This window comes from Lygodium microphyllum, chromosome 9 (assembly GCF_053477565.2).
Source record: "Lygodium microphyllum isolate KBCC chromosome 9, Lygodium_microphyllum_v1.1.10, whole genome shotgun sequence".
Classification (NCBI taxonomy): Eukaryota; Viridiplantae; Streptophyta; class Polypodiopsida; order Schizaeales; family Lygodiaceae; genus Lygodium; species Lygodium microphyllum.
Window position 1 is genome coordinate 98,744,405 of NC_141143.1, and position 1,153,433 is coordinate 99,897,837.

Here is a 1,153,433-nt window from a genome sequence, read left to right on the forward strand (position 1 = left end):
ATCAACGGCTATTTGCCGATACTGCTCCGTAATCATGTCGGTATAATGCTTCATCATGTCCTTAACCTCGCCAAGAACATTGGAAGAACTCGACTCATAGCCTTGGTCATTACCATCGTTCCATCGGCCTAACAATTCGATTAGGCACTGGTTGTTGAGCCACAGGCATGGTATTAGAATTGACCACCTGGCTTCCACCATTTGGAATCATTTGACTGCCCGTAGGCATCGACATGCTAGGGGGAGCTGGTAATAAAGGGACATTTTGCATCATGTTTCCTCTCCCATTAGGGTTAGCCATCGCCATCCCTTGACCACTACTGCCATTGGCCATTGCCACATTATTTCCCAATACTAAACCCATGTTCGAATTGCCTCGAGAAGCATAGGCTGCTTGTAGTCGGGATTCCACCTCTTGTGCTCGTGTAATGGCAGTATCTATATCCCCCAAGGGAACACTACTCAACTGCAATTGGATATTAAAGTCTAAACCATGTAGGAAATATTGCAATTGGGCAGCTGCGGGGATAGGAATAGAGGTGTCCAACTTACGGAAAACCTCTTTTATTTTCTTTGCATAAGCACGAATATCCTCGTGTGGTTCTTGGCGGGTCACGTTGAGTACATACAACCAATATTGTCCACCCCTTTCAGGGGCAAACTCCCTTCGAAAAGCTCCATAAAATGCATCAATGTTCAATATGGTTTCGGCTTCTAAACCATGATACCATATAACGGCTCTTCCTTTGAGAGTCATATTGAAGAACATCATTAAATGTCCTTCTTCTTGGATGCGAAAATTAAACATTAGCTTTTGAAACTCCCTAATGTGGAGTTCCACATCTTCCTCAACTAACCCATTAAAAATGGGTAGCGGGTAACCTAGAGCCGGCAAATCCGTCGTTCCTGTTGGAATTGCAATAGGCTGCGCCATGACGAGGATTGGATTTGCACTAGGAATAGGGGACGGTGGGGTTACACCTCCCGTACTTGACGTCGACTGGCTTATAGAAGGAAGGGGAGCACTAGAGCTTCCACCTTCTCCTAACTTACTGCTTGTGGCCCCAAGACCACTAGATCCACTCCCTCGTAAGGGTTCAACGCCGCTACACTTAGGAGAATATCTCCTAAAAATTTCAGCGCGTCGCCTAGCTCTTTCGTCTCTTTCTTGCTTTTGGATTTCTGCTAGACGATGCTTATCAATAAATAACGGATCAATCTCAGTATCCTTTGGCATAAACTGCTAGTTGGTCCCTAAACAACCAGGATTCGAGAACCGCCACTTTTAAGCGGCTCCCGGCAGACGCACCACTGATGGACCTAAAAATGGGCCGGCACTGGCTCATGCACTAGCTGGGCCTTGTCACTACGCACAAGACAACCCCTCGGCCTCGCGGCCAGGAGCGTTTATCAAAATCTCTGCCTTCCTAAACATTGCGTTTGTAATACGTTGTAGTCCAACTGATCCTAACCCAATATTACTCCTCAGAGGGAGTCCCTTTCACATAGCCAAAAGGCTCGAATCACATACACATGGGGTTCCTCCTACGGCTGAATGCCGTCAACCCTCTGCGACTCTCCTACACCTTGGGGATTGGCCCCTCGATACGTCGCTCAACATCTAAACATTTCGCACAAAAGTCGCTCAAGGTACCAAATAAGCGTGTCCAGGAGTGTACCATTTCTTCCTCACTTGCTTTCCCCTTTGGGACCCGCGTCTACCTACAGCATGGGTACCTCACTGCCTCTCATCGTAGGTCAGGTTCCAATAAACCAATTGCAATGCATGTCTAGGAGCTGGTCACTGATACTTTTTTAAATTCTTTTCATGCTCTATGCATTTGGTGGATGCCTAGTGCTCAAACATTTAGCAAAACAGTATCGTGCACAAGTGAAAAAACATTCTTTTAATGGTTTCCAACTACCGTTCGTGCTTCGTTGCATGGGCCTAGCACCGAGGTGATCCTCGTGCTACTAAGCTCTTAATTTTAATTATCATCCATCCTAAATGCTATGCATAGAAATCAGTAACTTTTCCATAATCTCACACGGCATTTAGACATATTTCAACTCCTCTACCCTTCCCCGTTTAAATATTGCATCGTTGGATAGATTTATAAGGTATTTTACCATCATTTTATGTGAAAAAAACGGGAAAAGACACACTAGAACAAGAAGGTGGGGTTGAACTGAGGCAAATCCTCATGCTTCAGTCCCCACAAACATTCACAAACATTGCTCTTATTTATCCTTATTTTTCGAAACCCAAAATATATTTTTCCCCTATTTTTTAGGGTTTTTCCACCCTTTTCTTGTATTTTTCCTTATTTTTTGCATTATTTAATTACTAAAAATTCAAAACAGGTTATGGGCTGTGGCCCTTAATTCCTTCTTGCAGAAAAATGAAAGTTTAGTTGGTGTTCCTATTTACTTTCCCATTTTTATGCCCAAAAAACCATCATTTCCCCTTGATTTTTCATATTTTACGTGTTTTAGCATATTATTTTGAACCATAAGATGCATATTTTCCTGATTTTCTGATTATGACTAGCAAGAACTCATGGAAAACAGCAATATACACAATTTTTAGCCCACATGAACAACATTTCATCAATCAAAAGCCATAAAATCTCAAATTTCCTTTGAAAATTTTGAATTACCGCTTATTTGCGTGTTTCGGGTTCCATGTCCATGGCTGCAAATCTGAAAATCAGCAGCACTTCATGTCCAGCACAACCACAAATCACCATTTCCAGCCCGTGGAGCAATCCGATCCATGCCGGACAAGCCTCCACCATTCTTTCCTCTTCCTTCTTCTTCCCACATGAACTTGCCTTTAGAAGAGAGAGAGGGAGGAGAGAGAAAGACTGAAATTAGAGATCTTCAAAGAGAGTATCATTTGACAGGCGAGAGGCGGCGATAGAGTCTGCATCCAGAGGGGAATCAATGCCCAAGATCCATTTGGTGGGTTGCTCACAAGCTGCCTGATGCCTCCTCCAAGATTGGGTGCAAAAATCGGGCGCATCCTGACATCTCCCTCCCCACGTTTTTTCTTCATGCAAGACATCAAACTTTCATGTGACATTTAAAATTGGGCTCCCAAGGGTCACTTGCCCATTTTGGCCAAATTTTGTCCACCTCTTCGCATCTTGACTGGTTTCTTGGCCATTTCCCCGTTCGGACTCGGAATCGAGCTCTGAAAAATCCTGGGCGTCTGGCTTAGCATCCTGCATTGGCCAGTAGCTTGTGTCAACCTGCACGACTGTCTGAAAAATTATGAAAAATCAACAAATGTCGCTCGGGCGCCTTTAAAGCACTTTGACGCTTAAAATCGTCCTAGATCAAGCCGCCGCCTTTGATAGTGAATATTTTTCCCTTGATATTCATAATTTTTTGCTATTTTTAAGCACTTCCCGTCACCTAAATTCCGCTCTCAATCCTACTGACTGGAACCAGCAACCATTAGTCGTGGGAGCTTTGAACGAGATTCAGAATAGAGTCCTCTTTGCATCAACCCAAACAACCAGTCTATGCTATGCTTATAGAGACTCCCCAAAACCCTACTCTAAGTGCTCTAGGAGGAGAAAAAATGAAGGACTACTTGTCCAACTTAGTTGCAAGCATCAAGAAAAAGCTGGTAGAAAGTGAATACTACTAGTATACCCAATATTGCAAGATTAGGAAGAGATGTGATGTGATCGAATACTTGGTGCAAAAACTACCATCACCTGGGATATTTAACCACTAAATGTACCCAAAAGCCAACTATCCTTGGAGCATTCTATTCTTACTACCTAAGAAAGAACCACATAGAGGATATTTTCTCTTGAAGGAGATGCATGAAAGGAGGAAGAACGATGAGGAAGTAAGGTTAACTTGTTGGGATTCCTTATTGGCCTAAAGCCTAGAGAGTTTGGTCCTAATTTTGGTCCAAGGAGATTCCTTGCCCAAAGTTATAGAGGAAGATAGCCCAGTGGTGGATAGAAACCTGTTATATGGCCATAGCATAGAGACCGAAGCAAAAATAGAAAAAGAGAGCCTATTCTTCTCTTATAGAGCCTCTATAAAAGTAGAGACAACCTAAATCCAAATATAAAGTTAATGAAAGCAATGAAGAGCAAGTATTCTATCCATTCAAAGAGGATGTCCATCAAGACATGACCAAGGCTTCAAAGGATGAAGAGCCCCCTTACTCTTGGATGGAATGACCATGGTCCCTTTTGGGCTTGTTAGTGGTCCACAATGCATGTCGAGGATGTATACAAAGTGAAAGAGACAAACAACATCAACCCCACAACATCAGAGAACCTTAGAAGGTCTCTATCATGTTACATTCTTGGATGCATCCTCAAAAGAAGAGTCCTCAAGTCAAGACATGAGTATACCTCAACTCACATCATAGACAATCCTCATACCATTTTAGCATCTAGAAGGATTAGAGCTACTGTAGAAAGCAAAGAAAGATGGCTCTTATGGAGCATTAGAGGAAGAAGCTACTCCCTTGAAGGAGTCTCACCTATATTGAGAAGCAATCCATTGTAATAAAACAATTTTTATGCCCTTTAGCTTGGGGGAAATTAGCTTAATTGGGACTAGAGTGTAAAAGGAAATAGTGTGCCATTGTAAACAACTTTTTAGCATATTCTTGGAGCTTGAGGTTTCTTGCCTTCCCCACACCAACATTGAGGGTGAATACTCAATGCCCACCATAGCAAGAGGTGGATTTCTTATAGCAACCTCTCATCCGTGGTTCTCATTGTACATTTGATGTATTCTATCTATGGCTTCATTGTGCTGTAGATTTAATACATTTTCATCTATGGCATGGCTATGGCCAGTTGGTTCAATTGTTGTTTCTTGATTTTTTTCTCATTTTAATTCGATCTAGACTAAGTGCATTTCAATGGTATTAGATCCTTGAATTTGATTCTTAGCAAGGTCATTCTCAAGCCTAGATCAGGTTATTAGCACCATCCAGGGTAATTGGAGTTCAATATTTAATTACAAGACTTGGTACTGTTTAAGCTGTGACTAGTCGAGATTTCTTGCAGTTAGTCTTCACTATTTTTGGAGCTCTTCGAGAATATCTGAAGAAGAAATGGAGGGATCTTGGATATTTTGGAGCTCATGGACAAGAAGAAGCCCATTTTGAAGGTTCTAGGACTAATCAAGGTTGATAGAGCTAAGAGAAAGCTTAAATTGAATTACTTTTTGCTAATCAAGGTTTTGTCTCTTCTCTCTCAACCTGTTCCAAGCTTCCATGACTAAAATCTTGATGAGATCTTTCTTGCATGCCAAGATCTTCTTCATCTGACTTCACAACATCATGCTTCACCTTATCATGAGCATTTGGAACTATAGATTGACTAGCTATGGAGTAGATCAGCCATGTATTTGAAGCAACCAAATTAGTGCAATTTTCACTATATTTTTTAGGCTAAATCTTGATTCTCTTATCCAATTGAAATCTCCTCTCTATGGTGCTTGATGATTGACCCCCGGCGCTTCCTGAAGCTTTTACAATAAGCTGATGACATTCTTTAAGGATTGCATTAAGATTCGATCTTAGACATGGATTCTCTCTCCTCTTATTGAGTATTTAAAACATCAGTGAATTTCTTCAAGATTCCATGGGTTTTTTACTTCTTTAAGCTCCTAAAAGCATTCTCTTGCCCTATTCTTTAGGCATTGAAACATTTCCTCCTCTTAACACTTGTTCCAAACCCTAGCCACGGAGTTTATGGATAACAAGCTAAATCTTGCTTGATTCTTGTAATTTTCATGGGGCTTTTACTCAAATACCTCTTAAATACCATTCTTTACCTTCAAGAAGTAATGATTAAGCAAGATTGAATCATTTGGACATGATTTAGTGGATTCTTTGCATTTGATTTGGGAAAAAACATGGCAGCCATTAAATTCTTTAAAATCTTGATCAATTTATGGTCTAATAATGGGGATTATGAAGTTTTTTACTTCTGAGCATCAAGTACAAGGCCATTCCATCAAGATTGATCTAACATTGGAGCAATAGACATTGATTCATAGCATTTCTTTCTTCTTGAATACTTGGGCAACTATGGATTATAAAATTCACATGGATTCTTGTTTCTAATCAGTAATTGAAGCATTTCTTGAAGCTTTGGATTGATCTTAATCAAGAATTGAAGCATCTCTTAAAGCTTTGGAATGATCTTCAATTTTATTTGAAGGCACTGGTTCAAATTTATGGATATTTGATCATTCCTCAATCAATGCAAGCAACCATGGTTCAAGTTTGAGATTCTTGAAGCTTCTTGAAGACTTCAAGTGACTCTTAATCAATGGAAAACTTATACTGATCTCCTATCAACTATGTTGAAGGCATGTGATCTATTTTAGCAAGCTACATCAATGTCAAGCATAAAACAAGGTATCATCTACTCATTTTAATCTCTCCAATTCCAATTGTTGAGGCTTAGCCAATTGCTAAAGGAGGGGTTGAATTGGGTATGTCCTCTTTGCTTGATTAATAAATTTAGTCCACTTATGCTAAAAACTGTATACCTATTTATTGTTAATCGAATCTCTATCATGAAATGACGGATAATTCAACCCTTGGCTTGATTTCCAACATAATATCTTTCATGATTGAAACATGCATAGTGGTACATTCCAATTTGAAAATTTAGTAAACTTTTGCTCATGTGATTGCCTAATCTCTACAATTTGATTTCCTCCAATTCTATATATTGAGATACCCATGAAAATTGTAAAAGGTGAGTTTAGTAGATCAATGAGTCATTGATTACTACGTAAACCTTTCTCATCCCTCTTCATTTCATTCAACTTTCAATTCTTGCATCTTATTGAACACCCAAAGCTTTATTTCAACCATGCAAAGCATCGTTGTTTTCTAGAACACTAGCTCTGCCATGTGTACTTGCCGACTAAGAAAAAAGGTCGAACCCAAGCGAGATATCAAGACAAAAGAGAGGTGACCCTCCCTTGCTATTTAGGACTCCATGGGGGTGCACACCCTGGCTTGGAAGGAGCTTTGCATAGCTTTTAGAGTCTCAGAGTCCATTTAGGTGCCCTGTCCACCATTTTATTTCTTACCATAGGTGGAGGACTATATAAGACTACCTAGGATAGAGTGGAAGAAGATTGAAGATCATTGTAAAACATGACACCAAAACAAGGTGAAATAGGGCAGTGAACACAAGAAAATTGTAGGTCATTATAGGTTTATTAATCTTTTACAGGTGGATATATGGTATTTGAAGGATAAAAATGTTTTAATTTAGTGGGCATAGGTGTATAATGCATACCAATGGTCAAATATAACAAAACATGGCAATTACATGGTCAAACAAGTTGTTGTTACACACTGAATAGTCACAAAAAAGTTAAATTTAGAACTAGATATTTTAATTATGATATAGAAATCTTGTAATCATTACATAGAGGAAAAAACAAGCTTCGATTCTAATTACGAACTTTGGCATTCAGAGTTACCTTGCATACTAAGCTTCATTTTGAAATTTCAAAAAATTCGCAATTTACCTTACATACTCTGAATGCAACTTGAAATTTCAAAAAATTTACCTTACCTATACATACTAAGCTTCATTTTGAGCCCATAAACATAAGGATTTAAGGGGTATAACTCTTTTTATAGCCCATTTATTGACAAACAATCTTCTCTTATTGCATCCATTCCAATGACCAGGAATAAGAAGAAAGAGAAAATGTTGGAGAGAATACATACGAAGCATCATTTTGAGCCCATAAACATAAGGATTTAAGGGGCATAACTCTTTTTATAGCCCATTTATTGACAAACAATCTTCTCTTATTGCATCCATTCCAATGACCAGGAATAAGAAGAAAGAGCAAATGTTGGAGAGAATAAATGAAGACTTAGCTGAGTATCAAGAAGAGATAAAATCATACATTAGATGCACAAATCACTGACAAAAGGATGGGAATGATGGTTGGCAACATACATGAAGAATCACAATGGCTAAGAGAACCTATTGATGAGGTACATATGTCTAAAGTGAATGGATCATATGATTCAAACAAATTCCAACAACTTTCTCATAGGATTAAATGTATGAATGAGGGTATCATTCAATTGAACCAAACAATGAATGGTAAGTTAGGACAAATGGTCAATTACTGTGAGAATTTTGGGCAGCATAATCAATTGTTGGATACTAAGTTTAATCATGTGATCTCTATTCTTAGCAACTTGGGTAATAAGTGGCAAAGTACTCCACCTTTCAATGATAATGGGGTATCAATTCTACATGACAATGTGAAGTCAAGAGCATCCCATTAGTTTATACACTCAATCTATGAGCAAGCTAGTCCATCAAGAGTTAAGGAAACATTTTAGCCTCCTTCTCCCTCACAAAACTAAAAAATGCCTAATGCAAGGAATAGACAAGGTCAACACCTTCATGAAGATTCAAGAAGAGAGAATAGAGTTCAGCATGATGATGATCTTGAGGAAACGATTTCACCTATTCAGTCTCCTCATAGTCATTATCTATGTGTAACTAACTCACTTGGTCATTACTCTTTTGGCAACAAGAAGAATGGAGAACTGTCACGTGCTTGCCTAATAATTCCCTGGCAGCACGTTTTAGTGGTTCATTGGGGAACTATCCTAGATGACTTCGGTCGACACTCACGAGAGTACACGGGATCTATCGTCTAGGTTTCCCAGAGTCCACCCCATAACGAAAGGTACCAGCTGTCCCCACGAGGATGACTTGCAAGCTCGGGGTCCTAATTTGACACAATTGAGGTCTCGATACGTTAGCTAGCTTCATTGGAGGTGTTCCACAAGGGCTTCTCATCCGAATGGAGCAATCGTAGCTACCCTTGGTTCATGGAATGCAATGCTTTTTTCCAATAAACTGGTTAGGATTCAGGGAACCTTAACAGGGTTTTGGCATAGCCACCACACCTTTTCCCTAAGATAATTTCTGATCAAGGTTTTAAGACGTGACCCTAGGTAATAAACCAACACTCGGCTCTACCTAATTTTTCCTAATTAACGTTTTGTTCAATATCTTAAGAGAAGCTCCCTTATTGGGACCACCCATCTGCAGTAGGATGTATTCATCGAGGATCTTGCCCACCCGCTTCCCACAAATGGTTTTTTTTAGTTTTCTAATTACCTATCACATTAAGTTATGGCATATAACAGTAGCTTCCTTAATTAACCCGTTATCATAGGTTCCTTTGCGTAATTTTATGGCACAATATTTATTTACTATTTTGCAAAGTTATTTACAATGATTTTTACCTTCTGCCTATGTAGAAGATAAACCTCCGTTCACCTCGAAAATTCCCTTCTGTCTGCGCAGAAGAAAAGAAACCCTCCAAGAATTCCATCCCTTCACTAGTAATGGGTGGGGACTCCAGGATCCCATCCTGATTGATACGAGGGTCAGGCAGTTCCTAGGAGCGATCAAGAGGTTTATGGCCAGAGCTCCCTAGCACTCTCACCTCCTTCTGTCTAATAGATTCCTCACCGAGTGACGTCTCGCAGTCTGGGTCCAAAGCTCCTCGTGGCGGTACAAAACAATCCCCCTTGGAGTAGGGTTCTGTGTCTAGCCATGGGGAGGCATAGCATGATCTCTCCTTTTATTATCATGATTATATATTTACAATCAGATCTAATTGGTGCAAGCACAATCAATCTTTCCTATGCAACCATCAATGCGTGCACAAATAATAAAGAAACAACAAGGCAAGTGTTTTCAGCATAGAAAGCAGCCCCACCCAAATCTAGGTTTTCTCTTTTTAAGGTCCCACCTTATTCTTAGGGTTTCACTTCCTACTTGCAACTCTCTTTTGGGATCCGTAATTTATTTTGCGAATTTGATTAATTATGAAAAATCCATTTTATCCTTATAAAAAATTTATTATTTCCACCTGAAAAGATAATACGGGCATTTATGCCTATGGCAGACAACTCATGCACTGCCCTGTCCTAACCCGCACTTAGCACATGATTTCAAATGCTTTTCCAAGTTTGTTTAGACTTTAGAATTTGTATCGACAAATTCTTATCAATGTCCGACATGTCCTACAAACTTTCGATATTTATTTAATTTCTTGATACTGATAGTTTTAGGGTTGCCAAGTATTTCATTGTTGTTTTTGCTTCAACATTCTTGATATTTTAGGTTAGGTTTCTCGCTGATTCATACGTGGGCCAACTCATGATATTGACACTCTTGCAAGTATAATCATTAATATTAACATCATGTATGATTTCAACAAAAAAATAAGTTTTATTTTAATCTAATCATATTCTATGGTTTAATTGATGATGTCTAACCATTTGCTGTGAACTTTCAACGTTATTTAGAAAGATCAACTTTCTTTTAGCTATGTCCTAAGTGCAATGCTGATTGTTTTTCTGAAAATTTTATCCTAGGAAATGCAAAAAACATAAGTGTAATTTTTCTTTCATCTTCTAGATATCGAATTATATTTTTACACACCTAATTTAGGTGCATCTAGTATATATTTTTCTATATAATTTTTTGTTGATTTAATGCATTGATTATTTCATGATATTATCTAAATTATATTTCACAAATTATTCTAAAAATCATATACATTTTTTAATCATTAGCAAAATAAAATAGAGATAGTCACTTTTAGGAAAAAAATATAAAATATTCACTTCCCTAACAACGTCTACCATTATCTGTTATTATGACCACATCTGTTATTAATGAAATAACAAATATATCACAAAATAAACCATAATTAAGATATTTTCTTAATGGCAAGAATATATTCATTTTCCAAGTGAAAGATTATTTTCACTGAATAATTGATGGGACCTAAGATGGGCCGGCACTGGCTATGGCACTAGCCAGACCTCATGCATACAATAGACAACCCCACCACACGGCCTCGCGGGCTAGAAGCGTCTAAAACTCACTTTGCACTAAATGCTTATGACAATTTTGCGTTTGTATCCAATATATAGTCCAACGTTCATCTTCCCTTCTCCTCAGAGGGAGATCCCATAACATATAGACATAATGCCTCGTAATACACACATAGGGAAGCACCTCTTGGCTAATTGCCATGGCTTCATTGTGACTCTCCTACACCTCGGAGATTAGCCCCAAGATACGTCGCTAACACATATAACATTCGCACAAACTCCACTCTTTCATAATTCAATGTTCTAGGAGATTTTGATTTACCTCACAAAACTTTCCCCAACGGAAGCGCCCGTCTAAACTACAACTTAGGTTTCCTATCCTCTTAGCGTTGGTCAAAGTTTATCAATCAAGTGTAATGCATTCTAGGAGATATCACGTGGCATGCTTGATGCAAGGTGTATGACGATTGTGTATAACCATTTTATGATTAAAAAACTAGCCATGTGAGGTGCAGAAAACAGCCCTTTCATGAATTTTAACTAAGCGTTACGTATTGCGCTGATTTAGGGACTAGCACCGGAACTTCTGTGCTATTAGTCACCTATATTTAATTATGGAACGATCCCTAAATGCTATGCACAAAGAGGGAAATCAGAATTTGTATATTTTCAGCAATTAGATCGTCGCACAAACTTCATTCCCCCTCACTGTTTAGGTGTTGCTGCATTGCATAGGTGTAAATGATTGTTTTGTATCATTTTTGTATGTAAAAAATAATCAACACGTACTATAACACAAAGGACAAGGCCAAACTGAGGCTTAACCTCATGCTTTAACCTTGCCAAACATTCACACACATAAATCTTTATTTTCCATATTTTTTGAGCGCAAAAACCCCAATTTTCTCTATTTTTGCTATTTTTTCCTATTTATTATTCATGGAAAATAGGTATTTTCTGATTTATTTGTATTGGATTATTATTTTGATTGAAACTTAATATTTTCTCTGAGTTTATCCCATTTTCATCCCTTTTTTCCAACTCAAAACCGGAAAAAACCACTAATTTCCATTAAAAATGCCATTTTGTGGGTTTAAAAGAATTAATAATGACTCTAAATCATTATAGGTTCTGTATTTTTGTAGTTACAACCCTCAAACATGATGCAAACAAGGTTCAAACAAAAATTCATCGCATATGAACAACATTTGGACCATGAAACAACAAAAACAAGTAAATTTCTTCATAAAATTGGAGCATACCACGTGTCTTGCGTGTTGTGGGTTTTTTAATAATTATTTTGGGTAGCACACGGACCGACCAACAACCATTCTTCAGTGCTGAACCTCTTTCCTAAGCTTTCTCTTCATCTTGAAGCAATCCGATCCCAGTCGGACAAGCATCCTTCAGCCCCTCTTCCTCTTGATTTCTTACACATGAATTACTTCTATGCAGGAGAGAGAGGGAGGAGAGAGAAAGACTGGTTTTTTATCTCTTTGCTCAGTGCATCATTCCTTAATCCGTTTGTGGCAATGGAGGGCGAAGGATAGAAGCATCTCAGGGCCAAGAGGATTCCTCCTGCCGCCTCGGACTGATCAGAAATCCATAAAAAATGGGGCGCAAAAAACTGACCCCCCCTCCCCAATCGTTTCATTTCGTGAGCTTTCTTGCTCTTAAGCTCTTTGTTAAGAGCTTTTAAACTCTTAATCAACTTATCTAGTTCATGCCTTTTGCTTTCACACTTTCGGCAAGTGGCTTTTTCGCTTTTGGAGGGGCAAACGACATCGGATTCGAGATCCGTTTGGACGGGTGGTTCCATGGCATCGAAATATACAAAGCTGGGCCCTATCACCCTCTTCTCGGCTTCCAGATTTAGTAGCCGCTTCACAACCCCGAACCTTGCGGGGATAAAACGACCTCGGAATGGAGATTCGAGACTTGCGTTGGATTCCTGATGTCGTTTTGCATCTACAAAGCCTCTAGCTTGGCCATCCGCCATCATTTGATTTTCCATGAAGATTAGCACTAGCGCTTTAGGGACTTGCCGCTTAAAATCGTAGTGATTGCCACCGCCGCCTTCGACGAAGTCTATTTTTTCCCTGAAATTCGTAATTTTTGGCTATTTTTAAGCATTTCTTGGCATCTGTCAATAATTAATTATTATATTACTTAGGTTATTTTTCTAAGCGACAGCTCATATGCATTTTTATTAGAATACGTTTATAATTGTTTAAAGCCAAATAAAGTGATAAGCTTATAAAACATTACTTTTTTCCAAACCAACAAGATGTTACCTCTCTTAAGTTTGTTGTAATGGGGGTCTTGCCAATTCCTATTGCGTCATGTTCTCCATTGGTCCCGTTTCTTCCTTCCCTTGCTTCAAATGTCCTTTTTGAATTTTTGTGACCTCACGGAGCTATGGATGTCAAGCGAAATTGATGTGGTAGTTCAAAGAGAGTTTTTGATCGTGCAAAAAAGTTTTGCCAGCATTTCACTTAGCGATATGGATGTATGAGATGAAGGCATAACAGGGGGTAGAGAAAATGAAAATGAGGTAGAAGGGTGGCATTTTCCTCTTTCAAGGCTCAAGCTTCAATGGATAAGAGAAGTAGAGAAAATTTTCCTTCATCAGGAGGTCTTCCTTTTTGCTTTTTTTTGTGAAGGAGTGGGGACATATTTATAGGCATGGGGGAGAGTATGTAGTCGACTGATTCTTTTGGCTACTTGTCAAGAGCTAATTGAGCTTTATTAAACATTCATTTTGACTACTTACTTGTTGGATTGTGGCATGGGGATGATTATTTAATGCTTTCCCTATCTCCAGGTGTAAAAAAGGTCATGCTTTTTGGTCTATTATTTCAAAAACGTATTTTTCTTTTCAAAACCACTTCATCTGGTGATTTTTGGCCTAGTTACTTCACGACTTAACTAGTATATAAAGTCATGTCATACTCTTTGATACTTAACTTAATATCATACTTGTTCTTGTGCTTTTTTCATCTATTGATTGAGGCTTTTGCAAATTGTCTTATGGTTACGAAATCAATACGATCCTTCGATGCATTAAATGGAATCGGGAATGCCAAATTAAATATAATGTGGGAAAAAGTATATGATCAATCTGTTGTAATATTATTTATGAGGTGTCTTTGCTTTTTGTTGGATGGGAACATTGAGGCGTCTTCTCGTGTTAGATTGTGAAACTGATTTAATGCGAGACTCGATATCAAGAAAATTATGTGCGGTCACGTATGTGACAGCTCAACGAGTCATTTTTGAAATGCCTCAAGCTCGAATTCATTTCTTGATATGAAGTGCTGTGGCAGGAATGTTACATCATCTCCTCCTTAGAGGAATCAAGATGTCCTCATCTCGAAAAGAATTGAGGAAACTATTTTTCTAGAGTTGTCTCTTCTATCTAGGTGGCATCCTCCTCAGGATAATCTTTCCACTGGATAAGATACTCTCTAATGGTTCTGTTTCTCAGAGATTTCTCTTTTACATCTAGAATCTTATCAAGCTGGAGTTCAAGGGATCCTTGACTAGGCATTAAATTTTTTGGTCATTAAGAATATGATCTTGATTTGCCGCATAATCTTTCAGAAGACTAATGTGAAATACATTGTGGACTTTTATATGATCAGGAAGTTGCAGTTTGTAGGCATTAGATCCTAGGCATTTGAGAACCTTGTATGGTCCACAATACCTTGGACTCAACTTTTTGAACTTTCCTAATGATAGAGAACTCTTCTTTAGGGCCAACACGGATGAAAACCATGTCTCCCTCTTGGAAGATACACTCTTGCCATCCTAGATCAGCATAAGCTTTTTGGCAGTCTTTCGCAGCTTGAATGCCTTGTCAGATAGTTTTAATCTAATCATCCATGTCTTCTAGCATTTTCTTAGAAGCCTCAACCTTTAGGGTTGGATTAGAGAAATTCAATGGTGTCAATAAATATTGCCCATACAATGCTTGAAATGGAGTCATTTGAATACTCTGGTGATATGACGCATTGTAGGAAAATTCTACTAAGGGCAAATACTGTATCCACCTTGTCTGTTCTCTGGAACAGTAAGCTCTTAGTATACCTTCAATGACCTGATTAACCCACTCTGTTTGACCATTAGTTTGGGGATGGTAAGCTGTGCTAAAGCAAAGCTAGGTTCCAATTACTTCAAATAAGCTTCTCCAGAAATGTGACATAAACAGAGAGTTGCAATCACTAATGATCCATTTAGGCAATCCATGAAGCCTTGGCCTTGATTGGGATAAGATGAGTGACCTTTGTCAGCATATCCACAGTCACCATGATTGAATTATACCCTCCTTGAATAGAAGGTAAGCCAACTATAAAATTCATACTGATGAACTCCCATTTCATCTGTGGAATGTCAAGTGGTGACTGTTGCCTAGCATTTTCACATGCTCAACTTTTACCTGTTGGCAACTTAGGCATTCAATAACATATCTGACTACACCATGCTTCAATGTTTCCCAATAGTAACTTTTTGTGATTTCATTAAGAGTTTTTGCATAGCCAAGGTATCCTGAGAAGGAGGAGTCATGGGATTCCCATAATATATTATTTTTTAGCACCTGACTGAGAGGAATATAGAGCTTTGTTCTGAAATAGACAAGGCTATCATTCACAATGAAATTTTGGTATTTGACTCTGAGCTTAGAATCAGTGTCCTTAACTAAGATTTCTCTAAGCATTAGCTGATACTTAGGATCCTTGTTTGCCACTTCTTTGGCTAGCTCCATGACTGGATTGCTAGGCATTGATATCATGGTAGCTAAAGTCTCTCCTTTAGATGGCTCTTCCATGATAAGTGCATTTAGAAAAGTTTTACGACTTAATGCATCAGCAATCACATTCTCTTTTCCAGGTCTGAACTTGATTTCAAAATCAAATTCTTGCAAGACTTCAATCCACTGATGTTGCCTCATGTTGAGGTCTAGTTAAATAAAGATCCATTTGAGACTTTTGTGGTCAATGACCAAAGTAAACTTGCTTCGAAGCAGATAGTGTCGCTAGAATTTGAGAGCATGGATCACAGCTAATAGCTTGAGATCATGGGTGGCGTAATTCCTCTCATAGATTTTAAGTTTCCTTGAGGAATAGGCTATTTCGAATGACCTTGTTGCATAAGCACACAACCTAGTGCAAGAGAACTTGCATCTGTTACGACCTCAAACTCAGGTAGCTTTAAAATGGATACTGTTACCAAACTTTTCTTGTTGCTCAAAACTGGCTTGCTCAGTGGGCGTCTAGACAATGGCAGTTTGCTTTTTCAGCAAATTAGTGAGAGGTGCAGCTATTAGGGTGTAATTTTTGATGAAAAGTCTATACCATCTAGTCAGCCCTAAAAAAATTCTCACTTCCTTAAGTGTTGTTAGTGGTTACCACTCTTGAACATCTCTAACTTCGGTTGGGTCTACAAAGATTCCTTTAGCAGATACTATGAATGCAAGATATTCCATCCATCTTTTCAAAAATACACACTTCTTTTTCTTTGCATAGAGCTTGTGCACCCTCATTGTGTCCAGCACAATGCGCAATTGCAGCTCATGGTCTTCATCTCTCTTAAAGTATGTTAGGATGCCATCAAAGAAGACGAGGAAAAACTCATCAAGATAAGGTAAAAAAATGTATTGCATTAATCTGTTAAATGTAGTAGGGGCATTAGTTAGACCAAAAGGCATTACAAGAAATCCAAAATGACCATATATGTGGTATTTAAGGCAGTTTTGGGGATATCTTTTTCCTTGATCCTTGTTTGGTAAATAACTAGATCAGAGATCAAACTTGGAAAATATTTTTTCCCCTTGTAGCCTATCAAATAGCTCATCTATTCTTGGGATCGAATACTTATTCTTGATTGTTACTTGGTTTATTCCTCAGTAATCAATGCAAATATAGAGAGTTCCGTTCTTTTTCTTTTGAAATAGAAATGGGGCTCCCCATGGCAAATTATTGGGTTTGATGTATCCTTGATTTAGTAATTGCTTGAGTTTCTCTTTCAGCAGCTCAATTGCTTCGCGGACATATATTTTATATGGACTCTTAGTGATTGGAGCAGCTTCTGGTTCACGTCTGATTCTGATCTCGTGATCGACTTCTCTTCGAGGTGGTATTTTAGTTAGCTCTTCTGGGAAGATGTCATCATATTCCTTCAGCTAATATGGCTCTCCCTCGTCTTGATTATTTTGCTCAACCTTATTCAATTTTATGAGATACATAGGTAATCCTTTTCTTAACCCTTTTACTATGCGAGATGATTTGGCTAGTTGAACCTTGGGTTTTCCTGCCTCACCTTGGCTCATCACTTTTTCTCCCTTTAGGTTTTGAAAAGTCACCTGGCCTTTTTTGCACTCAATATGTGCGTCATTGGGGATTAGCCACAACCCATACCCAATAGACATTTGTAGGCCCCTAAATTCATGATCCTAAATCCCATTTCAGAGAGATTGCTTCCCAGACTAAATGTCACTTTGCAAGTTTGCTAAGTAGACATGATTTATTTTCCATTGGCAAGTTCCACAAGCAACCTAGGTGTAGGTATTGTGTCGATACCTTATTTCTTGGCACACTTTGGTGACATGAACGAGTGTGTACTTCCATAGTCATCAAAATTTTGAAGGACTTACCCTGATATTTTGTTGGTGTTTGAATTATAAAAAATTGGTGATTTGGGCCTTTCTTATGGAGGGTGGTGTGAACTAATGCCCTCTCCATACTGACTTCCATAGTTGGGTTTCCCTCTTCTTCAAGCTCTTTAAGAATTACAGTAGATGCTTTTCCTTTTGCAATTGAAGCTTGGTTCTGATCTCTATACCGTCCTTGGTGAGGAATTTGGCCAAGCTTTGGGCATTGCCTTTTAAAGTGGCCTGGCTCATTACAGTGGAAACACCTAGGTACTCCTGAATTACTTTCCGTAGGTATGAAATTTTTGAATGCATTTTTTTGGGTCCTCTTTCCTTGACTAGGTGGACACTGACCTTGGTCTCACTTAACATAGCCCCGTAAAGTCCCTTGTTTTGATTCCAGAGCCTATTATTCCTTAGCTTTGACTGAATCTCCTAAACAAGAGGTGCTGCGCAAATTAAAGCATCTTGCAGATCAATTGGGTGCATAGATTCAAGGTGTGTGTTTAGAGGAGCATTCAATCCATGGAAAAAACTTAGACACTTGTGCTGAGCAATAGTCATGGAAGGCGCATATTTAAGCAGTGAGATAAAATTTGAGTAACATGCCTCCAAGCTAATTCCTAGCTGTCTTAAATTAAAGAACTCATTCATTTTTAACATGCGATAAGCTGGTGGAAAATATTGACCATGCACAGCTTCTTTCAAAATTTCCTAGGTAATAACTATCTCAACAAGTCCCTAGTCTTTACACCACTATTTCCACCATAAGCGTGCCTCACCGGTCAATTTCAACTTGGCGATCATAGCCTAATTAGCAGGGGTAGTTCTCGCGGAAGTAAAGTAGTCCTCCATGGTTTCAATCCAAATCTTTGCCTCGGCTTCAACATCTTTGCCCTTGCCATCAAATTTTGGTGGCTTAACCTGCTTAAGGAGATACTTCTTCTCCTGAATTTCAGTTAGACTAGCGATAGCTGTATTACCCTGGGTTATCATAAGTTTCACAAATTAGTTTAGCACTTAAAATTTTTAGCTTTGTTTCCACATTAACATATCTTATTAGTTTTGTAAAACAATGATGGGCCAAAGAGCACAATATTTTTACAAAATCTAGCCATTGTCATATTTTATTATCAGTATCTAGCCATAAGCTATGATTTTTAGAAGTAAGAGATATTTACAAATGGCAGATGTTTACAAGTAGAGATACATCAGTATTAATAGGTTAGGTTAGATGCTATGTACAATTTTCAAAATAGGATATCATTATTTCTTTCTTTTCAGGGATGGATATCAGTTACATTCATGTAGAAGAAAGTAGGCCAATTGCTGAATATGTCCAGAAACCTATACTATAGAAATGGCAAATCTAGAAAACTATGGATATGGTAATCTCGATACTTGTGATGTCCTTGGATTATAATCCTGTTGGATAGGATTAACTTCAGTACCTTATCATAGACATAACGGTCTAGATGTATTTTCCAACCACTAGTAATCATAAGTGGATTCCTTTTGGATGGACAAAAGATAAAGGCCTCAACTACTTTTAAATTTTCCATCCATTCAAGGCGTTTCAGAGTAGTCTACATGTTGAAGAATCGATTGGCCTCAATATAATTGTAAAGCTCATCCCAGAACCATCTTCTTTTGCAATTCACAGTGGATGGATTGTATAGGCGATCGAGTATCCTCATCATTTCTCTTCTCCACTCATCATCCATGGAGTTAAGCACAGATGTGTACATTGCATGAAAAATAAGGAACTAGTTCTAGGCTTCATTATTCTATCAAAGTTTATTCCTTAACAATTAGTAGACTGATAATTACTTAGAACAATTGGTCTTAAAAACCATAGATATTTTTAATTTCAAGTATGCTTTGATACCAGGTGTCACATGCATGTCTAACAATTTCTTGGTAGCACGTTTTAGTGGTTCATCGGGGAACTATCCTAGACGGCTTCACTTGACACTTGTGAGAATGCATGGGGTCTATCGTCTAGGTTTCCTAGAGCCCACCCCATAATAAAAGGTATCGATCGTCCCCACGAGGATCAACCTGTAAGCTGAGGATCCTAATTTGACAACTGAGGTCTCGATACATTAGCTAGCTCCATCGTAGGTATCCCATAAGGGCTTCTCGTTCGATTGGAGCGATCGTAGTTACCCTTGGTTCATGGAGTGCAACTCTTTTTTACAGTAATTGGTTAGGATTCAGGGAGCCTTAACAGGGTTTTGGCATAGACGCTGCACCTTTCCCCTAAGATAATTTTTCATCAAGGTTTTAAGACCTGACCCTAGGTAATAAGCCAATGCTCGGCTCTACCTAATTTTTCCTAATTAACGTTTTGTTCAATCTCTTAAGAGAAGCTCTGTTACTAGGACCACCCATCTATAGTAGGATGGATCTGTCAGGGATCTCGCCCACCCGCTTTCCACAAATGGTTTTCTTTAGTTTTTTAATTACCTATCACATTAAGTTATGGCATATAATGGTAGCTTCATTAATTAACCTATTATTATAGGTTCCTTCGCGTAATTTTACGGCACAACACAAAGATAGAGAAAATAATCTTTTGGAAAAACATGTTTATTTATTATTTCACAAAGTTATTTACGATGATTTTTTCCTTTTTCCTATGCGGAAGATAAACCTCCATTCACTAGAAAATCCCTTTTATTTGCGTAGAAGAAAAGAAACCCTCCAAGATTTCCATCCCTTCTAGTACCGAGGACTCCATGATCCCATCCTAATTCGTGCGAGGGTCAGGTAGTTCCTAAGAGCAATCGATAGATTTACGGCTAGAGCCCCATGGCACTCTTGTCTCCTCCTGCCTAATGGATTCCTCACTCAACGACCTCTCGTAGTTGGGGTCGGGTCCAAAGCTCCTTGTAGCGGTACAAAACAATCCCCCTTGGAGCAAGGTTCTGCGTTTAGCCATGGGGGAGGCATAATGTGATCTTTCCTCTTATTATCTTGATTATATATTTACAATTAGATCTAATTGCTCTAAGCACAATCAATCTTTCCTGTGCAACCATCAATGCGTTTACAAATAATAAAGAAATAGCAAGGCAAGTGTTTTCAGCATAGAAAGCAGCCCCACCCAAATCTAGGGTTTCTCTTTTTAAGGTCCCACCTTATTCTTAGGGTTTCACTTTCTACTTGCAACTCTTTTTCACGATCGCGTAAGTTATTTTGCGAATTTGATTAATTATGAGAACTCCATTTTATCCTTATGAAAAATTTATTATTTCTGCCCTAAAAGATAATATGGGCATTTATGCCTATGGTAGATAATTCATTGTTGCCCTGCCCTATCCCACACTTAGCACAGGATTTCAAATGCTTTTATTGAAATATTCTCATCAATGTCCAACATGTCCTACAAACTTTCGATATTGTTTTTGCTTCAACATTCTTGATATTTTAGGTTAGGTTTCTCGCTGATTCATACGTGGGTCAACTCATGATATTGACACTCTCGCAAGTATAATCATTAATATTAACACTATGTATGCTTTCAGCAAGAAAATAATTTTTATTTTAATCTAGTCATATTCTATGGTTTAATTGATGATGTCTGACCATTTGCCGCGAACTTTCAACGTTATTTAGAAAGATCAACTTTCTTTTAGCTATGTCCTAAGTGCAATGTTGATTGTTTTTCTGAAAATTTTATTCCAAGCAATGTAAAAATCATAAATGTAATTTTTCTTTAATATTTTAGACATCTAATTATATTTCCACTTACGTAAATTATGCGTGTCTAGCATATATTTTCCTATACAATTTTTTGTCGATTTCATGAATTGATTATTTCATGATATTATGTAAATTATTTTCCATAAATTATTATAAAATTCATATGCGTCTATTTATCATTAACAAAATGAAATAGAGATAGTCATTTTTAGAGAAAAAATATAAAATATTCCATTCCCTAACAATGTCTACCATTTTTTTGTTATTATGATCACATGTGTTATTAATGAAATAACAATAAATATCATGAAATAAATAAGAAATAAGATATTTTCTTAATGACAGGCATATAATCCTTTTCCAAGTGAAAGAATATTTTCACTAAACAATTAATCAATATATTACTTAGGTTATTTTCCTAAGCGAGAGTTCATGTGCATTTTCATTAGAATGTGTTTATAATAGTTTAAAGCCAAATAAAACGATAAGCTTATAAAAAATTAATTTGTTTCAAACCGACGATATGTTATCTCTCTGAGGTTTGCTGTAATGGGGGTCTTGCCAATTCCTTCCATGTCATTTTCACCATCAGCTACGTTCCTTCCTTCCCTTGCTTCAAATGTGCTTTTTGTATTTCTACAACCTCGTGGAGCCATGGATATTAGGTGAAATTGATGTGGTAGTTCAAGGAGAGTTGATGGTCATTCAAAATTTTTTTGCCAACACTTCACTTAGCAATATGGGTGTATGGGACGAAGGCGTAGCAGGGTGTAGAGAAAATGAAAATGAGGTAGAAGGGCGGTATTTTGCTCTTTCAAGGTAGAAGGGCGGTATAAGAGAAGTAGAGAAAATTTTCCATCATAGAAGGTCTTCCTTCTTGCTTTTTTTGTGAAGGAGAGTGTAAGAAGCTGGGAATACTTAGAATGCTAATAATATGCCATGTCACACTGACACTGGTATATAAGGAGAGAAGTTGTAATTTTTCACATCTTTTTGACATATCAATACAATTACAATCTTTCTCTCCCTTCTGGCTCCAAGCTTCCATGGCTTCTTCATCTTTCCTGTCTTTCTCTCTCCAATTCTAGTCTTTCTCTCTCCTCGTCACTCTATTTCTCTCTCTTCCTGCAGTCTTTCTCTCTCCTCTGCAGTCTTTCTCTCTCCTCTTCTTCTCTCCCTAGTTCTCTCTCTGACAAGTGGTATCAGAGCTTCAGTCTTTGATCCATTATTTTCTTCCATTTTCACTCTCATTTTCCTATTTCAAACCAATTTCAGACAAAAATGGTACAAGACAGTGACTAGTGGAGTGCTGTAGGACAACTACAGTTAGCAATGACTACATCTGGAGTTATCCAAGGTCAGATATGGCGGGTAAAGGCTTAAATGGTTGGACGTCATCAAATTTTATGCAAAAATGGAGGTAACTAGGGTAAAGAATGGTTAACCGGGCTTAGTTACAGACTAAACTCCAGTTACTTTTCAAAAGAGAGCTTCTCTCTCTCTCTTTCAAGCTTTTGGCTGAAGCTTCCATGGTGGATGTCAATAATCTTCACAAATCTCTCTCTCTGTGCTGAATATCTCACTGCCAAACCATGGGGTAAAGATTCCTTGTGTCATAAGCTTCAAGAGGAGTACCAGGCTTGACCATTGCTGAAGAAGATTAGCCAGGAAGCAGCCCGAAAAATGCGCCGAAAAATGCGCTGATTTTCCTGCTCCTGCTCCCTGCTCAGCTTGCTCCACTACCTCAGCCATTAATCACAGCTCTTGAAGGCTTCATCAAGCACTGATTGGCAACAATCTTTAACCTCTGAAGTATTCTGATCAGCCATTCCTCTGTTCAAACCCTAATACACAGCAGGGCAGCCATAGCCACAGACATGGAAGCTCAAATTTCTCATGATTTTGGACTTTCCCGACCTTCAAGGCTTCTCTAAAGCTGAATACAAGCTGGATAGACTTCAAGATTGAAGACATTGAAGAGATTTCAGCCCGTGCATGTCAATGAAGCTCAAATGGAAGGAATATTTTGGGGCTTTTCATCAGAGAGCTTGAATCTTTGAAGTTCAAGTGTTCAAGCAAGGCTGGAGTATTGATCTTTCAAGGATTTCATCATATTGAAGCATGTATGGACTGATTTCATGGAGATTTCAAGCTTTATGTTGGATTCATGGTGGATTATGAAGAACTCTTGCATCAATCGGGTTAAAGCTGATATCCATCATCATTTTCAAGCTTAATGGAGGTATTTTCTTTTGCTAATCTCTGAAATCTCTCAATAATCCTATTGCTAATGGCTTTTCCACTTGTTGATGAGAGGTTATTGATCAATTAATTCACTGAATTGATCAATAGATCAGAGAATAGTATTAATTTTCTTCAATTTCAGCCTATTTCATTGAATTCCTTTTGATTCAAAACCATTACTCATCTTAGGTAACATTTGATCAGCTTGATGCATAACCTTGATCTGTTTTGTTGAAATTCTCTCTTATCCAAGCTGAAATATTGTAAAAGGGTAAGTACTAGCAATCAGTGAGTCACTGAATTGCATAGGTAAACCCTTCTCCCATCTCAAGTTCTTTTATCTCAATCAATTGCATCTCATGAAAGGCTGAATGAATATTTTCCAAATGCATATCATGCTGATTGCTTAGTACACTAGCCTCTGCCATGTTGATATTCCCACCGAGGAAAAAGGTGGATGCCGGGGGAGATAGTGGGACAAAAGAGAGGTGACCCTCCCTCACTATCGAAGATCCCGAAGGGGTGCAACCAACCGACCCGGGGGGAACTTTGCCCACCTCCCGGTGATTCGGAGCCCGTGTAGGGAGCCCGTCCTGCCGTTTTATCCCTCACACAGGTACAGCGAGTGGATAATTGAAGATTGAAGACTTTCCAACAACTCAAGTACCTATTGGAGTAAAACAGGGTAAAACAGGGCATTTTCAGGTTACCCACAGGGTATTTACAGGTGGATACAGGTACACCCTTTGATACTGAAGTACAGGTGCAGGTACTACAGGGTACCCACAGGTCCTATATACCCTTTGCAGGGTTTGGTAGCCTTTGGAGGTTACTTTCTTGCATTACAGGGTCAAAACAGGGCACTTACAGGTCTAAACAGGGTGCAGGACTGGACAGTTCAGACTCTGAAAGTCAGTTACAGAATTTTCTGTCCTAAACCTGTTATAGCGTGCTATAGCTCATCTCGAAGAGGGCATTGTAAGCTTCGATTCGCACAAAAAAGTTTTGCAATCGGAGTTTTCTAGCCAAAGTTATAGCCGTTTTACTGACAGGGGGTACTGCAGGACTGCACTAGTATGGCAGGGCATAAAGGCAAAAATAAGGTCCAGGAGGATTATGCACAGCAAATCAGGGATTCTATGATGGAAAGCACACTTCAAGAGAACCCTGAAGAGCCTCAACAAGGAGAGATTAGTATTCTCAATGACGCTTTGTGTGCCCATGAACTAAGACATAAGGAACGTCATGAAGCTATTTTGTCAGTAATGGAGCATATGATTTTATCATTTGGTCAAACAAAGTCTACAATGGAACAAATGGTTTTATCTCATGGACAAACGAAGTCTACGCTTGATAAATTGATGGAATCAACTACCCAAACCAAGGCTTCCATTGATAAATTAGTAGAATCCAATGCTCAGCTTATGGCAAAATTTTCTCAATTGATGCCATCGCAAACAGGATCAAAAGAAGCTAATGAGAAGGCTTGTTCAAACAATGACCCTTCAGTCCCACTTCAGCCATCCAACCAAAATGGTTATGGAGATGGAATCATTGGAAGAAGAGGTATTCCCAATAGTCAGTATGAAGTAGGAGAAGCTTCACAAAGGCATGATGACTATTTGGGCAGTTTGAACGGCGCCAATACTCAAGCTTTTGGACTGCATACTCAGCATCCTAGGAGTGCTTTACCAACAGGAAGATTACAGGGTAATTCTCAGCCACCTGTTGGAAGATTTCAATCTCATTTTGGGGGTTCTGTACTTAGAAATTCCGATCAGCCAGTTTTGGGACAGCAACCTTTCCATGATAGAGAGTTCAAGGATAAAATTGTTTTATCCAAATTCAATGGCCAGTCATCTTCACCATCAGAATTAGAGGAATGGACTTCTAAGATGGAGTCTTATTTTGACATATTTCCTAAAACTGATGACATGAAGATACATTTTGCCTCCCTCCACTTAGAAGGATTTGCTCACACTTGGTGGAGGTATATCAAGAAAGAGAATGTACTTATTGAGAATTGGGAAGCTTTCAAGGCACTTATGGCTGAAGTCTTTGTTTCACCTCTTGAGAAAGAGAAGTTAGAACGAAGATGGTACAACTTGGAACAAAGGAGCCTAAGTGTAAGGGAATATACAAACCAATTCCTTAACTTGACCATGTATGTGGAAAACATCAGTGATGAGGCCAAGTTACACAAGTTCATGTATGGTTTGGAACCATCCTTGTCAGCTGATGTTATGGCGCAAAATCCTACTTCACTTTTCAAGGCTATTGAGCTTGCAGAGCGCTTTGGAAGGAAGTATAGGAAAGAGTCTTCATTTCAGCCAAGTTATGGACAGCCAAGGACTGTTTTAAAGCAAGGGCAAGTTGGTAACAATTATGGCAGCAACCATATGCCTAGTGGGAGCTTACGGATACCAACTTATCCCCCATTTAATGCTTCTAGGCTTCAAGGCAATTTCAGGACAGCAAACAGTCCAAAGGTTGAATTTAAGCAAGGTGACAATAAGCCTAAGTCTACTTCAGCCAATACAAATTCTAGAAATATTCCCATGGATCTTTACAAGGAAAGAAAGGACAAAGGCTTATGCTTCAAGTGTGGAGAAAAGTATACTCCTGACCATGCTTCAAAGTGTGTATACAAAAATGCCAAGCCAAAAATTCAGAGTATGCTAGTTCTTGAGGACCTTGAAAATGACATAGATGAAGTTAATACAGTCCCAATCAATGCTGAAAATGAAGATTTCGAGGATGATGGTGGACATGAGTACTTCTATGATCCATCTGACTCTTTTCCTTTTGATCCAGGCGGTGATATCCCATTTGATCCTGGTGGATTTTGTAATGAGTTGCCTGCTGCCACTAATTGTTCTATCTCTATGGATGCTTGGACGGGATCTAAGAACCCTAATACACTTCGTATGAAGGGAAGCATATGTGGAAAGCCAGTGTTCATCCTGATAGATAGTGGCAGTACCCACAGTTTTGTCAATAAATCCATTTTGTACAAGTTGAATTGTGTTCCCACCGACTTACAGCAGCCCATTAGAGTACAAGTGGCTAATGGTGAAGAGGAAATCAGCACACAGATTTGTCCACAGGTTTCTTTGCAGATGGCTGAAAATTTTGAAGTCAAAGTAAACCTGATCACTTTGGAAATGGGGCCCATAGATATTGTACTTGGTTGTGACTGGTTGATGACCTTAGGCAGGATTACTATGGATTTCTCACAGTTATATATGGAGTTTTTCTCCAATGGACAGCTCATCCGTTTACAGGGGATCCCTAGTAGATCTGATTTTCAGCTTATCACCATTCAACAACTCAAGAAAGAGTACAAGAAGCGCTCACAGATATTTGTATTGCATTTGAACAAAGAAACACAGGATCAGCCCAATAATTCAGCAAACCATCCAGCCTTGACAGCTCTTCTTGAGGAGTATAGAGATTTATTTGAAGTACCTACTTCATTGCCTCCTAAGAGAGCGGTGGATCACCCCATTGATTTGGAACCCAACTCAAAGACGATCAATAAGCCACCTTACAGACTATCAAAATGTGAACGAGAGGAAGTAGCCAAGCAAATCAAAGAGCTTCTTGAAATGGGATTCATTGAACCAAGTTCTTCACCGTATGCATCCCCAGTCCTGTTAGTCAAAAAGAAAGATGGATCTTTCAGAATGTGCATTGACTACAGGGATCTTAACAAGATAACAGTGAAGAACAGGTATCCTATACCCAGGATAGATGATTTGCTTGATGAGCTTAAGGGGGCTCGATTCTTCACGAAGATTGATTTGAGATCAGGGTATCATCAGATTCGCATGAGAGAGGGTGATGAGGTCAAGACTGCTTTTAGGACTGATCGTGGGCTTTACCATTTCTTGGTGATGCCATTCGGCCTTACAAACGCTCCAGCTACCTTTCAAAGCCTGATGAATAAGATTCTACAACCTTTCCTCTTTCAGTTTGTCTTGGTATTCTTCGACGACATTTTGATCTACAGCAAGACTTTTCAGGATCATTTGTCGCATATGAGGAAGGTTTTTGATGTGTTGAGACATCATAGGCTTTTTGCTAAGGAGAAGAAGTGTTCTTTCATGCAGACTGAAGTGGAATACTTGGGACATATAGTCAGTGAAAAAGGAATACAGGCTGATCCCAAGAAGGTGCAATGCATAAAAGATTGGCCAACGCCTACTACTACTACCTCTCTTAGAGGATTTCTTGGTCTATCTTCATTCTATCGCAGATTTATAAAGCATTATGCGGCAATTGCAGCCCCTTTAACTGACAAGTTGAAGAAAGAGGCTTTCTTTTGGGATTCTCTTGCAGATGGCAGCTTCAACCAGTTAAAGGAATTACTTACCTCCGCTCCTATTCTTGTATGCCCGGATTTCTCTAAAGAGTTTACTATACAATGTGATGCTAGTGGCCGTGGCATTGGGGCTGTTTTGCTTCAGGAGCATGGAGTAATTGCATTTGAAAGCCGTAAGCTTACTGATAAGGAGATGGCCATGAATGTTTATGATCAGGAAATGTTGGCTATTCTGCATGCAATCAAGAAATGGCACCATTACTTATATGGCAGCCGATTCAGAGTGCATAGTGATCATCGCGTACTCAAGTATTTCCTTACTCAGTCAAATCTTACTCCAAAGCAACGACGATGGGTAGCAACATTACAAAATTATGACTTTGACATCACTCATACAAGGGGCAAAGATAACATAGTGGCTGATTCTCTCTCTCGTATGTGGGCCTGCAAAGTATCAGCCATGACGGAATTACATAGTGATTGGATTGAAGAGCTACAAGAGGCATATCTCTTAGATGAGGAATTCAGCCAAATCTTTCAGAAATTACAGCAAGGTCTCATGGAAGAAAACTCGCACTACCAGCTTAAAAATGGTCTTATTTGGTGGAAGGGCAAGATTGTTATTCCCTCTACTTCTTCCTTCAAGCGAAAAATTATGGAGGAGATGCATTCTTCGCCTTTAGCTGGACACTTGGGAGTTTTCAAGACTTATGACAGGATCAGCAAGAGCTTTTATTGGAAAGGACTGTGGAAAGATGTCAAGGACTTCGTTATGAAGTGTATGCCTTGTCAGCAAAATAAGGATAGCACCCATAAGCCAGGAGGTTTATTGCAGCCATTGCCTATTCCTACGGGTAAATGGACTCATATTACTATGGACTTTATCACTGGCTTACCTACTACCAAGAAGGGGTGGAATAGCATTTATGTGGTGGTTGACAGACTCACCAAAGCAGCTCATTTTATCCCAACAAAAATTCAGTTTACTGCTTCTCAGGTGGCCAACCAGTTTATGGAGCATATTTTCAGATTGCATGGATTACCGCAGGTGATTGTCCATGATAGGGACTCAAAGTTTATGAGTAACTTTTGGCAAGCGGTATTTACATCTATGGGTACCAAGTTGGCTCCATCTACGGCTTATCATCCCCAAACTGATGGACAGACAGAGAGAGTTAATAAATGGTTGGAGACTTATCTTCGCCATTTTTGCTATGATGTCCAAACCTCATGGGATTCTTGGTTACACCTGGCTGAGTTTGCTTATAATAATTCCACTCATGCGAGCATAGGAGTTTCACCCTTTGAGGCTTTGTATGGTTACAAGGTGCCCCTACCCACAGTCATTTTTAACGAAAAGATCAACCCTCATGGGAAGGAAGAGTTGGATAGAATGCAGACCCTTCTTCAGCAATGCAAGGTGAATCTAAGGAAGGCTCAAGATCAGATGAAGATGTATGCTGATGAGAAGAGGAGGCCTTTAGAGTTCCAGGAAGGAGAGCTGGTTTTGTTGAAGGTGCCCAAATCCAAGTATTCTACATTGAAAGATGGATCCAGTAATAAGCTTGCCCACAGATTCTATGGCCCTTACAGGATCCTTAAGCGGATTGGAGATTTGGCATACAGACTAGAGCTTCCCTCTTCTACAAAGATTCATAACGTCTTCCATGTTAGTCAGCTCAAGCCCTATTATGGTGATCCAGTGGATTTAGTTGATGAGCTGCCACCTATTGATGAAGATGGTATTGTTCAGTACATCCCAGAGGCTGTTATAGGTCAGCGTGAAAAGAAGCTTCGATCACGTTCTATTGTGGAATATTTGATTAAATGGAGAGGTTTACCCTCTGAAGAGGCTTCTTGGAGACCTGATTCAATATTGGATGAGTATCCATACTTGAAGGATACGTTGGTGGCTGAAGCCTACTGCTTTTGGAGCTAGTATTGGTGCAGACTGGTTCAGGACAGCACGCTGTTTTAGAACAGTTTTTGTCGTACTTCATTTTCAGAATTGAGCTATCTACATGAGCTTAAAGTACTCTTCAAGAGCTTCGTTTTGATATGTGGTACACTTCATTTGGACACTTCTATCAAAAGTTATGGCTGATTTGGTCCAGCAGGGACTGTTATTCCAGCAAGCTGTCTACTTTCTTCTGGAACTATTTGTTGAAGATTCTATAGCTCCAATGGCTTCTAAAGTTCTTCAAACCATGTATATAGCAGGGTCCACTTTTCGTACTTCAAATTCAGCCCTTGTAATAATAATTCTTCACTCATTCCCTATTTGTAAAGCTGTAAAAACAGAGTAGTACTCTGTTCCATCCATCTTTTCTTTAGCTCTTTCTAGTTTTGTTTTTGGGGACAAAAACTTTTGGGAAGGGATGGATTGTAAGAAGCTGGGAATACTTAGAATGCTAATAATATGCCATGTCACACTGACACTGGTATATAAGGAGAGAAGTTGTAATTTTTCACATCTTTTTGACATATCAATACAATTACAATCTTTCTCTCCCTTCTGGCTCCAAGCTTCCATGGCTTCTTCATCTTTCCTGTCTTTCTCTCTCCAATTCTAGTCTTTCTCTCTCCTCGTCACTCTATTTCTCTCTCTTCCTGCAGTCTTTCTCTCTCCTCTGCAGTCTTTCTCTCTCCTCTTCTTCTCTCCCTAGTTCTCTCTCTGACAGAGAGGGGGTGTATTTATAGGCACGAGGGGGAGTATGCAGTCGACTGATTCTTTTGACTACTTGTCAAGAGCCAATTGAGCTTGATTAAATATTCATTTTGATTACTTACCTGTTGGATGGTGGCATGGGGCTGATTATTTAATGCTTTCCCTCTCTCTAGGCATAAAAAACATAATGTTTTTAGGCCTATTTTTTCAAAAACGTCTTTTTTTTTTCAAAATGACTTCATTTGGTGGTTTTTGGCCTTCATGACTTATCTAGTATATAAAGTCATGTCATACTCTTTGACACTTAACTTACTCAATATCATGCTCGTTCTTGCGCATTCTTCATCTATCAATGGAGGCTTTTGAGAACTGTCTTACAGTTACGAAATCAATGCAATCCTCAACACATTAAATGGAATCGGGAATGCCAAATCAAATATAATGTGGGAAAAATTATATGATCAAGTTGTCGTAATATTATTTACAAGGCGTCTTTGTTTTTTGTTGGTTGGGAATATTGAGGCGTCTTCTCATGTCGGATTGCGGAATTGATTTAATGCGAGACTCGATATCAAGAAAATTACATGCAGTAACTTATGTGACAACTTGACAAGTAAATTTTAAAATGCCTCAAGCTCGAATTCATTTCTTGTTACAAAGCACTGGGGCGGGAATATAACACTCCTTTAACAACCATGGATAACCAATATTGGATAATCTATGTCCAAGGTATCAATCAAGTGATTTACCCAACAAGAACGGTCATCATTACCATTATGATAGAGAGTACAAAGAGAAAATCAGCATACGATAGTTCAAAGGGGAAGATCCCTCACCGATAGAGCTTGAAGAATAGATTAATAAATTGCAAATGTATTTCACCCTCTATCCATGCCATGATAAGGCAAAGATTTGCCATGCAACTTTACACTTAAGGGATACACACATACATGGTGGAGATACAAGATGAAAATTGAGCAAGTTTTTCATACATGGGAGGATTTTAAATTAGCCATGACACAGGTTTTTGTATCTCCAATGAAAAAAGAAAGGTTGGAAAGGAAGTGGTATAAGCTTAGAGAGTGAGGGAGTATTCCAGCCAATTCCTAAATCTTTTCATGTATGTTTGAGGGCATTTCTGATTCAGCCAAGTTGAATAAGTATATTTTTGTATTGGATCCAAATCTTTCAGCAGAGTTAGGTTTAGCAAAGCCTGCTAATGTACATGCATCCATAAAATTTATTGAATGCTATAGTCAGAAATATCGAAGAGAAGTGAGGTCTTTTCAATCCAAGATAGGAGTCACTTATCATGCCAACAAGGTTTGGCAGCCAGCAAAGAGAGGCTTATAGACATGAAAATAGAGCTTCAAACACTTTTAGCAAGGTTTCTACATATCCTATAGCATATACTTTCATGCAAGGGAATAACTTTAGGTATAATGTTGATCCAAAAGGGGATTTCAAGAGAGTTGAAAGTGGAGCTATAGAGTCACCCAATACCATTAGTAGTAAGTCCTTCTCTACTGACAAGTTGAAAGGACTATGTTTTAAATGTGGAGAAAAATGGTCACTTGATCATAAACAAAAGTGTAAAGCTAACAGTGCAAAGTTTAATATGGTGGTCATAGAAGTTTTAGATGATGATGAAGCCCATAAGGAAGGTCAAATACAAGATGAGGAAACTCTTACTTGTGATGAGGTGCATGACCATGATGATTAGTACGCATAGGGGGATTTAGAGCGGGCCAACATGTTTCCATTCAATCTAGATGTCCATTTGATCTAGGTGGATTACCAATGCATAAATCTTTAGCTCTTGCATGCTCATCCATGCTATGTTCTATATCCCAAGATGCTTGGATGGGTTGTAAATGAAGAATACACTTTGGGTCAAAGGCATGATCAATTCTTTCTAAGGTTTGATAGGAGAAACACACATAGATTTGTCAATGCCAAATCATTATTTGAGTTGAAGTTATTACCTCAAGAGATGAACACCCCCTGAAGGTACAAGTAGCAAATGGAGCTCAAGTATTGAGCAAGGAGATATGCCTAAAAATACCAATGACATTAAACCTATCAACAAACCCCCTTACAAGTTGTTAAAGTACAAAAGAGAAGAAGTGGATAAAAAGATTAAAGACTTGCTTGAAGTGGGGTTTATTCAGCCTAGTCAATCACCCTTTGTTTCTCCTGTATTACTTGTTAAGAAGAAAGATGGATCCTATAGGATGTGCATTGATTATAGGGACCTCAATAAGAGCATTATAAAGAACATATATCCAATCCCTTGCATTGATTATTTGTTGGATAAACTCAAGGATGCAAAGGTGTTTATCAAGATTGACTTGAGATCAAGCTACCAAGAAATCAAGATGAAGGAAAGTGATGAGTATAAGACTGCTTTTAGAAGAGAAAGGGTCTCTACCACTTCTTGATTATGCCATTTGGGCTTTCCAATGCACCTCCTACTTTCAAGGATCTTATGAACAAGGTTCTATAGCCATTCTTGTATAGATTTGTCTTGATATTCTTTAATGATATTCTCATATACAATAGAAATAGAGAGGATCATTTACATCATGTTTGTGTAGTCCTTCTACATTGAGGTAACACAAGCTTTTTACAAATAAAAGTAAGTGTACTTTTCTGGCTAGTCAGGTACAATATTTGGGTCATATTGTAGGCGAGAAAGGGATCATGGTGGATCCAAAGAAGGTAGAATGCATTAAAGATTGGCCCATACCACAAAATTCTACTTCACTGAGAGGATTTCTAGGACTATCTCTTTTCTATCAGAGAGTAATCAAGAATTATGCCCATATAGTAGCTTCTCTCATTGATAGATTGAAAAAAGATGCTTTATTTTGGGATGTATAGCCACAAAGAGCTTTGATGAGTTGCAAAGTCTCCTTATTTCAACCAAAAACCGATGGTCAAACTGAAAGAGTCAACAAGTGGTTGGAAGTGCCACACAAAATGCATGGGATCATTGGATTCATGTTGCGGAGTTTTTCTACAATAACATGTACCACATGAGTATAGGCATGTCACCCTTTGAGGCTTTATATGGCTACAAGGTTCAAGTATCTTTAGCATTATTTCATGATGAAGTGAATCCCTTTGCAAGAGATAGAAAAGATGGGGGACCCTAATGAAATAATGTAAGGAAAATATTCAAAAAGCCCAAGAGACTTTGAGATCTTATATTGATGATAAGTGAAGGCATGTGAACTTTAAAGAGGAAGAATGGGTTTTCTTGAAAGTACCTAATTCCTATTATGCTTCTCTTAAAGGTGGACATAATAAGCTTGCTCATCGTTATTATGGCCCATATCAAATTTCAAGAAAAGTTGGAGATCTTGCCTAAAAACTTGATTTGCCTTCAATTTGCATTTAAAATAATTGGCCTATTGATGTCAAATTTGAATTTTGAAGGCATGAATGAAAGTTATGGGCCATTTTCTACAACTACCCTATTTAGGACAAAATATTAGAAATTCACTATTTGATCTTAATGAGGCTTCTCCAAGGCTACTTTATCATTGAGCCCTCTCTATTCATTTCTACCATTTGTTTACCTTCTCTGTCTTCAAGTTTTGAGGATAAAATTTTTGGGTAGGGATGGATTGTAATAAAATAATTTTTGTATCCTTTAGCTCAGGGAAAATTAGCTTAATTGGGATTGGAGTATAAAAGGCAAGAGTGTGCCATTGTAAATATCTTTTTAGCACATTTGTAAATTTCTCCAATTCTTGGAGCTTGAGGAATCTTGCCTTCCCCACTAACATTGAGGGTGAATGCTCAATGCCCACCATAGCAAGAGGTGGATTTCTTGTAGCAGCCCCTCACCCATGATTCTCATTGTACATTTGATAGCTTCTAGCTATGGCTTCATTGTGCTATAGATTTAACACAATTTCATACAAACACCATATTAGAGAATGTTGGAATTTTCCAAGTCCCATTTTAAAATAAGTGATAAATATTTGACCATGCGGCTAACTCTTGATCCATATTTGAAATTAGAATTTGGGGAGGTAGCTTATATAATATTTAGGGATTTCACCTTTAAGTAAGAAAACAATATTTGACCATGTGGTCAAATAATAAAGATATTGGGGATTCCCAAAGTGCATGGAAATTCCCAAATTCCCTAATATTGTGTTTCTATGGTATGGCTATGGCCAAAGTTAATTCAATTCTTGTTTCTTGATTTTCTTATCATTTTAATTTAGTCTAGGCTAAGTTCATTTGATTCAAAGAGGTAGAAGGTGAAAAGCAATTGACTTTTATTGATGTAGATGGCATGGAAAGAGATCTCAAAGTGGGTAGCAGCCATTCAGAAGACGAGCTGTTGACCCTTCATAACCTATTGAAGGAGAATTTGGATGTTTTCTACTTGGTCTTACAAAAACTTAAAGAGGATTGATCCCATTGTATGTCAACATCACATTGACCTAGAACCTAATGGCAAGCTTGTACGGCAATGTCAAAGATGCTTAAATCCCAATTATTCTACCTTAGTCAAGACAGAGTTATTGAAGCTCTTAGAAGCTGAATTCATCTATCTAGTGCCCAAAAATGAATGGGTTTTGCCTATTGTACCAGTACATAAGAAGAATGGGAAGCTTCAAACCTATGTGGACTTTTAGAAGCTAAATTCCAAAAAAAAGAAACATAATTTCCCTATCCCCTTCACCGACCAGCTGTTAAACACTATGGTAGGACATAAGCTTTATTATCTTCTAGATGGTTTTACTAGATATAATTAGGTATCGATTGTAGAAGAAGACCAGTCCAAAACAACCTTCACCATAGAATGGGGGACTTGCTTATAGGGTGATGCGATTTGGGCTTTGTAACACCCTTGCTACCTTTCACCATAGAATGGGGGACCTGCTTATAGGGTGATGTGATTTGGGCTTTGTAATACCCTTGCTACCTTTCACCAACTCATGATGATTGCATTCCAAAATTACATGCATGATTTCATTGAGGTATATCTAGATGATTTTTGTGTCTTTAATTTGCTCTACAAGCATTGGGGACACTTGGAACAGTGATTTGATCGATGTTGGGAGTATGCGATTTTTCTTAACCCTGAGACGAATGCATCTTTAGAGTCTCTTCATATGTTTTTTTGGGTCAGATTGTCTCCACACAAGGAATAGTAATAGACCTTGTTAAGATGGAGAAAATTACAGCCCTAATCACACCAACTAGTCGAACAATTGAGATGATTTCTTGGCCATGTGGGCTATTATAGAAGGCTTATAGCACATTTTCAACAAATGCAACCCCCTGTATAAGCTCCTAAGGAAAGATACTAATTTTAACTAGAAAAATGATTGTGAAGAAGCCTTTAATACCTTGAATTAGTGCTTGATCAGGGCACCCATCATGTAACCTCTTGATTGGATGAAGGAATTCCTTGTGCACACTAATGCATTAGTCAAAGCGCTAGGCACAAGTCTCTGTCATCAGAAAGGCTCCTCAAAGCTATACCAACCAATTTATTATGCAAGTTGAAAAGTCATTGATAGAGAGAGAAACTATACAGTGACAGATCTTGTGTGCTTAGTGATGGTGTTTGCCTTGGAGAAGTTTTGGCATTACCTTTTGTCAATACATTTTAAGTTTTACATGGATTATGAGGCTTGATCCTTCTTGATGAACAAGATAGATGTCAAAGGTAGAATGATGAGATGGCTCCTTCTATTCTAGGAGTTTTATTTTGAAGTGGTCACTAAACTTGGTCGTTTCCATGTCTTGGCTGATCATCTATCACAAATACCTAAGAGTGACGAAGGAGAGTAAGATGATCCAGATATTCTTGATGTAGCTCTATTTCTAGTGGGGAGACTGTGACCTCATGGTATGTAGACATTGCCAACCTATTGGTCACACAATAATACCCCCTTAGTATCTGACCTCATGGCATGTAGGCATTGCCAACCTATTGGCCACACAATAGTACCCCCTTAGTATCTCTAGTAGAGAGAAGAAGCAACTTATGTTGGAATCAGCCCCCTATACCTTGCTAGGTAGTGCTTAGTGCAAGAAAGGTAAAGAAAAAGTATTGCGGAGATGTGCTATAGGAGATGATATTGGAATCATCCTGAAGGCATGCCAAGATGAGCCATGTGGTAGAAATGTTATGGGAGAAGTGACAACCAACAAAGCTCTACTTATAGGATATTGGTGGCCAATCCTCCACAAAGATGTTTATGATTCCTTTAAATACTATGACACATGTCAACAAATGAAAAAACCCACAAAAACCAGTGTCATGCCATTACAACCTTGAGATTGTTCGAGAAATGGGATATCAACTTCATGGGCCCAATCAATCCTCCAACCAAAAGAAAGCAAAACAAATACATTTTGGTATATACTAATTATGTGACGAAGTGATGTGAAGCCAAAACTCTCAAGTGAGATGATAGTAACATCATGGCTTTGTTCTTGCATGAGAATATCATCACCTGCTTTGGTGGTTCCCTTGGAGCTAGTAAGTGATCATGACACTCACTTCTTCAATCAGATCATGGAAGAGCTAATAGAGATCTACAAGATCCAACATTGTAAGTGCACACCCTACTACCCTAGAGCCAATTGCCAAATCAAAGTCACCAACTGTATCCTCTATTTGATCTTGACAAGGATGATTATTGTACATCATCGTGATTGGGATGATTGACTTATAGAAGCCCCTGATAATCCCCAAATGCAAATATAGGCACCAAAATGTGCTCAACATGGAAACATCTTTTATGAAATGGCATTTTTTCTTTTGTACTCCCTTGTAAAAAAATCAAATATGAAGCAATGTAAAATGTGTAGTCCAAAAGGCTCACATTAAAAAATGTAGAAAGGAAAGGAAAGGTCAAACACCTTTTGTCTCATTCAAAAAATAAAGGGTCTTTAGACCCTAGCCTAGATGTATGCAAATTCGAAATTTTAATATCAAGAAAAGAAAAGGAAGAGGCTTGTTGGGTGATTTGAGGAGGTGGGAGATTGAGGTGGTTACAACCTCTCTCTTTCTTTATCTTCCCATCTCACGCTTCATTTCCCTCTCTCTCATTTTGACACAACTCTTGCACTCTCTTTCCTTTCTTGTGCTGTCTTGTTTTACTTCTACCACGGAAGAAGGAGAGAGTGAGGATGAAGATGATGGTCATATTTCTTGTGTGTCAAATTTTTGTGTGTGTGAGTATGGTTTCTTAATGAAGAGGAAGTTTCTTGTAGGTTTTAGAGAGCATGGGCATTGTAGATGCCACCATGAGGCCTCCTCTCTTGGTCTTTTCGGTGCTTCTTAAAGGGATGTTCATTTTTGGTGATCTTGCTAGGGGGGCTGCTCTTCAAGTTTGATCTTCTAAGAGGGTGTTCTACAAGATCAATATTTTGCGGGAAAGTTAATCCATGGTCTTTTCCATGGGGATTGGTGGACAATGTGCTTCAAGTTGGTGGTTCACATTTCCTTCTTTGCTAAAGATTGTGGACATGTTTGTGTTCCTTTGGATGGTGTTTTTCCTTGTGCTCTTTTGAAGGAAAAGTGAAATATTTTTTGAAATGTTGGTGTGAAGAAAAAGTTCAAAATGAGATTTGAAGTTGAATGTGGAAGTGTGAAGAAGTATGGTGTCTTTGGATGGGTACCGATTGAGGTTGTCCAATTTGAAGTGAAGTGAAGTGAAGAGTTGTAGTTTCTTCATCAACATAAGGTGCTTATTCCAAGGCAAAAGCATATTTTCAAAGTGTTCACGAGGACGCTCACAAGATTGGAAGAGGAGGAATGATAATCCCCAAATTTGTGCAAATATAGGCACCAAAATGTGCTCAACATGGAAACATTTTTTATGAAATGGCATTTTTCTTTTGTACTTTCTTGTAAAAAAATCAAATATGAAGCAATGTAAAATGTGTAGTCCAAAAGGCTCACATTAAAAAAATGTAGAAAGGAAAGGAAAGGTCAAACACCTTTTGTCTCATTCAAAAAATAAAGGGTCTTTAGACCTTACCCTAGATGTATGCAAATTCAATTTTATAATATCAAGAAAAGAAAAGGAAGAGGCTTGTCGGGTAATTTGAGGAGGTGGGAGGTTGAGGTGGTTACAACCTCTCTCTTCCTTTATCTTCTTATCTCACGCTTCATTTCCCCCTCTCTCATTTTGGCACAACTCTTGCACTCTCTTTCCTTTCTTGCACTTTCTTGTTTTATTTCTACCATGGAAGAATGAGAGAGTGAGGATGAAGATGATGGTCATATTTCTTGTGTGCCAAATTCTTGTGTGTGTGAGTATAGTTTCTTGATGAAGAGGAAGGGTGTTTCTTGCAGGTTTTAGAAAGCACGGGCATTGTAGATGCCACCATGAGGCTTGTTCTCTTGGTCTTTCCAGTGCCTCTTAAAGGGGTGTTCATTTTTGGCAATCTTGCTAGGGGGCTGCTCATGGATGCTCTCAAGGTTTGCAAGAAGAAAATGAGAAGGTGTTCGTGGCCAAGAAATGATGATTCTTTCAAAGCTTTGAAAGGTTTTTTGGCGACCATTGTGGTGCAACGTCACGCGCTATCAATCTAGTGGTATCGCCATTCGAGAGACCGGAATCATCATTGGCGGATGTTTCTCTCTCTTCATCTCTATGGACCTCTATTGATTGTCGGACTAGTATGCATGGTCATCACAAGAGCACATTCTCTATGTAATGATTAAGCCATTGATTGCATGTGACCATTAAGTGAGCAATTAATTAGCAACATGATGTAGCAGCACGACAAGACACCCATAAATTGATTGTGGGAGCTTTCGCTCAACCGCCAAGACCCACGGACCGCTTATTGTTTCAAGCGTTCCAAGTGAGCTCTAATGGCTACCTCTCACATAGCTAACGTGCCCTCGATCCTAAGAATGTAGTGAGATTACCTTGATGTGGATATGAGTTGCCTCCTCCCTTCCATACTCCGGTAGCTCCACGAACCTAGATGCTAGCTCAAGCATGCTCAAGACTCCTCCTTCTCCAAGCTCTAACCTCCATAGCCGTGCATGCAAAAGAAGGAAAGGGAAGAGAAGATGATGAAGAGCTTCACCCCCTTGATCCCTCACTCCCTCTCACTCCCTCCCTCACTCTCACCCTCACTCCCTCTCTCAAGAGCACACACAAGCAAGGAGAGGAGAAGAGAAGAGCTCTTGTTGGGCACACACCAAAGAATGAGCTTCCATTCACTTTTTGAACTTTATATATACAAACCCTAAAACCCCATGGGCACCCATCTTTTTTTACATGACCAGCCATTGTGGCAAGGTCCCTTTTTCTAATTCCCTCTTTTTGCTTTGTGCCCTAGGCCTATATTCGATGTTATTTTACAGGTGGCACAGGAGGGAGCCTGGCACTCTTTTACAAAAGTTTTTTGGAGTTTTTGAGGCTTCTTTTATTTAAAACTACGCTTTTGGCCCCGACTTAGCTTTGGAGCCTGCATGCATGTCCTTGCTCCTTTTCCATCTTCTTTCTGCTTTTTCATTCGTCTTTCCGCCTTTTTGGCTTGGTGTTAACATTATCCCCTGCGAGACGGGTACCAGTTCCATGGCACTCTTGTCGACTGTTGGTGGTTGAAGAGGCAGTTGGCGGAGGAGTGATGTGGGGGCAGGGCAGCATGTAGACTCGGGTGCTCGTGGAAGTGTGGGAGGAAGGTTGGGTGGAGAAGTAATGGATGTTGATGGGGGCCTCCGAAGTCGGTGGTGGGTGCGGTGGTGGTGGTTGGAAGAATAGGGGGTGGTGCTCCACGTAAGGAGGGAGATGTTTATCTTAGTGTGCAGTGCGAGTGGCTCAGGGTGATAGATCTAACCATAGGCGAGTAGCCTCCCTAGGTATGTCCTGCCCTTGATGGGCCCTAAGCATGCAGTGGGGGGGCAAAAAAGGGCTAGGGGGTTAGGAGTGGAACCGGCCGACCGAAGCCACTGGGCATGCCTAACTTGAGGACCCCTAGGTGCGGTGATTGTGTTTTATGTGGTGCTGAGTGGTTGTGGAAGTGAGTTGTTTGGCTTATTCCATGCGTAGGGATGCACAGGTATTCGATGTGTAGGGAGTCGATTTTTTTTTTTTTTTTTGGCACAACTAGGAGAGCGATGGCCATTACCTAATCTTCCTTGTCTGATGGAGGCGGAGAAGGGGGTCGGATGGATTTGCTCAAAAATTGGTGGCTTTGCATGTACCCTTTGAGGTTCATGCGGACGTGGAGAGAGGTGGTAGAAAGGAAGGGGTGGTTGTACTTAGTAAACTGGCTATCGTTCATGTCTTCTAGGTGAGCTAGGCAAAAGGAGGGAAGTAGGCTAGCTCTCATCATTAGGCGTGCCATAGTGCAGCTATCAATAGCATTGGGGTCAAAAAAGAGGGGGGGCAAGCCACTCTCTTGTGGTGTTGGATCTTGCTTGAGTAATAGCTTAAGAAGTCTAAGGTAATTACATGTAGTTATAAAGGCGGGATCTGGACAGGAGGAGAAGTTTGCGAGAAAGCGAGTCATGGAGTCACTTAGGCTTCCTAAATAAAAAAGAAAGGCATGCTCCAAGGAGGCGGTGTTGGAGTTGTAGATGATGGGGAAGTCATGCCGCCCATGGAGAGTGGCAACAAAATCCATGCCTACCCTACGAGGATTCGCCATGAATGTGGGGTCGTTCCTCTCGTAGGGTAGGGTGTTGCAAAATGCCATCCAAGCAAGCATGTTAATATCGCATACTCACGTTCTCCAAAGAGGTTGGCAGTTGTAGCCCCTTAGAGTGTGTAGTACCTTGAACACCTTGTCGTGCCAAAACTCTGCTTCCTTCGTGCCCCACAGAGTGGGGGTCTTTGCCTTGTCTTCCAGCCATTTTTGGCCCAGTCAGCTGCCAGTCGCGCGATCACCTCCTCCATTACCTTAATTGGTAGGACCCTTCTCAGGCTGTTAGGCATGAGGAAACTGAAAGTAAAAGGATCCTTTTCATTTTCTTGCTATTCCCAAATCACTAGCTCCACGTGGAATTGCATTGGGAGGTCATCGGGGCATGGTGGGAGGGATGCGGATGGCTGTACGACTGGTTTGGCTCTCAACTGCTGTTGAGAATCAGCAATCACACTCACTAAACAGCCTCTTTGTATGGAGCTTCAGGGTCAAGGATATGCAGGCTAACTTATCCCATATGCACAATGGTGCCTACTGCAATTTCCTACTTTCCTATAAAGCATTGTACTTGCTTCCTTTCTTAATGCAATGATAGTACTCTTTTTTTTTCAGTGAAGTGTCAATGTCATTGTCCACATACACAAGATTGTGTTTATGAGTCCAAGTCTCAATCTTGGAACCTAATTCACTTGTGTAACAAACAGTGCCTTTGTCTTCTCCATCATGAGTCCACACTTCTCATTTCATCCTCCATAGCTTCCGGTTTTGCCATGCTCCAGATCCCACATTTGTCACATGGTATCAGAGCCCAGTTGGGCATGGCATTGCTTCTCTAGCCTCTCTTGATTCCTCTCAACCTCAGTCTAGCTCAATGTCAGCTCATGACTTCATCTCCCAACTCTACTCTCACTGAAGCTTCCATGGCAGCCATAGCCAGCAGCACCCTGTCAGATTGAGCTGCTTATATCTCACTCCATAGGTCAAATCTCTTGGAGCTTCCTTCTGGAAAAGTATTCCCCAACTCACAAAGCTTCCCTGTATCACATCAATCCAAGACATTGGACCATCTGGAGCTCAGCATTGTGAAAATCCTCAATCTCTGCTCTGTGTCTGCCATAGCCAGATAGGACCTACCTCACTTGGAGCTTCAATAACTCCTCAACCAGGCCATTTCAGCCCACGATTTCTTCTAGGGAGTTGTTCCTCTACTCAAGGCGATTCATCCTAGCACAAAAATTGACTGCCTTACTGCGCCCTGACTCCAGCATTGTGGAAATCGCTGAAATCTGTCAGAATTGCGCCTGCTTATGTTCGAGCTGCTTGCGTGCTGCATACAGTCCACGATGTTGACGATTATCATGGGGCTTTGATAGCCCATGAAGTCAGCTTCCTAGGCATATAAAAATTTTTGAAAATGATCCATTGTAGCTCCTGCAATTAGCAAAAAACCAGGCTGCCCCAGAAACCCTAATGCAAAAGCCATAGCCAAAGCTTCAAAATTCTGACATTTTTCACTGTTTCTCTCACTGAAGTTATCAACAGTGATTTTAATCACTGAGCAATACTCTCTGAAGTTCATTAAAGTACTGTCACTCAGAATTGAAGGTATCAGCATCAAATCAAGAAGGGGAAGATTACACTTGGATTTAAAAAGAGTAAAGGACTTTACAGATTTGATATTCATTGACACTCAGTTAGTGTTTTTTAGCACTTGTGTCTCTCAACCAACTCTTCTGCTACTCAAATCTAATAAGTCTGAAGTTGATTTGCTACTGTTCTCGTAAGTCTAACATGGGCAAAGACTCTCCAAATGCTCGATTCAAAGGAGTCGGGTTCCACACCTGGCAAACCCGCATCAAGCTCATCTTGATGAAAAAGGGTCTTTGGGCCATCACAAATGGCAAAGAGAAGAAACCTCGGGACGCGGATCTTGCAACTACTTGGAAAAAGAATGATGACAGAGCCCAGGCCATTATCAAACTGGAGCTAGACGACAGTTATATCCATCATGTGGATAACTGTGAGACCTCACAGGATACATGGAAAAGACTTGACACCCTGTTCGGTGCACAATCTAAATCATCAAAGTATAGTCTCCTGATTGAGTTCTTCAGGCTTGAAATGAATTCCAGCACATCACTTGCCACACATCTTAATTACATGGAAGGACTCCTAACCCAACTTGCAGGAATCAACATTAAAATGGATGAAGATGTTTGCATCGGTGTTCTACTTAAGAGCTTGCCTCCTGAATATAATAATGTATCAACAACTTTAATCAACATGCCAAATCCTGAATTTGTTGATATCCAGGCATCACTGTTAGAAGAAGAAAAGAAGCTAAAAACTAAGGAAGAACCAAGTACCTCTAGAGATGAGCATGCATTATATGTTGGCAACACGTACAAGGCAAGAAGGATCAGCTCTTCTGTGACTTCTGCAAAAGGACCGGACACACGAGAAGTTCTGCCATGCAAGAAAGAGATCCCAAAAGGCCTATCTAGTCGCATTCAAAGAAGAAGAAGAAAATGGAGCAAAGCAAGAAGAAGATGAAGATGAAGACCACCAGGATCGGAAGGACAAGACTCATCAGTCCTTGTACTCTCATAATTCTGATAGACTGTTTTAATAGCCTTGTATTTTTCCTTGCCCTAATGCTTCCTGCCATAAGCTTTGTAAACTCCTTATGTAACTTGGCATTACAGTCCCTGTACACTTTGTGAGGCCCCTGTTAGAGCCTCTGGATGTCCATCATGTTTTGGTGCCCACACTTAGCCTTTTCTGCAACAGCCTCTGGTGTCTACCATGGTTGTGGTGTGCCCACACTTTGCAGGTGGTCCTCATTACAGCCTCTACACACTTTGTGCCTTTCTAGTTGTGATTGAGGAGGGGTGTTGAGAATTAGCAATCACACTCACTAAACAGCCTCTTTGTATGGAGCTTCAGGGTCAAGGATATGCAGGCTAACTTATCCCATATGCACAATGGTGCCTACTGCAGTTTCCTACTTTCCTATAAAGCATTGTACTTGCTTCCTTTCTTAATGCAATGATAGTACTCTTTTCTTTTCAGTGAAGTGTCAATGTCATTGTCCACATACACAAGATTGTGTTTATGAGTCAAAGTCTCAATCTTGGAACCTAATTCACTTGTGTAACAAACAGTGTCTTTGTTTTCTCCATCATGAGTCCACACTTCTCATTTCATCCTGCATAGCTTCCGGTTTTGCCATGCTCTAGATCCCGCATTTGTCACAACTGCCTCCTTTTTTCTTCAACTAATTTCCTCTGTCTCTCCTTGAGCATGGTTTGTCTGTCCGAGGGCGGGTCGAGTTGTTGCTGTTCCTGATCATGTGGCGAGGGGAGTTGTGAGATTATTTCCTCGCTGGTTCTCCTTATGATGAATTCAATGTCTGCCTCCTCCCCCTGCCGGTCATCTAGCTGCGCTCCTTCCCCTGCCGGTCATCTAGCTGCGCTCCTTCCCCTGCGGAGGTTAGGTTAGGCTAAGCATCCGTCTCTTGGGGGGTTAGGTCGGCCAATAGTAGGTACTTTCGTTGTTCTTCTAAGCCTAGCCTAACCTCCGCAGGTTGGGGTGGCATCTGTATCCGTGTATGCAGGGCTCTGCATGCGATGCTCAGTTTCTTTTTTGCACCACCTCCAACGACTCCTTTCCCTTCGGCCGGGTTGTGTCTAGTAATGTGTTGAGGAAGGCCTGTTGCTGGGCAGTGAAGGCTATCTGGGCGGTGTTCGCTTTGCTTTCTGCCAAGATTTTTTCTTTTTCCACCAAAGCGAGGCGCTGCGCCAGTGCCTTCACCCGTTTCTCATTCTACATGGCCCATTCCTCGGCCCTTCTGTTCATTCCTTCCATGCTCTCCCCCTGCTTTTGTGCTAAGGTTGCGAGCTTCTACTCCTGGGCTCTAAGTTCTTTGCTCATACTCTCGTGCTCTTTCCTTCCGAGGTGTAGTTGACCGGTTATGGACTTGATCTCTTTTTGCTGTTGCTCCTTCTCTTGTCTTCTCTCCTCTTCTTTGGCATTTAGTTCCTCCATCATCTGCTCAATGTTGGCAGTTTTCGCCTCCAGCTCCCCATGTTGCATTAGGAGGAGCTTGTATTCTCGCTGCATCTGCACAAGTTCTTGATTTTTGTCCTCAAGCTGCTGTTTGTAGCTTTCTTCCATGTCTTCTTTTTCTTTCAATTCTTGCTTGAGGTCAAATATTTGACGTTGTTGCATGGCTATGATGTGGGTTTTCTCCAGTTGGAAGGTGGCCACTGACTCTTTCTCTGCCACCAACTCAGCCACCGCCATTCTCTTTTTCTCCTTCGCTCTCTCCAATTGGGAGAGCAGCTCGGCGACATATTCGTCATAACTGGCTGGTGGCATCATTGTTGCGTGGGTGGGGTGGTTGAGGCCTCCACACGCGGGAACTTCTAGTCCTGCCTTGATTCTGCATCCACGGCTGGCCTTTTTTGCCCCGCGGCCGTGGTTTCTGTGCTTTTCGCTTGGGCCATTTCTTTACTGATGAAGTATTGCATCCAAGCCACAAAGTTTGAAACCTCCATGCTGGTGGGGATGCTAGGGGTGAGCACAGTGGATTCAGTGGAGGGTGCCATGAGGGTGGGGATAGGATGGAGGGGTGCTTTGCCTTTGCCTTCTGGGACTGCAGGCTGCGCGGCTTCTGGTGCCTATGTGCTAGAGCTAGGCCCTTCTTCCTGCAGCTGGCTCCAGGCTCCTGGATCATCCACCCTGCATTGTTGCTCGATGGACCAGCGTGTGGCCTTGGCCAAGTCCTCCTCTTCCTTTCTTCTCAATTCCTCTTCTTCCTCTACAGCTCTTCTTTGCCTTTCTTTTTTGGCCTTTCTGTATTCTTCCTCTAGTTTCTCCTTTTCTTCATGCTCCTCTCTTTTTCTCTTTTCAGCCTCTTGCTTCGACGCCTTTTTAGCCTGCTTGACTTGCTCTGTTGCTTCTTTCTCTTCCTGTTTTCTCTTCTTCTCCCTCTTCTCGGCCTCCTTAAGGGATTGTCTTTTTGCTTTTTCCAAATTTTCCTTCTCCTTCCTACGGCCTTCATTAGGTTTCTTTTTCTTCTGCGATGTCTTCTTCTTGGTTTCCTTGACCTGCTTTTTGCTTGATTGCTCTTCTTGACCCTGTCCTTCCTTATCGGTCTCGGTCCTGTCGTGGACCTCTCCTGGTGCTGATGAGGGGGTGACCTGTCGGGCATTTCCCCTTCCCCCTCTTCTGCATCCTGCTTCTCTTTCACGGCCTCCTGGACGATTGCTGTTAAGATGCTTCCATAGGCGATGAACGAGGCCTTGGACGAGGCCTTTTTTCTTTCTGTGGCCCTAGATGCCGGAGACTCTCCTCCTGCAGGCATGCTTCCTAAAGCTAGTGCCTTAGCCGCCTGGTCAATAGTTTTATGCACATAGCCGTTCCAATCAACTTCATGCAAGGTATGAGCCGCCGCATTCTCCAGTACTAGCACACTGATTTGGTGCATCAATGTGTTGTAGCGCTGGTTGGAAAAGAGCGCGTGTACCAGTTTTGCCTGCAATCTGGTTTCTGCATCAGGGATATCTTGAATGTTGATGCCGCCGTTTGTCAGCACGTCCTCCTTTCTCATCCCCAGCATGGCGTACACATCTCTCTTCTGCTTCTTTTCTATTTTCGGTTCTAGTCCCAGCGCCTTTTCCACCAAGGCGGGGGTTAAGCGAACCAGTGGTGTTTTGTCCCATTCCCATTGTGATGGTGTCGCATTCGTTGTCGGGGTTGTAAGACCTGAGAAATTCCATGCACCTTGTGGGGTCGAGTTCTTGTGCGAATCTTTCCAGGTACTTGGTGAAGTTGCAGTTTTCAACGACTCTCTTGGCCGCCTCTTCCTTGGCCACCAATCCTTCTATGTTGTGAAAAGTTTGAAATTTTAGTTGGTTGTAGGCGCGGCTCTCCAGGGTGATGCTGTACTGCGCTCTCTCCTCTTCTGTGAATGGAAGCCGATGGGGATGGTCTTGTTGCGACATTTTTCGTTCCCGTCATGAACCCCAGTTTTCGTTAGTTCTTCCAAATTGACAATACAAAAATATCCTAGTCTGAAAAGGAAAGATTTACTTATTTATTGAATGGAAGCCTTAAAATCCTATCCAATGTGAAGTCCCCCTTTTCAGCTTTAGCTTTTTGCCTTTTATTTTAAAGTTCTCTTGACATCTTTCTACTTTTCTTGTTGCCTATGTGCTTATGCGTTTTGCTTGAATTCCACGAATTTTAATTGATCTCTTGATTCTGATTTTAATTGATCTTTTGATGCACCTTACTCTCCTTTCCCTCCCAGCTTGAGAAGAATCCTTACTAGGATTGAAGGTGTGGGGGGTTGAGGACTTTGGAATGGGTCTTAGGAGTCATCGGTGTAGGAACCAAGTGTAAAAGTCGGGGTTGTAATCTAGTTGAGTTGTGCGATCGAGATCAACAGGGCGAGTGCCAACGTGCGTTACGTAAGTGAGAACATCTATTAGGAAGTCACCGGAGGCATTGCGGCTAGCAATATGTAGCTCCTCCTCAGTCAATAGGCGATCGAGGTAAGGATGCCCCTTGATGTGCTCCTCCAAAGGGTGATTGCAAAGAGTGGTCAACACTCTGTACGAGGTTGGTGCGATATAAGTGGCATTGTATTCCGCTGTTTTGATTGCACGGCGCTGCTCCACGTTGATCATGACTCGACAGCCCTCTACTTCCCATTGCAACCTAAGAGTGTACCAATGCCGTAAAAATGGGGATTCCATCCCAGCAAGTTGGGATAATTCTGCGATTTCTTGGTTGGTGATGGCAGAAGTCGTTCACTGATCATATGACGTTATGAGACATTGTTTGAGTGCTTGCTCTTTGGAGACCTCATTGTCGAGTGATACAGCCGTGGAGTTTGCTGACTTTGCAAAGGCAAGTTCAAACATCTCCCAAGAACAAGGCATCGTGCGAATTTCGGTTGCGAAAGGTTCGGGCAACAAGCCTAAGTCCAAGCGGTCATAGCTCAGAGCCAGCTCTCTGAAGGTGGCATTGAGCCATCTAATGCAATCAATCACGTCATCCCCTGTATCTGCGGAGGCCAGTGTCAAAAATGACTTTCGCTTGTAGGAGGGCTTAAGACCTGCCGCCGGTGGTTGGGGTTTGATGGCCCAAGAGCCTTTGACAGTGGATAGTTGTGGTTGCGGGTGTGCCTTAGGTTGCGGTTGGGCGTCCTGGCTTTGGGCTGGTGGAGCGGTTGCTACTTCTGATGGACTGCTACCTTCAGCATGGATCATTGTCGTTGGATGGACTCTAGTGCATGATGGGTTATGCGATGGTGTCTGTCATTTGGGCGGGTAGGCTTGTTCGAGTCTTTTGGGCATATGTGTAGATGGGCTTGCTGGATGTGGTCCTAGGGAGCACTGTGGCTTGTTGTGTTGAGGTTTGATGGGGCTGGGGTTGATCAATCTTGGGGGTAGCATATGAATGGCAGTCTTGGCTAGATGGGTTTTAGGGATATACAACCAGGTGTTTCCCTCATAGTAGCCTTGCGCAAGCAGGAGAGCTTTGGGGACCCACCTGCACTGGATCATGCCTTGATTTCTATAACTGTGCCTTGGTGTCCTAGTTTTAGCTCCATGGGTCTTATGCGATCGTGCGTGATGACTCCTAGGTGGTGGTTGTGGTTGTTTAGGCCTCCATTGGAAACTATGCTGTTGAGCCTTAGCTTTTGTCACCACGAGTAGTGGTTCTTGAGTAGTGGTGGGGGGCGGCTAGGCACTACCCTTCTCCTCAGATTTGGATGCTAATAGTTTTATCGGTGGTCATGTGGACTGTTCCATTGTGCCACCCTTGCTGAAAGGTGTATCAATGCGGATGTTGCCTATGGTGAGGTGAATGAGTTGTGACTCATAATTGACGTGGCAACGAGTTTTCTTTGCCCTAGCAATGTCTCCGTGCCTGTATCCTTGGTGCTTGGCAGCACATAGAAGATCATTGGTATAGTTTCGGTCTTGGCATCCTTGCCGAGGAGTGCATAGGAGTGGCCCCCATATGGGTTCAACCTGGCGTTAGTGGGCTGTAGTGGTGGTTTACCAAGTTGGGTCCAATGATCATGAGTTAGGACATTGAAGTCCGCTCCCTTGACAATTAAGGCATTGAGGATGCATGTCCGCTTGGTAGTGACCGTGATGTGTAGGTATGCAGGTTCCATGACTTCCTCCTCCACGTCATCGATTTCGGTGATGGTGGCTACACGGACGTTGACTGGTGGTTCCAACGTTGGTGGTTCATGCAAAGGATGCATGGGGGGATAGTATTTCTTGACATGGCTGCCATTGAGGAAGCCAATTCCGTCTCGCCGGCTAGAGTTTTGAGCTCGACGTTGCCTATTCGGCTGATTGCACGGACCCTGAAAGGTCCAAGACCCCGAAACTTCATTTTTTGCTTGTGCCCCTTGACTGAGTATAGAAGCACTAGGTTGCCTTGTTCGAAGTCGTGTTGCTTGACATGTTTGTCAAACCAGCTCTTATGTCGTGCCTTCTCGCATATGAGTGCGTGAGTGGCTAGAAGGCAGGTCTGCGAGAGGCGTTCGAGTTCTACTAGGCATTGTGTCTATGCTTCCTTTCCTTCCCATCGCTCCTGAAGTGCAATTCATAGGCTAGGCACGAAGAATTCTACGGGGATAATTGCTTTGGTTCCGTAGGTGAGCCTAAAGGGGGTCTATTTGACAGCTATTTTGTAAGCTGTGCGGTAAGCACACAAGGCCGCCATTAGCTTGTTATCCCAGTCGTGAGGCCGAGACTACCTTGGTTAGGACGTTGACAAGAATCTTATTTGTGGATTCTGCCTGGCTGTTTTCTTGAGGGTAGTATGGAGAGGATTTCCGATGGATAAGCAGGAAGGTGGATAGGAGATGAGTTATCTCTTCATTGATGAAGTGTGTCCCCTGGTCATTGACTAGTTTGATGGGGCATCCAAATCATTAGATCACCTGCTCCCATAAGAACTTAGCAGTCATTCGAGCATCATTCTTTCAGGTTGCTCTCGCTTCTGCCCACTTTGTTAGGTAGTGTGTGGCCACAATGATGTATTTGGCCTGAGAATACTATGCAGCAGGGCTGATGGGTCCTATGAAGTCGATCCCCCATTTTTCGAAGGGTTGTCGTGCAATGACTGGGGTCAACTCCATTTGATCCTTGGAAATCGGGACCTTTGTCCGCTAACATTCGTCACAATGCTTAACAAATTGCGCGGCATCACGGAACAGCGCCGGCCACCATAGTTGAGATTGCAACACCTTGCGGGCTGTTGTGTCTCCGCAAAAGTGTCCTCCCACAATCTCACTGTGTGCCTCTGAGAGCATGTCGTGCATCTCATCCTTGCACATGCATTTGCGCATCAATTCATCTTGCCCTAAGCGATATAGCTGGCATGCTATCAATTGGTAGGTTTGGATTTTGAGAATAAGTCGCCTTAGTCTTGCCTTTTCTATTGGTCATTTTGGTAGTCCGTGCTCCAATAGTTGGACTATGTCATCTGCCCAATATGGTGTTAAATCATCTTTGAATAAATCCCTCATGTTGGAGAGGTTAAAGAGGTGGGCGTCTGGCAATTCATCAGTGATGCCTTCTCCAGTGGGTTCCCCTATGGGGATGCGTGACATATGATCAGCCATGTAGTGTTGTTTCCCCTTCTGTACAACCACCGAGAAGTCAAACTCCAAGAGCAAAAGAAGCCACCGAGCGATGCGTCCCGTAGCGCAAGGTTTTTTCACTAGGTATAGCAAGGCTTGATGGTCTACGAAGAAGGTAAAGGGTGTAGCCAATAGTAATGCCGGAACTTCTTCACAGCAAACCATGGTCAAGCCTTCTCTTTTGGTCATTGAGTAATTAATTTCTGTCTCTGTCAGTTGTCGGCTTGCAAAGCTTATTGGATAGTCTAGGTTGTGCTTGCCAGGTTGGCACAACACTGCCCCCACCGTGATTTTAGAAGCATCGATATGCATGTGGAAGGTTATGGTCCAGTCCGAGGCTTGTAGAATTGGTGCTGTGGTTAGAGCCTTCTTTAGCTCTTCATATGTGCATTGGCAGGCTTCAGTCCATTCGAAGAAAACCAGTACTTTGTACAAAGGTCTTGCTATCAATGCATAATTCAACACAAACTGTCGATAGTATCCCATATGGCCTAAGAAGCATTGAACTCCCTTGTAGTTGGTTGGTGGTGGAAGGTCTGACCTTCAAGAAGTCAGTGGTAATGCCATTCTTTGACACCACATGGCCAAGGATGCATCCATGTTTCACCCAAAACTGGCATTTCAAGGGGTTCAAGGAGAGACGATATAGGCGACACCGATCAAAGACTGCTTGGAGTTTGTTCAAGTGTTCCATCCAGGTCGAGTGAACGTAGAGGTCATCGACAAATACTTCTAACTCCTTGCGAAGCATGTCTTTAAATATGGTGCACATGAGACGTTGGAAGGTGGCAGGGGCATTAGTCAACACGAAGGGCATGACTATGTACGCAAAGATGCCCCACTCGGTGGTGAAGGCAGTCTTATGCCTATCAGCAGGATGCACTTGCACCTGGTTGTATCCTGAGAAGCCATCTAGGAAACTGTAGGCCTCTTTGCCTGCCACTCTTTCAAGCATGTGCTCGGTGTATGGTAATGGGTAGTTATCCCTCTTGGTAGCAGTGTTCACCTTTTTGTAATTGACGCACACTCTAATTTTTTCATTTTTCTTCATCACAATGACTATGGGTGATACCCAGTCCGTGTGCTCAATTTCGTAAATGAATCTTGCTTTCACCAACTTATGAATTTCTTCCTTGACAGTATGAGCATGCTTAGGATTCATTGGGTATGGTTGCTGCTTCATTGGTGCTATGTCTAGTGTCATGGGTATGTTATGAGTCACCACACTTGGATCTACCCCTTTAAGCTCTTCCAAGGACCATGCGAACATGTCCACATACTCTTGCAAGAGGGCGACCAGACTCGCCTCCTCATCCTCGGCCAAGTCATCAGCAACGAAGACTGGTCAGGGAGACTCCCGTTCCCGGGCTAACTTCACCTCTTTGACTCTGGCTGGTCCCTCGATTGGTTTACTCGTTTGCCCTTGCCGTTTGGCACCCATCAAGATCACTTACCTATCGCCTTTCTTGAATTTCGAAAATCATTTCGGAAGGTCCCGTGGTTTTTGTTGCTCATCTGTTTGGGTGTCCCTAGGTTGTTTCACCTTTTCTTGCTTCAATCGTTTGCGCCTCAGATGGATAGGTAAGTCCCTGGCGGCGGCGTGTCGGGTCTTGGGCGGCCTAGGTATCTCTAGGTTGCTATTCGAGCTCACTTCTGACTTGGAGTTGAACTCGTCGTCTTCGCTAGAGGAGAGGGTCTCCCCAGGTGGTCGCAGTTCAGATGGTGATTCTGCTCTAAGCACTTGTGTCATCCCTGGTTGAGCTAGGCCTGCTTGCTCAAGGTCTATGGCTCCTATGTGTTCTAACTAGGCACGGTCACAATTCACGTGCATGAGCCCTTGCTCTACCTTATAGGCACTTCTTTTTTGCGGCTTGGAATTTTCCCGTATTTGTTCTATTACATGTCCCTCTGTGTCATACTCTATCGAATCCACCTCCCCCCCACTTTCATCCTCGGAGGGTTGGCAATCTTCGTACTCGTCATTAGAGTCCTCTGCACTAGCCAGCTCGACGTCTCGTAGGGCTTGGTACTTCTATTGTCGATCTAGGACCAAGGCCCAGTGGTACATAAGGTTCAAGTCATGCACTTTGGTCCATTGCCACTCAGATTCGCCTAAGAGGTCCTGGAGAGGCGTGAGGTTTGTTGTTGAGTTGTCAGCCAGCTTGTTTGTTAAGTATTTCAGGGCCTCCTGGAGTTCTTTCTTGTTGCTTGGCACTTGGAAGGTGACGGGCTTAGGTCTCCCAAGATGGGTACCTTCTATCATGCACACTGATATAGTGGGAGTGCCGTCGGTTGCGCCCATCATCGTGATGGCTTGCTCGTGCGCTTCTTCGTCCGAGAATGGTAGGTCGATTGTAGCAAGGACATGCATCCAATCCCGCTCATCTTTTGGACATGGGATATACTTGGTCAAGGGCCCGTAAGACTTCTGGATGTAACTATTGCTCTTGAGCATCGAGAAGATGGCATCCAAGTTGATTGGTGAGGTTTTCCAAGTGTCCATCTCCACCCTCATAGCTTTAGTCATGTTGCCTAAGAAGATGAAGCCGTTACCCCAATCTTCAATAACTTTGGCATTGTGCATCTAGGGCCGGCCTAACAGAACATCATAGTCCACCCCCTTCATGACTATAAAGTCAACCGAGAACTGGACACCTGCGATTTTTACTGGCTAGTTTTTAAGTACCCCGAATGGCCTCACCCTCATGCCGTTTGCTAGTGTGATGTTAAACCGAGCGGTCTCAATAGGTGGATTTCCCTAGGTTTGCAGTACCGCATGGCTCAACACACTAACCTTGGCTCCTGTGTCTATGATCCCCTTTCTTGTTGTGTCTCCTAAGGCTAGGACTGGTAACACTGCATGCATCTCGGTGCCTTCCTAGAAAGTGTTAATGTGCAAGGATTTTGGCACAGAGTGTAGCATTAGACTCGGTATTTGTGTTTCTGCGTCTTGATCCTGCAGATCCAATGCCTGCTCTTGTGACTCCTCGACCCACTACTTGAGGTTTCGCCATAGGGTGGGATGCTGCTTAAGCAGGTATCCTAGGCTTAACGTCACTCGGGTGGTCACTAGTGTGGTGAAGAGTCATCGGTTGCTCGTCCCTCTCCTGTGTCAAACTGCCCTAGCCAATGGCCGTGACTAATTTGTGGGCCTTCAGCATCAAGGCTTGCCTTCAGGGGTGCTGTTTGGGGTGCAGTTGCCCTTCCTACTTTGGTTGAGGGGGTAAGTCTGTGGTGGTCATGTTGATGAGATCCTTGCTCCCATCCTCTAGGATGGGCTCAGTGTCTCTCAAGTGCGCTTGTGCCTCTTTTACCTAGTCCCTCACTTTCTCTATGGCCTCGAGTTGGCTCTTCAGACGCGGGTACTCCCCTACCTTGGCACTTCCCTTTTTGGCCTTCTTGGGGGCTGAAGTTTCCGTCTCTACCTCCTTGACCTTCTTTCCAACAGGTAGAGTTGTAGCACTCTCAGCCTTCAGTGCGATCTTAGCCTCCGCCCTCTTCTTCCTTTTCTTACGGCTCTTTTTTCCCGTCGAGGCTGCATCGAGGTTACTAGGCCCCGGTAGAGATATGCCAGCCTGCTTTGTCTGGGCACGGGTCATGACCCGCAACGAGATGGGCATTGCCTCCCTATCAAGGTTCTTGATGCCAAATGGCCCCAATGGGATAGATGGTACTTCGGTTGGATTTGTAGAAGGTTTTCGCTTTGGGCAATCGATGAAGAGGTGGGTGATTCCACACTCTATGCACCTTAGGTCAACCTTATCTCTGTTCTGTTGCTCCCTTTCTAGGCAATGCGATGAGACATCCTGGGTGTCCACAGGTCCAACAGATGATTGGATCTTGCATCTGCCCCCCTAGGCCTCTACCTTGTCCCCTTCCTAACGCCATCACTAGTACTGGTCGATAGTCCATGAGGACGGTGTTACCCTCTTCGTCGTGAGAGACATAAGGGTATAAGTAAGTCTCTTCCTCATTTGGCTCTTCCACATAGTAGACTGGAGCGTCACTCGGTGGATGGGTCACATAGGGACCAGGTGGCCTCGGTATACCTGTGGGGTTTATGTCCATCCTAGGGACAGCTGGCTTCATGTCATTAGGCACAAGAAGGGCCAGTGGGCTCCCCTTCCAAAAAGTGGTTACGATCTGTTGGCTAGGTAAGCCTGACCATATGGTTGGGAGTATGAAAGTCTCCTAGTGGGCCATCTGTAGTGCATAGCGTCGTGACCGAACCTACCACAGTTAGTGCAAGGTCTTGACCGAGGTCTTGACACTCGGCTGGCAAATGATTTCCGCCATAGTACACACATTGGATGTGTGGCTGCGTTGGTCGTCTCCACAGGTCTTACAGCTTGACTATCTCCATCCTGACATTAGCCAAGTCGTGGCTCATCTCGGTGGCCTTCCCCTTATCTTGGGATGATGGTGCAGGTTGCTCACTAGAAATTGGTGCTCTTTCCAAACCTCGCGGGCTAGTTTCTTCTGAGCTGGAGTTCCTGGAACTCCTCTCTTTCAGTTGGTCGTCAACTTTGATAGCTTCCTCAAAAACCCTAGCTAGCATGTCTCGCTATAGGATTGAGTTGGCTGCCAAAGCCTTATACAGTTCCTCATTTCGAATTCCGTTGATGAATATAGTTGAAACTACTCTTTCAATTGGTCATTCACCTGTAGGGATCCTCTTGAAGAGGCTCCTTACGTGGGTTATGTAATCACGAATGTCCTCCTTCTCTTTCTGCTTGACATTCATCAATCGCACCAGCAGATTATTGGAGTATCCAGGCTCGGCAAATCTCTTAATGAAGACATCCTTGAGGCTGTTGAAGTTTTTCCGCTCTGCAGCGTCTAAACTTGTATACCAGGTCTTGTCCTTGTCACCTAAGCAGAGTCTGAATGCTTGAGAACACTGAGTCAGGTCGTTGAGGCTGTTGGCTTCGCAGACTCGCTCGAACTGCTCTACAAAGCTGTATGGGTCGTCATGGGGTTGGTACTTGTTGAGCTACTTTGCAACTATCGGGATTTTAGTGAGAGCGGAATTTTGGTGCCGAGAATTGCTTAAAAATAGCTAAAAATTATGAATATCAAGGGAAAAATATCCAATGTCAAAGGTGGCGGCTCGACCTAGGACGATTTTAAGCATCAAAATGCTCTAAGGACGCCCGTGCAACACTTGCGGATTTTTAGTAATTTTTTCATGTGCTTGTGCGAGTCAGGGAAGCTGCCGACCAGTCCAGGATGCCGAGATGAGCTCACAGAAATTTTCAGAACTGGATTCGGATACGGAATGCAAGAAGGGCTGGGAAAAGGGCCAAAAGATCGGTCAAAATTAAGGAGGTGCCCAAAAGGAGAGATGAAGGGGTGCCTTTGGGAAGGGGCACCCCCCAAAACAAAATGAAGTAGAGGGGGGGGCGGCGTGCAGCAGCGCCGCGTGAAAAAATGGCGCCCCCCCACAAATGATACTCATGGCTGTCAAGCAAGCCATAGAGCCAATCACAGCAGACAACTACCTTGATTCTCCGCTTCACATCGCCCTCCTTTGCACAGGCAATGGCAACCTGTAGAGAGAGAGAGAAAACCAGTATTTCTCTCTCCTCCCTCTCTCTCCTCTAAGGGGGGATTCATGTGGGAAGAGAAAGGAAGAAGAAAGAATGGTGGAGGCTTGTCTGGCATCGATCGGATCGCTCCACGGGCTGGAAATGGTGACGTGTGATCGGCATGAGCATGAAGTGCTGCTGATTTTCAGATTTGCAGCCATGGACATGAAACCCGAGACACGCAAATAAGCGGTAATTTAATTTTTTCAAAGGAAATTTGAGATTTCATGGCTTTTGATTGATAAAATGTTGTTCATGTGGGCTAAAAATTGTTAATGTTGCTGTTTTCCATGAGTATTTGTTGATCAAAATCAGAAAATCAGAAAAACACGCATCTTGTGGCCCAAAATAATACACTAAAACACGTAAAATATGGAAAATCAAGGGAAAATGATGTTTTTGAGCATAAAAATGGAAGAATAAATAGGAACACCAACTAAATTTTCATTTTTGTTGTAAGAAGGAACTAAGGGCCACATCCCATAACCTATTTTGAATTTTTAGTAATAAAATAATACAGAAAATAAGGAAAAATACAAGGAAAATAGAGGAAAACCACTAAAAATAGGGAAAAATGCATTTCGGGTGCGAAAAATTAATGAAAAATAAGAACGATGTTCGTGAATGTTTGTGGGGACTGAAGCATGAGGATTTGCCTCAGTTCAGCCCCACCTTCTTGTTTTAGTGTGTCTTTTTCCGTTTTTTACACATAAAATGATGGCAAAATGCCTTATAAATCTATGCAACAATGCAACATTTGATCGATGGGAGGGTAGAGTGGTTAAAATGTATCTAAATGCTGAGTGAACCGATGAAAATCTCATTGGTTTTTTTCATACCATATAGGTCAGTAAGTAATTATAGAATAAGGGCCTAGTAGCACGAGGGTTTCCTCAGTGCTAGGTTCATGCAACGCCGCATAAGAACGGTAGCTGAAAACCATTAAAAGGATGTTTTCCACATGTGCACAATATTGATTTTATAATTGTTTGAGCACTTAGCATCCACAATATGCATAAATCATGGAAATATTTAAAGGTATCAGAAATCCTGGATGCACAGTAATTGCTTTCATTAGGACCTTGACCCACGTTGAGTGAGAGACAGGACACCCTAAGCCATAGGCTAGTCATGGGGTCTGGGGGAAAGAGAAGTAAGGACAATGGTACATTCTTGTATACGATCAATTCGTACCTTGAGTGGATTTTGTATGAAATGTTTATATGTTGAGCGACGCACCGAGGGGCCAATCCCCAAGGTGTAGGAGAGTCGCAGAGGGGTGGTGGCACTCAGCCGTTGGAGGACCCCCTAGGTCTGTGCTTCGTGCCATTAGGCAATGTGTAAGGGACTCCCTCTGAGGAGTAGTGGGTGAGAGAAGAGTGGACTACAAACGACGTAATACAAATGCAAGATGTCTAGAAAGGCAATGTATGTGCCATCAACGCTCTTGGCCGCGAGGCCGTGGGGTTGTTGAGCGCATGAGATAGAGGTCCGGCTAGTGCACGAGCCAGTGCCAGCGCGTTCTAGGCCCCATCAGTGGTGCGTCTGTCGGGAGTTGCTTAAAAGTGCCGGTCCTCGAATCCTGGTTGTCTAGGGACCAACTAGCAGTTTATGCCAAAGGATACTGTGATTGATCCGTTATTTATTGATAAGCATCGTCTAGCAGAAATCCAAAAGCAAGAGAGAGACGAAAGAGCTAGGCAACGTGCTAAAATTTTTAGGAGATATTTCCCTAAGTGTAGCGGTGCTGAACCCTTACGAGGGAGTGGATCTAGTGGTCTTGGTGCCACAAGTAGTAAGTCAGGAGAAGGTGGAAGCTCTAGTGCTCCCCTTCCTTCCATAAGCCAGTCTACATCAAGTGTGGGAGGTGCAACCCCACCGTCCTCTATTCCTAGTGCAAATCCAATTCTCGTCATGGCGCAGCCTATTGCAATTCCAGCAGGAACGACGGATTTGCCGGCTCTAGGTTACCCGTTACCCATTTTTAATGGGCTAGTTGAAGAAGATGCAGAACTCCACATCAGGGAGTTTCAAAAGCTGATGTTTAACTATCGCATCCAAGAAGAAGGACATTTAATGATGTTCTTCAACATGACGATTGAATATTGATTCATTTTATGGAGCTTTTCGAAGGGAGTTTGCCCCTGAAAGGGGTGGGCAATATTGGTTGCGTGTACTCAACATGACCCGCCAAGAACCACACGAGGATATTCGTGCTTATGTGAAGAAAATAAAAGAGGTTTTTCGTAAGTTGGACACCTCTATTCCTATCCCCACAGCTGCCCAATTGCAATATTTCCTACATGGTTTGGACTTTAACATCCAATTGTAGTTGAGTAGTGTCCCCTTGGGGGATATAGATACTGCCATTACACGAGCACAAGAGGTGGAATCCCGACTATAAGCAGCCTATGCTTCTCGAGGCAATTCAAATATGGGTTTAGTATTGGGAAACAATATGGCGATGGCCAATGACAGTAGTGGCCAAGGGATAGCGATGGCTAACCCTAATGGGAGAGGGAACATGATGCAGAATGTGCCTTTATTACCAGCTCCCCCTAGCATGTCAATGCCTACGGGCAGTCAAATGGCTCAAAATGGTGGAGGCCAGGCAGTCAATTCTAATATCATGCCTGTGGCTCAACAACCAGTGCCTAATCGAATTGTTAGACCGATGGAACGACATGGTAATGACCAAGGCTATGAGTCGAGTGCTTCCAATGTTCTTGGCGAGGTTAAGGACATGATGAAGCATTATACCGACATGATTACGAAGCAGTATCGACAAATAGCCGTTGATGTCAACTTCCTTAAAAAACAACAAAATTTGATAGGAAGTAGATACCCAGAGGAGGGTGCACCTTCGAGGTTTAGCTGCAAATGGTGTGGTGGGCAACACTATCCAAGAAATTGCCCAAATGTTAAGTGCAACATCTGTGGAAAATCCGGCCATTTAGCAGCTACTTGTTGGAGTAAGATCAGTTCCCTCCAGCGAGGTAGTCGACAACCAGGGCCTGTTAATCATCGTGTGCAAGGAAATGATTCCCAGCGAGAAGACGGGCCTAAACAAATACTTCAACAACCAAAGACTATAGTGGAGGAGCTACCTAGTGGTAGTGGGGTTAGTTTGATTGAGGCTGTACGCGTTAATGATGCTGAAACCTCTAATCTGCGAGCTGTTCTTACAAGAGGTCAAAAGGGTAGAGAAGCCGACAAGGATAAGCCTATCGATGGAAACCATAAACAAGGCGACAAAGGAACGCAAGTTTTGGATCCTGCTATGGAAGGGGGACCTTTGAAGCCCATGGAAAGTAAAGCCGATAAGGAATCACCAAAGAAGAAGGTGAAAGTTAAAAAAGAGGCAATAAATCCGGTTCAACGACCTAAAGAGTGGATGGTGTGGCGTGAAAAGTGAGCTCTATCGAACTATCATGAATTCAATTTGGCGAGCTCTCTTTGTGAAGTCAAGCCGGATGTGAATCTTTTGCAGTTGATTAAGTTTTCTCCAGGAGTACGCAAGGAATTTAGAAAGATCCTCCGTATCGGGTATATCGTAGAACCTTTGGGTATTGCACGAGTTGGTGATGACTGGTTCGAGCATGCTGAGAAGTATTGCCCAAGTGTTGCAGCCTATGTCGATGGGATATTAGTAGATTATGCCATTGTCGACACGGGATCATCTGTTAACATTATGAGTTCTGAACTGATGGAAAGGTTGGGTCTTGCGATCCAGAAAGATACCTCCACAATTCTCAGAATGGCAGATGATAGTTTGAGGCAGCCAGAAGGCTACATTACTAAGGTCCATGTCACTGTTGCAAATGTAGAATGCCTATTGGACTTTAGGGTGATTCGTTTTGCAGGCCGTCCAAGTTACCAAGTATTACTTGGACGACCTTGGATCTTGCAAGCGGACTGCCAAGTAGATATACCCGCCGGTCGACTAATATTCGGCAGAGGTGCCCAGCGTATGGTGGTTGATGCTTATCCTGAGTCCTCGCAGAGTGAGAGAGCTCCTCTATCCTCTACAGAATTGGAGACATTAGAATATTTATCTGCCAGTGAGACATCATCGAGTGATGAGTCCAAAGAGGGATCCACCATGGAAGACATCTATCAGATCACTTTGAATGAGCCGATAGAGGCCCAAGATCGTATAAGAGATGCGGATGTTATCGAGCTAGACCTTGGTACGCCTGATGATTCACGGCCAATCAAATTAGGTTCTATGCTCAGCACAACAGAAAGGGAGGACTATGTGGCCTTGATTCAGGAATTTCGTGATATCTTTGCTTGGAGTTATGATGAGCTGAGAGGCATTCCTCCTAGTCTTGCTATTCATACAATTCTGTTGAAAGAGGGCAGTCGTCCTGTACGACAGAAAGTAAGGCGTATGCCTTTCGAACTGAGGGACGGGCTATTTGAAGAGTTACAGAAGCTTCGAAAAGCGGGTTTGATTTTTCCTATGCACCACACGGAATGGTGTTCTCCAGTTGTGATCAGAAAGATGAAAAATAATCAAATTCGATTATGTGTAGACTTTAGGGAGCTGAATAAGCGGACAGTTAAGGACTACTACCCGTTGCCATTTATTGACCAGATTTTGGATCAATTAGCGGGTAGGGAGATATATTCGTTTATGGATTGCTTTGCAGGATATAACTAGATGGCAATTGCAGAAGAGGACAAGTTGAAAACAACTTTTATTACTGTATTTGGTACTTTTGCGTACCATGTGATGGCCTTTGGTTTATGCAATGCGCCTGGTTCGTGGCAACGAATAGCAGATAAGACATTCGGTGACATATCCCCTGAAGAGTTGAAGGTGTTTATTGATGACTTAGGAGCCGCCACCGTGAGAGGAAGGCAGTTGATCATTTTAAGAAAATGCTTTGAGCGTTGTAGACAATTTTGCATCGCCCTAAACCCACGTAAGTGTGTTTTTGGAGTACCTTATGGGCTATTGCTGGGTCATGTGGTCAGTTTGGTAGGAATTGCGACAGATCCTGAGAATGTCAAAGTTATAGTTGCCATGGGTCCACCACACACTCCGAAAGAAGTTCATAGCTTTCTGTCTTCGGTTGGTTATTACCTTAGATTCATAAATGCCTTGGCAGAAAGAACATTGCTGTTTACAAATTTATTGTCCTTTAGCTGTTTGTTTGTATGGGGTGACCCTTGTAAGGTAGCATTCGAGGATGTGAAACAGGAGCTAGTAAGAGCTCCCGTTTTAAAAGCACCTAAAAGAGGTGAGGTGTTCTATATATTCTCAGCAGCCACCATGTATAGTATCAACTGCTGTTTAGCCCAAATTTGGGAAGAGAAGTGGTATCATCCAATAGCCTTTGCTAGTCGGAAATTGGGCATTTCAGAGATCAATTGTACCTACATGGAGAAATTGTGTCTGGCGATGGCCTTTGGGACCAAGAAATTCAGGCATTATATTCTCTATGAGAAAGTCATGCTTTATACGAAGGCAAAGGGGCTTCGACTATTGATGAATAAGCTACAGCCGCCTGATCGTTTAGCGAAGTGGTTAAGCACTTTGCAGGAATTCGATTATGAGATCAGGAGTAAGCCACCAAGGTTGCAAGGTATCGTGGAATGTCTTGTAGACTTTGGGGAGCTGAAAGAATCTGTGGCTGAAGGTAGTGACATGGAGTTGTTATTTAAAATAGATACGGCATCTATTCCCTCCTAGTACGCTGCAATAATGCATTATTTATCGACGGGAGAGGCTGGATCCGAATTATCTAAAGCTGAGAGAAGGAAAATTAAGTAGCAAGCGTTAAAGTTTGCCTTGATCGTAGGTACATTATATCGGCAAGGGGTTGATGACATCTATTGCCGATGTGTGATGCCTGACGAGGTGCCATTCATTTTAAAAGAGTGCCATGATTCTGCTTGCGGCGGCCATTTTGCTGGATGGCTTACAACACAAAAGGCTTTAAGAGCAGGTTATTGGTGGCCTACCATCTTCCAGGATGCGTTTGCATATGTTAAGAGATGCGATATTTGTCAACGACATGATAGTCGAGAGAATAGGAAACGACCACTCACCCCTATTATGGCGATACTTCCATTTGAGAAGTGGGGAATAGACTTTGTGGGTCCTATTACTCCGTCGTCAACTGCGCAAAAGAGGTATATCATTGTAGCAACTGACTACTTCACAAAGTGGTCAGAAGCACGTGCAACAAGGAAAGATGATGCTAAAGAAACTGCTAGTTTCCTTTTAGAGCAGATAATATGCCGTTTTGGTCTGCCGAAAGAATTAGTATCGGACCGCGGAATCCATTTCCTGAATAAGGTGATCAGAAGTTTGACAGAGACTTGGCAAATTAAGCATAACAAGACAACCCCATATAACTCGCAAGCCAATGGGCAAGTTGAAAGCACCAACAAGCAGCTTGTGGGTATCCTGTCCAAAATTGTGTCAGAAAAGAAACGGGATTGGGATAAAAAGTTATACGTGGCAGTGTGGGCCTACAATACGACCTTCAAATGAGCCACTGGCCATACCCCGTTCAAGTTAGTATATGGGGAGGAGTGTGTCTTGCCTTTAGAGATTGAGCTGCCGACTATTCGGTTTGCCATCAATCATTCTTTGAGTGATGAAGATGCACTTTTTGAGCGCTTGACGACACTGGCACATTTAGATGAGCTTAAGCTGCAGAGCTTATTGCACCAAGAAGTGGCGAAGCGCCGAATGAAGTAGCTACACGACCTCAAAGCCAAGAAATACACCTTCAAGAAAGGACAGCTTGTTCTGTATTATGACGCACGACGTGAATTATTTCCAGGCAAGCTAAAGCCCAAATGGGACGGGCCCTATAGGATCGTTAGAATAGGAAAGAATAAATCCACAGTCTTGTTAACTGACCTTGAGGGGATATAATTTAAAAATAAGGTCAATCTTAATAAGATTAAACCTTATTATTTCTGATTGCACTAATACTATGACTGTCTTGCAGGTCTAGGCAAGATCAATCAAACATCTGCAAGGAAATCGTGATAGAGGTTGATGGGTCGTCTGATCCCTTATTTAGAACACCCATATTTAGAACAGAGGTATCATCAGGGAAAGCTCATTTGGTGGAGCAAAGGATACAAGGTGACTGAGCAAGAAGGCGAGACATTTATTTGGGAGATCAAGGTCTTCTGCCATCACTGCCTACAAATTTTGACGAGCATCCCTGTTGAATTCAATGATGATGGAGGGATGGAGCCTACAGTCCACCCGTTGAATATGCTAAATTTCGATTACCATGATTACGAGTAGAGTTTCGGATGGCGGGATATGTAAACCCTTTATGGACGTACACCTTGTACTTTGATGGGGCGTCCAGGGGTCCATGCAAAAAAGGAAGTGTAGGAATTGTCATCCGAGACCCCTGACGACGCATTGTCATGAAGTTAGCTGCTTATCTCGGGGTGAATTTTACTAATAATATGGCAGAATACAAAGCCCTGATTATGGGTTTGAATATTGCAAAGAAGGGTGGTATCCGCCAGTTGTTGATGAAAGGGGACTCTCAGTTGGTTTTAAATCAACTCAATGGGACGTACACGGTATGAAACCCCATCCTTTGCATGTACCATCATACTGCCATAGTCCTACTAGACGAATTTGATAGAGTGTCTTTTCAGTTGATTCCACGAAATTGGAATCAGTTTGCCGATTCATTGGCTAATTTTGCGTATGAAGAAGACCTCTTCTTTAATTGTGGCCCTTGTCCCGATATATCTATTGACGATGAGACATGACCTGGTCGTTTGTGGGGTATGCTTTCTGAACATGCCCTTTTTGGCAGACGATGGTTGATCTGGGTGATGCAGAGAGTAGGCAAGACTCATTTGTCTTTATTGTCCTGGACCCATAGACTGATTCGACGACATGTGATGCGAACACCTCTTGCGATATACGCAGGAGGGATGGGTCATAATTTAATGCACCTAGTTTAGGGCTACGAGCCTCTGTTCCCCTGGGAATGTTATGCTTTGATGTCTATCATAGTTGTTTCCAGGAGGATGTTGGCAAGGTCATGTTTGATTTCATTAGGCCAAGAGGGCCATTTCCCTGCCTAGTGCGGGTGCGTTTAATCGGGTTTTTGTTTTAAGTGTTGTGCTGGATAGGTTTTGTGATTCGTGGAATTTGGTGGAGCCTGGAGGAGCCTTTGCTACAATGGAAACTTCTTATGGCCAATCCAGGTGATACCTCTTCTTTACGAGTACCTTTCTATCCTGTTATATGCGTATTTGTACTTGTAGAGGGGATATATTTTTGTTGGGGACCGGCAACCAAGGCATGAAGTCCCAGGTTTAGGCTAAGTATGTTTGAGGGAGGTCGGAGTAGTCATTGCCTCCTGTAAAGACATTGTCAGGCATCGAAAGACCTATTTTAGAAGGAAGTCCTAGTGGCCGTGTTCTGCTAGCCTGCTAGGCAGCTGTTCTAGGAGTTCTTGTTAGTAGTGAGGCAGTTAGAGAAGCCTGCCAGAAGATAATAATGATGATGCCAAGAAACCCTGAACATCCCAAAAGATGAATATAAATACGAAGGTGTGTAAAAAGGGGTTCTAACCCCTATCAAAGAAAAGAAAAGGAATGAAAATGTATAAGCAGTTGATCATTGCCTTGCGAAGGCCTGGTAGGTTCCTGGGGACGAGTTAGACCCGGGGCCGATATCTTGTCTTCCTAGGGGTGGCTTCTTGCTGGGGAAACAAAAATAACAAAACAAGGAAGGTTGGAGCGAAAATAAAAGTGAGCGTTAGAAAAGGATTAAGTGTTCGCCTTGCAAGGGCTTGGTAGGTTCTTGGGTGTTGAGACAGGTCCTGAGGCCAATGCCCTGTTCTCCTTGGGTCACTACGCTCAGCTCCCTCCTTTTTACATGCCCAAGTATGTTAATAAAATAAAAACCCTAAAAGAAGAAATGTACTGAAAGAAAATACTTCTTGATCAGGCTATAGGAGTCCTCGCCTTGTAGGAGCTCCTAGTTGTGTTGTCTTTAGTTGGTGGGTAGTTCCACCACTTCGGGCGACCTCTTTGATAAGTTTTTTTTAGTTTGGCTGTGTTGGAGCAGGTGGTTAGTCACTCGCCTCGGATCTTCTATTAGATGATGCTAGGCCTACTCCTTATGGATGTCATGCCTTGGTTTTGTCAGGGGGTAGGGAGAGCATTGTGCTGTGTTTAGTATATATCTACTTTGTATCAACTTGATGCTTTCTTTGGTTGTTTTGTGCAGATCTATTGTGGGATTCGACGGGCTGAGTCGCCCTATCCCGTGGTCGCCAATGAGAGCGGAATTTTGGTGCCGAGAATTACTTAAAAATAGCTAAAAATTATGAATATCAAGGGAAAAATATCCAATGTCAAAGGCGGCGGCTCGACCTAGGACGATTTTAAGCGTCAAAATGCTCTAAGGACGCCCATGCAACACTTGCGGATTTTTAGTAATTTTTCCATGTGCTTGTGTGAGTTAGGGAAGCTGCCGACCAGTCCAGGATGCCGAGACGAGCTCACAGAAATTTTCAGAACTGGATTCGGATACCGTATGCAAGAAGGGCCGGGAAAAGGGCCAAAAGATCGGTCAAAATTAAGGAGGTGCCCAAAAGGAGAAGTGAAGGGGTGCCTTTGGGAAGGGGAACCCCCCAAAACAAAACGAAGTAGAGGGGGGGGGGGGGGGGGGGGGTGGCGTGCAGCAGCGCCGCGTGAAAAAATGGCGCCCCCCCCACAAATGAGACTCATGGCTGTCAAGCAAGCCATAGAGCCAATCACAGCAGGCAACTACCTTGATTCTCCACTTCACATCGCCCTCCTTCGCGCAGGCAATGGCAACCTATAGAGAGAGAGAGAAAACCAGTCTTTCTCTCTCCTCCCTCTCTCTCCTCTAAGGAGGGACTCATGCGGGAAGAGAAAGGAAGAAGAAAGAATGGTGGAGGCTTGTCTGGCATCGATCGGATCGCTCCACGGGCTGGAAATGGTGACGTGTGATCGGCATGAGCATGAAGTGCTGCTGATTTTCAGATTTGCAGCCATGGACATGAAACCCGAGACACGCAAATAAGCGGTAATTCAATTTTTTCAAAGGAAATTTGAGATTTCATGGCTTTTGATTGATAAAATGTTGTTCATGTGGGCTAAAAATTGTTAATGTTGCTGTTTTCCATGAGTATTTGTTGATCAAAATCAGAAAATCAGAAAAACACGCATCTTGTGGCCCAAAATAGTATACTAAAACACGTAAAATATGGAAAATCAAGGGAAAATGATGTTTTTGAGCATAAAAATGGAAGAATAAATAGGAACACCAACTAAATTTTCATTTTTGTTGCAAGAAGGAACTAAGGGCCATAGCCCATAACCTATTTTGAATTTTCAGTAATAAAATAATGCAGAAAATAAGGGAAAATAGAGAAAAACCACTAAAAATAGGGGAAAAATGCATTTCGGGTGTAGAAAATTAATGAAAAATAAGAATGATGTTCGTGAATGTTTATGGGGAATGAAGCATGAGGATTTGCCTCAGTTCAGCCCCACCTTCTTGTTTTAGTGTGCCTTTTTCCGTTTTTTACACATAAAATGATGGCAAAATGCCTTATAAATCTATGCAACAATGCAACATTTGATCGATGGGAGGGTAGAGTGGTTAAAATGTGTCTAAATGCTGAGTGAACTGATGAAAAGCTTGTTGGTTTTTTTCATACCATATAGGTCGGTAAGTAATTATAGAATAAGGGCCTAGTAGCACGAGGGTTTCCTCGGTGCTAGGTTCATGCAACGTCGCATAAGAACGGTAGTTGAAAACCATTAAAAGGATGTTTTCCACATGTGCAAAATATTGATTTTATAATTGTTTGAGCACTTAGAATCCACAATATGCATAAATCATGGAAATATTTAAAGGTATCAGAAATCCTGGATGCACAGCAATTGCTTTTATTAGGACCTTGACCCACGTTGAGTGAGAGATAGGACACCCTAAGCCATAGGCTAGTCATGGGGTCTGGGGGAAAGAGAAGTAAGGACAATGGTACATTCCTGTATACGATCAATTGGTACCTTGAGTGGATTTTGTACGAAATGTTTATATGTTGAGTGATGCACGGAGGGGCCAATCCCCAAGGTATAGGAGAGTCGCAGAGGGGTGGCGGCACTCAGCCGTTGGAGGACCCCCTATGTCTGTGCTTCGTGCCATTAGGCAATATGTAAGAGACTCTCTCTGAGGAGTAGTGGGTGAGAGAAGAGTGGACTACAAACGACGTAATACAAACACAAGATGTCTAGGAAGGCAATGTATGTTCCATCAACGCTCCTGGCTGCAAGGCCGTGGGGTTGTTGAGTGCGTGAGATAGAGGTCCGGCTAGTGCACGAGCCAGTGCCGGCCCGTTCTAGGTCCCATCATTTAGACTGGCTCTTAGAGCCTTTGGTTGCTCCTAACCTTGCAAGCAGTGAGGTTGCTAATGCTGCAGCACTTTGCTCTGCCGCGGTGTTGTCTAACAAGCGCTTCATAAGAAGTTCGCTTAGCGTTAAGTCTCCTTTTAGGGCTCTCTCATGATCTGTTTGGCTAAGTTCAGCACTCGCTATACCTCACGCAACTCCATGCTTTGCCTTTGGCTCCTGACTTACTGGTCTTTATTGTACGTGGCTATGCCTTGCAATGCCTTATGGGCTAGCTTCCTCTCTTCTTCTAAGTCTGCAATGATAGCATCTGTTGTCTGACCGTGGTGCTCATATCGGGTGTGCGCATCGTAGCTGCTGACTAGTTGCTGAATAGCCTCTGGGAAGATGCCCAAGTCGAGTTTCTCATTAGACCTAAGGTCCGCACTTTCCTCCACCATGGCTGAGTTCTCATGCTTCGCCAAGCTATCAATCGGATTGAGTGGGTTTGTCAAATTCCCTTTGCTTGCACCACTTGCTTGGTCCCACTTTACATGTTGATGGTTTGTCTCCGTCCGTGGGTTCTCTCCTATTTGTGGGTTCCTTGAGTTGCTTATCTGAGTGAGTTCCTTGGCTTATTAAATGCAGTTCTCAAGTTATCTCCACTCCGTGCAGGTGTTCTTTCTGGTGCATGTGTGTTCAATCAGGCTTTCAATTTTTCTTAAGTGCCCTTCCAGTGTGGAAATTCAAGGTGAGTGCGACAAATAGCCCCTAAGCATTTGATGCACGCTTGGGGGCTATGTTGCCTTGCCGTTTCTTGTGGGCTCAATTAGGGTTTTACGGCTCAGCGGGTTACCTCTAGGTCTCTGGGTTTCTAGGTATCACAACAGCCCACTCGAACTATTAAGCGGCCATGTCTTACGATTTTGTCTACTCGGTGTGCCAGAATCAGGCTTCAAGCATCAGGAAGGCTTACGACAAGTTGCGTCGCAGAGCTCCAGTTAGATCAGGTCAAATTTCTGAGACTGAGTTGGGGCACTCACTCGGCCCAACTGGTCCGAGTTGTAGGGGCCGAGTGGGTGACTTGGACGGGCCGAATCTCACCTGTCCGAGTGCAAAATGTTTTTTGTAGACCGAGGGCCGAGTGGAGTAACTTGGACAGCCGAGCTAGGTGTTGGGCCGAGGGTCGAGTATCATGTCCTGGGCCAAGTGGACACTCGGGCCGAGTGGACCTGGGTCCGAGTGTTAGTTTGGTCAAAGGGCCGAGTCGAGTAACTTGGACGGGCTGAGTCGAGTAATTTGGACGGGCCGAGTAGGGTTTTTGGGTCAAGGTCCGAATGGGCGGGTCTAAGGCCGACTCGGCCTAACGAGGGCCATTTAGACGGGCCGAACATGGCACAAGGAATGCCGCGCAATGACGATTTTGATGAATCTCCCTAGTCAAGCAATCATCCCTTGTATAAACTTCCAGATCGTGGCTAAGGCACCAAGGGAAGTGATTGGCATACCTGGGGTGAGTGGTAGGCAGGGCTTAACCCCTTCCCAGGCAGGGCTTTGACACTCTCAATCATTCACTTGCCGACATTAAGCATCCCAAGCTAGCTTTTTGCCATTTTTTTTGCATGTTTTATGCCCTATTTTGCCCTATTTGCAACAGTAAACCCTACCCTTTCCCGGTTCGATTTCCTAATGCTATCCTACATTAAATGTAGTGAGAATCGAAAGCAACAAACTAACATGATTTCTCCCTATTTTTGAATCATCAAACAAACAAACTAGCCCAAAATACTTACTTGTTTCGAAGATCAAAGCACCCAACCTTCCTACCTACCTCAAGATCCATTTCGGGGGAGAATCCCTTACTTCGATGCTTGATATGGGGTGCGCAAGCGCTCAAGCTTGAATCCATGGTCCTGGCAATGGAACCAAAATGTGGGAGCTTTTGCTCAACTGCCAAGACCCACGGATTGCTTATTGTTTCAAGAGTTCCAAGCGAGCTCTAATGGCTACCTCTCACATAGCCGACGCACCCTAAATCCTATGAGTGTAGTGAGCTTACCTTGATGCTGATATGAGTTTCCTCCTCCCTTCCACACTCCGGTAGGTCCCAATCCTAGACGCTAGCTCAAGCATGCTCAAGCCTCCTCCTTCTCCAAGCTCCAACCTCCATAGCCGTGCGTGCAAAAGAAGGAAAGGGAAGAGAAGAGAAGAGAAGATGATGAAGAGCTTCACCCCCTTGATCCCTCACTCCCTCTCACTCCCTCCCTCACTCTCACCCTCACTCCCTCTCTCAAGAGCACACACAAGCAAGGAGAGGAGAAGAAGAGGAGAAGAGAAGAGATCTTATTGGGCACACACCAAAGAATGAGCTTCCATTCACTTTTTGAACTTTATATATACAAACCCTAAAACCCCATGGGCACCCATCTTTTTTTACATGACCGGCCATTGTTGGCAAGGTCCCTTTTTCTAATTCCCTCTTTTTGCTTTGTGCCCTAAGCCTATATTTGGCTATTCTTTTACAGATGGCACAGGAGGGAGCCTGGTGCTCTTTTACAAAAGTTTATTGGAGTTTTTGAGGCACCTTTTATTTAAAACTACACTTTTGGCCCCGGCTTAGCTTTCGATCCCGCCTGCGTGTCCTTGCTCCTTTTCCATTTTTTTTTCTGATTTTTCATTCATCTTTCTGTATTTCCGCCTTTTCGGCTTGGGTTTAACATTGATCCTTCAAGTCAATGTAAGTTTGCATGGTGGAACCCACCTAGACCAGCGCGACAACATTGGCCTTCAATGTCGAGCAGAGATCAATTGATGGCAAGAATTAAGAGAAAATATAATGTAGATGCACGATTATCATCCGTCACAAGGAGAGAGATGTTGACATTCTTGGCAATCTGGTGTCCTCATCTTGGCTTGTTTTCAATGCCATATTTGCCTCCATCTCTGGTGCCAAATCCACCACCATCATAGCCTTGAGTCACGTTGCTGGTTCCTTCATCCATGTGTCTTGATCATCATCATTCATATTCTTTATCCTTATCAAGAAGAAGACTCTAACGACACCTAATTTAAAAAGGAAAAATAAAACTCATTTTGAAGTATTGACCCTATATCCCTCTAGAGTTTGTTCACATCCCTCTTTTAAACTTTTCCTCACAATGTGCTTTAATAGCCTTACTTTCTCACACAAGAATTAGAGTAGCTATCAAGAGAGTTTATTTTTCCATAATAAAACTTCTCCTTCCCTTTTGTATAAAGCACGCAAATATTATTCTGGGTCTCATGATACATCTAACCCTCTAAAAAATAATGGTATCATGCCTATTGCAATATAACAAAGATGCAAATAAGGATAAGTATTTTTGGCTTTTATGTTTTTGTATTTTATGTAATACTGAAGGAGAGAAGATTGACATGTTGATTTTCTGCTAAAGTATCACCTACTATCAAAATACCGTGATCCTCAACATAGATAGTAGAAGATGTAAATTTAAACAGCTGATTCTCTCCATAGATGTGTGTAGCACCTATCTCAAGAAGAATCCATTTGGCACTTGGATTTGCCTCATCTACAATAATAGTGGAGTTATCAAGAGACTTGTAGTGCTTAGAGAGAGTTTTAAAAGCAGCATCGAATGCTCCTTGCATAGCTCCATGAGAGGCCATGAGGAATTAGTGGATGAAACAGAGGATTTAGTGCTCTTTCACATAGCCCACAATGGCAACACCCCTTACACCTAGGAAAATTCCTAAATAGCCTATTGGACTGTAACCTCAAATGTCATTGACAACATGTGGAGTTCCTTGCACAAGAGTGCTCCCCAATCGGAGATGCATTTGTCAAAAGTACTAATTGTAGTCCTTTAGAAAGTTGTAACGGGGAAAGATAGTGGATGGCCTTAATTTGTTGTAGGGCCATGGTGTGAATAGGCTTCCAATTGAATTGTCCTTTACGAAGCAAAGGATACAAATCTTTAGTATAAAGTGCTAAATTGGGTGTAGAAGAGTTTATCCAGTTTAAACATCCTAAGAGTTGTTGAAGTTGCTTTTGAGAACTTAATTTTGTTGAGAATTCTAGTAATTTTTTGAGTACATGGTCTTGTAAGTCAATCATACCATGATGAAATTTCAAGCCAAGAAATTCCACGTCTGTGGTTGGTAAAAAGGATGGATTTTGTAGGTGAAAGAAGCATGCTTGCTTTTTCTATAGCCCTTGCAAACTAATAAAGATGTTGAATGTGTTTTGTTATGGTGTCTGAAAACACCAAAATGTCATCAATGTAAATCAGACAAAAAGGAAACTTGGAGAGAACCATATTGGTCTATCCTTGAAAGTAGGTTGGGGTTGTTTTGATGTGAAACGACAGCACTGTCCACTAATAGTGTCCTTGTGGCACACAAAATGCTGCTTTATATCTATCTTTACGTTTAAGCATGTAATGCTTCCACGCAATTAAAAATTAGTTGGTTAGTTCGAAAGTTAGTTAGTCAATTAATAAGTTAGTAAGGTTACTAACTAAAGTAAAAACTAACTAAAGTAAAAACTAACTAACATTAATAAGAAATATTTTTTATTTAATTTAAAAAAAAAATTGAGAGTCATAATCTGACAATTTTCTCAAATTGAAAAGGATTGTAGCCACTCTTCATGGAAGTTACAACATGAACGAGAGTTATGAGCCATACTAATCACTACTATTAATGCGTATAGTATGTATGGTCCAAAAATATTAGATTTTTGGACAAAACTAGCATATTTTAGATATTACTTCTTGTAAATATCCTAAAAAGCTATGGAGATTTCTAGAACAGGATGTCATGAAAAAAAAGCAAGTGGTTTTTAAGCTTGTTTTGGAGATTTAATACAAAAAAAGAAGGATTGCCAAAATCATGTGCATCGTGATCGCAGTAAATAGCACTTCGAATAGGGAGAAGAAGAAGGAGTGATCTAAAAGATTTCTAAACAAGTGTCATGGAGTTTTACCCCCCTTTCGGAGCCAACATAACTATTAGAATTGTGATTTGAGCATCAGATTGCTGATTTTTCCAAGATCCTCCCCATAAAGAGCTCTTCTTCTCAGCCACAACCCTTCTTCTCTTGTTTAGCTATAAATATGAGGCATGGAGAGTAGTTAGGAAAGCACAAGGAGGCCTCGAGCGGTTTTGAGAGAGAGGTAGAAGGATACCCCTCCAAGAGGCAAAGAGAGAGAGAGAGAGAGAGAGAGAGAGAGAGAGAGAGAGAGAGAGAGAGAGAGAGAGAGAGAGAGAGAGAGAGAGAGAGAGAGAGAGAGAGAGAGAGAGAGAGAGAGAGAGAGAGAGAGAGAGAGAGAGAGAGAGAGAGAGAGAGAGAGAGAGAGAGAGAGAGAGAGAGGAGTTACCCCGAGAGGCTGTGAGGGAGAGAATTAGCTCAATTCCCCCTATCTCAGTCTTCAACTAAGCCATCTTCTCTTACGCTCTCCCATCTCAGTCTTCAACTAAGCCATCTCAGGCAGTGAGGGAGAGAGTTAGCTCGATTCCCCCTATCTCAGTCTTCAACTAAGCCATATTCTCTTACGCTCTCCCATCTCAAATCCATTCCTCCTTCTTTATCTCTCGAATCCACTTGCAAACAATGGCCCCCAAGCGAAAGGTCTCTCTAAATGCTAAAACTCCCACCATAACCAACAGGACTATAAATCAAGGTACAAACCAAGGGACTGCAACCACGAGAAACACATCTCTTATGAATAAAGTACACCCCATTGTATTAGCGAAAAAAATTGGAAGAAAAGAACATTTACATTAATTAGTGCAACTTAATTGAGCATGTTTCAAGATAATGAGCGTACTAGGAAAATTTTGTTCATCGCATTCATCTTAGGTGATCAATTAAAATTGCACTTAGAGACCGTTAAATTGCATGGAAATTTCATGCTTATATATATATATATATATATATATATATATATATATATAAAGTTTCAAGAATATGCATTAAACTGCAATCAAGCCAGATAGATTTTACGCATCCGTATCCATTTGCTTGGTTGAAATAATAGGAAATCCTATTACATCTCACAAAACATAGATTGAACTTGTGATAGGATACGTATGGTTCCTAGGAAGTTAAAAATTTCAAACCCTAAAGAGTTGAAGGATTCTTCTCAAGGCCCATCTTGCTTGAAGCTGAAAGGAATTCAAAGTCCTTAAGTAACTATATGAATTATGCGACAAACCCTAGTTCAAATGAATACATAGGGTTTCGTTGTAGGGAAGCCAATGTCCCAAATTGCAATCAACATTGCAAGGATACTTCTTCATTCAAAAGAATGAGGAAATTAAATTAGGTTATCTCTAGAAATCTCAGACGATAACGGGGATAAAGCTGAGACTAGATACTATCACATCAAATCGGAATTTCCTTTGGCAGAGAGAACAAAAAATTGTCTAGTACATATTCTGCACTTTTGCTTGTGTTTGTACTTAAGAACACCTGTTTAGAAAAGGAGTCTTCTAACAAAGGAATTGATAAGAAGAAAATCTTTCAAATTGGATTTAGGTTGAAACACCTGGGAAAGGTGTGTTGAGTACCCCTAGCTAGCGCCAACCCTATCTAAGGGGGTTTTTGATAGCCACCCCATAGTGAGAGGTCTCTTCGTAGAAATGTCTGTTCATAGGAGGATGCTTGGGTGCCAGGGGGGATCTGAATGAAAATCCCCTGCCTTTAGGTCCTACTCAGATGGTCTACTTGACTCAGGAAGGAATCTTGAGGTCTTGTTACTAGTGCAAGGGTGGAAACTTGGAGGAAAATAAGGCGTATCCTTACGGATTGCAGGAATTGTCCCATGGATGGGATTTGTATCTCAGTTGAAATTTTAATATAAAGTTTACTTTCAAAGAAAATTTTTGATCTATTTTCGTATCACTGCATAAAATTACGTAAATGAACATGTGAATAACGAGTTAATTAAGGAAGTTACTTGTATGTGTTATCACTAATGTGCCCTTAGGTAAGTAGGAAACTAAAACTATCAAGGGAAGCGGGTGTGTGGAACCCCCCGATTGTGGGTCGGGTAGTCCTACAGAACTGGGAGGCTTCGCAACATTCAAATCGCGATGACGTATTGACCTTAGCCAATGTAGGCTAGAACCCTAGCTCGTATTGTTTTAGGGTACTGGAATGGGACTTTACCCTAGGGGTAGAGAGGTCGAGCGATGCATCCCTCTCATTTCCCATTCTCTTTGAACCAAGTGCGATATGAGTCCACCTCAGTTTAGATGCCTTGCGCAAAGTAGATTGTTTGAAGACTGACACTAGAAGGCTGTAGAATGACTTGACCATTAGAAACCCAGGAAGACTCATGTCGATCCTAACAAGGTTGGCCGATACACTTCGTTGAGGAGTAGACTCTGGAGTTGCTGATCGACAAACCTTGTGACACTTTGTGGGAGTGCCAGGTGGCATTTTTTAGTTCAGACTCCCGATGGACTACTAAAATGTGTTGCGATTAATTATTTGTTCACGGGCTTATAGTTTATCACTAATATTTTCTTTTCCCTTTTTTTCTCTGAATGTTTGTTGGCATAAAATGCTTGGTATGACCAAGGAGATGCTATAGGCTCTATTAATCCTTTATCTAGCAATGTTGGAATCTCCTATTTACATAGTTCCATCTCAATAACACACATGCCATTGTGAACAACCTTTGTTGGGATTGCATTTTCACATAGTGGGAGCCCAATTGCATATTGGGTTCTTTTTTCTTTAAACATGAGGGGGTCCTCATGTATATACTATTGAAGAATGACCTTGATTTTGACAAACTCATCTGCATGTTTAGTCATTTCTTGTTTGAGCAACGTTCTCTATGTCAAGAAACTTTTGTTGTGTAGGCATTTCAGTCAAAGAATAAATACTTTGACCAATTTTTGAAAGCAGAGGAATATTTACATTTTTTCCTAAATAAGATATTGTAAAGTGATCATGCCAGAAAGTATAGGGAATTAAATGTTGCAAGATGTCAGTTCCCAAAAGTAAATCATATCTCATTTGCTTCATTAGTTGCACTTCAATTGGCATTTTGATTTGACCCAAATAGAGATAAGCTTGTTGGATATGAGTCAAAGTTACCCTTTTGTTGTTGGATAGTTCCACCACTATAGGATAGTTTCTTGAATACAATCTAGAGCAAAGAGCTCAAATGGAGCTATTGTCAAGCTAGATCCAGTATCATTGAGGGCATCCAAATACATATTAAACTTTGTTGTGTTTTTCAACTTTACATAGATGGTTGGGATTGGCCCACCATTTGTCAAAGCATTCACTTTGTGTCTACCTAGAGATAGCCTAATTTGGTTAATAGATTTGGGACTATTTGCCTTTGGTGGTGAAGAATAAAGAATAGAGGTATTTAGATTTGCTAAGATTTATGTAGATTGTTGTGCAATTTATTTTTTTGTTCGCAAACTTCTTTTTAGAACTTTACATAGAGAATGTAGTTCTGCATTTGTTGAAATGCAGATACCATAGTATTAGTTTCTTGTTGAATCTCACCAGTAGTGTCATGCAAATCTTGAACGAATTGTGTCACTATGCGGGGTTGATGTATCTAGTCAAGATTGTGTGGCACAAAAAGATTAGCTTTCTTAATTGTATCAAAACTCAACATACCTTGTTTGGGAAGGCCAAGTGGATTCTTAAAGAATTCTTTTCTGATATTGTCCTTTCCTTTCTTTTTATCAAAGGAATCTTCAAGACTAGAAGTAGAACCTTGTGTAGAGTCAGAGTCATCTTGAGAGTGATGTGTCTTTTTCCCCTTGTGTCTATGCTTCAAACTGGAAGTAGATGGTATATATTTTTCCTTTCCTTTTTGGGAAAAGTAGTGAGGGATTGAGTGAGCATGGTTGAGATATTTGCAATCACACTCACTGTGGCCTCTTTGTATGAGGTAGTTTAGGCTTAGGACATGCAGGTAGGCTGAATCCCATATGCACAGAGAAGGAAACTGCTACCCATATAGCAACTATAAAGCATTGTACTTGACTAACACTTTTCATATGAATGAATACATGATGATGCTTTTCTTTATCAGTTAGTGTCAGTCTTGTAATTTTCAGTCTGATATGCAAGATTGTGTTTATGAGTCCAAGGTGCCATCTTGGAACCTAATTCACTTGTGTAATAGTTGGTCTCTACTTGTCTATGTCATCATGAGTTTGGTCTTCATCTTCCATCAGCCATAACTTTTTCCATGCTCTAGATTTGCATCTTTTGACATGGTATCAGAGCACAGTTGAGCATGGCACAACTCCATTTGCTCTTATCTAGCTCAGCTTGAGCTCAATCTAGCTCAGGACAAGTTTAGGACCTCATCTCCCACTCCTTCTCCACTTGACCTTGTGGCAGCCATAGCCAGCAGTACCTTGCCTGCTTGAAGCTCTCATATCTCTCTCTATCAACCAAATATTACCAAGATTCCTTTTGGAGAAGTGTTCCCCCACTACTGAGGCTTCTCTGTATCACTTGAAACATTAGCATTGCCTTGCCACAAGCTTAGCATTATCAATTTTCTTAGGCTTTGTTCTATGTCTGCCATAGCTAGATCTGCACCTACCTCTGATTGAGCTTCTTGATCTCCCCCTACAGAGCGTAAATCCACTTGCTTCCTTCTAGGGGATTGCTCCTTGGCTCTGAGTGCTGTTGCCTATCACACAATAGCACAACATTGGTCATCGTCCTGCCCGACATTCTGGAGATTGCGCTTCACTGTCCATTGCTATGCTTGCAAACTGGTCGTATGGTTGTGTGCTCCGCTTGTTGCGTGCCCTGTCCTAAAACCATAGGGCTTTGATAGCCCCTTACCTAAGATACCTCTACACTAGAGATTTGACCAAATTTTCCACTCCACGCACGGCTCTGATGAAAAAACCAGATGGACTACAAACCCTAGAGTGTTGACTCCATAGCCAAAGCTCCAAATTTCATCCTTTACACTTTCTCAAGCTCATTAGAGCTCCTGCCACTCAAGTCTACTACCTAACTAGACCAAAAAACCAATAAGGAGGGGAGATCTTGCAGAATTGAAAGTTTTGGAGCAAGCAATAAGACATTTAAGCTCAACATCAAGTTCAAGCATAGTACCTACATAGTGTGTTTTCACACTACCATTTTTGACACATTAGATTTCAACTTTATTCCTGAAAAGTTTCATAGTTTCAAGACTGATTCTCAATGGAAATTATGAAGACCTTATTGTGGAACTCATTCAGGAGAAGTAACATGATTATTGTTACTCATTTATACTACACTGGAAAAATGTCTATTCTACTTGCAGGAGGAAATGAAGCTGTCTACACTCTAGTACAATCAATGATCTCATTCGAAGACCTTGAAGACATCTCTACTTCTTCAAAAATGATGATTTCCTTGCTTGAGGGGGACATGGACATGAAGACCAATGCAACTAATGCAAGCAAAGTCAAAGCGGAGCTGAAGAAGAAGAAGAAAAAGATCAATCATGCAGACCAAAAGAGCAAAGTGAAGTACAAGTACACAATCAAAAAGAGCAAGCTGGACTACATTGACAAGAAGACATGCAATGAATTGAAGATCCATACCAAAAATGCTAATAACCACAAGGGCCTACCGGTCCTTGACCCAAAAATTTTTTACTAGACATTTTTTAGTCTTGTAATGCCTAGCCCTATTTGCTTCTGACATAAGGTTGTAAACTCCTCATGTAACCTTGTACTATAGCCTCTCTGAGGCCCCTGCTACAACCTCTGAATGTCCATCATGTTTGTGGTACCCACTCTTAGATTTTTTTGCAATAGCCTCTGGTGTTTTGCCATGTTTATGGTGTGCCCACACTTTGCAGGTGTTGCTTTCACTAAAGCCTCTACACACATTGTACTTTTTGGTTGTGATTGAGGAGGGGTGTTGAGATATTTACGATCACATCCACTATGGCCTCTTTGTATGAGGCAGTTTAGGCTTAGGACATGCAGATAGATTGAATCCTTTGATGTATCTTGTTTGTTGTAAGAGTGTCGATGTCTTCTATGATGCCTCCTTGATCTTCTATGATTATGGTAAGAATATCTCTTGTAGGATTTATAAGAAGATTTGTTGTGGTTGTAGGACCTTGATTTAGACCAACCAATAGGATTGCACGAACATTTATCACATCCAAAATCCTCTTCATATTTGGTTGCTATTTGACACACAGCTATAGGAAACTTTTGTTGTAATACTATCAACTTTTGCTATTGGTAGACTTCTTTGACAATTTGTTCTATAGTTTGGATGATTTGTCCAACACTATTAGTAAAATCTCTTTTTTCTTGTTTCATATTTTGCTTACAATAAAATGGAATGGGCTCAAGGAAAGGACATACCAAATGTTCTTTCATAGTGTTGTCATGTGCTCTAAGTCCTTCATAGAGAAGGTCACACATATAAATAAGATACTCTTTGTATTTCCTTGGATCACATAATTTGGATTTGAAAAAGGATTCTTGAGCATCTACTACATCATCTAGATTGTTACCAAGAAATTGGCTTAAGAGTAGTTCAAAAAAGATTTGTACAAGGTCAAGTTGTTGGGCTATAGCTACTTTGACCTGTGGATGAATGGAAATCCACCATTTGCTGGAGACCATCGACAAAACCATGTGCCATGGAATTAAGTATATCTATTCTATTGCTAGTAGGGTGTTCTAACATTTTTTGACCTACATAGGCATACATCATGTAGATTAAGAGTTTAATTTCCTTTGGAGTTTTGCCATCTATGGACCAAATGGGAAAACTCCCTACCTTTTTTGGGACACCAATTTTACTATAAAACTTACTATGACAAGAAGATTTGTCTTTGTTTGTACTATGAGCATTGATTGTGGCATGGGCATTCAAATATTTAGGAGCACCACCCTCTTGTGTAGTAGCACTAGTTCGATGAGGATTAATTGGTACAAAAGTCTCATCCACCGCGCTATCGCTATCGTCATTAGAGGATGAGATGCTATAAATGAGTTGATTTTGGGCATGAGTGTCCTCATATACTAGGCCGGTATATAATCTTCAATATTTAGCTCAACTATTTCACCCATGACTCTTGAATTATACATGTTGTGCACATACATGGTCACATCATCATTCTGTTGCTCTTCAAGGTCAATACATAATGGCATGTTATCTAAAAGTTTAGTGGCCTCTTGTTATCTCTAGATTCTGTTAAAGACCATTTGATCTATTTCATCAAAAGCTACTTTGTATTCTTTGTCAATCCATTATGGAAAGAGAAGTTCTAGATATTTAGGCAACTCAAGTGCTTTATTGGCTGGTTAGACTATAGGTTGTAGCATGGAAGGTTGATGTGCGTAGTTAGTACTTGGACTAGCTTTTGTAGATGTCTTCCCAAAAAAAAATTTCTTCCTTGACCTCATTTGTTTCTATTCCTGTTGATGGTGGTAATTGGGGCACATAAATTCTTTGTATATCATACAAAATAGAAACTATTATCTCTTTGGTGTGCTCTTCTATTTTAGCCTTGCCCTTTAAATTGTTTTCAATTATTATAGAATGCACATTGAGAGTGCCTTGTGTTGGTGGAACAAACAATGTAGACCATCGTTTGTGTAATATCTTATTAGAAAAGCTTGACCAATCAACTTCAGTAGAAGTAGTAACAGAGACATGATTTTGAGAAGCATAAGTTGTAGAGGAAACAATTATAGGGGTAGAATCTTTAAGCTTAATCTGTTGATGACAAAGTTGCAAGATAGTATCACATGTGCCAACCAATTTATCTATCTTCTCTATCAAGCCTATCAAGGCTAGATGAGTCCAATCGGCAGCTTGTAGTTTTGTGGACCTGAATGCAAAATCTTGTGGCCTTAAGTAAGGGGTTGCTTTATACACATGATTCTCATATTCAAACGTCTAAATAGTATTTACAATAGAAACATTGGTATTTTCAATAAGTTTCTTACAATGGAGACAAATACCTTCTAAGACCTTGGGATGTGAGCAAGGTTGAGCCTTTGAAACAAACTTCAATGTACTTGCTCTTTGTGATGGGGAAACCTTGAGCTTTGGTTGATGTGAGGCACTCATTGGAAGTGGTCCTTCTTTTCCTTCTCTTTGAGGAAGATGTAAAGTTTTGCCCTTAATTTTACCCACAGAAATCACCTTGGGAGGTAGCAACTCTTTCTTTTGAGAAGGGAAGATATATCTAATTGCCACTCATCATGGGGTAGCCCAATTTCAAACCAATTGGCACACTCAAGGAGAAACCTCTAAGTACATTCATTGGATTTCATAATGATGGTTTGCTTATGATCCTTAGAGGAATTTGTTCCTTTAAGTACTCTGGGTATCGTTAGAGACATACAATGAAATACCATATAGTATTGAATAGCTAGATGTACTAAAGATGCCTTCATGTTAAGTCCCATTGTGCGGATATGGAGCATTAAAAGCTCAGGAAAATAAGGATCATATATATCTGTGACATAATTAGCCCCTGCAATTATGTCCATGAGTTCTAGATGCCTAGTGTCAAGTACTACATTCATACATGGTACATTTACTCGATGAAATAATGGTATAATGCCTATTGCAATATAACCAAGATGCAAATAAGGATAAGTATTTTTGGCTTTTTGTTTTGTATTTTATGTAATACTAAGGAGAAAATATTGACATGTTGATCTTCTGCTAAAGTATCACCTACTGTCAAAATACCCTGATCCTCAACATAGATAGTAGAAGACTTAAATTTAAACAACTGATTCTCTCCATAGATGTGTGCAACACCTATGTTGAGAAGAATCCATTTGGCACTTGGATTCGCCTCATCCACAACAATAGTGGAGCTACCAAGAGACTTGTAGTGCTCAATGAGAGTTTTAAAAGCAACACCAAATGCTCTTTGCATAGATCCATGAGAGGTCATGAGGACTAGATGAAATAGAAGATCTAGTGCTCTTTCACATGGCTCACAATGGCAAAACCCCTTACACATGGGAAAATGCCTAAACAACATACTCAACCATAACCTCAAATGTCACAAACAACCTTTGGCTCTCATAATGCAAATGCAGGATAGTATTATGACTCTAATACCAGCTCAGATGTGCACAAGTAACTTTGACTCATATCACATAGGCTTATCTCTATTTGGGTCAACTCAAAGTCGTAATTTTAGTACAACTAATGAAGAAAATGAGATATGATTTACTTTTGGGAGCTCAAATCTTGCAACATTTAGTTCCCTTACTTTCTGGCAAGATCACTTTACAATGTCTTATTTAGGAAAAAAGGCAAATATTCCTATGCTTTCAAAAATAGGTTGAAGTATTTATTCTCTGACTAAAATGCCTGCACAACAAAAGGTTCTTGAAACAAAGAATTGGCTCAAACAAGAAATGACTAAAAATGTAGATGAGATTGTCAAAATCAAGGCCATTCTTCAGCAGTATATGCATGAGAATCCCCTCATGTTTAAAGAAAAAAGAACCCAATATGCTATTGGGCTTCCACTACATGAAAATGCAATCCCAACAAAGACTGTTCACAAAGGCATGCATGATGATGATATGGAATTGTGCAAACAGGACATTCAAACATTATTGGATAAAGGATTAATAGAGCCTACAACATCTTCTTGGTCATGCCAAACCTTTTATGTCAACAAACATTTGGAGCATAAAAGGGGAAATAAAAGATTACTGATAAACTATAAGCCTTTGAAAAAATACTTGATTGGACATGGTCATCCAATCCTAATAAAAGATGTGTTGATCAAAAGGATTAAAAAAGTAAAAATTTAAAGTAAATTTGATTTGAGATCAAGATTCTGGCAACTTCCACTTAAACCTAAAGATAGATATAAATCAACATTTTGTGTGCCTCATGGGCGTACTATTAGTAGACAATGCTGCCATTTGGCATCAAAACAACCCCAACCTACTTTCAAGGATGGACTGATATGGTTCTCTTCAAATTTCCTTTTTGTTTGTTTTACATTGATGACATTTTGGTGTTTTTGGAAACCATAACATAACACAGAAAACATTTTAATCAATTTGCAGAGGCTATAGAAAAAGCAGGAATGGTTCTTTCACCTACAAAGTCCATCCTTTTTGCTATGGAGGTGGAATTTCTTGGCTTGAAAATTCATAATGGTATGATTGACTTAGAAGATCATGTACTCAAAAAAATACTAGAATTCCCAGCATAATTAAGCTCTAAAAAGAAACATCAACAACTCTTAGGGTGTTTAAATTGGATAAACTCTTCTACACTCAATTTAGAACTTTACACTAAAGATTTGTATCCTCTGCTTCATAAAGGACAATTCAACTAGAAACCTATTCACACCATGGTCCTACAACAAATTAAGGCTTTAATCCAACATCTTTCCCTATTACATCTTCCTATGGGACTACAATTAGTACTTTTGATGGATGTGATTGGAAAGCAATTGCAAATATGCGGCTATGCCTCCCGCATATTCAATCAAACTCAACAAAAGTACCCTTCCTAGCAATAGGAAATCCTCGCCATCATTAAGGGCATAAACACATTTAGAATCTTTCTAGAATTCTTGCGCTTCACTTTGCCCATTGATCTACAACATTCAAAGGCTACCTAACCAAAAAGGCACCCAATGAAATAGGGAATAAAAGACTTCTCCGATGGTCCCTATTCTTTGATGCTATAGACATTAGATTTGAGCATGTGCTTGGTAAGGAGAATATTTTGGCCGATCTACTTTCCTGTCAGTCTCTTTGAAGTCCTATAGCCACTATTGAGTGCACTTCCTTTTTCTTTTTGTAAGATGCGCATGCATTGACACAACATAGTTGTCCACTAAAAGATACCCACTATGTATACTTCACTTCCTACTCACTTGTATGATTATATTCTCTTCAGCTCCTATAAATAGAGAGATCCTTCTCTCATTTGAGCATCTCGAATCACTTGCCCTCAAGCATTCTCCTCCATAGCATTGTATCAAGTTCTCTTGTATCAACACTTCAAATATACTCAAGCCTCCAAGATTTCATTTGTACTCAATGCATCTTTACTTCCATATACTCTATATCTATGTACTCTATGTATGAGTTATCTTTATTCCATTGTCTATCATTGTGCATGTCTGAGTTGATATTAAGTTGTAATACTAACTTGCATTTGCATTATGAGAGCCAAATATTGTCAATGACATTTGAGGTCACATTCGAGTAGGTTTTTAAGGCCTTTTCCCGTGTGTAAGGGGTGCTATTGCTGTTTGTGAGCTATGTGAAAGTGCACTAAATCCTTTGTTTTGTCGAGTAATTCCTCATGGCCTCTCATGGATCTATGCAAGGAGCATTCAGTGATGCTTTTAAAACTCTCTCTGAGCGCTATAAGTCTCTTAGTAACTCCACTATCATTGTAGATGAGGCAAATCCAAGTGCCAAATGGAATCTTCCTTAGATAGGTGCTACACAAATCTATGGAGAGAATTAGTTGTTTAAATTTAAGTCTTCTACTATCTATGTTGAGGATCAAGGTATTTGACAGTAGGTGATACCTTAGCAGAAGATTGTGTTAATCTTCTTTCCTTAGTATGACATAAAATACAAAAACAAAAAGACAAAAATACTAATCCTTATTTGCATATTGGTTATATTGCAATAGGCATTATATCATTATTTTGTCCAAGGTTAAATGTATCTTGTATGGCTGTAGTACTTGACACTAGGCATCTAGAACTCATGGACATGATTGCAAGAGCAACAATATCTCCCTTATCCAATGGTCCTATCTTTTTTGAGTTGCATATTAATTATATCATGGCTATAGATGATCCTTATTTGCTTAAGCTTTTAATGCTTTATAATCTATAGAATGGGACTTAACATGAAGGCATCTTTAGTACATCTAGCTATTCAACCATATGGTATTTCACTGTATGTCTCTAGCAATACCTAGGGTACTTAAGGGAACAAATTTCTCTAAGGATTGTAGGCAAACCATTATTACAAAATCCAATGAAATTACTCAGAGGTTTCTCCATGAGTGTGTCAATTGGTTTGAAATTGAGCTAGCCCAAGAGCGGCAGCTACATATATCTTCCCTTCAGAAGAAAGAGTTGCTACCTCCCAAGGCGATTTCTATGCATAACATCAAGGGAAAAACTTTAATCTTCCTCAAATAGAAAGAGTTGCTACCTCCCAAGGCGATTTCTATGCATAACATCAAGGGAAAAACTTTAAATCTTCCTCAAATAGAAGCAAAAGAAGAACCAATTCTAGTAAAAGTGCTTCACATCAACCAAAGCTCAAGGTTTCCCTATCACAGAGAGCAAGTACAATGAAGCTTGTCTCACACGCCCAACCTTACTCACATCCAGAATATCTTAGAAGGTATTCGTCTCCATTGTAAGAAACTTATTGAAAATACTAGTGTTTCTATTGTAAATACTATTTAGGAGTTTGAATATGAGAATCATGTGTATAAAGGGGCCCCTTACTTAAGGCCACAAGATTTTGCATCTTAGTCTGCAAAACTTTAGGCTGCTAATTGGACTCATCTAGCCTTGACAGGCTTAATAGGGAAGGTAGATAAATTGGTTGGCACATGTGATACTATCTTGCAACTTTGTCTCAACTACTCTTTCTTTTTCTATTAACATTGGAAGAGATTAAAGTATAATGTTGCTGCCCTAATCTATACAGAATGTATAATAGGACAAGCAGTGCCTCATAAACCTGAATGCTCTCTTGTTAATCTTCCATAGGCTTCCTATAGCAAGCAAAAGATAATGCTTCCTCTTTCTCACTAGATTTAACCGAAGTTTGTTACATAGATGATATTTCTGCAATAGTGCTTGCATTCTGAAATATCCTTATGAACAATCTGTCTCTATTTTCATCCAGGATTGAAAATCTTCATGCTTCTCCTCTTGCAATTTTCTGAAACTCCTAATGTTTTTGTTACTTTGCTAATGGTTTCTGCAATTCATGAGACTTGTTGCTAGACAAAATAACAAAGTAATTGGCCATCATAGAAGAAGAAAGACAAAATTAGCCTTGTGAAATGTATCATCCTACTATAAGTAATATATCATTGCTTCAAGCAATTGTCATTGCTTCAAGCAGTTGTCATTGATTCAGGCAATTTGCCCCACTACTTTAGGTCTTGACAAAAATTTCAAATTTCTGACATTAAAGAGAAGTACTTTGATTAGGCTTTAGATCTAGAAATAGAGAACATCATAGAAGGGGTTGTATCATCTTGCTTTCATAAATATATTATTATATCATACAAAACATTCTACTTTATACATGAACTCTGCTTCATGCAATAATTTTGCTTCATAAAAGAACTCTACTTCATGCAAGAATTTTGTAGGAAATATGAATTTCTGGCCTCAAAGAAAGTCATTTTTGTTGGTGTTTTAAACCAAAGATATAGAGAATCAATGCAGGGCATACAAACAAAAAACCCTTAAAACTCCATATAGAAAATTTTTTTGTCCATAAATTAAAGTCATTTTCCACAAATCTCTAGTACTGCCTCAAGTCTCTGCACAAATTCTACACCTAGAAAACCTTTCGAACTACATACATGAAATTAGGATTTCTTCCCCAAAATAGGGTCTTTTTTGACATAGCTTCAAATTTATACAAATATCATAATAGGACAAGTAGTGCCTCATATGAAAAATACCTAATCCTGTATTAGGCATCTCATAGGAAACTCAAAAATAACAACACATAAATATGAGAACACATACTTCATCACTAATACTCGAAGAATAAAAAATAGAACATAAGAAACATATTGGAAATAAAGCAGAGACATAATGAATGATGGCGCCAACTACTATCAGATCTGATATATCACAATAGAAATCCACCATACATAGGTCGTGAACATCATAGATAATTCCAAAAACAAGAATGACACCAGTAGCCTCTTCAGGTCAAGTTTTTACAACTGCCTATAAATTGCGCTTCATGAGGCATTTAAGGGCTACCCAATACATAGAACTAATATGACTAAGGTACTAACCTATGAATGACATATAATGTATGAAGTGTAAATCCATAGCTAACATATTCATTAAAACTCATGAGACCATTAAGGTTCATGCGACAAAAATACAATTGAGGGTGAAGCTAACGATGATGCTCCTTCGTCCTTTTTATTTGATGTCTTGAAAAGGAAAGGCAAATAAAAATGTGTTAGCTATATACATTATCTTAATGCAAGGGGATAATGAAAAACAAAGATATCTTGGTTGTTTATAAAAGAGCATTTGGTTGACATTACAAGTCATCCATATCCATAGTCCTAGGATTATGACACCAAAGTCCAAAAATTCTTTGAAGTATTTGTAATGAGCAAGCCATTCAAACACCAAGTAGATCGATTGGAACTAGAATATGCTTTAAGGTCTATGAAGAATGGGAAGAAACTTGGAAGAAGATCAGTAGCATAGTTATTGCAAATGCAAAGAAACATGGTAGAATGACACATAAAAGAAAAGTTGCTATGGATCTCAATACTAGAGCTAGACATGCTCTTTTGTCTACTCTTTCTTTTTTTGCTAATGCTATTGTGTGCCACTTGTTCTAACAGATTAAAATACTCATTAAAACTCAAGAGACCATTGAGGTTCAAGCAAAAAAAAAAACAATTGAGTGTGTAGTTGGCCATGATGCTCCTTCCTTCTTTTTCTTTGATATATTAAAAAGGAAAGGCAAGTAGGAATGGGTTAGCTATATAGGGGATTGCAAGGAAAGGGGATAATTGAAAATCAAGATATATTGATTGTTATCACAAAGAATTTGGTTGACATTTCCAGTTGTCCATATCCCTATTGGAAGAGAGGGAGAGATAGAGAGTGAAGTAGAATTCATGAGCATCAGCTCATATTTATCTTCTTCCTTATTCCATTACTCGACTACTATTGAAAAAGAGACTACGATAGATTTTTACACTAACCATCATGTAACTATGGTTCGATCAAGTCTGCACCAACTTATTCAATGTCACATACATGTATAGCGGTCAGTTACACAGACATAAAGAGATACGAGTGGAGCTTGATTTCTAGCACTCCCCCTCAAGCTCAAACCATCTACAACACTCCAAGTAGCTATCTAAAATAGATGAAATTTCTTTACCAAGTGATTTGGTGAAGATATCCGCTACAACCTGGTCTTCAGTATTCACATGTATTAAGTCAATCTGCTCTGCTAGTACCATCTCTCTGATGAAATGGTAATGTACTTCAATATGTTTAGATCTTGCATGGTAGATGGGATTTCTTGTAAGCATCACATAGCTAATATTATCACAATGCAACTTCACTTTGTTGTTCAAGTGTATCTCCAAGTCATTCAATAACTTCAGCATCCAAATAGCTTCACACGCCGCTAAGGCTGCACCCTTGTATTCAGCTTTTGTACTAGATAATGTAATTGTAGGCTTTTTTTACTTTGCCGACTGATCATGCTGTTGCCCAATCCAAATGCATAGCCACTGGTTGACCTCCTGTCATAGGCACAACCAACCCAATTAGTGTTGGTATACCATTTCAAGTCAAGGGGTTTTCCATATCCATAAAATAGCCCATGATCTGTAGTACCCTTTACATATCTCATGATCCTCATGACTGCATCTAAATGTAGTTTGTGAGGCTTTTGCATGAATTGACTGATCAGCCCCACAATATATCTCAAGTCAGGTCAAGTAATAGTCAGGTAGATCAAGCTGCGCACCATCTGTCTATACATGGTAACATTCTCTATCTCAGTCCCAACATCAATCTGCAGCTTGACATTTTGTTCTAGGGGTATATCCATAGCCTTACATTTAGCCATACCATATTTCTGTAACATGTCATAAGCATACTGCTTCTACAACAACCATATGCCTTGAGGAGGTGTAGACACTACCTCAATTCCCAAAAAATATTTTAGCTCACCAAGATCTTTGACTTTGAATTTAGCCTGCAACAATGAATTTATTTCACTAATCCTACTCTCATAATCTCTAGTAATGATTTAATGATTAAATCATCGACATAGACAACCAGAAACATATAGCTATGATCTGTCTTCTTCACAAATAAATTGTGATATGCATCGCCCAATATAAATCCATGATGTTGTAAATAACTGATAATTCGAGCATTCCAAGCTCTGGGTGCTTGTTTCATCCCATATAATGCATTTTTCAGCTTGCATATATGTGTTAGAAAATCCGGGTGCACATAGCCTTCAGGCTGCTCCATGTAAACTTCTTCCTATAAGTCACCATTCAAAAAGGCATTTTTTACATCCATTTTCCATAACTTCCAACCTTTAGCTGCTACCAATGCAATGACTGTTTTGATTGTTGCCATTTTAGCTACAAGGCTGAATGTCTCCTCATAGTCAAGGCCATACTATTGTGCATACCATTTTGCGACCAGCCTGGCCTTATAGTGTTCCAATGACCCATACGACTTGCATTTAACCTTGTACACCCATTTGCAGCCAATGCGGACTTTGCCTTCAAGCAACTAAACCAAATCCCATGTTCCATTTTCAGCCAAAGCTGAATACTCTTCATCCATGGCAGCACACCAGGTCTCATATGCAATAGCCTCATCAAACTTAGTGGGTTCTTTGAAACTTGTCACCTTAGTCATATAGGTGTAATGATGGGTTGAATATCCAGTGTATGTGTACCTTTCAACTGGTCTTCTGACCCTTTTTAACCTCCTCAATTGTGGCTCACTCTGAGCTTGCCTCTCATGAGGCGGTACGTATCGATTCTGCCTTGCATCAGGTGTCATAACAGAAGGAATCCCCAACTCACTATCCAAGCTATCATTGCTGGATGACTCATAACCTACAATAAGTGGACATGTCACATTCTCAACCATCTTTTCTTTTCCCTTATCCAATCTCCCCCTCACTGACATGTCCATGTCAGTGGATGTAGGAGTGCGACTTCGCAACTGTCCTGCTCACTATAGATGACAAATCACCTGTCGGACAACTCATAGATGTACTAACTGTAATTGTATTTTCAACATTACTTGTGTTGACTGATCCATTAGTAGGCACTGCAACTGGATTCCCATACCAAGAATCTAGCTCATCAAAGAAAACATCTCTGCTTATCAACATCTCATGAGTAGATGACACATAGCATTTATAAGCTTTCTTGTCCTATGCATAACCCAAAAACACGCTCTTGTCTGCTTTGGGATCCAATTTCTTCCTCTTTTCATCATGAATATGCACGTACACAATGCAACCAAAGACCTTTAAATGCCTAATGTCATCCATACAACCTCTCATAAGGTGTTACATCATGAATCCCTACGGTAGGGGTTCTATTCAACACATATACAACAATCACCACTCCTTTAGTCTAGTAAGCATTAGGCAGACACTTTTCATTCAACATAGCTCTAGCTGCATCCATCAGTACCCTATTTTTCCTCTCTGCTACACCATTTTGCTACGGAGTATAGGTGCAAGTAAGCTGTCTTTTTTGATCCCATACTTTGCAAGATATATGTGTCAAACTCTTTAGAGATATATTCTCTGCCTCCATCTAACCTAAGACAAGAGATATAGGAGCTCAACTCATTTTCAACATGCTTCTTGAAATCTTTGAATTCATCAAACACTTCATCTTTATGTTTCAATATGTACAACCAAGTGTATCTACTGAAATAATCAATGAAAGATACATAGTAAGAAGCACCTCCAAATGAACCATTATGAGACCCCAGACATCAGAGTGTATCAACTGCAAAGTTCTCGAGCTATTCTTTACATGTCTCATAAAGGGAAATCGTGCTGGCTTTCCAAACTGACATGTAGAACATACATGGCGGCCAAAGTCATTATACTTGAATTTGGGTTCTCCAAGTACCACCTCTTTTTTCTACATAGATTTTAGCTTTTGAACATTAACATGGCCAATCCTCTTATTCTAAATCTCAACATCCCATATAGCGCCCTCATCATGTGCAAACATGACTGCCTTTAAGTTTTGAAATGGATGCATCTAAGGTAAACACCAAGCCATCCCCTCTTCTTCTGGCAATTAATTTGTAGCCATTACCGTATTATTCAATAAAGCATCCATCTTTATTGAATCTAACTTGCAGATTTTGTTCTGCCATTTGCCCCAATGTAACGTGTCCACCTGTAATCTTCAGGACACGTCTTAGCAATCCATCGGAAAGGATGTCTAGAAAGCTCCGCTCGGCACTTCCATGGAATGTCACAGGGTTTGCAATCTAGGTCTTTCTGTGTCTGCCACGTAGCAGAAATATTCTAGTTGTTCCCACATAGGACCGACCTGAATCAAGGTTTTTCCCTAATGGTCATTTCCTAAACGACAACTAGCGTCGAACCCCAAGCGAACTACTTTACGCAAAAACGCCAGGTCCGAAGCGGATTCGCACTGCACTTGGTTCAAGGAGAATGGGAAATGAGAGGGATGCAAGGCTTGACCTCTCTTCCATAAGGCATAATCCCATTCCGTTCCCCTAAAACAGCGTAAATCAAAATTATTATAACTTAGACTTCTAGGTTAGCGTCCTTGCTGTTCGTGTCCTTTGAACGATCTTCTTGCTGTCCATCATGATTGAGAAAAGTTCTCAGCCAACTAGGACCACCCATCTGTAGGACGGACCTATGGCCACATCCTCCACACTTTCCTAAGGATTTTTTAGTTATTTAATTACCTAACACATTTAGTTGGACATGTATCAATCAGCTTCCTTAATTAGCCCATTAGGCACTGGTTCCTTCACGTAATCATAGCACTTGACGTAGAAAAGCAATGTCAAACAAGTTCCTTTTCAATAGGTTATCATATTTATATTTGAAATACATAAAGTCTAGCCCGTAGGCTTATCCATAATCTGCCGGAAGGCTATTTAGCAATCCACATGGATTACTAATCCAAGATTCCGCCCGTAGACTAGTATGCGGGCCTCAAGATCCAATCCCGAGTCACGTTAGCCCGAAAGGCGAGGGATTTATGGCCAGAGCCCCCTATGGCACCCAAGCGTTCTCCTGCTCCAAGTAGTGCTCAACAGAGAGACCTCTCGTGGTGGGTTCGGTCCACCTTCCCGACGCGGTTAACAACCCCCTTGGTTAGGGTCAAGCAGGCAATCAGGGGGAACTGAAGCTGCCTCTCCCTTCAGGCCTTCAACCTGAAGCATTAGATATCTTTTCATCCTTTAATTCTTTGAGCAAACAAAGCAAAACAATGCTCTTAAAACTATTACAAGCACAATCATTTCCATTGGACGTTATTTTTGGCCAACTGCTAAGGAGCGATTCCTTCTTTCTGAATCCATCCATCACTCGATCCGAGATCAATTGTGACTTGGCAAGATCCCCAATGGTTTGTTTGTTAACCCTATATCCTTGGGTTAGGGCTGTACCCTATTAACCCGACTTAATCAATACCTTAAGTTTAAATAGCAGTACATATGTTATTCCAATTTACTGATTGGTCTTTTGCTTCAAAGCAAATATCTAATCCCCGTATCTTGGCTACTTTATGGTACTATATCAGGAAAATTATTCATCCTCTTGCAAGATAAACTTGCATAAGAATCTACCAATCTCATTCCGAGGAATTGACCATTCCCTTGTGATCAAATCACAAGATCGTGCGACTCTACAACTTGTTGCACAAGTGTCGCATCAAATTATGGGACTGTTTACCCATAGAATGGAGTCACGAAATCATGATTAGATATAACAATTCGTTTCCTGATTGCATTAGGCCGAGATTGTCGGTCCTAGGGTTCCAAGTTCAAACCGAGTTTCATCTTTTTAGCGAGAGATTCTTAGGGTAAAAACCCTAGATCATTTCTCGCAAGTGTCCTACTGTCCCTACATTTCGTGAATATGGGCAAGTCTTTAGGGTATAGGAGTTTCAGCTTTGGCAATACGAGCAACTAGGTCATGTCCACAATGTGTTAAATCCTAGTTAGCTCTTTGGGATATGTTTTATTGAATTAACCCTTCCTAAACGAGTACCTCACGGTTTTAGGTGTTTAGGTTTAAACCAATTTAACTTGTCTATTCTTGAAGATAATTACGCTACCATTTTCGTAACCACATGATTCATTGTCTACGTATAAGTTAATTTACAAACCCTAACTTTTCGGGTTAAGATCAAAGCATAGATTAAGTTATAGCATAATTCCACTTGATCATCTATAACATGCAAACAAGATTCATGCTACTAAGCTTTAGGATTTTATGTTTAAACATGCAGCCTTTTTCCATTTTCATTTCCGAATGAATTTGTCATATGTTGAACTTACACAACCTTTTGTTGATTTGAGATTTTAGGCCACTTGCCTAGAGTTAAATCTTCTTCATGTAGCCCTAGGAATTTCCTATGGTTGTTAGCAACTTTCCTTAATAATCATTTCAAAAAAGATATTCAATAATGCGATATGCGGTTTATTTCTTCCATGCTTAATCGAAGTGTACTATCATAATTTCGTTTTGTAAAATTAATTAATCTAATTTCATTTCTTTGTAATGCATTAAAAACCACTTGCTAGAAATGCATAGGAATCTTATGCTCACTTTATTTTGTTTGTTTTATTTTAAAAAAAATACTAATGACCGAATCCCTCAATTGTGATCTATTAGCCAAAGTATTTTCAATCGAAAAAACATGCATCCGTATTCCTCAAATGATCCATGCATAATTGAAATATTTTGACGTTAATCAAATTTAGGAAGAAGAACCTGGACTTGTGGGGAAATGTCAACATGGATGTTAGGAGACGATCCTCCTGCGATTGCGCCTTGTGCTTCCTTAGGAGCCATCGCGAATGCGGCCTTTTCATCTTGGATGCAGACTTATGACCTTGGCCGTCTCCTTTGCACGCGAAACTCCCTTTGTGATTCCATCGTTCTTCAGAATCGAACCTTAGAAATGGAACTTATGAATTTTTCCTTCCTTTCGTAGAAGCTTCGGGTGCAAATTGTATACACAGAAAGGGGGAAAAGAAAATAGCTTTGTGGTATGAAAAAGAGGAAAAGGTAGCTTAGAAATCCGGGTTATAAAGACCTCTTTGGAAAGGGTTTATAAAAGTCCCTAGGAAGGGCTTTTACAAACTGTAACGTGTGAGGGGGGAAAAAAAATCCACGGGAAAAGATTTGAGGACTTGTGTGGAAACCTCACTGGAAGGGCGCTAGGTGGAATTTGCAAGGGGATGGATGGAAAAATTCTAGGGGCAGGGGGTATAAGAACCACAATAGGGGCTTTGGATTCCAGGGGGGGGGGGGATTTATCAAACCCACATGAACAAGGGCTAGGAGAGGAAGCCCACAAGAAAGAAATGGGGGGGGTGCAATACGAAAGGGACTTATGATAGCCCCCTTAGAAGCTTCTTAGAGAAGATTCTAAGGAGCTTTACACGTGGATTGGAGATGACGGCGTTCTGGTGATAGCTCCACGAGTAGTCTCCCCTCTCCTTCTCTTGGCCAGGTGGTATTATGTAGCACCTTCCTCACGTCTGGGGGCGATATGGCCCTCTCCTAGCTCATGGAAGCGTCTCGATGCCTCCTCCTCTCTCAACGGCAGCATTAGCAGTGTGTCGACTCCTTTCTACGATAGCGATTAGGCAGTCTGATGGCTTCCTCCCCCTTCCTACTCTCCTTCCACATGCTTTTATAGTTGAGGGGAGAGGATCCTCCCTCCCCCACGCGGCATCTGGCATGGCTTCGTCCCCTCCATGGCATCCAATAAGGATGCTTAGTCATCCCGCCTTCCCTCCCTCCCCCCATCACGACAGTCGGCTGGGAGAAAGAGGGAATAATTAAAAAAATTTCCATAATACTAACAATTAATCTTTTGGATTTTTTTTTGTAAGAGGAGGTTCACGTGAGGGGTGCGGTTTAGAGATCGGAATTGTTACACCCACTAACAAGAGATTCTTAGTTATTGAGGGTACATGCAATACATCATGTAGGCTCTTTTAAAAAAAACTCCTATATATTGAACGTTTTTGGAGGGGTTTTTGTCGAAAGGTCGAATCCACCAGGGATCAGAAGTAGAATGAAGTAGAGATAGGAGATGGAAGAGAAGATAGAGAATACCCAAGTGGTAAACACTACAAAGACAAATCACAATGAATTAATTCAATATGTATTAAAAGAACCTGGAATCGTCGCACTACTCAGAAGCAATCTCCAGGCATTAGATCTCCTGGAGCTTCTTTGTAGAACAAAACGTACATAAAAATTACAGCTCCTTCTCTATTACTCGAAACCCAAATCTGATGGCTTCATTGGCTGTGAAAGGGGGGTAAAACCCTAGGACACATGGTCACGGATCTCCCAAATCACTCCTTTTTCTTCTTTCAGTCCAATCTGCAGTTTTTAGCATGTTTACAGCAATCGCAACGCGCGCGATTTTGTCAGTCTGTCTTTTTTATGAAAAATCTCCTAACTGGCTGAAAAAGCAATTAGCTTTTTGCATGCCATCCTAGAAGCTTTTTCTAAATTTTTCAAATTTTTATAATAAATAATATCAAAAATAGGCTAAAATTATCCAAAAATCTAGTATTTTTAGATAATCCATGCAACTCACACTAGTACTAATGGCTCATATCACATTGACTCTCTAGATCAATAAAGAAGTCGGATGATGATGCATTCCATACTTTTTCACACTGTGTCCTCATAACATCATAATATCCTCCCCCTCTGAACCTGCACATCCTCCGGTATGTGCCAAAATCCTAATTGTCACTGGATTCTCAGCCCTCCTCATCCTTTGCAACCATATCCTTTGCTTCTTCATCTTCCATATCTTCCTGGCTAGCCCCTGTATCATGGCCACTATTTTCTTTCAATTCTGGCAACTCATAGGCAGTAGATTCCCACCTTTTGAATAATTTGATTCTTTTCTCTACTACTGGAAGTATTATGGCTATCCCATCTAGCTCATTTAATGCATAAGTAGCATTATCAAATAACTGTCTTACCACATAGGGTCCAAACCATCTTTTGGAAACTTTACGCTTGGCACTATGCTGGTTATCTAAACTGCTATCATAAACCAATACCCAATCCCCATCTTGTATGGTTCTTGGTCTCAGACTATGTCTTTTGTCAAACCATTTCTTGTTCAGTATCCTTGCTGCCCTTAACTTTGTAGTTGCTGCCTCTATGTCTTCTGACTTTCTTTCCAACTGTTTAATGCGTAAGGCCAACAACTCCTCTTGATTCAACTCCTCCCCCCAAGGTAACACACTCCATGTGACTGTCATCTCTTCTATCAGCATGATAGTTTTTTGACCATATATCAATTCTGCAGGCATATATCCTGTAACAGCACTATGAGTTGTTCTATCAACCCACAAAGCATAAGGAAGCAATTGTGGCCACTCTTTTATCTTCTCTCCACATGCTTTTGCCAATGCCTTCACAATAGGTGGATGACCTCTTTCACTTTTGCCATTTCCTTAAGGTTTATAGGCTGAAGTTAAAGCAAGCTTTATCCCCAACCGTGCAAAGAAATCATGAGCCTCATTTGCATCTAGCTCACCCCTATCTGCTGTAAATTTTCCCACATAGCCATATTGACAAAAGATCTCTTCTAAGAGAAAAGTACATACGACATTTTTCATCTTATTACGTAGAGCTCTCCCTTCCACTTGATTAGTCAAGTCTTCACGAGCAAGCACAAGATACCTCATTTGCCAAAGACCTATAGGCATTGTGACCAAATCCACCACCCACTTAAAATGAAGAGACAATGGATATGTGGGTTGCAATCCATCCCGATGTCTCATAGTTGAATATATTTGACATGTCGTACATGTTTCCACAAAGTAAGCAACATCCTTATACATACCCTACCGCCAATATCTTTCTTTGATCTTTGTAAAAGTACCCCAAACAGCTCTATGACCAGCCCATAAGCTTTCATGAAATTCTTGCATAAGAGTTACTTGTGAAGCTCTATCACCCAAAACTCGCAATGGCATGCCCTATTTCTTTTTTGCATGTTTCCATAAGTATCCATCTTTTAAGAAAAATCCATAGGCTTTCCTCTTGATCTTCTTAAGCTCCTCATCTGACCATTCATCTCTCTTTATTAATGTACTGAGATATTGACCAATTCTCAGCCACTCTCCTGCATATTTGTCTTCCAGAAACACTTATGCACAAGATGCAAAACATATAAAGTGTCTTCTCTTTGTTGTCCAAGCTTCTGTTAATGCTGTAGCAACACCTTGCATTGCTAAATTCACTCTTGCAACATCATTTTCAACCATAAGAAAGTCATCTTCTTCCTCCTCATCCATCATCCAATCTTCATTCTCATAACGTGCTCGAGATAACATGTCTGCCACTAGGTTATCCCTTCCTGAGATATGCTGAAATTCAGGGTTCAAAGCTTTGATATATGCAATCCACCGGAGCATAGCAATGTCCGGAGTAGCACAACTAGTAATCATACCCAATACCAGTAAACAATCGGTCTCAATGACTACATGAGCACCCATAAAATACTCCTTATCACATTTAAGGGTTGTCACAATTCCCCATAATTCTCTTTTAACCTGTGGTTATCTTCTTTGTCGTTCAGTCAATACTTTAGCACCAAAGCGTATTGCATATCTTTGCCCTTCCTCATCATCTTGCCCAATTGCCCATCCAATCCCGATTGGGCTTGTATCAACAGTAATAATGATAGGCTTTCCATGTGAATAGTCAGCCTTTCTCAATGTAGGAGCAGATTTTAAGAGTTGCTTCAATTTCTTCATTGCTTTCTGATGCTTCCTTTCCCAATGAAATTTCTGACCTTTCCTTAGAAGCTGATAAAGAGCATCGGCTACATGTGCAAAGTGAGGAATCCATATTAAATAGAACACACATGCACCCAAGAATCTACACACCTCTGATACATTCGTGCATACATCTCGCATTCTATCAATCCCATATATTTTTGCTGGTGATGGCCTTCGCCCATAAGGCCCACACATATGCCCAACAATCAAAACCTCTTCAACTCCAAAGGCAGACTTTTGTCCAAGAAAGAGTTAAATGCACATCTTCTAGACGTGTCAAAATCCTCTCACAATCCACAGTATGGTCTACAACAAACTGTTTGCATCCATGAGCATCCATCTCTTTTCATCCACTGCACACCCTTTGATTGGAACATCATCCAAGAAGGGCATAGTCAATTGTGGTATAAAATCCCTGAGTACCCTATTCATAGCATTTGTCATGTGTGCCACTGAGTTTTTGCACCCTGTGGGAGAGTACACATCCATACTAACCCCAAAGGAGTCTTCATGGTTGTGATATCCCTGCTTTCAATTGCAAGCTGAAATTGATCATAACTTGAGTAAAGATCACCCAAAGAATAGATCGCTCTGACTGCAAAAGCCTCTGCAAATTCATCAACCACAAGACCTGCACCCACATTCCTTATGGTCGCTTTATTGACTGGTTGCACGTCTTGAATAAATCTCAAAGCCCCATTCTTTTTGGGCACAATAAACCAATGATTTGAGTGCGCAGCTGAAGAAGGTTCCAAGATCTTCATGCAAATCTTTTCATTTAGCAAATCCATCAGCTTTGGCAAGTAAGCTTTAGGCACTGGAATATGCCTCAAGTTCCATGGTACATGTGGCACAGTAAATATGACCATAGGAGAGACAACATTTGGATCCACACAACCTATTTCACTTGGCTGAAATGCAAATGCCTTCCATGTCTAGCCAACATCCGCATAAAACAGTCTCTCTTAGTAGGCAAAAGAAACCATTCTGCACCAACTTTCAATTCTTGTAATGTTTTAGATGTAAATTGATGACCTATATCTTTAGGATCCCGTAAGCTTGGCTACCTTGACACTTTTTCATACATACCCTCACTCTCTGGTGGAAGTGGCAAAGCAATTGGTTTCACCTTTTTTTCAATTGTCTTATACTTTGTCTCCACAAGTGCTTCAGCCCATTGTAATCCTCCCTGCTGAGCAAACAATGCTATAATATCATACATATCCAAAGAACATACTGACAACACTCTGTTTTCAGCCTCATTTTATGCATGTATAGTTGCTGAAATTTCAGCCATAGTGTCAGTAATATTCAGCCCATAAAAGATGCCTAAAATGCCATCACTTTCAGCTACAGCCCCAATGCTCTCAGTTTCTTAATAGTCCGTTTCATAGATACGCGTTCAGCCCTACACATAGCTTCCATAGGCTTAAATCAACATAAACTGTTTGCCGTAAACTGAGAATTACCAATAGTAAATACATGCTTCATTTCATCAAGAGGCAAGTACACCCTCTGAACATCACTACTGTCGCCTCGCATTACAATAGTGCTTAGTGAAAATCCAAGTCTTTGAATTCCCTTGCATTTGGAACCAAAGGAGACTCTCGAAGCGTATCACCATTTCTAGGATGATTAACACAAACAGTAAGAAATTGGACTGCTTTTTTCCCATCCTTGCTTCTAACTCTTGCATAAGCAGAACCATCATCAAGCACCTTTTTTTCCATATGCACACCTGTAATATAGGGTTGTCCCAAAATCATTGCGTATGAGGAATTATCTTGCACAAAGAAGTGTTGCTCTTCCTGTACATCACCAATCGTCACTTTTACATTAGGACATGCACCATAGAGCTCCCTTGAAGAATTATTTGCAGCTCTCATTCGCCAACCATGTTTAGTGTCTATAGGTCATGCACCATTTTCATACAATCCATGCTCAATGACATTTATCTCAGACCCATGGTCAAGTAAAGCAACACAAGGAGTTTCACGTTCCCCTATTTTCACTACCGTTTCAAGTGGTAGCTCTAGCCCAATGATTTCTTGTGTAGTGACTTCGAGGAATAAATCCTAGAGTCTCTTCTCCATATTGTTGCATTTGCCTTACTCCACCATGCATATTGCTACAAGACATTGTATTTTCAGCCACTTTTTTCTCTTTTCCACATGTTGTCCAACTGATTAGTAGCATCCTGCATAGATAATCTAGTACTTACTTCATGCTCATATTCAGCTTGAATACCCAACAAACCAGTTTCCTCTTCAAATTGCAGCAATGCACTAGTGGTATCACCAAGAAATTGACACTTCCTTTTAATTATGTCAATGATTTCATCATGAAATTCTTGCTTGGCAATGCCAAGCACCTCTCCCAAGGAAAATTCCACCCGGCTGTTTAAGATCCATTCTTCAAGAACCTTCTTAAGATCTGTGGCTATCTCAATGTCAGATTGCAACTTATATCCTGGCTGCTTGCCCTTCTTTTGCCCTCTTGTTTGTTATCCTGTTTTTGCTACTGACTGACCTCTTCCATAACATGCTCGGGAGGTGGTTGATTTGCAGCTTTACGCTAATTCATACTTCTTCTTGTCATTCTTTTAGATGTACCTGTAATATCTTCATATCTTTTTTGTTTTTCTTCCACAAAAACATACATGTTTTGTACCTTTGCTAAATATGCATACACTGAATATGCATCTACCGGTGATTCCCAACCAGTTACGCCACGAATGTCTTGCCTTGCATGAGACATTTCACTATCAGTGACCTTTTTCCTTTTAGTTGCATGTAAAGCATGTGCCCATATTTCAGCCTTTGGACCAACCATCACTTGGCCTTGCATTCTATCCAACTGTAGACCAAAAGTAGAAGCATCTACCGCAACATAAGCATTTCGGACAGCCAAGTCTTCCAACAACTTCTGCATACCTCCCTTTCCAAAATTCAAAGCAAGAGGCAATCCCGTTTCTTGTGCATGGATCTTGCCATCTTTCCAAATAATAACCTGTCGTGCCAAGGCCTCCAGATAGGCAGCACAATCCTTTCTCTCGTGCTGCAAACTGTCACACCACATACATATTTTTCCAAGTTTAGGGGCTGTTGCCCGTCCCCTTTCCTCTTGTCCTTTTTCGTCCAATTTTGCAACCTTCAATTGAAGATCCCGCATCCCTTTGACCAATTCATCCAAGACATCTTCCCTAACAGAGGGAACAATAGTAGGTACAACCATAGGGTTAGCCACAGAAGCAGGTGGCTTACTGGATACTTCAACTATCTTGCCTGTAATAGTGGGCAAGCTAGAGACATGCAATTTTTGTCTTCTTCTATGCTTCTTCACAAGCACAGTAATGGCTTCCTTGACATGTCTCCACTTTGTTTTCAAACATGTCTCTGTAGTCTGATCCTCCAGCAAATCATCAAGCTTATCTTGAAGCTCAGGATCCGCTGCCTGTAGAAACAATTCAATTTTCTGACTTCCAAGAGCTTGCTGTTTTGCAAGATCCAACTGCAAAAATCGACATTCAAATTCTCTTAACAATTCCGTAGCCACAAGACCCTTATTGGGTTGTAAAACCCACTCTTGAAAAGTCTTGTGGGTAATCAAACTGGTGTCCTCAATGTTAAATTCTTCCCTAAGTGTCTTCTTGAAGGCTACCCAGTTTGCATCCTACAAGTATAATTCAGTAATCCGTGCTTTCAGTTCATGAATAGTAACACATACAAAATACCGGCTCCATGCAGATTGAGCCACTCCAAAGAATTCCATCTTCTGAGCATAGGTATGTACATATGCAGATACATTCCTGCCATTGAATAACTTCACCTCACGCTCAACTCCTTGCAAAGCATTCATCACAACACTTTCTGTTTGAGCTGAAGCTTGCATCACCTGTTGTTGTTGTTGTACCTGTATAAGCATATTCATATTTTGCACCGACTGTTTCAAAAAATCACTGGAGAATGTAAAGAAAGATTCTTCCATCTTGTCTTTCCTTCTTCTAACAACCTTTCACGTCGGGTTCACCAATGTCGGAGGGGTTTTTGTCGAAAGGTCGAATCCACCGGGGATCAGAAGTAGAAGGAAGTAGAGATAGGAGATGGATGAGAAGATAGAGAATACCCAAGTGGTAAAAACTACAAAGAAAAATCACAATGAATTGATTCAATATGTATTAAAAGAACCTGGAATCGTCGCACTACTTAGAAGCAATCTCCAAGCATTAGATCTCCTAGAGCTTCTTCGTAGAACAAAATGTGCATAAAAATTACAGCTCCTTCTCTGCTTCTTGGAATCCAAATTTGATGGCTCCGTTGGCTCCGAAAGGGGGGTAAAACCCCATGACACTTGACGTGACACTTGATCATGGATCTCCTAGATCACTCCTTCTTCTTCTTTTAGTCCAATCTGCAGTTTTCACCTTGTTTACAGCGATCGCGACGCACACGATTTCGTCAATCTGTCTTTTTTATGAAAAATCTCCTAATTGGCTAAAAAAGCAATTAGCTTTTTGCATGCCATCCTAATCTAGAAGTTTTTTCTAACTTTTTCAGATTTTTACAATAAATAATATAAAAAATAGGCTAAAATTATCCAAAAATCTAGTATTTTCGGATAATCCATGCAACTCACACTAGTACTAATGGCTCAGATCACATTGACTCTCTAGATCAATAAAGAAGTCGAATGATGATGCATTCCATACTTTTTCACACTGTGTCCTCATAACATCACGACAATGTCATGTTGGTTGTCATGCCCAATACAAACATAACCATGTGAACCTACAACCAACTCATCAAACCACTCTCCATGGGGTGTCATATAATTAGAAGCCCCAAAGTCAATGTACCTTCTCTCATCTCTGTTATGCCTCAGTGCATTCTTGGACACATGTTGCATGGCAAATGACGTGTCACCTTGCTCATCATGAGCACTGCTAGAAGATACATAGTTCCCATGTTGTCTGCCCTTAGCCTTCATATCTGCCTGCTTCTTATGACAATCCTTTGCAATGTGCACATATCTGCCACAATAATGACAATCCTTATCCTTGTTGGACTGATCTGCTAGGATCCACCACCTCTGCCTCGAGATGATCTCCCCTTGCCTCTAAAGCCGCCAGATCCACACTGGCCTTGTGTATTTGTGCCATGCCAATTACTTTGTTGCTGTTGTCCATAGGTGTTTAGAGTGTCTCCTCGACCTCGAAACGAGCCGCGGCCTTTGCTGCCTTTGCCACACTGGCTAGAATAAAGGACATTGTCTCTGCTTTGAGACATACTAGAACATGTGTCCAATCCAAGCTTTACTTCCTCATGCAATAGCAAGGCAAGCAACTCATCCTAGTTAGGGGGTTCAGATCTAACAGAAATAGATGTATCAAATGCTTTATATTCCTTGCCAAGTCCATTCAAAGTGATAGCAATCATATCATCCTCAGATACGTGTGATCCAATAGTGGTAAGCTAGTCCACTATGGTCTTTATCTCTATTGTATAAGCCTGGATGCTTCTGTCATTCCTAGACATGTTGTTGAATTGTTGTTTCAGCTGAATCTTATGTGCATGTGTTACATTTCCATAGTTATTCATGATTATGTCCCAAGCATCCTTCGGGGAATCACATCCAGTGATCTGTATTGCCATAGCATTAGATATATATAAGGAAAACCAATGTAACACTTTGCATGCTCTCTCTGTGTCCAGTGTTTATGAGCTCTTCTCTGATCATGTTTTAGTCATTTAGGCAATTCATGTTCAACTTCATCACCAGTGCATAGATCCCAATATCCTTTGCTAACCAAAAAGTTATTCATTCTGAATTTCCACAAGTCAAAATTCTTGTTATCCAACTTCTCACCAACAATATGGGTAATGTTGTCAGTGCCCTCTACATTTTCCATGTTGCAGTAGACAATGTCAATGCCTGACTATCTGCAAGCCAACAAGTACTAATGACCAACTATAGTATTTGATTGTTTATGAATTTTTTTTGCAACAAATTAACTATTAAAACTAGTGTATTTCAGCCCATCAACATCTCAAAACCATCCATAAACATGTGGCATAACCTGTAGGTACATCTCAGTACATAGATCATGTACTTGCTTTAAGTCTGTATCATGCAACCTTACTGCTAGGGTACATACCCGCAGTCTAAAATTTGTGAGCTGTAAATGACCATCAGCTAATTTACAGCCAAAATCAAGGTGTATGCATGTTATAAATGTCCCAAAAGCTCATAGACATCTGCTAGTACATGTAGGGTTCCATATATCATCATTCAAGCACATATCAGTGCATATACATCAAGTACAAGCGTCAAATATCTTTCCTGCATGTTGCAGTCAGCAAATACTCAGCCAAACCAAGATGTATTTTAGCTCAAAGAGTCCTCAAACCACTTCATACATGTGCTAACTCAAACCACTTCATACATGTGCTACTGTGTGTTGGGATCAATACATGACCATACATACAACCATAGACACACTGTCTTCAAGAAGCAAAGTCATGGACTACACTCCCTACTTGTAACTAGCCAAGTCACTTTAAATGCATTTTGTTTTCAGCTCTAGGCTTCAATTTTCAATGGCATTCAATGCTTGTCTTAGTCCTCTAGACATTCAGTAGACATATCCCAAGTCATATAATTCATAGGAACCAAACAATGTCATGCAATGCTTCAAGTGTGCAGACAATGCTTGCTATTCACAGATCTATGACAATTCTTAGCTTGTAAAAGGCTCCTAGATCTGAGTGTTTTTGTAAAAAAACTTCAGCTCCAAGACATAATAACAATGCATATGTCCTCCAGGGTATATATCTATACTTCACTGATGCTTTTTGAGCATGACATAGAGCTCCAAGATCATGTCATGGCAGCATACATGTTGTGTATTCTCTGTTACCAATAGTTCAAGACTGAACTTCAGATTTGTATATTCATGTCTCAGCTCATAACTAAGCCCTCTCCAAGGCATTTGCATATAACAATCTTCAAGCACCTTTCAAAGGATATGGGCAAGCATTTAACCACTTAATAGCCACTTTATGTGATGTCGTTACAATCATTGAACAAGCGCATTTCACGTAGTCTGACAGGGTGTATTTGTAGTATATTAGTAGCACGTGGTGCTCATTGACAACTTATACATGCTCAATGGAGCCTTGGTGCACTCCCAAACAAGCTATAGCAACCACTTGATCAATGGGAAACAAGAAGAACCAATGTGTACCTTTGCTAGGAACAATGGCAGCCTACCTATCTTCAAAGAACCGTGGATCTTCACTTTCTTTAGGTCTTCTTCACTACCTCCTGCTCCAGAGAGCCCACCTAGCATGGCTTTGATACCATATTGGAAGAGAGGGAGAGACAGAGAGTGGAGCATAACCCATGATCATCAGCTCATCTTCATCTTCTTTCTTATTCCATTACTCGACTACTACTGAAAAAGAGACTACAATAGGTTTTTACACTAACCATCATGTAACTGTGGTTAGATAAAGTCTACACTGACTTATTCAATGTCACACACATGTACAACTATATCCAGATAGCGTTAGTTAGTCACACAGACATAAAGAGATACGAGTGGAGCTTGATTTCTAACAATCCCAAGTCTTGGAATTATGAAACCAAAGTCCCCAAAAATTCTTTGAAGGCTTTATGTGCAAGCTATCCAGAGACCAAGCATACCAATTGGATACCTCTTCTCTAAGAATGAACTAGACTCTTCTCTTGATTGTATAGCTAACTCAAGCCCAAAGATTTCAATGGTTTGCATTCAAGATCCAAACCAAACTACTAAATTGATCACAAGAAACTTCCTCATTTGGGGGGAGGATAGTTATTCTCAACTCAAACTTGGTCTTTTACATACAGAAGGGTGTCATATAAAGGGGTTACTTACAGATTGAATAGAAAAGGGTTGTGTTTTATTCAAGAAAAATCCACAGATTAGGATATTTATAAATAGGCCATGAACGCACGTTATATAGAGAATATGTATACCCGAGATTCTATGAGAGGAAACTAAGAGCTATGATTTTTAGACCAAACATTGGCTACATTCTCAAAAATCAACATTACTAAAAAAAGAAGTATCTATGAATAAAATTGAGAACTTGAAAAAGAAGAGTCTGAGTCAGTTGGGCCAACACCCTTTTAAGAAGCGGACCTAAAATGGGATTGGAACTAGCTTTATGGCACTAGCCGGGTCTTTACTATGCACCCAAACCACCCTACACAACCTCATAGCTAGGAGTGTCTAAGGGGTATACTATCCTAACCTCAAATGTAGAACTTTGCATTTGTACATATTGTAATCCAATGGATAACCCTTTCCACAATTCTTAGAGGGAGTACCTACACATATTAGTGTAATACATCACGTAAGCACAGACAAAGGGAGTGCCCTTCAACAATTTGCCATGGCCCCACTATGGCTCTTTTATACCTCGGGGATTGGCCCCAAGATGCACTGCACATACATAGAACAAATATGAAACATGCTCCACTGTTTTAATCGATTGATCCAAGAGATGTATTATATCCCTCTCACTGAATACTCCCCAAGGAGATCGATCCACTAACCCTATAGCTTAGGATACCTCACCTCCTCAACGTAGGTCATTGTTCATGAAAACAATTATCGTGCATTCAAGATGATACCATGTGTTGCATGCAATGCAAATGTGTATGATTTATAGTACTCAAACAATTCTTTCGTCAACAAAATTAGCATTGTGAAGGTATAAAAATATTTATTTTCATGCATTTACTCTCAACAAGATTGTTGTATTGTATAGGGCCAGCACTGAGCATGCTCGTGCTACTGGGCCCTCTTAATTTTAAACCACACATCCTATATGCCTTGGATTTTTAAAAAAATCAAAATTCAGTGTATTATAATCCCTTAACACCCCCCTTCTCCCTATTGCTTAAGGTTGTGCATTCGGTGGTAGGTTTAGAGAGTATTTTTAATGTATTTTTCCTTGAAAAAAAATAAAGATCTACTTTCACATAAATATAGAGCTAAATTGATGCTAAACCTCATGCCTCATGCTTATCATACATTCACAAACACAAATGTGATTTTTTCCTATTTTTTGAACATAAAAAACCTATTTTTTCTTTGTTATCTATTTTTCTCTATTTCTTTATTGATAAATATCTTTATTTTTTTATTTACTAATTTGGACTGATCAACCTTACTAAGAATTATTCTTATATCACATTCCATACCATGTGAACACCATATACATAACAAAATCCTAAAAATGTATGATTTCCCTTAGGGTCATAATCTAAGGGCTTTGCTAGATCCATTGAAGAAGTCATGACAAAAGGTGGTTCTAGGGTGGCTTCTATCAGTGGTTATTGAATGTTATTGGATGATGGGGAGGTGCACAACAAAATTTCAATTTATAGTCATTAAATATTGCATGGAAAAGATGGGTCACTGATTTCTCCTTGGCAACAAGCTAATAGGCCATTACTTTGAACTCCATTCCAAATTCAATCTTCTCCAAGGTAGCATTGGCAATTCCTAGCTAGGCCTTTAGTTCCTATATCTGGTTTGTTTGGGGTCTTATTGTAGTCCTTATTACTTTGTGGTACATTTGTTATTCAATGGAGATTATGTTTATACACATGGCTACCTATTCTTTGTATTGATTTCCGGTGGAGCATTGGCTAGATCCATACTAATGCATTGTCATGTGGTTGCTCAAGCTTTGTTAGCTTGTCCTTCCATCTTGGATGTTGCTTCTATAAGGTTGGCCTCTATCATAGTTTGTAGACTACTAAAGGGCATTTATTGTGTGGAATACTTGGGCCATGACTTTTGATACATCAGCTTGAATTGCATTATAGCTAATTTTAGTATTGAGGGCTACTTATAAGAGGCATTTAGGCATGGAGGAAAATCTCACTTTGGCTGTCATGGTGGTTTTAGTTGAGCTTCATCTTATTTGTGCCTAGGGTTAGATGAGATTTCTATTTGCGAGACAAGTATTGTGGGTCTTTGGGGAGTAGGGTGAATGAAAACACCACCATTTGTTGATTGTGCCTTTTGGCTAGTCTCCTTTTACCAACAAAATTTATCATAAAATGATTAAATCTACATCTTACTCATAGAATCGTGCCTTATATTGTACACATCTCATGATTGGAGGCCCATTGACACTTTCCAATAGCCGTTACTAACGCTCCTTCCAACCTCGATCTACACTCCTTCACGCTCTAGCATCACCCCACAACCGAAATCTCCCATATCAACACACCCCCTTCTCTCATAGAATCAACCATGGAAAGACACAACAAGAGGAGATAGGAGAGAGAAATACTAGAATCTAAAATCTTCATTTACTGCATTATTTTCTACTTGGATTGAAGAGATGGAAGGCATCAAAATTGTTCATCATCCCACAATTGAAATCTTCCATCTTAGCCCACCCCCTTCTCTCATAGAATCAACCATGGAAACACACAAGAGGAGAGAGGAGAGTTAAATACTAAAATATAATTTATTGCATCATTTTCTGCATAGATTGAAGTGATGGAAGGCATCAAAATTTTTCATCTTGCTACCCTCTTCATTCCTCCTCATGCCAACATGTGCAAAAGGAAAATTTTTAATTAAAAATGGGGCAACAAAAAAAATGCCCCGCCACCCCCACAATTCAATTTTTTTGATTTTTCCCTCTTAATTAGTCATAACCTGGACTAAGTCAGAAGAAGGAAAGACTCAATGTATACCTCGGGAGGAAGAACCAATGGATGTAATGAAACCTTGAGCTAAAGCTTTAAATTTAGGCTGAAGCAAAGGATGAAGAAGCTCCTTGAATGGTTGGCTTCCATACCAATTGAAAGGTAGGGCCTGAGTGGAAGCACACAAGTGGAAGCAAGAGCTATGGAAAATGGAGCAAGAGAGAGAGACACCATATGTGATAACTCCTATAGTCAAAATGTGTGATCGGCCTTCCCTTATTCAATATCATCGAAAGAATAAAGAATAAAGTGACAATAATGGGTGCTTGCCAACTGGTAGTGTATAGGTGTGCAATCATAGTGTGTGAAGCAAATACATGGTGGCATAGGCATAGGCACAAGCACCTTTACCCCTAACATTTCTCTCAAATATCTCCCAATTTTCATCACTTATGTATTAGTTATAAATATCTACTCTTAAAGTCCACTACTCTAGCCATAATATTATAAGAAGATTGAACATCATTAAATTCTTTCTATGCTATATCAAATATTGTCAATAAAATTGAGGAAAATATTAATGACTTAGATTAATAATTTGTCACTAAGCTTAGTTTTAAAGTTGCCAAACCTTGGAGATCATCCATTTTAGGCATCCATCTTTACTAAGTCTACACGTCAATGACTACATCATGAGGATAATTTTAAATACCATTCAACATCTCTAAATTTTTTTCTTGATAGCCTAGAAAAGAAACTATTTCTAAAGCCTAAACATCTTTTACATGTTCATTGTATACATCAACCATGCACCCATTAGGCAATTTCAAAGGACATCATTAATAACTTGAATAGCTAAAAAAACTTAAAACAAACCATTCTCTAGGTAAGGAGCTTAAGTTCCATTAGAAGGGCTACATTAAGAACTTTCTTTTCTATTTTGAGAAAGACTCCTTACAAGATTAGCATGTCCTCCTTCATGCATTTAATGTAGAAGCACCTATTTACATAAAATTCTTTTCCATTTGATAGCTAGATCAGAGATACCAATCCCATCCTCTAATCAAAATTTTTAATTGAAGGTTTCTTTCTGATAGGCTAACAAAACACTAAAAACCTGGACAAGTTGCCACACATTATAAAGGTGGAAAGGTTCTACTACCACCTTAACAACCGCCACAACCTGGACATGTTACTACTCATTATAAAGGTGGAAAGGTTTTGCTACCACCACAACCTTGGCAATATTTTTTGACTCTTGCATCCATTTGGCATGTATTTTATCATTTCTTTGTGTATCTTGGCATTTGTAAATGGGTGTGCATATTAATGAGATGTTGCATATATATGGATATCTTTTGCTTTTACATTCCATTGTTTAATAGTCATTCTAGTTGTTCTTGAAAGAACAAAAAGGCCAAAGTTTGCATATTTGTATACTTTCAATAGTAACCACGTACTAGCTCATTAATCTCACAGATTGTGCTTGACCTTTTGCAAATCTTTTTGAACTTCAGTATGTGATGGATGCATGTAATATTTATGCACAGTCATATCAATTTGAAAGTGCATCCTTGTAAAAAGATATATTGTAGTGTTACTTGAGAAGGAATTGATGCATCATTGGGCCATCACCTATTCTACAACACATTCATACTTCTGTTCAATATTCATTTTGACATGTATGTCTCACTCAAGGTTGAACATCTACAATAGCATTAAGTTTCATAAGTGAAGCATATATGATTGTATATGGGAATGCATGATAATGTTTAGTTTTCATAGATAATATAGTCATCATTTACACTGTAAGAAGCTGGGAATACTTAGAATGCTAATAATATGCCATGTCACATTGACACTGGTATATAAGGAGAGTAGTTGTAATTTTTCACATCTTTTTGACATATCAATACATTTACAATCTTTCTCTCGCTTCTTGCTCCAAGCTTCCATGGCTTCTACATCTTTCCTGTCTTTCTCTCTCCAATTCTAGTCTTTCTCTCTCCTCATCACTCTATTTCTCTCTCTTCCTGCAGTCTTTCTCTCTCCTCTGCAGTCTTTCTCTCTCTTCTTCTTCTCTCCCTAGTTCTCTCTCTGACATACACCTCCTATTTCTTACTAGCAAGGAGAGGGAGCACACAAGAGTTCTACATAGCAATTTGAAAACATGAATATGTGCTATAATCTTTTGGCTTTTGAAGTACTGTGCTAATAGATTCTCTAGAAGTAAGAAAATTAACAAAGAGGACCTAGAAACATTAACCCTCTAGGAAATGTGCTTCATTATGGCTTGAAATGGTTCCTATAAAGCACACACCTCATACAATAGGCAAATTCATGGATACATGTATGTGTTCCTATTCCAATTTTTTGCTACACCTAATGCAAACAAGTATTGTTAGCATTGTACAAGTTGATCTTCCCTAAACTAATAGCACTCCCTTAGTTGTTTCTAAGCCTATAAAAGTGTTCGTTTTTACAATGATTTTAAAATAAGCACCTATCTTAAACATAATCGTATGATCTAAGGAGGAGTGCACCCTAGAAATTTCTTTACACATCACATAAAACCTAGTAAATAATTGTTAGCAATACTACATATGCATCCCTTGAGTTTACAATAAGCACCTATCTTAATCATAATAGTATGATAATGATTTGAGTAGGAGTGCACCCTAGAAATTTCTTTACTCATCACATCAAACCTAGTAACTAATTGTACAAAATACTACATCTGCATCCCTTGTCTTTGCTCTGGGGAGAAGTGTCTCTAAATATCCAAACTTCTAACACATAGCACATATAAAGAAAACTCCCTCTCATTCCATGAATGCATGCTCTCTAGTAAAATGCAATGAGATTTTCATATTTCTTATCTTACTTCTTATATCATGGTTATGATTTTGCTTACTACCACTAAGTTAATAATTGACATCTGTGCATACAGCTATTATTGAGATTTTAGGAAGCTTTTAGAGGCACATATACCAATCTGTGCAATTATCTTGTGATATCTCAACTATTAGATATAACTGACCTTTTTGAAGCATGTATCTCAATTAGCTATCAAGTGTGCAACTATTTGTGATATTACATGAGAATTACAAAACTATCAGATAGATTTACCTACAATTCAATTGTTAACTAGTTGATAGAGGCACATATATTAAATACTCCTATTAAGTGTGCAACTATTACATAGCATAGTCAGTCACTTAAAAATACTATGTAAGTACTATTCATTGTCAAGTATAAATTTAAGTGCACAACCTTTATATATATATATCTCTCTACTTGAGAATCAAAAGCTAAATTTTTTATTATATATTATTATATAAAAATGCAAAGTTATAAATAAATAGTTATTTTCTATTTAATTATTAAATATGTATCTATATTTAACATGTCATAACTGTTTACTTTTAAGCGCTTCTTTTCTAGATGATTGTTGTGCTCAACGTCTTTTTAATTGATTTTGTTTTGACATACGTCCCTTAGATGAGGGGACACAAAATGTCATCTATAGTTGTTATATCAATCAAAACCATTTCTATGTATGCATTATGTTGCATAAAAATGACACATTTCTTAATTTAAAAATAGATTAGGACTAATAAAGTATCCATTTTTACCTTTATAAATATGGGTTTCAAAGATGCTCTCCTTACACTTTTGTAATAGCAATATAAAGCTTCTTTCACTAATTTTTCATATAAATCATGATCCACCCACTTCAAACACGGCTTTTAGCATTTTGGGACAATCTTTTGCACACCAAAATATAAAAAAGACACTTACATACAATGAACTTAGTGCATTATATAATTTAGTAAGCATTTTTCATGTACAAAAGAATTTGAAGTGATCTTTACATCAAAAAGAACTTGTATGACTTTGAAAGAGATGAGCAAGACGTGGATAACTCGCATTGAGCTGATCTACATGAGTAAGTGAGCTTTCACAATGGTGGTTATGAACACCTTGATATGTGGTCACCACGATGCTTGAGTCCTTTGCAAGCCTCTCTACTCGCTTCTTTACAAAGCAGTTTATATTTGTGCATCGATAATAGCTCCTATACACCCATTCAAGTAGAAATCTCAAGTTAGTTTGGAAAACACACAAATAAAACAATTCTATGTAGCATTTACTTTAAGGATAAATTCATGTATATGATATAGACATGGAAGAAAGTGCTAATAGCATAGCTCTTTTGGATTAAAGAGAGTTAATCAAAATAAGTTTGTGGCTACAAGCAAGCTCAAACTTTCAATATGTTACACGTTTGTTCATTTTTGTGGCCTTGCTTGACAGAATAATGATCATAAACATGCCCTTGATTGGTAAAACTACATGCCACTATTCTAGAGTTTTTATTGTTTTTATCAAAATAAAATTTTCTTTATATCTTCATCAATTTCTTACATCACTCATATTTTTTTAGGTGTTCTTTCAAGGGAGAGTGAGAAGATAACCAAATAGGATCATATTGCATCAAACAATACAAGTAGCAAAAGAATATGACTTGGAAACTCTTTATAGCTAACCTCACTAAGGTAAGGAATACATGTTTAATTAGAATCCATGGCAAATGCAATATATGCATACACTTCACCTTCTTAAATCTTGCCACAATATGTTTTTGTGGGTTATCGACATAGTACAATCTTGGTAATGCTACTTGATTGGGGCATGTAGTATGAATCTCACTAATTTGCCCCACTCTTGCTAAGCTTCCCCATTCACTACATGACATAATCCAAAATATTTATGTTATTTTATTGCTAGCTATGATATTAATCTCTTGTCTAAGAATTTTACAAAGCATAGAATACTCTTGTTGTGTCCCATATCATGATCTATAATTTAAGAGCCCTTCATGCCTCACAATTTTTAGTTAAACCTAACCATTTTTTGAAAGATAATATATATTATCACTCATTTCTAAGTGGATGTTACTTGTACTATGAAGTAATATAGATAGTAAAAAGAAATTATACCATTTGTTTCTAGCTATTCATAGCCATAACAGTTCACCTTAGGAGGGCAAGGGGGAGGGGACCCCTTCTTTCACTTAAATAGTCCTATGAATTAAGTAAGCATAGACCTAGCAATTATAAATATATATAACAAAATTTACCATTAACAAGTTTGTGTGCCCTAATTAAATCTAGTGTTTATTAAATCTCAGTGTCCATTTTGACCACAATTGCATATACACAAGCATACCTATGAATATGTACTTGTGAGGAATCAAGGACTCTACTCTTGTGTATAATGCTACCTTGTTCTTTGGATTTGATGCATGATGCATGTATATCCTTTGTTTGGCGTTAATACTTTTGGTTAACATTTGATATGACATCTATCACCAACAATGTAGATATTTTTTATTGGTATAGTTTGGGCTTCACAATCTATATGAAAGTCCAAATTTGACATATTGAACATCATAGTGAAATTTCTATTCTTCGAGCTCATTGGAGTATCAACTACACTAATTGGATTCTAAGTTACACATTTGCCAATGTCATGTGGACAAATCTAGTTTTATTTTAGCAATGTTGATCACATGCAGGTCAAACTCATGAGGAAAAACATAGTCATGGCTCCATAATATTATGTTCACTATCTTCTTATGGACTTTGAGGTAGTAATTGTTCAATGGAACTAATTGTATGTGTGTCATCTTATGGGCTTCAGGTAGTGCAATATAGCCAATCCTCCAAAAAAAGTCTTGTATATTGGATAAGGAAAAATTGTCCCAAGACAGTTAGTGCTATTTAGAAACTCTAGATACACCAGTGAAGAGCCAAAGTTCACCAAATCTCCAAGAGTCTATGCACATGGTAGAGCTAGTGGTCTTGGAGTTCTTAAGCATATTGGTAGTGCTTTTGCTTTGCCATGTCCAAGGTAAGGATATTTAAAAGACCTATGTTCTAGTTAGGTTCAAACTGTCTTTCAATAAATCTAATCATGCTAGTTCATGTGCCATCATCATCACAAGAGAGGAGAATTCAAGTGGAACTACTCTAAATTTGGGATCCTTAGTTTCTAATCATAGTTTTGACCACTCTAAGGCATGAGTGCATATTTCTCAACAAATCTAACCATACCGCTTGTCCTACTAGCAAACTTTGTAGAGAGGAGAATAAATGGGCAATTACTTTTATATTGAATTCTAAGTTTGGAAAATAAATGAGTCCCCCATCTAGATTTATTATAATGTAAGTGATTGATATATTTGTTTCAAATGTTTCAAGAGTAAAAATGGAGAAACCAATGCAATCAATATATCTTAAGCATTCTTTATCCATTGGTAGAGCTCTAACTATATTAATGCTTGTCATCCATAAGACATCACATATTCATTTTCAAGACAAAGAAATAATCATTACTATAGGGTAATATAATTCAATCATTTGTAGATATGTTAATCACATACACCATGTTGAATATGCCAAGGTTGGTGATCTTACATTGTTATTTTGGCTAGAGTTCAATATATTTGTATGTATGCAAGCATGTAAACACACGTAAGTATAACATCTATATGTGGGTATGTAAGTATATGCAAGCATTGTATATAACCAAAGTCCTAAATATTTGGTGAAGATTAGCTAACGTTGAATATAAAGATCCTTTTTTCTAGTATTTAGAAACAAAGAATATAATGTGCAAACTCATGGAATAAGATTATTTAATCATAAGTAAATGATGATCAACCTGGGGTGAATGTTGTTTTTAACCGCCTTTTGCCCATACTTTCTCCATCTAAATCCATCATCAAGAATGTCAACATCACTGCGTGTGTGGAGGGAAATCTTAGGTTGTGAAGGATTAGCCCTCTTAATCTTTTTCTTAAGCTTCTCTTGATCGCAAGTATCCTCTTGATCCTTTTCCATGCTTGACCTACACAAAGAGAGAAATTAGAAAGCAACAATGTGCTGATACTAAGTCACTACATGCTTGGGAGGATCCACACTTGTAGGTATACAAGTGTTCAAAATAAGGATAAATTTTAATGTAAAATATTAAGATTAATTTATAGATATAAGAAGATAAATGTACCAGTGTACAATGGGTGTTCAAATGAAGGGTGTCTTTAAAGGAAAAATGTAGGGTACATGTAAAAAAAATGCTATTTCTATGAGGGAATCAAGAAAATGAATTATAGATAAGAGGTTTCTAGGTATCATCCATGTGCACGTTTTTAAAAAAAAAACATGTATTGTGGTACACCCCTAAGTATACATACCCCATCAATCATTTGGATAGTTGTAATGATCTCAATTGTGCCTACTTGTCTTTTGAAAAATGGTGACTAATCACCTACATTGAATGATATTCTTTGACTTTTTTGCATGAGAACAAGGTATTCTTTAACCGATAGAATTGAAGTACAAAGCCATAGAGAAGGTGAGGTGCTTTCACAAGAGGGCAATGTTTATGAAAAGAACTCATATAAAAATCAATATGAACTTAAGTATGTGTGGGGTTTCTATAAGGTTCTGAAATGATGTACTTTCACTAATGTATAATTAAAATGAACCCATCCTTATGAGTTTCAGAACCTAATGTCACAATATCTAAAGGTTACTATTTCCACTTTCAGTAACTTTTCTCAACATTGAACCTTGATTTTTGTGAATAATGATGCTAACTCATGAGAACATTGATGCTAAATCACGAGCTGAGCTGAAAATAAGAAGATACCATAATGGTACATCAATTTACCCATCAAAAAAGCAAAGGACCATGGTAGGAGTCAATAAGTGATACACTTACATGTTGGAGTAGGTAATGTGGTCTCCTTTGTGATGGAAAGAAATCTCAGAGTTTTCTCTACTGCCACTAATTACAGCGCCAGTGGTATCATCATGCTTGAACCCATGATTATAATAGTCTGAGCTCTGATCATAATCCTGCCTGTGATCAAAATTTACGGTATGTCTATATACATGATCTTTGTCTGGTTTGTAGTCATCGTATGAGTAATTGTAATCATGGTCGCAGTCTGCAGGCGTATTGCTGATGTTACTGTAATCCTTAACCTCGCTGCTAATCATATGGGGATTATGATTAAGATGATGATGATGATGATGGTGGTGGTGGTGGTCATGATCAGTGTCAGGGTCTGCTTTAACGAATGGATGAGGTACTGCATCTGCACCTGCAGTGTGATAGAGCCTGGGGCGAGGATTATCTTCTTCTTCCTCGAATCTAAATGTATGCTGATCGGGATTAATGAATGTATGGGGATTGGGGTTTATCAGGGAGGGATTAATACTGGAAGGATCGATTATGTCACCTTCATCACTGATCAAGGCGTGGTCGGGCATCGTATAAGTGCTGCTGCACAGCATGTCCAAGAAGCTGGCGGAGCTACTCATGATCATACTGCTGCTGCTGCTGCTGCCGCCGCCGCCACCATGGTTACTGAAATTGCAGAAGTCCATGTAAAATTGATCCGGCGCACAGTTAGTCATGTCGATACTGCAGTATTACCTGCTGTATGTTAGGGTGATAATGATCTTCTGATGAATGGATTGGATCAGGGATGAAGAGAGGAGGGAGAAGGGAAGAGGCGCGTCATGGGTGGAATCGGTCATTTAATAAAATCAGTGAGGTGCGGTCGATGGGTCAATAGGATTGCTAATGGGTGTTTCCTTTTCTCTTTTCTTATCGAAATGGGGCGGGGAACAGTGACGTTGGTATTGAGAGAGAGAGAGAGAGAGAGAGAGAGAGAGAGAGAGAGAGTGGGAATGGAGAGAAGAAGCTTCTCAGCGCCGTATGATAGAGCAAGTCTCGGCCATGAAAGAAGTGAACCACAAGTACACTGCCGTGTTTTACACGGCACGCCTCTCTCTCACACACACACACATACACACACACACACACACACACACACACACACACACACACACAATCCTAGCCTAGGACCACTCAAAAGGCTAACTAACCCATTAAGAATCCTCCCCCACCCATATTAACATGCATGACCAGCCTATCCATAGCAGCCTAACCCTCCATTGGCATCATGCATAAACCCCTCTCTTTCATCCATCCATCCTTCCTTCATCCTCACCTCCATCATATACATCAACAAATTGTTCATTAGCATCGCGAATATACCCCCATCTTTGTATCAATCCATTCACCGTCTTCATCATCATCACTAGTGATTAACAAAATATCGTTGCTACTTCTATTGAGCTAGAAGCTACTGAGACTGCATCACATCCATGCTTTTGGCATAATTCATAAACCTTTATTTGCAATGAATCCATTCATTATCATTATCATCAGATTGCTACTGCTTTGCTAAGATTGGGCCACATCCATCCACACAAGCATACTGGTACAAATGCCTTGACCATGTGCATCATGTGTGGCATGCCTAGGTATACATCTATGAGTCGTGTGCATATGCACTGACATGACATTGTCTATGTGCATGTGCATGCATGTGAGTCTGTATACACGTGCGGGTGGCACAAATGTGAGATAGAAAGGATTAATGTAATGTGTGTAAGCACATACCTCATAGGAGACACAAATAAAAAAAAAGATAAGCATGAATCTCAATATGCATGCAAATGAGGACATGTCAAATCACATCACAATGATGATAAACTTCTAAGTTGAATACTTTAATTTACATTAACCCTAGACTAAGCACTGTATTTACATTTGAGCTCTGTACATTTTAAATCATTAATGCTTACCTTCGGCTAAACACAACCATTAGGATATATTGAGCTCTTTACATTAAGTTTGTATACTTTATACATTAAAAATTAACCTATATAAAACATTGCCCTTGTGACATGTTTGAAACTATTCATACTAATGAAAACCAAGTCTCATGAGGTTTTAAAAACCACAACTTGTGAAGTGGTAATTTTGACCCTCCTATAATAGACCTATGATAGAAGAAATCCTAAATGTGCAATTGTGGGACATTTGTTCTCCTCAAGCACCATGATATTGTGGTTTTTCACGTGCCTTGAAAAGAAGAGAGATTTGACCAAGCTTGACTATGGTGCAAAACTAGGGACCCGCAATGTATGAAGTCCTTTGATGTAGTTGAACGCAATGAAACAGATTCATTCGAGAAAGTTTCATACAAGACAGAAAGGTATAATGGGAACGTTCAAATCATGAATTATATGCCCACTTAAGTGGAAGACATAAGATTTTAACATGAGATTTGACCTAGTAAAAAGAAATTAAACCTTTAGCATAATGGGAACAAGCACAAGGTTTGAGGCATCATTGAGCTATTTAGGAACACATCTTAGCTAATTATGTAGCACCAAATCTTCTAAGATAACATCTCTCTTTCTTTAACTTGAAGTTTAATTTCTCATTTGAAGTTGATTTTGTTAAGGCAACCTCATGCTCTTTCCAAGGACAAAAAGAAGAAGGCTTTTCACGTGCACACATTGCAAATTAGTTGGCAAAGGTTCATCAAGAGTTCTTTTTATGTAGATAACAATCACACACATCAAATCATAGCTTTAACATCATTTGCTTTTGTTGACTTGACTTGTGACTCACACAACGTACGAATCACAGATTGGGGAGCACGAAGATACACATAAAACCACATATAATTCATCATCGAGATGTTGTGAACTTGTGAAATTATCACGTGGTACTCAACTCATCGAAGAAGAAGTTTTTACAAAGGAATTGACTAAGTTAGAAGAACTCTTTCACCCACATAATCTTGAATTAAATTGTGAGAATAAATGTTATTACAAATTGAAAAGAGCAAAAATCTTAAACATTCTATGAGTAATTATTTTCCAAATTTATATTTTATGACTTGTTGCATTTAAAAGGCTAAAGAAAGGATAGGATTAGTAGGATGTAAAAAGTATACATATTTATTATGACAACTTGATTATAAAATTAGTTTACAAATGTAACACAACAAATTGAACTAGCCATAAATATAATGATGAGGGGACACACACACACACACGCACGCACGCACGCACGCGCGCGCGCGCACACACACACACACGCACGCATACACGCACACGCACACACGCACACATGCGCACACATGCACACACACGCACACACACACACGCACACGCGCACACGCACGCACACACGAACATGTTAATTAGAAAAGCTATTAATGTTGAGGATTTATATTAGTAACACTATGTTTTGTTAGTAATGAGATAACATGGTGGTCAATAATTAGCAAATTATAACTTGGCTATTCACTATCCTTTGGATGGTTGTTGGAAGTGATCTTATGATGGAGCCATTTGTCCTTTTATTACTAGGCATTATTGGTCCTTCATTTAGACATTTCATTGGGGGGTGTTGCTAAGGCCTATTATATTATTTGGAGTGAACTATATGTCCTTCATTGAGTAACTAAAGTATGTGATACATGATACTATTTGGACCTGGCACAATATTATTGTGAAATTCACATCTCGATACTTGGGCCATTTGTTTTGTTTTGGGTAAGAGTGTTCATGCTATCTAGATACAATCACGTGACATAATGTTATATGTGCCATTTGTTGTGCAACTTGGGCTACTTGTTGAATTGTTGGAAAAGAGTAGTCCTTGCTTGTGGCTTGAGGAGGAGTTGTAGTCAATTAGTGCCTATTGGGAAAAAGGTAATCCTTGAGGAGTCCACTTGATTTTCTTACTTGTGCATTGTTTCAATGTGGCTTTACCTTTGGGCATTGCATACTATTGGCACTGCATACTATGTTTCAATGTGGTTTTACCTTTGGGCATTGCATACTATGTTGGGTAATTTATATATTGAAGGAAAACACACGATCACATCCCTTATGTTTTAGTAGTTGTGTTTTGTCTTTTTGAGTTTGTTAGAGTAATATAGGTTTGCATTTTATATTTTAACTATATAGACTTTTGCATCTTAAAGAGTATTGGAATGATATGTTATGGGTATAGAATAGTTGAATGCTACTAGATATCTATACTCAAGACAGATCTTTTAAAAATCCACCATTGAAAATTGTGTTTTTATCTTTTTGAGTTTGTTAGAGTAATATAGGTTTACATTTTATATTTATTGGAATGATATGTTATGGGTATAGAATAGTTGAATGCTACTAGATATCTACACTCAATACGGATTTTTTAAAAATCCACCATTGAAAATTAAAAGATAGTTTGTTGTCATAACGAGAGTAAAAGAATATAGGTCACAAATCTATGACTGAGAAATATAGATCTTAATTTTGTAGTGCTACTTAGTGGAAAGTGAATGCTTCTCCATTGAAGTAGGGGGATATTCTAAGCCATGGAACCTTAGATGTTTTGGCAATGCATTAGCATGAGTGTAGCTTTTGCATTACTTAAAGTCAAATGCCTCAAATTTGTTTCCTTTCATACCTTGGTACTTTTTGTATAATAGCCACACAGAAAAGGAAATATCATAAAATGTTAAATGCAATTTTGTAACACTCCCCATACGAGCATAACCTTATAATATCATGCCATATTATATAATCAAATGTAATCTTAAATGATAATGACATACTCATGATTTAGTAAGATACAATTGAGATGATTTAGCCAACGCATATGCCAAGTCTCCCTCCATACTAAATCCATCATCCAGCCCCTTGCATTGACACTCGCTAAATTGTGTATTTCCTCAAGCCATATTGTATTCCATAGGTAGAATTTTGATTTGTGGTTTGGGAGCCTTTTATTGAGATGGAAAGCTCAACATGTGTGTTCATTGATGATGGACCACCTGGTTAGATGAGTTCGTACGTCTACACTTAGCACATTGATGGTCATTATGATCCTCACATGGCCACTAACTTACACTTATTATATTTTGTTAGTTACACCTACCTACAATCCTCACCCAATAAAACACCCCATCCTCATAGGTTCTTGCATACGGAGTACCATGCCCACCTTGGACATCGGCTCGTAGGAGGAGTCCATCCCCAAAGACTACCACTAGATCCCTAGACTAGTGGTAGCTTGTCTTGTGAAGCTAACCATGTGGTGATGTCACATGATCTAAGCTCTTTGGCACATGGTGGCCATGCATCCAAAGTATTATCATAATCTCCCAAATAGGTAGTTATGCACTATTTGACTTAGTAGGTCACTTTCCTTTATGTTATTGTCTTATCTATACTTTGTGCACATTGTATTATGAGAGGAAGAAGGAAGAATAACTAGCAAAAAAATGTTTTCGCCTCCATATAGTATCATAACAGTACCATTGAGATATTCTAGTTTTGAAGGTGAGGAGAAGGAGCAATGATTCAAGCAAGAAAACAAGAGGTGCGAAGCTCTCCCATTCTCTCTCACACCAAAAGTAGAATGAAGCAAAATCTATGATTACTATTTTTGGCCATTGAGGTCATTTAGGACCCTATTTTAGCTCTGCAAGATTGCGGATAATAATTTTAGGGCATATTGTAATTTCGTACCTGTTTTCCGTTCTCATGTGCATAGGTTACAAATTTCAAATCTATAAATATGAGGTGTTTGTTAGGAAGAAAACACAATGTTTAATTGCAAATAAGTGGCATTATATATATTGCTGAGTAGTCAAATGGAAAAGACTACCTGGTTTAATGTTATGCACATTATGTGTTACAGAAGACTTTATTATTGTTTGATACTCAATAATATCATAATGCCTAAGAACAATGGAAATCCTACTATTGACAAGTTAGAAAAAAAGAAATACCATCATGGAAGTTCCATATGATGAACTTCCTTATTGGAAAAGGCCTATATGAGTTTGTTTCAGGTGAAAAAAAAGGAACAAGAGCTAAGTGATCCTATGATTGTAGAAGAATTAAAGGCGCAGAAAGAATGTAATGCAAAATATAAAAATATAATGTATTAGTTATTTGTAATCATTGATAACACCATGGTTGGGCATATAAGATATGTAGAAAATCTATATGTAGCTTGGACAACATTCAAAAATATGTGTCAGTAAATACAAAGGTACGAAAGATTCAACTCAAACAATAATTGAATACTTTGAAGAAATGGAAGATGTTTATAAATGAGTATATTTTGAAGGTGAGGAGCATTATAGATGCCTTAGTAGCTATGGATGTAATGCCTAATGATGATGATTTCATTTCATCTACTTTGAGTTCCCTCAATAATGAGAAGGATTGAAAACATTTTGTTAGTCTTGTGTATGTACGGAAACCATTTCTAGATTTTGATGAGTTGGTATCTCTCATGATCGTTGAAGACATCAACATTTAGGGTGAGTCATATAAAAAAAGTGGTGAATAGGCCCAAAAATTTTACTCAAGTTCAAAGGAGATATTACAAATTTTCTTCAAGAGGCCATGGTATGGGTCATACTAGCAGCAACTAAAAAATATTTTAAATCAATAGTTTGGTGACATAGATTTTGGGAGGTCATGGTGATTCTTCCAATATTGCCATTACAATGGAAAAACATGTCATAGATTTCAAGATGCATCCTAAGTAGGTCCATTGATAGAAGTAGCGCCTTGTTGTCCTTTTTCAACATATGTGCCCTATGAATTGTCATCATATATTGCAGCTTGCTTAGCACCATACCAAGATGCTAACTCATCAAACACAACATCACGATTGGGCAATATCTCTCGAGTAGTTGGAACAATGCACTTGTATGCCTTTCTTTCCTTTGAGTATCCAAGGAAAACAAAATTCATTGCTTTAGAGTCAAGTGCCTTCCGTTTGTCATCTGGAACATGAACATATGCAATACTACCAAATACTTTCAAATGATATCAAGCTTATAGCCATAGAGATGCTCATAAGGTGTCTTTTCATGAATTCTTATAGTAAGTGTTCTATTCATCACACAGACAAGATCATGGATCTAAAATCTAATTATCAAGATGTGATTAATAATAGTAAACTTCACTAAGAGTCAAATGGCTTGAAGCAACCCATACAAATATTACTCAAGCATGTGGAGTATTTTACCTTCTATGTGATGGCATGGGGATGGAGTATGATGCTCATGAGATGGTATTATATATTACAAATTATAGGTTGTATTCCATATTACAAACCACAAGTCTATTCCATAGAGTTTCACAAGAAATTATGATCTACTTTGAGGCATATTTGGATCCACGAGTCATAGAAACTACTAAAACTAGATTAGATGTTTTACAAAATATGGGAAGAGATTGCAAGATGTGGATTTTTTAGAAAGGGTGAGCTAGCATAGGGCCAATCTCTACAAATGATCTTTGTGCCTTTGTAGGATCAGTATCACACCTCATCCTAAAAAAAACATCAAGATCTGCAAATGACACTCGCATGGCCCTATCATTTGCCAACATGCAATCCCTTGCCTTGAACTCTATTAGGTACATGATCTCTTTATTTGGAGCATCCCTCAGCTCCATATGTAACCACAAGTGCTGGCCTAAGCACCAAAACTCAATGAGGTAGATTATGAGCCAGCCAATTGTATACATATCCGACACCTTACCATATGCACACTCAAACAGTGGGTTGTAGATCTTGGGTGTAGTCCATGGCCTTCTTTTCCTTTCCAACTCTCCTTTCCTTTCCAACCCTCATCTATAATGTGCATGGGATCATCTACCCTCCCACATTGCCAGTTGAGGGCTGGTCTTGATTTCGCTCAACTGCCAAGACCCACGGACCGCTTATTGTTTCAAGCGTTCCAAGCTGAGCACTAATGGCTACCTCTCACATAGCCGATGCGCCATCCATATCCACGGGTGTAGTGAGCTTACCTCCATGCCGTTCGAGTTACCTCCTCTCCCGCGCACTCCAGTAGCTCCCAAGCTCCATCACCGCAAGCAAGAGAAGAGAAGAGAAGAGAAGAGAAGAGAAGAGAAGAGAAGATGGAGAGCTTCTCCACCCCACGGTCCCTCACCCTCACACACTCACTCCCTCACACTCTCACACTCCCTCTCTCAAGCACAAGCTCAAGCAAGCAAGAAGAAGAAGAAGAAGAAGAAGAAGAAGAAGAAGAAGAAGAAGAAGAAGAAGAAGAAGAAGAAGAGGAGGAGAGCTACTTTTTGTAACACAGAAGAATGAACTTCTCATTCACTTTTCAACTTTATATACAAAACCCTAAATCCCTTTTGGACGGTCATCCCCTTTTCCCGTTTTTTACATGGCCGGTCGTAGCCTAGGCCCTTTTTCCCATTGTCATTCTATCTTCCTAGCTTTTTTTCCATCGCCCATCTACATTTATAATTTGCATGGGGGCGCTCCTTGAATTAAACCATGATGCGCTTGCGCTCTTTTACAAAAGTTTTGACTTGCACTTTTCCTTGTGCGCCTTTGTCTTCCGTTTCTCTTTGCCTTGGCCTTTGTCTTTGTCTTCTGTTTTAGCTTTCCGGATTTTCCACTGTCTGGCACTCTTTTACAAGATTTTGAGGGTACGCCTTGGTATTTTAAAATGCACATTTCTCCTTTTGCAGTTGCCTTGGAATTTTGAAGGTTGCCCTTGCGCTTTTGGCCTTTTCTCCTCTTCTTTCTTCAGTTGAGCTACCTTTTTTCCGCCTTTGCCCTGCGTCTTTTTTATTTCCTTTTGCTTTCTTCGTGTTGGGGCTAACATTACCCCCCTCCTAGACGAGTGCCAGTCCCATGGCACTCTGTGTCGAAGGTAGCATGCGGAGCTTGCACCGAAGACGTGGGTGGAAGGGTTGTTGTGGTTTGCCTTGGAGGAGTTCTTATGTTGGTGCGGAGGAAGGGCGTTGGTGGCACTATGCTGTTTCGATTGGCTGGTGATATGATTATTGTAGGTGGCGATAGGGCTACTCTTTGTTGGGAATGGCCACTCATGGCTGGCATGGGGTTTGGTGTGCGTGGGATGCTCATGGTGGATCCTACTCGTGATGATTCGCTGGTGGTTTGCATGATGAAGTAAAGGACAAGAGTTCAGAGTTGAGTGTTGATGTAGAGCTGACGGTGCTTTCGTTGGAGTCTTTAATACCTGCAATTGGAAAACCTCTCATGTGGTCTCTCCCTAAGGGGTAGTGCTAGTTTTCATAGCGTGCACAAGACATATTTGGATTAGTTTGGGAGACAGGTCGAACTCTAAGCAAGCGTGGAGTATTGTCCTGCACTTGAGGACCCAAACTGTGTATAGACTTTGGTGCAAATATTATGTGAGTGCTTGTACATATTTAGATATTACGTAGGTAGAAGATTGCGGCCTGGTTTCTCATAACGTCGTGTGGATGAAGCAAAGTGGTTTATGACAGAAAGAAGTACGCGTGAAGGAGGGTGCAACATCCTGTGCATTGTGATTGCACGACGTAGCAGGATAGAACCTAAGGATAGTGTACTATCCTTAGGTGGTAGACATGGGGCCGGTGCAATGAGGACGGTGTACTGTGCATGGCCATTCGTGCGGTGCGTGCCCCAATTGATTGCCATGGTTTTAAGGCAGAGTGTAAGGGGGAATTGTGTGAATGGTTCAGGGTGACAGGTCTAACCACAGGCGAGACAAACTCTCTAGGGCTGTCCTGCCCTTGATGTGCCCTGAACTATTGTGGGTGATGCTAGGGGGCTAGGGGACTAGGGACGGAGCCAGCCGACCAAGGTCACTGGACGCACCTAATTTGAGGACCCCTAGGTGCGGTGCTGTGATCGTGGGTGCTTTTTTTTATTTTTTTGTTCTTTTGTTTTCTTCTCGTTTTTTTTTTGGGCCACAGTACAACCATTGCAATATGCGGAGGCTATGAGCCTTTCAATGGGTCGGGACATGTCAAGTTTTGAAGGCTCAAGAAATGGATATGACCGTGATGATTTTTCCCTAGTCTCGTTGTTAGGGGAGCCATTGTTGTGATATTGGTGAGATTGCGGTGACACTCGTGGTGAGCTCACCATAGAGCTTGGCTCAAGAAGAGAGTGTAGCCCATGACTGTGCTTTGGTTCATGCGATGTGGGCACTCGCAAGGGTGATTGTTCACATTCACTAGCGTGGCTTTGTTGCGATCCTTGTGCAATTGGTGGTCTTGTGGTGGCCTGGCCATTGAACGCGTTTTCACGAAGACCTATCTCATCCTGCATCCACTTGTCACTTCGTGAGAGTGTATGCTTGCTTGCATTAAGTAAGTCGAACAAAGGCAATCATGTTAAGATATAATTTTTCAGAATGCTATGATGTCTGTTGGGATGCCTATTCTATTGCTTGTTAAGGTCGCATACATTAATGAGGGGTAAAGGAGGTGTGTACGAGTGGGGGTCTTGCCCCTTTACTCATCAAAAGACAAAGTTATGGCATGATGACTTGTCAAGGCACTTGTACATCATAGGGGCTTAGTCGATTTGTACTAGGCGAGGTGAGTCTGGTTGGTTGGGCGACTGGGGCGGTGCTAGTACGGGACTCCCATGAGGCTGGGCAGGGCACATGTCGGCCGAGACATGAATGGTGTAATCTCGGGCCGCCATCATTTCCAAAATGTCTTTAAGCAATTCATTGAATTCTTCCCTGTCCTGGACTGCCCTTTCTACCCTTGAGCATCTGGTGCTTGAGCGTACGTTGGGGGTTTGTGCAACTGGTGTTGCCACATCTTGCGTGCTTTTTTGAGCTTCAACTTTCCTGGCCCAAGGATTCTTTGGCCTTCGTTCGGGACGGTGTTGCTTAGGGCCCCGTTTCTTCGCATACCTTTTGAGGGTGGGCACATAGCGCACCGGTGGAGGGGCATGTGCCACATGTTCCCGACGTTCACGGAGAGCGTCTTTGCAAGCCAGCTGCCCGTGGTTCTCCATGTTTTCCTTATGGGGGGCTTGCAAGATGCAACCCAAGGGTTAGGCCTTGATACAGAATAAGATCTTTTGCATGGGAGGGATTTCAGTGTGGGTTATCAAACGCATATGACTAGAAGAGGAGGGGTGGAACGTGTTGTGCTTGTTGTAGCGGAATGGCCCCCGTGATGATGTTGACTTAGCCTCTCGCCATTAGAAGATCTCGGCTCACGCTGAGTTAATCGGCTGGTGGTCATGGATTTGGGGCAGGGCTCATCCTTGGAAGTATAGAGCGAAAAGGGAAAGGTGTATAGGAAGGGACTGCACCCTACTTACATCATCAGAGATGTTGGTCAGGCTCTACTGTCTGCGCTTGACTATTATTGCTTGCGTATGTTGATAGTGTCTATACAAGGTGACACAAAAATCATTGTTTATATATATACATATTTACGAATCCATGTCACTTCACGAAGATAGAAACAAATTGTAGAACTCGGGATTGTATTGAAGTGTGGCACACGCATCTAGTATTCGTGGTAGCTTACTCAATATCGATAGATATTTTGCCACATTGAGTAGCATGGAACCTTGCCTGAGTCTACTGGCAACATGTAAATCCTCCTCAGTGAGGACCTTATCGAACAGAGAGTACTCTTGGCTAGGTTCAGCTAGGTCTGTACCCCGAATGGCAGTCAACACTTGAAGGGAGGTTGGTGCCACATAGGTGGGGTCTCTTTGAGATCGCCATTTGGCCAATCGCTCCTCAGAGACTGTCATGATCTGAGCTCCTAGTTCGTCCATTGCAACGTAGTTTTCGCACCAACGCTGTTCAAATTGACTTCAGCCCTTTGACAATCGCCTTAGTTGCTCTATCTCTAAGAGATTTGGTTGGCAGAGCGCATCATTGAATGTGACAGTTAAGCGCAGTTCGTCGGCTTCCTTGCCCGAGATGAGTAGCATGCGTTCATGCAGGAGCCTGCTATAGTGCTCGTCAAGATGTTCTTGCTCTTCCCAAGATAAGGGAAATGGCAAGTATTCTCCAAGCTGCTCTTTAGGGAAGGCACGCATGTCTTCCAGGACATAGACATGTGTGAACACCTTGAGCTTGGAATCCAACTCAGTTAAGCATTCGGTGACACTTCTATGTTCAACGAGGGCTTGCTCGGTTGCCATCTCATGCAAGGTTCTAGGAGTTTGCCTGGGCTTTAGCGTAGCTGGGGGCTCAGGCCTAGATGAGCAGGATCGGTCCACGCTAGGATGTCTGACGCTCTTGGGGTTTCCATGTTTCTCCTGAGGCTTCGTTATTGCATCATGGTTTTCCTTGGATGTGACTGGTATAGGTTTGTCACCCTGTTGTGACAGCGTTATATCCACTCTTGACTGGTCAATGCAAGTTCTATTATCGGTGGATTGAGCGTTGTAAGCAGCCATTGATGGTAATGACTGCTTTGATTTTTCAGAGCACACGGATGTGTCTGAGGTCTCACCGCTATTAGGAGAGGTGCCAATGGGTTCATTGGTGGGTGGACTTGATGCTTTGTTCATCAATTCTCCAGCACTCTTTGTCTCAATGGTCTTGGGGTCCATAACCACTTGCAACTATTGCTGTTTTCATTGTTTTCTCCTCTTTTTCTTGGTCAGTGAAGGCGCATCTCTCAACAGTTTAGGACCCTGGACTAGGTCAACTGTTGATGTTCTTGATTTGGCCTCAGCATTTCCTTTCTCCAGTGTGTCCACATGGGTCGTAGCCGTGGCTCACTGACTAGCCTCGCCAGGTTGTGAGGGTACACCTGTCTCCCTTTTGGAAGAGCCTAGCCTTTCTAATATGTTGCTACGTTCGTTTTTGGCCAATCAGATTTTACTTCTCAGCGCTTTGTGCCTAAGTCTCTGGGTCTTGCTGCTGCCTAATTCAAGCTGCTAAGCAGTTACTCCCTATGATTCCGTCTATTGAAGTGCCAGAATCGACTTTCGAGCTTCAGAGTGACTTTACACATTTTGTGCTGCTAAGATCCAGTCGGGTCAGGTTAAATTTTTGAGAATTTGATCAAAATTTTTACTCTTCCCAGCTTGGTCCGAATTGCAGGGGCTGAGTGCCCGATTCGGCCCATCCGAGCCGTCCGAGGGCCGAGTAGAAGGGGCCGCATGTAACTGTCCGAATGCTAAATTCGGCCAATCCGAACCTAGATGTCCGAGGGCCGAGTGGGCCGAGTTCCAAGTTAGTCCAAGTGCTCGATTCGGATGGGCCGAGCGTGGGCATCCGAGTGGTAGTGGCTGAATGGTTTGAGGACCAAGTGGCCGAGGGCCAAGTCGAGTGGTCCGAGTGTAGTGGGTCAAGGGCCGAATGGTCGAGCGGTTCGAGGGCTAATTCTGGGACTCGGCCTAGAATCGCCGTCACTCGAACACGCTGAGCGCGGCGCGTTTTTTCACCGCGCTTCACAAAATTCGCCGTGCTAGGTGTTGGAGGCCTTCCCCCTAGTCAAGCAGCTCTCCAGATCCATCCTGCTCATGTAGGGGAAGGTGTAGAATTACCTGGGTTGGGTAAATATCTCCCAGATGACAAGATCAAAGCGGATCCACTCACGAAGCTTTCCTCTTCTCTCCTGCTCTCCTGAAACCCTATAGTGCACAATGTGGCCTTTCTTGCCACTTTTGGCCCTTATACCCCTTCCCGGGCATGGTATTGATGCCCCCTATCACTCACTTGGCGACCTTAGGCATCACAAGCGAGCTTTTTACCATTTTTTGCACAATTTTTTCCCTGTTTTGCAATAGTAAACCCTAATGCTTATTTTCTTTGTTTTTCTTTGTTTTCTCCTACTCTAATGCATCCAAATCACAAAGTAAATACCTACACTACTCCATCTCACAACATAAATCTAAAAAAAAAACAAAAACCTACTTGCCAAGGAGGTCGAATACCATCTTCAATCCCCTCCCTTCCTACCTATCTCAAGCACCGGTTCGGGGAAAACCCTTACTTTGATGCACGATTCGAAGCGCGCAAGCGCTCAAGGCTTGAATCCGTTGGTCCCGGCAACGGAACCAAAATGTGGGAGCTTTCGCTCAACCGCCAAGAACCACGGACCGCTTATTGTTTCGAGCGTTCCAAGCCGAGCACTAATGGCTACCTCTCACATAGCCGATGCGCCATCCATATCCACAGATGTAGTGAGCTTACCTCCATGCCGTTTGAGTTACCTCCTCTCCTGCACATTCCGGTAGCTCCACGATCCAAGTGCAAGCTTCAAGCAAGCTCCATCATCGCGAGCAAGAGAAGAGAAGAGAAGAGAAGAGAAGAGAAGAGAAGAGAAGAGAAGAGAAGAGAAGAGAAGAGAAGAAGAGAGGAGAAGATGGAGAGCTTCTCCACCCCACGGTCCCTCACCCTCACACTCTCACACTCCCTCTCTCAAGCACAATCTCAAGCAAGCAAGAAGAAGAAGAAGAAGAAGAAGAAGAAGAAGAAGAAGAAGAAGAAGAAGAAGAAGAGAGCTACTTTTTGCCACACACAAGAATGAGCTTCTCATTCACTTTTCAACTTTATATACAAAACCCTAAATCCCTTTTGGGCGGTCATCACCTTTTCCCCTTTTTTACATGGCCGGCCGTAGCCTAGGCCCTTTTTCCCATTGTCCTTCTATCTTCCTAGCTTTCTTTCCACCGCCCATCTACATTTACAATTTGCACGGGTGAGAGCCCGGGCGCTCCTTGAATTAAACCAGGATGCGCTTGCTCTCTTTTACAAAAGTTTTGACTTGCGCTTTTCCTTGTGCGCCTTTGTCTTCCGTTTCTCTTTGCCTTGGCCTTTGTCTTTGTCTTCTGTTTTAGCTTTCCGGATTTTCCACCGCCTGGCACTCTTTTACAAGATTTCAGGGTGCACCTTGGTATTTTAAAATGCACCTTTCCCCTTTTGCAGTTGCCTTGGACTTTTGATGGTTGCCCTTGCGCTTTTGGCATTTTCTCCTCTTCTTTCTTCAATCGAGCTACCTCCGCCTTTGCCCTGTGTCTTTTTTATTTCCTTTTGCTTTCTTTTTGTTGGGGTTAACAGTCTTGGCATACCAGAAATAAGCATTAGACCCCTATCTATGATACCAATCCTAGGGGTGTTATCTCTAGTAAAGTCTAGTACGATGTTGATAGCATGCAAATCTGAATGGATTACACCAACAATATGCACGGTCTTCTTCCCATCTATGAATGCATGAATAATATTTGGCATATTTTTTATGACACCCAAAATTCTGGCCATCTTCTCTACACTAGGCACCATGTCAGGACCAGGTTTGAATCCCATTGATTTATTCATAAAAGAAGTATCTATATTCTTGAAATAAAAAGGAAGAGACAAGCATGAATATACTTGAAATATAAAAATACAAAAATACAAAGGTGTGAAAAATGAATTCTAACCCCTAAAATACAAGAAAGCAAGAAAAAAAATAATCTCAAGAGTAGTTGATTATCACCTTGCAAAGGCTTGGTAGGTTCATAGGGAAGAGTAGACCCAGGGCCGATGCCTTGTCTTCCTAGGGATGGCCTCTAGCTAGAAAAAATGCTAAGGAAGGTTGGAGCAAAAGCACAAGTGAGTGCAAGAAAAAGATTGAGTGTCACCTTGTGAGGGCTTGGTAGGATCTTAGGTATCGAGTCACGATTTGAGGCTGATGCCCTGTTCTCCTTGGGTCACTATGCTCAGGCTCCCTCCTTTTTACATGCCCGAGTATGAAAACCTTGACATAAAAATGTGTTAAATGAAAATATATGATGACTAGGCTATAGGAGTCCTCGCCTAGTAGGAGTTCCTGGTCTAGTTGTCCTAAGTTGGGTCCATAGTTTAAGCCACCACCTAGGATGACTTCTTTGATGGATTATTTTTAGTGAGTATGTGTTGGAGAAATTGGTTAGTGACTCACTCTTGATTTCTGTCAAACTATGTTGGGGCCTATCCCTTGAAGATTTTCATGCCTTGCTTTTGTCAGGGGGTAGGGTGAGAGCTCGTCTTGTGCTTTGTTGAGTATTCTATTTTGTGCAGCTTGATACTTTTTATGGTTGTCGTTTGTGTAGATCAGTTCTTCGTGGAATTTGATGGGCCGAGTCTACCTATCCCATGGTTGCCAATGAGAGTGGATTTTTGGAGCCCATTTTTAAAGCAAAAAAGTGGCATGGGAGGCGTAAAAGACCAAATTTTCATGCAAAATGAAACGGTTGTGGATCAATGAGCTGGAGTTTTTGTAGATAAAGTTCGATGCCATGAATGCAACGCAAGTCTCAGTTCGTCGATCGTAGTCCATTTGACCTCTCATTTAATCCTCGTAAGGTTTTATGTTATAAAATAGATATGTGATCTGGGAGCCCGAAAGTTTGTGACGGAGGCTAGATTGGGTAGAGACGCCACAAAGTTAGCCATCGAGTTCATTCACGAATCAAAGTTTGTTTGGGCCTCCGTTTGGCAAAAAAACCACTTGATGCAGTGTGAAAACTCAAAAGTTAAACTAGATATTTTAGTAATTTACCTTAATGACTCCACTTTATAGACAAAGAATTGGGATGATGAACATCTTGGAGTAGATTTATAATCCATCACCTTTATACATGGAACGAAGATGGACGGGTGCTTTAGGAATCTACTATATAGCCGCCCACCAGTTTGCGTATCTACAGACCAGGATCAAGTGGTTGGAGGACTTGAAAGTCATGAAGCTATTCGTTTTTGTGGAAGCTCACGTAAATTCAACTTTACATATTCGAGGTCGGAGGGTTGAAATGAACTCATATGTATACGAGGAAGTAACTCGTGTAATCCCCGCCGACAGGATTAAAGTGTTGGGCCGCCATGAGAAGTATGGATTCCAACGGAAAGGATATCCTGAACTTCCAATGATTTATCGATTCCTGAAGATCCATGACCCAAAACCTTACTATTACACAGTTTCTGTAGATAAATGCAATACAACGTTGTTCTTCCCAAACTAAATATAACAATTGGCTTATCATCACATGAAACGTTGTATTCAAAAGGGCTATGCCCATGTAAATACAAATAAAGACTTCTTTTTATCGATGTCTGGCTGTGCATACGAATTGATAAAAAGTTAAGTAGCTACATTGTTTACGAGATAGCTGAATTAAAGATGTAATATAAGCTAACGTCGATTATCGTATAATAACGTTAAGAAAACCTTTATTCAGGCACAACCCTAGGTACAGGTTTCTAATTCGCCTCCTACATCAAGTACTATTGTGATTCAGGAGAAGAAGTTCCTTCTCAAGCAGATCAAGCCACCCGAGTTTGACAGGAGAGGTAGATTCGTCCAGGTTGATGCTGAAATTTGGATTGAATCCATGGAGGATTACTTCGAAGCAGCCGGTGCTGCACCCGCCAATCAGGCTATGCTTGCCAAGCTAAAGCTCACCTGCGAAGCCAGGCTTTGGTGGAAACAATGGTGCAGGGATCAAGGGATCACAGAAGGATCCGTTACCAGGGAAAAGCTGAAGAAAGCCGTGCAGGGAAGATACTTGCCACTTGCATATCGCACGCAGAAAATGAATGAGTTCTATGAGCTAAAACAGCTAGAACTCACTCTTGACGCATACTACTCTAAATTCGTCTCACTTTTAAAGTATGCACCACAGATGGACATGACACAGCAAGTGTCCAAATTTTGTGCGGGTTTAAATCCACCAGTAAATACCTGTCTCGAAAAATTTGAATCGGGGGGGGGGGGGGGGGGGGGAAGGTGCTGCTTTTTTGGCACCCCATTTTTTAATAAAAAAAGAGGGTTGGCAACTATTGGAATTAGGGGGAGGGAAGAAGGTAGCAAGATATAGAATTTGGACACTCTCCAATGCTTCAATCTGATTAAAAAATGATGTAGTAAATCAAGAGATCAAATTCTAGTCTTTCTCTCTCCTCTCTCCTCTCTCCTCTTGCTGTGTGTTCTTATGGTTGATTCTATGAGAGAAGGGGATGGATTGAGATGAGAGATTTTAATCGTGGGATGATGTTGGAGCATAAAGCAACATAGATCAAGGTTGGAAGGATCATCAATGATTGTTGGGAAGTATCAGCGGGCATCCAATCACGAGATACATACGTCATAAGGCATAGTTTATGAGTAAGTGGTAGATTTTATTGTTTTATGATAAATTTTGGTTGGAAATGGTTGTATTTGGTTATCAATGCTTTGATCTATCAGAAATGTTAATGAAATCAAGAAAATTTAGTCATTTAATAATTTCTTTGTAAACACGCAAGACCTATAACATTGTAGTTTTAAGAGAAATCATACGGTTTTGGGATTTTGTTGTGCATATGGTGTTCACATGGGATGGAACATGATAAAAAAATAATTTTTAGTAAGACTAATCAATATAAATTATCAAATAAAAAATATCAGTAATTATCAATAAATAAATAACACAAAATAAGAAAACATGAAAAAAATTAGATATGTTGCATCTAAAAAATAGAGAAAAATAATATTTGTATTTGTGAATGTATGATAATATTGAGACATGAGGTTTAGCCTTATTTCAGCCCTGTGTCTATGTTAAAGTAGGTTTTTATTGCTCTCATGAAGAAAAAAGACATAAAAACCACTCTCTAAACCTACCAGCAAATGCACAACCTTGAGCGGTAGGGAGAAGGGGGATGTTAAGTGCATAAAATATTCTAAATTATGATTTTTTTCAAATTCATGGTATATAGGATATGTATGGTTTAAGATTAAGAGGGTTCAGTAGTACGAGCATGCTCTGTGTTGGCCCTAGGCCCTAGGCAACACAATAATCTCGGTTTTAGAGTAAAGGCATGAAAATAAATCTTTTTGCACATCCACAATGCTAGTTGGCAATAAGAAAATTGTTTGAGCACTATAAATCATACACAATTGCATTGCATGCAAAAAATGATATCATCTTGGATGCATAGTAATTGTTTTCATGAACGATGACCTACATTGAGAAGGTGAGGTACCCTAAGTTATAGGGTTAGTGGTTCATTCGTTTGGGGATTATTCAATGAGGAATATCTATTATCTCATGGATCAATCAATTAAAAGAGAGGATTATGTGTTGTACGTGCTTTATGTGTTCGCAACACATCTTTGGGCCAATCCTCCCTGAGGTGTAGGAGAGCCTTAGTGGGGCCGCGATGATCAGCCGAGGGGTGCTCCCTTTGCATGTGCACATTGTGTATCACATCAATATGTGTAGGGACTCCCTCAGAGGAGTGTGGGAAGGATTATCCATTGGACTATGAGCCATACAAGCATGTCATTCTACATTAGAGGTTAGGGTAGTATACCCCATAGATGCTCCTGGTTGCAAGGTTGTGTACGCTAGTTTGGGTGTGTAGTAGAGGCCCAACTAGTGTCATAAAGCCAATGTCAGGCCCATTTTAGGTCTCGACAGGTGGTGCATTTACCGAGATTTGCTAATAAGTGGCGATCTCTGAATCTCGATCGATAAAAGGGACCAATTTATTAGTGTATACCAAAAGGTAGTGAGATAGATCCAAAAGACTATCAAGCTAAGGTTCAAAACAATAAAGAGCGAAAAGGGCTAGATGGTGGGCCAAAAATATTAGGAGATATTCTTTGCAAAGGAGTGGTTCAATAGCCCTACAAGGGAGGGGTCTTAGTAACCCTAGCCCCATGCATAGTTCGTTAAGAGGAGAAAGTTTTAGTACTTCCCCTCTTCCAATTAGTCAATCCACTTTAAGTGGAGTAATGGTTTCTATCGTTCAAACTCCTTTAGCAAATCCAGTTGTTACCATGGCGCAACCCATTGCAATTCTAGCAAGAATGCCAGACTTGCCAGTCTTAGGATTTCCTCTACCTATTTTTAATGGGTTAGTAGAGGAAGATGCATAACTTCATATTAATGAATTCCAAAAGTTAATGTTTAACTGTCAAATCCAAGAAGAAGGACACTTGATGATGTTCTTTAATATGACTCTAAAAGGATGAGTTGTGGTATGGTATCACAGCCTAGAGGTTGGAACCATAACTACGATTGATGTATTCTTTGCGACCTTTCGAAGAGAGTTTGTGCCCTGAAAGGGGAGGTCAATACTCGCTACATGTTCTCAATGTAACACATCAAGAATCTCATGAGAATGTTACAAACCTATATTTCTATTGTACCTACTGCTTAGTTGTGATACTTTTTGCATGAGCTAGACTTTACCATTCAAGTGCAATTGAGCAGTGTTGCTCTTGGTGACACTGATACAACTTGATAACACCAAAAGAAGCATAAAAACTAAGCACAAAAATATCCATGCATATGTCACACTTTCATCTTTTGTAAAGAAAATATTATTCATTTTGTTGTAAAATCACTAAAGTACACCCTTACACATGAGGGGGCCACATCCACATCCATCATTAATAAATGGTATACACAAAAGTGTACATGCATGCATTTGCAAAAGGTTAGAAGGAATTGAAATGTAAAGGCTAAAGCCTTACGAATACAAATGTATCAAAAAAAAATTAAAGAAACAATAAAAATATGAAGGGTTATGTGTCTTTTGGGGAAAAGGTGGGGTGGAGTGCACGATTGATTATGTGCCTCTTTCTCTCATTTCTTCCAAGATAGACACATTCTCCTTTTGTATGGTGCCAATCTTTCTCTCTCCTCTCTCCTTTGTCTTTGGTGCAAAAATTCCTCTTTTCCCTTTACTCTTTCTTTTGTGCATAATGGTTGAAGTTATGGATGAAGATGACAAATTTGCTCATTATTAAGAGAGATATTTATGGTTTCTATTCAGTTTTGAGATTAATGGCAGAGCCATACACATAGATTTTGTGTGCTTTGTCCTTGGTTGTGTGGTTGATTCTATTCGTGGGAGGGTTGCTTTCATTTTGGTGGGCAGATGGGGAAGAAGCTAATCTCAAAAACTACTTGATCGAGCTTATAAATTAACAAGCAATGCTAATGCAACATTGGAATGAGAAGCCATGGTAGACCAATTGTGCCGAGAAGAAGAAGAAGGATTATGATAAAATTTTGCTTCATTAATGTTGGATTTTTTTTTTCTCACATGTCTCTATTTGTGCTTCTCAAGGAGAAAAAAATAGAAGAAAACAAAGGAGGAGGAAGAAATTTTCAAATAACAAGATTGCATTATGAGAGGAAGAGAGAGAGATAAATAGTAATTCTCTCTTACCCAATGTCCCTTCACGTGGGATCTACTCGTCTTTCTCTTCCCACTCTCTTTGCCATGGGGCAGTCACTCCCTTTGTTGCTACCAAATTGAAAAATGCAAAACAGTCTAACTATTTGATTGTTGTGGGCATTGCCATTCTCAAAAGCTCGTATCTGTTACCAATCTGTAGAGAGAGATTATAGAGACAAGCATACAAACAAATGTAGAGAAAGAGATAGAAGGCATCCAACATCCCCTTCATCAATAGCACTAGGTTCTAGAATATAGTGCCATTTTGGATCAGGTGCATGAGGAAATGTGAAGGCATTGAAGAAGGAGAAGGCAAGAAAGAGGCCATTACTAACTAGGATAAAAAACTCAGAATGAAAAAGAGGGGCAAGAGGATGATACAAGTGACATATGGGTATAATAATGAGAATGAGTAGACCAATCAACCAATGACAACGCATGAGGAGGAGGAGGAGGAGAACTCAAAAACCTTGCAAAGAAGATGATGTCCTGATCTCCCACTGACCTCTTCTGGCTATCACTCATCCTTCACAACAAGCCCCATCCCAAAACACCACCAATTCATGTGTAGAGAAAAAAATGACATATATGAATTAGGAAAGAGGCCCCAAAAAACATTAACATTGTAGGGTGCTATGTCATCCAAGTTGCTGCTTCTTCTAGAGCATGACATCATGCAACTGTGCTCTTGATATCCTCTAAGAAGAGGAACAAAGAAGAAGAAGAAGAAGAAGAAGAACTTGCATCATAAGGCAAAGAGGCTCACAATTCATATGACCTCGTTCTTTTGATGCACAAAGAGAGAGAGAGAGAGAGAGAGAGAGAGAGAGAGAGAGAGAGAGAGAGAGAGAGAGAGAGAGAGAGAGAGAGAGAGAGAGAGAGAGAGAGAGAGAGAGAGAGAGAGAGAGAGAGAGAGAGAGAGAGAGAGAGAGAGAGAGAGAGGCAGAAGACATGCACGTGATAGAAATCACACAATAGACGAAGAAATTCACCTTTTTGCAACATAAATTTGCCATCTTAGGTGGCTTTGCTACATCACAAGGAGCATGTTGATGGGCTACATGCACCTCAGGACGAAGAATGTATTCGAATCTATCCTAATGAGTCTCTGGCTCTTATAAATCTTTAATATGAGTTTGCCTATCAATGAAAGAAAGAGAAAATGCATAGAATGGACAAAAGATCATCGTCTTGGCTTAGCCTTTCATGCCAGATCTTCTAGATTTTAGCCGAGGCCTCAAGGTTGATGTGACACATCTTTCCACAGTTAGCAGCAAGCAAACTGGGACGAGAGATGCACAGAGAGAGAGAGAGAGAGAGAGAGAGAGAGAGAGAGAGAGAGAGAGAGAGAGAGAGAGAGAGAGAGAGAGAGAGAGAGAGAGAGAGAGAGAGAGAGAGAGAGAGAGAGAGAGAGAGAGAGAGAGAGAGAGAGAGAGAGAATAAGAAGAAGAAGAAGGGAGAATGATGATGAGACATTGGGGTTGGGCCATGCTAATGTGTCAAGTGTGGAATCATCACCATCACTATCATTCAACAACATCAACAGTAGTAGTAGCATCAAAGAGCCTCTCCTTAGAGCAGTACACATGAGATTAGAATGTGAAGGGGGTAAAGCTGTGAGTCGAAATCTTTTGTGAAGAATCAGAGTGCTGGGTCATTGCTATATATGGGCAAGGGTTGGCAAGACCACCTGATAGTTAGCGGCGTTCAACGAGATATATATATATATATATAGATCATCATCTCCTCTTTGTGAAGCTACATCTGTGCACTTGCCATGGAGACCTTCAATGAGTAATGTATGGTAAATAGAAAAAAGAACTATTAGGTAGTCATATCTGAGAGAGAGAGAGAGAGAGAGAGAGAGAGAGAGAGAGAGAGAGAGAGAGAGAGAGAGAGAGAGAGAGAGAGAGAGAGAGAGAGAGAGAGAGAGAGAGAGAGAGAGAGAGAGAGAGAGAGAGAGAGAGAGAGAGAGAGAGAGAGAGAGCAAAGAAAGGGGATATGAACAAAATCACCCCACAACAAGAGAGAGTGGGCCACTTAATACCCAAGCCTTCAATCGTTAATTGATAGAGATAGAAGAAGAAGAAGAGGAAGAAGAATATTCATTTGTAGCAAAAGAAAATATGATTTATTTGAAGCAAATAAATTGGAGAGACAATGGTGATAAAGGCCCCAATCAGAATTGGAAGCTACAAACTGCAATGGATAGAGAAGAAGAAGATTGACACAGAGGAAGCAAAATAAGGGGACATTAGGAGCAATAATAGAAACATAAAAGAAGAAAGGGTTCTCTTCTAAAATGGTGAATGAACAAGGAAGATAGGGTTTTGCAATTTTTGTATTAAATAAAAATTAATCACATATTAAAAATAGAAAACCTTAATGTGCTTATCCTTCCCTAAGGTCCTAGCCCCACATCGATTCCAAGACAAATCAGAGATAGTAATTAGATTACCTTTAGGCTTTAACCTTAAGAAAACAATGTAATTAGGTAGCTTATCTCTTTTCTTACACTTCCTTAAAATACCTTTCTCCACAACATTTGTTGCATCATCACAAACACACCAATTAGGTCATCTCAAAAGAGAACACCTTCGGCATTACTATTATCTACCCCTTTCATCACCATCCTTGTTTGTTCTATACCTTCCCTTTACATCCTCCATGTGATGGCAATCCACATTTTGTTTGTCTCCCCTCACACATATACCCATAGGAGAGAGTAATTTTAAATGAAGCACCACCATTTTGACAAGAGATATATCCTTTAAAACAAATTCCTTTTAAAAGCACAGTAAAAGCAAGCTTTGAAAGAAATGCTAATGCTTAAAACCCCTCACAATCTGTTCATAACACTTAAAATGAAATCACTTTTGAAAAGGCTCGAATGAAAAACCAAACCCAATTCCCTTAAGTGTTTTTGAGCTAAGTGATGGAGTCTTCTTTTTTCTTCTATTGGGATGGAGGAGTTGTACTTATGATCCCTTGTGGAAGACTGAACCCTATCCTTCAACAAGTATGCAAGTTTTTTAGTGTGGAAGTGTTTGAGGCAGGAGTTCCCTAAAGTTGTTTTACTAACAATTTTGGAAGTGTTTTGTGTTAGACAGTGGTTCTTCTTTAACAAGATTCGTGAGGACGCTTCACATTTCAGTGTGGGAGGAAATGATGACACCAAAAGAAGCATAGAAACTAGGCACAAAAATATCCATGCATATATCACACTTTCATCTTTTGTAAAGGAAATAATATTCATTTTGTTATAAAATCACTAAAGTACGCCCTTACACATTAAGGGGCCACATCCACATCTATCATTAAATGGTATATACAAAAGTGTACGTGCATGCATTTGTAAAAGGTTAGAAAGAATTGAAATGTAAAGGCTAAAGTCTTACTAATACAAATGTATCAATTTTTTTAAAGAAATAATAAAAATATGAAGGGTTGTGTGTCTTTTGGGGAAAGGGTGGGGTGGAGTGCACGGTTGATTATGTGCCTCTTTCTCTCCTTTCTTCCAAGATACACACATTCTCATTTTGTATGGTGCCAATCTTTCTCTCTCCTCTTTTGTGTAGAAATTCCTCTTTTCCCTTTACTCTTTCTTCTGTACATAATGGTTGAAGCTATGGATGAAGATGATAAATTTGTTCACTATTAAGAGAGAGATTTATGGTTTCTATTTAGTTTTGAGATTAATGGCAGAGATATACACATAGATTTTGTGTGCTTTGTCCTTGGTTGTGTGGTTGATTTTGTTTGTGGGAGGGTTGCTTTCACGACTATTACACAAGCAGAGGAGGTAGATCTGCGATTACAAGTGGCCTATACCTCTAGGGCCAATTGGAATCCAAGTCAAGGTGTTGGAAATACTTTAGTACTAACGAATGGAGGTCAAGGGACACCATGAGTACTTCTAATGGGAGAGGAATCATGATTCAAAACATGCCTATGTTTCCAGCTCCTTCCAGTGTGACCATACCTATGGCTAGTCAGGTGGCTCCACCAAGTGTTGGAGGCCAAACAATGAACCCTAATGTAAACCCATAGAATCAATAGCCAATTCCTAATCAAGTGGTTAGGCCAATGGAACAACATGTAGACGATCACAGCTTTGAGTCAAGTGCCTCGAATGTCCTTGGTAAAGTTAAGGATATGATGAAGCACTATACTAACATGATCGCCAAAAAATTTAGGCAAATAGCTATTGATGTCAATTTCTTAAGAAGCAACATAATTTGATAGGGAGTCAATGCCATGAAGATGGTGTCCCCTCAAGATACAATTTTAAGTGGTGTGGCGACCAACATTTCCCTAGGAATTGTCCAAATGTTAAATGTGACATATGCGGCAAGTTCAGCCACTTAGCTAGTACTTGTTGGAGCAAGATTAGCTCTCTCCAACAAGGAAGTAAAAAGCTAGGTCTAGTCAACCATCGAGCCCAAGGGAATAATCTCTAGCAAGATGAGGGACCGAAACAAATATTACAAAGAGGAAAGGCTATTGTAGAGGAGCTACCTAGTGGCATTGGAGTAAGCCTTATTGAAACTGTTTGTGTCGATGGCATGGAAGCCTAATCTACAGGTCATTACAAGAGGTCAAAAGGGTAAAGATGGTGAAAAAGACAAGGTAAAACTTGTCGAGGAAAATCGTAAGAAAGATGATAAGAGGACGCAAGTCCTTAATCCTAACATGGAAGGCGGACCTCTAAAAGCTGTTGATGGTAAGGGCGATGCCAAGAAGGATAAGGAATTGCCAAAGAAGAAGGCAAAAGCCAAGAAAGAGGCACCAAAGACTGTTCAAAGACCAAAGGAGAGAATGGTCTAGTGGAAAAAGAGAGCTCTTGCTAGCTATCATGAATTTGATTTAGCGAGTTCTCTTTGAGAAATTAAGCCGGATGTAAATCTCATGAAGTTAATTAAGTTATCTCCAAGAGTGTGCAAGGAATTTAAAAAGATTCTGCGCACTGGGTATATTATTGAGCCCTTGGGAATAGCACGAATAGGAGATGATTTGTTTAAGCATGCTGAAAAGCATTGGTAGCAACATATGGAATATTAGTGGAACATGCCATTGTGGACACAGGATCCTTCATCAACATTATGAGTTTGGAATTGATGGAGAGGCTAGGATTAGAAATAAAAAAAGATGCCTTCACAATTCTTTGAATGGTTGATGACAGTGTAAGGCAACTTGAAGGTTACATAACTAAAGTCCGTGTGACCATTGCCAATGTGGAATGCATTCTAGACTTTAGGGTGATTAGGTTCACAGGGCATCATAGCGATCAAGTATTGCTAGGTAGGCCATGGATCTTGCAAGTGGATTCTTAGGTTGATATACTCACTAGTCAGTTTATCTTTGGTAGAGGTGCCATACGTGTAGTAGTAGATGCCTACCTTGAATCTCCTCAAAGTGAGAGAGTTTTTTTATCTTCTACAGAGATATATACATTGGAGGATGCAACTACTAGTGGTGGAATATCATCAAGTGACGAATCCAACAAGGGGTCCACTATAGAGGATATTTATTAGGTAACTTTGAATGAGCCAATAGAGGCTTAGGAGAGGATAAGAGATGTGGGCATAATTGAGTTAGACCTTGGTATGTTGAATGATTCATGGCCAATTAAATTAGGGTCCATGCTCAGTTTGGAAAAAAGGAAGGACTATGTGTCCTTGATTCAGGAATGTTGCGACAACTTTGCTTGGAGTTATGATGAGTTGAGAGGTATTCCTCCCAACCTGGCTATTCATACCATTCCCCTAAAGGACGGTAGTCACCCTATGCGATAAAAAGTAAGGCATATGCCTTTCGAACTAAGGGACGGGCTATTCGAGGAGTTGACAAAACTACGAAAAGCTAGCCTGATATTTTTGATTCAACACAAAGAGTGGTGTTCACCAGTTGTTATCATAAAGAAGAATGATAATCAAATTCGACTTGCATAGATTTCAGAGAGCTTAATAAGTAGATGGTTAAGGATTACTATCCATTATCATTTATTGATCAGATCTTAGATCAATTAGCAGGTAGGGAAATCTACTCATTTATGGATTGCTTTGTTGGATACAACCAAATGGCTATTGTGGAGGAAGATAAGCTGAAAACAATGTTTATAATTGTATTTGGTACCTTTGCATATCATGTGATGGCCTTTAGGTTATGCAATGCGCTTGGGTCTTGGCAACGTATAGCTCATAATACTTTTGGTGATATTTCCTCAGAGAAGTTAAAAGTCTTCATTAATGATCTCGGGGTAGCCACCACAAAGAAAAGACAACTGATCATTTTAAGGAAATGTCTTGAGCATTGCGAATAGTTTTGCGTTGCTCTTAATCCATGAAAGTGCATCTTTGGGGTGCCCTATAGGTTGTTACTGGGCCATGTGGTTAGCTCAGTGGGGATCACGACATATCCTGAAAAGATAAAGGTCATAGTTGCCATGAGCTTGTCATGCACTCCAAAAGAGGTACATAACTTTCTATCATCAGTGGGGTATTATCGGAGATTTATCAACACATTGGTAGAAAGAACATTGACATTAACAAACCTATTATATTTTACCTATTTGTTTAATTTGAGTGAAGCTTGTCATGTATCTTTTAAGGATGTGAAGCAGGAACTAGTGAAAGTGCCAATTCTAAAAGTACCCAAAAGAGGTAAAGTTTTTTATATATTTTCAATAGCAACAATGCATAGTATCAGATGCTTGTTGTTTAGCTTAAAATTGAGAAGAGAAATGGTATCATCCAAGTGCCTTTGCTAGTCAAAATTTGGGGACATGTGAAGTTAATTATACTTATATGGAGAAATTGTGCCTTGGAATGGTTTTTGCGACAAAGCAATTTAGGCACTATATTTTCTATGAGATGGTGGTATTTTTTACAAAGGCGAAAGGAATTAGACTGTTAATGAACAAGTTGTAGCTGCCTGATCATTTAGCAAAGTGGTTAATCACTTTGTAGGATGATGAGATTAACAATAAGTCATCGAAGTTGTAGGACATTGTGGAATGTCTTGTGGATTTTGGGAAGCCAAAGGAAATTTTAGCTAAAGGAAGTGACATCATGATGGTCTATTCAAAACCGATATAGCTTCCACCCCCTCCTTGTATATAGCTATAACATATTATCTATCTATAGGGGGCTTTGGGGTTGCTCTATGAAAGTGGGAAAGAGAAAGATAAAGCAACAAGCACTACACTTTTTGATTATAGCAGGTGTCTTGTATCGGAAAGGTGTGGATGAGATTTATTGTCGATGTGTAGTACATGATGAGGTACCATTCATTCTTGAGGAATACCATGATTCAACATGTGGCAGACATTTTGCTAGACGGTTTATTTCTGTTGCACATCTTGATGAAATTCGATTGCAAGCTTTATTACATCAAGAGGTAGGGAAGAGGAGAATGAAAGCACTTCACGATCGTCAGGCTAAGAAATATAAATTTGTGAAGGGTCAATTGGTGCTATACTCTGATGCTTGATGAGCTATTTCCTAGTAAACTAAAACCCAAATGGGATGGGTCGTGCAAAATTGGCAGTATAGGAAAGAATGGCTCTATAGCCCTTTTAGCATACTTGTAAGGGGTAGAGTTTAAAAATAAAGTTAACTTTAAAAAGTTGAAGCCTTATTATATGTGTAAGGATTGACTTCGGACTTTGTGCCTATACAAGTCCTTCATGATTTAACTTTAACTTGCAGTAGGTACCAAGGCAATTGGATGGGAAGAATCATTCCTTATCTTGAGCATTTGTATTTAGAGAAACATTACCACCAAGTTCGAGTGATCTAGTGGAGCAAAGGTTATTAGGTTATTGAGTGGCAAGATGGATCTTTCACGTGAGATATTAAGCTCTATCGCCATCATTGTCAAATGATTCTTACGAGTATTCCTATCAAGTTCAGTAAGGAAGGAGAGGTTATACATATCATACATCCTCTATCTCGGATCTTTGACTTTGATTATCATAAGTACGAGTGAGCTGATCAGTATGGTGTGGCCTATCATTAAAGACTAGGTCTACATGTTGTACTTTGACAACTTCTAGAGGGCCTGCTATACATGAAAGCATTGGTGTGGTCATTAAAGATCCTTGGCGTAGGGTTGTTATGAAAATGGGAGTATATTTAGGACACTCTTTTACTAAAAAATATGGCAAAATACAAGGCCTTGATTACGGAGCTAAATGTAGCTTGATGTGGTGGTATCCCCGCCGGTTATTGGTGAAAGGTGACTCCAGTTAATGATCAACTAGTTGAATGGGACTCCAGTTTGTCAGATAGCCCTTGCTATTTATATAGGGGGCAATAACCTGATGCATTTAGTGTAGAGCCCTTGTCCTTGGTCGGTCTTATGCTTCAATGAAGTTATGTTGGGACCAAGGGTTTGTTTCAGTAGTACACTGGTGCATGGTCATTTTGTGAATTATTTCGTTAGGCCAAGAGGGCCAATGGTTTTGCAGTAAAATGTCACATTTCATTAGGCCAAGAGGGCCATGTGTTTGTTTAGTGCAGGTGCGGTTAATGGGTTTTGTTTTAGTGCTGTGGTAGACAGATTTAGCCGAACATGGAGGGAGCCTCTTGCTATACAGAAGCTTCTTGTGGCCAAGTCTAGATGATGTTTTTCCTTTATGAGTACTTTCCTTTTATGCTATATGTGTTTATGTACTTGGGGAGAATTGTTCTTTTGTTGGGGACAGTCAATCAAGGGATGAAGTTGTAGGGTTAGGTTAAGTATATCTAGGGGGAGGTTTGAGTAGTTTTCTACCTCCTGTAAAGACATTGTTAGGCACTGAAAAACTTGTTTTTAGAAGGTAGTCCTAGTGATCGTGTTTTGCTAACCTGCTAGGCAATTTCTCTAGGAGTCCTTGCTAGTGTGAGGCAGTTAGAGAAGCCTACTGAAATAAAAAGGAAGAGACAAGGATGAATATACTTGAAATATAAAAATACAGAGGTGTGTAAAAAGGAATTCTAACCCTTAAAATAGAAAAGAGCAAGAAAAACAAAAAATAAATCTCAAGAGCACTTGATTATCATCTTGCTTATGAAGGCTTGGTAGGTTTCTGGGGACGAATCAGATCGATGCCTTGTCTTCCTAGGGATGGCATGTAGTTGGAAAAAATGCTAAGGTTGGAGTGAAAGCACAAGTGAGCACAAGAAAAGGATTAAGTGTCGCCTTGTGAGGGCTTGTTGCTAGGTTCTTGGGTATTGAGTCAGGACCTAAGGACGATGCCCTATTCTCCTCCTTGGGTCACTACACTCAGCTCCCTTCTTTTTACATGCCCGAGTATGGAAACCTTGATAGAAAAATGTGTTAAATGAAAGTATATGATGACTAGGGTATATAGTCCTCACCTAGTGGGAGTTCCTAGTCTAGTTGTCTTAAGTTGGGTTTGTAGTCTAGGCCACCACCGAGGATGACTTCTTTGATGGATTCTTTTTAGTCAGCATGTGTTGGAGCAGTTGGTTAGCGACTTGCCCTAGATTTCTGTCAGACTATGCTTGACCAATCCCTTGAAGATTTTCATGCCTTGCTTTTGTCAGGGGGTAAGGTGAGAGCTGTTCTTTTTGTGCTTTGTTGAGTATTATGTTTTTTGGTAGCTTGATACTTTTTATGATTATTTTTTGTGCAAATCAGTTTCCTGGGATTCGATGGGTTGAGTCACCCTATCCCGTGGTCGCCAATGAGAGTGGATTTTTGGAGCTCATTTTTGAAGCACAAAAGTGACCAAAGAGGCATAAAAGACCAAATTTTCATGCAAAATGAAACGATTGCGGATCGATGAGTTGGAGTTTTCCTAGATAGAGTTCGATGCTAGGAATGCAACACTTAACTAAAGCACTTTATCCTCACTTTTCACCTTTTATCTAGGGTTAGGAGGATTCTCCATGTATGATAGAATAGTCATGTTGTGGGTATGGTTTAGTGGTAAAAGTGTGACTCGTTTCGTTTGTAAATGGATCTTTAGCACACTACAATAAATATGTCCCTGACAAAAGTAGTAAATCAAAAGTGTTGCCATAGGAAGCTGTGTATCCCCCACCTACACCACTGGCAAGGCGGCTATTCACTTCAAATGCTGCCGATGCTTTGATTCAACAAATAAGTAATCTCAGCTGATCGGAGTCTGTTTGACCCCCCATTTAATCCCCACAAGGTTTTGTGTTATAAAGAAACTATGTGATTCAGGAGCTAGAAAGTGTTTGACAGAGGGCATATTGATAGATTTCGATACCATGAAGCTGGTCGTCTAGTCCGTTCATGAATCAAAGTTCGTTTGGGCCTCTATTCAGCAAAAAAACCCCTTGATGCATTGTGAAAACTCAAAAGCAAAACTGGATATTTTAATCATTTACCTTAATGACTAATAAAAAGGAGACTAGCTTTAAAATTCTAAATCTTTGGGGGGGAGGGCACCGTTTTTTCGGCACCCCATTTTTTAAGTCAAAAAATGGGGGTTGGCAACTGTTGGGATCGGGGGGAGGGAAGAAGGTAGCAAGATAGAGAATTTGGACCCTCTCCAACGCTTCAAACTAATCGCAAAATGATGTAGTAAATCAAGAGATCAAATTCTAGCCTTTCTCTCTCCTCTCTCTTATCTCCTCTTGATGTGTGTTCCCATGGTTGATTCTATAAGAGAAGGGGGTGGGCTAAGATGAGAGATTTTGATCGTGGGATGATGCTAGAACATAAAGGAGCATAGATCAAGGTTGGAAGGATCATCAATAGCTATTAAAAAGCATCAATGGGCCTCCAATAATGAGATACGTATATCATAATGCGCGATTTTATAAGTAACTAGTAGATTTTATTGTTTTATGATAAATTTTAGTAAAAAATGGTTGTATTTGGTTGTCAATGCTTTAATCAATCATAAATGTTAAATAAATCAAGAAAAATTAGTCATCTAGTAATTTCTTTATAAACATGCAAAACTCGTAACATTGCGGTTTTAAGAAAAATCGTGGTTTTAGGGTTTTGTTGGGTATATGATATTCACATGGAATGGAATATGATAGAAAAATAATTCTTAGTAAGATCAATCAGTCTAAATTAGTAAATCATAAAATATCGGTAATTATCTATAAATAAATAGAAAAAAATAAGATAAAATAGAGAAAGTTAGTTTTTTTGCATCCAAAAAATAGAAAAAAATAATATTTGTATTTGTGAATGTATGATAAGCTTGAGGCATGAGGTTTAGCCCTATCTCTATCTTGATGTGGGTTTTTATTCCTTTCATGAAGAAAAAAGACATAAAAGCTGCTCTCTAAATCTACTACCGTGAATGCACAACCTTAAGCAGTAGAGAGAAAGGGGGTGTTAAGTGCATAAAATATGCTAAATCCTAATTTTTCTCTAATGCATGGCATATAGATATGTGTGGTTTAAGATTAAGAGGGTTTAGTAGCACGAGCATGCTCGGTGCTAGCCCTAGGCAATGCAGCAATCTCGGTTTAGAGTAAAGGCATGAAAAGAAATATTTTTGCACCTTCACAATGGTGATTGGAAATAAGGAAATTGTTTGAGCACTATAAATCATACACAATTGCATTGCACGCAAAACATAGTATCATCCTGGATGCACATCAATTATTTTCATAAAATAATAACCTATGTTGAGAAAGTGAGGTACCCTAAGCTATAGGGTTAGTGGGTCATTCCTTTGGAGAATATTCAGTGAGGACTATCTATTATCTCCTAGATCAATTAATTAAAAGAGAGGATGATGTGTCATACGTGCTTTATGTGTTTACGGTGCATCTTGGGGTCAATCCTTGAGTTGTAGGAGAGCCGTAGTGGGGCCTCAATGATCAGTCGAGCGGCGCACCCTTTGTCTGTGCTTATGTGGTGTGTCACACCTATATGTGTAGGGATTCCCTCTAAGGAGTGAGACAAGGGTCTGTGGGGTGGTTTGGGTGTGTGGTAGAGGCCCGCATAGTCATATAGAGCCAGTGTGTTGGGCCCGTTTTAGGTCCCGACAACTACACATAATTCATTCTCGAGCCTTGTACACACTACCCGTATTGCCTTTTAGGCAAGAATAGACTTTAAGCAACAATTTCGTCATTTGCAAGGCTTTGACACATAACTTTTTTTTTTGCAATTGCATTATTGAAAAAAAATATGGTTATGGATCTTTCTTAACTTTTCAAAATACTTTAACCATCTTTTAAGCATCCTAATGGTAATTATGTTTAATTAACAAAAAACCATCCGTACCAAGCCTCTGAAGCTCATGCATCTTTTTTGTGTGGATTGCAGTCCAATGTTATTCCCTTTCCAACTCCAATAGAGGGAGTATCCTAACATACATGTGATCAACACCTTGATTCACATATACAAAGAGCTTTCCCTAGTAGAATTCTATGGCTCCTATGGCTCTCCTACACCTCGGGGATTTGCCCTAGGAGGATGCACCATCTTACACATAGAACACGAACATAACGAAGTCCTCTCATAATATAGATGTAACAATTTAGGAGATTGGATATATTCCTCACTTCATCAAATTTTCCCGAGATATCAAGCTACCCTCTATAGTAAAAGGGAATCTTACACTCTCAATATTGGTCGTCACCTAGACATATAATTGCCATGCATCCAAGAATTTATCTTTTGATACCATATTTAAGTTGCATATACAAAGTGTATGGCACTCTGTGCTCAAACAACTTAACTAAAAACTAGCCAATGTGAAGTGCTCAAACAATCTTTTTATGATTTCTTTCTACTAGTGTCATGCAGTGTTGCTAAGGAACAACACCGGACGATTAACCTATACTATTGAACCTCTTAAAACTTATACGAACCACATCCTATATGCTAACATATGTAAAGAAATCAGCAACTTAATCAAACATCTTTCTATTTTAGACCCACATCCCCTACTGTTTATATTTAGATTGCTTGCATAAATATATGGAAATTTTGTGATAATTTTCCATAGAAACAAGTCCTAAAACACTCACATTAACATATAAATAAAGACAAATTGAGGCAAACCCTCATGCTTTATCTTCATTACACATTCACAAACATTCTCCTAATTTTTCATAATTTTTTATGTGTAAAAACTATTTTTCTTACTATTTTTATTTATTTGACTATTTTTCTATTATTTTTCTATTTATTTCAACATAAATTATTGATTTTTTGAGTTTTTTGATTTGTATGACTAATGTGAGGTATGATCCATAAGCATATTCATTTACATGCCATATGAACATCAATTGATCTCCACAACTCAAAAAATAATCCCATTTTTCATTAAATCTCGTATTTTGGGTTTTGCGATTTTATTGTTTTTAACATGCAACAAGAAAAAATGAATAAATTTCTAGAATTGCAGACATTAGCAAACATATTTCAATAATTTGCAATCTTCTTTTCATCATGTGCACTAACGATTCATCATAAAAACTAAATAACGATCTCTTACTCGAAAAACTTCAAATACATACGTCTCATTCATTTTTCGAGAAAATGGAGCCACTAATGCTATTTCCTAGTCACTAACGTGTGCAAATCACCCAATCTACTTGCTATTATGCTTTTAAACCATCGTCCATCACCGATTCATCAAATTAGCCCTCCCTCTCCCTCTCATAGATAGCCATATGAACAAGGAACAAAGAGGAGAGAGAAATACTAAATTTTGCCATTGTTGATTACTACATCATACTTTGCAAGGATCGGAGCGATGGGAGAGTGAAAAAATGGTGGATCTCAGGTCCAAGAGAAGGAGGCTAATGATGACAGTTCAAAAAATGGGATTTTTTAAATGGAGGAAGGCCTTGAACATCCCCCCATCCCCCCATCTTGTGATGAATTTGTGGCTTATGGCTCCTAATTAAGCTTAACCACTAACTTCTCAATTATCTAGATCAAAATTTTCGAGTTCACACTTGCACATAAGTGGTTTCGACCCGGTTGGAGGGGCAAACGGCCTTGGAATCTCAATCCAATTGGGTGGGCGACTTTCTAACATTGAAATCTATCACCTTGGCCTATATCACATACTTTTTGGCTTCTAGATCTAGTAGCTGCTTCATAATACCAAACCTTGTGGCCATTAAATGGGGGGTCAAACAAACTTCGATTGAGGAAGGGACACTTGTATTAGATTCCTATCAAATCGAAATGCATCTAAGAAAACTCCAACTCCTTGATCCATAACCATTTCATTTTGCACCAAATTTTTATGACTCGCGGGATCCTTTTGCACTTGAATCTTGGCTTTAAATTCCACTCTCATTGGCAACCACATGATAGGGCAACCCAGCTTGTTGAATCCACAAATTGATATGCACAAACAGAAACCATAAAGAGCATCAAGTTGCTACAAAAAGAAGATTACACAACAAAACACAACCACAATGCTCACCCTATCCCTTGACAAAATCCAAGCCTTGAAGTCCATAAGGGATAGGCCTAGCACAATTTGACAAAGATTTGGAACTAGCTGCTGATCAAGTGCTCCAACACAAACTGGCTAAAAAGAACTATCGAAGTTGTCATCTTAAGTGGTGGCCTGACTCACCTACCAAACCTAGGACAACTAGACCCCATGAACTCCTACTAGGCGAGGACTCATATAGCCTGGTCTATAAAAAGTCACATATTTTTTCATTTTACCAAAATTTTTCCTTCAGTAATTTATACTCGGACATGTAAAAAGAAGAAAGGTGAGCATGTTGTGACCCTAGGAGAACAGGGCATCGGCCTTAGGTCTTGTCTTGATACCCAACAACCTAGCAAACTCTCTTAAGGCAATACTAAATCCTTTTCTTCTGCTCGCTTTTGTTTTTGCTCCAACCATCTTTATTTGGTTTTTTGCTAAATGCCACCCCTAGGAAGACAAGGCATTGGCCCCACTTGTCCCTAGGAACCTACTAGGCCTTTGCAAGGCAATGATTATCTGCTCTTGAAACTTTCCTTTATTTCTTTATTTTCTGATTTTAGAGGGTTAGAACCCGTTTTTACACACCTTTGTAACTTATATGTTTCAAATGCATTCATTATTTGTTCTCTTTCATTTGGCAAGCTTCCCTATCTACCTCACAACTAATAGGGATTCCTAGAGACAGTTGCCTAGCAATCTAGTAGAACAAGATCACTAGGACTACCTACAAAATAGCTCTTAGAGTGCTTGACAATGTCTTTCTAGGAGGCAAACAACTACTCGAGCCTCCCTAGGCATACCTAACCTAATCGTGGGACTTCATGCCTTGAATGTCGGTCCCCCAATGAAAGAAAAAATCCCCACATACATATACACATATAGCATAGAGGGAAAGAACTCATAAAGAAAGGACATCACCTGGACTAGCCACAAGAAGCTTTTGGACAATAAGAGGTTAGCTCCAAGTACTACGTCAAATCTATTTAGTGCATCACTAAAACAAAAAACCATTAACCACAGTCGCACCAAACAAACAAATAGCTCTCTTGGCCTAATTAAATAAATCCATTTCACTGCTGTAAGACAAACGACCCTCTTGGCCTAATGAAATGTAACACTAAATCCAATCGTAATGGCCCTCTTGACCAAATAAAATTATAGTTATAAAGTACACCATTCAGCATCCTATTGCTGAAAACAAAGCCTTGGTCCCCACATGAACCATATTGAAGTACAAAACTAGACCAAGGGAATGGGCTGCTCAGGCCCTACATTAAATGCATCAAATTATTAGCCAACCCCCTTGCATAAATAACAAGGGGTGTTCAACAAATATGTCATTGAACAATCTAATGCGTTCATGATAGAATAGGAAGATGGTCAATCACTACTTGACTTACCTACTCGTACTTATAATAATCAAAGTCTAATCGAGAGAGAGGGTGTAAGACAAGTACAATCCCTCCTTCCTCACTGAACTCAATAGGGATGCTAGTAAGAACCCTTTGATAGTGATGGCAATAGACCTTAATATCCTACATAAAAGCTATGTCTTTCCACTCCATAATGTGATAATCCTTACTCTACCAGGTCACTTTGCCTTGGTGGTAACATTGCTCTAAATATGGATACCCAAGATAAGGAATGATTTTCCCCTTCCAATAGTCTTGATACCCTCTGCAAGTTTAAGCTAGATTATCCTGGAGGACCACAAAGGCACCAAGTTCGACATCAGTCCCTATGCATAATAGGCTTCAATTTATTGAAATTTACTTTAGTTTTGAACTTTACTCCTTGCATCCACTAAAAGGGTTGTAGAGCCATTCTTTCCTAATATAAATAATCTTATAAAGACCATCCCGTTTGGGTTCTAACTTACTTGGGAAGAGCTCATGATGACGATTATCATAATATAAAACCAATTTACCCTTTACAAATTTATACTTCTTAGCTCGAAGATCATGAAGTGCTTTCATCTACTTCTTTCCTACTTCCTGATGTAACAAGGCTTGTAATCTAATCTCGTCGAGATGTGTAAGAGAAATGAACCTTTCTTGCAACACTTTCTCTTCACCAAAAGAATGGTTTAGAGCAAACCTTATTATAGGCAGCTCAATCTCCAAAGGTAAAACCATAGGGAGGCCAGTCATAAATATATGTATGTATCACATAGGTTCAACATAATGGATTTTAAAAATACTATTTTTACACATTTTTTACATACAAAAGCGTCCCATATAAAGGGGTTACTTATAGATTGAATAGAAAAGGGTTATGTTTTATTAAGGAAAAAATCATGGATAAGGATATTTATGAATAGGCCTTGAACACACGTGATATGGAGGATATACATATAGTGAATTACCCGAGGATAAAACATGCTCTTTTCCATATACTAATTTAAAAGGCATGTGGCATGTAGCTCTTTTGAATATCATATTATAAGCCCAAATAGCCACATACAACTTCTTATCTCAATCATGCTACTTACCTTCGGATACAGTCTTGCATAAATCCCCAACCACAAGTTACTTATTAGTACTCTCTACTTGCCCATTAGCTTGGGGGTTGTAAGGCATGATCTTACTATGTTTAATCTTCAGTGCTTCTATCAAAGCCTCAATCACTTTATTCAAAAAATGTGTCTCACGATCAGACACAATCTCCCTAGATGGACCAAAATGGCAAACAATCTGCTCCAAAACAAACTAGATGTTTCCTTGGCAATATCCTTCATCATTGCATGGGCTTCAGATCACTTTGTGAAATAGTTTGTCGTCACAATGATATAACGCTTTTGTGTAGTTGTAACGAATGATGTATAGGTACAATGAAATCAATGCCCCACTTCTCAAATGGTAGTATAGCCATGATAGTAATTAGTGGGTGCTTCCTACTCTCCCTATTATCATGTCTCTAATATGTATCACATTTCTTAACATACGCAAATGCATCTTGGAAAATGGACGGCCACCAATATCCGGCTCTCAAAGATTTCTGTGCAATCAACTGTTCACAAGCAGATTCACGACACTCTTCCAAGATAAATGGAACCTCATTAGGCATAACACATCAACGATAAACATCATCGATCCCTTACCGATATAATGTTCCTGCAATCAAGGAAAATTTCAAGGCTTGCTACCTAATTTTTTCTCTTTTTAGCATTTGACAAAGCTGCTCCAGCCTCTCTTGTGGATAGATAGTGCGTTATGGTAGCATACGAATATGGAATGGAATTTTTTGAATAGATCCTCGAGGTCACTATGTTTTGCCAAGACTTCCTTCAGCTCCCTGAAATCCACAAGACATTCAATGATGCCTTGTAACTTTTGTGGCTTACTCTTAATTTCATAATCAAACTCTTGCAAAGTGATCAACCACTTCTCAACCCCTCTTTCTTCGTATAAAATAATACCTTCTCATATAGGATGTAATGCTTGAATTTATTCATTGCAAAGACTATCCCAAGGCACAATTTCTCCATATAGGTATAAGTAATCTTAGATATCCCCAATTTGCGATTGGCAAATGCAATTGAATGGTACCACTTCTCCTTTCAAATTTGGGATAAATAGTAGTAGCTGATACTATACATCATAGCCATTGAAAATATATAAAATATCTCACCCCTTTTAGGTACTTTTAGGACTAGTGCTTTTGCCAATTCTTACTTTATATTCTCGAAATATACTTGATATGGAACACTCCAAACAAATAGATAATTAAATGATAATAGATTCATCAATGGCAGTATCCTCTCAGTAGCTAGTGCATTAATAAAGTGTCGATAATAACCAACTAATGACAGAAAGCTATTTACTTCTTTAGGGTACATGGAAAACTCATAGCGATGATAACCTTTGTATTTTCAGGATTGGTCCGCAATACCAATCAAGCTAACCATATGACCTAACAATAATCCATAGGACACTCCAAAGGCACATTTCCTTGGGTTAAGATCAATGCGGAATTGCATACACTACTTAAAACATTTTCTTAAAATGATCAACTACCTTTCCCTTGTGGTGGCTGCCCTAAGGTCATCAATAAAGACTTTCACTTCCTCTAGGGAAATATCACCAAAAGTTTTATCACCCATACATTGCCAAGACCTTGGTAGATTGCATAATCCAAAAGCCATAACATGATATGAAAAGGTACCAAACACAGTGATAAATGTTGTTTTCAATTTATCTTCCTTTGTGATAGCCATTTGGTTATAAATGGCAAAGTAGTCCATAAACAAATAGATATCCCTATTAGCTAACTAATCTAGAATCTAATCAATGAATGGTAATATATAGTAATCTTTAACTACCTGTCTATTGAGCTCCCTAAAATCTACGCAATGCGAAATTCTATTATTTTTCTTTTTCCTAATAACAACTAGTCAACACCACTCCATGTGTTATATAAGGAATATTAGGCCAGCCTTACATAATTTTTGTAGCTCCTGAAATAATCTGTCCTTTAGCTCAAAAGATATATGCCTCACTTTTTGTCAAACAGAACATCTACCTTTCTTTAGAGGAATAGTATACACAGCTCGACTAGGAGGAATACCCCTTAGCTCATCATAGCTCCATGCAAAAATATCATGAAATTCTTTGATCCAAGAGATGTAGTCCTTCCTCTCTACTAGACTAATCATATATCCTAATTTAATCATTCGTGGCTCATCCAATGTACCCAAATCTAGCTCAATCACATCCACATCTATGATTCTATCTTGAGCTTCTATCACCTCATTCAGAGTCACCTAGTAGATATCTTCTGTAATGGATCCCTCTCTTGATTCATTGCATGATGAAGTCTCACTGCTAAAAAGATCCTCTAATGCATCTAATTCTGTCTAAGATAAATGTATTCTCTTGCTTTGAGGAGATTCAAGATATGCATCCACTATTACACGTTTGGCACCTTTACCAAAAATCAATTGACCAGTGGGTATATCAACTTGACAATTGGATTGGAAGATCCATGGCCTTCCTAAAACACTATATTAGGAAATTTTGGAATTCTCATATAGTTTGGGAATTCCCAAACTAGTTAATATGTGGCCACATGATCAAATCTTGTTCCCTTACTTGAAAGTGAAGTCTACCCTAATTACTATATAAGCTGTCTTTTCAAGTCCCACTTTGAAGCATTGGCTAAGATTTAGTCACATGGCCAAATCTTTATCCCTTATTTGAATGTGGGACTTGGGAGATTTCCAAATTCTCTAATATAGTATTCTAATAAAACTTAATAACTTGGCTGCCCTACAAACCTAATAACCCTAAAGTCTAGAATGCATTCCACATTAGCAACAATCACATGGACTTTGGTAATGCAACCTTCTGGTTGTCTTAAACTATCATCAGCCATCCAGAGAAATGTGGAGGCATCCTTTTGGATTTCAAGTCCCAGCCTTTCCATCAATTCTGAACTCATAATATTGATAGAGGATTTTGTATCCATAATGGCATTATCCACTAATACGCCATCAATATATGATACTACCCTTGGGCAATGTTTTTTAGTATGTTCAAACTAGTCATCTACCACAGGGGCTATTCCCAAGGGTTTGATGATATACCTAGTGTAAAGGATATGCTTAAACTCCTTACGCACTTCTAGAGATAATTAGCTGTAAGAGATTCATATCAGGCTTTACCTTGCAAAGAGAATTGGCAAAGTAAAATTCATGATAATTAGCAATGATTCTCTTTTCTTGTCAGGCCATTCTTTCTTTTAGTCACATTGAACATGCTTAGGTGCATATTTTCTTTGGTCTCTCATCCTATTGAAGATTATTTCCTTGTGCTCAATGATTAATTGGACATGGTTGCTTACTCCCTTGCTCATGAAAGTTGATCTTACTCCAACAAGTACTTGCTATATGGTTGGGTGGACTTTCCACATATGTCGCATTTGACATTAGCGCAGTTTCTCAGAAAGTGTTGACCACCACACCACTTACGACTAAATCTTGATGGACCACCCTCTTCAAGATGTTGACTTTCTATCAAGTTTTGCAGCTTCTTTAGAAAATTAACATCTACCTCTATTTATCTATATTGTTCCATTATCATATTGGTATAATGCTTCATCATGTCCTTGACTTCGCCAAGAACATTTGATGCACTTGACTCATAATTGTGATTAGGTGATTGACGTTAAGTTGGCCTAACCACTTAATTATGTGGCAAATCAAAGTTGGAAGCATGAAAGAGTGTGCACAAGAGGGAGAGAGAGAGAGAGAGAGCTCAAGTACAAGAAGAAGATCTTGCTTAGTTAGTTATTCAAGGTACAACTAGTACACTCTCCTCAACTGTGAGTGTGTACTTTAGGTAGTTTATATAGCCTCTAGAGAGGTTAGGGTTAGGATTTTCCCTTGCTCCCGTGTCCTCCAGTCTATTTACACCTAGCTACCCTTATCCTCTCCAGTATAAGGAGAGTTCACATGCTTACTTCTCAACACTCCCCCTCAATGCTAGGTGGCATTGGATAAAGCATGATAGGATGCTCCCCCTTAATCCACAATGAGATGCCTTTATAAAGTAGGCTACAAAATAAGGTTATAGGTAGAGAGCGTTACAAGACTCAAAAGAGTCGATCATCTATGGATTGGGAGGCAAAGTTGGCCTCCAATTCCTTAGGTACTTTGGGAACACTGGGACACTTACTAGTGATATTCCTAGTCTTTTTACATTTATTACACTTCATTTTGTCAAGATATTTCTTCCAGCAATTGCTTACAATATGCCCTTTTTTATGACAAAAGGAGCACTTTGTAGAAGCTATATGGACTAACACTTGCTCACGGGAAGTAAATGTTGAAGTCCCTTCATTATGGTTCCTCTTCTCTTTATCCAGGCATGATTGGTGGTACTTGCCAAGGTTGGGTTTGGGAGATTAGTTAGGGTAGTCACAAGGGTTGGAAAGACATTCTTCACAAATTTCCGAAGGATGGAAATGACATCTTCATCATGAATTGGTGTTTGAACGGAGGCTAGCTGTGCCATGAGCCCCTTCATATGTGAAATAAATACTCCAAGCTAAAAGACTCAATCTTTAGAAAGATCTTGGAGTTTTTCCCTGTAGCACCGTAGAGACTTTCAAGTTCATCCCACTTCTCCTTGGAAGTGGAGAATTGGTCAATATGATTAATTAAAGATTCATTCAAATGCAGCATGATGATGGCCTGAGCTCTTTCATCATCTTCTACATCAAGGGGATTGGATGGGTCAATAACTTTGGTCCCTTTTATGAAGGGCCAGTAGCCTCATTCCATCATTTTATATTTTACCAGGACTTGCCAGGAATGGAAATATTTTCCATTGAGCTTGCAAATTTGAGGCCTTACATCTGCATATACCATGGCCATTATAGGAAGGTCTTACCTATTTCCTTGAGCAATGGCAGTGTCTAGTCCTTTAGAAGTGGCCAAGTATGAAAGAATCAAATAACATAGTTGATAGCCCTACAAATGATAGCCAACTTTAAAGCTGTAGAGATGAAAAAGGTTGAAAATCATACATATGTAATATCTCAAGATAAGATTTTGGTGGTCCTATTCTGCAAACAACCCTTGATTTAAGTTATATTGTTTCCTAGGTTTCAATGAGGTGAGCTTTGACTGGGACTTCAGACTCCTCCCATCCTTGCAATTTAATATATGAGCATTTGGTTGAGCAAGGTCAATTAATAACCTCGACCCTTGGTGAAGAGTCAGAGGATATTTCAATCACATCAATATTTATAGGGCAGTGGTACTGATGTCAGTGAATGCCTTTTCAGTGCTTAGAAGCACTTATCTCAAGATTGAGATGTTTATGTATTACCTTGTCAAGCTTAGTGAGACACTTGACTTATTACCAAGATTGAAGTCATGCTTCTTGGTGAACTTATGATGTTCCATGAGTGTTGGAGCTACTCACAGACTAGGAAAACACTTTAGAGTATATGCTTCAGTGATTAGAATCACTGTTCATGCTTAGAGATTGAAAAACTTGAAAAATGGAAAAGCTTGAAGCTTTCTGGGCATGGCTGCCAGAAACCCACAATTAGGTTTTTGCTGATAACAACCAACAGAGGAGGAATTTCTCCAAATCCTCTAAGAGGGATATGTCCCACTAGGGGGGCTATGAAAGCCTTATGGTGGCCCCCATGATTACGCCTTCTACTAGCCGTGATTCAGCTCGAGGCAGGTCACTGTCAAAAGCTGCATCGAATCTACATTTGCTGCAATGTTTCCTTCCACGACGCCCAATGTTAGTGTGAGATGAGTCATGCTGGAGCACCTAAGTTGAGGATGAATTCTCTACAAAGAATCAAGAGCGAATACTGCCTCCTTTGCACACACTAGCTCCTCTAATGTCAAGGGGTCAGGCCGGCTATGGTGGAAGAGAAGGTAACTGAGAGGGCAAAAGAACTTCTTGTGCACTTAGGTTTGTAGAGAGGCTGAGAGAAGTTGAAGGATTAGAGATGGCTCTAATACCATGTGGCAAATCAGAGTTGGAAGCATGAAAGAGTGTGCACAAGAGGGAGAGAGAGAGCTCAAGTACAAGAAGAAGATCTTGCTTAGTTAGTTGTTCAAGGTACAACTAGTACACTCTCCTCAACTGTGTGTGTGTACTTTAGGCAGTTTATATAGACTCTGGAGAAGTTAGCATTAGGGTTTCCCCTTACTCCCTTGTTCTCCAATCTATTTACACCTAGCTACCCTTATCCTCTCTAGTATAAGGAGAGTTCACATGCTTACTTCTCAACAAATTAGGGATCGGCCGCTTCACAAACTCTCTTCGAAAGGTTGCGAAGAATGAGTCAATCATGGTTATGGTCTTGACTTCCAATCCATACTTCATCTTGAATTCGGCAATCGAACATTAATTCTTGGAACTAAAGCTCTGCATCTTCCTCTACTAATCCATTAAAAATGGGTAGAGGGAAACCAAAGATTGGAAAATCTAGCATTCCTATAGGTGTTGCAATGGATTGCGCCATCATGACGATTGGGTTTGCTCTAGGGATTTGTATAAGTGGGGCTACACTGCCACCTTGAAGGCTAGTTCTTTCTTGTCATTGAATCTCAGCTTGATGGTGTCTACTATGGAAAGTACGGCCATATTGCTAAGGAATGTTGGAAGAAGTAGGCCAATCAAAAGGGCAAGAAACATGGACATTATGCATCATCTAGTTAGACAGATGATACTTCTGGGGATAGACTATTTGCCATGACATATGTGAAAGATAGGGTTGTTGAGAAGTCTACTGAGGATGCTGTTTGGTATATTGATTCAGGGGCATCAAATCATATGACCCCTCATGGTGGTGACTGGTTTATTGACATGGTGCCTAAGAGGAATGGATATGTATGCGTAGGGGATGACATGTAGCATAACATTGAACATAAAGGCAAAGTGCCTTTGATAATCCATGATGGCAAGAAGAAGAACTTACATGATTTATTGCATGTCCCGTCAATTACTAAAAATCTATTGTCTATGGGCCAGATGATTGAGCAGAGGTTAGGTTTAATAAGCATGGTTTCTTCATTAAGGAGTTTGGTAATGGCTACAAATTGATTGCACGTGGTCATAGGAATGGCAGGATGTTTACTCTTGATGCCACTTTGCCACAGTTTAAATCAACCATGTTTGCCCATAGCTCTGGCATAGTTAGAGATTTAGAAATATGGCATAAGAGAGTCTGACATGTTAATCTTCAGCGGGGCTGCAAAAGATGCAGAGAAGAAACAACTTGTTACAGGTACCCAAGTTTGCCTACACAGATTTTGGTCATGTTTGTGATACTTGTTAGTTTGGTAAACATTCAAGGTTTCCATTTGTCAAGCATGTAAGAAATAGTAAAGAACCGTTGTAGTTGGTTCACTCTGATGTGTGGGGGCCAGCCCATAATGCATCTATGGGAGGCTCTAAGTATTATGTGACATTCATTGATGACTTCAGTCTCTATACTTGAGTTTATATACTAAAAATAAAGGATGAGGTGTTTGTTGTTTTTCATCAATTTAAGTAGCAAGTTGAAAATAAAATTGATTGCTCCATTTCTTCTTTGACATTTGGCAGTGGTGGGGAGTATGTGTCAAATGAACTAGATAGTTTTTTGGCTAAAAATGGCATACATAGGCAGCTTACATGCAGCTATACTCCACAACAGAATGGGGTAGCTGAACGAAAGAATAGGGTCTTAATGGAAGCGGCTCATGCAATGATGAATGAGAAGAAGATGCTGCTCTATTATTGGGCTAAGGCTATTATGATAGCCACCTATATCTTGAATAGGACTCCCACTGTAAGTATTCATGATATGACACCATTTGAGAACTTGTATGGCTACAAGCCTGATATCAGTCACAAGAAAGTATTTGGATATCTTACTTATGTGCACATCCCTGATGAGAAGAGGATGAAGCTGGATTTGAAAGCACACAAGTGTGTCTTTATTGGTTATTCGCAGGAGAAGAAGGCATATAAATGCTATGATTCCTCTACTTGGGAGAGACACTAGTGAGTAGAGATGTTATCTTTGATGAGATTGCATCTTGGTATGCATCACCTAATGTAGTGTCATCATATATGCCTTCTATACATGTTTCTACAAATGATTTGTAGAGCAGTAGAGAACTGCATTGATAGGCCGTGGTGATACGACGGTATCTCCATGGATAGGGAGATTGTGGAGCTCTAGCTCACCGTCCACTAACACCACTATGTTAGTGAGGGGGAGACATGATGTGGTGGACAACAAAGGGAAAGAGAAAATTTCTGATGATGCATTTGGTGTGATGACATCTAGTAGGATGACTTCAGTCTATGACTCAGTTGACAGTCTAGATAGTGAGCTTGGTATTCCAATTATGTATACTCCTAGCACTAGGCAGAATAGGTATATTCTGCCTCATGAGAGGGGAATTGAGTAGTGCACTGTAGCTTAGACGCTTGCAGAGAGTCATGTACCCTGTGGATAGGCTGACTTATAGTGGTTACTCTGCTAAGCATTGTGCTTACATGACAAAAGTGATGGAGGTCAAAGAACCCGCTACATATGCTGAAGCAGTGATGGATAAAAATTGGTGCACAACTATGGATGAGGAAATATCTGCCTTGGCTGAAAATAGAACATGGGATCTTGTACCACTGTCAGAAGGAAAGAAGACCATTTTGCAGAGTTTAGAATTCACTGTTGGCAGGGCTGATCATAGTTTGGTTATGAAAAAGACAAGGTAGTGCTAGTTATCTATGTTGCTGATTTGATAATCACAGGCGATGATGACTTCAGAATACATCATGTTATGCAGATGCTGAAATCTGAATTTGATATGAAAGACTTAGGTGAACTGAAGTATTTCTAGAAACACTATGCCATGGAAGTGCTAAAAAAATATGGCATGGCCGAATGTAAACTACTGGATACACCTCTTGATCACAATGTGTTAAAAAAATATGGCATGGCCGAATGTAAACCACTGGATACACCTCTTGATCACAATGTCAAGTTGGACATTAGCACTGGAGTTGAAATTGATGATGTGACTATGTATAGGTAGATGGTTGGAAGTCTGATTTACTTGACCATCACCAAGCCTCTAACTTGAGTTATGCTCTTGGAATCATAAGTCAGTTCATTTGCAAAAGCCTAGAAAGCCACATTTAGATGTTGTTAGGCAGATTATGATATATGTAAAGTCCACTATAGATTATGGGTTGCTTTATGTGAAAGCTAAGCCCTTGACATTAGTTGGATACATGGATGCAGATTGGGCAGGATGCTCATATGACCATAGATCTATGAGTGGTTATGCCAGTGGATTTGGAAGTGGAATGATCAACTGGAGTAGTAAGAAGCAACCTACGGTTGCATTGTCTAGCACTGAGGTAGAGTACAAGGGTGCCGCATTGGTAGCATGTGAGATTGCATGGCTTCTCAAGCTTATGGCTGATTTGGACATACACGTGGATGCTCAAATGACCTTGTTATGCAACAATCTCAATAGTGTAAAACTGGCAACAAATCTAGTTTATCATGCCACGACTAAACACATTGAGGTACACTACCATTTTATCAGAGAGATGGTTCTTGTAGGGAAAGTAGATCTTATGCATGTGAAGACTAATGAATAAGTTACAAATATCTTTACCAAGTCTTTGGGTAAAGATAAACTTAGTGTTTTTCGACAGCTACTTGGTGTGTAGAGGCTGTCTTGAGCTTGAGGGAGAGTATCAAGACTTCAAGCTCTTTTATCTTTAGTATGTGTGTACTGCTCCTCTCTGTTGCTCCAACCCTTCTCTCTATCTCTTGACAAGTATGATGTAATAATTTACATATTCTTGAGTGCATCTTTAGGATAATGAAAAATAAGGTTATTACCCATAAAAAACTTATTGCGTGACTCTCTCTCTCTCTCTCTCTCTCTCTCTCTCTCTCTCTCTCTCTCTCCTCATTCCATTGATGCTATATCTCACCATTGCTTCATCTCAAGTATTATCAAAATTACACTCATGGGAGCTTGTTAAATGCACTTATAATGCTAAAGATGACATGAAAAAGTATTTCAAAATGCAAGCCAAAATAACATAAGATTGGAATCTATACGTACATGGTAGTTTGTGTCACCTCCCTCCCCACCACCATGTTACTAGAGTATTACTACTACATAATCTGCATTCATGCATGTACCTCTCTCCTTGCCTCTCCCTTCTACTTGACCCCCTCTCTCTCTACCTCTTTGCCTCCCTCGACCTCCTCCCTCTCTACCTCTCCTACTAACATGTCTATTATTTATCTCATTTACATATATCTGGAGATATTAAACAAATGTCAACTAAGCCACGCATGCTTGTAGGATTATCCCATGGATATTTAAAGTGCTCTAATAGAGGCAAATGTGGTATTGTACTGTCTCTAGTGTATTACTTTCTCAACATTACAAGTAGTTTGATGGAGAACAATGATCAAAGATACTTTGAGGGAGGTAATTGTAGAGAACATGAAGATATTACTAGGCATAGTCAAAGGTGTAGAAAGTGCAAATAAGATGCCTATAAAGAGAGTAGCACTTTGCATGGTTGTTAACAATTATTGTTGCTTTATCTATGCAGAATACATAATAGGATAGATAGTGCCTCATGGGAAAAATACCTAATCTTATATCAGAAACTCATAGAAACTCAAAGATAATCACATAGAGACATAATAACACAAACTTTAGCACTAATAATTAGAGAATAAGAAATAGAACACTGAGAACTTGCTGAGAATAAAACAGGAACACAATGAATGATGGCACCAACTGTTAGATTTGCTACATAATAATGAAAATCCATCATACACAAGTCACGAACATCAGAGAAGAGCCCAAAAACGAGAATGACCTAGTGTGCCTCATGAGGTCACGCTTTTACAACTACCTACGGACTACACGTCATGAGGCTCATGAGGTATTTTAAGATTGCTTCATACAACAAATAGTAAAGACTAAGGCTCTAGACCATGCTAAGGACAAACATAGTGCATCAAGCCAACGGCACCTGGCATAGCCCGATGGATGGCTAGCATAGCCATGACTCAAACCCTTGCATGAATCATGGTGTCAAATGCCTTATCCAAAAAAAACTGACATATCTAGTGAGAAAAAATTATGCCTTACTCAGAGCCTTGCACCATGAAGTAAGCCACAAAGAGAAACAATAAGTAGAGACTCTCTTGTAGGATACTTATAGCCCTCTAAAATGGTTGCATAATCCACTCAAAAAATAGTTACAAAACATAAAGGCACACATAGTAAGTATGATGGAAAAAACAAAGAAACAAAGTCTAATAGTGGTACAAGAGAGTGTCTCATGAATTATGAGGCTCATGAGCATCATGAGAGTCAGTGATGATAGACTACTCTTTGCATATGCTACTCATGTGATACAAGAGGTAAAACATCCATGTCATGAATCTTACCCATTGTAAGCTCCCTGATTTGCACCTATATCCCATGAAGCTTCTCCTTAAGAACATTCTTTTCATGAATAAGTGCTTCCATATTTTCAGACACAAAGGACTGCTGCAACAATGCATAAAGCTAAGAAAGAGTGAGAAAATCATAAACTTCTCTATGAGGAAAACTCCACTGTTTGCTCTATGAGGAAAAACTACACTACCTGCTCGAGGAAAACCAAAGAGCGAGCGATGAAAACCGAGCAAGGCTAGAAAAGCGAGCAATGGAAATCGAGCAAGGCTAGAAAAACGAGCATGAAAATTCAAGCAACAAGCTACCTTCTAACATACCTACCCCTAGAGCATCACTGACGTATACATATAAAAATTGTAGATTAAAATTAAATATAATGAAGACACACACATAGAGCTCACATAACTCATCCCAATAATGACACAAAAAAGTGTAATCCATGTTCATCTCACAAAGAAGGTGGTAAGAAAATAGTATGATCTTGAAACATAGATGAGGAACTAATTTCAGTCTCCCAATGAACAAAACAAGTTCACATTACAAAAGTATTTCTTATATCATTCCATATAGTGGGATGAAGCTAACAAAATGGACACAATAGATGAAAGCTCATTAAAGGAGCTGTACATGTCCAAAAAGAAAAGGCCGTATGTTGAATTCAAAAATACCCTAGCCTCGAATACCTTAAACATATTGATTTATCTACCTATATAAAACCCTTAAGACGAAAGGATACTTTTTTTAAATGACAAAACATTTAGGGAAATGTTTCCTCAAAGCTTTGGCCATCCACAAGACCAAAAAGCGCACTATCCAACTCTTGGAAGTAGTGCTTGAGCCAGCTCCACCTTAGTAAGAGCTGCTTGGTGTATGAATTGATGCACGACTTCATTGAGTCCCAAGACCTTTATGAAGACATATTATAGGTGTTTGCATGGCATGTATACCAAATTATTCGTGTCTCGCTGAGTAAAGTCCTCACATGAGCATCTTGGATATTGTGACATAGTGATAGAATAGGTCAACCCATCTGCTATTGAGCCTTATGTCTTTAGAAAGTAAACATGAGCTTCACCAAGAGTAACAATACTCTCTTTCACAACCTCTGCAACCATTGACTTTGCCCTATTTATTCGTTCTTGAAACTGTTTAGATAACTTGCTTCTCCACTTCATAGGCTTTCCATTTCTCCACAGTGGCCGCTCATGGCTTGGAGGTGGCCTATCACGTGGAACTGTGAATCTATCCACAACCTCATCATTCTCTGCAAGAACAAATCTAGCTCTTTGCAAGTTTGCTTTCTTTGTCTCTCTGTCTCTGTCACCATGGTGCTTTGAGCAATCTTCCATGTCGCTGGAGCATCTCCTGGTATTCCCATCACTGAGCTATCCACCTTCCATGTATGGAGAACATCATTTCCACAAAACCATATGAATTGTCCCATTGTACCATCAGAACTATAACGTCTCCTTCCTTTGAAACATGGTGCAGGCACACCTACAGTTGCATTCTTACCAAGAGGGTTAATTATTTTCCCACATCTAGCGTTCTTGGACTCCAAGAAGCCAAAACAAGTCACAAGACTATGTGCTTCTGTTCTTCTGATGGCCCAATGCATAGGGTGGACTGTGCTCTCTTTGCATATCTTCAAGGCAATTTTTGTCTCCTTTTGCAAATTTTGCTCCATTCCATCACCTCTAAACCCCATTGTTTTGCCAACAATCACTGTTGAATATTCAGGTCTATGGCTATCTGTTGGCAAGATCACTCTTGGGTCTATGTTACCCCTTTTCCTTCTAACACTTCTTGTCTCTTGTTGTGGTTTAAACATCTCTAGTGATTGCACACCTGCCTTTGAGAGCACTGCATGTGTCAGATCAATCAGCTTTTGACTAGAACCACTTGATTCTCCACACAAATTTTTTTCTTTCAATCTTTGCAAGGTTGGTCCACTACCAAGGTGCTTTCCTTCCATAAATGCTTTGTAGTGTGCACTTTGCAACATAGCCAATGCCAAATCAGCACTACATGCCTCATAGAGTGAGACATACTTAGATTGCCCATGAGTTGCTCGCATGCTCGAGTGCTTACATTCCGATAAATTTGTTGTTGGCACAAACCATGCATTTTCATGTATTCACCTCTTTCCAAGGCTAGAAAACTTTCCCAAGCTACACTCTCATCCATCAGAACACATACAAAAGCATACAGAACAGTCACAGAACAGTACCAGAATAGCTACAGTACAGAACAGAACAGAGACAGAACAGAGACAGAAGCTCTACAGAAGACCTACAGAAGAAGCTCTACAGAAAACCTACAGAAGGTTACAGAAGGTCATCAAAACCACATAACTCATTCTCAAACCATTCCAAACTTTCACAAACCATTCAATAAGCTTTCTCCATATCTCAATCTTCATCAATCAATACTCCATCCCTCCTTACAGAAGACAATCAGAACAAAACAGACCAAAACAGAGCAAAATAGAAGGTTTACAGAACCAATCAAAACCTATCAGAACATCACAGAACCACTAATAAACATCATGAATTTCCAAAACACAATCAATATCATCCAAAACACTCTCAAACCACTTCCAAACCAATCAATCATCTCATAAAATCAACCATTCAGCTCTCAAAAACAACAAAAATCAGCCAAAAAACAAGTCATTTCAACACTCAATATATCCCCACACTTAATAAGGAAGCGTCCTCGCGACCCAGGAAAAAGGGAATACAAGTGCATTTAAAAGCGCAACTTTGATCGTCAATATCTCTTCAAAAAGAATCCATCCACCATGACCCCAACTTATAACCTGTATCTGATATAAAAATACAAAGAAAGGAAAACCCTTTATACATTAACACCGCTTAGCAAACAAGAAAATCACAACAAATTTGTAAAGGATATAAGAGTTTGCTTCTTCTTCATCAGCATCAACTTCAATTCTGCATCCACGACCCCATCACCACAATTCTCCAAAATGTAGCTCGTACACAAAATCCAATCCAATAGGAAACCACCACGTTCGTTTTACATAAATGAACTGATAATACAAACACTAATACACAACACAACCATCTGAATGACTCCTTCAAAAAGAGAGTTTTTCATTAAAAAGCATCCACCATACATTGGAAAGGTATCAATGAAGATGATCCCTCTTGAAAGATTGATGTTGTCGGAAACGATCCATAGACAGGGATTCATCTACAAAGTTTTTAGGAGGATTTTGAAAAAACTGGAGACAGCACATCCTTTCCAACAGGACCAAGTATCTGCTAGGCAAACAAAGGGCATGAAAATACAAAATATCCAGCTGCTGGGAATCAATGCTCACATTGACATTCATGCACAACTTTGGAATAGGCTTGGAATCATTATGAGAGTGCCTATGCATATACGCTAGGTACCAAGCAAAGTGAGCAGTTAATCTCACTGAGGGATCTGCAGACTGTGAATACTGCTGAGCAAAATGAACATAGTTCTGATAAGCTTGACTGGAAGCTGTCCATTCTCCTAGAATTACTGGCCAATTGATCTGAGGTCCTGTAAGGGAATCATCCGAACTCCATCCCCTTCTTCTGGAAATCTGATTATCAAACCCGTCACAGTCACTAACCAACTGAGGTGGTTGAGATATAGAAGTGTTAGGAGAGGGTAATGGAATAAGGAAGAGTGGATGAAGGGAGGGATAGGAAAAATCATAAAAGGAAGAAAAGGTTAAAGAAGGAGTGGCAGAAATTTGTAGGGAATCACTAAGGAACGGTGTTAACTGATAAATAGGAAATGTGGAGGGTACATGAATGGATGGAGAAGGACAGGGCAGAGAAGGGGAAAATACCCTATCCTCAATAAAGGAACAGTATGTAAAAATGGGAATTTGAGGGAAAGATGAAGGTTGGAAAAGAAGGGGTAAAATAGTGGTGGAATTAGATTGACAAAGGGAAAGATATATAGCATATCGGTGAGCCATTTGTTGGTAATAGAGGAGGGTAGGAACAGAAGGTCCTAAGAGAGATCGTCCATGATAGGCATCAAAGAAGGTAGCATCAAACGGATTATGTTTGGAAAGATAGGCTAAGAGATCCATCCTCAGTTGATTAGTACTTTGGGCAGAGGTAGGAGCTGTGTTTTGTATTTGATTTAGGACCACAGAATCAATCATGGGATGCCAGGAATTATCATGACAATCAGCCACTTTGGAGGAGTAACTCTGGACATGTGTATGCGCAACTCCAAATGATTGACATACAAAACAGCCTGTAAGACCACATCCCCCACATACCATGCCATATCCACCTCATCTGGAATTAACAAGTCCCCTCGTAGATACATGTATGACATCAACATGGTATCTGGCGTGACAGAATCTTCAAACACCATCCTGACTACCTCTGTCAATAACTCAGCAGGCCAAGCCTCACTCCAGCCATCCTCTGGAAGAGGTAAATCCATCGTGGAAAGCTTCATGTAGAAGACCAACTTCTATAAGTGGTAGTGGACAAAGAAAGAATGGTCTGGTGAGACAGATTCCTGAAACTGCTCAAAGGTAGACCATAACAAGTCCTTTCTGGACTACAATCTTTCCACTTTATCTTGGAATAGAGGGCACAAAGTAGCCTGTCTCTGAAGAGCAGCCAAGTCCTGCTGTGAAAGAGAAGGAATCAAGGGAACATTAGGGCTTGGAGGAACAGAGCGTGACTTGGCCAGTTGATCTTGCAACTGCTGGATTTGAGAGGCTTGGGATACCACTGTGTCATTAGCAGTCTGTAAAGCTGAAAGTTTGTCATCTAAGATAGCTTGGAATTCCTGTGCTTCTCTGGACATCCTCTCCTTCTCCTCTGAAAGGCTAGTAACCTAGGATTGAGCCTCTAGTAACTGGATCTTCAAAGAAGAGATCTCATCGCTTTGGGTGGCAACCAGTTGGGTTTGCTGTTCCATTTGCTTAAATAAATTTGCTAGGGTATCCTTAGCAGAAGCTAACTCAGATGTTTCCTTATGCAACTGGTCCTTAGACTGCACGAGTTCTTCATAAAAAGACGCGTACAGCTGTTGAACACAGGCTGTCACTGACAACTCAATGGAGCTCTGAATATCTTTACAAAGAAAAGGAATTGCATCTCTTGAAACTAGACTGTTCAGGGAGGGAACTGATATGTCCAAGGATCCTTCGCGATGTGCTCTGAACAGGTTATTACAAGTGAGATACCCAAGAAGATCACTGCGAGAGGTAGCAGGGATGGGCACGGAAGGAAGTACGGAAGGAGCTTTATCCGCTACCCTCTTCAAGCGTTTGCGCTGGATGACCAGGGGAGGCGGAGAATCATCATCCTCTATGTCAATAGGTTCTGACTCATCTGAAGGTGGAGGAGGAGGTACTGGATCTGATGGAGGAGGTGGAGGCACAGTCTTCTGTAAACCTGAATAGGTCAAGAAGGCAGACAAATATGATCCATATATGACATTTGTAACATTACCCCTGGTGACTTTGACGAAATGCTGATCCATTTTAGTGAGGAGGTAAGTGCTCCAATCAATAGCAACTCCTTTCAACACCATCCTGGAAGCTATGAAAAGCTCTTTGGACAAGTACTGGGATGGCATTTTGGCAGGCATAAACCTGTCCTGGAGAAACTGACAGATCGTCTTCCATACGGGATCAGTGATCATAGAAAAGGAAACTGCTGAAGAGTTGATCACCTTCTTAACATCCAGCATTTCCCTTGTCTGCTTTTGCAATAGCTTCAGAATCTCTTCATTAGAGAAAAGCTGACGAGTGGTAACAAAAGGTTCACCTTTGGAGGGAAGAGACAGAGCCTTCCCTAAGCCTCGAGGTGTCAAAGTCATAGAAATTCCCTGGACTAGGCCTGTCTTCTTGCTGTAAGAGGCCAGAAACTCATCACATAACGACGGATCCTCTGGAAGCAGGGGAAAAGAAGTAGCCACAAAAGCAGCAAGGCCTGCCTTCGTGAGAGGCTCAAAAGTAAGTAGGGAAGAGTAATCCCTACTAACTAATGGGACGTACTGGATAGGGGGAGGAGCATGAGAAGGCGCCATTCAGATGGTTACACACACACCACAAACACAGACAATCAAGGAGAATGCCTGGAAGGGGTGTGTATGTAATACAGAAATGCGCACGGAAGAGTCCCCCAAAAGAAGTGAATCCAGTAAAGGAAAAGTAAAGACCACTGACGAAACAACAAAGAGAACACCTTAGTGGGATGGTTGATTTAAAATGAATTGTTAAGGTGTTATTGTGGAGGGGAGTGGGATAATAGTTTAGGTGTGTTTGTTTTGGTTTTATAGTGTGGTGTCGTTTATTTGTTTTTTTTAAAGTTGTTATTATTTAGGGTTTGTTTTTGTTTTTATTTGTTTTTTGTTGTGTGTTTTTGGTTGTGTTTTTTTTTAAAGAATAATAATAAGAAAAGCAAGAGATATAGCACATGAATATGTGATGAAGGGAAAAAATGAAAATTCAGCCATGGAGGAAATATCCACAATTTAGGGTATGAAAAGAAAATAGAGAGTTTTATGGTTAATTTCTGTTTGTTGGTTTTTTTATTTTGTTTTGTTTGTTTCTTTTTTTTAAAAAAACAATAGGGCCATGTATGATAATATTTGAAAGTGAAAAATAAATGGAAAATGGTCAAGGGAGGTGAGGGGAATTTTGTAGAATTTTTAAAGAATTTTTTACTATTTTGAAATGAATTTTCTACATTTGTTGGTAATTTGGGGGATAAATTAGGAAATATTTAATTTTCAGAAATTGTGGGGGTGGAAATTTCCAGTTGACAAATTTCCAAAAATTGGCAAAAAGCGAAGGGAAGTTTTAGAAATTTTTCTGAATTGTTATAATGTGGAAATTGATTTATAAATTAATTAAATCAGTTAAATCAGGAAAATCAGCTTAGTTGGGTAAGTAAGTTGAAAGTAAGTCAGCTAAGTCAAGGTAGGCTAGATAAGTCAGGTAAGTCAAATCTGGTCTAGTCAGGTTAGTCAGAAGGAAGTAGGTTAGTCTAGGTGAAGTCAGAGAAGTCAGATAAGGCAAGTTAGTGGAGACTAACCTAAAGGGGGTTAGTTAACCTAAGTAGGGTTAGGGTTAGGGTTAGGGTTAGTTAGAACTAACCTAACTATGGTTAATGGAACTAACCTAACTAAGGTTAATTAGGGGGGTTAGGTTAAGTTAGTTAACCTAACTAATGTTAATTAGTGTGGAGTGAGGTTAAAGTAGTGAACCTAACTAATGTTAATTAGGATAACTAATGTTAGGTTAGTTAGACGATGGTTAGGTTAGTGAGGGAGCAGGAGGAGGGGGGAGAGGAGGAGAAGGGAGGCGGATGTGGCAGGGCGTCGGCCACTGGACGGCGCACGGACGGCGAGGACGGGGCGCAAGGATGGTGGCGCAGGCGGCGGGGAGGACGGGGCGGCCACTGGACGGCGCGCGCAGGCGGCGCGAGCGGGTCGACGGCGATCAGGGCAGCGAAGGCGTCAGCGGCTTCCGGCGGGCAACGACCAGGGCACTGCAGCGTCCAGGGCAGGAGGCAGTGCAGGGATGACAGCGAGCGTGTCGATGGCAGGAGGTTCGGCGTCCAGCGGCGCGTGGCGAACGGTGGCTCGACGTCCGGCGGCGCGAACGGCGGCAGCAGGGACCACGTGGCCACAAGCGGAGGCGACCTGGGCGAGGACGGCGACGAGGGCGGCGTCAGAGGGGAGGAGAGAGGAAGGAGGAAAGGAGGAGGAGGGAGGGAATGAAGGAGGAGGGGAAGGAGGAGAAGAGGGGGGAGGAGGAGGAGGGAGGGGGAGGGGCACACGCAGGGAGAGGGAGAGGAAGGGGGGAAGGCGGTTAGGGTAGGGAGGGGCCGGGGAAGGGGGAGGGTGGGATAGGGAAGGGTGGGGGGGGTGGAAAGGGTGGGAGGGGATGGGCATAGGGGAAGGGGAAGGGTTGGGGTGGGTAGGGGTAAGGGTGGGGGAAATGGGCGGGGTAGGGGTCCAAGAAGGAGGCATACCCTGTTCCGCGTGCGTGCGCAGAGCGGGGTAAAAAAAATTTGCCGTGATGGGAGTAAAAAGGCGCCGGAACGTCGCGACTGGGAACGTGGAGGCGATCGAGGCGCGTTAAGACGCGTAAAAATCGAAAAAGGGCGCGTTCACGCGCAAGACGAGCGTGCGAGAAAACACATAAAAATAAAGAAAATTGAATAACTTCCAATCCAGACGTCAAAACGAAATAGCGTAAAAACAAAAATGGGCAGGACGGCAGGCGGAAGACAAGAAAAATATGCGACGGAGATTCCGGGAGGGGTAAAGGGTGGTCACGCGCAAAAAACACAAAAAACGAACCAAAAATGCAATTAAAAATTAATATCGGGAGATCCGTGCATCAGAACGAGGTGGAGAAAAAAGAAAAACTGTGCAGAAAGACGTGCCCGACAATCCTATCACATGAAAACATAATTCCGGCTGAGATAAGATGCGTTCACGTGGAAAAAACCCAAAAAACAAACCCGAAAATGGAATCGGAAATTAATAACGGACGAACCATTCACCGGAATGACATGCAGTAAGAAGGAAAAATCACTGCAGGAAGGAGTGGCACTGGGTTATTACGTTAAACCGCAGTTCCGGTGGAAGTAGGAGGGGTTCACATGCGAAAAACTCCAAAAATACTCCCGAAAACTTATTGAAAAATTAATAAGTAAAAATCCGAAAGTTGAAAAAGGGTGGAGGAAAAAGGAAAAAGGTGAGGGAAGACACAAGGAACACGGCTGTCAAATCAAATTGGAATTCCGATGCAAACAGGGCAGGTTCACATGGAAAAATGTCAAAAAGACGCACGAAAAAGGTGTAAAAAACCGGAAAATTAATATAGGACAAACCGTGTAGCAGAATGAGTCGGAGTAAAAAGGAAAAATGTCAGGGGAAAAGTGGTTGGCAGGTCTATGACATCAAATCATGGTTCCAAAGCAAGAAAAGCACGTTCATATAGAAAACCCGGCTAATTGGCGCAAAATGCTTCAAAAATTAGTAACGCGAAAACCGTGCACCGGAATAGGTGTAGGGAAAAAGGAAAAATGGGCAGTTCAAAGGAGGGAACAGGGCTATAAGGTTGGATTGGGACTTTGGTGAACGTAGGGTACATTCACAGGACAGGACCGCAAAATCACGGAATGAAGGAAAACTGCAAGGGAACAGCCCCAAGGGTGGGTGGAAAAGGAACGGGTGGGTGGGAAGGGACCCCATCAGGGTAACAGCAAGGCATGGCAGACATGCATGAGCAAGTTGAGGCATATGCAGAAGGGTATGCAATGTAGACGCGCAGGGACGCGTCCCCACACTTAAGAACTTAACGGATAGGGTTAACCGAGCAATGGGGACCTAGGACCATGCCACAGACCATCCACTAACGTCCCCACACTTAAAACATGACCGTCACGAAGAAACCAAAGTGGGAGGGTTAGAAGAACTTGGCCCATTTTGTCAAGAAGCAAGGTTGAGTGTCGATGGCACGTCCAGTGTTGTTGTCGGTGCTGGAGGTACCAAAAAATCTTCTCGGCACATGTCCGTCATGGAAGGGACCACGCGGCAGCACCCAGGGAGGTAGCTGATGGAAGGAAGCGCAGGAAATTTATCGATGATGAGGGATATTACACTCCACTCACAATCACTCAAATGGAATGAAAAAACAGTCACTCGCCCCATGACTAATATCACTCGAAGAAGAATGATTGAAACCCATATCTCATACCCGGTTGAGGAATCGACAAGGGGGGAATAGTGCAGAAGGAGTATGCCAAGGTGCACAGTTGATGGTGCATTAGTGCGTCCAACCCGTCTGGCATAAGTGCAAGGAGGAAGGCAAGGGAGCCTTACAGTGCAGTGTACAAACAGGGTGACGTGTCTTGTGATGACGGAAAAGACCCATCCCGTGGGTGCATAGGGAAACGGGAACATACCTGACTCCAAGTGTCGTAACGTCCCTCAATCTCACCTCTCGGTAATTGATTAAAGAAACTCCAGTCACACTCATCCCACCCTCTGTCTCATGCTCTGTTGATAATTACAGGAGGGTAGCTTTTTCCTGAAACCCGTTGATGTTATCCTCACGGTCACTTGTGCAAAGGTTGTATGCCTTGTGCGCACTTGATGGTGCAACGGTGCATCCCGCCCTGTGCCGGCATACGGTGCAAGAAGGAAGGCCAGGGAGCCTTATGGTGCAGTGCACAGAAACAAATTGTGCTTTGTGCATTGAGAGGCCCATCCCGTGGGTGCAACACTTCATTCACACTACTCACCTCTCATTTGATTTGAAAGGAAAAGACTGGTCTCTCGCCCCACCCTCTGTCTCACTCTCTGTTGATAGTTACAGAGGGCAACCCATACTCACCTCCCCATCCGGTTAGGATGAAAGCTCACGTCACTTGATTGTTTGTCGATGAAGATCGCGTCATCAGTTGTTGAAGAGGCGTACCCAGGGAGGTAGCCCTCAAATCGAATGTTGTATTGGACATGAATATGTCATCTGTGAGAGGACAGTTAGGCACTTTGCAGAGAAACCCAGGACACAGCGTACCAAGGGAGGTAGCTTCGGAATTGGATCCTGGGGATATCAATTAATGAACCACTTTCTGGACTGCTGGGTGTTGCCACCTTTTCCACAGCCAGCTTCTCGCCCAAGGGTGTTTGCCACCTTTTCTTGGAACGAGGCCTGCTATGACAGGGAATTGCTTCCTTTTCTCCCATAACAGATTTGTCTTTTTTTTCTTTTTCTTGTTTTCCCCTATTCCCGAGGGTGTTTCCACCTTTTCTCGAAGAATAGGTCGGCATGACAGGGACCTTAGTCCTTTTCTCCCATGACCGATATGTATATTTTTCTTTTGTTTTTTTTCTTTTTTCTCTTTCTTTCCTTTTTTTTTTCTTCAAATTGAGCAAGGGAATAGTAGAAAGACCATTTGTCAGAACCCACCTCGCCACTGTCGCTGGTGAAAAATAGAGGATAAGAGATCAAGGCTAGAAGGTAGGGTTGAGGAGACAGAGGATTGCGTCCACTTCATCAGGAGTGACTGAAGAATGGCTATCAGAAGTAGCATCATAAGAAGTACAGTGCCGCACCAATGAGGGAAAAGATCAAGTGTCCGTAATTGTCAAGATCTCCAAGGAGGGAAGTACTTCTTCAGGCGATATCCATTGATCAGAAAGGGATCATCAGAGGCATCAACGGTCTGTACTTGGACAGAGCCATTAGGGTTGACGGCCAGTACCTTATATGGGCCCATCCACCGCTGTTGGAGCTTGCCAGGAAACTTGCCAAATCGTGAATCATAGGCTAGGACCAAATCACCTTCTTTGAACTCCTTGTGCTTGATAAAGCTATCATGGTAAGCCTTACGTCGAGCTTGCATGGCTTCCATGCACTGGAGAGCCATCCTACGAATTTCGTCCAAGCATTCCAAGTGCAGGAGACGACGTTGCAGTGAATCATCGTCCCCCAAACGCTCTTTGATAGCCACTCTCAAAGAGGGTAATTCCAATTCAACAAGAAAAACAGCTTCTGTACCATACACCAGCTGGAAAGGTGTCTGTCCTGTTGCTACTTTATGGGAGGTTCTGTACGCCCAGAGGGCCTCTGTAAGTCGATCATCCCAATCACGACGATGTGCGGCAATTGTTCTTGTCAGAATCGAGCAGAGGATGCGATTGGTGACTTCGACTTGGCCGTTGGCTCTAGGGTAATAAGGAGTGGACTTGCGATGGCGGATCTTATACAACTCTGTCAACTCTTCCATGACTTTATTGAGGAAATGAGTGCCTCTGTCACTTACCAGCTCTAAGGGACTGCCAAAATGGGTGATGACATTCTCGTACATGAACAGGGCCACGCTATTACCATCGTCCCGCTTTAGGGCTTTAGCTTCACACCACTTTGTAACATAATCCGTACATACGAGGATGTATCAGTTCTGTTTCCTTCTGGTAGGAGGATCGATCGGACCTACGAAGTTGATGCCCCACTTCTCAAACGGCTTTAACGGAAGGATAGGTTGCAGTGGCATGGCACTTGTCTTTGTGGGTTTTCCCATTCTTTGATAAGCATCACATCTTTTACAGTAATCATAGGCATCCTTGTGAATGGTAGGCCACCAGTATCCTGCTAGCAGAGCCTTCCTGGCTGTAGCTTCTCCTGCAAAGTGACCTCCACATGGCTCGTCATGGCAAGCCTTCAAGACAATCCCAATCTCATCTCCTGCAACACATCTTCTGAGCACTTCATCTTTGCCTTTCTTGTACAGTGTGCCACCTAGCAGGGTGTATGGGGCTGATTCTAGCAGAAGCTTCTTCCTTTCCCGACTAGAAAGACCAGGAGGATACTGTTGGGTTGCTAGCAGATTGGCGATGTCTGCATACCAGGGAGTTACAGTTTCTACCAAGAATAGGGAAGCATCAGGGAGGTCTGGATCATCTTGCTCCTCGTCTACAATTTGTGGGATACGCGACAGATGATCAGCCAGAACATGGGAACGACCGGGCTTAGTAATCACCTCAAAGTTGAACTCCTGGAATAAAAGGATCCATCTCATCATTTGTCCTTTCACATCCGCTTTGTTCATCAGGAAGGACAGGGCCTCATGATCCACATAAAATTTAAAGTGGGTAGATAGGAGGTAGTGGCGAAACTTCTCTAGGGCAAACACCATTGCCAAGCACTCCAGCTCTGTCACTGTATAGTTCCATTCCCTATCAGTGACTTTTCGGCTTGCGTAATAGATCGGTTGATCCAACTTCGAGGAACCCTTTTGGCACAGGACAGCACCTAAGCCTTCAATTGATGCATTAGTGTGTACATGGAACTCTTTCGTCCAATCAGGAGGTTGCAGAATGGGTGCCTCTATCAGACACTGCTTCAGAGTGTGGAAGGCTTTGTCACATTCTTTCGTCCAAGTAAACTCTGCATCTTTCCTCAGAAGCTTGTGCAAGGAGGTTGCCTTTGTTGCAAAATGGGCTATGAACCTTCTGTAGTAACCCACATGGCCTAAGAATCCCCTCAACTGTTTGAGGTTGGTGGGTGCTATCAGAGCTGCAATCTTTTCGATCTTTGCAGGGTCTGTTGATATCCCTTGTGCAGAGACAATGTGGCCCAACAGGACTCCAGAAGAGGCCCCAAAGATGCATTTGTCGGGGTTGAGGGAAATCCCATACTCCCGGCATCGGTCAAAGCATTGTTCCAAGTGCTCCCAATGTTCACGGATCAAACTATAGACACAGAAGTCATCCAAATATACTTCAATGAAATCGTGCAAATGATTTTGAAATGCGGCCATCATGACTCGTTGGAAAGTAGCAGGGGCATTGCAGAGCCCAAATGGCATCACTTGGTAAGCGTAGGTCCCCCATTCTGTGGTGAAGGTTGTTTTGGACTGGTCTTCTTCTGCTATTTGCACTTGGTTGTATCCGCTAAATCCATCCAAAAGGGAATAAAGCTCATGTCCTGCCACTGTGTCCAACAGTTGGTCTGTGAAAGGGATAGGAAAGTGATCCTTCTTTGTCTTGGAATTAAGCTTTCGGAAATCCACACATATTCGCAATTTTCCATTCTTCTTGGGTACAACCACGATGGGTGAAACCCATTCACTATTTGCCACTGGATAGATGAACTCGGCTTCCAGAAGCTTCAGCAGCTTTGCTTTCACCAATGTGGAATAATTCGGGTTCATTCGCCGCTGTCGTTGCCGTACTGGCTTGGCATCAGGCTCCAAGTCAATATGATGTTAACATATTGTGGGATCGATCCCCTTTAGGTCTTTGTAAGACCATGCAAATACGTCCAAATTCTCTTTCAACAAGTTGTACAAAGTTGACAACTCCTCTTCTGGGAGGCTACTACCCACCTTCAAGTGGCGTTCAGTGCCATCTGCATCCACAAAGGTTAACTTCCTTTCACCTTCTACTTCACGGATGAAGGTCCCATGGACTGCTTCTGGATACAGATCCGACTCCTTCAAGGGAGTGGTGTCCTCTTCTGATGTCCCATTAGAACCAACTTCTTCTTTTGGTGGAGACTTAGGTTGCTCGTTAAGATGTTGAAATGGGATTAGGGCCGTTTCGGGTTTGGTTTCCAAATTAATTACCTCTTGGCTTGAAGACTCCTCTTCTGAAGATGACACATCCAGGAACGTCACATAACAGGGACCTACTGATGCCTGTTGGGTTTGTGGGACTAGTGCTTGTTGGCACGGTGCATCATCATCATCTTTCCTTGGCAAGGATGGGTGAGGACGGCATGAGCCACTGCTGAAAGAAGGCTTGTTCTTCTTAATCCATTCCTTATAAAGGTTTCGCATATGAGAAGATCCATTTACCAGACCAAATGGTACCATCACCATTCTGTCCCATAGCATGAGCTCGTCTGCTTCTGATGCTTCTGGGAATTCTTCTTCATATATATCCTCTTCGGGTGGGTTAGATTCTTCTGGCTCACTTTCATAACCTTCTTCGTCCATATCATATCCATCCTCTTCTGTCTCTGTCTCTGTCTCTGCTTCTGCTTCTGCTTCTGCTTCTGCTTCTGCTTCTGTCTCTGCTTCTGTCTCTGTAGGCGCTCTGTAAAAGAAGAACAGGTTTTCTATTTCATCTTCTGCCTCTATCTTTGTCTCTGCTATGGCCATGTAACAGGGAGAGCAGTACATCCATGCTTCTATCTCACTGTCAGAAGTGATTTCAGAAGTCATTCCTGGTTCAGGCAGGAAGTATTCACCCATTGATAATGGCTTTGCATCTTTTGGAAGTCGGCTTATAGTATCCACTGTTAAAGAACGTGCCACTATTTTCTTAGGAAGGATCTGTCTGACAGCATCTTCGTCTGCTGATGTTCCATCTGTAGCCTCATTAGGGGAGTTAGAAGATAATTCCAAGAAGGTGGATCCATGTCCTTTTTGAGAACCATATAGTTTCAACACCACTTTGTTGGGTCCTCTACCCAAGGTCAAGGTTCCTTTGAACCAATCAGTCCTTGCTTGAGCTTCAAAAAGCCATGGTCTGCCCAGTAACAGAGGATAGGATGTACCATAAGAGTTTGGCTTCACCACCAGATAGGTTAGCCAATAATCCTTTCCAGCCACTGTAGTCTTCACATATGGGAGAATGCCCAAAGGCTTGATCCTACTCTGATTCGCCAATCTGATGAGCCATTGGGTGGGTTGCACACCTTGTAGTCCTAAATCCTTCATTGTAACATCCGTCATAATGTTCACTGATGAACCACCATCAATCAGTGCATTTGCAATGAAGCAGCCTTCTATCCACATGCCAGTCTCTGGAGTACCCGGATCTAGGAAAGCGTTAGCCACATTCACTTCTTTTACAAGCTCTCGAGCCTTGTTGGACTTTGTTGCTGTTGAGGAAGCAATCCTTAAACCACGTCTTTTTGTCAGTATACTTTTGAATCTTTTTCGGCAATTGGGAGACAACATCAATAATTGTCGGAATGTGAGGTTTGGTTTAAAGGTATCTAGATCTCTGACCAGATCGTATTCCTTAATAGGATCCATTGGCTTCTCTAACCGATTAGGGAATGGGGCAACACCCATTTTCATTTTCCCTCTTTCTTCCAACAGAGGAATTACAGGAACTTCTTCTGCCACTTGTGGCACTTTCTCCTCTTCTGTATCCTGGACCTCTGGTCCTATCTCTGTAACTGTCTCTGTAACTCTCTGTGGCACTGTAGTGCTCTGTGCGGCATTGTCAGGCTCTGTTCGGTTCTGTTCCTGGTGGAAGGTTGAACTTCACTGTTCTTGCAGGAGGGTTATTTTCTTTCTGGACAGGTGGTTCCTTCTGCTTTGCACGCGTGATGGCAGCAACTTCCAATTCCATAAATTGGAGGTAGGCTCTTGGGACTTGGCCGGACTATCAGTAGCACTGTTTTTCACTGGGGCTGGGCTTGGACAGTCTTTTGCAGTGTGGCCTTCTCCTTTGTATCGACTGCATAAGGGCTTGTAATCCACTGACCTTCTAGGATTTGGACAATTTGGTGATATGTGTCCCTTTTCTCCGCATCTGTAACACTCCACTTCTGATCTCTGACCACCACCAGACTATCTTCCTCTGTAACTTTGGGAAGGAAATCTTCTAGGTCCGAAATTAGGACCAAACTCTCTAGGCTTGGGTCCAATATCTTGTGTTGTCATGTTGGACTCCAGCAAGTTAAATCTTGCGTCTTCTTCCTTCCTTCTCCTATCATGCATCTCCTTCAGAGAGCAAATGTCCTCTGTATGGTTCTTTCGCAAACAGTAGGAACAGAAGGCCCCAAGAATAGTTGGTTTTCATGTACATTCAATGGCTAAATGGCCTGCTTGATGACACTTACTACACCAAGTATTTGACTGCATCACATCTCTTCCTGCTCCTGCAACGCTGGATATACTCGCGGTATTCACTTTCAGCGTCTGTAGCTGCTCTGTAATCACATCCATCAACTCCTTTTTGATGTTTGCAACTGAGTTGGATAAGTAGTCCTTCAAGCTTTCTCCTCCTGAGGCACTGGCAGGAGGGTTTTGAGGAGTCTCTGTAATCACTGCATAAACCGGTTGGGCTGGTACAGAGGGGTCTCTGTTCTGGTTCTGATTCAGAGCTCCTGTTTGAACTGTTGGCTGTTGGCTCCTGTTGGTAGGATTCCACTGTTGCTGCTGATTTGGCATGGAGGAAATTGGTTGGGACCATTGTTGTTGTGGTTGAACCATCATTTGAGGCATGGATGGTGACCACTGTGGATTTGGTGCACTGTACTGTGATACCGGGGGCATCTGTTGGTAGGGATAGGGAACAGTCCCTGGAACTGCATTTGGTGGATACATCATTCCTGGCATCAGAGGAGGTAGGACTCCTCTTCCTGAATTCATCGCCAATCTAGCTTCCACTTCATCGTACAGTCTTGCACCTTCTGTTGCAGCTTGCAGGGTGGCTGGTCTTTGCAGCTCCACAAACTTACGAACTTCTGGTTGTAATACTTTGAGAAACACTCCCTTCTGAATGCCATCATCTAGATTATGGTTAGTCCATCTCTTCAGGATGGATTCCATTCGTGAGACATAAGCTTCTACTCTCTCTCCAGAGGACTGACTTAGGTTCATGAATTCCTCTCTCATCCGCTCTTCAAAACCTTCACGCCTGAATTTAGTGAGGAAGGCCAACTTCAGGTCGTCCCATGTGCCAAAAGTTCCTGCTGCTTGTCTCTCATACCACTGAAACGCTGCGCCCTTGAAAGTGGCGGAGAATATTGCCAACCAATGCTCAGGGGTTCTGGCATTGTTAGCTACACATGCTACCATAAACTCTGCTACATGAAGATCGGGGTCTTCATTGTACTCTCCCTTAAAAACTAGCAATGGGACTACATTCGCTGGCTTGTCATCAATATTTCCAGGACGGATCTGGCTTGGAAGTGGACCTCCAGCAGGAGGAGGAAGGGCTTGATGTGCCATTGGGACTTCTGTAAAGAGTTCCGCAAGGGCGTCAAAGGCGGCTTCTGCGGCGAGCTCGTTCTCGGCTCTGATTTTTTCTTTCTCTCTTTTCACGTACCTCTGGACTCGTTCTAACGCTTGCCTTTTTATTGCGTCATTCATCAGGGGGTTGGCTCCACTAGGTTGTTAGTGCTCCACAGAGGGTTAACAGAAGGCTTCAGTCTCGGGAGGACTCTCTTGCCAACATTTCTTCTACTTCTTTCTTTTCAACGTGCCTGAATTCTGCTTTCATTCCACTGCACAGAGGAAGGTATTCGGTTCTGAAGGTGTCAAAATGCATATGTCTGAGCATTGTGGTGGTGCCATCATCATAGTAATGCCAGCTTCTGATGGTTTCAACAGTGTATGTTGTGAAAAACACTCTGTCTACCAACTTCCAGTGGGTTGCTAATTGAACAAACAGAAGATTATCAGTACACCAAGCATCCCATGTATCTTGCTGTTGAGCATCCACGAACAAATTCCAACTCTTTTCCTTCTTGTCTTTGTGAACCTCTACAGACCAAGACTCCTAAAGCTTCTTCACAATCTCCCACTTGATGTTGTCTGGAAACTTCTCAATGAATGCCAAATCTTCCATGGATGGTCATTCTCTCTGTTTCTTCTCTTCAGTTTATTCCCAAACAGTTTGCCACCAGGATGCAAGTTTCTGTTGCTTCAACAGGAAGAGGAAACTGTCCACCACTTAGAGCATGCATCATGATGCTGATGTGTTTCTGCCATTGTGGGATGAACTTCTTCTGGAAAGTGGCTTTGATTATGAGAAATTCCAACTCTTCAGTGGAAGAAGGAACTTTACAGACATCCATTGAATTCTTCTCTTCTTGGCAATGCCATTTCCTTCATTTTCAGCCTCTTCTGGTGCTTGTTGATGGCAAGTTTCCCCGGCTGCGCACCAAAAACATGGAGCCCCAAGAGGAACACCAAGGAAAAGGGAATTATCTTGCAAAAAAATCTATATTGTAACATCAACAAGCTTGTTTATCATGTTTCATATGATCACAATGAAGAAAAGAACACCATGCACAACAAATCTTCATGCAGCATCATGTAGATCTCCCACGGTTTTGATAGAATCAACCATATTCTTCAATATCTTCATAAAATCCATCAATAGAACAAAGAAAGCAAAGTAATACACCATCTTTGAATGGAAATACATCACATAGTATTCATCTTCAATATCTTCATAGTCTTCTCTCTTAATCTCTCATATACAATCACTCTGTTTTAGTAGAATTGGCTATCTCTGACTCTCTCTCTCTCTCTCCATCAATAATACATCATATCCTCACTACAATCTCTCAAAATCACTCTCAATAATCCCTCTTAGGTCATGGATACCCCTCCCAAGAGGTATGTCTGATATGAAGAGTCACCAGAGCCACTACAGTGTCCTTTCATAGCTCACTACTGTCACTTCACTCTAGTCTTCACTTGAGTCTTCAGCAGCTACTTCTTCCACTTCTTTCAGCTCTTTTGCACTTGTATTCACCTCTTTCCAAGGCTAGAAAACTTTCCCAAGCTACACTCTCATCCATCAGAACACATACAGAAGCATACAGAACAGTCACAGAACAGTACCAGAATAGCTACAGTACAGAACAGAACAGAGACAGAAGCTCTACAGAAGACCTATAGAAGGTTACAGAAGGTCATCAAAACCATATAACTCATTCTCAAACCATTCCAAACTTTCACAAACCATTCAATAAGCTTTCTCCATATCTCAATCTTCATCAATCAATACTCCATCCCTCCTTACAGAAGACAATCAGAACAAAACAGACCAAAACAGAAGGTTTACAGAACCAATCAGAACCTATCAGAACATCACAGAACCACTAATAAACATCATGAATTTCCAAAACACAATCAATATCATCCAAAACACTCTCAAACCACTTCCAAACCAATCAATCATCTCATAAAATCAACCATTCAGCTCTCAAAAACAACAAAAATCAGCCAAAAAACAAGTCATTTCAACACTCAACAGTACTCTGCCCATGTGTGCCCATCATTCTTTTGGTCCATTCCATGCATTGAGCTGCCCTCGATCGGCTTAGGTGGCAACTCAAACATAATGTAGCCATTGTATGTAATTGGTAGCTCATCCACCTTTTGTATCTCTTTAACAGATGAGTATGCAACATGAAGAGAACTAGATAAGGGAAGCCTATCCAGTAGAACTTGCACACTCATTGAGTCAGTCATTTGCTTTATAAGAGGGATATGCTTAACTTGGAGACTATAGACACTGCTTTGTCCACCATCTAGTATGAATCCCTTGCTACCATCTTCTAGTCTCATCAATGGCATGGTCATGTACAGACCCGGCTGGCTTGTTGCATGCTGCACGTCCACATCAATATCATCACCAATCTCAAAGTGACTCTTAAGCTCTTCCAATGCCATCTCACAGAAACATGAGTCATACCTTATTGACAAGGTACTGAAACTACCATATTTGATTTGCACAGTGTTTGGCATTGTTGCTAAATAGGTAAATAGTCCTGTCTGTGTGAATGTCTTCTTAAGAAGCCAATAGACGCAGTTAGAACAATCTATGCAAAGGGAACAAGATAAGAGTTGTTCTTCAAGTAACTGTAATAAGATGGCGATATGAAAATAGTAATTGTCAAGGTTAAACAGTCATGTTAATAATAACCTTTACTTTTTCCATAATGATAGGTGTGTACTGAATACACACACCTAATGGTCACTAGCACGTCTAGTGATCATTAACTCCACCTCTGTCTCTCTCTCTCTCACACACACACTCAATCATTACATGCACTCTCTTTTGGTGTTTTTATTTACTAGCACACACAAACACTCTCTCACATTGATGGTCATTACACACACACTCTCTCTCTTTCTCTCTCCCTCTCTTGCAACAAAAAAAGGACACCTCTAATTAGGAACTGTAGTCCCCCTCTGCACTAACTATTCGAAGTAATGGCCACAAACACATCTAATGGTCATTAACTCCACCTCTCTCTCTCTCTCAATGACAATCATTACACACACTCTCTCTTCTAGTGTTATTTATTTACTAACACACAAATACTCTCTCACACTAATGGTCCTTTCACACACGCACGGGCACACACACACTCTCTCACATGACAGAGAAGAAGACACCTCTAAATAGAATCTGCGCTCTCTCTCTCTCTCTCTCTCTCTCTCTCTCTCTCTCTCTCTCTCTCTCTCTCTCTCTCTCTCTCTCTCTCTTTCCCCCCAAACAAGCAAGCAAAAGGAGGACCAACACAACCTCGCACAGAGGAGAAGGTGGACCGATCAAGCAAGCGAGAGCAAGTTTTTTGTGTGTCAATATGGGTGCATTTCAAAACGTAGGTACAACAGGGGTGCTGCTTCTGTGAGTCGACTATGAAGAGCCAGAGGCTTGTAGCTTGCATCGATCAAAGCCACAAGGTAGGTGCTTCTCCTCTCTTGGGTGTGTTTGAGGTTAGAGTGTGTGTTTCAACTGCGTTTCAAAACGCACTCTCAGTCACGTTGGGGCTTCCACAAGGCCGCTCTGGCTCCAACAAGTTTTACTAGTGCATTTATTTTTAAAACGCAATTCATAACCTTCTGCAGCTCACAAAGCAGGGGATCTGCGAGTGATGCAAGGCCAGTAAGACGGCCCTCTAAACTTTGCAAGAGGCAGTCCGTGTAGGCGGGAGAGAAGTATGATCAAAAGTGAGGGATATGCTTCACAACAAAAGATCCCACCTCATGACACGTGCCAGGGACTCACCACGGAGGCAAGAATATGAAATAACTCTCACATCTTTGGTCTTTTCCAATGTTTTGCTTGTTGTAAGATAATTGAACTACCTTTACTAATAATACAATTTGCATGAAGCATAAAATGAAAAAAGGTATCAGACAATACCTCCTAGATGCATAGCACATGTATTCTCTAGATCGTGACCAACGTTGAGTGCGTAAGGTTGTCCAAGCTGTAGGCTAAGCGTTGGGTCTAAGGGAAAAGTAAAGTGAGGTATGGTACATCCTGGAACGAAATAATTGGTACCTTGAGAGAACTATGTGCGAAGTGTTATATATGTTTAGCGACGCATCGAGGGGTCAATCCCCAAGATGTAGGAGAGTCGCAGTGAGGTAGCGGCAGTCAACCATGGGAAAACCTCCTATGTTTGTACTTCGTGCCTTTGGGCAATGTGCTAGGGACTCCCTCTGAGGAGTATTTATTGGGATCAGAGTTGGACTGCATTAAACGACGCAATACAAACGCATGATTTATAGGAAGGCAGAGCGTGTGTCATCAACGCTCCTAGCCGCGAGGCCGTGAGGTTGTTGAGCGCATGATAGAGGTCCGGCTAGTGCATGAGCTAGTGCCGGCCCGTTTTAGGTCTCATCGGTGGTGCATCTACCGGGAGCCACTTATAAGTGGTGGTTTTCGGATTTAGGGTTTCTAGGGACCAAAAGGAAGTTAGTTTATGTCCTCTAACAAGGACCGTCAAGCCGAAATCCAGAAAGCAGAACGTGCTAAGAGGGCTAGGTGACAGTTAGAGATCGTAAGCCGTTATTCTCCTCAAAGGAGTAGTCCAATATATATACGAAGCAGTGGTCTTAGTCATTTAACTACTCCACCTATTCCATTAGGTGCAGGAGGAAGTGTAAGATCTTCTTCTCCTCCACCAAGTTTACCCACTTCAAGTGGGGGTGTGAATTCATCACTTCAAGCTCCTATTGTTAATCCGATAGTCACCATGGCACAGCCTATTGCGATTCCTGCAAGGATGCCGGATTTACCAGCCTTAGGAGTTCCCTTGCCCATTTTTTATGGGTTAGCGGAAAAGGATGCAGAATTTCACATCTATGAATTTCATAGATTGATGTTCAATTATCGCATCCAAGACGAGGGACATCTCATGATGTTCTTCAATATGACGTTAAAAGGAAGGGCTGCGGTATGGTATCACAGCATAGAGTCTGGAACCATAACCACCATTGATCAGGTCTATGTAGCTTTTCGAGCGGAATATGCCCCTGAAAGAGGTGGCAAATATTGGTTGCGGGTCTTGAATGTAACACGTCAAGATCCTCACGAGAACGTAAAAGCATATGCCAAGAAGTTGAAGGAAGTATTCCGTAAGTTGCAAACTTACATTCCCATTCCACCAGCTGCCCAATTGCAATACTTTTTGCATGGGTTAGATTTTAATATCCAAGTACAATTATAGCAGATATAGACACCGCTATTACGCAGGTAGATGGAGTAGAAGCACGATTACAAACGGCCTACTCCTCTTGAATGAATGTTAATGGGGGTTTAATACCTAGTGGCAATCCAGCATTGACGAATGGAAGTCAAGGGATGCCCATGACTAACCCTATTGGGAGAGGGAGTATGGTTTTATTACCGGCTCCTCCCAGTGTGACTATGCCCTGGAATGACGCAGATGGGAAAAAGAAATACCTGTCAGATGTATTTCATGTCCCGAATATCACCAAGAACCTGGTTTTTGTTGGTCAAATGGTTGAGCAGGGCTTGCAGGTCAGATTTAATCCTCATGGATGCTTTGTTGAGGATATGAAAAATAAAGGTCGCTTGATAACAAAAGGAAAGAAGAAGGGCAGAATGTTTACGTTGGATGTAGACATGCCTGAATTGAGTGTAGCAATGTTTGCACATGGGACTGGTGTAGTTGCAGATATTGATATCTGGCATAAACACATTGGTCATGTTAATGTACAATGACTTAAATTAATGCAAGCCCAAAATATTGTTGTAGGATTTCCTAAATTCAAGGTTGCAGAAATGCATAAGGTATGTGAAGCCTGTCAATTTGGAAAACAGGCAAGGAAACCATTTCCTAGACATGTTCAAGAGAGTAAGAAGCCATTGGAATTAATCCACTCTGATGTGTGAACTACTAAAGTTGCATTTATTGGAGGCTGTCATTATTTTGTCACTTTTATTGATGACTATAGAAGAAAAGTTTGGGTGCATTTTATGAAAAAGAAAAGTGAAGTTTTTGGGCATTTCAAAACTCTTAAAGCTATGGTTGAAAAAGAAACAGGCCTGCAAATAAAATGCCTAAGGTTAGATGGAGGGGGAGAGTACCTCTCAAATGAGTTTGCAAGGTTCTTGCAAGAGCATGGCATAAAGCAGCAATATTCATGTAGTCATATCCCACAGCAAAATGGAATTGTAGAAAGAAAAAACAAGCATATTGGAGAGGTATCTCGTGCCATGCTTAATGAAAAAGACCTGCCAGATTTTTACGGGCAGAGGTAGTTGCTACAGTAGTCTACATAATGAACAGGACTCCCACTGCAGCAATACATGGCATGACTCCAGAGGAGAGGTATAGTGGTAGGAAACCAGACATTTCTCATTTAAAATTTTTTGGTTGCATTGCCTATGCTCATGTGCCAGATGAGTTGAGATCCAAGTTGGATCCAAAAGCTGAGAAGTGCATCTTTATTGGTTACTCTTTGTAGCAGAAAGGGTATAGATGCTATAACCCTTCTACTCGTAAGTTTACAGTGAGCAGAGATGTTGTTTTTTATGAGATGAGTAGCTGGTATAAACCAATAAATGTGATTGATAATGTAGATGCACAAAATGGTAATGTTGCACAGAATTCACAGTAGCAGTCACAAGATATTAGTGGACCTGGAGTGTCCTCTAGCAATGGTTCACATTCTTCGCCATGGACAAGCAGATTGAGATCAAGAGAATCTCCTCAAAGCAATGCAGATAGTGGTATGCAAGTTTCACGAAAAGGAAAAGAGAAGGTAGATCAGCCCATGTTTGATGTGAATGCAAGTCACTCTTATGTGGATGGTGAATCCAGTGGCTCAGAACAGAGCATTGATGATGAGTTGGGTATTCCTTCTATTGTTACACCTGGAGTAAGGAAGACCAAGGATGTTTTGAGAGCACCTGCGAGTGAACCCACGTTATGCAGGTCTATCAGAGCTAGGTATCCTGTGGATAGGCTGAAATATGATGGATTTACAGCCATTCACTATGCCTATATGGTCAAAGTGATACAGGAACCAGAACCCACTTCTTTTGAGCAAGCCATGGGAAAAGAAAAATGAGAGAAAGCCATGGATGAAGAAATGAATGCCTTGGAAGCAAATGCTACATGGGAATTGGTACCTTTGCCTAAAGATAAGTATGCAATTGGTTGTAAGTGGGTTTATAAGGTGAAGTACAATGCAGATGGTTCTGTGAATAGTTACAAGGCAAAATTAGTAGTCAAGGAGTATGCACAAACATATGGCATTGATTATGAAGAAACATTCAGTCCAGTTGCAAGGATGGAAATCGTAAGAGCAGTCATTGCTATGGCTACATCAAAGGGGTGGTCTTTACATCAGATGGATGTAAAGAATGACTTCTTGCATGGTGATTTGCAAGAAGAGGTCTATATGGAGCAGCCACCAGGTTATGTGCATGCTATTCATCCTGAGTTTGTTTGCAGGTTGAAAAAAGCCTTGTATGGCTTGAAGCAAGCACCTAGAGCATGGTCTAACAAGATAGGACAGTATCTTGTCACTATTGGCTTTCAGATTTCCAAGGAAGATTTCTCACTTTATGTGAGAAAAATAGAGAAAGGTATTATGCTACTTGTCATTTATGTTGATGATTTGATTATGACAGGTGATAGTGATGAAGATATCCTTCATGTGAAAATGCTATTGAAGCAGAAGTTTGAGATGAAGGATTTGGGAGAGCTGCGTTATTTCTTGGGCATTGAGGTGATTAGATCACCAAGTGGGATACGGCTCTTGCAGAGGCAGTATGGATTGGACATGCTGTCCAAATATGGGATGACAAGCTGTAAGCCTATTTCAGTTCCTTTGGAGCAGAATGTGAAGCTGAGCGCAGATGCAGGCGAGCTTCTGGAAGACCCTACTATGTACAGATGCATAGTAGGAAGTTTGATTTATATGACTATGATTTGAGCTATGATGTTGGATTGGTAAGTCAGTTTATGCAGGCTCCAAGGAAACCGCATTTGGATGCGGCTAGATGCATACTCAGGTATGTGAAGTCCACATTGTAGTCTGGACTATTTTATGAGATTGGGGTTCAGATACAGCTGCATGGATACACTGATGCTGATTGGGCTGGTAGTATTTCTGATAGATGATCTACCAATGGATATGCGTTCTCTTTCGGGAGTGCTGCAGTCACTTGGAGCATCAAGAAACAGCCTACAGTTGCCTTATCAAACACAGAGGCTGAGTATAGGGGTGCAGCAATGGCTGCATGTGAGGTAGCTTGGTTGCATAAGCTACTTTATGATATGCATAAGCCTACAGATGGGCCAATTGTCATTTATTGTGACAACATGAGTAGTATACACTTGGAAAATAACCCAGTCTATCATGCTAGAACAAAGCACATTGAGGTGCATTATCACTATGTGCGGGAGAGGGTTTTACTAGGTCTTATTGATCTAGTTTATGTCAGCACAAAGGATCAGGTAGCTGACATATTCACGAAGGCATTGGGCGCAGAGAAGCTGTGCAAGTTCAGATACCTGCTTGGTGTGCAGGAATTGGGATTGAGCTCGAGGGGGAGTGTTGAAATATCGAGCTCCACTCGTGATATGCCAAGGTGACCGTTGTGCATTTATGTCACCGACTGGTTAGCTGTAGATGCGGTTGGTACACCACCCATGAATAATAGCTAGATGATAGCTATCCTTATCTACTCTAGTTCGTGGCTCAGTTAGTATGCCACCTTAGTTAGTTGAGTTTGGTTTGAGACCCATATATAGGGTTCTTCTATTTCTCTGTATAAGTGTTCTTTTGGCTTACACAACTAAGAAGAGGAAAACTATTTTCAGCCTCCACCTTTGTGTGTATTCCCCCATTGTGTAAGTGAGAAAGCTACAAGTTAGACTCCTTCCTTCTCTCCCACAATCTTGACACTGAAGGGCACAACAGATATTTGCCTTTTCTATGGCAACGAGGATACAAGAGTCGTGGGGTACACTGACTCTGATTATGCAAGACATACAGATAGTGGGAAGTCCACTTCTAGCTATGTGTTCACTTATGCTGGAGGGGCTATCTCTTGGATATCCAAGGCGCAGAAGTGTACGGCTCTTTCTAATACAGAGGCTGAGTATATTGCAGCCACAGAGGCTTGCAAGGAGGCTATTTGGTTAGGCCATTTGATTGTAGACCTTGGTATGACAAATGCTATGCCTACACTGCATTCGGATTCTATGAGTGCCATTCAGTTGGCCAAGAATCCGGTCTTCCATGCGAAGACGAAACATATTGAGGTGAGGTATCACTTCATTTGCAAGGTTGTTGAGGACAAGTCTGTTGACCTTGTCAAGATTCCGACTAAGCAAAATCCTCCAAACTTGCTCATGAAAAGCTTCACTACCGAGAGCTTTGCCTTCCTCACGAGATTAATGGGCATTGGATGAGATGACATATTTTTCTTCGTCCTGTTGTACATGTGTACATGTTGTACTGTCTTTTCTTTTGTTCTCTCTCACTAGGGCACATTCGCCTTTAAGTGGGAGGTTGTTGGGGGTAAAGGTGCCTCCGCCTAGCCGCCCGTATATTACTACACTGACAGTACCCGCCACTGCACACCGCAGGTGGCGGGTGCCCATCACAGTTACTTATTCTTCATTATTTTAGTGATAGTTTGAATAAAGGAAGGCTTGGCCACACATTGTGGTTGTTGGAGTTCCCACTTTTGAGTCTCTCTCTCTCTTGGCTCTTGCTCTCCATCCGCTATGCTCTCATTGCCAAGCTTCTTCCTCCTGGGTTCCACTTCCCTTTCATGTTCTTCAAATCGAGCAATGCAATGACCTCAAATATTATCTTGCATTTTGGAAACATTGGTATCCTAAACAAATACATCCAAAGATGGTGCATTTTGCACTACGAGTAGTGGCACTTCTTCAAGTTTTGATAAAGTTCCTTCATTGAAATCCAACTTTGGAGTTACATTATCTTCCTTAGCATCAATAAGAGAACAAAGAAAATCATGCACAATGATATCTTCATTTCAACAACCATAATCCTCAAACTTATCATCCATAATGACATCATCTTCTTGAATACATTACTGATCTTCTTGATCACCAATCTAATCATCTTCATTGTTCATAACTGCTAGCTTTCTTTCTTCTTGAAGCTGTTGATTATGATAGTTTGCAAAATACCAAAATATGGAAAATACCTTGAGATTATTGATGCAAAGTGTGTGATGATCCACTCTCTCGTTGGTAAGCTAATAGTTATCTCTTGCTCCCTTTACCTCAATCTTTGGCAAGATCATGGGTAAACAGCACCAATCATCATCATCATCACTTTAACTTGAATCAGAATCAAAATTAGAATCCAAAACAACTTCATATCTTTCATTGAGCTTTTCAACTACTATAAGCAATCTCCCAATATGCATAATACTTGAACAAGTCTTGACTTTCTTGCCTTCATGTTCATCATGCCATTCATAAGCATCATGAAGAATATCCTCAAAAGAATCCAACTTCTCCCATGCTTTATCCATCTTTGAACTTGAAGCCCTCTTTGCTGTGCTGATGAAAATCTCTTGCATATACCATCAAACTCATTGCATAAATCAAGCATGTAGAAATACTTGCAAGATTTTCTATCTTCACAAGACCCATGAATATAAGAACAATGCTTTGAAGTATGTCCAGACTCATAGAAACTTTGCACCACTTTTTATTTTTCTTTGATTTACCCATTGCTTCAGGTAGTTGTCAATGCTTCAAGAAATTATCACTGCTTGAGGCAATATGCCCACCACTGCTTCAGGTTGTCTTGACAAAAATTTGAGATTTAGGACATTTTGCTTCATACAGAAACTTTGTGTCATGTAGGAAATTGCTTCATGCAAGAATTCTACTCCATATAGCAAATTCAAATTTCTAGCCTCAGCCTTTGCCATTTTTAATGGTGTTTGAACATAGAGACAAAGAGAATCAATGGCAACATATACAAATAGAAAACCCTTTGAACTCCATACAACAAATTCATTTTTCATCCATAAAACAAAGTCATTTTTCACAAATCTCAATTGTTACTGCTTCAAGTCTTTGCATAAGTTCTGCACCTAGAAAACCTTTCAAACTACATACAGTAAATTAGGTTTTCTTCCCCAAAATAGGGTTGTTTTTGACAAAGCTTCAAATTTTTGGCATCAACTAAAGTCATTTTGTTGTTAAACTTCCACACCCTAGAGATTCAGAAAAGCATGGTAGGATTGCCAAAGTATTGCTGCCCTATCTATGCCGAATACATAATAGGATAGACAATGCCTCATGGGAAATATACCTAATCTTATATAAAAAAACTCAAGAAACTCAAAGACAAGCACATAGAGACATAAGAACATAGACTTCAGCACTAATAATCGGAAAATGAGAAATAGAATATAGAGAACTTGCTAAGAATAAAAGAGGAACACGATGAATGATGGCATCGACTATTAGATATGCTATATAATAATGAAAATCCATCATAAACAAGTCATGAACATCAGAGAAGAACCCAAAAATGAGAAAGACCCAATGTGCCTCAGTAGGTCACATTTTTACAACTTCCTACAAACTACACTTCATGAGGCATTTTAAGACTGCCTCATACAGCCATTAGTAAAGACTAAGACTCTAAACCATGCTAAGGGAAAACATAGTGCATCAGGCCAATGCCTAAGAACAATGCAACAAAAAGAAAATACAATGATAGGAAACTTTCTAAAGTCTATGGGGCACCCAACCAAGAACTTTGAAGAAACATCATACTAATGTGTAAGGAGTGTGTAAGATAAGAGGTTCAAATGGGTAGGACAAGGTCATAAACATAGGACGGATCATCTAATGTGAAAAAAAATAAGAGGGGAGAAAAGTGAAGAAACCAAGAGCACAAATACAAAAACAATGGAGACTTGAGCACATAGAGAGATGAGGCTAAAATATTCTTATTCTTTTTTATTATTCTTTCATATAAAAGAACTAAGTCTACAACATGATAAAAAAGTGATATATGTAAGTATCACAATGTATGTATACATAGCTACTAGATGTGAAACAACTAAGAAAAGAAGTAGCACAATGAATGTGCTATAACCAAGGGTGGACTATGTGGGTGTAGTGTAGCTATAGAACCATTAGCATATCCTTATGTTGGTCACCCAACATGTCACCAATGACCAAGGCATGTAGTGTGGTGGAAGAGTTCAATATCTCAACACTCCCCCTCGAGCTTAGCATGAGCTTATGAACTCCCAACATAGCCCTAAAGTGTTGAAACTTCTTAGCTCCTGAGGCCTTGGTGAAAATGTTAGTAGCCTAATCCTCTATTTTGACATAAACTAAGTTAATATCTCTTGCCAAAACCTACTCTCACATGAAATGGTAATAGACCTCTATGTGTTTTGTCCATGCATGATATATTGGGTTCTTGGCCAATTGAATTAGACTAAGATTGTCACAATAGATGATAACCTTCTTTCCACCTACATTCTCAAATCACCAAGTAGCTTGCATAGCCAAGCTACCTCACATGCTACAATTGCAACACCTCTATACTCTGCCTCTGTACTAGACAAGGCAATTGTCCATTGTTTCTTGTTGCTCCAAGTAACATAAGCACTCTCAAAGGAAAATATAAAACCACAAGTAGACCTCCTGTTTGAAATACTACTAACCTAATCTTCATCTGTGTAACCATGCAAGTCCAATGGTACACTTGTACCATAGAATAAGGCATAATCTAATGTAGATTTGTCATAGCGCAATGTGTATTGCACTACATCCAAATGTGGCTTTCATGGAAGCGCATAAATTGAGTCTCCAAACCAAGTATGTAGTTTAGGTCTCACCTAGTAATGTTCAAATAGATAGGGTTTTTCACAATCTTTTGATATATAGTGACATTCTTAATCAAGTCACCCTCATGTATACTAAGCTTAGCATTAACATCCAAAGTTATAGAAGTAATCTTGGAATTAACCATACCATAATTTTTCAACATATCAAATGCATATTATCTTTGTGACAACAATATACCATTTGAAGTCTTGATTATCTCTATACTAAGAAAATAATACAGCTCTTCCAAATCCTTAATCTAAAATTTAGTCTTGAGGAGAGCGTTCACATGGTCAATCTTTGTCTCCCAATCACCCACAATGATAAAATAATCCACATATATATTGATGACCACAATACCTACATCACTCTCCCATACATAGAGTGAGTGATCAACTTGTGCTCTGGGAAACTCAATGCTGATAAGATATTTTTCTATCCCATCATGCCATGCCCCGGGTGCTTGCATTATCCCATACAAGGCCTTACAAAGCCTACATACATAATCTAGATGATTCTCATCCACAAAACTAGATGAGTGCTCCACATAAACTTTCTCTTGCAAGTCCCCTTGCAAGAAGGCATTCTTAACATCCATTTGATGCAGGGTTTCATCCTTTGATGCATCCATTTCTATGACAGCCCTTACAGTGGCTATTTTAGCTACTGGGGTAAAAGTCTCATCATAATCAACACCATGAGTCTACGCATACCCTTTGGCAACTAGTCACGTCTTATAGTGCTCAATAGATCCATCTAACCTTGTAAATCCATTTGTAACCAATAACTCTCTTGCCTTCATGTAATTATTACTCAATGTCGATAGTGTGTGACAAACTTGTTAGTTATACATAATACTAGCTATGTGCTATGCTAGTAGTACATGGTACTATTCTTTTAAGTGAAAACTATTTTAGTACATTTAGTTAGAACTTTTTTAAGACTATAAGTTAGTGTTCAAGATTAGCCATATTCTTGTCAATGTTGGTCAGTACTATTTGTCTTGGTGCTCTTCCTTTTTAGTACTATTTGCTAGTAGCCTTCTAAATTGGAGTTTTCCTCCAGCTAGTATCCTATGTTAGTAAGCTATGTTATTATTAGAAGCAATTAGTAATTATATTCATTGTTAGTACTTCATGGTATACTATCGGTCTTTCATGTTAGCCTTTTGCATAAGTGCTAAATATTAGCCTTTACCAATATCAATTAGTACCTTATGTTAGTAATCTATGTTAGTTTTAGGACTATTTATTAATGATATTTACTCTTCGTACTCTTTGGTAGCACTATCACTATTAGTAATATCTATGTTTGTACTCTTCTCTATGAATACTCTATGATGGTAGCTTGTATTGGATTGTGTTAGTACTCTGTGATGGTAGTCTATATTAGTGTATGTTAGTGCTCTATGTACTATGTTAGTATTATGTGAAAGCAACATGTTTTTCTACATTGGTAATGGCAGGTACCTATCATTAACAACCAACAACCAAATGCTATGAAACTACTTCAATACTAAGCATGGTAAGGAAAAGCATGATGGCACAGGTGCTATGATAAAGCATGCTCTAACACAGCTGATGAATTGGATGAAAATGGTGCCAAGCTATAGAATGCCCATGATTTTGTTGAATGGTTGACTTGGAAGATAGTTGATGATGGAAAGTAAATTATTTTTGTGGAGGTGAATATCAATGATGTTAACATGAGCAATGCATATGCCTGCCAAATAGTCAAAGGTACTTGCGACAACACACATTGTGCATTGGGATTTAGTTGCAAAGACCCTACCCAAGTTTTTTTTCAATATTTGTTATGCTATGGTACCTTTTGTGTTGATGAGTCTTGGGACAAGTGCATTAATACGAGGCATGTGTAGCCATGGAAGTCAGATAGGCTAGAGCCTGATAGATAGTTGAATGAAGCAATGCATGTGGAGTAAGATGACATTGTCTACTCAAAGTAGCACAAACAATTTCCTAATATTTTGGAGGTTGGAGACCATTTGGTAGTTCTAAAGTCTCCTATGAATGTAGACAATGAGGATTACTATATTGTTCTATACAAAGAAGCAAGTGAGCAAGTGAAGGAATCCTGGGGCAATGTATTTACCATTGGAGACACAATGTTGCGAGGTGTTTACTATGCTAAATTTCCACAATGCAAAAATACTTATGACTTGCTACGAGACTTGCCTATAGTAATGTTGCATGTTGATGCAACACTTGCAATAAATTTCCTAATGACACAATCAAAGCACAATTTTAAAAGGGTACAAAAAAGTTTATTGTGTCTATCAGGAGCTGCATCAGCACATCTTTAGCAATGTCATGCTTCTTAATTTTTATACTAGAAGCACCAAATTTTGAAGGGTTGCCCAATTTTTAGTTTGAAATGCCTTATTAATAACTTCCCATTTCTTTATAAAGAGATTGGATAGATGTATAAGCATTTTCTATGTTAGCTACAATATATTTGAATGATAATATACTTAAACCCTTCACTAAAATTTGAGTCAGAGAATTTAATTGTAATTGTTTTTTTTTAAACGATGCAGTATTGTCGTGATACATTAATTGGTAAGTTAATTAGTCTAGGTTAAGAATACACACAATGTAATTTTAGAAATTGCATCATTTTTCTTAGCTATAATAATAAATTATATGTGGTTTCAAAAAACAAGCAAGGGGTTTAAAAAACCCTTGACAATCCCCTTACATGGTGTTGCACTTTTCATTAACTTTGGTTTACGGTCACTTGTGAAGCTGTCATCCTCTTCATAACTACAACCCTAATGAACTTGCATCACTAGCCAATGCAATCTTGTGGAACACAGATTAGCACCACATGCCCCAAGGAATCTATGAAGAGCCTAGGCATGGCAATACTTGTCAAACACTCGCTCGAGGGGATGCTTCAAGTCATAGCCACAATACTAGTGAAGAAGATGATGGCATGCCGAGTGCAGGCAAGGCAGGAGGATGATGCGCCTCAAGAAATATAGGATACAATACAATTTTTTGATATGGCTACAACATAGTGATGCATTGTATGGCCAAATTTCTATTTGATGATCATTAGATTAACATAGATTATCTTTGGTAGGTAGAAGCATAGATCTCTATCGGCTAATCGGTGAGGCACATGCACGAGAAGCAATTGCTGCTATGCATGAAGGCAGAGGCTCAAGCGATCATGGATTCCATTACACAAGAGCAGGAGCTTTAGGACCTTATCCTGGGAATCAAGAATGTCATGAATAGGGTCTTGTACTATCGCTACATGATACTCTGCATTTAGCATTGTTTGGTCTAGCTAACTCACCAAATGATGCATGCTCAATTTTTTTTTTGGTAACTGTCAAACACCAAGGATCTTCTGACCCTTAGTGGTGTAGGCCATTTTGTGTGATTTATATCTCAATACATAATGTGCATTTTTTTAAAGTCCCCTATTTTATGCTAACTACTATTAAAAAAACATGAAAAAGAGGGGAGAGAGAGAGAGAGAGAGAGAGAGAGAGAGAGAGAGAGAGAGAGAGAGAATCTCAAACCCCTCAAGGACCTCATGAAGGAGCGGAATCGGTAATCAACCAAAGTGCATGACTTGCACCTACTGTACAATTGGGCACTAGTCACATGAATGAAAACAAGACTGAGAGTGGAAGTCTAGGAAATGACGAGTAGTTAGAATATGTGGATTCGGATGATGAGTATAAGGACTACTACTCTACAAATGAGGAAAGCAAGGAAGATGCCGAGACAATAGAGTATGATATAGATGATCGAGTGATCAAGCAGATACAAGAAAACTCCAAGCCACAGAAAGGCAATGTCCTTATTAGAATAAAAAAAGAGGAGTCATCAGGATGGAATGCGACCGTACTTGAAGTTGGTCATCTAGGTATAATAGATTATAAGCAAGACGGATTAGCTCAACATAGTACCGCACCACTCAATTTTTAGGTTAAAATTGTGGGAGGGGAGGGGGAAGGAGAGGTAAGTGGAAAAGTGAAAATTTTCTAAAAAAGAGGGGAATTGTATAAGAAGAATCTTCTATACGTAAGAGGTATGGTTTCTTGCTTTGTTGGAAAAAATTCTTACATACATTTTGTAAGCTCTATTTTTCATTTGTAACTTTTGTTGTTGAGGTTATGTGTGTACATTAAGATCAAAGCTTACATCTATTTGGGTTTCTTCCGTTGAAAATCTTGACTTCTTAGTAAATCCTCCATAGATCTTATGTTACTTAATTAATACATGGCGCTAAATTTTGAGTTTGTATTTGTACATTGAGAGTTGAACACTATAATTCTTTGGCTCTTTCCCATAAAAAATCATGACTAGATTTTTCCCTTAGATATATCCTATATGACTCATATAATTATTGCTTTCATTTTTGAGAGATTGTATATTGTTAATATCTCAATATCTAATCAAATAAGTTTGTAAAGTAGAAGAGCATTGGCATGTGTAAATCATTTGACATGAATAATTGAATATAAAGTACTTGCCCAAGCAAAGAGAGAATGGAATGCTAAAGTTTCACTTGCAAGTGAAAAATGTGTCAAAAGTAGTATACAAAGTTTTATAGTGTATCCTTTTGGTTATGCAACTCTTATTAACCCTTATACTTGATAATCATGTAGCAATTATGCTTGGAACTATTGCAAGTGTAAAATCATCTAATATAATGCATGTAGCATGGTGAAAAATAATTGCTTGAGCAAAGAGAAAATAATAGAAATAGGTTTTCAAATAAGTTATTTAATCTACCCTTAAAGGGTAGTAACTCTTATTGACCTTATAATTTTGCAAAAGGTTTGGAAATAAAGCTAATTGCTTGAGTATAATTTTTTTTTAAATATTTATTTCTACCCATCGTTTAATGCATGTATGAACCCTTCTCTAAAAATCAACCAAAATTAAAGTAACCCTTGCACCAATTCTTTGAAACAACATGCTCTTTTGTCTACTAACTGCTTTTTTTTAAAACTATAATATTATACGGACCTCCTTTGTGAGCATATTGACATGTCTTATCATATTTTCAACAATCCCTCATATTTTTCAAAATAATGTCAAGTATCCTAAATCACCCCCAATAAAGGAAATATAACTAAGTTACTATACAAATAAGGTTGAGATCTTTGGAAAATACCTAACATTACACATTTATGCCTCGATTTGCTACAAACTAGTGTTAAAAAAAGTAGGGCTCACTATTGAGAATTTCCTTGTTGAAATTAATGCACAGTTTCAATAGTCAAAGAACTCACTAATTCTTCAAGGCACATTTTAGCACCCAAAAAACCTTATTGTAGTGTAAAAAGTATAGCAAGCTACCCTCTATTTGTGTAATGCACTCCAATTACTCCTTGAATCTTGGGATTATACTTTTTACTTTGTGTTCTTGAGCATTCTTCCCTCTATAGATCTCGATTTCAATTAGCTAACAGGATGTATATTGTTGAATCTCCTCCCCCTTAGTTTGGAAAAACATAAATGTGACATATATATTTTTAATTTATATTATTGAATATCAAAAAATTAGTAGCACTTTGTGTTCTTTGAAAATATTCAATATTGGAAAACACTTATGCATCATTTCTTATTCTAATAATACTTGTAATACCATGTGCATCATAATTGATGTGACTCATGAAAGGGGAAAGAAGTTTATATCAAGTTTTTATGGGGAACAATTTGGTGAGCTCACATGGACCTTGAAGTGTTAAATTGTTTTAATGGGTTAGTTATGGCTATGAATGCTCATAGTTGATGTTTTGCAATGTGTACCAATTAGCATACCAACAATGGTTTTCATGTTATGGGGCTAGGGCTTGTTGAGTTTTAAAAAGGGAACGAAGTCTTTTGGCTAGTGAATTGCCAAAATTTAATGAATACATTTATAATAAGGGAAAATAGGTTAGCTTATTAAAGAACACAAATAACTTTCAAGTAGGCACATCTTCTAGGCCTCCTTCCTTACTTACTTCTTTGTACACATTTTTGCTAAATTATAGATCTTAGGGTGGGTTCAAATGAGAAGGCAAAAATCTTAAGAAAAGGGGCATGGGTTGACATGACAATGATATGCTAAAGATTCATTGGATTCCACTTTTTGAAGGTGGATAAGCATCACCCCCTAGAAGAAGGGTGGAAGCTAGAAAAGTTTTTGTCTTTAGCCAAAAAGTAGTCATTGTTATCTTTTTTTGTTCTAATCTCCTACTGTCTTTTGTGAACCAGATAGTGCCGGAAGAAAGAAAAATTCGTTTTCCAGAGGCCTTCATGAATCCGCCCTTATCTAACTCTTTATTTCCTTCTCTCCTTATATGTGGTAGGACCATAGCTAGTCTTTGGTTTTTGTTAACTATAAGCAAACCAACTTCCTAAGCAATTAGGCAATGTTAATTGACACAAAAAATAATGGCACCATTGTTATTAATGACCTTAGGGAATGTAAACAAAGATTCAACTTATGTCATTTGATGACTATTTTCTTGTGTTTCCTAGCAAATGCATCAATTGAGACTTTCAATGTCTATTTGACATTAATGTTAAAAGTTGAGTTTTTCCTCCTTCTAGAAGTGCTTCATTAAGTGTTCACATTTGAATTTTTATGAAAGTATGCAAGGGTATTAAGACCATATTGATTGATATGGTGTGAAGTAATTGAAATATGGGTTGTAATCATAGCTAACATATTATCTTTGTGCTCATTTCTTAAAAAGGAAGAGCTTTTGAGTTGTAAATTTGGAAAGTGTTGCTTTATAAAAACAAAGTTGAGAGGTTTATAGAATGCTTCTTAGATGTTAGTTTTAGGAGTTGAACAATTACAAATTTTGAAAGATCTTCTTTTGATATTGAGTTCCTTAAGTTGATGTCTACAAACATAAAGAGATTTCATATTGATGTGGATGGAATAAAACAAAAATTTGAGATCACATCCAAGGAAGTGACTTAATGTTGTTAAGTGTGGTCATTTTGAGCATTAAATCTTAAAACTGAAGGGTGACTTGTGATGCAAATATTGATTAGAATCATTCAAATGATTATCTATGAAGCAAATCATCTTTTATATTGTTTTTGCCAATGTAGTTAGAATATTTATTATAAGCTTACTTCATAGGGCATACTATTTCTTTGTGGGAACTCTATAAATTATTGAGCCAGTCTAATGGATAACTGATTATTTTTTAGCACGTACTCTTAGTAAAATGAAAGTTGATCTTGGAATTATGGCCTATTCTTGATGGTATGGTGCATTTAGATTGTTTGGAAGTATATTTCGATACACCTAAAAAGCATGGAAACAGAAAATGTCAATGTGAAGTATAGTTATAATCCACTTTTGGAAAAAGGAAATGCATTATTGACAAAAAAATTGCATAGAATATGCTACAAATTGCTTAAAATTATCTAGCCATAAATTATTTCATAATTCAACCAAGCATTTGTCTAGTTAAAAAAAAGTGAGTTTGAATCATTGGAGATTTTGCACAATACATTTAGAGAGCAATAAATAAGGGTACACGATTCACTTAATCATGTTATTATAATCATTTTTTACAAGAATCTAGAAGGTCACATCGATGGAGAATAGATGAAGTAAATCTTATTACAATAAAGCAACTCACATGCAAATGTTGACATCTCCCACACAAGAAACCTTTAAAGTTGATGCTTAAAACATAAATGAGTGAAAGGCATGAATCAAAATGCTTCAAAAAGTGAGGAAACACATCAAAGAAACAAAAAATGTGTCAATAGACATAAGCAACAAGCATCTAGTACTCCTTAACATATATTTTGGCTTTCTCATTGTGTCTTCTTTGATTTTCATATCAGGTGCCAACTTTGAAGACCTTCCAACATGCAAAATAATAGCTTGATTTATCATTTTTTAATGTATTTAATACCAACTTGTAAGAAATTCATAATCACAAAACAATTCTTCAAAAGTCTGGATACTCTTTTTGAGATACAATCTTTCTTAGCTAGTTCAATCATAATGGTTGCAGCTTCTGAAGCTACTTTTATAGAAAAATCCACTAGCATAGTTTGTGATCTTCTTCTCCTAGAAAAAAGTATATTGTTCCTAGTAAGCCATGTTTTGTGGGTAACCTGCAATGCCCTCATTATATCCCAAACTTTCCTTAATCCTCATTAAGTAGTGCTTTGATTCCAAGTAATAATTCTTCTAGCTAACACAATCATAAAGACTTGCCTAGTTCATCAACTTTATGATCTTTAAGCAAGTGTCTTGGACTCTCTACACCCTACAAAACATACACATGAGATCCTCTTCTTTAACCAACTACCTTGGACTCTCTACACCCTATAAAAGTATACACAAGATCAACTTTATGATCTTTAACAAAGTGCCTTGGACTCTCTACACCTCATAAAAGTACAAATGAGAACCTCTTCTTACTTCTAATGAAACATACATAAAGTTGAAATGTTTCTAAACTTGCCTAACATATCTTTGGTTGTCTCTTGGACATAGCATACAAAGAAATACATTTAGTATGAAAAAGGGTGCCTCTTCTAGGTTTGAAACATCCATCTATGTTCACATTTTGCACAACTCTCCATGGACTTAAGAGCTCACACATTGTTATGCTCATCTAAGTCACTTACTTTGCTCAAGAGGCTCGATTATGTCCCTTTCTCATGAGCCTATTGTTTGAAAATACCTCTATGCCTCTCAACATTAGATGTAAGTTGCAAATCCTTAGCCATCACAAGAACTTGTACATCCATCTAGATTGAATTGATCTATCTACTCTTTGACCTCCCAGTCCAAACATCATGCCAATATTGGATTCCTTTTTGTATAGAGCACATGATAGATTTGAAGTTTCCTTAAATGGTATGAAATTATCCTTATAAGCTACACCTTGTATTCAAATCACTTGCAATGTGAGCTTTCCCCATTACTATTCATATCATTAGCCCATTGACATCTCATTAGAGTTTTTTTCCCATGTATTGACTTGAGATTGCATTCAAACACTAGATTTTAGATTTTAGATTTTGAGCAAACAACATGTCCTACCTCTTGAGCTCCTTTGGCTTGACATTAACCATTGGCAACAATAAGAAAGAACCCAATGCTAGATTTTAGTGGACATTTTTTGTGACCCCATTTTGTTCCAATATGAATGATTATTTAACGACAACACCAATGAAAGTGATTTTGTTATAGATGAGTTCATTGCTCTACAAATTTTTTAAAAAATCCTAGTATAAATTTAGATAATTTAGTCCTTTGACCAAAGGGACTGTACAAAGGGGATTTAAAAAGATAGGAGATTTAATTTGTTGAGTGCACATAGGAGAGGAATAATTTAAAAGGCTTGTATCTAAAAAGATGGCTCGATAATAACAATCATCATTGCCACTTGTACCCATGCCTCCCAAGGCTATTGAAGGGACATTAATGCTTGTACGGCCACCACCTTTGTCATTATTAAACTTGAATTAGCAATCAAGGGACCTTAATCACACTCAAAAAGTCACTAGAGTACAAAAGAAAATCTTATGGTCAACAATAATCAATCTTGATTGAGCGAACATAGAGAGATGATACGAGATTGAGAGCTAGAGGGAGAGCATAAGGTTGCCATAGGTTGCCACAAGAACAAACAACACCATAGCTAAGAGAAACACTATGTAAGTACCCAAATGGGAGAGGCCACACCTAGACAATATGTAGGAGGGATGAACCCGAGGTCATCACTTGGGGGGTGCATCTTATAGAACATGTAATATACCACATAAGCTCAAAAGAAATTGTATTTTATTTAGTAAAATTTATAATATTATATTTACAAAATGGGTTTTTAAAACACAATTTAAAAGAAATCCATAAGTTTAGTAAAGTAAAAAGGGTCAATGTTATGGCCTTATAGCATGTGGAGAAGAGAGTATTTTTTAATAACCTTTGAATGCACATTATATAGATGATTTCTTATAGGTAAAATCCCCGACTCAGGATCATCAACACCATAGCCATGAGCTACTAGCCTCCACAATTCTTATAGCTACATATTGATGAACCCCCAATAGTATTGTTAGGGTTCTCCCTCTCTTATCCTTGGTTTGGCACATGCGTATTCTTCTTCCTTGCCAGATTGAAATGGCACTTAAATAATCTCACCCATGAGTGCAATTGTAGAGGTGAGCTCAAGCTCAACCGCCAAGACCCACAGACTGCTTATTGTTCAAGCGTTCCAAGTTAAGCACTAATGGCTACCTCTCACATAGTCGATGCGCTATCCATCTCTACGAGTGTAGTGAGCTTACCTCCATGCCCGTGAAAGGTGAGAAGGATCGAAGCTTGCACTCGAGAGCTATGGTAGGAGAGTAAGAGCAAGAAAGAGAGAGGCAAGAAATGGCAACTCCAACGGTCACAATGTGTGACCGGGCCTTCCTTTATTCAAACTGTCACTAAAAGAATAAAGAATAAAGTGACGATGACGGGCGTCCGCCACCTGTAATGTGCAGTGGCGGTGATTGTCAATGTAGTAATACACGGGCGGCTAGGCGGAGGTGCCTTTACCCCCAACAACCTTCCACTTAAAGGAGAATCTTCCCTAGTGAGGAGTGAAAAGAAAAAGAAAAAAGACAATAAAACATGTACACGTGTACAACAGGATGAGGAAAGACGTCATCTCATCCCACACCCATCAACCTCCTGAGGAAGGCAAAGCGCTCTATAGAGAGGCTTTTCGTGAGTAGATCTATAGGATTCTGGTCATTCGAGATCTTGAAAAGATCAACAGACTTGTCCTCAACGACCCCACGTATGAAGTGATACCTCATCTCAATGTGTTTCGTCTTTGCATGGAAGACCGGATTCTTGGCTAATTGAATAGCACTCATAGAATCTGAATGCAGTGTAGGGATAGCATCAATACCAAGGTCAGCAACCAAACGACCCAACCAAATGGCCTCCTTGCAAGCCATCGTGGCTGCAACATACTCAGCCTCTATAGTAGAAAGGGCCGTGCATTTCTGCACCCTGGACATCCAAGAAATAGCACCTCCAGCATATGTGAATACATAGCTAGAAGTGGACTTCCTACTATCTGCATGTCCTGCATAATCAGAGTCAATGTACCCCACGACTCCTGTATCCTAGCTGCCATAGCATATGCACATATCTGGAGTGCCCTTCAGGTACCTCATGATACCCTTCACGGCATGCCAATGCTTCTTGCCAGGTGTAGCCATATATCATGCCGCAACACCAACTGCAAATGCAATATCTGGACGAGTGGCTATCATGGCATACATAAGACTGCCCACTGCGGATGCATAGGGAATCTTGGCCATCTCGGCCCTCTGCTTATCTGTCTGTGGACAATCAGCCTATGATACCTTCACATAAGAAGGCAATGGACAGCCAATAGGCTTTATGTCCTGCATACGGAAGCGCTCAAGGACTTTATGAATGTACTCCCTCTGTGAACAAGTAGAGGAGTCCCTGATGCCTATCGTGTCTAATGCGCATACCAAGTATGTGAGAAGTCTGTCCCAGATCTTTCATCTCAAAGCTCTTCTTGAGCTGAGCCTTAAGAGCATCTAGCTCATCATGAGCTTTCCCTGCTATCAGCATATCATCCACATAGAGTACCAAAATCAATAAAGAACCATCACGAGCTTTCTTCGTATAAAGACACGGATCCATAGCACTCCTGCTATAGCCCTATGACTCCATAAAGGCATCAAACTTATGATACCACTCCCTAGGTGCCTGTTTCAAGCCATAAAGACTTTTCTTCAATTTTCACACTAGGTGCTCCCTGCTAGGTTCTGCAAAGCCCTTAGGCTACTCCATATAAATGTCATCATGCAAGTCCCCATGTAAGAAAGCTGTCTTGACATCCATCTGGTATAAATCCAAGTCAAGCTGAGCAACCAAAGCCAAGACTAAGCGCAGGGTGGTCATCTTAACCACAGGAGAAAAGACCTCATCAAAGTCCACACCATGCTCCTGCTTAAAACCCTTTGCTACCAATCTAGCCTTGTATGCCGGCTTGGGGTGTCTAGGGGTACTTTTCAGCTTGTACACCCACTTGCATTGCAAAACCTTCTTTCCCTTAGGCAAGGAAACCAAATCCCAAGTCTCATTCTTATGCAAGGAGTCTATCTCAGACTGCATAGCCCTCTCCCAAGAGTGACTGTCACCCCTGCGCATAGCCTCATCATAAGTGAAAGGCTCTCCTGCATCTGTAACCAAGGCATAATGCATCGAGGGTTGAAATCTATCAAGTGGACGTCTATCTCTAGTAGACCGTCTCACGGCAGGCTCTGCTGCCTGCCCTGCTGCCTTTCCAACACCTTGACCATGAGCATCTACTAGACCGTCTATCTCTAGTAGACCGTCTCACGGCAGGCTCTACTGCCTGCCTAGCTACCTGTCCAACACCCTGACCATGAGCATCTACTGTAGCTGTAGGTTGTCCAACTGGCTGTGCGGGAGCTCTCGGCTCCTCCTAAAATATGACCATGTAGATCTCAACAACTCTCTCAGGCTGCATATGCATCTTGTCTTCATGGAAGACTACATCATGACTGCGAATGACTTTTCGCGCCTGCGGATCCCAGAGATGGTAACCCATCTCGCCTGCATCCCCAATGAAAATGCATTTGACACTCTTAGGATCCAGCTTACTTCTCTTGTCCCTTGACACATGGCAAAATGCCTCGCATCCAAAGACACGGAGATGAGCATAAGAGGGAGGTTTTCCAGTCCAATCCAAACCACTAGAAGGTGATCTATTTATGATATGCACAACTGTACTAACTGCCTCAGCCCAAAAGCTCTGTGGTAGGCATGCATGGCTAAGCATACTACGTACATGCTCCTGGATGGTTCTATTCATCCGCTCAGCCAAACCATTCTAAGGGGGGTGTAGGGGGCAGACAACTAATGCTTAATACCCCTCTCATTACATAACTGCTCAAAAGCACGTGAGACATACTCACCCCCATTATCTGTCCTTAGGCATTTTAGCCTATACCTAGATTGGTTCTCAACCAATGCAAGCCATCTCTGAAACATAGGCAAGACATTGGATTTCAGCTTAATGGGATAAGCCCAAAATTTCAGTGAAAAATCATCTATGAAAGTAACAAAATACTTGGCACAACCCATAGACTGACAAGGCATGGACCCACAGACATCCGAATGTACCAATGCCAAGGGCTCACTCATGCGTGGCCTATCAGACTTTTTATGCGTAGATCTAGTCTGCTTGCCATAAAGATAATGCTCACATGAATCAAAACATGCATAATCTGTTGAGAATCAGAAATCACACTCAAACAGCCTCTTTGTATGGAGTCTCAGGGTCAAGGATATGCAGGCTAACTTATCCCATATGCACAATAGTGCCTACTGCAGTTTCCTACTTTCCTATAAAGCATTGTACTTGCTTCCTTTGTTAATGCAATGATAGTACTCTTTTCATTTCAGTAAAGTGTCAATGTCATTGTCCACATACACAAGATTGTGTTTATGAGTCCAAGTCTCAATCTTGGAACCTAATTCACTTGTGTAACAAACAGTGTCCATTCCATCATGAGTCTACACTTCTCCTTCCATCCTCCATAGCTTCCGGTTATGTCATGCTCTAGATCCCACATTTCTATCGTGGGTTGAAATGGCCTGGTTGAAGAGTTATGAAAGCTCCAAGCAAGGTAGGTCCTGTCTGGCTATGGCAGACACAGAACAGAGATTGGGGATTTTCACAATGCTGAGCTCCAGATGGTCCAATGTCCTGGATTGATGTGATACAGGGAAGCTTTATGAGTTGGGGAATACTTTTCCAGAAGGAAGCTCCAAGAGATTTCTTCTGGAGAGTTGTTCCTCTGCTCAAGGCGTTTCATCTTGGCACAACAATCAATGACATTGATGCTCCCTGGCTCCAGCATTGCAGAAATTCGACCACGCTGTCCAGATCTGCGCCGAATCTGTTCGCGGCACCTGCGCGCCTCATACTGACCACGATCTGCACAATCTCCATGGGGCTTTGGTAGCCCATGACATAAGCTTCCTAGATATGTAAAAAGTTTTGAAAATGATGCACTGTAGCTCCTGCAATAAGCAAAAAACCAGGCCCCTGTCTCAGAAACCCTAATTCCACCATAGCCAAAAGCTTCAAAATCTTGACATTTTTCACTGTTTCTCTCACTGAAGTTATCAACAGTGATTTTAATCACTGAGCAATACTCTCTGAAGTTCGTTAAAGTACTGTCACTCAGATCTGAAGACATCAGCATCAAATCAAGAAGGGGAAGATCACTTGGAGTAAAAGACTTTTGCAGATTTGGTATTCATTGACACTCAGTTAGTGCTTTTTAGCACTTGTGTCTCTCAATCAATTCTTCTGTTGCTCAAATCTAATAAAGTCTGAAGTTGATTTGCTACTGTTCCCGTAAATCTAACATGGGCAAAGACTCGCCAAATGCTCGATTCAAAGGAGTCGGATTCCACACTTGGCAAACCCGCATCAAGCTCATCCTGATGAAGAAGGGTCTCTGGGCCATCACAAATGGCAAAGAGAAGAAACCGCGGGACGTGGACCTTGCAACTACTTGGCAAAAGAATGATGACAGAGCTCAGGCCATTATCAAATTGGAGCTAGATGACAGTTATATCCATCACGTGGATAACTGTGAGACCTCACAGGATACATGGAAAAGACTTGACACCCTGTTCGGTGCACAATCTAAATCATCAAAGTATGGTCTCCTAATTGAATTCTTCAGGCTTGAAATGAAGTCCAGCACATCACTTGCCACACATCTTAATTACATGGAAGGACTCCTAACCCAACTTGCAGGAATCAACATTAAAATGGATGAAGATGTTTGCATCGGTGTTCTACTTAAGAGCTTGCCTCCTGAATATAATAACGTATCAACAACTTTAATCAACATGCCAAATCCTGAACTTGTTGATATCCAGGCATCACTGTTAGAAGAAGAAAAGAAGCTAAAAACTAAAGAAGAACCAAGTACCTCTAGAGATGAGCATGCATTATATGTTGGCAACAGGTACAAAGGCAAGAAAGATCAACTCTTTTGTGACTTCTGCAAAAGGACCGGACACACCGAGAAGTTCTGCCACGCAAGAAAGAGATCCCAAAAGGCCTATCTAGTCGCAGTCAAAGAAGAAGAAGAAAATGAAGCAAAGGAAGAAGAAGATGAAGATCACCAGGATCGGAAGGACAAGACTCATCAGTCCTTGTACTCTCATAATTCTGATAGATTGTTTTAATAGCCTTGTATTTTCCTTACCCTAATGCTTCCTGCCATAAGCTTTGTAAACTCCTTATGTAACTTGGCATTACAGTCCCTGTACACTTTGTGAGGCCCCTGTTACAGCCTCTGGATGTCCACCATGTTTATGGTACCCACACTTAGCTTTTTCTGCAACAGCCTCTGGTGTTTTGCCATGTCTGTGGTATACCCACACTTTGCAGGTGGTTCTCATTACAGCCTCTACACACTTTGTGCCTTTCCTAGTTGTGATTGAGGAGGGGTGTTGAGAATCAGCAATCACACTCAAACAGCCTCTTTGTATGGAGTCTCAGGGTCAAGGATATGCAGGCTAACTTATCCCATATGCACAATAGTGCCTACTGCAGTTTCCTACTTTCCTATAAAGCATTGTACTTGCTTCCTTTGTTAATGCAATGATAGTACTCTTTTCATTTCAGTAAAGTGTCAATGTCATTGTCCACATACACAAGATTGTGTTTATGAGTCCAAGTCTCAATCTTGGAACCTAATTCACTTGTGTAACAAACAGTGTCCATTCCATCATGAGTCTACACTTCTCCTTCCATCCTCCATAGCTTCCGGTTATGTCATGCTCTAGATCCCGCATTTCTAACATAATCAAGGGGCGGTAAGTACTGCAAACTAGAAAGCATTTTCATTCCCTTCAAAGACATATGGCCCAAACGGGCATGCCAAAGAGATACATGTGGGATAGAACCCACAGACAAAACATGATCAAGGAAAGAAGCTGATACAATCAAGGGATAGAGGCTGCCAACCTTGGCACCTCTCGCAATCAAAAGTCCGCCACCACGAGTGATCTTCCAATCAGAGTCTCCAAAAGGTACATGATAACCTGCGTCATCAAGCTGTCCAGCTGACATGAGACTGCGTGTCAAAGCAGGTACATGATGTACATCCTACATAACAAAACTACTACCAGAAGGAAATTGCAGCCTAACATCATCAATGCCCACAATATCAAGAGAGTTGTCATCACCCAAGTGCATAGAACTCGAAACAATACAGTATGAATGAAACCACTCTCGGCAAGGTGTCACATGAAAGGACGAACCTGAGTCCAAGAGCCAACACTGTGCATACATAGAGTGTATCTCTGTCATTTGCGAAGCACTAGAAGAAGCTGCAAGGATATAATCATCATCATCAACATCCTCATGCTGCATAACATTGATCTCTTCAATTTTAACACTGGACTTTGCAGGCACTATGCTGCGATCAGAAGACTTATCCTGCACTTTGTTTTTCCCCTTATCTTTGCGCCTTTCATTGCGCAGTTCATGGAATTGTGGCCTAATATGGCCCTTTTTCCCACAATGGTGACAAGTAAAATCTGCATTCCTGCCACGGGATTTGCTATGTGACTTTCCACGAGACTTGGACCAAGATTTCTGAGAATCTCGTCCATGGCCACTGCCACTACCACTGCCATGCTTTCCATATCCATCATTCCTGCCTCTAATTGTCATAGCATACGACACATAGAGGCATCCAAATTCTTACGGTTAACCTCTTCCTGTAGAAGAGCACTCTCAACATCAGATAATTTCAAGGTAGTAGTAGACGCACATAATGCAATGCGGAATACATCCCATGATTCATTAAGAGTACCAAGCAAGAAAAGAGGAGTGACATTCTTTGCAAAAGTGATGTCCTGCGAAGTCAAGTTCTTGAGTATAGCATGGAAGTGGCTCAAGTGAGCAGACATGGTCACATTCTCTTTCATGTGCAGATCCATAAGCTGCTTCAGCCCCAATACATCTGACTCACTGGACTTTTCTTGTCATAGAGATTCTTGATTTTATCCCACAATTTCCATGCACTCTGTTCTTCCTCAAATACATTGTAGTGAACCTGTTCTGTGAGAGATAATACAATAGTGGACTTGCATAACTCATCAAGCTCAAGACATTCCTCATCTGGCATAGTTGCAGGCGGATGCCCGCTCAACCTCAAAGGTTTGATCTGCAATTTTTGCACCAACACCTGCCAAATCTGGCTCTTCCAATAAGAGTAATTCGTACCATCAAGCTTAGTGATGTGGAAAATAGCATGTTCAGTGGACGAACTCATCATAATGCAAGTCGGAATACTGTAGGCAGTTCAAAATTGCTTGTCGTTTACTGCAAAAAATGACAAAAAAATCATCAAAATCGAGAGAAAATGGCAAGAAAAGTGTAACCAAAGCTGCTACCCACAAAGTACTAGTGAAAATACATCATTTCAAAATATTACAGCATCAAAAATCCATGTCAGTCCATACATAGATGCTTGCTGTAATAAATTACAGATTTCAGCAAATAAGAGCTAACAATGCCAAAATTGGATCCCAAGTCAATCAGATACTGCCGAGACCAAAGCCGGCATCATGCGTGCATAACGTAGGCATATGAAAGTTGATAAGCATGAATCCAACGCCCAAACATGTCATACAAACATCTGCTAGTGAGTAGGCACACCCCCCAGAGTCAACAGGGCAAAGTGTTCCTGCCACTACCAAGACTTGACACAAGTAGGTGTCAGCTCACAAAGAGAGGGACCCAAAGCAAAGAGTCAGCTCATAAGCATTAGAGGAACCAAGACATATGAACCATGCATCATCCTGAAGGGTAAAAGATCCCAAATAGTCTCAAAAGCTCAAAGAGCATAGACCACCTGTTCAATGGCTGTCAAGCATCCAAAGATACTCCCACTGGCACAAAAGCCATAAATATCAAGCAACAAAGCTTGAACAAAGCATGTACAAGCACCAGTGACAAGTGTCCAAGATCAAGCATCAATGGTACATCCCGAAAATATAGGTGGTAGAGCATCCGTATGTAGCATCCATAAGCATGTAAGACATCAAGTACATCCCAAGATATAACTCTGGAAAGCCAATAAATATCTTAAGTAAGCTCCAAGAATCCAAGGTCAAGCCAAGATTGAGCTCCAGTAGAAATAGGCTCCAAACAATGTAACTAGCATGTAGTAACGACATAGGCTAAGCATGTTAAGACCGGTCAGACATAAGCAACATACATGCCATAAGTACATCCAAGACGGAGCATCAAGATGCTTTGCAAAGCGAGCTCAAGCTCAATCAATGATCCTAAATCAAAACCAAGCTCTATGTCGAGCCCCAAGTGTCAATACATCACCATATATGCCCGAAACATAGCCCGAAAAGCATAGGCATAACAATAGGCATACATTCCCCTAACATCCAAGCATCAAACGGGACCCAACTGGGCATCAAATGACAATGCCAAACAAGCTGTAGCATCAAATGTCAATGTAACACTATCAAAAACTGCATGTGGACTATTATGGCAGTCCCAAAATAGTGTTAAATCAGTCCAAATGCTATGCCAACACATCAACCATCAAAACCAAGCATCAAAGCGTGTTCATATGCCCGAAATGGAGCCTTTCCAAGTGCCAATGGAGGGGGAGAGCTGCTGTTGTGATTGTCAATGCTGAAGACACATATGGAAGGGCTGCATGATCACGCCAACTGTAAATGATGGTCCTGGGGCTGCAAAAAATGGTGGCCAAGCTTCGGAGGGGTCCGGTTAAAGCTAAGGAAGGCCTCAAACAAGCTTCAGAAAGGGGAGAGCAGCCGACATATGAAATGAGAGTTGGGAGTGTAATGGCTGCCCTATTTCAAGAGGGCTAAAAACTGAGGTAAACCCTGTAAAGAGTGAAGCAGTACCTCTGTGTGAATGCCTTGAGGGTACCCAAAGGGGCCGGGAAGGTGCTCGGGAAGTCGGGGAGTGACAGGAGCTTGAAGGAGTCAGATATGGCTGCCGAGAAGGAGACCCAATGCAAGTGGGGAGTCGATGGGAAGCTGAGAATGCCATGAACCAAGCTCAACTGTTGGAAAGCCGAGCTCTGATACCAGTTGAAAGGTGAGAAGGATCAAAGCTTGCACTCGAGAGCTATGGCGGGAGAGCAAGAGCAAGAAAGAGAGAGGCAAGAAATGGGAACTCCAACAGTCAAATGTGTGATCAGGCCTTCCTTTATTCAAACTATCACTAAAAGAATAAAGAATAAAGTGATGGTGATGGATGCCCGCCACCTGCAGTGTGTAGTGGCGGTGACTGTCAGTGTAGTAATACATGGGCGGCTAGGCGGAGGTGCCTTTACCCCCAACAACCTGATGGAGTTGCCTCCTCTCCCGAGCACCTTGGTAGCTCCATGATCCAAGTGCAAGCTTCAAGAGAGCTCCATCCTTAAGATCCACACTCCAAGCTCCATTGCCGTGAGCAAGAGAAGAGAAGAGAAGAGAAGAGAAGAAGAGAGGGGAAGATGGAGAGCTTCTCCACCACGGTTCCTCACCCTCACACTCTCACACTCCCTCTCTCAAGCACAAGCTCAAGCAAGAAAGAACAAGAAGAAGGAGAAGAAGAAGAGAGCTACTTTTGGCCACACACAAGAATGAGCTTCTCATTCACTTTTCAACTTTATATACAAAACCCTAAATCCCTTTTGGGCAGTCATTCCCTTTTTTACATGGCTGGCCCTTTTTCCCATTGTCCTCATCTTCCTAGCTTCCTTTCCACCACCCATCTACCTTTACAATTTTGATGGGTGAGAGCCCCGTGCTCTCAAAATAAATCATGGTACGCCTTGCGCTCTTTTACAAAAGTATTGACTTGTGCTTTTTCTTGTGCGCCTTTCTCCTTGATTTAGGACTATTTTGCACTTCTCGTGTTTCTAGATTCTTCTTTGGTGTGCCTTCGTCTTCCATTTCACTTTCGCCTTAGCCTTGTCTTTTGCTTTAGATTTTTTGAATTTTCCACCTTGTTTGTTTGAGGGTTAACATAGCCAATGACTATGCTTTGGGCCATGTTTAAACATAATGTGTGCTTTATTTTTAGGGGCGATTTTCTCTTTCAGCAATAGGGTTTCCGTCATGACTATTTGTTCTTGGTATTTTTGTTTTTTTTTTCTATAATGGCTCTTTGTGGGATTGATGGTCTTGTGGTGACTTGGACATTGAACACTTTCGTAAAAAGACCTATGTCTTCCTGTATCCACTTGAAAACTCGTGAGAGTACATGCAAGCCACATGCTTCAACTATAATGAACATGTGTAATGCAAAAAGACATCACTTATCTAAATCCTATGATGTTGAATTTGATGCATATCACCTGCATTTGATTATTTTTTGGTTAAAGACATGAAATGTATTAGAAGTGGGTACGGAAAGTTTGTACAGTTGGGGAAATTGCCCTTTTTAACCAACTAAAGACTAAAAGTCATGGCAAGATAGCACTTGATAAGCATCTTATACAAAATAGGGGTTATTCTATTTGTATGAGGCCAGGTGAGTTTGGGTGACTAGACAATTGAGGTACTGCCTGCAAACCCTCATTGTCCTGATCCATCATGTTAGGCGTCAGAGTTTGAGTAGCCGGGGAGAGTTGCACATCTTGATTCAGGCTAAGGGTAGTGGAGGCGTTGGCTGAGATCTAAATGGTGTAGTCCCTGACAGTTGCCGTATCAAGAATGCTCTAGAAAAGTTCAGTAATTTCATTCTTGATTTTTGCTTCTTTTTTCTCCTTTGAGCATCTGGTGCCCGAGCGTTTGGAGAAGGTGTGCACGTCAGGGATCGCTACCCACTAGGCATTCCCTTGAGCCTTCCTCTTCTTGGTTTGGGGAGCATTTGGCCTACGTCATGGGTGGTGCTACTTTGGGCCTCGTCTCGAAAAGTACCTCTTCAGGGTGTGCATGTAGTGTTCCAGAAACAGAGCCTGCGCCATCTACTCCCTTTTGCGGAGGAGAGTTTCCTTGCAGGCTAGCGGCATGGGGTGCTTCATGACTGGTGATTGTTAAAGAACCTACAAAGTGTGAACCAAGGGTTAGACCCTAAGGTAGGGCAGAGCTACTCGCATGAGTGGAATTAAATAGTGGGTTAACATGCACATATGATGAGGAGGGGTGAGGTGAGGCATGCAATATTTGTTGTAGAGGGATGGCCCCTGTGATGATACTCAACCTACCTCAAGTGTGGGACGGGTTCTAGCTAGTAGCAGATTTTTGCTCCTACTAGGTTTTGTGGACCTGTGATGGGATGGCTCGTCCCCAGAAGAATCGACCGAAAAGGGGGGAAGCCTGTAGGAGAGGATGGCACCCCATCTCCACCCTCAGAGGTGTTGGCCAGGGCTTCCAATGGAAGCAATGAGGGTTGCATGCCCTCCATCTGGAGGTGAAAACGGTCACATGACTTCTAGACATGTGGTGAGGGGAGGACTTGGGGAGCTCAGCCTGTCAAACCCAAAATTTTATTCCTGCACTTGACTATCATTGCTTGTGTGTGTTGGTATTATTTATACACAGTCACAAAACTCATTGTTTAGTTATGTACGCATTTATGAATCCGTGTCACTTTGTGAGTATATAAACCAATTGTAGAACTGAGGATTGTATTGGAGTGTGGCACATGTATCCAATACTCGTGGTGGCAGCCTAGTCAATAACAACAGATATTTTGCAAAATTGAGTAGCATGATACCTTGTTTGAGTCTACTCGCAACATGTAGCTCCTCCTCAGTGAGAATCTTATCAACCAAAGAGTTCTCTTGGCTAGTTCCAGCTAAGTCCATACCCTAAATGATAGTTAGTACTCGAAAGGAAGTTGGCGCCACATAGGTTGGGTTTCTTTGAGACCCGCCATTTGGCCAATCGCTCCTCTAAGACTTTGTCATAATATGGGCTCCAAGTTCAGCCATCGTAGCGCGGTTTTCAAACCAATGTTTTTCAAATTGACTTGGACCCTTTGATTGTCACTTTAAGAGATTTGGTTGGCAAAGCACTTCATTGAATGTCATAGTTAGGCATAGTTTGTCAGCCTCCTTGTTAGAGATGAGTTGCATACGTTCATGTAGGAGCTTGTCATAGTGGTCGTTAAGATATTCTTGCTCTTCTCAGGATAGCGTATATGGCAAGTATTCCTCAAGCTTATCCTTAGGGAATGTACCCATGTCTACAAGGATGTAGACATGTGTGAATAATTTGAGTTTAGCATCCAACTTAGTTAACCATTTTGTGACACTTCTATGTTCAATGAGGGCCTGCCCAGTTACTATCTCATGCAAGGATCTAGGAGTTTTCCTAGGTTTAAGCATGGCTAGGGACTCATGCCTAGATGAGCAAGATTGGTCAATGCTAGGATTGCTTATGTCCTCAAGGTTTTCAGGTTTCTCCTAAGGCTTTGCTGCTATTGTGTCATGGTTCTCCTCGGATGTGACTGGTATATTTTTGTCAACCTGTTGTGACAGTGTTGTATCCACTCTTGATTGGTCAATGCAAGTTCTATTGTTGTTGGTGGTTTGAGTGTTGCATGCAACCATTGATGGTAATGGTTGATTTGACTTATCAGAATACACAAATGTGTTTGAGGTTTCACCGCTGTTAGAAGAGATGGAAATGGGTTCATTCATGGGTGGACTCGATGCTTTATTCCTCAGCTCTTCAGCACTCTTGGTCTCAATCTTCTTGGCATCTATAATCACTTGTAACTACCATTGTTTTTGTTGTTTTCTCCTCTTTTTCTTGGGCAATTCAACACTCTTGGTCTCAATATTCTTGGCATCTATAATCACTTGTAATTGCCATTGTTTTCGTTGTTTTCTCCTCTTTTTCTTGGGCAATTGATGTGTATCCTTTAAATATTTTGGACCCTCAACTAAGTCAGCCGTTGATGTGCTTAGTTGGGTCTTAGCCCTCTCTTCCTCTAATGTGTCCTCATGGGACGTAGCTGCGACCTACTAAACAACCTCACTAGATTGTGAGGGTACAACTACCTCTCTTTTTGGAGAATCTAGCTCTTTAGCTAATTCTCCTCCATTTAGCTCCTCATTTGATTGCATTGGCAGTTTTCTCCTAAGGCGTTTGCTCTAGGCTCTTTTCCTTACCCATTGCTAGAACATGCCTCCATCACTTCTTATCAATGGAGGTATTGTGTTTAGAGAATTTTTTCTCTTGCTTAGGAGGTTTGGGTGACTCCAGTGTAGAACCAAGAGACAGTTTAGGGTTCTTGTCATGTAGGCTTGGACAGAACCAACTAAAGAAGTCAGGGTTGTATTGATGGGAAGCATAGAGATCTAGGATTGTAGGGTCTTGAGTGAGCCAGAAAACATATGCGCTAACGTCAAGTACCATGCTCCCTACTCCTAGCCTACTAGCCACGTGTAGATCTTCTTCTAGAAGCAGTTTATTGTACAAGGGATGTTTTTGGACAGTGGTAGAAAGCTGGACCTCATGGACCACTGCCAACACTCGTAATGAGGTTGGGGCAATGTATGTGGGATCATGTATTGATGTCCAAAGGGCTTTCCTTTACTCAGTGAGTGTCATCAGTTGATGGCCAATTTTGGCTGCCAGACTCTGATTGGAGTACCATTTTTGCACAAACTTGCCTTGTCCTTTCCCTTTCTATTTGATTCCTTCAATATTTTCCTTGTTTGTCTCACAATGAGTAGTATAGAGTGAGGGTATCAAGCGCAATTCTCTAACTGTGGCCTTTGGGATATATTTTATGACTTCTTCAGCAGTAGCTACATAGCAGGAGCAAACATGTTATTGCTTGTCTCCCAAGTCAAGGGTTCGGCTATGAGCTTTGTGTGCTCTAGTGTTGGCCTTTCGATGTCCACATCGATGTATGCACATGTAATGGCTGTTAGCTTGTGATCAAACTTCATTAGGCACTCATCTTTGATTCGTTGGTCAGATGTGCCATCTCCTTAGCCAAATCTTTGAGAGATTTCTCCTCAGGCCTAGGCTTTAGGTGCTTCAGAAGTGTTGGAGGTGTTAAGGATGTTGGTTATGACACCTCTTCCAAAGGTGAATTTCTAAGGACACGTTCTGCAAGGGGCGTCGTCATGGCCAAAGACTGTGACTGCTGTGATTTCTGATTGGAAGTAGTAACGGGTAGTTTAGTGGATTGGCCACTATTGATAGACTGTGGTGTCAAGTCCTTAAGCAGATCAAAAGTGGCCATGTCTTTTGTTGCCCTTTGCCCATTCACTTGTGCAGATCAAGCATCAATTGAGCTAGTCACGATGGATTGCACAAGCTTATCCTTAGGATGAGAGCTAAGGGTGGCGTCATGTCCCACCTCTTGGACATTTGGAATCTTAGATGGAGATAGAGATTGGGATTGAGCAATTGCACTTGATGATTACTATTGTGCTTCTTGTGTCTGTTTAGGGGAAGAGGGTGTAAGAGATTTGGGACTTCTAGGTAGACTTGGCACTAGTTGGAAGATTTTCTCGTAGTTGTTAGATGATTCTTCCATTTTCTTTGTTGGGAAATCAACCTTATCATGAGCAACATTGCGCCTGTGGTGCTTATGATCCTCTTGGGAAATCAAAGGCTCCTTGTGCACTAGTGGCTTTGGTGCACCCTCAATGATTACATCTGATATCTGCTTGTTAAGCACACTAGGTTGAGGATCTACCTTTCAAATAGTCTTGTTTGGTTTCTTAATTTCAATCGTGAGGGGCTCAGTCACTCCAACCTTGTTGAGTGAAGACTTGGATTTTTGTTTAGATTTCCTCCTGCGCTTCTTCACTTTTGATACGATTTGGCCTTTAGCTGACAGAGGTGTTTTAGCAGGGGGTTTTGGCACCATCGGTTACCTGTGTAACACCCTTGAGCACATAGCAATGCTTTGGATATCCATCGCAGCATTGTGTTGGCTCTCCATCTATACCTTTGTCTATATTTGTAAGTCCAAATCCTGTCCTTGGCATTGTCTCTTGACCTTCTTGTTTCAAGCATGGCCTCGTTCACTGGTCTCTCTGTTCAACATGCACTTGTCTCAACTCTTTCAAGAAGTACTTGCTCTCATCACTAGACTTGCCTGGTATGTCAAAATGTTCCTTGTACTTCCCTTGAGGTTTGATGAGGTCACCCTTACTATAGGTTGTGATTATCCTCACACCCGGTAATTTCAAGTGTATCCTCTATGCTACGTAATTGGCCTCACACTTCATCACCCTTTTGAAGGGTCGTCCTAGGAGGGTTTCCTTTTCACAATTACAACTATTTGGAAGAATATGGAATAGGATAGGCAAGCTTTCAGTTTCAATAGTTACAAGGATTCTGCACTTCCCTATAAGTGCTTGTGGGTGTTCCCCATATGGACTAAGAGTTGCATTAGTCAATGTGAGCTCTAGTTGGCCTAGTAGGGTCCATGCTTCATTGGTCAAGATATTAAAATCTACTCCTTCATTAATGAGAGCATCGACACTATGCTCTCTTTTTGTGGTGAGTTTGACCCTAAGATAAGCAGGTGGTACTATATCTTCATCTTTCAGATCTTGGCTTATAAATTTAAGCCTTCTGATACATGCCTTTGAGTCCCCAACTACATAATTGGATGTGGATTCTCCACTGATGTCTTGGGTCATCTGTGTAGTGCCATTCAAGGTGCATCTATCGTTAGGACTATCATTTTTAGTCATCCTCCCAATTGTATCTTGATGTTGTTCCTTTTCGCTTTGACTAGATGTAATCCGAATGCAACACATACATGTTTTTGCAGTGTGGTCCTTTTGCCCTTGTTGGCTAGATTGGCCCTTTGAGGTTCTAGGGTCTCTGTTTGGCTGTGGGATTTTGATTGTTGTTTTGCAAGTGAGAATCCATGCTTGTGCAGAGCCATTACTACACTAGGATCTAATTTGGAGGACCTGTCACGGTGCACATTTTCTCTCCAACCTACTTGGGAGAGTTTTGAACTACTTGTGCTAGATTTCAACCCAGTGATAGATCTATGATGTGGTTTTGGCTATATATGGCCTCTTGGTCAATTTTAGGGTCTACAAGTTCAAAATTTGAAAAAATAAAAATTCAGCCCAACAAGTCTAAATTGCAAGGGACGAATGTCCGATTAGGCCCGTTCGAATGGCCGAGGACTAAGTGAGGAAAGAGCCAGATGTAACTGGTCTGAATGTCAAATTCGACCAATCCGAAATATGGTTGTCCGAGGGCCAAGTGGTTTGTGTGAATGGGTTTGGGCTGAGAATCAGGTGGGCCAAATGTCTTGTAAATCATTCAAATGTAATTGTTTTGGTTTATGTCGAAATATCATGAGATATACTTTGTTGCTAGTTAAAAATAGTTTGTTTACCTTAACTCTCAATCAAAATGGGAGAACTCCTTGAGGGGGGGAGAGTTTGCTTGTTCTGAGGATTAACAAGCATACAAGGATTTACTTAGGACTAAAACTAGGATGCCTTGAGATTCATCTGATAGCTACTATATTTATCAAACCTATTCAGGAATTGGGCTAGATACGAACAACAACTCCAGGCCTCAAAGGCAAGTAGAGAGCTCAGGGGATTAGGAAACCCCGAGTCAAAGTAAAGACCACTACTTTTATACTTGTTGGGAAGATAATTGGGCTATCGACCAATGTAAGTGACCTATGGAACCTACGCCGTATACAGTGTTTGAACCATCAATATATGCCTTAGCCGAAGGAAGGGAGTGTTAAGTAAAATTTTGCATGGCATCACTCTTGACCCCAAGGGGGAGAGCAAATATTTGATGGAAATATTATCGCATCTATTCTTGCATTTTTTGGAAAAATACAATTGGTTTTGTTGGATTGATCAAACAATGCCCGAAATACTTTTACATTCAATTGATTGTTGCATTGTGGTTTGGATGATTATTCCAAGTGCTTGTGATTGTTGGAAAATTCATGGCAGGGGTCTATGATGACAAGTTGCCATGGGAATAAAGGAATGTTTTCTTGGAAGATGATATTAGGGTTGATTGCCTTGATCATGTTTGATTCTTAATTGGATTAATTAAGGAGAGGATATTTTTGCGCGGATGGATCATCTCCAAGGTCACACCGTGTTTCAATTCGAGAAGAGCACTCCTCAATTCACGGGCCGAAGGTCAAGTGGTGAAAAGGCCAACCACCACGGAAGTTGTGTCTCACTCCTAGGTCGCTTGGAGTTAGGTGGAGCTCTGGAAACCCCTGCCTAGTCTAGAATGGAGTTGAAGATTGCCACGAGCCCAATGTCTAGGCGTTGGAAGATCCTATTCTAGATAAAGGATGGAAATTATGGTGCCATGCGATTTGGATCTTGTAATTCTGTTGGACAAAAGGGATACGTAATTTCTCCAGTATGGGCAGGAGACAAAGATTAACGTGAAGATAAGTTAAGAAATTTATTTGAACTTGTATGTCAAAGGATTGCTTGCTCTTTATTCATGTTTGTGTCGTAAATTACGCGAACAAATCCTATTCCCTAAAAAGGCTTAATTAAGGAAGTTGATTTTAAATGTCGCACATAAATGTGATATGATCTAATTAGAAAACTAAAGCTATCAAGGGAAGTAGGTGGGCAGAACCCCCGACTGGTCTGTCCGATGGCTGGGTGGTCCTAGAAAACTGGGAGGCTTCTCACAAGGTTTTATGGACATTTGACCTTGAGAAAATGTTAGGATAGAACCATGATTCATGCTCTTTTAGGGGATCGGAATGGGACTATGCCCTATGGGCAAAGAGGTTGAGTAGTGCATCCCTCTCATTTCCCATTCTCTTTGAACCAAGTGCAGCTTCGGCTTGGGTATCTCTGTGTAAAGTAAAATGTCCAAAACCCGCGACTCTAGAATGTTGTCAGTAGACCTTGATCCCTAGGAACCCAGATTTCAAGTTGATCCTAGTGGGTTTGATCGCAAATGTTCCATTGCGAGGCAAACTCAGGAAACCCTAGGCAAAATACCCCGGAACATTCCATGGGAGTGCTGGGAAATGACACTTAGATTCATTTCTTGATGGACCGCTAAAATGTGCTTGGACCAGGCATGTTACAAGACTCCATAGACATAACACAATAAAACTAGTGCCCTGCCTATATGGCCAATAGCTAGGCAAAAAACCCTGTATAAGTTCACACTATATAGTCATATATAAGTTAAGATAACTAATAATAAGAGTGCCATTAAATTTCTATCCTTACAACTCACTTATGTTATTCTCTCTCTCCCTCTCTCAACCCTCTTGGACTCCATAGGTTCTACCTTCTATCCCACCATTGCTTTCCTCTCACTATTGACTTATAGGAACCTCACATATAAACCAGTAATATAAATAGTAATGGAAGACCATGTCAATAAAGGACCAAGTCATGCAAGTATATGTGCTTGCAAGATAGATTGACACACACAACTCTAGTCAAAGCCAACCATGTATGGCCCGTAGAACCACCAACTAGGTCAATAACCCTAGGTTACCAAACACCCATTGTAGATAAAGAATGACACTTGAGAAATGTGCAAGGGAACTAAGAAAAGCCTTAGGTATCTTTTTTGCCACTACTCAAAAGGATACCAATGACATGGCACTAGATTTAGTAGAGCAATACCAAATGCTAGCAAGCTAGAGTTGACTAACTCATGGACTTGAACCTAGTTTGCCAACATGAGAAGGAGAGCATGTAGTGAGAGATGTTAGAATATCAAGCTCATACATGTGTGTTTGACCGACATGAGCTGGACACAGCTAGTCTGGCTAGATCAGTTAGGTATATTAAATAAGTCGGTGTTACTTCTAGTGTGAATGGTCTTTATGACCTTAGGTTGTATATGCACTATGGGTGTGCTAAATGAATAAGAAGAAGAATAGAGAGAGGAAGCATGTTGCTTCACTCCGTGTTGCTCTCCTTCCTGCTTCCATGAAATCTAACATGGTATCAGAGCCATGAATGGGCTCACTGGTGGAATTCACTCAAGAAGAAGACTTGAAGAGTGACATGAAGAGCTGGAAAAGGAAGAGGACTGACTGTCATTTCCATCAATGGTCACACAGAGGTATGTAATGTGAAGCATTGGATTCCTATTGCTTGAAGGAGGAGTTGTAGCTTGCTGAGGAGTCTTCAAAGGCTTGATTGAGTATTAGTGTGGGCCCTATCATGATTATTATAATCAAATGGTGCTGCTATACACTCCTGGCAGATCTGTGTGTTTCTGCCTGATGAAGGCATGGCTTCTGCTAAAGCAAAATTGACATGAGCATTGTACAAGAAGACATCAAATGCTAGTGAGCATATATTGGAAGGTAGTTCAGGGTTACAAGAAGTCATTGCTTGTGTTGGAGCTCTGTTATGAGCTAAAATTAGAGTACACAGACCTGGGACAGAAGGCTGAATTGCTATATACAGTGTATATACAGGATATGCAATACTTTGGAAGAGCCTTGAAGCTCTCTGACATGCTTTATGGACCTCACTGGAGCCTACGAGCACTCTGGAAGACATATGTATCAGTTCTCATGCCTTTGAGCTGAAGTTCCTTGAAGAAAATACTCAGACCTAGAAGTGTAAACAGGCTAGAAACCTGTCTCAAAACAGTGGGCAGCAAGCATTAGCTTTCATTGAAGCATTACTTGACACTTGGATGGGATCTATCATATGTATGACATAGGATATGTATGCTGGAGGTTTATGGATTGGGTTGAGCATCAAAGGATCATGGAAGTTGAAGTCTAAGGCTGGTGATTACTGCAGTGACATTGTCTCAGTGGTTGCAAGCAGTAAATGCAATATATGAATTGGATTCATGAAGACAGGATGCCTATAGTTACCCGAATGCTCATGTATTGAACCTAACACTTCAAAGTGAATGTCTGACATGATTTGAGGCTGTTTTTGGAGCTGGATTGATTGTGGTTTACTGAGAAGTTGCTAACTGCAATTTGTAAGCAGAAGGCTTGATACTTATACCTGCTATCTATGCACTGATTTGTGCCCCATTGGTTATGCTCGGTTTGCTACATGTACTAGCAAATGTCTATGAAGGTTTGGGACATGTATGCCATGTATACTACTTAGTTTTGGGCTTGAAATCACTGCTAGTCACTCACAGAATTATGGTTTTCAGACTGCATATATGTAACCTGGCAGTGAGGTTGCAGGAGTTCAAACCGAAGTGAATACATAGTATTTGCACTGACTGCTTTACTCACAGGTTAGGCCACTTGGTTGTGAGCTATTTTGGACTGTCAGTGGGCTGAAATACCCTGGTTTTTTACTGCAATTAATTGCAGAAAACTGTCATAAACAGTTCCGGGCTGAAGTTGAACTGTTAAGAAGATCTTGGTTTGCAGGTAGTCAGGCAAGGTCTACAGCATGGCAAATGCTGATAGAACTGATAATGGAACCCATATTGTGGGAGAAAAGCTTGATAGAAACAATTATGCAATATGGAAGTTCTGAATGGAGAACTTTCTGATAGGCAAAGGATATTGGGACTTAGTGACAGGTGTTGAGGCTGAACCTGAAGTTCCAGATAGGAATCCTACAACTGATCAAAGACGAGCGCATCGAGCTTGGACGGAAAGAGCTCGTAGAGTTTTACATTGGTTGTCATTATGTATCTTGGATGCTATGGTGATGCAGATCATGAATTGTAAATCCCCAGCAGATTCATGGAATATATTGGTCAAATACTATGGCACAACTACAAGTGCAAGGAAGATACAACTGAAGCAGAAATTCAATAACATGGAGAGGAAGAACAGATCCATACAAGATTATGTCACAGAGGTTAAGACCATAGCAGATCAGTTGGCATCTGTTGGCTCACAGGTAGAAGATGAGGATATGGTTGTAGTGACCTTAAATGGCTTGGGTCCGAAGTACAAGTCTTTTGACACTTCAATATCTGTGCGGGCTAAGATGCTTGACTTTAATGAGCTGGTTGCATTATTGATTCATGAAGAGGTGAAGCTTGGCTTAGCTACAGGGTCAAGCAGCTCAAAGAATAAGAATGCAGTTTTTTACTCGAATCAGCGTGGTTGTGGTAGCCATGGTAGAGGCTATGGATCTGGCAGAGGAGGCCAGTAGAATGCATCCTATAGTAATAGCAATCAGCAGTCATCAAATGCAAGAGGTGGTGGAAACTTTCGAGGCAGGGGGAGATCTAACTCCCGTGGCAGAGGCTCATGGCAGCAGCAACGTCAGTCAGACAATCCAAATAAAGATAAGGATTTTCAATACTGCGAAAAGTATGGGCATATTGCAAAGGACTGCTGGAAGAAGCAGGGAAACCAGAAGGGCAAGCAGCATGGACATTATGCTACGTCCAGTCAGGCAGATGACTCTGGTGATAGACTGTTTGCCATGCAGTATGTCAAAGATAAGGCTGCTGAAAAATCATCTGATGATGTAGTGTGGTACATTGATTCAAGGGCGTCGAATCACATGACCCCTCATGGTGATTGGTTCACGGATATGGTGGCTGAAAAGCATGGCTATGTATGCACAGGTGATGACACGCAGCATAGCATTGAGCATAAAGGCAAAGTGTCTCTTGTGGTCCATAATGGCAGAAAGAAAAATTTGCATGATGTATTGCATGTCCCTTCAATTACGAAGAACTTGTTATCTGTTGGTCAGATGACGCGAGCAGAACTTGCAGGTTAGATTCAATAAGCATGGCTGTTTTATTGAAGAATTTGGAAATGGCTGCAAGTTGATAGCTCGTGGTCACAAGAATGGCAGAATGTTTACTCTTGATGCTTCTTTGCAAGAGCTGAATTCAGCTATGTTTGCCCATGGTTCTGGCACTGTTAGGGATTTGGAAATATGGCACAAGAGAGTGGGGCATGTCAATTTGCAAAGGCTGCAAATTATGCAAAAGAAACAGCTAGTTACAGGGTTATCGAAGTTCCAATATTCAGATATTGGTCATGTATGCAAGGCTTGCCAGTTCGGTAAGCAGTCACGATTGCCATTTGTCAGGCATGTACGACAGAGTACACGTCCATTGTAGTTAGTGCACTCTGATGTTTGGGTGCCAGCTCATAATGTATCTATGGGAGATTCCAGATATTATGTATCCTTCATTTATGACTACAGTCGATATATCTGGCTTTACATATTGAAAACAAAAGATGAGGTCTTTGTTGTTTTTCAGCAATTTAAAGCACAGGTTGAGAAGGAGTTTGAATTATACATCTCTTGCTTGAGATCTGATAGTGGTGGGGAGTATGTATCAAATGAATTTGATGATTTCTTGGCTGAAAATGGCATTCGTAGGCAGCTCACCTGCAGCTACACTCCGCAGCAAAACGGAGTAGCTGAAAGGAAGAATAGAATTCTGATGGAAGCTGCTAGGGCTATGATGAATGAAAAGCATATGCCACTTTACTATTGGGCAAAGGCTGTTATGACAGCCGTATACATTTTGAACAGGACTCCCACTGCAGGTATTCATGAGATGACACCGTTTGAGAAGTTGTATGGCTATAAGCCGGATATAAGTCACATGAAAGTCTTTGGCTGTCTTGCTTATATGCATATTCCAGATGAGAAAAGGAAGAAGTTGGATCCCAAAGCACATAAGTGTGTTTTCATTGGATATTCGCAGGAGAAGAAGGCATACAAATGTTATGATTCCTCTACCAGGGAGACTTTGGTAAGCAGGGATGTTATCTTTGATGAGATGGGTTCTTGGTATGTATCACCAGTTGCAGTGCCAACGGATATGCCTTCCACTCATGCCTCTACAATTGATTTATAGCAAAGCACTGCTATGACAGGACCTCGTAGTCAGACAGTATCCCCATGGATAGGGAGATTGAGGAGCTCGCCGTCCACTAACACCGGTATGTCAGTGAGGGGGAGACATGACGTCTTGGACAGCAAAGGAAAAGAGAAAGTTATTGACGATGCATCTGGGATGATGACACCTGGCAGAATGACTTCTGGCTATGAGTCTACTGATACTCTAGACAGCGAACTTGGTATTCCGACTGTCTATACGCCTGGTACAAGGCAGAGCATGTATATTCTGCCTCATGAGAGAGGGGAATCGAGTAGTGCACCACAGCTTAGATGCTCACAGAGGGTCAGATACCTGTTGACAGGTTGACATACAGTGGCTACTCTGCAAAGAATTATGCGTACATGACAAAAGTGATGGAGGTCAAAGAACCAAGTACATATGGTGAAGCAGTGAAAGATGAGAATTGGTGTGTAGCCATGGATGAAGAAATGAATGCCTTGGCTGAAAATGAAACATGGGATTTAGTACCACTACCTGAAGGGAAAAAGACCATTGGCTGCAAATGGGTCTACAAAATCAAATGCAAGTCAGATGGCAGTGTGGAGAGATACAAAGCCAGGCTGGTCGCAAAGGGGTATGCCCAACAGTATGGACTTGATTATGAGGAAATATTCAGCCCTGTTGCCAAGATGGCAATTATACGCACTGTGATTGCCTTGGCTGCTGCTAAAGGCTGGAAATTGTAGCAGATGGACGTTAAGAATGCATTTCTTAATGGTGATCTAGTAGAGGATGTCTATATGGTTCAGCCGGAAGGGTATGTTCACCCTGATTTTCACCATTATGTATGCAGGCTGAAAAAGGCATTGTACGGGCTGAAACAAGCTCCGAGAGCTTGGCATGCTAGGATCAGTAACTACTTGTAGAGATTGGGTTTTGCTATTGGTAGGGCTGATCATAGCCTATTTACAAAGAAGACTGACAGTGGTTTAGTAGTGCTGGTCATATATGTTGATGATTTGATAATCACTGGTGATAATGACTTGGGCATACAACATGTAATGAAGATGCTGAAATCTGAATTTGACATGAAAGACCTGGGAGAACTGAAGTATTTCTTAGGCATTGAGGTAATTCCAGCTGACAATGATGCAGAAGCACTATGCCATAGAGATGCTGAAGAAGTATGGCATGGCTGAATGCAAACTGCTGGATACACCTCTTGATCAGAATGTCAAGCTAGACATGAACAATGGGGCTGAAGTAGAGGATGTGACTATGTACAGGCAGATGGTTGGCAGCTTGATTTACTTGACCATCACTAGGCCTGACTTGAGCTATGCTGTAGGGCTCATAAGCTAGTTTATGCAGAAGCCTAGAAAGCCGCACTTGGATGCAGTTAGACGCATTATGAGATATGTTAAGTCCACTGTAGAGTATGGGCTGTTCTATGTCAGAGATAAGCCCTTGATATTGACTGGACACACGGATGTAGATTGGGCAGGTTGGTCATATGATCGTAGATCTACGAGTGGATATGCATTTGGATTTGGTAGTGGCATGATTAGCTGGAGCAGCAAGAAGCAGCCTACGATTGCTTTGTCGAGTACTGAGGCAGAGTACAGGGGTGCTGCATTGGCAGCATGCGAGATTTCATGGCTGCTCAAGCTTATGGCTGATTTGGACATATAGGTAGATGCTCCAGTGAAGTTACTATGTGACAATCTGAGTAGTGTACTCCTGGCTATGAATCCAGTCTATCATGCCAGGAGGAAACACATAGAGGTACACTACCATTTCATTAGAGAGATGGTTCTTGCAGGACGAGTTGATCTTATGCATGTGAAGACTGATGAACAGGTAGCGGATATCTTTACCAAGTCCTTGGGTAAAGATAAGTTTTGTGGTTTTAGACAGCTGCTTGGAGTACATATGATGTCTTGAGCTTGAGGGGGAGTGTTAGAATATCAAGCTCATACATGTGTGTTTGACCGACATGAGCTGGACACAGCTAGTCTGGCTAGATCAGTTAGGTATATTAAATAAGTCGGTGTTACTTCTAGTGTGAATGGTCTTTATGACCTTAGGTTGTATATGCACTATGGGTGTGCTAAATGAATAAGAAGAAGAATAGAGAGAGGAAGCATGTTGCTTCACTCCGTGTTGCTCTCCTTCCTGCTTTCATGAAATCTAACAAGAGATGGATAATATAATAAGTCTTGCCATTGCTCTCACAAGCCATGTGTGTCAAAATTAATGGAATACCTATTATTTCAAGAAATTTTTAGCAATATAACTATGGCCACCTCTCACATAACCATTGCAAACTCTCCAAAACAATGTAGTGAACTCACCAATTTACCTTCTTCTTATAGTTTATCTACAAAAGGATTGTTGATCTCTCCATAATCCTTGGAATGTGCCTCAAGTGAGCTCCACCTTATTTTCCTCGACCGCCATGTAAGCTTCAAGAAGAAGAAGAAGAAGAAGAAGAAGAAGAAGAAGAAGAAGAAGAAGAAGAAGAATAATAATAATAATAATAATAAGAGGAAGAAGAAGCAAGAGCTTCTCCACACCTACTGCCTCTCACTCTACCTCACTCACTCACTCACTCACACACACACATACACACACACACACACACACACACACACTCTCTCTCTCTCTCTCTCTCTCTCTCTCTCTCTCTCTCTCTCTCTCTCTCTCTCTCTCTCTCTCTCTCTCTCTCTCTCTCTCTCTCTCTCTCTCTCATAAGCAATAAGCATATAAGAAGCAAGAAGAGAGCTCTCAAGTTTGCACATCACAAGGATGAACTTATCCATCCATTTCTAGTTTTTAATACATGGCCTTGGTTTTTTTGGACATCCGACATTAGATCAAACCGGCCTTCTCTAATCTTGCACATACTATTTTACATTTTACGATTGTTTTTCAGCTTTTTAGGCCAAAATCTCTTGACTCGTGTCTCTAGAATTTACAATTTTCATCAAAGTAATCTTGGATTTATTTTGTAAAAATAATTCCAAATAAATTTCACATCCAAAAATTGCATGTGCTAAATAGTTGCTCTATTTCTACTTCTCTTGTCCTTCTATGTTTTTAATGTTCCCTTCTTTTTCATGCATTATTTTTTATGCCTTCCTAAAAGGGTTAACATTATCCCCTCCTAGACTTTTTCTAGTTCCATGGCACTCTATAGTCTGGTGGGATCTATGTGTAGTTGGTGTTGGTTTTGGTGGTGTAGAGGGTATCCACTAGTAACTGTGTGCTTTTCACCATTGTTGGTGGGAATGGGATTAACTCTTGCTTAATCTTTAGGGGTCAGCTTGCTATTGAGTTAAAGAAGAGAAGGAATAGGATGACATGGGCCACCGGTGTTGTTGGTTTAGCCAAGCTAATCTTCAAGTTGAGTTCCTATCATATAGAAGAATGATGCCATGAGGCATATTCCATTGTGGATTCCATGAGTTTTTTTAATTCCACGGTGGATTCCATGAGGTTTTGCGGTGGATTCCAAAAAACTATATTTATTTGCCAGGGCTCATACAAAAGGTGGATTCTTTGTGCGAGAAGTTGGCATGGACGCCTGTCCTTTTCAGGTCATGTTAACTTAATGTGCACGTGGGTGATTCTGCAAAATACATATTTAAATTAATGAAAGTTTATGATTTTAGAGTGCACTCATCTTAAATTAAGGTTAGGACACAAAAATCCAACATATTTATTTATTTTGTAGCTGAAGACTTCTAGGTATTCACTTTTTTCGGTTTAATTTTATTATTTTCTAACAATTGTGAATGCTTCATTTGATGTGTAGAGAGTGGTGGAGTTGGGAAGCACTAGGAGATAGTGTGTATTCAGATTACCTAGAAGAAATTACCATTTTTTATGAACATGCACCTTATTATTAAAGGCGTGGCTCTAATATTTATTTAGGTGCGCTTATTTATTGAAGAACTTGACAAATATTTATTATTTTGTATGCACATAGGCGCTTAGTTTAAATATTTCATTATTGGACATTGTATTTGAGCACAGCCCGACTTTTGGGCCGTCCAACTGCTTTATTCTTTATTTGGACAAAAGCAAACATAAAAGCCAAAGCATTCTAATCATAAAATTGGTCTATTTTTGAGCTTTGAGATGAATAAATTCATAAATACATACCTTGTGAAGCGCTCACACAAGGCATGGGGGAGATTGTACCCAATTGGTCTCTTTTCTTCATGTTGTGCAAATCTTCCTTCTTGCTTTTTGAGCTTAAGTAGAGTTCTTTTGTTCCTGGGGACCTTCCGGCGCTCGCTACGTACGCATCTAGCATATGATTTGCACAGCAGTAGTATCAGAGCGAAGCTAAGATCAAGGGCTTCCAATCAGTTACCATCTCGCGCAAAGGTAGAGCTCTTGGAATGAACGGGCTCTATAGTCAACCGTCAATACTACCATGTTCCTGGCGGTGAAGAACCCCCTAATGTGCTATTGGATTGCGAAGAACCACTCTCTGTCGAACGGAGAACCACCCGGGAAGCTCCTTTATCAATATGTTTTTTTTTTCAGAGAAGCAGAAACTTTCATTAGTCAATTGGATTATAAAGCTTAATAAGCTTTATTTAAAAGCTTAATCCCTCAAATTTCAGCATCGACGACAGGAGGATGTACTCATTGCAATTGACGTCAACAAACAGTTGCCATCGTCCTGCGTATTGCCAAACTACTAGTTAAAGCTTTTCTTTAAAAGCTTAAAGTTAAGCTTTATTAAAGCTTAAAGTCTTTACTCTTAAATCTCCTTCTTAGCGGGCATTCACACCAAGTTCTTCTCCAAATCAACCCCGAACCGATTTTGCAACTCCAGTAAACCCCTATTTGTACCTACACTCTTACCCAGAGACAAATTCCAACAAGCAAATTGACACACATAGTCTATTTCTTACTTGAAGAAGACCTTCATCAATTACCATAACTACAAAGAAGAATGATCCCAAAAAGCCATATTTAAAAAAACAAGCAAGCCTTGTAAACCCAACCTTGAGCTACGCTCATCCCTCTAATGAGATTTCGAGTGTGTGAGGTTGTTTGAAATTTTGTAGGATATCCGATCAAACTATGAAAGTTTTTATGGCCGAAGGTGATTTATCGGAACCAACAGTGGAGCAAAAATTGGACCTAATTATGATGCAACTTCAAGAGGAACGAAGAGCATGTCAAACTTTCCAAGCCCAACTAGCTACTCTTCAACGATCTACTGTCGATCAAGATGGACCGCGACGTGAAGATGTTATACAATGTACGATCGATGCAACACTTGAAGCACAGTCTATTAGGAAAGAAGCCAAGATAAGTAAAAGAAATTTCAAATTCCGTACTTTTAATGAGTTACATGACGAAAAAACTATTCTCACTTTTATCAGCTAGTTTGATGATTATTTCCATGAAGAACAATATGCCAAAAAAGACAAACTCAAGTGTGTTACTAACCATTTAGTGGACAGATCATTGTTATGGTGGACTGTTGTTTGAAAAAGTATTGATTATCCTACTATTTGGGAGGCTTTTCAAAAGAAAATTTTGCAGTATTTTCTTCCATCTCAATTCCATGAAAAAGCAATCAAACAATGGGATCTTCTACAACAAAGAGATCGTGAGTCTATTTTGCAATACACTAAGAATTTTTGGAACGCCTTATTGCAACTTTGAATGCTTGAAGGTGTACCTGAGGCGATCCACAATGCTTTGTTTATGTCTGGTATGCTTGGTCACTTTTATGCGGAGGTGAACATGTTCAAGCCAACAACTTTGGAGGATGCGATTTCTTTGGTCCATGATGCTGAGGACAAAATTCGTGGATGAGAAAAGTGACCACAACAATTTCCAACTTATGGTAACTTCGATACAAAGCAATTCAATTCTAACTTTTGAAGATTCAATCAAAATCAGTTTGTTCCTTCTTCTTTCCCTAAATCCTGGACATGACCCCCTAGTTTACCATCAAACACAAATTCAAATCCTAAGCCATCTTTCCAACCAAATCCCAACATACCTAAACTCCCAGCCATTACCAATAATGTTTCCAAAGCCAAGCCTATAGTTTGCTACAAGTGCCACCAACCTGGACACCTAGTGGTGAATTGTCAATCCAAAAAGCCAATTGTTCATATCAACTACTTGGGAGCGACTGAAGATGAAGACCATGAAGAAATGCCAGATTCCATAGAAGATGATGATATTAGTACTACTTCAGATATTTGACTATGTATGCCAAATCCTCATTCATTATTAACGATAAAATGTCTTGTGTATGGTAAATAAAATATTGTTTTGCATGATGATGGGAGCACACACGATTTTATTTATATAAAGTTGGTAAAATAATTGAATTTACCTACTGTTCCAACTCATTATCGCATAAAAGCTGCTTTCTTAGGCACTAGATACAATGGTACACAAGAAGTTCATTATTTAGAAATCAAAATTGGCGATTATGTTGAGCACAAAAATTTCTTGGTTATGCCTTTGCAATCTAGTGACATTATTTTAGGAATGACTTGGCATCATAAATATTATCGCGATATAGATTATTCCACACATTCAATGAATACTCATTCTAACGGGAAACAAATCACATTACATGGTACGCACAACTTTGATAATTTTCCATTTCTTAGTCACACACAAGCTAAACATGCATTGAGAAAAGGTAGCAAATCATATTTAGTATGGGTGAATGAAATTGAAGCTAAGGAAAATCAGATGCATCCTAGGCATGCACAGATTCTTTCACAATTTAAAGATTGTTTTGCTGCTGACTTACCACCTACACATCTTGAAGATCATAAAATAGATTTAATCCCTGGTTCTCAACCACCATGTAAAGCACATTATTATAGACACAATCAAATTGAACAGAAAGAAATCCAAGCCCAAGTTGAAGAATTGTTAACCCGAGGACTCATTATGCCTAGTAGTTCTCCTTTTGGTGCACTTGTCGAGTTAGTCAAGACGAAAAATAATACCTATAGGATGTGCATTGACTATCGTGCCCTAAACAAGATCACTATCTAGAATAGATATCGATCCCTAGGGTAGAAGACCTCGTGGATAAACTACAAGGGGCCACAATATTCAACAAGATAGATCTCAAATCTAGATATCATCAAGTACGACTAGATACACCTGATATTTTCAAAATTGCATTTAGAGATCAATTTGGTCATTATGAATTCCTTGTTATGCCTTTTGGTTTCACTAATGCACCAGCTACATTGAGTCGTATGATGAATCACATATTTTTGAAGCATTAGCATTATGTAATTGATTTCTTTGATTACATATTGCTTTTCAATAAAAATAAGAACAAGCATTAAGAACATTTATCTTTGGTTTTCAAATTATTGAAAGAAAATCAATTATATGCTAACCCTAAAAAGAGTGAATTTTTTCAAACCCATATTGAATACTTAGTACATATTGTTTTTTCTGATGGTATTAAAGTTGATCCTAAAAAGATAGAAGCAATTTTGAATTGGCCGATCCCTAAGAATGTGCATGAGTTACGTTCTTTCTTAGGTCTTGCTAGCTTTTATAGAAAATCTGTGAGAATTTTTCATTGCTTGCATTACCTTTAACGAAATTATTAAAGAAATGTATTGTATATCATTGGTCTGATAATCAACAAAAGTCTTTTGATTTACTGAAACATGCTCTAACCCATGCCCCTATTTTGCAATTATCTGACTTTAATAGACCATTCTTTCTAGTAATCATCACTAATGCTAGCGGATCAGGAGGAATAGGAGCTATCCTTATTCAAGATTCACATCCCATAGCCTATTCTAGCTACAAACTTAAACCCTCTAAACTGAAGTATTCTCCCTATGATAAGGAATTGTTAGCTGTAGTACTTGCTTTACATTAATGGAAACACTATTTAATGGGATTTGAAATCATGATCAAAACTGACCAACAAAGTATCAGACATCTCCTTAGTCAGCCACAAATCTTTGAGCGTCATATCAAATGGGCTACTTTTATTCAAAGTTTTCATCCACTTATCCAATATCAACCCGAAAAAGAGAATGTTATTGCCGATGCCTTAAGTAGAAGACGAAGAATCCATAATATCTCCACTATATTTTTTGATTCCCTTATCCCTATGAAAGATACCTATGAACAAGTCCCTAGTTTTCAAGCTGATTGGAATAAATTAGTTGCTAATAACTAGATTCCAATTGATTCATTGTCTTATTCTGATGGATTTATGTTTTATGAGAAAAGGTTGTGTGTAACTGTTCCATTTAGATCATTTGTGTTGCACGAAATTCATTGTCCCCCATATCAAGGCCATATTATCTCTACTTTACATACATTGGTTGAAGATTTTTACTGACCACAAATGGAATTTGATGTTTCTAACTTTGTATCTAAGTGTTTAATTTGTCAAAGAGTTAAGTGACACCATGGCAAGCAATATGGTTTATTAATGCCTTTACCAATTCCTAAATGACGATGGGAACATATTTCAATGGATTTTATAGTTGGTTTGCCTAACACCCAAGCTAATAATGATATGATTTGGACTATTGTAGATTGATCTAGCAAGCGGGCACATTTCATTCCATACAAGAAAACATTAACTGCATCCCAAGCTACTCAAGTGTTTTTTAGAACTGTTTTCACTAACCATGGTTTATCAAAAGTTATTATTTTAGATCGTGATTCTAGATTTTGCAATAATTTTTGGACTACTTTTTTTGCTAATTTAGGTACAAATATTAATTTCTTATCTATATTTCATCCTGAAACCAATGGGCAAATAGAAGCTACTAACATTACAATTCTAGATCTTTTACGTGCATACACAATTTCAAAACCACAAACATGGGATACACACTTGCATTTACTTCAATTTGCATACAATAATATACCACACACAACAACACAGAAAGCAAATTTTGAAATCATTTATGGACATAGATTGCCTACACCTGCTACATCATTATCAAACAAAGATTAAGCTGCTGATGATATTGCCAATATGCATGCTACTATTTTTGCTAAAGTCAAAGACATGATTGCAAAAGTCCAGGAATCATACACTAAATAAGCTAACAAGAAAACAAAAGCTATGAGTTTCAAAGTTGATGATTATGTTTGGTTACGCATTAAAAAGAGAAGATTACAAAGTGTTGAGAGACACCCTGTTGTTAAGTTAGCCCCTTGATTTTATGGACCTTTCAAGATCATTCACAAAATCAATGACAATGCATTTAAATTAGAACTACTCCAACATTGGAAAATCCACAATACTTTTCATATTAGTTTGTTATGACCTAGAGGCCAATTACATGTTCACCCTGTTTATGAAAACCCTCCTTTTTTAGAAGAAGAAACTGAAATCCTTGAACCTGAAACTATTCTAGACACTGACTTTATGACCACTAGAACGGGCCGTAGATACTCTAGATACCTGTTCACCCTGTCTATGAAAACCCTCATTTTTTAGAAGAAGAAACTAAAATCCTTGAACTTGAAACTATTCTAGACACTGACTTTATGACCACTAAAACTGGCCATAGATACTCTAGATATTTGGTCAAGTTTAAAAATTATCCTATTGAAGAGGCCCAATGGATGCACGCCCACGACCTAAGTGCTTACCCCTCACTACTCGCTCCACATTGAGCTAATAGCAATTGAGGACAATTGCTATCCCACCCCGGGGGTATGATGCTAGGAGGTATATTCCACGGTGGATTCCGTGAGTTTTTTTTATTCCACGGTGGATTCCGTGAGGTTTTGTGGTGGATTCCATAAAACTATATTTATTTGCCGAGACTCGTACACAAGGTGGATTCCTTGTGTGAGAAGTTGACGGGGACGCTTATCTTTTTCAGGCATCATGTTAATCTTATGTGCACGTGGATGATTCCATGGCACGTGATTCCACAAAATATATATTTGAATTAATGGAGGTTTATGAGTTTAGAGTACACTCGTATTAAATTAAGGTTAGGACAAAGGTCCAACCTATTTATTTATTTTGTAGCTGAAGACTACTAGGTATTCACTTTTGTCGGTTTAATTTTATTATTTTCTAACAATGGTGAATGCTTCAGTTGATGTGTAGAGCATGCAGCGGTGGCGTTGGGAAGCACTGGGTGATAGCGTGTATTTAGATTATCTAGAAGAAATTATCATTTTTGATTGGGCGCGTGCCTTATCATTAAAGGCATGATGCTAGTATTTATTTAAACACACTTATTTATTGAAGCGCTTGACAAATATTTATTATTTTGTATGCACATGGACACTCGATTTAAATATTTCATTATTGGACATTGTATTTGGCCACAACCCGACTTTTGGGCTGCCCAACCACTTTATTTTTTATTTGGACAAAAGCAAACACAAAAGCCAAAGCATGCTAATTGTAAAATTGGGCTATTTTTAAGCTTTGAGATGAATAAATTTTTAAATACATGCCTTATGAAGTACTCACATAAGGCATGGGGGGAGATTGTACCCAATTGGTTTCTTTTCTTCATGTCGTGCAAATCTTCATTTTGGCTTTTTGAGCTTAAGAAGAGTTCTTTTGCTCTTAGGGACCTTCTGGCACTCACTACGTATGCATCCAACATTCGATTTGTGCACCAAAGAATGTGTACACTTCTTAAGAGAGTATCTACCTACCATGTTGTGACTATTATGCACATGTGAGTGCAACTATAAGATGAATTGAACCCCATGCAAGCTTGGAGTGTTGTCCCACACTTGAGAACCCAATTGCTGCTAGGGGAGGTGTGGTACGAAGCTTAGGGTGATAGGTCTACAAATGTTCTCGGGATGTCCTACGCTATGATTGTGTATGAGGCTATCTTTTTTTTGCTTTTTTTCCTTTTTTCAATGGGTGTGTTCTTTTACTGAAAAAAAGTAATATACAATAAATGATGAGGACTTCATTGTGGCTCTCTTTGATTTCTTAGTGTTGGTCGAGTGAGTGGCCACAATAATCTTTTCAAGTATGGTTTTCTCATCATGTAGGTTTTTACTGTGAATCTTGCAGCCATAGGTGTTGAAGGGAGGAAGGGGTAGCTACAACGAGTGAATAGCTAATATTCACCTCCTCTAGCAATTCAAAGCAATGCATCAATATTAGTGTAGCACAAAGGAGTAATATTACCACGGCATACCTATCTATGTCTACATTTACATCAAAGAAGAGTGGGTATAGATCCTCTTCTTCTACCATCTTCTTTGATTCAGTAGTTAGAGAAGTAACCTTAAATAATTACATGTAGTAATGAAAGCAAGGTTTGGGCAAGCTAAAAAATCCTCAACCAATGTAATATTTCCATGCAATAAAAGTTAGTTTGTTAGTTCAAAAGTTAGTTAGTCAATTAATAAGTTAGTAAGATTACTAACTAAAGACTAACTAAGGTAAAAACTAACTAACATGAATAGCTAATAATTTTTATTCAATTAAAAATATATTTAAAAAATTTGAGAGTTGTAAATCTGACATTTTTCTCGGATTGATAAGGGCCGTAGCCACCCTTCACGAAAAGTACAATGTGAATGGGACTTATGAGCCATGTTAATCACTAGTATTAATGTATATAGTTTGGCTTGTAACATGCCCGCTCCTCAAATTGCGGGACACGTCTTAGCAGCCCATCGAGAGATATATTTAGAAGATACCGCCCCGCACTCCCAAGGAATGACATAGGGTTTGCCAACTAGGGTCTCTCGAGTCTGCCCCACAACGGAACTTATCCAGACGTTCCCACTAGGATCGACCTAAAGTTTGGGTTCCTTGTAATTGGGTCTTCCTAACATTCCTTGTTAACACTTCCCATTTGAGGAAAGCTCTCAACTAACTGAGACCACCCTTCCGTAGAATAGACCCATTGGTCACATCCACCACGCTTTCCTCGAGGGTTGTTTTAGTTATCTAATTACCTACCACATTATGTTTGACACATAAAAGCAACTTTCTTAATTAACCCATTAATCACAGGTTCCTTTACGTAATTCAGGGCACTAACATGAAAACAAGATAAAACAAGATCAAACACTTCCTTAACCTATCTTTGGATTAATGTGTGTCTCCTGCCCATACAGGAGAATTAAGTGTTCCTTTCTGCCTCCGCAGAAAAAACCTTCAGTCTTTCGGCAATAAAACCCGAAGGTTTATCCTACCAAGATTCCGCCTTGTAACTAGTATCAAGGCCTCGAGATCCCATCTCGAGTCACGTAGAACACTTGTGTAGGGCTCGGAGGCATTGGGATTTATGGCCAGAGCCCCCACTGGCATCCAAGCGTCCTCCTATGCCAAGTATTTTCCACGGAGAGACCTCTTGCGACGGGTTCAGTCCACATTCCCGGCGCGGATTCACAACCCCCTTGGTTAGGGTTTGGCGGTTCGCGGGGGGTAGCTAGTGCCATCCTTCCTTAATTATCCCTTTAGGAAATCAACCACAACTGAAGCACCCCCAGCTTAAAAACAATCACTAGAGAACACATCCCTTTTGTTTCCATGGCAATCAACCATCTTAGACCTGACCATGCAATCATCAAACACACCCTACTTGGGTTAACATCCAAAATCACATTAACAAACAGTTGAATGCACAACCTCTTGCTTCAAGGCATTGCAATCCCATTGCATGCACAATCCATTTAGGGTTAGGTCACCAGCTTCAATTAAGCTAGGAGCGTATCCACTTGCAATAGTCCACAGCATGATCGATAAAACAATTCGCATGCAATTATACTTATTCCTAATGCACTGGATCTCATGAAGATCTAGGTTTCTATCCATCGGAAACTATCATTTCATGTGTTTCTTTTAGTCATGATCACGAAGCATGAATTCTAAATGACTATTCATGCAGTGAATTGGTTTAAAAGCTATTATTTTATGTGAAATAATGTGAAAACCTTATCATTTTATGTGTGTAAAAGCTATCATTTCATGCTTTTAAACTTATGCAAACTCCATACTCTACCATTTCATGCATGAAACCTAGCGCTTAGAGTAACAAAAACCCTAAGACTCGTTCTTGTTCCATATACGTAGCTAACCCTTTCATCTCTTCCACAAGAAATAATACATAATTAGTTATAACACTTAAAGAACCTAGGTTTGATTCGTGTTCGTAGGAGCGTTTATTGCGTTGGTCACTCCGCTCGCCTCTCCCGCATTACCGGTATCGACGGTAGCTTTGGCACCTATGCTTCCCGCGATTTTCTTCTTGGGAGCCTTTTCTACGGGGTTTGGATAGTTGAGCCTTAGCAGCCTTCAAGATGACTGGTTCGGGAGGGAAAGGTCGCGACCGGGGATCCTTTGCCGATGAGGGGGTGGCTTGAGTGTGGCTCCTCGAACCGTCTTCACTCTCCAACTCTCTTCCCCTGTCTTTCTCCTTCTCTCTCTCTCCCTCTCTTCTTCCTCTTCTCTTTTCCTTCTTTCTCACTCTCCTTCCTCCTCTTCTTCTTTTTCTACTTCTCTCTTCTCTCCTTCTACCTCTTCTGCTTCTTCTTCACTTCTTCTTCTCCTTCTCTCTCTCTCCTCTTTCTCTCCTTCCCTTCCTCTCTTCTCTCTCCCCTTCTCTTCTTCTCTCCCTGTCTTCTTCCTTTCCTTCTTCTTCTCCTTCTCTCTCTCCCTCTTCTTCTCCTTCTCCCTCTCCTCTCTCTCCCTCTTCTTTTCCTTCTTCTTCTCCTTCTTCCTCTCCTTCTTCTTCTCCTTCTCTCTCTCCCTCTTCTTCTCCTTCTTCCTCTCCTCTCTCTCCCTCTTCTCTCTCTCTCTCTCTCTCTCTCTCTCTCTCTCTCTCTCTCTCTCTCTCTCTCTCTCTCTCTCTCTCTCTCTCTCTCTCCTTCTCCTTCTTCCTCTCCTCTCTCTCCCTCTTCTCTCTCTCTCTCTCTCTCTCTCTCTCTCTCTCTCTCTCTCTCTCTCTCTCTCTCTCCCTCTTCTTCTCCTTCTTCCTCTCCTCTCTCTCCCTCTTCTTCTCCTTCTTCTTCTCCTTCTTCCTCTCCTTCTTCACTTCTTTTCTCCTTCCCTTCTTCCTCTCCTTCTCTCTCTCTCTTCAGCAGTGTAACTACATAATCTTTTTTCCCCCTAGCCTTCTGATCACATAGGTCTTATATAGCCTTTTCAAGTGGAGTTATCCCCTCTCTCTCTCATCGTCATGGTTGACAGGTGGATGGCGGACTCCGTCATGCTGGTGCACGTCTTCGAGAGGATACGGAAGCTTTGGGGGAAGCTAGTAATCATGCTGATGTGGATGATGGCGATGACGATCAGTGTGGCGACGAGGGTCGTGATGCTCGCGGTCAACACGTGTTTGGAGGGAGGATCGACGGCACTCTACGACTGTAAGTTTTCTTTTCTTTCATTTTTTCCTTCAAACCTTTTTAAGTTTAAAACCTTAATCTCTTTCTTTTGCCTTTCCTAACCCCTTTTAATCTTTATCCCCTAACCCTTGTTCTCATATCAGGGGTGAGGATGAAGAATTTTAAGATTCCCTGGGTTCTTGTGCAGGAGGAAGCTTCAGAATCCGTGTCTTTTGAGAGATGAAACTCCAAAGTAGTGCTTACCATGCGTACAGAAAAGGAAAAACCTGACATTTTTTATTCGTTATCATTTTATGTGTGTAAAAGCTATCATTTCATGCATACAAACTTATGCAAACTCCATACTCTACCATTTCACACATGCAACCTAGTGCTTAGAGTAACAAAAACCCTAAGACTCGTTCTTGTTCCATACACGTAGCTAGCCCTTTCATCTCTTCCATGAGAAATAATACATAATTAGTTATAACACTTAAAGGACCTGGGTTTGATTCGTGTTCGTAGGAGCATTTATTGCGTTGGTCGCTCCGCTCGCCTCTCCTGCATTACCAATACCAACGGTAGCTTTGGCACCTACGCTTCCCGCGATTTTCTTCTTGGGAGCCATTTCTATGAGGTTTGGATAGTCCGGCCTTAGCAGCCTTCAAGATGACCGGTTCGAGAGGGAAAGGTCATGGCCGGGGATCCTTTGCCGATGAGGGGGTGGCTTGAGTGTGACTCCTCGAACCGTCTTCACTCTCCAACTCTCTTCCCCTCTCTTTCTCCTTCTCTCTCTCTCCCTCTCTTCTTCCTCTTCTCTTTTCCTTCTTTCTCACTCTCCTTCCTCCTCTTCTTCTTTTTCTACTTCTCTCTTCTCTCCTTCTACCTCTTCTACTTCTTCTTCACTTCTTCTTCTCCTTCTCTCTCTCTCCTCTTTCTCTCCTTCCCTTCCTCTCTTCTCTCTCCCCTTCTCTTCTTCTCTCCCTCTCTTCTTCCTTTCCTTCTCTCTCTCCCTCTTCTTCTCCTTCTCCCTCTCCTCTCTCTCCCTCTTCTTTTCCTTCTTCTTCTCCTTCTTCCTCTCCTTCTTCTTCTCCTTCTCTCTCTCCCTCTTCTTCTCCTTCTTCCTCTCCTCTCTCCCTCTTCTCTCTCTCTCTCTCTCTCTCTCTCTCTCTCTCTCTCTCTCTCTCTCTCTCTCCCCCTCTTCTTCTCTTTCTTCCTCTCCTTCTTCTTCTCCTTCTCTCTCTCTCCCTCTTCTTCTCCTTCTTCCTCTCCTTCTTCACTTCTTCTCTTCTTCCCTTCTTCCTCTCCTTCTCTCTCTCCCTTCAGCAGCGTAACCGCATAATCTTTTTTCCCCCTCAGCCTTGTGATCACATAGGCCTTATATATAGCCTTTGCAAGTGGAGTTATCCCCTCTCTCTCTCATCGTCTTGATTGACAAGTGGATGGCAGACTCTGTCATGCTGGTGCATGTCATCGAGAGGAAACTGAGGCTTCGAGGGAAGCTAGTAATCATGCTGATGTGGATGATGGTGATGACGATCAGGGTGGTGACGAGGGTCGTGATGCTGGTGGTCAACACATGTTTAGAGGGAGGATCGGCGGCACTCTATGACGGCAGGTAAGCCTTCGTTTTCTTTTCTTTCATTTTTTCCTTCAAACCTTTTTAAGTTTGAAACCTTAATCTCTTCCTAATTTTGCCTTTCCTAACCCCTTTTAATCTTTAGCCCCTAACCCTTGTTTTCATATGCAAGGGTGAGGATGAAGAATTTTAAGATTCCCAAGGTTCTCATGCAGGACGAAGCTTCAAAGTCCATGTCTTTTGAGAGATGAAATTCCAAAGTAGTGCTTACCATACGCACGGAAAAGGAAAAACCTGACATTTTTGATTCGCGACATTATATGGATGGTCCAAAAATATTAGATTTTTGGGTAAGAAAAACTATTATATTTTAGATATTATCCTAAAAAGATAGAACTCAAAGTCATTTAAACGAAAAGACAAGTGATGTTTTAGTTAGTTTTTGGAGATTTTATAAAAAGAAAAATAAAGAAAAGTGACTGGCGAAATCGCATGCGCCGTGACGATCGCAGTAGTCTACAGGTAATAGACAGCACTTCGAATAGGGAGAGGAAGAAGGAGTGATCCGAAAGATTTCCAACTAAGTGACTTCGTGTTTTACCCCCATTTTGAAGCCAATGCAACCATTAGATTTATTATCTAAGCATCAGATCACTAATCTTCTAAGAGCCCCTCCACTCTTGTTCTCAGCCTTATCCCCTCCTCTCTAATTCATTATAAATATTAGGCATGGGAGGCAGAAGAGAGCATAAGGAGATCCTGAAAGGCTACAAGAGAGAGGGAGAGAGAGAGAGGATACCCTCCAAGAGATTGTGAGAGGGAGCTTGAGAGAGAGAGAGAGAGAGAGAGAGAGAGAGAAGAGTTACCCCGAGAGGTTGCACAATTTTCCTCTATCTCGATCCTCAATTTAACCATCTTCTCTTACGCTCTCCCATCTCGAATCTATTCCACCTTCTTAATCTCTTGAGTCTACTTGCAGACGATGGCCTCCAAGCAAAGAATGTCTCATGTAGATGGCAATCCTACAACTAACAATGAAGCTTTAGGCAAAGGCATAACTGTTAATCCAATTGCGGTACCGATCGTAAGTAATGTATTTTCAAACTCATAGATGCTTGTTTTAATACTCGCAAGAGATACATTGGGTTCCCTACCTTATGGTGCTAGAATAGGCCATTGAAAAGGATAAATAGCATCTCAAATATTCAAAGATGAAGTTTGTGAAGTGCTTGTATCAAAGAGAGTTAAATTGCACCTAGTTGCTATGTGATGAGTCCATGCATAGCATAAGCAACATATGGGACACTAAAGTATTGAGCATCGATGAGTCTTTGATTAATCTTTACCGAGGATAATATTGTTTAAGGTTCGCAAATGCATATAGATGGTACATACATGGGAGAGATTATGTGAACTTTACATCGATGACATGCGACTCCTTGCCTTAGGAGAAAGGAAGATAAAGCCAAGATAAAATGTTGCATAGTAGAGAAAAGCTAAAAGATAATTGTCACTTAGAGAAGAGGCATAAATGCTCTTGCTAGATTGATTAATTTGCATTGGAATGATAGCACTTATGTCATGTATAGTATTGGAATCTTTAGGATATGCCTTAGGCTAAAGGAGGGCATATTAAGTAAATTCTACTCTTTGGCCCAAGTAGAGAGCGAATATGCAATGGAATTATTATCGTGTCTATTCTTGTATTGTTTGGAAAAAATACAATTAGTTTTATTGGTTGATTGAATAGCACCCTAAATGTTTTTCTTTCAATCAAGGGATTGTTGCATTTTGATTTGGATAAATATTCTAAGGCTTGTGTTGATGGCAAATGCATGGTAGGGGTCTGTAATGACAAGTTGCCATGGGAATAAATGAATGTTTTCCTAGAAGATGATATTAGGGCTGATTGCTTTGATTGTGCTTGAATTTTTAATTGGATTAATTAAGGAAGTATATTTTTCTTGTGTGGATCATCTCCAAGATCGCACCACAGATTATCCCGAGAGAGCACTGCTCAATTCACAAGCTGATGGTCGAGTGGTGAAAAGGCCAACCACAGAAATGGCATCTCACTCCTAGACGGCTTGTGGGTCAAGTGGAGCTCTGAACACCCCTTGCCTATCTAGAATGGAGTTGATCCCCGTGAGCCCAACGTCTCGGACGTTGGAAGATCCTATTCTAGATAAAAGATGGAAATTTTGGTGCCATGTGATTTGGACCAGGTACTTTTGTCGAACAGAAGGGATACATAATTCTCTTGTATGGGCAGAGACAAAGATTAACTAGAAGATAAGTTAAGAAACTTGTTTGATAAAAGGCTTAATTAATAAAGCTGATTTTAAATGTCGCACATAAATGTGGTAGGACTTGATTAGAAAACTAAAGCTAACAAGGGAAGCGGGTGGACGGAATCCCTCGATGGGTCCGTCCTATGGCTGGGTGGTCCCAGAGAACTGGGAAGCTTCTCACAAGGATTTATCGTCGGATGACTTTAGCTATTGTTAAGTTAGAACCCGATTCATGCATTTTTAGGGGACCGGAATGGACTATGCCCTACAGGCAAAGAGATTGAGCAGTGTATCCCTCTCATTTTCCATTCTCCTTGAACCAAGTGCGGTACGGATTTGCTTCGGATTGAGTATCTCTACGCAAAGTATGGGTTGGTCGTGAATGTTTCGTTGCGAGGCAGACTCGGGAAACCCTAGGCGACAAACCCCAAAACATTCCATGGGAGTGTCGGGTGGCGACACCTAGAGTTGTTTCTTGATGGACTGCTAAAACATGCTTGGATAGTCGATAGGCAGGCACATTACAGTTGGTATCAAAGAAAAACTTCATGATGATACATGATTGATTAATGTTTGGTTCAGAGACATATCCTAAACAAAAATAACATGAGTGGTATGGCTTGATTGTCAGGCACCTTCTACACCCATGAATGGTGACATGCAAGAGAAGAAATTTCTTCTCAAGCAAATTAAGGCACTCGAGTTTGATGGAGAAGGGTTAGATGTCATAGCAGAAACGGAGATATGGATTGAGTTGATGGATGACTATTTCTATGCTTCGGGAACTGCCTCCATGAATCAGGCAATGATTGGAAAACTGAAGTTAGTTGGCCAAGCTCGGTTATGGTGCAAGCAATGGTGCAAAGATCAAGGTGTTTTTGAAGTCATTGTTACATGGACTCAGTTGAAAGATGCTATACACAGACGATACCTTCTGCCAACCTACCAGACCTTGAAGATGAATGAATTCTTCAAGCTCAAGCAGCCAGAATTAACCTTGGAAGCTTACTACTCAAAGTTTGTAACCCTACTAAAATATGCGCCACCCATGGATATTGCACAGCAAGTATCCAAGTTTTGCCATGGCCTAAACACCTCTGAACCACCGTCTTGAAGCAATGCATCCAACGGACTTGCAAGATTCATTACTTCGAGAAAATCCAATCATCCAAGAACTTAAATCAGGCAATTGTAGCAAAGATGATCCTCGAGCTCAGGGTAAGAGATGCCATACGTGCGGAGAGATAGGGCACATCTGTAGGAGATGTCCCTACCATCAATGCTTCCATTGCAATGAGCTAGGACACGTCCAAGCAGACTACCCTGATCTAAGTCCAGAAGACATTGAGCCTCCAGGAAAACGAAGTTACACATGTGCAGTCTATGGATATATAGAGGAATTAGATGAAGACGAAGATCTAGTGCCCAGTATACCTTATCAGGAGGACTAAAATTCTTTAATAATTCCGATTCCTAAAAATCGCATTCTTCATAGGAACCTCCTCTTAGGAGGCCAAAAGGATAAATTTTAGGAATAATGGCAAAAAAAAAAAATATTCCCCTTTTCCCCCAGCCGACTATCGTGCCAGAGGAGACGGAAATAGCAAGGGTGACTGAGCACCGTGCTGGAGCTCATGGTGGGGGTAAAGGCCATGCAGGAGGCCGCATGGGGGAGGGGGGATCCCCTTCCCTCTCCCTATAAAAACCATGGCCAAGGGAGCTGGAGGGAGGAGTGAAAACGTTGACGAGGAGAAAAAGGTTGTGACAATCAGACGCTGCCATTGAGAGGGCAAATCAAAGCCGCCAGTTGCTGCTGCCACACTGTCACCTGAAGCTGAGGCCGCCCTAGCGCTGTCCACATAGTTGCCGCCGAAATCATCTTCTTTCTCCACGTGGGCTCTCCACATTACCAAAAGCTTTCTGGAAGCTTCTTGAAGCTTCTAAGGGGGATCTTTAAGCCCCCTTTCCCCCCCTTTTGTCCACCGCGTGCATTTTAAAACCTTCCGATCCCCAGGATTTAAACTCCTCCCCATGGGTTCCCCCCCAAAAAAAATGCCTCTTTAAGGTCTTTTACATCCCTTGCCCCCCCTTTTACCAATCCATTAAAGTCCATTTAGTACCCCCTTTCCCGTGGAGTCCTATCCGAGGCCTTTAAAAAGGCTCATTAAGTCATTTTCCCCCTTAAGTTCCCACAAGCTCCCATTAGCCGAGATTCTAAAACCCCTTCCCTATTGCCCTCTCAAGCAGGTTCTTGTTACCCTGGGATCTTTTTAAATCCCCTTTTATTTGCCTTCCCAAAGCAACCTTTCACACCCCTTTTTCCATGAAGCTTAAGGAGGAAACCTATAAAGTATTCTAAAGCCGACTCCGAAAGATGGTGCAAGCGGTCACAAAGGGAGTTTCGTGTTCGAAGAAGATTGGCCAAGATCATAAATCTGCATCCAAGACGAAAAGACCGAATTCGCGATGGCTCCTAAGAAGGCACAAGGCGCAAACGCAGGAGGATCATCTCCTAGCATCCATGTGGACATTTCACCACAAGTTTAGGTTTTTCTTCCTAAAATTGATTAACGTCGTAATATTTCGATTGTGCATGGATCATTTATGAAATTAGGATGCACTTTTTTTATTGAAACACTTTGGATAAATTAAAAGGAAATAGCTTACGATCAAGGAGTTGGGTCATTTGTATTTTTCCAATGGAACGAATGAAAGGACATAAGACGTCTATGCATCCTTAGTAATTTATTATATGCGTTACAGTAAGAAATTTAGATTAATTAAAGATCATATTTTTGAAGTTATTATTGTACACGTCGATTAGGCATGGAAAGAATAAATCGCATGTGGCATTATTAGGCATCTTTACTTCGAAATGATTCATTAAAAGAAGTTGCTAATAATCCATAGGAATTTGCAAGGCAGGGAAATGGTTCTTGAGTTGCTTAAAGTAGATTAAACTCTAGTCGATTAGCTTAAATTTCAATCAAATATGTAAATAATTATGAAAGGTTGTGTAATGCTTATTCAGCGTACAAAAATCTCATTTAGACAAGAAGTTAGAAAAAGCTGCATGGTTCAAACATAAAACCCTAATGTTTAGTAGCATAAATCTTGAATGCATGTTATATAAGGATCAATTGGAATTATGCTATAGCTTAACATATGCCTTGATCTTAACTCGAAAAGTTAGGGTTTGTAAATCAACTTATACGTAGGCAATGAATAATGTGGTTACGAAAATGGTAGCGTAATTATCTTCAAGAATAGACAAGTAAATTGGTTTAACCTAAACACCTAAAACCACGAGGGGCTCGTTTAGGAATGGTTAAATCAATGCAACATATCTCAAGGGCTAACTAGGATTTAGCACATTGAGGACATGACCTAATCGCTCTTATTACCAAAACTAAAACTCTTATACCCTAAAGACTTGCCCACATTCACGAAATGTGGGGACAATAGTACATAATTGCGAGAAACAAGCTACGGTTTTTACCCTAAGGTTCGCTCTGCTAAAGGATAAAACTCGGTTTGAACTTGGAACCCTAGGACCGACAATGTCGGCCTTATGCAATCAGGAACGGATTGTTATATCTAATCATGATTTCGTGATTATAAGACTCCATTCGATGGGTAAATAGTCCCATAGTTTTGATGTGACACTTGTGCAACAAGTTGTAGAGTCACATAAACTTGTGATTTGATCACAAGGGAATGGCCAATTCCTCAGAATGAGATTGGCAGATTCTTACGCAAGTTATCTTGCAAGAGGATGAATAATCATCCTGATATAGTACCTTTCTTGGGTAAAGTGACAAAGATATGGGAATTAGATATTTGCTTGGAAGCGAAAGACCAATCAGTAAATTGCAATAATATATGTACTGCTATTTGAACTTAAGGTATTGATTAAGTTGGGTTAATAGGGTACGGCCCTAACCCAATGATATAGGGTTAACAAATAAACCCTTGGGGATCTGGAGCCCCGAGAGGAACACCAAGGAAAAGGGAATTCTCTTGCAAGAAAATCTATCTTGTAACATCAACAAGCTTGTTTATCATGTTTCATATGATCACAATGAAGAAAAGAACACCAGGCACAACAAATCTTCATGCAGCATCATGTAGATCTCCCACGGATTTAATAGAATCAACCATATTCTTCAATATCTTCATAAAATCCATCTATAAAACAAAGAAAGCAAAGGAATACACCATCTTTGAATGAAAATACATCACATAGTATTCATCTTCAATATCTTCATAGTCTTCTCTCTCAATCTCTCATATACAATCACTCTGTTTCAGTAGAATTGGCTATCTCTGACTCTCTCTCTCTCTCACTCCATCAATAATACATCATATCCTCACTACAATCTCTCAAAATCACTCTCAATAATCACTCTTAGGTCGTGGATACCCCTCCCAAGAGGTATGTCTGATATGAAGGGTCACCAGAGCCACTACAGTGTCTCTTCACAGCTCACTACTGTCACTTCACTCTAGTCTTCTCTTGAGTCTTCAGCAGCTACTTCTTCCACTTCTTTCAGCTCTTTTGCACTTGTATTCACCTCTTTCCAAGGCTAGAAAACTTTCCCAAAGTCACACATACATTCCACAGAACACTTACAGAAGCATACAGAACAGTCTACAGAACAGTACCAGAACAGCTACAGTACAGAACAGAACAGAAGCAGAACAGTCTACAGAAGACCTACAGAAGGTTACAGAAGGTTATCAAAACCTCATAACTCACTCTCAAACCATTTCAAACTCTCACAAACCATTCAATAAACTTTCACAAGCTCTCAATCTTCATCAATCAATACTTCATCCCTCCTTACAGAAGACAATCAGAACAAAACAGACCAAAACAGAACAAAACAGAAGGTAGAGGAGGAGGGCGGCAGTTAGAGGAGGAGGAGATGGCGTTGGGCGGCGGTGCGGGAGGCACCAGGGCGGCGGCGCGGGCGACACCAGGGCGGCGGCAGATCCGAGCGGCGACGCTGGCGGGGGGAAGGGAGAAAAACGGCGGGGGGGTCGCTGGCGGGAGGAGAGGAGAAGAAAGGCGAGGGGCTGGCGGGCTGGGGGAAGGAGGAGAAGAAGGGGAGGGGCTGGCGGGCTGGGGGAAGGAGGAGAAGAAGGCGAGGGGCGGAACGCTGGGGGAGGCTAGCGGAGGCGGGCTGGGGGAAGACGGGGAGGAGCAGGAGGTCGGGGGGGTTGGGAGGAAGGCCGGGGGGAGGTTGGGAGGAAGGCGGAGGAGCAGGAGGTCGGGGGGGTTGGGAGGAAGGCCGGGGGGAGGTTGGGAGGAAGGCGGAGGAGCAGGAGGTCGGGGGGGGTTGGGAGGAAGGCCGGGGGGAGGTTGGGAGGAGTAGAGGGAGAAGGGCGGACGGGCTGGGGGAGGAGGAGAGGGAGGAAAAGAACCGCACAGAGAGAGAGAAAGAAAGAGAGAGAGAGAGAGAGAGAGAGAGAGAGAGAGAGAGAGAGAGAGAGAGAGAGAGGAAGAAACGGGCGGTTGGGGGGAAGGGGTGGACAGTTAGGGGAAAGGGGTGGGGGCCCATGGGGGGGCCATGGGGTGGGCAGGTGGGGGGAAGGGGTGGGGGGCAAGGGCGCGTACCCCCGTCCCGCGCTCGTGCGCGGGGCGGGGTAAAAAAATTTGCCGTGACGGGATTGAAATGACGCGGGGAAGACGGTACGGGTTACGCGGACACGACCGGGGCGCGTGGAGACTCGTAAAATCGAAAAAGGGCGCGTTCACGCACAAAACGGGCGCGAGAAAAACGTAAAAATAAAGAAAAATTAATAACTCCCAATCCGGACGTCAAAACGACATAGCGTAAAAACAAAAAGTGGGCAGGACGACAGAGGGAAAACAAGAAAAATATATGAAGGAGGTTCCGGGAGGGGTAAAGGCGGTCACGTGCAAAAAACACAAAAAACGAACCAAAAACGCAATTTAAAAATTAATATCGAAAGATCCGTGCATCGGAACGAGATGCAGAAAAAAGAAAAACTGTGCAGAAAGATGTGCCCGACAATCCTATCACATCAAAACATAATTTCGACTGAGATAAGACGCGTTCACATGGGAAAAACCCCAAAAAACAAACCCGAAAATGGGATCAAAAATTAATATCTGACAATCCATTCACCGGAATGACATGCAGTAAGAAGGAAAAATGTCCGCAGGAAGGAGTGGCATAGGGGTATCACGTTAAAACGCAGTTTCGGTGGAAATAGGAGGGGTTCATATGCGAAAAACTCCAAAAATATGCCTGAAAACTCATTTAAAAATTAATAAGTAAAAATCCAGAAGTCGAAAAAGGGTGGAGGAAAAAGGAAAAAGGTGGGGGAAGGCACAGGGGACACGGCTGTCAAATCAAATTGGAATTCCGATGCAAATAGGGCAGGTTCACATGGAAAAATAGCAAAAAGACGCAGGAAAAAGTCTTTAAAAATTGAAAAATTAATAATGGACAAACCGTGTATCGGAATGATGCGGAGGAAAAAGGAAAAATGTCAGGGGAAAAGTGGTGGTCAGGGCTATGACGTCAGAGCATGATTCAGAAGCAAGAAAAGCGCATTCATATGGGAAACCGGCTAATTTGCGCAAAATGCTTCAAAAATTAATAACTCAAAAACTGTGCATCGGAATAAAGGTAAGTAAAAAGGAAAAATGATCAGTTCAAAGGGAGGAACAGGACTATAAGGTTGGATTGGGACTTTGGTGAACGTAGGATGCAGTCACATGGAAGGACCTCAAAATCAGGGAATGAAGGAAAACTGCAAGGGAACAGCCCCAAGAGTGGGTGGAACATAACCGGGTGGTTGGGAGGACCCCAGGAGGGTAAAAGCAAGTCATGGCATTCATGCATGAGCAAGATAAGGCATATGCAGAGGGGTATGCAACATAGACGCGCAGGGACACGTCCCCACACTTAAGACCTTAACGGATAGGGTTAACCGAACAACAGGGACCTAGGACCACGCCACAGACCATCCACTAACTTCCCCACACTTAAAACATGACCGGCACGAAGAAACCAAAGTGTAGGGTTAGAAAAACTTGGCCCATTTCGTCAAGAATCAAGGTTGAGTATCGATGGCACGTCCAGTGTGGTTGTCGGCGCTGGAGGGACCAAGGCATCTTCTCGGCACACGTCCGTCATGGCAGGGACCACGCGGCAGTACCCAGGGAGGTAGCTGATGGAAGGAATCGCAGGAAATTCGTTGATGATGATGAGGGATACTACACTCAACTCACAATCACTCAAACGAAATGAAAGAACAGTCACTCGCCCCATGACTAATATCACTCGAGGAAGAATGATTAAAACCCATATCGCATACCCGGTTGAGGAATCGACAAGGGGGAAATGGTGCAGAAGGAGTATGCCAGGGTGCACAGTTGATGGTGCAGTAGTGCATCCAACCCGTCTGGCATAAGTGCAAGGAGGAAGGCAAGGGAGCCTTACAGTGCAGTGTACAGAACAGGGTGATGTGTCTTGTGAGGACGGCAAAGACCCATCCCGTGGGTGCACAGGGAAACTGAAACATACCTGACTCCAAGTGTCGTAACGTCCCTCAATCTCACCTCTCGGTAATTGATTGAAGAAACTCCAGTCACACTCAACCCACCCTCTGTCTCACGCTCTGTTGATAGATACAGGAGGGTAGCCTTTTCCTGAAACCCATTGATGTAATCCTCACAGTCACTTGTGCAAAGGTTGTATGCCTTGTGCGCATTTGATGGTGCAACTGTGCATCCCGCCCTGTGCCGACATACGGTGCAAGAATGAAGGCCAGGGAGCCTTATAGTGCAGTGCACAGAAACAAATTGTGCTTTGTGCATTGAGAGGCCCATCTCGTGCGTGCAACACTTCATTCACACTACTCACCTCTCATTTGATTTGAAGGGAAAAGACTGGTCTCTCGCCCCACCCTTTGTCTCACTCTCTGTTGATAGATACAGAGGGCAACCGTACTCACTTCCCCATCCGGTTAGGATGAAAGCTCACATCACTCAAGGGGTTGTCGATGAAGATCGCGTCATCAGTTGTTGAAGAGGCGTACCCAGGGAGGTAGCCATCAAATCGATTATTGTATTGGATAGGAACATGTTGTCTGCTAGAGGACAGTTAGACGCTTTGCAGAGAGACCCATGACACAACGTACCAAGGGAGGTAGCTTCGGAATTGAATCCTAGGGATATCAATTAATGAATCCACTTTCTGGACTGCTGGGTGTTACCACCTTTTCCACAGCCAGCTTCCCGCCCAAGGGTGTTTACCACCTTTTCTTGGAACGAGGCCTGCTATGACAGGGAATTGCTTCCTTTTCTCTCATAGCAGATTTGTTTGTTTGTTTGTTTTTTTTCTTTCTTTCTTATTTCTGTTGCTTGTTTTCCCCTATTCCCGAGGGTGTTTCCACCTTTTCTCGAAGAATAGGTCGGCATGATAGAGACCTAAGTCCTTTTCTCCCATAACCGATATGTTTTGGTTTTTTTTTTTCTTTTTTTTCTGCAAAGTGAGCAAGGGAATGGTAGAAAGACCATTTGTCAAAACCAACCTCTCCACTGATGCTGGTGGAAAATAGAGGATAAGAGATCAAGGCTGGAAGGGGGTTTTGAGGGGACAGAGGGTTGCGTCCACTTCATCAGGAGTGATTGAAGAACGGCTATCAGAAGTAGCATCATAACAAGTACAGTGCCATGCCAACGAGGGAAAAGATCAAGTGACCGTAATTGTCAAGATCCCCAGGGAGGGAAGTACTTCTTCAGGCGATATCCATTGATCAGAAAGGGAACATCAGAGGCATCAACGGTCTGTACTTGGACAGAACCATTAGGGTTGACGGCAAGTACCTTATAGGGGCCCATCCACCGCTGTTGGAGCTTGCCAGGAAACTTGCCAAAGCGTGAATCATAGGCTAGGACCAAATCACCTGCTTTGAACTCCTTGTGCTTGATGAAACTGTCATGGTAAGCCTTACGTCGGGCTTGCGTGGCTTCCATGCACTGTAGAGCCATCCGACGAATTTTGTCCAAACATTCCAAATGCAGGAGACGGCGTTGCAGTGAATCATCATCTCCCAAACGCTCTTTGATAGCCACTCTCAAAGAGGGTAATTCTAGTTCAACAGGAAAAACAGCTTCTGTTCCATACACCAGCTGGAAGGGTGTTTGTCCTGTTGCTGCTTTATGGGAGGTTCTGTACGCCCAGAGGGCCTCTGTAAGTCGATCATCCCAATCACGACGATGTGCAGCAATTGTTCTTGTCAGAATCGAGCAGAGGATGCGATTCGTGACTTCGACTTGGCCGTTGGCTCTGGGGTAATAAGGAGTGGACTTGTGATGGCGGATCTTATACAAGTCCGTCAACTCTACCATGACTTTGTTGAGGAAATGCGTGCCTCTGTCACTTACCATCTCTAAGGGACTGCCAAAACGGGTGATGATATTCTCGTACATGAACAGGGCCACGCTGTTACCATCGTCCCGCTTTAGGGCTTTAGCTTCACACCACTTTGTGACATAATCTGTACATACGAGGATGTATCTGTTCTGTTTCCTTCTAGTGGGAGGATCGATTGGACCTACGAAGTCAATGCCGCACTTCTCAAACGGCTTTAAGGGAAGGATAGGTTGCAGTGGCATGGCACTTGTCTTCGTGGGTTTCCCCATTCTTTGACAAGCATCACATCTTTTACAGTAATCATAGGCATCCTTGTGAATGGTAGGCCACCAATATCCTGCTAGCAGAGCCTTCCTGGCTGTAGCTTCTCCTGCAAAGTGACCTCCACATGGCTCGTCGTGGCAAGCCTTCAGAACAATCCCAATCTCGTCTCCTGCAACACATCTTCGGAGCACTTCATCTTTGCCTTTCTTGTACAGTGCACCGCCTAGCAGGGTGTATGGGGCTGATTCTAGCATGAGCTTCTTCCTTTCCCGACTAGAAATACCAGGAGGGTACTGTTGGGTTGCTAACAGATTGGCAATGTCTGCATACCAGGGAGTGACAGTTTCTACCAAAAACAGGGAAGCATCAGGGAGGTCTGGATCATCCTGCTCCTCGTCTGCAGTTTGTGGGATATGCGACAAATGATCACCCAGAACATGGGAACGACCAGGCTTAGTAATCACCTCAAAGTCAAACTCCTGGAATAGAAGGAGCCATCTCATCATTCGTCCTTTCACATCTGCTTTGTTCATCAAGAAGGACAGGGCCTCATGATCCACATAAAATTTAAAGTGGGTAGATAGGAGGTAATGGCGAAACTTCTCCAGGGCAAACACCATTGCCAAGCACTCCAGCTCGGTCACTGTATAGTTCCGTTCCCTATCAGTGACTTTTCGGCTTGCATAATAGATCGGTTGATCCAACTTCGAGGAGCCCTTTTGGCAGAGGACAGCACCTAAGCCTTCAATTGATGCATCAGTGTGTACATGGAACTCTTTCGTCCAATCAGGAGGTTGCAGAATGGGTGCCTCTATCAGACACTGCTTCAGAGTGTGGAAGGCTTTGTCACATTCTTCTGTCCAAGTAAACTTTGCATCTTTCCTCAGGAGCTTGTGCAAGGAAGTTGCCTTTGTCGCAAAATGGGCTATGAACCTTCTGTAGTAACCCACATGGCCTAGGAATCCCCTCAACTGTTTGAGGTTGGTGGGTACTGCCAGAGCTGCAATCTTTTCCATCTTTGCAGGGTCTGTTGATATCCCTTGTGCAGAGACAATGTGGCCCAACAGAACTCCAGAAGAAACCCCAAAGATGCATTTGTCAGGGTTGAGGGAAATCCCATACTCCCGGCATCGGTCAAAGCATTGTTCCAGATGTTCCCAGTGTTCACGGATCAAGCTATAGACACAGAAGTCATCTAAATATACCTCAATAAAGTCGTGCAGATGATTTTGAAATGCGGCCATCATGACTCGTTGGAAAGTAGCAGGGGCATTGCAGATCCCAAATGGCATCACTCGGTAAGCGTAGGTCCCCCATTCTGTGGTGAAGGTTGTTTTGGATTGGTCTTCTTCTGCGATTTGGACTTGGTTGTATCCGCTGAATCCATCCAGAAGAGAATAAAGCTCATGTCCTGCCACTGTGTCCAACAGTTGGTCTGTGAAAGGGATAGGAAAGTGATCCTTCTTTGTCTTGGAATTAAGCTTTCGAAAATCCACACATATTCGCAATTTGCCATTCTTCTTGGGTACAACCACGATGGGTGAAACCCATTCACTATTTGCCACTGGATAAATGAACTCGGCTTCTAGAAGCTTCAGCAGCTCCGCTTTCACCAATGTGGAATAATTCGGGTTCATTCGCCTCTGTCGTTGCTGTACTGGCTTGGCATCAGGCTCCAAGTCAATATGATGTTGACATATTGTGGGATCAATCCCCTTTAGGTCTTTGTAGGACCACGCAAACACGTCCAAATTCTCTTTCAACAAGTTGTACAAAGTTGACAACTCCTCTTCTAGGAGACTGCTACCCACCTTCAAGTGGCATTCAGTGCCTTCTGAATCCACAAAGGTTAACTGCCTTTCACCTTCTACTTCATGGATGAAGGTCCCACGGACCGCTTCTGGATACAGATCCGACTCCTTCAAGGGAGTGATGTCCTCTTCTGATGTCCCACTAGAACCAACTTCTTCTTTTGGTGGAGACTTAGGTTGCTCCTTAAGACGTTGGAATGGAATTAGAGCTGTTTCGGGTTTGGTTTCAAGATTTATTACGTCTTGGCTTGAAGACTCATCTTCTGAAGATGACACATCCAGGAACGTCACATAACAGGGACCCTCTAATTTCTGTTGGGTTTGTCGGACTGGTGCTTGTTGGCACGGTGCATCATCATCATCTTTCTTTGGCAAAAATGGGTTAGGATGGCATGAGCCACTGCTGAAAGATGGCTTGTTCTTCTTAATCTATTTCTTATAAAGGTTTTGCATATGAGAAGATCCATTTACCAGACCAAATGATACCATCACCATTCTGTCCCATAGCATGAGCTCATCGACTTCTGATGCTTCTGGAACTTCTTCCTCAAATGTATCCTCTTCAGGTGGGATAGACTCTTCCGTTTCACTTTCATAATCTTCTTCGTCCATATCATATCCATCCTCTTTTGTCTCTGTCTCTGCTTCTGCTTCTGCTTCTGTCTCTGTCTCTGCTTCTGTCTCTGTAGGAGCTCTGTAACAGAAGAATAGATTCTCTGTTTCCTCTTCTGCCTCTGTCTCTGCTTCTGCTTCTGCTTCTGCTTCTGCTGTGGCCATGTAACAGGGAGAACAGTACATTCATGCTTCTATCTCACTGTCAGAAGTGATTTCAGAAGTCATGCCTGATTCAGGCAGGAAGTATTCACCCAGGAAGTATTCACCCATTGATAACGGTTTTGCCTCTTTTGGAAGTCGGCTTACAGTATCCACTGTTAAGGAATATGCCACTATTTTCTTAGAAAGGATCTGTTTGACAGCATCTTCGTCTGCTGATGTTCCATCTGTAGCCTCATTAGGGGAGTCAGAAGATAATTCCAAGGAGGTTGATCCATGTCCTTTTTGAGAACCATACAGTTTCAGCACCACTTTGTTGGGTCCTCTACCCAAGGTCAAGGTTCCTTTGAACCAATCCGTCCTTGCTCTGGCTTCAAAAAGCCATGGTCTGCCCAGTAACAGAGGGTAGGATGTACCATAAGAGTTTGGCTTCACCACCAGATAGGTTAGCCAATAATCTTTTCCAGCCACTGTAGTCTTCACATATGGGAGAATGCCCAAAGGCTTGATTCTACTCTGATCCGCCAGTCTGATGAGCCATTGGGTGGGTTGCACACCTTGTAAGCCTAGATCCTTCATTGTAACATCCGTCATAATGTTTACTGATGAACCTCCATCAATTAGTGCATTTGCAATGAAGCAACCTTCTATCCATACACCAGTCTCTGGAGTACCCGGATCTAGGAAAGCGTTAGCCACATCCACTTCTTTTACAGGCTCTGGAGCCTTGTTGGGCTTTGTTGCTGTTGAGGGAGCAATCCTTAAGCCACGTCTTCTTGTCAGTATACTTTTGAATCTTTTCCGGCAACTGGGAGACAACAACAATAATTGTCGTAATGTGAGGTTTGGTCTAAAGGTATCTAGATCTCTAACCAGATCGTATTCCTTAATAGGATCCACTGGCTTCTCTAACCGGTTAGGGAATGGGGCAATACCCATTTTCATTTTCCTCTTTCTTTCATCAGAGGAATTACAGGAGCTTCTTCTGCCAATTGTGGCACTTCCTCCTCTTCTGTCTCCTGAACCTCTGGTCCTGTTTCTGTAACTGTCTCTGTAACTCTCTGTGGCACTGTAGGGCTCTGTACGGCACTGTTAGGCTCTGTTCTGTTCTGTTCTTCTGGTGGAAGACTGAACTTCACTGTTCTGGCAGGAAGGTTATTTTCTTTCTGGACAGGTGGTTCCTTCTGCTTTGCACGCGTGATGGCAGCAACTTCCAATTCCACCAAATTGGAGGTAGGCTCTTGGGCCTTGGCTGGACTATCAGTAGCACTGTTTTTCACTGGGGTGGGCTTGGACAGTCTTTTGCAGTGTGGCCTTCTCCTTTGCATCTACTGCATAAGGGCTTGTAATCCACTGACCTTCGAGGATTTGGACAATTTGGTGAGATGTGTCCCTTTTCTCCGCATCTGTAACACTCCACTTCTGATCTCTGACCCCCGCCAAACTGTCTTCCTCTGTAACTTTGGGAAGGAAATCTTCTGGGTCCGAAATTAGGACCAAACTCTCTAGGCTTGGGTCCAATATCTTGTGTTGTCATTTTGGATTCCAGCAGGTTGAATCTTGCGTCTTCTTCCTTCCTTCTCCTATCATGCATCTCCTTCAGAGAGCAAATATCCTCTGTATGATTCTTCCGCAAACAGTAGGAACAGAAGGCTCCAGGGATGGTTGGTTTTCGTGTACATTCAGTGGCTAAATGGCCTGCTTGATGACACTTACCACACCAAGTGTTTGACCCCATCACATCTCTTCCTGCTCCTGCAACATTGGATATGCTAGCGGTATTCACCTTCAGCGTCTGTAGTTGTTCTGTAATCACATCCATCAACTCCTTTTTGATGTTTGCAACTGAATTGGATAAATAATCCTTCAAGCTTTCTCCTCCTGACGTACTGGCAGGAGGGTTTTGAGGAGTTTCTGTAATCACTGCATAAACTGGTTGGGCTGGTACAAAGGGGTCTCTGTTCTGGTTCTGATTCAGAGCTCCTGTTTGAACTGTTGGCTGTTGGCTCCAGTTGGTAGGATTCCACTGTTGCTGCTGATTTGATAATGAAGAAATTGGTTGGGACCATTGTTGTTGTGGTTGAACCATCATTTGAGGCATGGATTGTGGCCACTGTGGATTTGGTGCACTGTACTGTGATACCGGGGGCATCTGTTGGTAGGGGTAGGGAACAGTCCCTGGGACTGCATTTGGTGGATACATCATTCCTGGCATCAGAGGAGGTAGGACTCCTCTTCCTGTATTCATCGCCAATCTAGCTTCCACTTCATCGTACAGTCTTGCACCTTCTGTTGCAGCTTGCAGGGTGGCTGGTCTTTGTAGCTCCACAAACTTACGGACTTCTGGTTGTAATCCTCTGAGAAACACCCCCTTCTGAATGCCATCATCTAGATTATGGTTAGTCCATCTCTTCAGGATGGATTCCATTCGTGAGACATAGGCTTCTACTCTTTCTCCAGAGGACTGACTTAGGTTCATAAATTCCTCTCTCATCTGCTCTTCAAAACCTTCACGCCTGAATTTAGTGAGGAAGGCCAACTTCAGGTCGTCCCATGTGCCAAAAGTTCCTGCTGCTTGTCTCTCATATCACTGAAACGCCGCGCCCTTGAAAGTGGCGGGGAATATCGCTAACCAATGCTCAGGGGTTCTAGCATTGTTAGCCACACATGCTACCATAAACTCTGCTACATGAAGATCGGGGTCTTCATTGTACTCTCCCTTAAAAACTGGCAATGGGACTACATTCGCTGGTCTGTCATCAATATTTCCAGGACGGATCTGGCTTGGAAGTGGACCTCCAGCAGGAGGAGGAAGGGCTTGATGTGCCATTGGGTCTTCTGTAAAGAGTTCCGCAAGGGCGTCAAAGGCGGCTTCTGCTGCGAGCTTGCTCTCGGCTCTGATTCTTGCTTTCTCTCTTCTAACGTACCTCTGGACTCGTTCTAACGCTTGTCTCTTTATTACGTCATTCATCAGGGGTGTGGCTCCACTATGTTGTTAGTGCTCCACAGAGGGTTAACAAAAGACTTCAGTCTCTGGAGGACTCTCTTGCCAACATTTCTTCTACTTCTTTCTTTTCAACGTCCCTGAATTCTGCTTTCATGCCACTGCACAGGGGAAGGTATTCGGTTCGGAAGGTGTCAAAATGCATACGTCTGAGCATTGTGGTGGTGCCATCATCATAGTAATGCCAACTTCTGATGGTTTCAACAATGTATGTTGTGAAAAACACTCTGTCTACCAACTTCCAATGGGTTGCTAATTGAACAAACAGAAGATTATCAGTATACCAAGCATCCCATGTATCTTGCTGTTGAGCGTCCACGAACAAATTCCAACTCTTTTCCTTCTTGTCTTTGTGAACCTCTACAGACCAAGACTCCTGAAGCTTCTTCACAATCTCCCACTTGATGTTATCTGGAAACTTCTCAATGAATGCCAAATCTTCCATGGATGGTCATTCTCTCTGTTTCTGCTCTTTAGTTTGTTCCCAAACAGTTTGCCACCAAGATGCAAGTTTCTGCTGCTTCAACAGGAAGAGGAAACTGTCCACCACATAGAGCATGCATCATGATGGTGATGTCTTTCCGCCATTGTGGGATGAACTTCTTGTGGAAAGTGGCTTTGATTATGAGAAATTCCAACTCTTCAGTGGACGAAGGAACTTTACAAACATCCATTGAATTCTTCTCTTCTTGGCAATGCCATTTCCTTCATTTTCAGCCTCTTTTGGTGCTTGTTGATGGCAAGATTCCCCGGCCGCGCACCAAAAACATGGAGCCCCGAGAGGAACACCAAGGAAAAGGGAATTCTCTTGCAAGAAAATCTATCTTGTAACATCAACAAGCTTTTTTATCATGTTTCATATGATCACAATGAAGAAAAGAACACCAGGCACAACAAATCTTCATGCAGCATCATGTAGATCTCCCACGGATTTAATAGAATCAACCATATTCTTCAATATCTTCATAAAATCCATCTATAGAACAAAGAAAGCAAAGGAATACACCATATTTGAATGAAAATACATCACATAGTATTCATCTTCAATATCTTCATAGTCTTCTCTCTCAATCTCTCATATACAATCACTCTGTTTCAGTAGAATTGGCTATCTCTGACTCTCTCTCTCTCTCACTCCATCAATAATACATCATATCCTCATTACAATCTCTCAAAATCACTCTTAGGTCGTGGATACCCCTCCCAAGAGGTATGTCTGATATGAAGGGTCACCAGAGCCACTACAGTGTCTCTTCACAGCTCACTACTGTCACTTCACTCTAGTCTTCTCTTGAGTCTTCAGCAGCTACTTCTTCCACTTCTTTCAGCTCTTTTGCACTTGTATTCACCTCTTTCCAAGGCTAGAAAACTTTCCCAAAGTCACACATACATTCCATAGAACACTTACAGAAGCATACAGAACAGTCTACAGAACAGTACCAGAACAGCTACAGTACAGAACAGAACAGAAGCAGAACAGTCTACAAAAGACCTACAGAAGGTTATCAAAACCTCATAACTCACTCTCAAACCATTTCAAACTCTCACAAACCATTCAATAAACTTTCACAAGCTCTCAATCTTCGTCAATCAATACTTCATCCCTCCTTACAGAAGACAATCAGAACAAAACAGACCAAAACAGAACAAAACAAAAGGTATACAGAACCATTCAAAACCTATCAGAACATCACAGAACCATCAACAAACATCATGAACTTCCAAAACACAATCAATATCATCTAAAACACTCTCAAACCACTTCCAAATCAATCAATCATCCCATAAAATCAACCATTCAGCTCTCCAAAACAACAAAAATCAGCCAAAAAACAAGTCATTTCAACACTCAACAGGATCTTGCCAAGTCGCAATTGATCCGGGATCGAGTGCTGGATGCATTCGGAAAGAAGAATTCGCTCCTTAGCAGTTGGCAAAAAATAATGACCAATGGAAATGATTGTGCTTGTAACAGTTTTAAGAGCACTGTTTTGCTTTGTTGCTCAAAGAATTAAAGAATGAAAAGATATCTAATGCTTTAGGTTGAAGGCCTGAAGGGAGAGGCAGCTTCAGTTACCCTTGACTGCCTGCCTGACCCTAACCAAGGGGGTTGTTAACCACGCTGGAAAGGTGGACCGAACCCGTCGCGAGAGATCTCTCCATTGAGCACTACTTGGAGCAGGAGGACTCTTGGGTGCCAGAGGGGGCTCTGGCCGTAAATCCCTCGCCTTCCGGGCCCTGCACAAGAGGCCAATGTGACTCAGGATTGGATCTCGAGGCCGGCATACTAGTCTAGGGGCGGAATCTTAGATTAGTAATCCCTATGGATTGCTGGATAGCCTTCGGGCAGATTATGGATAAGTCTACGGGCTCGATGTTATAAATGTATTCCAAAGATAAATATGATAAGCTGTTGAAAAGGAACTTGTTTGACATTGCTTTTTTATGTCAAGTACTATGATTACGTGAAGGAACCAGTGCCTAACAGACTAATTAAGGAAGCTGTTTGATGCCTGTCCAACTAAATGTGGCAGGTAATTAGATAACTAAAACAACCTAAGGAAAGTGTGCTGGATGTGGCCATGGGTCCGTCCTATGGATGGGTGGTCCCGGTTGGCCAATAACCTTTCTCAATCATGATGGATAGCATGAAGATCGTTTAAAGGACACGAATAGCAAGGGCGCTGACCTAGAATCTAAGTTATAATAATCCTGATTTACGCTAGTTTAGGGGAATGGAATGGGACTATGCCTTATGGCAGAGAGGTCGAGCCTTGCATCCCTCTCGTTTCCCATTCTCCTTGAACCAAGTGTAGCGTGAATCCACTTCGGACCTGGCGTTTCTACGTAAAGTAGTTTGCTTGGGGTTCGACGCTAGTTGCCGTTTAGGAAATGACCATTAGGGAAAAACCCTGATTTAGGTCGGTCCTAAGTGGGAACGGCCAGAATACTTCTGCTACGTGGCAGACGCGGAAAGTCCTAGATCGCAAACCCCGTGACATTCCATGGGAGTGTTGAGCGGAGCTTTCTAGACATCCTTTTTTATGGACTGCTAAGACGTGTCGTGAAGATTACAGACGGACGCGTTACAGTTGGTATCAGAGTGAACCAACGAAGGATTTATTTTATGAAATCTTAATAAGATGAAGTAAAGTAAATGTTGCTGTTCCGAACATTTCCTTACTTTCAATGATGTCTTGCAGAATTATGAAGCATGGAACAGGCTCAAGTAAACTCAACTTTACATATTCAAGGTCGGAGGGTTGAGCTGAACTCATATGTATATGAGGAAGTGACCCGTGTGATCCCCGCCAATAGGATCAAGGTGTTGGGGAGCCATGAGAAGAATGGGTTCCAAAGGAAAGGATACCCTCATCTTCCAATGACTTACCGATTCTTGAAGATCCATGACCCGAAACCATGCTATTATCCAGTTCCCGTAGATAAATGTAATACAACATTATTCTCCTCAAACTAAATGTAAACAGTTGCTCTATCATCTCTAGAAATGTTGTACTTCAAAAGGGCTATGCCCATATGAATGCAATAAGACTTATTTTTATCAATGTCTGTTTTGTCGATGAGAATAGATAAAAAGATAAGTGGCTAGGATTCTTGATTGATAGCTGAAATGAAGATGAAATATAAATCAAACGTTTAACGAGTAATAACGTTAAGAAACCTTTATCTAGGCACAACCCCAGGTACAGATTCCTAGTTCGCCTCCTACATCAAGTACTGCCATAATCCAGGAGAAGAAGTTTCTTCTCAAGCAGATTAAGCCGCCCAAATTTGACGGGAAAGGTAGGACTGTCCAAGCGGATGCTGAAATTTGGATTGAGTCTATGGAGGACTACTTTGAAGCAACCGGTACTGCACCCGCCAACCAGGCTATGCTCGCCAAGCTGAAGCTCACCGGCGAAGCCAGGCTTTGGTGGAAGCAATTGTGCCAAGATCAAGGGATAGCGGAAGGATCTGTTACCTGGGAGAAGCTGAAGAAAGCCATGCAAGGAAGATACTTACCACCTGTGTATCGCACGCAGAAAATGAATGATTTCTACGAGCTAAACAGCTAGGACTCACTCTTGACACATACTACTCTAGATTCGTCTCACTTCTTAAGTATGCGCCATAGATGGACATGACACAGCAGGTGTCAAAATTTTGTGCTGGTTTAAATCCACCAGTGAATACCCGTCTCGAATCTATGCACCCATCAGATCTTCAGGACGCACTCATTCAAGCTGCCCCTATAATTTAGGAGGTGCAGGCTAGACCAAGAGGTAACAAAACTTATTCTTATAATGACCCGAACAGAGGAACATTTAGGCCTCAAATGAAGAGAGTTAAAGGTCAGAATCAGGGACAAAGAAAGAAAGCAAGGACTAATAATGTCAACAACTTTGTTCCTACTCAAAGCAATGGCCAAAACCTCCATTGTTTCCACTGCAACGAGCCCGGTCATTTCAAGAGGCAATGTTCCAAGCTTGGAGGAGGACATCACCAGGCACCTTTCCAAGGAACTGGCCGTGGCCAGGGAGCCGCTACCAGAGGCAGAGGAAGAACCGCTTATGTTGCCAACAGGGAAATGTGCGAAGAAGAAGATTTGACCATGGAAGCAGAGTTTGAAAGGGCGATAGTCCATGCCGCTCTTCACAAAAAAGGCCGAATCGCCAGTTCTCAGTGATTGAGACACCGTCGGACTATCAAGGTAAAGGTTTCAAGACCTTGATTGATTGTGGCAGTACACATTCCTTTATCTCATCAGTTTGTGCAAAAAGATTAGGAATAGCCACAGTAGAAGCACCTACCTTGCTTGTGGAATTAGCAAATGGTCGTGAGATTACTTGTACCAGGCAAACTGCTAAGGTGGAATTCTTTCTGGAAGGAAAGATGACTTTGGTCAAATTCAGAGTCATGAATTTAGGTATCCATGAGTGTCTACTCGGAATGGATTGGCTTAAACATAATGACGCCCACATTCATTGTGGAAAGGGCCAAATTTCCTTTCGGAACTCTGAAGGGGATTTGGTCACAACTCAAGGAGAAGCAAGGAAGCCAAAAATTCAATTGGCCAAAGCATCTCGGATTATAAAGGGAGTCAGAAAGGGACTACATGTCTACTTGATTAAGCTCAACAAGTTAGATCAGAAGCAAGATTCTAGTGAAGGGCCTTCTTGGCTAAAGGAATACGCGGACGTATTTCCTGAAGAATTAACAGAACTCCCGCCTCAAAGAGAAGTGGACCATGAGATCAAGCTAGTGCTAGGAGCTGCGCCAATTGCAAAGAGACCCTATAGAATGTCCATACCGGAATCAATTGAGCTGAAGGAACAACTCAAGAAATTGCTAGATCAGGGCTACATCCATCCTAGCAATTCACCATGGGGAGCTACAGTACTGTTCTAGAAAAAGAAAGATGGAACACTTCGACTGTGTATTGATTACAGAGGGTTGAATCAATCAACTGTCAAGAACAAGAATCCTATTCCTAGAATAGATGAGCTTCTTGATCGTCTTCTGAAGGATGGATTTTAGGCCCCGGAACATGCCTAAAAATAGGAGAAAAATATGGAAATGCGGGGGAAAATGCTCAACCACGAAGGCGGCAGCTCGACCTAGGACGATTTTAAGCATTAAGTGCTTGACGGGCGCCCATGCGACACTCCGTGAATTTTCATAATTTTTCCGTGTGCCCGTGCCAGTCAGTGAAGCCGCAGGCCTGTCCGAGGATCCGAGACGAACTCACAGAAATTTCCAGAACTCAGTTTCGATGCCGGATGCTCAAGATTGCCCAAAACCGGCCGACCGCCCGCAAGAAGGGCCAAAATTTGTGGAATGAAAAGGCATAGTAAGTGGGGGGTGCCCTTTGGGGGCTCCCCCCCCACAAAACTTCGCGTGAGGACGAGAGGAGGTTGTCGACCTGCACGCGCCGAAAAAAACGCGCCCCCCCCCCCCCCCCCAATCGATTGCTGGCTTGCAAAGAAGCCATAGTGATGAACCTCCAGGCCTGGTCAAAGCATCATGCCGAGTGAATCGCCGGTCTCCGCTCCCGCAATGGTGGACTGGTTGGAGAGAGAGAAAATCAGTCTTTCTCTCTCCTCTCTCTCTCTCCTCTTAGCCCCCGTTCGTGCTTGAAGGAATAGGATGGAGATGGACGGCCGGATGGATGCCGATTCTTGACGGGATGAAAGAGCAATGCAAAACCATTGTAGATTGCTGATTCCAAGCAGAATTCATGGCTGGAAATCAATTGTGGGACGTGCCAAATTTAGTGAAAAAACCCGCAAGACACGGTAATAATTGTTTTTACAAAGAAAATGGTCTTTTGATGCAAATTTGGTTGATAAAAATGTGTTCATATGGATTGAGTTTTGAGTATGTCGTGCTTTGAGTTGGTTTCTAGCTGTTCATCAATTAAAAATCAGGAAAACATGTGTGGGTTAGCAGAAAATAGGGAACCGAGACACGAAAAACCATAAAAATGAAGGAAAATAGGGTTTTTGGGCTAAAATGATGCAATAAATTAATCCACACCTACTAAAATTTCTGTTTCTGCTGAAATGAACTAAGGGCCACAGCTCATAAACTGAACTTAATTTTTAGCAATTAAAAAATGGGAGAAAATGGCGGGAAAATGATGGAAAAACCATGAAAAATAGGAAAAAATTATATTTTGGGGCTACGAAAAATATAGAAAAATAGGATTTATGTTTGTTGATGTATAGCAAGGCTGGGGCATGAAGTTATGCTTCAGTTCAGCCTTGTTTATATGTTTTAGTGCGTGTTTCCTTCCTTTCTCCACATAAAATGACGAGGAAACCCTAAAAGAAATGAATGCAATGATGCACTATCAAAACGGGGAAGGATAGAGTTGTGGAAAAAATGGTTAAATGCCGTTGAGCATGAGGGATAATTTGCTGATTTTATATGCATCGCATCTAGGACGGAATAATAATGATAAAAATTAAAACCTAGTAGCACGAAGATCACTTCGGTGCTAGGTGTTGCAGCGAAGCACAAAGCGGTTAGAAAGAAAAGCATGAAGGAGATGTTTTGCACTTGCACGCTGCTGGTTTTTAAAATGTTTGAGCACTAGGCATCCACCTCTTTGCATGATCATTTAGAGGAAATTAAAAGTATCAGAGTTAGCTCCTGGATATGCATAGCAATTGTTTTCAGTAGGCCTTTGACCCACCGTTGAGAGCGTGAGGTTCCTATGCTGTAGGCTAGTCGTGGGATCATAAAGGGGAAGTCAAGTAAGGACAATGGTACATTCCTGGATACGTTTATTTGGTACCTTGAGCGACGTTTGTGCGAAATGTCTAAATGTTGAGCGGCGCATCGAGGGGCCAATCCCCAAGGTGTAGGAGAGTCGCAGAGGGTTGACGGCATTCAGCCGTAGGAGGAACCCCATGTGTATGTGATTCGAGCCTTTTGGCTATGTGAAAGGGACTCCCTCTGGGGAGTAATATTGGGTTAGGACCAGTTGGACTACAACGTATTACAAACGCAATGTTTAGGAAGGCAGAGATTTTGATAGACGCTCCTGGCCGCGAGGCCGAGGGGTTGTCTTGTGCGTAGTGACGAGGTCCGGCTAGTGCATGAGCCAGTGCCGGCCCGTTTTTAGGTCCATCAGTGGTGCGTCTGCCGGGAGCTGCTTAAAAGTGGCGGTTCTCGAATCCTGGTTGTTTAAGGACCAACTAGTAGTTTATGCCAAAGGATACTGAGATTGATCCGTTATTTATTGATAAGCATCGTCTAGCAGAAATCCAAAAGCAAGAAAGAGACGAAAGAGCTAGGCGACGTGCTGAAATTTTTAGGAGATATTCCCCTAAGCGTAGCGGTGCTGAACCCTTACAAGGGAGTGGATCTAGTGGTCTTAGGACCACAAGCAACAAGTTAGGAGAAGGTGGAAGCTCTAGTGCTCCCCTTCCTTCTATAAGCCAATCCACGTCAAGTACGGGAGGTGTAACCCCACCGGTCTTTATTCCTAGTGCAAATCCAATCCGCGTCATGGCGCAGCCTATTGCAATTCCAGCAGGAACGACGGATTTGCCGGCTCTAGGTTACCCGCTACCCATTTTTAATGGGCTAGTTGAGGAAGATGCGGAACTCCACATTAGGGAGTTTCAAAAGCTGATGTTTAATTGTCGCATTCAAGAAGAAGGACATTTAATGATGTTCTTCAACATGACTCTCAAAGGAAGAGCCGCTATATGGTATCATGGTTTAGAAGCCGAAACTATATTGAACATTGATGCATTTTATGGAGCTTTTCGAAGGGAGTTTGCCCCTGAAAGGGGAGGGCAGTATTGGTTGCGTGTACTCAATGTGACCCGCCAAGATCCACACGAGGATATTCGTGCTTATGCGAAGAAGATAAAAGAGGTCTTCCGTAAGTTGGACACCTCTATTCCTATCCCCGCAGCTGCCCAATTGCAATATTTCCTACATGGTTTGGACTTTAATATCCAATTGCAGTTGAGTAGTGTTCCCTTGGGGGATATAGATACTGCCATTACACGAGCACAAGAGGTGGAATCCCGACTACAAGCAGCCTATGCTTCTCGCGGCAATTAGAATATGGGTTTAGTATTGGGAAACAATGTGGCAATAGCCAATGGCAGTAGTGGCCAAGGGATAGCGATGGCTAACCCTAATGGGAGAGGGAACATGATGCAGAATGTGCCTTTATTACCAGCTCCCCCTAGCATGTCGATGCCGACGGGCAGTCAAATGGCTCCAAATGGTGGAGGCCAGGCGGTCAATTCTAATACCATGCCTGTGGCTCAACAACCAGTGCCTAATCGAATTGTTAGGCCGATGGAACGACATGGTAATGACCAAGGCTATGAGTCGAGTTCTTCCAATGTTCTTGGCGAGGTTAAGGACATGATGAAGCATTATACCGACATGATTACGGAGCAGTATCGACAAATAGCTGTTGATGTCAACTTCCTTAAAAAACAACAAAATTTGATAGGAAGTAGATACCCGGAGGAGGGTGCACCGTCGAGGTTTAGTTGCAAATGGTGTGGCGGGCAGCACTATCCAAGAAATTGCCCAAATGTTAAGTGCGACATTTGTGGAAAATCTGGCCATTTAGCAGCTACTTGCTGGAGTAAGATTAGTTCCCTCCAGCGAGGTAGTCGGCAACCCGGGCCTGTTAATCATCGTGCCCAAGGAAATGATTCCCAGCGAGAGGATGGGCCTAAACAAATACTTCAACGACCAAAGACTACAGTGGAGGAGCTACCAAGTGGTAGTGGGGTTAGTTTGATTGAGGCTGTACGCGTTAATGATGCTGAAACCTCTAATCTACGAGCTGTCCTTACAAGAGGTAAAAAGGGTAGAGAAGCCGACATGGATAAGCCTGTCGACGGAAACCCTAAACAAGGCGACAAAGGAACGCAAGTTTTGGATCCTGCCCTAGAAGGGGGACCTTTGAAGCCCGTAGAGAGTAAAGCCGATAAGGAAGCACCAAAGAAGAAGGTGAAAGTTAAGAAAGAGGCAATAAAGCCAGTTCAGCGACCTAAAGAGCGGATGATTTGGCGTGAAAAGCGAGCTCTATCGAACTATCATGAATTCGATTTGGCGAGCTCTCTTTGCGAAGTCAAACCGGATGTGAACCTTTTGCAGCTTATTAAGCTTTCCCCAGGAGTACGCAAGGAATTTAGAAAGATCCTACGTACCGGGTATATCGTAGAACCTTTGGGTATTGCGCGAGTTGGTGATGACTGGTTCGAGCATGCTGAGAAGCATTGCCCAAGGGTTGCAGCCTATGTCGATGGGATATTAGTAGATTATGCCATTGTCGACACAGGATCATCTGTTAACATTATGAGTTCTGAACTGATGGAAAGGTTGGGTCTTGCGATTCAGAAAGATACCTCCACAATTCTCAGAATGGCAGATGATAGTTTGAGACAGCCAGAAGGCTGCATTACTAAGGTCCATGTCACTGTTGCAAATGTAGAATGCATGTTGGATTTTAGGGTGATTTGTTTTGCAGGGCGGCCAAGTTACCAAGTATTACTTGGACGACCTTGGATCTTGCAAGTGGATTGCCAAGTGGATATACCCGCCGGTCGATTGATATTCGGCAGAGGTGCCCAGCGTGAGGTGGTTGATGCTTATCCTGAGTCCCCGCAGAGTGAGAGAGCTCCTCTATCTTCTACAGAATTGGAGACATTAGAAGATTTATCTGCTAGTGAGACATCATCGAGCGATGAGTCCAAAGAGGGATCCACCACGGAGGACATCTATCAGATCACTTTGAACGAGCCGATAGAGGCCCAAGATCGTATAAGAGATGCAGATGTTATCGAGCTAGACCTTGGTACGCTTGATGATTCGTGGCCAATCAAATTAGGCTCTATGCTCAGCACAGCAGAAAGGGAGGACTATGTGGCCTTGATCCAGGAATTCCGTGATATTTTTGCCTGGAGTTATGATGAGTTGAGAGGCATTCCTCCTAGTCTTGCTGTTCATACAATTCCGTTGAAAGAGGGCAGTCGTCCTGTACGGCAGAAAGTAAGGCGTATGCCTTTCGAATTGAGGGACGGGCTGTTTGAAGAGTTACAGAAGCTTCGAAAAGCGGGTTTGATTTTTCCTGTGCAACACACGGAATGGTGTTCGCCAGTTGTGATTAGAAAGAAGAAGAATAATCAGATCCGTTTATGTGTAGACTTTAGGGAGCTGAATAAGCAGACAGTTAAGGACTACTACCCATTGCCATTTATTGACCAGATTTTGGATCAATTAGCGGGTAGGGAGATATATTCATTTATGGATTGCTTTGCAGGATACAACCAAATGGCAATTGCAGAAGAGGACAAGTTGAAAACAACTTTTATCACTGTATTTGGCACTTTTGCTTACCACGTGATGGCTTTTGGTTTATGCAATGCGCCTGGTTCGTGGCAACGAACAGCCGATAAGACATTCGGTGACATATCCCCTGAAGAGTTGAGGGTGTTTATTGATGACTTAGGGGCCGCCACCGTGAGAGAAAGGCAGTTGATCATTTTGAGAAAATGCTTTGAGCGCTGTAGACAATTTTGTATCGCCCTAAACCCACGGAAGTGTGCTTTTGGAGTACCTTATGGGCTATTGCTGGGCCATGTGGTCAGTTCGGTAAGAATTGCGACAGACCCCGAGAAGGTCAAAGTTATAGTTGCCATGGGTCCACCACGCACTCCGAAAGAAGTTCATAGCTTTCTGTCTTCGGTTGGTTACTACCGTAGATTCATTAACGCCTTAGCAGAAAGAACGTTGCCGCTTACAAATCTATTGTCCTTTAGCTGTTCGTTTGTATGGGGTGACCCTTGCAAGGTAGCATTCGAGGACGTGAAACAAGAGCTAGCAAGAGCGCCCGTTTTAAAAGCACCTAAAAGAGGTGAGGTGTTCTATATATTCTCAGCAGCCACCATGTATAGTATCAGCTGCTGTTTAGCCCAATTTTGGGAAGAGAAGTGGTACCACCCGATTGCTTTTGCTAGTCGGAAGCTGGGGGTATCCGAAATCAATTACACCTACATGGAGAAGCTGTGTCTAGCGATGGTCTTTGGGACCAAGAAGTTCAGGCATTACATTCTCTATGAGAAAGTCGTGCTTTATACGAAGGCGGAGGGGCTTCGATTATTGATGAATAAGCTACAGCCGCATGATCGTTTAGCGAAGTGGTTAATCACTTTGCAGGAATTTGATTATGAAATCAAGAGTAAGCCACCAAGGTTGCAAGGCATCGTGGAATGTCTTGTGGACTTTGGGGAGCCGAAAGAATCTGTGGCTGAAGGTAGTGACATGGAGATGATATTTAAAATAGATACGGCATCTATTCCCTCCTGGTATGCTGCAATAACGCATTATTTATCAACGGGAGAGGCGGGATCCGAGTTATCTAAGGCTGAGAAAAGGAAAATTAAGCAGCAAGCGTTAAAGTTTGCCTTGATCGCAGGTACATTATATCGGCAAGGGGTTGATGATATCTATCGCCGATGTGTGATGCCTGACGAGGTGCCATTCATTTTGGAGGAGTGCCATGATTCTGTTTGCGGTGGCCATTTTGCTGGACGGCTTACAGCACAAAAGGCTTTAAGAGCAGGTTATTGGTGGCCTGCCATCTTCCAGGATGCGTTTGCGTATGTTAAGCGATGCGATATTTGCCAACGACATGATAGTCGAGAGAATAGGAAACGACCACTCACCCCTATTATGGCGATACTTCCATTTGAGAAGTGGGGAATAGACTTTGTGGGTCCTATTACTCCGTCATCGACTACGCAAAAGCGATACATCATTGTCGCAACTGACTACTTCACAAAGTGGTCAGAAGCACGAGCAACAAGGAAAGATGATGCTAAAGAAACTGCTAGTTTCCTTTTAGAGCAGATAATATGCCGGTTTGGTCCACCGAAAGAATTAGTGTCGGACCGCGGAACTCATTTCCTGAATAAGGTGATCAAAGGTTTGACAGAGTTGTGGAACATCAAGCATAACAAGACAACCCCATATAATCCGCAAGCCAATGGGCAAGTCGAAAGTACCAACAAGCAGCTTGTGGGCATCCTGTCCAAAATTGTGTCGGAAAAGAAACGGGATTGGGATAAAAAGTTATACGTGGCAGTGTGGGCTTATAATACGACTTTCAAACGAGCCACTGGCCATACCCTGTTCAAGTTAGTATATGGGGAGGAGTGTGTCTTGCCTTTAGAGATTGAGCTGCCGACTATTCGGTTTGCCATCAATCATTCTTTGAGCGATGAAGACGCTCTTTTTGAGCACTTGACGACACTGGCCCATTTAGACGAGCTTAAGTTGCAGAGCTTATTGCACCAAGAAGTGGCGAAGCGCCGAATGAAGAAGCTACACGACCTCAAAGCCAAGAAATACACCTTCAAGAAAGGACAGCTTGTTCTGTATTATGACGCACGACGTGAATTATTCCCAGGCAAGCTAGAACCCAAATGGGATGGGCCCTATAAGATCGTTAGAATAGGAAAGAATAAATCCACAGTTTTGTTAGCTGACCTTGAGGGGATAGAATTTAAAAATAAGGTTAATCTTAATAAGATTAAACCTTATTACTTGTGATTGCACTAATACTATGACTGCCTTGCAGGTCTAGGCAAGATTGATCAAACATCTGCAAGGAAATCGTGATAGAGGTTGATGGGTCGTTTGATCCCTTATTTAGAACACCCATATTTGGAACAGAGATATCATCAGGGAAAGCTCATTTGGTGGAGCAAAGGATACAAGGTGATTGAGCAAGAAGGCGGGACATTTATTTGGGAAATCACGGTCTTCTGCCATCACTGCCTACAACTTTTGACGAGCATCCCTGTTGAATTCAATGATGATGGAGGGATGGAGCCTACAGTCCACCCATTGAATATGCTGAATTTCGATTACCACAATTACGCGTAGAGTCCAGGATGGCAGGATATGTAAACCCTTTATGGACGTATACCTTGTACTTTGATGGGGCGTCCAGGGGTGCATGCAAAAAAGGAAGTGTAGGAGTTGTCATCCGCGACCCCCGACGACGCATTGTCATGAAGTTAGCTGCTTATCTCGGGGCGAATTTTACTAATAATATGGCCGAATACAAAGCCCTGATCATGGGTTTGAATATTGCAAAAAAGGGTGGTATCCGCCAGTTGTTGGTGAAAGGGGACTCTCAGTTGGTTTTAAATCAACTCAATGGGACGTACATGGTGCGGAACCCGATCCTTTGTATGTACCATCACACTGCCATAGCCCTGCTAGACGAATTCGATAGAGTGTCTTTTCAGCTGATTCCACGGAATTGGAATCAGTTTGCCGATTCATTGGCTAATCTTGCGTATGAAGAGGACCTCTTCTTTAATTGTGGCCCTTGTCCCGATATATCTATTGATGGTGAGACAGGACCTGGTCATTTGTGGGGTATGCTTTCTGAACATGCCCTCTTTGGCAGACGATGGCTGATTTGGGTGATGCAGAGGGTAAGCGAGACTCATCTACCTTTACTATCGGGGACCCACAGACTGATTCGACGCCATGTGATGCGAACACCTCTTGCGATATACGCAGGAGGGATAGGTCATAATTTAATGCACCTAGTTTAGGGCTAGGCGCCTTTGTTCCCCTGGGAATAGTATGCTTTGATGTCTATCATGATTGTTTCCAGGTGGATGTTCTGCATAGTATTGTTTGATTTCATTAGGCCAAGAGGGCCGATGCAGTTTTGTAGCAAAGTCATGTCTGATTTCATTAGGCCAAGAGGGCCATTTCCCTGTCTAGTGCGGGTGCGTTTAATTGGGTTTTTGTTTAGTGTTGTGCTGGACAGATTTCGTGGTTCGTGGAATTTGGTGGAACCTGGAGGAGCCTTTGCTGTGATGGAAGCTTCTTTCGGCCACTCCAGGTGATATTTCTCCTTTACGAGTACCTTTCTTTCCTGTTATATGTGCATTTGTACTTGTGGAGGGGATACATTTTTTGGGGACCGGCAACCAAGGCATGAAGTCCCAGGTTTAGGCTACGTATGTTTGAGGGAGGTCGGAGTAGTCATTGCCTCCTGTAAATACATTGTTAGACATTGAAAGACTTGTTTTAACAGGAAGTCCTAGTGGCCCTGTCCTGCTAACCTGCTAGGCAGCCGTTCTAGGAGTTCCTGTTAGTAGTGAGGCAGTTAGAGAAGCCTGCTAGAAGATAATAATAGTGATGTCAAGAAATCTTGAATATCCTAAAAGATGACTATCAATGCGAAGGTGTGTAAAAAGGGGTTCTAACCCCTATCCAAGAAAAGAAATGAAATAAAAATATATAAGCAGTTGCTCATTGCCTTGCGAAGGCCTGGTAGGTTCCTGGGGACGAGTCAGACCCGGGGCCGATACCTTGTCTTCCTAGGGGTGGCTTCTTGCTGGAAAAAGTAATATCAAAATAAGGAAGGTTGGAGCGAAAATAAAAGTGAGCGTTAGAAAAGGATTAAGTGTCGCCTTGCGAGGGCTTGGTAGGTTCTTGGGTGCCGAGACAGGTCCTGAGGCCGATGCCCTGTTCTCCTTGGGTCACTATGCTCAGCTCCCTCCTTTTTACACGCCCAAGTATATTGATTAAATAAAAACCCTAAAAGAAGAGATGTACTGAAAGAAAATACTCTTTGATCAGGCTATAGGAGTCCTCGCCTTGCAGGAGCTCCTAGTGGTGTTGTTTTTAGTTGGTGAGTAGTTCAGACTACCCCTTAGGGCAACCTCTTTGACAGTTCTTTTTAGTCTGGCTGTGTTGGAGCAGCTGGTTAGTGACTCGCTTCGGATCTTCTATTAAATGATGCTAGGCCTACTCCTTGTGGATGTTATGCCTTGGTTCTGCTAGGGGTAGGGGGAGCATTGTGCTGAGTTTTATGATGATAATTGTTTTGTATCAGTTTGATGCTTCTTTGGTTGTTTATGTGCAGATATGTTCGTGGGTTCGACGGACTGAGTCGTCCTATCCCGTGGTCACCAATGAAGGATGGATTTTAGGCCCCGGAACATGCCTAAAAATAGGAGAAAAATATGGAAATGCGGGGGAAAATGCTCAACCACGAAGGCGGCAGCTCGACCTAGGACGATTTTAAGCATTAAGTGCTTGACGGGCACCCATGCGACACTCCGTGAATTTTCATAATTTTTCCGTGCGCCCGTGCCAGTCAGTGAAGCCGCAGGCCTGTCCGAGGGTCCGAGACGAACTCACAGAAATTTCCAGAACTCAGTTTCGATGCCGGATGCTCAAGATTGCCCAAAACCGGCCGACCGCCCGCAAGAAGGGCCAAAATTTGTGGAATGAAAAGGCATAGTAAGTGGGGGGTGCCCTTTGGGGGCTCCCCCCCCACAAAACTTCGCGTGAGGACGAGAGGAGGTTGTCGACCTGCACGCGCCGAAAAAAACGCGCCCCCCCCCCCCCCCAATCGATTGCTGGCTTGCAAAGAAGCCATAGTGATGAACCTCCAGGCCTGGTCAAAGCATCATGCCGAGTGAATCGCCGGTCTCCGCTCCCGCAATGGTGGACTGGTTGGAGAGAGAGAAAATCAGTCTTTCTCTCTCCTCTCTCTCTCTCCTCTTAGCCCCCGTTCGTGCTTGAAGGAATAGGATGGAGATGGACGGCCGGATGGATGCCGATTCTTGACGGGATGAAAGAGCAATGCAAAACCATTGTAGATTGCTGATTCCAAGCAGAATTCATGGCTGGAAATCAATCGTGGGACGTGCCAAATTTAGTGAAAAAACCCGCAAGACACGGTAATAATTGTTTTTACAAAGAAAATGGTCTTTTGATGCAAATTTGGTTGATAAAAATGTGTTCATATGGATTGAGTTTTGAGTATGTCGTGCTTTGAGTTGGTTTCTAGCTGTTCATCAATTAAAAATCAGGAAAACATGTGTGGGTTAGCAGAAAATAGGGAACCGAGACACGAAAAACCATAAAAATGAAGGAAAATAGGGTTTTTGGGCTAAAATGATGCAATAAATTAATCCACACCTACTAAAATTTCTGTTTCTGCTGAAATGAACTAAGGGCCACAGCTCATAAACTGAACTTAATTTTTAGCAATTAAAAAATGGGAGAAAATGGCGGGAAAATGATGGAAAAACCATGAAAAATAGGAAAAAATTATATTTTGGGGCTACGAAAAATATAGAAAAATAGGATTTATGTTTGTTGATGTATAGCAAGGCTGGGGCATGAAGTTATGCTTCAGTTCAGCCTTGTTTATATGTTTTAGTGCGTGTTTCCTTCCTTTCTCCACATAAAATGACGAGGAAACCCTAAAAGAAATGAATGCAATGATGCACTATCAAAACGGGGAAGGATAGAGTTGTGGAAAAAATGGTTAAATGCCGTTGAGCATGAGGGATAATTTGCTGATTTTATATGCATCGCATCTAGGACGGAATAATAATGATAAAAATTAAAACCTAGTAGCACGAAGATCACTTCGGTGCTAGGTGTTGCAGCGAAGCACAAAGCGGTTAGAAAGAAAAGCATGAAGGAGATGTTTTGCACTTGCACGCTGCTGGTTTTTAAAATGTTTGAGCACTAGGCATCCACCTCTTTGCATGATCATTTAGAGGAAATTAAAAGTATCAGAGTTAGCTCCTGGATATGCATAGCAATTGTTTTCAGTAGGCCCTTGACCCACCGTTGAGAGCGTGAGGTTCCTATGCTGTAGGCTAGTCGTGGGATCATAAAGGGGAAGTCAAGTAAGGACAATGGTACATTCCTGGATACGTTTATTTGGTACCTTGAGCGACGTTTGTGCGAAATGTCTAAATGTTGAGCGACGCATCGAGGGGCCAATCCCCAAGGTGTAGGAGAGTCGCAGAGGGTTGACGGCATTCAGCCGTAGGAGGAACCCCATGTGTATGTGATTCGAGCCTTTTGGCTATGTGAAAGGGACTCCCTCTGAGGAGTAATATTGGGTTAGGACCAGTTGGACTACAACGTATTACAAACGCAATGTTTAGGAAGGCAGAGATTTTGATAGACGCTCCTGGCCGCGAGGCCGAGGGGTTGTCTTGTGCGTAGTGACGAGGTCCGGCTAGTGCATGAGCCAGTGCCGGCCCGTTTTTAGGTCCATCATCTTCAGGGTGCGAAGATCTTCTCCAAGATTGATCTCAGGTCTGGTTACTATCAGATAAGGATCAAGGATGAAGATATCCCAAAGACGGCATTCAACACAAGACATGGACACTTTGAGTTCCTAGTTATGTCATTCGGGCTTACGAATGCGCCTGCCACCTTCAACAGGTTAATGCAGGATATCTTTAGGCCATATCTTGATGACTTCATGCTCGTCTTCTTCGATGATACTTTGGTCTATTCCAAACAAGAAGAAGATCATGAACCCCAACTTTGGATGGTCCTTGAGACAATGAGGGCACATAAGCTGTATGCTAAGATGAAGAAGTGTGCATTCTTCAAACGTCAGATTGAATATCTGGGATTCATCGTATCAGCGAAAGGAATCTCAGTGGACCCAGCCAAGGTCAGAGATGTGCTAGAATGGCCAATACCAACAACTGTCGAAGAAATACGTAGTTTTCTTGGATTGACAGGATGATATAGGGTCTTCATCAAAAACTATGCTTTGATTGCAGCACCTCTAACGGACTTACTCAAGAAGCAAACTTCCATTGCATGGTCAAATCCCGAAAAAACCAACTTTGAGAGATTGAAGCAAAGTTTGGTATCAACACCTATCCTAAGACTTCCAGACCTCAGTATGGAATTCGAGGTAGTAACTGATGCTAGCACACTTGCCTTAGGTTGTGTGCTCATGCAAGAAGGTCATCCTATAGCATACTCTTCAAGGAAACTGAAGAGCCATGAGAATAATTATGCTACCCATGATCTAGAAGTGTTAGCTGTCATCCATGCCCTAAAGCTTTAGAGACACTACCTATTGGGTAACAAGTTTACTCTAGTGACTAATCATAAAAGTCTAAAGTGGATCTTTACCCAGAACGAGCTCAACATGAGGCAACATCGATGGATTGAAGTGCTGGAGGAGTATGATTTTGAAATCAAATATTGACCAGGAAAGGAGAATGTAGTTGCTGATGCACTCAGTCGCAAGGCATTCCTTAACTCATTAATCCTGGAAAATCCATCAACAGCTAGATCTCTAGCTACAAAGGTATCTATGCCAAACAATCCAATACTTGAGCTAGCTAGAGAGGAAGCATGCCATGATCTAGCCTATCAAAAGATGCTGAGGGAGATCTCTATCAAGGATTAGGACCAAAAGCTACAGGCTAAGTATCATGAATTCTCTATCAATAGTGGACTTGTCTACTATAGAACGAGAGTATGTATACCGGCAAGCCAGTCACTTAAGCAGAATATATTGTGGGAAGCTCATGATTTCCCTTTCTCAAGACATCCTAGCTATGCCAAGACTCTCAATGAAGTTAGGAAGAGCTACTATTGGGAGAGGCTTAAAGGTGACGTTCTCAAATATGTCACTGTTTGTCTTGTCAACGTATCAAAGCCAAACATGTCAAGATGCCAGGGAAGTTGCAACCACTTGACCCCCAAATGAAATGGGAATTCATCAGTATGGACTTTGTTGTTGGCCTACCCCAAGTTCAAGGAGGATAAAACTCCATTATGATTGTGGTTGACATGCGGACTAAGGTTGCACACCTTATTCCAGTAAAGACAAACTATAAAGCTTTAGACATTGCAAGGTTGTTTATCAAGGAGATATTCAAGCTACATGGGCTACCCAGAAGAATAATTAGTGATCGTGATTCTCTTTTCACATCACATTTCTGGAGAGCTATCTTTGAAGCCATTGGGACTCAACTCTGTTTTAGTACAACTTACCATCCCCAAACTGACGGCCAAACAGAGCGAGTCAATCAAGTCATTGAGGATATATTAAGGGCACACTGCTGTCGTGAGCCAAAAAGGTGGATTCAATACTTGTCTTTGGTTGAATTTTCCTACAATGCTTCTTACCAACAAAGCATTCAGATGACCCTTTTCAAGCATTGTATGGTCATGACTGCTGTTGAAGTCCCCTAAACTTCTCAGATCCAACCTTGAGGGTTGAAGCTTCCCGCCAAGGATAGACAGAAGGCATACGCGGATTTGAAGCATCAAGATAGAATCTTTGAGGAAGGAGACATGGTCTTCATTCGTGTACGCCCAAAGAAGAGTTCTCTATCCTTAGGAGATTGCAAGAAGCTAAGTCCAAGGTATTGTGGACCATACAAGACCCTTAAGTGCCTAGGACCTAATGCTTATAGAATCCAACTCCTTGAGAACCTAAAGGTTCATAATGTATTCCATATCAGCCTATTGAAGAAGTATGTACCTAATCCTAACCATGTACTTGATGACCAACAAGTTGTAATGCCTAGTCAAGGAATCCTTGAACTACGGCCTGATAGGATCTTAGATGTTAGGGAGAGACAACTGAGATCCACAACCTTGAGAGAATGCCTCGTCTAGTGGAAAGATTATCCCGAGGAGGATGCCACTTGGATAGATTAAAGCACTCTCAACCATCAATATCCCCAGGTTATCTCAACATGAGGACATCTCGATTCCTCCAAGGGGGAGAGAATGTAATAATTCCAATTCCTAAAAACCACATTCTTCATATGAACCTCCTCTTAGGAGGCCAAAAGGATAATTTTTAGGAATAATGGAAAATTTTCTTATTATTATTCCCCTTTTCCCCCAGCCGACTTTCGTGCTGGAGGAGAGGGGAATACCAAGGGTGGCTGAGCACCGTGCTGGAGCTCATGGTGGGGGTAAAGGCCATGCAGGAGGCCGTGTGGGGGAGGGGGGATCCCCTTCCCTCTCCCTATAAAAACCATGGCCAAGGGAGCTGGAGGGAGGAGCGAAAATGCTGACGAGGAGAAAAAGGCTGTGACACAATCAGACGCCGCCCCAGCGCTGTGCACATAGCTGCCGCCCAAATCGTCTTCTTTCTCCACGTGGGCTCTCCACGTTACCAGAAGCTTTCTGGAAGCTTCTTGAAGCTTCTAAGGGGGCTCTTTAAGCCCCCTTTCCCCCCCTTTTGTCCACCGCATGCATTTCAAAACCTTCCCCTCCCTGGGATTTAAACTCCTCCCCGTGGGTTCCCCCCCCATAAAAACCCCTCTTTAAGGTCTTTTACACTCCTTGCCCCCCCTTTTACCAATCCATTAAAGTCCATTTAGTACCCCCTTTCCCATGGAGTCCTATCCGAGGCCTTTAAAAAGGCTCATTAAGTCCTTTTCCCCCTTAGGTTCCCACAAGCTCCCATTAGCCGAGATTCTAAAACCCCTTCCCTATTTCCCTCTCAAGAGGGTTCTAGTTACCCTGGTATCTTTTTAAATCCCCTTTTATTTGCCTTCCCAAAGCAACCTTTCACACCCCTTTTTCCTTGAAGCTTAAGGAGGAAACCTATAAAGCATTCTAAAGCCGACTCCGAAAGACGGTGCAAGCAGTCACAAACGGAGTTTCGCGTTCGAAGAAGATCGGCCAAGATCATAAATCTACATCCAAGATGAAAAGACCGAATTCGCGATGGCTCCTAAGAAGGCACAAGGCGCAAATGCTGGAGGATCATCTCCTAGCATCCATGTGGACATTTCACCACAAGTTCAGGTTTTTCTTCCTAAAATTGATTAACGTCATAATATTTCAATTGTGCATGGATCATTTATGAAATTAGGATGCACTTTTTTTATTGAAACACTTTGGATAAATTAAAAGGAAATAGCTTACGATCAAGGAATTGGTCATTTGTATTTTTCCAATGGAACGAATGAAAGGACATAAGACGTCTATGCATCCTTAGCAATTTATTATATGCGTTATAGTAACAAATTTAGATTAATTAAATATCATCTTTTCAAAGTTATTATTGTACACTTCGATTAGGCATGGAAAGAATAAATCGCATGTCGCATTATTAGGCATCTTTACTTCGAAATGATTCATTAAAAGAAGTTGCTAATAATCCATAGGAATTTGCGAGGCAGGGAAGTGGTTCTTGAGTTGCTTAAAGTAGATTAAACTCTAGTTGATTGGCTTAAATTTCAATCAAATACGTAAATAGTTACGAACGGTTTTGTAATGCTCACTCAGCGTACAAAAATCTCATTTAGACAAGAAGTTAGAAAAAGCTGCATGGTTCAAACATAAAACCCTAATGTTTAGTAGCATAAAACTTGAATGCATGTTATATAAGGATCAATTGGAATTATGCTATAGCTTAACATATGCCTTGATCTTAACCCAAAAAGTTAGGGTTTGTAAATCAACTTATACGTAGGCAATGAATAATGTGGTTACGAAAATGGTAGCGTAATTATCTTCAAGAATAGACAAGTAAATTGGTTTAACCTAAACACCTAAAACCACGAGGGGCTCGTTTAGGAATGGTTAAATCAATGCAACATATTTCAAGGGCTAACTAGGATTTAGCACATTGAGGACATGACCTAATCGCTCTTATTACCAAAACTGAAACTCTTATACCCTAAAGACTTGCCCACATTCACGAAATGTGGGGACAATAGTACATAATTGCGAGAAACGAGCTAGGGTTTTTACCCTAAGGTTTGCTCCGCTAAAGGATGAAACTCGGTTTGAACTTGGAACCCTAGGACCGGCAATGTCGGCCTAATGCAATCAGGAACGGATTGTTATATCTAATCATGATTTCATGATTATAAGACTCCATTTGATGGGTAAATAGTCCCATAGTTTTGATGCGACACTTGTGCAACAAGTTGTAGAGTCGCATGATCTTGTGATTTGATCACAAGGGAATGGCCAATTCCTCAAAATGAGATTGGCAGATTCTTACGCAAGTTATCTTGCAAGAGGATGAATAATCATCCTGATATAGTACCTTTCTTGGGTAAAGTGACAAAGATACGGGAATTAGATATTTTCTTGGAAGCGAAAGACCAATCAGTAAATTGCAATAACATATGTATTGCTATTTGAACTTAAGGTATTGATTAAGTCGGGTTAATAGGGTACGGCCCTAACCCAAGGATATAGGGTTAACAAATAAACCCTTGGGGATCTTTCCAAGTCGCAATTGATCCCGGATCGAGTGTTGGATGCATTCAGAAAGAAGAATTTGCTCCTTAGCAGTTGGCCAAAAATAACGACCAATGGAAATGATTGTGCTTGTAACAGTTTTAAGAGCACTGTTTTGCTTTGTTGCTCAAAGAATTAAAGAATGAAAAGATATCTAATGCTTCAGGTTGAAGGCCTGAAGGGAGAGGCAGCTTCAGTTACCCCCGACTGCCTACTTGACCCTAACCAAGGGGGTTGTTAACCGCACCGGAAAGGTAGACCAAACCCGCCATGAGAGTTCTCTCCATGGAGCGCTACTTGGAGCAGGAGGACGCTTGGGTGCCAAAGGGGTCTCTAGCCGTAAATCCCTCGCCTTCCGGGCCCTGCACAAGAGGCCAATGTGACTCGGGATTGGATCTCGAGGCCCGCATACTAGTCTACGGGCAAAATCTTGGATTAGTAATCCCTGTGGATTGTTGGGTAGCCTTTAGGCGGATTATGGATAAGCCTACAGGCTCGATGTTATAAATGTATTCCAAAGATAAATATGAGGCATGTGGAGGCAGAAGAGATAATAAGGAGACCTTGAAAGGCTGCAAGAGAGAGGGAGAGAGAGAGGATACCCTCCAAGAGATTGTGAGAGGGAGCTTGAGAGAGAGAGAGAGAGAGAGAGAGAGAGAGAGAGAGAGAGAGAGAGAGAGAGAGGGAAGAGTTACCTCGAGAGGCTACACAATTTCCCTCTATCTCGATCCTCGATTTAACCATCTTCTCTTACGCTCTCCCATCTCGAATCTATTCCACCTTCTTAATCTCTTGATTCTACTTGCAAACAATGGCCTCCAAGCAAAGAATGTCACATGCGGATGGCAATCCTACAACTAGCAATGAAGCTTCGGGCGAAGGCATCATTGTTAATCCAATTGCGATACCGATCATAAGTAATGTATTTTCAAATTGATAGATGCTTGTTTTAATGCTTGCAAGAGATACATTAGGCTCATACCTTGTGGTGCTAGAATAGGTCATTGAAAAGGATAAATCGCATCTCAAATATTCAAAGATAAAGTTTGTGAAGTGCTTGTATAAAAGGGAGTTAAACTGCACCTAGTTGCTATGTGATTAGTCCATGCATAGCATAAGCAACACATGGGACACTAGAGTATTGAGCATCGATGAGTCTTTGATTAATCTTTACCGAGGATAATATTGTTTAAGGTTTGCAAATGCATATAGACGGTACATACATGGGAGAGATTATGTGAACTTTACATCGATGACATGCGACTCCTTGCCTTAGGAGAAAGGAAGATAAAGCTAAGATAAAATGTTACATAGTAGGGGAATGCTAAAAGATAATTGTCACTTAGAGAAGAGGCATAAATGCTCTTGCTAATTGATTAATTTGCATTGGAATGATAGGACTTACATCATGTTTAGTATTGGAACCTTTAGCATATGCCTTAGGCTAAAGGATGGAATATTAAGTAAATTCTACTCTTTGGCCCAAGGGGGAGAGTGAATATGCGATGGAATTATTATCGTGTCTATTCTTATATTGTTTGGAAAAAATACAATTAGTTTTGTTGGTTGATTGAACAAAACCCTAAATGTTTTTCTTTCAATCAAGGGATTGTTGCATTTTGATTTGGATAAATATCAAGGCTTGTGTTGATGGAAAATGCATGGCAGGGGTCTATAACGACAAGTTGCCACACGAATAAAGGAATGTTTTCCTAGAAGATGATATTAGGGCTGATTGCTTTGATTGTGCTTGAATTTTTAATTGGATTAATTAAGGAAGGATATTTTGCTCACATGGATCATCTCCAAGATCGCACCGCAGATTATCCCGAGAGAGCACTGCTCGATTTAGAGGCCCATGGTCAAGTGGTGAAAAGGCCAACCACAGAAAGGGCATCTCACTCCTAGATGGCTTGTGGGTCAGGTGGAGCTCTGGACACCCCTTGCTTGTCTAGAATGGAGTTGGAGATCCCCGTGAGCCCAACGTTTGGGATGTTGGAAGATCCTATTCTAGATAAAGGATGGAAATTTTGGTGCCATGTGATTTGGACCGGGTACTTCTATCGAACAGAAGGGATATATAATTCTCCTATATGGGTAGGAGACAAAGATTAACTAGAAGATAAGTTAAGGAACTTGTTTGATAAAAGGACTGCTTGTTTTGTTTTTGTTTATGTGTTGTAAATTATGTGAACAAAATCTGTGCCCTAAAAGGTTTAATTAATGAAGCTGATTTTAAATGTCGCACATAAATGTGGTAGGACCTAATTAGAAAACTAAAGCTAACAAGGGAAGCGGGTGGATGGAATCCCCCGACGGGTCCATCCTACGACTGGGTGGTCCCAGAGAATTGAGAGGCTTCTCACAAGGATTTATCGTCGGATGACTTTATGTATTGTTAAGTTAGAACCCGATTCATGTCATTTTAGGGGATTGGAATGGGAATATGCCCTACAGGCAAAGAGGTTGAGCAGTGCATCCCTCTCGTTTCCCATTTTCTTTGAACCAAGTGCGGTATGGATCTGCTTTGGATTGAGTACCTCTGCGTAAAGTGGGATGTCCAAAACCCGATGCTAGAATGCTATCAGGAGACCTTGACCCTAGGAACCTAGATTTCAGGTCGATCCTAGTGGGTTGGCCATGAACATTCCATTGCGAGGTGGACTCGGGAAACCCTAGGCAACAAACCCTGAGACATTCCATGGGAGTGCTGGCAGGTGGCGGTGCCTAGAATTGTTTATCGGTGGACCACTAAAATATGCTTGGACAGTCGATAGGTGGGCACATTACAACCAACCATTTGAAATAAGGAATCAAGCCCTTCTTAAAGAACCTAAAGCTATCTTTTGGCTTGTCAACATTGATAGTGAATATTAAAGTAAAATCATACTTTCCATATTTTGTAGAGTCATAATTAGCTCTAGCCTTGTAGGATAAGTCAAATAGGTGGGATTCCCTTGTTCCAAAGGTAGTGAGTTGTAGAAGGCTACCCATGCTTCCATGTTGTCATTCAATATACTCCTTCTCCAAGTTGGTTGAGATTCAGAGCCCTTTATGGTCTTCAATACCTCAAATTTTTTGTCCTATCAACTGCTGATTCTTGCTATCACAATCTAGGGTTTTGAGTTTTCTACTCTAGCCATCTCTTCCTTAGTCTTGATGATATCTGAAATACTTTTTGCACCTCTATTAATGGTAGCAGATTTTTTAGTCCGCAAGAAGAGGAAAATTGCATGGGAAATTCATACGCTTCCCACTACTCCCAAGTGTTGAGCTCCCTATACTAGCTAATTGAGGTGTACTCCCCTCTCTATGGAAAGAGTACATTTGGCACTGGTTGAGATGTGATAGTGAGTTTTCTTCTACTTCTCTCCATGCTCTTCCTTCTTCTTTACATGGATTTGTGATTCTTTTTAGAGAAATGGGTCTCCTTTCCATCTTTGTGGTTGTGACTATGGGGATAACTATTGCTCATGTTTTTCATGTTCCCAATTTATCTCCAATATAAGGGGTGGTGATGGTGGTTCTTCTATGGTTTGGGTGGGTTCTTCAATAGTGACCATCCCAATTAACTTCAAATCATCTATTGAGAGTCTCGTTTCCCTAACCCATAGAACTTGCTCCTCCCTTGTCATGTTGTACTCCCGTTGGGGGACTCCTATCTCTAAACTATAATTGAGTGCTTTTCTTGGTGATTTGTAGCTACTTCTTGAGGTTGTCCATTGTGTTTCCTCATATGGCTTTCACACTTCAAATAGTGTGTTAGTGAAGCTTTGCTACTAAGCCTATAATACTACCTCTATTGCTCTAGCTCTTTTAATAGCCATGCTCTTTTCACATAGCTTGAGCTAAGGAGGTGTCCATATTTCATAATGCATCCTCATTCCTCTCTTCCCACTTACTCACCTTTTCCTTTGCCTGCTCTAGCCCTTTGTTTTGCCACTTTGCAAGAACTCCTAGTGTGGTTTACTATTCTCACTAGGTTTGGGTTAGGATGTTTCTTTATTGCACTTCATAATCTAGTTTCTTTTGGAGTTGGGCAGAGTTATGCTTGGATTTTTTTATTTCATTCTCCAACTCCACAAGTTTTTTGGTTTCTTGCTAGGCTTTCTCTCTTGCTCGCTTTGCTTCTTCTAGCTCCTTTACTAGTTATCCTTCTAGTTGCTTAATCTTTGACAGATCATTTTTTATGCCAAGAAGTACTTAAAAATAGCCAAAAGTTCTGAATTTTACGGGAAAAATAGACTTTGTCGAAGGCGACGGTTGCAATCAATACGATTTTAAGCAGCAATGCCCGAAAATGCTTAAAAGACCGACTAGACGACAGTTGGTGATTTTTCATAATTTTTTGGCATGTCAGATGAGACTCTGGGAGATGCTCGACAGTGCAGGACTTCAAGACGAACTGTCAAAATTTTTCAAACTTTGAATCGGGTACCATACGATGAAATGGGGATGCCCGAGAGGCCAAACACAAAAGGCCAAGTGTGAATAGGACTTAAGAAGTCCAAAAGGCATGCCTCTTGAGGGCTCCCTTTTGGCGAGCCCCAAAAATCAAAAAACATGGGGAGGGGGGTGCCGTTTTTTCCAGGCGCATTCTGAGAGAGGGTGCCATCATCCCATGATTGGAAGAGGCTATGGGGGCTATAAACAACCCCCCCAACTAACCGGATACATGATCTACACTCTATCTACGCTTCCAATCGCCGATCTCCGCTCCTCCATTGGCTGCCTAGTTGTGGAGATAAAAAACCAGTCTTTCTCTCTCCTCCCCTATCCCTCCTGTACAGAGGCACTTCATGCGGCAAGAATCAAGAAGAGAATCGGGTAATGGATACTTGTCTGGGAGGCACCGGATTGTTCCAAGAGGCTGAGGAGGCTAAAGGTTGAAGATCTATGCTAAAATCCATGGTTGGTTGGTCGATACACAGTCCCAATTAATTATTCAAGAAACCCGAAACAACACGCAAAAAGATGGTATGCTCTATTTTATGAAAGAATTTTGCTTGTTTTTTATCGTTTATGGTCTAATTGGTATGCACATGGGCAGAAATTTTATTTGAATGTTCCTTGCATTATGTTTGAGGGCTGCAATCACTATTATGCAGAACTTGTATTGATTTACATCAATTATAAATTTTCAAAACCTGAAAAATACTAATTTTGATGAAAATTGATATTTTTTAAATTTAAATGGGAAAAAATGAGTGGACATGGGATAAAATAAGAAAAAATGCTAATTTTCAGTTCCAATGATCAGTCATTAAAAACCAAAAAATTCCTATTTTCTATTAAAAATAAATAGGAAAAATAAGAGAAAATGGAAAAAAATGGATTTCTTGCGCTAGGAAAAATTGGAAAAATAAGATCTATGTATGTGAATGTTTGACGGGATTGAAACATGAGGTTAAGACTTAGTTTGGCCCTTGTCTTTTGTGTTAAAGTACATATTTACTACTTTTGACATACAAAAAATGATTAAAAAACCCTTTAAACCTATGCATCGCAGCAAAATTTAAACGGTGAGGGGGAGGATGACATTATACAATAGTTTAAACACTGAAATGATAAAAAATCTAATTTTTCTCTTTATGCATAACATTTAGGATGCGGTTTATTTGAAAATAATGGATCTAGTAGTACGAGATTAGCCTTGATGCTAGGTTCCCACAACAAAGCATTGCGTATTAGAAAAAATTCATTAAATGGACTGTTTTTGCACGACACATAGGCTGATTTTATACCATAATTTTTTGTGCACAAGCATACACCATTGCATGAATCATATACACATGGTATCTATTCCTAGTATGCACAGCAATTGATTGAATGATAAATGACCCATGCTGGAGAGAGTAAGGCACCCAAGCTATAGGTCTAGACAGTGGGTCCAAGGGGACAAGTAAGTGAGGACTGGTACATTGCAGGAGTGATTTAATATTGGTACCAAGAGTGGAGTCTGTTTCGTATCTGTTATATATGTTAGCGACGCATCGAGGGGCCAATCCCCAAGGTGTAGGAGGGTCACAGAGGGTTTGCGGCAATTAGCCAAGGGGTGCCTCCCATGTTGTTCTACATGGTGAATTACACCAAAATATGTAGGGTCTTCCTCTAAGGAGTCTGAAAAGGTTAAGGGCTGGACTACAAAACATGATACAAATGCAAAATATACGTACAATGGCAGGGCAATGTGTCCTATAGATGCTCCTAACCGCGAGGCTGTGGGGTTGTCTTGTGCATGTTAGAGGTCCGGCTAGTGCTATAGCCAGTGCCGGCACATTTTAGGTCCCATCAGTGGTGCATTTTCTAGGAGCCACCAACAAGTGGTGGTTCTCGAATCTAGGGGTTTTATGGACCAAATATTCGGTTTATGTCCTCTAACAAGGACCGTCAAGCCAAAATACAAAAAGTAGAACGTGTTGAGAGGGTTAGACGGCGGTTGGAGATTGTAAGACGCTTTTCTCCTCAAAGGAGCAGCCCATTATGCATAAGTGTTAGTGGTTCTAGTAACCTAAGTGTCACGAGTAGCTCTTCGAGTGCAAGTGAAAGTCTTAGTACTTCCCTACTTCCAGTTAATCAACCCACAACAAGTGGGGGTGTAGTTGTACCATTGGAAAGTGCTTGAAAAATAAAATCTATTGATCTATAGAGCGCTTGATTTGGAGTTATAGTGTTCAAGTTATGACAAATCCAAAGATTTGACCACGTGTCCCAAACTTATGGGAAATTCCCATATTCTCCAATATGGTGTTTACTGTTATTACCCAAGCCAAAGGAGTAGAGTCATGCTTGCAAGCGGCTTATGGAGCAAGGATAAATTGAAATGGTAATAATTTGGCCTTGACCAATGGGAGTCAAGGGGACCCCATGTCAAATGTGAATTGGAGAGGGAGTATCATGCTAAATTTGCCTATGTTACTAGCTCCTCGTATGAATATGCCCATGGCTAGTCAGGAGGCCTCACGAAATAGTGGTGGAAGCCAAACAATGAATCCTAATTTTGTCCCAGTATGTCAGCGGCTAGTTCCTAGTCAAGTGGTTAGGTCGATGGGATGACAGCTAGATGATCGCGGCTATGAGTCGAGTGCCTCTAATGTCGTTGGCAAAGTTAAGGACATGATGAAGCACTATACCGATATGATTTCTGAACAATACAAGAAAATAGTTGTGGATGTCACTTTTCTTAAGAATCAGAAGAATTTGATAGGGAGTTGATGCCCGTGAGGAGGATGCCCCCTCAAGATTCAGCTGTAAGTAGTGTGGTGGCCAACATTTCCCTAGGAATTGCCCGAATGTCAAATGTGATATTTGCAGAAAGTTTGGCCACTTAGCTGCTACTTGTTGGAGTAAGATCAGTTCTCTCCAACAAGGGAGTAAACAACCAGGTCCAGTTAACCATCGTGCACAAGGGAATAATCTTGAGCAAGATGAAGGACCAAGAAAAATACTGCAACAAGGAAAGGCTACTATAGAGGAGTTGCCTCATGGCAGTGGAGTCAGCCTTATTGAGGCCGTACATGTCAATGATGCTAAAACTTCTAATCTACGACCTATAACAAGAGGTCAAAAGATCACAAAGGGTGACAAAAGAATTGTAAAACCTGTCGAGAGAAGCCCTAAGCAAGATGCTAGGGAAAAGCGAGTCTTGAATCCTGATATGGAAGGTGGAACCCTAAGGCCAGCTGATAGTAAAGTTGATCCTGAGAAGGATAAAGGATTGCCAAGAAAGAAGGTAAAGGCTAAAAAAGAGACACCAAAGCCGATTGATAGTCTAAAGGAGAGAATGGTTTGGCGCGAGAAGAGAAATTTGGCTAACTACCACAACTTTGACTTAGCAAGTTCTCTTTGAAAAGTTAAACCAGACGTAAATCTCCTACAATTGATTAAACTTTCTCCAGGAGTATACAAGGAATTCAAGAAAATCATGCATATAGGGTATATAGTAGAACCTTTGGGCATAGCTAGAGTGGGAGAAGATTGATTCGATCATGCTAAAAAGCATTGCCCTAGGGTTCCATCATATGTGGATGGAATATTAGTGGAGCACGCTATCGTGGACACTAGATCCTCTGTCAATATCATGAGTTTAGATTTGATGGAGAGGTTAGGTCTAGAGATCCAAAAAGATGGGTCCACACTTCTTAGGATGGCTAATGATAGTCTAAGATAACTGGAAGGTTGCATCACTAAATTCCACGTTACAATTGCGAGCATGGAATTCTATCTGGACTTTAGGGTAATAAGGTTTGTAGAGCATCCTAGCTATTGAGTTTTGCTAGGCAGGCCATGGATTCTATGGACACATTGTCAAGTTGATATACCTATTGGTTGAGTGATTCTAGGTCGAGGTGCCCATCGTCTAATAGTGGATGCTTACCCTGAGTCTCCTCAGAGTGAGAGAGCTCCATTATCCTCCACTAAACTACAAATAGTAGATGATCCATCTGGTAGTGAGACGTCATTGAGTGATGGATCTAAAGAAGGGTCCACTATAGAGGATATTTATCAAATAACCTTGAATGAGCCGGTAGAGCCTCAAGATCGAATAAGAGATGCGAACGTTATTGAGTTGGACCTTGGCATAGCTAATGATTCACGGCCAATCAAATTAGATTCCATACTCAGTTCGGAAGAGAGAGAAGACTATGTGTCCCTGATTCAGGAGTTCCGCGACATCTTTGCTTGGAGCTATGACGAACTTATGGGTATTCCTCCCAAACTGGCTGTGCATACCATTCCTGTAAAGGAAGGTACCCGCCCTTACGTCAGAAAGTAAGGCGTGTGCCTTTTGAACTAAGGGACACGCTGTTTGAAGAGCTTCAGAAGTTGGAGAAGGCAGGTTTGATCTTCCCAGTTGTGCATAGTGAATGGTGTTTGCTAGTTGTGATTAGAAAGAAGAATAATAATCAAATCCATCTTTGCATAGATTTTAGAGAGCTAAACAAATATACTGTTAAATATTACTACCCATTTTTGTTTATTGACCAAATTTTGGATCAATTGCCAAGTAGGGAAATATATTCATTCATGAATTTCTTTGTAGGGTATAACCAAATCATCGATTGCTGAGCAAGACAAGGTAAAAACAATTATCACTGTCTTTGATACCTTTGTGTACCATGTAATGGCATTTGGTTTATGTAATGCACCTAGTTCATGGCAAAGAACAACCGACAAGACCTTTGGTGACATCTCCCCAGAGGAGTTAAAAGTATTCATTGATGACCTGGGGGCAGCCACCGTAAGAGAAAGGCAGTTGATTATTTTGCAGAAGTGTTTTGAGCATTGCAGACAATTTTGCATAGCTCTCAACCCGTAGAAGTGCATCTTTGGAGTGCCTTATGGGCTATTGTTAGGACATGTGGTCAGTTCAGTAGGGATTGCGACTGACCCTCAAAAAATCAATGTCATAGTTGCCATGAGTCCGCCACGTACTCCAAAGGAAGTGCATAGCTTTCTGTAGGGTATTATCGGAGGTTTATCAATGCCTTGGTAGAAAAAATGTTGCCACTGACAAACCTATTGTCCTTTAACTATTAGTTTGCATGGAGTGATGCTTCCAAAGTATCTTTTGATTATGTGAAGTAGGAGCTTACCAAAGCACCTGTTTTAAAAGCACCTAAAAGGGGCAAAATGTTCTATATATTTTCAGCAGCAATCATGTATAGTATTAGCTGCTACTTATTCCAAATTTGGGAGGAGAAGTGGTACCATCCGATAGCTTTTGCTAGTCCGAAGTTGGGTATATCGGAGATTAACTAAACCTACATGGAGAAGTTGTGCCTTGCGATGGTATTTGCGACCAAAAAGTTCAGGCACTACATTCTTTATGAGAAGGTGGTTTTTTATACAAAGGCGGAAGGGCTTTGATTGTTGTTGAATAAGTTAGAGCCACCTGATCATTTAGCAAAGTGGTTAATCACTTTGAAGGAATTTGATTACAAGATTAAGAGGAAGCTACTGAAGCTACAGGGAATTGTCGAGTGTCTTGTGGATTTCAGAGAGCCAAAAGAGGTCTTGGTTGAAGGAAGTGATATGGAAACTTTGTTCAAGATTGATACATCGTCTATTCCCTCCTAGTATGCTGCTATAACGCACTATCTTTCTACGGGAGAGACTCGAGCTACTTTATCAAAATTGGAGAAGAGGAAAATTAAACAGCATGCATTGAAATTTTCCTTGATCGTAGGAACACTATATCAGCAGGGTATTGATGATATTTATCGCCAATGTGTGATGCCTGACGAGGTTCCATTTATATTGGAAGAGTGTCATGACTTCGCTTGTGGAGGGCACTTTGCTAGGTGGTTAACGGCACAGAAGGCTTTAAGAGTTAGGTATTGGTGGCCATCCATCTTCCAAGATTCATTTGACTATGTCAAGAGATGTGGTACATGTCAAAGGCATGACATCACAGAGAATAGGAAGTGTCCACTTACGCCAATTATGGCTACCCTTCCATTTGAGAAGTGGGGCATCAATTTTGTGGGACCTATTACCCCGTCGTGTACTACTCAGAAAAGATACATTATAGTAGCAATTGATTACTTTACAAAGTGGTCAGAAGCACGAGCGACGAGGCAGGACAATGCAAAAGAGATTGTTAATTTCCTACTTGAGCAGATCATCTGCCGTTTTGGTCTGCCAAAGGAAATAGTATCAGACCGTGGAACCCATTTTTTGAACAAGGTGATTAAAAACCTGACTAAAGCATGCAAAATTAAGCATAATAAGATGACCCCCTACAATCCGCAAGAAAATGGACAAGTTGAAAGTACCAATAAGTAGCTTGTGGGTATCCTATCCAAAATAGTCTTTGAAAAGAAGCGGGACTAGGATACAAATTTATATGTGGAAGTATGGGCGTATAACACGACATTTAAGCGAGCCACTGGCCACACCCCATTCAAATTAGTTTATGGGGAGGAGTGTGTCTTGCCCTTAGAAATTGAGTTGCCGACCATAAGATTCGCAATCAATCATTATTTGGGTAATGAAGATTCGCAATCAATCATTCTTTGGGTGATGAAGATGCCCACTTGGATAAACTTAAATTGCAGAGTTTATTGCACCAAGAGGTGGCTAAATGTCGGATGAAGTAGTTGCATGATCTAAAAGCGAAGAAATATACCTTTAATAAAGGGTAGTTAGTTCTATACTACGATGCATGTAGGAAGCTATTGCTAGTAAAGCTGGAATCTAGATGGGATGGCCCTTACAAGATAGTTCAGTTAGGTAAAAATAAGTCCACAGCTTTATTATCTGATCTACAATGAGTGGAATTTGAGAATAAGGTTAATCTTAATAATATTAAACCTTATTATTTCTGAATATGCTAACATGCTAAATGTATTGCAAGTCTATACTGGGGTTGATTTGAGACCTGTAGGAGAGCTTAAACTAGTTGATGGGGTGGTTAATCCCTTATTTGGAGCACCTATATCTCAAACAAAGATATCATCAGGGGAAGCTTATCTGGTGGAGCAAAGGATACAACATGATTGAGCAAGAAGATAGTACCTTTGTGTGGAAGATCAAAGTTTTCTGCCATCACTGTTTGCAAATTCTGATAAGCATTCCTGTTGAGTTTAATAAAGAAGGTGGGATGATGGAGCCATCAGTTCATCCTCTAAATATGTTGAATTTTGACTATCATAATTACAAATAGGGGAGTTCTTGATGGCTGGTTTTTTAAACCCATTATGGACGTACACGTTGTACTTTGATGGAGCGTCCCGGGGGCCTAATAAAAAAGGGAGTGTTGGAGTAGTTAACTGAGATCCCTGACATAGAGTTGCAATGAAATTAGCTGTTTATCTCATGGTAGGACTCACTAACAACATGGAAGAGTATAAAGCCTTGATTATGGGACTGAATATTGCCAAGAAAGGTGGTATTCGGTGGTTGTTGGTAAAGGGGGATTCCCAACTGATCTTAAATAAACTCAATGGGGCATATACAATCCGGAATTCCATCCTTTGTATGTATCATCGAACTGCTATAACCTTGATGAATTTGAGAGCGTATCTCTTCAGCTGATTCCACGTTATTGGAATTAGTTTGCGGATTCCTTAGCTAATTTTTCTTATGAAGATGACCTCTTCTTCAACTGTGATCCTAGTTCGGATGTCATTCTTGATAATGAGACGGGACCTGGTCGCTTGTGGGGAATGTTATCAGACCACACATTATATGGCAGGCGATGGTTGATATGGGTAATGCAAAGAGTGGTCGAGACCCAGTTACCACTATTATCCTGGACCCATAGGTTGATCAGATGACATTTTATGCGTATGCCTCTTGCTATATATGCAACAGGTATGGGTCACAACTTGATGCATTTAGTTTAGGGCTGAGAGCACTATTTTTTCCCTTGGAATGGAGCGTATTTTTGTACAAGAGGGCCAGTTGTTTTAAGGTTTTAATGATCTATTTCCTTAGGCCAAGTGGGCCAGTTAGTTTTTTCGTGTCATGTTTGATTTCTTTAGGCCAAGAGGGTCTTATGTCTGTTTGGTGTAGGTACAGTTAATGGTTTTATTGTTGTAGTGATTGTATCATATAGGTTGATGAAGTTGCTGGAGGGAGCCTTTGTTGCGAATGAGCTTCTTGTGGCCATTCTAGGTGGTTTCGTCCCCTTTTCAAGTCTTTTCCCTTAAGCAATTAATGATATATGTGCGTGTAAGGGTTACTTTCTTTTGTTTGCTGGGGACCACCAATCGAGGCATGAAGTCTGAGGTTTAGGCTCTGTATGTCTGGGGGAGGTCTGAGTAGTCATTGCCTCCTGCAAAGGCATTGTTAGGCATTGAAAGAACTATTTTAGAAGGCAATTCTAATTACCTTGTTCTGATGACCTGCTAGGTGGCCATTCTAGGAGTTCCTATTAGTTGTGAGGCAATTAGAGAAGCCTACTAAAATAATGATGGAAAGAGGCAAAACCCTTAATATCTGAAAGACAATATATGAATTTACGGAGGTGTGTAAAAAGGGGTTCTAATCCCTATAAAAATAGAAAAGGAAAGAAAGAAAAATCCTTGAGCTATTGTTTATCGCCTTGCGAAGGCCTGGTAGGTTCTTGGGTACCGAGACAAGACCCGAGGCCGTTGCCTTGCTTTCCTAGGGGTGGCTTCTAGCTAGAAAATAAGAAATGAATAGGAAGGTTGGAGTGAAAGTAAAAGTGAGCATTAGAAAAGGATTCAGTGTCACCTTGCGAGCGCTTGGTAGGTTCTTGGATACCGAGACAGGACCTGAGGCCGATGCCCTGTTCTCCTTAGGTCACTACACTCAGCTCTCTCCTTTTTACATGCCCGAGTATGGAAAATAAGAGGCTAAAGAGCAATGTGCTAAACAAAACTATTTCTTGATCAGGCTGTAGGAGTTCTCGCGTAGTAAAAGCTCCTAGTTGAGTTGTCCTTAGTTAGGTAGGTAGTTCAGACCACCACTTAGGATGACCTCTTTGCTTGTTCTTTTTAGCTTGGTTGTGTTGGAGCAGTTGGTTAGCGACTAGCTTTAGACATTCTGTCAGATTATGCTAGGCCTACTCCTCATGTATTTCATGCCCTGGTTTTGACAGGGGGTAAGGTGAGAGCTGTGATGTGTTTTGTTGTGTATCTCTTTTGTATCAACTTGATGCTCTTTGTGGTTGTGTTTATGTGCAGATCTGTTCGTGGGATTTGTTGGGCTGGGTCACCCTATCCCATGGTCTCCAATGACATATGATTTTTGATGTCAAGAAGTACTTAAAAATAGCCAAAAAATTTGAATTTTAGGGAAAAATAGACTTCGTCGAAGGCGATAGTTGCAATCAGTACAATTTTAAGCGACAATGCCCGAAAATGCTTAAAAGACCCACTGGATGACAGTTGGTGAATTTTCATAATTTTTTGGCATGTCAGACGAGACCTTGGGAGATGCCCGCTGGCACTGCGAAACTTCAAGAAGAACTGTCATAATTTTTCGCACTTCGAATCGGGTACCGGACGATGAAATGGGGATGCTCAGGAGGCCAAGCCCAAAAGGCCAAGTGTGAATAGGACTTAAGAAGTCCAAAATGCATGCCTCTTGGGGACTCCCTTTGGCGAGCCCCAAAAATCAAAAAACGTGGGGGGGTGGGGGGTGCCGTTTTTTTCAGGCGCATTCTGAGAGAGGACGCCATCATCCCATGATTGGAGGAGACTATGGGGGCTGTAAACAACCCTCCCAACTGACCGGATACATGATCTACAGTCTATCTATGCTTCGAATCACTGGTCTCCACTCCTCCATTGGCTGCCTGGTTGTGGAGATCAAAAACCGGTCTTTCTCTCTCCTCCCTCTCTCTCTTGCATAGAGGCACTTCATGTGGCAAGAATCAAGAAGAGAATCGGGTGATGGATGCTTGTCTGGGAGGCACCGGATTGTTCCAAGAGGCTAAGGAGGCTGAAGGCTGAAGATCTATGCTGAAATCCATAGTTGGTTGGTTGATACACAATCCAAATTAATTATTCAAGAAACCCAAAACACGCAAAAAGGCGGTATGCTCTATTTTATAAAAGAATTTTGCTTGTTTTTTATCATTTATGGTCTAAATGATGTGCACATGGGTTGAAATTTTATTTGAATGTTCCTTGTATTATGTTTGAGGGCTGCAATCACTATTATGTAGAACCTATATTGATTTACAACAATTATAAAATTTTTAAACCCAAAAAATACTAATTTTGATAGAAATTGATAGCTTTTTATTTTAAATGGGAAAAAATGAATGGACATGGGATAAAATAAGGAAAAATACTGAGTTTCAGTTCCAATGATCAGTCATCAGAAAAAAACCAAAAAATACATATTTTCTATTAAAAATAAATAGAAAAAATAGAAGAAAATGAAAAAAAAAGGATTTCTTGTGCTAGGAAAAATTGAAAAAATAAGATCTATGTATGTGAATGTTTGACGGGACTGAAGCATGAGGTTAAGACTTAGTTTGGCCCTTTTATTTTGTGTTAAAGTATGTATTTACTGCTTTTACATACAAAAATGACAAAAAAAAACCCTTTAAACCTATGCACCGCAGCAAAATTTAAATGGTAAGGCGGAGGATGACATTATACAATAGTTTAAATACTGAAATGATAAAAAGTCCGATTGTTCTCTTTATGCATAACATTTAGGATGCGGTTTATTTGATAATAATGGATCTAGCAGTATGAGGTTAGCCTTGGTGCTAGGTTCCCACAACGAAGCCTTGCATATTAGTGGAAATTCATTAAAAGGGTTGTTTTTGCACGACACATAGGCTGATTTTATACCATAATTGTTTGTGCACAAGCATACAACATTGCATGAATCATATACACATGGTATCTATTCCTGGTATGCACAACAATTGGTTGAATGATAAATGACCCACGCTGGAGAGATACATCATCTTTACGATAGAATGAAGATAGAAATGAGAGTCTACTTGTTATACAACATATGGTGAATGCTGTTACAAGAAATGGGACACACGATGATGTATCGTATGTTGATTCAAGCACATCTAATTATATGATTAGCCATGCTAAATGGTTTGAAGAGATGTAAGACTTACAAAATCTAGGTTATGTACAAACAAGTGATGATTCATGCCACCTAATTTCACACATTGAAAATTTTTCCTTGTCCTTGCATGATGGTTGGATAGAGAGTTTATCAGATGTGTTACATGTGCCATCAATTACAAAAAATTTAGTGTCTATTGGCCAAATATAAGAGCAAGGGCTACATGTTTGATTTAATGCAAGTTGGTCACAAAAGGAAGTAGAGTTGGCTACATGTTCACCTTAGATGCTAGAATTTCTACTATGAATGATGATATGTATGCTAAAGGAAAAGGAGTTGCAGATATTGAAATATGGCACAAACATATTAGGTATGCACATGTGCAAAGGCTAAAATTAATGTAGTCCAAAGGGTTGGTTACTGGGTTTTTTGCCCTTAAAGTTGTAAAATTTCATAAAGTGTGTGAAGTATGTGAATTTGATTAGCATACAATACAACTTTTTCCACGTGACAGAGATGTGAGTAGGAATATACTTGGTGTTGTTCATAGAGATGTTTGGGGGCCTATACAAAACATCTCTTAGTGGCAACATATATTTTGTTATGTTTACTGATGATTGTTCAAGAAAGCTGTGGGTGTATTTCATGAAAGAAAAGAGTGATATTTTTTAGTACTTCAAAACTTTAAAGGCTACTTTTGAAATAGAAATAGGCTTAAAAGTTAAGTGCTTGAGGTCAGATAGAGGGAGAGAGTACCTCTCTAATGAGTTTAAGAACTTCTTGAGGTCTCATGGGATAAAGAGACAATTTTCTTGTATGTATATCCCACAACAAAATGGGGTTGCAAAAAGGAAAAATAGACATTGTAGAAGTTGCACAAGCATTGATAGCTAAAAAGGATTTGCTAGAATATTTTTAGTCTAAAGCTATTCATATTGCTATCTGCATTATAAATAGAACTTCCATAGCTGCAGTTCATGGAATGACTCCCAAAAGAATGCTTTATAGGCAAAAAGTCTGATGTGTCATGTTTGAGAGTGTTTGGTTATATTGCATATGTTCATGTGCCAGATGATCTACGAACAAAACTTGATCCAAAGACTTAGAATTGTATTTTTTTTTGATACTCTTTAGAGAAAAAATGGTATCATTGTTACAACGTTATAAAGTTACAACGTTATTTTTTTATGAGATGAGTAGTTGATATGCATCTAGTGGTGATGCATTGAATAGTGATGATGATCATGATATTTATGTGCAAAAAGGTAAGAATCATGGAGTCTTAGTAGACCAAAATCATCATCTAGCACTATATCCATAGTTAGCCCTTAGTTTGGGAGACTAAGAATCAATCCCGTATCTTTAGGTGCATCTACTAGTGTTGCAGGTAAAGACAAAGGGGATAATGGTAATAATGCATATGCTATTCAATTGGTGTTTGATAGGATTTCGATGGTTCAAAGAGTTTGGATGATGAGCTTGGTATTCCTTCAGTCAAGACACCAGTTGTACAGAGAGCATATGGTAAAGGCTCCACTAAGTGATCTAGTGGTACGTAGGTCTAGTAGGATCAAATACCTTGTTAAAAGATTAGGTTTTGAAGGTTATACAACTCACCATTATGATTATATGGTAATGGTGTTTGAGGATGTTGATTCGACTTGTTTTGAGGATGATGTTGGCCATGCTCATTGGAATGCAACAATGGATGAGGAGATGGTTGCATTAGAAGCCAATAAGACTTGGAATATAGTACCATTACCTAAGGGCAAGAAAGCTACTGGTTGTAAGTGGGCCTACAAAATTAAGCATAATGCATATGGTCTATTAGAAAGTATAAGGATAGGCTAGTTCCAAAATGTTATGCTCAAAATATATAGCATAGATTATAAAGAGACATATATTGCTATGAGATTTATTGTGCAAACAGAGCACTGTATATTTGATATATAAGATCCTTTAGGAATTTCTTGTTTTTTTTTTTGCCATCTGAGGCCATTTTGGACCCCATTTTAGATCCGCAATCTTGTAGATAGTAGTTTTCAAAGTATACTATGATTTTGATTGTGTTGATTGAAAATGGGTGCACAAGTTATAGATTTTGAATATGTAAGTTTTGAGGTGTTTTCCTGGAAGAAAATACAAGTTTTATCCACTAATAGGTTACAGATTATATGTATTGTTGGGCAGTCGGTGGAAAAAGCTATTTGATGTGTTGCTATTTACTTGTTGTGAAAGATTACTGAAGACTTGCTTTCTATTTTGTATCAATCTTGTGATAATGGTAAAGAATAGTGGAAACCCCATCATTGAGAAGCTAGACACAAGCAACTAACCATCATGGAAGTTTTGTGTGATAAACTTTCTTATTGGAAAATGCCTCTATGAGTTTATTTTAGGTGAAAAAAAGGAGTTAGAGCTAAGTAATCCTGCGGACTACAGAAGAGTTAAAGGCGTGGAAAGAATAGAAGCATCCCACATATGTGTGCAGGTTAAAGAAGTGCTCTATGGGGGGGGAGGGGCTACTAAAGCAAGCACCTAGAGCATGGTCTAATAAGATCAAATAGTATTTTTTCAACATTTGATTTTATGTTTCTGATTTCAATCACTCACTTTATGTGAGAAAGGAAGATGCAGGTTTGGTCATCATAGTCATGTATATTGATGACTTAAATATTATAAGTGATAGTGGGACTTGCAGTGGGATTGTTGAAGTTAAGGACCATTTGAAGAAGAAGTTTGAGGTGAAGGATTCAAGTGAGCTAGGATGTTGTCTTGGTATTGAGGTGATTAGATGTAATGATGGTATATGGCTATCCCAAAGGTAGTATGGCTTCGATATGTTGTCCAAGTATGGTATGACAGCATGTAAGTCTCTTTAAGTGCCATTAGATCAATATGTGAAGTTGAGTGCTGATGTTGAGGGTGAGATAGAAGACCCTACTATGTTAAAGTGGATAGTAGGGAGTCTAATCTACATGACATCACAAGGCCAGACTTGAGTTATGTTATTGGCCTTGTTAATCAGTTTATGCAGTTGCTTAGAAAGCCTCATTTGGATGCAATTAGATACATATTGAGGTATATGAAGTTCACTTTGCATTATGGACTTCTTTATGGCAAGTAAGGATATACATGTGTATGGATACATAGGTGCATTATCACTTTATCAGAGAGAAGGTACTTGCAAGAGAGATTGAATTGGTATATATTAGCACACATGAAGTGATCAAATAGCCCTAGGGGATGTACCTATAAAAAATCATCTGTATAACATCATTCAAAGGGTAATAAAGAAATACCCTTTCTTTACATGTTATAAGGCCATAAAATGATAATTTTACTTTACTAATTTTACATATATTTTTCAAATTATAATTGAAAAACTCTTTTTATAAATATAAATGTAAATTTTACTAAATAAAATACTCTTTCCCCTAAACTCATGCGGTATATTACATGTTCTATAAAGTGGAATGCTCAGCTGACATTTTCACAAAGGCATTGGATATAGATAAGCTTTGAAAATTTTGAAGCTTAGTTGGAGTGGCAGAGATATAGTTAAGCTTGAGGGAAAGTGTTGAGATGATAAGCTCAACATGTATGGACATTGATGATGGACAACCTATTTATATAGGTCTACTTATCTACACTTAGCACGTTGGTGGTCATTTCAATCCTCATATGGACACTAACTTATCACTTATTATATATAGTTTGTTGCACCTACCTATAGTTAGCATAGTTGTAGTACTAGTCAATTAGTATAGTCAGTTATACACTAGTTGACTTAGTAGGCCACTTTTCTTTATGTTGTATCTTATCTATACTTTGTATACATTGTATTATGTGTGAAAGAAAAAGAAGAAGCCATCAAGAAATTTTTTTTGTCCTTCTTCTCTCTTCTTGTTTTTTTGAGTGTGATTCCTCTTGTGTGTATTGTCTATGTTTGGCGCTATTGAGATATTGTCAATCACACGCAGATTAGCCTCTTTGTATGGAGAAGTGTGGGTTAAGGATATAGAATCCCATATGCACAGTGGTGGAAAGTGCAACCTAGTCTATCCCTATAAAGCATTGTACTTGCTATCTTTTTAATGCAATGTCATAGTACTTTTGTCCTTCTAGTAAAGTGTTTGTGTCATTGTCAACACACAAGATTGTATTTATGAGTCCAAGTCTCAATCTCGGAACCTAATTCACTTGTGTGACAGTCAATCTTAATGTCTATGTCCTCATGAGCTCACTCTTTGTCTTTCAATATCCATAGCCATGTCCTAGATCCATGTATTTTCACATGGTATCAGAGCACAATCGGACATGTCCTAGCTCATCTAACTTCTCTCTCAGATCCTCTTCATTTTCGGTCATCTCATGACTTCACTTCTAGCTCCATTTTCACTTGTATCTTCAATCAAGCTTGTGGTAGCCATCGCCAACTTATACCTTGTCACATTAGAGCTCCTAGATCTCTCAAAATAAGTAGCTCACGATTTCTTTTGTGGACCTTCTTCTCTGCTCGGGCACTCCTTCCTAGCATATCACAGTGTGACATTGTTGATCAGAGAGCCGAGCATTGCATGAATTCTAGCTCCCTGCTTGTTTGCACTTGTAGTTTGATTGTACAGTTTGTACACGCAATGATGCTGACCATTATCATAGCGCTTTTGAAGCTATACACCTAATCTCTCTCCCACTTAGAGGGTTTCTCAAATGGCTACCTCTGTGAGAAACAATAAGCAAAAAACCAGTTGCCTCTTGCAAATCCTAAAGGTCCACCATAGCCAACTCACTTGAAGCTTCATCTTTCCTTCATTTTCTCTCTCTTGACGCTCAAACCAAACCTTTACCACCCTAATCCACTAAGTTATTGAAGTTTCCAGCAAGATTTTCCCTCCAAGTGAGCAAGAGAAAGATTCAAGAAATGATCAAGCATCCATAGCCACCAAGTTCAAGCACTTTTTCACTCCATGTTCTAACTCCTTCAAGCACACTAAAGTTCCCAACGCTTTGATTTGACTGAGCACTAAATTTTCCAGAATCAAGTCAAGGAGGGGAAGATTCAATTTTAGAAAATCTTAAAGGATTTTGAATATTTGGAAGACTTAATGAGAAGAAGACTCAAACACGATGTCTATTAACACTAATTTAGTGCTCTTAGCACTTGTGTCTTTTGACATAATCAACTTTTATGCTACTCAAAATTTGAGAATTTGTGCTGATTTGCTACTGCTCCAGCCATTTAGCATGGGCAAAGATTCACCGACATGTCAATTCAACGGAGTCAGGTTTCACACCTAGCAAACCCACATCAAATGACACATCCCATGGCACTTGGGATAGATTCGATACCTTGTTTGGTGCAGAGTCCAAATCCTCAAAGTATGGTTTACTAATTGAATTCTTTCGACTTGATATGAAACCAATACATTTGTGGCATCTCATCTGAACTACATGGAAAGTCTTCTAGCCTAGCTTGTAGGGATAAATCACAAGATGGATGAAGATATTTGTATTGGTGTGTTATTAAAAAGCTTGCCTCTTGACTATAATAATGTGTCAACTATATTAATCAACATGCCTAGTCCTAAACTGGTTGACATTAAGACCTCCCTACTAGAAGAAGAAAAGTAGATAAAATTCAATGAAGAACCAAGCACCTCTAAAGATGAAGAAATGTTATATGTCAGTAATAGGTACAAGGGCAAGAAAGATCAGCTCGTATGTGACTTCTATAAAAGGATTAGGCACATGGAGAAATTTTGTCATGGTAGGAAGAGGTCTCAAAAGGCCAATCTAGCTGCTATTAAAGAAGAAGAAGACCATGGAGCAAAGGAAGAAGAAGAAGAAAAAGGCCACTAAGAGAAGGACAAGTCTCATCAGTCCTGTTTATTGTTGCTTTGGCAGAGCCTAAAAAAACTGCATTCCTATACTCAATCCACCCTAATACATTCAGTGCACAACTCTCATCACTCTGGTGACAACACTCTTACTTCACCTCAAACATACACACAATTCCGCATGACTATTACTCTCTCTCTGACAGAATCCACATTGAAAAAACGGAATGGGAAATAGACAAGTAAAGAGACTAGAAACTGCCAAGAAGACTGTCATAATTGTATTCCACCATAGCTACATCAGAAAATCCGCCAAGAAACTAATAGGCGTACACAAAACTCAAACGGCATCATATATATAGGCATACCTATGACCATCCAACTTCCAAGATCCGAAAACCAACTAGCTTTCAAACTTACAAAAGACACTTTAAATATTCAGAATTAAATTCGCCCTAGCCTAAACAAGTCCTTCTACTCCTATTTTGATAGACACTTTTTAGGCTTGTATTTCCTAGCCCTAATGCTTCTAAAATTAGCTTATAAACTCCTCATATAACCTTGTACTATAACCTCTGTACATTTTGTGAGGCCCTTGTTATAGCCTCTGGATATCCACCATGTCTTTGGTACCCACACTTAGCCTTTTCTGTAATAGCCTCTAGTGTTTACCATGTTTGCAGTGTGCCCACACTTTGCAAGTGGTTGCTCACTAAATCTGTCAAGATTGTGGGAGAGAAGGAAGGAGTCTCGCTTGAAGCTTTCTTGCTTGCACAATGGGGGAAGACACACAAGGGTGGAGGCTGAAAAACAGTTTTCCTCTTCTTAGTTGTGTAAGCCAAAAGAACTCAAGTACAAGGAAATAGAAGAACCCTCTATATGGGTCTCAAACCAAACTCAACTAACTAAGGTGGCATACTAACTGAGCCACGAACTAGAGTAGATAAGGATAGCTATCATGTAGCTATTATTCAAGGGCGGTGTACCAACCGCGTCTGCAACTGACAAGTCGGTGACATAAATATACAACGGTCACCCTGGCGTATCACGAGTGGAGCTCGATATCTCAACACTCCCCCTCGAGCTCAATCCCAATTCCTGCACACCAAGCAGGTCTCTAAACTTGCGCAGCTTCTCTGCGCCCAATGCCTTCGTGAATATGTCAGCTACCTGATCCTCTGTGCTGACATAAACTAGATCAATAAGACCTAGTAAAACCCTCTCTCGCACATAGTGATAATGCACCTCAATGTGCTTTGTTCTAGCATGATAGACTGGGTTATTTGCCAAGTGTATACTACTCATGTTGTCACAATAAATGACAACTGGCCCATCTGTAGACTGATGCATATCATAAAGTAGCTTATGCAACCAAGCTACCTCACATGCAGCCATTGCTGCACCCCTGTACTCAGCCTCTGTGCTCGACAAGGCAACTGTAGGCTGTTTCTTGCTGCTCCAAGTGACTGCAGCACTCCCAAAAGAGAATACATATCCACTGGTAGATCGTCTATCAGAAATACTACCAGCCCAATCAGCATCAGTGTATCCATGCAACTGTATCTGAACCCCAGTCTCATAAAATAGTCCATACTGCAATGTGGACTTCACATACCTAAGTATGCGTCTAGCCGCATCCAAATGTGGTTTCCTTGGAGCCTGCATAAACTGACTTACCAATCCAACAGCATAGCTCAAATCTGGCCTGGTAATAGTCATATAAATCAAACTTCCTACTATGCGTCTGTACATAGTAGGGTCTTCTAGAAGCTCACCTGCATCTGTGCTCAGCTTCACATTCTGCTCCAAAGGAACTGAAATAGGCTTACAGCCTGTCATCCCATATTTGGACAGCATGTCCAATCCATACTGCCTCTGCAAGAGCTGTATCCCACTTGGTGATCTAATCACCTCAATGCCCAAGAAATAACGCAGCTCTCCCAAATCCTTCATCTCAAACTTCTGCTTCAATAGCATTTTCACATGAAGGATATCTTCATCACTGTCACCTGTCATAATCAAATCATCAACATAAATGACAAGCAGCATAATACCTTTCTCTGTTTTTCTCACATAAAGTGAGAAATCTGCCTTGGAAATCTGAAAGCCAATAGTGACAAGATACTGTCCTATCTTGTCAGACCATGCTCTAGGTGCTTGCTTCAAGCCATACAAGGCTTTCTTCAACCTGCAAACAAACTCAGGATGAACAGCATGCACATAACCTGGTGGCTGCTCCATATAGACCTCTTCTTGCAAATCACCATGCAAGAAGGCATTCTTTACATCCATCTGATGTAAAGACCATCCCTTTGATGCAGCCATAGCGATGACTGCTCTTACGGTTGCCATCCTTGCAACTGGACTGAATGTTTCTTCATAGTCAATGCCATACGTTTGTGCATACCCCTTGACCACTAATCTTGCCTTGTATCTGTTCACAGAACCATCTGCATTGTGCTTCACCTTATAAACCCACTTACAGCCAATTGAATTCTTACCTTTAGGCAAAGGTACCAATTCCCATGTAGCATTTGCTTCCAAGGCATCCATTTCTTCATCCATGGCTTTCTCCCATTTTTCTTTTCCCATGGCTTCCTCAAAAGAAGTGGGTTCTGGTTCCTGTATCACTTTGACCATATATGCATAGTGAATGGCTGTAAATCCATCATATTTCAGCCTATCCACAGGATACCTAGCTCTCGTAGACCTGCGCAAAGTAGGTTCACTCCCAGGTGCTCTCAAAACATCCCTGGTCTTCCTTACTCCAGGTGTAACAATAGAAGGAATACCCAACTCATCATCAATGCTCTGTTCTGAGCCACTGGATTCACCATCCACATAAGAGTGACCTGCATTCACATCAAACATGGGCTGATCAACCTTCTCTTTTCCTTTTCGTGATACCTGCATACCACTATCTGTATTACTTTGAGAAGATTCTCCTGATCTCAATCTGCCTGTCCATGGCGAAGAAAGTGAACCACTGCTAGAGGACGCTCCAGGTCCACTAATATTTTGTGACTGCTGCTGTGAATTCTGTGCAGCATTACCATTTTGTGCATCTACATCATCAATCACATTTACTGTTTTATACCAGCTACTCATCTCATCAAAAACAACATCTCTACTCACTGTAAACTTACGAGTAGAAGGGTTATAGCATCTATACCCTTTTTGCTGCAGAGAGTAACCAATAAAGATGCACTTCTCAGCTTTTGGATCCAACTTGGATCTCAGCTCATCTGGCACATGTACATAGGCAATGCAACCAAAAATTTTCAAATGAGAAATATCTGGTTTCCTACCAGTATACCTCTCCTCTGGAGTCATTCCATGTATTGCTGCAGTGGGAGTCCTGTTCATTATGTAGACTGCTGTAGCAACTGCTTCAGCCCAATAAAAATCTGGCAAGTCTTTTTCATTGAGCATGGCACGAGATACCTCTCCAATATGCCTGTTTTTCCTTTCTGCAATTCCATTTTGTTGTGGGGTATAACTGCATGAATATTGCTGCTTTATGCCATGCTCCTGCAAGAACTTTGCAAACTCATTTGAGAGGTACTCTCCCCCTCCATCTGACCTTAGGCATTTTATCTGCAAGCCTGTTTCTTTTTCAACCATAGCTTTAAGAGTTTTGAAATGCCCAAAAACTTCACTTTTCTTTTTCATAAAATACACCCAAACTTTTCTGCTATAGTCATCAATAAAACTGACAAAATAATGACAGCCTCCAAGAGATGCAGCTTTAGTTGTCCACACATCAGAGTGAATTAATTCCAATGGCTTCTCACTCTCTTGAACATGTCTAGGAAATGGTTTCCTTGCCTGTTTTCCAAACTGACAGGCTTCACATACCTTATGCATTTCTGCAACCTTGAATTTGGGCAATCCTGCAACAATATTTTGGGCCTGCATTGATTTAAGTCGCTGTACATTAACATGACCAATGCGTTTATGCCAGATATCGATATCTGCAACTACACCGGTCCCATGTGCAAACATTGCTGCACTCAATTCAGACATGTCTGCATCCAATGTAAACATTCTGCCCTTCTTCTTTCCTTTTGCTATCAAGCGACCTTTATTTTTCATATCCTCAACAAAGCATCCATGAGGATTAAATCTGACCTGCAAGCCCTGTTCAACCATTTGACCCACTGAAACCAGATTCTTGGTAATATTCGGGACATGAAATACATCGGACAGGTATTTCTTTTTCCCACCCTGCATAGACAAGGGAATTTTTCCAATCTGCACAATAGGATGTGCAGTATCATCACCAGTCTCCACAAATCCTGGTTTTTCCATTTTCCTTGCATCCTCCATCCATTCTGCATGACCTGTCATGTGGTTTGATGCACCTGAGTCAACATACCATACATCATTGCTTTCTTCTGCACTTGTCATAGAATTGTTCATGTGCTGCACCATGAACAAATGCTCATTTCTGTCATCACCCTGTCTACTAGAAGATGCATAATTCCCTTGTTGCAGTTTTCCATTCATGATGTCATTCTGCTTTTTATAGCAGTCTTTAGCCATATGACCCATTTTACCACAATAGTAGCATTCAACATTACTGTTTGCATTTTGGCCTCTTTGCCATCCACCACGACCTCTTTGGCTCCCCCTGCCTCTAGAGTTACCACGTCCTCCTCTATAGGACTGGTTTTCTTGAGTTTGCTGCATATTCTGATTTCTGCCACGGCCTCCAAATCGGCCTCCTCTACCTCTGCCTCTACCTCTTCCAGCATTTGAGTAGAAGACAGCTTCTTTTGAAGTTCCTCCTGAAGAAGATGCACCACCATTTCTCTGTTCCTCAAAAATTAGAAGAGCAATCAACTCCTCAAAATCAGGAAATCTTTCACGAACTGAAATGGATGTCCGAAACTGTGCATAATCCTTTCCTAGACCATTCAAGGTCACGGAAACTAAATCATCATCTTCCACTGGCGACCCAATGGAAGCAAGTGCATCTGCAATCTTCTTCACCTTCATATGGTAGTCGTTGATGCTCATATTTTCTCTTTGCACATTGTGCAACTCTTGCTTGAGCTGCATTTTCCTGGCTTGTGTATTTGTGCTATACATTTTTGACAAAGTATCCCATGCCTCCTTTGGCGTACTTGCATCCTGAATATGCACAATCATAGAGTCTGAAATACTGATAGACAGCCAATACATAACTTTCCTGGCTCTCTCATGCCATGTTTTAAATGCCTGCATTTGTTGTTGATTGGGAACATCAGGAAGAACTGGTTCTTCTTCATTTCCTGCAACAAATTCCCAATATCCTTTTCCCATAAGGAAATTCGTCATTCTAAACTTCCATGCCTGGAAGTTGTTCTTGTCAAGCTTTTCAGTGACAATCTGTGAAAGAGAATCAGACGCCATTACAGAATACTGCAAGAAATTCTGTCACTGCAAAAAACACAGCTTCACCCTCACAAGGGCAAATCTGCAAAACTGGCGAAAGTGGTATTTGACCACACAGTCACTTCCTAGTGACGATTTTGCATAAACAGGAACCAAGGATGATTCTGAAACTCCCAATGTCTCTGCGCACAAGCATACGATGCAATTTCTACAGTAACTTTTCACCGACCTGTAGAACAGTGGTCGCACAGCATAAAACTGAGCCTTTTCTTGAGTGCGTGCAGAAAACTTCCGTCTCCAAAACAGGCCCCGAAATGGCCTCAAATCAAAAAAATAAGGTCGCCAAGGGCAAAAGCCACTCCTGCAGCATATACTGCCCTCTTGCTTCACCGCGAAGGGCGTCTCAACCTGAGACAATGCACTCCTGCAATTTCCGGCTGTGCTACCTGCAGAGATCTGCTCCCAAAACAGAAAATGAAAGCAACACTGCTCCTCTTACTAGAACACCGCGAGCTTGGCTTGCTTTCTTGAGCTCCTTACCACGAACAAGGCTCTGATACCATGTCAAGATTGTGGGAGAGAAGGAAGGAGTCTCGCTTGAAGCTTTCTTGCTTGCACAATGGGGGAAGACACACAAGGGTGGAGGCTGAAAAACAGTTTTCCTCTTCTTAGTTGTGTAAGCCAAAAGAACTCAAGTACAAGGAAATAGAAGAACCCTCTATATGGGTCTCAAACCAAACTCAACTAACTAAGGTGGCATACTAACTGAGCCACGAACTAGAGTAGATAAGGATAGCTATCATGTAGCTATTATTCAAGGGCGGTGTACCAACCGCGTCTGCAACTGACAAGTCGGTGACATAAATATACAACGGTCACCCTGGCGTATCACGAGTGGAGCTCGATATCTCAACAAAATCCTCTACACACTTTGTACTTTTCTGGTTATGATTGAGGAGGGGTGTTGAGATATTGGAAATCACTCTTAGCTTAGCCTCTTTGTATGGAGCAGTGTGGGTTTAGGATGCAAAATCCCATATGCACAGTGGTGGAAAGTGCATCCCAGTCTATCCCTATAAAGCATTGTAGTTGCTCTCTTTTTTAACGCAATGTGATAGTACTTTTGTCCTTCAAGTAAAGTGTCTGTGTCACTGTCAACACACAAGATTGTGTTTATGAGTCCAAGCCTCAATCTTGGAACCTAATTCACTTGTGTGATAGTCACTCTTAATGTCTATGTCCTCATGAGCTCACTCTTCCTCTTTCAACCTCCATAGCCATGTCTTAGATCCATGTATTTTCACAAGAACATCATTGCAAGCAAGTCGCCCTACCATGGGATTGTGATACAATGGCACTATTGCCATATGGCTATTAAAATCACAGAGCTAGATCCCAAAGATGAGAACCCCATACCAATAGCTTATTTGAGAGTTGAACTAATATCAAGGAAGTGCCACATGATCAATGCTCAATCAACAAAGGTGTTGATTGTAACATTATGATATACAATGATCGGATGAGCATTGGGCAACCACTGCTAGCTTTGATGATTGGAACTCCTTAAGGACTATTAGGTAAATATAAAATTGTATTGATTGTAAAGAATAAAAGTCTATCCACCATCCTCTATGCATTGCCTAACATCAAGATAACCATACCTTTCAAAAAATGTGCTAATGCTTCAAAAAATGAGAAAGAAATCCATCGATTCCTTTAGTATCTCCCAGTTTACCCCTAAAAGAGTGTAATGATACTTTCCTTGCTGATCTACTCAAATCTCATGTAGACCATAGAAGGCCAATCAATCATGTACCTAAATGTAATATAACTCACCAATAATGGATTCAAAACCATCACATAAAAGGGAACATATCCACTCATGTGCTTGCTACTCATGAAAATAGATCCCGAAGCATGGTGACAACATCAACATTACAACTGTAACATAACTAGATGGGTTTCTAAGGTTCTTCTCAATAACTAGGATTACTATGCTTGAAAAAATTGAATCTAGTTGCCAAAACTTGCAAATAATATCCTATTGTATCCCAACCACCTAAAATCAAGAGTATCCAACTCCCATAGCTAGGACAACAAGCTCAACAAGCATCAACATCAAGTGTTGTTCTTGAATAGGTCTACAAAAAGAAAGAACCATAATTTCCACCACTAGTCAATCCTAAGAAGAACCCTAGCTCCAAACGTCTTCAAGCAACCTACAAGAGGCTACAACTCACTGAGATATCAAAATCAAACTATCCCATGATCACACTGGCTACCCTTAATTGTGAGGTAAAGCCAACAATTGCTAGTATTGTGCCCCATGCCTCCTCTCAAGCCCAAGACAAAGCAGTAAGTATAAGAAATAGATCTGACCTTGATTATGTTATTATCCTTGCACATACAATAAGCTAGGATTAAACATCCATACCTCTTAGTCAAACTAGCCAACTAAAGTTGAGTCCACCCTCAGGCCTATGACCTTCTTACAAGAATCAATCCCTCTTGGAACTAGCTGCCAACATGGCCTATAGATATTGGTGATGACATAATTGCATGTATTTGATGGTTGGATAACACCTTCACTTTGTTTGCATGTAGCTATGAATCTTCGAAGGTTCTTCCTCATCCTTGAGAGAGCATTGCTAGAATTTTCGGTGCTTTTCTCCATTTTTTCGGAGAACCTTACTAGAATCTTCCGTGCTTTCCTTCATCCTAGAGAGCGTATCCTTCATCCTTGTTGATATGACCTCCCTCATTCTTGAGATAACCTCCCTCATCCTTGAGAGGACCTTGCCAAAGTATTCAGAGCTCCCCCACGTTTAGTCTGAGGTTGGCATCTCCTGCACTTTTCTTGCCCAAGAAGAATAAGCTTCTTCATTCACTTTTTGACTTGGGATTCTTTGGTATTTCTCAGCTTCCTTTTGGATGCATGGTGACATGTTGTGCGCAACAGTGGTCATGTAAGTTGATGATGATGTGGTTTCGTGGGGATTGGTCTTGGGAAGAAACTGATCAACCGGTTGAGGTGGTGAGGGACTAAGGGTGAATTGAGTGGATGATGGGACCTCCAAAGTTGGTGGGTTGCAACATTTGTATTTACTTGAAAATAAAAGAAGATTCACTATCTCAAGGTATATCTACCTTACCATGTGGTGCATTGTGCTTGTGCTAGTGGAACTAGAAGTTGGGTTGAACCATAGCCACCAAGCTTAGGTGTTGTCCCATACTTGAGGACCTAGTTTTTGCATTATTATAGCTGTGGTGCATGGCTTAGGTAGACAGGTTTGGAAATCCTGCCCTTGAGGTGCCCTAAGCATGAAGTGGGGCATGAAAATAGGCTAGGGGGTTAGGGATGGAGCCAGTCAAACAAAGCCACTGGACGTTCCTAACTTGAGGACCACTAGGTGCAGCGAATGTGACCTACGTGCATTTTTTTTAATTTGTAATTGTATGGTAAGCTATGCTAATTCACTCACTTTTTCTTTGCTCCTGTCCACCCATTCATCTACTTTTTTATTCATTTCTTTCAAGATTTTGTTGTGCTAGTAGGCTAACGCCCTTAGCCTCCTCTCCTGTTCCTCAACTTCTCTTTCCAAGTGTTGTTGTTCTTCAAGCTCTGAGGCTAACCTTTGTTCCACATTTTCTATATGCTTTTGGTGTCATCGGCTTCTCTCTTCTTCTACCGCTACTAGCTACTCTGCGGCATCTCGGATATTTTCATTTTCCTCTTGCAAATCTTTATATAGCACCACTAGCTCATCAAAATTGTGTTGTAGGCTCATGATGCTTTGTGTTTCTGCCCGCGAGTTTTGCTTGCCACCTCTCGTCTTCTCCTCCCTTGGCCTTGAGCTTCTCCTTTAGCTCCTTGATCTCTCTTTAATGCATGGCCACCTGACAGGTTCTTTCTAATTGAGAGGCTACCATCATCTCCCTTTTAGCCTTGAGCTTGGCTATTGCTATTTTCTTATCTTCCTTTTCCCGCTCCAGCTGTGATAGGAGTTCCCATATGTAGGCATCGTAGTTTGTAGATAGCAATGGTACAATGGGACCAATGGTTGTAGATGCCTCTATTTTCTTCATTTTGGGATTCCGTCTAGATTCTACATCTACAGCTGCTTGTCTTTTTGCTCCTGTCATAGGGGTTCTTGCACTTGCACCTTGAGTTGCCTCTTTGTTGACCACGAATCGCACCCATGCCACAAGATTATTTCCTTGGAGTTGGTGCTTGGACCTTTGTGTCTGGGTGGGCTCATGGCCGCCAACTCTTCTTGACTTGAAGGTTGCTCCATTGAGAGGTGGATAGTGAGGGCTATGCCTTCTTTTGCTTTGTTCCTGAGCTCCCATCTTCCTCCTCAGCTCGTCTCTTTCTCTCCTCCTCAACTTTCCTAGATTCCTTGTTTATTCTCTTTCATTCTTCATTCTTTCGTGCTTTTGGACTTACTTTGGGCTCTGTGTAGGCCTATTTTCTCTTTCTTCCCCCTCTCTTCTTTGGAATTCTTCTATGGAGTCTCTTTCTTTGATTTCTTGGCCCTTCATATTTTTGTATTTAGTGTGTGCGTATGCGTCTAATTTGGATTGCACCCCAACTAGTCCAATATGTTTCCTTGGTGACTAAGCACAGTTCTTTGTTGCTCCTGTTGGATCTTATGTGCTATAATAAGGATGACTTATATAAGCTCGTGGCCAAACCATTACTACTACTACTTGAGGATCCATCCTTATGTGACACCTTCTTATCTTCTTATAGTAAGCATGGTAGATGTGGCCATGACACTACCCTCACAATAACCTCCTTAGGTCTCGAGAATGCTTCGTCTCTTCCTTCCCATGGAGACCCTTTTCCAACCCCTTGGCAGCGCTCTATCTAATGACACCATAGTAAAGATGCTCTAAAAGGAGACCAATTATCTTTCCAATGAGTTATTCAATGCTTCTCATTTGGTGTTGAAAGTTGTTGTTGTGGATTGGAGTATTTACTTGTGTATTAAGATGAATCAACATTTTCTTAAGGTTACATGAGGTAATGTTACCAATGTCACATATGGTTCCTACTTGTATGCTATCTTAACATATATTGCCCCTTTGAAGAATCTACCTCCACTACATGTATATCCTTCTATAGCTCCTTCTATTCCCTTTGAAGACCCAATCCCTATCAGGGAAGATAATGATTCTTCCCCTCCTATGGTGCTCCATTACAAATGCTTGAAGCATATTGCTAAGACAGTACTTGATCCAACCCGTATTGTGATGGTCTTGAACACATTATAAAGTGCTCTTCCTACCTTTTTGATTGTCAAAATCTCTTCTCGGGACATCGAAAGGGTATTCTTGAAATCTCAGTTCCTTCAACTCCACTACCTTGTGGTAGGCGATCCTATTCTCGTTTTATGTAAGGATATTAAACGATTTGTGGAATTAGTAATCATTGCTAGTGTTCAGGAGCTCTATTCTTTTTTCCACGAGACTTTGCAACAAAACTTCACAAAAGCCCAAATTGAGATAAACTCTACTAAGGAGACCTTGACTTATGTTTTTAAACAAGTGGAGCAGTCTACCAAGTTGATGGAAAGCCAAATAGTTGAAATAGCATCCTTAAAGCACAACTTACTAACATTAAGATTTGGTTAAGCTTGGTTATAAATGAGAAGGATTGAAAGACTTTGATCCAGAATGGAACTATTGTGGAATAACTTTGAGAAATATGTGGAATATAGTGCTCTTTGGGTCCATTACCAACAACAAACATTGGCCTTTTATTTGAAGTTGTCATAACAATGGATCTCTCTCCTCTTGTTGGTCTATTGAGTGGACACCGAATCTTTTGATTGAGGTGGCTAGGATGGTATTTGAAGATTATGGTACACTAAATACTATGTTGATATTTTTCATATATATTTGAGGGGATTTACTCATTGTTCATGATGCGGATATTTCTTTCTATGTTGGGGATGTGATTCCCCAAGCAGCACTTTATGTTTATCATTTGAAGTCGCATAAGGATGAGATCTTCTAGGGATATTCCTCTAAAGTGACTAGTTGCTCTAAGATTACTTGGCATTATACAAGGGACTCTATTGTCCTAAATCAAATATAGTTGAAGGCCCCTATGAAATGATAGAATCACAAGAAACTGAAGCAGGCTCTTCTATCTTATGTTTCTCAAAATTCATATTTTTGACTCTTTATTATTTGAAGCTTATTCTCATAGATATGCTACCTTAGGACCATTTTTTCCCCCTATTTTATATTATCAACACTTTGCCCATTGAGATGAAGCCTATCTTTCCTTAATGACATCTCAATCCCAAGTTATTCCTCCTCTTTTATTCCAACCATCATTACAACCACAAATTCCAAGTTTTACCTATTGTCCATACATTGTGGATTATACCTTTTCTTCTACTCCTCCATTTCCTGTGCCTCCTATAAACCCAATTCTTTCCACATTCGTAGCTTACTTTTTAATCCCATTCCTATCTAATTCAATTCATTTTCTAGAATCCCTTTCTTTATCTATCTCTTTATGATTTTTCATATCCAATGTTACATCCATTGAACCTTGTTCCCCTTACTATTTCCACTTCTATTAACCTAAATTCAAGATGGCAAAAAAATTAAGGAAAAAGCAAAAAAATGATGGAAAAAGAGCAAAGGCGTAGAGGAAGCCCCTAAAGCTAAGCTAAGGCAAAAATCACAATTTTAAATGAAAGGCACCTCAAAAAACTCTAAAAACTCTTGTAAAAGAGCGCCAAGATCCCTCCTGTGCCATTTGTAAAAGAATAGATGGATATAGGCTTAGGGCATGAAGCAAGAAGAGGGAATTAGAAAAAGGGACCTTGCCACAATGGCCGGTCATGTAAAAAGGGATGGGTGCCCATGGGATTTTAGGGTTTTGTATATAAAGTTGAAAAGTGAATGAGAAGCTCATTCTTTGGTATGTGGCTAACAAGAGTCCTCTCTTCTTCTCTTTTTCTCTTCACCTTGCTTGTGTGTGTCCTCTTGAGAGAGGGAGTGTGAGAGTGTGAGGGAGTGAGTGAGTGTGTGGGAGTGAGGGATCAAGAGAGTGATGCTCTTCACCATCTCCTCTTCTCTCTTCTCTTTTCTCGCATGTGCGGCTATGGAGATGGAGGAGGCTTGAGGATGCTTGAGCTAGCATCTAGGATCGTGGAGCTACTGGTGTGTGCGAGAGAGGAGGCAACTCATTTCGGCATCAAGCTAAGCTCACTACACCCTGAGAGGATCAACGACGCGTTGGCTAGGTGAGAGATAAACATGAGAGCTAGCTTGAAACGCTTGAAACAATAAGCAGTCCATGGGTCTTGGCGGTTGAGCGTGAGCTCCCACTACATTTAGGTTCCATTGCCGGGACAATGGATTCAAGCTTGAACACTTGCACGCCTCATATCGAGCATCGAACTAAGGGATTCATCCCCATAACGGAGCTTGAGATAGGTAGGAAGTTTGGGTTTTTTTATCTTTGAAACAAGTAAGTAGTTTGGGTTATTTTGTTGGTTTGATGATTGGAAAAGATGGAGAAATCGTTTCAGTTTTTTGCCTTCGATCTTTGTTGTATTTAGCGTAGGTTAAGATTAGGAAATCAGATCGGAAAAGTGTAGGGTTTGCTACTGTAAAATAGGGCAAAACAGGGCACAAATCATGCAAAAATGGGAAGAAAGAGTGCTTGGGATGTTTAATGTCAGCAAGTGAGTGATTGGGAACATCAAAACCTTACCTAGGAAGGGGTTTAAGAGCCAAGAGGTCAAGCAAGAGCTCATTTCATACCCTGATATTGAAAGAGAGAGAGAGAGAGAGAGAGAGAGACAGAGAGAGAGAGAGAGAGAGAGCTCTTGGAGATTTGATTCGATCTTGCTGCCCGCACACTCCAAGTATATCAAGCCCTTTCCCTTATGCCTTGGTACTGATATGGAAGCTCTTGTGTGATATGATTGCATGTGTCACAAGATTTGAGAAAATTAGTGCCTTCGTTGTCATTGTCACGCAGTGTTTGGCTCGTTCAAGTGGTCGGTTCTTGGGCTGAGTCCCAAAATGGGCCCTTGGCCCACTTATTCTGGGCTAACTTGGCCCACTAGTCAATTTGGCCCGTTTGAGCATATCACTTGGCCCACTTGCAACTTGTGTTGAGAGATCGAGCTCCACTCGCGATATGCCAGGGTGACCGTTGTGCATTTATGTCACCGACTCATCAGTTGCAGATGCGGTTGGTACACCGCCCATGAATAATAGCTAGACGACAGCTATCCTTATCTACTCTAGTTCGTGGCTCAATTAGTATGCCACCTTAGTTAGTTGTCTTTGGTTTGAGACCCATATATAGGGTTCTTCTATTTCTTTGTATAAGAGTTCTTTTTGGCTTACACAACTAAGAAGAGGAAAACTGTTTTCAGCCTCCACCCTTGTGTGTATTCCCCCATTGTGCAAGCAAGAAAGCTACAAGTGAGACTCCTTCCTTCTCTCCCACAATCTTGACATGGTATCAGAGCCTTGTTTGTGGTAAGGAGCTCAAGAAAGCAAGCCAAGCTCGCAGTGTTCTGGTAAGAGGAGCAGTGTTGCTTTCATTTTCTGTTTTGGGAGTAGATCTCTGCAGGTAGCACAGCCGGAAATTGCAAGAGTGTACTGTCTCAGGTTGAGACGCCCTTTGCGGTGAAGCAAGAGGGCAGTATATGCTGCGGGATAGGGCTTTAGCGTGTGCATTTATGTCACCGACTCGTCAATTGCAGATGCGGTTGGTACACCGCCCATGAATAATAGCTAGACGACAGCTATCCTTATCTACTCTAGTTCGTGGCTCAGTTAGTATGCCACCTTAGTTAGTTGTCTTTGGTTTGAGACCCATATATAGGGTTCTTCTATTTCTTTGTATGAGAGTTCTTTTTGGCTTACACAACTAAGAAGAGGAAAACTGTTTTCAGCCTCCACCCTTGTGTGTATTTCCCCATTGTGCAAGCAAGAAAGCTACAAGTGAGACTCCTTCCTTCTCTCCCACAATCTTGACAACTTGGCCCTCAACCAATCCACCCCATTTGGCCCTCAACCCATCCGAACGAACCCACTTGGCCAAAAGTTCACTCGGCCATATCAAAACTTGACCCTCAGCCCACGTGTCTCGGCCCATCCGAGTGAATCTCCTCAGCCCGTCCGAATCACCCTGTCCAAGTCACCATGTTCCCCATTTGGCCCTCGGCCACGACAACTCAACCCATCCAAGTGACACACTTGGCCCACAATTTCCATTCAACCCTCGACCTTTTCGAATCCATCACTTGGCTCCTACAATTTGGACGAGTGGAGCCGAGTCAAGATTCTTCCAAATTTTCAAGAAATGAGACCAAACTCGGCTAGAGTTTGGCTGCGTAAACCTTCGTGAGTCCTCCCGATGTGCAAAACTCGATTCTGGCGTAGGGAATAGGCAAATTCGTAGGACGCAGTCACTTAGCAGCTTGAGTAGGCTATTACAAGGCCCACTGTCCTAGCGACAACCAGCTGAGCTAAAGACTCTGAACAAGCCTAAAACGGGTAAGACAACGCATCAAGAAACCCTAAAACTTGATAGAATGGCCAGGAGTGGATCAACAATCCTATCAAGCCTAAAACAAAGTAAGAGTGCGTAAGCCACTTAGATACTTGTTTTCTGCACTCACCCTGAACTTTCACACTTAAAGTACACTTAAGGATAACTGAAAGCTTGATTGAGCACAAGTGCACATGAAAGAACACACACACACTGAGTAGAGATCAATTGAGGATTTGATGCAATAATTCAAGGAACTCACTCAGATAAACACCTCAAGGAATCCACCAATAGGAGAAGATCCCAAGACATAGACGGACAATCAAAGCACAGAGTAGGATCAAGCAAGTGCCGCTAGAGAAGTGGATCTGACCAACTTGCTCAACCGGATCAAAAGCTTGGTGGAGAACGAGAATGTGATCAGGACAGAGGAAAGCTTAGACCGCAGGCCGAACGAGGAACTCGACTTAGGAGTTTTTCCAGAGGCAATTCAGCAGCTAGTGAGCAGCTACAATGCACACGCTTGGTATGAGCACCGCAGCAGAATGACAGAGGCCATCATAACAAACTTGGAAGAGGAACGGAAGCTAGCCCACAAGGCGTTGCAAGGCATAGTGAAATACAACCAACACCAACGTGCTAGGAGCTTAAGGCAGAACATAGAATTGCGTGAGGTATAGCGGGTGCTGAACCTAGCAGGTGGGAATTGGATAGATCATGAGAGAGCCCAGGAAGGAGACTTGACATTGAGTGAGCTTCTCATGAAGAAACTTCTTGACAACACAACAGCAGAGCAGAGTACTGCAGCACTAGTGACATCATTACTATCAGGATTAGGAGCAAACCAAGGCTCTAAGGGCCAGTCTAAAATCCCAATTGTTGCAAAGAAACTCAACAAGTACCAACCCCAAGACAATCCATACAGCTTTGTAGAGCAATTTGAGCAAGTTTGCGAGGCCAAGGGCCTCACCAACTTGACTCAACACTCTCAAGCATTTGGTCTTTTCTTAGGCACCAAGGGTAGGACTTGGTAAACAAATCTAGATGCCGAAGAACAAGTGGCCTTTAACGGCCTCAAAAACCTCTTCATTAAGAGATTCTCTAAGCTCCGATACTCTGACAATCTGCTAGTAAGACTGATGAATGTCAAGCAAAAAGAGAAAGAGGACATCTGCAACTATGTCACCCATGTGAGGAGCCTCTTCAAGAAAATCTCCATGGGCGAACAACCTACCAAAAGAGCGGTGTCCACCATGTTTATCAATGGAATATGGAGTGAAGAGCTATATAAGGCCTTGGCAGGCAACTTGAGCTTGTAGCGAGACTTGCTAGCTAGGGTGTTTGAAGAGGCCATTCGAGTAGACGACCAGTTGAAAGAGCAGAGCTCCAAGAGCTCAAATTCAGAAGAGACCAACTTGTGGAGTTAAGAGAGAGAGTTAGCCTCTAGTGAACAATCAGGTCCAACGGCCCAAGACAAGGGAAAGCCATTGAGACAAACAAAGACTTGGATAAGGTAAAAATGGAGATAGCCAAACTACAGGATATGTTGAGATGACCAACGCGCCCACACCTCCAATGCGTGTACTGTGGCAAAAACCACTTGTCGACCGAGTGTCAAAACCCTAGGTCATGACCTTGCGCTAATTGCAATAGATTCGATCACAACGTTGCGCATTTGTAGATTACCGAGAAGACTTCCATACTCACAACCATACGGCCAGCCATATCTAGCGAGCAAACCCCAACAATTCTTTGGAAGGGGAGCCCCATTGGCCCTTCCTGTGCCTAACGACATCAAACCAGTTGTTCCTAGAATGGACATAAACCCTACAGGCATACCTAGACCGCCTGGTCCCTATGTGACCCATCACTGAAGTGACTTTCGAATCCACTACGTGGAGGAGCCAAATGAGGAAGAGACTTATGTATACCCATATGTCTCGCACGAGGATGAGGGCAACGCAGTCCTTATGGACTATCGACTAGTAGTGGTGATGGCATTAGGAAGAGGCCGAGGTAGAGGCCTAGGAGGGCAGATGCAAGATCCAATCATGTGTTGGACTTGCGGTCATCTAGGGCACGTCTCATCATGTTGTCCTGAAAGGGAGAAACCAAATAGAGACAAGGTAGACCTAAGGTGCCCTGAGTGTGGAATCACTCATCTTTTCATTGATTTTCCCAAGAAAAAACCATCCTCAAGTTCAGCCAACGTGTCATCTATCCCATTGGGGTTGTTCGGCGTCGAGAACCTTGATGGGGAGGCCACACCTATCCCATTGTGTGTCATGACCCAAGCACAGATGAAGTAGGCTGGCATATCATTGCCAGGTCCTAGCAACCTCGATGCAGCCTCGATCGGGAAGAAGAGTCGTAGATGGAGAAAGAAGAAATCCAAAGCTAAGATTACACTGAAAACTAAGAGTGCCATGACTCTGCCTGCTGGAAAGAAGGTCATTGACGCAAAGGCAGAAACCTTAGCTCCTAAGAGGGCCAAAAAGAGAAGTGCTAAGGTAGGGGAATACTGCATCCAAAGCACCAACTAGAGGCTATCGAGAAAGTGAAGGAATGGGTAAAAGAGGCCCAAGAGCACCTAAAAGATGCTGAGCCCATCCTAGAGGATGAGATTGAAGATCTCTCAGGCGTAAGCACGCCAGTCTCACCCCCTCGACCAAAATTGAGAGATGCGATTGTGCCGCAAGCGGTACCACTTAGACAAAGCCTTGACACTACAAGCCAACAAATCAGTCATGGCCATTGGCCAAGAAAATCTCAAATAGGAGAAAGACAAGGAGCCAACAAACTCCTTACCACGCTAGTGACCACCCGGTGACACTCAGTTTGGGAAACCTACTTAGACAGCATTCCACCTTATGGCAAGACCTAAAGCAATGGGTTGAAGGATCACAAGAGCAAGCCGTTGTAGACCTGCAGGACCATGATGTAGAGATACAAATACCGAGTCTGACACTGCACTCTATGCCTAAGTTCTTGCACGTTAATGCTTTCTAAGAAGGCACCGAGATGCATGCAATCTTACCTTAGCCCTAGGCGACACAACGAGAAAGGGAATTTTAGATACAGGAGCGGGGGCTAGTGTACTGAGCCACACAATGCTTCAGACTTGGAAAAACCTGCCTGTCAAGACCGCTAGGTTCAATGTCACACTAGCAAATGTTATGAGATTGAAACCATTTGAGGTACTTAAAAATTGGGCCAGTGAAAATTTCAGGCGTCTAGTTCTCGGTTGACTTTATAGTCATGAAGGGAGTGGACTACGATATCCTATTAGGCCGACCCTGGATGCGCAATGACAAAGTCATCAAAGATTGGGGTAACGGCTTAATCTTCCTTGACAATAAAATGGAAGCTGTGAGGGTAGAGATGGACACATGGAAGACCTCACCAGTTGACTTGGATGCCCTCTCCGCGATGCTTATATGTAACACTCAAGTCAAGAAGTCTTATGGGCCCTTTACCAAGTACGTCCCATGCTCGGAGGATGAGCAAGACTGGATGCATGCCCTTGCTACAATTGACTTGCCATTCTTAGATCATGAGGCATACGAACAAGCCATCAAGATAGTTGGCAAGTCAATAGACACACCCTCCATACTACTCTGCATGATGGCAAGAACCCTTTGTGGGCAACCTAAACCTGTCACATTTCAAGTGCCAAATAACAAGAGGGAACTCCAAAAGATTATGGAGTATTTGATTGGCAAGCTAGTTGGCAATCCAGCAGCAAACTTCAAGCCACTCCAAGATCTGTTAAACGAACCAAGGTGAAAATGGACGAGGGTGCATGACTTAAACCTCATGTACAATTGGGCCCTAGTCCTCGATCAAAGACAAGAGATATACCAAAACCTAGGAGACGATGAGCAGTTGGATGAAGATGACTCCAATGACGAGTACGAAGATTGTCGTTCTTTCAATGACGAAAGTGAAGGTGAGATAGACATGGTGGAATACGACACTGAGGGACGAGAAATAGAACAGATACAAGCAGACTCCAAGCCACAAAAGAAGGGTGTCTTTAAGATAGAGCGAGGGGTCATGTGCATGGATTGTGACCGTGCTTGGTTGGAACACATAGGAGCCATAGATTTCGAACAAGCAGGCCTAACCAAACCAGTTATGGCACCAATGCTTAGAACAGAGTTACCCTCTGAGCTGTGACTGCTAGGAGAAACCACCTCTTCTAGTGAAAACAATGAGTTTGATTCTGAGTCGGAAGTAAGCTCAAATAGCGACCCAAAAATACCTAGACCATCCAAGACCAGGATGCACCAAGGGGGACCTACCCGTCCACCTAAGGCACACACGATTGAAGGAAGAAAGGGCAGAACAGCCTAGGGACACGCAAACATAAGAGCAAAGAAAGCCGCAGGATCTCCTGAAGAGATTTACTAAATTCAAGAAGGGTGACAGGGTAGAAATTCTATTGGGTGCCAAACTCCAAGGGCAAACGAGTGAACCCATCAGCCAAGGTCAAAGAGGTGAATCTAGCACAAGAAGGGGAGACACCCCGACCGGTTTTTATTGTCGATGAATTGACTAAGGAAGAGGAGACGAGTCTTGTTGCTCTCTTGCAAGATTATATAGATGTGTTCACTTGGTCCTTAGAAGAGCTTCAGGGGGTAGATCTGAGTGAGTGACAATTAACATACCCATGACGCCAAACGCAATGTTGGTCAAGCAATGACCATACACGCTCATGCAGTCAAAGAGGAGATTGAAAATCTGATGAGAGCACGATTCATTTACAAAATTGAGCACACAGACTGGGTGTTGCCCATAGTCATAGTGATAAAGAAAAATAGAAAGATTAGAGTGTGCGTCAATTACAAGAAGGTGAACGCTTCCACTAAGAGAGACAACTACCCATTGCCATACACCAAGCACATGCTCGAAAGAGTGGTGGGCAAAGAGGCCTATAGCTTTTGGGATGGATTCTTTGGATATAACTAGGTGCAAGTGCATCTTGCCGACAGCATAAGACTGCCTTCGCCACTGAGTGGGGCATCTTTGCTTTGCTTACACAGTCATGCCCTTTGGGTTGACTAATGCCCCGGCCACCTTTCAACGCCTCATGTGCACCATATTTAAAGACATGATTTGCAAGGAATTGGAAGTCTTCATGGATGACTTGTGTGTTCACTCCACCTAGAGAGAACACTTACACAAACTCCGAGCAGCCTTTAAGCAGTGTCGCCTATATCATCTCTCCCTGAACCCCTTAAAGTGTCAGTTCTGGGTGAAACATGGATGCATCCTAGGGCATGTGGTATCAAAGAACGGCATTGCCACTGACTTCTCGAAAGTCAGGGTTATTGTTTATCTTCCACCCCCAATCAAATATAAGGGATTTCAATGCTTCTTAGGCCATACGGGATACTATCGACGGTTTGTGTTGAACTATGCATTGATTGCCAGACCTTTGTACAAGCTGTTGATCATCTTCGAGTGGACTGAAGCATGCCAATGAGCATATGAGGAGGCAAACGACAACCAATATGCTTAACATCCTACATATGAAACAGCTCAAGAACCTTCTGGATATACTCCTTTTGTGATAAGTAAAGGAGCCCTTGAGAGTGGTCATGTGTAATGTGCATCCCAAGAATATGTGAGACCTATCCCATGTCTTTCATCTCAAAGCTCTTCTTGAGCTCACTTTTCAGAGCTTCCATCTTATCAAAAGCTCTCTTGACAATCAACATATCATCCACAGAATGCCAAAATCAAAAGGTTGCCATCACGATCTTCTTCTATATAAACAAGGATTCATATCATTGTGTGTGTAGCCTATGAATGCATAAGAGCATCAAACTTATGGTACCGCTCCCTAGGTGCCTGCTTATGGCCATAAAGGCTCTTTTTCAATTTGGACACTAGGTGTTCCCTACCTTTTTCCTCAAAGCCCTTAGACTGCTACATATAAATCTCCTCATATAAGTCCCCATGTAAGAAAGCCGTCTTAACATCCATTTGATAAAGGTCCAGATCTAATTGAGCAACCAATGCTAATACAAGGCGTAGGATAGTCATCTTGACTACAAGAGAAAAGATGTTGATTCCTTAGCCGTGAATGCATTGCAGGCAGTGGGACAAGAATTGAAGCAGTTTAAAGGTCAAAATGTTTAGCCTTCATCCGGCTGTATGAAGAAAAGATGTTGTTTCATGGAGTACTGCAGTATGCATGGAGTTAGTATTTCTCCCATTTGGCCATGCATGCTTTGCATGATCGAATTGATGAGTTATATAGAAGAGATGTTGATTGGGCAAACTTTTAAGAAAGCTTTGCGAGAAGAGTTTTTCTAGAAAGATGCAGGATTGGTAACTAAAAAGACATTTATAGATTCGATTGAAAAGCCCAATAAATGGTTGGCTGCTACAGCTTTGCTATGTGAACTTGAAAGTCGGTATGCGCAATTGGATGCCGATGAGCAGTAATCATTGGAGAGTCAGAAAATTGATTTGTTTCTGAAGGCTGTAAATCTTGTCTTGCACGAGAAGCTGACTGATCGTTTAGAAGATGCCTCTTCTCAAATAGGGCTAAAATCAGATTAGGCTAATGTAACTGAAGCAATGCATATGTTGGTAAAGAGAGAGCAGATGAAATTAAGATGGGGTACAGGCACCATAACTGCCAGTGATGCGAGAAGGGGGATTGAAATTGCAGCCAAGGGGGCAGTGTTGTACCAACTTGGAAAATACAACCTCGTGTTAACCCCAATACGAAGAAAGCAAAATGAAATAAAAAAGACATAGGGCAAAGGCAGAAAAAATGTAGCCCGACCGAAGAAAGAAGAGGAGAAAAGGCCAAAAGTGCAAGGGCAACCTTAAAAAGTCCAAGGCAAATGTAAAAGGGGAAAGGTTCATTTTAAAATACAAAGGTGCACCCTGAAATCTTGTAAAAGAGTGCCAGGTGGTGGAATATCCGGAAAGCTAAAACAGAAGACAAAGACAAAGGCCAAGGTAAAGAGAAATGGAAGACAAAAGCGCACAAGGAAAAGAGCAAGTCAAAACTTTTGTAAAAGTGCGCAAGCACATCATGATTTAATTCAAGAAGCGTCAGGCTCTCACCCGTGCAATTTGTAAATGTAGACGGGTAGTGGAAAGGAAGCTAGGAAGATAGAAAGACAATGGGAAAAAGGGCCGGCCATGTAAAAAAGGGGAAAAGGGGATGACCGCCCAAAAGGGATTTAGGGTTTTGTATATAAAGTTGAAAAGTGAATGAGAAGCTCATTCTTGTGTGTGGCCATAAGTAGCTCTCCTCTTCTTCTTCTTCTTCTTCTTCTTCTTCTTCTTCTTCTTCTTCTTCTTCTTCTTCTTCTTGCTTGCTTGAGCTTGTGCTTGGGAGAGGGAGTGTGAGAGTGTGAGGGAGTGAGTGTGTGAGGGTGAGGGACCGTGGGGTAGAGAAGCTCTCCATCTTCTCCTCTCTTCTTCTCTTCTCTTCTCTTCTCTTCTCTTCTCTTCTCTTCTCTTCTCTTCTCTTGCTCGCAGTGATGGAGCTTGGAGCGTGGAGCTTGAGGATGGAGCTTGCTTGAAGCTTGCACTTGGATCGTGGAGCTATTGGAGTGCGTAGGAGAGGAGGTAACTCGAACAGCATGGAGGTAAGCTCACTACACCTGTAGATATGGATGGCGCATCGGCTATGTGAGAGGTAGCCATTAGTGCTCGGCTTGGAATGCTTGAAACAATAAGCAGCTCATGGGTCTTGGCGGTTAAGCGAAAGGTCCCACTACATTTTGGTTCCATTTCCGAGACCAACGAATTCAAGCCTTGAGTGTTTGCGCGCTTCAAATCGAGCATCGAAGTAAGGGCTTTCCCTGAACCGGTGCTTAAGATAGGTAGGAAGTGAGGGGGTTGAAGATGGTATTCGATCTCCTTGGCAAGTAGGTGTTTTGCTTTTTTGAGATTTATGTTGTGAGATGGAGTAGTGTAGGTATTTACTTTGTGAATTGTATGCATTAGAGTAGGAGAAAACAAAGAAAAACAAATAAAATAAGCATTAGGGTTTACTGTTGCAAAACAGGGTAAAACAGGGCAAAAATCGTGCAAAAAATGGTAAAAAGCTCGCTTGTGATGCCTAAGATCGGCAAGTGAATGATTGGGGGCATCAACACCATACCCGGGAAGGGATATAAGAACTAAGAGGCCAAGGTACAGCTCATTTGTGACCATTTCAGTGAGAGGGAGAGAGAGAGAGAGAGAGAGCCATCGCACGATTCGATTCGATTGCGCCATCGATGAGCCTACCACACTATTTAGGTATACGGATCCCTTTCCCTATCCCCCTAGATAGGATCTAGAGGTTTATGCTTGCTACGATTGATTAAATCACAAGAATCGAGTGAAATCAAACTCTCACTGTCGATGTCACGCCACGTTTGGCCCATCCGAGCGGTCGCTTCAGGGCCGAGTCCCAGAATCGACCCTCCGCCCTTTTTCATTCGGCCCACTCAGCCCAGACCTACTCGGCTTGTCCAAGTCAACCATTCGGACCATTCGACCCTCGGCCCATCCAAGCCAAACCGTCCGAGCCATAGAATTCAACCCTCGGCCACGTGTCATATTCGGCCCGTCGGCCCTCAGCCCAAGTGCCTCGCCCCGTTCGAGTGACTTCGTCCGAATTGACCACTCGGCCCGTCCGAGCCAACCTCTCCGAGCGACTTCGTCCGAGTCTGTGCCTCGGCCCATTCCAGTCTACCCTGTCAGAGTCCCGAATTTGGCCCTCGTGATGGGACCTAAAACGGGCCGGCACTAGCTCATGCACTAGCGGGACCTCTATCATGCGCTCAACAACCCCACGGCCTCGCGGCCAGGAGCGTGGATGACACATACATCATCTTCCTAAACATCTTGCGTTTGTATCACGTCTCGTAGTCCAACTCTAACCCAATTAACACTCCTCAAAGGGAGTCCCAGCACTTTGCCAAATAGCACGAAGTACAAACATAGGAGGTCCTCCCACGGCTGACTGCCGCTACCTCACTGCGTGTTTTACGGGTTTTACACTATTAATTTCATCCACAACACTTATGATTTTCTGATTTTCTGATTTCAAACAGTTGGAAGACATCGAAAACAACATTATAATGCATAATCATCCCATGGGAACAAGTATTCATGAAGCAAATTGCATAAAACATCAATTTCCTTTGTAAAAATGAGATTACCGTTCTTTGCGGGTTGCGGGTTTTTATTTGCCATATCTCGGGACTGATTTCCAGCCACCATTAATGCTCATGACAATCAACAATCACCAATCTTCCTTCCTCTTGAACCACGGAGCAATCCGGTCTTCATTGGACAAGCATCCGTCATCCATTCTTCTTCTTCTTCTTCACCACATGAATCTGCCCTTAGGGGAGAGAGAGGGAGGAGAGAGAAAGACTGATTTTCTCTCTCTGCATACAGTCCACCATTCTTCACGTTAGAGGAGGCGATACAGAGCAGAAAGGGAGTAAATCAGCCTTGCCTTGCCATGGCTATGGCTTGCTTTGAGCCCACAAACTCATCCGGGGGGGGAGGGGGGCGTTTTTTTTTGTGCTCCATGTCTGCACGCCGCCCTCCTTCTTTTCATGGATTTTGAGGGGGTGGGGTGCCAAGAGGCACCCCCTTTGGCCCCCCAGTTGGCCACCCTTTCATTCTTGGCCCTTTGTTGGGCACCCTCCCGGGTTTTTGCCATATCTCCTGTGTCCGGCGTCCGATTCGAGCCCGGAAAAATCCTGCACGACCGTTTTGAGACCACAAAGTGACGAAAACTTCCGTCACTTGCACAGGTGCACGGAAAAATTACTAAAAATCCGCAAGTGTTGCGCGGGCGTCCTTAGAGTAATTGTCGCTTAAAATCGTCCTAGATTGAGCCGCCGCCTTCGACGTTGAATATTTTTCCCTTGATATTCATAATTTTTAGCTATTTTTAAGCACTTCTCGGCACCAAAATTCTGCTCTCATTGGCAACCACGGAATAGGGTGACACAAAATAGATACATATTAAAACACACAGCACAGTGCTCACCCTACCCCCTGACAAAACCAAGGCATGACATCCACAAGGAGTAGGCCTAGCATAATCTGATAGAAGGTCCGAAGCTAGTCACTAACCAACTGCTCCAACATGGCCAAACTAAAAAGAACTATCAAAGAGGTTGCCCTAAGTGGTGGTCTGAACTACCTCCCTAACTAAGGACAACACAACCAGGAGCTCCTATTAGGTGAGGACTCCTATAACCTGATCAAGAAGTATTTTCTTTCAACACATTCCCTCTTTGAGGGTTTTTATTTTATTGACATACTCGGGTATGTAAAAAGGAGGGAGCTGAGCGTAGTGACCCAAGGAGAACAGGGCATCGGCCCCAGGCCCTGTCTCGGTACCTAAGAATCTACCAAGCCCTCACAAGGCGATTAGGACCACAATTAAAGAAGAGGTCTTCCTCATAAGCAAGATTTGCTAATGAATCCGCAAACTAATTCCAGTAACGTGGAATCAACTGAAAAGACACTCTCTCAAACTCTTCAAGTAGGGTCATAGCAGTCCGATGATACATACAAAGAATGGGATTCTGCAATGTGTACGTCCCATCTAGCTGATTCAGGATCAACTGGGAATCCCCTTTTACTAGCAATCGACGAGTACCACCTTGTTTGGCAATATACAGTCCCATAATCAAGGCTTTATACTCTGCCATATTGTTAGTGAATCCTACCCCGAGGTAAGCAGCTAACTTCATCGTAATTCTATATCGGGGGTCTCGGATTACTACTCCCACACTTCCTTTTTTATTAGGGCCCCTGGATGCTCCGTCAAAATATAATGTATACGTCCACAATGGGTTTACACAGTCGGCCATCACGAACTCCTCTATTCGTAATTATGGTAATCAAAGTTTAGCATGTTAAGAGGATGAACTGATGGCTCCATCCTACCTTCTGCATTGAACTCAATAGGGATACTCGTCAATAGTTGTAAACAGTGATGGTAGAAGACTTTAATCTCCCACACAAAGGTTCCGTCTTCTTGCTCAATCACTTTATATCCTTTGCTCCACCAGATGAGTTTCCCTTGATGGTATCTTTGCTCTAGATCAAATAAGGGATTAACCGACCCATCAACCGTCTTTAAGCTCTTCCGCAGGTCTCAGATCTTTCCTCGCATGGACCTGCAATGCATTTTCTTTATATTAGCATACTTAGAAATAATAAGTTTTAATCTTATTAAGATTAACCTTATTCTTAAACTCTACTCCCTCTAGATCAGCTAATAGGGCTGTAGACCTGTTCTTCCCTAACCTAACAATCTTGTAGAGCCCATTCCATTTAGGCTCCAATTTTCCTGGGAAAAGCTCCCTACGCGCATCATAATACAAAATCAATTGCCTCTTCTTAAAGGTATACTTCTTCGCTTTCAGGTCATGCAACTGTTTCATGTGATGTTTAGCCACCTCTTGATGTAATAGACTTTGCAACTTAATTTCATCTAGGTGTGCTAAGGTCGTAAATCGCTCTAATAGGGCGTCCTCATTACCCAAAGAATGGTTTATTGTGAATCTAATGGTTGGTAACTCAATTTCTAAGGGTAAAATGCACTCTTCACCATAAACTAGTTTGAACGGCGTATGGCCAGTGGCTCGCTTAAATGTGGTATTATATGCCCATACTGCCACATACAGCTTCTTGTCCCAGTCTCGTTTCTTCTCAGAGACTATCTTGGACAAGATAACCACAAGCTGTTTATTAGTACTTTCAACTTTTCCATTTGCTTGCGGATTATAAGGAGTCGTTTTATTGTGCTTGATTTGCCAAGCCTCAGTCAAGCTTTTGATCACCTTATTCAGGAAATGGGTTCCACGGTCCGACACCAATTCTTTCGGGGGACCAAAACAACATATTATCTGCTCTAAAAGGAAACTAGTAGTTTCTTTAGCAGACCACTTTGTGAAATAGTCCGTTGCTACAATAATATACCTCTTTTGTGCAATCGATGGACAGAGTAATAGGACCCACAAAGTCTATTCCCCACTTCTCAAATGGAAGTATCGCCATAATAGGGGTGAGTGGTCTTTTCCTATTCTCTCGACTATCATGTCGTTGACAAATATTGCATCTCTTAACATACGCAAACGCATCTTGGAAGATGGTAAGCCACCAGTAACCTGCTCTTAAAGCCTTTTGTGCTATAAGCCGCCCAGCAAAATGACCTCCGCAAGAGAAATCATGGCACTCTTCCAAAATGAATGGCACCTCGTCAGGCATCACACATCGGTGATAGATGTCATCAATCCCTTGCCGATATAATGTACCTGTGATCAAGGCAAACTTTAATGCTTACTGCTTAATTTTCCTTTTCTCAGCTTTAGATAGTTCGGATCCAGCCTCTCCTATTGATAAATAATGCATTATTGCAGCATACCAGGAGGGAATAGATGCCGTATCTATCTTAAATAATGACTCCATGTCACTACCTTCAGCCACAGATTCTTTCGGCTCCCCAAAGTCCACAAGACATTCCACAATACCCTGTAACCTTGGTGGCTTACTCCTGATTTCATAATCAAACTCCTACAAAGTGATTAACCACTTCGCTAGATGATCAGGCGGCTGCAGCTTATTCATCAATAATCGAAGCCCTTCCACCTTCGTATAAAGCACAACTTTCTCATAGAGGATATAGTGCTTGAATTTCTTGGTCCCAAAGACCATTGCAAGACACAACTTCTCCATGTAGGTATAATTGATATCTGAAATGCCCAATTTTCGACTAGCAAAGGCTATCAGATGATACCACTTTTCCTCCCAGATTTGGGCTAAACAGCAGCTGATACTATGCATGGTGGCTGCTAAAAATATATAGAACACCTCACCTCTTTTAGGTGCTTTTAAAACGGGAGCTTTTACTAGCTCCTGCTTCACATCCTCGAAAGCTACCTTACAAGGGTCACCCCATACAAACAAACAGCTTTCTGCTGAACTGAGCATAGAACCTAATTTGATTGGTCACGACTCATCAGGCGTACCAAGGTCTAGCTCGATAACATCTGCATCTCTTATACGATCTTGGGCCTCTATCGGCTTGTTCAAAGTGATCTGATAGATGTCTTTTGTGGTGGATCCCTCTTTGGACTCATCACTCGATGATGTCTCACTGGTGGATAAATCCTCTAATGTCTCCAATTCTGTAGAAGATAGAGGAGCTCTCTCACTCTGCGGGGACTCAGGATAGGCATCAATCACCATGCGCTGAGCACCTCTGCTGAATATCAGCCGACCGGCGGGTATATCCACTTGGCAGTCCGCTTGCAAGATCCAAGGTCGTCCAAGTAATACTTGGTAGCTTGGACGCCCTACAAAACGAATCACCCTAAAGTCCATCAGGCATTCTACATTTGCAACAGTGACATGGACCTTAGTAATGCAGCCTTCCGGCTATCTCAAAATATCATCCGCCATTCTGAGAATTGTGGAGGTATCTTTTTGGATCGCAAGACCCAACCTTTCCATCAGTTCAAAACTCATAATGTTAACAGATGATCCTGTGTCGACAATGGCATAATCTACTAATATCCCATCGACATAGGCTACAACCCTTGGGCAATGCTTCTCAGCATGCTCGAACCAATTATCACCAACTCACGCAATATCCAAAGGTTCTACGATATACCCGGTATGCAGGATCTTTCTAAATTCCTTGCATACTCCTGGGGAAAGCTTAATAAGCTGTAAAAGGTTCACATCTGGCTTGACTTCACAAAGAGAGCTCGCCAAATCGAATTCATGATAGTTCGGTAGAGTTTGCTTTTCACGCCAAACCATCCGCTCTTTAGGTCGCTGAACCGGATCTATTGCTTCTTTTTTAACTTTCACCTTCTTCCTCGATGGTTCATTATCCTTCTTAGCATCGGCTTTACTCTCCATGGGCTTCAAAGGTCCCCTTCCATGGCAGGATCCAAAACTTGCGTTCCTTTATCACCCTGTTTAGGGTTTCCGTCGACAGGCTTATCCTTGTCGGCCTCTCTACCCTTTTGACCTCTTGTAAGGACAGCTCGCAGATTAGAGGTTTCAGTGTCATTAACACGCACAGCCTCAATCAAACTAACTCCACTACCACTAGGCAGCTCCTCCACTGTAGTCTTTGGTCATTGGAGTATTTGTTTAGGCCCGTCTTCTCACTGGGAATCATTTCCTTGCGCACGATGATTAACAGGCCGTGGTTGCCGACTACCTCGCTGGAGGGAACTAATCTTACTCCAGCAAGTGGCTGCTAAATGGCCAGATTTTCCACAGATGTTGCACTTGACATTTGGGCAATTCCGTGGATAATGTTGCCCACCACACCATTTGCAACTAAACCTCGAAGGTGCACCCTCATCTGGGTATCTACTTCCTATCAAATTTTGTTGTTTTTTAAGAAAGTTGACATCAATGGCTATTTGTCGATACTGCTCCGTAATCATGTCAGTATAATGCTTCATCATGTCTTTAACCTCGCCAAGAACATTGGAAGCGCTCAACTCGTAGCCTTGATCATTATCCTGTCATTCCATCGGCCTAACAATTCGATTAGGCACTGGTTGTTGAACCACAGGCATGGTATTAGGATTAACTGCCTGGCCTCCACCATTTGGAGCCATTTGACTGCCCGTAGGTATCGACATGCTAGGGGGAGCTAGTCATAAAGGCACATTTTGCATCATGGTCCCTCTCTCATTAGGATTAGCCATCCCTATCCCTTGGCTACTACTGCCATTGGCCGTCGCCATATTATTTCCTAATGCTAGACCCATATTCGGATTGGCACGAGAGGCATAGGCTGCTTGTAGTCGGGATTCCACTTCTTGTGCTCGTGTAATGGCAGTATCTATATCCCCCAAACGGACACTACTCAACTGCAACTGGATATTAAAGTCCAAACCATGTAGAAAATATTGCAATTGGGCCGCTGCGGGGATAGGAATAGAGGTGTCCAACTTACGGAAAACCTCTTTTAGTTTCTTTGCATAAGCACGAATATCCTCGTGTGGTTCTTGGCGGGTTACGTTAAGTACACGCAACCAATATTGCCCACCCCTTTCAGGGGCAAACTCCCTTCGAAAAGCTCCATAAAATGAATCAATATTCAATATGGTTTCGGCTTCTAAACCATGATACCATATGGCAGCTCTTCCTTTGAGAGTCATGTTGAAGAATATCATTAAATGTCCTTCTTCTTGGATGCGACAGTTAAACATCAACTTTTGAAACTCCCTGATGTGGAGTTCCGCATCTTCCTCAACTAGCCCATGACGGAATTGCAATAGGCTGCGCCATGACGGAAATTGGATTTGCACTAGAAATAGGGGACGGTGGGGTTACACCTCCTACACTTGATGTAGACTGCCTTATGGAAGAAAGGGGAGCACTAGAGCTTCCACCTTCTCCTAACTTACTGCTTGTGGCACCAAGACCACTAGATCCACTCCCTCATAAGGGTTCAGCACCGCTACGCTTAGGGGAATACCTCCTAAGAATTTCAGCACGTCACCTAGCTCTTTCGTCTCTCTCTTGCTTTTGGATTTCGGCTAGACGACGCTTATCGATGAATAACGGGTCAATCTCAGTATCCTTTGGCATAAACTGCTAACTGGTCCCTAGACAACCAGGATTTCAGGACCGCCACTTCTAAGCGGCTCCCGGTAGACGCACCACTGATAATACCTAAAACGGGCCGGCACTGGCTCATGCACTAGCCGGACCTCTATCATGCGCTCGACAATCCCACGGCCTCGCGGCCAGGAGCGTGGATGGCACATACATCATCTTCCTAAACATTTTGCATTTGTATCACGTCTTGTAGTCCAACTCTAACCCAATTAACACTCCTCAGAGGGAGTCCCAGCACATTGCCAAATAGCATGAAGTACAAACATAGGAGGTCCTCCCATGGTTGACTGCCGCTACCTCACTGCGACTCTCCTACACCTTGGGGATTGGCCCCTCGATCCATCGCTAAACATATATAACATACGAACACAAACTTCTCTCTTTTATGATTCGCGTATTTCCAAGAGATATACCATGCTTCCTCACTTTACTTTCCCCTTAGACCCAATGCCTAGCCTATAGCTCAGACAACCTGTCTCACTCAACGTTGGTCATGTCTCTAGAAAGCAATTGCCATGCATCCAGGAGGTATTGTCTGATACCTTTTAAATTTCTTTATGGTTCATGCAAACTCTGAATGCCCACGTGCTCAAACAAAGAAAAATCAGCATTGGTGCACATGTGGAAAACATTTCTTTCAATGATTTTGACTATCGCTCGTATGCGGCGTTGCATGAACCTAGCACCGAGAAACCCTCGTGCTACTAGGTTCTTAATTTTTAATTATCGACCAACCTAAATCATATGCATAAAAACCAGTAATCTTCTCATCATTTCATTCAGCATTTAAACACCTTTTATACGCTCTACCCCCTCACCCGTTTAGGTTGTGCATGGTGCATAGGTTTAGGGTTCATTTTCCACATTTTTATTGTATAAAAAGCCATATAAACTCACTAGAACATAAAGGTAGGGCTGAACTGAGGCTAAACCTCATACTTCAAACCCCCCATACATATACAAACATGAATCTTATTTTTCCTTAATTTTCGGCACTCAAAATCCATTTTTCCCTTATTTTTAGTGGTTTTTCCCTATTTTTCTTGTATTTTTAGCAATATTAAATAACTGAAAATACAAAATGAGTTGTGGGCTGTGGCCCTTAGGTTCATTTGCAGCAAAAACACAAATTTAGTTGGTATGTCTTACTATATTTTCCATTTATATATCAAAAACACCCAATTTTCCCATATTTCGTGTGTTTTACGGGTTTTACACTATTAATTTCATCCACAACACTTATGATTTTCTGATTTTCTGATTTCAAACAGTTGGAAGACATCGAAAACAACATTATGATGCATAATCATCCCATGGGAACAAGTATTCATGAAGCAAATTGCATAAAACATCAATTTCCTTTGTAAAAATGAGATTACCGTTCTTTGCGGGTTGCGGGTTTTTATTTGCCATATCTCGGGACTGATTTCCAGCCACCATTAATGCTCATGACAATCAACAATCACCAATCTTCCTTCCTCTTGAACCACGGAGCAATCCGGTCTTCATTGGACAAGCATCCGTCATCCATTCTTCTTCTTCTTCTTCACCACATGAATCTGCCCTTAGGGGAGAGAGAGGGAGGAGAGAGAAAGACTGATTTTCTCTCTCTGCATACAGTCCACCATTCTTCACGTTAGAGGAGGCGATACAGAGCAGAAAGGGAGTAAATCAGCCTTGCCTTGCCATGGCTATGGCTTGCTTTGAGCCCACAAACTCATCCGGGGGGGGAGGGGGGCGTTTTTTTTTGTGCTCCATGTCTGCACGCCGCCCTCCTTCTTTTCATGGATTTTGAGGGGGTGGGGTGCCAAGAGGCACCCCCTTTGGCCCCCCAGTTGGCCACCCTTTCATTCTTGGCCCTTTGTTGGGCACCCTCCCGGGTTTTTGCCATATCTCCTGTGTCCGGCGTCCGATTCGAGCCCGAAAAAATCCTGCACGATCATCTTGAGACCACAAACTGACGAAAACTTCCATTACTTGCACAGGTGCACGGAAAAATTACTAAAAATCTGCAAGTGTTGCACGGGCGTCCTTAGAGCACTTGTCGCTTAAAATTGTCCTAGATCGAGCCGCCGCCTTCGACGTTGAATATTTTTCCCTTGATACTCATAATTTTTAGCTATTTTTAAGCACTTCTTGGCACCAAAATTCTGCTCTCACCTCGGCACATGTACCTTGGCCCGTCTGAGTGATCCACTTGGACCCTGCAACTCAGACCAGCTGGGCCGAGTGAAAATTTTTATCAAATTCTAAAAAATTTGACCTGACTCGGCTATAGCTCAGCAGCGCAAACTGTCGAGAGTCCTTCTGATGCTCAGAACTTGGTTCTGGCACATGGAATAGACGAAATCGTAGGGAGCAGCCGCTTAGCAGCTTGAAGTAGGCAGAAGCGAGACCCAGAGACCTAGACGCAAAATGCTGAGCAGTTAAAATCTGATTGGCCAAAAACAAACAAGGCAACATATTAGAAAGACCCTGAACCCCGAAATTGACCCCAAAGGCTATGTAGAGCTAAAGGCACATCACAGACCTATCACTGGGTTGAAACTTAGAACATTAGTTTAAAATTTGGCTAAATGGTCATCCAAATTGCACATGGTGTTTACCGTAACGGCCCTATGGGCCAGGGGGGACTGCCTCGCCAGACCCCCGCAGAGGTGCCCCCTCCGCGCCTCCCCCAAGTAGGTTGGAGAGAAAACACGCACCAGACAGTTCCTCCAAAACAGGCCCTAGTGTAGCAATGGCTCTACACGAGCATGGATTCTCACTTGCAAAAGAGCAACCAAAAACCCATACCTGAATAGAGACAAACAGAGACCCTAGAACCTCAATGGACCCATCTAGTGTTTGGTTGAAGAGATCTAAGAGCTTGAAGCAGGGTAGGTGCAGGGTGGCTATGGTTGCCACAAGGTCAAATGGAGAAGGAGTAGAAGATGAGCTCCTAGACTTAACATGAGCTGGACTGAGCTCAAGCTGAGCTAGATGAGAGTATAATGGAGCTGGAGGAGTAGTGCCATGCCCAGTTGGGCTCTAGTACCATGTTAGAATATGCGAGATCTAGAGCATGGCAGATGCGGAAGATATGGAGGTTGAAAGAGGAAAAAGGAACTCATGAAGACATTGAACTTGATAAGGACAAATTGTTACATAAGTGAATTAGGTTCCAAGATTGAGACTTGGACTCATAAACACAATCTTGTGTATTGACACTGACATGACACTTTACTGGAAAGAAAAGAGTACTATCATTGCATTAGAAAAAGAGTGTAAGTACAATGCTTTATAGGAATTGAGTGATGGTACTTTCTCCTACTTTGCATATGGGATTCTGGTCCTGAGCCCTCACTACTTCTCACAAAGGGACTGAAGTAGGTGTGATTGCAAATATCTCAACAGAGATGGGTCTATCCACAAGCAGTAGGCCTAGGTGATGTCCCACACTTGAGGACCCCATTCGTGCGATAGGGAGGTGCGGTGTATGTAGCATAGGGTGACAGGTCTAACCATAGGTGAGTGTTACCTCCCTAGGTATGTCCTGCCCTTGATGTGCCCTAAGCGTGAAGTGGGGGGTCAAAAAGGGGCTAAGGGGTTAGGAGCGGAGCTGCCCGACCAAAGCCACTGGACACGCCTAACTTGAGGACCCCTAGGCACAGTGATCGTTTCCTGTGTGGGCCTGGTTGTGTCTTCATGTGAGTCTTTCTTTCCATGTCTTTTTCTTTTTGTGATGTGTTTTCTTGCCTTTCTTTCTTTTATTTTTCTTTTTCTCTCTTTAAAAAAAAGCTAGGATGACAGCCAGTTTCTAACTTTCATCGTTAGAGTGAGGTGGAGAAGGGGGCCAGATAGATTTGCTCAAAAATTGCCGGCTCTGATGTATCCATTGAGATTCATGCGGACCTGGAGTGAAGTGGTGGAGAGGAAGTGTGGTTACATTAGGTGAACTGGCTATCGTTCATATCTTCAAGAAGAGCTAGGCAAAAAGAAGGTAGAAGGTTAGCTCTCATCATCAAGCGTGCCGTGGCACAGCTATCGATGGCATTAGGATCAAAAAAGAGGGTGGAAGGCCACATTCTTGTGGGGTAGGGTCCTACTAAGTAAGAGTTTAAGAAGCCTAAGGTAGTTACAGGTGGTTATGAAGGCTAGATTGGGGCAAGAGGAAAAGTCGACGAGGAAGCGGGTCATGGAAATGTCTAGGCTTTCTAAGGTGAAGGTGAGAGCTTGTTCAAAAGAGTCACAACCAGGATTATAGATAATGGGGAAGTCATAGCATCCATGGAGGGTAGCGTCAAAATCCACTCCTACCCTATGAGGGTACGCCATAAATGTAGGGTTGTTCCTCTTGTAGGGTAAGGTGTTGCAAAAGGCCATCCAGGAGAGCATGCTAATGTTGCACACCCCTCTCCTCCACATGGGCTGGTAGTTATATCCTTGTACAGAATGTGGCACTTCAAAGACCTTATTCTACCAAAAGTCTACCTCTTCAATCCCCTAGAGAGTGGGATTATTTTCTCTCTTTTCCAGCCATTGTTGGCCTAGTCGGCTTCCAATCGCAATCATTTCCTCCACTACTTTAAGTGTCATGACTCTCCTTAGGCTATTGGGTAGAAGAAAGCTAAAGGAGAAGGATTTTTTGTCCCTTTCCTGTCACTCCCAAACTATTAATTCAGCATGGAAACCTATTGGGAGGTCATTTGGGCGCACGGTGGTAGGGGTGTGGATGGTTGCACGACTGACTTGGCTCTCATTTGTTTCTTGGTTTCTTCCACCAGTTTCTTTCTCCTTTCCTTGAGGGCGGCTTGTCTTTCCGCAGATGTGTCAATTGATGGCTCTTGGGAATGTGGCGAGGGGGGTTGTGGGATCACCTCTTCTTTAAATTTTCCCATATCAAATTGGAGTCCAGCTTCATCCCTCTGCTGGTCTGCTTGCTGTGTTTTCTCTTCAAAGCCTAGTGCATGGGCCTCCTGGGGGGTCAGGCCGGCCATCAATAAGTACTTCCATTGATCATCAAGGCTCAGCCCCACAACATCGGGTTGGGGTGGCATGTGCAGTCCTGCTTGCAGGGCCCTACGGGCTATGCTTAGTTTCTTCTTTTCCACCTCGAGGGACTGCCCTTCCTTTGAGTGGGTGGTATCCATTAGTGTATTCAAAAAGGCTTTTTGTTGAGTGTTGAAGGCTACTTGGGTGGCCTCTGCTTTGCTCTCTACGAGGATTTTCTCTTTTGCCACGAGAGCCAAGTGACGCGCCAAGGTCTTTATCCTCTGTTCATTCTATCCCACCCATTGTTTAGCTCTCTTCTTCATTTCCTCCATGCCTTCCCCCTGCCTTTGCACCAAAGCTATGAGTCTTTGCTTTTGGTTTTTCAATTCTTTGCACATTCTCTCCTGCTCTTTTCTTTTTAAGTTTAGCTTCTTAGTCATGGTCTACATCCTATGCCTCTTTTAGTGCCTCCTGGATGAGGGCAGTCAAAACATTTCCATAGTTGATGAAAGAGGCTTTGGATGAGGCCTTCTTCCTCTCAGTGCTTTTGGAGGCCGAGGACTCCCCGCCTACTGGCTTGCTCCCCAAGGCTAGTGCTTTTGCTACCTGGTCTATGGTCTCGCGCACATAGCCATTCCAATCAACCTCATCTAGGGTGCGAGCTACCACATTCTCTAGCACAGGCACACTGATCCGGTGCATGAGGAAATTGTAGCGTTGGAGAACAGTGCATGCACCAATTTTTCTTGCATGCGGGCTTCAGCATTAGGGATATCCTGGATGCTAATGCTGTCGTTGGTCAGCACCTCTTCCCTCTTCATCTTAAGCATGGCATAGATGTCTCTTTTCTGCTTCTTCTCCACCTTAGGCTCTAACCCTTGTGCCTTCTCCACCAAGGTTGGGTTCAAGGGTACTTGTACCTGTTTGGCCTTCTCCCCCCTTCCCACTGTCACAGTTCCACATTCATGATCTGAGTTGTAAGTTCTGAGGAATTCCACACACTTTGTGTGGTCAGGCTCCTGTGCGAACTTCTCGAGGTACTTAGCGAGGTTGCACTGCTCTACAACCCTCTTGGTTGCTTTCTCCTTGCCCATTAGTTCCTTGATGTTATGGATGGTTTGAAATTTTAGTTGGTTATAGGTACGGCTTTCCAAGGAGACACTGTATTGGGTCCTCTCCTCTTCCGTGAAGGGGAGTCGGTGGGCACGGTCTTGTTGCAACATCTTTCATTCCTGTCATGAACCATAATTCCCATTAGTCCTTTCAAAAATAATAATTTGCTGAAAATAAAGACTTTATATTTGTTGAATGAAAGCATTAAGATCCAACATAGATTCTTCCCTTCAGACTTTTTGCCTTTTATTTCAAAGCTTTTGTGACATTCCTCCTACATCACCAACTTCTTATGTGTTTATGCATTTGCTTGATCTTGATTGGTTTTAATTTGATTCATCTTACCCCCTCCCCTTCTAGATTGAGAAGAATCCTTCCTAGGATTGAAGGTTAGGAGGTCAAGGGTATTCAGCATTCAAATATAAGGGTTACTTGTGCATGAGCCAAGTATAGAATTCTGGGTTATACTCCAGTTGAGCCTTGCGGTCTAGATCGAAGGCTCGGGTACTTACGTGTGTGATATAAGTGAGGACATCCATTAGGAAATCACTGGAATTGACACAGCTAGCGATGTGTAGCTCTTCTTGGGCCAAGAGACGATCAAGATGTGGGTGTCCTTTGACGTGCTCTTCCATGGGTTGGCCACACAAAGTGGTTAACACTCTATATGAGGTGGGTGTGGGCCATACTCCAATGTCTTGATTGCGCGGTGCTGCTCAGTGTTGGTCATGATTTGACATCCTTCGAGTTCCCATTGCAATCATAGAGTGTACCAATTTCGTAAAAATGGGGAGTCGGTGTTAGCTAATGCTTTCAACTCCTCGACTTCTTTGTCAATGATGGAAGAAGTCACACGCTTATCGTAGGACATAATGAGGCATTATTTGATGGCTTGTTCTCTTGATATCTCAGTGCATAGCAACTCGGTAGAGCTGAGTGGGGTGTTTTGACAAATGCGAATTCGAATGTTTCCTAGGAACAGGGCATCGTGCAAACTTCAGTTGCTAAAGACTCTTGCAACATGCCTAAGTCCAAGCGGCAATAACTTAGAGCCAACGACATGAACGTGGCATATAAGCATCTAAGACAAGCAATAACATCATCCCATGTGTCTTTGGCTAGGTTTGCGGCCAGAGTTAAGAATGATTTCCGCTCGTAGGAGGCTTTAAGGCCTGCACAGGTGGCTGGGGTTTGATGGGGCTAGTAGGCTTGGTGGCATATGGCGGCAGTTGCCCATGAAGCAGTGGTTGAGCCTCGTGGATGTGCACCAAAGTAGTAGTTGCTATTGATGGGCTACTTCACTCAGATTGGGCTTGGCAAGTCTTATCAGCACTAGCAGGGGTTGAAGTGTGTAAAGGCGTTTGTGGTTTGGGCTGATAGTCTTGCTCAACTCTTCTAGGCTTATGTGTGGGTGAGCTTGTTAGAGGCGAGTCCTGGAAGCGCTGGGCTTCTAGTTCTGAAGCTCTATGGGGCTCAGGATGATCAAGCTTGAGGGCGGCATGTGAGTAGTGCATTGGGCCATTCGGGCCTTAGGGATCCATATCCAGGCATTTTCCTTATAGTAACCTTGCGCATGCAAGAGGGATTTAGGAATCCATTTTGGCTTGATCATGCTTCAATTTTTGTAACTACCTCTTAGCCTCCTAGGTTTAGAGTTTCTTGTGTTACGAGGATGTGAGCGTCTACTCCTAGGTGGTGGTTGTGGTTGTTTAGGCCTCCATTGAAACTTAGGTTGTTGGGCCTTAGCTTTTGTTGCTGCGGTTTGTGAGATTCGGTGGATGGTGGTTGAGCACTACCCCCGTCCATAGACTTGGCTACGAGTATTTCCATCAGTGGCCTTGCAGACTTTGATGAGGTCGTGCAGCCCTTGCTGAAGGTTGTAACAATGTGGATGTTTCCTATGGCGAGGTGGATGCACTGTGACTTATAATTGAGATTACAGTGGGTTTTTTTCTTGAAGGTTTGCCGAAGCAATGATTCTGTGCCTATGTCTTTAGTGCTTGACAACACGTAAAAGATCATTGGTATAGTCTCAGACTCGATAGCAATAGTGGCCTTGCACTTGCCGAGAAGTGCGCTTGGGCGGCCCCCATATGGGCTTAATTTGGCATTAGTGGGATGTAGTGGTGGTTTACCAAGTTGGGTCCAATGATCATGAGTTAAGACATTGAAGTTTCCTCCCTCATCGATCAAGGCATTGAAAGCGCATGTTCACTTGGCAGTGACTGTGATATGGAGGTATGCTGGTTCTACGGCTTCCTCATCCTCATCATCAATTTTTGTGATTGTGGCGACTTGTACTTGTCAGGGGGTTCTAACATTGGTGGCTCATGTAGCGGATGCGTGGGAGGGTAGTACTTCTTAATGTGGCTACCATTGAAGAAGCCTATGCCCTTGCTGTCTAGAGTCTCGAGCTCAACGTTGCCAGTTCGATTGATTGCACGAACTTTGAAAGGCCCAAGACCTCTAAACTTTATTTTTAGCTTGTGTCCTTTAACTGAGTACAAGAGCAGTAAGTCGCCCTGTTCAAAGTCATGCTACTTGATATGCTTGTCAAACCAGCTCTTGAGTTGTGCCTTCTTGCATATGAGCACATAAGTGGCTAGAAGGCGAGTTTTTGAGAGGTGTTCAAGTCTAACCAGGTGTTGCATCCATGCCTCCTTCCCTTTCCATCGTTCTTGACGCACTATTCTCAGGCTAGGAATGAAGAACTCTACTGATAGAATTGCCTCAGTACCATAGGTCAACCTAAAGGGAGTTTGGCCGACAGCCGTTTTATAAGCTGTACGGTAAGCCCACAAGGCTGCCATCAGCTTGTTATCCTAGTTGTTGCATGAAGCAGAGACTACTTTGGTCAGGATATTTACAAGGATCTTATTTGTGGATTCTGCCTGCCCATTTTTCTGAGGGTAGTATGGAGAGGATTTTTGATGGATAATTAGAAAGGTGGATAGAAGATGCGCTATCACTTCATTGATGAAGTGCGTGCCCTAGTCATTGACTAGTTCGATGATGGGGTAGCCGAATCGTGAGATCACTTGCTCCCATAAGAACTTGGTAGTCATTCTAGCATCATTCTTTCGTGTCGCTCTCACTTCTACCCATTTTGTTGGGTAGTTTGTGGCCACAATGATATATTTGGCCTGCGAATACTGTGCCACAAGACTAATGGGTCCTATGAAGTCGATCCCCCATTTTTCAAAGGGTTGTCATGCAATGATTGGGGTCAACTCCATTTGATCCTTGCGAATCGAGACCTTTGTCCACTGATACTCGTCACAATGCTTGACAAATCATGCTGCGTCGCGAAAATGCATGGGCCACCACAGTCGAGATTATAGCACCTTGCGGGCTGTCGTGTCTCCGCTAAAGTGCCCTCCAACAATTCCATTGTGCACCTTTGCGAGCACATCATGCATCTCATGCTTGCATATGCATCTACGCAACAACCTGTCTTGTCCTATCCTATATAGTTGGCCTGCAATCAGCTAATAGTGTTGGATTTTGAGGATAAATTGCCTAAGTCGGGCTTTTTCTATCGGTTGCTCAGGCAGTCCGTGCTCCAGCACTTGGATGATGTCATCCGCCCAATATGGCATTAGATCAGCCTTGAATAAATCTCTCTCACTAGAAAGGTTAAATAGATGGACGTCTGGAAATTCATCGGCAATGCCTTGTCCCAGTGGCCTCTCTTGTGGGGATGCGTGACATGTGGTCAGCCATGTAGTGTTGTTTTCCCTTTCGTACAACCACAGAGAATTCAAATTCTAAAAGCAGAAGGAGCCATCGAGCTATGCATCCTGTAGCACAGGGTTTGTTTACGAGATATAGCATGGCTTGATGGTCCACAAAGAAAGTAAAAGGCATAGCCAATAGATAATGCCGAAACTTCTTTACAGCAAATACCATGGGTAAACCCTCTCTCTCAGTCATCAAGTATTTCATTTCAGTCTCAGTGAGTTGTCTGCTAGCAAAGCTCACTGGATAGTCTAGGTGTAGTGGGAGCTTTTGCTCAACCGCCAAGACCCACGGACCACTTATTGTTTCAAGCGTTCCAAGCCGAGCACTAATGGCTACCTCTCACATAGCCGACGCACCATCCATCTCTACACATGTAGTGATCTTACCTCCATGCCGTTCGAGTTATCTCCTCTCCCGTACACTCCGGTAGCTCCACGATCCAAGTGCACGCTTCACGCAAGCTCTATCCTCAAGCTCCACGCTCCAAGCTCCATCATTGCGAGCAAAGAGAAGAGAAGAGAAGAGAAGAGAAGAGAAGAGAAGAGAAGAGAAGAGAAGAGAAGAGAAGAGAAGAAGAGAGGAGAAGATGGAGAGCTTCTCCACCCCATGGTCCCTTGCCCTCACACACTCACTCCCTCACACTCTCACACTCCCTCTCCCAAGCATAAGCTCAAACAAGCAAGAAGAAGAAGAAGAAGAAGAAGAGGAGAGCTACTTTTGGCCACACACAAGAATGAGCTTCTCATTCACTTTTCAACTTTATATACAAAACCCTAAATCCCTTTTGGGTGGTCATCCCCTTTTCCCCTTTTTTACATGGCCAGCCGTAGCCTAGGCCCTTTTTTCCATTGTCCTTCTATCTTCCTAGCTTCCTTTCCACTGCCTGTCTACATTTACAAATTGCATGGGTGAGAGCCCGACGCTCCTTGGAATTAAACCATGATGCGCTTGTGCTCTTTTACAAAAGTTTTGACTTGCGCTTTTCCTTGTGCGCCTTTGTCTTCCGTTTCTCTTTGCCTTGGCCTTTGTCTTTGTCTTCTGTTTTAGCTTTCCGGATTTTCCACCGCCTGGCACTCTTTTACAAGATTTCAGGGTGCGCTTTTGGCCTTTTCTCCTCTTCTTTCTTCGATCGGGCTACCTTTTTCCTCCTTTGCCCTGCGTCTTTTTTATTTCATTTTGCTTTCTTCATGTTGGGGTTAACATTACCCCCCTCCTAGACGAGTGCCAGTCCCATGGCACTCACCGTCATAGGTAGCAGGCATTAGCATGCACCGAAGATGTGGGTGGCAAGGGCGGCTGTGGTTGCCATGGCAGAGTGTTGGTAGTGGTGGGGAGGAAGGTCGTTGAGGGCACCTTGGTGGGTTAAGTGGTAGGTGGTAGGGCAATGGGAGTTGGTGGTAGGGCTGTTCTTTGGGGGGGGTTGCACTGATGGACTACAATGGCAGGCTTACAAGGTCATAAGGATAGGAATTCAGAGTTGAGTGTTGATGAAGAGCGAATGACACCCTCGTTGGAGTCTTCAATACCTACAATTGAAAACCTCTCATAGGTGGTTTCTCCCTAGGGGTAGTGCAAGTCTTTTTTATCTTGCACAAGACAGAGTTTAATTAGTTTGGGAGATAGGTCAAACTCTAAGCAAGTTGAGAGTATTGTCCTGCACTTGAGGACCCAAACTCTGTATATACTTTGGTGCATATATTATGTGAGTGCTCGTGTATACTTAGATATTACGTAGGTAGAAGACCGCGGGCTGGTTTCTCATAACGACGTGTGGATGCAGCAAAGTCGTCCATGGTGGGAAGAAGTACACGTGAAGGTGTATGCGACATCCTGTGCATTGTGATTGCATGACGTAACAGAATAGAACACATGGATACTGCACTATCGGTGCTGGTAGACATTGGGCATGTGTGATGAGGACGGTGTACTGTTCATGGCCATTCGTGCAGTGCATACCACAATTGATTGCAATGGTATTAAGGTAGAGTGCAAGAGGGAATTGTGTGAATGGGTCAGGGTGACAGGTCTAACCATAGGCGAGACAAGCTCTTAGATCTGGCCTGCCCTCGATGTGCCCTGAACTATTGTGGGTGATGCTAGGGGGCTAGGGGACTAGGGACGGAGCCAGCCAACCAAGGTCACTGGACACACCTAATTTTAGGACCCCTAGAGGCGGTGTTGTGATCGTGGGTGCTTCTTATCTTTTTGTTCGTTTGTTTGTTTGTTTTTTTTTTTTGACTTGCCTGAGTACAACCATTGCCATATGTTGAGGTTATCAGTTTTTCAATGAGCTGGGAAATATCAAGCTTCGAAGGCTCAGGAATTGGATATGACAGTGATGATTGTGCCCTAGCCTCGTTGTTAGAGAAGCCGTTGTTGCGATGTTGGTACGATTGAGGTAACAACCGTTGTGAGCTCACTGTAGAGCTTGACCCAAGAAGAGAGCCTAGCCCATGACTATGCTTTGGTTCGTGCAATGCAGGCACTCGCAAGGGATATTTTTCGCGTTCGGCAGCGTGGCTTTGTTGCAATTCTTTGTGTGGTTGGTGGTCTTGCAGTGACTTGGGCGTTGAACACGTTTGCACGAAGACCTGCGCCATCCTGCATCCACTTGTCACTTCATGAGAGTATATGCTTGCTTACGTCAAGTACAAAAAACAAAAGCAATCATGTTGAGATATAATTTTTCAAAATTCTATGATGCGGATTGCAATGCCTATTCCATTGCTTGTTAAAGACATGGCATACATTAACTATAGGTAAAGAAAGTGTGTACAAGTGGGGAGCTTACCCCTTTAATCATCAAAAGACAAAAAGTTATGGTAGGATGGCTTGTTAAGCTGCTTGTATATCATAGGGGCTACTCAATTTGCATAAGGCAGGGTGAGTCCGGGTGGTTAGGCGACTGAGGCTGTGCTGGTGAGGGGCTCCTGTGAGGTTGGGCAGGGAAGATGTCGGTCGAGACCTGAATGGTGTAGTCTCTAGCTGCGACCGTTTTTAAGATGCTTTTGAACAATGCATTGAATTCTTCCTTGTCTTGAGCTGCCTTTTCAGCCTTTGAGCACCTAGTGCCCGAGCACCTGTTGGGGGACTTGCACAACCGGTGTTGCCACACCTTGTGTGCTTCTTTGAACTTCTATTCCCCTGACCTAGTGCTTCTTCAGCCTACGTCCGGGGCAGTGTCACTTGAGACCTTGTTTCTTTGCATACCTTTTGAGGGTAGGCACGTAGCGTTCCGACGGAGGGGCGTGTGCTGCATGTTCCTGTCGACAGTGGAGAGCATCTTTGCAAGCCAGCTGCCCTAGGTGCTCCATGTCTTCCTTGTAAGGGGACCTGCAAGATGTGAACCAAGGATTAGGCCTTGATGCATGATAAAGCCATTCACATGTAAGGGATTATAGTGTGGGTTATCAAGCGCATATGACAAGAAGGGGAGGGGTGAGGCATGCAATGCTTGTCGTAGAGGGATGGCCCCCATGATGATGTTCATTTAGCCTCCAGCCATTAGCAGATCTTGTCTCACGCTAAGTTACGTGGACTGGTGGTCATGGATTGGGGTAGGGCTCATCCTCGAAAGGATAGACCAGAAAGGAAAAAAGGTGTATAGAAAGGGAATGCACCCTGTTTACACCATCAGAGATGTTGGTCAGGCTTCCTATGGTGGTCATGAGGGGTGCATGCCCTCTGCCCGGAGGTGGAAATGGTCACACAACTTCTAAATATGTGGTGAGAGGAGGACCTGACAAGCTTAGCCTGTTGACCCCAACTCTTCTTCCTGCGCTTGACTATTATTGCTTGTGTGTGTTGATAGTGAATCCATGTCACTTCATGAGGATAAAAGCCAATTGTAGAACTCTGGATTGTACTGGAGCATGGTGCACGCATCCAGTACTCATGGCAACATACTCAATACCGATAGATATTTTGTAACATCGAGTAGCATGGAACCTTGTCCGAGTCTACTAGCAACATGTAACTCCTCCTCAATGAGAACCTTATCAAATAAAGAGTTTTCTTGGCTAGGTTCAGCTAAGTCCGTACCCCAAATGGTAGTCAGCACTTGAAGGGAAGTTGGTGCCACATAGGTTGGGTCTCTTTGAGACTGCCATTTGGCCAATCACTCCTCTAAGACTGTCATGATCTGGGCTCCTAATTCGTCCATTGCAACGCGGTTTTCACACCAACACTGTTCAAATTGACTTCGGCCCTTTGATAGTAGTCGCTTTAGTTGCTCTATCTCTAAGAGATTTGGTTGGCAGAGCACATCATTGAATGTGACAGTTAAGCGCAGTTTATCGGCATCCTCGCCAGAGATGAGTCACATGCGTTCATACAGGAGCCTGTTATAGTGCTCATCAAGATGTTCTTGCTCTTCCCAAGGTAAGGGAAATGGCAAGTATTCTTCGAGCTGCTCTTTAGGGAATGCGTGCAAGTTTGCCAAGACATAGACACGTGCGAACACTTTGAGCTTAGCATCCAACTCAATTAAGCACTTTGTGACACTTCTATGTTCTCGGTTGCTATCTCATGCAAGGTTCTAGGAGTTTGCCTGGGCTTTAGCGTAGCTAGGGACTCAGGCCTAGATGCGTAAGTTTGGCCAATGCTAGGATTTCTTATGCTCTTGGGGTTTCCATGTTTCTCCTGAGGCTTCGTTATTGCGTCATGGTTTTCCTTGGATGTGACTGGTATAGGCTTGTCACCCTGTTGTGACAGCATTATATCCACTCTTGATTGGTCAATGCAAGTTCTATTGTCTGTGGATTGAGCATTGCAAGTAGCCATTGATGGTAACGACTGCTTTGATTTTTCAGAGCACACGGATGTGTCTGAGGTTTCACCGCTATTAGAAGAGGCATCAATGGGTTCATTGGTGGATGGACTCGATGCTTTATTCATCAGCTCTCCAACGCTCTTCGTCTCAATGTTCTTGGGGCCCACAACTGAGCCTGGCCCCTCCTCCTTGGGCGGGCTCAAAGCTCCTAGGTCATCTGCCCTATTTTGTTGCTTTATAGACCGACGTGTGGCTTCGGCCATGTCTTCCTCCTCCTTCCTTCTCAACTCCTCCTCTTCCTCAACAGCCCTTCTCTCCCTCTCTTCTTCTGCTTTCCTAGATTCTTCCTCCAATTTATCAGCATCTTCTTTTTCTTTCTTCTTTCTCTCTTCGGCCTCCTGTTTTGACACCTTCTTGGCTTTCTTGGCTTCTTCCTTTGACTTTTTTTCTTTTTATTTCTTCTTCTTCTCCCTCTCTTCTGCCTCTTTGAGGGATTCCCTTTTTTCTCTCTTGAAGTCCTCCTTCTCCTTTTTGCGGCCTTCGTCCTGAGAGCTAAGGGTGGTGTCGTGTCCTGCCTCTTGGACATCTAGAAGCTTTGATGGAGATAGAGATTGGGAGTGAACAGCCGCCATTGACGACAGCTATTGTGCTTCCTATGTCCGTTTGGAAAAAGAGGATGTAGGAGATCTAGGACTCTTAGGTGGACTTGGCACTGGCTGAATGATTTGCTCGAGGCTACTAAATGATTGTGCCATTTGCTTTGTTGAGCGATCAGCCTTGCCATGAGTAATGTTGTGCCTATGATGCCTGTTATCCTCTTGGAAAATCAAAGGCTCTTTGGGCACTAATGGCTTTTGTGCACGCTCAATGGCTACATATGACATCTGCTTAGTAAGCATGCTAGGCTGAGGCTCTTTCTTTCGAACACTCATGTCCGGTCTCTTGCCTCGAGACCTAGAGTTTCTCTTAGATTTCCTCCTGTGCTTTGTTGCTTTTGATGCAATCTTGCCTTCAGCTGATAGAGATGGTTTAGCAGGGGATTTTGGTACCCACATCCATCGGTTACCTGCGCAATACCCTTGAGCACGTAGCAACACTTTGGATATCCATCGCGGCATTATGCTGACCCTCCATCGATGCCTTTGTCTATAAGGCTTGGGATTCTTTTGGGGTCTTCTACGTTATTTGTAAGTCCAAATCCCGTCCTTGGCATTGTCTCTTGACCTTCTTGTTTCAAGTGTGGCCTCACTCACTAGTTCTCGTTGTTCGACCTGTGCTTGTATCAGCTCTTCCAACAGGTCCTTGCTCTCGATAGTAGGCTTGATTGTTACATCAGCACCTTCCTTGCCCTTCCCTCGAGGTTCAATGAGGTCACCCTTGCTAAAGGTTGTGACTATCCTCACACCCGATAGTGTTAGGTGTATCCTCTGTGCTACATAGTCAGCCTCACATTTGGTCGCCCTTTTGAAGGGTCTTCCCAGGAGGGTTTCCTTACCATATTTAGCACTATTTGGAGGAATATGAAATAGGATAGGCAAGCTTTCAGTTTCAATTGTTGCAAGGATATTGCACTTCCCTATGAGTGCTTGTGGAGGTCCCCATAAGGGCTAAGAGTTGCATTAGTCGGTGTCAGCTCTGGTTGGCCTAGTAGGGTCCATGCCTCATAGGTCAAGACATTAAAATCTGCTCCTTCATCAATCAAAGCATCGATAGTATGCTCTCTTTTCGCGGTGAGTTTGACCCTAAGATAAGGAGGTGGCACTGTGTCTTCATCTTCCGTGTCTTGGCTTGTAAATTTGAGCCATTTGACAAATTCCCTTGAGTCCCCAACTGCACGACCAGATGTGGATTCTCCACTGATGTCTTGGCTCATCAGTGTAGGGCTATTCAAGGAGCATCTATTGTCAAGATTATCATATCTAGTCATTCTCGCTATCGTAGCTTGATGTTGTTGCTTTCCACTTTGACTAGATGCAGTCCGAATGCAACACGTATGTGTTTTTGCATTGTGGCCTTTTTTCCCTTGTCTGCTGCTCAAATCTAATAATTCTAAATTTGATTTGCTATTTTTTCCGTAAGTCTAACATGGGCAAAGACTCTCCAACTACTCGCTTCAAAGGAGTCAGGTTTCACACCTGGCAGACCCGCATCAAACTCATCCTGATGAAGAAAGGCCTCTGGACCATTACCACTGGAAAAGAAAAGAAGCCTCCTGATGCAGATCTTGCTGTCACTTGGCAAAAGAATGATGATAATACTCATGCCATTATCAAACTAGAGCTAGATGACAGCTATATCCACCATGTGGATAACTGTGAGACCTCACAGGATACATGGAAGAGACTTGACACCTTGTTTGGTGCACAGTCCGAATCATCGTTTTTCAAGCTTGAAATGAAGTCCAGCACATCACTTGCCACGCATCTAAATTACATGGAAGGACTTTTAACCCAACTTGTAGGTATCAACATTAAAATGGAAGAAGATGTTTGCATCAGTGTTTGCTTAAGAGTTTCTCTCCTAAATATAATAATGTATCAACAACTTTAATCAACATGCCAAATCCTAAACTTGTTGATATCTAGGCATCACTATTAGAGGAGGGAAAGAAGCTAAAAACTAAGGAAGAACTAACCACCTCTAGAGATGAACATGCATTATATGTTAGCAACAGGTACAAAGGCAAGAAGGATCAGCTCTTCTGTGACTTCTGCAAAAGGACTGGATACACCGAGAAGTTCTGCCATGCCAAGAAGAGGTCCCAAAAGGCCTATCTAGTTGCAATCAAAGAAGAAGAAGAAAACGGAGCAAAGGAAGAAGAAGAAGAAGAAAACCACCAGGAGAAGGAGAAACCTCATCAGTCCTTCTATTCAGATAGACTTTTTTAGTTTTGTATTTCCTAGCGCTAATGCCTCAAACATAAACTTGTAAACTCCTCAGTTATCATTGTACTACAGCCTCTATACACTTGTGTGAAGCCCCTGCTACAGCCTCTAGATGTCCATCATGTTTGTGGTACCCATACTTAGCCTTTTCTATGACAGCCTCTAGTTTTTTGCCATATTTATGGTGTGTCTACACTTTGTAAGTGTTGCTTTCACTAAAGCCTCTATACACTTTGTACTTCTGGTTGTGATTGAGGAGGGGTGTTGAGATATTTGCAATCACACCTACTTCAGTCCCTTTGTGAGAAGTAGTGAGGGCTCATGACCAGAATCCCATATGCACAGTAGGAGAAAGTACCATCACTCAATTCCTATAAAGCATTGTACTTGCACTCTTTTTCTAATGCAATGATAGTACTCTTTTCTTTCCAGTAAAGTGTCATGTCACTGTCAATACACAAGATTGTGTTTATGAGTCCAAGTCTCAATCTTGGAACCTAATTCACTTGTGTAACAATTTGTCCTTGTCAAGTTCAATGTCTTCATTAGTTCCTTTTTCCTCTTTCAACCTCCATAGCTTCCGCATCTACCATGCTCTAAATCCCGCATATTCTAATAAGCTCCCCGTTCCACCAACATGAGCACAATGCACCACACAGTAAGGTAGGCACTCCCCTTAGGTAGAGCACTGCACCTTCTCCTTTTAGGTACTACAAAATGTGGCAAACCACCAACTTCGGAGGCCCCATCATCCACTAGACATCTGATGGGCTTCTCTGTCAACCATCATTGCCAAAGTTTCCAAAGCATCTGAGTCCACATGTGGTCCTACCATCACCTGACCAACAACTTGCCAACCGCCTACCCTTTTCCAACAAACAGCTAGAAGTGCCATGGGAATGGCACCCGTCTTGGAGGGGGATAATGTTAACCTCAATTCGAGATGGCCAAAAAATGAAGGAAAAAGCAGAAAAATGATGGAAAAAGAGCAAAGGCATAAAGGCGGCCCCTAAAGCTAAGGTGAGGCAAAAAGCAAAATTTTAAATGAAAGGCACCTCAAAAAACTCTAAAAACTATTGTAAAAGAGCTCAACTACAAAGAAGTGATAGTAAAACCCAAATCAAGCTCTAATCTCAGCTTAAAAGCATTCCGGAGCATAAACAAGACATGTGGCATAGTCCAAGTACATCATGACATCATACCAAGTAGCTCGGAGCACTCCGGACCAATAGGCATAACCCAACTGTAGCATAAATAGCTTCAGCCCTGAAGTTTCTAGCAGCATATAACCTCTGTAAACTGAGAAAATCAGCTCCAAATGTGTCTCACATAAGAGGCATAACATCCACAAGTGATCTAGTATCAATAGACATCAGTAGAAGCATCACATAAGCCATAGGCATACAAATACATGCTGTCTCGGACCTGAAATCTGTTGTAGAATATTCTGTCATCAGAATTTGGCAAATCCAACATCACCATCGCATCTGGAGCGTGCCAAAACCCCAACTTAGACTCTTACCTTGCCTGAATCGGGTTCCGAATGCTCGAGATATGACGAAAAGAGTGATTTTTGGGCCAGATTTTGAAGCAGGCGCAAAAAAAACGTGAGCTAGCTGGGGGGTCTGTTGTCCCATGTGTCAACAATGGGGCCCAAAGGGGGCACAAATGGGGGCCAAAGAAGGCCTACACCAAGCTTGAGCAAGCCTTGATAGGCTTGAAGCAAGATCTAGGTGAAGGAAGCTCCAAGAGGTGTGAGCTATGGCTACCCACAACCTGTGAAAACCCTGTTTACCTAGACATGTGGACTGAGATAAATCTCTGAAATAATGAAGCAATACCTCAATGTCAATGCCTTGATGGTGCCTCAATAGGCCGGGAAGAAGCTCGAGAAGCCGGGGAGTGACGGGAGCTCAAGAGAATGAGCTATGGCTGCCGAGAAGGAGACCCAATTCGAGTGGGGAGTCAATGGGAAGCTAAGAATTCCATGAGCCAAGCTCAAGAGTCGAGAAGTCGTGCTCTAATACCAGTTGAAAGGTGAGAAGGATCGAAGCTTGCACTCGAGAGCTATGGCGGGAGAGCAAGAGCAAGAAAGAGAGAGACAAGAAATGGGAACTCCAACAATCACAATGTGTGACCGGGCCTTCCTTTATTCAAGCTGTCACTAAAAGAATAAAGAATAAAGTGACGATGATGGGCGCCCACCACCTACAATGTGCAGTGGCGGTGACTGTCAGTGTAGTAATACACGGGTGGCTAGGCGGAGGCGCCTTTACCCCCAAAAGGAGTTCCATTGTCTCATTGTGATAAGCTCAAGCTCAACTGTATAAACCAAATGCTCGGTAGTAGTACATCCAAGTGTCAAAGTGGCTCAATGTACAGAGCTAAATAGCTCCCACTGAAGTAAAAGTCAAATACTAAATGAGCAAGCAAAGCTCAAAACATCATGATGATGACATCTAGGCATCCAACATCCATAGAGCATACACCCGAAAAGCATTGAATTCACATCTCTGACTATAGCATCCAAGGATAGGAATGATAGCCAATGTCAAAGCATCCAAGCTCCAATCTCAACTTAGGAGCATGTCATAAAAATATCCATAGGCATACATGAAAGCCAAAGTGTTGGTACATCCAATATGTGATACTCGAGTAGCTTCAAAGCATAGTGAGCATAATCTTTATCAGATAATTGCTTGCTATCCACTATGAATAGTAGGGATATGACAGTCAAAACTAAGTGAATGCAAGCTCAATCAAAGACCAGCTAACATTTGGGCATCAATACCAAGCCCCGGAAGCATCAAATGACAAGAGGTATATTCTTTCCACAATAAATGACATTCAGCCCTATTATTATAGTAATGAAATCTCTGATAAAATTGAGCCAAAAGTGTACTCAAATTAGCCCAATAGCATCTCAAAACATTGACATAGTATCCCCAGGTGATCCAGCATCAAATAGATATTCCCAGGAGGTATAAGTGACCTCCAGATAATGAGCTAAGTGCTATCCTGACTTGTATTACAACAAATTGTCATAAGATGTGAGCCAATGGCTAATTCAAAGAGCTTCACATGACGTCTAACTTAGTCCCATAGTGTTGAATACAATGCCAAGTGAATATCCAAGAGTGCTCAAGAGCTCAAGAGTTGAAGATGAGGAGTAGACTGATCAGAGATGGAGTCCAACAAATTGGCACAATTCATGTTGAGCTTCTGGTCACTCCTACTACCAATACTAAATTGAATAGGGCACTGAGGAAGCTCCAATAGGTCCCAGGGAAGCCATGGAGGAGGAACAAGCCTCAAGTGATAAGAAGAAATCGCAGGTAGAAGGTAGAGCTCAATGCACACCTTGGGGTGAAGAAACCATGGCTGCCCTGAAATGATTGTTGTAGGTATTTGAATGGAAGCTATGCCGAGTCAAGCTCGAGCTCTCACGGAAGATGGCTCTAATACTAGTTGAAGGGCATGAGCTTAGAGTGGAAGCTTCTGATCGAAAGCAAGAGCTATAGGGGAAGGAGAGAGAGAGAGAGAGAGAGAGAGAGAGAGAGAGAGAGAGAGAGAGAGAGAGAGAGAGAGAGAGAGAGAGAGAGAGAGAGAGAGAGGGGGGGAAGAGATGTGGGACTCCAACAGTCACAATGTGTGTTCGGCCTTCTCTTTATTCAAATATCACTGAAAGAATTAAAAATGAAGTGACACTGATAGGCACCCGCCAGCTGTAATGTACAAGTATGTAGATACTATCAATGTAGTAATACATGGGTGTCTAGGCTAGGCACATGTGCCTTTTCCCCTAATAGAATAGTGTCAGCAATGTGCTTTAGGCATTTTCATTAAAGCATTAGTGGAGGAGGAGAATCATTGTCTTCTTCAATAGGAATAGGATCCTCGACAATGGTAGAAGAGGAACCATAGGAGCCTCTATTATGGGTGGTGGTAGTTCCCTAGAAGGGGGAGAGTAGGTAAGGAAGGTAGACATGTAGGACCCATATGTCACATTGCTTACATGACCCACCCTTAGTGACTTTGAGAAAATTTTGGTCCATTTTAGCACATAAGTAGGAACCACAATCAACAGTGATGCCCTTAAGAACCAGACTGGAAGTAGTAAACAAATTGTCGGAAAGGGAATAGGTAGAAGTCTTTGTTGGCATAAAACAATCTTGAACAACTTTCAAAAGGCTCTAAGATCATCACCACATAGACACCATAAGTAGTAATGAATCGGTTAGCAAAATTAAGAGATCCTTGGTTTGTTTCTGTAGCATATTCACAATCTCTTGAAAAGATAACAAGTGGCGATTAGTTGAAAAGGTGTCACCCTGGTAAGGAAGAGCAAGAGCCTTCCCCAAATGCTTGGAGGATAGGGTGACCAAGGAATCCCCAACAAGGCCTATGAACTTTCTATAAGAGGATAGGAAAGTATCACATAGGGCAAGATTTGGTGGAACAAGTGGCAAGGATCTAGCCATGAAATTGGATAAGCCATCCTTATGGATAAATTCTGACTCCACTAAGCATGAGTAGTTCTTGGAAACCAAGGGGACATATTGGATAGGCTGAGGTGCCATTTAGACAGTAGTGCACACACCACTAAATAGACAAACAAATGCTTGCAAAAGCATATATATGTTACAGACCACTAACCACCCTAGGCAAACCACATTTTAACAAAACGTCAACATGATCTCTACACAAATGTGATCAAAAGCTTAATGCCGTGCAAAAAAACTCAACATGTCCTCTACACAAATGCGATCGAAAGCTTAATGCCATGCAAAAAAAAGCACCATGAGACCTCATAGCCATGTAGCAGAAGATAAATAAACATCCACATACCATACCCCAAGACCACAGAATCATGATTGACCCAAAAAAAACAGAGACGAATTGATCATAACTCACCCACACAACTAGACCACAGACTGGATTGAAGAGGACTTTGATAAACTCAACAAGGTTGCATAATACATTAGCCCACATAGTGTATTCATTGAATAATGTGTAGTGTGCAGTGGTTGATTTTAGATTTAATGTCTAGTGGATTTTAGAAATCATTAAAAATGGGTGAAATTTTTAAATAATTAATAAATCTTATCAAGAAGACAACATCGATTCCTTTTATTACACATTAGAGCCTTTACTAAATTTGAACAGTGCATTAAGCACATCCTGAAATCTAAATCCAACTTTGATGGTCTCTAAATGCAAGTTCCTTAATTAAAATTTAATGTATGTGGATCTTTTTTTATTACAAAAATTAGATTACGTGTTTCCTGCCCAAAGCATGTGTTAAAGTGAATGATGGGTTCATTTTAATCAATTAAGTGTGGTTAAAATGTACAAGGAAAAAGGCACACATGATAACTTGAAGGGTGTGTGGGTATACCCAAATCTGAATGGACACATGGAAGAGTGCCTATCAGATAACAATGTCCGCAAAAAGAAACTAAAATAATTCCAATACGTTTGCAGATTTGTAGCATAAGGGAAGAACAAAAACACAACACTAATATTATAATGGTATTTATTTTTAATTTTGATGGATGTGTGCTTATCTCTTTTTTTCTTTTGATTGGTCTTTTCTTTCTTCAATAAAAATTTTAAAATAAAGGAAAAAATGAGAAAATGAAAATTGTTTTTTCAAGGACTTTTTGGGGTTTTTTCACTATCATTTTATTGTTTTAAGATTTTAGTATATTTTTAAGATTTTTATTTAGTTTTTTTATTTGGCTTTCAATTTTTATTTGAATTTTAAATTTTCCATTTTTTGTTTAAAAAAATATTTTATTGTTTTTCTTATAATTTTTTACTTATTTTTAAAAAATTCAAAGGCTTTATGTAGTTTATTTATTTTTTATTTTTTATTTTTGAAAATTTTGATTTTAATTGGCAAGGAAAAAAAGCATATACACGGATGTGTTGTGTTGTGCATGAGTAGGAGCTCCGCGATGGCACGAACAAGATGACACACACATCCTAGCTCATGAATAGCAACAACAACCACACATGTAAACAACTTCAGGAAAAAATCCAAGGTGGTCAGCTGCATGTGAATAGGGGTGTGCTTGCAAATCTTGGACACAAGAAAGGTGTTGGTCACAACGAGAGGGACTCACATGACACAGGGCTAAGGAGGGGGGATGGGGGTGGGTTTAAAAATTGTTTTATGTGAGGTGCGGTGTGGGTGGGGGATGCGATGGAAACTGGGGGGGTTTGAAAGGGGGATTGTGGATGAGAAGGGGGGACTAAAGGGGGGTCATTGGGGGAAAGAGGCCGCCGGGTGGCAAGGAGTGGGGGGTGAAGGACGAAGTGGAAGGGAGAAGGGAAGAGTTGTTGGAGGATGAGAAAGGGGTGGGGGTAGAAGAAGGCTGTAAGAAGCAGCAGCCAAGGGTGGCGATGAGTGTAGCTAGAGGGCACCAACACAAGGCATTGTCGATGGCTCTAGTGATGATGGCAGTGGTGTCTTCCAAGTGGGAAGGTGGGCCACAAGCAACATTAGGAAAATTTGGAGGCAATGGTCAGCTAATGGGCAACTAGAGGGCGACTATGATTAGGTGCTACAAGAGGAGAAGGCAAAGGGGATGGGGGCCACTAGGGAGGAGGAGGAGGCATAGGAGAAAGAGTGGGGTGAGAGGGAGGAGAGAAAGAAGAAGGAGATGGTGGAGGGGAGAGAGGGAGAGGGGGAGGCCATGTTGCATGTGCGGGGAAGAGAGAGAAAGAGAGAGGGGGAGATAGGGAGGGGTGTCGGGGAGAGGTAGAGGGGTGTGTGTGTGTGTGTGTGTGTGTGTGTGTGTGTGTGTGTGTGTGTGTGTGTGTGTGAGAGAGAGAGAGAGAGAGAGAGAGAGAGAGAGAGAGAGAGAGAGAGAGAGAGAGAGAGAGAGAGAGAGAGAGAGAGAGAGAGAGAGAGAGAGAGAGAGAGAGATGGAGGGAGGGAGAGGGGAGAGGGGGTGGGACGGAAACAGATGGGCGAAGGGAAATTTTGGTTTTTTGTGTTTAAAATTTGTTTTATTTTTATGATAGAAAAATGAACTTGAAAAAGAGGGACAAGCCCCCCCTTGGCACACATGGGCTTGTCCCACATAGGAACAACTCATGGGTGGGGTTTTAAATACAATATGGTGGTGGAGGGGAAATGGAGACTAAGGGCAAGTCTAGTCATACACACAACACGATGGATAGGATAGTGCACAGCATGGAATGGAATACAAGCATTCACATCGCCACACGGGGGGTTAAAAGATGCAAAATCATGAAATACATAGCCACACGAGGGGTCAAAAGACACAAAATTTTATGGTGGTAGAGGGGAAATGGAGACTGTCTGAGCATACACGACGTGGAAAATAGGACGGTGCACATCATGGAATAGAATACAAGCATTCATTCAGCCACACAGGTGTCTTTATATGTGTGCTTTGGGATTGGAGCCAAATGTACCTATGTGAACATAGTAGTGCACACAAGCAAGGCATTTGGAGAGAGAGAGAGAGAGAGAGAGAGAGAGAGAGAGAGAGAGAGAGACTAACATATAGCTCTTTTTGGACCTACTTGTGTCTATTTGTAGCTCGTAATTTTTCCATACAAAAGAGCAAATTCATTGTTGGACTTATTTGTGTCTACTTGGACCTACTTGTGTCTATTTGTAGCTCATAAATTTTTCCATACGAAAAGAGCAAAGGGAGAATTGGTCCTCTCTCTCTCTCTCTCTCTCTCTCTCTCTCTCTCTCTCTCTGTCTCTCTCTCTCTCTCTCTCTCTAGCTCTCTCTCTCTCCTCCAAGGGAAAGGAAAAATGGATAGCTCAATAGGAGGATTAAAATGAACAACTCAGATGACATGTGCATTGCCAAAAAGGTGCATTCGCATGGAAACAGGGCCAAAAACACACACATAACCACAATCGAAAGTTAATAACATGAAATCCATGCACCAAAATGGAGTGGAGGGAAAATAAAAAAGGATTAATTTGACAAGCCACATAGGGTTGGCAAGGCAAAACATAGTTTTGACTAAGATAAAGCATGTTCATACAGAAAGATGGTAAAAAGGAAAAAGAAAAAGACATGTAATCACACAAAAATTAATAGCAGCCAATTTTCATGTCAAAATGATAGGATGTAAAAAGGAAAGATGTGTGGTTAGATGGGACATTCAAGGTTGTCATTGGGTGCTACTGCATCACCTGCTAACACATTCAATGGGGGTGATCTCCTTGGGTGCAACTACTACAGACTATGACATCATATTCGAGTTCTTATAAAGTTAGGAGGTGCTCATATAAATTCCCCACACTTAAGACATGACATACACACATATTCACAAGAGTAGGATTAGAAACAGGTTTCCCATATATCATTTGGTCGATGTAGATATTTGATGATGTATGTGATGCTAGATATTATTGCAAAAGGTACCATGGCTTGCCACAACATGTGTTAGCAGGCATCAGGGACTATGTAGTAGCATCCAAGGAGATCCCCATTGAATGTCATTAAGGACATTCAAGGAGACCATCACTTTATCACCATTGACAAAGAATGAAGTACTCAACTCACAAGTCACTCGAGATGAACATGTTAGATCAGTCACTTCGACCCAAATGATTGCATCACTCAACAAGGAAAGAAGAGAATCCACATCTTACACCCAATTTAGAAGTTAACAAGATGGAAAGGCTTAGAGAGAAAGTGTATACCATGTACAATTGATAGTCCATCAATGCATCCCAACCCGATTGGCATAAGTGTGAGAAGAAAAACTAGGGAGCCTTGTAGGGTATTCTTACTACAGTGAAGAGAATATGCAGTCTAAAACCTGCAACCTGACATTCAAGAAATCAACTCCTTTGAGATCATGAGTGATAAATGATGCTATTTTCTTCAAGAGTGTAGAGAGGCAATGTCATATATTGCATTTCTTGTAAATGACCAGTCAAGTAGATGCCTGTCAAGGCATTTGTTTCATCTCCAAATTTCAATCCTCAGTTGTATTTAATACTCTCTTTAGTCTTCCAAGCATTCAACATACATATATCAGGTCATACAAATGACAGGAGCTCCAAAATGACATGTAATGCTTCAGTAAGAGACAATGCTTGTTGCCTACATTCAGTGACAATTTTTAGCCATTAAAAAATTCCACATCTGAATATTTTTCAGCATAAAATCCCAGCTCCAATGCATGACATCAAATCCATATGACTTCCTAGCATATACCTATGCTTCAATGGTACTCCTGAACAAGTTTGAGATCTCCAAGCTCATGTCAGAGGTGCATACATGTTGTAGGTTGTATGTATACAGCAAACCATTGTTATTTCAAATCTGTAATCAGTTCTTCAAGCTCCCAAATGAGCTCTCAGTCAAGCAATGATGCTATCACCTATTGTTTATTGTAGTAAACAGCCAGTCTACACAAGTCTGTGCTGAATATCTCAAAATTTATGAGGAATTTGAAAAAAGTTTATTCTGCAAAGTTGTAGATCACCTCGAAATGGTTAGGTCCCACGGACTATTTCTCCAAAAACCATTTTTGTAGAAAGATATAGCTTATGCAAAAAAATGGGCTGCAAGCATAGTCTCCTTTGATGACATTTTCTTCAGATCTGATGTCTTGATGTCAAATGGCCACTACCAAGCCTTTGGGCTTCAGGCATTCAGGATCTGATACCATGTTTGAAGAGAGGGAGAGAGATAGAGTGGAGTAGAAGATGAGCCTTAGCTCATTGTTGTTCTTTTTTCATTATTCTTCCATCATACTAACTGAAAGAGACTTACACACATAGGCATGACTAACCAAGACTAACTGCGGTTAAGTCAATGACTACATCAACCTATTGAATGTCACATACGTGTACAACTATATCCAACTAACATCGGTCACACACATAAAGATAGACTGACTGAAGAGTAGCGGGAGCTTGATATTCTAACAAGATGGAGAGCAAAATATTTTCTTGTTGGTTTTTTCTTATTCTTCCACACATAATATAATGTACAAAAAGTAGAGATAAGATACAACATAAAGGAAAGTGTCCTACTAAGTCAAATAGTGTAAACTGACTATACTAATCAACTAGCACTATAACTATGTTGGTTGTAGATAGGTGCAACAACCAAAATATAATAAGTGATAAGTTAGTGGCTATGTGAGGATGATAATGACCATTGATGTGCTAAGTATAGATGTGCATACAGATCTAGCCAAGGGCTCCATTATCAATGTCTGCATGTATTGAGCTTGCCATCTCAACACTATATTTATCAACAAAGCGTGAGATAGAGGGTGGAGCGAGTGACCAGTCTCTTTATTTTAATGTGAGGTGAGCTATGTAGAATGGAGTATTGCACGCATGGATTGGGCCTCTCAAAATGCACAATGTATGATCTATTCTATGCACGACACTATAAGGCTCTCTGGTCTTCCTTCTTGCACTATATACATACATAGGGAGGGACGCATGAAGGCACCATAAATAACACACAAGGTATAAAACCTTGCACATGTATTAGTGAGGATTACATCAATAGGTTTTAAGATTTGGGTTGCTCTCCTATATCTATCATTAATAGAGCATGAGACAAAGGGGAGGTAGAGCGTAACCAGCATTTTCTTTAATAAACTGAGAGGTGAGGCTTGAGGGATATTACAATAACTAGTGATTAGGTACATTCTCATTTTCCTCTACGCACATGGTGCAAACCTGTGCAACCACAATGGGACATGTCATTCCTAATATAGTACGTTGATATAGAAAGCGAGTGAAGGAGAAGGAGGCCCTCTCCATACAAAAAGCTATTCAAATGAAGAGCCACCAAAGGGCAATGGAAACAGAGAATCCTCGAATAGATCACTCTTGAAAACTCTAGTCAAGGATGGGTGAGCCAAGTCTCTAACCCAATTGAGATATTATACTAAGGATCTATCAAAGGTGCCAATAGCTACAAAGAAACACCATGGAACCAAGGGCCAAGTGGCAAGGAATGGTGGCTTGATGATAAAGAAAAGGGGTAGCATCATAAAAGAAAGGCCCAAAGTAGGCTGGAAACCCTAAAGAAACTCCTAATAATCCTAGGAAGCCCCCTCAAAAACACAAAGGGCCAGGAAATCCACAATCGCATCACCAATATTGTCCCCCTCTAAAAACGATTCTAGGTATGGGAGAACAACCATAGAAGATGGTGGGGGATGGGATTAAACACATGGAATAGATGGTGCACAATCGGTAATGGGTGTGATAATAGAAAACTACCTCATAGGACCCTAAACAATTGAAGGGGAATGAACCATAGATAGTCCCCCTCTCTTGCCAACCTATCACAAAATTAGCTCCTATAGAAAACTCCTCAACAAATAGGGTCATCTCAACAAAGAAAATGTGGGTCCCAAGGATAAGGCCATAAACTGAAAGGAGAGAGAAGCCCAAGTCAAAAATGAAGCTTGATAGATAGTCAGACAATAGAGACAAGGTGACAACACCAGTAATAGGCAATGTCATAAGTGTCAAGATTGTGGGAGAGAAGGAAGGAGTCTCACTTGTAGCTTTCTTGCTTGCACAATGGGGGAATACACACACAGGTGGAGGCTGAAAACAGTTTTCCTCTTCTTAGTTGTGTAAGCCAAAAGAACTCTAGTACAAGGAAATAGAAGAACCCTATATATGGGTCTCAAACCAAACTCAAATAACTAAGGTGGCATATTAACTGAGCCACGAACTAGAGTAGATAAGGATAGCTATCATGTAGCTATTATTCATGGGCGATATACCAACCGCATCTGCAACTGACAAGTCGGTGATATAAATGCACAACGGTCACCCTGGCATATCACGAGTGGAGCTCGATATCTCAACACTCCCCCTCGAGCTCAATCCCAATTCTTGCACACCAAGCAGGTCTCTGAACTTGCACAGCTTCTTTTCGCCCAATGCCTTCGTAAATATGTCAGCTACCTGATCCTCTGTGCTGACATAAACTAGATCAATAAGACCTAGTAAAACCCTCTCCCGCACATAGTGATAATGCACCTCAATGTTCTTTGTTCTATCATGATAGACTGGGTTATTTGCCAAGTGTATACTACTCATGTTGTCACAATAAATGACAACTGGCTCATCTATAGGCTGATGCATATCATAATGTAGCTTATGCAACCAAGCTACCTCACATGCAGCCATTACTGCAGCTCTGTACTCCAATCCATACTGCCTCTGCAAGAGCTGTATCCCACTTGGTGATCTAAACACCTCAATGCCCAAGAAATAACGCCGCTCTTCCAAATCCTTCATCTCAAACTTCTGCTTCAATAGCATTTTCACATGAAGGATATCTTCATCACTGTCACCTGTTATAATCAAATCATCAACATAAATGACAAGTAGCATAATACCTTTCTCTGTTTTTCTCACATAAAGTGAGAAATCTGCCTTGAAAATCTGAAAGCCAATAGTGACAAGATACTGTCCTATCTTGTCAGACCATGCTCTAGGTGCTTGCTTCAAGCCATACAAGGCTTTCTTCAACCTGCAAACAAACTCAGGATGAACAACATGCACATAAACTGGTGGCTGCTCCATATAGACCTCTTCTTGCAAATCACCATGCAAGAAGGCATTCTTTACATCCATCTGATGTAAAGACCATCCCTTTGATGCAGCCATAGCAATGACTGCTCTTACGGTTGCCATCCTTGCAACCGGACTGAATGTTTCTTCATAGTCAATGCCATATGTTTGTGCATACCCCTTGACTACTAATCTTGCCTTGTATATGTTCATAGAACCATCTGCATTGTGCTTCACCTTATAAACCCACTTACAGCCAATTGCATTCTTACCTTTAGGCAAAGGTACCAATTCCCATGTAGCATTTGCTTCCAAGGCATCCATTTCTTCATCCATGGCTTTCTCCCATTTTTCTTTTCCCATGGCTTGCTCAAAAGAAGTGAGTTCTAGTTCCTGAATCATTTTGACCATATATGCATAGTGAATGGCTGTAAATCCATCATATTTCAGCCTATCCACAAGATACCTAGCTCTCGTAGACCTACGCAAAATAGGTTCACTCCTAGGTGCTCTCAAAGCATACCTAGTCTTCCTTACTCCAGGTGTAACAATAGAAGGAATACCAAACTCATCATCAATGCTCTGTTCTGAGCCACTAGATTCACCATCCACATAAGAGTGACCTGCATTCACATCAAACATGGGCTAATCAACCTTCTCTTTTCCTTTTCGTGATACATGCATACCACTATCTGCATTGCTTTGAGAAGATTCTCCTGATCTCAATCTGCCTGTCCATGGCGAAGAATGTGAACCACTGCTAGAGGATGCTCCAGGTCCACTAATATTTTGTGACTGCTGCTGTGAATTCTGTGCAGCATTACCATTTTGTGCATCTACATCATCAATCACATTTATTGGTTTATACCAGCTACTCATCTCATAAAAAAACATCTCTGCTCACTGTAAACTTATGAGTAGAAGGGTTATAGCATCTATACCCTTTTTGCTGCAGAGAGTAACCAATAAAGATGCACTTCTCAGCTTTTGGATCCAACTTGGATCTCAACTCATCTGGCACATGTACATAGGCAATGCAACCAAAAATTTTCAAATGAGAAATATTTGGTTTCCTACGAGTATACCTCTCCTCTAGAGTCATCCCATGTATTGCTGCAGTGGGAGTCATGTTCATTATATAGACTGCTGTAGCAACTACTTCAGCCCAATAAAAATCTGGCAAGTGTTTTTCGTTGAGCATGGCACGAAATACCTCTCCAATATGCATGTTTTTCCTTTCTGCAATTCCATTTTGTTGTGGGGTATGACTACATGAATATTGCTGCTTTATGCCATGCTCCTGTAGGAACCTTGCAAACTCATTTGAGAGGTACTCTCCCCCTCCATCTGACCTTAGGCATTTTATTTACAGGCCTGTTTCTTTTTCAACCATAGCTTTAAGAGTTTTGAAATGCCCAAAAACTTTACTTTTCTTTTTCATAAAATACACCCAAACTTTTCTGCTATAGTCATCAATAAAAGTGACAAAATAATGACAGCCTCCAAGAGATGCAGCTTTAGTAGTCCACACATCAGAGTGGATTAATTCCAATGGCTTCTCACTATCTTGAACATGTCTAGGAAATGGTTTCCTTGCCTGTTTTCCAAATTGACAGGCTTCACATACATTATGCATTTCTGCAACCTTGAATTTAGGCAATCCTGCAACAATATTTTGGGCCTGCATTGATTTAAGTCACTGTACATTAACATGACCAATGCGTTTATGCCAAATATCAATATCTGCAACTACACCAGTCCCATGTGCAAACATTGCTGCACTCAATTCAGGCATGTCTGCATCCAACGTAAACATTCTGCCCTTCTTCTTTCCTTTTGCTATCAAGCGACCTTTATTTTTCATATCCTCAACAAAGTATCCATAAGGATTAAATCTGACCTGCAAGCCCTGCTCAACCATTTGACCAACAGAAACCAGATTCTTGGTGATATTCGGGACATGAAATACATCGGACAGGTATTTCTTTTCCCCATCCTGCATAGACAAAGGAATTTTTCCAATCTGCACAATAGGATGTGCAGTATCATCATCAGTCTCCACAAATCCTGGTTTTTCCATTTTCCTTGCATCCTCCATTCATTCTACATGACCTGTCATGTGGTTTGATGCACCTGAGTCAACATACCACACTTCATTGCTTTCTTCTGCACTTGTCACAGAATTGTTCATGTATTGCACCATAAACAAATGCTCATTTCTGTGTCACCCTGTCTACTACAAGATGCATAATTTCCTTGTTGCAATTTTCCATTCATGATGTCATTCTACTTTTTATAGCAGTCTTTAGCCATATGACCCATTTTACCACAGTAGTAGCATTCAACATTACTGTTTGCATTTTGGCCTCTTTGCCATCCACCACGACTTCTTTGGCTTCCCCTGCCTCTAGAGTTACCACGTCCTCCTCCATAAGACTGGTTTTCTTGAGTTTGCTGCATATTCTGATTTCTACCACGGCCTCCAAATCGGCCTCCTCTACCTCTGCCTCTACCTCTTCCAGCATTTGAGTAGAAGACAGTTTCTTTTGAAGTTCCTCCTGAAGAAGATGCACCACCATTTCTTTGCTCCTTAGAAATTAGAAGAGCAATCAACTCCTCAAAATCAAGAAATCTTTCACGAACGGAAATGGATGTTCGGAACTGTGCATAATCCTTTCCCATTCAAGGTCATAGAAACTAAATCATCATCTTCCACTGGTGACCCAATGGAAGCAAGTGCATCTGCAATCTTCTTCACCTTCATGTGGTAGTCATTGATGCTCATATTTTCTCTTTGCACATTATGCAACTCTTGCTTGAGCTGCATTTTCTTGGCTTGCATATTTGTGCTATACATTTTTGACAAAGTATCCCATGCCTCCTTTGGCGTACTTGCATCCTGAATATGCACAATCATAGAGTCTGAAATACTGATAGACAGCCAGTACATAACTTTCCTGGCTCTCTCATGCCATGCTTTGAATGCCTGCATTTGCTGTTGATTGGGAACATCAGGAAGAACTGGTTCTTCTTCATTTCCTGCAATAAATTCCCAATATCCTTTTCCCATAAGGAAATTCGTCATTCTAAACTTCCATGCTTGGAAGTTGTTCTTATCAAGCTTTTCAGTTACAATCTATGAAAGAGAATCAGACGCCATTACAAAATACTGCAAAAAATTCTATCACTGCAGAGAACACAGCTTCAGCCTCCAAGGGCAAATCTGCAAAACTGACGAAAGTGGTATTTAACCACACAGTCACTTCCTAGTGACGATTTTGCATCAACAAGCAACAAGGATGATTCTATAACTCCCAATGTCTCTGCGCACAGGCATACGATGCAATTTCTACAGTAACTTTTCACCGACCTGTAGAACAGTGGCCGCACAGCATAAAACTGGGCCTTTTCTTGAGTGCGTGCAGAAAACTTCCGCCTCCAAAATAGGATGATACCCTTAGCAGACAAATAGAAAACCTGTAGCTAATCACCTCTGCAATGAGCCAAGGCTATTCAAAGGAAGAGATAGTCAAAGAAGGCTCCTCCATCTAATAAATGTGTAGAAACACTATCGTAGTGGAAATAGTGGGTAATGAAGTAGAGGTATACAAAGGCTACCCACCCTTTGGTCCTGGGAAAAGGTGAGGCTATATCTTCTACTACTTCTTCTTGGGGTGTGAGGTCTTCCCACAATGAGGACATGTGGTATATCCTCTATAGTTCTCCATAAAAGTTGTAGCAGAGTTTGAAGATGACTCCAACATCTTCCTCTTCCTTTCTTCTGATTGACTTGTCCTATACCTACAGAAAAAACCACATAAGCATGACCATGTGCATGAGCTCCATAAGAATCTAGCTTACTATGATGTACATCCTGCTCAAGTACCAATGGGACTAGCTCCTCCCAAGTAAGAGTCTTCCACCATTGGCTAGGAGAAGTGAGAAGATTGGTGTAGAACATGCCATATGTTGGCGATAGAATTTATGAAAGTATCGTCATATTTGCACATGATGATGGTGCTATACAAGTTGTTGAGATATGGCATAAGCGGATTGGCCATGTGAATGTACAAAAGTTGAAATCTATGCAGCAGAAGGAGATTGTGCTTGGACTGCCTAAGTTCAAGTATCATGAATGTGGACATGTATGTGATGCATGTCAGTTTGGAAAGCAGACAAGGTTTCCATTTATGAGACATGTATAGAGTAGCTCATGACCCTTGTAGTTGGTACATTTAGATGTATGGGGTCCGTCTCATAATGCTTCATTTAGTGGTGCTCGTTACTATGTATCCTTCATTGATGAAGATACACTTGGCTTTACATACTGAAACATAAGGATGATGTGTTTGATGCATTCAAGGACTTCAAGAAGCATGCTGAAAATGAGTTGAGCTGTAAAATTTCGTGTCTTAGATCAAATGGAGGTGGAGAATATGTCTCTAATTAGTTTGACAGGTACCTTGCTAAACATGGGATTGGAATACAGTTAACTTGCAGCTATACACTGTAGCAAAATGGTATAGCAGAAAGGAAAAATAGGATACTAATGGAATCGGCAAGAGCTATGCTAAATGAGAAGAGTTTGCCAAATGGTTATTGGGTTGAAGGAGTAGTGACTACTGTTTATGTGCTGAATACAAACCCTACAGTAGGGATTCATGATGTAACTCCATATGAGAGTTTGTATGGTCATAAGCCTGACATTTCACACTTGAAGGTATTTGGCAGCATTGCATATGTGCATGTTCTTGATGAAAAGAGGAAGAAATTGGATCCTAAAGCTGTTAAGAGTGTGTTCCTTGGTTATGCACAAGACCGGAAAGCTTACAAGTGTTATGTACTGTCTGCACATGAGACATTGATTAGCAAATATATTATTTTTTATGAGTTGGCATCGTGGTATGGTAATCATGTTGCAGTGACTACTGATGGATTAGTTAGCACTAGTAATGCTGAAAATGCACCTATACTGAGTACATCTATAAGTGGCCCTATAGGTGATGGGTCACCTACACTAATTCCTTGGTCAGGATACTTGCAGAGTCATACTCTTACTTCCACTAACATGGATATGTTAGTGAGGGGGAGATTGGATAAGGGAAAAGAAAAGATGCTTGAGGATGTGATAGGTCCACTTATAGCAGGTTATGAGTCATCTAAAAACGACAATTTGGATAGTGAGTTAGGCATTCCACTTGTTATGATGCGTGGAGCAAGGTAGAGTTGTTATGTACCGCCTCATGAGAGGAAAGCTCAAAGTGAGCCAGAGTTACGAAGATCTGAGAGATTCAGAAAACCAATTGACAGGTTTACATACACTTGTTATTCAGCCCACCATTATGCATATATGGCTAGTGTGACAGGTTACAAAGAACCTACAAAGTTTGATGATGTAGTTACAGATGATAACTGGTGTGCTACCATGGATGAGGAATATGCAGCCCTAGCTAAAAATGAGACACGGTAATTGGTTGAGTTGCCTAAAGGCAAAGTCCCCATTGGCTGCAAATGGATGTGCAAGGTTAAGTGCAAGTTAGATAGTTTATAAGGCCATGTTGGTTGCAAAAGGGTATACGTAGCAGTATGGCCTTGACTATGAGGAGGCTTTCAGTCCGGTTGCTAAAATGGCAACATTTAGAACTATCATTGCTTTGACAGCATGAAAAGGCTAGAAATTATGGCAAATGGATGTCAAGAATGCTTTCTTGAATGATGATTTGGTTGAGGAAGTATATATAGAGCAGCTTGAAAGCTATGTTCACCCGGACTTTCCCACACATGTATGTAAGCTGAAAAAGGCTTTATATGGGCTAAAACAAGCACCTAGAGCATGGAATTCTCAAGTCAACAGTTATTTACATCAACATTGGCTTCGCAGATGACAGAGATACACTCTATGTATGCACAGTGTTGGCTTTTGGACTCAAGTGTGTCCTTTCATGTGACACCTTGCCGAGAGTGGTTTCATTCATATCATACTATTTCGGGTTTTGTGCGCTTGGGTGATGACAACTCTCTTCATATTGTGGGCATTGGTGATGTTAGGCTGCAGTTTCCTTCTGGTAGCAGTTTTGTTATGCAGGATGTACGTCATGTTCCTACTTTGACACGCACTCTCATGTTAGCTGGATAGCATGATGACACAGGTTATCATGTATATTTTGGAGAAATTGCATGGAAGATCACTCGTGGCAGACTTGTGATTGCGAGAGGTGCCAAGGATGGCAGCCTCTATCCCTTGATTGTATCCGCTTCTTCCCTTGATCATGTTTTGTCTGTGGGTTCTATCCCACATGTATCTCTTTGGCATGCCCGTTTGGCCCATATGTCTTTGAAGGGAATGAAAATGCTTTCTGGTTTGCAGTACTTACCGCCCCTTGATTATGCATGTTTTGATTCATGCGAGCATTGTCTTTATGGCAGGCAAACTAGGTCTACACATAAGAAGTCTGGTAGGCCACGCATGAGTGAGCCCTTGGCATTAGTACATTCGGATGTCTATGGGCTCATGCCTTGTCAGTCTACAGATCATGGATATGTGTTTCTAGTGGTTTATGTAGATGATCTTATCATCTCTGGAGATGATGAAGAGGGCATTGCTGAAATTAAATCATGTTTACAAGCTGAATTTAGAGTCAAAGACCTTGGTGAGCTGAAGTATTTTCTTGGTATTGAGGTAGTCTCTACGCCTCAAGGTATATGGTTGCTACAGAAGCAGTATGCTCATGACATGTTACAGAAGTATGGTATGTTTGAATGCAAACTTATGGAGACACCACTTTATTAGAATGCCAAGCTATAGATTAATGTTGGGAATGACATAGAGAATGTGACCATGTATCGATAGATGGTGGGCAGCTTGATATACTTGACTATTACACGCCCGTTGTCCTGACTTATGTAATGTAGTGGGGCTGATTAGTCAGTTCATGCAGAAGCCTCGCAAACCACATTTAGATGCAATCAGGAGAATCATGAGATATGTAAAGGGTACTATAGATTATGGGTTGTTTTATGCATATGGAAAATCCCTTGACTTGACAGGGTTTACTGATGCTGATTGGGCTGGTTGTGCCTATGACAAGAGGTCAATCGGTGGTTATGCATTTGGATTGGACAACAGTATGATCAGTTTGGCATAGTAAGAAACAACCTACTACTGCATTGTCTAGTATAGAAGCTGAGTACAGAGAAGCTACCTTAGCAGCTTGCGAAGCAGTTTGATTGATGAAACTGCTAAAAGACTTGGGAATACAGTTGGAAAGCAGAGTGAGATTACATTCTGATAACCTCAACAGTGTTATATTGGCTAGCAATCATGTCTATCATGCTAGGTCCAAACATATTGAGGTTCACTACCATTTCATAAGAGAAATGGTTCTTACAGGACAGATTGACTTGATTCATGTGAAGACTGAAGACCAGGTAGCATATATATTTACCAAGTCTCTTGGTAAAGAAAAGTTCATATACTTCAGACAACTACTTGGAGTTTATCATATGGTTTGAGTTTGAGGGGGAGTGTTAGAATATCAAGCTCGCGCTACTCTTCAGTAGGTCTATCTTTATGTGTGTGATCGATGTTAGCTGGATATAGCTGTATACGTGTGTGACATTTAATAAGTCAATGTAGTTAGTGACTTAGTCTTGGTTAGTCATACCTATGTGTGTAAGTCTCTTTCAGTTAGTATGATTGAAACTCCACTTTGTCTCTCTCCCTCTCTTCCAACACATCTCTCTTCCTGTGGTCTTGAGTGAGCTTCCTCTTGTGTGTATGGTGTGTGTTTAGTGCAGCAACTCAAGCAAGTCTCCCCATCATACGATTCTTGACATGGTATCAAAGTAGCACCACTAAGATGATGGTTTTGAAGGTTGAAGTGAAGGAGAAGAAGAAAGGATTCAAGCAAGTAAGCAATGGGTAAGAAGCTCTCCCATTCTTCTACTCTTTCTCTTGGACAGTGATTGTGGAGTCACCAAAACTAGGGTAGCTAAGTGAAAATCTCAAATAGCTATGAGATTTACTGTGCAAGCAGAGCACTCTTTGTTTTGCAAATTGACCCTTTAGGGTTTTTCTGCTACTTTATTGGCCATCTGAGGTTGTTTTGGGCCCTGCTTTAGACTTGCAAGGTTGTGGACAACAGTTTCAGGGCATACTATAATTTTGGTTGTGTCAGTCGAAAGTGAATGCACATGTTAAGATTTTAAATCTAAAAGTTTTGAGGTATTTACAAGGAAGCAAACATAAGTTTTATTCGCAAATGGGTTGCAAATTACATGTACTATTGAGCAGTCAGTGAAAAAGACTGATTGGTGTATTACTATGTACTTATTGTGAAATGTTTGAGAAGAGTTGCTTGTAGCTTTGTATTATTTTTGTGATAATGGCAAAGAATAGTGAAAACCCCATCATTGAGAAGCTAAATAAGAACAACTATCCATCATGGAATTTTTGTGTAATAAACTTTTTTAATTAGAAAATGTCTTTACGAGTTCGTTTTAGGTGAAGAAAAGAAGCCAGAGGAGCTAGGTAACCCTGTGACTGCTGATGCAGATGAAATAAAGGTATGGAAAGAATGGAATGCAAAGAAAAAAAAGATAATATATTGCCTATCTACAATCATTTGATAATACTATGGTAGGATATATCAAAAGTGCAGAAACTTCACATGCAACTTAGGCAATTTTTGAGAATATGTTTTCAGTAAATACAAAGGTATGAAAGATTTAACTCAAGCAAGAGTTGACTACTTTGAAGAAAGAGAATGTTTGTTAATGAGTATGTTTTTAAGGTAAGGAGAATTGCATATGCTTTGGCAACAATTGATGCAATGCCTGATGATGATTATGATTATTTAATTTCATCTACTTTAGGTGGCCTTAATAATGAGAAGGCTTGGAAATCATTTGTTACTTCTATATATGTACGGAAGCCATTTTTAGATTTTGATGAGTTGGTCTCTCTCATGATCACTGAAGAGATTGACATGCAGGGTGAATTATCTAAAAGAAGTGATGAATAATTCCAAGCTTTTTACTCAAGTTCAGCAAGGGAACATAGTAGATTCTCTTCAAGAGACTGTGGTATGGGACGTGCTAGTGATAATCAGCAAAATAAGATAAATTAGCAATTCACTGAAATGCAGGTTTCAAAAGACCATGGAAGCTCTAGAGGAAGAGGTGGATGGCAAAAGAGAGGTTCTGAAAATTCTAGTATCGTTTGTTATTGTTGTGGCAAAACAAGTCATATTCCAGCCCATTGGTATGCTAAGAAGGATGATATTCGCAATGGAAAATTGCAACAAGAAAACAATGCATCGTCTTTATGACAGAATGAAGATAAAAATTAGTGTATATTTGTTATGTAGTATATGATAAATGCTATCATAGAAAAGAAAACAGATGATAATGTATGGTCTGTCAATTCAAGTATATCTAATAATATGACTAGACATGCCAAATGGTTTGGAGAGATGCAAGATTTATAACACCTAGATGATGTGATGGGTGATGATTTATGCCACCCAATTTTACACATTGGAAACGTTCCCTTGCCCTTGTGTGATGGCTAGACAAAGAGTCTATCAAATGTATTACATGTGCTATCAATCACAAAGAATTTAGTGTATGTTGGCCAAATGGCAGAGCAAGGGTTGTAGCTTTGATTTAATACAAAAGGTTATTTTGTATAAGACTTTATTAATAAGTGCAAGTTGGTCGCAAAAGGAAATAGGGTCAACCACATATTCACCTTAGATGTTGAAATCCCTGTTATGAAGACTACTATGTATGCAAAGACAAAGGAGTGGTTGTAAACATTGAAACATGACATAAAAACATAATATTAGTGAGTTTGGGAATCTCCCAATTCCCATTTTTTGAATACTAAAAAAGTGGCACCTGGATAACATATCCATAAGTTTCTCAAAACCATATGATGTGACCTATCATTGGAAAGCGCTTGAAAAATGGAATCTATTGAGCTATACAGTGCTCAATTTGGAGTTATAGCGTTTATGACAAATCCAAAGATTTGACCACGTGCCCCAAACTTATGGAAAATTCCCATATTCCCTTAATATGGTGTTTAAACATATTGGACATGTAAATGTTCAAAGGCTAAAATTAATTCAATTCAAAGGATTGGTTATAGGTTTGCCTACTTTTAGAGTTGCGAAATTTCATAAAGTATGTGAATCATATCAATTTGGTAAGCAAACAAGATAACCTTTTTATCATGATAGAGATGAGAGCAGAAACATACTTGCTATTGTATATATAGATGTTTTGAGACCTACACAAAATATATCTATTGGTGGTAATAAATATTTTATTACATTTATTAATGATTGTTCAAGGAAGCTGTGGGTATATTTCATGAAGGAAAATAATGATGTATTTGAGCACTTCAAAACTTTTATGGCTCCTATGGCTTAAAGTTAAGTGCTTAAGATTAGATGGAGAGGAAGAGTACCTCTCTAATGAGTTTAGTAACTTCTTGACATCTCATGGGATAAAGAGGCATTTTACTTGCATGTATACCCCACTTTGCATCATGGAATCTTTATGAGGTAGGTAAGGATATACATGTGTTGTCTGACAAAAGATCTACCAATGGATTCATGTTTTCCCTTGGTAGTGCAGCAGTTACATGGATGAGTAAAAAGAAACCTACAATTGCTTTGTCGAGTACAAAGGCTCAGTATAAAGGTGTTGCTATGGTATCATGTGAGGTGGTATGGCTACAAAAGTTATCAGATGATTTGGATATGCAGGGAGAGGGTCCAATTGTTATTCACTGTGACAACACGAGTAGCACATAGCTAGCTAGGAACCCAATGTTCCATACTAGGACAAAACACATTGAGGTACATTGCCACTTTGTGAGAGAGAAGGTACTTACATAGAGATTGAATTGGTATATGTTAGCACACAAGATCAAATAGCTAACATTTTTACAAAGACAATGGGTGCAAAGAAGCTTCGAAAGTTGCAAAGCTTACTTGGAGTTGTAGAGATACAATTGAGCTTGAGGGGGAGCATTGAGATGGTAAGCTCAACACGTGCAAACATTAATGATGGACCATTTGGCTAGATGGATCCACACATCTATACTTAGTATATCAATGGTCATTATGATCCTCACATGGCCACTAACTTATCACTTATTATATTTACGTTGTTGCACCTACCTTCGGTTGGCATAGTTATAGCGCCAATTGATTATTAATATAGTCAATTATACACTATTTGACTTAGTAGGCCACTTTTCTTTATGTTATATATTATTAATACTTTGTGTACATTATACTGTGTGTGGAAAAAGAAGAAAAAACTAGCAAGAAAACGTTTTGGCATTCATCTCTCTTCTTGTATTCTTAAGTGAGCTTCTTCATGTGTGTATGGTGTGTATTGATGCAATAGCTCAAACGAGTCCCCCCATCACATGATTCTTAATATATAGAGAGCTGCCCATACTCAAATCCCTATTCTATTAAGATGCAAGCTCACATCACTCAAGGGTTGTCAATGAAGATCAGCTTTGGATTATTGATGATGTTCAATAGGGTCTGCTATAACAAAGACGAGTACCATGTTCAATAGGGTCTGTTATAACAAAGAGGAGTGCCTAGGGAGGTAGCCAACAGATCATGAACTTGGATGGGAAAAATATCTATTGTAGGAGTCTAACATTCTCTGAAGTCACATGGACATATCGTACCAAGGGAGGTATCTTTAGAATTGTACCTTGGAAAGATCAACAAAAGGTTCAATAGATCTAGATTGTAGGGTGTCATCATCTTTTCCGCAACAAGCTTCCCGCCTAAGGATGTTTGCCACATTTTTTGGAGTGAGGCTTGTTATGATAGGGAATTTCTTTCTTTTCTCCCATAACAATATTTTTTCCCACGTGTTTTTTCTTTTTCTTCCCAGTCTTGAGGGTGTTGCCACCTTTTCTCAAAGAGAAGGTTGGCATGGCAAGGACCAAAGTCCTTTTCTCCTATAACCAATAGTTTTATCTTTTTTTTCCTTTTTTTGAAAAAATTCAATAGAAAGCATATCATTTTTCAGAACCATCCATGCCACATCTATTGGATTGAAAGGAAAGGGAAGAGAATAGAGGTGAGAGCTGGAACAAAGGAGACATAAGAAATCATCTTCCTTGTCAACAAAATCAAAATGATGGCTATCTATAGCAACATGAGATGCATTAATGAGTAACACCAAAAGGGGATAGGAGCTATCATCTATGATGATTGTTAGGATCCCCAATGAGGAAAATACTTATTTAGCTAACAGTCATTAATCAAGAAGTGATCATTAGAGGCATCCATAGCTTGTATTTGCATAGAGTTGTTAGAGTTGACTTATAAGAGCCCATCCAACATTGTTAGAGCTTTCCAAAAAACTTGCCACCAAAGTGTAAATCATATGCCAATACAAAATCACCTTCTTCAAATTCTTTCTACTTAATGAAATTATCATGGTAAACTTTGCATTGAGTTTGTGTGGCTTCCATGCACTATAAGATCATCCATCAAGTCTCATCTAAGCATTCCAAGCTCAGCATCGTAGGGACTCATCATCTCTAAGCCACTCCTTAATAGTCACTCACAAGAAGGGGAATTCGTCAAGATCAAATAAAGTATGCAATTGGTGACTCTAACTTATCCATTGGCTTTGGGATAGTAGGGGATAGACTTGCAATGGTAGATCTTATAGACCTTGGTAAGCTCTTCTATGATCTTATTTATAAAGTGAGCGTCTCTATCACTTACCAACTCCAAGGGGATGCTAATGCAAGTAATGATGTTCTCCTATAGAAATAGAGCCACAATGTTGACATCATCTTGCTTGAGATCTTAAGCTTCACACCACTTTGTCGCATAATCTATACATACCAATATGTATTTTTTTTCCTTGCTTCTCATTGGAGGATCAATTGGTCCCAAAAAATTGATGTCCCATTTCTCGAATAGCTTTAGGGAAAGGATCGGCTATACAGTAGGATGGCCCTCTTTTTTTGTGGGCTTTCTCATATGTTGATAAGTGTCATAGTGTGCCTAGAGCAATCATAGGTATCTTTATGGAGGGTAGGCCACCAGTATCCTATGAGTAGAGCTTTCCTTGTTGTAGCTTGTCCTACAAAGTTTCCACCACATGGCTCATCATGCCAAGAGGATACTGTTGTGTGGCCAAAAGGTTGGCAATGTCAATATACTATGGGGTCAGAGTATCCACTAAAAATAGAGTAGTGTTAGGGAGGTCTGAATCATTTTTCTCCTCTTTTTCACTTTGAGGAACTCACACTAAATGATCAGCTAGGCTATGGGAACAATTGGGTTTAGTGAGCACTTCAAAATCAACTCCTAGAATAGAAGTAGCAATCTCATTATTTTGTCTTTCACATCTGTCTTATTCATCAAGACATAGAACTTGAAATGTGTTGACATAAGGTAATCTTGAAACTTCTCTAAAGGCAAAGACCATCACACCAAGCACTCAAGCTCTATTAGTGTGTAGTTTATTTGTTTATCAATGACTTATGGCTTGCAAGATAAATGGGTTGGTCCAACTTTGAGGAACCTTTTTGGAAGAGAACTACACTAGCCCTTCAATTGATGTATTAGTGTGCACATGGAACTCCTTCATCTAGTCAGGAGATTGCAAGATAGGTGCTTTGATCAAGCAACACTTCAAGGTATTGAAAGCTTCTTAACAATCATCTATCCAAATGAACTCTCCATCTTTCTTGAGGCACTTGTACAAGGAGCCTACTTTGGATGCAAAATGCGCAATGAGCCACCTATAGTAACCCACATAGCCAAGAAATTCTCTCAAATGCTTTAGATTGGTTGGTCTAGTTAGGGCTTTAATCTTCTCATTTTTTGTAGGGTATGTTGATATTCCATGTCCAAAAATAATATGGCTTAATAGAACTCTTGAGAATAATCCAAAGATGCATTGTCAAGGTTGAGGGAAATTCCATACTCCCATCATCGATCAAAGCATTACTCCAAGTGTCCCCAATGCTTGTAGAGCATATTGAAGACACAAAAATCATCTAGATATACCTCAATAAAATCATCCAAGTAGTTTTGGAATTCAACCATCATCACTCATGGAAGGTAGCTAGGGTATTGTAGAGCCCAAATTGTATCGTCCTTTAGGCATAAGTATCCCATTTTTTTGTAAAGATTATATTTAACTAATCTTCTTCTGCAATCTGCACTTGATTGTATCCACTGAATCCGTCCAATAAAAAATATACCACTGTGTCTAGTAGTTGGTCTATAAAAAGGAGATGGGAAGATGATCTTTCTTTGTTTTGAAATTCAGCTTATGGAAATCCATACATATGAAAACACAATGGGCAAATCCCATTGACTATTGGCCATTAAGTAGATAAACTTAGATTCTAAGAGCTTTAACAACTCTATCTTAACTAAGACTTCATAATTAGATTCATTATGTATTGATGTTGTTTATTGGCTTGGTATCCAGCTCTAGATCAATGTGATGTTGGCACACAATGGGATCAATCCCCTTTAAATATTTATAAGACCAAGCAAATGCATCTAAGTTCTCTTGCAAAAAGTCATGAAGGACTACTAGCTTCTCATTAGGGAGATTGATATCTACTTTCAAATGACATTTAGTGCCTTTTACATCAATAAATCTTAACTGCTTTTCACCTTCCATTTCTCAAATAAAGGTCCCACAAACAACTTTTGGATATAGGTTTGACTCCTTCATGAGAGTAGCGCTCTCTTATAATGATACATTGGAACCAAGTTCTTCTTTCTTGGGTTGCAACTCTTTAGATCCTTTAGGATATTGAAATGAAACAAGGGCTATTTCAAATGTGGATTTTGAGATACTCACTTCTTAACTTGAGGACTCATCTCCCAAGGATGTGTCAAGGCCACATAGCAAGGACTCGTCAAATTGATCTTCATTGTGACATTGGAATTTATTGGTATGGTGCATCATCATCATATTTTTGTAGAAAGGGTGGAATAGGGCATCAATGGCCATTGGTAAATGAAATCTTCATTTTCTTAATCCCATTTCTAGACATCTTCTGCATAGTTCATGGACCATTAATCAACCCAAATGGTACCATCATCATTCCATCCAACAACATGGGATCATTAGCTTCTAAGGCCTCTAGAACTTCATCTTCATTTGTATCCTCTTTTTTTTTGGATAGATTCTTCCTTGTCACTATTAGAATTTTGATTTGCACTTTTGTCCACTTCCCTTTCTATTTCTTTTTGTTCTTCTATAGGGGATGTATGTTGAACCATTTAGTCGTTGCTCCTATTTCAAAAAGCCATAGTCTTCCAAGCAATAGGGGGTAAGAAGTCCCATAAGAGTTTGGCTTCAACAATGCCTAAGGGCTTGATTTTTCTTCGATCCACCAGTCTGATGAGCCATTGAGTTGGTTGCATGCCTTGTAGGCCCAAATCTTTCATCATCACATCCATCATGATGTTCACTAAAGAGCCTTCACCCATCAATTCATTTGCAATGAAGCAACCTTTTATCTAGATACCAGTATCTAAAGTGATAGGATCTAGGAAGGCATTGGCCACATCTACTTCCTTCACAAGCTCTAGGGCCTTCTTGGTCTTGGTATAGCAGTTGCAAGGTTGGCAATCCTTAAACCACATCTTCATGTGAGAATGCTTTTCAATCTCTTTTTGCAACTAGGAGAAAGCATCAACAATTTTTGGAATGTCAAATTAGAATGGAATGCATCCGAGTCTTTCACCAAGTCATACTCTTTTACGGGATTCAGTGGCTTCTCCAACTAGCTGGGGAAGGGGGCAATGCCCACTTTAATTTTTCATCTTTCTTCGATCAGTGGTTGCATCACCACATCTTCTATTACTAGGGATACATCCACCTCTTCCATCTCTTGGATCTCTAATCCTTCATCCCAAACTATCTCTATAGTACTGTATTATTTGATATAGTGCTACTTTGTGGCTTTGTGGGAGCTTAAACTATAGAGATTTTGTAGGGGGGGGATTTTCTTTGGAAAATTTTGGTTCTCTTTTCTTGGTTCACGTAATTGTAGCTACTTCAAATTCTACCAGATTGGAGGAAGCATGCTCTTGATTTTTCTACTAGTTATTAGTGGCATTAGCCTTCAGAGGGGCTGGACTAGGACATTCTTTAGTAGTGTGGCCTTCTCCTTTGCATTGGCTATATAGGGTTTGTATTCCATGGACCTTCTAAGGTACGCAAATAGTTTGGGGAGGTATGACCCTTCTCTCCACATCTCCAACATTCCACTTCTAATCTTTGTCCAGCACCTAATTATCTTCCTTTGTAACTTTGGGAGTGAAACCTCCTTGGATGAAAGTTAGGATCAAACGGTCTAGGTTTGGTCAAATATATTGAGTTGTCATCTTGGATTCCAGCAGGTTGAACCTTCCTTCTTCGTGGTTCTTTCTCAAGAAATATAAATAGAATGCTCCAGGGATGGTTGGCTTTCAAGTATATTCAGTAGATAAATGTCCTACTTGGTGATACTTTCGACACAATATGATATCTCTTCATGCTCCTACAGCATTTGATAGGCTATCAGTATTCATTTTTAGTGTTTGTAGTTGTTCTATGATTACATTCATAAACTTCTTGATGTTTGCAACTAAATTGGACAAGTATTCCTTTAAATTCTCTCCTCCTAGAGCACTTACATTAAGTATTTGAGGGGTCTCTGTAATGACTATATAAATTGGTTGGGTTGATGTAGAGGGGTCTCTGTTCTGATTTTGGCTCAGAGCTCTTGTTTGGACTATTTTCTCGTAATTCCAACTAGTAGCTTCCACTATTATTGTTGATTTGGCATTGGGGAAACTGTTTGAGGCCACTATTATTGAGGTTGACCATCCTTGGAGGCACTATTTGTGGCTAGTATGGATTTGGTTTTTCTATACAGCAACATTGCTAGCATCTATGTGTTGAGATATTGAGCTCCACTCATGATACGCCACGGTGACCGTTGTGTATTTATGTCACCGACTTGTCAATTGCAGACGCGGTTGGTACACCGTCCATGAATAATAGCTACATGATAGCTATCCTTATCTACTCTAGTTCGTGGCTCAGTTAGTATGCCACCTTAGTTAGTTGAGTTTGGTTTGAGACCCATATATAGGGTTCTTCTATTTCTTTGTACTAGAGTTCTTTTTGGCTTATACAACTAAGAAGAGGAAAACTATTTTCAGCCTCCACCTCTGTGTGTATTCCCCCATTGTGCAAGCAAGAAAGCTACAAGTGAGACTCCTTCCTTCTCTCCCACAATCTTGACATGGTATCAGAGCCTTGTTCGTGGTAAGGAGCTCAAGAAAGCAAACCAAGCTCGCGGTGTTCTGGTAAGAGGAGCAGTGTTGCTTTCATTTTCTGTTTTGGGAGCAGATCTCTGCAGGTAGCACAGCCGGAAATTGCAAGAGTGCATTGTCTCAGGTTGAGACGCCCTTCGCGGTGAAGCAAGAGGGCAGTATATGCTGCGGGAAAGGGCTTTAGCCCTTGGCGACCCTGTTTTTTTGATTTGAGGCTATTTCGGGGCCTGTTTTGGAGGCAGAAGTTTTCTGCACGCACTCAGGAAAAGGCCCAGTTTTATGATGTGCGACCACTGTTCTATAGGTCGGTGAAAAGTTGCTGTAGAAATTGCATCGTATGCTTGTGTGCAGAGACATTGGGAGTTACAGAATCATCCTTGTTGCCTGTTGATGCAAAATCGTCACTAGGAAGTGACTGTGTGGTCAAATACCACTTTCGTCAGTTTTGCAGATTAGCCCTTGTGAGGCTGAAGCTGTGTTCTTTGCAGTAACAGAACTTTTTGCAGTGTTCTGTAATGGCGTCTGATTCTCTCTCACAGATTGTCACTGAAAATCTTGACAAGAACAACTTCCAAGCATGGAAGTTTAGAATGACGAATTTCCTTATGGGAAAAGGATATTGGGAATTTGTTGCAGGAAATGAAGAAGAACCAGTTCTTCCTGACGTTCCCAATCAACAGCAAATGCAAGCATTTAAAGCATGGCATGAGAGAGCCAGGAAAGTTATGTACTGGCTATCTATCAGTATTTCAGACTCTATGATTGTGCATATTCAGGATGCAAGTACGCCAAAGGAGGCATGGGATACTTTGTCAAAAATGTATAGCACAAATACGCAAGCCAGAAAAATGCAGCTCAAGCAAGAGTTGCATAATGTGCAAAGAGAAAATATGAGCATCAATGACTACCACATGAAGGTGAAGAAGATTGCAGATGCACTTGCTTCCATTGGGTCGCCAGTGGAAGATGATGATTTAGTTTCTGTGACCTTGAATGGTCTAGGAAAGGATTATGCACAGTTTCGGACATCCATTTCAGTTCGTGAAAGATTTCCTGATTTTGAGGAGTTGATTGCTCTTCTAATTTCTGAGGAGCAGAGAAATGGTGGTGCATCTTCTTCAGGAGGAACTTCAAAAGAAGCTGTCTTCTACTCAAATGCTGGAAGAGGTAGAGGCAGAGGTAGAGGAGGCCGATTTGGAGGCCGTGGTAGAAATCAGAATATGCAGCAAACTCAAGAAAACTAGTCCTATGGAGGAGGACGTGGTAACTCTAGAGGCAGGGGGAGCCAAAGAGGTCATGGTGGATGGCAAAGAGGTCAAAATGCAAACAGTAATGTTGAATGCTACTACTGTGGTAAAATGGGTCATATGGCTAAAGACTGCTATAAAAAGCAGAATGACATCATGAATGGAAAACTGCAACAAGGGAATTATGCATCTTCTAGTAGACAGGGTGATGACAGAAATGAGCATTTGTTCATGGTGCAGCACATGAACAATTCTGTGACAAGTGCAGAAGAAAGCAATGATGTATGGTATATTGACTCAGGTGCATCAAACCACATGACAGGTCATGCAGAATGGATGGAGGATGCAAGGAAAATGGAAAAACCAGGATTTGTGGAGACTGGTGATGATACTGCACATCCTATTGTGCAAATTGGAAAAATTCATTTGTCTATGCAGGATGGGAAAAAGAAATACATGTCCGATGTATTTCATGTCCCGAATATCACCAAGAACCTGGTTTCTATTGGTCAAATGGTTGAGCAGGGCTTGCAGGTCAGATTTAATCCTCATGGATGCTTTGTTGAGGATATGAAAAATAAAGGTCGCTTGATAGCAAAAGGAAAGAAGAAGGGCAGAATGTTTACATTGGATGCAGACATGTCTGAATTGAGTGCAGCAATGTTTGCACATGGGACCGGTGTAGTTGCAGATATTGATATCTGGCATAAACGCATTGGTCATGTTAATGTACATCGACTTAAATCAATGCAGGCCCAAAATATTGTTGCAGGATTGCCCAAATTCAAGGTTGCAGAAATGCATAAGGTATGTGAAGCCTGTCAGTTTGGAAAACAGGCAAGGAAACCATTTCCTAGACATGTTCAAGAGAGTGAGAAGCCATTGGAATTAATCCACTCTGATGTGTGGACTACTAAAGCTGCATCTCTTGGAGGCTATCATTATTTTATCACTTTTATTGATGACTATAGCTGAAAAGTTTGGGTGTATTTTATGAAAAAGAAAAGTGAAGTTTTTGGGCATTTCAAAACTCTTAAAGCTATGGTTGAAAAAGAAACAGGCCTGCAGATAAAATGCCTAAGGTCAGATGGAGGGGGAGAGTACCTCTCACATGAGTTTGCAAGGTTCCTGCAGGAGCATGGCATAAAGCAGCAATATTCATGCAGTCATACCCCACAACAAAATGGAATTGCAGAAAGGAAAAACAGGCATATTGGAGAGGTATCTCGTGCCATGCTCAATGAAAAAGACTTGCCAGATTTTTATTGGGCTGAAGCAGTTGCTACAGCAGTCTACATAATGAACAGGACTCCCACTGCAGCAATACATGGAATGACTCCAGAGAAGAGGTATACTGGTAGGAAACCAGATATTTCTCATTTGAAAATTTTTGGTTGCATTGCCTATGTACATGTGCCAGATGAGTTGAGATCCAAGTTGGATCCAAAAGCTGAGAAGTGCATCTTTATTGGTTACTCTCTGCAGCAAAAAGGGAATAGATGCTATAACCCTTCTACTCGTAAGTTTATAGTGAGCAGAGATGTTGTTTTTGATGAGATGAGTAGCTGGTATAAACCAGTAAATGTGATTGATGATGTAGATGCACAAAATGGTAATGCTGCACAGAATTCACAGCAGCAGTCACAAAATATTAGTGGACCTGGAGCGTCCTCTAGCAGTGGTTCACATTCTTCGCCATGGACAGGCAGATTGAGATCAGGAGAATCTTCTCAAAGCAATGCAGATAGTGGTATGCAGGTATCACGAAAAGGAAAAGAGAAGGTTGATCAGCCCATGTTTGATGTGAATGTAGGTCACTCTTATGTGGATGGTGAATCCAGTGGCTCAGAACAGAGCATTGATGATGAGTTGGGCATTCCTTCTATTGTTACACCTGGAGTAAGGAAGACCAGGGATGTTTTGAGAGCACCTGGGAGTGAACCTACTTTGCGCAGGTCTACCAGAGCTAGGTATCCTGTGGATAGGCTGAAATATGATGGATTTACAGCCATTCACTATGCATATATGGTTAAAGTGATACAGGAACCAGAACCCACTTCTTTTGAGGAAGTCATGGGAAAAGAAAAATGGGAGAAAGACATGGATGAAGAAATGGATGCCTTGGAAGCAAATGCTACATGGGAATTGGTACCTTTGCCTAAAGGTAAAAATGCAATTGGCTGTAAGTGGGTTTATAAGGTGAAGCACAATGCAGATGGTTCTGTGAACAGATACAAGGCAAGATTAGTAGTCAAGGGGTATGCACAAACATATGGCATTGACTATGAAGAAACATTCAGTCCGGTTGCAAGAATGGCAACCGTAAGATCAGTCATTGCTATGGCTGCATCAAAGGGATGGTCTTTACATCAGATGGATGTAAAGAATGCCTTCTTGCATGGTGATTTGCAAGAAGAGGTCTATATGGAGCAGCCACCAGGTTATGTGCATGTTGTTCATCCTGAGTTTGTTTGCAGGTTGAAGAAAGCCTTGTATGGCTTGAAGCAAGCACCTAGAGCATGGTCTGACAAGATAGGACAGTATCTTGTCACTATTGGCTTTCAAATTTCCAAGGCAGATTTCTCACTTTATGTGAGAAAAACAGAGAAAGGTATTATGCTACTTGTCATTTATGTTGATGATTTGATTATGACAGGTGACAGTGATGAAGATATCCTTCATGTGAAAATGCTATTGAAGCAGAAGTTTGAGATGAAGGATTTGGGAGAGCTGCGTTATTTCTTGGGCATTGAGGTGATTAGATCACCAAGTGGGATACAGCTCTTGCAGAGGCAGTATGGATTGGACATGCTGTCCAAATATGGGATGACAGGCTGCAAGCCTATTTCAGTTCCTTTGGAGCAAAATGTGAAGCTGAGCATAGATGCAGGTGAGCTTCTAGAAGACCCTACTATGTACAGACGCATAGTAGGAAGTTTGATTTATATGACTATTACCAGGCCAGATTTGAGCTATGCTGTTGGATTGGTAAGTCAGTTTATGCAGACTCCAAGGAAACCACATTTGGATGCGGCTAGACGCATACTCAGGTATGTGAAGTCCACATTGCAGTATGGACTATTTTATGAGACTGGGGTTCAGATACAGTTGCATGGATACACTGATGCTGATTGGGCTGGTAGTATTTCTGATAGACGATCTACCAGTGGATATGTGTTCTCTTTTGGGAGTGCTGCAGTCACTTGGAGTAGCAAGAAACAGCCTACAGTTGCCTTGTCGAGCACAGAGGCTGAGTACAGGGGTGCAGCAATGGCTGCATGTGAGGTAGCTTGGTTGCATAAGCTACTTTATGATATGCATCAGTCTACAGATGGGCCAGTTGTCATTTATTGTGACAACATGAGTAGTATACACTTGGCAAAAAACCCAGTCTATCATGCTAGAACAAAGCACATTGAGGTACACTATCACTATGTGCGAGAGAGGGTTTTACTAGGTCTTATTGATCTAGTTTATGTTAGCACAGAGGATCAGGTAGCTGACATATTCACGAAGGCATTGGGCGCAGAGAAGCTGCGCAAGTTCAGAGACCTGCTTGGTGTGCAGGAATTGGGATTGAGCTCGAGGGGGAGTGTTGAGATATCGAGCTCCACTCATGATACGCCAGGGTGACCGTTGTGTATTTATGTCACCGACTTGTCAGTTGCAGACGCAGTTGGTACACCGTCCATGAATAATAGCTACATGATAGCTATCCTTATCTACTCTAGTTCGTGGCTCAATTAGTATGCCACCTTAGTTAGTTGAGTTTGGTTTGAGACCCATATATAGGGTTCTTCTATTTCTTTGTACTAGAGTTCTTTTTGGCTTATACAACTAAGAAGAGGAAAACTATTTTCAGCCTCCACCTCTGTGTGTATTCCCCCATTGTGCAAGCAAGAAAGCTACAAGTGAGACTCCTTCCTTCTCTCCCACAATCTTGACACTATGAGTAGAGATAGGGACATGTCCTGGGATTGCATTTTATGGATACACCATTCCTAGAATTGGAGGATGTAGGACTCCTCTTCCTAAGATCATAGACAATCTTGCTTCAACTTCATCATATTGTCTTACGCCTTCCATTGTAGCTTGTAGATTAGCTGGACTTCTCGATTCCACAAACTTGCAAAATTTTGATTGTAGGGCTCTAAGGAAGACTCCCTTTCTGGATGCCTTCATCCAAGTTACAGTTGGTCCATCTCTTCAGGATGACACATTCCATTCTAGGGACATATGCTTCCACTCATTCTCTAGAGTATTGGCTAAAATTCATAAACTTCTCCCATATCCACTCTTCAAAATTTTCACACTTGAATTTGGTAAGAAAGGCCGCCTTCATATCATTCCATGTGGAGAATGTTCCTGTTGCTTGTCTCTTATATCACTAAAATGCCACGCCTTTGAAAGTGGTAGGAAATATCACCAACCAATACTCTAGGATTTTGGCATTATTGGCCATACATGCTATTATGAACTCGGCAAGATTAGGATCTTCATTGTCTTTTCCCTTAAAAATTGGCAATGGGACTACATTCATTGGCCTATCGTCAACATTTCTAGGACAAATCTGGCTGGGAAGGGGACCTTGATTCACCATTTGGACTATTCTGAAGAGTACCACAAGGGCATCACAAAGGAGGCTTCTTCTGTTAGCTTGTTCTCAACTTTGAGTTTTATTGTCTATCTTCTCATGTACCTCTGGATTTATTTTAGTACTTATCTTTCATTAGGGAGTTGGCTCCACCTAGTTCACTGACTTAGGATCCAACTTATTATATTTGTCCTTGGGTACATGGCAAAAAGCCTCACATCCAAGGCTCTAAGATGTACATATAAGGGAGGCTTTCTAGACCATACCTCCTTTGTGACGACCTGGCAACCAATAGCAGTATATGGGGATTATTTATCAAATGTACATTGATAGTAACTACCTCATCCCAAAAATGTTGCAGTAAGCCTACCTAATTAAGCATGCTTCAAACTCTTTCCTAAATGGTCTTGTTCATGCACTCAGAACACCATTTCGGGGTGGGGTGTATGGGGTGGTTAGCTAATACTTAATACCCCTCTCATCACAAAACTACTCAAAAGTCTTAGAGACATTCACTCCCATTGTAAGACCTTAGGCACTTTAGCCTATACCTAGATTGGTTCTCAATAAGAAAACAAGCCAATACTAAGGTAAATAAGACTTCCAAGTTTTGCTTAGTAGGATATGCCCAAACCTTATGTGAAGTAATCATCAATAAATGTAACAAAGCACTTCACACCACCCAATGACTAAAAAGGCATGGGACCACATACATCAAAATGCACAACAGTCAAAGTCTCACCCATACGCATAATGCTATACTTCTTATGAGAACTATGTGTTTGCCTATCATAAAGACAATGGTCACATGGAACTTATTATTCAACAACTAATTATTATTCAACTAATTCATATTATAGTTATTTAATTATTTATATTATCCTATTATTAATATTTAATTAATAATTATTATTAACTAATTAATAGTCAAATAAGCATTAAAAATCAAGAATACCTATCACAATTTGTAACAAGCAATCAAAAAGCTCAGGTTGTTTGAACACAGGTTGTATGATCCCAAAAGTAGGCATGGTGGGCTCCACAATGCCAAGTTATGAAAAACAAGAAGCTTAGCAAGAAGAATTTGTCTTTTAGATTTTTTCCACTAGTGAAAAATGTTGTTATTAAGCTTGGGGAAAGGGTTTCCAATACATATACTCTTTCAACTAATAATGTGTGTCTGTATGTGTTAGGACTTTCAGTATATACACACACATACACACATGTATAAATATATTAATGAGAGAGAGAAAGAGAGAGAAATGAATATATGTTTCTCTAGTATATACCAATGGGCTAAAGACATAGATTTAAAGGTTATTACTCATAAAAACTCCAATTTATCTTGAGCGAATAATTTATCAATAGGTTGCCTAGTTTTTTCAATCAAAAATATATTATTACTTACTTTGAATTTGAGGAATTATAATTGGAAAAGCAATAGTACTCAATGGAGAAGAGAGAAAGGAGAGAGAGCTAAAAACAAATTTTAGTGTGTGTGTGTGTGTGTGTGTGTGTGTGTGTGTGTGTGTGTGTGTGTGTGTGTGTGTGTGTGTGTGTGTGTGTGTGTGTGTGTGTGTGTGTGTGTGTGTGTGTGTGTGTGTGTGTGTGTGTGTGTGTGTGTGTGTGTGTGTGTGTGTGTGTGTGTGTGTGTGTGTGTGTGTGTGTGTGTGTGTGTGTGTGTGTGTGTGTGTGTGTGTGTGTGTGTGTGTGTGTGTGTGTGAGTGAAATAATTATTCATGAGAAATAAGACATAAGTGTCTTTTTCAAACAATATTGATAAAAAAGAAGAGGAAGACATATGAAGAGTTATCATTTTTAAATTGATTAGGTGTGTCCCAAAAGTATTGTAGTATTATAGGTGAGAGTTACTAGGATTTTTTTAAGCCAAATAAGGAAGTATTATTGTATTATAGGTGAGAGTTGCTTGGATTTTTTTTAAGCCAAAGAAGTGGATATTGGGTGCCCCCTTCTTTGGCATTTTTTTAAAGCCAAAGAAAGGGATATTGGTGCCCCCTTCTTTGGTATTTTTTTAAAGGCAAAGAAGGGGGTGTGGTGGTGGTAGTGGCGGTAGTAATGACAATGGAGGTGGAGGAGGAGGTGGAGGTGGAGGTGGAGGTGGGTATATCTAAGAATTGAATAATTGAACTATTTGGAACAAGAATAGAGGTATTACAAAAGAAAACTCACTCAAAAAGATGGCTTCTTACCCTTTCCCACTGTAGCATCTATAGCCAAAAAATAAATACTAAATGCTAGACTTCAAACTAGGACTATACAAAACTCATTTTTTGCCAAGATTTCATTGGTGACATCATCGAGATCCCATGCATCCCATGGTCAAAAGCTTTTTCACATGAAAATATACCGAACTTAGATAACTTACTTTCTCTAGCTCATCTTGCACCTTCAACTCCTCATTCATTAATGAAGCACCCTTGTGTGACTAGAGGGAGTAAGAAATTCCCTCATGGTTGAAATCTCAAGCCTTGGTGTGATTGGACATGATGCAAAGCTTGGAACTCAGCCTCAAAAACATTGTAATCTACCTCAACTATGGTAATGACCTCCTAGGCAGTTATGGTTACACTCGTTGTGTCTAAGCTTGTGCCATTAAAACTTTTAGCCTCTTCCATTGTTGGATGCATGTCTACGTAGTCATAGTCCATTATGTCATCCATTGAATCTCTAATGAGATTCAAGAAGAGGTCCTCATTTTTCATCTCTAAGTACTCTAGCACATCAGACAATTTAAAGTATTGTAGCCATCTATCTCTATAAGTGCCAAGGAGGCAAGTTTGATTAACTAAGATTGGCTTTTCTATAGAAAATGGCATTGTGAGAACAAACTATCTCCATTCAGTACTCCTCAAGATCGATAGGCTCTTTTTTTCTATATATTATTTGTATTGGAGATGTATGGTTGCATTTTCCTTCAAGCTGCTCTTTTACTCTTCATAATGTACATCACATATCGGCTTTGACCAAAAGCCTTATGTTTTCTCGGCAGCTGGATGATGCATGCTATTATGTATCTTTTGGTGATTCCACATGAAATATTAGTTGTGGAAATCTCATTTTTTCTCGAAGTGTCCTTTATTTGTATTTGGATCCCTTGACCATGTTTTGGCTATGGTGGCTAACATACCACATGTATCTTTATGGCATTGTCGCCTTGGACATATCCTTAAAGGAAATAAAAATTTCTAATTACTATTAATTTTTAATAATTAATAATTTATCAGTTATTATTATCCTTAATAATGATTAATTTGGTAGACATTATATATTAGGGATTACTTAATTAGGCACTTAGTTTTAATAACTTGTTAAGTAATTTATTATTAAGTAGCTTATTACTTAATTTATTGCTTAGTTAATAACTTAATCACTTATTATTTTTAGTTATTTATTAAATAAAAATATAAAGAGAGAGAAAAAGAGAGAGGAAAAGCAATTTGTGTTATATTTATATTTATATTAGAGATCTTATGTGAGAGATTTAAAACCTTCTTCCTCTTTACAATATCAATAGCAATGTTTTATCTTATGGAGAGAAGGAAAGAATTCAAAAGCATGAATTTGTAATCCTAGAGGACGTGGCACTTACACATACAGGTAAACAACCATGACTCATGAATTTTATGTGTGGAAATATTCAAAAAGGAAAATATATAGCTAATAGTTAGCTTTATTTGCAGAGGGCCATACCGGTGTTCATGTGGATGCACCCTTGAAAGAGATTGTCTCCCACATTTCCATGATGACAAAGGTGGAGTGGCATACCATTCTCAGGTATGACTCATTTGAAACAGGAAATGGTATATGAAGTGATCAACCAAGTGAGGTGCTCTCCCAATTGGTGGAGGCATTAGAAGAGGTCAACCAGTATAAAGTGATCAAGGCTGACAAAGAAACCACAAATATTGTATGTGACAATATAAAAAATGATATAACTATGGATCAATGGATGCAAGATACAACATGAATCCCAATGAGAGGTCCGTATGAGATCGATTATTGTGAAAATAATGGAGAGCCATTATTTGGGCTTTTAGTAAATTTCTAATACCTTGGTACAAATACCGCATGATGCAGGCAATATGTAACATGGTAAGACTTCTTAGAGTTCATTTTTGCAAACGCATACAAAAGAAGATGACACTATATCAGATTGCAATGTAGGGTAACCTTTCATCGATAGCACTAGATTCTCAAATACAGCTCATATGCTTATATTGCTCTGCCAAAAGGGGGAGATTTTTAAGAGCATAGGTAACATATTTACAAAAACCTCTATAATATCAAATTGTAATAGAGCTATCTTTTTTTATACCAATACACGTGTACTCACCTTTCCTACTATTCATTTACAATTGCTCCCCAAAACCAAGAATCTTATTATGTTTGACATGAATAGGATGCTTCTACATATGCGTCCAAGGCAAAAGGGTCATTACTAATCAAGCCCTTGGAAGTAGGCAAATATTGGGTGATGTTGTGGCTAGGCCTTGCCAAGTTTCTAAATGGAATATCTATATTGTTTGACATTGCAATTTGGAGCCTAATAAAGAAGGAGAACTTGAGTGAGCTACTCCAACTAATTAAAAGTGATTGTATAACAATGCAAGCACCACAATTTGTGCTTCAATATGGTCAATGCAAGTGAAAACAATTGCAAGGGTTATTGTAAATGGATGCATAAATTCAATCCATACATAAGCCTAATCAAATGAGGATGAGAGAGAGCAAGGGAAAGTGGGAGAGTAATGTCTATGTGTATGTACTTTTGCTCATGTGTGCACAATTGAAGTTACTAATACGTCAAGACGTAAGTATAAAATATGTGCAAAGAATTGGAAGAGGGTGTGAATGTATGTGAATATGATATCTCTTGTGTATGCACGATTGAGTCACTAACATTGTGATAATATTATAAAAAATAAATACATAGTAATAATTTAGTGATGTAAATAAGTTCAGGAGAGAGAACTACAAATGAGTTGGTAGAGAGAGAGGGGGGATATTATTGAGGGGGAGGAGGAGAGGGAGATACATGTCATGGGTCCCCAACATGTGTGTGCGCGTGTGTGTGCGTGTGCGTGTGCGTGTGCGTGTGCGTGTGCGTGTGCGTGTGCGTGTGTTTTGCTATAAACATGTGCATAACTTCAAGCTTTATATAAGCCTAATCAAATAAGAAAGTGAGAGAGAGAGAGAGAGAGAGAGAGAGAGAGAGAGAGAGAGAGAGAGAGAGAAATGTGTAAGTGTATGTGGTTTCTCCATATGTGCACAGTTGAGGTACTAATACATTAGGATGTCATTATAAAATATGTTCAAAGAATTGAGAGAAGGGGAGCTATGAATGTATATATGAGTATGATATTGCTTTTGTATGCATAATTAAACCACTAGAATTATGATAATATTATCAAAAATAAGCACACAAGCTTAATTTAGTGATGTGAGGAAGTTAAGGAGAGAGAATTACAAATCCATTGAGAGAGAGAAAGATGAGAATGTTGGGGTTGAAAAAGAGAAAAAGGTGTGTGTGTGTGTGTGTGTGTGTGTGTGTGTGTGTGTGTGTGTGTGTGTGTGTGTGTGTGTGTGTGTGTGTGTGTGTGTGTGTGTGTGTGTGTGTAAATGGCAATGCCCATGTCCACCCGTAAGGGCTAGGCTGTACATAGTACATATACCTATCTAAAACATTATTGAGGTACACTCTTCAGTACCACAAATCGTGTGTCTCTATCTCTTCTCTCTCTCTCAACCCGCATCTCTACATAGAAGCTCCATCGCAGCTAACTCCACAAACTAGTATCAGAGCTTGGTTCAAGCAATCAGGAGCTTGGCATTTTCTTCAGGTGCGGGAGCTTGAAGTTGAAGAAGAGTTCACTGTGAAGAGTCTGCATGCAAGGCAGCAAGGTTTGAAGCTTCTTCTTGAAGCTTGAAGCTTCCCTCTTCATTTGAGCTTGTTGGTAGCCATCATTGGCCACTTGGAGACCCTTCCCATCATCTCCAACACTTGGACCAGCATTCCAATCTCTTCAGGGCTGAAGACACCATTAGCATGGGTATGCACATCTAGTTTTCAGCATGCTCAGAACCTACAGCAAAACTGCTCCTTTCATTTGGCATCATGGTTGTGCTCCAGACTTTGCATCTAATGCTTAGCATTGAGCATTGAAATGTAGTATTACACTTGGGGCTGATATACATTTAGCTTCAGGTCTGAAATACACAATATTCAGATCTAAAATAAACAAGATAGCACATATCTTTGTGTGTCTGGTGCATACAGATCATTCTCATTTGATGGTTATTAGATGTCAGTGGATGTTGGATGTCTCAAGGATCATGTGGCATTATCTTGAGGTCATTTGGATCTAATCTTGGAAATCATTTTGCTCAGTTTGTAGACTTGCTTGTGGCTAGAATACACAGTTCATAGCCTGCAATTTACAAGCAACTCTCTGTCCTTTAATGGAATTGGTCCTTAGACATGCATGTTGATGTGTATACATGCTCAAGTGATGTCAAGACACTAAGGAATGATATGCCTATGTATTGAAGTGTATTTGGGCTGATTTTGACTAAGATTTTACTCAGTTTTGATAGAGATTTGGATGTTAGAATAAGAAGGTTGAATGACATTTTGGATGTATTATGCATTATGTCTTGCTTCTAGACTTGATCTCGAGCATTCTATACCATGTATTCATGCTTATGGTTGATGTTACATGCTTGGATTTGATTCCAGAATGCATTTGAGCAGTGATTAGAGCTCATTTTTTAGATCAGCTTTACTTACAGTTCTACTAATGTACATTCAGGATAGTTTCCTGCATATCCAGGACAACATACCTCATTGTCAAGAAATTTGATATGCTTCTATGCAGGAACATTATGGTGATGTTTTGAGGAGCTTTTCATGGTCTTTGGAGCTAAGTCAATCTGAGAGGTTATTTCAATTCTAATTTTTTAGGACAGATTTTTCCTGAATGTCTGGGGGACTGCACTCTTGAATTGCAGGACAGTCACCTGTATTGTCAGGAATTTTAGAACTGCACTCTGTTTTTGTCAGGAAATTGGTATGTTTACTGTCATTGAATTCTTTTGAGGCATTTTAGGCAATGAACTGATCTATGTTCTTGATATACATACTTGGGGATATTCCTAACATACTACTGAGTGGATTTTGGAGCTTCCATTGCTTGGCAGTAGTTGTCATTTACTGTCATACAATTATTTGGTTGTGAATCATGGCTAGCAGCAGTGACAATCATCTTATGCATATCAAGAAGCTTGAAGGAGCACAGAACTTTGTAGTTTGGCAAAATCAGTGCTATAATATCGTATTGCCAAAGAAGCAAGCAAAGCTAATTAAAGTAAAGGGAATAAAACCAATTGATGTAGACCAGGATGACTGGGATGAGCTGAATGAGCTTGCACGTTTGACCATTGAGCTATCGATTTCTGATGCCTTACTATTTAACATTGAAGGGTTGGATTCTGCTTATGGAATTTGGAAGCGACTAGAAGAATTGTATGCCCAAAAGAGTGTTGTAAGCAAAGTCTACTGGCTAAAGAAACTCACAGATTTGCATATGAAAGAGGGTACTACAATGCCTACTCACCTTATTGAGTTTAACTCCATTTTCAGCCAGCTTTTTGCTTTGAAGTTCAATATTGATTATGAGTTCAAAGCTATGTTCTTTCTTTGCACTTTGCCAGAGAGCTGGGATACCTTCAGGACTGATATGAGCAATTCTAATGCTATGCTTTTGTATGCTAATGTAGAGAGTGCTCTACTCATGGAAGAAATGAATCGAAAGAACAATGCATCCATTAAATCTTCTACTACTTTGCATACTAGAGGAAAATCACAGCAGAAAGGAAATTTTGATAGCAAGGGACACAGTAAATCACGTGGTAAGGATGTTGAATGCCATCATTGTGGCAAGAAGGGTCACTTCAAATGTGACTGCTATAAATGGAAGAAAGAGAAAGGGAAGGGCAAGAAGATGGATGACAGCAAAGAAGAGAAGAAAGAGAGTCAACTTGCTAAGAAGAGCAGTGTAAAGATTGACGAGGTGAATGTAGTCAGCCTAAGAGCGACAATGAGAATGATGTACTCTTTATCTCTTCATGTTTCAGTCCACATGCTTTGATAGCTGATGCAGATGATGACATGTACACTTCAATTTTGGATTCAGGTGCCTCTTTTCATGTCACCCCTCCCATGAGTGGCTTACAGACTATACAGGAGGTCAACATGGTGTTGTCCATCTTAGGGACAATTATGTCAAGATTGTGGGAGAGAAGGAAGGAGTCTCACTTGTAGCTTTCTTGCTTGCACAATGGGAGAATACACACAAAGGTGGAGGCTGAAAACAGTTTTCCTCTTCTTAGTTGTGTAAGCCAAAAGAACTCAAGTACATAGAAATAGAAGAACCCTATATATGGGTCTCAAACCAAACTCAACTAACTAAGGTGGCATACTAACTGAGCCATGAACTAGAGTAGATAAGGATAGCTGTCATCTAGCTATTATTCATGGGTGGTGTACCAACCGCATCTACAGCTAACAAGTCGGTGACATAAATGCACAACGGTCACCCTAGCATATCACGAGTGGAGCTCGATATCTCAACACTCCCCCTCGACCTCAATCCCAATTCCTGCACACCAAGCAGGTCTCTGAACTTGCGTAGCTTCTCTGCACCCAATGCCTTCATAAATATGTCAGCTACCTGATCCTCTGTGCTGACATAAACTAGATCAATAAGACCTAGTAAAACCCTCTCCCGCACATACTGATAATGCACCTCAATGTGCTTTGTTCTAGCATGATAGACTGGGTTATTTGCCAAGTGTATACTACTCATGTTGTCACAATAAATGACAACTGGCCCAGCTGTAGGCTGATGCATATCATAAAGTAGCTTATGCAACTAAGCTACCTCACATGCAGCCATTGCTCCACCTCTGTACTCAGCCTGTGTACTCGACAAGGCAACTGTAGGCTGTTTCTTCCTGCTCCAAGTGACTGCAACACTCCCAAAAGAGAACACATATCCACAGGTAGATCGTCTATCAGAAATACTACTAGCCCAATCAGCATCAGTGTATCCATGCAACTGTATATGAACCCCAGTCTCATAAAATAGGCCATACTGCAATGTGGACTTCACATACCTGAGTATGTGTCTAGCCGCATCCAAATGCGGTTTCCTTGGAGCCTGCATAAACTGACTTACCAATCCAACAGCATAGCTCAAATCCGGCCTGGTAATAATCATATAAATCAAACTTCCTACTATGCATCTGTACATAGTAGGGTCTTCAAGAAGCTCACCTGCATCTGCACTCAACTTCACATTCTGCTCCAAAGGAACTGAAATAGGCTTACAGCCTATCATCCCATATTTGGATAGCATGTCCAATCCATACTGCCTCTGCAAGAGCCGTATCCCACTTGGTGATCTAATCACCTCAATGCCCAAGAAATAACACAGCTCTCCCAAATCCTTCATCTCAAACTTCTGCTTCAATAGCATTTTCACATGAAGGATATATTCATCACTGTCACCTGTGATAATCAAATCATCAACATAAATGACAAGTAGCATAATACCTTTCTCTGTTTTTCTCACATAAAGTGAGAAATCTGCCTTGGAAATCTGAAAGCCAATAGTGACAAGATATTGTCCTATCTTGTCACACCATGCTCTAGGTGCTTGCTTCAAGCCATACAAGGCTTTCTTCAACCTGCAAACAAACTCAGGATGAACAGCATGCACATAACCTAGTGGCTGCTCCATATATACCTCTTCTTGCAAGTCACCATGCAAGAAGGCATTCTTTACATCCATCTGATGTAAAGACCATTCCTTTGATGCAGCCATAGCAATGACTGCTCTTACGGTTGCCATCCTTGCAACCGGACTGAATGTTTCTTCATAATCAATGCCATATGTTTGTGCATACCCCTTGACTACTAATCTTGCCTTGTATCTGTTCATAGAACCATCTGCATTGTGCTTCACCTTACAAACCCACTTACAACCAATTGCATTCTTACCTTTAGGCAAAGGTACCAATTCCCATGTAGCATTTGCTTCCAAAGCATCCATTTCTTCATCCATGGCTTTCTTCCATTTTTCTTTTCCCATGGCTTGCTCAAAAGAAGTCGGTTCTGGTTCCTGTATCACTTTGACCATATATGCATAGTGAAAGGCTGTAAATCCATCATATTTCAACCTATCCACAGGATACCTAGCTCTGGTAGACCTGCGTAAAGTAGGTTCACTCCCAGGTGCTCTCAAAACATCCCTGGTCTTCCTTACTCCAGGTGTAACAATAGAAGGAATACCCAACTCATCATCAATGCTCTGTTCTGAGCCATTAGATTCACCATCCACATAAGAGTGACCTGCATTCACATCAAACATCGGCTGATCTACCTTCTCTTTTCCTTTTCATGATACCTGCATACCACTATGTGCATTGCTTTGAGAAGATTCTCCTGATCTCAATCTGCCTGTCCATGGCGAAGAATGTGAACCACTGCTAGAGGACGCTCCAGGTCCACTAATATTTTGTGACTGCTGCTGTGAATTCTGTGCAGCATTACCATTTTGTGCATCTACATCATCAATCACATTTACTGGTTTATACCAGCTACTCATCTCATCAAAAACAACATCTCTGCTCACTATAAACTTACGAGTAGAAGGGTTATAGCATCTATTCCCTTTTTGCTGCAGAGAGTAACCAATAAAGATGCACTTCTCAACTTTTGGATCCAACTTGGATCTCAACTCATCTGGCACATGTACATAGGCAATGCAACCAAAAAATTTCAAATGAGAAATATCTGGTTTCCTACCAGTATACCTCTCCTCTAGAGTCATCCCATGTATTGCTGCAGTGGGATCCTGTTCATTATGTAGACTGCTGTAGCAACTGCTTTAGCCCAGTAAAAATCTGCAAGTCTTTTTCATTGAGCATGGCACAAGATACCTCTCCAATATGCATGTTTTTCCTTTCTGCAATTCCATTTTGTTGTGGGGTATGACTGCATGAATATTGCTGCTTTATGCCATGCTCCTACAGGAACCTTGCAAACTCATTTGAGAGGTACTCTCCCCCTCCATCTGACCTTAGGCATTTTATTTGCAGGCTTGTTTCTTTTTCAACCATAGCTTTAAGAGTTTTGAAATGCCCAAAAACTTCACTTTTCTTTTTCATAAAATACACCCAAACTTTTCAGCTATAGTCATCAATAAAAGTGACAAAATAATGACAGCCTCCAAGAGATGCAGCTTTAGTAGTCCACACATCAGAATGGATTAATTCCAATGGCTTCTTACTCTCTTGAACATGTCTAGGAAATGGTTTCCTTGCCTGTTTTCCAAATTGACAGGCTTCACATACCTTATGCATTTCTACAACCTTGAATTTAGGCAATTCTGCAATAATATTTTGGGCTTGCATTGATTTAAGTCACTGTACATTAACATGATCAATGTGTTTATGCCAGATATCAATATCTGCAACTACACCGGTCCCATGTGCAAACATTGTTGCACTCAATTCAGGCATGTCTGCATCCAACGTAAACATTCTGCCCTTCTTCTTTCATTTTGCTATCAAGTGACCTTTATTTTTCATATCCTCAACAAAGCATCCATGAGAATTAAATCTGACCTGCAAGCCCTGCTCAACCATTTGACCAACAGAAACCAGGTTCTTGGTGATATTCGGGACATGAAATACATCGGACAGGTATTTCTTTTTCCCATCCTGTATAGACAAAGGAATATTTCCAATCTGCACAATAGGATGTGCAGTATCATCACCAATCTCCACAAATCCTGGTTTTTTCATTTTCCTTGCATCCTGCATCCATTCTGCATGACCTATCATGTGGTTTGATGCACTGGCCTCTTTGCCATCCACCACGACCTCTTTGGCTCCCCCTGCCTCTAGAGTTACCACGTCCTCCTCCATAGGACTGGTTTTCTTAAGTTTGCTGCATATTCTGATTTCTACCACGGCCTCCAGATTGGCCTCCTCTACCTCTGCCTCTACCTCTTCCAGCATTTGAGTAGAAGACAGCTTCTTTTGAAGTCCCTCCTGAAGAAGATGCACCACCATTTCTCTACTCCTCAGAAATTAGAAGAGCAATCAACTCCTCAAAATCAGGAAATATTTCACGGACGGAAATGGATGTTCAAAATTGTGCATAATTCTTTCCTAGACCATTCAAGGTCACAGAAACTAAATCATCATCTTCCACTGGTGACCCAATGGAAGCAAGTGCATCTGCAATCTTCTTCCCCTTTATGTGGTAGTCATTGATGCTCATACTTTCTCTTTGCACATTGTGCAACTCTTGCTTGAGCTGCATTTTCCTAGCTTGCGTATTTGTGCTATACATTTTTGAAAAGTATCCCATGTCTCCTTTGGCGTACTTGCATCTTGAATATGCATAACCATAGAGTCTGAAATACTGATAGACAGCCAGTACATAACTTTTCTGGCTCTCTCATGCCATGCTTTAAATGCTTGCATTTGTTGTTGATTGGGAACATCAGGAAGAACTGGTTCTTCTTCGTTTCTTGCAACGAATTCCCATAAGAAAATTTGTCATTCTAAACTTCCATACTTGGAAGTTGTTCTTGTCAAGCTTTTCAGTGACAATCTGTGAAAGAGAATCAGACGCCATTACAAAACACTACAAAAAATTCTGTCACTGCAAAGAACACAGCTTCAGCCTCACAAGGGCAAATCTACAAAACTGACGAAAGTGGTATTTAACCACACAGTCACTTCCTAGTGACGATTTTGCATCAACAGGCAAAAAGGATGATTCTGTAACTCCCAATGTCTCTACCCACAAGCATACGATGTAATTTCTACAGTAACTTTTCACCGACCTATAGAACAGTGGTCGCACAGCATAAAACAGGGCCTTTTTTTGAGTGCGTGCAAAAAACTTTCGCCTCCAAAATAGACCCCAAAATGGCCTCAAATAAAAAAAACAGGGTCACCAAGGGCTAAAGCCATATCGCGCAGCATATACTGCCCTCTTGCTTCACCGCGAAGGGCGTCTCAACCTGAGACAATGCACTCTTGCACTTTTCGGCTATGCTACCTGTAGAGACTTGCTCCCAAAACAGAAAAATGAAAGCAACACTGGTCCTCTTACCAGAACACCGTGAACTTGGTTTGCTTTCTTGAGCTCCTTACCACGAACAAGGCTCTGATACCATGTCAAGATTGTGGGAGAGAAGGAAGGAGTCTCACTTGTAGCTTTCTTGCTTGCACAATGGGGGAATACACACAAAGATGGAGGTTGAAAGCAGTTTTCCTCTTCTTAGTTGTGTAAGCCAAAAGAACTCAAGTACATAGAAATAGAAGAACCCTATATATGGGTCTCAAACCAAACACAACTAACTAAGGTGGCATACTAACTGAGCCATGAACTAGAGTAGATAATGGTAACTGTCATCTAGCTATTATTCATGGGCGGTGTACCAACCGCATCTACAGCTAACAAGTCAGTGACATAAATGCACAATGGTCACCCTGGCATATCACGAGTGGAGCTCGATATCTCAACAAATTATGCATGTGACACTACAAGCATTGGCAGTGTGCAACTGAAATTTCAACATGGATCTATCTTCACTCTTTAAAATGTAAGGCATGTACCACAGCTCAAGAAGAGCTTGATTAGTACTGGATAGCTAGATGACTATGGATTTCATAGCACCTTTTGCGATGGGAAATGAAATATCTGTAGAGGATCTAAGGTTATTGCCAAAGGCTCAAAGAGTGATACTTAGTATAATCTCCATGTATCTAGTGTGTGTGATCATGTTATTGCAGTGACTGAGTAGCCAAGTGTTTCCTTGTGGCATGGCTGGTTGGGACACATGAGTCAAATAGGAATGAAAGTACTTTCTTGTTTGGGTTATTGCCTTGTCTTCGTTATCCTGATTTTGAGCACTATGATCATTGTATTTATGGTAAGCATGCACAAATATCTCATAAAAAGTCTCTTTCACTGAAATATTTACCTCTAGAGTTAGTACATTCTGATGTATGTCAGATGCCATGGTTATCTCTAGGAGGAAAGAAATACTTTGTCACATTTGTCGATGATGCTACTCGAAATGTATGGGTTCACCCTATTCGTAGAGCAAGGACGAAGTGCTTGACAAATTTCAAAAATTCTTGGCATTGGTTGAGAGCCAGACTGATAAGACACTTAAGTGTCTTTGCTCTAACAACTATGGGGAGTATGTGTCCAAATCCTTTCAGGCATTTTGTGACAGCAAGAGGATAAAGAGGGAGCTCACTCCCCTTCATAATCCACCCCAAAATGGAGTTGTAGAGCGTGTGAATCGGACCATATAGGATAAGGTCCGTACGATCACTACAAGGATTTGAGCTGGTAGCGATGGCGATTAGCGACGGCGGGTAGGCGTCGCTATTTGTGTCGATAGCGACGCAAATAGCGACGCTCCACAGGGAAAAAAGCAGGCCGAAACCGAGTGCGGCTTTATTTCGTGTTTGCACGTTTTTTGTTTTGAGAGCGAGAGCGAGGGAGAGAGCGACTGTCTTGAGAGAAGGAGAGGAAGAAGACTTGCCACCGCCACCGCCGTTGTTCACGAAGGAGAGGAGGAGCCTTCATCGCAAAGAGGAGCCACCCCACACTCACCATATCTCATCAGTGAGTCTCCCTCTCTCTTTCTTTTGCTTGTTTAAGGATTAAATCACTTTCTCTTTTGCTTGTTTAGGAGAGGAAATGAGAGAGAAAGAGAGGGAGAGGGAGAGAGAGGGAGAGAAAGAGAAAGAGAGGGAGAGGGAGAGGGAGAGGGAGGGAGAGTGCATTCTCTCTCTCCCTCTCCCTTTTGCTTGTTTAAGGTTTAAATCACTTTTTTTTTGCTTGTTTAGAAGAGGAAATGAGAGAGAAAGAGAGAAAGAGAGGGAGAGGGAGATAAAGAGAAAGAGAGGGAGAGGGAGAGGGAGAGGGAGGGGGAGGGGGAGGGGGAGGAAATGAGAGAGGGACAGAAAGAGAAAGAGAGGGAGAGGGAGAGGGAGAGGGAGGGAGAGTGCATTCTCTCTCTCCCTCTCCCTTTTGCTTGTTTAATGTTTAAATCACTTTCTTTTTTGCTTGTTTAGGAGAGGAAATGAGAGAGAAAGAGAGAAAGAGAGGGAGAGGGAGAGAGAGGGAGAGAAAGATAAAGAGAGGGAGAGGGAGGGGGAGAGGGAGGGGGAGGAAATGAGAGAGGGAGAGAAAGAGAAAGAGAGGGAGAGGGAGAGGGAGGGAGAGTGCATTCTCTCTCTCCCTCTCCCTTTTTCTTATTAAAGGTTTAAATCACTTTATTTTTTGCTTGTTTAGGAGAGGAAATGAGAGAGAAAGAGAGAAAGAGAGAAAGAGAGGGAGAGGGAGAGGGAGAGAGAGGGAGAGAGAGAGAAAGAGAGGGAGAGGGAGAGGGAAAGGGAGAGGGAGAGGGAGAGAGAGGGGGAGGAAATGAGAGAGGGAGAGAAAAAGAAAGAGAGGGAGAGGGAGAGGGAGGGAGAGTGCATTCTCTCTCTCCCTCTCCCTTTTGCTTTTGGAGAGTGTTAAGATATATTGTGAGAGGGAGAGGAAATGCGAGAGAAAGAGAGGGAGAGGGAGAGAGAGGGAGAGAAAGAGAAAGATAACATATATTGGAACGATAGCATATCCATGATTATGGTAATGGTATCCACTTTGCTTTTTTTATGGGTACCATTACATTGACTCCTTAAGAGGGCTAAAAATTAGTCATACACTTTATAAAGTCTAATTAGGATATTTAAGATGCACGATAATAGACTTATCGATAATGGTATGCAATGTGCTTTGCCATGGGCCACGTACATTGGTGACTCTTTAGGATGGCTTAAAATTGGTCATATCCTTCATAATGACCAAGTAGGGGATCTAATTGTGATATGCATAATTCATTGTTTTTGTATTAACTTTATAGGCATAACAAATTAGAAATCATGCCAACTAGTCAACGGAAGGACTAAAAGAAAATGATGCCCTAGCTAATGGTCATTATGGTACTTCATCAAAATGAACCCAAAAGTATTGTTATAGAAGAAGAATCCCTTAAATTGAGCATAGGATATTTTCTTCAAATGTTATGACTATGAGTAGAATTAATTGAAACAAATTTTATTACTATAGTTGATAAATTTCATAGATGGCATTAATTTTAATACGCGATCCTAAGACAAAAAAACCACATTTCTAAGATGCTTTTTGTTGAGACTGATTTATTATTAGACTAAGAGATCCTCAATGATGCTCATAAATGGATTACTTATACTCAAAGCCCTCTAGTGTAGTTGTATAAGTAATCCTAGTAGAGCCCCTCTAAGATACTCAAAGTACACAACCTAGAGACCGTAGCTAGGTATATAAGGTATAATGGTTGTACAAGAAGACACCTCAATAATTGACTTATCACCATTAAATCCCAAAGAAGAATCGTGTTCCATCCCCTTCAACTCTATATTCACCTCGTGAAGAACTTCATTAATCATAGCATCCTTGTCACCAATCTTTTTGTTGCAATGATGAAGTAACATATTCATCACTTTTTCTTTTAGCATCTAAGCCATTATCCAATCTTTTAGTCAAGTCCAAACATTTAGTCTTCGACTCATGAACGTTATGAACCAATGCTTTTTTTTTTTACAATAACGAATAATTATCTACCGGGACAAACCAATCCTTGAGCATGGTATATGGCCGAGATATAACATCAATAAATCTCTCAACTACTATGTACAATGCATTCTTTACATTAATCAATAAAGCATTTATTATATCTTGAAGTTTAGATTTCAACACCATGGATGCATCAATATCAACCTCAATGTTTTACAAAATTTGCTTCTCAAGCTCTTGCAGAGGCTAAAACCTCTCAAGCAAGAGCTTATGGTCAACTTGCAACTTGATATACATCTCCATAAAGCTACCCATTTAAGCCTCGTTTGCTGTAATGTAGATAAGATGGAAAATGAAGGTCTTATTGTTCAAGATCTCAAGGCGTGTCTTAATCAGCGTGTCCCATGTCCTTGCTCTCAATGCAAGTTGAAAATTAGATGAAAACGCTGATTGTCTATAGAACATGTACGACGATTTGGCGAGTTTCAATCTGAGATCATTGATCAAGTGATTGCGGATTTTCAGCAAACGGTAATTTGAAGTTAATATTAATCATGCATTGTACTCGCAAGCTAATTGAAAACCATACATAATAAGATTGGGTCTTGTTGGCAAATTTTCTATCCAAGGGGTGATGTCTCGTCCCAAGGGGGAGTGCACTCTTTGCGGCCAATCAGAAGAGTTCGTGGGCATGCGATGGATGGAGTACATGAGCCAATCCACCACTCGCAAGGCCAATCTATACCATCAATGCCAGAGGAGACAGATAACCTTCCAGACCTACCTACAATCTTGGAGCCTAAGATGGAGGCAATGATCAATGCATTGATTCCCATGGATATCGAGACATCTGATCCGCTTAGAGAGGAAGCATCCATACCATTATATGATGGGTGTCGAGTATCTCGGTTGAAGACATTGCTTGCACTCTTAAGTGTGCAAGCAAAATACAGGTGGAGCGATACGAGTGTGACCGAGTTATTCAGGTACCTTGCACATAGGCTTCATTGATTTTTTTTTTTGACACTATTATTACAAACATTTGTGCTTTTTCAAGGTGTTTTATGATTTTTTTCAGGTTATTGAAATATCATATATTACCACCTGCAAATACCATGCCTGAGTCTCGTGATGATGCACGACATGTTTTACGGAAGCTTGGCATGGACTACAATAACATCCATGCATGTATCAACGATTGCATACTGTTTCGAGATGAATACGAGACTGTGGAGACATGTCCAAAGTGTGGTGCTCACAGGTATCGATAGGACTTGCAAGGGCAAACCATCCCTCAAAAAGTTCTCAGACACTTTCCGCTCATCCCCCGCATAAACCACATGTTTCGTACGTCCGGCATGGCAAGCTTGACAACGTGGCATGTGCAGAATAGGTCCACGGATGGAGTTCAATGAATATCAGCGGATTCGCGCGCATGGAGCCACATTGACTCTACCTTCCCAGGCTTTGCGCGGGAGCCAAGGAATCTTCGGCTTGGTCTCGCAATGGATGGTGTGAACCCATTCGGTCTGGGCTCAACTTCTTACAGTGTGTGGCCTATAGTCCTTGTCAACTACAACATCCCTCCATGGATTTCTACGAAGAAAGGACATCTCATCCTTAGCTTGCTCGTCCCAGACCGCTACAAAGTAAAAAATATGGACGTGTATCTTCATCCATTAGTCGATCAGCTTAAGATTTTGTGGGAGGAGGGGGTCACTGTGCAAGATATGAGCAGGCGCGATGGTCGGCGGTTAGCCAACATTCGAGCCATTCTCATGTGGACGATGCATGACTTTCCGGGATTGGGAGAGTGTTCAGGTGAGCAGGCCTCCGTTCTTGCTGGTAATATGTATATTTTATCTCATTCGATCAAGTATTCACTAGGTCGTGGCTCGCTTACAGGTCTGGTTACCTCAAGTTATCATGCATGTCCATTGTGTGGGCCACAATTAGACTCCCGAAGGTCACGAACCATGAAGAAGATGGTATATCAAGGACACGCCGCTTTCTTGTCGGAGGATCATGAACTCAGGGAAGGTTTCCTTGGACGACCTCTAATACGTATGAACGCCGCAAGCTGGTACGAGCTGAAAATGGTAAACCCGGAATCACATCCAAATGGAATGCGACGGTTCTCAGTTTTCTACGAGTTTCCATATTGGACCCACTTACAGGATCCCATGCATATTTTCAAGAATGTGGGCAGCTTGCTATGGGACCACATCACAGGAAAGAGAGACACTATAGGGGCACGAATGGATTTGAAGGAGGTAGGTAAGATGGAGGCACTTTGGCCGCAGTCGAGTGCTGATGGTCACGTGCAACTTCCTCGCGCTCCTTGGGTTTTGTCCACTAAAGAAGAGTGCATTGTAAAGCAAGTAATCAATTCTATCCGCACTCCGATGTGTATGATGCATTCTCTCAGGTCCACATTTTCTAAAGATAACCAATTGTCGGGGCTAAAATCCCATGATTGGCATAAGATATGTCAGGTTTGTACTACGAATGGATTGTAATTAGCGTGGGCATTTTGCAATTTGAAAAGTGGCCATTATTCATAATGCTTTCTCATTTGTGGCAGTTTGTCCTACCGATCGCGATCGCGCAGGATGCCTTACTCCAGAAATTTGTGGGGCCATTTACAAGTTGTCGACTTTGGTGCAATGGATCTCACAAAAAGAGATTAAGATGTCCTCTATTGAATCTGCAAGGCGGGGAGCAGTGGAGACGGTCTGTCTCTTTGAGAAATACCTGCCCATTAGCATGCTCACGATACAAGTCCACCTTCTTGTGCATCTTGTGGACAAAGTGGAGATTGTTGGACCTATCCATACGCGATGGATGTTCTTCCTGGAGCGCTTCATGAAAACCCTGAAAGGCTTTGTGCAACAACGAGCTCGGCTAGAAGGTAGCATGGCCAAAGGTTGGTTGGTGTCAGAGGCATTAGTGCATATCTCACAATGGCTACCAACGGTGGAACCAGACAATGAAATGCTATGGATGCTGAAGGAAGATGATAAACTGACTGGAGATGTGGTGGTTGGAAATGGGGTAGAAAAAAGAATGGATGCCTCAATGGAAGAGAAGGTGAATCGCTTTTGTATGTTGCACCATGCCTCCATGGAGATGTGGCTCACGAAGTACCAGATTGCAAGGCAAGATAGAGAGGAAGCGCGAGCTAAATTCCGACATAGTACGCGTCATCGACCGATTCGATATCTCGAAGGCATGGAGGAGATGCCGCGGTTTATGTCAACACGATGGTTGCATGGAGCCTTGACTGCAGCATCCAGCGAAGGGATAGAGGTCTCAATGGAGGAGTGGGAATTCTCGAGGGGATGTAGTCCAAAGGTGATGAGGGGTTTAGAATCTGTCGTATCTAAATTTTATATGCGACATCTAATTTGAGTGTTTCAATGTACAGTACAAAATATATAGTGCAGCGTGGTCACACGGACGGCATTTTTGCGTGGAGCGTATTGACAAAATGCGCTCCATAATGGACTGTGGTGTCATGGCAAGGTTCGAGCAAGAGAGCCGACGATGAGCAACGGATGCAAACACGGTTGTGGATGAGATGGAGTATTTTGGGAACTTACAAAGTATTATTACGGTGGATTACCATAGCTTCTCCATGATACTATTCGATGTGCAGTGGTTCAAAGTGGTACTTGGAGGAGTTGGAGCAACAGTTCGACGAGGTCCATCGGGATTTCTTGAAATAGATTCCGAAAAAAAATGGACGGATTTGCGTGACACCTTTGTATTGCCGGCCCATTGTGAACAGGTGCATGGAGTCATTTGCTCACTAATTGTAATAGGACATGGTTTATGTCACAATGGTTTGAACTCGCTTTGTACGTGTTTGTGAATAGGTAATCTTCTATCCAAACCCCCGACAACCTCGATGGTGGTATGTTATACCTTCAACTCCCCAAAGTGCGAGAGTATATGATCAAAGCGATGTTCCGAGCATAGATGAAGATAATATGCAAATAGAGGGGTCGATATTACAAGGGGTGGAGGCCGTCGAAAGCTTGGAGCCCGCATCGGCTAACAATTATGGAAATATAGGAGTCCAAGAATTTTTTGAGAACGAGATGGACTCATTCTTTTGTGGTGACATGTCTATCGACCTTCCAGTGTATGCGGAGTTGTGTCAGGAGATTAACATGGGACCATAGGATACTTCATACTTGGAGCATCCACTTACTCAATTCATTGTTTAGATATCTTATAAAGGTACATAAGATATGCATTTTAAGAGGGATTTTTTAAAAATGATTTATATTACTGTGCTTTGTACAATTTAAATTGATTATTCTAACACCATTTTTTATCTGTGCAGGTGACATTTTCAGGATGAGTTGAGGGATGAGCAATGAGGAGTTGCAGGACATCTTCGCACATATGTCTCCAGACCAGCTCGTGAGATTCAGAGAGATGGCAGACCAGGAGCTGTCTCGTTCTTCGTCAGGACGCTCTGCTAGATCTACTTCAGCGTGATCGGATGCTTCAGCTTCGAGCAGACGATCTCGATGCTCACGACTTGGGCCAGAGGGAGGGACTACATTGGGATCAGGGGGATGCTGCTGTGGAGACACGGATGTGGTGTCTCCATCTCGTCGTTCAGCTGGAGTTGCGTCACCTCCAGGATTTGTCACACCTGTGGGGACGTCTACTCCAGTTACTCCGGCTTTTGCACAGCCGTCAGTAGGTGGCACCCCTTTTGGTGCCACCCCTTTGGGTGCCACTCTGAGAGAGGTTACCCCCATCGGTACACCGGATGTAGAGGGGTCTCCTGGATATGCCCAGGAGCATGGACGAAGATGGGAGAGGACCCATCTTAGGCAGACTCCTAGGGGTTATGGATATCTAGTCAATAGTAGGTCAGGAGCCATCATCATGAATGATGAGGGGAGGAGGGTGATGGCTCGCATAAGAGAGTTGTGCCAACAAGTTTTTCGGCACAACGTCCTGGATCATTGGAAGAGCATACCGGAGGGGAGCAAGGACTACATAGTAGCATCCTTGCACAAGGAGTTTCCAGTGCTAGCCACAGTAGATAGATTCTCTATAGGCTGGATGATGGATTGCATGCGTGCATACATGTCACATAGACGATCTGACGCACGCAAGGCAATCAAGAGTGGGGCTGCAAAGCCCGAGTGGTTAGATGCAGACGACTGGCACCGACTGAGGGAGGAGGCTACAGATTCTCCAGGACGTTGGAGTCAGTAGCGCGAGGCGGCGAGGGCACGACTCGAGGCCGGAGTGGTCCATCATCTTGGGAGTGGTGGCCACAGGACATATTTGGAGCACTTTGTAAGTTTCTCTTTTATTTTGCTTGTTTGTTTTTTTGAAATATTCTTTGTACTGACAATCATGTTTCTAACAGTTAGCATTTTGTTTTCTTTGCAGCACTCCATCACAAATCACGATCCGCAAGGCCTTGAGACTCAATATGCAGAGAGGCACGGTCTCAATGCATTGATCGACCGATTGTATAGATGCGGCAGCCCTGTAAGTCACTCATCTTTCTTGTCCGTAGTTACCATGAGATATTTGAATGCATTATTGTATGGTGGATTGATGTGTTCTTTCTTTTTCTGCAGAATCCGTTCGATGCTCCTTTGCGGCGGGACGAGCTTTCGGGGGACGAGGATTTGTAGCTCGCCCTTAGATCCTTGGAGCTCACACACCTTTATTTTTTAGTCGTGTGATCTATGTAGACATTTTCTATGTATTAGTGATATCCTATCATGATTGTACCAATCGCTTTTTACGCGATCATGTATTTATTTCATGTATCAGTTTTATGATTTCAGTATACATTCTTTTTGTTTGCAAGTGCTTTGTATACAGTAGTGCAGAAATTTTATTTGACGTCGCAAATTTACTACTCGCGTCGCTATTGCCGCCGCTATGCACATCGCAAATTTATTGGTTGTGTCGCTTTGGCATCGCTATATGCGTCGCTATTTGCGACACAAATAGCGACGCATATAGCGACGCCAATAGCGATGCCAATAGCGATGTTTCTATGGCGTCGTCAATAACGACACTTTTTGCGACGACAGGGGCAAATTTTGTTGTTTGTATTTTCGTCGCTTTAAACGTTGGTATAAGGTCTATATCTTATAGTGGATGATGTCTCATGCTGCATTACCCCATGGATTTTGGGCAAAGGCTATTATGACAGTCATTCATCTGATTAACAGATCATCGAATAGGTCTGGGGGGAAGAGTCCCTCAGGAAGAGTGGTTGAACAAGTCACCTTCTTATGCTCATTTGCAAGTGTTTGGCTACTGTGAGGCTTTTGTGCACAAATAGAAAGAATGCAGCAAACTGGAACCAAAGTCCTATAAATGCATATTCCTAGGATATGGTGAGTGATGAGGGTGAGATGGGGCATAGACTTTGGGATCCTGAGAAAAGAAAGATAATATGCAGCAATGATGCCATCTTCTATGAAGATCGCATGCATAAGCACCTTAAGAAGTTTGAGGAAGTCGGAAGGGTTGTTTTCAAGGAGGATGTACCTTTTAGACAGACATTTGTTCCCAGTGGACAACAACATATACCTGCTATAAATACTCCTAAAAATGTAGGAAATGGTACTAGAAATGACCAGCAAGGTATTGCCCATGATACACCATAGTTTCAGCCTAAAAACATGCAGTTAGGATAGCCTGAACTGTTAGGACAGCATGTTGGAATTTCAAGATAGCAATCTGTACATGTAGAATTACAGGCTCATATTTTAGGACAGCAACCTATAAATGCAAATTTGCAAGCCCAACAGCCAGCAAATGCTGAGCCTTCACTCTGTAGGTCAACTCGATCGAGACCACCTAATAGGTTTGTTCTTGGTGCGCAGTATGTTGCAGATTATGTCATGTTGATGGATTGTGGTGAGCCATCATGCTTCAAGGAAGCAATGACTAGACCAGACAGCAAGAAGTGGTTCAAGGCCATGCTATAAAAAATGGAATCACTTGATAAGCATGGTACTTGGGACTTGGTACAGCTGCCTAAAGGGCAAAAAACTCTTCCATTCAAGTGGGTTTACAAGATGAAGGTCACTTCTAGTTCTTCGCCAAAGTAGAAAGAACGGTTGGTTGCAAAGGGGTACAAGCAGGAGCATGGAATTGACTTTGATGAGATCTTCTCTCCTATAGTCAAGATAACTACTCTAAGAACTATTTTGGACTTGGTTGCAGCTGAAGATATGGAGCTCCTATAGATGGATGCAAAGACTGTACATTCTTACATGGTGATCTGCATGAGGACATATATATACAGCAGCATGAGGCTTTTGTTGTTGCTAAAGGCAAAGAGACGATGGTCTGTAAACTGAAATGGAGTTTGTATGGGCTGAAACAGGCACCGCGGGAATGGTATCATAATTTCAATACTTTCATGCAATCTCATGGCTTTCAGAGAAGTCAAGTTGATCACTGCTTGTACACCAAGAAGGAAACATATGGCAGCCTTGGTTTGATACTTTCATGCAGTCTTAGGGCTTTCAGAGAAGTCAAGTTGATAACTGCTTGTACACCAAGAAGGCAACAAATGGCAAAAGTCAAGTTGATCTTTGCGTGTACACCAAGAAGGCAACAAATGGCTGATTATCTTGATTTTGTATGTTAATGACATGCTGATTGCTAGCAGGGATACTCATGCCTTATATTCATTGAAGCAAAGTCTTCATGGCAGCTTTGACATGAAGGCTCTTGGTGATTCCAATCACATCCTTGGGACGTGAATACTTAGAGATAGATCAAAGGGGTTATTCTATCTATCTCAGCAAGAGTATGTATCCAAGATTTTGCATCGTTTCAATATGGAGGGGAGGAAAGCAATCGAAGTTCCATTACCTCCATTTGTGAAACTCAGTGCAGAGGAAAACCCTACATCTGATGATGAAAAGGCTGAAATGACCAAGATTCAGTATGCTTCAGTCGTTGGCAGTTTGATATATGCTATTGTTGCTACACATCCAGGCATTGCCTTTGCAGTGGGAGTGGTTAGCAGATACATGAAAAACCTTGGCAAGAAACATTGGGAAGCAATGAAAGGTATTATGATATACCTCAAGGGCACAAAGGATTTGTGCATCTGCTTTGGTATGCAAAAGGCATCTGTCATTAGCTTTACAGATGCAGACTATGCTAGACATGCGGACTGCAAGAAGTTCACTATAGGGTATGTGTTTAACTTCATAGGGGGATCTGTCTCTTGGATATCCAAGCTGCAAAAGTGTGTTGCACTGTCTACTACGGAGGCAAAGTATATGGCTGCCACTGAGGCATGCAAAGAGGCCTTATGGCTATCTCATTTGGTTGCTAAGTTTGGGATTACTAAGGTTCATGTCCTCCACTATGATAGTTAGAGTGCTATCATGTTAGCACAAAACCTTGTCTTTCATGCAAAGACAAAACACATACAGGTGAAGTATCATTTCATCAGAGAGGTACTTGACAGCAAACGCATTGAGCTAGTCAAGGTGCACACTAATGATAACCCTGTAGACCTTCTCGCGAAGGATCTTCTAACAAAGAGGTTTGCCCATTGCCGACAGATGATGGGTATTGGATAGGTATAGTCTCTTCAGCTTTGTACATACTTAGACTTAGCTAATTCTTTTCCTCTACCTTTGGGCACATTACCTTTAGGGGGGAGGCTGTTGGGATAAAGGGCAATGCCCATGTCCACTCACATGGGCTAGGCTATACATAGCACATATACCTATCTAAAACATTATTGAGCTACACTCTTCAGTACCACAAATTGTGTGTCTCTATCTCTTCTCTCTCTCTCTCTCAACCTACATCTCTACACAGAAGCTCCATATTGCAGCTAACTCAACAATATGTATGTATGTATGTATGTTTTTCTATATATATATAATATATATAGAGAGGGGGGTATTATTGAGGGGGAAGAGGAGAGGAAAATGCATATCATGGGTCCCCAATGTGTGTGTGTGTGTGTGTGTGTGTGTGTGTGTGTGTGTGTGTGTGTGTGTGTGTGTGTGTGTGTGTGTGTGTGTGTGTGTGTGTGTGTGTGTGTGTGTGTGTGTGTGTGTGTGTGTGTGTGTGTGTGTGTGTGTGTGTGTGTGTGTGTGTGTGTGTGTGTGTGTGTGAAGGAAAGAGATGTTATTGAGGGGGATGTTGGTGGTTAGTCCCCAACATATGAGAGTAGAGAGAGAGAGAGAGAGATAGAGCAAGAGGAGAAATTGGTACTTGGGTAGTTAAAAGGGAGGGAGAAAGAGACTAAGTATTGGTGGTGTCATTGGTTATGGTATTGATGCGAGGAGGGGATGAGTAAGATGTGGCGGCGGTGGTGGTGGTGGTGGTGGTGGTGGTGGTGGTGGTGGTGGTGGTGGTGGTGGTGGTGGTGGTGGTGGTGGTGGTGGTGGTGGTGGTGGTGGTGGTGGTGGTGGTGGAGGAGGAGCCACATTGGTGTGTGATATATACCCATAAGAAAAAGAGGACCAAGTGGACTATGTGGAATAGAATTGGAGGTTGGCAAGAAAAGCTCTTTCAAAATCTTGCTCCAAAAGCTAGCTTCTTGCATGTACTTGCTAGGACCATACATCACTCATGATTTACCAAGATTTTATCGAGTGCATCATCTAGATTGGATGCAACCCACAATCAAGTTTCGTCACATTTTGACAACTCTATGTTAATTAATAATTAGGGGATTTTTTGGACAGTGTGAACTAGGACCTTCTTTACATTGATGAGTTCACATCACATCATGGAGAATCAAGGCTTGTAGAGACTAATACAAGGGCTCAACCCCAAATGAGTATATCAGTCAGGTTATTGATGTTACAATCATCTTTCATAAGAACTACTCTCCTAGAGGGGATAAGACAATAATGAATATTTGAGTGTTGTCAAAATTTGCATGTTTTGTGTATAATACCTATAACCTCTAGCATAGAGAAGTTACTACTCTTGAAGCACCATAAGCTTCTTTACTTATTTTGTCAAGCACATGGTGGAACAATCTACACAGTCACTACGTTAGGTGAGCTTGGCAAGGTGTCCATGACCCATTTCTCTTCAAGAAGATTTAAAGGTCAAGTGCCTCCTATTCGAGTCAAAGAAAGAATTATTGTTTGTGTCTGAAGGCCCCTCATCTTTGCCATCAAAGAAACTGAAGAAACATTGAGTTTCTTCATTTGTAGGTCATTGTAAATGCATTTTACATCAATCACAAGTTAGTTGATCATGTTGTATCCTTTTATGAATATAATCTATTTTTCTTTGTCTTAATAATTATAATTTTATTAAATAAATGTGTGGTACGTGTGCATATGATGGTACAAGACAATGGCTTTTTCAACATGGCCATACACAACAAAACCTCATGGTTGAGTATTATTAGAGGGGGATCCCTTGTCCTGATGAAAGCAAACAATGAAGTTCATATCCTTGTCAATCATGGTGACTTGCTTTGCATGGATAGCTGCTAGTTGTGTGTTGTCAAAGAGGTCAATGAGATACCCTTCTATTGTTGTTTGCAAGGCCTCCATTGTTGCAATGATCCACTTCCATGGTGTTGGGCCATCTATCACTCAGTCACAAAACATCCCCACAAGCACGTCCACTACAAGTCCTACAAGATCTCTCAAACCACCTTTTGGAATTATACATTTTGCATGAGGAGCTTGTAACCACACTAGATTCACCTGATCTCTTGCAAGGCCATGGTACTTAGTCACCATATTCTCTTCTTTTTTGGAGGTCTTCATGCCATTCTAGAGGATGTTGTAGCTACCACTAGAAGGGCACTATGTGCAAGTCTTGGCGAGGTAATTGCAAGCAAATTTCTTGGTGCACACCATGCAAGATCAAGGAGAGAAGAATGGGAAAGCTGAGAAGAAAACCGAAAGTGATAGGTAAAAATGGTTCATCATGTGATTATAAATCCATTACCTTTTATCAAAATGCAAGTAGGTGCACATGTTAGGTGGCCAAGGACACACTTTAAAAAAATTGTGCAAAAAAAGCCTCAAAAAGGACCTAGTCCAAAGTCTAGTGTCTAGGGCTATTTTCCCTCCCCCAAACACCAGACTTCAGACTAAGGCTTTCCTTGATTTTTTTTTTGCACTAAAAATTTTCAGTGTACTATTTTCCACCTAATAGGTGAGCATGTTGAGTCTCATCACATTGTATAGTTAGGTATTTATAAAATTATCCTATTCAAAATTGGATGGATTTGCAAATGCATCAAAAGTAAAGTGTGTAACTAGCCATTGCAAATTTCCATGTGTTTTTCATGTTGAAATTGACAATCATAACAAATATCGTAATTGAGTAGCCAAAAATACAGCAAAAAGACTCACATTAAAGCTGAGAGTGAATTCTAAAAGTGAAAACTTTGTTCATACTTTAAAGCTAGTGCAACAGTTTTCAGTCGAAGAAAGTCACATGTCCTATGTAGGTAGAGGAAACTTGTCCAAAAAGTTAACACTACAAATAGTATTCATTCCATTGAAATGAATGCATCCTTTATTGCTTAAAGATTCCTTATAAGTTGAAAGTTCTTGGGGATTATAGTAACATGCTTTGCATGCATTGCACTGAAGACATTCTTTTGTGAAGCAATCGAGTCTATTCTAACCATGTGGTAGAAACCACCTCCTACTTTCTATTTGGTAGAGGTCTTGCACAATCTTGGAAACAAGTCTCAAGAAGCTATCACTTGGACCGATGAGATCAAAAGAGTGTTGGTATTCATGATTTCTGATAGGGCCTTCATGATTTCCTACACAGTAAGATATTCGAAAACTCGGTGAATAAGATAAAGAGTGAAACCCTACTATATAGTACTTAAACTTTTACAACTCATTCATACTCTCTCTCTCTCTCTCTCTCTCTCTCTCTCTCTCTCTCTCTCTCTCTCTCTCTCTCTCTCTCTCTCTCTCTCTCTCTCTCTCTCTCTCTCTCTCTCTCTCTCTCTCTCTCTCTCTCTCTCTCTCAATAAATTGCATTCATACGAAATACATTCTTCATCTTACTATCTTAGCTCTTTTCAAACTTGAAGCCTTGTTTCTAACCACTTGGCATGGCTTTCTTTAGCACACTTGATACATCATAACATGATCTATTAGTGACACAATGTGATTCACATACATCAAAAATTTTGACTTAGTGCATACCATCTAATGTGTGGTAGAAATTTTACCTCATGCCTACACCATGTTTTTGTAGAAGCTATGTATAGCATCTGTGAACTCTTTTGTATTTTCATCATCAAATGCTATTTTCAAAGCAAGGGAGCCAATTTATTAAGACTAGTCCAAATATTGTCTTTTGCTAACCTTGTTTTCCTATATTACTTTGATCAAGAACCACAAAATGTACTTTTGTCCATAAATCATAGACTATAGCCTACAATTGTGACATTCTCCACCTCATTAATAGATGCTAAGATAAACTTCTTGGCATTGGCTCCTCCAAAGCAAGGTTTCTATGGCAAGTTACCAGATTTTCCTAATCTTTTCTCATACTTTTCAATCATTACTTGATGCTTGCATAGCCAATCTCTAATAGTATTTGTTCCACATTCTTACACATTGCAATGGCTTCTTTTTTCAATTGCATTCAATAAGCAAAGCCAATATATTTATATACAATTTTTTCCATAATCTTAACAAAAGCACACAACAAAGAAATATAAACAATATCTAATGGAATGTTGAAGATGGGCTTTCATATGGGATCTTCTTTATCATGTGTCAGTGTAACACTTATCACTCTTTGCTAGTTCTTCTTCCCATTTCCTTCCACCCTCTCTATTGAGAAATATAGACAAGGAAATGTTACATTTGCACCATTGGAGATTCCACACATATTTTTTAAAGTTTTCAAGTCTCTTGAAAGGTGTCACTCAACCAAGTATTTCACCATACCCTTCAACTGAGAGAATCTCACCAAGTCCTTAGCAATTGATGATGCTTGGAATGCAAAAGAGTTGTATCAATTTAAATATTTTTATAGGAACTTCAAATGCACCAAGCCACCAAACATGGCACTATGATTGAACACAATAACACTCCATGGGTTATTTTTGTCGAATTGTAAGGCTTTGATCATCAAAGTGACATTAACTCATTTGAGATTTACTTCGTTTACATCCTCACTTTCATCCAATTTTATGATAAATTGCAATTTTCCACCACATTCTTCAACAGTCTTACTGTAATACATCACCATCACCAACTCCACCTTACATAGATTCATATAGTCATTATTGAGCTCTATAGCCTTAAACTCATATGCAATTTTTGTATCCACCTTTAGTTTTTCCATACCAATAACATGCATAGGATCTCCTCTTAGCTCTAAAACTTTTGTGTTGAGTAACCTTCAAGACTCTATTAACTTTGAATGTTTAGAAAGAGGCATAATTTTGCTTCTCTTAGCACCCATCTTAATATCCTTGAATATTTTCAAGTAAATTCACATGTTAATTTTGGCTATGTCACAAATAGATTGTGAATTTATAGCTAAGAACTCGTTTGAAATAACTTTTAATAGGGATTTGATCACCTTCTCCTTCACAACCTTGAACTTTGGGTTGCTCAAAGCATCTTTCAATGTACTTGCCTTCAACATTTGTTGAATGTATGATCCGATCTCACTTTCACCTAGGTTTTCAGTTTAAGTGGTCTAACATGCCTTGATACATTATTTCCACTGGCCACTATTCACAATCAACTCATTAATTGGCTTTCTCTTTCGTTTGCACTCATGTGTCAACTTGTTGTTGATCTTCGTTAGGTTGTCCAACTGCTATAGCTCTGTCTCCTCATACCCTAGGGGGTCCACTAGGGTTTATCGTATGTTACCACGTGAATGTAAGGGAGGGGGGTTATTTAAGGGAAGGAAGGTACATTTTATAAGGTAAGATCCCATAAATAGGGGTAGATAAGGGGTATTTTCATATATTTCTTGCACGCAGGTGACGTCTCCTTATTACTACTAGTGAATCCCCCGTGCCTCATACAAGATGGTGATGCCATGAATAGTGTTCTACATTGTGATAATCTAATTACTTTTTTGAGTTATTATTTCCTTCAATTGCTTCATCTATCCTATTAGCTTTTGTATTTGAAGTTGATGTACAATGATGATATCATAATAATTTTTAACAATTTCTTAGCAAGTTGTGAATACCTTCAATGCTTGATCACAGAGCTGCCTAGTGTAACCAAGCAATCTATGTTCACCATCACATACATATTTTGCCAAGTTTATGATTCCTAAGAGAAATGCAGGTATATTGGTTAGGAGATCAAATAGATGAATTCCCCTATCAACCCACAAGTCGTGCTGCACCCATCTATATATACCTTTGTAGAACTTGAGGGTTAATACAAGTATGCTATGTTCTTTTGAATAAAGGTATCTCAATGTACAAATCCTTCTTTTTTGTATTCATTTTTATTATTGATTGTGATCAAGATATAGATATATGAATTGATTACACAATTTAGTTGAATTTATGTTGAGTGTGTCAAAGTAGTCTACATAGACACATAAATATGTTAATGAAAATAGGGGGTTTGATGTATATGGAGGTAGAGTGGAGAGGCATAAATAGACACACAAAGATGTTGATAGAAATAGGACAGTTAAGCCTATGGAGGTAGATTCGAGAGGTACAAATAGATATATGGATATGTTAATGGAAATAGAGTAGTTGAGTCTATGGAGATAAACTTGAGAGGTAGAAATAGACACACAAAGATGTTAATGAAAATAGGGGATTTGATGTCTCTGGAGATAGACTATAGAGGCATAGACAAACACATAGAAATTGCCAATATTTGAGGTCAAAAAGAGTGGTTGGGGTGGTATTCTTGTCATAAAAACCTCCTGCTAAGGAGCCGCGGCTTGCTATCCCCTTTCAAAACTTGGCCTTGCATCTTTAATCGGCCTTTGTCTCTCTTCTCTCCCATGCTCTAGTGGCTCTACTTCTTTGGGCCTTGCAATTTGTGGTTGGACATGTAGCCTGTGCCTTAGAGCCTTGCAGGTGATCTCTAGCTTTTTCCTTAAGGACTCAATAGCCTCCTCTTCCTCAGATTGTGTGGCATCCAAGAATGTGTGGAGGAAGGTGTGTTCTTGGTCTTCTAGAGTCACTTGTGCGACCTCTACCATGCTCTCTACTAACACCCTATCGCCTTCTGCAAGGGCTAGTCACCTTAGGGGCAGGAGAGAGGAAAGCTGAAAATGCAGACTCCAAGACGTAGGTAACAGGCTAGGCAGCTGCAGGAAGGTCAAAATGCAGAAAAATCAGTCAACACAGTCTAGTGATCAGCAAGTGCAGCCTTGTGGAGTGTTGTTAGGAGCTGGAGGGTCCCCTGGAGCAGGAAATGCAGCCTGGGGCTGGTGGCCAGCAGCAAACACAGCAAATGAAGGGGCTGGATCATCTGGCAATGGGTGTGGTAGGACCGAGGAGAAATCAGCGAGAAGTCGGCTGGAAATAGGTGCGAGAATGTGGTAGACAGTGATGGGCAGCTTTGGCTGAGATGTCCTCCGCAAATGGGGTGTGGGCAGCAAAGCTCTAGCATCTGAAACTTGCAAAAACAAGATTAGAGTGAGTGGGAGGGCAGGGTATCTATTTATAGAAACTTTGGGGCCTCCCAAATTTGGGTTTACAAGTGGGACATTGAAACTCTCTCGAACCGCTCCCGTTTAAAAGAAATGGTTAAAATTAATAGATTAACTTGATTTTTGGGGCTGTTTGATGAAAGCTTATTATAATTTAGCTCAACATCATGAAGGTGTAGGCCAAGCAGAGTAGGTGAAATTGGGGAGTGGAGAGTCTCAAATAGACACACATAGATGTCAAAAAAAAAACCATGTAGCTTAGTGTTTGAAGGTAGGATGAAAGGACACACAAAGATATCAATGGAAATGGAATAGTTACATGTGAAGGTACGATGAAAGGACACACAGAGATATCAATGTAAATGTAATAGTTGCGCGTATGAAGGGAGAGTACACAGACATAGAAAGATTGACTATGAGCAAGAGAGATCAAGGTAGTTCATTGTGTCAAGGTAAATTGGATAGACATAGAGAAGAGGTCATTGTAGAGATATGGGAGAGTAGTGGAATGGACAAGAGTAGCTCAAAGAGAGGGATGTCCATGAGTTTTTGGATTTTAGAAATTTTAATTTTACCTCCTAAAATATCTTTTAAAAATAAAAATTGGTTTCTCAAATTGTTATTTTTATTGTTTCTAATTTAGGAAAGAATTAGTCTATATCTACTAATCATTGCATTGAAAACCAAGCACCACACTTCCTTTATTAAGTTCTATCTAAATATGAAAGGCCTGTTGAATGAGGAGAGAGAAGGAATCTGAGGAAATCCTTTGTGGATAATATTAAAAAGGCAAAATGAGATTGCAAAAATGGAGAGATAAGAGGATTATTTTACTATTCTTCTCACCACTTTTTCTTGTTTTAAGGGGGGGAGCTAAAAGGAACAAAAAAGAGTTCATTTTTTCCCTAATACATGACTACAACTCTTGATCCTCAAGCTCAACAAAAGGCATAAAATCAACAAGCCTACTTTTAAATTCCATACTTTCAATGGTATTAAAGATGATTAACATGTTCTCACCTAGATTAGCCAATTCAATTATTACTATCATGATGAGAAGTATTCCAAGGAAGAAAACATCATTGCATTATTTGGTGGACAAAGTTTATTTATGGTGGAATGTTACTTGTAAGAGTGTTAATTAACCTCATACTTGGGATGCCTTTTAAGTTCCTCAAACATTCAGTGTTTTTTGAGTTCTTTGTTGTAATTGCACATGATGGAGGGTGTGCTTGAGGATACTTATACATGTAAGTTCATGTCTAGATACAGTCATGCTTAATGATCACAAGTAAATGTGTTTAAATGTAATACTTTGGATGATGAGGCTATTTCTTTAGCTCATGATGCTAAACAAAGGAATAACAAGGAACAAAGACCACAACAATAATAACAATCATAGGGTAATGTTTTTAAAAGGTTTTCTAGTGCATCTAATTCTTTCAATCTATTTGGAAATCATGTATTTAATCACTGTGGAAGATTCAATCAAATACCTCAGCAAAAGAATGGTAATTCCTCACAAAGCAATGGCAATAATATTGCAAAATCCTCTAATATACATAATTCAAATGATGTTAAACATTGTTTATTCTTCTACTCAAATTTTCACTATAAATTATTATAGATGTAATCAACCAGGTTATACTGCTAACATTGTAATTCTATCAACAATTGGAAGTAGTTACATATTCATGTTAATATCTTAGGAGTGGATGATTATGATAATGATCTGAATTATATGACTAATTTTAATGAAGAGGCCCTTGATTCTAAATAACACACAAAAAATCTCAATCTAGGTATATTTTCCTATCACATTTTGCTTACAATGGATTTTCTAATTTGAAATCAACAAATGCTTAGACTACATGACTATGATAGTATACCTGATTTTATCTTTGAGAAAGCTATTGGATATTGAGCCTTCTTACTATTACACAATTGAGAAAGCTATTGGAAATTGAGCCTTCTTACTATTACACAATTAAAGCTACATTTTTAGGCATCAAATGTAATGGTACCAAAGAAGCTAATGGATTAGAATTTCATATTTGAGCTTATGTTGGAAGGATTAGAAACTCATGTGGAAGCTTATGTTGAAAGGAGAAACTTTCTTGTCGCACATTTGCAATCTACTAGTTTCATTTTAGGAATGCCTTAGCAATGTCACTTTAACCCACAAATTAATTATGACATGCACAAAAATACTAATCATACAAAATAATCTATCCTTTTGGAAGGCATTAAAAACAAAGAACTTTGTCCTAGATTAGCCACACATAAGCTAAGTGTGCAATAAGAAATCGCTCTAAATCTTGCTTACTCTTAATCAACGAAATTGAAGCCAAAGGATCTCCTACACACAATAGGTTCTTTGATTGTCTTGTTGAGGACACAATTTTTTAGAGCAAAAAATAATTCAATCTCAAGTTGAAAAGTTGATCATCATGGGCTCATTAGACCTAGTAGTCCTTCTTCTAGATCTCATATCCTCTTATTAAGAAAAAGAATCAAACTTATCGAATGTCTAGTGATCCTACATCTCTCGAGGTAATCACTATTAAGAACCATTATCCAATCTCTCAACTTGATAATATCTTAGATGAACGTCAAGGGGCTAGTGCCTTTAACAAAATAGACCTCAAATCTAGATATTACCAAGTACGAATGGCTACTCTTGATATGACAGCCCTTAGAACCAAATTTTTCCATTATGAATTTTTAGCTATATCCTTTGGTTTAACTAATACCCTTTCCACTATTAGCCACACTATAATGTGCCCGCCCGAGCTATTCCTTGGCGGTATGTTCTTAGTAGCCCATCAAGAGATGTCCTAGGAAGCGCCATCCGGGATTTTGATAAAACCCTTGGAGTTTGCTAACTAGGCTCACTTGAGTCTACCCCGTAGTGAAAGTTCAAGCTGCTCCCACGAGGATCGACCTGATTTTTTCTTGTCAAATCTATTACTAGTGGCTAATTAATATTAGCAGATTCTAAAGTGATGTGAGTCAGTCTTTATGGTTTCTAATGATCCATCAAGTGTGATTTTTATTCCTTCTTAGGAAAGCTCTCAGCTTACCGAGACCACCCAGCCATAGATCTGGATCCATCCTCCCGCTTCCCTTGAGAGAGTAGTTTTAGTTATTTAATTATCTACCACTTTAGGTTTAACATATAAAATTAGATTCCTTGAATTATCTCCTAATACAAATTTGTTACACACCTTTAATTTACGACACAAAAACAGAGTAAACCAATTCCTTCTTAATAGTTCCTTTCAGAAAAATGACTTTTACAATGTCTTTTGTTTGAAGTATTATTCTCTCTAGAACATAGTCTAGAAATCGAAGAATAATTGGTAATTCATAAGAGCTTAAGGAGTTTATGACCAAAGTCCACCTCGTATCCTCACCTCCTCCTGTTGATTAGAGTTTCCTAGACAAGACCTTTTGCATTATGATTGGTCTAAACTCACTAACGCAAAACAAAAAAAGAAAAACCCCTTGGAGTAGGTTTTATTCACGCTAGCCTTGGGGAGGTCTATTGCCATCAAGAACATTGCCTTAGTCGGAATTTTGTGTTGACCAGAATATTGCCTCAATCGGCGATCTGTACTTAGTCATCCATTTTTAGCCTAATGATTTTGATGCTAGGAGGCATATTCCACGGTGGATTCCGTAAAATTTTATTGCCGGGGCTCATACACAAGGTGGATTCCTTGTGCAAAAAGTCGATGGGTCCTCACCTCCTCCTATTGATTAGAGTTTCCTAGACAAGACCTTTCGCATCATGATTGGTCTAAACTCACTAACGCAAAACAAAAAAAGAAGAAAAACCCCTTGGAGTAGGTTTTATTCATGCTAGCCTTGGGAAGGTCTATTGCCATCAAGAACATTGCCTTAGTCGGCATTTTGTGTTGACCAGAATATTGCCTCAGTCGGCGATCTGTACTCAGTCATCCATTTTTAGCCTAATGATTTTGATGCTAGGAGGCATATTCCACGGTGGATTCCGTAAAATTTTATTGCCGAGGCTCATACACAAGGTGGATTCCTTGTGCAAAAAGTCGATGGGGACGCATGTCCTTTTCGGGCGTCTTGTTAATTTAATGTGCAAGTGGGTGATTCCATAGCGGGTGATTCTGCAAAATACATATTTAAATTAATAGACGTTTATGAGTTTAGATTGCGCACTCGTAATAAATTAAGGTTAGGATTGAGTTCTAACCAATTTATTTATTTTGTAGCTGAAGACTGCTAGGTATTCACTTTTGTCGATTTAATTTTATTATTTTCTAACAATTGTGAATGCTTCAATTGATGTGTAGAGCAGGCAATGGTGGCGTTGGGAAGCACTGGAGGATAGCATGTATTCAAATCATTATCATTTTTTATGGGCGCGCATCTTAGGCATGGCGCCAATATTTTCACGCGCTTATTTATTGAAGCGCTTGACATTTATTTATTATTTTTTTATGCCCATGAGCACACGATTTAAATATTTGTATTGAACATTATATTTGGGTACCGCCCAACTCCTTGGGTGCCCAATAGCTTTAATTCTTTAGTGGGACAAAAGCAAACACAAAAGCTAAAGCATGCTAATTATAAATTGGGCTATTTTTTGAGCTTGGAGATCAATAATATATCAAATACATGCTTTGTGGAGCACTCACACAAGGCATGGGGGAAAATTGTACCCAATTAGTATCTTGCTTCATGTCGTGCAAGCTTTCTTCCTTGTTTTTGTGCAAAAGTAAAGTTCTTTTATCCTTGGGGACCTTCCGGTGCTCACTACGCGCGCATACAGCATCCGATCTGTGCACCAAATTTTAGGAAGCATCAGTACCTAGCTTACAATCACAAACATCTTATTTCAAATGCATTATACATATACACTTAGGAATTTTATTTCCAAGACAAATCTTTTCTTTCCAAAAATAATAACATCGAGGTAATTTAGCATAAGTGGAAAAATAACTATAAGTGACAAAATAACTTTGAGACAAATCAGCCTAAGTGGTAAAATAACTTCGAGACAAATCAACATAAGTGGCAAAATAACTTTGAGACAAATCAACCTAAGTGAAAAAATAAATTCAAGACAAATCAACATAAGTGGCAAAATAGCTATAAGTGACAAAATAACTTCAAGAAAAATCAGCCTGAGTGGCAATACCTTCCAATAGTCTTCTTGGATTCCCTCTTGCTTGGGGATTAGTTTGGATTGAATTTAAGCAAGAATTTCATACTTGAGGATAACTCCCTTGGAGTTTCGTGGGTCTTTGCCCGTAATTTAAAAAAATATTGATTAGTTTAATTACGAATAGTATCATTTGGCAATTACATCTCAAAGTCTCTTATGTACCGAGGATTAGCATTTGTGATTCAAAGATTTCATTTGATCAACACAAAAACCAAAAATATTAAATCTTTTAAGGACACAATACCTTCCTTGTACTCGCATAGGTTCATCTTGTACATACCCAAGTTAACCCTTGGAATTCACGGTTAAGAATTCCTCAAAGAAATTATACGCATGAATCGAATAAAATCTTATTTTTCGCATGTAGTTTTTATTGCCTATTCGTGGAATAAAGGCTTGCTAGCTACTTTTATTTAAGAAAATTAGTACCTGAAGATCCGTGACAGGTGTTTGGTTGATGGTATTCACAACTTCGTTGGTAATCCCCGTACTCGCCATTCCATTTGTAGTAATTGTGTTCGCAGCGTTATTGGCAACTCCTGCCTCCATGACTTTCATAGCTTTCTTCTTTGGGGCCATGGTCTTTAATCACGAGACTACAAAAGAAAGGGGAATTCGACAAACGAGCTTGGGGGTGATTAGATTGACGGAATTTTGATTGACAGGGGGGGAACGATCACCAAAGATTTTGAGAAATCAAGAAGAGTCTTGGTTCAATAGGAAGGAATTGGATAAAAGGGGTGGAGGAAATTGAATTTGAGAGCTCGCAGAATATCTTCCTTGTCTTCTTGACGAGAAATTCACGTGCTTGCACTTCTCTTGCCTCACTCCCTCTTGTTCTATACTCCTGAGAAGAGCCTTTCCCCTCTTGCTCGAACTACTCTCAATGGTTCCATTGGCTCCAAAAGTGGGGTAAAACCCCAAGACACTTGATTAGAAATCATCCAAAACACTCCTTCTTCTCCCTATTCAGAGTGTTGTTTATTGCTTGTAAACTGTGATCATGACACGCACGATTTTACCAATCCTTCTTTTTTTGTATTAAATCTCCAAAACTGGCTGGAAAAACCACTTGCCTTTTTTACATGACACCCTGTTCTATAAATTTTCATAGCTTTTTAGGATATTTACAAACAATAATATCCAAAATATCAAAAATATACTAGTTTTGTCCAAAAATCTAATATTTTTGGACCACTAATGACTAATATGACTCACAACTCTTGTTCACACGGTGTGAGGTGCCCGCCCATCGGCTTTCTAGGCACTCTTTTAGCGGTCTATCGAGAAACGAATCTAAGCGTCGCTGCCCGGCACTCCCAAGGAATGTTCTGAGTTTTGTCGCCTAGGGTTTCTCGAATCCGCCTTGCAGCGGAACGTTCACGACCGAACCCACTAGGATCGACCTGAAATTTGGGTTCCTAGTTGTCAAGGTCTCCTGTTAGCATTCTAGCGTCGGGTATTGGACATCCTACTTTACGCAGAGATACCCAACCCGAAGCAGATCTATACCGCACTTGGTTCAAAGAGAATGGGAAATGAGAGGGATGCATTGCTCAACCTCTCTGCCCATAAGGCATAGTCCCATTCCGGTCCCCTAAAACGGCATGAATCGGGTTCTAACCTATCAATACCTAAAGGTTGAATGACGATAAAAACTTGTGAGAAGCCTCCCAGTTCTCTGAGACCACCCTGCCATAGGACGGACCCGTCGGGGATTCCGCCCACCCGCTTCCCTTAATAGCTTTAGTTTTCTAATTAGGTCCTACCACATTTATGTGTGACACTCAAAATCAGCTTCATTAATTAAGCCTTTTAGGGAACAAGGTTCGTTCGCGTAAATTATAGCACAGACACGAAAACAGAGCAAAGCAATCTATTGACAACAAGATCAAACAAATTCCTTAACTTATCTTCAAGTTAATCTTTGTCTCCCGCCCATACAGGAGAAATTATGTTTTGCTTCTGTCCAACAGAAGTATCCCTTCTGCCCTGCAGAAGTAACTGGTCCAATTCACATGGCACCAAAACTCAATCCTTTATCTAGAATAGGATCTCCCAACATGCCCAGATGTTGGGGGCCACGGAGGTCTTCAACTCCATTCTTGACCTAGCAAGGGTGTCCAGAGCTCCAACTGACCCGCAAGCTGTCTAGGAGCGAAACATCATTCCCGTGGTTGGCCTTTTCACCACTCGACCTTCGGCCCGTGAATCGAGCAGTGCCCTTTCGGGTTAATACGCGGTGCGACCATGGAGGTGATCCACCCGTACAATATATCCTTCCTTAATTAAATCCTTTAAGAATCAAGCACAAACAAGGCAATTAGCCTAATATCATTTTCCAAAAAAACATTCCTTTAATCCCATGGCGACTTGTCATCACAGACCCTTGCCATGCATTTACCATAAATCACAAGCACTTGGAATAATCATCCAAACAATAACTAACAACCAATTGAATGTAAAAACATTTAGGATGTTGTTCGATCAATCAACAAAACCAATTGCATTCTTTCCAAACAATGCAAGAATAGACGATATAACATTTCCATCATATATTTGCTCTCTCCCTTGGGATCTAAGAGCAATACCATGCAAACATGTTCTTAACACTTCCTTCCTTCGGCTAGGGCATATGTTAAGGGTTCAAACACTATTCATGATGTAAGTTCTATAGGTCACTTACCTTGATTGATAGCCCAACCCTGAATTTGGAGTGGCAAAAGTCATCCTTATCCAACGGATCTCAAGACATCCTAGTTTTTAACCCTTATGATCAATTTCTTGTACTAGCTCTTGATCAAGTCATGAGGTAACTAGAAATTTATCCTCATATATCAAACATGTTATAGGCATAACGTATAAATACTTGATAAGATAAGTGCGAGATGATCTCAAGTAATTAGACTCCAATAGGCCTCGCATTGACCTAGAATCTAGTTTTTCTTAGTATTTGGCCTGTTAGGCTAAGTACTTTTAAAGTATCTAAACTTTAAACTAGTACTTCTCCATTCATGATTCTTAATGTCATATTCTTTTAGCAATTATGCTATCTATAACCCTTGATTATACTTTAATCTAGCATTTCTATACCCAATCTTTTAATGTCGTTCTTTTGACGATTATGCCATTCATAACGCTTGACTAATTCTTCCTTGTAATTGCTCTACTAGCAAATAAGTCATATGTAACTAGGTGCAATTATCTTCCCTTGATATGTGCACGTCACAAACCCCATCTTCCGAGTAAGCGAGATGAATTTATCCTTTCCCATTACCTATACTCGTGCAATAGTATAGGGCCTAACGTATCTCATACGAGAATCAAAGCAAACATCAATCAATTTGAAAATACATTACTTATGACCGGAACCGCAGTTGGATTGACGGTGATGCCTTTGCCCGAAGCCTTGTTGTTGGTTGCAGGATTGTCATCCACACGCGACATTCTTTGCTTGGAGGCCATCGTCCGCAAATAGACTCAAGAGATTAAGAAGGTAGAATAGATTCAAGATGGAAGATCGTAAGAGAAGATGGTTAAGTCGAGGATCGAGATAGAGGGAATTGAGCTAATTCTCTTCCTTGCAGCCTCTCGGGGTGACTATTCTCTCTCTCTCTCTCTCTCTCAAGCTCTCTTTCAAGCTCTTCCTCACAATCTCTTGGAGGGGTATCCTTCTCTCTACCTCTCTCTCGCAGCCTCTCGGTGTCTCCTTATGCTTCCTATGCCTCTCCCATGCCCCGTATTTATAGTGAATTAGAGAAGAGGGCTTGTGGTTGAGAAGTGGAACTCTTTGTGGAGGGGGATCTTGGAAAGATTAGTGATCTGATGCTCAGATCATAAATCTGATGGTTCCATTGGCTCCGAAAGGGGGGTAAAACCCCAAGACACTTGCTTAGAAAGCTCTCTGTTCACTCCTTCTTCTTTTCTCTGTTCGAAGTGCTGTCTACTGCCTGTAAACTGCGATCGCGGCGCGCGCGATTTCGCCATTCACTTTTCTTTATTTTTCTTTTTATAAAATCTTCAAACTAACTAAAATATCACTTGTCTTTTCTTTTAAATGACATCTAGTTCTAAAAATCTCCATATCTTTTTTTTTTTAAGGATAATATCTAAAATATCTAAAATATACTAGCTTTGCCCAAAATCTAATATTTTTGGACCATCTAAACTATACACATCAACCTAGTGATTAATATAACTCATAAGTCTCGTTCACGTTGCAATTTACGTGAAGGGTAGCTACGGTCTTTGCCAATTCGAGAAAAACATCGAATTTACGACTCTTGATTTTTCTAAATAAAATATTTTAAATTAAATAAAAATTATCAATAATTAATGTTAGTTAGTTTTTACCTTAGTTAGTCTTTAGTTAGTAATCTTACTAACTTATTAATTGACTAACTAACTTACGAACCAACCAACTAACTTTTATTGTGCGGAGATATTACATCCTCCTCCCCTTAGAGAAATCGAGATGTCCTCATCTCGAGAGAAACAGGGGGTATCATCTTGGAATATGTGGGTTATGGAACACCACGCTTCTGCTGTGCTACTCTGATCTCTCACAGACATACGGTCTTTTGAAAAAAAACAACTTATGGTATTTGATATATTTGAGTCTTTGTTTACAATAGAAAATTTATTGTAGTTACATCTCATGGATATCTTCTAGGTTTTTCCTAAGCACTTGGTATATTCTAGATCACTGGAGCTTGTATGGCTTATTTCTTGTAAGCTGAAGTTCTCTTCGAGTTCCATTGGGACAATTGATATAGTTATGTCCAATGTTGTGGCACTCAGAGCATCGGTGTTTAGGGTGCTTTGGACATTCCCTTTTGAAATGACCTAACTCCCTGCAATAGAAACAGCGCAGAGCTTTATCACTTGTGGTCACAAGATTCTTGGTTGTCCTTGGCAGGATTTTCTTCTTTAGACCAAAGTGTTCTAGGATTCTTTTAGCAGATTGGAGTGGTCCTTTATCTTGGAAACTACATTTCCAGATTGTCCTGCCCTTAGTTCGGGACTGAGCTCCATGGACAATTGGCTTTGCTTGTAATACTAAAGAATACTTCCAAGCTTCGACATTCTGGTAAGACCCAATCTATATTAGTTGAGAAGAAATGACTTAAGAGAAATTCATTGCACATTATACCATAAGTTGTTTTTTTTCAAAAGATCGTATGTCTGTGAGAGATCAGAGTAGCACAGCAGAAGCGTGGTGTTCCATAACCCACATATTCCAAGATGATACCCCATGTTTCTCTCGAGATGAGGACATCTCGATTTCTCTAAGGGGAGGAGGATGTAATATCTCCGCACAATAAAAGTTAGTTGGTTGGTTCGTAAGTTAGTTAGTCAATTAATAAGTTAGTAAGATTACTAACTAAAGACTAACTAAGGTAAAAACTAACTAAAATTAATTATTGATAATTTTTATTTAATTTAAAATATTTTATTTAGAAAAATCAAGAGTCGTAAATTCGATGTTTTTCTCGAATTGGCAAAGACCGTAGCTACCCTTCACGTAAATTGCAACGTGAACGAGACTTATGAGTTATATTAATCACTAGGTTGATGTGTATAGTTTAGATGGACCAAAAATATTAGATTTTGGGCAAAGCTAGTATATTTTAGATATTTTAGATATTATCCTTTTAAAAAAAAGATATGGAGATTTTTAGAACTAGATGTCATTTAAAAGAAAAGACAAGTGATATTTTAGTTAGTTTGAAGATTTTATAAAAAGAAAAATAAAGAAAAGTGAATGGTGAAATCGCGCGCGCCGCAATCGCAGTTTACAGGCAGTAGACAGCACTCCGAACAGAGAAAAGAAGAAGGAGTGAACAGAGAGCTTTCTAACCAAGTGTCTTGGAAGTGTCTTGGGGTTTTACCCCCCTTTCGGAGCCAATGGAACCATCAGATTTATGATCTGAGCATCAGATCACTGATCTTTCCAAGATCCCCCTCCACAAAGAGCTCCACTTCTCAACCACAAGCCCTCTTCTCTAATTCACTATAAATACGGGGCATGGGAGAGGCATAGGAAGCATAAGGAGACACCGAGAGGCTGCGAGAGAGAGGTAGAGAGAAGGATACCCCTCCAAGAGATTGTGAGGAAGAGCTTGAAAGAGAGCTTGAGAGAGAGAGACAGAGAGAATAGTCACCCCGAGAGGCTGCAAGGAAGAGAATTAGCTCAATTCCCTCTATCTCGATCCTCGACTTAACCATCTTCTCTTACGATCTTCCATCTTGAATCTATTCTACCTTCTTAATCTCTTGAGTCTATTTGCGGACGATGGCCTCCAAGCAAAGAATGTCGCGTGTGGATGACAATCCTGCAACCAACAACAAGGCTTCGGGCAAAGGCATCACCGTCAATCCAACTGCGGTTCCGGTCGTAAGTAATGTATTTTCAAATTGATTGATGTTTGCTTTGATTCTCGTATGAGATACGTTAGGCCCTATACTATTGCACGAGTATAGGTAATGGGAAATGATAAATTCATCTCGCTTACTCGGAAGATGGGGTTTGTGAAGTGCACATATCAAGGGAAGATAATTGCACCTAGTTACATATGACTTATTTGCTAGTAGAGCAATTACAAGGAAGAATTAGTCAAGCGTTATGAATGGCATAGTCGTCAAAAGAATGACATTAAATATATTGTACGGGTGGATCACCTCCATGGTCGCACCGCGTTTTAACCCGAAAAGGGCACTGCTCAATTCACAGGCCGAAGGTCGAGTGGTGAAAAGGCCAACCACGGGAATGATGTTTCGCTCCTAGACAGCTTGTGGGTCAGTTGGAGCTCTGGACACCCTTGCTAGGTCAAGAATGGAGTTGAAGACCTCCGTGGCCCCCAACATCTGGGCATGTTGGGAGATCCTATTCTAGATAAAGGATTGAGTTTTGGTGCCATGTGAATTGGACCAGTTACTTCTGCAGGGCAGAAGGGATACTTCTGTTGGACAGAAGCAAAACATAATTTCTCCTATATGGGCGGAGACAAAGATTAACTTGAAGATAAGTTAAGGAACTTGTTTGATCTTGTTTGTCAATAGATTGCTTTGCTCTGTTTTCGTGTCTGTGCTATAATTTACGCGAACGAACCTTGTTCCCTAAAAGGCTTAATTAATGAAGCTGATTTTAAGTGTCACGCATAAATGTGGTAGGACCTAATTAGAAAACTAAAGCTATTAAGGGAAGCGGGTGGGCGGAACCCCCGACGGGTCCGTCCTATGGCAGGGTGGTCCCAGAGAACTGGGAGGCTTCTCACAAGTTTTTATCGTCATTCGACCTTTAGATATTGATAGGTTAGAACCCGATTCATGCTGTTTTAGGGGACCGGAATGGGACTATGCCTTATGGGCAGAGAGGTTGAGCAACACATCCCTCTCGTTTCCCATTTTCTTTGAACCAAGTGCGGCATAGATCTGCTTTGGGTTGGGTATCTCTGCGTAAAGTAGGATGTCCAAAACCCGATGCTAGAATGCTAATAGGAGACCTTGACAACTAGGACCCCGAATTTCAGGTCGATCCTAGTGGGTTCGGTCGTGAACGTTCCGTTGCGAGGCGGATTCGGAAAACCCTAGGCGACAAAACTCGGAACATTCCTTGGGAGTGCCGGGCAGCGACGCTTAGATTTGTTTCTCGATAGACCGCTAAAAGAGTGCCTGGAACGTCGATGGGCGGGCACCTCACAGTTGGTATCAGTCCGCACAATAAAAGTTAGTTGGTTAGTTTAAAAGTTAGTTAGTCAATTGATAAGTTAGTAAGATTACTAACTAAAGACTAACTAAGGTAAAAACTAACTAACATAAATTATCAAATAATTTATGTTAGTTAGTTTTTACCTTAGTTAGTCTTTAGTTAGTAATCTTACTAACTTATCAATTGACTAACTAACTTTTAAACTAACCAACTAACTTTTATTGTGCGGAGATATTACACACGGTAACTTTCGTGACAGGTAGCTACAGTCCTGTGGCTACAGTCCTTATCAATCCACGGGTTACGATCCTCAGGTCTTTTTTCTCAAGATCTTCTCTATTTAACGATTTTTAGAGTTCTTGAAGTCCATTTTGTGAGAAGTTGGAAAATTTTTAAATTAAAGTCGGTATATCACACACATGATGAATCGTATTTTTTCAATCACTATTATGCCATTGTCCTCTTTCATGATTTTTTACTTTTTTTTAAATGAAGAGGAGCATAATATTAATAGGAGGTGGGGGCACCACATGGTGCACACGGAGCCCCCCCCCCCCATATTGCCCATCCAAGCTACTACACGAAGCACACACCCCCCCCCCCCCAACTTTCACATCCCTGCAATATAATTGAGGTGGCACAGATGGATGGGCAGCATAGATGGATATGTGAGGTGGCACATGCGAATGGGAGGGCTAAATGGCACAAACAGATAGATGGACAAGGTTGAATGACAAAGGCATTGACAAACCACAAAGAGAGAGAGAGAGAGAGAGAGAGAGAGAGAGAGAGAGAATACCCCTAACTTTTGCATCCCCTCATCCACTTGCACTGACTTCTATACGTATGTATGTATCTATGTATGTATGTATGTATGTATGCCTATGTGCGTGCATGCATATGTATGTATGTGCATATGTACGTATATATGTATGTATTTATGTATGCCTATATATGTGCGTGCATATGTATGTATGTGCGTATGTACGTATATATGTACGTACGTACGTACGTACGTACGTATGTATGTATGTATGTATGTATGTATGTATGTATGTATGTATGTATGTATGTATGTATGTATGTATGTATGTATGTATGTATGTATGTATGTATGTATGTATGTATGTATGTATGTATGTATGTATGTATGTATGTATGTATGTATGTATGTATGTATGTATGTATGCCTATGTGTGTGCGTGCATGCGTGCGTGCGTGCGTGTGTGTGTCTGTGTGTGTGTGTGTGTGTGCATCTATATATATTCTAAATTCTATGAGAGTGCATAGCAGAAAGGAAACACAAACACAGAGACAAAGGAACAAAGAGGGACTACAAGAAAGAAGAAAGAAATCTGCATTGAATAAGAAACAATTGCTAAATACATGAGATTGATCAACCTAAAGACAATTGATGAAGAAGCTCCACATGATCCTAGAAAACCATCTTTGAAACATTGAGGGGCATGAAATACACAAACCCATTACCGAGATCATCCCCCTCTAAAAGGGATGGGGAGTACAAGGGAACCATTGGAGGAGAGGGTGAGGGATGAGAAGAAACCTATGGAAGAAATAGTGCACAAGTGAAAACAAGTGTAGCAATAGGCAACTTTCTTAGAGGACCCTACATAGGAGAAGGGGAATAGAGCCTATAAAGCCTGCTCTCTTCCCAACCTGTCACAACAATAATAGCTCTTGTAGAAGAATCCTCACTACAAACAGTCTATTGTTCGGTGAAGACATCTCGGGCACCAAGCCTAGTAAGGTAAGTCTAGAATATAAAAGTCTTGTGAAAGGGAGTGTGACATGGGATCACGAAACAAAGAAAAAGTTCCAACACCACTAATAGGCATTGATACAATGTCATCGCCCATGGCTAAACCCTCAAAAGGGCATAGATCCAACAACAAATCACATCGTGGAGTCATATGACTAGAAATTCAACTAGCCAAGGCCTCTTAGAAGAAGAGGCAACAATTAAAGAAGGCTCCTCCAACTAAACAATGTGAAGGAACACTAACTCATGGGTAAAGGGTGAAGTAGAGGTAGAAGGCTCAGATGCTTTAGCTCCATCCTGCGCTCCCCGACAAAGGTGAGGTACTTCTTCCAACATTTCTCTTCTAGATGTGCCCCTTTCCACAATATGGGCATTTAGGCTTCTCTAAGTCGAGGAAAGCTCCTCCCATAGAAGCTTCTCACAAATCCATGATGTAAGAAGGGTGGTCTAGAAGACATCAAGCCAAGGAAATGGAAACTAAGTCAAACTAATCACGGCCATATCCTTTGAAGCAATCATCCCCAAGGGATGCAAGCTCATCCCACCCATGTGTAACTTCTTCTTGAGAGTATTCTAGTGGGTAAATGTCTTCTGATGGTACACAGAAGCAAGCTTTGTCCACACTTCCATGGCTTTCCATAGCTTGTGCACATGTAATAGAACAAAATCCTATAAGCTCATAAAGAGGAAAGATTGAGCTCTAAAGTTGAGCTAATCCCATAAGGCTACAGGATCAATTGATGATCTAATAGTGTCCTCCACTAGATGAGGAATAGGGTGGGTAACAAACTCCCAAAGATCAAAGGTATCAAGGATACACTCCGTCTTATATGACCAAAGCAAGTAGTTTGAACCATCAAGATAGTCTTCTTTGGGCAAAGAAGGGAGTATAGACACCTATGTAGAGGGTGCCATGGGTGGCATATGGAGGCCAAAAGAACGAAACATGCAGAGAATGGGGAGGAGAGGTATCCCATACAAATGGGCTGTGTGACCTCCATTCTTCACAATCTACCTGAGAATCTTGTCGTCATTGCAAGGAATGTTGAGAATGCTCCTCATATGTGTCATCAAAGCCACGAAATCGGTTGTAAGACATCTTTAATACCCTACGAGACACCCATAAGAAATATACATTTTGGCTTGACACAGTCCCAAAACATGAGGAAACGACTACAAGATTACGAGTCAATGTAGAGGGTCCAAGTAGGATAGAAATACTATCATCTACACAAAGAATGGTGCATTCATCGAGGAGGGCTATCATCTGGCTAAGGAACACTGTGTTTGTAGCAAAGGACTATCACCTGACCAAGGAAGCCTATCTCCTCCTGTAGGAGAGGCAAAGGGCAGTAAAACGGAAACATGGCACATGAAAAGCTAATGCCTCTAAGAAAAAAGTTGTGTTTTCAGCATAACATCGATGTGGCAAGGCCGCCTAGCAATCCAAGATTGTCTTCTCTCTACAATAGATTAGCTCTATGTCTCTCTTAGGTGATGATACCATATGTATGAGAGTGTGCAATGAAAAGGAAACATCAATACATAGAAAAAGGAATAGAGAGAGGCTATAAGAAAAGAAGAAAGAAATATGCATTGAACAAGGAACAAATGTTAAATATAGAAGGAGGACCGATTAGTCCATGTATGTAGCCCACAATGTTAATGAGCGCAATAGACTAGGTTGATGATGATAATAGGATTGGAGAGGGAGGAAGACGATAGAGTCATAGTATGCACCTACCAAAGGGAAGATTGAAGGATGCCAAGGACCAACCAACCAGGGGCTATATATAGCCAAACACCTAAAAAACTGGCCAACCTACATCATCTGAGGGCCTAAAATATGCCAACCAATATTTAATGCTAGAAAAATGTCAAATGGATAGAGAAAAATCTCAGAAAATGTGGACAATGTCTAATAGGTTAAGGCAGACTTATGTATCTAGAAACTGCCTAGGAAATGCACACAAAAACCCAATCGAAGGGGAAAATGTGCTGAAAGGCAATAAAATGACTGCTCTAGAATGAGCTACCTCCTCCATCAAAACAAATGACAAACAGGTCGGAGCTCCTAGTAAAGTCCTCACCTAACTAAGACTTACATGCAAGAGATGGCAAGGCATGACAATCATGACTACTAATAGATTCTCTCTCTCTCTCTCTCTCTCTCTCTCTCTCTCTCTCTCTCTCTCTCTCTCTCTCTCTCTCTCTCTCTCTCTCTCTCTCTCTCTCTCTCTCTCTCTCTCTCTCTCTCTCTCTCTCTCTCTCTCTCTCTCTCTCTCTCTCTCTCTCTCTCTCTCTCTCTCTCTCTCTCTCTCTCTCTCTCTCTCTCTCTCTCTCTCTCTCTCTCTCTCTCTCTCTCTCTCTCTCTCTCTTATATGTCAGGTCAAGCATGTCCAAGTTACAATCTAAGAGCACCTAGAATACCAAATTGTGAAATATATACACATATGTGAAATATGTACAGTTTTAAGATAAGATCCTTTGCCCAAATGTAGTGATCTTTGTAAAGTTGCCAACATAACATGTAAAAATCAATCGATTTTCTTGAAATGTAGTGGCAAAAGGATCATACTATATCTTTTTACATCATAGATTAGTTTAATAAGTCATGTGATGTTGTAGAGTAGTGCCTTATGAATATTTGGACCTCATAATGTAGGTGAGGGAACACTATCTAACTATGGAATTACTTATGGCATATAGGAATTGTAAAAGTTGCCATATGCTTAATGCTTCTCATTTCAAACAATGGTCTCATCATTTCTTCAACCTTTTGACTCCAAGTCATCGATACCTCTCTCTCTCTCTCTCTCTCTCTCTCTCTCTCTCTCTCTCTCTCTCTCTCTCTCTCTCTCTCTCTCTCTCTCTCTCTCTCTCTCTCTCTCTCTCTCTCTCTCTCTCTCTCTCTCTCTCTCTCTCTCTCTCTCTCTCTCTCTCTCTCTCTCTCTCTCTCTCTCTCTCTCTCTCTCTCTCTCTCTCTCTCTCTCTCTGTGACTCCTACCAACCTTAACTCCCAATCTAAAAAGACTAATCTCCTTAAGGCTTGATGCCCTCTTCCCCTTTTCAGATTCATATGGTTGGGATAAACAATGTTATTGATTTCTTTATTTTTTATGTCAAATCATTGCAAGGTACGTGTATTTTAGAATATCAAGTTATTGTTTCAATAATTGACATGGAAGTATAATAAATTAACTATTAGTAATACAATTGCTTCACAATGGTTTTGGGGTCTCTCATGATTTGTTTTTTAGGGACTCAATTGGCCATGAGTCATATTCCCACATAAGACATGCATCAAGATGTGAAATGTGTTAACCAATAGTAACAGTGGTGCTTCAAAGTTTGGCATGAAGCGCCAAATTTAAGTTGGTGTGTAGTGCTATCCTCCATGTGAAGCATCAAGAGAAAACTAGGTGCAGAACGGCTACTTTATCTTTATTGTTGAACATAACAAAACAAAACTAACTATATGTGAATGTAGAAAAGAGTATCTTCTTTCTATCTAAAATAAAATATCTAAGTCATATAGCCTCAAGAGAAGGTATTAAAGTTGATCCCATAATTTTTAACTTCCCAAAAATCTAAATTTATTCATGAAGTTAGATCTAAGGATTGGTAAGTTTTATCGTAAGTTTGTTCCTAATTTCTATTTGTTTGCTTTACCTTTAACAAAGTTGGTAGAATTATATTATCAATATCAAGAAAAAAAATGGGGGGGGGGGGGGGGGGGGGAGGGTTTATATACAAAGCCTATAGTTAGGCCAATTTCAAGATAGCAGTCCTACGTCCTTGACAAGGCTCTATAGAATACTCTAAAGACCTTATCTATGGTCTGACATCCTTTAAGTCCTACCAAGACTTCTCACTTGAGCCTAGCCCATTGTACATTAGGGCCTAAAGTTTTCCTATTTCTACCAAAGACTTTCTGATTTCTCATTCTCCATATCTCCTGGAGAGTCACCGCTCTAGTTACATTCCACATTTTCATCGTCTAGTCATCTTTGTTGTTTGGTGACCTTTAACAATGTTGCTTAAGAAAGTATTTCTTTTTTATTGGGGTGAAAGTAGGAAAAAATATTTTGATTTAAGCATGCACTAATTCATGCACATGTTTTGCAATTCTCTGATTTTACTCAACCATTATTTTTAGTTGTTACCGATTCAAGTAACTTCGTATTGGCGGTCTTAATGCAAGGCTCACATGTTTTTTTCTTTTTTTGAGTTGTAAACTTAAATCTATTGAGCTTAAGTATAATACATATGATAAGGAACTTTTTGCTATTTTTTATGCATTATGCACATGGAAACATTTTTTCTGGGATCTAAATTCATGATTAAAACATATTAGCAAAGTTTCAAATATCTCCTTACCTAAACCTCAAATTTCTAGTGATGGGCCTCTTTTATTCAATCTTTTCATCCACTCATCCAATATTAGCCTAGTGCTAAGAATGTTGTTTTGAGTCAATTTCCCTTTTGTGCATAGTATCTCATTTGTTTACCCTGGCTTTATATCTCTAAAAACTATTGGATTTTTAAAGCTAGTGGTTTCCTTTTGTTTGAAATATACCTCTATTTAACTCATCCTTTTTATATATTGTTCTTCATGAAGTTCATAGTCTTCATTATGTGGGCCACGAAGTTATTAGTTCTAATCTTTTCCATCTTCAACCTTATTTTTGTTGGTCTCATATGGATAACGGAATACTACTTTTGTTTTTTAATGCAAATTTTCTTTAAGGGTAAAATGATATTATGGAAAATGGTTTGGCTTACTTATACCTCTTCCAATTCCTAATTTACCTTAGAAACAAATGTTTATGGATTTCATTACTAGCTTTATAACTACTCCCTCACAAAATAATATGATCTAGGCCATTGTGGATCATTTTAATAAACAAACTTATTTTCTTCTTGGTAAGAAAACTTTGATTGCCTCACAAGTTATTCATGTACTTCTTAAAACCATTTTTGTGCATCGGGGTTACCTAAAGTTATTTTTTCTTATCATGATTCTCATTTTTATAATAAATTTTGGGTTACCTTGTTTGCTAATGTGGTACTAAAATTGACTTCAGATCTACATTTCATCTTGAACTAATGGCAAACTAAAACTAGTAATAGCATAGTTCTTGACTAGTTGCATGTATGTATTATATATCACATCATGGTATTTGGGATGCTTACGTTCATTTGCTTCAATTTGTATACAATAATACACCTCACACCATCACACAAAAGGCACCATTTGAAAATTGTTTATGGTAGGTAAATTCCTCGACCTATATTTAATCATATTCCAACTCATAATTTAGTTCAATATCATTTTGCTATCCTCAGTCTTAAAAGTTATTCATATAGGCATCCGTCAAAAAGACAATGAAGTACTTTCTAGTTGTTTATTCAAGTTTGCTGGCATAATCATTGAGCAAGCTCCCATGTTTGTAAGTTTTTCAAACTACAATTGTAACATTTTCTAGAAAAAAATAGCAATTGCATGAATGAGAGGCTCACACAAGAAAATGATATGAATATTTAAATGTTTTTCTTGTTGATGGGAGTGGTGATGGTCAAAGTTTCCTTCATTGGCTTTATGTATGTGATGTTTTTTGCTTCAATATATTGTCTTAATTGGAGATCCTTATGTCAAATAATCAATGAATATGTAAAAGAGGGCACTCAATGAAGAAGGGAGGCACTCCAATTTCACCAACCATGAACTCAAGTAATGAATAGGCCAAAATCGCTTGTATAGCTAATGGCTCATTAACGAAGGGTTTTTTCCTTTTTGGGGAATAGGAATCTATCTTTGAAATAATATAATGAGGCAATACCACCTACACTTCAAGAGGAGAACATGAATTTAGCCTACATGGAAACCAAGATAGTCTAGTCAAAAATCAAGCACAATTCTCTTTAACTAGCATATCAAGTTTTTATGCATCATTTGGAACCAGCTTCTTCTTAGCAGCCCATAAATTTCATGCCTTTCAATTATGGAATAATTTTATTTGTTGAAGACATGAATTTCATGTGACTAGTCAACAAGGGTTTGGAGTTAGCATATAACCACTAGCAAGCATTGACAAACAACTACTATGCATCAAGTCGAGTTATAAAAGTGGGTCCCAAAAATTAGTTGAGATTGATATTTTACCCACTTTAGGGATAAATGTCACCTTCGATTGCTAGGCCACAAATTCATCAAGATGGTTGATTTGCCCATTATGAATATAACTACATTCAATATTGGCACATCAATCATGAAAATCAGCTTCAACTGTGAAAAAAGAAAAAGAGCATTTCTATCCATGTAGAAATCTTATCAAACTTGTTTTATAAAAAACTAGCAATCTAAAATCACTTGAAATCCCATACACTTGACTTTTAGCAACTATTTAACTTTACACCACCTTCTATGAATCACTTGATGTGCTAAAGCTTCAAAGTGTCCCATTTTAAGTCTTGTAATTGTTTCCTTACTCACTCTTGTAAAATCTTAAGACTCGTAATTGTTTCCTTACTCGCTCTTGTAAAATCTTAAGACTTTGAAATCATTGTCCTATGGACCCTACTCTATGGCCAATGGTGATTGCCCACAAGCTATAGTTGAGTTTTGTTGGAAAATGATAGCCAAGTATGGAGGAGAGAAAAAAGAGACAATGAGAGTGTGCTAATACAAAAGAGTAGAGTGTACTTGTTGAACTAAAAGAATAAGAATGAAAGGTACAATATAGGTCTAAGATAGACCTAGCTCTAACTCAACTAGAGTTAACTCACTCTAACTCTAGCTCTAAGAGTAGTGACACAACTTATAACTTTAGTTGTGTTCACACTAAGAACTGAAAAAGAACTAAAGACTAAAACATTACTCACTGCCCATAGAATTGGCAAATTCTAACACCCCCTACGTAGGAATGATCAATCAACAAAGGATAGCAAGTTTAAGGGCGTGCAAAAAGCCTCAAACTTCTCACAAGGTAGCGCCTTGGTAAAAATGTCTGCAACATTTTCTTGTGTAGGAACATACATCAAGTTGATCTCTCCTACATAGCATCTCTCTCTAGCATAATGGTAATTTACCTCAATATGTTTTGTGAGAGCATGAAACACAAAATTTCATGACACTATAGTAGCACACTGATTATCAAAAAGAATGGGTGTAGGACCCTCCAATGGTAAATGCCAACAATCTCTACAGCCATACACATTCCATTGTTACCATGAAGGCTTACCTATACTCAGCCTCACAGGACAAGGTAGCCACTGTAGGTTGTTTCTTGCTTAGCCATGAAATGCATGAATGGCCCAGAAAGAAACATTGTCCACTAGTGGACTACCTAGTGTCTACATCACTAGCCCAATCTGAATCACTATAAGCCTATAATTGCAAGTCTCCCCCCCCCCCCTCATGTGGGAAAATAATAATGCATGTGATTGAGTAGCTTGCAAGTATCTAAAAATCAGCTTAACAACTTGCTAATCTATAGTCCATGGGCTATGCATATACCTACTCACCTGAGATATTGCATACTGAATGTCAAGGCATGTGTTGCAAAGATAAATAAGACAGAGCCAGCAACTTGGCTGTAAATTGCAACAACAAACATTCTTCACCATCATGCATAAACAGCTTTAAGCCTAGCTCCATAGGAGTGCACATAGGTTTGCAATCTTGCATGTTAAACCTATGTAATAGCTTATCCACATACTATGACTGTGACATGATGATACCATGTTGATTTTGGGTGAACTGATTCCCCAAATAATTGTGTAGATAGCCCATATCTGACATAACAAATGCATGTTTAATTCAACCTTGAAATCTACAATTTTTGCTTCTGAAGGTCGAGTGAGCAACATGTCATCTACATAAAGAATGATAATCAACAAGTCCCCTCCTTCATTCTTAATGTATAGAGTGGGAGTAGTTGGATTTTTTTTGAACCCTTTGCTAGCCAAATATGCATCAATTTTAGAGTACTATGCACGAGGAGCCTATTTGAGACCATAAAGAGCTTTGTTTAGCTTGCATACCATGTGCTCTTTCCCCTTAACCACAAACCCTAGAGGTTGTGGCACATAAACATCCTCATGCAAATCCCCATTCAAGAATGATGTCCTAATGTCTAACTTATGTACCTTCCAACCATAATTTGCAGCCATAGAAATTACACATCTCACCATATGATGTAGGAGCAAAAGTCTCTTCATAATCTATGCCCTTCTTCTGTGCATTGCCTTTTTCACCAACCGCTCTTTGTACCTATCAATTGTACCATCAACCTTGCGTTTGATTTTAAAAACCCATTTTGTGCCAATGACCTTCTTGCCAAATGGTAAATCCACAAGATCCCGTGTAGAGTTAGTGGTAATAGAGTCTAACTCATCCTACATAGCCTACATCCCATGTACAGCTTGCTAAGCTTCGTCCAAGGGAGTAGGCTCATCATCATCCAACAATGAGCTCACAAATACATGCTCATCACAATCATCTACTTCTGTAAAATCAGTCAAATGGGCTCCCCCTACATCATGTGATGCATGTCTAGTAGCCCTTCTAGTGCGTTGAGCTAAAGGAGCATCCATTTTACTCTCTTGGAGAGTTTGTGACAGCCATCTCGAGACTGTTTTTGTTGCATTTACAATAGCCCTTTCATGTTGTACTACATCTTTCACTGCATGTGGCAAACCATCATCAATATTCTATTGTTTAGATGCATATGGTACAACAATAGCTTGTTGTATTATGTCTGTCCACACATTTACAGTAGGCAGAACGGACACCAAAGAAAGTAGCAAGATACCCTCAAAGACATCACCAATGTCATGGGTGGCTGACATTTGAAACTGAACATGTGAAAATGTAGTATTTTTAGCAAATATGGCATCCCTACTAGCAAAAATTTTCTTTGTGTATGGGCCATACAAGTGATAGCCCTTGCTTTCCGAGCTATAGCCAATAAATATGTATTTTACAGCCTTGTCATCAAGCTTCCCACAAAGCTCTTTCGGAACATGTACATAGGCTATGCAACCAAACACTCAAAAGTAGTCAACCTTGGGTTTCTTGCCATGCCAAGCTTCAAATAGGGTGATCATCTTTAGCACCTAAGTGGGTGCAAGATTCAACACATGCTTTGCACACTAAAGGCCTTCTAACCAAAAGTTATGAGATAGCCCCTTGCTTTTGAGCATACAACGAGTCATCTCTATAAGAGTGCAATTCTTCCTTTGAGCAACATCATTCTATTGAGGAGTCATTCTAACAATGGCTTAATGTATAATGCCATGATCAAGCAAATGTGTCTCAAAAGCACGAGACATGTACTCCCCCCCTTTATCTGTGTGAAATGTTTGCACTTTCAAGCCAATTTCAACCTCAAGCTTTGCAACAAGTTGTTTAAAATGCATAAACACATCAAATTTTACTTTCATCCCATATATCCATGTATACCATGAGTAGTCATCAACAAATGTAACAAAGTAAACATGACCTCCAAGTGCCCATGTCCTCATGGGACCACAAACATTAGAGTGATAAGTTGCAATTTTCAAATAGCATGTACTACACCATCCATTTTGAAGGAAAATCTGTGTATCTTGCCCAAAATACATCCCTCGCATGCATGAGAAGATGGGGTCTCCATTGGAGGCAATGCATCTACCATATGACATCTCTAAAGGATCATCAAACTCCCAAAACTCATATGTCAATAGTGGACATGCGATAGCTCTGCATTGTGCATAGCAGGCAATAGAGTAGTGACTCTGCCAAAACATCATGAGATTGTGCACCATAGGTATCCAACAAAAACAAACCCTTATATAGGGTCCTAGACAGCAGTCTAAGTGCATAATCCATATCCATGTCTCTGACAATGCATTTGTCATCCTCAAAGATGACTTGAAAGCCATGCTTGTTAAAAGTAGAGATAGATAACAAATTCTTTGTAATGCCAGGTACAAACAAGACATCTAGAAGCATGAAGTCAAAACCATTTGCAGTTGTAATAGTGACTGTCCCAACGCCACAAACATCATATAGGGTCCTAGACAACAGTCTAAGTGCATAATCCATCTCCATGTCTCTGACAATGCATTTGTCATCCTCAAAGATGACCTGAAAGCAATGCTTGTTAAAAGCAGAGATAAATAACAAGTTCTTTGTAATGCCAGGCACAAACAAGACATCTAGAAGCATGAAGTCAGAACCATTTGCAGCAGTAATAGTGATTGTCCCAATGCCACAAACATCATAATTGTTGTTGTTTGCACATGTAACACTTCCTAGCAGGGGTTGAATGCAAAGAGAAAAACAAACACTTTTTGGAAGCGATGTGCTTTCAAGCTCCACTGTCAAAATACCATGTTTCCTACATTTCAACAGCATTAAATGTTGAATCAGTTATTGAAGAATCAAAAGTGCAAGTCAAAAATGCATAGTCCTCCACAAAGTTGGTTATAGTACTACCATAAGTAGATTTTCCGGCTGATGTCTGTTGGACAACCAAACCAGAGCCCTTTTTCTTCTCTTTGGCTAATCTCTTATGGCATTTATTAATATAGTAACCTGGATTTTTGTAATAATGAGTCTTGGACATCTGTATTTGATGGTTGTCCAGCATCACCCATTTGCTCATTTTTTACATTTTGCTTGACTTTTCCTTTGCCTTTGAACTTGGAAAGCATAGCCACATCTCCTAAACGCAATGCAACATTCTTCCGAGTCTATTTCTCTTGCAACAAGAGGCCTTCCAACTCCACAAATGTAAGGGGCTGTTATTCCCCCCCCTCAAAGACAACGTCAAAGAGGTGTGGAAACCAAGATATAACTCTAGAAGAGAGTTCAATGTGATGTTTACAAACTCAGTATCGTGAATGATTTCATCCATATTGAGCAACTACTCATGCAAATCGTGTATGTGAGTAAGGTGATTTATCGTGCTATCACCCTTATCCGTGTTCACATTGGTCAACTCTCTGTGGAGATAAGATATTATGGCCTCGTTACGTGTTGCAAACATACGCTCAAGTACATCCCATGCTGATTTTGAGGTCTTACAAGACCAGATGTGTGGAATGATCGATCTTTTCACTGACAAGACAATCAAAGAAAGTGCATGTGCATCTTTTGAGTCCCATGTCCTCTGATCCTCAATTGGAGAGGGAAGAGGGGCAACAGTACTAGCAGCATGTCCTCTAAACACAATATTAGTCAGTTTGGGAATCTCCCAATTCCCATTTTTTGAATACTAAAAAGGTGGCACTCGGATAACATACCCATAAGTTTCTCAAAACTATATGATGTGACCTATCATTGGAAAGCGCTTGAAAAATGGAATCTACTGAGCTATAGAACGCTCGATTTGGAGTTATAGTGTTCAAGTTATGACAAATCCAAAGATTTGACCACGTGTCCCAAACTTATGAGAAATTTTCATATTCCCTAATATGGTGTTTCTAGTGTTATGTTGAGGTGTTTGAGGTGCAAGACCCCCTGGTTCGTTGCAAATCACCTATAACATAGTCCAAGTCCTTTACTACTAGAAGGTTGCACACCATAAAACTCCACAACGGGTAGTTTGATCCATCAAGTTTGTCCTACTGAGTGAGGGCACTTAAGGATGTTGCTCTAATCCTTAGTCCCCTGACGTGCCATGTTGTCAGTTAATGGACAAAAATCTACATCCAAATAATTCTTTGCTAAAGTATAGATTGCTAAAGTAATTCTTGCTCGATTTACAATCCCATACGCGAATCTTCTTTGGGAATGTAAATCGAGCAAGAGTCCCAAAATTTTTAGCAAAAATATCAAAGTTGTAAAATTTCTTCGAATTGGTTATTAATTTAAACTCCGAGAGCAAAATTTGACAAAAGCCCCAAATTTTAGGCAACAGGAGCTGAGATTTGAAAAGAGATTGCCAAAATGGATGGAAATTTGTAAAATTTTCAAAAAAAACCCAAATTTGAAATTTAGGATTTCTGCACTTTTTAGGGTTTGCAAAAAATTACAAGCAAGACAGAATATAACAGGCAAAGGTGAAAAAATAAGAAGCAGAGCTGAAAATAACAGCTCCTCCAACTGCATGTGAGGGCTACGTAGGGGACTGCACGTAGGGCTGCACGCAAGTTGAAAACGGCAACAGCTCGTCCTTCTCTTTCTCCAACAAAAAGCTGGCTAATAGCAACAAGACCTTAGGCGGAGCAACACCGGCTGACAATGGCTGAACTAAATCCGCATCTAGAATCTGCTTTAATACCAAATGTTGAAAAATTGCAGCCAACTATGGAGAGAAAAAAGAGACAATGAGTGTGTTGAAGCAAAAGAGTAGAGTGTACTTGCGAAACTAAAAGAATGAGAATGAAAGGTACAAGATAGGTCTAAGATAGACCTAGCTCTAACTCAACTAGAGTTAACTGACTCGAACTCTCTAAGAGTGGTGACACAACTTATAACTTTAGTTGTGTTCACACTAAGAACTGAAAAATAACTAAAGACTAAATGTTGAGCACTACCCATAGAATTGGCAAATTCTAACAAGTTTGTGATATCACTTTCATCTTCAAATGTCAATTTGTTGAATAGTGGCTTTTGTAATATATATGTCCCATCCAAAATGAGATCTTCTTGCCTCTGGCAAAACCTTTGTTTAGAAAAGCCACATTGAGATAAAAAGAGGCATCCCCCTCTGCATTGAAGCTACATAACATAGTTAATTATTCTTTCATGATTTTTGTGTGTTTATTCCATCTCATTAAGTTTTACACCAAAACTTGCCTAAATCCTTTACACTTGCAGAAACTTGATGAACATTTATAGATGCTTCATAACATGTCTTTTTGATGTCTTTATACTGGGTCAAGAAGACACTTTCAAAACCAAATCTACATGTGGCACAAAGCCGTCATCTTTCATTTGTGCATTCAAAACTTCAAGAACTTCCAATAAATTTTTGCTTGCATTGACACCCACAACAAAATCATGCAGCTTTTTGTTCAGCTCAATTGACACACTACCAGCCTTTTTCTTCATCCCTGCAAACCTCCGTAAATCTTCTAGTCTGTGTGCATCAGAAAGCCTACCAGCTGCAGCATATATATCTGCCATCAACAAATACACAGACGCATCTTCCTGATTCATTTCCATGAGTTGCTGAAAGTATCTCTGTCCAAGTTCCATTTTCCCATAAGTTTTACATGCACTAAGCAAAATCTTCAAGGGAATGCTGGATGGACAATACTGTACCACTGTTAAAAATCTCTCTCCTTCATAAACGTGTCCTGACCTTCCAAACAGGTCAATCATGCAAGCATAATGGTCTAACCTTGGTTCAATTTCATGTTCTCTCATCGCCCTAAAATAATCCTGGCCCTTGGGTACCAAGCTTGCATGGCTGCATGCAGCAAGAAGAGAGGTAAAAGTGATTGTATCTGGCTTCACACCCTGCTCTTGCATTTCCTCAAAACAATTTGCAGCCATGATAACCTCATGGTTCTCAGCATACACCTTAATCATTGCATTCCATGATACTACATCTCGAACTAGTAGCTTGTCAAACACTCGACGCCCTTCTGCAACTGACCCACATTTACCATACATATCCACCAGCATATTGCCCACCACAAGCTCTTGTTCTAAGCCTAATTTGCTTGTTACAGAATGTAATTCTCGGCCAGTTTCTAAGGCCCCTAAGGAGGCACAAGACTTCAAGCAGAGAACAGACATAACAGCATCCACAGACACACCTTCCCTTTCCATGCTGTGGAAACAGTCCAGAACTTTTTCATCAAGTCCATGTTCAGCATGTGCTGCAATCAGTGCATTCCAGGTGACTTTATCTCGAACACAGAGCTTATTAAATACTTGGTGGGCCTCTGCAAGCAAGCCACATTTGCCATACATGTCCACGAGTGTGTTGACGACATAAAGTTCTCTTTCATATCCCATTTTTACAGTTTCTGTATGTATCTGTTGGCCTGTCTCAACGGCCTTCAGGATGCCACATGCTTTCAAGCTACATGCAAAGGTAACAGAAACAGGTGTTATGCCCTCAAGCTGCATCTGTCTGAAAATGTTCAACACTTCTTCCACAGGTCCATGTTCAGAAAATGCTGATATGAGTGTGTTCCATGATATTGCATCTCTAGCCGGCAGTTGATCAAGCACATGGTGCGCTTCTGCAAGAGAGCAACATTTGCCATACATATCCACCATTGCATTACCTACATTGGGCTCTGCTTCTAGCCCCATTTTAATTATGTCAGCATGTATACATTGGCCTGTTTCTAAAGCGCCTAGAGTAGCACAAGCTTTCAAACTGCAAACAAAGGTAACAGAATCAGGAGATATGCCCTCCTGCAGCATTTGTGGAAGACATTCTCCAGCTTCTCCATTAAACCCCTGTTCGGTATACCCTGTCATTGCTGCAGACCAGGACACTGCATTTCGAGATAGTAGGCTATCAAATACTTGGTTTGCTTCTGCAACAGAACTGCATTTAGTGTACATACGCACTAGTGTAGTGCCCACTTGAAGCACTCTTTCCAGTCCCCTTTTGACTATATCAGCATGAATTGTTTGCCCTTTTTCTAAAGCTCCTCTTGCACCACTAGCTTTCAATCCATGAATAAATGTAACTTCACTAGGCGATGTGCCTTCCTCCAGCATTTGTTGGTAACACACCCAAGCTTCCTCATCATGCCCATGTTCAATATATCCTGCAATCAGGGCATTCCATGAGACTACACTTCTGACTTGAAGATCATGAAACACTTGTTGGGCTTCAGTAAGGGACCTGCATTTTATGTACATATCCACCAGTGTGCTACCCAGATAAAGTTGTTTCTCCAGTCCTCTTTTGGTTATTTCATGATGTAGTTCCTGGCCTACTTCCAAAGTGTCTATGGTGCAACAAGCCTTCAAGGTGCAAAGAAATGTTACGGAATCAGGAGCAACACCTTCAGACTGCATTTGACGTAAGCAGCTGGCCGCTTCCTCACAGAGCCCCTGTTCAGCAAACCCAGCAATTATTGCAGCCCATGTGACTACATCCCTACCTGGCAACCTATCAAATACTTGGCATGCTTCTGGCAGCAAGCCATATTTGGCATACATGTCCAATATTGTACTGCCCATCTGAAGCTCTTTATCAAGCCCCCTTTTGATAACCTCAGCATGCATTGCTTGACCCCTACTAATATCTTCCAATCTGGTGCATGCATTGAGCAAGGCCAAATAAGTGTACCTGCTAGGCTGAACAGATGTTTCCTGTTGCATCCTATGGTAGATATGCAAAGCGCGTTGTGGTGCTCCATTGTCGATGTATCCTGAGATAAGGGAAGTCCAAGAATGCTCGTTAACATGGGTAAGCTTGTCAAACACATGCTGTGCATCATGCAAGGCCCCGCATTCGACGAGCATGGGGACGAGGAAATTGCCGAGTACGGGATGGCATTCGAGGTGGCCCTGCTGCAAGTAGGCGAGCAAGCGCCTGCCGTACTGCAGGTTCTTCGTGTGTCTGCATTTCTGGAGGATTTCCACCAAGTTCTCTTCAACAGCCGCAGGCAGCCCCGCCTGCATTCCAAGGCTAAGGGGTCATCCGCGGTTGACATCAGGGTGTCTGTATGTGACTCCTCGGTGAGAAAAACGAAGGATCGGATCAGCACATATGGTCCGGCTGCTCCTGGGCCATTAGGGTACAGGATGCAGATTCATAACAATACTGCTGCCATGGATGCTGCTGCTGCTGCATCATTAGGGTCAAGGGGCCTAATTCATAGCAATTCTTCTGCCATGGATGCTGCTGCTGCATCATTAGGGTAAAGGGGCTTATGTCGAGGCTCCCTTGTGAGATCTCTCTACTGTTGCCAGAGTATCTTCTGAAATAATAGACTCCCATGCATAACTCTCTGCAAAGTATTTTCTCAAAGGGCAAGACTGTAGCACGCCTTATAAGGTAGACGTCAAACCTTCAAACTTTACTTACAAGATTTACCACCTTCACAAAATTTATAGTGTAAAATCTCTCACATTTTTTATCATGGCAAACATATGCAATCTAATTCCAAAATTTTAAGTTAAAGGTCATTTATATATGCTACCTTGACTATTTTTCGTGAACACATCTCACCTACATATGGGCGAATCAATAGCACTTGACCCATGTAGTTGCCACTATTCCGGCCCCTTCCTTTATATATGCTACCTAGACTATTTTTCGTGAACACATCTCACCTACATATGGGCGAATCAATAGCACTTGACCCATGTAGTTGCCACTATTCCGGCCCCTTCCTTGGGACTTGGATACACAAACAAGTTCTTTTTATCAAAAACGAGTGCAATGGTGGGCATGTAAATTTACTTTGAGTAGGTCAAGACCCAACAGCTCAAGTGGTAATGAGATAGCACGATAAAACCAAGTTGGCAGGTCTTGGTGCAGAAATCTCGGATTAAGCCACTTCGGTTGAGCGGGGAGCAGCCTGAAACTATGGACAATGACGACTGGCTTGAACTTGATGAGGTATGCAAGTCCACGATTGTATTGTCTCTCACTGAATAGGTACATTATAATGTATTTGAGGAAGCACAGAGTGCATGGGATCTATGGAATAAGATCAAGAATCTTTATGATAAGAAAAGTACAGCGAGTCAGATGTACTAGTTGAAGCAGCTTATGGATCTGCGTATGAAGGATAATGCGACTATGTCTGCTCACTTGAGCCAGTTCCATGCTATACTGAAGAACCTGACTTCGCAGGATATCACCTTTGGAGAGGAAGTAAATCCTCTTTTCTTGCTTGGGACTCTGAATGAGTCATGGGATGTATTCCGCACTGCTCTATGTGCCTCTAGTGCTACTCTAAAACTGAATGATATTGAGAGTGCTCTTCTGCAGGAAGAGGTTAATCGCAAAAACTTGGATGCCTCTCGTGTTTCACATGCTTTGACAGTTAGAGGCAGGAATGACAGGAATGATCGTGGTCATGGCCGTGGCCGTGACTCGCAGAAGGGTCGGTCTAAATCTCGTGGAAAGTCGAGTAATAAGTCGTGTGGGCGCAATGCTAATGTCACTTGTCATCATTGTGGGAAAAAGGGCCATATCAGACCATAGTGTCATGAGTTGCGCAATGAGAAGCGCAAGGATAAGGGGAAAGAGAAAGTGCAGGAGAAGTCATGTGATCGAAGCATAGTACCTGCGAAGTCCAGCGTCAAGATTGAGGAAATTAATGTCACGCAGACCGAGGATTCCATAGTGGTGATGAGTTCATACTTGCAACTAGTTCTTCTAATGCCTCACACTTGACTGAGACACCTAGTATGTATGCACAGTGCTGGTTATTGGATTCAGGTGCATCCTTCCATGTGACGCCTTACCGTGAGTGGTTTCACTCTTACCGTACTGTATCTGGATCAGTCAGACTTGGAGATGACAGGTCTCTTGATATTGTGGGCTGTGGAGATATTCAGTTGCAGTTTTCCACTGGCAGTTCCTTTTTGCTCAAGGATGTACATCATGTACCTGCGCTTACGCGCAATCTTATGTCTACAGGACAGTTGGATGATGCAGGGTTTCATGTCTGTTTTGGGGATTCTGCCTAGAAGATTACCAGAGGCAAACTTGTGCTTGCTAGAGACGCCAAGGCTGGCAGCCTCTATCCTCTTGTTGTATCTGGGTCTTCTATAGACCATGTTTTGGCAGTGGGCTCTATCCCACATGTATCACTTTGGCATGCCCGTTTGGGGCATATGTCTTTGAAGAGAATGAAAATGTTATCTGGTTTGCAGTATCTTCCGCCTTTGGACTATGCATGTTTTAACTCGTGTGATCATTGTCTTTATGGTAAGCAGAATAGGTCTACACATAAGAAATCAGGTAGGCCATGCATGAGTGAGCCCTTGGCTTTGGTGCATTCAGATGTTTGTGGGCCCATGCCATGTATGTCTATGGGTGGCGGGAAGTACTTTGTTACCTTCATTGATGATTTTTCTAGGAAAGTGTGGGCTTATCCCATAAAGCAAAAGTCCGATGTCTTGGTAGGCTTTCAGCGTTGGCTTGCTCTTGTTGAGAACCAGACTGGGTATAGGCTGAAATGCCTTAGGACTGACAATGGGGGAGAATATGTCTCACGTGCTTTTGAGCAGTTTTGTGATGATAGGGGTATTAAGCGTCAGTTGACCGCCCCTTACACCCCACCCCAGAATGGTTTGGCTGAGCGCATGAACATGACTATTCAGTGTCAAGATTGTGGGAGAGAAGGAAGGAGTCTCACTTGTAGCTTTCTTGCTTGCACAATGGGGGAATACACACAAAGGTGAAGGCTGAAAACAGTTTTCCTCTTCTTAGTTGTGTAAGCCAAAAAGAAGTCTCATACAAAGAAATAAAAGAACCCTATATATGGGTCTCAAACCAAAGACAACTAACTAAGGTGGCATACTAACTGAGCCACGAACTAGAGTAGATAAGGATAGCTGTCATCTAGCTATTATTCATGGGCGGTGTACCAACTGCATCTGCAACTAACAAGTCGGTGACATAAATGCACAACGGTCACCCTGGCATATCACGAGTGGAGCTCGATATCTCAACACTCCCCCTCGAGCTCAATCCCAATTCCTGCACACCAAGCAGGTCTCTGAACTTGCGCAGCTTTTCTACACCCAATGCCTTCGTAAATATATCAGCTATCTGATCCTCTGTGCTGACATAAACTAGATCAATAAGACCTAGTAAAACCCTCTCCCATACATAGTGATAATGCACCTCAATGTGCTTTGTTCTAGCATGATAGACTGGGTTATTTGCCAAGTGTATACTACTCATATTGTCACAATAAATGACAATTGGCCCATCTATAGGCTGATGCATATCATAAAGTAGCTTATGCAACCAAGCTACCTCACATGCAGCCATTGCTGCGCCCCTGTACTCAGCCTCTGTGCTCGACAAGGCAACTGTAGGCTGTTTCTTGCTGCTCCAAGTGACTGCAGCACTCCCAAAAGAGAACAGATATCGACTGGTAGATCGTCTATCAGAAATACTACCAGCCCAATCAGCATCAGTGTATCCATGCAACTGTATTTGAGCCCCAGTCTCATAAAGTAGTCCATATTGCAATGTGGACTTCAAACTGACTTACCAATCCAACAGCATAGCTCAAATTTGGCCTGGTAATAGTCATATAAATCAAACTTTCTACTATGTGTCTGTACATAATAGGGTCTTCCAGAAGCTCACCTGCATCTGCACTCAGCTTCACATTCTGCTCCAAAGGAACTGAAATAGGCTTACAGCCTGTCATCCCATATTTGGACAGCATGTCCAATCCATATTGCCTCTGCAAGAGGTGTATCCCACTTGGTGATCTAATCACCTCAATGCCCAAGAAAGAACGCAGCTCTCCCAAATCCTTCATCTCAAACTTCTACTTCAATAGCATTTTCACATGAAGGATATCTTCATCACTGTCACCTGTCATAATCAAATCATCAACATAAATGACAAGTAGCATAATATCTTTCTCTGTTTTTCTCACATAAAGTGAGAAATCTGCCTTGGAAATCTGAAAGCCAATAGTGACAAGATACTGTCCTATCTTGTCAGACCATGCTCTAGGTGCTTGCTTCAAGCCATACAAGGCTTTCTTCAACCTGCAAACAAACTCAGGATGAACAGCATGCACATAACCTGGTGGCTGCTCCATATAGACCTCTTCTTGCAAATCACCATGCAAGAAGGCATTCTTTACATCCATCTGATGTAAAGACCATCCCTTTGATGCAGCCATAGCAATGACTGCTCTTACGGTTGCCATCCTTGCAACCGAACTGAATGTTTCTTCATAATCAATGCCATATGTTTGTGCATACCCCTTGACTACTAATCTTGCCTTGTATCTGTTCACAGAACCATCTGCATTGTGCTTCACCTTATAAACCCACTTACAGCCAATTGCATTCTTACCTTTAGGCAAAGGTACCAATTCCCATGTAGCATTTGCTTTCAAGGCATCCATTTCTTCATCCATGGCTTTCTCCCATTTTTCTTTTCCCATGGCTTGCTCAAAAAAAGTGGGTTCTGGTTCCTGTATCACTTTGACCATATAGGCATAGTGAATGGCTGTAAATCCATCATATTTCAGCCTATCCACAGGATAGCTAGCTCCGGTAGACCTGTGCAAAGTAGGTTCACTCCCAGGTGCTCTCAAAACATCCATGGTCTTCCTTACTCTAGGTGTAACAATAGAAGGAATACCCAACTCATCATCAATGCTCTATTCTGAGCCACTGGATTCACCATCCACATAAGAGTGACCTGCATTCACATCAAACATGGGCTGATCTACCTTCTCTTTTCCTTTTCGTGATACCTGAATACCACTATCTGCATTGCTTTGAGAAGATTCTCTTGATCTCAATCTGCCTGTCCATGGCGAAGAATGTGAACCACTGCTAGAAGACGCTCCAGGTCCACTAATATTTTGTGACTGCTGCTGTGAATTCTGTGCAGCATTACCGTTTTGTGCATCTACATCATCAATCACATTTACTGGTTTATACCAGCTACTCATCTCATAAAAAACAACATCTCTGCTCACTGTAAACTTACGAGTAGAAGGGTTATAGCATCTATACCCTTTTTGCTGCAGAGAGTAACCAATAAAGATGCACTTCTCAGCTTTTGGATCCAACTTGGATCTCAACTCATCTGGCACATGTACATAGGCAATGCAACCAAAAATTTTCAAATGAGAAATATCTGGTTTCCTACCAGTATACCTCTCCTCTGGAGTCATCCCATGTATTGCTGCAGTGGGAGTCCTGTTCATTATATAGACTGCTGTAGCAACTGCTTTAGCCCAGTAAAAATCTGGCAAGTCTTTTTCGTTGAGCATGGCACGAGATAACTCTCCAATATGCCTGTTTTTCCTTTCTGCAATTCCATTTTGTTGTGGGGTATGACTGCATGAATATTGCTGCTTTATGCCATGCTCCTGCAAGAACCTTGCAAACTTATTTGAGAGGTACTCTCCCCCTCCATCTGACCTTAGTCATTTTATTTGCAAGCCTGTTTCTTTTTTAACCATAGCTTTAAGAGTTTTGAAATGCCCAAAAACTTCACTTTTCTTTTTCATAAAATACACCCAAACTTTTCTGCTATAGTCATCAATAAAAGTGACAAAATAATGACAGCCTCCAAGAGATGCAGCTTTAGTAGTCCACACATCAGAGTGGATTAATTCCAATGGCTTCTTACTCTCTTGAACATGTCTAGGAAATGGTTTCCTTGCTTGTTTTCCAAACTGACAGGCTTCACATACCTTATGCATTTCTGCAACTGAATTTAGGCAATCCTGCAACAATGTTTTGGGCCTGCATTGATTTAAGTCGCTGTACATTAACATGACCAATGCGTTTATGCCAGATATCAATATTTGCAACTACACCGGTCCCATGTGCAAACATTGCTGCACTCAATTCAGGCATGTCTGCATCCAATGTAAACATTCTGCCCTTCTTCTTTCCTTTTGCTATCAAGCGACCTTTATTTTTCATATCCTCAACAAAGCATCCATGAGGATTAAATCTGACGTGCAAGCCCTGCTCAACCATTTGACCAACAGAAACCAGATTCTTGGTGATATTCGGGACATGAAATACATCGGACAAGTATTTCTTTTTCCCATCCTGCATAGACAAAGGAATTTTTCCAATCTGCACAATAGGATGTGCAGTATCATCACCAGTCTCCACAAATCCTAGTTTTTCCATTTTCCTTGCATCCTCCATCCATTCTGCATGACCTGTCATGTGGTTTGATGCACCTGAGTCAACATACCACACATCGTTGCTTTCTTCTGCACTTGTCACAGAATTGTTCATGTGCTGCACCATAAACAAATGCTCATTTCTGTCATCACCCTGTCTACTAGAAGATGCATAATTCCCTTGTTGCAATTTTCCATTCATGATGTCATTCTGCTTTTTATAGCAGTCTTTAGCCATATGACCCATTTTACCACAGTAGTAGCATTCAACATTGCTATTTGCATTTTGGCCTCTTTGCCATCCACCACGACCTCTTTGGCTCCCCCTGCCTCTAGAGTTACCACGTCCTCCTCCATAGGACTGGTTTTCTTGAGTTTGCTGCATATTCTGATTTCTACCACGGCCTCCAAATCGGTCTCCTCTACCTCTGCCTCTACCTCTTCCAGCATTTGAGTAGAAGACAGTTTCTTTTGAAGTTCCTCTCGAAGAAGATGCACCACCATTTCTCTGCTCCTCAGAAATTAGAAGAGCAATCAACTCCTCAAAATCAGGAAATCTTTCACGAACTAAAATGGATGTCCGAAACTGTGCATAATCCTTTCCTAGACCATTCAAGGTCACAGAAACTAAATCATCATCTTCCACTAGCGACCCAATGGAAGCAAGTGCATCTGCAATCTTCTTCACCTTCATGTGGTAATCATTGATGCTCATGCTTTCTCTTGGCACATTATGCAACTCTTGCTTGAGCTGCATTTTCCTAGCTTGCGTATTTGTGCTATACATTTTTGACAAAGTATCCCATGCCTCCTATGCCATGCTTTGAATGCCTGCATTTGCTGTTGATTGGGAACATCAGGAAGAACTGGTTCTTCTTCATTTCCTGCAACAAATTCCCAATATCCTTTTCCCATAAGGAAATTCGTCATTCTAAACTTCCATGCTTGGAAGTTGTTCTTGTCAAGCTTTTCAGTTACAATCTGTAAAAGAGAATAAGACGCTATTACAGAATACTGCAAAAAAATTATGTCACTGCAGAGAACACAGCTTCAGCCTCACAAGGGCAAATCTGCAAAACTGACGAAAGTGGTATTTAACCACACAGTCACTTCCTAGTGACGATTTTGCATCAACAGGCAACAAGGATGATTCTGTAACTCCCAATGTCTCTGCGCACAGGCACACGATGCAATTTCCACAGTAACTTTTCACCGACCTGTAGAACAGTGGCTGCACAGCATAAAACTGGGCCTTTTCCTGAGTGCGTGCAGAAAACTTCCTCCTCCAAAACAGGCCCCGAAATGGCCTCAAATAAAAAAAACAGGTGCAACTAACAAGTCGGTGACATAAATGCACAACGGTCACCCTGGCATATCACGAGTGGAGCTCGATATCTCAACATTCAGGAGCGTGTCCGCTCTATGCTTAGCCATGCAGGTCTACCACAGAGCTTTTGGGCTGAGGCAGTTAGTACGGCAGTGCATGTCATAAACCGATCACCTTCAAGTGGATTAAATTTACAGGTTGCAGAGGAAGTTTGGGCTGGTAAGCCACCCTCTTATGCGCATCTCCATGTCTTTGGATGTGAGGCATTCTGCCATGTGCCCAAGGACAAGACGAGTAAGTTGGATCCAAAGAGCATTAAATGCATCTTTCTTGGTTATGGTGATTCAGGAGCGATGGGCTATCACCTATGGGATCCGCAGGTGCAAAAAATAGTACACAGCCATGATGTAGTCTTCCATGAAGACAAGATGCACAGGCAGCCTGAGAAGGTGGTTGAGATCCTCAGAGTGATCTTTCAGGAGGAGCCTAGAGCTCCTGCACAACCAGTTGGACAGCCTACAGCTGCAGCAGATACTCATGGTCAGGGTGTTGTCTAGGCAATGGGGTAGGTAGCAGAGCCTGCAGTGAGACGATCTGCTAGAGATAGACGTCCACCTGATAGATTTCAGCCCTCTATGCATTATGTTTTGGTTACAGATGTAGGAGAGCCTTTCACTTATGATGAGGCTATGCGCAGGGGTGACAATCACTCCTGGGAGAGGGCTATGCAGTCTGAGATCGACTCCTTGCATAAGAATGAGACTTGGGACTTGGTTGCCTTGCCTAAGGGCAAGAAGGCTTTGCCATGCAAGTGGGTGTATAAGCTGAAAAGTACCCCTGGACACCCCAAGCCGGCATACAAGGCTAGACTGGTAGCAAAGGGTTTTAAGCAGGAGCATGGTTAAGATGACCACCCTGCGCTTGGTCTTGGCTTTGGTTGCTCAGCTTGACTTAGATCTATATCAGATGGATGTCAAGACGGCTTTCTTACATGGGAACTTGCATAATGAGATCTATATGGAGTAGCCTAAGGGCTTTGCAGAATTTGGCAGGGAGTACCTAGTGTGTAAGTTGAAGAAAAGTCTTTATGGCTTGAAGCAGGCACCTAGGGAATGGTATCGTAAGTTTGATGCCTTTATGCAGTCACAGGGCTACATCAGGAGTGCTATGGATCCGTGTCTTTACACGAAGAAAGCCCGTGATGGTTCATTGCTTATTTTGGTACTCTATGTGGATGATATGATGATAGCAGGGAAAGCTCATGATGAGCTAGATGCTCTTAAATCTCAGCTGAAGAAGAGCTTTGAGATGAAGGATTTGAGACAGGCCTCTCACATACTTGGTATGCGCATTAGACGCGTCAGGCATCAGGGACTCCTCTACTTGTCACACAGGGAGTATATTCATAAAGTGTTGAGATATCAAGCTCCACTCGTGATATGCCAGGGTGACCGTTATGCATTTATGTCACCGACTTATCAGTTGATGCGGTCGGTACACCACCCATGAATAATAGCTAGATGACACATATCCTTATCTACTCTAGTTCGTGGCTCAGTTAGTATGCCACCTTAGTTAGTTGAGTTTGGTTTGAGACCCATATATAGGGTTCTTCTATTTCTATGTACTAGAGTTCTTTTGGCTTACACAACTAAGAAGAGGAAAACTGTTTTCAGCCTCCACCTTTGTGTGTATTCCCCCATTGTGCAAGCAAAAAAGCTACAAGTGAGACTCCTTCCTTCTCTCCCACAATCTTGACATGGTATCAAAGCCTTGTTCGTGGTAAGGATCTCAAGAAAGCAAACCAAGTTCGCGGTGTTCTGGTAAGAGGACCAGTGTTGCTTTCATTTTTCTGTTTTGGGAGCAAGTCTCTGCAGGTAGCATAGCCAGAAAGTGCAAGAGTGCATTGTCTCAGATTGAGAGACCCTTTGTGGTGTAGCAAGAGGGCAGTATATGCTGCGGGAAAGGGCTTTAGGCTTCGGTTGCTCTGTTTTTTTGATTTGAGGCCATTTCGGGGCCTGTTTTGGACGCAGAAGTTTTCTGCACGCACTCAGGAAAAGGCCCTGTTTTATGCTGTGCGACCACTGTTCTATAGGTCGGTGAAAAGTTAATGTAGAAATTGCATCGTATGCCTGTACACAGAGACATTGGGAGTTACAGAATCATCCTTGTTGCCTGTTGATGCAAAATCATCACTAGGAAGTGACTGTGTGGTCAAATACCACTTTCGTCAGTTTTGCAGATTTGCCCTTATGAGGCTGAAGCTGTGTTCTTTGCAGTGACAGAATTTTTTGCAGTGTTCTATAATGGCGTCTGATTCTCTTTCACAGATTGTCACTAAAAAGCTTGACAAGAACAACTTCCAAGCATGGAAGTTTAGAATGATGAATTTCCTTATGGGAAAAGGATATTGGGAATTCGTTGCAGGAAATGAAGAAGAACCAGTTCTTCCTGATGTTCCCAATCAACAGCAAATACATGCATTTAAAGCATGGCATGAGAGAGCCAGGAAAGTTATGTATTGGCTGTCTATCAGTATTTCAGACTCTATGATTGTGCATATTCAAGATGCAAGTACACCAAAGGAGGCATGGGATACTTTGTCAAAAATGTATAGCACAAATACGCAAGCCAGGAAAATGCAGCTCAAGCAAGAGTTGCACAATGTGCAAAGAGAAAGTATGAGCATCAATGACTATCACATGAAGGTGAAGAAGATTGCAGATGCACTTGCTTCCATTGGGTCGCCAGTGGAAGATGATAATTTAGTTTCTGTGACCTTGAATGGTCTAGGAAAGGATTATGCACAGTTCCAAACATCCATTTCCGTCCGTGAAAGATTTCCTGATTTTGAGGAGTTGATTGCTCTTCTAATTTCTGAGGAGCAGAGAAATGGTGGTGCATCTTCTTCAGGAGGAACTTCAAAAGAAGCTGTCTTCTACTCAAATGCTGGAAGAGGTAGAGGCAGAGGTAGAGGAGGCTGATCTGGAGGCCGTGGTAGAAATCAGAATATGCAGCAAACTCAAGAAAACCAGTCCTATGGAGTAGGACGTGGTAACTCTAGAGGCAAGGGGAGCCAAAGAGGTCGTGGTGGATGGCAAAGAGGCCAAAATGCAAACAGCAATGTTGAATGCTACTACTGTGGTAAAATGGGTCATAGGGCTAAAGACTGCTATAAAAAGCAGAATGACATCATGAATGGAAAATTGCAACAAGGGAATTATGCATCTTCTAGTAGACAGGGTGATGACAGAAATGAGCATTTGTTTATGGTGCAGCACATGACCAATTTTGTGACAAGTGCAGAAGAAAGCAACGAAGTGTGGTATGTTGACTCAGGTGCATCAAACCACATGACAGGTCATGCAGAATGGATGCAGGATGCAAGGAAAATGGAAAAACCAGGATTTGTGGAGATTGGTGATGATACTGCACATCCTATTGTGCAGATTGGAAAAATTCATTTGTCTATGCAGGATGGAAAAAAGAAATACCTGTCAGATGTATTTCATGTCCCGAATATCACCAAGAATCTGGTTTCTATTGGTCAAATGGTTGAGCAGGACTTGCAGGTCAGATTTAATCCTCATGGATGCTTTGTTGAGGATATGAAAAATAAAGGTTGCTTGATAGCAAAAGGAAAGAAGAAGGGCAGAATGTTTACGTTGGATGCAGACATGTCTGAGTTGAGTGCAGCAATGTTTGCACATGGGACCGGTGTAGTTGCAGATATTGATATCTGGCATAAACGCATTGGTCATGTTAATGTACATCGACTTAAATCAATGCAGGCCCAAAATATTGTTGCAAGATTTCCTAAATTCAAGGTTACAGAAATGCATAAGGTATGTGAAGCCTATCAATTTGGAAAACAGGCAAGAAAACCATTTCCTAGACATGTTCAAGAGAGTAAGAAGCCATTGGAATTAATCCACTCTGATGTGTGGACTACTAAAGCTGCATCTATTGGAGGCTGTCATTATTTTGTCACTTTTATTGATGACTATAGCAGAAAAGTTTGGGTGTATTTTATGAAAAAGAAAAGTGAAGTGTTTGGGCATTTCAAAACTCTTAAAGCTATGGTTGAAAAAGAAACAGGTCTGCAATTAAAATACCTAAGGTCAGATGGAGGGAGAGAGTACCTCTCAAATGAGTTTGCAAGGTTCCTGCAGGAGCATGGCATAAAGCATCAATATTCATGCAGTCATACCCCACAACAAAATGGAATTGGAGAAAGGAAAAATAGGCATATTGGAGAGGTATCTCGTGCCATGCTCAACGAAAAAGACTTGCCAGATTTTTACTGGGCTAAAGCAGTTGCTACAGCAGTCTACATAATGAACAGGACTCCCACTGCAACAATACATGGGATGACTCTAGAGGAGAGGTATACTGGTAGGAAACCAGATATTTCTCATTTGAAGATTTTTGGTTGCATTGCCTATGTTCATGTGTCAGATGAGTTGAGATCCAAGTTGGATCCAAAAGCTGAGAAGTTTACAGTGAGCAGAGATTTAATTTTTTATGAGATGAGTAGCTGGTATAAACCAGTAAATGTGATTGATAATGTACAAGCACAAAATGGTATTGTTGCACAGAATTCACAGCAGCAGTCACAAAATATTAGTGGATCTGGAGTGTCCTCTAGCAGTGGTTCACATTCTTCGCCATGGATAGGCAGATTGAGATCAGGAGAATCTACTCAAAACAATGCAAATAGTGGTATGCAGGTTTCAGGAAAAGGAAAAGAGAAGGTAGATCAGCCCATGTTTGATGTAAATGCAGGTCACTCTTATGTGGATGGTGAATCCAGTGGCTCAGAACAGAGCATTGATGATGAGTTGGGTATTCCTTCTATTGTTACACCTGGAGTAAGGAAGACCAGGGATGTTTTGAAAGCACCTGGGAGTGAACCTACTTTTCGTAGGTCTACCGGAGCTAGGTATCCTATGGATAGGCTGAAATATGATGCATTTACAGCCATTCACTATGCATATATGGTCAAAGTGATACAGGAACCAGAACCCACTTCTTTTGAGTAAGCCATGGGAAAAGAAAAATGGGAGAAAGCCATGGATGAAGAAATGGATGCCTTGGAAGCAAATGCTACATGGGAATTGGTACCTTTGCCTAAAGGTAAGAATGCAATTGGCTGTAAGTGGGTTTATAAGGTGAAGCACAATGCAGATGGTTCTGTGAACAGATACAAGGCAAGATTAGTAGTCAAGGGGTATGCACAAACATATAGCATTGATTATGAAGAAACATTCAGTCCGGTTGCAAGGATAGCAACCGTAAGAGCAGTCATTGCTATGGCTGCATCAAAGGGATGGTCTTTACATCAGATGGATGTAAATAATGCCTTCTTGCATGGTGATTTGCAAGAAGAGGTATATATGGAGCAGCTACCAGGTTATGTGCATGATGTTCATCTTGAGTTTGTTTGCAGGTTGAAGAAAGCCTTGTATGGCTTGAAGCAAGCCCCTAGAGCATGGTCTGACAAGATAGGACAGTATCTTGTCACTATTGGCTTTCAAATTTCCAAGGCAGATTTCTCACTTTATGTGAGAAAAAGAGAGAAAGGTATTATGCTACTTGTCATTTATGTTGATGATTTGATTATGACAGGTGACAGTGATGAAGATATCCTTCATGTGAAAATGCTATTGAAGCAGAAGTTTGAGATGAAGGATTTGGGAGAGCTGCGTTATTTCTGGGGCATTGAGGTGATTAGATCACCAAGTGGAATATGGCTCTTGTAGAGGCAGTATGGATTGGACATACTGTCCAAATATGGGATGACAGGCTGTAAGCCTATTTCAGTTCCTTTGGAGCAGAATGTGAAGCTGAGCGCAGATGCAGGTGAGCTTCTGGAAGACCCTACTATGTACAGACGCATAGTAGGAAGTTTGATTTATATGACTATTACCAGGCCAGATTTGAGCTATGCTATTGGATTGTAAGTCAATTTATGCAGGCTCCAAGGAAACCGCATTTGGATGCGGCTAGATGCATACTCAAGTATGTGAAGTCCACATTGCAGTATGGACTACTTTATGAGACTGGGGTTCAAATACAGTTGCATGGATACACTGATGCTGATTGGGCTGGTAGTATTTCTGATAGACAATCTACCAGTGGATATGTGTTCTCTTTTGGGAGTGCTGCAATCACTTGGAGCAGCAAAAAAAGCCTACAGTTGCCTTGTCGAGCACAGAGGCTGAGTACATGGGCGCAGCAATGGCTGCATGTGAGGTAGCTTGGTTGCATAAGCTACTTTATGATATGCATCAGCCTACAAATGGGCCAATTGTCATTTATTGTGACAACATGAGTAGTATACACTTGGCAAATAACCCAGTCTATCATGCTAGAACAAAGCACATTGAGGTGCATTATCACTATGTGTAGGAGAGGGTTTTACTAGGTCTTACTGATCTAGTTTATGTTAGCACAGAGAATTAGGTAGCTGACATATTTACGAAGGCATTAGGCGCAAAGAAGCTGTGCAGGTTCAGAGACCTGCTTGGTGTGCAGGAATTGGGATGGAGCTTGAGGGGGAGTGTTGAGATATCGAGCTCCACTCGTGATATGCCAGGGTGACCGTTGTGCATTTATGTCACCGACTTGTCAGTTTGCAGATGCGGTTGGTACACCGCCCATGAATAATAGCTAGATGACAGCTATCCTTATCTACTCTAGTTCGTGGCTCAGTTAGTATGCCACCTTAGTTAGTTGAGTTTGGTTTGAGACCCATATATAGGGTTCTTCTATTTCTATGTACTAGAGTTCTTTTGACTTACACAAGTAAGAAGAGGAAAACTGTTTTCAGCCTCCACCTTTGTGTGTATTCCCCCATTGTGCAAGCAAGAAAGCTACAAGTGAGACTCCTTCCTTCTCTCCCACAATCTTGACATAAAGTCCTTGAGCGCTTTCACATGCAGGACGTAAAGCCTATTGGCTGTCCATTGCCTTCTTATGTGAAGGTATCACAAGCCAATTGTCCGCAGACAGATGAGCAGAGGGCCGAGATGGCCCAGATCCCTTATGCTTCAGCCGTGGGCAGTTTGATGTATGCCATGATAGCCACTCGTCCAGATATTGCCTTTATAGTTGGTGTTGTGGCACGCTATATGGCTACACCTGGCAGGAAACATTGGGATGCCTTGAAGGGTATCATGAGGTACCTAAAGGGCACACCAGATATGTGTATTTTCTATGGCAGCTAGGATACAGGGGTCGTGGGGTACACTGACTCCGATTATGCAGGACATGCAGATAGTAGGAAGTCCACTTCTGGCTATGTATTTACCTATGCTGGAGGTGCTGTCTCTTGGATGTCCAGGGTTCAGAAGTATACGGCTTTGTCTACCACTGAGGCCGAGTATGTTGCAGCCACTGAGGCTTGCAAGGAGGCCATATGGCTAGGCCGTCTAATTGCTGACCTTGGGATTGATGCTATACCTACATTGCATTCGGATTCTATGAGTGCCATTCAGTTGGCTAAGAATTTGGTCTTCCATGCGAAGACGAAACACATTGAGGTGAGGTATCACTTCATACGTGGTATCGTGGAGGACAAGTCTGTGGGAGGTTGTTGGGGTAAAGGCGCCTCCGTCGTGCCGCCCCGTGTATTACTACACTGACAGTACCCGCCACTGCACACTGCAGGTGGTGGGCGCCCGTCACGTCACTTTATTCTTTACATTCATTTTAGTGACTAGTAAATAAAGGAAGGCCCGGTCACACATTGTGACTGTTGGAGTTCCCATTTCTTGTCTCTCTCTTTCTTGCTCTTGCTCTCCTGCCATAGCTCGCATGCAAGCTTCGATCCTTCTCACCTTTCAAAACATTGGTATCCCAAAGGTACTATGTCCTATGGGAATCGATTGAGGCATTATGCTCAACATTCCTTGAGAGCTCTAATCTAATTTCACTTTTTGATATTCATGTTGGGGGTAAAGGCACCTCCACCTAGCCGCTCATGTATTACTACATTGAAAATACCTGCGCCTGCACATTGTAAGTGGTGGGCGCCCATCATCGTCACTTTATTCTTTATTATTTTAGTGATAGATGAATAAAGGGAAGGCCAATCACACATTGCGACTGTTGGAGTTCCCACATTGTGACTCTCTCTCTCTTGCTCTTGCTCTTGCTCTCCCACCATAGCTCTCCCGTGCAAGCTTCGATCCTTCTCACCTTTCAACTGGTATCAGACCATGGTTGCTTGAGCATTTGAGCTTGGTTCCTGACTCCTTCAACATTCATTCGAATCCCTACACCATTGGTTCCCACTCTTGGCAGTCATATTTGACTCCTTCGAGCTCTGATCACTCCCCGGCTTCCCGAGCACCTACCCGGCCCATTTGGGCACCCTTAGGGCATTCCTTCAGAGGTATTGAAGCTCTCTTTTGTTATTTTACTTCAGACCATAGGTTTTGTGAACCAGGGTAGCCATGTCCTCTTGCTTCTTGTGAACCATAGATTTTGTGAACTAGGGCAGCCATTCCTTCATACCATAGGTTTTGTGAACCAGGGCAGCCATGTCCTATTGCTTCTTGTGATGCCTACACTCTACCGGTGACTTTGCCCTTCAAGAGGGAGCTCCTGGGGGTCCTTGACTACTCCCCCAACCTTGCCTTGACCTTGCCCAGTCCTTCCACAGTCCCCAGATTAGTTTGGGCCAGCTTGAAGACCTACAAAAATTTCGTTTTTTACTTCAGCCCTCCCTTGGCACTCATTGGCAGCTTGAAAACACTTAATTTAGCACTTGGGAACACCCTCTTGATGCTCGGCATTGGTAGTTATCATTGGCATTGTTTTGTGGACTGATTTACCTCAGTCTAGGACTATTTTCCATAGTCCACATACAACCACAAATAGTGTTACATCAGCACTTTATGTTTATGCTTGGTTGGCATTGACATTTGATGCTCGGTTGGTCTCGAATGGTCCCTGAATGTTAGGGAAATGTATGCCTATTGATTGTCATCATTTGGAGCTGATTTAGTGGCTTGAAATACTCAATTTTACACAATAAATCACTACTGTACACTCCAGGGCTGAAGCTTATTTAGTCACTTTATGCTTTGCATATTGGTCTCGCGAGTGCTTCCCGGGTGTTTCATATGACTATTGGGATACAAATGAAGGTTGGCAAATGCTTTGGATGGTTCTGGAATGTATTTTGAGCCTTGTTTGAGCTCCGTATTGGTTGGCATTTACTTGACATTGGTCTACATTGACATGCTTTGTGACAGAGGTTATACCTATGGTCTATCTATGACCGATCGATACATGCTTGATACTTACACATGCTAGTTACATTGTTTGGACTTGAATGCTACCGGACCTTCATTTGGGCTTGACTTTAGATATTTTGGAGCTTATTTTGGTCTTGCTTTGGCTTGTCAGAGATTGATTGGGATTGTCTTCATGACATTAGATGCTATCATTAGATACTTGACCGCTCATCTACTCTATGTTAGAAGTCAAGCTCACTTCAGTTCGTCTTTATGAGTGACCGACATCTGTGACAACTAGTGTGTGTGTGTACAGCTATCTCCATGTGACTACATTGAACAAGTCGGTGTGTTTTAGTCAGTGACCTGACTAGAGTTAGTCAATTAGGTCTACACCTAGTCTAGTTTACTTTTACACTGTATTGTGTACTTCTCAGTTAGTTCTTGAATAATGAAGGAAACACAATGAGAGCCTGAAGGCTCATGGATATGGAGTATTCCCTATCTCTCTCCCCCATCTTTGAACATGGTATCAGAGCAGGACTTGGTGGACTTCTTGGAGCAGGAGGCAGTGAAGATGACTTGCAAAAGTTGAAGCCTTAGGTCTTTTCAAAACAGGCAAGCTACCATTGTCAATGGGAAGGTAGGCATTGTGTGATTGCTCAGTCTATGGTTCAAGCTACTATCTGTGGCTTGCTTAGATTCTTGAGAAGGGAGTATTGAGCACTAATTAGTGCCTCATCATCAGCATAATCATCAAAACGTACTGCAGCAAGTTCTGGACAGGTTTGCATGGTTGCGCCTGGCTGCCATAAAGGCCCTCCATGGCTGGGATGCAAGGTATAGTGCATACTATAGTTGATAGGCAGCTTAGATACACACTTTGCAAGAGTTGTTGATGACTTTGAAGCCTAATACGTGACTGTGAACTCTGTTATGAGGTGCTGGAGTGATACGCAGACATGCTGGAATCTGTGATAGGACAATATGTATGAGGTCTTGTTTGATACACTGAAGCTATATGAAATGTATTTTGGCTTCTATTAAAGAATTGATATGTCCAGGAAGGCTTATGTATCATCTCTCATGCTTATGGACTGAAGTTTGGCACAAAAAAGAATTCAGATCTGGCATGTTTTAATGGCTGAAAACTGTCATTTAATAGTGGACAACAAGCATCACCTTCCACTGAAGCATTACATGCTACCTTGGGCACCCGTTATCTACATGAGGTGACATATGTATGCTGAGTTCTTAGAGGATCAAAGAGAGCTTTGGATATTATTGAATGCTGAAGTTTTGGAGCTGAAGCAAATGCAATTTCATCTTCTTGGCTGAATATAGACTGTAAATGCAATGTATGACTTGGCTCATTGAAGGCAGGAAGCCTAGAGTTACCCGCATAGTCATGTATTGACTCTGTCACACTGAAGCAAATGTATGACATGATTTGAAGACATTTTGGAGCTGCTTAAAGCTTGTTATGTTGATTTTTGGCTGAGTGCAACCTGCAACCAAATTAGTTGACACTTGTACTTGGTGTTTATGCACTGCTTTGTGCCAATAAAGACATACTTGGAGTGACATATGTACTAGCAACTATCTGGGAAATTCTAGGACATGTATGACATGTATGCATGTTGTTTTTGGACTTGAATTTGTTGCTGGTTATACATGGTCTACAGTTTTTAGACTGTATCTTTGGTCCCTGGCAGTGAGGTTGTAGGAGTTTAAACTGAAGCAAATACATAGCATATGTATTGACCGTTTTACCTACGGGTTAGATAATTTGTTTTGGGACTGTTTTGGGTTATCAGTGGGCTGAAATACCCTAGTTTTTTACTGCAATTAGTTGCAAAAAACTATCATAAACTGTTGTGGCTGAACTTGGTCAGTCATACTTATTGGTTTGTAGGTAGTTAAACATCTGACAGACAGTCTATTGCATCATGGCTAATGCACATGGGACTGATAATATCACTCAGATAGTTGGAGAGAAGTTAGACAACAAGAACTTTGCATTATGAAATTCAGAATGAAGAACTTTCTAGTTGCTAGGGGTTATTGGATCTATGTACAGGAGATGAGGCTGCTCGTGAGTTGCCTGTAACGAATCCAACTAATGAACAGAAAAGAGCTCATAGGCTATGGAATGAGATAGCATGCAAGGTGTTGCATTGGTTTTCTCTATGTATATCTGATGCTATGGTAATTCAAATCACTAGATGTGAGATTCCGAAGGATGCTTGGGACATACTGATGAAAAATTATGGAACCATGACACATGCACGAAAGATCCAGTTGAAACAGTAGTTCAACAACATGTCTAGGAATGGCAGGAGCATCCAGGTGTATACCACAGAGATTAAGACCATAGCTGATCAACTTGCTACCATTGGCTCAAGTGTATCAAAAGATGATATGATTGTTGTTGCCTTGAATGGATTAGGGAAAGAGTACAAAGCTTTTGACACATCTATTTCTGTTAGAGAAGAGCCTTCTACCTAGGAAGAGCTAGTTGCTTTGTTGCTGCATGAGGAGGTCAAACTTGGTTTGAATACAGGTTCCAGTGCATCTCAGAGTAGAGACATTGTGTTATACTCTAGCCAGTGTGGCTGAGGATTTAGAGATTGTGGTTCATTTCAAGATCGTGGTGACACTCGTAATGCTTATGGACAGCAACAGCAGTAGGGTAATTGGCATGGTGCAAATACACAAGGCCAATGTGGATCTGGTAGGTTTAGAGGCAAGGGGAGATCACCCCGCAGTAGAGGTGGTGGATCTGGTTCATGGCAGTCATCTGATCAGTCCAACAGGGACAAGGATTGCCATTATTGCGGTAGGTATGGGCACATTGCAAAAGACTGTTACAAGAAGCAGGGAGATATGAAGGCAAAGGGCAGACAGCATGGTCACTATGCATCTTCCAGTGGTGCTCGTGATGAGCAAGTTGATAGACTCTTTGCCATGCAGCATGTATCCAAAAATGCATCAAGACATAATAGAGATGATAGATGGTACATTGACTCTGGAGCGTCAAACCACATGACACCGCATGGAGAGTGGTTTGATGAGATGGTTGCAGGCACACATGGTCATGTATGTACTGGGGATGACACCCAACATGACATAAAGCATAAAGGGATTGTTCCTCTCATGATGCCTGATGGCAAGAAGAAAGGACTGCATGATGTATTACATGTACCGACCATAACAAAGAATCTTTTGTCTGTGGGTCAAATGGCAGAACAGAATCTGCAAGTGAGATTTAACAAAGATGGATGTTTCATTGAGGAGTATGGAAATGGCTGCAAGTTAATTGCCAAGGGCAGAAGGGATGGCAGGATGTTTACATTGGATGTGACCATTCCAGGACTTAAGGCAGCCATGTTTGCTCATGATGAGAGTGCCATTCGGGATGTAGAGATTTGGCACAAGCGGATTGGACATGTCAATGTACAAAAGCTGAAATCTATGCAGCAGAAGGAAGTAGTACTTGGATTACCCAAATTCAAGTATAATGACTTTGGTCATGTATGCCCTGCATGTCAATTTGGGAAGTAGGCATGGTTTCCTTTCATGAGACATGTAAAAAATAGCACTAGGCCTTTACAGTTGGTGCACTCTGATGTCTGGGGTCCTTCACATAATGCTTCTTTTGGAGGTGCACGGTATTATGTATCATTTATTGATGATTTTAGCAGGTACACTTGGCTTTATATTTTGAAGCATAAAGGTGATGTGTTTGATGCATTCAAAGACTTCAAGAAGCATGCAGAAAATGAGGTGGGCTGCTACATATCCTGTTTGAGATCAAATGGAGGAGGTGAATATGTCTCTAATTACTTTGACAGGGATCTTGCTAAATATGGGATCAGAAGACAGCTCACATGTAGCTATACACCGCAGCAAAACGGTGTTGCAGAGAGGAAAAACAGGGTCCTGATGGAATTAGCTAGAACTATGCTGAATGAGAAATGTCTGCCAAATGGTTATTGGGCTGAAGCAGTGATGATTGCTGTCTACGTGCTGAATCGAACCCCTACAGCAGGGATTCATGATGTCACTCCATATGAGAGGCCGTATAGTCACAAACCTGATATTTTGCATTTGAAGGTATTTGGCAGCATTGCATATGTGCATATACTAGATGAGAAGAGGAAGAAACTGGACCCTAAGGCATTGAAGAGTGTGTTTGTGGGATATGCACAGGGATAGAAAGCTTATAAGTGTTATGTACCTTCTACGCATGAGACACTCGTAAGCAAAGATGTGGTATTTGATGAGTTAGCATCCTGGTATGGGAATCTTGTTGCAGTGCCTACTGATGGCTCACCCAGTATGAGTCGTGCTGAAAATACTCCTGCAGAGAGTACTTCCATGAGTAGTCAAACAGGTGATGTATCATCTACAGTGAGTCCTTGGAAATGACGATTGCGTAGTCACACTACTGCATCCACTGACACGGATATGTCAGTGAGGGGGAGAACAGATAAGGGAAAAGAAAAGGTTTTTGAAGATGTAACAGGTCCACTCACTGTAGGTTATGACTCATCTAGTAGTGACAGCTTAGACAGTGAATTGGGGATTCCATCTGTTATGACGCCAAGTGCTAGGCAAAGTCGTTATGTGCCGCCTCATGAGAGGCAAGCTCACAGTGAGCCACAGCTCAAGAGATTAGAGAGGGTCAGATGACCTGTTGATAGGTACACTTACGCTGGATATTCAGCCCGTCATTATGCTTATATGACGAAAGTAATAGGCTTTAGAGAACCAAGTAAGTTTGATGAGGCATTGCAGATGAGGATTGGCGTGCTGCTATGGATGAGGAATATTCAGCTTTGGCTGAAAATGGCACATGGGATTTGGTACAGTTGCCTGAGGGCAAAACACCTATTGGCTGCAAGTGGTTGTATAAGATAAAATGTAAATCAGATGGATCATTGGAAAGATACAAGGCCAGGTTGGTTGCAAAAGGGTATGCACAGCAGTATGGTCTTGATTATGAGGAGACTTTGAGCCCTGTAGCAAAGATGGCTACAGTTAGAACTGTGATTGCTTTGGCAGCAGCTAGAGGCTGGAAACTATGGCAGATGGATGCAAATAATGCCTTTCTGAATGGAGAGTTACATGAAGAAGTTTACATGGAACAGTGTGAAGGCTATGTGCATCCAGAATTTCCAGCACATGTATGCCGGCTGAAAAAGGCATTATATGGGCTGAAACAGGCACCCAGAGCATGGAATGCTCACATCAGCAGTTATTTGCAGCAACATGCTTTCCGATTGGGTGATGTTGATCATAGTTTGTTTGTGAAGAAGACAGATCGTGGCTATGTATTCCTAGTTGTCTATGTTGATGACTTGATCATTACAGGAGATGATGAAAGCGGGATTGCTGAAGTAAAGACATGTTTACAGGCTCAGTTTAAGGTCAAGGACCTAGGAGAGCTAACATATTTTTTGGGATTGAGGTTGTCTCTACACCTCAAGGCATATGGCTGCTACAGAAGCAGTATGCTCAGGACATGTTACAAAAATATAGTATGGCTGATTGCAAGCCTATGGATATACCTTTAGAGCAGAATGTCAAGCTGCAGATTGATGTTGGGACAGAGATTGAGAATGTTACCATGTACAGACAGATGGTAGGTAGCTTCATCTATCTCACGATCACTAGACCTGACTTGAGTTATGCTGTGGGGCTGATCAGTCAGTTCATGCAGAAGCCTCGTAAACCACACTTGGATGCAATCAGGAGAATTTTGAGATATGTAAAGAGTACCATAGATCATGGACTGTTTTATGCATATAGGAAACCCCTTGACTTGATGGGGTATACTGATGCTGACTGAGCTGGTTGCACTTATGACAGGAGGTCAACCAGCGGCTATGCATTTGGATTGGGTAGTAGCATGATCAGTTGGCAGAGTAAGAAACAGCCTACAATTGCACTGTCCAGTACGGAAGCAGAGTATCGTGGTGTGGCCTTAGCGGCCTATGAAGCTATGTGGTTACAGAAGTTGCTAAATGACTTGGGAGTACACTTGGACAGCAAAGTAAGGTTGTACTGTGACAATTTAAGTAGTGTCATGTTAGCAAGCAATCCTGTTTATCATGCAAGATCGAAACACATTGAGGTTCACTACCATTTCATCAGGGAAATGGTTTTAGCAGATCAGATTGACTTGTAGCATGTGAAGACTGAAGACCAGGTAGCGGACATCTTTACCAAATCACTTGGTAAAGATAAGTTTATTCACTTTAGATAGCTACTTGGAGTGATGTAGATGATTTGAGTTTTGTTTTGAGCTTGAGGGGGAGTGTTAGAAGTCAAGGTCACTTCAGTCCGTCTTTATGAGTGACCGACATCTGTGACAGCTAGTGTGTGTGTACAGCTGTCTCCATGTGACTACATTGAATAAGTCGAGTGTGTGTTAGTCAGTGACCGGACTAGAGTTAGTCAGTTAGGTCTACACCTAGTCTAGTTTACTTTTACACTGTATTGTGTACTTCTCAGTTAGTTCTTGAATAATGAAGGAAACATAATGAGAGCTTGAAGGCTCATGGATATGGAGTATTCCCTGTCTCTCTCTCCCATCTTTGAACACTCTAGATATCTTATTGATGTATAATCTTGGATACTCCATCGCTAGTGCTCTTACATGCTTTGTTTGAGCTTATTTGCTTGACACTTACAACTTTTGTGCCAGTGGGAGCGTATTTGTATGCTTATCAGACATTGAGTAGTGCGGGTTATGCATATTATGCTTTTGGATCTTTGAGATCGGGATCTCCTCGTGGATGATGTATGATTGATATACCTTGGTCCGTGTAGATGCACTTAGGCTGATTCCGCTTTGTATTCACTAAGCAAACACTGACTTATGTTAGGTCTTGGCAATAGTATGTACATTTTGCCCTATTGATTGGGGGGTATACTGACATTACTAACGAGCTTTATCTAGCATGGTTGGGTGTTGGCTCATGTCAGATTAATTGTTACATGGTTGTTTATGCCTGCTTGATGCTAGTTTTACATTGACAGTCAGTGATTGACTTTGAATATTGGGTTTTGCCTACTATCAGCTCTCATTACACATTGATGTCATAAATTATAACAAGCATATATCTTCGGACTGTCATAATTTTTCATGCTGAATCATCTTAGTTTGATGTACTTTTGATGGTACTTGGTGGGTAGCATCATTAAATACTCGTTTCTCACCATTTTGCCTTGGTTTTGGTGGTTTTTTGGTCATTTTCTATCGTTTATAGCAAGTAGTTTTGAATTTTCTATGCTATCTCAGCTTGCAGTATGGTATCTTCTTCCACTGATAGTGTTATATTCAACATCACTAAGCTTAATGTGGTACGAATTATGCCAATTGGAAGAGCCAATTTTGGCAGGTTTTGGTGCAAAAATTGCAAATATAGCCACTAAGGTTGAGTGGAGAGGAGCCTGAAACTATGACTAATGACAAATGGATGGAGTTTGATGAGTTATGCAAGCCCACCCTCATCTTGTCTCTCACTGAACAGGTGCATTATAATGTGGTTGAGGAAGCACAGAGTGCTTGGTAGCTTTGGGATAAGATCAAGAACCTCTATGACTAGCAAAGTTCTGCAAGTCAAATGTATTGGCTGAAATAGCTTATGGATCTCCGCATGAAAGAGAATGTGACCATGTTAGCTCATTTGAGCCAATTTCATGCTATTCTTAAGAACTTGGTTTCACAGGGCATTGATTTCTAAGAGGATGTCACTCTGTTGTTCTTGCTTGGAACTCTTAATGAGTCTTGGGATGTATTCTGCACTACCTTATGTGCTTTTGCCACTACTCTGAAGCTATCTATTGTTGAAAGCTCTCTTCTGCATGAAGAGATAAATCATAAGAATTTGGATGCCTCTCGTGTGTTTCATGCTTTGATAATTAGAGGCCACCATTATGGAAATGCAAAGAATGATCGTGGTAATGGCCATGGATAGGATTCGTAGAAATCTCGATCCAAGTTATGTGGCAAGTCATGCAGTAAGTCTTGTGGAAGGAATACCAATTTGACTTGTCATCATTGTGGGAAGAAAGGCCACATAAGGCCACAATGTCATGAATTTCACAATGAAAGGCGCAAAGATAAGGGAAAAGAGAAAGTGCAGGAAAAGTCTTTTGATCACAGCATAGTACCTACTAAGTCAAGTGTTAAAATTGAAGAGATCAATGTTATGCAATACGAAGATAATTATGGGGGTTATATCCTTGCAGCAGCTTCATCTAGTGCTTCGCAAATGACAAAGATACACTCTATGTATACACGGTGTTGGCTCTTGGACTCAAGTGCATTCTTTCATATGACACCTTGTCGAGAGTGGTTCCATTCATATCGTTCCGTTTCGGATTCTATGCACTTGGGTGATGACAGATCTCTTGAGATTGTCGGCATTAGTGATGTTAGGCTGTAGTTTCCTTCTAGCAGCAGCTTTGCTATTCACAATGTACGTCATGTACTTGCATTGACATGCAGTCTCATGTCCGATGGACAACTTGATGACACATGCTATCATGTATCTTTTGGAGACTCTACATGGAAGATTACTCATGGCAGGCTTGTGCTCCAAGAGGTGCCAAGGCTGGCAGCCTCTATCCCTTAGTTGTTTCTGGATCTACAATTGATCATGCTTTGTCTGTGGGGTCTTTACCTCATGTATCTCTTTTGCATGTTCGTTTGGGGCATATGTCTACTAAAGGAATGAAAATGCTTTCCGATTTTCCAATACTTACTGCCCCTTGGCTATTCTCATTTTGATTCTTGTGATCATTGTCTTTATGGCGGGGTGGAGCCCCGAGAGGAACACCAAGGAAAAGAGAATTCTCTTGCAAGAAAATCTATCTTGTAACATCAACAAGCTTGTTTATCATGTTTCATATGATCACAATGAAGAAAAGAACACCAGGCACAACAAATCTTCATACAGCATCATGTAGATCTCCCACGGTTTTGATAGAATCAACCATATTCTTCAATATCTTCATAAAATCCATCAATAGAACAAAGAAAGCAAAGGAATACACCATCTTGGAATGGAAATACATCACATAGTATTCATCTTCAATATCTTCATAGTCTTCTCTCTCAATCTCTCATACACAATCACTCTGTTAGAGTAGAATTGACTATCTCTAACTCTCTCTCTCTCTCTCCATCAATAACACATCATATCCTCACTACAATCTCTCAAAATCACCCTCATTAATCCCTCTTAGGTCGTGGATACCCCTCCCAAGAGGTATGTCTGATATGAAGAGTCACCAGAGCCACTACAGTGTCCTTTCATAGCTCACTACTGTCACTTCACTCTAGTCTTCACTTGAGTCTTCAACAGCTACTTCTTTCACTTCTTTCAACTCTTTTGCACTTGTATTCACCTCTTTCCAAGGCTAGAAAACTTTCCCAAGCTACACTCTCATCCATCAGAACACATACAGAAGCATACAGAACAGTACCAGAACAGTACCAGAACAGCTATAGTACAGAACAGAACAGAATAGAACAGAACAGAGACAGAGGCCCTACAGAAGACCTACAGAAGGTTACAGAAGGTCATCAAAACCACATGACTCATACTCAAACCATTCCAAGCTCTCAAAAACCATTCAATAAACTTTCACAATATCTCAATCTTCATCAATCAATACTCCATCCCTCTTTACAGAAGACAATCAGAACAAAACAGACCAAAACAGAACAAAACAGAAGGTATACAGAACCAATCAGAACCTATCAGAACATCACAGAACCACCAATAAACATCATGAACTTCCAAAAAACTATCATTATCATCCAAAACACTCTCAAACCACTTCCAAACTAATCAATCATCTCATAAAATCAACCATTCAGCTCTCAAAAACAACAAAAATCAGCCAAAAAACAAGTCATTTCAACACTCAACATATCCCCACACTTAATAAGGAAGCGTCCGCATGACCCAGGAAAAAGGGAATACAAGTGCATTTAAAAGCGCAACTTTGATCTTCAATATCTCGTCAAAAAGAATCCATCCACCACGACCCCAACTTATAACCTGTTTCTGATATAAAAATACAAAGAAAGGAAAACCCTTTAGACATTAACACTGCTTAGCAAACAAGAAAATCACAACAAATTTGTAAAGGATATAAAAGTTTTCTTCTTCTTCATCAGCATCAGCATCAACTCTGCATCCATGACCCCATCACCACAAGTCTCCAAATTGTAGCTCGTACACGAAATCCAATCCAATAGGAAACCACCACGTTCGTTTGACATAAATGAACTCACAACACAAACACTAATACACAACACAACCATCTGAATGACTCCTCCAAAAAGAGAGATTTTCATTAAAAATCATCCACCATACATTGGAAAGGTATCAATGAAGATGATCCCTCTTGAAAGACTGATGTTGTCGGAAACGATCCATAGACAAGGATTCATCTACAAAGTTTTTGAGAGGATTTTGAAAAAACTGAAGACAGTACATCCTTTCCAACAAGACCAAGTATCTGCTAGGCAAACAAAGGGCATGAAAATACAATATATCCAGTTGCTGGGAATCAATGCTCACATTGACATTCATGCACAACTTTGGAATAGGCTTGGAATCATTATGAGAGTGCCTATGCATATACGCCAGGTACCAAGCAAAGTGAGCAGTTAATCTGACTGAAGGATCTGCAGACTGTGAATACTGTTGAGCAAAATGAACGTAGTTCTGATAAGCTTGACTGGAAGCTGTCCATTCTCCTGGAATTACTGGCCAATTGATCTGAGGTCCGGTAAGGGAATCATCGAACTCCATCCCCTTCTTCTGGAAATCTGATTATCAAACCCGTCACAGTCACTAACCAACTGAGGTGGTTGAGATATAGAAGTGTTAGGAGAGAGTAATGGAATAAGGAAAAGTGGATGAAGGGAGGGATAGGAAAAATCATAAAAGGAAGAAAAGGTTAAAGAAGGAGTGGCAGAAATTTGGAGGGAATCACTAAGGAAGGGTGTTAACTGATAAATAGGAAATGTGGAGGGTACATGAATGGATGGAGAAGGACAGGGTGGAGAAGGGGAAAATACCCTATCCTCAATAAAGGAACAATATGTAAAAATGGGAATTTGAGGAAAAGATGAAGGTTGGAAAAGAAGGGGTAAAATAATTGTGAAATTAGATTAACAAAGGGAAAGATATATAGCATATCGGTGAGCCATTTGTTGGTAATATAGGAGGGTAGGAACAGAAGGTCCTAAGAGAGATCGTCGATGATAGGCATCAAAGAAGGTAGCATCAAACGGATTATGTTTGGAAAGATAGGCTAAGAGATCCATCCTCAGTTGATTAGTACTCTGGGCATAGGTAGGAGCTGTGTTTTGTCTTTGATTTGGGACCACAGAATCAATCATGGGATGCCACGAATTATCATGACAATCAGCCACTTTGGAGGAATAACTTTGGAACATGTCAGCTATGCGCAACTCCAAATGCTTGACATACAAAACAGCCTGTAAGACCACATCCCCCACATACCATGCCATATCCACCTCATCGGGAATTAACAAGTCTCCTCGTAGATACATGTATGACATCAACATGGTATCTGGTGTGACAGAATCTTCAAACACCATTCTTACTACCTCTGTCAACAACTCAGCAGACCAAGCCCCACTCCATCCATCCTCTGGAAGAGGTAAATCCATCGTGGAAAGCTTCATGTAGAAGACCAACTTCTGTAAGTGGTAGTGGACAAAGAAAGAATGGTCTGGTGAAACATATTCCTAAAATTGCTCAAATGTAGACCATAACAAGTCCATTCTGGACTGCAATCTTTCCACTTTATCTTGGAATAGAGGGCACAAAGTAGCCTGTCTCTGAAGAGCAGCCAAGTCCTGCTGTGAAAGAGAAGGAATCAAGGGAACATTAGGGCTTGGAGGAACAGAGCAGGACTTTGCCAGTTGATCGTGCAACTGCTTGATTTGGGAGGCTTGGTTGGCCACTGTGTCATTAGCAATCTGTAAAGCTGAAAGTTTGTCATCTAAGATAGCTTGGAACTCCTGTGCTTCTCTGGACATCCTCTCCTTCTCCTCTGAAAGGCTAATAACCTGGGATTGAGCCTCTAGTAACTGGATCTTCAAAGAAGAGATCTCATCTCTTTGGGTGGCAACCAGTTGGGTTTGTTGTTCCATTTGTTTAAACAAATCAGCTAGGGTATCCTTAGCAAAAGCTAACTCAGATGTTGCCTTATGCAACTGGTCCTTAGACTGCATGAGTTCTTCATAAAAGGACGCGTACAGCTGTTGAACACAGGCTGTCACTGACAACTCAATGGAGCTCTGAATATCTTTACAGAGAAAAGGAATTGCATCTCTTGAGACTAGACTGTTCAAGGAGGGAACTGATATGTCCAATGATCCTTCTCGATGTGCTCTGAACAGGTTATTACAAGTGAGATACCCAAGGAGTTCACTGCCAGAGGTAGCAGGGATGGGTACTGAAGGAGGTACTGAAGGAAGTACTGAAGGAGCTTTATCCGCTACCCTCTTCAAGCGTTTGCGTTGTATGACCAGGGGAGGCGGAGAATCATCATCCTCTATGTCAATAGGTTCTGACTCATCTGAAGGTGGAGGAGGAGGTACTGGATCTGATGGAGGAGATGGAGGCACAGTCTTTTGTAAACCTGAATAGGTCAAGAAGGCAGACAAATATGATCCATATGTGACATTGGTAACATTACCCCTCGTGACTTTGACGAAATGTTGATCCATTTTAGTGAGGAGGTAAGTGCTCCAATCAATAGCAACTCCTTTCAATACCATCCTGGAAGCTGTGAAAAGCTCTTTGGACAAATACTGGGATGGCGTTTTGGCAGGCATAAACCTGTCCTGGAGAAACTGACAGATCGTCTTCCATACGGGATCAGTGATCATAGAAAAGGAAACTCCTGAAGAGTTGATCACCTTCTTAACATCCAGCATCTCCCTTGTCTGCTTTTGCAACAGCTTGAGAATCTCTTCATTAGAGAAAAGCTGACGAGTGGTCACAAAAGGTTCACCTTTGAAGGGTAGAGACAGAGCCTTCCCTAAGCCTCGAGGTGTCAAAGTCATAGAAATTCCCTGGACTAGTCCTGTCTTCTTGCTGTAAGAGGCCAGAAACTCATCACATAATGACGGATCCTCTGGAAGCAATGGAAAAGAAGTAGCCACAAAAGCAGCGAGTCTCGCCTTCGTGAGAGGCTCAAAAGTAAGTAGGGAAGAGTAATCCCTACTAACTAGTGGGACGTACTGGATAGGGGGAGGAGCGTGAGAAGGCGCCATTCAGATGGGTACACACACACCACAAACACAGACAATCAAGAAGAATGCCTGTAAAGCAACAGACAAAAAACCAAGGATAAGAGAACAACCAAAACAATAAAACGTGACTCGACCAACTAACCCCAAGCAAACCACAGCCTAGAAAAAATTCGACATGACCTTGAGACAAATGCGACCGAAAGCTTCATGCTATGCATCAGACAAACACCCAGAACCCCGTATCAGGCAATAAAAGAAAAAACTGCATACCGTACCCGTAACCGTAACAAAGACAGTAAACCAAAACTTCACCATATCCGACACATATCAAGACTACATCGTTGATAACCCAGTGTTTGACTATGGAAAATATCTCTAATGACTGCGCGTACCATCCCACGAAACGGGTTCGTTAAAAAGGGGATTTAAGTGCAGTGAGGGGGGATGAATTTTAATGAAGGGTTGATTTTAATAAATTATTAAGAAATGGGTGAAGTTTTATTAAGTGATAAATCTTAGCAAGAAAACGACGGTTCCTTATTATAAATTAAATTACCAATTATTAGGTGAAGCGGTCAATTAATTCGAATCCCGGATGTCGATACCTAGACTGGATCTCTAAATGCAAGTTCATTGATTACAAATTAAGGTGATGTGGAGCGCTTTTTTGCCAGCGCGTGCTCTTGTGACGGCTGGTTCATTTTAATTAAAAATTAAAGTGCCTCTGTAGCGCACGTAGCGCATGCGAAGTGAACTGTGAGTTTATTTTAATTAAAAAGTATGTGTATGTTTAGCGCGAATGCGCGTGGAACTGTGGGTGAATAAAGAGTTCATTTGAACAATTAATTTGTGATTAAGGGAGAAATGAAAATAAATAAAGCACATAAAATAAATACCTGGAAGAGGTGTGTATGTAATGCCTAAATGCACACGGAAGAGTCCCCAAAAGAAGTGAATCCAGTAAAGGAAAAGTAAAGACCACGGACGAAACAACAAAGACAACACCTTAGCGGATGTGTTGAGTTTGTTGTTGTGGGTTTTTTAATGTTTGTAACTTGTGATTATTTATGGTTGGTTTTTGTTTGTGAGGCTGTTATGTTGTGTGGATGTGTTTTGTTGTTTTTTTTTGTTTGTTTGTTTGGTTGTTTGTTTTGTTTTTTTAAAAAAATAATAATAAGAAGAATAATAATAGAATCAAGATATATAACACATGAAGATGTGATGAAGGGAAAAAATGAAAATGCAGCCATGGAGGAAATATCCACAATTTAGGGTATGAAAATAAGATGGAAATGTTTAGGGTGAAGGGTTGTGTGTTGGTCATATTTTTTTCATTTGTTTTATTTTGATTTTTTTTTTTGGTTTGTTTTTTTTATTTGTTTGTTTGTTTGAAATATGGGTGTCATGTAGTAAAATATTTTAAAGTGAAAAAGGAAGGGAAAAAGGTCAAGGGGGGTGGGTGGAATTGTTTAGAATTGTTTAGAAATTTTTGAGTATTTTTTACTAATTTTAAATGAATGTTTTTTTACATTTGTTGGTAATTTTTGGGATAAATTAGGAAATATGGAATTTTCAAAAATTTTGGGGGTGGTAATTTCCAGCGGACAAATTTCCAAAAATTGGCAAAAAGCGAAGGAAATTTTTAGAATTTTTTTTGAATTTTTATGAGGTGGCAATTAATTTATAAATTAAGTAAATCAGTTAAATCAGGAAAATCAGCTTAGTCTGGTAAGTAAGGTCAAATTAAGTCAGCTAAGTCCTATTAGTCTGTGTAAGTCATGTTAGTCTGACTAAGTCAAGTCAGGTTAGTCAAAAGGAACTAGGTTAGTCTAGGGGAAGTCAGATAAGTCAGTTAGGGGGACTAAGTCAGTGGAGACTAGCCTAAAGGGGGTTAGTTAACCTAAGTTGGGTTAGGGTTAGGGTTAGGGTACTAACTAGGGGTAGTTAGAACTAACCTAACTAAGGTTAATTAAGACTAACCTAACTAGGGTTAATTAGGGGGGTTAGGTTAAGTTAGTTAACCTAACTAATGTTAATTAGTGTGGAGTTAGGTTAAAGTAGTTAACCTAACTAATGTTAGGTTAGTTAGACGATTGTTAGGTTAGTGAAACTAACCTAGCTTAGTTAGGGAGGAGGAGGAGGACGGCGGCGTCGGGCGGTGCGCGGCGGCGATCCGCGCGGAGCGGCGGCGGGAAGGAGCAGGGCCGCTGGACGGCGCGCGGACGTCGGGGAGGGCGACGCCTCTTGATAGGCAACGGGGAGGACGGGGCCACTGGATGGCGTGCAGGCGGCGAGCGAGGGGGCGTCAGGCGGCACACGAGGGGCAGGTGTCAGCGCGACACGAGGCGGGGCAGACGGGCTGGTGCAGAGGCAGCGCAGGAGGGCGAAGACGATGAGGTGGCGGGCAGCAGAAGGCGGCCGTTGGCGAGGGCAAGCAGGGCGAAGGGGCGGAGGCGCTGCAGGGGGCCTGGAGGCGGGCGGCGAAGGCGGGCTGGAGCAGAGGCGGCGCAGGGCGCTGCGGATGAGGAAGGAGGCAGCGGTCGCGGGCACAGTCGTGGCAGAGGGCGGCCGTCCGGCGAGGGCGCTGCAAGGCGACTGGAGGGCGTGCAGGGATGGCCGATGTGGGGGCGACGTGGCGGCTGGAGGGAGGAAGGGAGACGGTGGAGGGGAAGGAGGGGATGTGGAGAGGAAGGAGAAGAGGGTGGAGAGAGAGGAGGAGGGTAGAGAGGGCAGAAAGGAAGGAGGTAGAGAGAAGGAGAGGGAGGGTGGGACGCAGGAGCAGGAGAGGGAGAGAAAGAGGGGAGGCAATTGGAGTGGAGGGGGGGTCGGGGAGAGAGAAGGGTGGGGAGGGGTGAAAGGGTGTGGTGGGGTGGGTAGGGGGTGCCCAAGGGGAAGGGTAGGGGGAGGGGTGGGTAGGGTAGAGGGGGAGGTGGCCAAGGGGAAGAGGGAAAGGGTAATGGGCAGGGGCCCATGCAAGGGACGTACCCCCTCGTCCCGCGCGCGTGCATAGGGCGAGGGTAAAAAAATTTGCCGTGACGGGATTGAATGGACGCCCGGATACGAGGACGAGACACGCGGACGCGACCGGGGCGCATTAAGACGCGTAAAATCGAAAAAGGGCGCGTTCACGCGCAAGACCGGCGCGTGAAAACACATAAAAATAACGAAAAATTAATAACTCCCAATCCGGACATCAAAACGAAAGGACGTAAAAATAAAAAGTGGGCAGGACGGCAGGCGAAAGACAGGGAAAATATGCGACGGAGGTTCCGGGAGGGGTAAAGAGCGGTCACGTGCAAAAATCACAAAAAACGAACCAAAAACACAATTAAAAATTAATATCGGGAGATCCGTGCATCAGAATGAGGTGGAGAAAAAGGGAAAACTGTGCAAAAAGACGTGCCCGACAATCCTATCACATCAAAACATAATTCTGACTGAGATAAGATGCGTTCACATGGGAAAAACCCAAAAAACAAACCCGAAAATGGGATCGAAAATTAATAACGGACGAACCATTCACCGGAATGACATGCAGTAAGAAGGAAAAATTGCCGTAGGAAGAAGTGGCACAGGATTATCACATTAAACTGCAGTTCCGGTGGAAGTAGGAGGGGTTCACATGCGAAAAACTCCAAAAATACACCCGAAAACTCATTTAAAAATTAATAAGTAAAAATCCGAAAGTCTAAAGAGAGGGGAGGAAAAAGGAAAAAGGTGGGGGAAGATACAGAGGACACGACTGTCAAATCAAATTGGAATTCCGATGCAAACAGGGCAGGTTCGCATGGAAAAATGTCAAAAAGACGCACGAAAAAGTCTTAAAAAACCGAAAAATTAATAGTGGACAAACCGTGCATCGGAATGGCGCGGAGGAAAAAGGAAAAATGGCAGGGAAAAAGTGCTTGGTAGGGCTATGATGTCAGAACATGGTTCCGGAGCAAGCAAAGCATGTTCACATGAAAAACCGGCTAATTGGCGCAAAATGCTTCAAAAATTAATAACTCGAAAACCGTGCACCGGAATAGGGATAGGTAAAAAGGAAAAATGGTCAATTCAAAGGAGGGAATAGGGCTATAAGGTTGGATTGGGACGTCGGTAAACGTAGGGTACATTCACAGGACAGGACCTCAAAATCAGGGAATGAAGGAAAACTGCAAGGGAACAGCCCCAAGGGTGGGTGGAAAATGAACGGGTGGGTGGGTGGGAAGGGACCCCATCAGGGTAACATCAAGGCATGGCAGATATGCATGAGCAAGTTGAGGCATATGCAGAAGGGTATGCAATGTAGACGCGCAGGGACGCGTCCCCACACTTAAGACCTTAACGAATAGGGTTAACCGAGCAACAGGGACCTAGGACCACGCCACAGACCATCCACTAACATCCCCACACTTAAAACATGACCGTCACGAAGAAACCAAAGTGGGAGGGTTAGAAAAACTTGGCCCATTTTGTCAAGAAGCAAGGTTGAGTGTCGATGGCACGTCCAGTGTTGTTGTCGGCGCTGGAGGTACCAAAAAATCTTCTCGGCACACGTCCGTCATGGAAGGGACCACGCGGCAGCACCCAGGGAGGTAGCTGATGGAAGGAAGCGCAGGAAATTTATCGATGATGAGGGATATTGCACTCAACTCACAGTCACTCAAGTGGAATGAAAGAACAATCACTCGCCCCATGACTAATATCACTCGAGGAAGAATGATGGAAACCCATATCGTGTACCTGGTTGAGGAATCGACAAGGGGGAATGGTGCAGAAGGAGTATGCCAGGGTACACAGTTGATGGTGCATTAGTGCGTCCAACCCGTCTGGCATAAGTGCAAGGAGGAAGGCAAGGGAGCCTTAGAGTGCAGTGTACAGAACAGGGTGATGCGTCTTGTGATGACGGCAAAGACCCATCCCGTGGGTGCATAGGGAAATGGGAACATACCTGACTCCAAGTGTCGTAACGTCCCTCAATCTCACCTCTCGGTAATTGATTAAAGAAACTCCAGTCACACTCAGCCCACCCTCTGTCTCACGCTCTGTTGATAGATACCGAAGGGCAGCCTTTTCCTGAAACCCATTGATATTATCCTCACAGTCACTTGTACAAAGGTTGTATGCCTTGTGCGCATTGGATGGTGCAATGGTGCATCCCGCCTTGTGCCGGCATACGGTGCGAGAAGGAAGGCCGGGGAGCCTTATGGTGCAGTGCACAGAACAAATTGTGCTTTGTGCATTGAGACCCATCCCGTGTGTGCAACACGTCATTCACACTTCTCACCTCTCATTTGATTTGAAGGGAAAAGACTGGTCTCTCGCCCCACCCTCTATCTCACTCGTTGTTGATAGTTACAGAGGCAACCCATACGCACTTCCCCATCCGGTTAGGATGAAAGCTCACGTCACTTGATTGTTTGTTGATGAAAATCGCGTTGTCAGTTGTTGAAGAGGCGTACCCAGGGAGATAGCCATCAAATCGAACGTTGTGTTGAATAGGACATGTCGTCTGCTAGAGGACAAGTAGACGCTTTGCAGAGAGACCCAGGACACAGCGTACCAAGGGAGGTAGCTTCGGAATTGGATCTTGGGGATATCAATTAATGAACCACTTTCTGGACTGCTGGGTGTTGCCACCTTTTCCACAGCCAGCTTCTCGCCCAAGGGTGTTTACCACCTTTTCTTGGACGAGGCCTGCTATGACAGGGAATTGCTTCCTTTTCTCTCATAACAGATTTGTTTTTTTGTTTTCTTTTTTTTTCTTTTTTTCCCCTATTCTCGAGGGTGTTTCCACCTTTTCTCGAAGAATAGGTCGGCATGACAGGGACCTAAGTCCTTTTCTCCCATGACCGATATGTATATATATATATATATATATATTTTGTCGAATTGAGCAAGGGAATGGTAGAAAGACCATTTGTCAGAACCAACCTCGCCACTGTCGCTGGTGGAAAATAGAGGATAAGAGATTAAGGCTGGAAGGGGGGTTTGAGGGGACAGAGGGTTGTGTCCATCTCATCAGGAGTGACTGAAAAACGGCTATCAAAAGTAGCATCATAAGAAGTACAGTGCCGCGCCAATGAGGGAAAAGATCAAGTGTCCGTAATTGTCAAGATCCCCAAGGAGGGAAGTACTTCTTCAGGCGATATCCATTGATCAGAAAGGGATCATCAGAGGCATCAACGGTCTGTTCCTTGGACAGAGCCATTAGGGTTGATGGCAAGTACCTTATAAGGGCCCATCCACCGCTCTTGGAGCTTGCCAGGAAACTTGCCAAAGCGTGAATCATAGGCTAGGACCAAATCACCTTCTTTGAACTCCTTGTGCTTGATGAAGCTATCATGGTAAGCCTTGCGTCGAGCTTGCATGGCTTCCATGCACTGTAAAGCCATCCTACGAATTTCGTCCAAACATTCCAAGTGCACGAGACGGCGTTGCAGTGAATCATCGTCCCCCAAACGCTCTTTGATAGCCACTCTCAAAGAGGGTAGTTCCAGTTCAACAAGAAAAACAGCTTCTATACCATACACCAGCTGGAAGGGTGTCTGTCCTGTTGCTGCTTTATGGGAGGTTCTGTACGCCCAGAGGGCCTCTGTAAGTTGATCATCCCAATCACGACAATGTGCGACAATCGTTCTTGTCAGAATCGAGCAGAGGATGCGATTGGTGACTTCAACTTGGTCGTTGGCTTTGGGGTAATAAGGAGTGGACTTGCGATGGCGGATCTTATACAACTCTGTCAACTCTTCCATGACTTTGTTGAGGAAATGAGTGCCTCTGTCACTTACCAGCTCCAAGGGACTGCCAAAACGGGTGATGATATTCTCATACATGAACAGGGCCACGCTGTTACCATCGTCCCGCTTTAGGGCTTTAGCTTCACACCACTTTGTGACATAATCCATACATACGAGGATGTATCGGTTCTGTTTCCTTCTGGTAGGAGGATCGATCGGACCTACGAAGTCGATGCCCCACTTCTCAAACGGCTTCAGCGGAAGGATAGGTTGCAGTGGCATGGCACTTGTCTTCGTGGGTTTCCCCATTCTTTGACAAGCATCACATCTTTTACAGTAATCATAGGCATCCTTGTGGATGGTAGGCCACCAATAACCTGCTAGCAGAGCCTTCCTGGCTGTAGCTTCTCCTGCAAAGTGACCTCCACATGGCTCGTCATGGCAAGCCTTCAGAACAATCCCAATCTCTTCTCCTGTGACACATCTTTTGAGCACTTCATCTTTGCCTTTCTTGTACAGTGCACCACCCAGCAGGGTGTAGGGGGCTGATTCTAACATGAGCTTCTTCCTTTCCCGACTAGAAATACCAGGAGGATACTGTTGGGTTGCCAGAAGATTGGCAATGTCTGCATACCAGGGAGTTACAGTTTCTACCAAGAATAGGGAAGCATCAGGGAGGTCTGGATCATCCTGCTCCTCGTCTACAATTTGTGGGATATGCGACAGATGATCAGCCAGAACATGGGAACGACCTGGCTTAGTAATCACCTCAAAGTCGAACTCCTGGAATAAAAGGAGCCATCTCATCATTCGTCCTTTCACATCCGCTTTGTTCATCAGGAAGGACAGGGCCTCATGATCCACATAAAATTTAAAGTGGGTAGATAGGAGGTAGTGGCGAAACTTCTCTAGGGCAAACACCATTGCCAAGCACTCCAGCTCTGTCACTGTATAGTTCCGTTCCCTATCAGTGACTTTTCGGCTTGCATAATAGATCGGTTGATCCAGCTTCGAGGAGCCCTTTTGGCAAAGGACAACACCTAAGCCTTCAATTGATGCATCAGTGTGTACATGGAACTCTTTCGTCCAATCAGGAGGTTGCAGAATGGGTGCCTCAATCAGACACTGCTTCAGAGTGTGGAAGGCTTTGTCACATTCTTCCGTCCAAGTAAACTCTGCATCTTTCCTCAGAAGCTTGTGCAAGGAGGTTGCCTTTGTTGCAAAATGAGCTATGAACCTTCTGTAGTAACCCACATGGCCTAGGAATCCCCTCAACTGTTTGAGGTTGGTGGGTGCGGTTAGAGCTGCGATCTTTTCAATCTTTGCAGGGTCTGTTGATATCCCTTGTGCAGAGACAATGTGGCCCAACAGGACTCCAGAAGAGACCCCAAAGATGCATTTGTCGGGGTTGAGGGAAATCCCATACTCTCGGCATCGGTCAAAGCATTGTTCCAGGTGTTCCCAGTGTTCGCGGATCAAACTATAGACACAGAAGTCATCCAAATATACCTCAATGAAGTCGTGTAGATGATTTTGAAATGTGTCCATCATGACTCATTGGAAAGTAGCAGGGGCATTGCAGAGCCCAAATGGCATCACTCGGTAAGCATAGGTCCCCCATTCTGTGGTGAAGGTTGTTTTGGACTGGTCTTCTTCTGCGATTTGGACTTGGTTGTATCCGCTGAATCCATCCAGAAGGGAATAAAGCTCATGTCCTGCCACTATGTCCAACAGTTGGTCTGTGAAAGGGATAGGAAAGTGATCCTTCTTCGTCTTGGAATTAAGCTTTCGGAAATCCACACATATTCGCAATTTGCCATTCTTCTTGGGTACAACCACGATGGGTGAAACCCATTCACTATTTGCCATTGGATATATGAACTCGGCTTCCAGAAGCTTCAGCAGCTCCGCTTTCACCAATGTGGAATAATTCGGGTTCATTCGCCGCTGTCGTTGCCGTACTGGCTTGGTATCAGGCTCCAAGTCAATATGATGTTGACATATTGTGGGATCAATCCCCTTTAGGTCTTTGTAAGACCATGCAAACACGTCCAAATTTTCTTTCAACAAGTTGTACAAGGTTGACAACTCCTCTTCTGGAAGGCTGCTACCCACCTTCAAGTGGCGTTCAGTGCCTTCTGCATCGACAAAAGTTAATTGCCTTTCACCTTCTACTTCCCAGATGAAGGTCCCACGGACTGCTTCTGGATACAGATCCGACTCCTTCAAGGGAGTGATGTCCTCTTCTGATGTCCCACTAGAACCAACTTCTTCTTTTGGTGGAGACTTAGGTTGCTCCTTAAGATGTTGGAATGGGATTAGAGCCGTTTCGGGTTTGGTTTCAAAATTAATTACCTCTTGGCTTGAAGACTCCTCTTCTGAAGATGACACATCCAGGAACGTCACATAAGAGGTACCCTCTGATGCCTGTTGGGTTGGTGGGACTGGTGCTCGTTGGCACGGTGCATCATCATCATCTTTCTTTGGCAAGGATGGGTGAGGGCGGCATGAGCCATTGCTAAAAGACGGCTTGTTCTTCTTAACCCACGTCTTATAAGAATTTTGCATATAAGAAGATCCATTTACCAGACCAAATGGTACCATCACCATTCTGTCCCATAGCATGAGCTCATCTGCTTCTGATGCTTCTGAAACTTCTTCTTCAAATATATCCTCTACAGGTGGGATAGATTCTTCTGGCTCACTTTCATAACCTTCTTTGTCCATATCATATTCATCCTCTTGTGTCTCTGTCTCTGCCTCTACTTCTGTCTCTGCTTCTGCTTCTGCTTCTGTCTCTGCTTCTGCTTCTGCCTCTGTAGGCGCTCTGTAACAGAAGAACAGATTCTCTGTTTCATCTTCTACCTCTGTCTCTGGCTCTACTATGGCCATGTAACAGGGAGAGCAGTACATCCATGCTTCTATCTCACTGTCAGAAGTGATTTCAAGAGTCATTACCGGTTCAGGCAGGAAGTATTCACCCATTGATAATGGCTTTGCATCTTTTGGAAGTCGGCTTACAGTATCCACTGTTAAGGAATGTGCCACTGTTTTCTTGGGAAGGATCTGTTTGACAGCATCTTCGTCTGTTGATGTTCCATCTGTAGCCTCATTAGGGGAGTCAGAAGATAATTCCAAGGAGGTGGATCCATGTCCTTTTTGAGAACCATACAGTTTTAGCACCACTTTGTTGGGTCCTCTACCCAAGGTCAAGGTTCCTTTGAACCAATCCGTCCTTGCTCGGGCTTCAAAAAGCCATGGTCTGCCCAGTAACAGAGAATAGGATGTGCCATAAGAGTTTGGCTTCACCACCAGATAGGTTAGCCAATAATCTTTTCTAGCCAGTGTAGTCTTCACATATGGGAGAATGCCCAAGGGTTTGATCCTACTCTGATCCGCCAGTCTGATGAGCCATTGGGTGGGTTGCACACCTTGTAGGCCTAGATCCTTCATTGTCACATCCGTCATAATGTTCATGATGAACCACCATCAATCAGTGCATTTGCAATAAAGCAACCTTCTATCCATACGCCAGTCTCTGGAGTACCCGGATCTAGGAAGGTGTTAGCTACGTCCACTTCTTTGACAGGCTCTGGAGCTTTATTGGACTTTGTTGCTGTTGAGGGAGCAATCCTTAAGCCACGTCTTCTTATCAGTATACTTTTGAACCTTTTTCGGCAACTGGGAGACAACATCAATAATTGTCGGAATGTGAGGTTTGGTTTAAAGGTATCTAGATCTCTGACTAGATCGTATTCCTTAATAGGATCCACTGGCTTCTCTAACCGGTTAGGGAATGGGGCAACACCCATTTTCATTTTCCCTCTTTCTTCCAACAGGGGCATCATGGGAACTTCTTCTGCCACTTGTGGCACTTCCTCCTCTTCTGTCTCCTGGACCTCTGGTCCTGTCTCTGTAACTCTCTGTGGCATTGTAGTGCTCTGTACGGCACTGTTAGGCTCTGTTCTGTTCGGTTCTTCTAGTGGAAGATTGAACTTCACTGTTCTGGCTGGAGGGTTATTTTCTTTCTGGACAGGTGGTTCCTTCTGCTTTGCACGCGTGATGGCAGCAACTTCCAATTCCACTAAATTGGAGGTAGGCTCTTGGGCCTTGGCCGGTGTTGAGAATAGCAAATGATGTATGCCCATAGAGGCTAAATGTGTGCCCAAAAGAGGCTTCCCCATAAGTGGCTTTGTATGAGAGATATGACAAAGATGTATGCTCTAGAAGCTGTAAGAAGAGATGTCCAAAATCCCATATGCACAGTGAGGTACAGTGGTACTATCCAAAAAGCTATAAAGGCATGTACTTGACACTCATTTCATGTAATGGCACTATCAATTTGATTCACTCAAGATTGTGTTTATGAGTCCAAGCTAATCTATCTTGGAACCTAATTCACTTGAGTTACAATCTTTCATTTTGATAATGTATCGTGTGTTTGATTTGCGTCCACCATAGCTAACTAGCTCTAGATCCGTGTTTGTTAACATGGTATCAGAGCTTTGGCTGAGCTAGATAGCTATTGGACACCTCTTACTTCTTCCTTGCATAATTTAAATCCTTTTTCCATTCTCAATTTCTTTAAGCCATCCACACATCCATTATCTTGTACAAGGTGAAGGAGCTCAAGGCTATGGAGGTTCTCTAGGCGAGTCGCAACACTGTCCTATTTCTGATAGAAAAGTGGAGCTTTGCAGATCCGAGCTATGGAATGTATATGGTTAAGGTAGTTCACTAATTCTTTGCCCTTGGAAGTAAGGGAAGGGTTGTGGTTTGAAGGAAAAATGGTAGAAGTAGCATCAGCAGAGGAAGGAAGAATGAAGGAAGAAAGAGCGATGAAGGAGGCAGAAGAAAAGGACGAGCTGTGTAGCCATGGTTTCTGTCTCAGCCACCGCTACCTTGGTCCCCTCCTCCGTCTCAATCGAAAGCTGGCCTGCCTTCTCTTCCAAGGACTCCCTCCCCTTGTCCGCCATCATCGGCCACCAGCTGTCTGCCAGCGAAAATCCTCCTGCAGCCTTGCCTTCTCGCCGCTCTCCAACAAGTCCTCAGAGAATGGGAGGGGATTGAGAACTATTGCCATGGCAACTGGGGAGTCACGTGATCCTTCTGAGGCTGTGCAAGGTGTATTGAAGTCTATTCAGGAAGCTGGGGCACTGGATGCCTTGACAAAGTATCTTTCATTGGGTCCGCAAGATGCAATTGAAGAGGCTACAGCTGATTTACTTAGGATTCTTTTTAGCAGTCCTGAGCTTAGACGACATGAATCAGCTGTTGGTGTTGTAAACCATCTCGTTGCAGTTCTACGTCTGGGCACTAGGGCCTTAAGGTATAGTGCAGCAAGGGCATTACAAGGACTTTATACTGCTGAGAATATCAGGCCAGGAGAAGCTGGGAAGCAAGCTATCGTTCCCCTTGTAGAGATGCTAAATTCAGGCTCTGAGAAGGAGCAACGTGCTGCTATTGGGGCACTGACTAGTTTATCAGCAGATAATACTCAGAAAGCACTGGCTATTGCAGACACTGGAGCTAATGCAGTCGAGGGCTTATGTCGAGTGTTGTCATCAGATTGCTCATCGGAGTTGAAAGAATATGTGGCAGAGCTTTGTCGAGTCCTCTTTGCTAACTCAAGGGTTCGCACCACTCCCACTGCATCAAACTGCATTAAGTCTTTGGTAGCCCTTTTGAGTGTAGACTCGAGTACCCTGCAACATGCTGGTGCAAGGGCATTGGACAATTTACTTGATGATGAGCAACAGGCTGAGCTAGTTGCGGCGCAAGGTGCTGTTGTTCCTCTTGTTGGGCTAGTGGTTGGTGACAAGTATCCATTGCATGAGGCTGTAATCAGTGCACTAACAAAATTAGGAAAGGATAGGCCTCTTTGTAAATTACATGTGGTGAAGGCAAAGAGCATGAAGACCAAGAAGGTTTCCAAGACGATTAAAAACTGAAGAGTACAAAAGATGCCAAAAAAAAGCATGAAGAGGATAATAACAAAAAAAAAATTTTCGCCGCTGTCAACAAAGAATTTTTTTTTCCCTTAGTGGATTTGCTTCCCATAGTGGATGTAACAAACCCTACCCAAAATGTAAAGTTTCAAACCTTAACTTGACTAGGCTGCTAGAGAGCTAGTTTCCCGGGCCATGTCATCATGTAGGGGGGGCAAAAGCCAGCAAGGGTAGAGACTCATCATTTGAGGGGGGGTGTTGAGAATAGCAAATGATGTATGCCCATAGAGGCTAAATGTGTGCCCAAAAGAGGCTTCCCCATAAGTGGCTTTGTATGAGAGATATGACAAAGATGTATGCTCTAGAAGCTGTAAGAAGAGATGTCCAAAATCCCATATGCACAGTGAGGTACAGTGGTACTATCCAAAAAGCTATAAAGGCATGTACTTGACACTCATTTCATGTAATGGCACTATCAATTTGATTCACTCAAGATTGTGTTTATGAGTCCAAGCTAATCTATCTTGGAACCTAATTCACTTGAGTTACAATCTTTCATTTTGATAATGTATCGTGTGTTTGATTTGCGTCCACCATAGCTAACTAGCTCTAGATCCGTGTTTGTTAACAGCCGGACTATCAGTAGCACTGTTTTTCACTGGGGCTGGGCTTGGACAGTCTTTTGCAGTGTGGCCTTCTCCTTTGCATTGACTGCATAAGGGTTTGTAATCCACTGACCTTCGAGGATTTGGACAATTTGGTGAGATGTGTCCCTTTTCTCCACATCTGTAACACTCCACTTTTGATATCTGACCACCGCCAGACTGTCTTCCTCTGTAACTTTGAGAAGGAAATCTTCTGGGTCTGAAATTAGGGCCAAACTCTCTGGGCTTGGGTCCAATATCCTGTGTTGTCATTTTGGATTCCAGCAAGTTGAATCTTGTGTCTTCTTCCTTCCTTCTCCTATCATGCATCTCCTTCAGAGAGCAAATATCCTCTGTATGGTTCTTCCGCAAACAGTAGGAACAGAAGGCTCCAGGAATGGTTGGTTTTCGTGTACATTCAGTGGCTAAATGGCCTGCTTGATGACACTTACCACACCAAGTATTTGACCGCATCACATCTCTTCCTGCTCCTGCAACGTTGGATATGCTAGCGGTATTCACTTTCAGCGTCTGTAGCTGCTCTGTAATCACATCCATCAACTCCTTTTTGATGTTGGCAACTGAGTTAGATAAGTAATCCTTCAAGCTTTCTCCTCCGGAGGTACTAGCAGGAGGGTTTTGAGGAGTCTCTGTAATCACTGTATAAACGGGTTGGGCTGGTACAGAGGGATCTCTGTTCTGGTTCTGATTCAGAGCTCCTGTTTGAACTGTTGGCTGTTGACTCCAGTTAGTAGGATTCCACTGTTGCTGCTGATTTGGCATGGAGGAAATTGGTTGGGACCATTGTTGTTGAGGTTGAACCACCATTTGAGGCATGGATGGTGGCCACTATGGATTTGGTGCAATGTACTGTGATACCGGGGGCATCTGTTGGTAGGGATAGGGAACAGTCCCTGGAACTGCATTTGGTGGATACATCATTCCTGGCATCAGAGGAGGTAGGACTCCTCTTCCTGAATTCATCGCTAATCTAGCTTCCACTTCATCGTACAGTCTTGCACCTTCTGTTGCAGTTTGTAGGGTGGCTGGTCTTTGCAGCTCCACAAACTTACGGACTTCTGGCTGTAATCCTCTGAGAAACACCCCCTTTTGAATGCCATAATCTAGATTATGGTTAGTCCATCTCTTCAGGATGGATTCCATTCGTGAGACATAGGCTTCTACTCTTTCTCCAGAGGACTGACTTAGGTTCATGAATTCCTCTCTCATCCGCTCTTCAAAACCTTCACGCCTGAATTTAGTGAGGAAGGCCAACTTCAGGTCGTCCCATGTGCCAAAAGTTCCTGCTGCTTGTCTCTCATACCACTGAAACGCCGTGCCCTTAAAAGTGGCGGGGAATATTGCTAACCAATGCTCAGGGGTTCTGGCATTGTTAGCCACACATGCTACCATAAACTCTGCTACATGAAGATCGGGGTCTTCATTGTACTCTCCCTTAAAAACTGGCAATGAGACTACATTCGCTGGCCTGTCATCAATATTTCCAGGACGGATCTGGCTTGGAAGTGGACCTCCAGCAGGAGGAGGAAGGGCTTGATGTGCCATTGGGACTTCTGTAAAGAGTTCCGCAAGGGCGTCAAAGGCGGCTTCTATGCGAGCTCGCTCTCGGCTCTGATTTTTGCTTTCTCTCTTCTCACGTACCTCTGGACTCGTTCTAATGCTTGCCTCTTTATTGCGTCATTCATCAGGGGGTTGGCTCCACTATGTTGTTAGTGCTCCACAGAGGGTTAACAGAAGGCTTCAGTCTCTGGAGGACTCTCTTGCCAACATTTCTTCTACTTCTTTCTTTTCAACGTCCATGAATTCTGCTTTCATGCCACTGCACAGAGGAAGGTATTCGGTTCTGAAGGTGTCAAAATGCATCCGTCTAAGCATTGTGGTGGTGCCATCATCATAGTAATGCCAACTTCTGATGGTTTCAACCGTGTATGTTGTGAAAAACACTCTGTCTACCAACTTCCAGTGGGTTGCTAATTGAACAAATAGAAGATTATCAGTACACCAAGCATCCCATGTATCTTGCTGTTGAGCATCCACGAATAAATTCCAACTCTTTTCCTTCTTGTCTTTGTGAACCTCTACAGACCAAGACTCCTGAAGCTTCTTCACAATCTCCCACTTGATGTTGTCTGGAAACTTCTCAATGAATGCCAAATCTTCCATGGATGGTCATTCTCTCTGTTTCTGCTCTTCAGTTTATTCCCAAACAGTTTGCCACCAAGATGCAAGTTTCTGCTGTTTCAATAGGAAGAGGAAACTGTCCACCACATAGAGCATGCATCATGATGGTGATGTGTTTCCGCCATTGTGGGATGAACTTCTTGTGGAAGGTGGCTTTGATTATGAGGAATTCCAACTCTTCAGTGGAAGAAGGAACTTTACAAACATCCATTGAATTCTTCTCTTCTTGGCAATGCCATTTCCTTCATTTTCAGCCTCTTCTGGTGCTTGTTGATGGCAAGTTTCCCCTGCTGCGCACCAAAAACATGGAGCCCCGAGAGGAACACCAAGGAAAAGGGAATTATCTTGCAAGAAAATCTATCTTGTAGCATCAACAAGCTTGTTTATCATGTTTCATATGATCACAATGAAGAAAAGAACACCAGGCACAACAAATCTTCATATAGCATCATGTAGATCTCCCACGGTTTTGATAGAATCAACCATATTCTTCAATATCTTCATAAAATACATCAATAGAACAAAGAAAGCAAAGGAATACACCATCTTGGAATGGAAATACATCACATAGTATTCATCTTCAATATCTTCATAGTCTTCTCTCTCAATCTCTCATATACAATCACTCTGTTAGAGTAGAATTGACTATCTCTGACTCTCTCTCTCTCTCTCCATCAATAATACATCATATCCTCACTACAATCTCTCAAAATCACCCTCAATAATCCCTCTTAGGTCGTGGATACCCCTCCCAAGAGATATGTCTGATATGAAGAGTCACCAGAACCACTACAGTGTCCTTTCATAGCTCACTACTGTCACTTCACTCTAGTCTTCACTTGAGTCTTCAGCAGCTACTTCTTTCACTTCTTTCAACTCTTTTGCACTTGTATTCACCTCTTTCCAAGGCTAGAAAACTTTCCCAAGCTACACTCTCATCCATCAGAACACATACAGAAGCATACAAAACAGTCACAGAACAGTACCATAACAGCTACAGTACAGAACGGAACAGAACAGAACAGAGACAGAGGCCCTACAGAAGACCTACAGAAGGTTACAAAAGGTCATCAAAACCACATGACTCATACTCAAACCATTCCAAACTCTCAAAAACCATTCAATAAAATTTCACAATATCTCAATCTTCATCAATCAATACTCCATCCCTCTTTACAGAAGACAATCAGAACAAAACAGACCAAAACAGAACAAAACAGAAGGTATACAGAACCAATCAGAACCTATTAGAACATCACAGAACCACCAATAAACATCATGAACTTCCAAAACACCATCATTATCATTCAAAACACTCTCAAACCACTTCCAAACTAATCAATCATCTCATAAAATCAACCATTCAGCTCTCAAAAACAACAAAAATCAACCAAAAAACAAGTCATTTCAACACTCAACATGGGGACTAGGTCTACGCATAGTTTGGTATGTCACGCATGAGTGAACTCTTGGCTTTGGTACATTCTGATGTCTATGGGCCCATGGCCTATCAGTCTATGGGTGGTGCAAAGTATTTTTTTACTTTCATAGATGATTTTTCACGTAAAGTATAGGCTTATCCCATAAAGCAGAAGTCCGATGTCTTGGCAGTTTTTCAGAGATGGCTTGCTTTGGCAGAGAACCTGTTTGGACATAGGCTGAAATGCCTTTGGACAGATAATGGGGGTGAATATGTATCACATACTTTTGAGCAGTTATGTGATGAGAGGGGTATCAAGCGTTAGTTGACCGCCCCTTACACCCCTCCCTAGAATGGTATGCTGAGCGAATGAATAGGACCATCCAGGAAAGGGTTTGCAGTATGCTTAGCCATGCAGGCCTACCCTATCACTTTTGGGCTGAGGAAGTTACGATTGCTGTGCATATCATTAATAGATCACCCTGTAGTGGCATTGATTTTCAGGTTGCAGACAAGGTATGGACAGGAAAGCCTCCCTCTTATGCGCATTTACATGTCTTTAGATGTGAGGCATTTTGCCATGTGCCCAAGGACAAGCGTAACAAGATGGATCCTAAGAGTGTGAAATGCATATTCCTTGGTTATGGAGATGCAGGAGAGATGGGTTACCATCTATGGGATCCATAGGTGGGGAAAGTCATCCATAGCCATGATGTAGTCTTCCATGAAGACAAGGTGCATAGGCAGCCTGAGAGAGTCGTGGAGATACACAGGGTTATATTTCAGGAGGAGCCACATGATCTTGTACAACCAGCTGGACATCATGCAGTAGCAATATTAGATGCTCATGGCCAGGGTGTTGGATAAAATGTTGGGCAGGCAACAGAGACTACAGTGCATCGTTCTACTAGAGGTAGATGCCCACCTGACAGATTTGAGCCTTCCATGCACTATGTCTTGGTTACAGATGTAGGAGAGCCTCTCACCTATGATGAGGCTATGCGCAGGGGTGATAGTAACTCTTGGGAGAGGGCTATGTAGTTTGAGATAGAATCCTTGCATAAGAATATGACTTAGGATTTGGTTTCCTTGCCTGATGGCAAGAAGGCTCTGCCATGCAAGTGGGTGTACAAGCTAAAAAGTACCCCTAGACACCCCAAGCTTGCATACAAGCTAGATTGGTAGCAAAGGATTTTAAGCAGGAGCATGGTGTTGACTTTGATGAGGTCTTCTCTCCTATGGTTAAGATGACCACCCTGTGCTTAGTCTTGGCTTTGGTTGCGCAGCTTGACTTGGACTTGTACCAGATGGATGTCAAGATGACTTTCTTATATGGGGACTTGCATGATGAGATTTACATGAAGCAGCGTAAGGGATTTGCAAAGCTTGGCAGGGAGCACCTAGTGTGCAGGTTGAAGAAAAGTCTTTATGTCTTCAAGCATGCACCTAGGGAATGGTACCATAAGTTCGATGCTTTTATGCATTCATACGGCTACAGCTGTAGTGCTATGGATCCGTGCTTGCACACGAAGAAATCCAGTGATGGATCTTTGCTTATTTTGGTAATCTATGTGGATGACATGCTATTGGCAAGGAAAGCTCATGACAAGCTAGATGCTCTTAAGGCTCAGCTCAAGAAGAGCTTTGAGATGAAGGATCTGGGACAGGCCTCTCACATACTTGGTATGCGCATTAGACGCGACATGCATTAGGGACTCCTCTACTTGTCATAGAGGGAGTACATTCACAAAGTCCTTAAGCACTTTCGCATGCAAGATGTGAAGCCTATTGGCTGTCCATTGCCTTCTTATGTAAAGGTATCATAGGTCGATTGTCCGTAGACAAATGAGCAAAGGGCTGAGATGGCCAAGATTCCCTATGCATCTGCAATGGGCCGTCTATGCCATGATAGCCAGTCGTCCAGATATTGCCTTTGCAATTGGTATTGTAAAGTATGGTGAAGCGGTGACAGGGATCTCTCCAATTAATGAAAAAGATGAAGGGTAGTGTCATCATTCATTACTCAATGCACATGTCATACTACGCGACATGCTTCAACAAACAATACTACATCATGAACCTTATGATTTTGGTATTGAGGAATCATGTGCAAATCTTATTGCATGGAAACTTCTATGCTTGGAAGATGCCTATAGAGTGATGGTATGCTACTCTACAAAAACTTTAAAATGACTTCCATTAATGTAGACTTGAAATTACAAAGCATGCATAAACTAACTACAATGAGATCATAATATCTAACTAGGAGATAAGGTATTATTTAGGACACACAAGTAGCAAATCCCATGGCAACACGATGCAATGTACACATAAATTAGCCATTAGTAGACATCACTTCTTTGACATATGTAGATCAAACATTGAAAGAGTGTCAACACTAGCCACACATCAAACATTAGCACACCGAATTTGTATGTTAAGGTGGCATACAAAAACAAATACCACATCAAAATTAGCTTTGACCCCATTGATAGTATATCTTGCTCCTAGTCATAAATCTTCTATCTTCTATTAATGAAAGCTTTTGGGGGAAGTAGAGATATGTAAGCTCCCCCAAAAGCTTTAGGGAGATGCAAAGCTTGGCATGTGGTGAGGCAAGAGCAAGCAAATTCTCTCTCTGGGTAAGAAATAGTGTAAGCTCCCCCAAAAGCTTTAGGGAGATGGAAAGCATGCCACTTGGCGAGATAAGGGCAAGCAAATTCTCTCCCTAGATAAGAAACTTCTCTCTCTCTCTCTCTCTCTCTCTCTCTCTCTCTCTCTCTCCCCAAAACATTTGTGTGTGTAACAATAATTACAATAAATTTTAATCACGTCATGATTGTATATGTTATAATAACTACTTTTTATTACATATACCATTATCATTTCTATTATATATTATAATGATTACCTAAAACTAATTATATCACAAATATATATTATAATAATGTGTATGATAGTTATACACCTTTTAATTATTAATAATTATGTTATAATAGTGTTATACATGTTATGATTATATGTAATAATAATTTAAAAATTACACTATCAAATATTACAATATAAGGTAGTCTTATGCAATATATACACATTATATTCTATATTATACTAATTTTGTGTGTGCGCATGTGCGTGCACATGTGTGTGTAATTTATAATATAATAACTACATTTTGCCACACACACACACACACACACACACACACACACACACACACACACACACACACACACACACACACACACACACACACACACACACACACACACACACACACACACACACACACACACACACACACACACACACACACAATCTATTAGTATGAATCATATAATATAAGTTACGTGATATGCTAACATAGACAAAGAGAGTCCAACTGTTGCACAAGTGAATTAGGTTCCAAGATAGATTAACTTGGACTCATAAAGACAATCTTGTGTAATGAATAGACACTGACAAGGCACTAAGTGAAAGTACAAAGCATCATGATATTTTATGAGTTGTGGGGAAAAATAAGATAATTGTATGTAATAACTTGATGATTAAATTGTGCAAGTAGGGAACTACCTTGCTCTTGCAAATCTTGGGTAGTACCAATCTCGTTTGATAATGGCATCTTTAGGTCAGTAACATATCAATTGTGTATAGTGATCGTGGGCTATGTACACCTTATACTATGGATAGCAAAGGGATGATGCTTGCTATTGTTGTCTTGGCCAAAACATGATTACTATAGGAGGGATAAAATTGATGGTAGTAGCAGATCGTGGAAGCATCTAGCCCTAGGAGTCATGAGCACAACAAGTGTCTTCTTTTCACTATCACAAGCTTCTGAGAAATTGTGATTAGTAGGAACTTTTCTTCCTCAAAATAAAGTTATTACCTTTATACATAAAGATCTCGGAGTTGGTTTTTGTATATCCCTCCTATTCCTCCACGCAAAGCATGCAAGCGACTATGTGATTGATGTGCCATTGGTCTTGACAACAAAACCAAAATATTGCACTCTAGGAGCTCAAGAACGGGATTTTGGATACCCTCTTATTCATTCAAGAGGTACAACCACGAAGCATGATGGGTATCTCTCACTTAGCCTCTCGTACACATTACGAATACCAAGATCTACTTGTAGTGAGCTTGTGTGGCCTCCCTTCAAGCATGAAGGATGCTCTTGCGAAGCTCCGTGATCCACGAGTGTGGTCCTTTCGTTTTCAACCCTCTAGGGCCTTGGCAAGCAGGGAAGAAGCATGAGCATAGGTATGATAGAGTGCTCAAGAGAAAGAAGGGGCTTCATCCACATGGTCTATCACCTTCACACACTCCCTCTTAACTCTCTCAAACTCTCCCTCTCTCACAAATGAAAAGCAAGAAGGCAAGTACAAAACAATTGCACACACATGAATAGCCTATTCTATTCTTTATCATCCTTTAAATACATGAAAATTAAGGTTATGATTTTCCCATCCCCTTGGGTATATTGTCAGAGAGAAAAGAGGAGAGAGAATGAGTGATGAGGAGAGAGAAATACTAGAAAGATAGAAGAGAGGAGAGAGAAGCCATGGAAGCTATGAACAAGAAGGTAAGATGAAGAGATTGTAATTGTATTATTGTAAAGTGATGAAAAATTACAAGTCTTAGTGACCTTATATACCTATGTCTATGTGATAAGGTGTTATTAATAAAACCATCTAAAAGTAAGTTCTCTTCCTATCTTCTTACAATCCATCCCTTCTCAAAGGTTTTTGCCCACAAAAACAAAATTACAATGGCTAAAAATGATGGATAGAACACAATACTACTCTATTTACAAATGCACTTACGATAGAAAATGAATGGGAAAAATAAAATCTTTTGAATGGAATGAAGATTGCATCCCACCCTATGGCAAGACCTCAAGCAATGGGTTGAGGAGTCATGAGAAGAAGTTATGGATCTGCACGATCATGATGCAAAAACACAAATACTGAGTCTAACGTTGTACTCTGTGCCAAAATCCTTGCATGTTAATGCTTTCTGGGAAGGCACCGAGATGCATGCAATGTTATCAATCCTAGCCTTAGGCGACACAATGAGAAAGGGGATCGTAGACACGGGAGCCGGGGTTAGTGTGCTGAGCCACGCAGTACTACAGACCTGGGAAAACCCACCTATTGAGACCGCTTAGTTTAATGTCACGTTAGCAAACGGCCATGTACACTATTTGAATGTCTTCAAAAGAAAATTTGTCTTTTAATCTTCAAGAAAAAGTTATTGCAGTTAGTAGACACCTTGTTGGAAGAACAAGCATTGCTAGATAAAATTGCCATAACTTCTCATAGAGTAGTCCAAAAACAGGGCATGCCACACATCAAAATGTATCTCTCAAATAGCACTTTGTAGCACTTTACTAAAAATTAGGTAGAATAAAAACTATTCTAAATTGGTCCATCTAGAGCTATACTTTAGCCACTCATACATCTCGTAAGTAGGGAAAATCATCCAAAATAGAATCAAGCCTCCAAGAAGTTTCCTTGAGTGGCAAACCTCCATTTAGTCAAGTACTCAATGATAGATCTAGAGCGAAGTTTCTTCTTGTATAGTCCTACGATCTCCTCAGAGATGTACTGTATGAGACACTCTTCATCAATGGAAGATAGCTCATATATTGTATCCACCTGGGTACTATAAAATGGTTTCGGTTGATTGATATGAAATACATTGTGAATCTTAGTAGAAGAGGGTAGTTCTAGTCTATAAGCCAAGTCTCCTATACGCTTTAAGATATTGTATGGTCCATAAAACCTATGAGCAAGTTTGTTACTAGAACCATCTTTCAACGTAGAGCAATAAGACTTGGGTACTTTCAACAAAACCAACTCTCCTTGTTGAAACTCTATAGGATGCCTCTTCTCATTAGCATACATCTTCATCTACTCTTGGGCTTTTCTAAGATTCACTTTGCACTATTGAAGAAGGCTGCATCCTTTCTAGTTTCTCTTTCCCATGGGGGTTTATCTTCTCATTGAAAATGATTGTGGAAAGGGGCACTTTATAGCTATACAAGGCCTCAAGGGATAAAACTTCGATACTAGCATGGGTAGAGTTGTTATTGGCAAACTCAGTCATGTGTAACCAAGAATCCCACACATATTATACAACATGATAGAAATGGCGAAGGTAGGTCTCTAACTATTTATTAGCCCTTTTTGTCTGGTCATCAATCTGTGGATGATAGACTGTAGAAGGAGCCAACTTAGTACCCTTGGAGTTGAATACCACTGGCCAAAAGTTACTCATGAAATTTGTGTATGGGTGTTGTTCTTATTTTATTGGCATGGAATGAACTTCATGACATAGTTCGTCACATCTTTCCACAATCTTTAAAAGTGAAAGCTTTTGCTAATTTTCCCTTGCCACCAAATAGGGGATTTTCACCTACTTTGTCATCTCGTTTGGCTTGATTAATGTGCTAGCCACTTTCCAAGGGCTTATGTGTACTATATGTTGGCTTGAAGTATTTATGGATGACCTTTGTGCCCAATCCAACTAGGAGGAATACCTCGAAAAGCTTAGATTAGTTTTTGAGTGATGTTGGCATTACCACATGTATTTGAATTGCTTTGGAATGTCAATTCTAGCTTAAACATAGCATCATCTTAGGCTATTTGGTATCTCGGAATGGTATTGTAAAAGATACAACTAAGATCAAAGTGATAATTGATTTCCCACAACCCACTAGCCACAAAGGCATCCAATGTCTCCTTGGGCACACCGGCTACCACCACCACTTTGTGTTGGACTATGCTTCCATAGCATGACCTCTTTCGTGATGGATGGAGGAATGCTTGGCTTCGTACAAAGCTCTGAAAAAGGCTTCCATGACTACACCAATTTTTTGAGCTTCGGATTAGATAGCCACTTTCCATGTGCATATCGATGCATTCAAAATCACAATTGGAGTTGTGTTGTGCCAACCCAATGAGCAATATGGATTCCCTAGTGAGCTTTGCTAACAAACCACTTAGGGAAGCTAAAATGAATTACTCCATGAGAGAACATTAAGGATTAGCGATGGTGTATGACATTAAGAAGTTTCATCCCTACTTGTTGGCTATCCTTGGTCAAAAAGTCCTACACTTTAGATTAGATTGTTAGATGGCTTCTATTACTACTAGGATTTGAATTTTTCATGGTTGTACATAAGAGAAAGCAACTTTTTTTGCCGACCACATGTCTTGTATTACCAACAGAGAGGAAACAATTAGTGTTTATGATAATTTTCCCAACATCCATTTCTTCTATATTTAGTAAGAGTCTCAACTCTTCAAGGCAAACCTCACATTCCATTGGGCCAATGATATCATTTATTTATTAGAAAATGGATTGCTACAGAGACCCATTGAAAAGGCATGTCTCGCCTATCCCTCAACCCTTTTAAATGATTGCTAATCAAATCTATCGACTAGGGTAGGATGGTCATTCTTCGAAGATGAATTTGTAAGCACAAAATTGAGGGTGTGCGATAAGAAGAAAATGGAGAAATTGTAGGACATTTTGGTGCAAACACCATAACAAGTAAATTTTCACATTCCCAGTTGCAGTGACCGACTCTCTTTTGAGATGCATCCCATTTCATCAAATACTGTGATGAGGGTCAATGCACTAAGCTTCCAATGAGAGAGGATAAAATGGAGCTCTCCCCTATAATCACATGCCAATGCTTTGAAAAATGGGGAATAGACTTTATGGGCCCATCAACCTTGCTTCCCAGTATTCGCAAGAATACTATATTATCATAGCCATCAATTACATGACCAACAAGTGGGCAAAGGTGAGGGCCATAAGAAAGAATAATGCCAAAACCATGGTTAAATTCTTGTGGGAATAGGTCATCTCATGCTTTTGTCCACATTCTTGAACACATTTTGTCCACATTCTTGGTTCTACATCATAAGTCTAGTTCCTATTATCCACAAGCAAATGGCCAAGTGGAAGCAACAAATAAAAGCTTGGTTAATGTTCTTTGGATTCTCAATCAAACTTGGATAATATGTTGATGCTAGTGGAGATTCTTATCACAAAATCTTAAATTGAATGCCTTACCAGACTTGAACGCTTGATTGAAACACGATTACTTGCAACTCATTCCTTGATTTCCAAGAAAGCCCAATGAAAGGCATGTTCAATAAATACATATATTAGGGATCCTTTCAAAAATGTGGCCTCGTGCTACTATACTCAATCAAAGGCCACAAATAGAAACTTAAGTTTTGTGGCCTTGGACCCTACTATCTCTATGCCATCATAATAGAACAAGCAACATAGAGTTATAAACCTTGTAGATGTAAGATATTGGTCACTTTAATGACAATCATATTAAATACTACTATACTCTAGGACAATACTTACACGAGTCATCCCTGAAAGAACTTGAGGTTCCTATGCAATCCATCATGGTGATAGAGTAAACTTGGTATGAACAAATGGAGAAATCCACATGATTCATCCATCAACCCTCAATTAGTCTTTTGCCCAGGAGCTTCAATGTTAGTAACATAGGGTCAGAGGATGGCATTATAATTCCAATTTCTTACCTCAGCACATAGTTGGCTACCACCAATGATATCACCATTGATGCATTTATCGATGAAGATATTGACTACAACACCCTTCCTTGCTATTATTTGTGGGAATTAGGTCAATTGATATTGCAATCCATTGGCACAAGACTATAACCTATGAAAGCCAACCTTATTCATTGCTAGATAAGTGTAAGTACAATCCATAATAAAAACTAACACCATTCCAATCTCTTCTATGCTCTACCAATAGAGACAGTGCTAAAATCGAAATCCTGTTGGGTGGCTCATTCAACTTCATCACAAATTACCATGTCAACCATGTTGAGAAGGGCATTCACTTGAAGTTTCTTGGCACAATGGTCATCTCAACTTTTAGCCTTGGGGGGGAACTAACCCTACATCCTACCCCAACCAATACGTCTACCACACCACCCCAACAACTCACTTCCTTCAAAATAGCCCTCCTCTTACAACTACTAATAACCATGCAAGCTCAAAGACAAGGACATGTGAGCACCAATGATCGATTGCCTCAACCCACCTAACGTCCCAATTCACTTCTCATGCAATATGAATATCCTCTAAGACCACTATTAATTCTAGATGAACACACAATACGCACTCTCTTAACCATCATAGATTGCAAAAAATATATTGATGGGTTCCCAAGGCCCTTCTCCATGATGCTGAAGGGTATTATCAAGGTTGTACATACCTCTCGTTTCCCAAGAAAACCATGCCAATATGCTCTCATTGTTAGGAGCCATTTCTTTTCCCTACAAAGACCCCCACACATAGCCAGAATCAAGAACCATAACAGTAGAAACCCCATGTCGGTATTACATCTCATGAAAGGTTAGAAACTAATCCCACCAAACCCACTTCATCATTGAAGTTACAGAGCCCATTGCACCAAGCATTGCATAGGCTACCCACACCACCTACCCAAAATGGCCACTAAAGATAGCCACCTTTTCACCTTGGTTGAGTAGCATTGTGTGGTTAAATTGCTAAGTAGTGATCCTGCCTATGACTCAACATTTATTATGTATCCTTAAGTCTTGCAAACTCGATGCACCCAAAAAGTTACTCCATCACCCACACTGCTGATGGATAAGATCTTAATCGAAGGGGAGCTTCACTTTTCTAGTTGCTTTAATGGATCCTTGTTGCTTAGTGATCTTACATCCTATTTGTGCATAATGATGGTTCAATTGATTGATTTGGATGCCCTCATTGAGCTCACATAAAATTGGGATAGTAGATCCCATGAAATTCATGTTATGAATAAATAAAACCATTCTTGATGTAAATATTAATGAAACTAAGACCATTGACTAAAGACAACTTAAAAACTTTGCACATACTAAACTCAAGTCCACAAGCTTAATATCTTGTATTCTTTTTTACAGGGGGTAAGAGCTTCAAGCTATTCTTCTATGTTCAACTCCTCCTCATAAGGGACTTGAACATCAAGAATACCCTAACCTAGCCACAATCACTTTTTGTGGTAAAAACATTAATAATGTAAAATGCGGTTGTGAATTGTACTTCATTATTTCATTTATGTAAAATTTTAATGAATGTGAGGTGTCTGCTAGTCTCAATCCACGACACACCTTTTAGTAGTCCATTAGTAGGTTTTTCCAAAAATGATGCTGCTCGGCGCTCCCTTGGAACATCATGGGGTTTGTCACTTAGGCCCTACTGAGTCTACTTCGCAATGGAGAGTTCTGGCCACCAAACCCACTAGGATCGACCTGAATTTTTGGGTTCCTAAAATCAGAAGGGTCTCCTAGCAACCAGCTAGCATTAGTGATTTTGAGTTTCCACTTTTATAGAATTACTTGATCTGAAACGGACATGCCATTGCACTTCGTTCAATGAGAATGGGAGACGGAGGGGAGCGTGGTATATCAACCCTCCTGCCCATAAGGAAAAATCCAAATTCGGCCCCCTAAAACAATGCAAGTCAGTTCTACCAAACAACTAGTTTATCGTCTTCCTATTTCTATTGCCGATTTAGAAAAGCTCCCAGCTAACCGGGACCACCCTACCAATGGAGAGACCCGTTGGGGGTTACGCCCTCCCCCTTTCCTTTGATGACGAGATCATCTTTAGTTTTTTAATTACCTACATCACATTTGTTGGAACATATACAACTAGCTTCCTTAATTAGTCCAGTAAATCACATGTTCCTTCACACAATTTATCTCACAGACACGCATACAATTCAAACAATCCTTGAATAAAGCAAACTTCTTTATTACAGTGGAAGCTTATTACAATTTCCATATTTTCGACCCTACGAAAGATACACATAATTCCACGAGGATATTTTGCCCACCAAGATTCCACCCTTGTAACTAGTATTTAGGGTTCCAGGATCCCATCTTGGGTCACGAAGGGGCTCGTTAGATTCTAGGAACAATGTAGGATTTACAGCTAGAGCCCCCTCTTGCACCCACATTTCCTATTGTCCGAGACTATCCCTATTGACAGACCTTTCGCTAATGGAGCCGATCTAAGCCTATCGAAGCGATAACCATGACCCCCTTGGAGTAGGGTCTCACTGCTAGCTTGGGGTAACCTAGTGAGATCCTTCCTTTTATTTTGTTTGTCAATAATTTCAATTAGAGATCTAGATTTTAGCAAACACAAATAGTCCTTTCAAACATATATCAAATGATGCAATGACAATCACACCATCGTGTAGCTCACAGCTTCACATAGCCAAGGTAGACCTTATCCTAAGGTAACCTTACATTCTAATGAGGATTCTCCTCCCCATAAAGAAGTATTGAGTACATCTCTTATAACATGTTAAGCAAGGCATGAATTTTCCGTTTGGGCTATCTTACCCAATATAAGCGAAATTCCTTAAAGAAATATATTGTGCCAATAACTCAACGAGATGACTTATAGGACTCTTAAATAGACATTCAGTTTTCATAACAAGTGTTAGACAACTCTTAACCTTGTCGCATTTGACCATAACTATATCGAATGCGCATAAAGACATGTACAATAACCTTTGATAATTATTTCTATCATGATTCTACATCTTAGAATCTCAATTAATCTAGTTGCAATTCATAACAAATAATCATCTATGCTTGTACTAGTATGCTTTCTAGATGAAGTTATCAATTCGTGTAAATGAAAATAATGGAAGCTAATATTTTATGTAGTGAAATAATAATCTAGTAATGAATAACCTGGTTTGGCAGCATGATGACATTAGGAATTTCGTCTTTGCTTTTGCTTGCATTAGCCACACCCGATGTTCCGTTGGTAGTGGCAACTTCGACAACCTCGGGCACTCCCATATCTCTGGCAATATCCGTTGCTTGACCAGTTGCGGTGGTTCCCATGGTCTTTCCACTTCGTCACTTTGGAGCCATCGACCACGAGTGGTTCGAGAGATAGGGAAAGCGGAATAGATTCGAGATGAGAGAGCATAAGAGAAGATGGCTTAGTCGAAAACCGAGACAAGGGAAATTGAGCTAACTTCCTCCCTTGCAACCTCTCGCAATCCCTCTCTCTCTCTCTCTCTCTCTCTCAAGCTCCTTCTCCTAGCCTCTTGGAGGGGTATCATTCTACCTCTCTCTCTCTCCCACTCTCTCATGGCCTCTTGGGGTCTCCTTTGTGTCCCCTTAACTGCTCCCCATGCCTCTTATTTATAGTGAATTAGAGAACAAGGGTTGTGGCTGAGAAGTGGAGCTCTTTGTTGATGGGATCTTGGAAAAATCAATGATCTGATGCTCAAATCATAAATTTGATGGTTCCATTGGCTCCGAAAGGGGGGTAAAACTCCAAGATACTTGCTTAGACATCTTTCAGTTCACTCCTTCTTCTTTTCCCTGTTCGAAGTGTTGTTTTCTCTCTTTTTTTTTCTTTTTATAAAATCTCCAAAAATAACTAAAACATCACTTGCCTTTTTCTTTTTTAATGACATCCAGTTCTAGAAATCTCCATATCTTTTTAGGATAATATCTAAAATATCTAAAATATGCTAGTTTTGCCCAAAAATCTAATATTTTTGGACCATCCTTACTATACATATTAACACTAGTGATTAATATAGCTCATAACTCTCATTCATGTTGTAACTTCCGTGAAGGGTGGCTACAGTCCTTGTCAATTCGAGAAAAATGTTAGATTATGACTCTCAATTTTATTTAACTATTTATTTTTAATGTTAGTTAATTTTTTTACTTTAGTTAGTAATCTTAGTAACTTATTAATTGACTAACTAACTTTTGAACTAACCAACTAGCTTTTATTACGTGGAAATATTACAATGAGCATCATTTCTTTTTTGCAAATGCCAACCTAGTAAGTTCTTATCCCTCCTATGTTACCCATTCATCACCTGATACTAATCAGAGATCCCCTCAATGAGGATAAACTAGTATTCACCACACAACAAAGGTTGGATTTTGATCTGTAGGTAACCACTTAGGGAGTAGAACTATTGAGGTTTTAGGACTTGACCAAGCTAGAAGGCTTGGTCAATATATACCAGATCCCTTGAGAGTTGATTGTCAAATGTGGCTTAGCTCATTGTGTCCGGTTTGGATACCAACGTTCACTTTATGCCATTTTCAACTCTCATCAGAAATAAAAAAAATTGTTATAAAACAAGGTGACTAATTTGTGGAAAGGACAATGAATTTTGAGCTTTTCCCACTATTGATGTAGAAGATACACTTGGAATAAAAGTGAGAACAATAAATCAAATAGAGCACCAAGAAAACCTCAAGTTGCACAAAGATGAGACAACAAAGTGATAAACAATGAAGGAGTGTTGTTGAAGGCCATTACGAATGAAGAGCTTTGTCATAGCATAGGTGTTTCACCACCTCTTCACTTATGATAAGGCCAATACCATCCCAGCCAAAGTTTCAAAATTGCTACTAGAAGACATCATAATAGGAAACATTGCAATCAAGACTTGAGTGCCCTCTAGTTGGAATGTCTGTGAGAATGGATTTATGGAGCCTGATTTAATGCAGAAAAGTTCCCATGAGGCATAAAAGACCAATTTCTCATGGAAAATGAAATGGTTGTAGATTAATGATCTAGAGTTTTCCTAGATAGAGCTCGATGCCAGGAACACAACGCAAGTCTCGGTTCGTCTTTCAACCCCCCATTTAATCCCCACAAGGTTTGGTGTTCTAAAGCAGCTATGTGATCCAGGAGTCAAAAAGTGCACGATGGAGGCCAACTTGATAGATTTTGATGCCACAGAGTCACTCGTCCAATCCATTCATGAATTAGAGTTTGTTTGGGCTTCCAAAATGAAAAAAAACCACTTGCATGTAGTGTGAAAACCCAAAGTTTGAACTTATATTTTAATAATTAAGCCTGAAGACTTGATTATGAGGCTTAAAGCCTCAAAACTCAATGAATATGGCACCCCCTCATTTCCTGATCTAGCAGTTTTGGAGTTGGCAAAGAGAGAGAGAGAGAGAGAGAGAGAGAGAGAGAGAGAGAGAGAGAGAGAGAGAGAGAGAGAGAGAGAGAGAGAGAGAGAGAGAGAGAGAGAGAGAGAGAGAGAGAGAGAGAGAGAGAGAGAGAGAGAGAGAGAGAGAGAGAGAGAGAGAGAGAGAGAGAGAGAGAGCTATTGGCCATGGAATGAACAATTTTCACACTTCCAATTGCTTCAATCCACGCATCAAATGGTGCAGTAAATAGAAAGATCAAATTCTAATTTTTCTCTCTCCTCTCTCCTCTTGTATGTTTTCATGGTTGATTTTATGAGAGAAGGGGGTGGGCTAAGATGAGAAATATCGATGGGAAGATGATGCTGCAGCATGAAGGAGCATAGATTGGGGTTGGAAGGAGTATCAGTGTGGCTAATGGGAAGCGTCAGCGGGCCTCCAGTCATGAGATGCATACGATATAAGGTGCAGTTCTATGAGTAAGTCATAAATTTAATCATTTTATGATAACTTCCGTTGGTAAATGGTTGTATTTGGTTGTAAATGCTATGATTGATAAAAAATGTTAATGAAATAAAGAAAAATCAATCATCTAATAATTTCTTTATAAACATGCAAAACCTGCAACATTGCGATTTAAGGAAAATCATGAGTTTTTGGGATCTTGGTGTGCGTATGGTGTTCGCATGGGATGGAATGTGATATAAAAATACTACTCACTAAGCTTAATCACTCCAAATCAGTAAGTAAAAAATATTGATATTTATCAATAAATAAATAGATAAAATAAAAAATAAAAAAAATAAAAAATTTCATCCAAAAAATAGAAAAAAAACACATTTGTGTTTATGAATGTATGGTAAGGCTAAGGCATGAGAGGGTGACCCTTAGTTCAGCCCTATCTTTATGTTAAAGTGGGTATTTACTACTTTTATGAAGGAAAAATACATTTAAAAATACTCTTTAAACCTACCATTGAATGCAAACCTTAAGCGATAGGGAGAAGGGGGGTGTTAAGGGTTGATAATATGTTGAATTTTGATTTTTTTTCTTATGCATGGTATATAGGACACGTGGTTTTTAAAGTTAAGAGGATCCAATAGCATGAGCATGCTTAGTGCCTGGCCTTAGGCAATGTAGCAATTACATTGAGAGCAAAGGTATGAAAAGAAACGGTTTTGCACCTTTACAATGATGTTTATGAATAAGGAAAAATGTTTGAGCACTATGAACCATACACAATTGCATTGCATGCAACACATGGTATCATCCTAGGATGCACAACAATTGTTTTTCTAAATATTGACATATGTTGAGTGTGGGGAATCCTAAGCCTTAGGTAAAGTAATCATTTTCCTTAGGGAGTGTGCAGTGAGGAATATATTACATCTCCTGGAATGACTAATTAAAATAGTGGAGCATGTGTCATATATGTGTTCTATGTGTATGAGCAATACATCTTGGGGCCAATCCCCGAGGTGTAGGAGAGCCGTAGTGGGGCCATGGCAATCAACCGAGGGGCGCTCCCTTTGTCTGTGCTTACATGGTGTATTACCAATATATGTAGGGACTCCCTCTGAGGAGTGTGGGAAGGGTTATCCATTGGATTACAATCCGTACAAACATGAAGTTGTACATTAGAGGTTAGAGTAGTATACCCCTTAAACGCTCTTGGTCACGAGGCTGTGTGGGGTGGTTTGGGTGTGTAGTAGAGGGCTGACTAGTGCCATAGAGCCAATGTTGGGCCCGTTTTAGGTCATGATAGTCTGATAAAAAATTTATCAAAATATTATAAGGTTCTCCAAGAGGACCCAAATTTAAAGCTAAATTGCATAAAGATAAGCAATAACATTCTCAATATGGTAGCACACTGACTTGACTCATAGTGATCTATATGGATATAGCTTTGCAAGATATCCTACCATCAATGTTTTTAGTCCACCAATAGCTTGCAAATGAGCACACATGAGAACACGACGCCCAAGAGAAGGAGAAAAGCTCGTTACTGTCTTTGGTAGAGATGAGGGGGAGACAAAGGAGTTAAAAATGATCATCAGAACTACCAAAAAGAGATCAAGAAAATAGTGAAAGAAACTAGAGGCTCAAACAAAGGAGAGAAGAACATTACAGAGAAATGAGGGTTTCCTTTGAGGGGGTCTTATGCAAGATGGACCAATAGGTGGCATATTTCCTAGTAGAAAATGAGACTCATTCAAGGGACAGGAAAAAGTAACAGAACAGTCATAGTCATCTTGTTAAGTGATAGGCATGTGAACCCACTATATCCAAGGGAGAATAAGGGTAGATGAGTATGAATATACTCGAGGGGAAGGGAAACCCTAACCCTAGCTATCTAAAGGCTATTAAATAGCCCTAAGGGTCACTCTCAAGTGTGTGAGAGTACCCCAGTTGTACTTGTGAGTAACTCACTAAGCAAGATTTTGTTCTTGTAATTTGAGCTCTCTTCTCCCTCTTGTGTGTACACTTTCCCATGCTACTACTCTAATATTCTAACATGGTATTAGATCCATCTCTAATCCTTTGAGCTTCCCCTATCCACATCTCAACTAGAGTGCACATGAGAGTTTCATTTCTTCATCATGATACCTCTTAACTTCCATAGTTGCCTGCCATACCCACCTCTGTTGGAGAACTTGGGACCTAGCTTTCTTTTGGAGAGTCGTATTCCCACCTCTGTTGCATGGCAAAACCACCTCTGTTGCATGGCAAAACCGGAAGCTATGGAGGATGAAATGAAAAGTGTGGACTCATGATGGAGAAGATAAAGACACTGTTTGTTACACAAGTGAATTAGGTTCCAAGATTGAGACTTGGACTCATAAACACAATCTTGTGCATGTGGACAATGACATTGACACTTCACTGAAAAGAAAAGAGTACTATCATTGCATTAAGAAAAGGAAGCAAGTACAATGCTTTATAGGAAAGTAGGAAACTGAAGTAGGCACTATTGTGCATATGGGATAAGTTAGCCTGCATATCCTTGACCCTGAGGCTCCATACAAAGAGGCTGTTTAGTGAGTGTGATTGCTGATTCTCAACGCCCCTCCTCAATCACAACTAAAAAGGCACAAAGTGTGTAGAGGCTGTAATCAGAACCACCTGCAAAGTGTGGGCATACCACAAACATGGCAAAACACCAGAGGCTGTCGCAGAAAAGGCTAAGTGTGGGTACCATATGTTGAGAGATCGAGCTCCACTCGTGATATGCCAGGGTGACCGTTGTGCATTTATGTCACCGACTTGTCAGTTGCAGATGCGGTTGGTACACCGCCCATGAATAATAGCTACATGACAGCTATCCTTATCTACTCTAGTTCGTGGCTCAGTTAGTATGCCACCTTAGTTAGTTGAGTTTGGTTTGAGACCCATATATAGGGTTCTTCTATTTCTTTGTAAGAGAGTTTTTTTAGCTTACACAACTAAGAAGAGGAAAACTGTTTTCAGCCTCCACCCTTGTGTGTACTCCCCCATTGTGCAAGCAAGAAAGCTACAAGTGAGACTCCTTCCTTCTCTCCCACAATCTTGACATGGTATCAGAGCCTTGTTCGTGGTAAGGAGCTCAAGAAAGCAAGCCAAGTTCGCGGTGTTCTGGTAAGAGGAGCAGTGTTGCTTTCATTTTCTGTTTTGGGAGAAGATCTCTACAGGTAGCACAGCCGGAAATTGCAAGAGTGCATTGTCTCAGGTTGAGACGCCCTTCGCGGTTGAGACCCTGTTTTTTTGATTTGAGGCCATTTCGGGGCCTGTTTTGGAGGCGGAAGTTTTCTGCACGTACTCAAGAAAAGGCCCAGTTTTATGCTGTGCAACCACTGTTCTACAGGTCGGTGAAAAGTTACCACAGAAATTGCATCGTATGCTTATGTGCAGAGACATTGGGAGTTACAGAATCATCCTTGGTTCCTGTTTATGCAAAATCGTCACTAGGAAGTGACTGTGTGGTCAAATACCACTTTCACCAGTTTTGCAGATTTGCCCTTGTGAGGGTGAAGCTGTGTTTTTTGCAGTGACAAATTTTTTTGCAGTATTCTGTAATGGCGTCTGATTCTCTTTCACAGATTGTCATTGAAAAGCTTGACAAGAACAATTTCCAGGCATGGAAGTTTAGAATGATGAATTTCCTTATGGGAAAAGGATATTGGGAATTTGTTGCAGGAAATGAAGAAGAACCAGTTCTTCTTGATGTTCCCAATCAACAGCAAATGCAGGGATTCAAAGCATGGGATGAGAGAGCCAGGAAAGTTATGTACTGGCTGTCTATTAGTATTTCAGACTCTATGATTGTGCATATTCAGGATGCAAGTACGCCAAAGGAGGCATGGGATACTTTGTCAAAAATGTATAGCACAAATACGCAAGCCAGGAAAATGCAGCTCAAGCAAGAGTTGCACAATGTGCAAAGAGAAAGTATGAGCATCAATGACTACCACATGAAGGTGAAGAAGATTGCAGATGCACTTACTTCCATTGGATCGCCAGTGGAAGATGATGATTTAGTTTCTGTGACCTTGAATGGTCTAGGAAAGGATTATGCACAGTTTCGAACATCCATTTCAGTTCGTGAAAGATTTCCTGATTTTGAGGAGTTGATTGCTCTTCTAATTTCTGAGGAGCAAAGAAATGGTGGTGCATCTTCTTCAGGAGGAACTTCAAAAGAAACTGTCTTCTACTCAAATGCTAGAAGAGGTAGAGGCAGAGGTAGAGGAGGCCGATTTGGAGGCCGTGGTAGAAATCAGAATATGCAACAAACTCAAGAAAACCAGTCCTATGCAGGAGGACGTGGTAACTCTAGAGGCAGGGGGCGCCAAAGAGGTTGTGGTGGATGGCAAAGAGGCCAAAATGCAAACAGCAATGTTGAATGCTACTACTGTGGTAAAATGGGTCATATGGCTAAGGACTGCTATAAAAAGCAGAATGACATCATGAATGGTAAATTGTAACAAGGGAATTATGCATCTTCTAGTAGACAGGGTGATGACAGAAATGAACATTTGTTTATGGTGCAGCACATGAATAATTCTGTGACAAGTGCAGAAGAAAGAAACGATGTATGGTATGTTGACTCAGGTGCATCAAACCACATGACAGGTCATGCAGAATGGATGGAGGATGCAAGGAAAATGGAAAAACCAGGATTTGTGGAGACTGGTGATGATACTGCACATCCGATTGTGCATATTGGAAAATTTCCTTTGTCTATGCAGGATGGGAAAAAGAAATACCTGTCCGATGTATTTCATGTCCCGAATATCACCAAGAATCTGGTTTTTGTTGGTCAAATGGTTGAGCAGGGCTTGCAGGTCAGATTTAATCCTCATGGATGCTTTGTTGAGGATATGAAAAATAAAGGTTGCTTGATAGCAAAAGGAAAGAAGAAGGGAAAAATATTTACATTGGATGCAGACATGTCTGAATTGAGTGCAGCAATGTTTGCACATGGGACCGATGTAGTTGCAGATATTGATATCTGGCATAAACGCATTGGTCATGTTAATGTACAGCGACTTAAATCAATGCAGGCCCAAAATATTGTTGCAGGATTGCCTAAATTCAAGATTGCAGAAATGCATAAGGTATGTGAAGCCTGTCAGTTTGGAAAACAGGCAAGGAAACCATTTCCTAGACATGTTCAAGAGAGTAAGAAGCCATTGGAATTAATCCACTCTGATGTGTGGACTACTAAAGCTGCATCTCTTGGACGCTGTCATTATTTTGTCACTTTTATCGATGACTATAGCAGAAAAGTTTGGGTGTATTTTATGAAAAAGAAAAGTGAAGTTTTTGGGCATTTCAAAACTCTTAAAGCTATGGTTGAAAAAGAAACAGGTCTGCAGATAAAATGCCTAAGGTCAGATGGAGGGGGAGAGTACCTCTCAAATGAGTTTGCAAGGTTCCTGCAGGAGCATGGCATAAAGCAGCAATATTCATGCAGTCATACCCCACAACAAAATGGAATTGCAGAAAGAAAAAACAGGCATATTGGAGAGGTATCTCGTGCCATGCTCAACGAAAAAGACCTGCCAGATTTTTATTGGGCTGAGGCAGTTGCTACAGCAGTCTACATAATGAATAGGACTCCCACTGCAGCAATACATGGGATGACTCCACAGGAGAGGTATACTGGTAGGAAACCAGATATTTCTCATTTGAAAATTTTTGGCTGCATTACCTATGTTCATGTGCCAGATGAGTTGAGATCTAAGTTGGATCCAAAAGCTGAGAAGTGCATCTTTATTGGTTATTCTCTGCAGCAAAAAGGGTATAGATGCTATAACCCTTCTATTCGTAAGTTTACAGTGAGCAGAGATGTTGTTTTTGATGAGATGAGTAGCTGGTATAAACCATAAATGTGATTGATAATGTAGATGCACAAAATGGTAACGTTGCACAGAATTCTCAGCAGTAGTCACAAGATATTAGTGGACCTGGAGCGTCCTCTAGCAGTGGTTCACATTCTTCTCCATGGACAGGCAGATTGAGATCAGGAGAATCTTCTCAAAGCAATGCAGATAGTGGTATGCAGGTATCACGAAAAGGAAAAGAGAAGGTAGATCAGCCCATGTTTGATGTGAATGCAGGTCACTCTTATGTGGATGGTGAATCCAGTGGCTCAGAACAGAGCATTGATGATGAGTTGGGTATTCCTTCTATTGTTACACCTGGAGTAAGGAAGACCAGGGATGTTTTGAGAGTACCTGGGAGTGAACCTATTTTGCGCAGGTCTACGAGAGCTAGGTATCCTATGGATAGGCTAAAATATGATGGCTTTACAGCCATTCACTATGCATATATGGTCAAAGTGATAAAGGAACCAGAACCCACTTCTTTTGAGCAAGCCATGGGAAAAGAAAAATGGGAGAAAGCCATGGATGAAGAAATAAATGCCTTGGAAGCAAATGCTACATGGGAGTTAGTACCTTTGCCTAAAGGTAAGAATACAATTGGCTGTAAGTGGGTTTATAAGGTGAAGCACAATGTAGATGGTTCTGTGAACAGATACAAGGCAAGATTAGTAGTCAAGGGGTATGCACAAACATATGGCATTGACTATGAAGAAACATTCAGTCCGGTTGCAAGGATGGCAACCGTAAGAGCAGTCATTGCTATGGCTGCATCAAAGGGATGGTCTTTACATCAGATGGATGTAAAGAATGCCTTCTTGCATGGTGATTTGCAAGAAGAGGTCTATATGGAGCAGCCACCAGGTTATGTGCATGCTGTTCATCCTGAGTTTGTTTGCAGGTTGAAGAAAGCCTTGTATGGCTTGAAGCAAGTACCTAGAGCATGGTCTGACAAGATAGGACAGTATCTTGTCACTATTGGCTTTCGGATTTCCGAGGCAGATTTCTCACTTTATGTGAGAAAAACAGAGAAAGGTATTATGTTGCTTGTCATTTATGTTGATGATTTGATTATGACATGTGACAGTGATGAAGATATCCTTCATGTGAAAATGCTATTGAAGCAAAAGTTTGAGATGAAGGATTTGGGAGAGCTGTGTTATTTCTTGGGCATTGAGGTGATTAGATCACCAAGTGGGATACAGCTCTTGCAGAGGCAGTATGGATTGGACATGCTGTCCAAATATGGGATGACAGGCTGTAAGCCTATTTCAGTTCCTTTGGAGCAGAATGTGAAGCTAAGCACAGATGCAGGTGAGCTTCTGGAAGACCCTACTATGTACAGACGCATAGTAAGAAGCTTGATTTATATGACTATTACCAGGCCAGATTTGAGCTATTTTGTTGGATTGGTAAGTTAGTTTATGCAGGCTCCAAGGAAACCGCATTTGGATGCGGCTAGACGCATACTCAGGTATGTGAAGTCCACATTGCAGTATGGACTGTTTTATGAGACTGGGGTTCAGATACAGTTGCATGGATACACTGATGCTGATTGGGCTGGTAGTATTTCTGATAGACGTTCTACCAGTGGGTACGTGTTCTCTTTTGGGAGTGCTGCAGTCACTTGGAGCAGCAAGAAACAACCTACAGTTGCCTTGTCGAGCACAGAGGCTGAGTACAGGGGTGCAGCAATGGCTGCATGTGAGGTAGCTTGGTTGCACAAGCTACTTTATGATATGAATCAGTCTACAGATGGGCCAGTTGTCATTTATTGTGACAACATGAGTAGTATACACTTGGCAAATAACCCAGTCTATCATGCTAGAACAAAGCACATTGAGGTGCATTATCACTATGTGCGGGAGAGGGTTTTACTAGGTCTTATCGATCTAGTTTATGTCAGCACAGAGGATCAGGTAGCTGACGTATTCACAAAGGCATTGGACACAGAGAAGCTGCGCAAGTTCAGAGACCTACTTAGTGTGCAGGAATTGGGATTGAGCTCGAGGGGGAGTGTTGAGAGATCGAGCTCCACTCGTGATATGCCAGGGTGACCGTTGTGCATTTATGTCACCGACTTGTCAGTTGCAGATGCGGTTGGTACACCGCCCATGAATAATAGCTACATGACAGCTATCCTTATCTACTCTAGTTCGTGGCTTAGTTAGTATGCCACCTTAGTTAGTTGAGTTTGGTTTGAAACCCATATATAGGGTTCTTCTATTTCTTTGTAAGAGAGTTTTTTTGGCTTACACAACTAAGAAGAGGAAAACTGATTTCAGCCTCCACCCTTGTGTGTATTCCCCCATTGTGCAAGCAAGAAAGCTACAAGTGAGACTCCTTCCTTCTCTCCCACAATCTTGACACCATAAACATGGTGGATATCCAGAGGCTGTAACAGGGGCCTCACAAAGTGTATAGGGACTGTAATGCCAAGTTACATAAGGAGTTTACAAAGCTTATGGCAGGAAGCATTAGGGCAAGGAAGTACAAGGCTTTTAAAACAGTCTATCAGAATTATGAGAGTACAAGGACTGATGAGTCTTGTCCTTCCGATCCTGGTGGTCTTCATCTTCATCTTCTTCTTCCTTTGCTCCATTTTCTTCTTCTTCTTTGACTGCGACTACATAGGCCTTTTGGGATCTCTTTCTTGCGTGGCAGAACTTCTCAGTGTGTCCGGTCCTTTTGCAGAAGTCACAGAAGAGCTGATCCTTCTTGCCTTTGTACCTGTTGCCAACATATAATGCATGCTCATCTCTAGAGGTACTTGGTTCTTCCTTAGTTTTTAGCTTCTTTTCCTCTTCTAATAGTGATGCTTGGATATCAACAAGTTCAGGATTTGGCATGTTGATTAAAGTTGTTGATACATTATTATATTCAGGAGGCAAACTCTTAAGTAGAACACCGATGCAAACATCTTCATCCATTTTAATGTTGATTCCTGCAAGTTGGGTTAGGAGTCCTTCCATGTAATTGAGATGTGTGGCAAGTGATGTACTGGACTTCATTTCAAGTCTGAAGAACTCAATCAGGAGACCATACTTTGATGATTTAGATTGTGCACCGAATAGGGTGTCAAGTCTTTTCCATGTATCATGTGAGGTCTCATAGTTATCCACATGGTGGATATAACTGTCGTCTAGCTCCAGTTTGATAATGGCATGGGCTCTGTCATCATTCTTTGCCAAGTAGTTGCAAGGTCCACGTCCTGAGGTTTCTTCTCTTTGCCATTTGTGATGGCCCAGAGACCCTTTTTCATCAAGATGAGCTTGATGCGGGTTTGCCAGGTGTGAAAATCGACTCCTTTGAATCGAGCATTTGGAGAGTCTTTTCCCATGTTAGACTTACGGGAACAGTAGCAAATCAACTTCAGACTTATTAGATTTGAGCAGCAGAAGAGTTGGTTGAGAGACACAAGTGCTAAAAAACACTAATTGAGTGTCAATGAATACCAAATATGCAAAGTCCTTTACTCTTTTTAAATCCAAATGTAATCTTCCCCTTCTTGATTTGATGCTGATACCTTCAAATCTGAGTGACAGTACTTTAATGAACTTCAGAGAATATTGCTCAGTGATTAAAATCACTAAGTGATTAAAATCACTGTTGATAACTTCAGTGAGAGAAACAGTGAAAAATGTCAGAATTTTGAAGCTTTGGCTATGGCTTTTGCATTAGGGTTTCTGGGGGCAACCTGGTTTTTTGCTGATTGCAGGAGCTACAGTGGATCATTTTCAAAACTTTTTTCATCAAAATGAAGCTTGAATGATGGGCTATCAATGCCCTATCATGGTCGTCAACATCGCGACCTGTAGCGATGGCGGCGGCAGCTCGAACGTTAGCAGGCGCAATTCTGACAGCAACAATGAATTTCAGCAATGCCGTCGCATAGAGTGTGCAATATCGAGTTGTGTTGTGCCAAGATGATGCGCCTGAAGTTGGAGAACAACTTTGTAGAAGACAACGTGAAGAGTTATGCCCTCTATTGCAAGATCCAGCTCCTCAAAGTTGGCAGGGTCTATCTGGCTATGGCAGAAACACAGGGTAGCAACTGTGTAGACTCACAATGCTGAGCTTGAAATGGCCTAATGTTGAGCTCTGAGGTGATAGAGAGGAGCTCCAAGAGCAGGGCTACAGTTCTCCAGAAGAAAGCTTGTCAAGATCTTGTCTGATTGAAGAGATCTAAGAGCTTGAAGCAGGATAGGTGCAAGGTGGCTATGGCTGCCAAGAAGATCAAGTGAAGATGGAGGTGGAAAATGAGAACCATGAGCTGACCTGAGGTTAAGAGGGACTGAGAGAGCAGAGAAGGGAGTTATGCCATGCCCGACTGGGCTCTGATACCATGTGAGAAATGCGGCATGGCAAAACCGGAAGCTATGGAGGATGAAATGAAAAGTGTGGTCTCATGATGGAGAAGATAAAGACACTGTTTGTTACACAAGTGAATTAGGTTCCAAGATTGAGACTTGGACTCATAAACACAATCTTGTGCATGTGGACAATGACATTGACACTTCACTGAAAAGAAAAGAGTACTATCATTGCATTAAGAAAAGGAAGCAAGTACAATGCTTTATAGGAAAGTAGGAAACTGAAGTAGGCACTATTGTGCATATGGGATAAGTTAGCCTGCATATCCTTGACCCTGAGGCTCCATACAAAGAGGCTGTTTAGTGAGTGTGATTGCTGATTCTCAACATTTGTTAACCTCTCAAGTGGGCTATCCTCATCCAAGAGGGCTCCCAAAATTTCCTTCTTTGGAGTTCACATAGAGTGAAACCCCAACTATGTGTTTGTAGGCAACCATAGCCAAAGCTTGGTCATTCTTGAGTTTCCTTCTCACTAATGTCACTAACAGTGATTTTGTTCACTAATTGATCCTCTACGGAGTTCATTGCAAATTAGAAGGCTCCAAATTTAGAGCATTTTTAACCGAAGGTGATTGCTCAAGCTAATATGCAAGTGGGTTAATGTCAAAATACTTCACCTATACTTGGCTTTGAGTGCTTCTTAGCACTAATACTGAATTTGCTTATCACTGCTTGTGTTGGTTACTTCTAGGAATCTAAAAGGAAAGGGATTGGATAGTGTGCCATTAATACTTATAGAAGCAAAAGCATTAGTGAAGAGAGAATTTATCATACTCACGAAGATAAGGCCAAACTGGAAGGCAGTTAGGATTCCACTAACAAAATCTAGTTGTTCTCTCTCTCTCTCTCTCTCTCTCTCTCTCTCTCTCTTGCTCGCTCTCTCTCTCTCAGAGGCATCTCTCTCTTTGATCTTTCTGCAAGGTCATGGAAGAGAAATCTGGAGGATTCATCTCTTCAAGAGGATGCATCATGCTATCAGAGGAGTAGAGAAGCTATGGCCGAACCTCCTTGTAATGTTGTTGGCTCTATTCATTGGAGTTGCTTCTATGCATCCCATATATGAGAAACTTGACCGATGCAAGAGAGAACGTGTGTAAACCTGGTACTATTGGATTAGAAGCTGTGAATATCAGACAAACTGAAGCTACTCAAAATCAAGATTTTCTCGAGTCTTATAAGAACATGATTCTACCCGAGAGTAGGGTAGAAAATGTGGTGAGTCTGGGATAATGAAGGATGGAGGTGATGATGGAAGAGGATGACAAGAGAGAGGTGAGTAGAGGCAAGAAGATGGCCTTCTTCACTCGGTTTCTTCATTCAATGGTGATGGAAGTGGGGGGTTTTGCATGGCAAGAGAAGGGCTTTCTTGCTTCCATGGTCATAGCCATAAATAGTATAAACCACAAACTACCACGTAGACACACACACAGAGGGTAAACACACACACACATACATTGGTTGTGTGTGCGTCTTTGTGTGTGAGACTAGAGAGAGAGAGTTCTTTCTCGCTTTAAGGATGGTCATAGCTATTGTTGGGGAAATGAGAGAGAGAGAGAGAGAGAGAGAGAGAGAGAGAGAGAGAGAGAGAGAGAGAGAGAGAGAGAGAGAGGTGTCTTGCTCGTGAGATATCTGAAGTCTAGAGGGAGACTTATAGGAGTGATTAGAGAGAGAGTCTATGTGAGTGAGTGTGTGTATGTGTGTGTGCACGTGCACTGGGGGGGGGGAGGCGTGATGCACCTACACTCGTTACTCACTCAACATGGCACAAAAAGGTAACACAATATGTGAGAGCAAGGTATACTCATGTATTATTCAATCAAAGAAATGGTACAACATAGGCACATCCCAGGACTACACCCTCATGATGCCGCACATAAGAGGGTTCACCACTAGGTATAGGAAATCACACGTAGAGTGGAAACCAAGTAGGGCTTAGAGTCACTACTACACCCTATATAGGTGTTTTTGGTGATAATGCCATGGTATAGCTATAAAGCCCTTATACTCACCCCCGCTTGCTATCCTTAGCAATCTTAGGGTAGCATTTATTTGACTCATATGGGGTCTTAACATAGCTTTTTTGATAACAAGTTGGCCAATGTCTACCAGCGGTCTAGGACTTGGTGAGACATTCCTGGGGTCTTAACATAGTCTATACTATTAGACTGGTCAATGTCTACCACACTAGGACTTGGGGGTCTTAACACAGCTTTTTCTAGCAAGCTGGTCAGTGTCTGCCCATCTAGACTTGGTAGGGGCTCTTTGGGTTTATTATTTGGATTACCATGCAATTCCACCCTCGACTCAAGTACATTTGAGGAGTGGAGGCGTTATTGGGCCTATGATTGAGGACCGTTTGTTTGGGAAGGCTCAAGGGGAATTGGAAGGATTGGTGGGATTCTCTTTGAGCTAGATGGTGAAGGCATCTTTGCCACGTTTGCGCGCCTCTACTTCCAAAATCCAAGTGGCTTCCTTGAGAGGACACTTGTGCCACTTGGTGAGATAGTGAGGGTATCCTTTTTGTTCCTGGCGTCAAAGGAATGCTTCTACTGTGAAGGGGCCGTTGGAATGGAGCATTGGTACATGCCGCCCCCATTGGTTGTCGGGATAGAACTTGCACAGAAGACGAGCATGAAAAGCATTATGAACATAGATACTTTCTAGTAGGTTGAGTTTGTAGGTGACTTCGTTTAGTACTTGAGTGATGCGGTAGGGTCCATAGTAGCAGTGATTGAACTTGGGGCTCATATTCTTTGGGAGTGACATATTCTTAGAGCTGACTAGGACCATGTCGCCTTTAGTGAAAAGTATGGCCTTTCTCTTTTTGTTGGATTTCTTTGTCATGGTGATTTTGCTTTGTTCTAGGCTTTACTTGGCTGCCACATTCTCCATTTCTTCAAGATTTCCTGTGCATCTTGATCTTTAGCTTTGGCCCCTTGCTCCAAATCCTAAGGCAAGGGGGGTGATGACTTCTTTTTCTGTGGCCAATTCAAAGGGTGTATAACCTCTGGCGAGTGGATGGAGATGTTGCAGTGGAATTCCAGCACATCAAGGTGCAAGGCCCAATCCTTTTGCTCCACCTTGGCATAACTCTTGAGATAATCTTCAATGCCTTGGTTGACTCGTTCTGTCTGCCCATCTGTCTCAGGGTGGAAGGATGATGAGAATCACAACTGTATTTCCAGTGTTTTGAAGAGTTCCACATGTCACTCATGAATCTTTCATCTCTATTTGACACTATGGCTCAGGGTAGGCCATGTAGCTTGAACACATGTGTAAAGAAGAGGCGGGCTATCTCTTTGGCATTCAATGGTGGTTTGGTAGGGATGAAGTGGGCTTGCTTGGAGAAATAGTCCACCACTACAAAGATGATGGTGTATCCATGGGATTTGGGGAGCTCCACAATGAAATCCATGTTGATTACAACCCATGGTGACTAGGTATGGGCATATGTTGATTACATCCCATGTCTTGATGTAGTCAATGACTTCTTCTTTCATGTTGGGCCAAAAGAACTGCTTCCTAAGGGCCTCTAGTGTTTTGCTCTGTCCTTTGTGTCCTCCTAGTTTTCCATCAAGTATTTCATGTAATATGAGTTTCTTCAGCTCCACATTGTTGGGGATATACAATCTTTTTCCTACAAATAGGACATTAGGGGAGTTTTGAGGTCTTGAAAATGCCTTTTAGGAGATAGAAAGAGAGTGCTCTAGACCAATAGGAGCAAAGCCTCTGTAACGGAACTTCTATTTTTAAAAATACAAAAAATTATTTTACAAAAAGATATATGTATAATAATATTAGTAATTTGTATTATCAATATCTATTTTTAGCCTCTTATCCCATTCACTTTTATTTAATGATATATCTTGATTAATGATAATGACAAGTTTACTCATTAGGAAAAAAATGAACTCACAAATGGGCCTTTTAGTCCCCCCTCTCTCCTCCTTAAAACAAGGAAAAGAGGAGAGAAGAATAGTAAAATAATCATTCTCTCTCCACTTTTGCAATCTCGTTTTGCCTTTTTTATATTATCTACAAAGATATACTCAGATTCCTTCTCTCTCCTCATTCAAGAAGTTTTTTTCAACCAAATTTTATATTAAAAAAGGAGTTAGTTATGGGAGTGTGGTGCTTCGTTTTCAATGCAAATTGATTAGTAGATACGAGGTAATTGATTTTTTAATCGAGAACAAGAAAAATGAAATTTCGAAAGTTTCTTTTAAGATATTTTGGGGATTTTTTATATCCTAGATTTTGGTCAAAAAACAAACCAACTGGTCAAATTTCGTGTTTTTTGGAGATTTTTTTGGAGGCAAAATAGAAATATCTAAAATACGAAAAGTCTTGGACATCCCTACCCTTTGAGTTATTTCCCCCCATATCTGTGAGGTCGTCAAAGGAGTAAAGCTTGAAAGAGTTAGTGAACTCTGATGTATAGAGCTTTACAATTCGACAAGAATAACCTAGGGAACTTTAGTGTTCAATCTGAGCACCATGTGTGTTGGCTTGCTGCATTTGAAGTTCCTAAGGAAACATTTGAGGTGTTGCAGCTATTCTTTATGCACACAAGCATTCCAAGCATCATCGATCATCAGGAACATGGTGAGATGCTCTTGGTTGAAGGGTATGGTCAATACTTGGTTGAATGGCATCTTGCAGGAGACTTGAAAACTTTAAAATGCATGTGTGGAATCTCCAATGGTGCAAATACAAAGAATCCATGCCTATATTGCTTGACAGAGATGGCGGAAGGAAAGGATAGAAAGAAGAATGGGCGAAAGGTGACAAGTGCTGCACCGACGTGTAATAGAGAAGATTCCACTTGGAAGCCCATATTCAACATTCCCTTGGATCGTATTCACATTTGTTCATTGCATGCTTTTGTCAGAATCATGGAGAAACTTGTATATGAATACATTTGCTTTGCTTATAGGATGCAACCAGAAAAAGAAGCCATTGCAACGTGTAGGAATGTGGAGCGAGTGCTATCAAAAATTGGGCTACACAAGCATCAAGTGACAATTGAAAAAGATGAGAAGAGATCAGGAAAATCTGGTAACTTGCCAAAAAAGCCTTGCTTTGGAGGAGCAAAGGCTAGGAAGTTTCTCTGAGTACCCATCAATGAGGAAGGGAATGTCATACTTCATAGGCTGCAAGACTACGATGGGTGGAAAATGTTACATTTTGCAGTTCCTGATCAAAGTAATGGAGGAAAAACAAGATTGGCCAAAGCTAAGGTTTGGATAAGTCTTAATAAATTGGCTCCCTTACTTCGCAAGATGGTGTTTAACAATGAAGATAAGTAAGAAGTTATCAATGCTGTGCATAGCTTCTACAAAAACATGGTGGAAGCATGGGGCAAAAGCTCTATCACACATTACATGGTGTGTACTAAATTAATATTTTAAAATTGTATGAATTATATAAATTATTGAGCATAGTTTTTCTCATGTGTGATATGTGTCTTTGTAGCATATCCTCGAGGCACATGGGCCATATTTTGCAGAAAAGGGAAGCATCGGAATTTGGTCCACAGAAGGGATGGAAAATTCACATTGGATAGCGTGTGGTGCATACCAAAGAAAAACTGAAATATAGAATTCTACCCTTCTAAGTAGAAATGAACAAGCTCGCATATCTTCACTTTTTTTCACATTTTTTCTATCGTATGGTTATCCAACTGCTTTTGCTAATGATTGTAAGAATCCATCTTCCATCTTTTTGGAATGAGTTAAAAACTGATATGGATGTGATTTGGAAGCTTGGACGCCTTGTTGAAGATCAAATTTCTGTATCCATAGCAGAGAGAGAGAGAGAGAGAGAGAGAGAGAGAGAGAGAGAGAGAGAGAGAGAGAGAGAGAGAGAGAGAGAGAGAGAGAGAGAGAGAGACAGAGAGAGAGAGAGAGAGAGAGAGAGAGAGAGAGAGAGAGAGAGAGAGAGAGAGAGAGAGAGAGAGAGAGAGAGAGAGAGAGGACTAGGTTACCACAAAGGAGGAAAAATTACGAGAGGGACAAAAGAAAGGAGGGAAAAAAATATGTGCCAAGCTTTTTACTAATTTGAATTTAGCATTAGGAAAAAAATGAACTCACAAATGGGCCCTTAAAAATAATATAGTTTAAGATGTGGGCATTTTGGATTGTCCAATAGGAAGTCTAGATGTTGACATCCATGGAGGGTGAATCTTCTCTCTCCAAATCTTGGGTTTCCTATTAAAAAAAGGGGTAGTGGGGATTAGAAAAAGGGAGAATGAATAGTACATAAAATTTGAGTTTCTCTCACCTCGTATTTTTCCCCTTTTTTGGAGAATTTTCAATTTTGGTTTTTTTTCCTCTCACGAAATCAGTTTGACCCAAAAGTAGAGCAACATACCACTTTCCCTCTCTTCTCTATACTCATGAATTTTCATCTCCATTGAAGCTCCCTGCTGAGAGTAATTAGGATTTTGAGCGTTTTGCTTACCTCTGCACTTTCTTCTCCACGCAGCTCCAGATTTTCGGCAAAACACAGGTGCCCATGTCTCTTTGCATTTTCTCTTGTTTGCTATTTTTTCAATAGGGTTTGATGTCGTTTCTTACTATTGTTGTTGTTTTATTGCAGAGGTTGTTTGGGGCAGGAGATAGAGGTGCCCATCTCTCTCTCCTTTTTTTCCCTATATAGGTGTTTCCGATGATAACGGCATGGTATAGTTACAAAGCCCTTACACTCACCCCCGTTTAATGGATTGTTGTCCTCAGCAATCTAAGGGTAGCGCTTATTTGACTCATCCAAGATCTTATCACAGCTTTTTCTATCAAGCTGGTCAGTGTCTGCCGCTCTATATGACCACAGGGTCTTAACACAGTCTATACTATCAGACTGGTCAGTGTTTGCCGCACTAGGACTTGGGGGTCTTAACACAGTCATTTCTAGCAAGCCGAATTATTTTTGTAGCTGAAGACTGCTAGGTATTCACTTTTGTCGGTTTAATTGTATTATTTTTCTAACAATTGTGAATGCTTCAGTTGATGTGTAGAGCAAGCAACGGTGGCATTGGGAAGCATTTGAGGATAGCGTGTATTCAAATTATCATCAATTTTTGATGGGTGCGTATCTTAGGCATGGTGTCCATATTTTGACGCGCTTATTTATTAAAGCGCTTGATATTTATTTATTACTTTTGTATGTGCATGGGCACACGATTTAAATATTTGTATTGGACATTGTATTTGGGTGCCGCCTGACTCGTTGGTCGTCCAATAGCTTTAATTCTTTAGTGGCACAAAAGCTAAAGCGTGCTAATTGTAAATTGGGCTATTTTTTGAGCTTGAAGATGAATAATATATAAAATACATGCTTTGTGGAGTGCTCACACAAGGCATGGGGGGAGATTGCACCCAATTTGTCTCTTGCTTCATGTCGTGCAAGCTTCTTCATTGTTTTTTGTGCAAAAAGTAGAGTTCTTTTGTTCTTGGGGACCTTCAAACGCTCACTACGCATGCATACGGCGTCCGATCTGTGCACCAAGCGCTTTTGCGAATTCTCGTTTCACATTCTCCAAGGTTATTTTACACAGATAACTTTGAACAAATAGACAATTAAATGACAATAGATTCGTCAATGGCAATGTCCTCTTAGCCAGTGCATTAGTAAATCATCAATAATAACTACTAATGATAGAAAGCTATACACTTCTTTAGGAGTATGTAGCAAACTCATGCCGATGATAACCTTTATCTTTTTAGGATCGGTCGCAATACTAGCCGAGCTAACCAAATGGCCCAACATCAATCCATAGGGCACTCCAAAGATGCATTTTCTTGGGTTAAGGGCAATGAGAACTGCCTACACTAGTCAAAATATTTTTGTAATATAATCAATAGTCTCTCCCTTGTGGTGGCTGCCCCTAGGTCATCAATAAAGACTTTCAAATCCTCTTCAAAAATATCACCAAAAGTTTTATCAACCGTATGTTGCCAAGACCCTGACGCATAACATAAACCAAAAGTTGTAACATGATATGCAAAGATACCAAATACGACGATAAATGTCGTTTTCAACTTATCTTCCTTTATGATAGCAATTTGATTATAACCATCAAAGTAGTCCATAAACGAATAGATATCCCTACTCGCTAACTCATCTAGAATCTGATTAATAAATGGCAACAGATAGTAATATTTGACCATTTGTTTATTGAGCTCCCTAAAATCTACACAAAGAAAGACTTGATTATTTTTCTTTTTCCTAATAACTACAAGTGAAAACCACTCTGTGTGTTGTATAAGAAATATTAGGCCAGCCTTACATAATTTTTGTAACTCCTTTGATCTAGAGAAGGTCAGATTTCTAACTACCATATATTTTTATGCAATGAAACTTGATGGTGGGGTGCATTGGCTCCCCAGAAAGTGGCCGCCATACTTCAGATAGGGCAGCTGCAGGCATCATTTTTTACCAAGATTTCACCGGTGGACTCCGGGGGACTCGACGCACCCTACCATCAAGTTTCATCACTTTTTGATAACTCTAGGTTAGTCGCTAAATATATTCTTTGATTTGACTTTGTCATTCAGGACATACTGTATATAGATGAGTTTGCATCAAGGCAAGGAGGAGCTCGACATGCAGATCGACGCAAGGATTCAGCTCTTCAGGAGTATATGGGTAACCTTGTTGCAAATTTTGTGGTCTTCCATAAGAAGTGCTCACCAGGAGGGCAAGAAATAATCATGAAAATTCAAGCTTTGACCAAGTTTTGACCAAGTTTGGACCTTTTCGAGCGATACATGTGACACCTAGCTTGGAGAAGGTGGTGCTAATCAAGCGATCAAAGCTTCTTTACTTGTTTGATCAAACGCGGGGTGGAGCAATGTGTGTGCTTGCGACATTAGGCGACCTCGCTAAAGTGTCAGATCCGCTTCTCCTGGAGAAAGAGCTAAAGGGGGAGCGCATTATTTTTGAAGCAAAGAAGGAACTTATATTTTCATCGGAAGCTGGCCTCTCCTCTCCACCGATGAAAAAGCCAAGGAGCAATTGAGAGTTCTTGTTGGCTATCGGCTTTTTATATCTACCATCACTAACAACCATCACATGTATTTTTCTTGATGAATATAAGATACTTTACTTTGTCCCTACAAATAAATATTTATTAAATAAAGGTGTAGTTCGTATAAGTGTGACGATAATGTGTGGTACGTGAATGACGCATTTGCATATGTTAACATAATTCAACACGTAGTACTACACTTGGGATTGTGTAAGTGTAACGATAATGTGTGGTACATGAATGACACATTCACATATATTAACATAATTCAATGCGTAGTACTATACTTGCGATTGTGCATAAGCAATAACGTAACTTGTATCCATACGTATTACTACTTTTGATGCGTTCGTACGTCAAACAAAAATTAAGAGTCGTGCATTTCAAGAAACAAAACAAAACAACTTTACTCAATTATTTGAATTTAGTACACATCACATGAGATATTATGTACATATAAATAAATATTCCAATGTGGCAGAGTATACAAAAATTTTTGGGCTTCCGAGATATTATGGCACTATAACACTCATTACAAACCTTGCATCATTAATCTAGTAAACTATGGCGGGGTCCCCTTGCCGTGTCAAAGCCGAATGATAAAGTTCATCTCTTTATATGTGATTGTAACAGGCTTTGTATGGATAGCTGCAAGCTGTGTATCATCAAACAAGTCAATGAGAAACCCCTCTGCAGCGGTTTGTAGGGCCTCCATGGCTACAGTAGTCTACCTCCCTGCTGGTGGACCATCCTACACTCGTGCCCAAAATCTTCCCATCCCTTTCAACTCCAAGTCTTGCATGACTTCTCGAAAAAATTTATGAAAAGAACTTTTCGGGATGAGAAGATAGTATCCGTGTTGGATTCTCCTTATCTCTCGAAGGGCGACAATACCCAGTTTCCATCTCCTCTTCTTCTGTGGTGGTCCTTGTGCTCTACGGGGAGCACCTGTTGCTGCAATAGAGGAGGCTCCATCTTGTGCTCCAGGTGGCGAGCCTTGGCGTGATGTCTTCCCGGGGCCAAAATGGTGACATGCTTGCTTGGTCCGTGCCATGCAAGCTCAAGGAGGGCAAGATGGAGAAGAGATAGAGGTTGGGGATGTGAAAATGGAGGAAGCAAATAAATCAAGATGTGAAAATGAGAAGAAGAATGAACTTTTATCCCATTTAAACCCCAAAACCAGGTTAATGCAGCTTCATATCCACTATCCATCGTGTGATCGTAAATCCATAACCTTGTATCAGAATGCGACAAAACTTCACACATGCACTTGTTAGGTGGCCAGAGAAAAGTGGCTCCATACGCCAGACTTTGGACCAGGGGTCTGCAGGCACTTTTTTTTCCAAAAAAATAAATTTGGGCTCTTGGCCACCTAACGAGTGCGCGTGTGAAGTTTCGTCGCATTCCGATACAGTTTAGTATTTTAAAAATTATCCCACATCAAAATTATGGATGGATTGATAATTGAGAAATCAATATCGTGACTACTGGCCCTTAGAAACTTCGCACCACGTAACTTATACACAGGCATTAGGAGTAAAGTCTATAACAAGAAATGGCAAATTTTTGCATGTTATTCCTATTGAAATTGACATTGCTAACAAAAACTGTAAGTAAGAATTGAAAATACAGCAAAGATGCATAGTCAAAGTTGAGAGCGAAGGACAAGTGTAAAATTTTAATTCATATTTTAAGGGCGCATATAATACTTTTGCACTGGGACATAGTCATATGTCCACCCAATGCACAAGGATAACACTATGCCAAAAAAGATAACATTGCAAACTGTGTTCATTCCATTGGAACGAATGCATCCTTCACTGCTTGAAGATTTCTTACGAGTTGGAAGTCCTTGGAAGTTACGATGATGCGCTTCACATGTATTGCACAACGTTGAGTATCAGTCATCAAGTCAACTAAAAAGGCCTCTGCAGCACATTGTAGAGCATGAAGACATTCTTTTGTGAAGCGATCAGGTCTATCCTGACCTTGTGCCAAAAACCACCTCTTGCTTTCTGTGCAGTAGAAGTCTGGCACAATCTCGCGAACAAGTCTCGAGAAGCTCGCCTTCAGAATGATGAGATTAAAAGAGTATTGATACCTTTTCATTTCTCTCAAGGCCACTATACCTAGCTTCCACTTGCGTTTCTTGTGGGGATGCTGAGGAGGACCCTTGTGAGGGCGACTTGAGGAAGGTGGATTAGGTCGAGAAGGGGGGGAATCTGAGCTAATAGATGCTCCAAGGGGCTGAACACGATATGGGGCTCTGAGCGAAAGCTTATTTGCAACTACCTTAGACCTAGCCATCTTTCCTGCACAAGAGATGTGAGAACTCAATGAATAAGATAGAAAGTGAAACCCTCTTTTACATAACCCTAAACTGTGAGACTCATTCACATAGATGCATACTCTCTCTTTCTGTCTTAAACTATGAATTGCATTTACACTAACTCACATTGTTCATCTTCCTATCTTAGCTCTTTTCAAACCCATTTGCTGCCTTGTCGAAGCCTTGTTTCTAGCCACTTGGCATGGTTTTCTTTGGCACTTGAGGCTTCATAACACACTCTTTTAGTGAGACGACGTGATTCCATCATGTCTGCACCCGATTCATCGGTACTTTCATTTGCTCTCTTTTGCGAGAGTTTAGCTTCATCCACTACTAAAATCCTATACCACCAAGATAGCAATTGGATAAGCTTGGAGTAAATAAGAATAGCATAAAAAAGATATTGGTGCAACATGTGTTTTATGCATAGAGAGCTATATTTAGAACCTGTAACTTCAAATCTTCTAGTGTATAGACCAAATTGTAAGAATTTGATTCTTAAAGTCTTTCTTTTCTTGAACTTGGTTTAAGGTTTTCCATTATAACATTAGTTTGTTTGTCCTTGTAGATTTCTATCCCTCTGATCTTGAGGAATGGCAACTGGTCGAGTCTATTGTTGATATTATTGATGTGATGCATGGTTTGATTGGAGAAGAAATGTACTAAGGTAGAAAGAAGACAGAGCTTGCAGAGAATGGAATATTCTTTTATGATCATTCTTATATTGTCCCTATATAGCGCAGCCAATGGGGATCAATATTCCCCTTTCCTTTGCCATATTTTTCAAGCTTTGAGTGGTCTTCTCCAAGTCCAGCTACTAGTGAGAGCTATAAATGTAAAATATTTTCTGAGATACAGAGAGCATTAAAACCTAATATCTCAAGTAGGCTAAGAAAAGTTATTTTGTTCATGACTATTAATATATTTGTTGACTTCTTTTTTAATGTTGAGATAAGAAGATCAACGGCCATTCTTTCAATGAAGAGACTAACATATGATCATGTCATACAATTTGTTGATGAGGGATGGGACACTAGGATAAAAGAAAAAATTATATGTAAGATAAATCAAGACTCTATAGCTTGTAAATATATGATCACTACTCTAAATTTCATCCTTAGCTTTTATTATAGTAGATGGCATTATGTTGGTGGTAGTCTGGTTGCTTTAGACCAAAATCTTGATAATTTTAGCAAAGACCCTATAGTGGATCTTGATGTTTGGTTCAATGATGACATTATTGCAATCCTAAAGGTTAGATCATCATGTATGCTACATCAAGTGAGGATGGATTTACAGAATGAAGATATTGAACTATCATGCTAATTTGTGTTCCAACTTAATAATAAACAAGTAAGTTTTTATACCATATTATATCCACTTAGGTGTATATCTGATTCCACTTCTTGATTATTAAACATTTGCAACATATTTTTTGCATATATAACAAGGAGAGAGAAGAATATACAATGCAAGGACATTGAAAAAAATATCTATTTACTATCAATATAAAATACATGTATAAATTTTGTGGTAAATTTTTATTAGCCATCTCCATGACTTATACACACATGGGCTTACAAGCAATGAGGCAAAGCTACTTTTTTTGAGAACTTTTCTTGGGAGAAGGGACATCCTTTTTAGGAGTCCTTTTGTCTTTCTTTGATGCTTTGGTTTCCTTGGGTGTTGAAGGCATAGCTTCACCTACTGCAGTTACATGCACCTCCTCTCCTTCAATACCCAAGCTCCCACTATTGTCCATTCTCATCGGTTGCATATAATTGACCATTATGTATTTCATGACATTTGCTCTTATATACCAAACATGCTCACTTGTATAGCAATCCCATGTAAAATATTATACATTTGTAAGAAAAGATTTTTAGTTCATCGTTATTTTTTACAATGGACTATATTATTATCATCAATCGACTATTTTGCAACAAACATCAATTTTAAAGTTTAGTATCTTTCACATTACCTTTATAAGTTTATCTTCATTGAGATAAATAAACATAACCAATCTTCTAGCATTTGCAATTACTTTCCAGCCATAAGAGTGACTATCATCCTGATGAGGACACTGCAATCAACAGTATAAAGTAAAACTATGAAACTTGTTTATGGTAGTCTATAGAATAAATTTTCTTATTATGTTCCAACCATTCAAATCAAGACCTTACCGCAACTTGTCTATATTGCATTGTTGCAAGTAAATCAAAAGGCATGAGAGGCTTTTTCTCTAGCACTTTAATCAATCTTTTTATAGCTATGTACCAGAAAGAATATAAAATTTAGAGTAACTACAAAAAGAAAGATCAAAATATCAATGAGACCCTAGATTGTATAACTTACAACTTGGCATTTCCATGGCTTCCTTTCATAGAATTGATGAGGAAACATTGCCTCTCCACACAATCTATTCCAATTAGGCTCCAATGAGAACTGAAAATAAAAATATTTCAATAATCTAGCAAAATAAGATCTCATAAAATATAACAAAATATCAAATTGCTTACTTTTCATTGTATGGAATTAGAAGAAGCTCCAAAGTTTCAAAGTCAAATTGAATTGAACCAATGATCAAATACACTTGCATCAAGCTCAAGAACCTCAACTTTTTGTTGTATATCAAAGGGGAGCTCATGCATTACACACCTAGCAAAGAAATAGATTTCATAATGAGAATCAACATGAAAGCCTATTGTTAGAAAAACATAGTGAGTAAAAACAAATTTTGATATATTATATCTCATCTCAACAAGAAGAATAGAGTCATTTACTTCTCTCATTTTATTCTTGAGGATTTGAATACAATCAGAGTCACAAAATATCATATCAGATCTTTTGTTAATATCACCAGGTAAAAAGCAACAGACATTGAAGCCCTTAGGGTCAGCCCTTTCAAGAAAGGTAGATAGCTCTTCTTCAAAAGATAGGAGCTGCTCTAATTCCTTTTCTTCTTCAACACCATATTGGGGAATATGGGAATTTCCCATAAGTTTGGGACACATGGTCAAATCTTTGGATTTATCATAACTTGAATACTATAACTCCAAATCGAGTGCTCTATAGCTCAATAGATTCCATTTTTCAAGTGCTTTCCAATGATAGGTCACATCATATGGTTTCGAGAAACTTATGGGCATGTTATCTGATTGCCACCTTTTTAGTTTTCAAAAAATGGGAATTGGGAGATTCCCAAACTCACTAATATTGTGTTCTTCCTTCTTTCTTTCATACTCCCTCCATTTATATGCCTGCGCTTCTATGGCCTTTTCCTCTTTCTCATGTCATTTACAATCACTTAGTGAAAAAACAAACACTATTCAAATAGTTTCAATCCCAAGTCAATCATATATTCACACTTTGATAATAACTTATATTATCAAATGATAAAATTAAACATTAATAATTCATCAAAGTTCTGCTAACCTTCTAACTTGACTTTCTATTGAACAACACTGCCCTTTGACTTATGAAACACGACTTGGCACTTCTAGGTAAGGGAAACATATACTTTTTCACGTTTCATATGTCACCTTTTTTTTGTGAAATTTTTTGTCAAATTCGAAAAAAAAAAAGTAAAAAATAAGTCCGTAAGCAAGTAGAATATGATTTTGCTATTGGACTTGTCAAGATTTTTTAAATTTTTTGTTTCTTGAACATAGAAGTATAGTAATCAATAAATTTAGTTACTCAAACCAAACTTAGCACAAGATTGAGCTATTTTAATCAATTATAGAGCCCTTTTCAATGTGAGATGGCAAATCTGCATTCACTCGTCAAGCTTTTTTGAAGAAATTTTTGCGACAGGTTTAGAAACGATTTCGAAGATCATTTCAAAAAAATGAACATCGCTATTGAGCTTACTAAGAATTTTGAAGAAAATTACATTTCCGAGACTTTAGTACGTTTTGTGCGGGGTGATGAAATATTACCTTGCCCTGGAGGGTGCTGTATAATTTTCAGCTATGACAAAGTCGCATTGTGCTAGTGTTTCGGAGGAGAGAAAGGGCTTGGTCTCTTCGAAAAAACTCTTTTGTGGTCTGAAATTTGGTTTTTAAAGGACCTTTGTTCACACGTGTGAATGCTATAATATGCAGTTAACTTGGCACATGCACTGCATAGACTGTTGTTGCCTTGAAACTTGTGCCACGTGTCATTAACATTTTTGGACATGATGGTGTTTTTATGGTACTGCTTTTCGGTGTAAAAATAGAACTTTTAGCCTTTTCATTTTCACTATAAATACAACTCTTCTGAATGAGTGCAGGGTTTTTTTTTGAACAAATGCATAGAAACCATTATACAAGAACTCAAGCTCGTGTTTGTGCAAATTTTTCTTCCAAGTAATTTGATTTCTTTTCTACAACAATATCCTCAACAAGGCATCACAAGCCCAAAGTAAGTGTATTCTCAACAAGGCCCATTTATATTGAGAAAGCAATTCAATTTTTAGATAACAAACTTATATTATCACTATTTTTTTGCAATCTTTGAAAAATAGTTCAATGAGTATTTGGAGAAATCAAAGATAATTGAAATTGTCATTTTTGATCTGAAATGATTGATTGTCGTATGAAACGCGAAATTGTCAACATGTAGAGGGTTTCAGAAACTCGTTGTTGCATTTCATAAATCCCCTAACTAAAATAGTGTCCGCCCAATGAAATGCAAAATGTTATGCCGGCTCTGCTGCCTAAAGGATCAATTCGTGTTTCATAAGGCATTGTTGTTTTGTTTTGTACAATTTAACATGTATGCTATGTTATCCAAGCATTTACAAATGTGGAGTATGATATATGGATTTAGATATCCAAGATGAATGAAATAAATTATCATTGTGGCTATTTGTTCTAGTTTCACATTGATGTCTTGCTCAAGTTTTCTTAGTGAGCATGTCATACATAGCTGAGACAAATTTTTTGGATGTGAGAAAATGTAAATTCGTATATTGTTACTCTAAACTTGTGTTGTTGTTTCAGGATTGGGATTTGTGAGTAATCAAGATGACTAAAAGGAAGTTTTCTCTAGAGGAAATGGAGGAAGAGGATCTGGAGGATACCTGATGAGAAGCTCTTTCATTTCCTCCATGCAACTAGAAATTCATCCAAATTTGTTTACATTAGAGATATCTTAATGTTCCTTTTGATTTGCAAGAGTTCTTGAAGGATCTTGAAGACAAACTGAAGGATTATAGGGGGTTTTATGATGGACATGTTAAAGGCCTAGAGATTGAGGGATAGTCTTCTTGAAGAAGATGAAAACCCTGAGGTATGGAAGATAATTCTAAGATATCCATTGTGGTTTATATTAGAGTATATTATGCATTATAGAAAAATATTATTGGATATTTATCTATTGACATCTTACACTATTGTGGTTTATTGTGCAGATAGAAATTGAGGATGCAGACAACTTTCTTGGAAGAGCTAAGGGCTTAAGGCCATTGAAGCTTGGCAAAAGTCAAGGCCTTGGTCATTATTTTGGAAGCTTAAATAATCAAACAGTTGCAATTTATCATAGTAGGTTGTCAACCTCTCCAAGCTTGCCAATGATGGCTTTGAAAGCTATATCCAAGGTGATTGGATCCCAAGTTTTCAATAGAGGATCATATAATATTATTTTGGTGGAGAAGGAAGAAACTGTAAGAGTTTAAGTCACCAACCATGTGGCACTCAATCTTGTAGTTCCCAAATCCTTCAACAAATAGCTCTTCTCCTGCTTGTTGTCTCTTAACCACAAATCTAGCCACTTCTTGTGCCTCTTCTAGTGAAAAGTCATAGAATCTGATCATTAAACATTGTAGGGTGGGCAAGTCAAGGAAAATATTGTTAAATTTATTGAATACAACTTCCTTTTTCTTGCCCTTGAAGCTAGCCTTGATATGGAAAGGCTCACCCAGAATCTCCATCACTTTGTTATTCACTCTTTGTCTGATAGTTCTAACCACAGATGGCCTTGGAAGTATGCAATTGTGTACTTGTCCTTGCTTCATATTTAATTGTAAAAGCTAGAAAAGTTGTATATAAGCATCTTGACTAATGTCAATACTATCTAGTATCTTGTGCACTAACTCACTATCCAAAGAAGATTCTTTATAAATGACTCTAAGCATTGTTTCTTTGCCTTTTAAATTTCTTCTTCTCCAAAATATATTTTGAAACTACTAAAGGAAGAAGATGATAATAAAACTAAGATGCTTTTAAAGAATCTCTTTCACTTGTATTCTGTTGAAGAAGAGACGTAAAAAAAATCAACATCACAAATCAATACAATTAATTATAAACAAAGCCATATTTAATATTTTTAAAGTAAAAAATATACATTGCTGATCGGATTCTCTTATTGCAACCACCTCCTCGTTGTTTGAGACTCTCAATATTTTAAAGAGCCTTTTATCATTTCGAAGGCCTAAAATAGTTTGCTTTCATTAATAAGATTTGATGTGTTTCTCCAACAAATGAATCCTCTGTTGACATCTCTCTAGCTTTTGCAACAACTCGTGCTATGTTTTGATAAAAGATGGTTCTTCAATCTGAGGACATCCTTTTCTACGACCAAGCTAAGTATATAACCTAGAAACCCATTATAACCATCACTAATGAACCCTAACAATTAAGAGCTATTATAAAAAGGCAACATGCTATTTTTGCTAGGATCTTTGGGAAGCTTGCCATCTAACCAAAGATCAAGATTATTCTTTCCTTCAAACCTGAGTATATGTTTCATAGACTTTGTAATAGTAAATGGTTTTGTTCTCTTCCTTATTGGTTCATGCTCACTATCCAACTCAATATGAAGATGATATAGAGGTCCTTTACTAGAGCTACAGACATCATTGGATGACTGATCCATAGCTAAGGATGTGATTAGAAGATTGGATTGAAAAACCATGTGAAGAAGAAAAAAGAAGGAAAACAAAGAAGAAACTAGTAAGGATGGAAAAGAAAGAAGGGAGTGAGAATGGAGGGAAGTAATCAAATGCCGAACAAAATTCAAATTGAATATTAGTTTTCACTTTAATGAGGATGAGTAAGATCTTCATTATGACAATCTTTGTCACCTTTATGGTGGCCTAGATTTCTAAGTTTGATGTGACCACGAGAATATCACAACAATGACTTATTAATAAATTTTTATATATTTACTTACCAAAATATAAATATTTTTAAAAATAAAAAAATGATTTTATTTTCTAAAATGTTTTCTCTCTCTAGGATCGCTTACAGGGCATTTTCAAGACCTCAAAACTCCCCTAATGATTCCCTCCTCAAGGGTATACATTCCATGCGGTGTCTTGTCATCTTCCACATCTTGTATAATTTTGTGCATGTCTTGGTCCTATTCCAAGGTTTCCTTCACTAATTCCATGAAGTTGCTACTAACCACAGTGACTGCTTTCAAATCAGCTTTACAGCTCAATGAATTTGCTATCTTGTTGGTGGAGCCTGGATTGTATTTTATCTCCAAGTCAAATTCGGCTAGGAAGTCTAGCCAGCAAGCTTGTTTGGCCAATAGCTTCGGTTGGGATTGGAAGTATTTGAGGGAGATGTTGTCGGTGAAGACTACTGTGTGTTTGTCTTGAACATAATGCTTCCATTTTTTGAGGCAGTGGATGATTGCAAGCATTTCCTTCTCATGTGTGCTTCACCTAGTTTTAGCATCTATGAACTTCTTGGTTTCATAAGCTATGGGGTGGCCTTCTTACACCAGTACGGCCCCAGTGCCATAGTCAGAAGCATCTGTGGAGATCTTTAAGGTTTAGTGAAGTTAGGTACTTTCAAGACAGGGGTTTGACTCATGCATTTTTTCATCTTTTCAAAAGCATCCTGCTGCTTGCTACCCCATGTAAAGGCATTATCTTCTTTGGTGAGGTGGGATAGTGGTGTGGTGCTGAGGTTGTAATCCTTGATGAACCTTCTACAAAATACTGTGAAGTCAAGGAACTCCCGCATTTCCCTTACACTCATCAATATATTCCAGTTTTGGACAGCTTCTACTATCTTGGGGTTCACTTTGATACCAGTTACTCCTATAATGAAGCCTAGGAATTCTAACTCTTTTATTGCAAACTCAGATTTTTCTGGTTTGGCATATAGCTTATGTTGCCGCAGCTTCTCAAAAACTAAGCATAAGTGTTTCTTGTGTTCTTCTAGGATTTTGCTATAGACTAGTAGATCATCGATGTAGATAGTGACAAAGACATCTATCTTGGGTCTAAAGACTCCATCCATGAGGTCACAAAATGTGCTGGGGCCATTGTTTAGTCCGAATCCTAAGACTAACCATTCAAAACTACCATATCAGGTACGAAAAGCTATTTTGGGGATATGTTCTTATGCTATGCAAATCTAGTGGTATCTTGACCTAAGGTCTATGGGACTAAAGTATTGGGCTCCGTGTAGCCTATCTAAGAGGTCTATGGGACTAAAGTACTGGGCTCCATGTAGCCTATCTAAGAGGTCCTCCACTAGGAGCATGGGATATTTGCTTTTTATGGTGATTTTATTAAGGGCCCTATAATCTACACATAGTCTAAGCCCCCCCATCCTTCTTCTTAATAAACAACACTAGGGCACCAAAAGGGGGATTTGGTGGGGCGGATGAAACCTTGTTCTTCTAATTCATGTAGCTGATTCTTCAATTCCATGAGTTATATGTGATTCATGTGATAGGGGCTCTGGCCAGTGGGGCAGATCCTAGGATAAGTTTGGTTTTGTGGTGCACATCCCTTCTGGTGGTATCCCTTGGGTAGCTCTACTAGCATTACATCTTTGAACTCCTCAAGTATTTTTGCCACTTCTGTGCTGCTGGTTTGTTGTTTGGGCTTCTTGGTAACCTCATGCTCAATGGGTCAAATCATACATAGGTAAACCATGTCTCCTTACTTAACTAATTTCTCCACTTTCTTGGCACTGCACATCATGATGCGTGGCCTAATAGGGTTCACTTAACTAGTGTTGCTTGGGTTGGCACTCCTGGTTGGTTGGGGCTTGACTTCATTGTTTGGAAAGAAACTCCAAGCTTGTTCTCCTTCATTTGCACTTTGATTGGTGTCTTGCCTAGCAACTGCATTCTTTCACAAGGTACTGTGATGCCTTCCTTGCATATCTAGCATCATCTTGTTAACTCCCTTTCCAAACATTGCAATGACATATTTATCATAGAATTCCAAGCCTAGGATAACTTCAAAATCATCTATGGGGATTACTAAGAAGTTGAGTTTTTCTTTCCATTTCCCAGCTTCTACTTGTACCTGTTTCACTTCTTTGGCCTCTCCTTGTGCGAATGTTACTATTAATCCTTCTGTAGTCTTAGAAAATTTCAATCCAAGTTTGGCTACACACTCTGATGAGATAAAGTTATGAGTGTCCCTTGTGTCCACCATAATTGCTTAATTCCCTTCGCTCACTCTGCCTTTGATGTATAGATAGTGGACTGCTACTACCCAGGCCGCCATGCATTGAGGTCGCGCATTGATTGTCCCCACTCATGGGTGGTCCATGCTTTCATCAATTCTGCTTGGGATTTCTTGGATGTGCATGGGTTTTGGTTTCTCTCCTCCATACAAACTAGTGGCGTTCACCCTTGACCTACTTGATGAGGTTGTGTCTTCTATGGGGCATCTGTTTTGATAGCATGGTCCCCCACATTTGAAACATCTAATCCCCATGGTTGGGCCTAGGGGTCTCCACATGATGTGTTTGATCCCATGGGACCGTATGACGCACTTGGAGTTGGCCTGTAGTGGTTGTTCCCCCATCTTCCAACTGCTCCTCTTGGTACTAATGTGAATTGTGACGCGGCTAGTGTTATGCTAGAGGTCTGGCTCCGTGTCTCTGTGAACGGGCCTTTAGGAGCATCGGGTCTCATGGTCCATGAATTGTTGTTGAGGTTGGTGTTGAATCTATTCTAGTTCCCCTAGGTTGTCTTCATGCCTTCCAAGTCCACTAGTCTTTCAGCCATTCTAATGCCTTAACTAAGCTAGTTGGCTCCTACCTCTCTACGTCTCTTCTGGCCCATTCTTGTATCCCAAATAAGAACCCATGCAATTTGTTGTTAGTGTCCATGTTGGGTAGTTGCAACATGATCTGCCCATATTTGTTGACGTACTCCTTCATCTTCCCTTGTGTTTGCTTGAGGCTTCTCCATTTATCTCTAACTTTGAATTTCTCCATTTTTGGAATGAAGTAATCTTTGAGTTCCTCTTGGAGTTCTTCCCATGAAAAGATGGTGTGTCCCTATTCTAGTTACAACAGGTATGAACTAGCAGCGTCCTCCTCCAAGTAGATGGCTGCCACCTCTGCCTTCCTATCTTCGATGGTCTTGGTATATTTCAAGTATCTGCCCACCTTTGCAATCCACTTCTTCAGAACCAACCCGTCTCTCTCTCCTTTGTACTTGGCGGATTGGGGCATCATGAATTTGCGATAGTCCTCTTCTGAGTTGTCACTACCTTCCTCTTCTCTATGGTTGTGTTTCTTGTCCTTTGTCTTACTTTCGGCTTCTACTACCTTCTCCTTGTCTTTTCTTGTATCTTGTGCCCTCCTAGAATTCTCCTCTCTCCCTAATCTATCCATCTCCTCTTGTATTTTCTACCTTTTCTCCTCTTCTTGTTGTTCTAACATGCATTCTCTATAGCCCTACTCCACTTTTGATTTTCTTCTCCTTTCTTCTTCCTCTTCCTTCATCTACATGTTTCTCCAAATTGACTCTAGCATGCCTGACATGCCCTCCAACTACCTCTCCAATTCGGCTACCTTCTCTTCTTGGGCTACTCTCCATTCTTGCCCTCTACTCTTCTTTCTCTCTTCCATTGTTGGAATGGGTACATTCTCTCTATCATCCTCCACGTGGTCAGTGGGGGTTGTCGATGCAGGTAAGCTGCATTTTACCTTTGGGTGGTGGTTGTGCCACAAGGAAGCCATGTCATGTCTTTAGATGGCAGATTGTGTCGGGGTCACTGTGCTGCGGTGTCACGCCAGGGTCGATGTGACGAGGGTTGACGCAACAAGGGTCATCACACAATAGGGATCAACGCGACATGGGTCGTTTCAGCTCGTTCTCTTTGGGGGATTGGAAATTCTCTCCTGCTTTCGTGAGCACTCCTTCACTCTGAGCAAGAGTTGCTCTAATACCGAGTGTGATGCACCTGCATTCGTTACTCACTCAACACATCACAGAAAGGTAACACAATATGTGCGAGCAAGGTATACTCTTGTGTATTATTCAATCAAAGGAACACTACAAAATAGGCACATCCCAAGACTACACCCTCATGACGCCCCACATAAGAGGGTTCACCACTGGATATAGTGAATCACATGTAGAGTGGAAACCAAGCAAGACTCAGAGTCACTACTAATCCCTATATAGGTGTTTCTGCTGATAACGCCATAGTATAGCTACAAAGCCCTTTACAGGGGGAAGTGACGCCATTGCTAATTCAATAACTCCTTTCGACATATATCATCGAAGAATAACACCTTTATGTCTCACAAGGGGCAGAAAACTCTAATGGTTAGGAATTTCATGAAATAGACTTGTGTCTTTCTTCCCAATAGGCAAAAAAAATTTCAATGAAATATCAAAGAGGTAATATTTCCTCCCAATATACAAGTATTAAAACATTTTAATGAAAAATATAAGAGGCATAATGGTCATATTTCAAGGTTCTTATAACAAAAATGTTCAAAATTTGAAAGTTTTCTCATGTCTTAAGGTTTTTATTTATTTTATATATATATATAAGTTTAAAGGTGAGATTTTACTAAACCTAGTTATTTATCTTTTTTGAACACTACTCTTGTTGAGACTCAAGACTCAAGAGATAATTTCCAATTGTTGGGGGAAATTATTTTTCAAAATCAATATAAATTTTTTTAATCTTGACAACTCGTAGATTTCTTAAAAAGAATTTTACAAGTTTTTTTGCCACATAACACTTAAATAACCCTATATTTTAAAAATCTTTTAAAATTTTGTGGTTTTTTTTTCAAATATAACAATCTACTTGACAATAAACTTCAATTTTTCATGTGCTTTGATCACTCTTTCATAAAGATAAAGGGGTTGTTAAAGTTGTGCTCCCCAAGAGCAAAACAAACCCCACCCCAATTTAGAGTTCCAACACACCATACATGAGTAGAGTTAGTGTAGAGTAGTTAACTTCACCATTGTATTATCACGTAGGGATTTTATGGTTAATAGATTTTTCCTCACCTTGCTTTCCCATCGTTAACACTCTAGAAAAATGGGGGTCTAGTAGGACACTTATCAATTCCAAAAAGGAGCTCAAAACTATCACCCTTTGACAAACCAATGGAAGCACAATGGTTGATAAAAATAATGATTTTTTCTTTTTTGTGTCTTGGTTAATGTGACCATATGATTACTTTTCTTCTCCTTAAGACTAAGTTGACACTATAGGTATTAATGTGACCCAGCACTCAATGAAAATTTCACATAAAATATATATAAAGGACTTTTAAGGAATGGATTAGGATACATGAACCTTGGATTAGTCCCATTTCCATGGTCATCATTGTGTATCTTTTTGCTCCCTAGCCCCCCTACATTCTTGGGATGCATCCTACTTTTTATGGAGGCCCTACTTAGAAAGTAGGGGATATCCCCTTCTTTTCACCCTAATAATTACCCTTGTCACCCTCCAACATGGGATTCACTAGAGGAGTTATATAAGAGCCGAGTCGCATACGTCTCTAGTATCGTTAGTACTAGCCCTCCTAGCACATGGTCACCCCATGGGGTAAGTGGGGCTAAGAGGGGCAAGCGCAAAACCTAGGCCCCTCACCTTATGCAACCCGCTTTTCCTCCCATTTACTATCTCTCTCCCCATTTAGACTTCCAATTTCACCATGGCAAACATGTTGATGTCTTTCACTTACACCTATTGTATGTGGGGAGGATGAATGGTGCCACTCTACTGCGTGTAGTTGCCATTATTCCTACCATCTCCTATGATCCTTATATCTTCTTCTACTATAGGTTTTGTTGGGGGTAAAGGTGCCTCTGTCTGTTGAAAATCAGAGTTTGCAGCATTGGAGTGTGTGCACAAGAGGGAGAAGAGAGCTCAAAGTACAAGAATGAAATCTTGCTTACTAAGTTGCTTAGAGTACAACTTGGGTACACTCTCTCACACTTGATAGTGACCCATAGGCTGTTTATATAGCCCTTGCCAGCTAGGGTTAGGGTTTCCCCCTGCCCCTAGGACTATTCACACTCATCTGCCCTTATACTCCCTTGCTTATAGTGGGTTTCTATGCCTGTCTTCTAACACCCCCCCTCAATGCCAGGGTGGCATTGGATTACAAAGCATGTAAGAGATTCCCCCCCTTTTTGGGATGCCTTTATAAATCAAGCTTACAAGGTTGTTTTAGGTAGATGATTTAAAATGGTCAAAACAGTCGATCTTCAGATGGATTGGAGGCATAGTTGGCCACCAATTCTTTGGGTATTTCAAGAGTGTTGGGGCATTTACTAGTGATATGCCCTGTCTTCTTGCACTTGTTACATTTCATCTTCTCGGGATACTTCTTCCAACAGTTGTTTACAAGATGTCATTTTTTCTTACAGAAAGAACATCTAGTGAGAACTGTATGAACTAATACTTGTTCACGAGAATTTGAAGTTGCCTGACTGTTGCTGCTTTCTTTGTGGTTCCTCTTTTCTTCATCCAAACAGGATTGAATGGTACTTGCCAAAATAGGATCTCGAATGTTGGTGAGAGTGGTTACAAGAGTAGGAAACACCTATTTTACAGCTTTTAGGAGAATAGCAATAGCATCTTCTTCATGTATTGGAGCTTGTACAGAAGCAAGCTGTGCCATAAGTCCCTTCATATGAGAAATGAATTTTCCCAAATCTTCTCCTAAACGATATTCCAAGCTAAAGAATTCAATTTTAAGGAAGATTTTAGTATTTTTGCCAGTGGCTCCATAGAGCTTTTCAAGCTCATCCCATTTTTCTTTAGCAGTGTTTAGTTGATCAACATGATGAATCAAGGATTTATCTAAGTGTAGCATTATGATTGCTTGAGCACGTTGGTCATCCTCTATATCAATCATATTTGCAGAGTTTACAGCTCTACTGCCTTGAATGAGAGGCCAATACCCTCTTTCCATCATTTTGTGTTTTATAAGTACCTGCCATGGGTGGAAATCTTTGCCATCAAACTTTCGAATTTGAGGACGGACATCAGCATATGTTGTGGTCATTGGGAAGGTCTTACCACTTGTTAGGACAAGGGCAGTGTCTAGTCCCTTACAAACTTTCCACTGAATGTGGAAGCAAATTAGACAATGTGAAATCAAAGTTGCAATGAAGAGAAAGGCTGAAAATCATATAAGTGTAATATTTCAAAGTATGACTTTGGTGGTCCTTTCTTATGTGCAAGCTTCTTCCGAGGTTTAATAGTCTTTTTAGGTTTTAATGAAGTAAACCTAGACTGGACTTCAAGCTCCTCCTTGTGGTATGGCTTAGTGGATGAAACTTGTGTTGGACAAGGTTTGTCTATGATCTCAATGCTTGTTGCTGATGATTCCGAGGAGAGTACGATGACACTCATGCTTTTGATTTCATTGACCAATGCACTTGAGACAAAGTCACTCACGGTATGCAATACACTTCTAGTGCATGATGGTCTATGTGTTAATTTTACGCATAACCTTACAACAATATATGAAGAGGAATAAAAAAGTCACTGGGTTTTAGTGAATGCCCAGCAAGCAATTAACCTGATGATTCATGATTAGTGTTTAGAAAACACTATTGTCAAGCTTAGTGAAGTGCTTGAATGGAACCCGGTTGGAAGTCGGCTTCCCGATGCTTAATGATGTCCATTGAGCATGCCCAAGAGCTTTAGAATATGGAATAGGCTTCAGAGACTGCTTCAATGATTAGAATCATTATTAATGAAGCTCAGAGTGAAAACATGACAAAATGTCAAGCTTGGAGCTTGTTGGCTATGGCTGCCCAAAAAAAACACAGTTAGGGTTTGGCAGAGATCTCTCTCTGTGAGAGGAATTTCTAGGAACCCTTTTAGTTGAGGATAGCCCACTTGGGGGGCTATCAAAGCCCCAAGATAGCTGCACGGATTGCGCCGCCTGCTGCATGTACAGTAGCCCGAATTCTGCGCTGTCAGAAATTGTGCCTGTTTCTGAGATTCACGCAATGCTGCCCACCCTATCGACTAATCTTGAGGTCTATCATGCCAGGTTGATTTGCCCTGAGATAGGCAAGAAATCCCTAGAAGAAATCAGAGGGAGATATGGCCTCCTTTGTCCTCCCCAAGTCCTCCAATGGAGGTAGGTTGTAGGCAGCTATGGAGGAAAGAAGGATAAGGTGAAGGAAATGATAGCTCATGTGCACTTAGTGATAGCTGAGACTGAGGGAAGCTGAGGAGATCAGAGATGGCTCTGATACCATGTTGAAAATCAGAGTTTTCAGCATTGGAGTGTGTGCACAAGAGGGAGAAGAGAGCTCAAAGTACAAGAATGAAATCTTGCTTACTAAGTTGCTTAGAGTACTACTTGGGTACACTCTCTCACACTTGATAGTGACCCATAGGCTGTTTATATAGCCCTTGCTAGCTAGGGTTAGGGTTTTCCCTGCCCCTAGGACTATTCACACTCATCTGCCCTTATACTCCCTTGCTTACAGTGGGTTTTTATGCCTGTCTTCTAACACTGCCTAGCCACCCATGTATTACTATACTGACAATACCCATGCCCGCACACTGCAAGTGATGGGTGCCCATCACTGTCACTTCATTCTTTATTCTTTCAGTGACATTTGAATAAAGGGAAGGCCGCTCACACATTGTGGCTGTTGGAGTTCCCACATTGTATGTCTCTCTCCCTCTTGCTCTTGCTCTTACTCCTTTAACCACAGCTCTTGCTCCCACTCGTGCTTCCACTTCAGGGCTCACCTCCCTTCAATTGGTATTACACTTGGTTTTGATGCTTGGCATTGATCCTTCCATTCTTGGCATTCCATTTGAGCGCTAAGCTTCAGTTTTGGACTATTATAATAGTCCATAGACTATCATGAAATATGTCAACACTTATCTTTGATGTCTACACTCATTGCCATTGGTTGGATGATGCCTAATTATGCCCGGTTGATGCTTATATATTCGGGGATGCTATGTTATTACTTGGAGTTGATTTTGGAATGATTTAACCACTTCATTTACTCCATTTTGGCTGAGATTTGCTGGCTGGAAATATAGGGCAGCACTCTATTTTATGCTTGTATGGTCAACTTTGTTGGTCTTATGATGCCCGATTATGCTGAAGTGATGTCTACATGTATGGGAATGCTATGCCCGTGTTATGGGTTGGATTTGGAGCTGATTTTGGTATTGAAATAGCTTGATTTGACAGTGTATTCATTGTTGTATATAGGAGATGTATAGAACATGGCTAAACCTCTTTTAATAGGAAATTTATATGCCTATTACTTCTGGCTATGATTCGAGTGTTCTATATGCACTCCTAATGTACACCATTGATGCTAATACATTGGTATATCATATGCCCATGATTTGAGGTGGCTTTGGTCTTGATTTGAGGACTGATTTACTTATTTTTTACAGTGAATTTACTACTGTAATAACCAAGGATGAAGCCTATTTGGTCAATGTATGCTCTACCTATTGGTCAGGGGTGCTTCCCGGGTGACTTATATGACTACACGGATGTATATGGAGGTTGGCACATGTCTTGTATTGCTACCAAATGCATTTTGAGATTTGATTGAGCTTTGTCTTGGTTGGCATTTGATTGACATTGGTCTACAATGGCTTGCTTTGTGACAGTCATTATGCCTATGGTCTATGCTTGACCCTTTAGTACGTGCTTTGATGCATATGTTAGAATTGCATGCTTCTTACATTGTTTGTGTTTGATTGCCACTTGGAACTTCAATTGGACTTTCATTTGCATACTTTGGAGCTCTTGGATGCTTATTTGGATTGTTAGAACTTTAATATTGACAGTTACATGATGTATGGGATGTTATAGGTGATGCTTGTTGGGGGTAAAGGCACCTTCGCCTAGTCCCCACGTGTATTACTACATTGATAATACCCACCACTGCACACTGTAGGTGGCGGGCACCCATCACAGTCACTTATTCTTTATTCTTTTAGTGATAGTTTGAATAAAGGAAGGCCGGGCCACACATTGTGGTTGTTGGAGTTCCCACTTTTGAGTCTCTCTCTCTCTTGGCTCTTGCTCTCCATCCACCATAGCTCTCACCGCCAAGCTTCTTCCTCATGGGTTCCACTTCCCTTTCAACTGATATCAGAGCAAAGGCGTTGGAGCTTGCCTGGCATTCTCTTCAGCTCGGATTTGAAGAGTTTCAACCCGAGCTTCAATGGCAGCCATGGCACCTTCATTTGCAGGTATGTTTTGATCTCCCGCCTCCTCCCCGAGCTTCCGCACCTTCATCGACTGATTGCATTGGAGCCCCCTCATCATTGCCAAGTGCCGCCAAGGCCTGTTGAAGATCCCCCAGCCCCTAGGAATAGCTAGCACAATTTTTGGCACATTTTTAGGGGGTTGGGTTGACCTGCTCCTAGCATTTCCCTGCTTCTCCTCGACTTCTCGGCACTCTTAGTATGAAATACACAGGATCTAGAGCATGGTAGATGCGGAAGCTATGGAGGTTGAAAGAGGAAAAAGAAACTCATGAAGACATCGACCCTGACTAGGAAAAATTGTTATACAAGTGAATTAGATTCCAAGATTGAGACTTGGACTCATAAACACAATCTTGTGTATTGACAGTGACATGACACTTTACTGGAAAGAAAAGAGTACTATCATTGCATTAGAAAAAGAGTGCAAGTACAATGCTTTATAAGAATCGAGTGGTGGTACTTTCTTCTACTGTGCATATGGGATTCTGGTCCTGAGCCCTCACTGCTTATCACAAACGGACTAAAGTAGGTGTGATTATAAATATCTCAACACCTCCTTAATCACAACCAAAAGTACAAAGTGTGTAGAGGCTTTAGTGAAAGCAACACCTGCAAAGTGTAGGCACACCATAAACATGGCAAAAACACCAGAGGCTGTCACAGAAAAGGCTAAGTGTGGGTACCACAAACATGATGGACATCTAGAGGCTGTAGCAGGGACCTCACAAAGTGTACAGAGGTTGTAGTACAAGGATAACTGAGGAGTTTACAAGTTTATGTTTGAGGCATTAGGGCTAGGAAATACAAAACTAAAAAAGTCTATCTAAATAGAAGGACTGATGAGGTTTGTCCTTCTTCTGGTGGTCTTCTTCTTCTTCTTCTTCCTTTGCTCCATTTTCTTCTTCTTCTTTGACTGCAACTAGATAGGCCTTTTGGGACCTCTTTCTGGCATGGCAGAACTTCTCGGTGTGTCCACTCCTTTTGCAAAAGTCACAAAAGAGCTGATCTTTCTTGCCTTTGTACCTGTTACCAACATATAATGCATGCCTATCTCTAGAGGTACTTGGTTCTTCCTTAGTTTTTAGCTTCTTTTCCTCCTCTAACAGTGATGCCTAATATCAACAAGTTCATGATTTGGCATTTTGATTAAAGTTGTTGATACATTATTATATTCAGGAGGCAAACTCTTAAGTAGAATACCGATGCAAACATCTTCTTCCATTTTAATGTTGATTCCTGCAAGTTAGGTTAGAAGTCCTTCCATGTAATTTAAATGTGTGGCAAGTGATGTGCTAGACTTCATTTCAAGCCTAAAAAACTCAATCAGGATACTATACTTTGATGATTTAGACTGTGCAACGAACAAGGTGTCAAGTCTCTTCCATGTATCCTGTGAGGTCTCATAGTTATCCACATGGTGGATATAGCTGTCATCTAGCTCCAGTTTGATAATGGCCTAAGCCTTATCATCGTTATTTTGCCAAGTGACAGCAAGAACCGCATCACGGGGCTTCTTTTCTTTTCTAGTGGTAATGGCCCAGAGGCCCTTCTTCATCAGGATCAATTTGATGCGGGTCTGCCAGGTATGAAACTCGACTCCTTTGAAATGGGCAGTTGGAGAATCTTTATCCATGTTCTACTTGAGAGACCAGCAAAAAATTAGCTTCAAATGATTGAGAATAACTAGGATTGAGTTGATCTTTGTATGTATCAAAAGGCACAAGTAATGGCTGTGAAGTATCAAAAGATACTAGTTTGAAATTTGATGTTTGTTGCTTGAGTTTGACTTGATGATCTTCAAAAAACTCTTCATAGCTTTCTCTCCTTGCTGATTTGATGGTTGAATACTTGCTAAAAACTTCAGATTAGAGTGGCCTTGGCTTGGTTTAAGTGGCAGGAGAGAGAAAATGAAGGAAAAATGAGCTTAAAGGTGAGTGGCTATGGCTGTCCTGTCAAAACAGGGACCAGCAACTGGTAAATGAGCTCCCACGCACTCTACAAGTTGAATCTGATCAAACCCTTTGAGATGGAGGATCCTCACTAATGGATCTAACTCCCTCTAAGAGGGTTTATACTCATTATGCTCAAGTTGAGAGATCTAAGCCTTCAAAGTGGTCACTATCAAAACTGCACCTAGATTTGGAAAAATGCAAATGTCGGGCATGGTCTGCATCAATCTCCTTGATTTTTTGTGCCAAAAAATTGTGATTTGACCGAAGAACAACTTTCAAGAAGAAATCTTGAAGAGATATGGCCTGTTGATGAGATATGGCTGCTCCAATAGAGGTAGGTAGGTGTTATCCACAGACACAGTTATGGCAGCAACTTTGAAAAGAGGCAATACTGAAGCTATAGTTGCCCAATCTCAATGATTGAGGTGCCAAGAAGGAGCTTTGGAAGTAGAGAAACACTTATCCAGAAGGAAGTTCAGAGAGATTTGGCCTGTGGAGAGAGATATGAAAGCTTCAAACTGACAGGGTGCTGCTGTCTATGGTTGCCATGGAAGCTTCATTGAAGGTAGGAATGCAAATGAAGTTGGAGATAGGGTCCAATACTCAAACTAAGCTGAGAAGAGATGGAAATGAGCTGAGAGGAGAGTTGGGCCATGCTCAATTGAGCTCTGATACCATGTGAAATACGCGGGATCTAGAGCATGGCAGATGTGGAAGCTATGGAGGTTGAAAGAGGAAAAAGAAACTCATGAAGACATTAACCCTAACTAGGACAAATTGTTACACAAGTGAATTAGGTTCCAAGATTGAGACTTGGACTCATAAACACAATCTTGTGTATTGATAGTGACATGACACTTTACTGAAAAGAAAAGAGTACTATCATTGCATTAGAAAAAGAGTGCAAGTACAATGCTTTATAGGAATTGAGTGGTGGTACTTTCTCCTACTGTGCATATGGGATTCTGGTCCTGAGTCCTCATCACTGCTTATCACAAAGGGACTAAAGTAGGTGTGTATTGCAAATATCTCAACACTTAGCAACCTTTCCGAGCATTGCTTGACTCCCCGGCATCAGTGCTTGACTCTCGGTGATCGATTTGAGTGCTTCCTCTTCAGCCCTTTACTGTATACACAGTCTCAGGATTGTCAAAACATGGAAGCACTTAACATTTACTGTTTGATGCTTCTTGACATTGCTCGTTTGATGCCTACTGATGCCCAGTGATGCCCGGATGTTATGGGATGCTATGTCTATGCTTTAGGACGGATTTGGAGCAAATTTGAGCACTGTTTGAGCTTCATTTAACAATAAATTGCTTTCTGTAATACAGTGGGCTGAAACTCATTTACTTGGTGTATGCATTGGTTCATGGATACGGGGTGCTTCCTGGAGGTTTGAATGATCATACCGATGTATTTGGAGGTTGTTAAATGCTTCTTCTTGGTTCCGGAATGCTTTTGAGCTTGGATTAAGCTCCGACTTGGTTGTTCTTCACTGGCATTTAGCTTCAGTTGGTTGGCATGCTTTGGACCGGTCTATGCCTATTGTCACTACTTGACATTTAGGCTTCTTGCATTTATGCTTTAGTTAGATATGGATGCCACTTGGTTTGCCCATGCTTGAAGTTACTTGGAGCTTCGTCTTTTGATGTATTTGAGCATTTTGGATCTACTGGGCATTACATTTGGTTGTTAGTTACGTGCTCTTTGAATGCTTTTAGGCTTATGCTTTACGGGTGTGAGATTGCTTGGGATTTATGCTTCGGATGTACCCTACTGGGATTTGGCATGTCTGATGTTATGTAATGGATGTATTAGAGTGTTGCTTTCTCTCTTTGCATCTGACTTCACTTCTAGTGGGAGCCTTTTGGTATATTCAGATGTACAGAGAGTCTTATTTACAGATGAGCTTGAGCTTGTGGGACAGTTACATGCATTTTCTCTCTTGAGAGCTTTATGTCTAGAGTTTGTATGTAGTGGGATAATTTGATATGCCTATTGGGGTAGGCACCTATCTCTGTCACAGGTTTGTTAGTTTTGTATGCATCTTGGATGGTTATGTATTGAGCTTCTTTCTCTATTAGCTGTGCTTGTGGTTGGTCTCTTCTCTTACCCTGAGATCAATTACATGCATGACTTCTAGACCTATGAGATATCTCTTGCTTGAAAGGTGATTGGTTTAACAATTCTTGGTACCTTCTTGCCCCTGGACACTTGCTATTGGATGTATCTTGCTACCTACTAGTTGCAGTGATATATGTATCAGTGATGGCTTCATTTTGGGACAGTTTTACATATTGTTGTCCTTTATTACAGCAAGCTGAAATCTGCAGATTTTGAGCACTTCTATAAGGGTAATGCTTACTATTTGATGTTATCCTTGTCATATTTGGTGGACATGTGCTTCTCTTAGTGAAATCCACCCTTTCAGCTAGTTTTAGCAGTGGTTTTAGTGCATTTTTTGCTCATTACAACAACCTGTAATTTTGCTTTTTTGCTTTGATTTGGGACAGTATGACTGGTCATTTGAAAGACACAGATCTCTTTAACATTGCCAAGTTGGATGGTACTAACTATGGGTATTGGAAGTCCCAAATATGACAGGTTTTGGTGCAGAAGTTGCAGATTGAATCCTTGCGTTTCAAGGGTGTTAAACCTGAGGATATGGATGATGATGTTTGGATGGAAGTTGAGCTATGCAAGTCTACCATTATTTTGTCACTCTCAGAAGAGGTCCATCATAATGTTGTTGAAGATGAAAATCAGAGTGCATGGGATTTATGGGAGAAGATTCATGAGCTCTATGTGTAGCAAAGTCTTGCGTCACAGATGTATTGGTTGAAGCAGTTAATGGACCTTCACATGAAGGAGGGGACCTCCCTTTCATCTCATTTCAGTCAATTTCATGCTACCATGAAGATTCTTTTGTCACAGGGTATTGAGTTCAAAGACAACTTGCACCTGTTGTTTCTGCTTGGCACCTTGCCTGAATCATGGGATGTCTTCCATACTACCATATGCACGAACAAGCTTGATGGGCTGAAAATCAAAGATGTTGAGAGTGCTTTATTGACTAAGGAAATCAACAGGAGAAACAATGATGCTTCCTACTCTTCACATGCATTGACCATTAGAGGTAGCAGACATGGTTGGCATGATAATGATCATAAGGGTAGGGACTCTCAAAAGTCCAGGCCCAAATCATGTGGTCACAGTAAGTCCCATGGACGGAATTATGATCTTACCTATCATTATTGTGGAAAAGCAGGACATATTAGGCCACAGTGCCATAAAATGCGCGATGATAAGTGCAAGGAAAAGGGAAAAGAAAAAGTGTAGAAAAAGTCTTCTAAACGCAGTATTGTACCTGCAAAGTCTAGTGTGAAGATAGAAGAGGTTAATTTCATGCAAGCCACTGATTCAGATGATTATTACATACTTATAGCTTCTTCATGCGATGCCTTACAAACTTCTGAGATACATTCTATGTATGCGCAATGTTGGCTCTTGGATTCGGGTGCGTCCTTTCATGTGATACCCTGTAGAGATTGGTTTCATACCTATCGTACCATGTTTGGTTCTGTGCGTCTTGGTGATGACAGGTCTATTGACATTGAGGGCATTGGAGATGTTAGGCTACAGTTTCCTTCTGGCAGTTCTTTGTTTTGCATGATGTACGCCACATACCTGCATTGACTCGCAGCCTTATGTCAGCTGGATAGCTTGATGATGCAGAGTATTTTGTGTCTTTTGGAGACTCTGCATGGAAGATTACTCATGGTAGGCTTGTACTTGCAAGAGGTGCTAAGTCTAGTAGCCTCTATCCCTTACTTGTATCTAGAGCAACATTGGATCATGTTTTGTCTGTGGGTTCTATTCCCCATGTATCCCTTTGGCATGCTTGTTTGGGGCATATGTCTCTTAAAGAAATGAAAATACTCCGTGCTTTGCAGTATCTTCTGCCTTTTGACTCTTTGTATTTTGATTCTTGTGATCATTGTTTATATGGCAGGCAGACTAGAAATACGCATAAAAAGTGTGGTAAAAAATGCATGGGTGAGCCCTTGGCTCTTGTGCACTTAGATATGTGTGGGCCAATGCCCTATCAGTCACTTGGTGGGGCAAAATACTTTGTTACTTTCATAGATGATTACTCACATAAGGTTTGGGCTTATCCCATAAAGAGAAAATCCGATGTCTACACATTTCAGCATTGGCTTGCATTGGCAGAGAACCAATATGGAAAAAGGCTCAAATGCCTAAGGTCAAATAATGGGGGTGAGTATGTATCACATGATTTTGAGCAGTTTTATGATGAGCAGGGTATTAAGCATCAGTTGACCACCCCTTACATCCCCACCCCAGAATGGTATGGTTGAACACATGAATAGAACCATTCAGGAAAGGGTTCATAGCATGCTTAGCTAGGCTGGCTTACCGCAGCACTTTTGGGCTGAGGCAGTTACTACTGTAGTGCATCTCATTAACAGGTTGCCTAGCAGTGGCATTGACTTTTAGGTTGCAGAGGAGGTATGGGCAAGCAAGTCCCCCCTCTTATGATCACTTGCGTGTCTTTGGATGTGAGGCATTCTTCCATGTGCCCAAGGACAAACACAATAAGCTAGATCCTAAAAGTGTCAAATGCATTTTCATTAGCTATGGAGATGCAGGAGAGATAGGTTACCGTCTATGGGGTTTGCATGCGCAGAAATTGATCCGCAGCCATGATGTCATCTTTCATGAGGACAAAATGCATATGCAGCCTGAGAAAGTGGTTGAGGTATGCAGAGTTATCTTTCAGGAGGAGCCACCTGCTCCCGTTAAGCCTACTCCACAGCTAGCTAGACAGCATGCATCATCACCTAATGCTCATGGCCCAGATGTTAGACATCGTGATGTTAGACAGAATGTCGATCAGGTAGTAGTAGAGCCTGGGTTGAGGCATTCTACTAGAGATAGACAACCTCCTGACTGTTTTGCGCCCTCTATGGATTATGTACTAGTTACAGATGCAAGAGAGCCTCTCACTTATGATGAGGCTATGCGTAGGGGTGATTGTCACTCTTGGGAGAGGGCTATGCAGTCTGAATTTGACTCATTGCATAAGAATCAGACTTGGGATTTGGTTTCCATGCCTTAGGGTAAGAAGGCTTTGCCATGTAAGTGGGTGTACAAGCTGAAAAGTACCCTTGGACACCCCAAGCTAGCATACAAGGCTCGATTGGTTGGTAAGGGTTTTAAGCAGGAGCATGGTGTTGACTTTGATGAAGTCTTTTCTCCTGTGGTCAAGATGACCACCCTATGCTTAGTCTTGGCCTTGGTTGCATAGCTTGACCTGGACTTGCACCAGATGGATGTCAAGACGACTTTTCTACATGGGGACTTGCATCATGATATTTACATGGGAGTAGCATAAGAGCTTTGCAAACCTTGGCAGGGAACACCTAGTGTGCAAGTTGAAGAAGAGTCTACATGGCTTGAAGTAGGCACCTAGGGAATGGTAGCATAAGTTTGATGCATTCATAGAGTCACTGGGCTACAGCCGCAGTGCTATGGATCCGTGCTTGTACACAAAGAAAGCCTGTGATAGTTCTTTATTGATTTTGGTACTCTATGTGGATGACATGCTTTTAGCAGGGACAGCTCATGAGGAGCTAGATGCTCTTAAGGCTCATCTCAAGAAGAGATTTGAGATGAAAGATCTGGGACATGCCTCTCATATACTTGATATGTGCATTACATGCGATAGATCTCAGGGACTACTCTATCTGTCACAAAGGGAGTACATTCATAAAGTCCTTGAGTGCTTTCGCATGCAGGATGTTAAGCCTATTGGTTGTCCATTACCTTCTCATGTGAAGGTTTCACAGGCCGATTGTCCACAGACAGATGAGCAGAGGGCCGACATGGCCAAGATTCCCTATGCATCATTCGTGTGTATGCCATGATAGCCACCCATCCAGATATTGCTTTTGTAGTTGGGGCTATGGCACGTTATATGGCTACACCTAGCAAGAAACATTGGGATGCAGTGAAGGTTATCATGAGGTACCTCAAGGACACAGTAGATATGTATCTTTGTTATGGCAGCCAAGATACAAGAGTCGTGGGGTACACTGACTCTGATTATGCAGGACATGTAGATAGTAGGAAGTTCACTTCTGGCTATGTGTTCACTTATGCTGGAGGGGCTATCTCTCAGATGTCCCAGGCGTAGAAGTGTACGGACCAATCTGCTACAAAGGCCGAGTATATTGCAACCACAGAGGCTTGCAAGGAGGCTATTTGGTTAGGCCATTTGATTGATGACCTTGGTATGATAGATGCTATGCCTACACTGCATTCGGATTCTATGAGTGCCATTCAGTTGGCCAAGAATCCGGTCTTCCATGCAAAGATGAAACATATTGAGATGAGGTATCACTTCATTCGTGAGGTCGTTGAGGACAGGTCTATTGACCTTGTCAAGATTTCGGCTAAGTAGAATCCTGCAGACTTGCTCACAAAGAGCCTCACTACCGAGCGCTTTGCCTTCCTCAGGAGATTGATGAGCATTGGATGAGATGATGTCTTTTTCCTCATCGTGTTGTACATGTGTACATGTTGTACTATCTTTTCTTTTTTCTCTCACTGGTGCATATTCACCTTTAAGTGGGAGATTGTTGGGGGTAAAGGCGCCTTCGCCTAGCCACCTGTGTATTACTACATTGACAATACCCGCCACTACACACTCTGCAGGTGGCGAGCGCCCATCATAGTCTCTTATTCTTTATTCTTTTAGTGACAGTTTGAATAAAGGAAGGCCCGGCCACACATTGTGGTTGTTGGAGTTCCCACCTTCGAGTATCTCTCTCTTGGCTCTTGCTCTCCAGCTGCCATAGCTCTCACTACCAAGCTTCTTCCTCCTACGTTCAACTTCCCTTTCAATGCTTGACCAATTTATTGCTCTAGATGCTCCGTTGATATACACTCTTGGCTCCATGATACCTTATGTATTCACATGCTATCTTTGAGCTTGGTTTCTTGATTGATATTGATATTTCTGCCAATGGGAGCTTCATGCTATCTCTGGATATTGCAGAGCTTGTGGTTTATGTAGTGGAGCTTCTTGAGTAGATGAGACTTGGATCTCTTACATGTCTATGCTCTTGATAGATACTTGTCTTCATTGGATGCTTTTGGGCTGATTTGATCCATCTTCTCTTTGAGCATACACTAGCCTTAGTTAGGTCCTATCAATTAGGCATATACGTAGCTTGGCTTACTCTCTGATTTCTTTCTGATTGGGCTTGTATCTTGTACTGACATCAATTGCTCTAACACAGGTGTTTGGATCATGGTTCTTGGTTGTTACAATGTTTGTTACATGCCCGCTTCATGCATAATCTGACTTAGCAATCATACTTGACTTTGGAACACTGTTAGCTCATTATTTGCTCTCTTTTCCTCATTGCTATGATTTATTACAGCAAGTGTTTTATGCAGAATGTGATGGATTTACTGATCTTAATCATGTCATTTTGATGTACTTTTGGTACTATTTGGTGGAAAATTGGTCATTTTAGCAGTTTCTCTTATTTTCAGCTTGTTTTGGCAGTGGTTTTGGCCTATTTATTGTTAATTACAATAGGTTGTTTTCGTCATAGTCTACCTTTGTTTGACTCATTATGGCTGGTCATCTCAAAGATATGGCTTTGTTTAACATTGCCAAGTTGGACAACTAGTCATTTTAGCAGTTTCTCTTATTTTCAGCTTGTTTTGGCAGTGGTTTTGGCCTATTTATTGTTAATTATAATAGGTTGTTTTCATCATAGTCGACCTTTGTTTGACTCATTATGGCTGGTTATCTCAAAGATATGGCTTTGTTTAACATTGCCAAGTTGGATGGCACCAACTATGGCTAATGAAAGTCTCAAATATGGCAAGTTTTAGTGCAGAAATTACAAATTAAACCACTAAGAAACAAAGATATTAAACCAAAGAACATGGATGATGATGACTAGGCTGATTTAGATGCACTATGCAAGTCCACTATCATTTTATCACTCTCTGAAGAGGTCCATAATAATGTTGTTGAATATGAAGATCAGAGTGCATGGAATATATAGCAAAAGATTTAGGAACTTTATGCAAAGCAGAGCCTTGCTTCGTAAATGTATTCGCTTAAACAGTTGATGGATCTCTGCATGGAGGGGACCCCATTGTCTGCTTACTTTAGCTAGTTACATTCTATCATGAAGAATCTGCTTCAACAGGGTATTGAGTTTTAGGATAATCTGCATCCTTTGTTTCCGCTTGGCACTTTACCTAAGTCTTGAGATGTATTTCGCACTGTAATCTGTACCAACAAACTTGACAGGTTGAATTTGAAAGATGTAGAGAGTGCTCTTTTGACTAAAGAAATTAACATGGAAAACAACGATGCTTCCCACAATTCACATGATTTATGCATTAGAGGTGGTAGAAGTGGTAAGAAAGATAATGATCATCATGGGAAGAACTCTTAGAAGTTCTGGTCTAAGTCACATGGACGCAACAAGTCTTATGGATATTAAGTCTAATCTTACACTCCATTATTGTGGGAAAGCAGGACACATATGGCCGTAGTGCCATAAGATGTATGATGACGAGTGCAAAGAAATGGAGAAAGAAAAAGTGCATGAGAAATCCAATTATCGCAGCATTGTACGTGCAAAGTCCAGCATAAAGATTGAGGAGATCAATGTCATGCATCCTGAGGAGTCCGATGGTGACTACATCTTAGCACCCTCTTCACATAATGCCTCTCAGCTGATCAAGACTCAGTCTATGCATGCATAGTGTTGGCTCTTGGATTCGGGTGCGTCTTTTCATGTGACCCCCTACCGTAAGTGGTTTCATACCTATCGTAGTGTATCTGGTACCCTATGCTTAGGTGATGATTAATCTCTTGCTATTATTGGCATTGGTAATGCCACTCTATAGTTTCCCTCTGGTAACAATTTTTTTCTACATAATATACATCATGTACCCACATTGACTAAAATCCTTATGTCTGTTTAGGCAGCTTGATGATGCAGGTCATCATATATGCTTTGGTGATTCTACATGGAAGATAACTCATGGTAGGCTTGTTCTTGCAAGAAGAGGTGCCAAGTGTGGCAATCTTTACCCCTTAGTTGTATATGGTACTATTGACCATGGTTTGTCAATGGGTTCTATCCCACATGTATCTCTCTCGCATGCTCATCTTGGGCATATGTCACTTAAGGGAATGACAATGCTTAGTGCTTTGTAGTATCTTCTGCCTTTTGACTACTCACATTTTGAGTCATGTGATACTTATTTATATGGCACGTAGACTAGGAATTCACATAAAAAGTATAATATTAGGGGGTATGAAGTACTTTGTCACATTTATTGATGATTATTTATGTAAGGTTTGGGCTTATCCCATAAAGCAAAAATCTAATGTCTTGGTAGCCTTTCAGCATTGGCTTGCTCTCGTCGTCAAGAATCAGTCTAGACATAGGCTGAAATGCCTAAGGATCGATAGCAGGGGTGAGTACATCTCACATGCCTTTGAGTAGTTTTGTGATGAGCGGGGTATTAAGCATCAATTGATCGCCCCTTACACCCCTCCCCAGAATGGTATGGCTGAGCGTGTGCTGAGCGTATAAATAGGACTATCCAGGAGAGGGTCCACAGTATGCTTAGCCAAGCAGGCTTACCATAGTATTTTTTGGATGAGGAAATCTCTACTATCGTGCATCTCATTAACATGAACCTTGCAGTGGTATTGACTTCCAAGTGGTAAAAGAGGTATGGACAGGAAAGCCTCCCTCATATGCTCATTTGCGTGTCTTTGGATGTGAGGCCTTCTGCCATGTGCCCAAGGACAAATGTAATAAGTTGGATCCTAAAAGTGTGAAATACATTTTCCTTGGCTATGGAGATGCATGTGAGATGGTTTGGGATTCAGAGGTGCAAAAAGTGATCCGCAACCACCATGATATTGTGTTTCATGAGGACAACATGCATATACAACACGAGAAAGTTATTGAGATACATAGGGTTATCTTTTAGGAGGAGCAGAAATGCATGGCCCTTTCTACTACAAAGTTCGAGTATGTTGCAGCCAATGAGGCTTGCAAGGAGGCCATATAACATCTGCTATCTACATGTTCTAGTAATCTACTACAAAGGCTAAGTATGTTGCAGCCAGTGAGGCTTACAAGGAGGTCCCTAAAGAGATACATTGACTCTGACTATGCAGGACATGCAAATAGTAGGAAGTCCACTTCTGGCTATGTGTTCACTTTTGCTAGAGGTGTTGTTTCATAGATGTCCAGGGTGTAGAAATGCATGGACCTTTCTACTACAAAGGCTAAATATGTTGCAACCAGTGAGGCTTGCAAGGAGGCCATTTGGTTGGGTTGTTTGGTTGTGCTGACCTTGGTATTGCAGATGTTATCCCTACACTGCATTTGGATTCTATGAGTGCTATCCAGTTAGCCAAGAATCCGATCTTCCATGTGAAGACAAAACGTATTGAGGTGAGGTATCACTTCATTTGTGAGGTCATTGAGGACAAGTCTATTGACCTTGTCAAGATCTCAAAATCGTGCAGACTTGCTCACGAAAAGCCTCTCTATAGAGCACTTTGTCTTCCTTAGGAGTTTGATGGGCGTTGGATGAGATGACATCTTTTCTTATCCTATTGTATCTATGTATATGTTGGACTGCCTTTTCTTTTTTCTTTTCACTCCTCATTGAGGTAGATTTGCCTTTAAGTGGGAGGTTGTTAGGGGTAAAGGTGCCTCTACCTAGCTGCCCATGTATTACTACATTGATAGTACCCATGCTTGCACACTATAAGTGGCAAGTGTCCATCATTGTCACTTCATTTTTTATTATTTTAGTGACATTTGAATAAAGGGAAGGCCGGTCACACATTGTGACTGTTGGAGTTCCCACATTGTGTGTGTCTCTCTCTCTTGCTCTTGCCCCTTACACCATAGCTCTTGCTCCCACGCTCGTGCTTCCACTTCAAGTCTCACCTCCCTTCACGTTTGATGTGTTGTATTATGTCAAGCCACCAGATGTTTAATATTCTTCTCTCTATTTTCCATTTGGTTTATTGTCGTGATGAGTATTGCCTTCTCTCTCTCTAGTTGCCATTTGCTACCATTGGCAGTCTCATCGCCTTGTAATGAATGCATGTTACTATAGCTCATAATCTTTTGCATGCACATATGAATCTATGACACCCTTTGTAGCACCATTCTTCACGCATGCAAACATAAAATGTGTGCATCCGTGACACCATGGCTAAGCGTTTTTAACATACATGAATATTAAAATTGATTAGCCACCATGCATGGCTGAGACAGATCCCTTGTGTGTATAGAGAGGAAGATGAATGGGTAGTTTTCAATCTTCATCCTGCATTGATAGCTTCTCTATAAAGCCAAGTCCTACTTTTCAAGCCTTTGAGGTGTTGGGGACAAAGGCGCATGTGCCTACACTATAATTGCAGACAGCTTGTTAGATACCACACTGTATTGAAATAATTTTTACCTTGCATTTATGACACCTAAGTGTAACCTATGTCAGCTAAAAGTACACTTTGTGAGCCTTGTTTAGACATGTCACACATCTCATTTAGAGCCGCCCATAGAAAGTTATTGTTGATTTCCTACAACAAGCTTGTTCTAGACAACATGTTGTCCATTTTTTTTAAGACCCTAATTGTTAAGAATTGGTGGTCAAACTTATATATTCACAACTCTTACATGATATACATATCACATACACATCTATACAACCCAATTCCACATGAACTTGAGCTTCTCCATATACATATTACCCATTGTAATGTTGAATAGCATAGTACTTTGCAACCCACTATTGACCCACACCAACAAGTCCTCTTTTTGTTTTTGAGAACAAAAACCTTAAGGGTTTGTATGAAATCTAAAGAGTGGGATATACGAGATAGACAAGGGGGTTAGCATCAGAAATACTAGTCTCACCAACAAGGTACATAAGGTGCAAGGAGACCTAGTTAGGGCATCCACAAGCTTCCATGGCTTCCTCCTCTTCTTTCTCTCTCTTTTTGCCTTTCTCTCTTCTTCTCTAGGCTTTCACCCCCCTTCTATCTCTCCTCTCTAAAATCTTCTCTCTCTTCTCTTTGCTCTCTCCTGTCCCCTTGTTTACACATCTAATCTATGTAAAATGAGCCATTAGGAAGGCATAGACCTTTACTTGCCCTTAGGAGGCCTTCAAGTCTAGAATATATAGAAGTAGATCTAGTGACTAGCGCAAAAAAAAAAAAGGCATTGAGGAAAAGCCTTGCTAGATAGACCTAGCTATTGAGAATTTTCCCGCATAACCATTAATATATAGCCTACAAGATACATTGGTCTGAATAAGGCTTTAATCATACCATAGAAAACAACCCCAAAACCCAATTTTTCTAGAATGAAGAGGATAAAATCCCATCTTCTTTGATTATAAGCCATATCAAGATCAAGGTTCATCGCTAAAAATCCTTTATCCATGGCAAAGGGATAATGTAAAGAAGATATCAAATTTACAGTAGCTTCATAAATGCTTCACCTGTGAAGAAATCCAAACTGCATACCATGTATACCTTTGGCAAGGGCATGCTTGATGCTTTGAGCTACCACTTTCACAATAATATTGTAAGATGCATTAAGAAGTGCTATAGGTCTCCAATTTTTGCATGTATATCTTCTTGGATTCTTACGAATTAGTTTGATAAAACCACCATTCATATTATTAAATAACAAACCACCCTTCATTACATGGTTGAGAAGAGCATAGAGATCTTGCTTGTAGTCTTCTTAGAAAACCTAAAAGAATTCAATGGGGAGGCTATCCCCTCTTGGGGGTTCCCTTCTTCTTCCAAAATAACATATCCTATAGTTATTTAATAGAAAAGGGGTGATCAAGGTTTATTTCTTTCTTAGTTTGTGGTATCAGCTTCTTAGGGATTGGGCTCTAAGAACTTCCCAACCCTTAGTAAATAGCCTTCATCCACAATAGGTAATTCCTTATTGAGATGGTAAGCTCAACACATGCAGACATTGATGATGGACCACCTGTGTAATGGGAGCTCACGCTCAATTGTCAAGACCCATGGATCGCTTATTCCTTCAAGCGTTTCAAGAGAGTGCTAATGCCTACCCCTCACATAGCCGATGTGCTATCCCTCTCTATAAGTGTAGTGAGCTTACCTTCATGCCCAATTGAGTGTCCTCCTCCTTCAAGCACACCGATAGCTCCATGATTCGTGATGCGAGCTCAAGCAACATCAAGCCTCCACCTCCAAGCTCCATCCTCCATTGCCACGCTCAAGATGAGGTTCTAAATCCACATTGCTCAAAGAGATATACAAGGCAAAACACTGCTGATTATACTTGATCCAGAAAGATGGTGGGGGTGACACCAGCTCAGCATAACTAGTAAAATCATCATGCACATAGTTCATACATTGTTGAAGGCATTCTACCTTAGCAGAAAAACCATTACACAACTTCGCCTTCTACTGTAACTGATCAAGCTCCTCGTTGGAAGATACTACAGAAGAGACCACAGGAGGTGGAGGAACAAAAAGAGTAACAATCTTCTGATTAAGCTCTGCAATCATCTTCTTCTGTGACTCAACAATTTCCTGAGAAGACTGTAGCTGACCCTCACAAGTACCCAGCCTATTGGCTAAGTTGATCATCTCCTCAAGGGCAGAATTCTTCTCTTTAGTCAAGGACGCATTCTCTTCTTCCAGGGTAACTACTTGAGCTTCTAACTTCTGAATGGTGGCCTTCTGCGAATCCATTAGGGTAGTAGTTTCAGTCATTTGTTTGTGAATATTAGTGAGGGTAGCTATCTCAGATGCTAGATCCTCCAAAGCCTTACTCAATTGATTAGTCAGGGAATCCACTTTGTCCCGCAAGGAAGTATACACCCCTGTGTAAATGGACTGAAGACAAATCATCAGTGAAGTCTCCAATGTAGCCTGGACACCAAAAACTAGCTGAGGAAGCAAAGGTCCAGATAACATTGTTTGTAAGAAAGCATGGATCTATTTATCCAACTGCCCATCCCTTTGTGCTGCAAATAGATTAGGACATGACAAGAATGAAGGAAGGGAACTGGTAGAAACAGTAGGAATGGAGTCCTGTGCATGAGAATCAGAAACTGAAATAGAAACAAGACTAAGGGGTCCTTTAGTACGTAATCTTTTATTGTGAGAGAATCTGGCAGGGGGCTCATCCTCCGAATCAGAATTGGGCTGTAATGGAGGAGGAGTTGGAACAGAAAGTGGCGGCTGATCTGGAAGAGGAGCAGGATCAGGAACTGGCACACCACCAGGAGGAGGTGTAAGGGAGATAATCTTCTAAAGAAAAACACCGTAGGAGACATGATTGCCCTGATCTTTTTGAACTCTCTGAAAATGATAATCCATCTTCGCGAGCATGAAGGCTGCCCAATTGAACTTGGCTCCCTCCAGGATCCTAACAGAAGCAGTGAACAACTCCTTGGATAGACATTGGGAAGCAAGCTTCCCTGACATGAACTTCTCTTGTAGAAACTGGCAAAGTTGTTTCCATACCGAGGAGGAGATGTGAGCTACAGAAACCCCAGAACTGGTATAACTTTGCTGGAGACCAAAGGAGTAGAGGTTTCTTTCTGCAGGAGAGAAATGATCTCCTTAGTTGTCAAATTTTGATTTCCACTAGGGACGAAAGACGTTGAAAGAGGCAAACACAATGCATCACTGATATTGGCCGTGGATAAGTAAAAGCATCGGTTATAAACCAAGACAGACTAGTTCTTGTAGGATGCCAGGAAGGAGTAGCAAATCGTGTTGTCCACCACTGGTGAAAACTTCAAAGCCACAAAAGGACAAAGACCAGCACGGCAAATGCAATCTGCCTCTAGGAGAAGAGCATAGTCATGCACGGACAATGACATATGTCGGATAACAATAGGAGGAATAGAGGTAGATGCCATTCAAACTACACAGGAGACCCACACACACAACCAAGGAAAAAGACAAAAAAAATCCTGCAAAACCCAGACAAATCAACACTGATAAGAATATCAAAACAAAGGACAGACGACCAAACCAGATTGAACCAGACTAAACCAGACTTCCCCAAACAATCCACATCCTATGGAAAAAAATTTGACATGACCTACATACTCGTGCGACCCAAAGCTTCATGCTATACAACAAGCAGGCACCCAAGACCCTGTGTAATCAAGCAATCAATAAAAAAAACTCAAACACGTCGTACCCCAGGCAATAACCAGACTCAAACAAAATCCAAGACTTGGACCAACATAATAAAGACAGATGAATAAGACCGACATCTCGGACTTAACAAATCCCAATCCCCATAAACACAGTGCGTAAACCTATGGTGCAATGAACATGGATGGGTGAACACTATTGAATTCACTTTAACCATGTACAAATTAGATTGCAGTTCGTTATTAATTAACCACTAATGCATAGTGAGTTGATTTCGCAATCCCAATCCCTACTTAGATTGACTTGATTGACTGGGGGTCTCTAAAAATGCAATTCATTGTTACAATTGACGTGATATGTGGCGCAAAGCACATGCATGCGTGACGACGGGGGTTCATTTTAATTACAAAAAAATTGTGTCTGTAGCGCGTGTGTGCGTGCACTGTGGATTTATTTTAAAAAATTATGTGGATTATTATGACATGTGCTTGTGCAACGGTGGGGTTCCTTTTACAATTAACGGTCGGGTTATTTTTAAATTAAAAATTAATGAAGTGCATTCTATTTATTTGGTGGGTGCAACAGTTGATTGATTTTATTACAATTACATGTGTATTACGGTGCAACATGAGAGAGGGAAAAAGAGAAAAAACATGGCAATGAGTAGGACTGTCTGCAAAGTCTGATATCACATTCTCAAAAAAAAAAAGGAAAGGCGCAATCCACAAATACTCCACACAACGGACAAAAGGTCGACTAAAACTAGTCGTCCTATCGTACAAAAAAATGAAAAAAATAACTAACACATTGACCAAAAATAATAAAACAAATGATACATATGACCAAAATAAAAAGATGGATACTTTGGGATGTTGAATTGATTGGGAATTATGGTCATGATTTTTTTTAAATAATATGTTTTGGTGTTTTTTTAAAAAGGGATGTGAACATGAAATTTCAGCAAAACCAATCATGAGCATCAAGTGCCAAAAAGGTAATAAAATTGAATTCACATTTTTCAACTCATTATTGAGATTTTAAATGAAATTTTCAAGAATTCAAGCATCAAAATTAGGATTTTGTCTTCAAATAATACTTTGGCCACTTAGGGGAGCATTTTCAATTGGTCAAATATTCTCAAAATGTACAAGGGAGTTTATGGATTTATTTTTTTTTTTGGAAATTATGTTGGTATTTTTATCAATTTTTAATGAATTTTGACATATTTTTTAATGTTTAAATTTTTTTACAATTTTTTTAAGATTTTCAGATTGAAAAATATTTTAATTGTTTGTAAAAATATTGGAGATTTTTCAAGGTTTTTTTGGACTTTAATTGAATTCTAATGAATATTTGAATTTTGTATGTGTTTTTAGAGATTTCGAGATTTGAAGCACTCATGACTGCATATGAACGGCTGTTGATGACTGTGACTGCGTACGAATGGCTATAAGACTGTACCACACGAATAAGTCGGACGCGCGTCCGCGCGCATGAACGCACGCGAACAACCACCGACACCAAAAGGTCGACCGCAGCGCGCGAAGGGGGGCGAACAATGGTTGAGGGGTAAAGGGCGGAGGTAGGAGGATGGGGCAGGGGGCTTAGATGGGGGGTGAGGTAAATTAAGAGAAGGGGAGGGGGTCAAATTAGGGGGAGGGATCAAATTTAGGGGGAGGGGGTCAAATTTGGGGATGGGGTTAAATTTGGGGGGAGGGGTTTAAAGTTGGGGAGAGGGGGTTAAATTAGGGGGAGGGGTTTGGGGGTGGGCAGGGTGGCAATGGGGGCTGGGCAGGGGGACAATGTGGGCTGGGCAGGGTGGAGGAGGAGGAGGAGAAGAGGAGTAGAAGAGGAGGAGAAGAAGAAGTGGTGGAGGAGGAGGAGGAGTGGTAGAGGAGGAGGCATGGTGGAAGAGGAAGGTGCAAGCGGCACACAGCAGGTGGGCGGAGCGCAGTGGGCAGCAGCGAGGCGGCGAGCGATGAGGTGGTGCGGCCCATGGGGGTGGGCGCATGCGGCGCACAGCGGGCGGGCGGAGGTGGCAAGGCGGCGAGGACCAGGGGCTGTGAAGGAAGGGAAGGAAAAGAAGGGGAGGGAGGAGGAGGAGGGAAAGAAAGAGAGAAGGAGAAGGGAGGAAGAAGGAAGGAGAAAGAAGGAAGAAGGAAGAATGGAGGAGGGGGAGAGGGAGGAAGGAGGAGGAAGGAGGGAAAATGGAGGAGGGGGAGAGGGAGGAAGGAGAAGGAAGGAGAAGAAGAGGGGGGAAGGAGGAGGAAAGGGAGGAAAAGAACGGGGAGAGAGAAAGAAGAAGAGAGGGAAGAAGGGAGGGAAGGGAAACTGTCGGGGGGGTTTTGTTTTTTTTTCTTTTTTTTCTTTTGTTTGCTTTGTTTGTATTTTTTATGTTGTTTTTTTATTTTAACTTTTTTCTTTTTTCTTGTGTGCTTTTCTTTTCATGTTTTTTTTTGTTTGTCTGGGTGGGGGGTTGTGTTGTATTGGTGTTTTTTTTTGTTCTTTTTAAAAGAACGAATGGGGGGGTTAAAAAAATTTGCAGGGATGGGAAACAATAGGGGCTAGGATGTCGAGACAAAAGGGCGCGAAGAGAATGAGGCATGCCGAGGCACATAAATTCAAAAACGCGCGCGTTCACGCGCAAGGCAAGGTGCACGGAGACATGGCAAAACAAAGAAAAATTAATAACTCGCAAACCGTTCATCGGAATGCAATGTGCTAAAAAGGAAAATTGGGCGAGAAGGTAAGGGGGAGACTGCAAAAAAGTACAATAGGGTGACCAAGATCAAATCAAGCTGTTCCCCTGGGAAAAACACAAAAAATGACGCCAAAAATACATACGGGGATTAATATTGAAAAATCAGCACGCCGGAATGCGGGACAAAAAGAAGGAAAATTGTGCCAAATAATGTGCTCGACAAATCTATCACATCAAAACACAGTTCTAACCGAGAGAGGACGCGTTCACATGGAAAAACCAAAAAAAGAACCCGAAAATGGACTCAAAGATTAATACAAAAAGAATTGAGCAATGAAATGAAGGGCAATAGAAAGAGAAAATGTCTGCAAGAAGGGGATGCATAGAGCTATCATGTCAAAAAACACTTTTGGTGAAGTTAGAAGGGATTCACATGCAAAAAACACAAAAAACGGAACCGAAACTAGTTTGAAAAATTAATAACAGAAAATCTAGCGGTCGAAATGAGGTGGAGAAAAAAGAAAAAATGTGTGGAAAGGCTGGTGGGACACAGCAGTTAAATGAAACTGGAATTCCAGTGAAAATAGGGCATGTTCACATGAAAAAATATTAAAAATATGCACGAAAATGCCCCAAAAACGCGCAAAAATTAATAGCAGATGAACCGTGCATCAAAAGGATGAGGAGCCAAAAAAAAATGTCAGAAGGAAGATGGAGGACAGGATTGTCACGTCAGATTGTTGTTTGGAAGCAATAAAGATGCGTTCACATGGAAAACTGTCCAATTTACGGGAAATGCTTCAAAAATTAATAACTCAAGAACCATCAACCGGAACAGGGGTTAGCAAAAATAAAAAATGGTCAGGTCAAAGGGACGAACATGGTTGTAAGGGAGATGTGGGTTTCAGTGAACAAAGAATGCATTCTCATGAAAAATCGTCACAATAAGGGATAAAGGGAAAAAGAGAAGGAACAGCCCCAAGGGTGGGTTCAACAGGGACAAGTGGGTGGGGAAGGGACCCCATCATGGTAAAATCAGGTCATGGCATACATGCAGGATTTAAAGTAAGGCATAGGCAGGGGGATATGCATCATAGATGCGCAGGGATGACACGTCCCCACACTTAAAACATAACGTACACTTGCAATCATAAGGATAAGGTTAGAAAGACTTGGCACGGTTCGCGTATGGTCGAAGGAATTGTCACTGCTATAGAAGGATTGGAGTCGACTACAAGAGGTACCACGGCTCACTCCAACATTCAGCCAGCATGGCAGGGACCATGCAACAGCACCCATGGAGGTAGCTGGTTGATGAAGCCCATCAAGGGAGGTGTCGTTGACGAAGGATAGTCACTCAGCTCACTGGCACTCAAATGGAATGAGAGAACAGTCACTCGCCCCATAACTTACATCACTCAAGTTAATAATGATGAAACCCAGATCTCACACCCGGTTTAGGAATATTAATTTTCAAGGAAAATCTATTACATTATATGGTATGCATGCATCTAATATTTTTCCACTGCTTTCGCATACTCAAGCTAAACGTGCATTACGCAAGAGTAGTAAATCTTATCTCATTTGGGTGAATGAATTGCAAGTAAAAGAAAGTCATATGCATCCTAGGCATAAAGAATTTCTTGCACATTTTAAGGACTGTTTTGCCAAAGACCTACCACCTGGTTTACCTCCTTCACGTTTAGAAAACCATAAGATAGATTTGATCCCTGGCACACAACCACCTTGCAAAGCGCCATATAGGCATAACCAGATAGAGCAAAAAGAAATCCAGAGTCAAGTTGAGGAATTACTAAATAGAGGATTGATTCGACCTAGCAGTTCTCCATTCGGTGCACCTGTTCTGTTAGTCAAGAAAAAGAATAATACCTACCGTATGTGCATTGACTATCGCGCTTTAAATAAGATCACTGTAAAGAATAGGTATCCTATTCCTAGAGTTAATGACCTTATGGACAAACTGCAAGGCTTTGCTATATTTAGTAAAATCGACCTTAAGTCTGGTTATCATCAGGTGAGACTAGATAAGTCTGACATATTCAAGACTGCATTTAGAACACAGTTTGGTCATTACGAATTTTTAGTCATGCCATTTGGATTGACTAATGCACCTGCTACGTTTAGTAGAATGATGAACCGTATATTTCTGAAATATCAGTATTGTGTAATTGTCTTCTTTGATGATATTTTGGTGTTTAGTCAAAATGAGAAAGAACATTATGAGCATTTGTCATTGGTTTTTCAGTTATTGAAAGAAAATCAACTATATGCAAATCTTGAAAAGAGTGAATTTTTTAAAACAGAAATTGAGTATTTAGGTCATATTGTATCATCTGATGGAATTAAAGTTGATCCTAAGAAAATTGATGCTATATTGAATTGGCATGTACCTAAAAACGTGCATGAGTTACGCTCATTCCTTGGTCTTGCTAGTTTCTATAGAAAGTTTGTACGTAATTTTTCATTACTTGCTTTACCATTAACCAAATTTCTGAAGAAAGGAATTGTTTATCAATGGTCTGAAAATCAACAGAAATCCTTTGACTTACTGAAACATGCATTAACCCATGCCCCTGTTCTACAGTTGCCTGATTTTAATAGACCATTCTTTCTAGTAGTGACCGATGCTAGTGGATCAGGAATAGGAGCTGTACTTATGCAAGACAATCATCCTATAGCCTATTCTAGTTGTAAGCTGAAACCCTTTGAGCTGAAATATTCCACATATGACAAAGAACTATTAGCAGTTGTACAAGCATTAAGACAGTGGAAACACTACTTAATGGGTTCAAAATTTATGATTAAGACCGATCAGCAAAGTATTAGACATTTACTTAGCCAACCTCAAATCTCTGACCGTCATATCAAATGGTCCTCCTTTATTCAAAGTTTTCATCCTATCATTCAATACCAACCCGAAAAAGAAAATGTAGTGGCTGATGCATTGAGTAGAAGACCTGCCATTCATAATATTTCTGTCATATCTTTTGATTCTTTGATTGCTATGAAAGATACTTATCATCAGGATATTACTTTTCATGCTGCTTGGAATAAATTGGTTCAAAATAATTTGATTTCTATTGATTCATTGTCATATAATGATGGATTTATGTTTTATGAAAAGAGATTGTGTGTTACAATTCCATTCCGATCTTTTGTTTTGAATGAAATTCATTGTCCCCCATATCAAGGTCATAGAGGTATCATATCTACCTTACGTACATTAACTGAAGATTTTTATTGGCCGCATATGGATGCTGATGTATCTAACTTTGTTTCTGAATGTTTGATTTGTCAAAGAGTTAAGAGACATCATGGAAAACAGTATGGATTACTTATGCCTTTGTCTATTCCATCTAAACCTTGGGAACAAATTTCTATGGATTTCATTACTGGTTTACCTAATACTAAATCTAACCATGATATGATTTGGATAGTTGTAGATAGATTTAGTAAACAAGCATATTTCATTCCATGTAAGAAAACTTTAACAGCATCACAAGCAGCACAATTGTTTTTTAAAACTATTTTTACTAACCATGGATTGACAAAAGTTATTATTTCAAATCATGATTCTAGATTTTGTAACAACTTTTGGATTATTCTGTTTGCTAACCTAGGCACAAAGATTGATTTCTCATCTGCATTTCATCCAGAAACTAATGGACAAACAGAAGCCACTAACAGCACCATTCTAGATCTTTTACGTGCATATACTATCTCTAAACCACAGACATGGGACACACATTTACATTTATTACAGTTTGCATATAACAATACACCACACACATCTACAAAGAAAGCACCGTTTGAAGTGATTTATGGATATAGATTATCTACACCTGTTGCATCTTTGTCAAATAGAATTCAAAGTGCTGATGATATTGCTAGTATGCATAACAGTATTTTTGATGAGGTTAAAGATATGATTGCTAAAGCCCAGCAATCATATACCAAACAAGCCAACAAGAAAAGACAAGCAATGAATTTCAAAGTTGATGATTATGTTTGGTTGAGAATAGAAAAACGTAGACTACAAAGTGTAGATAGACACCCAATTGTCAAATTAGCCCCCAGATTCTATGGACCATTTAGGATCATTCATAAAATTAATGACAATGCATTCAAGTTAGAATTATCCCCTCATTGGAAAATTCACAACACATTTCACATTAGTTTATTGAGACCATTTAGAGGCCAATTACCTGTACACCCTGTTTATGAAAACCCACCTTTATTAGAGGAAGAGACTGAAATACTTGAACTAGAAGCTATTATAGACACTGACTTTATAACCACTAGAACTGGCCGAAGGTATTCTAGATATCTAGTTAAATTTAAAAACCATCCTGTAGAGGAAGCACAATGGATGCATGCTAGAGACTTAAATGCTTTCCCCACTCTGTTAGCTCCACATTGAGCTAATAGCAATTGAGGTCAATTGCTATCCCACCCCGGGGGTATGATGCCAGGAGGCATATTCCACGGTGGATTCCGTGCCACGGTGGATTCTGTGAGGTTTTACAGTGGATTCCGTAAACTTTGATGACCGGGGCTCATACACAAAGTGAATTCTTTGTGCGAGAAGTTGATGGGGACGCCTGTCCTTTTCGGGCGTTTCATTAATTTAGTGTGTACATGGGTGATTCCATAGCGGGTGATTCTGCAAAATGCATATTAAATTAATAAACATTTATGAGTTTAGAGTGCACACTCATAATAAATTAAGGTTAGGATTTATTTCTAACCAGTTGATTTATTTATGTAGCTGAAGACTGCTAGGTATTCACTTTTGTCGGTTTAATTGTATTATTTTACTAGCGATTGTGAATGCTTCAGTTGATGTGTAGAGATAGCAGCAGTGGCGGAGGAAAGCATTGGAGGATAGCGAGTATTCGATCTATGGATTATATTCAGATAGGTGCCACGCCTATATTTTTTCATGCCTATTTATTGAGGCATTGATTATTTATTATTATTTTGTATGTGCATGGGCGCACGGTTATGTTATTTCTATTTGGACATTGTATTGGGCGTGCAGACTCTTTGCGCACCGTCCATTAGCTTTATTCCTATTTTTGTAAAAGCAAACTCAAAAGCTAAAAGCTTGATATATTTTTGTAAATTGGGCTATTATTGAGCATGAAGATAAAATATACATAAAATACATGCTTTGTGAAACACTCACACAAGGCATGGGGGGAGATTGCACCCAATTGGTCTCTTGCTCTTGTCGTTCATGTTTTTTACCTTGTAACTTGTGCAAAAAGTAGAGTTCATTGTTCTTGGGGACCTTCCGGCATTCACTACGCGAGCATACATTGTTCGATCTGCGCACCACATCCTGTGGGTGCAGAGGGAAACAGAAACGTACCTGACTCCAATTGTTGTAACGTCCCTTAAGCCTCACCTCTCAATAATTGATTGAAGAAACACCAATCACACTCAGCCCACCCTCTGTCTCACGCTCTATTGAAAGATACAGAGGGCAGCCCATTCCGGAAACCCATTGATGTAATCCTCACTGTCACTTGTGCAGAGGTTGTATGCCTTGTACGCATTTGATAGTGCAGCTGTGCATCCCGCCCTGTGCCGGCATATGGTGCAAGAAGGAAGGCCATGGAGCCTTATGATGCAGTGCACAGGAACAGATCGGGTGTTGTGCATTGAGAGACCCAACCCGTGCGTGCAACACTCTGTTCACACATCTCAAAGAGAATGACAGTGCGATGCCCAAAAGGGAAAGGGTGGGTCAACTGTGATTGTCAAGATCCCCAAGGAGGGAAGTGCTTCTTTATTCGATAGCCATTAATTAGAAAAGGATCATCAAAGGCATCAATGGTCAGCACCTGAACAAAGCCGTTAGGATTGATAGCAAGTACCTTGTATGGGCCCATCCACCGTTGTTGAAGCTTGTCAAAAAACTTGCCAAATCTCGAATCATAGGCCAGGACAATATCACCTTCTTCGAACTCCTTGTGCTTGATGAAACTGTCATGATAGGCCTTGTGTCGCGCTTGAGTGGTTTCCATACACTGTAGGGCCATCTGTCGTATTTCATCCAAACATTCCAAGTGCAGGAGGTGGCGTTGCAGTGACTCATCATCTCCCAAGCATTCTTTAACTGGCACTAGCAAAGAGGGCAATTCCAGTTCAACAGGGAAGACGGCTTCTGTACTATACACTAGCTAGAAAAGGGTTTATCTTGCAGCTGCAACTCACTCCCTCACTCACTCACACTCCTTCCTTCAAGCACTCACAAGTAAGCAAGAGGAAAGAATGAGAAAGAAGAAGAATCCACTTTGCCACACACTAAAGAATGAGCTTCTCATTCACTTTTTGAGTTTATATACAAAGGCCTCATCCCTTTGGACACCCATTCCCTTTTTTACATGATCGGCCATCATGGCAAGGCCCTCTTTTTCCATTCCCTTCTAGTTGTCCTTTCTCTTTATCCATGTCCTTCTACCCTTTACAATTTGCACAGGAGGGAGCCTAGTGCTCTTTTACAAAATTTTGGAGATGCCTTTGCATTTTAAAAATGCACTTTTGCCTTTGACTTGACTTTTGAGGCTGCCCTTTCACTTTTAGTCATTTCCCTTCTTGCTTCTTTAGTTGTGTCCGATTTCCTTCTGGGCCACCTCTTTTAAGTGACCCAACTTGTGCTTTTCCACTTTTTCCACTTTCTTCTTGTGCTAGTGTTAACATTACCCCCCTCCTAGTTTAGTGACAGTCCCTTGGGATGGATGTAGATAGATCGCTTTTTTTGAGTTTCTATACAAACCCTTGTAGGGGATGGTATTTACTGGATTTGTCTTTGAAATTCAATATCGTGTAGGACAGATCCTTGCCTGGACAATGGTAAGTGGACAGATCTATCTTTGAAATTTAAGTTGGTGTTGGATGGTCGGATCCATCTTCTTTCCCTCCATGGTGGCTGCTATGACATGATCTTGGCATGGCTTTTCCCCACTCCCTTCAATCTATCTGATCCCTTCACCTATATCCGTGTAGAGTGTACTACTTTACATAGGAGGAAACATGCGTGCCTTATAAAATGAATTACATTGTGCCTCACGATGTCCTTGTTGCGAGAGCGTTCGAAGATTTTCCCTCATCCTTGAGAGAGCCTTGCTAGAAGGTCTGGTCCTTATCTCCATCCTTGGGAGAGTATCCTTCATCCTTGACACAGGACCTCCCTCATCCTTGAGAGGACCTTGCCAAAGTAGTTGGATCTCCCTCTGTCTTTGAGCTTGCCTTCTTCTGCACTCTACCAAATAAGCTTCTTCATTCACTTTTTGACTAGGACTGCATCGGTGCCTCTGCCTTGTTTCATCTACATGGTGAAATTCTTGCATAAGATGACCCCTCTCTTAGACGGGTGCTAGTTCGAGGACACTTGTGGTTTTGAGTTGATGAAGGTTCAATGATTTAAAAGGGCAGACATGTGAGTCGATGATGATGGGGTCTCAATGGAATTGGTCTTGGGAAGAAACAGATCACCCGGTTAAAGTGGTGGAGGCTGGTAGGAGCACATTGCATAGATGATGGGGCCTTCGAAGTTGGGGGTTTGGGGCCTTTGTTTGTACCTGAAAATAAAAGAAGGTGAACTACCTGAGGGTGTGCCTACTTTTCCATATGGTGCATCATGCTTGTGCTAGTGGAACTGGGAGTTGGGTCAGGCAAAAAGCCTAGGTGTTGTCCCTCACTTGAGGACCCAGTTTGTGGATAAGGGAGGTGCGGTGCATGTAGCTTAGGGTGACAGGTCTAACCATACGTGAGTGTTACCTCCCTAGGCATGTCCTACCCTTGATGTGTCCTAAGCGTGAAATGGGAAATAAAAATGAGGCTAGGGACAGAGCCAACCAACCAAAGCCATCGGATGCACCTAATTTGAGAACCCCTAGGTGCAGTGACTGTGGCCTGTGTGGTGTAAACTGTTGTTTGTTGTGATTTCTTTGCTTTTCATCTTTGCTTTCTTTATTTATTTATTTCTTTTTTCGATAGATACGATGGTGATCCTAGGCTATACTCTAGTCCTCTTCTAATGATGCATCACGGGGTGGCCTAAGGGATTTGCTCAAAAAAGGCATGGCTTTCCATGTAGCTCTTGAGATTAGCCCTGATGTTTAGAGGTGTGGATGAAAAAAAGGGATGTCCACAGCTGGTAAACCGGCTATTGTTCATGTCTTCGAGCACCTTTATACAAAAAGAGGGTAACAACGTAGCCCTCATCATTAGCCAGCCACCCGAGCCATGGCACAACTATCTATTCCTAGGTTGAGATAAAAAAAAGAGTGGAGGTAGGTGGGCCTCCTTGGCAGGGCGGTTATTTTAGTAGAAATATAATGGTCCTAAGATAATTACATGTTTGATAAAAGTGGGGTCTGGACAGGATGAGAAATCCTCGAGGAAGCGCGTGATTGAAGGACAGAGGTCTCCTCCCTTGAAGGTTAGGCACTCCTCGGGATTCTCTGCATTGGCATTGTAGATTTTGGGGAAGTCGTGCCTACCATGCTCCTCCCTATTGTAGTCTATTCCGTGCATGTGAGGGTAGGGCATGTAGATAGGATCGTTCCTTTCTTTAGGGAGTATACCACAGAATGCCATCCATGCATCAAAATTCTTGTCCCAGATCCTCCTCTGCCACTTGGGTTGTGCTTCAAAGCCTTGGACTGTCTTGGGGATCTAGAGCTTCCCGCCTCCATCGAGTGATAACTATGCTATGCTTTGTGACCCATCAATTTGCCACGTTGTTAGCCATTTGAATTATTATTTCCACTACTTCCACGGGTAGGACTCAGTCCAAGGCTCGTGGGTAGAGGAATTATAGTTTGAAGGGCCAGGTTTGGAGTTCTCCTTTTCCGAATGCTCACCGCTTGGGGCTAGTTGATAGGATATCAATCCTCGAGTTGTGGCATGGGCTCTCCAGGAAGATGTTGGGATTGTGCTCTAGTTCTCTGTTGCGCTTGCTCCACCGATTCCCATCTTCTTCTCCTAGCAGCAATGATGTGCTCTGGTACTTGGCTGCCTTTTGGATCTTCTTGGGGTTCATCCAGCAGTGGTGGGCTAAGCTCCCGGACTTGTTGCTCTTCTCCTAGGTCCTGCTCAAAATCCGACCCTTCCTCTAAAGGTTGCTCCTGTGGGTTCTAACTGGGGATGAATGTGGCAGCTCGTGCTCTTCAAATCCTAGCTCCTTCAACTCATCTGTGGAGAGGCCTGCTTGCCTCAAATACTAGCATTGTTGTTTTCTTGTTTGACCAGTGCCGATTGGGAGAGCTCGCTCGTGCAAGCCATACTTTAAGACTTTGGTGGTCATTTCTAGCTTCCTTTTTGTCCTCTCCATGGAATCCTTACCCTCTGCTTGTGTTACATGGAGCATTGTGCCCAAGAAGGCTTGTCGTTGCACTTCTGAACTTACTTCTCCAGCTTTGGCTTTGGCCTCTGCCAACACCGGCTCGCATTCCGCTATGGCCAAGTGCTCATCAAGTTCTTGCACTCATTAAAAGTTGTGCTCTTTCCACTTTTTGGCCCTCTCTTCCAACTCCTCCTTTCCCTTCTCCATGCTTTGAGACAACATCATTACCACTGTTGTTGTTCATTCCATCTAGCATGTGTACTTTTTCCTTGTTCCGGTGGTTCGACTATCCTCTGGGCTTGTTGCACCACGGAGAGCTGCATGGAAGTTTTCGACATCCTCTTAGATAGATCTTCATTCCTCAATGCGTGGGCATCTTGGTTTCCTTCCTACCGCTATCTTTCAGATTTGGCCATAGTTTCTATCTCCTCCACCTCCTGTTTCAGATTTTCTAGCTCCTTCTGCAGCCTTTGGGTTGCTTTCTTGATGGCTTCTTTCCTCTAGTTCTCCAAGTGTTTGATCTCCCTTCCCACTCTGCCTTGTTCCTCCAACTCTAGGGTAGTCTTATTTTTCAAGTCTTCTATTTCCTTTTGGTATCTTTGTGCCCTCTCCTCTATTGTGGCCTCTAGCTCCTCCATAGCCTCCAGAATGTTGTTCATATTCCCTTGCAGCTCTTCACCCAACTTTGCTAGTTCCTCATTGAGCTGTTGTAGGCTTATCTGGATCCATTTCTCCTTGGCCCACTTTGTTTCCCACTCTCTTCTTCCACTTTCTTGCCTTCAAGCTGCTCTTTTAGCTCTTGGATTTCTCATTGATGATTTGTTGCTTGGCGGGTTACTTCCAACCTGAGTGCAGCTGAGGCTTCTCTTTCAATCTCCAACTCGAGGCTATTGCTCTCCTCTCCTCCTTGGCCTTTTCTAGCTGTGCTAGAAGCTCTGTGACATAATCATTGGACATTGTGGCGGCAGGCATTGTAGGGGATGTTGTGGTCATGGAGGCCTCTGGATTCTACCTCTTGGGATCTTGCCTTGATTCAACATCAGTCTTTTGGCTCCTACAAGGAGGGGGCCTGCTTCTGAATCTCGAGCTATCTCCTGGATATTTGTCACCAAAAACTGCATCATGGACATTAACTTGCTCCTATCCATGATGGTTGCAGTTTCTTGGGCGGTTGAGGCAGTCAGAGCATGGGACATGAAGATGGGGGGGAGGGGGTGCATTGGGGCCTTACCCTTGCCTATTACTATTGGGATTGCTTCGAGTTCTAAGGCCTTGGCACTACTACTTGGCTATCCTTCCCCTCGGGGTCTCATGGTGGTTGGTCCTTCCATACCCAAGGTCTCCTCCACTGACCTGTGTATGGCCTTGGCCATGTCCTCATCTTCCTTTCTTCTCAACTCTTCTGCCTCTTGCTCTGCTTTTCTCTTCCCCTCATCTTCGGCCCTCTTGGACTCTCTTTGGGTCCTCCTCAACTTAACTCGTTCCTCCCTTGTCATTGTTTCTTTCGTATCCTTTTGTAGCTTTGATGGGGTTCTCTTCTTCGACGCCTTTTGCTCTCCTTGGCCAGACTGCATCTCCTGCTCTTCTCTATCACTTATAGTCCTTTCACTGGACTACTCCTATTCATGGTGAAACAATCAGTCAAGGGTTTCCCCTACTCCCTCTTCACCTCCTTCTGTGTCCTTCAAGGCCTCCTGGATAATGGCCATTAGGATTCTACCGAACTTGATGGTGGATGCCTTGGAGGAGGACTTCTTTCAAGCTAATCTTGCTCTGGAGGCTGGGGATTCCCCTTCTGCTGTTGTTGTGCCAGTGGTCAAATCTTTCACTGAGCTTTCAATAGTTTTTCATAAGAAGGCGTTCCAGTCCACCTTATCTAGGGATCCAGCTGCAATGCTTTCCAACAACAGCACCCCGATTCTATTCATAAGGGCATTGTACCTTTGATTGAAAAAGAGAGCATGAACCATCTTTGCCTACAGCCTGATCTCGAGATTTGGGATGTCCGCTAAGCTTATCCCATCCACTGTGTGTACCACAACCTTGTTCATCCCCAACATGCTATGCACGTCTCTCTTTGGGCATCTCTCTGTCCTGCTAGTCAAACTAGGGCCTTCTCCACCACTGCAGGTCTCAATTCCAACTCTACTTGGTGGGCTTATTCCCCTTTCTTGATTGTCACCATGCCACAGTTCCTCTCGGCATTGAAGCTCCTCAAAATTTTTACGCACTTGCTATAGTCACACTTGATCCTCATTGTGCCACAGTTCCTCTCAACATTGAAGCTCCTCAAAAATTTTGCACACTTGCTATAGTCGACCGCCTGCCCGCACTTGCTATAATCCCTGACCTTCTCTACGTACTTCTATAGGCTACACTGGTCCACAAGTTGTTTTATGGGTAGCTCTTCCACCATGATGGTGTCTTCTAGGTTTATGGTGTGCTTGAATGTGACGTTTCCACCATCAAGCCATACTTTGCTTGCTCTTCCTCTGCAAATGGAAGCTTGCTAACTTTATCTTGCCCTACCATTTTAGGTTCATGTCATATATCATGGCCCACCATTAGCTTTCTTGAGTTGGCTTCCAAAAAAAGGTAGATAAATCATACATGAAAGATTCTTGATAATGTGAAACACTGAAATATTGATTAATGTTTCCACTTGAAGCAATCCACATGATACAAAAGCATCCCTGATAATTTTTCCACATCCTAAGTCTTGTCATTTCAACGTTGATTGACACACTTAAGGCATGTTTGTTTTCTTCTTTTCCAATTTTCTTTTTATGCTTTTTTCCTTTCCACACCCAACCCCCTTGGGAAATGGGGTGAATCCTTCCCAGGATTGGAGAGTGAAGAGCTACGTGTGTTTAGGCACCTTCGAGCGGCACATGACCTTGGAGAAGCCAAGCATAGAATTGTGGGTTATATTCCAAGTGAGCATGGCGGTCCATATCTTGAGGTCTGGTGCCTACATGTGTAATATAGGTAAAGACATCAGTGATAAGATTTCCAGAGTTGATCCTGCTAGCAATGTGTAGCTCTTCTTCAGTATGGATGCGATCTAGGTAAGGGTGGCTCATGACATGGTCTTCCAATTATTTATTGCGAGTGGTGGCCAACACCCTAAAAGAGGTAGGGGCTATGTAGGTGGGATCATATTTAGAGGTTTTAATGACACATCATTGCTCCACATTGGTCATGATTTGACAACCTTCTTTTTCCCATTGAAGTCGAAGAGTGTACCATCTGTGTAAGGAGGAGTCGTTGGTCACGAGCTGTTGTAACTGTGCGATTTCTTGGTCCGTGGCAAGGACTTTGCTTTTGACATAAGAGGTTATTAGGTGTTGTTTGCAGGCTTGCTCAATGGAGAGCTTGGTGGCAATGAGTTCCTCAAATTCCTGGGGAGATTTGACAAATACGAATTCAAATTCCTCCCATGAGTAGGGTAGCACGTGCTCTTCCATTTTGCTAGAGGCTCGTCTAAAAGGCCTAAGTCCAGCCAATCGTAACTCTTAGCAAGCATGGTGAATGTGGCATCCAAGCATCTTAGGCAGGCAACCAGGTCGTCACCTATATTCTCAGCTAGGTTGTTGGCCATGGTTAGAATGGATCTCCATTGGTAAGCGGGTCTGAGGCTGATCGGTGGTTGGGGTTTGACCAAACAAGATAGTTTAGTAGATGATTGTTGTTGCAGTTGGACTGCTTTTGACATTGTGGATTGGTCTCCAATAGACTGAGTTGCAGGTGCTAATGGTGCTTCTGAGGTTTGAGGGGCACTAGTAGGCCTAGGTTGAGACAATTTGTGAGTAGTGGCTTACGGTTGTGGCTTCCAAGGTTTGAGGGGAACTAGTAGGCCCAGGTTGAGACAGTTTGTGAGTAGTGGCTTACGGTTGTGGCTTTCGAGGTTTGAGGGGCACTAGTAGCCGCTAATGGTGCTTCTGAGGTTTGAGAGGAACTAGTAGGCCCATGTCGAGATAGTTTATGAGTAGTGGCTTACGGTTGTGGCTTATAGATTGTTTTAGATTCTGCGAGCCTAGACTTCGGGGGCTCTATGGATTCAGCAACCTGGGTCTCTTGTGGCCTAGGTGCCTGATCTGTCTTGATGTTTCGTGTGGTCAGCAAACTTGAGGGAAGCGTTTGAGTAGGACCTTTGGCCGTTTGGCTTTAGGTACCTAGATCCAAGTGTTACCCTCGTAGTAGCCTTGCGCTTGCAATAAGGTCTTGGGGACCCATCGTTGCTTGACCATATGTCTACGTCTATGGTTTCATATTGGCCTCCTAGGTTTCAAGTGTGGGTTCTTAGCCTTACAAGGTTGGGGATGTGTGTTCCTAAATGGTGGGTTTTGATATTTAGGCATCCATTGAACCCTTGGTTTGTAGGCCTCGGCTTTGGCTTTAGTGATTCGCTCGTCTTGGGGTTTGGTGGGTGGTGATAGGTCACGACCCCCCTCCTTAGACTTGATGGTGGGTTTCTCTATTGGTGGCTTTGCAGACTTTGAAAGAGTAGCGCAGCCCTTACTGATGTTGAGAATCTGTCAATCACACCCTCTATATGTCCCTTTGTATGGAATAGCTAGGCTGGAAAGATGCAGTATATTCTAGGAAGAGAGACAGAAACCCATATGCATAGTGGATATAAAGTGCTACCAAGCTACTCTATAAAATGTACTTACACACAATATGATAATGCAATAGTACTTGTCTCTTTCTGTCAAGTATCTGTGTCATTGTCTCTCTACACAAGAATTTCTTTATGAGTCCAAGCTTCCATCTTGGAACCTAACTCACTTGTGTAACAGTTGGTCCTCAGTCCTTGGTCAATGTCATCATGAGTTCAATCTATGCCTACAAGCCACCATAGCCATGCTTTAGATCTACATATTCGCCATGGTATCAGAGCCCAGTCGGGCATGGCACTACCTCTCCAGCCTCTCTTGGTTCCTCTCAATCTCTGCCCAATTTCTCATTATTATCACCATCATCATCTTAGCATCCACCACAGCCGCCACGCCATCTTGTTCTTCTTCAGCCACCACTGGCTTTCCATCTGGCCCTTCTTCTTCTAGAAGGTTAACGATGCCAAGGTTGTCATCTATGGTCAACGTGTGCCCCCTGGCGAACATGTCATTGTACTCTGCAATCACCACACCGAGGTTGATTGAATGTACATTTGGAGCCCCGTACACTACGCAAGGGCCGGATTAGTTTTGACAAGTATGTGGTTAAGAGCAGCATGTGCAATGCTCCTATCTTTGGATGGGCATTCTATGTGCTTGAGTTTCTACTCATTGACAAGAAATGGCAGATGGACAAAATGGTATTTCAGAATTCCCTTCAGATGTTTAAGGGTCTTGAGGATCCTCTGTGGCTGGTTATCTTCCCACAAGGCACAGATTACACGGAGGAGAAATACTTATCAAGTTAGAAATTTGCAGTGGAGAATGGCTTGCCCAAGTTAAATCATGTGCTTTTACCTCTAACAAAGGGCTGCTATGCATGTTGATGTCATCTCCACAACTCCATTGATGTAGGGAAAAATGGAGTTGTGAGCATTCAAGTTCCATCCACGTTTCCATTTGAAGACACTCTAGTTGCTTTGATCATCATGCAAAACTCAAAGATGATAATGTCTTTGCTTGAGGGGGACATAGACATGAACATGAAGATCAGTACAAGCAAAGTCCACCATAAACATGAAGACCAAAAGATCACATCATTCAAAACTGAAGAAGAAGAACCAAATATGAAAGACAAGAAGATTTTTCATGCTGACAAAGAGAATGTTTATGCTGAAAAATACCAGAAGAGACTATCAATCCTTGGTCCTCAGTCCTTGGTCAATGTCATCATGAGCTCAGTCTATGCCTACAAGCCACCACAGCCATACTCTAGATCCACATCTTCGACAGCTAAAAGTGGCGACTATACGTACATTGCCTATAGTGAGGTGAATGCACTAGGACTCATAGTCGACATTGCAATGAGCTTGCTTTTTAAACATGCATCCTAACAGCGAGATCGTACCTACATCTTTAGTGTTTGGCAGCACATAAAAGATCATTGATATGCTCTCAGATGACTTGATAGAGATTGCTATTTTGCACTTTGCCAAGAGTGCATATGATCGGCCCCCAAACGGGGTGAGTTTGGCATTAGTGGTCTGTAACTATGGTTTGCTAATTTGGATCCAACGCTCATGAGATAGTACTCCCTCATCAATCAGTGCATTGAGGGTGGTTGTGTGCTTGCTATGACCATTATGCTTAGGTAAGTTGGTTCTATTGTTTCCTCATCCTCATCTTCAATCTCCATAATTGTGGCCACTCATACGTTGACAGGGGACTCCAGCATTGGAGGCTCGTGTAATGGGTGCATAGGAGGGTAATACATCCTGATTTGACTGCCATTGAAGAAGCCTATGCCCTCTCCTTTCACGGTTTCAAGTTTCACATTACCGGTTCTGCTGATGGCACAGACCCTGAAAGGCCCTAACTCTCTAAACTTCATGTTCTGTTTATGACCCTTGACAGAGTACAAGAGTACTAAGTCTCCTTGTTCGAAATCTTGCTGCTTGACATGCTTGCCAAACCAGATTTTGTGTCTTGCCTTCTCGCATATTATCATGTGCGTGGCTAGAAGTCGAGTTTTTGATAGGCATTCTAGCTCAACTAGGCGCTCTATGTCCATGCCTCCTTTCCATCCCATCTCTCTTGATGAGAAATTCTGAGGCTAAGAACGGAGAACTCTACAAGTAGAATTGCTTCAGACCCGTAGGCTAACCTAAAGGGAGTCTAACCCACAGTCATTTTATAGGTTGTGCGGTAGGCCCATAAGGCTACCATGAGTTTGTTATCCCAGTCATTGTGCGAAGCTGCAGAGACTACCTTGGTTAGGACGTTTACTAGTATCTTATTCGTAAAGTCAGCCTAGCCATTAGCCTAGGGATAGTATGGTGAGGATTTACGATGGATGATTAGAAAGGTGGATAGGAGATTAGTGATCACTTCATTGATGAAGTGCGTGCCTTGGTCACTAATGAGTTTGATGGGACAGCCAAATCTTGAGATTACATGTTCTCAAAGGAACTTAACAGTGGTCCTAGCGTCATTCTTTCTTGTAGCTTGTAATTTTGTCCACTTCGTGAGGTAGTTTGTGGTAACAATGATGTACTTCACTTGTGAGTATTGTGCTACAAGAGTGATTTGCCCAATGAAGTCAATTTTCCACTTCTCGAATGGTTTCCTTGCAATGATTGGACTCAACTCCATTTTTTCCTTGAGAACTGGTACCTTGGTCCTTTGGCACTTATCACAGTGCTTTATGAATCGTGCTGCATCTCGAAAAAGAGTAGGCCACCGTAGCTAAGACTGTAGCACCTTGCAGGCTGTTGTGTCTCCACTGAAATGCCCTCCCGCTATTTTTCCATGTGCCTCTGCTAGTGCGTCATGCATTTCATGCTCGCACACACATCTGCACAGCAATCCATCTTGCCCTAGTCAATAGAGGTAGCCTACTATCAACTGATATGGTTAGATTTTGAGAATGAGACACGTAAGTCGTGGGCTTGTTTCATTGATTGTTCAGGGAGTCCGTGCTCAAGAACTTGGACTATATCATCTGCCCAATAAGGCATCAAATCAACTCTAAACAAACTTTTTGTGTTGGATAGGGTGAAAAGATGGTGGGCATCAGGTAGTTCGTCTGCAATACCTTGTCCAGCTGCTTCTCCCATGGGGATGCGAGACATATGGTCAACCATATAATACTGCTTTCCTTTATGCATGACCATGGAGAAGTCGAATTCTAAAATCAAAAGTAACCATTTTGAGCTATGCATCCTGTAGTGCACGGTTTATTAACAAGGTAGAGCAGAGCTTGATGGTCAGCAAAAAAGGTAAAAGGCATAGCCAAAAGATAATGCCAAAACTTCTTTACAACAAACACCATGGCTAAACCTTCTCTCTCTGTTGTTGAATAATTAATTTCCATATTTGTGAGTTGTCTGCTAGCAAAGCTCACAGGATAGTCTAAGTTGTGTTCACCAGGCTGGCACAAAACCGCTCCCACAGCGAACTTAGAAGCGTCCTGAACATGAAAAGTAATTGTCCAATCTGGGGCTCGTAGAATTGGCATAGTGGTTAGAGACTTTTTCAATTTCTCATACACACATTGGAATTCCTCGGTCCACTCGAATATAATCAGCAGCTTGTATATAGGAGGTCGAGCAATCAATGCGTAGTTCAACAAAAACTGCTGATAATACCCTATATGGCCTTGGAAGCACTGAACTCTTGGTGGTGGAAGATCGATGATAACCCTGACTTTAGAGAAGTCCGTAGTAATGTTGTTCTTTGACACCACGTGCCCAAGGATGCAACCGTGTTTCACCCAAAACTGGCACTTTAAGAGGTTCAACGAGAGATGATATAATTGATACCATTCAAAGACATCTTAGAGTTTGTCTATGTACTCCTTCCAAGTGGAGTGAACACACAGATCGTCAACAAAAACCTCTAAATCCTTCCTAAGCATATCCTTGAATATAGCACACATGAGTCTTTGGAAGATAGATGGTGTGTTAGTCAACCCGAAGGGCATGACTATGTAGGCAAAGACTCCCCACTCAGTTGCAAAGGCGACGACACTTGCACCTGGTCATACCCCAAGAAGCCATCCAAAAAATTTTAGGTGTCTTTAGTAGCCGCTCTTTTGAGCATGTGCTCAGTATACGACAATGATAATTATCTCTCTTCATATTAGCATTTAAATTCTTGTAGTTCATGCACACTCTGATCTTCCCATTCTTCTTTAGTACGATGACTATGTGTGAGACCCAATCTGTGTGCTCAATCTCGTAGATGAATCCTACTCTCATTAGCTTATCGATTTCTTCCTTTATAGCATGGGCATGCTTTGGATTCATGGGATACGGTCGCTACTTGACCGGCGTTGCAACGGGTGTCATGGGTATATTGTGAGTCACTACACTCGGATCTACCCCCTTGAGTTTCTCTAGGAACCAAGCAAAGACATCTATATACTCTTGCAAGAGAGAAATTAGAGTTGCTTTCTCTTCCTTGGTTAGGTAATCGGCTATAAAGATAGGTTGGGGTGTCTTTCCCTTCCTTGCTAAATTGACCTCCTTGACCTTGGCAGCTTCTTCTATTGGTTTGCTTGCTTGCCCCTGGTGTTTGTCTCCCATCAAGATCGAAAATAGATACTTAGTATTCCTTCAGTTGACTACTCAAATACATTTTTCATAGCATTTTTTACTATTCATGAGAGCTTTACTCAATCATCATACTCTCCACAAGTATGCCATTCATCAAGAATGGGCTGCCATTAATCACTATCAGTGCATAAGAGAGAATCAAGTACATTTCACTCTAGAATTAGTGAGCTTCAAGCATGCTTGATACATTCACTGATGGTGCAAACATGAGCCAGATACAAGCTTCAAATAGTGTTCACTAATACCAATTGTACCCTTGAATTTACTGCTCAGGACCTATTGTACAAGGTAAACATGACTTGCTGAATTGTTTTCATAGTCCACATAAAAAACTGGTGCATTTCTTTCTTGTTTTCCATAATGAATACTGATAGTTATTTTCCAAAGTACACAATCATACATGCTCAAATAGCTATAAAGCATGCATCTCTTAGCGATTAGCAGACTACTGTGCACTAGACAAGCTTAACCTTGAAATGCAGCTGATAATTCAAATGCTCCAGCAACCCTCAATGAGAAACCTCTTATTTTTTCTCTCTCCAATCCAATTGAGCTCACAACTGAGGACTATTCTACTACTGCATCTCCACATCACTTAGGCAGCTCATTAGGTGCCACATTGCTTCCAAGCTCCATGGCATTCGCATCTACCTCATGTGATGCAATGCAGGGGCTCTCTATAGACGTCGTTGAACCAAGGGAGTTGCTGTCAAGTTGGGACTTTTTACCTGATGGAGGTACAATAAGGCCCCTTTGCCTATTGTAGCAAGCAATCAAACTTCTAGCATGTTCTTCAACATGTTCTTCAACAGTCCCCAGACTAGTAGTCATTATCCAGGTCAATAGGGCTCTGTGTGTACTAATGCGACCCCTTTAGCGCTTTTCTTCAACCATTGATGGAAATGTGACTGCATATGATCCCTCTCCTATGGCCGCCCTACATTCACTGTAGAAATAATCTTCGGAGGCAATCTTCTCAGAATACTTCCATCCAGTTGGGCGAAATGCCAATACGGAGGTGAACCTTGAAAGTCCTACCAAGTAGGCTCTCAACGTCTAAGGCCGCAAGTGTTCTATGGGCAAAACCTGTAGCATTGTGCTGCTTGCATATCAGTACAAGGTCTGCAAACAAGTTCAAACTGGTCCAACGCTTTCAAAATATGTCAAAGAAGGTGCAATCGACCATCTTTTTAAGGCCTACGACCTGCTCTAATTTTGCCACTGTTTTTTCCAAGCTGCATCAAATTTGGAACATGAGTCTGTGCTCTTAGTGCTATGCTTTCATAGTGAAATAGACCAAGACTACTTTAGATGTGACTACCACAATCTCTATTATAATAACAAGGCTAGAGCCAAGACCAACTGCAAGTGATCAGTATCGAGGCAGAAACTTCGACTCAGGCTAATGAAAACTGAAGCATCCAAGGACAATCTAGCTTCAAAGCAAACAACCTGCAAAGTCAAACAGGTGCTTCATGTGTAGCAAGCAAGTGGATTTGACTGGATTCAAGTGTCATTGTGACAATATCTTCTATTCACTTCATCAATACAATGAGAAGCATGACTGCTCTAATACCATATTAGAATTTAGAGAGAGAGAGAGAGATGGTGACATAGACACAGGCAGGAAGGGTAGCAGACATGCTCCCTTCTCAGTTTATTCCATCAACACAGTCTCTAGTCAATTGTGTACCACACACATACAAAACCAAGTGACCTAGATCTAATCATGGTTAAGTTAGTATGACTTAACCTCCTTATTCAAGTAGGATAAACAATTGACCAAAGGCTACGAGCTTGAATCTCAATATTTCTTTCCCGTCAAGCGCAGCATTGTGGCACTCTCTATTTTCAGTGTGACCTTTTCATCCGATTTATTCCTCATTCTCCTACGGCTCCTCTTTTCGATTGAGACTGCATTTAAGTTACTAGGCCTTGGCAATGATATGCCAGCCTGCTTTGTTTGTGTGTGGGTCATGACATGCAATAATGGGATAAGCGTGGCCTCCCCATCGAGTGTCTCGACACCGAACAACCCTAATGGGGCTGATGGCTCATTTGCCGACTTAGAGGAGGGCTTTCATCTAGGGCAATAACAAAGAGGTGTGTGATTCCACATTCAGCGCATCTCTGATTAGCCTTGTCTTAATTTTCTTTCTCCCGTTTAGAGCAGCACGAAGAGATATGTCCTAGGTGACTGCAAGTCGTGATTGGTTCTTTGGTTCTTGGGTATGCCCTCCTAAGCCTCTACCTCTCCCTCTACCTAACTCCATTACTGGTACTGGTCAGTAATCCATAAGGATTGCATTGTCCTCTTCATCATACAAGATGTAAGGGTGTATGTAAGGCTCTTCGTCGTTCGACTCCTCCACGTAGTGGACTAAAGTGTCACTCAATGGATGAGTCATGTAGGGTCCAAGTGGTCTAGGTATGCCCATGGGGTTTATCTCCATCCTAGGAATGGTTGGATTTGTGTCATTGGGTGTCGAAAGAGCCAGTGGGGCTCCCCTTTGCGAAGAAGTTTGGCGGCCTATTCGCTAGGTATGGTGGATTATATGGTTGCAAGTATGAGAGTCTCCTCGACAGTCTACAATGCATGGCATCATAGCCAAACCTACCACGATTGGCACAAAGTTGGGACCGAGGGTCCTGACACTCAGTTGGTAGGTGGTTCCTGCTACAATACACACACTGGATGTGAGGGCACATTGGTCATCTCATCATCTCTTGTAGTCTGGCTAGCTCCATCTTCATCTCTACTAGCTCCTGGCTTGAGCCAGTGCCCTTGTCTCAATCCTGAGTACTTGGGCTGCTTGATCTTTCACTTGTCGTCAAAGCTCTCTCAAAATTCCTAGAGGTAGACTCTTATTAATTTGAGCTCTTAGAGTTTCTCTCCTCGAGCTGGTCATCCACTCTAATGGCCTCTTCAAAGACCCTCATCAACGCATCTCACTATAAGCTCGAGTTGCCGGCCAAGGCCTTGTAGAGCTCTTCCCTTTGTATTCCATTAATGAATATTGTGGACACTGCTGTCTCAGTTGGCAGTTAGGATTCTCTTAAAGAGACTCCTCACGTGGGTCACATAATCCGAGATATCTTCCTTATCCCTCTACTTGTCATTCATCAATCACACTAGCAGGTTGTCGGAGTACCTAGCCTTCGAGAATCTCTTAATGAAGAGGCTCTTGAGGTTGTTAAAGTCAGTTTGCTCATCAACGTCTAGATTCATGTACCAAGTCCTACCCTTATCTCCTAAGCACAGACCAAAACCTTGCGAGCGCAAAGTAAGATCGCTGAGGTCGTTGGCCTCACAGGCTTGCTCAAACTACTCTACGAAGCTATATGGGTCATCGTTTGGCTGGTACTTGTCTAGCTGCTTTGCAACTATCGGGATTTTAGACTGGCTCTTGGAGCCCTGAGTAACCCCTAATCCTGCAAGCAACAAGGTTGCCATCACAGTGGCACTTCACTCGACGGAAGTGTTGTCTAATAATTGCTTCATGAGAAGGTCACTCAGTGTAAGATCTCCCTCTAGCATCAAGACCTGTCCTATTTCTGCTTACTAGGGATAACACTCATTGGATCTCTCGCATTTCTATGCTCTATTGTGATGGGACCTAAAATGGACTGGCACTGGCTATGGCACTAGCCGGATCTCATGCATATGACCAACAATCCCACCACATGGCCTTGCGGTCCAGGAGCGTCTAAAACTCACTTTACACTAAATGCTTATGACAATTTTGTGTTTGTATCCAATATGTAGTCCAACGTTCACATTCCCTTCTCCTCAGAGGGAGATCCCATAACATATATGCATAATGCCTCGTAATACACACATAGGAAAGCACCTCCCAGCTAATTGCCGTGGCTCCACTGCGACTCTCCTACACCTCGGGGATTAGCCCCAAGATGCATCGCTAACACATATAACATTCGCACAAACTCCACTCTTTTATAATTCAGCATTCCAGGAGATTTTGATTTGCCTCACAAAACTTTTCCCAACGGAAGCATCCATCTAAACCTATAGCTTAGGTTTCCTGCCCTCTCAGCATTGGTCAAAGTTTATCAAACAAGTGCAATGCATTCGAGGAGATACCATGTGACATGCTTAATGCAAGGTGTATGACCATTATGCACAACCATTTTATGATAAAAAAACCAGTCATGTGAGGTGCGAAAAATAGCCCTTTCATGAATTTTAACTAAGTGTTACATGCTGCGCTGCTTTAGGGACTAGCATCGAAACTTCCTAAACTTCATTCTCCCCTCACCGTTTAGGTTGTTGCTGCGGTGCATAAGTGTAAATAGTTGTTTTGTATCATTTTTGTATGTAAAAAATAATAAACACGAACTATAACATAAAGGACAAGGTCAAACTGAGGCTTCTTAACCTCATGCTTTAACCTTGCCAAACATTCACGCACATAAATCTTATTTTTTCATATTTTTTTAGAGCCAAAATCTCAAATTTTTTTCTTTTTTACTATTTTTTTCTATTTATTATTTATAAAAAATAGATATTTTGATTTATTTATATTGGATTATTATTTTGATTGAAACTTAACATTTTCTTTGATTTTATTCAATTTTCATCCCTTTTCTCTAACTCAAAATCGGAAAAAATCACTAGTTTCTATTAAAAATTGTATTTTGCGAGTTTTAAAGAATTAATAACCACTATAAATCATTACAGGTTCTGTATTTCTGTAATTTCAGCCCTCAATCATGATGTAAACAAGGTTCAAAAAAATTTTCATTGCATATGGACAACATTTGGACCATGAAACAATAAAAACAATCAAATTTCTTTGTAAAATTAAAGCATACCGTGTGTCTGCATGTTGCGGGTTTTTTAATGATTATTCTGAGCAGCCCACAGACTGACCAGCAACCATTCTTCAGTGGTGAACCTCTTTCCTCAGCCTCGACTTCATCTTGAAGCAATTCGATCACAGCCGGACAAGCATTCTTCAGCCCCTCTTCCTCTTAATTTCTTGCATACGAATAGCCTCTATGCAGGAGAGAGAGGGAGGAGAGAGAAATACTAAAAATCAGAATTTCATTCCCTTCATCATATTGCACATGGTTACCATCAAAATCTTGCCATCTCTGCATGGATCAGGGATCTTCCCTTCTCTCTCTACATGATTGACTATCCAAGAGGCACATATATCCCCAAAAAATGGGGCGTCAATCAAAAAATGCCCCTCCCTGCATCACGACATATTTTTGCATGTTTTCTTCATTTAGAGTTTCATTTTATTTCATTTATAAAATATCCACTTCAAAAAAATCACTTTCACACTACCCTGGAAGGGTTTTCAGCCTGTTTGGGGGTGCAAAAACGGACTCCGATTCGCGATCCGATTGGACGGCTGGCTTCGTGGCATCGAAATCTACAATGCTAGGCTCTGTCATGCTCTTCTCAACTTCCAGATCCAGTAGCCGCTTCACAATCCCAAACCTTGCGGGGATTAAATGGGGAATCAAACGACCTCGGAATTGAGATCTGAGACTTGCGTTGGATTCTTGACGTCATTTTTCATCTAGGAAAACTTCATCTGCCACTGTTTGATTTTCCATGAAAATAAGCACTAGCACTTTAGGGACTTGCCACTTAAAATCGTACTGAGTGCCACCACCGCCTCCGATGAAGTCTATTTTTTCCCGGATATTTGTAATTTTTTGCTATTTTTAAGCACTTTCGGCATAAAAAAATCATATGTCATATTGCAAGTTCCTAGCTTGTTACTCCCAATTATAGTTCATTATATCGTGCAAAACTTCCCATGCTAGTCTTATTTCCTCTTCTGGGTCCGCTATGATATCCTCGGACATCCTACTATGGTGGTCTATCTGGGTGGCCTGTAAATCGTAATTGGCGACTAGTCGCTGGATTTCTATCAGGAAGCTGCCTAGGTCAAGCCCTTCGTCCCATCTGTGGTTAGTGCTTGACTCTACCATGTTTGCGGTCTCATGCTCCACCAAGTTGTCGATGAGATAGATTAGGTTAGGTTGATCCACTCCTCTAATGGAGTTTGTCCTTGCTGCGCTGGCTCCCCTGTTGCATTTTCAACCTGGTCCTATGCTTGGGGTTTCAATTACCCAGCTATGTCTCCAGTTCTTCTCCTATTGGTGGGTTCCTACAGGTTATTAATTTGAGTGAGTTCCTACGGGTCATGGTAATTTTATCATCTATGAGTTGGTTTCGGGTCTATCCCCCTTTTTGTAACAAGTGAGATTGGGCCCTCATTTAGGGCACTAAGGGTTGCCCCTAGGCCGTGGGTCACAATTTTCCATGTTCTTGACTTCTATAAGCCGGGTTATTTATCTCCGGGGGTTCTGGGTCGATTTTGGCTAGTTCTGGTCAGAGACAGGTAAATTTTCCCTATTTCTGTTCTTCCCTATTGGTCCAATTCCCAGAGTCGAACAATCCGACTCTGATGGTCCACCGACTGCAGTTGGTCCGACCCGGACTGTCCGAGTCAGTTGGTTTGACCAATTCGACTCCCAGAGTTGGACGGTTCGAGTCCGATTGGGTGTCTGACTAGCTACGAGTGGTCTGAATGGCGAGTCCAAGTGGGATCATGCGATCAGACACGAGGTCGCGTTCGAATGGTGCTAGTCCAACAGTCTTGGTCATCCCGATTGATCAATCCTGGCTCAAGGTGGTCGGAACTAGTCGAACAATCGCCTGACACTGACTGTGGTAGGCACAACCCTGAATGCCGACACAATTGATGCTAGAGATCCCCAGGGTTCGTCACCTAACTTGTGACAAAGAGAATATGGATCTAGAGCATAACACTGACTATGGAGGATGGAAATCGGTAACAAGACTCATAGTGACATAGACGAGAAGACAAACTATTGTTCAAGTGAATTAGGTTCCAAGATGTAGGCTTGGACTCATAAACACAATCTTGAGCTGACCATGACAGAGACTCAAAATGAAGTACAAAGTACCAATAGCATATATTCAAAAGTGAACCAAGTACATGTCTTTATAGCTTTTTAGCTTCTCCACTCTCCTCACTGTGTATATGGGATTCAGGACATCTCTTCCTAGAGCATACATCATTTGTTATTTCTAAACACCCCCCCTCAAATGATGAGTCTCTACACTTGCTGGCTTTTCCCCCCCTACATGATAACATGGCCCCGGGGAGACTAGCTCATAGGCAGCCTAGTCAAGTTAAAGCTTGAGACTTTATATCTTTGGCAAGGGTTTTTACAAAGCAAATCCACTACGGAAATCAATTCCTTAGAACAATCTGTTAGGGTTGTTGGTGGTAGCAGAAGTATATTTTTCTTCTTTTTCATTCATGAATTGACTTTGGTGGTGGTCATTCTGCATCTCCTGTGCTCTTTTGTTGTGGAAGTATTCAGTGACAATATGGCCAATTTTACCACAATAATGACATGTCATCCGAATTCTGTTGTCAATGTTGAATTCTTGACCTCTTCCCTTGGGTCTAGTAGCTCCTTTAGTGTATAGGAGATTTTCCCTTGGGTTGGTCTCTTTTACATCTTTGCTTTTAAATTTGCTTTCTCCATCAAGTAATGAGTGCTCAATGTCTTTGAGTGAGAAACTAGGAACATTACTTAGGATGGACACAAGATTCTCATACAGTTCATGATTAACACTGGCAAGTAGCACTGCTATTACCTCATCTTCATCAATGTTCTTTTTAAGAGTTGCTAGCTGAGTTTTAAGGCTTTTTGATGTGTACAGTCATAGATTAACTATCTTTTACATCCAACTTATAAAACTACATAAGTAATTTTACCTTTGAATTCTTTTCTTGGATACCAAACATCCTGTCAAGTTCCTCCCAAGCAGTTCTAGCATCTCTAATTCCAGATATATGATGTAGCACATCATCACTTAGTCCCCATGCAATGATGCCTAGTGCCTTGTTATTCATCTTCTTCCATTCTTTGGATTTGAGCTGGTCTTCTTCAACGAACCCATCTTCATCATCTTCCTTCTTGCTATCTGCATCATCTTCAAACAAGTCCCATAAATCTTTCTGCATAAGGTGGTACATGGTCTTGTCCTTCCATGCATGAATTCCTTCCCCATTAAACTTTGCTATTTGCTCAAGCTCTGCCATTTCTAACCAGCAGTAATTAGTTTCAAATAACCAATAAATGAGTTGTATCTCAATGTGTCAAGAAACATAGAATGATTAGTGTTTAACGACACTGTATGATTATCAAGGAGATACTCTCTTGGAGCTCAATGTTGGGCATTGATGCTTAATCTTCTTCTTGAAGCTTTTTCCTGTTGGCTTGGAGAGAAAATCTTGCTGGAATCTGAGTAGGTTTGATTTGCATAGACTTTAGTGAGGAGGACCAGTGAGAGGAAAAATCAAGTTTCCAAGCTTTAGCTATGGTTGCCACTTAGGGTTCCAGGACAGGGGCCTGGTTTTTCAATCTGTGTGGGCTACATACATCATCATTTCCAGATATTTTTTAATGGGAAGAAAGCTTAAGTACTGGGCTTCAATTTCCCTATGATGGCTGCCTAGATTACACCTCGTACTGCGCACATAGTCGTAAGGGCTAATTTCAGTATCCTAAACTACACAATTTTCAGTCTATGCACAATGTCGCGTTCTGTAGAGGGTAATGTTGCCGTCTGATGTGATAGCAGGGAGCGCCTTCAGCTCTAAGGAGCAACTTTGGTGAAGCAAGAAAGGGCTGATACAGCCTATATGGTGATATCTGAATGCTCAACTAAAGGTAGGTGCAGTTTGGTTATGGTTGCCAAGCAAGGCATTGAGAAGGAGTAGGAACTAGGGTTCCAAACTTGTCCTGAGTTGATCTAAGCTCAAGTTGAGCTAGGTAAGAGTGAATTGAAGCTAGAAGATTAGTGCCATGCCCGACTGGACTCTAATACCATGAAGGAGAATATGGATCTAGAGCATAGCAATGACTATGGAGGATAGAAGTCGGTAACAAGAGTCATAGTGACATAGACAAGAAGACATCAAGTGAATTAGGTTCCAATATGTAGGTTTGGACTCATAAACACAATCTTGAGCTGACCATAACAGAGACTCAAAATGAAGTACAAAGTATCGATAGCATATATTCAAAAGTGAACCAAGTACATGTCTTTATAGCTTTTCAACTTCTCCACTCTCCTCACTATGCATATGGGATTCAGGACATCTCTTCTTGGAGCATACATCATTTGTTATTTCTCAACAACTTATAACCCTCTAGAACTACTAATTAGAACACGAGGAAGGCCTGGAGCTACCTGGACTACAAGATCAGGCTTGGAATCAGCGCGCTCGATTCGTCTTGTACCTACAACTCTCTCTCTCTCTCTCTCTCTCTCTCTCTCTCTCTCTCTCTCTCTCTCTCTCTCTCTCTCTCTCTCTCTCTCTCTCTCTCTCTCTCTCTCTCTCTCTCTCTCTCTCTCTCTCTCTCTCTCTCTCTCTCTCTCTCTCTAGCTCTCTCTCATACTGGAGTGCAGAATTGAGCTCTTCATTAGCCTCTTGGGTTATAACCCTTCCCCGTCGACCTTTCCAATCATTCTTCTAGTGACATAAATCCTTCCAACACTCTTTTTCCTTGATATGTGCCCTGTTTGGGCCTATTTCATAGGAGCAAAACCCTATTGTTTCCTTGCAAGTTATTGGTCCTAATCTACTCTAAATGCAATAGATTTTCAAAACAGAAAACTTAAATGCTCCCTCCTACTTCCCTAATCATCAACAACACAAAATACTTACTTTTTTTGAAGATTCAACTCCCAAATATCCTACCTACAAAGAGCGCCAGTTCGAGGGTGACCTACAAAGAGCACTGGTTCGAGGGTGAGGCCTACTTCCACGCTCAATTCGAAGCACGCAAGTGCTCAAGCCTGAATCTGTTTGTCCCGACAATGGAACCAAAATGTAATGGGAGCTCACGCTCAACCGCCAAGACTCACAGACCGCTTATTCCTTCAAGCGTTTCAAGCGAGCACTAATGCCTACCTCTCACATAGCTGATGCGCTATCCCTCTCTACGAGTGTAGTGAGCTTATCTTCATGCCTGATTGAGTGACCTCCTCCTTCAAGAACACTGATAGATCAAGCAACCTCAAGCCTCCACCTCTAAGCTCCATCCTCCATTGCTATGTGCAAGACGAGAGAAGGGAAGAGAAGAGAAGACGAAGAGAGGAGATGATGGAGGGCTTTACCACCACAATCCCTCACCCTCACACACTTACTCCCTCACTCACTCACACTCCCTCCCTCAAGCACTCATAAGCAAGCAAGAGAAAAGAAGGAGAGAGAAGAAGAGTCCAATTTGCCACACACCAAAGAATGAGCTTCTCATTCACTTTTTGAGTTTATATACAAAGCCCTCATCCCTTTGGGCATCTATCCCCTTTTTTACATGACCAACCATTATGAAAATTTCCTCTTTTTTCATTCCCTTATAGTTGCCCTTTCTCTTTACCCATGCCCTTCTACCCTTTACAATTTACACAGGAGGGAGCCTGATGCTCTTTTACAAAATTTTGGTGACGCCTTTGCATTTTAAAAATACGCTTCTACCTTTGACTTGGCTTTTGAGGCCGTCCTTATACTTTTGGTCATTTCCCTTCTTGCTTCTTCCGTTGTGTCCGATTTCCTTATGGGCCACCTCTTTTAAGTGACACAACTTGCACTTTTTCACTTTTTTCTTATGCTAAGGTTAACAATCTGGTTAGATGGGTTTGCACGTCTAGACTTAGCACGTTCATGGTCATTATGATCCTCACATGGCCACTAACTTATCACTTATTATATTTAGTTTGTTGCACCTACCTATAACTAGCATAGTTATAGTGCCAGACAATTAGTATAGTCAATTATGCATTGTTTGACTTAGTAGGCCACCTTCCTTTATGTTATATCTTATTTATACTTTGTGTACATTGTATTATGTGTGAAATAAGAAAAAAAAACTAGCAAGAAAATATTTTGGCCTCTGTCTCTCTTCTTGTGTTCTTGAGTGAGCTTCCTCTTGTGTGTATCGTGTATGTTTGGCACAATAGCTCCTCAAGCAAGTCCCCTCCTAAACCTTTATAAAACTAAGCTAATCAAGCTCTAAAAAATCCAAGTAACATTCCAAAGCATAATCATACCATCCAAGTACCAAAATAGTATCACTAAAGCATCAAGCATACATTATCGAAGTTACTATTTGTTGTCTAAACCAGAATTATTTTGTTCTATGTAAAATAAAGAACTAAAAACTATACAAAATCAACTCTATGTATACTCATATTTGTAGATCTCATCACTCTCTTTGTTTCTAGCTATAGAACACTTGAATCCGATATCATATGCAAAAGTTATAGCTAAAATACAAAATTGTTATCAAACTTTCATAACTATCCACGATTTCTATAGCATGCTTAGTATCCACTCAAAATGGATAGAATCAAATCAATAAGTACTCAACAAGGCTCAACTAAACCTTGAAAAGTTCATCGAAAAGCTGGGAGCAAGCTGGAACAATCTGGGAGAAGAGAAGACTCAATGTATACCTCAGGGAAGAATTGTTGGTGTGGGCACAAGTAAACTTTGGCATGAAACATTTGGTCACATTGGACTTCTAGTGTTCAAAGGAAATACATAAGCAAGGTATGTTTGCTCACCTACCTACAATAATTGAAATGAAGGAACCATGTGAAGCTTGTATGATAGGCAAGCAATAGAGAAAGACATTTCCACAGGAAAGTAATAACAAAGTGAAGGCTCCTCTAAAGTTAGTGTATGCTGATGTGTATAGAAAAATGTCTATACGAGTCTTGGCGGGATCTTTTTTAAACATGTGGGATCTAGAGCATAGCACATTCGAAAGCTATGGAGGTTGGAAGAGAAAGAGTGAGTTCATGAAGACACTGACATGACTAGCTATTACACAAGTGAATTAGGTTCCAAGATGGAAGCTTGGACTCATAAACACAATCTTGTGTATTGACCGACAATGACATAGAGACTTTACTAAAGGACAAAAGTTCTATGACATTGCATTAGAAAAGAGAGCAAGTATAATGCTTTATAGAAAACTGGGTGGTAGCACTTCTCCTACTATGCATATGGGATACTAGTCCTGAGCCCTCACTGCTCCTTACAAAGAGACTGAAGTTGGTGTGATTGTAAACATCTCAACACCCCTGCTCAATCACAACCAAAAGTACAAAGCATATAGAGGCTTTAGTGAAAGCAACACCTATAAAGTGTGGACACACCATAAACATGGAAAAACACCAGAGGCTGGGCTAAGTGTGGGTACCACAAACATGATGGTCATCCAGAGGTTATAACAGAGGCCTCACAAAGTGTATAGAGGCTATAGTACAAGACTACATGAGGAGTTTACAAGTTTATGTCCGAAGCATTAGGGCTAGGCAGTACAAGGCTAAAAGAGTCTATATGAATAGAAGGACTGATGAGATTTGTCCTTCTCCTGGTGATCGTCTTCTTCTTCTGCTCCATGCTCTTCTTCTTCTTTAACATCAACTAGTAGGCTTTTTGGGACCTCTTTTTGGTGTGGCAGAACTTCTCGGTGTGTCCGGTCTTTTTGCAAAAGTCACAGAAAAGCTGGTCCTTCTTGCCTTTATACCTTGCCAACATATAATGCTTGTTCATCTCTAGAGGTGCTTGGTTCTTCCTTAGTTTTTATCTTCTTTTTCTCCTCTAACAGTGATCCCTGGATATCAACAAGCTCAAGGTTTGGCATATTGATTAGAGTTGTTGATACATTATTATATTTAGGAGACAAACTTTTAAGTAGACCATACTTTTAAGTAGACAAACTTTTAAGTAGACCATATTTAGGACTTCATTTCAAGCCTGAAAATTCAATCAAGAGACCATACTTTGATGACTTAGACTGTGCACCAAACAAAGTGTCAAGTCTCTTCCATGTATCCTGTGAAGTATCACAAATATCCACATGGTGGATATTGCTGTCGTCTAGCTCTAGTTTGATAAGCCTTATCATCATTCATTTGCCAAGTGACTGCAAGGTCCGCATCATGAGGCTTCTTTTCTTTTCCAATGATAATGGCCTAGAGGCCCTTCTTCATCAATATGAGTTTGTTGCGGGTTTGCCAGGTGTGAAACCCGACTCCTTTGAAGGAAGCTGTTGGATAGTCTCTTCCCATGTTGGATTTTACAGGGACAATAGCAAATCAACTCCAGAATTCTCAAATTTTATCAGTGGAAGAGCATATTATAGTGTGTCAAGAGACACAAGTAATGACAGTGTGAAAAGACACTATGTAAAGACTATGTCTGAGTTGATGTCCAAACTTGAATCTTCTTAGTTCGGGGTTGTTGATCCTTCTTCGATCTTTCCAGGTTCTTCCCCTCCTTGGTTTGATGCTGGGACAATAGATCAAAGTGGCAGTGGGTTGTTCTTCCAGGTGGCAGGAGAGAGAAAATGATGAGATTTTTGAGCTTTAATGAAGTTTGGCTATGGCTTCCTAGATTAGGGTTTTGATCCAGGCCTGGTTGTTTGCAGATATCAGGAGCTATACTTGATCTTTTTTTAAAAAATGGAAATGAATCTTGAATGATGGGCTATCAATGCCCTATGGTGGTTGTCGACATCGCAAATTGTAGTGATGGCGGCAGCAGTACAAACGACAGCAGGTGCATTCTAGGCAATGACCACGAATTTTGGCAATGCCGAGCTCAAAGCTCACCATTGTTGGGGTTTAATGTGACAGAGAGAAGTGCCTTGAGTCAAGGGAGATATCTCCAAAAGGAATCTTGCAAAGATATGGCTTCTATGAAGAGTTCCAAGGGCTCAAAGAAGGCAGGGTGTAGACTGGCTATGGCTGCCACAAGGTGCAAGATGAAAATAAAGTTAAAATGAAGTCATGCACTTATCCTGAGTTTGGACTGAGATGGAGAGGAACTGAGGGAGAGTTGAGAAGAACTAAGCCGAGCTGAGCCATGCCCAACTGGGCTCTGATACAATGTTAAACATACGGGATCTAGAGCATGGCAGATGCGGAAGCTATGGAGGTTGGAGGAGAAAGAGTGAGTTCATGAAGACACTAACATGACTGACTGTTACACAAGTGAATTAGGTTCCAATATGAAAGCTTGGACTCATAAACACAATCTTGTGTATTGACTAACAATGACACAGAGACTTTACTAAAAGACAAAAGTACTATGACATTGCATTAGAAAAAAGAGCAAGTACAATGCTTTATAGGAAACTGGGTGGTAGCACTTCTCCTACTGTGCATATGGGATACGAGTACTGAGCCCTCATTGCTCCTTACAAAGAGACTGAAGTTGGTGTGATTGTAAACATCTCAACAATCTTTTTATTTTATGTTAATTATCGATGACTATAATAGGAAAATGTGGTTGTACTTTTTTCGTGATAAGGCTCAAGATTTTGGTAAGTTTAAATAATGGTACAAAATTATTGATTATGAAATAAGAAAAAGTGTGAAGAACTTTAGAACAAATGGTAGTGGTGAGTTTAACTCAAAAGAGTTTGAATACTTTTGCAAAAGTAAAGGGATTAAGTGTTAATTGATGATACCTCAGTAGAATGGCATTGTTAAACACTGAAATTACACCATTGTGAAAATGGAAAGATACATGCTTAAGGGCAAGGGATTGCCTAACTAGTTTTCCACATCAAAATTGGCATGAAAAATAATTTGACATTGTACTAGATTCCTATCGATATACTTTGACGTGTTCCATGTCAAGTTCCCCATAGAATAAGGTACACTTTGATATATTGACTCAAATTCAAGATTCAACATGGATAATCAAATCATATGAATGATTTAAGATTGAGAAAATATTTTGTTCAATATGATACACCTACTTATCATAAGAGATGTATAGGGAGCTACACACTGGATCATAATAATTAATCATGTATTATTATAGACATTTTTGACCCGTCTCTTGTAAGACTTCTACACATGGTCTTCATTGTGCCAACTTAGAGGAGTATTGATGACATCTTGCTCATAGTAGACTATCTTATAGCCTTTGACTTCCTGCTCATGGTAGACTATTCTTGTGGCCTTGTTATCAAGTACTTCATGATTGTAGAGTTTGACTCTTTTACGATTCCTGCTCGAATTGATAATCCATATGGTTTTAATATCCATATTGAAATAAGCTTTCGTTGGGTGTTAACATGTAACCTATTCTAAGGGGGCTTGACATGAAATAGATCAAAGTATATCGATTTTTAAGTATATAACTTAATAATGTTAAAATAATTTTCATACCAATTTTCAAGTGAAAAAATGATAACAATATGATACCAAAGTGTACAAGTGTATCCTTTTCTAAGGGATCTTGACATGAATTAGATTGACAAAGTATACTTATTTCTAAGTATCATTGGATTCTAAGTGTGTAAGCTGATAAAAAATCCAAGAATAATGTTAAAGTAATTTTCATGTCAATTCTGATACTAGTTGAAAGGTAGAGCCTTGGACCAAAATGAGCTAGTCTTTAATTAAGATTGCATCTTTGAGATAGGGGAGGTTGCAACCTAGGTAGATCTTTCCCAAGCCATTCCTACCTCCAGGATCAAATTGATAACTTGCATGGTGGGTGTCAAGAGTGTAGGGTTCATCCATGCAAGTGTGGGTCTCTGCACTACCTATTGAGAATCTGCCAATCACACCCTATGTATGCCCCTTTGTATGGAACAGCTAGGCTAGGGAGATGCAATTCATTCTAGGAAGAGAGACAGATCCCATAGGCACAGTGGATGTAGTGTGCCACCAAGCAATCCTATATAATGATGTACTTGACTATCACTTTCATATGATGATAATGCAATAGTACTTGTCTCTTTCTGTCAAGTGTCTGTGTCATTGTCAGTCCTACACAAGATTGTATTTATGAGTTCAAGTCTCAATCTTGAAACCTAATTCACTTGTGTAATAGTTGTCTACATTGTCATGTCAACATGAGTAGTATCTTTATCTTCCATCCTCCATAGCTTCCGCCTTTGCCATGCTCTAGATCCTGCTTCTTTCACATGGTATCAGAGCGCAGCTGAGCATGGCTTAGCTCTCCTCTACTCTCTCTCAGCTCATCTCCATCTCAGGTCAGCTCAAGTCAAGTTTATGGTTCCATTTCTCACCTCCATCTCTACTTGACCTTCCTTGGCAGCCATAGCCAGCCTGCACCCTGCCTGCTTCAAGCTCCTAGATCTCTCTCCACAGGTCAAACCTCCTGGAGCTTCCTTCTGGAAAAGTGTTCCCCAGCTCACAAAGCTTCCCTGTATCACATCAGTCCATGACATTTGGCTGTCTAGAGCTCAGCGTTGTGAAAATTCTCAATCTCTGCCCTGTGTCTGCCATAGCCAGACAGGACCTACCTCACTTGGAGCTTCCATAACTCCTCAACCAGGCCACTTCAGCTCCTGCTTCCTTCTAGGGGATTGTTCTCCTGCTCAATGCGCTCCACCCTGGCACATCAATCGATCACATTGTTGCTCTCTGGCCCCGGCATTGGAGAATTTGGCTGCGCCTGTCCTGATCTGCACCGTTTCTGATTAAGCTCTCTGCGCGCGCCGTATTGCCCGCGATCTGGTCGATTGCTATGGGGTTTTGATAGCCCTTGAAGTAAGCTTCATTTTCATTAAAAAACTTTTGAAAATGATCAAGTATTGAGTTCAAAGCAGCTGAAAAACCAGGCCCTTGTCTCAGAAACCCTAATTCCACCATAGCCAAAATCTCCCAAGCTCATTTTTCTCTCATTTTCTCACTCCTGCCACTAAACCAAGCTAAAGCCTACTAAATCTGAAGTTCCCAGCATCAATTCAAGGAGGGAAAGATTTGGATTTTGAAGATCTTGAAGAATTTTGCAGATTTGGAAGACTCAAGGAAGAAGATACAAACATAGTGTCCATTGACACTCATCTAGTGCTCTTAGCACTTGTGTCTTGTGACACAACCAACTCATCTGAAGCTCAAGCATAGTATCTCTTGATACTAATTCAGTGCTTCTTGGCACTTGTGTTTTTTTGGCACATTCAAAAATCAACTCATTGGTGGTCTAATTTCACTCATTTGATGCTGATGCATCTACCAAACATGAAGATTTTTAAGTGGATGCTTCTTATTAGGAGTGACATAACTACTCTTTTTGCTCACTAGATGTCCACCATGTTTATGGTACCCACACTTAGCCTTTTCTGCGACAGCCTCTGGTGTTTTGCTATGTTTATGGTATGCCCACACTTTGCAGGTGTTGCTCTCACTAAAGCCTCTACACACTTTGTACTTTCAGGTTGTGATTGAGGAAGGGTGTTGAGAATGTGCCAATCACACCCTATGTATGCCCCTTTGTATGGAACAGCTAGGCTAGGGAGATGCAATTCATTCTAGGAAGAGAGACAAATCCCATAGGCACAGTGGATGTAGTGTGGTACCAAGCAATCCTATATAATGATGTACTTGACTATCACTTTCATATGATGATAATGCAATAGTACTTGTCTCTTTATGTCAAGTGTCTGTGTCATTGTCAGTCCTACACAAGATTGTGTTAATGAGTTCAAGTCTCAATCTTGAAACCTAATTCACTTGTGTAATAGTTGTCTACATTGTCATGTCAACATGAGTAGTATCTTTATCTTCCATCCTCCATAGCTTCCGCCTTTGCCATGCTCTAGATCCCGCATCTTTCACACTACCATCGGGGTCAAAAGGATAATCGTGAGCCAATGTATCTACTATGTCATAGAAGTGATACATGGGGTTATCCTCATATGCTTCTTCCACATCTTCTAGAACAAGCATATTGTTGAGTTTGGCCCTTTTGTAAGCACATTTAGATGCATAATTTATGATGTAATTTTCCCCATATTGAAAGCATAAACCTTTCTCTTTGCACTCTTTAAAGAGGTCCACTGGGATGAATTATTGGCCCCTTCGGCTACCTTGGGCTGAAGCAGTACTCGATCTATTTTCAACCTGTTTGGTATTGCTTGTTATCCTAAAGTTTGAATGTTGTTTTGAAGCATCAAACAATGGGTACATGGGGTATTTTATTCCCCCCATAAGCACCTCCTTGAGGGCTTGGTTGAGCTACAGCATTTGACTGTCTAAAATTGGCTAAAATCCAACGTCTTGCTTATACTTTTGAGCATATCTTTTTGCCAATTTGATATCATCAAACAAGGTAGATGGCTTTTGAGCCATTACATAAATAGATAAGCTTAGCTCTAATCCTAGATATACTTGTGTGATTTTGCATCATCATTGATGCTCTCAACATACATAGTCAAGTTCATAAACAGATTCGTGTATTCCCTTATTGTGAAATTGTGTTGGTCAAGTTGGTACCACCATCTTGCCAACCGCTCCTTTTCCATGGGGGATACAAATACTTGAACCATGTGTGTCTTGAAGTCTTACCAATAAATGAACTGATGATTCTCTCTACTAATATAGCGCCACCATGTGTGGACAAAACCTTCCAAATGGAGAGAAGCAAATATAATTTTATGATCATCAATGCATGGGTTGATGTTGAAGTATGGCTCCAATTTGGAGGTCCATTCTCCCAAGGCCAATGGGGATGGTGATTGCCCATTCTACTTGGTAAGAATGATCTTATCACAGAGGTCATTGGGGCCTTGCTACCCATGAAAACCTTGCTGCCCATACATACCATGATGTCCATACATATAATGTTGTGAATTTACCCCATGCTACCCATTATAACCATGCTGCCCATGAATGCCATGCTGGCCATTACTGCCACATTTTCCATTATTGCCATGCTCGCCATTAATAGCATGCTCTCCATGATTGGGCTGAGCCACATAATTGCCATTGGGGCTTCTAGTGAGAGTGGGGGGGGGCTTCTACCAATGGTCAGTGGTGGTCTCACTGGGGTTTTTTTTTTTTAATGACAAGAGAGCTCAAAAGAGGCTCATCATTAACATGGGAGGGCTCACTAACCTTATAAGTGCTAGATGGGATACCCTTAGCTCCAAGGATAGCCTATGATCCATGTATCGACTCTAATGGTGGAGGCCATTGTGCTTCATGCTTGGACTCATTTGGCTTCTCTTGCACTGAAGTAGTGGCTAACTAGGCAACAAGAGTGATGAGATGCTCCAATGTTTGCTGAGTCCTAGATTTTAAGAGAGCCATTTGTTTGATTGCTAGGTCAATCTTAGAGAGCATTTGATGATGGTTGGCAACCATGTCATTGTGCCTCTCCATATGATGAAGCTCATACTAACATAAAGTGTGATTGGCATGATGTAGGGGTTCGTATCAGGTACTTCTTCTTGCATTTCACCAATATATACTTGGGTTGAGATAGGTTCATTGTTCATTGATGCTCGAGAATATCTTATCTCCCTCTGGACCTCATCCTTGGCTTTTCTTTGTCTATATGCCCTGCCATTTTAGTGCAATCCATAAGACCCACTATCAATAAAATGAGTGTAGCTTTTGATAGGTAACTCTGATTGGAGTACTTTTTGAATCAAATCAAAGAGGGGAATGCCCTCTACGAGATGATTAAAAAGTTTTATCATAGAAAATATTCAATTTTTTCTTTAGCTCACTTTCTATGACCATATAGGGATTGTCTACACCCTATCCCATTGGAACATCGTGCACAAGAACTGCAATATATTCTCACCCATAACTCCAATTGAGGAGATTTTTAGTTCCAAATGAAGGATACTTTTTCCTCTTTGAGAGAAGCTATAGGGTTTTTCTCAATGGTAATACTCAATTTTTTATAAATGGGTTACTGTAGTAATCCTAACATTTTTACACCTAGTGCACTGCTTGTATTGACCCAAATTTGCATTGTTTGCGTACCTCAGGGCTTGCATATGCCATGTCATGATCATCATAAAATACATGCTCAATACCATGTACTTCCACGTGAGGCCTACATTAATAAGACAACCTTTTTGTCCAATCTCAACAAAGTTTCTGGGTGACATACATCGCCATTCACTACACATATCCCAAGAGCATAACATACATGTCTTGCCAATACATTAGCCTTGTACCAAGTTTATTTCCTTTGAGATTTGGGTTCTTTGCTGAATATATCCATAGTTGCACACAAGTATAGGGCTCTCGATCACCAAGAGGTGGGTAGAGTTCCCCCTAGGTTGGGTGGTACATCCCTTTAGGGTCTTAAGTAGCAAGGGAGGTCACCTCACTCTTGTCTTGCCACCTTGCCTGGCATCGGCCTTTTCCTCAACCGGTATGTATACATGGCAAATTTTTTTAATTAAGGCAATCAACTTAAAATGCATATAGGAAAAGAAACTTTGGGCCTTTTCATGGAGTGCATGGAATGAACAATGGATTGGGTGGGAGAGGGGCTTACCTTGGCAGTCTAGTGACTCACTAGATACCAACTTACCCTTTTACAATAGCTTAATAATTTCTTTATGATCAAATCAACAAACACATCACAAGGGGATCTTAGGGGTAAGCATCAACCAAATGATCAAATTCCATGTGACTAATCTCATTCCTCATGTAATGGTAAGAGTAATCAAGCTATTGATTTCAGTGGACAGCATTCACACAATGAATGACTCTATTTTCAAGGCAAGATTCAATCCTTAGGCCTCTTTAACAAGTGGATATATCTCAGCAATTGGAAATGAGAAAGAGAGAGACCAAGAATGAGAAGAGTAACTTGTAGTAACATTAATGTAGATTGCCTTCAAGAATCCATGAGAACAAATCGAATGCAAATCCCTCCTCAAGAAGCTCCAATAGCTCTCCCATGATTGATGGATGGACTTTGCTTCCCGAATTCATCCTTCCATAATGCGTCATAATGCCTGCATGATGGTGGTCTATCTTTCGGCATAGATGGTGGTCTATCCCATGCTAAAATCCAGATAGACCACCATTTTGCCTAGTCTATCTACTACTCATGAGTTGAGGGATGCTTGCCCCATGGTGGTTGTTGAAGTTCTTGACCTCGATGAGTAGGAGAGAAGAGAGAAGGCTACCCTCCATGAAAACTATGAGAAAAGCTTGTGTAATATTCACCCCCCTCCATTGTAAGGAGAAAGAGGGTCTTCACGCCCAGGCACGGTGGAGCAAAGAGAGAGAGAGAGAGAGAGAGAGAGAGAGAGGGGGGGGGAGGGAGAGAAAGAGGGTGATAGAGAGGGTGAGAGAGAGAGAGAGAGAGAAATAATAATCCAAGGGGTCTCCTTCCCTTCCCCTCCTTAAAGGGTGACCACACACGTTCTTCTTCTCCTCTTTTCCTGCAAGTTTAAATCCCCATCGCAATCGAGGAAAGTCACCCCGGCACGCACTCTCGGACGAGAGAGAGAGAGAGAGAGAGAGAGAGAGAGAGAGAGAGAGAGAGAGAGAGAGAGAGAGAGAGAGAGATTTATAAGCCAAAAGTATGGCCCCCAATCGGAGGGAGACACGCACCAACGGTAACCCCGCATCCAACAATGGAGCCATCAGCCAAGGTGTTATTGCTAATACGAATACAATGTCGGGTGGTATGGATAATTCATATCTAAATATCCAGGTACTAATTGCCGTCTCCTCTATTCATTAAGGCCTAGGCTATATCGCTTTGGCATGCGCATGAGTTTATTTTAACAAGTAGCTTGAATTTATTTTTCAACAGTTAATGAAATAGGGGATTATAGGATAATTCTTTCCACAACCATAGATGACCTTGCATAGATTTATGCATATGGCGCATTGAGGTTCACACAAACCCTTGTACCCAAATACAATCATTGCATTCCAGTGCTATGCAACAAAATCATACATAGCATGAAGATCATATAAGGTTACCCTGATGGTTATGCACATAAACGATGCATGCATGGAAAAGATTATACGAAATATATATCGATCATACACGAATTTGATCTTGCATTAACGTCTTGCATCCATCCTATGAAGGTTTCGCATAAACTAACGATCAAGGAGTTATCTTATACTGCCAAACCATGAGTTGATTACAACTCGCACAATAGATCAAGAATCATTTTACATTGGAAGATAGTCTTACACCGTTACAAGTTTGTCTCACACTCATTGAAAGGAAGATAAAGTCAAGTTAAAATTTTGCATGGTATCGCTCTTGATCCCAAGGGGGAGAGCGAATATGCAATGTAAATGTTATCGCATCTATTCGTGCATTGTTTGAAAATACAATTGGTTTTGTTGGTAGATCAAACAACACCCTAAATGCTTTTATATTCAACAGATTGTTGGATTGTAGTTTGGATGATTATTCCAAGTGCTTGTGATTGATGGTAAATTCATAGCAGGGGTCTATGACAACAAGTTGCCATGGGAATAAAGGAATGTTTTCTGAAAAGATGATATTAGGGCTGATTGCCTTGATTGTGATTGATTCTTTAATGAATTAATTAAGGAAATGATATTTTGCACGTGTGGATCATCTCCAAGATCGCACCGCAGATTAACCCGAGAAGGGCACTGGTTGATCCATGGACCGAAAATCGAGTGGTGAAAAGGCCAACCACGAAAATTATGTCTCACTATTAGGCCACTTGTGGGTCAGGTGGAGCTCTGGACACCCCTTGCCTAGTCCGAGACAGAGTTGAGGACTGCCGTGAGCCCAATATCTGTGGCGTTGGAAGATACTATTCTAAATAAAGGATGGAATTTATGGTGCCATGTGATTTGGACCGGGAACTTCTGCAAGCCGGAAGGGATACATAATTTCTCCTATATGGGCAAGAGACAAAAATTAACTTGAAGATAAGTTAAGGAACTTGTTTGTCAAAAGGACTACTTGCTCTGTATTCGTGTCAGTGCCGTAAATTACATGAATGAACCATGTTTCCTAAAATGCTTAATTAAAGAAGCTAACTTTGAGTGTCACACATAAATGTGATATGACCTAATTAGAAAACTAAAGCTATCAAGAGAAGCGGACAGATGGAACCCTCGATGACAAGGTGTTCCCAGAGAACTAGGAGGCTTCTCACAAGGTTTTACCGTCGTCCGACTTAAGAAAGAAATAGATTGGTTCCTTTTGATTTTCTCTCAAGTCAACAATTATTGACCTACATCCCCTAGACTTAAGAGTGGACTTATCTTGGAATCATGTCTTTTGGAAGAAATCTCATCAAACTCTATCTGTCAAGAAATTATGTAGTTCAGTTCCATCTGCCTGGAAAGCAGTCCCCTTCCTTTCCAACAATCTCATGTTACGAAGGATTTTGATGGTTAGGGTGCCTACCAAGGATAAAGTGGGTCGATGGTGGAAGGAGATTAAAAGGCATTGCTCTTTATGCAAAGGATTTGAAGAGAATGTTTTTGATTTATTTGGGGGCTTCCAAAGTGGTAAGAAGGCTTTGGAATAAATCTCGGGATGATTGGCTAATTCATGCTCAATTGCACAGTTCATGAAAAATGGCTATTTTGGGTTAGAACTAAAGAATGTCACTAGCTTTTTTTTAGGTGTGTCAAATCTTCAGAAGTGCCACTTTAGTTAACAAATGGGAGGGTAGGAATATGCTTTTGTTTAAAGGGAAACTATGGATAGTTGTTGATCCATCAGAGAACTTTGTGAAATTTCGTGGTGGGCTTTTGGAGCTCATTAACGTCTTCAAGGACGTTAGTTGGAGAATTGTGTTGACTAAGCTACGACGCTCAATTAGAGCTTGATCTGCTTCTTGCAAGGTTGTGTGTATTTTAATACTTAATAACACAATCTGCTCCACATTTAAAATACCTTCATTTCTAATGGAAATGTTATACAAAACGGTTTGGGGAGGTGTTTTCATGCAATCCAAAGTTTTTGAGTATGCAACTTATAAAGTGCTTGGATGTATAAAGTGTTCACTTAAGAAAGGTCTTAAGGTGTATCTAAATGTTAAAACATCTAGTTTCTACATAGCTTGAGAGTCAAGATAGTAAAACTTTAACATTTCTCAAGGTGTATCTAAATGTTCAAACATATAGTTTCTGCATAGCTTGGAGTCAAAATAGTAGAAATTCAAAGCTCTACTATATCGCAAGAGAAAAAGAAGATGTAGAAAATCGAACACATTACAAAACACCTGAAAGATATGAAAATGAACATCTTAAACATTAAAATTTGCGCAAATTCTACGTTGAAATTTGCACAAGTTTTCATATTAAAATGACAAATACATGTAGGTCGACTCAAAAATCCCTTCAAAACTTTTAACCTAAAAGGTTTTTGTAAAAGCTTTGCCAAAATTTTGGTTTTCTTTGTGAACACTTGATAATGCGGGTGATGAAAAGGAAGTGAGAGGTAGCAGCATCTCAGGTGCAACATGGATTAAACCATCTCAGATGAATTGCTAAGGCAAAGCATTGGGTTGGTTATGAACACTTGACAATGGCACTTGGGATTACATTACTTTGTTACATTGATTTTTATCAATTATGACTGCGTTTTCTTAGTGAGGTTGATGCCCAGCTTCCATACCTGAAAGGTAAGGTTTAAGAAGCTTTGCTGCTGGACTGTCGATAATCACACAAGGCTAAAAGAAGTTTTGCTGCTGCTCGACCCAGGCTTTGTCTGTCCCGATGCAGCAAACCCATCCATTTGCTGATGCACAGTAGTGACTGCAGAGGCTTGCAACCAGTAAATGCACACACAACCAGGCGAACTATTAAGTCTCTGAGGGTCACAACCATGCAATTGTTCAGTGACTGACCATACAACGCAGAGAGATGCAGATGACATATAAGATTGCAGCCAAGAGGCCACCATGGGAGCCAGTTCACCCACCATCAAACCAGACCTGCAGCCACAGAACACAAAAATCAAGCACTCGAATCAGAAACCCTAGCCAGAATCAGGGATTTCTTTCCATCATACACATCGAAACCCCCCCCCCCGCCCCCCCCCAAAATCCATCCATGATAAATGAATAAACAGATGCAAAGAGGCTTGCATCGCAGGGGCAAATTTCTAACCTGGAAGTGCAGATGGAGCTGGACAGCGGGACCGTCCATCGCCATTTGCAGCTCTAAGATGAGCTTGAGATTTCCGTGACGAGTGGCGAAAGAAGGAATGAGCAGTCGAGAGGCGGAGACAGCGCGGAAGGAGAGAGAGGCCAGCGTCCGACGCAGAGACTTGAAAATGGCTATCTTCACTCGATTTCTGCGTCCAATGGCGATGGAGGTGGAGGGATTTGCATAGCAAGAAAAAGACTTTCTTTTTTCTCGCATGGCCATGGCTTCCTCTGAGAGACAGACAGACAGACAGACAGAGAGAGAGAGAGAGAGATTATGGCTGATTCTCCCTTTCCGGAGAAGGTTTTTTAAAGTGGTATAGATAGAAAGAGCCCAAAGACATGTGAAAAGCGAACCGCCGAAGGCATGCTATTAGTATGAAAATTGAGGATCATTAGGTCTCATTAGTATGAAAATTTAGAGAGAGAGATATAAACACATAGATAGATAGAAAACTTACAACCTTGTATTGAGAGAGAGATATATATATAAACACATAGATAGATATATTAACGTCTCCATAAGACCAAAATGGTTTACGGACCCCAGAGTATAGTAAAGTGGTCTATGATACCTAAACATAGAGTATAGTAAAGTGGTCTATGATACCTAAACATATATTACAACTACAGTTATATTGTATCAAAGACACTTATGGATTTTACTCAATAACATTACCAAAATGGTCTACCAGACCTAAGTATATATTACAAATACGGTTATGTTGCATCAAAGACACTTACGGATTTTACTCAAGAACATTACCAAAATAACTCCACATTTGCCAATTATTCCTTAGCTCATTCATAATATTTTGACTTTTGGGTACTCAAGGCTAGATCCTCGAGACATAAACTAATGGATTAGATGAATGTTATAGTAGCCTGATTTCAAAAACAAAAACAATATCTTATTACTATATTATTTTAGTTGTAGATTCTAACAGCCTCGAACCTCCAAAGGCCTTCCCGAATCTATAACATTTTTCAAACCTTCATTTTTTAATTAAAGTCCCCTCCTCTCCCCTTTCTCTCACGTGTAATCTCTCATTTTCTCTTCCCCCTCCCCTTTTTAATTAAAAACCCCTCCCTCTTCCCCTTCTCTCTCTCATTGGAGGGCCTAGGTTCTCTCTCTCTTTCTCTTTCTCTCTCTCTCTCTCTCTCTCTCTCTCTCTCTCTCTCTCTCTCTCTCTCTCACAGAGTTAAATTAAATTTTTTATTTTAAAATTTTCTTTTAATTAAATATTTTTGACATAGTTTTTCACATACTTTGAGAGGCAGATAGAAAAAGAAGCAGAATGAGAAAGATTAAAAAAGAAGAAGAAGAAAGAGAAAAAGATGGAGGGAGGGAGGAAAAGAGAGAAGAGAATAGTCTTTTTTAAATTAAACTTTTTCATATAGTTTTTGACTTAGAGAGAGACAGAGAAGAAATATATAATTTGAAAGAAAGAAAATAGGGGGACAGAAAGGGAAAGAGAGGAAAGAGAAAATTAGAGAGAGAGAGAGAAAAGAGAGCGAGAGAAAAAAACTTGAAAGAGAAAGAGAGAGGAAAAGAAAAATAAGGATATACACACACACACACACAAAGAGAGCAAAAAACAAAGAAAGTGAGAGAGGGGGGAACAAAGAGAAAGAGAATTATAGAGAGAAAATATAAAATTTAAGAGAGAGAGAGAGAGAGAGAGGAAAAGAAAAAAGAAAAAGAGGGGGAGAGAGACAGAGAGAAGAAAAGCCGGGAGAGAAGAAAAGAAGAGAGAGAGAGAGAGAGAGAATTATAGAGAGATGAAATATAAATTTTTTAAGAGAAAAAAAAAGAGAGAATGAAGAGAGAGAATTAGAGAAAAAAGGAAAAAAGAGGAGAGGGAGAGAGAAGGAAAAGAGAGAAGAGAGGTGAAAGAGAGAGAAGAAAAGTGGGGATAAGAAGAAGAAGAAGAAGAAGAAGGAAGAAAAGAGGAAGAGAGATGGGGGAAAAGAGGAAAGAAAAATGTATTTTTTAAATTTAAAATTTTTAGAGAGAGAGGGGAAAGAAGAGAGGGGGAAAGAGAGAGAGAGAGAGAGAGAATATATAAAATTTTAAAGAGAGAAAAGGAGAGAAGAAAAAAAGAAATTTGGGAGAAAGGGGAGGAGAAGAAAAGGGGCTAGAGAGAGAGACATAGAGACAGAGAGAGAGAGAGAGGAGAAGAAGAAGAGAGAGAATATGAACATTGTAATGAAAGAGACCTAACTGTCCTAACTAAGGGGAAGGAGAGAGAGAAGGACTGCAGAAGAAGAGGGAGAGGAGAGAGAAAGGCAAGAAGAAGAGAGAGAAAGAGGGAGAAAGGAAGAAGAAGAAGCCATGGAAGCTTGAGAAGGTGAAAAGAGAGTTTCTTGATAATTTCTGTGATACCTCAAAATACTCTCTTACATCTTATATACCGTCAGTGTGACTGATATGTTCCCATGCCATGTTCCCATGATCCCCGTTCATTACAAACCATCCCGTCTCATGAAGTTTTTGTCCTAAAAAACAAGGGATGTAGTCATGGATTGTAAGGGTGTGCTGTAGGAAATCAGCCATAACTTTGTGTGGAAAACTCTGAATGGGACAGTTGAGGTGTCGTTACGGAGCTCATGAGATGTACTTTCAGCCCATGTGGGTGGGGCAGGGCTGCAATCAGGTCAGGACCAAAACTATTACAAAATAAAGGGGTGTCCAGGAATTACTAGTGTGCTGTCCCAGATAGTATGGCTGGAAAAAAACAGTCATAACTTCCACTAGGGAACTCCGATCGGGGCAACTAAGGTGTTGACACGGAGCCCTCGAGGTGTACTTTCAGCCCATGTATGGAGGATGGGGTTGAAAATGGACCAGGATCAAAATTGGTACAAAACATGCGGCTGTCCAGATGCAAACTGCAGCCCAAAACAGGTGTCATGGTTAAGTTCTAGCCAATACGGCCTCCTTGAGGTGTAGAAATTCATCCAATATAGATCCTGGGTGCCAAGAGGCTTCCTCTATTGGTAGGCCTTACCATTTGATCAAGTATTCATGTATGGAATGGGTGCGGAGTTGCTTTTCACGTTGCCCAATGACTGCTTCAAGATTGTACGGAATAAGGCCCTCCTCATCTATGGGTGGTAGCTCCTCTACATGATCTTTAGGAGTGCCAATGAAAGGTTTCAATTGGCTCACATGGAAGACATCATGGATCTTAGTAGTGGGAGGGAGTTGGAGACAATAACCCAAGTCCCCGACCTTCTTAATGATTTTGTAGGGCCCATAGTAACGGTGTGCCAACTTGTTGCAAGAACCGTCCTTTAGTGTGGCATAACGGGACTTGGGGACCTTGAGGAGTACCAATTCACCCTCTTGAAAGTCAAGGGGTCTTCTTTTTGCATCAGCATGGAGCTTCATGTGCTCTTGAGCCCTTTTGAGGTTTACCTTGCATTGTTGAAGTAAAGCTTGCATGCGGTCCAACTCTTCCAACTCTTCTTTCCAAGGGGGTTTGAGCTTTTCATTGAAGATCACGGTAGGAAGGGGCACCCGATAACCATACAATGCTTCGAAGGGAGAGACTCCAATGCTCGAATGAGTGGAGTTGTTGTAAGAAAATTGAAAATTCAGCCAAGTGCAGCCATACGTCCCAAGAATTCTACACATCATGACAAAAATGTCACAAATAAGTTTCAAGCCACTTATTGACTCTCTCGGTCTGCCCATCCATTTGGGGATGATAGGCTGTGGACGGAGCCAAATTGGTCCCCATGGAGCTTAAAATTGTTTGCCAAAACTGACTCATAAATTTGGTGTCCCGGTCATGTACTATGACTTGGGGTAAGCCATGCAACTTAAAAACATGCTCCATAAACTGAGTGGCAACTTGAGATGCTGTAAACTGGGATTTTGTAGGGATGAAATGGGCTACTTTAGTGAGTCGGTCAACTACCACATATATGCTATCCCAACCCTTCTTAGTTGTAGGTAAACCAGTGATGAAATCCATGGTAATGTGGGTCCATTTTCCTTCGGGGATAGGTAAAGGCTGCAACAATCCACCCGGTTTAAGAGTGCTATCTTTATTTTGTTGGCAAGGCACACATCTAGACACAAAGTCTTTAACATCCCGCCATAGGCCTTTCCAATGGAAACCTTTTGAAACTCGGTCATATGTTTTGAAGACTCCTAAGTGGCCAGCAATTGGTGAAGAATGCATCTCTTCAAGGATCCTTTGGGTGAAGGGAGAGGCATGGGGAATCACAATACGGCCATGGATCCAAATGAGGCCATTGTGGAGCTGATATTGGGAATTGTCATCTTCCATGACACCTTGCTGTAATTTCTAGAAAAGATGGCTAAATTCAGCATCAAGCAAGTATGCCTCTTGGAACTCTTCAATCCAATCATGGTGGAGTTCAGTGATGGATGAAACCTTGCATGCCCACATGCGAGAGAGTGCATCAGCCACTACATTGTCCTTGCCACAGGTGTGGGTAATCTCAAAGTCATAGTTTTTTAGGGTAGCCACCCATCTACGTTGTTTGGGAGTGAGGTTGGGCTGAGTCAAGAAGTATTTGAGCACACAGTGGTCACTTTTCACCTTAAATCTGTTGCCATACAAGTAATGATGCCACTTTTTGATAGCATGAATGACTGCCAACATCTCCTGATCATAGACATGCAACTCTCTCTCTTTATCATCCAATTTCCGGCTCTCAAATGCTATTACCCCGTGTTCTTGCAGCAAGACTGCACCAATACCCCGTCTACTAGCATCATACTGGATGGTGAAATCCTTTGAAAAGTCGGGGCATACGAGGATGGGGGCCGAAGTGAGCAAGTCTTTCAGCCACTGAAAACTACGGTCAGCCAATTCATCCCATAGGAAAGCCTCTTTTTTCCGCTTTCTGTTAACGGGACTGCAATTGTGGCATAATGGCGAATAAATCTCCGATAAAAAGAGGAGAGGCCAAGAAAACCACACAAGGAGGTAGTGATAGTGGGGGTGGGCCACTCCCGGACACATTGCACTTTCCTAGGATCAGCTTGGATGCCTTTTTCACTAACAATGTGTCCTAAGTACTCAACCTATGTTTGCATGAAGACACGCTTTCTTTCTTTGGCAAGTAATCGGTGCTCTCTCAGTACATAAAAAATTTGCTCATGCAGTCACTTACTATAAATGAGTATATCATCAAAGAATACCAACACAAACTGGAAAAGCCATGGCTACAATATTTTGTTCATTAAGCTCTGAAATGTGGCGGGTGCATTAGTGAGCCCAAATGGCATGACAAGAAAATGGTACAAGCCATGGTCAATCCGAAAGGCTGTTTTGACTTCATCACCCACCCTCATTCTGATTTGGTGGTAACCGGATCGCAAATCAATCTTGGTGAAGTAGCGTGCTCCCTTGAGTTCATCAAGAAAGTCATCAATTCGAGGGATGGGTTATCTATTTTTTATGGTGATCTTATTGAGATCACGGTAGTCGATGCATAACCAGAAAGATCCGTCCTTTTTCTTAACCAATAGAACTGGGGAGGCATAAGGGGAAGAGCTAGGCTCTATGAATCCCATCTCAGTGAGCTCCTTGACTTGCTTTGCTACTTCCTCTCTTTCACATTTAGAGAGTAGATATGAGGTTTATTGATGGGCTTGGCATGGGGCTCCAAGTCAATCAAGTGATCCACCGATCTCTGAGGGGGGAGAGTAGTGGGGGGCTGAAATAGGTCCTCATATTCAGCCAAAAGTGCTTTTAGTGCTGCATTTTGCTTCCCCAAGGTGTGTTGGTCATCATTATCCTTATGCAAATGCAAGACAAAGATTTGGGAGCGTTTCTTGAATTCTTTTTTGAGTTGTCTTGCTATTATAAGCTGAAAATCTGCATTTTCTTTGATTCCCTCCAAGTGTACAAGCTGCCCATGCATTACAAACTCCATGTATAGCTGAGAGAAGTCCATAGAGATTTTTCCCAACTGCTGAAGCCAATCACATCCCAAAACAACATCCACAGGGCCCATATCAAGGGTAATTAAGTCCACCTTTGTTGTGTAATTTTCAGCCAGCATAAGAGATACTTGTGTGCATACATGGGAGCTCATTTCCTCATTTCCATTGGCCACTTGAACCCGAAGAGGTTGTTGTAATTCAGTGGGAACACATGTCAAACGGCCAAGAGTTGATTTATTCACAAAATTGTGCATGCTGCCACTATCTATGAGGATGTATGCACTCTTGCTATCAATGTTACCATGCACTCGTAGGGTGTTCGGGCTCCTAGAGCCGGTCCATGCATCCATGGAGATTGAGCAAGCTGATATAGTGGTGAACAAGGGGTGCCAAGGGTCATTCCCAAGCTTGTCATCAATGCGACAGCCACCGGGGTCAAGGAAACCCGTCCGATGAGTCATAAAACTGATCAGTATCAAGATCCTTCTCATATTCAGCATTTTCAGCAAGTGTCATCATTGGAGAGTTGTCATGCAAGTCCTCTTCCAGCTTGTCACTATCTTCTAGCACGTATATGCTATTAAACTTGACAGTAGCATTCTTAAAGGGGCATTTGGATGCATGAGCAGTCGTGTACTTATCCCCGCATTTAAAGCACAAGCCTTTGGCTTTTCTATCCTTGACAACTTCGGGAGGAATGAATTTTTGACCATTAGGACTGAAGCCATTCCTTGTCTTATTTTCAGCATACTTTGGGTCACTTTTAGAGGGTGGTGTTGTCCCAAAACTGCCAATAGGGTATCTTTGTTGTCCTGCAATGGGCTGCATGCCCTCATTGCGGTGGTATTTTCGACCATAGCGTTCAGCCAATTCTATAGCTGCAAACAGGGTGGCTGGCTTTTGAGCCATTACACCCTGAGAGATGCGCATCTAGCCCATAAATGTATTTATGCAATTTGGCCTCATCACTGACTGCCTCAACATACATGGATAGGTTCATAAATTGGTTGGTGTACTCCTTCATGGTGAGATTTCACTGATCAAACTGATACCATTGCCTAGCCAGGCGTTCTTTTTCCACTGGGGAGACAAAAACTTGGATCATATGCATCTTGAACTCTTCCCAATCACGAAACTGCTGATTTTCTCTTTGAACGAATCTCCACCATGTGTGGGCAAAACCTTCTAAATGAAGGGAGGCAAAAATGATATTTGCCTCATCGGTACGGGGGTAGATGAGAAAATAGGCTTCCAATTTAGAGGTCCATTCCTCTACTTCAGCTGGGGATGAGGACCCATTGAATTTAGTAAACACAATCTTGTCACGCAGCTCATTTGGGTCTGGCTGCCCATGAATGTTATGTGCTACATACTGCCCATAAATCCCTTGCTATCCAATCCCCGGCTGTCCAAAATTCCCATGGGGGCCATGCTGCCCGTGCATTACATGAGGACCAAATTGCCCATTAGGACCTTGCTATCCAAAATGTCCATGCTGCCCATTAACATATGCATGCTGCCCATTGCCAATGCATACTGCCCATTGCCATATGCATGCTGTCCATTGCCATGTGCATGCTGTCCATTGCCATATGCATGCTGCCCATGCACTCCGTGTATTCCATGCTACCCAAGATTTGTATTGGAGCCATTCCCTTGAGTGTGCAAGTAGCTTCCGTTACGGGGAAGTTGGGGTGCCAAGGATGGGCTTGAAGGATTCCTAACGGGGGAAGGAAGGAGGGGCTCATCATGTCGAGTGGAGGGCTCACTTGTCTCATAAGTGCTATGGGGAATGCCATGGGTACCACCGAGACCTTGTGGGCTACGCCCGGTCTCCAAGGGGGGAGGGCAGTTAGCCTCATAGGGAGAGACATACTCCTTGGGTTGATCCGAGAGGGGGGAAATGGAGGGGATGAGGGCGCCCATGCACTCTATGAGTAAGTCCATCTTGGCCATCATCTCGGAATGACGGTGATCTTGGCGGGTTTCCATCTCCTTGTGGCATTGCTCCATCTCTCGATGTCGTTCAGCATGATGGGTCTCATGTTGGCATAAGGTTTGGTTGAGCAGAGATAAGCGGTCTATCTCGGGGGCACCCTCTTCAAACATGTCTTCACGATCCTCCTGGGCTGAGCTAGGATCATTCATTGAGGCAGGGGAGTCCCTTATTTCACGCTGAAATTCCTCCTAGGCCTTTGCTTTACCCTTGTGGCCTGCCATCCCAAGTGCAGTCACAGAAATGACGATATCTTGAGCTAGGGAACTCCGATCGCCAAACTTTTTGATTCAAATGAAAGCCCTCAATTCCCTCTATGAGGCTATGTAAAAATATCTCTCACAATAAATGATCAGGGCTTTGCTGTAATCACTTTTTTGTGGGATGACTGTGTAGGACTACTGCCTGTCCCACAGTACCTCTGGGCCCAAAACTGAGTGTATCTCCCAAACTGTAGGGCAGAATGGGGAGATTTTTAGTTCAGATCAAAGGGAAAGATGCCCTCTTCGAATCAAGCTATAGAGCCCGCGCTCAGTCACACAAGAAGGCTTTGCTGTAATCAACTTTTGTGGGCTGACTGTGTAGGATCGTTGCTTGTCCCACGGTACCTCTGAGCACAAAACTGACCTAGATCACTTCTCGCAAGTATGTCCTACTATCCCTACATTCCGTGAATGTGGGCAAGTATTTAGGATATAGGAGTTTCAATTTTTGGCAATGCGTGCGACTAGGTAAATGTCTTCACCGGGCTAACCCTAGACAATTCCTTGGGATATGTTGCATTGAATTAACCCTTTTCTAAATGAGTACTGCGCAGTTTTAGGTGTTTGGGTTTATGCCAATTTAAGCTATCTATTCTTGAAGATAATTACGCTATCACTTTCATAACCACATGACTTATTGTCTACGCGTAAGTTGATTTTCAAATCCTAACTTTTCGGTTTAAGATAAAGCATAGGTTAGGTTATAGCCTAATTCCAATTAATCATTCTATAAGATGCAAACAAGATTCATGCTAAAACATGCAGTCTTTTACTACTTTCATTTCCAAATGAATTTTTCGTATGCAAAACTTACACACCCTTCCGTTAAATTAAGTTCTTAGACCACTTGCCTAATTAAATCTTCTTCATGTAGTCCTAGCAATTTCCTACGATTGCTAATAACTTTCTTTAAGAATCATTCCAAAAAAAAGATATTCAATAATGCAATATGTGGTTTATTCCTTTCATGCTTAATCGGAGTGTACTTTCATAATTCCGTTTTGTAAATATGCACATTAATCTACTTTCAATTCATTGCGATGCACAAACACTACTCGCTAGAAATGCATATCAATTTTCTACTCACTTTATTTTGCTTATTTTATTGAAAGTACTAATGACCGAACTCTTCCGTCGTGAGCTAATTCTTTTAAATTAACCAAAGTATTTAAGATAAAAAATGTATCCTATCTCCAAAAATCATCCACGCACGTAAAATGAAAATTAGGAAGAAAAACCTGGACTTGTGGTGAGATGTCCACGTGGATCTTAGGAGACGATCCTCCTGCGGTCGCACCTTGGGCTTTCTTAGGAGCCATTGCGAATGCGGCCTTTCCGTCTTGGATGCAGATTTATGACCTTGGCCGTCTCCTTTTTGCATGCGTAGCTCCCTTTGTGACAACTTGCACCGTCTTTCGGAAACTATTTTTAGAAGGTTTCCTCCTTGAAGTAGGGATTTCACGATTAGGACCTTACAACCGTCAATAATGACGTTGTGGAAATGCCAAGGGCTTAAACTCTGGTTTTTAAAGAAAACCCGCTTTGTAGGGTCGATGGGAAAGGGGTTTGAAACCCAGAAGTGAGGATTTCACGAAAAAGGAGGTGCTTAAACCTCGGGAGGGTTTTAAACAGTCTTAGTGGATCGAAAAAGGAAGGAAGAAGAATGTATAACTCGCTAGTGAGGGGTTAAATCACGGAGTAATTGGGCTTTCAACCCACTTGAAAGGTACGAGAAGGGGCTTTGAATCCCGAGGGGGGGGAAGGGAAGGAAAATAGCTCTTGGTGGAAAGGAAAAAGGGGGGAACAAAGGGGAAGGAAGGGTGTATGAGACCTTTGAAGAAGGGTTTTTTTGGGTGGGGGAAAAAAGGGGCTTAAAAGAGGCACATGAAGACCCTTCAAGTCAAATTTGGGGGGGAAAGGGGGCTTATAGAGCCCTTAAGAGGAGTTCTCATGTGTGGGGTGGAAAGTAGGGAAGAGGCACATGAAGGGGGATTAGCTTCTCCCCTTAGAAGCTTCCAAGAAGCTTTTGGGGTTTTAGAACCACGTGGATGTTAAAAACAAGGGGAGGGTTATTGGAAAATTGACGACGGCCAGGAGGCAGTGGTGGCGATCTCCTGGCATCGTTCTGCCCTTTCCTGGCCCACGACAGCACCGTTCCACTCCTCCTCTCCCTCTCAGCAGTCTGGCGGCGACCTCCTCTGGCTGCACGGTAGCCCAAGCGCCTTGTCTCCTCCCTCTCGACGGCCAGTTGGACGGCGGTCTCCCCTTGCTTCATGGCAGCACGACAGTCTCCCTTGCTCTTATGGCATCGGCGACGACCACCTTTCTCACTCTTGCCCAGAGTCTCGGCTCTTCACCCCCCCCCCCCCCCCCCCTCAAGGCTCCCATAGCCACGAGTTTTATAGGGAGAGGGAGAGGTTCCTCCCTCCCCTACATGGCATCAGGCATGCATTCCTTCGTCCTATGGCATCCAGCAAGCAGCTAGGTGGCCATTTCTATTCTCTTCTCCTCCAGCACGACAGTCGGCTGGAGGAGAGAGGAATAACTAATTTTTTTTTGCTATAATCCTAACCTTTAAGCCTCCTAAGAGGAGATTCGTATGTGGAATGTGTGTCTTTGTTTGAGAAATGTTACATTCTCTCCCCCTTGGAGGAATCGAGATGTCCTCATCTCGAGATAAACTGGGGATATTGATGGTTGAGGGTGCTTTCATCTATCCAAATGGCATCCTCTTCGGGATAATCTTTCCACTGGACGAGGCATTCTCTCAAGGTTCTGGATCTCAGTTGTCTTCCCTTAACATCTAAGATCCTGTCAGGCCATAGTTCAAGGACTCCTTGACTAGGCATTACAACTTGTTGGTCATCAAGTACATGGTTAGGATTAGATACATACTTCTTCAATAGGCTGATATAGAATACATTATGAACCTTTAAGTTCTCAGGGAGTTGCAGTCTATAACCATTAGGTCCTAGGCACTTGAGGATCTTGTATGGTCCACAATACCTTGGACTTAGCTTTTTGCAATCTCCTAAGGATAGGGAACTCTTCTTGGACGTACATGAATGAAGACCATATCTCCTTCCTCGCAAATTCTATCTTGACGCTTCAAATCCGCGTATGCCTTCTGTCTATCCTTGGCGGCTTGGATGTTCTGTCTTATTGACTTTATTTGGTCATCCATCTCTTCCAACATCTGCCTTGAAGCTTCAACCCTCAAGGTTGGATCTGAGAAGTTTAGGGGACTTCAATAGTCATGACCATATAGTGCTTGGAAAGGGGTCATCTGAATGCTTTGTTGGTAAGAAGCATTGTAGGCAAATTCAACCAAAGGTAAGTATTGAATCCACCTTTTCGGCTCACGACAGCAGTATGCCCTAAGCATATCTTCGATGACTTGATTGACTTGCCTTGTTTGGCCATCCGTTTGGGGATGGTAAGTTATGCTAAAACAGAGTTGAGTTCCAATGGCTTCAACGATGGCTCTCCAGAAGTGTGATGTGAAGAGAGAATCACGGTCACTAATGATTCTTCTTGGTAGCCCATGTAGCTTGAATATCTCCTTGATAAACAATCTTGCAATGTCTGAGGCTTTATAGTTTGTCTTTACTGGAATAAGGTGTGCAACCTTAGTAAGCATGTCAACCACAACCATGATGGAGTTGTATCCTCCTTGAATTTGGGGTAGGCCAACAACAAAGTCCATAATGATGAATTTCCATTTCATTTGGGGAATGTCAAGTGGTTGTAACTTCCCTGGCATTTTGACATGTTCGGCTTTGATACGTTGACAAAACAAACACTCGGTGACATATTTGAGAATGTCACCTTTAAGCCTCTCCCAATGGTAGCTCTTCCTAACTGCATTGAGAGTCTTGGCATAGCCAGGATGTCCTAAGAAAGGGGAATCATGAGCTTCCCACAATATCTTCTGCTTAAGTGATTGGCTTGCCGGTATACATAGCCTCGTTCTATAATAGACAAGTCCACTATTGAGACAGAGAATTCATGATACTTAGCCTGCAGCTTTTGGTCCTGATCCTTGATAGAGATTTCCCTTAGCATCTTATGATAGGTTGGATCATGGCATGCTTCCTCTCTAGTTAACTCAAGTATTGGGTTATTTGGCATAGATACCTTTATAGCTAGAGATCTAGCTATTGATGGACTTTGCAAGATTAATGAGTTAAGGAATGCTTTGCAACTGTGCATCAGCAACTACATTCTCTTTCGTTGGTCGGTACTTGATTTCAAAGTCATACTCCTCCAGTACTTTAATCCACCGACTTCTCCAAAGCTTTAGAGCATGGATGACAGCTAACAATTCCAGATCATGGGTAGCATAATTCTTCTCATGACTCTTTAGTTTCCTTGAAGAGTATGCTACCGGATGACTTTCCTGCATGAGCACACATCTTAAGGCAAGTGTGCTAGCATCAGTTACTACCTCGAACTCCTTATTGAGGTCTGGAAGTTTTAGGATAGGTGCTGATACCAAACTTTGCTTCAGTCTATCAAAAGTGGTTTGTTCGGGAGTTGACCATGCAATGGATGTTTGCTTCTTCAGTAAGTCCGTCAGAGGTGCTGCAATTAAAGCATAGTTTTTGATGAAGACCCTATATCATCCTGTCAATTCAAGAAAGCTGTGTATTTCTTTGATAGTTATTGGTATTGGTCATTCTAGCACATCTCTAACCTTGGCTAGGTCCATTGAGATTCCTTTCGCTGATACGATGAATCCCAGATATTCAATTTGACGTTTGAAGAATGCACACTTCTTCATCTTAGCATACAGCTTATGTGACCTCATTGTCTCAAGGACAATCTGATGTTGGGGTTCATGATCTTCTTCCTATTTAGAATAGACTAAAGTGTCGTTGAAGAAGATGAGAACGAAGTCATCAAGATATGGCCTAAAGATATCCTGCATTAACTTGTTGAAGGTGGCAGGCGCATTCGTAAGCCCGAATGACATAACTAGGAACTCAAAGTGCCCATATCTTGTGTTGAAGGCCGCTTTGGGATATCTTCTTCCTTGATCCTTATCTGATAGTAACCAGACCTGAGATCAATCTTGGAGAAGATCTTTGCACCCTGAAGACGATCAAGAAGCTCATCTATTCTAGGAATAGGGTACTTGTTCTTGACAGCTGATTGATTCAACCCTCTGTAATCAATACATAGTTGAAGTGTTCCATCTTTCTTTTTCTGGAACAGTACTGGAGCTCCCCATGGTGAACTTCTAGGACGGATGTAGCCCTGATCTAGCACTTGCTTGAGTTGTTCCTTCAGCTCAATTGCTTCTGGTATAGACATCCTATAAGGTCTCTTTGCAATTGGCGCAACTCCTGGTACTAGCTTGATCTCATGATCCACTTCTCTTTGAGGCGGGAGTTTTGTCAGCTCTTCAAGAAATACATCTGCATATTCCTTTAGCCAAGAAGGTCCTTCGCTAGACTCCTGCTTTTGATCTAACTTGTTGAGCTTAATAAAGTAGATAGGTAGTCCTTTTCCGACTCCCTTTATAATCCAAGATGCTTTGGCCAATTGAATTTTTGGCACTCTAGCCTCACCTTGATTTGTGACCAAATCCCCTTCAGAGTTTCGAAAGGAAATTTGGCCCTTTCCACAATGAATGTGGGCATCATTAGGTTTAAGCCAATCCATTCCGAGTAGACACTCATGGATACCTAGGCTCATGACTCTGAATTTGACCGAAGTCGTCTTTCCTCCCAGAAAGAATTCCACCTTAGCAGTTTGCCTGGTATAAGTAACCTCACGACCATTTGCCAATTCCATAAGCAAGGTAGGTGCTTCTACTATGGCTATTCCTAATCTTTTTGCACAAGCTGGTGAGATAAAGGAATGTGTATTGCCACAATCAATCAAGGTCTTGAAACTTTTACCTTGATAGTCTGACGGTGTCTGAATCACCGAGAACTGGCGATTCGGCCCTTTCTTATGAAGAGCAACATGGACTGTCGCCCTTTCAAACTCTGCTTCCATGCTCGGATCTTCTTCTTCTTCGCACATTTGCCTATTGGCAATGCAGGTGGTTCATCCCCTGTCTCGGGTAGCGGCTCCCTGACCACGGCCAATTCCTTGGAAAGGTGCTTGGCGATGTCCTCCTCCAAGCTTGGGACTTGCCTCTTGAAATGACCGAGCTTGTTGCAGTGGAAACAACGGAGGTTTTTGCCATTGCTTTGAGTAGGAACAAAGTTGTTAACGTTATTAGTCCTTGCTTTCTTTCTTTGTCCCAGATTCTAACCTTGAACTCTCTTCATCTGAGGCCTGAATGATCCTCTGTTCGGGTCATTATAAGACCAAGTTTTGTTACCTCTTGGTCTAGCCTACACCTCCTGAATTATAGGGGCAGCTCGAATGAGTGCGTCCTGAAGATCTGATGGACGCATAGATTCGAGACGGGTATTTACTGGTGGATTTAAACCGGCACAAAATTTTGACACCTGCTGTGTCATGTCCATTTGTGGCACATACTTAAGAAGTGAGACAAATTTGGAGTAGTATGCGTCAAGAGTGAGTCCCAGCTGCTTTAGCTCGTAGAACTCATTCATTTTCTGTGTGCGATATGCAGGTGGTAAGTATCTTCCCTGCATGACTTTCTTCAGCTTCTCCCAGGTAACAGATCCTTCTGCTATCCCTTGATCTCTGCACCATTGTTTCCACCAAAGCCTGGCTTCGCCGGTGAGCTTTAGCTTGGTGAGCATAGCCTGGTTGGCGGGTGCAGTACCGGCTACTTCAAAGTAATCCTCCATGGATTCAATCCAAATTTCAACATCTGCTTGGATGGACCTGCCTCTCCCGTCAAATTCAGGCGGCTTAATCTACTTGAGAAGAAACTTCTTCTCCTGGATTACAGCAGTACTTGATGTAGGAGGCAAACTGGGATTCTGTACCTGGGGTTGTGCCTGGATAAAGGTTTCTTAACATTATTAATCGATAATCATTACGATTTATATTTTATTTCGATTTCAGCTATCAATCAAGCAATCTAACCACTTAACTTTTATCAATTCTTATGCACAAACAGACATTAATAAAAAGAAGACTTATTGTATTTATATGGGCATAGTCCTTTCGGAATACAACATGTCTTGGAATGATAAGCCAACTGTTTACATTTAGTTTGGGAAGAATAATGTTGTATTACATTTATCTACAGGAACTGGATAATAGTATGGTTTCGGGTCATGGATCTTCAGGAATCAGTAAGTCATTGGAAGTTCAGGGTATCCTTTCCTTTGGAACCCATTCTTCTCATGGCGCCCCAATACTTTAATCCTGTCGCCGGGGATTACACGAGTCACTTCCTCATATACATATGATTTCAGTTCAACCCTCCGACCTCGAATATGTAAAGTTGAATTTACGTGAGCTTCCACAAAAATGAACAGCTTCACAACTTTTAGGTCTTCCAACCACTTGATCCTCTTTCTAGTCAGTTTTTACCTTAGTTAGTCTTTAGTTAGTAATCTTACTAACTTATTAATTGACTAACTAACTTCGAACTAACCAACTAACTTTTATTATGTGGAAATATTACAGGTCTCTTCATTCAAGTGCACCTACCATTCATCTTCTGCCTTCTCCTTAGCTTGTAGCTGCTCTTTCAGCTCATTTACTTCCCTTTGGGCCATGGCCATTTGGCGTGCTTTCTCCAATTTGAATGTAGCGATGGCCTCCTTTTCAGCTTTTAGCTCCACTACCACGGTTCTCTTTTCCTCCTTGGCTCTCTCTAATTGAGAGAGGAGCTCCTTTGACGTACTCATCGTATTCTTCGAGCGGTCTCTTTGTGCGAGAACGGAGGTCATAGAGCCTGGCACCTTTTGCTTCTTAGGGTCTCACCTCAACTCGACGTCTGCTGCTGCAATTGGTCTTTTGGTTCCTGCCAGGGGGGTTCCTTCTCCTGCTCCTTGGCCAATTTCTTTATTCACAAAGTATTGGACCCAATCCATTAGGTTGCTGGCATCCACCTGGGTCGTAGAACTGGGAGTGGATATGGAGGTGGTGGTAGCCGGAGTCATGAGGGTAAGGATGGGGGTGATTGGAGCCTTGCCCTTGCCTTCTTTCACTGAAGGTGGCATGAACTCAGGCACATAGAGGCACTTGAGCTCGGCCCTTCATTTCTAATGGGGCTTGCAGGTTCTAGCTCATCATACCTAGACTGCTGCTCAATGGACCTGCACGTGGCAAGGGCCATGTCTTCCTCCTCTTTCTTCCTCAACTCCTCCTCCTCTTCCTGCTTTTTCTCTCTCTCCTCTTTGGCCCGTTTGGACTCCCTGTGGGCCCTTTGCAAGTCTGTCTTTTCTTGTTTCCTCCTCTCCTCCTCCTGTTGTTCTTGTATAGTTTTCTTCTTTGTCTTCCTAGCCTCTCCCCAGCTAGTTTGCTCTTCTTGTTCCTTGCCTTCTTCTCCTTCACTTAGTGTCCTTTTGTTGGAGTGTGCCTCCCATTCTTGGTGGGGTGGCAACCTGCTTGGTGTTTTGTCCACCCATTGCTTTCCTTTTAGCCTTGGTGGCAGGAGATTCTCCTCTAGCGGACTGCCCTCTCATTGCCAAGGCTTTTGCTGAGGTCTCAATGGTCTTCCTCACGAACTCATTGAGGTTGATCTCATCTAGCGACCTTGCTGCGACACTCTCTAGCAGGGGGACATTGATGAGGCTCATTATAGAGTTGTATCTTTGGCTAGAGAATAGCATGTGCACCATCTTGGCTTGGAGTTGGATTTCGGGATTGAGAATACACGCCAAGCTGATGCTGTCATTGGTGTGGACTTTTACCTTGTCCATCCCTAGTAAGGCATATACATCTCTTTTCGGCTTCCTTTCTACTTTGTTTTCTAGGCCCAATGCCTTTTCCACCAGCTCCGGGGACAATTCAATCTGCACTTGGTGAGTTTCCTCTCCCTCATGCACAGTTATGATGCCGCGGTTTCTGTGGAAAGTCCTCAAGAACTGTGCACAGTGGAAGTAGTCCACCCCCCGGCTCACTGCTTCCACATATTTCTGCAGATTGCATTGCTCGATGATCTGCCTTACCGCTCATTCTTCAATGGCCACATCTTCTAGGTTGAAGATATGCCAGAATGCGAATTGGTTGAAGGCTCGCATTTCCACTGAAAGCCTCATATTTTGCTTGTTCTTCCTCTGAAAAAGGCAATTTGCTAGCCTTTTCTTGGCTTGCCATGATGGATGCCTATCATGAAGCCATATTCACCATTAGTGGTTTTTAGAATAAGCAATAGGAAACGACTACATGCTTGTTGAACTGAAATATTTACGTGCAGAAGTAGACTTTTTCCTCCTAGTAGTCTATTGATTTTAACTTTTATTGACATTTTCCTTAATCACAAGTTGTTGCATTTTACCCTTGCAATGTGTGCTTTTCCTTTATTGTTTTCTTTATGTGTTTGGTTTGATTCACCTTACCCCTTCCCCCTTCGCAATGATAGGAATCCTTCATAGGATGAAAGGGTTAGAGGATGAAGGGCCTTTAGCGCACAATCTTAGTGTTTTACTTTCGCATGAGTCAGGCATAGAAACTCGAATTATATTCTAACCGAGCATAGCTATCCATATCAAAAGGTTGAATGCCCACATGTGTAATGTAAGTAAGGACATCAAGTAAGAAGTCACTGGAGGCCACTCTACTAGCAACGTGCAACTCCTCCTCAGTGAGGATGAGATCTAGATAAGGGTGTTCTTTAATGTGGTCTTCCATGGGTCGATTACGGAGACTAGTATACACCCTATATGAAGTTGGAGCGACATAGGTTGGGTTATATTTAGATGCTTTGATTATATGTCGTTGTTCAGCATTGGTCATTATTTGGTATCCCTCTAGCTCTCCCATTGCAATCGTAGAGCATACCATTTTTGCAAGAAGGGGGAATTGTTGTCGGCAAGTCGTTGCAACTTCTTGATTTCCTAGTTTGTGGCCATGATTGTGTCCTTGCTATACGACATGATGAGACACTATTTGACTGCTTGTTCCTTGGATATCTTGGTTGCAATTAACTCCACAGCTGCTTCGGAAGCTTTAACGAATACGAATTTCGACTCCTCCCAAGAGCCAGGGAGTGTTTGTACCTCCGTCAGTATAGGTTCTTCCAAGAGTCCTAGATCTAGTTGATCGTAGCTTTTAGCCAATCTCATGAAAGTAGCGACCGGGATTTTGAGACAAGCAACCAAGTTGTCCCCAGTATTGTCAGCTAAATTCTCAGCCAAGGTTAGAATTGAGCACCGCTCCGTAAGAGGGTCTAAGCTCGGTGAGAGTGGTTGGGGTTTCACCGTGCTAGAGAGGTTAGTAGCTAATATTTGTCACTTGGTTTGCTCCTGAGTCTGTAGCTTGGCCTTATGTCCGATGGGTGCAATTGTGGCTACGATTGACATACTACTCAGTGCATTTGAGAGTTGAGGAGGGGCATTACAGAGTCTAGATGTGGTCGGTTTGTCAGTAACAAGTTGTAGTTTTGGGTGATATATTGGCTTATGCCCTGCTGAGCTAGGCTTTAGAGGTTCCATGGATTTAGCGGCTTGAGTCTCTTGTGGTTTGAGTGGTTTTGACGGGATGTTTCATGTGGTCAAGCTTGAAGATGATATTTGAGTAGGGCCCTTGGATGTTTGGGCTATAGGTAGCCAAATCCAGGTATTACCTCCATAGTAACCTTGCGCTTGCAATAAGGTCTTGGGGATCCATCGCGGCTTGACTATTTGTCGATGTTTGTGGTTCAGCCTTGGCTTCCTAGGTTTCGGGTGGATGGTTAGCCTTGCAAGGATGTGGGTTTCTATTCTTAGGTGGTGCTCCCTGCTTAGGTATCCATTCAAACTGAGGTTCATGGGCTTCAATGTTGGTTCTAGTGGTTTACTGGCCTTGAGGGTGGGTGGACTGTGACAAGTCAAGATCCTCCTCCTGAGACTTGGTGGTGGGTGTCTCTACCGGTGGCTTTGTGGATGTGGAAGGAGTCACCCCGTCCTTGCTGAAAGTTGTAACAATGTGGATGTTACCCACAACTAGGTGGATGTGTTGCGGCTCGTAGTCAACATTGCAACGAGCTTGCTTCTTGAAAGTTCATCCTAACAGTGATTCTTTGCATGCATCCTTAGTGTTGAGCAACACATAGAAAACTATCAACATGCTCTCAGACGACTCAATAGAAACTACAACCTTGCACTTTCCCAGAAGTTTGTAGGGTTGGCCTCCATAAGGGGTGAGACTAGCATTAGTGGGCTGTAATGGTGGGTTTCTAATTTGGGTCCAATGGTCATGGGTTAAGATATTAAAATTAGCCTCATCAATCAATGTGTTGATGGTGCATGTGTGCTTAGCAGTGACCATCATGTTGAGGTAGGCTGGTTCTACTACTTCCTCATCCTCACTATCCATCTCAGTGATGGTGGCTACTCGCATGCAGACAGGGGGTGCTTGCATTGGGGCGGCTCATGCCATGGGTGCATGGGAGGGAAGTACTTTTTTATGTGGCTGCCATTGAAGAAGCCTATGCCCTCACCCTCTAAGGTTTCGAGTTTTACATTTCTTGTCCGATTGATGGTTCAGACCTTAAAAGGTCTTAGCCCTCGAAACTTCATGTCTTGGAAAAGTGTAGGCCACCATAACTGGGATTACAGAACCTTACGGGTTGTCGCATTTCCACTAAAATGTTCTCCTGCAATTCCACCGTGTGCCTCTGTCAGTATGTCATGCATCTCATGATATAGCAACCCATCTTGCCCCAGCCTGTTAAGTTGGCCTGCTATTAGTTGATATGGTTGGATCTTCAAGATGAGCCGCCTAAGTCGGGATTTTTCTATCGGTCATTCTAGTAGTCCATGTTGAAGAACTTAAACTATGTCATCTGCCCAATATGGTTTCAAGTCAACTTTAAACAATTCTTCTTCGATGGATAAGCGAAATAGGTGCACATCTGGTAGCTCTTCCATAATGCCTTGTCCAACCGCTTCTCCCGTGGGGACGTGAGATAGATAGTCAACCATGTAATGATGCTTCACTCTATGCACCACCATTGAGAAGTCAAACTCTAAAAGCAAAGGAAGCCATCTAGCAATGTATCATGTTGCGTACGGATTGTTAACAAGATACAACAAGGCTTGGTGGTCAACAAAGAAAGTAAAAGGAGTAGCCAAAAGATAATATCTGAATTTCTTTACAGCAAACACCATAGCCAAGCCCTCTCTCTCCATTGTTAAGTAATTCATTTCAGTCTCAGTGAGTTTTCTGCTAGCAAAGCTCATTGGGTAATTCAGGTTATGTTCACTAGGTTGGCACAACAGAGCTCCTACTACAAATTTCAAAGCGTCAATGTGCACGTGGAACGTGTGTCCAGCCTAGGGCTCGTAGTATTGTGTGATGATTAGAGCATTTTTTAGTTCCTCATATGCACATTGGCATTCCCTAGTCCATTCGAATACAATCAATAGCTTGCATAGAGGTCTAGCAATCAATGCATAGTTTAACACAAAGCGTCGATAGTACCCGGTATGTCCTAAGAAGCACTGAACATCCTTGTAATCAGCTGGGGGTGGAAGATCGACAATGACTTTGATCTTCAAGGAATCTGTGGCAATGCCATTCTTTGACACCACATGTCCTAGGATACATCAATGCTTCACCCAGAACTAGCATTTCAAGGGGTTCAATGAGAGGCGGTATAGTCGGCATCATTCAAAGACCACTCAGAGCCTGCCTAAGTGTTCTCGCCAAGCAAAGTGAATGCACAAGTCATCCATGAAGACTTCTAACTCCTTCTATAGCATGTCTTTGAATACTGTACACATCAATCGTTGGAAAGTGGCTAGTGCGTTAGTCAATCCAAAAGGCATGACTATGTAGACAAAGACTCCCCATTCAGTGGAGAACATTAGGATGCACTTGCACTTGATTGTATCCAGAGAACCCGTCTAGACAACTGTAGGCTTCTTTGCCAGCCACTCTCTCTAGCATATGCTCAGTGTACGGCATTGCGTAATTATCTCTCTTCGTAGCTTCATTAACCTTCTTGTAATTGACACAAACTCCAAACTTCCCATTTTTCTTTAATACGATGACTATGGGAGAAACCCAGTCCGTGTGTTAAATTTCATAGATGAATCGTGCCCTCATTATCTTATCAATTTCTTCCTTGACGGCATGGACATGCTTCAGATTCTTGAGCTCTTCTAGGGACTAAGCAAAGACGTCTATATACTCTCACATGAGAGTGATGAGACTTGCTTCATCTTGCTCAGCCAAGTCATCAGCTATAAAGACAGATCATTCGGTCTCCCCTACCTTGGCCAAATTGACCTCCTTAACCTTTGGCAGGTTCCTTGATTGGTTTGCTTGCTTGCCCTTGTCGTTTGGCTCCCAGCAAGATCACCACCCTATCTCCCTTTTTGAACTTTGAAAATCGTTTCGGTAGGTCTTGCGATTTTTGTTGTTCTTCTATCTGTGTCTCTTTAGGTAGCTTCTGTCATTCCTCCCTCAACCGTTGGCATCTTAGGTGGACAGGTAGGTCTCCCTTGGTGCGTCTAGTCTTGGGAGGTCAAGGTATTTCAGGATCACTATCTAAGCTGACTTCTGATTCGGAATCATACTCTCCACCTTCACTAGAAGAGGGCATCATCTCCTGCAGTTTGGCTATGTCCATCCTAATCTCTGTTAGCTCTTGTCCCTACTCAGTGCCCTTTCCTTTGTCCTGACTGCTTGGGTCTAGTCTCTCACCCAGCATTGAGGCTCTCTCAAAACTCCTGGCACTGGACTCTTACTGATTTGAGCCTTTGGAGCCCCTTTCCTTAAGATGGTCATCCACTCTAATAGCCTCTTCAAAGATCCTTGCCAATGCGTCTTGCTCTGCAAGCTTGAGTTGTCAGCCAAGGCCTTGTAGAGCTCTTCACCCTGTATTCCATTGATGAATACCGTGCATACCACCCTTTCGGTTGGTCTCTCACCCATGGGAATTCTCTTGAAGATGCTCTCACATGGGTCACATAATCTCGAATGTCCTCTCTCTCTTTCTACTTGACATTCATAAGTCGCACTAATAGGTTATCAGAGTATCCCTATTCGGAAAATCTCTTAATGAAGATGTTTTTCAAGCCATTGAAATCGGCATGATCTGCAGCATCTAGACTTTGTCAAGATTTTGGGAGAGAAGGAAGGAGTCTCACTTGTAGCTTTCTTGCTTGCACAATGGGGGAATACACACAAGGGTGGAGGATGAAAACAGTTTTCCTCTTCTTAGTTGTGTAAGCCAAAAAGAAGTCTCATACAAAGAAATAGAAGAACCCTATATATGGGTCTCAAAACCAAAGACAACTAACTAAGGTGGCATACTAACTGAGCCACGAACTAGAGTAGATAAGGATAGCTGTCATCTAGCTATTATTCATGGGCGGTGTACCAACCGCATCTACAACTGACAAGTCGGTGACATAAATGCACAACGATCACCCTGGCATATCACGAGTGGAGCTCCATATCTCAACACTCCCCCTCGAGCTCAATCCCAATTCCTGCACGCCAAGCAGGTCTCTAAACTTGCGCAGCTTCTCTGCACCCAATGCCTTCGTAAATATGTCAGCTACCTGATCCTCTGTGCCGACATAAACTAGATCAATACGACCTAGTAAAACCCTCTCCCACACATAGTGATAATGCACCTCAATGTGCTTTGTTCTAGCATGATAGACCGGGTTATTTGCCAAGTGTATACTGCTCTTGTTGTCACAATAAATGACAACTGGCCCATCTGTAGACTGATGTATATCATAAAGTAGCTTATGCAACCAAGCTACCTCACATGCAGCCATTGCTGCGTCCCTGTATTCAGCCTTTGTGCTGGATAAGGCAACTGTAGGCTGTTTCTTGCTGCTCCAAGTGATTGCAGCACTCCCAAAGGAGAACACATATCCACTGGTAGATCGTCTATCAGAAATGCTACCAGCCCAATCAGCATCAGTGTATCCATGCAACTGTATCTGACCCCCAGTCTCATAAAATAGTCCATACTGCAATGTGGACTTCACATAACTGAGTATGCATCTAGCCGCATCCAAATGCGGTTTCCTTGGAGCCTGCATAAACTGACTTACCAATCCAACAGCATAGCTCAAATCTGGCCTGGTAATAGTCATATAAATCAAACTTCCTACTATGCGTCTGTACATAGTAGGGTCTTCCAGAAGCTCACCTGCATCTGCGCTCAGCTTCACATTCTGCTCCAAAGGAGCTGAAATGGGCTTACAGCTTGTCATCCCATATTTGGACAGCATGTCCAATCCATACTGCCTCTGCAAGAGCTGTATCCCACTTGGTGATCTAATCACCTCAATGCCCAAGAAATAACGCAGCTCTCCCAAATCCTTCATCTCAAACTTTTGCTTCAATAGCATTTTCACATGAAGAATATCTTCATCACTGTCACCTGTCATAATCAAATCATCAACATAAATGACAAGTAGCATAATACCTTTCTCTGTTTTTCTCACATAAAGTGAGAAATCTGCCTTGGAAATCTGAAAGCCAATAGTGACAAGATACTGTCCTATCTTGTTAGACCATGCTCTAGGTGCTTGCTTCAAGCCATACAATGCTTTCTTCAACCTGCAAACAAACTCAGGATGAACAGCATGCACATAACCTGGTGGTTGCTCCATATATACCTCTTCTTGCAAATCACCATGTAAGAAGGCATTCTTTACATCCGTCTGATGTAAAGACCATTCCTTTGATGCACCCATAGCAATGACTGCTCTTACGGTTGCCATCCTTGCAACCGGACTGAATGTTTCTTCATAGTCAATGCCATATGTTTGTGCATACCCCTTGACTACTAATCTTGCCTTGTATCTGTTCACAGAACCATCTGCATTGTGCTTCACCTTATAAACCCACTTACAGCCAATTGCATTCTTACCTTTAGGCAAAGGTACCAATTCCCATGTAGCATTTGCTTCCAAGGCATCCATTTCTTCATCCATGGCTTTCTCCCATTTTTCTTTTCCCATGGCTTGCTCAAAAGAAGTGGGTTCTGGTTCCTGTATCACTTTGACCATATATGCATAGTGAATGGTTTTGTAAATCCATCATATTTCAGCCTATCCACAGGATACCTAGCTCTGGTAGACCTGCGCAAAGTAGGTTCACTCCCAGGTGCTCTCAAAACATCCCTGGTCTTCCTTACTCTAGGTGTAACAATAGAAGGAATACCCAACTCATCATCAATGCTCTGTTCTGAGCCACTCGATTCACCATCCACATAAGAGTGACCTGCATTCACATCAAACATGGGCTGATCTACCTTCTCTTTTCCTTTTCGTGATACCTGAATACCACTATCTGCATTGCTTTGAGAAGATTCTCCTGATCTCAATCTGCCTGTCCATGGCAAAGAATGTGAACCACTGCTAGAGGACGCTCCAGGTCCACTAATATTTTGTGACTGCTGCTGTGAATTCTGTGCAGCATTACCGTTTTGTGCATCTACATCATCAATCACATTTACTGGTTTATACCAGCTACTCATCTCATCAAAAACAATATCTTTGCTCACTGTAAACTTACGAGTAGAAGGGTTATAGCATCTATACCCTTTTTGCTGCAGAGAGTAACCAATAAAGATGCACTTCTCAGCTTTTGGATCCAACTTGGATCTCAACTCATCTGGCACATGTACATAGGCAATGCAACCAAAAATTTTCAAATGAGAAATATCTGGTTTCCTACCAGTATACCTCTCCTCTGGAGTCATCCCATGTATTGCTGCAGTGGGAGTCCTGTTCATTATGTAGACTGCTGTAGCAACTGCTTCAGCCCAGTAAAAATCTGGCAAGTCTTTTTCGTTGAGCATGGCACGAGATACCTCTCCAATATGCCTGTTTTTCCTTTCTGCAATTCCATTTTGTTGTGGGGTATGAATGCATGAATATTGCCGCTTTATGCCATGCTCCTGCAGGAACCTTGCAAACTCATTTGAGAGGTACTCTCCCCCTCCATCTGACCTTAGGCATTTTATTTGCAGGCCTGTTTCTTTTTCAACCATAGCTTTAAGAGTTTTGAAATGCCCAAAAACTTTACTTTTCTTTTTCATAAAATACACCCAAACTTTTCTGCTATAGTCATCAATAAAAGTGACAAAATAATGACAGCCTCCAAGAGATGCAGCTTTAGTAGTCCACATATCAGAGTGGATTAATTCCAATGGCTTCTTACTCTCTTGAACATGTCTAGGAAATGGTTTCCTTGCCTGTTTTCCAAACTGACAGGCTTCACATACCTTATGCATTTCTGCAACCTTGAATTTTGGCAATCCTGCAACAATATTTTGGGCCTGCATTGATTTAAGTCGTTGTACATTAACATGACCAATGCGTTTATGCCAGATATCAATATCTGCAACTACACTGGTCCCATGTGCAAACATTGCTGCACTCAATTCAGACATGTCTGCATCCAACGTAAACATTCTGCCCTTCTTCTTTCCTTTTGCTATCAAGCGACCTTTATTTTTCATATCCTCAACAAAGCATCCATGAGGATTAAATCTGACCTGCAAGCCCTGCTCAACCATTTGACCAACAGAAACCAGATTCTTGGTGATATTCGGGACATGAAATACATCGGACAAGTATTTCTTTTTCCCATCCTGCATAGACAAAGGAAATTTTCCAATCTGCACAATAGGATGTGCAGTATCATCACCAGTCTCCACAAATCCTGGTTTTTCCATTTTCCTTGCATTCTCCATCCATTCTGCATGACCTGTCATGTGGTTTGATGCACCTGAGTCAACATACCATACATCATTGCTTTCTTCTGCACTGGTCACAGAATTATTCATGTGCTGCACCATAAAAAAATGCTCATTTCTGTCATCACCCTGTCTACTAGAAGATGCATAATTCCCTTGTTGCAGTTTTCCATTCATGATGTCATTCTGCTTTTTATAGCAGTCTTTAGCCATATGACCCATTTTACCACAGTAGTAGCATTCAACATTACTGTTTGCATTTTGGCCTCTTTGCCATCCACCACGACCTCTTTGGCTCCCCCTGCCTCTAGAGTTACCACGTCCTCCTCCATAGGACTGGTTTTCTTGAGTTTGCTGCATATTCTGATTTCTACCACGGCCTCCAAATCGGCCTCCTCTACCTCTGTCTCTACCTCTTCCAGCATTTGAGTAGAAGACAGTTTCTTTTGAAGTTCCTCTTGAAGAAGATGCACCACCATTTCTTTGCTCCTCAGAAATTAGAAGAGCAATCAACTCCTCAAAATCAGGAAATCTTTCACGAACTGAAATGGATGTCCGAAACTGTGCATAATCCTTTCCTAGACCATTCAAGGTCACAGAAACTAAATCATCATCTTCCACTGGTGACCCAATGGAAGCAAGTGCATCTGCAATCTTCTTCACCTTCATGTGGTAGTCATTGATGCTCATACTTTCTCTTTGCACATTATGCAACTCTTGCTTGAGCTGCATTTTCCTGGCTTGCGTATTTGTGCTATACATTTTTGACAAAGTATCCCATGCCTCCTTTGGCGTACTTACATCCTGAATATGCACAATCATAGAGTCTGAAATACTGATAGACAGCCAGTACATAACTTTCCTGGCTCTCTCATGCCATGCTTTGAATGCCTGCATTTGCTGTTGATTGGGAACATCAGGAAGAACTGGTTCTTCTTTATTTCCCGCAACAAATTCCCAATATCCTTTTCCCATAAGGAAATTCGTCATTCTAAACTTCCATGCTTGGAAGTTGTTCTTGTCAAGCTTTTCAGTTACAATCTGTGAAAGAGAATCAGATGCCATTACAGAATACTGCAAAAAATTCTGTCATTGCAGAGAACACAGCTTCAGCCTCACAAGGGCAAATCTGCAAAACTGACGAAAGTGGTATTTAACCACACAGTCACTTCCTAGTGACGATTTTGCATCAACAGGCAATAAGGATGATTCTGTAACTCCCAATGTCTCTGCGCACAGGCATACGATGCAATTTCTACAATAACTTTTCACCGACCGATAGAACAGTGGCTGCACAGCATAAAACTGGGCCTTTTCCTGAGTGCGTGCAGAAAACTTCCGCCTCCAAAACAGGCCCCGAAATGGCCTTAAATAAAAAAAACAGGGTCGGCAAGGGCTTAAGCCCTTGTCCGTAGCATATACTTCCCTCTTGCTTCATCGCGAAGGGCGTCTCAACCTGAGACAATGCTCTCTTGCAATTTCCGGTTGTGCTACCTGCAGAGATCTGCTCCCAAAATAGAAAATGAAAGCAACACTACTCCTCTTACCAGAACATCGCGAGCTTGGCTTGCTTTCTTGAGCTCCTTACCACGAACAAGGCTCTGATACCATGTCAAGATTGTGGAAGAGAAGGAAGGAGTCTCACTTGTAGCTTTCTTGCTTGCACAATGGGGGAATACACACAAGGGTGGAGGCTGAAAACAGTTTTCCTCTTCTTAGTTGTGTAAGCCAAAAAGAAGTCTCATACAAAGAAATAGAAGAACCCTATATATGGGTCTCAAAACCAAAGACAACTAACTAAGTTGGCATACTAACTGAGCCATGAACTAGAGTAGATAAGGATAGCTATCATCTAGCTATTATTCATAGGCGGTGTACCAACCGCATCTACAACTGACAAGTCGGTGACATAAATGCACAACGGTCACCCTGTCATATCACGAGTGGAGCTCGATATCTCAACAGACTTGTGTACTAGGTCTGCCTCCTCTAAGCATAGTCCGAAGGATTGGGAGCATTGAGTAGGATCAATGAGGCCGTTGGCCTCGCAAACCTACTCAAACTGCTCCAGAAGCTATATGGGTTATCAGTAGCTTGGTATTTGTACAATTGCTTTGCTACCATGAGAATTTTCGATTGACTCTTAGAGCCTTGGTTGACTCCCAACCCCATTTGTAGCGATGTTGCAGTGCTGCAACTCTTTGTTCTACGGCAGTGTTATCTAACAGCCACTTTGTCAGGAGCTCGCTCAACGTGAGATATCCTTCTAGCGCACTCTCGCTCTCTGACTGATTCCTGCCCGCTAAGGCTAGCACTCTTTGGATCTCTCACATTTCTAAGCTCTGGTTTAAGTTCCTAGTTTGTTGATCCTAGTTGTATGCAGCTAGACCTTGTAGAGATTTGCGGGCCAGTTTTCTCTCCTTCTCTAGGTCTACCATGATGTCCTCAACTGGTCTACTGCGGTGTTCTAGCCGGGTTTGAGCATCGTATTTATACACTAACTATTGGACAACCCCAAGAAATTCTCCTAGGTTAAGCTCTTTGCCGCTTCTACGGCCTGAGCTGCCATCTTCCATGTCTAGGACTTCCTATTCTGCCAAGTTATTGATCAAGTTGATAAAGCCATGCAGATCCACTTCCGCGGTATTTTCTATCCTTTTTGCGTTTTGATTTTCTTATGTGTTCTCCGCTTGGTCCTACCTTTGGGGATTCGATATCCCTTCTACGTCTTTGGGTCTTCTCTTACTGCCAGGTTCCTTTTAGTTCTTAAGTCCAGGTGTGTTCCTTGTTACTTACAATCAGCCCTCAACTTACCCTCACTCTGTGCATGGATGCGTGTGTGTGCTCTTTTCTGTGCACTGTGTGAAATCAGGCTTTTATCTTTCCTTAATTGAGCATTGAGTGATGAAAATCAGAGTGAGTGAAAAAACAAAGTGTGTGTAGCTCCAGTGCTCTTGTCTATGGGTTGGGTTGGCAGGGTTGCATGTTTGGTTCCTGACTATTCTCGTCAACTTCTAGGGTTTTTCTGTTGCGCTATCTCATTCGGCTCGTCGGTCTAGATCGAGTTGGGGTCTTGCAATCAGCCCTCAATACCAAACACCATTTCAAAAAGTTTTACCACGATCTCTAGGTTTGTAACTGCGTGTGAGGTGTTTGGTGGGTTCTTCTAGCTTGGGTCACACTTCTCGTTAGCCAGAGTTCATCAAACTCCCATGTTTTCCTTCTTAGGCTGTGTCTGATTTACCAATGTTCGATTTTTAAAATCGAACTCCGATTTACTAGTGTTCGATTCTGGGGGGATCGGACAGGGTCGGGTCCGATTGCCACAATCGGATAGGTGTGTCTTTGATCGGACAGCTAGAGTTGGTCCAATTCTGGTGGTATAATTTCTATGCATTCGATTCTGGGAGTCCAATCCTAGGAATCAGACGTCCGATGAGATAGTATCCAATTTTAGAGGGTCTGATTCTAGGTGGTTCGATTAGGGTATATCCCATCGGACAAGGCTGTTGGTCCAATCTTCGTGATCGGACGGATCAAGCGTCCGATCGAATGGGTTGTGTGTCGGATTATGGGTTGTCCAATTTTCAAAATCGGTCAGGGTGTCCGATCGGACCAAGCGGGTTTGTCCAAGTGGTCCGATTCTGGGAATCAAATAGTTCGGTCAGGTCCGATTTTGGGAAATGAACAGGTCTATGAGCCCGATTCTAGGAATCAGACAGGTCGCTCGATCCGATGCTGGGAATCGGACACTGTGGGGGGTATCCGATTCCATCGGCCAAAACGAGTGTCGATCAATTATTTGCCGACCAAAACTTCCAGGAATCAAGGAGGAGTGTAGGCCAAGGGATTCCATACCTAAATCTCACTGAAAGCCCCGATATGCTTCGATCGATCTGATGTAGACCTAGACTTGCAAGCTCACACACACACACACACACACACACACAAAGCTAGAACTATAAATGAGGTTTTCCCTGGTCACCCAGGACCTTAAGCCCTCAGTGGCCTACACCTTAGCCTTCCCAATCACTCAACCTTCGACTCCAAGACATCCCTCTCTACGAGTATAGTGAGCTTACATTGATGTGCCCAATAGAGTTGCTTCCTCTCTCAAGCACTTTGATAGCTCCACGATTCTTGATGCAAGCTCAAGCATCCTCAAACCTCCATCCTCCATACCCATGCACGAGATGCAAGAAGAGAAGAGAAAAAGAAGAGGAGAGATGGAGGAGGGCTTCACTTCCAAGATCCCTCACCCTCACACACTCCCTCACTCACTCACTCACAAGCAAGAAGAAAAGAGAAGAAGAAGAAAAGAGAGAGTCCACTTTGCCACACACCAAAAGAATGAGCTCTCATTCGTCTTTTGAACTTGATATACAAAGCCCTAAATCCCATTTGGGCGGTCATCCCCTTTTTACATGGTTGCCCATAGCCTAGGCCCTTTTTTCCATTGTCCTCCTATCTTCCTAGCTTCCTTCCTACCGTCCATCTACCTTTACAATTTGCACGGGTGAGAGCCTCGTGTGAGAGCTCGGCACTCTTAAAATAAATTGTGGTGCACCTTGCATTCTTTTACAAAAGCATTGACTCCGCTCTTTCTTGTGTGCCTTTATCCTTGATTCAAGACATTTCTGGACTTCTTGTGTTTCCATATTTCTCCTGATGCGCCTTCATCTCCTGTTTCACTTTTGCCTTGGCCTTATCTTCTACTTTAGATTTTTCCGATTTTCCACCTTGTTCGTCTAAGGGTTAACAGCATGAAAGTACCCACCCTAACCCATAAACTGAGGGAGTTAGAGTGGATAGGTGCGACATAAAGGGACCTACCACTAACAAGGTTCCTTCTACATGCACCTTAGAGGAGAGTCCTTAGATTGAAGATGTTTGAGGAAGTCTTTGTTTAAGTAGGACATCACCAATCTCTATGTTTTCACATTTTTCAGACCCATTATCACATAAGTGCTTTATTGTCATCTTAATTGAAGATGTAGCTTCCTATATTTGAGTTAATAGTATATAAATAGGAACAAATTTGCAAAAGAATGATTTTGTATGTCAAGTTTGAGGGTCTATTTCTACCTCTATGAATGAACTTGATAGGTTTCAAAAGGGAGATGATTTTTTCTTGCTAAATCTTTTTAACATATGGTTGTCCTTGGACATCATTATTTCCATATTGAGAAATGTTGTATATATGGAAATGTAATGAGAAGGTAATCAATGATAATTAAATATTTTGGATAGACGTAAAATACAGATTCCATGTTTTTTATTATTGTCTTGAAGAAGATTAAGGGGTTTGGGACATTGATAAGAAAAATATCGTTGTAAAAATGAAAACAATGAGAGAAAAATTTTAGGATGTCCCATCTTTATTGTTTTGCTCACTTTTAGAAAATTTTATATTCGAAAAAAACAAACATAAGTTTCACCATAAAGGTGAGCAAGAGAAGCCCATAGGAATGCCTTGGATTTACATGCTAATTTTTCCATTTAGCTAGACATAAGTATGATTGATCATCAACCAGTTGTTGATTAAGATAACCTATTGGAGACTAAAGAAGAAATATTTTCTACGTTGCACCAAGATCCAAAGGTGGAATCTATCAGGAACCTTTTAGTGGAATCTATTGGGAACCTTTGAAATGAAATATAAGAGGAGTTAGAGGTTTGAAAGGACCAAGAAATTATGGTGCATAGCATGTCCTTTAGACCTTCAAATCCTTCATGAGGGATGGACTTGTAACATTTCTTGATATCAAGTGAGTAGACACTAAACATATTATTTAGGAGGTTAATAACAAGGTCAATAGACGAGTCAATGAGCTAGTAAAAATGGATACATAGGCCTAAAGTAAAGAAATTTTTTTAGTTAAAGGTCCCACACATAGTTTGAAGCATTACTTTGCATGTATTTAGTAGAGATGCACATAGAATAGTAATTTCAAAAGAGGTAGGATGATGTGTTTGTAAGCCATCTAAAATACCATTTATGAAATTTAAAGTTAGCCATAAGGAAAGGAAGCAATTGAGAAGTGGGAGTGAGTTCAAGATTTAAACTACTTGTGAGTTCTTGAAATGAATTTTTTTAGAGATCTCATCAATATTTTTAGTTTTTTGTGGATGAACTAGGCAAAAGACTCATTAAGGTTGGGAATTTACAAGTTTAAAGTTTCACTAAATTTTACAAAAGTATTAAGTAGGTATCTCTTTGCTTCTTAAATGTTAAGAGGTCTTGAGGGGATATGATTTAGCCCCAATTTGAGCAACATTTTGAGAGAAACATCCTCAATAATATTGAGATCAGTTATAGTAAGAACATGTTGATGATCTTTAAAATAGACTATAGAGTCATAGAGGTGAAAAAAACATAAAGGATTTTCTATTGATGAAGAAATCTTTTGGGATGCACAACAATTTTTTGAGAGAGGTAACAAAAGACCATCCAAAATGTAATGAATGGCCCTATTGGACTAGGGAGAGATACATCTTGAGCAAAAAAGAATTCTCATAGAAGAGATTTAAAATGTATTTTCTCCATGAGAACATTGGCAAAAGAAACACGGATTACAACCTTTCGACTTCTTTTGGAGAGAAGAGACCTCCTTCCATGAGGTTGCTTAATGAAAGAAACTTACATCAATCATAAAGCAATTTCTTAATAGTGCTACTACAATCTTCCAATGATATGCCTTTGCCTTTCAAATTGATAGATATAGAGCTTCTTGTAGCCAGTTTGTGTGTGTGTGTGTGTGTGTTTGTGTGTGTGTGTGCACATACATGCGCGCACACATTTTCCAACAAGAAAATACATAGGTAGAGAAACAACAAAATGGATCAATTCCCTAGTGGCAAGGGTTTAGGGGTGGGATCCCTCACCTTGACAGTAAAATGAATATTCTTTGAAATATTCCCTAAACTATGATGTATTACATATGTGATTGATGGCAAGTGATTGATGAATTGCATGGATAATGAGTTAAGTTAAACCACCCATGTATTAAGATAATTGATTAATCTCATACATTTGTAGTTCAAAAGCATAAGACTAAGGTCAACTAATGATAGGGGACAGACGGTAACAAAGAAAGAAAATATGTGGTTGAGCAAATGCAAACCCTAAAAATTCATCTACCCACATTCATAGAAGGTAAACTTGATGAAACCAATTATACATTCTAGAAGTTCAAGATCAATGTCATCCTAGATTCATATGACCTTCCACATAGGCCTTCTAGAAGTTCAAGATCAATGTCATCCTAGACGCATATGACCTCCCACATAGGGTTTTAGAAATTGATGGTTAGCTAATTGTGATAGCAAATCCGAGCAACCAAATCTTACTTGATCCAACTCTTCTTCGTGCCTTGAAACAAAAACATGTAGCTACACTCTGCACCATTGTTACTAGTACATCTTGCCTATTTTCACTTAGATTCAATATAGATCCAAAGCTAACTAAGCTTAAGACATATTATTGGGCATTTTGGGGACTCAACAAAATGGGGCTAGGATGAATGAACTCTTAATCCTTCAAGAGCTTCTACTCTTTATAGCTCAAGCTATCTCTCACATAGTTGGTTCATAATCTCCAAAGTGACCATTCTCTCCCTACTCAAGCCTATGAATACAAGAAAGAAAAAGAATAATCAAGATAATGACAAAGAGAAGATTCTCACACACACACACACACACACACACGCACACGCACACGCACACGCACACGCACACGCACACGCACACGCACACGCACACGCACACGCACACGCACACGCACACGCACACGCACACGCACACGCACACGCACACGCACACGCACACGCACACGCACACGCACACGCACACGCACACGCACACGCACACACACACACACACACACACACACACACACACACACACACACACACATTGATAATGGTGAAAGTAACAAGTAAATGGTAGAGCCTAATTGGCCTAAGGGGTTAACTCTTGTAAAGGAGACATGTCACCTGTGAGCAAAGAATCTTGAAAAACCCCCTATCTATGTATCATGCAAGAGTCATATGACCCCCATTTTTACACTTACATGAGCATAAGGAAAGTCTTGTATCTTTGTGCACCAAACAAGCCCAGGACACCGATACAAAACAGAAAGTGCAAGCTACAAACCACTTAAGTTTAACACATGACTACACTAACCCTTGGTGTCCCTTCAATACCAAGCCGTTGGGCTTGATTTTTCATTTGTCATTGAAACTCTCTCAGAGTTTCTAGCATTTGTCTCCTCTTGAGTTGAGCTCTTGGAGCTTCTCTCTTTGAGCTGGTCGTCCACTCTAATTGCCTCAGCATAGACCCTGGCTAGTGCATCTCACTGCAAGCTTGAATTGTGTGCCAAGGCCTTGTAGAGTTCCTCACTTCTTATCCTGTTGATGAAGACTGTGGAGACCACTCTTTCGGGGGTCGCTCACCAACTGAGATCCTCTTGAAGAGACTTCGCACGTGGGTAACGTAGTCTCTTATTTCCTTGTCTTTCTATTTGACATTCGTCAGGTGCACTAGAAGGTTATCGGAGTACCCAAGCTCAGAGAATCTCTTGATGATGAAGAGACCCTTGAGGTTGTTAAAGTCGATTCGCTCAACAGCATCCAGACTCATGTACCAGGTCCTACCCTTATCTCCTAAGCATAGTTCGAGAGCTTGTGAGGGAAAAGCAAGATCGGTGAGACCGTTGGCCTCGCAGACTTGCTCAAACTGCTCCATGAAGCTATATGGATTATTGTTTGGTTGGTACTTATCTAGCTACTTAGCCACGACAAGGATTCTTGATTGGCTCTTAGAGCCCTAGTTAACTCCTAATCTTGCAAGCAACGAGGTTGCTATTACAAGCGGTGCTCTGCTCTACTGACGATTTATCTAGCGGTCGCTTCGTAAGAAGCTCGCTCAACATGAGATTGCCTTCTAGAGCTCTTTTCCTCTCTACATTAAGGCATTTTCTATTTCTGCTTGCTAGGGCTAGCACTCATTGAATCTCGCGCATTTCTATGCTCTGCCTGCAAGTTTTTGGCTTGTTGTTCCTGATTGTAGGTCATTATGTCCTAGAAGGCTTCCCACTCTAGTCTCCTCTTCTCTTTGAGGTCTACTAAGATCTCCTCGGACATCCTACCTTCATCCCATCCATGGTTAGTGCTTGACTCTGCCATGTTTGCGGTCTTGTGCTCCACTAGGTTGTCGATGAGATTGATCAAGTTGGTTAGATCTACTCCTCCAATGGTGTCAGTCCTTGCTTGGTCCTACACTTGGGGTTCTCAATCACCCAACTATCTTGGCGGGCTTGAAGGACGATAGAGGATAAGAATTTAGAGTTGGGTGTCGATGAAGAGCAAACGACACTTTCGTTGGAGTCTTCAATACCTGCAATTGAAAACCTCTCATGGGTAGTCTCTCCCTAGGGGTAGTGCTAGTCTTCTCTATCGTGCACAAGACATAGTTCAATTAGTTTGGGAGACAGGTCGAACTCTAAGCAAGCTGAGAGTATTTTCCTGCACTTGAGGACCCAAACTGTGTATATATTTTGGTGCATATATTATGTGAGTACTCGTGCATACTTAGATATTACGTAGTTAGAAGACCGCGGGTTGGTTTCTCATAACAAGGTGTGGATGAAGCAAAGTTGTCCATGTTGAGAAGAAGTACACGTGAAGGTGTATGAGATATCCTTTGCATTGTAACTACACAACGTAGCATAATTGAAAACAGGGACACCGCACTTTCGATAGCGGGGAGCTATGGGACTTGCTTGATGAGGATGGTGTACTTTTCATGGCCATTCGTGCGGTGCTTATCACAATTGATTGCAATGGTATTAAGGCAGAGTGCAAGAGAGAATCGTGCGAATGGGTCAGGGTGACAGGTCTAACCATAGGTGAGACAAGCTCCCTAGGTATGTCCTTGATGTGCCGTGAACAATTGTGGGTGATGTTAAAGGGCTAGGGGGACTAGGGATGGAGCCAGGCGACCAAGGTCACTGGACGTACCTAATTTGAGGACCCCTAGGTGATGTGCTGTGATCATGGGTGCTTCGTATCTTTTCATTCTTTTTTTTTTCTTTTTTTTTCTTTTTCTTGTGCTTCTTTCTTTCTTTCTTTCTTTCTCTTTTCTTTTCTCCTTTTTTTTTTGGGACTTGCCTAAGTACAACCATTGCAATATGTTGAGGCTATCAGCCTTTCAATGGGTTGGGAAATGTCAAGCTTCGAAGGCTCAAGAAATGGATATTACAGTGATGATTGTGTCCTAGCCTCGTTGTTAGAGAAACAATTGTTGAGATGGGGAGATACACCTAAGATTTTGCAAACCTCTTTGCGACATGCGATGTCAATACAATTGAGGTAACAATTGCCGTGAACCAAATGTAGAGCTTGACCGAGAAAGAGAGTGTAGCCCATGACTATGCTTTGGGCCATGCGATGGGGGTGATCGACCAGGGTGATTTTTTCTTTTGGCAACGTGGCTTTGTCGCGGCTCTTCTTGGGGTCGGTGGTCTTGCGATGACTTGGGCATTGAACACTTTTACACAAAGACCTACGTCATCCTGCATCCACTTGTCACTTCATGAGAGTACATGCACGGCATATGCCGGAACTATAATAAACCAGTGCAATGCAAGGAGACATCACTTATCTGAATTCCATGGTGTTGAATTAGATACTTATCACTTGCACTTGATTATCTTTTTCTTTGGCTAAAGACATGAAATGTATTAAAAACAGATATGAAAAGTTTGTACAATTGGGGAACATGTCAGCACGTAACCCTTTAGAGACAAAAAGTCATGGCCAGGTAGCATTTGATAAGCCTTTTACATAACGTGGGGCTACTCTAGTTCTACGAGGTGGGGTGAGTCCGAGTGGTCGGGTGACTGAGGCTCTGTTGGTGAGGGGCTCCTGTGAAGTTGGGCAGGGAATATGTCGGCTGGAACCCGAATGGTGTAGTCCCTGGCCACAACTGTTTCCAGAATGCTTTTAAACAATGCGTCAAATTCCTGCTTGTGTCGAGCTACCCTCTCCTCACCTGGTGCCCGAGTGTTTGTTGAGGTTACCATGCCCCGTGTGCTCCCTTGAGCTCTCATCCCCTTGGCTTGGGGGGTTTTCGGCCTACATCCTGGGCGTTGTCGTTTAGGGCCTCGTTTCTTTGCATACCTTTTAAGGGTAGGTACATAACGTTCTAGCGGAGGCGCTTTTGCTACATGCTCCCTTTAACGGCAGATAATGTCCTTGCAAGCCAACTGCACTGGGTGCTCCATGTCGGCTACCATAGGGGGACCTGCAAAATGCGAACCAAGGATTAGGCCTTGAGGCAAGATAAAACTATTCGCATGGAAGGGTTTATACAGTGGGTTATCAAGCGCATATGATGAGGAGGGGAGAGGTGAGGCATGCAGTGTTTGTTGTAGAGGGATGGCTCCCATGATGATGTTTGTTTTGCCTCCAGCCATTAGCAGATCTTGGCTTATGCTAAGTTGTGTGGACTGGTTGTCATGGAGTGGAGCAAGGCTCATCCCTTGGAAGGATAGACCAAAAAAGGGAAAAGGTGTATAGAAAGGGACGATACCCTGTCTACACCATCAAAAATGTTGGTCATGGCTTCCTATGGCGATAATGAGGGTTGCATGCCCTCCACCTAGAGGCGGGAATGGTCACACAACTTCTAAATGTGTGGTGAGAGGAGGACCTGAGGAGCTTAGCCTGTCAAACCCAACCCTTCACCCTGCGCTTGACTATCATTGCTTGTGTGTGTTGATCTTATCTATATAGGGTCACAAAAGTCATTGTTTATTTATATGCATATTTACAAATCCATGTCACTTCATGAGGATAAAAACCAATTGTAGAACTCGAGATTGTACTGGAGTGTGGCACTCTACAAGACCTTGATTAAATAGAAGCCGAGAGGTGGTTTCTACCATAAGGTCAAGATAGATTCAATTGCTTCATAAAAGAATGTCTTCACACTTTGCAAGGGGCTACAAAGGCTTTTTTGGTAGACTTAATGAGTAATGATTAGTATTGTGCAATGCATGCAAACCGGATCACTATAATCCCCAAGGACTTTCAACTTATAAGAAATCTTCAAGAAGTGAAAGATGCATTCGTTCTAATGGAATGAATACCATTTGTAATGTTGTGTCCTCCACATGCATAAGAGATATGAAATTTTCTAATTGAGTATGAACGAATTTTTAACTTTCAAAATTTACTCTTAACTTTAATATGATTTTTCTTGCTATATTTTTGGCTGCTTGATTGAAATATTTGTTATGATTGTTGACTTCAACATGGAAAACATGTGGATATTTTCCATTCCTCGTTACATGCCTTACTCTTGATGCCTTTGTAGAGTCTACATGGTGTGTAAATTTCCAAGGATTAGTAGTTGCAACATTAATCCTCAATTATTGATCCATCCAATTTTGAATAAGATACTTTTATAAATACCTAATTATATTGAAATACAAGGAAACTTAACATGCTTTTATAAAATGCCTGGAAGGTCCTAGTCCAAAGTTTGGTGTTGGGTCCATTTTCTTGATAAATGGTCCAATACCAAACTTTGAATCAAGACCTTGCTAGGATTTTTTTGTGCAAAACTTTATTGGTATGATCTTGACTACCTAATAGGCCCAGATGTAAAGTTTTGATGCATTATGATAAAAAGTGTTGGCTTTATAATCACATGATGAACCATTCATGTGGCACTTTATTTACCCCCCATTTAGGGTTTTAAAGGGCTAAAAGTTCAATCTTCTTCACATTTTCACCTAACACCTTTTCTTTCCTCCTCAACTTTCTTTTATTGTCCATTCTTATCTCCTTGAGCTTACATGGTGTGCACCAAGAAAATTGCTCATCCTTGCCAAGATTGTGTACATGGTGCTTGCCCCTTAGGGTAGCAAGTGCAACATCCTCTCGGATGGCATGAAAACCTCCACAAAAGAAGAGAATATGGCAACTAGGTACCATAGACTTGCGCAAGATCAATCCAATGTACTTATGAACTCTATATACCAAAGATATCATTCCAAAAGGTGGTTCAAGCGATCTTGTATGACTTGTGGTGGATGAGCCTAGGGAGGTATTGGGACCAAGTGATAGATGGATCAATATCGTGGAAGCGACCTGTTAACCTCAGTGCAAGAAAAAATTAGAAAAAGTAAAAAAAGCGCAAGTCGGGACTTGAAAGAGGTGGCTTAGAAAGAAATCAGACACAACGGAAGAAGTAAGAAGGGAAATGGCCGAAAGTGCAAGGGCAGCCTCAAAAGCTAAGTCAAAGGCAAAAGCACATTTTTAAATGCAAGGCACCCCTAAAACTGCTTGTAAAAGAGCGCCAGGCTCCCTCTTGGGTAAATTATGAAGGCCGATGGGTGATAGGAAGAAAGCTAGGAAGATAGGAGGCCAATGGGAAAGAGGGCCTAGCGGCCATGTAAAAAAGGGGATGAATGACCAACAGGGATTTAGGGTTTTGTATATAAAGTTGAAAAGTGAATGAGAAGCTCATTCTTTTATGTGTGGCAAAAGTGGACTCATCTTCTTCTCTTCCTCTCTTCTCTTTGCTTGCTTGTGTGTGCTTGAGAGAGGGAGTGTGAGGGAGTGAGTATGTGAGGGAGTGTGAGGGAGTGCTCTCCATCATCTCCTGTCATCTTCTTCTCTTCTCTTCTCTTCACTTGTCTCCCATGCAACTATGATGGAGCTTGGAGGTGGAGGCTTGAGGGTGCTTGAGCTTGCATCACGAATCATGGTGTTATCGGTGTGCTTGAGGGAGGAGGGAACTCATTCGGGCATCGAGGTAAGCTCACTATACCCCGCTAGGATCGAAGGCACGTTGGCTAGGTGAGAGATAGCCATAGATGCTCGCTTGAAATGCTTGAAGGGATAAGTAGTCCATGGGTCTTGGTAGTTGAACAGTGAGCGCCTTTACATTTTGGTTCTGTTTGTTGAGATTCAACAATCACACTCACTGACAGCCTCTTTGTATGGAGCTTCAGGGCCAAGGACATGCAGGCTTACCTATCCCATATGCACAGTGGTGCCTACAGCAGTTTCCTACTTTCCTATAAAGCATTGTACTTGCTTCCTTTTCTTAATGCAATGATAGTACTCTTTTCTTATCAGTAAAGTGTCAGTGTCATTGTCCACATACACAAGATTGTGTTTATGAGTCCAAGTCTCAATCTTGGAACCTAATTCACTTGTGTAACAAACACTGTCTTTGTCTCCTCCATCATGAGTTTACTCTTCTCCTTTCATCCACCATAACTAACTGCCATGCTCTAGATCCATGTACTTTCACATGGTATCAGAGCTCAGCTGAGCATGGCTTAGCTCTCCTCTACTCTCTCTCAGCTCATCTCCATCTCAGGTCAGCTCAAGTCAAGTTTATGGTTCCATTTCTCACCTCCATCTCTACTTGACCTTCCTTGGCAGCCATAGCCAACCTGCACCTTGCTTGCTTCAAGCTCCTGGATCTCTCTCCACAGGTCAAATCTCTTGGAGCTTCCTTTTGGAAAAGTGTTCCGCATCTCACAAAGCTTCTTTGTATCACATCAGTCCATGAATTTGGCTATCTAGAGCTCAGCATTGTGAAAATTCTCAATCTCTGCCCTGTGTCTGCCATAGCCAGACAGGACCTACCTCACTTGGAGCTTCCATAACTCCTCAATTAGGCCACTTCAGCTCCTGCTTTCTTCTAGGGGATTGTTCTCCTGCTCAATGCGCTCCACCCTGGCACATTAATCGATCAATTGTTGCTCTCTGGCCCCAGCATTGGAGAAATTGGTTGTGCATGTTCTGATCTGCGCCGTTTCTGATTAAGCTCTCTGCGTGTGCCGTATTGCCCGCGATCTGGTCGATTGCTATGGGGCTTTGATAGCCCTTGAAGCAAGCTTCATTTTCATTAAAAAACTTTTGAAAATGATCAAGTATTGAGTTCACAGTAGCTGAAAAACCAGGCCCCTGTCTCAAAAACCCTAGTTCCACCATAGCCAAAATCTCCCAAGCTCATTTTTCTCTCAGTTTCTCACTCCTGCCACTAAACCAAGCTAAAGCCTACTAAATCTGAAGTTCCCAGCATCAAATCAAGGAGGGGAAGATTTGGATTTTGAAAGATCTTGAAGAATTTTGCAGATTTGGAAGACTCAAGGAAGAAGATACAAACATAGTGTCCATTGACACTCATCTAGTGCTCTTAGCACTTGTGTCTTGTGACACAACCAACTCTTCTGCTGCTGAAATCTGAGAAATTGGTGCTGATTTGCTGCTGCTTCAGCCATGCAACATGGGAAAAGACTCTCCAAATGCTCGGTTCAAGGGTGTCGGGTTTCACACCTGGCAAACCCGCATCAAGCTCATTCTGATGAAGAAGGGTCTTTGGGCCATTACCAATGGCCAAGAGAAGAAACCTCGGGATGCGGACCTTGCAGTTACTTGGCAGAAGAATGATGACAGGGCACAAGCCATCATTAAGCTGGAATTGGATGACAACTACATCCATCATGTGGATGCCTGTGACACGTCCCATGACACTTGGGACAAATTGGATACCTTATTTGGTGCACAGTCAAAGTCGTCTAAGTATGGTCTATTGATTGAATTTTTCCGACTTGATATGAAGCCTCATACATCCCTAGCATCCCATCTAAATTATATGGAAAGTCTTCTAACCCAACTTGCAGGGATAAAGCTAAAAATGGATGAAGATGTTTATATTGGTGTCTTGTTAAAAAGTCTGCCTCGTGCCTATGATAATGTATCAACCACTCTAACCAATATGATTGATCCTCAACTTGTTGATATTAAAGCCTATCTGCTAGAGGAAGAAAAGAAACTTAAAAGCAAAGAAGAGCCTAGCACTTCAAAGGATGAACAAATGTTATATGTAAACAACAGATACAAAGGTAAAAAGGAACCACTCTTCTGTGACTTTTGCAAAAGGACCGGACACATTGAGAAGTTCTGTCATGCTAGGAAGAGGTCCCAAAAGGCCTATCTTGTAGCTGTGAAAGAAGAAGAAGACCATGGACCAAAAGATGAAGATGAAGATGAAGATGAAGACCACCAGGATCGGAAGGACAAGCCTCATCAGTCCTTCTACTCTCATTACTCTGATAGACAGTTTTAAAAGCCTTGTATTTCCTTGCCCTAATGCTTCCTACCATAAGCTTTGTAAACTCCTCATGTAACTTGGCATTACAGTCCTTGTACACTTTGTGAGGCCCCTGTTACAGTCTCTGGATGTCCATCATGTTTTGGTGCCCACACTTAGCCTTTTCTGCGACAGCCTCCTCTGGTGTCTACCATGTTTGTGGTGTGCCCACACTTTGTAGGTGGTTCTCATTACAGCCTCTACACACTTTGTGCCTTTCTAGTTGTGATTGAGGAGGGGTGTTGAGATTCAGCAATCACACTCACTGACAGCCTCTTTGTATGGAGCTTCAGGGCCAAGGACATGCAGGCTTACCTATCCCATATGCACAGTGGTGCCTACAGCAGTTTCCTACTTTCCTATAAAGCATTGTACTTGCTTCCTTTTCTTAATGCAATGCTAGTACTCTTTTCTTATCAGTAAAGTGTCAGTGTCATTGTCCACATACACAAGATTGTGTTTATGAGTCCAAGTCTCAATCTTGGAACCTAATTCACTTGTGTAACAAACACTGTCTTTGTCTCCTCCATCATGAGTTTACTCTTCTCCTTTCATCCACCATAATTAACTGCCATGCTCTAGATCCATGTACTTTCACACTGTTGTGCCAAGACCAACCACTTGCACGCCTCAACTCAAGCATCGAAGTAAGGGTTCATTCGCGAACCGGAGCTTGAGATAGATAGGAGGTTTTGGGTTTTTAATCCTTGCAACAAGTAAGTATTTTTGGTTTTTGATGATTAGGCAAGTAGGAGAAATCATTTCAGTACTTTATTTTTTATTTTTGTTGCATTTAGAGTTGGTAGGATCGAGAAATCGAAGCAAAAACCTTTAGGGTTGCTACTGTAAAATAGGCCCAAATAAGGCACAAATAAAGAAAAATGGGAAAAAAAAGAGGGCTTGAATGGATTTATGTTGCTAAGAGAGTGATTGGAGAGGTCAATAGGGAAGGGTTTATAACCGAGGAGACCAAGAGAGAGCTCATTTGCAACTATGGCATTGAGAGAGAGAGAGAGAGAGAGAGAGAGAGAGAGAGAGAGAGAGAGAGAGAGAGAGAGAGAGAGAGAGAGAGAGAGAGAGAGAGAGAGAGAGAGAGAGAGAGAGAGAGAGAGAGAGAGAGAGAGAGAGAGAGAGAGACCCATTGCCTGTGTTGGATCGATCACTTCACCTCGAAGTCTTTTGCACATTGCAGGTATATACAACTCTTCTTCTCTATCCATAGCTTTGATATGGAGGTGTGTGCTGTATGTCATGACCTAAATCGCGCAATTTGATCAATTTGTCATTGTATCTACCAAAATCGTGTCGTATTCGGCCCACCTAAGTGACTGTGATTTTGGGCCGAACCCCAGAATCGGCCCTTGGTCCTCTTGTATTCGGCCATTTGGACACTTAGGACTCAGCGGCCTAGCCAAATCAATCATTCGGACCAACTTTGCATTCAGCCAACCTGACTTGGCCCTTGGCTTTTGACCCTGAACCCATTCAGATGAACCACTCAGCTCTCGGCTTGGTCGATTCGGCCCACTACTATTCGGCTATTCAGCCCTCGGACAAACAACCACATTCGGATAGGCCGAATTGGACATTTGGCCCCTACAATTTGGACCTGTTGGGCCAAATTTGGTTTTTTTGACTAACCTAGACCATTGCCGTGAGAACCCCCAAAGGCCATACGGACTCTTAAAACACCTTTTTGGCGTGAGAAACAAGAAAATCAGTGAAACACTGACTTAAAAGTGACTCTAGTCAACCAGCTAGTAGTCCAAGCCGTTAGTAGCACTAGACTAAGTCATAAATCCCCAAATAGATCTTGATCGAGCTGAACAACGCAGGACAGACCCTAGGACCAATGAGAACGGCTAGAAACCAAACTTACAGCCTATCACGCCAAATCCATAAACGAGAGTGCGAGAGCTGCATAGTCACTTAAACTTCTCACTCATACTGTTTTTGAGTACCTTGAACTACACCTAAGAAAAGTCAAAAGCTTAATTGCACATAGTGCACAGAAGAGAGTACACACATACACACAAAGTGATTGTAAATTGAGGATTGTTTGTAATTAACAAGGAATGCACTTAGACGTAACCATAGAACAAACCCACCCCCCAACGACCTCCCTCCACACCACCACCAACACTCCTCCATGGCAACCACCGATGTCCCTTCCACCCATGTCTTCGGTGCATGCTAAAGCTTGCTACCTACGACGATGAGTACCATGGGACTGGCACTCCTCTAGGAGGGGGGTAATGTTAACCGTTAGACGAATAAGGTGGAAAATCTGGAAAAGCTAAAGCAGAAGACAAAGGCCAAGGCAAAGTGAAACGGAAGACCAAGGTGCGCCAAGAAAAATCTAGAAACACGAGAAGCAGAGAAAAGTTCTAATTAAGGGAAAAGGTGCACAAGGAAAAGCGCAAGTCAATACTTTTGTAAAAGAGCGCAAGCGCATCATGATTTGATTTAAGGAGCGCCGGGCTCTCACTCGTGCAATTTGTAAATCTAGACGGGTGGTGGAAAGGAAGCTAGGAAGATAGAAGGACAATGGGAAAAAGGGCCTAGGCCACGGCCGACCATGTAAAAAAGGGGATAAGGGGATGACCGCCCAAAAGGGATTTAGGGTTTTGTATATAAAGTTGAAAAGTGAATGAGAAGCTCATTCTTGTGTGTGGCTAAAAGTGGGTCTCCTCCTCTTCTTCTTCTTCTTCTTCTTCTTGCTTGCTTGCTTGAGCTTGTGCTTAAGAGAGGGAATGTGAGAGTGTGAGGGAGTGAGTGTGTGAGGGTGAGGGGCCGGGGAGGAGAAGCTCTCTATCTTCTCCTCTCTTCTTCTCTTCTCTTTCCTTGCTCGCGGCTATGGAGCTTGGAGCATGGAGCTTGAGGATGGAGCTTGCTTGAATCTTGCACTTGGATCGTGGAGCTACCGGAGTGCACCGGAGAGGAGGTAACTCGAACGCCATGGAGGTAAGCTCACTACACCTGTAGATGTGGATGGCATGTCGGCTATGTGAGAGGTAGCCATTAGTGCTCGGCTTGGAATGCTTGAAGCAATAAGCGGTCCGTGAGCGGATGCACCATCCACATCTACGGGTGTAGTGAGCTTACCTCCATGCCGTTCGAGTTACCTCCTCTCCCGCGCACTCCGGTAGGTCTCCGCCAAGACCCACGGACCGCTTATTGCTTCAAGCATTCCAAGCCGAGCACTAATGGCTACCTCTCACATAGCCGATGTGCCATCCACATCTACGGGTGTAGTGAGATTACCTCCATGCCGTTCGAGTTACCTCCTCTCCCGCGCACTCCGGTAGCTCCATGATCCAAGTGCAAGCTTCAAGCAAGCTCCATCCTCAAGCTCCACGCTCCAAGCTCCATCACCGCGAGCAAGAGAAGAGAAGAGAAGAGAAGAGAAGAGAAGAGAAGAGAAGAGAAGAGAAGAGAAGAAGAGAGGAGAAGATGGAGAGCTTCTCCACCCCACGGTCCCTCACCCTCACACACTCACTCCCTCTCTCAAGTACAAGCTCAAGCCAAGCAAGAAGAAGAAGAAGAAGAAGAAGAGGAGAGCTACTTTTGGCCACACACAAGAATAATCTTCTCATTCACTTTTCAACCTTATATACAAAACCCTAAATCCCTTTTGGGCGGTCATCCCCTTTTCCCCTTTTTTACATGGCCGGCCATAGCCTAGGCCCTTTTTCCCATTGTCCTTCTATCTTCCTAGCTTCCTTTCCACCGCCCATCTACATTTACAAATTGCATGGGTGAGAGCATGGCGCTCCTTGAATTAAACCATGATACGCTTGCGCTCTTTAATAAAAGTATTGATTCACACTTTTTCTTGTGTGCCTTTGCCTTCCATTTCTCTCGCCTTGGCCTTTGTCTTTGTCTTTGTCTTTTATTTTGGCTTTCCGGCTTTTCCACTGCCTGGCACTCTTTTACAAGATTTCAAGGTGTGCCTTTGTATTTTAAAATGCACCTTTCCCCTTTTGCAGCTGCCTAGGACTTTTAAGGTTGCCCTTGCACTTTTGGCCTTTTCTCCTCTTCTTTCTTCAGTCGAGCTACCTCTTTTCTGCCTTTGCCCTGCATCTTTTTTATTTCCTTTTGCTTTCTTCGTGTTGGGGTTAACATTACCCCCCTCCTAGACGAGTGCCAGTTCCATGGCACTCAGCCTCGAAGGTAGCATGTGGAGCTTGCACCAAAGACGTGAGTGGAAGGGTTGTTGTGGATTGCCTTGGAGGAGCTCTTATGTTGGTGTGGAGGAAGGGAGTTTGTGGCACTGTGCTGTTCCGATTGGCTGGTAATAGGATTGTTGTATATGGCGATAGGGCTATTCTTTGTTGGGAATGGCCACTCATGGCTGGCACGAGGTTTTGTGTGCATGGGATGCTCATGGTGGATCGTGCTCATGTTGATTTGCTGGTGGTTTGCATGATGAAGTAAAGGAAAAGAGTTCAGAGTTGAGTGTTGATGTAGAGCTGACGGCGCTTTCGTTGGAGTCTTTAATACCTGCAATTGGAAAACCTCTCAGGTGGTCTCTCCCTAAGGGGTAGTGCTAGTTTTTGCAGCGTGCACAAGATATATTTGGATTAGTTTGGGAGACAGGTCGAACTCTAAGCAAGCCTAGAGTATTGCCCCGCACTTGAGGACCCAAACTGTGTATACACCGTACTTTTCATGGCCAATCGTGCGGTGCCTACCACCATTGATCGTAATGGTATTAAAGCAGAGTGCCAAAGGGGACTATGCAAGTGGGTTAGGGTGACAGGTCTAACCATAGACAAGACAAGCTCACCTCGGTATATCCTGCCCTTGATGTGCCCTGAACTTTTGTGGGTGATGCTAGGGGGTTAGGGGGCAAGGGGCGGAGCCATCCGACCAAGGTCACTGGATGCACCTCACTTAAGGACCCCTAGGTGCAGTGCTGTGATCGTGGGTGCTTCTTATTTCTCCGTTTTTTTTTTCAAAGTACAACCACTGCAATATGCTGAGGCTATGAGCCTTTTTGGCTGGGAAATGTCAAGCCTAGAAGGCTCCAGAAATGGATATGACAACGATGATTGTGCCCGAGCCTCATTGTTAGGGGAGCCGTCGTTGCGATATTAGTGTGATTGCGGGGATGCCTGTCATGAGCTCACTGTAGCGCTTGGCCCTAGAAGAGAGTGTAGCCCACGACTATGCTTTGGCATGAGCAATGTGGGTACTCGCAAGGGTGATTTTTCGCGTTCCGCATCGTGGCTGTGTTGCAGTTCGTGTGTGGTTTGTGGTCTTGCGGTGGCCTGGCCATTGGACACGTTTACGCGACGACCTGTGTCATCCTGCATCCACTTGTCACTTCGTGAGAGTATATGCTCCCTTGCGTTAAGTACACTGAACAAATGTAATCATGTTACAACATAATTTCTCAGAAGTCTATGATGTCTATTGGGATGCATATTTCATTGCTTGTTAAGGTCGCATACATTAATAAGAGGTAACAGAAATGTGTACAAGTGGGGATCTTGCCCCTTTACTCATCAAAAACAAAAAGTTATGGCATGCTAACTTGTCGAGCTACTTGCACACCATTGGGGTTTAGTTGATAGGTACGAGGCGGAGTGTCTGGTTGGCTAGATGACCAAGGTAGTGCTAGTGCGAGGTTCCCATGAGGTTGTGCAAGGAACATTTCTTCCCTATCCCGAGCCACCTTGTCACTTCATGAGCACTTGGTGCTCGAGTGTGCGTTGGGGGTCTGTGCAATTGGTGTTACCACATGCTATGCATTCCTTTGAGTCTTGATCTTCTTGGCCCGGGGATTCTTCGGCCTTCGTCCTAGATGGTGTCGCTTAGAGCCTCGCTTCTTTGCATACCTTTTGAGGGTGGGCACGTAGCGCACTGGCAGAGGGGCATGTGCTGCATGTTCTCGGCGTGTGCGAAGAGCGTCCTTGCATGCCAGTTGACCGTGGTTCTCTATGTTTTTCCTCTGGAAACCTGCAAAATGCAATATAAGAGTTAGGCTTTGATACGGGATAAGAGCGTTCGCATGGCGGAATGATAGTGTGGGTTATCTAATGCATATGACTTATAAGAGGTGGAGTGAGACGCGTTGTGCTCATTGTAGTGGGGTGGCCCTCGTGATGATGTTGACTCAGCCTCCCGCCATTAGCAGGTCTTGGCTCACGCCGAGTTACAATGGCTGGTGGCTCTGCGTTTGGAAGGCTCCTCCTCGGAAGGATAGGCCAGGGAGGGAATCGTGGACACAGAGAGAGAGAGAGACTGCGCCCTGCTTACATCCTTTGGATAGAGCTACCGTGGTGGTAATGCGGAGCACATGCTCTTTGCTAGGAGGCAGGCATGATCTAGTGAACGTGGAACCGGCCTAGCATAGCTTGGTAGCCCTGATTTGTCTGTCTTGCGCTTGACTTGTTATGGCTTGTGCGTGTTGATAATGTCTATACCAGGTGATACAAAAATCATTGTATATATATGTATACACACATTTGTCCGAACCCTTGTTGCTTCACTAGGATAGAAACCAATGGTAGAACTCGGGATTGTACTGAAGCGTGGCACACGCATCTAGCACACGTGGTAGCTTACTCAATATTGATAAATATTTCACCGCATTGAGTAGCATGGAACCTTGTCCGAGTCTACTGGTGACATGTAACTCCTCCTCAACAAGAACTTTATCAAACAAGTCCTTGCTCCGAATGGCAATCAGCACTTGAAGGGAAGTTGGTGCCACATAGGTTGGGTCTCTTTGGGATCGCCATTTGGCCAATCTCTCCTCAGAGACTGTCATGATCTGAGCCCCTAGTTTAGCCATTGCAACTCAGTTTTCACACCAACGCTGCTCAAATCGACTCTGGCCTGCTGACAGTCTCTTTAGTTGCTCTATGTCTACGAGATTCGATTGGCAGAGCACTTCATTGAATGTGACGGTTAAGCGCAGTTTGTCAGCTTCCTCGCCTGAGATGAGTCGCAAGCGTTCGTGTAGGAGCCTGCTATAGTGCTCATCTAGATGTTCCTACTCTTCCCAAGATAAAGCGAAGGACAAGTAATCTCCAAGTTGCTGTTCATGGAATGGATGTGACAAAGGGTAATACTTTTTTTATGTGACCCATTGAAAAAGCCTATGCCCTTCCCCAATAAGGTTTCAAGTTCTATATTATCTTTTCTATTGATGTTGCGAACCTTGAAATGTCCCAATCCCTTGAATTTCATCTTTTGCTTGTGTCCCTTAATAAAGTACAACAAGACTAGGTCTCCTTCCTCGAAGCCTCATTGTTTGACAAGCTTGTCAAACCAACTCTTTCGTCATGCCTTCTCATAGATTAGGACATGGGTTGCAATGAGATGAGTCTCGGATAAGGGTTCTAGCTCTACCAACTAATTTTTCCATGCTTCCATGCCCTCCCATCTCTCTGGATCACTATTCTCAAGCTTGGAACAAAGAATTCCACTAGTAGAATCACTTTAGTTCCATAGGTCAATTTGAACGAGGTCTTTTCTATGGCCATTTTGTAGGCTATCCTATATGCCCATAAAGCTGCCATAAACTTGTTGTCCTGGTCACTGCATGAAGCAAAGACTACCTTTGTTAGGACATTCAGTAAGATCTTCTTCGTGGACTCAACTTGACCTTTAGCTTGAGGATAATACGGTGAGAATTTTTTGTGGATAATAAAAAAGGTGGATAATAAGTGAGCAATCACTTCATTGTGATGAAGTGTATGCCTTGGTCATCACTGACCAGCTCTATGGGACAATCAAACCATTAGATACTTGCTCCCAAAGGAAGTTGGCCATAGACCTAGCATCATTTTTGCAAGTTTCTTGATCTTTCACCCACTTGGTGAGATAGTCTGTGGTGGCAACAATGATGTACTTGGCCTATGAGTACTGTGCCGCAAGGCTGATTGGACCAATGAAGTAAATTCCCCATTTCTCAAATGGTTGGCATGCGATCACTAGGGTCAACTCAATTTTGTCCTTACGAATAGGGAATTTGGTCTGTTGGCACTCATCACAATGCTTCATAAACTTAGTTGCATCATGGAATAGTGTACACCACCACAATTGAGACTCAAGAACCTTGCATATTGTGATATCTCCACCACTGAAATGTCCTCCAACAATCTTGCCATGTGCTTCCATGAGCACATCGTGCATTTTTGTTTGCAGACACATCTCCTTAAAGGGCTATCCTTTCCTAACTAACATAATTGACCAGCAATCAATTGATAGGGCTGGATCTTCAAAATTAGTTTCTTTAACCTAGTTTTTTCTATGGGTCATTCAGGCAATCCATTCTCTAGGATGTGGACTATGTCATTTGCCTAATACAATGCGAGATCTTCTTTAAACAAGTCTCATTATCATTGGATATTCTAAAAAGATGTGCATCTAGTAGGTCATCAATGATGCCCTGTCCAACCACTTCACTTGTGGATATTCAAAACATATAATCTACCATATAGTGCTATTTTTCCTTGCGTACTACCACAGAGAAGTCAAATTCCAAAAGTAGAAGTAACCATAAAGCAATGCATCCTATTGCACAGGGTTTGTTCACAAGATAAGGCAATGCTTGATGCTCCACGAAGAAGGTAAGGGTGTCACTAGAAGATAATGTCTAAATTTTTTTACAACAAACACCATGGCTAACCCTTCTCTCTCTATTATGGAATAGTTCATTTTCATATCAGTGAGTTGTTTGTTAGCAAACCTCACTAGATAATCAAGGTTACGCTCACTAGGTTGGCACAACACTGCCCCCAGGGTAAACTTTGATGCATCAATGTGCACATGGAAGGTAATGGACCAATCTGGGGCTCTTAAGATAAGAGATGAAGTTAGCCTATTTAAGCCTTTCATAGGCTTGCTAACGTTCTCAGTCCACTCAAATACTGTCAATAGCTTGTACAAAGGTCTAGCAATCAATGCATAATTTAGCACAAACTGCATGTAGTACCTTGTGAGGCCTAAGAAGCATTGAACTCCCTTGAAGCTGGTTGGAGGGGGGAAGGTCTTCAATTACCCTAACTTTCAAGGAGTCTGGCTATCCTATTCCTTGACACAATGTGCCCTAAAATACAACCGTACTTCACCAAAACTAGCACTTTAAGGGGTTTAGTGAGAGATCGTATTGCCTACACCATTCAAAGACTATTCGTGGCTTTTCTCAATGCTCTTCATAGTTGGTGTGGATGCACAAGTCATCAACTAATACTTCCAACCATTTTCTAAGCATGTCCTTGAATATGGCACACGTGAGGTAGCAGGGTATTAGTAAGACCAAATGGCATGACTATGTAGGAAAACACCCCCCATTTGGTGTGGTGAATGATGTCTTGTGCATGTCATCTGGATGGACTTGCACTTGATTATAGCCTAAGAATCCATCCAAAAAATTCTAGGCTTTCTTTCCTGCCACTCTCTCTAGCATGTGCTTGGTGTATGGTAATGGGTAGTTGTCTCTCTTTGTAACTGCATTGACCTTTTTATAGTTCACACACACTCGAATATTTCCATTCTTTTTCATAACTATTACTATGGGTGATACCCAGTCCATGTGCTCTATCTTATAAATGAATCCTACATTTAGTAGTTTATCAATCTCTTCCTTCACTACATGTGCATGATTAGGATTCATTGTGTGTATGGTCATTGCTTAACTAATATTGCATTGAGGTTCATGGGAATATTATGAGTCACGATACTTGAATTTATTCCTTTTAGTTTGTCTAAGGACTATGCAAACATGTCAGAGAATTCCCTTAAGAGATTTATGAGATCAGTCTCTTCATCCTTAGTTAGGTCTTCCACTATGTACACAGGTTGAGGCTTGCCCCCTTCCCTTGCCAAGTTGATTTTCTTAACTTTGGCTGGTCCTTTAATGGGTTCACTTGCTTGCCCTTTCCGCTTGGCTCCTACTAGTGCTTGGGCAAATCTTGGGTTGTCTTTTGTCAGTTAGCTTCTTGAACTTTGTGAAGTGTTTGGGAAAATCCTGGGGTGTCCCAAATTTCCTTGGCCATCCGAGTGAGATCTTAAGAAAAAGTGACCAGTTGAACATACGAATACGATGATACCAAGGATTGTTGTTGGCTGCTGCCTCTTGACTTGTAGCTCTCTCTCTCTCTCTCTCAATAGCTCTCTCTCTCTCTCTCTCAATAGCTCTCTCTCTCTCAATCTCTCAATGTGCAAATGATCTCTCTCTTTCCCTTTTCTCACATTTGTTTCTCTCTTTCTTCTCTTACTGTATGTTTTCCTTCCCAAGCATTAAAAATATTTTCTCCTTTCTTTCTTTATTCCCTTATTTCTTGGTTATTTCATAGGCTTATCTTTTTCTTCTTTTCTCCTTATTTCCCAAACCACCTTAATGTCTTAAACCTGATCAAAATACACTTCTCCTACTCTAACCAATGCACAAAAAGCTTCCTAAACTTGAACTAATCCACAAGAGAGATTGAATGTCCTCCAACACCCTTTCTTTCTACCTAAACTAAGCGTCATTCTTCAGAGATGAACTCTTACTCCGCCACTCGATTTGGAGTGCTCAAGCACTAAAGCTTGAATCCATTGGTCCCCACAATGGAACCAAAATGTCATCACTCTCGTGAGCACATCGCCAAGACCCACTGACTACTTATTTCTTCATTTCAAGCTGAAAGCTATGGCTACCTCTCACATAGTTGTGTGCAATCTTCCCCCCACACACGTGTAGTGAGCTTACCTTTGAATCCAATTGAGTTGCCTCCTCCCATGAATCTATTGATAGCTCCACGATCCAAGATGCGCTTTTAAGCAAGCTCCATAGGCATGCGTGCAAGAAGGGAGAAGAGAAGAAGGAGAAGATGAAGATAGGAGAAGAAGAGCTTCTCCATGGTCCCTCACTCTCTCACACACATACTCTCCCTCTCTCATACACAAGAATGAAGCAAGAGCAAGAAGTAATAAGAGAGCAAGTTTGGCCACACACCAAGAATTCGCTTTTTGACTTTTATACATTCCCTATCTCCTCCTTGGGTGTCCATCTCCTTTTTTGGCATGGCCTTTATCCTTCATTCCTCCACTCATTTTCCTCCTCCTTTCCTGTTATCATAGCCTTAACCCATGCCTCTCATTCTTTACAACTCGCATGGAGAGAGTTTGGTGCTCTTTTACAAAATAAATTACAATGCATCGGGCACTCTTTTTGCAAAAATATTAAGGTGCGCTTATTCTTGTGTGCCTCTCTCTTACTCATAGAATTTTTTCCTGTGCTTTATTGTTGAAAGATATAACAAATGATGTATGCTCTAGGAAGAGATGCCTTGAATCCCATATGCATAGTGAGACAGAATGCTACTATCTAACCACTATAAAGCATTGTACTTGACTATCACTTTCAATGAGTTAAATGCAATATATCATGATACTTTCTTCTTTCAGTAGTGTCATTGTCATTGTCATTGTCAGGTTCTTACACAAGATTGTGTTTATGAGTCCAAGCTTCCATCTTGGAATCTAATTGACTTATGTAACAATTAGTCCATTGTCTACATTATCATGGGTCTTGTATTTCCATAGCTCCCTCCATATTCTAGATTTGTCTTTTTGACATGGTATGAGAGCTCAGTTTAGCATGGCTCAACTCTCCTCTCACTCCTCTCAGCTTTTCTCAACCTCAGGTTAGCTTAGTTTGAATGCATGACTTCAGTTTCTCACTTGAATTTCACACTCGCTATTTGGTAGCAATAGCCAGACTCGCTATTTGGTAGCAATAGCCAGACTTGCTATTTGGTAGCAATTTCACACTCGCTATTTGGTAGCAATAGCCAGACTGGATTTGCAGCACTTGGAGCTTTCATAACTCTCTCTATAGGCCATATCTCAATGCAACTTCTTCTGGATACTAATCTATAGTCCAAGATGCTTCATCGTATCACAAAAATTGAGCGGATTGATGCATGGATCAGCCATCATTACATGATTTCATCTTCGTTGTCATATTTATGTCTTTTTACTATTGTATGGCCTAATCTACCTCTACGTGTTGTGATACATCTTGTGAGTATAGGGCATTTGAAGCCCATTATATGAGCTCTCTCCCCACTAGAGAGTTCTTCAACTAATCTACTAGAGCTCCTACTACAAGAAAAAAACCAAATTTGCATAAAACCCTAAACAAGGACTCCATAGCCAACTACTCTTTAAGCTTTTTTCCACTTCATTTTCTCACTATTCTTAGCTCAACTAACCCTCACTCAAATCCATAATTTCATATTTCTTAAGCTCTTTTTCAACTTCATGCACATACATCCTTTCAACTTTCAAATAGCTTCAGCTCTCTTGAATCTTCTCAAACCATTTTCCATTCATACATGAAAACTAGCAATAAAAATATTTTTCCATTTATAAAGAGGCACAAACATCCTCCAAATAATACTACCATAGTCCCTTTTATAGTACTAGCATCTAAAAACCCTTAAATTAATTAGCATTTGAGAGCACTAGATAATCCCTAAGAGTCTCTCTATTACATGGATAATTAACACACACAATCAAGAATTATTGCTCAATTATGTAATACTTCCATGCAATTAAAAATTAGTTGGTTAGTTCTAAAGTTAGTTATTCAATTAATAAGTTAGTAAGGTTACTAACTAAAGACTAAATAAAGTAAAAACTAACTAACATTAATAGCTAATAATTTTTCATTATTAAAAAGATAAAAGAACCGAGAGTTGTAACCTGATCTTTTTTCTCAATTAATAAGAATTGTAACCACCCATCACAGAAGTTACAATGTGAATGAGAGTGATGAGCCATATTAATCATTAGTGTTAATGTGTATGGTATAGATTGTCTAAAAATATTCGATTTTTGTAAAAAAATAGCATATCTTGGATATTTTAGATATTATTTATTGTGAATATCCTAAAAAGATATGGAAATTTCTAGAACAAGATGTCATGTAAGAAAAGCAACTAGTTTTTTTCAAGCAGTTTTGGAAATTGAATGAAAAATAAAGGATTAGTGAAATCGTGCATGTCGCAATTGCAGTTTACAAGCAGTAAACATCACTTCTAACATTGAGAAGAAGGAGTGATCAAGAAGATTTCTAACAAGTGTCTTAGGGTTTTACCACCCTTTTGGAGCCAACCGAACTATCAGATTTGTGATTTGAGCATCAAATTGCATCCTAGAAGTTTTAGATCACTGGTTTCTCCAAGATCCCCTCCACAAAGAGCTCTTCTTCTCAGCCACAACCCTTCTTCTCTTGTTTAGCTATAAATATGAGGCATGGGGAGCAGTTTAGAGAAGCACAAGGAGACCCCAAGAGGCTGTGAGAGAGAGGGAGGTAGAAGTATACCCCTCCAAGAGACTGCAAGAAGGAGCTTGAGAGAGAGAGAGAGAGAGAGAGAGAGAGAGAGAGAGAGAGAGAGAGAGAGAGAGAGAGAGAGAGAGAGAGAGAGAGAGAGAGAGAGAGAGGAGTTACCCTGAGAGGCTGCGAGGGAGAGAGCTAGCTCAATCCCCTCTATCTCGGTCTTCGACTAAGCCATCTTCTCTTACACTCTCCCATCTCAAATTCATTCCTCCTTCTTTATCTCTCGAATCCACGTGCAAAGGATGGATCCAAAGCGATGAGGTGGAATGACCATGGGAACCACTACAACTGGTCAAGGAACCTATATTCTAGAGATACAAGAGTGCTCAAGGTTGCCGGAGTTGCCACTACCAATGGTACATCGGGTGTGGCGAATGCAAGCATGAGAAAAAACAAAATTCCCAATGTCGTCGTGCCAAACCAGGTTATTCATTACTAGGTTATTATTTTGCCATATAAAGTAATTACATAACATATTAGCTTCTATACTAACACGAATTAACAGCTTCACCTAAAAAGCATACTAGTATAAGCATAAATGATTAATCGCTACTATGAATTGTAGCTAGATTAATTGAGATTCCAAATTGTAAAATCATGTTGAAAATAGTTACCAAAGGTTATTGCACATATGTCTTTATGCGCACTTGATATAGTTATGGCCAAACATGACAAGGTTAAGGTTGATTAACACTTGTTATGAAAAGTGAATGTTTATTTAAGAGTATTGTAAGTCATCTTGTTAAGTTATTCGCAGAATATATTTCTTTAAGGAAATTTTCTTATGTTGGGTAAGATAGCCCAAACAGGAAATTCATGCCTTGCTTAACATGTTGTGAGAGCTGTACTCAACACTTCTTTATGGGGAGGCGAATCCTCATTAGAATGTAAGGTTAGCTTGGGATAATGTCTACCTTGGCTATGGAAGCTGTGAATTACACGATGGTGTGCTTATCATTGCACCATTTGATATACATTTGAAAGGATTGTTTGTGTTTGCTAGAATCTAGATCTCTGATTGAAATTATTAATAAATAGGATAAAAGGAAGGATTGCACTAGACTACCCCCAAGCTAGCTACGAGACCCTACTCCAAGGGGGTCATGGTTATCCCTTCATGAGGCTTAGGCTGGCTTTGTTAGAGAAAGTTCTATCAATAGGGATAGTCTCGACAGGCATAGGAAATGTGGGTGCTGTGAGAAATGTGCAATCACATCCACCACAGCCTCTTTATATGGGGCAAACAATGCAAAGAAACAGACTACAAATAAAGCTTTAGACTAGGTCATGTATGCACGGTTTATTAAAACCAAGGTTTTTGAATACCATGGTCCCTTTCCACCTATCTCCACCTACTGTAAGCCTATAAAAGGCACTCATCCCCACACTCATTCCATCAAACATTATCAGTCAGTTGTACTTGCATTATGCTTGGATAATATTAGTTGTTCTTCTTTATCAATGCTTCTGCCTCATTATGATTGTCTATTTGCTCATCAATGATCCTCCATAGCATACATTCTCAGTATTTTAACATGGTATCAGAGTGGGTTTTAAGTTAATGAGTCATCAAGCCACTAATTGAGTCATTCTAGTTTGAATTTCTGGCTCCCTCCACTTTTCCTTGGAACTCTCACCTACCTCCATAGCTACCCACCTTAAATGGAGGACTTGTAGCTCCCAATCCAGGCCATTTCTGCTCGTGTTTTCTTATGGTCCAACCTTCTCTAACTCAAGGCGCTCCTCCTTGTCACCTCAAACCACGACATTGTTGACTCCACGCTCTAGCATTGCACCATCATCTAGTCGCTGCCATTTCTACACCATCTGATGTTCGTACAATTTATTATGCCTGCACACATCACAATGCTGACGAGCATCATAGGGCTTTGATAGCTTTCTTCCTCAGCTTCATTTCTATCAGGAAAATTTTGGAAACAATCAAGTATTCAACTCACAGGAGGTGAAAAACCAGGTTGCCCCCTGAAACCCTAATGCATACTCCATAGCTATCAAGCTTCGAGCTCTTGTTTCACTTCTTTCTCTCACTCCTGTGGCTCCAATCAAGTCATTGACTCTCTAATCTGCTCTAGCACTCAGTATTCAGCAAGGATTCAAGTTATTTACCAGCAAGGAGAGGAGATCTTAACAAGATTCTCAAGCATTTCAAGGGACAGTGTCCATTGACACTCATCTAGTGCTTTTAGCACTAATGTCAATTAACACAATCAACTTTGCCTCTAATCAAAACTTTTTTTTTTTGCAACTCTAGCATCAAATCAAGAAGGGGAAGACTTGGACTTGCATCAAATCTTGAAGATTCCAACTTCAAGGGCATCATAGCCACTAAATTGCCTAGTATCTCTTAATACTAATCACCTAGTGCTTCTAAGCACTTGTGCTCAACTGAAACTAGAATTGTTTGGAGCTGATTTGCGGGGCTGATCTTGCAATCTCAAAATGGGCAAGGACTCACCAACATCCCGATTCAATGGTGTTGGATTCCATACATGGCAAACTAGGATCAAATTGATCCTAATGAAGAAAGGCTTGTGGTCAATCACAAGTGGTCAAGAGAAGAAACCAAGGGAAGCTGCACTTTCAATTGTATGGGATAAAAATGATGATAAGGCTCAAGCTATTATCAAGCTCGAACTTGATGACAGCTACATTCATCATGTTGATGATTGTGAAACCGATTACGCAACATGGGATCGATTAGAAACCTTATTTGGAGCTCACTCCAAATCCTCAAAATATGGTTTACTAATTGAATTTTTTAGGCTCAACATGCAAAGTAATGCCTCACTTGCAACTCATTTGAATTATATGGAAAGCTTGTTGACACAACTTGCAGGAATCAACTTGAAGATGGATGAAGACATTTGCATTGGAGTGCTTATCAAAAGTCTTCCACCTGAGTTTGGCAATGTGTCTACCACATTAATCAATATGCCAAAGCCAAAACTTGTGGACATCAAAGCCTCTCTCCTAAAAGAGCTTAAGAAGATCAAGAACAAAGGAGAAACAAGCATTCCAAGAGGAGACCAACAACTCCTCTATGTGAAAGGGAAGAAGAGCGTAGTCTGTGACTTTTGTAAGAAACCTAGGCATATTGAGAAATTATGCTATGCTAAGAAAAAGTCTCAAAGAGCATATCTTGCTACAGTCAAAGAAGATGAAGACAACATTGAAGAAGAAGGAGAATAAGAAACCCAAGATCAAAAGGATAAGACTCACCAGTCCCTCTTTTGTAGCTCATTTTTTGATGATAGACTGTTTTAAAGTTCAACATGTGGACTTTCCTTATGTTCCCACCATAAGCTCCTAAAACTCCTCATGTAGCCTCTACACACTACAGCCTCTACACACTTAGTGAGGCATTGTAACAGCCTCTAGCTTTGTATGGTTGTTTTTTTTTCTTCCATGTCTACACTTAGCAAGGTTCTACTCACAACAACCTCTATATACTTAGTGTCTTTTCTGGTTGTGATTGAGGAGTGTGAGAAATGTGCAATCACATCCACCACAGCCTCTTTGTATGGGACAAACAAGGCAAAGAAATAGACTGCAAATAAAGCTTTAGACTAGGTCATGGATGCACGGTTTATTAAAACCACGATTGTTGAATACCATGGTCCCTTTCCACCTATCTCCACCTACCAATACCACCTACTGTAAGCCTATAAAAGGCAATCATCCCCACACTCATTCCATCAGACATTATCAGTCAGTTTTACTCACATTATGCTTGGATAATATTAGTTTTTCTTCTTTATCAATGCTTCTGCCTCATTATGATTGTCTATTTTCTCATCAATGATCCTCCATAGCATGCATTCTCAGTATTTTAACAGGTGACAGGGGGGACTCTGGTTATAAATCCTGCATTGTTCCTAGAATTTGACGAGCCCCTTTGTGACCCAAGATGGGATCCTGGAACCCTAAATACTAGTTACATGGGTGGATTCTTGGTGGGTAGAATGCCCTCATGGAATTCTGTGTATCTTCTGCAGGGTCCGAAAGATGGAAATTGCAATAAGCTTCAAATATAATAAAGAAGTTTGTTTTATTCAAGGATTGTTTGAATTTTATGCATGTCCGTGAGATAAATTACGTGAAGGAACTTGTGATTTAACAGACTAATTAAGGAAGCTGGTTGTCTATGTTCCCATAAATTTGTTGTAGGTAATAAAAAATTTAAAGATGATTCCGTCATAAAAGGAAAGTGGGTGGGTTTGACCCCCCCGAGGGGTCTCCGTCCAATGGTAGGGTGGTCCTGGTTAGCTAGGAGCTTTTCTAAATCAGCAATAGAAATAGAAAGAAAATGAATTGACCAAGTAGTCATAAGGTACAACAACCGACTTGCATTGTTTTAGGGGGGCGAAATGGGATTTTGCCTTATGGGCAGGAGGGTTGATGTACCTCACTCCCCTCTGTCTCCCATTCTGTTTGAAGCAAGTGCAATGGCAAGTTCCCTTCAAATTGAGTAATTTGTAGAAGTGGAAACTCGAAATAACTAACATTCTGGTTGTTAGGAGACTCGTCTGATTTTAGGAACTCGGAAATTCACGTAAATCCTAGTGGGTTTAGCTGGAACTCTCCCATTGCGAAGTAGACTTAGTAGGGCCTAAGTGACAAACCCTATGACGTTCCAAGGGAGTGTCGGGTGGCATCATTTTTGGAAAACCTACTGATGGACTACTAAAAGGTGTGTTGTGGATTGAGTTTGGCAAACACCTTACAGTTGGTATCACAATGCACATTAGTATAGAATACAACGTAAGCTTAAGAAATAATTTGAGTATCAAAATCTAATATTAATGCTATATACATTTCATAAAATTTAACTTGGGAATTGTTGAAAACTTCCCAGAATTTGACACCCACAATAATTCCCAATGAAGCTCAAGAGAAAATAAAGCTTTTGAAGCAAGTCAAACCTCCAAAATTAGATGAAAAAGGCGAGAATGTGAAAGTCGATGTAGAAATTTGGATCAAATCCATGGAAGATCATTTTATTGCTACTAGAATTGTCCCAGCCAACCAGGCCATGATAGCTAAGTTAAAATTAATTGGCAAATCTCAACTCTAGTGGAAGTTGTGGTGCCGAGATCAAGGTGTCCCTAAAAATACCATTACTTGGGATTTGCTAAAAGAGGCTATAAGAGGAAGATATTTGCCTCCAGCTTATCGCACCTAGAAGATGAATGAGTTCTTTAATTTGAAGCAAATGGGACTGACCCTGGAATCATATTAATCCAAGTTTGTTTCTCTTCTTAAATTAGCACCCCACATGGATAATGTTCAATAAGTGTCCAAGTTTTGCAATTGGCTAAATTATCCTTTGAACACTTGTTTGGAATCAATGTGCCCAATAGACCTCCAAGATGCTTTGATTTGAGTTGCTCCTATTGTGCGGAAAGTACAATCAAAGCCTAACAATAATAAGTTCTAAAGCTACAATAACCAGAATAAAGGAGGATTCAAAGGTCAAGCAAAAAGAACCCAAGGCCAATTCTACCAAGGTAAAAAAAAAAAAGGTAAAATCCAACGCAGTTGGAAATTTTATTCCTACCCAAGGAAACAAGGATGGTCTTAGGTGCTTTCACTATAATGAACCAAGACATTTCAGGAGAGATTGTCCAAAGCTTGGTGGAAACCATCGCTAAGGCCAATTTTGAGGTCAAGGTAGAGTTGCCCAAGGCCGTGGTCAAGTAGCTATGGCAAGAGGAAGAATGCCAAATATTACCCTAAAAGAGACTAATAGGGAGGAAGACTCTACTATGGAAGAAGATATTGAAAGAGCAACTGTTCATGCTGTATTTCATAGGAAATGCCCAAATCATCAATATTCGGTAATACAGACACCAACTAGTCATCGAGGTGAATCATTTAAAGTTTTGATTGACTGTGGAAGTACACACTCATTTATTTCACCCAATTGTGCTAAGAAGTTAGAAATAGATACAGTAAATGCATCAAGATTGCTTGTGGAATTAGCAAATGGAAAGGAAGTACTTTCTACACAACAAACTGCCAAGGCAGAGTTTAACCTAGGAGAAAACCTTTCAAGTATGCGGTTTAGAGTAATGAACTTAGAATCTTATGAATGTTTACTGGGAATGGATTGGTTGATTTCCAATTATGCTCACATCCATTGTGGAAAAGGTCAAGTCACATTTCAGGATTTTGAACAGTGAAATAACAACTACACAAGGTGAATTTCCATTTAAAGTTCAATTAGCAAAAGCTTCTTGAATTGCAAAAGGCTTGAAGAAAGGATTACATGTTTACTTGATCAATCTTAACAAAGTAATTCAAGATGGTCGACAGAAGAACCATCCTAGTTAAAAGAGTACGCCGGCATATTTCCTGAACAGCTAACTAAGTTACCTTCGAAAAGAGAAGTTGATCATGAGATCAAACTTGTTCTAGGAGCCGCTCTAATGGCAAAAAGATCTTACAAAATGTCTATTCCTAAAGCCATCGAACTAAAAGAGCAACTCAAAAAACTGCTAGAGCAAGGATATATTTGGCCAAGTAGTTCACCATGGGGAGCCCCAATATTATTCCAAAATAAGAAAGATGGAACTCTCCATCTTTGTATCAACTACCGAGGACTAGACTAGGTAATAGTAAAGAATAAGTATTTGATCCCGAGGATAGACGAGCTTCTTGATCATCTACAAGGAGCAAGGATATTTTCTAAGATTGATCTTTGGTCAAAATATTACCAAATCAGCGTCAAGAATGAAGATATTCCTAAAACTTCCTTAAACACAAGATACGGTCATTTCGAATTCATTGTGATGTCATTTGGGTTGACAAATGCTCTAGCTACCTTCAATAGGTTAATGCAAGACATTTTCAGACCTCATCTCGATGATTTTGTTCTTGTATTCTTTGATGACGTCCTAACTTATTCTAAGGAGAAAGAAGATCATGAACCACATCTTCGCATTGTCCTAGAGACAATGAGAACACACAAGTTATATGCCAAGAAGAAGAAGCGTGCCTTCTTCAAAAGGAAGATTTGAATACTTGGGATTAGTAGATCCTGCCAAGGTCAAAGATGTTTAAGATTGGCCACCCCCAACCACTATCAAGGAAGTGAGAAGTTTTCTAGGTCTGATAGGATGGTATAGGATATTCATCAGAAACTCTGCCCAAATTGCAACACCTCTTACACAGACCTACTCAAAAAGCAAGTTGCCATTAACTGGATGGCAATTGAACAGTCTAGCTTTGAGCAACTAAAGCATAGTTTAATAAATGTTCCTATCTTAAGGCTACATGACTTAAGAAAGGAATTCAAAGTTGTCACAGATGCCAACTCTCTTGCATTGGGATGTGTACTAATGTAGGAAGGTCATCCTGTAGCTTACTCCTCGAGAAAGTTGAAAGCCCATGAAAAGAGATATGCTATTCATGACTAGAGTTGTTAGCTGTGATTCATGCTCTCAAATTATGGAGACATTACCTACTTGGGAATAAGTTTTCCTTAGTCACGGATCATAAAAGTCTTAAGTGGATTTTTACTCAGTCTAATCTTAATATGAGGCAACAGTGGATCAAAATTTTGCAGGAGTATGACTTTGAAATTAAGTTCAGACCTAGTAAAGAAAATTTACTAGTAGATGCCCTTAGTCGTAAAGCCTTCCTTAATGCTCTTATCATTGAAGAACCATCTAGGGCAGAAACTCTAGCTACAATGGTATCAATGCCAACTAATCCTATCATCGAGTTGACCAAGGATGAAGCAAATAAGGATCCAGACTATCAATAATTGTTTTGGGAAGTTTAGAATAAGGAACAAGATCCCAAACTCAAGACTAAGTATCAAGATTTCTCTACAAATGAAGACAAAGGACCTGTTTATTTCAGAATGAGACTATGCATTCCTTCAATTCAGTCTCTCAAGAGAAGGATACTTTGGGAACTACATGACTCTCCTTTGTCAAGACACCCCAAATATGCAAAAACTCTTAATGATGTCAGGAAAATCTACTACTGGCAAAAACTCAAGGGCAATGTACTTAAGTACATCACTGAATGTCTAAATTGCCAAAGGGTAAATCTGAACATGTCAAGTTACTAGGAAAACTCCAGTCACTTGACATTCCCCATATAAAATGGGAGTTTATTAGCATGGACTTTGTAGTTGGATTACCTTCTCTGTAATGAGGATATAACTTAATAATGGTAATAGTAGACATGCTAACAAAGGTCGCTCATCTTATTCTAGCAAAAACCAATTACAAAGCTTCAGATGTTGCAAGAATTTTTTGTAAAAGAGATTTTTAGGTTACACGGGTTACCTAAAAAGATCATCAGTGATTGTGACTCTCTTTTCACATCACATTTTTGGAAGAGTTTATTTGAAGCCATTGGGACCTAAAGTATATCAACCATAAACTGATGGGTAGACAGAACAAGTTAATCAAGTAATTGAGGATATTCTACGTGCATATTGTAGCAAGGAACCTAAAAGTTGGATTCTCTATCTATCCTTAGTGGAATTTACTTATAACGCCTCTTATCATGGAAGTATTCAGATGGCTCCATTTCAAGCACTATATGGTCAAGATTGTCGTATGCCACTTAATTTTTCTGATCCTACTCTAAGGGTAGAAGTTTCGAGAAAAATGTTAGAAGACGTGGATGATCAAATCAAGATTATCAAACAAGATATTCAAGCTGCCAAGGACCAACAAAAGGCATATGCTGATCTGAAAAGGCAAGAATGAATCTTCAAAGAGGAAGACATGGTCTTCATCTGTGTCATCCAAAGAAGAGTTCTTTGTCATTAGGAGAATTTAAGAAGCTAAGCCCAAAATATTGTGGACTCTATAAGGTTCTCAATTACTTAGGAACAAGTGCTTACAAGATACAATTCCTTGAGAATATAAAAATCCACAATGTATTTCATGTTATCTTATTGAAAGCATCCATAGCTAACCCTAACCATATCCTTGATGATCAACAAGTTGTAATATCTAGCCAAGGAGTCCTTGAGCTACAACCTGACAGAGTAATTGATGTAAGGGAGAGAAAATTGAGGAGTAGAACCCTTAGAGAATACCTTGTCTAGTGGAAGGATTATCTCCTGAAGAAAATGTGACATGGATAGATGAGAATGTTCTCTATCAAACAATACCCACAGTTTCTCTCGAGATGAGGACATCTTGATTTCTCTAAGGGAAGAGGATGTAATACTTCCACGCAATTAAAAGTTAGTTGGTTAGTTCTAAAGTTAGTTAGTCAATTAATAAGTTAGTAAGGTTACTAACTAAAGACTAACTAAAGTAAAAAATAACTAACGTTAATAACTAACAATTTTTATTTAATTAAAAATATTAAAAAATTTGAGAGTCATAACGTGATTTTTTTTTCGAATTAACAAGAAATGTAGCCAACCATCATCGAAGCTACAACGTGAATGAGAGTTATGAGCCATATTAATCATTAGTGTCAATGTGTATAGTATGGATGGTCTAAAAATATTAGCTATTTGAAAAAAAACTAGCATATCTTAGATATTTTAGATATTATTTATTGTGAATATCCTAAAAAGATATTAAAATTTTTCTAGAACAGGATGTCATGTAAGAAAAGCAACTAGTTTTTAAAAGCTAGTTTTGAAAATTTAATGAAAAAGAAAGGATTGGTGAAATCACATGCGTTGCAATCACAGTTTATAGGCAGTAAACATCACTTCAAATATGGAGAAGAAGGAGTGATCAAAAAGATTTCTAACGAAGTGTCTTGGAGTTTTACGAAGCCAACGAAACTATCAGATTTGTGACTTGAGCATCAAATTGCATCCTAGAAGTTTAAGATTGCTGATTTCTCCAAGATCCCCTCCACAAAGAGCTCTTCTTCTCAGCCACAACCCTTCTTCTCTTGTTTGGCTATAAATATGAGGCATGGGGAGCAATTTAGAGAAGCACAAGGAGACCCCAAGAGGCTGCGAGAGAGAGGCGGGTAGAAGTATACCCCTCTAAGAGACTACAAGAAGGAGCGAGAGAGAGAGAGAGAGAGAGAGAGAGAGGAGTTACCCCGAGAGGCTACGAGAGGAGTTACCCCGAGAGGCTACGAGGGAGAGAGTTAGCTCAATCCCCCCTATCTTGATCTTCAACTAAGCCATCTTCTCTTACGCTCTCCCATCTCAAATTCATTCCTCCTTCTTTATCTCTCAAATCCACGTGCAAAGAATAGATCCAAACCGACAAGGTGGAATGATCGTGGGAACCACTGCAACCCGTCAAGGAACGAGTATTTCCAGAGATACAAGAGTGCTCAAGGTTTCCAGAGTTGCCACTACCAATGAAACATCAGGTGTGGCAAACGCAAGCATGAGCAAAAACAAAATTCCAATAGTCATCGTGCAAAACCAGGTTATTCATTACTAGGTTATTATTTTGCCACATAAAGTAATTACATAAAATATTAGCTTCTATACTAACACGAATTAACAGCTTCATCTAAAAAGCATACTAGTACAAGCATAAATGATTAATCACTACTATGAATTGTAGCTAGATTAATTAAGATTCCAAATTCTAAAATCATGTTGAAAATAGTTACCAGAGGTTATTGCACCATTAGGGCCAAAAACGTTTCAAAATGGCACTCGTAAGAAAATGATTAAGATGCTAATTAGAAGAGGTTTAGAATAGAAAAACCCTCCAAATTTGGCTGCCTGAATGTGATTAATGAGAGAATGTATGATTCATTTAAGAGGTTGGGTATTAAATATCATCAATCTTTAATGGACGTTAAGTGTCACATTTTTAGTCGTATTCTCTTGGAAATTGCAAAATCTTGTATTTTTGAATTTTCGCACCAAAAGATGTTGCTTGTTTATTCCTCGACGTTCATTTTTTGCACCTCTCTTTCCTGTGGTTCTATTTCCTTCTCTGTGATATTGTTGCCTTGTTTAGGATTCCCTACCAAAATGTTTATCAGTACCTCTTCTAGCAATACAAGCACAACCCCACCACGTAAGTATAAACTTACTATTCAGTTAGATCCTGTCTATTCATCTTGGAGGAGTATACACCATCGAGCATTGTTGGACAAGGATGAAGCTAACATGTTGCGATTACAAGGAAAGAAGCATGTAGACTTATGGATGGATGGAAATATTTATCCTCTGGACCCTTCTACAGGTAAACATCCTCCTTTTTACAATATTCACGACTTCATAAGGTATGTTGGAGATGGTTGTGATGGGATGCTTAGCTATTGCATGAGGTTATATTCTGCATCTTTCACATTTAGAGAACAAATGCATGAAATGAGAGAAGCATTAAAATTGGCACAAAAAACTATTTCTGAGCTAACAAACAAGGTTGATAATCTAGAAAACTCTAATCAGTCATAGCAAGAAGAATTATTGCGCTTGAAAGAAACTCCAATAGGATTTAGACAAAGAAAAAAACCACTTAAAAATATAATGGACTTGTGTACTCCGGTGAAGAAAAGGAGACTAAATCTTGCAAAGAGATGTGTCTCTAATATTTCAGGTATTAATATTCGAGAGAATGATGAGAGAATTAAGCTTATTAAAGAAACCATGACAAAGAAGGACATTATAAGGATTCTTAAATCACTTGAAAATGTAGACTTGAGAAGCCAAACTCTGAAAGAGTTAGTGAAAGACTTAAAAAGAACAGTTAAACCAAATGAAATAGTGGAGACATGTGATAGTATGGGTATCAATCATAGAGGTTATCGTGCTCTCTAAATTGTGGTTTACAAATTTTAAATATCATAGAATAAGTGCATTTGGTTTGCCTCGGCCTCTTGCACGTTCAATTGCTAGGACAGCTATGAATTGTAGGATTCCAGATATTTTTGGAGAGTATATCCATATAGAAGGATCTATGCCCTATGAAAAACATAAAACAAAGGCCTTTTTTGAATACAACACATTTAATAATATTTGGATTGATCTTAAAAGAGTCCAGATTGCAATGGTCCATATGTATAAATTTACTGTCCAAGAATGTGGTGGTATTTTGAAGTTTGCACTAAAATTGGATGAAGCACAAATTCAAAAGGGACAAAAGATAGAAAGAGTCAGCATCTGTATCATGAACAAGGCATTGGATTACAGTACTGGTAGGGGGCAAGAACAACAGTTTAAGATACAATCCGAGATGGAGCTTTGGTGGATTGGTGCGGCCCAAGTACAGGTATTCTTGATATTATAAAGTCTAAAAGTGAAGATGAAATGTTGATAGTCAATGGTGTTGGTAGTTTTAATGTTGAATGGCATATGAGTGCTAACTTAAAAAGTATCAAATGTATGCTTGGATTAAGTAATGGGGCCAATGCAAAATATCCTTGTATTTATTGCATGGAGAGTTTGGGATCCAAAGAATGGAGTACTTTGCGGCCAGCAAGAAGAGCCCCAACTTGGAACTCTATAGATTTGAGCAAGTTCAAAAATGTAGATGGCTTGTGGGATCCTATTCTCTCAATCTCTCTAAGGAATGTTCATATTTGTACATTACATGCAGAGATTAGAATAATTGATAAGTTGCTTAGATTGCATCTTGACTATGCATATTCAATAAAACCAGTATCTTTATCGGATGACTGCATTGATAAATGTGAGGCTTTACTGTCAAAAATGGGTTTTCATAGAGGTCAAGTTCACCTGAGAAAGGATCCAATAGCCTCAGGGAAAACAAGAGAGGTCTTAGCATATGTCTCTATGGGGGGTGCAAAAGCTAGATGATTTCTAAGAAATCATACTGGTAAACAAATGAACGCATTGTGGGAGTACTGGAGAGAGTTGTGTGCAATCACAACAAATGTGGCTAGCACACCACGAATTGCATTCCTACAAATGGAGGTTTGGAGACACCTTGACATATTTTTAAAAATGCTCAGGGAACAAAAGATAACATCTAACTATCAGAAGAGTACAAACGTTCAATTGTGAATCTTGTTCAAGCAATTAAAGAAGCTTGGGGAGAAAAGGATATTACTTTCTACTTGGTAAGATAGACATAAATTTGAACCTTTTTGCTTTGAAAACAAGGTTTAATGATTTAAACAGATTATTTCTTATTAGATTGTCACAGCATATTCTTCTTGTTCATGGGCCTTATTTTGTGGAAGAGCAAGGGCCCCTAGCAACTTACAGTAGCCAAGGTATGGAGAAATCTCACTACCAAGCACGTATGTGTTTCTTTTCGAGCACCAGACATGGAGGAGGAGCAACAAAAACCAATGCCCTTCATGAGTTATTCAATTGGTTTTTTTGAAGACAACTTCAAAGATCGAGAACACAATAAATGCAGTGGAATTTAAAATACCGATACTATTTTCAAAATATTATATACATGGCTAGCTTTTAAGAGCCTTTACATCCTCATCCTCCTCAGGTATTTTTCCTCTATAACGTAAAAACTTTATTCTCTTGTATCCAGCTATGGATTTGATATCTGTTTTCTTTACTGCTAAAACATAAGATGAGTATGCCAGGAAGTATCCAGCCCTGGAGGTAGAGAAGCTGGGACCATAACCAAATATTCAGATGGCTATTGTATTTTCCAAAAACATAACTTTGTGCGCATTGTACTACAAACCTGAGTATCCAAGAATCCTTGTAAGTGCTTTAACACAAACAATTGGCCATGAGGCCTCCTCTGAGAAAGTGCTATGCAAAACCAACAGAATATTGGGATCAATCTTTGATATATAATGCCCAAGTGCAACATTGGTTAGGGAACTACCACCAACTCTCGATCCTTTGGCTCTTCCCAAGAAATTATCCTCATCTGCAATCTCCAACTATAAAAGCAACTGTGAGAATGAAAAAAATGAAAATATGTATGTGGTTCCACAAAGACAAAAGAATGCATTACCATTTGATTTTCATCACTCTCAAGTTTGCTTGGATTCCATAAGCTAATTGATGTCTCCTTGACATCCTTGAGCTCCTTTACATATTTTGACTCCTCCCTTCCAAAATTGGAGATTCCAAGCTTCTCTTGAAATTGGTCAAACTCTTTGTCAGCAGCCTATAACTCTTTCTCAACATCTTTAACCTTGCTTAAACATAGGGAAAAAACATTTGATGCATCTATAAACTTATCATCAGACATTTGAGTATCTAATTTGAGTAAGTCCTCCTTGGACTCATTTTCAACATCCACTATGCCTTTTGCATCTACAGATGCCTCTGCAATAATTGCCAAGCAATAATCTTCTCTCAAATTGAAAAGAATTTGGAGATCTGAAAATAATATGTACTCCTTGTCTTTAATTGGGAAAGTAGGCAAAGATGGAACAATAAGGCTTGAAGGAGTGTCAGATGGCTCATCAACCTCTATAGTGGTCTCTTCAATTACTGTCTCTGCTTTGAATTCAACAACATCCAAGTCCTTTGCAACTAATGCTTCCATCTGGGTGTCTAGTTGCTCCTCAACATCAACTTCATCTACTATCTCTTTAAGAAGGAAATAGCTAGATAATTTTGAGGTTTCTTTATGCTTTTCATCAGATCTTAGAGGTATTTCACAAGGGCAAATACAATGAATCCAGTAGACTTAAGCATAAGCTTGCATTTTTTTGGGTGTAAACAACATAACTCAGGTGCACAAAATCTATCAAGAGAATGATAACCACATTTCTTGGTAAACAAGGACTTCTCAGTGCCTAACCTTTCAACTAGGGTGTGAACATACTCCTTGGAATACAACTGAACAACAAGATATGCCAACTCTTCAAACTATGCAAAATATTCCTTGATAAACTCATTTGAGAAATTGAGAACTTGATCAAGGTCCCACCCTGGATTGAAAATCTCCCTAGTTGTTGGATGGAAACCAATGTCAATATTGTTTTCTATGAGAAAATCCAAAAGCTTCTCAGAGACTGTGACATCTATAATTTGAGACAGCCCTGGGATCCTCACAGGAGACTTTGAAGCCTTTCCCTTCTTTGGATCCTTGCTTGAACCTTTAGTTGTCACAGACATATGAGATGCTATTGAAACTTCTGAGGCAACTGACTCCTTTGTCATTGTGGGCTCAAGGACTCTTTTCCTCTTCATAGATGTGGAGGCAAACATGTGTGACATCTCTGTACCAAACATCTTCTTGAGATTCAATAGCTCAAGACTGTTTGCTTATACAACACGAATATCAAGGTATAGGCCTTTTGAAGTGGTGCACTCACTCCGTGTTGCAAGATCTAGGAACACGACACGAATGAAAGCCTTTCGGAATCTCCAAACACCAATATCGCACCGTTTTCACGAGAGTAGGAAAACGAGTGCTGGACGAGTCAGCAATACGACACAATAGGAACAAAATCAAAAGCTTTCTATTTATCCTCTCGCGATGTGTTGGACGATATAGGAATAGGACGAGCTAGGAATACGACACGATATTATGGTGCCTAGGTGAGGATGATCTTGACAGAGGGGGTGACGGGACGGGGTGACGGAGTATGGACGGAGGGGGGTGATGGAGGGATGCTAGGGGTGACGGAGGGGGTGATGCAGGAGGTGACGGAGGGGGTGATGGAGGAGGTGATGTAGGGGGTGACGAAGGGGGTCATTGAAGAACAAGGAGACGGAGGGGGTGATGTAGGGGTTGACAGAGGGGGTGACAGAGATGATTCAACGGGCGAGGAAATGGAGAAGAAAAGTGCGCAAAAAATTTTAGGTTTCCTTAAATAGGTGCAAGGGTGGGAATAAGAAATATTCCAAAAACCCTAATCAAATGACCAATGAGAACATGACACATGGAGATCCGCACCCACGAGTATATAAGAACTTCTCAATTGGTGTGAACGTGATTTTACACCTTACGTCATGACTACCATTCGTCGAACAGCTCTGATGTATCCAACTAACAGAGGTGTCATAGGTTCGACATTAGTGATGTCGAAAGCTATTGAATTGTCTGAAACAACGCGGTAGAATACTTCAACAGCTTAAGCAAGAACCTTCATCGCATTGTATTGTCCTCAAAACTCCGAAATAGTGTGATATCATTCATTAGCACTTTTGCAACATCTCCGATCGCGTAATATCGGACTTCACTGCTACGATCGAGAAACTCATGCTTTTGATTGCATAAGAATCTGCCAACACGAAGTGATTAGGGCAAAGCAGAAACTCAAATTCCCTCTATCGCATTGTATTGGTCATGTGTTTATGGTGAAGCGAGGAGGAGTTCAAGGTTTTTATCTAGTCTTTGTTACGGCGCGATGGAAGTCAGTTGTCTTCGTGTTTAGCTTCCTTATCGCGCCGTGTGGGTCTCGATGGCCAGGACAAAACAAATTGCAAGGAAGGTCTTGGTGAAGAAATCTTCTGAAGAAGGTCCCGAGCTAACTGTTGAGGAGACAATTGAAGAAATTTTTGTCCCTGATACACCAACTAGTAAAGTTTGTTCAAGTGAATCCTTAGAGAACAAGTTATCTGGTGAGTTTGAGCCCTTAGCTTCTCCTCACTCTCAGGTTCCCAAGGAAGTCCCCTATGAGGAAAAAGAGAAAGTCAAGATGGTTTTACATGCAGAGATGTTTTGTAGAGATAAGGAAAGCTCAAAAGTCAACTAGTCACCTCATTCCTAAGGTTGCATTTTTTAGAATGGTCAAGGAGATATCTGATAGATTGTCCTCTATTGCTTCTATGGATGACCTCAACAAGAGATGGCAGTTGCCTGCCCTACTATGCTTGCAAGAGGTAGCAGAGGATTTTCAAATAGATTTTATGAATTATGATTATATTGTAGTTGCCCATGTACATCGAATTACATTAATGAATAAAGACTTTAGCATGGTTAGCAGACTCAGATATAGGTTTGACAAAGTTTTGAAGCCTCTTCCATCAACTGATCAAAAGGCATTTGAAATTCTCAATGTTCCACCCAGGAGAAAGCAAAAAGAGCCACCAGTACCCCAAGATTAAAGAGGTTACCCATTTGTATCCTACAAGGGTTGCAAGTGAGCAGGAGGTTGAATTGGAGGAGAAAAGGAAAGAGGTAATAGAAAAGAAGGATCTGATCTGTCAAAGAAAGATTTTTCCTCTTGGCCAAGTGAACTACAAGAGGATGGAAAAAGTGTACGGCCAAATGGTCGTGAATGTTTCCGTTAGTCCTAAGAAAGAAGACTACCTCAGCATTTCTCCAGAGGATAAGATCCTATTTGAGAAAAAGGATACTCAACTACCAGATTCAGTAGTTTATTGTTGTTTGAGGTAAGGTCTTTTGCTTCTCTTTATTTATAATGAATTTTTCCAAGGGTCCTTAAATTGCAGTCATTCTCTTATTCATTCTCTACTTTGCATACAGGGCATATGTTGCTTCTCTTAGCATTGATATTGCTAAGGGTATATATGTTATTGATCCACTTCTGTTTGTGGATTTGTTTTCAAAATTGTTGAGATATTTACAATCACACCTACTTCAGTCCCTTTGTGAGGAGCAGTGAGGGCTCAGGACCAGAATCCCATATGCACAGTAGGAGAAAGTACCACCACTCAAATCCTATAAAGCATTGTACTTGCACTCTTTTTCTAATGCAATGATAGTACTCTTTTCTTTCCAGTAAAGTGTCATGTCACTGTCAATGCACAAGATTGTGTTTATGAGTCCAAGTCTCAATCTTGGAACCTATTTCACTTGTGTAACAATTTGTCCTAGTCAAGGTCAATGTCTTCATGAGTTTCTTTTTGCTCTTTCAACCTCCATAGCTTCCGCATCTGCCACGATCTAGATCTCGTGTATTTCACATGGTATCAAAGCTCAGTTGAGCATGGCCCAACTCTCCTTTCACTCCTCTCAGCTCCTTTCCATCTCTGCTCAGCTCATTTTGAGTACTGGACCCTATCTCCAACTTCATTTGCATTCCTACCTTCAATGAAGCTTCCATGGCAGCCATAGCCAGCAGTACCCTGACAACTTGAAGCTTTCATATCTCTCTCGGTAGGCCAAATCTCTTTGAACTTCCTTATGGAGAAGTGTTTCTCTACTTCTAGAGCTCCTTGTTGGTGCCTCAATCATTGAGATTGGGCAACTATAGCTTCAACATTGCCTCTTTTTAGAGTTGCTGCCATAACTGTGTCTGTGAACAACACCTACCTACCTCTGTTGGAGCAACCATATCTCATCAACCAGGCCATATCTCTTCAAGATTTCTTCTCAAGAGTTGTTCTTCAGGTCAACTTCTTGGCACAAAAATCAAGGAGATTGTTGCACACCATGCCTGGCATTTGCATTTTCCCAAATCTGGGCACAGTTTTGACAACGACCACTTTGAAGGCTTAGATCTCTCAACTCGGGAAAAATGAGTACAAACCCTCTTAGGGGGAGTTAGAACCATTAGTGAGGGTCTTCCATCTCAAAGGGTTTGAGTAGATTTGACCTGTGGAGCTTGTGGGAGCTCATTTACAGTCGTTGGTCCCTGTTTTGACAAGATAGCCATAGACAAACTTCACCAAGCTTAAAAATCTCATCATTTTCTCTCTTCTGCCACTGGAACATCCCATTGCCACTCAGACCTGAAGGTCCCGACATCAAATCAAGAAGGGAAATATCTAGATTTGAAAGAACTTGAAGGATTTTTGCAGGTTTGAAGGACTCAGGGAAGAAACATAGTGTCTATTGACACTCATTTTTAGTAATATAAACACTTGTGTCTCTTGACACATCTCAACCAACTCTTCTACTGCTTGAATTTGATAAGTCTAAAGCTGATTTGCTACTGGTCTCTCAAGTCAAACATGGGCAAAGATTCTCCAACTGCCCGTTTCAAAGGATTCGGGTTTCATACCTGGCAGACCCGCATCAAACTGATCTTGATGAAGAAGGGCCTTTGGGCCATTACCACTGGAAAAGAAAAGAAGCCTCGTGATGCGGATCTTGCTATCACTTGGCAAAAGAACGATGATAAGGCTCAGGCCATTATCAAACTGGAGCTAGACGACAACTATATCCACCATGTGTATAACTGTGAGACTTCACAGGATATATGGAAGAGACTTGACACTTTGTTCGGTGCACAGTCTAAATCATTAAAGTACGGTCTCCTGATTGAGTTTTTCAGGCTTGAAATGAAGTCCAGCACATCACTTGCCACACATCTAAATTAGATGGAAGGACTTCTAACCCAACTTGCAGGAATCAACATTAAAATGGAAGAAGATGTTTGCACCGGTGTTCTACTTAAGAGTTTGCCTCCTGAATATAATAATGTATCAACAACTCTAATTAATATGCCAAACCCTGAACTTTTTGATATCCAAGAATCACTGTTAGAGGAGGAAAAGAAGCTAAAAACTAAGGAAGAACCAAGTACCTCTAGAGATGAGCATGCATTATATGTTGGCAACAGGTACAAAGGCAAGAAGGATCAGCTCTTCTCTGATTTCTGTAGAAGGACCAGACACACCGAGAAGTTTTGCCACACCAGAAAGAGGTCCCAAAAGGCCTATCTAGTTGCAGTCAAAGAAGAAGAAGAAAACGGAGAAAAGGAAGAAGAAGAAGAAGACCACCAGGAGAAGGACAAACCTCATCAGTCCTTCTATTCAAACAGACTTTTTTAGCTGTGTATTCCCTAGCCCTAATGCCTCAAACATAAACTTGTAAACTCCTCAATTATCCTTGTACTACAACCTCTGTACACTTTGTGAGGCCCCTGCTACAGCCTCTGGATGTCCATCATGTTTGTGGTACCCACACTTAGCTTTTTCTGTGATAGTCTTTGGTGTTTTTCCATGTTTATGGTGTGCCCACACTTTGCAGGTGTTGCTTTCACTAAAGCCTCTACACACTTTGTACTTTGGTTGTGATTGAGGAGGGGTGTTGAGATATTTGCAATCACACCTACTTCAGCCCCTTTGTGAGGAGCAGTGATGAGGGCTCAAGACCACAATCCCATATGCACAGTAGGAGAAAGTACCACCACTCAAATCCTATAAAGTATTGTACTTGCACTCTTTTTCTAATGCAATGATAGTACTCTTTTCTTTCCAGTAAAGTGTCATGTCACAATCAATACACAAGATTGTGTTTATGAGTCCAAGTCTCAATCTTGGAACCTAATTCACTTGTGTAACAATTTGTCCTAGTCAGGGTCAATATCTTCATGAGTTTCTTTTTCCTCTTTCAACCTCCATAGCTTTCCCATCTACCATGCTCTAGATCCCGCTTCTCTCTTCTCAATTCCGAATCGATTAAAAAACCATTTCAACTATTACACAAAAATTTGATTCAAATATTGCAAGGCTTTTTAAAGACTTCGATAGTGTCACAAACCATCATATTTTTTTTCCATATATTGAAAGGTACTTTCTTCAACATTCTCTCTTGATGATTTGTCTTTAAGGTTATTTCTCACTTGTGTTCTGGCTTGTAGAGGACACTGAAGTCTAATCTATATCGACATTCCTACAAGAGAGGTCATTTTTATTAATTCTCTTTCAGGAATCCATGGCCAATCAAAGATGTATTGTCGGTAAACTCTTTATTTTATCTTTTATTGGATAAAGTTTATAGTATTTGCTAATAAGTTAATATGTGTAGTGCTGCTAGACTTGTTACTACTCACTTGGACACCAGCTTTCAAAATGTTGTTGATCCTCAGTTCAAGAGGTCACATTGCAAAATGACGTACATAGTTGTGGCTGGAGAGTGGTTTCAAATGCTTTGAGGATAATAGATTCAAAGTTATTGAATGTAGAGGGGGTGAATGTAAGTTTCCTATGCTTTATCCTTTTTATAGTGAAAGTCTCTTGCTACTTCAAATAACTTATGTGCTTTGTTACAGTGCAGAGACTACCCTGAGTCATACATGTGGTGGATACGGGAGAGGTGTATTAAACTAGTTTTAGATAGGGAAATTACACCAGTGGACCCGAATTCCCCTCTCCCAACTAAAAATTCCAAAGGACAGGTAACAACGAAGGACAAAGGCAAGAAAATGGCAACCATCAAGAAAAAGAAGTATCCAAGGTCCAAACAAAAGGGGCCCAAAATGAAGGGCATGCCTAAGCTTTCTCCATTTGAAATTTAGTCCATCCCCTCTAAAGCCCAAGGAGAAAAGAGTGCCTAAGGTAATTAAGCTCTTCGAGTGACCAAGGAAAACACCTACTAAGAGGAAACTAGTGATGACGGATGAAAGTAGGGAAGATGAAGCACTTTCCAAAGAAAGAGAGAAGTCTTAAGGATGGAGAAGCTAAAGAACAGCCCGAGGATGGAAAAGCCAAATATCAAAGAGAAGCTAAAGAATAGCCTTATAATTACCAGTTTGTCTATTTGTACTGAAGTAACATTCCCCTTGTGTATACATCTATAGTGCAATATTCTAACCCAAAATTTAATGATATGTCATTTTGATCTTACCCATGAAAGACGATTTTTTGTTCATAGAATCATAGAGAATTATAAAGCTTGTACCAAGTCTTTCCTATTAAATTGTACTGCAATTTTGTAACTCATGATATAATGAAATCATTTTGGTCCACAAACGACGATTTGTTATTCACACAATCACTGCAAAGCTTATACCATGATTTTTTTTAATAGTACTTATCGATGTGTATAATTCCATGTTTCTCGCAACAATATTTGTGAGCAAAAGAAAGATTCAAAATTATCTATACATGCATATTTATGGTCCAAAACTCACAACACTAGGAGGCAAACAACTCATACATGATACAGAGCTCTCAGCTCTTTTTCCAATTACAGCACCATTTACCTTGAACTTATATCCATGAGTAACATTCTCTAGAAACTCCAAGGTGTCTCTTACATCCTTAAGACTCCACTTTGAAGTAATGTTTACCTCCTTTACTTCTTGTGCGGTAACTTGTACTGTAAGTTTCAATGTCTTACAATCAATATCTGAATCTAAAGGAACCCAAGCACCCAATCCAAGCTTGTATCTTTTGTAATCAAAACCTATGATAAGAGATTGTCGAGATATATTATAGGATAAACCCAATGATTGAGGGCACACATTGCATCTTATAAAGTCACCTTTGTGGTCAGATTCCTTGACTTTCCAACATAGACCTAAAATTTTGTCCAAATCTTCCTCTAAAAAATTTTTGTTTAGCCATGAAACATTCGTCCGTTGTAAACATGTTGTTTTAAAGCAAGCTACAAAAACATGCAAAGGTAAAAACCACGATAAGCGTACTCTTGTCTCGAGATCCTTCTGGGAGTCATAGCCTTTTGAAAATATTGAGTAATCTTGAGTTTAAAACTCTCCATTGTTGCTTCATCAGGCATCTTCCAATCTAAAGATGAGAGGCTTGGTAACTGCAGATCTTCAAGGTATCCATACACACCTGCTCTTAAAGGAACCACATATTGTGCATAATACACAAATATTTCACTTTCATGAAAAAAACTTGTGGTCTGATCAGCATAAATAATGTCTGCAAATTCTTTATAAAGGGCATGGAATGTTCCGCTGAGGCTCTCCACAGGTTGCCACTCAAAACTTGTTGATGAAAAGATATCTACAACCAACAATCCATTATTTAGCATATGCTTCAAACAAAACCATATACTCATGTAAACCTGACAACTCAAACTTACAGTGTGCTTGCTGGGAAAAACATTCCTGTGGAGCCAAGTGCATATCTCTAGCCATGTAAACATGTTGCACCAAAGCAAACCATCCTTGAGGCATGGTTGTGAAGCCAAAGATACATCCCTTCCAATGATATTTGATATCCCCTTGTTTTGTTTTTTTCACTCTGTGAGAGCCCCTGCAAGATGGTAGCATTGTAACCCAATCATTTATAGTTAACTTAACTTTGTCATGTCTTCATCAGAGGTTTTGACAGCTTTTATTAGTTAATAGGGGCCATTGAGACTACCAAAACTTGTCAAGGTTTGAAGATTTTGGCTAAATAGGAGGGGAGAACCACAAAATGAACTCTACTATCTCAAAAGCAGAGGAGACAAGAATACTATATTTTTGTCCACGTGGCAAAATCTCTTTGGCCCTTTTCTTAATCCACGAATTAACAAAAGTGCCATTTTTAACATTTTTCGGCCCTAATGCATATGTCTTTATGCGCACTTAATATAGTTATGGCCAAAAACTACAAGGTTAAGGTTGATTAATGCTTGTTATGAAAAGTGAATGTTTATTTAAGAGTCTTGTAAGTCATCTCATTAAGTAATTGGCACAATATATTTCTTTAAGGAATTTTTCTTATGCTAGGTAAGATAGCCCAAACAGGAAATTCATGCCTTGCTTAACATGTTGTGAGAGATGTACTCAATACTTCTTTATGGGGAGGAGAATCCTGATTAGAATGTAAGGTTACCTTAGGATAAGGTCTACCTTGGCTATGGAAGCTATGAATTGCACGATGGTGTGATTGTCATTGCATCATTTGATATACATTTGAAATGATTGTTTGTGTTTCCTAGAATCTAGATCCCTAATTGAAAATATTAATAAACAAGATAAAAGGAAGGATCGCGTTAGGCTACCCCCAAGCTAGCTGTGATACCCTACTCCAAGGGGGTCATGGTTATCGTTTCATGAGGCTTAGATTGTCTGCGATAGGAAATGTGGGTGCCTTCGTGACCAAGGATGGGATCCTGAAACCCTAAACACTAGTTATATGGGTGGAATCTTAGTGGGCAGAATGCCCTCGTGGAATTTTGTGTATCTTCCGCAGGGTCGGAAAGATGAAAATTATAATAAGCTTCCAATATAATAAAGAAGTTTGTTTTATTCAAGGATTGTTTGAATTGTATGCATGTTCGTGAGATAAATTACATGAAGGAACTTGTGATTTAACGGACTAATTAAGGAAGCTGGTTGTATATGTTTCCATAAATGTATTGTAGGTAATTAAAAAATTAAAGATGATTGTGTCATCAAAGGAAAGTGGATAGGTGTGACCCTCGATGGGTCTCGTTCAATGGTAGGATGGTCCCAGCTAGCTAGGAGCTTTTCTAAATCGGCAATAGAAAGAGGAAGACAACAAATTGACCAAGCAATCATTAGGTAGAACCAACTTGCATTGTTTTAGGGGGTTGAAATGGGATTTTTCCTTATGGGTAGGAGGGTTGATGTACCACACTCCCCTCCATCTCCCATTCTCTTTAAACCAAGTGCAATGGCAAGTCCCCTTTAGATTAAGTAATCCTGTAGAAGTGGGAACTCAAAATTACTGATGCTAGCTGGTTGTTAAGAGACTCATCTAATTTTAAGAACCTGGAAATTCAAGTCAATCCTAGTGGGTTTGGCCAGAACTCTCCCATTGTGAAGTAGACTCAGTAGGGCCTAAGTGACAAACCCCATAACGTTCCAACGGAGCACGTGGCGGCACCATTTTTGGAAAACCTATTGATGGACTTCTAAAAGGTGTGCCATGGATTGAGTCTAGCAGACACCTCACAAATTCCTAGCAAATTAACACTCAAGAAGAAGATTTGGAGTAGTCCACCTAAAGATCAAGCATAATCAAGCTTGATATCAAGTTTTTCACAGCTAGTATCTTTTGATACTAATCTAGTGCTTCTTGGCACATGTTTTTTTGGCACATTCAAGATCATCTAGTTTGCTAGTTTTACTTCAATTCTTGCAATGACAAACATGAAGATTTTTGATATGGAATGCCCAATTGATTAAATCCCTTGTAAGCCTCAATCTCATTGTAAAAGGATAGACACTACCCGAGTATACTCGCAGTAAGACCTCCTTCAAAATGTCTGAACTTGAGCGAATAGCCAAATTCAATGGTGAAGGCTTTCACGCATGGAAAGAAAAGACAATGTACTATCTCATATTTGGGATCTATTTGAGGATAATACAGGATATGCAGATGGAAAGAAGGAAGATGATGAAAACGGGTTCATTGAAAAATCCAGCTCAAGTCAAAAGAGTGGAGAAAGATGAACAACAAGGCTCTAAGCATAATTGCTTGGGGACTATCTAATGATGTATTGCACCATATCTCCTGCATCAAAGATGCAAAAAAATGCATGGGATGACCTTGACATGACCTTTGGAACTCAAGCTAAAAACTCAAAAGTAAAAATATTCATGCAGTTCTATAAGCTAGATGTAAATGATAGTTCTTCTATGACCATGCACATTAACAAGTTTAAGAGCCTAAAAACTCAACTTGCAACTTTAAAGAAGAACATAGATGAGGATGAAGCCATAGCAGGGCGACTAGCAAGTGCAAATCAAGAACCATATGAGAACCTTGTGTCTACCACCCTAAGTAATTTCCTAATCTCTCACTCAAAGAAATTGATGGAGAAAGTAAACTTAAAAATAAGGATGCAAAAGAAACCATCTCAAAGGACAATCTCTTGTACACCAAGGGAACTTACGGAGCAAAAGGACATGGACGAGGATTCAACACCAACAACAAGGATTGGGTCACATGTCATTATTGTGGTAAGACTAGGCACATGGCCAGTGAATATTTCCCCAAGAAAAGAGCACAATAGGTGCAAAATGGTAACAATCAAATGAATGAAGAAGATGAAGAAGATGCTTGTGCTATCAATGACAACAACTCTAACAAATTGTTTTGAAGAAATTTTCATTAGTGGATCTTGTGTTTTTCCTTAGTGGATTTTCTTTGCAAAAAAAAAAAGCCTTGTCAAAGATGTAAAGTTTCAAGCTTTAACTTGACTAGGCTGCCTATGAGCTAGTCTCTCGGGCCATGTCATCATGTAGGGGGGGGAAGCCAGCAAGTGTAGGAACTCATCATTTGAGGGGGTATTGAAAGATATGAAAAATGATGTATACTCTAGGAAGAGATGCCCTGAATCCCATATGCACATTGAGGCAGAATGCTACTATCCAACCACTATAAAGCATTGTACTTGGCTATCACTTTCAATGAGTTTAATGCAATATATCATGATGCTTTATTCTTTCAATTAGTTGTCATACTCATTGTCAGTATCTTACACAAGATTGTGTTTATGAGTCCAAGGTTCCATCTGGGAACCTAATTCACTTGTGTAATAGTCAGTCCATTGTCTACGTGAGTCTTGTATTCATCTTCCAATCTCCATAGCTCCTTCCATGCTCTAGATCCATCTTTTTAATATTTGTGTCTTCAAATTTTTCTTAGTGTTGCTTTGTCCTCTGTCTTCCTTTTGCCTTGGGACTGTCTTCCACTTTTGATTTTTTGGATTTTCCATCTTGGTCTTTCAAGGATTAACATTGCCTTAGTCCTAAGTTCCAGTTGGTTGGGTATGTGGTGTATGTGCGCACAAGTTTGCAATTAGATACCTCACTACACAACGGCTTAGAGAGAATATTTCACCATCCCGCAAAGTTGGTACTTTTGAACAATGAAAAAGCGAGATCAACCTATTGAAAAAACTCTATCATATGGCAACTAAAACACTTTAAAAAAGAAACCCTATTCAATTTTAGTATGAATTAAGCACAATCCTTTAAGAAAGATGTACTCCATAGTATGCTTTCTTATGCATGGAATTAACATGTGATGTTGGTCTTGTTGAGATGTAGAGAGAGAAGATATGTAGAGATGAGAGAGAGAGAGAGAGAAAGAGAGAAGAGGCATACCATGTACACTCCCAAAGACTACTTCATATTGATCACAATCTATATATATATAGGTGAGACCTAGTCTAGATAGGGTGAGCTATACTCCAACTCCCCCACCCAAACAAAGGTCTCTAGCAATTGATAAAAATATCATTGGATGGGGAGCACAAGGGAAAAACCTGAGCTCCTATATACAAATGTACACATATGATGAAGAACGGTTATTTGTGTACATGTAAGGTGAATCCGTGCATGTGAATGAAATCAAATATGTATGTACAAAGGTGACCAAGAGATTTGAGGTGTATGTGCATGTGTGAAGTGTATGGTGCCTACAAGGAGTATGTACAATGGCACTACAATGTCATAGTAGATTAATTTCCAAATATTGAAGTTGAGACAAATCCAAGTTTCGAGCATAGTACTAGAGTGAAGCCTGCTTCATTGAGTCTTTTGTTGAATAGATTTGTAGTCATATAATCACTTGGACAATGTTTAATCATGATCGTTCCTTTCTTTACTTCATATCAAACATAACAATAATGCACTGCAATATGTTTAGACTTGTTATGTTAAACATAGTCTTTACCAAGACTAATAGCACCTTGGTTTTATCACATCGAAGTGGTGAGCTAGAGAGAGGAGGATAGCCAATATCTGATATAACTTGTCAAAGCCATACAAACTCTTGAGTCACTAAAGATACAAATACATATTTATCCTCTATAGTGGAACAACAACACAACATTGTTTCTTGCTAGTCCAAGAAACAAGATAACCATTGATTAAAAAACAATTTTCACTTGTAGAATGCATAGATAAGTGAGAGCTCGCCAATCTACATTTGTATAACCCAAAAGGTGAAGTGAATGCAAAGAATCAGAGTTTTGTTGGCACTAATAAACCAACCCAAAATCTTTAGTGCCTTTCAAATACTTCAAAACTCATTTAATTGCAGTCCAATGTTTAAGACATGGAGAACTAAGATGTTCTCCAAGAAAATTTGCAGCAAAAAGAATGTCTAGGTGAGAATTTAAGCCAACAACAAATTGAAGACATCCAACAAGATTAGCATAAGGCTGATGTAACGCTAATTGTCCATCATTCTGCAAAAAGTGAGATTTTTTGGTAGAGCTCACAAGATAAGGAGTACCAGCAAGATATGTATAGAATCCAAACCAAACTTTTGAATAATATCTTTAATGACCTTTGTTTGATGCAGTAATAAAACACCCTTTTCTTGATAGTGTTGAATCTAAATACCAAGATATGAGTGTATGTCTCTAACATCCACCATGACAAATGCAGAAGCTAAAACCTTCTTTACTTGATGAAGGAAGTTGAGATTGTTAGAAACAAGTATGGTATCATCCCCATATAGAGCAAGAATAACAAAACTATCATTACAGTGCTTGACATATAAGTTAGGATATGAAGAACAAGAGATAAAACCTTCTTTTGTAAGAAAGAGACCAATCTTTTGATACCAAGCTCATGAAGATTGTTTGAGACCATAGAGTGCTTGATGAAGTATGGGAGCAAGATTTTCCTTATTTTTTACTACAAATCCCTATGGCTGCTCCATGAAGATCTTCTTCACATATGGTGATGCGGTGGCGATGGAGGCAGTGATGAGCTCTCCCTCTGTCTCCCTCTCCCTCTCAAAGCTTTGAGCTCTCTCACTCTCTCTTTCATTCTCCTTCACAAATGGTTTGAGAAATGCCATGCTCAGGTTTTCAACACTTTTTTTCTCAGAGCAACATCGCTATTTGCATTGCAACTCAATAGTGATATTGACGCAAATAGTGATGCCGATAGTGATGCAAATAGCGATGCCAATATTTTGCATCAAAACCGGTCATCGCTATCAGCCCATTCCATCGCTATTTGCGATGCTGATAGCGACACAAATAGCGATGCCTCTATTTTGCGTATTATTTTATGAGAGAAAGCGAACTCATGGATGTTATACTATCCTTTATTGAAGAGAAAATTTTGAGCATAATATATCAAAACGTGAGCAAAGCAAGAAAGATCTATTACACAAGTTTGGATCGTATGTACGGTCGTTACATTAATGTTTGATCATAACTTTTGCAAAAATGTGACACAAATAGAGAGGTGCAGCTTTGAATTTCCTTACAAAGGTGCAATTATGAGTGTTCAAACTTCAACTTGTATATGTCAATCAATACCTATGTTCTCCTTTTTGTCTACATAACACAACCCAATAGACCCAACATTGTGTGCAATCATAAGTCTTAATTTTCCAAATGATATCTATCTTTCATGAAAGACTTGTCATAGTAGGAAGACTCAAGTACCACCCTATTGGTTGACCATTAGAATATATTCTTTTTTGCACACTTTAGAAAAAGAAACTGTCTTAAGTAGAAGAAGCCATTTGTTGACCATTAGAAAGCCCTTACACATGCACATAATATAATATAAAGACTCGGTGTTCGCAAGAAATTGATAGTGACTATCAAGTGATTTGTTAAATTTGAAAATCACCAAGGTTGAAGGTTTTATATAGGCTCCAAAAAATATTTTCCATGAATAATGGTGGACAAGATGTTATGTGCACAATAAAAGGTAAAGGGGTCAATTGTGGATCTCCTAAAGCTGAGTTGTGTAAGTACTAGAAAAGATGTTTCAAGTAAAGGGGTGCACCTCTTGAAAAAGTTTTATATCTTTGGTGCCAAAGGGGAAAATTGAAAGTTGAACCCCTCCCTAAATCTCTCTCTTAAATACATTCAAGACACATTTTTTTTAAAAATGAAACCAACCTTCACTTCATGTTCTTACAACACTATAATTAAAATGTCATTTTTTCTCTAAACACATTTTTCTACCTCCAATTTGAGTGAGCTTTTCACTAGCCCTAGGATGAAATGAACCTATCGTTGCCCCAAAACTTTGTAGATGGGAACTCCACATTTTGACTTTTTTCCCAACATTTAATGATATGCCTAAGAAGTGTTCACCAAAAAATGAGATTTATTAGCAAGTGAAATACAAAATTGGAAGGGAAAAAACTCTTATGAGGTTTTAAAAATGATAAGTGGATTCATTTTCATTATGCACTATATCAATTGATTTTAGGTATCATTTGTGAAATATCATCCAAGGCCTTGAAAAAAACCTCCACATCTTTAAGTTGAAGGTTTTATATCAATTCTCAAAAGAAAGTGGCTATGAGTAGATAATTAATGCAAGAGGAACTCATGAGCCTAACATTTTTTATTTTGAGATATTATACACTTAACAAAAGGGTAGACTTTTGAGGTTTTTCAAAGGTTGTATCACTTGTGATAGTAATGTCACTATTCTCAATAAATCATTGATTGAGATCTTAGTAAGATTCCCCACATGAACCTCTTGCTCATCTCGATTACAAGTGGCACCCAAGGTGTGTCCTTTTGGCACTTGTTATATGACTTGCCCCTCAGCCTAACTCCAAATGCAATATGTAGTCATTTAGGTGAATAGTATGGCCTCAATAGCACTTGAAAATGAGATACAAATCAAGCATGTGCATTCTTTTGAACATGCACATGCAAAATATGGAAAGGAGATGCATAGGTGTGCAAGACAAATGAGGCATGGTTTTATCATGTTTAAACTAAACATGCAATGATATGTTCAAGTGATAACTCATAAAGATGCAAACTTACTTTAGGATTTTGTAAGAAAACCCTCCAATAGTGATTACAAATGAGATTTGTTTTGGTGATCTAGCAAAACATCACATTTTTAGCACCTTACAAGTGTACAAGAATACCTATGGTTGCACAAGTGTACTAACATACGAACGTGTATGCACACACATGCATTGCATATGTATGGGTTTCACAAGTTTGTGCATGTGTGTAAGTGTGTTTGGATATACATTATGTTATTGTTGTGCTCTTTAATTCTAGTAGTTTTTGTGATAATTTCATTAGGAGTTAGTTATCCCCACATGACATGTGACTTGGTGACTTCACTTTAGAGGCTTTTTGAATTGTATTGGCCTTATAGATAAAGCAATCATTCTCTTGGAGGAGACTTTTTGTGTTGTGATAAAAATAAAAAACAAGAGCCATAAGAAAAGTTTAAGATCATTTAAGAGAAAGAGGAGACCACTCCAACATTAGTTAGCTTGTGACAGTTCTAATCCTTTTGAGTTCCTTAATTCTTGGGTTTATTTTGAATTCAATTCTATGGAGACCATTGTTCAAAGAAGAATTTGGATGTTGACCACATGTTTGATACAAGAGGCACAATCTTAAGAATGGTAACATAAGAGTTTGGATGAAGAAAAAAATTTAATGCATAGTATATAGTATAATTCAATAATTCAAATTGAAAGATGCACTCTTAAACTTATGTTTTGATTGGGATAGCTGACGACTAGATGTAGTTCAATAGGAACAAAATCAAACTAACAATTCTATCCACCATAATCAAGCTTTTTTTTACATTTCCTTAATTTGAAACCAAACAAAGCCCTCAATCAAGTGCAAGTGTATGCACATTCATATACAAAGAATTGCATCCATGTTTTGGATTGATTACCCTATGTTACAACGTAGGGATTATAATGCTACTTCAATTTGCAATATAATGCAAATGAAACCTAGATCTTCTTCTCATAATGCCTAGTCCATTTATCAATAAGTGCCTAACAAACCCAATTGGCAATATTCTTACCAAGCTTACTAAACCTACTAAGGGAACTCACCAACCAAAGAGATTTATAGATAATATGATCCCATGAGACTAACTTGGGGGCCTAAAATAGAACCTTCTCACGTGATCAAACGCACCACCTCAAATCTCACCTAGGATAGCATTTTATATTATTGAATAAGCTAGAGTACATTTTCTTTTGGTTTATTACCAAACAACATGAGGTGAAATTTAAAACCTAGTTTCTCCAACTTTATAATATATCATCATAGAAACATGTCACGTACATCTCAATTGGCCATGCTTGCTAAACCATGATATCTATACTTGTCCACTAAGATTCCAGTCTTACATTTGTGGGATATGCCTTTAAGGCATTTTGGGATTATTCATATAATTCATTCCTCTCTCTCTCTCTCTCTCTCTCTCTCTCTCTCTCCTTTTCTTTTATTTAAAAGCAAGGGTTTGTTCATGTGTGTAGACTTGAACAATTTTTAATATTGTTAATCACTTGCTCCTAGTAATGTGCAAGGATAGCATTCAACATATCGAAAGATTTTTTCAAATGTTTTTGGCATCATCGTGCCTAAGTTGAATCAAGAGCCAAGCCTATAGAAGAAATACTTACGTAAGCAAGTTCGTAACTAGGAAGTGAAAATGTGGATTTGAAGGTCTCACTTTTCAAAGTGCTTCGGTAATTCACTATATGTATATCCTCTATATTATGTGTGTTCAAAGCTTATTTATAAATATCCTTATTTGTGAATTTTACCTTAATAAAATATAACTCTTTTCTATTCAATTTGTAACCATTTTATATGGGACCTTTTTGTATGTAAAAAATGTGTAAAAATGGTATTTTAAAAACCTCTTATATTGAACCTACGTAATACATATATATATTTATGACTAACCTCCCCAAGCCAAAGTGCTTCCATGCTTAGCAAAGCTAGAGGGGAAGCTTGCAACAAAGATGGCTAAAACTAATAAGAAGATTGAAGATGAGGTCAAGGATGTAATTAGACCAAAGTGCAAGAGGAAGTATAAAAGGAAACTGAAACAAGGAAGGAGACAAATAAGCAAGGTAGTCAATGATGACAAGTGACATGAAGAAACATGAGAAACTAGATAATAATGACTGCCAAGGATTTTCAAAGACATACATGCTAGAGACCAAACTAAGACCATTTTTGGAAGACCAAGGGTTCAAATGGATAATACCTTGGAAAATCAAGGTAGGAAAGAGCTGCGCAACTTTGACGTTTGGAATCCTACAAGGTAAGGTGAAGCTACTAAAGTAATGAGGATGTTTCAAGGTAACCAAAATATGGATCACAAATGCACTAGCACAAGTACACCTTACAACACAACCAAGTGAAATCACCAAGATAAAAGTCAAGTTAGGAGAGCCATCATAGGAGAGTTGAGAAAGCCTAAGCACTAAGTTATTTTTGGATGTTGGTGTGTGTGATTGTTGTAGTTTTAGTGGTTGGTTTTCTTTATGTGCAAATGGTACCATGAGGTGGGTTTCTTTAAGTAGTAGTGGCACCCCAAAGTGGGTTGTAACTAAGATCTTGATGTGCATCTCATAGGCCTACAAACACATCTGAATCCAATGAAAAGTAGCATTAGAGAGACTGAGTTACCCAAAGAAGTAATGGTTTCTAGACATCTAGATGCATCCCAAGGATGTGCAGATCAAGGCGCTAGTCAAGGTGCATAGAATTAGCAAAAGCTTTGTCCTCTTTCTTTCTTTTCAGATTCTAATAAGGTAAATGATACAAGATTGTGTACCTTGTGACTAGGGGCGATGATATACAAGCATATACAAAACAAATGGGTGACAGCACAATTCAACACATGAACCCGAGAGAGAGAGAGAGAGAGAGAGAGAGAGAGAGAGAGATCTCAACTAATTTTATGAAGCCTTTCAAGCCTTCTGTCATAAAGCATCATTGACGGTGAGGCTTATGACTGTTGAAAAGAGAGAATGGAAGCTCAAATGCCTTTTACCCTGAAAGTGTGTCTATCTGCTTCAAGAATGTCCGCCATAGTTCGCATCTCCAAAGGCGCGCTTGGGGTCTCGATCATCATGAAGATCGATGCAACCGACGCAGGAGGAGATCAGGCGTCGAGAGGCGGAGAGGGCATGAGAGGAGAGAGATGCGAGCATGCGGAGGAGAGGCAGGAAGATGGCCTTCTTCACTCGGTTTCTTCGTCCGATGGCGATGGAGGTGGGGGGTTTGGCGTAGCAAGACAAGGGCCTTCTCGCTTCCATGGCGACGGGAGGTGGAGGAAACCACACAGACAAACAGACAGACAGACAGACAGACACAGACAGAGAGAGAGAGAGAGAGAGAGAGAGAGAGAGAGAGAGAGAGAGGTGCTCTCCCACCGCGCTCTCCGGTGCTCTCCCATATATATATATATATATATATACCTCTCTCTCTCTCTCTCTCTCTCTAACAGAGATGTTGATAGGTAGGACCTTTCTCTCAGAGCGGAGAGTGACATGTCATAAACGGTTTTCTAGAGAGTTTCCCATTTCCAAAAGGACATTCACAATGCATATGGGATTTTTAAACAAATAATACTTAGTAATATATATTTATCAAAAGTAATACTTAGTAATATATATTTATCAAAAGTTAGAAAATTTTACAACTGGCTTATAGTTTCATTCTTATAGCACATAGGGGAATTTTTAAAAACATTCCCACTCCAATGAAAATATTAAACTAGGTTGTTACCGCGTAAGTAGGTTTACCGAATGCGGCATTTTTATGGGTCATATTAACCTTGCTAAATTGAATGTACTCCGAACCACATCTACTTCGAATGAATACACGTCTTTTAAGCTATGCCTAAGACAAACAACACTTACAAGTTTTTGAAAGTAATCAGATTTGACCAGAAACCTTAGATTTGAAAGTAATCAGATTTGGCTGGAAACCTTCGATCTGGCTGGAATTTTGTCATGTGGTCCAAGACATTACTTTGACACAAAAGTATCTTACAAAACATAAAACCAAAAGCCAAAAAATTTATCATTTGTTTTATTGAAATGAAACGTGCTATGATTAGGCAAAATCAAATGAATTTTAAGTACAAAATTCATTAATCTCACATTCAAAACTATTAATGACTAATTATTTATTTATTATAACTAATACCTAAGAATAACTCCAACCAACTAATATTCAACTATTACTAAATATCACTGTAATGAAATAACAACTAACAATTGATAATGAATTAATTAATGATAAATAACTAATAATAAAATGATTATATATAAGAACCAATTGGACTTAGTTAATAGCTAATTATCAAATAATTTTATGCATATGTTACCTAGAATAATTGGTAAACTACTATGTTTGTATTTAAATTATTTTGATAGCAACACTTATTAATAAACTAACAACGACTAACTAATCTAATTTACTAATTAATGAATGAATGACTAGCTAATCTAGTTAACTAAGTAATCAGGGAACTAATTAACTAGCCTAATTGGCTAGTTAATTAATGAGTGAGTAACTAATCTAATTGACCAAGTAATTAATGAACTGATTTACTATTAATAAATCGATTGTTTTCTCACTAATGATAGTAGCTGATTAATTGTTAACTAATGATAATAATGTAATTCACTACGTAATTATATTAACTAATACATAGATGTGCTCTTGAGCAGCATCATATAGGTCCCTATCTGGGTAGTGGGGGCATTAGTCCCCACCTAAGGTTGGGATTCTTCATTTTTAGGTGAGCCAATTGTTGAGAAAAGAGGGTATGACAATAGGCTAATTTGCTATATAACTATATTAACTAATATATAAACATGCTCTTGAATCGTGCCATATAGGTCCCTAGGTAGGTAGTGGGGGCACTAGATCACTTAAGGTTGGGATCCTTCATTTTCGCACAAGCCAATTGTTGAGAAAAGAGAAGATAAGAAGGGAAGGCTCTTGCTCTTGCAAATAGCCTCTTTCTTAAGCCAGTTGTTGAGAAAAGAAGAGATAAGAAGGGAAGGCTCTTGCTCTTGCAAATAGCCTCTCTCTCTCTCTCTCTCTCTCTCTCTCTCTCTCTCTCTCTCTCTCTCTCTCTCTCTCTCATTGTTTACAACAAAATGAATACATTTTGCATGTTTGATTTTCGTTATAAGTCAGAATGTATAATACTAATAATAAAACTACTTCATTTAATAAAAAACTAAAGCTAATGTGATAACCAATAACAATTAAAGCTATAGTAACTTCTTATTTGTAATTAAGTAATCGTTGCTAACAACAACTAAACTAGCAACTACTACTAAGTAATTAATTAATCAATGCTAAGAAAAACTAGAGTTATTCCTCTATTGCTCGACCTCCTCTTTTTCATCACCTTCTTTGTCTACTTGCTTGTTTACTCTATCCCTCTGTGCACATATATTGCAGTTGACAAATAATTGGTTACACGGAAGGTGAAAATGTCATGTTCGCTACACAGCAGTAACTCTTGTCAAACGACACCATCCAAGTGGAGAACATTATCACCAAAGTAAAGGACATCATCACTTACCCAAAGTCTATTGTGAGAGGGATAGAATCAACAACTATGATTGACAGCAAGCATGCAGCTAGTGTAGCATCGTTTGCGCTCGACTCTAACCCCATACATAGACATGACATGATAGTCATTCAAGCTTGTGAGCTTATTTGAAAAAGCATCCAAAGCATTGGGAGAGAAGTACATGTCAAATAGAAGGAGAGAGACCTATTAGAGAGATAGATGAGATATAGAGAGTGGGAAGTAAAGAAAGAGAAAGAGAAGTGATAAGAAGAAAAGGAGAAGAGTGCCACTTCCACAATTTACCAACATTTGCATATCTCTTAATTGCATCATCAACAACCCATCCAAGGCTACATTTGTTAAGGTGGCATTGGAATGTTATTCTTAAATCACTAAGGTGCCTTTTAGAAGAAGAGATGTTAGGAACAAATCCATGCATGACAAAGGTATCATTCAAGCTGACAATATCACAAACAAGTCTACTATGGGAAATTGAAAACGAATGGACAACTAACCGTCTGTAATGAAGGCAACATGTCCATTTTTTTTACATTAGTACGTTATCAAGTTGTTCTTATTGTTAAGATTTCTTGTAAAGGATTATATTCATTGTTTTGTATGGCTATTTGGTGATTTAGATTGTGATTATGTAGCATTATCATAATGTGGAGAAAATGTTGGTTTCATTTTTTCAAATGTGTCACACATGTACTACAAGAAAGAATTAGGGAGGGTTCAACTTTCAACTTTCCCCTTTGGCCAAAAAAAAAAAAAACATATTTCTCACATGTGCCTCCTTTACCTGAAACATGCCTTTTAGTACATGCACCCCTTTATTTTATGAGATTCACAATTGACTCATCTAACTTTTATTTTCTATGTAGTATCTTGTCTAGTATTCATGGAAAGTGATATAAGAACCTTCCACCTTGGTGATTAATATATGTTTTAGAAAATTTGTAAGATTTTGGGTCATTTAAATAAACTAAATCTAAATTTTACAATTAAATAATATTCTCTCCAAAGATTCAATACATTTTTCAAAATTAACAATTCACTTGATACTACACCTCAATTTTTCATGAACATTAATATTCTCTTCGGTTTTTATTTTATATCATGTGCATATGTAAGGTATTTGTAATGGTCAACCAATGGCTTCTTTCCATTATGACAAGTCTTATTTTCTAAAGTGTGTAGAAAAGAATATATCATAATGGTTAGTCAATAGGGCATGACTTTAGACATCCTATAAGTCCTATCATTTGAAAAGTTGAGACTTATCATTGCACAGAAAGTTGTAACCATATGAAGTTTGAACATTGGTCACTCATAATTGCACAAGTACCTCCATGCATACCTTTAAAAGGAAACTCAAGTCCAAATTGAACAAGGTGTGGTCACATGCCTCTATATGTGTAACATTTTTGCAAAAGTCACGAGATCAAACATCAATGTAACAATTATATATATGATCCAAACTGACATAGTAGTTCTTCCTTGCTTTTCTCACTTCTTGATATATTAGGGTCAAAATTTTCTCTTTAATCAAAAGAATAGATATTGTAGCATCTATGAGTTCACCATGTCCCATCATGAAAAGTGGAAAATTCCATGTAGATATGGTCAATGACCTTGAGCAAGAAAGACTATTGAATTTTATCATGTATATTCACTCCAAATAAGCAATGAAGCCAAAATCCAAGATTAATGAAACAAGGTGCACATGCATGCGCAAGAGCATTGCCCTTGCAGAGTATTTTTTGGCTTAAGAAATACTTTGGCAACATGTGTGGATTGATCAAGCGTAGATGCTCAGTATTCCATTTTCCTACATGTGCATGAGGATCACTATTCCTTAGGCTTCCCTTCTAGTGCCTCACCATGATGGAACAAATTGTGTGTATTTGTGAGGAGACTTGCATGCATTATATTTGTGTGGGCCTTTACTATTACTACAACTAACTCCTCCTCTTGCCATGAATTGCTCCTTGCACAAAGGCACGTGTGGCATCACAAAATAAACAATCATTGTATGGATACTTTGGTGGTCATGGATGTATGTTGGTGTGCTTTCCAATTTCAATGTGCCCTTGCAGCCTTAACCACACTCATAGGCTACCACGGTTATGGGAAAGCTTAATATGATTCTTTAGATACTCATGTGGACATAGAATATTCTGAATCTACACATGAATTGGAAGTACTTTGATAAATGTGGGGAAATATTGTGTTAGTGACTTGAGCCAAGATTCACATACAAAGTAACTCCACGTGTCAAAGATCAAAGCTAGAATTGACTTTTAAAAGGTGGCTTTTTCTTCTCACATTTACTTATAATGGTTCACTACACTAGGTGAACTTGCATCCATGTGTGCGAAAAAGTCATTTGCTCAAACTATGGTTCATGGCCATAACCTATCTTGATTGGACGTGCGTTTAGGCTTTCATATAGCTAAATGCATGCAATGTGGCCTTGTGTTGAGTTGCTTGCATGCTTAGAGTCAATGGCCTATATAGATAGAGCTACTTCATTGTCAATGCCTTTAGGTGCTTCCTCCTTGACTTTCAACATTTTACTAGTGAGAAACATATGGTCCCAAGCTTCACACTCACACTATAAGACCTCCTAATTTCTAGCCAAAAGTCACTACATGAACTCTTTGGTCTTCGTGTATTTCTTGAAGTGCCTTTTTTTTTCAAGGCTCCTCTCAAATGAACCTACACCTACATAATTTTTATCTTCCAACAAATGAAACTACATGTTTAGATGGTAGTGGTATCTCACCCAAAGAGTCTATTAATCTTTCATCGACATGGATGAAATTGCAGAAGCACATATAGATGTATGTGAACAGTTATATGTGTCATAATGCCATATGATAGGTGTCTTCAACAAGAAGGGTATGCTATATATTTGTGTGCCAAGTCAAAGGTGTCTTCAAAAAACATACACTCCATGCTTGTGAAGCTACTCACAGCACAATATGATGCAAACTATGCAATTTATTAATGGAAATCTAACTATATCTAGTTCTTGCATGCACTGATAAATAGGTCATGTCAGTTACATCCTTTTGACATGTTCATAGCCAATCAGATCATAGCCAAGTACCCCCGATTTTCAATGACAAGTGAGATGAGATTAAGAGCTTGGAGCTCCTTATAAAAGTGTGGGTACACTAATAACTATCTAATATTTGTGTGTGTGCGTGCTGCACGTACCCACACACATGATATAAATTGATAGAAAGAAAAGTTGAGTTGTAGTCACAACATAAAGCCCAATCTATTTGCACCATGAGGAAGAGTTAACATGCATGTCATGACTTGTGGATATTATTCTAACTAGTTACTACTTATCATGATCTACACCTCAAGGGGTTCGTTATATTAAATTGTCATTGCCCTTGTGGGCAAACCACCAAGACCCATAGACTGCTTATTGCTTTAAGTGTTTCAAGCTAAGAGCTATGGCTACCTCTTACATAGCCATGCACACTCTTCCACACATTAATGTAGTGAGCTTACCTTTGAATCTGATTGAGTACCTCCTTCCACAAATCTATCAATGGCTCCATGATTCAAGATGCTCCCTCAAGCAAGCTCCATCTTCAAGCTTCAAGCTTCTACCTCCATAGCCCCATGCGTAAGGAGGAAGAGAATAAGATGAAGATGAAGAGAGGAGAAGAAGAGCTTCTCAACCATGGTCCCTCACACACACACTCTCCCTCTCTCCCTCTCTCATGCACAAGAAGGAAGCAAAGAGCAAGAAGCAACAAGAGAGCAAGTTTGGCCACACACAAGAATGAGCTTCTTCATTCATTTCTTAATTTTTATACATGCCCTTATCCCTTCCTTGGGCAGCCATCCCCCTTTTTGGTCTGATTTTTGTCCCTTCCTCTGCTCTCTTTTTTTCTCCTTCCTATTAGCGTAGGCCTCAACTCGGGCCTCTCATTCTTTACAATTTGCACAAGAGAGAGCCTAGCACTCTTTTACAAAATGAATCACAATCTGCCTAGTGCTTTTCCTGCTAGCATATTACGGTGTGCTTATTATTGTGTGCTTCCTTTTACATTCGAGGCTTTTTTTCCTAAACTTCATCATTTTTTTCTGAGTGTGCCTTTCTCTTTTGGTTTTCTCTTGCCTTGGGACCCGTCTTCCATTTCTGATTTTTCAAATTTTTTGTCTTGGGCGAAGATAGATGATTGGTCGAAGGCCTCCATAGGTGTTGGTTTGCCACACTACCGTATAATGCTCCTAAAAAGAAAAAGAGGGCACTTCCTAGGGGGTTGTGTCTATTTTAACACCGTGAAGTGCGTTGTGCAAGTGATGGTGGAACTAGGAGATGGGTCCAAAGCTTAAGGTGTTGTCCCACACTTGAGGACCTAGTTCGTGAAAATGGGGGTGCTATGGGTAACTTAGGGAGACATGTCTATCAATCATGTCCTGCCCTTGATGTGCCCTATGTTGTGATGTGGGGGAGGGGCTAGGGTGCTCCCGAGGTGTAGTTCTTATGACGCTCATAGAGTATAGATGAGCTAATTTCATTGTTATTTTTCGTTTCTTTCCACTCTTTCTCTTCTTGTCCTTTTTTTTTCTTGTCTTTTCTTTTTTCTTCTTTTCCTTTTCCTTTTATTTTATTTCCTTTTTCTTTTTTCTCTTCCTTTTTTTGGATTATAAAAGAGAATGCACTAAGAAGCATGTCGTTCATGAGCAGGGGCCAGGCTTTGTGATGGCTTAAGGGCTTTGCTTAGGAAGGCCATGCTCTGTAGATACTGCTTCAAGTTAGCCCTTACATTGAGTGGAGTAGATGACAAAAACGGGTGGTTACACCTCGTGAATCTATTGTCATTCATATCTTCAAGGGGTTCATGCAAAATGCTAGCAAGAGGGTGGCTCTCATCATGAGGGGCACCATTGCACACCTATCTCACAAGAGACAGAGATAATTATAGCTGGTGATGAATGTAGAATTGGGACATGAGGAGAAATCTTTGAGGAAACTTGCTATGGATGGATGGAGGTCCCTTTCGGTGAAGATCATGCTTTCTTCAGAGGTCAAGACATTTACATTGTAGATCATAGGGAAGTCATACCTACCATGTACCTCCCAATTAAATTCGACTCCAATCCTGCTCAAGGAGGGCGTGTAGGTAGGATCATCCCTTTCGTGCCATAGGGGTGCTATAGAAAGCCACCCATGCCTCTAAGTTAGAGTCTCAAATGTTTCTATGCCACCTAGGATGAGCCTCATATCCCTCCACCCTTTAGGGTACCTCCACTGCCTTACCTTCCCAATAATTTGCATATTCCTGCTACCACCTTGTGGGGTGTCTCATTCATTCCTCTTGCCATCTCCTTCCTAGCCTTGCTAAAAGCTTTATGACATCCTCCACCACCCTTGGAGATAGTACCCTATCCAATGTACGAGGAAAGGTGAAGGATAACTCAAAGGAGTGGCCGCAGTTTTCCCATTACTCCCACATTGCAAGTTTTTGGTCCCAGTTCATAAGGTCACACTCCTTGCTTTGAGAGATGGCCACCTATGAAACTTGCAGTGTCTTGGCTTGGAGCTTCCTGCGGGCAAGTTCCACCTGTTCTCTGTATTTGTGCCTCATCTCCACCATCCATTCAGGTGTCATAGTTTCATCCCCTTGCTCTTTTGGTTGTGCTTGTGGCTACAAAGGGGGGCTCAATTCTTGCACTTATTCTTCCTCTTGTTGGTCCTATTCAAAAGCAAGTCCTTCTTCTTGAACCAGCTCCATTGGCTCTTGTTGAGGTGGCTGCAAGACAAGTTCTTGTGAGGTTAAGCTAGCTAAGGTTAGATGGGCTCGTTGCTCCTCTACTCCCAAGTTGGTGCTAGTCTTGGGTGCCTTGGAAGGAGTCCATGTTGCAGCACCCTCCTTGCTAGTTCTAGTATTTTTTTAAAAACTTCCTTCAGTGTTTCTTCTCCACTTGACTGCGTGACATTCAAGACTATTCTAAAAAAGGCGTGTTGTTGCTCTAGCATTGGTATCTCAAAAAGATGTGGCTTTGCTCTCCACCAGGAGGCATTTACTCTCAGAATGGGCCATCCTATAAGCTAAATCTTTGACTCTATCTTCGTTCTCGGCTGCCCATTCCTTTGATTTCTCTTTTATCTACTCTAGCCCTTGATTTTGGTACTGGGCTAGGGTGGTGATCACTTGCTCACATTCCCACCACAATGTGTGCATTTGTTGCTGCTCCTGGTTTTTGTGTTGTACTTTTTCCCCCTCAATATGGCTTGCTCGTGGAAGGTTGTTTAAAGTCGATTGTGCAACTCTACCTACTTCTTTGAGGTCTCCTCATCTCTTTGGGTCCTTACTACCTACAACTCTTTCCTTGCCTCCCCTCTTTTCCTCTTCAACCCCTCCTTTTCCAATTCGAGGCATTTGTTTTCCCTGGAGTTGAAAACACACATGTTTTTGAGGGCAATACAATTATCTCTTTCTTCATCATACAGTTCCTTCAAGCTTTCTTCTCCCTATCTTGCCTTTAAGGCCTCTTTCAATGCAATCATCTCCCTATTGATGACAGTCATCATCACATTCGTTTTTTCCACCTTGTAGGTTGCAAAGGCAATCTTCTCCTCTTCTAGCTCTACAAGTGTGACCTTTTTTTCGTCTGTCATCTTGTTGAGTTGGCTTTGAAGCTCTTTTACCAATTCATCATGATCTTCAGTGCTGCGCATGGCTGAAGGCACTAAGGTAGTTGACATTTCCAAATGGGGTACCTTTGGCCCTTGGCGTGATACTGCATCAACTCTACTTCTTTGTTCCTACATGAGGGGGACTCCTTTGCTAAGGACAGGCAAAATTTCTTGCACTTTGCTCACTAAGTACTACGCCTAGGCCATGATGTTGCTTCATTGATCACCCTTCAGTAGTTCCTTATGGTTGGGTGATTGTTGGGGTAGCCACAACTGGTGGGATTAGCTTTACCCTTACCTTCCACCATAGGTCTTGGTCCTGCCTCTTCCACTCTACTGCACTTGTTCTTGGTATGTCATCTCCTGCTAGGCTCATCATTGCCAATTCCTAAGATTGGGAGTGTTGCTCCACTGATCTCCGAATGGCTAGGGCTATCCCCTCCTCCTCTTGTTGCCTCAGTCGCTCTTTCTCCTCTTCTTGTTTCTTCATGTGCTCTTCATCAAGTCTTTTTGATTCCTCCTCTACCCTTTGCAGCTCTCTATTTTCTTCAGAGGTGGACCAAGTTCTTCTTATGGGTATTCTAAGAGTGATATTCCTTCTACCCCCTAGCTTGACACCTTTAAGCCTTGCTGCTCGCTATGTCCTCTCGCTTGAGGTCCTTGTTGTTGAGTGGGTTGGTCAACCTCCTTTTCATTAGCTGCTCTTTTTGTTTTGTCCTGCTATTCCTTGTGGAATTTTTCCTCCCCTTGTTCTTACGCTAAGAGTGAAATAGTTAGGCTTGCTGGGGTGGGAGAGTGATGCTCCTCTTGGATAGGCGACCACTCCAAGGTCTCCTCTACTACTCTTTCCATCTCTCCTAGGGATTCCTAAATTATGGCTGTTAATACTCCTCCAAATCCTATGATTGAAGCCTTGGAAGCAGGTTTTCTTCTTTTGGACTCCACAATGGTAGCTAGAGACTCCCCCCTTATTGGCCTTGGTACTGTGGCTAGTACCTTTGCCAATGCATGTATTGTCTTTCAGATGTAGGCATTCCAATTTACATCATCCAAGGTGTTTTTTGCAAGGCTCTCTAGAAATGGTATGCCTACTCTATTTATGAGAGCATTATATCTTTGCCTTGCGAAGAGGGTATGGAACCATTTTTACATGCACTCACATGGTGGGGTTAGGAATGTTAGCCAAGTTGATCCCATCATTTGTATAGACCTTCTTATCATCCATCCCCAGCATCCGGTATACGTCTCTCTTTGGCCTCTTCTTGGGCTTATCTACTAATCCCAAGGCCTTCTCCATGATTTTTCGACTAAGGGCAACTTCCCCCCTTCTGGAGGTCTCTCTTTGCCTGATGGTTACCGCCACTATTCCTTTGGGCATCAAAAGTTCTCAAGAATTCTATACATTTGCTACAGTTGATGTCTTGCCCCACTTTTCTAGGTACTTGGCAAGATTAGATTGTTCTATCATCTGTGCAACGACCTCTTTGGATGTCACCACTTCTTCCAGATTGTGGATGTTGTCATATTTTAATTGGTTAAACACTCGTATCTCCATGGCTAATCCATATTTTCTATGCTCCTCATCTAAGAAGGGAAGCCTGTTGACTTTATCTTATCGACTACCATTTAGGTTCCTGTCACCACACAATATCCCACAATTAGTTCTCTTTAAAGGGCATCTCTTGCACTAAAGGTAAAGTGATTAGAAATATTAGTGTCCAATGATGAAGGATATATCCCACAAAATGAGAATTCTCACATCAATCAATCCACACATTTTTACACATTCATTCTTTCCTTTAAAATTAGATTTCTATTTTGAGTTTTCATCCATTTTCCACTTTTATTCCCCTCCCCCTTAGAAAGGATGAAAATCCTTCTTAGGATTGTGGGAATCAAGGTGTATGTGCATTCAATGCATCTGTGGTGTGCCTTACTTTTCAAGAGCCAGTTGTAGAACTTGGGGTTATACTCTAGAGTCGCATAACGGTCCATATCCTTTGGAGGAATTCCCATGTGCATGATATAAGTTAATACATCAGTCAAGAGGTCAGCAGAGTTGAGTTGGCTTGCAATGTGGAGTTCCTTCTCCATTAGGATTCTATCCAAGTATGGGTGGATCATGATATTGTCTTCTAATGGCTGATTCCTTGTTATGGCTAACACTCTAAATGAGTTTTGGGCCACATAGGTCCGGTCATACTCAGAAGTCTTGATGGCACGTTGTTGCACCACATTGGTCATGATTTGATAACCTTCTTGAGCCCATGAAATATGCAAATTATATCACTTGCGTAAGAAATTGGACTCAGACTCGATTAATCATTGGAGTTCAGCAAGTTCCTATGGTGGCATGGGAATTTTTCTTTTCTTATAGGAGGTGATTAAGCATTAGCTTAAGACCTCTTCTCATGAAATTTCATTGCCAATCATTTCATATGCAATAGTAGAGGTCTTAGTAAAAATGAATTCATATTCTTCCCAAGAACACGGCAAGGAATGTACCTCATTGTTATGGATTTGTCAAGTAGGCCTAAGTCCAAACATGTAACTTCTAGCCAACAATGTGAAAGTTGAGTTAAGTCATCGGATGCATGTTACCAAGTCATCCCATGTGTCCATAGCCATATTGGAAGCCACTTCAAGAATGGATCATCATAGGTGCAATGGCATAAGGCCTATTGGTGGTTTGGATTTAGTTGAATAGGATAAGTTGATGCGTGGTACTTCTACTTGAGGATTCTCAGTGGGTGTGGCAAGCTTGATTTGAGAGGTTTGGAGTTTGATTGACATTGTGTCATTGTGGTTTGCAGTGGTGATCACCTTAGAGTCATTAGGCAATAGCTTACTCAAGATTGGTTTCTCGTGGACTCTTAGTTGAACTTTGGGTCAATAGACCATTTGAGCACACAAGGATTGAGCACCCTTCCTTTTGGTTTTTCTCCTCCCCTATTTCGGTTGACATTTCTGAACCTTGGTTTTTGGGGCATAAGTTTGAGGATCATACATGGCAATGGAGAGTTTAGGTAACCACAATCAAGGTGTTACCCCCATAATATCCTTGGGCTTGCAACAGGGATTTTGGGACCCAATGCTACGCAGTCTTGTGTGAACTATAGGAGTGCCAACTCTGCCATTTAGGTCCAGAGTTTGAGGCACAAACACTATACATTTCCAATTATTGATGTTTGTGAGACTATGGTCTATTCTTAGGGGGCCCCTTGAGTGTTTGGACCATAGCTTTGGGTGGGGTTTCTAGATGCATTTGTGAAGTTACTATGGGAGTACATTGTGATGTATTGCCCCCCTCCTTAGGGTTGACACTAGGTTTGGCTATTGATGGCACTACAGGATTTGGGACAATCGTGATGCCCTTTGTTGAAAGTTGTTACTATCCTAACATTACTGATGGCAAGGTGGATGCATTGCAATGCGTAGTCAACATTACAATGAGCTTATTTTTTAACACGTGCCCTAGCAATGATTCCTTACCAATAGTCTACTTGTTAGGCAGCACATAAAAGACAATGTGTAGGCTCTCAGTCTTGATAGAAACCATTAGTTTGCATTTCCCCAAAAGTGGATAGGACTACCCCACAAATAGGCTAAGTTTTGCATTGGTTGGTTGCAATTGGGGTTGACCCATGGTGGCGGTCCAGTGTTCATACATTAATATATTAGAGTCGGCTCCCTTATCAATTAGAGCATCAAGGGTGCATGCCTTTTGGGCGGCTATGGTTATTTGCATAGGTAGGCTGGTGCTACTACTTCCTCATCTGCCTCATTGAGTTCAGTGATGGTTGCAACCCTCATGTTCATCGATGGTTCGATCATCAGAGGTTCTTGAAGTGGATGTGATGGAGGATAATACTTTTTTATATGACTTTCGTTGAAAAAACCTATGCCCTCTCCTTCTAGATTTTCAAGCTCCACATTCCCTGTTCTACTGATATTGCGAACCTTGAAAGGTCCCAACAATCCCCTAAATTTCATTTTCTGCTTGTGTCCCTTAACGGAGTACAGCAAGACTAGGTCTCCTTGCCCAAAGTCTCGTTGTTTGACATGTTTGTCAAACCAACTCTTACGTCATGGATTTTCACAAATTAGGGCATGGGTTGCAATGAGAGATGAGTCTTGGATAGGTGTTCCATCTCTACTAACCTATTTGTCCATGCTTCTTGGCCCTCCCATCTCTCTTGGAATGTTTTTCTCAAGCTTGGAACAAAGAATTATAATGGTAAAATAGCTTCGGTTCCATAGGTGCGAGCTGATTTTTGACTCTGTAAAGTGCTTAAAATTTGCCAAAAAATCCAAATTTCAAGGGAAAAATAAACTCCATTGAAGGCAGCTAGCTGTTGCAGTCAGTTCGATTTTAAGCAGCAAGTCAGATACGGGTTCCAAAAGTGCTTTAAAGATACACCAACTAATGGTTGCAGATTTTTCATAACTTTTTTGACTATTGGATTGGACTTCGGGAGGTCCCAAGTAGTGGGGGACTTCAAAAGGAGTGTGTAGAAAATTTCAGTTTGCAAAATGGAGGTCAAACGTGAGACTGGGAGTGCCCGAGGTGGAGGGACAAAAGAGAAGCAAGTGAAAAAGGACTTTAAGCAAAAGGGTGTGACCCTTGGGGGGCCCTCCCAAAAATTTGACGAAGGGGGGGGGGGTTTTCAGCCCCACGATGCAGACAACGATGTCTTCATGGAGCACGATGAGAAAATGGGGGAGAGGGGGGCTATAGGGCATCTCCCCCCTCAATGTACCCCTATAATATGATCTTGGCAACAACATACTCGATATTTTCACCCTCCATTTCCGCCCTTCACTCCTCCAATGGCTACTTGGATCAGAAGATAAAAAACCCACCTTTCTTTCTCCTCCCTCTCTCTCCCCTAAGAGGCAATTCATGTGAAAGAAGCCCGATTAATGAATGCTCGTCCGGTGTGGTATCGGATTGCTTCCAAATCGAGTGGGGTTGAAGATGGATGATTGGAGAAGGGCTAAGCATCAATTTTGGATTGTTTTGCTATCCCAATTCTGATTTTAAAAAAACCCACAACAACACATAAGCGGTATGCCTCATTTTTACAAAGGAAATTTTCTTCTTTTTTATGTTTGATGGTCTAAATGAAATTCATATGGAACAAATAAAAAGATCTTTTTTGTATTATGATTGAGGGCCGTGTATAAAAGAAATACAGAATCATAATAATAAATAGTGGCAATAATTAAATTACAACCCGAAAAGTGTATTTTTAGAGTAAAAATGAAGATTTTGTTGGTTTCGGGTGGGAAAAAGAGATGCGCATGGGATAAAATTATGATAAAAAACATCTTTCAGATGTCATAATCAATCACTAATCATAGATAAAAAAATAACCTATTTTATGTATAAATAAATAGAGAAAACTAGCTAAAAATGGGGAAAAATAAGATTTTCACGCTATAAAAATCTAGAAAATTATGATTCATGGTTGTGGCTATATAACAAAGCTGAGGCATGAAGTTTGGCTTCAATTTGGTTTTTTTTATGTGTCATAGTTCATGGGATTTTTCATTTTATGAGAAAAATACATACAAAATAAGGCATTATACCTATGCAATGCATCACAACCTAAACGTTAGAGAGAAAGGGTGATGTTAAGAGATTAAGAGGGTTGATAGGGTTTGGATCTTTGAAATATTGGACTGTGCATTTCATTTAGAATTGCGATATTTCAATTTAAGAGGCTAGTAGCACGAGAAATCGGTGTTAGTCTCCATACATTGAAGCATAGTTTAGTGAAGATCATGAAAGGGTTGTTTTTGCACATCACAAAATGCTGATTTGATAAATATTGTTTGTGCACTAGGATCATATGCACTATGCATGATGCATGACATGGTATTAGTCTTAGAATGCATAGCAATTATCTTCCTAGGACATGACTTATGCGTGGAGCGAAAAGGAGCCTCAGCTGTAGGTTAGTTGTACGATTTCCTTGGGACTGTTTGGTGAGGATCTATATATTCCTGGATCATACAAAACAAGAAAAGAGTGGAGTTTGTGCATTATGTTTTATATGTTAGGTAGCACATCTTGGGGCCAATCACCTTGGTGTAGGAGAGCTGCAGTGGAGCCACAGCAGTAAGCCGAGAGGTGTTTCCCTATGTTTGTGATACAAGGTGTTATATCTATATATTATGGGATCTCCCTCTGAGGAGTAGGGAAACGTAAACGTTGGACTGTGTCCTACTACAAATGCAAGATCGATATTATGGTTTAGTGTAGTATGAGCCTTAGACGCTCCTGGTGGTCGTGAGGCTGTGAAGGGTGTCTTTTGTGTTTTAGAGGTTCGACTAATGCTAGAGAGCGAGTGTCATGCCCATTTTAGGTCCCGATAGGTGGTGGGTTTGTCAAGAGCTGCCAATAAGTGGTGGTTCTAAATCTAGGGTCTCTAGGGACCAAATAGTCAGTTAATGTCCTCTGACAAGAACCGTCAAGCCAAAATACAAAAAGAGGAATGTGTTGAGAGGGCTAGACAGCAGGTTGAGATTCTAAGGCGTTATTCTCCTTAAAGGAGCAACCCGATACACATAAGTGGCATTGGTTTCAATAACCCAAGTGTCACAAGTAGCCCTTTGAGTGCAAGAGGAAGTCCTAATACTTTCCCTCTTGCAATAAATCAACCCACTTCAAGTCGAGGTGTAGTTTTACCCACACAAACTCCTATTGTCAATCCAGTTGTAGCCATGGCACAACCCATTACAATTCTAGCAGACTGGATTTACCGACATTAGGAGCATCTTTTCCCATCTTCCATGGGTTAGCAAAAGAAGATGAAGAACTCCATATTAATGAGTTTCAAAAACTCGTGTTCAGCTATCGAATCCAAGACGAAGGGCATTTAATGATGTTCTTCAACATGACCATAAAAGGAAGGGCAGCAATATGGTATCATGGTCTATAAGCCATAACCATAACTAGCATTGATAAATTCTTCACGGCCTTCCATAGAGAGTTTTCCCCTGAGAGGGGTGGACAATATTGGTTGCGTGTCTTCTTGAATGTAACACGCTAAGAGCCAAATGAGAATGTACAAGGCTATGCCGAGAAACTAAAGCAAGTTCTTTGCAAAATTAATACTTATATTCCCATTCCACTAGCTGCACAATTGCAATATTTCCTACAAGGATTAGATTTCAACATCCAAGTGTAGCTAAGTAGTGTTGCTTTGGCCGACAGTGACACTGTTATTACCCAAGCAGAAGGAGTAGAGTTACGCTTGCAAGCAGCTTCTGCACAGCAAGGGTAAATTGGAATGGCAATAATTTGACACTAACCAATGGGAGTCAAGGGGACTCCATGTCAAATGTGAATGGAAGAGGAAGTATCATGCCAAATTAGCATATATTGCCAGATCCTCCCACTATGACTATGCCTATGGCTAGTTAAATGGTCTCACTGAAAAGTGAAGGCCAAACAATGAACCCGAATGTTGTCCCAGTAGGTCAGCGGGGGCTGATTCCTAATCAAGTGGTTAGGTGGATGAGACAACAGACAGACGATCACGGCTATGAGTCAAGTGCCTCAAATGTCCTTGGTGAAGTCAAGGATATGATGATGCACTACATTGACATGATTAGCAAATAGTATAGACAAATAGTTGTGGATGTCAATTTCATTAAGAAGCAGTAGAATTTCATAGGGAGTCGACACCCTGAAGAGGATGCCCCCTCAAGATTTAGTTGTAAGTGGTGTGGTAGTCAACATTTCCCTAGGAATTGCCCAAATGTCAAATGTGATATTTGCGGAAAGTTTGGCCACTTAGCTGCTTCCTGTTGGAATAAGATCAATTCTCTCCAACAAGGAAGTAAACAACTAGGTCCAATTAATTATCGCACATAAGGGAATAATCTCTAGCAAGATGATGGACCAAGACAAATATTGCAGAGAGGGAAGGCTACTGTAGAGGAGTTGCCTCATGGCAGTGGAGTCAGTCTTATTGAGGCTGTACGTGTCAATGATGCTGAAACTTCTAATCTACGAGCCATAACAAGAGGTCAAAAGACTAGAGAGAGTGACAAAGTAAATGTAAAACCTGTCAAGGGATACCCTAAGCAAGATGCTAGGGGAAAGTAAGTTATGAATCCTGATATGGAAGGTGGACCTCTCAGGCCTATTGATAGTAAATTTGATCTTGAGAAGAAGGATAAAGAATTGTCAAGAAATAAGGAAAAAGTTAAAAAAGAGGCATCAAAGCTGGTCCAAAGACCAAAGGAGAGAATGGTTTGGCGAGAGAAGAGAACTTTGGCTAACTACCATGACTTTGATCTAGCAAGTTCTCTTTGAGAAGTTAAACCAGAGGTGAACCTCCTGCAATTGATTAAAGTGTTTCCAAGAGTACACAAGGAATGCAAGAAAATACTGCCGTATTGGCTATATTGTAGAACCTTTGGGCATAGCACGAATAGGAGAAGATTGGTTCGATCATGCTGAAAAGCATTGTCCCAGGGTTCTAGCATATGTGGATGGAATATTAGTGGAGCATGCTATCATGGACACTAGATCCTCCATCAATATCATGAGTTTAGACTTGATGGAGAGGCTAGGTCTAGAAATCCAAAAAAGGCAACTCCACACTTCTTAGGATGGCTGATGATAGTCTATGGCAACCAAAAGGTTGCATCATTAAAGTCTCTGTTATCATTGCAAGCGTGGAATGCTATTTGGACTTTAGGGTGATAAGGTTTGCAGGATGTCGTAGCTATCGAGTTTTTCTAGGCAGGCCATGGATCTTATGAATAAACTGTCAAGTCAATATACCCGCTGGTCAAGTGATTCTAGGTAGAGGTGCCAATCGTGTAATAGTGGATGCTTACCCTGAGTCTCCTCAGAGTGAGAGAGCTCCTTTATCCTCTACTGAACTAGGAACAGTAGATGATCCATCTGGTAGTGAGACATCATCGAGCAATGGATCTAAAGAAGGGTCCACTACAGAAGACATCTACTAGATAACATTGAATGAGCTGATAGAGCCTCATAATCGAATAAGAGACACGGATGTAATTGAGTTGGACCTTGGTACACCAAATGATTCGCAGCCAATCAAATTAAGTTCCATGCTCAGTTGGAAAGAAAGAGAGGACTATGTGTCCTTAATTCAAGAGCTCTGCGACATCTTTACTTGGAGATATGATGAACTTAGAGGCATTCCTCTCGACATGGCTGTGCATGCCATTCCGCTAAAGGAAGGAAGTCAGCCCGTACATAAAAAAGTAAGGCATATGCCTTTTGAACTAAGGGATGGACTGTTTGAGGAGCTACAGAAGTTGCAAAAAGCGGGTTTGATCTTCCCAGTTTAGCATACTGAATGGTGTTCACCAGTTGTGATCATGAAGAAGAATAATAATCAAATCTGGCTTTGTGCAAACTTTAGAGAGCTGAATATACAGACTGCTAAAGACTACTACCCGTTGCCATTTATTGACCAAATTTTGGATCAACTAGTGGGTAGGGAAATATATTCATTCATGGATTGTTTTACGGGGTATAACCAAATGGTGATTGCTGAGCAAGACAAGCTGAAAATGACATTTATTATTGTCTTTAGTACCTTTGCATACCATGTGATGGCATTTGGTTTATGCAATGCACTTGGTTCATGGCAATGAATAGCCGACAAGACCTTTGGTGACATCTCCCTAGAGGAGTTGAAAGTATTTATTGATGACCTAGGGGCAGTCACCATAAGAGAAAGGCAGTTGATTATTTTGTGGAATTGTTTTGAGCATTGTAGACAATTTTGCATAGCTCTTAACCCATGGAAGTGCGTCTTTGGAGTCCCTTATGGGCTATTGCTAGGCCATGTGGTTAGTTCAATAGCGATCACAAGACTGACCCTGAAAAGATAAAGGTCATAGTTACTATGAGTCCGCCGCGTACTCCAATGGAGGGGAAAAGCATTCTATCATCGGTAGGGTATTATCAGAGGTTTATAAATACCCTAGTAGAAAGAATGTTGCCACTGACGAACCTATTGTCCTTTAACTATCAGTTTGCATGGGGTGATGCTTGCAAAGTATATTTTGACTATGTGAAGCATGAGCTTGCCAAAGCACTTGTTTTAAAAGCACCTAAAAGGGGCGATATGTTTGATATATTTTCAATAGCAACAATGTATAGTATTAGCTTATGCTTACCCCAAATCTAGGAGAAAAAATGGTACCATCCGATAGTCTTTACTAGTCGGAAGTTGTGCATATCGGAAATTAACTACACCTATATGGAGAAGTTGTGCCTTACAATGGTATTTGCAACCAAAAAGTTTAGGTGCTACATTCTTTATGAGAAGGTGGTTTTTTATACGAAGACGGCAGGGCTTCGATTGTTGCTGAACAAATTATAGTCGCTTGATAGTTTAGCAAAGTGATTAATCACTTTGTGGGAGTTTGATTACGAGATCGAGAGCAAGCCACCGAAGCTACAGGGCATTGTAGAATGTCTTGTGGATTTCAAAGAGCCAAAAGAGGTCTTGGCTAAAGGAAGCAACATGGAAACATTGTTTAAGATTGATACGGTGTCTATCCCCTCCTACTAATCCTGCTTGCTCATAGTCTCCCACCTCTAGGCATTCTAGCCAAGCTCAATCGCAATCTACCTTGGCAACTCCTTTTTTTACTTGTTGAAATGTGTTGACCTCTCAGGATTTAGTGTCTACTCTGATTTGCTCAATCACTCTTCCATTCATGTCATATTCTATGGTCTCTACTTCATCTTTGCTCTCCTCCTAATGGAACAATAGTCTTTGTATTCATCGTCAGAATCCTCATACTAGGATCATGTGTCACTTGTAGGATTCCTACTTTCAAGCTCTGCCACCCTTATCATGAGAGTCTAGTTATATGACAAGTTTAAGTCATGCACCTTAGTCCATTGCCACTCTTTCATTTCCATAAGATCCTTGAGGGGCTTTAAATTGGCAACTAGGTTGCCCACCAGCTCATTTATCAAGTACTTGAGGATTTTGTGAAGTTCTAATTTGTTTGATGGGATGCAATAGGTAATTAGTGTTGGTTGGCTAATGGAACTCCCGACCATGATCATGCACAAGGGTACTATGGATAGATTAAAAGCGATGGCATTGTTAGGGTAGCTAGTTGAGTCTACAGCTTGCTTGTATCCATTGTCATCCTCCGAGAATGGGAGATCAATGGTTGTCAATACATGTATCTAGTCTCGCTCATCCTCAGGGCAAGGAATGTAGAGGTCCATAATCGCTTCTAGGACTTGAATCACCCTTTAGTAGGGTAGAGATGGTATCTAAGTCCACTGCTGAGGTTTTCTAAGTGTCCATCTCTACTCAGACTACTTCTAATCTATTGCCCAAGAATATCAAGCCATTACCCCAATCCTTTATCACTCTGGCATTCCTCATCCAAGGCCTGCCTAGTAGGATATCATAATCCACTCCCTTCATAACTATGAAGTTCACGAATCCCACTATCTTTAGAGGCTAGCCCTTCTCAAAACTCCAAAAGATCTAACCTTCATCCCATTTTCTAGATTGACATTGAACCGTACTTTTTCCACCAATGGGTTTCCCAAGCTTGGAGGACTGCATGACTAAGTATACTAACCCTTGCTCCTGTGTCTACTATCCCCTTTCATGTAGTATCTCCTAAGGCAACGATAGGTAAGATTGTGTGCATCTCAGTGCTCTCCCAAAAGGCATTCACTTATGGGGACTTAGACATTGGATTCAACGTTAGGCTTGGTATGTGTGTCACGGCACTGTGGTCCAGGTAGTCTTATAGTCTATGTTCATTACTGTTTTCTACCCCTCACTTCTCAATTCTTGCAAAAGTGTAGAGTTTTGCCTAAGCAATTCTCCCAATGACAATATAACAGGAGTTATTATTAGTGTGGTTAGGAATTTGCTATCCATCTTTCCCTCCTCAGCTTCATGGGCTCCTTGCCAATGCTCTTGAGTTGTTTGCCTAGTTGTGGCCCCCTCATTTTTCCCATACAGTTGTTCATGTGGCAGTGTTGCCTCTTCTACTCTCAAGTATGTGGGAGAGATTGGTAGGCTCACAGTTGAGAGTTCATTAATCTTGTCCTCAATGATAGGTTTGACATCTTGAAGGTGAGCTTGCACTTCTTTTATCCATTCCTTGACCTTATCAGTAGCCTTTAGTTGTTGGTTGGGGTCAGGGTACTCTCCATCCTTAGTGCTTCCCTTCTCTCTCATCTTAGGAGCAGATGTTTCTGCTTCAATATTGGTGATATGTTTTCCCCTGGTTAATTTTAATCCTCAAACAAACAAGGTGGAAAATCTAAAGCAGAAGACAAGGCCAAGGCAAAAGTGAAACAGAAGATGAAGGCGCGCCAAAGAAGAATCTAGAAACACAAGAAGTGAAAAATAGTCCTAAATCAAGGAGAAAAAGCACAAGTCAATACTTTTATAAAAGAGTGCAAGGCACACCATGATTTATTTTAAGAGCGACTGGCTCTCATCCATGCAAATTGTAAAGGTAGATAGGTGGTGGGAAGAAAGCTAGGAAGATAGGAGGACAATGGGAAAAAGGTCCTAGCCATGTAAAAAAGGGGATAAGGGGATAACTGCCCAAAAGGGATTTAGGGTTTTGTATATAAAGTTAAAAAGTGAATGAGAAGCTCATTCTTGTGTGTGTCAAAAAGTAGCTCCTTCTTCTTCTTCTTCTTTTTGTTGTTGTTGCTTGCTTGAGCTTGTGCTTGAGAGAGGGAGTGTGAGAGTGTGAGGGAGTGAGTGTGTGAGGGTGAGGGACCGTGGTGGAGAAGCTCTCCATCTTCCCCTCTCTTCTTCTCTTCTCTTCTCTTGCTCATCGGAAATGGAGCTTGGAGTGTGGAGCTTGAGGATGGAGCTCGCTTGAAGCTTGCGCTTGGATCGTGGAACTACCAGAGTGCTCGAGAGAGGAGGCAACTCTATCAGGCATGGAGGTAAGCTCACTACACTCATAGATATTGTGGGAGCTGTTAACCCCAACACGAAGAAGAAAAAGGAAATAAAAAAGATGCAGGGCAAAGGAAGAAAAGAGGTAGCTTGACTGAAGAAAGAAGAGGAGAAAAGGCCAAAAGTGCAAGGGCAACCTTAAAAGTCCTAGGCAGCTGCAAAAGGGGAAAGGTGAATTTTAAAATACAATGGCGCACCCTGAAATCTTGTAAAAGAGTGCCTGACAGTGGAAAAGTCGGAAAGCCAAAATAAAAGACAAAGACAAAGACAAAGGCCAAGGCGAGAGAAATGGAAGGCAAAGGCGCATAAGAAAAAGCATGAATCAATACTTTTGTAAAAGAGCGCAAGCATATCATGGTTTAATTCAAGGAGCGCCGGGCTCTCACTCATGCAATTTGTAAATGTAGACAGGCGGTGGAAAGGAAGCTAGGAAGATAGAAGGACAATGGGAAAAAGGGCCTAGGCTATGGCCAGCCATGTAAAAAAAGGGAAAAAGGGGATGACCGCCCAAAAGGGATTTAGGGTTTTGTATATAAAGTTGAAAAGTGAATGAGAAGATTATTCTTGTGTGTGGCCAAAAGTAGCTCTCCTCTTCTTCTTCTTCTTCTTCTTCTTGCTTGCTTGAGCTTGTGCTTGAGAGAGGGAGTGTGAGAGTGTGAGGGAGTGAGTGTGTGAGGGTGAGGGACCGTGGGGTGGAGAAGCTCTCCATCTTCTCCTCTCTTCTTCTCTTCTCTTCTCTTCTCTTCTCTTCTCTTCTCTTCTCTTCTCTTCTCTTTCTCGCAATGATGGAGCTTGGAGCGTGGAGCTTGAGGATGGAGCTTGCTTGAAGCTTGCACTTGGATTGTGGAGCTATCGGAGTGCATGGGAGAGGAGGTAACTCAAATGGCATGGAGGTAAGCTTACTACACCCGTAGATGTGGATGGCGCGTCAGCTATGTGAGAGGTAGCCATTAGTGCTCGGCTTGGAATGCTTGAAGCAATCAGTAGTCCGTGAGGCGTGGCGGTCGAGCAAAAGCTCCCACATTTTGGTTCCCTTGTTGCTGGGACCAACGGATTCAAGCCTTGAGCACTTGCACGCTTCGAATTGAGCATCCAAGTCAGGGTTTCCCCGAACCGGTGCTTGAGATAGGTAGGTAGTGAGGGGGTTGAAGATGGTATTCGATCTCCTTGGGAAGTAGGTTTTTTACTTTTTGAGAGTTACATAGTGAGATGGAGTAGAGTAGGTACTTACTTTGTGAGTTGTATGCATTAGAGTAGGAGAAAACAAAGAAAAACAAAGAAAATAAGCATTAGGGTTATTTTTGTAAAATAGGGCAGAAACAGGGCAAGAATCGTGCAAAAGTGGTAAAAAACTTACTTTGATGCCTAAGGTCGGTAAGTGAGTTGTTGGGGGTGCCAATACCATACCTCGAAGAGGGTATAAGGGCCAAAAGTGGCAAGAAAGGCCACATTGTGCATTGCAGGGTTTCAGGAGAGCAGGAGAGAAGAGGAAAGCTTGGCAAGGAAATCCGCATCAATCTTGGCATCAGGGAGATCTTCGACTAGCCCAGGTAATTCTACACCTCTCCCTACAGTAGTAGGATCAATCTGGAGTTGCTCGACAAGGGGGAAGGCCCCCAACGCCCTGCACGATGAATTTTGCGAGATTCGGCAAAAACACGCGCGACGTTCAGCACGTCCGAGTCCCGTCGACTCTGGTCTGAGGCCCAGACTCGGCCCTTGGACTAGCCGGCCACCACTTTGCTGTCCCTCGAACCTCGTCCGAGTCAAAACCGTCTGAGTGAACTCATTCAGCCTGTTTGAGTCAAAACTTTTTGCCACGTGGCGCATTCACCGTCTGAACAACCCGACCGAGCCTCAAATTCCGCCCTTGGCCACCCTCCACATTCGGCCCTCGGCCCAAGTGCCATTCAGCCCGTCCGAATTGTCTTGTCCGAATTTGCCATTCGGCCGTCCGAATCAAAACCGTCCGAGTCAAACCCTAAAATTTGGCCCTCGACCCTGTGTCTCGGCCCGTCCGAGTGACCCACTCGGACCCTGCAATTCAGACCAATTGGTCAGAGTGCAAATTTTTATCAAATTTTTAGGAATTTGACCTGACCCGGCTAAAACGCAGTAGCGCAAACTGTCGGAAGCCCGAAGGACACCCAAAACATTATTCTGGCTCATGGAATAGGCAAAATCGTAGGGCGCAACCGCTTAGGAGCCAGAGGTAGCAGGCAATCACAAGATCAGGGACTTAGGCGCAATCCGTCGAGGGGGAAAGCCTGATTAGACCCAAAAACGAACAAGGCAACGAAGTGGAAACGGAGCGCCGGAGCCCCGAAATTGGCCCCATTAGGCTATATAGAATGAAAGGCACACTGCAGGCCCACGACTGGGTTGAACCCTCGAGTAAGTGGTTCAAGATTTGGTGAAACGATCCTTCAAGCTGTGCATGGTGCCTACTGCACAACCCTATGGGTCGAGAAGGGGACCGCCTTTGAGACCCCCGCAAAGGGGGCCCTACTCCCTCCTTTTCCACCCCAAGTAGGTTGGAGAGAGAACGTGCGCTGTGACAGGCCCTCCAACTTAGACGCTCGGGCAGTAATGGCCCTACGCAAGCATGGAGGCTCCCTTGCAAAGGAGCAACCACAAGGCCGCACTCGAATAGAGGCAAACAGAGACCTTAGAACCTTAACGGGCCAGTCTAGCCATCAAGGGAAAAAAGGCCACACCCCAAGAACACAAAGACATTGCGTTCAAACCATGTCTAGTCAGAGCGAAATGCAACATCAGCAAGCTACAAATGCCAAGATTACTAGACATGACACTCTTGACGAGAGATGTACCTTGAGAAACACTGCACAGACAACCCAAGACATTGGTGGAGAATCCACGTCTAGTCATGCAAGTGTGGACTCAAGGGCATTTGTCAGAAGGCTTAAATTTACAGGCCAAGACTCGGAAGATGAAGACATAGTACCACTTGCTTATCTTAGGGTCAAACTCACTGCAAAGAGAGAGCATGCTATCGATGCTCTGATTGATGAAGGGGCAGATTTTAATGTCTTGACCTATGAGGCATGGACCCTACTAGGCCAACCAGAGCTGACACTGACTAATGCAACTCTTAGCCCTTATGGGGGACCTCCACAAGCACTCATAGGGAAGTGCAATATCCTTGCAATAGTTGAAATTGAAAGCTTGCCTATCCTATTTTATGTTCCTCCAAATGGTGCTGAATATGGTAAGGAAACCCTCCTGGGAAGACCCTTCAAAAGGGCGACCAAATGTGAGGCTGACTATGTAGAATAGAGGATACACCTGACACTACTAGGTGTGAGGATAATCACAACCTTTAGCAAGGGTGACCTCAGCGAACCTCGAGGGAACGGCAAGGAGCATTCTGGCATGCCAAGCGAGCCTGGTAATGAGAGCAAGGAGTTGTTGAAAGAGTTAATACAAGTGCAGGTTGAACAGAAAGAACCAGTGAGTGAGGCCATACTTGAAACAAAAGGGTTAGGAGACAAGGCCAAGGATAGGATTTCATACAAATATCGTAGAAGACCAAGAAGGAAGCCCAAGCCTTATAGACGAAGGCATCGATGGAGAGCTAGCACAATGCCACGATGGATATCCAAGGCGTTGCTTCGTGCTCAAGGGTATTATGCAAGCAATCAATGGATTTGGGTACCAAAACCCCTTGCTAAACCACCTCTGTCAGAAGCCCACATTATGTCCAAAGTAGAGAGGCGTAGGGGGAAACCTAAACGAAAATCCAATTCTCGAACCAAAAATATTGGAGTGATTGAGCCCCTCACTATTGAAATCAAGAAACCAAACATGGCCTATCAAAAAGTGGATCCCCAGTCTAGCATACTTAGCAAGCAGATATCAGAGGTAACTGTCGAGCGTGCATGAGGTCCACTAGTGCCCAGTGAGCCTTTGACTTCCCAAGAGGATAATGAGCACCACATGCACAATATTGCTCAAGATGAGGCTGATTGCTCAACAAAGCTAATGACAAAATTGTCTAACAATCACGAGCAAATTCTCCAGGCAGTGCCAAGCCCACGTAGGAGTCCCAAATATCCTACATCCTCTTTTTCCAAACGAACACAGGAAGAAAAATAGCGGTCGTCAATGGCGGCTACTCACTCTCAATCTCTATCTCCATCAAGGCTTCCAAATATCCAAGAGGGAGGACATGACACTAGCAGTGTCTCTCGGCCCGTGGATATGCCTGTGCAACCCAATGTGACCAGATCAACTCATACTCGATCTACACAGATGAATGCTCAAAGGAAAACAAAAGATACGACCACCTCCGATCGCCTTAAGGACCGGATACCGCAATCCACCAATAGTAGCAAGTCCACCGAACTAGCTGCTAGTACTTCAAATCAGGGATCACAGCCGTCACAGCCTGTGGCCGTGACAACACCCCTTGCGGAACATGTCCTTAGTAGTTTACCTGTGAAGGAGGTGTCGCGACCTACCTCCTTGACAACTCCAGCACTTCCAAAGTGCCTAAAACTTGGGCTGGAGGGGTTAAGCACAGGGGAACGAGCGGAAGAGCTAGACTCTCCCAAAAGGGAGACAATTGTACCCATGCAACCTGGAAAGGCTACTCCACAGGCCACGACTAGGTCCCATGAGAACCCACTAGAGAACGGAAATGCTGAGGCCCAACCAAGCACATCAATGGTCGATATAGCCCAGGGTCCTGAGCCGTTAGATGCACCTGCACTGACCAAGAAAAAGAGGAGAAAATAGCAAAAACAACGACAGTTGTAAGTGGTTGTGGACCCCAAGAACATTGGGACGAAGAGTGCTGGAGAGATGATGAATAAAGCATCAAGTCCATCCACCAATGAACCCACTGATGCCTCTCCTAATAGCGGTGAAACCTCAAACACATCCGTATGCTTCGACAAATCAAAGCTGTCGTTACCATCAATGGCTGCTCGCAACACTCTATCCACTTACAATAGAACTCGCATTGACAAATCAAGAGTTGATACAACACTGTCACGATGGGATGACGAATTCACACCAGTCACACCCAAAAAGGACCATGACTCAATAACAAAGCCTCAAGAGAAACATGGAAACCCCAAGAGCATGAGCAATCCTAGAGTTGACCAATCTTGCTCATATAGTCCTGAACCCCTAGCCATGCTAAAGCCTAGGAAAACTTCTAGAACCTTGCATGAGATAGCAACCGAGCAAGCCCTCGTTGAACATAGAAGTGTCGCAAAATGCTTTACTGAGTTGGAGATACAACCACCAATAAATGTGAGAGTTGCAACCATCATTGAAATAGAGGATGAGGATGAGGAACGAGTAGCGCTAGCCTACTTCCGTATAACAGTGACTGCTCTAAAGGTATACACCTTTGATGTGCTAATTGATGAGGCAGTTGACTCTAGTATCTTAATGTATAACAGTGACTGCTCAGAAGGTATACACCTTTGATGTGCTAATTGATGAGGCAGCTGACTCTAATATCTTAATGTATGATTGCTAGACCACTATTGGTCAACCCCAATTGCAACCAACCAATGCAAAAATTAGCCCATTTGGGGAGCAATCCTATCCACTCTTGGGGAAGTGCAAACTAATGGTTCCTATCGAGACTAAGAGTCTACCCAACCGCTTTTATGTACTACCGAACAAACAAAGTGTTGGTAAGGAATCACTGTTGGGTTGCATGTTTAAAAAACAATTCACTATAATGTTGACTACAACCCCCAATGCATCCACCTTGCCATAGGCAATGTTAGAATAGTAATGGGTTTTAGCAAGGGTACCACAAGCACCCAAAAAACTGGTAGTTAACCATAGTGTCAACCCTAAGGAGGGGGTAATGCACCACAATGTACACCCATTGTGAAGTCCCACTGCATCTAAAAACCACACCCAAAGCTATGAATCAATTAATCAAGTGGGTCCCCAAGCATAGACCACAACCTCACAAAAGCCAATATTAGAAACTCATAGTTTCCATGCCTCACACTTTAGACCTAAACAGAGGAGTTGGCGCCACTGTAGTACATAGGTGATTAGGCCACATTGGGTCCCAAAAGCCCTATTGTGTGCCCAAGGTTACTATGAAGGTAACACCTTGGTATGGTTTCCCAAACTCACAAGTAGCATGTATGCCTCTCAATCTCAGCCTTCAAATAATAATACCCAGAAATATAAATCAAAACAGGGTAAGAGAAAAGTTGTAATGTGCCTACCTAACGGCTTCCCAAGCATGTTTTTGCGGTCCATCAAGAAACAAATCTAAGCATCATTGCCCGACACTCCCATGGAATGATCCGGGGTTTGTTGCCTAGGGTTTCCCGAGTCCACCTCGCAACGGAATGTTCACGGTCCGACCCCACTAGGATCGATTTGAAATCCGGGTTCCTCGTGGTCAAGGTCTCTTGATAGCATTCTAGAATCGGGTCTTGGAGATCCTACTTTATGTAGAGATACCCAAGTTGAATCAGATCCATGCCGCACTTGGTTCAAAGAGAATGAGAAATGAGAGAGATGCACTGCTCAACCTCTTTGCCTATGGGGCATAGTCCCATTGCGGTCCCCTAAACGGTATGAACTGGGTCTTAACTTAACACCACCTAAAGGTTGGTCATTGGTAAAACCTTGTGAGAAGCCTCCTAGTTCTCTGGGACCACCCTTCCGTAGGACGACGGACCCATCTAGGGTTCCGCCCGCCCACTTCCCTCAATAGGTATTCTTTAGTTATCTAATTAGGTCCTACCACATTTATGTGTGACATTTAAAATCAGATTCTTTAACTAAGCCCTTTTAGGAAACATGGTTCGTTCACATAATCTTATGGCACTAACACAAAAACAATTTAGACAAGTTCCTTGGAAGTAAACTTAATATTAGCATTTTAACTTAGATACAAGTCTTGTTCAAAAGGGACGATTTTTGCAATCCGTGAGGATAAACCTTATTTCTTCCAAGATTCTGCACTTGCACTAGTAACAGAGGCCTCGAGAATCTATCTTGAGTCACGCAGTTCATTTGAGTAGGACCCAAAGGTAGCAAATTTATAGCTAGAGCCCCTTGGCATCTAGCTGTCCTCCTACATTTAAACTATCCCACGAAGAGACCTCTTGTGATGGGTTCGGTCCACCTTCCCGTCACGATTATTTAGAACCCCCTTGGTTAGGGTTGGCGGCCAGTTGGGGGTGGCTTGGTGCACCCTCCATGAATTCAACCGGATTCATTGTTTCAATTTCTTGTGAGTTTGGGGTCATACAATCCTTTCACAGATAGCATTCCTAAATTTACAAGCAAAAACAGTGAAGGTGAGTGCTCGAGGCATCTGCTAAGATGGAGTTCCCATCTTTGAGCTCTTAGCGTTTTCCCTTCTTGGGTCTTTCTTGCCTTGGCGATAGTTTCCATGACCTTCTGAGGGATAAGGAATACCCTTGTTTTGACCTCATTCCTATGTGATAGGAGCGATCAATTACGCTATTGGATTTGTATCCATTAGTCTTTGGATGGTAGCAGTCCTAATTTGCTAGCTTGAGTTTTCTTGTATTGACATCGAGTGGTATCATGGTTAAAGGTGATATCTCCAAGGGTTTACTTGTCTCTAGGCCAACCTATGTTTGTAACAATAGCTTGGCTTGTTTACAATTAAACACTAATTAAGTCAAATTAAAACCTAGCCTTACGTAACATATAGGGTTTAATTTATCAATTTTCCTTATACAATTAAGTTTAGCAATTCATATGCGCATCTTATATCTATCTTTAAGATGAATCCCTAGCATGTAGTGTAACTGAAACAGTCCAAGATGCCACACAAAATGAGATGTGAGTCCTTCCTAAGTTGATGATGCGATGCGGCTCTTCTATTCTTGGAAATTCATTTCAATGCGATTATGCAAATCATAAATAGTGATTGTATTTTTTCTTTGTATGAGAAACATGAAATCATCATGCCTAATGCAAATGAGAGTCGCTTCCCTTTAAAGGTTTATAGGATGCCATCGTCTTGCATGGTCTTGCATATTTTGTAAATTTGTAACCTACGATGCACTTGTAGAAAAATCAACCCTAATACTCGGCTTGGTATTGCAACAATCCATAGATACTTAACTGATGTGTGGCAACTCATGATCATCATGGACTTGATTCAAGCCTTTACACCTACCTTACCAATTATGCAAATTTTGCGATGCAAAATCATGATTTCTTCCTAATGATGACTATGCTTTATCGTCCCGATAACCTATTTTTCAGTTTCTTTTACCTCTGAAGCATGCCAATGCTAGTGCATAAATCTAATGCTCTATGAACACAATCAATAAAGTCCTTGATTTTAGTGTGCAGCAATGCATAATATTTTGTACAAATTGTTCGTTCTAAAACGTGCCAGAGTGCAATAAAACACAATACCAAACATGATTTTATAATACAACCTAGCTGGTGGTTAGTTATGGTAGATTTTCACATGGATACTCCTAATTTAGTCAACCTATGTTTTTAAAAGATTCCTACTAGAGTAAGATTTATGGAATGCACTTGGTAAGTGTCGCGATTCCTTGACCTGCAACTCCATCAGTTGATGTAGGATTCATGCTCGATTGGACCTTACTTCGCTTGGGAGGCATCACATAGTTTGGCTTTTTCTTTGTGGATACGCACCTAGGCTACAAGGGAGTTGACTCCTCATGGAAGAAATCAGTCATGAGAACCCTCTCAAAGAGGGGGGAAAAGGAGGAAGCTTGAAAGGTTCCAAGAAGATTCTCCCTTTCTCTCTCTCTCCCTCTCTCTCTTCTCTCACTCTCACTCACTCACTCACTCACTCACTCTCCTTCAATCTGTCAATAGGGAAGAGTAATGATAATTAAAACAAGAATGCCCTTCTTCTCTCGCCTAGGGGGGGGGAGGGGGATTTTATAGTGGTATTGGGGGGAAAAGAGGAATGGCATGGCATGGAGCCCCCCCCAAAACTTTACCTAGTCGTCCATGTGGAACGTCGCCATGCAGGATAAGTTGGAGGGGAAGAGAGAGAATAGTTGTTGCCTCTCACTACACATCGACCCGTCCTCCCTTGGAGTCATTGGCCACCACTGTAGCTCCCCTTGCCTCTGCATTTCATGCCGTCATCCCACAATAGCCCCCCCTTCATCTGCCAGAGCTGGTGGCGAGAGTAGGGGGGACATTTATTATTATTATTATTTAAAAAAATTGTTAATTTATAAAAGGGAGGCCTTACCGTTATGGGCAGGGGAAAATGTTACATCCTTCCCCCCTTAAGGAATCAAGATGTTCTCATCTCGAGAGGAATTGGGGGAATTGTTAGTTGAGAGTACTCTCGTCAATCCATGTGGCATCTTCTTCTGGACAGTCCTTCCATTGGATGAGGTACTCTTTGAGGGTTCTACTCCTCAATCTCTTTTCTTGAATATCTAGGATTCTATCTGGCCAGAGCTCAAGGACTTCTTGACTTGGTATTACAACTTGTTGCTAATTGAGTGCATGGCTAGGATTCGATACATATTTCTTTAGTAGGCTAACATGAAATACATTGTGAACTTTTACATTCTCAAGGAGTAGGAGTTTGTAGGCATTGGGCCCTAGGCACTTGAGGATCCTATAGGGCCCATAGTACCTTGGACTCAATTTCTTAAATTCTCCCAATGATAAGGAACTCTTCTTGGGTCGTACACGAATAAAAACCATATCCCCTTCTTTGAAGAGTCACTCTTGTCTATTTATATCTACAAAGCCTTTTTGCCTATCCTTGGTAGCTCTAATGTCTCCTCTGATGGCCTTAACCTGCTCATCCATTTCCTCAAGAATTTTCCTAGAATCTTCTACCCTTAAGGTAGGATCTCAAAAATTCAATGGAGTACGACAATCATGCCCATACAATGCTTGAAAAGGTGTCACTTGAATGCTTTGTTGGTAGGAAGTATTATAGGCAAACTCTACCAATGTTAGATATTGGATCCATTTCTTGGGTTCACGATAACAATATTCTCTAAGAATATCTTCAATGACTTGGTTGTTGACCCTCTCCGTTTGGCCATCAGTTTGAGGGTGATAGAATGTACTAAAAGAGAGTTGAGTTTCAATGGCCTCAAATAATATCCCTCTCCAAAAGTGAGATGTGAAGAGGGAATCACAGTCACTAACGATCCTTCTAGGCAACCCATGGATTCTGAATATCTCCTTAATGAATAATTTGGCAATATATGAAGCTTGGTCGCCAAAGTTTGAGAGCATGAATAACTGCTAGCAGATCTAGGTCATGGGTGGCATAATTCCTTTCGTGGGTTTTTAACTTCCTTGAAGAATAGGCTATAGCATGACCTTCTTGCATTAGTACACAACCCAGTGCAAGTGAGCTAGCATCTGTGATGACTTCAAATTCCTTGCTTAAGTCATGGAGCTTCAGAATTGGTGCTGTCACCAAGCTATGCTTGAGTTGATCAAAACTTGTTTGTTCAGTGGGCATCCACACTATGGCAACTTGCTTTTTCAACAAATTTGTGAGGGATGTTGCGATTAAGGCATAGCCCTTAATGAAGATCCTGTACCAACCTATTAATCCAAGAAAGCTACACACTTCTTTAATAGGAGTTGGTGGAGACCACTCTTGGACATCCTTGAACTTTGTAGGGTCTATAGAGATTCCTTCATTTGACACAATAAATCCAAGATATTCAATCTGCCTTTTGAGGAAGGCACTTAGCATAGAGCTTATGAGGCACTCATGGACTCCTAGATTCATTTTCGATGACTTAACAGATATGGGCTCATTTTCGAGTAGGAATTCCACCTTAGCATTTTGTCTAGTGCAAGTGATTTCTCACCCATTTGCTAGTTTGACAAGCAAAGTGGGTGCAGCTATAGTGGCTATCCCTAAACCTTCTTGCACAAGCTAGTGAAATGAAGGAATGAGTGCTGCCATAGTCAATCAGGGGTTTGAATTTCTTACCTTGGTAGTTTGATGGTGTTTGGATTATCAAAAATTGGTGGTTCGGCCCCTTTTTATGAAGGGCGGCATGAATGATTTCCCTCTCAATCTCAACTTCCATGGATGGGTCTTCTTCTTCATTGATCCCCTTAGTGGTAATATTGGAAGTTTTTGCCCTTCCCAATACTGCACGACCGCGGCCATGGGTAGCCTTGTCTTGGCCACCAAATTTTCCTCAACGGCGGTCTTCGCCAAGTTTGGGACATTCCCTTTTGAAGTGCCTAGGTTCATTGCAGTGAAAACAATGCATGCTTTGATCACTTCTTTGAGTGGGGACAAAGTCATTGATTGCATTTGCTCTTGGCTCCTTTTTTTGGTCTTGACTCTGTCCTTGCGCTCTTTTAATTTGAGCTTTCAACATTCCTGGATTCTGGTCTTTGTAAGACCAAGGGCTGGACTTCTTGGGCAATATGTCCTACTCTTATCAATGCATCTTGCAAATCCAAAGGATGAATTGATTCCAACTGAGTAATCATTGGTGGGTTCAACCCATCATAGAACTTCAAGACTTGTTGGGGGATACTCATTGTTGGGGCTTATTTCCGTGAGGAGACAAATTTCGAGTAGTACACCTCTAGAGATTGGCCCAATTGTTTCAACTTGAATAACTCATTCATCTTCTAAGTTCTGTATGCATGTGGCATGTACCTTCCTTGCACTACTTCCTTTAGTTTATCCCAAGTTATTGTGCTTTCCATGACTACTTGGTCTTTACACCATTACTTCCACTTCGCGCCAGTGAGCTTGAGCTTGGCAATCATGGCTTGGTTCACAGGTGTTGTTCCTGTCGCACTGAAATAATTCTCCATGTATTCAATCCATATTTTGGCATCGACTCCAACAGTCTTCCATTTTCTGTCAAATTCGAGTGGATTAATTTGTTTGAGAAGAAACTTCTTCTCTTGTGCCTCTGCCGGGCTTAGTGCAGAAACATGATTTTGGTTCTACAGTTGGGGTTGTATCTAGTTAGCAATTTAAACTTTCCGTGGTAGGATTGCATTTACACATCTCCACACAAATTAAATCAATGTGCACATTACTGTCACGTATGTGCCTTGAGTTCTTGATGGATAACAATTTAGTAGTCGCCCCCCAGAGTTTACCTTCCAGCCATCGCCATCCGTACTCTAACCAGAATGATCGCCATCCGTACTCTAACCAGAATGATTGCTTTAACCCTAGGTCTACCCTGCAAGGGAAGTGTCTTGCCATTACCCATGGAGGACCAACCTGAAGGTTCCTAATTGATCTAATTGTCACCTATCAACAACTAGCTCACATATCCAGAGGTGTCCTTCAAGAGGCTTCTTGTCCGAAAGGAGCGATTGCCATTACCCTTGGTTCATGGAGTACAACGCTTTTTTCCAGTAGCAGACCAAGGATTTATGAAATCCCTTGCAATGCTTTGGCGCAGCCATTGTACCTTTCCCCTAAGTTAATTTATAGTTTGGGTTCTAAGACGAAACCCTATGTAAGTCAGTGAATTGGCCCTTACTAGAGTTTCTTCCTAGTGTTTGTTTTTGGAGAAACCTCTTCATTAACCGAGACCACCCTGCCATAGGATTGGATTTGTTGGGAATCCATCCACCCACTTCTCTCTATGGAAGTTCTTTGTTATCTAATCGCCTACCACATTACGTGAAAAATATAAAAACAAATTCATTAATTAAAATCCTTTTATGCACAGTTGTTTGTTTACGTAATTTACTCACAGATATACAATCAGAATAAAACAAATTCATTGATTATATTCCATAATGTGTATAATCCCGCCCATACAGGAGAAAATTTATAATTTCACGTAGTGCCTCTTTCGGCGCATCTACACGTCACCAATATCAAATCCACCTGTAGCTAGCGTTATAGGTGTCCCAAGTGGAACTTGGGCCATAGAGGGGACCAAGTAGTTCCTAGGTGCGAAAAGGGATTTACTAGCCCAAGCCCCCTGGTACCCTATCCACCTCCTACTTAATACGATCCCTGCTGGGAGACCTCTCGCCATTGGAGGCGGTCCATGCTTTTGCGGTGGTAAAAACATCCCCTCTTGGTATAGGGATTCAACACCTATCCTTGGGGGAGATATAGGGCTCCTCAATCATTATTTTCTCCCATTCTTAATTCAATCAAGATCTAATCTAGAAGATCACAAACAAGATTTATGTTTGCAACAAGCAATTATGACTTCAATCAATCATGCAACATTGACACTTGAGTTTCACATAATGAAATCTTCCTCTTGGAATTCAACTAGGGGTATCTAGATTTTGGAATCTCTAACTTCCCAATTCTTGTAACCAAGTTTCTTGGCCTTAAGTTAGTGTTTCTCAATAAACTTATCTTATTTGAATAGGACTTTTTAAGAAAAACTTGTGGTATCGCGATTGGTAAAGGGTTGTTATCCGCACCTGTGACTCTGTTAGTGACTCCCATGCTTGCAACTCCAACTGTTGCTTCCACGATAGTAGGGTCATTCGTGATTTCTGCATTTGAATTCTTTTTCTCTCGAGGCCATGATGTAAATATGATTCATAGAAGAAGAAGAAGAACACAATAGTAATACCGGTTGGCAAGGGTGTAAGACTCCCGATGATGATGATGGATATTGCGAGATTCAATGATATAGGCCTCACAAATGATTCTTCTTGCCTCGAGGAGAGCAATACTTCACTCTCTAGTAGATGGAATAGAGACGAGAGTTGAGGTATGATAGAATAGGATAGAGTTCTTAAGTGTCTTCTCTTCTCGGATTAGAGTAGAAGAGGATGAGAGACCTTCAGCGTATTCCCTTCCTTGGGTTGAATGGAATGATGTCTCTTCATCTTGTGGAATAGAGTCTCCTCCTTCTCAATCAGCATCTCGTCTAGTCAGGATTACTCTTATTGTTCTCATCTCATGGAATAGAGTCTCCTCCTTCTTGGTCAGCGTCTCATTGTTGAGATATCGAGCTCCACTCGTGATATGCCAGGGTGACCGTTGTGCATTTATGTCATCGACTTGTCAGTTGTAGATACAGTTGGTACACTGCCCATGAATAATAGCTAGATGACAGCTATCCTTATCTACTCTAGTTCATGGCTCAGTTAGTATGCCACCTTAGTTAGTTGAGTTTGGTTTGAGACCCATATATAGGGTTCTTCTATTTCTTTGTACTTGACTTCTTTTTGGCTTACACAACTAAGAAGAGGAAAACTGTTTTCAGCCTCCACCTCTGTGTATATTCCCCCATTGTGCAAGCAAGAAAGCTACAAGTGAGACTCCTTCCTTCTCTCCCACAATCTTGACATGGTATCAGAGCCTTATTCGTGGTAAGGAGCTCAAGAAAGCAAGCCAAGCTCGCGGTGTTCTGGTAAGAGGAGCAGTGTTGCTTTCATTTTCTGTTTTGGGAGCAGATCTCTGCAGGTAGCACAGCCGGAAATTGTAAGAGTGCATTGTCTCAGGTTGAGACGCCCTTCGTGGTGAAGCAAGAGGGCAGTATATGCTACGGGAGAGGGCTTTAGCTCCCCAAGGTGAGTTTCTGGGTCTAATGTATCCTTGATCTAAGAGCTATTTGAGTTGTTCCTTTAGTTCTATGGCTTCCAAAATGGACATTCGATATGGTCATTTTGCAACTGGTGTAGCTCCTGGTACTAGATTGATTTCATGGTCGCGACTTCTCTTTGTGGTGGAACTTTAGTTAATTATTTAGGAAATATGTCAGCATATTCCTTAAGCCACGACGGTTTATCTTTGGCTTCTTTATCCTATTTAGTATTATTTAATTTGATTAGGTATACAGGTGAGCCTATTCTTAAACCTTTAGTGATTCGAGAAGCTTTTGCTAATTGAATCTCTGGTTTTCTTGCTTTTCCTTGTGTGGTCACTTATTGTCCTACAAGATTCAAGAATGTGACTTGGCTCTTTTCACAATGAATATGAGGGCCATTGGAAATTAACCAGTCCATTTCTAACAGGCATTCATAGGTTCCCAGGTTCATCACTCTGAATTTCATGTTGGTCTAATTGCCACCTAGATTAAACTCCACCTTACTTGTCTGTTGTGTTGAGGAAACTTCTTTTCCATAAGCTAACTCAACTATTAGTAGGTGCATGCATTGTGTTTATGCCTAGTTTTCTAGCACACCTTGGTGATATGAATGAATGTGTGCTTCCACAATCAATAAAAATTTTAAAGGGTTTATCTTTATAGGTTGATGGTGTTTGAATCATTGAGAATTGTCGATTTGGTCCTTTCTTGTTGAGAGAGGCATGAATTCTTGCTCTTTCCATGTCGGTTTCCAAGGTGGGACCTTTATCATCTTCTACTTCCTTGAGGGTTATGTCGGCAACTCTTCCTCTAGCTGTGGCTATCTGGCTCTGGTTGTTACGGAACTTGCTTTGGTGTTCATTTTGTCTGAGTTTTGGGCATCGCCTTTGGATGTGGCTAGGTTTGTTACAATAATAGCACCTGAAAGTATCCTTATTACCACTAGTAAAGTTCTCCATCGCCGATGTCTTAGTCTTCTTGCTATTAGTAGATTGGAATTGACCTTGGGCTCTTTTTTCATAGCCCCTAGTTATATTTTTGTTTTGGAACTTATTATTCCAAGGCTTATCATTTATTGGTTTGGACTGGAGTTCCTGTACAATCGGACTTGCTCTTATCAATGCATCTTGGAGGTCGAATGGACACATTGCTTCAAGCCGTGTGTTTAGGGGATCATCCAATCTATGGCGAAACTTTGATACTTGCTGTGCAATGTCCACAGATGGTGCATACTTTGAGTAATAGGCTTCTAGTGTCATTTTAAGTTTCTCTAGACCAAAGAATTCATTTATCTTTTGTGTGTGCCATGCTAGCAGAGATACCAGCCTCGCACTGCATTCTTTAATATGTCCCAACTAACAGACACTTCAAAGATTCCTTGGCCAAGAAAAACAACTCATATCTCAGGCTACAATAACAAGTTTTTGATTTCTTTTTACTATGATACTACTTGTGACGTATCCGCCTTGAGTTCTTGACAGATAACGCTTTAGTAGTCGCCTAGAGTTTACCTTCCAGCCATCGCCATTCATACTCTAACCAGAATGATCGGATTGGTTGGTTAACCTTGGGTCTACCCCGCAAAGGAAGAATCTTGCTGTTACCCACAGAGGACTGACGTGGAGGTTCCTAATTGATCTAACAGCCACCTATCAACAACTAGCTCACATATCCAGAGGTGTCCTTGGAGAGGCTTCTTGTCCGAAGCAACTGCCATTACCCTTGGTTCATGGAGTACAACACTTTTTCTAGTAGTAGAATAAGGATTTACGAAATCCCTTGCAATGCTTTGGCATAGCCACTGTACCTTTCCCCTAAGATAATTCATAGTTTTGGTTCTAAGACCAAACCCTAGGTAAGTTAGTGAATCAACCCTTACTAGAGTTTCTTCCTAGCGTTTGTTTTTTGGGAAACCTCTCTGCTAACCGAAACCACCCTGCCATAGGATTGGATTCATCGGAAATCCATCCACCCGCTTCCCTCTATGGAAGTCCTTTGTTATCTAATTACCTACCACATTATGTGAAACATATAAAAATAACTTCATTAATTAAAATCCTTTTATGCACAGTGGTTCGTTTACGTAATTTACTCACAGACATACAATCAAAATAAAACAAATTCACTGATTATATTCCATAATGTGTGTTCTCCTGCCCATATAGGAGAAAAATTACAATTTCACGTGCTGTCTCATTTGGTGTATCTGCGTGTCACCAAGATCAAATCCATGTATAGCTAGTGTTATAGATGTCCTAAGTAGAACTCGAGCCATAAAGGGGACCAAGTAGTTCCTAGGTGTGAAAAGGGACTTACTAACCAGAGCCTCCTTGGCACCCTATCCACCTCCTACTTAATACAATCCTTGCTAGGAGACCTCTCTCCGTCGGAGGCGGTCCATGCTTTTGCAGTGGTAAAAACATCCCCTCTTCGTATAGGGATTCAACAACTATCCTTGGGGGAGATATAGGGCTCTACAATTCTTATTTGCTCACATTCTTAATTCAATCAAGATCTAATCTAGAAGATCACAAACAAGATTGATGTTTGCAACAAGCAGTTATGACTTCAATCAATCATGCAACTTTCAAGTGATGCTTAACTCTAGTAGCAATCGACACTTGAGTTTCACATAATGAAATCTTCCTCTTGGAATTCAACTAGGGGTATCTAGATTTTGGGATCTCTAACTTCCCAATTCTTGTAACCAAGTTTCTTGACCTTAAGTTAGTGTTTCTCAATAAACTTATCTTATTTGAATAGGACTTTTTTAGAAAAACATGTGGTATCGCGATTGGTAAAGGGTTATTATTTGCGTCGCCTGTGATTCCGTTAGTGAATCCCATGCTCGCAACTCCAACTGTTGCTTCCATGATAGTAGGGTCATTCGTGATTTTTGCATTTGAATTCTTTTTCTCTCGAGGCCATGACGTAAATATGATTCGTAGAAGAAGAAGAAGAACACAGTAGTAATACCGATTGGCAAGGGTGTAAGACTCTCGATGATGATGATGGATATTGCGAGATTCAATGATGTAGGCCTCACAGATGATTCTTCTTGCCTCAAGGAGAGCAATACTTCACTCTCTAGTAGATGGAATAGAGACGAGAGTAGAGATATGATAGAATAGGATAGAGTTCTTAAGTGTCTTCTCTTCTCAGAATAGAGTAGAAGAGGATGAGAGACCTTCAGTGTATTCCCTTCCTTGGGTTGAACGGAATGATGTCTCTTTGTCTCATGGAATAGAGTCTCCTTCTTCTCGATCAGCGTCTCGTCCCATCAGGATCACATGTAATGCAAATGGGAGTCGCTTCCCTTTAAAGGTTTATAGGATGCTATCATCTTGCTACACGGTCTTCCATATTTTGTAAATTTGTAACTGATGATGCACTTGCAGAAAAAATGAGCCTAATACTCAGCTTGGTATTGTAACAACCCATAGATACTTAACCGATTCATGGCAACTCATGATCATCATGGACTTTATTCAAGCCTTTACACCTACCTTACCAATTATGCAAATTTTGCGATGCAAAAACATGATTTCTTCCTAATGATGACTATTCTTTATCATCCCAATAACCCATTTTTTAGTTTCTTTTACCTCTGAAGCATGCCAATGCTAGTGCATAAATCTAATGCTCTATGAACACAATCAATAAAGTCCTTGATTTTAGTGTGCACCAATGTGTAATCTTTTGTACAAATTGTTCGTTCTAAAACATGCTAGAGTGCAATAAAACACAATACCAAACATGACTTTATAATAGAGCCTAGTTGATGGTTAGCTATCATAAATTTTCACATGGATACTCCTCTTAATGTAGTCGATCTACGTTTTTAAAGATTCCTACTAGAGTAAGATTTATGGAATGCACCTAGTTACCAAGTGTCGCCGTTCCTTAACCCGCAGCTCCATCGGTTGATGTGGGACTCATTCTCGATTGGACCTTACTTCTCTTGGGAGGCATCGTATAGTTTGGATGTTTCTTCATAGATATGCACCCAGGCTACAAGGGAGTTGACTCCTCATGGAAAAAATTGGCCATGAGAACCCTCTCAAAGAGGGGGGGAAAGGAGGAATCTTGAAAGCTTCCAAGGAGATTCCCCCCCCCTCTCTCTCTCTCTCTCTCTCTCTCTCTCTCTCTCTCTCTCTCTCTCTCTCTCTCTCTCTCTCTCTCTCTCTCTCTCTCTCTCCTTCAGTCCGTCAGCAGGGGAGAATAATGATAATGAAAAAAAGAATGCCCTTCTTCTCTCACCTAGGGGGATTTTATAGTGGTATTGGGGGGTAAAAGAAGAATGGCATGGCATGGAGTGCCCTCCCTAACTCTACCTAGTCATCCATGTGGAACGTCACCATGGAGGATAAGTTCGAGGGGAAGAGAGAGAATAGTTGTTGCCTCACTGCTCCATGTCGACCCATCCTCCCTTAGAGTCGTTGGTCACCACTACAACTCTCCCCTCCCTCTGCCATTTCGTGCCATCATCCCACAGTAGCCCCCCCCTCTATCCACCACCTGGCAGCATGAGTAGGGGCCTTTAAAAAAATCGTTAATTTATAGAGGGGGTTCTTATGGTTGCGGGCGGGGGAAAATATTACAAAAGCCAAGAGGAAGACTGCTCAATCCATGAGTGCTCCAATGGTCTATTGATCAAAATATCAACCAATTGTCAATGAGGAACCAATCATCAAGGAGCCCCCACCTACTAACTCTGATGTGATCACCACTACACAATCCGATGACAAAGCATCAACCAAAATTCAAAGTCAATCAACTTCTCAAACCATGCTCACCAAACCCAGTGAGAATCCCAAAGTAGAAACACCACGTGTACCAACTTGTCCAGTCCAATTAAACCAAAGCTACCAACAATCCTTAAGCCATCATAGCAATGATTATTCATTCTCGAAGTGGCTTTCAACATGGCCTTAGATATAGGAGATGACTTAGTAATATGCATTCGATGATTGGACTCAACTTTCACATTGTTTGCTAGAAGTAACGAACGCTTGGCCGGCGAACCTAGGCCTCTTTGACGAACACATAGCAAACGAGGTATGTTTCTTTCCATGTTCTTGGGAAGAATATGAATTAATCTTCACAAAAACCTCCACCATTGTAGAAGAGTTGATTCCCAATGAAATTTTGAGAGAACAGGCCTGAAGGGAATGCTTAATCGCATCCTTCAAGAAGAGAAAAATTCCCATGCCACCATAGGAACTTGTTGAGCTCCAACAATTAGTTGAATCTAAGTCCCATTTCTTATGCAAGTGGCATACTCTACGTATTCAATGGGCACAAGAGGGTTTTCAAATCATGACCAATGTAGAGCAATGACATGCCATCAAGACTTCCGAGTATGACCAAACATATGTGGCCCCAACTTCATTTGGGATATTAGCAATGACAAGAAATCGTCCATTAAAAGACAATATCATGCTACATCCATACTTGGATAGAATCCTAACCAAGGAGGAACTCCACATTGCAAGCTGAATCAACTCAGGTGATCTCTTGACCAACGTATTGACTTATATCACATAGATGGGCATTCTTCCACAAGATATATACTGTCATGCAACACTAGAGTATAACCCAAAGTTTTACAATTGGATCTTGAAACAATAAGGCACACCAAGGATTCATTGAAGGCCCTTTAACCTTTACTTCCACAATCCTAGGAAGTATTTTCATCATTTCCAAGGGGGAGGGGGTAAAGTGGAAGGTGAATGAAAAATTGAAATAGGAGTTGAACTTCAAAAGAAAAGGATGAATGGAATATTATTTTTCTTTTAGTAAAAATTCTCAATGAAGTTCTTGTTTGGAATGTATGAATTGATTGATGTGGAAATTCTCATATCGTGATTTATATATTTCATCCTTTGATATTTTTTCTTCCTAATCACTTTACCTTCTATGCAAGAAATGTCCTTTAAGGATATTGTGGGTTATTGTGTGGTGACAAGAACCCAAATGGAAGGGTAGCATGATAGAACCAACAAGCTTCCTTTCTTAGAGGACAGAAAATATGGCTTAGCCATGGAGACATCGAAAGAGGGAGTTAGGTGGATAATAGAACAATGTAATCTTTCTAAGTAATTGGAGAACGTGGGCTAGGACATAGATCATAGCAAATGTGTTGAGTTCATGAAAACATTTGACATCCAAAAAAACAATGGCATGGTGACAATTAGACAGGGAGATGCCACTAGAAGGGTGGAAGTCAAGCCCTAAAATCATGGAGAGGGCCTTGGGGCTAGAAGACAAGCCAGAGAAGAGGCCGAAGAGAGATGTCTATGGGATATTGGGAATGGACAAGAAGAAACTCTACATGAATGATGAAATCAGCTTGGCTAATATTCTCGAGTCCACCATTAGATTGCAAGCAAAGATGGTCCAAACCCTTTTCTCGAGTCAAAGATATAACACCCTCATGAACATAATAGGAGTGCCCTTGCTTAAAAGCCTTGTAGCAAATACACTGGATGTGGTGAGTTGGAATCCCTATATCTTAAAAACAATCTAGGCATCTGCAAAGGTGCTAGCAACAATGCTAAGGGCAATAGAAGGAGAGTCTCTAGCCACAACAACAAAGTTGGAGAGGAAAAAGCTAGCGTCCAATGTGTCGACCGTAGGGTTCAGCGGGGTGTTGTCCACCATAATTCGAGAATCCTTGGGGGAGGTGGAAAGAGAAGAGGTAGTGGAGAAAACTCTTGAATGATCACGAACCCAAGAAGAAGCATCACTCTGCTACTCTAGTGAGCCCTCCCTATTCATTCTCAACAGGGAATTTGGGGGAGGAAGAATTCAACAGACTTTAGTAGGAGGAGATATAACAAGTTACTAAGAAGAGAGAGGCTGACCACCCCACTCAGTAGAGCAGTAGCAAGAAACCTCTAGTGAAAGGATAGCTAGCAAGCAATGGGACTCAGAGCCATCAAGCCAAGGGGAAAGATCAAGAATCATGCTGAAAATTCCTATAAAGAGAACCAAGTCCACCATCAAAGAAAACAGAGAATTGCAGAGGGTGGAAGAAGAATTTAGGAAACTCAAAGAGGAGCACAAAAAGGGACAAGAGAAATAGGAAGAAAGGCTCAGACAAGAGGAGGAGCAAATAGATCTTGCCATTAGAAGATCAGTGGAGCAACCCTCTCAATCTTAGAAGTTAGCTATGATGAGCCCCACACATGAGGATGTGCGAAGCACAAGTGCTACTGCAAGAAAAGGTCGGACAAAGACCAGTGGTGGAAGGCAAGGGAAAGGCTCCCCTGCACCCACCCCCACTAGTCATGATCACCCCAACAATCACCAAAACACAAGGAACCGCCAAAGGGGCATTCAATGAAAGTAATGTCATGGCTTGGGTGTAGTATCTCATAAGCAAAGTGCAAGAGCTTGCACCTGCACTAAGCGAAGGAGCTCCACTCATAGGAATCAAAGGGCCAATAGCAGTAGTAGTTGATGCAAAATTGTGCCAAGGGTTGAAGGTTCCCCACCTTGAAGTATCTACTACTTTGGTTCCCTCAACAATACGCAACACAGAAGAGCACGATGAGCTGGTGAAAGAACTTTAGAGCCAACATGACATGATGAATGAAGAAAGAAAAGATGCACTTGCCAAGCTAGAGGAATAAAGGAATGCCTTTGCAACCTATTGGCTAGAAAAAATGAGATAGATGACCATACTAACTAGGGAGGTGATGGCATTAATAGAGGCCTTAAAGGTAAGGCAAGGTGAAGAAAGTCTAAAAGACTTGTATGATGAAGAAAGGGAGAGTTGCATTGCTCTAGAGGCACAATGCACTCTTATATCTTAGGATAGGAAATGCCTTGAAGAAGAGATCAATAGTTTGAAGTAACAAAGAGAGCATTTATTTAAAGAACTACAAGAGGCAAAGGTGCAAGAAGTAAGGAGAAAGATGGTAGATTTGTGTAACCAACTACACATAGCACTCCACAAGCATGCCATCCTAAGGGAATAGGTAGAGCATTGGGCTCAAGAAAATGAACAAATAAATATATTATGGTGAGAGCGAGAGTAGGTAATCACTACCCTAGCCCAATATTAGAACCAAGGTTCTGAGTAGATGAAAGGGAAGGTAGAAGAATGGATAGCCAAGAATGAGGGCAGGATTAAAGACTTAGCTTACCGACTAGCCCATATAGAGAGTGAATGCATTATGGCATAAAGAAAAGCTGAAGCTGTGGAGACGCGGATGCTAGCCTTTTTGAACACGATATTGAATGTCACCTAATCAAGAGAGGAAGAGGCAATTGATGAAGTCAAAAGAAAACTAGAGCTAGCAAGGAGAGCACTTAAACATGGACTGCATGCCAAGGTGTCCAAACCTAGCACCAGCTTAGGAGTGGAGGAGCAAAGAGCCCATTTGATCGCAACTCAATTAACCATGAAAGAACTTGAATTGCTGGGGTTTGGGGAGCTAGAGCAACAAGCATAGCCTCTCCTTGAAGAGCCGAGAGAGCCAACACATGAAGAGGGGCTGGACTTTGAGCATGACCACATTGAGGAAGGGCATCCGCATGAACCAAGCCCCCCTCTACAAACACAAGCACAACCAAAAGAGCAAGGGGAGGAAACTATACCCCTCAAGAGGATGGTGGAAATGAGGCACATGGAAGAGAGATCATGTAGAGTTAGCACAAAGAAAACTCCAAGCCAAGATGCTACAAGTTTCTCATGTGGCCATCCCTTAAGGAGAGGAGTGTGATCCTGTCAACTTGACCCAAGAACTTGTAGTATGGGACTAGTGGGAGAATTGCAATTGGCCATTGGAATTTTCCTTCACTTTCCCTTGAACATTGGATAAAGTATTATCTACAAGGGTAGTGGAAGAAGTGATAAAGCTCTTGGCGAGGCTGGGAAAGAGGTGTGGTCGGAGGAGAGAATTAGAAACCCCACAAGTTGGCAACAAGAGCCTACAAATTACTAGGAGGACAAGGTGATGTAGGTTCCCAAGAAAGTGGAGGAGTATGAAGCACAACCTAAGTGGCATAGAAACATCTACAGCTCTAACTTAGATGCTTGGATGGCATTCTATAGCACACTACCATACAAGAGGAATGATCCTATCCTACATACCCTACCCACAAAGAATTGGAGTTGATTTCAAGCAGGAGGTACATGGTAGATATGACTTCCCTAATATCTATCATGTGAATATCACATCTCTAGAGGAATGCTTAGCCTTCATTGAGAAAGACCTTCACCTATCCATAGCAAGCTTCCTTAGGGAATTCTCTTCTTGCTGAGATCCTACCTTCATCACCACCTATAAGAATCTCCACCTCTTGTGAATATTACTAAAACAAAAGCCTATTGCAAAGGAAGAGCAATTACCACCCCTCTTTTTTGACATTAATGTAGGGATAGATAACTGCGTAATTGGTCTGCCTCATGATGAGAGCCACCCTTTTGCCAACATTTTTTATGAGCTTCCTAGAAGATATTAGAAGGTTCACTGGTGCAACCACCCATTTTTTGTCCTCCATGCCCCCCCTCAATATAAGAATCAACTTGAAGGGCTATATGCAAAGCATAGCTTTCTTAAGCAATTCCCTCTTCCTGCAACTTGGCCCTACCCATGAATGGGATGCCACTTAACGTGCTCCCTTGTAATTTTTTCTAAAAGGGGGAAGGAAAGAAAAAAAACAAATAAAATAATTGAAAAAGAAAAGGAAAGATAAATGGAATCCCTCCATTTGTACTCTATGAGTGTCATAACCACTGCATTTAGGGACCACCCTAGCCCCTCCCTCACTTCACAACTCAAGACACATCAAGAGCATAACATTTTGATAAACTTGTCTCCCTAAGCTACACACAACACCTCCCTTTACTCGAATTGGGTCCTCAAGTGTGGGACAACACTTTAGGCTTGCCTATGGTTTCAACCCATGTCCTAGTTCCACCATCACTTGCATAATGCATTGCACAGTAAGGTAGACACTATAAGGGTGCCAGCCCATTGGCTGTCCAGGTACGCTTTTAGCGGTCTATCGAGAAACAAATCTAAGCGTCGCTTCTCAACACTCCCAGGGAATGTTTCGAGTTTTGTCGCCTAGGGTTTTTCGAATCTGCCTAGCAACGGAACGTTTACGGCCGAACCCACTAGGATTGACTTGGAATTTTGGGCTCCTAGTGGCCAAGGTCTCCTAATAGCATTCTAGAATTGGATCCTGGACATCCTACTTTACGCAGAGATATCCAAGCCGAAGTAGACCCATGCCACACTTGGTTCAAAGAGAATGGGAAATGAGAGGGATGCGCTAAAATCTTGTGAGAAGCCTCCCAGTTCTTTGGGACCACCCTGCCGTAGGACGGACCCGTCGGGGGTTCCGCCCATCCACTTCCCTTGATAGGTTTAGTTTTCTAATTAGGTCCTACCACATTTATGTGTGACATTTAAAGTCAGCTTCATTAATTAAGCCTTTTAGAGAATAGGGTTCATTCACATAACTTATAGCACAAACACGAAAACAAAGCAAAGCAATCAAGTTTAAACAAGTTCCTTAACTTATCTTCAAGTTAATCTTTGTCTCCCACCCATACAAGAGAAATTATGTATCCCTTCCGTCCAACGGAAGTATCCCTTTTGCCGTGCAGAAGTAATTGGTCCAAATCTCATGGCACCACAAACTCAATCCTTTATCTAGAATAGGATCTCCCAACATGCCCAGACGTTGGGGGCCACGGAGGTCTTCAACTCCATTCTAGACCTAGCAAGGGGTGCCCAGAGCTCCAAACTAACCCGCAAGCTGTTTAGGAGTGAAACATCATTCCCGTGGTTGGCCTTTTCACCACTCAACCTTTGGCCCATGAATTGAGCAGTTCCCTCTTTGGGTTAATCTGCGATGCAATCATGGAGATGATCCATCCGTGCAAAATATCCTTCCTTAATTAAATCCTTTAAGAATCAAGCATAAACAAGGCATTCAACCCTAATATCAGTTTCTAGGAAAACATTCCTTTATTCCCATGGAAACTTGTCATCACAGATCCTTTCCATGCATTTATCGTAAATCACAAGCACTTGGAACATCATCCAAACAACAAACTAACAACCAGTTGAATGTAAAAGCATTTAGGGTGTTGTTAGATCAACCAACAAAAAAAACCAATTGTATTCTTCCCAAACAATGCAATAATATTTGCGATAATACTTCCATCGCATATCTGCTCTTTCCCTTGGGATCAAAGAGTGATTCTATGTAAAATTTTCTTAACTCTTGTATTCACAATTTTTAATGTCATGATTATGCCATGCATAACCCTTGAGTAATTCTTCCTTGCAATTGCTCTACCAGCAAATAAGCCATATGTAACTAGATGCAATTAACTTCCATTGATATATGCACTTCACAAACTCCAACTTTCGAGTAGGTGAGATGAAATTTATCCTTTCCAATGACCTATAATCGTGCATCATAGTATGGGGCCTAATGTATCTCATACGAGAATCAAAGCAAGCATTTATCAATTTGAAAATATATTACTTACGACCGATATCGCAGTTGGATTGACAATGATGCCTTTGCCCGAAGCTTCATTGCTGGTTGTGGGATTGCCATCCGCATGTGACATTCTTTGCTTGGGGGCCATCGTCTACAAGTAGACTCAAGAGATTAAGAAGGCGGAATAGATTCGAGATGGGAGAGTGTAAGAGAATATGGTTAAGTCAAGGATTGAGATAGAGAAAATTGTGCAGTCTTTCAGGGTAACTCTTCTCTCTCTCTCTCTCTCTCTCTCTCAATCTCTTGGAGAGTATCCTTCTCTCTACCTCTCTCTCGCAGCCTCTCAGGGTCTCCTTATGCTCCCTTGTGCCTCCCCATGCCTCATATTTATAGTGAATTAGAGAAGAGGGCTTGTGGTTGGCTGAGAAATGGAGCTCTTTGTGGAGGGGGATCTTGGAAAGATTAGTGATCTGATGCTCAAATCATAAATCTGATGGTTCCATTGGCTTCAAAAGGGGGGAAAAACCCCAAGACTCTTGATTAGAAAGCTCTTAGTTTACTTCTTTTTCTTTTCTCTGTTCGAAGTGTTGTTTTTTGTCTGTAAACTGCGATCGCGGTGCGTGCGATTTCGCAAACCCCTCTCTTTATTTTTTCTTTTTATAATATCTCCAAAACTAAATAAAACATCACTTGTCTTTTATGAGTTTGTCTCAGGTGAAGAAAAGGAGCCAGAGCTGGGTATCCCTCCCCGACTCTGTAGATGAGTTAAAAGCATGGAAAGAGTGGAATGCGAAAGACAAAAAAGTGATGTACTGGCTATCTGCAGTAATTGATAATACTATACTAGGACATATCAGGAATACAGAAACTTCACATGCAGCTTGGACAATTTTTGAGAGCATGTTTTCAGTTAATACAAAGACACGAAAGATTCAACTCAAGCAAGAGTTGAATGCCTTGAAGAAAGGGAAAATGTCTGCAATTGATGCAATGCCAGATGATGATGATTTGGTTTCATCCACTCTAAGTGGCCTTAACAATGAGAAGGCATGGAAATCATTTGTTACTTCAGTATATGTACGGAAGCCATTTCCAGATTTTGATGAGCTGATCTCTCTCATGATTACTAAAGAGATCAATATGCAGAGTGATTCGTCTGAAAGAAATGGTGAACAGGTCCAAGCATTTTACTCGAGTTCAGGAAGGGGACATGGAAGATCCTCTTCGAGAGGCCGTGGTATGGGACGTGCTGGCGATAACCAGCAAAACTGGTTCAATCAACAGTTTGGTGAAATGTAGGTTTCTGGAGGTAGAGGAAACTTTAGAGGCAGGGGGAGCTTTAGAGGAAGAGGTGGATGGCAGAACAAAGGCTCTAACAACTCTGGTATTGTGTGTCACTACTATGGCAAAACAGGTCATATTGCAGCCCAATGTTATGCTAAGAAAGATGATATTCACAGTGGTAAATTGCAACAAGGAAACTATGCATCATCTTCACGACAGAATGAAGACAAAAATGAACGCATGTTTGTTATGCAGTATATGCTAAATGCTGTTACAGGAAGGGGAACACATGATGATGTTTGGTATGTTGATTCAAGTGCATCCAATCATATGACCAGCCATGCAGAATAGTTTGGAGAGATGCATGATTTGCAAAATACAAGTTATGTGCAGACGGGTGATGATTCATACCACCCAATTTCACACATTGGAAAAGTTTCCTTGTCCTTGCATGATGGTAAGACAAAGAGTCTTTTAGATGTATTACATGTGCCATCTATTACAAAGAACTTGGTGTCAGTTATCAAATAGTAGAGCAAGGGCTGCAAGTCAGATTTAATGTAAAGGGCTGCTTTGTAGAAGACTTCAATGACAAGTGCAAGTTGGTTACAAAGGGAAGTAGAGCTGGACGTATGTTTACTCTGGATGCTAGAATTCCTACTATGAATGTTGCTATGTATGCTAAAGAAAAAGGTGTTGTTGCAGATATTGAAATTTGGCACAAACGCATTGGACATGCAAATGTATAAAGGCTGAAATTAATGCAGTCCAGAGGATTGGTTACAGGGTTGCCTTCTTTTAGAGTTGCAGAATTGTATAAAGTCTGTGAAGCATACCAATTTGGTAAGCAGGCAAGACAACCCTTCTCACATAATAGAGAAGTGAGCAAAAGTATACTTGATGTAGTACATACAGTGTTTGGGGGTCTACACAGAATGTATCTCTTGGTGGCAGCAAATACTTTGTCACATTTATTGATGACTGTTCAAGGAAGCTATGGGTATACTTCATGAAGGAAAAGAGTGATGTGTTTGAGCACTTCAAATATTTTAAGGCAGCTGTTGAAACAGAAACAGGCTTAAAAGTGAAGTGCTTGAGATCAGATGGAGGGGGAGAGTTCCTCTCTAATGAGTTCAGTGGCTTCTTAAGGACTCATGGGATAAAGAGGCAATTTACTTTTGTAGGTATACCCCACAACAAAATGGTGTTGCAGAAAGAAAAAACAAGTATATTGCAGAAGTTGCACATGCATTAATGGCTGAAAAGAATATACCCAAACATTTTTGGTCTGAGGCTGTCCATACTGCTATTTACATTATGAACAGAACTCCCGCAGTTGCAATTCATGGGATGACTCCTGAAGAATGCTTTACTGGCAAGAAGCCTGATGTATCGCACTTGAAGGTATTTGGCTGTGTTGCATATGTTCATGTGCCAAATGAGCTACAGAAGAAGCTCGATCCAAAGGCAGAAAAATGTGTCTTTATTGGATACTCTTTAGAGCAAAAAGGATATCGATGTTATAACCCTGTCACATGTAAGTTTAGAGTGAGTAGGGATGTCATCTTTGATGAAATGAGCAGTTGGTATGCATCTAGTGGTGATGCATTGGATGATTATGATGATCATGACACTCATGTGCAGGTTGAAAAGCAAGAACCACGGACTCTTAGTCGACCAGAGACATCATCTGGTAGTCCATGGTCTGGGAGACTAAGGAGTAGCTCTACATCTTTAGGTGCATCTAGTAGTACTACAGGTAAAGACAAAGGAAAGAATAAAGTGTCAGATGGCATTGATGCAGTTCTTGATGGAGACTCCAATGGCTCAGAGAGCTTGGATGATAAGCTTGGTATTCCTTCTATCAGGACACCAGGTGTACAGAGAGCTCATAGTAATATAAAGGCTCCATTGAGTGATCCGGTGGTATGCAGATCTAGCAGGGTCAGATACCTTGTTAAAAGATTTGGTTTTGAAGGTTATACAGCTCACCATTATGCTTACATGGTGAAACTAGTTGAGGATGTTGAGCCCACCTATTTTGAGGATGTTGTTGGTCATGCTCATTGGGATGCAGCAATGGATGAGGAGATGGCTGCATTAGAGGCCAATAAGTCTTGGAATCTAGTATCATTGCCAAAGGGCAAGAAAGCTATTGGATGTAAGTGGGTTTATAAGATTAAGCACAATGCAGATGGTTCTATTAGTAGGTAGAAAGCTAGGCTGGTTGCAAAAGGCTATGCCCAGACATATGGCATAGATTATGAAGAAACCTTCAGTCCAATTGCTAGGATGGCAACTGTCAGATGTGTGATTACTTTGGCAGTAGCCAAAGGTTGGAGATTGCAGCAAATGGATGTGAAGAATGCCTTCTTGCATGGTGATTTGCAGGAAGAAGTGTATATGGACCAGGCAACAGGTTATGAAGATTTAGAGCTGTTGAGATATCGAGCTCCACTCGTGATATGCCAAGGTGACCCTTGTGCATTTATGTCACCGACTTGTTAGCTGCTGCAGATGCAGTTGGTACACTGCCCATGAATAATAGCTAGATGATAGCTATCCTTATCTACTCTAGTTCGTGGCTCAGTTAGTATGCCACCTTAGTTAGTTGATTTTGGTTTGAGACCCATATATAGGGTTCTTCTATTTCTATGTACTAGAGTTCTTTTTGGCTTACACAACTAAGAAGAGGAAAACTATTTTCAGCCTCCACCTTTGTGTATATTCCCCTATTGTGTAAGTGAGAAAGCTACAAGTGAGACTCCTTCCTTCTCTCCCACAATCTTGACATGGTATTAGAGCCTTGTTCGTGGTAAGGAGCTCAAGAAAGCAAACCAGGTTCGCGGTGTTCTGGTAAGAGGACCAATGTTGCTTTCATTTTTCTATTTTGGGAGCAAGTCTCTGCAGGTAGCACAGCCGAAAAGTGCAAGTGTGCATTGTCTAAGATTGAGACACCCTTCGCGATGTAGCAAGAGGGCAGTATATGTTGCAGGAAAGGCCTTTAGCCCTTGGTTGCTCTGTTTTTTTTATTTGAGGCCATTTCGGGGCCTGTTTTGGAGGCGGAAGTTTTCCACACGCACTCAAGAAAAGGCCATTTTTTTGCTGTGCGGCCACTATTCTACAGGTCGGTGAAAAGTTACCGTAAAAATTGCATTGTATGCATGTACACAGAGACATTGGAAGGTACAGAATCATCCTTGTTGCCTATTGATGCAAAATCGTCACTAGGAAGTGACTGTGTGGTCAAATATCACTTTCGTCAATTTTGCAGATTTGCCCTTGTGAGGCTGAATCTGTGTTTTTTGCAGTGACAGAATTCTTTGTAGTGTTCTGTAATGGTGTCTGATTCTCTTTCACAGATTGTCACTGAAAAGCTTGACAAGAACAACTTCCAAGCATGGAAGTTTAGAATGACGAATTTCCTTATGGGAAAAGGATATTGGGAATTCATTGCAGGAAATGAAGAAGAGCCAGTTCTTCCTGATGTTCCCAATCAACAGCAAATGCAGGCATTTAAAGGATGGCATGAGAGAGCCAGAAAAGTTATGTACTGGTTGTCTATCAGTATTTCAGACTCTATGATTGTGCATATTCAGGATGCAAGTACGCCAAAGGAGGCATGGGATACTTTGTCAAAAATGTATAGCACAAATACACAAGCCAGAAAAATGCAGCTCAAGCAAGAGTTGCACAATGTGCAAAGAGAAAGTATGAGCATCAATGACTACCACATGAAGGTGAAGAAGATTGCAGATGCACTTGCTTCCATTGGGTCGCCAGTGGAAGATGATGATTTAGTTTCTGTGACCTTAAATGGTCTAGGAAAGGATTATGCACAGTTTCGAACATCCATTTTCGTCCGTGAAAGATTTCCTGATTTTGAGGAGTTGATTGCTCTTCTAATTTCTGAGGAGTAGAGAAATGGTGGTGCATCTTCTTCAGGAGGAACTTCAAAAGAAGCTGTCTTCTACTCAAATGCTGGAAGAGGTAGAGGCAGAGGTAGAGGAGGCCGATTTGGAGGCTGTGCTAGAAATCAAAATATGCAGCAAACTCAAGAAAACCAGTCCTATGGAGGAGGACGTGGTAACTCTAGAGGTAGGGGGAGCCAAAGAGGTCGTGGTAGATGGCAAAATACGTGTCAGATGTATTTCATGTCCTGAATATCACCAAGAATTTGGTTTCTGTTGGTCAAATGGTTAAGCAGGGCTTGCAACTCAGATTTAATCCTCATGGATGCTTTGTTGAGGATATGAAAAATAAAGGTCGCTTGATAGCAAAAGGAAAGAAGAAGGGCAGAATGTTTACATTGGATGCAGACATGCCTGAATTGAGTGCAACAATGTTTGCACATGGGACCGGTGTAGTTGCAGAGGCCCAAAATATTGTTGCAGGATTGCCTAAATTCAAGGTTGTAGAAATGCATAAGGTATGTGAAGCCTATCAATTTGGAAAATAGGCAAGGAAACCATTTCCTAGACATGTTCAAGAGAGTAAGAAGCCATTGGAATTAATCCACTCTGATGTGTGGACTACTAAAGCTGCATCTATTGGAGGCTGTCATTATTTTGTCACTTTTATTGATGACTATAGCAGAAAAGTTTGGGTGTATTTTATGAAAAAGAAAAGTGAAGTTTTTGGGTATTTCAAAACTCTTAAAGCTATGGTTGAAAAAGAAACAAGTCTGCAAATAAAATGCCTAAGGTTAGATGGAGGGGGAGAGTACCTCTCAAATGAGTTTACAAAGTTCTTACAGGAGTATGGCATAAAGTAGCAATATTCATGTAGTCATACCCCACAGCAAAATGGAATTGCAGAAAGAAAAAACATGCATATTGGAGAGGTATCTCGTCCCATGCTCAATGAAAAAGACCTGCCAGATTTTTACTGGGCTAAAGTAGTTGCTATAGCAGTCTACATGATGAACAGGACTCCCACTATAGCAATACATGGGATGACTCCAGAGGAGAGGTATACTGGTAGGAAACCAGATATTTCTCATTTGAAAAAATTTGGTTGCATTGCCTATGTTCATGTGCCAGATGAGTTGAGATCCAAGTTGGATCCAAAAGCTGAGAAGTGCATCTTTATTGGCTACTCTCTGCAAGCAGAAAGGGTATAGATGCTATAACCCTTCTACTTGTAAGTTTACAGTGAGCAGAGATGTTTTTGATGAGATGAGTAGCTGGTATAAACCAGTAAATGTGATTGATGTTGTAGATGCACAAAATGGTAATGCTGCACAGATTTCACAGCAGCAGTCACAAAATATTAGTGGACCTAGAGTGTCCTCTAGCAGTGGTTCACATTCTTCGCCATGGATAGGCAGATTGAGATCAGGAGAATCTCCTCAAAACAATGCAGATAGTGGTATGCAGGTTTCACGAAAAGGAAAAGAGAAGGTAGATCAGCCCATGTTTGATGTGAATGCAGGTCACTCTTATGTGGATGGTGAATCCAGTGGCTCAGAACAGAGCATTGATGATGAGTTGGGTATTCCTTCTATTGTTACACCTGGAGTAAGGAAGACCAGGGATGTTTTGAGAGCACCTAGAAGTGAGCCTACTTTGCGCAGGTCTACTAGAGCTAGGTATCCTGTGGATAGGCTGAAATATGATGGATTTACAGCCATTCATTATGCCTATATAGTCAAAGTGATACAGGAACCAGAACCCACTTCTTTTGAGTAAGCCATGGGAAAAGAAAAATGGGAGAAAGCCATGGATGAAGAAATGGATGCTTTAGAAGCAAATGCTATATGGGAATTGGTACCTTTGCCTAAAGATAAGAATGCAATTGGTTGTAAGTGGGTTTATAAGGTGAAGCACAATGCAGATGGTTCTGTGAACAAATACAAGGCAAGATTAGTAGTCAAGGGGTATGCACAAACATATGGCATTGATTATGAAGAAACATCTAGTCTGGTTGCAAGGATGGCAACCGTAAGAGCAGTCCTTGCTATGCTTGCATCAAAGGGATCGTCTTTACATCATATGGACGTAAAGAATGCCTTCTTGCATGGTGATTTGCAAGAAGAGGTCTATATGGAGCAACCACTAGGTTATGTGCATGCTGTTCATCCTGAGTTTGTTTGTAGGTTGAAGAAAGCCTTGTAATGCTTGAAGCAAGCACCTAGAGCATGGTCTGACAAGATAGGATAGTATCTTGTCACTATTGGCTTTCAGATTTCCCAGGCAGATTTCTCACTGTATGTGGGAAAAACAGAGAAAGGTATTATGTTGCTTGTCATTTATGTTGATGATTTGATTATCACAGGTGATAGTGATGAAGATATCCTTCATGTGAAAATGCTATTGAAGCAGAAGTTTGAGATGAAGGATTTGGGAGAGCTGCGTTATTTCTTGGGCATTAAGGTGATTAGATCACCAAGTGGGATATGGCTCTTGCAGAGGCAGTATGGATTGGACATGCTATCCAAATATGGGATGACAGGCTGTAAGCCTATTTCAGTTCCTTTGGAGCAGAATGTGAAGCTGATCGTAGATGCAGGTGAGCTTCTGGAAGACCCTACTATGTACAGACGCATAGTAGGAAGTTTGATTTATATGACTATTACTAGGCCAGATTTGAGCTATGCTGTTGGATTGGTAAGTCAATTTATGCAGGCTCCAAGGAAACCGCATTTAGATGCTGCTAGACGCATAGTCAGGTATGTGAAGTCCACATTGCAGTATTGACTATTTTATGAGACTGGGGTTCAGATACAGTTGCATGGATACACTGATGCTGATTGGGCTGGTAGTATTTCTGATAGACGATCTACCAGTGGATATGTGTTCTCTTTTGGGAGTGTTGCAGTCACTTGGAGCAGCAAGAAACAACCTACAGTTGCCTTGTCGAGCATAGAGGCTGAGTACAGGGGTGCAGCAATGGCTGCATGTGAGGTAGCTTGGTGCATAAGCTACTTTATGATATGCATCAGTCTACAGATGGGCCAGTTGTCATTTATTGCGACAACATGAGTAGTATACACTTGGCAAATAACCCAATCTATCATGCTAGAACAAAGCACATTGAGGTGGATTATTACTATGTGCGAGAGAGAGTTTTACTAGGTCTTATTGATCTAGTTTATGTCGGCATAGAGCATCAGGTAGCTGACATATTTATGAAGGCATTGGGCGCAGAGAAGCTGCGCAAGTTCAGAGACCTGCTTGGTGTGCAGGAATTGGGATTGAGCTCAAGGGGGAGTGTTGAGCTATCGAGCTCCACTCGTGATATGCCAAGGTGACCGTTGTGCATTTATGTCACCAACTTGTTAGCTACAGATGCGGTTGGTACACCGCCCATGAATAATAGCTAGATGAGAGCTATCCTTATCTACTCTAGTTTGTGGCTTAGTTAGTATGTCACCTTAGTTAGTTGAGTTTGGTTTGAGACCCATATATAGGGTTCTTCTATTTCTATGTACTAGAGTTTTTTTTGGCTTACACAACTAAGAAGAGGAAAACTGTTTTCAACCTCCACCTTTGTGTGTATTCCCCCATTGTGTAAGTGAGAAAGCTACAAGTGAGACTCCTTCCTTCTCTCCCACAATCTTGACAAGAGCATCCCACATATGTGTGCAGGTTGAAGAAGGCGCTCTATGGACTCAAGAAAGCACCTAGAGCATGTTCTAACAAGATCAGAGAGTATCTTGTCAATATTGGATTTTATGTTTCTGATGCTGATCACTCACTTTATGTGAGAAAGGGAGATGCAGGTTTGGTCATCATAGTCATCTATGTGGATGACTTGATTATTACAGGTGATAGTGATAGTGGGATTGCTGAAGTCAAGGACTTTTTGAAGAAGAAGTTTGAGATGAAGGATTTAGGTGAGCTAAGGTACTTCCTTGACATTGAGGTGATCAGATGTGATGATGGTATATGGCTATCCCAAAGACAATATGGCTTGGATATGTTGTCCAAGTATAGTATGACAACATGCAAACCACTTTCAGTCCCGTTGGAGCAGAATGTAAAGTTGAGTGCTGATGTTGGGAATGAGATAGAAGAACCTACTATGTTTAGGAGGATAGTGGGGAGTTTGATCTACATGACCATTACAAGGCCAGACTTAAGCTATGATGTTGGTCTTGTGAGTCAGTTTATGCAAGTACCTAGAAAGCCACATTTGGATGTAGTCAGACGCATATTGAGATATGTGAAGTCCACATTACATTATGGACTTTTCTATGAGGCAGGTGTAGATGTACATGTGTTTGGATACACAGATGTAGGTTGGGCTGGTAGTATGTCTGATAGAAGATCTACCAGCAGATACATGTTCTCTCTTGGTAGTGCAGTAGTTACTTGGAGCAGCAAAAAGAAATCTATAGTTACTTTGTCAAGTACAGAGGCTGAGTATAGAGGTGCTGCTGTTGCAGCATGTGAGGTAGTATGGCTGCAAAAGTTATTGGCTGATTTAGATGTGCAGGTGGAAGGCCCAATTGTCATTTAGTGTGACAACATGAGTGGTATACAGTTGGCTAGGAACCCTGTGTTCCATGCCAGGACAAAACATATTGAGGTACACTACCACTTTGTGAGAGAGAAGGTACTAGCAGGTGAGATTGACTTGGTGTATGTCAGCACACAAGATCAGATAGCTGACATCTTCACGAAGGCATTGGGTATAGAGAAGCTTCAAAAGTTTCAAAGCTTCCTTGGAATTGTAGAGATTTAGTTGAGCTTGAGGGGGCGTAGCTCAACACATGTGGACATTAATGATGGACCGCCTGAACATTGGTGACCATTATGACTCTCACATGGCCACTGACTCATTACTTATTATATTTAGGTTGTTACACCTATTTACAATTGACATAGTTATAGCGCCAATCGACTAGTGTAGTCGGTTATGCATTGTTTGACTTAGTAGGCCACTTTCCTTTATGTTGTATCTTATCTATACTTTGTGTACATTGTATAGTGTGTGGAAGAAGAAGAAGAAACCAGAAAGAAAATGTTTTGGTCTCCATCTCTCTTCTTGTCTCTTGAGTGAGCTTCTTCTTGTGCATTCTGTGTGTGTTCGGCGCAGCATCTTGAGCAAGTCCCCCCACCACGCGATTCTTGACACCTATCACATTTATGTGTGATAATCAAAATTAGCTTCTTTAATTATTCCTTTTAGGAAACATGGTTTGTTCGCGTAATTTACAACATTGACACACAAAAACAACACAAATAATCATTTTGACAAACAAGTCCCTTAACTTATCTTCAAGTTAATCTTTGTCTCCTGCCCATACATGAGAATTATGTATCCCTTCTGTCCAACAAAAGTCCCGGTTCAAATCACATGGCACCATAATTTTTATCTAGTATCTAGAATAGGATCTTCCAATGCCCCAGACGTTGGGCTCACGGCAATCTACAGCTCCATTTCGAACTCGAAAAGGGGTGTCCGGATATCCACTAACCTCGAGTGACCTAGGAATGAGACACACTTTCCGTGGTTAGCCTTTTCACTAGTCAACCTTCGGCCCATGAATCGAGCAGTGCCCTCTCGGGTTGAAACACGGCATGACCTTGGAGACAATCCACCCGCACAAAATATCTTTTCTTAATTATTCCAATTAAGAATCAAGCACAATCAAGGCAATTAGCCTAATATCACCTTCGAAGAAGAGCATTCCTTTATTCCCGTGGCCTTGTCATTACAGACCCCTGCCATGCATTTACCATCAAACACAAGCACTTGGAATAATCATCCAATTTACATCCACAATTAGTTTACTACAAAAGCATTTAGAAAGTTATATAATAAATCCACAAAAAAGGGTATCCTTTTCCAAACATTACTAGAATAGTCGTGATAACCTTCCATTGCGTGTTTGCCCTCCCCCTTGGGATTTGAGCCATTCCATGCAAAAAGTACTTAAAGTCTTCCTCCATTCAGCTAGGGCATTGCTTGAGACATAAGTTCTGATATCCGAACCTTCTTCCTAATGAGTACAAAAGCATCGCTCTTTCCTTTGACTTAGGGTTTCCTAATCCTTGAGCTCTTCGCTTACCCTAGAGTTGTTTCTGCATCCAGCCCAACCCCGAACAAGATTGATAGGCATAGTTATGATCCGTGAATCTTGAGGCATCGTAGTCTTAATTCCATTGATTGTTGTTTGTACTAGCTATGGATGAGTTCAAGATCCTAATGAACTAATAGTTTGAGATACTAGCAAGACTTTAGTCCAATATCAATTTGTGTGTCCTTTCCCATGCATGTGGTAAAATAATTAATCATTGTAAATAACATCTCCCATGCACCACCAATTTCCTTCCAACTCTGTGAACATCCTTTATGCTCTACTAAATGGGAGCCACTCACAAATAGGAGCTATGCGATGAGAGCTTACTGACAACACCTAAAGACATGCCATTTATTGCAACAATTTTTTGGCAAAACTGTATACAATTGACACCTTATTACTAAATTTTTACATGAATTCAATGCAGATGCGGTGTTCGTTGTTGCTGTCTTTGGAGACCGTGTCCTTGCAGTCTGGCCAGGGAATGTCGGTACAAAATTTAACCTTTTGGCCTGTCTACAACCATAAGAAACTCTTATATCTCATTTGCCAGAAATAGGGTATTAAGACCAAGGCTTAGAGACTGTAGGACTTTGCAAAATGAAGTTCTTTGAGCTTATGCAATCCATATTCTTAGAGCCACTAGAAATCATGTTATTCATGGCAGATTGTGTAGTCTTAGGATATGGTTCAGGTCATGGAGGGCACAGTTTATTTCAACTGAAGATGAGTGCCACTGCATCAATGAAATTGAGGGGTAGTGCATAAGAAAATGCAATAGAGAGCTGAAAGTTCTAATCTGCTATAATGAATCCAATGCCAACATGAAATTATTATAAACTTAATAATGTGTGCACTATCCCTCGGCTTTGCAATCGACCTGAATTGAAAAGGTTTCAATGTTGGTCTTATCGTAAATGTGAGTATGCTTGAGGAGATTCTTAAAAACTCCTACTCCAAGCCACAACTGGGAGGAGTCGTTTATTTGCAAAAGAAGATGGATGGGGTCTTGACTTTGCCTTAGGGGTGGTGTGTGTTGAAGGAAGGAAGGGAAGATGGAGGTGGTGAGACGCTTTCAGAAGGATTTTACAAAGTGGAATGCATTAAGAAGAAGCGAGTGCATAAGGGTCAAGTGTAATATCTAGTTAAATGGGAAGGAACCTTAATAGGAAGAAACCTTAATAGAAGGAACTTTAATGAAAAAGAAAAAAAACAACGAATGGCATGGAAGAGGGAAGCCGTTGCAATTCATGTCGTGGGGATGGAGAGAGGTGCCTTCTTGGCTATGAGAGAGAGAGAGAGAGATAGAAAAGAGTAAATAGAGCAGTAGTGCGAGTAGTAATGCGGCACCATCAGAAGGGAGCAAGGCGTTGTAATGCAGGCCCTTTGCTTTCCTGTTGGGGCTGACCTTCACCATCCTCGCCGTCGTCTTGTCCATCGTCAGAACCATCATCTGGATTGTCGAGACCATTTGAATGTTATAAGAAATGTCTTGTGCTCTGATAGACTTTCTCCCTCTGGCTGTGCGCTAGACAGATGTTAGAGGAAGAGAGAGGCTGATAGACACAATTCGCATGGAGAGAGAGAGAAATGCCATGTCCACGCCTCGTACGCTTCCGCGGCTTCTTGTAATGCAAGCACAGCATGACTTTGGAAACGGAGATCCGTCTTAAAGTCCTGAGCAATCTTTCTGACAAGCCTTTGAAACGGCAGCTTGCGAATCAGGAGCTCCGTGTTCTTCTGATACTTGCGAATTTCACGTAGTGCAACAGTGCCGGGACGATAGCGATGAGGCTGGAAAGAGAGAGAAATGCCACGTCCACACCTCGTTGATCAGAGCGTTGGTCTCTGCTGTGTCATGGCCTGCGAGGTTCGTCCCAGCCAAGTCGAAGAGTAAGGACTGCCTGAGAAGCTTGCGTGAAGGGTGAGGAGGCGCCTCCTTCAAAGACGCCATGGCACGAACCTGAGAGAAAAACAGAGAGGTTGACATCATCTCACTAATTATCACCATGCTTTTGAGCATCATTTTTTTTTTCTTTGTGATTAATGTCGCTACCCTTGAGCCTTAACCATCTTATTATCAACCATTAATCTCCTCATTTCTCCTCTTCAATTCGCCATCCCTTCCTCACTCCTTCATCTCACGAAATATGTGGTGACAACATTTGAGATATTGCATGGATAACAGCAACCATTTTTTATCAATATGTGATTAAAAGAAGGATAATTAACCACTCTTCTTAAAAAAACTGGGTGAAGAAGAGGATTTGGTGGACAGATCATGGAGATATTGAATTCGTCTCTACCTTCTTCATAAGTCATTGTTTCCTTAACCAAAAGCCAACCAACTCTTGATTAAGAGTTTAATCTTTAATTTAAGCAAAAAAAAAATCATTCCCATTGCCATGGAGCAACAGTCATGCGAGGATCGGTGAGAGAGTAAAAAGATCGACGAGCTGATGGTTGGAATGACTGGTCGGACGACGGACTTGTATTGACTAGACTGCAAGAGGACACGGTCTTCAAAGACAACACAACGACCCGCGGGATTTACAAGTACATGCCTACACTGCTTATCTAAAATGAATGATATATTATAAGTAAATGTTTAGTTTAGTGTTTTTAGAAAATGCTTTGAAACTTGTCTTTCTATGATGAATGGTTGTTTGCATTTATCTAAACTGGTTTTTATTATATTAAAAATAAAAAAACAGTTGAAAACACTAAGAAATAATGATTTAATAATATTTTACTTAAGAGATGCTTGTATAAAGATATGGTGTTTTAGTTTTGATAGGAGAAATTATACACGGTATGAGCATTTATGAAACATGGGAAATTACAAATAAAAAGTTTGACAACACTTTATAATGATTAATAATGTTAGGTTGCAGTTATAAAATTTAGTTTAAATTAAAACCAAAATAAAATCAAACAATTTGATGATTGGATGGCATGAGGAAAAGCCTCAGCATCTATGTTAAATTTTTACATGTTATTCATTTTACAACCAATTTCTTAAATATATGGAGTGGAGGGCTACTAGGATAATTTAAAGAAAACTAAGGGGATATACGGGATTTAAAATGAACGTTTTATGTGAACCATAAGAGTGTGAAAAGAATTTGTTTTATCATGCTGATACTGGTTATAGAAGAGAGAAGGAAAGGACGTTATATTTGCAAAATGAATTAAGTATTTAAAAACTAATAAGCAACGACGAAATTTATATACGGAGTGGGAAATGTCTACCAAGGGAGATTAAAATTTAGGGGTTTATGGTACTTCAGAAAATTTGATTTGAATGTTTGTTTAAAATTAAGCAAATAAAAAGAATTAATTTTAATCAGGTGGAGAAAAACATAAAAAGGAATTTTAAATGGAGATATACAAATAGATCTAAGAGATCTATATCCTTGAAACAACCTTTCCAAAGTCAAACATTGAAAACATTTCCTGGATAAACCGCCACTAGTATGGCAGGAGAACATTATTAGGAGCTGCCTCTGAGAGATGAGGAGAAACCATAGTCATCTTAGGTTTAGCAATTTAGTGCCCAGTATAATTTACTGAAGTTTAGAATCTTTGCAGTTGGACTACTACAAACAATGTTGTAGATTTTAGGGAAGGCTAAGTTGAGTCAAATTAAAACAATTAGTGAAATAATCACTTGTTTAGTGCAACAACTTTTAGGAGTTGGCTTGTTAACCTGGGTAAAAGTGGCTTGGTCTTTGGCCAGTCATTTTTGGTGCGTTTGCCGGGAGCCAAGTGCGCTCGAACGAGTGATAAATCTTCCGAGGGTATTTTAGATCCTAAGTGTTATTTATGAGTGAATACGCAGTCTCTTTTCTAAGGGACTATTTTCCTAATTTGCCCCAGGAGTGCCAAAGAAAAGTGCTAGACTGGGCGAGAGATACAGAGTTAGTAGAGGGAGGCACATATTTCGGGCCACAATTAACTGTGGACGTTGAACAATTATCCTCTTGGAGCTGGGGCTTTAACGACTGTGTGCAAACCATAGTTCTACTAGCGACACACTTTGGGTTAATAGACGCGGTAGAAATAAATACAATCAGTGTATCGTACCACTTTGATTGGTATCACCGCACAGCTTATCGAACATTTAGAAGAGTAGTGTGGGATGATGTGTTGCCTTGGATACGTGTATCCAGAGGTTTAAAAATTTCTTTCGACACGAAAGACGTGAGAGAGGTTGCTGAAATTCTAGGTTTAATCCCCGAGCAAGAAGAAAAGTTACCTTTTGGGGAGATAGACCCAGAGCTGCCGACTATTTTGAACCTTCTAAGTGCGCATACAAGCGACAACCTAATTTTATAGCTTCAGATAGAACGAGCGTAATTTTGGAGTATGACAGTAAAAGCTAGTTTTGTACTCGTGGATGAATTCAGAAGAGAGACGGAAGCAGCAAAACGAAGCTAGGGATCAACGAGTTAGAGAACGAGCAGTGCGACAAGAGGCTTGGCTATTAGAAAGGCTAGAGAGGGTCAACGCATTGCTGAATTTGGGAGTAGACGCTGTGTCTAACTCAACGGTAGAACCTCTTCAACTTAGCTTATCAACTGATAGAACACTATCAAAGGAAAGTGAAGCAGCTTCATATCAATGGGAACAAGTTGTCTCCAGTACTAGCAGTGTCACTGGGGAAAGAGGTAGGAAAAATAGGGAAACTAGGGAGAGTGAAGCTAATGCTACGGTCGGGAGTATTGAACTGCTCTTTGACTGGGACTTAGAGTCAAATTTCGAATTGCGTCAATTATTTAAGGAACCTCAGGAACCTCCGTGGTTTGATACTATCAACGATTTAGGGTTAGGGCTACTATTTAGAGAAACAATGGCTCGCAACCCAGTTAGATTAGCTGATTTCACGCAATTCGGGGGGCTATGGGACGAAGATCTCGATGCCCATTCGCAAAGATTTGAGGTGACTTGCGTTGCCAATGAGATAATAGATGACGACCAAAAGCTTCATATCTTCCCTGCAACATTAAAAGATGAAGCAGCGAAATGGTATGGGAATTTAGATGCTCAACATAAAGGGACCTATGATGCCTTATCAAGAGCTTTTCTAGAAAAATTTAGACGACAAGGTTTTCAAGATAGATTGGCTCTTCAACTGGATTATCTGTCCCAAGGAGCAACTGAAAGTGTTGAACATTATATTGAGCGCATGGAGACAATCATTCGTAAGATGAATCCTGCTCCTGACAATCCCACACAAAAACGTAAGTTTATTGATGGACTTAATCCTGAAGTTCATCAGCATGTTAGTTTACAACGATCAGCTACGTTGGCAGATGCTAAAACACATGCTAGATGGTGGGAAGAAGTGCAGCTTAGTCAACAACGACGGAGAGATCTATTCAAAGAATCTCGGACAGAATACCCAAGCACTTCAGGTGGGGTACCTAAGAACGTGTCTTATGTGACCGTTCCTTTAAATCCCTCGGTAACCGCAAGCTCAAACATGTCGAGTGTACCTCTAAATCCGTACACTTCAATTCCAGCTTATATGATGCAGACAGGAATGCCTTCTATGCCGCAATCTCAATCTCCTCTGGATGAAGCAAAAGTAGCAGATATTATTGCGAAATCTCTAGGAAAATTAAAAGAGGAAATTATGACTGCAGTACAAGCGCCTTTGAAAGAAATTTATTCGATAACGACACAAGGATCTAGTGCTCAACAATCGTCGGGGAATTCGACTTCAAACCCACCTCGATCTAATATCTGGTGTGGTAAGTGTCATGGTTACGGCCATGTGGCTACAGAGTGTCCGACGCCTTCAAGGTTAATGCCCGATCATCCACCGTTTTGCTCTTTTTGTCATAAGACTGGTCATTTAGATACAAATTGTTGGCATAAATTAGGTCAAGAGCAACAACAAGCTCGTTCAATGCAAATGAATTACAATTACATGGATCGTAATAATAGGACTTATGAGATTGGACCACCCAATCAACCTTTTAGGCCACGAGGATTGCCCACCCAGGGTAGACCCCCAGTGCCTCGAAATAATTACAACAGTGATGGTAATCGAGGGAGAAATTCTCCTTTTAGAAGAAATAATGGAAATTTTCGTAATCCAATGGGACAAGGTGGTCAACAAAGACCTAGGGGACCAGTAATTTGTTATCGATGCCAACAAGAAGGTCACATAGCCACATATTGTCCAAATGCGCGTAAAAATCAAGACTATACTCCTCTTTGTAGGAGGTGCAGTGGTGAAGGACACTATGAAGAGAATTGTCCTAAGCGAGAGGATAATAAAATTACTGACAAAGGGAAACAAACCTCTAACGAACCTTCAACGTCTGCTGCAAATTTAGTTGAAGTAGAAACAATAAGGAAAGATATTGGAGTTAAATCAAAATTTATACCTCGTAAGGTGACCTTTAGGGCTGACCCTATGATTGGTGTTATTACTCGGGCACAAAAGCAACAACAGAAGGAGCAAGGTTTAGAGGAAGAGAGTTCACAATTAAACGAAGCAGTGAAGGATAAGTCTAAGGACATAGATCCTAATATAGAACTACCTGAATCGGATTCTCCGCAGCATTCCTCTGACCATCCATTATTACCTGTGCCTTTCGTAAATCCTAAGATTCAAGTGGGAGTAGCTCCTTTTCCCGAAAGATTGGTTCCTCCTAAGGAAAGGAGTAAAGATTATGTAGAATCCGTAAATAAGACCTATGATCTTTGGGATGCATTGGAAGAAATATCATTGACTATTAACCTTCGGCAATTGCTAGAAATAGCGCCTGTTTGTAGGAAACAACTTTACCATAAATTAGTTCGGCGTCGAAGGAAGAGGATTGAAATAAACGCTTCTAAAGTCCGTGTAAATTCTTCCAAAGGAAAAACAACTAAGGATGTAAAAATAGTAGATTTATTTGTGGACCCAGGAGCACCGGTTATCGATACTACTATTAATGGCCATTTGCTACATGAAGTGCAGTTAGATGGTGGCTCAGCAGTTAATTTGATGACAGAACAAGCTATGCAAGAATTAGGGTTGAAGGATCTAGAACCTACTCATATTGTTTTACGTGTGGCTGATCAAAGGAAAGTAACTCCTTTGGGGTTACTGCGAAATGTGAAATCTGTAGTAGCCGGATTAGAATTTCATGTGAACTATTTGATCGTTCGTTCGCAAACAAATATTTCATCGTATTCTGTCCTATTGGGAAGACCTTGGTTATACCAAGCAAGATGCATTCAGGACTGGTATAAAGGTTCAATTGTGATTGGTCCTCGAAATGATAGGGTTAAGATACAAGTTATTTCAAAAGGATTTTTGAAAGATTCAGGAGATGAAGCAGTTAGTGAAATGGATGAGAAATCCAACAGTGAGTTTTATGATTCAGAAATGGAGAGGACTGATCATGAAGGGCCTTATGCTTGGTTATTTAAGACACCACACCCAGCAGGAGCAGAGAAAGTAGAGGTCAATATAGTACATCAGCCTCACAAGGTAGAACAGATGGGTATTGGTGAGTATGCTGTAGCGTTTTCATCTGACAATGATTCGGATAGCGATATTACTCAGTGGTTATCTACATCCGAAGATACAACCCTCGACTGCTTAATGCTTTCAGCAGAGGAAGCAAAGTATCCTGATGATTTGCTTGAAACATGTTTCCAATTATCTACGGATCAAGAAGGAAATGATCAAGAAGATGTATTTTTTGCTTACAACAGGTCGGAAGTGATTTCTATGGATGAATTAGAGGAGGAAGAAATGCCTGAGTTAATGATATCTGATTTGGCTGACATTTCAATAACCTCTTCAGAAGGTATGGGAGAAGATGATGTTACTGATAATCATAATAGTATGCTTGAGAGTAGGATTTTAGAAGCTCTTCCTTATGGGGAAAATGTTTTACCCTTTGGATTTGGACAATTGCCAGATAGAGCTAAAAGGATTTATTACTACCAGTTAGAAGCGAAGGAAAGAGAAAGGAGAAGTAGGCATAGGTGCAAACCCTTACAAAGACCACTATCTCGTGAGGATGAGGATGATTCAGCTTCGGCTTTTAACAGGTTTTCACAGACTTCTTGTGAACATCATGGTAATTACGTTAGGATTATTAGAGAATTGGAAGAGGCATTGGAAGTAGAGCGTGAGGCAGCGTTGACTGCTGTAAATGAAGCAATGAAGAAGATTACTGAGTTGCAAAAGGAAAAGGCAGAGTTTCAGTTTAGAGAAAGGCGATATCTAGATGAAATCTCGCTTTTAGAATTTTATTTAGAAGAAGAGAAATCTAAATTCAGTAGGGGTGAGTTACAGATGGACCAAGCGTTATCTATGGATACAAATTATTGGGAAGAACATGAAAACACTGATAGGTTTTTGGAAAAAAATAAATCTAAGAATACTTTTGAACCAGAGACTCAAGAGAAAAACCCTACAAATGTTCCCTGGTTGTGTCATTCTTTTAGGCGTTCGACCGGAATTGCGCAGAAGATTTATCGCTGTTCTAGGGGACCGATAATTGGTTATCAACGAGTCCAATCTGAACCTACTAAGGTTAAATTGCACAATATGCAAGTGGTGGTGTTGCCTCATCCAAAAGAAAGAGTAATGGATTTTACTATTTATGGGGATGGGCAAGAGCCACAACTTAGATGGTTTGAACCTGTAGTACCTAGGAATTTTGTGGAACTGAAACAAGTTATACATTATTTGGGCTGTCGAATTCAAGGCGAGAAGGATGAGAATCTACATTCATTAATTCTCAAGCTTAAAGATAATCAATGGTTTTGGAGTTTAGATGATCAGGAATGTCTAGAAAAGAATAACAAAATTTTACGTCGATATCGCCGTAGGTTACATGCTCAATATCCATGTACTTCAGAGCAGATACCTAGCGTAATTGACTCTGTAAGAACCTCATTTACCATGAAATCTCGTAAAAATGTAAATGTCAATAATGGCGATTTAGATAAATATGGGAAGAGATATACTGAAAAATCCTTTCCTGAGTTAGTAAATGTCTATGGAGTAGAAGTTGATGGTGCTACGCAAGATAATCTGGCTATTATTCCTTATAGGGCTTTACCCTTAGTAAATTCTGTGAATGTGGGAGAAGAAGCACTGGAATCAAGTACTAAGAATAACCTGCTTGGAAATGTATTGATGCAGATATCCGAAGATGTGCCCACAATTAAGCCACGAAGAATAGACTCTCTATTTATTGAAGAGCCTGAAATTGAAGTAGTTAAGCTTAAAATGGCAGAAGGAAAATATTTAAATTTAGGAGACCAATTGGAATCGCCACATCGTGAAAGATTCGAAGAAGTCTTACGATTGCATGTTGATGCTTTTGCTTGGTCATATAGGGACCTTAAGGGTATCAAAGCTGAATTATGTCAGCATTTTATTGATCTAGAACCAGGCACAAAACCTCTATGTCAACGTCAACGACGAACAAACCCTGTGTATGCAGAATTAGTGAAAGCTGAAATTACTAAGCTTTTAGATGCTGGATTCATTTATCCTGTTGCATACAGTGAATGGGTATCTCCTATTGTGGTAGTACCCAAGAAGAATAGTAAGAAGATTCGCATTTGTGTCGATTATAGAAAGCTGAATAGCAAAACACGTAAAGATCATTTTCCTTTGCCATTTACTGATCAGGTACTTGATAAGGTTGCTGGTCATGAGCTGTATTCTTTCATGGATGGATTTAGCGGTTACAACCAAGTACTAATTCATCCTGAAGATCAATCCAAAACTACATTTACTACTGAATGGGGTACATTTGCTTATAGAGTAATGCCTTTTGGTTTGTGCAATGCACCCGCAACATTTCAGAGAGTTATGATTGCAGCTTATCAAGATTTTCTACGTCAATGGATGGAAGTTTTCTTAGATGACTTTTGTGTCTATGGTACGGCAAAAGAAATGCCTGAGCTACTAACGCAAGTATTTGAACGTAGTGATGAAGTAGGTATATCCTTGAATCCTGATAAATGTGTTTTTGGAGTACCAAAAGGAACCTTATTGGGGCATATCGTTTCTAAAGAAGGTATTGCCATGGATCCAGCTAAAATTATTAAGATTTCTGCACTTCCACCTCCAACAAATCTTAAGCAATTGCGTGGATTTTTAGGACATCTAAATTATTATCGGAGATTTATTTCCGATTTTGCAAAGGTGGCATCACCTTTGACAAATCTGCTACGAAAGGATACTCCTTTTATTTGGGATGGTGTTTGCCAGAAAGCATTTGAATTTCTTAAACATAAGTTAATTGAAGGACCAGTACTCGCACCCCCAGATTGGACAAAAGAATTCCATATTCATGCTGATGCATCTATGTATGCTGTAGGAGCTGTTTTGTGCCAAGCAGATGATAATAAGGTGGATCATCCAATTTATTATGCGAGTCGAAATTTAAGTGATGCAGAAAGGAATTATACCACCACTGAGAAAGAATGCCTATCAATGGTATTTGCGGTGGAGAAATTTCGTCATTATTTATTAGGGAATAAGTTTACTATATATGTTGATCATGAGGCGTTAAAGTATTTGCTTAATAAAGCAGAACTTTCAGGACGTGTGATTCGTTGGATGCTGTTATTCCAAGAGTTTGATTTTCAAATAGTTACTCGTCCTGGTAGAGCTCATGTGCTAGCAGATCATCTATCACGATTATTAACATCAGACAAAGAGGAAGGTGTGGAAGATGATTTGCCGGATGCATCACTTTTTACTGTGGAGACACAAGTTCCATGGTATGCTGATATTGCAAATTTTCTTAGTACTGCTCGATATCCACCTGGTGCCGATAAGCGCAGGAAACGTCAAATATTAATGCAATCACGCTCCTACGGATTATTAGGGGGTTACCTTTATAAATTTTTTCCACGCGAAGGTATCTATCGACGTTGTGTAAGGGAAGATGAAGTACCAGTGGTTCTTAAGGCATTGCATGATGAGCCGTGTGGTGGCCATTTTGCCGGTGAATTGACTGCAAGAAAAGTTCTATTAGCTGGTTATTGGTGGCCTACTCTATTTAAAGATACTTATTATTATTGTCGCAAATGCGATGTATGTCAAAGGACTGGTCGTCCTTCTAAGAGTTTTGCAACCCCTTTGACACCTATATTAGCATTAGCACCTTTTGAGAAATGGGGAATTGATTTTGTAGGCCCAATCGATCCGCCTACTAAATATCGATCGAATCGTTATATCTTAGTCTGTACTGACTATATTACAAAGTGGGTGGAAGCGAAAGCGCTTAAAACGGATAAAGCCATTGATGTGGCTAAGTTTATGTATGAGAATATTATTACGCGTTTTGGTTGCCCACTGGAATTAGTAAGTGACCGAGGTTCCCATTTCTTGAATGGTCTTATTAGCGAGTTAATGGAAATCTATAAAATTAAACATCGCAAATCAACACCTTATTATCCCAGAGCTAACGGTCAGGTTGAAGTAACCAATCGCATTATATGTGGGATTTTAACTAAAACGGTTGCTTCCCACAGGCGAGATTGGGATGAACGTTTATATGAAGCGTTATGGGCCTATAGAACTACTTATAAGGTGACAGTGCAAAATACACCCTTCAATTTAGTTTATGGCACTAATGCTATATTCCCTATTGAGCAAGAGTTGCCCACTTTACGAGTAGCTCTATCATTACGACTAGGTAAGGTTGAATCTTTGAAACAACGGATTTTACAATTGGTAAAGTTGGATGAGGAAAGATTATTAGCCCTACAAAGTCTAGAAGCAATGCAAAAACGTCGTAAAGCATGGCACGACCAGAATATTAAAGTACGGGAGTTTAAAGAAGGCGATTTAGTTTTACTTTATGACAGTCGTTATTATAAATTTCCTGGGAAGCTTAAAATTCGTTGGTTGGGACCTTTTAAGGTGATTAATGTTTATGATAATGGTTCTCTTGATGTGCAAGATATTAATGCTGAAAATGAGATATTTAGGGTTAATGGCCTGCGCCTTAAACATTTTGTGACTTAGGTTAGCTAGGTATAGTTAGGTTAGTAGTTAAAATAATATTTTGTCTAATCCACTCTTGGATGTCTTTTCTTTCTTGGGGGGGTTTTTAAATGGGATGCAGGTATGGCCTTTTTGTGGATGGATGCGCTTTACCCTCGTATTGATGCCGATAGTACTGATCCTGTTCATGTTGGACCTTACGATATTCCGCGTTTTCAGACGCATGACAGGTTTTTATATGCACCGAGAGGGGAGGCCTGTTGTGGTTCTTCCTTTGTGATTATTTTTTGTTTACAGTATCATCCACCTTTTGGTTGTAGGTCTTGTCAGCGGCATTTATTTGTGCGTGCTCATCTCTTGTGTTGGCAGTGTCACACATACTTTCGACGCTATGGTACCACTGCCATGCAGGAAATGATTGGTTATACCTACCAGCGTCATGATTATAATAGTGTTTTTTCTCCTGAGCGCGGCGCTGGTCAGTCTAGGGTAGGTAGAGAGCAAGCAGAATTTGCGAGATATCGTTCCACTGTCTACCGCCTTACTCCATCTTACCATGATTTACAGACTAGTGTTCCCTGCCCATGTTGGGATTATATTTGTTGGTACATGGATGCGACCGAGGGGCATTCCTTAGATGCTTTACCAGTGGCCCCTATGCCCTACTATGATGATGCAACTTCGGCTTCGCTCCATGATGTGATGGAGATTCTTAGTGATGCACCTGATAGCGGATCTGTGACTTCTGATATGTCTACGCTAGAGGCTATTCTTGAGCATCCTATAGATGATAGTTTAGTTAATAGGTTTGACTTAGATGGAGTTGATGATTTCGGATTAGGATTATTGTTTTCACTAGAAGATCTCAGAGACTTTGAAGATTTTAGTCTAGATATTTTGTTTTCTTAGTCTCTTATGTTTTTTCTTTTATTCTACATTTAAAAAAAACAAACAACCAAACAAACAAACATATATATAGCGTTAAAAAAACATACAATGCTTTGAGTTATTGATATCCTGTAGGTTTTCATGCACTTTAGTTTTGTTTTCCACGTAGTTAGGTAGTTAGTTGCACGCACGGTCAGGATATTCCTTTCAGTGCTGGAGTTTGGGATATTTAAGTTAGTAAGAAGGACAGTTCTATATGCAAGAATGGTTATTAAGTGGAGAAATATGCTGCTTCTTAAACAACCAAGCAGTGGGAGCGTTACGACAGTCTAGTTGATCGAGAGTGTGACATGAGTATTTGACAATTCTTTTGTACAGGGAAAAGTTTTATTATTTATCTAACCCTTTAACATTGTACTGGCTAGTGTATGTTTCATGTGCAGATTTGACTATGATTTTGCATTACACACTGTTGTATGTTTCTGATTGATTTTTGGAGTTGCAATATCCACGAACATACAAGGTTGTTTCATACCTAACTTTTTATTTCATATTCATTTTGAAAAAATACATGAATAAAAAAAATTGATGGAATGGAATGAGAGATGTCGAAAAAGAAAAAAAAAGGAAAAAACACTTAAGTAAATTACAGAGGAATTATAAATAAATATTTTAAACAAATATGAATGATATATATACACAATTCTCTATATGAAGTCCACTCACAAGGGATGGGACTTAGCATTAGGGAGTGATTTTAAAAAAAAGGGTGACATGTGTGCATAACATAGTGAATTTCATTGTATGGGTGTCCGATTAGGAATCCTATAGAGTTTTCCCCTATCTTTTGGTCGCTTTTCTAGCGATATGTGGGATAGCTGAATAACAAGGTTCTCTCCACGAAATTTGACTAGGAGTAGCGTGGAAGAAAGATGCTGAGCTGGTGAGTATTCTTTGCTTATCATTTGCCTAGGCAGAGTGACTAGTATTATGCGCTAGATTAGATTCCTCGAGCAAAGTTGTTGAGCTGAAATGTTTGACCGTTCAATTAAGTGATGTCTTCTTAGCTTCTTAGTTGATCCTTTAGAAAAAAAAAACAACAACAAAACAATCCTTAAAATCCAATCCAAATATTAAAAGTTCGGAAGAGTCTATATATTTATTCTTTTAAAGAAAGAAAGCAAGAGAAAGAAAGAAAAAGAAAAGAAAAAAAACACCCTGAGACTGCAAGGTTTGAAGGAAAAAAAAAAACAACCAAAAGAAGATAGCCATCGCCTCTGAGGTCCTGGTAGGCTGTAGGGATTTCCTTGACGGGTGCCCTGCGTCCGATGCCTTGCATCTCTTTGGGGTGGGACCTTTTGGGAAAGAGAATCAATGTATATACTCTTTTGACATCAAACTAAAAAAAACCATTAAAACATAAACTTAAAAGAAGAGCCTTGGACGATTAGAAGTTCAGGACCATTTGCTGGTTGTTCTAGTAGAACATGAATGGTTAGCAGCTAAACCCTAGGAGTCCTATTTAGTGTTGTAGTATTAGTTTACCTTGTTTGGGTTCTTTGTTAAGTAACGACCTTATCAGTGATGCTATTTCAGAAGCACTATTTTTAGTAGGATAGTAGTGTGGCAATTTATTGCCTAGAGGGATTATTGTTGTTTAGCGGCTCTAGACAGTTTCCTAGTTGGTATATTCTATGCAGTGGATGAAGCTCTGTTATGCATTTCAGTGTGGAGAGTGAGTAAGGGAGAATGTTAGTTTGCACAAGTTTTTCCATCTTTTCATTGAAACATTTATATTGTTTGTATTTTAATATGACACAAATAAGTATTTTTTTCTACTTTTCCAGTGTCTACTAGTTGTCCATGTGCGGTTTTGCAGATCTTGTACCTGTGCTCGCGAGGACGCTTCGCAATTAAGTGGAGGAGAGTATATTTTTTCTTTCAAAGTTGCGTAGCAGTGCTCGTTGTAGCAGTGTTCGTGATGCTGAATGTTCGTGATGTAGTTGTGCTCGCGAGGACGCTTCGCATTTCAGTGGGGGAGAATGACAACACCTAAAGACATGCCATTTATTGCAACAATTTTTTGGCAAAACTGTATACAATTGACACCTTATTACTAAATTTTTACATGAATTCAATGCAGATGCGGTGTTCGTTGTTGCTGTCTTTGGAGACCGTGTCCTTGCAGTCTGGCCAGGGAATGTCGGTACAAAATTTAACCTTTTGGCCTGTCTACAACCATAAGAAACTCTTATATCTCATTTGCCAGAAATAGGGTATTAAGACCAAGGCTTAGAGACTGTAGGACTTTGCAAAATGAAGTTCTTTGAGCTTATGCAATCCATATTCTTAGAGCCACTAGAAATCATGTTATTCATGGCAGATTGTGTAGGCTTAGGATATGGTTCAGGTCATGGAGGGCACAATTTATTTCAACTGAAGATGAGTGCCACTGCATCAATGAAATTGAGGGGTAGTGCATAAGAAAATGCAATAGAGAGCTGAAAGTTCTAATCTGCTATAATGAATCCAATGCCAACATGAAATTATTATAAACTTAATAATGTGTGCACTATCCCTCGGCTTTGCAATCGACCTGAATTGAAAAGGTTTCAATGTTGGTCTTATCGTAAATGTGAGTATGCTTGAGGAGATTCTTAAAAACTCCTACTCCAAGCCACAACTGGGAGGAGTCGTTTATTTGCAAAAGAAGATGGATGGGGTCTTGACTTTGCCTTAGGGGTGGTGTGTGTTGAAGGAAGGAAGGGAAGATGGAGGTGGTGAGACGCTTTCAGAAGGATTTTACAAAGTGGAATGCATTAAGAAGAAGCGAGTGCATAAGGGTCAAGTGTAATATCTAGTTAAATGGGAAGGAACCTTAATAGGAAGAAACCTTAATAGAAGGAACTTTAATGAAAAAGAAAAAAAACAACGAATGGCATGGAAGAGGGAAGCCGTTGCAATTCATGTCGTGGGGATGGAGAGAGGTGCCTTCTTGGCTATGAGAGAGAGAGAGAGAGATAGAAAAGAGTAAATAGAGCAGTAGTGCGAGTAGTAATGCGGCACCATCAGAAGGGAGCAAGGCGTTATAATGCAGGCCCTTTGCTTTCCTGTTGGGGCTGACCTTCACCATCCTCGCCGTCGTCTTGTCCATCGTCAGAACCATCATCTGGATTGTCGAGACTATTTGAATGTTATAAGAAATGTCTTGTGCTCTGATAGACTTTCTCCCTCTGGCTGTGCGCTAGACAGATGTTAGAGGAAGAGAGAGGCTGATAGACACAATTCGCATGGAGAGAGAGAGAAATGCCATGTCCACGCCTCGTACGCTTCCGCGGCTTCTTGTAATGCAAGCACAGCATGACTTTGGAAACGGAGATCCGTCTTAAAGTCCTGAGCAATCTTTCTGACAAGCCTTTGAAACGGCAGCTTGCGAATCAGGAGCTCCGTGTTCTTCTGATACTTGCGAATTTCACGTAGTGCAACAGTGCCGGGACGATAGCGATGAGGCTGGAAAGAGAGAGAAATGCCACGTCCACACCTCGTTGATCAGAGCGTTGGTCTCTGCTGTGTCATGGCCTGCGAGGTTCGTCCCAGCCAAGTCGAAGAGTAAGGACTGCCTGAGAAGCTTGCGTGAAGGGTGAGGAGGCGCCTCCTTCAAAGACGCCATGGCACGAACCTGAGAGAAAAACAGAGAGGTTGACATCATCTCACTAATTATCACCATGCTTTTGAGCATCATTTTTTTTTTCTTTGTGATTAATGTCGCTACCCTTGAGCCTTAACCATCTTATTATCAACCATTAATCTCCTCATTTCTCCTCTTCAATTCGCCATCCCTTCCTCACTCCTTCATCTCACGAAATATGTGGTGACAACATTTGAGATATTGCATGGATAACAACAACCATTTTTTATCAATATGTGATTAAAAGAAGGATAATTAACCACTCTTCTTAAAAAAACTGGGTGAAGAAGAGGATTTGGTGGACAGATCATGGAGATATTGAATTCGTCTCTACCTTCTTCATAAGTCATTGTTTCCTTAACCAAAAGCCAACCAACTCTTGATTAAGAGTTTAATCTTTAATTTAAGCAAAAAAAAATCATTCCCATTGCCATGGAGCAACAGTCATGCGAGGATCGGTGAGAGAGTAAAAAGATCGACGAGCTGATGGTTGGAATGACTGGTCGGACGACGGACTTGTATTGACTAGACTGCAAGAGGACACGGTCTTCAAAGACAACACAACGACCCGCGGGATTTACAAGTACATGCCTACACTGCTTATCTAAAATGAATGATATATTATAAGTAAATGTTTAGTTTAGTGTTTTTAGAAAATGCTTTGAAACTTGTCTTTCTATGATGAATGGTTGTTTGCATTTATCTAAACTGGTTTTTATTATATTAAAAATAAAAAAACAGTTGAAAACACTAAGAAATAATGATTTAATAATATTTTACTTAAGAGATGCTTGTATAAAGATATGGTGTTTTAGTTTTGATAGGAGAAATTATACACGGTATGAGCATTTATGAAACATGGGAAATTACAAATAAAAAGTTTGACAACACTTTATAATGATTAATAATGTTAGGTTGCAGTTATAAAATTTAGTTTAAATTAAAACCAAAATAAAATCAAACAATTTGATGATTGGATGGCATGAGGAAAAGCCTCAGCATCTATGTTAAATTTTTACATGTTATTCATTTTACAACCAATTTCTTAAATATATGGAGTGGAGGGCTACTAGGATAATTTAAAGAAAACTAAGGGGATATACGGGATTTAAAATGAACGTTTTATGTGAACCATAAGAGTGTGAAAAGAATTTGTTTTATCATGCTGATACTGGTTATAGAAGAGAGAAGGAAAGGACGTTATATTTGCAAAATGAATTAAGTATTTAAAAACTAATAAGCAACGACGAAATTTATATACGGAGTGGGAAATGTCTACCAAGGGAGATTAAAATTTAGGGGTTTATGGTACTTCAGAAAATTTGATTTGAATGTTTGTTTAAAATTAAGCAAATAAAAAGAATTAATTTTAATCAGGTGGAGAAAAACATAAAAAGGAATTTTAAATGGAGATATACAAATAGATCTAAGAGATCTATATCCTTGAAACAACCTTTCCAAAGTCAAACATTGAAAACATTTCCTGGATAAACCGCCACTAGTATGGCAAGAGAACATTATGAGGAGCTGCCTCTGAGAGATGAGGAGAAACCATAGTCATCTTAGGTTTAGCAATTTAGTGCCCAGTATAATTTACTGAAGTTTAGAATCTTTGCAGTTGGACTACTACAAACAATGTTGTAGATTTTAGGGAAGGCTAAGTTGAGTCAAATTAAAACAATTAGTGAAATAATCACTTGTTTAGTGCAACAACTTTTAGGAGTTGGCTTGTTAACCTGGGTAAAAGTGGCTTGGTCTTTGGCCAGTCACTTACCCCTCAAATTCATATTCTTGTAATTATATTAAGTAAATGAATGCATCAAGTATATGGGTATGATGTTTTAGAAATAGAATTATGGAAGATCATTAAGGTTATTACAATTATCATCATATGTTGTCAAGGACCTCCCATAGCATCTATCATGAGAATGTAGCACACTCATAGCCTACTTCAAAACTTGTCATTCGTCTTTGCATTTCATGCTATGAATCTGCTCCCATGCAAGAGCTAAATGTCCAAAAGAAACCTCTTTAAGTAAGTCCAAAGTTTCAAAGGAGAATCAGTATCGTATATACTCAAACAACTAGGGATATTCCTAACCAAGGTTAACGATTGAATTGCCTCTTATTAACTTAATTATAGAAACTAAGAATGTACGGTTACCGTGAAGGTATTAGAGTACTAATAGTACCATTGGCAGCTTGTGTAGCCCTTGTAATTCTTGTGATTCTCTGTCTAGTTCACTTAGTGTACCAGAGGATGCTCGAGACCTTGACGGACTTGGTAGGTTCTTGCTTGAAATCCCAAACGGCCTCTAAGGTGTGAACATGCTCTCTCTCTCTCTCTCTCTCTCTCTCTCTCTCTCTCTCTCTCTCTCTCTCTCTCTCTCTCTCTCTCTCTCTCTCTCTCTCTCTCTCTCTCTCTCTCTCCTCTTCTTCTTCTCCTTCTCTTCTTCCTCTCGTTCTTCTCTTCTTCTCTCGTTCTTCTCTTCTTGTCTCTCTCTCCCTCTCCTTTTCTTCTTCTTGTTCTCTTCTTCTTCTCCTTCTTCTCTCCTTCTCTCTCTTTCCCTCTCATTTTCTTCTCCTTCTTCTCCTTCTTCTTCTCTTCTTCTCTCCTCCCTCTCTCCCTCTTCCCTTCTCTCTCCCTCTCCTTCCCTGCAGCGTCTTGGCCCCCTTTAAGGCTCCCTCCTTCTTTTCATTATGATTGGGGGGGGGGAGGATTTTATAAGGTGTTTGGGGAGGGTGTGATGGAGGCCCTCCCCTTCATGTGGGGGGCCACAGTGGAGCTGCTGCCATGCAACTCCTGTCATCATCATCACCTTCACTCCCTCCTTTGTCATCATTGTCAACAATGAGCTTGGCCACCACCCACTTCACCTCGTCGTTGTCTTTCTGCGACTCCCCCTCCACATCATCAAGGGGGCCGTTTAAAAAAATTGATTAATTTTATCAAAGTTAGGGGGGTTGTGTGAAGGAGTGAGGGGGCATTATGAGACCAGCAAAACAGTTAGGGTCATTGCCCAAGAAATGTAGTGTTACGAGAGAGACAAGCAGCTAATGACCTCCTCACCACGCTTGTGACCATCCCAGTGACTCTAAGCCTAGGAGATCTGCTTAGAAACATCCAATGCTATGGTTAGAACTGAAGCACTGGATCAAAGGACCAATGGAGCAAGGGGCAACTGATCTACATAATCATGATGCAGTAACTCAAATACCCAGCCTGACATTACACTCAGTGCCAAAGTCCTTACACATTAATTCTTTTTCGGAAGGCACCAAAATGCATGCATTCTTGTCGATCCTAGCTCTAGGAGATACCACAAGAAAGGGTATTGTGGATATGGGAGTAGGAGTTAGTATGCTGAGCGATGCAATACTCTAGGACTTGGGCAACCTGCATATTGAGAATGCTAGGTTCAATGTCACCCTAGCCAATGGAATGAAAGTGTGAACATTTGGAGTGTTAAAGAACTGGCCCTTGAAGATTACAGGAATCTAATTTTTTGTGGACTTTATAGTCATGAAGGGAGTGGATTATGACATCCTATTATGCGGACCCTAGATGCACAATGCATGGGTCATAGAAGACTGGGGCAATGGTATGATCTTCTTAGGCAATCAAACAGAGGAAATAAAAGTAGAGATGGATACATGGAAGACTACACCAGTCGACCTAGATGCCATCTCCAACATGCTAAAGGGTGATGCGCAAATTAAAAAATCTTACGGGCCATTGACCAAATATATCCCCTGTCCTGAGGAGGATGAGAAAGATAGTTAAAAGGGGCCCCTATTGTGGGGTCCGGGGGCCGCAGAAGCGGCCCCTGGCTGGGGGGTCCCAGGGGGGCCAGCGGCCCCCCTGGCGGGGGTCCGGGGGCAGCGCCCCCGGCCCGATGGTAAAGGGAATATTCCCTGGAATATTCCCTGGCCGACTAGTGGAGGCTCATATGGTAGGTCGGTCAGCAGGCCGACCTAACGACCTTCGCGGGCTATAAAAGCTAAACCCCTTCGCAGCCATCACACACTCATCTTTCACCCAGTCAGAGTTGTTGTTCCAGCTAGCCTTAAGCTCTTCGCCTATCTTCTGTCTAGATCGCCATCTAAGCTTCACTCAGTGGAAGCGCACGGGTGGACAGAGCCATCTTTGTATCAGTTGTTTGGAGTTAAAGAATTTTACTGATTCTCCTCTTATCTGTTGTGTACTCTCTATCTCTTTCTCAGATTCTGTTCGCTGCGCCGTGTAATATTTTACATGGTATCAGAGCCCAAGGGGCTCTAGAGATCGGAGAGCGTGCAAGAGGCAAAGGCTTCAACAGCAAAGAGAAACGATGTCGACTCCGGGAAGCAGTTCTGGCGCATCAGGAAGCGGTGCAGGAGGTGGTGCTGCTGTACCGGCTATTCAAACACTGAGGATTCGTCCACCAACCTTCAGCGAAGGCAAGTTAGATGGTACAAACTACACCTTGTGGAAGTTCAAAATTACAACTATCCTTGATTCTTATGAGCTTCTGGAGACTGTGCTGGGGACTGACGCAGAACCACAGCCTATCCCCGACCCATCAAATCCTAGTGTGATGATTCCTCCGAATGCAGATCTTCTACGAGCTTGGAAACGAAGGAATGCAGATGCATTGTGTGCCTTAGTTACAAGCTGTTCTGACAGTGTTTTGACTCTGATTCAGCATACAACCAAAGCGTCAGAGGCTTGGAATGTACTAAGGAGTCAGTATGAAACACGAAACCAAACAAGGATTCAAAACTTGGAGAATCAACTAGCAGCGGAGAAGTTTGCTGAAGGAGAGACGGTTGAAGCATTCATCACTCGGATTAAGAATCTGCGCGACCAGATGGCTGGCGCTGGGATACAAAAGACTAGCGAAGAGCTAGCTCGGAGGTGTCTTCGGATTTGTCCACAAAAGTTTGATGGACTAGTAACTGCCCTTAATACTCAGGTGAGACCTCAAGCTTTGACTTTTGAGGAGTTGTGTGCATTATTAATGGAGGAGGAGTTGAGGCTGAAAGCCCGAGAAGGTAGCAACAATGGAGATGCTGCATTCTCTGCCAATGCAAAAGGCAAAGGTGTTTCCTCCACCAAAAATGATGGTGACAAAAAGAAAAAGGGCGGCAAGAAGAGGTTTCAAGGAGAGTGCTTCTACTGTAAGAAGAAAGGACATGCAATTGCAGATTGTCGTGTCAAGAAGGCAGATGAAAAGAATGGTACCCTTAAAACTAAAGGGAAAGAGACAGCCAATACGGCTGAAGCAGAGTTGGAATTATTCATGGCGACCATTGAGGAAGTGTGCTCCTCGGCGCAAGAAGAATCTACCACTGACTCTTGGGTGTTGGATAGTGGGGCCTCCCGTCACATGACCAACAAGAAAGGTCTATACAGTTCTATGCAGCCTCTACAAGAATCCATCACTGTGACGGTTGGAAATGATGCTAAATGCCCTGCTGCGGGCACAGGTACTATTTCTTTTGTTGCTGCAAATGGTGAAGTAAAAAAGCTTTCAAATGTGTTGTATGTTCCCGAAATCAGGAGAAATCTCTTATCAGTTGCTGCCATAACTGATCTTGGTCATGAAGTGAGGTTCAAGAAGACAGGTGCAGAAATTATTGATAGTGCTGGCACAATTGTTGGCAAAGGAGAAAGAAGGAACAACCTGTATGAGCTAAGTGCTCTTACAGCCACCGCTGGAGTGGGCACAAGTAAGCTTTGGCATGAAAGGTTTGGACACATCGGATTTGCAGTATTGAAGGAGATGCAAAAGCAAGGTATGGTTGCTCACCTACCTACAATAACTGAATTGAAGGAACCATGTGAAGCTTGTATGATGGGCAAGCAACAGAGAAAGGCATTTCCACAAGAAAGCAAGAATAGAGCACATGCTCCTCTAGAGTTGGTGCATGCTGACTTGTGTGGTAAGATGCCTACACAGGCCTTGGGGGGATCTTCTTATTTTATGTTGATTGTCGATGACTACAGTAGGAAGATGTGGGTGTACTTCCTTCGTGATAAGGCTCAAGCTTTTGGTAAGTTTAAAGAATGGCTAATACTTGTTGAGAATGAAACAGGGAAAAGTGTGAAGAAATTTAGAACAGATGGTGGTGGTGAGTTCAACTCAAAGGAGTTTGAAGGCTTTTGCAAGAGCAAAGGGATCAAGCGTCAATTGACGACGCCTCACACACCTCAGCAGAATGGTGTTGTGGAACGCAGGAATCGTACCATTGTGGAGATGGCAAGATGCATGCTAAAGGGCAAGGGATTGCCTAACCATTTTTGGGCTGAAGCTGTTAATACTGCAGTCTACATTCTAAATCGGAGCTACACAAAGGCTCTCAAGGGAAAAACACCTCATGAGGCTTACACTGGTAAGAAACCATCTGTTTCACATTTCAGAATTTTTGGATGTGAATGTTATGCACATGTTCCAGATGAGAAGAGAAACAAGTTACAACCAAAAAGCAAAAAATGTATCTTCTTGGGTTATAGTGATGAGCAGAAGGCTTACAAGCTATATGACCAAGAGGCAAAGAAGATCATCGCGAGCCGTGATGTGGTGTTCAAGGAGGAGCCGCATACAGTGGAGGAGGAGAAGGCAAGGTCTTCCACTTTATCATCAAGCGAAGAAGTAGTCCACTATGAACCTGTCCCGAGAGCTATCCCTATCCTTAAGGAGGAGGAAGCATCATCTTCAGATGATGAGGAAAAAGTTCACCAACCTGACATCACCCCACCGGAAAAGCCATTGCCGCGCTGGGTGAAGCAGCTCTATGACCACAATAATCCTATGCCTGCATCTGTTGAGGAGAAGGCAGACGGACCAAGGAGGTCTCAGAGAATAGAGGAGCAAAGGAGGGCTTCTGCTCACATAGTCAACATGGCCTTGATGGTTGAGATTATGAGAGAAGTAAAGGAGCCAACTGACTTAGAAGAAGCACTTGCAGATCCATCATGGAAGGCTGCTATGCAGGCGGAGTATGACAGCATAATGAAGAATGACACTTGGGAGCTAGTGGATCGGCCAGCAAAGCGGAAGATTATTGGCACCAAGTGGATCTGGAAGGTAAAGTACAAGGCTGATGGTACCTTAGAAAAGTACAAAGCTAGACTGGTTGCCCAAGGATTTTCACAAGTTGAAGGGTTTGATTTTCATGAGTCATTTGCCCCAACTGCCAGAATGACCACTATTCGCACGGTACTTGCAGTGGCTGCCCACAAGAAGTGGCCAGTGTACCAAATGGATGTTAAGTCAGCGTTCTTAAATGGTGACCTCAAGGAGGAGGTGTACGTGGCTCAACCACCAGGGTTTGAGGCCCCCCATTCTGAGAACAAAGTGTGTAAACTGAAGAAGGCATTGTATGGGCTGAAACAAGCCCCCAGAGCATGGTACCAGCGGATAGATAGGTTCTTTTTAAACCTAAACTTCAAAAGATGTGCCTCAGATGCTAACTTGTATGTTTACAGGGATGGTAAAAAGTCTGTAGTGATTGTCCTATATGTGGACGACCTTCTTATTACAGGTGACTATGAAGATATGATCAACCAAACTCGAAAGGCTTTGAGTTTTGAGTTTGAAATGACAGACTTGGGCTTGCTGCACTATTGTTTGGGGATTGAAGTCTGGCAAGAGCCAGGAAAGATCTTCATCTCTCAGAAGAAGTATGCATGGGAGATCTTGAAGGCATTTGGCATGACCGAGTGCAAGGAGATAGCTACACCTATGGAGGTGAATGCAAAGTTATCCGTCGCGGATACATCAGCATTAGCAGACATTGGGAGGTATAGGAGGTTGGTCGGCAGTCTGATCTACTTGTGTAACACCAGACCAGATATCAGTTTTGCTGTTGGTGTTTTGAGCAGGTTCTCAAACAAACCTCATGAGAGTCATTGGAAGGCTGGGATGCGGGTGCTCAGATACTTGAAGAAAACTCTTGACTATGGTATCACATACAGTTTCGGAACTTCTCTTGTGGGGAACTGTGACTCAGATTGGGCAGGAGACATTGATTCCAGGAAGTCAGTTTCTGGTTATTGTTTCTCTTTGGGTTCAGGAATTTTCTCTTGGATTAGTAAGAAGCAACCAACAGTGGCATTGTCTTCTACCGAAGCAGAGTACAAGGCAGCTTGTTTTGCTGCATGTGAGGCCGTATGGTTGAGAAGGATTCTATGGCATATGGGAGTGCAGGATGAAGAACCAACTGTGCTGAGATGTGACAATCAGAGTTGCATCGCCATTGCCAAAAATCCAGTGTTTCATGCACGCACCAAACATATAGAGATCCAGTATCACTATGTGCGTGATTTGATGGAGGATGGGATAGTGGAATTGGTCTACTGTCCAACAGAGGAGAATGGAGCAGATATCTTCACCAAAGCACTTACGAAGGATCTGCTTCAAGTTCATCTTCAGAGACTCGGCATTGGGCCGAGGAGATAGTTCACCTATGGGTGGACATTGAGGGGGGGTGTTAGATATGATCAATGCCCCACCCTCATTAGGTACTACCAATGATCCATGGTGCTCAAAGTTGTAAGGCCCCCATTATGAGGAGAAGCCAAGTGTGAGCCCGGACATTGGTGGAGTCCTGACTTGTATATCAGATGAGGTCTATGTGACCGGATGGCAAAAAGGTGACCATTGTGGGTCTAATCTTTGGGTTAGACAGAGTGGTTAAGCTGGTAGCAACTCGAGGCACATTGCATTGAGTTGCGTAGTAAGGGAGTTAAAAGGGGCCCCTATTGTGGGGTCCGGGGGCCGCAGAAGCGGCCCCTGGCTGGGGGGTCCCAGGGGGGCCAGCGGCCCCCCTGGCGGGGGTCCGGGGGCAGCGCCCCCGGCCCGATGGTAAAGGGAATATTCCCTGGAATATTCCCTGGCCGACTAGTGGAGGCTCATATGGTAGGTCGGTCAGCAGGCCGACCTAACGACCTTCGCGGGCTATAAAAGCTAAACCCCTTCGCAGCCATCACACACTCATCTTTCACCCAGTCAGAGTTGTTGTTCCAGCTAGCCTTAAGCTCTTCGCCTATCTTCTGTCTAGATCGCCATCTAAGCTTCACTCAGTGGAAGCGCACGGGTGGACAGAGCCATCTTTGTATCAGTTGTTTGGAGTTAAAGAATTTTACTGATTCTCCTCTTATCTGTTGTGTACTCTCTATCTCTTTCTCAGATTCTGTTCGCTGCGCCGTGTAATATTTTACAAGATTGGATACACGTCCTTGCCATGATTGATCTTCCATTCTAAGACAGTGAGGAGTATGAGCAAGCCACTAGGACAACTGATAAGCCCAGAAACACACCCTCAATGCCAATTTGCATGATGCCCAAAAGCTTGAGTAGATAATCCAACTCCATCAAACTCCACGTGTAAAATATTACACGGTGCAGCGAACAGAATCTGAGAAAGAGATAGAGAGTACACAACAGATAAGAGGAGAATCAGTAAATTCTTTAACTTCAAACAACTGATACAAAGATGGCTCTGTCCACCCGTGCGCTTCCACTGTGTGAAGCTTAGATGGTGATCTAGACAGAAGATAGGTGAAGAGCTTAAGGCTAGCTGGAACAACAACTCTGACTGGGTGAAAGATAAGTGAAAGATGGCTACGAAGGGGTTTAGCTTTTATAGCCCGCGAAGGTCGTTAGGTTGTCCTGCTGACCGACCTACCATATGAGCCTCCACTAGTCGGCCAGGGAATATTCCAGGGAATATTCCCTTTACCATCGGGTCGGGGTGCTGCCCTGGACCCCCGCCAGGGGGGCCGCTGGCCCCCCTGGGACCCCCCAGCCAGGGGTCGCTTCCGCGGCCCCCGGACCCCACAATAGGGGCCCCTTTTAACTCCCTTATACCGCAACTCGATGCAATGCGCCTCGAGTTGCTACCAACTTAACCACTCCATCTAACCCAAAGATTAGACCCACAACAGTCACCTTTTTGCCATCCGGTCACATAGACCTCATCTGATATACAAGTCAGGACTCAACCAATGCCCGGGCTCACATTTGGCTTCTCCTCATAATGGGGGCCTTACAACTTTGAGCTTCATGGATCATTGGTAGCACCTAATGAGGGTGGGGCATTGATCATATCTAACACCCCCCCTCAATGTCCACCCATAGGTGAACTATCTCCTCGGCCCAATGCCGAGTCTCTGAAGATGAACTTGAAGCAGATCCTTCGTAAGTGCTTTGGTGAAGATATCTGCTCCATTCTCCTCTGTTGGACAGTAGACCAATTCCACTATCCCATCCTCCATCAAATCACGCACATAGTGATACTGGATCTCTATATGTTTGGTGCATGCATGAAACACTGGATTTTTGGCAATGGCGATGCAACTCTGATTGTCACATCTCAGCACAGTTGGTTCTTCATCATGCACTCCCATATGCCATAGAATCCTTCTCAACCATATGGCCTCACATGCAGCAATACAAGCTGCCTTGTACTCTACTTCGATAGAAGACAATGCCACTGTTGGTTGCTTCTTACTAATCCAAGAGAAAATTCCTGAACCCAAAGAGAAACAATAACCAGAAACTGACTTCCTGGAATCAATGTCTCCTGCCCAATCTGAGTCACATTTCCTCACAAGAGAAGTTCCGAAACTGTATGTGATACCATAGTCAAGAGTTTTCTTCAAGTATCTAAGCACCCGCATCCCAGCCTTCCAATGACTCTAATGAGGTTTGTTTGAGAACCTGCTCAAAAAACCAACAGCAAAACTGATATCTGTTCTGGTGTTACACAAGTAGATCTGACTGCCGACCAACCTCCTATACCTCCCAATGTCTACTAGTGCTGATGTATCCTTGACAAATAACTTTGCATTCACCTCCATAGGTGTAGCTATCTCCTTGCACTCGGTCATGCCAAATGCCTTCAAGATCTCCCATGCATACTTCTTCTAAGAGATGAAGATCTTTCCTGGCTCTTGCCAGACTTCAATCCCCAAACAATAGTGCAGCAAGCCCAAGTCTGCCATTTCAAACTCAGAACTCAAAGCCTTTCGAGTTTGGTTGATCATATCTTCATAGTCACCTGTAATAAGAAGGTCGTCCACATATAGGACAATCACTACAGACTTTTTACCATCCCTATAAACATACAAGTTAGCATCTGAGGCACATCTTTTGAAGTTTAGGTTTAAAAAGAACCTATCTATCCGCCGGTACCATGCTCTGGAGGCTTGTTTCAGCCCATACAATGCCTTTTTCAGTTTACACACTTTGTTCTCAGAATGGGGAGCCTCAAACCCTGGTGGTTGAGCCACGTACACCTCCTCCTTGAGGTCACCATTTAAGAATGCTAACTTAACATCCATTTGGTACACTGGCCACTTCTTGTGGGCAGCCACTGCAAGTACCGTGCGAATAGTGGTCATTCTGGCAGTTGGGGCAAATGACTCTTGAAAATCAAACCCTTCAACTTGTGAAAATCCTTGGGCAACCAGTCTATCTTTGTACTTTTCTAAGGTACCATCAGCCTTGCACTTTACCTTCCAGATCTACTTGGTGCCAATAACCTTCCGCTTTGCTGGTCGATCCACTAGCTCCCAAGTATCATTCTTCATTATGTTGTCATACTCCGCCTGCATAGCAGCCTTCCATGATGGATATGCAAGTGCTTCTTCTAAGTCAGTTGGCTCCTTTACTTCTCTCATAATCTCAACCATCAAGACCATATTGACTATGTGAGCAGAAGCCCTCCTTTGCTCCTCTATTCTCTGAGACCTCCCTGGTCGGTCTACCTTCTCCTCAACAGATGCAGGCATAGGATTATTGTGGTCATAGAGTTGCTTCACCCAGCGTGGCAATGGCTTTTCCGGTGGGGTGATGTCAGGTTGGTGAACTTTTTCCTCATCATCTGAAGATGATGCTTCCTCCTCCTTAAGGATAGGGATAGCTCTCGAGACATGTTCATAGTGGACTACTTCTTCGCTTGATGATAAAGTGGAAGAACTTGCCTTCTCCTCCTCCACTGTATGCGGATCCTCCTTGAACACCACATCACGGCTCGCAATGATCTTCTTTGCCTCTTGGTCATATAATTTGTAAGCCTTCTGCTCATCACTATAACCCAAGAAGATACATTTTCTGCTTTTTGGTTGTAACTTGTTTCTCTTCTCATCTGGAACATGTGCATAACATTCACATCCAAAAACTCTGAAATGTGAGACAGATGGTTTCTTACCAGTGTAAGCCTCATGAGGTGTTTTTCCCTTGAGATCCTTTGTATAGCTCCGATTTAGAATGTAGACTGCAGTATTAACAGCTTCAGCCCAAAAATGGTTAGGCAATCCCTTGCCCTTTAGCATGCATCTTGCCATCTCCACAATGGTGCGATTCTTGCGTTTCACAACACCATTCTGTTGAGGTGTGTGAAGCGTCGTCAATTGACACTTGATCCCTTGGAGCCCCGAGAGGAACACCAAGGAAAAGGGAATTCTCTTGCAAGAAAATCTATCTTGTAACATCAACAAGCTTGTTTTTCATATTTCATATTATCACAATGAAGAAAAGAACACCAGGCACAACAAATCTTCATGCAGCATCATGTAAATCTCCCACGGATTTTAATAGAATCAATCATATTCTTCAACATCTTCACAAAATCCATCAATAGAACAAAGAAAGCAAAGAAATACACCATCTTTGAATGGAAATACATCACATAGTATTTATCTTCAATATCTTCATAGTCTTCTCTCTCAATCTCTCATATACAATCACTCTGTTTTAGTAGAATTGGCTATCTCTGACTCTCTCTCTCTCACTCTATCAATAATACATCATATCCTCACTACAATATCTCAAAAATCACCCTCAATAATCACTCTTAGGTCGTGGATACCCCTCCCAAGAGGTATGTCTGATATGAAGGGTCACCAAAGCCACTACAGTGTCTCTTCACAGCTCACTACTGTCACTTCACTCTAGTCTTCTCTTGAGTCTTTAACAGCTACTTCTTCCACTTCCTTCAGCTCTTTTGCACTTGTATTCACCTCTTTCCAAGGCTAGAAAACTTTCCCAAAGTCACACAAACATTCCACAGAACACTTACAGAAGCATATAGAACAGTCTACAGAACAGTACCAGAACAGCTACAGTACAGAACAGAACAGAAACAGAACAGAAGCAGAAGCTCTACAGAAGACCTACAGAAGGTTACAGAAGGTCATCAAAACCTCATAACTCATTCTCAAATCATTCCAAACTCTCACAAACCATTCAATAAGCTTTCACAAGCTCTCAATCTTCATCAATCAATACTTCATCCCTCCTTACAGAAGACAATCAGAACAAAACAGACCAAAACAGAGCAAAACAGAAGGTATACAGAACCAATCAGAACCTATCAGAACATCACAGAACCATCGACAAACATCATGAACTTCCAAAACACAATCAATATCATCCAAAACACTCTCAATCCACTTCTAAATCAACCAATCATCCCATAAAATCAACCATTCAGCTCTCAAAAACAACAAAAATCATCCAAAAAACAAGTCATTTCAACACTCAATATATCCCCACACTTAATAAGGAAGCGTCCTTGCGACCCAGGAAAAAGGGAATACAAGTTCATAGAAAAGCTCAACTTTGATCTTCAATATCTTTTCAGAAAGAATCCATCCACCACGACCCCAACTTATAACCTGTTTCTGATATAAAAATACAAAGAAAGGAAAACTCTTTTGAAATTAACACCTCTTATCAAACTAAAAATCATAACAAATTTGTAAAGGATATAAGAGTTTGCTTCTTCTTCATCAGCATCAGCTTCAACTCTCCAACCACGACCTCATCTTTACAAATCTCCAAAACATAGCTCGTACACAAAATCCAATAGGAAACCACCACGTTCGTTTGACATAAATGAACTCACAACACAAACACTAATACACAACACAACCATCTGAATGACTTCTTCAAAAAGAGAGTTGTTCATTAGAAAGCTTCCACCATACATTGGAAAGGTATCAATGAAGATGATCCCTCTTAAAAGATTGATGTTGTCGGAATCGATCCATAGATAAGGATTCATCTACAAAGTTTTTAGGAGGATTTTGAAAAAATTGGAGACAGCACATCCTTTCCAACAGGACCAAGTATCTGCTAGGCAAACAGAGGGCATGAAAATACAATATCTCCAGCTGTTGGGAATCAATGCTAACATTGACATTCATGCACAACTTTGGAATAGGCTTTGAATCAGTATGAGAGTGCCTATGCATATACGCCAGGTACCAAGCAAAGTGAGCAGTTAATCTCACTCAGGGATCTGCAGACTGTGAATATTGCTGGGCAAAATGAACATAGTTTTGATAAGCTTGACTAGAAGCTGTCCATTCTCCTGGAATTACTGGCCAATTAATCTGCGGTCCTGTAAGGCAATCATCCAAACTCCATCCCCTTCTTCTGGAAATCTGAGTATCAAAACCGTCACAGTCACTAACCAACTGAGGTGGTTGAGATATGGAAGTGTTAGGAGAGGGTAGTGGAATAAGGGAAAGTGGATGTAGGGAAGGATAGGAAAAATCATAAAAGGAAGAAAAGGTTAAAGAAGGAGTGGCAGAAATTTGTAAGGAATCACTAAGGAACGGTGTTAACTGATAAATAGGAAATGTGGAGGGTACATTTATGAGGGGTGAAGGACAGGGTGGAGAAGGGGAAAATACCCTATCCTCAATAAAGGAACAGTAAGTGAAAATAGGAATTTGAGGGAAAGATGAAGGTTGGAAAAGAAGTGGTAAAATTACTGTGGAATTAGTTTGACAAAGGGAAAAATATATAGCATAGCGGTGAGCCAATTGTTGGTAATAGAGGAGGGTAGGAACAGAAGGTCCCAAAAGAGATCGTCTATGATAGGCATCAAAGAAGGTAGCATCAAATGGATTATGTTTGGAAAGATAGGTTAAGAGATCCATCCTCAGTTGGTTAGTACTCTGGGCAAAGGTAGGAGCTGTGTTTTGTCTTTGATTGAGGACCACCGAATCAATCATGGGATGCCACGAATTATCCTGACAATCAGCTACTTTGGAGGAATAACTTTGAAACATATCAACTATGCGCAACTCCAAATGATTGACATATAAAACAGCCTGTAAGACCACATCCCCCACATACCATGCCATATCTACCTCATCTGGGATTAACAAATCTCCTCGTAGATACATGTATGACATCAACATGGTGTCTGGCGTGACAGAATCTTCAAAGACCATTCTGACTACCTCTGTCAACAACTCAGCAAACCAAGCCCCACTCCAGCCATCCTCTGGAAAAGGTAAATCCATCGTGGAAAGCTTCATATAGAAGACCAACTTCTGTAAGTGGTAGTGGACAAAGAAAGAATGGTCTGGTAGGACAAAGTCCTGAAACTGTTCAAAGGTAGACCATAACAAGTCCATTCTGGACTGCAATCTTTCCACTTTATCTTGGAATAGAGGGCACAAAGTAGCCTGTCTCTGAAGAGCAGCCAAGTCCTGCTGTGAAAGAGAAGGAATTAATGGAACAGGAGGGCTTGGAGGAACAAAGCGGGACTTTGCAAGCTGATCTTGCAACTGCTGGATTTGGGAGGCTTGGTTGGCCACTGTGTCATTAGCCATCTGTAAAGCTGAAAGCTTGTCATCTAAGATAGTGTGGAATTCCGTCGCTTCTCTGGACATCCTCTCCTTCTCTGCTGAAAGGCTAGTAACCTGTGATTGAGCCTCTAGTAACTGGGTCTTCAATGAAGAAATCTCATCGCTTTGAGTGGCAACCAGTTGGGTTTTCTGTTCCATTTGCTTAAATAGATCTGCTAGGGTATCCTTAGCAGAAGCTAACTCGGATGTTGCCTTATGCAACTGGTCTTTGGACTGCATGAGCTCCTCATAGAAAGATGCGTACAGCTATTGAACACAGGCTGTCACTGACAACTCAATGGAACTTTGAATATCCTTGCAAGGAAAGAAACTTTGAATATCCCTGGGTATCTCACTTGTAATTCCTCTGCAAGGAATGGCTCTGAATAGGTTATTACAAGTGAGATACCCAGGGAGTTCACTGCCAGAAGTAGCAGGGATAGGCACTGAGGGAAGTACAGCAGGGGCTTTATCTGCTACCCGTTTCAAGCGTTTGCGTTGTATGACCAGGGGAGGCGGAGAATCATCATCCTCAATGTCAATAGGTTCTGACTCTTCTGAAGGTGGAGGAGGAGGAACTGGATCTGATGGAGGAGGTGGAGGCACAGTCTTCTGTAAACCTGAATAGGTCAAGAAGGCAGACAAGTACGATCCATAGGTAACATTGGTAACATTACCCCTCGTGACTTTAACAAAATGCTGATCCATTTTAGTAAGGAGGTATGTGCTCCAATCAATAGCAACTCCTTTCAGCACCATCCTGGAAGCTGTGAAAAGCTCTTTGGACAAATAGTGGGATGGCGTTTTGACAGGCATGAACCTGTCCTGAAGGAACTGACACATCGTCTTCCATACGGGATCAGTGATCATAGAAAACGAAACTCCTGAAGAGTTTATCACCTTCTTAACATCAAGGACTTCCCTTGTCTGCTTCTGCAACATCTTGAGAATCTCTTCATTAGAGAAGAGCTGACGAGTGGTCACAAAAGGTTCGCCTTTGAAGGGTAAAGAGAGAGCCTTCCCTAAGCCTCGAGACGTCAATGTCATAGACATTCCTTGGACTACGCTTGTCTTCTTGCTGTAAGAGGCCAGGAACTCATCACATAAGGACGATCCTCTGGAAGTAATGGAAAAGGAGTGGCCACAAAAGCAGCAAGTCCCGCCTTCGTGAGGGGCTCAAAAGTAAGTAAGGATGAGTAATCCCTACTAACTAATGGGACGTACTGGATAGGGGGAGGAGCATGAGAAGGCGCCATTCAGATGGTTACACACACACACCACAAACACAGACAATCAAGGAGAATGCCTGCAAAGCAACAAACAAAAAACCAAGGATAAGAGAATTACCAATAAAACGTGACTCGACCTGCTAACCCCAAGTAAACCACATCCTAAAAAATTTGACATGACCTCGAGACAAATGCGACCGAAAGCTTCATGCGATGCATTAGACAAACACCCTAAATCCCGTATCAGGCAATAAAAGAAAAAACTGCATACCGTACCCTGAACTGTAACTAAGACATGAAACCAAAACCATACCATATCCGACACATATCAATACGACATCTGTGATAGAACCAAGACTGGACCATGAAAATAACTCTAAAAACTGCGCAAACCCATCTCACGAAACGCTTCATTAAAAAGGGGAATTAAGTGCAGTGAGGGGGGAATTAATTTAATGAAGGGTTGATTTTAATCAATTATTAAAAATGGGTGAATTTTTATTAGGTGATAAACCTTAATAAGAAAACGGCGGTTCCTTATTAGTTATTCAATTACCAATTATTAGGTTAAGCGGTGCAGTTATTCGATTCCCGGACTTCGATTCCCGACTGGGTCTCTAAATGCAATTCATTGATTATAAATTAAGGTGATGTGGAGTGCTTTTTTTGCCAGCGCGTGCTCATGTGACGGTTGGTTTATTTTAATTTAAAATTTAAAGTGCCTCTTTAGCGCACGTAGCGCGTGCTAAGTGAACGGCTGGTTGATTTTAATTAAAAAAGATGTGTGTTTAGCGTGAATGCGCGTGGAAACTGTGGGTGAATTAAAAGGTTCATTTTATCAATTAATTTGTGATTAAGGGAAAAAATAAAAATATATAAAGCACATAAAATAAATACCTGGAAGGGGTGTGTATGTAATGCAAGAATGCGCACGGAAGAGTTCCAGTAAAGGAAAAGTAAAGAGCACTGATGAAACAACAAGGACAACACCTTAGCAGATGTGTTGATTTGGTTTGTGTTGGTTTTTTTATTTTTATTTTTTTTTAATTTTTAGTTGTGATTATTTATGGTTGAATAAATGGAAAATGAGCAAGGGAGGTGAGGGGAATTTTTTTAGAATGTTTTTAGAAATTTTTAGAATTTTTTTGCAATTTTTTAAATGAATTTTCTACATTTATTGGCAATTTAGGGGTAAATTTAGGAAATGTGGAATTTTCAGAAATTATAGGGTAGCCAATTTCCAGCAGACTAATTTCCAAAAATTGGCAAAAGGTAAAATGAATTTTTAAAAATTTTTCCTGAAAATTTTTTATGGAAAAATTAATGTAGTGATTAATTAAGTCACCTAAATCACATTAATCAGATAAGTCAGTTAGGCATAAGTCAATTAAGTCTGGTTAGTGGGATAAGTCATGTTAGTCTGCCTAAAGCAAGTCAGGTTAGTCTAAGTTGCTTAGGTTAGTCAACTAAGCTAGGTTAGCTAACTAAGTTAGGTTAGTCAACTAAGTTAAGTTAACTAAGTTGGGGTTAGTTAATTAAGTTGACTATGATTAGGTTAGTCTAGGTTAACTATAGTTAGGTTAACACTAACCTAGCTAGGGGTAAGTTAGGGTTAGTTGAACCTAGTTAGGTTAGTTTAGTAACTAGGGTTAATTAACACTAATTAGGTTAGTTAACTGAAATTAAGTTAGTGACTAACCTGAGGAGGGTTAGTGGAGGAGGAGAGTAGAGAAAGTGGTGGTGGGGGTGGGGGAGGAGAAGGGAGGTGGTGGCGTGGAGAGAGGCGGCTGACGGCGGCTCCACGCGGCGGCGACTGTCCACAGGAAGGAGGCGCGACGGCGGCGGCTGTGGCGAAGGGGCTGCGGGCGGGAGTAGGAGAGGCGGACGGGGGAGGGAGGAGGAGGCTGCGCTGGGGAGAGGAAGTGCGGGCGCCGAGGGAGGGAGTAGCAGGCGGCGAGGGAGGGAGTAGCAGGCGGCTGGCGGGGCTGGGGAGAGAAGGCCGCTGGCGGAGGGGAGGGAGTTGGAGAGGCGCTGGCGGAGAGGAAGTAGCAGGCTGCGCTGGGGAGAGGAAGTGCGGGCGCCGAGGGAGGGAGCAGCAGGCGGCGGGGGTAGGAGAGGCGCTGGCGGGCGGGGAGTAGGAGGAGAAGGAGAAGAGGCTGCACGGGAGAAGAAGGAGAAGAAGCTGTACGGGGAGAGAGAAAGAAAGAAAGGGAGAGAGAAAGAGAGAGGGAAGGGCGGTTGGGGGGAAGGGGTGGGCAGTTGGGGGGGAAGGGGTGGGGGGGCCCATGGGGGGGGCCATGGGGTGGGCAGGTGGGGGGAAGGGGTGGGCGGCAAGGGCGCGTACCCTCGTCCCGCGCGCGTGCGCGGGGCGGGGTAAAAAAATTTGCCGTGACGGGATTGAAATGGTGCGGGGAAGACGGTACGGGTTATGCGGACACGACCGAGGCGCGTGGAGATTCGTAAAATCGAAAAAGGGCGCGTTCACGCGCAAAACGGGCGCGAGAAAAAACGTAAAAATAAAGAAAAATTAATAACTCCCAATCCGGACGTCAAAACGAAATAGCATAAAAACAAAAAGTGGGCAGGACGACAGGGGGAAAACAAGGAAAATACGGGACGGGGGTTCCGGGAGGGGTAAAGGGCAGTCACGTGCAAAAAACACAAAAAACAAACCAAAAACGCAATTTAAAAATTAATATCGAAAAATCCGTGCATCAGAATGAGGTGCAAAAAAAAGGAAAACTATGCAAAAAGATGTGCCCGACAATCCTATCACATCAAAACATAATCCCGACTGAGAGAAGACGTGTTCACATGGGAAAAACCCAAAAAATAAACCAGAAAATGGGATCGAAAATTAATATCGAACAAACCATTCACCGGAGTGACATGCAGTAAGAAGGAAAAATGTCCGCAGTAAGGGGTGGCACAGGGTTATCACGTTAAACCGCAGTTCCGGCGGAAATAGGAGGGTTTCACATGTGAAAAACTCCAAAAATACTCCCGAAAACTCATTTAAAATTTAATAAGTAAAAATCCGGAAGTCGAAAAAGGGTGGAGGAAAAAGGAAAAAGGTGGGGGAAGGCACAGGGGACACGGCTGTCAAATCAAATTGGAATTCTGATGCAAATAGGGCAGGTTCACATGGAAAAATGTCAAAAATACACACGAAAAAGTCTTAAAAAACCGGAAAATTAATAACGGACAAACCATGTATGGAAATGATGTGGAATAAAAAGGAAAAATGTCAGGGGAAAAGTGGTGGTCAGGGCTATGACATCAGATCACGGTTCCGAAGCAAGAAAAGCGCGTTCACATGGAAAACCGTCTAAATTACGTAAAAAGCTTCAAAAATTAATAACTCAAAAACCGTGCACCAGAACAGGGGTAGGTAAAAAGGAAAAATGGTCAGTTCAAAGGGAGGAACAGGGCTATAAGGTTGGATGGGGACTTTGGTGAACGTAGGGTGCATTCACATGGAAAAACCTCAAAATCAGGGAATGAAGGAAAACTGCAAGGAAATAGCCCCAAGGGTGGGTGAAACATAACCGGATGGGTGGAAAGGGATCCCATTAGGGTAAAATCAAGTCATGGTATACATGCATGAGCAAGATAAGGCATATTCAGAGAGGTATGCAACATAGACGCGCAGGGACGCGTCCCCACACTTAAGACCTTAACGGATAGGGTTAACCGAGCAACAGGGACCTAGGACCATGCCATAGACCATCCACTAACTTCCCCACACTTAAAACATGACCATCACTAAGAAACAGAAGTTGTAGGATTAGAAAAACTTGGCCCGTTTCGTCAAGAATCAAGGTTGAGTGTCGATGGCACGTCTAGTGTTGTTGTCGACTGCAGGAGGTACCAAGGCATCTTTACAGCACAAGTTCATCATGGCAAGGACCACGCGGCAGCACCCAGGGAGGTAGCTGATGGAAGGACTCACAGGAAATTCGTCGATGATGAGGGATACTACACTCAACTCACAGTCACTCAATTGGAATGAAAGATCAGTCACTCGCCCCATGACTAATATCTCTTGAAGAATAAGGATTAAGACCCATATCTCATACCTGGTTGAGGAATCGACAAGGGGAAAATGGTGCGAAGGAGTATGCTAGGGTGCACATTTGATGGTGCATTAGTGCGTCCAACCCGTCTGGCATAAGTGCAAAGAGGAAGGCAAGGGAGCCTTACAGTGCAGTGCACAGAACAGGGTGATGTGTCTTGTGATGACGGTAAAGACCCATCCCGTGGGTGCATAGGGAAATGGGAACATACCCGACTCCAAGTGTCGTAACGTCCCTCAATCTCACCTCTCGGTAATTGATTGAAGAAACTCCAGTCACACTCAGCCCACCCGTTGTTTCACGCTCTGTGGATAGATACAGGAGGGCAGCCTTTTCCTGAAACCCATTGATGTAATCCTCACAGTCGCTTGTGCAAAGGGTGTATGCCTTGTGCGCAGTTGATGGTGCAACAGTGCATCCCGCCCTGTGCCGGCATACAGTGCAAGAATGAAGGCCAGGGAGCCTTATAGTGCAGTGCACAGAACAAATCGTGCTTTGTGCTTTGAAAGGCCCATCTCTGCATGCAACACTTCATTCACACTTCTCACCTCGCATTTGATTTGAAGGGAAAAGACTGGTCTCTCGACCCACCCTCTGTCTCACTCTCTGTTGATAGATACAGAGGGCAACCGTACTCACTTCCCCATCCGGTTAGGATGAAAGCTCACATCACTCAAGGGGTTGTCGATGAAAATCGCGTCATCAGTTGTTGAAAAGGCGTACCCAGGGAGGTAGCCATCAAATCGAACATTGTGTTGGATAGGAATATGTCGTCTGCTGGAGGACAGGTAGTCGCTTTGCAGAGAGACCTAGGACACAGCGTACCAAGGGAGGTAGCGTCGGAATTGGATCCTAGGGATATCAATTAATAAATCCACTTTCTGGACTGCTGGGTGTTACCACCTTTTCCACAGCCAGCCTCTCGCCCAAGGGTGTTTACCACCTTTTCTTGGAATGAGGCTTGCTATGACAGGGAATTGCTTCCTTTTCTCTCATAACAGATTTGTTTATTTTTTTTTTCTTTCTTCTTTGGGTTTTCTTTTTCTTTTTCTTATTTTCCCCTATTCCCGAGAGTGTTTCCACTTTTTATCGAAGAATAGGTCGGCATGACAGGGACCGAAGTCCTTTTCTCCCATGACCGATATGTTTTGTTTTTTTTTCCTTTTTTTTTCTGCAAAATGAGCAAGGGAATGGTAGAAAGACCATTTGTCAAAACCCACCTCGCCACTGTCGCTGGTGGAAAATAGAGGATAAGAAATCAAGGCTGAAAGGGGGTTTTGAGGGGACAGAGGGTTGCACCCTCTTCATCAGAAGTGATTGAAGAACGGCTATCAGAAGTAGCATCATAACAAGTACAGGGCCGTGCCAACGAGGGAAAAGATCAAGTGTCCGTAATTGTCAAGATCCCCAAGGAGGGAAGTACTTCTTCAGGCGATATCCATTGATCAGAAAGGGATCATCAGAGGCATCAACGGTCTGTACTTGGACAGAGCCATTAGGGTTGACTGCAAGTACCTTATAGGGGCCCATCCACCGCTGCTGGAGCTTGCCAGGAAACTTGCCAAAGCATGAATCATAGGCCAGGACCAAATCACCTGCTTTGAACTCCTTGTGCTTGATGAAACTGTCATGGTAAGCCTTACGTCGAGCTTGCGTGGCTTCCATGCACTGTAGAGCCATCCGACGAATTTCGTCCAAACATTCCAAGTGCAGGAGACGGCGTTGCAGTGAATCATCCTCCCCCAAACGCTCTTTGATGGCCACTCTCAAAGAGGGTAGTTCCAATTCAACAGGAAAAATAGCTTCTGTACCATACACCAGCTGGAAAGGTGTCTGTCATGTTGCTGCTTTATGGGAGGTTCTGTACGCCCAGAGGGCCTCTGTAAGTCGATCATCCCAATCACGACGATGTGCGGCAATCGTTCTTGTCAGAATTGAGCAGAGGATGCGATTGGTGACTTCGACTTGGCCATTGGCTCTGGGGTAATAAGGAGTGGACTTGCGATGGCGGATCTTATACAACTCTGTCAACTCCTCCATGACTTTGTTAAGGAAATGAGTGCCTCTGTCACTTACCAGCTCTAAGGGACTGCCAAAATGGGTGATGATATTCTCGTACATGAACAGGGCCACGCTGTTACCATCGTCCCGCTTTAGGGCTTTAGCTTCACACCACTTTGTGACGTAATCTGTACATATGAGGATGTATCGGTTCTATTTCCTTCTGGTGGGAGGGTCGATCGGACCTACGAAGTCAATGCCCCACTTCTCAAACGGCTTCAACGGAAGGATAGGTTGCAATGGCATGGCACTTGTCTTCGTGGGTTTCCCCATTCTTTGACAAGCATCACATCTTTTACAATAATCATAGGCATCCTTATGAATGGTAGGCCACCAATATCCTTCTAGCAGAGCCTTCCTGGCTGTAGCTTCTCCTGCAAAGTGACCTCCACATGGCTCATCATGGCAAGCCTTCAGAACAATCCCAATCTCATCCCCTGCAACACATCTTCTGAGTACTTCATCTTTGCCTTTCTTGTACAGTGCACCGCCTAGCAGGGTGTATGGGGCTGATTCTAGCATGAGCTTCTTCCTTTCCCGTCTAGAGATACCAGGAGGATACTGTTGGGTTGCCAGCAGATTGGCAATGTCCGCATACCAGGGAGTTACAGTCTCTACCAAGAATAAGGAAGCATCAGGGAGGTCTGGATCATCCTGCTCCTCGTCTGCAGTTTGTGGGATACGCGACAGATGATCAGCCAGAACATGGGAACGACCAGGCTTAGTAATCACCTCAAAGTCGAACTCCTGGAATAAAAGGAGCCATCTCATCATTCGTCCTTTCACATCTGCTTTGTTCATCAAGAAGGACAGGGCCTCATGATCCACATAAAATTTAAAGTGGGTAGATAGGAGGTAATGGCGAAACTTTTCCAAGGCAAACACCATTGCCAAGCACTCCAGCTCGGTCATTGTATAGTTCCGTTCCCTATCAGTGACTTTCCGGCTTGCATAATAGATCGGTTGATCCAACTTCGAGGAGCCCTTCTGGCAGAGGACAGCACCTAAGCCTTCAATTGATGCATCAGTGTGTACATGGAACTCTTTCGTCCAATCAGGAGGTTGCAGAATGGGTGCCTCTATCAGACACTGCTTCAGAGTGTGGAAGGCTTTGTCACATTCTTCCGTCCACGTAAACTCTGCATCTTTCCTCAGAAGCTTGTGCAAGAAAGTTGCCTTTGTCGCAAAATGGGCTATGAACCTTCTGTAGTAACCCACATGGCCTAAGAATCCCCTCAACTGTTTGAGGTTGGTGGGTGCTGCCAGAGCTGCGATCTTTTCAATCTTTGCAGGGTCTGTTGATATCCCTTGTGCAGAGACAATGTGGCCCAACAGAACTCCAGAAGAGACCCCAAAGATGCATTTGTCTACTCCCGGCATCGGTCAAAGCATTATTCCAGGTGTTCCCAGTGTTCACTGATCAAGCTATAGACACAGAAGTCATCCAAATATACCTCAATAAAATCGTGCAGATGATTTTGAAATGCGGCCATCATGACTCGTTGGAAAGTAGCAGGGGCATTGCAAAGCCCAAATGGCATCACTCGGTAAGCGTAGGTCCCCCATTCTGTGGTGAAGGTTGTTTTGGATTGGTCTTCTTCTACGATTTAGACTTGGTTGTATCCGCTGAATCCATCCAAAAGAGAATAAAGTTCATGTCCTGCCACTGTGTCCAACAGTTGGTCTGTGAAAGGGATAGGAAAGTGATCCTTCTTTGTTTTGGAATTAAGTTTTCGGAAATCCACACATATTCGCAATTTGCCATTCTTCTTGGGTACAACCACGATGGGTGAAACCCATTCACTATTTGCCACTGGATAAATGAACTCGGCTTCTAGAAGCTTCAGCAGCTCCGCTTTCACCAATGTGGAATAATTCGGGTTCATTCGCCTCTGTCGTTGCCGTACTGGCTTGGCATCAGGCTCCAAGTCAATATGATGTTGACATATTGTGGGATCAATCCCCTTTAGGTCTTTGTAAGACCATGCAAACACGTCCAAATTCTCTTTCAACAAGTTGTACAAAGTTGACAACTCCTCTTCTGGGAGACTGCTACCCACCTTCAAGTGGCGTTCAGTGCCTTCTGAATCCACAAAGGTTAACTGCCTTTCACCTTCCACTTCACGGATGAAGGTCCCGCGGACTGCTTCTGGGTACAGATCCGACTCCTTCAAGGGAGTGGTGTCCTCTTCTGATGTCCCACTAGAACCAACTTCTTCTTTTGGTGGAGACTTAGGTTGCTCCTTAAGACGTTGGAATGGGATAAGAGCCGTTTCAGGTTTGGTTTCAAAATTAATTACCTCTTGGCTTGAAGACTCATCTTCTGATGATACATCCAGGAACGTCACATAACAGGGACCCTCTAATTTCTGTTGGGTTGGTGGGACTGGTGCTTGTTGGCACGGTGCATCATCATCATCTTTCTTTGGCAAGGATGGGTTAGGATGGCAGGAGCCACACTTAAAAGACGGCTTGTTCTTCTTAATCCATTTCTTATAAAGGTTTTGCATATGAGAAGATCCATTTACCAGACCAAATGGTACCATCGCCATTCTGTCCCATAGCATGAGCTCATCGGCTTCTGATACTTCTGGAACTTCTTCCTCAAATGTATCCTCTTCAGGTGGGATAGATTCTTCTGGCTCACTTTCATAATCTTCTTCGTCCATATCATATCCATCCTCTTCTGTCTCTGTCTCTGTCTCTGCGTCTGCTTCTGTCTCTGCTTCTGCTTCTGCTTCTGCTTCTGCTTCTGCTTCTGTCTCTGTAGGAGCTCTGTAACAGAAGAACAGATTCTTTGGTTCCTCTCCTGCCTCTGTCTCTGCTTCTGCTTCTACTTCTGCTATGGCCATGTAACATGGAGAGCAGTACATCCATACTTCTATCTCACTATCAGAAGTGATTTCAGAAGGCATTCCTGATTCAGGCAGGAAGTATTCACCCATTGATAATGGCTTTGCATCTTTTGGAAGTCGGCTTACAGTATCCACTGTTAAGGAATGTGCCATTATTTTCTTGGGAAGGATATGTTTGACAGCATCTTCGTCTGCTGATGTTCCATCTGTAGCCTCGTTAGGGGAATCAGAAGATAATTCCAAGGAGGTGGATCCATGTCCTTTTTGAGAACCATACAGTTTCAGCACCACTTTATTGGGTCCTCTGCCCAAAGTCAAGGTTCCTTTGAACCAATCCGTCCTTGCTCGGGCTTCAAAAAGCCATGGTCTACCCAGTAACAGGGGATAGGATGTACCATAAGAGTTTGGCTTCACCACCAAATAGGTTAGCCAATAATCTTTTCCAGCCACAGTAGTCTTCACATATGGAAGAATGCCCAAAGGCTTGATTCTACTCTGATCTGCCAGTCTGATGAGCCATTGGGTGGGTTGCACACCTTGTAGGCCTAGATCCTTCATTGTCATATCCGTCATAATGTTTACTGATGAACCACCATCAATCAGTGCATTTGCAATGAAGCAGCCTTCTATCCATACGCAAGTCTCTGGAGTACCCGGATCTAGGAAAGCATCAGCCACATCCACTTCTTTTACAGGCTCTGGAGCCTTGTTGGACTTTGTCACTGTTGAGGGAGCAATCCTTAAACCACGTCTTTTTGTCAGTATACTTTTGAATCTTTTCCGGCAACTGGGAGACAACATCAATAATTGTCGAAATGTGAGGTTTGGTCTAAAGGTATCTAGATCTCTAACTAGATCGTATTCCTTAATAGGATCCACTGGCTTCTCTAACCGGTTAGGGAATGGGGCAACACCCATTTTCATTTTCCCTCTTTCTTCCATCAGAGGAATTACAGGAACTTCTTCTGCCACTTGTGGCACTTCCTCCTCTTCTGTATCCTGGACCTCTGGTCCTGTCTCTGTAACTATCTCTGTAACTCTCTGTGGCACTGTAGGGCTCTGTACGGCACTGTTAGGCTCTGTTCTGTTCTGTTCTTCTGGTGGAAGATTGAACTTCACTGTTCTGGCAGGAGGGTAATTTTCTTTCTGGGTAGGCGGTTCCTTCTGCTTTGCACGCGTGATGGCAGTAACTTCCAATTCCACCAAATTGGAGGTAGGCTCTTGGGCCTTGGCTGGACTATCAGTAGCACTGTTTTTCACTGGGGCTGGGCTTGGACAGTCTTTTGCAGTGTGGCCTTCTCCTTTGCATCGACTGCATAAGGGCTTGTAATCCACTGACTTTCGAGGATTTGGACAATTTGGTGAGATGTGTCCCTTTTCTCCGCATCTGTAACATTCCACTTCTGATCTCTGACCACCGCCAGACTGTCTTCCTCTGTAACTTTGAGAGGGAAATCTTCTGGGTCCGAAATTAGGACCAAACTCTCTAGGCTTGGGTCTAATATCTTGTGTTGTCATTTTGGATTCCAGCAAGTTGAATTTTGCGTCTTCTTCCTTCCTTCTCCTATCATGCATCTCCTTCAGAGAGCAAATGTCCTCTGTATGATTCTTTCGCAAACAGTAGGAACAGAAGGCCCTAGGAATGGTTGGTTTTCGTGTACATTCAGTGGCTAAATGGCCTGCTTGATGACACTTACCACACCAAGTATTTGACCGCATCACATCTCTTCCTGCTCCCGCAACATTGGATATGCTTGCGGTATTCACTTTCAACGTCTGTAGTTGTTCTGTAATCACATCCATCAACTCCTTTTTAATATTTGCAACTGAGTTGGATAAATAATCCTTCAAGCTTTCTCCTCCGAACGTACTGGCAGGAGGGTTTTGAGGAGTCTCTGTAATCACTGCATAAACGGGTTGGGCTGGTACAGAGGGGTCTCTGTTCTGGTTCTGATTCAGAGCTCCTGTTTGAACTGTTGGCTGTTGGCTCCAATTGGTAGGGTTCCACTGTTGCTGCTGATTTGGCATTGAGGAAATTGGTTGAGACCATGGTTGTTGTGGTGGAACCACCATTTGAGGCATGGATTGTGGCCACTGTGGATTTGGTGCACTGTACTGTGATACCGAGGGCATCTGTTGGTAGGGATAGGGAACAGTCCCTGGAACTGCATTTGGTGGGTACATCATTCCTGGCATCAGAGGAGGTAAGACTCCTCTTCCTGTATTCATTGCTAATCGAGCTTCCACTTCATCATACAGTCTTGCACCTTCTGTTGCAGCTTGTAGTGTGGCTGGTCTTTGCAGCTCCACAAACTTACGGACTTCTGGTTGTAATCCTCTGAGAAACACTCCCTTCTGAATGCCATCATCTAGATTATGGTTAGTCCATCTCTTTAGGATGGATTCCATTCGTGAGACATAAGCTTCTACTCTTTCTCCAGAGGATTGACTTAGGTTCATAAATTCCTCTCGCATCCGCTCTTCAAAATCTTCACGCCTGAATTTAGTGAGGAAGGCCAACTTCAGGTCGTCCCATGTGCCAAAAGTTCATGCTGCTTGTCTCTCATACCACTGAAACGCCGCGCCCTTGAAAGTGGCGGGGAATATCACTAACCAATGCTCAGGGGTTCTGGCATTGTTAGCCACACATGCTACCATAAACTCTGCTACAGGAAGATCGAGGTCTTCATTGTACTCTCCCTTAAAAACTGGCAATGGGACTACATTCGTTGGCCTGTCATCAATATTTCCAGGACGGATCTGGCTTGGAAGTGGACCTCCAGCAGGAGGAGGAAGGGCTTGATGTGCCATTGGGACTTCTGTAAAGAGTTCTGCAAGGGCGTCAAAGGCGACTTCTGCTGCGAGCTCGCTCTCGGCTCTGATTCTTGCTTTCTCTCTTCTCACGTACCTCTGGACTCGTTCTAACACTTGCCTTTTTATTGCGTCATTCATCAGGGGGTTGGCTCCACTATGTTGTTAGTGCTCCACAGAGGGTTAACAGAAGACTTCAGTCTCTGGAGGACTCTCTTGCCAACATTTCTTCTACTTCTTTCTTTTCAACGTCCCTGAATTCTGCTTTCATGCCACTGCACAGAGGAAGGTATTCGGTTCTGAAGGTGTCAAAATGCATACGTCTAAGCATGGTGGTGGTGCCATCATCATAGTAATGCCAGCTTCTGATGGTTTCAATAGTGTATGTTGTGAAAAACATTCTGTCTACCAACTTCCAGTGGGTTGCTAATTGAACAAACAGAAGATTATCAGTACACCAAGCATCCCATGTATCTTGCTATTGAGCATCCACGAACAAATTCCAACTCTTTTCCTTCTTATCTTTGTGAACCTCTACAGACCAAGACTCCTGAAGCTTCTTCACAATCTCCCACTTGATGTTGTCTGGAAACTTTTCAATGAATGCCAAATCTTCCATGGATGGTCATCCTCTCTGTTTCTACTCTTCAGTTTGTTCCCAAACAGTTTGCCACCAAGATGCAAGTTTCTGCTGCTTCAACAGGAAGAGGAAACTGTCCACCACATAGAGCATGCATCATGATGGTGATGTGTTTCCGCCATTGTGGGATGAACTTCTTGTGAAAAGTGGCTTTGATTATGAGAAATTCCAACTCTTCAGTGGAAGAAGGAACTTTACAAACATCCATTGAATTCTTCTCTTCTTGGCAATGCCCTTTCCTTCATTTTCAGCCTCTTCTGGTGCTTGTTGATGGCAAGTTTCCCCGGCTGCGCACCAAAAACATGGAGCCCCGAGAGGAACACCAAGGAAAAGGGAATTTTCTTGCAAGAAAATCTATCTTGTAACATCAACAAGCTTGTTTTTCATATTTCATATTATCACAATGAAGAAAAGAACACCAGGCACAACAAATCTTCATGCAACATCATGTAAATCTCCCACGGATTTTAATAGAATCAATCATATTCTTCAACATCTTCACAAAATCCATCAATAGAACAAAGAAAGCAAAGAAATACACCATCTTTGAATGGAAATACATCACATAGTATTTATCTTCAATATCTTCATAGTCTTCTCTCTCAATCTCTCATATACAATCACTCTGTTTTAGTAGAATTGGCTATCTCTGACTCTCTCTCTCTCTCACTCTATCAATAATACATCATATCCTCACTACAATATCTCAAAAATCACCCTCAATAATCACTCTTAGGTCGTGGATACCCCTCCCAAGAGGTATGTCTGATATGAAGGGTCACCAGAGCCACTACAGTGTCTCTTCACAGCTCACTACTGTCACTTCACTCTAGTCTTCTCTTGAGTCTTTAACAGCTACTTCTTCCACTTCCTTCAGCTCTTTTGCACTTGTATTCACCTCTTTCCAAGGCTAGAAAACTTTCCCAAAGTCACACATACATTCCACAGAACACTTACAGAAGCATACAGAACAGTACCAGAACAGCTACAGTACAGAACAGAACAGAAACAGAACAGAAGCAGAAGCTCTACAGAAGACCTACAGAAGGTTACAGAAGGTCATCAAAACCTCATAACTCATTCTCAAATCATTCCAAACTCTCACAAACCATTCAATAAGCTTTCACAAGCTCTCAATCTTCATCAATCAATACTTCATCCCTCCTTACAGAAGACAATCAGAACAAAACAGACCAAAACAGAGCAAAACAGAAGGTATACAGAACCAATCAGAACCTATCAGAACATCACAGAACCATCGACAAACATCATGAACTTCCAAAACACAATCAATATCATCCAAAACACTCTCAATCCACTTCTAAATCAACCAATCATCCCATAAAATCAACCATTCAGCTCTCAAAAACAACAAAAATCATCCAAAAAACAAGTCATTTCAACACTCAACATCCCTTTGCTCTTGCAAAAGCCTTCAAACTCCTTTGAGTTGAACTCACCACCACCATCTGTTCTAAATTTCTTCACACTTTTCCATGTTTCATTCTCAACAAGTATTAGCCATTCTTTAAACTTACCAAAATCTTGAGCCTTATCACGAAGGAAGTACACCCACATCTTCCTACTATAATCGTCGACAATCAATATAAAATAAGAAGATCCCCCCAAGGCCTGTGTAGGTATCTTACCACACAAGTCAGCATGCACCAACTCTAGAGGAGCCTGTGCTCTATTCTTGCTTTCTTGTGGAAATGCCTTTCTCTGTTGCTTGCCCATCATACAAGCTTCACATGGTTCCTTCAATTCAGTTATTGTAGGTAGGTGAGCAACCATACCTTGCTTTTGCATCTCCTTCAATACTGCAAATCCGATGTGTCCAAACCTTTCATGCCAAAGCTTACTTGTGCCCACTCCAGCAGTGGCTGTAAGAGCACTTAGCTCATACAGGTTGTTCCTTCTTTCTCCTTTGCCAACAATTGTGCCAACACTATCAATAATTTCTGCACCTGTCTTCTTGAACCTCACTTCATGACCAAGATCAGTGATGGCAGCAAGTGATAAGAGATTTCTCCTGATTTCGGGAACATACAACACATTTGAAAGCTTTTTTACTTCACCATTTGTAGCAACAAAAGAAATAGTACCTGTGCCCACAGCAGGGCATTTAGCATCATTTCCAACCGTCACAGTGATGGATTCTTGTAGAGGCTGCATAGAACTGTATAGACCTTTCTTGTTGGTCATGTGACGGGAGGCCCCACTATCCAACACCCATGAGTCAGTGGTAGATTCTTCTTGCACCGAGGAGCACACTTCCTCAATGGTCGCCATGAATAATTCCAACTCTGTTTCAGCCGTATTGGCTGTCTCTTTCCCTTTACTTTTAAGAGTACCATTCTTTTCATCTGCCTTCTTGACACGACAATCTGCAATTGCATGTCCTTTCTTCTTGCAGTAGAAGCACTCTCCTTGAAACTTCTTCTTGCCGCCCTTCTTCTTTTTGTCACCATCATTTTTGGTGGAGGAAACACCTTTGCCTTTTGCATTGGCAGAGAATGCAGCATCTCCATTGTTGCTTCCTTCTCGGGCTTTCAGTCTCAACTCCTCCTCCATTAATAATGCACAAAACTCCTCAAAAGTCAAAGCTTGAGGTTGTCAAGATTGTGGGAGAGAAGGAAGGAGTCTCACTTGTAGCTTTCTTGCTTGCATAATGGGGGAATACACACAAGGGTGGAGGCTGAAAACAGTTTTCCTCTTCTTAGTTGTGTAAGCCAAAAGAACTCTCTTACAAAGAAATAGAAGAACCCTATATATGGGTCTCAAACCAAACTCAACTAACTAAAGTGGCATACTAACTGAGCCACGAACTAGAGTAGATAAGGATAGCTATCATGTAGCTATTATTCATGGGCGGTGTACCAACCGCGTCTGCAACTGACAAGTCGGTAACATAAATACACAACGGTCACCCTGGCGTATCACGAGTGGAGCTCGATATCTCAACACTCCCCCTCGAGCTCAATCCCAATTCCTGCACACCAAGCAGGTCTCTGAACTTGCGCAGCTTCTCTGCGCCCAATGCCTTCGTGAATATGCCAGCTACTTGATCCTCTGTGCTGACATAAACTAGATCAATAAGACCTAGTAAAACCCTCTCTCGCACATAGTGATAATGCACCTCAATGTGCTTTATTCTAGCATGATAGACTGGGTTATTTGCCAAGTGTATACTACTCATGTTGTCACAATAAATGACAACTGGCCCATCTGTAGACTGATGCATATCATAAAGTAGCTTATGCAACCAAGCTACCTCACATGCAGCCATTGCTGCACCCCTGTACTCAGCCTCTGTGCTCGACAAGGCAACTGTAGGCTGTTTCTTGCTGCTCCAAGTGACTGCAGCACTCCCAAAAGAGAACACATATCCACTGGTAGATCGTCTATCAAAAATACTACCAGCCCAATCAGCATCAGTGTATCCATGCAACTGTATCTGAACCCCAGTCTCATAAAATAGTCCATACTGCAATGTGGACTTCACATACTTGAGTATGCGTCTAGCCGCATCCAAATGTGGTTTCCTTGGAGCCTGCATAAACTGACTTACCAATCCAACAGCATAGCTCAAATCTGGCCTGGTAATAGTCATATAAATCAAACTTCCTACTATAGTAGGGTCTTCTAGAAGCTCACCTGCATCTGTGCTTAGCTTCATATTCTGCTCCAAAGGAACTGAAATAGGCTTACAGCCTGTCATCCCATATTTGGACAGCATGTCCAATCCATACTGCCTCTGCAAGAGCTGTATTCCACTTGGTGATCTAATCACCTCAATGCCCAAGAAATAACGCAGCTCTCCCAAATCCTTCATCTCAAACTTCTGCTTCAATAGCATTTTCACATGAAGAATATCTTCATCACTGTCACCTGTCATAATCAAATCATCAACATAAATGACAAGTAGCATAATACATTTCTCTGTTTTTCTCACATAAAGTGAGAAATCTGCCTTGGAAATCTGAAAGCCAATAGTGACAAGATACTGTTCTATCTTGTCAGACCATGCTCTAGGTGCTTGCTTCAAGCCATACAAGGCTTTCTTCAACCTGCAAACAAACTCCGGATGAACAGCATGCACATAACCTGGTGGCTACTCCATGTAGACCTCTTCTTGCAAATCACCATGCAAGAAGGCATTCTTTACATCCATCTGATGTAAAGACCATCCCTTTGATGCAGCCATAGCAATGACTGCTCTTACGGTTGCCATCCTTGCAACCGGACTGAATGTTTCTTCATAGTCAATGCCATATGTTTGTGCATACCCCTTGACTACTAATCTTGCCTTGTATCTATTCACAGAACCATCTACATTGTGCTTCACCTTATAAACCCACTTACAGCCAATTACATTTTTACCTTTAGGCAAAGGTACCAATTCCCATGTAGCATTTGCTTCCAAGGCATCCATTTCTTCATCCATGGCTTTCTCCCATTTTTCTTTTCCCATGGCTTGCTCAAAAGAAGTGGGTTCTGGTTCCTGTATCACTTTAACCATATATGCATAGTGAATGGCTGTAAATCCATCATATTTCAGCCTATCCACAGGATACCTAGCTCTCGTAGACCTGTGCAAAGTAGGTTCACTCCCAGGTGCTCTCAAAACATCCCTGGTCTTCCTTACTCCAGGTGTAACAATAGAAGGAATACCCAACTCATCATCAATACTCTGTTCTGAGCCACTGGATTCACCATCCACATAAGAGTGACCTGCATTCACATCAAACATGGGCTGATCAACCTTCTCTTTTCCTTTTCGTGATACCTGCATACCACTATCTGCATTGCTTTGAGAAGATTCTCCTGATCTCAATCTGCCTGTCCATGGCGAAGAATGTGAACCACTGCTAGAGGACGCTCTAGGTCCACTAATATTTTGTGACTGCTGCTGTGAATTCTGTGCAGCATTACCATTCTGTGCATCTACATCATCAATCACATTTACTGGTTTATACCAGCTACTCATCTCATCAAAAACAACATCTCTGCTCACTGTAAACTTACGAGTAGAAGGGTTATAGCATCTATACCCTTTTTGCTGCAGAGAGTAACCAATAAAGATGCACTTCTCAGCTTTTGGATCCAACTTGGATCTCAGCTCATCTGGCACATGTACATAGGCAATGCAACCAAAAATTTTCAAATGAGAAATATCTGGTTTCCTACCAGTATACCTCTCCTCTGGAGTCATCCCATGTATTGCTACAGTGGGAGTCCTGTTCATTATATAGACTGTTGTAGCAACTGCTTCAGCCCAATAAAAATCTGGCAAGTCTTTTTCATTGAGCATGGCACGAGATACCTCTCCAATATGCCTGTTTTTCCTTTCTGCAATTCCATTTTGTTGTGGGGTATGACTGCATGAATATTGCTGCTTTATGCCATGCTCCTGTAGGAACCTTGCAAACTCATTTGAGAGGTACTCTCCCCCTCCATCTGACCTTAGGCATTTTATCTGCAGGCCTGTTTCTTTTTCAACCATAGCTTTAAGAGTTTTGAAATGCCCAAAAACTTCAATTTTCTTTTTCATAAAATACACCCAAACTTTTCTGCTATAGTCGTCAATAAAAGTGACAAAATAATGACAGCCTCCAAGAGATGCAGCTTTAGTTGTCCACACATCAGAGTGGATTAATTCCAATGGCTTCTTACTCTCTTGAACATGTCTAGGAAATGGTTTCCTTGCCTGTTTTCCAAACTGACAGGCTTCACATACCTTATGCATTTCTGCAACCTTGAATTTCGGCAAACCTGCAACAATATTTTGGGTCTGCATTGATTTAAGTCGCTGTACATTAACATGACCAATGCGTTTATGCCAGATATCAATATCTGCAACTACACCGGTCCCATGTGCAAACATTGCTGCACTCAATTCAGACATGTCTGCATCCAATGTAAACATTCTGCCCTTCTTCTTTCCTTTTGCTATCAAGCGACCTTTATTTTTCATATCCTCAACAAAGCATCCATGAGGATTAAATCTGACCTGCAAGCCCTGCTCAACCATTTGACCAACAGAAACCAGATTCTTGGTGATATTCAGGACATGAAATACATCGAAGAGGTATTTCTTTTTCCCATCCTGCATAGACAAAGGAATTTTTCCAATCTGCACAATAGGATGTGCAGTATCATCACCAGTCTTTGGCTCCCCCTGCCTCTAGAGTTACCATGTCCTTCTCCATAGGACTGGTTTTCTTGAGTTTGCTGCATATTCTGATTTCTAGCACGGCCTCCAAATCGGCCTCCTCTATCTCTGCCTCTACCTCTTCCAGCATTTGAGTAGAAGACAGCTTCTTTTGAAGTTCCTCCTGAAGAAGATGCATCACCATTTCTTTGCTCCTCAGAAATTAGAAGAGCAATCAGCTCCTTAAAATCAGGAAATCTTTCACGAACTGAAATGGATGTCCGAAACTGTGCATAATCCTTTTCTAGACCATTCAAGGTCACAGAAACTAAATCATCATCTTCCACTGGTGACCCAATGGAAGCAAGTGCATCTGCAATCTTCTTCACCTTCATGTGGTAGTCATTGATGCTCATATTTTCTCTTTGCACATTGTGCAACTCTTGCTTGAGCTGCATTTTCCTGGCTTGCGTATTTGTGCTATATATTTTTAACAAAGTATCCCATGCCTCCTTTGGCGTACTTGCATCCTGAATATACACAATCATAGAGTCTGAAATGCTGATAGACAGCCAATACATAACTTTCCTGGCTCTCTCATGCCATGCTTTAAATGCCTGCATTTGCTGTTGATTGGGAACATCAGGAAGAACTGGTTCTTCTTCATTTCCTGCAACAAATTCCCAATATCCTTTTCCCATAAGGAAATTCGTCATTCTAAACTTCCATGCTTGGAAGTTGTTCTTGTCAAGCTTTTCAGTGACAATCTGTGAAAGAGAATCAGATGCCATTACAAAAGACTGCAAAAAATTCTGTCACTGCAAAAACTACAGCTTCACCCTCACAAGGGAAAATCTGCAAAACTGGCGAAAGTGGTATTTGACCACACAGTCACTTCCTAGTGACGATTTTGCATCAACAGGCAACAGGGATGATTCTGTAACTCCCAATGTCTCTGCGCACAAGCATACAATGCAAATTTTACAGTAACTATTCACCGACCTGTAGAACAGTGGCTGCATAGCATAAAACTGGGCCTTTTCCTGAGTGCGTGCAGAAAACTTCCGCCTCCAAAACAGGCCCCGAAATGGCCTCAAATAAAAAAAACAAGGTCGCCAAGGGCTAAATCCCTCACCCGCAGCATATACTGCTTTCTTGCTTCACCGCGAAGGGCGTCTCAACCTGAGACAATGCACTCCTGCACTTTCCGACTGTGCTACCTGCAGAGATCTGCTCCCAAAACAGAAAATGAAAGCAACACTGCTCCTCTTACCAGAACACCGCGAGCTTGGCTTGCTTTCTTGAGCTCCTTACCACGAACAAGGCTCTGATACCATGTCAAGATTGTGGGAGAGAAGGAAGGAGTCTCACTTGTAGCTTTCTTGCTTGCACAATGGGGGAATACACACAAGGGTGGAGGCTGAAAACAGTTTTCCTCTTCTTAGTTGTGTAAGCCAAAAGAACTCTCTTACAAAGAAATAGAAGAACCCTATATATGGGTCTCAAACCAAACTCAACTAACTAAGGTGGCATACTAACTGAGCCACGAACTAGAGTAGATAAGGATAGCTATCATGTAGCTATTATTCATGGGCGGTGTACCAACCGCGTCTGCAATTGACAAGTCGGTGACATAAATACACAACGGTCACCCTGGCGCATCACGAGTGGAGCTCGATATCTCAACAGAGGTCTCACCTGAGTATTAAGGGCAGTTACTAGTCCATCAAACTTTTGTGGAAAAATCCGAAGACACCTCCGAGCTAGCTCTTCGCTAGTCTTTTGTATCCCAGCGCCAGCCATCTGCTCGCACAGATTCTTAATTCGAGTGATGAATGCTTCAACCGTCTCTCCTTCAGCAAACTTCTCCGCTGCTAGTTGATTCTCCAAGTTTTGAATCCTTGTTTGGTTTCGTATTTCATACTGACTCCTTAGTACATTCCAAGCCTCTGACACTTTGGTTGTATGCTGAATCAAACTCAAAACACTGTCAGAACAGCTTGTAACTAAGGCACACAATGCATTTGCATTCCTTCGTTTCCAAGCTCGTAGAAGATCTGCATTCGGAGGAATCATCACACTAGGATTTGATGGGTCGGGGGTAGGTTGTGGTTCTGCGTCATTCCCCAGCACAGTCTCCAGAAGCTCATAAGAATCAAGGATAGTTGTAATTTTGAACTTCCACAAGGTGTAGTTTGTACCATCTAACTTGCCTTCGCTGAAGGTTGGTGGATGAATCCTCAGTGTTTGAATAGCCGGTACAGCAACACCACCTCCTACACCACTTCCGGAAGTCGACATAGTTTCTCTTTTCTGTTGAAGCCTTTGCCTCTTGCACGCTCTCCGATCTCTAGAGCCCCCTGGGCTCTGATACCATGTAAAATATTACACGGCGCAGCGAATAGAATCTGAGAAAGAGATAGAGAGTACACAACACATAAGAGGAGAATCGGTAAATTCTTTAACTTCAAACAACTGATACAAAGATGGCTCTGTCCACCCGTGCGCTTCCACTGTGTGAAGCTTAGATGGCGATCTAGACAGAAGATAGGTGAAGAGCTTAAGGCTAGCTAGAACAACAACTCTGACTGGGTGAAAGATAAGTGAAAGATGGCTGCGAAGGGGTTTAGCTTTTATAGCCCACGAAGGTCGTTAGGTCGGCCTGCTGACCTACCATATAAGCCTCCACTAGTCGGCCAGGGAATATTCCCTTTACCATCGGGCCGGGGGCGCTGCCCCCGGACCCCCGCCCCTCTCTAAGATCTCTTGGACAAACCTAAGTGGCAATGGACTAACGTGCACAACTTAAACTTAATGTACAATTGGGCCCTAGTCACCGACGATGAGAAGGAAAGACCCTATCAAGACCTAGGAGATGACGAGCACTTAGAAGAGGATGGTTCTAGCAAAGAATATGAGGATTTCTATTCCTTCAGTGATGGAAGCAAAGGAGAGATGAACATCATAGAATATGACAATGAGGAAAGGGTGATAGAGAAAATTCAAGCTCACTCCAACCCATGTAGGAAGAATGCTCTTAGAATCGAGAGAGGAGTCATGTGCATGGATTGTGATTGCCTTGGTCGGAGCACATGAGGGAAATTGACAGAATGACCAAGCAGGCATTACCCATCAGCCGAGTGCTTTGCTAGTGCTTAGGACAGAGTCATTGTTTGAACTATGACCACCAAGCAAGACTCCCTCTTCTAATGAAGAGGGAGAGTGTGATTCTGAGTCAAAGGTAAGTTCAAATAGATATCCTAAGGTGCCACAACCACCTAGGACCAGATGCACCAAAGGGGACCTACCAGTCCATCTCATGAGCTAAAGGTTGAACGAAGAAAAACACAAATAGCCTAGGGATACACAGGCTAAAGAGTAAAAAAAGCCACAAGACCTGCTGAAGCGATTTACTAAGTTTAAGAAAGGAGATAGGGTAGTGATCTTACTAGAAGCCAAACAAAAAGGGCAAGCAAGTGAAGCAATAGAAGGATTAGCAAGCAGGAGGTTAATCTAGCTAAGAAAGGGGACATATCCAAACCTGTCTTTATTGTCGATGACTTGACCGAGGAAGAGGAGGCAAGTCTCATTGCTCTCTTGCGAGAGTACAAGGACGTCTTTTCTTGGTCCCTCCATGAGCTGAAAGGGGTAGATATGAGTGCCATAACTCATAATATCCCCATGGCCCCCAATGCAACACTGATCAAGCACCAATTGTACCCTATGAATCCCAAGTATGCTTATGTAATCAAGGAAGAAATTGACAAGGTGCTAAGGGAAAGATTCATTTTTAATGGAAATTAGTGGTTTTTTTCTATTTTGAGTTGGGGAAAAGGAATAAAAATGGAATAAAATTAGAGAAAATGTTAATTTTCAGTCAAAATAATAAGCAAATAGAAATAAATCAAGAAATACCTATTTTCCATGAATAATAAATAGAAAAAATAGCAAAAAATAGGAAAAATTGGGGTTTTCGCGCTCGAAAAAATGGAAAAATAAGATTTATGTGTGTGAATGTTTGGCGAGGTTAAAGCATGAGGTCAAGCTTAGTTTGACCTCATCTTTTATGTTATAGTACGTGTTTATTGTTTTTTACATACAAAAATGATATACAACAACCATTTACACCTATGCACCGTAGCAACACCTAAACGGTGAGGGGGGAATGAAGTTTGTGCAACGATCCAATTGCTAAAAAGATAGAAATTTTAATTTTCCTCTTTGTGCATAGCATTTAGGGATCGTTCCATAATTAAATATAGGCGACTAGTAGCACGAAAGTTCCGGTGCTAGTCCCTAAAGCAGCGCAGCACGTAATGCTTAGTTAAAATTCATAAAAGGGTTGTTTTTTGCATCTCACATGGCTGATTTTTTAAATCATAAAATGGTTGTGCACGATCATCATACATCTTGCATCAAGCATGCCATGTGGTATCTCTTGGAATGCATTGCAATTGATTGATAAACTTTGACGAACGCTAAGAGGACAGGAAACCTACGTTGTAGGTTAGACAGGCGCTTCCGTTGGGGAAAGTTTTGTGAGGCAAATCAAAATCTCTTGGAACGCTGAATTATGAAAGAGTGGAGTTTGTGCAAATGTTATATGTGTTAGCGACACATCTTGGGGCTAATCCCCGAGGTATAGGAGAGTCGCGGTGGAGCCACGGCAATCAACCAAGAGGTGCTTTCCTATGTGTGTATTGTGAGGCATTATGCCTATATGTTATGGGATCTCCCTCTGAGGAGAAGGGAAGATGAGCATTGGACTACATATTGGATACAAAGGCAAAATCGTCATAAGCATTTAGTGCAAGGTGAGTTTTAGATGCTCCTAGCGCCCGCGAGGCCGTGTGGTGGGGTTGTCTATCGTATGCATGAGGTCCGCTAGTGCTATAGCCAGTGCTAGCCCATTTTAGGTCCCATCAGTGGTGCGTCTACCGGGAGCCACCAACAAGTGGTGGTTCTCGAATCTAGGGTTTTTAGGAACCAAATAGTTGGTTTATGTCCTCTAACAAGGACCGTCAAGCCAAAATACAAAAAGCAGAACGTGTTGAGAGGGCTAGACGGCGGTTGGAGATTGTAAGATGCTATTCTGCTCAAAGGAGCAGCCCATTATGCATAAGCGGCAGTGCTTCTAGTAACCTAGGTGTTACTAGTAGCTCTTTGAGTGCAAGTGGAATTGTTAGTACTTCCCTATTTCCAGTTAATCAACCCACAATAAGTGGGGGTGTAGTGTTGCCTACACAAACTCCTGTTGTCAATCCAGTTGTAGCCATGGCACAACCTATCGCAATTCCAGCAAAGGTACATGGGATTTACCGGCATTAGGAGCACCATTGCCCATTTTCCATGGGTTAGCAGAAGAAGATGGAGAACTCCACATTAAGGAGTTTCAAACACTCATGTTCAACTATCGAATCTAAGACGAAGGACACCTAATGATGTTCTTCAACATGATGTTAAAAGGAAGAGAGAAAGTGTGGTGTCACAGTCTAGAAGCCTGAACCATAGCTAGCAATGGTCAGTTCTTTACGGCTTTCCGTAGGGAGCTTGCCCCTGAGAAGGGTGGACAATATTGGTTGCGTGTTCTGAATGTAACACACCAAGAGCTAATTGAGAATATCCAGGAATATGCCAAGAAACTAAAGCAAGTTCTTCGCAAACTTAACGCTTATATTCCCATTCTAGCGCGGCTGCACAGTTGCAATATTTCCTACATGGATTGGATTTTAATATCTAGGTGTAGCTAAATAGTGTTGCTTTGGCTGATATTGACATTGCCATTACCCAAGCAGAAGGAGTAGAGTCGCGCTTGCAAGCGGCTTATGGAGCAAGGATAAATTGGAATGGTAATAATTTTGCCTTGACCAATGGGAGTCAAGGGGACCCCATGTTAAATATGGGTGGCAGAGGGAGTATTATGTTGAATTTGCATATGTTGCTAGCTCCTCCTAGCATGACTATGCCTATGGCTAGTCAGGCGGCCTCGCTAAATAGTTGTGGAAACCAAACAATGAATCCTAATGTTGTCCCAATTGGTCAGTGACTAATTCCTAATCAAGTGGTTAGGCCCATGGGGCAACAGACTGACGATCGCGGCTATGAGTCAAGTGCTTCTAATGTCCTGGGTGAAGTTAAGAACATGATGAAGCACTACACCAATATGATATCTGAATAGTATCGACAAATAGCTGTCGATGTCAATTTTCTTAAGAAGCAACAGAATTTGATAGGGAGTCAACACCCTGAGGAGGGTGGTCCCTCAAGATTCAACTGTAAGTGGTGTGGGGCCCAACATTTCCCCAGGAATTGCCCGAATGTCAAATGTGATATTTTCGAGAAGTCTGGCCACTTAGCTGCTACCTGTTGGAGTAAGATCAATTCTCTCCAACAAGGGAGTAAACAACCAGGTCCAATTAACCATCGTGCACAAGGGAATACTCTCCAGCAAGACGATGGACCAAGGCAAATACTGTAAAGAGGAAAGGCTATTGTAGAGGAGTTACCTCATGGTAGTGGAGTCAGGCTTATTGAAGGTGTATGTGTCAATGATGCTGAAACTTCTAATCTACGAGCCGAACAAGAGGTCAAAAGATTAAAGAGGGTGACAAGGAAATTGTAAAACCTATTGAGGAAAGCCCTAAATAAGATGCTACGGAAAAGCAAGTCCTGAATCCTGATAAGGAAGGTGGACTATTAAGACCTGTTGGTAGTAAATTCGATCTCGAGGAGGATAAAGGATTGCCAAGAAAGAAGGTAAAGGCTAAAAAAGAGACAACTAAGCCGATGGAAAGACTAAAGGAGAGAATGGTTTGGTGTGAGAAGAGAACTTTGGATAATTACCATGACTTTGATCTAGCAAGTTCCGTTTGTGAAGTCAAATGAGACATGAATCTCCTGCAATCAATTAAACTTTCTCCATGAGTATGCAAGGAATTCAAGAAAATCATGCATATAGGGTATATAGTAGAATCTTTGGGCATAGCTAGAGTGGGGGAAGATTGGTTCGATCATGCTGAAAAGCATTGCCCTAGGGTTCTAGCATATGTGGATGGAATATTAGTGGAGCACGCTATCGTGAACACTGGATTCTCCGTCAATATCAAAAGTTCAGACTTGATGGAGAGGTTAGAACTAGAGATCCAAAAAGACAGCTCCACACTTCTTAGGATGGCTGATGATAGTCTAAGACAACCAGAAGGTTGCATTACTAAGATCCACATTATAGTTGCGAGTGTGGAATGCTATCTGGACTTTAGGGTGATAAGGTTTACAGGACGTCCTAGCTATTGAGTTTTTCTAGGCAGGCCATGGATTCTACGGACAGACTGTTAAGTCGATATACCTGCTGGTCGAGTGATTCTAGGTCGAGGTGCCCATCATGTAATAGTGGATGCTTACCTTGAGTCTCCTCAGAGTGAGAGAGCTCCACTATCCTCCATTGAACTAGAAATAGTAGATGGCCCATCTGGTAGTGAGACTTCATCGAGTGATGGATCTAAGGAAGGGTCCACTACAGAGGATATTTATCAGATAACCTTGAATGAGCTGATAGAGCCTCATGATCGAATAAGAGATGCGGACGTTATTGAGCTAGATCTTGGTACGCTAAATGACTTGCGGCCAATTAAATTAGGGTCCATGCTCAGTTCGGAAGAAAGAGAGGATTATGTGTCCTTAATTCGAGAGTTTCGTGATATCTTTGCTTGGAGCTATGACAAACTTTGAGGTATTCCTCCCAGTCTAGCTGTGCATACTATTCCTATAAAGGAAGGTACCCGCCCTGTATGTCAGAAAGTAAGGCATATGCCTTTTGAATTAAGGGACAGGTTGTACAAGGAACTATAGAAGTTGCGTAAAGCAGGTTTGATCTTCCCTATTCAGCATACGGAATGGTGCTCACTAGTAGTGATCAGGAAGAAGAAGAATAAACAAATCCGTCTTTGTGTAGAATTTAGAGAGTTGAATAAGCAGACTGTTAAAGATTACTACCCGTTGCCGTTTATTGACTAAATTTTGGATCAACTAGCAAGTAGGGAAATCTATTTGTTTATGGACTACTTTGCAGGGTATAACCAAATGGCAATCGCTGAGCAAGACAAGCTAAAAACTATGTTTATTACAGTCTTCGGTACCTTTGCGTACCATGTGATGACATTTGGGTTGTGTAATGCACCTGGTTTGTGGCAAAGAACAGCCGACAAGACCTTTGGTGACATCTCCCCAAAGGAGTTGCAAGTATTCATTGATGATCTGGGGGCAGCCACCATAAGGGATAGACAGTTGATCATTTTGCGCAAGTGTTTTGAGCATTGTAGACAATTTTGCATAGCTCTTAACCCACGAAGTGCATCTTCAGAGTCCCTTATGGGCTCTTGTTAGGCCATGTGGTTAGTTCCATAGGGATCGACTGATCCTGGAAAGATCAAGGTCATAGTTGCCATGATTCCACCACGTATTCCAAAGACAGTGCATAGCTTTCTGTCATTAGAAGGATATTATCAGAGGTCTATCAATGCCTTGGCAGAAAGAATATTGCCATTGACCAAGCTATTGTCCTTTAATTGTCAAATTGTATGGAGTGATGCTTGCAAAGTATCTTTTGACGATGTGAAGCAGGAGCTTGCCAAAGCACCTATTTTAAAAGCACCAAAAAGGGGTGAAATGCTCTATATATTTTCAGTAGCAACCATATATAGTATCAGCTACTATTTAGCTTAAATTTGGGAGGAAAAGTGGTACCATCTGATAGCTTTTGCTAGTCGAAAGTTGGGCATATCGGAAATTAACTACACCTATATGGAGAATTTGTGCCTTGTGATGGTATTTGCAACCAAAAAGTCCAGGCACTACATTCTTTATGAGAGGGTGGTTTTTTATACGAAGGCGGAAGGGCTTCGATTGTTGTTGAATAAGTTACAGTCGCCTGACCGTTTAGCAAAGTGGTTAATCACTTTGTAGGAATTTGATTATGAGATTAAGAGCAAGTCGTCGAAGCTTCAGGGCATTGTAGAGTGTCTTATGGATTTCAGAGAGCCAAAAGAGGTTGTGGCTGAAGGAAGTGACATGGAGACTTTGTTCAAATTGATACGGCATCTATTTCCTCCTAGTATGTTGCTATAATGCACTATCTTTCTACGGGAGAGATTGGAGTTGGGTTATCAAAATCAGAGAAGAGGAAAATTAAATAGCAGGCATTGAAATTTTCCTTGATCGCAAGCACATTATATTGGTAGGGTGTTGATGATATCTATCATCGATGTGTAATGCCTAACGAGGTTCCCTTTATTTTGGAAGAGTGCCATGACTCCACTTGTGGAGGGCACTTCGTTGGGCGGTTAACAACACAGAAGGATTTAAGAGCTGGATATTGGTGGCTGTCCATCTTCCAAGATTCATTTGACTATGTCAAGAGATGTGATACATGTCAAAGGCATGACAGTTGAGAGAATAGGAAGCATCCACTTACGCCGATTATGGCTATCCTTCCATTTGAGAAGTGGGACATTGACTTTGTGGATCCTATCACCCCTTCGTCTACTACTCAGAAGAGGTACATTATAGTAGCAACTAATTACTTTACAAAGTGGTCAGAAGCACGGGCAACGAGACAGGACAATGCGAAAGAGACTGCTAGTTTCCTACTTGAGCAAATCATCTGCCGATTTGGTCCGCCAAAGGAAATAGTATCGGACCGTGGAACTCACTTTTTAAATAAAGTGATTAAAAGTCTGACCGAAGCTTGGAAAATCAAGCACAACAAGACGACCCCCTATAATCTGCAAGCAAATGGACAAGTCAAAAGTACCAATAAGCAGCTTGTGGGTATCCTATCCAAGATAGTCTCCGAAAAGAAGCAAGACTGGGATACAAAATTATATGTGGCGGTTTGGGCATATAATATGACGTTTAAACGAGCCACTGGTGGCCACATCCCATTCAAATTAGTTTATGGGGAGGAGTGTTTTTACCCTTAGAAATTGAGTTTCCGACCATAAGATTCGTAATCAATCATTCTTTGGGTGATGAAGATGCCCTATTTGAGTGGTTTATGACTATAGCCCACTTAGACAAGCTCAAATTGCAGAGTTTGTTGCACCAGGAGGTAGCTAAATGTCAGATGAAGCAGTTGCATGATTTGAAAGTGAAGAAATATGCTTTTAAAAAGGAACAGTTAGTTTTATATTACGATGCATGTAGGGAGCTATTTCTAGGAAAGTTGGAACCTTGATGGGATGGCCCTTACAAGATGTTCGGATAGGTAAAAATAAGTCCACGGTTCTATTAGCTAATCTACAAGGGGTGGAATTTAAGAATAAGGTTAATCTTAATAAGATTAAACCTTATTATTTCTAAGTATGTTAACACGCTAAATGCATTGCAGGTCCATGCTGGGGCTGATTGGAGACCTGCAAGAGAGCTTGAATTGGTTGCTGGGGCGGTAAATCCCTTATTTGAAGCACCCATATCTCGAGCAAAGATATCATCAGGGGAGGCTTATTTGGTGGAGCAAAGGATATAAAGTGATCGAGCAAGAAGACGGTACCTTTGTGTGGGAAATTAAAGTGTTTTCCATCACTGCTCAAAAATCTTGACAAGCATCCCTATTGAGTTTAATGAAGAAGGTGCGATGGAGCCGTCAGTTCATCCTCTAAATATGTTAAACTTTGATTATCATAATTACAAATAGGGGAGTTCTTGATGGTTGCCTGTGTAAACTCATTATGGATGTATACATTATACTTTGATGGAGCATCCAGGGGCCCTAATAGAAAAGGAAGTGTTGGAGTAGCTATCCGAGATCCTCGACGTAGAATTACAATGAAATTAGCTGCTTACCTTAGGGTAGGATTTACTAACAACATGGCCGAGTATAAAGCCCTGCTTATGGGATTGAATATTGCCACGAAAGGTGGCATTAGGCGGTTGTTAATAAAAGGGGATTCCCAACTGATCTTAAATCAACTCAATGGGACATATATAGTCTGGAATCCTCTCCTTCGTATGTATCATCGCACTGCTATAACCCTACTTGGTGAATTTGAGAGCATATCTCTTCAGCTGATTCCACGTTATTGGAATCAGTTTGCGGATTCCTTAGCTAATTTTGTTTATGAAGAGGACCTCTTTTTCAACTGTGGTCCTAGTCCAGACATTGCTATTGATAATGAGATAGGACCTGGTCGCTTGTGGGGAATGTTATTAGACCATGCACTATATGGCAGGCGATGGTTGATATGGGTAAAGCAAAGAGTAGCCGAGACCCATCTACCGTTGTTATCTTGGACCCATAGGTTGATCAAAAGACATGTTATGCGTACGCCTCTTGCTACATATGCAGGAGGTATGGGCCATAATTTTGTGCATTTAGTTTAAGGCTGAGAGCCCTATTTTTCCCGTTGGAATGGATTGTATTTGCGTATATCTGCCTTCTTTCAAGGAGGGATCTCTATGAGTTGTTTTGTTTGATTCCATTAGGCCAAGAGGGCCAGTAGCTTTAAGTAGTTAATGTATGATTTCTTTAGGCCAAGAGGGCCAGTTGTTTTTAGGTTTTAATAATCTATCTCTTTAGGCCAAGAGAGCCCGTTAGTTTGCAGTGAAAAGTGCTATTTCCTTAGGCCAAGAGGGCCCTATCTTTGTTTGGTGCAGGTATGTTTAATGCTTTGTTGTTTTAGTGATTGCACCATATGTGTTGACGAAGTCGCTGGAGGGAGCCTTTGCTGCAAAGGAGCTTCTTTTGGCCATTCCAGGTGGTTTCGTTCCCTTTTCTAGTTTTTTCCCTTAAGTAATTAATGATATATGTGTGGGTGAGGGTTTTCTTTCTTGTTGGGGACCGGCAATCGAGGCATGAAGTCCCAGGTTTAGGTTAGGTATGTCTAGGGGAGGTCTGAGTAGTCATTGCCTCCGGCAAGACATTGCTAGGCATTGAGAGACATGTTTTGGATGGGAGTTCTAGTGACCCTGTTCCGCTGACCTGCCATGTGGCTGTTCTAGGAGTTCATGTTAGTTGTGAGGCAGTTAGAGAAGCCTACCAGAAAAAAAATAATGATGGAAAGAGACAAAAACTTAAAGATCTAAAAGATAATATATGAATCTACGGAGGTGTGTAAAAAGGGGTTCTAACCCCTATAAACATAGAAATGTAAAGAAAGAAAAATCCTTGAGCTATTGTTCATCACCTTGCGAAGGCCTGGTAGGTTCCTAGGGATGAGATAAGATCCATGGCCGATGCCTTGCCCTTCCTTGGGGTGACATCTTGCCATTAAAAAAACATATAAGAAGGTTGGAGTGAAAATAAAAGTGAGCGTTAGAAAAGGATTAAGTGTCGCCTCGCGAGGGCTTGGTAGGTTTTTGGGTACCGAGACGACCTGAGGCCAATGCCCTGTTCTCCTTGGGTCACTACGCTCAGCTCCCTCCTTTTTACACGTCTGAGTATGGAAAATGAGAGGTTAAAAGAGCAATGTGCTAAAAGAAAATATTTCTTGATCAGGCTATAGGAGTTCTCGCCTAGTAGAAGCTCTTGGTTGAGTTGTCCTTAGTTAGGTAGGTATTTCAGACCACCACTTAGGGCAACCTCTTTGATAGTTTTTTTTAGCTTGGTCATGTTGGAGCAGTTGGTTAGTGACTAGCTTCGAGCCTTCTATCAGATTATGCTGGGCCTACTCCTCGAGGATTTCATGCCTTGGTTTTGTCAGGGGGTAGGGTATGAGCTATGATGTGTTGTGTTGTGTATTTTTTGTATCAGCTTGATGCTCCTTTTTGTTGTTTATGTGCAGATTTCTTCGTGGGATTCGACGGGCTGAGTCGCCCTATCCCGTGGTCACCAATGACATATGATTTTTTATGCCGAGAAGTGCTTAAAAATAGCCAAAAATTACGAATATCTGGGAAAAAATAGACTTCGTCGAAGGCGGCGGTGGCAATCAGTATGATTTTAAGCGGCAAGTCCCTAAAGCGCTAATGCTAATTTTCATGGAAATCAAACAATGACGAATGGCCGAGTTGGAGTTTTCCTAGGTGCAAAACAACGTGAGGAATCCAACGCAAGTCTCAGATCTCCATTTCGAGGTCATTTGATCCCCCATTTAATCCCCGCAAGGTTTGGGGTTGTGAAGCGGCTACAGGATCCAGAAGCTGGGAAGAGCGTGACGGGGCCCAACTTTGTAGATTTCGACTCCACGAAACCACCCGTCCAGGCAGATCTTGATTCCGATGTCATTTGCCCCTCCAAAAGCGAAAAAGCCACTTGTCGGAAGTGTGAAAGCAATATGCATGAACTAGATAATTGGGGTTTAAAGCTTAAAGCTCTAATTAAGAGCCAAAATACTCACGAAATGAAACGATGGGGAAGCAACAATTTTTTGCGCCCCATTTTTCTCCCCTTCATCATCATTTTCTGATCAAGAGAATGGAGAGGAGCCCTCCTAGCTGTGGGATGAAGATTCTCTGCGCCTCCTATCACTTCAGACCACGCGAGGAATGAGGCACTAAGTCAAGAGATCAAAAACCAGTCTTTCTCTCTCCTCCCTCTCTCTCTCCTGCATAGAGGCAATTCATGTGCAAGAAATCAAGAAGAAGAGGGGCTGAAGAATGCTTATCCGGCTCTGATCGGATTGCTTCAAGATGAAGAGGAGGCTGAGGAAAGAGATTCAGCACTGAAGAATGGTTGCTGATCGGGGTCTATGGGCTGCCCAGAATAATTATTAAAAAACCCACAACACGCAAGACATGCGGCGTGCTCCAATTTTATGAAGAAATTTGCTTGTTTTTATTGTTTCATGGTCCAAAATGTTGTTCATATGCAATGAATTTTTTATTGAACCTTGTTTGCATCATGTTTGAGGGCTGTAACTACAAAAATGCAGAACTTGTAATGATTTAGAGCATTATTAATTCTTTAAAACCCGCAAAATGTCATTTTTAATGGAAATTAGTGGTTTTTTTCTATTTTGAGTTGGAAAAAAGGAATAGAAATGGAATAAAATTAGAGAAAATGTTAAGTTTCGGTCAAAATAATAAGCTAATAGAAATAAATCAGGAAATACCTATTTTCCATGAATAATAAATAGGGAAAAATAACAAAAATTTAGAAAATGTGGGATTTTCGTGCTCGAAAAATATGAAAAAATAAGATTTATGTGTGTGAATGTTTGCCGAGGTTAAAGCATGAGGTCAAGCCTCAGTTTGCCTCGTCCTTTGTGTTATAGTACGTGTTTATTGCTTTTTACATACAAAAATGATACAAAACAACCATTTACACCTATGCACCGCAGTAACACCTAAACGGTGAGGGGGGAATGAAGTTTGTACAATGATCTAATTGCTAAAAAGATACAAATTCTGAATTTCCCTCTTTGTGCATAGCATTTAGGGATCGTTCCATAATTAAATATAGGCGACTAGTAGCACGGAGATCCTGGTGTGCTAGTCCCTAAAGCAGCGCAGCACGTAACACTTAGTTAAAATTCATGAAAGGATTGTTTTTTGCACCTCACATGGCTGGTTTTTTTAATCATAAAATGGTTGTGCACAATCGTTATACACCTTACATCAAGCATGCCATGAGGTATCTCCTGGAATGCATTGCAACTGAGTGATAAACTTTGACCAACGTTGAGAGGACAGGAAACCTAAGTTGTAGGTTAGACGGGCGCTTCCGTAGGGAAAAGTTTTGTGAGGCAAATCAAAATCTCGTGGAACACTGAATTATGAAAGAGTGGAGTTTGTGCGAATGTTATATGCGTTAGCGACGCATCTTGGGGCTAATCCCCGAGGTGTAGGAGAGTCGTAGTAGTGGATCCACGGCAATCAGCCGAGAGGTGCTTCCCTATGTGTGTAGCACCCCTTCTCAATCACAACCAAAAGTATAAAGCATATAGAGGATTTAGTGAAAGCTACACCTGCAAAGTTTCGGCACACCATAGACATGGCAAAACACTAGAGGCTGTCACAAAAAAGGCTAAGTGTGGGTACCACAAACATGACAGACATCCAGATATTGTAACAGGGGCCTCACAAAGTGTACAAATGCTTTAGTACAAGGCTACATGAAGAGTTTAAAAGTTTATGTCCGACGTATTAGGGCTAGGAAATACAAGACTAAAAAAGTATGTCCGAATAGAAGGACTCTTGAGGTTTGCGGTGGTCTTGTTCTTCTTCTTTTTCTCCATGTTCTTCTTCTTCTTTAACAACAACTAGATAAGCCTTTTGGGACCTCTTTCTAGCATGGCATAACTTCTCGGTGTGTCTGGTCCTTTTCCAAAAGTCACAAAAAAGCTAGTTCTTGTTGCCTTTGTACCTATTGCCAACATATAATGCTTGTTCATCTCTAGAGATGCTTGGTTCTTCCTTATTTTTTCACTTATTTTCCTCCTCTAACAGTGATGCCTGGATATCAACAAGCTCAGGGTTCGGCATATTGATTAGAGTTGTTGACACATTATTATATTTAGGAGGCAAACTTTTGAGCAGAACACCAATGCAAACATCTTCTTCCATTTTAATGTTGCTTCTTGCAAGCTGGGTTAAAAGTCCTTCCATGTAATTTAGATATGTGGCAAGTGATGTTCTAGACTTCATTTCAAGCTTGAAAATTTCAATCAAGAGACCGTACTTTGATAACTTTGATTGTGCACCAAACAAAGTGTCAAGTCTCTTCCATGTATCCTGTGAAGTATCACAGATATCCACATGGTGGATATAGCTATCGTCTAGCTCCAGTTTGATAATGGCCTGAGCCTTATCATCATTCTTTTGCCAAGTGACTGCAAGGTCTGCATCAAGAGACTTCTTCTCTTTGCCATTGGTGATGGTGCAAAGACCCTTCTTCATTAGAATGAGTGAAAATGGAGTTGGAAGTGAAGTCACGAGCTAACCAAAAGTGGAGAGGAGCTAAGAGAGAAGTGACACGAGTTAGGCCACGCCGGAATGGGCTTTGATACCATGTAAAAACATGGATCTAGGACATAGCAATGTGGAAGCTATGGAGGTTAGAAAATGAAGACCAGACTCATGAAGACATGGACACAAACAAGACTAACTATCACACAAGTAAATTAGGTTCCAAGATTGAGACTTGGACTCATAAACACAATCTTGTGTATAGATTGATGATGAAACAGAGATTTTATTGAAGGATAAAAGTACTATGACATTGCATTAGAAAAGAGACCAAGTACAATGCTTTATAGGAATTGGATGGTAGCAATTCTCCTACTGTGCTTATGGGACTCTAGTCGTGAGCCCTCACTACTCCTTCCAAAGAGACTGAAGTAGGTGTGATTGAAAACATCTCAACACTGCTCCTCAATCACAACCAAAAGTACAAAGCGTATAGAAGCTTTAGTGAAAGCAACACCTACAAAGTTTGGGCACACCATAGACATGGAAAAACACTAGAAGCTGTTGCAAAAAAGGCTAAGTGTGGGTACCACAAACATGATGGATATCCATAGGCTTTAATAGGGGCCTCACAAAGTGTACAAAGACTGGAGTACAATGCTATATGAAGAGTTTACAAGTTTGTGTCTGAAGCATTAGGGCTAGGTAATAAAAGGCTTAAAAAGTCTATTTGAATAGAAGGACTACTAAGGTTTGTCCATCTCGTGGTGGTCTTGTTCTTCTTCATTCTCTCCATGTTCTTCTTCTTTAACAATAACTAGATAAGCCTTTTGGGACCTATTTTTGGCATGGTAGAACTTCTCGATGTGTCCAGTCCTTTTGCAAAAGTCGTGGAAAAGCTGGTCCTTCTTGTCTTTGTAATGCTTGTTCATCTCTAGACGTGCTTGGTTCTTCCTTAGTTTCTAGCTTCTTTTCCTCCTCTAGCAGTGATGCTTGGATATCAACAAGCTCAGGGTTTGGCATATTGATTAGAGTTGTTGACACATTATTATATTCAAGAGGCAAACTTTTGAGCAGAACACCAATGCAAACATCTTCTTCCGTTTTAATGTGGATTCCTACAAGCTAGTTTAGAAGTCCTTCCATGTAATTTAGATGTGTGGCAAGTGATGTGCTAGACTTCATTTCAAGCTTGAAAATTTCAATCAAGAGACCATACTTTGATGACTTAGACTGTGCACCAAATAGAGTGTCAAGTCTCTTCCATGTATCCTGTGAAGTATCACAATTATCCACATGGTGGATATAGCTATCATCTAGCTCTAGTTTGATAATGGCATGAGCCTTATCATCATTATTTTGCCAAGTGACTGCAAGATCCGTATCATGAGGCTTCTTCTCTTTCCCACTAGTGATGGCCCAAAGACCGTTCTTCATTAGGATGAGTAAAAAGGGAGTTGGAAGTGAAGTCATGAACTAACCAAAAGTGAAGAGGAGCTGAGAGAGAAGTGAGATGAGTTAGGCCATGACGGACTAGGCTTTGATACCATGTAAAAACATGGATCTAGGACATGGCAATGCAAAAGCTATGGAGGTTGGAAGATGAAGACCAAACTCATGAAGACATGGATACAAACAAGACTAACAATCACACAAGTGAATTAGGTTTCAAGATTGAGACTTGGACTCATAAACACAATCTTTTGTATAGAGTGACAATGACATAGAGACTTTACTGAAGGACAAAAGAACTATGACATTGCATTGGAAAAGAGAGCAAGTACAATGCTTTATAGAAATTGAATGGTAGCACTTCTCCTACTATGCTTATGGGATTCTAGTCCTAAGCCCTCGGTGCTCCTTCTAAAGACACTGAAGTATGTGTGATTGTAAATATCTCAACACCCCTCCTCAATCACAACCAGAAGTACAAAGCGTATAGAGGCTTTAGTAAGCAACACCTACAAAGTGTGGGCACACCATAGACATGGCAAAACACTAGAGGCTGTCGCAAAAAAGGCTAAGTGTGGGTATCACAAACATGGTGGACATCAAGAGGCTATAATAGGGGCCTCACAAAGTGTACAAAGACTATTGTACAAGGCTACATGAAGAGTTTACAAGTTTATGTACGAAGCATTAGGGCTAGGCAATACAAGGCTAAAAAAGTCTATCCGAATAGAAGGACGGATGAGGTTTGTCCTTCTCCTGGTGGTCTTCTTCTTCTCCTTCTTTTTTTCCATGTTCTTCTTCTTCTTTAACAACAACTAGATAAGACTTTCGGGACCTCTTTCTGGTATGGCATAACTTCTCGGTGCGTCTGGTCCTTTTGCAAAAGTCACAGAAAAGCTGGTCCTTCTTGCCTTTGTACCTATTGCCAACATATAATGCTTGTTCATCTCTAGAGGTGCTTGGTTCTTCCTTAGTTTTTAGCTTCTTTTCCTCCTCTAATAGTGATGCCTCGATATCAACAAGCTCAAGGTTTGGCATATTGATTAGAGTTGTTGACACATTATTATATTCAGGAGGCAAACTTTTGAGTAGAACACCAATGCAAACATCTTATTCCGTTTTAATGTTGATTCCTGCAAGTTGGGTTAGAAGTCCTTCCATGTAATTTTGATGTGTGGCAAGTGATGTGCTAGACTTCATTTCAAGCCGTAAAAATTCAATCAAGAGACCATACTTTGATGACTTAGACTGTGCACCAAACAAAGTGTAAAGTCTCTTCCATGTATCCTATGAAGTATCATAGTTATCCTCATGGTGGATATAGTTGTCGTCTACTCTAGTTTGATAATGGCTTAAGCCTTATCATCATTCATTTGCCAAGTGACTGCAAGGTCTGCATCATGAGGCTCCTTCTCTTTCCCACTGGTGATGCCCCAAAGACCCTTCTTCATTAGGATGAGCTTGATGCAGGTCTTCCAGGTGTGAAACCCAACCCCTTTGAAGTGAACGATCAGAGAGTCCTTACCCATGCTGGAGTTGAAGGATCAGTAGCAAATCAACTTCAAAATTATCAGATTTCAGTAGCAAAAGACTTGATCTTGAGTGTACTTGACAACCACAAGTGCTAAATGACACTAGATGAATAGTATCAAGAGATATTGATGCTTTTGGTTCGAAGCTTGAGACCTTCAGAGTGACATTTAGACTCTCCCCTCCTTGATTTGATGCTGAAAAAAGTGCTAGACAACTTCAAATTTAGTGGATCAAAGTGGCAGAGGCTTGGTTTGAGTGTTAAGAGAGAGAAAACAATGGAAAAGATGAAGCTTTGAGTTCTTGGCTATGGCAGTCACAGTTAGGGTTTGCAGGGCAGCCTGGTTTTTCATAGATTGCAGGAGCTGTAGTGCATCCTTTCCAAAACTTTTTTATAGAAATGAATCGTGGTCTATCAATGCCCTATGATAGCCGTCAACATCGCGGACTGTGGGCACAGTGTCAGCAATACGACAAATCGCATGTGCATTCTGGGCAACGAATCGTTGTAGATGGAATGCTGGTTTGAAGAGGCAACAATGTTAAGGTTTTAAGTGACAGAGAGAAGTGCCTTTAGCTTAGGAATAATTCTCTAGAAGGGTTTGTGATAAGATATGGCTTCTATGAAGAGATCCAATTGCTCAAAGGAGGCAAGGTGCATGCTAGCTATGGCTGCCACAAGCTGAATTGAAGATACAAGTGAAAATGGAGCTGGAAGTGAAGTCATGAGCTAACCAGAAGTGAAGAGGAGCTAAGAGAGAAGTGAGATGAGCTAGGCCATGCCTGACTAGGTTCTAATACCATGTAAAAACATGGATCTAGGACATGGCAATGCAGAAGCTATGGAGGTTGGAAGACGAAGACCAAGCTCATGAAGACATGGACACAAACAAGACTAAGTATCACACAAGTGAATTAGGTTCCAAGATTGAGACTTGGACTCATAAACACAATCTTGTGTATATACTGATGACATAGAGACTTTACTAAAGGACAAAAGTACTATAACATTGCATTAGAACTAAGAGCAATTACAATGCTTTATAGGAATTGGATGGTGGCACTTCTCCTACTGTGCTTATAGGATTCTAGTCATGAGCCCTCACTACTCCTTCCAAAGAGACTAAAGTAGGTGTGATTGCAAACATCTCAACAAAATCTACTATGAAGACCCTATAGTATTCCAAGTGTAATAGTTGAAGGCACTTGATAGTAGATTGTGGCCTGATAGCTTGTGTGTGTATGTATGATTAAAAAGTAAATTGTAGTTTTGGATTAGTTTTGAACCCACTTTCTCAGTGACACAAATAGAGAAGATAGAGGGATTGGTAGTAGCTGCCTAGACCTAGTCTAAGTCACCGACTTACCTTTTCAATTCTTGAGTGGAGATGCTTATGAATCAGTTTTTTACTATTATTTGTTGAAAATTCTGATTCATCTTTTGAAATCTGCTAGAGTATCAAACAGGGCAACTTATAGCCATTATGGAATTGATCAAAGTAGCTAGACGTGAAGGGCACTACACACACTATGGTTGCCATTGCAATTGGTTAGACATCCAGTTGCCATCCCATCCACTTAGGAGACGTGCAATGATCATTGTGCATCTTGAATCATACATTAGATCTCTCTTTGGGCCTCATAGTGATGGAGACCTCCAATTGTGTATAGTGCTTACACTTGCTCCACAAAGATAGAGGTTTCACTTTGAAAGTCTTGTGGTACATGCAATGGGAAAAACATAGGGAAAGAGGTTCTTTCTTTTGATTGGCTCTTTTTCTACTGTTAGACGTGACTTTGATGAGCTCATTGTTGAGCACCAATATCACAACTATTTTGCAAGCATTGTTAAGTTCATCACCTTCATTAACACTACCAATTTGACCCACATAGAGGGGGGACTCCTAAGCCGTTGTACTACTAGCATCTCCAACCTTCCAAGAGGACCAATCTTCAAATCATCAAAGGAAAAGTTAGCACTTACCTCAAGTTGCACTCTAAGGGACTAAATGGTCACATGATCTTGGGCCCATAAGTCATCTTGAGACTTGGCAATTGCATGGGTAGGTAGAGCTATACACCATCGCTTTTCTAGAAAAGGACTTAACCCATCCTGAATTGTCTATTCACCATCACCTTGAGTTTTTGATGATGTTTTACCTCAAATTTCTCTTGATGCCACCCTTGAGTTGTTATGCTAAAAACTTTCATGTGGAATTCAACCAAATCTATGAAGAGGATTTTTAGACTTTATTGTTTGTTGAGAGGTGGGAAGCCTATTAAGGCTAAAGAAGCTTATAGACCTTTTCAAACAGGTCATGGCTAATGGGCTATTAAGACCTTTAGAGACATTCAGATGGTGTAGCCCATTCAAACAGCCTAATAAGGCCCATGTAGCCTATTTGGAATTGCCAACCTTCTTATGATTGGCCAAGGAGGCCATGTGTGGCTTGTGTCAGCATTAAGATGAGGGGGCAGAGTGTGAAGGTCATGTCATCATCATTTAGACGATTACACAACTTGCTTTGTTTCGAAGATCAAGCCTTAAATACTAAGGTGATTGAACAACATCCAAAAGGCTTAAAGCACGAGCCATAAGGCTTAAGGGGCTATCCGTCTAAGAGGCATGAGGCTTAAAGGGTGAGAGGTAAGACCAAGTTGACCGTTTGAGCCATAAGGCTTGAGGGGCCATTCGAGGGAAGATTAAAACCTTTAATGAGGGGCCATATGAGCCAATAGATGGGTAGTTTGAGCCATAAGGCTTGGGCCATCTGAGGGAAGATTAAACCCTTTCATGAGAGGCCGTCCTCCATCCCCTGCCCACCACTGCTACTCTTCTTCCATGTCCTCCATCCCCTGCCCACTGCTACTCTTCTTCCACGTCCTCCATCCCCCACCCATTGCTACTCTTGTTCCTCCCCGCCCCCTCCTCCTCCCCCCAATTGGGCCTTTTTAGACTTGTGTGCCAGACTTGTGTGAGGCAATGGTTATGCCTCTGGGCGCACTAATTGCTGCTTCTCAAAGGAATTTGGATGACTGATTTGGCCCTTTTCGTCTAGATTATTACTTCCTAATCCAAGATTTAGTGAACTTGAACTAGTGATTAATCAGGTCTTTGTACTAGATTAGTGGTTTCATACCAGATCATTAAGCAATTTTTAATTTTCTCCCCTCCTCTCTTCTTAGTCTCCCTCTCTGGGGCCTGATAAGCGGCCTCCACTTTCACTCGGCCTTCTCTCTCTCTCTCTCTCTCTCTCTCTCTCTCTCTCTCTCTCTCTCTCTCTCTCTCTCTCTCTCTCTCTCTCTCTCTCTCTCTCTCTCTCTCTCTCTCTCTCTCTCTCTCTCTCTCTCTCTCCTGCTCAAGCCCCTCCCGCTACCAAGACGCACAAGCTCACATCTGAGCCAATTCGAGGGAAGATTAAACCCTTCAATGAGGGGCCATCCGAGCCAATCGATGAGTAGTCTAAGCCATAAGGATTAAAGGGAAAGAATCTGAGCTATAAGGCTTAATAAGGCTTGAAAGCATTGAAGGATTACTTAATGAGATGAAGGAGCTGAGCTCACTTCTAGTCTGCATCCACGCAGATGATTTGACGGGTCTTGTGGTCAATTGAAGATGAACCTGGACATGTTTCTCCACGTTCTCTCACAAGAATGAAATAATCAAAAGCCCTTGCCTTTCAAAATTTGACCCACCAAATAATAATGCATTAGGGCCTACCCACACTTATGAGGGCATTTGTGTCACAAGGCCCATTAAGGTTTCATTACCTACAATCAACCGTGTGCCTTTCTCTTCCAAATTCATTTGATTGTCCATGGTGCTAGAAAAATTCTTTTCCATCATAAAGGCCATTAAGGCCATTAAATTTGGCAATTCTCCAAATGCAAATTTTCAATTAGAATTCATCCAAATTTGTCTAATGGAAATTTCATCTAGTTAAAGATCTCTAGATTCACCTAAGTGTGATTCAAATTGAATGATTCTAGTTAAAGATCTCTAGATTCAAAGTTGACTGATTGATATTGTGGTCAATTCATCTAGGTCAAAATTCATTCAATCGATGGCACGTTGTCAAAGCATTTGGGGTCAAAGTCTACCACGGGGGTAAAAGATAGCATGGTGAAGGGAAATTCAAGGAGTGGAGTAGACAAAAGAGAACGGGTTGAAAGAAATAGGAGACGTAGAAGAATACTCATAGAAAGAAATAGAAGATGTAGAAGGATACTCACAGAGATGAAGCCTGTCAATTTATTTCAACATTATGGGGAGATAAAACTCTTGTATACAAAAACGTGTATAAAACAATACCTTCCTCTATGCTGCTCAAATCGCCAATCTGATGCTTCCATTGACTTCGAAAGGGGCGTAAAATACTAGCACACCTAGCCAGAATTCTGCTAGATCACTCCTTTTTCATCTCCCACTTTGGAGTGTTGTTCGTTGCCTGAAAACAGCGATCGTGAGTCGCACAATTTCTCCAATCTCTCTTTTTACTTAAAATCCTCTCAAAATAGCTGAAAGCTACATGCTTTCTTTTACAAGTCATCATAATCTAAAAGTTGTCTAAAGTTTTATGGATTTTTACAAGAGATAATCAAAAATTGACTGAACTTGTCCAAAAATTTAATATTTTTGAACCATAGACATTAACACTAATGTCTAAAATGGCATTGGCTCTCTAAATCAATAAGAAAGACACACTCTATAGTTTTTTACACGGTGTGCACGTAGCGGCACGACATCCACCCCCTCCTAACCTGCACATCCTCTAGCATGTGCCAAAGTCTTATGGTTTTGCAATGTCAGAAGAAGTATCTTCTGCCATGTTAATGTCTTCATCTTCTACCTCTTCTTCTTCCATATTCTCATATTCATGTTGAGTATCCAACTCCTTCAACTCATATGCTAGAGACTCCCTTCATTTAAAGAGCTTGATACATTTTCCAGCTGGAATCCTTAGAGCTGTCCCATCCATCTCATTTAACACATAGGTAGCATTGGCAAAAACAAACCTTACCACATATGGACCAAACCACTGCTTTGTCATCTTCCAACTGGCACTATGCTGATTTTCTAAGCTACTATCATAAACTAGCACCCAGTTTCCTTCTTGTAAAGCTCGTGGTCAAAGTCAGTGTCGCTTGTCAAATCTCTTCTTATTCTTGATCCTTGCAATCTTCAGCTTTTTCATGGCTGTCTCAATGTCTTCAGGCCTTCTTTCTAACTGTCTAATGCATAGGATTGTTGGGGTAAAAGGCCTCTGGGCCTACCCGTGTACACTGTGACTGCCCATTCTTTATTCATATATAATATGATAGTGCAATACGAGTATCAGTTCAGTTGGACAACACCTACATTGTGTGTGCTCTTCTCTCTCGCATCTTCCTCTTCTCCTTCTCCACTGCCATTGCATCCCCTTCAACTGGTATCAGAGCTTTGGATCAGAGCTTAATTGTGCCCAGCATTACATCAGCCCGGATTGAAGACCTAGAGCTTAGAGCTTCAATGCCAGCCAGGGCTTCTTCCCTCCGAGATAAGATTTCATCTCTCACCTCTCCCGGCCCTCAAAGGCTCTTTGCAGGTGTTCCTTGGCTTCATTGGACACCTTATATGCCCCCATTTGCCCCCTTATCCTCAGCATAACCAGCATGCCCCACAATAGCAACTCACGTTTTTTTGCATATGTTTCAAAATCTAGCTCAAAAATCCCATTTTTTCTTATATCTCGAGCAATCCAAAACCCGATTTAGGCAAGATAAGAGTTTAGCTTGGGGTTTTGGCATGCTCCGAACGCAATGGTGATGTCAGATCTGCCAAATTTTGATCACAGAATTTTTTTTAACAGATCTGAGTTGATTTACAACAAGAAAATGTCATGCTCTTAGCTTATGTGATGCTCCTGAGGCTAGTATTTGATGCCCAAATGCTTTGGGGATGTTTGCCCAATGTTTTGAGATACTTTGGGACTTGCTTTGAGCTTCCATAGCTTGATTTATGTAGGGATTTATTGTTGTACATTGTTTAGGTGGCAAGGTTTTATCAGGGATGGCTTATGCATAATGCTCTTTGTTGACATTCGGGTGTCCTATTGGATGTATTGATGCTTGGTCATTATGGTTTATGCCCGGATATGCTATTTGAGAGCTATTGAGCCTTGATTTGGATGCGAACACTTCGTTGTTAGTTGGGATTTATGCTACCTTGGTTGACATGTTATTTTACCTCCAATTTGGTTATGCCTATGGTCTACGGGTGCTTCCAACTACTTGGGATGATATGTTGATGCATTTGGATGATGTCACTTTGATGTTTATGCTCCCAGATGCTTCTTGAGCGAAGAGTAGAGCTCAATTCTTGGTTCACTGTTGTTTCCTTTGCAGCTGGCATTTCACTTGACAAGGTTTATGTCCCGTACTACCCATTATGGTACTGATGTCTGACGTGGATGCTTTTGGGTTCGGCTACAGTATAATAGATGTTTGGGCTTGAATTGACTTGCATTTGAGAATTTTGTGGAGCAGTTTGCATTTGGTTGGCTTATCACTTATGCAACTTGGATGCTATTTGGCCCTTAATGCCCCAATTATGGATCTTGGATTTACTTGGATGCAGATACATGTTTTGAGCAGTGCTTGCTCCATTGTCTTAGCATTTGGTTATTGAGATTTCATTGCTCATTGATGCTTGGTTCTTTGCAGGTTACTCCTTGATCACTAAAAATCTTGACAATGCTTGGGTTTATTAGTTATGGCTTTGTTGCTCCTGTGTTGCTTAGCTTCTATGCTAGTTGGGTTAATTTTGCCCATACATGTTAGAGAGTAATTGCTCTTGATGCTTACCCAGCTATGCACTTTGTCTACTATCATGTACTTTACAGAGCCACTTATTTGGATATTGTTATACAGATACTTGGGCTTCTCCTAGAGCTTGACCATTGCAGGATCTTATGCCACTTACCAATCTTGCATTGACTTGGATGCTACTATGTGGTCTGATGTACTATAGAGTCATGTTTGCCATTATAGTTATGGGTTGATTTCATGGCTGAATACCACATGATCTTATGATAGATGTCTTATGCTTTATCATACTGTGGTTGGTTATGTCATGCATTTGGCTACGACTCTTCTTCATGTGGGAGCTTTTGCATCCTTGGTTGATGCCTTTATGTCCTCCCATTTGTTGAGGTTTCATGAGCCTTTGCAGCATGCTTCTACCACTGATGTACTTTGCAGAAGATTGTCTTTATGAGAAGGTTCCCTCCGTTGGGATAGCCCTCAACTTCTTGAGCTCCGTGGATGCTATGGATAGCCCTATTCATGATGACTTGGATTCCTTGTCGTCTTCTACAAGTTCTTCTACTTCAAAAGTTGTTTGCTTCCATTGTGGGAAGCTTGGGCATGTTCAAAGAAAATGCTTTAGACGGATTAGAGAGCAACAGAGTGGTGAGGTACATGCATTTACCCATGATGATGCAGCTAAGCATGTACTCCTGTCATCTTGTTTCCCTACAGCTTAATTGCTCAATGATCAGGCCTATGTGTTTGATTGGCTTTTGGACTCTATGGCATCTTGTCATGTTACCCCTCATAGAGCATGGTTCTCTTCTTACACAAAGGTTGACAAATGTATTGATTTGGGCCTTGCACAGTCTTATGCTATTGTTGGTACAGGGGATATACACCTAGCTTTGCCTAATGGGTCTTCTCTTATACTCAGGGATGTTTTACATGTTCCCATGCTCAATAAGAGTTTGATTTCTGTCAGTCAATTGTATAATGCAGGATATACTATTTCTCTTCAGGATAGGTCATGGAAGATCTGTCGTGGTTGCTTGGTTTTGGCCAAAGGTTCTAGAGTTGGTTCTCATTACCCAGTGCATATCTCTCATGTGGGAGATTCTATGGTTGTAGTTATCCGGATACCACATGTATTGTTATGGCATTATCACCTAGGCCATATGCACCACAGAGAGATGGAGATGTTGTCTCATTTAGACTCATTGTTGCTTCCTATGTCACTTACAGATCTTGATGCTTGCCCTAATTGTACTCTTGGTCCTTGCAAAGCCCCCATTGGCTTATGGCAATCATACAAGGCATGCCCCTCTAGATCTTGTCCATTGTGCAATATATGGACCTATGCCTTCCCAGTCACTTGGTGGAGCGTCGTACTTGTGACCTTTGTTGATCATGCTACCCACCGTGTTTGGGATTTTCCCTTGGTGCAGATTGAGGATGCTGCATTTATGCTTGACAAGTTTATGGATTCTGTTGGTAGTAGGCCTAGGTGCTTGCTGATGGATTATAAGACTCATGCTCTCTCTCCCAGCTTTCGAACCTCTTGTCAGTAGTATGGCATTGATTTCTTGTGCCCATGATATTATGGGATTGCTCGTGGTATCTACTTGACTTTACAAGCAAAGGTTGATTCTATGCTTACCACAACTGGGTTTTCTTATGGCTTTTGGGCTGAGGCCCTTATGACTACAATTTATTTGGTTAACAAGACGTCGTGCTTGACCTTGGATGGTATTACACCCCATGAGGCATGGAGTGGCATGCAGCCCTCCTATGATTAGAGGATGTTTGGCTGCCATGCATCTATATATATGCCACATGAGCCTATGTCATGTAGATCTATCCTCCTTGGTTATGGAGATGGTGAATTTAAGGCCTACAGATTATGGGATTTGGATGCCCACGAGGTCATACACAGCCGTCACGATGTCTTTTATGAGATGCAGACACCTCTTAGGCCTCTTGATGAGCATTCAGTATGCTTTATGATTGATTTTACAGCATCTATAGTGCCATTACAGTAAGCTATTTATGCTGAAAATAAGGCAATTATTGGCCCAAATGACATAGCTATGCATAGCAATCAGGGTGGTCAGGATGTTGGTGGTCAATTGCTAGACCCTTGCAAGCTCATGAGAGTCATTTTCTTGTAGTTTTGCAGGTTTTGGATAGCCAGAGTCATATGTCAGTCTTCCGCTTTGCTAAGGCCACATGTAGTCTTGAGACCTCGTTGGACGAGTTTCGGGATGTTGGCTCTCTTTCAGTGATTGACTCTAGAGAGTTTGACTACTCTCAGCTATCTTGTATGCGCTACGATGATGCTATGCGTGACTCTGATGCTTTACAGTCGTGCACTAATGAGTTGTGCTTGCTTCATGAGAAGCATTCTTGGATTGCTCCATTGTATGGAGCTGTGGGATTGCTTATCTCCTGGATGTCATGGACTCTACTTGACTCTTCTTCTCCAGAGGTTCCCGACACTTCTTGCATAGCTCGCTTTCCGATTGGGTGTTGGGTGAGATGTCATGATTCCTCACCTTGTCTTTTTTCTTTTCTTTTCTTTGTTTTCACTCCACACCCACATTGGCCTTTTAGTGGGAGGTTATTGGGGTAAAAGGCCTCTGGGCCTACCCGTGTACACTGTGACCACCCATTCTTTATTCATATATAATATAATAGTGAAATAAGGCTGTCGGTTCAGTTGGATAGCACCTACATTGTGTGTGCTCTTCTCTCTCACATCTTCCTCTTCTCCTTCTCCACTGCCATTGCATCCCCTTTAAGGACCAGCAATTCTTCTCTATTCAAACACTCTTCCCATGGTAGAACACTCCAAGTAGCAATAGTCTCCTCAATAGGCATGATTGGTTATTGTCCATACATTAATTTAGTAGGCATATACCGTGTAACTGCATTATGAGTGGTCCTATATCAGCCCACAAAGCAAAGGGTAACATTCTTGGCCATTCTTTCATTCTACCCTTGCATGACTTTGCTAATGCCTTAATGATAGGATGATGACCTCTTTCACTTTTTCTATTTGCTTTAGGATTGTAGGCTGAAGTTAAAGCTAGCTTAGTACCCAATTGTGAAAAGAAATCACAAGCCTCATCCACATCTAATTCTCCTCTATCTACAACCACTTTACCAACACAACCATACCTGCAAAAGACTTCTTCCAATAAGAACCTACAAACTGCTTGAGTAGTCTTTGTACTAAGAGCTCGACCTTCCACTTGATTTATCAAGTTTTCTCGTGCAAGCACAAGATATCTCATATTCCATAAATCTGGAGGCATGGTAACCAAATCAACTACCCACTTGTAATGCATAGACAATGGATAGGCCAATTGCAACCCATCTCTATGCTTTACCATGGAATACATTTGACAGACACTGCATGATTCCACATAATGCTCCACATCTTTATACTTGTTTTTCCACCAATACTTCTCTTTGATCTTAGTAAATGTGCCCCAAACTCTACTATGTCTAGCCCATAAGCTTTCATGAAACTCCTGCATCACCTGTTTTTGAGAAGCTCTATCTCCCAATACATGTACCGGACCTCCTCCCTTTTTCTTTGCATGCTTCCATAAATATCCATCTTTTAAGAAAAACCCATAAGCTTTTCTTTTAATCCTTTTGAATTCAGCTTCAGACCACTCAGTCTTCTTTGTCATGAGGCTACGATATTGGCCTATTTTCAGCCAATCATCCTCATACAATTCTTCCAAAAATTGTATTCTCACTTAAGCATAACAATGATTATGCTTTCTCTCTGCTGCCCATCCCTTCTCCATGGCTGTAAGTTCTTTTCTTACTGCTTAAATCCCTGTTACAACAGTTGTACCTATAGTAATAACATATTCATTCCATGCTGTTACAAAGTCATTTTTAGTACCTACTATCACATCATCCTCTTCATCCTCCATCAGCTCCTCTTCATCTTTAAACCAAGCATGTCAGCACGGGGTTTTCTTTACCTGCATATGCTGAAAATCATGATTAAGTGACTTTATATGTGCAATCCACCATAACATGGCAATATCAAGAGTTGAGAAATTTGGTATCATGCCCAATAGAGGTAGACAATCAGTCTCTACCACTACATGAGCTTCCATAAAATACTCCCTATCACACTTAAGGGCTGTCACTACACCCCAAAGCTCTCTTTTGACTCGAGAATATTGATGTTGCCATTCATTGAGGACCTTTGCTCCAAACCGAATGGCATACCTATTCCCATCAGCATCATCTTGACCCACTGCCCAACCAATGCCAATTGGGCTTGTATCCACGGTGAGAATAATAGGCTACCCATTCTCATAATTTTTTCTCTTTAGTGTTGGGACTGAAATCAATAAGCTCTTTATCTTCTGAACTGCCTTTGTATGTTGTTTTCCCCACCAAAACTTTTAACCCTTTTCTCAAGAGCTGATATAAACTTTCAGCCACATGAGCAAAATGCGGAATCCAAATCAAGTAAAGCCACATGCACCCAAAAATCTTCTTACAACAGATACATTCAAACATATCTCCCGCATCCTGCTTATGGCATCAATCTTACTAGTGAGGGCTTTCTTCCATATGGTCCACACATGTGCCCAACAACCAATACTTCCTCCACTCCAAAAACTGATTTTTCTCATGACAGAGTCAAATGCACTTCTTCAAGACAGCTCAAAATTCTATCACAATCGGCAATATAATCAACCACAAATCTTCTACATCCCTGCTCATTCAACTCTTCATTCTTCTCATGGATATCGCATCCTTTGATCGGCACATCATCAAGAAAGAGTAAGGTTAACTTAGGAATATACTCCCTCAAAACTTTATGCATAGCATTCATCATATGTGCCACTGAATTGGTTGTTCCCTATGGAAGCATACACATCCTAACCAATCCAAGTGGTGTCTTCATGGTAGTGATATCCCAGCTTTCTAATGCAAGCTGGAACTAATCATATCCTGAATATAAATCTCCCATAAAGTAAATTGCCTTGCCTGCAAATGCTTCTGCAAATTCATCCACTATCGGGCCTGATCCAACATTCCTTATGGTGACTTTATTAACTAGTTGCAATTCCTGTATAAACCTCAAAGAACCATTCTTCTTCGGAATAGTGAACCACCGATTCGAATACGGAACTAAAGAGGGCTTCAAAATCCACATCTTGATCGTCTCATTCAAAAGCTCCATCAGCTTAGGCAAATATGCCCAAGGTACTAGAATAGGCTTTAAATTCCATGGCACATCAGGTACAGTAAAGATCACCATAGGTGCAACTATGGTCGGATCAGCACATCCAATTTCATCTGGCTGAAATGCAAAGGCTTTCCCAGGCCTTGCCAACATCTGTAAGAAACAAGCTCTTTTTGCAAGCAAAAGAAATCTTGTATCACCAATTTTCAGCTTTTGTAAAGTTTCAGCTGTAAATTTATGTCCTACTCCATGTGGATCCCATAAACTAGGCCGTTGAGTCACCTTTTTAGCCAACCTATCACTTTCAGGCGATAAAGGCAAAGCCACAGGCTTAACTTTCTTTGCAACTATTTTGTACTTTGTATCCACCCTTGCTTCAACCCTATTTTGCAGCCCATAACATTCATGCTCAACAAACTCTTGAATGACTTCATACATCTCTAAAGTGTCAAACATAAATAACCTCTTATTCTGCCCCATTTTCAGCTTTAATTGCTGCAAAAATATCAACCACTATATCAACATCAATGAGCCCTAAAAATAGCCCTGAAATACCTTCATTTGTGGCCATCAATCCATATGTCTTCACCTCTTTTTCAGCCCATCCTATATATTTCTTTTCAGCCCTGCACATGGCTGAAACATTCTTGAAACTATTAAGACTACATGCTATCCATTCCTGCAATCCAGACACAAACACAGTTTTCCCCTTTCTTGGAGGCATAATTATCTTCCTAGAGGCACTGCCATAGCCTCCACTAAACGATACCACTCTATGATGCATGTGTTAGTGATGTTTTGAATGCATATATCCAATGTGCAAAGAGGTTGGGCTACGTCATGGGTAGGTATATTGGATTTGGGCCTTCAATGGACTCTTTGATGGCTAATGCTAGCAAAAGGAGATCCCCAAATCCTACCTCTGTTGTACGTGCATTGCAAGGTGTTGTAGCTGCTCGAGTAAGTTACTCATGAATATATGTGTGCACCACGTGGGTTTAGAATAAGGTATTTTTAAAATACCATTTTTATACAATTTTTAATACAGAAGGGTATACTATAAGGGGTTATTTATAGATTGAATAGAAAAGGGTTAGGCTTTATTCAGGAAAAATTCACAGATAAGGATATTTGTAAATAGGCCTTGAGCGCACGTGATGTAGATGATATACATGTAGTAACTTTCCTGAGTGTAGCTGTACGAGAAGCCCACAATGCAAGGTGATAGGGAGATTGTGCATAGAAAAAAGAAGGGAATTGGAGCAACTGCAAGTTCCCACAATCCGGGATACGTGACTGAGTCAAGGCAACGTAAAAATAGGGGCAGCCACGAAGTATGAAGTTTGATGATGGTGAGTTGGAAGAGATATATATTCAGGATGCTGAGGAGAATGAAGAGATACCAATCAAGCCCTTTGGAAAGTGGAGTAAATGTACCAAATTCAAGAACACCGACTTATGTAGAAGAGGTAGAAGTGGCACACGAGGAGTGGGCTTTACGAAGGATGCCACCTAACTATGTGAGAAAATGTTTTGGTATGGAGTGTAGAAAGAGTTGTAGCAACAAGTTGCAAAGTCGGTAAGTGGGGCTAGTCGCACCATGCTTTTGGTCTGAGAGAGCCTATAAGGACAAGACCATTGCACAATGGATATGTTTTTGCAATCATAATGTCACGCATACAAACATTGTGTAGAAACAAGTGATTGTATCACCAATAGTTTCTTTTTTGTGGCCAGTTAATATAGGGACAAATATGTCAAAGAAAGAGTGTAGCAGTCTAAAACATGTTGGTTTCAATTTTGCTTGCTTTGCAACACCATCAAGGAATGAGAAGAGAAAACCTCTTACTTCTAGAGGGTGGTTCAAGTGGGATGAGACACAAGTGGAGGCACGGAATTTCCAAAGATGCACAAAAGAGAATAGAGATAGCTGCTTGCATGGTTGCAACCTTCTTGGAGGAGATAGTAAAACTTGGGAGGCAACATTCAATATTTCGAGGCTTGACAAAGAGTTGTTATGATGTGCACATCAAAGAAGAGCCTAGGTGCACTTGTCCTAATTTTCAAAGAAGAGAATCTATCCAAAAGGCATTTCTTGCCTACAAACATATGTATTATGCGTATATGCACATACTTGGCCTTTGACCTAAGAAGCACATGGTTATACATCAGCATGCACTAACTCCCACTAACCTTGCCTTTGTGTTAGGGCAATCACGTAAGATATGCCTGTCATGTAGAAAGCCCAAAAATAAGCATAACTCATTCATTGTTTTGGCCCACTCGTCATCATGCCTCGGGTAAGTTGCTCATGAATATTTGTGTGGATCACATGGGTTCAAAATAAGGTATTTTTAAAATACCATTTTTATACATTCTTTACATACAGAAGGGTGTACTATAAGGGGGTTATTTACATATTGAATAGAAAAGGGTTATGCTTTATTCAGGAAAAATTCACAGATAAGGATATTTATAAATAGGCCTTGAGCACACGCAATGTAGATGATATACATATAGTAACTTCCCCGAGCATCATGCTCACATCAGTAGGGTGTCGCATGTCCTTTTTTATTGCAGGAAGATTAGGGTCTAGCAATCTTGGAAAATTTATAGATATTGTACTCTTTTTGAGAGATACAGAAGTTCTCCATTGCTCACTGGAGGAAGGTTGCCCATACTCTTTCTAGATATTGCACTCTTTTTGGGTGATGCAGAAGTTTTGGGTGTAACAATCTTGGAAAATATCTAGAATTTTGTACCGCAGCTTCCTCAATTCAGGATACTATACATCTTGTTGCAAGCTTGAAAAAGCTCGAAAAAACAATTTCAATTACAAAAGCACGAAATCGAAAGCTTGCAAAAATAGCACACTCCACATGCATGTGGGTTAGTAAAATGAAAACTAGACACGCTAGATGCATGGTAGCATATGCAATTGATTGTGTGGACATGGGTATCTAAGAGTAAGTGGCCCTGTCCATATGTAAAAAGAATAACTCATATATCAAGTGAAAACTTAATCAAAGAAGCCATTACTATGGCTACAAAATCAACGTAACTTATCTTTTGTCTACCTTCTACCATCTTTATTACTTCCTTGACATGGCCACATGATTGATGAGAAGAGTGCGCCATTATCTCCTGAAGCTATTATGAGAAGAAGGTTAACATTCATCTACTTGATTACATGCTTATTTGCCTTGCTTTATTTCATTTATTATTATTTGTGTGAGTGTGTGAGTGTGTGAGTGTGTATGTGTGTGTAGGGGGAGATATATGTATATATGCATGCATGCATGTGTGTGTGTGTGTGATTGCATCAGGATGTGCACAAATCTCATGGAGATTGAGGGGTATGAAGCCACAAAGAGGTGCACCATCAAAATCAATAAGAGCTTTGAACCTCATCATCAAATACCTAGACTATAACACAACGAATTTGGTCGTCCCCATCTATTTTATTTCCTTAGTTTCAATAGTTGTGCTCGATCATAGAGCAGAATCTTTGGTTAAGTAGGCTAGTGAGACAACTAAGGTGCAAATACTTTGTGGTATGAGAGGTCGTGAAGAATTGGTAGATCGAGAGCACATGATTGATATACATATACCTATCTAAGTCCAACAAAGTGTATTTTGAAAGCTATATTGTGTTATGATATTTATCTTACTGTTATGAGAATAATATATTATTTATTTATCTTGTGAAATCTCATTATTATTTTCTATTCACCACATAGTAGTGACTTGTTGCACATGTATGCATGTAGCAATGGCTACATCGTACCAAGTAGGTAGGTAGAGAATTGATGTGTTTTGTATTTTCAAATCTTGACTAGATGGTCTTAAGTTCGCAAATCTTGACTAGATTGATCCATATGGGAACTTGACCAAATGGATGTAGCTTAGTTGGTTAAGTTGAATAAGTGGTGACTAGATGGTCTTGAGTTCGACTCCTACATTCCGCACCGTCATTTAGTATAGGTGTAGAAAAAGAGGGATTTGATTCCAAGCCAATGGGTTAATGAAATAAGTGGCTTAGCGTTAGGGAAGCCACTTGATTCCGAAAAAACGAGAAGGGAAGACTTAAATGCAAGGGCCAGGATACCTCAATGCTGTTGTTTCATTGCATGATGTAAAATAATTGACTTCTAATTTGTAACATAAGGATAAGTAAAACATTAAGGTTGAAAGAAATTTATGGAAAGGGGGGAGATCGTAGGAGGTTCTACCATTGATCATTTGTCTTAACATAAGGATAAGTAAAACATTAAGGTTGAAAGAAATTTATAGAAAGGGGGAGATCTCTCTCAGAGGGCGTCTTGCTCAGATCTTTCTGCAAGGCCATGGAATAGGAATCTGGCCATGGCTAGGAGGGTTTCATCTCTTCGAGAGGATGCTACCGCAGGAGCAGAGAAGCTATGGCGGAGCCGCCTCTTCATGTGGCTGGCTGTGTTAGTTGGAGCTGCTTCTGCTTCTGTGCATCCCATATACGCGAGCCCTGATATATAAGCCGATGCCAGCGAGAACATGGCCGAAGGGTAAACCTGATGTTGCATCAGAAGCCGCGAAAATCAGGCAAACTGAAGCTGCAAGAAATCAAGATTTTCTCGAGTCTGATTAAAAGAAATCTACCTGAGAGTAGGGTAGCAAATGTGGTGAGTTGGGGATGATGAAGGATGTAGGAAGTGGACGACGAGAGAGAGGCGAGCAGAGACTGGAAGATGGCCTTCTTCACTCGGTTTCTTCGGCCGATGGCGATGGAGGTGGGGGGTTTGGTGTAGCAAGAGAAGGGCCTTCTCGCTTCAACGCCGGTCATAGCCATGGATGGGGGAAACACACAGAGAGAGGGGGCGGGGGGGGGGGGAGTGTCTTGCTTGTGAGATATCTGGAGAGTGGAGGGAGACTTATAGGAGAGAGAGACGCCATTGCTGATGCAATAGCTGCTTCCGACATATATCATCGAGAGACAGAGACTCAGAGAGAGAGAGAGAGAGAGAGAGAGAGAGAGAGAGAGACTGCTGATTTCACAGCTCCTTCTCCCGACATGTACCATCGAAGCATGAAGCATTTACTTGCCACAAGGGGTGGAAAAATCCATCTGCCTGGAATTTCATGAAATATGCTCTCGAGTCTCGTGTCTCTCTTCCTAATAGATTAAAACCCTTTCAATGATAAATTTAAGAGGTCTAATGGTCATATTTCAAGGTTCTATCATTAAATCTTCCAAGATTTTCTGTTCTCTTAAATTTTTGTGTTATATATAAACATTTAAAATTTTAAAGGTGGGATGACGCTTAACCTAGGGTTTTTCCTTTTTTAAGCATTACTATTGTCAAGACTCAAGAGGCAATCTCCAATTGTTGGGGCAAAATATTTTTCAAAGTCAATATATAAACCTTCAACCTTAACAACTTGTAAATTTACAAGTTCTCTTGCCATTTCTTTTCTATATATTATTTTAAGCTTTGGCTCAGTGGCCCAAACCAACCCACCAAACCTCCAATTGTCAGCCCAAACCTAGAAAGGTGTGGAGAAATTTTTGTACACTTCTTCGAACAAAATGCGAAATTCAGAAATAAACAAAACACAATAAAGTAATTCTTTGAAATCTTGCGCAGCATGAACTTGCCAACAATTGGGAAGGGGGTAACCCACCGAACCTCCAATTGTCAGCCCAAACCTAGAAAGGTGTGGAGAAATTTTTGTACACTTCTTCGAACAAAATGCGAAATTCGGAAATAAACAAAACACAATAAAGTAATTCTTTGAAATCTTGCACAGCATGAACTTGCCAACAATTGGGAAGGGGGTACAAAAGAAAATTGGAAATTGGAGAAGGGCAAAAGGGGACGGATGAATGGGCTAAGATCTTGAAAGTTGCAAAGTTGAGAATTATAAGCCATTACACAAGCTCGAAATAAAAGTCCTACGTTGGATAAGACTCTTTTTTGTTTACGCAAGTACAGGCACATCTTAGTCTTCTTTGTGCATTGTGTGTGTGTGCACACCCATGTGTGATGACAATGTTGATTCACTAGTGCTTCGACCATATATCATCAAAGAATAACACCTTTATGTCCACAAGGGGTGGAAAATTCTATTAGCCAGGAATTTCATGAAATTCTAGGCTCGTGTCTTTCTTTCCAACAGGTTAAAAAACATTTCAATGAAAAATTTAAGAGGTAAGTCTAGGCTCGTGTCTTTCTTTCCAATAGGTTAAAAAACATTTCAATGAAAAATTTAAGAGGTAAGTCTTTCTTCCTAATAGGTTAAAAACCTTTCAATGAAAAATCTAAGAGGTATAATGGTCATATTTCAAGTTTTTTATGATAAAGTTTACATTAGTTGAAGATTTTCTCATCTCATAATTTTTATTTTACATATCAATATTTCAAAATTTAAAGGTGGGATTACACTAAACCTAACTTTTTTCTTTTTGGAGCACTACTCTTGTTGAGGCTCAAGACTCAAGATATAATCTCCAATTGTTGGGGGAAAACATTTTTCAAAGTTAATAGAAAAACTTTCAACATTGATAACTCATAGATTTAAAAAAACATTAACAAGCTTCTTTGGTCATATAGCACTTAAAATGACTCAAATTTTTTTTTAAAAACTTCCCTCTTAAAATTTTAAGTTTTTTTTTTCAATTTCAACAATTCACTCGATATTAAACTTCAATTTTTCATGTGCATTGATAACCCTTATTAGGGTAAAGGGGTCACTATACTTGTGCTCCCCAAAAGCAAAAGCACACCCCATGCCAATGTAGAGTTTTGTCGCACCGTGCATGAGCATGCTTAGTGGAGAGAATGTAACCTCATCATTACATTCTCATGTAGGGGGGTTTAGGGTTAGAAGAGTTTTCCTCACCTTACTCTCCTATCATTAACACTCTAGAAAAATGGGGGTCTAGCAAAAAGCTAGGATACTTATCAATTGAAAAAGGAGCTCAAAACTAACACCCTTTGACAAACCAATGGAAGCACAATGATTTAAAAATAATGATTTTTTCTTTTCTGAGTCTTGGTCAATGTGTCCATAGGACTACTTTTCTTCTCCTTAAGGCTGAGTTGACACATAGGTATTACCTAGCACTTAATGCCAATTTTGCATAAAAGATATATCAAGGCCTTGTAAGAAATGGATTAGGAAACACTGATCTTGGATTAGTCTCATTTCCATGGTCATCATTACATATCTTTTTGTTCCCTAAGCCCCCTACATTCTTGGGATCCACCCTACTTTTTCTATGGGCCCTACTTAGAAAGTAGGAGATATTCTCTTCTTCTCACCCTAATAATTACCCTTTCATTCTCTAAGATGGGATCCACTACACTAGTTATGTAACCTCACTAATATTTCAAAAGTGCCAAATCAATAAGTCTAATTAATATTTAGCCACAAAAATGAATTTTTTCATTTCTCACAAAAAAACATTTCTTCATCTCAAAATGTGCCTAATAATATTGGATGTAGAAATAACCATTCTTGTATTTAAAAAATGGCGCTTTCCATTTCTCACCAAGAAAAAAGGGAATTTTATTTGAAAAAGTGTCCAATCTTACTACATGTTGAAATAACTATTTTTTATGCTCTCTTTTGCATTACAAGGCCTCTAAACCAATATTACATTTTTTGCACTCCATAGATGTGGTACTTGGGATCCATTAGATGCAATTCATAGCTACTTGATGGGTTCACTATTTCTCCCAAAAAGTGCCATATAAGTATGGCTAGCTAATTTTGCCCCTAAAAATTTTCTTTTTTTCTTACCTCCCAAAAAGTATGTTTCTTCATTTCAAAAGATACCTAACTATATTATATATTTAGATAGCCATTTTAATTCCTCTAATTTGTAGTTTATGGCCTCCAAACCAATAGTCTCATTGAAAATTAATCAATACCACCCCCTCTCCTATCATACAATGCTGAATGGAACCATTTACAAATATAACCTTAGAAGATAAAGGTGGACTTGCTTACTTATTTTAGGAAGGATGAACACATTTTATTTGGTCATTGTATGACAATATCTTTACACATCAATATTTATATAGTGCTCATGAATCATTTACTATAATGGTGAGCTTCTTTGAATGTTTCTAAGCAAATCTTACAATATTAGCAAAAAAGAAAGTGCTTAGGCTAGGAAAAGGATTAAAGCAATGAAAAGATGATCTCTAGCATAATAAAAGAGCAATAGCAAAGGAGATGCAAATGCAATCCTTCCTAGAGGTGGAGAATTTATCTTTGAAAGCAACTCTAGAAAAAATGGAGAACAACAAGAATATAGCTAAGGTGAAGTTTACAACTGCATAAGCATGTGCACATAGGCTATAAGAAAAGAAAACATCGCATAGTACTAGGGCTATAGCTATTAATGAGGTATAAAGCACAAAAGTGATGTGTGCAAACATTGAGGTTAATTTTCTCCCATTAGTAGAAAATCAAGATTTATTATGTTCTTTGACACTATCTTGTTTATTTTTAGAAACTTTTATGAGTCACCAAGGTAATGGTTTCCAAGCATCTAAAGGCGTTCTTGAAACACAACCATGTTATTGTAATTTCTAAAGACCCTCGACACTAAGCATTTTGCTTTAGTACATCGAATGAGATATAATTGAGGTTAGTCAACAAGGCTAAGATGCAATATACAATATGATACTAAATATATTTGCTTGTATCCAAATGAAGCATCTAAACTTACCTCATCCATTTAGTCTTAGAGCTATACATGATGAGAACTGAATGTATCCATTTAAGACTCAATGAAGGAATACATTTTTATCAATGAGAAAATGGAAATTGAAGGAATTAAAGCTAGAATCAAATATTTCCTATCATGATAATGAGTTCAACAAAATAAATTGTTGACCTTATAAATTGCAATCCATGTCATGGCTCATATCTACAAGGTGCAATGCACAAAAGGGTATTGAGTTCTTGCAATATAACATTTTGGATCTAATATAACCCACTTATTCTAATATGTTTATGTGAACCAATTTGCTTCACATGAGTTTGTTATGAAGCTTGAAAGTTGACAAATGCAAATTTGTGAAGGAATGCAAGTTGGAGAGACTCACATATATAACTTATGCAATGGTTTATGCTAAAGACACCACACTTGTTCCTCCATTATTGTGTAGTTAGAAAAGGATTTTTGATGACTAGTTGCAAAGCTGAAGTGCCTATGGAGACATAACATGATTTCCTAGATCATTGAATGGACTTCTTATCCTAACATTGTTTTTAGGCAAACGAGTGGTGGAAGCTCTATGTAAAAGAAGTCAAAGAATTCAATGCTAATATTTGACACTTCGATTACAATATTAGTATTCTCAAGTGCATTTTAGTTTGTAATACTAAAGCATTAGCATCACTATCTTTTCCTTTTTGTTCAAAAATGAAAACTTATTCTAAGAGCCCAGAACATCTTGCATGTAATAGAGAAGCACTAGCCTACAATAGAAAGTTGTCACCAAATAGGTCACATCTTCATAGAAACTAGAAACCATATTAGACATTGTTGCACTTTACGTTGCCTCATATCCATACTTGACAAGGTTTTAAAGTTGCATATTAATTGAATGTACCCAAACCTCCCTCTAGCCACCAATGATTGAGAAAGTTGGAGAGTTATTAAATAAATTAGGTATGTATGGATGCAAGGTTAAGATTTAAAAGGGCCAAATGACAGTAGGAATAACTTGTGATGTAACCCATAAAGCATGAATGAGTGAGAGAAAGGCCAATATATTTCTCAATAATATGATTGGCAAGACATGAAAGTAAAATAGGAGCGTTTGAAATATTTATGCAAATGTAGTGCAAACATGGAAAGAGATCCAAACCTTAAGAATGGTCAAGCAAAATTTTGGTATTCTTTTGAGAAGTGATGTCTATAATGCTCAAACATCGCTCAAAGCTTCACCAAATCTTCTAATTCATGTAGAATTCCATCAATTATCTGATAATTTTACGAGGTTAGTGGTCAATGCATGATGAGAAATCAACATCACCGCTACATCCTACTTTCTTAACTTCATTTCATAGACTCATTCTTCATCGAAATAATTCATAGTCAAAAGTTCAATATTAATTGCCTATGTCTTTTAGCACATATTATATGCTCATGGATCATATTTCTTTATCATTCAAGATGTGGGGCATCCAAGATATGGAGAAGTCACACTATCTTGCTTGTGATGCATACATTAAGAACACATGCCATGGAGGTGATTGCATGTAGAAATGTTCAATTGATTTTGTAGATGCACCTTCTATTGATAAATAACATTGGAAAATGCAAAGGTGATTGAATTAGATAAATAGCTCAATCAATAAATTCAAGCATGTAACAAAGAAAGATGGCAAAGCACATTTTTTGTGTGAATACACATATAGCATGGTGTATGACAAGGTGAAGGGAAGGGTCTAAATGGGCCCACACATGAACTCAGGGGGTTGCACCCTATAGAACATGTAAGATATCACGTAAGTTCAAAAGAAAGGGTATTTTATTGTAAGAAGCTGGGAAGAATAGGGATTTAGTGTGTATTGCCATGTCACACTGACATTGGTATAAAAGGAGAGGACATGTAATTTTTCCAATTATCTTTTTGACACATTAATACAATTATTGTCCTTCCCTCCCATCTTGCTCACAACTTCCATGGCTTCTCTCTCTTTCATGTCTTTCTCTCTCCAAATCTAGCCTTCCTCTCTCCTCGTCACTCTCATTCTCTCTCCTCATGCAGTCTTTCTCTCTCTTCTGCAGTCTTCTCTAACACATATAGGACCATCATGATTGGGCCAGTTTTGGCCAAACTTTATGGCACGGTGATGGAGGAGGAGCTCAGCACGCTGGCAGAGAGAGAGTGCATGCGCACACCCGGACAGGCAGGATTCAGACGGGCATTTTCTACCATAGACCACATCTTCACTCTCCGTTGTCTGATCAACCAGACACGAGTGAAGAAACAGAGATTGTATTGTTGCTTTGTGGATTTCCGCAAAGCCTTTGACATGGTTCCGAGAGAGAGGCGTTTCAGACGCCTACTTGATCTGGGGGTGGATGATGACATGATGTGGGGTATTTATGCACTATATGAGCGGGTTACTGGCAGACTCAGATGTCTGGGAGATATATCAGATCCCCTTGTGAGCACCATTGGTGTGAAACAAGGATGCCCACTCTCACCGACTCTATTTGGGCTATACATTGATGAGATAGCAGAGTTTATTCAACAGCGAGCCGGTGGAGGTATAGATCGTAGTGGAGCCACAGTTCATATCTTACTATATGCAGATGACATTGTGTTGGTCTCAGATTCAGCTCAGGGATTACAGCAGAATTTATTAGCATTGGATGATTTTTGCATACCGAGAGGCATGACAGTGAACCTTGGTAAAACCAAGGTTCTTATATTCCATACATCAGCTCAGATATGCAGACAGAGTATTTTCATGGCAGCAGGAGGGAGTATTGAGGTCACTGGATAATATGTATATTTGGGAGTCACCTTTACAGTAGCTTCAGGGATTTTCTCGATGACACAGGCAGCTCGTGACCGCCTCACTAGAGGATACTCAGCATTGGCTCTTATGGAGCAACAGTGTCATCAGGCACATTTCCAGGAGCCCCGCACCAAGGGGTGGCTCTTTGATACTCTAGTCACTCCAGCACTGATGTATGGAGCAGCTATATGGGGGCCAGGCCTTGCCGATTATGTATGGACATTGATGGAGAGACCTCAGATGATCATGATATCTAGATTGATTCGCAGCAAGGCCTCAGTCCCACATGACATTGTGCGAGCAGAGCTTGCCACACCGCCCATGCTAGTCGAGGCATTATTTCAGACAGTCTACTTCCTATACGGATTTCAGGATATGGACAGAGATCGCATTGCATACAGAGCATATATGGCATCTCAGGAGATGGCTCGAGCGGGGGATACCACATCATGGTATGCACAGACTAGAGCTTGGTTTGACAGACATGGGCTGGACATTGATAGACTCCCACCTCTTCTATATGATACTCAGGCTCCCACTTACACCCTCTCTCTCTCTGAGAGGAACAGAGTCATCAGACAGGAGATATGGCATATTTATATACAAAGGACATGGGTCAGCCCTGCACAGCCACTGCCATCGAAGATGGCACATTATTATACACGGTTCTTGAGCATATCAGAGCAGGGATTCATAGAGATTCCGAGATATATGCAGATCTATATGCCACATCGATTGAGAGTTCTTATTGGACAGCTCAAGGTATCATTACATCAGTTTATGATTGAGAGTGGCAGAGCCAGTGGCATCCCACGGGAGGAGAGGATATGCCCCCTTTGCAGATCAGAGGTGGAGAGTGAGGAGCATTTTGTTCTCACATGCCCGGCATACTCAGAGTTGAGATCTAGATACACATTGAGCAGCTCACTTCAGGGATGTATGACTGATATGGATCAGAGATCATTTGGCCGTTTTCTGGGAGAGGCATGGCACATCAGAGAGCAGAGCACACAGCGGGTCCCAGTCAGAGAGGGGCCCACCCAGATGACTATTACACAGTTCTTTCAGACAGACAGAGTGAGAGCTACTGTACCAGCCTCCAGCCAGACCTCCGGGCTCACACTACAGCAGGCTGAGGACCAGCGTACCTGACGCTGCATGAGGATCCGTGGGTTTCGAACCCCACAGCCACACCGACAGGAGATCCGGAGGATTCTTGATCTACATCGATAGCAGACTGAGATCCGACGACACTCGACACATTGGATCTCAGATCTCCAGTTTGCTCTTTCTCCACCGCCGATGTACCACATCCTGCATCCAGGAGGGATCACCTGCTATTAGCGACTTCGATGACTACCACTACATCCCAGGATAGTATATCTCCCTGCATCTGTTACATATACACATCGCACCACTTTATCACAGCCGACAGTTGTTCCCCTATCACAGCCGACATTTGTTCCCCTTTTGTAGCCATTATCTGGAGTACCAGAGCTACATACGCACATACACATACACGACACTTATCACACTCACAGCACCGTATTTTCAGTTTCCAGTTTTTAGCTTTTCATTCAGCACTTTTATTTTGGATAGCTGGACCTCATCAGTTGTATCACAGTTTGTCTCATAGGCCAGTTTTGGTCTTTAGAAGACGTTAATATAACTTTCTTTCTTTCTTTCTTTCTTTCTCTCCTCTTTCTCTCTCTCTAGTTCTCTCTTTGACAAGTGGTATCAGAGCATTGGTCTTTGATCCATTTTTCCTTCTACTTTCAGTCCTATTTTCTTCCATCAAAATCAATTTCAAACAAGTATTGTATAAGACAGTGACTAGTGGAGTGCTGTAGACCATCTATAGTTAGTAAGAGACTACAGCTGGAGATCTCCAAGGTAAAAAATGGTGGAGGATGGCTAAAGTGGTAGGTTGTCATCAAAATTTTATCCCATTTGGAGGTAACTAGGGTAAAGGAGAGTTAACTGGGCTTAGTTTGGTAACAAACTATGGTTACTTTTCAAAAGAGGTCTTCTTTTCCTCTTCTTTCAAGCTTTGGCAAAGTTTTCATGGAGTTTGCAGCAGAGATCATCTCCTAGCTTTCAGCCATGAGGTTTTTACAGGCATTTCATACTAGAAACTTTCTTTACTCTTCATTCTTAACAAGTGGAGCAGCATTATTGAAGGCTTTGAAGAGGCTTTAGAGAGCAAACTTTTCTTCTTCTTCTTCTTCTTCTTCAAGGCTTCCTTCTAGCATCTATGGTGTTCACAGTGGCCTACTTAAACAATACACCATTCATTTCTATCATTGCTCTCAATCTTTCAGACTTGTCACCAAATCTTACAAATCCATAACTGTGCTATAAATCAAAGGCTTGAAGGTTAGCTGTGGGTATTGTCACGATGAGAGGGTGCAACGTCGTTGTTGTCGACTCATGAGGGTTGCCTGCTTCGCATGGGAGATCCCCGCATTATGAGCTTGTTTGCATCTTCCCTCTCTAGTGAGATCATCCACAAGCCGACTGTCATCCATGCGTGCCTGGGTTTCAATATGTCATCATCAATATCTTTGCAACCCGGAGGATCAACATTGAAGACACGACTGTGTGTACGATCTTCATAATATGCACACTGAAGGTCTTGATTAGTTACAGACTAGAGCAATGGAGGCAAGCAGGCAGACCTTTTCTATGTGTCTTTTAAAAGAGATGATCTATTTTGAGCGATGAGGAACTTGTTGTTCTTCTTGACGAGTTGCCAGAGCAGATCGGGGGACATGGTAGACATATTGGTTGCAAATGGCTTTCCCCTCAGTCGATTGCTGGACATTATTACTCTTACGAGATGGAGATCAGCCGATTGTTGGGGGGTCAATGGATTGCTGGACATTATTGTGCACAAGGGGAGTGAAGATTCTCCAGAGAAACTTCCTGTAATTTGTCACAAAGGAGGGGTAGAAGCAGCATCTATGGCGTCTACCAGAAATTTAGACGACTGACCTAAAACAAAGAGTTAATTGCAACTCAAAGAGAAGGGGTGGTGTTAAAGAAACACCATTGTTTGATGGAGCACGCAAGCTCAAAAATGAGATGCAAGTTAACCTACATACAGGCAGTATTGTTTACTGTTTCAAGGATAAGCAGATCTGAATTTATAAGCATAAGTTGAGCTCACCTGGGCCAAGGTAGCAGCTGCTATCACAAGCCTCAAGTACTTAAGGCTAAGAGGAAGGAAGATATCCAGAAGGGAGAGCACCTTGAGTTTGAAAGGCAGAGCTGAGAGATCCACGTGCCTTGACTGGGACCAACATTGGCTTATTGTTTGTAGCAAGCACAAGATAATGTACGCATTCTAATTTTAGGATTGTTAAATCTTTTAGCAACAAATCTTAATCTACCAGCTTTATAAAAAAAAAATCTAGCAATGAACAATTTACAGTTGAGCTTGACAAGTGGACCTTCCATTAGAGGGGCCATTTGAAGGCTATCACTAATGATGTTGCAATTACACACCTTCCTTTTGGTGCCCAGTTCTCAAAGGCTGTGCAGATGCCAATGTACTGAGATTGCATATGTACTCAAACTAATATGGGAATGGTTCATATGAAGGCGTTTACTCTAGTTTGAGTAGAAGTACTCAAACTGATATGGGAATGGTTCATATGAAGGCGTTTACTCCAATCTGTGTTTGACCACTATAAATTTAGATCAAAAGTGAAGGGTAGTACATCTGTGGCTAGGGATTTCACTCTCCAGTTTGCCGAAAGTATCTTGATGATCGTGGTCACGCAGTTGCCAATTTCAAAAGATCTAGCATACCACTGGATGTATTGGTATGCAATGTTACAGATGGTTAAATGGCATTCTTGCATTGCTCAAGCAAGGTCACAAAGCCACCAACATTACTGTGAACATATGCAATAGGATTTTAGACTGCAGAGGTGTTTGATATGGGCTTATGAGGTATCAGAATATTGACTGAGAAATGCTACTGCTCAACCTTAACTAAAATTTTTCAATTAGCAGTGATGAATGCCAAGTCTCCATAGTGACAAATGTTGTCTCCTTGTGATGTATGGACACTTTAGTCTAGATATGACTGTTTGAAACTGTCACATCAGTACAAAGCAGCTGGAAGATTGGCTTATCATTGACTTCTTTGCTGTGCTTATGTTGGCCAACCATATCATCATAGCCTGAAGCAATCCCTGCATCAGTTATAGACACATCAGTTATAGCAGTAGTCTTGCAGAACTCGACATCATCGAAAACCTCAGAGGTTTGGTGCTGAACTAGTTCAGATAGAGAACTATGGGCTAGAAGAAGGGGGTTCTAAACACAGTCAGAGAAACAACAGCTTTTGATGCATATGTATATAGCAATGGGCAAGTGAATGCAGGCTATGATTGTAGTTGGGGTCCTATACAAGAAAGGATGTGAAGAAGTGTTGATAACAGCGAATTATTCACTTGCAACATCAGATAGTGTGTTTTGAGGTAGACACAAAGCTTGATGATCCCAAGATATGGATGCTCACTAAATGGTTACGTCTCTTTAGCACACACATAGTAGTGTCATCTTATTACACAAGTGCGAGAGGCAACAATTGAACTGCCATGATAAGATGATGTTCACATATTCATTGCAAATGGCCATGTCGACATTAGTTGATTCATCTTGGTAGTGATTCAATTTATACAGTGATTTCAAGACATTACTCCTTCATTGCAATCACTAAAATGGATGGTATGGGACTTTGTTTACATTTTATTGATCATGAATTGATGTCTTGGTACCTTATAGAGTGCTCTTAGTTCTATTTGTCAGTATTCAAGGTTCAATAAGGTCAAAGTGGGATCTACAGACCTCTTATAGACTCATTCAAGACAAGACAGGTCGTAGACAGTTTTAGATAGACAACTTTGGGCTATCATAACTTTTTCTTACCTACTCTGAAATTTATTGTTAAGTGCTCTATTCAAAGAGGAAAGTGTTAGCTTTAGTTTGAATCAGAAACTTTGTCAATTGGAGCTTTCAGTCAAAATTTATGGCTGATTTAGTACCTATAGGTACTGTAGGACTGCATTTTCTACAGGCAGGGAAACAGAGTATTATGGGTCTAATTAGAAGTATTGCTTCTAAGAGGTTGGATATTCCTTTGGTAGACATTATGAGTACTTTGGAACATGATTTTATGGCTTATGATGACTCTCAAATGGCATTGGAAGAGATAGATGTGAGTTCGGTTGAGCAAGTACTTATCCATCAGTTGCAACCACATACCTCTCAGTTGGTTCAGCAAGGTGTACTGCAGGCTCTTATCAATCTCTATGATAACAGTATCTTACAAGAATGTATATGCAATGCTGAAGCTAAATGCATGTTGTTGGGATTACTAACCATGGAGAAAGTGTAGCCTCAAGCTGATTTGTGGGCATCAATGAAGTACTTTTGTAGCAGCGGTACTACTCTTTTGTAGTCTTTTCAAGGCAAGGATGTATTACATTGGTTGATATCATTGCTTAATCAATCATCTCATCAACAGTTAGAATATGCATTGTATTGATTTCTACTCTCTTTACTGAGATTGATGACAATGAGTGGACTACGACGATTCATACACCTCCATTGGTTAGTAAGCGATCATGGAATTCATTAGAAGGACAACTAGCATGGGAAACCTTGGATGTTGGTACGAATTCATTGGTCAAACTTCTTGGGAAATGTTCTACCAATTTAATGGAATATGCTACTTTCATCTTGATTTGTATCTCTATTTAGCATGAAGGAATTTGTGATTGTGTAAAGATGGCTATTAATCTTTTGCTGAAAAATGCTTCATGGAAAAAGAAAATGCTTACATCAATTGCTACTTGGTGCATTGACCTCAAGGATTGTATTCCGCCTACTCTACAACATGTGATTCTTTCTTTTGAATACTTTGATGTTGCTTTTATGTCTAAATTTGCAGAAGTAAATCATGCACAACAAGTACACTTTGTACAAAGCTAGAATGAAGAGCATTATTCCATAGATCTTGGACAACAAATCAATGGGAATCAACCAATTGCAATGCTGAACTCTTTGTCTCTTCAAGGTCAACCATATGAAGAAGACCAAGCTGATCAGCAAGTTGATGCTGTAGTTGAAGCCAATGTATATGAAGATCACTTGGTAAGTAATCAGCCTTTTGGACCATCTAAGGAGAAATATGCGCATGCTGAAAATGAAGACTTTACAATTCTTGATCATGCTTATGATAGATTAGTTGAGGATATGCATCAGTTCACACTCAATCAGGAACTACCTCAACTAGAAGAGGAGTTAGATGCATATGATCATGGTTATGACAACTTGGATAATGATTTTGACGATTGGTATGCTGATAATGAGGATATACATGAGATTCATGATCGTTATAATATGATGGATGATGGATATGCTTATGGTGATGAATATGGGGATCTTTCTTCCTACCCTTTTGACCCAGGTGGTTAAGATTATGAGTTTGATGACAAATCTTTTCCTCTTGATCATTATTATGATGGTATACCTTTTGATCCAAGAGGTTCTGAGTAGGATTTTGCACCTTTACTAGGCCAACGTCCATATTGGGATTCAAAATCTTCATATTTCAGAGGTTTATCTAGCTGAAAATTAGTCCATTTATCTCTTGTTCTATTGCAGACAGTTTTTGGATAGCTTACTATTTTGGCTTAGCTTCAATTTTGATCTGATTACAAAATAAGGATATCTATATGGGCTGCAATTATGTCCAATGAGTTTTCTTTTGACTCATAGCACACTTGATTTGGATATGCCCATCACAAGATATTTTGTTGAGAGTGGAAAAAGACTGAATTTTTGATTGATTTTTGTTGTTTTTGAGGACTGAATGATTGATTTTTGATGGATTAAGAGTGATGCATGGTTATTAATGGAAGTATTTGAGAGTATTTTGGATGATATTGATTATGTTTTGGAAGTTCATGATGAATTTCAGTAGAGATATGAAGCTCTATGATGTTTTATGAGGTTCTAATTCGTTCTGTATACCTTCTGTATAGCTTCTATTTTGTTCTGATTTTCTTTTGTATGAAGCATGGATTGATGATTGATGAAGATTGAAATCTTTTGGAAGCCTATTGAATAGTTTTTGATAGTATGGAATTGTTTGAGTATGAGTTATGAGGTTATGATGACCTTCTATAACCCTTTGTAGACCTTCTGTAGAGCCTCTGTCTCTGCTTTGTCTCTACAGTGTAGCTGTACTGTAGCTGCTCTGGTGCAGTACTGTAACTGTTCTGTAGACCTTCTGTAAGTGTTCTGTAGAATGCATGTGTGAATTTGGGAAAGTTTTCTAACCTTTGGAAAGGATGAATCTAAGTTCAAAAGAGCTAAAACAAGTGGAAGAAATAGCTGCTGAAGACTGAATAGAAGACTGAGTGACAGTGACAGTAGTGAGCTATGAAAAGACATTGTAGTGACTCTGGTGACTCTTCATATCAGACATACCTCTTGGGAGGTGCATCCACAACCTAAGAAGGATTATTGAGAGTTATTAGGAGAGTATTGTAGTGAGGATATGACGTACTATTGAGAGAGAGAGAGAGAGAGAGAGAGAGAGAGAGAGAGAGAGAGAGAGAGAGAGAGAGAGAGAGATAGTCAATTCAATCTAAACAGTGTAACTATATATGAGAGATTGAGAGAGAGAACTATGAAGACATTGAAGATGAATACTATGTGATTGATTTTCATTCAAAAGATGGTGTATTCTTTTGTGTTCTTTGTTCTATTGAAGAATTCTATGAAGATGTTGAAGATTATGGTTGATTGGTGGATTGGCTCCTACACTCCATCCATTGCACATCCACGTACTCTTCTAATTGGCCACAAAGGGTACACTCCCCCTTGGGATGAGACAACACCTCCCTGGATAAAAAATTTGCCAATGAGACCCAATCTTATTGTATATGGTATTCAATTAGCTTGCAAGTACAATGCATGATTGATATTAACTTCAAATTACCGTTTGCTGAAAATTTACAATCGCCTGATCAATGATCTCAGATTGAAACTCGCCAAATCGTTGTACGTGTTCTATAGACAATCGGCGGTTTCATCTAATTGCTAGCTTGCATTGAGAGCAAGGACATGGGACATGTTGATTAAGATACGCCTCGCGATCTTGAAGAACATGACCTTCCTCATTTTCCATTTTGTCTACGTTACAACAAACAATTTGTTTTTGTTATCATTCTTTTCTTTTCTTAGATTGTTATCCTCTCCTTCCATCTCTCTCGTTTTCTATGACCTAGCATATAGTATCATAGAACACTAGTATTTAGTACCTAGTACTCAGTACCTAGCACATAATATTTCGTTTTCTCTCTTCCTCTCCCTCTCTCATTTCCTCTCCCTCCCTCACTCTCACCCTCTCTTTCTCTCTTTCCCTATTAGGTTTAATGATATTTCTCTTTTTCTCTCTCCTCTCTCTCTCATTTCCTTTTCTCTCTCCTCTCCCTCTCTCTCTCTTTTTCTCTCTCCTCTCTCTCTCTCTCATTCTTCTCCCTCCCTTGCCCTCTCTCATTTATTTTTCTCTCTCCTCTCTCTCTCTCATTTCCTTTTTCTCTCTCCTCTCTCTCTCATTTCCTTTTTCTCTCTCCTCTCTCTCTCTCATTTCCTCTCCCTCCCTTGCCCTCACCCTCTCTTTCTCTCTTTCCCTATTAGGTTTAATGGTTTTTCTCTCTTTTTCTCTCTCCTCTCTCTCTCTCATTTTTTCTCTCTCCTCTCCCTCTCTCATTTCGTTTTCTCTCTTCCTCTCCCTCTCTCATTTCCTCTCCCTCCCTTGCCCTCACCCTCTCTTTCTCTCTTTCCCTATTAGGTTTAATGATATTTCTCTTTTTCTCTCTCCTCTCTCTCTCTCTCATTTCCTTTTCTCTCTCCTCTCCCTCTCTCATTTCCTCTCTCTCCCTCGCCCTCGCCCTCTCTTTCTCTCTTTCCCTATTAGGTTTAATGGTTTTTCTCTCTTTTTCTCTCTCCTCTCTCTCATTTTTTTCTCTCTCCTCTCCCTCTCTCATTTACCTTTCTCTCCCTCTCTCATTTCCTATCCCTTCCTCACCTTGACCCTCTCTTTTTCTCTTTCTCTATTAAATTTAATATTTTTTTTCTCTTTTTCTCTCTCCTCTCCCTCTCTCATTTTTTTTCTCTCTCCTCTCCTTGTCTCATTTCCCTTTCTTTCTTTCTCTCCCTCTCTCATTTCCTCTCCCTCCCTCACCCTGACTCTCTCTTTCTCTATTTTTCCATTAGGTTTAATGATCTTTCTCTCTCCTCTCTCTCTCATTTCTTTTTCTCTCTCCTCTCCCTCTCTCATTTCCTTTTCTCTCTTCCTCTCCCTCTCTCATTTCCTCTCCCTCACCCACACCCTCTCTTTCTCTATTTGCCTATTATGTTTAACATCTTATCTCTTTTTCTCTCTCCTCTCATTCTCTCTTTTTTTCTCTCTCATTTCCTTTTGCTCTCTTCCTCTCCTTCTCTCATTTCTTCTCCCTCCCTCTCTCTCTCTCTCTCTGTCATTTCCCTATTATGTTTTCGTCTCTCCCCCTCTCCCTCTCCCTCTCTCATTCCCTCTCCCTCTCCCTCTCTCATTTTCTCTCTCTTCCCCTCCCTCTCTTATTTCCTCTCCCCCTCCCTCTCCCTCTCTTTAATTTCCCTCTCTTTCTCCCTCTCCCTCACCCTCATTTCTTCTCCCTCTCTCATTACATACAAATTATACAAAAAATAAATAAAAAAGAGAGAGAATACACTCTCCCTTCCTCTCGTTCTCTCATTTCATCCCCCTCTCTCTTCCATTTCCTCCCTCTCCCTCTCCCTCTCGCTCCCTTTCCCTCTCCCTCTCTTTCTCTCTCTCTCTCCCTCCCCCTCCCTCTCCCATTTCCTCCCTCTCCCTCTCCCTCTCTTTCTCTCTCATTTCCTCTCCCTCTCTCAATATATATACACAAATCATATAAGCAAAAGTAAAAGAGAGAGAGAATGCACTCTCCCTCCCTCTTCCTCTCTCATTTCCTCCCCCCTCCCTCTCCATCTCTTTCTCTTTCTCTTTCTCTTTCTCTCCCTCTCTTTCTCTTTCTCTCCCTCTCTCATTTCCTCCCCCCTCCCTCTCCCTCTCTTTCTCTTTCTCTTTCTCTCTCCCTCTCTCATTCCCTCTCTCTCTTCCTCCCTCTCCCTCTCCCATTTCCTCCCTCTCCCTCTCTTTAATTTCACTCTCTTTCTCCCTCTCCCTCTCCCTCATTTCTTCTCCCTCTCTCATTATATACAAATTATACAAAAAATAAATAAAAAAGAGAGAGAATACACTCTCCCTCCCTCTCGTTCTCTCATTTTATTCCCCTCCCTCTTCCATTTCCTCCCTCTCCCTCTCCCTCCCTCCCCCTCTCTCTCTTTCCCTCTCATTTCCTCTCCCTCTCTCCATATATATACACAAATTATAAAAGCAAAAGGGAGAGGGAGAGAGAGAATGCACTCTCCCTCCCTCTCCCTCCCTCTTCCTCTCTCCCTCTCCCTCCCTCCCTCCCCCTCCCTCCCCCTCCCCCTCCCTCTCCCTCTCCCTCTCTTTCTCTCTCATTTCCTCTCCCTCTCTTAATATATATACACAAATTATAAAAGCAAAAGGGAGAGGGAGAGAGAGAATGCACTCTCCCTCCCTCTCCCTCTCTCATTTCCTCCCCATCTCTCTCCCTCTCCCTCTCCCTCTCTCATTTCCTTCCCCCTCCCTCTCCCTCTCTTTCTCTTTCTCTTTCTCTTTCTTTCTCTCCCTCTCTCTTTCTCTTTCTCTCCCTCCCTCTCCCTCTCCCTCTCTTTCTCTCTCATTTCCTCTCCTAAACAAGCACAAGAAGGAGAGAATTAAACCCTAAACAAGCAAAAGAAGGAGAGAATGGACTCACCGATGAGATATGGCAAGGGTTTGGCGGCTCCTCTTCGCGATGAAGGCTCCTCCTCTCCTTCGTGAACCACGGCGGCGACAAGCCGTCTTCTTCTCCCTCTCTCACCCTATGCAAGACGGTCGCTTTCTCTCTCACTCTCCCTCTTAAAACGTTCGACAAAAATGTGCGAAATGAACCTATGCAAGGGTTTCGACCTGTTTTTTTTCCTTGTGGGGTGTCGCTATTTGGATTGCAAATGCGACGCAAATAACGATGCAAATAGCGATACCGCTACCTGCGTCGCTACTCGTCGTCGCTATATGTTTCAATCCTTGTAGTGCATGAAGATGGCGCTTCTTCCTCCACGTTTTTTTCATCTCCTCTCATTCACCACGATTTCATGTGGCATAAAATGCCCCCAAGCCCCCAAAGGTCATGTCCAATTTGGCCTCTCAAGTGTCCACCCTTTCATATCTTGACCGATTCTTGGCTCCTTCCCTGTGCGGGCTCCGATTTGAGTGCTGTAAATTTCTACGTGTCCGGATTGACATCCGGCATTGACTGGCAGCTCCTGACAACCTGCATGACAGTTTGAGAAATTATCAAAAATCTGCAAGTGTCGCTCGGACGCCTTTTAAAAGTCGTCTTTCACTTGGTGCTTAAAATTGTCCTAGCTGGAGCCGCTGCCTTTGATGTTGAATATTTTTTCCCTAAATTCTGGATTGTTTGGAAAATTTTAAGCACATTCCGAGCTCAAATCTCCGCTCTCATTGGGGACCACAGGATTAGGGTGACTCAGCTCGTCGAATCCCACAACAAATGTGCACAAAACAACCAAAGGAAGCATCAAGCTGATACAAAATAGATACATACTTAACCACAGCACAAAGCTCACCCTATCCCCTGACAAAACCAAGGCATGACATCCACAAGGAGTAGGCCTAGCGTAATCTAATAGAAGGTCCTAAGCTAGTCACTAACCGACTGCTCCAACATGGCCAAACTAAAAAGAACTATCAAACAAGTCACCCTAAGTGGTGGTCTGAACTACCTACCTAACTAAGGACAACACAACCAGGAGCTCCTACTAGGCAAGAACTCCTATAGCCTGATCAAGAAGTATTGTCTTTTAGCACATTTCCTCTTTTAGGTTTTTTTTTCATACTCGGACATGTAAAAAGGAGGGAGCTAAGTGAAGTGACCCAAGGAGAACAAGGCATCGGCCTCAGGACCTGTCTCGATACCCAAGAACCTACCAAGCCCTCGCAAGGCGACACTTAATCCTTTTCTGATACTCACTTTTATTCTCACTCCAACTTTCCTTAATTTCTTCTTTTCCAGCAAGACGCCACCCCTAGGAAGACAAGGCATCGGCCCCAGGTCTGTGACTCGTCCCCAGGAACCTACCAGGCCTTCGTAAGGCGATGATCAACTGCTTATAAATTTTCCTTTCTTTTCTTTTCTATTTTTATAGGGGGTTAGAACCCCTTTTTACATACCTTTGTATATATGTATTGTCTTTAAGATATTAAGGGTCCTCTCTATCATCATCATTTTTCTTCAGCAGGCTTCTCTAACTGCCTCACAACTAACAAGAACACCTAGAACGACTGCCTAACAGGCTAGCAGAACAGGGCCACTAGAACTGCCTTCTAAAACAGGTCTTTTGATGTTTGGAAATGTCTTTACAGGAGACAGCGACTACTCAGACCTCCCTCAGACATACCTAACCTAAACCTGGGACTTCATGCCTTGGACTCCGGTCCCCAACAAGAAAAGAAAATCCCTTACAAGTACACAGACACATTTAGCATAAAAACACGTTACTCGAAAAGGAGAGATATCACCTGGATAGGGCCACGAAAAGCTCCCGCGCAACAAAGGCTCCTTCCATGCTCTTCTTTGAACCTGTCTAGCACAGAACTAAAACAAGAAACCATTAACCGCACCTACACTAAACAGACAACTGGCCCTCTTGGCCTAATGAAATAAAGCATGCTACTTCAAAAACTGATCGGCCCTCTTGGCCTAATGAAATAAAGCATTTCTCTACAAAACTGATCAGCCCTCTTGGCCTAATGAAATAAAACAGAATAGCACCTAAACATCCTTTCCCGAAAGAGTATAGATATACAATAATAGGCTCCTTTCCAAGGAGGAAAAAATAGGACTCGCAGCCCTAAACTAAATGCACAAGGTTATGACCCATCCCTCCTGCATATACAGCAAGAGGTGTACGCATAACATGTTGTCCAGTCAGTCTATGGGTCTAGGATAACAAAGGTAGATTGGTCTCGGCTACTCTTTGCATCACCCATATCAACCATCGCCTGCCATATATTGCATGCTCTGATAACATTCCCCACAAGCGATCGGGTCCTGTCTCATCATTGATAACAATATCCAAACTAGGACCACAGTTAAAGAAAAGTTATTCTTTATAAGCAAGATTTGCTAGTAAATCCACAAATTGATTCCAGTAATGTGGAATCAGCTAAAAAGACACTCTCTCAAACTCCTCAAGTAGGGTCATCGCAATTCAATGATACATACAAAGGATGGGATTCCGCACTATGTATGTCTCATCTAGCTGATTCAAGATCAACTGGGAATCCCCTTTTACTAACAACCGCTGAATACCACATTGTTTGGCAATAGCAGTCCCATAATCAAGGCTTTATACTTTGCCATATTGTTAGTGAATCCTACCCCGAGATAAGCAGCTAACTTCATCGTAACTCTACGTCGGGGATCTCAGATTACTACTCCAACACTCCCTTTCTTATTAGGACCCTTGGATGCTCCGTCAAAATATAATGTGTACGTCCACAATGGGTTTACACAGCTTGCCATCACGAACTTCTCTATTTGTAAATATGATAGTCAAAATCTAGCATGTTGAGAGGATGAACTGACAGCTCCATCCCACCTTCTTCATTAAACTCAACACGAATACTTGTCAACATTCGTAAGTAGTGATGGTAGAAAACTTTGATTTCCCACAAAAAGGTTCCGTCTTCTTGCTCAATCACTTTATATCCTTTGCTCCACCAGATAAGTTTCCCCTGATGGTATCTCTGCTCCAGATATGGGTGCTTCAAATAAGGAATTAACCGCCCCATCAACCAGCTTTCAGCTCCTTTTGCAAGTCTCAAATCAGCCCCAGCATGGACCTGCAATGCATTTTCTTGTATTAGCATACTTAGAAATAATAAGGTTTAATCTTATTAAGATTAACCTTATTCTTAAACTCTACTCCCTGAAGATTAGCTAGTAGAGTTGTAGACCTATTTTTCCCTATCCTAACAATCTTGTAGGGGCCATCCCATCTAGGTTCTAGCTTTCTTAGAAATAGCTTCCTATGCGCATCATAGTACAGAACTAATTGCCCTTTTTAAAGGTAAACTTCTTTGCTTTAAGGTCATGCAACTGCTTCATCCGATGCTTAGCTACCTCCTGGTGTAATAAGCTCTGCAATTTTAGTTAATCTAGGTGGGCTATGGTCGTGAAAGGTTCAAAGAGAGAATCCTCATCTCCCAAAGAGTGGTCAATTGCAAACCGTATGGTTGGCAGCTCGATTTGAAGGGGTAACACACACTCTTTCCCATAAACTAATTTAAATGGAGTATGGCCGGTAGCTCGCTTGAACGTTGTATTGTATGCCCATACTGCCACATACAACTTCCTGTCCCAGTCTCGTTTATTCTAAGAGACTATTTTAGACAAGATACCCACAAGCCGCTTATTAGTACTTTCAACTTGCCTGTTTGCTTGCGGATTATAAGGGGTCGTTTTATTGTGCTTGATTTGCCAAGCTTCAGTCAAGCTTTTGATCACCTTATTCAAAAAGTGAGTTCCATGGTCCGACACTAGTTCCTTCAGTGGACCGAACCGGCAGATAATCTGCTCTAAAAGAAAACTTGCAGTCTCTTTCTCATTGTCCTACCTCGTCGCCCGCGCTTCTAACCATTTTGTAAAATAATCAGTTGCTACTATAATGTACCTCTTCTAGTAGTAGACGAAGGGGTAATAGGACCCACAAAGTCAATGCCCCACTTCTCAAATGGAAGGATAGCCATGATAGGTGTAAGTGGATGTTTCCTATTCTCTCTGCTATCATGTCTTTGACAGGTATCACATCTCTTGACATACTCAAAGGAATCTTGGAAGATGGACGGCCACCAATACCCAGCTCTTAAAGCTTTCTCTGCCGTCAACCGTCCCGCGAAGTACCCTCCACATGCAGAGTCATGACACTCCTCCAAGATGAAAGGAACCTCGTCAGGCATCACACATCGGCGGTAGATATCATCAACACCCTACCGATATAGTGTTCTTGCGATCAAGGAAAACTTCAAAGCCTGTTGTCTGATTTTCCTCTTTTCTGATTTTGATAAACCAGCTCCAGTCTCTCCCGTTGATAGATAATGCGTGATAGCAGCATACCAAGATGGGGTAGAAGCCGTATCAATTTTAAACATTTCATCAATGTCACTTCCTTCAGCCAAAGTTTCTTTTGGCTCCTCGAAATTCACAAGGCATTCCACAATACCCTGAAACCTCGGTGGCTTACTCTTAATCTCATAATCGAACTCCAGCAAAGTGATTAACCACTTTGCCAAACGATCAGGTGGTTGTAGCTTTGTTCACAAGCAATCTAAGCCCTTCCGCCTTCATATAGAACACTACCTTCTCATAGAGGATATAGTGCCTGAATTTTTTAGTTGCAAAGACCATTCCAAGACACAAATTCTCCATGTAGATGTAGTTAATTTGTGATATGCCCAATTTTCGACTAGCAAAAGCTATCGGATGATACCACTTTTCCTCCCAGATTTGGGCTAAACAGTAGCTGATACTATGCGTGGTGGCCTGCTTAAAATATGTAAAACATCTCGCCTCTTTTAGGTGCTTTTAAAACTCGTGTTTTTACTAGCTCCTATTTCACATCCTCAAAAGCTACCTTACAAGGATCGCTCCATACAAATAGACAACTAAAGGATAACAAGTTCGTTAATGGCAACGTCATTTCTGCCAAGGCATTTATAAACCTCCGATAGTACCCTATCGATGACAGAAAGATATGAACCTCTTTCAAAGTGCGTACTGGACTCATAGCGACTATAACCTTGATCTTTTTAGGGTCAGTTGCGATTCCTTCTGAACTGACGACATGGCCTAGCAATAGCCCATAAGGCACTCCAAAGACACACTTCTGTGGGTTAAGAGCGATACAAAATTGTCTGCAGCGCTCAAAGCACTTTCATAAAATAATCAACATCCTTTCCCTTACAGTGGCTACCCCCAGGTCATCAATAAATACTTTCAACTCATCTGGGGAGATGTCACCAAAGGTCTTGTCTGCTATTCGTTGCCATGATCCAGGTGCATTGCACAAACCAAAGGCCATCACATGGTATGCAAAAGTACCAAAGATAGTAATGAAAGTTTTTTTTAAACTTGTCCTCTTCTGCAATTGCCATCTGGTTATATCCTGCAAAGCAATCCATAAACGAATATATTTCCCTACCCGTTAATTGATCCAAAATCTGGTCAATAAATGGCAGCGGGTAGTAATCCTTAACCCTCTGCTTATTCAGCTCCCTAAAATCTACACATAATCAGATCTGGTTATTTTTCTTCTTCCTGATGACAATTGGTGAACACCATTTTGTGTGTTGTACAGGGAAGATTAACCTAGCTCTCCTTAACTTTTGCAACTCTTCAAATAGCTTGTCCCTCAATTCAAAAGGCATATGTCTTACCTTCTGACGCACAAGATGACTGCCTTCTTTTACAGCAATAGTATGAACAGCCAGGCTGGGAGGAATACCTCTCAGCTCATCATAACTCCAAGCAAAAATATCGCGGAATTCTTGAATCAAGGACACATAGTCCTCCCTTTCTACTGAATTGAGCATGGAACCTAATTTAATTGGCTACGAATCATTTCGCATGCCAAGGTCTAGCTCAATCACATCTGCATCTCCTATCCTATCTTGCGGCTCTATCGGCTGATTTAGAGTTATTTGATAAATATCCTCTGTAGTGGACCCCTTTTTTAGCTCTTGCCTTCTTTCTTGGCACTTTCTCATCCTTCTTAGAATCAATTTTTTTATCAACAGGCCTTAGAGGTCCACCTTCTATGCCAGGATTCTGGACTTGCATCCCCTTATCCCCTTGCTTAGGTTTTCCCTCAACCGGTTTTGCATTATCTTTGTCAACCTCCTTAGCCTTTTGGCCTCTTGTCACAGCTCTTAGGTTAGAGGTTTCAGCGTCATTGACGCGTACAACCTCAATAAGGCTAACTCCATTGCCTTGTGGCAACTGTTCTATAGTGGTCTTTCCCTTTTGCAGGATTTGTCTTGGTCCATCATTTTACTGCAGGTTATTACCTTGCACTCTATGATTAACTGGACCTGGCTGTTTACTCCCTTGTTGGATGGAACTAATCTTACTCCAACAGGTAGCGGCTAAGTGGCCTGAGTTTCCATAAATATCACATTTAACATTTGGACAGTTCCTAGGGAAATGTTGTCCACCACACCACTTACAACTGAATCTTGAGGGTCCACCCTCTTCAGGGCATCAAATCCCTATCAATTTCTACTACTTCTTCAGAAAATTGACGTCAACAGCTATTTGCCGATATTGTTCAGAAATCATATTAGTATAATGCTTCATCATATCCTTAACTTCGCTAAGGACATTAGATGCATTCGACTCATAGCCTCGATCGTCTACCCGTTGTTCCATTGGCCTAACAATTTGATTGGGCATTGGTTGTTGACTCACAGGAACAACATTAGGGTTTGAAACTTGGCCTCCAACATTTGGTGAAGCCAACTGACTTGCCATAGGCATAGTCACACTGGGAGGAGCTGGTAGCAAAGGTACATTTTGAACCATGCTTCCTCTCCCATTGGGGTTATTCATAGGCATCCCTTGACTTCCACTCGTCAATGATAGATTGCCTCCAGGTACTAAACCCGCATTAAGGTTTATTCGAGAGGAGTAGGCCATTTGTAACCGTGCTTCTACTCCTTCTGCCCGTGCGATAGCAGTGTCTATATCAGCCAAAGCCACACTACTCAATTGTACCTAAATATTGAAATCCAATCCATGCAAGAAGTATTGCAATTGGGCAACCGGCGGAATAGGAATGTAAGTTCATAACTTATGAAACACTTCCTTAAGCTTCTTGGCATAGGCTTTCACATTCTCATGGGGGTCTTGGCGTGTTACATTCAAAACACACAACCAGTATTGGCCACCTCTTTCAGGGGCATATTCTCCTCGAAAAGCTGCATAAAATTGGTCGATTGTGGTTATGGTTCTAGTCTCTATACTATGATACCATACCGCAACCCTTCCTTTTAACGTCATGTTAAAGAACATCATAAGATGTCCCTCATCTTGGATGCAATAATTAAACATGAGTCTTTGGAATTCACAAATGTGAAACTCCGCATCTTCTTCAGCTAACCCATTAAATATGGGCAAAGGAACTCCTAAAGCTGGTAAATCTGGTGTCCCTGCAGGAATTGCAATGGGTTGTGCCATGACGACAATCAGATTCACAATAGGAGCTTGAATTGATGGGATCACACCCCCACTTGAAGTGGGTTGACTTGTTGGAAGAGAGGAAGAAGTTATGCTTCCTCCTGCACCTAAAGGACTATGTGCAGCAGTTGTGTTACTAAGACCACTGCCTCTTATGCGTATCGGGCTACTCCTTTGAGAAGAATAACGACTTACAATCTCTAACCACCATCTAGCCCTCTCAGCACATTGTGCTTTTTGTATTTCGGCTTGATGGTCCTTGTCAGAGGACATAAACCAACTCTTTGGTCCCTAAAAACCCTAGATTCGGAAACCACCACTTGTTGGCAGCTCTCGACAGACGCACCACTGATGGGATTTGAAATGGGCTGGCACTGGCTATGGCATATGGCACTAGCCGAACCTCATGCTCATAACAGACAAACACCCTCACGGCCTCGCGGACCAAGAGCGTCAATCTAATGCCAAAGGACAAACTACCCTGAAGCCTAAGCTATGCATTTACAGTTTCATCATTTTGTAGTCCAACGTTTCCTTTTCTATAAACTCCTCAGAGGGAGAACCCATACACATTGGCAATGCCACGATCACATACATGGAGGCAACCTCTCAGTAGAAACAGCGCGGCCCCATTGCATCTCTCCTACATAGCAGGGATTGGCCCCTTGATGCGTTGCTCAACATATCAAACACCGCGGTCCCATTGCAGCTCTCCTACATCGCAAGGATTGGCCCCTTGATGCGCTACTCAACATATCAAACAATCGAACACAAACTTCTCTCTTTTATATTTCGAATCCAGGAGATATACCATGTGTCCTTACTTAACAGTCCCTTAGGAAACCGACCCTCTATCCTGCAGCAAGGGATAACCTTACACTCTCAATTGTGGGTCAAATTCCTAAGAAAACAAATGCTATGCAGTCCAGGAGCTTCTCCATTGATACCATGAACTATGCATAGTAAATAATGTGAATGGTTTAGTGCAAAAACAGAAGAAAATCAGTATTGTGCACCGTGCGAAACAATTCTTTTCATGATTTCCATGCTAGCGTTTATGTGCTGAGAAAAGACACCGAGTCTTACGCTCATGCTGCCTTTCTCTTTATTTTAAAACAACATCTTATAGGCATGATGCAACACATAAACCAAATTTTAATTTATATTTTGATGCTCAACCTCCCCACTCACGCTACCGTTTAATGTTTTGCATTCGTTGATAGGTGAAAAGGTCATTTTATGTGTATTTCTTCACAAAGAAAGCGATAAACATGAACAGAAACATAGAAATGAGGGTAAATCGAGGCCGAACTCATGCTTTACCTTCATTATATGCTGCACAAACACACATGTAATTTTTTTGGAATTTTCCTTTTACCGTTTCCTAATTTTCTCCCATTTAAAATCCATTTTTAACATTTTTTGGGTATTTTTCCTCTATTTTCTTCAATAAAAAATGATTAAAATTTAATATTGATTGTGGGCTATGGCCCTTAGGTTCTTTGACATCAAAATTTCAGGTTTGTTGGTATTATGTCTCATATTTTCCATTTATTTTGCAAAAAACCCCATTTTACTCCTTAAAAACGTGTTTTACGGGTTTTACGACATTAATTTCAGCCATATCACTTGTGATTTTCTGATTTTCAGATTATAAACTATTGAAACTCATAGAAAACAACATCATAATGAATATTCAGCCCATGGGAACAATGTTTCATCAATCAAATAGCATAAAAACTTATTTTTTTCTTCATAAAAATTGAATTACTGCTTAGGCTTCATGTTTTGGGATCTCAGTTTTGGTGCAGGACTGCAGGTTAGCCCTCATTCAATGTCAAGCATCTTCACAATCAGCAATCTTCATGTCTACATCGATCCGGAAGAAATCCGTTTCCAACTGGATAAGCTTTCCTTCACCATTCTTCATTTTCCTCTTGCACACAAGAATAACCCCTTAGGGGAGAGAGAAAGACTAGAATTGGCTCTCTTCATTCAGGCCATCATTTCACTGGCGAAGACAAGTGAAATGATCAGCAAGGAAGGAGGAGATCGGGGGTATCATCGATTGTATGGGTTATTTGCAGGCTGCCATCTCAATCTTCCCCATCATATGGTGCATTTTTCGGGCGTGAAGATGGCACTTCTTCCTCCACATTTTTTTCATCTCCTCTCATTCACCACGATTTCATGTGGCATAAAATGCCCCCAAGCCCCCAAAGGTCATGCCCAATTTGGCCTCTCAAGTGTGCACCCTTTCATATGTTGACTGATTCTTGGCTCCTTCCCCGTCCGGGCTTCGATTCGAGTGCTGTGAATTTCTGTGCATCTGGCTTGGCATCCTGCATTGACTGGCAGCTCTTGACAACCTACACGGCAGCCTGAGAAATTATCAAAAATCTGCAAGTGTTGCTCGGGCGCCTTTTAAAAGTCGTCTTTCACTTGGTGCTTAAAATCATCGTAGCTGGAGCCACCGCCTTCGATGTTGAATATTTTTTCCCTAAATTCCAGATTTTTTGGAAAATTTTAGGCACATCCAGGGCTCAAAACTCTGCTCTCACCCATGGAGTTTGAATATCTCCTTGATGAATAATCCGACAATATCTAAGGCTTTATAGTATTTCTTGACTGGAACGAGGTGTGCAATCTTGGTGAGCATGTTAACTATAACCATAATTGAATTGTAGCCTCCTTGCACCGAAGGTAACCCAACAACAAAGTCCATGTTGATAAATTCCCACTTCATTTGGGGGATGTCAAGAGGTTGCAGCTTCCCAGGCATCTTGACATGTTCTGCCTTAATGTATTGGCAAGACAAACATTCCGTGACATATTTGAGCATGTCTCCCTTAAGCCTTCCCCAATGATAGCTCTTTCTAACCGTGTTGAGGGTCTTGATGTATTCGAGATGGCCTGAAAAGGGGGAGTCATGTGCTTTCCAAATTATTCTCTGTTTAAGTTTCTTACTTGAGGGTATGCATAATCTTGTCCTAAAATAGACAAGTCCCTCATTGACAAAGAATTATTGATACCTGACCTTAAGTCTGGGGTTTTGGTCCTTTTCTAAAATCTCCCTCATCATCTTCAGATATTCTAGGTCATGGCCAGCTTCCTCCTTAGCTAGTTCAAGGATAGGGTTGCTAGGCATTGACACCATAGTTGCCAATGACTCTAGCATTGAGGGTTCCTACATGATAAGAGAGTTGAGGAACGCCTTGCGACTTAAGGCATCAATGACCACATTCTCTTTGCCGGGTCAATACATGATCTCAAAATCATACTCCTACAGAACTTCAATCCAATGACGTTGCCTCATGTTGAGGTCAGTCTGGGTGAAGTTCCATTGAAGGCTCTTATGGTGTGTGGCCAAGGAGAACTTGTTACCAAGCAAGTAATGTTGCCAAAGTTTGAGAGCATGAATAACTACTAGTAGCTCCAAGTCATGGGTTGCATAATTTCTTTCATGGGTTTTTAGCTTCCTCGAGGAGTAGGCTATAGGATGACCTTCTTGCATTAGTACACAGCCTAGTGCAAGTGAGCTAGAATCCTTGACAACTTCAAATTCCTTGCTCAAGTTAGGGAGTTTCAGAATTAGTGCTGTCACTAAGCTATGCTTGAGTTGATCAAAACTTGATTGTTCTGTGGGTGTCCACACAATGGCAACTTTCTTTTCTAGCAAATTTGTGAGGGGTGCTATGATTAAGGCATAGTCCTTAATGAAGATATTGTACCAACCTGTTAATCCAAGAAAGCTACGTACTTCTTTAATAGTAGCTGGTGGAGACCGCTCTTGGACATCCTTAACCTTTGAAGGGCCTACAGAGATTCCTCATTTGACACAATAAATCCAAGATATTCAATCTTCCTTTTGAGGAAGGCACACTTTTTCTTCTTAGCATAGAGCTTATGAGTCCTCGTTGATGGGACCTAAAATGGGCCGGCACTGGCTCATGCACTAGCCGGACCTCTATCATGCGCCCAACAACCCCACGCCCTCGTGGCCAGGAGCGTCGATGACACATACATCATACATTGCCTTCCTAAACATCTTGCATTTGTATCATGTCTCATAGTCCAACTCTAACCCAATTAACACTCCTCAGAGGGAGTCCCAACACATTGCCAAATGGCATGAACTACAAACATAGGAGGTCCTCCCATGGCTGACTGCCGCTACCTCACTGCGACTCTCCTACGTCTTGGGGATTGGCCCCTCGATGCGTCGCTAAACATATATAACACTTTGCACATAGTTCTCTCAAGGTACCAATTATTTCATTCCAGGATGTACCATACCTTACTTTACTTTCCCCTTAGACCCCTAGCCTACAGCTTGGGACAACCTTACTCACTCAACGTTGGTCACGATCTAGAGAATATAGGTGCTATGCATCCAGGAGGTATTGTCTGATACCTTTTATCATTTTATGCTTCATGCAAATTGTGAATGTCCATGTTCTCAAACAAAGAAAAATCAGCATTGTGCTTAGTGCAAAAGCATTCTTTCAATGAATTTCTCTGATGCGTAATTGCTACGTTGCACGAACCTAGCACCGAGGAGACCTCGTGCTACTAGATCCTTATTTTAAATTAACAATCGATCTATATGATATGCATAGATGAAAACAATCAGCCTTTTCTTTCTCTCAGCACTTAAACACCACTCTCATTCTCTCTACCCCCTCGCGGTTTAGATTATGCACGATGCATAGGTTTACGGTAATATTTTCCATGTTTTTTTGTATAAAAAGCAATAAAACTCACTAAAACATAAAGGTAGGGCTCAATTGAGGCTAAACCTCATACTTCGGACCCCCCATACATACACAAACATGAATCTTATTTTTTAGTATTTTTCGCACACTCAAAACCTATTTTTCCCTTATTTTTACCCATTTTCCCTATTTTTCTTGTATTTTTTGCAATATTAAAAAAATAAAAATGCAAAATGAGTTGTGGCCTGTGGCCCTTAGTTCATTTACAGCAAAAACACAAATTTAGTTGGTGTGTCTTATTATATTTTCCATTTATATATCAAAAACACCCAATTTCCCCATATTTCGCGTGTTTAACGGGTTTTACACCACTAATTTCAGCCACAACACTTATGATTTTCTGATTTTCTGAGCATAAACTGATAAAACTCATAGCAAACAATAACATAATGCATAATCATCCCATGGGAACAAATATTCATGAAGCAAATTGCATAAAACATCAAATTTCTTTGTAAAAATGAAATTACCGTTCTTTGCGGGTTGCGGGTTTTTATTTGCCATGTCTCGGGACTGATTTCTAGCAGCCATTAATGCTCATGACGACCCACAATCAGCAATCTTCATTCCTCTTGAACCATCGAGCAATCCGGTCTTCATTGGACAAGCATCCGTCAATCCTTCTTCTTCTTCTTCTTCACCGCATGAATCTGCCCTTAGAAGAGAGAGAGGGAGGAGAGAGAAAGACTAAAATCAGAGATCTTCATAGAGACCACCATTGCGCGAGCGAAGCACAGCGATATGACCAGCAGGTAGAGGGGAAGCAAGGGCAATGATCATTTGCGGTGGTTGTGTTGAGGTTGCATCCTCCATCTTCATGCATCAAGTGCATTTTTTGGCGCAATCCTGATGGCGCCCTCCTTCACGTTTCATGCTCCCCCCAAAATGCCACGCTTTGATGTGGCATAAAATGCCCCCAAGGCCCGAAAGGTCACTTACATTTGGCCACTCTAATGTCCACCTTTTCGTATCTTGCCTGGTTTCTTGGCCATTTCCCCGTCCGGACTCCGAATTGAGCTCTGAAAAACCATGGGCATCCAGCTTGACATCTCGCATTGGCCGGTAACTCTTGACAACCCGCACGATAGTCTGAAAAATTATGAAAAATAAACAAGTGTCGCTCGGGCGCCTTTAAAGCACTTTGACGCTTAAAATCACCCTAGATCGAGCCGCCGCCTTCGACGTTGAATATTTTTCCCTTGATATTCGTAATTTTTAGCTATTTTTAAGCACTTCTCGGCATCAAAATTCCACTCTCATTGGTGACCACGGGATAGGGCGACTCAGCCCGTCGAATCCCACAATAGATCTACACAAAATAACCAAAGGAAGCATCAAGTTGATACAAAGTAGATACATACTAAACACAGCACAACACTCACCCTACCCCCTGACAGAACCAAGGCATGACATCTACAAGGAGTAGGCCTAGCATAATCTGAGAAAATGTCCGAAGCTAGTCACTAACCAACCGCTCCAACACGGCCAAACTAAAAAGGACTATCAAAGAGGTTGCCCTAAGTGGTGGTCTGAACTACCTACCTAACTAAAGACAACACAACTAGGAGCTCCTACTAGGTGAGGACTCCTATAGCCTGATCAAGAAGTATTTTTAGTTAACATATTTCTTCTTTTAGGGATTTTACTTTTCTGACATACTCGGGCATGTAAAAAGGAGGGAGCTGAGCGTAGTGACCCAAGGAGAACAGGGCATCGGCCTCAGGACCTGTCTCGGTACCCAAGAACCTACCAAGCCCTCGCAAGGCGACACTTAATCCTTTTCTGATGCTCACTTTTATTTTCGCTCCAACCTTCCTTAATTTCTTCTTTCTAGCAAGATGCCACCCCTAGGAAGACGAGGCATCGGCCCCGGGTCTGATTCGTCCCCAAGAACCTACCAGGCCTTCGCTAGGCGATGATCAACTGCTCATAAATTTTCCTTTCTTTTCTTTTCAATTTTTATAGGGGTTAGAACCCCTTTTTACACACCTTCATATATTTTTATTGTCTTTAAGATATTCAGGGTTTCTTTTCTCATATCATCTTTATTTTTCCTTCTACAGGCCTCTCTAACTGCCTCACAACTAACAGGAACTCCTAGAACGGCTGCCTAGCAGGCTAGCAGAACAGGGTCACTAGGACTCCCTTCTAAAACAGGTCTTTCAATGCCTGACAATGTCTTTACAGGAGGCAATGACTACTCAGACCTCCCTCAAACATACTGAACCTAAACCTCGGGACTGCATGCCTTGGACGCCGGTTCCCAATAAGAAACGAAAAACCCCTTAACAAGTACACAAACACATATAACATAAAAACCATAGTACTCATAAAGGAAAGATATCACCTGGAGAGAGCCAGAGAAGCTTCCACGCAACAAATGGCTCCTTCCAAGCTCTTCTTCGAACCTGTCTAGCACAAAACTAAAACAAGAAACCATTAACTGCACTTGCACTAAACAAACAACTGGCTCTCTTGGCCTAAAACAGCATATTGGAAAATATGGGAATTTTCCATAAGTTTGGGACACGTGGTCAAATCTTTGGATTTGTCATAACTTGAATACTATAACTCCAAATTGAGCGTTCTATAGCTCAATAGATTCCATTTTTCAAGCACTTTTCAATGATAGGTCACATCATATGGTTTTGAGAAACTTATGGGCATGTTATCCGAGTTCCATCTTTTTAGTATTCAAAAAATGGGAATTGGGAGATTCCCAAATTCACTAATATTGTGTTCTAATGACATAAATCACTTCACTACAAAACTTAATCGGCCCTCTTGGCCTAATGAAATAAAACATTCAAAACCTTGCAACACAAGCCCTCTTGGCCTAACGAGATCAAACAAAATAGCACCTACACATCCTTCCCTGGAAGAGCATAGATATACAATAATAGGCTCCCTCCCAAGGAGGAAAAATAGGCTCGCAGCCCTAAACTAAATGCATAAGGTTATGACCCATCCCTCCTGCATATATAGCAAGAGGTGTACGCATAACATGTTGTCTAATTAACCTATGGGTCCAGGATAATAACGGTAGATTGGTCTCGGCTACTTTTTGCATCACCCATATCAACCATCGTCTGCCATATATTGCATGCTCTGATAACATTCCCCACAAGCGACTGGGTCCTGTTTCATCATTGATCACAATATCCAGACTAGGACCACAATTAAAGAAGAGGTCTTCCTCATAAGCAAGATTTGCCAATGAATCCGCAAACTGATTCCAGTAACGTGGAATCAGCTGAAAAGACACTCTCTCAAACTCTTCAAGTAGGGTCATCACAGTCTGATGATACATACAGAGAATGGGATTCCGCACTGTGTATGTCCCATCTAGCTGATTCAGGATCAATTGGGAATCCCCTTTTACTAACAACCGACGAATACCACCTTGCTTGGCCATATGTAGTCCCATAATCAAGGCTTTATACTCTGCCATATTGTTAGTGAATCCTACCCCGAGATAAGCAGCTAACTTCATCGTAACTCTACGTCGAGGATCTCGGATTACTACTCCAACACTCCCTTTTTTATTAGGGCCCCTGGACACTCCATCAAAATATAATGTATACGTCCACAATGGGTTTATACAGCTGGCCATCACGAACCCCTCTACTCGTAATTATGGTAATCAAAGTTTAGCATGTTGAGAGGATGAACTCACGGCTCCATCCCACCTTCTTCATTGAACTCAACAGGGATACTTGTCAACAGTCGTAAGCAATGATGGGGCAGAAGACTTTGATCTCCCACACAAAGGTTCTGTCTTCTTGCTCAATCACTTTGTATCCTTTGCTCCACCAGATAAGTTTCCCCTGATGGTATCTCTGCTCCAGATATGGGTGCTCCAAAAAAGGGATTAACCACCCCACCCACTAGCTTTTAAGCTCTTTTGTAGGTCTCAAATCAATCCCAGCATGGACCTACAATGCATTTCTCTATATTAGCATATTTAGAAATAATAAGGTTTAATCTTATTAAGATTAACCTTATTTTTAAACTCTACTCCATGTAGATCAGCTAATAGGGCCGTAGACATGTTCTTCCCTAACCTAACAATCTTGTAGGGACCATCCCATTTAGGTTCCAGCTTCCCTGGAAATAACTCCCTATGCGCATCGTAATAGAGGACTAACTGTCATTTTTTAAAGGTATATTTCTTCGCTCTAAGGTCATGCAACCGCTTCATTCGACGCTTAGCTATCTCCTGGTGTAATAAGCTCTGCAACTTCAGCTCATCCAGGTGGGCTATAGTCGTGAAATGTTCAAAAAGGGAATCCTTATCTCCCAAAGAATGGTTAATTGCAAACCGTATGGTCGCCAATTCGATTTCAAGGGGTAACACACACTCTTCCCCATAAACCAATTTGAATGAAGTATGGCCGGTAGCTCGCTTGAATGTGGTATTATAAGCCCATACTGCCACATACAACTTCCTGTCCCAGTCTCATTTCTTCTCAGAGACTATCTTAGACAAGATACCCACAAGTTGTTTATTAGTACTTTCAACCTGCCCATTTGCTTGCGGATTATAAGGATTCGTTTTATTATGCTTGATTTGCCAAGCCTCAGTCAAGATTTTAATCACTTTGTTCAAGAAATGGGTTCCACGGTCCGACACTAATTCCCTCGGTGGACCAAAGCGGCAGATAATCTGCTCTAACAAGAAACTTGCAGTCTCTTTTGCATTGTCTTGCCTCGTCGCCCATGATTTTGACCATTTTGTAAAATAATCAGTGGCTAATATAATATACCTCTTTGAGTAGTAGACGACGGAGTAATAGGACCCACAAAATCAATGCCTCACTTCTCAAATGGAAGGATAGCCATGATAGCGTAAGTGGGTGTTTCCTATTTTCTCTACTATCATGTCTCTGACAGGTATCACATCTCTTTACATACTCAAAAGAATCTTGGAAGATGGATGGCCATCAATATCCAGCTCTTAACGCTTTCTGCGCTGTCAACCGTCCCACGAAGTGCCCTCCACATGCAGAGTCATGACACTCCTCCAAGATGAAAGGAACCTCGCCAGGCATTACACATTGGAGGTAGATATCATCAACACCCTGTCGATATAGTGTCCCTGCGATCAAGGAAAACTTCAAAGCTTGCTGTTTGATTTTCCTCTTTTCAGCTTTTGATAGACCAGCTCCCATCTCTCTTGTTGATAGATAATGCGTAATAGCAGCATACCAAGATGGGATAGAAGTTGTATCAATTTTAAACATTTCCTCAATGTCACTTCCTTCAGCTAAAATCTCTTTCGGCTCCCCAAAATCCACAAGGCATTCCACAATACCCTACAACCTCGGTGGCTTACTCTTAATCTCATAATCGAACTCCTGCAAAGTGATTAACCACTTTGCCAAACGATCAGGCAGCTGTAGCTTGTTCAGAAGCAATCTAAGTCCTTCCGCTTTCGTATAGAACACTACCTTTTCATAGAGGATGTAGTGCCTAAATTTCTTAGTCCCAAAGACCATTGCAAGACACAACTTCTCCATGTAGGTATAATTGATCTCCAAAATGCCCAATTTTTGACTAGCAAAAGCTATCGGGTGATACCACTTTTCCTCCAATATTTGGGCTAAACAACAGCTAATACTATGCATGGTGGCTGCTGAAAATATATAGAATACCTCGCCTCTTTTAGGTGCTTTTAAAACGGGTGCTTTTACTAGCTCTTGTTTCATATCCTCAAAAGCTACCTTACAGGGGTCGCTCCATTCAAATGAATAGCTAAAGGATAATAAATTCGTTAATGGCAACGTTCTTTCTGCCAAGGCATTTATAAATCTCCGATAGTACCCTATTGACGACAGAAAGCTATGAACCTCTTTTGAAGTGCGTGGTGGACTCATAGCAACTATGACCTTGATCTTTTCAGGGTTAGTTGCTATCCCTACTGAACTGACCACATGGCCTAGCAATAGCCCATAAGGTACTCCAAAGACACACTTCCGTGGGTTAAGAGCGATACAAAATTGTCAGCAGTGCTCAAAGCACTTTCTCAAAATAATCAACATCCTTTTCCTTATAGTGGTTGCCCCCAGGTCATCAATAAATACTTTCAACTCATCTGGGGAGATGTCACCAAAGGTCTTGTCTGCTATTCGTTGCCATGATCCAAGTGCATTGCATAAACCAAAGGCCATCACATGGTACGCAAAAGTACCAAAGACAGTAATAAAAGTTGTTTTCAACTTGTCTTCTTCTGCAATAGCCATCTGGTTATATCCTGCAAAGCAATCCATAAATGAATATATCTCCCTACCCGCTAATTGATCCAAAATGTGGTCAATAAATGGCAATGGGTAATAATCCTTAACTGTCTGCTTATTCAACTCTCTAAAATCCACACATAATCGGATCTGGTTGTTTTTCTTCTTCCTGATAACAACTGGTGAACACCATTCTGTGTGTTGTACAGGGAAGATTAACCCAGCTTTCCTTAACTTCTGCAACTCCTCAAACAGCCCATCCCTCAATTCAAAAGGCATACGCCTTACTTTTTGATGCACAGGACGACTACCATCTTTTACAGGAATAGTAAGAACAGCAAAGCTGGGAGGAATACCTCTCAGCTCATCATAACTCCAAGCAAAGATATCACGGAATTCTTGAATCAAGGACACATATCCTCCCTTTCTACTGAACTGAGCATGGAACCTAATTTAATTGGCCGCGAATCATTCGGCATGCCAAGGTCTAACTCAATCACATCCACGTCTCTTATCCTATCTTGCGGCTCTATCGGCTCATTTAGAGTTATCTGATAGATATGCTCTGTAGTGGACCCCTCTTTAGATTCATCACTGGATGATGTCTCACTACCAGATGGATCGTCTGCTATCTCTAATTCAGTAGAAGATAAAGGAAATCTCTCACTTTGAGGAGACTCAGGATAAGCATCAACTATTACTCGATTAGCACCTCGACCTAGAACCACACGACCGGCGAGTATATCGACTTGACAGTCTGTTCGTAAGATCCAAGGCCTACCTAGCAAAACTCAATAGCTAGGATGTCCTGCAAATCTTATCACCCTAAAGTCCAAGAAGCATTCTACACTTGCAACTGTAACATGGACCTTAGTAACGTAACCTTCTGGTTGTCTTAGACTATCATCGGCCATTCTCAGAAGGGTGGAGCTGTCTTTCTGGATGCCTAGACCCAGCCTCTCCATCAATTTTGAGCTCATGATATTGACGGAGGATCCAGTGTCTACAATGGCATGTTCCACTAATATTCCATCTACATGAGCTGGAACCCTAGGGCAGTTCTTTTCAGCATGGTCAAACCAATCTTCCCCTACTCGTGCTATGCCCAGAGGTTCCACAATGTACTCGATACGCAGGATCTTCCTTGCGCACTCCTGGAGATAATTTAATCAATTGCAAGAGGTTCACATCTGGTTTAACTTTTCAAAGAGAACTTGCTAAATCAAAGTCATGATAAGTAACCAAAGCTCTCTTTTCTCGCCAAACCATCCTCTCTTTTGATCTTTGGACTGGTTTTGGTGCTTCTTTCTTGGCTCTTGCCTTCTTTCTAGGCACTCCCTCATCCTTCTTAGGGTCGCCTTTTCTATCAACCGGCTTTAGCGGTCCCCCTTCTATGCTAGGACTCTGGACTTGCGTCCCCTTATCCCCTTGTTTAGGGTTTGCCTCAACCAGTTTTGTATTATCTTTGTCAACCTCTTTAGCCTTTTGGCCTCTTGTCACGGCTCTCAAGTTAGAGGTTTCAGCATCATTGACTCGTACAGCCTCAATAAGGCTGACTCCATTGCCTTGTGGCAACTCTTCTATATTTGTTTTTTCCCTCTGCAATATTTGCCTTGGTGCATCATTCTGCTGCAAGTTATTTCCTTGCGCTCTATGATTCACTGGGCCCGGTTGTTTACTCCCTTGTTGGAGAGAACTAATCTTACTCCAACAGGTAGCAGCTAGATGGCCCGACTTCCCACAAATGTCACATTTCACATTTGGGCAGTTTCTGGGGAAGTGCTGTCCACCACACCGTTTACAACTAAATCTAGAGGGTCCACCCTCTTCTGGGCATCAACTCCCTATCAAATTTTGTTGCTTCTTTAAAAAATTAACGTCGACGGCTATTTGTCGATATTGTTTGGAGATCATATCGGTATAATGCTTCATCATGTCCTTGACTTCACCAAGGACATTAGATGCACTCGACTCATAGCCATGATCGTCAACTTGTCGTTCCATTGGCCTAACAATCTGATTTGGCATTGGCTGTTGACCCACATGAACAACATTAGAACTCGAAACTTGGCCTCCAACATTTGATGGAGCCAATTGACTTGCCATAGGCATAGTCACACTGAGAGGAGCCGGTAATAAAGATACATTTGAAACCATACTCCCTCTCCCAATAGGGTTAGTCATAGGCATCCCTTGACTTCCATTCGTCAATGCTGGATTGCCACTAGGTGCTAAACCCCCATTAACATTCATTCGAGAGGAGTAGGTCGTTTGTAATCATGCTTCTACTCCCTCTGCCCGGTAATAGCGGTGTCTATATCTACCAAGGCCACACTGCTCAATTGTACTTGGATATTAAAATCCAACCCATGCAAAAAGTATTGCAATTGGGCAACTGGTGGAATGGGAATGTAAGTTTGCAACTTATGGAATACTTCCTTAAACTTCTTAGCATATGCTTTCACATTCTCGTGAGAATCTTGACGTGTTACATTCAAGACCTGCAACCAATATTGGCCACCTCTTTCAGGGGCATATTCCGCTCGGAAAGCTGCATAGAATTGATCAATGGTGGTTATGGTTCCAGACTCTATGCTGTGATACCAAACCGCAGCCCTTCCTTTTAACGTCATATTGAAGAACATCATGAGATGTCCCTCGTCTTGGATGCGATAATTGAACATCAATCTTTGAAATTCACAAATGTGAAATTCTGCATCCTCTTCCGCTAACCCATTAAAAATGGGCAAGGGAACTCATAAGGCTGGTAAATCCGGCGTCCCTGCAGGAATCACAATAGGCTGTGCCATGGTGACAATCGGATTAGCAATAGGAGCTTGAAATGACGAATTCATACTCCCACTTGAAGTGGGTAAACTTGGTGGAGAAGAGGAAGAACTTATGCTTCCTCCTGCCCCTAATGGAATAGGTGGAGCAGTTAAATGACTAAGACCACCGCTTTGTATACGTACTGGACTACTCCTTTGAGGAGAATAATGGCTTACGATCTGTAACCGCCATCTAGCCCTCTCAGCATGTTCGGCTTTTTGAATTTCAGCTTGACGGTCCTTGTCAGAGGACATAAACCAACTTCCTTTTGGTCCCTAGAAACCCTAGATCCAAAAACCACCACTTACAAGTGGCTCCCGGCAGACGCACCACTGATGGGACCTAAAATGGGCCGGCACTGGCTCATGCACTAGCCGGACCTCTATCATGCGCTCAACAACCCCACGGCCTCGCGGCCAGGAGTGTCGATGACACATACATCATAATTGCCTTCCTAAACATCTTGCGTTTGTATCACGTCTCGTAGTCCAACTCTAACCCAATTAACACTCCTCAGAGGGAGTCCCAACACATTGCCAAATGGCATGAACTACAAACATAGGAGATCCTTCCACGGCTGACTGCCGCTACCTCACTGCGACTCTCCTACATCTTGGGGATTGGCCCCTCGATGTGTCGCTAAACATATATAACACTTCGCACATAGTTCTCTCAAGGTACCAATTATTTCGTTCCAGGATATACCATACCTCACTTTACTTTCCCCTTAGACCCAACGCCTAGCCTATAGCTTGGGACAACCTCACTTACTCAACATTGGTCATGATCTAGAGAATACAGGTGCTATGCATCCAGGAGGTATTGTCTGATACCTTTTATCATTTTATGCTTCATGCAAATTGTGAATGTCCATGTGCTCAAACAAAGAAAAATTAGCATTGTGCTTAGTGCAAAAGCATTCTCTCAATGAATTTCTCTGACGCTTAATTGCTACGTTGCACGAATCTAGCACTGAGGAGACCTCGTGCTACTAGATCCTTATTTTGAATTAACGATCGATCTATATGATATGCATACATGAAAACAATCAGTCTTTTCTTTCTCTCAGCACTTAAACACCACTCTCATTCTCTCTACCACCTCGCCATTTAGATTGTGCATGATGCATAGGTTTAGGGTAATATTTTCCATGTTTTTTTTGTATAAAAAGCAATAAAAACTCACTAAAACATAAAGGTAGGGCTCAATTGAGGCTAAACCTCATACTTCAGACCCCCCATACATACACAAACATGAATCTTATTTTTTAGTATTTTTCGCACACTCAAAACCTATTTTTCCCTTATTTTTATCCATTTTTCCTATTTTTCTTGTATTTTTTGAAATATTAAATAATTGAAAATACAAAATTAGTTGTGGCATGTGGCCCTTAGGTTCATTTACAGCAAAAACACAAATTTAGTTGGTGTGTCTTATTATATTTTCCATTTATATATAAAAAACACCCAATTTCCCCATATTTCGCGTGTTTTACGGGTTTTACACCATTAATTTCAGCCACAACACTTATGATTTTCTGATTTTCTGAGCATAAACTGATCAAACTCATAGAAAACAACAACATAATGCATAATCATCCCATGGGAACAAATATTCATGAAGCAAATTGCATAAAACATCAATTTCCTTTGTAAAAATGAAATTACCGTTCTTTGCGGGTTGCGGGTTTTTATTTGCCATGTCTCGGGACTGATTTCCAGCAGCCATTAATGCTCATGACGACCCACAATCAGCAATCTTCATTCCTCTTGAATCATGGAGCAATCCGGTCTTCATTGGACAAGCATCCGTCAATCCTTCTTCTTCTTTTTCTTCACCGCATGAATCCGCCCTTAGAAGAGAGAGAGGGAGGAGAGAGAACGACTGAAATCAGAGATCTTCATAGAGACCACCATTGCGCGAGCGAAGCACGGCGATATGACCAGCAGGCAGAGGGGAAGCAAGGGCAATGATCATTTGCGGTGGTTGTGTTGAGGTTGCATCCTCCATCTTCATGCATCAGGCGCATTTTTCGGCACAATCCTGATGGCGCCCTCCTTCACGTTTCATGCTCCCCCCAAAATGCCACGCCTTGATGTGGCATAAAATGCCCCCAAGGCCCGAAAGGTCACTTACATTTGGCCACTCTAATGTCCACCTTTTCGTATCTTGCCTGGTTTCTTGGCCATTTCCCCGTCCGGACTCCGAATTGAGCTCTGAAAAATCATGGGCGTTCGGCTTGACATCCCGCATTGGCCGGTAACTCTTGACAACCCGCACGATAGTCTGAAAAATTATGAAAAATCAACAAGTGTCGCTCGGGAGCCTTTAAAGCACTTTGACGCTTAAAATCGTCCTAGATCGAGCCGCTGCCTTCGACGTTGAATATTTTTCCCTTGATATTCGTAAATTTTAGCTATTTTTAAGCACTTCTCGGCATCAAAATTCTACTCTCACTCGCAATGCGGACTTGAGATTCATGATTCCCCTCTTCTTTGGAATAAACCAAGGTGTCATCAAAGAAGACAAGTACAAAATCATCGAGATATGGTCTAAAAATGTCTTGCATTAGCCTATTAAAGGTGGTAGGGGAATTAGTCAATCCAAAAGACATTAGTGCAAATTCAAAATGACCTTATCTAATATTGAATACCATCTTAGGAATATCCTCTTCTTTGATATGGATTTGATAGTATTTTGACCTCAAATAAATCTTGGAGAAGATTTTCGCTCCTTGCAATCAATTGAGTAACTCATCTATCCTTGGAATGGGGTATTTATTCTTGATGGTTACCTGGTTCAGGCCTCTAGAATCAATGCAAAGGCAAAGTGTACCATCTTTCTTCTTTTGGAACAAAAATGGAGCCCCCTAAGGAGAAATGTCGAGGTGGATGTACCCTTGGTCCTGTAGCTATTTGAGTTGTTCCTTTAACTCAATAGCTTCAGGAATGGACATCTTGTAGGGCCTTTTCACAATCGGTGCAGCTCTTGGCATTATCTTAATCTCATGGTCCACTTTCCTAGGCAGTGGTAATTCAGTCAAATCTTCTGGGAACAAATCCACATATTCTTTTAACCATGATGATTCTTCATTGGTGTCCTCTACATGTTCCAGTTTGTTTAGTTTGATCAGGTAGACAGGCAATCCTTTCCTTATTCCTTGAACTATTCGCCTTGCCTTAGCTAGCTAGATCTTTGGTTTACCTGCTTCTCCTTGAGTTGTAACTAGCTTACCCTTAGGATTCCGAAAGGAGACTTGACCCTTTCCACAATGGATGTGAGCATCATTGGGGATTACCCAATCCATTCCGAGTAGGCACTCATGGACTCCTAGATTCATTACCTTGAACTTAATAGATGTGGGCTCATTTCTGAGTAGGAATTCCACCTTAGAAGTTTGTCTAGTGCAAGTGATTTCTTGCCCATTTGCTAGTTCTACAAGAAAAGTGGGTGCAACTACTATGGTTCTCCCTAACCTTCTTGCATAGGCTAGTGAAATGAAAGAATGAGTGCTGCCACAGTTAGTCATGGTTTTGAATTTCTTACCCTAGTAGTCCGATGGTCTTTGGATCACCATAAATTGGCAGTTTGGCCCCTTTTTATGGAGAGCAACATGAACGGTTGCCCTCTCAATCTCACCTTCCATGGACGGGTCTTCTTCTTCGTTGATTCCCTTAGTGGTAATACTGGAAGTTTTTACCCTTCCCAATGCTGCACGACCATGGCCACAAGTAGCCTTGGCTTGGCCACGGATTTTTCCTCGACGGTGATCTCCGCCAAGTTTGGAACGTTCCCTTTTGAAGTGCCCATGTTCATTACAGTGAAAACATCACAGGCTTTGATCACTTCTTTGATTGGGGATAAAGTCACTAATTGTATTTGCTCTCGGCTTCTTCTGTTGGCATTGACTCTATCATTACACCCTTTTAATGTGAGCTTTCAACATCCCTGGATTTTGGTCTTTGTGAGACCAAGGCCTGGTGAACTTCTTGGGCAATAGGTCGTGCTCTTATCAATACATCTTGCAAATCCAAAGGACGCATTGATTCCAACTAAGTGTTCATTGGTGGGTTCAGCCCATCACAGAACTTTGAGACTTGTTGGGGGATTCTCATTGTCAGGGCATATTTCAGCAAGAAGACAAATTTCAAGTAGTATGCCTCCAGAGACAGGCCCAACTGTTTCAACTTAAAGAACTCATTCATCTTTTGAGTTCTGTACGTAGGTGGTATGTACCTTCCCTGCAGTACTTTATTTAGTTTATCCCAAGTTATTGTGCCTTCTGTGACTGCTTGGTCTTTACACCATTGCTTCCACCACAATCTAGCTTCCCCTGTGAGCTTGAGCTTGGCAGTCATGGCTTGGTTCATAGGTGATGTTCTTGCCGCATTGAAATAATCCTTCATGGATTCAATCCATATTTTGGAATCAGCTTCAATAGTCTTCCCTTGTCCATCAAATTCTAGTGGTTTACTTTTTCTGATAAGAAACTTCTTCTCTTGTGCCTCTACCAGTGGAAACAAGATTCTGGTTCTATGCTTGGGGCTGTATCTAGTTAGCAATTTATACTTTCCATGTTAGGATTGCATTTACACATCTCTAAATAACTTAAATCAATGCGCACATTATTTTCCATCGCTACTATGCAACAAATCAAATGGACATAAAATTCTTATTTATCCATAAAGAAGCATAAGCTTCAAGTACAATTATTCAGGAATAGATAGAGGTTGACTGTGATGATTTTCTTTTCAAGTGATACATCAGCGCCAAGTTAGTAATTCCCCATTGGATTCGGCTACAGGGATAGAATAGTAATATGGATTGGGGGAATGGATTCTCAGGAAGCGGTAAGTCATGGGAAGTTCAAGAAATCCCTATTTTTGATAAGCATGACATTCATTTTGACCCATTACTTTAATTCTTTCTGCTGGTAACAACTCTTCATAGATATAGCGATTTTGTTCTACTTGCCAGTGTCCGATGTGTAGGATCGAGTTCACATGGGCCTCATGGAAGATGAATAACTTGATGATCTTCAAGTCCTCCAACTACTTTAGCCTCTTTAGATTTTTTTGAAGATGGGCAAGTTGATTGGTGTCTATGTAGCAGTAACCCGCACTCCAAGTCACATATAGTGGTGAGAGGTTGTAGAGCTGATCCACAATCCCCATCATGTCGAATCACATGTGATAACTTGAAGAGTTCATAACCATCTTGAACATGATATGAAATATCAAGAACCTGCTCCATGCCTCGTAAGTCTGGAAGTGACAACAATCCACAAGTAAAATGAAAAATATTTTCTAGTGAAAGAATCACTTCACTCTTCCCGACCTATAATAATTGTTTTATTCATTGGTTGGCTCTAATACCAACTATAACATGCCCACCTAACGGCTGTCCAAGCATGTTTTTGCGGCCCATCAAGAAACAATTCTAAGTGTCGATGCCCGTCACTCCCTTGGAATGTTCCAAGGTTTGTCACACCTAGGGTTTCTCGAGTCTACCTTGCAACGGTTCACGGTCGATCCTAGTAGCATCAACCTGAAATCCAAGTTCCTCGTGGTCAAGGTCTCTTGACAGCATTCTAGTGTCAAAGGTCCTAGACATCCTACTTTATGTAGAGATACCCTAGCTAAAGTAGATCCATGCCACACTTGGTTCAAAGAGAATGGGAAATGAGAGGGATGCTCCGCTCAACCTCTCTTCCATGGGGCATAGTCCCATTCCGGTCCCCTAAAACGGTATGAATCAGGTTCTAACTTAACAAGACCTAAAGGTCGGTGAAACCTTGTAAGAAGCCTCCCAGTTCTCTGGGACCACCCTTCCATATAGGACGGACCCGTCAGGAGTTCTACCCACCCATTTCTCTCAATAGGTTTTCTTTAGTTATCTAATTAGACCCTATCAAATTTATGTGTGATATTTAAAATCAACTTCCTTAATTAATCCTTTTAGGGAAAAGGGTTCATTTGCATAACTTATGGCACTCACACAAAAACAATTTAGAGAGGTTCCTTGGAAGTAAACTTAATATTAGCATCTTAACTAAGGTACAAATCTTTTCCAAAGAGGATGATTTCTGCAATCCTTGAGGATGCGTCTTATTTTCTCCAAGTTTTTGCCCTTGTACTAGTAATAGATCCTTGAGAACCTATCTGGAGTCATATATATTGTTTGAGTAGGATTCAGAGCAAGGAATTTACATCTAGAGCCCCCTTGGCATCCAAGAATCCTCCTATGTTCAAACCAAATCCGCGAGGAGATCTCTCATCGCAAGTTCGGTCCATGTTCCCGTCACGGCTATTTAGAACCCCCTTGGCTAGGATTGGCGGCCAGCTAGGGGTAATTTGGCACGCCCTCCAAGAGTTCAACAACCTGATTCATTATTCCCATTTCTTTTATGAGTTTGGGGTCATGCAATACTTTTACAAATGGTGTTCCTAAATTTAAAAGCACAAACAATGGTGAAGGCAAGTGCTCGGGCATTTGCTAAGGTGGAGTTCCCCTCTTTGAGTGCTTAGCGTTCACCCTTCATGGGTCTTCATTGCCTTGGCAACAGTTGCCATGAATTTCTAAGGGATAAAGAATACCCTTGTTTCTGACCTCATTCCCATGTGATAGGAGCGAGCAATTACATTATTGGATTTGTATCCGTTAGCCTTTGGATGGTAGCAACCCTAATTTGCTAGCCTTTAGTCCAGGGTTCTTGTCTTAGTAATACGATACTCGAGTTTTCTTGTATTGAAATTGAATTGTATCATGGTTAAAGGTGATATCTCCAAGGGTGTTTTGGAATTATCGTGGCCAGTTGTAGGATAGAGACCAATGAGTGGTTTACTTGTCCCAAGGTCAATGTATGATTGTAACAATAGTTTGACTTATTTACATTTGAACCCTAAATAAGTCGAATTAAGACCTAGCCTTACATATCATATAGGACTCAATGCCTCAAGAAATTAAGTTTAGTGATTCATATGTGTGTCTTATATATATCTTTAGGATGAATCCCTAGAAGTGCAATTGAAACTATCCATGATGCCACACAATCTAGGTGTGAGTCTTTCCTAGGATGATGATGCAATGCAGAGCTTCTACTCTTGGGAATTCATTTCAATGCACTCATGAAAGTCATAAATAGAGACTTGTATTTTTCATTGTGCAAGGTAGATGAAATCATCAAGCCTAATGCAAATTTGAGCTACTTCTCTTTAAAGGTTTATGGGAGACTAATACTCGACTTAGTATTGCAACAACCCATACATACTTAACCGTTTTCATGGCAACTCATGATTATCATGGACTTGATTCAAGTCTTTACACCTACCTTTCCAATTATGCAAATTTTGCAATGTAAAATTATGATTTCTTCCTAATGATGACTATAACACAATATTAGTGAGTTTGGGAATCTCTCGATTCCCATTTTTTGAATACTAAAAAGGTGGCACCTGGATAACATGCCCATAAGTCTCTTAAAACCATATGATGTAACCTATCATTGGAAAGCGCTTGAAAAATGGAATGTATTGAGTTATAGAGCGCTCAATTTGGACTTAAAATGTTCAAGTTATGACAAATCCAAAGATTTGACCACATGTCCCAAACTTATGGGAAATTCCCATATTCCCCAATATGGTGTTCTATGCTTTACCATCCCAATAATCCATTCTTCAGTTTCTTTTACCTCTCAAGTATTGCAATGCTAGTGCATAAATCTAATGCTCTATGGACACAATCAATAAAGCCCTTGATTTTAGTGTGTGCCAAAGCATAATCTTTTGTGCAATTTTTTCGTTCTATAACATGTCATAGTGTGATAAAACACAATTTCCAACATGATTATATAATGTAACTTAATTGGTTGCTAGCTATCATAGATTGTTGCCAAAATACTTCTCCCTTCCTAATGAAGTCGATCTACATTTTAAGAGTTTCCCCATCAAAGTAGGATTTATGGGACGCACCTGGTTACCAAGTGTCGGGGTTCCTTGACATGCAGTTCCATCGGTTGATGCAGGATTCACACTTGATTGGACCTTACTTCACTTGGGAGGCATTGTTTAGTTTGTCATTTTCTTCATGGATATGCACGCGGTCTATAAAGGGGTTGACTTGTGGTGGGGAGGGGGGAGGGAGGAACAATCTTGGGAACCCACTCAGAGAGGGGGGAAAAAAGAAGAGAGGAAGCTTGAAAGCTTATAAGGGGATTTCCCCTTTTTCTCTCTCCTCTCTCTCACTCTCTCTTCTCTCACTCTCTCTCTTTCTTCCCTCTCTCTCTCTCTCTCTCTCTCTCACCTTCAATCGGAAAGCAGGGGAGAATAATGATAATAAAATGCCATCTTTCTCTCGCCTAAGGGGGGGATTTTATAGTGGTATTGGGGGGTAAAGAGGAATGGTGTGGCATGGAGGCCCCCCTAACTCTACCTAGTCGTCCATGTGGATCATCGCCATGTAGGATAAGTTGGAGGGGAAGAGAGAGAATAGTCATTGCCTCACTAATCCACGTTGACCCATCCTCCCTTGGAGTCATCAACCACCATTGCAGCTCCCCCTCCCTCTATCGTTCTGTGCCGTCATCCCACAATAGCCCCCCCTCTGTTCACCAGCCAGCGACGTGAAAAAGGGGGGGCATTTTTTTAAAATTTCATTAATTTTAAAGGGGGGGTCTTATGGTTACGGGTGGGGAAAAAAACATTACAGGTGCTTGACATGTTACATTGAGAACATGTAGCAATACTAACCTCCCCTTTCACGGGAAAACTCTCTTTGAAAGGTTGCAAAGAAGAAGTCAATCATAGTTATGGTTCTAGCTTCTAGGCTGTGATACCATGTTGCAGCTTATTCTTTCAGAGTCATAGTAAAGAACATCATCAAGTGTCATTCATCTTGGATTCAACAATTAAACATTAACTTTTGAAATTCATTAATATGAAGTTCCGCGTCTTCCTCTGCTAACCCATTAAAAATGGATAGAGGAAACCCTAAGGCTGGAAAGTTCGGGATTCCTCCTGGGATTGCAATGGGTTGTGCCATGGTAACAATTGAATTCTAAAGAAGCTAATTCCCACAAGAAGCCATTATACTGAAAATACAAGAAATAGAGTATTTAACCAAGAAACCATAGCCAAGGTGGCTAGGCATGAAATGATATTACCAATGTTGGCTGAGAATCAAATGATGAGAGGCTACATCATGTGGTATTCACCCCAAGATATGGTGGCCAAGAGTATTCACCCTCTTAGATGGCCGAAGGTTGAGACGTCAAACATATAATGTTGTAAAATGGCAAAAAGATCCTAGGCTAGTTACAACTTAGTCTTTTATACTTAACCCTAGTAGGCAAATAATGGCTCAGACATTTAGGAACTTTTACTCTATTACAAGCCATCTTGGTCTAGAAGAGCTTTGTCCTAAAAGCTGAATTTGGGAACAAGATACAAGGATGAGTACATGAATATCTTAAAATAAATGAAGTGATCATGTTGAAATAGGAGTCCATGCTGAAGAAGACCAAATAAGTCAATGAAAAAAGACCATGTAAATGAAACAAATTGTTGTAGGCTATCCAAAACAAGCTACAATACAAATCATTGGCCATATCTTGAAGTAGAAGTGTCTAATTTCCATGTGTGAGGTATAGAAATGTAGAGGGAAATATGTAGTATCCAGCCATACCATCAAAATCAAATTTTGATAAAGATAAAGCATTTAATTTTAGAAGAGAATTTTAAAATCAAATGTAGAGGACAATATGTAGTATCCATCCATGCCATCAAAATCAAATTTTGATGAAGATAAAGAATTTAACCTTAGAATAGAATTTTATTATAACAAGTTGATTATTGTCTAGTGAGTGAACCATCCTCATGAAGAAGCCATGGAAATTGTTCCAAATATGAAGCATGTTGCCAAGAAGATTCTTCCATAGGCAAACCCTTTCACTTAATAAGATACTCCACAAGAACTTGGTTCCTTAGAAATTTCTCCCACTTACCAATAATCTTTTTAGGTTCATAAATTATCAAACCATCTTCATCAAGGGGAGTTCGTTCTTCAAGAACTTGGATTTCATGGGCAACATACTTCTTGAGCTGAGATACATGAAAGACATTGTGGATGTGTGTAGTTGAAGGCAAATCAAGTTGATAGGAAAGATCCTCAACTCTCTTAACTATGGACCATAATACCTATGAGAGAGTTTATTATGTCCTCCCTTAAGAGAAGCATAACACAATTTTGGAACCTTCAAGAAAACACATTCACCTTTATCAAACTTCACATGTCTTATTTTCTCATCTGCATAGGCCTTCATTGTCTCTTGAGATTTTTCAATTTTGTCCTTGCATTGCTTCATAAGAGCCTCCATCTTCTCTAACTCTTCACAAGCATTAGGATTTACATCATCATAAAACAATACGGAAGGCACTTGAACCTTGTAACCATATAAAGCTTCAAAAGGAGACATCCCAATACTCATGTGATGAATATTATTATAACAAAATTATGCAAGACGAAGCCAATGGTCCCATGCGCTTTGTGTGTCATGGCAAAAATGATGCAAATATAATTCTAGCCATTTGTTGACCCTTTTAGTTTGCCCATCCATTTGTGGATGATAAGCTATACTAGGAGTCAAAATAGTCCCCATAGAAGAGAACGAACTCCTCCAAAAGCTGCCCATAAACTTGGTGTCACGATTGGACACAATCTTCATTTTGGCATTTCTTGAACCTTAAAGACACATTCCATAAACTGATCAGCTACTTGCTTTGCTATAAATTGAGCCTTTCTTGGAATGAAATGGGCTAACTTAGTCAACCGGTCTACCACCACATAAATGCTATCCCACCCGTGCCTTGTTGTTACAGGAAATCCTATTATGAAATCCAAGCTAATATCAGTCCACTTCCCATGAGGAATAGGTAGTGGATGAAGCAAACCACCGGGCAGAAGTGTGAAATCCTTATTTTGTTGACACGGAAGAAAACTCATGATATAGTCTTTAACATCTCTCCAAATCCCTTTCCAATAAAAGATCTTATGAATATTATCAAATGTTTTGAACAAATCACGATGTCCCGCTAAAGGTGAAGAGTGCATCTCTTGCAAAATGTGGTCTTTGAGAGATGATTGAGGAGTTAAGAAAACTCATCCTTGATACCATAAAAGACCATTATGCTATTTATAATTTGGATACTCTTCTCCTTTGCCTTTCTGAAATTCCTTCATCATTTTGGATGCTTGCTCATGTCATAGATCCAATCCTTATGTATGGTTGAAATGGTAGAGATAGAACATACCCACATTCTTAATAAGGCATTTGCCACCACATTGTCTTTTCTAGCCATATAAGATATCTCAAAGTCATATCCTTGAAGAGTAGCTAACCAACTTCATTGCTTAGGAGATAAATTTGGTTGTGAAAGGAAGTATTTCAACATACATGATGATCTTTTTTTTTGGCCTTGAAATGGCTGCCATAGATGTAATAATGCAACTTTTCAATAGTATGCAATATTGCTAGCATTTCTTACTTATAAATATGTAATTGACATTCCTTGTCATCAAGCTTTTGGCTTTCATAAGCTATGAATCCATGGCCTTGACATAAAATAGCCCCAATCCCTCTTCCACTAGTATCTGCACATATGGTAAACTCATAGAAAACTTGGCATAGAAGGATAGGTGTTGAAATTAAGAGAGATTTCAGCTCATTGAAACTTTGATCTATAAGATGGACTCCCAAAACAAAGCCTCATTTTTTAGTATATCCATCATGGAGCCACCACATGAGCATAATTCTTGATGAACCTCCTATAGAAGGATGATAACCCAAGGAATCCTCTCAAAGAGATTGCATTTGTAGGAATAGGCCATTCTTTAACACATTTTACCTTGTTGGGATCCACTCTAATGCCTTGCTTTCCCACAACATGACCTAAGTATTCAACTTCATCTTCCATGAAAGAACACTTTGTCATCTTGGTAGCAAAGAGTGTGTGTCTTTGTAATGTGTCATGTAATGTGTCAAAGACCTCTCATATATACTTCAAATTCTCATCCTTGGATTTGTTATAGATAAGGATATCATCAAAGAAAACAAGGACTATTTTGAACAAGAAGGGCTGTAATATTTTATTCATGAGAGCTTCAAAAGTAGTGGGTGCATTGGAAAGTCCAAATGGCATAACAATGAAGTGGTATAATCCTCTTTCAGCCCTAAATGCTATTTTGAACTCATCTCCTTTCTTCATTCAAACTTGTCATAACCTGATCAAAAATCCATTAACACCATATTAGAGAATTTGGGAATCTCCCAAGTCCCACTTTCAAATAAGGGGTATAGATTTGGATGTGTGGCTAAATCTTAACCCATGCATGAAAGTGAGAGTTCAAAAGATAGTCTATATAGTAATTAGGGTAGAGTCCACTTTCAAGTAAGGGGACAAGATTTATCATGTGGCCAAATATTAACTATATTTGGAATTCCCAAACTATATGAGAATTTCCAAATTCCCTAATATAGTGTTTATTTTTTGTGAAGACCTTTGCATCTTTAACTCATCCAAAAGATCATTGATTCGGGGAATAGGATACCTATTCTTGACCATTGACTTGTTCAAATCCTGATAATCAATACATATGCAAAATGATCCATCCTTCTTGACTAAGAGCACGTGAGAGGCAAATGGTGAATCACTTTGCTGAGTTAAATCCATTTGCAGCGATTCTTTGACTTGTCACTCCACTTATTCCCTTTCAAACTTGGACAAGTGATAAGGAGGTTTGTTGATAGGCTTTGTGTTGGGCAATAAATCAATAGGATGGTCAACCTCTCGCTTTGGAGGTAAAGATAATGGTGGCTGAAATAAATCTTTGTATTCCTCTAATAGCTCTTCCAATCTTGGATCCCTTCTCTTTGTGAAAGGAGATGGTTGATTTGATGATTGCTCTTCATCTACTTTCACAATCAAAAGAGTGAAGATGCATGACTTGGCATTGACTTTTTTTCACAATTTCTTCATGGAGATGAGTTCTATATGTTTGTGGTATATGCCTTTCAATTCTATGTGTTGTCCTTAAAAATTAAATTCCATCTCTAAGTCTAAAGTGAATTTGCCAAGTGTCTTCAGCCAATTACATCCAATAACAATGTCAATAGGACCCATATCTAAAGTGATTAAGTCCATTTGTATTGTGCAAGAGAGCAATAGCTCAATTAAAGTACATGATGAGACACTTCTTTACTAGACTCATATGCACCATTGGTAACTTGTATCCACAAGGAAGAATCCATATCAACGGGTAGCAACTTCAATCCATTCAAAGATTTGGTGTTGATGAAACTATGAGTGTTGTCTGTATCCACTAAAATATGTGCAATCTTGCCATTAATGATACCTTTGATTCTAAGTGTACTTTTTCCTTTGCAACCGATCCATGCATCATGTGAAATAGTACACAAGAAGCATGAGAATCATGAGTGTCACCTAGATCAAATGGAAATCCATACATGTGATCATTGAATCCTTTGTTAGTGGCATCCTCTTCTTCATAAATCTCTTCAACTATTGGGTATGCATCAACATGCAATAAATTTCCCTCTTAATCTTCTTCTTCTTCAACTTTCACATCTTGAGTGACCACCATATTGATTTTCGAGTTCTTAGCTTTACACTCTAGCTTATGATCTTATGACCACTTTTCCCCATATTTGAAGCATAATCCTTTTGCATGTATTTCTCTAAGCTTATTGTGAGGAAGGAAGTTGCTGTTAGAATTGTTTTGGGACAGTTTAGGAGAGATTCAAGTAGGTGTTGGAATAGCCTCTAATAGGGTAGGGTCAAGACCAAAATTTAATTATTGCAGCTTAGCAAAATCTAAAATGCCTTCAGCATACATGGAGAGATTCAAGTAGGTGTTGGACGGAAATTCCTCTTTGAGCACATGCATACCATTTTCTTTAGAGCCTCTCTTTTTGCAAAGGAGAAACAAAAACATCAATCATTGCTTGCTTAAACTCCTCCCAAGTGAGAAAGTTTTTCCCAATCTTGTGCATGTAATGCCACCGAATATGGGCATAACCTTCAAGATGATGAAGAGCCGCAAAATAGTTCTTGGCTTCTTCACTTCTAGGATAAGGGGTGAAGTATAATTCAAGCTAATTAATCCACTCCTCCCATTTTGAAGGTGAAGCATCACCCCCTTTGAAATTAGTGATATTGATCTTTTCCTTATATATTTTTTGTTGTAAGATGGCTCCCTATAATAATGTTGCATCCATGAATCTTTGTTCCATGAGTTTTTCCTAAAAGTAGGTGGCCCAAAACTATGAGATGAGGGTTGACCATTTGAAACATGCTCTTGGTTTGGGATGTCATGGGCTGATCTTCGCTCCTCGTCATACCTTCAACCTTCATGAACTTGATTGTTGACCGCATTTCCTTTTTGTACATTTGAGGGTTGGTGATAAAAAGTATTGTAGAAGGGGTCACATCCATGATACTCATCATCCCATCAATTGTTGTCTTGTTCCCCTTCATGTCTATGACTATATTTTGGGCTGCTAAATTGAGGCCTTGGGGTATGAATGCCATGGATTTGTGAAGGGTGATGGTTGCCCCTCACTTTAGAAGGTTCGCCCCTTTCAAAAGTGTGCATATTTGGCCAAGAACTCTCTTTGTTTGGATGGAAAGGATTACCAAAAAAGGGGATTGCATGTGGATCTTCAATAGTTTGAGGTTCCCTTTGTGGCTTGCTCCAAATTTCCTTTATGGTTGAGACAAGTTCTTGAAATAAAGATTTGTTACTTTGCTGCTAGAGATTCCCTTATTTACTTGTACTAGCCCTTGCAAAAGACCTTGATTCCTATGTATTAAGCCTTAATTAAAAGTCTTCAAATCCTTAGAAAGGCCTTGATTGACATGTACAAACTCTTTTGATAGTAAAAGATAATCATTCATTGCATGCACTTCATGCATGTCATCCCATCCCTTGGGGTGTGCTATAAGAAATCCCAATGCTTAAGTCTTCATCTATTTGTTCAACATTATGGGCTTCATTTGTGTAATTTCAAGCCTCTTGAAATTCCTTGAGATCATCATTCAATGCTTCAATAATGAGGTCTTTTTTCTTATTCCTGGCCATTCAGAGACAGTGCTATAATAGTAGATAGTTTGTTAATTAATCCCCTATTTCTCTCATAATATAGCACAAATCCCAATCCTCAATAGCTCTATGGAAAACTTATTATATGGAGATATTCAAGATTTAAAAAGATATGGACTTGGGTTGGATACTTTAAGTGGAACAATGTCAAACAGCGTCCTCCTATATGCTATCTGGGTACTATCTCACTATACCTAGTGTCAGAAAATCAGCAATAACTTGAGCTCCCGATATCAGATTGCCAAAGATTTTGATTCAAATCAAAGCTTGGGTTCCCCTCTTTAAATGAAGATATCAAGTTCTCAATTTGGATTAGGAGGGAATTTTTTGTAATTGAATCTTTAGGTCTGAACATAAGTTTCTTGCACCCTATCCACCACCTGTAAGTATCTTGTTTGACCCTGTGGGAGTACCATGAGTAGAGAAATCCCTTGTAAACCACTATAGCAACCAAAAGAGGGTTATGGGGCACTTGTGGGGCTCAAGGATAACTTGTATATTGATAGGTACCTACTATAAGATCTGTAAAAACTCTGTCCACCACTTGTAAGTATCCTGAAAATAAGAGATGCCCTGCACCTCTTCCAATCTTGTTCCAATGGAACCTTCAACCACTTATGGTACTCTAAATAGGGATGATCACTGTTGTACTACTACCAAACTGTGACAATGGAAAATGTACATGCACTTAATTTTGAAAATTGCATGGGCTCCGAGACAAGAGGGGTATCCAAAGCTCCTCCTCAAGCCAGGTTGTACACCCCTTCAGTGTCATAATCAAGAAGGGAGAGTCGCCTCTCTTTTGTCTCCCCGACTCACTTGAAATCCACTTTTCCTCATGGGAATCAACATGGAAAGTACATTTTAATGGCTAATGAAATAAGGATGCTATGCATTGATTGAAAAAGCCTTTAAATTCTTCAATGAAATGCAAGTGGGTATTGGAAAATGACTGAATTGAAAGGGCTATGGATAGAGCATTACTCTTTTGCAGTGACTCATTGCTTTTACAATATTCCCACTTACCACTTTCATCATTATTTCAGTCCTGTAGTTCAATCATCCAACAAAAATCCAAGTTAAGTAGGTAGTGAGTAGTATTTATCTCGGGTAAGGTACTCATGAATATATGTGTGCATCACGTGGGTTCAAAATAAGGTATTTTTAAAATACAATTGTTTACATACAGAAGTGTATAATATAAATGGGTTATCTATATATTTAATAGAAAAGGGTTATGTTTTATTCAAAAAAAATCATAAATAAGGATATTTATAAATAGGCCTTGAATGCAATTGATGTAGAGAATATACATATAGTAACTTCCCCAAGGTATTTATGAAATCGATTCAGCATCAACATTTGAATGGGCAGGAAAGAAATTCATCAAGAAATCATAATCAGTCCTAGCCTAAATTCTACATGCCCTTCAATGGAAATTAAGAGGTTTTATTACACTCAATCTCTCTAATGAACAATAAGACTAGTTCAACAATTGGATGAATATAGAGATTAAGCCTAAAGCAATAGAATTACCTCTTTAATGTTGATGAAGAGTAGTAGATGGATCCAACCAATCAATATTTAGCATAAACCACCATCAATGGCCCAAGATTGAAGATTATAATAACACACTAGCTTCAAGAAAGCTTTGTCCAATATGATTGCTTCCATGTAATTTTTAGCTCCCCGATTGCTCGAATGCTTCAAGAGAATTTGATGACTTGTTAGAAGTCTACAATGGCTTGTTGGAGAAGATCCTTTAAGCTTTGAAGAGTGTAGATTCTTGTTAGAATAAAGGATTCCAAGAACTTTTAGACATTTCCATGTTCAAGAGGCTAAAAATGCCTTCAATCTTGAAGAAATTATTCAATGTAAGACCAATCTTGATGGAATACCTTTAATTAAACCTTCTTGGGGTTGTAGACAACAAAAGCCCTATGAATTAAACCCTCAAGGAAGCAAAATTTGATGAAGATTGATGGCTTCCCTATTTTTTCCCAATCTGAGATGAGGAAAATGCTTCAATCTTGCTTGGAAGCTTCAATGTTTGCCCAATGTCAATTGTAGATGCTTGCTTTCCACTTCTTGAAGCTAAAATACACTAAGATGGACTCAAAACTTGAAAATTTTACTGAAATCTTCATGCTCTCCATTTTCAACCATAGGTAGGGTTGTGAAGAAAGCTTTAGGGCTGTAGGAGAGTGAAAGATCAAGCAATAGAGTGTAAGCACTTCATGTCAGGGCTGCCAATGATCCAACAAATGAAGGTGAAGAAGAAGGTTGTTGATGAATAGCTAAGCAAGGATGAGCACAAAAAATTGGTGCAAATTGTCTAGGCCCTTTTGTTGCTCCACATGATGATAAACTTGATAAAGATCCATCAAAGAGATAGTCAATAGGTTGCCTAGGGTATCAAGAATCATGTCCAGTAGAGGTGGCTTGAAAAGAAATTATCATGGCAAAGACAAATGAGAAGAGATATCCATAGTAGTATTTAGCAAGAAGCTTGGAAAGAGGAAAGAGAAGCCTGCTCCAAAAAGTAACCATGGTTTAACCCTTCTAAATCCTGTTTAGACTCCAATTAAGTCCATGATCCTTCAAAATGGTTCCAAATTGACCACAAACCACCAAAATGACCATGAATCTGCCATTATTTCTTGAAGCCATTTTTCAAGACTATCAAATTTAGCCACGACTTATTGCAAAGATCTTAACTAGTCACGGTTTTAACTGAGTCAAATCTTGTGACTAATTCTTGTCCTCCAATTACTCTGTGCCTAATCTATAACCAAATTCACCCTTAAAATGACCTTTCCATTGGATCAAAGATATGCTCTGATACCAATATAAAGAAGCTAATTCCCATAGGAAGACATTAAATTGAAAATACAAGAAATAGACTATTTAACTAAGAAACCATAGTGAAGGTGACTAGGCATGAAATGATATTACCAATGTTGGTTTTGAGAATCAAATGATGAGAGGGTGCAGAATAGTATGCACCCCAAGCTATGGTGACCAAGAGTATTCACCCTCCTAGATGGTGGGAGGTTGAGACCTCAAACACGTAATGTTGTAAACTAGCAAAAAGATCCTAGACAAGTTACAGTGTATCCTTTTATATTTAACCCTAGTAGGGTAAATATTGACTAAGGCATTTAGACACTTTTACTCTATTACACAAATTTACTAAAGGAGCTTGCACGATGGGAACTATTACTCCACTCGAAGTGGGCTGACTAGAAGAGGAGAAGTACTGGAACTTCCTTCTCCTAACGGACTATCTATAGAATTAGGGTTGCTAAGACTCATCCCTTGTAGGGATATCAAACGACTCCTTTGTGGAGAATATATTCTAATAATTTCGGCCTACTCTGTAGCTTGTTCAACTCTTTCTTACTTCCAAAGCTCACTTTTGAATCTATCTCGTCGCCTTTTGGCATACACTAATGAACTATTTCCTATTGATCGAGATTAGAAAACTGCTATTTATTAGCGGCTCTTGGAAAACACACCACTATTAGGACCTAAAATGGGCCCGACACTAGGTCTATGGCCCTAGCCGAGCCTCTACTACTCACCTCAAACCACCCCAGACTGTCTTGTGGGGCCAAGAGCATCTAAGGGGTATACTACCCTAACCTCGAACACAGAACTTTGCGTTTGAAAGATTTGTAGTCCAATGGATATCCTTCCCCACACTCCTCAAAAGGATTCCCTAAACATATTGGTATTATACACTATGTAAGCACACACAAAAGAAGCATCGCTCGACTAATCACCGTGGCTCCACTACTGCTCTCCTACATCTTGGGGATTGGCCCCAAGATGCACTATGAACACGTAGAACACATTCGAAACAAGCCCAACTCTTTTGATTGATCAATCTAGGAGATAATAGATAGTCCTCATTGAGTATTCCCCCAAGAAACCGAACCTCTAACCTTATAGCTTAGGTACCTCACACTCTCAATGTAGGTCATCATGCATGAAAACAATTGCTATGCATCTAGGATGATACCATATGGTGCGTGCAATGAAATTGTATATGTCTACCATGATCAAGCAATTTTATTCATTAGCAACTAGCATTGTGAATGTGCAAAAATAGTTTTTTTCATACTTTTCTTCTAATCCACGATTGTTGTGTTGCTTAGGGCTAGTACTAAGCATTCTTGTGCTACTATACCCTTTTAATTTTAGAAAACAACGTACCCTATATGCCATGCATTATAAAACATTAGAATTTAAAATATTTTAAACACTTAACAATCCCCTTCTCCCTACCATTTAAAGTTATGCATTTGTTTTGGTAGGTTTAAGGTGTATTTTTAATGTATTTTTCTTTCAGAAAGCAATAAAAATCCACTTTAACATGGAGATAGGGCTGAATTGAGGCTAAACATCATGCTTTAGCTCTATCAAATATTCACAAATATAAATCTTATTTTTTCTTATTTTTCATATGTAAAAAACCTATTTTTTCTATTTTTAGTCATTTATTTATAGATAATTACTGATAATTACCGATTTACTTGATTAAATTGATTGATCACTAAGAATGATTTTCTTATCATGTTTCAACCCATAGTAACACTATACATATGACAAAATCCCAAAAAGGCATAATTTTTCTTAAATTGCAAAGTTGTGGGTTTAGCATAAAATTATTGTACGACTGATTTTTCTTGACTACTTCAACATGGCTCATAAATCAGAGCATTAGCAACCAAGTACATTCATTTCCAACCATTTGCAACCAAAATTTATCATAAAACAATGAAATTTATGACTTAATCATGAAATTGCGCCTTATGACATGTATTTCGAACTTCCAATAGTTGTTGATGATCTGTCCAACCCCGAATTACACTCCTTTGCACTATCGCATCATCACATGATCAAAATATTTCATCTTAGTCCACCCCCTTCTCTCATACATTAACCCATAGAAACATGCAACAAGAGGAGAGAGGAGAGAGAAAGTCTAAAATCATATCTTTTGATTCAGTGCATCATTTTTTGATTAGTTTATCGTGATGGAGGGCAAAGAAATTGAGTATCTCATGGCAGGGATCCTCCTGATTCATCCGGCTCAAAAATGCATTTTTAAAATCGTTTTGGGGGCATAGAAAAAAAAGGTGCCCCTCCCCCCCCAACGTTTCATAAATCATGTTTTTTGGCCCCTCCAAGCTTAAACAAGCTTGTTAAGCTTAAAAAACAAAAAAAAAAACTAGTTCCACTTCTTGTATTCACACTGGAAAAAGTGGATTTTCCACAAACGGAGGCACGAATGAACTCCGATTTGCAAATGGACCAGACGCCTGACTTCGTGGCATCGAAATCTATAAAGCTGGCCTCCATCATGCACTTTCTAGCTCCCGGATCACATAGCTGCTTCATAATGCCAAACCTTAAGGGGATTAAATGGGGGGTCAAACAAACTCGGATCAGTGAATCGAGACTTGTGTTGGGTTCTTGGCATTGAACTCCATCTAGGAGAACTCAAGCTCATTGATCCACAATTGTTTCATTTTGTAGGAAATTTTGATCTTTTATAGCCTCTTGGGCTCTTTTCTACTTCAAAATGGGTTTAAAACTCCGCTCTCAATTGTTCACTCTTTTCCAAGTTGCACATTCTAGGAGATATTTTTGTTTCCTCACTTAATCGGTCCCTAAAGAAAATCGTATTATCTTACAGCTAAAGGATTCTCACACTCTCATCCTTGGTCAAAAGTTTTAGCAACCAAATACAATGCATCCAAGAGACTTCCTCTTTCTTGATACCATGTATAAGAATACAAATGCGAGGTATAATGCCATATAGTGCTCAAACAAACTAACCAAAATCAACCAACATGTCACGTGAAAAAAACATTCTTTCAATGATTTTCTTTTTAACAAAGTGTTGCACAGCTGAAAAACAACATCGGACTAATCCGTGCTACTATCCCTTTAAACTTAAATCAAGTGAGTCCTATATGTCATGATATGCATGTAAATCAAAATTTAATTGATACTTAACTTTCCACAATCCCTTTCTCCCTACTATTTAGGTTTTGCAATCATGCACCGGTTTATAAGGGTGTTTTGTGTCATTTTTTTCATTTAAAAAAGTGATAAACATACACTTTCAAATAAAGATGGAGATAGAATGAGGAAAATTCCCATGCCCTACCTTCACCATACATCCACACACATATACCTAATTTATGGTAATTTTTTATGTATGAAAACTAAATCTTTCCATCAAAAAATCAATTTTTCATTATCATTTATTTTAATATTAATTGTTGATTTTTTTGGTTTTCAGATTTATGAAGCTTATGTGGTTTATGATTCAACATTACATTTAATATAACTCCATAAGAACACAATCCCACATTGCGGGTTTTATGGTTTTGATTTCCATTACGTGAATTATTGGAAATTACTAACTATTCTATGATTTCAAACATGTTCAAGCATATTCAACCATTTTCAATCATTTTTCATAATAAGCACGAAAGATTCATCACAAAATTCACTAAAAGACTCTTAGGCTAAAATATACATACGCATCCCATTGTATTTCGAAAATGAGAAGCCGTTGGTGCTCTTTTACAGCCACTAATGCCTCCTTTGCACTTCCTTGTTCCATTCCTCATATCTCATCATGAACTGGCACCCATTCTCCCCTTCTCTCAGCCCATATGAAAATCGTTTATGGCGAGAGAGAAAGACTGAAATCTAAACTATTCATTTACTATATCAAATCATGGGAATCCATGGCCAGGAGGAGGAGGCATAATTTCACCCGTAACAAATCTCCAAACATAGCAAAAGAATGGGACACAAAAAAAATTATGGCCCCTCCCTCCTCATGACAATTTTTTTGTGTTTTGCCCCTTCTAATCCACATTAGCCATGTAAACTTTAAAAAGTTTAGTTTATTCATTCATGTTCATACTATCTAACAAGTAGTTTCAGTCTAAATAGAGGGGGAAACAATCTCCTTAGATTTGAGATTTGACTAGACAGGTGACTTTCTGGCATTGAAATGTATTAAATTGGCCTCCGTCACTTGCTTTCTAGCTTCTAGATCAAGTAGCTCCTTCATAACACCAAACCTTGCAACCATTAAATGGGGGGTCAAACAGACTCCGATTGATGAAGGGACACTTGCGTAGAATTCTCAATGTCGAAATGCATCTAGAAAATCTCCAACGTCTTGATCCGTGATCGACACATTTTCTGCCAAAAATGTCTCTTTTATGGATCTCAGGCTATTTTTGCGCTTTAAAATTGGCTATAAAATTCAGCTCTCAAATATGCATTCCAAAGGTGTATAGGATTTCCTTTTCACGTGAGAAAGGCCAATTCATTAGATATTTTCTTTGTGAATAAGGAACCTTGGATAATCATGTTGACAAAATCAAATTGTGAAATTTGGATTATGGATCTCATTTGGGCCTCTTTAAAGGATGATTTCAACTTGTCTCTTTTCTAGCATACCTACCCTATGTTAAAAGTGTAGTAGACCTGTTGGAGCTATATATACAACTCACCCTATCTAGACTAGGTCTCACATATATATATGTATATTGTGATCAATATGAAGAAGTCTTTGGGAGTATAAATTGTGTGTATCTTCTCTCTCTCTCTCTCTCTCTCTCTCTCTCTCTCTCTCTCTCTCTCTCTCTTGCATCTCTACATATCTTCTCTCTCTACATCTCAACATGGTATCAGAGCTATTACGATTGACTACAACCAATTCCTTGAAGAGGACAATTAAGAAGAATACCTATATAGTATTTCTTCAATTCTTGATTCATGTTCTTTTTATGCTTAAATTTAATATATTGTGTATGTTATGAGTATCTTATGTTATAAATTTTAAGCATAGAAGAAGTTCACTCGATCATCATCAATCATCATTTAGATTGTAGATATGTTGAATTGTAGATATGCCTTGCTTGGACACCCTAAAAGTTTATATTTGGGAAACTCTTAAGGAAATGCCTTTCTCAAGAAAACCAATTTTTGTGATGTGCTAGAACTCAGAAGCTTTCTTCTTAGAAAATCCATGCTCAGTTTGGAGTTTTTATGTCAAAAGTTATGGCAGTTTAGGTAAACTAGACTTGAAATAAGAAAATAAATAGGCCAATAGCTTTTTGTGTAGACTTCTATGACATAGGTTTTGTCACAATTACTAACTCTTGAGTTTTTACCAAAAATTAGCTAGATCATCATCTATTCTTGGCCAAAAAGTAAAGCGATAACATTTTGATCGTTGATCATATTTCTCATCTATGTTGGGCCGATTTATTCTCACACTTTTGTATATGGTGTGTAGATTCTATGATCTCATATTGTATATATTCCCTCAACCAACTATGTCGAATTCTATAATCATCAACATATTTCCTTTTGGACAATGTTTCATTCCTCACTTTTGTAATATTTCCACACAATAAAAGTTAGTTGGTTAGTTCAAAAGTTAGTTAGTCAATTAATAAGTTAGTAAGGTTACTAACTAAAGACTAACTAAGGTAAAAACTAACTAACATTAATAATTAATGATTTTTATTTAATTAAAAATATTTTGTTTAGAAAAATTGAGAGTCGTAAATCTGATATTTTTCTCAGATTGACAAGGACCGTAGCCACCCTTCACATAAGTTACAACGTGAACAAGACTTATGAGCTATATTAATCACTAGTATTAATGTGTATAGTTTGGATGGTCCAAAAATATTAGATTTTGGGCAAAACTAGTTTATTTTAGATATTATCCAAAAAAAGATATAGAGATTTCTAGAACTTGATGTCATTTAAAAGAAAAAACAAGTGATGTTTTAGTTAGTTTTAGAGATTTTATCAACAGAAAAATAAAGAAAAGTGATTAGTGAAATCGCATGCACTGCAATCGTAGTCCACAAATAGAAAACAACACTTCGAACTAAGAGCTTTCTAAGCAAGTGTCTTGGAGTTTTACCCCCCCTTTCGGACCCAATGGAGCCATCAGATTTATGATTTGAGCATCAGATCACTGATCTTTCCAAGGTCCCCCTCCACAAACAGCTCCACTTCTTAGCCACAAGCCCTCTTCTCTAATTCACTATAAATATGAGGCATGGGGAGGCACAAGGGAGCATAAGGAGATCCTGAGAGGCTGCAAGAGAGAGGTAGAGAGAAGGATACCCTCCAAGAGATTTTGAGAGAGCTCTTGAAAGAGAGAGAGAGGGGGAGAGAGAGAGAGAGAGAGAGAGAGAGAGAGAGAGAGAGAGGGAGAGAGAGAGAGAGCTCTTGAAAGAGAGAGAGAGGGAGAGGGAGAGAGAGAAGAGTCACCCCAAGAGGTTGCACAATTCCTTCTATCTCGATCCATGACTTAACCATCTTCTCTTACGCTCTCCCATCTTGAATCTATTCCACCTTCTTAATCTCTTGAGTCTACTTGCGGATGATGGTCCCCAATGTAAAATATTACACGGCGCAGCGAACAGAATCTGAGAAAGAGATAGAGAGTACACAACAGATAAGAGGAGAATCAGTAAATTCTTTAACTCCAAACAACTGATACAAAGATGGCTCTGTCCACCCGTGCGCTTCCACTGTGTGAAGCTTAGATGGCAATCTAGACAGAAGATAGGTGAAGAGCTTAAGGCTAGCAGAACAACAACTCTGACTGGGTGAAAGATGAGTGAGTGATGGCTGCGAAGGGGTTTAGCTTTTATAGCCTACGAAGGTCGTTAGGTCGGCCTGCTAACCGACCTACCATATGAGCCTCCACTAGTCGGCCAGGGAATATTCCAGGAAATATTCCCTTTACCATCGGGCCGGGGGCGCTACCCCCAAACCCCCGCTAGGGGGGCCGCTGGCCCCCCTGGGACTCCCAAGCCAGGGGCCGCTTCCTCGGCCCCCGGACCCCACAATAGGGGCCCCTTTTAACTCCCTTACACCGCAACTTGATGCAATGTGCCTCGAGTTGCTACTAGCTTAACCACTCCATCTAACCCAAAGATTAGACCCACAATGGTCACCTTTTTGCCATCCGGTCACATAGACCTCATCTGATATACAAGTCAGGACTCCACCAATGTCCGGGCTCACACTTGGCTTCTCCTCATAATGGGGGCCTTACAACTTTAAGCACCATGGATCATTGGTAGTACCTAATGAGGGTGGGGCATTGATCATATCTAACACCCAAGCGAAGAATATCATGTGTGGATGGCAATCCCATAACCAACAATAAAGCTTTGGGCGAAGGCATAATTGTCAATCCAACTACAATACCAGTCGTAAGTAATGTATTTCCAAATCGATAGATGTTTGTTTTGATTCTCGTATGAGATACGTTAGGCCCCATTCCTACTCGAGTATAGGCCATCGAAAATGATAAATTTCATCTCACCTACTTGAAAGATGGAGTTTGTGAAGTGCATATATCAAGGGAAGTTAATTGCACCTAGTTGCATATGGCTTATTTACTTATAGAGCAATTACAAGGAAGAATTAGTCAAGGGTTATGAATGGTATAGTCGTTAAAAGAATGAAATTAAAAGATTGTGCATACAAGTGCTAGGTTAAAGCATAGTCAAGGGTTATAAATAGCATAATTGCTAAAAGAATATAACATTAAGAATCATGAATAGAGAGTACTAGTTTAAAGTTTAGATACTTCAAAAGTACTTAGCTTAAGAGCGCAAATATTAAGAAGAACTAGATTCTAGCTCAAGGCAAGGCCTTTGTTGGAGTTTAATTACTTGAGATCATCTCGCACTTATCTTATCAAGTATTTACACATTATGACTATAACATGTTTTGATATATGAGAATAATTTCATGTTTTCCTCATGACTTGACTAAGAGCTAGTACAAGAAATTAATCATAAGGATTAAAACTAAGATGTTTTGAGATCCGTTGGATAACTATAATCTGATTTTGGGTTGGGTTATCGATCAATGTAAGTGACCCATAGAACTTACGTCATGAATAGTGTTTGAACCCTTAACATGTGCATAAGCTGAAGGAAGAAAGTGTTAAGAAAAATTTTGCATAGTATCACTCTTAGATCCCAAGGGGAAGAGCAAATATGCAATGGAAATGTTATATCGTCTATTCTTGCATTGTTTGGAAAGAATACAATTGGTTTTTTTGTTGGTTGATCGAACAACATCCAAAATGCTTTTACTTTCAACTGGTTGTTGGTTTGTTGTTTGGATGATTATTCCAAGTGCTTGTGATTTATGGTAAATGCATAGCAAGGGTCTGTGATGACAAGTTGCCATGGGAATAAAGGAATGTTTTCTTGGAAAAGGATATTAGGACTGAATGTCTTGTTTGTGCTTGATTCTTAAAGGATTTAATTAAGGAAGGATCGCGCTAGGCTATCCCAAAGCTAGCGGTGAGACCCTACTCCAAGGGGGTCATGATTATCACTACAAGAGGCTTGGACCAGCTCCGTAGGCAAAAGGTCTATCAATAGGGATAGTCTTGTGCAGTAGGAAATGTGGGTGCCAGAGGGGGCTCTGGTTGTAAATCTTGCATTGTTCCCAGAATCTGACAAGCCCCTTTGTGACCCAGGATGGGATCCTGGAACCCTAAATACTAGTTACAAGGGTTGAATCTTGGTGGGCAGAATACCCTCGTGGAATTCTGTATATCTTCTACTGGGTCGGAAAGATATGGAATTTTGGTGCCATGTGATTTGGACCAGTTACTTTTGTTGGACAGAAGGGATATATAATTTCTCCTATATGGGCGAGAGACAAAGATTAACTTGAAGATAAGTTAAGGAACTTGTTTGAACTTATTTGCCAAATGAATGCTTGCTCCGTTTTCCTCTATGTGCTGTAAGTTATGCGAATAAATCCTATTCCTAAAAGGCTTAAATAATGAAGTTGATTTTAAATGTCACATATAAATGTGGTAGGACCTAATTAGAAAACTAAAGCTACCAAGGGAAGTGGGTGGGCAGGGGTTTGTCCTATGACAGGGTGGTCCTAGAGAATTGGGAGGCTTCTCACAAGGTTTTACCAACATCCGATAACCCTTAGGAATTGTTAGATTAGAACCCCAATTCATGTCTTTTTAGGGGACCGGAATGGGACTATGCCCTACGGGCAAAGAGGTTGAGCAATGCATCCCTTTCGTTTCCCATTCTCTTTGAACCAAGTGCGACATGGGTCTGCTTCGGCTTGGGTATCTCTAGGTAAAGTAGGATGCCCAAGACTCGATGCTAGAATACTGTTAGGAGACCTTAACCACTAGGATCCCAAAATTTAGGTCGATCCTAGTGGGTTCGACCGTGAATGTTCCGTTGCAAGGCGGATTTGGGAAACCCTAGGTGACAAAACTCGAAACATTCCATGGGAGTATTGGGAAATGACGCTTAGATTCATTTCTCGATAGACCGCTAAAAGCATGCCTAGACAGTCGATGGGCGGGCACCTTACAGTTGATATCAAAGCCAAACTTTGTAATGACATGTGATTGATTAATGTATGGTTCATAGGCATATCTTAAACAAAATAATCTAAGTGGTATGGCTTGATTGTTAGGCACCTTCTCCACCCATAAATGCTGACATGCAACAGAAGAAATTTCTTCTCAAGCAAATTAAGGCACCCGAGTTTGATGGAGAAGGAATAGACGTTGCAGCAGAGGCAGAGATATGGATTGAGTCAATGGAAGATTATTTTGCTGCTTCACAAACTACTTCTACCAATCAAGCAATGATAGCCAAACTTAAGCTAGTTGGCCAGGTTCGGTTATGGTGGAAGTAATGGTGCAAAGATCAAGGTATTTCTGAAGCCGCTATCACTTGGGCTTAGCTGAAAGATGTTATACGTAGATGATACCTTCCACTAGCCTACCAGACTTTGAAGATGAATGAATTCTTCAAGCTCAAGCAGTTGGAATTAACCCTAGAAGCTTACTACTGAAAGTTTGTAACCCTACTAAAATACGCACCATCTATGGATATTGCACAGCAAGTATCCAAGTTTTTCCATGGCCTAAACACTCCTCTGAACCATCGTCTTGAAGCAATGCGTCCAACGGACTTGCAAGATGCATTACTCCAAGCGAATCCAATCATCCAAGAACTTAAATCGGGAAATTGTAGCAAAGATGAATCCCGAGATCTGGGTAAGAGATGCCATACATGTGGAGAGATAGGGCACATCCGTAGGAGATGTCTCTACTGTCAATGCTTCCATTGTAATGAGCTAGGACACATCCAAGCAGACTGCCCTGATTTGAGTCTAGAAGACATTGAGCCTCCAAGAAAACAAAGCTACACACATGTAGTCTATGGATATATATAGAGGAATCAGAGGAAGACGAAGACCTAGAACCGACAACACCTCTTCATGGTGACTAGAGACCCTAGAAATTTCATCGACATGGAATACAACTTGTATTGGAATAAACTTTACTCTTGTAACTACAAGTAACTTGAGTAATATGAGTTGCATCTATTTTGAGCCTAGAACTTGTAAATGATTAGAGATACACTGGCAAGGAATGACAGTTATAAATTGCAATGAAATTTTATTTAGTCGTTCCTTCTCAACTAATATAGATTGGATCTTACCAGAGTGTCAAAGCTTGGAAGTATTCTTTAATATTATAAGCATAGCCAATTGTCCATGGAGTTCGGTCCCGAACTAAGAAGAGGACAATCTGGGAACATAGTTTCCGAGATAAAGGACCACTCCAATATGGTAAAAGGATCCTAGGACAATTTGGTCTAAAGAAGAAAACCCTACCAAGGACAACCAAGAATCTTGTGATGGCAAGTGATAACATTCCATGATGTTTCTATTGCAGGGAGTTAGGTCATTTCAAAAGGGAATGTCCAAAGCACCCTAAATATCGATGCTCTGAGTGCCACAACATTAGACATAACTACATCAATTATCCCAACAGAACTTGAAGAGAACATGAGCTTACAAGAAATGAAGTTGTACAAGATCCAGTGATCCAAAATATACCAGGTGCTTAGAAAAAACCTAGAAGATATCCATGAGATGTAACTACAATAAATTTTCTCTTGTAACCAAAACTCGAATATATCAAATACAATAGGCTGTTGTTTCAAAAGACTACGTGCCTATGAGTGATCAGAGTAGCGCAACGAAATTATAGTGGGACCATAACCCATAGGTTTCAAAATGATATCCCCAGTCGAGATGAGAAAATCTTGATTTCTCTAAGGGGAGGAGGATGTAATATTTCCACACAATAAAAGTTATTTGGTTAGTTAAAAAGTTAGTTAATCAATTAATAAGTTAGTAAGGTTACTAACTAAGGTAAAAACTAACTAACATTAATAATTAAGGATTTTATTTTAATTAAAAATATTTTGTTTCGAAAAATCGAGAGTTGTAAATCTGATATTTTTCTCGGATTGACAAGGACCGTAGCCACCCTTCATGTAAGTTACAATTTGAACGAGATAACCTATATTAATCACTAGTATTAATGTGTATAGTTAGGATGGTCCAAAAATATTAGATTTTGGGCAAAATTAGTTTATTTTAGATATTATCCAAAAAAAAGATATGAAGATTTCTAGAACTGGATGTCATTTAAAAGAAAAGACAAGTGATGTTTTAGTTAGTTTTGGAGATTTTATAAAAAAATAAATAAATAAAAGCGACTCGCGAAATCGCACGCACCGCAATTGCAATTCACAGATAGAAAACATCACTTCAAACAGAGAAAAGAAGAAGGAATGAACTAAGAGCTTTCTAATAAAGTGTCATGGGGTTGTACCCCCCTTTTGGAGCCAATGGAACCATCAAATTTATGATCTGAGTATTAGATTACTGATCTTTCCAAGATCGCCCTCCACAAAGAGCTCCACTTCTCAACCACAAGCCCTCTTCTCTAATTCACCATAAATATGAGGCATGGGGAGGCACAAGGGAGCATAAGGAGACCTCGAGAGGCTGCGAGAGAGAGGTAGAGAGAAGGATACCCTCCAAGAGATTGTGAGAGAGCTCTTGAAAGAGAAAGAGAGAGAGAGAGAGAGAGAGAGAGAGAGAGAGAGAGAGAGAGAGAGAGAGAGAGAGAGAGAGAGAGAGAGAGAGAGAGAGAGAGAGAGAGAGAGAGAGAGAGAGAGAGAGGAGTCACCGTGAGAGACTGCATAATTCCCTCTATCTCAATCCTCGACTTAACCATCTTCTCTTACGCTCTCCCATCTTGAATCTGTTCCACCTTCTTAATCTCTTGAGTCTACTTACGGACGATGGCCCCCAAGTGAAGAATGTCACGTGCGGATGGCAATCCCATAACCAACAACAAAGCTTCGAGCGAAGGCATCACTATCAATCCAACTATGGTACCAGTCGTAAGTAATGTATTTCCAAATTGATAGATGTCTGTTTTGATTCTCTTATGAGATATGTTAGGCCCCATACTATGATGCTCGAGTATAGGCCATCGAAAAGGATAAATTTCATCTCACCTACTTGAAAGATGGAGTTTGTGAAGTGCATATATCAAGGAAGTTAATTGCACCTAGTTGCATATGGCTTATTTACTGGTAGAGCAATTACAAGGAAGAACTAGTCAAGGGTTATGAATGGTATAGTCGTCAAAAGAATGACATTAAAAGATTGTGCATACAAGTGCTAGGTTAAAGCATAGTCAAGGGTTATAAATAGCATAATTGCTTAAAGAATATGACATTAAGAATCATGAATAGAGCGTACTATTTTAAAGTTTAGATGCTTCAAAAGTACTTAGCTTAAGAGCCCAAATATTAAGAAGAACTAGATTCTAGCTCAAGGCAAGGCGTGTTTGAGTCTAATTTCATGTTTGCCTCATGACTTGACTAAGAGCTAGTACAAGAAATTAATCATAAGGATTAAAACTAAGATGTTTTGAGATCCGTTGGATAACTATAATCCGATTCACGGTTGGGTTATCGATCAATGTAAGTGACCTATAGAACAACGTCATGAATAGTGTTTGAACCCTTAACATGTGCCTTAGCCAAAGAAAGGATGTGTTAAGAAAATTTTTGCATAGTATCGCTCTTAGATCCCAAGGGGAAGAGCAAATATGTAATTGAAATATTATATAATCTATTATTGCATTGTTTGGAAACAATACAATTGGTTTTTTTGTTGGTTGATCGAACAACATCCAAAATGCTTTTACTTTCAACTGGTTGTTGGTTTGTTGTTTGGATGATTATTCCAAGTGCTTGTAATTTATGATAAATGCATGGCAAGGGTCTATGATGACAAGTTGCCATGGGAATAAAGGAATGTTTTCTTGGAAAAGGATATTAGGGCTGAATGACTTGTTTATGCTTGATTCTTAAAGGATTTAATTAAGGAAGGATCGCGCTAGGCTACCCCCAAGCTAGCGATGAGACCCTACTCCAAGGAGGTCCTTATTATCGCTATGAGAGTCCCTAGCAGTAGGAAATGTGGGTGCCAAAGGGGGCTCTGGCTATAAATCCTGCATTGTTCTCAGAATCTGACGAGCCTCTTCGTAACCTAGGATGGGATCCTAGAACCCTAAATACTAGTAATAAGGGTGGAATCTTGGTGAGTAGAATACCCTCGTGGAATTATGTGTATCTTCCATTGGGTCGGAAAGATATGGAATTTGTGATGCCATGTGATTTGGACCAGTTACTTTTGTTGGACAGAAGGGATATATAATTTCTCCAGTATGGGCGGGATACAAAGATTAACTTGAAGATAAGTTAAGGAACTTGTTTGAACTTGTTTGCCAAATGAATGCTTGCTCTGTTTTTATGTATATGCTATAAGTTATGCGAATAAACCCTGTCCCTAAAAGGCTTAATTAATGAAGCTGATTTTAAATGTCGCACATAAATGTGGTAGGACCTAATTAGAAAACTAAAGCTACCAAGGGAAGCGGGTGGGCAGACCCCCGATGGGTCTGTCCTACGATAGGGTGGTCCCAGAGAACTGGGAGGCTTCTCACAAGGTTTTACCAATGTCTGACGACCCTAAGGAATTGTTAGATTAGAACCCTGATTCATGTCATTTTAGGGGATTGAAATGGGACTATGCCCTATGGGAAAAGAGGTTGAGCAGTGCATCCCTCTCGTCTCCCATTCTCTTTTAACCAAGTGCGACATGGGTCTGCTTCGGCTTGGGTATCTTTACGTAAAGTAGGATGCCTAGGATTCAATGCTAGAATGCTGTCAGGAGACCTTGGCCACTAGGAGCTCAAAATTCAGGTCGATCTTAGTGGGTTCAGCTATGAATGTTCCGTTGCGAAGGCGGATTCGGAAAACCCTAGGCGAAAAAACTTGAAACATTCCGTGGGAGTGCCAAGCAATGACACTTAGATTCGTTTCTCGATAGACCACTAAAAGTGTGCTAGACAGCCGATGGGCGGGCACCTTACAGCTTTCAAGAACAAGGATTCCTTAGATGAAAAGTAAAGATGTTGCTCATTCTTGAAGGCGATGACTTGCATGATATTGTTCTTAGTAAATTTGAATGTTCTCCTTAACCAAGTGATCAAGCTTATGATAATACGCTTGTAACTGAAGAACATATCTTTGAAGAATGGCAAACTGTTTATAATGAGCGGGTTAGACACAACAAAGCAGCTTGTCAGTATATTATTTCTGCTTTTCAAGAATCTCTTATGCTTGATGTATGCCATCTTTCAACCTCACAGGCTATATGGGAGTATTTGAGAAGAAATCTATTATAGAAATACTTTACCTTCATATTAGTTAGCTCATTGAGTTGCAATACAACATTGGAACTTCTATGACAACACATATTGAACCATTCAAGAACATTATCAATCAGCTTACTACTGCTGGTGATACCATTCCACGAAAGCAATTGTTATGATCTCACAAGAGGACACAAAGTCAGAACCAAGCGACCAAGCTTTACTTACTTGAAGGCATCCCTTTCCATGATTTACACGTAGGAGTCGTCGTCATGGTAGCTTCTCTCGTCTCAAGTTTCCTAATAGACATTGCTCTTATTTTAATAGAAATGGTCACACTACATATGATTGTTGGGAAAAACAATATGATGAAGAACATGGTATTAGAAATAAACAACCACATTTATCCAAAGATTATTCTCCTTGTGACTATTGCAAAAAGAGTGATCATCCAACCCATCTATGTTTCAATTGGCATTTTGATTCAAATCGTAATAGAGCACATGCTACTACACATGACAACACTACTAAAAAAGTAAATTGTGTGAGTTATTCTATCTCTCCAAAAAGGATACTTCATGTTCGTGATGGATATATTTTTATTATTGATTCTGGTGCTATAGGAAATATGACATATCAATCCCAATGATTACATAATTATCATTCTATTCATGTCAAGAAATTGGTTTATCTTGCTCATGACACAATCTATCAAGTCAAAGGTATAGGTGATTTATATCTCAGTACTCTTTCTTCAACAAGAATTATGTGTGGAGTTTTACCACTACAAGGTATAGGCCTTATACCAACATTAAAAGCGATGAAAATGTAAATAAAAAAATTTTCCCCGTTCGTCGCAAAAAGCGTCATTATTGGTGACGCCATAGAACAGTCGGTAAGAGCATCGTTATCAGCGTCACTATTTGCGTCAATATCAGCATTGTAGATACCGATATAGTGATGCTGATAACGACGCTCTGCGATGCAAATAATGACGCTGTAGGTAAATTTGCAACACTAATAGCAACGGTAACAAGGCCAAAAAAAAATTGTGGCAGGGCAGCAAGCTGCCCTTCCACATGTAGCATTGTGTGCTTTATTTGGGCCATACAAAATAGTTTCTGCACTGTGTACAATGCTCGTGTAAACAAAAACAAATTGTACTGAAATCATGACACTGATACATGAAATAAATACATGATCGCATAATGAAAGCGACTGGTACAATCATGACAAGATATCACTACTACATAGAAAATGTCTACACAGATAGGGCGACCAAAAAAGAAGGGTGTGTGAGCTCCAGGGATCCAAGGGCAAGCTACATATCCTTGCCATCCGAAAGCTCGTCCCGCCACAAAGGAGCATCGACGAACGGACTTTGCAAAAAAAGAAACAACACATCAGTCCACCATACAATAATGCATTCTAATTAAACATGGTAACTACAGACAAGAAATATGAGTGACTTATAGGGCTGCTGCGTCTATACAATCGGTCGATCAATGCAGTGAGATCGTGCCTCTCTACATATCAAGTCTCAAGGTCGGTCAAATCGCGATTTGTAATGGAGTGCTGCAAAGAAAACAAAATGCTAATTGTTAGAAACATGATTGTTAGTACAAAGGATATTGCAAAAAAAAAGCAAGCAAAACAGAAAAACTTACAAAGTCCTCCAGATATGTCGTGTGACCGCTACTCCCAAGATGATGAACCACTCCGGCCTCTAGTCGTGCCCTCGCCGCCTCACACTGCTAACTCCAACGTACTGGAGAATCTATAGCCTCCTCCCTTAGTCGGTGCCAGTCGTCTGCGTCTAGCCACTCGGGCTTTGCAGCCCCACTCTTGAGTGCCTTGTGTGCGTTCGATCATCTATCTGACATATAGGCACGCATGTAGTCCATCATCCAGCCCGTAGAAAATCTATCTGCTGTGGCTGAAACCGGAAAATCCTCATGCAAGGATGCTAGTATGTAGTCCTTGCTCCTCTTTGGTATGTTTTTCCAATGATCTAAGACATTGTGCCGAAAAACTTGTTGGCACAACTCTCTCATACGAGCCATCACCTTCCTCCCCTCATCATTCATGATGATGGCTCCTAACCTATCATCGACAAGATAGGCATATCCCTTTGGGGTATGACTAAGATGGGTCCTCTCCCACCTACGACCATGCTCCTGGGCATATCCAGGAGACCCCCATACATCTGGTGTACCAACCAGGGTAGTATCTATTGAAATAGCACCCGTAGGGGTGCCACTTGTAGACGACTGAGAAAAAGACGGAGTAACTGGAGTAGATGTCCCCATAGGTGTAACAAATCCTAGAGGTGACGCAACTCCAGCAGAACAACGAGACGGAGACACAGTGCCCATGCCTCCACAGCATCCACCTAAGCCACACTCCTTCCTAAAACTGCCACGAGAGCGAGGAATCGCACATGTATCCCATGCCGACCGCGGGCTCACTGCCTCCGTATCTCTACAGCATCTCCCTGACCTTGAAGCACTCCCTCCCTCTGGCCCAAGTCTGGAGCGTCGACCTCGTCTGCTCGAAGCCGAAGCATCTGATTGCACACCAAAGTAGATCTAGTAGAGCGGCCTGATGATGTCCAAGACAGCTCTTGGTTTTCCTTGTCTCTAAATCTCACCATCTGATCTAAAGACATGCACGTGAAGATATCCTGCAACTCCTCATCGCTCATTCCTTGACTCATCCTGAAAAGGTCGCCTACACAGATAAAAAATGATGTTAGTATAATCAATTTAAATCGTACAAAGCACGATAATATAAATCCTAAAAAAATGATCTCACTTAAAATGCATATCTTATGTACCCTTATAAGCGATTAGTCAACAAATTGAGTGGATGCTCCAAGTATGAAGTATCCTATGGTCCCATGTCAATCTCTTGATAGAACTCCGCATACACTGGAAGGTCAATAGACATGTCACCACAAAAGGATGAGTCTACCTTGTTCTCAAAGAATTCTTGGACTCATGTATTTTCATCATTGTTAGCCGATGCTGGCTCCTCTACATGCTCCAAGCTTTCGGTGGCCTCCACCCCTTGCAATATCGACCCCTCTATTTGCATATTGTCCTCATCTATGCTCGGAACATCACTTTGATCATATACTCTCGTACTTCGGGGAGCTGAAGGTATAACATACCACCATCGAGGTTGTCGGTGGTTTGGATAGAAGATTACATGTTCACAAACACGTACAAGAGAGATTAAACTATTGTGGCATGTACCATGTCGTAATACAATTAATAAATAAATGAGTTCATGCACCCATTCACAATGGGCTAGCAACACAAAGGTGTCACACAAATCTGTCCATTTTATTTCAGAATCTATTTCGAGAAATCTAGATGGACCTCGTCGAACTGTTGCTCCAGCTCCTTCAAGTACCACTTTGAACCACTGCACATCGAATAGTATAATGGAGAAGCTACAATAATCCACCGTAACAATACTTTGCAAGTTTCCAAAATAATCCATCTCATCTATAATCGTGTTTGGATTTGTTGCTCGTCGTCGGCTCTCTTGCTTGAACCTTGCCATGATACCACTGTCCATTGTGGAGCACATTTTGTCAATACACTCCACGCGAAAATGACGTCCGCGCGATCACACTACACTATATATTTTGTACTATACATTGAAACACTCAAATTAGTTGTCACATATAAAATATAGATACGAAAAATCCTAAACACGTCATCACCTTTGGACCACATCCCCTCAAGAATTCCCACTCCTCCATTGAGACCTCTGCCCCTTCGCGAGACACTGCAGTCAAAGCTCCATGCAACCATCGCATTGACATGAACCATGGCATCTCCTCCATCCCCTCGAGATATCGAATTGGTCGATGGTGCGTACTATGTCGAAATTCAGATCGCGCTTCCTCTCGATCTTGCCTAGCGATCTGGTACTTGGCGATCCACGTCTCCATAGAGGGATGGTGCAACATACAAAAGCGATTCACCTTCTCCTCCATTGCAGAATTCATTATTTTTCTACCCCATTTCCAATCACCACATCTCTAGTCAGTCTATCATCGTCCTTCAGCGACCATAGCATTTTTTTATCTAGATCCACCGTTGGTAGCCATTGTGAAATATGCACTAGCACCTCAGACACCAACCAACCTTCAGCCATGCTACCTTCTAGCCGAGCTCGTTGTCACACAAAGCCTTTCAGGGTTTTCATGAAGCGGTCCAAGAAGAACATCCATCGCGTATGGATAGGTCCAGCAATCTCCACTTCATCTACAAGATGCACAAGAAGGTGGATTTGTATCATGAGCATGCCGGTAGGCAGGTATTTCTCAAAAAGACATACATCTCCACTGCTCCCCACCTCGCAGATTCAATAGAGCACATCTTAATCTCCTTCTGTGAGATCCATTGCACCAAAGTCGACAACATGTAAATGGCCCTGCGTATTTCTAGAGTAAGGCGTCCTGCGATCGCGGGTACAAACTGCCACAAATGAGAAAGCATTATGAACAATGGCTACAGTCCAAATAGCAAAATGCGCACGCCAATTACAATCCATTCGTAGAACAAACCTGACATATCTTATGCCAATCATGGGATTTTAGCCCTGATAATTGGTCGTCTTTAGAAAATGCAGACCTGAGAGCACCATCATACCCGTCGGAGTGCAGATAGACTTGACTACTTGCTTCACATTATGCTCTTCTTTAGTGGAAAAAACCCAAGGAGCGCGAGGTAGCTGCACGCAACCATCAGTACTTGACTGTGGCCAAAGTGCCTCCATCTTGCCTACCTCCTTCAAATCCATTCATGCCCCTATAGTGTCTCTCTTTCCTATGATGTGGTCCCATAGCAAGCTGCCCACATTCTTGAAAATATGCATGGGATCCAACAAGTGGTTGATTTGTAAGTGGGTCCAATATGGAAACTCATAGAAAATTGAGAACCACTGCATTCCATTTGGATGTGACTCCACGTGGACCATTTTCAGCTCGTACCTACTTGCGGCATTCATACGTATTGGAGGTCATCCAAGAAAACCTTCCCTAAGTCCATGACCCTCTAGCAAGAAAGTGGCGTGTCCTTGATATACCATCTTCTTCATGGTTCGTGACCTTCGGGAGTCTAACTATGGCCCGCACAATGGACATGCATGATAACTTGAGGTAACCAGACCTGTTCCAACACCTCTACCCAGTGAATATAAACTTGAATGAGATAAAATATAGATATTACCAATGAGAACGGAAGCCTATTTACCTGAGCACTCTCGGAATCCCGAAAAGTCATGCATCGTCCACATGAGAATGGCTTGAATATTGGCAGATCATCAACCATCACGCTTGCTCATATCTTGTACGGTGACCCCCTCCTCCCACAAAAACTTAAGCTCATCGACTAATGGATGAAGATACACGTCCATATTTTTGACTTTGTAGCGGCTGGGGATGAGTAAGCTAAGGATGAGATGTCCTTTCTTCGTAGAGAGCCATGGAGGGATATTGTAGTTGACAAGGACTATAGGCCACACAGTGTAAAAAGTTGAGCGTAGATCGAATGGGTTCACACCATCCATTGCAAGACCAAGCTGAAGATTCCTTGGCTCTCGAGCAAAGCCTGGGAAGGTAGAGTCAATGTGGCTCCATGCGCGTGAATCCATTGATATTCGTTGAACTCCATCTGTGGACCTATTCTGTGCATGCCACGTTGTTAAGCTCGCCATGCCGGACATACGAAACATATGGTTTATGCGGGGGATAAGCGAAAAGTGTCTGAGAACTTTTTGAGGGATGGTTTGCCCTTGCAAGTCCTGTCGATACCTGTGAGCACCACACTTTGGACATGTCTCCATAGTCTCTTATTCTCATCGAAACAGTATGCAATCGTTGATACATGCATGGATGTTGTTGTAGTCCATGCCAAGCTTTCATAAAACATGTCGTACATCATCACGAGACTCAAGCATGGTATTTGCAGGTGGTAATATATGATATTTCAATAACCTGAAAAAATCATAAAACACCTTGAAAAAGCACAAATGTTTTTAATAATAGTACCGAAAAGAAATCAACGAAGCGTACGTACAAGGTACTTGAACAACTTGGTCACACTCACATCGTTCCACCCGTATTTTGCTTGCACACTTAGGAGTGCAAGTAGTGTCTTCAGACGAGATACTTAGCACCTATCATATAATGGTATGGATGCTTCCTCTCTAAGCGAATCAGAAGTCTCGACATCCATGGGAATCAATGCATCGATCATTGCCTCCATCTCAGACTCCAAGATTGTAGGTAGGTTTGGAAGGCTGCCTGTCTCCTTTGGTATTGACGGTATAGATTGGGTAGTGCCTTCCAAGTGGTGGATTGGCTCATGCACTCCATCCATTGCACACCCACAAAATCTTCTAATTGGCCGCAAAGGGTGCACTCCTCCTTGGGACGAGACGTCACCTCCCTGGATAGAAAATTTGCCAGCCACACCCAATCTTCTTGTATATGGTATCTAATTAGCTTGCGAGTACAATGCATGATTGATATTAACTTTTCTTACCGTTTGTTGAAAATCTGCAATCACCTAATCAATGATCTCAAATTGAAACTCACTGAATCGTCGTACTTGTTCTATAGACAATCGACATTTTCTTCTAATTGCTAGCTTGTATTGAGAGCAAGGACATGGGACACGCTGATTAAGATACGCCTCACGATCTTGAACAACAAGACCTTCATCGTTTTTCATTTTTTCTACCTTACGAAAAACAATTTATTTTTGTTATCATTATTTTTTTCTTTCTTAAATTATTATCCTCTCCTTTCATCTCTCTCTTTTTCTCTTTCTTTATTATGCTGTATGTATTTCCTCTCCCTCTCTCTCGTTCCTTCTTCTTTTTTCTCTTCCTCTCGCTCTCTCATTTTCTTTAACGATCATGGCTATGACTACGATGAAGACCACGACCACGACTATGACCATGACCACGACCGTGACCACAACCACGACCATGACTACGACCACGATCACGACCACGACGACCACAACCGTGACTATGACTACCACGACCACGACCATGACTACAACCACGACCATGATCATGACTACGACTATAACCACGACCACGACCACGACCATGACCATGACCACGACCACGACCATGACCACAACCACAACCACAACCACGACTACGACTATGACGACTATGATAACCATGACCACGACTACGACTACAACTACGACGACCACGACCACAACCATGACCACGACCACGACCACGACCACGACCACGACCACGACCACGACCACGACCACGACCACGACCACGATGACCACAACCATGACTACGACTACGATGACCATGACCACAACTACGATTATGACTACGACCACGACTACGACTATGACCATGACCACGACCATGACCATGACCACAACCATGACCACGACCATGACTATGACCATGACCACGACTACGACCATGACTACGACTACTTATATAGAGATGAAGAGAGAGACAAAAGTTAGGGAGAGAGTAAAGTTAGAGAAGAAGAGGAGAGAAGTGAGAGAGATAGAGAGAGAAAAGAGATAGGGGAGAGAGAAGGATTTAGGGAGAGTATAGGAAGAGAGAAAGATGAAAGATTGAGGGAGAGAGAATGGTTGAGAGAAGAGAGAGGAGAAAGAGAGAAAGATCCGACTAGAGTATTTGACACCCATAGCCAACACACCGTGGAGAACACAAGCACAAATCGACATTGAATTATGGCAAGACAATCCACCACAAAACAATAGTTATAATACTAGAGGTAGGATTTCAAAGTCTTACTGATTTCAATCGGTCATGGATGCCATACTACGGGTAGGTGTTGAGAGTAGAAAAAGACAGATTTTTTGAGTGATTTTTGTTGTTTTTGAGGTCTGAATGATTGATTTTTTATGGATTTAGAGTGATGTATGGTTGTTAATGAAAGTGTTTGAGAGTGTTTTGGATGATATTGATTTTGTTTTGGAAATTCATGATGATTTTCAATAGAGATATGAAGCTCTGTGATGTTCTGATAGGTTCTGTTGAGGTTCTGATTGGTTTTGTATACCTTCTGTATAGCTTCTGTTTTGTTCTGATTTTCTTCTGTATAAAGCATGGATTGATGATTGATGAGGATTGAGATCTTTTGGAAGCATATTGAATAGTTTTTGATAGTTTGGAATGATTTGAGTATGAGTTATGAGGTTTTGATGACCCTTTGTAGACCTTCTATAGAGCCTCTGTCTCTGTTTTGTCTCTTTACTGTAACTGTACTGTAGCTGCTCTAGTACTGTACTGTACTATTTTATAGACCTTCTGTAAGTATTCTGTAGAATGTATGTGTAACTTTGAAATTTTTTTCTAACTTTTGGAAAGGATGAATCTAAGTTCAAAAGAGCTAAAACAAATGGAAGAAGCAGCTGCTGAAGACTGAAGAGAAGACTAAAGTGACAGTGATAGTAGTGAGCTGTGAAAAGACATTGTAGTGGCTCTGGTGACTCTTCATATCACACATACCTCTTGGGAGGTGCATCCATGACCTAAGAAGGATTATTGAGAGTTATTATTAGAGCATTTTAGTGAGGAGATGATGTACCATTGATAGAAAGAGAGAGAGAGAGAGAGAGAGAGAGAGAGTTAGAGATAGTCAATTCTATCAAAACAGTGTAACTGTATATGAGAGTTTGAGAGAGAGAACTATGAAGCCATTGAAGATGAATACTATGTGATTTATTTCCATTCAAAGATGGTGTATTCTTTCACGTTCTTTGTTATATTGAAGGATTTTATGAAGCTGTTGAAGATTATGGTTGATTCTATCAAATCCATGGGAGATATCTACTATGATGCTGCGTGAAGAATTGATGTTTTCTTTGTTTTGGTCATCAAAAGAATGAAATAAAAGCTTGTTGATGTTACAAGATAGATTTTCTTGCAGTAGAATCTCCTATTCCTTGGTGTTCCTCTTGGGGCTCCATGTTTTTGGTGCGCAGCTGGGGAAACTTGCCATCAACAAGCACCAAAAGAGGCTGAAAATGAAGGAAATGGCATTGCCAAGAAGAGAATAATTCAATGGATGTTTGCAAAGTTCCTTCTTCCACTGAAGAGTTGGAGATTCTTATCATCAAAGCCACTTTTCACAAGAAGTTCATCCCACAATGGCAGAAACATATCACTATCATGATGCATGCTCTATGTGGTGGATTGTTTCCTCTTCCTATTGAAGCAACAGAAACTTGCATCTTGGTGGCAAACTTTTTGGGAATAAATTGAAGAGCAGAAATAGAGAGAATGACCATCCATGGAAGATTTGGCATTCATTGAGAAGTTTCAAGACATCATCAAGTGGAGATTGTGAAGAAGCTTCAGGAGTCTTGGTCTGTGGAGGTTTACGAAAACAAGAAGGAAAAGAGTTGGAATTTGTTCGTGGATGCTCAACAGCAAGATACATGGGATGCTTGGTGCACTGATAATCTTCTGCTTGTCCAATTAGCAACCCACTGGAAGTTGGTAGACAGAGTGTTTTTCACAACATACATTGTTGAAACCCTTAGAAGCTAGCATTATTATAATGACACAACAACGATCCTAAGAAGAATGAGTTTTGATACTTTCAGAACGGAATATCTTCCCCTTTGTAGTGGTTTGAAAGCCGAATTTAGAGATGTTGAAAAGAAGGAAGTAGAGGAGATGTTGGCTAGAGAATCCCTCAGAGAGACTGAAGCCCTCTCTAATACTATCCTGTTGATTACAGACCAATTGGTTGGAGCCAACCCCTGATGAATGACGCAATAAAGAGCCAAGCGTTAGAACGAGTCTAAAGGTACGTAAGAAGAGAGAAGGCAAAAATCAAAGCTGAGAACGAGCTTGCAGTAGAAGCCTCCTTTGACGCCCTAAAAGCACTCTTTACAAAAGTCCCCATGGTGACATCAAGGTCCCCTTCCTAGTCAGATTTTTCCTCGAAATATTGATGAAAGGCCAACAAATGTAGTCCCATTGGCAGTTTTTAAGGGAGAGTACAATCAAGACCCTGATCTTCATGTAGTAGAATTCATGGAAGCATGTGTGGCTAACAATGCCAGAACCCCTGAGCATTGGTTAGCAATATTCCCTGCCACTTTCAAGGGCACGACATTTCAGTGGTATGAGAGACAAGCAGGAGGAACTTTTGGCACATGGGATGACTTGAAGTTGGCCTTCCTCACTAAATTCAGGCGTGAAGGTTTTAAAGAGCAAATGTGAGAGGAGTTCATGAACCTAAGTCAGTCCTCTGGAGAAAGAGTAGAAGCTTATGTCTCACAAATTGAATCCATCCTGAAGAGATGGACTAACCATCATCTAGATGGAGGCATTCAGAAATGAGTGTTTCTCAGAGGCCTACAACCAGAAGTTTGCAAGTTCATGGAATTGAGAAGACCAGTCATTCTGAAAGCTGTAGTGGAAGGTGCAAGATTGTATGACGAAGTTGAAGCAAGGCTGTCAATGACTCCAGGAAGAGGAGTTTTACCTCCTCCCATGCCAAGAATGGTATATCCACCAAATGTAGTCCTAGGGACACTTCCCTACTCCCATCCCTAGATGCAAACAGTGCCGCAGTATAATGCATCTAATCCATTGTGGTCACCGCTGACGGCAGTGCCTCAAATGATGGTTCAACCACAACAACAATGGCCTCAAACAGTTCCTCCAATGGCAACTCAACAATAGTGGAACCCTACCAACTGGAATCAACAACCCCAAGTCTCAGCAAGAGCTCTGAATCAGAGCCAGAATAGAGGACCCTCTGGATCGGCCCAACCACTGTATGTAGTAATTACATAAGCTTCCCAAAACCCTACCACAAGCACTTCAGGAGGTGAAAATCTGAAGGACTATTTATCCAACTCAGTTACAAGCATCAAGAAAGAGCTTCTGGATGTGATTACAGAGCAGCTACAGATGCTGAAGGTGAATACCGCCAATATATCCACTCCTGCAAGAGCTAGAAGAGATGTGATGCGCTCTAATACATGGTGCAAAAAGTGTCATCAAGCGAGGCATTTAGCCACTGAATGTACCCAAAAACCAACCATTCCCGGGGCCTTCTATTCATATTGTTTGCGGAAGAACCATACAGAGGATATTTGCTCTCTAAAAGATATGCATGAACGAAGATAGAAGGATGAAAATGCAAGATTCAACTTGCTGGAATCCAAAATGACAACACAAGATATTGGACCAAATCCTAGGGAGTTTGGTCCTAATTTTGGTCCAAGGAGGTTTCCCTGTCAAAGTTACAGAGGACAACAGTTGGCGGTGGTTAGAGATCAGAGGTGGAATGTTACAGGTGTGGAAAAAAGGGACATATCTCCCCTAATTGTCCAAAACCTAGACGATATGTGGATTACAAGCCCTTATGCAGCCGATGCAAAGGAGAAGGCCACACTGCAAAGGATTGTCCAAGTCCAGCCCTTGTAAAGGCCAGTTCCACCGATAGCCAACAGAAGGTACAAGAGCCAGCCTCCAATTTGGTAGAGTTGGAAGTTGTCGTTGTCACGCGTACCAAGAAGAAGGAACCAATTGTTCAGAACGAAAATAATTCTCCTACCAAGACTGTGAAGTTCAACCTACCAACAGAGGGATAGAGCAGTACAGGATAGAAAAGCAATGTTTTGACAGATGCCGAGAGTATGGGATTTCTCTCAACCCCGACAAATGTATCTTTGGCGTCTCCTTAGGGCTTCTTTTGGGCCATATTGTTTTGGCACAAGGGATTGCAATAGACCCGGCGAAGATTGAGAAGATTACTGCTTTGACAGCACCAACAAACCTCAAGCAATTGAGAGGATTTCTTGGCCATGTGGGCTAGTACAGAAGATTTATTGCACATTTTGCAACCAAGGTAGCCCCTCTGCATAAGCTCCTAAGGAAAGATGCGGATTTTCCTTGGAATGATGATTGTGAAGAAGCCTTTAATACCCTAAAACAGTGCCTTATCCAAGCACCTATCTTACAACCTCCTGACTGGACGAAGGAGTACCATGTGCACACAGATGCATCAGTTGAAGGGCTAGGTGTTGTCCTATGTCAAAAGGGCCCCTCTAAATTAGATCAACCAATATATTATGCAAGCCGAAAGGTCATTGATAGGGAACAAAACTACATAGTGACAGAGCTTGAGTGCTTGGCAATGGTGTTTGCACTAGAGAAGTTTCGACACTATTTATTGTCAATGCATTTCAAGTTCTACATGGATCATGAAGTCTTTTCCTTCCTGATGAGCAAAGCACATGTTAAAGGACAACTGATGAGACGGTTACTCCTATTCCAAGAGTTCGATTTTGAAGTGGTCACTAAGCGTGGTTGTTCACATGTCCTACCCGATCATCTATCACGGATCCCTCAAACAGAAGAAGAGAAACAAGATGATCCTGACCTTACTGATGCTTCTTTGTTTCTAGTTGAAATAGTTACTCTGTAACATCTCCCCCCCCCCGTGACCCCTGTGCCTCCCCCCATAGGAACTCCCCTTTATTTTCAAAAAAAAATTATTATGGTTAATTTAAAAAAAATCCCTCTTTCACTCCCCGCTGATAGCACATTGAGGAGAGAGAGAGAGAGAGAGAGAGTGATGTGGTGGTGTTGGGGGGCATGTAGCCCCCCAAGTGGGAGGGGTGGCCATGCCACCCACCTCCTTTCCCCTCCTATATAAGGGGAGGCCCCTCCTCTCCCTCGGCTAGACAGAGAGCAAGCGCCCCCCTTCCCCTACGTCATCACCTCCTTCCTCCAGTAGTAGCGGAAGCAGCCCCTTGACTCTGTAGTCGACTCTTCCCCCCCTCCTGCCTCGTGCGGCAGCTCCGCCCCCCCCCCCCCCCCCCCCCCCCCTTGGGCCTTCTGATTGAGTTCTCCCCCTTGCCTCCGACCTGCTTCGATTGTGGCCCTTGGGGCCTACAATTCAAGCCACCCCCCCCCCCCCCCCCCCTCTGATTGCCAGCCAGTTGTGGTCCGTGAAGAGGTAGAAGAGGAAGAGGAGTGGGAGAGAAGAAGTGAAGGGAGAGAGAGAGAGGGAAGAAGAAGAAGAGGAGGTAGGAGGAAGTGAGAGAGAAGAAGAGAAGAAGAAGAGGAAGAAGGAGGGAGAGAGAGAAGAGGAAGAGAAGAAGTGAAAGGGAAGAAGGTGAAGGAGAGAAGAAGAAGGAGAGGTGAGAGAAGAGAAGAAGAGGAAGAAGTAGGGAGAGAGAAGGGAAGAAGAGGGAGAGAAGGAGAAGGAGCGAAGAAGAAGGAGAAGAAGAGAGGAAGAGGGAGAGGAGAAGAGGTAGAAGAGGAAGAGGAGAGGGAGAGAACAAGAGAAGGAGAGAGATAAGGGAGAAGAAGAAGAAGAAGAGAAGAAGGAGAAGAGGAGAGAGAGAAGAGGAGAAGGAGAGAGAGAGGGAGTAGGAGAAGAAGAGAAAAGGGAGAAAAGAAGAGAAGGAGAGAGATAAGAGAGGAAGGAAAGAGGGAAAGAGGAGATAGAAAGAAGGAGAAGAAGAAGTGAAGAAGAAGTAGAAGAGGTAGAAGGAGAGAAGAGAGAAGTAGAAAAAGAAGAAGAACAGGAAGGAGAGAGAGAAAGAAGGAGAAGAGAAGAGGAAGAAGAGAAGGAGAGAGAGAGAAGCAGAGAGAGAAAGGAAGTGAGTTGGAGACAAGTCACGCCCTCATCGACAAAAGGATTCCCTTCCCGCGACCTTTCCCTCCCGAACCAGTCATCTTGAAGGCCGCTAAGGCCCGGACTACCCAAACCACGAGTAAAAATGGCTCCCAAGAAGAAAATCGTGGGAAGCGTAGGTGCCAAAGCTACCATTGGTACTGGTAATGCGGGAGAGGCAAGTGGAGTGACCAACGCGACAAATGCCCCTACGATCACAAATCGAACCTATGTTCTTTAAGCTTTGTAATTAATTACGTTTTATTTCTTGTGAAAGAAATGAAGGGGTTAGCTACGTACATGGAACACGGACGAGTCTTAGGCGCTTAGTTGCATGCGTGAAATGTAGAGTATGGAGTTCGCATAAGTTTATATGCATGAAATGATAGCTTTTACACACATAAAATGATAAGGTTTTCGTATTTCTTCACATAAAATAATAGCTTTTAACCCAATTCAGTCCATGAATAGTCATTTAGAATTCATGTTTCGCAATCATGATTAAAAGGAAAACTAGACTTTCATATGCTCCCTTATAAAAATAATGCAATAGCATCCTAAGATTGCAAACCAATTTTTCATGCGCAAGGATGATAGAGTACATTAAAGTGACAGTTAGATCATGCACATGTTGATATATGTTAACTTGTACACTCAATGGGATTTCACGGTAAACATTGATAAAACAGTAGTTCTAAGAGAAATTCCATTTAGAGATCCTTGTCTGAACTCTAGCCGATAGATGAAGATTGGATAACCTATGGCTAATTAGGTTGGAATCTCGTTAATGTACTCTTGGTGATGTGCTAGTAATATGGGTTAGCACTTGGTGACCTATTATATTAGATAGCTACTCTAGGAATTGGGTTGATCTTCTACCCTAAATAGGTAGCCAGGATTAATGAAGGTCAAGATGAAATCCCTTAGATCATTTTAAGGATCTAGAAGGAATATGTTAAATTGTCCTTTTGAAGCCCTAGCCCAAGGGGGAGAGCAAACTTTATGATAGTTGATTTATGCAAAGCATGTTGCTTGGAACTATTCAAATGGTTTTTGCGAAGGCCGATCTTGTTAAAGATGGATTGTTGACCTAGGTTATGCTTGGTTGTTTGAAAATGTTGTAAAACCCTTGAGCAAGTGTGGGCAGCTTGTTATGGGACCACATCACAAGAAAGAGAGACACTATAGGGGCACGAATGGATTTGAAGGAGGTAGGTAAGATGGAGGCACTTTGGCTGCAGTCGAGTGCTGATGGTCACATGCAACTTCCTCGGACTCCTTGGGTTTTGTCCACTAAATAAGAGCGCATTGTGAAGCAAGTAATCAAGTCTATCGGCACTCCGACGGGTATGATGTGTTCTCTCAGGTCCACATTTTCTAAAGATGACCAATTATCAGGGCTAAAATCCCATGACTCGCATAAGATATGTCAGGTTTGTACCACGAATGGATTGTAATTAGCGTGGGCATTTTGCTATTTGGAATATAGCCATTATTCATAATGCTTTCTCATTTGTGGCAGTTTGTACTACTGATCGCAATCACAGGATGTCTTACTCCAGAAATATGCAGAACCATTTACAGGTTGTCGACTTTGTTGCAATGGATTTCACAGAAGGAGATTAAGACGTCCTCTATTGAATCAGCGGGGAGGGGAGCAGTGGAGACGGTCTGCTGAGTCTTTGAGAAATACCTGCCCACCAGCATGCTCATGATACAAATCCACCTTCTTGTGCATCTTGTAGATGCTGGACCTGTCCATACGCGATGGATGTTCTTCTTGGAGCACTTCATGAAAACCCTGAAAGGCTTTGTGCGACAACGAGCTCGGCGAGAAGGTAGCATGGCCGAAGGTTGGTTGGTGTCTGAGGCGCTAGTGCATATTTCACAATGGCTACCAACGGTGGAACCAGACAATGAAATACTATGGTCGCTAAAGGACAATGATAGACTGACTGAAGATGTGGTGGTTGGAAATGGGGTAGAAAAAAGAATGGATGCCTCAATGGAAGAGAAGGTGAATCGCTTTTGTATGTTGCACCATGCCTCTATGGAGACGTGGCTCGCTAAGTACCAGATCGCTAGGCAAGATCGAGAGGAAGCGCGAGCTGAATTCCGACGTAGTATGCGTCATTGACTGATTCGATATCCCGAAGGCATGGAGGAGATGCCACAGTTTATGTCAATGCGATGGTTGCATGGATCTTTGACCGCAGCGTCTCGCGAAGGGACAGAGGTCTCAATGGAGGAGTGGGAATTCTCGAGGGGATGTAGTCCAAAGGTGATGAGGGGTTTAGAATCTATCGTATCTAAATTTTATATGCGACATATAATTTGAGTGTTTCAATGTACAGTACAAAATATATAGTGCAGCATGGTTGCACGGATGGTATTTTTGCGTGGAGCGTATTGACAAAATGTGCTCCACAATGGACTGTGGTATCATGGCAAGATTCGAGTAAGAGAGCTGGCAACGAGCAACGGATCCAAACACGGTTATGGATGAGATGGAGTATTTTGGAAACTTGTAAAGTATTGTTAGGTGGATTACCGTAGCTTCTCCATGATACTATTCGATTGTGCAGTGGTTCAAAGTGGTACTTGGAGGAGCTGGAGCAACAGTTCAACGAGATCCATCTGGATTTCTTGAAATAGATTTTGAAAAAAAATGGATGTATTTGCACGACACCTTTGTGTTGCTGGCCCATTGTGAACAGGTGCATAGACTCATTTACTTGCTAATTGTATTACGATATGGTTTATGTCATAATGGTTTGAACTCTCTTGTACATGTTTGTGAATAGGTAATCTTCTATCCAAACCCCCGACAACCTCGATGGTGGTATGTTATACCTTCAACTCCCCGAAGTGCGAGAGCATATGATCAAAGCGATGTTCCAAGCATAGATGAATATAATATGCAAATAGAGGGGTCAATATTGCAAGGGGTGGAGGCCTCAAAAGCTTGGAGCCAACATCGGGTAACAATGATGGAAATATAGGAGTCCAAGAATTCTTTGAGAACGAGGTGGATTCATTCTTTTGTGGTGACATGTCTATCGACCTTCCAGTGTATGCGGAGTTGTGTCAGGAGATTAACATGGAACCATAGGATACTTCATACTTAGAGAATCCACTTACTCAATTCGTTGACCAATCGCTTATAAGGGTACATAAGATATGCATTTTAAGTGAGAATTTTTTTAAATGATTTATATTACTGTGCTTTGTATGATTTAAATTGATTATTCTAACATCATTTTTTATATGTGTAGGTAACATTTTCAGGATGAGTCGAGGGATGAGCGATGAGGAGTTATAGGACATCTTCGCACGCATGTCTCCAGACCAGATCGCAAGATTCAGAGAGATGGCAGACCAGGAGCTATCTCGGTCTTCGTTAGGGCGCTCTGCTAGATCTGCTTTAGCACGATCGGATGCTTTGGCTTCGAGCAGACGAGCTCAACTCTCACGACTTGGGCCAGAGGGAGGGAGTGCATTGGGATCAGGGGGATGCTGTAGAGATACAGAGGCAGTGAGCCCATGGTCGATACAGGTGCGACTCCTTGCTCTCGTGGCCCTTCCAGGGAGCGTGGCTCAGGCTCAGGTGGATGCTGTGGTGACACGAACGCGGTGTCTCCATCTCATCGTTCAGCTGGAGCTGCGTCACCTCAAGGATTTGTCACACCTGTGGGGATGTCTACTCCAGTTACTCCGGCTTTTGCATAGCCGTCAGCAGGTGGTACCCTTGTGGGTGCCACTCCGAGAGATATTACCCCGGTCGGTACACCGGATGCACAGGGGTCTCTTGGATATGCCTAGGAGCGTGGACGCAGATGGGAGAGGACCCATCTTAGGCAGACTCCAGGGGATTATGGATATCTAGTCGATAGTAGGTCAGGAGCATCATCATGAATGATGAGGGGAGGAGGGTGATGACTCGCATGAGAGAGTTGTGCCAACAAGTTTTTAGGCACAACGTCTTGGATCATTGGAAGAACATACCGGAGGGGAGCAAGGACTACATAGTAGCATCCTTGCACGAGGAGTTTCTGGTGCCAGCCTCAGTAGATAGATTCTCTATGGGCTGGATGATGGATTGCATGCGTGCATACATGTCACATAGACGATCCGACGCACGCAAGGCAATCAAGAGGGGCTGCAAAGCCCGAGTGGTTAGATGCAGATGACTGGCGCCGACTGAGGGAGGAGGCTACAGATTCTCCAGGACGTTAGAGTTAGCGACGCGAGGCGGCGAGGGCACGACTCGAGGCCGGAGTGGTCCACCATCTTGGGAGTGGCAGCCACATGGCATATTTGGAGGACTTTGTAAGTTTTTCTTTTGTTTTGCTTGTTTATTTTTTTGAAATATTCTTTGTACTGACAATCATGTTTCTAACAGTTAGCATTTTGTTTTCTTTGCAGCACTCCATTACAAATCGCGATCCGACTGGCCTTGAGACTCGATATGTAGTTCTCACTGCATTGATCGACCGATTGTATAGGTGCGGCGGCCCTGTAAGTCACTCATCTTTCTTGTCCGTAGTTACCATGAGATATTTGAATGCATTATTGTATGCTGGACTGATGTGTTGTTTCTTTTTTTGCAGAGTCCGTTCAATGCTCCTTTGCAGCAGCGGGACGAGCTTTCGGGGGACGAGGATATGTAGCTCGCCCTTGGATCCCTGGAGCTCACACACCTTTATTTTTGAGTCGCCTGATCTATGTAGACATTTTCTATGTATTAGTGATATCATGTCATGATTGTACCAATCGCTTATTATGCGATCATGTATTTATTTCATGTATCAGTTTTATGATTTTAGTATACATTTTTTTTTTTGCAAGCGCATTGTACACAGTAGTGCAGAAACTATTTTGTATGGCTCTCATGAAGCATACAGTGCTATATCCACAATTTTTTTTTTCCCTGTTACCGTCGCTATTATTATCGCAAATTTTACTACTCGCGTCATTATTGGCATCGTTATTTACGTCACAAACCGTCGCTATCAGCGTCGATATCAGCATCGCAAATATTGGCATCGGTATTTGCGATGTTGATACCGACGCCAATACCGGTGCTGATAGCGACAGTGATACCGACTGTTCTATGGCATCGCCAATAACGATGCTTTTTGCGACAACAAGGGCAAATTTTGTTATTTGCATTTTCGTCGCTTTAAACATCGGTATAAAGCCTATATCTTGTAGTGACGCCCAAAAAATGTACCATATGATGGGGAAGATGGAGATGGCAGCCTGCAAATAACCCATACAATCGATGATACCCCCGATCTCCTCCTTCCTTGCTGATCATTTTTCTTGTCTTCGCCTGTGAAATGGTGGCCTGAATGAAGAGAGCCAATTCTAGTCTTTCTCTCTCCTCCCTCTCTATCCCCTAAGGGGATGTTCTTGTGTGCAAGAGGAAAATGAAGAATGGTGAAGAAAAGCTTGTCCGGTTGGAACCAGATTGCTTCCGAATCGATGTAGACATGAAGATTGCTGATTGTGAAGATGCTGGACATTGAATGAGGGCTGACCCACAGTCCGCACCAAAACCGAGATCCCGAAACATGAAGCCTAAGCGGTAATTCAATTTTTATGAAGAAAAAAATAAAATTTTATGCTACTTGATTGATGAAACATTGTTCCCATGGGCTGAATATTCATTATGATGTTGTTTTCTATGAGTTTCAACATTTTATAATCAGAAAATCAGAAAATCATAAGTGATATGGATGAAATTAATGTCATAAAACCCGTAAAACACGCGTTTAAGGGGTTAAATGGGATTTTTTGCAAAATAAATGGGAAATATGAGACATAATACCAACAAAACCTGAAATTTTGCGATTAAGAAACCTAAGGGCCACAACCCACAATCAATCTTAATTTTTAATCATCTTTTTATTGAAGAAAATAGAGAAAAATTACCAAAAAAGGTGAAAAATGGGTTTTAAATTGGAGAAAATTAGGAAATGGTAAAAGAAAAATTCTAGAAAATCACATGTGTGTTTGTGCAGCGTATAATGAAGGTAAAGCACAAGGTCAGCCTCGGTTTACCCTCGTTTCTATGTTTCTATTCATGTTTATAGCTTTTCACCTATCAACGAATGCAAAACATTAAACGGTAGGGTGAGAGGGAGGTTGAGTGTCAAAATATAAATTAAAATTTGGTTTATGTGTTGCATCATGCCTATAGGATGTTGTTTTAAAATAAAGAGAAAGGCAGCATGAGTGTAAGGCTCGGTGTCTTTTCTCAGCACATAAACGCTAGCATGGAAATCATGAAAAGAATTGTTTCACACGGTGCACAATACTGATTTTCTTCTGTTTGTGCACTAAACCATTCATATTATGCACTATGCATAGTTCATGGTATCAATGGAGAAGCTGTTGGACTGCATAGCAATTGTTTTCTTAGGAATTTGACCCACGATTAAGGTTATCCCTTGCTGCAGGATAGAGGGTCGGTTTCCTAAGGAACTGTTAAGTAAGGACACATGGTATATCTCCTGGATTCAAAATATAAAAGAGAGGAGTTTGTGTTCGATTGTTTGATATGTTGAGCAATGCATCAAGGGGCCAATCCCTGCGATGTAGGAGAGCTGCAGTGGGGCCGCAGTGTTTCTACCGAGAGGTTGCCTCCATGTATGTGATGGTGGCATTGCCAATGTGTATGGGTTCTCCCTTTGAGGAGTTTATAAAAAAGGAAACGTTGGACTACAAAACGATGAAACTATAAACGCATAGATTAGGCTTCAGGGCAGTTTGTCCTTTGGCATTAGATTGACGCTCCTGGTCCACGAGGCCGTGAGGGTGTTTGTCTGTTATGAGCATGAGGTCCGGCTAGTGCCATATGCCATAACTAGTGCCAGCCCATTTCAGATCCCATCAATGGGTTGCCTAGAAGGATCATTAATGACCGTGACTCTCTCTTCACATCTCACTTTTGGAGAGGGATATTCGAGGCCATTGGGACTCAACTCTATTTCACTACATCCTATCACCCTCAGACTGATGGCCAAACGGAGAGGGCCAACCAAGTCATTAAAGATATCCTTAGAACATATTGTTGTCACAAACCCAGGAAATGGATCCAATATCTACCATTGGTAGAGTGTGCCTATAATGCTTCCTACCAACAAAGCATTCAAATGACACATTTTCAAGCATTGTATGGCATGATTTTCATAAGTACTCCATTGAACTTTTTAGATCCTACCTTAAGGGTAGAAGATTTCAAGGAAATGCTTGAGGAAATGGATGAGCAAGTCAAGCCATCAGACAAGACATTAGAGTTGCCAAGGATAGGAAAAAAGCATATGCAAATCTAAATAGACAAGAGCGACTCTTCAATGAGGGAGATATGGTTTTTATTCATGTACGACCCAAGAAAAGTTCCTTATCTTTGGGAGAATTTAAGAAACTGAATCCAAGGTATTGTGGGCCCTATAGGATCCTCAAGTGCCTAGTGCCCAATGCCTACAAACTCTAGCTCCCTGAGAACATAAAGGTTCACAATCTATTTCATGTTAGCCTATTAAAGAAATATATATCCAATCCTAGCCATGTAGTCAATGATCAACAAGTTGTAATGCCAAGTCAAGGAGTCCTTGAGCTCTGGACAAATAGAATCCTGAATATTTGAGAAAAGAGATTGAGGAGTAGAACCCCCAAAGAGTACCTCATCCTGTGGAAGAACTATCCAAAAAAAGATGCCACGTGGATTGATGAGAGTACTCTCAACCAATAATACCCCCAAATCCTTTAGCAGGATAGACCAACAAGCTTCCTTTCTTAAAGGAGAACACAAAAAATATGGCTTTAGCCATGGAGATATTGAAAGAGGGAGTTAGGTGGATAATACAACAATGCAATCTTGCCAAGTATTTGGAGAAGATGGGCTAGGACATAGATCATAGCAAATGTGTCAAGTTCATGAAAACATTTGACATCCAAAAAAAAATGGCAAGGTGACAATTAGACAAGGAGATGCCACTAGAAGGGTGGAAGTCAATCTTAGCCCGAAAATCATGGAGAGGGCCTTGGGGCTAGAAGACAACGAGGCCGAAGAGAGACGTCTACGGGATATTGGGAATGGACATGAAGAAACTCTACATGATTGATGAAATCAACTTGGCTAATATTCCTGAGTCCACCATCAGACTACAAGCAAAGATGGTCCACACCCTCTTCTCGAGTCAAAGACATAACACCCTCATGAACATAATAGGAGTGCCCTTCCTTGAAAGCCTTACAGCAAATATACTGGATGTGGTGAGTTGGAATCCCTATATCTAAAAAACAATCGAGGCTTTTACAAAGGTCTAGCAACAGTGCCAATGGAAAATAGAAGGAGAGTCTCCAGTCACAACATCAAAGTTAGAGAGGAAAAAACTAGCATCCAATGTGTCGACCGTAGGGTTCGGAGGGGTGCTATCAACCATAATCTAGGAAGCCTTGGGGGAGATGGAAAGAGAAGAGGTAGTGGAGAAAACTCCTGAATGATCATGAACCAAAGAAGAGCATCACTCTGCTACTCTAGTGAGTCCTCCCAATTCATTCTCAACAGGGAATTTGAGGAAGGAATAATTCAATAGAGTTTAGCAAGAGGAGACATAACAAGCTTCTAAGAAGAGAGAAGCCGACCACCCCACTCAGCATAGTAGCAGCAAGAAACCTCTAGTGGAAGGATAGTCATGTCGAAATGACAAGCCCAACACATGTAGACATTGATGATGGACCACCTGGTTAGATGGGTCCACACGTCTACACTTAGCACGTCCGTGGTCATTAGGACTCTCACATGGCCACTAACTCATTACTTATTATATTCAGGTTGTTACACCTATTTACAGTTGGCATAGTTATAGCACCAATCGACTAGTGTAGTTGGTTATTCATTGTTTGACTTAGTAGACCACTTTCCTTTATGTTGTATCTTATCTATACTTTGTGTACATTGTAAAGTGCGTGGAAGAAGAAGAAGAAACCAGCAAGAAAATATTTGGGCCTCCATATCTCTTCTTGTCTCTTGAGTGAGCTTCTCCTTGTGCATTCTGTGTGTGCTCGGCGTATATCTCGAGCAAGTCCCCCCACCACGCAATTCTTGATATGGTATTAGAGCCGCGCCACTGAGAGAGGTTGATTTCGAAGGCTGAAGTGAAGGAGAAGAAGCAAGGTTCAAGCAAGCAAGCCACGAGTAAGAAGCTCTCCCATCCTTCCACTCTCTCGGAGGCACTGGAAGCAGGGTCGAGCAAAAAATCTCAGATTGCAGTGAGATTTGGTGTGCGTGAAGAGCGCTATGTGTATTTTGTATATCAGCCCTTTAGGGCTATACTGCAGTTATTTTGGGCATCTGAGGCCGTTTCAGGCCCCGTTTTAGAGCCGCAAGGTTGCAGACAATAGTTTTAGGGTATACTGTGATTTCGACTGTATTGACCGAAAGTGGGTATACAAGTTACAGATTGTGAATCTATAATTTTTGAGGTGTTTGCAAGAAGTAAACATAAGGTTTATCTATAAACAGGTTGCAGATTACATGTACTATTGAGCAATCAGTGAAAAGGTTGCTTGGTGTATTACTGTGCACGTGTTGTGAAAGATTGCAAAAGACTAGCTTGCTGTGCTATATCCTTGTTTGTGATAATGGTAGAGAACAGTGGAAATCCCATTATTGAGAAGCTCGACAAGAACAACTACCCTTCATAGAAGTTTCGTGTGACGAACTTCCTCATTGGAAAGGGCCTTTATGAGTTTGTCTCAGGTGAAGAAAAGGAGCTAGAGCTAGGTATCCCTCCGACTGCATATGAGTTAAAAGCATGGAAAGAGTGGAATGCGAAAGACAAAAAGGTGATGTATTGGCTATCTGTAGTAATTGATAATACTATGCTGGGACATATCAGGAATGTAGAAACTTCACATGCCGCTTGGACAATTTTTGAGAGTATGTTTTCAGTAAACACAAAGGCACGAAAGATTCAACTCAAGCAAGAGTTCAATGCCTTGAAGAAAGGGAAAATGTCTATCAATGAGTATGTGTTGAAGGTGAGGAGTATTGCAGATGCTTTAGCATCGATTGATGCAATGCTGGATGATGATGATTTGGTTTCATCCACTCTGAGTGGCCTTAACAATAAGAAAGCATGGAAATCATTTGTTACTTCAGTATATGTACGGAAGCCATTTCCAGATTTTGATGGGCTGATCTCTCTCATGATTACTGAAGAGATCAATATGCAGGGTGATTCGTCTGAAAGAAATGGTGAATAGGTCCAAGCATTTTACTCAAGTTCAAGAAGGGGACGTGGTAGATCCTCTTCAAGAGGCCATGGTATAGGACGTGGTAGTGACAACCAGCAAAACAGATTGAATCAGCAATTTGGCGATATGCAGGTTTCAAGAGGTCGTGGTAACTTTAGAGGCAAGGGGAGCTTTAGAGGAAGAGGTGGATGGCAAAACAGAGATTCTAACAACTCTAGTATTGTGTGTCACTACTATGGCAAAACAAGTCATATTGCAGCCCAATGTTATGGTAAGAAAGATGATATTCGCAGTGGTAAGTTGTAGCAAGGAAACTATGCATCGCCTTCACAACAGAATGAAGACAAAAATGAGCGTCTGTTTGTTATGCAGCATATGTTGAATGCTGTTACAGGAAAGAGAACACATGATGATGTTTGGTATGTTGATTCAGGTGCATCCAATCATATGACCAGCCATGTAGAATGGTTTGGAGAGATGCAAGATTTGCAAAATACAGGCTATCTGCAGACGGGTGATGATTCATGCCACCCAATTTCACACATTGGAAAAGTTTCCTTATCCTTGCATAATGGTAAGACAAAGAGTCTTTCAGATGTATTACATATGCCATCTATTACAAAGAACTTGGTGTCAATCGGTCAAATGATAGAGCAAGGGCTACAAGTCAGATTTAATGCAAAGGGCTGCTTTGTAGAAGACTTCAATGACAAGTGCAGGTTAGTTGCAAAGGGAAGTAGAGTTGGACGTATGTTTACTCTAGATGCTAGAATTCCTACTATGAATGCTGCTATGTATGCTAAAGGAAAAGGTGTTGTTGCAGATATTGAAATTTGGCACAAACGCATTGGACGTGCAAATGTACAAAGGCTGAAATTAATGCAGTCCAAAGGGTTGGTTATAGGTTTGCCTACATTTAGAGTTGCAGAATTTCATAAGGTATGCGAAGCATGTCAGTTTGGTAAGCAGGCAAGAAAACCCTGTTCACATGACAGAGATGTAAGCGGAAATATCGTTGATGTTGTGCATACAGATATTTGGGGGCCTACACAAAATGTATCTCTTGGAGGCAGTTCATACTTTGTCACATTCATTGATGATTGTTCTAGAAAGCTGTGGGTATATTTTATGAAGGAAAAGAGTGAAGTGTTTGAGCACTTTAGAACTTTCAAGGCTGTAGTTGAAAGAGAAACATGCTTGAAAGTAAAGTGCTTGAGATCAGATGGAGGGGGAGGGTACCTCTCGAATGAGTTTAGTGATTTTCTAAGGTCTCATGGGATAAAGAGACAGTTCACATGCAGGTATACCCCACAGCAAAATGGGGTTGCAGAAAGGAAAAATAGGCATATTGCAGAAGTTGCACGTTCCTTGATGGTGGTTGAAAAGAATATGCCTAAGCATTTTTTGTCTGAGGCTGTTCATACTGCTGTTTATATTATGAACATAACTCCCACAACTGCAGTTCATGGGATGACTCCTGAAGAATGCTTTACTGGCAAGAAGCCTGATGTATCGCACTTGAAGGTGTTTGGCTATATTGCATATGTTCATGTGCCAGATGAGCTACGGAAGAAGCTTGATCCAAAGGCAGAAAAATGTGTCTTTATTGGATACTCTTTAGAGCAGAAAGGGTATCACTGTTATAACCCTGTCACATGTAAGTTCAGAGTGAGCAGGGATGTCATCTTTGATGAAATGAGCAGTTGGTATGCATCTACTGGTGATGCATTGGATGATGATGATGGTCATGACACTCATGTGTAGGCTAAAAAGCAAGAATCACGGACTCTTAGTGGACTAGAGACATCATCTGGTAATCCATGGTCTAGGAGACCAAGGAGTAGATCTACATCTTCAGGTGCATCTAGTAGTACTACAGGTAAAGACAAAGGAAAGAATAAAGTGTCAAATGGCATTGATGCGGTTCTTGATGGAGACTCCAGTGGCTCAGAGAGCTTGGATGATGAGCTTGGTATTCCTTCTGTCAGGACACCAGGTGTACAGAGAGCTCATAATAATGTAAAGGCTCCATTGAGTGATCCGTTGGTATGCAGATCTAGCAGGGTCAGATACCCTGTTAAAAGATTTGGTTTTGAAGGTTATGCAACTCACCATTATGCTTATATGGTGAAACTAGTTGAGGATGCTGTTGGTCATACTGATTGGGATGCAGCAATGGATGAGGAGATGGCTGCATTAGAGCCCAATAAGACTTGGGATCTAGTATCATTGCCGAAGGGCAAGAAAGCTAATTAATGTAAGTGGGTTTATAAGATTAAGCACAATGCAGATGGTTCTATTAGTAGGTACAAAGCTAGGCTGGTTGCAAAAGGCTATGCCCAGACATATGGCATAGATTATGAAGAAACCTTCAATCCAGTTGCTAGGATGGCAATTGTCAGGTATATGATTTCTTTGGCAGCAGCCAAAGGTTGGAGGTTGCAGCAAATGAATATGAAGAATTCCTTCTTGCATGGTGATTTTTAGGAAGAAGTGTATATGGATAAGCCAGCAGGTTATGAAGATTAAGAGCATCCCATGTATGTGTGCAAGTTGAAGAAGGCGCTCTATGGGCTCAAGCAAGCACCTAGAGCATGGTCTGACAAGATCAGAGAATATCTTGTCAATATTGGCTTTTATGTTTTTGATGCTAATCACTCACTTTATGTGAGAAAGGGAGATACAAGTTTGGTCATCATAGTCATCTATGTGGATGACTTGATTATTATAGGTGATAGTGATAGTGGGATTGCTGAAGTCAAGGACTTTTTGAAGAAGAAGTTTGAGATGAAGGATTTAGGTGAGCTAAGGTACTTCCTTGGCATTGAGGTGATCAGATGTGATGATGGCATATAGCTGTCCCAAAGACAGTATGGCTTGGATATGTTGTCCAAGTATGGTATGACAGCATGCAAACCACTTTCAACACAATATTAGTGAGTTTGGAAATCTCCCAATTCTCATTTTTTGAATACTAAAAAGGTGACACCCGAATAACATGCCCATAAGTTTCTCAAAACCATATGATGTGACCTATCATTGGAAAGCACTTGAAAAATGGAATATATTGAGCTATAGAGTGCTTGATTTGGAGTTATAGTGTTCAAGTTATGACAAATCCAAAGATTTGACCACGTGTCCCAAACTTATGGGAAATTCCCATATTCCCCAATATGGTATTTTTCTATCCCGTTGGAGAAGAATGTAAAGTTGAGTGTTGATGTTGAGGATGAGATAGAAGACCCTACTATGTTCAGGAGGATAGTGGGGAGTTTGATCTACATGACCATTACAAGGCCAGACTTGAGCTACGCCATTGGTCTTGTGAGTTAGTTTATGCAAGTACCTAGAAAGCCACATTTGGATGCAGTCAGATGCATATTGAGATATGTGAAGTCCACATTACATTATGGAATTTTCTATGAGGTAGGTACAGATGTACAAGTGTTTGGATACATAGATACAGATTGGGCTAGTAGTATGTTTGATAGAAGATCTACTAGTGGATACATGTTCTCTCTTAGTAGTGCAGCAATTACTTGGAGTATCAAAAAGCAATCTACATTTGCTTTGTCGAGTACAGAGACTGAGTATAGAGGTGCTGCTGTTGCAGCATGTGAGGTAGTATGGCTGCAAAATTTATTGGCTAATCTAGATGTGCAGGTGGAAGGTCTAGTTGTCATTTATTGTGACAACATGAGCTGTATACAGTTGGCTAGGAACCCTGCGTTCCATGCCAGGACAAAACATATTGAGGTACACTACCACTTTGTGAGAGAGAAGGTACTAGCAGGTGAGGTTGACTTGGTGTATGTTAGCACACAGGATCAGATAGCTAACATCTTCATGAAGGCATTGGGTATAGAGAAGCTTCAAAAGTTTCGAAGCTTACTTGGAGTTGCAGAGATGCAGTTGAGCTTGAGGGGGAGTGTTGAAATGACAAGCTCAACACATGCGGACATTGATGATGGACCACGTAGTTAGATGGGTCCACACATCTACACTTAGCACGTCGGTGGTCATTATGACTCTCACATGGCCACTGACTCATTACTTATTATATTCAGGTTGTTACACCTATTTACAGATGGCATAGTTATAGCGCCAGTCGACTAGTGTAGTCGGTTATGTATTGTTTAACTTAGTAGACTACTTTCCTTTATGTTGTATCTTATCTATACTTTGTATACATTGTAAAGTGCATGGAAAAAGAAGAAGAAACCAGCAAGAAAACGTTTTGGCCTCCATCTCTCTTCTTGTCTCTTGAGTGAGCTTGTCCTTGTACATTCTGTGTGTGTTCGGCACAGCATCTCGAGCAAGTCCCCCCACCACGCGATTCTTGACAAGTCAATGAACAATGGGGCTTAGAGCTATCAAGCTACACACACAAGAATAAGTGCACCTTTATATTTCTACAAAAAGAGCACTAGGCACATTGTAATTTATTTTGTAAAAGAGCATTAGGATTTCTCCCATGAAAGTTGTAAAGAATGAGAGGTAAGGGTTAAGGCCATGCTAATGAAAGGAGGAGGAAAAATAGTGGAGGAATCGACAAAGGCCTGATTGACAACACCTAGAAATACGCTAAATATTGGAAAAATTTTCAGGGCTTTGTATACAATTGACATCATTGTATACAATTGACACATTATTACCCAATTTTTATATCAATTTAATGTAGATGCAGTGCTTGTAGTTGGTGTCTTTGGAGAATAATCTCCGCAATCTAGCAAGAGGAAAAGAAGTATGTTACATTGAGCCTAGTGTTACAAGATTTGAGTAGGAAAAAAGGAACATTGCCAATCTCTCTGGAAATCATAAGTTGCAAGGCAAGTTAAGAGAAGAGGGAAGGATCAAAGCTCTTCTAGGAATGATAAGGTCAAGACATCCAGATGTTCTTGCATAGATTGCTAGGGGCATAACACACTTTGCAAAGTGTGAATCTCATGGAGCAGCATAAGGGCAAAGGAAAGGGAGGTCCCTACTTATAGATGATGGTTCATTACCATGGGTGATTTCAAATTCTAGTAGTGAAGCCTTGCCAATTTTTTGTCATATAGAGCTTGCTCTTTGTCATCTTGTTTAGCATGAAGTAAATGCTAAAAATCTGGTTGCAATGGGTGCACTTTGGGAGTTGGTACTGACATCCAAAGACTATTTTCGAAAGAAACCTTAAAATGGTTATGAGAAGGGAAAGAAAATGAAACAGAAAAGAGGAAAAAACCCATGATGAGGGGATGTCGTTGGGAGATGAGAGAATGTAGAAGGGTTTCCATTCTCTTCAGGAAGGGTGGAGCTTTTAAATAAGAAAAAATTGAAGGGTAATAGAAGAAAATAAGAAAAAAATGAAGAAAAATGAAAAAACCGTTGCAATTTGTGGTGAGGAGAGAGGGCTAAGTGGTGGATTTTTTTCCCGAAAGCATGCTTAAAAATAGCCAAAAATTTTGAATTTCAGGGGAAAAATGGACTTCATTGAAGGCGGCAACTGTAGTCAGTACGATTTTAAGCAGCAAGCAGTCGACCGGCTCCAAAAGTGCTTTAAAGACCCACCGAGTGATGGTTGGGGAATTTTCATAATTTCCTATTATGTCAGATTTGATCCCGCGAGATGCTAGGCAATGGGGGACTTCGAGATGGATGTGCCGAATTTTTCAGATCGTAATTCCCATGCCAGACAATCGAATGGGGATGCCCAGGGTCCAAAGACCAAAGAGATCAAGTGTAAAAGGGCTTGGGGGGAAAGGGGGTGACCCTTGGGGTCTCCCACCCCCCAAAATTTGACAAATGGGGAGGGGCAACCTTTTTTTTTGAATGGAAAAAAAAAGAAGGCTCCTTCATGGTGACAGGCAATGATTTGGGAAGAGGAGGCTATGGTGGCTCAGAACAATCCCCCCCCCCCCCCCCCCCCCCACCGATTACATCCCTGATCTACATCTTTCCTACGCTCTCCATTACCGTCTCTTGTGTGAGCAATGGTTGCTTGGGTGAGAAGAATCAGATCTAGTCTGTCTCTCTCCTCCCTCTCTCTCCGCTCTATGGGTTGTTCATGTGCACTATCTTGAAGGAGAAATTGGAAAGGAGATTGAAGCAAACGATGATGGAGATTAATGGAGATGCTGAAGATTGATGTGCAACATGGAATTGAGAGCAATGGAGGCTCTGTTCATTGGTCACACAGTCTTTTAATGCATCTCGAGTTTCGTAGAAACATGGTATGACTATTTTTTATGAAGGAAATGAAGCTTTTTTGATATTTTATGATAGAAATAATGTTCTTATGCGATGAAAATTGGTTTGAGTGTTGGTTGCATTATGTTTAATTATTGTATATAAAAAAATTCTGATTTCATAATGATTTACATGTGCTATTTAAATCTCGCAAATCCAAAATGTGGTTTTTAAGGGTAAAATGATGGTTTTGTCGTTTCGGGTGGGTGAAATGTGTTCCTATGGGGGAAAAATAGAAATATGTTTCAAAAAATTAAGGAAAAATATGATGAGTGTTTGTGAATATATGGTAGTGGTGGAGCATGAGGTTTAGCCTTAGTTTGCCCTATCTTTTTGTCAAAGTTCCTGATTTATCACTTTTCATACATTAAAACATGACAAAATGAACCCCTACACCTATGCAACGGAAGCAATACCTAAACGTAGGGGGTGGGATGTTTGAATGATGCGACTTGAGTGCTGTTTATTGTTGATTTTTTTAATGCATAGCATGATATAGGGTTCGATGTATTTTAATTAAGAGGATAGTAGCATGAGCGTTGTCTCGGTGCTATCCTTACATCGCTGTAATGAGTTAGTGAATGAGCATTGGAAAGCGTGGTTGTGCACGACACGTTTCTGATTGAAAATTATATTTGAGCACATTAGGATCATCCACTTTTGCATATGCATATCAACCATGGTATCAGAATATGAAGAACTAGATGCATAGCACCTGTTTTCCATTATAATGACCTACGCTTGAGTGTGTGAGATGACCTAATCCATATGCTAGTCGATCGGTGTTTGGGGATTATTTGGTAAGGACACATGGTATCTCCTAGAATATGTTCAAGATCAAAGAGTGGAGCTTGTCTCGTGTGTACTTTATGTTGAAGCGACGCATCTTGGGGCCAATCATTGTGGTCATCTCCATGATCAACTACTTTTCAATTATCATTGCCTTCTCTCATTAGCATTTTTAAATGCGTATATTTGATCCATTATTCAGCACCGATTCTCATCTTTCCATCATTCCTGGATCAAGGCATCAACAATCTAGAATAAGGCGTCATCGTGATGGCCATTCTTCTTGATTAGATGTTATAAATTTTCTTTATCATAAGTCTTCTCTTAAACTTTAAAGATTTTGAAAGTATGAACTTTAATCTCTATTAACCTTAAGTCATATGCAAGGATGAGAATGTTTTAAATCTGAAGTTTCGTGGTGGTGAACCATTGGAAGTGAGATAAGCCTAGGAAAAAGGGGTTGACAAACCAAATTCCATTGTTGTACTGTGAAGACATGCTAATGCGATTAGAACATGTGTATTACCAAGTAAGTGTCGCATTTTATTTAACAAAAATAAACGATGTAACTTTAATATTTTCTTAGTTTAAATTTTTACACAATGCTTTAAATCCTTATTTCTCACTTTGAATGGGTGCTGATATTTATGATCTTTGATTTAATTTCTAAAGATTGAAAAATATTAAAAATGCTTGAAAATTGCTCTAAAACTACCTTTGAAAATTATTGTAAAACTTATGAGTCAATATTTATCAGATTTGATATTTTTCTAATAAATTTTATGCCATATAAAGTCTACTAAATATTTTTAAAATTTTTTAAATAAGATTTACTATCCTTGAAGATCTAAAGAGTGATTATTTTAAGTAAAATAAGAGTTTTTATTGATAGAAAATTATGTTTTCACATTTAAAAATTATGATATTTCATGGAGAAGTTAAGAATATCATTTCTTATTTTAGTTAATTTTCTAAAATTTTAGAGAGATAAAAATAAAATTAAATACATTGTCTAAGGAAATATTTACATCAGAACATTGTATTTATGATTTTCTATAAAATAAGAATATATATGCTACACTCTGAACTTGTATTAAATAGGGATAAGGGAAATGTATGAGAATTCTCTAATCAATATTAATATTGACAAATTGGTTATGATCTATAAAAAATAAATAACATGGGACAATTTGTAATTGAAAAATTAAATATATAAATTCACAAACAAAACCCAAATTCACAGTTGGTTAATGTGATGCCATAAGGGTAAGCCTCAGCATCAAGTTGAAATTCTATATTCTCTTTCATAAATATCATTTGGATGCTTGAGCTTAATCACGAGAGGAGGTCCAATAGTAAATTTACAATTAGGGGAAATTCTAGATTTTTGAAGAAAATGAATTTTGTGTGTGAATATGCTAGAGTGGGAAAGGAGATTGTATTCATCTTGTTTGCTAGAGTGTGAATATGCTAGAGTGGGAAAGGAGATTGTATTCATCTTGTTTACTACCTAGCTTTAGAAGAAAGGAAAGAAGGATGTGTTTATTGGATTTGAAATGAATAAATTATTTACACATTTTTAAAGCACAATGATGAATTTTAGTTGACAAAGAGGGGATATGTATTGAAAACAAGATTAAGATTTGTGGGTTTTAAGAAACCTTAGACTGATTTCTTTTGAATGTTTTCATTTTAACCATAAATAAAAATGATTATTTTATAAAAAGGTAGATAAAACCATAATAAGGAATTTAAATGGAGTATAACTATAAATCAAGAAGATCTATGTTCAGAAACAAACTTCTTCAAAGCTCAACAAACTATAACTTCTGGATAAACCGCCACACGTATGGCAGGAGTAAATTATGAGGAGCCACCCTTAAAAGATGAGGAGAAGCCATAGTCATCCTAGGATTAGAATCCTAGTGCCCAATCTAAAGACCTACCTATGAGTGATTATTAAGAAGAGAAATAAAATAGCTGAGTAGACTCAATCAATTCTTAGACGTTGAGTAATATTAGTCAGACTACTATAGTAAAAGAGTGTCATAAATACCTAGAAGGCTAAATAGAGTTATCGAAATTAGAAACAAATATCACCTACCTAGTGCAACAACTCTTAGGAGTTGGCTTGGAAACCTAGCTAAAAGTGGCTTTGGTCTTTGGCCCAATAGCGAACCAAAGAGGGGATGACCACCCAAGGAGGAGATAGGGGATATATAAAAGTCAAAAAGTGAATGAAGAAGCTCTTTCTTGGTGTGTGGCCAAACTTGCTCTTGTCTTGCTTCTTGCTCTTGCTTCATTCTTGTGTATGAGAGAGGGAGTGTGAGAGAGGGAGAGTATATGTGTGTGAGAGTGAGGGACCATGGAGAAGCTCTTCTTCTCCTCTCTTTATCTTCTCCTTCTTCTCTTCTCACTTCTCTCACACGAGTGGCTATGGAGCTTGAAGCTTGGAGCTTGGAGATGGAGCTTGCTTGAAAGTGCATCTTGGATTGTGGAGCTACCGAAAGATTCGTGGAAGGAGGCAGCTCAATCGGATCCAAAGGTAAGCTCACTACATGTGTGTGGGAGAGTGCACACGGCTATGTGAGAGGTAGCCATAGCTCTCAGCTTAAAGTGTTTAAGTGATAATCAATCCATGGATCTTGGCGATGTGCTCATGAGAGCAATGCCATGCAAAGTAGACTTGCACATTTTGACTTGTCATGTTGCATTCATACTATGAACAACCTAATAAAACCCATCATCTCTTACTTTATATGCACCATCCACCTTTAGACTTTTATCTTTGCAAAACTTTTACTTTCATACCATAAATTATATAATTGTTTTACAACTTACAAGGAACTCTCAAGCTACTTTTTGAACGTGTAATGGAGAGAAAATACTTAGGTCAAGTTGACCCAAGTATAAAAGGTGTAAGGGACACTGCATAGGCACCATTTTATGAATATACATTTGTCCTTTCACCTTCTTCACCTTCTTCCCTGTCCTTCCATGGCTACCAGCCATTTCTCTCTCCTCTTCTTGTCTTTCTCTCTCTTCTGCTAGTCTTTCTCTCTCTTCTTCTCCCATCTTCTTCCTCTTTCTCTCTCCTCTTTGCAGTCTCTCCCTTCTCTCCTTCTCTCTCCTAGGTCTCCTTCATTACAGTTGGTATCAGAGCTTAGTTTTTAGATCCTTCATTTCTCTCTCCTTTCCCTCAAATCTAGTCTCATTTTCCAACAATAAACCCTACTTTTCAGGTACACATGCAGAGATGGCGGCTTTCTTGGAAGACACACAAGAGCTATGGGAGGAGGATTGGCCAAATCTAGAGGCAAGGAGACAAGAATGACAGCTCCTTTTTACTTCACAAAGAAATTTTAGGGGTGCCTCTTCCAAGAAGACCCCTCTGGACTTGGGGAAAAGACTAACCGTGACTATCTTTTACAAAAGTGAGTTTTTCCCCTTCTTTCTCTCAGAACCCTCAAGTTGCCATGGAAGCTCCAACCCAAAATCTTGCAACATCTCTCTTCCCCTTCTTCTAGGGCTTGCATGGTACCTCCAGCCACTCTCTTGAGTCCTTAGGCTCACCCTAGAGTATATGAGTGCCACCCCATACCTTGCTGAAGCCCCAGGGCTGCCCCCCTTAACATGACTTTGTGGATCAATGTTACAGTTCTCTCAGACGATCGGTCTAGCTACATCTCTGCTTTTACAGAAAGTAGCTGCCTGACAGGAACTTTTCCTGCTCTCTCCTTAGCAGCTCAACACAGGAGGAGGTGGAAAGGGTCTCTTTGAGAACCCTCATGGGTTGCCATTTGCAGGAGAGACATTGGAAGATCGAAAAAGTGAACGGAAAGGGGAAGCTCTGAAGGGAGAAGCTTTGTATGGAGAAGCTCTTTAGGGAGATTTTGGATAAGAGGGAGCCGTGGAGTCCCCATTTGCAACAATGGTTTCTACAGGCTTCTCCTGATAACCATTTTTGTTGAGATATCGAGCTCCACTCGTGATACGCCAGGGTGACCATTGTGTATTTATGTCACCGACTTGTCAGTTGCAGGTGCGGTTGGTACACCGCCCATGAATAATAGCCACATGATAGCTATCCTTATCTACTCTAGTTCGTGGCTCAGTTAGTATGCCACCTTAGTTAGTTGAGTTTGGTTTGAGACCCATATAGAGGGTTCTTCTATTTCTTTGTACTAGAGTTCTTTTGGCTTACACAACTAAGAAGAGGAAAACTGTTTTCAGCCTCCACCCTTGTGTGTCTTCCCCCATTGTGCAAGCAAGAAAGCTTCAAGCGAGACTCCTTCCTTCTCTCCCACAATCTTGACATGGTATCAGAGCCTTGTTCGTGGTAAGGAGCTCAAGAAAGCAAGCCAAGCTCGCGGTGGTCTGGTAAGAGGAGCAGTGTTGCTTTCATTTCCTGTTTTGGGAGCAGATCTCTGCAGGTAGCACAGCCGGAAATTGCAGGAGTGCATTGTCTCAGGTTGAGACGCCCTTCGCGGTGAAGCAAGAGGGCAGTATATGCTGCGGGGCCTGTTTTGCAGACGGAAGTTTTCTGCACGCACTCAGGAAAAGGCTCGGTTTTATGCTGTGCAGCCACTGTTCTACAGGTCGGTGAATAGTTACAGTAAAAATTGCATTGTATGCTTGTGCGCAGAGACATTGGGAGTTACAGAATCATCCCTGTTGCCTGTTGATGCAAAATCGTCACTAGGAAGTGACTGTGTGGTCAAATACCACTTTCGCCAGTTTTGCAGATTCTCCCTTGTGAGGGTGAAGCTGTGGGTTTTGCAGTGACAGAATTTTTTGCAGTCTTTTGTAATGGCATCTGATTCTCTTTCACAGATTGTCACTGAAAAGCTTGACAAGAACAACTTCCAGGCATGGAAGTTTAGAATGACGAATTTCCTTATGGGAAAAGGATATTGGGAATTTGTTGCAGGAAATGAAGAAGAACCAATTCTTCCTGATGTTCCCAATCAACAGCAAATGCAGGCATTCAAAGCATGGCATGAGAGAGCCAGGAAAGTTATGTACTGGCTGTCTATCAGTATTTCGGACTCTATGATTGTGCATATTCAGGATGCAAGTACGCCAAAGGAGGCATGGGATACTTTGTCAAAAATGTATAGCACAAATACGCAAGCCAGGAAAATGCAGCTCAAGCAAGAGTTGCATAATGTGCAAAGAGAAAGTATGAGCATCAACGACTACCACATGAAGGTGAAGAAGATTGCAGATGCACTTGCTTCCATTGGGTCGCCAGTGGAAGATGATGATTTAGTTTCCGTGACCTTGAATGGTCTAGGAAAGGATTATGCACAGTTTCGGACATCCATTTCAGTTCGTGAAAGATTTCCTGATTTTGAGGAGTTGATTGCTCTTCTAATTTCTGAGGAACAGAGAAATGGTGGTGCATCTTCTTCAGGAGGAACTTCAAAAGAAGCTGTCTTCTACTCAAATGCTGGAAGAGGTAGAGGCAGAGGTAGAGGAGGCCGATTTGGAGGCCGTGGCAGAAATCAGAATATGCAGCAAACTCAAGAAAACCAGTCCTATGGAGCAGGACGTGGTAACTCTAGAGGCAGGGGGAGCCAAAGAGGTCGTGGTGGATGGCAAAGAGGCCAAAATGCAAACAGTAATGTTGAATGCTACTACTGTGGTAAAATGGGTCATATGGCTAAAGACTGCTATAAAAAGCAGAATGACATCATGAATGGAAAACTGCAACAAGGGAATTATGCATCTTCTAGTAGACAGGGTGATGACAGAAATGAGCATTTGTTCATGGTGCAGCACATGAACAATTCTATGACAAGTGCAGAAGAAAGAAATGATGTATGGTATGTTGACTCAGGTGCATCAAACCACATGACAGGTCATGCAGAATGGATGGAGGATGCAAGGGAAATGGAAAAACCAGGATTTGTGGAGACTGGTGATGATACTGCACATCCTATTGTGCAGATTGGAAAAATTCCATTGTCTATGCAGGATGGAAAAAAGAAATACTTGTCCGATGTATTTCATGTCCCGAATATCACCAAGAATCTGGTTTCTGTCGGTCAAATGGTTGAGCAGGGCTTGCAGGTCAGATTTAATCCTCATGGATGCTTTGTTGAGGATATGAAAAATAAAGGTCGCTTGATAGCAAAAGGAAAGAAGAAGGGCAGAATGTTTACACTGGATGCAGACATGTCTGAATTGAGTGCAGCAATGTTTGCACATGGGACCGGTGTAGTTGCAGATATTGATATCTGGCATAAACGCATTGGTCATGTTAATGTACAGTGACTTAAATCAATGCAGGCCCAAAATATTGTTGCAGGTTTGCCAAAATTCAAGGTTGCAGAAATGCGTAAGGTATGTGAAGCCTGTCAGTTTGGAAAACAGGCAAGGAAACCATTTCCTAGACATGTTCAAGAGAGTAAGAAGCCATTGGAATTAATCCACTCTGATGTGTGGACTACGAAAGCTGCATCTCTTGGAGGCTGTCATTATTTTGTCACGTTTATTGATGACTATAGCAGAAAAGTTTGGGTGTATTTTATAAAAAAGAAAAGTGAAGTGTTTGGGCATTTCAAAACCCTTAAAGCTATGGCTGAAAAAGAAACAGGTCTGCAAATAAAATGCCTAAGGTCAGATGGAGGGGGAGAGTACCTCTCAAATGAGTTTGCAAAGTTCTTGCAGGAGCATGGCATAAAGCAGCAACATTCATGCAGTTATACCCCACAACAAAATGGAATTGCAGAAAGGAAAAACAGGCATATTGGAGAGGTATCTCGTGCCATGCTCAATGAAAAAGACTTGCCAGATTTTTATTGGGCTGAAGCAGTTGCTACAGCAGTCTATATAATGAACAGGACTCCCACTGCAGCAATACATGGGATGACTCCAGAGGAGAGGTATACTGCTAGGAAACCAGATATTTCTCATTTGAAAATTTTTGGTTGCATTGCCTATGTACATGTGCCAGATGAGTTGAGATCCAAGTTGGATCCAAAAGCTGAGAAGTGCATCTTTATTGGTTACTCTCTGCAGCAAAAAGGGTATAGATGCTATAACCCTTCTACTCGTAAGTTTACAGTGAGCAGAGATGTTGTTTTTGATGAGATGAGTAGCTGGTATAAACCAGTAAATGTGATTGATGATGTAGATGCACAAAATGGTAATGCTGCACAAAATTCACAGCAGCAGTCACAAATTATTAGTGGACCTGGAGCGTCCTCTAGTATTGGTTCACATTCTTCGCCATGGACAGGCAGATTGAGATCAAGAGAATCTTCTCAAAGTAATGCAGATAGTGGTATGCAGGTATCACGAAAAGGAAAAGAGAAGGTTGATCAGCCCATGTTTGATGTGAATGCAGGTCACTCTTATGTGGATGGTGAATCCAGTGGCTCAGAACACAGCATTGATGATGAGTTGGGTATTCCTTCTATTGTTACACCTGGAGTAAGGAAGACTAGGGATGTTTTGAGAGCACCTGGGAGTGAACCTACTTTGCGCAGGTCTACGAGAACTAGGTATCCTGTGGATAGGCTGAAATATGATGGATTTACAGCCACTCACTATGCATATATGGTGAAGGTGATACAGGAACCAGAACCCACTTCTTTTGAGCAAGCCATGGGAAAAGAAAAATGGGAGAAAGCCATGGATGAAGAAATGGATGCCTTGGAAGCAAATGCTACATGGGAGTTAGTACCTTTGCCTAAAGGTAAGAATGCAATTGGCTGTAAGTGGGTTTATAAGGTGAAGCACAATGCAGATGGTTCTGTGAACAGATACAAGGCAAGATTAGTAGTCAAGGGGTATGCACAAACATATGGCATTGACTATGAAGAAACATTTAGTCCGGTTGCAAGGATGGCAACCGTAAGAGCAGTCATTGCTATGGCTGCATCAAAGGGATGGTCTTTACATCAGATGGATGTAAAGAATGCCTTCTTGCATGGTGATTTGCAAGAAGAGGTCTATATGGAGCAGCCACCAGGTTATGTGCATGCTGTTCATCCTGAGTTTGTTTGCAGGTTGAAGAAAGCCTTGTATGGCTTGAAGCAAGCACCTAGAGCATGGTCTGACAAGATAGGACAGTATCTTGTCACTATTGGCTTTCAGATTTCCAAGGCAGATTTCTCACTTTATGTGAGAAAAACAGAGAAAGGTATTATGCTACTTGTCATTTATGTTGATGATTTGATTATGACAGGTGACAGTGATGAAGATATCCTTCATGTGAAAATGCTATTGAAGCAGAAGTTTGAGATGAAGGATTTGGGAGAGCTGCGTTATTTCTTGGGCATTGAGGTGATTAGATCACCAAGTGGGATACAGCTCTTGCAGAGGCAGTATGGATTGGACATGCTGTCCAAATATGGGATGACAGGCTGTAAGCCTATTTCAGTTCCTTTGGAGCAAAATGTGAAGCTGAGCACAGATGCAGGTGAGCTTCTAGAAGACCCTACTATGTACAGACGCATAGTAGGAAGTTTGATTTATATGACTATTACCAGGCCAGATTTGAGCTATGCTGTTGGATTGGTAAGTCAGTTTATGCAGGCTCCAAGGAAACCACATTTGGATGCGGCTAGACGCATACTTAGGTATGTGAAGTCCACATTGCAGTATGGACTATTTTATGAGACTGGGGTTCAGATACAGTTGCATGGATACACTGATGCTGATTGGGCTGGTAGTATTTCTGATAGACGATCTACCAGTGGATATGTATTCTCTTTTGGGAGTGCTGCAGTCACTTGGAGCAGCAAGAAACAGCCTACAGTTGCCTTGTCGAGCACAGAGGCTGAGTACAGGGGTGCAGCAATGGCTGCATGTGAGGTAGCTTGGTTGCATAAGCTACTTTATGATATGCATCAGTCTACAGATGGGCCAGTTGTCATTTATTGTGACAACATGAGTAGTATACACTTGGCAAATAACCCAGTCTATCATGCTAGAACAAAGCACATTGAGGTGCATTATCACTATGTGCGAGAGAGGGTTTTACTAGGTCTTATTGATCTAGTTTATGTCAGCACAGAGGATCAGGTAGCTGACATATTCACGAAGGCATTGGGCGCAGAGAAGCTGCGCAAGTTCAGAAACCTGCTTGGTGTGCAGGAATTGGGATTGAGCTCGAGGGGGAGTGTTGAGATATCGAGCTCCACTCGTGATACGCCAGGGTGACCATTGTGTATTTATGTCACCGACTTGTCAGTTGCAGGTGCGGTTGGTACACCGCCCATGAATAATAGCCACATGATAGCTATCCTTATCTACTCTAGTTCGTGGCTCAGTTAGTATGCCACCTTAGTTAGTTGAGTTTGGTTTGAGACCCATATAGAGGGTTCTTCTATTTCTTTGTACTAGAGTTCTTTTGGCTTACACAACTAAGAAGAGGAAAACTGTTTTCAGCCTCCACCCTTGTGTGTCTTCCCCCATTGTGCAAGCAAGAAAGCTTCAAGCGAGACTCCTTCCTTCTCTCCCACAATCTTGACAATTTTTCTCAACTTCTTGGGGTTTGTGGGATTCTATACTCTTACCATAACAGATTCCCATAGCATTCCGTTGATAAAAACTGGTTAGGTGCCAAACAAAAGCTAAAAGCAAGAATTACTGCTCCTTAATCTACAACGTGCAAGCTGAGGGTTTCCCTCCAATTAATATGTACAAATAGCTGAAGCCGTAGGTGTTGTGCTCCAGAGATGGATGCACCTAAGGCTTTTCCCCGCGAAAGGTAGGGTTCACCCCTGCATACCAAAAGGGGAACCTGGTAGGTCTCCTCTTTCTCTGCATCATCAAGAAAATGTGAACGATATTGTACCTGGTGCACGCAAACGGGGGACAAAGTGAGGCTTACCCTGCCAAATGAATAAATTTTTGGTATGTACGCTCAGCTAAAAGGCCACTCTTCCATAGTGACAACAAGGCAGTCTCGAATAGGAGCAGCACGAGGTCCTTGACAGACTTGTCATTCTTATCATGGCCACAGACGATAACAGGAGCCGAAACTTGGACATGGACCGAGCTGCCTTGCAAAGGCTGGAGGAGACACAACAGAGTTGGATTCTAGGGCCAAGCGATAAGAAGAAGAAGAAATATGTGGATCTTGGCTGTATGGTATGTAGCAGGAAGCTATTTTGCTACGTTGTAGGCAGTTTCATGGCCGCCATTTTCATTTCAGGCTTGGTAACTCTGATTGTGAAGACGGTGCCACACCACCATCCAATGCCACCTCCTGAGGACAATTACTTGCAAGCTTTGCACAAGGTTCTTCTTTTCTTCAATGCACAAAAATCTGGCAAGCTATCCAAGAATAACTTCTCCTGGAGAGGGAATTCAAGTCTAAAAGATGGATCGGCTGCAAGTGTGGATTTAGTGGGTGGTTACTATGATGCTGGTGACAATATTAAGTTTGGGTTTCCTGGTGCCTTCACTATCACAATTCTGAGCTGGAGTGTCATAGAGTATAGTGCAAAGTATGAAGCCATCGGGAAACTTGATCATGTCAAGGAGCTCATTAAATAGGGCACGGATTACATGCTCAAGACGTTCAATGCTTCGGCACCAAATACTAATCAGCTGTATGGACAGGGGGTGCAGGTGGACCCAAATATGGGACAGCCCTAATGACCATTACTATTGGGAGAAACCAGAAGACATGGATTATGATCGTCCAGTGTATTCATGTGGTGCTTGCTCAGACTTGGCTGGCTGAGATGGCCCTCTCTTGGAAGGATGTGTAGATAAAAGCCAACTAAGGGCTCTTCTCCGTTTGAAGATCCATGCTAGACCCAATCAAATACTAGATAGTCTTCTCAATCATCCTCATGTCCACCCTACCACACTAAGGGAAAGACACTTGTTCAACAGATCTCCATGCCGATTCTCTTCACCTATTAGCGCATGATCAGGATTCAGATTTCTAGAAATACTCTACATTTACATGCGCAAACTCTTCACGAATGATGGTTCTCTAGTTCTCGAGATCCTCTTTCCTGAGGTTCTCAAGCTCCTTTGCATAGCGCGCATTGGGGAAAAGAGGAAATATGAACCATTGACAATCAATCTTGTCCTATGCGTGGTTGTTGTCAAGAAGGCATCAAAATCTGAAAGCTCATAAGCTTTGTGCCTACTGTGCCCAATCGTCAAACCCTTTAAGCAAAGTCCATCATCCGTGCCAAAATTGAACATGCAAGACTTTCCCAGAGTATTATAGCATTCAGTTGATCTGCTCGCAGCAGGGACTGTAATGCCTTGCCATGGAGTTCCTCTAATGGAGGGCACTCCATAGGCTACTCCACAATAGGAAAGCCTTAGCGAGTTCTGGTACACCAATGTGATCTGTCCAGTGTAAGATGATGCAATCAATTGTGCACCACTTCAAGAAACATTAAGCGCAGCAGCTCTAGTTTGCAGATAGCAAGGACCCAAGTGATAGTACTGAGGAAGCATTTGTTGGAGAGTTGCAAGCTTTAGATGACCACTTGAAGGTTCATGGGTCTTTCATTAATGGGGAGAAGGTTACAGGTACTAATTTGAGTTTGGCACCCAAGCTGTTTCATCAAAAGGTTGCATTTTCCTTGGTGAAGGACAAGTACATGCAGAAAGCAGTCATTTTGTGATGGTTGTGAGGTCTGTGCAATAATGGAGTCATTATTGATGAAGTGTGGTAATACAAAAGATCTGCTGCAACAAGGGCTTCAAACAGACAGATTTTGACTCTTACCTCAGCTAAGGGCATGGCTGGATAGTTTCCTAGATTTGAAAAGCATTAAGGAGATCACCAAGGGAGATAACAATGCTTCCAATGATGCTTTAAAAAAAAAAGTGGATTCATTAGGAAGAAGCTTGTACTTTTTGGTATCTAGCAATGGTTCAAAAGCTTTTCTTATTGACAGAAACACAAGCAAGCCTCACAGAATCCTAGTAATCAACACAAGATTTGTGCTCCCTGTGACAATGACCCAAAACGTCTCGATCGTGTAGATAGGCACCTCCCAAGAAACTCTCATTTTCTTTAGAGTTTGATCTTCTTTTTAAAGTGGCAACCCTGACAAAAAAAGAAACGTGATCTTCCCCATCTGAAAAGGGTGAGGAATATTTAGAAGAGGAATATTCAAAAGGATCTTTGTCAATATCAGGGCTAGTAGGTTCAACATCAATGTCATCTAAAGTGACAAACTTTTGGGCATGTTTGAAAGAAACTAGTTTGCTATCACCATCTTCGTGACTAACTGATGCCCTTCTAAGAAAATCGGTGAATATGTTTGTGAGCCTTGAATAGTGAGCAACAATTGCTTAAGTGGTCTGAAATCTGCAGCAACAGTGAGCAGCAGTTCTGAGGCTTGAAGCAATAGTGGGCAACAGTTGCTTATGTGGTTTGAAGTTTAAAGCAGCAGTGAACAACATTAGTAGGCAGCATGTATGCATATACTCGACCACATTGTCCCTATGGTCAACAACATGGTTCCTGGGCAGCAGGGCTATTATCACCATATTTAGTATGGATAGCATGAATATCATTATGAGTAGCAGCCACATTGGTATGACCATCCATATGGACAACATGAGCATTATGTCATGAGTAGGGACAACCATCAATTGTACATGAGTAGCAAGGTGACTATGAGCAGCATGTCAGAACTATTACTGAGCTGACCAATGGTGATGAGCAGGTGTGTAAATTGCTATCTAAGGCTAAACACATTAGACACCTTACTAGTGATACAATACGGGAATCGCATGCTACAGGCTTATGCTATCAATGTGCTAAGCCAATATCTTGTAATCATCAAGCCACATGTAGGGAAAAAGCTGCCAAAATACTCTTGGTATTAGAGTATTATGATGCAAAGGATGGAGAAGATCTTGTTGAAGACCATTTTGGTATGGGTCCACAACAAGAACTTCAGTTCAAGAAAGAAGATCATGGGCAGCATGTGGATTTGGATGATCATGACCCCATGCGGGAGCCCCTTCAATCCACAGACTTGCAGTTTAAATGCTTGGACATCACTAAGAATGCAAGGTCCATGAATATGTAGCACTTAGGGGCTAATGTAGTCCATGCAATGGTGTTAGTCATTTCACTTTAGTATTATTTTCCTCTCAAGGACTCATGAATTTCTTTTAGTGTAGATGCTTAATATGGCCAATCAAGAAGAGTGGTATGAACATTTCATGGGTATGTGGGTGAGTTTTGGCAATGCTCATGAAAAACTATTTTCTAAACTAGTAAAAATGTTCTATGGATGTTTTATATTTATATTCTATGGGGTGCATGGGGAGATTGCACCCAATTGGTGTCATGCCTTCATTTTGCATTTTTTTTCTATTTTCCTATGTGTTTAATTTCAATTTTGAGCAATGGAGTGTTTCATCTATGAATGTGTGGTTTAATTTCTCCAAACATTGGTATGAAAGCAGTGGTTTCGATTGGTTGAGCAATCATAATCAACCATGGATTCTCTACAAGCATGAGAGGACTTCAACATCACCATCATCAAATATCAAATGCTCACTGATCAAGCATCAACCCTTTTTTCCTCATTGCATATACAGATGGCCCTAATGAGCTTAAGTCCCCCTTGAGAATGCAAAATTGTGAAGCACATGGAATGCCTTATGAATTATGGAAATGTTGTTAGTCCTTGGATATGTCTTTCACCAATATCTCAAATTTGTGAATTGTCTTATAGCTCCAAATACCACCAAGTTCTTGTGATGGCTTCAATTTGTATCTGATGGAGCAAGTCTCTTAAGGGTATAGGGTAAACATTCAAGAGTGTAGAGTTTCATGCCATTGGAAAGGTTGATTTAAGGCATATTGAAGGCTCGTAACTACTGCCAACTTATAGAGATTCAAGTGACAACAAGTTCCTTGATGGCCTCAATCAAATCTGACATGAGCTCAAAGGAGACTTGTACATAGCATTTCTAGGGTTGATCATCTATTGCCTGAATCCAAAATCTTCAAAAAGCAAGGAGGGACTCATGGTGGACAAATTGTGCTTCAATCCCAATAATGCTAATATCAGAATTAAAAGATTACACAATAATTGGATGTTCAAAGGGATGAGATTGCTACATAGTAATGGTCAAAGTATTACTGACACTAGATTATATAGGCTTGATTAGTTCATAATATGATTGTTGGAAAAGTCTGGGTCAAATGGATAAGACCATAGGATCAAGGTCCAATGTTTTTCTGCAGATAGAGAGTCATTTGATAGAATGATTGTTGCTACAATAACCAAACCATAATGTTGTGGTCACTCGACCACTTTGCCACACTAGAATGCAAGACTATGATCGCTTGGCCACTTTACCCCAACAACATGTGGTTTCCCAAGTTTTAGACAAATTTCAATATAGATAGAGTCTGATGCATTGCATCCTAGATTCATGCCACTAATGTAAATTCATCTAAAAATTCAAGCCATACAAAGCTACTATCATAGCATCCTTTAGAGGCTATTGGCCACAAAGCCTTGAAAGGTCAATGAGCCTTTACTCTTGGCCTCCACAAGTCAATTCAAGATAGTGAGTGCTATAGAACAATAGCAGTCCTCCCTCTCATTTTTAGAATCCTTTGAAGTAGATAGACACAACGACAAACTCATTCATAGAGTGTCTAGCTCCATAGCATCACCAAACTACAAAAAGTCAAGTTCTTGTGTTGCCAATGCTAGTTGGACCATCTTTAGGAAATGTGGAAAGAATCATAATTATTGATGCCTAGTGATTCCTTTTGGTATCTAATTATCAACCTCCCTGTAAAAAAAATCTTTCCATCTAGAAGGCGAGTGCCCTTGATAAGCAATGGGTCTTCTCATCTTGAACAAGATCAATACCAATGTTAGAGATATGCTCTAAGCCAATGACCATTTTGTAAGTTGTAGTTGTCGTCAGATGAGATTTAGTCAAGATTGTTTCTATAGACCATGAAAGTCCCACATTGATTTCATTGGTAAATAGGTTGATTTGGAAAATCTTGCAACAATAGATAAACGGTATATTTTTATGTTTACTTGTAAGGACAATGTAGTAAGTCTTGGCTCTACATGGGTAGCTAATGAATGCATCAACAAACAAAGCACATTGATTTTCCCTCCACTGATCACACTAAAGAGTGTTGATGAATCTTTATTACTAGCTTTGTAAAGAGATCCCTTTTGCAATTAAAAGAACCAAGTTGGCTATAGGAAACTACACTAGAAATGGTATGTAAGAGTGGTTGCAATGGATTTGATGGTTTGGGCTTCAATACAAGTAATAATTCCCAAAAGTTTCATTGCTACTTCTCTTTTATGAAAACACCCTTCTACATAGTAGCCTTTGGAGCCCCACCAAAAGAAATGAAACCATTGTGCTTTGAGGGCCATCCTCTATGTCATGAGAGAGGGTAGTGACACCTTTAAGAGCCAAGCTCAACATTTCCATCTACTTGGTATTACCTTTTTTTTCTTGTCATTCGATCAAGGCCTAAAAGCTTGGTATCACAATGCCATCTAATAACACTACCATCATCTAATTGAGAAGAGGGCAAGTTGTGTCTTGTTGGTTAGTTCAGCAGAGCAAGACAAAATCTACAACTATACTACAATTGTGGCCTATCTCACTTCAATTATGAGTAGCAAAAAGATCAACCACAACTTCATCTCGGGTAAGTTACTCATGAATATATGTGTGCATCACATGGGTTCAAAATAAGATATTTTTAAAATACCATTTTTTACATATAGAAGGGTGTAATATCTTGGGGTGGGGGGGGGGGGGGGTGGTCACTCATGAATATAGGTATATATAACATGAGTTCAAAATAAGGGGTTTTAAAAACAAAATTTGTATACATTTTTAACATACAGAAGGGTGTCATATAAAGGGGTTACTTATAGATTGAATAGAAAAGGGTTGTGTTATATTCAAGAAAAATTCATAGATTAGGATATTTATAAATAGGCCACGAATGCACGTTACATACAGAAATATATATAGTGAACCCCCCGAGTGCAATATAAAGGGGTTATTTATAGATTGAATAGAAAAGGGTTATCTTTTATTCAAGAAAATTTTATAGATAAGGATATTTATAAATAGGCCTTGAACGGATGTGATGTAGAGTATATACATATAGTAACTTCCCCGAGAACTTCATCTACCACCATACACAAAGCGAAGAGTTATGGATCTATTAAAAAGGTAAAACCATTTCTCTGCAAGGGTTGTGGTATTGGACCAGGCAAGGGTCTTGATGTCTTGAAGTTAAAGGCTTCTTCCATGGCTGAAACTTCAAAATGTTTGATGATGATACACAAGAAAATGAAGCATCACAGACACACAGTTATGACCACGCTGGTGCAGAAGTTGTAGACATTAGAACCTTTGCAAGTTCTTCTACACTAGGTAATGTCCCTTAGGTTGTGCTAGAGGATGCCACTCAGATTGTGTGAGAGGATATCAATAAGGTTGTTGAAACACATGCACCATTTTGGTCAAGTTCTATTCCTTGAGCTCATAAAGTGCATGTCATGTGGCACGATTTGACACCTTTGGATAGCTTAGCATAGCTTTCTTATTCTTGCAAAGAATGCTAATCTCATAGCAGAGCACATCAAGTGCCTTAGGGAAAATCTCCTCTAACAAAGAACATTGATTTCTACTTGAAATCCTAAGCTTTCCGATCCAAAGAGATTGCTTTCCATATATGACTTTGTTGCCATACTCCCATGATGTTGATCTTTGGTGGAACAATCAGTTAGTATAGATGAAGGGAAAGTATTCACTTGCATTTCCATCACCACCATTTTGAAATCCTTGAATATCAAAGAGGCCTTTACAAAAGCTTCATAAAGAAGAAAGCTTAAAAGAAATGATTATGGCTATACTGAAATTTGTGTGGCATGCTCCCAACTCTGCATTGACAAGAATTTATTCATTAGATTTTTCACTATCCAATTTCTTGTTTACATAAACTTGTTGATGGTAATGTTCCACCATGTAAAGATGTAGAGGTCTCCTAGTACACTTTTAGTCCCCAAGCCCTTCACAAGTATTTGGTCCTGGAGGCTAGTACCATTCTAGTTTCCAAAGAAAGTGAAGGTAATGCTTCGTGTCATACCAAAAGATGAGCCTCTTTGACCAAAAGTAATTGTGGTAAAGACTTTCTCTATCTCCTCTAACCCTATTTTTTTGACCAATTTATACCTCCAAAATTTGCATGGATCTTGATGACAACCTACTATTTTGGCTTGATTGCCTCCAAATTTGTCATAATGTCCTATGTAATCCTTCAAATATGGAGTCTTCCAATTGTAGGTGTCTTGCTAGTCATAGTCGATGTCTTGGACCTACAATACTTGTTTGAAATGGAAATTTCTTGAATAAAAATGAGACTATATGTGAAGAAAAGGAAAGGAAAATGGATCAAAGACCCATGCTCTGGTACCACTTGTGTGATGATAAAGGGACCTAAGAGGACAGAGAAAGAAGACTATAGAAGAGAGAGAAGGAAAGTGTAGAGGAGAGACAAATACTAAATGAGGAGAGAGAGAAAGACTAGAAATGGAGAGACAAAGACCATAAGAGGAGAGAGAAAAGAGAGGAAAACATAGAAGTTGGACAAGAAGTTTGGAGATGAACAAGATTTGTATCATTGCATGAATGGTAATGGCTGAATGACTTGTTACACCTTGTATACTTGTGCCATCTTGACAATAACTATTTATTGACATATTTCTAAATTATATATCTAATTTCTCTTCATTACAATACAAGAGAGTTCCATATTCAAGAAAGTAGTAGTTATAGAAACAAAGTGGCCCATTTCTAATAATAAAAAGGAGTTATGAAAGTGGTCAATTGACTCCGTTTATAGATGGTAAAGATGGAATTTGTGTTGTTACCAAGTAAGAAAGATGGTGGGGTTTGGTATATTGATCATAAGTAGATCGTCATAGTATGTAAAGGCATGTATAAGTGCTTAAGGATGTCATACCTATTGAGGGATGCTAAACTTTTACAAAATTTGTATTCAAAGAGTGCTAAGAAAATGTTACACCATAATGGTGAGCAACAGAACCCCATAGGAATGCCTTTTAGATTGCCTTTTAATAGTGCCACCAAAAGTGATGAAGGTGTTGCTATTGTTCCAAGTGTTGAGATGTAAGCAATCATCAAGGGAAAGAGAAAGATCCTTGTATGCAGTTCAAACACCTTACCTTTGCTTGTTGAGAGAGAACTTTTCTTAGTACAATGGAACGCCCATTTTATGATAGTGTTAACTTAGATGAGACCAAATTCCCTATCGTGTGGAATGTTTTCATAGCATTTCTTAAAAAGGCACTAAATATTTTGTCATGCAATTTGGTGAAGAAATGTTAGCTCCTCTTTTATTGAGAAGCAACTATCCTCATTTGCATATACTTATAATGAAAGGAACATGAATTAATGTTAGAGCTCAAACAAAAAGTACTACACATTTAACACAATCATGGTAAAAGCACAAAAAACTCAAGTACTCTATCACCCACATACAATACATTCTAGTGTCCCATACCACTAGAATATGAAATATGTACCATATTCTAATAAACCAGAATATCATTGATAACTTCCAAGGAAGATTCCACATTATAGAACATGTAAGATACAACATGAGTTCAAAAGAAAGGGCATTATATTTAGTAAAATTTAGAGGATTATATTCACAAAAGAGGTTTTTCAGTTACAAATTGAAAAAATTTGTAAGTTTAATAAAGTAAAAAGGGTCATTTTAGGACCTTAAAGCGTGTAACGAAAGGATATTTCTTAATATCCTTTGAATAAACATTATATAGATGATTTCTTATTGGTGGACCCCTCGAGTGGTAACCAATCTTGATAAAATTCAATGTTCATATATTAATGCTACTTCATGCAGCAAATTTGCACTTTTGAACTCCATATAGGTGTGGATGATCAGCCATACATCAGTGCTACTGTGTTGAATTTGCACCACAGATCATTCATGTTGCCTCATGCGACAAATCTGCATTGTGAGCCAATGATTTTGCTTCATGCAGTGAATCTACATCACTAGTTACCACTACTACCTTATGTAGTGAATATGTACTAGGGAGAATACTTAAAGATGTCATAAATAATCACATCCATATTCTAACTAAAGTTAAAATTCAAAATAGGGTTACTTGACATTTCTATGCATATTTAATCAAACCATCTGTAATACAAATTGTAGTTCTTTCTATAAGCTACAACCTTTCTTTTTGTAGTATATTTAAATTCTAAATAAATCAAAAGTTATTTTAAGGAGAAACTAGGTCACTATATAGGTTTGACCTAAAAATTTTATTGAAGTCTAGGTCAATCTGAAGGTCTACTTTAGAGGAAAATAACTTTCTAAATATCCAGATTCAATTCAAGATTATAACTAGAGAATTGTAGATAGCAAAAATTTCTACAAATCATCTCCTATAGATTACCTAAAAATTTGGAAGGTTAGAGTGAGAAAATAGAGCCCAACATAAATTTCTACTTACTACTATGAAATACGGGTTTAGGGTTACTTTAGGATTGAAATATCTCACGACCTATTCACAATTTTGAGAACTGCCTCTAATTAAAATTATAGATCTTTTCAATATCTAAAAATTTTGTTTTTACACCATCCTTAAATTTAGAATAGAAAAAAAGTTACAATACCTGAAAAATAGCTCCACAAGAGCATTTAAGACTAAAGTATAGTTGTGATGACGACTTTGAGATTTTGGAGTTTGGGAAAACCCTATAATCATTCAAAATTCAATCAATCCTTCCAAAAACTAGAGATAAGAAATATGAACCAATCAGTATAGTTAAGTAATAAAATTGAGGGTTTTGAAGCATGAGAAACCTGACCGTAGCTTATAGCATTTGTTTGTAACAGTATGTCTTGTAGAACTTGATTGTGCTACAATACTCGCTTTCATACAAAATTCCAAAAAATCGAAAGTTGGAGCATAGCATAGCTACGTATTCAGATTGGAAACCTTTGTGTTAAGTATATATAGGATAAATGTTCTTATAATTTGAGTATGGACTATATGGTTTCATTTTTGTTATCTTACATAATAATTTGCTAGGTAAACCTAATTTTGACAATCAAATTCTAGTATGTGTGTATAATAATATAATGATTTTTACTAATTTGAGGTGTAATTATGTAGGGTGAATTAAATAATAATGGACTAGATTAGATTTCAAGTTGACTCCCCTATAATATATGAATAATTCTTTTCCATTTAGGTGATATGCAATAGTTGGGTAAGCTTGGTTTGATAAATAATGAGGATTGATGTAGGTATTGATATTGGATGCCTTGAATTAATTTTTGGTTAATCTATTACTATGTTAAAGCTCTAATAATATGGAGTATGTACCTAAAATGAAACACTAGTTGAATTTTCACTACTCATGATTTGATTAATGCAAGTAGTTTTAACTATCTAAGGGATAACCATTGTTATTATTGGTACTCACTAGTGTTAATTGTTAAATTGAATGGAACATTATTCTTTAAGACTTTATTAGGGAAATATTAGTGGTATGGTATCTTTTGCTATAATGCCTAATTTGAATATAGAATTGATCACTACAAAGACGCTAGTGAATTCACACTAGGTTGAATATTCTAATGACTTTTTGTGTTAATATAGCAAAAAGTTATCTACTTGCTTTTTTGGAGACAATGAGATATTAATCTGTATGATTCTTCTCATGAGAATGTTTATTGCTTAATGTTGCTAGTTAGAAAGCATCCAGTTCTTTAAATTGCTAGCTAGGATTGCCATGGTGAAAACTATTATGATATAGATACTTGTAATCGATGTAAGTTGCCCTTAAGAAGACATATTTTTTGTATGGATCATTCATCTAATGGTAAATGCTGATATCTCTTCCTACCATTCTTTAGTGAACAATTATTGTTGTAACTATAGGACTCTGACTCTAGAATGGCTCTTGACTAAAATGACTTATAGGGCTACTTTTCCTTGTAATTCAGGATAGGTTGCAATCAAATTTTGCTAAAACTAACTTATTCAACTAATATAGCCTTGTTAAATCACTAGACTACATGACTAGAAGTTATAGTAGAGATTAACACCAAGAAAAACCTTAAATTTCTAAAAATTAAGTTGACTTGGTGAGTCTTAACTAGAGAAAGTCTAGTTGGCTCACTAGAGTGGTATAAACAATATCTAGATTAGATAGCTTGACATTACAAAGCCTCTTAATTAATTATAATTAAATTGACTTCTCAACATTGTGCTAGAAATAACTCTAGTGGGCTCATTACTCCATGGCTTTAGACCAATCCTCCTCTTTTCGACTCAATATGATCAAACTCTAATAGGCTCATTACTCTATTAATGGAGAAGATTGATAATGGGTTACTCCCCCTCCGTTTTGACATAGTGGGATCTATTTAATTTATGTGTTGACTCAAGTTCTCTCCTATTTTATATGTTAGCTTGACTAGTCATAATTTGAATGTAGAAACACGATCCTAGTAAAGTAACTGAGACAAAATTCAAAATGGTATCTTTGGGATTAGAAGAAACATGAATAAATCTATCTAAAGCTCATTAGAAATAAGGATTACATGTATTTCAAAAGTAGGCCTTATTTAGAAATAAGGATTAAAAGCTCATTAGAAATAAGGATTTTATATATTTCAAAAGCTAAGTCCTTGTTTTCTTGGAAATATAAAAGGTAACATTTGAAGTGCTTTTTGAGTGAATCAATATAGATATTCTCCTTTGGCTAGTTTCTACCAAGAAATTGATTTAAGTCTAGGGTCTATTAGGAGTAGTAATTATTGTTATTGTGGACAATGATAACAAGTTTTTAGGGTTGTTGACTGTCAAGGACATAGCTAAGAGGTGAGAGAAAGAAGACCAAAAGAGAGAGAAAATAGGAGAGAGAAAGAGTGATAAGGAGAAGGAAATACTAGAAAGATAGAAAAGAAGAGAGAGAAACCATGAAAGCTGGGTACAAGTAGGTGAGATGAGAGAAAATAATTGTATTATGATAAAGCACGTCAAAAATTACATGTCTCACACCTTTTATACTTATGTTAACGTGACAAGGTATTATTAATAACTCTCTCTCACCAACACGTATAGTCCTAGCTTCTTACAATCCATCCCTGCCCAAAGGTTTTTGCCCACAAAAACAAAGTTAGAATGGCAAGGAAGGATGGATGAAATAGAGTACTACTCTGATTTGAATTATACAAAAAATGTGATGGGAAACAAATAGTGAATATCTCATTATTGAAATGAAGACATAAGGAAAATCCTTTGCCATATACATAATCTTGATGTCTTCAAAAGAAATTAGAGCCTTCAAATCTTCAAGAAATAGCCTCTGTAAAGAGTAGACATCTTGTTGTATAAAACAAGACATACAAAAAGAAACTACCATAACTTCTTATAGAAATGTCCAAATAGGGTGTGTCACATATCAAAACATAGTTACTAAGAATTACTTTGACCCTATGTAGGTGGATGATTTCTGAAAATTAGGCATAGTAATTTTTTTTCTAAAATAGACTACTAACCAGACCTTGTTTAGAGTGCAACTAGATCCCATGTGACTATGTCTCAGCCACCAATGCATTCCATAGGTAGAGAAACTCATCCAAAATGTAATCTGGTCCTCCAAGAAGCTTTCTCAAGTGGTAGGCCCTTCCACTCAATCAAATGATGATGGAGGGAGAATAAAGCTTCTTTTTACATTGATCTATGACCTCCTTAGAAATGTATTGAATAAGTCCTTCATCCATAGGAGGCAGCTCATCAACTATTTCCACCTCAGTACCATAAAAGGGTTTGAGTTGACTAACATGGAATACAAATGGAATCTTAATGGAAGAGGGAAGTTCCAATCGATATGCCAAGTCTTCAATATGCTTCAAGTTCTTGTAGGGCCCATAGAACCTATGATCAAGTTTGTTGCTAGAGCCATCCTTTAGAGTAGACTATCAAGACTTGGATACTTTCAAGAGAATTAACTCTCCTTCCTAGAACTCCAAAGGTCACCTCTTCTCATCAACATACACCTTTGTTTAATTGTGAGCTTTTCTAAGATTCCTCTTACATTGTTGAAGAAGGCTTGCATTCTTTCCAATTCCTCATTTCCATGAGGGTTAATCTTCTCACTGAAAATAACTATGGGTAAGGGTACTATGTAGCCATACATAGCCTCAAAGGGTAAGACTCCAATGCTAGCATGAGTGGAGTTATTATAGGCAAACTTACTCAAATGTAACCATGAATCCCATGCATGATGTACATCATGATAGAAATGGTGAAGGTAAGTCTCCAACCAATTATTAACCCTTTCTATTTGACCATCAGTCTACAGATGATAGGCTATAGAAAGAGACAATTTAGTTCCCATGGAGGTGAATACTGCCTACTAGAAATTTCTCATGAACTTGGTATCTCTATCATGCAGTAATCCATCTAATCTAATATCTCCCCCATGAACTAACTAGCCACTTCTGAAGCATTGAATTGAGTCTTGGTAGGAATAAAATGGGTTGCCTTAGTGAGTCTATCCACTACCACATAAATCCTATTCCAACCCTTTTGGGTAATAGGTAGACCAGTAATAAAGTCCATGGTAATATGTGTCCATTTTTCTTCTAGAACAAGCAAAGGCTACAATGAACCACCTAGCTTATGGGTCCTATCCATGTTCTATTGTCAGTGACACGGCATACATTTCATAACATAATCCTTAACGTCTTTCCACAATCTTTTCCAATGAAAGCTCTTAGTGATTTTTTCATAGGTCTTAAATACTCTAAAGTGTCTAGTTATGGGCAAAGAATGTAACTCCTCAATAATTTTTAGCTTGAAAGAAGAAGTAGAGGGAATAAAAATCTTGCCATTAAGCCAAATGAGGCCATTTTTAAGCTGATAATGTGAGTTTTCATCCATAAGACCTTGCTATAATTTCTTAAGTACATGGCTAAGCTCATCATCCAAAAGATATGATTCTTATAATTCATCAATCCAATCACCATGTAACTCAATCATAGATGAAACCCGACATGTCCACATCCTAGAGAGAGAATCAACTACCATATTGTCTTTGCCCCTTGTATGAGTGATATCAAAACCATAGTTTTCAAGGTAGCTACCCACCTACGCTACTTAGGGGCAAGATTTGATTGAGTAAGGAAGTACTTTAGGGCCCTATGATCACTTTGAACTCTAAATTGACTGCCATACAAATAATGGTGACATTTCTTTATCTATAAGTGTTGCAGGCAAAGACAAAGGAAAGAAGAAAGTGCTGGATGGTAATGATGCATCTACTAGTCATTTGGGATTTAATGAAGATTCTAGTGGTTCATAGAGTTTGGATGATGAGCGCGATATTCCTTCAGTCAAGACACCAGGTGTACAAAGAGCTCATAGTAATGTGAAGGCTCCATTGAGTGATCTAGTGGTACGCAGGTCTAGCAAGGTTATATACCCTGTTAAAAGATTTGGCTTTGAAGGTTATGCAACTCAACATTATGCTTATATGTTGAAACTAGTTGAGGATGTTGAGCCCACTTGTTTTGAGTGTGCTTTTGGTCATGCTCATTGGTGGAACCCCAGGAGGAACACCAAGGAAAAGGGGTTTCCACTAAATCTATCTTGTAACATCAACAAGTTTTTATTTCATCCTTTAGATAACCACAACAAGGAAAAGAACAAATCTTCACGCAGCATCATAGTAGATATCTCCCAGGATTTTATAGAATCAACCATAATCTTCAACATCTTCACAAAATCCATAATAGAACAAGAAACACAAAAGAATACACCACTTTTGAATGGAAATAATCACATATGATTCATCTTCATTGTCTTCATAGTTCTCTCTCTCAATCTCTCATAAATAGATACATTGTTTTGATAGAATTAACTATCTCTCGCTCTCTCTCTAGCAATCATTATGATTCATCTTCATTGTCTTCATAGTTCTCTCTCTCAATCTCTCATAAATAGATAATTGTTTTGATAGAATTAGCTATCTCTGACTCTCTCTCTCTCTCTCAATCAATCAATATTACATCATCTTCTTTTTACAATACTCAATAATCACTCTCAATAATCCTCCTTAGGTCGTGGATGCACCTCCCAAGAGACTTCTGTCTTTGTCACTTTAGTTTGCTCTTTAGTCTTCAACAGCTACTTCTTCCATTTGTTTTAGCTCTTTTGAACTTAGATTCATCCTTTCCAAAAGTTAGAAAAATTTTGCAAAGTCACACCCTCATTCCACATAACACTTACAGAAGATCTATAGAACAGAACAGAATAGGAATAGAACAGAGACAAAGGCTCTACAGAAGATCTACAGAGGGTTACAGAAGGTCAACAGAGAACAGCAGAACCTCATAACTCATACTAAAACCATTCCAAACTATCAAAAACTATTCAATAAGCTTTTAAAATATTTCAACCTTCATCAATCATCAATCCATGCTTCATACAGAAGAAAATCAGAACAAAGCAAAAGTTAAACAGAATGTATCAGAACCAATCATAACCTCAACAGAACCTACTAGAACATCACAAAGCTTCATATTTCCACTAAAAATCATCATGAGCTTCCAAAACATAACCAATATCATCCAAAACACTCTAAAAATTTTCCAAAACAACCAATCATCACTCAAAATTCATCAAAATCAACCATTCAGGCCTCAAAAACAACAAAAAATTTGTCAAAAAAATCTAGCCATTTCAACATTCAACATATCCCCACACTTAGAAAGGAAGCATCCTCGCGACCTAAGGACAAGAATAATATAAGTTCAGTAAAGATCTCAATTCGATTTTTTTTTAGTATCTTTAATAATCACCCCAACCACGACCCCAACTTTGTCACGTGTATCTAAGAAAGAATACAACTAAAGGAAAACACCATTGTGCACACATCTTATAAATAATAGAAAGTCATGACAAATTTGTAAAGGATATAAGAGGTTCATCAGCTTTGCATCGTAGGTTTTCCATCCACCATCACCATCAGTGTCAATAGTCGAAAAGAGAGTTCTCAAGCAAATCTATTATTGAACTAGTACGAAGTTATCACATAAAAATTAATACAACACAAACATAAAACAACCATTTGAATGTCACCTCTAAAAGAGAGATATAGCATTAACAAGCACAAAAGGTACATCCAGAGATATCAGTGAAGATGATCCCTCTTGAAAGCTTGATGATTACAAAAACAATCCATGGATAAGGATTCATCTACAAAAGATTTTGGAGGATTCTGAAATAATTGAAGACAACATATCCTTTCTAGCAAAACAAGCTATGTGCTAGGTAATCAAAGGGCATGAAAATATAGGACATCCAGTTGTTGGGAATCAATGTTCACATTGACATTCATACAAAGCTTTGTAATGGCCTTTTGATTGTTATGGAAATGCATATGCATATATGCTAGGTACCAAGCAAAAGGGGTTGTCAATCTCACTGAAGGATCTAGAGATTGTGAATATTATTGGAAAAAATGGAGATAATTTTGGTATGCTTGACTAGCAGTTGTTCAGTCCCCTGGAATTAAGGGCCAATTAATATGTGGTCTCGTAAGAGAATAAGTTGAACTCCATCCTCTTCTTCTTGGAATCTGCTGATCAAATCCTTCATGCCCACTAACCAACTAAGGGGGTTGAGAAATAGAAGTGGTAGGAGATGGAAGAGGAATGAGTAAAAGAGGATGAAGAGATGGTAGGCAAAATCATAAAATGAGGAATAAGCTAAAGAAGGATTAGCTAAAAATTTAGGTGAATCAATTAAGAAAGGTGTTAATTGATAAGCAGGAAAAGTAGAAGGTATATGGATAGATGGGGAAGGACAAGGCGAAGAAGGGAAAATTACTCGATCTTCAATGAAAGAACAATAGAAAAAAGATTGGATTTTGAGGGGAGAACCCTGAGGTTGAAAAAGGAGAGATAATATGGCTACTGAGTTGGATTGATAAAGGAAAAAATAAGCATCATAGCGATGGGCCAGTTGTTGATAATAAAATAAGCTAGAAATAGAGGGACCTAAAATAGATCGTCAATGGTATGCATCAAAGAAGGATGAATCAAATGGATAGTTCTTGGAAATATAAGCTAAAAGATCCACCCTCAGTTGGTTAGTATTCTACACATGAGTAGAGGTTGTATGTTGTAGTTGGTTCACGGACTACAAAATCAATCATTGAATGCCATAAAGTGTCAGGGCAAGCAGCCACTTTAGAAGAATAGCATTGGAACATTTCATCTATCCTCAACTCCAAATTGTTGACATAAAAGGCAGCTTGTAAGACCACATCCCCTACATACCAAGCCAAATCTACATCATGATCCTCGATTCTGTAATAATTTTAGGATTACATTGTTTACTAATTTAGGAACTAAGATTGATTTTAGCTCTGCATTTCATCCAAAAACTAACGATGAAACATAGGCCACAAATAGCACAATTTTGGATTCAATCCGTGCTTACACAATTTCTTCTCTAGCCACACGGGATAATCATTTGCACCTTCTATAGTTTGCTTACAATAATACCACTCACACTGCTACACAAAAGGCACCTTTTGAAATTGTTTATGGTCACAAATTGCCAACTCCCACATTTCATCTAACTCAGAAAATACCTTCTATTGACGATTAGATTCAAAATCATTCAAGTATTTATGAGCAAGTTAAACAAATACTAGAAAACGCCCAACAATCATATGTGAAACAAGCAAATAAAAAGAGGCAAGCTATGATTTATAAAGAAGGAGATTATGTTTGGTTACGTGTTGAAAAACGTAGACTCCATAGTATAGAAAAGAACCCAAATGTAGAATTAGCTCCTCGTTTCTATGGACCTTTTAAAATTCTTCATTGTATTAATCCTAATGCTTATAAATCAAAGTTACCTCATCATTGGAAAATACACAACACTTTTCACATTAGTCTTTTACATCCCTTCAAAGGTTCTCTTCATGTTCACCTTGTTATGAATCACCACCCTTGATTGCAGATAACCATGAAATCCTAATTCCTGAAACAATTATTGATGTTGACTATATGACCACTAGAATTGGAAATACTTATCCTCATTATCTTGTCAAATTCCACAATCATCCTGTTGAGGAATCTCAATGGATGCATGCTCGTGATTTGTGACCTTTTTCCAATTTATTGTCTCCACTTCGAGCCAATAGCAATTGAGGACAATTGCTATCCCACTCCGGGGGTATGTTGCTAGGTGGCACCTATGGAAAGGGATGAGCGCCTTAAATGGTTCTCCTTTGTGTGTACGTTGGCGGGATGAGCTCCTTAAATGGTTCTCTATCAATGCGGGGCACGTTCCTAAGAATTGTCTTAAACAGAAAGTCGATGGGGACGCCTATCCTTTTCGAGCGTCGATGCAAGTGTGAACGTGGATGATACCATTTTATCCACACGAGTATTAACATCTTCGTGAATTAATTATTGTATGGAATTCCAAATTAATTGATTTATGTGGCTAGCTACAATTATTCAGTTGGTTATTATTCTAACATGATTTTCTGAATTTTTGGCAACTGATGTGTAAAACCAAGAGAATTGGAAAGGCATGTCACAGGCAAGCATTCTAAAGATTATTTTCTCAAGAATTTATTTGGCAATTATTGGATTATTTTATTAAATGCACCGCTATTTCTTATAAAGCGTGCACATAGCCTCTATGTAAATATTCATTAGCAAAATAGATTTTTAGAAGATATATCCAATAAAATATTAATGGTTCTAGAAAGTTGTGGGATGCACAACTGCTAGCATCCATTAATTCAGATTACTCTATCTCTTTTCTAGTTCACTCAAACTCTTTATGCAAAGAGTGGTTGTAAAGGGCCTAAATCTTGGGCAAAGAAGATTTCATAATATTATTATAAATACGGCATGAAGGGAGCTGCCCACTTCATGTCAGGGGGAGATTGAACCCAATCTTGAGTCGTTTCATCTTACTTTACCTTCTCTCTTTTAGTCTATTTTTAATTTCTTATGAGTCGTATGCAATTTTATGAGTAAAAGAGAGAAAGAGGGAGTTCCTTCCATTCGCTATGCACAAACCACGCATCCATTGCTCGTAACATGTATGCATTGGTTCATGGATACAGGGTGTTTACTGGAGGTTTGAATGATCATACGGATGTATTTGGAGGTTTTCAAATGCTTCTTCTTGGTTTCGGAATGCTTTTGAGCTTGGAATAGGCTCGGCCTTGGTCGTCATCACTGGCATTTGGCTTCAGTTAGCATGCTTTGGACCGGTTTATGGCTATTGTCACTGCCTGACATTTAGGCTTCTTGTCTTTATGCTTTGGTCAGATATGGATGCAACTTGGTTTGCCCATGCTTGATAGTTACTTGGAGTTTAGTCTTCAGATGTATTTGATCATTTTGGATCTACTGGGCATTATATTTGGTTGTCAGTTACATGCTCTTTGAATGCTTTTAGGCTTATGCTTTATGGGTCTGAGATAGCTTGGGATTTATGCTCCGAATATACCCTACTGGGATTTGACATGTCTGATGCTATGTATTCGATGTATTAGAGCGTTGCTTGCTCTCTTTGCATCTGACTTCACTTCCAGTGGGAGCCTCTTGGTATATTCAGATGTACACAAAGTCTTATTTACACTTGAGCTTGAGCTTGTGGGACAGTTACATGAATTTGCTCTCTTGAGAGCTTTATGTCTGCAATTTGTCTGTAGTGGGCTGATTTGATATGCCTATTGAGGTAGGCACCTATCTTTGTCACAGGTTTGTCAATTTTGTATGCATCTTGGATGGTTATGTATTGAGCTTCTTGCTCTATCAGTTGTGCTTGTGCTTGGTCTCTTTTCTTATCCCGAGATCCATTATAAGATGTCTCTTTCCTGACAAGTGATTAGTTTGACAGTTCTTGGTACCTTCTTGCCCCTTGACACTCACTATTGGATGCATCTTGCTACCTGGCAGTTGTAATGACATATGTATTAGTGATTGCTTCGTTTTGGGACAACTTTACATGCTGTTGTCATTTATTACAAGTTGAAATCTGCAGATTTTGAGCACTTCTATGAGGGTAATCCTTACTATTTGATGTTATCTTGGTCATATTTGGTGGAAGGTGTTTCTCTTGGTGAAATCCACTCTTTCAGCCAATTTTAGCAGTGGTTTTAGTGTATTTTTTACTAATTATCTCAACGCATAATTTTACTTTTTTGCTTTGATTTGGGATAGTATGGCTGGCAATCTGAAAGATACAGCTCTCTTTAACATTGCCAGGTTGGATGGTACCAACTATGGGTATTGGAAGTCCCAAATATGGCAGGTTTTGGTGCAGATGTTGTAGATTAAACCCTTGCATTTCAAGGGTGTTAAACCTGAGGATATGGATGATGATGTTTGGATGGAAGTTGATGAGCTATGCAAGTTTACCATTATTTTGTTACTCTCAAAAGAGGTCCATCATAATGTTGTTGAAGATGAAAATTAGAGTGCATGGGATTTATGGGAGAAGATTCAGGAGCTCTATGCGCAGTAGAGTCCTATGTCACAAATGTATTGGCTGAAGCAGTTAATGGACCTTTGCATGAAGGAGGGGACCTCCCTTTCATCTCATTTCAGTCAGTTTCATGCTATCATGAAGAGTTTGTTGTCATAGGGTATTGAGTTCAAAGACAACTTGCACCCATTGTTTTTGCTTGGTACCTTGCCTGAATCATGGAATGTCTTCTATACTACCATATGCACGAACAAGCTTGATGGGCTAAAAATCAAAGATGTTGAGAGTGATTTATTGACTGAGGAAATCAATAGGAGAAACAATGATGCTTCTCACTCTTCACATGCATTGACCATAAGAGGTGGCAGACATGGCAGGCATGATAATGATCATAAGGGCAGGGACTCACAGAAGTCCAGGTCCAAGTGACGTGGTCGCAGTAAGTCCTGTGGACAGAAGTCAGATCTTACTTGTCATTATTGTGGGAAAGTAGGACATATTAGGCTGCACTGCCATAAAATGAGCAATGATAAGTTCAAGGAAAAGGGAAAAGAAAAAGTGCAAGAAAAGTCTTGTGAGCGCAGTATTGTACTTGCAAAGTCCAGTGTGAAGATAGAAGACGTTAATGTCATGCATACCACTGATTCAGATGATGATTATATACTTGCAGCTTCTTCATGCGATGCCTTACAGGCTTCTGAGATACATTCTATGTATGCACAGTGCTGGCTCTTGGATTCGGGTGCGTCCTTTCATGGGACACCTTGTCGAGATTGGTTTCATACCCATCGTACCATATCTGGTTCTGTGCATCTTGGTGATGACAGGTCTCTTGATATTGTGGGCATTGGAGATGTTAGGTTGCAGTTTCTTTCTGGCAGTTCTTTTGTTTTGCATGATGTACACCATGTACCTCCATTGACTCGCAGCCTTATGTCAACTGGACAGCTTGATGATGCACAGTATTTTGTGTCTTTTGGAGACTTTACATGGAAGATTACTCGTGGTAGGCTTGTGCTTGCAAGAGGTGCCAAGTCTGGCAGCCTCTATCCCTTGTATCTAGAGCTACATTGGATCATGTTTTGTCTGTGGGCTCTATTTCCCATGTATCCCTTTGGCATGCTCGTTTGGGGCATATGTCTCTTAAAGGAATGAAAATGCTCAGTGCTTTGCAATACCTTTCACCTTTTGACTCTTCGCATTTTGATTCTTATGATCATTGTTTGTATGGCAGGCAGACTAGAAATACACATACAAAGTCTGGTAAGAAATGCATGGGTGAGCCCTTGGCTCTTGTGCACTCATATATATGTGGGTCCATGCCCTGTTAGTCACTTGGTGGTGCAAATTACTTTGTTACTTTCATATATGATTACTCACGTAAGGTTTGGGCTTATCCCATAAAGAGAAAATCCGATGTCTTAGACACATTTTAGCATTGGCTTTCATTGGCAGAGAACCAGTCTGGGAAAAGGCTCAAATGCCTAAGGTCAGATAATGGGGGTGAGTATGTATCATATGCTTTTGAGCAGCTTTATGATGAGCGAGGTATTAAGCATCATCAGAGCTAACTGCCCCTTACACCCCTTCCCAGAATGGTATGGATGAACGCATGAATAGGACCATTCAGGAAAGGGTCCGTAGCATGCTTAGCCAGGCTAGCTTACCGTAGCACTTTTGGGCTAAGGCAATTACTACTGCCGTGCATCTCATTAATAGGTCGTCTAGCAGTGGCATTGACTTTTAGGTTGTAGAGGAGGTATGGGCAGGCCAACCCCCCTCTTATGATCATTTGCGTGTCTTTGGATGTGAGGCATTCAGCCATGTGCCTAAGGACAAACACAATAATCTAGATCCTAAAAGTGTCAAATGCATTTTCATTGGCTATGGAGATGCAGGAGAGATGGGTTACCGTCTATGGGATCCGCAGGCGCGAAAGTGATCTGCAACCATGATGTCATCTTTCATGAGGACAAAATGCATATGCAGCTTGAGAATGTGGTTGAGGTATGCAAAGTTATCTTTCAAGAGGAGCCACCTGCTCTCGTTCAGCCCCCTCCGCGGCCAGCTAGACAGTGTGCAGCATCACCTAATGCTCATGCCCCAGATGTTAGACATGCCAATGTTAAATAGGATGTCGTTCAGGCAGCAGAGCCTCGATTGAGGCATTCTACTAGAGATAGACAATCTCCTGACCATGTTGCACCCTCTATGGATTATGTACTGGTTACAAATGCAGGAGAGCCTCTCACTTATAATGAGGCTATGCACAGGGGTGATTGTGACTCTTGGGAGAGGACTATGTAGTCTGAGCTTGACTCGTTGCATAAGAATCAGACTTGGGATTTGGTTTCCTTGCCTTAGGGTAAGCAGGCTTTGCCATGCAAGTGGGTGTACAAGCTGAAAAGTACTCTTGGACACCCCAAGCTGGCATACAAGGCTCGATTAGTTGCTAAGGGTTTTAAGTAGCATCAAATCCCTGTACTAATTGGTTCTCAACATCCTCTTGAAATATTTTCCCCTTCTCTTCAACCTCTTTATCTTTGCTTGCAATATCCTCTATCTTCTTCTCTTGTATTGTGTCTAAAGAACAGCTATCCATATATTGAAGATATACAAGAAATCCAACATCCTTCTGTACAAGAAGACATTGATGTTGATTTCGATAAAAAGGGCAATCTGCTTCCCACTTCTTGAGTTCCTCATCAATAAGGCTAAAATTTATTTGTAAAGTTGTTCTAGCAGCATTGGTAGGTTCCACTACATCATTGTAATGGATAAATTCCTCAATCTCTAGGCCTTCAACATGTCCATCATAAAACTCCCTATAATCCTTCAATTTGTCTTGAAGTTCCTTCAAGAGCTCTTGCAAATGAAAAGGAACATTAAGCATATCTGTGATGTAAAAAAAATTGGATCGATTTCTAGTTGCATGGAGAAAATCAAAGAGCTTCTCATCACATGTATCCTCTAGATCCTCTTCTTCCATTCCCTCTAGAGAAAACCTCATTTTAGTCATCTGGATTACTCACATATCCTAATCCTAAAACAACAACACAAGTTTAGAGAAAAAATATACGAATTTACATTTTCTCATAAAAATTTGTCTAAGTTATGTATGACATGCTCACTAAGAAAACTTGGGCAAGACATCAATGTGAAACTAGAACAATGAGCCACAATGACAATTTATTTCATTCATCTTGGATACCTAAATCCATATATTATACTCCACATTTGCAAATGCTTGGATTACATAGCATACATGCTAAATTTTACAAAACAAAACAACAATGCCTTATGAAACACAAATTGACCCTTTGGGCAGTAGAGCAAGCATAACATTTCGCATTTCATTGGGCGGACACTATTTTAGTTAGAGGATTTATGAAATGCAACAGTTTCCAAAACCCTCTATAGGTTGACAATTTCACGTTTCATACGGCAATCAATCGTTTCAGATGAAAAATAAAAATTTTAATGATCTTTGATTCCTCCAAATACTCATTGAACTATTTTTTAAAGATTGCTGAAAAATAGTAATAATATAAGTTTGTTACCCGAAAACAACATTGCTTCCTTAATATAAATGGGCCTTGTTGAGAATACACTTACTTTGGGCTTGTGGTGCCTTGTTGAGGATATGGTTGTAGAAGAGAAATCCAATTTCTTGGAAGAAAAATTTCATAAACACGAGCTTGAGTTCTTGTATAATGATTACCATGCATTTGTTTAGAAAAAAAACCATGCAGTCGTTCAAAAGAGTTGTATTTATAGTGAAAATGAAAAGGCTAAAATTTCTCTTTTACACCGAAAAGTGGTGCCATAAAAGCACCATCATGTCCAAAAATGTTAGTGACACGTGGCACAAGTTTTGAGGCAACAATGGTCTACACAGAGTATTGCCAAGTTAACTGCGCATTATAGCAGCCACACGTGTGAACAAAGGTCCTTTTAAAACCAATTTTTGGACCACAAAAGTGTTTTTTCGAAGAGACCAAGCCCTTTCCCTCCTTTGAAACACCAACATGATGTGTCTTTATCACAAAAAAAAAAATCTTTAGCACCCTCCAGGACAAGGTAAGATTTCATCACCTCGCACAAAACATGCAAAAGTCTCAGAAATGTAATTTTCTTAAAAATTCTTTGTAAGCTCAATAGCAATGTTCATTTTTCCAAAATTATCTTCAAAATCTTCTCCGAATGTGTTAAAAAAAATTCTTCAAAAAAGCTTGACAAGTGAAACGTAATAAGGCATAGCTCTCCCCCATGCAAATTTTCCATCTCACGTTTCACACATCGGGAAGGGCTCTACAACTGATTAAAATAGCTCAATCTTATGCTAAGATTGGTTTGAGTAACGAAATGCATTGATTACTATGCTTCCGTGTTCAAGAAACAACAAATTTAAAAGATATTGACAAGTCTAATAGCAAAATCATATTTTACTTTCTTACAGACTTATTTTTCCAAATTTTTTCGAATTCGACCAAAATTTTCAGAAAAAAAAGGTGATGTATGAAACATGAAAAGGCATATGTCTCCCTTACTACCTAGAAGTCCCAGGTCGTGTTTCATAAGTTAGAGGGTTGTATTGTTCAATAGAAAGTCAAGTTGGAAGGTTAGCAGAACTTTGATGAATTATTAAAGTTTAATTTTATCATTTGATAAAATAAGTTATTGTCAAAGTGTGAATATATGATTGGCTTGGGATTGAAACTATTTGAGTAATGTTTATTTACCACTAAGTGATTGCAAATGACATTATATTAGATTTTGGGGATCTTTCCTAATTTTGAGTTGTTTTTTATTTTATCTAGAGATTTCAAATGGCTAGAACTAAGGCTACTGCAAGAAAGCAGAAAGTTGATCCTAGAGGTCTTGCTTCAAAGATCCATAAGTTCTCCAAGCCTTCCAAACTTACAAGGAAATCAAAGCCAAGGAGAAATTTTTTTTACTCTGACTATATTCAAATCCTCAAGAATAAAATGAGAGAAGTAAATGACTCTATTCTTCTTGTTGGGATGAGGTATAATATATCAAAATTTGTTTTACTCACTATATTTTTCTAGCAATAGGCTTTCATGTTGATTCTCACTATGATATCCATTTCTTTGCTAGGTGTGTAATGCATGAGCTCCCCTTTGATATACAACAAAAAGTTGAGGTTCTTGATCCATCTATCTCATACTATATGAGGAGTGAGCTTGATGCAAGTGCATTTGACCTTTGGAGCTTCTTCTAATTCCACACAATAAAAATTAAGTAATTTGATATTTTGTTAGATTTTATGAGATCTTGTTTTGCTAGATTATTTAAATATATTTTTTTAAAGTTCTCATTGTCAAAGAGAGGAACTGGGAGAGAGAAAGAGGAGAGAGAAGACTGCAGAGAAGAAGAAGAAGAAGAGCAGAAGAGAGAGAAAGATAGTTACGAGGAGAGAGAATGATTAGAAATAGAGAGAGAAAGACTAGAAGAGAGGGAAGGAAAACGTGGAAGCTTGGAGAGCAAGGTGAAGGAGAAAGAAGACTTGTATATTTATCTAATAATGAAAAATTAAGTATCTCTCACCTTATATACTAGCCAGTGTAGCTAGTATTCCCCCGTTATTAAATCCCCCTCTCTTACATTTCATCCCCACCCGAAGGTTTTTGCCCTCAAAAACAATTTGGGCACGTGTGATAATTGGGAGGGGCCGATCAAAGTACTACTCTACGGCATTATTACAAGGGTATACTGATGAATGAAGAGGTATTATTGTGTATGATGGACCATGGGGTAACATGAGTTTTTGACCCAAACATCTGGAGTAAATGCGGGCTGCAGACAGTGGACAGCATGTTGTTTACTACAGGACCCTACTGTAGTAAATCTGTCATAACTTTCTGTACGAGGCTCTGAACAGGGTGTGCTATACATCAAAACGGAGCTCTCAAGAAGTACTTTCAGCCCATGCATGATGTGCATTGCTGTCCATAGTATAGAATAAAATATGCTTTAAAACAAAGTGCTGTCTGTAGTCTGTCTGGGAGAAAACAGGGCCATAGTTAGCTAGATTTCAGCCAAATCTGTGTCTAAAAGGTATGGGAACTCTTCCAAAACTGAAGTTGGACTCCAAGAAGATTCCTCAAGTGGTAAACCTTGCCACTTAATCAAGTATTCCATGATTGAGCGAGTGCGAAGTCTTTTTTCCCTTTGTTCTATGACTTTTTCAGGTATGTATTGAATGATGCCTTCTTCATCTATCGCTGGGAGTTCCTCAACATAGTCCACTACTGAACCAATGAAGGGCTTCAACTGACTCACATGGAAGACATTATGGATCTTTGTAGATGGGGGTAATGCCAATCGATATGCCAAGTCTCCCACACTCTTGATAATCCGGTGTGGTCCATAGAACTTGTGTGCCAACTTATTACTGGACCCATCTTTAAGGGAGGCATATCTAGACTTAGGTACTTTCAAGAGTACCAAATCCCCTTCTTGGAACTCCACATCCCGTCTTTTGTCTTCAGCATAAAGCTTCATTCAATCTTGGGCTCTCTTCAAGTTAGCTTTACACTACTGAAGTAAGGCCTGCATTCTATCCAATTCTTCTTTGCTTTGTGGATTTATTTTATCATTGAAGATAACCACAGGAAGGGGCACCTTGTAGCCATACAAGGCCTCAAAAGGTGAAATTCCGATGCTAGCATGTGTAGAGTTATTATAGGCAAACTCAGCCAAATGGAACCATGAGTCTCAAGCATGCTGGACATCATGACAGAAATGCCTCAAGTAAGTTTCCAGCCATTTGTTAACCCTTTTTGTCTGACCATCTGTCTGTGGATGGTAAGCAGTGGAAGGGGCTAACTCAGTTCCCATAGAGCTGAAAATTTCCAGCCAAAAGTTACTCATAAACTTAGCATCTCGGTCATGCACAATGACCTGTGGTAATCCATGTAATTTGAAAACATATTCCATGAATTGGCTGGCTACTTGGGAAGCATTATACTGAATCTTTGTGGGAATGAAATGGGCTACCTTTGTGAGTCTGTCCACAACTACATAGATGTTGTCCCAACCTTTCTTGGTCACCGGTAGGCCGGTAATGAAGTCCATAGTGATGTGTGTCCATTTGCCTTCAGGCATAGGCAATGGCTGAAGTAAACCAGCTAGTTTTAAGGTGATGTCCTTGTTTTACTGACAAGGCATGCAACCCAAGACAAAGTCTTTCACATATTTCCAAAGGCTCTTCCAATAAAAGCTTTTAGTAATTTTATCATAGGTCTTAAAGACTCCCAAATGACCAGCTATAGGGGTTGAATGCATCTCCTGCATGATTTTCTGCTTGAATGGGGAGGTATGAGGGATGACAATTTGGCTATTATACCATAAAGCCCATTTTTCAATTGATACAAAGAGTTTTCCACACATTGCCCTTGATATAATTTCTGAAATACATTGCTGAAATAAGCGTCTAACAGGTAAGCCTCCTGAAGCTCATGTATCCAATCATTGTGTAACTCCATGATAGTAGAGACTTTACATACCCACATCCTAGACAGGGAATCAATAACTACATTGTCCTTCCCACGAGTGTGGGTGATGTCAAAGTCATAGTTCTGTAAGGTGGCTACCCATCTCCTCTGCTTTGGAGTCAGATTCGACTGAGACAAGAAGTACTTGAGTACTCTATGGTCGCTTTTCACTCTAAATCGGCTGCCATACAAATAGTGATGCCATTTCTTGATGGCATGAAGGATGGCTAGCATTTCCTGCTCATAGACATTCATAACCCTCTCATTTTCAGCCAGATTTTGGCTCTCAAAAGTTATGACCCCATGTTCTTGCAGCAAGACTTCACCAATTCCTCTCCCACTAGCATTACACTGAATGGTGAATTCCCTAGAAAAATCAGGGCATACCAAGATAGGGGCTGAAGTAAGCAAATCTTTCAGCTGATTAAAGCTTCTATCTGCCAATGCATCCCAAAAAAATGCTTCTTTCTTCAGCCTATCAATGAGAGGGGCTGCAATAGTGGCATAGTGCCGAATTAATTTGCGGTAAAATGAGGAGAGACCCAAGAATCCTCTCAAGGAGGTAGTATTTACAAGTATGGGCCAATCTCTGACACACTGCACTTTCTTTGGGTCAGCTCTAATTCCTGCCTCACTGACAATGTGTCCCAAGTACTCAACCTCAGTCTGCATGAATGAACACTTTGTCTCCTTAGTGTCAAGAATCGCGTGGTGGAGGGGGTTGCTCAAGATGCTGCGCCGAACACACATAGAATACACAAGGAGAAGCTCACTCAAGAGACAAGAAGAGAGATGGAGGCCAAAACGTTTTCTTGCTGATTTCTTCTTCTTCTTCCACACACTTTACAATGTACACAAAGTATAGATAAGATACAACATAAAAGGAAAGTGGCCTACTAAGTCAAACAATGCATAACCGACTACACTAGTCGACTGGCGCTATAACTATGCCAGCTGTAAATAGGTGTAACAACCTGAATATAATAAGTAATGAGTCAGTGGCCATGTGAGAGTCATAATGACCACCGACGTGCTAAGTGTAGACGTGTGGACCCATCTAACCAGGCGGTCCATCATCCATGTCCACATGTGTTGAGCTTGCCATCTCAACACTCCCCCTCAAGCTCAACTGTATCTCTGCAACTCCAAGTAAGCTTCGAAACTTTTGAAGCTTCTCTGTACCCAATGCCTTCGTGAAGGTATCAGCTATCTGATCCTGTGTGCTGACATACACCAAGTCAATCTCACCTGCTAGTACCTTCTCTCTCACAAAGTGGTAGTGTACCTCAATATGTTTTGTCCTGGCATGGAACACAGGGTTCCTAGCCAACTGTATACTGCTCATGTTGTCACAATAAATGACAACTGGACCTTCCACCTGCACATCCAAATCAGCCAGTAACTTTTGCAGCCATACTACCTCACATGCTGCAACAGCAGCACCTCTATACTCAGCCTCTGTACTCGACAAAGCAACTGTAGATTGCTTTTTGCTGCTCCAAGCAACTGCTGCACTACCAAGAGAGAACATGTATCCGCTGGTAGATCTTCTATCAGACATACTACCAGCCCAATCTGCATCTGTGTATCCAAACACCTGTACATCTGTACCTGCCTCATAGAAAAGTCCATAATGTAATGTGGACTTCACATATCTCAATATGCGTCTGACTCCATCCAAATGTGGCTTTCTAGGTACTTGCATAAACTGACTCACAAGACCAACAGCATAGCTCAAGTCTGGCCTTGTAATGGTCATGTAGATCAAACTCCCCACTATCCTTCTGAACATAGTAGGGTCTTCTATCTCATCCCCAACATCAGCACTCAGCTTTACATTCTGCTCCAACGGGACTGAAAGTGGTTTGCATGCAGTCATACCATACTTGGACAACATATCCAAGCCATATTGTCTTTGGGACAGCCATATACCATCATCACATCTGATCACCTCAATGCCAAGGAAGTACCTTAGCTCACCTAAATCCTTCATCTCAAACTTCATCTTCAAACAGCCCTTGACTTCAGCAATCCCACTATCACTATCACCTGTAATAATCAAGTCATCCACATAGATGACTATGATGACCAAACTTGCATCTCCTTTTCTCACATAAAGTGAGTGATCAGCATCAGAAACATAAAAACCAATATTGACAAGATACTCTCTAATCTTGTCAGACCATGCTCTTGGTGCTTGCTTGAGCCCATAGAGTGCCTTCTTCAACCTGCACACATACGTGGGATGCTCTAAATCTTCATAACCTGCTGGCTGATCCATATACACTTCTTCCTGCAAATCACCATGCAAGAAGGCATTCTTTACATCCATTTGCTGCAACCTCCAACCTTTGGCTGCTGCCAAAGAAATCACACATCTGACAGTTGCCATCCTAGCAACTGGACTGAAGGTTTCATCATAATCTATGCCATATGTTTGGGCATAGCCTTTTGCAACCAGCCTAGCTTTGTACCTGCTAATAGAACCATCTGCATTGTGCTTAATCTTATAAACCCACTTACATCCAATAGCTTTCTTTCCCTTTGGCAATGATACTAGATCCCAAGTCTTATTGGCCTCTAATGCAGCCATCTCCTCATCCATTGCTGCATCCCAATGAGCATGACCAACAGCCTCCTCAAAACATGTGGGCTAAACATCCTCAACTAGTTTCACCATATAAGCATAATGGTGAGCTGCATAACCCTCAAAACCAAATCTTTTAACAGGGTATCTCACCCTGCTAGACTTGCGTACCACTGGATCACTCAATGGAGTCTTTGCATTAACACGTGCTCTCTGCACACCTGGAGTCCTCACTGAAGGAATGCCAAGCTCATCATCCAAGCTCTCTGAGCCACTGGAGTCTCCATCAAGAACTGCATCAATGCCTTTTGACACCTTATTCTTTCCTTTGTCTTTACCTGTAGTGCTACTAGATGCACCCGAAGATGTAGAGATACTCCTTAGTCTCCCAGACCAAGGACTACTAGATGATGTCTCTGGTCCACTAAGAGTTCGTGATTCTTGCTTTTCAGCCTGCACATGAGTGTCATGATCATCATCAACATCCAATGCATCACCACTAGATGCATACCAGCTGCTCATTTCATCAAAGATGACATCCCTGCTCACTCTGAACTTACATGTGATAGGGTTGTAACAGCGATACCCTTTCTGCTCTAAAGAGTATCCAATAAAGATACACTTTTCAGCCTTTGGATCCAGCTTCTTCCGCAACTCATCTGGCACATGAACATACGCAATGCAGCCAAACACTTTCAAGTGTGAAACATCAGGCTTCTTACCTGTAAAACATTCTTCGGGGGTCATACCATGAACTGCAGCTGTGGGAGTTCTGTTCATAATATAAACAGCAGTATGAACAGCCTCAGACCAAAAATGCTTAGGCATATTCTTTTCAGCCATCAAGGCGCGTGCAACTTCTGCAATATGCCTGTTTTTCCTTTCTGCAACCCCATCTTGCTGTGGGGTATACCTGCATGTGAACTGTCTCTTTATCCCATGAGACCTCAGAAAATCACTGAACTCATTTGAGAGGTACTCTCCCCCTCCATCTGACCTCAGGCACTTTACTTTCAAGCCTGTTTCTCTTTCAACTGCAGCCTTGAAAGTTCTAAAGTGCTCAAAAGCTTCACTCTTTTCCTTCATAAAATATACCCACAGCTTTCTAGAGCAATCATCAATGAATGTGACAAAGTATGAACTGCCTCCAAGAGATACATTTTGTGTAGGCCCCCAAATGTCTGTATGCACAACATCAAGGATATTTCTGCTTACATCTTTGTCATGTGAAAAGGGTTGTCTTGCTTGCTTACCAAACTGACATGCTTCACATACCTTCTGAAATTCTGCAACTTTAAAAGTAGGCAAACCTGTAACCAACCCTTTGGACTGCATTAATTTCAGCCTTTGTACATTTGCATGTCCAATGCGTTTGTGCCAAATTTCAATGTCTGCAACAACACCTTTTCCTTTGGCATACATAGCCGCATTCATAGTAGGAATTCCAGCATCTAGAGTGAACATACGTCCAACTCTACTTCCCTTTGCTACCAACCTGCACTTGTCATTGAAGTCTTCTACAAAGCAGCCCTTTGCATTAAATCTGACTTGCAGCCCTTGCTCTACCATTTGACCGACTGACACCAAGTTCTTTGTAATAGATGGCACATGTAATACATCTGAAAGACTCTTTGTCTTACCATCATGCAAGGACAAGGGAACTTTTCCAATGTGTGAAATTGGGTGGCATGAGTCATCACCCGTCTGCACATAACCTGCATTCTGCAAATCCTGCATCTCTCCAAACCATTCTGCATGGCTGGTCATATGATTGGATGCACCTGAATCAACATACCAAACATCTTCATGTGTTCCCTTTCCTGTAACAGCATTCAGCATATGCTGCATAACGAACAAACGTTCATTTTTGTCTTCATTCTGTCGTGAAGACGATGCATAGTTTCCTTGCTGCAACTTACCACTGCGGATATCATCTCTCTTAGCATAACATTGGGCTGCAATATGACCTGTTTTGCCACAGTAGTGGCACACAATACCAGAGTTGTTAGAACCTCTGTTCTGCCATCCACCTCTTCCTCTAAAGCTCCCCCTGCCTCTAAAGTTACCACGACCTCCTGAAACCTGCATATCGCCAAATTGCTGATTCAATCTGTTTTGCTGGTTGTCACTACCACGTCCTGTACCACGGCCTCTTGAAGAGAACCTGCCACGTCCCCTTCCAGAACTGGAGTAGAAAGCTTGGACCTGTTCACCACTTCTTTCAGATGTCTCACTCTGCATGTTGATCTCTTCAGTGATCATAAGGGAGACCAATTCATCGAAATCTGGAAATGGCTTTCTGACATATACGGAAGTTACAAAAGACTTCCAAGCCTTTTCATTGTTAAGTCCACCCAAGGTAGACGACACCAAATCATCATCATCGGGTATTGCATCAATCGCTGCCAATGCATCTGCAATGCTTCTTACTTTCAGTGCATACTCATTGATAGACATCTTTCCTTTCTTCAATGTATTCAACTCTTGCTTGAGTTGAATCTTTCGTGCCTTTGTATTTACAGAAAACATACTTTCAAGTATGGTCCAAGCTGCATATGCATTCTCTGCATTTCTAATGTGTCCCAGCATGTTATTGTCAATTACTGCAGACAACCAATACATGACCTTCTTGTCTTTTGCATTCCATTCCTTTCGTGCCTTTGTCTCTTCTACAGTTGGAGGATCACTCACCTCCGGCTCCTTTTCTTCACCTGAAACGAACTCGTAGAGGCCTTTTCCAATAAGGAAGTTCGTGACACGAAACTTCCATGATGGGTAGTTGTTCTTGTCGAGCTTCTCAATGATGGGGCTTCCACTGTTCTCTGCCATTATCACAAAACTAATACCAAACAGCAAGCAAATCTTCTGCAACCCTTGACCTGTAGTGCACAGCAATACACCAGACAGCCTTTTTTACTGTCTGCTCAACAATACATGCAATCTGCAACCTTTTTGCAGATAAACCTTGTGTTTACTCACTGGTAAACACCTTTGAACTTACAGATCTGAAATCTGTAACCTGCGCACCCACGTTCGGTCAATACAGTCGAAGTCACAGTGTATCCCGAAACTGCTGTCCGCAACCTTGCGGCTCTAAAACGGGCCCTGAAACGGCCTCAAATGCCCAAAATCTCTGCGGATAAGCCCTAAGGGCTTATCTGCAGAATACACAGCGCTCTTCGCGCACACCAAATCTCACTGCAATCTGAGATTTTTGCTCTGCCTTGCTTCCGGTGCCTCCACAGGCACTACCCAAGAGAAAGAGTGGAAGGATGGGAGAGCTTCTTACCCGTGGCTTGCTTGCTCGAACCTTGCTTCTTCTCCTTTGCTTCAACCTTTGAAATCAGCCTCTCTCAGTGGTGCGGCTCTGATACCATGTCAAGAATCGCGTGGTGGAGGGGGTTGCTCAAGATGCTGCGCCGAACACACACAGAATGCACAAGGAGAAGCTCACTCAAGAGACAAGAAGAGAGATGGAGGCCAAAACGTTTTCTTGCTGATTTCTTCTTCTTCTTCCACACACTTTACAATGTACACAAAGTATAGATAAGATACAACATAAAAGGAAAGTGGCCTACTAAGTCAAACAATGCATAACCGACTACACTAGTCGACTGGCGCTATAACTATGCCAGCTGTAAATAGGTGTAACAACCTGAATATAATAAGTAATGAGTCAGTGGCCATGTGAGAGTCATAATGACCACCGACGTGCTAAGTGTAGACGTGTGGACCCATCTAACCAGGCGGTCCATCATCCATGTCCACATGTGTTGAGCTTGCCATCTCAACACTTAGCAAAGAGTCTATGCTGTCCAAGTATATCAAATATCTGTCTCATGTGCATAAGATGAGCTTTCTTTGAGTGACTATAAATGAGAATATCATCAAAAAATACCAATACAAATTTGAATAAGTAAGGCTGAAGTATTTTGTTCATGAGGCTCTGAAACGTGGCTGGTGCATTAGTCAAGCCAAAGGGCATGACTAAGAAGTGATAGAGCCCACGATCAGTCCTGAATGCAGTCTTTATCTCATTCCCTTCATGCATGCGTATCTGATGGTAGCTAGATCTCAAATCAATCTTTGTGAAATACTTAGCTTCCTTCAACTCATCTAACAGGTCATCCACCCTAGGAATAGGGTATCTATTCTTGATAGTGATCTTATTCAGATCTCTGTAGTCGATGCACATCCTGAAAGTGCCATCTTTCTTTTTGACTAGCAAGATAGGTGATGCAAAAGGGGATGAGCTAGGCTCAATGAATCCCATATCTACTAAATCTTTGACCCGCTTGGTCACTTCTTCTCTTTCACATTTGGACAACTTGTAAGGGGGTTTATTGACTGGCTTGGAGTGGGGCTCCAAATCAATGGGATGATCAATCGCTCTCTTGGGAGGTAATACTATAGGTAACTGAAACAAGTCACCATACTCCACAAGTAGAGCCTTAAGGGCTGAATTATCATGCATTTTTCGGGACTGATTTGCATTTTTCTTGTTTAATTGTAGCACAAAAATTTGGGAGCAGTCCAACCCTGAAAAATTGCATGTACAGCAATGAAAAATCCATGGAATTAATGCCCAAAGTTTTCAACCAATCACAGCCCAATACAATGTCTATCAGCCCCATATTGAGTGCAATGAAATCCACTTTCTGCTCATAACTTTCCACAAGCTTAATAGGTATAGCTGGGCATACATGAGTACTAATTTCCTCACTCCCGTTGGCCACTTGCACCCTCATTGGTTGTTGTAAATCAGAGACAAAACATTTCAGCCTGTCCATGACTGCTCTATTTATGAAACTATGTGTGCTACCACTATCTACCAAGAAAAATGCATCTTTCCCATGAATCTTGCCTTGAAGACAAAGAGTGTTGGGGCTCTTAGATCTTGTCCAAGCATCCAGGGAGAGAGTACAAATAGTGGCAGCAGCATGTGAATCATTCTTATCACCCATATTTACATCTACATGACCGCTGGGGTCGAATGGGAAGGTGTCAGCCAGGTCAAAGAATTCTTCTTGCCCACATTCCTCTTCAACCTCATCATTTTTGGTTGTGGTTGCAAAGTCACTTGCATCCTCATGATCCTCATTAGATTCATCAAAGACTAACATGCTATGTACCCTTGCTTTTGCATTCCTATAAGCACATTTAGATGCATGCTCGGCTGTATACTTTTCCCCGCATTTAAAGCAAAGTCCTTTTTCTTTCCTCTCTTTGTAGAGGTCCATTGGGATAGAGCGTTGACCACCAAAAGCTGAAGCATTTTTCCCCTTGCTGTCCCCTTGTCTATTTTCAGCTCTTCCTTGGTTTGCAGTCCTGGAATTACTGTTTTGCCTAGAGGCATTAAAGGTGGGGTATGTGGGGATCTTTGGGGTGCTGAATGACATATTGCCACCACCATAACCTACTCCAAACTGCCCGGGTCTTACAACACTTCTTTGCTGCCCAAAATGTGACTGCATAGGTCCTCTTTGCTGCCCAAACAGTGGTTGAGATGCCCCTCTTTGCTGTCCATGCTGAAATGAGGCATCTCAGCAGTACTTATGAGAGTACCTCTCAACCAACTCAATAGCTTTGAACAAATCTAATGGGCTTTGGGCTGAAACATCAGTCAAGAGTTGGGGATCCAAGCCATAAATGTACTTGTGAAGTTTTGCATCGTCACTAATGGACTCAACATACATTGTGAGATTGAGGAATTGGTTTGTGTAGTCACGCACCATCATCCCACGTTGCTCTAAACCATACCATTTCCTTGCAAGCTTCTCCTTCTCAACCAGAGATACAAAGACTTGAATCATAAGGGCTTTGAATGCATCCAAAGTGTCAACAAGCTGCTTATTTTTTCTCTTTATGTACCGCCACCACGTGTGGGCAAAGCCCTCTAAGTGTATCATATCAAAGTGTATCTTTTGATCGTCATTTCTTGGCATTATGTCAAAGTAGTCTTCAAGCTTTGAGAGCCATTCTTCTAATTCAGTCGGAGAGGACGATTGGCCATTGAACTTTGAGAAAATGATTTTGTCTCTCAACTCCCTTTCATGGTTGGGGGGCTATCCCATATACCCAAAGTGGGGCTGATCCATTGGGCTGCCAAGAAATGACCCATTATTTGAGTGATTCCTTCCAAAAGATGGTTGAGCATGCATAGGTGGCATGGGCACGGTTGGTGGCTGAGAATTACTTCTTATCCCATTGTTTGTGGGCTCTTCATGCCTTTATGAGGGCTCTCCTTGCTCAAAGATAATGTTGGGAATGCCCATTCTTCCCAAAATACATTGGGTACTTGCATAGGCTGCATTCACGAATGGGATGATCACTCTTTCAGCTTGCATGCTTGGTCTATCCCCTTTTTTCTTTCCTTTCATTTGGGACTCCATCCAAATTGAGAACTTGGCTACAAGTGCTTCCATGGTAGAGGTCAGTTGGCGCATCTCCGTCACCATTTGAGCTTGACCTTCCATTATTTCTCTATGCCTCTCCGCATGTCTAGTCTCGTGTGAACTGAGGGTATGATTGAGTGCATTAAGACTTTCCATGGAGTGAGAGAGGTCTTCCTCTTCAACCTCAAAGTTCGTGTCATCCCTCAGGGTGCGCACATCCCTTATCTATTGCTGAACATCTTCATTTGCTTTGTTTTTCCCCCTATTACCTGCCATGTCTAGGTGCAGTCCCGTGAGACCACCTGTCATTGTTTTGGCTATAACTAGAGCTAGGCAACTCCGATTGACTTACTTTTTTATTCAAAATGGAGGCAGCAATGCCCTCTTCGAGATGAGCATATGCATGCATTTTCAAGTTTTATATAAAAAATTCTGTAATCAGAAATGTGGGGCTGTTTTGTGGACAGGGTGCAGTCTAGCACCCTATCCACACCTAGGAAAGGCTTGTTTTGGGCTGTAGGTATTTGGTATGATCCAAGTGGGTATCCAAAACTGAATGGGGTTCTTGGCAAGGCCTGAAATTACTCTCCAATGTCAGCACCTCAATTCTTGGGAGTGGCAACACCTCTGCAAATGCAAGCAATTTCTCCAGCACTCTGAAACAGTCACAAGAGGGCTAAAATTGGATTCTCCTTCTATTGCACTATGGGATTCACTATTTGCTTGGTATCATGCATCACTTGAGCACCCCTTAGCATGTTTGGCATCACTTCAGCATTACTGAGCACAAGAATAAGCATTCCCATGACGATATCAACAAGATAGGCTCTCATACATGCATAATCACTCCCATTACTCCATATATGACTACATAGGTGTATCCAATGATACATATATCCATCTTCAACCCAAGTAAGGCAATGCATTCCCATACATCACTGCATACATTGTTGCATGTGTATCTAAAGATACATTTGCTGAAGTACATCCATACATCCCATGCACACAAGAGTGTGTCATGTCATAGTCATCAAAACTCCATCATGCCAAGTCAATTTCTCAATTTCTGTAACATGTCCCCTAGTATCATCCAGGACACGTTTTAGCAGTCCATCGGAAAGGATATCTAGAAAGCTCCACCCGGCACTCCCATGGAATGTTACGGGTCTTGCGATCTAGTTCTTCCCGTGTCTGCCACGTAGCGGAAGTATCCTGGCCGTTCCCACTTAGGATCGACAAGAATTAGGGTTTTCCTAAAGGGGTCGTTAGCTAACAGCAACTAGCGTCAGACCCGAGCGAACTACTTTACGCAGAAACGCCAGGTCCGAAGCGGATTCACGCTGCACTTGGTTCAAGGAGAATGGGAAACGAAAGGGATGCAAAGCTCAACCTCTCTGCCATAAGGCATAGTCCCATTCCGTTCCCCTAAAACAACATAAATCGGGTAAGACGTAACTCTAGGTCATCGTTCTCGTTATTCTTTTTGATGATGATGATCATTCTGCTGTTCTTCGAGATTTTTGAGAAAAGTTCCCGGCTAACCGGGACCACCCAACCGTAGGACGGACCCATGGTCCATCCTCCGCACTTTCCTCGGTTTGTTTTAGTTATGTAATTATCTAACACATTAATTTGACATATAACAATCAGCTTCTTTAATTAACTTTGTTAACCACTGGTTCCTTCACGTAATCTTATCACGAGACATAGAAAAACAACATCAAGCAAGTTCTTTTAACATTTCATCATTTTATCTTTGAAATACAAGGAGTTCCGCCCGTAGGCTTTTCCATAATCTGCCCGAAGGCTAACCAGTAATCTCCAGGGATCACTATTCCAAGCTTCCGCCCGTCAACTAGTATGCGGGCCTCGAGATCCAATCCCGAGTCACGTTAGCCTCTTGCATAGGACCCGGAAGGCGAGGGATTTACGGCCAGAGCCCCCCTGGCACCCAAGTGTCCTCCTGCTCCAAGTAGAACTCAACGGAGAGACCTCTCGCGGCGGGTTCGGTCCACATTCCCGGCACGGTCAACAACCCCCTTGGTTAGGGTCAGGCAGGCAGTCGGGGGTAACTGAAGCTGCCTCTCCCTTCAAGCCTTTAACCTGAAGTATAGGTACTTGTTTAATTTGTAATTCATAATTCAAACAGAGCCCTACAATCTCTAGCAAACACAAACATTTTCATTAATCAACCCAGTTGTATGGCAACTGCTAAGGAAGTGTTCTTTCCTTTTTGAGTGTATCAGCAGTCGTTCTCAAGATGTCTTGTAACTTGGCAAGATCCCTTATATTCGGGTGTAGGGTATATCCAACTTGGTTAACCCTAGGGTACCTTAGATATGCTAGTTTCTATTTTACAACTTTTCTTATTTAGAAGGATATCCAAAATTTACGTCTTTTTGCAAGATAACTTGCGTAAGGATCTGTCGTCCTTGAAGAGGGTTTTTCCCTTTTCTCCTTGTGAATCAATCACAAAATGATTTCATACATGTTGCACAAGTCTGGCGATGGAATAATCTATTTAGATTCCTTAAGCTGACGTATGTCAGGCCTAGGGTTTCTTCATTTAAGAACCTTAGGGACAAACCCTAGTTTCTTATCTTTATGAATTTATTGTCCCTACGGTAAGGAAAGTAGTCAAGTGTTTAGGGTATGAATGTTTCTATGTTTAGATTGGTTCGGTTATCTTTTGGAAGGCAATCCTACTCGTCTTGTCACGGTTTTACTATTCTTGTGACAATTAACCTTCCTAATCAATACAGTTTAATTTGGCATATAGCATAATGCCAAGATGATACAAAGACGACAATACTCCTTGGGACAAAAGGCCTAGCTGAGAATTTAGTGTATACACACTTTATTAGTTCCAAGTCCTCAAATAGCAGGGGAAAAGTGTTAATAGAGTGTCATCCAGTAATTTTCCATTACATTTTCTTTCCAAATGAGTTCGTATATCTAATTTTTATACTTGTTAATTCCTAACATTTAACTTCCGTTTTCTTTAAAGATGAACTCATGCCAAATAACAACAGTTGCCTTGCTAAGATGTGCAACTAGCAAAGATAACTCCCTAGTAATTTGAGCATCGAAGAAACCTTCCATGAATTTAGCCATTTTACCATGATTCGTTGCGAAAGGAATAAGACTAATGGTGCAAGATATAATTTGAATATATTACTATAGTACATGGTTAATCTTGCCTATAATTTTATAATGCTTGATGCAATTTGAAGAAAGCTAATTTGTATACATTGTCATTCATAAGCTAACTCCTTCATTAAAAATAATTTGAACAAATATATCTTTCCTTAACAATTTTTCTTTGTGTGACTGACTTAAAACCGAATTAACATCAAGAAGAAAAACCTGGCTTTGAGGTGAGATATCCACATGGATACCGGGAGATGACCCTCTCGCAGCTACACCTTGGACTTTCTTCGGTGGCATCGTAGTTCGAACGTGAGATAGCCTTTTCCTTTTTCTTCTTGGAATTCCACCGTCTTCTCCTTCCTTTTCTTTTTCCTTTTTCCCACTCTTCCTCCGTCACTCCCTCTACTTCCCTCCCTATCTTTTATCTCACGGCTATATTCTTCCTTACGGGGTACATACGAGGCCGTGATGATAACTTGAATAGTTTAAAGAAAAATCCGGAGGGGAAAAGGGCAAGGGCTTAGGGGGGGGGGGGGGGGGGATTTAAAACCCCGGGAGGGGGGGAGAACAAGGGGCTTAGGGGGGAATTTTAAAACCCCAGGAGGGGGGGGGGGGGGGAGAATAAGGGCTTAGGGGGGGGATTTTTAAACCCGGGGAGGGCGGGGGAGGGAAGAATAAGGGCTTAGGGGGGGGGGGGGGGGGAGAATAAGGGCTTAGGGGGGGGAATTTTTAAACCCGGGGGGGGGGGGGGGGGGGGGGGGGGGGGGATAAGGGCTTAGGAAGCCCACCTTGGAACCTTCCAAGGAGCTTCCTGAGAGGCCAACGTGGGGGGGGGGGAGGGGGAAAGTTCGATTCCCAGCGATGATGGCTAGGAGGTGGAATGTGGCGGCGGTCTTTAGGCGGTGGAAGAGTTGTTGGCTGGCGGCGATCCCTGGTTCACAGCGGCATGACAATGGACGTCCTTCCCTCCTCGACTCTGATTTATGGCGGCATGGCCCAGTCTTCCTATTTAGCGCGCCCCCCCCCCCCCCCCCCCCCCGTTTAAATAGTGGAGGGAGGGGGATCTTCTCCTCCTGCGTGTCGACACGCATGCCCTCCCTCCCTCCACAAGCGCCACCAAGGAGCTTCATAACTCCTTCTATTCCCCTCCCCCTCCAGCTCGTCCGTTGGCTGGAGGGATAAGGGGGGAAAATAAAAAGAATTTCGATAAATCCAATTATTTACTTAATGTGGGATATTACATTCTCTCCCCCTTGGAGGAATCGAGATGTCCTCATCTCGAGATAAACTGAGGATATTGATGGTTGAGAGTGCCTTCATCTAGCCAAGTGGCATCTTCTTCGGGATAATCTTTCTACTGGACAAGGTATTCTTTCAAGGTTCTAGATCTTAACTGTCTTTCCCTAACATCTAAGATCCTTTCTGGCCTTAGTTCAAGGACTCCTTGACTAGGCATTACAATTTGTTGGTCATCAAGTAGATGATTAGGATTGGGTACATATTTTTTCAATAGGCTGATATGGAATACATTGTGAACTTTTAGGTTCTCAGGGAGTTGCAATCTATAAGCATTGGGTCCTAGGCATTTGAGGATTTTATACGGCCCACAATACCTTGGACTTAGCTTCTTGCATTCTCCTAGGGATAGAGAACTCTTTTTAGGGCATACCCGAATGAAGACCATGTCTCCTTCTTCAAAGACTCTTTCTTGACGTTTCAAATCTGCATATGCCTTTTGTCTATCCTTGGCTGCTTGTATGTCTTGTCTTATTGACCTTATTTGGTCATCCATGTCCTCCAACATTTTTCTTGAAGCTTCAACTCTTAGGGTTGGGTCAGAAAAGTTTAGGGGACTTCGACAATCATGACCATACAATGCCTGGAAAGGAGTCATTTGAATGCTCTGCTGGTAAGAAGCATTGTAGGCAAATTCAACTAATGGCAAGTATTGAATCCACCTCTTCGGCTCTCGACAGCAGTATGCCCTAAGCATATCCTCAATGATTTGATTCACTCGCTCTGTTTGTCCATCCGTTTGGGGATGGTAGGCGGTGCTAAAAGAGAGTTGAGTCCCAATGGCTTCAAAGATAGCTCTCCAGAAGTGTGATGTGAAGAGAGAATCTCGATCACTAATGATTGTTTTAGGTAACCCATGTAGCTTGAATATCTCCTTGATAAACAATCTTGCAATGTCGGAGGCTTTATAGTTTGTCTTTACTGGAATCAGGTGTGCAACCTTGGTAAGCATGTCAACCACAACCATAATGGAATTGTATCCTCCTTGGACTTGGGGTAAGCCCACAACAAAATCCATACTGATGAATTCCCATTTCATTTGGGGAATGTCAAGTGGTTGCAGTTTTCCTGGCATCATGACATGTTCGGCCTTGATACGTTGGCAAGACAAACATTCAGTGACATATTTGAGAACGTCACCCTTAAGCCTCTCCCAATAGTAGCTCTTCCTAACTGCATTAAGAGTTTTTGCATAGCCAGGATGTCCTGCGAAAGGGGAATCATGAGCTTCCCATAATATCTTCTGTTTAAGTGACTGGCTTGTTGGTATACACAGCCTTGTTCTGCAGTAGACAAGCCCATTATCAATGGAAAATTCCTGATACTTAGCTTGCAACTTCTGATTCTGCTCCTTGGTAGATATTTCTTTTATCATTGTTTGGTAGGCCAAATCATGGCATGCTTCCTCTCTAGCTAGTTCAAGTATAGGATTGTTTGGTATAGATACCTTTGTAGCCAGAGATCTGGCCGTTGATGGATTTTGCAAGATTAGGGAATTTAGGAATGCCTTGTGACTGAGTGCATCGGCAACTACATTCTCTTTCCCTGGTCAGTACTTGATTTCAAAATCATATTCCTCCAATACTTCAATCCACCGACGTTGCCTCATGTTGAGCTCGTTCTGGGTAAAAATCCATTTGAGACTCTTATGATCGGTTACTAGAGTAAACTTGTTACCCAACAGGTAGTGTCTCCAAAGCTTTAGAGCATGGATGACAGCTAATAATTCCAGATCATGCGTGGCATAATTCTTTTCATGACTCTTCAATTTCCTTGAAGAGTATGCTACTGGATGACCTTCCTGCATAAGTACACACCCCAAGGCAAGAATGCTGGCATCAGTTACTACCTCGAACTCCTTATTGAGGTCAGGAAGTTTTAGAATAGGTGCTGATACCAAACTTTGCTTCAATTTGTCGAAGCTATTTTGTTCGGGAGTTGACCATGTAATAGAAGTCTGCTTCTTTAGTAAGTCTGTAAGAGGTGCTGCAATCAAAGCATAGTTTTTGATAAAGACCCTATACCATCCTGTCAAGCCAAGAAAGCTACGTATTTCTTTGACGGATACTGGTATTGGCCATTCAAGCACATCCTTGACTTTGGCTGGGTCTACTGATATTCCCTCTGATGATACTATGAATCCTAGATATTCAATCTGACACTTGAAGAATGCACACTTCTTCATTTTTGCATACAGCTTATGAGACCTCATTGTCTCAAGGACAATCCGTAGTTGAGGTTCATGATCTTCTTCCTGTTTAGAATAGACTAAAGTGTCATCGAAGAAGACAAGCACGAAATCATCAAGATATGGTCTAAAAATATCCTGCATTAATCTATTAAAGGTGGCAGGAGCATTTGTAAGCCCGAATGACATAACCAAGAACTCAAAGTGCCCATATCTTGTATTGAAGGCCGTTTTTGGAATATCTTCTTCCTTGATCCTTATTTGATAGTAACCTGACCTAAGATCAATCTTGGAGAAGATCTTTGCACCTTGAAGACGATCCACAAGCTCATCTATTCTAGGAATAGGATACTTGTTCTTGATTGTTGATTGATTCAACCCTCGGTAATCAATACATAGTCGAAGTGTCCCATCTTTCTTTTTCTGGAATAGTACTGGAGCTCCCCACGGTGAGTTGCTAGGCCGGATGTAACCCTGATCCAACAGTTGCTTGAGTTGTTCCTTCAACTCAATAGCTTCCGGTATGGACATTCTATAAGGTCTCTTTGCAATTGGTGCAGCTCCAGGCACTAGCCTAATTTCATGATCAACTTCTCTTGGAGGCGGAAGTTCAATCAATTCCTCAGGGAATACGTCAGCATATTCCTTTAGCCAAGAAGGTCCTTCATGAGACTCTTGCTTTTGATCTAACTTGTTGAGTTTGATCAGGTAAACGGGTAATCCTTTTCTGACTCCTTTTATGATCCGTGATACTTTGGCTAATTGGATTCTTGGCACTCCTGCCTCACCTTGAGTTGTGACAAACTCCCTTTCAGAGTTTCGAAAGGAAACTTGACCCTTTCCACAGTGGATGTGGGCGTCATTAGGCTTAAGCCAATCCATCCCGAGTAAACACTCATGGATACCTAAATTCATGACTCTGAATTTGACTGAGGTTTTCTTTCCTCCCAGAAAGAATTCTTCCTTAGCAATTTGCCTGGTACAAGTTACCTCACGGCCGTTTGCCAATTCCACAAGCAGGGTAGGTGCTTCTACTGTGGCTATTCCTAATCTTTTTGCACATGCTGGTGAGATAAAGGAATGTGTACTGCCACAATCAATCAAGGTTTTGAAACCTTTACCTTGATAATCCGACGGTGTTTGAATCACCGAGAACTGGCGATTCGGCCCTTTCTTGTGTAAAGTGGCATGGACTGTCGCTCTTTCGAATTTTGCTTCCATAGTCGGATCTTCCTCTTCTTCTGCTTCACATCTTTGCCTATTGGTAATGCAGGCAGTTCTTCCTCTTCCACGGGTGGCGGCTCCTTGACCGTGGCCTGCACCTTGGAAAGGTGTTTGACGATGTCCCCCGCTGAGCTTGGGACATTGCCTCTTGAAGTGACCGGGTTCGTTGCAGTGGAAACATCGGAGGTTTTGGCCATTACTTTGAGTAGGAACAAAGTTGTTGACCTTATTTGTCCTTGCTTTCTTCCTTTGTCCCTGATTGTGACCGTGAACTCTCTTCACTTGAGGTCTGAATGCTCCTCTATTCGGGTCACTATAGGACCAAGTTTTGTTACCCCTTGGTCTAGCTTGCACCTCCTGAATTATAGGCGCCGCTCCAATGAGTGCATCCTGAAGATATGATGGACGCATAGATTCGAGACGGGTATTTACGGGTGGATTTAAGCCCGCACAAAATTTGGACACCTGCTGCGTCATGTCCATCTGTGGCGCATACTTTAAGAGTGAGACAAATTTAGAGTAGTATGCGTCAAGGGTGAGTCCTAGCTGTTTTAGCTCGTAGAACTCATTCATTTTCTTTGTACGATATGCAGGTGGCAAATATCTCCCCTGCACGGCTTTCTTTAACTTCTCCCAGGTAATGGACCCCTCTGAAGTCCCTTGATCCCTGCACCATTGTTTCCACCATAGTCTAGCTTCGCCGGTGAGTTTTAACTTGGCGAGCATGGCCTGATTGGTAGGTGCAGTACCAGCTGCTTCAAAGTAATCCTCCATAGATCCAATCCAAATTTCAGCGTCAGACTGGACGAATCTGCCTCTCCCGTCAAACTCGGGTGGCTTTATCTGCTTGAGGAGGAACTTCTTCTCCTGGGTCACAGCAGTACTTGATGTAGGGGGCGAATTTGGAACCTGTACCTGGGGTTGTGCCTGGATAAAAGTTTCCTTAACGTTATTATATCATAATTGACGTTAGCTTATCTTTAGTTCAGCTATCTCGTAAATCAAGAAGCTACTTAACTTTTTAACAACTCTGATGCACAGCCAGATATTGATAAAAGAAGTCCTTATTTATATTTACATGGGCGTAGCCTTATACAACATCTCGTGTGATGATAATTCAATCATTACATTCAGTTTGGGGAGAACAACGTTGTATTGCATTTGTCTACAGGAACTGTGTAATAGTAGGGTTTTGGGTCATGGATCTTTAGGAATCGATAATTCATTGGAAGTTCGGGATACCCTTTTCGTTGGAATCCATACTTCTCATGGCGGCCCAACACTTTAATCTTGTCGGCTGGGATTACACGGGTTACTTCCTCATATACATATGAGTTCATTTCAACCCTCCGACCTTGAATATGTAAAGTCGAATTTACGTGAGCTTCCACAAAAATGAACAACTTCACGACTTTCAAGTCTTCCAACTACTTGATCCTCTTTAGGTTGGTCTGTAGATAAGCGAACCGGTGGGCAGCTATGTAGTAGATTCTTGAAGACCCCATCCATCTTTGTTCTATGTATAAAGGTGATGGATTATAAATCTGCTCCAGGATGTTCATCATCCCAATTCTTTGTCTATAAAGTAGAGAATGCATTGCAGTCATAAACATGACCCGAAACACCAAAAACTTGTTCCATGCTTCATAGTTCTGCAAGACAGCATTGAAGATGAGGAAATGTTTGGATAGCAACAATTTCTTTATTTCATTTTATTGAGATCTCATAAAAACAATTCCGTTGTTGGTCGGCTCTGATACCAACTGTAACGTGTCCCCTAGTATCATCCAGAACACGTTTTAGCAGTCCATCGAAAAGGATGTCTAGAAAGCTCCACCCGGCACTCCCATGGAATGTTACGGGTCTTGTGATCTAGTTCTTCCCGTGTGTGCCACGTAGCTGAAGTATCCTGGCCGTTCCCACTTAGGATCGACAGGAATTAGGGTTTTCCTAAAGGGGTCGTTAGCTAACAGCAACTAGCGACAGACCCAAGCAAACTACTTTACGTAGAAACGCCTGGTCCGAAGTGGATTCACGCTGCACTTGGTTCAAGGGGAATGGGAAACGAAAGGGATGCAAAGCTCAACCTCTCTGCCATAAGGCATAGTCCCATTCCGTTTCCCTAAAACAATGTAAATCGGGTAAGACGTAACTCTAGGTCATCGTTCTCGTTATTCTTTTTTATGATGATGATCATTCTGCTGTTCTTCGAGATTTTTGAGAAAAGTTCCCGGCTAACCGGGACCACCCAACCGTAGGACGGACCCATGGTCCATCCTCCGCACTTTCCTCGGTTTGTTTTAGTTATGTAATTATCTAACACATTAATTTGACATATAACAATCAGCTTCTTTAATTAACTTTGTTAACCACTGGTTCCTTCACGTAATCTTATCACGAGACATAGAAAAACAACATCAAGCAAGTTCTTTTAACATTTCATCATTTTATCTTTGAAATACAAGGAGTTCCGCCCGTAGGCTTTTCCATAATCTGCCCGAAGGTTAACCAGTAATCTCCAGGGATCACTATTCCAAGCTTCCGCCCGTCAACTAGTATGCGGGCCTCGAGATCCAATCCCGAGTCATGTTAGCCTCTTGCGCAGGACCCGGAAGGCGAGGGATTTACGGCCAGAGCCCCCCTGGCGCCCAAGCGTCCTCCTGCTCCAAGTAGAACTCAACGGAGAGACCTCTCGCGGCGGGTTCGGTCCACATTCCCGGCTCGGTCAACAACCCCCTTGGTTAGGGTCAGGCAGGCAGTCAGGGGTAACTGAAGCTGCCTCTCCCTTCAGGACTTTAACCTGAAGTATAGGTACTTGTTTAATTTGTAATTCATAATTCAAACAGAGCCCTACAATCTCTAGCAAACACAAACATTTCCATTAATCAACCCAGTTGTATGGCAACTGCTAAGGAAGTGTTCTTTCCTTTTTGAGTGTATCAGCAGTCGTTCTCAAGATGTCTTGTAACTTGGCAAGATCCCTTATATTCGGGTGTAGGGTATATCCAACTTGGTTAACCCTAGGGTACCTTAGATATGCTAGTTTCTATTTTACAACTTTTCTTATTTAGAAGGATATCCAAAATTTACGTCTTTTTGCAAGATAACTTGCATAAGGATCTGTCGTCCTTGAAGAGGGTTTTTCCCTTTTCTCCTTGTGAATCAATCACAAAATGATTTCATACATGTTGCGCAAGTCTGGCGATGGAATAATCTGTTTAGATTCCTTAAGCTGACGTATGTCAGGCCTAGGGTTTCTTCATTTAAGAACCTTAGGGACAAACCCTAGTTTCTTATCTTTATGAATTTATTGTCCCTACGGTAAGGAAAGTAGTCAAGTGTTTAGGGTATGAATGTTTCTATGTTTAGATTGGTTCGGTTATCTTTTGGAAGGTAATCCTACTCGTCTTGTCACGGTTTTACTATTCTTGTGACAATTAACCTTCCTAATCAATATAGTTTAATTTGGCATATAGCATAATGCCAAGATGATACAAAGACGACAATACTCCTTGGGACAAAAGGCCTAGCTGAGAATTTAGTGTATACACACTTTATTAGTTTCAAGTCCTCAAATAGCAGGGGAAAAGTGTTAATAGAGTGTCATCCAGTAATTTCCCATTACATTTTCTTTCCAAATGAGTTCGTATATCTAATTTTTATACTTGTTAATTCCTAACATTTAACTTCCGTTTTCTTTAAAGATGAACTCATGCCAAATAACAACAATTGCCTTGCTAAGATGTGCAACTAGCAAAGATAACTCCCTAGTAATTTGAGCATCGAAGAAACCTTCCATGAATTTAGCCATTTTACCATGATTCGTTGCGAAAGGAATAAGACTAATGGTGCAAGATATAATTTGAATATATTACTATAGTACATGGTTAATCTTGCCTATAATTTTATAATGCTTGATGCAATTTGAAGAAAGCTAATTTGTATACATTGTCATTCATAAGCTAACTCCTTCATTAAAAATAATTTGAACAAATATATCTTTCCTTAACAATTTTTCTTTGTGTGACTGACTTAAAACCGAATTAACATCAAGAAGAAAAACCTGGCTTTGAGGTGAGATATCCACATGGATACCAGGAGATGACCCTCCCGCAGCTACACCTTGGACTTTCTTCGGTGGCATCGTAGTTTGAACGTGAGATAGCCTTTTCCTTTTTCTTCTTGGAATTCGACCGTCTTCTCCTTGCTTTTCTTTTTCCTTTTTCCCACTCTTTCTCCGTCACTCCCTCTTTTCACTCCCTCTACTTCCCTCCCTATCTTTTATCTCACGGCTATATTCTTCCTTACGGGGTACATACGAGGCCGTGATGATGACTTGAATAGTTTAAAGAAAAATCCGGAGGGGAAAAGGGCAAGGGCTTGGGGGGGGGGGGGGGGGGGGGGGGGATTTAAAACCCCGGGAGGGGGGGAGAAGAAGGGGCTTAGGGGGGAATTTTAAAACCCCGAGAGGGGGGGGGGGAGAATAAGGGCTTAGGGGGGGGATTTTTAAACCCCGGAGGGGGGGGGGGAGAATAAGGGCTTAGGGGGGGGGATTTTTAAACCCCGGGAGGGGGGGGAAAGAATAAGGCTTAGGGGGGGGGAATTTTTAAACCCCGGGAGGGGGGGGGGGGAATTTTTAAACCCCAGGAGGGGGGGGGGGGGGGGGGGAGAATAAGGGCTTAGGAAGTCCACCTTGGAACCTTCCAAGGAGCTTCCTAGGAGGCCCACGTGGGGGGGGGGGGGGGGGGGGGGGGGGGAAGTTCGATTCCGAGCGATGATGGCTAGGAGGTGGAATGTGGCGGCGGTCTTCAGGCGGTGGAAGAGTTGTTGGCTGGCGGTGATCCCTGGTTCACAGCGGCATGACAACGGACGTCCTTCCCTCCTCGACTCTGATTTATGGCAGCATGGCCCAGTCTTCCTATTCAGCGGCCCCCCCTCCCCTCGTTTAAATAGTGGAGGGAGGGGGATCTTCTCCTCCTGCGTGTCGACACGCATGCCCTCCCTCCCTCCACAAGCGCCACCAAGGAGCTTCATAACTCCTTCTATTCCCCTCCCCCTCCAGCTCATCCCTCGGCTGGAGGGATAAGGGGGGAAAATTAAAAAAAAAATCGATAAATCCAATTATTTACTTAATGTGGGATATTACAATTTCCCAAGAAGTACGTTCACCTACAAATGAGTTTTGGGCTCTGGATCACCGAGAGGTGGGCAAAGTTCCCCCTGGGCCTGGTTGTGCACCCCTTCAGGGTCTTTGATGGCAAGGGGGGGTCACCCCTCTTTTGTCTTGCTACCTCGCCTGGCATCGGGCTTTTCCTCACCCAGAATATACATGGCAGACATTTATTAATTAAACACCGAGCATGAGATGCATTTTAGGAATGTAAATTTTGGGCTTTTCATGAAGTGCATGGAATTGGAATGGCAAATAGGGATAGAGATCTTACTGGCAGTGACTCACACTTTATTCACCCTTATACAATGGATTTCTTAATCAATTCTTGGCTCAGTCAATTCACAAGAAGCCAAACGGGTTATGGGTAAGCAAAATATAATCTCAATGAAGCTTCAACATGAATAAAAACCATTCCAATGCAATAAGATCAAATGAGAATGACTGAGATTAATATTCAGCATGCATACAATGTTTGGGACTCCTATTACCTACTTGGACTCATGCATTCTCTCAAACAAGTGGATAGGATTCAACAAGAGTCTTAATGGGAGAGAATGAGAGCCAAGAATCGGTTACCTTGAGTTGTTCGATGAAGAAGGCAGCCATTAATGCCATTTCACTCCTTCATGAGAGCTCCAATTTGATCCCACATGCTCCATAGCTCCAAAATGGTTGTGCTCCATCAAGAAAGGATAAAGTCAAGCTTGGGGAAGAAGGATTCTTCCATGGGGAAAGGGCATTGCTTGCATAGACTGATCAATGGGATGATTCCTTCCAAATGGGCACTCCATAATTCCTTCTTGCTTCCAAGAAGCCTTCAAATCTTGAGAATGAGCTCCAATGTGGCTGTAGCTTGGGGATAGGATGGCTCAAGACCTTCCCATGAAGAGCTCTTGTTGAAATTGAAGCTCTACTTCCATAGCCATGGCTGCCCACAAGTGCATGTCTTCAAATCTTGCTTCTAATCTTCTTCACGTGCTTCTTGGTTTCCAAATCTTGAGCTAGACTTGGAGAGGGGACTCCCAGGACCAAGGAAATACCAAAATCTTCAAGATTTTTAAGCTTGATGCCAAGCTTTCATGGCTACCATGGACTGCACATGATCAGGGTTTCTTGAAGTGGAAGAGGAGTCCAAGAAGCTGAAAAAGAAGGCTTCAATCTTGCCCAAGGGACCTACAATGAGCTAGAAGTGAGAGCCAGGAAGGAGAGGAGGGTTGGGGTGTTGTCAAATAGGACAAGAAGCAGCCCGCATTTTGCGCCACATTATACAGGGCTGCTCCTGGAGGGTTGGAGATAATCACCACAGCTCAACCGTGCTTGGTTTGTCGCTTTGGAGCTTCAGAATTAAAAGGTGGAGGGCTGATACTTCATGGAAGAGGGGGGAAGCAAGATTTGGGCCTGATTTCCTCCATGGGAGCTTTCAGGAAGCTTGAGAAATGAGGAGAGAGAAGACCCTCCTTGAAAAGTAACCCCAGCTAGACTTTCTTCTAACTCCTATGACCACGGTTACTAAGAGTTTACCTTCAAAATGGGCCAAAAATGACCCACGAGCTACCAAAGTTGGTCTTCCTTCCTCCAAACTTGGTCCAAGCCACCATTAATGCTCTTTCCTGTAGTCCTTGTGGTCTAGAAATCTTTGGGAACTCCCCTACTGCTCTTTGTACCTGTGTACATGTGACTCAAAACTCCATGTGACTAGAAAGTTGTAACTGGGTAAAATGAGGGACTAACTGGGACCAAGAACCTAGGCTCTGATACCAATTGTCAACGAGAGGAACTGGGAGAGAGAAAGAGGAGAGAGAAAATTGTAGAGAAAAAGAAGAAGAAGAGCAGAAGAGAGAGAATGACAGTTACGAGGAGAGAGAAAGACTAGAAGAGAGGGAAGGAAGACATGGAAGCTTGGAGAGCAAGGTGAAGGAGAAAGAAGACTTGTATATTTATCTGATAATGAAAAATTAAGTCTCTCTCACTTTATATACCAGCTAGGGTAGCTAGTATTTTCCCGTTATTAAATCCCCCTCTCTTACACTCATTGGAGCCTAATTGGAATAGACTGTGTAGAGAGGAAATGTTTCCTCATCAATTCTATGAAAGGAATCCATGGAAATGCCAAGTTGTAAGTTATATGATCCAGGGTCTCATTGATATTTTGATCTTTCTTTTTGTAATTACTCTAAATTTTATTGTCTTTATGGTATAAAGCTATAAAAATATTGATTGAAGTGTTAGAGAAAAAGCCTCCCATGCCTTCTGATTTACTTGCCACAATGCAATATACACAAGTTGCGGTAAGGTCTTGATTTGAATAGTTGGAACATAATAAGAAAATTTATTCTATAAACTACCATAAACAAGTTTCATAGTTTTGCTTTGTATTGTTGATTGTAGTATCCTCATCAGGATGATAGTCACTTTTGTGGCTGGAGAGTAATTGCAAATGCCAGAAGATTGGTTAGGCTTATTTATCTCAATGAAGATAAACTTATAAGGTAATGTGAAAGATATTAAACTTTAAGGTTGAGGTTTGTTGTAAAATAGTCCATTAATGATAATCATATAGCCCATTGTAAAAAATAAAAATAAACTAAAAATCTTTTCTTACAAATATATGACAGTTTACAAAGGATTGCTATACAAGTGAGCATGTTTGGTATATAAGAGCAAAGGTCATGAAGTACATAATGGTCAATTGTATGCAATTGACAAGAATGGACAATAGTGGGGCCTTGGACATTGAATGAGATGAGGTGTATGTAACTGCAGCATGTGAAGCTATGCCTTCAACATCCAAGGCAACCAAAGCATCAAATAAATGAAAAATGACTTCTAAAAAGGATGTCCCTTCTCCTAAGAAAAGTTCTCAAAAAAAGAAGTAGCTTTGCCTCATTACTTGTAAGCCCATCTTTGTATAAGTCATGGAGATGGCTGATAAAAATTTGCCACAAAATTTGTACATGTATTTTATATCGATACTAAAGAGATCTTTTCTTCAATATCCTTGCATTGTATATTCTTCTCTCTCCTTGTTGATATCTGCAAAAACTATGTTGCAAATGTTTAATAATCAGGAAGTGGAATTAGATATACACCTAAGTGGATATAATATGATATAAAAACTTACACCTAAGTGGATATAATATGATATAAAAACTTACTCATTTGTTATTAAGTTGGAACACAAATGAGCATGGTAGTTCAATATCTTCATTCTGTAAATCCATCCTCACTTGATGCAGCGTACATGATGAACTAACCTTTAGGAGTGCAATAATGTTCTCATTCAAGATCCACTATAGGATCTTTGCTAAAATTATCAAGATTTTGGTCTAAAGCAACCAAACTACCACCAATATGATGCCATCTACTATAATAAAAGCTAAGGATGAAATTTTGAGTAGCAATAATATATTTACTGTCAAGATTGGGGGAGAGAAGGAAGGAGTCTCACTTGTAGCTTTCTCACTCACACAATGGGGGAATACACACAAAGGTGGAGGCTGAAAACAGTTTTCCTCTTCTTAGTTGTGTAAGCAAAAAAAAAACTCTCTTACAAAGAAATAGAAGAACCCTATATATGGGTCTCAAACCAAACTCAACTAACTAAGGTGGCATACTAACTGAACCACAAACTAGAGTAGATAAGGATAGCTGTCATCTAGCTATTATTCATGGGCAGTGTACCAACCACATCTACAACTAACAAGTCGGTGACATAAATGCACAACGGTCACCCTGGCATATCACGAGTGGAGCTCGATATCTCAACATTTACAAGCTATAAAGTCTTGATCTATATTACATATAATTTTTCCTTCTATCCTAGTGTCCCATCCCTCATTAACAAATTGTATGACATGATCATATGTTAGTCTCTTCGCTGAAAGCATAGCCGTTGATCTTCTTATCTCAACATTAGAAAAGAAGTCAACAAATATATTAATAGGCATGAATAAAGTAACTTTGCTTAGCCTACTTGAGATATTAGGTTTTAATGCTCTCTGTATCTTAGAAAATATTTTATATCTATAGCCCTCACTAATAGCTGGACTTGGCAAAGGCCACTCAAAGCTTGAAAACTCGGGCAAAGGAAGGGGGGATATTGATCCCCATTGATTGTGCTATATGGGGACAATATAAGAATGATCATAAAAGAATATTCCATTCTCTGTAAGCTTTGTCTTCTTTCTACCCTTGTACATTTCTTCTCCAATCGAACCATGCATCGCATCAATAACATCAATAATAGGCTCGACTGATTGCCATTCCTCAAGATCAAAGGGATGGAGATCCACAAGACAAACAAACAAATATTATAATGGAAAACCTTAAACCAAGTTCAAGAAAAGAAATACTTTAAGAATCAAATTCTTACAATTTGGTCTATACATTAGAAGATTTGAAGTTCCATGTTCCAAATATACCTCTCTATCCATAAACACATGTTGCATCAATACCTCTTTTATGCTATTCTTATTTACTCCAAGTTTGAAATCTTGGATTCTATCCTTTCAAGCATAAATGAATGAGCTCTCATATCTTCGCCTTTTTCCATGTTTTGCCTGTTGCATGGTGATCCAACTGCTTTTGCTAATGATTATAGGAATCCATCTTCCATCTTTTTGGAATCAGTTAAACACTGATATGGATGTGATTTGGGAGCTTGGATGCCTAGTTGAAGGCCAAATTTCTGTATCCATAGCACACACACACACACACACACACACACACACACACACACACACACACACACAGAAGACTAGGCTACCAAAAAGGAGAAAAAAACATGAGAGGGACAAAATAAAGGAGGGGAAAAAATATGTGCCAATATTTTTACTAATTTGAATTTGGAGAGTAAACCTGTCATTATCATTAATCCATACATATCATTAAATAAAAGTGATCGGGACTGCATATCATTAATACAAAGAATATCATAATCACGAATATAAGCGGCAAAAAATAGATATTGATAATACAAATTTCTAATATTATTATATATATATCTTTTTGTAAAAAATTCCTTTTTAAAAATAGAAGTTTGTTACGGAGGCTTTGCTCCTATTGGTCTAGAGTAGTCTCTTTCTATCTCCTAAAAGGCAATTTCGAGACCTCAAAACTCCCCTAATGGTGGCTCTTCAAACCTTAGGCTAAGGTGAAGGTAACTCCAAACCTCCTAAGGGTATGTGGATATGCTAAATATATGGCAAAGCATAATAGTGTGTTCTGGTTACTAACAAGCCTAACTGTGGGAGCTTTCACTCAACCGCCAAGACCCTCGGACCGCTTATTGTTTCAAGCGTTCCAAGCCGAGCACTAATGGATACCTCTCACATAGCCGACGCGCCATCCATATTTATAGGTGTAGTGAGCTTACCTCCGTGCCGTTCGAGTTACCTCCTCTCCCGCACACTCCGGTGGCTCCACGATCCAAGTGCAAGCTTCAAGCAAGCTCCATCCTCAAGCTCCACGCTCCAAGCTCCATTGCCGCGAGCAAGACAAGAGAAGAGAAGAGAAAAGAAGAAGAGAGGAGAAGATGGAGAGCTTCTCCTCCTCGGTCCCTCACCCTCACACACTCACTCCCTCACACTCTCACACTCCCTCTCTCAAGCACAAGCTCAAGCAAGCAAGAAGAAGAAGAAGAAGAAGAAGAAGAGAGCTACTTTTGGCCACACACAAGAATGAGCTTCTCATTCACTTTTCAACTTTATATACAAAACCCTAAATCCCTTTTGGGCGGTCATCCCCTTTTCCCCTTTTTACATGGCCGGCCGTAGCCTTGGCCCTTTTTCCCATTGTCCTTCTATCTTCCTAGCTTCCTTTCCACCGCCCATCTACATTTACAAATTGCACGGGTGAGAGCCTGGTGCTCTTTTACAAGATTTCAGGGTGCGCCTTTTTATTTTAAAATGCACCTTTCCCCTTTTCTATTTGCCTTGGCCTTCTAAGGTTGCCCTTGCGCTTTTGGCCTTTTCTCCTATCCTTTCTTCAGTCGGGCTACCTTTTTCCGCCTTTTCCCTGCGTCTCTTTTATTTCCTTTTGCTTTCTTCGTGTTGGGGTTAACATTACCCCCCTCCTAGACGAGTGCTAGTCCCATGGCACTCACTGTCGTAGGTAGCAGGCTGTAGCATGCACCGAAGACGTGGGTGACAAGGACGCCTGTGGTTTCCGTGGAGGAGTGCTGGTGGTGGTGTGGCAGAAGGTCTTGGGGGCCTGTTGGTGGTCAAGGTGGCTGGTGGAAGGTTGTTGGAGTTGGTGGTAGGGCTATGCTGTGTTGGGGATTGCATTGATGGCCAGCACAAGTGTTGGTTTCTTAGGGATTCTGCACATGACGATTCTTTTCGGGCTTGTCGGATGGTACGGGACAAGCATTCAAAGTTGAGTGTTGATGAAGAGCAAACAACACCTTATACCTGCAATTGGAAAACCTCACATGTGGTCTCTCCTTAAGGGGTAGTGCTAGTCTTCTTATCGTGCACAAGACATATTTGATTAGTTTGGGAGACAGGTCGAACTCTAAGCAAGCTGAGAGTATTGCCCTGCACTTGAGGACCCAAACTGTGGATATACTTCGGTGCAAATATTATGTGAGTGCTCGTGCATACTTAGATATTACATAGTTAGAAGACCACGGGCTAGTTTCTCATAACACTTCGTGGATGAAGCAAAGCTGTCCATGTGGAGAAGGAGTACGTGTGAAGGCATATGAGACATCCTTTGCATTGTGACTGCACGATGTAGCATAATGGAAGACAAGGACACCGCACTTTCAGTAGCTGGAAACCATTGGACTTGCTTGATGAGGACGGTGTACTTTTCATGGCCAATCGTGCGGTGCTTATCACCATTGATTGCAATGGTACGAAGGCAGAGTGCAAAAGAAAATTGTGCAAGTGGGTCAGGGTGACAGGTCTAACCCTAGGCGAGACAAGTTCCCCAGGTATGTCCTGCCCTTGATGTGCCCTGAACAATTGTGGGTGAGTGTAAGGGGCTAGGGGACTAGGGACGAAGCCGGTCGACCAAGGTCACCAGACGTACCTAATTTGAGGACCCCTAGGTGCTGTGCTGTGATTGCGGGTGCTTCTTATTTTTCCATTCCTTTCTTTTTCTTTTATTTTCTTGTCTTCTTCTTTTTTTTTAAAAAAAATACTTCTTTTTTTTTTTGCCTGAGTACAACCATTACAATATGTTGAGGCTATCAGCCTTTCAATGGGTTGGAAAATGTCAAGCTTCAAAGGCTCAGAAAATGAATAGTACAATGATGATGGTGCCCTAGCCTCATTGTTAGAGAAGCAGTTGGTGAAAGGGGGAGATACACTTGAGATATTGCAACTGTCCTTGCACACATGCGATGTGGGTACAATTGAGGTAACGACTGCCGTGAGCCAACTATAGAGCTTGACCCAGAAAGGGGGCATGGCCCAGAAATGTTTTGTGGGCCATGCAATGTGGGCGATTGGCAAGGGTGCTTTCGGCAGCGTGGCTTTGCCGCGGCTCGCTGTGGGGTTGTGGGTGTTGCGGTGATTGGGCATTGAGCATTTTCACACAGGGACCTGTATTATCCTGCATCCACTTGTCGCTTCATGAGAGCATATGCATTGTGTATGCTGCAACTATAATAAACCAGTGCAATGCAAGGAGACATCACTTATTTGAATTCTATGGTGTTGACTAGACATTTATCACCTGCGCTTGATTAGCTTTTTCTTTTGCTAAAGGCGTAGCATATATTAAATGCAGATATGATAAGTTCATACAAGTCAGGAACATGTCAACACTTAATAAGTTGGGAACACTCAACCATTTAAAAACAAAAAGTCCTAGCCAGTTATCATTTGATAAGCCCCTTATGCATTATGGGCTACTCGATTTGTACGAGGCGGGGCGAGTTTGGATGGCCGGGTGATTGGGGCTCTGCTGGTGTGGGACTCCCGCAGGGGTGAGCAGGGAACATGTCGGCCGGGACATGAATGGTGTAATCCCGGCCCGCTACCGTCTCCAGAATATCTTTAAATAACTCATTAAATTCTTGTCTTTTTCGAGCTGCCCTTTCTGCCTTTGAGCATCTGGGGCCCGAGCGGGAGCTGGGAGTGCGCACCACTAGTGCTGCCACCTGTTGCGTGTTTTGAGTCTTGGCTTTCTTGACTCGAGGATTCTTGGGCCTTCGCCCTGGACAGTGGTGCTTAGGGCCTCGCTTCTTGGCATACCTCTTGAGGGTGGGCACATAGTGCTCCGTTGGAGGGGCGCGTGCCACATGCTCCCGTATTTTGCGAAGAGCGTCTTTGCATGCTAGCTCTCCATGATTCTCCATGCGTTCCGCCACAAAGGGAAGCCTGCAAGATGCAATCCAAGGGTCAGACCTGGATATAGGATACAACTGTTTGCATGGAAGGGATTTTAATGTGGTTTATCAAGCGCATGTGACAAGAAGGGGAGGGGTGAGGCATGTAGTGTTTTGTCGTAACGGAATGGCCCCCATGATGATGTTCATTTTGCCTCCAGCCATTAGCCAATATTGGCTTATGCTAAGTCGTGTGGACTGGTTGTCATGGAGTGGGATAGGGCACATGTTGAGATGACAAGCTCAACACATGTGGACATGGATGATGGACCGCCTGGTTAGATGGGTCCACACATCTACACTTAGCATGTCAGTGGTCATTATGACTCTCACATGGCCACTGACTCATTACTTATTATATTCAGGTTGTTACATCTATTTACAGCTGGCATAGTTATAGCGCCAGTCGACTAGTGTAGTCGGTTATGCATTGTTTGACTTAGTAGGCCACTTTCCTTTTATGTTGTATCTTATCTATACTTTGTGTACATTGTAAAGTGTGTGGAAGAAGAAGAAGAAATCAACAAGAAAACGTTTTGGCCTCCATCTCTCTTCTTGTCTCTTGAGTGAGCTTCTCCTTGTGCATTCTGTGTGTGTTCGGCGCAGCATCTTGAGCAACCCACTCCACCACGCGATTCTTGATAGCACATCCTCGGAAGGATAGACCAAAAAGGGAAGAAGGTATATAGAGAGGGGCTACACCCTGTCTACACCATCAGTGTTGTTGGTCAAGGCTTCCTATGGCGGTAACGTGGGTTGCATGCCCTTCACTTGGAGGTGGGAGCAGTCACACGGCTTTTAAATGTGTGATGAGAAGAGGACTTGAGGAGCTTAGCCTGTCCAGCCCGACTCTTCTCCCTGCGCTTGACTATCATTGCTTGTGTGTGTTGATATTGTTTATACATGGTGACACAAAAATCAGTGTTTATTTATATACATATCTATGAATCCATGTCACATCACGAGGATAAGAACCAAGTGTAGAACTCGGGGTTGTACCGGAGCGTGGCACACGCATCTAGGATTCGTGGCAGCTGACTTAATACTGATAGATATTTTGCCACGTCAAGTAGCATGGAACCTTGACCGAGTCTACTAGCAATATGTAACTCCTCCTCGGTGAGAACCTTATCAATCAAAGGGCCCTGCAGCCTAGTCCCAGCCAAGTCCGCACCCCGAATGTTAGTGAGCACTCGAAGGGAAGTTGGTGCCACGTAGGTTGGGTCTCTTTGAGACCGCCATTTGGCCAATCGCTCTTCTGAGACCATCATGATCTGAGCCCCTAGTTCGGCCATTACAACGCGGCTTTCCCACCAATGCTGCTCAAATTGACTCTGGCCTGCTGACAGTCGCTTAAGTAGCTCTATGTCTACGAGATTCGGTCGGCAGAGCACTTCATTGAACGTGACGGTTAAGCGTAGTTCGTCAGCCTCCTTGTCAGGGATGAGTCGCATCTGTTCATGCAGGAGTCTATCGTAGTGCCCGTTAAGATGTTCTTGGTCTTCCCATGATAGAGGAAAGGTCAAGTAATCTCCAAGCTGCTCCTTGGGGATCGTGCCCACGTCCGCAAGGACGTAGACACATGCGACCACTTTGAGCTTAGCCTCCAACTCAGTTAAGCATTCTGCGACACTTCTATGTTCAACGAGGGCTTGCTCGGTTGCTATCTCATGCAAAGTTCTAAGAGTTTCCTTAGGCTTTAGCATGGCTGGGGGCTCAGGTCTAGATGAGCAAGATTGGTCCACACTAGGTTTTCTTATGCTCTTGGGGTTCTCACATTTCTCCTGAGGTTTTTGCTGTTATTTCGTCATGGTTCTTCTCAGATGTGACCGGTATAGATTTGTCACCCTGTTGTGATAGCGTTGTATCCACTCTTGATTGATCAATGTGAGTTCTATTGTTAGTGGATAGAGTTTTGCAAGCAACTGTTGCTAGCAACGGTTGCTTTGGTTTCTCAGAACACACAGATGTGTCTGAGATTTCACCGCTATTAGGAGAGGCATCAGTGGGTTCATTGGTGGATGGACTCGATGCTTCATTCATTAGCTCTCTTGCGCCCTTCGTCTCAATGTTCTTGGGGTCCACAACCACCTGCAACTGTTGTTGTTTTCTCTGCTTTCTCCTCTTTTTCTTGGTCAATGAAGGTGCCTCTCTCGACGACTCAAGAACCTGGGCTATATCGACCGTTGATGTGCTTGGTCGGGCCTCAGCATTCCCCTTCTCTAGTGTGTCCTTATGGGACATAGCCGTGGTTTGCTGAATAGCCTTGTCCGGTTGTGAGGGCATAACTGCTGCTCTTTTTGGAGAGTCTAGCTTTTCAACCAACTCCCTTGTGTTTAACTCCTCCGTCCTAGGCTTTAGGCACTTTGGAAGTGCTGGAGTTGTTGAGGGATTTGGTTGCGACACCTCCTCCACTGGTAAACTACTAAGGACACGTTCCACAAGGGGCATTGTCACAGCCAAGGGCTGTGACTGCTGTGGTCCCTGATTGGAAGTAGTAGCAGCTAGTTTAGTGGGCTGGCTACCCTTGGTGGATTGCGGTGTCAAGTCCCTAGAGCGATCAGAAGTGGTTGTGTCTTTTGTTAGCCTTTGAGCACTCATCTGTGTAGATCAAGCCTACGTTGATCTGGTCACATTAGGTGGCTCAGGCATATCCTTGGGTCAAGAGCTACAGATGGCATCATGTCCCACCTCTTTGACGGTTGGAAGCTTAGATGGAGATAGAGATTGGAATTGAGCAGTCGCCCTTGATAACTGCTGTGGTGCTTCCTGTGTCTGTTTGGGAGAAGAGGGCGTAGGAGATCTAGGACTCTTGGGTGGACTTGGCACTCGCTGAATGATCTGCTCGAGGTTACTAGACGATTGTGCTATTTGCTTTGTTGAGCGATCAGCCTTGCCTTGAGCAATGTTGTACCTATGATGCTTGCTCTCCCCTTGGGAAATCAAAGGCTCCTTGGGGACTAATGATTTTTGTGCCTGCTCAATGGCTACGTATGACATATGTCTTTTTAGCATGCTAGGATGGGGCTCTTTCCTTCGAACAGTCATGTCTGGTTTCTTACCTTGAGACCTAGAGTTTCTCTTAGGTTTCCTCATGTGCCATGCTTTTGAGGCACTCTGGCCTTCAGCTGATCGAGGCAGTTTAGCACGGGATTTTGGTACCCAAATCCATTGGTTACCTACGTAGTATCCTTGGGCACTTAGCAACGCTTTGGATATCCATCGCGGCGTTGTACTAGCTCTCCATCGATGCCTTCGCCTATAAGGCTTGGGCTTCTTTCGTGGTCTTCTACGATATTTGTGAGTCCAAACCCTGTCCTTGGCCTTGTCTCTTGCCCTTCTTGTTTCCCGCATGGCCTCACTCACTGGTTCTCGTTGTTCGACCTGTGCTTGTATCAACTCTTCCAACAAGTCCTTGCCCTCGTTTGTAGGCTTGACTGTTGTGTCATCACCTTCCTTGCCTTTCCCTTGAGATTCGATGAGGTGACCCTTGCTAAAGGTGGTGACTATCCTCACACCCAGTAGCGTCAGGTGTATCCTCTGTGCTACATAGTCAGCCTCGCATTTGGTCGCCCTTTTGAAGGGTCTTCCTAGGAGGGTTTCTTTCCTGCAGCTAGCACTTTTTGGAGGAACGTGAAATAGGATAGGCAAGCTTTCCGTTTCAATTGTCGCAAGGATTTTGCACTTCCCTATGAGTGCTTGTGGGTGTCCCCCATAAGGGCTAAGAGTTGCACTAGTCGGTGTGAGCTCTGGTTGGCCTAGTAGGGTCCATGATTCATAGGTCAAGATGTTAAAATCTGCTCCTTCATCAATCAGAGCATCGATAGTATGCTCTCTTTTCGCGGTGAGTTTGACCCTAAGATAAGCAAGTGGTACTATGTCTTCATCCTCCGGGTCCTGGCTTGTAAATTTAAGCCTTCTGATAGATGCCCTTGAGTTCTCGACTGCACGACCAGATGTGGATTCTCCACTGCTGTCTTGGATCGTTAGTGCAGTGCTATTCAAGGTACATCTCTCGTCAAGAGTGTCATGTCTAGTCATCTTTGCATTCGTAGCTTGCTGAAGTTGCATTTTGCTCTGACTAGACACGGTTTGAACACAATGTCTTTGTGTTCTCGTGGTGTGGCCTTTTTGCCCTTGATGGCTAGATTGGCCCGTTGAGGTTCTAGGGTCTCTATTTGTCTCTGTTCGGGTATGGGCTTTTGGCTGCTCTTTTGCGCGTGAGAATCCATGCTCGTGTAGAGCCATTACTTCACTAAGGTCCAATTTGGAGGACCTGTCACGGCGCGCGTTTTCTCTCCAATCTACTCGGGGGAGGTGCGGAGGGGGCAGAGCCCCCTCTGCAGGGGTCCAGGGGGGGCAGTCCCCCCCGGCCTGCAGGGCCGTTACGGTAGACGCCATATGCAATTTGGAGGACTGTTTATAGCCAAATTTTGGACTACGTGCTCTAAATTTTAGCCCGGTTATGGATCTATGATGTGCCTTCAGCTCTACGTAGCCTTAGGGGTCGATCTCGGGGTTTAGATGTATCAGAATTTGTGTTCTAGACACGTGTTCGATTTTGACAGTTTTTTGTCCGATTCTCAGATGTCCGATTTTCAGGAGTCCGATTATCAGAATCGGACGTCCGATTATGGGTTGGTCCGATCGGCCCAGTGGTCCGATTTTGGTCACGTCCGATTCTAGGAGTCGAATCAAAAAGTGGTCTGATTTTCAAGTCGTTTGATTCTAGGAATCGGATCGGACAGGGTGGTCCGATTCTGGCTGGTCCGATTCTGGGAATCGGACGGTCCGACTCCCGAACTCGGGTGGTCCGATTCTGGGAATCAGACCACAGCGAGTTGGTCCGAGTGCCACGTGGCACGTCCGATCGGGCTGGTTCGATTCTAGGAATCAGACGGTTCGACTCCCGAACTCGGGTGGTCCGATTCTGGGAATCGGACCACAGCGAGTTGGTCCGAGTGCGTCGACGGCGGGCGCAATTCCAGTGCGTTTGACCCCTCCTCACTGTCTAGTGCACACAATCACCACAAACTTTTTAAATCTGATCAGGGCACTTGTTGGAAAACATCAGACTCACCTGGAGTAGCACGAATCACCAATGCCTAGGAATCGGGGCAGCGCTTCCTCGTCCTGTGAACCTGAAGTTCTCTCTCTCTCTCTCTCTCTCTCTCACACAAGGCAAACCAAGGAAATGAGGTCTGTCCTGGCCTCCCAGGCCTCTTAAGGTCCTTTCCGAGCACTGCAGAACCTCACAGCTAGTTCCTTGTCCCTATCTTACCCAGAAACTTGAATCTGGTCCCCTGTTTCCCTGTTTCAGCATGTTATACAGCAACAGAAAACCCCACTGTTTGCATGTTTTTTTCTTCTTTTTCTTTGTTTTTTCCTACCCTAAATGCATCCAAATCACAAAAAAAATACCTACACTACTCCATTCCACAATATAAATCTCAGAAAGCAACAAACCTACTTGCCAAGGAGATCGAATACCATCTTCAACCCCCTCGCTTCCTACCTATCTACCTCAAGCACCGGTTTGGGGGAAACCCCTTACTTTGATGCTCGATTCGAAGCGCGCAAGCGCTCAAGGCTTGAATCCGTTGGTCCCGGCAATGAACCAAAATGTGGGAGCTTTCACTCAACCGCCAAGACCCTCGGACCGCTTATTGTTTCAAGTGTTCCAAGCCGAGCACTAATGGCTACCTCTCACATAGCCAACGCGCCATCCATATCTATAGGTGTAGTGAGCTTACCTCCGTGCCGTTCGAGTTACCTCCTCTCCCGCGCACTCCGGTGGCTCCACGATCCAAGTGCAAGCTTCAAGCAAGCTCCATCCTCAAGCTCCACGCTCCAAGCTCCATTGTCGCGAGCAAGACAAGAGAAGAGAAGAGAAGAGAAGAAGAGAGGAGAAGATGGAGAGCTTCTCCTCCTCGGTCTCTCACCCTCACACTCTCACACTCCCTCTCTCAAGCACAAGCTCAAGCAAGCAAGAAGAAGAAGAAGAAGAAGAAGAAGAGAGCTACTTTTGGCCACACACAAGAATGAGCTTCTCATTCACTTTTCAACTTTATATACAAAACCCTAAATCCCTTTTGGGCGGTCATCCCCTTTTCCCCTTTTTACATGGCCGGCCGTAGCCTTGGCCCTTTTTCCCATTGTCCTTCTATCTTCCTATCTTCCTTTCCACCGCCCATCTACATTTACAAATTGCACGGGTGAGAGCCCGGCACTCTTTTACAAGATTTCAGGGTGTGTCTTTTTATTTTAAAATGCACCTTTCCCCTTTTGTATTTGCCTTGACCTTCTAAGGTTGCCCTTGCACTTTTGGCCTTTTCTCCTATCCTTTCTTCAGTCGGGCTACCTTTTTCCGCCTTTCCTTGCGTCTCTTTTATTTCCTTTTGCTTTCTTCGTGTTGGGGTTAACACTAACTAAAAACTTCCATAGAAATCAAGTATAGTTAAGTTAGTTAGAAAATCCTCTATGTCGTAACCATACATGAAAGAAAGAAAACGCCATACCCTTGGAAGTAAATAAAGGTAAAGTCTAGACTATAAGCATTATCGTATAAAGTCTAATTCTTCTCAACTACTCTTGATGTATGTTCACTGACTCTTCATTGCTCCTTTTGCAGTATTAGTTGGACCAAAGAAGCCCATTAGCTAGAGAGTATACAAATTAATTTTTGAATCTTACCATGTATGTAGAGAGTGTGAGCGATGATGAAAATTTGCAGAAGTATAGCTATGGTCTAGAGCCTAATTTGTCAACTAATATTATGGCCTAGAAACCCGCCACACTATTCCATGCTATTGAGCTAGCTAAGAAGTATGCCCATAAGCATAGGAGGGACATTCCTATACAAGCTTCTTTTGGACAGCAAAGAGTTGTTGCTAAACAAGGCAACTCTTGTGGCAATTATGGAGGTTTCAATACTTCATTTAGTACTCCCAAAGTCCCTACATACCCTACTTTCAATGCCTCAAGATAGCAAAGTACTTCAAAGTTAGCAAACATCATCCATAAAGTGGAGCCTAGACAAGGTGACAGTAGATCTTAAAATAATTCAGCAAATAATTCCAATGTAACGTGCCCGTCTATTGGTTGCCCAAGCATTTTTCACGGGTCCATCAAGAAACAAATCTAAGAGTCTCTGCCTAGCACTCCCATGGAATGTTTTGGGGTTTTTTGCCTAGGGTTTTCCGAGTCCACCTCGCAATGGAACGTTTGCAACCAAGAACCCACTAGGATTGACCTAAAATCTGGGTTACTAGTTGTCAAGATCTCTTGACAGCATTCTACCATCAATTTTTGGACATCCTACTTTACGCAGAGATACCCAATCTGAAGCAAACCCATGCCACACTTGGTTCAAAGAGAATGGAAAACAAGAGGGATGCACCGCTCAACCTCTCTACTCGTAGGGCATAGTCCCATTATGTCCCCTAAAACGATATGAATCAAGTTCTTACTTAACAATACCTAAAGTTGAATGACAATAAATCCTTGTGAGAAGCCTCCCAGTTCTCTAGGACCACCCTACCGTAAGATGGACCCGTCGGGGATTCCTCCCACCTTCTTCCATTGATAGCTTTAGTTTTCTAATTAGGTCCTACCACATTTATGCGACATTTAAAATCAGCTTCCTTAATTAAGCCTTTTAGGGAACATGGTTCATTGGTGTAGTTTACAGCACAGACACAAAAAAAAAACAAGCAGTCCTTTTGACAAACAAGTTCCTTAACTTATCTTCAAGTTAATATTTGTCTCCTGCCCATATAGAAGAATTATGTATCCCTTCTATCCAACAGAAGTACCCGGTCCAAATCACATGGCACCATAATTTCTATTCTTTATCTAGAATAGGATCTCCCAATGCCTTAGATATTGGGCTCATGGCAGTCTACAACTCCGTTTTGGACTCAACAAGGGGTGTCCAGAGCTCCACTGACCCCAAGCGACCTAGGAATGAGACACACTTTCCATGGTTGGCCTTTTCACCACTCAACCTTCAGCCCGTGAATTGAGCCATGCCCTCTCGGGTTGAGATGCGATGTGACCTTGGAGATGATCCACCCGCACAAAAAAGTCCTTCCTTAATTAAACCAATTAAGAATCAATAATAATCAAAGCAATCAGCTTAATATCACCTTCCAAGGAAACATTCCTTTATTTCCCATGGCAATTTGTCATTTGAGACCCCTACCATGAGCACTTGGAATAATCATCCAGTTCACATCCCACAATCATCTTAATGCAAAAGCATTTAGGACGTTATTTGATTAATCCACAAAAACAACGGTATCCTTTTCCAAACATCGCACGAATAGTCACGATAACCTTTCCATCGTGTGTTTGCTCTCCCCCTTGGGGTCAAGAGAAATTCCATGTAAAATTTACTTAACACTCCCTTTTTTTGACTAAGGCATATGTTAAGGTTTCAAACATTGTACAAGACATAAGTTCTATTAATCACTTACATTGATTGATAACCCAACCCCGAATTAAATTGATGAAAGTTGTAGTTAACAAACGGGTCTTAGGACATCTCAGTTTCAATCCTTATGATTAATTTATTGTATTAGGCCCTAGTCAAGCCATGAAGTAATGGAAAATTATTCTCATATATCAACGTGTTATAGACCTAACATGTAAATACGTGATAAGATAAGTGCGAGATGATTTCAGGTAACTAGACTCTGATACCCCTGGCATTGAGCTAGAATCTAGTTTTTTTTTTAATGTTTGGGTTCTTAGGCTAGGTACTTTTGAAGCATCCAAAATTTAGACTAGAACCTTCTATCCTTGTTTCTTAATGTCATATTCATTTGGCAATTATACTAGTTGTAACCCTTGACTATGCCCTAACCTAGTACTTGTATGCACAATCTTCTAATGTCGTTCTTTTAGAGACTATACCATTCATAACCCTTGACTAGTTCTTCCTTGCAATAGCGTTATCAGCAAATAGGCTGTATGCAACTAAGTTGGGTTAAAAGGAACAATCAGAATGCCAAATTATAATGATAGGAATAGGTTCAAGCTATTTGCGCATACCAAAGTGAAACAGTCTATGACTCACGAATAGGAAAGAAGGAATGTATGAAATCTATCCGATTCTAGATTACAAGTGAAGAGTTTATTGTGGATACATCTCATGGATATCCTCTAGGTTTTTCCTAAGTATCTAGTATATTCTGGATCACTGGAGCTTGTATAATTTCATTCCTTGTAAGTTCAAGTTCTCTTTGAGTCCTGTTGGGACAATTGACATAGCTATGTCCAATGTTGTGGCACTCGAAGCATCGGCGTTTAGGGTGCTTTGGACACTCCCTTTTGAAATGACCTAACTCCCTGCAATAGAAACAATGCGGAGCTTTATCAGTTGGGGTTGCAAGGTTCCTATTTGTCCTTGGCAGGAGTTTCTTCTTTAGGCCAAATTGTCCTAGGATCCTTTCAGTAGACTAAAGTGGTCCTTTATCATCGGAGACTTTGTTTCCAAATTGTCCTCTTTTTAGACCTAGACTAAGGTCCATGGTTAATCATCTTTGCTTGTAGTATTAAAGAATACTCCGAAACTTTATCATTCTGGCAAGACCCAATCTATATTAGTCAAGAAGAACACTTAAAGAAAATTCATTGCAAGTTATAGCTATCATTTCTTGCTAGAGTATCTCTAACCATTTGCAAGTTCTAGGATCAAAATAGATGCAACTCATATTACTCAGGTCAACTGTAGTTACAAGAGTTTTATTCCAATACAAGTTGTATTTCATGTCATAGGATTTCTAATCATCCTGAAGAGGTGTTGTAGGTTCTAGGTCTTTGTCTTCATCTGATTCCTCTATATATCCATAGATTGCACCTGTGTAGCTTCGTTTTCTTGGAGGCTCAATGTCTTCTAGACTTAGATCAGGGTAGTCTACTTGGATATGTCCTAGCTCATTACAATGGAAGCATTGACAGTAGGGGCATCTCCTATGGATGTGCCCTATCTCTCCACACGTGTGGCATCTCTTGCCCTGATTTCGGGAATCATCTTTGTCACCATTTCCCGATCCAAGTTCTTAGATGATTGGCTTTGCTCGAATAATGCATCTTGCAAGTCCGTTGGGTGCATTGCTTCAAGACGGTGGTTCATAGGAGTGTTCAATTCCATGGCAAAACTTGCATACTTGCTGTGCAATATCCATAGGTGGTGCATATTTTGGAGGGTTACAAACTTCAAGTAGTAAGCTTCGGGGTTAATTCTAGGTGCTTAAGCTTGAAGAATTCATTTATCCTCAATTTTTGGTAGGTTGGTGGAAGGTATTGTATGTGTACAGTATCTTTCAGCTGAGCCCAAGGGACAGTGGCTTCAGAAATACTTTGATCCCTGTACCATTTCTTCCACTATAACCAATCTTGGCCAACTAACTTAAGTTTGTCTATCATTGCTTGATTGGTAGAGGCAGTTCCCAAAGCAAAGAAATAATCATCCATCGACTCAATCCATATCTCTACCTCTGATGCGACATCTATCCCTTCTCCATCAAACTCGAGTGCCTTAATTTTCTTGAGAATGAATTTTTTCTCTTACATGTCAGCATTCGTGGGTACCAAAGGTGCCTAGAAATCAAGCCATACTGCTTAGGTTATTCTGTTTAAGATATGTCTACGAACCACACATTAATCAATCACACATCATTATGTAGTTTAGCTTTGATACCAGCTGTAATGTGCCTGCCTATTGGATGTTCAAGCACGTTTCAGCGGTCCATCGAGAAACAAATCTAAGCGTTGCTACCTGACACTCCCATGGAATGTTCTTGGATTTTTTGCCTCAGGTTTTTCGAGTCTGCCTTGCAACGGAACATTCACGGCCAAACCCACTAGGACCGACTTGAAATCTGGGTTACTAGTTGTTACTAGTTGTCAAGGTCTCCTAACAACATTCTAGCGTCAATTTTTGGACATCCTACTTTACGTAGAGATACCCAATCTGAAGCAAACCCATGCCACACTTGGTTCAAAGAGAATGAAAAATGAGAGGGATGTGCCGCTCAACCTCTCTACCCATAGGGAATAGTCCCATTATGTCCCCTAAAATGATATGAATCGAGTTCTAACTTAACAATGCCTAAAGTCGAACGGCGATAAATCCTTGTGAGAAGCCACGTAGTTCTCTAGGGCCACCCTGTCGTAGGATGGACCCGTCAGGGATTCCACCCACCTGCTTCCGTTGATAGCTTTATTTTTCTAATTAGGTATTACCACATTTATGTGTGACATTTAAAATCAGCTTCCTTAATTAAGACTTTTAGGGAACATGGTTCGTTCGTGTAATTTATGTAATTTACATCATAGATACGAAAACAAAACAAGCAATCCTTTTGACAAACAAGTTACTTAACTTATCTTTAATTTAATCTTTGTCTCCTGCCCATACAAGAGAATTATGTATCCCTTTTGTCCAACAGAAGTACCCAGTCCAAATCACATGGCACCATAATTTCTATCATTTATCTAGAATAGGATCCTCCAATGCCCTAGACATTGGGCTCACATCAATCTACAACTCCATTCTGGACTCAGCAAGGGGTGTCCAGAGCTGCACTGACCCCAAGCGACCTAGGAGTGAGACACACTTTCCGTGGTTGGCCTTTTCACCACTTGACCTTTGGCCCATGAATCGAGCAGTGCCCTCTCCCCCTTGGGGTCAAGAGAGATTCCATGTAAAATTTACTCAACACTCCCTTCTACTGACTAAGGCATATGTTAAGGTTTCAAACACTATAGAAGGCATAAGTTCTATTAATCACTTACATTGATTGATAACCCAACCCCGAATTGAATCGATGGGAGTTGTAGTTAACAGATGGGTCTTAGGACATCTCACTTTCAATCCTTATGATTAATTTCTTGTATTGCCCTAGTCAAGCCATGAAGTAACGAAAATTTATTCTCATATATCAACATGTTATAGACTTGAAGTGTAAATACGTGATAAGATAAGTATGAGGTAATTTCATGTAACTAGACTCCGACACGCCTTGCCTTGAGCTATAATCTAGTTTTTTTTTCTTAATTTTTGGGTTCTTAGGCTAAGTACTTTTGAAGCATCCAAACTTTAGACTAGAACCTTCTATCGATGGAGTGACAGCCATGCAGGCTACCAGGCCACAACACGTGTGTGGTGGGGGAAAGGAGGGTGCCCCTCACCCTTCCCACTATAACCCCCCCCCCCCCCCCAAATTTGGAAAGGAGAGACATGAAGCCTTAGGGGAGGCCACCTTATTCCCCCCCTCCTTACTATCGGGCCATAGAAAAGAGAGAGAGAAAGAGGAGAAGAAGAGGAGGAGAAGAAGAGGAGAAGAAGAAGAAGAGAAGAAGAAGAAGAAGAGAAGGGGGAGAGAGAGAGAGGAGAAGAAGAAGAGGAGAAGAAGAGAAGAAGAAGAAGAAGAGAGAGGAGAAGAAGAGGAGGAGAAGAAGAAGAGAGAAGAATAAGGAGTAGAAGAAGAGGGAGAGAGAGAGGGGAGAAGAAGAGGAGGAGAAGAAGAGAGAGGAGAAGAAGAAGAAGAGAAGGGAAAGAGAGAGAGGAGAAGAAGAAGAGAAGGGGGAGAGAGAGAGAGAGAGAGAGAGAGAGAGAGAGAAGGATAGAGAAGATTAGTAAGATGGAGGAAGAGAGAAAGAAAAAGAGGGTGACTGCACGTGTTTACCCCCTCCTATCCACAAGCCTAACCCCTCCCATCGCAGTAGAAGGAAGTCGGCCCACATGCCATCTCTCCAACAAGGGAAGGGGAGAAAAAGATTTACAAGCCAAAGTATGGTCCCAAAACGGAGGATGACATGCACAAATGGAAATCCTACATCTGGCAGTGGAGCCATCAGTCCGGGTGATACCGTCAACTCGAATGCAACATTGGGTAGTATAGTTAAGCCATCTCCAAATACCCACGTATTCATTGTCTTCTTTCCTATTCGTGAGTCATAGACTATTTCACTTCGGTATGCGCAAATATCTTGAACCTATTTCTATCATTATAATTTGGCGTTGCGATTGTTCCTTTGAACCAAACTTAGTTTCATACGGCCTATTTGTTGATAGCACTATTGCAAGGAGGAATTAGTCAAGGGATATGAATGGTATAGTTGCTAAAAGAACGACATTAGAAGATTGTGCATACAAGTGCTAGGTTAGAGCATAGTCAAGGGTTACAACTAGCATAACTGACAAATGAATATGGCATTAACCTCTCCTCGTGTTGATCGGCTGCTCTCCTCCTCCCGTTTGATCTAGTGACCCTGCTTTGGCCATTTTCTGGCCAGTGTTGCCCTTTGTTGGTGGGGAGGGGGAGTGGAAGACACGTGTCCTCGTCCCTCCCTCACAGCCCGCATGGACTCCTTGTCATTTCTCTCTTCTCTCCCTCTTCCGTTGCGATGACGGTAGGGAGGGTGGAGAGAAAAAAAATCAAATATCTTTTTTACAATAGAAAGAGGGGGGGGGTCGTATGAGAGAGCCGTGGTACATTACTGTTAAGAATCATGTGGTGAGAGGACTTGCTTGAGCTACTGCGCCAAACACACATTATATGCACAAGAGGAAGCTCACTCAAGATCACAAGAAGAGAGATGAAGGCCAAAACGTTTTCTTGCTGATTTCTTCTTCTTCTTCCACACACTGTACAATGTACACAAAGTATAGATAAGATACAACATAAAGGAAAGTGACATACTAAGTCAAACAGTGCATAACAGACTACACTAATTGACTGGTGCTATATCTTTGCTAGTTGTAGGTAGGTGTAACAAACTAAATATAATAAGTGATAAGTTAGTGGCTATGTGAGTATCATAATGACCACCAACGTGCTAAGTGTAGATGTGCAAACCCATCTAGCCAGGTGATCCATCATTGATGTCCGCACAGGTTGAGCTTTCCATCTCAACACTCCCCCTCAAGCTCAACTCTATCTCTGTAACTCCAAGTAAGCTTCGGAACTTTCGAAGCTTCAGTTCACCCAATGTCTTTGTGAAAATGTCAACTATTTGATCATGTGTGCTGACATATACAAAGTCATTCTCCTACAAGTACCTTCTCTCTTACAAAGTGGTAGTGCACCTCAATGTGTTTTGTCCTAGCATGGAACACTAGATCCCTAACTAGTTGTATACTACTCATGTTGTCACAATGAATGATAACTGGACCATCTCCCTACACATCCAAATTAGCCAATAAATTTTACAACCATATCACCTCACATGCTGCCATAGCAGCACCTCTATACTCAGCCTCTGTACTCGATAAAGCAACTGTAGGTTACTTTTTGCTGCTCCATGTAATTGTTGCACTACCAAGGGAAAACATGAATCCACTAGTAGATCTTTAGTTTGACGTGCTACCAGCCCAATCTGCATCTGTGTATTCAAATACCTATACATCCTTACCTACCTCAAATAAAAGTCCATAATGTAAAGTGGACTTCACATATCTCAATATACATCTGACTGCATCCAAATGAGCCTTTTTAGGCATTTTCATAAACTGACTGACAAGGCCAACAACATAGCTCAAGTCTGGACTTATGATAGTCATGTAAATCAAACTCCCTACTATCCTCCTAAACATAGTAGGGACTTCTATGTCATCCCCAACATTGGCACACAACTTCACATTTTGTTCCAATGGTCCTGAAAGAGGCTTACATGCTGTCATACCATACTTGGATAACATATCCAAGCCATATTGCTTTTGTGATAGCCATATACCATCATCACATCTGATCACCTCAATACCAAGAAATTATCTTAGCTCACCCAAATCCTTCATCTCAAACTTCTTCTTCAAGAAGTCCTTAACTTCAACAATCCCATTGTCACAGTCATGCCTGTAATAATCAAGTCACCCACATAGATGAGTATGATGACCAAACCTGCAACTCCCTTTCTCACATAAAGTGAGTGATCAGCATCAAAAATATAAAATCCAATATTTACAAGATACTCTCCAATCTTGTCAGACCATACTCTAGGTACTTGCTTCAGCCCGTAGAGCGCCTTCTTTAACCTGCACACATATGTGGAATGCTCTAAATCCTCATAACCTCTTGGTTACTCCATATACACTTCTTGCAATTTACCATGCAAGTAGGCATTCTTTACATCCATTTGCCGCAAACTCCAACCTTTGACTGCTACTAAGGCAATTACACACCTAACAGTTGCCATTTTAGCAACTGGACTAAATGTCTCTTCATAATCTACGCCGTATGTTTAGGCATAGCTTTTTGCAACCAGCCTAGCCTTATACCTGCTAACTGAACCCTCTGCATTATACTTGACTTTGTAAATCCACTTACAGCCAATAGCTTTCTTACCCTTATGCAATGGTACTAAATCCCAAGTCTTATTGGCTTCTAATGCAACCATCTCCTCATCCATTGCTACATCCCAATTGTTGAATACTGAAATGACTAGATTTTTTTGATTGATTTTTTGTTGTTTTTGAGGCGTGAATGGTTGATTTTGATGGATTTTGAGTGATGATTGGTTGTTTTGGAAGTGTTTGAGAGTGTTTTGAATGATATTGATTATGTTTTGGAAGCTTATGATGATTCTTAGTGGAAATATGAAGCTTTGTGATGTTATGGTAGGTTCTGTTGAGGTTCTGATTGGTTTTGATACCTTCTGTTTAGCTTCTATTTTGTTCTAATTTTCTTCTGTATGAAGCATGGATTGATGATTGATGAAGATTGAAATCTTTTAAAATCTTATTGAATAGTTTTTGATAGTTTGGAATGGTTTTAGTATGAGTTATAAAGTTTTGTTGTTATCCGTTGACCTTTTGTAACCATATGTAGACCTTCTGTAGAGCCTCTGTCTCTCAGCTCTGTTCTTGTTTTGCTCTCTTATGTAGATCTTCTGTAAGTGTTCTGTGGAATGAGAGTGTGACTTTGAGAAATTTTTCTAAATTTTGGAAAGGATGAATCTAAGTTCAAAATAGCTAAAACAAATGGAAGAAGTAGCCATTGAAGACTAAAGAGCAGACTGAAGTGACAGAGACAGAAGTGAGCTATGAAGAGACACTATAGTGGCTATGGTGCCCTTTCATACCTCCCATGCCTCTTGGGAGGTGCATCCACGACCTAAGAAGGATTATTGAGAGTGAATATTGTGTATTTTAGTAAGGAGATGATGTACTATTGATTGATTGAGAGAGAGAGAGAGTCAGAGATAGCTAATTCTATCAAAACAATGTATCTATTTATGAGAGATTGAGAGAGAACTATGAAGACAATGAAGATGAATCATATGTGATTATTTCCATTAAAAAGTGGTGTATTCTTTTGTGTTTCTTGTTCTATTGATGGATTTTTTGAAGATGTTGAAGGTTATGGTTGATTGTATCAAATTCGTGAGAGATATCTACTATGATGCTGCATGAAGATTTGTTATTTTCCTTGTTGTGGTTCTCTAAAGGATGAAATAAAAGCTTGTTGATGTTACAAGATAGATTTTCTTGCAGTAGAAACCCCTTTTCCTCGGTGTTCCTCTTGGGGCTCCATGTTTTTGGTGCGCAACCAGGGAAACTTTCCATCAATAAGCATCAGAAAATACTGAAAATGAAGGAAATGGCATTACCAAGAATAGGAAAATTTAATGGATGCTTGCAAAGTTCCTTCTTCCACTGAAGAGTTGGAGATTCTCATTTTCAAAGCCACTTTCTACAAGAATTTCATCCCACAATGGCGGAAACATAGCACCATCATGATGCAAGCTCTATGTGGTGGACTATTTTCTCTTCCTGTTGAAGCAACAGAAGCTTGCATCTTGGTGGCAAATTGTTTGGGAACAAACTGAAGAGTAGAAACAGAGAGAATGACTATCCATGGAAGATTTGTCATTCATTGAGAAGTTTCTAGACATCATCAAGTGGAAGATCATGAAGAAGCTTCAAGAGTCGTGGTTAGTGGAGGTTTACGAAAATAAGAAAGAAAAGAGTTGGAATTTGTTCATGGACGCTCAACAGTAAGACACATGGGATGCTTGACAATCTTCTATTTGTCCAATTAGCAACCCACTCGAAGTTGGTAGACAGAGCGTTCTTTACAACATACACTGTTGAAACCCTCAGAAGCTGGCATTATTATAATGATGGCACAACAACGATCCTAAGAAGAATGATTTTTGATACTTTTAGGATGGAATATCTCCCCCTCTGTAGTGGTTTGGAAGCTAAATTTAGAGATGTTGAAAAGAAGGAAGTAGAGGAGAGAGAATCCTCCAGAGATTGAAGCCCCTCTCTGATTCTATTCTGTTGAGTACATACCAATTTTTTGGAGCCAACCCCCTGATAAATGACGCAATCAAGAGGCAAGTGTTAGAACAAGTCCAGAGGTACATCAGAAGAGAGAAGGCAAGAATCAAGGCTGAGAACGAGCTTGTAGCAGAAACCTCCTTTAATTCCCTAAAAGCACTCTTTACAGAAGTCCCTATGGTGACCCAAGGTCCCCTTCCTAGTCAGATTTGTCCTGGAAATATTGATGACAAGCTAGAAAATGTAGTCCCATTGCCAATGTTTAAGGGAGAGTACAATGAAGACCCTGATCTTCACGTAGCAGAATTTATGGTAGCATGTGTGGCTAACAATGCCAGAACACCTGAGCATTGGTTAGCGATATTACCCTCCACTTTCAAGGGTGTGGAATTTCAATGGTATTGAGAGACAAGCAACAAGAAATTTTGGCACATTGGCCCTCCTCACTAAATTGAGGCGTGAAGGTTTTGAAGAGCGGATGCGAGAGAAGTTCATGAACCTAAGTCAGTCCTCTGGAGAAAGAGTAGAAGCTTATGTCTCACGAATGGAATCCATCCTGAAGAGATGGACTAACCATCATTTGGATGAAGGCATCCAGAAAGGAGTGTTCCTCAGAGACCTACAACTAAAAGTTCGCAAGTTCGTGGAATTAAGATTGACAACCAATCGTTGAAGCAAGGTTGTCAATGACTCGAGGAAGAGGAATTTTACCTCCTCTCATACCAGGAATGGTATACCTACCAAATGCAGTCTTAGGGATAGTTCCCTACCCTTATTCCAAGATGCAAACAGTGCCGCAGTACAATGCACCTAATCCACAGTGGCTACAAATAACTATGCCTCAAATGATGGTTCAACCAAAACAATAGTGGCCTCAAATAATTTCTCCAATGGTGACTCAACAACAGTGGAACCCTACCAATTGGAATCAAGTCTCAACAAGAGCTCTGAATCAGAACCAGAACAGAGGACCCTCTGGATCAACCCAACCAGTATATGCAGTAATAACAGAAGCTTCTCAAAACCCTACTACAAGTACATCAGGAGGTGAAAATCTGAAGGATTACCTATCCAACTCAGTCTCAAGTATCAAGAAAGAGCTTATGGATGTGATTACAGAGCAGCTATAGACGCTGAAGGCGAATACCACCAATATATCCACTCCTACGGGAGGTGGGAGAGATGTGATGTGTTCTAATACATGGTGCAGAAAGTGCTATCAAGCGGGACATTTAGCCACTGAATGTACTTGAAACCAACCATTCCTAGAGCCTTCTATTCATATTGTTTGAGGAAGAACCATACAGAGAATATCTGCTCTCTAAAAGAGATGAATGAATGAAGACAGAAAGATAAAAACACAAGATTCAACTTACTAGGATCCAAAATGACAATGCAGAATATAAGACCAAAGCCTAGGGAGTTTGGTCCTAATTTCAGTCCAAGGAGGTTTCGCTCTCAAAGTTACAGAGGATGACATTTGGCGGTGGTCAAAGATTAGAGGTGGAATATTACAGATATAGAGAAAATGGTCATGTCTCCTCGAATTGTCCAAACCCTAGAAGATCTGTGGATTACAAGCCCTTATGTAGCCAATGCAAAGAAGAAGGCCATACTACAAAAGATTGTCCAAGTCCAATCCCTGTGAAATCTACTTCTAATACCCAACAAAAGATCCAAGAACCTGCTTCCAATTTGTTGGAATTGGAAGTGGCTGCAATAATGTGAGCAAAGAAAGGAGAACATGTAGTTCCAAAAGAGAACGTTCCTTCTGCCAAGAATATGAAATTCAACCTCCCTTGGGAAAAATAGAACAATGCAATCCAAAATAAGAAAGTACAGAGCACCACAGAGTTAGAGAGAGCTACAGAGACAATTGTAGAGGTAGGACCAGAGGTCCAAGAAATAGAGGATGCAGAAGCACATATGTTGCCGCTCCTAGAAGAAAAAGAGAAGATAAAAGTGGGTGTGGCCCCATTTCCCAGTCAATTGGAAAAGCATGTGGATCCTATCAAAGAGTATGATTTGGTCAAAGACCTAGACACCTTTAAACCTAACCTAACATTCCGACAGTTACTGATGCTGTCTCCCAGTTGCCAAAAGAGATTTAAAAGCATCTTGACAAGAAGACGCAACCTATGGATTGCTCCCCCAACAATAACAAAGTCCAACCAAGCCTCAGAACCTGTGAAGGAAGTAGATGTGGCTAATGCCTTCCTAGATCCTAGAACTCCAGAGATTAGTCTATGGATAGAAGGATGCTTTATTTCAAATGCATTAATTGATGGAGGCTCATCAGTAAACATAATGGGATGTGACAATGAAGGATCTAGGTTTGCAAGGAATTCAACCTACACAGTGGCTTATCAGATTGGCAGACCAAAGTAGAATTAAACCGTTGGGCATCCTCCCATATGTAAAAACAACCCTAGCAAGAAGAGACTATTGACTGACATATTTGGTGGTCAAACCAAATTCTTATGGGACCTCGTACCCTCTGCTGTTGGGAAGACCTTGGCTTTTCAAAGCAAGAGCCAGGATGGACTGGTTCAAAGGAACCCTAACCCTAGGCAGAGGACCCAATAAAATGGTGTTGAAATTGTATGGATTGCAAAAAGGCAATGGATCCACATCCATCGAAGTCACAACAAACTCCTCCAACGAAGTAACAGATGGTATATCAGGATATAAAGAGGCTGTCAAGCAGATCTTTCCCAAGAAAACAAAGGCACAGTCTCTAACAGTGGGCACTGTAAGCCAACTACCGAAGGAAGAAAAGTCTTTGTCCATGGGAGAATGCCTCTTGCCTCAACCCGAATTGACTTTTTAAATCACATCTGACAGTGAGATAGAAGCATGGATGTATTGTTCTCGCTGTTACATGGCAGTTGTGTTAGATATGATCAATGCCCCACCCTCATTAGGTGCTACCAATGATCCATGGTGCTCAAAGTTGTAAGGCCCCCATTATGAGGAGAAGCCAAATGTGAGCCCGGACATTGGTTGAGTCCTGACTTGTATATCAGATGAGGTCTATGTGACCGGATGGCAAAAAGGTGACTGTTGTGGGTCTAATCTTTGGGTTAGACGGAGTGGTTAAGCTGGTAGCAACTCGAGGCACATTGCATTGAGTTGCGTGGTAAGGGAGTTAAAAGGGGCCCCTATTGTGGGGTCCGGGGGCCGCGGAAGCGGCCCCTGGCTGGGGGGTCCCAGGGGGGCCAGCGGCCCCCCTGGCGGGGGTCCGGGGGCAGCGCCCCCGGCCCGATGGTAAAGGGAATATTCCCTGGAATATTCCTTGGCCGACTAGTGGAGGCTCATATGGTAGGTCGGTCAGCAGGCCGACCTAACGACCTTCGCGGGCTATAAAAGCTAAACCCCTTCGCGGCCATCATACACTCATCTTTCACCCAGTCAGAGTTGTTGTTCCAGCTAGCCTTAAGCTCTTCACCTATCTTCTGTCTAGATCGCCATCTAAGCTTCACTCAGTGGAAGCGCACGGGTGGACAGAGCCATCTTTGTATCAGTTGTTTGGAGTTAAAGAATTTACTGATTCTCCTCTTATCTGTTGTGTACTCTCTATCTCTTTCTCAGATTCTGTTCGCTGCGCCGTGTAATATTTTACATGGTATCAGAGCCCAGGGGGCTCTAGAGATCGGAGAGAGTGCAAGAGGCAAAGGCTTCAACAGCAAAGAGAAACGATGTCGACTCCGGGAAGCAGTTCTGGCGCATCAGGAAGCGGTGCAGGAGGTGGTGCTGCTGTACCGGCTATTCAAACACTGAGGATTCGTCCACCAACCTTCAGCGAAGGCAAGTTAGATGGTACAAACTACACCTTGTGGAAGTTCAAAATTACTACTATCCTTGATTCTTATGAGCTTCTGGAGACTGTGCTGGGGACTGACGCAGAACCACAGCCTACCCCCGACCCATCAAATCCTAGTGTGATGATTCCTCCGAATGCAGATCTTCTACGAGCTTGGAAACGAAGGAATGCAGATGCATTGTGTGCCTTAGTTACAAGCTGTTCTGACAGTGTTTTGACTCTGATTCAGCATACAACCAAAGCGTCAGAGGCTTGGAATGTACTAAGGAGTCAGTATGAAACACGAAACCAAACAAGGATTCAAAACTTGGAGAATCAACTAGCAGCGGAGAAGTTTGCTGAAGGAGAGACGGTTGAAGCATTCATCACTCGGATTAAGAATCTGCGCGACCAGATGGCTGGCGCTGGGATACAAAAGACTAGCGAAGAGCTAGCTCGGAGGTGTCTTCGGATTTGTCCACAAAAGTTTGATGGACTAGTAACTGCCCTTAATACTCAGGTGAGACCTCAAGCTTTGACTTTTGAGGAGTTTTGTGCATTATTAATGGAGGAGGAGTTGAGGCTGAAAGCCCGAGAAGGAAGCAACAATGGAGATGCTGCATTCTCTGCCAATGCAAAAGGCAAAGGTGTTTCCTCCACCAAAAATGATGGTGACAAAAAGAAGAAGGGCGGCAAGAAGAAGTTTCAAGGAGAGTGCTTCTACTGTAAGAAGAAAGGACATGCAATTGCAGATTGTCGTGTCAAGAAGGCAGATGAAAAGAATGGTACCCTTAAAAGTAAAGGGAAAGAGACAGCCAATACGGCTGAAGCAGAGTTGGAATTATTCATGGCGACCATTGAGGAAGTGTGCTCCTCGGCGCAAGAAGAATCTACCACTGACTCTTGGGTGTTGGATAGTGGGGCCTCCCGTCACATGACCAACAAGAAAGGTCTATACAGTTCTATGCAGCCTCTACAAGAATCCATCACTGTGACGGTTGGAAATGATGCTAAATGCCCTGCTGCGGGCACAGGTACTATTTCTTTTGTTGCTGCAAATGGTGAAGTAAAAAAGCTTTCAAATGTGTTGTATGTTCCCGAAATCAGGAGAAATCTCTTATCAGTTGCTGCCATAACTGATCTTGGTCATGAAGTGAGGTTCAAGAAGACAGGTGCAGAAATTATTGATAGTGCTGGCACAATTGTTGGCAAAGGAGAAAGAAGGAACAACCTGTATGAGCTAAGTGCTCTTACAGCCACCGCTGGAGTGGGCACAAGTAAGCTTTGGCATGAAAGGTTTGGACACATCGGATTTGCAGTATTGAAGGAGATGCAAAAGCAAGGTATGGTTGCTCACCTACCTACAATAACTGAATTGAAGGAACCATGTGAAGCTTGTATGATGGGCAAGCAACAGAGAAAGGCATTTCCACAAGAAAGCAAGAATAGAGCACATGCTCCTCTAGAGTTGGTGCATGCTGACTTGTGTGGTAAGATGCCTACACAGGCCTTGGGGGGATCTTCTTATTTTATGTTGATTGTCGACGACTACAGTAGGAAGATGTGGGTGTACTTCCTTCGTGATAAGGCTCAAGCTTTTGGTAAGTTTAAAGAGTGGCTAATACTTGTTGAGAATGAAACAGGGAAAAGTGTGAAGAAATTTAGAACAGATGGTGGTGGTGAGTTCAACTCAAAGGAGTTTGAAGGCTTTTGCAAGAGCAAAGGGATCAAGCGTCAATTGACGACGCCTCACACACCTCAGCAGAATGGTGTTGTGGAACGCAGGAATCGTACCATTGTGGAGATGGCAAGATGCATGCTAAAGGGCAAGGGATTGCCTAACCATTTTTGGGCTGAAGCTGTTAATACTGCAGTCTACATTCTAAATCGGAGCTACACAAAGGCTCTCAAGGGAAAAACACCTCATGAGGCTTACACTGGTAAGAAACCATCTGTTTCACATTTCAGAATTTTTGGATGTGAATGTTATGCACATGTTCCAGATGAGAAGAGAAACAAGTTACAACCAAAAAGCAGAAAATGTATCTTCTTGGGTTATAGTGATGAGCAGAAGGCTTACAAGTTATATGACCAAGAGGCAAAGAAGATCATCGCGAGCCGTGATGTGGTGTTCAAGGAGGAGCCGCATACAGTGGAGGAGGAGAAGGCAAGGTCTTCCACTTTATCATCAAGCGAAGAAGTAGTCCACTATGAACCTGTCCCGAGAGCTATCCCTATCCTTAAGGAGGAGGAAGCATCATCTTCAGATGATGAGGAAAAAGTTCACCAACCTGACATCACCCCACCGGAAAAGCCATTGCCGCGCTGGGTGAAGCAGCTCTATGACCACAATAATCCTATGCCTGCATCTGTTGAGGAGAAGGCAGACGGACCAAGGAGGTCTCAGAGAATAGAGGAGCAAAGGAGGGCTTCTGCTCACATAGTCAACATGGCCTTGATGGTTGAGATTATGAGAGAAGTAAAGGAGCCAACTGACTTAGAAGAAGCACTTGCAGATCCATCATGGAAGGCTGCTATGCAGGCGGAGTATGACAGCATAATGAAGAATGACACTTGGGAGCTAGTGGATCGGCCAGCAAAGCGGAAGATTATTGGCACCAAGTGGATCTGGAAGGTAAAGTACAAGGCTGATGGTACCTTAGAAAAGTACAAAGCTAGACTGGTTGCCCAAGGATTTTCACAAGTTGAAGGGTTTGATTTTCAAGAGTCATTTGCCCCAACTGCCAGAATGACCACTATTCGCACGGTACTTGCAGTGGCTGCCCACAAGAAGTGGCCAGTGTACCAAATGGATGTTAAGTCAGCGTTCTTAAATGGTGACCTCAAGGAGGAGGTGTACGTGGCTCAGCCACCAGGGTTTGAGGCCCCCCATTCTGAGAACAAAGTGTGTAAACTGAAGAAGGCATTGTATGGGCTGAAACAAGCCCCCAGAGCATGGTACCAGCGGATAGATAGGTTCTTTTTAAACCTAAACTTCAAAAGATGTGCCTCAGATGCTAACTTGTATGTTTACAGGGATGGTAAAAAGTCTGTAGTGATTGTCCTATATGTGGACGACCTTCTTATTACAGGTGACTATGAAGATATGATCAACCAAACTCGAAAGGCTTTGAGTTTTGAGTTTGAAATGACAGACTTGGGCTTGCTGCACTATTGTTTGGGGATTGAAGTCTGGCAAGAGCCAGGAAAGATCTTCATCTCTCAGAAGAAGTATGCATGGGAGATCTTGAAGGCATTTGGCATGACCGAGTGCAAGGAGATAGCTACACCTATGGAGGTGAATGTAAAGTTATCCGTTGAGGATACATCAGCACTAGCAGACATTGGGAGGTATAGGAGGTTGGTCGGCAGTCTAATCTACTTGTGTAACACCAGACCAGATATCAGTTTTGCTGTTGGTGTTTTGAGCAGGTTCTCAAACAAACCTCATGAGAGTCATTGGAAGGCTGGGATGCGGGTGCTCAGATACTTGAAGAAAACTCTTGACTATGGTATCACATACAGTTTCGGAACTTCTCTTGTGGGGAACTGTGACTCAGATTGGGCAGGAGACATTGATTCCAGGAAGTCAGTTTCTGGTTATTGTTTCTCTTTGGGTTCAGGAATTTTCTCTTGGATTAGTAAGAAGCAACCAACAGTGGCATTGTCTTCTACCGAAGCAGAGTACAAGGCAGCTTGTTTTGCTGCATGTGAGGCCGTATGGTTGAGAAGGATTCTATGGCATATGGGAGTGCAGGATGAAGAACCAACTGTGCTGAGATGTGACAATCAGAGTTGCATCGCCATTGCCAAAAATCCAGTGTTTCATGCACGCACCAAACATATAGAGATCCAGTATCACTATGTGCGTGATTTGATGGAGGATGGGATAGTGGAATTGGTCTACTGTCCAACAGAGGAGAATGGAGCAGATATCTTCACCAAAGCACTTACGAAGGATCTGCTTCAAGTTCATCTTCAGAGACTCGGCATTGGGCCGAGGAGATAGTTCACCTATGGGTGGACATTGAGGGGGGGTGTTAGATATGATCAATGCCCCACCCTCATTAGGTGCTACCAATGATCCATGGTGCTCAAAGTTGTAAGGCCCCCATTATGAGGAGAAGCCAAATGTGAGCCCGGACATTGGTTGAGTCCTGACTTGTATATCAGATGAGGTCTATGTGACCGGATGGCAAAAAGGTGACTGTTGTGGGTCTAATCTTTGGGTTAGACGGAGTGGTTAAGCTGGTAGCAACTCGAGGCACATTGCATTGAGTTGCGTGGTAAGGGAGTTAAAAGGGGCCCCTATTGTGGGGTCCGGGGGCCGCGGAAGCGGCCCCTGGCTGGGGGGTCCCAGGGGGGCCAGCGGCCCCCCTGGCGGGGGTCCGGGGGCAGCGCCCCCGGCCCGATGGTAAAGGGAATATTCCCTGGAATATTCCTTGGCCGACTAGTGGAGGCTCATATGGTAGGTCGGTCAGCAGGCCGACCTAACGACCTTCGCGGGCTATAAAAGCTAAACCCCTTCGCGGCCATCATACACTCATCTTTCACCCAGTCAGAGTTGTTGTTCCAGCTAGCCTTAAGCTCTTCACCTATCTTCTGTCTAGATCGCCATCTAAGCTTCACTCAGTGGAAGCGCACGGGTGGACAGAGCCATCTTTGTATCAGTTGTTTGGAGTTAAAGAATTTACTGATTCTCCTCTTATCTGTTGTGTACTCTCTATCTCTTTCTCAGATTCTGTTCGCTGCGCCGTGTAATATTTTACAAGTTGTAGAGTCAGAAGCAAAGACAGAGCCAAAGATAGAGGCAGAAGCAGACGCAGACACAGAGACGAAGGATCTATTCTGCTCCTATAGAGCCTCTACAGAAGCAAAGACAAAGCCTCCAGAGGAAGAGGATGAAAATGATGAGGAAGAAAAAGAAGAAGGTTATGAAAGTGCAGATGAAGAAGTTCCTCTAATAGTGGACGATCTTGTTGATGTCCCTATAGAGACCTCAAAGGGTGAGGATCTCGAGATGTTGGATGGAATGACCATGGTTCCACTTGGGTTGACCAATGGGCCACAAAGTATGCAGAATCGGCATAAGCAATGGATCAAAGGTATAAAAATTAAGTTCACCCGTGGCTCCTATCGCCCTGACCATTCATTCTAGAGAAAAGATGATGATGATGCCCCTTGTCAAAATAGAAGCCAGAGCCATCTGAGCCACGACTTATAGAAGGTCCGTGCTATGTGACATTCCTAGATGCATCCTTTGAAGATGAATCCCTAAGTCTAGAAGAAACCACCACTCACATAGAAAAAACAAAGCTCTGATACCCTTCTAGCAATCTCAACAAACAAATGAGTCATCTGTTCAGAAGGACACTGGTTCTAGTGGAATATCAGACGATGATACTACTCCTTTGAAGTAGCTAGACCTCTATTCAGAAGCAATCTGTGGGACATTTATCCGTAGAGTGGAAGGTGAAAGGAAAGTGATGTTCCTCGATACTGACAGTACTGAACGTCACATGAAAGTGGATCTCAATCTTCCAAAAGAAGAACTAGTGGTCCTGCGAGACCTACTAAAGGAGAACTTAGACGTGTTTGCTCGGTCGTATAAAGAACTAAAGGGGATTGATCTCACAGTATGCCAACATCACATTGACCTAGAGCTTGATGCCAAACTTGTAAGGCAAAGACAATGGCATATGATTATTCTACTCTAGTAAAGGTTGAATTATTGAAGCTTCGAGAAGCTGAGTTCATTTATCCCGTGACTAACAGTGAATGGGTTTCGCCCATTGTGGTTGTACCTAAGAACGGGAAACTTCAAATATGTATGGACTTTCAAAAGCTGAACTTGAAGATGAAGAAGGATCACTTACCCACCCCTTTCATAGACCAACTATTGGACACAGTGGCAGGCCATGAGCTCTATTCCCTCTTGGATGGATTCAACGGATATAACCAAGTCCATGCAGAAGAGGACCAATCCAAAACAACCTTCACAACAGAATGGGGAACCTATGCTTACAGAGTGATGCCGTTTGGACTCTGTAATGCTCCTACCACCTTCCAACAAGTAATGATAGCTGCCTTCCAGAATCATCTGCATGATTTCATTGAGGTATATCTCGACGACTTCTATGTCTATAGCCAAATCCATGAGCATTGGGGAAACCTAGAGCAATGTTTTGACCGATGCCGAGAGTATGGAATTTCTCTCAACCCCAACAAATGTTTCTTTGGCGTCTCATCAAGTGTTCTTCTGGGCCATATTGTCTCTGCACAAGGGATTGTTGCAACAGGCCCGGTAAAGATCGAGAAGATTGCCGCCTTGACAGCACCAACAAACCTCAAGCAATTGAGAGGATGTCTTCGCCATGTGGGCTACTACATAAGATTTATTGCACATTTTGCAACCAAGGCAGCCCCTCTACACAAGCTCCTAAGGAAAGATGCCGATTTCCTTTGGATTGATGTGACTGCGAAGAAGCCTTCAATACCCTAAAACAATGCCTCATCAGAGCACCCATCTCGCAGCCTCCTAATTGGACAAAGGAGTTCCATGTGCACACAGATGCATCAATTGAAGGGCTAGGTGTTGTCTTATGTCAAAAGAGCCCCTCTAAATTAGATCAACCAATCTATTATGCAAGTCAAAAAGTAACTGACTGAGAGCGGAACTACACAGTGACAGAGCTTGAGTGCTTAGCAATGGTATTTGCACTGGAAAAATTTCGACACTATCTACTGTCGACGCATTTCAAATTCTACGTGGACCATGAAGCCCTGTCCTTCCTAATGAACAAAGCAGATGTGAAAGGATGAATGATGAAATGGTTGCTCCTATTCCAAGAGTTCAATTTTGAAGTGGTCACTAAGCCTGGCCATTCTCATGTCCTAGCCCATCATCTGTCATGAATTCCTCAAACTGCAGAAGAGGAACAGAATGATCCAGACCTTCCTGATGCTTCCTTATTTCTAGTTAACATAGTTACTCCATGGTACATAGAAATAGCCAACCTCTTGGCAACTCAATAGTATCCCCTGGGCATCTCCAGCCGTGAGAAGAAGAAGCTTCTATTAGAATCAACCCCCTATACCTTGCTAGGTGGTGCACTGTACAAGAGAGACAAAGATGAAGTGTTGCAAAGATCTATTGCAGGAGATGAAATTGGCATAGTATTGAAAGCATGCCATGACGAACCATGTGGTGGACACTTCGTAGGAGAAGCAACAGCCAAGAAGGCTTTGTTAGTGGGATACTGGTAGTTGACCCTCCATAAGGATGCATATGACTACTGCAAGAGATGCGATACTTGTCAGCGAATGCAAAATTCCACCAAGACCAGTGCCATCCCACTGCAACCTATCCTTCCCCTAAAGTTGTTCCAGAAGTGGGGGATTGATTTCGTGGGTCCCATTGATCCACTCACAAGAAAAAAGCAGAATAAATACATCCTGGTATGTACGGATTATGTCACAAAGTGGTGTGAAGCTAAAGCTCTGAAGTGGGATGATGGTAACAACGTAGCTGTGTTCATGCATGAGAATATTATCACCCGTTTTGGTAGTTCCCTTGAGTTGGTTAGTGACAGAGGTACTCATTTCCTTAACAAGATCATGGAAGAGTTGACGGAAATGTATAAGATCTGCCATCGCAAGTCCACCCCCTATTACCCCAGAGCCAACCGCTAAGTTGAAGTCACCAATCGCATCCTCTTCTCGATCCTGACAAAGATGATTGCTGCACATCATCGCGATTGGGATGATCGACTTACAGAGGCCCTCTGGGCATACAAAACCTCTTATAAGGCAGCCATAAGATAAACTCCTTTCCAATTGGTGTATGGTACAGAAGCTGTCTTCCCTGTTGAGTTGGAGTTACCATGTTTACAAGTGGCAGTTAAAGAATGCCTCGGAGATGATGAGTCCATCCAGCGTCGTGCCTGCTACATTTGGAATGATTGGATGAGATTCAGCGGATGGCCCTACAGTGCATAGAAGCCACTCAAGTGCAACGCAAGGCCTATCATGACAGCTTCATCAAGCACAAGGAGTTCAAAGAAGGTGATCTTGTTCTGGCCTATGATTCACGATTTTGAAAGTTTCCTGGCAAGCTTCAACAACATTCGATGGGTCCCTATAAGGTACATGCTATCAATCCTAATGGTTCTGTCCAAGTGTAGGCCGTTGATGCCTCTGATAATTCCTTTATGATAAATGGCTATCACTTGAAGAAGTACTTCCCTCCCTAGAGATCCTAACAATCACAGTCGACGCAGCCTTTCCCTTGTGGGCATCGCACTGTCCTTCTCCTTGTGCTTCTAATGGCCTAGTATGATCTTCCTCATGAGGCGGTCTCATTCTACTAGTCCCTCCCAAACACCTCCCATCCTTACTATGTTCTCCTCTCATCTAATCTAGCAGTGGTAATGTGGATAGTCCTGCCACATGGTATTTCTACCATACCCTTTATTAAAAGACAAAAAATTAAATAAAAATAAAAATAAACAAACAAACTGTTATGGGAGAAAAGGAAGTGATACCTTGTCATAGCAGGCCTTGTTCCAAGCAAAGGTAGCAAACACCCTTGGGTGGGAAGCTAAGTGTGGAAAATGTGATAACCCCTAGTAGTCCAAAAAGTTGATCTATCAGTTGACATCTCTAGGACCCAGTTCCAAAGCTGCCTCCCTTGGTGCGTTGTGTCCTGTGCCTCTCTGTAGAGTGTCTGATGGTCTTCTAGTAGATGACATGATCTATATCTGATACATAGTTCTAATTTGTTGGCTATCTCCCTGGGTATGCCTCTTTATCAACAGACGAAGCGATCTTCATCGACAACCCCCTGAGTGATGTGAGTTTTCATCCTAACCGGATGGGGATGTGAGTATGGTCTGCCCTCTGTATCTACCAATGAGTGTGAGACAGAGGGTGGGGTGAGTGACCAGTTCTTTCCCTTCAATTCAAATGAGTGATGCGATGTATGAATAGAGTGTTGCATGCATGGGATGGCCTCTCAATGCACAAAGCATGATCTGTTTCTGTGCATTTCACTATAAGGCTACCTAGCCTTCCTTCTCGCACCGTATGCCGACACAGGGTGGGATGCACGGTTGCGCCATCAAATGCGCACAAGGCATACAACCTTTTGCACAAGTGAATGTGAGGATTGCATCAATGGGTTTCAAGAATGGGCTACCCTTTGTATCTTTCCACAAAGTGTGAGACAGAGGGTGGGCTGAGTGTGACTGGTGTTTCTCCTCAATCAATTCCGAGAGGTGAGATTGAGAGACGTTATGAAAATTGGAGTCAGGTACGTTTTTGCTTCCCTCTATACACACAGGACAGGTCTTTGCCACCATCACAAGCCATGCCACCCTATTCTGTACACTGCATGATAAGGCTCCCTGGCCTTCCTGCTTGCACCTATGCCAAATGGGTGGAAGGCACGAATACACCATCAATTGTGCACACTGGCATACTCCCTCCCAATCACTTTCCTCTTGTTCAGTTTTACACGAGCCGTGAGTCATGGGATTTCATACTTATTCATTGAGCGATGTGTGTCATGGGGTGGGCGACTATTCTATCATCCTCTTGAGTGCCCATGAGCTGAGAGTTCTATTCTTCGTCATCGACACTTGAATCGATGGACTTTATCGACAAAGCTACCTCCCTAGGTGCTGTTGCATGGTCCCTGCCATGCTAGACGTATTCTATGGCATGCCCTAGTCTCTCTTGCCGCCCGATAACGGCTTTGATCTTTTTCCATCAACAACGACGGTTCGCTTCAACCATCTACGAAATGGGCCAAGTGTTCCTAACCCTACCTTTCTGTTTGCAAGTGCATGCTATGTCTTAATTGTGGGGATGCTAGCATCTAGTTGGTTGACAAGTCTGTGGCTGTGTCGATCAATCTACCCTAGCCGATACGATCTTAAGTGTGGGGATGCGTCCCTGCGTGTCTGATGTACATACCCCCTACATATGTCATTACCCAATCATGCGTGTCTACCACATATTAGTTCTGCCCTAATGGGGTCCCTTCCTTACCCACCCACCCTTGTACCCCTGTTGTGGAGGCCATTTCCCTTGTGGTTGCTTTTGTTGTGCAAATTTTCCATTTTCTATGTGAACATACCCTACATTCACCAAACTCTCGATCCAACCTTATAGCCCTGTTTGTCCCTTCGAATGACGCAAATTTTCTTTTTTCATCCCCCTGTTCTGGCTTACTATTTTTGTGTTATTAATTTTTGAAGCTTTTCTCGCACAATTGGATGTATTTCCATGCGAACGCGCCCTTATCGCTTTGGAACAGTGATCTAACATACTAGCCCTATCCTATGATTTCCCTTGGATATTTTTTATTTTCATCACCCGTCATTCTAGCATACGATTTGTCCATAATTAATTTTTGTGTAGTTTCATGCATTTTTCACGTACGTTTTTTACATTTTTTCCATGTGAACTTGCCCTATTCTCCTCAAAATTCAATTCTGACTAGATATCCTTGTTTCCTTTTTACACAATTCTTCTTTTCCCTCTGCCTTGTTTTGCCTGCAGGAATTTTTGTTATTAATTTATATTGGTGTTTTCAAGCTCCATTTTCTAGTTTTTTCCATGTGAACGCCTCCTAACCCCCTCCGAATTGAGATTTGATATAAAAAACCTGAAGATTATATATGTCCTAACATTTTTTATTTTTCCTACCCTTCATTCTGATGCACGGATCATTCACTATTAGTTTCTGAATCCCGTTTTGGATATAATTTTTGGGTTTTTTCCATGCGAATATGGGTTTTTTGCTCGGCATTGTGTTCTGATATAGTAGGATTATCGGGCACAAGTTTATGCACATTTTTCCTTCTTCCCTCACTTCGTTCCGGCTAATGGATTTTTTGATATTAATTCCTGTATGTGTTTTGGGGGTTGATTTTTTGCATTTTTTGCATGCAAACCCCTCCTTATTCCCTTGGCTATGCATTTTATTGTGCTCACCCTGTGAATCCCCTTCATGCGGACATTTTTTCTTTTTACTACCCTTCGTTCCTGTGCTCGGATCTTTTTATATTAATTTTTGTGTCCCGTTTCGAGGTTTATTTTTTTGTTTTTTCCATGTGAATGGGTGTTTATCTCCGTTGAAACTGTGTTTTGACATGATAGGCCTGTTCGGCATGCCTTTTCTCACAACTTTTATTTCTCCCGCGTTTCAATTCGACAAACAAACTTTTCGATATTAATTGACGTATGAGTTTTCGGACCTAATTTTTTCATTTTTCCCAATGTGAACGCCCTAATTTGATCCCGGACACCCCGTTGTACTTTTCCGTAGTCTCTCCCTCGCCTTCCAACCGAGTTTTCCTTTTTACTGCATTGCGTTTCGGCTCACGATTTTCCTGTTATTAAATTTTCTGTGTTTTGTTGTGTCCTTGAGCGCCTCGCCTCGCGCGTGAAAGTGAGTGTTTTTGTTTTTACACGCCTCACAATGCCCCGTGGCATTTGTGCCTTCCCCGTCGCCATCTTGGCCCCCGTTGCTTCCCATCACTGCAAATTTTTTAACCCTGGCGGCCCCACACACGTGCACAGGACAATGGCGGCTTCCATTCTTTCTTTCTTTCTTTCTTTTTCTTTATTTATAGGTCTTTTAAAAAAACTAACTAACAAAAAAAACAAAAAGAAAGCACACAGAAACAACCACCACAAAAATAAATAAACAAACAAACTACCTAATAAATAAATAAATAAATAACAACACAACAAAACAAAACAACAACCCGAACAAATCAATTTAAAAACAAAAAAAACAAAAAAAAACAACAAACCAAAAAAAAAAATCAAACCCCACTCCCCCCGACGGTTTTCCCTCCCCCTACCCTGCTCTCTCTCTTTTTCTTTCTCTCTCCCTCTTTTTGTCTCTCCCCGCTATCTTCTCTGAGCTTCTCCTTCTTCTTCTTCTTCTTCTTTCCCCTCCTCCTCTTGCTTCTCCCCTTCTTCTTCCTCCTGCTCCTCCCTCTTCTTCTCCTTCCTCCCCTTCTTCTTTCCCCTCCTCCTCCTCCTCCTCCTCCCCCCCTTCTTCTTCCTCCCCCTCCTCCCCCTCCCTTCTTCTTCTCCTCCCCTTCCTCTTGGCTGGTTGAGCAGGCCGTGGGTTGGGATGATGTGGCAGTCCGGGGATGCCACCTCCTCGACTGCCTCGTGTGGGCTCCAGATGTAGACATGGTGGTGGTGGTGGTTCACCGACACGGGGTTGGTCCAGACCTCGTCGTCGATGGGTAGTGGAAGCACCTGAGGTGGCAGCTTCTAAAGGATCGTTGCAAGTGGTCCCTTGGGTGAGAGGTCTGCCGCCGCCGCCCTCGCCCCTGACTGTCACCGCCGTGCCCCTAACCGTCGCCTCCGCGCCCCTAGCCGTCTCCACCCGCCCCTGGCTTGCCACCGCCCCACTTGCCGTCGTCGTTGCGCCTTTGCCCGTCACACCTGCCATGGTCCCCCTCCCACCCTTCACCCACCAGGCCCACCCGCTGCCCATCCAACCTCCTTGCCCAACCCACCCTGCCCGTCCCCCCCCCCCCCCCCCCCCCCCCCCCAACCACTAAACCTCCTTTCCCCCATTAGACCCTAACCTCCCCCCACTAAACCTATTTCCACCAACTAGACCTTACCCCCCCACTAAACCTTCTTCCCCCCAACTAGACCTTACCCCCCCCACACAAGTAAACCTCCTTCCCCCCAACTAGACTTTACCTCCCCCCCCCACTAAACCTCCTTCAACTAGACCTTACCCCCCTCCCCCCCCTAAACTTAACCCCCCTACCCTTTCCCTTAGTCGCCCTTCCCACCACCCCAATCCCCCCCTTCCCACCCCTCCTAAGCCCCTCTTCTCACCCCCTACCCCCCGAAGACACCCCTCTTCTCACCCCCTACCCCCCAAGACACCCCTCTTCTCACCCCCCACCCCCCGAAGATACCTCCTTTTTGGCCCCTGTCCCCTCGCCGAACCGCCCCCCCGCAGCACCTTGCAGTCAACCTCGACACCGACAATTACTCCCCGCACCCTGCTTGCGAGTGTTCGTGAGGGTGTTGACGCGCGTCGCCGGTGTGTTTATCGCGTGTTCGTGTTCGTGTTCGTGTTCGTGTTCATGTTCACATCTGTGCGTTGCTTAGTGGGTTTTCACACGCGAGGACGCACGTCTGGTCTTCTTCTTACGGTGGTGCATGCCGTCCAAGCATACGTTGTTCACACGTAGCTTGGGTACATTTTTTTATTTTTTATTTTTTAAACTAAACCCATTAACACCCGAAAAGAAAAAAAAAAACCTAAAACCCTTAAAAATCATTTAAAATTTCATAAAAATTCAATTAAAAAACAAAAAAGTTGCTAAAATATTCCATACTAAATTGGAAAATTTTTTGGTTTATTTTTCTGGTTATAATACCAAGAATTAATTGCAAAAAATAAATAAATCCTTCAAAATTCATTGAAATTTGAAAAAAAAGTTTTAAAAATCCATAAAAATTAGAATATAATTAAAAAATCATAGAAAATTCCATCAATGCATTTGACTACTTTTGGAATATTTTTATAAGCTTAAAAATCCTTGACACATGGTCACCCTATTATTTTCAGGTCATAATGTTAAATTTTTACTTAAATTCATAGAAATTTCATTTTAAATTCCAAAAGTAGACTTAAAATTTATTGACAAATACAGATCCATTGTTGAATCCTGATGGTTCAATTCTCACTCAGGATTGATTGCAGAAAGCTAGTTATTAACTTTGTTTTTAAAAAACTATAAATAAATTACACTATTCAAAAACACATAACTAAGAACAAAAATGATAATAACACCCAAATACTAATCCGACTTAATTAAACCAATTATGATCCAAGTAACCTTGCACACACACACACACACACACACATACGCACATACACACACACATTGAAAAAGGTGTTTCATTTTTTAAAGTAGTGGCTTTTACTTTTTTGTTGGACTCATTGCATCTTGGGATCCATCCATGTGCGCTCCGTCTCTTGCATACACACCCCTATCAGGTATTTATATTTTCTGCTTTATTTATTTTTTGTCATTCCTTAACCACAGTTAATGGTTAAAATAAACTTAAATCGCCCACTTTTCCACGTGCACTCGTGCCAAATACATTTTTTTAAACAATTAAAATGAACCATCCATTCACTTAGCACACTCTTTATGTGCTTACAGACACCTCCTAAGTTTATTAAAAATGAACCTGCTCTCACAAATGCACGCACTACACAAGAACTGCTAAACACACACTTAATTTTTAATCAATGAATATGCATTTAGAGACTTGAGTCTGGGTATCGAAGTCCAGGATCTGTTAAAAGCACCGTTTCACCCTAATAATTTGTAATTAATATTGTAAGAAGGAATCGTCGTTTTCTTATTAAAGTTTACAACCTAATAAAATTTTACCCATTTTTAATCATTTATTAAAACAAACCCTTCACTAAAATCATTTCCCTCACTGTATTTTTTTTCCCTTTTCAATAAATACACTTCGTGGGATGGGTATGTGTAGTCTTTCAAGTTGTCATTGCTTACCGAAGTTCTAGTTATGTCCTGAGTGGGTTATTGAGACATTATGGTTTGCACATATGATACAATTACGGGTGCAGTCTGTAGTTTTCTTTTTTGCCTGATATGGGGTCTCGGGTGCATGTTTGTTGCATAGTATGAAGCTTTCGGTCACATATATGTAGAGGTCATGCCAAATTTTTTTCTCAGATGTGGATTGTTTGGGGTGGTCAGTCAGTTAGTCACATTTGTGTGTGCTTATTCTGGTCGATTTCTTTTTAATGGATATTCTATTGTTTTGCAGGCATTCCATGTGATTGTTTGTATGTGTGGTGTGTGTGTAATCTATTTGAATGGTGCCTCAAGCTCCTCCTCCAATCCAGTGCATCCCATTGGTCTCTCACGATTATTCTTTATTACTAGAGTTCGAACTTATTGGCAAAGCAAGCTTAACAAAGTTCATCCCACTCTCATTACCACTAATTCCAGAGGATACTGATACTTGTGATAAGTTTCTAGCCTCTTACAGTAAGAGGTCTGGTCCTATCAGAGGAACCATTGTCCAATTGACACCTAAAAGTTTGGGCAAGGCTGTGTCATTACCCTATCGGGGAGACTCTTTCCCTACTACTAGACAACTGTTCTCGAATGAGGATATCCTTAAATTGTTGCAAAAGCAAACACAGGATATGTTGGATCCCAAGAAATTTCTTACCACTTCTGGCATCAGTGTCTCCATGATCTCCAATCCTGTGTGGAAGCAGCTATGTTAGTTCCTTCAGGATAGGTTTATGCTTGCCAAGACACCCTCTTATAATTACCTTTCAAAGGAGTTGTTTATAGCTTCTAGAATCGTGTTAAAAGGCATAGCGATTGATCAGAGTTCCTACCTTCTATCCAAAATGGATCAACACTTTGTCAGAGCTACCAGGGGTAATGTCACCAATGTTACATTTGGATCCTATCTTTCTGTCTTTTTGGCATATGCTGTCCCTTCAAAGGAAGTTCCTACCTTGATAATTGATCCACTAGATGCTCCTTCCCCTACTGAACACTCTGATGTCATCATAAACGATCTTGATCATATCCCTCCTGTGGTAGTTCAAAGGAAACGCTTAGAACGAGTGGCTGAATCAGCTCTAGCTCCTCCTCAAGTCTCCTTTCCTGATGAATCTAGCAGTCACCTCCCAGTTTTCCTCACAATGTCGAATCTTTTCAGAGCACATCATGAAGGTCCTCTAGAGATTTCCATCCCTTCAGTGCAACGCTTGGTAACTGGAGATGCAATTCCCTTGCTATGTCAAGATGTTCAACGTTCTATTGAGCTCTTAGTGACTGCATGTAGTAGCTCTATTCCTCTTGCTATGATGAAGTACAACATACCAAGGAAGATCTAACAAGGGCAAATGCACTTAAGGTCTTTTTACAAGCAATGAAGTAAGCATGTTTACTAAATCTATCAACTATGGTCCATATCATATTATTTTGTGAAGAAGTTTGTGGTAAACCTGTAATGAAGTCCATAGAAATCTGCTCCCAAGGTGAATTAGGGATAGGTAATGGAAGTAATAAACCATATGACTTACCATGATGTCTTTTTATGCGTTGACATACAATGCATTCAGAAAAAAAATTAGAGACATCACGTTGCATATTTGGCCAGAAAAAATCTTCGTGTAAATTTCTAAGTGTGAAGATAATACCAAGATGTCCCATATAAGGAGGCTCGTGCACTTCTTGCATAATGAAATTATGAAAATGATTAGTAATACATAACCATTTTTCATAAAATAGAAAACCATCGGAAACAGAAAAGTTATTAGTAAGGATCCATTGATTGTTAGATAAATTTACCCAAACATCATGAAAATCGGGATCTTGAAGATAAGTATTTTTCATTGTGTCTAACGAAGAAGTAAAAATGACATAAATATTGTTTAATGATGGCCTACGGCTAAGTGCATCGGCTACTACATTTTCCTTACCTGGTTGATATTGAATAAGTTGATGAAAGGAATGAATAAATAATGCCCACTATATGTGTCTATCAGATATTCGTGGTTGTGACAATAAATGTTTAATACTCTGCTGATCGCTTTTAATCATAAACTCCAAACCCATTAAATAATGCTTCCATATGTGCAATGCATGAACTATGGCTAATAATTCTTTGTCATATGTACTATATTTAACTTTAGAAGGTTTCACTTTACAACTAGAGTATGCTATATGCTGATTGTCTTGCATCAATACTGCACTGATGCCAAAACCACTTGCATCAGTAACCACAAGAAAGAATGGTCTATTGAAATCAGGTAACTGCAAAACTGGTGCGTGTGTGAGTGCATGCTTAAGTATTTCAAACGATCATTGTTAGTTGTCGCCCCAACGATAAACAAGATCTTTCTTTAACAAAAAATTTAACGGCAAAGCAAGCAATGAAAGGTTTCTAACAAATTTTTTATAAAAGCTAGCTAGTCTTAGAAATGAACGAACTTCATGTACATTTTTAGGTGTTGGCCAAGACTTAATTGCTTCAATTTTACGTGGATCTACGTGTATGCCTTTGGCAAATACGATATGACCTAATTATTCTATTTCAGATTGAAAGAAAGAACTTTTGTCAGGGTTAGCATATAAATGGTTTTGTTTTAACAAACAAAACACTCAAGATAAATGTTCTTCATGTTCTTTTTCAGTTTTTCTAAAAACAAGAATGTCATTAAAAAAAACTATTATACAATGCTGAAAATGCAAAAAATTCTATTCATCATTCTACTAAATGTAGCTGGTGCATTGGTAAGTCCAAAGGGCATTACCAAGAATTCATAATGTCCAAATTGTGTATGAAAAGCTGTCTTAAAAATGTCCGAAGTAGACATACGAACTTGGTGATATCCTGATTTTAAATCAATTTTACTAAACATTATTGCTCCTTGTAATTTATCTAGAAGGTCGTCTATTCTAGGTATCGGATACCTATTTTAACCGTTATTTTATTAAGTGCTCTATAATCTATACACATGCAGTAAGTTTGATTTTTCTTTTTAACTAATAATACATGAGCTCCAAAAGGCGAACTACTTGGACGAATTTATTTTCTACTTAGAAGTTATTCAATTTGCTTCTGAATCTCTTTCTGTTCTAATTGGTTACGGCGATAGGGAGCTTTGAAAGGTGGTTGACTACTAGGAAGTAAATCAATTTGGTGGTCTTTGGGTCGTGATGGAGGAAGTTGTAAAGGTAAATCATTAGAAAAGCAATCAAAAAATTTAGCAATAAAATGTTGTTGCTTTGGAGTTAGTTCAGTTTTTGTAACATCAACTTCATTAATCCATACTAAGAAAGCTTTTGATTGTTTAAGCAAAGCTCGCTTTGCCTGTGTATGACTAATAATTGGAAATAATTCGGTTTTTGTTAACCCTTCAAGTAAAATTTGTTTACCTTTGTGCTCAATGTGCATTGAGTGTGTATTATAATCTATATTGGGGTTGAATTGGTCACGCCATGGCATTCCTAGAATTATGTCAGCAAATTGCAAAGGTGCTACTAAAAATTTTCGCTTTTCATTATAGGATCCAATACAAATCTCTAAATTATGAACTTCTTTAGTACCATTATATCGTTGTCCTAGAAATGCAGCCTTAATTTTATAGGCAGATGGAATAGTTTTAAGTTGTAAGTTTCTAACTACTTTTTCTGAAACAAAATCATGAGTACTACCATCGTCATGCAAAACAATCATATCATTATTATTGATTTTACATCGCATCTTTAATAAGGCATGCATAGAAATTTTACCAACAAGGTCTTCAGGTTCGTTAGAATTTTCACCGATAAGTGTAGCCTCATCGAAGTCGGACATTGCTTCAAGGTCTTTGTTGGATTCTTCAGCTCCAAGAAAATTTAGATGTGCCGTGGGTTTCTTCCAATCACGGGTGTTGCCCATGGGACAACGACTCCCAATATGACAAGGACGCTTACAATTATAACAAATTACATTTTTGGAAATGGCATTGGAGACACTTGGGTTAACATTTTTAGGTTCACCAGATTTAGGAAAATTTGAAGGTGGATTGGGAGGTTTAAAATTGGAAACTGATTGACCATGATTATTAAGAACATCTCGCATCCATGGCTGTCAGTTAAAATGATTCTTTCCATATTGAGAATTGAAGTTACGGAAATAATTAAAACGAAAGTTGTTACCCATGTTGTTACCGTTGGATGTCGGAAATTGCCTTCGGTCTTTAGACTACTTCTTTTCAGTGTCATGAGCTAGGGATATGGCTTCATACAAGTTATTGGGCTTGAACATGTTGACTTCGACTTGGATGGATGGAATTAAGCTTGGATGTTGACTTCGGCTCCAAAATCTTTATGTGTATTGAGGGACAGACTCACGTTCCCGTTGCATGAATAGGTCCCATTGTTGTTGCATGCGGAGCTTGAATTGTGCAGGGATAAAATTTGCAAGAACCTTCTTGTGAAAGTCATTCCATGTGAGAGCATGATCAATGCTTTTACGTGTGACATCCCACCATAATGCAGCTTTCTCAATAAAATAATGAGATGCACATTTGATTTTATCACTTTCTTTCTCATTGTCAAAATAAGCTTCGAACTAACTTAACCATGACAGAATATTGTGACCATCTTTAAGACCATCAAAAGAATTAAATTTGAATGTATGCTTGCTTATCTTGGACTCCTTTCGACTAGCGTGGACATCCAAAGTAGCGTTGATGGCGCGAACTAGGTTGTCGTTGTTGGTAGAAATTTCAATGGCAGGATGCTTGAGGGACTTCAGTTCTTGCTCCAGTTGTACACGGTGTTGACGCTCTTCTTCAAGTTGCATGGATATTAAATCCATACGCTGCTCCAAGGTTGGCTCAAGAAGCGGTGACACATAGTTGAAATTGGCCATGATTACTTGATGGAGAAATCTAGAGATTTAGGATGCCTTGCAAATGAAAAGACGCCTTGCTTGTCGTTGAAGAATTTTGGTGTGTAAGACCAAAATTTTAAATGATCTTTGGACAAGAAATTATGGATGGAAGTAGGCAAGAAAGGCGGGAAATTTTTATGGGAATTTTGTGAAATTTATGAAGGTGGAAAGAACAATGCGAGAACTGCCTCTATGGAAGAGATAGTCAGATGTGACTTGTGAAGATTTGCAAAGTCTATGTATGACACAGAGTAAGAGAGGTTGAATTTGATTAAGCAAGTTAGTAATATAACTTGCTTATTAAGGCTTTAAGCCTTAAAAAACTTGACGTTTTTGGACAAGAAGATATCGTGGATGTTGCCGTGGCGTCAAAAAACGCCCCTTCCTCACGAAATTAAAATAGAGCTTAAGCTCTTAATTAAGCTTAAGCAAAGATTTTTAATTAAGCTTTAACTAAGCTTACTAATCACCTGTAAGCTCCAATTCACCACGAATTATGGTGCCATGATGTAGGAGTGGGCCTTCTTCAATGTCTAGAAAAACAACAAAATTTATTGACTGTGATAGAGGGGTTTGGGGTTTTGAAGGCATGGGAATCCAATCATGTAGTCAGTTCGCGATGAGATGGATTGTAGAGTTTGTTTGCAGCAGAGGGCTCGCCTTCACGCTAGAGGGTAGGCGATTGGAAGCCCAAGAGGTAGGCTAGGCTCTGATACCACTATTGCGAGCAACGGATGCGTGGTTTGTGCGCAGCGAATGGAAGAAGCTCCCTCTTTCTCTCTTTTACTCATAAAATTGCATACGACTCATGAGAAACTAAAAGAGAAGGTAAAGTAAGATGAAACGACTCAAGATTGGGTTACGAAGTGGGCAGCTCCCTTCTTGCCGTATTTATAATAATATTATGAAATCTTCTTTTCCCAAGATTTAGGCCCTTTACAATCACTCTTTGCATAAAGAGTTTGAGTGAACTGGAAAGAGAGTAATATGAATTAATGGATGCTAGTAGTTGTGCATCATCCCACAACTTTCTAGAACCATTAATATTTTATTGGACATATCTTCTAAATATCTATTTTGCTAATAAATATTTACATAGAGGCTATGTGCACGCTTTATAAGAAATAGCGATGCATCTAATACAATAATCCAATAATTGCCAAATAAATTCTTGAGAAAATAATCTTTAGAATGCTTGCATGTGGCGTGCCTTTCCAATTCTCCTTGTTCTACACATCAACTGCCAAAAATTCATAAAATCATGTTAGAATAATAACCAACTGAATAATTGTAGCTAGCCACATAAATCAATTAATTTGGAATTCCATACAATAATTAATTCACGAAGACGTTAATACTTGTGTGGATAAAATGGTACCACCCACGTTCACACTTGCATCGATGCCCGAAAAGGATAGGTGTCCCCATCGACCTTCCGCCTAAGACAATTCTTAGGAACGTGTCCCGCATTGATAGAGAACCATTTAAGGCGCTCATCCCTTTGCGTAGGTGTCACCTGACAACATTACACCAAGTAAATGAGCTTCAGCCCATTGTATTACAACAAGAAATTTACTATTAAATAAAGCTCAAACGGTGCTCAAATCTACTCCAAATCAATTCCAAAGCATAGACATAGCATCCCATAACATCCGGGAATCAATAGGCATCAAACGGGTAATGCCAAGAAGCATCAAACAGTAAATGTCAAGTGCTGCCCTGTTTTGACAGTCTTGGAACTATGTATATAGCAAGAGATGAAGGGGGAAGCACTCAAATCGATCACCGAGAGCCAAGCACTAATGTCGGGGAGTCAAGCAATGGTCGGGAAGGTTTCCAAGAGTGTCGGAAGCCGAGGAAGAGCAAGAAAATGCTAGGAGCAGGTTAGCCTAGCCCCCTAAAAATGCACCGAAAATTGCACTGGCTATTCTTGGGAGCTGGGGGGTCTTCAACAATCCTCGAGGGCACTTGGAAATGACAAGGGGGCTCCAATGCAGCCCAAGAAGAAGCTGATGAAGATCTGGAAGCTCGGGGAGGAGGCGGGAGATGAAAACATACATGCAAATGAAGGTGCCATGGCTGCCATTGGAGCTCGGGTTGAAGCTCTTCAAATCCAGGTTGAAAAGAATTTCAGGTAAGCTCCAATTCCTTTTCTCTGATACCAGTTGAAAGGGAAGTGGAACCCAAGAGGAAGAAGCTTGGCAGTGAGAGCTATGGCGGATGGAGAGAAAGAGCCAAGAGAGAGAGACTCAAAAGTGGAAACTCCAACAACCACAATATGTGGCCGGGCATTCCTTTATTCAAACTGTCACTAAAAGAATAAAGAATAAGTGACTATGATGGGTGCCCGCCACCTGCAGTGTGCAATGGTGGGTATTGTCAGTGTAGTAATACACGGGCGGCTATGCGGAGGTGTCTTTATCCCCAACAAAATCCAAATTACTCTATCTTAGTGAAACCTGAATTGTTGAAGCTTCTTGAAGCTGAGTTTATCTATCCAATGGCCAATAGTGAATGGGTTTCTCGCATCCTGGTAGTACCCAAGAAGAATGGAAATATGTGAATATGTGTGGAATTTCGAAAGCTAAATTCCAAGACTAAGAAGGATAATTTCCCTATCCCTTTCACCAACTATTGGACACAGTGGTAGGCCATGAGCTCTATTCCCTCTTGGATGGATTCAATGGATACAACCAAGTCCAAATTGCAGAAGAAGATTAATCCAAAACAACCTTCACAACAGAATGGGGAATCTATGCTTATAGAGTGATGCCTTTGGGCTCTATAATGCTCTTGCTACATTCCAATGAGTGATGATGGCCTCATTCCAAAACCATCTATATGATTTTATTGAGGTGTACCTAGATGAATTTTGTGTCTATACCCTAATCCGTGAGCATTGGGGACACTTGGAGTAGTGCTTTGACAGATGTTGAGAGTATGGGATCTCTCTCAACCCTGACAAATGTGTCTTTAGAGTCTCTTCAGGAGTTCTTCTAGGCCACATTGTCTCTCCATAAGGAATAGCAACAGATCCTGCCAAGTTTGAGAAGATTGCAGCTTTGACAATGCCAACCAACCTCAAACAATTGAGGAGATTCATTGGCCATGTGGGCTATTATAGACAATTCATTGTCCACTTTGCAAAAAAGGCAATCCCCCTTGCATAAGCTCCTAAGAAAAGATGCAGAGTTTATGTGGACCATTGATTGTGATGAAGCATTCAACACCTTGAAGCAATATCTTATTGAAGCACCTATCATGCAACCTCCTGATTGGATGAAGGAATTCCATGTGCACACTAATGCGTCAGTCGAAGGCCTAGTGCAGTCTTATGCAAAAAAGGCTCCTCAAAGTTAGATCAACGCATGTATTATGCTAGTCAAAAAGTAACTGATCGAGAGAGGAACTATATAGTGATGGAGCTTGAGTGCTTGGCAATGGTGTTTGCCTTGGAGAAGTTCTGACACTACCTGTTATCGATTCACTTCAAATTCTATGTGGATCATGAGACCCTGTACTTCTTGATGAACAAAGCAGACGTGAAGGGAAGAATGATAAGGTGGCTTCTTCTGTTTTAGGAGTTTGACTTTGAGGTAATCACTAAGCATGCTCACTCCCATGTCCTAGTTGGCTGATTATCTATCTCACGAATTTGTCAAAGCGACGATGTGAGGGGCTAGATGAATCATGACCCAAACCTCCCTGATGCTTCCCTCTTTCTAGTTGAAACGGTTATCCCATGGTATGCAGACATAGTCAACCTCTTGGAAACTCAACCCCCTAGTATTTCCAATATCTGCTGGAACATTGACTACCTTTCCCCTCTCCATATTGAAATGCTCTAGCACCTTTCTAATGTAGTATCCTTTTGTGACAAATAGAGTATATTTTTGTCTCAATCTTACATGATGTGCATGCCAAGAATGTGATCTCAGTTTGTAATGTGCCCAATTGATGTGAGAAGCCCTCAGTCACACGATTTAGTGGCCCATCAAGAGATGTTCCTAAGTGATGTTGCCTAGTACTCCTTAGAATAACATGGGGTTTGTTACCTAGGTTTTCTTGAGTTTAGTTCACAATAGAAGGTTTTGGTTGTGATCCACAAGGCCGAGTTCCTAATTTGATGCTAATGTCACCTAATAACTTATGTAGTAATGATCTTTGAGCAACCATATTCGCAAGTTGACTCAAATCAAAGTAAACCAATGCCACACTTGGTTCATAGTAATTGAGAAATGAGGAGGACTGATAGGCATTGACCCCTCTACCCATAAGGTATAGTCTCAACTTCAGTCTCCTAAAATGATCAATTGGGATATAAGATGATGTACTAGGCAATCAAGCATTCAACCTTTTTTAAATCCTCATACTTGAATGAAAAGTCTTAGCTCACAGAGACCACCCATCTGTAGGATGGACCTATTGGGGGTTTCGTCCTCCCGTTTTCCTCGATGGTGTATTTTACCTATTTAATTATCATAACACCTTTATGGTTGACAAGCAAAGACATCTTCCTTAATTAGCCATTAACATTGCTTCCTTCATATAATTTATTGTGATAGACTCAAAGATAATGTCAAATAATCATTTAAAAGTAGTTGCAAAAAAATATATTTATCTTGCATCTTCTCCAAGGTACAATGACAACCTGACATTTCATCCCTTAATCTAGGAATTGTGTCCAAATCTCATGGCACACAATCCACCAATCCACCCTTATCTAACAATAGGGCCTTCCAAGAAGTCCATATTGGGTTTGTAGGGGTTAGGTCGATGCTTGATAGACCCAAGGGGATTTACGGTCGAGAGCCTCCTTGGCACCCTTGTCATATCCTAGTCCAACTTCCTCCCTATGGAGAGACCTCTTGCATCTGGGGCCGATCCTAATGTCCAATGCAGTCAAACCAGCCCCTTGGTGAAGGGCTCTTGCCACTAACCCTAGGGGAGTTTTAGTGTGTAACTAGAAATCTGCCCATGAGGGCACATGACCTTTTATACAAATACACTATCAAGGCAATTGGCCTATTATTATTAGCTAGAAAAATATTATTATCACTTTGAATGTCCCATAAAAAATTACAATTTTCTTAAAAAGACAAATTCAGCAAACCAAAACAACATCATTCAGATACTTTGTAAAAGAAGATACAATCCACAACAACTTGTTCTTTTTATGTCAAGTACAATAACAATTATTATTAAGGATAAACCAATAACCAATCCTCCACAAACATGCAATTGTACTTTATTTATCTTGCATCAATTCAAGATACTAGTCCTTGTAATACATTAGGTAATGAGTAGTCTAGGTAGTCAAGGTTATTATCTACAGAAATTTTAGATTGTCCCTTGTGTTCATGGCCAGAAGTCTCTTAGGAAAATAATTTTCAGCTATCAAGGTCAAGTCATAAATATAATATCATACTACTTGCAAGGAAGGATACCCTTTACTCATAGACCCTCTTTAATCCTTATTAGGATAGTCTCAAGAGTAAATTTTTGCTTTAATGAGTATATATTTGAGCATAATAACTCTTCTAAGGTTTACGAAAGAGCTAAATGCCAAAGTAAAAATATTTTAAAGAAGAGATATATCTCTTATTATTAGCCCAATACGGACATACTAGTAATCCATAGCCCAAGAGAAGCATACTAGTAGGTCGAATAAATAATCTTACAAACCATCATGTATGAGTAGTACTGTGGATAACAAACCTTATTTATAGGAATCTAACTTATTTCCCCTTCAAGAAGATTTCTCTACTTTAGGAGCGGCACCCTTTTCTTTGCATATTTCAAGCACTTTCCTTCTCTATCTTATCAATATACATGTCTCATTTAGAGTTCTCCTAACTCAACAATGGTGCATAATAAGAATAATGATACCTTTCTAGATAAGCCCTTCCTCTTCATTAACACTTCCCAATTCTATCAAGATTAAGAATTCTCCTTTGTAAATGAGTACAAACAAGGTTTCTTTTTGCAAATCATGTAAGGTGATCATATCCTTTAATTTGTATGAATAAGACCCCTTGTGATTACACTTGGGTTCAAGAATAAGAGTGGGAGCATCACAAGTAACTAGGGTCCCTACAATTAATGGGTCTAATGTTTTCCATCCAACCGAGTAATAGATTTAAAATGTTTGTTGAGGAGCCAACATATACCTTAGTCTTTTGTTGATATTATTAGCCTTCTCATGGACCTTTAGTCTCTGAGCTCTCGTCCTTTGCAGCATGAGCATTCTTCAACTCACAAGCATGGATAGGTTTCCTTTGGGCAAGAAAAAATAATTTATGCTTTGAAGAAACAAGATGAATCTTTCTCTTCTCTCTTTTTGTTGATATCTTCTCTTCTCTTACCTCTCCCTCTCTATTATTGTAGAGTCATGGGCTCCATAATCAATGGCAATGAAGCTTGTTAAATCAGAGATGACTATGATATTGTAATGTCCCCATTACTTATTTTATTTTAATGTGTGTATACATTCCAAATAAAATTGATTCATATTGCACATTTATTTATTTATATTAAATACTAGCTCTAATTATGAAACTAACTCTCATTATGAAGATAATTAATGAGGTATTATGTGCCAGTAATGTAATGTCCCCATTACTTAGTTTATTTTAATGTGCGTATACATTCCAAAGAAAATTGATTCATGTCGCACATTTACTTAGATTATTTTAATGTGTGTATACATTCCAAAGAAAAGTGATTCATGTCGCACATTTATAATAAACTAAGTAATGGGGTTTTAAAATTTATTTTAATGTGTGTATACATTCCAAAGAAATTTGATTCATGTCACATTTATAATAAGCTAGGTTTTAAAAATAAATGTGCGACATGAATCAAATTTCTTTGGAATGTATACGTACATTGAAATAAACTAAGTAATGGGGACATTACATGATACCATGTTGAAATATCATAGTGAGAGTAAGGGAAAGTATGCATAAGAGGGATAGAGAGCTCAAGTACAAGAATAAGATATTTCTTAATGATTTGTTCACAAGTACAACTAGTACACTCTCCCACAATTTGAGAGTGACCTCTTCCCTATTTAAATAGCCTCTAGATGGCTAAAGTAAGGGTTTTCCTCTGTCCTCCAATCCCTTACACCCAGCTACCCTTATCCACCCTTGCATACATAGGGTTCACATGCCTATCTCTCAACATATCCTTCATGCCAAAGGTCTCATGCAATCTTTTCTTTAGTGCATCCACATCCGTAATTACTTTTTGAGTAATCAAAATGTCATCCACAAAGAGAATCAAAATCATAAGGTTGCCACCCTTAGCCTTCCTACTGTATAGGCAATACTTTTAGTATAACCCTAAGACCACATAAAGGCATTAAACCTATGATACCATTCCTAGAGCTAGTTTCAAGCCATATAAGCTCTTATGCAACTTACACACCAACTCTTCCTTGTCTTCCACAATCAATCCCTTAGGCTAGTGCATATAAACATCCTCATGTAAATCTACATGCAAGAAAATTGTATTTTCATCCATCTGAACAAGCTCCATGTCTTTCTTGAAAATCGATACAAGTACCATATAAAGGGTGTTCATCTTGACTATTGGTAAGAATATCTTATTAAAGACAATTCCCTTATCTCCCTTGAATATCTTGGCCTCTTGTCTTGTACTTAGGCAATGTATAAAATGGAGATATCTTCAATTTCTAGACCCAGTTGCATGGTACTATTTTTTTACCCTTAAATAAAGAAACTAACTCGCAAGTCCCTTTTTTACCAAAGAATCCATCTCTGATTGCATATCCTTCTTTCACTTATGATTGTCATTCTTAGTCATAGTGTAATATTTCCAAGCAATAAAAGTTAGTTGATTAGTTTGAAAGTTAGTTAGTCAATTAATAAGTTAGTAAGATTACTAACTAAAGACTAACTAAGGTGAAAACTGACTAGCATTAATAGCTAATAATTTTCATTCAATTAAAAATATATTTAAAAAATCGAGAGTCATAAATCTGATATTTTTCTCAGATTGATAAGGACCGTAGCCACCCCTCACGAAAAGTACAATGTGAATGGGACTTATGAGCCATATTAATCACTAGTATTAATGTGTATAGTTTGAATGGTCCAAAAATATTAGACTCTCGGGGGGAAATTTTTAAAAATATTTTAGATATTATCCTAAAAAGATAGAACTAAAAGTCATTCAAAAAAAAGGACAAATGATGTTTTAGTTAGTTTTGGAGAATTTATAAAAAGAAAAATAAAGAAAAGTGATTTGTGAAATCACGTGCACCGTGATCGCAGTCTACAAGCAGTAGACAACACTTCGAATAGAGAAAAGAAGAAGGGGTGAACTAAGAACTTTCTAATCAAGAGTCTTGGGGTTTTACCCCCCTTTTGGAGCCAATGCAACCATCAGATTTATGATCTGAGCATCAGATCACTGAGTCTTTTAAGAGCCCCTCCACTCTTGTTCTCAGACTTATCCCCTCCTCTCTAATTCATTATAAATATGAGGCATGGGGAGGCACAAGAGAGCATAAGGAGACCCCGAAAGGCTACAAGAGAGAGGGAGGGAGAGAGTATACCCCTCCAAGAGATTGTGAGAGAGAGCTTGATTGAGAGAGAGAGAGAGAGAGAGAGAGAGAGAGAGAGAGAGAGAGAGAGAGAGAGAGAGAGAGAGAGAGAGAGAGAGAGAGAGAGAGAAGAGTTACCTCGAGAGGCTACACAATTTTCCTCTATCTCAATCCTCGATTTAACCATCTTCCATTTCGCTCTCCCATCTCGAATCTATTCCCCCTTCTTAATCTATTGAGTCTACTTGCGAATGATGGCCTCCAAGCAAAGAATGTCGCGTGTGGATGACAATCCTACACCAGCAACAGAGCTTCGCACGAAGGCATCACTATCAATCCAATTGCAGTACTGGTCGTAAGTAATGTATTTTCAAATTGATATATGCTTGTTTTAATGCTCACAAGAGATACATTAGGCTCCGTACCTTGTGGTGCTAGAATAGGTCATTGAAAAGGATAAATCGCATCTCAAATATTTAAAGATGAAGTTTGTGAAGTACTTGTATCAAAGGAAGTTAAATTGCACCTAGTTGCTAAGTGATGAATCCATACATAGCATAAGCAACATATGGGACACTAAAGTATTGAGCATTGATGAGTCTTTGATTAATCTTTATCGAGGATAATATTGTTTAAAGTTCACAAATGCATATACACAGTACATACATGGGAGAGATTATGTAAATTTTACATCGATGACATGCGACTCCTTGCCTTAGGAGAAAGGAAGATAAAGCTAAGAAAAAATGTTGCATAATAGGGAAATGCTAAAAGATAATTGTCACTTAGAGAAGAGGCATAAATGCTCTTGCTAGATTGATTAATTTGCATTGGAATGATAGGACTTACGTCATGTATAGTATTGGAACCTTTAGCATATGCCTTAGGCTAAAGGAGGGAATATTAAGTAAATTCTACTATTTGGCCCCAAGGGGGAGAGCGATTATGCGATGGAATTATTGTTGCAACTATTATTGTATTATTTAGGAAAAATACAATTAGTTTTGTTGGTTGATTGAGCAACACCCTAAATGATTTTGTTTCAATCAAGGGATTGTTGCATTGTGATTTGGATAAATATTCCAAGGCTTGTGTTGATGGCAAATGCATGGCAGGGGTTTGTAATGACAAGTTGCCATGGGAATAAAGGAATGTTTTTCTAGAATATGATTTTAGGGCTGATTGCTTTGATTGTGCTTGAATTTTAATTGGATTAATTAAGGAAGGATATTTTACATGCGTGGATCATCTCCAAGATCACATCGCAGATTATTCCAAGAGGGCACTGCTCGATTCACAGGCCGATGGTTGAGTGGTGAAAAGGCCAACCATGGAAATGGCATCTCACTCCTAGACTGCTTGTGGGTCAAGTGGAGCTCTGGACACCCCTTGCCTGTCCAGAATGGAGTTGGAGATCCCCGTGAGCCCAATGTCTGGGACGTTGGAAGATCCTATTCTAGATAAAGGATGGAAATTTCGGTGCCATGAGCTTTGGACCGGGTACTTCTATTGGACAGAAGGGATATATAATTCTCCTGTATGGGAAGGAGACAAAGATTAACTTAAAGATAAGTTAAGGAACTTGTTTGATAAAAGGACTGCTTGTTTTGTTTTTGTGCATGTGTTGTAAATTACGTGAACAAACTCTGTGCCCTAAAAGGCTTAATTAATGAAGCTAATTTTAAATGTCGCACATAAATGTGGTAGGACTTAATTAGACAATTAAAGCTATCAAGCGAAGTGGGTGGAGGGAATCCCCCAACGGGTCCGTCCTATGGCTCGGTGGTCCCAGAGAATTGGGAGGCTTCTCACAAAGATTTACCATTGGATGAATTTAGGTATTGTTAAGTTAGAACCTGATTCATGTCGTTTTAGGGGACTGGAATGGGACTATATCCTACGGGCAGAGAGATTGAGCGGTGCATCCCTCTCGTTTCCCATTCTCTATGAGCCAAGTGCAGCATGAATCTGCTTCGACTTTGTTGTTCCTACTCAAAAAGGATCATCTGGAGCTCGACGCTAGCTACTTCCTACAGACTTGGCTAATAGGAAAGAAACCCTGACTTCAGGTCGGTCCTAAGTGGGAATGGCTGGATACTTCTGCTTTGGGGCAAACTCGGGAAGACCTAGATCGCAAACCCTGTGACATTCCTTGCGAGTGCTAGGTGGCGCTTTCTAGACTCCCCTCCCGATGGGTTGCTAAGACGTGTCCCATAAGTGGTCAAGGGATGATGGTAACAACGTAGCCTTGTTCATGTATGAGAATATTATCACCCGTTTTGGCAGTCCCCTCGAGTTGGTAGGTGACAGAGGTACTCATTTCCTTAACAAGATCATGGAAGAGTTGACAGAACTATATAAGATCCACCATTGCAAGTCCACTCCCTATTACCCCAAAGCCAACGGCCAAGTTGAAGTCACCAATCTCATCCTCTGCTCGATCCTAACAAGGACGATTGTCGCACATCGTTGTGATAGGGACGATCCACTTACAGAGGCCCTCTGGGTGTACAGAACCTCCCATAGGGCTACTACAGGATAGACCCCTTTGGCCTATTATGACAGTCTCATCAAGCATAAGGAGTTCAAAGAAGGTGATCTGGTTCTGGTCTATGATTCGAGATTTGGAAAGTTTCTAGGCAAGCTTCAACAACGCTGGATGGGTCCCTATAAGGTACATGCTGTCAACTCAAATGGCTCTATCCAAGTGCAAGCTGTCGACGCTTATGAGGATCCCTTTCTAATAAATGGCTATTTCCTGAAGAAGTACTTACCTCCCTGGGGATCTTGATAATCACAGTCGACCCACCCTTTCCCTTTTGGGCATTGAACTATCCTTCTCTTCGTGCTCTTGATAGCCCTTATGATCTTCCTCATGAGGCGGTCTCGTTCTGCTATCCCCTCACCACGGGGGACTCATTAGTAGTAATAAGGAGACATCACCTGTGTGTAAGAAATATATAAAAATACCCCTTATCTACCCCCTATTTATGGGACCTTACCTTATAAAATGTACATTTCTTCCCTTAAATAACCCCCCTCCCTTACACTCACGTGGTACCATACGATAAACCTTAGTGGACCCCTAGGCTCCTCACAGATCCCTCTCAATCCTCCCTTGTTCTCTTCTCATCTAATCTAGCAACGGTGGCGAGGTTGGTCTTGACACATGGTATTTCTACCATTCTCTTTATTAATGAAAAAAAGAAAAAAAAAAACAAATAAACTGTTACGGGAGAAAAGGAAGCAATTCCCTGTCATAGCAGGCCTCGTTCCAAGAAAAGGTTGAAACACCCTTGGGCAGGAAGTTGGCTGTGGAAAAGGTGGTAACACCCTATAGTTCATGATAGATGATTCATTAGCAAAACCTTTCCAGAAGCAATTTGAAGCCACCTCCCTTGGTGCGTTGTCTCTGCAATCTCAGTCCGTCTGCCCTCCTTAACACACGACTTTTCATACAAATCCTTGAAGTACCAGACTTGTTGACTGCCTCCCTGGGTATGCCTCATCTTCAACATCTTGATGACAATAACAGACAAAGCAAACTTCATCACCAACCCCCTGAGTGATGCAAGCTTTCATCCTAACAGGATGGGGGTGTGAGTATGGGCTGCCCTCTGTATCTATCAAAAGAGTGTGAGATAGAGGGTGGGGTGAGTGACCAGACTTTCCCTTTAAATCAAATGAGAGGTGAGATGTGTGAATGGAGTATTGCACGCATGGGTTGGGCCCCTCAATGCACAACGCACGATCTGTTCTTGTGCATTGCACCATAAGGCTCCCTGGCCTTCCTTCTTGCATTGTATGCCAACATAGGGCGCGGGATGCATTGTTGCACCATCAAATGCACACATAGTATACAACCTCTGCACAAGTGAATGTGAGGATTACATCAATGGGTTTCAGGAATGGGCTACCCTCTATATCTTTCAATAGAGTGTGAGACAGAGAGTGGATTGAGTGTGACTGGTGTTTCTCCTCAATCAATTCCGAGAGGTGAGATTGAGGGACGTTATGACAATTGGAGTCAGGTACGTTTTCGTTTCCCTATGCACACATGGGACGGGTCTCTGCGATCAGCACAGGACACGTCCCTCTGTTCTGTACACTGCATGATAAGGCTCCATGGCCTTTCTCGTTGCACCTATGCTAGATGGATGGAATGCACAGATGCACTATCAATTGTGTACACTGGCATACTCCCTCCCAATCACTTTTCCCTTGTTCACTTCTAAACCAGTCGTGAGTTATGGAATTTCATGCTTATTCATTAAGCGATGTGCGTCATGGGGAGAGTGACTATTCTATCATCCTCTTAAGTGCTAGTGAGCTGAGAGTTCTATTCTTCGTCATCGACACTTGAATCTACGCACTGTATCGACAAAAATACCTCCCTAGGTGTTGTTGCATGGTCCTTGACATGTTGGATGTGTTCTGTGGCACACTCTGGTCCCTCTTGCTGCCCGATGATGGCTTCAATATTTCTGCATCAATAACGGTGGTTCCCTTCAACCATCTACGAAATGGGCCAAGTGTTCCTAACCCTACTTTTTTGTTTACAAGTGTATGTGATGTCTTAAGTGTAGGGACGCCAACGTCCAGTCGGTTGACAAGTCCGCGGCCGTGTCGATCAATCTACCCTAACTAGTAAGGTCTTAAGTGTGGGGACGCATCCTTACGCATTTGATGTGCATATCCCCTGCATATTTCATTACCCAATCATGCGTGTCTACCCCGTACTAGTTCTCTTCTGATAGGGTCCCTTCCTCACCCACCTACCCTCGTACCCCTTGTCGTCGAGGCCATTTCCCTTGTGGCTGCTTTTATTACGTAAATTTTCCATTTTCTATGTGAACATCCCCTATGTTCACCAAAATATCAATCCAACCTTAAAACCTAGTTTGTCCTTCGAATGACATACTTTTCCTTTTTACATCCCCTTGTTCCGGTTTACCGTTTTCGCATTATTCATTTTTTAAGTTTTTTCCGCACAATTGGATGTATTTTCATGCAAATGTGCCCTTATAGCTTCAAAATAGTGATATGACATACCAGTCCTGTCCTATGCCTTCCCCTGGACATTTGTCCTTTTAGCCGCCTGTTATTCTGAAGTACGGTTTGTCCGTAATTAATTTTTGCACGGTTTTGTGTCTTTTTCGTGTATGTTTTTGACAATTTTCCATATGAACCTGCCCTATTCTCCTCCGAATTCAATTCTGATTGGATATCCTTGTCTGGACACCCTTTCTACACAATTCTCATTTTTCCTCCGCCTTGGTTCGACCTCTTGATTTTGTGTTATTAATTTTTATTGGTGTTATCGAGCTCCATTTTATTGTTTTTTCCATGTGAACTCCTCCTAACCCCATCCGAACTGAACTTTGATGTGACAGCCCTGAAGATTCTATATGTCTTGACATTCTTTCTTTTTCCCGCCCTCCCTTCCGATGCACGGATCATTTGCTATTAATTTTTGAATCCCGTTTCAAATACGTTTTTTGGGTTTTTTCAATGCGAACGGGGTTTCTTTTGCTTGGCACTATGTTTTGATGTGATAGGCTTGTTGGACACACTTTTTTGCATATTTTTACTTCTTCCCTCACTTTGTTCCGGCTAATGGATTTTTCGATATCAATTCCCGTATGCATTTTCAAGGTCGATTTTTGTTTTTTTCTCCTGCAAACCTCTCCTAGTTGCCCCACAACTGCATGTCGATACGCCAGCCCTGTGAATCCCCTTCTCGCGGATATTTTTCCTTGTATCGCCCTTCGTTCCGGTGACCTGATCTTTTTCTATTAATTTTTGAATCATGTATTGGGGTTGATTTTTGGGTTTTTTCCATGTGAACAGGTCTTATCTTTGTCGGAACTGTGTTCAGTCATGATAGGCATGTTCGGTATAAATTTTTCCACCATTTTTCTTTTTCCCGCATTTCATTTCGGCGAATGGATTCTTTGATATTAATTGTTGTGTGGGCTTTCGGGTTTGTTTTTTGCCTTTTTCCCATGGGAACGCCCTAATTTGATCCTTGACACCCAGTTTTCCGCAATCTCCCCCTCACCTTCCGGACCAGTTTTTCTTTTTACTACATTGCGTTCCGATGACCACTTTGTGTGTTATTAATTTTTCTTTGTTTTGGCGTGTTCCCGCGTGCCTTGCCTTGCGTGTGAACACGTGCATTTTTAAATTTATGCTCCTTGAGACGCCCTGTTGTTTTTGCGCCCTTTCGTCCTAACGTCCCGGCCGTGTTCCATGCCATCACTGCAAATGTTTTAACCCCCACCCTGTGCATACGCATGGGAGAGGGGCGCTCTTTCCTCTTTCGGTTTTTCTTTTTTTAAATTTAATTTAATTTTTCATTTTTTTCCCATTAATTACCCCCCCACACCCACCCTTTACATTTTTTTAAACCCAAAAACCAAACGACATTAAAAAAAAACAAAAGAAAAAGAATTACATACACTTTTTTTAAAAAACCAAACAAAAAAAAAAACCAATAAAAACACACAATTAAAAAAAAGTAAACCCAAAATAAAACACAACAAAAAATAAAAAATCCATTAAACTACCCCCTAATAATAAAAACATATATTTTAAAAAAAAACAAACAAACAAACCAAAAACCCACAATGAAAAAAAAAAAAACAACCCCCACAAAAAAAAAACACCAAACGTCTTCTACTTCTTCGTCTTCTTTCTCTCCCTCCTTCCTCGTTGCCTGCCCCCTTGCACCCCGTGGCTGCCTCTCCACCTCGCCTGCGGCCCGCCCCTCTCTGGCTGCCTCTCCACCTCGCCTCCTTCCCCACCTTGCCTCTCCTCCCCCACCTCGCCTGCGGCCCACTCCTCTCTGGTCGCCTCTCCACCTCGCCTCCTCCCCCACCTCTCCTCACCCGCCCACCAAATTGCTCCCCCCTCCACCAAATTGCCCCCCCACCAAATTTGCCCCCCCCTCCCCCCCCACCAAATTGGTCCCCCTACCAAATTTGCTTCCCCTCTACATTTGGCCCTCCCTCCACCAAATTGCCCCCCCCTCCTCCCATTTGGCCCCCCCCCCCCCCCCCCCCCTTTCTTAAGCCCCTGTTCTTACCCCCCTTCTAAACCCCCCCTCCTACCCCCCCCCTTCTAAGCTCCCTTCCTATGCCCTTCCTAAACCCCCCCTCCCCCCCCCAACTCCCCTTTTCCCCCCCGTGGCCTCATAGCCCTCCTTCCCCCCTTGCAACATTCTCGGGACCTCCACGTGACACGCAAGCTCATCACGCGTGGGTGTCGAGGCATGCTCGAGTGTTCGTACCCTGCTTTGCGGGTGTTCACGCGCGAGGACTCGAGTCCGATCTTGTCCATGCGGTGGTGCGGGCTTAGCCGTTTCCACGCAACTATTCACACATAGCCCGAATATCTATTTTTAATTTCAAAACCCGATTAAAAACCTGAGAAAACACCTAAAATCCTAAAAAATCCTTTAAAAATCATTAAAAATTCAATTCAAAAACAAAAAAGTACTGAAAAATCATTTACCAAATTGAATTTTTTTGGGTTTATTTTCATGGTTGAAATGTAGAAAATAAATTGTAGAAAAATTACAAATATAAAAAATCCTTCAAAATCCATTGAAATTTGAACAAAATTCATTAAAAAATCATTTTTTTTAAAAAAAACCACGAACTCATCTGAATATTTCTAGAATGCTCCATATGCTCAAAATGCTTTGCCAAATGGTCCAACTATTATTTTAAGGTAAAAATACTAAATTTAATACTTAAATTAATGGAAAAATCATTTTCAATTCTGAAAATAAGCTGGAAAATACTAGATAAATCCAAAAACATTGTTGAAATTTGATGGTTTAGTTTTTATTTATGGTGGATTGTTGAAACCTCACCATAAATATTTCTAATATATTCATGTGTCTCATTTATCCCATTTTAATCATATTAATAAAAAAATAAATAAACAAACATTGGATATCACCTATAAATATATATATATATATATATATATATATAAAACAATCTAACAACACAATCAAGAAAAACAAAAACAAAACAAATGGCACACACCAAACAAATATACTTCCACTAACCTTGCATTGACGTGTCACATCATTTTCAATTCGTGGTTTTTTTCATTTTTGGATTGCTGACTTGCATCTTGGGATTGAGAAGTGCACATTCCATTTCATTGTATACACATACCCACTTCCAGGTACTTTTCTTTTTCCCTTTCTATTTTTTAATTTTTCGCTACCCCAAAATTCACGATTAACTCTTAAAATGAATCCTAAACACCACCATGGCACGCGCGCTCGCACCAAACACACATTTTTTAAATAAATTAAAATCAACCTGTCATTCACTTTGTACATGCTACATGTTCTTCAGAGGCACCTTAAATTTAAATAAAAATGAACCAGCCATCATAAAAATGCACACGCTAAAAAAGAAGAGCGCTTCAGACACATCAAATTTTTAATCAATGCATATGCATTTAGAGACCTGAGTCTGGGTATTGAAGTTCGCGATTCGTTAAAAGCATCGTTTCACATTAATAAATTGTAACTAACATTTTAAAAATGAACTGTCGTTTTCTTATTAAGGTTTACAACCTAATAAAATTTCAACCATTGTTAATAATTTATTAACACGAATCCTTCACTAAAATCATTCCCCTCACTACACTTTTTTCCCTTTTTAATAAATACGCTTTGTGGAATGGGCACATATAGTCTTTCAAGTTGTCATTGCTCACTGAAGTTCTGGTTATGTCCTAAGAAGGTTATTGAGGTATTATGGTTTGATTGTATGATACGATTACGAGTGCAGTCTATAGTTTTCTTTTCTGCTTGATATGGGGTCTCGGATGCATGTTTGTTGCATAGCATAAAGCTTTCGGTCACATAGAGGTCATGCCAAATTTTTTCTAGGATGTGGATTGTTTGGGGTGGTCAGTTGGTTAGTCACGTCTGTGTGTGTTTATTCTGATCGATTTATTTTTTATAAATATTATGTTGTTTTGCAGGCATTCACTTGATTGTCTGTGTGTGTGGTGTGTGTGTGTATTCCATTTGAATGGTGTCTCATGCTCCTCCTCTTGTTTAGTATGTCCCATTGATCAGTAGGGATTATTCTTCCCTACTGACTTTTGAGCCTATTGTGAAAGTTGGCCTTGCATCTTTTGTGGTTGCTCCACTCCCTCTGATTCCAGATGATCCAACCCTTTGTGACGAGTTTCTCACGTCATACAGTAAGAAATCGGTCTTGGTTCGTGGTACTTCCATGGTCCTGACACCTAGAGGGTTAGTTTGTCTCTTCCTTACAAAGGAGTACCCTTTGTCATAGCCAGACAGTTATTCTCAAATGAAGAGATCCTCAAGCTATTACAAAAGCAGACTAAAAAGGTCCTTGATGTCAAGAAGGTGATTAACACTTTAGGAGTGTCTTTCTCAATGATTACTGATCCTCTCTGGAAGCTAGTCTGCGAATTTCTCCAGGATAGGTTCATGTCTGCCAAGACACCATCTCACTATTTGTCCAAGGAGCTCTTTATAGCCTCCAAGATGGTTTTAAAAGGGGTTTCCATTGATTGGAGTACTTACCTTCTTACGAAGATGGACCAGCATTTTGTCAAGGTGACTGGAGGGGATGTTACCAATGTAACCTATGGTTCATATTTATATGCTTTCCTGACATATTCAAGCCTTAAGAAGGGTGTTTTACCTCCTCCTCCATCTGATCTAGTCCCTCCTCCTCCACCTTTAGAAGGTTCAGAACCCATTGACATAGAGGATATTGACTTCCCTCCTCCATTGGTCATTCAACAGAAGCGCTTAAAGCGTGTAGTAGAGACAATTCCACCAATCATTCCTTCAATATCAGTTCCTGCTAGCTCTGGAAGTGAGCTCCCTCCCTACCTCACATGCAACAACCTATTCAGGGAACATCGAGAGGGTTCTTTGGATATATCAGTTCCTTCGCTGAACAGCTTAGTGATAGGGGATGCCATTCCTTTCCTTTGTAACGACATCCAGAGTTCTATTGAACTCTGAGTGACAGCTTGTGTTCAATAGCTATATGCTTCTTTCTATGAAGAATTGATGCAATCCAAAGACTAGATGTATAAGGCAACCACAGAGTTAGCCTCTGCTAAGGACACTCTTTCCGATCTACTTAAGTAGATGGAGCAGCAGACAAAAATGATTGAGACCCAGAGAGAAGAAATATCTTCTTTGAAAACTCTGTTAGCAAAAGCTCAATCAGAGGTCACTAGAGTTTTGGAAGAGAAAGAGAAAATGTCCAAAGAAGCTCACGAGTTTAAGACTCTTCTGGATACGAAACTGCCAGCTTTGCAGAGTGCTCACAATACAATAGAATCCCAAGCTTCCCAGATTAAATAGTTGAAGGACCAACTGGCGCAGTCACGGTCCGTTCCTCCAAGTCCCAATGTCCCTATGATTCTTTCTATATCTCAACAGGACTTGGCAATTCTCTAGAGATAGGCCACATTATGTCCATTGTTTCAAGCTAAAGTGGAAAGATTGCAGTCCAGGATGGATTTATTATGGTCTACATTTGAGCAATTTCAGGAGTTTGTTCCTCCTGACCATTCCTTTTTTGTCCGCTATCAGTTGTAGAAGTTGGCCTTCTTTATTAAGCTCTCAACAATGTATCTCCCTCTTCCAGAGCATGGTTGGAGTGGAGCTTGGTCCTCTAATTTGCTGACAGAATGTGAGGTGCCCGCCCATCGGCTTTCCAGGCACTCTTTTAGCGGTTTATCAAGAAACGAATCTAAGCGTCGCTGCCCGGCACTCCCAAGGAATGTTCCGAGTTTTGTCGCCTAGGGTTTCCCGAATCCGCCTCGCAACGGAACGTTCACGATCGAACCCACTAGGATCGACCTGAAATTCGGATTCCTAGTTGTCAAGGTCTTCTATTAGCATTCTAGCGTTGGGTTTTGGACATCCTATTTTACGCAGAGATACCCAATCCGAAGCAGATCCATGCCGCACTTGGTTCAAAGAGAATGGGAAACGAGAGGGATGCATTGCTCAACCTCTCTGCCCATAGGGCAATTTCGGTCCCCTAAAACGGCATGAATTGAGGTTCTATCCTAACAATTTCTAAGGTCGAAGATGGTAAACCTTGTGAGAAGCCTCCCAGTTCTCTGGGACCACCCTGCCATAGGACGGACCCGTCGGGGGTTCCGCCCACCCGCTTCCCTTAATAGCTTTAGTTTTCTAATTAGGTCCTACTACATTTATGTGTGACACTTAAAATCAGCTTCATTAATTAAGCCTTTTAGGGAACAGGGTTCATTCGCATAACTTATAGCACAGACACGAAAACAGAGCAAAGTAATCTATTGACAAACAAGATCAAACAAGTTCCTTAACTTATCTTCAAGTTAATCTTTGTCTCCCACCCATACAGGAGAAATTATGTTTCGCTTCTGTCCAACAGAAGTATCTCTTCTGCCATGCAGAAGTAATTGGTCCAATTCACATGGCACCACAAACTCAATCCTTTATCTAGAATAGGATCTCCCAACATGCCCAAATGTTGGGGGCCACGGAGGTCTTCAACTCCATTCTTGACCTAGCAAGGGGTGTCCAGAGCTCCAACTGACCCGCAAGCTGTCTAGGAGAGAAACATCATACCCGTGGTTGGCCTTTTCACCACTCGACCTTCGGCCCATGAATCGAGCAGTGCCCTCTCGGGTTAATACGCGATGCGACCATGGAGGTGATCCACCCGTACAATATATCCTTCCTTAATTAAATCCTTCAAGAATCAAGTACAAACAAGGCATTCAGCCCTAATATCATTTTCCAAGAAAACATTCCTTTATTCCCATGGCGACTTGTCATCACAGACCCTTGCCATGCATTTACCATAAATCACAAGCACTTGGAATAATCATCCAAACAACAACTAACAACCAGTTGAATGTAAAAACATTTAGGATGTTGTTCGATCAATCAACAAAAGCAATTGCATTCTTTCCAAAACAATGCAAGAGTAGATGATATAATATTTCTCATTGCGTATTTGCTCTCCCCCTTGGGATCTAAGAGCAATACTATGCAAAAATGTTCTTAACACTTTCTTCCTTCAGCTAGGGCATATGTTAAGGGTTCAAATACTATTCATGATGTAAGTTCTATAGGTCACTTACCTTGATTGATAACCCAACCCTGGATTTGGATTGGAAAAAGTCATCGTTATCCAACGGATCTCAAGACATCCTAGTTTTAACCCCTATGATCAATTTCTTATACTAGCTCTTAGTCAAGTCATGAGGCAACTAGAAAAACATGTTATAGGCATAATGTGTAAATACTTAATAAGATAAGTACAAGATTATCTCAAGTAATTAGACTCTAACATGCCTTGCCTTGAGCTAGAAAATAATTCTTCTTAATATTTGGGCTCTTAAGCTAAGTACTTTTGAAGTATCTAAACTTTAAACTAGTACTTCTCTATTCATAATTCTTAATGTCATTTTCTTTTAGCAATTATGCTATTTATAACCCTTGACTATACTTTAATCTAGCATTTGTATTCCCAATCTTTTAATGTCGTTCTTTTGACAACTATGCCATTCATAACGCTTGACTAATTCTTCTTTGTAATTGCTCTACTAGCAAATAAGTCATATGTAACTAGGTGTAATTATTCCCTTGATATATGCACTTCACAAACTCCATCTTTCGAGTAGGTGAGATGAAATTAATCATTTCCCATGACCTATACTTATGCATCGTAGTATGGGGCCTAACGTATCTCATACGAGAATCAAAGCAAGCATCTATCAATTTGAAAATACATTACTTACGACCGGAACCGCAGTTGGATTGATGGTGATGCCTTTGCCCGAAGCCTTGTTGCTGGTTGCAGGATTGTCATCCACATGCAACATTCTTTGCTTGGAGACCATCGCCCGCAAATAGACTCAAGAGATTAAGAAGGTAGAATAGATTCAAGATGGGAGAGCGTAAGAGAAGATGGTTAAGTCGAGGATCGGGATAGAGGGAATTGAGCTAATTCTCTTCCTTGCAGCCTCTCTGGGTGACTCCTCTCTCTCTCTCTCTCTCAAGCTCTCTTTCAAGCTCTTCCTCACAATCTCTTGGAGGAGTATCCTCCTCTCTACCTCTCTCTTGCAGCCTCTCGGGGTCTCCTTATGCTCTCATATGCCTCTCCCATGCCTCATATTTATAGTGAATTAGAGAAGAGGGCTTGTGGTTGAGAAGTGGAGTTCTTTGTGGAGGGGGATCTTGGAAAGATCAGTGATCTGATGCTCAGATCATAAATCTGATGGTTCCATTGGCTCCGAAAGGGGGGTAAAACCCCAAGACACTTGCCAAGACACTTGGTTAGAAAGCTCTCAGTTCACTCCTTCTTCTTTCCTCTATTCGAAGTGCTGTCCACTGCTTGTGTACTGCGATCGCGGCGCGCGCGCGATTTCGCAAATCCTCTCTTTATTTTTTTCTTTTTATAAAATCTGCAAATTAACTAACAAATCACTTGTTTTTTTCTTTTAAATGACATCTAGTTCTAGAAATCTCCATATCTCTTTTTTTTTAAATTAAAATAATCTCTAAAATATCTAAAATATTCTAGTCTTGTCCAAAAGTCTAATATTTTTAGACTATCCAAACTATACACATTATCCTAGTGATTAATATAACTCATAAGTTTCGTTCACATTGTATTTTACGTGAAGGGTGGCTACGGTCCTTGCCAATCCGAGAAAAATATCGAATTTACTACTCTCAATTTTTCTAAATAAAATATTTTAAATTAAATAAAAATTATTAATAATTAATGTTAGTTAGTTTTTACCTTAGTTAGTCTTTAGTTAGTAATTTTACTAACTTATTAATTGACTAACTAACTTTCGAACTAACCAACTAACTTTTATTGTGCGGAGATATTACACAGAAGTTGTCTGTATGTTCTTTGAAGATTTTGTGACGAGGGATACCATGCTGCTATCTTATATGTATCTACGAGGTGATCTGTTAATTCCACATGATGTAGATCTAGCGTGGTATGTAGGGGATGTGGTCTTACAAGCTGCCTTGTATGTCAACTTGGAGTTGAGGATAGATGAAATGTTCTAGTGCTATTCTTCTAAAGTGGCTACTTGCCCGGCATTCAATGATTGATTCTGTAGTCTTGAACCAACGACAGAATACAGTCTCTACTCATGTGCAGAACACTAACCAACTGAGGGTGGATATTTTAGCTTATCTTTCCAAGAACCATCCCTTTGATTCATCCTTCTTTGATGTCTACCATCGATGATCTATTTTAGGTTCTTCTGTTCCTAGCTTATTCTATTATTAATAAATGGCACATCGCTATGATACTTATTTTTTCCTTTATCAATCCAACTCAGCAGCCATCTTACCTCTCCTTTTCCAACCTCAAGGTTTTCCTCAAATTCCAATCTTTACCTATTGTTCTTTTTTTGAAGATCGATTCTTTTTCCCTTATCCGCCTTGTCCTTCCCCATCTATCCATACACCTTCTACTTTTCCTGCTTATCAATTAACACCTTTCCTTAACTGATTTGCCTAAATTTTCAGATAATCCTTCTTTAGCTTTTTTCTCATTTTATGATTTTGCCTACCCATCTCTTCATACTCTTTTATTCATTCCTCTTCCATCTCCTACCACTTCTATTTCTCAACCCCCTCAGTTGGTTAGTTGGTATGAAGGATTTGATCATCAAATTCCAAGAAGAAGAGGATGGAGCTCAATTGATTCTCTCACATGACCACATATTAATTGGCCATTAATTCTAGGAGATTGGACAACTGCTAGTCAAGCGTACCAACATTATCTCCATTTTTTCCAACAATATTCACAATCTCTAGATCCTTCAGTGAGATTGACAGCCCATTTTGCTTGATACCTAGTATATATGCATAGGCAATCCCATAACGATCAAAAGGCCATTCCCAAGATTTGTATGAATGTCAATGTGAACATTGATTCCCAAAAATTGGATGTCCTATATTTTCATGCCATTTGTTTACTTAGCAGATACCTTGTTTTGCTAGAATGGATGTGCTGCCTTCAATTCTTTCAGAATCCTCCAAAATCTTTTGTAGATGAATCCTTATCCATGGATTGCTTTCGTAATCATTAAGCTTTCAAGAGGGATCATCTTCACTGATACCCCTGAATGTATATTCTATGTTTCTTAATGATTTATTTTTTGGCGGTGCCATTTAGATGGTCGTTTTGTGTTTGTGATGTATTAATTTTTATGAGATGAGTTCGTGCTGGTTGAATAATTTGTTCGAGAGCTCTCTTTTCGACTATTGGCACTGATGGTGATGGTGAATAGAAAGCCTACGATGCAAAGCTGAGGAACATCTTATATCCTTTGCGAATTTTTCATGACTTTCCATTGTTTATAAGATGTGTTAATGCATAACGATGTTTTCCTTTAGTAGTATTCTTTCTTAGATACAGGTGATAAGTTGGGGTCGTGCTTGGGTGATTATTGAAGACACTAAAGAAGATCAAATTGAGCTCTTTATTGAACTTACATTCTTCTTTTCCTTAGTTCGCGAGGACGCTTCCTTTCTAAGTGTGGGGATTTGTTGAGAGTGGAAAAAGACTTAATTTTTGACTGATTTTTGTTGTTTTTGAGGTCTGAATGGTTGATTTTTTATGGATTTTGAGTGATTTTTGGTTGTTTTGGAAGTGTTTGAGAGTGTTTTGGATGATATTGATTATGTTTTGGAAGCTCATGATGATTCTTAGTGGAAATATGAAGCTCTCTGATATTCTGATAGGTTCTATTGAGGTTCTAATACCTTCTGTTTAGCTTCTATTTTGTTCTAATTTTCTTTTGTATGAAGCATGGATTAATGATTGATGAAGGTTGAGGTCTTTTGAAATCTTATTGAATAGTTTTTGATAGTTTTGAATGGTTTTAGTATGAGTTATGAAGATCTGCTATTCTCTGATGACCTTCTGTAGACCTTCTATAGAGCCTCTGTCTCTACTCTGTTCCTGTTCTATTCTGTTCTGTAGATCTTCTGTAAGTGTTCTGTAGAATGCATGTGTGACTTTGGGAAAGTTTTCTAACTTTTGGAAAGGATGAATATAAGTTCAAAAGAGCTAAAAAAAATGGAAGAAGTAGCTGTTGAAGACTGAAGAGAAGACTGAAGTGACAGTGACAGTAGTGAGCTATGAAGAGTCACTGTAGTGGCTCTGGTGCCCTTTCATATCTCCCATGCCTCTTGGGAGGTGCATCCATGACCTAAGAAGGATTATTAAGTGCCATTCTTGAGTATTGTAGTGAGGAGATGATGTACTATTGATAGAGAGAGAGAGAGAGAGAGAGAGAGAGAGAGAGAGAGAGAGAGAGAGAGAGAGAGAGAGAGAGAGAGAGAGAGAGAGAGAGAGAGAGAGAGAGAGAGTCAGAGATAGCCAATTCTATAAAAAACAATGTATCTTTCTATGAGAGATTGAGAGAGAAAACTATGAAGACAATGAAGAAGAATACTATGTGATTGATTTCCATTCAAAAGTGGTGTATTCCTTTGTGTTCTTGTTTGTTATGATGGATTCTATGAAGATATTGAAGATTATGGTTGATTCTATCAAATCCATGGGAGATATCTACTATGATACTACGTGAAGATTTGCTGTTTTCCTTGTTTTGGTCATGAAAAGAATGAAATAAAAGCTTGTTGATGTTACAAGTTAGATTTTCTTGCAGTAGAATCCCATTTTCCTTGGTGTTCCTCTTGGGACTCCAGAAAGCTATGCACTTCCTTTGGATTATGCGACAGACTCATGGCGACTATGACCTTGATTTTTTTAGGGTTAGTCGCAATCCCTACTGAACTCACCACATGGCCTAATAATAGCCCATAAGGAACCCCAAAGACGCACTTCCATGGGTTAAGAGCTATGCAAAATTATCTGCAATGCTCAAAACACTTTCAAAAAATAATCAACTGTCTTTCTGTTGTGGTGGCTGCCCCCAAATCACCAATGAATACTTTCAACTCCTTTGGGGAGATGTCACCAAAGGTCTTATTGTTTGTTTTTTTCCATGAACTAGGTGCATTACATAAACCAAATTCCATCACATGGTATACAAAGGTACCGAAGACGGTAATAAATATCATTTTTAGCTTGTCTTGCTCAGTAATCGCCATTTGGTTATACCTTGCAAAGCAATCCATGAATGAATATATTTCTCTATCCACTAATTGATCCAAAATTTGGTCAATAAATGAAAATAGGTAGTAGTCTTTAACAGTCTGCTTTTTCAACTCTCTAAAGTCTATGCAAAGCTAGATTTTATTATTCTTCTTTCTAATCACAAGTGGTGAATACCATTCAGTATGCTGAATAGGGAAGATCAAACCCGCTTTCCGTAACTTCTATAGCTCCTCAAATAGCGCGTCTCTTAGTTCAAAAGGCATGCGCATTACTTTTTGACGTACGAGCTGACTTCCTTCCTTTAGAGGAATGGTATGCATAGCCAAGCTGGGAAAAATGCCTCTAAGTTCATCATAGATCCAAGCAAAGATGTCGCGGAACTCTTAAATTAAGAACACATAGTCCTCTGTCTCTTCTGAAAAACTGAGCATGGAACCTAATTTGATCGCACGAATCATTTCATGTACCAAGGTCCAACTCAATTACATCTGCATCTCTTATTCAATCATGAGGCTCTATCGGCTCATTCAAAGTTATCTAATAGATGTATTGTATAGTGGACCCTTCTTTAGATCCATCGCTCGATGACGTCTCACTACCAAATGGATCATCTATTGTTTTTAGTTCAGTGGAGGATAAAGGAGCTCTCTCACTTTGGGGAGACTCAGGGTAAGCATCCACTATTACACAATTGGCACCTCTACCTAGAATCACTTGACCAGCATGTATATCGACTTGATAGTCTGTTCGTAAAATCCATGGCCTGCTTAGCAAAACTTGATAGCTAGGACGTCCTGCAAACCTTATCACCCTAAAGTCCAGATAACATTCCACGCACTCGCAACGGTAACATGGACTTTAGTGATGCAACCTTCTGGTTGCCTTAGGCTATCATCAGCCATCCTAAGAAGTGCGGAGCCGTCTTTTTGGATTTCTAGACCTAGCCTCTCCATCGAGACTAAACTCATGATATTGACAGAGGATCCAGTGTCCATGATAGCATGCTTCACTAATATTCCATCCACATATGCTTTGGAATCCTGGGACAATGCTTTTCAGCATGATCAAACCAATCTTTGCCCACTATTGCTATGCCCAAAGGTTCTACAATATACCCAATACATAGGATTTTCTTGATTTCCTTGCGTACTCTTGGAGAATGTTTAATCAATTGCATGAGATTCACGTCTGGTTTAATTTTGCAAAGAGAACTCGCTAAATCAAAGTTATGGTAGTTAGCCAAAGTTCTCTTCTCTCGCCAAACCATTCTCTCCTTTGGTCTTTGGACCAACTTTGCTGCCTCTTTTTTAACTTTTGCATTCTTTCTTGGAAATCCTTTATCCTTCTCGAGATCAACTTTACTATCCAACAGGCCTAAGAGGTCCACCTTCCACATCAGGATTCAGAACTTGCTTTCCCCTAGCATCTTGCTTAGGGTTTCTCTCGACGGGTTTTACAATTCCTTTATCACCCTCTCTAGTCTTTTGACCTCTTGTTACGGCTTGTAGATTAGAAGTTACTGCGTCATTGACACGTACGGCCTCAATAAGACTGAATCCACTACCATGAGGCAACTCCTCTACAATAGCCTTTCCTCTTTGCAGTATTTGTCTTGGTCCATCGTCTTGCTGGAGATTATTCCCTTGTGTGCGATGATTAAGTGGACTTGGTTGTTTACTTCCTTATTGGAGAGAATTGATCTTACTCCAACAAGTAGTAGCTAAATGGACAGACTTTTCACAAATTTTGCATTTGACATTCGTACAATTCCTAAGGAAATATTGGCCACCACACCACTTACAGTTGAATCTTGAGGGGGAACTCTCTTCAAGGTGTCAACTCCCTATCAAATTTTACTGCTTCTTAAGAAAATTGACATCCATAGCTATTTGTCTATACTATTCACTAATCATGTCAGTGTAGTGATTTATCATATCCTTGACTTCACCAAGGACATTTGAGGAACTTGACTCATAGCCGCGATCATCTATCTGTAGTCCCATTGGCCTAACCACTTGATTAGGAATCCGCCATTGACCCACTGGGATAACATTCATGTTCATTTTTTGGCCTACACCATTCAATGGGGCCATTTGACTAGCCATATGCATAGTCAGACTAGGAGGAGCTTCTAACATATGCAAATTTGGCATGATACTCCCTCTTCCATTCGCATTTGATATGGGGTCCCCTTGACTCTTGTTGGTTAGTGCCAAATTATTGCCATTCCAATTTATCCTTGCTGCATAAGCCACTTGCTGCAAGCGCGACTCTACTTCTTTTGCTTGGGTAATAATAGTGTCAATGTTGGCCAAAGCGACACTACTCAGCTACACCTGGATGTTGAAATCTAATCCATGTAGGAAATATTGCAACTATGCAACTGATGGAATGGAGATATAAGTATTAAGCTTGCGAAGAACTTGCTTTAGTTTCTTGGCATAGGCCTGGACATTCTCATTTGGCTCTTGGCATGTTACATTCAAGACACGCAACCAATACTATCCACCCCTCTCAGGGGCAAACTCTCTATGGAAGGCCGGTCAATGCTAGTTATGGTTCTGGCTTCTAGACCATGATACCATACTGCTGCCCTTCCTTTTAATATCATGTTGAAGAATATCATCAGGTGTCCTTCACCTTGGATTCGATAGTTGAACATGAGTGTTTGAAACTCATTAATATGGAGTTCTCCATATTCTTTTGCTAACCCATGGAAGATGGGAGAAGGTGCTCCTAATGTCGGTAAATCCAGTGTCCCTGCTGGAATTGTGATGGGTTGTGCCATGGCTACAACCGGATTGACAATAGGAGTTTGTGTAGGTAAAGCTACACCCCCACTTGAAGTGGGTTGATTGAGTGGAAGAGGGGAAGTATTAGGACTTCCACTTGCACTCAAAGGGATGCTTGTGACACTTAGGGAATTAAAACCACTGCTGCTTATGTGTATCGGGATGCTCCTTTGAGGAGAATAACACCTTATAATCTCAGTCCGTCATCTAGCCTTCTCAGCATATTCCTCTTTTTGTATTTCGGCTTGATGGTTCTTGTTAGAGGACATAAACTGACTATTTGGTCCCAAGAGACCCTAGATTCTAAACCACCACTTGTTGGTGGCTCCCCGCAAACGCATCACTGATGGGACCTAAAATGGTCCAGCACTAGCTATGACACTAGAGCTAGACCTCATGCACAAAATAGACAACCCCACCACACGGTCTCACGGGCCCGGAGCGTTTAAGACTTACTCTACACTAAATGCTAATTGTCGATTTTGCATTTGCATTAGGTCATAGTCCAATGTTTACCATCCCTTCTCCTTAGAGGGAGATCCCATAATATATAAGCATAATACCTTGTAGCACAAACATGGGGAAGCACCTCTCGGTTAACTGCCGCAGCTCCACTGCAACTATCCTACACCTCGGGGATTGGCCCCAAGATGTGTCGCTCCAACATAAAGTGCACACAATACAAGCTCCACTATTTCATTTTGAACGTATTTTAGGAGATACCATGTGTCCTTACCAAACAATTCCCCAAGAAAACAATCGACTAGCCTCCTGTAGCTTAGGTAATCTTACACACTCAAGCGTAGGTCATCATAATGAAAAACAAGTGCTACGCATCCAGTTCTTTGTATTCTGATACCATGGTTGATATGCACATACAAAAGTGGATGATCCTAAAGTGCTTAAATATAAATTTCAATAAAAAACGTGTCATGCACAACCAGGCTTTCCAATGCTCATTTACTAACTCATTGTAGCGATGTAAGGATAGCACCGAGACAACGCTCATGCTACTATCCTCTTAATTAAAATTAAATGAACCCTATATCATGATATGTATCAATAAAATCATCAATAAATAACACCCAAATTGTATCATTCAAACACCCCACCCCCTATTTTTAGGTATTGCTTCTGTTGCATAAGTGTAGAGGTTCAAAAGTGATAAATCGCAAACTTTGACAAAGAGATAGGGCAAACTGAGGCTAAACCTTGTGCTTTGCCACTATCGGACATTCACAAACACTCATTATATTTTTTCTTATTTTTATGAAGCATATTTTATTTTTTTCTTATTTTTCCTTATTTTTTAGTATTTATTTATCAATAATCACTATTATTTTCTGATTTTTTCATAACAATCATTTCAACATACCGAAATTTAATTTTGTCATCCATTTTCCCCCATAGAAACACATTTCACCCACCCGAAATGACAAAACTATCATTTTACCCTTAAAAACCGCATTTCAGGTTTTGCATGTCAGAGAGAGAACTAGGGAGAGAGAAAGAGGAGAGAGAAGACTGCAGAAGAGAGAGAAAGACTGCAGGAAGAGAGAGAAGAAGAGTGACGAGGAGAGAGAAAAACTAGATTTAGAGAGAGAAAGACAGGAAAGAAGGGGAAGCTATAGAAGCTGTGAGCAAGAAGGGAGAGAAAGTCTGTAATTGTATTAATGTGTCAAAAAGATGTGAAAAATTACATCTTCTCTCCTTTTATACCAATGTCAGTGTGACATGGCATAATATCAATGTTATTAATACTAATTTGTTATTCCCAGCTTCTTACAATCCATCCCTTCCCAAAAGTTTTTGTCCTAAAAAACAAACATAGAAACAACTAGAAAGAAGATGGATAGAATAGAGTACTACTCTGTTTTATAGCTTTACAAATGGGAAATGAATGAAAGATGACCACTACATGAGCTGAATTTGAAGAACAGAAGTAAGCCCTAGCTATATACATGATTTGAAATACTTCAAAAGCAAATGGAGCCATAAAGTCTTCAACAAATAATCCCAGAACAAAGTAGACAGCTTGCTGAGTAAACAGTCCCTGCTGGACCAAATCTGCCATAACTTTTGATAGAAGTGTCCAAATGGAATGTACCATATATCAAAACAAAGCTCTTGAAGAGTACTTTAAGGCCATATAGATAGCTTAGTTCTGAAAATTAGGTACGATAAAAACTGTTCTAAAACAACGTGCTATCCTGAACCAGTCTGCATCATTACTAGCTCCATAAGCAATAGGATTCAGCCACCAATGTCTCCCTCAAGTATGGATACTCATCCAATATAGAATCAGGTCTCCAAGAAGCCTCTTCAGATGTTAAACCCCTCCATTTGATCAAAAATTCCACAATAGAACGTGATCGAAGCTTCTTTTCACGCTGACCTATAACAACCTGTGGGATGTACTGAACAAGACCATCTTCATCAATGGATGGCAGCTCATCAACTATATCTTCTGGATCACCATAATAGGGCTTGAGCTAACTAACATGGAAGACGTTATGAATCTTTGTAGAAGAGGGAAGCTCTAGTTTGTATGCCAAATCTCCAATTCGCTTAAGGATCCTGTAAGGGCCATAAAACCTGTGGGCAAGTTTATTACTAGATCCATCTTTTAATGTAGAGTACTTGGATTTGGGCACCTTCAACAAAACCAGCTCTCCTTCTTAGAACTCTAAAGGCCTCCTCTTCTCATCAGCATACATCTTCATTTGATCTTGAGCCTTCCTTAGATTCACCTTGCATTGTTGAAGAAGGGTCTGCATTCTTTCCAACTCCTCCTTCCCATGAGGATTGATCTTTTCATTAAAGATGACTGTGGGTAAGGGCACCTTGTAACCATACAAAGCCTCAAAGGGTAAAACTCCTATGCTTGCATGAGTGGAATTATTATAAGTAAACTCAGCCAGGTGTAACCAAGAATCCCATGAGGTTTGGACATCATAGCAAAAATGGCAAAGATAAGTCTCCAACCATTTATTAACTCTCTCTGTCTGTCCATCAGTTTGAGGATGATAAGTCGTAGATGGAGCCAATTTAGTGCCCATAGATGTAAATACCGCCTGCCAAAAGTTACTCATAAACTTTGAGTCCCTATCATGGACAATCACCTGCGGTAATCCATGTAGTCTAAAAATATGCTCCATAAACTGGTTGGCCACTTGAGAAGCAGTAAATTGAATCTTTGTTGGGATAAAATAAGCTGCTTTGGTGAGTCTGTCAACCACCACATAAATACTATTCCACCCCTTCTTAGTAGTAGGTAAGCCAGTAATGAAATCCATAGTAATATGAGTCCATTTACCCGTAGGAATAGGCAATGACTGTAACAAACCTCCTGGCTTATGAGTGCTATCCTTATTTTGCTGACAAGGCATACACTTCATAATAAAGTCCTTGACATCTTTCCACAATCCTTTCCAATAAAAGCTTTTGCTGATCCTATCATAGGTCTTGAAAACTCCCAAGTGTCCAGCTAAAGGCGAAGAATGTAACTCCTCCATAATTTTCCACTTAAAAGAAGAAGTAGAGGGAATAACAATCTTGCCTTTCCACCAAATAAGACCATTTTTAAGTTGGTAATGCGAGTTTTCTTCCATAAGACCTTGCTGTAATTTCTGAAAGATTTGGCTGAATTCCTCATCTAAAAGATAGGCCTCCTGTAGTTCTTCAATCCAGTCATTATGTAATTCTGTCATAGCTGAAACTTTGCAGGCCCACATACGAGAAAGAGAATTAGCCACTATGTTATCTTTGCCCCTTGTATGAGTGATGTCAAAATCATAATACTATAATGTAGCTACCCAGCGACGTTGCTTTGGAGTGAGATTTGACTGAGTAAGAAAATACTTCAGTACCCGGTGATCATTATGTACTCTGAATTGGCTACCATATAAGTAATGGTGCCACTTCTTGATTGCATGCGGGATAGCCAACATCTCCTGGTCATAAACATTCATGGCCATTTCCTTATCTGTAAGCTTACGGTTCTCAAATGCAATTACTCCATGCTCCTGAAGCAAAACAGCCCCAATGCCACGGCCACTAGCATAACAGTGTATAGTAAACTCTTTGGAGAAATCTAGGCATATTAAGATAGGAGCAAAAGTAAGAAGTTCCTTTAACTGGTTGAAGCTGCTATCTGCAAGAGCATCCCAAAAGAAAGCCTCCTTCTTCAACCTGTCAGTCAAAGGAGCTGCAATTGCCGCATAATGCTTTATAAATCGGCAATAGAATGAAGATAGACCAAGGAATCCTCTAAGAGAGGTAGTAGTAATAGTAGGCGTTGGCCAATCTCTTATGCATTGCACCTTCTTGGGATAAGCCTTTATTCCTTTTTCACTGACTATAGTCCCAAGTATTCCACTTCAGTCTGCATGAAAGAGCACTTCTTCTCCTTAGCAAAAAGCCCATGATGTCTCAATACATCAAAAACCCTCCTCATATGTGCCAAGTGATCCTGTAAAGTCTTGCTATAGATCAAAATGTCATCAAAGAACACCAAGACAAACTGAAAGAGGAAAGGTTCCAAGATCTTATTCATCAGGCTTTGAAAGGTAGCTGGAGTGTTTGTAAGCCCAAATGGCATCACCAAGAAATGATAGAGCCCACGATCAGTCCTGAAAACAGTCTTGACTTCATCACCCTCTTGCATGTGAATCTGATGATACCCTAATCTCAAATCAATCTTCGTGAAGAATCGAGCCCCCTTAAGCTCATCAAGCAAATCATCAATCCTGGGTATAGGATACCTGTTCTTCACTGTTATGTTATTGAAATCCCTGTAGTCAATGCACATTCTGAAAGATCCATCTTTCTTTTTGGCTAACAGGACTGGAGATGCGTAAGGTGAAGAACTCGGTTTAATGAATCCCATTTCAAAAATTTCTTTGATTTGCTTGGCTACTTTCTCTCGTTCACACTTTGATAATCTGTAAGGTGGCTTATTGATTGTCTTTGAGTTGGGCTCCAAATCAATGGGGTGATCCACTGCTCTCTTAGGAGGCAATGAAGTAGGTACTTCAAACAAATCTCTATACTCCTCAAGAAGATCTGTCAAGGATGGATGGTTTGCTGAATTATTGGGCTGATCCTATGTTTCTTTATTCAAATGCAAAACAAATATTTGTGAGCGCTTCTTGTACTATCTTTTGAGTTGTTGAATGGTGATAAGCTGAAAATCAGATCTACTAGGAATTCGCTGTAAATGGATAAGCTGTCCATTGGAGATAAACTCCATATATAACTGTGAGAAATCCATAGTGATCCTACCTAATGTCATCAACCAATCACAACCAAGTACAATATCTATAGGCCCCATTTCCAGAGTGATCAGTTTTACTTTGGCTTCAAAATTTTCAGCCAACTGCAAAGAAACCTATGGGCGAATCTGTGTCCTGATTTCTTCTTCACCATTAGCCACTTGAACTCTAATGGGCTGCTGTAAGTCTGTGGAAACACAATTTAACTTGTCCATGATGGATTTATTGACAAAACTATGAGTACTGCCACTGTCTATCAGGATGAACACTGGCTTTCCACATATGCTTCCCTTCATACGAAGTGTATTAGGGCTCTTAGATCCCGTCCAAGCATCCATAGAGATAGAACAATTAGTGGCAGCAAGTGACTTATCACAATATCCTCTAGGGTCAAACGGAATATTTTCACCTGGATCGAAAGGAAAAGAGTCGGCTGGATCATAAAAGTACTCCTGTCCAACTTCCTCCTCAAGATCTTCATTTTCAGCATTAATTGCCACTGCATTAGCTTCATCTATGTCATCTTCAAAATCCTCAAAAACCAACATACTCTAAAGCTTAGGTTTGGCATTTTTGTATACACACTTTGAAGCATGATCAGGTGTATACTTTTCTCCACACTTGAAACATAAGCCTTTGTCCTTCCTTTCCTTGTAAAGATCCATGGGAATAGATTTGGGATTTGTATTAGCTAAAATGGACTTAGGCTTGCTGTCCCCCTGTTTGAATTCAACTCTTGGGCTGTTTGCTGTCCTGAAATTACTTTGAGGCCTAGAAGCATTAAATGGAGGATAAGTTGGTACCCGTAAGCTCCCATTAGGCACATGATTACTGCCAGTGTCCCTGCTTTAAAATAATCCTTGGCTGTCCAAAACGAGGCTGAAATGAAGATTCTTTTCTATACTTTCTTCCATAGCGCTTCGCAAGCTCAATAGCCTTAAAAAGTGAAGTAAGATTTTGTGCCATAACATCAGCTGATAAAGATGGCTCCAAACCATACATAAGCTTGTGAAGCTTAGCCTCATCACTGATGCTTTCCACATACATGGTCAAGTTGAGGAATTGGTTTGTATATTCTCTTACACTTAGGCCCCTTTGTTCCAAACCATACCATCTCCGTGCTAACTTCTCTTTCTCAAGAGGCGAAACAAAGACTTCAGCCATAAGTGCCTTGAAAGCTTCCCAATTCTCTACAAGTATATTTTCTTTCTTGATATACCTCCACCAACAAGTATTGGCAAATCCTTCTAGATGCAAGGAAGCAAAGTGAATCTTCATATCATCAGTTTTAGGATATATATCAAAGTAGGACTCCATCTTAGAGGTCCATTCCTCTAAATCAGATGGTGAAGATGACTGGCCATTAAATTTGGCTAAAACAATTTTTTCCTTAAACTCCCTTTCATGAAAGGGTTGCTGTCCCAAAATTGGCTGATCAGGATTACCAAGTACAAAGCCTCCAAATTGAGACGGAAATCTTCCAACAGGTGGCTGAGAATTACTATGTAATCTTCCTGTTGGTAGAGCACCCCTAGAATTTTGAGTATGCAGTCCAAAAGCTTGAGTATTGGCCCCATTCAAACTGCCCAAATAGTCATCATGCCTCTGTGAAGCTTCTCCTACTTCGTACTGACTATTTGGAATGCCTCTTCTTCCAATAATCCCATTTCCATGACCATTCTGGTTAGATGGCTGAAGTGGGATTGAAGGGCCACTGTTTGAACAAGCCTTCTCATTAACTTCTCTTGATGCCATTTACAACTGCATGAATTTAGAAATTTGTGCCATGAGTTGTTCATTGGATTCCACTAACTTATCAATAGAAGCCTTGGTTTGATCAGTAGATAGAACCATCTGCTCCATTCTTGACAAGATGGCCTCATGTCGTTCCCGATGTCTTTGTTCATGGGCACACAAAGTATTATTGAGTATATTGACTTCTCCTTGTTGTTGAAGCTCTTCAAGGTTCTCTTGAAGTGTACTATCCATCATGAATCCCTAATTTGCTGAGCATAATCTCTCTGGACCTTATTTTTGCCTTTATGTCCTGCCTGTTTCCACCATTGTGGGATGAAATTTTTGTAGAAAGTGGATTTGGCAATAATAATCTCCAACTCTTCAGTGGAAGAAGGAACTTTGCAAGGATCCATTAAATTCTCCTCTTCTTGGTAATGCCATTTTCTTCATTTTTAGCCTCTTCTGATGCTTGTTGATGGAAAGTTTTCCCAGCTGCGCACCAAAAACTTGGAGCACCAAGAGGAACACCGAGGAAAATGAGATTCTGCTACAATAAAATCTATCTTGTAACATCAACAAGCTTTTATTTCATTCTTTTGACCAAAACAAGGAAAACATCAAATCTTCATGCAGAATTATAGTAGATATCTCCCAGGGATTTGATAGAATCAATCATAATCTTCAACATCTTCATAGAATCCATCATAACAAACAAGAACACAAAGGAATACACCACTTTTGAATGGAAATCAATCACATAGTATTCATCTTCATTGTCTTCATAGTTTTCTCTCTCAATCTCTCATAGAAAGATATATTGTTTTTTATAGAATTGGCTATCTCTGACTCTCTCTCTCTCTCTCTATCAATAATACATCATCTCCTCACTACAATACTCAAGAATGGCACTTAATAATCCTTCTTAGGTCATGGATGCACCTCCCAACAAGTATGGGAGGTATGAAAGGGCACCAGAGCCGCTACAGTGACTCTTCATAGCTCACTACTGTCATTGTCACTTCAGTCTTCTCTTCAGTCTTCAATAGCTACTTCTTCCATTTATTTTTACTCTTTTGAACTTAGATTCATCCTTTCCAAAAGTTAGAAAACTTTCCCAAAGTCGCACATACATTCTACAGAACACTTACAGAAGATCTATAAAACAGAACAGAACATGAACAAAGCAGAGACAAAGGCTCTACAGAAGGCCATCAGAGAACAACAGATCCTCATAATTCATACTAAAACCATTCCAAACTATCAAAAACTATTCAATAAGCTTTCAAAAGACCTCAACCTTCATCAATCATTAGTCCATGCTGCATACAGAAGAAATCAGAACAAAATAGAAGCTAAACAGAAGGTATGAGAAGCAATCAGAACCTAAACAGAACCTATCAAAACATCACAGAGCTTCATATTTCCACTATGAATCATCATGAGCTTCCAAAACATAATCAATATCATCCAAAAAAACCAAAAATCACTCAAAATCCATAAAAAATCAACCATTCAGACCTCAAAAATAACAAAATTCAATCAAAAATTCAGTCTTTTTCCACTCTCAACACTTTATGTCATTAGTAGAGTATTATTGAAGGTTTATAAATGCCCTAGTAGAAAGAACATTGTAGCTGATTGACCTATTGTCCTTTAATTGTCAATTTGCATGGAGTGATTCTTGTAAAGTATCTTTTGACGATGTGAAGCAGAAGCTTGCCATAACACTTTTTCTAAAAGCACCTAAAAGGGGCAAAATGTTCTATATATTTTCCACAACAACCATGTATAGTATCAGCTACCGCCACTGATTGGCCCGAATTTGGGAGGAAAAATGGTTCCAATAGCCTTTGCTAGTCGAAAGTTGGGCATATTGGAAATCAACTACACTTATATGGAGAAGTTGTGCCTTGCAATGGTATTTGCGACCAAAAAGTTCAAGCACTACATTCTTTATGAGAAGGTAGTTTTTTATACAAAGGCAAAAGGGCTTCAATTGTTGCTCAACAAGTTACAGTCACCTGATCATTTAGCAAAGTGGTTAATCACTTTGCAGGAGTTTGATTACGAGATTAAGAGTAAGCCACCAAAGCTATAGGGCATTGTAGAATGCCTTGTGGATTTTGGAGAGCCAAAAGAGGTCTTGGCTAAAGGAAGTGACATGGAAACATTGTTTAAGATTGATATGATGTCTGTTCCCTCTTGGTATGCTGCTATAATACATTATCTATCTATAGGAGAGACTGGATATACTCTATCAAAATATGGTAGGAGAAAAGTTAAACAGCAAGCATTGAAATTTTCCTTCATTTCAGGAACACTATATCGGCAGGGTGTTGATGATATCTATTTCCGATATGTAATGCCTGATGAGGTTCCATTTATTTTGGAAGAGTGCCATGACTCTGCTTGTGGAGGGAACTTTGCTAGAAGGTTGATGGCATAGAAGGCTTTAAAAACTAGATATTGGTGGCCATCCATCTTTCAGGATTCATTTGAGTATGTTAACAGACACAATACATGTCAAAGACATGACAGTAGAGAGAATAGGAAGCACCCACTTAGACCTATTATGGCTATCCTTCCATTTGAGAAGTGGGACATCAACTTTGTGGGTCCTATTACCCTGCCATCTACTACTCAAAAGAGATATATTATAGTATCAACTGAATACTTCACAAAGTGGTCAGAAGCACGAGCGACAAGGTAGGACAATGCAAAAGAGACTGCCAGTTTCCTACTTGAGCAGATCATCTGCCGTTTTTGTCTGCCAAAGGAAATAGTATCGGACCGTGGAACTCACTTTTTAAATAAAGTGATTAAAAGCCTGATTGAAGCTTGGCAAATTAAGCATAATAAGATGACCCCCTATAATCTACAAGCAAATGGGCAAGTTGAAAGTACCAATAAGCAACTTGTGGATATCCTATCCAAGATAGTGTCCGAAAAGAAGCGTGACTGGGATACAAAATTGTATGTGGCGGTATGGGCATATAACATGACGTTTAAACGAGCCACTGGCCACATCCCATTTAAATTAGTTTATGGCAAGGAGTGTGACTTACCCTTAGAAATTGAGTTGCCGACCATAAGATTTGCAATCAATCATTCTTTGGGTGATGAAGATGCCTTATTCGAGCGGTTTGTGACTCTAGCCCACTTGGATGAGCTCAAATTTTCGAGTTTGTTACAGTAGGAAGTAGCTAAGCATTGGATGAAGTGGTTGCATGATCTAAAAGCGAAGAAATATACATTTAAAAAGGGATAGTTAGTTCTATATTATGATGCACGTAGGGAGCTATTTCCAGAAAAGTTGGAACCTAGATGGGATGGGCCTTACAAGGTAGTTAAAATAGGTAAAAATAAGTCCATGGCTTTACTAGCTGATCTACAAGGCATGGAATTTAAAAATAAGGTTAATCTTAATAATATTGAACCTTATTATTTCTGAGTATGATCTACAAGGCATGGAATTATTTCTGAGTATGCCAACGTGCTAAATGCATTGCAAGTCCATGCTGGGGTTGATTCGAGACCTGTAGAAGAGCTTAACCTGATTGTGTCAAGATTGTGGGAGAGAAGGAAGGAGTCTCACTTGTAGCTTTCTTGCTTGCAAAATGGGGGAATACACACAAGGGTGGAGGCTGAAAATAGTTTTCCTCTTCTTAGTTGTGTAAGCCAAAAGAACACACATATAAAGAAATAGAAGAACCCTATATATGGGTCTCAAACCAAACTCAACTAACTAAGGTGGCATACTAACTGAGCCACGAACTAGAGTAGATAAGGATAGCTATCATGTAGCTATTATTCATGGGCGGTGTACCAACCGCATCTGCAACTGACAAGTCGGTGACATAAATACACAACGGTCACCCTGGCGTATCACGAGTGGAGCTCGATATCTCAACACTCCCCCTCGAGCTCAATCCCAATTCCTGCACACCAAGCAGGTCTCTGAACTTGCGCAGCTTCTCTGTGCCCAATGCCTTCGTGAATATGTCAGCTACCTAATCCTCTATGCTAACATAAACTAGATCAATAAGACCTAGTAAAACCCTCTCCCGCACATAGTGATAATGCACCTCAATGTGCTTTGTTCTAGCATGATAGACTGAGTTATTTGCCAAGTGTATACTGCTCATGTTGTCACAATAAATGACAATTGGCCCATCTGTAGGCTGATGCATATCATAAAGTAGCTTATGCAACCAAGCTACCTCACATGCAGCCATTGCTGCACTCCTGTACTCAGCCTCTGTGCTCGACAAGGCAACTGTAGGCTGTTTCTTGCTGCTCCAAGTGGCTGCAGCACTCCCAAAAGAGAACACATATCCACTGGTAGATCGTCTATCAGAAATACTACCAGCCCAATCAGCATCACTGTATCCATGCAGCTGTATCTGAACCCCAGTCTCATAAAATAGTCCATACTGCAATGTGGACTTCACATACCTGACTATACGTCTAGCCGCATCCAAATGCGGTTTCCTTGGAGCCTGCATAAACTGACTTACCAGTCCAACAGCATAGCTCAAATCTGGCCTGGTAATAGTCATATAAATCAAGCTTCCTACTATGCGTCTGTACATAGTAGGGTCTTCCAGAAGCTCACCTGTATCTGCGCTCAGCTTCACATTCTGCTTCAAAGGAACTAAAATAGGCTTACAGCCTATCATCCCATATTTGGACAGCATGTCCAATCCATACTGCCTCTGCAATAGCTGTATCCCACTTGGTGATCTAATCACCTCAATGCCCAAGAAATAACGCAGCTCTCCCAAATCCTTCATCTCAAACTTCTGCTTCAATAGTATTTTCACATGAAGGATATCTTCATCACTGTCACCTGTTATAATCAAATCATCAACATAAATGACAAGTAGCATAATACCTTTCTCTGTTTTTCTCACATAAAGTGAGAAATCTGCCTTGGAAATCTGAAAGCCAATAGTGACAAGATACTGTCCTATCTTGTTAGACCATGCTCTAGGTGCTTGCTTCAAGCCATACAAGGCTTTCTTCAACCTGCAAACAAACTCAGGATGAACATCATGCACATAACTTGGTGGCTGCTCCATACAGACCTCTTCTTGCAAATCACCATGCAAGAATGCATTCTTTACATCCATCTGATGTAAAGACCATCCCTTTGATGCAGCCATAGCAATGACTACTCTTACGGTTGCCATCCTTGCAACCGGACTGAATGTTTCTTCATAGTCAATGCCATATGTTTGTGCATATCCCTTGACTACTAATCTTGCCTTGTATCTGTTCACAGAACCATTTGCATTGTGCTTCACCTTATAAACCCACTTACAGCCAATTGCATTCTTACCTTTAGGCAAAGGTACCAATTTCCATGTAGCATTTGCTTCCAAGGCATCCATTTCTTCATCCATGGCTTTCTCCCATTTTTCTTTTCCCATGGCTTGCTCAAAAGAAGTGGGTTCTGGTTCCTGTATCACTTTGACCATATATGCATAGTGAATGGCTGTAAATCCATCATATTTCAGCCTATCCACAGGATACATAACTCTGGTTGACCTGCGTAAAGTAGGGTCACTCCCAGGTGCTCTCAAAACATCCCTGGTCTTCCTTAGTCCAGGTGTAACAATAGAAGGAATACCCAACTCATCATCAATGCTCTGTTCTGAGCCACTGGATTCACCATCCACATAAGAGTGACCTGCATTCACATCAAACATGGGCTGATCTACCTTCTCTTTTCCTTTTCGTGACACCTGCATACCACTATTTGCACTGCCTTGAGAAGATTCTCCTGATCTCAATCTGCCTGTCCATGGCGAAGAATGTGAACCACTGCTAGAGGACGCTCCAGGACCACTAATATTTTGTGACTGCTGCTGTGAATTCTGTGCAGCATTACCATTTTGTGCATCTACATCATCTATCACATTTACTGGTTTATACCAGCTACTCATCTCATCAAAAACAACATCTCTGCTCACTGTAAACTTACAAGTAGAAGGGTTATAGCATCTATACCCTTTTTGCTGCAGAGAGTAACCAATAAAGATGCACTTCTCAGCTTTTGGATCCAACTTGGATCTCAACTCATTTGGCACATGTACATAGGCAATGCAACCAAAAATTTTCAAATGAGAAATATCTGGTTTCCTACCAGTATACCTCTCCTCTGGAGTCATCCCATGTATTGCTGCAGTGGGAGTCCTGTTCATTATATAAACTGTTGTAGCAACTGCTTCAGCCCAATAAAAATCTGGCAGGTCTTTTTCATTGAGCATGGCACGAGATACCTCTCCAATATGCCTGTTTTTCCTTTCTGCAACTCCATTTTGTTGTGGGGTATGACTGCATGAATATTGCTACTTTATGTCATGCTCCTGCAGGAACCTTGCAAACTCATTTGAGAGGTACTCTCCCCTCCATCTGACCTTAGGCATTTTATTTGCAGGCCTGTTTCTTTTTCAACCATAGCTTTAAGAGTTTTGAAATGCCCAAAAACTTCACTTTTCTTTTTCATAAAATACACCCAAACTTTTCTGCTATAGTCATCAATAAAACTGACAAAATAATGATAGCCTCTAAGAGATGCAGCTTTAGTAGTCCACACATCAGAGTGGATTAATTCCAATGGCTTCTTACTCTCTTGAACATGTCTAGGAAATGGTTTCCTTGCCTGTTTTCCAAACTGACAGGCTTCACATACCTTATGCATTTCTGCAACCTTGAATTTAGGCAATCCTGCAACAATATTTTGGGCCTGCATTGATTTAAGTCGCTGTACATTAACATGACCAATGCGTTTATGCCAAATATCAATATCTGCAACTACACCAGTCCCATGTGCAAACATTGCTGCACTCAATTCAGACATGTCTGCATCCAATGTAAACATTCTGCCCTTCTTCTTTCCTTTTGCTATCAAGCGACCTTTATTTTTCATATCCTCAACAAAGCATCCATGAGGATTAAATCTGACCTGCAAGCCTTGCTCAACCATTTGACCAATAGAAACCAGATTCTTGATGATATTTGGGACATGAAATACATTGGACAGGTATTTCTTTTTCCCATCCTGCATAGACAAATGAATTTTTCCAATGTGCACAATCGGATGTGCAGTATCATCACCAGTCTCCACAAATCCTGGTTTTTCCATTTTCCTTGCATCCTCCATCCATTCTGCATGACCTGTCATGTGGTTTGATGCACCTGAGTCAACATACCATACATCGTTGCTTTCTTCTGCACTTGTCACAGAATTTTTCATGTGCTGCACCATAAACAAATGCTCATTTCTGTCATCACCCTGTCTACTAGAAGATGCATAATTCCCTTGTTGCAGTTTTCCATTCATTATGTCATTCTGCTTTTTATAGCAGTCTTTAGCCATATGACCCATTTTACCACAGTAGTAGCATTCAACATTACTGTTTGCATTTTGGCCTCTTTGCCATCCACCACGACCTCTTTGGCTCCCCCTGCCTCTAGAGTTACCACGTCCTCCTCCATAGGACTGGTTTTCTTGAGTTTGCTGCATATTCTGATTTCTACCACGGTCTCCAAATCGGCCTCCTCTACCTCTGCCTCTACCTCTTCTAGCATTTGAGTAGAAGACAGGTTCTTTTGAAGTTCCTCTTGAAGAAGATGCACCACCATTTCTCTGCTCCTCAGAAATTAGAAGAGCAATCAACTCCTCAAAAGCAGAAAATCTTTCACGAACTGAAATGGAAGTCCGAAACTGTGCATAATCCTTTCCTAGACCATTCAAGGTCACAGAAACTAAATCATCATCTTCCACTGGCGACCCAATGGAAGCAAGTGCATCTGCAATCTTCTTCACCTTCATGTGGTAGTCATTGATGCTCATATTTTCTCTTTGCACATTATGCAACTCTTGCTTGAGCTGCATTTTCCTGGCTTGAGTATTTGTGATATACATTTTTGACAAAGTATCCCATGCCTCCTTTGGCGTACTTGCATCCTGAATATGCACAATCATAGAGTCTGAAATACTGATAGATAACCAGTACATAACTTTCCTGGCTCTCTCATGCCATGCTTTGAATGCCTGCATTTGCTGTTGATTGGGAATATCAGGAAGAACTGGTTCTTCTTCATTTCCTGCAACAAATTCCCAATATCCTTTTCCCATAAGGAAATTCGTCATTCTAAACTTCCATGCTTGGAAGTTGTTCTTGTCAAGCTTTTCAGTGACAATCTGTGAAAGAGAGTCAGACGCCATTACAGAATATTGCAAAAAATTTTGTCATTGCAAAGAACACAGCTTCAGCCTCACAAGGGCAAATCTGCAAAACTGGCGAAAGTGGTATTTGACCACACAGTCACTTCCTAGTGACGATTTTGCATCAACAGGCAACAAGGATGATTCTGTAATTCCCAATGTCTCTGCGCACAGGCATACGATGCAGTTTCTACAGTAACTTTTCACCGACCTGTAGAACAGTGGTTGCACAGCATAAAACTGGGCCTTTTCCTGAGTGCGTGCAGAAAAGTTCTGCCTCCAAAACAGGCCCCGAAATGGCCTCAAATAAAAAAAACAGGGTCGCCAAGGGCTAAAGCCCTTACCCACAGCATATACTGCCCTCTTGCTTCACCGCGAAGGGCGTCTCAACCTGAGACAATGCACTCTTGCAATTTTCGGTTGTGCTACCTGCAGAGATCTGCTCCCAAAAGAGAAAATGAAAGCAACACTGCTCCTCTTACCAGAACACTGCGAGCTTGGCTTGCTTTCTTGAGCTCCTTACCACGAAAAAGGCTCTGATACCATGTCAAGATTGTGGGAGAGAAGGAAGGAGTCTCACTTGTAGCTTTCTTGCTTGCACAATGGGGGAATACACACAAGGGTGGAGGCTGAAAACAGTTTTCCTCTTCTTAGTTGTGTAAGCCAAAAGAACACACATACAAAGAAATAGAAGAACCCTATATATGGGTCTCAAACCAAACTCAACTAACTAAGGTGGCATACTAACTGAGCCATGAACTAGAGTAGATAAGGATAGCTATCATGTAGCTATTATTCATGGGCGGTGTACCAACCGCATCTGCAACTGACAAGTCGGTGACATAAATACACAACGGTCACCCTGGCATATCACGAGTGGAGCTCGATATCTCAATAGATTGATGGGGTGGTTAATTCCCTATTTGGAGCACCCATATCTAGAGCAAAGATATCATCAGGGGAAGCTTATCTGGTGAAGCAAAGGATACAAAGTGGTTGAGCAAGAAGATAGAACCTTTGTGTGGGAGATCAAATTTTCTGCCATCACTGTTTACAATATTTAAAAAACATCCCTATTGAGTTTAATGAAGAAGGTGGGATGGAGCCATTTGTTCATCCTCTAAGTATGTTGAATTTTTCCTATTATAATTACAAATAGGGGAGTTGTTGATGGCTAGATGTGTAAACCCATTGTGGACATACACATTATACTTTGATGGAGCGTCTAGGGGCCCTAATAAAAAAGGGAGTGTTGGAGTTATCTGAGGTCCCCGACGATTTAGTTTGCAATAAAATTCACAATTTCTTTAGGTCAAGAGGGCCATATGTCTGTTTGGTGCAAGTACAAATAATGTTTTTTTTTGGTTTTAGTGATTGCCCATACAAGTCGACGAAGTCACTGGAGGGAGCCTTTGCTGCGGAGGAGCTTCTTGTGGCTATTCTAGGTAGTTTTGTCCCCTTTCTGAGTCTTTCTCCTTTTCCCTTAAGCAATTAATGATACATGTGTATGAAAGGGGTTACTGTCTTCTTATTTGTTGGGGACCAGCAATCAAGGCATGAAGTCCCAGGTTTAGGTTATGTATGTCTATGCGAGGTCTGAGTAGTCATTGCCTCTTCCAAAGGCATTGTCTAGCACTGGAATACCTATTTTAGATGGGAGTTATATTGACCCTATTCTACTGATCTGTTAGGTGGCCGTTCTAGGAGTTCCTATTAGTGTGAGGAAGTTAGAAAAAGCCTGCCAGACAAAATGATGCTACAAAGGAAAAAACCCTAAAAGGAAATATATGAATATATAAAGGTGTGTAAAAAGGGGTTCTAACCCCTAAACAAATAGAAAAGGAAAGAAAGACAAATCCTTGAATAGTTTCTTATCGCCTTGCGAAGGCTTGGGTCGGTTCCTGGGGATGAGTCACAGACTTGGGGCCGATGCCTTGTCTTCCTAGGGGTGGCATCTAGCTGAATGAATAAGAATAAGAGACGGTTGGAGCGAAAATAAAAGTGAGTATCAGAAAAGGATTAAGTGTCACCTTGCCAGGACTTGGTAGGTTCTTGGGTACGTAGAAAGGATCTGAGGCCGATATCCCGTTCTCCTTGGATCACTATGCTCAACTCCCTCCTTTTTAGATGCCCGAGTATGGAAAATAAAGGCCTAAAAGGACAATGTGTTAAAAGATAATACCTCTTACTCAGGCTATAAGAGTCCTCGCCTAGTAGGAGCTACTAGTTGTATTGTTCTTAGTTAGGTAGGTAGTTCAAACCACCACTTAGAATGACCTCTTTGATAGTTCTTTTTAGCTTGGCCATGTTGGAACAATTTGTTAGTGACTAGCTTTAGGCTTTCTATCAGATTATGCTAGGCCTACTCCTCGTGGATTTCATGCCTTGGTTTTAACAGGGGGTAGGGTGAGAGAGAGCTTTGATGTGTTTTGTCGTGTATTTTTCTTATATCAACTTGATGATCTTTGTGGTTGTGTTTATGTGTAGATCTGTTCGTAGGATTCGACCGACTAAGTTGCCCTATCCTGTGGTCAGCAATGAGCAGTGATTTTTGACTCCATGAAGTGCTTAAAATGAGCCAAAAAATTTGAATCTCAAGGGAAAAATAAACTCCGTCGAAGGCGGCATAGGCAATCAAGTCGATTTTAAGAAGCAAGCAATCACCGGGTTCCAAAAGTGCTTTAAAGACCCACCTTGAGACGGTTGGGAAATTTTCATAATTTTCCAGGATGTCGAATGAGACTTCTGGAAGTGCCACGCAGTGTAGGACCCTGAGACAGTCAGTAAAAAATTTTCAGCTCATCAAACAGACGCGCACGGCCAAAGATCAACAAGCAAATGGCCAAACTCCATCTGAAGGGGACCCAAAATGATAAGCAAGAGGGTGTGACCCTTGGGGGCTTCCCTTGGGCTCCAAAAACTTGACGAATGGGGGGGGGGGGGGGGGGTCCATTTTTTTTGTGTCGAGCAGGAAAATAGCGACCTGTTGCAAGGCACCGTTTTTTGTAGGGAGAGGGCTATGGGGCCTAAATGTAACCCACCAAACTAATCATATCAGGCAGATGATGCTTCTCTTCATCCTCCATCGCCACTCTCTACTTCTCCAATGGCTACTCGGATTGATAGATCAGAAATCAATCTTTCTCTCCCCTCCCTATGGGTTGTTCATGCACACTACTTTGAAGGAGGAATCATGAAGGAGATTGAAGAAAATGATGATGGAGATTAATGGAGATGCTGAAAATTGATATGCAACATGGAATTGAGAGTGATGGATGCTCCGTCCCCTGGTCACGCATTCATTCAATGTGTCTCGGGTTTCGTAGAAACACGATATGACTATTGTTTATGAAGAAAATGAAGGTTTTTCGACATTTTATGATGGAAATTATGTTCTTATGTGATGAAAATTTGTTTAAGTGCTAGGTGAATCATGTTTAATTGTTGTTTATCAAAATATTTTGATTTTGTGATGATTTACATGTACTATTTAAATCATGCAAAATCCAAAATGCGATTTTTAAGTGTAAAATGACAGTTTTGTCGTTTCGAGTGGTTGAAATGTGTTCCTATGGGAGAAAATGGAAGATAAAATTAAATTTCAATATGGTGAAATTATTGGCATGAAAAAATAAAAAATAAATAGTGATTATTGACAAATAACTGCTTAAAAATAAGAAAAAAAAGGAAAAATAGAAATATGCTTTAGAAAATAAGAAAAATATAACGAGTGTTTGTGAATGTATGGTAGTGGTGAAGCATGAGGTTTCGCCTCAGTTTTCCCGATCTCTTTGTCAAAGTTTGTGATTTATTGCTTTTTATACATCAAAACATGAAAAAATGAACCCCTACACTTATGCAATGGAAGCAATACCTAAAAGTAGGGGGTGGGGTGTTTGAATGATGCGATTTTGGTGATGTTTATTGCTGTTTTTTCTTATGCATATGTTGAGTGTTGAAATGACTTGTTTTTTGGCTGATTTTTGTTGTTTTTGAGAGCTGAATGGTTGATTTTATGAGATAATTGATTGGTTTGGAAGTGGTTTGAGAGTGTTTTGGATAGATTGGAATGGTTTTATTAAGCTCATGATGTTTTTCAGTGGAGATATGAGGTTCTGATATGTTCTAATAGGTTCTGATTGGTTATGTATACCTTCTGTTTTGTTCTGTTTTGTTTTGATTGTCTTCTGTATGAGGGATGGATTGATGATTGATGAAGATTGAGATCTTGTGAAATATTATTGAATAGTTTTTGAGATTTTGGAATGGTTTAAGTATGAGTTATGAGGTTTTGATGACCTTCTGTAACCTTTTGTAGATCTTCTGTAGATCTTCTATCTCTGTACTGTAACTGTACTGTAGCTGTTCTGGTACTGTACTGTGACTGTTCTGTATGCTTCTGTATGTGTTATGTTGGATGAGAGTGTCTCTTGGGAAAGTTTTTTAACCTTGGAAAGAGGTGAATACAAGTGCAAAAGAGCTAAAAGAAGTGAAAGAAGTAGCTACTGAAGACTCAAGTAAAGACTGAAGTGAAGTGACAGTAGTGAGCTATGAAAGGACATTGTAGTGGCTCTGGTGACTCTTCATATCAGACATACCTCTTGGGAGGGGTATCCACGACCTAAGAAGGATTATTGAGAGTGATTTTGAGAGATTGTAGTGAGGATATGATGTATTATTGATGGAGAGAGAGAGAGAGAGAGTCAGAGATAGCCAAATCTACTAAAACAGAGTGATTGTATATGAGAGATTGAGAGAGAAGACTATGAAGATATTGAAGATGAATACTATGTGATGTATTTCCATTCAAAGATGGTGTATTCCTTTTCTTTCTTTGTTATATTGATGGATTTTGTGAAGATATTGAAGAATATGGTTGATTTTATCAAATCCGTGGGAGATCTACATGATGCTGCATGAAGATTTGTTGTGCTTGGTGTTCTTTTCTTCATTGTGATCATATAAAACCTAATAAAAAAGCTTGTTGATGTTACAAGATAGATTTTCTTGCAAGAGAATTCCCTTTTCCTTGGTGTTCCTCTTGGGGCTCCATGTTTTTGGTGCGCAGCCAGGGAAACTTGCCATCAACAAGCACCAGAAGAGGCTGAAAATGAAGGAAATGGCATTGCCAAGAAGAGAAGAATTCAATGGATGCTTGTAAAGTTCCTTCTTCCACTGAAGAGTTGGAATTTCTCATAATCAAAGCCACTTTCCACAAGAAGTTCATCCCACAATGGCGGAAACACATCACCATCATGATGCATGCTCTATGTGATGGACAGTTTCCTCTTCTTGTTGAAGCAGCAGAAACTTGCATCTTGGTGGCGAACTGTTTGGGAACAAACTGAAGAGCAGAAATAGAGAGAATGACCATAGATGGAAGATTTATCATTCATTGAGAAGTTTCCAGACATCATCAAGTGGGAGATTGTGAAGAAGCTTCAGGAGTCTTGGTCTGTGGAGGTTCACAAAGACAAGAAGGAAAAGAGTTGGAATTTGTTCGTGGATGCTCAACAGCAAGATACATGGGATGCTTGGTGCACTGATAATCTTCTGTTTGTTCAATTAGCAACCCACTAGAAGTTGGTAGACAGAGTGTTCTTCACAACATACACTGTTGAAACCATCAGAAGCTGGCATTACTATGATGATGGCACCACCACAATGCTCAGACATATGCATTTTGACACCTTCAGAACCGAATACCTTCCTCTGTGCAGTGGCATGAAAGTAGAATTCAGAGACGTTGAAAAGGAAGAAGTAGAAGAAATGTTGGCAAGACAGTCCTCCAGAGACTGAAGCCTTCTGTTAACCCTCTGTGGAGCACTACCAACATAGTGGAGCCAACCCCCTGATGAATGACACAATAAAGAGGCAAGCGTTAGAACGAGTCCAGAGGTTCGTGAGAAGAGAGAAAGCAAAAATCAAAGCTGAGAATGAGCTCGCAGCAGAGGCTGCCTTTGACACCCTTGCGGAACTCTTTACAAAAGTCCCAATGGCACATCAAGCCCTTCTTCCTCCTGCTGGAGGTCCACTTCCAAGCCAGATCCATCCTGGAAATATTGATGAGACAGGCCAGCGAATATAGTCCCATTGCCAGTTTTTAAGGGAGAGTACAATGAAGACCCCGATCTTCATGTAGCAGAGTTTATGATAGCATGTGTGGCTAACAATGCTAGAACCCCTGAGCATTGGCTAGCAATATTCCCCGCCACTTTCAAGGACGCAGCGTTTCAGTGGTATGAGAGACAAGCAGCACGAACTTTTGGCACATGGGACGACTTGAAGTTGGCCTTCCTCACTAAATTCAGGCGTGAAGGTTTTGAAGAGCGGATGCGAGAGGAATTTATGAATTTAAGTCAGTCCTCTGGAGAAAGAGTAGAAGCTTATGTCTCATGAATGGAATCCATCCTGAAGAGATGGACTAACCATAATCTAGATGATGGCATTCAGAAGGGGGTGTTTCTCAGAGGACTACAACCAGAAGTCCGTAAGTTTGTGGAGCTGCAAAGACCAGCCACACTGCAAGCTACAACAGAAGGTGCAAGACTGTACGATGAAGTGGAAGCTAGATTGGCGATGAATCCAGGAAGAGGAGTCCTACCTCCTCTGATGTCAGGAATGATGTACCCACCAAATGCAGTCCCAGGGACAGTCCCTTACCCCTACCAACAGATGCCCCCAGTATCACATTACAGTGCACCAAATCCACAGTGACCACAATCAATGCCTCAAATGATGGTTCAACCACAACAAAAATGGTCCCAACCAATTTCCCCAATGCCAAATCAGTAGCAACAGTGGAACCCTACCAACTGGAGCCAACAGCTAACAGTTCAAACAGGAGCTCTGAATCAGAACCAAAACAGAGACCCCTCTGCACCAGCCCAACCTGTTTGTGTAGTGATTACAGAGACTCCTCAAAACCCTATGCCAGTACCTCAGGAGGAGAAAGCTTGAAGGATTACTTATCCAACTCAGTTGCAAATATAAAAAAGGAGTTGATGGATGTGATTATAGAGCAGCTACAGACACTGAAAGTGAATACTGCTAGCATATCCAATGTTGCAGGAGCAGGAAGAGATGTGATGCGATCAAATACTTGGTGTGGTAAGTGTCATCAAGCAAGCCATTTAGCCACTGAATGTACAAGAAAACCAACCATTCCTGGAGCCTTTTGTTCCTACTGTTTGCGGAAGAACCATACAGAGAACATTTGCTCTCTGAAGGAGATGCATGATAGGAGAAGAAAGGAAGAAGACACAAGATTCAACTTGTTGGAATCCAAAATGACAACACATGATATTGGACCCAAGCCTAGAGAGTTTGGTCCTAATTTCGGACCCAGAAGATTTTCCTCTCAAACTTACAGAGGAAGATAGTCTGGCGATGGTCAGAGATCAGAAGTAGAGTGAAGGGACACATTTCACCAAATTGTCCAAATCCCAAAAGGTCAATGGATTACAAGCCCTTATGCAGTCGATGCAAAGGAGAAGGCCACATTGCAAAAGACTGTCCAAGCCCAGCCCCAGTAAAAAACAGTGCTACTGATAGTCCGGCCAAGGCCCAGGAGCCTACCTCCAATTTAGCGAATTGGAAGTTGCTGCCATCACGCGTGCAAAGAAGAAGGAACCACCTATCCAGAAAGAAAATAATCCTCCTGCCAGAACAGTGAAGTTCAATCTTCCACCAGAAGAATAGAACAGAACAGAGCCTGACAGTGCCGTATAGAGCACCATAGTGCCACAGAGAGTCACAGAGACAGTTCCAGAGATAGGACCAGAGGTCCAGGAGATAGAAGAGGAGGAAGTGCCACAAGTGGCAGAAGAAGTCCCCATGATGCCCCTATTGGAAGAAAGAAGGAAAATGAAAATGGGTGTTGCCCCATTCCCTAACCAGTTAGAGAAGCTAGTGGATCCTATTAAGGAATACGATTTGGTCAGAGATCTAGATACCTTTAAACCAAACCTCACATTCCGACAATTGTTGATGTTGTCTCCCAGTTGCCGAAAAAGGTTCAAAAGTATATTGACAAGAAGACCTAGATTAAGGATTGCTCCCTCAACAGCAACAAAGTCCAACAAAGCTTCGGAGTCTGTAAAAGAAGTAGATGTGGTTAACGCCTTCCTAGATCCAGGTACCCCAGAGACTGGCGTGTGGATAAAAGGCTGCTTCATTGCAAATGCACTGATTGATGGTGGTTCATCAGTGAACATTATGACGGATGTGACAATGAAGGATCTAGGCCTACAAGGTGTGCAACCAACCCAATGGCTCATCAGACTGGCGGATCAGAGCAGAATCAAGCCTTTGGGCATTCTCCCATATGTGAAGACTACAGTGGCTGGAAAAGATTATTGGCTAACCTATCTGGTGGTGAAGCCAAACTCTTATGGTACATCCTACCCTCTGTTACTGGGCAGACCATGGCTTTTTGAAGCTAGAGCAAGGACGGATTGGTTCAAAGGAACCTTGACCTTGGGTAGAGGACCCAACAAAGTGGTGCTGAAGCTATATGGTGCTCAAAAAGGGCATGGATCCACCTCCTTGGAATTATCTTTTGACTCCCCTAATGAGGCTACAGATGGCACATCAGCAGACAAAGATGCTGTCAAACAGATCCTTCCTAAGAAAACAGTGGCACGTTCCTTATCAGTGGATACTATAAGCCAACTCCCAAAAGATGCAAAGCCATTGTCCATGGGTGAATACTTCCTGCCTGAACCAGGAACGATTTCCGAAATCACTTCTGACAGTGAGATAGAAGCATGGATGTATTGCTCTCCATGTTACATGGCCATAGCAGAGCCAGAGACAGAGGCAGATATGTGTGGATTTCTACAAGTTGAATTCCAAGACGAAGAAGGATCATTTTCCTATCCCTTTCACAGACCAGCTGTTGGACACAGTGGTGGCAGGACATGAGCTTTATTCCCTTCTGGATGGATTCAACGGATATAACCAAGTCCAAATCGCAGAAGAAGACCAGTCCAAAACGACCTTCACCACAGAATGGGGGACCTACGCTTATCGAGTGATGCCATTTGGGCTCTGCAATGCCCCTGCTACTTTCCAGTGAGTCATGATGGCCGCATTCCAAAATCATCTGCACGACTTTATTGAGGTATATTTGGATGACTTCTGTGTCTATAGTTTGATTCGTGAACACTGGGGACATTTGGAACAATGCTTTGACCGATGCCGGGAGTATGGGATTTCCCTATTGGGCCACATTGTCTCTGCACAAGGGATATCAATAGACCCTGCAAAGATCGAAAAGATCACAGCTCTGACAGCACCCACCAACCTCAAACAGTTGAGGGGATTCCTAGGCCATGCGGGTTACTACAGAAGGTTCATAGCCCATTTTGCAACAAAGGCAACCTCCTTGCACAAGCTTCTGAGGAAAGATGCAGAGTTTATTTGGACGGAAGAATGTGACACAGCCTTCAACACTTTGAAGCAGTGTCTGATTGAGGCACCCATTCTGCAACCTCCCGATTGGACGAAGGAGTTCCATGTACACACTGATGCATCTATTGAAGGGCTAGGTGCAGTTCTATGCCAAAAGGGCTCCTCGAAGCTGGATCAACCCATCTATTACGCAAGCCGAAAAGTCACTTATAGGGAACAGAACTATACAGTGAGGTGACAGAGCTTGAGTGCTTGGCAATGGAGTTTTCCTTAGAGAAGTTCCACCACTATTTGCTGTCTACCCACTTTAAATTTTATGTGGATCATGAGGCCCTGTCCTTCCTGATGAACAAAGTGGACGTGAAAGGAGGAATGATGAGATGGCTCCTTCTATTCCAGGAGTTTGACTTCGAGGTAATTACCAAACCTGGTTGTTCCCATGTTCTGGCTAATCATCTGTCACGTATCCCACAAACTGCAGACGAGGAGCAGGATGATCCAGACCTCCCTGATGCTTCCCTATTCTTGGTAAAAACTGTAACCCCCTGATATGCATATCTGACATTGCCAATCTATTGGCAACCCAACAGTACCCTCCTGGCATTTCTAGTCGGGAAAGGAAGAATCTTATGTTAGAATCAGCCCCCTACACCCTGTTAGGCGGCGCATTGTACAAGAAAGGCAAAGATGAAGTGCTCAGAAGATGTGTTGCAGGAGATGAGATTGGGATTGTTTTGAAGGCTTGCCATGACGAGCCATGTGGAGGCCACTTTGCAGGAGAAGCCATAGCCAAGAAGGCTCTGCTAGCAGGATACTGGTGGCCTACCATTCACAAGGATGCCTATGATTACTGTAAGCGATGTGACGCTTGTCAGAGAATGGGGAAACCTACCAAGTCAAGTACTATGCCACTGCAACCTATCCTTCCCTTGAAGCCATTTGAGAAGTGGGGCATCGACTTCGTAGGCCCGATCGATCCTCCCACCAGAAGGAAGCAGAACCGATACATCCTCGTATGTACAGATTATGTCACAAAGTGGTGTGAAGCTAAAGCCCTAAAGCGAGACGATGGTAACAGCGTGGCCCTGTTCATGTACGAGAATATCATCACCCGTTTTGGCAGTCCCTTAGAGCTGGTAAGTGGCAGAGGCACTCATTTCATTAATAAAGTCATGGAAGAGTTGACAGAGCTGTATAAGATCCGCCATCGCAAGTCCACTCCTTATTACCCTAGAGCCAACGGCCAAGTTGAAGTCACCAATCGCATCCTCTGATCGATCCTGACAAGAACAATTGCCGCACATCGTTGTGATTGGGATGATCGACTTACAGAGGCCCTCTGGGCATACAAAACCGCCCATAAAGCAGCTACAGGATAGACACCCTTCCAGCTGGTGTATGGTACAGAAGCTGTTTTCCCTGTTGAACTAGAATTTCCCTCTTTGAGAGTGGCTATCAAAGAGCATTTGGGGGACGATGATTCACTGCAACACCGTCTCCTGCACCTAGAATGTTTGGATGAAACTCGCAGGATGGCTCTACAGTGCATGGAAGCTACGTAAGCCTGACGTAAGGCTTACCATGACAACTTCATCAAGCACAAGGAGTTCAAAGAAGGTGATTTGGTCCTAGCCTATGATTCACGATTTGGCAAGTTTCCTGGCAAGCTCCAACAGCGGTGGATGGGCCCATATAAGGTACTTACCATCAACCCTAATGGCTCTATCCAAGTGCAATCCAAGTGCAGACTGTTGATGCCTCTGATGATCCCTTCTTGATCAATGAATATCGCCTGAAAAAGTACTTCCCTCCTTGGGGATCTTGACAATCATGGTCACATGATCCTTTCCCCCGTTGGCGTGGCACTGTAACTCTTTTGATGCTACTTCTGATAGCCGTTCTTCAGCCACTCCTGATTAAGTGGACGCAACCCTCTGTCCCCTCAGCCCCATCTTTCAGACTTGATCTCTTATCCTCTATTTTCCACCAGCGATAGTGGTGAGGTTGGTTCTGACAAGTGGTATTTCTACCATTCCCTTGCTTATTATTATTATTTTTTTAAAACATATCGGTCATGGGAGAAAAGGACTTAGGTCCCTATCATGCCGAACAATTCTTCGAGAAAAGGTGGAAATACCCTCGGGAATAGGGGAAAACAAGAAAAAAGAAAAGAAGAAAAAAAAACAAGATAAGAAAAACAAAAAAAATCTGTTATGGGAGAAAAGGAAGCAATTCCCTGTCATACCAAGCCTCGTTCCAAGAAAAGGTGGCACACACCCTTGGGCGAGAAGCTGGCTGTGGAAAAGGTGGCAACACCCAGCAGTCCAGAAAGTGGATTCATCAATTGATATCCCTAGAATCCAGTTTCAAAGCTGCCTCCCTTGGTACGCTGTGTCATGTGTCTCTCTGCAGAGTGTCTAACTGTCCTCTCGCAGACGACATGTCCTGTCCAACACAACGTTCGATTTGATGGCTACCTCCCTGGGTATGCCTCTTCAACAACTAACGAAACGATCTTCATCGACAATTCCTTGAGTGATGTGAGCTTTCATCCTAACCGGATGGGGAAGTAAGTAGGGTTGCCCAGTGTAATTATCAACAGAGAGTGAGACAGAGGGTGGGCCGAGTGACCAGTCTTTTCCCTTCAAATCAAATGAGAGGTGAGTAGTGTGAATGAAGTGTTGCACGCACGGGATGGGCCTCTCAATGCACAAAGCACGATCTGTTTCTGTGCACTGTACCATAAGGCTCCCTGGCCTTTCTTCTCGCACCGTATGCCGACACAGGGCGGGATGCACAGTTGCACCATCAAATGCGCATAAGGCATACAACCTTTGCATAAGTGACCGTGAGGATTACATCAATGGTTTTCAGGAAAGGGCTTCCCTCCTGTATCTATCAACAGAGCATGAGACAGAGGGTGGGTTGAGTGTGACTGGAGTTTCTTCAATCAATTACCAAGAGGTGAGATTGAGGGACGTTACGACCTTTGGAGTCAGGTATATTCCTGTTTTCCTATGCACCCACGGGATGGGTTTCTACCATCATCACAGGACACGTCACCCTGTTCTGTACACTGCACTGTAAGGCTCCCTTGCCTTCCTCCTTGCACCTATGCCAGATGGGTTGGACGCACTAATGCACCATCAACTGTGTACCCTGGCATACTCCCTCTGCACCATTCCCCTGTCGATTTCTAAACCGGGTATGAGATATGGGTTTCCATCATTCTTCCTCGGGTGATATTAGTCATGGGGCGAGTGACAGTTTTTTTATTCCATTTGAGTGACTTTGAGTTGAGTGCAATATCCCTCGTCATCAACAAATTTCCTGCGATTCCTTCAACCAGCTACCTCCCTGGGTACTACCACGTGGTCCCTGCCACGAAGGACGAGTGCTGTAAAGATGCCTTGGTACCTCCTGCAGCAGCCGACAACGACAGTGGAAGTGCCATCGACAATCAACCTTGATTCTCAACAATATGGACCAAGTTTTTCTAACCCTACCACTTCTGTTTCTCAGTGACGTTCATGTTTTAAGTGTGGGGACATTAGTGGATGGTCTGTTGTGTGGTCCTAGGTCCCTGTTGCTCGGTTAACCCTATCCGTTAAGGTCTTAAGTGTGGGGACGTGTCCCTGCGCGTCAACATTGCATACCCTTCTGCATATGCCTCAACCTACTCATGCATGTATACCATGACTTGCTTTAACCTTGATGGGGTCCCTTCCCACCCACTCGTTCATTTTCCACCCACCCTTGGGGTTGTTCCCTTGCAGTTTTCCTTCATTCCCTGATTTTGCGGTCCTGTCATGTGAATGCACCCTATGTTCACCAAAGTCCACATCCAACCTTATGGCCCTATTCATCCCTTTGAACTGACCATTTTTACTTTTTACCTACCCCTGTTTCGGTGCACGATTTTCCAGTTATTAATTTTTGAAGCATTTTGTGCACATTAGCCCGTTTTTCCATGTGAATGCGCTTTGCTTGCTTCGGAACCGTGATCGGACATCATAGCCCTAACAATAACTTTCTCCCTGACATTCTTCCTTTTTACTTCATGTCATTTTGATGCACGGTTTGTCCAATATTAATTTTACGATTTTTTACGACTTTTTCGTGCTTCTTTTTGATATTTTTTCATGTGAACCTGCCCTGTTTGCATCAAAATTCCAATTTGATTTGACAACCGTGTCCCCTGTGCCTTCCCCCACCTTTTTTCTTTTTCCTCCACCCTCTTTTGACTTCTGGATTTTTAATTATTAATTTTTAAATGTGTTTTCGGGTGTATTTTTGGTGTTTTTCGCATGTGAACCCCTCCTACTTCTGTCGGAATTGCGTTCTCACATGACCACCATGTACCTCCCTTCCTGCGGACATTTTTCCTTTTTACTGCATGTCGTTCCGACGAACGGTTCGTCTAATATTAATTTCTGATCCCATTTTCGGGTCTATTTTTTGGGTTTTTTCCATGTGAACGCGTCTTATCTCAGTCGGAACTATGTTTTGATGTGATAGGATTGTCGGGCACATCTTTCTGCACATTTTTTCTTTTTCTTGCACCTCGTTCCGAGGCACGGATCTTTCGATATTAATTTTTAATTGCGTTTTTGGATTCGTTTTTTACATTTTTTGCACGTGAACGCCCTATTTTTCCCCCGAAACCCCTGTTGCACATTTTCCATGTCTTCCTCCTACCATCCTGCCTACTTTTTGTTTTTACGACATTTCGTTTTGACGTTCAGATTGGGCGATATTAAATTTTCTTTATTTTTCCGTGTTTTCACGCGACTCGTCCCGCGCGTGAACGCGCCCGTTTTAGATTTTACGTGCCTCCACGCGCCCCGGTCGCGTCCGCGTGACCAGTCCCGCCATCGCGACGCTCTTTCGATCCCGTCACGGTAAATTTTTTTACCCCGCCCCGTGCTCGCACGCGGGACGGGGGTACGCCTTTCCCTCATGGGCCCCCCGCCCATTCTTTCCCCTTGGGCGCCCCATCTCTTGGGCACCCTAACCCATGGGCTCCCCTACCCAACCCTACCCGTACCCTTTCCCCCGGGCACCCCCTATGGGCACCCCGCCCATCCCATCCCCTCACCCATGAACACCCCCACCCTTTCCCCCACCCCCCATCCTATGGGCCCCTACCCATCCCCCAAGTCTACGCCCCATCCCTTGGGCACCCTAACCCATGGGCGTACCCCTCCCACCCTTTTCCACCCCCCCCCCCCCCCCCCATGTCCTTTCCTATCCCCCCCCTACCCCGACCCCTCCCCACCCCAACTGCCTCCCTCTCTCCATCCCTCTCCCTCTGTGTGTCCCTCCCTCTCCACCTCCATCTCCATTCCAGCCCTCCTCCTCCTCTCCCCCTCCTCCCCTCCTCCTCTTCTCCTCCTTCTCTCCTCCCTACTGGCCGCCTGACGTGCCTCCTCGTTGACGCTTGCCGCGCCGCCCTTTGGCGCCTAGTGCCTGCGCCTCTGCGCGCCGGGTGCCGCCCTGTTCGCCAACGACCACTGCCACGTGGCCTGTGCCGTGGCCCTGCGTCATCGGCTGTCTGCAGTGCTGCCCCCTCCTTCGACGCCACCTGCGCCCTGCCCTCGCCTGACGCTTCCCGCGTGTCCTCGCTGGCGCCCCGTACCTGTCTCTACTCCCACCCGTGAAGCCCGCGTCCTGTGGCCCGTAACGCCGCCGCCCTGTGCTCCCTGCGTCTCTGCCACGTGGCGCCCCTCTGTCGCCTGTGGCACCCTGCGTGCCCGCCTCCCTCGCGACCTGCGCCCTGCGTGACGCCCTTTGCCCGCCGGGTGCTCTTGGCGACGCCCGCGCTGCCTCCGTGCCCTGCCTCGCCGGTCATCGACGCCCTGTACCACCTCTTGCGCCCTGCCTTGCCGGTCGCCGACGCCATGGCCTCCTCCTTCGTCGCTGACGTGGCCGCCCGCCATGGTCTCCTGCCCTGCGCCCGTTGACCCCGCCTTCGCCCTCCTCCACGTGCCCCCCATCACACACATCCATCTATACCCCCTATCTCAGCCCCCCTTCCCCCCCACTGTACCCCATTCCCACACATCCACCTATACCCCCTATCTCAGCCCCCCTTCCCCCCCCACTGCCCCCCATCACACACATCCACCTACACCCCCTATCTAAGCCCCCTTCCCCCCCTGAAACCAAACACACAATCCCACACCCCCCACACAAGCCCCCCTTCCCCCCCATTATCCCACAAACACACAAAAACCTAAACCCCCCCACACAAGCCCCCTTTCCCACCACAAACACCCAACCTCCCTGCAAGCCCCTAGTCCCACCCTCACACCACATCAAACCCCCTACTTCTACCTAAGCCCCTTGTCCTACCCTGCAGACCCACAGCAGACAACCCCACCCAAACCCCTGTTCCCCCGAGAAACCTGCAGCCCATTTTCAGTCTCCGATCACCCGCAAAGGGTGCGTCCGCACGCGTGGCTGTTCGTGCGAGTGTGATTGTGCGTGTTCGTGTGCAGGATTGGGTGCGGGAGCTTATTAGTTGGTTGTTCACAAGTAGCTGCCACGTAGCCTATTTCTGGGTATTTTCCCAGCTTTTTACTTCAAAAACCCGGAAACCTTAAAAAAAAAACATTGAAAAATTAAACAAAATCATTAAAAAACACTTAAAACTTATAAAAAATTTACAAAAAATCTAGAAAAATCCTCAATATTTCTGCAGCAAATTGCACTATTTTTCTAACTTGTAAATTTTAAGAAAAAAATTAGACCATTTTAAAATTAAAAATTCTTTTAAAAATACCCAAAAAATGAAAAAAAATCATAAAAATGCTAAAAATTTCCAAATTAATTTTCAAAAAATTCCTAAAAATTCTATTCACATTTTTACTTATTTTTGGCATATTTTCTAAGCTGTCAAAATACTTTATTAAACACCTAAATTCATCAAAAATAAAAAATCATTTTTTATTCAAACCACCAACTGAAAATTCTAAACAAAAAATTCCAGATACCTTTTGGGATTGAGAAGAGTGCATTCATTGCATTCACATACACCCACTACCATGTATTTTTTCCTTTTATTTTTTTTTATTTTTTTTCCTGCTACCCCAAAACTCACGATTAATTTTTTAAAAAATGAACCCTAAATACCACCATAGCACGCGCATTTGCGCTAAACACACTATTTTTAAATTAAAATTAACCCGCTGTTCACTTAGCACGCGCTAAGTGCGCTTAAGAGGCATTTTAACATTTTTTATTAAAATAAACCAGCCGTCACAAAAGCACGCGCTGGCAAAAAAGCGCTCCATATCACCTTAATTTTTAATACACGAATTTGCATTTAGAAACTCAGTCTGGGTATCAAAGTCCGGGATTCGGATTAAAGCACTGCTTTAATCTAATAATTGGTGATTAAAATTTTAAGAAGGAACATCGTTTTCTTGATAAGGTTTATCACTTAATAAAAATTCACCCATTTTTTAATAATTGATTAAAATGAACCCTTCATTAAATTAATTCCCTCTCACTGCACTTCATTTTCTCCTTTTTAATGAACTCGTTTCGTGGGATGGGTATGCGAAGTCTTCAGAGTTGTCTCCATGGTAAAACCTGATTATCAAAGTTGTGGTCTTGATATGTGTGGGTTGTTGTGATGTTTTGGTTCGGTTTCTTTGTTACGGTTAAGGGTACGGTGTGTAGTTTTTTTCTTTATTGCCTGATACGGGGTTTTGGGTGTTTGCATGTTGCATAGCATGAAGCTTTCGATCACATATGTCTAGAGATCATGTCGAATTTTTTCTAGGCTGTGGTTTGCTTGGGGATAGTTGGTCGCATCCCGTTTCATCGCTTTGGTTGATATCTTATCCTTGGTTTTTGTCTGTTGCTTTGCAGGCATTCTCCTTGATTGTCTGTGTTGTGGTGTGTGTGTAACCATCTGAATGGCACCTTCTCACGCTCCTCCCCCTATCCAGTATGTCCCACTAGTCAGTAGGGATTACTCTTCCCTACTCACTTTTGAGCCTCTCACGAATGCAGGACTCACACCTTTTGTGGCTACCTCCTTTCCCTTGCTTCCAAAGGATCCATCGTTGTGCGATGAGATTCTGGCCTTCTACAACAAGAAGTCGGGACTAGTCCAGGGTATTTCTATGACTTTGACACCTCGAGGCCTAGGGAAGGCTCTATCTCTTCCCTCCAAAGGTGAACCCTTTGTTACCACTCGCCAGCTTTTCTCTAACGAAGAGATTTTGAAGCTGTTATAAAAGCAGACAAGGGAAATTCTGGATGTTAAACTCTTCAAGAGTTTCCTTTTCCATGATCACTGATCCTGTGTGGAAGTTGGTCTGTCAGTTTCTCCAAGACAGGTTTATGCCTGCAAAAACGCCATCCCATTACTTGTCCAAAGAGCTCTTTGCAGCTTCAAGGATGGTGTTAAAAGGAGTAGTTATTGATTGGAGCACTTACCTACTCACTAAGATGGATCAACATTTCGTCAAAGTCACCAGGGGCAATGTTACCAATGTCACCTATGGATCATACTTGTCTGCCTTCTTGACCTACTCAGGTTTACAAAAGAGTGTGCCTCCACCTCCTCCATCTGATCCAGTACCTCCTCCTCCACCTTCAGATGAGTCAGAACCAATTGATATAGAGGATGAGGATTCTCCTCCTCCCCTGGTCATACAGCGCAAACGCTTGAAGCGGGTAGCAGATAAAGCTCCTTCAGTTCTTCCTTCAGTGCCCATTCCTACTACCTCTGGCAGTGATCTCCCTAGTTATCTCACATGTAATAACCTGTTCAGAGCACATCGAGAAGGTTCGTTGGATATATCAGTCCCCTCACTGAACAGTCTAGTCTCGGGAGATGCCATTCCTTTCCTATGTAAAAACATTCAGAGTTCCATTGAACTGTCAGTGACAGCCTGTGTTCAACAGTTGTATGCTTCCTTTTATGAAGAACTAATGCAGTCTAAGGACCAGTTGCATAAGGCAACATCCGAGTTAGCCTCTACTAAGGATACCCTAGCAGATTTGTTTAAGCAGATGGAGCAACAAACCCACCTGGTTGCAACCCAAAGAGATGAGATATTTTCTTTGAAGATTCAGTTAACAGAGGCTCAATCAGAGGTTACTAGCCTTTCAGAGGAGAAGGAGAGGATGTCTAAAGAAGCGCAAGAGTTCCAAACTCTTTTAGATGTCAAACTTTCAGCCTTACAGACTGCTAGTGACATAGTGGAATCACAAGCTTCCCACATCAAGCAGTTGCAAGATCAACTGGCAAAGTCACGGTATGTTCCTCCAAGCCCTAATGTTCCCTTGATCCCTTCTCTCTCACAGCAGGACTTGGCAGCTCTTCAGAGACAGGCTACCTTGTGTCCTCTCTTCCAAGATAAAGTGGAAAGATTGCAATCTCGTATGGATTTGTTATGGTCTACATTTGAGCAGTATCAGGAATATGTTCCTCCAGACCATTCTTTCTTTGTCCACTATCAATTACAGAAGTTGGCCTTCTACATGAAGCTTTCCACGATGGATCTTCCTATTCCAGAGGATGGATGGAGTGGGGCTTGGTCTGCTGAGTTGCTGACAGAGGTGGTAAGGATGGTGTTTGAAGATTCTATCACGACCGATACTATGTTGATGTCATATATGTATCTACGAGGAGACTTGTTGATTCCAGATGAAGTGGATATGGCTTGGTATGTGGGAGACGTGGTTTTGCAAGTTGTTTTGTATGTCAACCATTTGGAGTTGCGAATAGATGACATGTTTCAGAGTTACTCCTCCAAAGTGGCTACTTGCCCTGATAATTCCTGGCATACCATGATTGATTCTGTGGTCCTAAATCAAAGACAAAACACAGCCCCTACCTATGTCCAGAGCACTAATCAACTGAGGGTGGATCTCTTAGCTTATCTTTCCAAACATAATCCATTTGATTCTACGTTTTTTTATGCCTATCATAGAAGATCTCTCTTAGGATCTTCTGTTCCTACCCTACTGTATTACCAACAAATGGCCCACCGTTATCATATATATCTTTCCCTCTATCAAACTAATTCCACAACTATCTTACCCCTTCTTTTCCAACCTCAATCCTTTCCTCAAATTCCCATCTTTACATACTGTTCTTTTATCGAGGATAGAGTATTTTCCCCTTCTCCACCATGTCCTTCTCCATCCATTCATGTACCTTCTACCTTTCCTATTTATCAGTTAACACCCTTCTTAAGTGATTCCCTACAATTTTCAGCCACTCCTTCTTTAAATTATTCTTCCTTTTATGATTTTGCCTACCCATCTCTTTATCCACTTTTCCTTATTCCACTTCCATCTCCTGCCACTTCTATATCTCAACCACCTCAGTTGGTTAGTGACTATGACGGGTTTGATCATCAGATTTCCAGAAGAAGGGGATGGAGCTCGAATGATTCTCTTACAGGACCTCAGATAAACTGGCCAGTAATTCCAGGAGAATGGACAGCTGCCAGTCAAGCATACCAGAACTATATTCATTTTGCTTAGCAGTATTCCCAGTCTGCAGATCCTTCAGTGAGATTAACTGCTCATTTTGCTTGGTACCTGGCGTACATGCATAGGCATTCTCATACTGATTCAAACCCTATTCCAAAGTTGTGCATGAATGTCAATGTGAGCATTGATTCCCAGCAGCTGGATATATTGTACTTTCATGCCCTTTGTTTGCCTAGCAGATACCTTGTCCTATTGGAAAGGATGTGCTGTCTTGTGAAAGCTTATTGAATAGTTTTTGAGAGTTTGGAATGGTTTGAGTATGAGTTATGAGGTTTCGATGACCTTCTGTAACCTTTCGTAGATCTTCTGTAGAGCTTCTGTCTCTGTACTGTAACTATATTGTAGCTGTTCTGGTACTGTACTATGACTGTTCTGTATGCTTCTGTATGTGTTCTGTTGGATGAGAGTGTAGCTTGGGAAAGTTTTCTAACCTTGGAAAGAGGTGAATACAAGTGCAAAAGAGCTAAAAGAAGTGAAAGAAGTAGCTGCTGAAGACTCAAGTAAAGACTGAAGTGAAGTGACAGTAGTGAGCTATGAAAGGACAAAGTGGCTCTAGTGACTCTTCATATCAGACATACCTCTTGGGAGGGGTATCCACGAACTAAGAAGGATTATTGAGAGTGATTTTGAGAGATTTTAGTGAGGATATGATGTATTATTGATGGAGAGAGAGAGAGAGAGAGTCAGAGATAGCCAAATCTACTAAAACAGAGTGATTGTATATGAGAGATTGAGAGAGAAGACTATGAAGATATTGAAGATGAATACTATGTGATGTATTTCCATTCAAAGATGGTGTATTCCTTTGCTTTCTTTGTTATATTGATGGATTTTGTGAAGATATTGAAGAATATGGTTGATTTTATCAAATCCGTGGGAGATCTACATGATGCTGCATGAAGATTTGTTGTGCCTGGTGTTCTTTTCTTCATTGTGATCATATAAAACCTAATAAAAAAGCTTGTTGATGTTACAAGGCAGATTTTCTTGCAAGAGAATTCTCTTTTCCTTGGTGTTCCTCTTGGGGCTCCAACATATCATGATATAAGGATCGTTGAATTTTAATTAAGAGGATAGTAGCATGAGTGTTGTCTCGGTGCTATCCTTACATCGCCGCAATGAGTTAGTAGATGAGCATTCGAAAGCCTGGTTGTGTATGACACATCTCTGATTGAAAATTATGTTTGAGTACTTTAAGATCATCCACTTTTGCATGTGCATATCAACCATGGTATCAGAATACAAAGAACTGGATGCATAGCACATGTTTTCTCTTATGATGACCTACACTTGAGTATGTGAGACGAGCTAAGATATAGGCTAGTTAATCGTTTTCTTGGGGAATTGTTTGGTAAGGACACATGGTATCTCATGGAATACGTTCAAAATGGAATAGTGGAGCTTGTATTGTGTATACTTTATGTTGGAGCAACACATCTTGGGGCCAATCCCCAAGGTGTAGGAGAGTCGCAGTGGAGCCGTGATAGTCAACCAAGAGGTGCTTCCCCATGCTTGTGCTATGAGGTATTATGCCTATATGTTATGGGATCTCCCTCTGAGGAGAAGGGATGGTAAACATTGGACTATGATATAATACAAACGCAAAATCGAAAATTAGCATTTAGTGTAAAGTGAGTCTTAGACGCTCCAGGCCCGCGAGGTCGTATGGTGGGGTTGTCGGTTGTGTGCATGAGGTCCAGCTAGTGCCATAGCAAGTGCTGGCCCATTTTAGGTCCCATCATGCATCCCAAAAGTTCTTAGCATTTGGAGAAAATCTTGGTGAGATGGTGTAGCTAAGGAGATGAATACGACCATGAAAGAAAGGGTCTGTAGGTAGGCTCTCTAATCTTGATCTCAATAATGGATTTGGATTGAAATTATAAATACATTAGTATACTTGATCAATAGGCTTCCTAGTAAGCTATTGGATAGTAGAATTAAATAAGACTTATTGTTTGGAAAGAGGTCTAATTATAATTACTTATATGTCTTTGGCTGTGAGGCATCTATGGATGTACCTAGGGACAAGCAGAGTAAGCTCAATCATAAGTCCAAGAAGTGTATCTTAATGGAGAGGCAGTAGAAATGGGCTATCACTTATGGGATCAAAAATATAAGAAGATAGTATGTAGCCATGATGTCATTTTTTATGAGGATAAGATACACATCCTATTAAAACACTAGTTGAGGTTCTAGGAGGATGGATAGTCCCATCATATGAGTAGTATGTACGGGCTATTCCACATGATGTAAGGCTTGGATATCCAACTAATGCTGAGATGGGACTGCCACATGGAGGTGGATAGCCTCATGTTTTTGAGTCAATTTCATGGGGATCTACGAGGTTTTTTAGACCACCAAAGTAGTACACACCATCTCTAGACTGTGTCATGGTTACACGTTGCGGTGAGCTTCATTGTTATGTTGATGCTATGATTAAGGATGAAAATCATAAGTGAAAGAAGGATATGCAATTAGAGATGGATTCTTTGGTAAAAAAGGGACTTGGGAGTTAGTTCCTTTATTTAAGAGTAAAAAAATAGTACCATGCAACTGGGTCTAGAAATTGAAGATATCTCCATTTTATACATTGCCTAAGTACAAGGCAAGAGGCCAAGAGATTCAAGGGAGAGAATGGAATTGTCTTTAATAATATATTCTTACCAATAGTCAAGATGAACACCCTTTATATGGTACTTGTATTGATTTCCAAGAAAGACATGGAGCTTGTTCAGATGGATGAAAATACAACTTTCTTGCATGTAGATTTACATGAGGATGTTTATATGCACTAGCCTAAGGGATTGATTGTGGAAGGCAAGGAAGAGTTGGTGTGTAAATTGTATAAGATCTTATATGGCTTGAAACTAGCTCTAGGAATGGTGTCATAGGTTTAATGCCTTTATGTGGTCTTAGGGTTATAGTAAAAGTATTGCCTATACAATAGAAAGGCTAAGGGTGGCAACCTTATGATTTTGATTCTCTTTGTGGATGACATTTTGATTCTCTTTGTGGATGACATTTTGATTACTCAAAAATTAATTATGAATGTGGATGCGCTAAAGAAGAGATTGCATGAGACCTTTGGCATGAAGGATATGTTGAGAGATAGGCATGTGAACCCTATGTATGCAAGGGTGGATAAGGGTAGCTGGGTGTAAGGGACTGAAGGACAGAGGAAAACCCTTACTCTAGTCATCTAGAGGCTATTTAAATAGCCAAGAGGTCACTCTCGAATTGTGGGAGATTGTACTAGTTGTACTTGTGAACAAATCATTAAGAAAGATCTTATTCTTATACTTGAGCTCTCTATCCCTCTTGTGCATACTTTCTCTTACTTTCACTATGATATTTCAACATGGTATCATGTAACATCCCCATTACTTAGTTTATTTTAATGCGTGTATACATTCCAAAGAAAATTGATTCATGTCACACATTTATTTTTAAAACCCCATTAGTTTATTATAAATGCGACATGAATCAAATTTCTTTGGAATGTATACACACATTAAAATAAATTTTAAAACCCCCTTACTTATTTTATTATAAATGTGCGACGTGAATCGATTTTCTTTGAAATGTATACACACATTTTCCTACACATGTATGTAAGCTGAAAAAGGCTTTAAATGGACTGAAATAGGCACCTAGAGCATGGAATGCTTGGATTAGCGGTTATTTATAGCAACATGGATTTAGATTGGGTGATGTAGATAACAATCTATTCACAAAGAAGACAGATCATGGATATGTGTTTCTAGTGGCTTATGTAGATGATCTTATCATCACTGGAGATGATGAAGAGGGCATTGCTGAAATTAAATCATGTTTACAGGCTGAATTCAGAGTCAAAGACCTTGGTGAACTAAATTATTTTCTTGGGATTGAGGTAGTCTCTACACCTCAAGGTATATGGTTGCTACAGAAGCAGTATGCTCATGATATGTTACAGAAGTATAGTATGACTGAATGCAAGCCTATGGAGACACCTCTTGATCAGAATGTCAAGTTGTAGATTGATGTTGGGAATGACATAGAGAATGTGACCATGTATCGATAGATGGTGGGCAGCTTGATATACTTGACTATTACCCATCTTGATTTATGTTATGAAGTGGGGCTGATTAGTCAATTCATGCAGAAGCCTTGCAAACCACATTTAGATGCACCCAGGAGGATCATGAGATATGTAAAGGGTACTACAGATTATGGGTTGTTTTATGCATATGGAAAATCCCTTGACTTGACAGGGTTTACTGATGTTGATTGGGCTGGTTGTGCCTATGACCAGGAGGTCAACTAGTGGTTGTGCATTTGGATTGGGCAGTAATATGATTAGTTTGGCAGAGTAAGAAACAACCTATTGTTGCATTGTCAAGTACAAAAGCTGAGTACGGAGGAGTTGCCTTAGCGGCTTGCAAAGTAGTTTGGTTGATGAAACTGCTGAAAGACTTGGGAATACAGCTAGAAAGCATAGTGAGATTGCATTGTGATAACCTCAATAGTTTTATGTTGGCTAGCAATCCTATCTACCATGCTAGGTCCAAACATATTGAGGTTCACTACCATTTCATCAGAGAAATGGTTCTTGCAAGGCAGATTGACTTGAGCCACCATTTTCTTTGGAAGTCCCACAAATGTCATAAATTCCTTTCTTCAACCTTTTATGGGCATTGTTGAGGCCCAAAGGAATCCAAGGAGGAAATGTGAAAACTAAACCAACAATAGTCTCACCAAGCTCAATCTAGGTGAAGCTATAGTTTTAAGACATCTAAACTTGTTCCTTGAACTTATCCTATGCTTTCAGTGGTTATTCGCTAGAGTAGAGGAAAATTTAGTCTTATCAAAAGCCACAATGACAACAAGGAGGTTATTTCACTATTTACTTGAAGTTGGTTTGAAGTCTCTCACTCCCCTATGAAGTAAAATTGCTCAGTCTTCATCTAATAGCAGGATACCTTGTTATCTGTTTAATTTCCACTTTGTTTGCAAGATTCTTAAGATCAAGTATTCCCATGTCCCCCTTTTCCTTGGACAAGGTGGAGGTTGAGCAAGTCACTTTTGGAATTTTATTTTTACTCTCATCTCCATCCCATAGAGGTTCATGTTACATGTTTAAAACCTTTTCCTTGCCCACTAAGTTGCTTTGGAGACCCTTCCAATACTTTCCTTATCCTAGCCCCCATTGGGATACCTAAGAGTCTAAACACCTTGCTCTTTCCCTTTGAGTATATTCTCCCTCTAGGAGTGAATTAGGAGGAAGAATAGATATTTTTGTGGGGGTTAAATATAGAGCTTTAGAAGAAAAAAATGGAGATACATTGCCAAAATTCTCTATGTGGTGACTCACCCTTGTGATCTCTTCCATTAATGTCATCGACAAATTGGTTAAGGATCATATAGATATTGCAAATAGTAGAGAGGAAAGGGGACACCCTTGTCTTCTAGATCTCCCGAGACTCTTTTTTTTTTGGGGGGGTGTAAGGGTGCCATTTAGGGAAACCCTAGAAGAGTCATTACCAAAGATAACCACCAAAAACTTGATGAACCTTTTACCCATCCCCCTAATTGGAATATAAAATCCTATTCAAGTCTGTCATAAGCCTTGCCAATAAATTATAACTTTATGAGGACTTTGTGTCTCAAAGCCTTCCTATTGTGTGATGATAGAGTCCAATATATCAGTGCATTTTATAAAGCCCTTTAGTTCTCTCCTATTCCATTGGTCCAATAGGCCTATAATTATCCTAACTAATATTTTAGCTGATACCTTGTTAGTTAAGGAGAGGTAGGTGATGGGTCTCCAATTTCTTGGTGAGTCTCTAGTGTCTCCTTTATGGATGAGTTTGATCACCCTGATACTGATGTTGTGGGGACTTTCCACACTTGCAAAATTAGGAGGGATAACAATGTACTTGAAGATTTTAAAATAATTCTTTGGAAGCCCATCTAATCCTAGATTTTCCCTTCTTTGAGGGAGTCTTCTCAATCAAAGAATTCATGGTATGAAAGGCTTTGGTCTAAGGTTTCTAGAATGGCCTTAGGAAAAATTTAATTCTTTCATCTAGCAATCTTTGTCTTGGCCATTGTTTTTTCCTAACAATAGGTTGGAAAGGAGCTTAAGATTTTGGTAGAAATCATGTGCCACTTGAATGTTGTGTTCCTAATTAGCAACCCTTGTGCCATCCTCCTTGATCAAGAGGGGAAAATCCTTTTGCTTTTTTTAGAGATTAAATATGTCCTTGGTGGGTTTGTCAACCCTCTCAAGTAGAGTGTTCTATGGTTTGATGTGTTATCTCTTTGGTGTAAAGAGTGAGATTGCACGACAACCATGTGAAAATACCTAGTCACACTAACAAGGTATAAAAGGTGCAAAGGGACTCAATTAGGGCATCTATAAGTTATCAATCAGGTACTCTCTTCTCCTTCTCCAAGATTACATGGATTCTTCTCTTTCTTTCTCTCTCTTCCTTCCTTTCTCTCTCCTTCTCTAGTCATTCTCTCTCTTGTTATCTCTCTTCTCTACAATCTTCTCTTTATCTTCTCCCTCTCTAGTCCTCTTTTTTACAATTGATATCAAAATATCAAGCTTTGGTCCTTTTTCCCTTTCTCTTTCTCAATCTAGCTCTCTTTTCAAAATAAGAAACTCTAGTTACTCAAGATAGCAAGTAGTAGTACAACAAGGAGGACTACAATTAGCTAGTAGCTTTTTTAGGAGACACACAAGACCTATGGTTGAAGATTTGGACATATCTAGAAGTAATATGGCTATCTTATTAGGTCATCCCTAAGTTTTGTGCTTAGTTTTAGGGATTCTTGGTAAAGAAGGCCTCCATAAAAGTTAGAGAAGGGGCAAACCATAGTTACTTTTTGTGAAGACTTTCTCTTTCCTCTTCTTGCCAAGCTACCATGGCTACCTTGGAAGAAATCTTGCTTCCTATCCATTGATCTTCACCTCTAGGAGAAAAGGACCCTTCAACAGCACTCTACAGGCAAGAAGGAGATGATTGACCACCATCTTGAAGCGCACTAACCCCATTTGAGCCAGCATGAGGTAGTTTGAAAATTGTGGCACAAATCACGCTCATCCCCTAATGGTCTTCTACTGCTCTCTCCCATTTGTCCATGATTCCAGACCTCCTTTCCCAGGCAAATAGCACCCTTCTAAGATGCATTGACCTCCTTCTACTCCCTTCTTGACATTTCCTCCATCCTTGAAGAAAAACCTTGCTATGTACAACAAAGGGAAGCCATTGCCTCTTAGCTCAAGCTCACAAAGCTTTAAGAAACCTTTGAATCTTACCTCCAAAGCCTATGTACATATCCACTCTTTCAACTTTGCTCAAGATTGAGGACATTGAAGACATGGAACTCAAAGTTGGAGGATTCCTCATGGGTAGCCATGAAAGCTTCACCTAACCTTTCAATCTCTCAAAGTGGAAGCCGAGAAAAGCTCAAAGAGTCCCCTACATCAATGGAAGCTAAGCAAAGGAAAGGCCCAGGAAGAGGTCAAAAGGGACATCAGTGACTCCTGGGCATCCATGAATGATATACCTAGCTCATCCCAAGAGTACAATGGAGAAATTCAAGAAGAAGTGCCAAATATGGATCCCTTTAGTAGGTTCATCAACCACACTCTATGTTAGCATGAACTTCACCATATGGAGAGATATAATGACATGGTAGCCAATCACCACCAAATCCTCTCTAAAATAGATCAAGAAATTGAATAAATGGTCCTCTCCAACTCTTAGACTCTAAAAACATTGGAGCATCTCACCACTCTTGTCACCTAGTTAGCTCTACCACCTTATGTAAGAGAAGAAAAATGAGTCTAAGCTTGAAGCACAATGGCCTCTCCTATTGGAGCATGTACATGGCCCACAGGGTAGTATTGGAGCTAGGGGTATCCCATCTAGCACTTATGAGGTTGGTGAGCCCTCCCACAAAAATGAAGAGCCTCTTTTGATCTCCCATGTTATCCATGCAACTAGTCCCCCTAGTGAAACCCTTGGTCTCCACCATCAGTGGAAGCCTGCCCACTTTCCCTAGGATCCCTTCCAATAATGGTGGTCCAAATGGCACTTATGTGGCTCAACCCAATCATGGATAGCGTGGCATTAATGGCTAGGATGGCATTCATAGGCAACATGGCATTAATGGCTAGCATGGCATCTATGGGGCAGCATGGTGTAAATGTGTAGCATGGATTTAATGGGTAGCATGGATTTAATGGGTAGCATAGTGTAAATACACATCATGGTTTTAATAGGTAGCATGGTATATATGGGCATCATGGCATGCATAGGCAGCAAGGTTTTCATGGGTAGTAGGGTCCTAATGAACTCTGTGATAAGATCATTCTCACCAAGTACAATGGCCAATCACCATCCCCATCTAACTCGTAAGAATGGACCTCCAAAATTGAGTCATACTTCAATATCTACTCATAGAGAAAATCATATTTGCCTCTCTTCATTTGATAGGATTGGCCTACACATTGTGGTTCTACATAAGTAGAGAAAATCAATAGTTCATTGATTTGGAAGATTTTAAAATACACATGGTTCAAGTATTTGTCCCCAGTGGGAAAGGAGCAATTGGCAAGCTGGTGTTACCAGCTTGACCAATGAAACCTCACAGTAAGAGAACACACAAATTAGTTCATGAACTTGACCATGTATGTTGAGAGCATAAGTAATGATGCCAAGTTACACAAATACACATTGTGGTTCTACATAAGTAGAGAAAATCAATAGTTCATTGATTTGGAAGATTTTAAAATACACATGGTTCAAGTATTTCTCCCCAGTGAGAAAGGAGCAGTTGACAAGGTGGTGGTACCAACTTGACCAATGAAACCTCACAATAAGAGAACACACAAATTAGTTCATGAACTTGACCATGTATGTTGAGAGTATAAGTAATGATGCCAAGTTAAACAAATACATCTATGGGCTAGAGCCAAGCCTCTCTATTGATGTGATGGCTCAAAGCATCTACTTTATTCGATGCAATCAAATTGGCTAAAATATATGCAAGAAAATACCACAAGAATAAGGGAATTTAGTAAGGTTTTGGGTAGCAAAGTAGTTCCATTAGGCAGGGCCAACAATATGATTGCATTTATAGAGATAATATTATGCCTACTACTAGCCTCAAAATCCCCACTTACCCCTTCTTTGATGCTAAAAGAAAACAATGCATTTTTGGAATAATACTTAGCCCACATGGAGATAGCAAGTATACTAAAAATAGGCCATGAAATGCATCAACCCCAAGTAATCAAGGTGATAAAAAATTCATCCCACCAGATGTAGTGGAGGAGAGAAAAGAAAAGGGCTTATGTTTTAAGTGCAAGGATAAGTACACAGTGGATCATGCCTCAAAATGCTTTTACAAAAAAGCCAAGGTCAAGATTCATAGCATGTATGTCATGGAAGATTTGGAAAATAAAGATGAAAAGTAAAACTCTTTGAATGCTATAAATACCATGGCACATGCTGAAAATGATGAGTATGAAGAGGACTTAGAGCAAGAGCAGTTCTAAGACCCATCGGATGGGTTCCCCTTTGACTTGGGTGGTTTCTTGCATTGTGACCCTAGTTTGATTGTATGTACTATACCCTCTCATGCTACCACTTCCATTTGCCCATCTCTATGTATGCATGGACACACTCTAAGAGCCCTAGTACTCTGTGCATTCAAGGGAAAATCAATGGAAAGAATGAATTCATTCTAGTGGATAGTAGTAGCATATGCAATTTTGTCAATAAATCGGCCATTGATAGGCTAAAATGTTTTTCCATAGAATTATAGCACCCCCTCAAAGTTCAACTAGCCAATGATAATGAGTAAAGCAACACACACATATGCTCTAAGATACCCCTATGCTTGGCTAAAAATTATGTGGCAGCGTTGATCTAATTGCACTAGAAATGGGCCCATTGATGTTATCTTGGGCTCTAACATAGCTAAAACACTTAGAAAAACTGGTATGGACTTCTCTCAATTATATATGGAGTTTTTCATGAAGGTACAACTCATCCATTTAGAGGGACTTTAGGATAATGTAGATTTTTAGCTCATTACAACAAAGCAATTTAAATGGGAATTTAAGACATGCTCATAGATATTTATTTTGCACTGAATAAGGAGATCATGGATCATTCCTCAAAAGTGGCCAAGAATTTAGTATTGAAAATCTTACTAAAAGAGTATAAGGATTTGTTTTAGATGCCTACATCCCTCCCTCCTAAGAGGCAAGTGGATCATCCAATTGATCTAGAGCCCCATTTTAAGCTAATGAACAAGCCCTCTTATAGACTCTCAAAGTGTGAATGTGAAGAAGTTGCAAAGAAGGTCAAGGAGTTGCTTGAAATGGGGTTTTTTGAGCTAAGTTCTTCTTCTTATGCATCATCAATCTTGTTAGTTCAAGAGGAAAGATTGATCTTTCCAAATGTACATTGACTACAAAGACTTGAACAAAATTACAGTTAAGAATTAGTATCCCATCCCCAAGATTAATGACTTGCTTGATGAGCTAAAAGGGGCAAGGTACTTCATTAAGATTGATTTGAGGTCTAGCTATCATTAGATACACATGAGAGAGGGTGATAAGGTCAAAATAGCATTCATGATGACTGATCGTGACCTTTACCATTTTCTAGTGTGAAGACCTTTTGGTTTGAAAAATTCCTTTGCCACATTCTATAGCCTCATGAATAAGATTTTACACCCTTTCCTTTACAAGTTTGTGCTTGTATCTTTTGATGACATTCTTATTTACAATAAGTCATTGGAAGAGCACTTGGCACATGTCAAGAGGGTGTTTCACATCTTGAGCAAGCACAAGTTATCTACTATCGAAAGTAGATATGTATTTGTATCCTTTGAACAAGGATATTAGTATCACCTAAACCCCAATCCTTGTATGCCCTGACTTCTTAAAGGAGTTCACCATTCAGTGTAATGCTAGTGGTAGGGTTATAGGTCTTGTTTTTTTGCAAGAACATGATGTGATTGCTTTTGAGAGTAGTAAGTTTGAAGAAAATGAAATGTTGATGAATGTTTATGACTAGGAGATAGTAACCATCCTTCATGCTATTAATAAATGGCACCATTACCTCTATGGCAGCCAGTTTAGAGAGAAGATGATCATTGAAATCCTCAAGTAAACTTCGTGTCTCGGTCTGCTTTGACTCCTAAGTAGAGGAGATGGGTGGCTAACTTATAGAGTTATGTTTTTGACATCTCTCACACTAGGGGAAAAGATAATGTAGTGGATGATTCACTCTCACAGATGTCAACATGCAGAGTGTCATGCATATCAAAGTTGCATAGTGATTGGATTGAGGAGCTCTAGGAAACCTACTTGTTGAGAAGAAGAATTCAACCACATATTTCAGAAATTATAGTATGAGGTAATGGAAGAAAACTCCCAATATCACCTTAAGAATGGACTCATATGGTCCCATGGCAAGATTGTCATCCCCACACTTCTCCCTTCACATGGAAGATCATGGAAGAGATGCATTTTTTCCCCACTATTGGTCACCTAGGTGTCTTCAAGACATGTGATAAAATTTCCAAAAGGTAGAAGGGCCTATGGAGGTATGCCAAGCATTTTTTCTCTAGTTGCATTCCATGTCAATAGAACAAGGACAACACTCTTAAACTAGCTGGTTTATTGTAACCCTTGCCTATCCCTGAAGGAAATTTTTTTCCTTTGCAAGATGTTTTCTTCACAGAGAAACAGATAAGGGATTTTCAATTAGTTTGAACTTAGAAGCTTAATAAAAGCTTAAGAAGGAGCTAAGGTTCCTAAATCCAATCGTGTGTGGTGTAAGGATGTACTGCATGATGTTGGCATCATCCAGGACATGCCGCTACCCTATCACCAAAAAATCGATTGATTTAAGCTTTTTAACTAAAGCTTAAGTTTGTTTTTTAGCTTTACTAAGGCTTAAAATTTTCAATCTTAATTCTCCTCCTTAGCGGGCATTCACACTGAGCTTACCTTGAACTACCATCAAAAGCCTCAGCAAGCCCCTGTTCGTACTTGCACTCTGACACAGATAGTTTCCAGCAAGTAAACTAACACACACAGTCTATTTTCCACTTGAAGAAGACATTCATCAATTATCGTAACCGCAAAAGAAGAAAGATCGCAAAAATCCTTTTTTTATAAAAAAAGCAAGTCTTGTAAACCCAACCTTGAGCTACGCTCATCCCTCTAACAAGATTTCGAGGGTGTGAGGTTGTTTGAAATTTAACAGGATGTTCGATCAAAATATGGAAGATTTTATGGCCGAAGGTGATTTACCGGAACCAACAATGGAGCAAAAATTGAACCTAATTATGGTGCAACTTCAAGAGGAACGAAGAGCACCTCAAACTTTGCAAGCTCAACTGGCTACTCTTCAATGATCTACTGTTGATCAAGATGGACTGCAACCCAAAGATGTTATACGAAATACGATCAATGCGACACTTGAAGCACATTCTATCAAGAAGGAAGCCAAGATAAGTAAAAGAAATTTGAAATTTCATACTTTTAATGGGCTACGTGATGGAAAAATTATTCTTGATTTTATCAATCAGTTTGATGATTATTTCCATGAAGAATAGTATGTCGAAAAAGATAAACTCAAGTGTGTCACTAACCATTTAGTGGACAAAGCATCGTTATGGTGGACTGTTGTCCGCAAAAGTATTGATTGTCCTACTACTTGGGAGTCTTTTCAAAAGAAATTTTTGCAGAATTTTTTTCCACCTCAATTCCATGAAAAAGCAATCAAACAATGGGATCTTCTGCAACAAAGAGATTGTGAGCCTATTTCGCAATACACTGAGCATTTTTGGAACGCCTTATTACAACTTGGAATGCTTGAAGGCATACCTGAGGCGATCCAGAAGCGCAAGTTTATGTCTAGTCTGCTTGGTCACTTCTATGTGGAGGTGAACATGTTCAATCCAATGACTCTCGAGGATGCGATTTCTTTGGTCCATGATGCTGAAGAAAAAATTCGAGGATGAGAGAAGCGACCACAACAATTCCCAACTGTAATGAACGGGGATCACGGGAATATGGCATGGGAACATACCAGTCACACTGACGGTATATAAGGTGTAAGAGGGTATTTTGAGGCATCACAGAAATTATCAAGAAACTCTCTTTTCACCTTCTCAAGCTTCCATGGCTTCCTCTTCTTCTTCCTCTTTCCCTCTTTCTCTCTCTTCTTCTTGCCTTTCTCTCTCCTCTCCCTCTTCTTCTGCAATCCTTCTCTCTCTCTTTCCCCTTAGTTAGGACAGTTAGGTCTTTTTCATTACAACTGGTATCAGAGCTTTGTCCTTGATCCTTCTCTTTCCCCATAGATTTAGGGCTCTCACAGTTTCCCACAGTTAGAAAGCTCCAGTTACATCTCTTTCACAGGTACACAATAGTACTCAGGCAGGTTGTCAGCCCTCTTGAAGACTGTGGCAGCCTTTCTTGGAGCTTTCCCAAGAACCATGGACAAATCTGGAGGTGGGCAGACAAATTTGACAGGTCGTCACTAATTTTCATGCAAGTTTTTTAGGGTTTTGGGCAAAAAGGAGGGCATCACAATTAGAGAAGGCCAAAAACTCAGTTACTTTTCAAGAAGACCTTCTCTCTCCTCTTTTCCCAAGCTGCCATGGAAGCTCCAGCTCAAGAAATTCAGAAATTATGCTCCCCCTCCTCTTCCTCAGTAAGATTGGCTTGTCCTAAGTGTTCCCCTCAGTGGGAGGAGCACATTGAGTAGCAATACCCCTGGTCTAACCCTGCTTATGGCCCCCAGGAGCAGCCCGAAATTTGCAGTGCAAAAAACGGGCTGCTTCTTGGCCTGCAGGGCAGCCCTCCAGCTCTCCCCTCCTTCCTGGGTTCAGTCCTGGCCCTTGGCAACTCTTTTGGGCAGCATCAGGGACATCTTCCTCAGCCATTGGACTCCCCTTTTGCACTCAAGAAACCCTGGTCTGGTGCATTCCATGGCAGCCATGGAACCTTGGCATCAAGCTCGGAAATCCTAAAGATTTTGGTCTCTCCTTGGTCCCCGGGAGTCCCTCTTCAACATTGCTCAAGATTTCAGCCATCAAGAAGAACGGGAAGAAGATTACAAGCAAGATTTGAAGGCATGCACTTTGTGGGCAGCCATGGCTATGGAGTAGGACCTTAGTTTTAGCAAGAACTCTTCATGGGGAGGTCCTGAACCATCCTGCCCCAAGCTTGATTTCACCCTTTCTTAACGAAGCAAACCCATTTTGGAGCCATGGAGCAATCGGGATCAAATGGAGCTCTCATGGAGGACTGAGGTGGCATTACTAGCTGCCTTCTTCTCCAAAAGACTCAAGGTAACTGATTCTTGGCTCTCATTCTCTCCATTTAAGCCTCTTGTTGAATCCCATCCATTTGTTTGAGAGAATGTATGAGTCCAAGTAGATAATAGGAGACCCAGACCTTGAATGCATGATGATTAATTGTCCCAGTCATTTCCCTTTGATCTTATAGTGCTGAGATGGATTTTACTCATGTTGAAGCTTCATTGTGATTATATTTTGCTTACCCATAACCCGTTTGGCTTCTTATGAATTGGCTGAGCCAAGAAGTGATAAAAATCCATTGTATAAGGGTGAGTAGGCAGTGAGTCACTGCCGGTAAGCTCCCTATCCCTATTCCCCATTCCAATTCCATGCAGTTCATGAAAAGCCCAAATTTTGAATTCTGAAATGCATCTCATGCTGGTTATTTAATTAATAAATGTCTACCATATATATTCCGGGTGAGGAAAAGCCCGATGCCAGGCGAGGTGGCAAGATAAAAGAGGGGTGACCCCCCTTGCCATCAAAGACCCTGAAGGGGTGCACAACCCGGCTCGGGGGGAACTTTGCCCACCTCCCGGTGATCTGAAGCCCAAAGAATTATTGCAGGTGTAGGTAGATTTGATGGAATAGCCCGAACCCTGATCACTTGAGCCTACAAACCTCTACATGCATTGGTAATGTCATAAACTGCTTGGTAATGTATGGTGGATGCAATGCAAGAAGGGCAGGGAATGCATTGTGGAACTGGTCTCAGCAATGAGCTATGGATGCAAAGAATGTATGGCTTTATGGGGCATTGAGAGCCACCATTGAGGCCTTTGATGTCTGGGATAAGACCCTCACCATTGGGATAAAGTATGCTTCTTGAGGGAGCCTTTGCAGGATATTGTAGACAGCCAATCCTACACAGTCAGCCTGCAAGAATTGATTACAGCAAAGCCATTTTCTGTGATTGAGCGCAAGATCTATAACTTGACTCGAAGAGGGCATCTTTTCCTTCAATCTGAGCTAAAAACCTCCCCATTCCGCCCTACGGTTTGGGAGATACACTCAGTTTTGTGCTCAGAGGTATTGTGGGACAGGCAGCAGTCCTACACAGTTAGCCTGCAAAAACTGATTACAGCAAAGCCTTTCGTGTGATTGAGCATGAGATCTATAGCTTGATTCGAAGAGGGCATTTTCCCCTTCGATCTAAGCTAAAAAACTCCCCATTCCGCCCTACGGTTTGGGAGATGCACTCAGTTTTGTCCCCAAAGGTACTGTGGGACAGGCAACAGCCCTACACAGTTAGCCCACAAAAAGTGATTAGAGCAAAGCCCTGATCATTTATCGTCGGAGATATTTTTACATAGCCTCATAGAGGGGATTGAGGGCTTTCATTTGAATTAGAAAGTTTGGCAATAAGAGTTCCCTAGCTCAAGTTATCATCATTTCTGTAATAGGGGGTCAGGTAGACTGCACTTGGGATGGCAGGCCACAAGGGTAAAGCAAAGGCCTAGGAGGAATTTTAGCGTGAAATAAGGGACTCCCGTGCCTCAATGAACGATCCTAGCTCAGCCCAGGAGGATCGTGAAGACTTGCTTGAAGAAGGTGCCCCCGAGATAGATCGCTTGTCTCTGCTCAACCAAACCCTATGCCAACATGAGACCCGTCATGCTGATCGACATCGAGAGATGGAGCAATGCCACAGGGAGATGGAAACCCGCCAAGATCAGCGTCATTTCGAGATGATGGCCAAGATGGACTTACTCATAGAGCGCATGGGCGCCGCCCTCATTCCCGCCATTGCCCCCCCTCCGATCGACCTAAGGAGTATGTCCCTCCCCGTGAGGCTAACCGCCCTCCCCCCTTGGAGACTGGGCGCAGCCCACAAGGTCTTGGTGGTACCCATGGCATCCCCCATAGCACTTATGAGATGGGTGAGCCCTTCACTCGGCATGATGAGCCCCTCCTTCCCTCCCCCATTACAAATCCTTCCAGCCCATCAATGGCACCCCAACTCCCCCGTAACGGAAGCTACTTGCACACTCAAGGGAATGGCCCCAATGCAAATCTTGGGCAGCATGGATTGCATAGAGTGCATGGGCAGCATGCATATGGCAATGGGCAGCATGCATATGGCAATGGGCAACATGTATATGGTAATGGGTAGCATGGACATTTTGGACAGCAAGGTCCTAATGGGCAATTTGGTCCTCATGTAATGCACGGGCAGCATGGCCCCCATGGAAATTTTGGACAACAAGGCATGTATGGGCAGCATGTAGCACATGGCATTCATGGGCAACCAGGCCCAAATGAGCTGCGTGACAAGATTGTGTTTACAAAATTCAATGGGCAATCCTCATCCCCAGCTAAACTAGAGGAATGGACCTCTAAATTGGAAGCCTATTTTCTCATCTACCCCCGTACCGATGAAGCAAAGATCATTTTTGCCTCCCTTCACTTAGAAAGTTTTGCCCACACATGGTGGAGATTTGTTCAACGAGAAAACCAGAAGTTTCATGATTGGGAAGAGTTCAAGATGCATATGATCCAAGTTTTTGTCTCCCAGGTGGAAAAAGAACTCTTGGCTAGGCAATGGTATCAGTTTGATAAGCGAAATCTCACCGTGAGGGAGTACACCAACCAGTTTATGAACTTATCCATGTATATTGAGGCAGTTAGTGATGAGGCCAAATTGCATAAATACATTTATGGGCTAGATGTGCATCTCTCAACTGATATAATGGCTCAAAAGCCAGCCACCCTGTTTGCAGCCATAGAATTGGCCGAATGCTATGGTCGAAAGTACCGCCGCAATGAGAGCACATAGCCCATTGCCGGACAGGAAAGGTATCCTAGTAGGCAACCCCCATATGCTACTAATTATCGCAGCAATAATGCAGGGAATGGCAGCCCCAAAATTCCTACTTACCCCACTTTTAATGCTGAAAGGAAATATGGCAGTTTTGGGACAGCACCACCCTTCAAAAGTGACCCAAAGTATGCTGAAAATAAGGCCAGGAATGGCTTCGGTCCCAACGGTCAAAAATTCATTCCTCCTAAAGTTATCAAGGATAGAAAAACCAAAGGCTTGTGTTTCAAATGCGGGGATAAGTACACGATGAATCATGCATCCAAATGCCCCTTTAAGAACACCACTGTCAAGTTTAATAGCATGTATGTACTGGAAGATAGTGACAAGCTAGAAGAGGACATGCATGATAGCTCTCAAATAATGACACTTGCTGAAAATGCTGAATATGAGGAGGATATTGATCCCAATCAGTTTTATGACTCACCGGACGGGTTCCCTTTTGACCCCGGTGGCTGCCCCGTTGATAACATGCTTGGGAATGACCCTTGGAACCCCTCATTCACCGCTATATCAGCCTGCTCAATCTCCATGGATGCATGGACCGGCTCTAGGAGTCCGAACACCTTACGGGTGCATGGTAACATTGATAGCAAGAGTGTATACATCCTCATAGATAGTGGCAGCACACACAGCTTTGTAAATAAATCAACTCTTAGCCGTTTGGCATGTGTTCCCACTGAATTACAGCAACCCCTTCGAGTTCAAGTGGCCAATGGAAATGAGGAAGTGAGCTCCCATGTATGCACACAAGTGTCTCTCATGCTGGCTGAAAATTACACAGCAAAGGTGGACTTGATTACCCTTGATATGGGCCCCGTGGATGTTGTATTGGGATGTGATTGGCTTCAACAGTTGGGAAAAATCTCTATGGACTTCTCTCAGCTGTACATGGAGTTTATAATGCATGGGCAGCTTGTACACTTGGAGGGAATCAAAGAAAATGCAAATTTTCAGCTTATAACAGCAAGACAACTCAAAAAGAAATTCAAGAAGCACTCCCAAATCTTTGTCTTGCATTTGCATAAGGATAATGATGACCAACACACCTTGGGGAAGCAAAATACAGCACTACAAGCACTTTTGGCTGAGTATGAGGACCTATTTTAGCCTCCCACTACCCTTCCCCCTAAAAGATTGGTGGATCACCCGATCGACTTGGAGCCCCATGCCAAGCTCATCAATAAACCCCCATACAGACTCTCTAAATGTGAGAGAGAGGAAGTAGCAAAGCAAGTCAAGGAGCTCACTGAGATGGGATTCATCAAGCCTAGATCGTCCCCTTATGCCTCCCCGGTCCTATTGGTTAAGAAAAAGGACGGATCTTTCCGATTGTGCATTGACTACTGTGATCTCAATAAGATCACCGTAAAAAATAGATACCCCATCCCTCAAATTGATGACTTGCTTGATGAACTCAAGGGTGCACGCTACTTCACTAAGATTGATTTGCAATCCAGTTACCACCAAATCAGAATGCGGGTGGGTGATGAAGTCAAAACAGCCTTTCGGACTGACCGTGGCTTGTATCATTTCCTTGTCATGCCATTTGGGCTCACAAATTCCCCCGCCACATTTCAGAGCTTAATGAACAAGATATTGCAGCCATGGCTTTTCAAGTTTGTGTTGGTATTCTTTGATGATATACTCATTTACAGCAAGTCAATGCATGAGCACTTGAAGCATGTTAGACAGATTTTTGATGTACTGAGAGAGCACCGCCTCTTTGCCAAAAAAAGCAAGTGTGTCTTTATGCAAACGGAGGTTGAGTACTTAGGATCATCATTAGTGAAAAAGGCATCCAAGGTGATCCTAGAAAAGTGCAATGTGTCCGGGAGTGGCCCACCCCCACTACCACTACCTCCTTGCATGGCTTTCTTGGCCTCTCCTCCTTTTATAGGAGATTTATTCGCCATTATGCCACAATTGCAGCCCCGTTAACAGACCAGCTGAAAAAAGAGGCTTTCCTATGGGATGAATTGGCTGCCCGCAGCTTTCAGCAATTGAAAGACTTGCTCACTTCAGCCCCCATCCTCGTATGCCCCGATTTTTCAAAGGATTTTACCATCCAGTGTGATGCTAGTGGACAGGGCATTGGTGCAGTTTTGCTGTGAGAACATGGGGTAATAGCATTTGAGAGCCAAAAATTGGATGATAAAGAGAGAGAGTTGCATGTCTATGATCAGGAGATGTTGGCAGACATTCATGCTATCAAAAAGTGGCATCACTACTTGTATGGCAACAGATTTAAGGTAAAAAGTGACCACCGTGTGCTCAAATATTTCTTGACTCAGCCCAACCTCACCCCAAAACAACGTAGATGGGTGGCGACACTACAAAACTATGACTTTGAGATTACCCACACCCGTGGAAAGGACAATGTAGTGGCCGATGCACTCTCTCGCATGTGGGCATGCAAGGTCTCATCCATCACTGAACTCCACTATGATTGGATTGAAGAGCTCCAAGAGGCATACTTGCTTGATGCTGAATTCAGCCCTCTTTTCCAGAAATTACAGCAAGGTGTCCTGGATGAGAATTTCCAATATTAGCTCCATAATGGCCTCATTTGGATCCATGGCCGTATTGTGATTCCCCATGCCTCTCCCTTCACCCAAAGGATCCTTGAAGAGATGCACTTAGGGGTCTTCAAAACATATGATCGAGTTTCAAAAAGCTTCCATTGGAAAGGCCTATGGCGGGATGTAAAAGACTTTGTATCAAGATGTGTGCATTGCCAACAAAATAAAGATAGCTCTCTTAAACCGGGTGGTTTGTTGCAGCCTTTACCTATTCCTGAAGGAAAATGGACCCACATTACCATGGATTTCATCACTGGTTTACCTACAACCAAGAAGGGTTGGGATAGCATTTACGTGGTAGTTGACCGACTCACTAAAGCAACCCATTTCATCCTTACAAAATCCCAGTTTACAGCATCCCAAGTTGCCACTCAGTTTATGGAGCATGTTTTTAAGTTGCATGGCTTGCCCCAAGTCATAGTACATGATTGGGACACCAAATTTATGAGTCAGTTTTGGCATACCATTTTCAGCTCCATGGGGACCAAATTGGCTCCGTCTATAGCCTATCATCCCCAAATGGATGGGCAGACCGAAAGAGTCAATAAGTGGCTTGAAACTTATTTGTGACATTTTTGTCATGATGTGCAGAATTCTTGGGATATATGGCTGCACTTGGCTGAATTTTCTTACAACAACTCCACTCATTCAAGCATTGGAGTCTCTCCCTTCAAAGCATTGTATGGTTATCGGGTGCCCCTTTCTACCGTGATCTTCAATGAAAAGCTCAACCCCTTGGGAAAAGAAGAGCTGGACCGCATGTAAGCTCTACTTCAACAATGCAAGGTAAACCTCAAAAGGGCTCAAGAGCACATGAAGCTCCATGCTGATGCAAAAAGAAGACCCCTTGACTTTCAAGAGGGTGAAATGGTACTCCTCAAGGTCCCCAAATCCCGTTATGCCACACTAAAGGACGGCTCTTGCAACAAGTTGGCACACCATTACTATGGGCCCTATAAGATCATTAAGAAGGTCGGGGACTTGGCTTACCGCCTCCAACTCCCTTCCACCACTAAGATCCATGATGTCTTCCACGTGAGCCAATTGAAACCTTTCATTGGCACTCCCAAGGATCATGTAGAGGAGCTCCCACCCATAGATGAGGAGGGCCTTATTCAGTACATTCCGGAAGCGGTCATTGGGCAATGTGAAAAGCAACTCCGCACCCGTTCCATACATGAATACTTGATCAAATGGCAAGGCCTACCAATAGAGGAAGCCTCTTGGCGCCCAGCATCTATATTGGATGAATTCCCGCACCTCAAGGAGGCCGTGTTGGCTGGCACCTCACCATGACCCCTGTTCTAGGCTGTAGTCTGCATATGGACAGCCACTTATTTTGTACCAGATTTGGTCCTGAACCACTCTCAGCCCCATCCTCCATACATTTTTTGATTCCCTTATCCCTGTGAAGGATACCTATGACCAAGACCTTGGTTTTCAAGTTGATTGGACTAAATTAGTTGCAAATAATTGGATTCCAATAGATTCATTGTCTTATTCTGATGGATTTATGTTTTATGAGAAAAGGTTGTGTGTAACTGTTCTATTTAGATCATTTGTGTTGTACGAAATTCATTGTTCCCTATATCAAGGCCATAGAGGTATTATTTCTACTTTACGTACATTGGTTGAAGATTTTTATTGGCCATAGATGGAATCCGATTTCTAACTTTGTATTTGAGTTTTTAATTTGTCAAAGAGTTAAGTGACACCATGGTAAGCGGTATGGTTTGTTAATGCCTTTACCAATTCCTGAACGACCATGGGAACATATTTCAATGGATTTTATAACTGGTTTGCCTAACACCCAAGCTAATCATGATATCAAAACCACAAACATGGGATACACACTTGTATTTATTCAATTTGCATACAATAATACACCTCACATAGCTACACAAAAAGCACTTCTTGAAATCATTTATGGACATAGATTGCCTACACCTGTTACATCATTGTCAATCAAAGTCAAAGTTGCTGATGATATTGCCAATACACATGCTACTATTTTTGCTAAATTCAAAGATATGATTGCGAAAGCCCAGCAATCATACACTAAATAAGCTAACAAGAAATGAAAAGCCATGAGTTTCAAAGTTGATGATTATGTTTGGTTACACATTGAAAAGAGAAGATTGCAAAGTGTTGAGAGATACCCTATTGTTAAACTGATGATAATTATGTTCTTATTAGATGAAAATTTTTTTGTGTGCTGTTTGCATCATGATAATTGCGGTGTATCAGAAAATTCTGATTTTGCAATGATTTACATGCTTTGTTTTAATTCCTGTAAACCCGAAATGCAGTCTTTAAGCTTCAAAATGGTAGTTTTTCCATTTTAAGTGGGTGAAAGGTGTTCCCATGGGGGAGAAATGGAAGATAAATTGAATGTTAGTATGCTGAAGTGATTGGAATAAGAAAAACCAAAAAATAGCATATTTTATTGCCAAATAAATCAAGAAAATAAAAAAAATAAGGAAAAAAATAGAAATACGTCTTGAAAAAATAAGGAAAAATATAATGATTGTTTGTGGATGTATAGTAGCGACAGAGCATGAGGTTTAGCCTCAGTTTACCCTATCTCTTTGTCAAAGTTTGTGATTTACCGCTTTTTATACATCAAAGCATGACAAAATGAACCTCTACACCTATGCAATGAAAGCATACCTAAACGTAGGGGGTTGGGATGTTTGAATGGTGTGATTTGCGTGTTGATTATTGCTGATTTTCTGATACACATCATGTCATAGAGCTCATGGTATGTTAATTAAGAGGATAGTAGCACGAGTGTTGTCTCGGTGCTATCCTTACATCGCTGCAACGGGTTAGTAAATGCATTGGAAAGCCTAGTTGTGCACAGCACATTTCTGATTTAAATTTATGTTTGAGCACTTTAGGATCATTCACTTTTGCATGTGCATGACAATCATGGTGTCAGAATAAGAAGGACTCACTACAAGGATTTGAGCTAGTAGTGATGCCGATTAGCGACGGCGGATAGCGGCGTCGCTATTGGCGTCGCTAATGCGACGCAAATAACGATGCTCCACAGGGAAAAAAAGCGGCCGAAACCGAGCGCGGTTTTCATTTCGCGTTTGCGGCTTGTGAGTTTTGAGAGCAAGAGCGAGGAAGAGAGCGACCGTCGTGAGAGAAGGAGAGGAAGAAGACTTACCGCCACCGCCGCCGCCGCCGTCACCGCTGCCGCCGTTGTTCGCGAAGGAGAGGAGGAGCCTTCATTGCAAAGAGGAGCCGCCCCACGCTCGCCATATCTCATCGGTGAGTCTCCCTCTCTCTTTCTTTTGCTTGTTTAAGGTTTAAATCACTCTCTTTTGCTTGTTTAGGAGAGGAAATGAGAGAGAAAGAGAGGGAGAGGGAGAGAGAGGGAGAGAAAGAGAAAGAGAGGGAGAGGGAGAGGGAGAGGGAGAGGAAGGGGGAGGAAATGAGAGAGGGAGAGAAAGAGAAAGAGAGGGAGAGGGAGGGAGAGGGAGAGTGCATTCTCTCTCTCCCTCTCCCTTTTGCTTGTTTAATATTTAAATCACTTTCTTTTTTGTTTGTTTAGGAGAGGAAACGAGAGAGTAAGAGAGAAAGAGAGGGAGAGGGAGAGGGAGAGAGAGGGAGAGAAAGAGAAAGAGAAAGAGAAAGAGAGGGAGAGGGAGAGGGAGAGGGAGAGGGAGGGGGAGGAAATGAGAGAGGGAGAGAAAGAGAAAGAGAGGGAGAGGGAGGGAGAGTGCATTCTTTCTCTCCCTCTCCCTTTTTCTTGTTTAACATTTAAATCACTTTATTTTTTGCTTGTTTAGGAGAGGAAATGAGAGAGAAAGAGAGGGAGAGAAAGAGAGGGAGAGGGAGAGGGAGGGGAAGGAAATGAGAGAGGGAGAGAAAGAGAAAGAGAGGGAGAGTGCATTGTCTCTCTCCCTCTCCCTTTTGCTTGTTTAATGTTTAAATCACTTTATTTTTTGCTTGTTTAGGAAATGAGAGAGAAAGAGAGAAAGAGAGGGAGAGGGAGAGGGAGAGGGAGGGAGAGTGCATTCTCTCTCTCACTCTCCCTCTTGCTTGTTTAATGTTTGAATCACTTTCTTTTTTGCTTTTTTAGGAGAGGAAATGAGAGAGAAAGAGAGGGAGAGGGAGAGAGAGGGAGAGAAAGAGAGGGAGAGGGAGGGGAAGGAAATGAGAGAGGGAGAGAAAGAGAAAGAGAGGGAGAGGGAGAGGGAGGGAGAGTGCATTCTCTCTCTCCCTCTCCCTTTTGCTTTTGGAGAGTGTTAAGATATATTGTGAGAGGGAGAGGAAATACGAGAGAAAGAGAAAGAGAGGGAGGGAGAGGGAGAGAAAGAGAAAGATAACATATATTGGAATGATAGCATATCCATGATTATGGTAATGGTATCCACTTTACTTTTTTTATGGGTACCATTACATCGACTCCTTAAGAGGGCTAAAAATTAGTCATACCGTTTATAAAGTCTAATTAGGAGATTTAAGATGCACGACAATAGACTTATCGATAATGGTATGCAATGTGCTTTGCCATGGGCCACGTACATTGGTGACTCTTTAAGATGGCTTAAAATTGGTCATGTCCTTCATAATGTCCAAGTAGGGGATCTAATTGTGATATGCATAATTCATTGTTTTTGTATTAACTTTATAGGCATAACAAATTAGAAATCATGCCAACTAGTCAACGGAAGGACTAAAAGAAAATGATACCCTACCTAATGGTCATTACGGTACTTCATCAAAATGAACCCAAAAGTATTGTTATAGAAGAAGAATCCCTTAAATTGAGTATAGGATATTTTCTCTCAGGTATTATGACTATGAGTAGAATTGATTGAAATAAATTTTATTACTATAGTTGATAAATTTCATAGATGGTATTAATTTTAATATGCGATCCTAGGACAAAAAAAACACATTTCTAAGATGCTTTTTGTTGAGACTGATTTATTATTAGACTAAGAGATCCTCAATGATGCTCATAAATGGATTACTTATACTCAAAGCCCTCTAGTGCAGTTTTTTACAATAACGAATAATTATCTACCGGGACAAACAAATCCTTGAGCATGATACAAGGCCGAGATATAACATCAAAAAATCTCTCAACTACTATGTACAATGCAAGATTTATGGTCAACTTGCAACTTGACGTACATATCCATAAAGCTATCCATTTAAGCCTCGTTTGTTGTAATGTAGATAAGATGGAAGATGAAGAAGGTCTTATTGTTCAAGATCGCGAGACGTATCTTAATCAGCGTGTCCCATGTCCTTGCTGTCAA

At 41.2% G+C, this 1,153,433-nt stretch overlaps 2 protein-coding genes, 1 long non-coding RNA gene and 1 pseudogene across 4 annotated transcripts; 1 reads left to right on the top strand and 3 right to left on the bottom strand.

The window, feature by feature from the left end:
* Nucleotides 1-112,133: 112,133 nt before the first annotated feature.
* Nucleotides 112,134-117,063, bottom strand: LOC148031348 (uncharacterized). 2 transcript variants are annotated; one of them, XM_087684877.1, is made up of 4 exons: nt 116,663-117,063; nt 116,140-116,368; nt 115,078-115,263; nt 112,134-112,426 (listed from the first exon to the last, which is right to left on the bottom strand). In XM_087684877.1, the coding sequence occupies exons 1-4, from the start codon at nt 116,838-116,840 to the stop codon at nt 112,225-112,227; spliced, it is 795 nt and encodes a 264-aa protein (XP_087541003.1). In that variant the 5' UTR covers nt 116,841-117,063; the 3' UTR covers nt 112,134-112,224. The 2 variants fall into 2 exon arrangements, with proteins under 2 accessions (XP_087541003.1, XP_087541002.1); XM_087684876.1 differs by having other exon boundaries at nt 112,135-112,426; nt 116,140-117,060.
* A 332,453-nt stretch (nt 117,064-449,516) lies between these two features.
* On the bottom strand, nt 449,517-453,101 carry LOC148031349 (pentatricopeptide repeat-containing protein At2g33680-like). Its single transcript, XM_087684878.1, has one exon. The coding sequence runs from the start codon at nt 452,754-452,756 to the stop codon at nt 450,036-450,038; it is 2,721 nt and encodes a 906-aa protein (XP_087541004.1). The 5' UTR covers nt 452,757-453,101; the 3' UTR covers nt 449,517-450,035.
* Nucleotides 453,102-615,947: 162,846 nt separating this feature from the next.
* LOC148031350 (uncharacterized) lies at nt 615,948-617,181 on the bottom strand. Its single transcript, XR_015691989.1, has 3 exons — nt 616,825-617,181; nt 616,637-616,649; nt 615,948-616,525 (listed from the first exon to the last, which is right to left on the bottom strand). It is a non-coding gene; the product is annotated as an uncharacterized LOC148031350 (long non-coding RNA).
* Nucleotides 617,182-965,432: 348,251 nt separating this feature from the next.
* Nucleotides 965,433-967,576, top strand: LOC148031351 (endoglucanase 25 pseudogene; annotated as a pseudogene).
* The last annotated feature ends 185,857 nt before the right edge of the window (nt 967,577-1,153,433 follow it).

Excerpts from the sequence above, each read along its gene's own strand:
- LOC148031348 (XM_087684876.1), bottom strand. The coding sequence starts at position 116,840 with ATGACTAACTGTGCGCCGGATCAATTTTACATGGACTTCTGCAATTTC. Across the intron at positions 115,264-116,139 it reads CACATTACCTACTCCAACAT|GTCAAGCATGGAAAAGGATC; the intron begins GTAAGTGTATCA and ends CTCTTTGTGTAG. Across the intron at positions 112,427-115,077 it reads AAAAACAACATTCACCCCAG|GAGCTATTATCGATGCACAA; the intron begins GTTGATCATCAT and ends ATGGGTGTATAG.
- LOC148031349 (XM_087684878.1), bottom strand. The coding sequence starts at position 452,756 with ATGCAGGCGGGGCTGCCTGCGGCTGTTGAAGAGAACTTGGTGGAAATC.